We start from the raw sequence: 1,153,433 nt of genomic DNA, 5'->3' as shown, positions 1-1,153,433 counted from the left end.
ATTTCTTTTTTCGCATTTTGTGTGTGACTAGTATCATTAACATTCAATGCATTTGTGGTCAGATCAGTGTCTTCAGTGTTGATTACAGTACCATGAGATGGTTGAGTTAGAGAAGTTATTTTCTTATCCATCTTTTCAAAAACGTGTTGGAGATGTGTTTGTATAAGAAGGGGTGTAGATATATTGCGAGCATCTTTAACATCTTCCAAGATGTCTTCACTATACCTCTGTTCTAGTGTTTTATTGGACCCCTTTACTAGTGCGGATGCAGACTTCCCCTTAACATTACATTCATTGACCTCCAAAAGTACCTGGCTTTCCATATTTAGTTGGGTTAAGTCAATGATCGTTTCATCCTTTGTTTTGGTTACATTTTCTTTTTAAAAAATGTTTCTCCTAACAGCAACATTTTCTTTTGTTTTTTGTTCCCATTTTTTTCTGTTGAAGTGAGCCCCGCCTGTGTTATACCATTTTGTGCTCCTGTGTGGGCTTGTCTCTTTTTCGCTCTGGCATGAAGTCTTTTTGCTTTGCGGTACATAAAAAATGGTGTTTGGTTTTCATTCGGCTCTGCAGATGCGGTTTTAGTAGGATCATGTGCTTTCAGATTAGGTCCTTCATTTAAGTCAATCAGATCCGTAAGAGCCGAAGGACTATCAAGACCGATGTCGGATAGAGGAGCATAGTTAGCCCCGTGTACAGGCTGTTCTCCACAGAGAACCTCAACAGGGACTAAATTCACAGCTAGAACAATTTTTTCCAATACCAAAATTCTATTGTGTTGAAGTTTTGCAATTTCTGCATAAGGCGGCAGCTGGTTTATTTTATTATCAAGTGAGCAAGAATCAATATTTATTTCCAAAGTATTGGGAATATCCCCAAGGTTAGTTTGGGTAGATTGTGATTTTAACACAGGCTCAATGCAGTTGGTTGCCACTCCTATCGGCTCCAACAATTTGATGTCATTTTTTGGAGTGCCTCTAAGAAGTTGTTCGGCCCAGAATGTATGGCATTTTTACTGTGCCATCATAAAGCCTTGTATTCTACTCAATCTAGAGGCAATATCAGAGGTTGCTGTACTAAGGGCACCAATTGCTCCATGGGTGTATTCATGCCCTTTGTCCAGCAAATTTAGAGTCCTTGCCAATACCAGGAAATTTTGTAGCTCTTGTTGATTAAGATCAACCAGCGTATCTTCAAGTGGGAAGAGTGGTAGGGATGAATTTGGTTGGCGGATTGTATCAGAGAGTCGTTTAGATAGAAGTGGGTCAGACCCTAGAACAGGTGAGTGCGGATACATTATATCAGATGGATTGCTCACCAAGTCATGGGCAGGGAAGCTTGCTTTTTGTTTTGTGTCTTTATCTCCCCAACCCATCTTGTTTTTCATTGTTTCTTTTAATTGATTGGAATTGGCCGCAATTGCTGCATGAAAGTGTACTTGTTCTCTCAATCCACGTGAGCTCGCTGCGGGGGTCGAGGGACCATTTGATAGACGGGTTCTGCTGTGTAGTTCAGCAAGAACTACTGGTGCTTCCAGTGAAGTATCATCAGTAGGCAGACTTTATCCATCGCCTACCGCACCCAGCAACGAGCTATCTGTGAAGGGTATGTTACATATAGAATTTGGTGGATATGTGAGCCCATCAGTACTCTTCATGTGAATTTGAGCCAGTGTATCTGTTTTGTTTGGTGCATCATTGCAATTTGCCAAATCAAATGATGGTGTGTTTGAACTAGGTATATTTGAAGGGACTACAGCTAGTTCCTTATCGCTTGAAGTCTTGCTAGCACTTCTCCCTTTTTTTTTTGTTTGATTGATAGTGTCTTGAGATATCTCATCCTCTGACATGTTTCCTTCACTTAACATAGAGGGAGACCCATTTAGACACCTTTTCCCGTTTCGCAGCTTTTTAACCATGCTGGTCAATCTCAAAACACAAGTACCTATTGCAGCTTAAATTCACCCGATATTGTCCGGACCGGGACCTCCGCTCTGCTACTTCTAACCTGCTTACTGTCCCCAGGTTTAACTGGGCAAGGCTCGGTGGTAGAGCCTTCTCTGTTACCGCGACCATACTTTGGAACAGCCTCCCTGAACCTCTTAGGGCCACTGTTAACCATCTCGGATTCAGAAGAGCGTTGAAAACCAACCTGTTCTAAGCCTGACCACTCCACTGGTCTTCTCCGACTGGGTAGTTTCCTTCCAGCGCCATGATGCCTTTGGGCGAATGCGCGCTTTACAAATGTTAATAACATAACATAACTATTGATTACAGATATTATCAAATACGCACCCAATCAGTTAGACACAAAGCTTTCCAATGGTGCTATAAGTATCATGTGTTGAACTCCCCCCCCCCCCCAACCACTCAACAATATCCTTATGCAATTTCCCACTTGTGAGTCATATCAGCACTATTTTGAGCACCTTAACACATACAATTTGCAATTCATACCTCCATCATCACACGCATCAAATATTGGTCTGACCTTCGATGACACACTTGTTTTAACAGACCCCGCACCTCGCACCGTGAACAGTACTTGATGTACTTGCTTGCTGGGTGCGCGCGCGGGTGCGCTGATGCAGGTGATTTTATTTGCTGGCGTGCGTGCCAAGTGGGAGGGGACAGCGGGTTAGAACCTTTGAACAGCAAAAGAAAAGGAAGTATTACGCACTGTCAATTAATGTTCTTGTCTCACCCCCTCACAGCCCGTTGTTGGCAACGTGCCCAACACAACAACACAACTCGTGTTAGCAACGTGCACAGACAGTCACCTTTTTCTGTTTCTGTGGTCCAGGCGATCCGGTGTTGCTGTAAAGGACGTCCTCCCTGTGGACAAACAGCAACGCGGCGGCGAAGCACAACGCTCCCAACTCCAATGTGAAATTTTCAAGCAACAGCAGCGCAGACCCCACGAAGTCCTTCGGAACAGTAAACAGTACTTGATGTACTTGCTTGCTGGACTTTTTATGAACCGCGCAGATGTGTCATGGATAGGACTGGTGGCAGCTATCATTTTCTCATATATTTTTAACCCTTTCTTGCCATGTTAACCGCGTCTGACACAAATAGGTGGCCTGGCTTCAAAATGACCATGCCACAAGGTTCTTTGTCCTGTCCTTTGGCCATCTTGCCCCTTCACCTTCCCCAGGTCGAGTTGACCCAGGTCAGTCCTTATTTGGTCATGCACTTTCCCGCGAAACCCAATGCGTTTGCGGGCTTCCGCATGCCATTAGTGTATGCCTCCAGGATGTGGGCTGGGATGTCTGTTCCCAATACACATCCTGGGTGCCAGAGAGTCTGGAGTGTCCTGAATGCCTGGGACCAAAGTGGTCCGTGATTGGTCCATGTATGGAGTGAGTTTTTGTGAGTAGATCTCCCATTGGGTCCTCTCCATTTTGGCGCGAAGGGAACTTTGGATAAGAGGAGGCTGAAAACACCACTACCAGGTCGATCTCCTGAGTTCACACCGAACAAAGGATAAGGAGCCAAGTATCCTGCAACAAAAAGCCAAGTCAAGGAACCGCTGGTGACCCGCTGGAAGGTTTGGCACCCTGAGCCCGCTGTTGTCCCGTGGGACCCCTATGCATCTGATCGTCCTAGAAGGTCTGCGAAGACACTTCGACTAATTGGAATAGTGGGATCAACTATTCTCGGCACCATCACCAAACACTGCAAGTAAGCCTCTTCGGAAGTGTCCCTGGGCCATCCAGTGGGCTGAACAGCTTACACGGGACGTTTGCTCTGTCACCACTGTTGTTTCAAGGAGGCCCTCAAAACTTGGTATACTGCTAGCTCTGTGTCCACAGCATCCTCACATCGAATTTCGTACACTTGGCATTCCCAGGTCTGAAGTGAGACGAGTGCGCCCGGACTGGCGTAAACGCGGTTAACGTGTTGCCCTGCTGAGGCAACGACCTGTGCAAGCTCGCTGCATTCCTGACCCCCTTACCCCCGATACCCAGAGCAGAGAAATTGCCACTGTCCTGTTTGGGAATCCTCGCTGCATCTCGGGAACTACAGTGTCGAGACGTCCTGATTGTCGCATTCGAACCTGCCAGCGAAGAGGACTGTACTGGTGAAGTTTGGGTCTGCCTGCGTCGGGGACCGGTGAATAGTCCTTACCCCAACCGGTGACCCCTAGCGCAGCGCCCATTTTTACGCACAAGGGGCCCCTGAGGGCCCCTTTCCTTTCCACAGCTATTCCAAAAAAGCGACTCCATCCCGCACTCTCAAACTGCCTCTGCCTTCAAGCGGAGTTCCTGCTTGAATAGTGGGAACTTGTTCTTCATCGCCTTATCCACTTTCCTGAGCTGCTACAGACCCTTGAAGAGACCCTATTTTGTCCATTGGCACAAGCTCGTGCATGTTTTATTGAACATAAGGCTCCTCTCTTCGGAGGGCTTGGACTGCCTCTTAGGTGTATTCTGAATGTGGAACTGGGTCTAAAGATTACTTTCAATGCCTGTTTTCCTCCCCATCTAGGTGGTTGTGCTTTTAACCCCTTATGCCCCATTGTATATATATTGTGTTGATTACGATGTATTAGTTTACTTTAGTGTTACTGTGATTCTGTGGTCTGTTACAAAGGCCTTGAATTAATTTGTCTATATTTTTAATATAACACCTGTCTGGAGTAATTTGTAAGTATCCTTGCTTTGTGTGCTCATTGAGGTCTTTCAGTCACCCTCACCCCTCTTGAGACTTAGTCTTGACCGCCTGCCATAGCTACCCTGATTGGTCTGGCTTGTCCAGAGGTTACCCTGTTCGAAGAAACTAGGTTGGCCTTCTGAACCTCTGCCCCTCCAGGTCAGAGTTCAGAAATCTCTCTTAACAAATTGGTGTACAGCGGTGGGATAGGACTGAAGGTATCCAGTGTTGCACACTAGTGAAGGCATTTCAAGTTATTTCTACCAGGTTACATAGTGAATTGTTTTAGTATAACTTTTTAAAGGCCATAGTCCTATCTAACAGTATGGAAACAAGTACCTTGTTAACTTTAAATGCTTCTAGATCCGAAACATTGAAAAAGATGTGTGCTGAGAGAGGTGTCTCCTCTCGGGGCACAAAAATGGAAATGATCCAAAGAATCATGGACTGGCAAGAAGCTCAGTTTAGGGCTGTAGCTTCTGGGGACCGTGCAGAAGGAGGTAAGGCTGCTCTCACTGGTAGAACTGATGGTTCTGCCGCTGCACTGATCCACAGCAACCATGAGGACATGGAGGATGTAATGTCTAATGTTTCCTCTGCCAGTGCTGATGGGGAGGCCATACTTGAATTCAAGAAACAGGAACTGCTGTTGAGGCAGAAGGAGCTTGAGTTCAATATGGCCAAACTAAAGAGCAGGCAGAAAAACAAAAAGACAGGGATCACCAGTTGGAACTGGCCAAGCTTCAAGTTGCCAATGGATCCAGGGTCCTGGACATGGGTCTGGGGCCTCCTCTCAGCCAAGGTTTGCAAAAGATCTGCTCAGTGTGTACGAGGAAAAGAATGACATTATGGACTGGCTGAATACATTTGAATATGCATGTGAAGTTCAACAAGTTGACCATGCTGATAAAATTGCCTGGTTACTTAGCCGACTGCCCCATTCTGGCTGCAGTGCCATTATGGAAATGTCAAAAGCTGAGAGAGCAAATTTTGCAATGTTGAAGCAAACTCTCATCTTAAAGTATGGAAAGACTCCTGCCCAATACTGCCCAAAAGATTCAGAGAGTACAAGAAGAAAGAAGGTGGTGGTACTTGGGTATCATATGTAACTGAATCCTTAAATAACTTGACTGGCTGGGTTGAAGGTTATAAGGTTATACCTTTGAAGGTATGATAAGTCTTGTCATGCTGGAACATATTTTTGCATCTTCTTCCCCTAAGCTTAAGCAACATTTGGCAGTTTCAAAGGAGATAGATCCTAAGAAGCTTGCCATTGCAGCAGATTTGTGGGTGTCACATAGTGTGTCCCATAAGGACAAGACTCATCCTGGTAAGCAGGAGGAAGGGAAAAAGTCCAAAGATAAGGAGGGTGGGGAAACTGATAAATCTTCCTCCCATAAGGGCCACAAAAAGAGAAATAAGGGTAAAACACAAGCGAACTCGCAGGGTAGTGGAGGTCAGCCTCCAAAACAGAACTCTGGTTATAATAAGCCTCCCTATGTAAACAGACCCAGTGGATCTTGTTTTGCTTGTGGAGCAACTGAACACGTGAAGGGGGATCCCAGATGTAAGGTCAAAACCAAAGGGGTCCACTCTGCTAATCTGGCCTTCTCCTCCTATGAAGCATAGGCCTTTTCTCCCTCTTTAGGATTTTCAAAATTTAGGTACGTCTTCTCCCCTGTCTTAGAATGTCCTGTGCTTTCTGCGCCCACATCCTGTGTGCCGTCGTCTTGTCCCGTAGCTCTACTCACTTGCCTCTCGCTCTCTTGTTCTGTCTACCCCTGGGACCCCTCCTCTCCCACCTACTCTATGGTGCTCTCTGTCTCCCTATCTTTTCTAACTGCTTCTCTATTGACTATCCTGCTCTCCTCACTAAGTCTGGTAGGAAGAAGTTTAAAAAGGACATCCTGGTCTCCAACCCAGGCCTCCCTGTCAGGTACTGTCAGGATACAGTGACATATTCTGAATTACATTAGGTATGGGGAAAATTAGTATAGAAAGGTTTTTGGAAGTTATGATGAGTTTAATTTTAAAACAGCCAATTTTGCCCTTAACATTCATTGCAGTCTATGGAGAATGCCCCAAGCCAAGATGGAGGTCCTCAGTCTAAGTTCTGATTGGCTGGTGATTGTTTATAGGGAAGACAGTGAACATTCTAAACTGCCTTTCATCGTCTTTGCCCAGCTGAGAGGTCGTGTACTAAGCTGCTCCTGCTTAACTTGTTCAGGGGTTTCAAGTTCAAGCAGTCGAGCGGCTTCTTTGGAAAGTAAACCGGAATCTTTGTGGAGTTCGTTTTGGCACAGGACAGGAGTATGAATATTTCAAGTTGCCTAAGAAAATAAGTTTCCAAGACTCTTCACAAGATAAGTTCTTTAAAAACTCAAAACTCTTTATCTAATGTTCTTGTTGAAGAGTTAAATTGATTTTCAGGTTCATATGAAAACATTTTAATAAGAACTGTAGTGCTATCGTATTTTTGGCTTTGCTACGCTACGTTATCTATCGAGCGCGTGGTTTTTCCGTTAACTGAAGCCTGCGCGTGAAAGTCTTGGCTTGAGAATCTAGCGCGAGCTCTTTGGTGTCGCGTGATACTATTGTGCGTGTGTTTTTTCTACCCGCGGTTGGGTTTCAGCGCGTGTGCGTGTGCTCGCATATTGGACAAAGCGCGTGTGGATTTTTCCCGCGGTTTCGACTTCAGCGCGTGTGCGTGTGCTCGCATCTTGGACTAAGCGCGTGTGGATTTTTCCCGCGGTTTCGACTTCAGCGCGTGTGCGTGTGCTCGCATCTTGGACTAAGCGCGTGTGGATTTTTCCCGCGGTTTTGACTTCTGTGCGTGTGCTCGCATCTTGGACTAAGTGCGTGTGGATTTTTTCCCGCGGTTTCGACTTCAGCGCGGGTGCGTGTTCTCGCATCTTGGACAAAGCGCGTGTGGATTTTTCCCGCGGTTTTCGTTTTCAGCGCGTGTGAGTTTTCTCGCTCCTTGGATAAGCGCGTGTGGTTTTTCCCGCGGTTTAGTCTTCAGCGCTTCTACGTTCTTCACGCAGTTTGGATTTTTATGCATGTTCAAGATATTTCCACGTGAGAATTTTTGTTGCAAGTTTCAAGAACAGTTTTATGAAGTAAAGACACTAAAAAATAATAAGAAGAAATATAAGTTCTTTCCAGAAACACTAGAACTTCCATTTACTTTTAATGAACTTAAGACTTTGTTCAAGCTTCTTGAGTTTAAAGAAGATTACCTGCAAAGTTAATTTCACATTCATGGACCTACTAAGAAGGCTGAATGATCGTTGAGATTCAAGTCAACTAGTAAGGAAGTCTAGTCAGCTTATCACTTCTCTGGGCATTTTGTTGAGAAGTTCCAGGTATGGTTTTTACTTTATTTGGTTAAGGATATTGAGAATTAAGGTTAGTATAGTACTCCATGAATAACAAGGTGTATTATATGTTTGTTTTCCTACAGGTGAAGAAACATCTAGCCTTAGCTTCCAGCCTGGTGTTTGTTAATTTGTCCCTTCCCCCTTTCCCCTGGAAGTGAGGTAAACTGAGCAGTTTATAGTATCAGCTCAGAGTGCCACATTTTGGGTGGATTGTCGGGGGCTCAGCAGCTTCTGCAGACAACAGGATCTCAGCCTGACAGAATGAAAGGCCTATAATAAAAAAAGTCTGCCCAGGCTGTATGAACCCCGACGATCCAGCCATGGAGGCGTTGGGAGAAATGGTTAGGGAAATTAGAGAAGAGTTACGGGTGGTTTAGGAACTTTAGTTATGCCAGTTCCTTTGGCTGCTCCTGAGCGTTTTTTGGGAGATCCGAGAAAGTTTCAAATTTTTCAGACTCAGTGTGAATTACATTTCTTAAGTCGTCCTGAGTTATTTTCAACGGATGCTTCCAAGGTCACATTTACATTATCTTAATAATAATAATAATAATAATTAGGCTTTTTATATAGCGCTACAAACCCTCAGGTATCTGAGCGCTGCTTATTATTACCCACGGTGTGTGGTGCTCATTTATCGACCTCGGAAGGATGAAAGGCTGAGTTTGGCCCCGCCGGGATTCGAACCTGCGTTAACAGGCTCTGCACGGGTGTCAAAGCGGGCGCTCTACTCGCTGTGCCACTTGACCTTATTTATCAGGAGAAGCCTCTGCGTGGGGAAGTCTTTTGGTGAGTCAAAAGAGTTTGGCTTTGAATAATTATTCCCTGTTCCAGGCCGAATTTAAAAAGATGTTTGATAAGAGACAGGTATCTTTAGAGGTAGATGGAGAACTACTGGAGCTGCGTCAGGGAGGAAAGGAGTTGATTTCTTATATCACTCAATTTAGAACTTTAATTTTAGAGAGTAGATGGCCAGAGGAGAAGAGGGCTTCCTTATTTTATCGGGGCTTAAAAGATGAATTGAAAGATGCTTTGGCTGGTGTTTTGGAACGACCAACTACTTTAGATGCTCTAATTGATTTGGTAGTTCGGTTAGATTTTCGTTTAACCGAAAGACGTTTAGAGCGTAGACGTTCTCAGGGAGAAGTTAGGTTTCCAGGAAGAGTAGAGAGATCTAAGGTTGAGGTGGTGAACTTGAAAGTTAAGTCAAAGGTAAATGAGCTGCAGAGTCGGGTGAGAGGTCCGTTGTCAAAGGAAGAGAAGACAAGAAGAAGGGAGAATAATTTGTGTCTATACTGCGGTACGAGTGGTCATTTCCTTGAAAACTGTCCTTTTACCTCCAAGAAGATCTTCAATTCTTCAGGCAGAGTACAACAAGTTGCTAACACGATACAGACAGCTGTTCCTCACATAACTGTGAACGTATCCTTAATGTTTGAAAAGAAAATCTTAGGTTCTGGGCCAATTATTATTGATTCAGGGGCTACAGGAAATTTTATGGACAGAGGATTGGCAAAGATTTTAGGTGTTACTTTAGTGGCTAAGAAAGAAGTGGAGCAGGTAAGGGCAGTTGATGGTACATCTCTTTCTTCAGGTCCAATCACTCATAATACAGAGGTACTTGAGATGGAGTTAACTGGAGGTCATAAGGAAACCATCTCTTTTGAATTAATTGACGCTCCAATCTTGAAAATAATCTTGGGTATGCCCTGGCTTACTCTGCATAATCCTAGAATTGATTGGAGTGCAAGAATTGTATCCCTAGAATCAATTTTTTGTAAGGAACATTGTTTCTTAGGAAAAAGTCATGAAGAGGAAGAAAGATTTGTGAATTCAGTTTCGTTTTCACTTGCAGAAAGAGGGGCAATAGGTTTTGATGTTGGAGCAGTAGTGGGTGAACTTCCTACTTGTTATCAGGATTTTTGGGATGTATTTGATGAAAAGGAAGCTGGAGAGTTGCCTCCTCATAGACCGTTTGACTGCAGGATAGATTTGGAGCCTGGAGCTATTTTACCTTGCAGTAGGGTTTATGCCCTGACAGAAAAAGAGAATGACTATTTGAAAGAATATTTAAAGGAAAATTTGGCTAAGGGTTTTATTCGGCACTCTCAATCGCCGGCTGCCTCACCATTGTTCTTTGTGCCAAAATCTGACGGTTCCCTCAGAACTTGTATAGATTATAGGGCGGTAAATAGAATGACAGTAAAAAATAGGTATCCGCTCCCTCTCATCTCTGAGATGTTAAATCAAATCCAAGGTGCCACCATTTTTTCTAAATTGGATTTAAGGGGAGCTTATCATCTTGTACGAGTTCAAGAGGGGGATGAGTGGAAGACGGCATTTAAGACCAGATTTGGCCTGTACGAGTACCAAGTGATGCCATTCGGTCTTTGCAATGCCCCAGCGGCTTTTCAATTTTTTATCGATGAGGTTCTCCGGGAATTTCTTGATATTTTTGTTATCGTTTATATTGATGATATTTTGATTTTTTCCCAAAGTTTGGAGAAACACAGAATTCACGTTCGACAGGTCTTGAGAAAATTGAGAGAGAATAATCTTTACGCTAAGTTGGAGAGGAGTCAGTTCCATACGAATTCGGTGGAATTTTTAGGTTTTGTGATCACTCCTTGTGGTCTGGAAATGAATCCGAAAAAGGTGGAAGCGGTTCGTGATTGGCCCACTCCAACGAAGGTGAAGGAGATCCAGAGTTTTTTGGGATTTGCCAAGTTTTACCGAAGATTCATTGAAGGCTTCTCCAGTTTGGTAACTCCAATTACTCGACTTTTGAAGAAAGGAGTTCCTTTTGTTTGGGACGTTAAGGCTAATGAGGCTTTTAAAAAATTGAAGGAGAAATTCATAACTACTCCTATCTTGATTCATCCTGATACTTCCAAGCCATTTTTTGTAGAGGCTGATGCTTCCAATGTGGCAATGGGAGCAGTGTTGTCGCAGAGGCATAATGTTACTGGACAATTGCATCCAGTGGCCTACTTTTCTAAGAGGTTCTCACCAGCGGAAGAAAATTACACCATTTCAGATCGCGAGCTTCTTGCTATCAAAACAGCATTTGAAGAATGGCGACATTTTTTAAAAGGAGCACGTCATACTGTGACAGTATTAACTGATCACCGAAATTAACTTTTTTTGAAGACAGCAAGAACTCTGACACCGCGACAACTAAGGTGGTCTTTATTTTTTGCAGATTATGATTTTATAGTTACTTTTAAGCCAGGAAATCAAAATAAGAAAGCAGATGCACTGTCACGACAATTTCCAGAAAGTGAAGTTAAGTCGGTCTGTGAGTCACTTCCTCTGATAGCTCCAGAACGTTTTGTTCTTGCTGGAATTGAGAAAGAAAACGAAATCTTCAAACAAGTACGAGAATCCATTTCTGAGACACAACTTGAACATTGGGTTCGTTTGGTTCCAGCTCGCAAGATTAAAGATGGTTTGCCTTATCTAGACGACAGACTCTATTTACCATCTATTGAACTTAGAGAAAAGATTTTGAAGGAATGTCACGATTCAGTTCTGGCGGGACATCCTGGATATCGGAAAACACTAGAGTTGGTCAGAAGACATTTTTGGTGGGAAAAAATTCGACAAGATACTCTTAATTTTGTTAAGACCTGTGAAGTTTGTGCTAGATCCAAGAACCTCATCGGAAAGCCTTCTGGGCTATTGGAACCGTTGCCTGTGCCACCGCGGCCTTGGTACTCAGTGTCTTTAGATTTCATCACAGATCTACCACTAGATAAGGGGTGTACATCAGTATTGGTTGTAGTTGATTTACTCACTAAAGAAGCACATTTCATTCCAATGAAGGGAGAGGTTACCGCCGATAGTTTAGCTCACAGTTTCTTGCAAGAAGTAGTAAAACTGCATGGAATTCCCAGTCAGGTCATCTCAGACAGAGGGTCTCAATTTATTTCTAAGTTTTGGAGAGCTTTTTGTAAGAGATTGGGAGTAGAGGTATGTCTATCATCCGGTTACCATCCCGAAACCAATGGGCAAGTGGAAAGGATAAATCAGGAGTTGGAGAAATATTTGAGGTGTTATCTACAGACAGGGGAAGAGTGGGTAGATATGTTGTGGGTGGCAGAATTTGCATATAACAACTGTAGTAAGGATGCCACCTCAATGTCTCCATTTTATTTGGGACGAGGTTTTCATCCTCGTTTTCTTAGTATAGAGACCAATAATGATGATGGAAACCCGGAAGTGGAAAAGAGACTAGAAGTCATGAAAAGAAATTTGGAGAAGGCAAAAGGGGTGTTGGTGGAGAGTAAACAAAAATATAAAAGATTTGCGGACCTTAAAAGAAAGACTAGTCCCCAGTATAGGGAGGGAGATTTGGTATGGTTATCAACCAAATTTTTGAGAATTAAAGGAAGAAATAAGTTTTGCCCTCGTTTTGTAGGACCGTTTGTTGTTGAAAGGGTGATAAATCCAGTGGCTGTTCGCCTTAGATTACCAAGACATATGAAAACTCATCCAACGTTTCATGTTAGCTTGTTGAAACCTGTGGTTAAAGGAACTAGATTGACACCTACTCCTTCAGCAGTTGTATTTGAGGAAGATGATTCAGAAGAATTTGTAGTCAAGAAAATTCTGGACTCTAGAATAGTGAGAGGAAAGCTACAGTATCTCATTGATTGGGAGGGTTTTGGTCCTGAAGAACGCACTTGGGAAAAAGCAAGTGATGTACATGCTCCTCATTTGGTTGAAAGATTCCATAAGAAATTTCCATTGAAAAAAGGCCCAGGGACTGGGCGTTAGAAGGGGGGTACTGTCAGGTACTGTCAGGATACAGTGACATATTCTGAATTACATTAGGTATGGGGAAAATTAGTATAGAAAGGTTTTTGGAAGTTATGATGAGTTTAATTTTAAAACAGCCAATTTTGCCCTTAACATTCATTGCAGTCTATGGAGAATGCCCCAAGCCAAGATGGAGGTCCTCAGTCTAAGTTCTGATTGGCTGGTGATTGTTTATAGGGAAGACAGTGAACATTCTAAACTGCCTTTCATCGTCTTTGCCCAGCTGAGAGGTCGTGTACTAAGCGGCTCCTGCTTAACTTGTTCAGGGGTTTCAAGTTCAAGCAGTCGAGCGGCTTCTTTGGAAAGTAAACCGGAATCTTTGTGGAGTTCGTTTTGGCACAGGACAGGAGTATGAAGATTTCAAGTTGCCTAAGAAAATAAGTTTCCAAGACTCTTCACAAGATAAGTTCTTTAAAAACTCAAAACTCTTTATCTAATGTTCTTGTTGAAGAGTTAAATTGATTTTCAGGTTCATATGAAAACATTTTAATAAGAACTGTAGTGCTATCGTATTTTTGGCTTTGCTACGCTACGTTATCTATCGAGCGCGTGGTTTTTCCGTTAACTGAAGCCTGCGCGTGAAAGTCTTGGCTTGAGAATCTAGCGCGAGCTCTTTGGTGTCGCGTGATACTATTGTGCGTGTGTTTTTTCTACCCGCGGTTGGGTTTCAGCGCGTGTGCGTGTGCTCGCATATTGGACAAAGCGCGTGTGGATTTTTCCCGCGGTTTCGACTTCAGCGCGTGTGCGTGTGCTCGCATCTTGGACTAAGCGCGTGTGGATTTTTCCCGCGGTTTCGACTTCAGCGCGTGTGCGTGTGCTCTCATCTTGGACTAAGCGCGTGTGGATTTTTCCCGCGGTTTCGACTTCAGCGCGTGTGCGTGTGCTCGCATCTTGGACTAAGCGCGTGTGGATTTTTTCCAGCGGTTTCGACTTCAGCGCGGGTGCGTGTTCTCGCATCTTGGACAAAGCGCGTGTGGATTTTTCCCGCGGTTTAGTCTTCAGCGCTTCTACGTTCTTCACGCAGTTTGGATTTTTATGCATGTTCAAGATATTTCCACGTGAGAATTTTTGTTGCAAGTTTCAAGAACAGTTTTATGAAGCAAAGACACTAAAAAATAATAAGAAGAAATATAAGTTCTTTCCAGAAACACTAGAACTTCCATTTACTTTTAATGAACTTAAGACTTTGTTCAAGCTTCTTGAGTTTAAAGAAGATTACCTGCAAAGTTAATTTCACATTCATGGACCTACTAAGAAGGCTGAATGATCGTTGAGATTCAAGTCAACTAGTAAGGAAGTCTAGTCAGCTTATCACTTCTCTGGGCATTTTGTTGAGAAATTCCAGGTATGGTTTTTACTTTATTTGGTTAAGGATATTGAGAATTAAGGTTAGTATAGTACTCCATGAATAACAAGGTGTATTATATGTTTGTTTTCCTACAGGTGAAGAAACAGCTAGCCTTAGCTTCCAGCCTGGTGTTTGTTAATTTGTCCCTTCCCCCTTTCCCCTGGAAGTGAGGTAAACTGAGCAGTTTATAGTATCAGCTCAGAATGCCACATTTTGGGTGGATTGTCGGGGGCTCAGCAGCTTCTGCAGACACCAGGATCTCAGCCTGACATCCCTATCGCCGACACCTACACCAGTGCCTCCTCCAAGGAAACTCTCACCGACACCCTCTTTGTCGTTCCTTCACCAGATCTATGGACCCCTCATATGATCTCTGTGCTCTCTCCTTTCTCCCATTAATGGTGGCACCCGCTGGGACGCCCTCCTGGCCTCCTTCCTATCCTCTAAGGTCATCTTTAATGTCTACTCTAATGGGACCGTCTTGGTCCAAGGCCCTCAAGCCAACCTCCATCTCTTTGATTGACGCTTTCCGCGCCTCATCAACTTCCTTTCTTCTCCTGCTGTCCCCTCTCCCCTTTCCGTGGCTACCTTGCCTTCCCCCTCCCTCTCTGCCCCCTCTCAGGCTCTCTCTACACTTCCACAGGGCGTACCTTTGATCTGTATCTCTCCCAGGAAGTCCTTCAAGCATGGCAACCTTCTACACATTACCACTCTTAACTACCCTCTGCTGTCAAACATTCCTGATATCAGCCGCCTTCTTGAAGAACTTGACCTCGATGTCCTCAGTCTCACTGAGACATGGTTTACAGCCAGCTCTGTCACCAGCTTTGACACACTCCTACCAGATGACTACAAGATCCTCTCCGCGCCCAGGCCCACCCGCTCTGGTGGGGGTGTAGCCCTTATCTTCCCTGAGTGGATTCCTGCCTCTGTCACTCCTACGCAGGCCTACTCCTCTTTTGAATGGCTCGTCTGCAGGCTCTCCCTCTCCCCTAGCCATTCCCTTACTGTGTCTACTATCTATCGCCCACCTGGTCAGATTTCTTCCTTCCTCTCTGAGTGGGCAGACCTCTCCTCCTCACTCCTGGCCTCAACCACTCAACTTCTCCTTCTTGGAGACTTCAACATCCACCTGGACGCCTCCTGTCCCCCCTCTGGATTCTTTCGCGACCTCTGCGACTCTCTCACTCTTCATTCTCCCTCTGGCCCGACTCATTCTGCAGGGCACACTCTCGATGTTCTGATCTCCTCAGACTTTCCACTTTGTCCCTCTCTCCACTCCTCTCTCCTGGAGTGATCACTTTCTCCTATCCTCCGACCTCACCCTCCCTACCCTGCAGGCCAAGCCACCTCCGTCATTGCCACCTACCTTCTCGGTCATCCTACCCATGAAGCACGTGTCAGTTGAGGCTTTCGCCACCACCTTCTCACCCCCTCCTCCACCTCTGACTGACTCTCACCCTGACACAGCCCTCTCCACGCTCCACTCTTCTATATTTGATGCTCTTGATATCCATGCCCCTGTCATGAGAATCCGCCTGAAGCCCAAAGTCAAGTGTAACTCCTGGTATGACTCAGACCTCGTCACCCTAAAACACAATTGTAGGGTGGCTGAGAGGAAATGGCGTGCTTCAAGCTCATCCTCTGACAAACTGGCCTGCCGCCTGCTGCAAAGGCAATGCTGGCTCTCCGTCCTCTCCAAGAAGAGAGCTCATACCCAAGCCCGGGTCTCTGCTGCATCTAACAACTCGGCTGAACTCTTTAAAATCTGCAAGGAACTGGCCAATCCTGCCGCAGTCTCCACCTCTCCTGTCCCTTCGCAGGCCCTCTGCATGGCACTGGCTTCTCACTTCATTTCTAAAACTCAGGACAGCCTGTCCTCACTCTCCTCCTTTCCCCTCTCTCCCACTTTTCCCTGCTCTTCCTCTGGCCCTTCTGCAGCCACCCCTCCTCCCTCCTTCTCTTCCTTTCCCCCGCAGACAAGGTTTCTAGACCAGTCCGATCTATGAAAGTCTTGTCGAAACAGGTTCACCCCTGTTCCTCAAACTATCAAGGACCACATCGACTCCCTGGCTCCTGCCCTGGACGATTTCTGCAATCACTCCTTCACAACTGGAGTCTTTCCTTCCCCCCTGAAGCCCTCCCTTGTGCACCCTCTTCTTAAGAAACCCTCTGCCAACCCCTCCTGCCCGGCTAACTATTGCCCAATCTCCATCACTCCCTTCCTGGGCAAGTTCCTGGAGAAACTGGCCATCTCCCAGCTCAATCTCCACACTGAATCTGTTAGTTGTCTGGCTTCAGAGTTCCCAGAAGCTCAGAAACTGCTCTCCTGAACATCCGTGAAGATCTGCTCACCAACCTTGACTCAAACACCCCTTGCGTTCTCATCTTGCTTGATCTCTCTTCTGCCTTTGACACTGTCAACCATGCCATCCTGCTCAACCGTCTCCGTGATAACTTGGTTATCACTGGTCGGGCTCTGGCTTGGCTGACTTCTTTCCTCTCCAGCCAACCCTCCCAGGTCCAACTTGGGCCTTCCACTCCGACATCTTTTTCTCTACCTGTGGTGTCCCCCAGGGATCTAACCTCTCTCCCTGGCTGTTCAACCAATACCTGGCACTCCTTGCCCACAGTATCGCTGCACTCTGTCCCAACTTTCAGTGCTATGCGGATGATACCCAGCTCATTTTCAGGCTACCCTCGGCCGCCTCCTCTCCTTCTCTCATCCCTGACTGTCTGTCTGCCATCCAGGAGTGGTGCGCTGCCAACGACCTCTGCCTTCATGCCAGTAAGACTGAGATTCTACTCATCGGCACCCCCACAGCCTCCTTCCCTGCAGCTTTCTGGCTGGCCTCTCTTGGCCCTCTTCCTTCTCCCACCTGCAAGGCTAAAAACCTTGGGGTCATATTCGACTCTGCACTCTCCTTCTCCCCTCACATCTCTGACGTCTCTAAGATGTCAAACTACCAGCTACACCTCCTCAGAGGTATTCTTCCTTTCCTCTCCTTCCCCCAGAAGCTCACTGTCTCCAGAGCTCTGGTCCTCTGTAAGCTGGATTACAGCCTCTATCCAAATCTGCCTGCCTCTACTCTCCGCCCTCTGCAACTTATCCAGAACAGGACTGCGAGACTTGTCCTTGGCCTCAAGCCCATGGACTGTATCTCTCCAGGACTGAAATCTCTGCACTGGCTCCCAGTGGCTGCAAGGATTAAGTTCAAAACCCTCTGCATTGTACACAAGGCCTTCTGTGGTCTGGTGCCGCAATACCTTCAACTCTCTCTTCCTAAATATCTTCCATCTCGAGCTCTTCGCTCATCCGCCTCCAACTCCCTCAGGGTCAGTCGCTTCTCCAAGCAACGAGTTGGTGGCAGATCACTCTCTTCGGCAGGGGCCTCTCTCTGGAACAGCCTTCCTGCCTCCCTGAAACTCAAGGAGAACCATCTCAGGTTCCGGAAGCACCTCAAAACATTCCTCTTTGCTTCTGCCTTCTCTCCCCCCCTCCCCTGCTGAACTCTCGACTGAGACTGCACTGGCTACCTGGCCACCCTTCTGATCTCTGGCCCAGGCCCCGTCAATTGCCCACTTGCATTGCCCCCCTGGCAACCCCTGCACTGGGGGACTGTTTTTCTGTAACCCTTCAGTCCCCCTACCAGCACTTAGGCCTTCACTTCCTTGCTCCTGCCACCAGCTGGCCGTTATTTATCTTATCTATTCCACTTTCCTATGTACTACACTTTTCCCTCTCCCTTCCCCCTCGCACTTTTCCTTTCCCCACTTCCCATGCACTTGCGCGATCTGAATGACACCTGGCCTAGTAGGATCGTCGTCTGCCCCCCATTTTTCTTCCCCTCCCTTGCCTCGTCACGCCTTGAAACACTTGTGTATAGGCGCGTTATAAATACCATATCATATATCATATCATATGAGGAAGAAGAGATTACAGGAGCATCCTTCTCCTCAGTGGATAGAAGCTGAGGTAGTTTTAGTTTCCCTGGGTTCCTGGGAGCCTAAAGTCTCAGAGGCTTATGCTAGGATTCCAGATAACACCAAGCACTACTTTAAAGACAGTGTGCTGATCAATGGAGTAGATACTCCAGCTCTTAGGGATAATGGGTACAGTCGAACTGTAGTGGATTCTACCTTGGTGTAGACCCAGAGGAAGTTGCCAGAGCTACTCTGATGCCCACTAAGTTGGCCGATGGCCCACCTCTCATGTTCCCAGTAAGACCTGTAAATCTTACTATCAATGGTACAGCAGTCAGGATTCCAGTGAGCATACAGAGGAGTGTCCCAGGAAAGGTCTTGTTGGGAAATGATCTCGGAGCTTTAGGGCTAGTAGGAGATGCAGCTGTCGGACCCTGCACAAGGTCTAAAACAAGGGCAGCACTGGCCAGGCCCAATGCCCTGCCCCATCCAAAGGGGTAACCCAAGGCTAAGGGAGTCAGAAAATCAAAAAGAGGGAAAGAAAATATTCCCTCTAACTCACCTACCACTGAGGTCGAGGTAGTTGGTCAATCATCAGGACCTGATGAGGAGGTGGTGATGCCTGAAGTATTTGACCCCAATAACCATCCTGAACTAAAAGATTTGTTAATAGAAGGTGGTCCTGACAGGGAAGAATTCAGTAAGGGCCAACGTGAGTACCCATATCTGGAAGGCCTAAGGAGACAGGCCTGCTCCCAGCTTGAGGGTGAACCTCCTGGGAAGCACCAGATTTATTGGGAAGGTTGGCTCCTGTATAGTGAGCCTGCAGAGTCTACAGAAGGAGACCATAGGAGGTTGGTGGTTCCCCTTGCTGTAAGACCCTTCCTCCTGCATCTGGCGCATGAAGTGCCCCTTGCTGGTCACCTTGAAATTAAGAGGACCAAGCAAAGGTTGTCCATGCACTTCTACTGGCCCAAGATGGGGGTGCAAGTAGAAAGCCACTGCAAGGAGCTGCGCTTCCTGCCAGATATCTGGTAAGAGTGGCTCAACAATCCAAGCTCCATTGGTACCACTCCCAGTTGTGGGGGTACCATTTGAGAGGGTAGGGATCAACCTTGTTGGTCCCCTTGACCCCCAAACATCCTCAGACAATAGGTTTATCCTGGTGCTGGTCGACCATGCCACCATGTATCCTGAGGCCATCCCATTGAAAACTGTGACTGCCGAGTCAGTTGCAAAAGCATTACTTGGCATTTTTACTAGGGTTGGTTTCCCTAAATAAGTTGTGTCTGACAGAGGCAGCAACTTTATGTCGAAGTTTATGCAGGCCATGTGGAAGGAATGTGGGGTCACCTATAGGTTTTCTTCCGCATACCACCCACAGACCAATGGTCTGGTTGAAAGGTTTTACAGGACCTTAAAAAGTATGATTGGGGCTCTGGAAGAACCTCAAAGAAGAAAATGGGATTTTCTATTACCCTGCTTACTGTTTGCCTGCAGAGAGGTACCACAAGAGGGTTTTGGCTTCATCCCCTTTTAACTTCTGTTTGGTCACCCTGTAAGGGGACCCTTAGCCATAGTCAAGGAGGGATGGGAGATGCCCACTCCCCCCGTTACTACCAATGTAGTAGACTGTGTGCTAGGGCTCAGAAAAAAGGATGGTACTCCTGATGGGCCTGGCTAGTGACAAGTTGAAAGCAGGACAAGCTCTGGTGAAACATTGGTATGACCAGAAAGCTTCCCTCATCAACTTTACAGCTGGTCAGAAAGTCCTGATCATGAATCCCATAAGGCCTACAGCTTTACAGGGCAAATGGTCAGGCCCTTACACAGTGGTGGAGTCACTGGGTGAGGTCAACTAATTAGTGAACTTTGGAAGGCCTGGACAGGCCCCAAAAGTGTTCCATGTAAATAGACTGAAGTCTTTCATCCCAACAATTGAAATCGCAGCACTGCTATTGGCTTCAGATGTTGAGGAAGAGGAGTCAGAACCTCCCCCTGACCTATTCCAAAGCAGTCCTTCAGATAGCTCAATTGAGGGTGTCCAAGTGGCCCTTCACCTGACTTCTGATCAGCGGGTTGAGGTGAAAAGTTTGCTTAGGCAATTTCCCCCCCTGTTTTCACAGTACTCTGGTTTGTAACCTTGGTGCAAACATAACATAGACACAGGAGACAGTGTACCTACCAAAAGTAAAGGATACAGAATGTCAGACAAAGTAAAGTCTTACATTAAGACAGAGGTCAACAAAATGTTAAATCTTGGGCTGATTGAACCCTCCGGTAGTCCTTGGTCCAGCCCTGTGGTTTTGGTTCCAAAAGCAGGTACTACTAAATTGAGGTTCTGTGTAGATTACAGGGCTCTGAATGCTGTCACCAAGACAGATGCACACCCCTTGCGCCTAGAACAGATGAGCTGGTGGATACCTTGGGGGCCTCCAAGTACCTCAGCATGTTTGGCCTCACTGCAGGCTATTGGCAAATAGCCCTTGCAGAACATGCCAAGGAGAAGACAGCTTTCTCAACTCCAGTAATGCCTTTTGGGTTGAAGAATGCACCTGCCACTTTCCAGAGGCTTGTGAATCATGTGTTTGTTGAATGGGTTGGATGAATTTTGTCTTGCATATCTGGATGATATAGCAGTTTTCAGTGCCACCTAGGAAGACCGTGTGAAACACATTGGGATTGTGTTACAGGCTCTTCAGAAGGCCCACTTGACCATAAAGGCCAGTAAGTGCCAGATTGGACAAGGATCAGTGGTCTACCTTGGACATGAAGTAGGTGGAGGGAGGATACAGCCTCTACCCAGTAAAGTACAAGCAGTACAAGACTGGCCTACCCCCACTACACAAACCCAAGTGAGAGCCGTTGTAGGACTCACTGGGTACTACAGAAATTTCATGGCAGACTATGGTACCATAGCTGCCCCTCTGACTGCCTTCACTACTGCAAAGAAACCCAAGAAGGTAACTTGGACTGAAGAGTGTGAGAAGGCCTTCAATGGCTTAAAAGACTCCTTGTGCCAGGCCCCTGTTCCCAGGGCCTCTGATTACCAAAGACCTTTTATTGTGCAGACAGATGCCTCCGACACTGGGATAGGAGCTGTACTATCACACATTCTTTCTCTGTGTGGGCCCTAAGGAAGCTGAGGCCCTACCTCTATGGGACCCACTTCACTGTGCAAACTGACCATAAGCCCTTAAAGTGGCTAATGAACATGAAGGGAGAGAATACAAAGTTGCTTAGGTGGTCCATAAGTCTGCAAGGCTTTCACTTCACTATTGAGCATATGCCGGGTGTACAACATAGCAATGCTGAAGGGTTGTCCAGAATGTTTAACCGACCAGAACAAGAAACTCATCCATGGGTGGATTAGTTCCCCCTGTCCTTAGTCTGGGACGGGCGAGTGTTAGGAAAGATGTCAATATTGTATGCAATTTTCCCTCCATGTGTCAACCCCCAAACTTTTTGCTGCTGTTTTAACACCATTGACTGACTTTGCCAGAGAAGCACAGCCCTAAGATGCACTCCTCTGGGCTTTCTCACTTTTTATGGGGAAACTGACATGCCCTTATGACAGTCAGTACTGGGAGACTTTGTTTCCCTTAGTCCTTTGCTCATGTTGCAGCATGTAACAAGTGTGCAATGTAACTTACCTTACAGCACACTTGGGTCTCTAGTCATTCCAAAGGCCCTAGAAACTCTTGCTGGACTTTTTTTTTATTTTTATTTGTTGTTTTCGATAATATATCTTTACAACATTGGTTAATAAAAGAAAACACATTTTATAAAAGCAACGTAAAACCAATATTCTTATTTCTTTTCCTTGTTCAAATTACAAATGTTATAATAATTACATGGTACTAGTCAAAGATAGCAAAGGGAGATAAAAATAGGTGTCAAAACATCAGTGAATCATAATTGTGACATGTCTATCGACATCATGATCAAACCTTAGAGTGTTTATCAAGAGGCAGGCATATTTAGATCGATTTGCACTCAGTTACAATTTAACTTTTGGTGGCCACTTCAGCTATGTCAGTCCATGATTATTTATCTTTTTCCAGCTTTCTCTCAAGGATAGTTCAAAAATGATACAAGTCGATAATCAAGGATTTCCTGTGTCCCCACATACATTGTATCCACAGGAATTCCAAATCATAGATAGCTGCTTCATCCACATATTTCCCTAGATGAATTTGCCTATCTTTTGCAAAGTAGAGACAGTATACTACCAGATGTTTGAGTCTCATTTAATGGTGTTTTACAAAATCTACAACCTTCTACCGATAGTCGTGGGATATGCTGCCAACTTTTCATCCGTGCTGCTGTTCTGAAAAGGTTGAATTTAAATCGCATATATAATGCGCAGATCTTTTGACAGGGTACCTGCTTGATATATTCAAGTACAGGGTTTTGACTATGACGAAATTTGGCATATTCCTTATATAATGTGTAGGACCCAATTGTGTCTGCTGTAACTGCCCAATCATATTGTTGTAGTTTCAGCTTCACAATTTGTGGCCGTTTGATTAAATCATCTGTATCCATAACAATTTTCTAGTGTTTTTCCACATTGTTGTTCAACATCATATACAGATTTTGGGCTACCCTGTTTTAACATGTATCCTAGGTCTTCGTACAAGGAATTTGAAACTGGATCTAGCATTTTTGCATAACTGGCCATTTTACGCCATAAGTATTTCGTAGCTAGGGAGGTAAGTCCCAATTCGTGAATAATTATGGAGTTTGGAAGTGACATAGGTAGATGCAAAACTTGCTTCCATATTTTACCTTGCGTCTTGTTAAGAATTATGCCAATTTCAAGAGAACATAAGTCTAGCCCATAGATGATTATCGGTTCGACTTTAAGCGTATAGTATTCAATTAGTGGAATTAGGGAAAATTGACAAAGCTTCATGTGTATTAGTTTCATTTGGGAAATTAGTGGAGAAGCTTTGGTAATGATTTCCAGCTGCCATTTCGCGAGTGAGTCAGCATTTGTTAGATTGTACCCTAAATATAACAAGCCCAGTGCCCGAGGAATAGACAGCCCTTTGATGTTCCATTGGTAATGAATTTGCTTTTTCTTGTTGGTAAAAACCATAATATTCGATTTCTTTGTATTTAATTTCAAGTTGTGATTGTCACAAAATTCAACCAAACATGAAAATTTGTTTTGCAGTCCGAATGGGCTGAGATGGAATAGTATTAGATCGTCGGCAAAAGCCATCCAATCCAAACGCAGAACCCCCAATTTGACCGCGAAAGAGTTACATCTTGACCATAGGGCACCAATCTCTGTTAAATACGATTTAAACAGGGTAGCTGCAAGGTTGCATCCCTGCTTAACTCCTATATATGTGTCAATTGGGGAAGTAAGAGATCCACTTTGATCTATTTTTATCCTATAGTTCGTGTTGGTATGTAATAGTACAATCATGGCTATAATTTGAGATGGTATTTTAAGCTCTTGCATTCTTCTCCAGAGAATTTGTCTTATTACTGAGTCGAATGCTCCAGATATATCCAGAAGAGCCATATAAATCGGGCCATGATCTTTCATCCTGGTTAGCTTTAATAGATGAGCCAGTATGTTAGCGTTTAGTTGCGTGCCCATTCCTTTCCTAAAACCTGTTTGGAACCGAGAGAGGATCTTCTGTTTTACAATAAATGTATTTAGATCTTTTAAGATTAGGGCAGCAAATACCTTTGCTGTTGCATCTATAAGGGCTATCGGTCTAAAGTTTGATGGATCGTTGAGTGGACCTTTTTTATGTATAGGAATCACAATAGCCGATAACCAGGACACCGGTACTCTCTGGGTTTGAAACACACATTCTATGCTCCTCAAAATAATACCAGCCCACAACTTAGGATCATCTTTTAAAACACATGGGGGGATGCCATCCGGGCCAGCAGCCTTTGAAGGTTTCAAATTCCCTATTATCGTTTCGATGTCATCCACTCCCCATGGGCATTTTGATGGCAAATCTGACATATTAACCGAAGTCTGCTGATGTCTGAATTTGGGTGGCAGTGCATATTTGTTACGATAAACATCTGTCCAGACTTCCCCACTAACAGCCGAGGACAAAGGTGATGTTTCTTTCATTGAGGGATTTCTTAGCATTGCCCAAAGTTCTCTTGTGTTTTTTTGTATGAAATTATAAATCATTTTCTGGTTAGATTTTTGATATTTATCAAGCTTTAGTTGTTTAATATCGTGTTTATAAGTTGTCAAAATAGCCTTTTTTTCTGTGAAATAAGATGGTTTACCATTATGGAATTTCAGCAGAGTACGCAGTGCTAAGTTCTTCTTATTTTTCCTAATAGCAATTTCCGCATTGTACAATCCCTTTTGATTTTTCTGTGCATCATTTCCTTTTTGTGCTGCCTACCATTCAATATGCCTACGTATCATGTTAGCATTTTGCAATTCGTAGGTCTTTACCTCGGATATAGTCATTAACTGAGGATTCATTTTAACATTGTCCCTGTTCACCAAGAAATTCAATTTCCTATACAATCTCGTGTTTCAAAGTATGGATAAAGCTTGCCAATCAATTTCCAGTAAAGACAAGACAGGTAAAACGTTATATACTGGAAGAGTACATTCAAAGGAACACTCCAAAATGCAGTGATCACTTAGGTGGGAGTTTATGATGTTACACACAGATGCGGTGTTAGCTAAAGGTCCAGACATCACAATATAGTCAATAGTAGAATTTTTAGGACCACGAGACCAAGTGAATAGTAAATCCTTATCAGGATATGGTATTATTTGCATGTCCCATTGATCGAAATAATTTGATTATATTTGTCCCCTTTCAAAAGAGGATGTAGCATATCCATAGTTAGATGTTGCTTGGACCACACTACTTGCACTGAGATTAGAATTAAAATCACCACCTATAATGATCATAACATTAGGAGAGTCTTCTACAGCTTCAGTCATTACATGATTTAGTTTTTCCATTATGGTATCTACAGTGGTTGCAGTTGGATTCCAGTATAGAGAAATTAGTAATATGGGTGGATTCATTATAGTGCTTAGTGTAATTTCTATTGCGAGTATGTCAGTAGCAGTAAACACTTGCCGTGCCTTGACAGAATATATGTGTTTTACAAAAATTGCAAGTCCACCCGATGGACGCCCAGATACACCTCTCACGGCGTGTGCACAGAATGCCGTGTAGCCTTCTAGGTAAATGTCCTGGAGTGCCAAGGTTTCCTGTACTATAATTATAGCAGGTAATTTACTATGTTGTAATTTCTGAAACCATGCATTGAAATTCTTCAGTCCACAGCAATTCCATGAATTTATAAACAATACATCATTTTATAAATTTACTTTTCCTGGCAACTCACCAATTACTTTTCCTGCCAACTCACCAATTAGAGTTTTCATTAATGGTTCAAGGCATGCAAGACTTGTGACAATTTGAGCCACTGCCTCCGATTGTACTCTTATTTTTTCATGCATGCTTACAAGTTCATTCTCTCGCACCTCAACTTTAGGTTCATTTTGGCACAGTGGTATTCAACAAAACTACTTGCATCTTCCATTGAATAATACATCGATAGTTCATAACCCAACATTTCAAAGTCTTTAACATGTTGCCATATTAGAGAAGCAATTATTATGTTTTGATATTTACACAGCATCCTGCAATTGGGGACAAATGGGAGCCTAATCCAATCAATATCATTTGATACCAGGTTTCGTAGGTTTGGAATTTGACGAAACACTCATCAGAGAGGCCAGATTTAGGTTTGGTTTATCGACCTTTGACGGGTCTACCGTCCAGCCCATCACAATTTCATCTCAGATGACACTTCTTTATGACTGTTCGTACTATTTAGACCATGTCCATCATGTGTCGGAATATCTTTAATGGATTTCTCTTTTTTTCGTGGGCGTCTAGTCGTATCATAGTCGCCTGTTTATTACCAGGCCCAGATGCCATAGCTGAGCCCATTTCTTTTTTCTCATTTTGTGTGTGACTAGTATCATTAACATTCAATGCATTTGTGGTCAGATCAGTGTCTTCAGTGTTGATCACAGTACCATGAGATGGTTGAGTTAGAGAAGTTATTTTCTTATCCATCTTTTCAAAAAAGCGTTGGAGATGTGTTTGTATAAGAAGGGGTGTAGATTTATTGCCAGCATCTTTAACATCTTCCAAGATGTCTTCACTACACCTCTTTTCTAGTGTTTTATTGGACCCCTTTACTAGTGCGGATGCAGACTTCCCCTTAACATTACATTCATTGACCTCCAAAAGTACCTGGCTTTCCATATTTAGTTGGGTTAAGTCAATGATCGTTTCATCCTTTGTTTTGGTTACATTTTCTTTTTAAAAAATGTTTCTCGTAACATCAACATTTTATTTTTGTTTTTTGTTCCCATTTTTTTCTGTTGAAGTGAGCCCCGCCTGTGTCATACCATTTTGTGCTCCTGTGTGGGCTTGTCTCTTTTTCGCTCTGGCATGAAGTCTTTTTGCTTTGCGGGACATAAAAATGGTGTTTGGTTTTCTTTCGGCTCTGCAGATGCGGTTTTAGTAGGATCATGTGCTTTCAGGTTAGGTCCTTCATTTAAGTCAATCAGATCCGTAAGAGCCGAAGGACTATCAAGACCGATGTCGGATAGAGGAGCATAGTTAGCCCCGTGTACAGGCTGTTCTCCACGGAGAACCTCAACAGGGACTAGAACAATTTTTCGCAGCTAGAACAATTTTTTCCAATACCAAAATTCGTGTTGAAGTTTTGCAATTTCTGCATAAGGCGGCAGCTGGTTTATTTTATTATCAAGTGAGCAAGAATCTATATTTATTTCCAAAGTATTGGGAATATCCCCAAGGTTAGTTTGGGTAGATTGTGATTTTAACACAGGCTCAATGCAGTTGGTTGCCATTCCTGTCGGCTCCAAATAATTTGTCGTTTTTTGGAGTGCCTCTAAGAAGTCGTTCGGCCCAGAATGTATGGCATTTTTCCTGTGCCATCATAAAGCCTTGTATTCTACTCAATCTAGAGGCAATATCAGAGGTTGCTGTACTAAGGGCACCAATTGCTCCATGGGTGTATTCATGCCCTTTGTCCAGCAAATTTAGAGTCCTTGCCAATACCAGGAAATTTTGTAGCTCTTGTTGATTAAGATCAACCAGCGTATCTTCAAGTGGGAAGAGTGGTAGGGATGAATTCGGTTTGCGGATTGTATCAGAGAGTCGTTTAGATAGAAGTGGGTCAGACCCTAGAACAGGTGAGTGCGGATACATTATATCAGATGGATTTCTCACCAAGTCATGGGCAGGCGAGCTTGCTTTTTGTTTTATGTCTTTATCTCCCCAACCCATCTCATTTTTCCTTGTTTCTTTTAGTTGATTGGAATTGGCCGCAATTGCTGCATGAAAGTGTACTTGTTCTCTCAATCCACGTGAGCTCGCTGCGGGGGTCGAGGGACCATTTGATAGACGGGTTCTGCTGTGTAGTTCAGCAAGAACTACTGGTGCTACCAGTGAAGTATCATCAGTAGGCAGACTATATCCATCGCCTACCGCACCCAGCAACGAGCTATCTGTGATGGGTATGTTACATATAGGATTTAGTGGATATGTGCGCCCATCAGTACTCTTCATGTGAATTTGAGCCAGTGTATCTGTTTTGTTTGGTGCGTCATTGCAATTTGCCAAATCAAACGATGGTGTGTTTGAACTAGGTATATTTGAAGGGACTACAGCTAGTTCCTTATCGCTTGAAGTCTTGCTAGCACTTCTCCCTTTTTTTTTGTTTGATTTATAGTGTCTTGAGATATCTCATCCTCTGACATGTTTCCTTCACTTAACATAGAGGGAGACCCATTTAGACACCTTTTCCCGTTTCGCAGCTTTTTAACCATGCTGGTCAACCTCAAAACACAAGTACCTATTGCAGCTTAAATTCACCCGATTATTGTCCGGACCGGGACCTCCGCTCTGCTACTTCTAACCTGCTTACTGTCCCCAGGTTTAACCGGGCAAGGCTCGGTGGTAGAGCCTTCTCTGTTACTGCGACCATACTTTGTAACAGCCTCCCTGAACCTCTTAGGGCCACTGTTAACCATCTCGGATTCAGAAGAGCGTTGAAAACCAACCTGTTCTAAGCCTGACCACTCCACTGGTCTTCTCCGACTGGGTAGCTTCCTTCCAGCGCCATGATGCCTTTGGGCGAACGCGCTCTTTACAAATGTTAATAACATAACATAACTATTGATTACAGATATTACCAAATACGCACCCAATCAGTTAGACACAAAGCTTTCCAATGGTGCTATAAGTATCATGTGTTGAACTCCCCCCCAACCACTCAACAATATCCTTATACAATTTCCCACTTGTGAGTCAGATCAGCACTATTTTGAGCACCTTAACACATACAATTTGCAATTTATACCTCCATCATCACACGCATCAAATATTGGTCTGACCTTCGCTGACACACTTGTTTTAACAGACCCCGCACCTTGCACCGTGAACAGTACTTGATGTACTTGCTTGCTGGGTGCGCGCGCGCTGATGCAGGTGATTTTATTTGCTAGCGTGCGCGCCAAGTGGGAGGGGACAGCGGGTTAGAACCTTTGAACAGCAAAAGAAAAGGAAGTATTACACACTGTCAATTAATGTTCTTGTCTCACCACCTCACAGCCCGTTGTTGGCAACGTGCCCAACACAACAACACAACTTGTGTTGGCAACGTGCACAGACAGTCACCTTTTTCTGTTTCTGTGGTCCAGGCAATCCGGTGTTGCTGTAAAGGACGTCCTCCCTGTGGACAAACAGCAACGCGGCGGCAGAAGCACAACGCTCCCAACTCCAATGTGAAATTTTCAAGCAACAGCAGCGCAGACCCCACGAAGTCCTTCTGAACAGTAAAAAGTACTTGATGTACTTGCTTGCTGGACTTTTTATGAACCGCGCAGATGTGTCATGGACAGGACTGGTGGCAGCTATCATTTTCTCATATATTTTTAACCCTTTCTTGCCATGTTAACCGCGTCAACCCCGTTTGGCACGAATAGGTGGCCTGGCTTCAAAATGGCCATGCCACAAGGTTCTTTGTCCTGTCCTTTGGCCATCTTGCCCCTTCACCTTCCCCAGGTCAAGTTGACCCAGGTCAGTCCTTATTTGGTCCTGCACTTTCCCGCGAAACCCAATGCGTTCGCGGGCTTCCGCATGCCATGTGTGTGTGCCTCCAGGATGTGGGCTGGGATGTCTGTTCCCAATACACATCCTGGGTGCCAGAGAGTCTGGAGTGTCCTGAATGCCTGGGACCACAGTGGTCCGTGATTGGTCCATGTATGGAGTGAGTTTTTGTGAGCAGATCTCCCATTGGGTCCTCTCCATTTTGGCGCGAAGGGAACTTTGGATAAGAGGAGGCTGAAAACACCACTACGAGGTCGATCTCATGAGTTCACACCGAACAAAGGATAAGGAGCCCAGTATCCTGCAACAAGAAGCCGAGTCAAGGAACCGCTGGTAGGTTTGGCACCCTGAGCCCGCTGTCGTCCCGTGGTACCCCTCTTCATCTGATCGTCCTAGAAGGTCTGCGAAGACGCTTCGACCCATTGGAATAGCGGAATCAACTATTCTCGGCACCGTCACCAAACACTGCAAGTAAGCCTCTTCGGAAGTGTCCCTTGGCCATCCAGTGGGCTGACCATCTTACACAGGACGCTTGCTTTGTCACCGCCGTTGTTTCGAGGAGGCCCTCGAAACTTGGTATACTGCTAGCTCTGTATCCACGGCACCCTCACACTGAGTTTCGTACACTTGGCATTCCCAGGTCTGAAGTGAGACGAGTGTGCCCGGACCAGAGTAAACGCGGTTACCGTGTTGCCCTGCTGAGGAGGCAACCTGTGCAAGTTCGCTACATTCGTCACCCCCTTGCCCCTGAAACCTGCTGCAGTGGAATTGGGCCGATTCCTCCACCTGGAGCGGAGAAATCACCACTGTCCCATTTGGGAATCCTCGCTGCATCTCGGGAACTACGCAGTGTCGAGACGTCCTGATTGTCGCATTCGAACCTGCCAGCGAAGTGGACTGTACTGGCGAATTTGGGTCTGCCGGTGAGTAGTCCTTACCCCAACCGGTGGCCCCTAGCGCAGGAGCCCATTTTTACGCACGAGTGGCCCCTGAGGGCCCCTTTCCACAGCTATTGCGGAATAGCGACTCCATCCCGCACTCTCAAACTGTCTCTGCCCTCAAGTGGAGGTCCTGCTTGAATAGTGGGAACTTGTTCTTCATCGCCTTATCCAACTTCCTGAGCTGCTAAAGACCCTTGAAGAGACCCTATTTTGTCCATTGGCACAAGCGCGTGCATGTACTATTGAGCATAAGGCTCCTCTCTTCATAGGGCTTGGACTGCCTCTTAGGTGTATTCTGAATGTGGAACTGGGTCTAAAGATTACTTGCACTGCCTGTTTTCCTCCCCATCTAGGTGGTCTACATGTTTCGTGCTTTTAACCACTTAGACCCCATTGGTCTTGTATACATATTGTTTTGATTATGATGTATTGGTTTACTTTAGTCTTACTGTGATTATTTGCTATGGTCTATGTTACAAAGGCCTTGTAATAAATGTGTCTATATTTTTAATATAACACCTGTCTAGAGTGATTTGTAAGTGTTCTTGCTTGGTGTACTCATTGAGGTCTTTCAGTGACCCTCACCCCTCTTGAGACTTAGTCTTGACCGCCTGCTATAGCTACTCTGATTGGTCTGCCTTGTTCCAAGAAACTAGGTTGGCCTTCTGGACCTCTGCCCCTCCAGGTCAGAGTTCAGAAATCCCCCTTAACAAGGCTCTCCGGACAGCAGAGGAGCTGGACATAAAGGAACAGCAATAGATCAAACACCTATACCGGTCCTGGTAAGAGTATGCTAGGGATAACCATGATAGGATGACTAATGCTATATGCTAAGTGATGAATACATAAGTGCCATGGGAAAAGGCACTGACGATATGATATGGCATTTGTAACGCGCCTATACACAAGTGTTTCAAGGCGCGACGAGGCAGGGAGGGGGGCAAACAAGGGAAAGACAGACAACGATCCTACTAGGCCAGGTGTCATTCAGATCGTGCAGGGGTAGGGGGAAGGGAAAAGTGCAAGGGGGAGGGGGGAAGTGCAGTACAAGTAAGTAGAATAAAATAAATAAATAAATAAATAGGGCCAGCTGGTGGCAAGTGCAAAGTAAGTGCAGACAAGTGCTGAGAAGGGGGGGGGGTTGTAGGGATACAGAGACAGTCCCGCAGTGCAGAGGTTGCCAGGGAGGCAGTGCAAGTGGAGAGTGGCTGGGCCCAGGACTGAGGTCGGTGAGAGTAGCCCAGTTGCACATTCAGTGCAGTTTCAGTGAAGGATTTAGCAGGTGAGAGGGAGAGAGAAAGCAGAGGCAAAGAGGAAGGTTTTGAGGTGCTTCCGGAACCGGAGATGGTTCTCCTCAAGTTTCAGGGAGGCAGGAAGGCTGTTCCAGAGGGAGGCCCCTGCTGCGGAGAGATCTTCCCCCAGCTCGTTGCTTTGAGAAGCGGCTAACCCTGAGGGAGTTGGAGACGGATGAGCGAAGGGCTCGGGAAGGAAGATATTTAGGAAGAGAGAGTCGAAGGTATTTAGGCCCCAGGCTCCAGAAGACCTTGTAGACAATGCAGAGGGTTTTGAACTTAATCCTCGCAGCCACTGGGAGCCAGTGTAGAGATTTCAGTCCTGGAGAGATAAGGTCCCTGGGCTTGAGGCCAAGTACAAGTCTCGCAGTTCTGTTCTGGATGAGTTGCAGAGGGCGGAGAGTGGAAGCAGGCAGATTAAGATAGAGGCTGTTACAGTAGTCCAGCTTCGAGAGAATCAGGGCTCGGGAGACAGTGAGCTTCTGGGGGAAGGAGAGGAAGGGAAGAATACCTCTGAGGAGGTGCAGCTGGTAGTGTGACTTCTTAAAGACGTCAGATATATGAGGAGAGAAGGCGAGTGGGGAGTCGAAGATGACCCCGAGGTTTTTTGCCTTGCAGGAAGAGGGCCAAGAGAGGCTGGCCCAGAGGGCTGCAGGGAAGGAGGGAGTGGGTGTGCCGATGAGTAGAATCTCAGTCTTACTGGCATTAAGGCAGAGGTCATTGGCGGCACACCATTCCTGGATAGCAGACAGACAGTCAGAGATGAGGGAAGGAGAGGAGGAGGCCGAGGGTAGCCTGAAAATGAGCTGGGTATCGTCCGCATAGCACTGAAAGTTGGGGCAGAGAGCGGCGATGCGGTGGGCAAGGAGTGCCAGATACTGGTTGAACAGCCAGGGAGAGAGATTAGATCCCTGGGGGACACCACAGGTGGAGAAAAAGATGTCAGAGAGGAAGGACCCCAGTTGGACCTGGGAGGGTCGATTGGAAAGGAAAGAGGTCAGCCACGCCAGAGCCTGACCAGTGATACCCAAGTTATCACGGAGACGGTTGAGCAGGATGGCATGGTTGACAGTGTCAAAGGCAGAAGAGAGATCGAGCAGAATGAGAACACACGGAGTGTTGGAGTCGAGGTTCAAGAACAGGTCCTCACGGATGTTCAGGAGAGCAGTTTCCGTGCTTCTGGCAGCTCTGAAGCCAGATTGATGGTCATGAAGACTACCAACAGATTCAGCATAGAGGTTAAGCTGGGAGATAGCCAGTTTCTCCAGGAGCTTGCCCAGGAAGGGAGTGATGGAGATTGGGCGATAGTTAGCCGGGCAGGAGGGGTCGGAAGAGGGTTTCTTAAGAAGAGGGTGCACAAGGGAATGCTTGAGGGGGGAAGGGAAGACTCCAGAGGCGAAGGAGTGGTTGCAAAAGTCAGCCAGGGCAGGAGCCAGGGAGTCGATGTGGTCCTTGATAGTTTTGGAGGAACAGGGGTGAACCTGTTTAGACGAGACTTTCATAGATCGGACTTGTCTGGAAACCTCGTCAGCGGAAAAAAGGGGAAAGGCAGAGAAGGAGGGAGGAAGAGTGGCTGCAGAAGGGCCAGGAAGAGAGGGAGGGAGGTGATAGGAGGAGAGTGAGGACAGGATGTCCTGAGTTTTAGAGATGAAGTGAGAGGCCAGTGCAGTGCAGAGGGCCTGGAAGGGGACAGGAGAGGTAGAGACTGCAGCAGGGTTGGCAAGCTCCTTGCAGATTTTAAAGAGTTCGGCCGAGTTGTTAGATGCCGCAGAGATGCGGGCTTGGATAAGGGCTCTCTTCTTGGTGAGAACGGAGAGACGGTATTGACTTTGGAGCAGGCGGCAGGCCAGTTTGTCGGAGGATGAACACGAAGCACGCCATTTCCTCTCAGCCACCCTGCACTTGCGTTTTAGGGTGACGAGATCCGAGTCATACCAGGAGTTACATTTGGCTTTGGGCTTCAGGCGGATTCTCATGACCGGGGCAAGGACATCAAGAGTGTCAGATATAGCAGAGTGGAGCATGGAGAGGGCTGTGTCTGGGTGGGAGTCAGCCGAAGGGAGAGGGGGGGGCGAGACGGTGGCAGCGAAAGCCTCAACTGACACGCGCTTCATGGGTCGGATGACCGAGAAGGTGGGTGGCAGTGATGAGGGTGGCTTTGCCTGTGGGGTAGGGAGGGTGAGGTGGGAGGATAGGAGAAAGTGATCACTCCAGGAGAGAGGAGTGGAGAGAGGGACGGAGAGGGGAAGGTCAGAAGAGATCAGAGCATCAAGAGTGTGCCCTGCGGAATGAGTAGGCCCAGAAGGGAGAATAGAGAGTGAGAGAGAGTCACATAGGTCACGAAAGAGTCCAGTGGGGGGACAGGAGGCATCCAGGTGGATGTTGAAGTCACCAAGAAAGAGGAGTTGAGTGGTTGAGGACAGGAGTGAGGAGGAGAGGTCAGCCCACTCAGAGAGGAAGGAGGAAATTTGACCAGGTGGCCGATAGATAGCCACGGTACGGGAATGGCTAGGAGAGAGAGAGAGAGAGTAGGCAGACAAGACATTCAAAAGAGGAGTAGGTCTGCGTAAGAGTGACAGTGGCAGGAATCCACTCAGGGAAGATAAGGGCAACGCCCCCCCCTGCACGGTTGGGCCTGGGCACGGAGAGAATCTTGTAACCGTCAGGTAGGAGTGTGTCAAAGGTGGTGACAGAGCTGGGCGTGAACCATGTCTCAGTGAGACTGAGGACCTCAAGGTCCAGTTCCTCAAGAAGGCGACAGATATCAGAGAAATGCTTGATGGCAGAGTGAGAGTTAAGAGTGGCAATGTGGAGAAGGTTGCCATCCTTGAAGGACTTCCGGGGACGGGTACAGATCAGAGGTGTAGAAGGAGGTGAAGAAGGAGCACGAGAGGGGGCAGGGAGGGTAGAGGCAAGGTAGCCGAGGACAGAGGAGGGGGGACAGCAGGAGAGGAAAGGAAGCTGATGAGGCGTGGGAAGCGTCTATCAAAGAGGTGGAGGTTGGCCTGAGGGCCTTGGACCAAGACGGTCCCATTAGCATAGACATTAATGATGGCTTTAGAGGAGTGGAAGGAGGCCAAGAGGACATCCCAACGGGTGCCACCATTAATGGGAGAAGAGGAGAAAGGAGAGAGCACAAAGACCATATGAAGGGTCCATAGGTCAGGCGAAGGCACGAAAAAGAGGATGTCAGTGAGAGTTTCCTTGGAGCAGGCACTAGTGTAGGTGTCAGCAATAGGGAGGCCTGGGTTGGAGACCAGGATGTCCTTTTTAAACTTTTTCCTACCAGATTTAGTGAGGAGAGCAGGATAGTCAATAGAGAAGCAGTTAGAGAAGATAGGCGAGATAGAGAGCACCATGGAGTAGGAGGGAGTGAGGGGGGGAAGACAGACGATACGAGAGCACGCAGACAGGAAGTGAGCGGCAAGCCCAAGTTTACCACACTTCAGAAAAACAACAGTAAATGTGTGTTAGGTACACAGTGGAGAGGCCACCTAAGTTTGAGAATCCTGCGAGGGGAGAAAAACCCTAGTTTACCACATTTCAGAAAAACAACAATAAATGCGTGTTAGGTACACAGTGGAGAGGCCACCTAAGTTTGAGAATCCTGTGAGGGGAGAAAAACCCTAGTTTACCACATTTCAGAAAAAACAGTAAATGCGTGTTAGGTACACAGTGGAGAGGCCACCTAAGTTTGAGAATCCTGCGAGGGGAGAAAAAACCCTAGTTTACCACAACTGTGGAACACAGTGAGGTGAAGACACCATGCGAAAGAAGTGACCAGGTGTAGGTGGGGTGGGCCGGGAGAAGGTGGAGAAAGCAAGTGAAACTGGCGCCAAGCGTCCCCTGCGGACACCTACAGACACAGTGGGAGTTGCAGCTGTAGGAGCTGCCCTTTGCCTGAGGGGGCCCTTTGCCGTGGGGGCTGCCGGGCAGTGGGGCTGCCCAGGAGGGTCAGAAGAAAAGGGGGGTGGGCGGGCAGGGAGGCGGGCTGGTGGAGGGCACCAGGAAGAGGCTGCAAGGGGAGGGGGGAGGGAGAACACACCAACCACGCGCTCGGAGCGCAACAAAGTTAAAAAAAACAAAGAAACAAGATTTTCTCACTTTTGGGCCCAGATGGACCGGCAGGAATTCAATCCTGCAGCTGGGCTGCCCGGCGAGCTGCTCTCACCCCAGGAACTGCGCAAAGAGGCGAGCGGGGCATTTATACATTTATATGTATCCCTTCTAGGGCATGTGGACCTGAAAACAGAAACAGGAGAAAAGCGAGAGAAGCTCTCCCCAAGAAACAATGGAGATATGACAAGAATGAATAGTCTGCCTTTTTAACGTTGAATAGATGGCATTGCATAATTAAGCAATACCTTGTCCAGAAGAAAGAGGAAAGGTTATAGACCCGTTGAAACCGGTAGACCATGAAAAGGATCGGGGGTGATGACCTGATCCCCGAGATACACTATATTTAGTGGTGAACTCGACAAAAACTACATCCGAAGTTTTATGAAGATCAAATGATGCTGTAAGCAATAGATCTTTCTAACAACCAGGCAGCTGGTTGTGGTTTTAGTAGTATGTGGAAAAAAAGAATGTGATAAGACACAGTATGGAAGAGAAAATATTAAAGATTATAGAATCTACTTCCAGTAAGTGTGCACCAATATTTTTAGCATAGGAAAGTAGTGAGATAGGTTAGGGCGTGCTCCCCATACCCCCTTGTTTTCCCTAGATGGGCGTTACACCAGTGCGTACTAGGGTCATCCATAAGGGTAGAGGGAAAGTAAGACTCTCATTGTAGGGAAAGTTAGCTAGTCATAGGGACGCAAGCATGAGGAATAATGTTTGAACAATCAGAAGTCTGTCTTTCTTTGTAAAACAGATTTGGGCTAAGAGAGAATAGGTAGGCCCTGCAACTCATTTTGTTGGGAATTCCCACCAGAAGACTTTTACAGTAGTCCAAATGGGTGTTTGATAGGACACCTAGTGCTGCAGTGTGATCCTCCTCAGGGATAAAAGGTAACGCCCGACAGAGCATGTGCGGAGAGTAATGGACTGGCAGAAACATAGCCCCAACCATAGCTTTGCTGCCCAAATTCACCTGCCAAAGGCAGCCTAAATTCTTAATTCTGGTGGCAAATTGAAGCTCCTCACCAAGGATACATAGGACAAAGGATTCCCTTGCAGCCTGAACCAGCTGTCTGTGCCCAAACCAAATAAGCTTGTTTTAGGCTGTATTGAGGTGAAGCTGATTTTGTCCCATCCAGTTATTTATCTCTTTCAGGCAGTGATTAACCTTAAGAAAGCATCCTCAGTATTGTCGATTTTGATGTAAATTTGTGTAACGTTGGCGTATGAATGATAGCTTAGACCATGACTCTTCACAATATTTAACACAGGCCGCATGCACAAGGTAAATAGCAGGGGAGACTGTGAATATCCTTGTGGGACCTCACAGTTCATTTCAATGGGGTCTGAGGTTAAGCCCCCCAATTTCACCGGCTGATATCTATTTCCCAGAAAAGACCCAAAGCATTTCCTGGTCTGTTCATAGACGTTCTCCAGCGTTCTCAAGCACTCAAGAATCATATTGTGGTCAACTGTATCGAAGGCCGCAGACAGATCTAGCATCACAAAGAGTAAAAGCACTCCTTTATTTGCGACCTCGAGCAGCTCATCATACACCGATAGCAAGGCTGTCTCAGTCCTGTGCTTATGCCGAAATCCCGATTGAAGCCTGTCCAGCAGCGCCTCCTTCTCAACAAATGTTTGGAGTTGGGAGGTCTCCACTTTCTCCAGTATTTTACCAGGCCATGCTAAGCCTGCAACCGGCCGATAGCAGGCCGGGTCCAAGTTGGTTTTCTTTGAGAGGTGTAATGGTGGAATTTTTTAGCTCACTGGGAACCGAGCCCTGAGCCAACGATTTGTTGACAAAGGTGGTCCTAAAAGGAACAATATTCTGAGCCAGGTGTCTGGCAGCACAGGCGGGTAGCGTAAACAAGGAATAATTGGTGGGCTTCAGAATAGCTATTAGGAATTGAATTGAATCCTCAGTAGCGGGTCGAAAGTCAAACCGCACACAATCCTTGCTACTTTTGGCTGCCGATATGCCTGGCTTTGGATCTGTCCTGACTGGCCCTTTACCACAAAACCCTGCTGTATTGCTTCTATTTTGTCTTTGAAAAACATGTTAAAAGAATTGGCCTGTGCTAAAGAGGGCTTGAGGGACAAGGCAATACAATTCAGCTTGCAGAATCTAGTAACGACTGTGAAACTTTCTCTAGGCTGGTTACTGGTGTTAATGATTTCCTTGGGAAGAAAATCCCCTTGGGCCCTAAAGATAGCCTGTTTATAGATATTCAAAGCTTTCTGAGCCCTCTCAGAACCCTCAGATGATCTGCTCTCTCTCCATATTTTATCTGTACGGCGGACCTGCTTCCACAGATGAACTACATCCTGGATGAACCAGGATTTCGAGATCCTCCGGCTCTTGGGTTTTAACGGGGCATATTTGGAGCATATAGTATCCAGAATCATGGTACCCCTAGCGAAGAATTCTTTCACAACAGCATCTCGTCAATACTGGCTAGCCTAGCAGTAACCTTCCCCTGGAATGCTGGCTAGATCTGTTTTTTTGAGTCCGCACTAAAGGTCCTTCCTTCCCCCATTCCCTCTCCCTGGAATAGTCGGGTCGAAGAATTGGGCATGGTGGTCGGACCAATGATTGGGAATTGTCTTTCAGCACTACACAATTGCCCCTGGTCAGTAGTACCTCAAGGCCGTGTCCTTTTACATGAGATGCGGCAGCTGTTAGTAGCGAGAGCCCATGGATCCCCATTATTTCACACAATTCTTTAGAGTCTGGAGTATTTAAACTGTCCATCCAGATATTCCAGTCACCCAAACACAGGAGTTCCTTATGTCTGCTCGCGATAAGGGTCAGGAAGGTATCCAAATTCTCCAAAAATCTTTTGTCAGAGCCTGGGAGCCTGTAGCCCAAGATAACCTTCACTGACGAGGTAGGAGATGGACCAATGGACACCTGACCCACGAGACACATCGGTCCAGTCTAGGGCCTCAAGGTGGGAGATCTGCATTGAAGATCTATAGATCAGTGCAATGCCTCCCCCTCCTTTTGCTAGTCCGATTAATGAACTGAATACAGTAATCATCAGGAACTAGGTAGTGAAATGACATCTGTGCTGTGACCCCCTCTGAAAACCAAGTTTCGGTCAATAGGAGTACATCTAGGTTATGGAGTTAGTTCTGCCACTTCCACCGCAGGGGCAATGGCAGAACGGGCATTGATCAGTGCAGCTGTAATCACTGAATTGTCCACAACTGCACATGGCCTGCGTGGCTCCAGCGTACTTCTGGATATCCCCAAATTGCGGGTTTTATTCAATGCTCGCAATGTGAGAGAGCCTTTCCTATTATCAAGCTTTCTTAGGGAAGGCCCCTCATACCTCAGTCCCTCCATCTTCTCCACTAACTTCACAATAATACTCGGCCACAAGATTGCTAACCTGAATAGGTAGAGCCGAGGTGGCTATAGCCGCCGATCACGTCTTTATTCTGGAACAGACCAGCGTCATGTGCTGTCGCTCCTGGCCGCAAACAGGCCTTGCGCTGACGCTGGTCTGATAAGGCATGTTGCGCCCGCCAATTACATGTGGGCAGTGTGCCGAGTGCACGCAGATCTGGGAAATGAAGTCCCCACCCAGACAAGACCGCCCTCAGGATACAATCGTCCACCAATGCACACCCCAATCAATGTACCCCCGCTCTGTAATGCCTAAACTAAACACAAATACACATGTGACAGTAAAATAGGTTTGAATCCCCATGGAATAAAATTAATCCTAAAATTACATTCACACAAATATTTTTAAAAGCGCACTAGAAATGTCACATTTAAATAGCAGCACAGGTGTTAGGTTTGTAAGCTCCTCCGCTCCTCCAACAACGAGGTGCTAGTATGCAAAATTATATTTGGGTTCCCAGTTTTTAATAGAATATACACAGTACATAAATGTTAACTATCAATTTGTTAAAATTAACACGCACGTAATTCTTTGCGTCTAATTGAACATTCATCCGTCACAACGTTAATCATCAAGCATGCAACACAGAGGCCACCCTCACTCGCCTAAATATTATGTAAAGATATGATTACATTGTGTCTTGAGTTTTCTTTCTCTCTGTGATTGTGAGGCAACCGCTTCGGACGACAGATCTCAGTAATAGAAACTTAACTTTCCTATGTCCGCTTTCAATATAGTGAATTTTATCAATTCTGTGTGGATATTCTACACATTGTGCCCTTCAAATTGTTAGCATGGTTGATTCAAGGACAAATAACAATAAGAACCTTTTATTCTGCATTCACTACCAGCCACTGGTTACTTTTGTTTTATGGAATGCGTGGCACAAAAATGCACAATATTATATGCATTCTGATATTACACATTACAAAATATTTACTTCCATTTTAACGGTATCAAGGCACCTGGTCCCACAACATTCACAGATGTGCCTAGGGGATTTGCAGACGGGCTCGGACTTGCAAATAGGGCAATCCCTAAAACAAAATGCTAGTGTGGGCCAGTTTTGTCAATCAGTGTGCCACTTTTTTGGCCAATGTGGGCCACTTACATGGGTTACTTCATGATTTGGCTAGGAGTTTTTGACCATTGTTGCAAAATAAATATTCTTTAAATTTCACAATTTGTATTTCATTTTATCTCAAAGAATACCCTACGGGTACTATTCAAACAGTCTCTTTCAAATGAAATTAATTGCCATTTGCATATGTGGGGCACTTTTTCATTCTGACCGACACAATGTTATGCCCCTTGTCCAACCCTGTGTGCAGAACACATCAACCTCGCATTGCAGTTTGCTAGTGTTCACAAACAAGCCTTACTGCCCTCGGAATGTATGTATTGTTTGATATGGATGTACAGAATGGAGGCCATCCTGCAGCAGTGAGGTTGGGGTGCAGATCTGTCTGCCCATGTGGTTCAGATCTGGCAAGGTGGCAATTGCATTACTGTCAAGAGTTTTTACAAACAATTGCCAAGCTTTTTTCAATGTAAAGTCAAGCAACAATATCACAACAAACACAAATTGTATCGCACCTGTACATGTCCAAGCCATCTCCTCGGCTTCTGAATTTGAATACACACCATGAAAACAGGCTTTTCCACCATGACCCCAATACGACTTCTGAAGTTCTGTCCATTGGTTACATACGTTTACCTACAACATATTGCAACATTACTCAATGCACCTAGTTCTGAACACCTGATAAGTATGTATTGCTGTTAGCTAACTATCTATTCACTGTTCGCATTCGTTGAGGATTAAAAATACACAAACTAATTTCTGAAATCATATTGGGCATATAGACTTGGTTAGAGCGTGAAATACAGATGCGTGGATAGAGATGGATGAAAAGCGGTGGGTTAATATATAGAAACTTCACAGGTGGAACGGTGAAGGAGCAAAACCGGGTGTTTGCCCAACAGGCAGGATGGACTGTTGCTCCCATGGCCACACGTACAAAGTGCATGCAAACAAAACATTAAATCACAAAATTCAAGCATCCCTAAAAATGAGCAGAGTTTTGAGAGGCTTACTCGCTTCTGTGTAGCTCTAGTCCAGAAATCATCTTGATTACTGAAATGTTGCAGGCGCGCCTGGGTGTCCTCTACATGTGGGCCTGCATAATAAGAAAACGACCAAAGGCCACATGCTGATAGTGCACATCAGCAAAGTATGCACTTAAATGACATATTCTTTCACCCGTAATTTCAATGCTAACACTGTGGCCCATGATCCTTTGGCATATTGCAATCCGCTACCACTTAGCACGATTTCTGCTTGCCAACGAAGTGACACTACATATCTTAAGAGCTTTTCATTGCTTTCATTCTGTATGTCAGCTGCTCCACTTTTCTGATGAGATTCTTGAACTCTTGTGAGTTCATTACAAAAAAAGAGATTGGTAGCACCCACCCACCCCTCCCCCCAACCGTCATAACCATTAATAATATGATTATTGTAGATTGTGGTACTCAATTGTGTGTACAGGCCAATAACACGCACAGCAGGATGTAACGGTCAGATGTTGTATATTAATTTAATAATACCATTACTGGTCATATTTGATACACATAATAGACAATACTGTCCCCAAAAAGCTTTTCCTGTGAAAGGACATGAGAAGGTGCGCATTTGAGATGCCACCCTTTTCATCCCTTTCTATGGCCCTATCAGTAAGTTTTAAGTGTTTTGAAGGAAAGGTCCTCTGTTTCGTGCACAACACAAATACATATTATTGGTCAGACTTACTCCCTCTCCATATCCATGGATGACAGCCCAGGCAGTTACCTCTGCTTCCATGAATTGAAATTTGCAGCAAACTTTACAAGAACGTGCAATATGTCTGCACAATAAATTACAAGTCCATGCAGCGTCTTTCACTGTGTCGTCCCTGGGCAGTCCCCATAATTACAATTACCATCAAGTGCCCTACCACAACTTCTTCTCGTGTCTTGCATAACACGAATGGCAAATACATGTTCCCGGACATGAACATGTGAACCAGGGCACTGGAAGGGGGTGATTTACAAGCAATTACTTGATGGGCAATGTGGGTAAATGAAAGGAGAAGTAAGTAAATAGTGAAGGGATGGTGCAAAATGGTAATACAGTTTGTTTCATTATAAATAAACATAGGATGAAGGGCATCAATGATATGGTACAATGGAAGAACACCATACGGTCTGGTTCATGTAAAATAGGGTAAATGAGACATAGCTATACATAATGAAAGCTGGGTCATTAAATTGAGTGGCTGTTCCAAAATATGTACCCTTTACTTGCAAGCCCATGCAACTACTTGTGGAGCTGGCTCTATTCGTTACTTGTTCTAACAAGATGCATAATTGCATTCAGAACATGTGTTTAAATTAAGATTACTGTTAATCACTCTTATTTATGCTATGCAACAATTTGATATTAAGGAAAATGAATATAAAAAAGGCCAAAGAAAATAGAACAATGCATTTCTAGCAAGATTACATCACACAAAATAATTAAATTTAAAAAAATGATTCAACAATAACATTGCAAGTTATATACTAATACAATAAAGTGTCCAGCTCAGGCAGGAGGTTATATAGAGGCTTCACGCATAAGCATCAACACACCCCCTAATTCGCCATCTCCATTTGTGGATTGCATTGAGGGAGCAGCCATAGATGTAATACAAATAGAATCTCCAATGTTAGGGGACCAACTGGCTGAAGTGTGTGCCTGTGAAGCAAATTACTCGCCTCCTGAGGTAGAAGAACTTCCTCCCCCTGAATCACCCCTCATAAATCATGTGAATCGGAAAAAAAGAGGAAAAGGAATGGGGAGAAAAAGTCCAAGCACAACCAGCTCCCTCCAAAATCTAAATCTTGGAATTTGTCCAAAAGGCATGTGAACAGTTGTCGACTACTGACACTACTATAGATATTGTCAAACCATTTTGCCTCTGGGGACCACCTCAGGTAAATCTTAAAGAGGGGGAACAAGTGGCTCAACAGAGTCTGGTGAGGCTAATTGATCGACCTACTAGACCTATTGCTTGGTCGTGCAAAAGGGGTACAGATCCTATTACCTGTAACTCCCCTGACAGGCCCACTATTATTAACAACTTGATGGAACCACTCCCCACCCCCAGCCAAATCGATTGAGCAATTGGTCATAGGACAACAAGTAAAGATAACTTCTTGATGGCCAACACAGCCTACAGAATCTACTTCTATCATCGCTTCCAGGCCAGAAAGTTTCAAGGAACACTCAAATCACGGACCGGGGGGCTCAGTCGGTAGGAAAAGGGACTCTTCCTCCGACGATGGATCTACATGTTGTGAGCCCCTCTGAATTGTCTGAGACTCAAGTTCTCGACAGCAATGCTAGGAGATCCTCTGATATTTTTGAAGTATGTCCTTAACCAAAGCCGGTGGGCCCTATGGGTTCTCATGTACCAGCTATTGACCTCATGGCCTCATGTTCATCCAAGATTCTAGGCTGGGAGGTCAACTCACAGAAGCATGGGCCCCTAAGACTAAACTGGACAAAGGTGCTGAACATATTCTCCCCGATTCCTCCATTAAGATCATTACACTCTGGGGACATTGAATTGATCTCCCCCTGGTGAACAACAACTGTATGGTTTCCTATTTTTATTCTGAAATCATTGCAAATCTGGTCTGTGTACAAAGGGCAATCCTCCACTGTTTGGGGTGTGATTGTTGTGTACTTGACTCTAGTGATGCAGTGAAGCTGTTTCTAATGGGCTAGGTGGCAGCACCCCTACCAACTGTAAGTGCAGATAGTGTGGGTATGCATCCTAAAATGTTCGTACATTCTTTAAATACTGCAATCCCCATCATTGCTGTGGGATGTTTCAACCCACTAGTCCAGGCCCTTCAACATTACTGTGCATTGCTTAAATCAGGAACATCAGAATAGCCGCCGGAAAGCATGCTGCTTGCTAAAATCACCCAAAAGTGCGCAATAAAAATCAGAAAAATAGGCCGTCATCAACTTTTGCCTATCTCAGTGGTAACACAGGAGACCACTGCCAAAACCCATAATTTGGCTGCCCACAGAACAAGGCTGATTGCAAAAGAAACACAGAGCTGTGTGAAAATCCATTTTTCTTGGTTGTCAAATTTGCAAAAATCATGGCTCACAAACCACCCAAAAGACCCAACTTCCTTGTTGGGTGTTAAACATCATTCTACTTTAAGAATCCACATAAATACAATGTCCACAGAAGTACACTTATCAGAAGAAAATCCACATTGGAGATTGCTTGCTTGGAAAATTATGTTGAAAATGGGTGCAATACGTTACTCGCCTCTGTCAGATGCTGGCGATCTCTAAATCTGATAGGTGAAACTTGTGTCTCAAAAGCTAAATATACCAAAGAAAGACTTGCTATCAGAAGCCTAAGAGGTGGATACAATTCAAAATTACATTTTAAAAAGGCTTGAATTAAGAAATTGGTTGATGTATTTGTTAAAAATGTAATTTATATTTTAGGATAAGACAATTTCAGACATTGTGTTTAAAAGTTAAAGTTTGCCACACTGAGCTTCAAAGACATTCCACACCTTCTCCCAAACAAAGGAATCTTCCCCCTGCTCTCTGCTAAGAAACTGGCAGGCTGGTGTGAAAGGAACTGGGAAAGGCACTCTGGCATGTTGCTCTGAGTGTAGACAAAGGACTCCCTTGAGCTGAATGAAAATGCTAATTTGGGTGTGACTGACATCAACTACCCTGGCAGGAAGCAGACCATGTGACTCTGACTCAGCCAAGCCTTGGAGGCGGGCCAGACTGAAAATGTGGATTTGAAACTAAAGTAACTGTATGTTTTAGAAAAAGACTTATAGCAAATTGTACAGAACTGATAAAAATATGGGATTTATGGGGTATTATAATGAAAAATGTGCTCACAGTTTAAAACTAATCTGGAATCTGTGCGATGTTCTGAGACTGAACCACGACATTTTTAATATTGTGGCTATTGTGATTATGCTAAGAACATGAAAAATTACAGGAATATGCCCAGAGGGTATGTGCATGTGTGTGTAAAAAATGTATAGATCGGAAAATGTGTAACCAACCAAAAGCGCGAAAAACTGTCATTTGTGAACCAAAACTCATAGGAACAGGAGACTGACAGAAACGTACCTTAGTCAATCTATCATGTAAATATGTATTATGAACAAGTTGTGCATATTGTAAATATGTTTTTTATGAAAAATAAGATATACTTTACAGAGACCAAGGGGCGGTTTTCTCCCTAAGCCATAAACATGACACATCATGACACACTGTTCCTTTCTTAAATCAGGAAAGGGGGAATTCTTTGACCTATCAGATCCTTAGAGGGTTGGGCATAGACAATCGGCCTCACCACCCACTTTGGAAAATTGATAAATAGGGACTGTTGAGGACCCACCCAGACACATTCACTCATCAACTGATCCACTGGCAAAGCACTCTGAAGGAAGATCCATAACCAGACTCCAGAACCCTGAAGCAGAGGCCTAACCCAAAAAGCTGAACCCTTTTCAGAAGGCCTTTAAAACCTAGCGACCTGATTTAACCCCTAAACTTCCAAGGGGCCTAAACCATTCAACAGCCTGGCTGAGCTGTTTTGCTGCTCTGGCCAAGAAACCTTGCTATAACCCAAGATCCAGATCGGTCCAGCAGAGCTGTAACCCAGAACCCATCAGATCCAGTCCAAGAGGGCGTGCAGACCAGAGTGCCTTGCTGAGAGCAGAACCAAGCGGCTGAGACCTGTCCGGTGGTGAGCGAATCCCAGCCAAACCCTTGACCAGATCTTTGACGGGCCCATTCCATTCCAAAGCCATGGTAGTGAGTATTTAGTATAGAACTGTCCATAGTCATCTCTTAGTTTAAAGTAATCCTATTCAATCCATTTCAACCTATCCAGAACTGCATTAGAGAATCTTGTGTCCATCCTGAATCCTTCTCATTATATAGTCTGTGATAATCATCTGTGCGCTGATATTTTCTGAAGAAATTCAAGTGTCCTGGCGGACAGAAGTCAGAGCGGAAGGCACCCTGTTCTGGTGGCTGTTCCATTGGGTATCTTGCACTTTCATAGCCCCTTAGTATACGTCCATCTTGGTTCCTAATCTTTAAATCGACATTCCAATTCCTTATAGTTTTTCCATAATCGCGTTTCTCGCACGCGGAAAAGTTGCTGCAAATTTGCATTTGGCTCAATTTCACTCCATATAAAATAGCTATTTCTTGATCTCACCTTCTGAATTTCGTTTTCCATCTGATAATCATTCTACAACCATTGCTAGTGTTTACCTGAACCAATCCAAAACAACTCACTAGTTCTGAATCCCATTTAGTGAATTAAAGTCATTTTTAGCATTTTTCCATACATTACATATTACATTTAAAAGCAATTGACCTGTTTAAAATCATTATTGTTCTCTCTAAGCTTGCTGGGTGGAGTCGTGATTGAAACTGCAATTGTTGATTGTTATTCCTGAAACCTGTGTGCCCTCATTCCATATCTTCATATTGCATATTGGGGGGAGGGAGTAGTGACAGGGGGAAAGAGTAATCACCTTGTCTTTGATTGAAGTGATATCAAGTCTTATTTCTGTGTTGCATTTTTCCTATCATCGCAATTTCTTGAACCCATACAAAGTATTCTCTGCTACATTATTCTTTCTATTCCTACTCCTAATTGATTAGAGATTGTTGATATTGTAATATTACCCATTGCTGATCATTGTTCATATTCATAAGTGATATTCAGATATTATTCATATTCATAAAAGTGTAACCTATATAGTGTTCAATTCTTCAAATAAATCTTTTAATTTGCAAAACAAACTTATTTCTTGGTTCAGTGAGACCGGGGGGATTCAAAGAGAGGGGTGTTATATAAGGGTACATCATCCAGAATTAAAAGAACTTTTGACATAAAAATATATAAATAAGGGTTTCCATTGGGCATCCCATACTAGGCATTGACTTAGTTGGAGTGCTGGATTGAAATCACTTACAGATTGGGGGCTCTTCCGGGATTTCGGGATTAGATCTATCACTTGTGCAGCTTAATACAGTGTGCTAACTGACAGGATACATAAATCCCGTTGGGCTACCACACTGTATTACACTGTAAAAGCATCCTTCAAAAGGGAACACTCTAAGGAAAAGGTCTGTTTTGCAAAAATAAAATAATAAACTTCTGTAAATCAGGAAGGAAATTAATATTTCCAAAATGGCGACATTAGTAGAGATCAAGATGGCTAGAGAACACCTTTTACATGAGTTATTTGTGAGAGGTGAATGGACTGAGCAGGACCAGAATGTGTGGTTGCAGGCAATCACACAACAGATCACTGCAGCAGGGTTAGATATCTGTCCCTTACATGTGGCCCTGATTGTTCTCATCCTTGGCCTTAGGGGCCATATATAGTTCAATCAGATTGCCAAGATAGCGGCATATCTATATTTATCTATGGGAGCCATACAGGATAAATATGCTGAAGGCCAAGATCTGACAAGTAGGCAACTGATGGCATTAGAAAAGGCTCCATCTGATCTGGACTCTTCTGAGCAGAGGCTGCAGAGGAGCCAGGAGTCAGAAAATGAAAGCAGGCAGTATATATAATAAAAGAGGATATGGGTACCCTGCAACAGGAAAAGGCAGAACAGGATACCAGAATTCTGGCCTTGCAGAAGGAGTACCAAGAAGGTTTGGACTCCCTACTGCAGAGCCAGAAAAAGCTGGAGCAACAACTGGATTTCAACAGGGCATGCGCAGAGCAGATGGTCACCCTGCAAAGCCACCTAGATAGAGAGAAGGCAGAGAGCAACAAATTAATTCTGAAAGACCTGGACACCCAGGCACAATTTGAGGAAGAGCGCCAAAAAGCTGGTGCCCTTCAAAGACAGAGGGACGACCTGGCGGCACAGAGGCAGGCTCTTGCGCAGGAAAGGGACACCTTATGCCAGGAAGTCTGTCACTTAAAAGGGAAACTGGAAGAAAATCCCCTGGCCCTGCAGGGACTGGGTGACCTCCAAAAAGAGCCATGATAGATTGTTAGAGCACACCAGGAGGGTGGAAGATGCTCTGGCAAGAAAGGAGCAGGCTAATAGGGACGGGACTCAGGAGGTAACCCTCCTGCAGCAAAGACTGGCCCAGTATTCTAAGACAAACCAGGAAGCACAGAGAGAAAATGAGGCTCTCTGTCAGAACAATGATAGGTTCCACAGGCAGGTAGCCATGCAAGAGAGACTGATAGAGACTAGTAAGGCTTTGATTGAGGAACAGAAAGCTCAGGTTCTTGCATGGCAACAGGTAGAAGGGGCTGATAGGGATGAGGTTCGCTGGGAAAGGGAAAGACCTGAGCATAATCTCAGGAACCCTAGTACCAGAGGCCTTCATCTCTCCCAGTCCCTGGACTCTGCCACCCACATGTCCACTGGTGCACATGAGCCCAGAGCCACGGGATGGCAGATTACTATCCAGTCAGAAGTATGAGGCTCATAGACCAGCACCTCCCAGGAATGGATGGGCGGGCATCTGGGTATGGGTACCCAAGCACTGTGAAATTTAGTGGGGAACTGCAGGAGAGTAGGCCCACTAAGGGTATCCTAAAAACCTCTGCACAGTTAGGACAGTGGGGGGGTACTCATCAAATCCTGGGAGCAAGGAGGAATCAGAAGACTCCTCTAAGCGCCCCAGGACACAGGAGACTAGGTCCCCACATTCTGCCAGCCATTCCCAGGCTTGCAGAATCCGGGAGAACCTAGAAGACCAGACAGGCACCTCTGGGAGTAGTGCCTCTGAGTCAGAGGATGATTGGACCAGGGTGACCCGAACCAAGAAGGCCAATAAGGCAAAAAGGGCCTTGCTTAAGGACCCCTTAAAACAAATCAAGGCAATAAGGAGCATCATCACGCCTTATCATAAGAATGCTAAGTATTCTGTTTGGGAGCACTCTTTGAGCAGATGATGGAAACTTTTCATTTGAAAGACAGTAGTAGCTGCATTCAATATGTGAAATTGACCTTTTTACCAGAATACTCCAGTTTCTTTGCGGGGCTGGAGGACCAAAATCATTCAAGATGGTCCACATTTAGGGCGGCCATCTTGAAGCATTTTTCTGTTCACAGAAATCCCCAAGAAGCTCACAAGGCAGCCTACAACTTGCAATGTGGGGAGGATCAAGCCCCACAAGAATTTGTGCAGGAGTTAAAGCGTGCCTTTGCGCTGACTACCAGAAGGGTGTGCACGGACAGCAAAGAATTTGTTAATACTTTTTTCCATGCTCTTCCAAAATACATCATGACCCATGAGAAAAGATCACTAGACTGGGTCATTGAACAGGCCACCCATATCTATGAGGTGCAAAAGCCCATAGAAAACAAGAATGCTAAAAAAAGCCCCAAACCAACCAACACCCCTGCTGCTGCAAAGGTGACAGAGGTAAAGGTTGCCCCCATTTTAGACCTAGAGATGGGGGGGCCTAAAAACCCTCCTGCACAGCAGAATAATCCCAAGACAAGAAGGCCCTCGGGCCAGTCACAGACAGGGAGCCAAGGAGGTAGTCCCACAAATGGGATCCCTCACTCCCCTGACTATGTAAGTCCCTGCTACAAGGGGAACAGACCCATCCTGGGTTATGTGTGGACTCCTCCTGCCCAAGGGGGGGGGGGAATCCAACCAAGCACTTAACCCAGGGAACTTCCCTCCTCACTTCCCCCAGGAGGGCAGAAATTCCCCAAATCCTGGGCAGAACTTTTTCCCCTGGTATCCACAAAACTTTCAACCCCAGAAAAATCCATAGCTTGTTTCCAAACTTTCCTGAGCCCAGACAACCTAATCCGGGAGAGGGGAGGCCAAGGGTGGAGGGGTACCCAAATCTTCCCAACCCGGGGTATTACCAGAGAAGGGATAGCTACCCTTCCCGGGATCAGCCCAGGGGAGAAATGGGAACCCCGTATCAGCCTGAGCGGGTTTCACAGCTAGAGCGCCAGGTCCAAAACATGGCACAGGATCTGGGTCGCATGCTGAGGGCTCAACAGAACCCTCAGATGAGCATGCCAGCACAGAATGCCTCAAATATCTGGACCTGGTGCTCCAGAAAAATGACAGGGGCAGCACCCCGACAACCCACCGGTTCCCAGGGAGGAGGCACAAGGGGAAGGGGGTGTAAAGCCTTGGAGGAAGCTTCCTTCCCCACTTGTAAAAAGCCCCTGGAAACCGAGGAACCAGAACCAAAATCTCCTGCCCCTGAAAGTCTGCCACCCAAGGAGCAGAGAGGGGGTAGGAGAAACAAAGTACCCAAACAGACCCATTTTGAGGAGAAGGTACAGATCTTCCAATTTGAAGGAGAGGGATCCTCAGAGGATCCTGGGAAAAGGATCTTCTCCTTCAGAGATGGGGGAACTCCACCCAAAGAAAAATGGGTCCCAAAGGATTCAAATCCAGACTGGGTAGATGTGGGGACTGAGCTAGCGCCGCCCATCATCCAACCCCAGAACCAACCACATGAAAATCCCCTGGTTCAAACCCATCCTGGTGACTGCCTCCAAAAAGGGGGGGCAGCCCAGAACCGGAACCAGGAGAACTCAAAACTTCTCCCATCTCTCATTGCCACCTTTTTCTTTCAGATTCCCAAGACTCCCCACAGAATTCTGCCCAAATCTCTTCTCTCTCAATGTTCAAAACTAGAAAATTAACCCACCAGTTGTCCAAAAATGTGCATTATCTGTGCCCCCTTCTGGAGAAGGAGGTAAGATATTATGCCCCAGTACAAATACAAGGGCAGGGTACTATTTTGGCACTGGTGGACACTGGATCCCAAGATACCCTTCTGTCCAAAAAGTCCTTTGATGAACTGAATTCAGGAAAGGGGGAGAAATACCAAATTCCTCTCACCTCTCTTCCTGGACAACTTCAGAACTTTGGCGGGAAGGAAATTCCCGTCGAGGGGACTGTGGATTTGGACATTAAAATTGGTCGACACAAGGTGAAGCACCCGGTTATAGTTGTGACTCCAGAGGGCACCCCTTGTTTACTAGGGAATGACCTCCTGCGAAGGTTGTCACCCCTAATAGATTGCGTAAACAAGGTCCTCTGGACCCAGACTAGCCGACCAATAAAGTTAAAACAGAGTGTCAACCATGTTAGTTTAAACGGCACCTGCCACATGGTTGAACAAAAATCTGACCAAGTAGAATTTCACTTCCAGAACAACCAAATTCCAGACGTGACAGTAATGCTGTCATGATGCCTACCTCCAAGGAGCCAGGTCCGACCCAGCAACCCCAGAGGCAGGCATCATTTCCCCCAGGGAAGTGCCAGCGGGCCCAAGCTGGGGCCCTTTGGACACAGTCCTGGCGCCTTAGGCGCCAGGCTCATGTTGAACCCCTGTCATAAAGCTAGACATGTGTTCAAGTGTTTTAAGGTGCACTTACCTGATGCAGACCATGCTGCTACATCCAGGCCCTCTTGAGGCCTGAATGGAACTACTTTACCTGTGGACCTACTTTCCCCTGGGTGTGGTCGGGGAAGGATACATACCTGATCGGTGGAAGGATACATACCTGGAACTTCTTCCAAAGCCATTTAAAGCACGCCCGATCAGCAACTCACGCTTCGCGTTCTGCTCCTCGCAGCTGGACGCTCACCGTGTCAGCTCCTGCATCTGGACTTCAGCCACGCCTGTCAGCATCCTGGGTCACCTGCTAAGAGAGAATTGGAGAGAAAGAAGACCTTACCTGCTAAAGCTGCATCACGGAGACTTCACACCGACGATCCTGAAAGGGAAGACATCATTTTAAAAGCATTTCGGTTCGATCGCTGCAGCGCTGCATTTCACTCACCTTTCCTGGGCACCTCCATCTTCAGCAGCGATCATCCGGTTCCGCAGCCACTTCCCAGAGCCTAGAGAGAAAAAGACAAGAACACAAGGTGAGAGAAGGAAGGGAATAGGAAAAGCTCAGTTTCCTTCTAAGACTTACCTGTTGGGTCATTCCCATTTCATTTCGGGTCCTGCCGCTTCCTGGCATTCCGGACCCCGGCCCCTATGGGGAAAAAAGACAGACATTGAATGAGCGAATGCAAAGACATTACCCGAACGCTCATCCAGAACTTACCTGTCATTTACTGGAACTGCACGTTTCACTTCGGGTCGGCGCCATATCACCGGCATTCCGAACCCCGGCCCCTAAGGGGAAAAAAGACATAAGCGATTAGCGCTTGCTGCAATAAGACAATGAACATTATTATAAGGCTTGAACTTTTGAACTTGCTACAGAACTCTTACAGCGCCTTACCTGAATAGTCAAGCTTATTTGAACTCCCATCAAACCTCAATCCAGTGAAGTAACTGCGTTTCAACGCGCCCCTGCATCAGAAGCAGGATGGAGAACTCATCCTTCCAGACCCTAAGGTGAGACTTCACGGGGAATCGAGGAAGGGTATCGTGGAGGGCTGGAAGGGAGTGGGAGGCTTGAGCATTATTCCGTCAGTAGGTAATACTCCCTTTTCACGCAAAGGGGAATATTCCTGCGAGCCAGTGAGTCCATCTTCAGAGTCCTGCGCTTCACCATAGAAGAAGCATCAGCACTCGAAGCCAGACCTGCGCCTCTGTGGGAATTAGGTGAGCGTGACAGAACACGAAGCCAACCCATAATTTCCCACCCGGGCGCTATGGAGACTTCCGAGACAGATCAGCTGGCCCAGCTTTTGGGGGAATTACGGGCAGAAGTGCACTCAGCCCGCCAGGAGACTAACGCTCTCAAAAGAGAACTGATCCTATTTAAGGAAAGAACAGATGACCTCGCCAAAAGGTTATTGCAGGCCCAGGCAGGGCACACTCCTTTACCTAATTCCGGAGATACTTCCACATCAATGGGTTTGAATAACCCGGTACAAATCAATCTACCCTGGACACATGCCTTTGGCCCCGCCTGAACGTTTTGCGGGGGATCCCAAGAAATATGCCGTCTTTATGAACCAATGTCGTTTACACTTTCTATGCAGACCCGGGGCCTTCCCTAACGACCAGACCAAGGTAGCCTTTATACTATCTTACCTCAGTGGCACTGCTGCCTATTGGTCTATTCCATTGGTAAATCAGGATGATACCATTCTCCAGAATTGTCAGGGTTTCCAGGCCAGCAGCAAGATTGTTTGCTCGACACTCTCAAGGACAGGCCCTTGATAACGAACTGCTATCCTTACGACAAGGTAATCAGGATCTTCTGTCCTACGTTGCCACCTTTAATAGACTGGTTGTGGAAACTGGATGGCCAGAAAACAAAAGGATCACATTGTTTCATCGAGGCCTGCACGGAGAGCTTAAGGATGTTCTAGCTCAGATAGTAGATCCACCCCAGGTCTGCGCAGACTACATAGACTTGGTGGTTCAACTTGATCACAGACTTCAAAATAGAAAAGCAGATCGGTTCAAGTACGAAACCCGAGTACCGATCAAAACCCACGCTAACTCCAAGAGTACCGACGTAGCCGAACCTATGCAAATCGGCGGTGTTAAAGGACCATTAACACAGAAGGAACAAGAGAGAAGGCGGCAAATGCAACTTTGCCTGTATTGCGGGACTTCCGGTCACTTTCTTCGAAATTGTCCGGTTAAACCACCGAAGAAGGTGGTTGGAGCCACTGATAACGATTTATTGACACCTGATTCGGGAAACGACCTAGCCCGACAAGCGTAGGGGTCCGCTTGCCGAGCTTGAAAACAAACTCTTTGACCTCGCATTTTGTCATGCCAATGGTGCTAGTGGACCCAAAAAAGCCTCAGCTGTTGCATGCTATAAAAGCATACATCGACAGTGGAGCTATTGGAAATTACATAGACCGTGAATTGGCTTCCAGGATTAAGCTCCCTCTCCGCCCGAAAGTAACCCAAGATGTAATTACTACAGTAGATGGAACCGAAATTGCCGCAGGGCCTGTAACGCATTCCACTGTTGAAATGACACTGGTGGGTCAGGATGGACATCGGGAAGCAATCGTGTTTGATGTGATCAAGGCCCCATAATTACAAGTAATTCTTGGAATTCCTTGGTTAGAAACACATAATCCCAGAATCGACTGGCGAGCAAAGAAGATAAGTTTTCCTGATTGTGAACCAACTTGTTACCCAAGAAATCCAGTTATGGGTCTAGCCTCAGCAACTTCCACCCCTGTACAGCTACCGTCTGAATACCAAGTATTCCAAGACGTTTTTCAGAAGGAGCAGGCTAACACGTTACCTCCCCATCGGTCTTACGATTGCCAAATCGATCTGGTACCCAATGCTCAACTACCTTGTAGTAGGATTTATGCTCTTACGGAACCTGAGAACCTACATTTGCGTCAGTATTTAGATCAGTACCTAGCCAATGGTTTTATTCGCCCGTCCAAGTCTCCTGTCTCCTCAGCTCTGTTCTTCATGCCAAAAAAAGAGGGCGACCTTAGAACATGTATAGACTATCGCGCCCTAAATCAAATAACGATTAAGAATCGTTATCCTCTGCCCCTGATCCCTGAGCTTATCGACCAGGTGAAAGATGCTTGTGTGTACACCAAGTTAGGTCTCCGAGGAGCTTATCACCTGGTGCGTATAAAAGAAGGCGACGAGTGGAAGACTGCATTCCGCACCAAATTTGGGCTCTTCGAATATCAGGTGATGCCCTTCGGTTTGTGCAATGCACCTGCCGCCTTTCAGTACTTTATGAATGATGTTCTTCGGGAAATTATCGACGTCTGTGTCATTGTTTATATTGACGACATCCTGGTGTACTCCTCTTCAGAATCCGATCACAGAAAACATGTTAGGGCAGTTCTTGAGAAATTGCGCCAGCACAGACTATTTGCAAAGCTCGAAAAATGCGTTTTTCATACCACAGAAGTGGAGTTTCTCGGATTTATCCTGACACCTCAAGGAGTCCGAATGGACTCGCGAAAGGTGGACGGCATCCTCAAATGGCCATCTCCTAGCTCGGTGAAGGGAGTTCAGAGCATGCTTGGCTTCGCCAATTTCTATCGAAGATTCATCCCGGAATTTTCCCGAACAGTCCAACCCATCACAGCTCTCCTAAAGAAAAACAAACGCTCTGAATGGACTCTTGAGGCCGAACAAGCCTTTCAGGACCTGAAAACCAAATTCACCTCTGCACCTATATTGAAGCACCCGCACCCAGATCTCCCTTACATTGTGGAAACCGACGCATCCAGTTCGGCCATGGGAGCTGTCCTGTCGCAAAGAGACCCAGAAACTAACCAACTACACCTTGTGGCCTTTTGGTCCAGGAAATTTTCTCCTCCTGAAATCAACTACGCAATTACCGACAAAGAGTTACTGGCTATTAAATCTGCTTTCAAGGCTTGGCGTCACTACCTTCTCGGGGCAAGACACACCATCACCGTAATTACGGACCACAGAAATTTACAGTATTTAAAGACGGCCAAGGCTCAATCTTCATGACAACTCCGATGGGCTCTATCCTTTGCGGAATTTGATTTTGTAATTACCTATCGCCCTGGCTGCAAGAATGGTAAAGCGGACGCCTTATCCCGGATTGGCATGGAAGAACCCAATTCCAGTTTAGAACCTGTGCCAATCATACCAGAACAAAGACTCTTAGGCCTAACTTCATTGCAAACTATTGAGGACATCCAAACGCAAGTAAAACAACTTCTAGACTCTTCAGCCTTACTGGAATGGAGTCAAAAGGGTCCTCATTACACCGTTAAGGATGACTTACCCTACTTCCAGGAGCGGTTGTTTCTACCTAGTAAAGAATTGCAAGAACTTGTTATTGCCCATCATCATGAATCATTAATGGAAGGACACCCTGGCATCGCTAAAACAGAGGAAAAAATCAAACGCCACTTCTGGTGGCCTTCTTGGAGAAAAGACAAAGTCTTTTGTTTTGTTTTGCAGAATTTGCGCCCAAAACAAGCATCAAAAGAAAAGGCCAGCCGGCCTACTTCAACCCTTGGATATTCCACCGGAACCATGGCACACCTTGTCAATGGACTTTATAACTGACCTGCCTCCTTGTGCTGGTTACAACACTATCCTTGTAATTGTGGATCTATTCTCCAAAATGGCCCACTTTGTCCCTTTAAAAGGTTTGCCTTCAGCTTCCAGCTTGGCCAAGGAATTTCTAGAGTATATAGTTTGCATACATGGTTTCCCTTCCATATTAGTCTCGGATCGTGGAAGTCAATTTATCTCCCATTTTTGGAAGAAGTGTTGCCAACTAGCACAAATAGATGTGCGGCTATCCACCAGCCACCACCCCCAGACCGACGGACAAACCGAGAGAACCAATCAGACTCTCGAGCAATATCTTCGGTGCATGTTACACCAATCCGAGTTAAATTGGAAAGACATCCTTTGGATCGCGCAATATGCATACAACAATTCAGTGCATTCTGGAACCGGACAAACTCCTTTTTATACTTTGTATGGTCACCATCCTCGGACCGCTGATCTAGATCCACCTCTGACCCTGGAAATGCCCGCAGTAAATCATCTGGATTCCACAATAACCCAAGCCTTCAAAGAAGCTGCAACTCATTTACAGCAAGCCAAGAAAAAGTATAAAGAAAACGCTGATTTGCACCGAAGTAAAACTCCTCCTTACGAAGTAGGAGATCCGGCATGGCTAGCAACGAAACATTTACCCCTCAAGGGCCCGCAAACTTTCAATCCCAGATTCATAGGACCTTATCCCATCAAGGCTATATTCAATCCCATGGCCTTTAAACTGGATTTACCGTCTAACATGCGTATTCATCCAGTTTTTCATGCATCACTTTTGAAGCCAGTACAACCAGGGACCCGACTGTCCAAGCCTCCAGACCGAGTTCAAATTGAAGGGGAATTAGAATTCGAAGTTAAAGACATTTTAGACTCCAAGGTGTTAAAGTCCAAACTCTTCGATCTTGTTGACTGGAAGGGATATGGACCTCAGGAGAGATCGTGGGAGCCTAGTAACCATGTTCACGCACCTCGATTAATACAAAGGTTCCACCGGAGATTTCCGAACAAGCCAAAACCCCCGGAGGGAACAACCTTAGGAGGGGCCTTGAGGGGGGGTACTGTCATGATGCCTACCTCCAAGGAGCCAAGTCCGACCCAGCAACCCCAGAGGCAGGCATCATTTCCCCCAGGGAAGTGCCAGCGGGCCCAAGCTGGGGCCCTTTGGACACAGTCCTGGCGCCTTAGGCGCCAGGCTCATGTTGGACCCCTGTCATAAAGCTAGACATGTGTTCAAGTGTTTTAAGGTGCACTTACCTGATGCAGACCATGCTGCTACATCCAGGCCCTCTTGAGGCCTGAATGGAACTACTTTACCTGTGGACCTATTTTCCCCTGGGTGTGGTCGGGGAAGGATACATACCGGATCGGTGGAAGGATACATACCTGGAACTTCTTCCAAAGCTATTTAAACCACGCCCGATCAGCAACTCACGCTTCGAGTTCTGCTCCTCGCAGCTGGACGCTCACCGTGTCAGCTCCTGCATCTGGACTTCAGCCACGCCTGTCAGCATCCTGGCTCACCTGCTAAGAGAAAATTGGAGAGAAAGAAGACCTTACCTGCTAAAGCTGCATCACGGAGACTTCACACCGACGATCCTGAAAGGGAAGACATCATTTTAAAAGCATTTCGCTTCGATCGCTGCAGCGCTGCATTTCACTCCCCTTTCCTGGGCACCTCCATCTTCAGCAGCGATCATCCGGATCCGCAGCCACTTCCCAGAGCCTAGATAGAAAAAGACAAGAACACAAGGGGAGAGAAGGAAGGGAATAGGAAATGCTCAGTTTCCTTCTAAGACTTACCTGTTGGGTCATTCCCATTTCATTTCGGGTCCTGCCGCTTCCTGGCATTCCGGACCCCGGCCCCTATGGGGAAAAAAGACAGACATTGAATGAGTGAATGCAAAGACATTACCCGAACGCTCATCCAGAACTTACCTGTCATTTACTGGAACTGCACGTTTCACTTCGGGTCGGCGCCATATCTCCGGCATTCCGAACCCCGGCCCCTAAGGGGAAAAAAGACATAAGCGATTGGCGCTTGCTGCAATAAGACAATGAACATTAGTATAAGGCTTGAACTTTTGAACTTGCTACAGAACTCTTACAGCGCCTTACCTGAATAGTCAACTCCCATCAAACCTCAATCCAGTGAAGTAACTGGGTTTCAACGCGCCCCTGCATCAGAAGCAGGATGGAGAACTCATCCTTCCAGACCCTAAGGTGAGACTTCACGGGGAATCGAGGAAGGGTATCGTGGAGGGCTGGAAGGGAGTGGGAGGCTTGAGCATTATTCCGTCAGTAGGTAATACTCGCTTTTCACGCACAGGGGAATATTCCTGCGAGCCAGTGAGTCCATCTTCAGAGTCCTGCGCTTCACCATAGAAGAAGCATCAGCACTCGAAGCCAGACCTGCGCCTCCGTGGGAATCAGGTGAGCGTGACAAATAGCAGTAGGACAACAAACTGGTGATGGAGGTCCTCTCTATTTCTGAAAATCAACCTTCCTTCCAGTCTGAGGTGGCATTCCACACTGGAAGGAAACACTCTGAAATTCTTTACCAATCCACAATCAGACATTCCCACTCCTATAGTCCAGAAAGATGAGAAATCAGTTCAGAGCCTGGCTGATATTCAGCAAATTGGAGAGCAGTTGTTCATCCCTGTTCAGTTAAATGAAGGGAAGGACTCTGTTCTCGCCCGAGTGTGTGTGAACAACGGTAAGAGCTTAATCAGCGAAGCCATGTTCCGCCAACTCCCAAAAGATCCAGCCATTCCCACATTTAGACTGATAGACAAATGGGAAATGGATCTGGAAACACCCAATTCCAAACATCTCCTGCCAAGCAGGTGTATGCTCAAAATCGCCATAGGCAACAAGAGCATAGTCCATAATTGTTGGGTCGTGCGAGACGTCACTGCCGCCTTTTACTTAGGCAGTGACATTCTCAATCGCTTTGCCATTAGTTTGGACCTAATAAACTTCAAAGCTTGGTGCCGATTAGTGGATAATCCCATGGGCTTTGATGATCCAGGGAAAGCATTTAGGTCAGCTCAATTGCTACCTATGCAGTTGAAACTCAGATTGGAGAGGAAGTCACCATCCCAGAAAGGACCCGACAATTAAGAGGACAGAAATTGAAAAACCCTGATGCCTATATTCATCTGAATGCTTCCCTCCAACAGCAAGGGTTGGGGGTAAACACAACACCACTAGTCAATATAGAACATGTCACCATTCCAATAGAAGTGGATAACAGTGACTTAAAGAGTATCACTCTAGCCGCAGGCACCATTACTGGAATGGCGGTTGATGACCGACATTTTTCCATTGATTTAGGAAATGAACAGTTAGGACCAATCCCCAAGGACTGTGTTGACAGTGACAGTCATGACAACACAACACCAGGCAGGATCTTTACCCGAATTGGGGGGAACTTCCTGTTGTTCACTTCCTGCCCTTATGGTAAGGAAGATGTGACTTGTGACTTCAGGAGGGATGAGGTGATTTTCCAGGTCCTTGAGGGCTGCCTTCCCCACCTGAAGCCACCAGTCCAAATCAACACTTTGACCAGGGACTTCTCCACCCAGCTGAAGGAGGCCGCTGAGATAGCAAAACCAGAAGTCTTTTCAGGCTTCAGGCAGATGGTTGAAGAGAGAGTCCTACCTGATGCCTGTGAGACGCTGGAGCAGAAGCAAAAGTTGAAACAAGTTTTCTTGGATTTTCAAGATCTCTTTGCAGTAGACTCATATGACTGTGGTCGCAGCGACATCCACACAACAATTATTCCCACGGACCCTGGCATGACTCCAGTGTTTGTGAAGCAATATTGCTTGCCTCTTGCATCAATGGAGTCCCTTACTGAAATAATTAAGAACCTTGAGTCCCATGGGATAATCCGTCCAGTCCACAGCACCATCAATAATCCGGTGCTGGGAATATGCAAGCCAAACGGCCAGTGGAGACTCTGCGCCGACCTTAGGGAGCTCAACAAACGGGTCCATACTTCCTGATGGCCTCTTCCCTACATTGACCAAGGGTTGGCCCAGATCCAGGGGTCACAGGTATTCACTGCAATAGACCTGACAAATGGATAATGGACTGTACCTGTCAGTAGGGAGGACCAATACAAGCTGGCCTTTACCTTTGGGGGCCAGCAGTACGCACGGACCCAGACTCCCTTTGGATACATCAACTCCGGCAATGAATTCAACATTTTCCTACATAAGGCCATGCCCGACCTGGGTGAAAGGGGTAACCTGGCCTATGTAGATGATGTACTCATCAAAAGCTCAACTGTGGAGGAACACATAGCGGAGATCCGTTATGTTCTGACACAGTTTAGGGCCGCCGGAGCAAAACTTTCCTTTCAAAAGGCACAGTGGTGTAGAACCCGTGTCAATTTCTTGGGGCATGAGATTACTCCTCAGGGTCTCTGTCCCCAGGAAAAGAAAGTGGAAGCACTCCAGAAATTGAAAGACCCCACAACTCTGCGGGAACTAAGGAGCCTCCTTGGACTGACTAATTACAGTAGAAAGTTCATTGAGGGCTACGCAGAGATCACAAGACCCCTGATTCATCTTTTGAAGGGGGGTCAAGCGGGAATGGGGTCCAGAACAAGCCAAGGCAGTAAGACAACTCAAAAGAAGCCTCTCACAAGCGCCTTGTCTAGCTTACCCTGTCAGAAACAAGGAGTTCTTCTTGGAGACAGGGTTCTCAAATACATGCTTGACTGCAGTATCATACCAAAAGCATGACACGGTCAATAAAGTAATCTCCTATGCGAGTAAAACTTTACCCTCTGTGGAGGAAAAATTCAACGATTTTGAGAAGGCACTCTTGGCAACGGTGTGGGCATTGAAGAATTACCGCCCGTTTATCTAGGGGGAACACATCATAATGGAGACTCCACACCAGCCTTTGCAATATCTGCAAAGTGACAGAATCCGGGCCGGAAATGTGAGTAATTCCCGAATTACTTCCTGGATTCTGTCAATGCAAGGCTGTCCTGTGGAGGTCAGATATGGCCAAAACAAGAAGAGTCTCCTTGCGCAAGGTCTGGCTGACGTGTATGATTGTGCCAGAGAAAACTGTCTCGAGGACGAGAGTCTAAAAATCAAGGACAACATGGAGGCATACCTCAATTCCCCACATATAGTCTTTGAAGAAGACAAGTGTGAGGGAGGCCCACTATCTATGTGGATGGATGCTCTTACCATGCTGACAACAACAGGGAAAAAGAACTTGTGGCCGGCGTAGGGAATGCATGGGTGAATGAGACCCCAGAACCCTCCGCTGGGTACAAGATTGGTCCCCGAAGTAGTCAAGTGGCAGAGTTGATGGCTGTGCATCAAGCCCTCCTCACTGCTGTCCAGCATCAACTCCACAAACTGGTCATAATCACTGATTCGGAATATGTACGGAACGGGTTCGTGGAGCAGTTGGTTAACTGGAAAACCAGAGGCATGTTATGTGCTAATAATAAACCCTTGAAACATGGGAAATTAATTCAAAATATTGATGATCTGGTCACCTTGAATGGGATGACCATCTACTGGAAAAAGATCAAGGGTCATTCCAAAGTAGAGGGACCAGACAAAACTGGAAATGACTTAGCTGATCAGCTGGCCAAAACCGGGGCCATCCAAGGGGATCTAATAGAGATCGAGTCCCTGTTGCGGGAAATCCAGGTCACTGCTATCACTAGGTTCCAGACAAATGTTCACAATGACCTCTCAACTTCACAATGGAGTAAGGAGACTCCAGATGCTGATTTGATTACAGCTCAAAAAGGGGATCCAATAATTGGTAAGTTTTATCAACACATTGAGGACCCTGAGAACTTTCCCCTGGCGGATACCGATTACATAGGGAAAGAGGACCTCAGAGTGTTCATGAAATGTCCAAAAATGTTCCGAATCCAAGACGGTTTGTTGGTAAGGAGATCCCTAGCTGGCCATGATCAGTGGGTGGTCCCTACCTCATTCCGAAGCCTGATGTTAAGTCACGCCCATGATGCGGCCACAGCCGGTCATAGGGGGTTTCATACAACACTTGAAATCTTAAGAGAGGTTGCATACTGGCCACACATGGGGCAGGACCTCAACCAATACTTGAAGGGGTGTCTTTGTGTGTGCATAATTTCAGCCAACATCCCTCACACACCGTGCACCTCTCCAAAAGAGGGGGATGACACTGCCATGGTCAGATTTACAAGTCGATTTTATCGGGCCTGTGATTCACTCCTCTATGGGAAACAAGTACATGTTGACCGTGACATGCTTGTTTACTAAATGGGTGGAATGTCTCCCAGCCCCAAACTGCAAGGCAGAAACAGCAGCTGCCCTGATGATCAACCACACCTTTTCGCATTTTGGACTACCCCAAAGGATCGTGTCAGACAGGGGTAGCCATTTCACCAGCGAAGTGATGACAAAGATGTGGGAGATACGTGGGGTCAAAAGGAAGCTACATATTGCTTACTGGCCAGCCTCTAGTGGTGCAGTAGAGAGATACAACAAAACAATTGTGAGCTTATTAAAAAAGTTTGTGGCAGATTCTGGGCCAAGTTTGGATATTCGATTACCTCTTGTCTTAATGGCCATCAGATCTACCCCTTCATCTGCAACCACAATGTCACAGTTTAAGCTGATGACTGGACGCAGGATGGTGCTTCCCCAGCATCTGCTCTACAGGACCCAAGAGCAGACATTGATCAATGCCTCCACAACTCATGGGTATGTTGAAAATCTAAGAAAACACCTTCAACATGCTTTTGCCTATGCTCAGCGAAATCTAGAGAGATCTGCAGACAGCATGAAGACCCACTATGACTTAAAGACTACTAGAAAAGAATACAATGTAGGAGACCGGGTCTACTTATACAATTTCCAAAGGAACCAGGCCAAACAGCACAAATGTTTGCCTACCTGGAGGGGTCCTTTTAAAATTGTAGACAAAATCTCACCAGTCGCCTACAAAATCTGCATCCCCAAAGGCAGTTTGGCAGAACGGGAAGATAAGTGGGTCCATATTAATCAACTAAGGTGTTGCCATCCTAGGCAAACTCTGCAGCAACTGGAGGAGTCTTCTGGAACCCCAGAGGGGGCCACTTGAGTTCCATAAAATTCCAACTCTAAAATATTCCACATATAGCCTATAAAATAAAATAATACAAATGTGTCCTGATTTATCAAAAGGTATGTGTCTGCCCCACCACATTAATAGTGGTGGGGAAATGTCTACAAATATGTTCTTTGCTTTGTCATCCTAAGATTGGAAACCATGGAGACTAACCAAGGAGGACTACCCGGGGACCGGGAGCAAAGATCCGAGGGGCCCGGAGTATCGCTTAACCCTTTAAGTGCCAAGTGCGAAGTATCTCGTCCTTGACAGTGCACACGCAGTGCCAAGGACGAGATAGCTCGTCCTTTTCGGCACCTTGTTTTGAGCAAACTGTAATCCAACCCCCGGGCTATGTGAGGGGGAGGTCCCCTCTCACTGCCAGGGGGCTGGATTACCTTCAGCTTCACGTCGGCGTGCGTAACGCACGTCGGCGTGAAACAAAGTAAATTCCCCGCAGCAGCCATTTTCGGCTGCTGCGGGGAAGAGAGAAGGTAAGAGACCTTCTTTGTCCGCCGCGATCTCTGGCTGTATTTCAAGCCGGAGATCGAGGCGGGTATCGTTGGAAAGGGGAGATTCTCCCCTTTACAACGATACCCATTGTGTGGAATTGCTGCCCGCGGATCGGGCGCAGGGCGCGTGATCCGTGGGCAGCAATGCCACCGGATCAATACAGATGTGACGCAGGGGGAGGGGGGGCTGCTTACTAGGTAAGCGGCCCCCCTCCCCCATGGCCCCAAGGCATGGGGCCACAGCGGCAGAGACCCCTGGGGGCAGATGATCACTGCCCCAGGGGTGAAAAGGGGGAAAAAAAAATTAGAGGGAAGGGGGAGGTGGGAGGAGGTTTGGGGCTCTGGGGCCCACTAGACACCAGGGATTTTGCAAAAAGTGGTATCCTTGGAAAGAGGGGGTTCCCCCCTTTCCAAAGACACCACATATATGAGGCATTGCTGGTCACGGATCGGCGCAGAGCGCTCGATCCGTGACCAGCAACCCATTAGACCACCATGGATCCGTTTGTGAGGGGGGGCTGCCTCAAGTAAGAAGCCCTCTCCCCCCTCCCGGCCCCCAAAGCTTGGGGGCACATGCATGTGAACCATGGGGCAGATGGCTGACCATCTGCTCCAGGGGAATGGAAAAAAAAATTGAAATGATGGGGAGAGGGGGTGGGGTGCCACTAGCCACCATGGATTTTTTACTGAATGAAAGTGGGGGAGGGATGCCCCCCCCACCTGAAGTAGAAGGGGGGCACCCCTTGTAACCCTCCCTGGGGGCAGATATCTGCTCCTAGGAAGGGGCATCTGACCCCAGGGAGGGATGCATGAGGTGGGCCCCCCTATCTGCCCCCAGGGAGCGTTGCATGAGGTGGGGCCCTCCATTTGGGGTGGGGGGGTTGAGGGCCACCCCTCGTTGCAGTTCATCATTTGCTGCCAATTTAGGGTGGCCCTCAGCCCCCCCTAAAAAGCAGCCTGTGAATTTGTATTTTTTGTTTTGTTTACCCAACTTCGCTTGGTGCAGATGGCCACATTAATGTGGCAATCTGCCCACAGGGTGCCCAAACCCTACTGCCCCATCTATTGGGGGTCCTGCCCCACCTTTTGAGGTGGCCCTCTCCCCCCTCACCTCAAATGGAGGTGGGGTGTACCTCACGCAGCCGTTTGTAGGAGGACCAGGTCTGCCTCATAAGGAAAAGGCAGTCTAGCTACCTCTGCACGTGGTGTGCCTTGCAAAGTAACGCAATGCTTGTTTCTTGCAAAGCAGGCGCATCTTGGAAAGGAATGCCACTCCACCACCTCTAGTTGAGGCGGGCCATGGAGAAGAAGGGTGGAGCACTCTGGTCACTCCCCTTTGGCGTGTCTTAGCAAGGCACGCTAGTGCGGCTTGCTCCTGTTCGGGATTGCCGTAGAAAAAAATGTCTGGAAAGCCCCATCCGCTTCCGGCGTACTTTGGGCAGGAACCCGAATCTGGCTCCTTCCAACTAAGGTTTGGCAAGCAAAGAAAGGCCAGTCCCACTCCCTCTACTCAAGCGGTGCGTTGTGGAAGACCAGAACACCATTCAGGTTCCCTCCACTTAAGGGGTGTCTTTTCAAAATAATACACGCCACTTTGGCTCCCTCCCTTGAGGTCTAAGTGTCATGAAAGTGGTACTTGGACACCAACTATATGGCAGCGGTGTCTTGCGTACCTCGTAACATCCTGCCTTGTTTATTGTTTTACTGCGAGTAATGTTATGTGTGGTGTAAGTGACACGTCTTCTGTAGGAATGAATTGGATATGATTGGTGTGTGAATTAGGTAAAGATACAAAGAACATGCAGATGCAATTTCTGTGAATGCACTTTTCCAGCACTGCAGAAATGATTGTCATGTTGCAGGGTGGCTGTTTTGTGTGGGTATGGTTGAACATAAGAATGTTTGCCCATAGTTGCTATGGGCATACTCAAAGCTGGTGTGGAAGATAGCACCTGTAGGGCAGGGTAGCGAAGTGAGCCAGTATGCACTTGCTATCAGTGTCCACATGTGATTGCAGGCACATAAAGTTTGCATGCAGACACAGTTGCTATACAATTGCTGCCAAATGATAGTTAAGATATTGCTAGAGACACAGTTGCATTGTAAGCACATGTCCACGTGGTATAAGTGTGTAGATATGCTCATGTGTAGATACACTTGCTCTGGTGCTAGTGATTTGGTAGAAGTGCAACTGCTGAAATGGATGCCAACTGACTGCAGACACGAAAGGGATACGAATGGCCAGTGATCCGGTGGGTGCCTTGTCGTGGCATCACTGCTCACAAGGACGAACCTTCTTGTGCTACACAAGGAGGTTTCTCCTTGTGCTAAATCCCACTTTGCGTGTCTAACTGCATTGTGACTGGTATGTATGGGAAGTGTGCTTGTTTCTTCCAAAGCAGGAGCATCTTGGAAAGAAATGCCACTCTAGCTCCCTCCACTTGAGGTGTGCCTTGGAGTAGGTGGGGACAGCACTCTGGTTTACTCCCCTTTGGCTTGCTTAGGCAGACCTCTGTGGATTCCCAGGGGTGTCCTCTTTTGGAAAATTCATGGGGTTCCCTGTTTTCCTTGCTGGCTTCGACGCCCTAGGCCCAAATCTGTAGGTTGCCCACATGAACACAATGGGCAGTGGCGAAAGGCTTGGGGTGACCAGTGGGTTACCCTTTTCCTTTTGCGCCCCCGGTAGGTGCACCCACACATGTGAGGTACCGTTTTCATCGGGACACCTGTGGGAATGCGGGACGGTAGGCCATGTGCTGTTGGGGGCGTGTTTCGATGGGTGCGCCGAGCGAAATGTACGGAAAAAATGTTTTTTTTCCCCACATTTCGTACTTTGCAGGGCTGTCTGGGTAATAAATTCTGGGGCGATGTGCGCAAATCATACCTCTGCGGATTCCCACCGGTGTCCTCTTTTCAGAAATGCATGGGGTTCCCTGTTTTCCTCGGTGGCTTGGACACCCGAGGCCCATATCTGTATGTTGTGCCGGTCGGCAGAATGTCTGAGATTCCGCTCTGAAAACAGACTTGGGGTTACTTGTGTTTTAGGCTTTCCCCTTGGCGGCCAGGTAGGTGCACCCACACATGTGAGGTACCGTTTTCATCGGGACACCTGTGGGAATGCGCGACGGTAGGCCATGTGTTGTTGGGGGCGTGTTTCGATGGGTGCGCCGAGCGAAATGTGCTGAAAAAGCGTTCATTTTCCCCACATTTTGGACTTTGCGGGGCTGTCTGGGTAATAAATTCTGGGGCGATTTGCGCAAATCGTACCTCTGCGGATTCCCACGGGTGTCTTCTTTTCGGAAATGCATGGGGGTCCCTGTTTTTCTTGGTGGCTGAAACACCCCAGGCCTAAATCTGTAGGTTGCCTCCCCAAACCCTTTGGGGGGGATAGCAGTGGTTCAGCCTTATTCCTTCGCGCTCAGGTAGGTGCACCCACACATGAGATACCGTTTTCATCGGGACACCTGCGGGAATGTGGGAGGGTAGGCCATGTGTTGTTGGGGGCGTGTTTCGATGGGTGCGCCGAGCGAAATGTACGGAAAAAGTGTTTTTTTTCCCCACATTTCGGACTTTGCGGGGCTGTCTCGGTAATAAATTCTGGGGCGATGTGCGCAAATCATACCTCTGCGGATTCCCACGGGTGTCCTCTTTTCGGAAATGCATGGGGTTCCCTGTTTTCCTCGGTGGCTTGGACACCCGAGGCCCATATCTGTATGTTGTGCCGGTCGGCAGAATGTCTGAGATTCCGCTCTGAAAACAGACTTGGGGTTACTTGTGTTTTAGGCTTTCCCCTTGGCGGCCAGGTAGGTGCACCCACACATGTGAGGTACCGTTTTCATCGGGACACCTGTGGGAACGCGGGACAGTAGGCCATGTGTTGTGTTTGTGTGGTTTTCATAACATTTTGACCCATTTGCTGGTGCCCTTTGTCTCACAACCCTTTCATTTCCCAAATGTGACCTACATTTAGTCGCTGCTTTAGCCACCATACACTTTTGTAACCTGCACAAGTCACCTACCCTTGAAAGGGTCTGCCTGTGCTCTTTCAAAAAAATATATGCTTGCCGTTCCTCACCACATTGGTTTTCCTGATTTACACATGCTAAGTGCGTCTGGTCAGGCCGTGAGCGTAAAACTCCTGTGTACCATGGCTCAGTGTTTGGCTTGTGGTATTGCTTGTTTTGTAAAACACTACAAAAAATGTATGCTCCCCTAACTGCAAGAGTCGGGGGAATGTAGCGGAGCATTGCTTTTCTCAAAATTCATAGAAGCCATTGCCGTACCAAGCCAACCATGTCCAACACATACCTTTTTTTTCGGTCATTTTCCCGCTTTTCCCCCAATCGATGGCAGTTTCCCCTACCTAGTTGTTGCCCGACCTATGCAAATCACCCCTTCCTGAACTTGGAATTTTGACTACTTTTCAGAAATATATGCCCTTCTGTCCTCCAATTTGGCTTTCCTGCCCTTTTCTTCCATTACGTCCATGCATGTCCAATTGGCAAAAATGGCCAAAATCGCCTACCTCTCACAAAACGGTTGATAACCACATCAAAATAATTTATTTCCATTTCCACTCAACCTGTTCTTGAAAGCCAGGAAATTGGGGGACTCATCACAGCAGACTATTTGTTCCTAGCTCTTACAAGGAAAAAACCACAGGCTTCTTTGTTCATCATTTTATTGGCATTTTTTGAAAAAACCCAAAATTTTTGCCCTTTTTGCTTATTTTCTCTCACCCCCCTACAGCAACCTGGGATTCCTGGGTGGCGTTACGACCGCCTACATGTGGGGAAAAAAGGAGCCAAATTTGGCTGAGATATCGCATGTAACAAAAAAGTTACAAGCCATTGAATGGCCACATACCAAAATCACCAAAAAAGGCCCTGGCACTGGGGAGAAATACCCATGGCACTTAAAGGGTTAATGCTCACATCAGGACTGGCGAGGAGAACCGATCGATCCACCGCTATTGGAGGAAAAGATGATGAACTTTGCCATTGGTGGAATCAGAAGACATGAGGCTGACATCCCAGTCTTGTGAATTTCCATTGATGGCAGATCAACGCCAAATCGCAAGAGGGGGGGGGGCTTGTGGGATGTTTCAACCCACGAGTCCAGGCCCTGCAACATTACTGTGCATTGCTTGCATCAGGAACATCAGAATGGCCACGGGAAAGCATGCTGCTCGCTAAAAATCACCCAAAAGTGCGCAGTAAAAATCTGAAAAATAGGCCGCCATCCACTTTTGCCTATCTCTGTGGTAACACAGGAGACCACTGTCAAAACCCATCATTTGGCTGCCTACAGAGCAAGGCTGATTGCAAAAGAAACACAGAGCTGTGTGAAAATCTGTTTTTCTTGGTTGTCAAATTTGCAAAAATCATGGCTCACAAACCACCCAAAAGACCCAACCTCCTTGTTGGGTGTTAAACATCATTCTACTTCAAGAATCCACATAAATACAATGTCCACAGAAGTACACTTATCAGAAGTAAATCCACATTGGAGTTTGCTTGCTTGGAAAATTGTTGAAAATGGGTGCAATACCGTTACTCGCCTCTGTCAGACGCTAGCGATCTCTAAATCTGACAGGTGAAACTTGTGTCTCAAAAGCTAAATATGCCAAAGAAAGACTTGCTATCAGAAGCCTAAGAGGTGGATACAATTCAAAACTATATTTTAAAAAGGCTTGAATTAAGAAATTGGTTGATGTATTTGTTAAAAATGTAATTTATATTTTAAGACAAGACAATTTCAGACATTGTGTTAAAAAGTTAAAGTTAGCCACACTGAGCTTCAAAGACATTCCACACCTTCTCCCAAACAAAGGAATCTTCCCCCTGCTCTCTGCTAAGAAACTGGCAGGCTGGTGTGAAAGGAACTGGGAGGGGCACTCTGGCATGTTGCTCTGAGTGTAGACAAAGGACTCCCTTGAGCTGAATGAAAATGCTAATTCGGGTGTGACTGACATCAACTGCCCTGGCAGGAAGAAGATCATGTGACTCTCTGACTCAGCCGATCCTTGGAGGCGGGCCAGACTGAAAATGTGGATTTGAAACTAAAGTAACTGTATGTTTTAGAAAAAGACTTATAGCAAATTGTATGGAACTGATAAAAATATGGGATTTATAGGGTATTAAAATGAAAAATTTGCTCACAGTTTAAAACTAATTTGGAATCTGTGCGATGTTCTGAGACTGAACCACAACATTTTTAATATTGTGGCTATTGTGATGGAACATGAAAAATTACAGGAAGATGCCCAGAGGGTATGTGCATGTGTATGTAAATAAATTGTACAGATCCGAAAATGTGTAACCACCCAAAAGCGCGAAAAACTGTCATTTGTGAACCAAAACTCGTAGGAACATGAGACTTTGACAGAAATGTACCTTAGCCAATCTATCATGTAAATATGTATTATGAACAAGTTGTGCATATTGTAAATGTTTTTTATGAAAAATAAGATATACTGTACAGCGACAAAGGGGAGGTTTTCTCCCTAAGCCATAAACATGACACATCATGACACAATGTTCCTTTCTCAAATCGGGAAAGGGGGAATTCTTTGACCTATCAGATCCTTAGAGCGTTGGGCATAGACAATCAGCCTCCCCACCCACTTTGGAAAATGGATAAATAGGGACTGTTGAGGACCCACACAGACGCATTCACTCAACTGATCCACTGGCGAAGCACTCTGAAGGAAGATCCAGAACCAAACTCCAGAACCCTGAAGCAGAGGCCTAACCCAAAAAGCTGAACCCTTTTCAGCAGACCTTTAAAATCTAGCAACCTGATTTAACCCCTAAACTGCCAAGGGGCCTAAACCATTCAACAGCCTGGCTGACCTGTTTTGCTGCTCTGGCCAAGAACCCTTGCTAGAACCCAAGATCTAGATCGGTCTAGCAGAGCTGTAACCCAGAACCCGTCAGATCCAGTCCAAGAGGCCATGCAGGCCAGAGTGCCTTGCTGAGAGCAGAACCAAGTGTCTGAGACCTGTCCGGTGGCGAGCAAATCCAAGCCAAACCCTTGACCAGATCTTCGACGGGCCCATTCCATTCCAAAGCCATAGTAGTGAGTATTTAGTATAGAACTGTCCATAGTCATCTCTTAGTTTAAAGTAATCCTATTCAATCCTTTTCAACCTATCCAGAACTGCATTAGAGAATCTTGTGTCCATCCTGAATCCTTCTCATTATATAGTCTGTGATAATTGTAGTGATAATCATCTGTGCGCTAATATTTTTCTGAAGAAAGTCAAGTGTCCTGGCGGACAGAAGTCAGAGCGGAAGGCGCCCTGTTCTGGTGGCTGTTCCTTTGGGTATATTGCACTTTCCTAGCCCCTTAGAATAAGTCCATCTTGGTTCCTAATCTTTAAAGCGCATCTTTCATTTTGAAATTTTGACTCTTGAGAAAAATCGACCTTCACTAAAACCTCTGTAACTTTTGAACCGTACGTCCTAGAAACGAAATGTCATTTTGAAGCTAACATCCTCAACTTTCAAATGAACCCAAAACGACATTCCAATTCTTATAGTATTTCCGTAATCGCGTTTCTCGCACCCGGAAAAGTTGCAGCGAATTTGCATTTGGCTTAATTTCACTCTATATAAAATAGCTATTTCTTGATTTCAACTTCTGAATTTCGTTTTCCATCTGCTAATCATTCTACAATCATTGCTAGTGTTTACCTGAACCAATCCAAAACAACTCACTAGTTCTGAATCCCATTTAGTGAATTAAAGTCATTTTTAGCATTTTTCCATACATTACATATTACATTTAAAAGCAATTGACCTGTTTAAAATCATTATTGTTCTCTCTAAGCTTGCTGGGGGGAGTCGTGATTGAAACTGCAATTGTTGATTGTTATTCCTGAAACCTGTGTGCCCTCATTCCATATCTTCATATTGCATATTGGGGGGAGGGAGTAGTGACAGGGGGAAAGAGTGATCACCTTGTCTTTGATTGAAGTCATATCAAGTCTTATTTCTGTGTTGCATGTTTCCTATCATTGCAATTTCTTGAACCCATAAAAAGTATTCTCTGCTACATTATTCTTCCTATTCCTACTCCTGATTAAAGAGATTGTTGATATTGTAATATTACCCATTGCTGATCATTGTTCATATTCAAAAGTGTGATATTCAGATATTATTCATATTCATAAAAGTGTAACCTATATATTGTTCAATTCTTCAAATAAATCTTTTAATTTGCAAACCAAACCTATTTCTTGGTTCAGTGAGATCGGGGGGATTTCAAGAGAGGGGCGTTATATAAGGGTACATTATCCAGAATTAAAAGAACTTTCCATTGGGCATCCCATTGGGCATCCCATACTAGGCATTGACTTAGTTGGAGTGCTGGATTGAAATCACTTACATTTCAAAGATCAAAGAGGTACAAGATTGGTCGTGGGTGGAGTCAGCAATTAAAACCTTTGCGACTCTCTCCCAGGAATTTAATCAATCCTAGCATTCATGAACTGAATTTTGTCTCTTGGAACGTATGCATGTTTGGGGACTTTCATGCACAAATGGGACTTACATCTATTGGACACTATTACCCCTTAGACGGCTCCCATATTTTGTTGGCATTGTGGGTTGTTGCATTCTTGGATTTACTTTTTCTTTGTTAGCTCTATTCCTGCTTCAAGGTGTAGCAATCTGGACTTTACTTTCTTGACCCACAAGTAGGAGGCCACTTGATGATCAAGTCTACCCTTAAGCATGAGATACGGCCCCTATTGATACCAGTCTTGCCAGATAGGAAGGGCCTGACTTGTCGCTGGGATGGGAATACTTATAACAAACTCTCCAGACTTTAATTCAGGGATCCCAGGTTGGAACACAACAAGATGCCTCTTCTACATGGGGTCAACGTCTGTACAACTGTCAAAACCTTGGGTTGCATTACACAAAGTATTTCTAAAGTATCATGGGGATCTCCCCTTGAACTAACAAAATCACCCCTTTTCATCACTTTGGTTCAAGAATAAAATCCTCTAAAGCTCAAAAACGAGCTGATATAAATTCTTTGACAGCCAATGATCTTGCCTTGGAAGAATATGTTAGGTGTAAGAAACTAACCTGCCAACGGCATAGAAATTTAGTTAAATCCCTAAAATTTGATTTACATCTTGAGACAACCATACTATGTTGAGGACTCTAGTAAATTTCAATGCTAGACAATTGTGGTTCTGTATTAATAACAAACTGGGTAGGGCTACTTCTCTAATGGGATATACCATCCAAGATGATTACTGGGTGACCTTTTATTCTAGAACATTTTCTATCCTGGAAAAATGTATTGATCTTCCCAATCCACTTGGTAGTTCGCATGCTGCAGGTGAGCGTCCTTGGAGAATTGAGGACGTAGTATGGGCTATTAATAAACTTAAACCTTTGAAGGCCCCTGGCCCAGATGGCCTTCTGCCTTTCATACTGAAAAAAGATCCTGTAGCTTGGGCTCATTTTCACAACTCATGGCTGCAATCTATTATCATCCCTATATGCAAGAAGGGAGACCCGTCCAACCCAAGCAACTATAGACCCATCGCCTTGATAGATGCGTTAAACAAAGTATTTGCCATCCTGCTACTTAGAAACTTAAACAACTGTCTGAGCAAGTCTGACACCTTATCACATTGTCAGGTGGGCTTTTGCAAAAATATGGGCACTTCCCTGAATGCCACAGTAATAAAACATCTATTGCAAAACACTAAAGGCAAAGAGGTGCGTAATATCTTTATGGCATCACTGGAAATGTCTTCTGCATTTTACTGTGTTGTTCGGGAAGGTCTATGGGTGAAATTGATTAGGTATAATGTCCCCTTGAAATTAGTGCAGTTTATTGCCCTTCTGTATCAAAACATCACAGTGAGAGTTCGACGAACTAGGGAAGGTGTGGTCACTAGACCCATTCCGGTGAGCTTGAGTCTCAGGCAGGGCTACATCTTGGCTCCAACCCTTTTCAACATCTGTCTATGCAACATAGATGATCTATGGCACATCTATAATGTGATACCAGTCAAGCTGGGCCACCTGAAGATTTACTGGGTGGCTTTTGCTGATGATATATTGTTTGCTAGGACCGCCCATGGCTGAAACAAAAATTTAATATTTTTCATTTGTACGTGGTAATGAACAATCTGTTTGCTAACGGCGATAAATGAAAGGTAGTAATCTTTTCCAATAAAAAAACCTTAAACTATGTGCTGGCACTTGGGGGCGTCACTCTGCTACCTAGGGTATAACTTAACGAACATCTCTTCACCAAGTATGTGAAAGGCAGCCTTAAAAGAAAAACATGTCCCATTTTTTAGCACACATGTGGCTGATTTTTGGGCAACTTTGCAGATTTTCCATTCTCCCCATACTGAAGTACTATCTGGGTAAGATGGAGCCTATATATATATGACGATTGTAAATCTCGGTCCGTATCTTGACTCTTTATAGGGCCTTGTATGGAAGAGTGTGTTGAAGCTCTACTTCCATTCCTAATGCAGTATTCGTCATGAACTCAATTTAACTACACTGCAGGCTCTGCTTCTTTGGCGTCCCCCTTCCAATTCCCTATACATAGATCTGCACCAGATGTGGCAAGAGCATACATTAAAATCAGTAACTCTTTATACAGATACTATGCAGGGTCTGTTGGGGCGAATAGATTCTTCAGAGTCTGAATTAGTAGCAAATCCTGATGCAACCAAACGTAAATTCTACAGGGATGACTGGAGATTGACTATTGAAGCCTGTCTGTCTATACTTATTACCTTGAATGTGCTAGGTTCTCGCATAAGAGATGTCATGAATCTCTATATTTGAGGTGTTTTCCTTCTAAAGAGTTTTGAAACATCCATTTGAGATTGAAACTGAATCAAATTCATACCAAGGAAAGGACCAAACACTGGTTGTCTGTTCTTGTAATAGGAACTCGGGTAACATGTCGCTTCTGCAATTCTGTATCTTCAATTGAAACTCTAAGACACTGGATCTTGAAATGCCCGGCTTTGAATGCAATGCATGTCAATTCCTTCTGTAAAGAGTTAAACAGCTTCACATCTAATTATGTTAGAGAATTGCTATGGTCGAGACTTATGTGGGGTGAGAATATTTCATTGATCATTGCTTTGGTTTGATTCTCCAATGAAATTGACATTCATTTGTAAATTGCATGAATTTTATAGGAGATGTTTGAGTATTTTTCTGTTTCAGATTTGTCCGTTTATTTTTTTTTTTCTTTCTAGTGTGTCTTTTCTAATTTGTGTAAGGTTATATGTAAACCAAATCACAATTAAAAATATATATATATATATATACTATTCCATTTTTTTGCAATCAAGGGTTTCCAAACAATGCATAAAAGCTTGAAATTTGCTTTGGAAAGGTTCTGAAGACAGCCACATTTCATTTGAGTCAGCCTTTCAACAAGTTCAAGTTTTGGAGGACAAACCTCTTTTGCAATGTTCTGTGGCATAGACTGGGCCCTGGGAACAAAATCTGGAGCCATTCCATGCGTATGCATGGCCAGCACAGTCAATGTCAGATCTTTAACACATTGAAAATCCATCTGCTGGAATACTGGCTTTTGTAAACGCCATGTTGCATCGAAGCATCCTGAAGGTTCCTGCAGTTTTTGCTTGTTCTCGTTGACTGCACGTATGGCCAGTCTTGTTCTGGCCTCCATCCATGCCGAAATACAACCTTTTAGGCCTGCACTTTAGACACATATTGTGGAGCACCTCCAAATCTCCAGTGTGGCAGAACTTGGCGAGTCCCTTCATGTCTCTTGAAAGTGTTTTGTTGTACACAATCTTCTCCAATGCTGTGTGAGGAGGGGAGCCTGTCACCAACCCCTTTATCTTACGGTCATGCTTCTTACACAAATGTCCATGTACACACTGGTGGAAATGTTTGTTTTCTTCCTAAGAGTGTATGTTTGCACAATGGTGTAGCACTGCCATTACCGAGCAGAATATCTACAGATACATCACAAGTTTTTGAGCTCCACCAAAGATGGTTGCTGATAGACTGTGACCAATTTAAAATGTTTTCTGTACCTTTTTTTTTTTTTTTTTTACCAGCAGCTGTCATTTTTTAGAAATTGATTTTGCTACGTGCCATATATCATATTATATTCTTAATGTGTGGAAACTGCTCTTGCATGGCCTTTGCTCTTCCAACTTGCCGGTCAGTGGCTATCAGGTCTATTTGCATTCCTCTGGTTCAATGGATTTAATTAAACCATTTCTCTCCATTGGTAACAGAAGATGTACATTCAGATACTTGCACGACAACTGAACTCACAATTCTTTTGCTTTCCGTGTCTTGGAAGTAGTAAGTGCAGTATTTAGCAGAAACCCCAGGACTGTCAGACTGTCCATCAACAGTATGCATGAGCCTTTTGCCTGTGAGAGCATTGTCCATTGATATCTGTTCTAGATTCCAGGCCTAGCTAATAGCCAGGAACAAGAAATGTTTCTGATATTTGTAGCATTGGGTTTTTAGCAAGGAACTCAAGTCCCACAAATGTACAGAAACTTTAAACTTTACTAAACGTCGATCCGCTAAAAAACAAAGCAGGTGTACAAAGTACATTTCCATTAGGCACTTTTCCAAGCATCGGTTGAGTAGACCATGAAAATGTGTTATGACTGAGGACACAGCTATCCTAGATCTTCAGGTAGGCGCCTTTCGCTACACGAATAAACTTCACCAATGGCTCCCCACAAATACTTGTATATAATTCATGATCACATTTAATCATTTTCATAATCTCTATCCGGCAGCAGGCAAATACAATGTATTTTGGCTCCCTTAATAGCCAATCGGCCTGCAGTATAGTGGTTTGTGACTTGATGGTGGTGGACAAGTCTTCCACACTGGGAAAAGTGAAGTCCAGATCATAAGCACAATCGTCTATTAATTATAAACCTTCTTCAGTTATGTCAGTGTTATATTTCTGGATTTGCATGTATTGGGAAAACGGGATTTTTTCAAAGGTATGGATTGTGTGAGCAGGTCTAAAAGCAATTCACAAAAATCTCTCTTCTGGGTGATGTTGTGTGCAGTAACAATGATCTATGTTTACTTTCCATGGGTCGCTGGTGACATTCCATTCATATTCTGGCCACTGGACATCTGCATAACAACTCTGAATCTTGAGAGGACCATGCTCAGACTCAAAATGTAGTTGCTCCAAAGTGACATTGGTTTGGCAAGCAACAACATTAGCTTGTGTTGTTGTCTGAGTGTGTATGCTCCTCTTCGTCCTAGGCCTCTAATTGATTTAGGAAAAACATGCTTAATTTATAGCACACATACAGAATATATGAGTAACAACCACAAAATGTAATATCAATAAAATAACTTCTGAACAACTTGTTTTTTAAAACAAATGTTTTATTATTTACCCTTTGTTTCCTAATTTTCCTTGAAAGTCCATTTTGATTTGCTGACCACAATACCAAACTGAAAAATAACAAATTTGAAAATGTGTAAACCGAGCAATTTACTCTTCCACTTCAAGAATTATAGATTAAAATATTACCAACTGTACGTATGGATACCATTAAAATGTTAAAAATAACATGAAAGGAAACATTTGATAATTACCTGTCCATGTGTCTCTTCAATTTCTGCCGCTTCAATAGTATATTCCTTGTACATAACAAATTCAACAAAAGAAGTTAAATTGTTAAATAATGTAATGTTAAAATCTTTGAGCTCACAAAGTACATGTTGGGAAAGTTGATTTAATGATTGTCGACCTTACAAAAACATTGAGAAAGGAAAGGGTAAATCGTTGTAATAAATTTGTTATATTCTTATTAAGATACAGTTGGACACTGTATAAATGTAACGTTTTAAAAAGACATATTTGAAATTGTACCCAAGACCCTTCCGAAATGTCTCAGGGAGTTGGTGTGAGATCAACCTGCAAACACAGTGAGTTAATTGTTGCTGCCTAAACAATGTTGCTTGCAATGTCTTTTTAACCTATTCATATTTGGGCAGGCAGGTAAACTTTATTAACAAAAACTATTCATATAGTGAAAGGCTCCATGTTATTGTCATGAGCCTGTTTGGCCACCATTCGCTCTGGCATCGGTGGAGGCGCTTGGCCTCAGTGTTCTATGGTTCTCCCAAGATGGTGCAGTGTGTGCCATGCAGCGGTCTAGTTGCCTCATGCTCTGCACGTTCTGGATTTCCAGATGGCATTAAATACAGTCGTTGTCAAGACAACAGTGTGTCGCTTCTTGTGAGCAAGGCGCTCCGTGAGTTTGTTCATGAGCTCTGCTGTCCATTCTGTTTCTCGAAGTGTTAGCATAAACACCATCCTCCTTCACAGCACGGATCTTGTAAGGCAGGCTGCCCTGAGGTCATGCAGCTCAGTAACGCATAGCAGTGGTGTGTCTTCTTTGGCAATTTAGGCCAAGCAGCCAGTTTTCTCTGCAACAGCAGTTCTCCGCCAAAGTAGGCATAAGCTCACAACAATGGCAGGTACACAAGTTGGAAAGGTCTTCCATGTGACTGGGTTCAGGATCCGGTGATTGATCATGAATTTCATTGGATGCCTCATAATTTCTGCTTCTTTCTTTTTTAAGTATTTCCTCTTCTGAATATTCACACTCGTACAGGTAGGGCTGAATTGTTGCCATAGTTCCTGAATATTGAACAATTAGAAAATCAACAGTGAGAAAAATGAAATAAAATGTTTGTGTACAGTAACGAAATGAGGTTTAACATGAAAATTCAATTTTAAAGAAAGACAAGATAAGAAACAGCCATGTAACAAATACCCATTGTTCAAAGACGAGATTAATAGGGTGAAACTTTAAAAGTTTGCAAAGACACAGGCAAAGAGCATGCCCTGTTACAGTAGAATTTATATATGGTTTTGTAAAGACATTTGTACATAATATAAGAAATTTTTAAATAATAAGCGACTACTAAGTTAATTAATTTTAGGCAGTATAAGTACCTATTCTCAGTGCCTGGCAATTTGAAAATGGCTGAACAGAGCAGAAACAAGTCAGGGGGGCTTGAAATAAAATAGACTCCAATATTGTGTGATCAGGAAGGGTTTGTTTATACTTGTCACGGAAAGAGGCATCTTGGCATTTCCATGGAGACAAGTCAATAGATTGCACGCAGAGGACACTGACATGAGACGTGCATTGGCGCTGTGAAAAGGGGCGCAAACGTCTAGTGATGTCAGCTTTAGGGGCAGGTGATCTGATTTACTACAGCGAGGGCACTTGAACTTAGGCTGATGGACCAACGGATAAGAGTAGGGGTACCGACCCTTTGTTTTTCAGATGTGTAACTGTGATAAAACAAAGGTAAGATGCATTGGATTTTTGTTTTTTTACGATCGAACAATATGCTCACAAATACATGCCCGGGCAATTGGGAAAATAACATTTCTGAGCGAACTTCCCCTTTAAATGCCTGCCGGTTAATATTGTTGATGATGTAAATACAGCACAGTTGCCAGAAACTTATGAACGGCCAGAGAGTGCTCAAGGGTCATTTTGTATGTAGCGCAAATTATATGAGAAATTATGTTTTGTTGTTTCGAGGATGACATTCCCATAAAGCAAGGGGGGGGGGACGTTTTGAGGTGGTGCAGGAAGCATATAGGGAAGCCTTAGATGAGCACATTTGTAAGAAGCACATAAGTGAAAGTTCTTCATTTGATATTACCTGAAGCGCTAAGGAATTGCTCAGTGCACGTGAAGCCGCCTCCATTGTGCAAGAGGAACAATGTACAAGCAAGGGCATCGTACAAAAGAGCTTTGTATAATATAAAAAACAGATCTTAAGGAGGAACGTTGGTTAAAATTAGTAGAGACAGCTAAAACACATTTTGGGAATGTTGTAAAATTATAGCAGAGGTTAATGGTGGGAAAAGGACAGAAATCTCTAAGGGACTTGAGGCTCTCCGTGGGTGGACTATGTTCCAAAACATTATAGCAAGAAGATTAAGCTCTCAGTCTGATACCTTGTTGTGCTTTGCAGTCAACTTGGCACAAGCGTTGAACCTTGGGGAAAGAGGTGGAAAATGCTCGGAAATCAACAGTGGGCAAAGTCATTAGGCTAGACTGACAGCTGATATCCTCACATATATGCCAGAACTAGGGCTACAGCTGCTTACATTAGTAGTTAACACACATCTGGCTGTTGGGAAGTTACCGGAAATTTGGAAGAGCAATGTGTTAGTACTGTTACATAAAACAAGGGTTATCAAGCACGTCCCGGGACGTACAGAGCAATATCACTGTTCTCTACAATAAAAAAGGCTTTTGGGAAAGTGATACTTAATAAACTACTTGAATGGATGCAGGACATCCATATCCTCTGTGATACACAGCGAGGATTGTCGTCAAGGGCTGGTTACCTTTCTGCAAGGGGCACATGTATATCTGAATGTATCTAAATGTGTGGTAGGTTTGACAGTTCTATGTTACTTTTATGGACTTGCCGCCCCCATGACTGCGTCTATGGAGATCAGCTATGGGTGACCCAGTTGGCCCATTACAGCTTATTCTTGTACTGCACACTAGGAACATGCCAGGGTTAGCTACCAGCGCAAGTGGGGAAGTTGAAAAAGAATTCCAGGTTGGAAAGGGAGTACATCAGGGTACCAACTCTTTTCAATCTGTACACAATTCACTTAATGCTTATTTGGAGAGCATTACCCCCGACCTACCACACATTGGTAAGAGGCAAGCTCCTGTTCTCAGTTATGCAGAGGGTTCTGCTCTTAGCTCGCACTTCTGCAGCAGGGAATACATTAGCGGTGGCACATGTCTTTTATATGTCAGAAAATGTAAGAAATCTAATGTTATGGTGATAAAGGAAAGGAGGGACGTTAAATCCGGTCTATGTTACAAAAGAAACGTGAAATATGCCCAATATTCAAATACCTGGGCATTTATTTTAGTTTGACTCTCTCATGGGTAGATCACGTGCAATACTCTGCTTTGCGAAAAAAGTTCACAATCATCCCATTGATTTCATTTGAAAGGTTTGTAAGTGAAAGGCTGCGTCTACTGGGCTGTATGGTGCAGCATTGTGGGGATATGTGGCGGTGGGGAGATTGCACGTAGTGTAGAATACATTTCTGTATACCAATGCAAACCACTGCTAATGTGCACTCAGTATTGGAAGCGGACTGTCTAAGTGACTCGATTTGTACGCAAACCATTGTTTCGGGGAAGCCTAAAGTTGTACTCACAAGAGAAATGTTTAGTGATGTATGTAAAAGCACCTTTGCAAATAGGATACCTTGGTAAACGCATATAAGGAAGCATTTGTGAGGAATAGGCTTAGAAAGTTGGTTCTTAAACCGGATTATATTTCTCTGGGCACCAATAACCACATTAAGGGGATGCTTCAAAACAAATTAAGATCAGCATGTACACTCATTAAGGAACAAGGTTGGTGTGAAAAAATATTTACTTACGGTGCTATCAATACCCTCGGCAGAGCATTTAAAATAGGTGGCTTCGAACAGCACAGATCAATTCTCAATTGCCTTTAAGTATACCCATGGTGATGCAAACACAAGATGAATTTAGGTCTGTGTGGAGACGATTGCGAATCTTACATGCATTTTATGACGTTTAGTATGTTAAATAAAGCTATTGGGAAAAAACGTTAGTGCAAGTCTGGAAGAAATTTCAAATAAGAAATTGTAGATTTGCTTGAATTCATCTTTTCACTTTGGCCGATAAATGTATCTGTTTTGTGGTGGAAGTATGTTTAACTTCTGCGTTAAAGAGAAGAGAAAATCTTTGAAAACATTTAATTTTATTCTGGAAAGTACTACTGAATAGTGATTTCTCTGTCGTCGTGGCTCTCCCTCCTTCCCAACTGGTTGGGAACGCCTGCAGGAGGTCCGGAAAAGCTGGCTCTAAAAGATAGCTTTCACTTTAAGAGTTTTGGAGGGGGAAGGGGCTACGTCACGCGTGCCTCCCTCCGTGGGCCGGGTCCACACCTTACCCTCACGTCACCAATGTTCCACACCCAGTTCTTGTGTTTCCACCTACTGGGCGGGTCAGAAGCTTTTCAGGGCGTTCCTTTTTGCAGTCCATCAGTTTTTTGCTAGTGATTGGTTCTTTAATTTTTCAGTTTGTGGTGCCTTTCTCTCTCATTGCCGTATGTGACAGGTTTCAAGCAGTGCATTAATTGCCAGAAGCATTTTTGTGCAGCTGATCCCCACCATGCCTGCGTCAGCTATCTGTGTATACATCACCCAGTGAGTACCTGCATCTTTTGCTGTGGAATTCACCCGAGGTCTCTGCAGACTCGCCTTCTCTCCATGTTCGAGCTGGGACCGGTTCTGAAGACTTCGTTCAGAACAGAGGGGAAGCCGACATTGGTAAGAGGGGGGGCTGTACCTTCAGGCGAGGTACTAGTTTCGGCACCGGCCGTCGGTACCCAAGGGAAAAACTGCCTCCTCAGTTCTGGAGTTTGCACGGGAACGTTCAGGGAGAAACTCCCGGCCTACCCACCTGAAAGTAGCTCTGGGTGGGAAAGCACTTCTACCTCCAGGTGGGAATGGGTCTCAGAAGACCCACCCGGTACCAGACGAGTTATTTACTCCAGACAAAATAACAACGGTACTAGGAAAACCCTCCATTGCCTTGGTACACCAAACAGGCAAGGGTACATTCAAAGAGGCCCGTGCCTGCAGGTTGATTCGGACCACTTTGATGCCCATGTACCGGAGAAAGCCAAGTCAGCTTCCACTTGCAAAACATCTGATACTTCGATACCGAAAGAAAACGTTTTACCCTCTACTACTACCGCAGTAGAGCTTTCAAGCTCCTAGGTACCGAGGAAATCTAATAAGCACTCTTATTTGAGATCTAGTCCAGTACCAAATTCTCTCAAAAAGCACAAATGGAAGACATCTCCCGTGGCTTCTGGCTCGGTACCAGAGAGTGAGAAGGATAATTCTACTCTAATTTCTGATTCGGAACACTTTGATGCTTCAAAATTCTTTATGGTTCCACCAGAACAATTGTTCAGCACTCCTCTGAGGGCTCATTTTCCTCACAGTTTGCCTCAATTTCCTTCTCATTTGGGGCAACCTACTCTGATACCAACCCAACCTGCACCCCCAGCTGGTTTTAACCAACATTCAGGTGTTGAATATCTATAATCTTAGCCAACTGCCTAATAGGGCTGACTCTTCTACTTCTCCTATCAGACTAAAAGACCCTCTATCTAGCCCTTTGAAAATGGTGAACGACATCACCAATTCTGTGCTGGAAACAATGCTTTCTGAGCCCTTCCTAGACGTTTTGGCTCAACGCATCAAGGACAAAATGTCACCCATGATACCACAGGGTTCGGTACCCATCAACCCTATTCCTGAGCCTGTCATGGTATCAGTGCTCCTCCTCCCAAAAAACAGAAAATGTCAAAAGACGCTGACTCAGATTAAGAGGGCGACACCGCTCAGTCCCCATCTAAGGTGTTCCATGACATTGTAACTAAAGCCATGCAGCCAGTAGAAATCCTTCCAAAGGATAAGCCTGAAACGGCTAGTGTTTTGGGGAAACTGCCATTTTGGCAGTCAAAAGTTCTACTTCCCATGGAATTGTCCATTTTAGAACAAAATCTAGCTCGTTGGGGAAAGCCTCATTCTGATCCACATATCTTCAAGGCCCTAGATAACAAATACAAGGTGCCTAAGGACGAGTCTTTCATACCCACGGGCAATCATCCAGATCAATCTGCAGTAGTCTCAGCTGCCCTTGGCACAAAGGGTACAGGCCCTTCTCAAGCTTCAGTGCTAGACAAAAATACAAAAGCATGGGAGACCCAAGGTAAGAAGTCCTACACCACCTCTACCTTACAACTTGGGCAGGTTAACACTGCTACAGTTCTAGTGGCATTTAATATCCTTAATTGGGAGAATCTTGAACGCTTCACTGGCATGCTCCCTCAGGAAGCTGCAGACAAATTTTCATTCTGGATTTCCGAGGGCAGAGAAGCTGCTATGCAACAGCTCCAAGTTGTCCACAATCTCGCTGACACAACTACAAGGGCAGTCACTATTGCAGTCTGCATGCATAGGAGCAAATATTTGTCTGCCTCTTCCCTTCAGCAAGATATCCAGGAGAAAGTGATCGACCTTCCATTTGATGGAAAAACATAGTTTGATCCGTCTACGGATGAGGTCCTGCAAAAATGTAAGGCCAGTGTAACAGCAGCTAAAACCCTTAGCTCAATTGCGTTAAAATAACAATATCACCAACGATTTAAAGCATTTAAACCATGTCTACAAGGAAACAGTGGTTCTACCACTTCGGCTAAATCTTACTACTCTTCTAAAAAGACAATATATAAACCCAATACTAAATCGGGCCCTCCCTCTTCCTCGAATTCTGTGCAAGAGCAAAAGAAGTCTATTTGACTTCCGCCTGGGCATGTACCTACCTTCCGCTCCAATCATCATCAAAGAGCATGCATCCCTGGTAGCAGGAAGGCTTTCCAACTGCCCCCCTTTTTTGGAAGAACAATTCTCAAGAGGAGTGGGTTCTGAATATTATTCAGCATGGTTACTGCCTTGCCCTTCCGGCTATTCCACCTTCCTCTCCTCCAAAGCTCAAAAAATCATCCTGAAGCTACTGGAAGAGATCCAAAACCTCCTTGTTCTAGGAGCGATAGTTTTTTCTTCAAGAAGAAATAGGTCAGGAATTTTACTCTCGTTACTGCCTGATCCCAAAGAAATCAGGTGGCGTCTGTCCAATTCTGGACCTTTCAGACCTCAACCAATTTCTGTCTCTCGATAACTTTCACATAATAACCATTCCTCAGATTCTGGCTTCTCTTCATCCAAATGATTGGATGGCATCTGTAGATCTATAGGATGCTTATTTTCACATCCCCATCTACAAACACCACAGTTGGTTTCTGAGATTCACAATAGGAAGGTCTCATTACCAGTTCACATTTCTTCCCTTTGGGCAAAATTCTTCTCCCAGGGTTTTCACAAAGGTTCTGGGCTCAGTAGCAGCCTACCTTTGGTTAAGGACCGTCCATCTATACCCATAGCTAGACGACTGGCTTCTCAAAGCTCAGTCTCCGGAGGAATTGCATCAGAAAGTGCAAGTATCATGCCATACGCTGTTCAACCTGGGGTTCTCCATAAATGTGACAAAATCCCAACTCAATCCCTCGCAAAGGATACAATTCCTAGAAACAGTTATAGATACTACTCTACACGAGGCCTTTCCACCCCTGGAAAGGGTGGAAGCCATTCAACAAACCATTGTACAGTTCACTACCCACCAGGCCCTAACAGCTTGGTGGTTTCAAAGGCTCTTGGATAAATCTAGTTCTCCATATGAGAACTATCCTGTGGCATCTTGGTCTCAACTGGAACCAGCTCTCGGATTCCCAGGAAATTAAAATCCAAATTCCAAAACAAATTCAGGACTCTCTACTCTGCTGAAACTCCCCAGAGAACCTGTTAATAAGGCTTCCTTTTCAACCTCCTCCATACCAAATAGTCATAACAACAGACTCTTCAGAGTACGGTTGAAGGATACCATTGTCGAAATCTAACAGCTCACAGTCTTTGGTCCTCTTAAGAAAAGAACCACATAAATGTCCTGGAACTAAGAGTCATATTTTTCGCTCTAAAATCATTTCTTCCCTCACTTCAAGGAAAGGTGGTGAAAATTCGAATGGAACATACCACTGCAATGTTGTATATCAACAAGCAGGGGGGACTCGCTTCTGCCCCCTTTGTCTCCTAGCAGAAACAATTTGCAATTGGGCCATTCAAAATCACATTTTCTTGCTGGCATTCTATCTCGAGGGGAAGAAGAACGCCCTTGCAGACAAACTAAGCAGGTTACAGTCTGCTCCACATGAGTGGGAGCTGAAACCATCAGAAGAACACGTGGTATTTCAGGAGTGGGGCCATCAATCAGTAGACCTCTTAGCCAACCAGCACAATGCTCTATGTCCTCCGTTTGCATCAAGTCAAGGTCAGGGTCTTCTCTCCCTGGGAGATGCTGTAAATCTGGATTGGTTGAATCTTACACTTTATGCGTTCCCACCACTCCCATTTATTCCCAAAATATTGCACAAATTCAAAATGTCACACAATCTGCCAATGATTCTAAAAGCCCTGTTCTGGCCTCGCCAGATCTGGTTTCCAGACCTTCTGCAGTTAGTGGGGACAGCCCTATTAGGTGTTCCATTATCGAGAGATCTCTTGACTCAACAGAAGAGGCAGGTCCTTCATCCCTCCCCTCAATTGCTCAACTTGAAGGCTTGGCTCCTGAAAAACTAGCCTTCTCCCACTTAGACTTGTCAGAGCAAAACATTGCCATTATGTCAGCCTCCAGAAAATATCACAGCAAATGGTTACGTTTTTCACTGGGCCTTGGAACAAGACTGTAACCCTCTAAAGGCCTCTATTGATGTCATGTCCTCCATGTCTTACCTAGTTTCCACTGGTGTCAAAGTAGACATGTGCAAACATTACTTATCTGCTATCAGTGCTTACCTGAATAGAGAACACAGTCTTTCTCTGTTTTCAGCGAGGCCAATAAAAGGCACTTTGAGGGCCTTTGGGTTTATTCGTGAACCTCCACCTCAGTGGGATCTGAACGTGGTCTTATCAGCCCTAATGCAAAAATCATTTGTGCCTATGGCTTCATGCGAATTGGAATTCTTAACTTGGAAAACGGCTTTTTTTAGTAACCAGTTCTTCGGCTAGAAGGATTAGTGAGCTCCAGGCTCTCTCCTCAAAGGAACCATATATAGTGTTCCATAAGGACAAAGTTGTTCTGCATACGGTCCCCTCCTTTCTACCCAAGGTGGTCTCCGACTTTCAGTTAAACGTGGAAAAATCTCTTCCTGTTTTTCTTCGTAGCATGCTTCTGCGGCCAAAGAAAAATTGCATAACATAGATGTTGGAAGAACTTTAAATTTCTACCTTGAAAGGACCAAACCGTTTAGAAAAGCATACCAGCTCTTCATTACTCACGGTGGTCCTTCACCTGGCAATAAGGCAGCTAAAGCATCCATGGCTAGATGGGTTGTCTCCTGTATCTCCAAGGCTTATGACATGAAAGGGCTTGCAACTCTGCAGAGACTTCAGGCTCCTTCTACTAGAGCCAAGGCGGCATCTGTAGCCTTTACCAGGAATGTTCATATTGTAGACATCCGTAAAGCAGCTACCTGGGCTACCACCCTTGTCTTTTGCAAGCACTATGCTATGGACACATCTTCTAGAAATGATACAAAAATTCGTCCAAGAGGTTCTCTGCAACTTGTTTGCTTGAATCCTGTACATGCTGTCTCCTCCACCCTTGCTTATTCAAAGGCTTTTTACCAGTTGGGAAGGAGGGAGAGCCAGGACGACAGAGAAATGAAAAATTACCTTCATGGTGATTCAGGTTCTCTTAGGCCAGGCTCTCCCTCCTTCACAAACACACACCCACCCACCCCGCCCGCCATCCCCTACAGTCTGCATATACTTAAATGTTATGTTATTGTATTTGTACCGCACCAAAGCCTGAGGACATCCAGGCGCCAAGAGAGACAGAGAATGGAGAAAACAGAAAGACAAAGCGGCAGGGATTATTCGTTGTACAGGAATAGGGCGCTTTTCAACTGCTTTCTAAAGGCCAGGTGATTTTCTGTCTTGCGTAACTGTGCAGGTAGGGCATTCCAAGCCCGTGCTCCCTGGACATGGAAGGCACGGTCATATCCACAAGCTCGCTTAACGCGATGTACTTTTCAGCAGGCAATCCTCGGATGACTGCAGATTTCTTATGGGTTGGTAAACATTCACTCTGTCTTTCAAATGTGGACAACAATTTGAACTGCATCCGCGCTGTGACCGGCAACCGTGCAGTTTGTTTCATGCTGCCAATGTTGGTAAGCAACGCTTCATCTGAAATATGATGTGGATGGCAGCATTTTTTTTAGTCCCTGAATATCTGACTTATTTGCACCTCCCAACAAAGCATTGCAATAATCTACACGGGGGAGGATTACCGCTCTGACTAGTTTAACACGATTTTCTACGGAAACTAGTGGGGCAACTTGCCGTAGTACCTTAAGATGGTAGTTGGTTCTTTTAGTGATGGCTGCCACATGGGCATCACTGTCCAAACTGTCTTCCAAATAAGTGCCTAGGGTCCTTACCTTATGCACTACCATGACCTGACTGCCATGAACTTCAAAGCTGGCATACACATGACCCAGACTATCTCTGGCATGCCGAGGACCGAACAACATAAGTTCGGTCATTGTCGCATTCAGGCAAAGCCAATTTGTTGACATCCAGCTCTTGATGGTCTGGTACACCAAGTCCAGCATCAGTTGGTCCTTCTCATGGTCCCCACTGATCTCCAAAATGAGTTGGAAGTCATTAGCATAGTTGCAAAAGAATAAGTCTACCGACTCCAGGTCTTTACACAGGGGGAGGATGTAAATGTTAAATAGCAGGGGGGAAAAGACAGGCCCCCTGCGGCACACCGCAAGTGATAATTTCCACTTTGGACGCAATGTCGCCCCAATAGACTCTCGAGCGGCGACCCTCGAGAAATGACTTGAGCTAGCTTATTGCCTCCATCGAGAGACCCCCCGCAGTGGCCATCCGGTCCAGGAGAATACCATGGTCTAGCAAGTCAAAAGCTGCCAACAAGTCCAACAACATCAGCAGCCCTGACTTGCTGTGTTCCAACTTGGAGAGCATGTGGGTCTGTAGGTCGAGCAATGCGCTTTCAGTGCCATGGAAGCCAGATTGTTTCTTGTGCAAGATACCAGCTCCCAGAACGTAGGATTGAAGCTGTACTGTAGCAACCTTGTCAATTAACTTAAGAAAAAATAGGGTGTTTATGATGGGCCTAAGATTGGCTGCAACATTAGGTTCTAGACCCAACATTTTTAGCAGAGGGGTGACCGCAACACTCTTAATAGACTGTGGGATGAGGCTGATTCAGAACAAGGAGTTTACATACCTACAGAGAAAAGGAGCAAAGAGGTCCTTGTGCTCTAATATATTCTTGGATGGGAACAGTTCTCCAGGGCAATTTGTGGGATGCATGGTTTTAAGAACGTTGTTTATCTCTGCCATGGAAGAGTCCTTGAACCTGAAACCAATATGTGGATCTAACTGATTGTCTTGTTCCAGGCCTAGGGGGCCCTTTTGAGTGCTGACAAGATCCTTGTTCTTAATAGTCTTATTGCGATATATAATAGATTCCTCCATGATCTTTTTTTGGGCCTTATGCAGTTTATCGGCAAAGGCTTTCTGCACTCTATTACAATCGTCATTAGTTGGTTTGATGGAAGGACTAGTAGATGCAGGTTTTTCCCAGGACCTGAAGAGTCGAAAGAGCTCCTTTGTACGATCCCCAGCAAGATTTATTTGATCATTATGGAAGCTTCTTTTGGCCTCTAAGATCTTCGCCTTATAGTCTCTATCTTTAAGTTTCCAAGCTGTCAAATTTTCCAGAGATTTATCTCTTCGCCATACATGCTCTGCCTGTCTTTTGTAAGCTTTGAGTTCCGCTAAGGCAGGGGAGAACCATTTCTGATGATTTGGTGACGGTTTTGGCTTTTAATGGGGCAAACTGGTCTAACATACCCATGATTTCTTCATTGTAGATGCTAATCAGAGTCTCAGGACCGTCGGAGTCCTTGGTTTTAGTCATCAGGGTCTTCATACATTCAGCCAAAATGGGGGTCGTGACAGGCTTAAGATTCCTAGTTAATATTTTACGTGCGTGTTCATGCACTCTGCATGGTAGGACTGGGAGTTTCATCTGACAGGAAACAAGGAAGTGATCGGACCAAATACAGGGGGGTGGTAATGACGTTCTCAATCATAATGTTTCCACTACCAACGCAGTCAAGGGTGTGACCCTTAGTGTGCGTTTGTTCCGAATTGTGAACAGTAATGTTCCAGTGCTTTTTTGTCCTTGAGGTCACCGTTCCAGATATTGAAATCTCCCAGTGTGACTAGTGCTGTGTTAACTGTCAACATGGGCGCAACAATATTCACAAAACCGTCGTTGAACTTAGGGGATTCCCCTGGTGGCTGATAAAGTAACATCAGGTTTATGCTATGGTTGAAATTGGGAATCAATTTGACATGAACAATGTCACAACCTTCACACTCCATCTTAGCCTCAAAAAGGTGAGCTGTTTTACATATAATGGCTACTCCCCCCCTGCTGGGCACCCTTCCTGGTGTTTCCCAAAGAATACATAACCAGGGGGCGGTCACTTGTTCAATGGTGGGGCCATGCGCCTCAGTGAGGTCTCTGTGTTGCACATGATGTCCACGCTGTGTTCCAGGATGTAATCGTGGACATCTGTCATGTGCCTCACCAGGGACCGGATATTCAGTAAGGCCACTGTGAGTTTGGTAGGAAGAGACCCCTTTCCCAGTGTAGCATTGGGCGAATGTGGGTTTCCCGTTGGTGTGCAGCTATCAATTGACGTAAAGGTCCTCACCTAAAGTCTACCGCCATTGGTGGAACCACATGAACTGGGTCCGGAACGTTGGTGATGTGAGGGTAAGGTGTTGGCCTGGCACACGTAGGGACGCACGTGTGATGTAGGCCCTTCCAAAACTCTTAAAGTGAGAGCTATTTTTTAAAGCCAGCTTTTCTGGTCCACCTGCGAATGCAGGTGTTCCCAACCAGTTGGGAAGGAGGGAGAGCCAAGACTAAGAGAACCTGAATCACCATGAAGGTAATTTTTCTTATATAAGTGTGTACCAAAAGGAATATGTTTTAAGCTTTTGTATGCGTTGTATTTATCATTTGGGCTTTTATTGATATAACCCAAATAACGCTATTTTGACTGATCGACATTAAAAAATGACATTTTACATACCTTGCCCCATCACTCCTGCCATTATAGATACTCCCATGTCACAGCCAGCATAGACCATCAGTGTTACAATTGCCTGTGACACCACTTTCATTGTTGAGCACTTTGCGCTGTAATTGTTGCGTCTAAGCTGAAACCTCCCACACAACCCCAGTTAGAAATACAATCTTTCAAGACAGCAAACTGAATCACAAAGTAAAGTAAACTCCCTTTTTAAACTCCTTGGTGTATTTCCATGATGGCTGCTTGCTAGACAATCTAAAACAGTTTGCTTTTCTGCAGTAGCTCCATTTGTGTCGCATTACACAGAACAAGCTGCATTCCTGTGTTAAATACGGACTTGCATTGTAACACATATAATGGACAATAAACTCTACAGACCTTTTTTTTATTTCTATTAGTTTAACAGGACGTGTGACTTATGCCCACATGTATATGTTGTGGACCCACCCTGTAAAGAAAACTTGGCTATATAACTGGACTCTGCACATCGTTTCACCACACTTCACAGTGTCTTCCCTCACCCATTGTCACCCACCCCTTCTGCTCCTCCACTGGAAGCAGGATGGCACGTGTGTATAGACAGTCTTGTACCTGAAAATGATGCAGCAGGTTGAACCTCGCCTACCTCTCACACATGACCAGGAGCGCTGCGACACCTCAGTGGAAGCACTTGAACGCCCGGCACAAGCTCAGGGCCTGCTCCATTACTTTCAGCAGAGTCTATATCAGGGGGCAGGGGGACGGAAAGGGAACGAAAGTGTGGTGTCCCACCTCGCGAGTTGTGTGTGTTTTGTTTGGGTTAACGCACATGCTGCAACACACATTGCATGCTGGATCTCCAAATTGAACGGCATAAAACATCCCCAAATTTATATATAGAAGATTCTCATCCTGCCCAGATTTTTCTTCGCTCCCCGGGGCTTATAGTTTTGCTTATCCTACTATAAATCTAGGACTAAAACTTCCAGAAATCAAAGAAATAATTGTAATGAGTTTCACACAAATTACACAGGGCATGCTGGGATGCCTGAACCTATAAAGGCTCATGCTGCCCGCTTCAGTCTCAACATGCCACCCTGGAAAAATAAAGATTACTTTAGCAATAATCACCCGTTCCACGGGCTGGAATTGGTGGTAACAGCCCGGGATAAGAGTTAATAGGCCTGAGCGTAGTGAGGGTCTTTAACGAGGGTCCCCATTGCCGTTACCACTCGTTCCAGCATCATGGAATGGGTGATTATTGCTTTTAGCACCCCGGGTTGCCAATCCGGTAACCGGTGTGCTGATAGCCATGTCTTTTGTATGAATTAAGGGGACGCCTCGGAGCTTTTCGTTCAATCATACAAAAGACTGTTTTGGGCAATGCTGGAGGGCCGCCCAAAGCGAGGCAGGGTAACTGCTGTTACCATCAGCAGGCCTGGAGAGGGGCCGCCCAACCCTCCCCCTCTCTGCTCCTCTCCTTCCCCCAAGCCAGAGAGACATGCAGTCTGTGCAACACAAAGCTGAGGAAGGGCGAGGTGTGAACAATCACCTCACCCTTCCTCCAAGCAGCAAGGTGCTAAGCACCTAAGGAAACAGTCAGGCAGGGATCAGTTTCAAAGACCTGCCCCTCCCCAGGGGGCCAGACATTCGGCTATCTGGCCGGGGGGGGAGGCTGGAACACAACAGCCCCCACTACTATACATATCAAAGACCCAGGGCTTCCCTGGGTCTTATAAATACAGAGCGGCATGCTCTGAGATAACACAAACAGTTACGGGGACCCAAACACACATGAGGTGCACTGTTTACTCGGTGCCTTCCAAAACTTTGCTTCTTTACCACAAAACCCTCCCACCCTACAAATAAGGGAGAAGAAAAAAGGAAAAGAAGTACAAGGCACTGTACGGTGCCCACAACAAGTCATGGGACATGAGAAGGCGGGCATGGGCCAGAGGGGGTAACCCCATGACCCGGTGCCCAAAAGTATGTAACTATGATGATATGTGATTATTGTTATCTCCATAACCATATCTGTACAATAAAAATCTATGGCCTTTTATTGCCAACACTTGACAACAATGTGTGAGCCAAATTAATATGGGTGAGGGTATGGGGTCGGCAAATGATTATGCATGCATATGGGTTCAGCAGTTACAAGATGGCTGTCACTGAGCTGGAAGACAGGGCTCCAAGTTCCAGAAGGAAGACATAGCAGCAGCGGTGGCTGCAGGGACGGGCGTTGCCAATGAAGCCATCAGATAAGCGGGAGTGTGAGGGACAGGAAAATTAAGGAGATGCTCAGAATGCAGGCCTGGATCCTGATTGGCTGCAACCCCACCCCGGGTGCTAATGAAAATTAAGTAAAAATCATTTTAAAAATTAAAAAAAAGCAAAAACATTCCAGCTTGATTATTCATTAAAAACAACCATAAAATTAATCAAACTAAAAAGGGAGCGCCCCCTGGCTGCGATCAGTGTGGTTCATAGCAGTTGTGGTTACCAGAAGAGGATTGAAATGATGCTGGAGGATGGCGGAGTTGCCATTGTAATTAGCAGAGGCCCTGCTGGGCAACTCTGCGTCCGTGTCCCAGAGCCCCTGCTGGGCAACTCTGGTTGTGTGCTCCCACCTTATATGTGTCCCCAGGGGGACGCCTCTTCCGCCTCACTGGGGGAGGAAGAGTAGAGGCTGGCCACCCCCCGGAAGGTGGCAGCCAGAGGGGACAGCCCGCTATCTAGGCTGTCCCTCTAGCGGCCCCTGCGGGGGCTGGTCCGCCTCTAAGTGTTAGTCGGGGGTTAATTTTTTTCTATAACAGAAACTTTGAATGGTAATACAAAATTATGCACCAAGATGACACATGGCATAGCTCTCAACCATTTGTCTCGCAAAGGCGGGTGAAATTACCCGATTTTGTTTCTGGCGGGTGAGAGAGACGCCCATTAGAATGAATGGGCGTGCAGGAGGCTTGGTGGGTGAGTCAGCCCTTTGCAAGGTGGGTGACACCCGCCAAAAGCGGGTGAGTTGAGAGCTATGCGTCCACTGTGAAGGACAGCGCATTCATGGATTAAAACAACCATAACCAGCCGTGGTGTAGCGACCCTGCAGCAGCGCTAGTTAAGCCCCAGCGCCAGAAACATCCGCACAAATCCCCTACATGGTGCAAAGGCCAGTGGACCAGCATACAGCCCCCCAACAATGAAATCGCACCAAAAACATCACTCAGCCCTCATGCAGCAACCCAATCGCGTGTAAAACTCCCAGCGCAACTCTCGGAATACGCGTACCCCGCTCGCAGCAACCCAGTATCATGTAAAACTCCCTGCGCACCTCTCGGAATACACGTACCATGCTTGTGCCAGGCCAATCACATGTAAAACTCCCTGCGCACCTCTCGGAATACGCGTACCACGCTAGTGCCAGGCCATTCGCATGTAAAACTCCCCGTGCACCTCTCGGAATACGTGTACCATGCTCGCGCCAGGTCAATCGTGTGTAAAACTCCCCGCACACCTCTTGGAATACGCGTACCCCGCTCGCGGCAACCCAATCGTGTGTAAAACTCCCTTTGCACCCCTCGGAATATGCATACCCCGCTCGTGCCAAGTGCCTTTCTCATCATCGATTGTCACCTGGTATGTGCCAGGCCTGTGTGCACTCCGCAGGGGTTGGAGTTTAGGTGAAAAATGTGGCCACACGCTGGGTATGGGCTGCCTCGCCACGTCCCCTCCCATGCGCTGCAACCGTGCGTGTGGTTGGGTATGTGGGGGCACCACCATGTCCACTGGTACACCCCACCGTGTTGCAACATTGTGCAGGACACATACTGCCACAATGATCCTGCACACTACTGGGGTGCATATAGTAGCTGTCCGCCAGAGCGGTCAAGGGAGCGGAAGTGTGACTTGAGCACTCCGAATGTGCGCTCCACTATGGCCCTGGTTGCAATATGGGCTGCGTTGCATCTTACCTGGGGTGGGGTGGTGGGGTTCCATATTGGCGTCATCATGTAGGTGCTCAGAGGATAGGCACCGTCCCCTGGTAAGGTGATAATGGTTGTCATTAGTTGGGCTTGTGTATTTGTCTGTGTGTGACATGCATGCATGTGCACAAGCATTTGTACTCACCTATGAGCCATGTGTTGCCATGCTTGCCAGCTTCCAGGGCCCGGCTCAGGACAGACATTCTGTATATGAAACTATCATGGGTGGACCCTGGATAGTTTGCATAGACAGAGGTGATGATTCCCTTGGCATCGCATACAACCTGCACGTTCATGGAATGCCAGTGCTTGCGGTTGCGGTAGATGTTTTCAGTGGCCCTAGGTGGACGTAGGGCCACATGGGTGCAATCTATGGCACCGCTCACTTTGCGGGGAAGTGTGCCACCCTGTAGAAGTCCTGGACCACGGCCTGCCTTTCTGCGGGTGTTCTGGGCATGTATATGTGCCTGCGGACTGAGGGGCGCGCAGTAATGATTGCCAACACCTGGTGTAGGCAACGTGACTGCGTGGGCTGTGAGACGCCCCCCACTATGGCAGTTGTCCGCTGAAATGACCCAGTGGCCAAAAAATGCAGTACATTGAGCACCTTCTCCAAGGGGCTCAATGCTTGGGAGCACAGGGTGGGTGATGTGAGTTCCTCCTCCCACTCAGTGACCAGCTCTAGGATGATATGAGGTGGAAACCTATACCTGCCATAGACATCATCAGGCATCCCAAAAAGGCTGGTCCTGGGCAAGAAAATGGGGGGCCTGGCTATTCTCCTCCTGCGGTGTCCCACGATCACTGCTGCGAGGAATGGGACATTCATTGTAGCTGTATAAGCTTGTTTGTGGTTTGCGCGCACTTTTATGCTGCGTGGGGGCGCTTCCGCCTTTCGTGTGGCGGACGTATTTGTGCGTGTGTTTTGACGTGCGCAGGTTTTCCCTATTCGATTCCATGAATACGTGTTGTTCATTAGCGTGTGGACGTTGCGTGTGTTTCCCAGCAGTACTTCCCACGTTACGCCTACATTTTCACACGTTGTTCCCCATTCCCCGTGTTCCGCCCCCTTTTTAGGTGTGTGCGCAAGCAGTTGTGCTTTCCCTGTCGCGCACGCGTTTGGAAAGTCACAGTGGCGTGTAAGCTAAGCGTGGATTTGGCACACATCCCAGGAAAAACACGCGCAGGGCCTTCCATGAATCGCACGCGTGCGCTAGCTTTTTCACGCTTGCGCCAGCTTGCGCCATCAATTGCGGCGCACAATTATTCCATGAATTACCCCCTAAATCGAAAATGTACTCCAATCTTTATAAGATTTGTACTGCTGAGAATCCTTACATAAAGAACAAAAATGTTTATGCAACACAGTTGTCCTGCCGGTAATTATAAAGATGATATACAAATATTTAAGAATGTGATCAGTGGATGGACCTGTCTCTAAAATTGCAACATTAAAATAGAAGATCCAGAGGAAGACATAATTGCCACACGAAGAAATGGGAGCAATACAAATGTCAAAACATGTAGATCTAAGTTTGATGAAATAAGCATATAGCAATGTGTAATGATCATGATACATGGTGGGTCATTTATACTGCTTTTAATAGATTTAAACAGGTGTATGAGCAAAATAATTGACTTATTACAAATTAATATAGTATGGAGGTGTATTAATACACAGTGTCCAGTGGCATACCGAGCATGGTTGGAAGCTGCATCCCCACCCCCCATAATGAGAGTGCTCAACTGCTCACATCCCTGGATTCCAACTCCCTGATTGTCCTCATCCTCCTTGATATCTCTTCTGCATTTGACAATGAACCATTCAATCCTCATAAAAAGGCTCCATGATACCCTTGGTATCTCGGAGTGGGCACTGGACTGGCTTACCGCCTTCCTAACTGACCGTTCCTCCAAAATCATTCTGGGCTATTTCTCCTCCCCTACTACCTCCTCCAGCTGTGGCATCCCCCAGGGCTCCATTCTTTCGCCCTGGCTCTTTAACATATACCTTTCTCTGCTGGCACGCCTTATTTCCTCCTCCTCCGCCCAACTTCCAGTGCTGCGCTGATGACACACAACTCTTCTTCAAACTTCCTACTGACACCCTTGCACCTTCCTTCATCCCTGACTGCCTCTCTGCCATCCAGGCCTGGTGCACTGCTAAGGACCTCTGCCTCAATGCAAGCAAAACAGAGATTCTCCCTATTGGGTTCCCTGCACCCTACTTCTTCCCTTCCTTCTGTCCTTCCTCCATGGTCTCACCCCATGCCCCCTCCTCTGAAGCCAGGAATCTCAGAGTCATCTTCAACTCCTCCCTTTTCTTCATCCTGCATATTCAGGGCATCGTAAAGAAGTCACGCTTTCAGCTCTTCCTTCTCAAAGGAACTCTACCCTTCCACACCTTCCCCCAGAGACTCAATGTTACCCTTGCTCTGGTTCTCTCCAGGCTAGACTATTGAAATAGCCTCTTCCTTAATCTTCCTTAGTCAATCCTGCGACCGCTCCAGCTAACCCAGAATAGGGCAGTGAGACGTATCCTTGGCCTCAAGACCAAGGACCGCATCTCTCCTGCCCTACAAAACCTTCACTGGCTCTCGGTCTCAGCTCGGATTAAATTAAAATCTCTCTGTATCATCCAAAAGGCTATCTAGGGCCAGGGACCACTATCTTCTATGCTTCCTGACCAAATACTCCCCTTCTAGACCCCTGCATTCCTCTGGCACCAACTCCCTCTGTAGGAAGCGGTTTGCTAAACAGAGAGCTGGTGGTCGATCACTTTCCTTCTGTGGAATAGCCTCCCTCTGCGTCTGGAGCAGGACCTCCTTAAGGTCCGAAAAAGACTCAGGACCTTTCTCTTTACCTCTTCCTTCTCACTCTCCCTGCTAATCATACAGTAGCGTGACTGATGTGCAGAGCCCTTATGTATTCTAGGGGCCCTGACCCCCCACATCTCTCATTCCAGCCACTTTCTATTTTAATGCACTAACGTAGGCTCCCACGGGAGGTTGCTCTTACGTTCTTCTCTTCTGAGCACTTCACCACAAGCACTTCTCCACGAGTGCCACAACACCTACTCCTTAGCCCCTGTAAGTGGTTTCAGCCCAGCACTCCACCTAAGTCAATGCCTAGTATGGGATGCCCAATTGAAACCCTTATTTATATATTTTTATGTCAAAAGTTCTTTTATTTCTGGATGATGTACCCTTATATAACGGCCCTCTCTTTGAATCCCCCCGGTCTCACTGAACCAAGGAATAGGTTTGTTTTGCAAAGTTAAAAGATTTATTTGAAGAATTGAACAATATATATATATATATATATATATCACACTTTTATGAATATGAACAATATCTGAATATCACACTTATGAATATTTCTACAATGATCAGCAATGGGTAGTATTACAATAATCAACAATCTCTTTAATCAATTTGGAGTAGGAATAGGAAGAACAATGTAGCAGAGAATAAAACTTTGTGTGGGTTCAATGAAATGCAATGATATGAAATTAATGCAACACAGAAATGAAACTGGATATGAATTCAACCAAAGACAATGTCATCACTCTTTCCCCCTGATACTACTCACTCCCCCCAATATGCAATATGAAGCGATGGAATGAGGGCACATAGGTTTCAGGAATAACAATCAACCATTGCAGTTTCAATCCCGATTCTCCCCAGCAAGCTTAGAGAGAACAGGAATGATTTTAAAACAGGTCAAATGCTTTTAAATGTGATTTGAAATGAATGGGAAAATGCTAAAAATTATTTTAACTCGCTAAAAAGGATTCAGGATAGACACAAGAGATTCTACAATGCAGTTATGCTTATGTTGGAATGGGTTGGATTGAATTACTTAATACTAAGAGGTTGGTTATGGACGGTTCTATGCTAAATACTCACAACTATGGTTTGGAATGGGCCCGTCAAAGATCTGGTCAAAGGTTTGGCTGGAATTCGCTCACCACTGGACAGGTCTCAGGCGCTTAGTTCTGCTCTCAGCAAGGTACTCTGGTCTGCACGGCCTCTTGGACTGGATCTGACGGGTTGGTTCTGGTTACAGCTCTGCTCTACTGATCTGGATCTCGGGGTTCTAGCAAGGATTCTTAGCCAGAAGCAGCCAAAACAGCACAGCCAGGCTGTTGAATGGATTAGGCCCCGTGGATGTTTAGGGGTTAAAATCAGGTTGCAAGATTTGAAAGGCCCGCTGAGAAGGGTTCAGCTTTTTGGGTTGGGCCTCTGCTTCAGGGTTCTGGAGTCTGGATATGGGTTCTGGAGTCTGGATCTTCCTTCAGAGTGCTTCGCCAGTCGATCAGTGATGGGTGAATGTGTGTCTGGTTTTGTCTGTCCTCAGCAGTCCCTATTTATGTATTTTCCAAGGGGGTGGGGAGGCTGATTATTCTATGCCCAACCCTCTAAGAATCTGATAGGTCAGAGAATTCCCTCTCCCCTGATTTGAGAAGGAACAGCGCGTCATGATGTGTCAGAGTTTACATAAACTGTGTTTATGGTCCGAAGAAAAATCCTCCCCTTTGCTTCTGTTCCAGGAAAATCTATTTTTCCTAAAAAAACATATTCACAATATCCCCAACTTGTTAATATTATATATACACATCACCGATTTAGGCACGTCTCTGTTCAAGTCCCATCTTCATAAGAGGTTTTTTCACAAATGACAATCTTTTGTGCATTTGGTTGTTTTCCCAATGTTAAATCTATACACATTTTTCCCCATACATGCACATACCCTCTGGACATATTGCTGTAAATTTTCATATTTTTCACATAATCACAACTGCTACAAAGTCCACATTTTGATAGTCTCTGAACATTGCAAAAATTCCAGAGTAGTTTCTTCTGGTGAGCAATATTTTCATTTTAATAATCTCTAAATTCCATATTTTTGCCAGTTCGGTACATTTTTTTATAAGTCTTTTCCTCAAACATGTGTTTCCTCCATTTCAAAATCCACATCTCAGTCTGGGCCCGGCTCCAAGGTCTTGGCTGAGCCAGAGAGTCACATGGGCTTCTTCCTGCCAGGGCTGGTTTCAGTTCACACCCGAATTAGCATTTCCATTCAGTTCAAGGGAGTCCTTTGTCTGCTAGCAGAACAACAGGCCAAAGTCCCCCTCCCAGTTCCTTTCACACCAGCCTGCCAGTTTCTTAGCAGAGAGCAGTGGGAAAGATTTCTTTTTTGGGTAAAAGGGTGTGGAATGTCTTTGAACCCCAGTGTAGTTGGCTTTAATTCACTTTGAAAACCAAGTTTAACAGTTTTGTCCTAAAATACAAATTACATTTTTAACAAATATCCAGAAATCTCTTAATTTCAGCCTTCTTAAAATATAGGGTTTGAATTATAACAACCCATCTTGCTTTTGATAGGAAGTCTCTTCTTTGGCATATTTTTATTCAATGTACAACTTTAAAATGACAGGTTTAGAGATCGCCAGCTTCTGACAGAGGCGAGTAACGGTACTGCGCCCATTTTTGACATATTTTTTTCCAGCAAGCATCTTTAAAGGTGGATTTTGTTCTGATAAATGTAGTTCTGCTGATATTGTATTTATGTGGATTCTTGAAGTAGAATGATGCTTAACACCCAACAAGGAAGTTGGATCTTTTGTGTGGTTTGTGAACCATGATTTCAGCAAATTTGACAACCAAGAAAAACAGATTTCCAAACAGCTCTGTGTTTTTTTGGCAATCATTGCTTTTTCAAGTAGTTTCAGGTGACTGTGGGTAGCACAATGGTGGGTTTTGGCAGTGGTCTTCTGCGTTACCAATGACATTGGGCAAAAGTGGATTGGCAGCCTATTTTTCAGGTTCTCCTGCGCACTTCTGGGTGATTTTTAGCGAGCAGAATGCTTTCCGGTGGCCATTTCTGATGTTTCTGATGCAAGCAATGCACAGTGATGTTGCAGGGCATGGACTATTGGGTTAGAACATCCCACACCCCCCTCCCCTCTGCACTTGCACATTCTGAACACTCACAAGGCATAGTAGATTTGTCTCCCCTCCCTGTTATTCTCATTATTTGTTTGTACTATTAATTCAATTATTTATCTTTGTTGTAATTCATTGTCTACCTCCCCCTGTTGCCACCTTATTGCCCTGTGGGTGCTTTGAAACAGTTTTGCTAATTGTATAAGCACCTAACAAATGACCAATAAATAATTAAGGTGTCCTGCTGGCAGGACAATGTGTGCTGGCAGGCGTGTGAACTTTTTGTTTTCCCGGGGGAAGCCAGGGGTGGGACAACAGCTAAAAAAAACAAAAATGTCCCATTATAAGTATAGGAACTTTGATGAAAATGGCCTTTCCCGTGGGTGCCAGAGCCCCAGAGCAACCGCATACTCGGCGCCCCTGTGTGCTGAGCAATTCCTGCTTGGCACGCTCATTGTCCTGGCCCATCGTCCATGCTCATTTTCCTACCCTTTCCACATGGGAGGTGTGTCCTCCTTCCAGGACAATGTCCTAAGGAGCTCTGGGCAGCATTGCAATATGAGACATCAGGCGGGGGGGGGAGCACTATTGGCAGGGACTTTTGTCCCTTTAGATATGTGAACGGAAGTGAGTGATCGTGAGTGATCAGGAGTGAGAAGAGTGCATAATGTTGCATGCTTTATGAAATAATGACTATGGCTTTAAAACCCCAGGGGGATTTGTTAGGCGGACATTAATCTGCATGACGCTATTGTGACTTTGCATGAAGAATGCAGAGAATAAAGCTAAAGCCATACCAAACATATTTCTATGACAATGTGTATAGTTTACTATGAAAGGCTAGTTTATCATGTAATATGGTTTGCTTCCAAGGCATTGCTATAAAGTATTATTTAAGCACATGAAATGCAAAGCAAAACCTTAATAAATATCTATATCAATTAAACCTGGGAACCTTAATAAATATCTATACAAACTAAACCTGGGAAGATGTGCTCAGTTGCTTAAATTGTCCACATCCTGGTTTCACCATTTAACCAAAGTGTGTGATGCTGGGCAAATCGTTTAATCACACTGTATCTTATCTGCAGCTCTGTATGTGATTCACTTCATAGCTTATGTTAATATATCATGCTATTATAACAAAACAAAGGCCATATGACTGTAGAGTTGCTCCATACATAAAAGTGCAATTTTGGTATTTTGCAGCACAGTTATTTGGCACTTGGCTTACGTATGGCAACTTATTCTAAAGTCACTTCTATGGTGCCTCCAAGTATCAAAGACTGATGATGCTCCTTGCGATGTCCTTTTATGTAAAGACATTTCTGTTGGTGTAATCCATATGCACATTAGGAGGTTTGCATGTATTTTGCCCCAAAGCGCCTGGACAGAGATCTAATAGATGAGTTTCCTGCGTTTGTAATGATCCTGCAGTTTTATTTTTTTGTTGTGTTAAAATCTGACACTAATGTTACCAGAAAAGTAGATTGGGGTTGGGGTGGCCGGTTTGGGGGTGCGAATAAGACCATATGGAATTGCGTGCACTGTATTTGGGGGGAAAAGTAGCAGGACATTTTTCGTGGCTCACCTGCCATTCTTGCAATGCTGGATACTCCCCTGACAGCGTTGTTTGAGTTTTGGTACATTGTTTTGAATTGATGAATTGTGCATAAACAGAAAATCAGGAGCATATTGTTTTACAGAAAAGTGATATTGATAAATGCTAACCCACAATATGTATAACATGTAGGTATTTTCGGTACTGGCCCAAAATGTCGCCCTCAGAATTCGGACTCCTGAAATTCTGACTTTTTTTGTTTGTTTTCGACCCCCCCTTACACCACACATATATTCCGTGCAAAAACCAAGTTAAAGGGACGTTATGGTTAAGTTGCGCTACTAAAAACCTATGAAATTCAGTGAAAAAACTTTGTTAAAGGGACGTTATGGTTCCAAGTAAAACCGAAAAACCCCTGAAATTCGCCAGTTATGGTAAGCTAAGCAACCACAGTGCACTGCTAAAACTAACACTCACGACATCAAAGAGGACACCACAAATGTCATTTATGACATCACTGATGACATCACATGTGTATGTACTCTTCATGAAATATGTGTACAAGGGATTCTTATTATAATGTTGCGAAAAAAGTGTCAAGGATCATTGCAATAAATATCATACCCTAATTAGTGCATTGAACATGCATTGTTATAAATAGAATTTTATTATGGGGTTCTGTCTAGTATACTAAGCTACTCATGCAGAAACATAACATTGTGTGCAGCGTACAAGATGAAGGTATACTATTCGTAATGTTAATATGTTGAATAATGAAATGATAATTGTTTTCTTAATAGATTTTTGTGTACTGTGAAATATGTAATAAGTAGCTAATAAAACCCATATATTACACAATTGCATTACTATAGACAAAACACAAAGAGACAAGAACAAATACCAATATGGGTATAAACAGGGAAAGTAAAGTTAGCAAAAAAGCACAAGTCGTAGCAGAAACAATTCATAACCTAACTGATTATTTTCATGCAAATAAATGATTGCTCTGTTTCAAAGCTACCATTTACCCTATGTATATGTATCACTTGATGTGATTGGACCCTAAGGAAAGTAGTGTGAGTACAATGTATACAAATATGACCATATACAGGGAAAGTACAGCCATAAAAAATCAACAGAACTATCAGAAAGTGCTGATAACTCTATTGCTTATCTTTATGCACAAAAAGGATTGCTGTCTTTCAAGCTTGTGTCTTCCCCTATGTATATGTTTCATATGATGTGACTGGACGCTAAGGGAATTACTGTAAGAACCTACTTGAAGGATATGTCTACCAATAAAATACATTTTTTAGTTTTTGACTGTTACTGAAGAAACCATGTGGCCTAGATATGTCAGCAAAAGAAAAAAAGAGTGAGCCAGACATGTGATGTCATCAGTGATGTCATCAATGACATTTGTGATGTCATCTTTGATGTTGTGGGTGTTAGTCTTAGCAGTGCATGGTGGTGGCGCAAGTTATGGTTGCTTAGCTTACCATAACTGGCGAATTTCAGGGGGTTTTCGGTTTTGCTTGGAACCATAACGTCCCTTTAACAAAGTTTTTTCACTGAATTTCATAGGTTTTTAGTAGCACAACTTAACAATAATAACTTTGACTTTATGTACATGTAATATGGAACATACTGAACCCCTTCTACTGAAGTTGATGTCCGCAAACTTTTTTGATGTCCGCGGACATGTTCGGACAACAGTACCACTACCTAAAAACTCTGGGGGGGTAGGTTTAATTGTTATATCATAACATAGTAACATTTGAAAAATTCACAAAGCAGCACACATACATATTATATGAAGTAATACATAAGAAATGTAACCATATATGTAATACACTAACCATTCATTTAAATACAATATGTTCTAAAATGGAATATACCAAAAGAAGATACATTGGCTTCCAACAAAATTACCTCACAGACACTCCATAACTAAGAGCAAGACCAGACCTACAAAGTACTCAGAACATATCTTACCTGAAATAGTAAGTGTACTTCATTTTACTCATATATTTATAAACTTTCTGTATTAGATTAAAATAAATATATTATCTTTTTTTCTCACAGAAACGTCTAGTACTCTGGAATGGCTAGAGGAGCATTTCCCACATGAGGAAACATCAGAAGATAGTGAAACTAATGGTAAACACTTTACAATATAAACCATTTAATTATTATTATTTTATATACATTTAACATATATATTTTTTTTTGTACAGAGCATACCAAAATAGAAAATACATCTGAAGAAACAGTTACGGATAACACTCTTGACAGCATAAAAGATAAAATTGATTTATTGTTGACCAATTTTAATAATTTGAAAACTTTTGTTGAGGATCATTTTAAAACAAAAACCTCCTACCATTGTCCCACATGTACTTGTCCGCCCTCACCATATCCCAGTCAATTATCCCCAAACCCTCTCCATAACCCAAAACGTTTTGATGAGACTTCCATCCCTTCTTCACCTGATACCAATCATGTTGAAACCCCTAATTCTCCTGTTTTTGTTTCCGTTTCTGCCTCACCTTCTCTGTCATAAATTGTTAATATATGTTAAATAAAGTTACATTTTTATATTGTGTTGTAATTAGTTTGTTTATTTTTTAAAAAACAATTTAGGTGTCCCCGGACAATGCGGTTGTTCTGAAATGTTCGTAAATAAACGAAAATGGAGGTGTCCTGAAGAACACTATACCTGTCCGTACTGTTCGCTAGCAAGTTGAAACTGTTCTAGAACACACGCGGTGTCCTGAAATGTTCGTAAAGAAACGAAAATGGAAGTGTCCTGAAGAACACTATACCTGTCCGTAGTGTTCGCTAGCAAGTTGAAACTGTTCTAAGAACACACGCGGTGTCCTGAAATGTTGGTAAATAAACGGAAATGGAGGTGTCCTGAAGAACACTATTGTTACGCTCACCCGGCTCCCACAGGGGCGTCGATCTGAACTGGACAGCTGCGGCCTCCACCAATGTGACGCGTAGTGCCGAGATGACAGACTGGACTGGTCCACCTAGCTTCGTTTGCTTGGCCCGTAGGAATATTCTTCTGCAAATGGAGAAAGGGAATTAACCATCCGTCAAGTTGAGCGTTAACCCTCCCCCACTCCCACTGTTCTCCCCACTGATCACCTTTGATGTCCCCTCTTATAGTCTCACCTGGTGGTTTGGAAAGATTAGCTCTCCATCCTGCATTGAGCGCAGGGGCGCGTTGATGACTAGTTGCTTCACTGGCTCGAAGGAATTGGTGAGTTCCATAACAATATTGACTCTGAGATTCCCGGCAAGACGCCGTAAGTATGTAGTTCGTAAGAGTTCAAATGTCTGACTTTCACTCTTGTCCGATTCCTTGCAGGTTGCAGCTTGACCCTAGCGAAGAGTTCCTCATGGCAACCGGTAATATTCAGGTAAGGATTTGTATTATCCAACACAGTTCGTTAAAATAATGTCAATATGTAACCTGTTGCTTTCTCCCTTATTCAGGCGCTGAGAGAAAATATGAACTCTCGGGGAATAATGCCTCTGGCGGTAAAATCAGGTAAGTCTATTGTGGTGAGGAAGTTTCCCCTTGTTTGTCCCTTTGTTTCACCTTGCTGTCCTTTTGTTTCCCCTTAGGGGCCGGGGTTCGGCGAGGATGCAGTGGAAGCTGCGCCGACCCGTGAAGAGGAATAGTACCCCCGGTGGTAAAATCAGGTAAGTCTATTCGCTAGCAAGTTGAAACTGTTCTAAGAACACACGCAGTGTTCTGAAATGTTCGTAAATAAACGAAAATGGAGGTGTCCTGAAGGACACTATACCTGTCCATAATGTTTGCTACCAAGTTGAAACTGTTCTAAGAACACAAGCGGTGTCCTGAAATGTTCGTAAATAAATGAAAATGGAGGTGTCCTGAAGAACAGTATACCTGTCCGTACTGTTCGCTAGCAAGTTGAAACTGTTCTAAGAACACAGGCGATGTTCTGAAATGTTCGTAAATAAACGAAAATGGAGGTGTCCTGAGGACGCTATGTCTGTCCGTATTGTTCGCAAGGAAGTTAAACTGTTCTAAGAACAAACGGTTGTCCGTAACTGTTTGTTTGACGTGTGACGCACTTTTAATTACTTCAGGACCCGAACAGTGTCCGTAGAACTTCAACGCGCATGCGCAAACCAATGTCCGTGCATTTGGTGTCCTGCGGACAGCCGCTTATGTGACTGCGCCCATGCTGATCGTGTGTTCTGAATGCGGACACTGTTCGTGTCCCCGAACAATTTAAAAGTACATTTTCAAGTAATCCACCATATTTCTCAATAAAAACTCACCATAGCACAAGTTCCACATACTAATCCTGAGTTCCTACATACTTTTTGAAAGTTTTTTAACCTTTTTTTGTGTTCGATCTGTCCGCGGACAGCGCGCATGTCCACGAACCACGTACAAGCACCCCTATAGTAGACCACGTCCTAGAGCCTAATCTCATTGTGTTTCTGGCTATTCTTCAGAGCACAGCTATTTTTCCTGCAACTTGCAGATTACACCATCATCGAGATGGCATCCATGGCTGCACTACTGCCACCCTGTTGCTGCACCTGCTTCAGCACCATCCCCACCCCCACCTCCCCAAGGGCCTGAAGACGGGAACAGGAGTGAGGATGCAGAGGAGGAAGAAGAGGATGACGAGAATGAGGTAGTGGAAATCCCTACTACCCGCACTCGGCGTGAGTCTTGGGTGTGGCGGTTATTTACCATTCATGGGGATGGTCCTAAGGCTCGTGCGAACCCGAGTCACCTGGAATGAGTGCAAAATGGTACTCAGTCGCAGGAGGCATGGTTCGTACAGCTTTGGGACCAATACCATGAAGCGACACCTAAGGTCATTTCACTCTGGGGCCATTCGCAAGGTTGTACTTTGCGAGGAGCGTAGTAGGTTGATTTCCTCTACTTCATGCTCCGTTTCTGATCCTGTCACCACAAGGACCACCTCTGTGGGACAGCGTCTTCCTCAAGCTGCCTCACAGGCCATACATAATGCCAATGACCCTTACCTTTCGAGGGTCACAGTTGTGTGTATGTACTGCGACACAGTTCTCTGCAGGGGGGAGCGACTTCGTAGTGCTTTTGAGACTATCGTTTCAGAGCACGAGAAGACCTGCTCAATACCCAAATAAAACCCACTCTACATCTTCCTCTCTCAGCTTGCCCTTTCTTATCCCTGTGGTTGGTGTCCCCCCCCTTTACCCTCCTTTCCCCTCCTCCCCTAGTGTGTCGTGTATAAAAAACCAAAGAAAATATAAAATAACAAAAATAAAAAAAAATAAGGCTCTTTTCAGAGCCGCCTTTCACAGTTAAAAAATGAAGCAGGGCCCTTTGTATTTTTTAGAAGTCCGCGGACATCTAAACTTTTGGGGTGCTACCCTATCATAAGCATTGCAATTTTCTCTGGGAGGAAGCGGTGGCTCTGAAAAGAGCCTTTGGGAGGTGTTTGTGTTTCAAAAATTATAAATACTCAACACTTACTTCAAAATTGATGCTGTAATTCTAAAAAAGGTTGCAATGCATTTTGTATGTTTCTTAGAAAAATCTGATTGCCAGCATAAGTTGGATGTACTCCATCTCTGCGAAAAATGTATGTACTACGAAACATAATATTTTCATTGTGAAAAGAGGACATGCCAAAATCTCTTAGAAAGGCACAAACAGCCTTATTGACATTGCGCCTTGCTTTCTCCATTTGTGGACCAAATGAAGAACAAAGCCACATTTGTCTCTGCGCAATCCGTGAAAAAATTACTTGAGAATTTGGAAACATGTCCATGACCTTGCCAAGTCCTTCTTTCATTGCAAATTGCAAAGAAATTCCAGACACATGTCCTAAACTGTTCCCTCCACAATGAATTATAATTATATCTGGATGTTGCTCTGTCTCCAAAGTAGCACAGAGAGGTAACAAGTCCAACCACTTCATTCCATGTACTCCATGCCAGTGTACTTCCACATGTGGGAATCCAAGATCTACAGCTACTCCACAGGTTTCTGCATGCACCTTCAACCAATGTATCCACGAGTCTCCCAAAATCCAAACAATCTGTTTTCTGAAACACACAGCCATAGCTATCTGTTCTTCTCTCAGCAAAAAGAGTATCTGAGAAACTCTCTCCTGGCACAACACACCCACTAAACTTTCCTGACCAATCCCTTTCAGTGCTCATTCTCATTTGCATGACTTCTGAACCCAAAAATCCCCGGATGTAACACCCGATGTCCGCGAACTACCGCCATGTCCGCGGAGATATCGTAACATGAACAGCCCTTCTACAATTTCCAGTTCACTCTCTGTGCCATTCTCTCATTGGATGTAGCTAAAAAGTCACATGACCATCCACCAATCACATTCAAGACCTCTACATCTAACTGCATCATCATAAATCAGCACTGCAAATGTACTGTGAATCTCTCTGAGTACAAGTGTCATATCATTGGCAAGCACCATCTACAAGAAATACTGTACAAGTCTCCATGATATCTACTTGCAGCTCTATGCATATCCATATGAATGAACACAAACTACAGGTATGCATATTTTCTGTACAGTACATGAACACATTTTCTAACTGACTTTTAGCTTGTATAATCTGTAAAATGAATCTACTGTCTTTTTTCAATCTCCTAAAATCAACTGTCACTTACAAATCTTTATACTATTTAATTTCTTTATACACACACACACTCAAATCAACTTAAATTAATATTTTTGAAATGAAATATATAGACTACATATAGTCAAACAAAATTGCATGCACACTCTATGTTCAAATCTCAAACAATAATACTTGTACAATTACATATTTTTTTATTTCTTTATTTATTTAATTACTTACATTTATATAGGACAAGCAGCCCATGACATTGAGTCACTATTACTTGGAAGAGCTTAGTTACAGGAATTATGGTATTCAGTGGTACATTATGAATTTCACAAGACATAGTAAAGATATTTTGTTTGCTACAGTTAGTCATTGCAATACAATTTGTTCATTAAGAACATATCATCAGGGTAATTCATAGAATTCAGCGCACAAGTAGCGCACGCGGCTGGCGCACAGCGTGCGCGTGCGATAGTCTGCGCCAGCCGCGTGCGCCAAAACCGAATCCGGCGCACAGCGTATTCATGGATTTTAGGCTCCCAAACCAGCCGTGGCGCAGAGTATCGCAGCGACCCTGCAGCAGCGCCAGTAACGCCCCCAAGAACGCCCTCGCGCAAGGAAAAGCCATCAAAATCGCTAAATCATCGCAAAGGGCTGCGCTAACCCTGGACCAGTTTACAGGGCTGCCAAACAAGGAACGCAAAGCGGGTAACGTGCATATCAGGGGTACGCGTGAAGTTATACACGCGATTAGCCAGGGTACGTGTATTACAGGGGTATGCGGGAAGTTTAACATGCGATTAGCCAGGGTACGTGTATTACAGGGGTACGCGGGAAGTTCAACACGCGATTAGCCAGGGTACGTGTATTACAGGGGTACGCGGGAAGTTCAACACGCGATTAGCCAGGGAACGTGTATTACAGGGGTACGCGTGAAGTAGAACACGCGATAGGCCAGGGAACGTGTATTACAGGGGTACGCGGGAATCATCACACGCGAACAGCCAGGGTGCGTGTATTACAGGGGTAGCGGGAAGTTCAACACGCGATTGGCCAGGGTACGTGTATTACAGGGGTACGCGTGAAGTAGAACACGCGATAGGCCAGGGAACGTGTATTACAGGGGTACGCGGGAATTATCACACGCGAACAGCCAGGGTGCGTGCATAACAGGGGTAGCGGGAAGTTCAACACGCGATTGGCCAGGGAACGTGTATTACAGGGGTACGCGTGAAGTAGAACACGCGATAGGCCAGGGAACGTGTATCACAGGGGTACGCGGGAATTATCACACGCGAACAGCCAGGGTGCGTGTATTACAGGGGTAGCGGGAAGTTCAACACGCGATTGGCCAGGGAACGTGTATTACAGGGGTACGCGTGAAGTAGAACACGCGATTGGCCAGGGTACGTGTATCACAGGGGTGCGTGGGAATTATCACACGCGAATAGGCTGGGTGGGCCCTCACAGGTGTACCCTGTACACCCTCCACGGCCCCTGCAGGCAGCCCACAAAACAGGGGACTACCCTGCACACCTGATCATGTCCCCCTGCACCCCCATCCACCAGGGGCACCCTCCACCAGGCCCCCACCCATGTCTCCCACCACCCCCACCCCCCAGCAGTGCAGGGGCACCTGCCATCAGGCCCCCACCCATGTCTCCCACCACCCCCACCCCCCATCCACCAGGGGCACCCTCCACCAGGCCCCCACCCATGTCTCCCACCACCCCCACCCCCCAGCAGTGCAGGGGCACCTGCCATCAGGCCCCCACCCATGTCTCCCACCACCCCCACCCCCCATCCACCAGGGGCACCCTCCACCAGGCCCCCACCCACGTCTCCCACCACCCCCACCCACCAGCACTGTGGGGCACGTGGCCAGCAGGCAGTCAGGCAGCAGCAGATGGCAGGTGGGAGCGTGCTCAGGGCTCTGGGGGACTGTAATTCGGCCTCCTGGCCAGGAGCGTGGTCTTTCGTGTTTGGACGCGTGGACAGCCTGATAGGGAGTGATTTAGCACGTGAAAACCCCACACTCAGCGAATCGCGCGAAAACCCGTCACCAGCATATGTGCGTCTATAGTTACCTGCACGTGCAGTGTCAAAGCGTGTGATTGGTGAAAATGGATCTACACGCAGGAGTGACAAAGCGTGTGATTGGTGAAAATTGATCTACACGCAGGAGTGACAAAGCGTGTGATTGGTGAAAAGTGAGCTACACGCAGGAGTGTCAAAGCGTGTGATTGGTGAAAAAGGATCCACACGCAGAAGTGACAAAGCGTGTGATTGGTGAACATGGGCCAAGCACGTACACGCCGTAAGTGACGCTGTACGTGTGGGCCTGTATATAAGGTAGTGTTGAACACCATTTCCTTGTACGTGCTTTTCGTGGAGAGCGAGTGGGTGAATTCTGTACTTCTTGTCGTTTCACACGCGATTTACTTCACGGCGTTTCCAGTTCGTACTCCCTGTTACCTCTGACAGCTTTTTCTCTTTTTCCTCTTGTACTGGTTTACCTGGGCCTGTTCCCTCAAACAGTGTCCCCTTCTACTGTTGTCCTGTCTCCTCAGACAGCGTACACATCTTCTTTTGGCGGGGGTGTTGCCAACCAAACGCGCTCATTTTTCACGCTCTTTTACCTGGCAGACGGTGAGTCACGCACGTATCTAACTTCTGTGCTTGCCCCGTGTGTAGCCTACCCCTTCAGAGGTCATTCTAGGCTGCGTGTGACACGCATACGTTCATTGTGTTACTGGATGCCACAGCGTAGTGCAGGGTTTTCCATCAGCACACGTGGTCTAGGAGGGGTATTGTGCACGTTCCTTAACTTTTCTGGGGTGCCTGTGCGTTGCGTGACCCGTCATCTTTCCCCAGGGGTGTCATATAGCCTTGCCACTGCACTAGGGTACGAATACCATCTGGTACCCAACCCCTTTGACACCCAATTGCCCAGGACAATTGTGCACACCGACTCCCATACGCACAATAACATCAGTGCCATGGTTGGGAGGCGTGCAAGCCGTAAGGGTGGCAAAGGTGGCCGAGCCACACGTGGTGGCCGTGGAGGATCCACTAGGGGACGTGGTTGTGACTTGCAGGGTGCCCCTGTCCCCCCCAGTCTGGAGGACCAGTCAGGGAGGGCCAGTCAGGGACACCCATGCCCCCCCCCCCCAGTTGAGGGTCATGTGGCTGATACCAACCCTGATCAGCCCTTGTTGGACCAGCCCATTGTGGCAGCAGACCTGTCCGAGGGTGATCCCATCGCTGACATCCAGGTCAGCAGGTCCACTGCACGTGCACCGGTGCACATTGGTGTCATCAGGGCACGCGCATCTATGCCAGATAGGTCATCTGCTGGCCCCCGTATCCAGGGTGTGGCTCCATCCACCCCACCTCTCATACACCCTGCCAAGACTGTGTCGGTCCTAGTTCATGCACCTCAGATCAGGCCTGACCCCATCCCACTACCCCCAATGCCTGCACCTACTCCCATGCTGAGTGTGCAATCCCACACACCCAGTACTGAGTCCACCACGGCTCCTGCCCCTAGTGTCCACAGCGGCGTAGGACACTCTGGATCCCCACCCCCTTCCAAGCGCAAGAGGAAGAGTGCACGTCCGGCACAGGCTGATTCCCCAGGCACGGCTGCACAGTCCGGCCCATCAAGGAAGCCAAGCTTCACAGACGCCGAACTGAATGCACTTGTTCAGTATGTGTCAGATCATGATAGGGAAATGGTCATCGTTGCAGGGTCCAAGACCACACATGCCAGACGCCAGGCACACTGGCAGACCATTGCTGACAGAATAAGTGCCCTTGGAGTAGTGAGGCGCACAGCTAGTGATTGCCAGAAGCGCTGGAATGACCTTAAGCGCAGGGCAAAGGATAAGCTGGCCTCAAGTCATGCCGCAACCTTGGTGACTGGAGGTGGGTCCCCAGCACAGGAAATAGAACTCACACCACACGAGTCTGTAGCTGGATCCTACGTCACCGAGGGACAACTCCAAGGTGTGGGAGATCTCCCTGATTACGAGGCATCATCCGGTGAGTGCACATGCATGTGTGTATTATCCATGTGCATGGTGTGTGTGTGAAGCATCCATGTTGGGTGCCTGTCAAGGGGGTGTGTGGCAGAGTAGATAGTGGCACCCATGTGCCTCATCCAGTATGTTCAGTGCAACACCATCTGCCCACAGCACTATCCCAACTGGCAACAGTGCACATATGGCCCTACACCATGGAAGTTGCCCTTGAATTGTCATTTTGTCACTACATTGTTGCTCATACTCCCCTGTCTATTCATCTGATGTCTTACATACCATTCCTATACTTTCCCCCAGCCAATCAAGTTTCATCTTCACATGCCTGACATGCAATGATACCACATGCTAATGCGTCCTCTGTATATAAATGCCAACCAACATGCTGTCATACTGTGGATGTTGCCTTGACATCCACCTCCTACCTGTGTGCTTTGGTACCATCTGGTTTCGAGCCCCATTCCCTCACACTCCATGCTGCTCTTCATGGTCTATCTTCCCTGACTTCTACAGTTCAGACCATCGTGCCCTACTCACGACACCTGCTTGCTAACAGTCAAATGAGGGCACCCTGCCCTCCAATGCGACCCACCCTATTGCTGACAAGTGCATCTGAGCCTACTCAAAGCCAACTCTCACTGACATCTGCTCATACATGCCTTTGCCTGTCCCATAGACCCTTCACATGGTCCCTGTCCTCTCTCCTTGCTCCTCTTCCACCATCAATGGTGGGACCCGTTGGGGTGTACTCCTGGCCTCCTTCCAATCCTCAGAGGCCACAATTGATGTGCATGGTAATGGGAGCATCTCAGTCCAAGGCCCTTAGGCCAACCTCATTCTCCTTGAGAAATGCTAGCCACATCTCATCAACTTCCTTACCTCTCCTGCTGTCCCCCCTCCTCTCTCCTCATCAATCCTGCACTGCCTCCCTGCACCCTCCCATGATCCTTCTCCGCCTCCCACTCCAACTCCTACACATGCTGCACCTCTGATCTCTAGCACTCCCCGTAAGTCCTCCAAGGCTGTCAACCTCCTCCACAATTACACTCCTTTCACTGCGGCTGCATCAGGCATTCCTCCGATATCTGTCACTTACATGAGGTTATGCACCTTGACATCCTTGGTCTCATGGAAACATGTCTGACGGCCAGCTCTGTCTGCATCCTTCACACACTCCTACCTGATGTTCAGGAGACCCTCTCCTTTGCCCGCCACTACTGTGCAGGGGGTGTGTGCCCTTGGCTTCCCTGAGGGTATTCCTGCCACTGTCACTCCTACTTAGACCTACTCCACTCTGGAATGGCTTGTGTGACGTCTCTCTCTACCACACCTTGACATTCACAAACTGTGCGTACTGTGTCTGGGAAAACTGGTCAAATGTACTACTTCCTTTCTGAGTGTCCTCACCTCTCCTCCTCACTCATGTCCCCAGACACAGAAATCCTCTTCCTTGTTGCTGTACGCATCCACCTGCATGCTTGTTGACCCCCCCACGTGACCTTTCTGTGACCTCAGCAACTCCCTCTCACCCTCTAGACTCCCGTCTGTCCCTACTCATTCTGCAGGGCACACTCTTGATGCTCTGATCTCATCTGACTTTCCCCTCTCCGTCCATCTCTGCACTCCTCTCTCCTGGAGTGATCACATTCTCCTCTCCTCCCAGCTCACCCTCACCACACCAGAGGCAAAGCCACCCTCACCACTGTCACACACCTTCTTGGTATTCCAACCCATGAAGTGTGTGTCAGTCGAGGCTCATGCTGCCAAAATCTCCCCCCCATCCAGCTCCCCCTTAGGCTCACTCCCATCCTGACAGGGCCCACTCCATGCTCCACTCTATGTCAGGTACACTGGATGTCTTTGCCACGGTCATGACCACCTGTCTGAAGCCCCATGCCAATGCAGAGTCCTGGCATGACTCGGATCATGTGAACCCAGACCACAGGTGCCGGGTGGCAGAGAGGGAATGTCCTGCATCATGCTCATCCTCTGGCAAACTGGCCTGCCACATGCTCCAAAGGCAATAGCGCCTCACCCTTTTCACCAAGATGAGATCCCCAATCCAAGGGCACATATCTGCGGCATGTGACAACTCTGCAGGACAGATAGAAATCTGCAAGGACCTTGCCGAGCCAGATGCAGTGTGTACCTCCCCTGTCCCCTCCGAGCCCACAGCACTGCATGATTGTCCCTGTACCCCTATAGGCCACCCCCCCCAGCACTTGTCTGCGCCTAACACCATCTGCCCTTGACGTTAAGTCCTACTTACCTTGTACAGCACTTCCAGCCGCCACTTCCCCTTGCACATCATTGTGCCACCCACCCCTGCACTTGCGTGACATGAATGACACCAGCACCAGTAGGATTGTTGACTGGCATCCCCTACTGCCCCACCACCCCTCAGTGCTCCGCTGTACCTTCATACATTTCTGGACCGGTGCTTCACGAATGCTATATGATTCCTTTACAGGTGATGGGGAGGTGGAATCTCATTGTTTACTGCATTTTGTTGATGTAGACAAGGCACTGTGCATCGTGGCCAATTTGGACTAGCAGATCCATGTACAACATGTCAACTTATTGATGTGATGATGCAATGTCAGGACCAGAGTGGTAGAAATCCAAAAAAGTTGCCCTCCTCTCCCTCTTCACTTGGTGGCTATGTCACATGCCATGTGTGTGATGGCATGTGCCTTTGACATGGCAATCACCGGCCAATGTGTGATGGCAGTGCTAGGCAGCATGGTGAGCAGGCGTTGCTCTCCAATCTGTACATTGTATGCCCTGAGCCTCCCCTACAGACCCAGTGATGGTGAATGCATAGGAGGTCTCCCAGTCATGTGGGACATGTGTCGTAGAACTACTGCCTCTGTTGTTCATCAGCCCTTGTTGCATGCCATGGTGCTAATGCCTGTTTCCATTTTTCTCTTTCATGTCTTTGCAGGGGACGAAGCACTTGTTGATGCTGGGGATGTGGTGGTTGAGCCGTCCCAGGAGGGCAACCCGGGCCGACCTTCCACAAGTGAGGGACGTGGTGTGTTTGTGGGTGAAAACCCACAAGTGCTGCAGGTCGTGCTGTCGAGGGGTGTCTCTGGGGGTTCCTCCCCCGAGCAGTATTCAGGTGTAGACTCGGAGGATGACACCTATGTGCAGTCGCAGGTGAGTGTTCTTGGGAGAGAATCTCCTCTGTCCGACCCACCTGCAGCCGGGCCATTGCCCTCAATGGGGATGTCAGTGTCGGCAGCTCAGCCTCCGGTGGTTACGGATGCAGGGCCACACCACACAATCTCTGATCCTGTTCCTGGGGCTGCAGATCAGAGAGGGAATGCAGTCCTGCAGCCTGAGGCCTTGCCGGCACAGCAAGGCGCAGTCCGCCTTGCCCCAGGCAGGTGTGGTGCCCGTCAACGTGGTGGCCGTATGCCACCTGGCAATACCGCTTGGGAGCAATCCATCTACGGTATGGCCAACCAACAGGCAGCATCATCCGAGATGATTGCACAGGCCATGGATAGGGTGGCCACTTCCATTGTCCCCCCAGAAAGGCTGATGGAGCGACTGGAGCAGGCTACAGAGTCCATCAGCCAGGCACACAGGGAGGATATGTTGGCGTCCAACAAGGACAGGCGGGCGGCACTGGCGACTCTGCGGGAATCACTTTCCATGGAGTCCCAGCGCCACAGGGAAGGCCTGAGGGAAGAATTCCGTCACCTCAGGTCGACCCTGTTAGAGCTTGAGGCTTCATCCCATAGAAGGACAGAGGAGCAGCTGGAGCGTCTGACACGGACGCTCTCGGCCGAGATGCAGGCAACTCGTGCGGAGGTCAGGTCATCCCGGGAGTTACTGCATGGGGACCTCCGCATGATTATAACCCAGAACCAGAACTACCAGACCCGCCTGCTTGCAGCCATGGAGGAGCAAACTTGTGCTTTGCGTGGGCTGCCTCCCATTGTCACACCATCTTCTGAGGCAGCTCCCCCACCTCCTGAGTCAGCTGCAGGGTCTGGCCAGAGCGATAGCGACTCATCTCCCACAACAGAGTAGCCGTGTGGGCCACGAGCCTATGGGGTGTTTTAGTTTCCCATGATCCACACAGGTGGATTGTGGCGTGCATCCTGTCCTCGGACCTCATAGGTGCCCCCCCCCCCCCCCCCGCCGGCCCTTTCATGGCCATTTTTTCTCAATTTTCTTTTTTCTTTTCCAAGAGTGTTGCCTTGTGTGGGTACCTGGGCATACACTGTATTGTGGCTGGGCACATGCAGGCTTGTCCTGAGTTTGGTTTAGATGCTTGGGTAGCAGACATCCACACCCCTCCTGCTTCCCTTTCCATGGGCTTGCAAAGGGTGTGCCCAAGTGACAGCAAATTACACGGTGACATTGGACTCCCATGAGCTGTTGGCCAGTCCATAGTCAATACTGTGTAGACATTCATAGTGTACATTGTTGTTGCACCTAACTATGCATGATGGTTTGATATGTGCCTCTACTTACATATGTTGCTCATGTTTTGCAGGTATTTCACACAGTTCTTCACACGGGCATACTCTCTGGAGTCAGACTACATGTCGGTAGATGTGCACTGACACTTTTGCGTGGCGCCATCACTGTACATCTGGACGGTGAGGACATACCAGCAGAATCAGGTAATGAGACTACCATTGATTACATGCATTGTGTCTTGTTTGGGTGGGCTTCAGGGTGGGTTGGTGTGTAATTTGATTGAAATTACTCTTACACAGGTGTGTAGCAGTGGCTCCAGCGCGGTTAGCTGTTCAAGTGCGGCTATGTTCCATTTGGGGCACTGCCATTTGTGACACCGGTGTCATGTTGTGATGGCCAGTTTGTTTGCTCTCACATACCATGACATGGTGTCCTCAGTGGCGGGACTGTGAAGGGAATGGGTGACATGGCAATGTTGTCATGTAGTGAATCGCCTGTGGCAATGCATATTTGATTGATGGAGTTGTGTCTTCTCGTTGTGATGCATTGCTGGTGTATGTGTAGGTAGGGGTGCACACATAGTGACACTTCCATGTTAACAATCTCAGGCTGATGTGTATCTGACAGTTTATTGTCAAGTAATTTTGTGACATTGTCAGGTAGTGTCATCATTGATTGTCAGATGGTGTGTGCCAGAGCAGTGTGCACTAGCCAGCACTGTGATTCCTAGGTGAAGAAGTTGGCCACCAGTTGCGTACGGGCTGCCACCCCCCGTGCCCTTTCCCCTCCCATGCGCAGCGGGCGTGCATGTGGTTGTGGATGTGGGGGCACCACCATGTCCACGGGCAGGCCCCGGCGTGTTGCAACGTTGTGCAGGACACATGCTGCCACTATGATCCTGCACACTATTCGGGGAGCATATAACAGCTGCCCGCCAGAACGGTCAAGGGAGCGAAAGCGTGACTTCAGCACTCCGAATGTGCGCTCCACTATGCCCCGTGTTGCAATGTGGGCTGTGTTGTACCTTACCTCGGGTGGCGTGGTGGGGTTCCGGATTGGGGTCATCATGTGGGGGCTGATAGGGTAGGCACTGTCCCCTGCGGAGGTGGTGATGGGTATCATTAGTGGTGTTGTGTCATGACCCAGTATCTGACATGCATGCATGTGCAGTGGCATTCATGCTCACCAAGCAGCCATGTATCTCCATGCTGGCCAGCCTCCAGGTCCCGGCATAGTGTAGACATTCTGTAGATGAAGCTGTCGTGGGTGGACCCGGGATAGTTGGCATATACTGATGTGATTATTCCCTTGGCATTGCATACAACTTGCACGTTGATGGAATGCCAGTGCTTGCGGTTTCTATAGATGTGCTCTGTTGCCCTGGGTGGACGTAGAGCCACATGTGTGCAGTCAATTGCACCAAGCACTTTGGGGAATTGAGCCACACCATAGAATTCCTGGATGCACGTCCGCCTTTCTGCATGAGTCCTGGGGAGATATATGTGCCTGCGGACTGATGGCCGTGCAGTGATGATGTTCAAGACCTGGTGTAGGCAGCGTGACTGCGTGGCCTGTGACACACCACCCACTATGGCACTTGTCCGCTGAAAGGATCCAGTGGCCAAGAAGTGCAGTACATTCAGGACCTTCTGCAGGGGGCTGAGTGCTTGGGAGCACAGGGTGGGTGATGTGAGGTCATCCTCCCACTCACTGACCAGGTCCAGTATGATGTGTGCTGGAAACCTGTACCTCCCATACACCTGGTCATCAGGCATCCCGAATAGGCTGGTTCTGGGTGTGAATATTCTGGCCCTGACTCTCCTCCTCCTCCTCCTTTGGTAGCCCACTGCCACTGCTGCTAGGAACGGTATGTTCATCCTGGCATCTGGCTTGTTTATTGATAAGTGCGCAAATTAATGCCTTGTGCGTGTTCTAGGCGAGCGTGTGACCCTCGCACCCCTGGAATCTAGTTCCCACTCCAATAGCGTGTGGAAATTCCCACGCAGCAGGCATACAGGTGCGCTGACGTACTTGCGTGTGTAAGTGCCCGCGCACCCCTGTAATACACGTACATAGGCCAATGGCGTGTACGCGCACTTTTGGCCAATTACACGCGATGTAATACACGTACATTGGCCAATCGCGTGTACGCGCACTTTTGGCCAATTACACGCGATGTAATACACGTACATTGGCCAATCGCGTGTACGCGCACTTTTGGCCAATTACACGCGATGACACTCTGACGTGCAGTATTTCCACGTGTGCTCCGTCATCACGTGCTGAGTGGGGAACGCCCGTGCGGATCACGTCAGACGCGCTTACGCGGTGAGGGACTCTGGTCCAATAGAATCGCGTATGCGTGCTGATGCACTTACGCGCTAAGGCCCTTTCCTCGGATTTCACGCTGACGTGCAGGAATTTCACGTGCCAAATCACTCCGTATCAAGCTGGCCACCCGAAAACACACGGAACACCACGCTCCTGCCCAGAAGGCCGAGTTACTGCCCCCCCCAGTGCCCTGAGCAGCCTCCCACGTGCTATCTGCTGCTGCCTGCCTGCCTGCCTGCTGCCACCGTGCCCTGCCATTTGGTGCCTGCACATCAGCCATCTGCAGGGGTCCAGTTGCTGTGTCCACCCCTGCTGGAACTGAAGACTCCCAACTGGGATTACATCGCTCCACAGCCCAGCCCCAGGACCCAGTTGCCCACCCACACCTGCCTCTGGGGTTGCCATGTCGGGCACTTCGACATCTGGCACCAGTGGCAACCCCAGGCCAGAGGGGCAGAGGGGCACCAGCTTCACTGCCACCGAAGTTGGTGTCCTGGTGGAGCATGTCCTGGGGCAGTATGATGCCCTCTTTGGATCGTCCCGCGCCAGCAAGGAAGGACGGGAGAGGATCTGGGCCGACTGTGTGGTTGCCATCAACGCGGAGGGGGTGGCAACCCGCAACGTCCAGAAGATCAAGAAGCGCTGGGAGGACTTGAGGTCCAGGACCCTTGTGAAGGCCCGGCGCCTCATGGAGGGGGGCCGGGGCCGCATGAGTTCCATCCAGAAGAGGGTCCTGGAACGCGTACGCCCAGCGCTCCACGCCCAGGTCCTTGAGAGGGAGGCCCGTCTGGAGTTGAGCGGTAAGTGTGCAAGCATTACTGTGTGAGACAGGGCATGTTGCGGTGTGCTGGTTCTATGATACTTGCCTGTATGTGTGCCATGGGCCATGTATGCATGTATGTGTGCAGGGACATCATGGTAATGCATGTGCGACCAGTGATGTGTGACCCACATGGTTGTTGCATGTGTTGAAATGTGGCATGGGGAGCCCTATGCAGATTTAGGACATGAGAGCATGCCAGTCTCTGTACCTGGACATGGATGGGGGTGAAGGATGGGTGCTGATGCCAGGTACATATATGGTAGCCATGTCTGTGTGCCTGACCTGCGTGTCTGTGACTTGTGCATGCCATGGATGCATGACACATGTGTGTGACAATGCACAGATTCTGTGACGCACCCAACTAACCCTTGTTTCGCCTGTGTTCGTTGTGTTTGGGGCCAGATGGATGTGACTGAGGTGAAGTGTGTGCATGTGATATGCATGAGCCATGATGCATGTGAGTCACATATCATTGAATGTTTCAAGAGTCAATTGGACATGCATGGAAATGTGCATGGCATGCACCATGCCTGTTACTGTGTGTGTTTTGCCTGGACTGACCCATGTGTTGTGGAGGGACATGATGGAAGTGTACTTTGACAGGGGTGCTCATCTGCTATTGCTTCCTGTCTAGGGGACCATTTTACAGTAGCCTGATGCTTGTGTCCTTTGTCTCCCTCTACGCAGCGGCTAGTGAAGAAGAGGGCGGAGACGGCGCTGTGGAGCAAGGCGGCGGGGATGCCCCCACGGCTGCAGCGGAAGGGGTGGGTGAGCCCCCACAGGGGCCTGCTACGGCGGGAGACGGTGAGGAGCCATCCAGGTTGGTGGTTTGCACAGAGGAGGAGGAGGCCGACACTGGTGCACACATGGGGCCTGGTGGGAGCATCCCTGCTGGTGCAAGTGGTGCAGTCCAGGGCCAGGGGCAGGAGGCAGCACCGGTCACCGTGGAGGTGCCTGTGCATGTCGCTGTCCCTGACCCTGTGAGTGCACCACCATGCACCAGCAGGGATGCCCCGTCCCAGGCCCGTCCGCAGGTAGTGGGGATGTCCATGTCAACTGACTCCCCTCCACCTGCGGCCGTGGGAACCCCTGGCCGCGTGGAGCAGGTCCTGATTGGGGTCGCGATGCGCACGGCTGTGATTCGTGATGACGTGCGTGCTTCCCGCGAGGAGCATGCACGTCATCACGAAGTGCACCGTGCCGACGTGGCCCAATTGGGATCGGCCATGTTCGGGGGGTTCCTGCATGTGTTGGCCAATCTGACGGCCCTCTCCTCCTCTGTGCAGGCTATCCAACGGTCGTTCTCCTTGCCGTCTTCCGGCCCAGATGCCACCATGGCCCCCTGTGGACCTGCCCCGACCAATGCAGCCAGCTCGGTGGGGATCCCATCCCTGCCACAGTTGGGAGTCGGAGGTCCAGCAGGGGTGGACGACACAGCAAGTGGACCCCAGCAGATGGAAGATGTGCCGGCATCATCGGGCAGGGCACGTGCACGACGGCGTCGGTGGTTACCATCAGCCTGGATGCCGTCGTGCTGGCAGAGGCAGTGGCGTCGGAGGCAGCAGCGGGCTCGACGTGGGAGGCATCATGGCTCAGGGCCATCAAGATCAGAGGGGCAGGCATCGGCCGGAGGGCAGGGCAACCCTGGCATGGCGGTGTGTTCCGTGTGGGAGGAGTTTGGCCAGCGGATAGGTGCGGAGCGGCAGCGGGCGGAAGAGGAGCGGCTCGCCATGGCCAGGGCGGAGATCTCCATGCATCGGGCATTGAGGCGGGCTGAGTGCCTCGAGGAGGCTCGCAGGGATTTTGGTGAGCACATGGGGTTGTCCCTGCGAGACCTCGGGGCCAGGACAGAGTCCCGCCTCCAGGACATTGACATGGAGTTCGAGGATGCCCTGGCCAGCATCACCAAGTGAGCCGCAGGACTAGCCCGCTGCCTTTGTATATAGTTTTTTAGTTAGTTAGTGCTAGGTTTCCTTTATTTATTTTTATTATTTTGGACCGCTCGGACAATGGCCACTTTTTTGTACATATTTATTTTATTAGTTAGTATTAGGTTTCATTTGTGCTGTTGGGCTCATGGACCCTGGAACATTCCTGTATATATTGATATATTTTGGGAGATACATTTTTTAAATTTTTTATTGTTTACACCATGACGTAATGGTTTTTCTTTGATTTCCTACTACATGGTTTTGCTTTGGACAAATTATATTGATTTTTTAATCCTTTGTTTTTTGGTTTATCATTTTTGTTCTCGGACATGGACCTTTTATTTACTTTGCCACATAGTTGTAAGTTTTATTGGTTTACTTGATTTGTGTTTTTAATACATTTTTATATTATCTTACACTTGTGTTATTTTCTCTTTGGTTTCTTACATGTCATGATATGGGTTTTGACATTCACTTGCACCCATTGTGTATGTGTGTGTGACAGACATGTGTTCTTTTGCATACTTGCCTTTGGGGTTGTGTCATGTGATTGCATTCACTATGTGGGTGCATGCAATCCTTGCCTGGGTGTTTGTGCTGGGTATGCTGGCCATTACTGCCATGATTGTGTATCGTCAGGACCTGGGGCCAGGGGGAAATGGGTGGGGGCCTGCTGGCAGGTTCCCCACAGTGCTGGGGGTGGTGGGAGACATGGGTGGGGGCCTGGTGGAGGGTGTCCCTGGTGGATGGGGGGTGGGGGTGGTGGGAGACATGGGTTGGACATGGGTGGGGGCCTGCTGGCAGGTTCCCCACAGTGCTGGGGGTGGTGGGAGACATGGGTGGGGGCCTGGTGGAGGGTGTCCCTGGTGGATGGGGGGTGGGGGTGGTGGGAGACATGGGTTGGACATGGGTGGGGGCCTGCTGGCAGGTTCCCCACAGTGCTGGGGGTGGTGGGAGACATGGGTGGGGGCCTGGTGGAGGGTGTCCCTGGTGGATGGGGGGTGGGGGTGGTGGGAGACATGGGTTGGACATGGGTGGGGGCCTGCTGGCAGGTTCCCCACAGTGCTGGGGGTGGGGGTGGTGGGAGACATGGGTTGGACATGGGTGGGGGCCTGCTGGCAGGTTCCCCACAGTGCTGGGGGTGGGGGTGGTGGGAGACATGGGTTGGACATGGGTGGGGGCCTGCTGGCAGGTTCCCCACAGTGCTGGGGGTGGGGGGGGTGGGAGACATGGGTTGGACATGGGTGGGGGCCTGCTGGCAGGTTCCCCACAGTGCTGGGGGTGGGGGTGGTGGGAGACATGGGTTGGACATGGGTGGGGGCCTGCTGGCAGGTTCCCCACAGTGCTGGGGGTGGTGGGAGACATGGGTGGGGGCCTGGTGGAGGGTGTCCCTGGTGGATGGGGGGTGGGGGTGGTGGGAGACATGGGTGGGGGCCTGGTGGAGGGTGTCCCTCGTGGATGGGGGGTGGGGGTGGTGGGAGACATGAGCAGGTGTGCAGGGTAGTTCCCTGTGGTGTGTGCTGCCTGCAGGGGCCGTGGAGGGTGTACAGGTAATGCCTGGGAGCACACAGCCATATCGCGTGTGGGACTTCCCGCGCACCCCTGAAATCCACGTACCCTGCCATATCGCGTGTGGTACTTCCCGCGCACCCCTGAAATCCACGTACCCGGCCATATCGCGTGTGGAACTTCCCGCGCACCCCTGAAATCAACGTACCCGGCCATATCGCGTGTGGGACTTCCCGCGCACCCCTGAAATCCACGTACCCTGCCATATCGCGTGTGGTACTTCCCGCGCACCCCTGAAATCCACGTACCCTGCCATATCGCGTGTGGTACTTCCCGCGCACCCCTGAAATCCACGTACCCTGCCATATCGCGTGTGGAACTTCCCGCGCACCCCTGCAATCCACGTACCCGGCCATATCGCGTGTGGTACTTCCCGCGCACCCCTGCAATCCACGTACCCGGCCATATCGCGTGTGGAACTTCCCGCGCACCCCTGCAATCCACGTACCTGGCCATATCGCGTGTGGAACTTCCCGCGCACCCCTGAAATCCACGTACCCGGCCATATCGCGTGTGGAACTTCCCGCGCACCCCTGAAATCCACGTACACGGCCATATCGCGTGTGGAACTTCCCGCGCACCCCTGAAATCCACGTACCCGGCCATATCGCGTGTGGAACTTCCCGCGCACCCCTGCAATCCACGTACCCGGCCATATCGCGTGTGGAACTTCCCGCGCACCCCTGAAATCCACGTACACGGCCATATCGCGTGTGGAACTTCCCGCGCACCCCTGAAATCCACGTACACGGCCATATCGCGTGTGGAACTTCCCGCGCACCCCTGAAATCCACGTACCCGGCCATATCGCGTGTGGAACTTCCCGCGCACCCCTGCAATCCACGTACCCGGCCATATCGCGTGTGGAACTTCCCGCGCACCCCTGCAATCCACGTACCCGGCCATATCGCGTGTGGGACTTCCGGCGCACCCCTGCAATCCACGTACACGGCCATATCGCGTGTGGAACTTCCGGCGCACCCCTGAAATCCACGTACCCTGCCATATCGCGTGTGGAACTTCCCGCGCACCCCTGCAATCCACGTACCCGGCCATATCGCGTGTGGAACTTCCCGCGCACCCCTGAAATCCACGTACACGGCCATATCGCGTGTGGAACTTCCCGCGCACCCCTGCAATCCACGTACCCGGCCATATCGCGTGTGGAACTTCCCGCGCACCCCTGCAATCCACGTACCCGGCCATATCGCGTGTGGAACTTCCCGCGCACCCCTGCAATCCACGTACCCGGCCATATCGCGTGTGGGACTTCCCGCGCACCCCTGTAATCCACGTACACGGCCATATCGCGTGTGGAACTTCCCGCGCACCCCTGAAATCCACGTACCCGGCCATATCGCGTGTGGAACTTCCCGCGCACCCCTGAAATCAACGTACCCGGCCATATCGCGTGTGGGACTTCCCGCGCACCCCTGCAATCCACGTACCCGGCCATATCGCGTGTGGAACTTCCCGCGCACCCCTGTAATCCACGTACCCGGCCATATCGCGTGTGCAACTTCCCGCGCACCCCGGTATGCACGCACACGTTTATTTTTTCTCTCAGCGCGTGTCTGTGTTTGTGGGTACCCCTTTGTACGTCATTTGTCCTGGAGGGCCACAGTATTGGACATTGATCATGTCTGTATATAGGTGCTATTTGTTGGCGCACCTTTTAGCGCACATTTCTTGCAGGCGCAGAGACGCTACCGCCTGCTTTCTTGTGGCGGTCGTGTTTGTGCCTGTGCGCTGCTTTGAGCGTGCGCTTTTTTGCCCTATTCTATTCCATGAATACGTGTTGTATGCGAGCGTGTGGGCGTTCCGCGCACTTGCCTCCTATACTTTCCCGTGCCGCCCACATTCTTCCCCATTCCGAGTGTTGTGCCCCATTTTATTCCCCATTCCGAGTGTCCCGCCCTGTGTTCCGCCTACTTTAGAGCTGTGCGCTGCGCTCGGAGTGATAGCGCAGTGGCCGTGGCGCACGACGTTGGTTGACCTGTGCGCCGGCCTGCGCCGCGCGCTTTTTCGGCGCACGTCCTCTGCTTTTCTTGCGCACGGACTTCCATGAATCGACGTGCGCTGGTTTCCCTGCGCTTTTCGCTAATTTTCGGCGCAGCGCACGTATTGGCCCCTCTGCGCCGGGATTTTCGGCGCACATTTATTCCATGAATCGGCCTGCATATGTATTCAACTGGTGCGACGTATCTTATGTAAATAAGATAGTTTTAATGGTTTTGAGGAAGGCGCTGAGGATTTCAATAAAAAAAAAATCAATGTCTAAATTAAAAACAGTGCTATATACAAACAAAATTACTAATTTGTTTTTTACAATTGCAGTGAAGACCCTTCTCCTGAAAAGAAGCAACCGAATTTGAAGTACAAAGAACAACTAAGAAGTAACCTGTTCATTTTAGAAAAAAAGTAAGTAGAATATCACCATAATATTTGTATTATTACTCAAACACACCGTAAGGTTAATTCATGCTATTTCTGTGCCTAAAAATAGAGATTCTGCACCATTCTGTCCAAAACTTCCCATGTCTTAAACAGCGATTTACAGCCAGAATGGCCCACAAATTCCTATTTTTCGACACACAAATTACCCAACTCAATTGCTAGAATTTAGATGTTATAGAACAAACTGTTTTAATTGTATAGCATTAGATATACTATTTATACTTCTCCACATCACTAGCTTACTTTTTTCTGTCATCTGAACCCCAGTTTAGTAACACATTAATTCAAGAATACCCATCCCTACTATTTGTAGTTCCCAATGCACAATCACACATCATTACATACATCTTTATCATCTTACTCAAACACTCATGCACACAGCACACATACATTGCAGAACACCCCAACCCATACCTTCTTTATTTTTTTCAACAGACCATAAAGAATGCCTACCAAAAATCAAGTCCATAGAAAGCAACGCAGAAGTAGAGCAAATGAAAATAAAAGTGTCCAACATAAGCATCCATCTCTAGTACAATTTGTAAAAAAAAGTTGAAACAAAACAGCTAATACAGTCATTTAGTGAAACAAAAGAAGTTTCAAGTACAAAAACGTTGCCTCCTCTATCAAAATGTAAACCAAACCAAAAAACAATTAGCAGAAAATCAGCTATCACTACAGATAAAATTGCTTCTTTAAATTTTGATAAAGTTCAAAGTAAGCATACCAAGAAAAGTATTTTAGCCAAAATGTCCCGTCACAAAGTCCTTCAAAATCTTATAAAAACAGGAGAGAAACCATGTTCAACGCTTAAAACCTATCGTAGGAAATTAATCTTAGAAGCATTGATAGACAGTGCAATTCTTCTCAAAAGTAAGTTATTTATTTTAGTGTTAAACAAAATGAAACCACTAACAAAACTAATAACTAAATTACAAAAAAGACTTCTCAATTAACGAAATGTCAACAGAAAGAACTTCTTAAGTATCTGCGGGGGTGAATGGAGTCACACTACGAGCACAGAACCATACTTTAATGAAGAAGCGTACAAACAAAAGCAAACAAATACAATTGCCATACATAGCAGTGGTCGAGGTTATGAAAAAGTTAATAGCATAATGGAACAAGAAGTACTCTTTACAAAGATATGTCCTGAAAACTTAGAATTACCTTTCCAATTTTTCAAGTCTTTACGCCAATTCCTCAATCAATATGTGAAAAGCAAAGACAAAATCAAAATTAAACTACTGCAAATATGGATACCTGTCCAGCACGCAAGTAAACAGGACTACAAGGACATTCATTGGCCTGCATTACAGGACCTACTTGCAAAACCACCTTCCATGATATCAAAAGGATATCAACACATCATTCAACTATAAGAAATCTAGTTTATAAACTGTACTATGCTAAAAGTCCTGCTTTAGCACTAGCCAATTTAAATAACATTCTTCTACATGGTACAGCAAAAGACCTACTAGGAGAAATCGACTATATGCAGAAAAAATATTTTGGAAGTGAAACCCACTTACAGAATGAAATAGCTGTAAACCAAATTAGTAACAATTCTACACATGGCAACCTTTTACTACACACATACAAAAAAGAAATACTAAAATTTAAAAGTACATCAGCTGAAGTACCAAACCATGTGTGTGTATGTTGCCGCAGAACTTTTTATAAAAGTAACACAAAAACTGTAGACCTATCATACAAAATAGAAGACAATGAAGATTCTAAATGGTTTGAATTAGCTCTACCTTATAGCAGAAAACAAATACGAAATAATTGACCCCGTGATACTTTGTAGTTACTGCACTACAAAACTTAACAACCAAACTCCTTCACGTGCCATCACAAATAATTTGGAATTATATCCACTACCAAAACCCCTTCAACAACTTCATTTATATGAGAGCATCATAATTCAAACAGTGCACCCATTTCAAGCAATAATACGCCTTCAAACAAAAACTGCAAAATTACCTCCCTCTGAATTAGTGAAAGGTATTCGTGGAAAAGTAGTGTATTTACCATTAGATCTAAAAGAAAATGTGCCCACTCTAGGAGTGCAACGTCCAATGCAACAATCTTTAATTATCTTGGTAAATGGAGTACCTACAAAAGACAAAAGAATTTGGCAACAGCTGGTAGATTTACATAAAGTTAGAGAAGCCTTGCAATATCTTAAAGAGATTAATGAATATTACAAAGAAATTAATATTGAAGAAAACTTGAAGGATACAACTGAAATAATTCAAGAGACACAAGAAGCTGGTCAATTTGAGCTCCTAGATCCTGCTACAATATCAAACACTTTAGACCATTATACAATTCATCCATTGCACTCTAATGACACCATAGAAGATGCACTGGAAACGTACCAAATGCGTCAAACAAAAGGATCACCAATCAGCATATGGGAAAAAAGTATAGACGCACATGCTTTTCCTCTACTCTTTCCTACTGGCAAAGGAGGAAGGTACGATGATAGACCTATTCAAATATCAGCATCAGAATACCGCACATTATGGATGTATTCTGAAGATCCCAGATTTAGACAAAGGGCCTGATCACGACCTTGGCGGTAACCCTTAAATCTGGCGGTAGCGCTATTACCACCGGATTTAAGGGTCCGCCGAATCAGGGCCTCAGCGGATTTCAACCCAGCTCTGAGCTGGTGTGAAATCCGCCGAGAATTTGCGCTCATACCGCCGGGGGCAATCCACCGGCGGTATGAGCGCGAAATTTCCCCATTGAGCCCAATGGGGAATGGGGCATTCCCGAATGGGCTCAATGGGGAATGGGGACTTCCAAGTCTGCCCAACTCGTGATCCCGCGCTATTAGCGCCGGGGTCTATGGCAGTCGCGCTAATAGCGTTACCGCTGAGGTCGTGATCAGGCCCAAAATGTGGAATACATATTCCACCTACTCTTTGAAAGTGAACTAGCAACTTTATGTTACGGAGTTGCACACATATCAAAATCTGGTTCACACTTTCAAAATATGACCGCTACACAATTATTACAAAAAAGTGCAACAAAAAGATGAGGTTTTACAATCAAATATTACAAATCTGTTAGCAAATATGCGTGGTACTAAAGAGTACTGGTTTCGACATCACGGAGATGTACGTTGTATTATGAGAAACCTTGGCCCTCCCACTTGGTTTGTTACATTAAGTTGTGCAGAATATGCATGGGAAGATTTACATGATTTCCTACGCATATCAAACAAAACAAACATAGATAAACAACACCTGGAGAACTTTGTTCTCTGGATCCTGTTAATGTTTCAAGATATTTTTACCATCGCTTCATTGCTATGCTACATTTTATTTGTAATAAAACTGTTTCTTCCCTTGGAGAAGTGCAACACTTCTTTTGGAGAAAAGAATACCAAGCCAGAGGAGAACCACATATCCAGATGCTTTTATGGATTAAAGATGCTCCTAAATTTCGTCAAGGCAGTGATGCCACTGTTTTACAGTTTATTGAAAAATATGTCACTTGTGAAATTCCATCGGAATCCAAAAATAGTGATCTTCATGCACAAATTTTACAATTTCAAAGACACAAATGTGGCAAATATTGTCGTCGCAAATACAAAAACAAAGGGAAATACTACACCAAATGCCGATTTGGTTTCCCTAGACCAGTTACAAATACAGGTCAAGTGAACAACCTCATGTCTTCAGTTAGACATAGTGTTAAAGGTAAGTCACCTAAAAATACATAGTACATGAAAAGAAGAAGAAAAATATATCAATGCAATCATTGCCCACTTACGGAATGCAAACATAGATGTGCAGTACATTGCAGACAATTCTACTGCAGTTGCACGATATGTCACAGCACACTTAACCAAAGCAGAAAAGACAGAGCTGCAAGACCTCTGGAATGACCTGTCATCAGATAAAACAGTGTCTCAAAAATTATACAGCTTGGGCATAAAAATGCTGTCCCATAGAGAATGTGGATCATATGAAGCAGCTGATCGTTTAACTGGTACTGCACTGTATGGTAAATATGAACATATAGTATGGCTAAGTCTTGGTCCAGCTAAATCTAGAAAAAGAGTTCTAAAATCATACGAAGATATAGAAACAATAGCAAAACATGATCCCAACAGCCAAGACATTTTGAAAAACTATTTATTGGACACATATTACCCAAACAGGAGTACCACTTTGGAAACCATGTGTCTATACCACATAGCCCAAAACTACACATACAAAAATAATATAAAACCTGATGACAAAAAGGTAAATACAGAGTGACAAACTGTGAAGGCTGCTTGGTAAAACTCACCAAACCAAATGTAATTAATCATATCAAATTGTCATTAAAGACTCCTCAACATAAAGAATTATATTACATGTCCCTGCTACAACTCTTTAAACCATGGAGAAAAGAAGAAGAAATACTAGATAACTACGACTTATATGAAGACGCTTTCAAAGCAAATGAAAGCACTATAACTGATGTAAACTTTACACAGTACAACACAATGTTGCACAATGAATAGCAAAACGAAGAAGAACTCCAGGCCCAACTAGATAAGGACACTCCGACAGTAGTCAACCTTCTGTAACAGGAAGCCAAGAACCAGTGGGAGAGGCACTAATAACAAATGAGGCAGAATTAGCTATGATAGAAGTAGAAAACACCATGTGTCAGTATGAAGATAAAGAAGACTTAACTATACTACAATCAAAACTAAACAATGAGAAAATGTAGCATTTTTCAAGAAGTAACAAAAGAAATTGCACATGGTGTACAACATGAAAATAAAGAATGCACCTGCCAAAATTACAAACCTATACTATTGTACGTCAGTGGTGAAGCTGGTTCTGGCAAAACATTCCTAATCAAAATCATCAGTAAGTTCCTTCAACAATTGACAAACAACAAACTGTCAGCTGTTGTCACTGCCCCCACAGGTTTAGCTGCCTACAACATAGGTGGTGTCACTTTACACCGATTACTACTGTTGCCAGTAGAACACCAAAACAAATTAGACTATTACAAACTTTCTACAGAAGCTGCAATGGAACTACGCAGAGTATTGAAACAAATGAAAATGCTTATAATAGATGAAGTGAGCATGGTGTCCAACCTAATGTTGGCTTTGATTCACCTCAGATTACAAGAAGTACTCAAAACAAACTATGAAGAGCTCTTTGCAGGAAAACACATTATTGTTTTCGGAGATCTTCTTCAATTGACACCAGTAAAAGGTGAGCCTTTTTTTTTAAAACATTAGGACACAAACTCTGCCGTAAAACTGTTGGCAGCATTGGAAATGTCAACCTTTGGCGACATTTCCAATACAGAGAATTAACAGAAAACATGCGGCAATCTGCAGATCTCACTTATGCCAACATCTTAAAAAGTATCAGAGTTGGTATACTTTCTAAAGAAGCAGAAGCAATATTGAAAACTGGGCACATTCATGTACTTTATGGTGATAATGCATGTGCTACAGATGTTATGGAACAATTAGCCCACAAAAATATCAATTGTATGGCCTTAATGCCAACTCTTGCAAGCTGTTTCAAATTCAATGAAATAATGCTAAGTAAAGAAATGCAACCAATAATGGAAATTAGCGCCACAGACAAACTAGATGTACATGGTATGACACTACCCATATGTGACCAAGCCACAACAAGACTAAATAGTTTAAAAAAATCAATCTCAAACACAGCAGGCTTGGAAAAGATATTAAAATTATCCTTAAATTGCAGAGTAATGCTTAAACGTAACCTTGTAGTGGACCAAGGACTAGTTAATGGAGCATTGGGTACAGTTGTAGGCTTTCAAACATACCCACGTGACAACAAAATTCAGTTTGTCAATATTCTCTTTGACAAACTTTCAGAAGTAAAAAGGATAGGACGCTCATCAGCTCGTTTCCTTCTCTTCAAAGACATGTATGTACGCAGAGAACAATTTTCTCTAACTCTTGCATACGCAGTCACCATTCATAAATCACAAGGTCTTACCCTAGACAAAGCAATGATAGACATTGGTAACACAGTCTTTAAAGAAGGCATGAGCTACGTAGCACTATCACGCTTACGGTCTATTTCTAATCAACTTTGATGCAAGTAAAGTAAACGCTGATATTCCTTGCATTTTAGAATACAATAGACTTTGCTCACTATACACCCCCCCATCTAAACACATATTCTGTACCACAAAAAGTAAAACGTTGTAAAAGAAAACTAAATCAAACAGAAATGCAACAGGATGTCACTGCAAATCCTCCAAAGAGAGTAAAAGAAACTAAAACTTCATCAAGTACCACAAACATAAAAGAACCCATTAGGGAAAGTAAACCAGGTACTTCATCAAAGAAGGAAGACAAACTAAAAAAAAAATCAATCAGATACAGAACTACCTGGTCCATTTAAACTCTCAAATATAGTTGGAGTAAGTTGCTACGCAAATGTAGCAATGAATATTCTATTTCAATTGCCACCAATTGTTGACAACATTTACTTACACAGTACATACCAATTGTGTTTGCAAATGTTAGTACGTCACAGAAATGCAACAAACAATCCTGATAACACGTATAGTGTTTATGGAATAAGACAACAATTGGACTACTGTGCTGAAATGGTTAAATTCACTATAAACTCACAGGAAGATCCACAAGAATGTCTAATGTACTTACTACAAGTACTGGAAAATAAAAACATACCTATAAATGAAATATTCCAGATTTCATACATGTGGAAACATACATGCACTCTCTGCAACAATGTGACACAAGAAGAAATCCCCAATGAACGCTTCATATATATATCAATACCTAATTGTGAATCCATTCCATTTCAGCTACTTGTAAAAAATGCAAACCATGGTAGATTATGTACTACCTGCAATTCGGATAATCGCTCCACGTTAGGAATACAAACACATAGTAAATACGTAACACTAATGCTTCTACGTTACAATGTAGATTGTACCAAAAACAACTGCAAGCTGACTGGATTCACACATGGTCAAATATCACTTGGTAAGAAAACCTTCACAACAATAGGTATAATCTACCACGCAGGAGCCACAACCAATTCAGGGCACTACACTGCATATATAAAAAAGAAATGTGGATGGTTTGAATGTTATGATAGTACCATTACTCTAAAGCAGAGATTACCAGCAAATCTTACAAACGCTTATTTAATGTTCTTAAAACCAAAATTTGATAACTAAAAACTGTACTTAAACCTTAAGTAAACTCATAGTAAAAAAATATAAACTGTTAGAATATTCCAAAAGCTATCTAACTGCCCAAAGATTCTACAACAACTAATCAGATAAATGAATACCACTATATTAGAGCAAAAAATAGACAGTTAGAATACGCCAATCGGTATCTAACTGTCCCAAAATGTAACAATATGCAAACAGATAAATCAATACCACTAAAATATATCAAAAAATAGACAGAATACGCCTACTGGTATCTAACTGCTCCAAAATTTTTACAATATCCAAACAAATAAATAATATGTTACTGCTCCAAAAAACTGCAACAAGCCAATGTATAATGCATTAGCCAGAAACAACAAGTGAACACTGAAAACAAACAAACAAATAAACCTTAGCATAACAGAAAAAGGTTTTTTTTTTAATCCAACATGGATTTTTTTTCTCCCACAGACCCAATGATTTTAGCAACAAACACAGAAACTGAGCAAATTGCACAGTACTCTGGTTTGTAATCTACTAAATATGAGGGTCCAAAAAAAAATGTTGATTATACAATGTAATAAGTCATTTCAAAATACTAATACTAACATGCGATTTTCTTTTATCAGAGAAATGAACAAGAAATACATGTACTCCAGTTACTAAACCAAACAGTAAGTATATTATAATAAGTACAACCATCGCAGCATATCACACCCATAGTGGCTTATAACTTTGTTCCTTATAAATTTGTTTTTGACTCAAAGTTATAAGCCACTATGAGTGTGATATGCTGCGGTGGTTGTGGCCAGGGCATAGAGTCTTGGGTGCATGGCTAAATGGCCATGCACCCAAGACTCTATGCCCTGGCCACAACCACCGCAGCATATCACACCCATAGAGTCAAACATTTCAACTATGGCCTATGGAAACTTTTAATGTCCGCGGACATTATGAATGTTCTTAGAACACTCAACTTGACAACGAACAATACGGACAGCGTCCTCAGAACACACCCATTTTGTTTATTTGCAAACATTTCAGGACACCGTGAGTGTTCTTAGAACACATTCAACTTGCAAGAGAACAATACGGACAGCGTCCTCAGAACACCCCCATTTTTTTATTTGCGAACATTTCAGGACACCGCGAGTGTTCTTAGAACACATTGAACTTGCCAGAGAACAATACGGACACCGTTTTCAGGACACCCCCTACGAACATTTCAGGACACTGCGAGTGCTCTTAGAACACTTTAAACTTGCCATCGAACAATATGGACAGCGTCCTCAGGGCACCCCCATTTTGTTTATTTACGAACATTTCAGGACACCACGAGTGGTCTTAGAACACGTTCAACTTGCCAGAGAACAATACGGACAGCGTCCTCAGGACACCCCCATTTTGTTTATTTACGAACATTTCAGAACACCGCGAGTGTTCTTACAACACATTCAACTTCCCATCGAACAATACGGACAGCGTCCTCAGGACACCCCCATTTTGTTTATTTGCGAACATTTCAGGACACCGCGAGTGTTCTTAGAACACATTCAACTTGCCATCGAACAATATGGACAGCGTCCTCAGGGCACCCCCATTTTGTTCATTTACGAACATTTCAGGACACCACGAGTGGTCTTAGAACACGTTCAACTTGCCAGAGAACAATACGGACAGCGTCCTCAGGACACCCTCATTTTGTTTATTTACGAACATTTCAGAACACCACGAGTGTTCTTAGAACACATTCAACTTCCCATCGAACAATACGGACAGCGTCCTCAGGACACCCCCATTTTGTTTATTTACCAACATTTCAGGACACCACGAGTGTTCTTAGAACACATTCAACTTCCCAATGAACAATACGGACAGCGTCCTCAGGACACCCCCATTTTGTTTATTTACGAACATTTCAGGACACCACGAGTGTTCTTAGAACACATTCAACTTCCCATCGAACAATAGGGACAGCGTCCTCAGGACACCCCCATTTTGTTTATTTACGAACATTTCAGGACACCATGAGTGTTCTTAGAACACATTCAACTTGCCAGAGAACAATATGGACAGCGTCCTCAGGACACCCCCATTTTGTTTATTTATGAACATTTTAGGACACCGCGAGTGTTCTTAGAACAGTTTCAGCTTGCTTGCGAACAAAACGGACACATATTGCGTCCTCAGAACACCCCCCATTTAGTTTATTTAGAGCATTTCAGAACAGCCGTGTTACCCGCAGATAAATCGAACACAACAAGAGCATCTACCACATAAAAAAACACATTTAACCTATCTCATACTCTCCCACCCTCCCCAAACACTGTTACACACCAACACACACTACTAAATACAAATTTTAAACCAAGTTTCACCGCGCTGTCCGAGGACGTCCGCGAATCCAAGATGGCGAGCACTACCGAAAATCTGACACGCTTCACGCTCCACGCCGTCCAATCAGCGAACACGTCGCATGTCCGCGGACATCACGCAAGCCGATTGGCCAATCAGGACACTGTCCGCGGAGCGAACAGGGCAGTGAGTCCGCGCACCGAACACAGATATCACTAATTTTTTATGACTTACTTTTTGGTCATTTTTACAAAAAATACTGGACGGATTTTCACCAAATCTGCAAAAGCATGCTTTCGGGACCAAGCCGCTACTCCTGGTCCAAATTTAGTGAAAATCCGTCCAGCGGTTTGGGCTGTAGGCACGAGCAAAGTTTTCTCCCCATTCAGTCTATGGGGAAAAAAAAGTTTTGGGACCCCCCTATAACTTTGACCCCCCTCCCCCGGACGAATCCTCACCAAACTTTGCAAAGAAATCCAGAGTGGGCCTATACTTTATTTGCAAAGTTTGGTGTGGATTCGTCCAGGGGGAGCGAAGTTATAAGCCGCCCAAAAAGTGCTCTTCCTATGGAAACAGCAACTTAACCATAACTACATGGCCACTACCGTGACCATGTAATATATAGGGTATGAGATACAATAGTAGTATGGGGAGGTTTGTGAGGGGTCTCCCCCCACATATGTATGTGGTATAAAGTGGGTTAAAAAATTAATTTAAAAAGTCGGCTTTTTTGGCCATCGGAATTCTAGGGGTTGTAGTGATCACATAGATCCAGTATTTTCCTATCAGACATTTCCACGCTGTGAAGGTAAAGCGTAGTTTTTCTCTGCTGATCACTCAGAGAGCGTGTGACATCACGCTAGGGTGCTGGCAGGGGCGGAGAGGGAGCGGCAGGAAGACCAGCAGAGAGGTGGCGTGGAGAAAGATCCTACTAGGCGTGTGTGCGTTTCGCCACTGCTGTATGCTGTCTCTTACTAAACTGCAAATAAATCAAGAGACACGAACAGGTGGCAAGCAACTTTGTGTGAGAGTTTTACTGAGACGGATTCACTTTGCAATATTTACTTGAGAGAAGGGGAGTACGCACAATCACACACAGAATCTGGTTTCAGTAGGCCGCTGTGGAGGCCGGAACAGGTACCCGTGCCGCCATCTGCAATGGAAGTTCTGTCTGTTCCCTTAGACAGCATCACAGTCTTGAGTGCACCAGTGCGGCAGTTTGGCCACCTGTTAACTTACGCCTCTCCCTAGACTTCTTCTTTCTCTCTATAAGAGGAACGGTGTATAGTTCCACACCTTGTTATAATGTGCTAAACAACAACTAAAGTATCTTAAGAAATGAATTTGTGTCAGGGTAGCACTACCTCCCCTGCACCCAGAGTACGATTTATACAGAGAAAAATACAAAATGGTGTCCGAAGGAATTCGGACACTCCTGTCCCCTGCACACCATTGTGCTGAATATCAGCCAATATGATTGTAATGTCCTGTTTCGATTGTTATAGTCGTGGGATGCGACCCACGTGTAACGTCCTATTTCTATCATTATGTTGGTGGGCTACAACCCACGTGATTGTTGTAGGCGAGGCTCCCACCGGGCACCAGTTTGCGCTTAATTAGTAAAGCGTTCACATTTACCTGATCTGGCTCAGAGTCTTATTGCTGTCTCTATTATCATTGCTGCACATTGAAAGTACATGCATACTATTAGGGAACATTTTACAATGGCGACGATGAAACGTTTTGATTCCAGCGTGTCCCTGTGATGCTCGCACTGACAGAAGAATCTACAGCTGCCCCGAGGTGCCTTGTGGAGATGCAGCTTGCCGTACAGGCCCACATCCTGAGTGGACACATCACGCCGCTCCACAGGCAGAGGGAGATGAAAAAGCATGTGAAAATAAAGGCTGATTGCACCGTCGCAGAGGAAATATAAACGCGATACTGCGATGAAAACATACGCGCAACACGTATGATGCCCGACTCGCTATGGGTATCTCGTCAAACCCATTTAATCAAGCACTGACACCGAGGAATCTACTCCGGAGCACCACAGAAGCACATTTAAGCAATGTGCCCTGAGCGGCGGGGGCATTACCGACTCAGGTAATGCCCCGGGGCCCATAGTTATAGGCCCATAGTGAAGCGAGGGCCTTAACAAAGGCCCTGGGGCATTCCCAGAGTCAGTAATGCCCCCGCCGCGAGGGGCATATAGCTATTAGTACCCAAGCCCGCAAAAACTGTGTCACCGGGGCACTAAAAGCTTTATTTTTTTCCCGAAACGCTCTGGCGTTTCGGGAAGAAAAAAAAAAACACATCAAAGAAAATGGCCGCCATGGAAAGGGAAAACGGAGTCCCCGGCGGGGGGTCGATGGAAGTCTCCAGCCGTGTGGAGGCTCGGAGCGGGAATGGCCCCGCTCCAAGTTTTCACACGGCTGGAGGCTCCCATCGTCCCCCGCCGGGGTCCAAGGCATAGAAGCAGAGGCGTTGCTAGGGGGTGGCTTAGGGGGTTATAGCCCCGGGTCTTTCGGTTGTAGCCCCAGATAGAAGCTCAGGAGCTACAACCAAAGCACTAGCTAGCCTCGAGTCTCGAAAGTCCCGACATTAGTGTAGCCCCAGATCTTTTCCAGACCTAGCAACTCCCCTGCATAGAAGGTAAGTGGGGAGGGCAGGGAGGTGGGAGGGAAAAAAAAAGCCTTACCTCTGTCCCCGGCGTGGGGCGAAGGCAGCCTCTCAGCCTTGGGGAGGCTCGGAGCGGGGATAGCCCTGCTTCGAGCCTCCTCATTGGTTGAGGCACTGCCATGCCCCCCGCCAGGGACAAAGGCTGTGGAATCCCGACGGAGGGATTCCCGGCCTGGTAAGGACTCGGCGAGGGCCAATCAGAATGGCTCTTTCATTCTGATTGCTCCCTAGCCGGGTACTAATCAAACGTATGACAGCTGATGAAAGGTGAAAGTCCATTTCAAACAGAAAATCGCTTCCTGACATTTACCCTGTCTGGCTACAAGCACTCAGCCCAGCGACAACACATGCTGAGAAGGTCTCTTTAATTCCTGGAATCAGATGGCCCACCATTAAACCTCAAGGCACACCAGTAGAGCCTACCAAGGTCAGAAATTAAGGTCCCTGCCACCATGTCGAGTAATGAGGTAGACAGCAGGCTGCAAAGCCCCCAATCCAGCTCTACGCCCCATACCTCTGTGTCCAGGGAAGAGGGTGGCAGTGACTCACTACAGCTGCAGGCCATGTCACACTTCGACATTTCTGACACTTGCAGCCTGAAATCCAGATGGGCCCGGTGGCTCAAAGAACTGCAGATATATATTGATGCGTCAGGAGTCAGAGAGGAACGCCGCCTAAGCGGTATTGTAATGCGTTTGCTTGGCCCTGTGGTGAGAGACATTGTGTTTGAAATGCCTGAGAATACTACCGACACATTTCAAGGGATAATTGATTCACTAAATAAATATTTTGTGCCATTGAGGAACGTAGATTACGAGAGACACATTTTTCACACCACCACCCAAGATAAAGGGGAAAAAATGGACAATTTTGTGATGAGATTACGAAAATGCGCCAAATATTGTGACTTTGACAGATATTCCACAGAAGAAGCACTCAAGTCGCAGGCAATAGCAGGTTGCGAGTCTCCAGACTTCCACAAGAAATTGCTGCAAAAGAGCAGGACCCTGGGAGAAATTCACCAGCTAGCAAGAGCAGACTCTGCTTTATCACTACAGACAATCACTTGGCAATATTAAAATCACACAGTCTGCATCCTCAGCCACTGTGGGCCCCATTCCCACACCAGAAAATTCAGCAGAACAAAAGAAGTGCTACAGATGTGGGCACAAGTTTTCCACGGTATTACCCAAATTGTTCGAACACAATTGTTCGAATTACCTAATTCACCGAAAGTCGAGGGTTCAAATTGACCTTTGCACAATTGACCGTATATATATATTTCCAAACAAAAGTTCAGCCCGGCACAGGGCAAAACCAATGGATTGCACTCCACAAAGCAGCTGAATCAGGAAAATCCAGTCGTCAGCAAAATGAAGGGCTCAGACGGCAAAAACAGTTAGCACCAAATGTCCTTTATTTAATCAAAGTGCATCAGAGAGGAGGACCTGAAGAGCACAACCATATATATATATATAATGGGGGATTGCGGGGGGTTTCCCCCCGCATATATGTAACAATAGACCTTCACAATTCGGTCAATTGTGCAAAGGTCAATTGTAATTCGAACACAACCGTTTCCACACGTCGGCCCATGTCCAGCCATAGGACACCACTGCGACAAGTGCGGAGGCAAGAATCATTTCCAGTCAGTCTGCAGAAACATCAGATTCTTTCAATCAGCAGAAACCAGCGGAGAGTCCATGAGACAGGACGACCATCACTCAAGGCAGGGAAGCACCAGAGGCTTTGCTAGGGGGGGGGGGGGGGCTAAGGGGGCTATAGCCCCTGGTCTTTTGGTTGTAGCCCCGGATGGAATCTCAGATGCTACAACCAAAAGGTTAGCTAGCCCCCAGTCCTGACAGTTCTGACAATAGCGTAGCCCCTGGTCTTTTCCAGACCTAGCAACACCCCTGGAAAGCACACAGCACAATCCAGGGTGATCCCCCACATATAGGACCCACGTGAATCTTCGCACAGAGACAGATGGCCTAAAGAGAAGAGAGATCACTCCAGTCGTTACAGGAGCAGGCGGGACTCACAACGAAGGGCTCCGAGACAAAAAGTTAGACACTTGGAGGAATCTCCACGATGTCGACGAAACTCGCACTCCTCCTCATCCAGCGGAGATAGAAAGAGAGAATATGTCCATGCCATAGGGAACAGCATTGCCACAGAATACGGTCTGACATTATTACTGCATCTAAATGGACAGAGCCGTGAATTTCTGATCAACCCCAGAGCCACGGTAAATGTGATCAGCAAAGACACCTACAAGTCCCTAACAAGCAAGAAAGAATTAAGCGAAGCTGACACACAAATCTACCCCTATGGGTCGAACAAGCCCCTTAGATGCCGAGGCATGTTCACAGCCACATGCCAATACAAAGACAAATGTCTGAAAGTCAAAATATATGTCATAGAAGGAGAAGTACCAGGAGGAAGTATACTGAGTTTCAGGTCAGTCATTCAGATGGGTCTCGTACGCATAATGTACCAAATCATGTCCGCATACACGACCAACCCGAAAGGACATGATACAGAAGATGTTTCCATTGCTGTTCAAAGGAGTAGGGAAGCTCAAGGGCAAACAGATCAAATTACACATAAATACACAAATACCACTGTTCGCTCAACACTATAAGGGCATTCCCCTCAATATTCAAAGACATGTAGAAAATGAAATCCAGTCCCTGTTAGACCAAGACATAATCGAACCTGCATCAGGGCCCACCCATGGGTGTCCCCCATCGTGCCCAAAAAGTAGAACAATGTCAGCATTCAAATCTGCATGGACATGAGGGCACCCAACGTGGCCATAGAAAGGGAATGGCATCTCGCACCTTGGATGACGGACATGATGCATCTACTGCATGGTGCGAAAGTATTTTCAAAATTAGACTTGAGCAAAGAATATCACCAGCTTGAGCTACACCCGTCCTCCAGGTAAATCACCACATTCTCCACGCACCAAGGACTTTTCAGGTACAAAAGGCATAGTTTTGGGGTATCATCAGCAGCTGAAATATTTCAAAATGAGATTCACCAGGTCATCAAGCATATCCCAAATTGTTTGAATTATAGTGATGACATCCTGATCTTCAGCACCACGCACGAAATACACGACAACACCCTAAGGAGAGTATGCATGGCCCTGGAGGATGCTCATCTCACTCTCAACCCCGACAAATGCGAACTCAGTAAGTGAACTCTAAAATTCTTCGGAAACATATTCTCAAGCAGTGGTCTACAACCGAACCCCGAAAAGGTGCAAGCATTGGTAGAGGCTCCCACACCCACCTTAGTGTCCGCAGTACGATCATTTCTGGCAATGGCAAGCTACTGTACGCGCTACATCCAAGACTTCACGTCAGTGAGCACACCTCTTTGATTACTCATGGGGAAAAAAACCAAGAATTCTATTGGTCCCATGAATGTGAAGAAACATTCCACGAAATCAAAAAACGCATTGCGTCAGCCTCCTGCATGGCATACTATGACCCAGAACTCAAAACGGAATTGACAGTGGACGCCAGCCCCGTCGGATTAGGGGCAATATTAGCAGAGACACAGCCTGGAGCCTCTCCTATGTCCCTGAGGCGCATTGTAGCATACGCAAGCCACAGCCTCTCAGCAACCAAATGCGCATACTCACAACCGGAGAAAGGAAGCCTACCGGTTGTATGGGCATGTGAACACTACCACCGGTTTCTTTATGGACGCCCATTCACCATTATCACTGACCACCAGGCCCTCACAACAATGTATGGCAAACCAACAGCCAAAATGCCACCGAGCATCGTGAGATGGGGACTCAGGCTGCAGGAATACTCTTTCAGAATTGTTCACCACCCAGGAAAAGACAACTATCGGGAAGAATTCCTGTCTAGACATCCACTCCAAGCTCACGATGAGCATCAGTCCATTAAAGCGAGCCAATACATACATTACTTAATAACCAACACACTCCCCAAATCAATCATGAGTACTCAACTAGCAGAAGACCTGAAAAAGGATCACTTACTCCTCCGAGTCCAGGAATATCTGCAATCAGGTCAGTGGCATGTTAAGGACAATCATGGACAATCCATGTCACCAGAGGAAGAGACACATTTTCACACATTCAAACTAATCATACACACCCTATCCATGTCTCCGGAAGGGCTCTTGCTGAAAGAAAACAGAATCATCATCCCAGCAGATCTGCAAGAGCAAGTGCTTGCACTAGCACACTCGGGACATAGGGGAGTTGTGTCGACAAAACGACAACTTAGAACCAAGGTATGGTTTCCCCAGATGGACGAGAAAGTAGAACAGCTACTAGGCAAATGCATCGCGTGCAAGGCAGTCGCTCCACGCACTTTCCCACAGCCTCTCAAGATGTCATCAATGCCAGCGCAGGTATGGGACAAAGTGGCCATCGACATGTTTGGTCCACTGACCAATGGCAAGTACGGGTTGGTAATTATCAACAAAATTTCCAGATTCCCAGAGGTGCATCTCATTCACTCCACCAGCACCCAGGCTGTCATACCAGCTTTAAACAAGACATTTGCAGATTATGTTATTCCAACCACAGTGAAATCAGACAACGATCCACCTTTCAGTGGACATGACTTTGACATGTTTGCGGAACACCTCGGATTTCAACACAGCAAGATTACGCCTCTGTGGCCACAGGCCAATGGAACTGTGGAGTGATTCATGGAGAACCTCAAACGAATCCTCCAGGTCTGCTCCATTACTAATGGTTCCTTCATGCAGGCCATATGCACTCTGCTAAGGAACTACAGAAACACGCCACACAGCTCAACAGGAGCGTGTCCCTCGGCTTTAATGTTTGGACGAGTGGTAAGAACCACGTTGCCACACACCCCAAATGGCATCCTTCCCGACACTTATGTCGACATGGCACAGACAAAGGACAAGGAGAGCAAAGCAAAGATGAAGGAATATGCGGACCTACGAAGAAAGGTAAAACCATGCAACATCCAGACAGGGGACCACGTACTGGTACAACAATCACAAGAGGCCAAAGACGTGCCTGCTTTCAAGCCTCAACCAATGACTTTGACCCACATACAAGGGTTCATGATAACGGCCGCAAGCTCCCAAGGCACTGTCACACGGAACTCATCATTCTTCCAAAGCTTCAAAGGTGACAAAGCCCAGGAGAGCACCCACCTCATCTCAGAAGACTCTTCTGATCTGGACTGAGAGTATAGAGAAGAAGACAGACGCTGATGACAGTGCCAGTGATGGCCCTGCAAGTGCTACTCCCCCTGCTCGCAAACCCTCGAGGTGGATAGAGGAAATGAACTAAAGGGCCCCAGGTTTTGTGTTTAAGGAGGGGGGAGCTGCAATGTCCTATTTCGATTGTTATAGTCGTGGGATGCGACCCACGTGTAACGTCCTATTGTTAATGGCATTATCTAGAGTATTCAGAGTGAAGAAGTAGGGGGGTGCGGATACCAATTAATAAAGTTAACATAATGAAAATAAGTGTGCATAGAGATCCAGTCACCATGGTCAGGGTCAAACATGCATGTGTGTCAATAAAGAGCTGGTTACCTGTGGAAAATGTATGGATTCAATGTGATATGCTGATGAGCAGGAAGGAATTGGCAAGAAATTGTAGTGGCAGGATGAACCTAAACGTGGTAAAAAAAAAAAAGGAGGCTGTCCAGGGCCACTGTGCAGTTGGAGCCTCCGTCCAATCAGAGGGTAGCCAGGTGACCAGTGCAGTATCAGACAGGAAATCAGCAGGGGAGAGGAGGAGAGAAGGCAGAATCAAAGAGAAAGGTCTTGGGGTGTTTACGGAACCGGAGATGGTTCTCCTCGAGTTTCAGAGAGACAGGGAGACTGTTCCAGGGGGAGGCCCCAGCCGAAGAAAGAGATCTACCACCAAGTCATTGCTTGGAGAAGCGACTGACTCTGAGAGAGTTGGAGGTGTGAAGAGCTCGAGTAGGAAGGACTATGCAAGTACTAACCGCTCAGCACGATTTCAATTGCCTAAAAATGTATGCATACAAATGAAGGTGCTACCAATGAAACGTTTTACATTAGGAATTGCCGGGCATTTGTTTACTGTGCAGTCGTGGGCACCGTTCATTGTCTGTGTCCTGTCGGCTAAACAGCTGTAGGTCAGCCAGGTCAAGTCAACATAGCGGATATTCAAAATGTGAATGAACCTGCTAATGTACCTCAACACCTACTTTTTTGTCAACGTGCCAGTTAAGGGACCAATGGATAATGACGTTGAGCTTTGATTTGTTGTATGTTAAGGAATGTGGCAAGCAGACTGTGTTGCAATATGCACTTCGTTATGTAGACCAGACCATTTTTATATGTTTGTCTTTAGGTCACACCCATCAAATCTTAGGCCATGCCTGTCTTGCAAGCCACACCCCCAAATGAGGGGCGCCCCCCCTGCATTTCTTACCACACTTATAGTACTGCATAGGAGGTGGACTGGGCAGAGTACCGCAGCTCTAGAGAGCGCGGGATAGTGGTCTCACGGCTTACGCGTGTTAGGTGCGGATGGGAAAAGAGGGGGTGGGGAGGGGTTCGGGAGGGCCTGGGCGCCAGCAGGCTGGGAGGTGCCTGTTATGCACTTTTCGAAGAGAAGGGCACACGGTGTCCTGAGGTCCAGGGAACCACGGAAATTGCATGGGAGGAGAAAGTTGGATTATTGTAGGATTGTCATTACTATGGGCCTGCGGCGGACGATATGAAGGACCACATGGAAAAGTACGTTCTAGCCCATACTGCGAGCGGCCTTGTGAAATCGCGTGATCATGGAAGATAAGAAGGGGCCGTCCTTGTTGGCGCTGTGTACAACGTGGCACAGTAATACATTTCAAATGGCCCTGTCAAGCGTGGGCCTTGCTTAGGGATGGCCAAAGATGACTGTGCTTCATTTTATTTTAATTGTTCATCCCCCTGGACCGGCCAGAACCAGCTCTGGGCCGAGGGGGACGCTTAGGTCAGGAGCTGCGAGGACACCCACTCTCCCACCACTCTAAGAAGCTAAGGTCAGGTGATGGATTACAGTAGAATAAGGGGGGGCAGGGATGTCTTTTGGGGTGGTTCGTGTTCATTGCATTAGGACATTATAGTAACAATGCTGGTTAAAGTTTATGTTGATGGATTTATTTATTTGTTCTTGTGCTGCACGTTATTGTTTGGTCAACGTGGATTGTATATATGCAAACTGCAGTGAGACATGTCCAGAGACTGTGGGCCAGAGAGAGTTCTGCGCACTGCTGAGAGCCTGAGACTGATAGTTGGTCAGACATGTGTTTGACTCATGCATGGAGATTGCTGGCGGTAGTTTGTAGTCCCTCCCCCGTCATCCTCCTGCCTGTCTTGGAGACCAGCTTTTGCCCGCTCCACACCTCAGAGAGGCCTGCCCAGGTTAGGTTGGCCAACTCTTTGATAGTCTTTCGCGGGACACTTGTCCACAAGGCGGCGATGATGTCATGTCATTCACATTTGGCCCGCCACTTTTTTAATGTACATTTTTTTTAATGGCTCATAATTCCTGGCTTAATTGAAATGCAAATGGTTTTTTCCTCGGGAGGTGATGGTCACGTTTTTTAACTGCAAACATGACCATCAGGACCCCAGGAACAAAGCATTAGCATTTGAATGAAGGCAGGTGTCAGAGCGTTACAGCTCGACCTGGAGGCTCAAAAGGAGCCTGGCCCGAAAGCAGCAGACAGGAGCGCCGTGCTGTGTACATGCTCACTTCAGTTTGCAGAGTGGCTGTGCTGGAGGCAGGTTGTCCCGACGAAAGTTGGGACAACCTGCATCCCACACAGCCACTCCGCAAACGGCGGGACGGAGTCCCTAATTGCGGGACAATCCTGCGAAACCCGGGACAGTGGCCACCCTAGCCCAGGTCCCTAGTACCCTTGGGTTAGAAGGAGCCCCGACACCCCATGCTACTGTGAGAGTGCTGCTTTGGGTCTGGACCACCCACCAAGTAGAGTGATACAAACTGCAGCGAGACATGTCCAGAGATTGTGGGTCAGACATAGCAGGGTGGGCAGGATGAGAGGCGCCGGTGAGGAGGGGCGGCAGCAGGGCGCGGCTGCCTGGAGATGGCCAAGGGGGCGGGGCTTGCCCTGGGCAGACACAATGGAGCGAGCCACAGGGGTTCCGGCAACGGCGCCAAGGGGACAGATAAGAGAGAAAAACAGCAGCTCCTCAACCTCGCCCGCCCTGGATCCTGCCAGATGCCGCCTCGTGGAAGGATACGGTCGTGCAAGCTATAACTCGGCTGGGGCTGCCTGGGTGAAAATATAAAACACATAAAGGACATAGGAGCGGGTTGCCTGGGGAGCTTGAGGGTGCATAAAGGCAGGAGGGCAAGGGATTTCATGGGGAGGAAGCCCCCCAAAACAGCTGCAGTCCATGTGGTGGTGGACCACAGGAGGGGGCCATATGACTATGCAGAGGATGAGGATGAAGAGAATGTGTTCTTCCTGTCCTGCCGCAGCTCGAGTGGCAATGAGTACCTTCAGCAGGTTGCCTGGGGAGCTTGAGGGTGCATAAAGGCAGGGGGGCAAGGGATTTCCGGCATAATTAGCGAACTGCAAACAAGGGTGACTAGGAGATGGACCCGAACAAGGTTGCAGCGCTATTTGCCCTTCTACAAAACCAGGGGCTAGACACTGTAATGGAGAAACTGACTGAGGGGGGCTCGCATGGAGTGAGAGAACAACCTCAGGGCATAGGGGAGAACAGCCAAGGAGATAGACCGCACAAAACATATGTGGCCCCATGGGTGGCATGCCCACCTGCGAAAAAACGAAGGGGGGGTAAAAGGCACCTAATGTGGAAGGGCCAGAGACAGAATGTCCAGGGGGAATAGAGGAGAACTAGGGGCCATTCAGACACCTGAGGGACCCGGGTGAAGGGACTCCGAGACCGGTGCACCAGCAATTACCCAGCTAAGCAGTGCAGGAACTGGAGAGGGTCTGGGGGAAGGCAGGATCTGGGGCATCAACAATGTCTCATATAAGCTTCGTATTAAGACGACCAGTTGGAGCAAACGGATTGGGTGGGCCACCCTTCTCCATGAACGGGGGACCCACAAGCTGCGCGGTGGATGGGTCATGCCCTTAAGGCAGGAGGGTAATGGACCGGCTACATGCATGCCGATGGGGTCTGTTGAAAGGGGGAGTGGTGTAGGAGGGCCTATGGCAGCATATGGGATGTGGGGTACCGGGGGGCTAGCATCAGGCCAATGTGGGAACATACCAAAGCCGCTAAGGGTACGGGGGCACACATGGGCCTGGCTCAGGGGGTACCTCTACCGGGGGGGCACTTGTCATGGGGCAAGGGCAGGCCGCGCCGGCAGCTGGGGGGTACGCAACAGAGGGGCCCGCAAGCACAGGGCAATCATGTACACAGGGGCCAAACCAAACCACCTAGGGCCACCGAAGGCCACGGGGGTGCCCGCAGGCCCAGTCCAGGGTACTCCAGCACAATTGGCACATTTCTATGGAAATCAAGGAGATATTCTCATTATTTAACTATAATATATCAGACGAAGGCAGGGAGCCCAGAGGGGAAGGTAAAGACAAGAAACTTCAGGTAGACTGGTCTATTGTGAACTAAACAACGAGTTTTTCAATATTTGCGGCAATAACCAGGGAGAAGCATCCTGCGCTTAATCAGAAATTGATGACATATTTGCACCTGATACTATCAATGTACAGAGAGTGCACCTATGGAGCATGGCTAAATTACGATGAGAGATTCAGATCCTCCAAGGCAGGGAATGGGCAGCTGGACTGGGGGACATGGGTGATGGATCTCTGGGCTAGCTGCACTATAATGCAACAACAGGGGAGAGATCTCTGGGCAATGCAGGGGGCTTGGTCAGCGAGACAGGAGCAGCCCTTTCGGAACCTCCCCCACAAGGGAATGACAAGAAGGGGACATGGTGAGCGTTCAACACAAAGACTTGTACCAGAGCAGTGTGCAGGTTCAAGCACACATGCTCCCGCTGCGGGTTGCCAGGTCACCTGGAGCACAGGTGCAACAAGCGGGGGAGAGGGACTACAAAAAGGGCGATGGGGCCCAGCCCCCCGCTACCCACACCAGTAAGAGTAGACATCTTGTGCCTATGTGCCAACAGTTAACCCAGAGAAAGAGAGGCACAGCTGCTAGTGGTGGGTTTTTCAGCGGGGTTCCGCATCCCGGTGGAGGGGCTGGTGCCGCCAGCGCTGCCAAAGAACCAGGCATCAGTGGCCAGCTATGAGAGCATATTGAGGCACAAAATCAACAAGGGGATAGAATTGGGGAGGGTAGAGGGGCCTTTTGCGCAACATCCTTTCCCTGTTTTGTCTGTTCCCCAGTGGGCATTGTACCCAAGGAGGAGGTAGGGAAGTTCAGGATGATACACTATTTATTCTTCCCAAAGGGGACCTTAGTGAACGACGCAATCAGCGAGGAAGTGTGTTCATTGGGGTACTTGTCCTTTGACGATGGCCTAGGACAGCTTCGAGAACTGGGCAGAGGGGCTCTGCTAGCGAAGGCTGACATCGAGTCAGCCTTCAAGTTATTGCCAGTACACCCGGCAGACTACAGACTGCTGGGCTTTCGGACAAGAGAGGGTTTCTACTATGATAAATGCATGCCAATGGGCTGTTCTATCTCATGCAGCTACTTTGAGGCATTTAGCTCCTTTTTGGAATGGGCCACAAAGAGGAGACTAGCTGGAGCAAGGGTGGTCCATTATTTGGATGATTTCCAGTTCTTTGGCCCACCACAGTCAGGTCAGTGCGCAAAGACCTTGGAGACATTTGAGAGACTTAAAGAAGAGCTGGGGGTCCCTCTGGCAAGAGAAAAGACAGAGGGCCCAGTGTCCACCCTTACATTTTTGGGCATTGAGATCAATTACGAACATGCCACCTCCCAGACAAAAAGGTGGCGTAATTTAGGGAATCAGTAATCGCATGTTTACAGGCAAAAAAGGTGACTTTGGCTCAGCTCCAACGGCTGCTAGTCAGCTCAATTTTACATTAAGGATTATACCTATAGGGCGCCCTTTCTCCCGGGCTACAGCTGGGGCTTTGTCTGGGCTCAAGAAAAACACCACCACATTAGATTGTCTGCTTCAGTGAAAGGAGACCTCAGAGTGTGGGATAGTTTCTTGTCAGACTTCAATGGAATACAGGTGTGGCCGGCAGAGGCACAACACAACCAGGAGATTGGGCTATACACGGACGCGGCAGGGAGTGTAGGGTTCTGTGCCATTTGGGGTAACAAATGGTGCTGAAAGGAATGGCCAAGAATATGGGCCGATGGAACTATTCCCGATAATCGTGGCATTGACAATTTGGGGGGACAGACTGGGGGGCAAGCACGTGATATTTTCGTCTGACAGCATTTTTTGTATTTGTATTTTGTATTTGAGTATTTGTAATGCACACCAAACATAATTAACCGTATAACGGCGCAGATGAAATCACAAGTGGTAGAAGTTAAAGATGGATCCAGACCAGGCCCCAGAATACAAGCGCCATCTACCTAAATAGCAAAGTCTTCAGTGCCCGGCGAAATTGAAGAAGTGAGCTCATTGTCCTTAGCTTGAGTGGCAGAGAGTTCCACAGCCTGGGACCAAAGACAGAAAATCTTCTGTCACCTCGAGACTTGCAGACTGAGTGAGGTGGCTGTCGCTGGAGCGCAGATGTCTCCCTGGATGATATGACTGAATTAGCTCTCTCAAGTACAAAGGGGTAATGCCATTTACACATTTGAAAACTATGCAGGCTATCTTAAACTTAACACAGTCCTCAATTGAAAGCCAGTGTAATTCACAGCGAAATGAAGACACCTGAGCAGTATTTCTGAACTTGAATATCGATCTAACAGCTGCATTTTGTGCTTTCTGAAGCCGCTGGAGCTGTTTGGAAGGAACACCCGACAGCTGACTATTACAGTAGTCTAGATGGGCGCTGGTTAGTGCCACCACCACGGATGCATGATCCTCTTTAGGTGTGTAGGGGAGCACTTGACGCAGCAATCTCAGGACAAAGTGTACTGCTTTGATCTCAGCTCCCACCTGGGCTTCAGTACCAAGATCTTCTTGCCATACACAGCCCAGATTTTTTATTTTGGATACAAATTTTGACTTTTGCACAAAAGTGTCAGAGTGGGCCGTTTCTTGGCTGCATTCAGCAAGTGATTGGGTACAAACAATATGAGTTTGGTTTTGGCAGCATTAAGCTGCAAATCATTCTTTGACATCCAGCCACTTACTTCTTCCAAACATTATTCTAATCTACTAAAAGCTTTGTCAAAGTTAGTAATTTGTACCAAAATCTCGGTGTTGTCCGCATATGAGTGGAAATCCAATGCATAGTGTTGCAATATTTCCAAAAGCATGTCAGTGGTGATGGCTATTAACAATCGGAGGGCATCATGCCCCATGGTACTCAGGTTGTTGAAGCACCTGGGGCTGGTTTGCTTAAAGAAGAGAGTGCGCTTCTAGGCTAAGCACGTCCCCGGAGTTCTGAATAATGCCGCTGATGCATTATCTCATTTTAAGATGCAGGAATTTGGAGGATGGCTACCACAGGCGGAAGTAGGGATGACCCCATTACCCGACGCACTCTGAAGTTTTGGTGCCGGGGGCTAGCACCACTAATCGCAGGCTCTCTGTCTGGAAAGACCAGGGCAGCATACGAGAAAGCATTCTGGGATTATGGGGACTTCTGCAGGGACAACGGGTGGCATGAGTTGTTTCATAGGGGCGCCGTAATTGCCTTTTTGGGGCACCTGTATGAATCGGGCTTCGGCTGGATCAGCTAAGGGGAAGGTGTCCGCTATTAGATTTATGGCAGGGTTGCATGCGGTGGCGAGCCCGACGTACAACTTCACAGTAAAGAAGGCATTAGCAGGTTGGAGGAGATTGGGGGATGGGCAAGCTGACTCAAGGTGCTCCCTTGATCCCCTAAAGCTGGAAAGAACTATGATGGCACTAAAGGGGGTTTGTTGGGACCATTACAAAGGCACTCTATTCAGGGCTGCATTTGTCACAGCCTTTTTTGGGGCATTTCGGTTAGGGGAATTAGTGGGCTTGGCCATGACGGACACGTCTGGCGGATTGGATGTGGCGGATATTGGCTGGGAGGGTGGCCTGGCGGTACGGATGTATGTCAGGAAATCAAAAACAGACCAGGAGGGAAAAGGGGCAGGAGTATGGATGGCCAGGAACGGTAACAGGGTAATCTGCCCGATGGCAGCACTCAGGGATTTGATCTCCCCCTCGGGAGGCAAGTAGGGGCCCCCTGTTCAGGCACCGGGATGGATCATGTACCTCTAAGTTTCAATTTCGGTCTGTTTTTCAGAAATGTATCACTGTAACAGGTTTGGAGGGCCTGGGGTTTGCCCCCCTTTCTTTCCGCATTGGGGCAGCCATCATAGTCTGAGCGAGGAGGACATCATGAGGATCGGGAGATGGAAGTCAGGGGTGTACAAAAGCTATATCAGGCAACATCTGGCCTGCTGAAAGCCTGGGGGGATACAGGGGGTAGAAGTGATGAGACAGTTGGTGTGGAGAGGCACGGAAACCCTCCCACTCCGTTTGCAGGTGCAGCAGTATATGCCGATAGTTCCTACCCTGCCAAGTTCTCTTCCGTTACCCTCAGCAGATGTCACCGACATTCGTGGAGTGGATAATTGGGTACTCGTTCATCAAGCGAATAGAGAGGAGAGTGAGAGAGGGGAACCCGTGCACTGTTGTGAACGGGAAAGGAAAGGTGGCGATCCACTGGATTGCAGGGGGGGCCTGACGACTGGGCAGGTGCGTAGCCTTGTAACGGAATCCAAGTCAAGACAATGCTTGCCTGGAGCAGATCTGGTGATCCTCCACGTGGGGGGAAATTACTTGGTTCCATTGAGCAGAAAGGAACTAAGATTGGCGCTGGGTTCCTTATTAAGATTGTTGGGGAACTTGCATGGTCTCAGCTCATCCTTAGGAAGAGATGGAGGGTTGCAGGGTCGGCTAGGCCTCGGAACACCTCCGCTAGGAAACTGAGCAACGAATTGGCACGCTTGGCCGGGGGCTACGGGTGGTTCGAGGAACAGACAGTATACACCAAGACAGCACACACTTATCGGATCACGGGACGGACTCAGTGTTTGCGAACTTTTTGGCCGTAATGAACGCGGCACAAGCAAGTTGGTCGAACGTCTTGTGGCAGGTGAGGGACCATGTGGTCAGTGATTTAAACCTCCGAGGGGGACCCTGAAGCCAGTTGGGTGCAGTGGTGAGGGCACGGTCTGCCACACTAGGATGGCTTCGGCCTGGCAAGGGGTATCCAATAGAAGGGGGATGTGAAAGGGGGGGGGGTCCAGGAGGCAGACGCTGTCGGACAAGTGAAGGGTGCCTCCTGGGATCACCCCCCAACACAGAGTATGGCGGGAAGGTCTGTGACAGCGTAGGGGGCACCTCACCGCTGTACAAACGCCAAGGGCAGAATTTACAGTTCCACCGAGAGCTGCCTGTCGCAGGAAAGAAATATTGTAAATTGTACATTGTGACTTATGTTTTTTTTTTAAACACTGTGTAAAGATGATGTAATGCTTTTGGTTAAAAGGGTCGTGTTTATGTCAGTAATGCATTGAGTAAATTGCATTTCTAATGTTCAAAGATTAAACATGGCCGGTTAAATTCAAGAAAGTGTGTGGGACCAGCAGGGGTTCTCTTTGAAGAGGTGAGATAGCTCAGTGAGTTGAGCTCTTGCTGCTGCAATGAGTGTGGAAGCCTTGACCAGGGTGGTGCCCGCAGGTTATGGGCTCAGGGTTTGGGTACAGCAGGGTTTCTCTTTGAAGAGGTGAGATAGCTCAGTGGGTTTGAGAGCTTGCTGCAGCGAGGCGTGTAGGATCTGTAGGTCGCAGGTCCAGATCCTTGAGAATTGTATGTGAATATGCGCTATATACAGCACTTTGGCGGCAGAGCTTTATAAGTAACAATGGATTAGCACTGCCCAAAACATCAATGCTCCTGTGCACTGAAAGTGACGCACCTATCAGAATTTTTCGCAGCGGCAGGCCCAGAGTTTCGCCCTGGGACCCGTCCATGGTAGGTTAGACCGGCTCTCGCTGATAAGGACGCTGATGGTTCGGAAGAGGTTGGCTGGGGAGCGAGATTGCCTGGGGATTTAATTAGGGGAGCTGGTAGATAGCCCAGTGGGTCAAGCACTCGCCGGTGCAGCGCTGACGTTTTTAAGGCTAGATGCCTGTGGAGTGCAAGGGTGCAGCTGCGTACGGATCGCTTGGTCAGCTGGCGACCATGATGTGGAATATCATGGGAGGAGCTGATGGACTGGGAGTAGTTGCACGGGAGCAAGTTGGACATTGAACAGGATTGGCGCAGGGAGTGGTAACTCGCAAGGAGGTTGATGTTACAGGAAGATATGCTAGGTGGCAATGCTGCTTCACGGTGGAAAGGTTGAGGACAGGAAACAATGCTTGGTGGTAATAAATATACTGCCGCTCGGAATTGGTTCATGCCAAGCAAAATGTGGTTGTTATCGCGGTGAGGAGGATGTTACATGAAGATCTGCTCAGCAGTCGAAGTGGGCGGGAGAGGTGCTCCTCTACTTTTTTAAATTAAGTTTTACTGTTCCCATATTTTATATTTTAGAAAAAAACGTTCCGGAATGGTTTAGTTTTAAAATAAAAGTGTAGGAAGAAGTTGAAACTTGCACGTCAGTGCACTGCACTGAACATTCCCTTAAACAGCAGGTGTGTTTGTTTGGGGGTTTGTTTTGCGCGTGGGAGGGGGCGTGGCAATGGGGTGCGTGGGGAGAGGGGGCAGGCCAGAAGGGAACACAGTTCCACTACTTCTTTTCATACACTTGGACCACTGGATATGCTCGGCTGTAAGTATACTGGTTATTATGGAGTTATTGAGGGAACAACATAGCAGAAGGGTGAGCTGAATTATAGGTCCACCCGCAGCAAGCTCCCCAGTTCTAGCTACCTCTCAGGGATGTGGAAGTGACATGGCAGTCTGAGGTCCAAGTGAAGTTTTAACAGGTTCCTCCCCTCCCAGTTGCCCAATGTGCGCTTTGGGAAACATGCGCAGCCTCAAGTGCGAGGCTGCATGCGCAAGTTGGTCGCAACGTTAGTAGTTGTTTCCGGAAAGATTGCGACGCGCAACCGGCGATCACCTGAGACCGCAGGGCTTCTTCATTTGAGTAACGGTGAAATTTGCAGTATTTGAGTTTGATGCAAAGCCGCATAACGAAATTATCAAGGGATTCGCCTTTTTGCCATTGCGTGGTATGAAAGATGTGTCTTTCATAATCTATGTTGGTGTGCGGGGCAAAATACTTGCATAACTTGCCATGTAGATCGCCGTATGATGCCGTGTCTAGATCGAGTAGCTCTCCCGCAACGTCCCAGACTGCTGGCCCCACCGCCATGGACAGCGTGTTTTTCAAGCAGGCGTCATCGGTGAGCCCTATAGCCCCTATGGAGAATTTAAAATCTCTCAACCATATGGCCCAATGGGGCCCCAGGTTGGTTGTGTCTCTTAGATGAAAAGGGTGGGGCAGGTGGAGTACTTGTGATGTGCCCCTGCTGTTTGCGCAGTGCTGGCAGCACCTCCTGGCGCGCCATCTGCCGCTGTGGAGGATGCCTCGTGATCAGACATGGTGGGACGCAGTGATGGGCCCTTTGCTGAGCCTTTCTGTGGTTGTATTAGGCTTCTAGAGCTGCTCCTGCTCCTCTTGTCATCAGTTTTTGAGCTGACGTGCCACTCCGCTAGACTTTACTGACACCACAGTGTGTGCAGGAACCACCAGCATCGTGGCAGGCCTCTGGGGGTTTCCTGCAGCTCTCTTCATGCTGTCAGACACTCACGTCGGGTGTTTAGCAGTGTGCCCCTCCGGACCCTTGTCTTTATCAAGGTGCTTACTTGCTGCCTCACGTGGTCCATTGAGTGTGCTGCGGGAGTCGCTTGGTGCCTCTCCCCCGGCCCCAGGCCTGCAGTAGGGTTGGGGGTGCTTGGTCACCATCCTCATTGCGTTTTCCTGAAGATTTGAGCGTCGGCTGATGCCACAGAGGAGCGGGGAGGAGGGGCAGGTCACTTGAGTGGAGGTGCGCCAACGCGTGTAGACCGTGCCGGACGACACCCTCCAGGCCGCGGGTTCCGCTGCGGCGTGGTCTCGCCATGTGCTGCGTGAGCTCGTAGCTTTCAGTCGTCGCCAGTATAAATTCTTAGGCGGGGGGGGGGGGGGGCTGCCCACGCCAGGTTCACCCATTGCACACATTGCTAAAGTATGAGACGGACACGGAGCTCCCAATAGAAACGTCCATCTTTATTTCTACATGGACAGGAACTGCTTTACCCCGATGCCAGCCTCCCTAACCCCAGCGTCACTTCCTTAGGAAACGGCTGCAATGGCGGCCGACCCACACAACGATGTGGTGGTGCCAGATGGGTGTCTCCAGCACACCATGACAGTGGGGATGCTTCTCCTTTGTGAAGGGTGCAGCAAACTACAATGTGGCTGCAGACCAGCCTGAGTGGGAGTAATGCCACACACAGGGAAGTGACGCCTGTTTGTTCTCAGTCGGGTGGGATTTCCGACGGTTCATGGAGTTTCTGCATGCCATTCTTCTGGGAGAGGAAGCCCAGCAAGTTAAATACTTGTAAGTGAAATCAGAGTGAAGCGTGAGTGTTTCACAGTGTTGTTGTCGGCGTTGGCAGAACAGAAGGCATCTTTCTACATTTTCTACATTGACTGCTGGTGTGGAGCTAACCCTTAAAACCCTAATCTCTTCGCGGAGCAAACGCAGAGTGAAGTATGAGTGTTTCACAGTGTTGCACCGGGTTCGGAGGGGAGAGGAGCCTGTACACTACCGTCCTTTGCATTGACGTATGGTGACGACAGCCGAACCATTGTATTCTAGATTCAAAGTTTTTATTTTCAAATAAACAAAATACCACAACAATTGAATAGATGATAATAACAAGAATCCTACAAGCATCTGAAACATGTTAACACGCACAATAACATATCAAATCAAACCAGTACCAATGTCATTTGAAAAGGATAAGAAATAAAGGAGGAGAAGAAAGAAAAAGAAAATACAACAAAGAATAAAGAGCCTAAACATATTTAAACACTCAAGCATTGCTAATGGCTAACAAAGCATCAGATAATAAGACAAAGAGTGAGCCATGTTGGTATTATAGCTCACAGTCCAGAGACCTAGTAGACCAAATAATTAGGTATACATTACCCATAAACCTCAAGGAAATTTCCCCAAATGTCCCAACATTTCTCAACATCTCCTGAGTCTTTGTAAATGGCCTTCTCATAAGTGGAAACAGTGAGTAGTTCTTCCACCCACTCATCAATGTTAAAGGAGCTGCTTGACTTCCACATTCTCAGTATCATCCTCTAGCCGATCATACATGCCCGGAGCAACCAAGTTTTCTTTCCAAAGGTAGAATCGTCCAGCTGAGATATGTCACCTAAAATCAGAAGGGAGCCAGATAGAGGGATTGTACAGTTCAAAACTAGTCCTAATCTTTCACATACATATTCCCAAAATGTTTTTGTTTTCGGGCAAAACCACAACAAAGGAATGGGGATTTACAGAATTCCGCCTCCAGAATTACCGGGTCACCAGGGTTGTAATGCCCCAGTGATTCCGGCAATCACAGAGGCGGAATGGTATTACGGGTCCAAAGGCAGCCTGCTTTATATCGGTTCTTTATCAAATCACGTGCACATCCCACCTGCCCACTGCTAAAACTGTTGGGAAAAGAAAGGGAAGTTCACCAAGAGGTAGCTTTGCTGCCCTAATTAATGAGACCATCATGGATATTGACTGGAAGCCAGATTGGGATGATGACTTCTTGTTAAAAAAGGATTTCTCCCCAAAACTGTAATGTTGGGATTGGACAAGGAACTATACACACATGGCTACATTAAAACGTCACAGCCATGTGATGCTGTACATGTGATGATGTACTTAGTACATACATTCAAAACCCCTCAAATGTATCTGAGAATCTGCCCATCACCACCCGTGTGACGATTCCGGTTACTTCTCAGGTTGAAGAAGCTCCCAGTGCTGGAAATTGTCAGGGCCAGAAGGGAACATTATGAAGGAAAATAGAATATGCTGTTTTTTTGCGGCATTACGGATACAGGTTCTAACTGAATGCCTAGAGCATGGCCCGCTCTACATCTGGTTTTGGGGCAAATACGTAGCAAATGTGGACAGTATACAAAGTTACTCTTTTTGGCGTTACTGCCTGAACTCCAAAAGGTAAACAATTGCAAATAGCATTATTTCAGGTGTGGAAAGGATTGTGTGCAACTGGAAAGCTAGAAAGACCCGAGACTTGTCGATTATTGGGATTGTTGATTTGTTTTAATACGTGTAATTATAATATATGTAATTAATTTGTTACTGATATGAAATAATTTATTGATACAACTATGTATAGTTTTAGCATGGGCACATGGAAATGCCATAGATATGTTTAATGACATTTCTGTCTTTTCTTTTTTTTTTCCCCTTTTATTATGCTTTGTTTTTGCATTATAATTTTTGAAATGTATGTATATATATAGAATACACATTTAAATTTTTTTATCTAGGTGAGATTTCTAGGTAACAGGTTGATTATGGCCACGGCTAACTCAGCCCCCATTTTCCAAGGTCGACCACAAGTACCACTTTTGGGTGTATTAAGAATAATGGTACAGGTGAATAGTCTATATTGATTTGGCAAAGGGGATATCAAGAATAAAATGAGGTAATAACAGAACGTGGTTGCAGGAGAGACGGCGGCCTGTGCATCAGGTCCGCCCGCCCCAGGACTCGAGAGCACAGAAGTGCAACGATCATGCACACGTCTGTCACTGCGCACAGGTACCGTACTGGTCCATCTACTGTTGGATGGTGGTTTTCAAGGTGATATTGGTAAAGTTAGAGAGCGCCCCCTTTTAAAGCTTTAATGGCCACATGCCCTGGTCATTCAGACAGAGGTTGGGATGGTAAGGGCTAAACTGCCCATTTTGTCTGTTTTAAACAGGAATAAAGGACCAGCGAGAGGTTTGGCAGAGAGAGGTTCTGTATCACGTAACAGCCCGGTTGAGGATTGATGATGGCAAGTGCCGAGTGGCACTAGTAAGGTGGGTTTGTGCATGCATGGAGACGGGCCCAGCTAAGGACCTGGGATGTCATTTAAAAAAAATGCCCGTGGGGCGACGTAAGGTACTTTGTGGAGGTTGCCATCAATATATGCTGTAATAGCGGGTTACATTGGGATATCTGCAGGATCCTGGGAAACTATGCATAATGCGAAGTGGGGTGTATGTTCAGTTTCCAGATAAGACATGCTTATTGCAAAGAGATATTCGGAGGACTAGCGGTAAATGCGGAAGTTAAGGGAGCAGTTAATGGTGACAGCTGGTAATGTGGACCACCTGAGTTAGGTCCAGGTACCAGCATAGCTGCATGACCGAGGCGACCGGGGGTGTCCGACGGGCACCTAACAATAGGGGCAGCTGGATGGAGTACTCAACTGTGCAGCAACCTTGGGCAGCACTCCATACAGGGTAGGGTGAGCGCATTACCATGGACTGGCAAAAGCCACTCAAATGATGAACGTTAATGGTGAAAGGCCAAGGGCCACCCAGAAGTGAGTACAGGATATTGGACGGGCACTGTCAATAATAGGGGGCAGTTGGATTCCTCAGTGACTGCTAAGTAGCCCAGGGGTATGTTCGATAAAAGGTATTTGAGTTACTTCCTGGAAATGGAAAAGGACCACTAGGAAGTTAGGTAAAACGGATAGAGCCAGGTGTCCCCGGCAGTTGATGAATGGGAATGGCAAAGGGCCACCGGGAAGGAATGGCTTACAGCTGGTTCATGGGTAACAGGTGGTGCTGGAACTGCCCATAGTTGACTATTAGATGTAAGGACTGTTTTTATAGCAGGTGGGTGATCATTGTTACGGCAGGTAGGCGGTGTGACATACGGCGGCGGAGCAATGATGATGTCTGGCTGTATACTCTGGCCATGAAATGGCATCATTGCTGCCTTGCGCGTGCAGGCAGCAAAGCTTAAGGATAGTACACCCTGGAAGGGATCATGATCTTGGGGCAGATGCTCCCCAAAAACGAAAATTGTGTGACAGCCTTGAAAAGGGCAGGATGTGCCTAAGGAGCTGTGGTGAGTAGACTGGCTGGAAATTGGTGGGGGCATTGCTATGGGAGTGACTGATTCACCAGTCGGATAACGGAGGAGGGCCGGTCTCTTAAGAACAAAACGGAAGGGATCCATACAAATGTTATGGGGGTTGACTGACCTGGCAGAGGTTCTCAGGGTAGGAATTTGTGGTATCATACGCCATAAGGTTTTCCTCTTGGATACGTTTACAGCTCTAAGGGCAGGATGTGCGTAAGAAGCCATGGTGAGTATAGAAGCATTAGGATAAGGTCTGAAGTAGGTGGGGGCATTGGGTGCAGTGGGGGAAAACCCCCAGAGTGGTGGAGTTATGGGGCGGTCCTAGCCATGGAGGAGTTTTCGCTGCGGTTTCAGTCACGAGTGGTACCCGATGGCTACGCACAAGCCAGGTTCGGGGTTCGACAGGCACTTCAAGTGAATGCAGTGGTCCTGGGTTTATTCACTCCAAGCTAGGGCATGGGAGCTACTGAGTGGCAGTTGGTAACCAGAGGCAGACATCTGCTATTTAACAGCCAAAAGTACATGGATCACCCGAGAACAATAAAATACTGGTGAAAGCCCGGGAATTGAAAAATGGGATGAGGAATAATTGGTACACGAGTAATGAAGCTTACCACTAAGTAATCATGGCACTAAACACAAGCAGTGGCACAATACCATTGATCTGACTGGGCTTCAGTCCTCTCCCCCACCCCCTGAAATTTTGGGCTATGTTGACTCGATTTGGCTGACCTACAAAGCAGTTGCTGGACAGAACAGGACAAAGATGTTAAACGGCACCTGTGTTTCATCGTTAAGGCCCAGCAAATACTAACGTAAAGCATTCACTGTTCGTTTTTAGGCAGTTGAAATTGTGATGTGGGTTTAGTACTTGGATGCCAGGGGAGTGATTGGAAGGGTAGAGGGGACAGGAGTCTGCTCATTCTCACAGCAGTCCATAACTGGGTGCTTAAATGAGCGAGTTAACTGCTTGTAACATTGAAGCTGCACTAGAATAATCTCATTAGAATGCATACATTTAGATGCCCCCACACAAATAAATTTGCCCCTCCGCCACCGCTCGTGAAGTTAGCGCCTCTACCAACATTTGAAGGGTTAGCGGTCTCCATAAATGTAGATTTTGTTGAGCCCCTGAACACAAGCACACACACCATTCACCATACACATACACGCACGCACACCCAGCCACCCATACATTTAAGTGTGTACCCTTTCACCACACTCACACACGCACACCCAGACATTTGAGTTTGCACACCGTCACCATACACTCACACAGGCATAGCCAGGCTGCATCATGCACTCACTCATTAATGCAAATTACATTATGTACACACATATACACACACTTACATGCACACACACCCATTCAAAGAAAATACACTTTCTTACCTTTAATCCGTTGGTCCAGGGAACGAGACCTTCAGCTCCCTGCAGTAGCCAGGAATGCTTGTTCCCATCATCTACAGAGGATCGGAAGGCTCCCCGTGTCATGGGGTGGAGAGGAGTCCCATTACTTCAAACAGAAATGGTTTCTTTTTGAAGTCACTCTGACTTCATAAAGAAATGATTTCGTTAAAGGATAAACCAGAATAGAAATAATGTTTTTATGAAGGCTGAGTGACTTCAAACAGAAATGATGGGCCTCTTTAGGAGTGTGGCGGTCCGGAAGCAAGGGTGCCGGTTAGCTTACCGGCATCCTTGTTTCTGGACTGGCACACTCAGAGTCGGCCTGCTGGGGCCGCTGCGCCTGACAGGTCTGACCCTGGCGGGTGCAGCGGCCCCAGTAGGCAGACTCATCACTGAAGCACCGGTACTGTTAGTGACGTGCCCGTGCTTCCATGAACCCATGGGGATTAACATTTTCCGGCACCTAGCTTCCCAGTCCACCGGGACTTGTAATGTCCCGGTAGCGCAGGGAAGCTAGGTGTCGGAAATGGTGTTACGAGGTCGGCGGCAACCCGCCAGTCACACCAGCGGGTTACCGCCGACCTCGTAACCAGGCCCCATTTCTTTTTGAAGTCATAGGGCTCCCATGCCTTGGACGGCCCTAGTCTTTAGGCTTCCCCGTCATGAGGTGGGGAAGCCCTCTGACTATATAAAGAAATAGAATCTTTTTTTAGCCACTCTCCTTTCATAAAGAAATTATTTCTGTAAATAAATTCTTTACGCAGGCAGAGTGACTTCAAAAAGAAACTTAATTTGTTTGTTTTTTAAATTCGTTTTGTAAAACAAAATACTTTTATTTGTCTGAGGGGCCCCTCGCAGGACATTGACGGGGCCCACCCACTGCAGAGGTCGCAGGGGCCCCAGTTACGCAGGTGCATCATACAGTGCATATAACACCTGGCTCATTCCTGAATATTTCATACATAATTCTTTGGAATACTGAAGTGGCCGACACAAGGCCAAATGACATAAGCACGAATTGGAAGAGGCCTTCGGACAATGAATGCAGTCAGTTCCTTATAACGTGGATGAGGTCTTATCTGGCGATACTCTGAGCTAATATCTAATAATGAAAATACATGTGCATCCTCTAATGTCGACAGCGTTTCTGTTATGTTTGCAAGAGCATACCGATCAGGTATTATACATCTGTTGAGGCATCGAAGGTCCACAGAGTCCTGTTTGGTTTAGCGAAAAAAAGTAAAGCTGAGATCCATTCAGACGTTTCGATTCTCTCACTGATTCCATCATTTTCGAGTTTGAACAGCTTTTTACCTTTTCTCTGATGGCCATCGAAACATTACTAAATGTGTGCACGACAGGCTTAGAACCATGACTCAATCTGATTTGTTGCACAAATCCCATCAAGCAGCCTGCCTTCTATCTGAATAGTAGTCGCATTTTATTTTCATCCCAGTACATTACTGTCTCGCACGCATTGGGGTTGAGCTTTTCTGCTGGAGCCAGCTCAGCAATGGAATGGATCCTCTGTCCATAAAATGCACTTTTCCTGTGGCTACCCTTCCTTTAAAGTCGAAACTTCCCATGAACCACACTAGCATGCTCCTCTTTGCACCACTGTAAACTACTGACCTAATGTCCACTTTGCCTGGAACTAGTCAATCAAAAATAGTTTCCGGGAGCAGGGTGTTTGCACCTGAACCAATCATCATTTCAAGAAGTTGTCCATTGATCTTTACCATGTCTCTGAGAGCATCCAGCTCGTCTTCCTCATCACCTACTGCAAATACTGCCTCTAAAGCATATCCATACATTTCCTCAATTAGTTTGATCATTTGTAATGTGCAACATTTTGTCAAATGCCCCTTCCTCTTGGACCTGGCACATTTGGCTTCAAGAGCTGGGCAAGTGGGATTGTTTTGTGAAATGACCCACCAAGTCGCATCTAAAACACCTTTTTTGTGAAGGCATTGTATGCCACACCGGAATATGTTTACTAGCTTGGTTTTCAAATCTCGGCTTGGCAGCACCAGTGGTTTTGCTGCTGGTGGAAATGGCATCTAACATTTTGGTTGCCTTGCCTCCCTTTTCTTCAGATAATTTATGTTTTAAGACTCTCCTTGCCAGCGTTTAGACATATTTCTTAGTATGTGCAATTTATTTCGCTATTCGCAGCACTGCATCTAAGAGAGGGTCGCCTTTAGAACACAGTTGCTCTCTAATTTTTCTGTCTCTGCACTCGAGCATGAATTGGTCTCTCAGTCTTTCCTCTGTTTGCTGGCCAAGGTTGAAAGTTCTCGCCAGTCCCCTAAGAGCGGTGATCAATTGTTCCACAGACTCATCTTCTATTTGAACTCTTTTCCCAAATTGCTATCTCTCTAATATGACACTTGTTTTAGTCTAATAGTGCTCATCTATTTTGGCAATGCACTTGTTAGGCAAAGTTTGAATGCAGTACCCTCTGGGAACACTACAAATAACTAGGACCACAGGTATAGGCAACCCAACCTTTGGTATAAGCTTGTACTACACAGTTTTGGTAGCGTGTTGAGCAGCCAGGCTCATCTGAAGAGATGAAATGTGAGCTGTAGTGGAGTTACACAAAGATTCACAGTTACAAGTATTCTAATAAACTCGAACACTCAAGGTTTCTTGCATAAACGATTAATAATGTATCAGTCAGTAATAAAGCCTTCTTCAGAAGGGAGCAACAAAATAGTAAAACACAAATATACTTCAATACTGTACACTCTGAATTTCTGAATCAGACAAGACCCTTTTGGGATGGCCCACAGACACAACCTACACCCACAGGTGACTTCAGTAACAAGGGTGCTGGCGACATTAATATCTTACTGTTGGCATTCAGAATATTCTTAAAAAGGTACGTAAAAGGCAAACGTTATTAGAACACAAGAATTTACAAATATTCATAAGCAGGGCAAATACTTTCAGATAACAATAGAAGAGTCATTCAATTCAATAGGCTAAGCCAACGTCAATAGGCCAAAGTCTTTGTATAGGATGCAGCACTTTAGGTAAGTAAATGGAAAAGTCTTTGCACAAGTTCTTAGGAGTCTTTGAGAAAAAGAAGAACCAAATGTAGGGCCACAAGCTTATTAGACTTGTGAGTTGCAGAAGTTACAAGCACTTCCACAGTAAGAGGTAAGTTCTCTTAGGCTAGTTTTACAGTACCTTAGTTAAGAAGAAAAAGATGCAGCTGAAGACTTCTGTTCCTGTGCAGCGCTGCAGATCTCACTGTTCCTGGGCCTCAGTCGTAGGGACAAGAGAGAGGACGTCGGGGACTCCTGCACTGTACTGGCACCGTCAAAGCTGGCAACCAGAAAACTTCACTTTCAGTGGCTATTTTGCGTTTCAGCTCCTTGCGGTACAGCAAACAGCAGTAAGCGCGGTTCCTGGCGGTCGAGGTGGACTTTCCTCACATCTGAGGTCCCGCACTCAACTGAGGGGGGTCAGGCTTGCTCAGTCCTGCTTCGTGGGAGTCCAGAGGATCTTCCAAAAGCTTTAGGCCAGCTTACAAGCAACGTACACAATCTGGTGTCCCTTTCCCTGGCTCTACGGTTTCCTGCAGCAACTCTGAAGAAATTCAACCAGCTCCAAGATGGGTGTCCAGGTGGCTTAATTGGGAGTTTATTGGTCCCACCAACTCAAAAAGGGAGAAGTCGTCCTTGCGTGGCTTCTCTGTCGATGCGAACTTGGCGATTCTGACCTGCAGCAGGGCTTCACCGGGCAAACCAATGGTCCAGGAGTTGCAGCAGCCGTTTTCTTCAAGCTCTTTGGTTCCTTACCAGTGGTCGAATCGGCCTTCCAAGCCAAGAGACTCACCTTTTATTCAGTTCTCTCCCATTCATTCCAGCCTAGCTGCCACTCACCCAGCAGTGTGGCTGTCCTTGCCGGACAGTCAGCCAGCCAATCACAGAGTGCATTTGGGTCTCCTAGGAGACTAAACACAGGGAGTTCCGGCACTTCCCTCACTTCCTGCTTACCCCAGACACTTTGGGGCCAGAGGCGGGTTTCATTCCTAAAGCCCGCCAAAGGCGAATGAACAAAGACACCAAACCTGGTTTGGCGTGCAGAGAAAAACTCTAGAAGGACCTTTCCACAAATACCTGGCAAAAAAAGAAGACAGGGGACCATTTTAACAGGGATGGCTGGATGCCATTTTGAAAAAGATGGCTCCAGCAGTCAACGTTACCGGGTCCGCGAACAATCACGGTAAATGCAAACCTTGGTAGTTTAAAGCGAAACCACTTTCACCAGTTATTCAATTTAGGAAAGGGTAACATACAAATGTTACATGAGCATTTAGACACAGGGGATACTAAGTAACCCCTCCAGCACTCTGTTGCAAGATAGGGTGTGCTGGGTCTAGCAAGTACAATGCCAAGTAGGGTCAATTTTTCTCTACAATTCTGGGAAACAGTAGTTAATCCCAGAGAAGGTATTTAAATCTGGGAAATCTAAAAGACTTCCCTGTGCCACGGCACTGAAAGTGCTGTGTGACAATTGTAAAAGATGATGCCTATGGAGTTTGTTAGGCTCGATAACCAAAAAAGAAACAGAGGTAAAAATTCACTCAAAAATACAAGAGAGTGGGAAAAAGGGCCACACACTCTCCAGGTTAAAAAAAAAAAAAATCCTCAAAATCCAGTAAAGTTGATGTGGGGGGGTCTCTAAGGTGGAGGGAATTAGTAACTTTTTGAGAATTCTCCCTCACACCACTTTTCATATTCGTTTAGGTTCACCGGTTCTTCTGGGGAGAGGACAGGGAGATCAAATTTCTCTTGGCCAGGAGTGCCAAGACACTGGCACTGGAAGAGATTTCTTCCTCTGTACCCTATAGTTAGTGCGACATACGGCCGCAGCATAATGTTCAAAGGATTTCTTCCAGCGTTTTCATAGCACTAGGGACTCTCCCGGATTTGGAAGGAAAGTAATATGTTTTGTAGCATTGTTGTGGTGGGGCTGGAATCTTCCCTACTGTCTCCAGCACCTTCTATACTTTGTTTGTAAGAATGTATGCATTTGTCCCTTTTCCTTACTCTTTGGGTGCTTGATTTAATGCAAAGTGTAATTTTTTTTGGTTGAAAAAAAGTAGATAAAATTATAGAAAGATATTTAATCAAAGCAACACTATGGACTTGCATTCTTGCTCCCTTCCTTTCCTTGTACGTGTCTTCTTGTGATCCTTTGCTTTCATTAGCAGAAGTATGTGGCGGTTTTATGCTTTAGTTTATGCGTTGCAGAGCAACTTTCAGTCCTTTACAGGAGACGTACAGAGCATTTGTCTGCTCTTTTGAGTACACATTGCTGGGTAATGACACTTTAGGGGCCAGTTGCAGGTACAGCGCAGGGTGCTTTGCTCTAATGAGTGAGCAACGGCAGTGTTTGGGCCTGGATCTCGTGTGCAGGAGATAGCCACACAGATGGATGGGTGGAGGCACAGTTGCACTAAGGTAGGACTATACCAAAGAGTCCTACCTCCCTGCAAATGTTCAGTACCTTTCTGGCCGACAATGAACACGTCAGCACAACAGCATCAGGTGAGGGAGGCTGGCGGGATGCCACGTGTCACCTATTACAGTATTACGACTCCAAATAAGTGTTATCAAAGAAGGTATATACTGTCTTTTCGGGTACCTGGAGGCGAAGAGATGACGTTTCGCATCGCTGTTCTTTGCAAATAGATCGATCACTGGTTGGCTAGGATATTGTCTTTCCCCGGCAGGTGTTCCGCATTTATCTGAACCCTTGTTTGAGGGCCCAGGTCCACAGCTTCTGCGCCTCCACCAAGATAATTGCTGACCTTGTGCCTCCCCGTTTGTGGATCTAATGCATGGAGTTTGTATTGTTCGTCTGGACTATGCTTACCTCGCCTGCCAATACTGGTGGGTAAAACTTCAGCACCCAAAGGATAGCCCTGAGTTCTAGAGCGTTGGTGTGGAGCCGAGAGTCCTGTGGTGACCATGTGCCATTTGCCTGAAGCTCTCCCAGGTTTTCTCGCCAGCCTGATAGGGATCCATCTGTTCTGCGAAACAATATCAAGGTGGGTGCCTGGAATGGCATGCCTTGTGTTAAATGTTGTTCCTTACCCCATCACTATAGTGCCCTGTGGAAAGAGGGTGTGAGGATAACAACGTCTTCCCATGAGCCGTTGCGTCCACTGGCGGTCCAGCAATTCCTGCATCGGCCTCATTCATAACCTGCAGTTGGGGATGTAGTATATACAGGAGGAAATCATGCCCAGGAGGGATTTGAACTGATGTACTGTGGTGGTGGCATTGTCGAGAAACCGTGAGACCAGCCCTAGCATTGCCGATACCCTTTCTGCTGATGGTTGCACCCTGGGGATGCAAATATCCAACTGTGCCCTGAGGAATAGAGCAGTTTGAGCAGCTACAGGAGTTGATTTGGTCTCATTGATTTAGAAGTCTAGAGTTTTCAGCATGTCATCTAAATATATAAACAGCTCTGTTGACTGAGGTTTGCTGCCAATGGCGCTAGGGATTTTGTAAAAACCTTTGGGGCTGACTTCAGGTAGAACGCAGAATTGAAAGTCTGCGCTCCCCACCGAGAACCTGAGGTAATGGTGTTCACTGAGTGAATGGGAATATGGAAATAGGCATCTTCCAAGTCCAGGGTCTCCAGGAAGTCATTCTTGTTCAACCATGGAAGCACATTTTGAAGGGAAGAAATCTTGAATTTGATGCGTCTGATGAATTTGTTTAGGGTGCTTAGGTCTAATATTGGGCACCACTGACCGTTCTTTTTGATGAGACAGAACCGAGAATAGAACCCTTTTCCTCTCTGGCCCTTTAGTACAGGTTCTACGGCTGCTTTTTGCAGAAGTTTGTCTACTTCTAGTTTTTGATGTTTCAGCAGGTGGACACTTTGAGCTTGCGGTGGCAGAGAAGGAGGGCGGCCCACAAATTCTACAGTGTGTCCGGTTCGTACCACTTGCAAAACCCACTTGTCAGACGTTATCAGCCAATGATTTAAGTGTTGGCTTATTCGCCCTCCCAAAGGGGGTGATGTGGGGGGCATGTGACCGTATTTTGTTTAGATTGGGCCTTCGATTGGCCCGATCCACGCCTGCCTCCCTGCATGGAATATCTGATTGATGACTGCTGGTACCTGTTGCCTGCCTGATACGAGCTGGATGACGACCTTTGGGTGTTGCATGACCTGTTGTAACCCCTATACCTCAGAGGCAGAGCTGCAAAAGGAACAAAAGGGGAAGCGATCAGTGTCCTTATGTTTTAGTGGACATATTGCGCCAGCTGTGTCAGATTACCATTTAAAGGGCATTAGGTCATTTACAATCTTTTTGCCAAAGAGATCCTGCCCATCAAAGGGCATGTCCAGAATTAATTTGGGCCTAGACCTCCGACCTGAAATTGGTTGCCTTCCGAGTACCTCACCATGGGCTATTTGCCTAAAGTCAGATTCGGCCACGTCAACAGCTGCCTCGATCATGTACTTGGAAGTCACCTCACCATCAGCTACGATCACTTTTGCCTTGGATTTCAGCTGGGAAATTTTTGGTCAGTCTGGACATCCTTAGCCAGAGTTCCTTGGCAAGCCTTGCCGTCATAGCCCATGCCTCTGCTGCTCTTACCATTAGAGGCTGAAGACGACACGGCTTCCAATTTGCGACCTTCTTTATCCGGGGGTGCTGATAACAGTGAAGAAGGGCTAGCCAGATTTTTTCTGGTTGCATCTGTAATCAGAGTCTGGCTTCGGGTGCTCCCTTAGGCAAAATGGGGCTGTATCAGGTGCTTTATATTTCTTCTCCAGATGGGAGACCAAGGCGGAAGTAGATAAGGGATTTCATAAGATCTTTTCTCCCACTTCCCATATTGTGCATACATGCGGGATAGTCGTCACTGTTGTTCTGCGTTTATCTCTGTGCTCGTAGAGCACCGACTAACCTGGAGATAAAATAGGTCTGCTGCCTCAGCTATTATCGTGTGGAAACAATACAAGATCTTCCGGTGGCGAAGAAGCCCCTGGTGAGTCCGGGCTCTGTTGCTTTTCTTTTACATAGTCGTCCCATACACCATGTTGGCCTGGTGCATACCTAGGTAGCTCTCCTTCCTCAGGCTCATTGTCTGGATCCGAGAAGTCCCTGTATAGGTCATATTCCAGGTCTTGTGCATATGGGCTGTCCTGCCAATCCGACAGCGATACTGTGAAAGGGGCTTCTCTGTCCCGATCCCTAGCAGGCGAGGGTCTTTTTGGTGATGCACATCTTCGTACAGGAGAAAGTTTATGTTTTATTAGGCCTACCGAGTTATGGCGATTTGCCCCGAGGTGGTGGTGATCCCAGAGATGATGCATGTGAAGGCGTCATTAGCTGGCGCCGAGATGATGTGCTTCATTGTGGTGATCCATCACCCACTCTTGTTTGAGAAGTACTCCTATGCCGCCTTTCCCGTTCTTGGTGGTGAAACACTTTCCTGTCTCGATGTAGAAGGTACTTAGAGTTGGGCTCTTTGTCATCTGTTGGATTCCTCTATGATCCTTTGCAAAGATTGCAGAAGCGTCGGGTGAAAGCAGTCTGAGAAGTCCTCTGTGGTAGGTTGCCAAGGTGGACTGTTTTATTTTAGTGTATTTGTGGGTTTTCCCCCCACTTTCCCCAATATCAGAAAACCCCTCCTGGAGAATGATATCTGGATGTTCTGCCACCTTCTTGATAGGTTAACAGGTTTTGTCAGCATTTTCTCCTGCCTTCCTGCCGTGGACTGAGTTCCCTGCGGCTGGACATTGGCTGTTTTCTTATTTCTCTCTGTCAACAGTGATTTTCCCCATCGACAGTACGTCCGTTGATGATCTTTCAGCACTAAATGTTGTGGACGAGTCTTCTGTCGATGAGGTGCTGGTTAACGGTTTTGTTGACCGCTTCATGGATGAGTGAGGTTTCTCCTTCGCCGAAGATTCTTTCGCGTAGACTAAGAATTTGAGGGCAAGGTGTTGCACGTGGACGAGGAAACCTTAATCATCGTTGTGGATGGACTGCCCTATGTGGATGGCTTAGGCACCGACAGCACACACTCTTTGCTGGACTTACCGTCATTAGTGGACAGAGGACCTGTCGACAGTGCCCCGTGGATGACCGCCCCTAAGATGAGGGCTTAGGGTCAATTTCCTTCCATTTAGATGTTTTTTCTTCATGGTTGTAACAAATCAACTTCCGGGGACTCCAGTGGTCCAGGGGAGAATATTGGTGTCTAAACCATCAATCAGCCCCACACCGCTAGTACACCAGAAGGGATTGCAACACATTGGAATAACAAGCAAATTATAAACCTCCTACGGCAGACTTATCTCCGAAAGGTTGTGGATTGCAGGTTAGTTGCAACACAGCAAAAATACAATTATTACCAAATGATAAAAGGGACTGGCTTGAAAATGTCCTTTAATTTGGACGTCGATAGGTGCTAGTCAAGGCACTTCTCCCAGCTTCAATGTGCTTGCGTCGTCCCTTAAGGTGGACTCCCCACAGATGTGGAGTGTGTTGCAGGCAGCTGCCTTGTCCTTGGTTGTAGGTTCAGAGACCTTCTGAAACTTCCTACCTAGGAATCTTGCTGCAGAGCCTAGCAGGGCACGATGTATGCTGGCTGGAGGGTACTCTGGATTCGGCATCACCCTCTGTTCCCTGTCAGATGTTTAGTGGAGGGATCTTGCTTCCACTCTTTGGAAATGGTTTAAGTTATGTACCTGTAACTATTGTTCTCTGGCATGGATTCACATGCTCATGAATATTCCCTTGTCAGGCTGGGAATCCTCAGTAAAACAAAAAACGGACACTTTCAACTTAAAACGGTATTTCTCCTCTAAACCAATCACTGTGCCCTGGATCATACTGCCTTCATTCAATGACAGTCCTCTCCCTAAACCCCGCCTCTGGCAGCTATCTTCAGATTTGGTAAGCAGGTAAAGTGGCAAAATGACCAAGAAGAGCTGCAGAGGGGCCGGAGGCAGGGTTCACATGTGAATCCATGCCAGACCCATGCTGGTGAAGAACAAGTTACTTACCCATGGTAACGTTCTTTCGACTGGATGTTCCTCCCACGTATTCCTTATCTTTGATATTTCCAATTTCCAGCTTGCTGCTTTGAAAAAAAATGTTTTACCCAGTAGAGGGCGTTGTCTCCTGTCGAGTCGATGTGCCTCTGAGGCCTCCGTCGCGATGTTGACATCATCATGGGGATAAGTAGCGGGTGCAGCGTCCTTTGCTCAGTTCCGTTTTGAAGTGTTATGCACTGTCCAGATGAGACGGTTACTACCCTTGAGGGAGCGCAGACTGTAACCACAAGGGAAGTTTTACTGCGGGGGAAGGATGGGAGGGGCGATGAGGAATACGTGGGAGGAACATTCAGTCAAAAGAATGTTACCATGGGTAAGTAACTTGTTCTTCAAATGGATTGTGTCCTCCCACCTATTCCTCATCTTTGATATACTCCCAAAGCAGTAATGCATGCAGGAGGAGGGAGTAAGAACTTAATTTCTTTGAAGTATGCACAGCATGCAATACTGCCTTCCCAAATTTAGTCTCTTGGCTAGTGGAAGAATCCAAACTATAACATTTGGTAAAGGTGTGTGCAGACGACCATGCGGCAGCTGCGCAGATGTCTTTTAATGGAACTCCCCTTTGAAGAGCTGACGAAAGTGCGATACCCCTCGTTGAATTAGCCCTTAAATGCTCTGGAGGGTCTTTACCGGCCAGACCCGAGGCAGCGGGCCAATATCGGCCCCCGGGGCTTAACGAAGCTCCGGGGCATTACCGTGGGCGGTATTGACCCGCCGCTGAGGGTCTTATACCCATTAGTACCCCAGCCCGTTAGACCGGGGTGCTAATGGTATTCTTTTCTGTTTTGAAACGCTGCCGCATTTCGAAACAGAAAAAAAAAAAGAATTGAACAAAAATGGCTGCCGCGAAAGGGAAAATGTAGTCTGTTTTCCCTTTCCATGCCGGCCATCGGGAGCGGTCAGTTTGCCTTAATTTTGCCATTCTGCCAATATAGAAACTCAAGGCACGCCTTGGATCAAGTCTGTGCAGCCTTTCCTCCTCTTTCTCCGGATGAGGAGGGTAAAAGGAAGGCAAGGTTATTTTTTGGGTGATACGAAATTCCGAAACATCCTTGGGGAGGAAGTTAGGCTTCACTTGTAAAACCACCTTGTCCTTGTGAAAGACAGTGTGAGCAGGCTTGCAGGATAAAGCCTGCAGCTCACTCACCATTCGGGCAGATGTTATTACTACCAAAAAGACAGTTTTGAGGGTAAGAAGTCTTAATGGGCACAAATGAAGGGGCTCAAAAGGGGTACCCATTAGACATTTTAAGACCAAATTTAGATCCCACAAGGGGACTTGAAAAGGAATTGGGGGTAAACATTATTTAACCCCTTCAAAAATGGAATTACCAAGGGTATTTTAAATAAGAGGGTTCCTCAGCAGTGCGCTTGAAGATGGACAGCTCTGCTACGTAACCTTTTATCGTGTCAATCTGGAGTCCCAAATTTGCTAAGTGCAAAAGGAAGGATAACACCATTGGTGTATTACATGTGAAAGGGTCAACATTCTTATCTCTACACCAGCTACAGAACTTGTTCCAACGGCAGCGGTATAAAGATTTGGTTGCTGGCCTTCTGGCCGAAAGCAAAGAACAAGTTACTTTCTTACCTGGTAACGTTCCTTCGATGGGATGTTCCTCCGACGTATTCCACATCTATGACAGTAATCACCACAGCTCTGCTGCCTCTGAAATTTTTTTGGCGTAGATGACGTCGATACACTGTCCTCGAGGGCATCCGTCAAAGGTCGACGTCACCGGATGTTATAACTAGGACGCACGCCGCCCGTAGCCTCAGTTGTAGTTTTTTCCCCGAACGTGTGGCACCAATCTCCTGCCATTATGACTGCAGAAAGCCTTGCGGAAACGTAAGCTGCAATCGCATAAGAAATTCTGTAGAGGGGCAGGCTGGGAGGGTGTGATGTGGAATACGTCGGAGGAACATCCCATCGAAAGAAAGTTACCAGGTAAGAAAGTAACTTGTGCTTCGAGGGGATTGTGTCCTCCAACGTATTCCACATCTATGACAGACTCCCAAAGCAGTACCAACATCTGGAGGTGGGAAAAAGAATTTAGAATGCCCAATCAAATTGCAGAATAGAGGACCGCCTTACCAAAGGCCAAATCTTGCCCATGGATAGAGTTCAGGGAATAGTGTTTTACTGAAGTATGGACAGAGGCCCATGTGGCTGCTTCACAAATATTACGAATGGGAACACCCCTCTGCAGAGCAGTAAAGGCAGCCACACCCCTAGTAGAATGAGCCCGTAAGCCTAGTGGAGGGTCCTTACCCGCCAAACGGTAACATTCATAGATCGTCAAAATGATCCATCTGGACAAGGTCTGCTTGGAAACAGCTTGACCTGAACACCTTCCAGCGTATCCTACAAATAGCTGATCGTCCACTCTGACCCGGGACATCCGTGAGAGATAGAAGCTCAAAGCTCTCCTCGGTTCCAACCTATGGAGCCTCTCCTCTTCCTTACCAAGATGCGGAGGAGGATAGAACGCCGGAAGAATGACCTTCTGGCTCAAATGAAATTCCGACACACAACCTTCGGAAGAAAAGAAGGACAAACCCTAAGGACAACCCTGTCCTTATGGAACACCGTGAAAGGTGGCTTGGCGGAAAGTGCCTGCAACTCACTCACTCTGCGAGCGGAAGTAACCACAACTAAAAATACAGTCTTAAAGGTTAACAGTCTCAATGGACAAGAATGTAAGGGCTCAAACGGAGCTCCCATTAGGAATTTTAGAACCAAGTTCAAATCCCATCTCGGCACCTGGAAAGGTGACGGTGGAAACACATTAGTTAGCCCTTTTAGAAACTGAGAAATCAAAGGAATCTTAAAATAAGAACACTCCTCAGACAAGCGCTTAAATATTGACAGCACTGCCAGGTAACCCTTAATGGTACCCACTTGCAGGCCCTTGTGAGCTAATGAAAGCAAAAAAGACAGAACCACAGGAATTGAACACTGAAAAGGATCCACATTCTGAACCCTGCACCAGTCGCAGAACTATCTCAAACGGCAACGGTACAGGGATTTTGTTGCTGGCCTTCTGGGCGAAAGCAACACCTCCGTCACGTCTTCAGGGAGGTCCCAATCCTTGTACCTCAACCTTTCAGATACCAAGCATGAAGGTTGAGAAACTTGACCTCTGGATGGAGAACCCGACCCCCCTCCCGTGAGAGCAGATCGTCTCGATAGGGAAGACAGCGCGGAGAAGGTCCGGGTACCACGCTCTCCTGGCCCATGCCGGAGCAATGAGGATCATTTGGGAACCGAACCTCTGTAACCTCTGCAACACTTGCGGAATGACGGAAACTGGAGGAAACGCGTACAGCAGTGGGAAGGACCACTCCACTATGAACGTGTCCCCTAAGGCTCCTCTTAGAGGAAATTACTGCACGCACTTCCGGTTGACACTGGTGGCCAGGAGATCCACTTGTGCGGTCCCCCAAAGGGCCAAGATCTCCAAAAGAATTTCCTGAGCCAGCTCCCACCGTGCTCTGCCTGCTCAGAGCGTCCGCCGCCACGTTTTCGTCGCCTGCCAGATGAACTGCCTGCACAGTGGAAGTGACCCCGCACAGACGGCAGAAAAGCCTTCAGGGCTAGCCTGACGGCCCTCAGCTCTAAAAGATTGATGTGGAGTCTGGACTCCGACGGAGACCAACTACCGCTGACTGTCAACTCGTTGGCATGAGCTCCCCATCCAGTGAGGGATGCGTCCGTCAAGATAGTCACCTCCGGCCAGGGTAGCTAAAATGGTGCTCCTTCATCAGATTGCCTTCGTCGGCCCACCACAGAAGATGCTGGGCAACCAATGGCGGCACCTGAACGGGATCCGACATCCTTCCGGAGGACTGCAACCACTGCATCTCGAGAGCCCACTGCAGAGATCTTATCCGCAGCCTAGCCTCCGGCACCAATAGAATGCAGGATGCAATGAGGCCGAGCAACCTCAAGAACTCGAACGCCCTGAGACTCTGGGCATGCTGAAACTTGTCCACCATCTGCAGAATGTGATGGGCCCTCACCTGGGGAGGCGAACACTGCCCCAGGGATGTGTAGAACACTGCTCTGATGTACTGGAGCCGCTGGGTAGGTGTCAAATGAGACTTCTTTAAGTTGAGGGAGAAGCCCAGCTTGTGAGGGGAGTGGTAGGTGACGGACAGATGATCCAGGACTTGCTCGGGAGAGCGCGCCCTGATCAACCAATCGTCCAGGTAGGGGTAGACCTGAATCCCCCCTTTCCTGAGATACGCTGCCACCACCACCATTATCTTGGTGAAGACCCTCGGGTCGGAGGTCAACCCGAACGGCAGGACCCGAAACTGAAAATGCAAGTCGCCAACCGCAAACCTCAGGTACTTCCTGTGCTTGGGATGAATCGGCACATGAAAGTAAGCATCCTTGAGGTCGAGAGACACCAACCAATCCTGAAGATAAAGGGCCTGGAGGACTTGAGAAAGTTACCATCTTGAACTTGTCCTTCCAGATGGGCTTGATCGAAAACTGAGAAATGCCATGATGGGTCTCAATCCCCCGTCTTTTTTCAGGATCAAAAAATATGGGGAATACCATCCCTTGTTCCTCTCCGCTACAGGCACCAGTTCTGTGGCGCCTTTCTCCAGCAGTGATAGGATTTCCTGCACAAGGAGCGGATCCGGACTCTTCAAAGAGAGCTTCCCCGGTGGATTGTTGTGAGGCCTCTGCCGTAAAGGAAGAAAGTAGCCGTGGGCTGTGATCTCCAGAACCCACACATCTGAAGTAATGGCACGCCATTCTACAAGATGCTGCGCCAGCCTTCCCCCAACCGGCAAACCATGTGCCATGGCCTCATGACTGAGCGGAAGTGGCTGCGGCAGTGCCTGAAGGCAAGGAGGCAACTGCCCGAGGCTTTTGGCACCTCAAGTACCTTGTTTTCCACCTCTGTTACTCCTACGTTGGCCCCTTTGACTGGCAGCTCCCCTCGATCTACCAAAGGAAGAGTAGTATTGATAGGAACCTCCCCTCCATTGCTGTCCCCTAGGACGAAAAGGCGGAGGTTGACGTACTGCGGCGCTCAACGACTTCGCTGCAGCTTTGGAGGTCTGCAACCTCTCAAGGCTCTCGTCAGCCTTGCTGCCAAAAAGATAGACACCATCAAAGGTCATGGTGAGAAGCCGGGACTGCACATCAGGAGCAAACCTCGACTTCTGCAACCACGCAAACCTGCACATCACGGTGCTCGCCGCCATGGACCAGCTGACAGTCTGCCACGTCCAGACCCGACTGAACGGATTCATCCTTGCCATCCTGCAAAAGGGCTAGAAAGCCATCCCGTTCCTCTTCTTCGGGAATATGTTCAGCCGCCTAAGATACACAATTCCACAGAGTGTGAGTGAATCTTGCTGAGGCACAAACAGAGCTGGCTGCCTTTAAAGCCATATCCCCAGATGAAAATACTTTCTTCGCCCAACCATCAAATCGCTTGTCGTCCCTATCAGGAGGGATGGTAGGGTACGCAGCCTGCTTTGCTGGGGCCGTAGACGCCTGTAGACAAGTAGCAGGGGTCACCACTGGCTGGACAGTATTTTTTCAGATGCGATTTACCCACTGCTGGGAGACTGTCCAGAGCAGTCCAAGCCGCTGCCACCCTTCTTTGTATGGCCATATGAAATGGCAGCACCGGGTCAGTGGGCGGACCTTGGTCCAATATATCTGTCAGGTCATCCTGCAGAAAATCAACAGGTGGCGCAGACCACCCCAAGTACTCAGTCACCCTCGACATGAGACGCCTGCATGAGGACTCTGCATGTGTGCCTGGCTCATGCCTGCCAAACTGAACCTCCGGAGAGATGTCCAGACCACTGGCATCATGTAAAGACTGACGTAGGTTTTCCATTTGGCTGTGACCAGACAACAGATCATCAGGAACCTCAGGAGGCACAACCCCCTCCTCATCCAACCCTTAGTCCAAAGGCTGGAATAAATCAAGCCTGGGGGGATGACCAGAGAAGGGCTCAAAGACAGGCCTAACTGACTTGCAGAGGGCCTTCCTCATGAGTTTCCACCGCCCTCCGGCACCTCTGGTAAATTCTCCTCAAAAGGCATTGAGGGCGACCGAGGCATCAACGACTTCCACAACGGCTTCGAGGCCGGAGCCCCGAGAGTGTCCTTCGACGGCCTCGGCGCCGATGAAAAAACAAAGACACTCAGCCTCCCTGAAGATTGATGAAGTCATGAAAACGTGCGTTAGGAGGAGAAGCTAAAGACTGGTAGCAGAGCGCCTGCCTTCACATCTTTAAACATTGTTCCAGGAGTCCCGGGCTCACAAGGCAGTGCAGCAGGGCCATCATGCCTTACATTGGAGAGCCGGACGGCCGGAGAGACGGAGACATATTCTGAAACTTTCACAAAGTAGAAGAATCGAGAAAAAACGGAACTGAGGCTAGAGGCGCCGTGCGTCCTAGGTATAACATCCGGTTATGTCGACCCTCGACGGAGGCCCTCGAGGACAGAAATATCGAAATTTCCAAGGCAGCACAGCTGTGGTGATTACTGTCATAGATGTGGAATACGTCGGAGGACACAATCCCCGCGAAACCACCGTTACATCGTCCCGGAGCTCCCAATCTTTGCATCTCAACCTTTCGAAACCATGCGTGAAAGCTGAGAGTCCTGATATCCAGATGGAAAACCTGACCTTCCTCTTGCAAGAGAAGATCCTCCCTTTCTGGAAGACAAATCGGAGGACAGATGGACATGTGTAGAAGGTCTGGTTACCACGTTCTCCTGGCCCAATCCAGGGCAATTAAGATCATGGATTTCCTGAAACTCCTCAACCTCCTTATTATGTGAGGAATGACAGGTACTGGAGGAAATGCATATAGGAGTGGAAATTCCCAGTACACCACAAACAGGTCACCTAGAGCTCCTCTCGGGAGAAATTCCCTTGAGCAGAATAGTTCGCACTTCCTGTTGACACTGGTCGCGAACAGGTTCACTTGAGGGGTTCCCCAAAGTGTGAAGATCTCTTGAAGGACTTCCTGAGCTAGTTCCCACTCGTGGGAAACTGTACTCTGCCTGCTCAGAGCGTCCGCCGCCATGTACTCTCCGGGTAGGTGAACTGCTGACAGAGAGATTCCTTCTTGTATTGCCCAGAACCAGAGCTGCATTGCATCTCTGCGTAGTGGTAGTGACCCTACACCTACTCTTTTGTTGAGGTAGTACATGACCACTATGTTGTCTGTCATTATCAAGACATTCTTTCCCCGTACAGAGGGCAGAAAGGGCTTCAGCGCTAGTCTGATTGCCCTCAGCTGTAAAAGGTTGATATTTAGTTTGGACTCCGATGGAGACCAACGACTGCTGATGGTCAAATCGTTGGTATGGGCTCCCCACCCCGTGAGTGAGGCGTCTGTCACTACTGTTATCTCTGATTGCCAAAAAGGTTCCATCAAGATGTTTTCCCAACAGGCCCACCACTGAAGGTCCAGTGAGAGTCTGTTTGGGATTTGTAAAAGATCGGACATCCTTCCTGAGAACTGACCACTGGGTCCTGAGAGCCCATTGAAGAGATCTCATTCTCAGGCGAGCTTGTGGCACCAGAAAAATGCAGGATGCCATCAGGCCGAGCTACCTCAGAAAGTTGAAGGCTGGGAGATGTTGGGCATTTTGGAATTTTGGCACCATCTTTAGAATGTCTTGCGCCCTCACCTCTGGTGGCAAGGCTTTTCCCAGGGACGCATCCACGACTGCTGCGATAAATTGGAGTCTTTGTGATGGTATCATGTGGGACTTCTTGAAGTACAGGGAGAAGCAGGTATTGTTTAGATGTTCCAGGGCCTGTTCCGGGGAACTGGCCCTGGATAAACAATTGTCCAGGTATGGGTAGACGTGAATCCCCCCTCTCCCGAGACTCGCTGCCACAACCGCCCTTAGCTTGGTGAAAACCGTTGGGCGGAGTTTAGCCCAAATGGTAGAATCCGTAACTGATAGTGAGTTGCCAATGACGAACCTCAGGTACTTTCTGTGCTTTTGATGGATTGGCATTTGAAAGTTATCACCCTGAAGGTCCAGAGATACCAACCAATCCTAAAGCTGGAGGAGAAAGGGTAACCATCTTGAACTTGTCCTTCCTGAGGAATTTGTTCAATTCTCATAAGTCCAAGATGGGTCTCATTCCTCTGCCCTTTTTTTTCGGAATTAGAAAATAAGGGGAGTACCAACCCATGTTCCTCTCTGCTACAGGTACCGGTTCTATAGCACCTTTCTCTAGTAGGTCCAGAATCACCTGCACAAGGAGCGGGTCTGGAAACTTCAAAGAGTTGTTCCCCGGTGGATAACTGAGGTGGGCGTAGAAAAGGCAGGCAGTAACCCTGGCAATTGTCTCCAATGCCTAAGCATCTGAAGTAATAGCCTGCCATTCTGTCAGATGAGTTAACCGGCCTCTTCCTGCGGTCTTGTGATATAAGACCTCAGAGAGGTTTTGAGGCGGCTGACGCAGAGGCTGAGGTTAAGGTAGACCCTGCTGCTGCGTCTTTTGTACCTCTGCCCCGTCCACCACAGGAAAATCGTTTCTGGCCTCTTTGACATGGCTGTCCTCTGCCTTTTCCGAATGCGGAATAATAGTGAAAGGACCTGCCCCTCCAGGGCGCACCTGTGGGGTGGTTCAGAGTTTGTCTTATCGCAGCTCCAAGGGATTTGGCTGCCGCCTTGGAAGTTTGCAACTTCTCCAAACTGTCATCCGCTTTCTTACCAAATAGATGAGTGCAGTCAAAGGGCATATTCAGAAGCCTGGACTGTACATTTGGGGCAAATCCCGATTTCCGCAACCACACAAATCTGCGGACTGTCGTACTAGCCGCCATGGCTCTGCTGATGCTGTCAACAGAGTAGAGACCGGTCTGGAGGGATTCGCACAAAGCGTCCTTTCCATCCTTGATAAAGTTCAAGAAACCATCCCTTTCTTCCCCTTCAGGGATACGGTCAGCCGCCATTGAAATACAATCCCAAAGGGTGTGGCTAAACCTCGCCAGCGTGCATGTGGCAGTAGCAGAGCGGTAAGCCCCAAAAGTCCATTACCCCTTCCAAACGCACTTCCGATGATTCACCCACCTCATCAATAGAGGATAGAGTTTTGAAAAAATCTGAACAAGATGAATGGTGAACTAGCTCAGGAAGTCCTTGAAGAGATTTTAACCCTTTGGGGAACCCCTCAAGTGGACCTGTTCGCGGCCAGTGTCTCGTCATCGCAAAAAACACTCCTGGTCACATTCTCGAAGCGGGTCATACCATTCATCCCGTTCGGATTTTTTCAAAACTCTATCCTCTATTTATGAGGCGGGTGAAACATCTGATGATAAAAGACCTTATGGTCTGGAGTGTGGAAGACCTTCTATCTCAGAAGAACTGGTCTCAGAAGAGTCCAGAATGAAACATCTGCAGGGCTCCCTGCATGAAGCAAGTGGGCTTGATACTTCCCTAGAGATTGACTTCGGAAAGCCTGATCCAGAGTGATGGAATATATGGGGTGGTCTAGGCCCACACCTGTGTACGAGCAAGATGACCAAACTGATATACTTGACGACTGACGACAGGAGGACTGTATTGTCCCCTTTCACAAGGCTTTGCATAAAAAGGTGTCTACCAACTGGGAAACACTGGATGTGATCCCTGCAGTCAGTTAAAGGCTGACAGCTAAGTATAGGGCATCAACTGCAGATCCTCTACATCTGTCAAAACACCCAACTCCAGAAGGTTTGGTTTTACAAGCTGCAACTTCTTCTGGAAAGCAGAATGCATATCCCACAATCTTGCAGGATTGTGATGATAATAAATGTGATTCCATGGTCAAGAAAGTTTTCTCAGCATGCAGCATGGCTGACGGAGGCCTCCGAGGGACATCGACTCGACCGGCGTGGACGTGCTGCGCCCTCTACTGGGAATATTCTTTTTCCCGAAGCAGCAAGCTGGATATTGGAAATCTCAAAGATAAGGAATACATGGGAGGACACAATCCATTCGAACAATAGTTACAGGTAAGTAACTTAAACCTTCTCCAGCATGGAGTATGGCATGGATTCACATGCTTATGAATAACAAACACACAGCAGTACACATTACACAACCACGGGAGGTGGCAAGGCTCAAAAGAAGTAATCAACACTTATCCCTGGAACAGACTTGCCTCAAGCGAACAGGTTGCGTGGGACTGCCTGGCCGACTCTGGATTCCTCCCTGGAATCTGTCGACACATTAGAACGTTGTGAAGGTATGCGTGGACCTCCACGATGCAGCCCTGCAGATGTCGAGGAGGGGTACACCAGAAAGGAATGCTGTCATCACAGCGATCGCTCTGGTGGAGTGGGCTCCTGGGCGGCCCGGCAGAAGCAGGTTAGCCAGCCGATGACAGTGCATGATGCAACCGGAGAGCTATCTTGAGATGGAAGCCTTGGACAAGGCCTTCCCATTATTCACAGGTCCAAAGTTCACAAACAATTGAGAAGTCTTTCAAAAACTCATCTTGTGTGCCACATAGAACTTCAAGGCATAAGAAACACTGAGCGAATACAAGGTCCTCTCCTCCGGCGATGAAGGTTTCGGGAAGAAAACACTTAACACCAAAGGTTCGTTGAGGTGGAATGCTGACAGAAGAAGAATGCGTCCCCCAAGCTCCTCGGTTGGTGGAATCTGATGGCAAACTTCTGGAATTTGACGCTGTGGCAAAAAGATTGATCGGGGGTCTGCCCCATTTGATGAACATACAGTCCACCTGATCCTGACGAAGTTCCCACTTGTGGCAGGCGCGCAGCTCCCTGCTGAGTGAGTCTGCAATGGTGTACTTGGCGCCTGCCAGGTGGAGCGGGACAAGGAAAAATTGCACTGCCTAACGGCTCAGTGCCACAATCCCTGCGCTTCCTTGGAGAGCTCTGGGGATCGAGTGCCCCCTTTCTTCTTGATGTTGAACATGGTGGTGGTGGTGTTTGTGAAGATCCTCACCACCTTGCCCTTCAGAGACGGTAGGAAAGACTTGAGGGCCCAGAACACTGCCCGTAGCTCCAAGATGTTGATGTGCAGATCCTTCTCCTTCGGAAGCTATAGACCTCTGGCATGGTAGACGTCCGCTTTGAGCCCCCCAACCTTCCAGAGATGCGTCCATGGTGACAGTCTACTGATATGGCAGGGTTTGAAAACCCATCCCCTGGGAGGTGTGGGAGTGTACCCCCCACCACTCTATCGCCCGTCGGAAATCCTCATTGAGGGGGATCTTTTCTGCAAAACTCCCGGATACTTGTATCCAACGTGCATCCAAGAATTCCTGTAGGGGTTGCATCTGCAACCTGCAAAGACAGACGAGGTAGTTGCAGTATGACATCATGCCCAGCAAGGACTTGATGGCCCGAACCGTGGCCGCCTTCACTGACGACAGTCGCTGCACCTTCCCTTGAATGGCCGCTAGCCTGTCCTTCGAGGGTGAGGCCAGGCAGGACACTGTGTTGAGTCTGGTGCAGAGGAACAGCACATTCTGTGATGGCGTTAAGCAGTACATCCAATATTTTACATAGAACCCCAGCTCCATCAGTAGCCATACTGTCTCTGTGTGCTCCTCCGGCCAGTTCCCGGGCGCGTATCAGCCAATCAATTGTCCAGGTACGGGTATACGTATACGCTGTACAGAGGCAGGTGGGCCACCACCATGGCCACGCATTTTGTGAACACTGTTGGGGAAGATTTTAAGAAGAATGGTAGGGCCTTGAACTGGTAGTGTTGGCCTTGCACCATCAACCATAGGAACCTCCAATGTTTCCTGTGGATAGGGACGTGGAAGTATGCAACCTCTAGGTCCAAGAACGTCAAGAAATCCCCTTCCTCCAGTTGCCCGAGCACTTGCTGCAAGGTGACAATCCTGAATTTTTGGGACTTCAGGTACTTCGTCAGACGGCGTAGATCTAGGATGGGTCTCCAATCCCCAGTCTTCTTTTTTACCAGAAAGTATCTGGAATAGCCTCTGAAGCCCCAGAGCCACTGGGGAATGAGCTCTGTCGCCCCTTTCTATAACATGGCTTGCACTTCTTCCAGGAGCTGAGGAATGTGCTTCTCCTGACGGGAACCTGTGGAATATGAGGGCATCTGCATTGGAACTCCAAGGTGTGTCCCTGGAAGAGAGTGTCCAGCACCCATCTGTCGGTGATCTTCCACTCGCTGATGAATCCCATCAGCCGGCCTCTCACCGGGGTGCACGAGTGGGGGGCCGATGTCTTGGCCAGTTCAGGCTTCCTTGCGCTGTGGCGCCCTGCCTTGTGGGGGACGGCAATGTTGACCTCCGCTACCATAGGCCTGGGAGCGACCCCTGTAGGCTTCCTGCATTAAGGATCGGGGAGGTTATCAGTATAACGTGGAGTATCCCTTGGATGGTCTGCTCGACTTCCGTCTGGACAAGCGAAAAGACGAATGCTGTTGCAGAGTGCCAAGGGAACGCATCGTCTCTGTGTCAGCCTTCATGGCTTAAAGGGATTCATCGACCGCCTTCCCAAACATATTTTCGCCATCGAACGGCATGTCCAGCACCTTGGCATGGACGTCTTGGCAAAAGTTAGTGGCCTTCAATCATCCCTGCAGACAAAGGCAAATACTGGTTCCCATTTTCTGGAAGCCCGAGGCGGTGATGTCTAGTGCCACTGTAATGGCATAGACCGACATCGCCTCCCCTTCCTGGAAGAGGGCGAGAGCCTCGGTTTTCTTGTCGGCGGGAAGGAATTCCAGGATAGGATTAAGCTTGTACCAAAGCTCCCGGTCGTATCGGGACAAGATAGCCAGAGCATTAGCCATTTTGATCGTGGATCCAGCCATGTAGACTACTCTCTTCCCCATGGCGTCCATCTTCTTCCCCTCGTTGTCCGGAGGGACTGATGTGAATGCCGGGTTGGCTGAGCATTTGCTTGCGGCGGCCGACACTACTGAGTCCGGTGACAGTTGTGACCTCAAAAACCTGGGTGCAGAGTCCGCAACCCTGTATTTCTTCTCCAACTAGTCCCGTTTGGTTGGAGCCGTGCATGGGTTCTTCATGAGGGCTAAGTCTTCCTCCCAAATGTCGTCCAAAAAGGGTACAGTCATCGTCTTCCTTTTGGACTCATGTCACTGATACAGGAAGCCCTCCTTTTTGGTTTCCTCAGGCACCAGCTGGAACAGCACGGAGGCCTAGGAGATAGAATGGAATGGATCCCACCTCATCTGGTGGTGGGCTTCTTATGAGGGGCGTCCAGGAGTGGTGGACGAAGTCCACATCCAGGTCAGTTTCCGTGGCGGGTTCTGACGCGGTGGAGGAGGCTGATGCGTCGGGTGACGCTTCCTCTTCTTGCGTGGAGGCTGGTCAGGGACCTGCAGAACAACAGGTGCTTGTGCTGGGGGCAACCTATGCTGTGTGTGGAGCATTGACAGGATGTCCATGGATATGTCCTTCAGGTGAAGAGGGAATGATGGAGCGCTAGGCCCTGCGCCGTCGTCCTCGTGGACGGACTCTTGGCCGTCGTCACTGGAGGAAATGTCCATTGGCTGAACATAACCTTAGAGGGCTGCTTTGGGGCCTCCTCGCCCCCCCCCACTTTATCCCCTCCTGAGGGACGTGCTCCGGGAACAGAACAAGTGCCTTCCTGCCCAGGAGTGCCCCACAACCTTCGCTGCTGCCTCAGCGGTCGTGTCGCACCTGGGAGGCAGGGATACTCTCTGCACTGTAGGGACCACCCTCGTTGGGTCGGTACCACTCGCAGTAGCGGTCGCCCCAGAGGATGTCGACAAATCGGTCGACGACGTCTTCGTTTGCGCCTGATGAGCGTGAAAGGCCTTCTCTTCCTCTGGCCTTTGTTTCTCCGATTTCTCTTGGAGCTTGGCTGGGATGGAGGATTTCCTCTTTGAACCCGACTGCAGGCTGGCTAAGGAGGTGGACGGCGACAGCGATCACGGTCTATCCGATCTGGAACCTTTTTCAACGGCGAACCCCGCGGAATCCGTCTTGTGGTTCTTGGCCTTGTCTTGGACCCCCACTGATGGGGCATCCTCAAAGGACTTCAACCTCCTCTCGGAGGGAGACCGGTCCTCAGACTGACCGGTCCTGGGTGAGGCATGACCCTTCTTCGTGAAGCCCAGGCATATCTCACACCCATTCTCATTGTGGTCTGGGTGCTGGCAGTATAGACCCTTTAGATGTTTGTCCTCCATAAGGTCATTCCTTAGCCCACATTAGGTGCGGGGCCTGAAAAGTGTCCTCCCTCCTTTTTCTCCTCAATCATGGTTGATGGGTGTGAAGTAGGCCCAAGATGGCCTTCCAGAAATGTCGACGAACAATCGCCCTTGAGGGGCGCGCAACTTCACCGACAACGGGTCCCCATCAGAGCACAGGGTCTCAGTTGGAATAAAAACAAACCTTTCTGTGAAAAACAGGGAAAAAGTACAAAATCGCTCAGAGAGCAACTCAAGGACTACCAACACTGAAGCACATGGTAAAAATCTGAAGACGGCTGCCAGAGGCAGGGTTTAGGGAGAGGACCATCATTGGATGGGAGCAGTATGACCTAGAGGACAGGGATTGGTTTAGAGGGGAAATAAAGTTTTAAGGTGAAATTTAAACAGGTTTTTCTTTTACAGAGGATTCCCAGCCTGACAACAGGGAGTATTCATGAGCATGTGAATCCATGCCAGACTCCATGCTGGAGAACATGACCTTCCTTCACTAGCAGAAAATGTAAGGTAGACTGTACCGATAGCCAGTGCCCAATGTTGAGTTCTTCATACTGACTTCTGGTGAAGCCTTCAGGTGATCTGCCAAAACCAAGTGCACCACACTGATTGGTGTAGGCTAAGCCTACCTTAATGAACCAATGCTGGGGTCCCTACCAACAATCTCCTGTATGTGTGTCATAACCAGAGTGCTTTGCAACAGGAAAGGCAAAGGGGTGCAAACAGAAACAAGGTGTGCCCCAGCACTAAAATGGCATAACCCTTCTCTCAGCAGAAAGATCTCTGGGCACACTCCCCTGTGATACTAAGTGCCACCCATCTTTCTGTCTGCTGTTGTCATTTTGTCATGGCACCCAGTCTCTCACCTGACTATGAGTTGCTGCTAGGGACTTAGCCACCCCCTGCCCACCTACATGCCTGCTAAATATACACACATGCATTTTAGAACCCCTATATTCACCTCTTACATTTCTGACTGGTCTTCCAAAGGGCGTCGAACCCACAGTGCTTCGAGGGCATACAAATGGTAGTAGGCGCTATACAAGCCCTCGCAGGACAAGGCTGCAGTGTTGTGCGACTCAGGTGTTTGGCGACAAAGGGGTCAGAACGCAGAGTGCGAGGATGCAGCGCAGCCGGCGTCCAGCAGCAACCGGAAGGTAAGACCGGTGGGGGAGCAGCCATTACTGCGTCCTACTAAACTGCCTGACCTTGCGCTTACTTCCACTTCAATGCGAATCTCACCCTGCACTGTCTCTTCGCATCCATTAGGATGCCCCTCTTGCGGGTAACCGTACCTTGTTTTCTGTGTCTCTGCAACTGTTTCTCTGCATTTCTCTTGCATCTTCCACTTTCTTCCCTCTAGGTGAATTTTTTTGGCCTCCGTCACTGTTTCTCTGCATTCCCCTGCATTTATTCCTGCTAGGTGAATGGTCTCTCACTATTCTTTAATTTCTCCTGCATTTATCCTCTAGGCTGTTTCTGGGTGTGCTTGCACATGGCTTGCTGTGTCCACTAGGACTTTTCTTCTCTTCTCGAGGTTCCCTCTTACTCTGTGATCATTACTGTTGCCATCCGGGCCTTTTCCTCTCTACGTTGAGCTGAGCCTGGTCGGCTCCCACTGGTGTCTCCACTCACTGCCTGTTGATGAACTTGTTACTGCATGCGCTCTGTTGTTGCCCGTTGTTCCCTCGGTTTACCCCCGCCCTTGTTCTCATATCCCCTCCTTGTGCACCCTGTGTAGCGTAGCTCTGTGCAGTGTTTCCTTCTCTTCTCCGCCTCTTGCCTGCCCTTTCTCTTTCCCTCTATCACACCCACTATGGCACTCTCAATTTCCCCCCAGCTTCTCCAACTGCTTTTCTATCGCTTATCCTACTCTTCTCACTAAGACTGGAAGGAAGAAGCTTAAGAAGGACACCCTGGTCGCCAATCCAGGCCTTCCCATTGCTGACACCTATGTCAGTGCTTCTTTCAGAAAGACTATCACCAACATCCTCTTTGTCGTTTCTTCTGCCGACCTATGGACCCTTCATATGGTCGCACTTCTCTCACCTTCCTCCTCTTCTCCCATTAATGGTGGCACCCGGTGGGAGGTCCTCCATAGTCATCATTAGTGTCTATCTAAATTGCACCGTCATGGTCCAGGACCCGAAGCCCAAACTCCTACTATTTCATAGGCGCCTACCTCGCCTCATCAACTTCCTTCCTTCCTTCTCCTGTGATTCCTGCTACCACTTCTCTTGCTCCTCTGCCACCTCCTCCTTCTACTGCTCTGGCTCGCACTCATCTACTACCTCTATGGCTCCTCAGCCACCTCCGTCCTTCACCTTACTGGCTCCCTTGCCATGCACTACCACTCTGGCTCCTCAGCCACATCCGATGGGTACTCCTCTTCTCTGTACCCCTCCCCGGAGGTCCTTCAAAAGGGGGCAACCTGCTGCACGTGGCTACTCTCAACTCTTGCTATGCTGTCAAACCACTCCTCTGACATCTGCTTCCCCCTTGAACTCCTGGACCTGATGAACCTGGATGTTCTCGCTCTTACCGAGACATGATTCAAGGCCAGCTCTGTCACAAGTTTTGACACACTCCTCACTGAGGGCTACAAGATCCTCTACAAGCCCAGGTCCAGTAGGCCCGTTGGCGGAGTGGCCCTAATCTTTCCTGAGTGGATCCCTGCTTTTATCATCCCCACTCCGACCTATTCCTCTTTTAAATGCCTGGTCTGCAGGCTCTCTATTTCTCCTGGCCTCTCTCTGACCTTGGCCATCATCTACAGGTCACCTGGCCAGGTTACCCTCTACCTCACTGAATGGGCTGATCTCACTTCCTCTCCTCTTTTCTCCTCCTCCCAGCTTCTCTTCCTTGGGGATCTCAACATCCACCTTGACTCCCAAGACTCCTCTGGGCTTTTCGGCAACCCACGTGACTCTCTTTCCCTCTCCATTCTACCCTCTGGTCAGACTCACTCTGCCGGACACACTGTGGATGCCCTCATCGCTTCAGACATCCCCCTCTCTAATCCTCTCACTACTCCTCTCTCCTGGACTGACCACTTTCTTCTTTCTTCTCACTTGAAGCTTTCTGTCCCCTTGGCAAAGGCCCACCCAGCACTGCCACCTTCCTTCGCGGTCATTCGACCTATGAGGTGAGGGTCTCTGGCCGCTTTTGCGTCCACTTTCTCGCCCCCACTTACTCCTGTGGCTGACTCCCATCCTAACACAGCCCTTTCCAACCTTCACCTTTCCATCTCTAACATTCTGGATATCCTTGTCCTTGCCATGAGGATCTGCCTGAAGCCTGCTACCAAGTGCAACTCTTGGTATGACTCCAATCTGGCCGCTCTGAAACGCAAGTGCATAGTAGCTGCAATTAAGTGGGGAGCTTCGGGAAAGGCAATACAGATTCTCCATCTTCTGTGGCTGGGAAGAGAGTCCATATTCAAACCTGCATCTCTGCAGCCTCTATCAACACAGCCAAACCTTTACAAATCTGAAAGGAGTGGGCCAATACTACTGCAGTATTTACCTCCTCTACACCTACCCAGGCCCTCTGTACAGCTCTGGCTTCTCATTGCCTGGTTGCACCTTGAAACACTTGTGTATAGGTACACAATAAATAACAAATCAATCAATCAATATAACACAACCTGTACATGTACATTTTCTTTTACAATGGTTACCCTTCGGACTTTGTCACCCTTCTGGGTTAACTTTCCGACATCTTACCTGCTTGTTACTGCTCACGCAGTCGACCATCTTGACTCGTGAAGTCTGAGAATAAGGTAGTAATATTATCCCCACCCAAAGGAAAGATTTTTCCTGAAAGGATAGGTTGGCAGACTCACTTGCTCTTTTATTTGGGGGAGAATTTTTCATTTGTTTAATTCCCTTAGCAAATGCTTATGTCGTTTCCTCCACAGAATGGGATACTTGGTTCTTGAGGGAATCCACGCAACTCTCCTCAATTCCCCTGTCTCCGGCCTACTTCCTCACCCCCACACTCCCTGGATTTACTCAGGCAACGGCCAGTGCTCTGTATAATCTGCACCCTAACTACCAGATACTTTCCACAGTATCCTAGCCGGTGGTGGTCTGTGACCTCTGCCACACACCCCATTTGTTCACAGAGCTTTCCATTTTCAAAAGCTTCTGGGGGTCCGTGTCCAAATGTTTCATGGAGTTGGTGCCTTCAGGGCTGGAGCAGGCAGTCTTTTTAAACTTCAAAAGTAATATATGCATATTACCTGTGACTTTTTTCTCTTGCCACGTTAGTGCACACAGATAAAACGTGTGTTTGTGTGTGTGTGTGTGTGTGTCTGCGTGCGTATTATTTATAATGCGCACCAGACCCTGGGGCATCAGGGCGCAGGATATAAGGATACGTTCAGCTTAGTTACATAGGTACATGAGATACATAGGCATAGATTCAGCTTAGTAGGGGCGGGAGGATAGGTCAGGGGCAACGCGTTTGCCTTTGGAGCATGACAACACAGAGCAACACAGGTTTGAATCCCGGTCCCGTGCTCAGAGGCTGGTATCCGGTATTAAGTGCATTATAAAAAATTAATTAATGCAATTCACAAGAACGCACATATCTCCCTCACCACTAATCCTACTAAAAACCTTACACTTTCCTACAAACTTGCTGCTCAACCCCCTAATACAACACATACATACTCCTACTACAGTACAAACTAGAAATCACACAGCAAATGGTACACCCTCTCTGTAATCTCACTCAACCAAAAGCACGAAATGTCCAGCACTATGTCACAGAGACACAAAATCTATCCCATATAGACTCACACTAAAACAACATATACCCTTATAATATCTAGAAGCAAACCCAACCTACAGTGACTGGTTTTTCCAAACTGAAGCTTTCAACAGCAGAGCAAAAGGTTATCTTGCACTATCACTCCCCGTCCCACAAACTAACCCTCCCCAGCCCTCCTTCAGTTTCATAACCCCCCCTGAGCGCTTGGAAAGCATGAACACGGCAGTGGTGCATGCTATAAATCTCAATGACGAAGTGTTTTAGACTGGCTTGCTTTTTGGACAGACCTGAGGTTTCACAAGAGTACCAGAGTTCATTCGTTCAGATAGTGTTTTGGTTTTCTTTTCCTTGGTCTTCCCAGTGATAAAAGGCAGAAACAGGCTGGTACAGGATTGTCTAACAACTCCTCTTGGCTTTGATTGCGTCTGGTGAAAGGTCCACATTAACTATTCTAATTCCTCAATGCATCCTTCCGCCTCCACCCAAGTATCACAAACTAGGCTAGCAAGAGTGCACAACATTTATAGACATTGGTTGAGGGGATTGAATATTGTCCATCAAGACATGGGTTTCCATCAATGTATACCCAGTGCTTATCAGATGTACGCTCGTGCATTTTCCCACAGCCCTCCAGCGGTCTTCAACCATCACTTCTTTTAAGGGGCAGCTCTGTTAGGCAGCAAATATTTTACTTCTGATTCTGTTTTTATAGGGATAGAATTTAAAGGTGATTGACTAGCGTTGTCCTGCTTGAGGTGGACAGTTGCTTATATTGCAGATGGATTTTCAGTAGCCTATGTCCAACCACTTTCTTTAAATTATGTGTTGAGTGTTCCTTTTTGTTTGCACTTGGTACCCCCCTCCCTAGTTCTTCATAGAAGGGACATGTTAATGAAATGTATAAAGTTAAACTAAAACCCAAAGGTATCCTGGCGCTAAGTCGGACCTTCCAAAAGGAAAGGTAATGCAACCGGAAAGAAAAAAAAACATGGTCATCATATGTATTCCTTTCTTTCCTTGATCGCAGTAGCAGGCGGAGTGGGGGCATGTGCTCAACATCTCAGGGATTTGCACAGGAATAGAACTTCTGGCATGGTCTGAAGTGGTTGCCAACCTGCTCCTTCGAGCGTTACATCTTACTATGAAAAAGGTCAGTAATCTGACCTTGTCACAAGGGTATAGGAATCCCTCTCAGCCGGGGGTCGAAGGACTACCAAGGTGGAAGCCAGAGCAAGTCCATCCCCAGAGGGGGACAGTGGCACTTCAGAGGTGACCATTTCCTGTTCCCTATCCAAGTGCCTGTTTGTATATGTGCAGTAGCAACTTGCATCACCCCATACCTCTGGCAACAAGTGCTCGGCAGGTTTTCTCTTTCTTTTCTGGAGCCACAAGTGAGGCAGAAACAGTTTGGATGGACCACCCACAGAACAGCAGCCCATCAGTACGCTACGTTACTTGCCTACAGCTATCTGTGCCAAGAAGAAGGGAGCATGCTAGCGAAAGAACCTGAGAACTTATGCAACATTCCCAGGTGCCACACACTGCTCCTGGACATCTGCGTGCGCAGAAGACAAAATGCTGCAGCCGACATAGTCCACCAAGGACTTGGAGCAGAGCTTGACAATCGCTCAGCAAGACTTCCTTTACCTTGAGGGTAACCATATGGAGGACTCCTAACACAAACATATGGACTTTGCATCGTAGCCCGCCATTGTTACAGCATGGCGCCGCGTGTGGAGGGGGGAGGGGATGATGGGGCATAATCTGCTACTTGTAATTTCCTGTGTAAGCAACACCTCCAGGTGGGGAAGACAGGGCCACATTAGCCAAGGCCAGTAATCCAATGAGAGAAGGAGGGGGAAGGTAAGATGGGGTGACAGAAAACAGGAAAATGTCGGCTGCCCAGGTGAGGTCAGAGGAGGAGGTGGTAGACCAAGATACAAGCAGGAGGAACGACAGTTAATTGGAGCATGGAGGCGATTTGTGGAAAAGGTGAGGTATTGATTGGTGAGAACAAGTGGTACAGAGTGGTGAGTACGCGTGCAAGGTGAGGTATTGGTTGGTGTGAACAAGTGGTACCGAGTGGTGGGTATGCCTGCAAGGTAAACGTGTGAGTGTTAGAGAGGGTGTAGGTAGTGAGCGGAGAGGGAATTTGAGTGCAAGAAGTTGACTGGGGAGGAGGTGGGGAGTGGTAGTAGTATTGCAGAGCTGGGAGTGGTAGTGTGGCAGAGGGAGTAATATATTGAAGGGTAGAGGCAGGAGAGAGAAACATTGAAGGGACAGAGGAGGAAGACGTGGGAGGTAGGAGCAGAGAAGGTGGACTGGGTTGGACGGAAGAGAGTAGTGAGAGGAAACCATCAGATAGAGAGAGGGATACATCCGTGTGATGAGAAAGAGGCAGTGTTGACCTCTTTTTAGACAGTTGACCCATGTACTGTTCTGATACAGAAGACCGCAGTGTGACCACAAATATCATGACTAAAAAAAACATACAGAGGTACTGGTATGATGTGGCCCCACTGTGGCATGAGGATTGGGAAGAAGAGAGCGAAAAAGGACTTACAGAATAGGTCAAATGAGACCTTGCTACATTGTATAAAAACTGACAATGGACTAAGTAATGTACCACGCCCAGCCGGGATAGGCTGGGAGTGCAGCGCTCGTCCGGCACAGGACCTTCAAACTCGTTTGGCAGGCCCGGGGATGGAGAGTACAGAGGACGCTGGCAATCAGCCGCATGAGCTGCCAGGCAGAACCGCACGAGCGGGCATGTGCAAGCGGCTAGAGGAAAGGCGAGTGGAGGAAAGCTGTCAGTGGAATCACCACCAGACAGCTGAAGGCAGCCTGAAGAGCCTGCAGAAGCAAACTCTGCAGGAGAACCGGAGAGAATGCACAGCGCAAGTAAAGCAGGTTAAGGCTTACGCTCCTCAACCCCTTGGTAACTACAGTGTCCATGGGACTCGAAAGTCCCAACGTGTAGCACAGCTTCTCTTCCTTATCCCAGTGGCCGTACCAATAAGCCCACTGACCACCAGTGAAGGGTCGAGGACCCCAATCAAGCCCAGATAAGCAACAGAGGAGACCGTCTTCATCGTAGTGGCAGGCATAAGTCCACCACTCATAAAAGAAGGGACGAGGACCCCAACGTTAAGGGAAGTAAAGTAGACAAACTCTAGTGAATGATTGTATAACATACCAGGTGAACCAGAGGGCATCAGAGGAAGAGAGGTATTCTCCCTGGCCCTGTGAATGGAAGTCCATATCCAATGCAGGAGAAGGGAGTCATTCTCCTGGATCAGGATCCATTTACTTTGTGTGAACTTTTGTGCAATAAGATATCAACGTCAGGGGAATTGAGTCATTTCTCTGGCTTCAGAACTTTGACAGTTTTCAAGGAGAACTCTCAGCATCCACAAGGAGAAGGGAGTAATTCCCCTGGTGGGAGAACTTATTCGATATCCTTAGTTGTAGAGTGTAAGGGTTAGACACAGGAACAGTGACTATTTGTTTGATAGACATTTTGACAGTTCTTTTAGTTTTGGTTGAGGCAGGGAAACCCTTGCATAGTGATAGGGCCGGTAGGTTTTTCCTTTAACATCTCAAATATTTTAGAAACATTTCGACCCTGTGTCAGCCTCCCCCTCTCTCCTGCACCCTTACAATAGCCACATCAAAGTAAGAATCCTGGAGATCCAGAAAGACTAGCCAGTCGTTTACATCCAGGACCTAAAGGGCTGGGCTAGAGTGACCATCTTGAACTTGTTCTTGCGCAAGGACAAGTTTAGAAGCTGAAGGTCCAGGATGGGCCTCTGACCTCCCTCGTCCTTCAGCACCAGAAAGTAGGCTGAGGTACGAACCCCTACCTCGCTCCGAGCAGGGTACAAGCTCTATAGCGGTCTTTTCCAGAAGTTGATGGATCTCTTGCATTAGGAGAGGGTCTGGAGGCAAGGGTTGGTGGCATGGTGGTTTCTCTGGAGGGTGCAAGGCAAAAGGGAGGCAGTTTCCCTGTTGTATAACCTGTAAGGCCCAGGTGTTCAGGTATTCAGGTGTTCAAGGTGGTAAAGTTTCCATTGCTCCCCAAACAGGGATATTCTGCCTCCCACGGGGGACTGATGGCAGAAGCCCACTTCAGAGAGGTCTTGCGCCGGGGGTTGGGTAGGGGAATAGTGTAGGTGGAAGCACCTCTTCTAGGTGCACCCCAGCTCCTACCCCTGTAGTTACGAAACTGCCCATGACTGTCAGATGGTGCTTGGCCTCTACCGCTTTAGGCATACGGAGTGAAAGGGTGAAAATCCCTCCCGCTGCCCTCCCTGCTTGCGGGTCGTTGTTGCTGGACTGCCAATAGTCACGATTGGAAGAAGGGTACCCAGAGGGACAATCCTTACATTAGACAGGCTCGGGCCAAACACTCAAAGCATGCGCAGATGAAATACTGATAACAGCCGTTTATAGGACCTGTAAACCTTATTTGTGTAGCGCAAGTTAAAGGGGGAGGGCATACAACGAAAGAATAAGATTAAGAGGTGAAAATAAATGCATGCTATCTGCTGCAAGGCAGCTGCTGTAGCAACACCGACATGGAAAAAAGGCCTAATGGGCACAGCCGTAGCAGTGTGCCCCGCATAATCATGCGCCTAGAATGAAAGAAAAAAATCTAAAGTTTTGTTGTGCAAAATGGCCTACATCCTACAAGTATGGAGAAAAGAGGACAGGACAAAGGAATAATGATACTTACCTCATGCACACCTGTGCTTTCATTTATGTAGGTTGCTTTTTAACAGTTCGTTTAATTGAGAAGTATATGAAAAACATCTCAGAAATGTGTGTGTGATGTGCTGTTCTATTTTACATCTTTTATTGGCATTTATTACACAGCTCTGCTTCAATGGGGGCTGTGCTTCAAGGCATTCAAATATATATGTAGGATGTCCACTCTGCGACCACATTCACAAACGCCCACATCATTTGAAAAGACGTACAAATATTTTTTTTATTAAAACACAATATTATAAATTACACAGTTGCATTGCCACTGCATTGTTTTCGTAAAAATGACAAAACAGTGTTTCCCCCTTAATCTCCCACCATCGCCTAAAAAGAGCAGATAAGGCCCCATGTCGCAAGGCCCCCCCTGCCCAACCCACACAAAGCCAAACAAAGTCTACTACTGGCAGTCCTGTCTGCCTGGAGTCTGCTCCAGTGGCTCAAACACTCCATTGCCATAACCACTGAGCTTCTTGACAGCCAACGGCCACTCATTTGTCAGCGGATCCACACTCCTTATTACAATAGCCTCAAAGGATGGTGTTGGTGCCACAACACAGTATGTGTATTTTAGACAAATCAATGGAAATCCAAGATCCTGGCATCATCTTCTGCAGATGTAAATCCTCCAGCAGATCCAAAATTACCATTCGTCCTAGAAGTCCCCCCTAGAAGGAAGAACACACTGTTTGTGATCTACTATTTTCACTTGCTGCCAAATGCAGATAAGCAGCTCTCCAACCATGTGATCATGAGGTAATTTAAGACGCTAAAGCCACAGCGTCTTTTCTCACCAGAGGTCCCGTAGTGGAATGTTTTGCTGAGATTTGACCAGTGCTTGGAAATTCTATGATGCCAGGTCATTGAGCAGGGCAAGCGGAGAAAACAAAGAGGGAGCAACCAGGGCCCAATTGCTGGTCAAGCAATTATTGTCTTCTGCCACATCTTTAACCCATTGTCCCCAGCTCCATCACTCAATACCAGTCATTGACATCAACCTCAACCCTTGTGCACTGTTCTCTAAAGAGATTAGAGTAGGGAAATTGGTTCAGCTGGAGTACATCCATATAGTTCAAAGAAGAACACTGAAGAGATAACAGTCTTGATAGGAGAAACAGACTCGGCAAAAAGCAGTGTGCACTGAAGGAAGGTGATTCAAAGGATTGGTGTACAGAATTGGTAGCACTCCCTTGGTCGTGTGGTTGTGAGGAGGGTGGACAAAGGTGTAGAACCTCAATCCAGACTTGCCATGAGGAGATGAAGCTCACGAAAAGCACTGCTGTGACGCCCCCCCTGTCCTGCTTTGCTCTTCACCATGTTACTTATGTTTCGAAGTTGCTTGTGACATAGCTTACATTTCATGAGCCTGGAAAGGAAGCAGAGAAGCCCGATGAGAACACACACACTTCAATTGTATCTAACCCACCCCCACTTACATGAAAAACAAATGGTAGTGCCTTCATCCCAATCAGTGTCCACATGAAATTTAGTAGAGGGGCACAAAATGAAAGCATTTCCTTCTCAATCCATTAAACAAACCCCCAAAATACAGAAGGGAATGGGAGAAATGACTGATGAATAACTGAAAAACCAACAATTTTCATTCTATCGTTCCAACCAATGTCAAAAGAAATATATGGAAAACACAGGGAATACATTAAGTTACTTACCGTGTGTAACTTTATTTTCTAAGGGATACCGAATCCTGCAGATTACTTATGTAGAAAAATCTCCAGGAATCAATAGCATGCAAAGAAGAGATTCTCAGGTGGGCACTGGATGGCACTGTTGTCACTTGGCAACAAAGCTACACTGTTGTTTCTGGTACACCATGTTAGGGTGCTGCGCCTTGGGGGCAGGTCCCTTTTAGGGGCACCCTGTTGACCGCAGCCAGATCAGAGCATTCTAAGATGCAGATAATGATCCTTAACATGATCCTTAACATGGCCTGTTTGGTCACAGCCCTGCCAGCCTGGGAACCAGCAAAGAGTTTGTTATCATTCCTGGTCTCCCTTGTCTGAGAGACCTAGAACTTGTGGGCCCACACCGGATGCAGCTGATGGAAGCGCTCCTCTCCTTGGAAGGAGGCGGCAGAGGAAAATGGAGGAATATCCTTTGAGAGGGATGGAAACTTTTGAGAAAACAAGAGTAGGGAGGCTAAATGAATAATTCCTGGAGCTCACTCACCCGTCTAGTGAAGTGATGGCGACCAGGAAAATCATCTTAAGGGTGAGCAATCTTAATGAACAGGAAAGGGGCTCAAACGGAGCGCCCATTAAAAATGTTATCAAAATTAAATTCCACGCTGAGACAACAAACTGGCATGGGGCAAATATTAGACATAGCCCTCAGGAATTGAGTGACCATGGGGGATCGTGAAAAGGAGCCCTGCTCTTGAAGACTGAAATGGCCGCAAGATGCCTTTTTACCGTAATGATCTGCAGGCGCCTCTGGGCCAAAGACAGAAGAAAATCCAACACTGAGGATGTGCAGCAAGTAAAAGGATTCAGATCCCTCCTCAGGCGCCAAGCCAAAAACTACCGCCACCTGCAGGCATTGATAGATTTGGTGGCGAGTCTTCAAGCAGAAAGGAGTAAATCCAGAACATCCTCTGACAAATTCCACTCCTTATACATTAGCCTTTCAGCAGCCAGGCATGAAGGGTCAGGCTGCAGAGTTTCAGGTACTGAAGCTTGCCTTCATAGTGGGAAAGGAGGTCCGTCCTCTGCGATAGGCACCAGGGAGGGCAGGTGGCCATGTAGCGCACCCCTTGCGAGGCAACTGTGTAGAAAACTCCACAATGTCATTTTATAGTTCTTGACGAAAAAGAGCATCAGTTAACGCATCAGGTTTAAAGCACCAGGCTTGTCCCTCCCCAACGACCCTACCAGTCAGGCACTCCAAAACCACTGGCAAACGGTCCGAGAAAGTGCGGAGGAGGATCTGACTATTACCCAAAGTGATCCCTGTTGAGGGACACCAGCAGGTAGTCCAGCCTAGAGCTAGACCTATGAATCTAGGAGTGAAATGTGCAATAGGAGTGAAACGTGTAATCAATAACATCTGGGTTTTTTTATCCTCCAGGCATCCATCAAGTTGCATGTAGTACATACATCCACTTGTTTACTCGCTTTAGACTGGGGACCCCGGACACTCCCAGATCTATCCACGGTCGGATCCAGCACTGTGTTCAGATCCCTTCCCCACACAATGGTGGCACCCTGACACGAAGCCAGTTGGACCATGACCCAGTCAAAGAAGTTGGCACTATCTACATTCAGCCCATAAGTGTTGACCAGTGCTACCCTCACCCCCTCCAAGATACCACGCAGCAGTAGAGCCCTCCCCCTCTCCGTTCCTGGCCACCGAGACTAGCCTAAATATGGTGGCTCGGTTAATCAGTATCGCCATTCCCCTTGCGTATGAAGAATAGGAGGAATACCACCTGTGGCAGCCCCAGTAAGAGCCGCAGCAGGCCTCAAAGGAGGCGGTAAGGTGAGTCTCCTGCATAAATGCTACATCCACCCGGAGTCTACGCAAATATTGGGTAACATTCCGAACCTTGGAGGGCGGATTCCCCCTCCAGCCCCTTGATGTTCCATGTGGCTACTGTAAAGGCCATCTCGCCCAACTGATTAAATCCATAGATGCTTCCTCACCCTCCCAGCCAAATAGTGCGGTGTGTTGCCAGAAATGGTACACCAGTGAGCCACCATCCGATGTCTCAGGCACCAGAACACAAAAAGAGAAACATCACAACAACCCAGCAACCCAACAATCTTGCCCCCACCACCCCCCACACAGGCAACCCCAATCTACCGAATTACACCCTCCCGGCTCCCCAAAAAAACAAACATTAAACTAGTGCTGCGCTCGGGGCGCTAGTGCCCAGTCAGGAACTAGTCGGCTCGACCCACCACAGGATAGACAATAAACCCAAGGCGGCCCAAGCAGCCGAGTAACTTGCGCCTGGCGCCCGAAGGACAGCGTTCAGCTGGCTCGCCTGACCTCCACCCTACAGTGTCCATTGTATATTCTTCCGGGGTCCTCCTGGCCCTGATTTCTAGCATCATTCCGGGGTCTCAGATAATTAGGATGTTGCCCTCTGCCGATCCCATTCAGGAACGAGCTTGCAGACTCAGGGGACATACAAAATTAGGTCTTTGTATTGGATCTGCAACTTCGTGGGAACAGCATAGAGTACTGGATGCTTTTGTCCCGCAACTGATGCTTGATCTATGATGGGACACAGGGGTCCCCATGCACAGGCCACGTTGCTGGTGGTCGGTGCACACTCTCTACAACAAAGGAGAAAAGTCAGTGTCATCAAACACAGTTCTGCAAAGGGACTCGACAAACTCCTCCATCCTCGTCTGGGCCTGGCGCTCCCGAATCACCAACCGCCTGATGTTATTCCTCCGGGCCCGGCCTTCCAAGTCCTCATTCTTAGCAGAGATCAACTTAAGCTGCCCCTCCAAGGTTGACACACTGGCTGTAAGTGCCACAGAGCTGTTCTCAATCCCAGACACCCTGTGCTCCACCCCATCCAAGCAATCTCCATGTTTATCCAACCTGTGCTGCAGCATATACACGTTTGAGGAGAGCAAGTCCCACTTGGAATCCAGACCGCCAATGCCAGCTTTGAGATCCAGGGTAAGCTCTGACTCCCGGCCATCGCACCAGGGACAGGCACCACTGGGTCTGTGTCCCTCCTCAAAGGTGAGTTTTCTGCACTTTGTCTGTCTTGCCCATCGTGACCGCTAGGGCGCCAGACCATAGACACCACAGGAGGGCCCAAGGAGGGGGGATACCAACCACAGCAATCCTCAACACAAGGATGTCAGCCAATTCAGCCAGCTCCACCCCACCGTCAATACCAGCTGCCACCAAACAAGATGGGACTGCCTCCTAGGGAATAGAATGGCCAACAGCAGCCAACCCGCTCACCAGGCCGCCAGCACCATGCCGGCAGGCACCCCGCAGGTGAGTATGTCGGGCCAGGGGCCACACAGCAGAAACAGGCCTAGCTGGAATTTCAAGGTACGGGCAGCCTCCAGGCCCAGCCAACAGTGTCCCGCCTTGCGCCACTGGCCCCCACAGGCTTCCACAAGGCTCAGGATGTGCACCGCCCAGGGAAAGGCGAGGGGGCCCAGCCGACACCACTCATCCACTAGGGACCCTCAGTGTGGGACGCACTTGGGCTGATGGAGCAAACTCAATGATTTTGTGGAACACCACTTTCTGGTGGATGTATGGCAGCAACACATCTGGCCGGGCAAGGATATATATATATATTATTTTAATCTCCCCACTTTACCTATGCACGTATAGATTATCTCCTGTTAGACTTGAGGGGCAAACATCTCCTCATGCATTATTCACATACCGGGATGGACCTATGGTGGTATGGTGTTAATGCAGTTAGAAGTGGCAGGTGGTGACCTTGGAATTACACTTTTTAGAGAACAGCATTTCAGAGCTGCAATAAAGGAGGAAATGAAAAGCTTTTTTTAAAGAGATTTTTTGAAATCAACGACATAGGCAAGAAGCATTGCATGGGGATCAGTCCTCTCTCTGGGATTGATGATTAGGGAAGGATCAAGGAGAAAAAAAGGAAATGGAAGAACAGCAAATGACATTTAAACAAAGGAGATACAAAGGTTGGAGGTTTTGTTGAAGGAGGAATGCAGCTGAGGTCTTTGTGGAAGTTAAAATGAAGAGGCTGGAGTTAAAAGTGATGATGATAGTGGAGATATGTAGGGAAATGATATAGCTGCATCAGAGATTTTATGAGAACAGAAACAGAACAGAAACTAGGCAGAGTCCTTGTTAGTGAGCAGACAGAATGCAACAGCTAGAAAGAGGAGTAATGGGAATTCAGGGTAAAATCTGGGATGGTCTATAAACACCTGAAAGTTAATGCACAATGCTTTGTGGACTACTACAATTCTTTATATAATGAAGGTGATGAGATTTCCACAAACCAGATAAAGACCTATACAGACTGTTTAGATCTGCCTGAATTGTCAGAGGTAGCCCCCTTAACCATTAAGGAAATTCTGACGGCTATTGGACAAACAATTACAGGAAAAGATTTGCGGAAAAGCTGGTGCCATTCTTACAAAAGGTCTGCAATCAAATGCTAAAGAGTGAGGGGATACCCCACTCCTCCTTTCAGGAGACTACGACATGTGATCCATAAGGAGGGGATACTTTTGAGAGATTGTGAACCTTACAGACCAATTTCACTTATTTTTTTTATTTTTTATTTAAATCTTATTGGTTTTGTAACATATTGGGGAGTACAAATAGTTACATGCATGTTAAATTCACATTGGTGCAGAAGTATGACATTTCGATGGGATATATGCTGTACATTCGACTATTATTGTCCTCCCCGCCCCTTCCGGGTTTGGGTGTTGAATTCCCTCCCTTCCCCCTCCCTCAATCCCTTCCCCCTGATGGCATTTCAAATTCTACCAGTTCGTCGGCGAGAGCTTAGTTTATGCTAAACAGAGTTGGGCTTGTTTCTCCTGTGGTTCATTTATGCTCAAGTCTCATGGCAGGCTTGGTTTCTTGAAACGTGTCTGGTGCTGTTAAGTTCTCGTTCGGGGCTGTTGCTGATAACCAAACGATCTGAAAAGCATCGAGAGGTATCGGTTTACAATATGCTGATTGACGAAGTCGCTCCATATTTCTTCGTGGCGCGCCGCCTTATCGTGAAGGGCTGCCGTGATTTTCTCCATTGTGTGGCTATTCCTGGTGATTTGGATCCATTCCTTTTCGAGTGGGAGGTGTGGGCACTTCCATTTGATAACCAGGCTTGCTCCAGCCGCTAACAGCAGCAGTGACACCAATCCTTTAATCCTGGTGAGTTCCTCTTCTTCCTCTAGGCCAAACAACATCAGGAGGGGGGATGAGTTCCTCTCGATACCGTCTATCTGTTTAATCCATCCCAGGACTTCGTTCCAGTATGTGCAGACTTTGGGACAGTCCCACCACATGTGCCAGTAGTTGGCTTCCATTCCACATTGTCTCCAGCATTTCGGACGGTTGGTCTGGTACATTTTCGAAAGTCTGAGAGGGTCGTACTGCCATCTGTGGAGTAGCTTTATTGCATGCAGTTTGTATTGTGAAGCAATTGATATCCGGGATGGTGTGCTGCAGATCGTGTCCCACGTCTGCTGACCAAATTCTCTGCCAAAATCTTTTTCCCATTTTATTTTAGACAGAGGCTTGGTCAGTGCAGATTAGGGCGCTATACATGCGTGCTATCAGGCCTTTATTTGTGGTGGTCGTGTCTAGGATTGTTTCAAAGGGAGTTAGCTCTCTTCGTATCTTATCTTTCCATTCCTTCTTGGACAGCACGCCTTTCAAGCGCAAGTATAAGAAGATCGGTATGGGGTGTATCTGGAGGGCTTCTTCTAATTCTATGACTGGTATGAATTTGTCTTTTCTCCATAATTGACCCACTCTTTCGAGTCCTGCATCGAACCAAGTTTGATATCTTGGGTGTTCTGGGATTTCTTCCCTGATCCCTGGTGCCCAGAGGTGGCTTAGGGGGAGGGCCATGTGGTTACGTCCACCATTCCCTTTCCTTCCTTCCATATGTTCCATATTGTTCCCAGTATTGGGTGATTGCGCGGTCTTCTCGTGAGCTGTGGCCGGGGAACCTATATCCATTCTGCAAGGGTTGCCGGGGTTAGATTGTCGTTGTCCAATTGAACCCATTGCAGGTCCTTCCTGTCCCGAAGATGAGGGATGAGGATTCTTAGTTGGGCTGCCTGATAATATCGCTCGAAATCTGGGAGGCAAACTCCTCCTTGATCCTTGGGTAATATTAAAGTTTCGTTTGGTATTCTGGGTTTGTTTCCCGCCCATAGGAATCTGGTTATTGCCCTTCTCATTTGTTTGAAGAAATGTTCTGGGATTGTCACCGGGAGTACCTGAATTGGGTATAAGAAGCGTGGGAGGCTAACCATCTTTACGGCGTTCAGGCGTCCCACCCATGAAATTGTGAGAGGTTGCCACTTTGCCAGATCTGCGTTGAGGGCAGCAAGAAGTTGGGGGAAGTTGGCTTTGTATACATCTGCGACATCTCTCGTCAAGTTAACACCTAGGTATCTTAATGTCGGGCCACCGATGATAAGTGCCAGTCGCTCTAATTCTATTCTTTGGTCTGGTGAAGGTTCATGCAGCGGGAAGAGGATGGATTTGGTCTTGTTCATTTTGAAGCCTGATAGTGCTCCGTATTCTTCTATAAGATGTATTGCCTGGGGGACTGACGTCATTGGATTCTGTACATGGAGCAGGATGTCATCTGCGTACAGGGCCAGCTTGTATTCGTGGCCGTTCACGCATAATCCTTCGACGCCGTCACTCGTTCTGATCTTCTGTGCCAATGGTTCCAGTGATAATGCGAATAGAATTGCAGAGAGGGGGCATCCCTGTCTCGTTCCTCTGGTCAAGGGGAACCAGCGTGAGAACTGGGAGCTCACCGAGACGGATGCTTGTGGCGAGGTGTAAACAGCTTTAATTCCTCGTCTGAGGGCAGGGCCTAGCCCTATTTTCCTCAGCGTGGCTTCAAGGAAGTGCCATTCGACTCTGTTGAACGCTTTCTCGGTGTCGATTGAGAATAATACAGGTGTATTCATCATTTTCTTGGCTTCATGTATAAGATGGAGGGTCTTGCGGGTGGAGTCCGCTCCCTGTCTTCCAAGGATGAATCCCACCTGTTCGTTGTGGATTATGGCCGGCCTGTGCGTATCCAACCGTGCGGTGAGGACTCTCGCATAGATTTTGGTGTCCGTGTTTAGGAGAGAAATAGGGCGGTAGAATGCGCACAGTTTAGGGTCTTTCCCTTCCTTGGGGATGACTGTGATTAGTGCCCCGGAGAAGGATTCGGGAGCAGTACCTGTTTGGAGAATGTTATTGAAGAGCTCGACCATGAAAGGGAGGAGGGTGTCAATGAAGGTTTTATAAAAGCCGGCCCTGTAGCCATCGTTCCCAGGGGCTTTTCCTGTTGGGAGTCTCTTGATTGCTTCTTCAATTTCTTCCCCGATGATGGGAGCATCGATAGTTTGAACTATATCCTGGGGCAGGCTTGGGAGGGATATCTTGTTCATATATTCCTTGATTGCTTTCTCGTGTGATGTGGAGTCTGAGGTATATAGCTTTTCATAGAAGCTGGCAAAGGCCTCTGGAATATTTGGGGGGTGATCTTCCTGGGAATCGGGTTCACTCTGTATAGCGGACACCCATCTTTCTTTACGCTGCCCGTGGAGTCTGGTGGCGAGCAGAGCATCTGCCTTGTCCCCTTTCTCGTATTGTTTTTGTTTCAAGTATTGTAGTTTGCGCACGATTTGGTCTGTTTCCAGTGGGCGCAGTTCCTCTCTCTTGCTGTTGGATTCCTCTATCTTTTGGGCTCTATCAGAGTCGGCAGACTGGGCGTTGTAGTCTAGTTGGGTTATTTCATTTCTGAGCTTGATTTCTATGAGTTAACATTCTCTTTTCTTTGCTGCTCTTTCCTTGATGAGTAACCCTTTCCATGTGGCTTTCCCTGCTTCCCATACTGTATTCACCGAAACTTCCCCTGTGTTGTTCTGTTCAAAGTACTGGTCGATGTCCTTCTTGAGTTGATCTCGGAATATCAGGTCTTTCCAAAGTGTTTCGTTGCAGCGCCATTTCGAACTTCTGTGAGGGAGCGCCAGTCGATTGAGAGTGACTGGGACCATGTCAAGATCTGAACACGCTATCAGAGATATTTTGGATATTGAGATCGCTGCAGTCAGCTCTGCGGTGAGGTAGATATAGTCGATTCTAGTATATGTGGCGTGTGGCGTTGAGTAGAATGTGAAGCCCGCTTGCTGAGGGTTCATGAGTTTGTAGGCGTCCATCATTTCTGTTACTTGTGTGCGGCCGGCCTCTGGTGGGGTGGAGGCCATTGGATTACCAGCTTGTCTGTCCATCGTTGGGTCTATCCATGTGTTAAGATCGCCTCCTATGATCAGCTCGCCTTCCGCTTCACACATGGTTTTAGGGACTATATGTTGTAAGAACCTGGACTTCCCTGAGTTGGGGGCGTAGACCGTTGCAAGCATGATGATAGTACCTTGTATCTTGCCCACCAATACGAGTGCTCTGCCGCTTACATCTGTCCAGGTTTACATGATTTCAAAACGGAGCTCCTTGTTGATTAGGATGCCGACCCCGGCTTTCTTAAGTGTTGCAGGGCACCAGTATTCGGTACCTGTCTTGGCATAGAGGACCCTGCTCCTCTACAGTATCTTGTTTCCTGGACAAAGAGTATGTCGAGCTCCGACCTCTTAAATTCCCTGGACACTAGTGACCTTTTGGTGGGGGAATGGAGTCCCTTGATGTTCAAGGTGCCAATTTTAATTGTGCCTTGTCTGCCGCTTGTCATTTCGTGGTTATCAACCATTTATGTGTTTTCTTGGTTCGCACTTTAAGTCCCTTCTGTTGTTGTCGGGAGCCGACGTAGTAGTGATATTCTGGTAAGCGCTCATGGCCGTCTTGTGCTTTGGGGTTTCCAACCGCCCTCCCCCCTCCCTCCCCTTGGGGGCATCTAACGTGATGCCCCTTGCCCTCTTTATCTTTTTGTCGTCTTTTCTCGCATTGTTGAGGGCTTACATCCTTACTCGGTGGCGTCCGGATTGAACTAGATAACAGTGTTCAGTCCAATGTCGGACCACCTGTGGGGACCGTTACCTCACGGTCCATACCGCAAATACAGTCATTTTAAGAATTTGAGCCCCCTCCCCCTACTCAATGGAACTTAACTTAATAACAATAATAAACGGAAATATGATAAGACATTGCAGTTTTCGGGCTTTTCATCGGCTGTTTGTTCCCCCCCTTACATCAAGGGGGGTTTTCTTCATCAATTTGTACCCTTTCTGCGGGTGTGTGAGTCTTCGAGTTCTCGACAATTGCCCTTGTTGTATTCTTTGGTTGTCCGTTTTAGGATGTAGTTTCCTGGGATGGATTTTCATTTTCCGCTTTCGGGTGTGTTGTTGCCTCGCCTGTACTTTCTGGACCCCTTAATTCTTTTTCTCCTTGGGCCCTGGAGCTCCCTCACGGTCTGTTCTGTTTGGTTTCCTCTCGTTCCCCTTCCCTTGGACCGGTTCCGAGGATGTCTGTGATACAGTCTCTGATTTCTTTTTCGGATCGCAGCAGTATCCTTCTGCTTCCGTGCTCAAAGGTGAGGGAGAAGGGGTATCCCCACCTGTATCGCGTGCCTTGGTCTTTGAGCCATTTTGTCAGGGGGCTGCAGAGACGTCTCAGGGCTAAGGTGAGCGAAGATAAGTCCTGAAGAACAAGTTACTCTCTTACCTGGTAACATTCTTTCGATGGGATGGTCCCACGACGTATTCCATATCTATGACATGTAATCACCACAGCTGTGCTGCTTTGGAAAATCTTCGGCGTCTGCGTCCTGCGTCGATACGCCGCCCTCGAGGACCTCCTCCGACGGCCGTCGTCACTGGATGTTATAAGAAGGACGCACGACGCCTGTAGCCTCAGTTGTAGTTTTTTCCCAGAACGTGTGGCACCAGTCTTCTGCCAGTCTGACGCACAAAGCCTTGCGGAAACGTAAGCAGCAATTGCATAAGAAATTCTGTAGCCTGGAAGGCAGTGAGGGAGCGATATGGAATACGTCGTCAGACCATCCCATCGAAAGAACGTTACCAGGTAAGAGAGTAACTTGTTCTTCGAGGGGATTGGGTCCTCCGACGTATTCCATATCTATGACAGACTCCCAAAGCAGTACCAATGCAAGGAGGTGGGAAAGAATTTAGAAAACAGAAATTTAGAATGCCCAATCAAATTGCGGAGTAAAGGACCGCCTTGCCAAAGGCCAGATCCTGCCCACGGATGGAATCGAGGGAGTAGTGATGCACAAAAGTATGTACCGAAGCCCAGGTAGCTGCATCACAGATGTTACGAATAGGTACACCCCTTTGTAGGGCAGTAGAGGCAGCCATACCCCTGGTAGAATGGGCCCGTAGGTCGACCGGTGGGTCCTTAGCTGCCAAGTGGTAACACTCAGAGATAGCCAAAATAATCCAGCGAGACAAAGTATGTTTCGTCACAGCTTGTCCCAAACGCTTTCCAGGGTAACCAATGAAGAGTTGATTGTCCACTCTGACCCGGGACATGCATGAAATATAAAAGCTTAACGCTCTCCTAGGATCAAGCCTATGGAGCCTCTCCTCTTCCTTACCAGGATGTGGAGGAGGATAAAACGCCGGAAGAACAACCTTCTGGCCTAAATGAAATTCCGACACCACCTTTGGAAGAAAGGAAGGACGAACTCTAAGGACAACCCTGGTGAAGGGTGGTTTAACTGAAAGTGCCTGTAACTCACTCACTCTGCGAGCGGAAGTGACTGCAACCAAAAATAAAGTTTTAAGAGTTAACAGTCTCAAAGGACACGAATGCAAAGGCTCAAACGGAGCACCCATCAGAAACTTGAGAACAAGGTTCAAATCCCAACCGGGCACCTGGAAAGGTGACGGAGGGAACACATTAGTGAGCCCTTTCAGAAACTGAGAAATTAAAGGAATTTTAAAATAGGAACACTCTGCAGACGGGCGCTTAAAAATGGACAGCGCCGCCAGGTAACCTTTAACGGTACCCACTTGCAAGCCCCTGTGGGCCAAAGAAAGCAAAAAAGGCAGAACCATGGGAATGTCACATGCAAAAAGATCCACATTCTTAACCCTGCACCAGTCGCAGAACTTACGCCAACGGCAACGGTACAGGGACTTTGTTGCTGGCCGTCTGGCCAAGAGCAACTCCTCCATCACATCTTCAGGGAGGTCCCAATCCTTATACCTCAACCTTTCAGAAACCAAGCGTTAAGGTTGAGGGATCTGACCTCTGGATGGAGAACCTGACCCCCCCCCCTCCCGTGAGAGCAGATTGTCTCGGTAGGGAAGACGACGTGGAGGGCAGATGGACAAGTCGAGAAGGTCCGGGTACCACGTCCTCCGGGACCACGCCGGAACAATGAGGATCATCCGGGAACCGAACCTCTGTAACCTCTGCAGTACTTGCGGGATGACAGGGACTGGAGGAAACACGTACAGCAGTGGGAATTACCACTCCACCACGAACGCGTCTCCTAAGGCTCCTTTTGGAGGCAATTCCCGCAAGAACCTTTCGCACTTCAGGTTGACACTGGAGGCGAAGAGATCCACTTGAGGGGTCCCCCAAAGGGCGAAGATAGTCAGGAGAATCTCCTGGGCCAACTCCCACTTGTGAGAGATCGCGCTCTGCCTGCTCAGAGCGTCCGCCGTCTCGTTTTTATCTCCGGCCAGATGAACTGCCGAGATTGAAACTTCCTGCTGGATTGCCCAGAAAAAGACCTACATTGCCTCCCTGCACAGAGGAAGTGACCCTGCCCCCCCTTTTTGTTGAGGTAGTGCATGGCCACCGTGTTGTCCGTCAGGATCAGGACATTGTTCCCTCGCACAGTCGGCAGAAAAGCCTTCAGGGCTAGCCTCACGGCCCTCAGCTCCAACATATTGATATGGAGTCTGGACTTCGACGGAGACCAACGACCGCTGACTCAACTCGTTGTCATGAGCTCCCCATCCCGTGAGGTTCTGGATGAGCAGGGGAGAGCCAAAATGGAGCCCCCTTCATCAGATTGTCTTCGACGGCCCACCACAGAAGGTCCTGGGCGACCGAGGACGGCACCTGACCAGGGTCCGACATCCTGCCGGAGGACTGAGACCACTGGAGCTTGAGTGCCCATTGCAAAGATCTCGTCCGCAACCTGGCCTCTGGCACCAGAAGAATGCAGGATGCCGTGAGGCCGAGCAATCTCAAGAACTCAAACGCTGGGAGACTCTGGGCAAGCTGAAACTTGTGCACAATCTGCTGAATGTGATGAGCCCTCACCTGGGGAGGAAAACACTGCCCCAGGAACGTGTCGAGCACTGCTCAGATATACTGGAGCCTCTGCCATTTTGGTGTCAAATGTGATCTCTAAGTTGAGGGAGAAGCCCAGCTTGTGGAGGGAGTGGCAGGTGACTGACAGATGATCCAGGACTTGCTCGGGCGAGCGCGCCCTGATCAACCAATCGTCCAGGTAGGGGTAGACGTGAATCCCCCCTTTCCTGAGGTGCGCTGCCACCACTACCATGAGCTTGGTGAAGACCCTCGGGCGGAGGTCAATCCGAATGGCAGGACCCGAAACTGAAAGTGCGAGTCGCCAACCGCGAACCTCAGTTACTTCTTGTGCTTCGGATGTATCGGCACATGAAAATAAGCGTCCTTGAGGTCGAGAGACACCAACCAGTCCTGAAGTTGAAGGGCCTGGAGGACTTGAGAGAGAGTAACCATCTTGAACTTGTCCTTCCTGGGGAGTTTGTTCAAACCATGCAAGTCTATGGTGGGTCTCAATCCCCCGTCTTTCTTGGAAATAAAAAAATAAGGCGAATACCATCCCTTGTTCCTCTCCGCGACAGGCACCAGTTCTATGGCGCCTTTCTCCAGCAGGGATTGAATTTCCTGTGCAAGGAGCGGATCCGGACTCTTCAAAGAGATTCCCCGGTGGATTGTCTTGAGGCCTCTGCCGGAAAGGAAGAAAGTAGCCGTGGGTTATGATCTCCAGAACCCACACATCTGAAGTAATGGCGCGCCACTCTGCAAGATGCTGCACCAGCCTTCCCCCCAACCGGCGAACCATGGGCCATGGCCTCATGACTGAGATGAAGTGGCTGCGGCGTTGCCCAAGGGCAAAGAGGCAACAGGCCGAGCGGCCTTGGCACCTCGAATACCTTGTTTTCCACCTCTGGCACTCCTACAGTGGCACCTTTGACTGGCAGCTCCTCTCGCTTTACCAAAGGATGAGTAATAACGAAAGGAAACTCCCCTCCATTGCTGTCCCCTAGGACGAAAAGGCAGAGGTTGGTGAACTGCAGCGCCCAACAACTTCGCTGCAGCTTTGGAAGTCTGCAACCTCTCAAGGCTCTCGTCAGCCTTGCTGCCAAAAAGATGTTCCCCGTCAAAGGGCATGTTGAGGAGCCAGGCCTGCACATCAGGAGCAAATCCTGACTTCCGCAACCACGCAAATCTGCGTATCACGGTGCTCGCCGCCATGAACCGGCTGACGCAATCTGCCATGTCCAAACCCGACTGAACGGCCTCACACATGGAATCCTTGCCATCCTGAACCATGGCAAGGAAACCATCCCGTTCGCCCCCTTCGGGAATATGTTCAGCCGCTAAGGAAACACAGTTCCACAGAGTGTGCGGGAAACGTGACAAGGCACAAACGGAGTTGGCCGCCTGAAGTGCCATACCCCCTGAAGAAAACACTTTCTTCGCCCAGCTGTCAAAACGCTTGTTGTCCCTATCAGGAGGGATGGTAGGATACGACGCCTGCTTTGCCGGGGCCGTAGCCGCCTGCACCACCAAACTCTCCGGAGTGGGGTGCTTGGTCAAGTAGCAGGGGTCGCTACTGGCTGGGCGGTATTTTCGCGGCAAAGACATGGGCACTGCCGGGAGACTCTCCGGAGCAGTCCAAGCCGCCGCCACCCTCCTCTGTAGAGCCATATGGAACGACAGTACCGGGTCAGTTGGTGGACCTTGGTCAAGGATATCTGTAAGGTCATCCTGAAGAAAATCCCTTGGGGGAGCAGACCATCCCAAGTACTCGGTGACCCTGGACATAAGGCGCCGGTACGAGGAGTCGGCATGAGTGCCAGAGAGAATCTCGTCCGGCACCGTATCCGGAACCATGCCATCATCAGAGCCCTCATCCACCTCTGAAATAAACTCAAGCTGGCGGTAAGAAGGCACAGAATGTGGAACAAAGCCATGCTTGACCTTTGCCAGAGCCTTTCTAGGTGGTTCCATAGGTGGTTCCACCGAGCCCCGGGGAACACCATCGGAACAGCCTCGAAAGCATTGAGTGAATCGGCGTCGACGCCGAACGCAGCGCCAACAGCATCAAAGGCGTCAACACAGTCCTCGAGGCCGGAGCCCCGAGCGTGTCCCTTGACAGCCTGGGCGCCGATGGCGTCGACGACATCTTCAGAGGCGGGGCTTCGAAAGAGTCCGTCGATGACCTTGGCGCCACCGGCGTAGACGTCTTCCTTGAAGACACCACAGGTGCACAAGGTCTTGAGCGCGTCGAGGACTGGGACCTGGAACGGGCATGACGAGAACGATTCCCCTTGTCCGAGCGGGACCTCTCCCGCGAATCGTGCCGACCACCCGAGCCTGAAGGCGTGCGAGCCGAGCGGTGTTTCTCGACCGATCCCACTCAGAGGCGCGGACGGACCAGTGCCCTGCGATTCGAGAATCACCAACATTTTCTTCCCGAAGGAAGCCCATTCCTCCGGCGTTGCATGCTTGGTGGGGTAAGCAACCTGCCGACGGGCGGAGTCCTCGGATGAGGACGGGGAAGGTGACCGATGATGGCGCTTCCGGGAGTGCCTCAAAGAGGCAGAGGAGTGGCAGGACCGATTCCGGGACCGAGACCCACTGGACTTCCGACGACGACGCGGAGAGTCGCCCAGCTGGGAAACACTGGTAAAAGAAAGAAGCTAAACCCCACGGCGTAGGGATCCCAAGAGTGGGATGCACAGCCGGCAGGCAGGGGGCCCACAAGGGCAGTGCTGAGGGGGCGGGGGTTCTGGTGTCAACTGGGCAGAGGACCCGCTAACCTGTGAGATTGAAGAAGGAACAGGCCACCAGTTTCAGTGGTAGTGGGGTGGTTAGCAGGGAAGGGAAAGAGGGAAAGAGGTTGAGAAGAGCAGAGTTTTGAGAAGTTTCCAGAGCATAAGGAGGTTCCGGCTCAAGTCTAAGAGGCGCAGGAAGGCTGTTCCAGAGAGAGGCACCAGCCGGAGAGAGAGACCGGCCCCCCACTCTCTGCTTGGAGAAGCGTTTGACAATCAGAGAGTTGGAGTTAGAGGAGCGGAGGTATTTAGGGAGAGAAAGTTGGAGATGGCGTGGACCATGCCCCAGAAAGCCCTGTGGATGATGTAGAGGGTATTGAATCTGATCATCAAAGCCACCAGGGGCCAGCGTAGGAATAGGCTGGCAGGGATGGGTGTGGGCCCCCTGTACTCAGACTCTAACGCGACCATTCTAATTAATGGGTTGAAATCTGATAAGATCGCCTTGAAGAGGGGGAATACGGAGAGGCTGCCCTCTTTCACTCTTGCCATTTATAATGGAGCGCATGGCGGCCTCGGTTCGAGGATTTACGATGGGGTATATTGAGATGGATTTCCAAAATCTTCCCTGATGGGGTGTATTGGGGATGCCACACTATTATGGTGAAAAGGGAAGACAAACCCAATTAAAGTGAGGTAGCAGAGCGTCAAGGCTTAATCTTAGGATGGGTGTGACAGTGGTCTAGAGTCCACACAGAACAACACCAGTAGTTCCAGTTAGACCGTTAAGTATATGAAAGTACAATTATGTATTAGGCCTTTACGTTACACACTAGGAAGCTACAAATCATAGATAAATATTATCACACAAAACCTTATAAAACATATATCTCTCCAACCTTAGGTGAAATAGGACTGCAGCTCTTAGAAGAGGTTAGGGAAGCGCTACAGTCTTAAACAATTGGCAAGGCGTAAGGGCCTGACATGGTTCCTGTAGATTAGTACCGTCATGAGGTGGAGATTATGGGTGCCTTACCTCGTAAAATTGTTCAATACAGTGCTGCTGGGAAATAAGGTACCAACCTCATGGACCCAGGTCGTGCTGGTGCCTATATTTAAGAAGGGGGATAGAGTGTCACCTGCCAACTACAGACCCATCTCTCTTCTTGATGCGGGCGGCAAAGTGTTTGCAAGGGCGGTCTTGGACCATTTAGAGGCATGGATCCTGGAGGTGGGGGCAATTCATCATTTAGAGACTGGGTTCCAGCAAAACATCAGCACCATTGATCAATGTTTAAGACTACACTTGATACTATAGAAATATGTGACCCTAAAGAACATGAATGTGTATGCCACATTTGTTCATTTAAGGACAGCTTTTGATAGTAACGTTGCTAGAGTACAATTATTGAGTCACCTGGGCATACCACAGCCCATTTTGAGAGCCATCCAGATACTGTATACAGGAAATGGAGCTGACAGGGATGTGTTTTAGCATCTAGTCTGTGCTGCCTATTTATCAATGGGGTCATCAACAAATTGTTATGCAGGCCAACAGATGCACCCACCCTGACGGCTGAGAAAGCACCAATTCTTTTATTTGCTGACAATGATGTCCTGCTCTCCCTGACACCCGCAGGCCTATGTACCCAGCTGAAGATCTTTGAAGAATTCTGTGATGACAATGGGCTAGCCACCAAAGCTCACAAAACAAAAGCTGTGATATTCAGGAGGCTTAGATCCAAGAAGACACCTAAACTAGAGCTGAAATTGAGTGAAGGGTCTATTGAACAAGTATGTTGGTATGACTATTTGGGGGTCAGGGTAAAAGATGATTGTACCTGGAGGAACAAATAGATTGTGCCACACTTACACTAGCTAGATACAGTGGCGCAATATCTAGATTTGCCATGGAGCATGGTGATGGTGCAGTGAGTGTCACCCTGGATACTTATAAAGGTCAAGCTAGGCAAGCAGCTCTATAGCTCAAGCTAGACAAGCAGGTTCTCCCCTGCTCATCCAGAACCAACAAGGACCACATCGACACCCTTGCTCCAGCCATGGCCAATTTCTGCAATCGCTCCTTTGCCACTGGAACTTTCCCCTGCCCCTTAAGCACCCCCTTCTAAAGCATCCCTCGGACAGCTCTTCCTCTTCGGCTAACTATCGCCCAATCTCCATCACGCCTTTCCTGGGCAAATTCTTGGAAAAGCTGGCCATCTCCCAGCTTAATCTACATACTGAATCTGTTGGTTGCCTCCATGACCTCCAGTCTGGCTTCAGAGCTGCCTGAAGCACGGAAACTACTCTACTGAAGACCTGTGAAGACTTGCTCTACAATCTTGACTCCAATATCCCTTCTGTCCTCATTCTCCTTGATATATCCTCTGCTTTTTACTCTGTCAACCATGCCATCCTGCTCAATTGCCTCCACACCAACCTTGGTATTACTGATCAGGCCCTGGCCTGGTTGACCTGCTTTCTCACCAATTGACCCGTTCAGGTCCAACTGGGGTCTTTCCTCTCTTTACTTGTGGTGTTCCCCAGGGGTCTATCCTCTCTCCCTGGCTCTTCAACCACTACCTGGCACCTCTTGCCCACCGCATTGCTTCTTTCTGCTCCAATTTTCAATGCATGCGGATGACTCTCAGCTCTCTTTCCAGCTCCCCGCAGCCACCTCTGCTTCTTCTCGCATACCAGACTGGCCGCAATTCAGGAATGGTGTGCCACCAATGTTCTCTGCCTTAATGCCAGTAAGACTGAAATCCTCCTCAATGGGACACCCGCTCCCTTCTTTCCTCTCTCTCTCTCTCTGACCGCCCACTCTGGGCACCCTTCATGCTCCTTCTTGTGAAGCTAAGAACCTTGGTGTCATGTTCGACACCGCCCACTCCTTCTCACCACACATCTCGGACGTCTCTAAGAAGTCAAACTATCAGCTGTACCTCTTCAGAGGTATTCTTCCTTGTATCACTTTCCCCCAGAAGTTCACTGTCTCCAGAGCTCTGGTCCTCTCTAAACTGGACTAGACCAGCTCTCCAGCACTTAAGGGTCTGTATCTGCAACCCTACAGCCCCTTCTTTCTTCACTTATGAGCCACCCGCTGGCTGCACTTGGGAATTAACTGCACTTCCCCCCCTTCCCCTCCCCGCTGGCACTTCTCCCCTTCCCCGCACTTACACGATGTGAATGACACAAGGCCTAGTAAGATCGTTAATTTGTCCTCTCTTTGTTTACCCCTCCTTGTTTTGTCGTGCCTAGAAACACTTGTGTACAGGTGCGTTAAAAATGCCACATCATATATACAGTGCCGAGCTGTGGGGTATGAATAACACTGGGAAACTCCAGATTGTACAGCAGACAATTTTGAAATTCACCCTGGGGCTCCCAGTAAATGTGCCAAATCTCCAAACTTTTACGGAAATTAATTTGCACAATATTGATTTCATATGTAGAGTGAACCCGGTATATTTTTGGGCCCGGGTGTGGGCTAATCCCAATCTTGGCAAATATAGGGAGGCAATAAGCGACCTATTGACCCTAGAGGACGGCCAAAACCTCTCCTGGTTTGTGGCAATAAAAGGTGAACTCAAAGCAATGATATGTTACGATAGGTTATTTCTAACGCGCTTAATACCCAGAGGTTTCTAAGCGCAGACCGGGGGATCGAACCTGTGTTGCTCCGTGTCGTCTTGCTTCCAAGGCGAGCACGTTGCTGCTGAGCTAGCCTCCCGATGGGGTGGAGTAACTTTTGGTCCAACCCAGAATCAATCCCAGTGAACTTTAAAGTAAAAATAAAAGCAGCATATGCGGTGAGATGGGAGAGGGTAACCTCTGATAAAATAGTCTAGTAGTTTAACTAGATATTGTCTGTTAAAGGAGTCCTACGGGCTTGGTCTGTATTAGGATGCAATGCAATCCAAGCACTCTACGCGAAAATGCGATTGGGGTTTCTCCCTCTCACGAGCTTGAGAAACAAGTGGAATGAGAGTACTTCACCAGATTGCCTGCATTGCACAAATACAGTGGAAAGTATGGCACATTTTGACCTTTTATGCCCGAGGTATCTTGATATACGGTGGAAGTACCTAAAACCTCTGCTTAACCAGCGCAGTATGAGAAGTGTAAAAGATGCTCTCCACCTGTGCCTGGCTGACAAAGACCCACTGGCAACACACTGATTAAGGAATTATGTGCTGCAGGCATGGAGACGGTAGAAGGTCATTACGCTCTAGATTAACTGTATGCACGAATCCCCATTGGCCCAGCATATTGTGCATTCACCTGCATGTTGAAAACTACATATGCACTAATGTAATAATGCTGAGGCCAAATTGTACCAGTGCAGTGTGTGCAACATTTAAACACTGAGTTCTAATTTCTTTTAATACCATTTGTACTTTTAGAAGGCATTTTAGAGGGTAAGCATATGTATACTGGGGTTTTAATCAAAATGTAGTGTATTTGATTTACCTTGGTTTTAACTGTTTTACTCATGCCAATGGTTATATTTTTAAGATGTATTAATTTGTTGTATATTACTTTTATGCCCAGTTTGTGCCGAAATAAAGTTAAACGGAACAATGAACTGCATATTAATCAATTATCAGTGCAACATAGGTGAATAGTCAGATGCATAGGATAGGCAGAACTCTTTAGAATAAACAGAAAACAGCTTCCCTAATTCTTATGAAGTCCAATTCTAAAATGGATTTGGGCCTTGTGCCCGAAAGTCACCAGTTCCAAAGCATATCCTTCTTCAGGTAAGTCTTTGTAGAAATAGCAGTGCCAGCGTTATGATGTTACTATTCCAATTTGCTCTGAACCTACTCCACCTAGTGATGATTCTTCTTCCAACTCCCCTAGGAGGCTTTCTCCCCACTGATATTACCTCAACTGTTTCACTTCTGGTCTTTGATGTTATCACATAGATCCCCTTTGGTTTCACCGCCTCTACCTGCAGCCCAATTCCTACCACTCCTTTTTGACTTTCACTCCTGTGTCCTATTGTTATCCCCTCCTTCTGCAATCATCTTCCTGCTGTTACCACCTCCTTCACTTTCTTAGCTCACCCCACTCCTCAGTCAGCTAGTTCCCTCGGATGTTACCACCTCCTCCTCCTTCACTTTAACTCTAGCCACCTCCTCCTATCTACTTGATCTTTGTGATGTTACCACCTCCTCCTTCACCACCGCATCCTGCTCTCCACTGCTGTCACTTCTCCACTCTTCTGCAGTCTCTGCTTCTTAGAGCACTATGTAGTCTCTGGCATTCACCAAACATGAGCGTACAGCTTCTGCAACCGACACTGAGCAATTGGGGCTGTGTGCTTTTATGCTGTGTTATCTCCTCTTCCTGGATGGGACTACTTAGGAACATTTTTGCGCTGTTCCCTCTATAGATTTCTATGGAATCCAATTCTTCATGCTTTAATTTCTGAATCTTGCCCTGACATTTTGGAGGTCAGTAAAGTCTGCTTTACTTCCCTTGACTGTTGTGCTTTTTTTGTGTTTTTGTGGGCAAACGGAATAGTCCCTAAGACTATCAGGACTGAGAGACTATGGGCCTCATTACAAGTATGGCAGTCCGGAAATAAGGGTGCCAGTAGCAAGGTATCGGCACCCTTTCCGGACTGCCAACTACAATGATGCCGGTAGGGGCTACGGATCCATCCCACAGGCATGACCTGCCGGGAGTTCAGGTCCCTACCAGCATTGTTGCCACAGAAGCAGCAACAGTGCCGGTGCTTCTGTGTCCCCATTTCCATGGAGTCCTGTGGGACTCCATGGAAATGGGGAGTAACCGTTACCACTGCAACTTTTGACACCGGGACATCAGGCGGCGTTAACGGGGATACCACCAACCTCAGAATGATGCCTTATGTCTCTCTGAATTCTTATATTTTTACAATTGCACACATCACCTTACAGTGAAGGGCAGTTAGGATACTTGGTATCATTATAACTTTCTATATAATGGCGTTTTGGTTACTTTGATGATGTGCCTAAAACGAGGCTGGTGGCAGCTGTATGATTTTTTTTTTACAGTTTTTGTGATATTTTACTTGTGCACTTTTGCAATTACTGCAAATGACTACTAAAAGGTAGTTAGCACCCTATGATGGCCGGGTCACAAGATATTTTGCTTGTTCTTTGGCCTTCCTAGAGAGAGAGAGAGAGAGAAAGAGACGGTGGTCCGGGTGCACATCCTCTGGCGCCCAAAAGTCTGTTGCTGGACAGATGTGGTGACCAGTGATTGTACAGCATTGGACAACCCCTGGCTGTTTGAATGGTGCAGATCATTACCATTGGTGGTCATGCTCTCTTGGATAAAAGGATGACTCCTACAACTGTTATTCAGATCACCATTGGATCCAAGACTTCTATGAAGAAGAGCAGCCAGCTGACGACGAGCCCTGCAGTTGACCAGCATGGACTCCAGTGATCTGCCTGAAATCAGAAGACCTTTGTTGGTGCTTTAAGCATTGGAATGGTGGGAACAGCCATTCTCAACCTCTGCTTGAGAATCTGAGCCTTTGTAAGTGTCCGTGGACCGCCAAGTGGACTGACCAGCTCTCTCCTGGGCTCCCTTGCTGCAGCCGTCATTCCGAGTAGGGCCTTGGAACTTTGCATATCTTCAAGCTTGTACCACAAGTCCCCCCTCCTCACAATTTCTGCAGTCTCACTTCAAGGGAAGCTGTGCTGGGGCTTGTGTTCACTGCAGTGCGATCACCTGTTACCACACGATTGTGGTGACCTCCAATGGAACACTTGTTCAATCACATGAGGGGTCCTGAGCGAGTCTGCACCCCCAAAGTCTTCATCTTTCTTTGTTTTGGGTCTTCTTCTGGAAGCTGACTGGACCAGTTTGCAGTGCAACAGGGCCAACTTCCTACACAGAAAGTGACCTCTGGACCCTCATCCCCCAAACCAAGGGCACAGGATTGTGCCCCCAACGGATTGCAGAGGTATCTGGAAGAATCAGAGTCAGGGGGGCGGGGGGTAAGTTAACATACATGCTTCTGTCCCCCTCTCCACCCCCCTCGCATCTCCTCCATAGGGTATCATTGGGCATACAAGTCATTTACCTAAACTCCCTCTGACCTAGCTTTTGGTCATTGAACCTGGGTTAAGGATACTTTAGAGATACTTACCCGGTGAATAGGATAGAGTGGGGTACTTACCTGAATCTAGGTAAATACTTATTTAACTTTTAAACACTTTCCAAAGCACCACCACAGCCCACTGCGTCATTTTCGAATACCTTAAATGAAGAGCCTATATACTGGAACTTGTGACTTTTGGGCACACGGCCCCAGACAATCTTAGGGTTGGACTAGGAGGGATAAGCTTGAGGGAAGCTGTGTTTATTCTGACTAATTGTACCCATTTTCCTTGCATCTGGCTACTCACCTGTTCAACACTGGTAACCGATTCATATGCAATTCTATTCTTCAGATATGCAGACTACACTTCCTCTCTGGACACATTGGGAGAGACACGTTACATAAAAGGAGTTTCACTGCTTGAAAGAGGTGGTGGTGGTGGTGGTCGGAAGAGGCCCTCTGAGGATGCAGTTTGACGGGCTGACATTTGCAAGTCCTTTCCTTGAACCCACCTACCTTCACGGAGAGCAGAGATTTGTGCTCTCAAGTTAGCGGTACAGGGCTTGACGCCTTTGGATGTTGGTGTGGAGCGGACAATAACTGTTCTCATCAGGTGGCTGTGAGCAGTGTGCACCAGCCTCTTTTACTATGACCCGGTCACTGCTGTGAGGAGAACCGGGAGGTGAGTCCGCCTAAGTGCTTGGAAAGCAGAGCTGAGCGCATGGTGCTCTGCTTGAGTGACGATACGCCTTCTCTTGCATGCTTCTCCCTGTCTTGTTTCTCTTTTTTCTTTTTAAACCCGCTCTTACACTCTCCAAACACCACTCTATCGTTCCCTTATTGTATAATGGGCACAGTGGGATAGTTCAAGGTAGTATTCCTTGTCTGCCTGTCCTGGAGGACTAATAAGACAGGCAAAAGCCCTTGGGGGTGCACAAGCTCAAATAGTGCTAAGGGAAAGGAGTAAGCTGTACCAATAGAGGCATCTAGCACTCTCGGGATGCCCCTGCGGTCTGCAAAACAAAGATTATTGAAATGGCATCTAAACTTTATAATCTACATAGCACTGACCGTGACCCATCACTGCCAAAGATTGTACACAGCACCCCTAGCACTTCCCAATCTGTAAGAACTGATAGTAAAGCTCAGAAGAAAAGGAGCATCATAATTGAGTCAGTGAATACTAGACGAGCAAGGGAAAAATTACAGCCTTTTTCTCTAAGCAATGTCCTATTGAAGAACAAGTTACTTACCAACTGTAAAGTTCTTTCAACTGGATGTTCCTCCCACGTATTCCTCATTTTATGATATTCGTATCTCGCCAGCTTAGCTGCTTCGGAAAGAATTCTCGGCAAAGGGCGCTGTGCACGAGGTTGTGGCGTCGATCTCCCTCTACGGGCTCCGTACCGTGTCGACGTCAGCATCAGTATAAGTAGCTTGTGCCGCGCCCATTGGCTTCATTTCTGTTTTTGAGGAAATAGTCGAGGAACACCCAGGCGTGCCTCATGACTGAAAACGGTTCGTGAGAGAGAAGTGTAAATAACGCAAACTGTACTGCGGGGTAGGATGGGAGGGGCGATGAGGAATACGTGGGAGGAATATCCAGTCGAAAGAACATTACAGTTGCTAAGTAACTAGTTCTTTCAATGGATTGTGTCCTCCCACGTATTCCTCAACTTATGACAGACTCCCATAGCAGTGTAATTATTTTGGAGGTGGGAGTACTAATTGTTTTTATCATGAACGGAATGTAGTACCGCCTTAGCAAATAATCCCTCATGGGAAGAAGAGGCATCTAACCAGTAATGTTTGATGAAGGTATGCAATGATGCCCATGTTGCGGCTGAACAGATATCCGCTACAGGGACTCCCCTCTTTAGAGCCGTAGAAGTTGGTATACCCCTTGTGGAGTGGGCACGAAGCCCATCCGGCAGGTCTTTTCCAGCCAATCTGTAACACTTTACTATAGCCAAAATGATCCAGTGGGATATAGTTTGTTTTGTCACTGCTAATCCCAATTTATGGCCAGTATAACCCACTAAAAGTTGGTCATCCTGACATCCTTGATATATACAAATAGAGCCCTTTTTGGATCCATCCTATGAAACCTCTCCTCTTCTTTACCTAAATGGGAGGAGGGTAGAAAGATGGTAATGTGATTTTTTGTGACAAATGAAAGTCAGAAACTACCTTCGGCAAGAAAGAAGGTGTAACTTTAAGAACTAACTTGTCCTTGTAAAAGATAGTGTACGGTGGTTTGCATGAGAGAACCTGCAACTCACTAACCCTGCGGGCTGAGGTTAAGACCACAAGAAGAACGGTCTTTAATGTTAAAAGCCTCAAGGGACAAGTATGTATAGGCTCAAAAGGTACACAAGTTAGAAATTTAGTACAAGATTCAAATCCCAAGCCGGGACATGAAAAGGGACTGGAGGGTACACATTAGTGAGCCCTTTTAAGAATTGGATAATCAATGGAATTTTGAAGTAGGAAACCTCTTCCGAGGAGCGCTTGAAAATGGACAGCGCCGCCAGATATCCTTTAATTGTTCCAATCTGGAGCCCCAGATTGGCTAGATGCAATAGAAAAGAAAGCACCATTGGGGTGCCACATTGAAAAGGGTCCACATCCTTATCCCTGCACCAGTTACTGAATATATTCCAACGACACCGGTACAGAGATTTAGTTGTTGGCCTTCTGGCCAAAAGCAAAATCTCCATTACGTCATCCTGAAGATCCCAATCCTTGTATCTCAACCTCTCAGAAACCATGCGTGAAGGTTGAATGTGTTGACCTCTGGATGGAGAACCCGACCTTCCTCTTGCGAGAGAAGATCCTCTGTTTGTGGAAGACGTATTGGAGGGCAGATGGATATGTCAAGAAGGTCTGGGCACCACGTCCTCCTGGCCCAATCCGGTGCAATTAGGATCATGGTTCTCCTGAACTTTCTCAACCTCCTGATTACGTGATGAATCACAGGGACTGGAGGAAACGCGTACAGAAGTGGAAACTCCCAGTCCACCACAAACACGTCTCCTAGAGCTCCTCTCGGAGGAAATTCCCTTGAGCAGTACTGTTCGCACTTACGATTGACCCTGGTCACGAACAGACCCACTTGAGGGGTTCCTCAAAGGGTGAAGATCTCTTGAAGGACTTCCTGAGCTAGTTCCCGCTCGTGGGACACTGTGCTCTGCCTGCTCAGAGCGCCTGCTGCCATGTTCTGCTCTCCGGCTAGGTGAACTGCTGATAGAGAGAATCCTTCTCATATTGCCCAGAACCAGAGCTGCATTGCCTCTGCACAGTGGTAGTGACCCTACGCCTCCTCTTTTGTTGAGGTAGTACATGGCCACCGTGTTGTCCGTCATTATCAAGACATTCTTTCCCCGTACAGAGGCCAGGAAGGCCTTCAGCGCTAGTCTGATTGCCCTCAGCTTCAACAGGTTGATGTGTAGTTTGACTCCGATGGAGACCAACAACCGCTTATTGTCAGATCGTTGGTGTGGGCTCCCCACCCCGTGAGTGAGGCGTCCGTCACTACAGTTATCTCTAGCCATGGTTGCCAAAAAATTCTCCCTTGAGAATGTTGTCGTTGCAAGCCCACCAAAGAAGGTCTTGTGCAACTGTGCTTGGAACTTGCAGAAGATCCAACATATTCCCTGAGAATTGGGACCACTGAGTCCTGAGAGCCCATTGAAGGGATCTCATCCTCAATCGGGCCTCTGGCACCAGAAAAATGCAGGATGCCATGAGGCAGAGCAACCTCAAAAAAACCAAAGGCTGGCAGATTCTGGGCATTCTGGAATTTTGTTACCATCTGCAGAATGTGTCGAGCTCTCACCTTGGGAGGCGAGGCTTTGCCCGAGGAAGTATCCAGGACTGCTCCAATAAACTGCAGCCTTTGAAAGGGTATCATGTGGGACTTCTTGTAATTGAGGGATAAGCCCAGTCTGTGAAGGGAATGACAGGTGATTGACAGATGATTTTGAGCTTGTTTGGGAGAACGCGCTCTGACCAACCAATCGTCCAGGTAGGGGTAGACAGGAATCCCCCCTCTCCTGAGACTCGTTGCCACAACCGCCATCAGTTTGGTGAACACCCTCGGGGCGGAGGTCAGCTGAATGGCAGAACTCGAAACTGATAGTGAGAACCGCCAACCGCGATCCTCAGGTATTTTCTGTGCTCGAGATGGATTGGCACATGAAAGTAAGCATCCTGAAGGTCCAATGATACCAACCAGTCTTGGAGTTGGAGAGCCTGAAGGATCTGAGAAAGGGTTACCATCTTGAACTTGTCCTTCCTGAGGAATTGTTCAAATTTCTTAAGTCCAAGATGGGTCTCAAATCTCCATCCTTCTTTGGAATGAGAAAGTAAAAGGAGCACCAACCCTTGTTCCTCTCTGCTACAGGTACATGTTCTATTGCCCTTTCTCTAGCAGGGTTATTATTTCCTGCAGGAGCGGATCTGGAATCTTGGTAGAATTGGCTCCCGGTGGATGGTCCTGATGCCTTTTTAGGAAGTGAAGGCAGTAACCTTGGGCTACTGTCTCCAGTGCCCAAGCATCTGAAGTAATGCCCTCCATTCTTTCAGATGCTGTGAGATTCTGCCTCCCACCGGGGTTTTATGTGATAAGACCTCGGAGTGACTTGGAGGCGACTGCAGGAGCGGCTGAGGGCAAAGATGCTGTTCCCGAGGCTGGTTTTGCACCTCTTCCTCATCCACTACGAGGGACATTTCTTTTACCTTTCTGTACCTTCCTCTACCAAAAGAGTAGTATCGAAAAGAACGACCTCTCCAGGAAGATGAGCCCGAATAAGGTTTCTGAGGTTGTCGCATAGAGGCGCTAAGAGATTTAGCCGCCACTTTGGAGGCCAAACAGCCTCAAGCCATCAAAAGGCATGTTGAGTAGCCTGGCCTGCACATCAGGTGCAAACGTGACTTCCTCAGCCACGCAAATCTGCGTAGCATTGTGCTTGCAGCCATGGATCTGCTGATGCCATCAGCAGTATCCAGTCCAGATTGGAGACATTCCCCCATTGCCTCCTTGCCATCTTTCACAATATTCAAGAAGCCTTCCCTTTCCTCGCCTTCCGGAATATGATCAGCCGCCGCCGTAATGCAGTCCCACAGGGTATGGGTGAACCTGGCCAGGGTACAGGTGACATTTGCTGACTTGAGAGCCATACTACCTGTGGTAAAGACCTTACGGGCCCAAGCATCCACCTTCTTATCCTCTCGATCCGGGGGGATAGATGGTTAGGCTGTTTGTCTTAAAGAAGTTGCTGCCTGAATCACCAGACTCACAGGCGCAGGATGCCTCTTTAAGTAATCAGGGTCACAAGTAGAAGGTTTGTACTTGTTAGGAAAATTACTGTTAACTGCAGAAACAGTCTCCGGAGCCTCCCAGTTTTTTTTCCACTGTCCTCTGAAGCGCCCTATGGAAAGGGAGGACTGGGTCCTTCTGGGGCCCTGGTCGAGGATATCAGTCATATCATCCTGATCAAATGTGTGTGAGGATCTACCCCAGCCCATCTATTCAACAACTCTATACATCAAACTCCTGTACCCTGAGTCTACATGGTTTGCAGGGTCAGGTCTTGTAAAGTCTAGCTCTGGTGACGTATCAATGCCAGTAGCAGAGTGAAGGGCGTCACACAGGTCTCTCATTTTCGATTCTGGATCGATTAACTCCTCTGGCACCAAACTGTACCCCAAAAGGAGAAACTTCTTCCTCTGAAGCATTCTCCTCTTCAAAGATAGAGGACATGGACTTTAAAAAGTCTGATTTAGGTAAGGGAGTAAAACCTCCTTTCCTGTGTCTGAGTTTGCCTCGAGAGAATCGAAGGAGTCTTAGAAGGCATCGATGACGACTTCGAAGAAGGTGCCAAAACCTCCTTCGGCTTCGGTGTCGAAGCCATTGGCGCCGACAAAGTCGTCGAGTGCTTCGACGACTTATGTTTCTTCGTCGGTGATGGGGAATCACTCGATTCTCGAGGAACCTTCTACGATTTGATGTCGGGTCAAGATTTTTGAGCTTTACCCTTAACTACTGGTTATGCCCACAGTAGTTTCTGACTCTCCTGCGTCATCCAATGGAGAGACCCGGTTCTGGCTCTTTCGCGGTTTCTTTGAGGGGGTCAGGCCACATTCTCAATCTGTCCAGTACTATGGCGTGGCCACTCGGGTGGACACCCAGTAAATGAACCTTGCAGTCCCTCAGCACTGTCCCCCGGAAGGATCTAATGACCCCTCGGCCTGACAGCCGGTAGCTGAAGTAGCCTTGGTACCTGCGGTGGTGCGAGACTGGTTACTCCTGCTCAGGCGTTTCCTTGGGAAGGAGTCGGCCTTGCGGGGTGCGATGGAAAAAAGCAGCCCTACCTTGGGCCTTTACTTGTGTCTGACGAAGTCCTTCAAGTCCTCGAAGAGCTCCCTCCACCGAGCTAACCTGTTCTTCAGAGCGTGCGGCGTAAGCGAGTCACACGCGGTACACCCCGCCCAACAGTGACTGGGGCCAAGGCAGCAGAGGCAATGAGCGTGGGGTTGGACGTAGGGAAGAGTCCTTCACAGGCTGGACACCTGCTGAAGCCTGCCGATGTGGACATGCCCCGGGGAGGAGCGTGGTGCCAGAGGACCGAGCACCTGATTAAGACCAAAAAACAAAAGACAAAAGAAAGTATCTGGGGAAGAGCACGTGGTATTACAAGGCCGAAGCCAAACCCAGGAGCGCTGGTGAAAGCGGTCCTTTCCCGTTTCCCGTCGATGCAGAAAAGGGGGCTGGCATCGATGGACAGAATCAGGGGAGCACATGGCTCCCAGGGCCGCGCCTCTAAATTTAAAGGTGAAGAAGGTTTTTTCTGGTGAAAAAGGTTCTGTCTCCCGTACCCTAGAGAGCTAGCGAGGAAAGGGGACGGGATGTAGGAGTAAGAGTGGAAATAAATGGTCATCTCACCATTTCCACTGCATTCCCAGTGCATTCCTACTTCACATATCTTGTCGCCCAATACAACCTAAATCCACTCAGTAGTTTACATTACTTGGAGCACTTCACACTCCCTTTCCAGAGGATGTGTTCCCAGGATCTACCTCTCCTTCAATCAAGCATTTAGACTACTTTTTATAGTTCTCCAAAATACAGTCAGATGGTAGATGAGGGGATATCATTCAAAGGAAGACCTAGGCTACAGGCCTGCGGTGAGGGCTGCACACCCTAAAGTGAAATAGTCAAACTGTTTAACACCAATACTCATCTTAGTCCTGGAAAGATCACATAAATCATGAAGCTAAAAAAGAGGTGATCAATGTAATCAATTGTGTTGTAAGCATATGCCAGAATGCCGATGCATGTCCATCATTAAGGCAAGATTTGGAGTACATTAGCACAATCAAAAGAACATCAAGTAAATCAGAAATCATTAGAAATGTTGGAGACAAATAAGGCATAAAAGCATAAATAGATGAAAACAATTAAACAGGGAAATGGACACCATAACAATGGATATTATAAGCACGGATGATGTCAAACCCAGCAATGACACCATGTAGAAAAAACAAAAGGAAAAAACATGTTAATTCTGCGAAGCAAATATTTCACCAAATTGCCCATTGCAAGTAGCGCTCACTTTCGGTCTGAGGTAAATGCCATGCATGCACATTGCAGGTATATAGCTGTTTCAATGGTGTTACCCCTACAATAACGACAAGCCATTTTCTGTCGCAATGGAACCGATTCTATCCAAGGTGTCAACTAAGTGGAATTTCAGTCTGACAATCCTAGAGTATTGAAGAGTTAGGAAATTCATGCAGATATGCCCCTGGATCGCAGTAGATGATTGTGTATTAATATAAATTGACACTGCTACTTTTGGTAGCCAAGTTGACCCAGGTCTGCTCGCGATTATATGCCTTGCCAAGAGTTTTCATCAATCATTTAAATTTGGCAAAATAAGGATCCGCAGAATCAGTACTCACCCTAGCATCCCACCTCGGTCTCCAACATGCATATACAGGTTACCCACCTATTTGCAGCTAATATATTCAAGGTGGCCGCAACTAGAGCAGTGCTCCAGAGCCCAGTATGAAGTGTGTTGAGTTTCATATAGTAATTAGCCTGTTGAGATATTAACAACATATTGCTGAATCAATATCGCTCCTTATGTACTCTACTTGAATATTTTTAGGTAAACGAAATAGTGATCTAATGCAAAGGGACTCCAATCGTTTTTTTCCAGCCCCAAACCAAGTTGCTGTACATAGGTTTGGGCAACACCTTCATTTTGTATACTGTTGTTAGGGCCGCGAGGGTATAGCCAGAATGGTGCTGGGCAAATACTTTTAGTGTGCCCAGCTGTTGGGCCAGTCCTTGCTCCAACTGCCTAATGTGTTCAGACCAGTTCAATCAGGAATCACAAATGATTCCCAAATATTTATATTCACTCGCTTGTTCAATTTTAGTTCCATGCAGTGTCCATCTGAATTTGCTCTTACGTCCAACTCTTGGGTTCAAGAAAAGAGATTTTATTCAAGTTAATCCCAAACTTGTGCTGTGCAGCAAATATCGAGAGTAGGTCCAATAAATCTTGTAGGGCTTTGGGAGTGAGATTTAACACCACCAAAGCATCGTTCTACAAACAAACAGCGAGTACTTACCTCTGGGTCCTGGCGTGTTGGGCTATTCGAGATAATCACTCACAGGTGACCATGTAGTTCGTGGTTGTGATTATTCGCAGGCAAGTCTTGACCACATTTCTCCACTGGTTTACATTGGGGCTTTTCCTGCATCTTTTACTAGGACATTTGGCTCTTGAAAAAACCTCTGCATGTCTTCATTGTGGTCTTCTCTTGTCCTCCCTCCGGTAGTTTGCTGACAAATCCGCAACTGTGTGGTAGAACTTGGACTTTCCTGCATTTTCCCTATACACGCAGATTGCCTATTGACTTTGTCCTTTTGACTTCTATGGGAACTTTCTACTAACCTGAAACTCTCCCAACGTGACTTTGGGAGTACTTACCTACCCCATCGCATATAACAGCAGATTTCAAATTTCTGTTGGCTCTTGTGGCATTAAAGAACTTGGTTAGGTTGACACCAGCTGCTTTTCACGCCAAGCCATCTGGTACTATACAAACAACGTGATATTAACTGTGTCTGGGAACATCTATAAAGGAGAAGACATTTAAATCATAATGGACAAAACATTATAGTTTACATCTGAAGTGAAAGTTGGATTTGTGGCTCATGATTTACGTGTATGTGTGTGTTTGGCTGGGAACCTGATGGTGCGAGTCTGTAACCATCTGGAATTTAGTTCCATAGCTGACAAATTGCTTTAGTGCCTTAATTCTAGACATGTTTCCCGGCAAGGCCAATGCTTTCCAGAAATGATAAGCTTTTTCAAACGCTACCATAGATGAGCCTGAAAAGTTGATTATCATCTGCTACACACATTACAATGAATTACTTGCAGTAAGTAAACTATTTTGCAGGGTCTTCATTCAGTCTGGTGAAAAAAAGGCCATACGCTTACCTTTCTTCCCTAGATATATCCACTCCGACAGAGGGTGGTGCAGAAAGAATGTCTGTGATGAGGGGTAGGAACCTCTGCAGTATCAGCTTCAGGGAGGTACACCCCGTCTGCACATAACTGGAAATAAAACATACATAATAGGCATGAATACTGAGACCAGCTCTACTATGTGCTTTAGTATCCTTGTGGTCCAAAGACTTCACATCAATCTGGGGGTAGAACTCCCTGCCTCATTTATAAAAACACAGTTGTTAGTAATTGTTCATATGGTGGAAGATGTGGGACATTAAATTCAGGGAATTGTGTACCACTTGCTGGCTTGCACCTTTTAACTCTCTGGTAAGCAGTGGGGGCATCTTTTATCAATCCTTCATCTGTACCTCCAGAAGGCTATTTTGCTGCTATTTCAGGTACTCTCTTGATCCCATTTACAATATGTCATAATATACATAAAAACGACGTAAATAAATCTATGGAAAGAGTCTGCTCCAGGGACAAAATAAGACTTGAGAAAAGAAAGCGCTCACCAGCACCCACCAACTGCTTTAATGGGGAGTTCTCTGTTCTTGAATGATCAGACTACGGAATTTATATTCCAATGGTTTAACTATAACAATAGACCATATTGCTCCACAAATTACACCTATTCCCACCACACCAAACATCAAGATCTGATACTGTCATGAGAACCGTGTTGAGAGCCCAAAGAAAGTGGTGGAAAGATCTAAACCCATTTCAAAATAATATTTTTAAAACTAATTGTTAGGGAGATTTATCATTATTATGCTTCATCCCCTTTCCTAGTGAGAACTCTCGCACTTTTTGCTGGACTTCTGGAACGTTTTCTTTCAATCCTGAATGAGTAGATCCTTTTTTCACTCATTCTGTCTTCTGGATCTCTGTTCTTTGTATCCTACCTGTACCATAGAGTCTGTCAGCTCCTTATGGGAAGTGTTGCTGGGGACCGTTAGGGTCCTGCTTTGAGATTCTTTTTCTATATCCTCAAGTTTAGTATCTCTCCAAAAACTCTATAGCCAGAGAGATTGGCGCACACCACCTTCAGTGGAGTGCCAAAGGGATACCTAGTATCCCCCTTCTCTCAGCTCCTCTGACATTTTAGTCACATAGACAATCACCTAGTTATGGCTGATGGCAGTGGATGTGTTCTACCAACTATTTTGTATTTTGTATAGCGCAGGATATGTCCATAGCCTCGGGAGTGCACAACAGGGGCACCCAAGTACCAACTTGGGACACTCCCTTCTTTTTTCACCATCACTAGCGTGGTTGATCTTTGTTAGCCCTTCTACCATTGAGGCGAGGTGAGGCGTGGGCGTGCGTGCGTCTGTCTGTCTTTGGTGGGAACCCTGGAGTATCCCCACCTAGGCTCCAGTGTGTCTGGCCAGGGAGGAAGTGGGGGAGGAGTGTTTCACCCCGCTGTCCTTTGTCTGCCAGAGTGCCTGAATAGGTCCAGCTCCCACAGGTGGTCTTGACGTCCTGATTGGACCACCAAACGCCCCTTTCTGTAAAATGCTGAGAGAGATTGCAGGAGAATGTTGCCCCTGAGCCTGACTTCACTAAAAGCATACCGCCCATTTCACAACGCCAAAGCAGGTCTCGTGTCAACATTGTCTGAGCCTCAGCTATTGACATGTTGCCATGGAAACGGCAGGAAGCCTCTTTCCACGATAAGTATAAACATAGCATTTCACAACACACAACAGCAGGTTTTCTTTTCCATTCCTCTCGTATTTCTTTGAGTATTCTGTGACTCGTTTCTGTGCTCTGGTCAGCTACCTTCGTGGCTTGTAGCCCGTGTGAACAGATACCAGTACAACCGCTATAAATTAGTTTAGTTTCTTTACCACACAAAGGAAACAATAATGCATAAACGATGGGGATTTGGACAACAGTTGGGCGGACGTTTCAACAGATGAAGAGCCTGGGCCTAGTCGCATGGACGGTGTTTCCACCTGGTGTACCTGCAATCGGTGTGCGCTAATGCCAACCGAGGTGGAGAACTGCTGCTGCCGAGAAAACTCTGGATGCTTGTCCTACATATCGCAAGGCGATCTACTGCCGCAATGCGTTACCGAGCTGCCAGACTTCACGGCAGTCTGCCTCACACAGTCCGTGTTGAGGATTTTGATGGTGCTTATGCACGAACTTCGCGCAACAGTTCGCCCTCGTAATCCAAGTAACGAGTAAGTATAGTCTGGTTGTGATGTCAGTTAGGCCACTACTATTTCACGGTTGTCCCCTATATTCTCGTAACTTCAAGATATCATTGTCATATCCATTTAGTCTTGCAATTCTCTAGTAATAGTCACATAAAAGTCGTTCAATATTGTGCAGTGTCTAGTTAGCATTTGTCCTGGCAAAAATGTAATTGCATACAATTGTCATTGACAAATAAGGTTTAATACATTTATCTTGGTCATTTAAAAACAGATTGTATCTTTCTCTTTCATAGGTGGTACCGGCTGGTGGCCTATCGTTCGTACAAATGGTGGCTTCATAGGAGGCTTGGACACTGCGTCCGACGATTAATACCCTCCTGTGTCGTTGACGCCATTAGACAAACTTTCCCCAGTGACAGCGGTCAGTACAGGGGATTTTCCCTCGCTGAGCTGTAACCAGACCTTTACAATGTCTAGTATTTTTGTGCCATCAAAATAAGAACCAAATAAAACACAACATGTTTTTTTATCAATGGTTGTTTCAGTTTTTAAGTGAATCAAGTGTGTCTCCATTCAGCAGTGTTCCGGTGCCTTGTCTGCACGCCCCAGGTCATCCATCCCCCGTCCACTATCAATGGCAGTTCGCAGCAGTGGATGTGCGCTGGCAAGGGGTGCTGTTAGGGGCGCGAACGGCCAAGGTGCCAAACAACATGTACACTTCAAAGCTATCTTTCGCGCATGGGTCAATGTTCACAAGGCCTCCTCAGACCCAGTGTCTCCAGGCAGGCTCCCCTTGAAGCAGGCCGCGCCCCTGCAATACAAATAATACCACGACATATACACGTCATTCATTCACAAACACCCGCTTTTTGTAATTCTTTATAAACCACTTGATATTTATCATGAGAACATCTTTTGAGCACTGCAAGTCAACTCGTGAACCATGCTACTCGAGCAGCCCGGTGACCGATGCCAATCTGCTCTTCGTCGTGTTATCTGTGAACTTCTGTGACCGCTTTGAGTGGACTTGTCAGTGTGCTACCTGTGAACATCTCCCTGTTCTCCTGCCACTAATTACTCTGCTTGCTGAATCCAACTGTTTGTTGGTCAAGGTAAGGGAATGTATCCTAATCATATCTCCTTCATTTGTAAATTTATATCTATTCCGAAATAACGAACTCCGTAGTGCTATGTTAATTTGTATTATTGCTATTGACTTGAGTTTCTTTTGTAATGTTATCGATATATACATTTTTATCAGTGTCAATTGGCATCGTATTGCATCCTTGGCGGATCTTGTCTATAATACAAGCATGTTTCCTTTTCATGCACGATAGTACATTCAAGGGACGAGTAACATGTTCTGATTTTCAACACATCAATGAATCGTTTCTGAAATGTATCCCATAATACAGCCGCACATGCTGCACTGGTTTTGTTGTGGTGCCCAAAAGAAAGCGTGCAATTAACAATGTATGGTCCAATTCATTCTTTCTCACATGTTTATGCAAAATAATGTTCTAATAATGTGGACCTTTATTTTGCAGAATTTACAACAATGCCTGCATGTTCTATTTTCGGTTGCCCTTCGAAGATCCATGACAAATCCGAAGGCATTACAATGCATGTACTCCCTAAGACTGTTGATCGAATAAGAGAATGGGTCAGACGTTGCAGATATCCACCGGAAGAGCTTGAAAGTAGAGTCAAACAAGTCTTGGAGGACAAGAGGGGTCATCGATACCGCATCTGCAGCCTGCACTTCCACCCAGATATGTACGACACAACCTTGTACACAAAGAGGAATCAACTGAGAACAACTCGAAAATTGCTCCCAAACCCTATTCCGGCTTTATTCATGAAAATGCCGCCAGAGGTGAGTCACGCTTCCGGATTTAGCTTTACGCCTGTATTTTTGGTGTAAATGTCACTTATAGTACTTTCCATATTTATGTGATTGAGTAGCTGTTGAAATAATGACTATTTTTCTAAACACCAGTCCTTGTTTTGTAGAACCCACATAGAAAAATGATTTATGGGGATGGATACCTATGCTATATTATGCATTTCAATAAGCATCATTTTCTCGTATTCAGTCTCCTTACATGCCACTTTTTAATGTTGGAATTTCTAAATCGAATAATACTTTCCCTTTATCACTCCATGACTATCCACCGAATATGAAGCAACAAGATTCAACATCCATGTCTTGCCTGGAGTCATCAACCACTTAGAGCGTATCAGGTAATGTTACCTAGCTATTTTGTTCCAGACTGGTTTTATGCACGGAATTCTAGATAATGTGATCATATTTTCGCAACGTATCATTGCTTTACAAAATGTTTCATTCCTACTTTACTATTAATATGTACCTTTGTCGTCTTTCCAAATTGTGTCCCCAGTTTCCAATCTTTTCATCCTTACTAATGCAAGTACTGTGTTTCAGGGAGATGCTGAAGCGTCCACTACAATTACAACATCCCTCGTAGTAGATCCGGTGCCAGAGGCATGGGTCTTCACATTTCAATAGGACGAGATAATCTGATCATATTTACATATCGTGTAATTGTTCTACGCAATGTTTCATTCCTACTTTACTACTGATATGTACCTTTGTCGTCTTTCCAAATTGTGTGTCCAGTTTACAATCTTTTCGTCCTTACTAATGCAAGCACTGTGTTTCAGGGAGATGCTGCAGTGTCCTCAACAATTACATTATCCCTTGTAGTTGTTCCGGAACAAGACCTTGCAGTTGATCCAGAGCCAGAGGTATGCGTACTGACAGTACCATCTAATGAAAGAAAGTCTGTCTAATTATATGTGTAATGCAAATGACTTATTTTAAATGGATACTATTTTTTGTAGGGATGTATACAAGATCCGTATATTGAACCGGAGGAACGTGGATCTGAGTCTGTGCGCCAGTTTGCTGATGTTACAGTAAAGAAGGTTTCAAAGAAAAGAAATAAAAAGGTTAGTTATAAACACTTTATATTGTTGGCAATAGTTTTGTGCTAAGGCCTTCATTATATGTTTTTTTTAAAATGTAAATTGTACAACACTGTATGTTGGATTTACACCGAACATCCCTTTTCCTATCTGTCCTGCAGTTGCCCGATGGAGTACGGACAATGCAGACACAGACAGCGATACAAATGACAGATGCTGCTTGCCAAACTGTTTTCACCATGAAGGAACTATTCATTGAGGCGCGACGTGTTCACACTCGAGATGCCTATGTCCAATGGCCAGAAAATTAATTTAATATGACCGGCGATTCAAGCAAAGTGTTTTTGGACCATTGCTACAATGCGCCTGCTCCCACAGAGGAAGGTGGAATTGAATTTATAGATGATAGTTTAACATTACTAGATGAGCATTTGACACAATCGACACCTGCCAAAAAAATGCCCCCCAAAAAACAGTCCACATTGATGTTTTCTCCTATACATGGTTAAGTAACAGATGTTGAAATGACAGAAACTGAAGCATCAACACTATTGACCGACGAAACAGACAAAGATGTCGACTATAGTATGTCCGGTTTGGCTGATATGTCCAAAACGGTTCAGTCCAAAACAGTGTTGCCAGATGATAGTATAATAAAAGAGGCCAAATACATAGTATTCGACAGCAGCTTGATGGAGATTGTAAAGATGCTGAAATGTGTGCATTCAGTGGGAGGGGAAGTATGTGGAAAGCCATTGGTGAGCGTGACTCGTCTAACACAAGGCAGTAACCTCAAAATACACGCCACCTGTGAAAAGTCAGAAAGCATTTTCATGGTCCGCTAAACCGATGCTGGGGAAACTGCCAGCTGGCAATCTACTGTGTGCAGCAGCTTTACTTTTCAGTGGTTCTAGTTTCACAAAGTTATCCAGTTTCTTTCAGTTTGTGGGACTCCATTTCATTTCTAAAACGCAAAACTACAAATACCAACGTGAAATTGAACAATTGGCTATTCAAAGTACATTCCCCGACAAACGGTTCAGGCTAGCCGGCGATGGACAGTGTACAGCCCCGGACTTTCTGCTAAGTACTGCACCTACCATCTTCAGGACATGGAAAGTAAGAAAATTGTGAGTTCGGTGGTCGTGCAGGTGTCCCAATGTAAATCCTCGGTGGCCATGGAGAAACTTGGTTATGTAAAATCGATGGAAGATCTACAATCGAGGGGAATGCAAATAGACCTCATAGCCACAGACAGACCCGTTTCAATAGCCAAGACAATGAGAGAGCAGTATCCAAATATTAAACATCAATTTGATGTATGGCATGTTGCCAAATCAATCAATAAAAAACTCTCGGCTGCAGTGGGAAAAAAAAGGTTTGGAAAGTATTTCGCAATGGTCCCAGTCTTTCAGCAACCATCTTTGGTGGAGCTCCAAAACATGTGATGGGTCTGTGGAAATTCTACTGGAAAAATGACGCTCACTAATGCACCACTGTTCCAACGTTCACCACTGGACAGAAAACCAACATTTCCACCAATGTGAACATGGCCCTTTGTCCCCAGAGCAGGCACGGAAGAAGTGGTTGATCCCATCTTCACGTCCACACAAAGCCCTTGAGAAGATTGTGTTTGATAAAACGCTATCAAGAGATCTTAAGAGACTCACAGAATTCTGTCACACAGGAGATTTGGAGGTGTTCCACAATATGTGCCTAAAGTACAGGCCAAAGAGATTGCATTTAGGCATCCAAGGGATGAAATGTAGGACTTTACTTGTGGTATTAGCGCATAACGAGAATGTAGGCCGGGAACAATCTAGGACTGCAGGAAACTTAGGGATGCTTCGCTACACTATGGCTTTTACGAAAAGAAGCAAAAAATGGGTTGTCAAACAAGTATATGAGAAAATGGAATTCGATTTTGTGAAAGATCTTATTGTTAATGTCGTCGAGATGCATACTCATGGAATCGCGCACAAATCTGTTCAGAGCACACATATATTGCCACAAAACATTGCCAGCGTGCCATGTCCACCCAAGCAGAGCTTGTTAAATCATTCAAATCCCGGTTGAAATGATTACCGTCTGTTCTTATTTTTGCAAAAAAATTTTCTATGAACTGTACAATTAAAGTATGCAATTTGTCTTTTGAAATCTATCCTCTCAGTCCTTTTCTTAAAAATATATTACAATTATTACGATTGCTTTCACAGTTTAATCGAGATACTATTGGACCTTCATTTTTCGTGTTAATGACCAATGGGTAACAGTGTTTAAGAATATTTGGGTTTTGGCAGTTGCCTTGCAATAAAGTTCCGCAAAAAGCTGAATATCTGCTCGTCCTACAAAAGGGATTAGACCCAGGCCACAAAACATTCTAGGGACGCAAGAAGTACTAACTGTGAAAACATGCCATGGGGTAGGAGGCCATGAGATAAGCCGAGTTGGCCCTATTATTAGACACATTTTGACTCATGTTATGTGTTACATCGACTATAATTTCGGAATAGGGGGCATTCTGTTGTTGGCAATTTTTCCCCTGCAGCTCAGCAGCGCCATGAAAAACGAGCAGTGACAGCCCTCAATTCCCTGTGCCCGTGCTTCAAAATTAATGTTCTCATGGATGAGATGGCACGGGATGTTGCAAAGTAAGAATGTATGTTCATTTTGAGTGAAGGTCACCAGCTTTGAATTTTTGCTTGGGAGCCGGGAGGCCCATGTGTCTCGTGCACAGTATAAGGTTCTATTGTTTTTTGACCTTGAGAGGCAGGGACCATTCCGAAAGGGATTGAATTGAAGGGGGGGTGTAATAACGTATGATATGATAAGGTTGCCCATTCCGAAACTGCACCTAGTTACATATAAGTCCAGTTTATGAGAAATCATTGACACAAACGGAGGAGTCTGCATTACGGTCTGCATTACGCCAAGAGAATGGAAATACCGAATATAATGTACGTTTCTCTCTAGACGATTTCATACCAGAACTAGTCGAACTACGAATAGCTGACCGTTATTGCTGGGTGACATTGTACTTGTTCGTTCGGTCAGGCATATTGCAATGAAGTACTAGTACAAACTTTGTGTGCTGGGCTATCTACCGGGCACATGGGCAGGCCAGCATCGAGACGCATGTAGACCACCACTCGTTTCTCCCTGGCTCTACGCTAATAAATCATTACATTGTCTTTGCACCTCGAATTCTTGCCCCAGTTTACCTATTACGTTTAGCTCAACATTCTCAATCGCACTAACCTCAGAAGCAAATAGCAGAGTACTTTGATATTCCACGTTGTATTCTCTCGGTTCACATTGTGTCACCTCTGCGCTAATAAAGAAAATGATTAATTGTAATAAAGATCAGCTACTGAGACACATTTCGATTTTTATCTTTTGCAAACAGGTACATCGTGCCGTTCTGCGATTGTCATCTATTCCAGACCCCGACCGATGGCTTCTTCAACCGCCAGCTGCAGCTATATGTCAATCACTGGATCTACTTAACCGTCTTTTGGGACGATAGACATGGTCCAATATGTCCGTACGCGGTCCCAGCGATTAGGAACAACATAACAACCTTTACGGTGGTCTAGTGCCAAGTTGATGCACCAGCCTTGCAATTCACAGAGCGACCGAAGTGCTTCATTTAGACAAAACGAACACCCTGTGTACCCAAAAGGAACAGTGCGTGACTCACGATAAACATTTGCGGATTTATGGAACGAGAGCAAAGAAAAAAAGTTCCTTCTTCATTGATTATGTCAGACGCCGAATGCTATCGAAACATTTAATGTGAAATAAATGTACTTTACCAATTGTACAGTCTTGCTGTTTCCTTTTAAAGTAAACTTTCATATTCCTAATTGTGACGCGCTGTGCTGTGAGACGGTGTGTGTTGTTTTCCTGGTTCCGCGTCTAGTCGCGTAGGTGACGACTGGGCGCGTTTGGCTACGCTGCCCAGCAACGTGATGGAGAGAGGCGGAGAATATAAATGATTTGGTGATGTCAGGCTCAGGGGCGGAGTATATGATTTAGTGCCGCAAACGCAGGTCACCCAAGGCGATGCGGCAAGTGATAAGATTATCACAAGATGGCCGCGCCCTGCTGCCCAATTCTGCTTGTGTTCATGAGACGAAAACTCGGGTAAGGTACATAGGAAATGTTTGTACGACCAATCGAATTATGGTTAAAAGCACATGGCCGAACCATAGGGACAATAATATTTCTGACCGAACCATTCCTTTAAGGTCTCCTTTGATAGTTGTTAACTATCTTTGTCAATAACTCTAGACACTGGAAGAAATCTACAGAAACTCTCTGTAATGCGCTGCTTGTCAAGACTTCAAGCCCTCCGCGAACTGCCTTTTATTAGGGACTTAAAAGGCAACTAGACGAATAAACCAGCTCTAGAACCTTGAACTAAGCTCATGCTGCACTAACTAACCATTTTCCTCTCTTATACTGACTTTACTATATGTGTTTTCTGAGTAAATTTATCGCTGTATAAATCATTGAAAATCACATGAGTGCGCAGTAACCGATAATACGATAACATTGTCTTTTCCCTTTCTAACGTTGCTTTAAATGTAACTGCGAACAAACACAAAAGTGAAAGAGCCCTTTGAAGTGTATTATTGAGTGTTCCTAAGTGTTCTAACAAACGTCTGAAGTATTTAAAGTGATTGTGGTGTAAATATAATACACATATATTTATATAAAAAGTATATATTTAAGTGCTTCTTTGTTGTGTCTGTCTAGCTAGAATTCAGTGTACTTACCTACAGCCAACATCTTCCTCTTAATATAAGCCTGACTGCTATGCCACTCTACCAAGGCCCTGAGCTAGTACAGACTGATACTAAGAGTTGGGGATCTACAAACTACTGGGATAGCTCACTGATAGATTACTTTATAGTCTTACTGCCAGTAGGGGTTTAGGAAAACTCCCCCAACACTAATATGAAAAAGCTGTTGTCTAGTTGAAAACAGGATTCTTTGATTCTCAAATAGATGATGCTAAAAAGTCTCAAAAAGCTTTAAGAAATCTACTATGCAAAACTACCTTTTCAAGGAAAACTACTTTCAGTAAAGTGGCGTAATTACTTGCAATCTTACTTTCTAAATAAAGTTTCTACGATTCAAAGCAACATCAATACTCTCCCAAAGCCAGAGTCTAAACCTGAAGTGGAACTCATTTTTACTAAACAGACCAATACTATAGCATAAATTCTCTTTCAAGCCTGTTAATGCATAAGTTACTTTTAGTATAATCAACAAACTGAAACCAATAAATTGCCCTGACGATCCATGCAGTTAGCTTGTTGTAAAAAAATGTGCATAGATCTTAACTCCAGCAGTCATAGGCATTGTAATTCATTCCTTTAAAGCGGGCAGTATCCCCAATTCATGAAAAATATATTTGGGCCAACAGCTGCTAAAAAAAGGTCTCCTTGGGCTAATTTCAATGGTCTAACTATATACGTTAATCTCAAATGCCTCCTTTCTTCTAAAGATATTGAATAGGGTAGCATCTCTCCAAATACAGAACTTTATAGAGGATCATCAATTACTCAGGGGCAAGCAGTCAGCCTTTAGGCCTGATATAGGCACAGAGACCACTAAATACTTCGGGATCCCTCAAGTCAGTGATTGGAAGCGAACCTTTAGCATTGAAATGGAGCACATCCATCTCACACGGGAGATGCTCAATGGTCACATATTGTATTAGGAGTTATTCTCTGCTACTATATTGGAGAGTCTCACAGGGATCATGTCTTTCTCTGTTTATGTTTAATGTGTAGATCAAACCCCTGCATGCTGACCAAGGTTTGTCTTTTCATAGTTACGCTGATACACAAGTTATAATCAGTCTAACGGACAATGTGAGAACAAACATTGTGCATATTAAGACACTGTTCAATTTAATTGACATTTGGATGGGAACCAATTGGCTGAGGTTTTAAATCGATCTAAAACAGAGTTTTATGTCCTTGCAAGTACTCCTCTATAAGGGCAATGTAAAGGATCTGTATCCCACAATCCCCATTCCTCAGGCCCCTTTAAAACCTGCTGACATAGTTGGAACCTTGGGCATCATGCTAGATACTTCATTCTCCATGGACGCTCAAGCAAATGCTAAAGTAAGTTCAAGTTATTATCTTGAGGCAGATTAGAACTTGCTAATTGCAGCAGCATCGCTCACACTATTGTTTGTGCCAAGAGGGAATTTTGCAACTTTCTCTTTCTTGGAGCCAACAAAGGCATAATTTTCATGTCCCTCAGTGTTACAAAACACCACTTTAAGAATTACAAATTCTTCGCAGCTCACTCATACATCAGTTGAGGGTTGAATAACATTAAAAGCCTGGGCACACTAATTTAGCACTACGGCCCGACACCCGATTATCTTTTTTTATTATTTGTTATAGTTTGTAAAACGTTTTACAATATATACAAAATACACAATTCAGTAATAATAATCCTGATACAATAAATAAAATCATACAACCTACATATACCAATCTTAAAAAGTTCCATTCAAAATATTTAAATCTAAAATTTGCCATCATAACAGTTTCGTTTATGAATTATCTTTAAGGACCAAATTAATTCAATGATCAGAAATGATATTTAAGGACCAAATTAATTCAATGATCAGAGACGTAAGCTCCCACTCTATGAAATGTACCCATAACAATTTATAGCACTAGTATCAAACACATTTCCCAAAGTATGAGAATTTTCCAGTTCAAAATTGTCTCTCAAAAAAGTATGAAGTGCTTAAGGGTTTCTAAATTCTTGTGATCCTTACACAAGCGACGGAACGGTTCATCTTGTGTGCTACAGCTTATTGAGCACCATCTATTTAATGTGCCCAACAGATTAAATAGAAAACGCAGATAGATAGCTCATCTTTTCTGATCAGGAAAGCAATGACTGCATTTAGGGAGTGAACCACAGGGTCTATTTCAAATCTAATATTCCTTAAGACTTTAAAACTAGCTATTTCAGTGTGCTGGCTATACAAATCATATTGTTTTAGTTTATTTTTAATTAAAAAACGGGCTTTCCATTTATTTCTGTCTCCCAGAGTCAAATTTTGTCAAAACAAAAGCATTAATTGAATTGAATTTTGCATACAAGGAGTTCTTTGGAGAATTCAGGATTTTATGAAGAATATAAAGCTTGTTCCAATCAAATAATGACCGCCAAGATTGTAACCCCAAATCTAAGCGAATAAAGGGCATAGGAACAGCATTTTGGAGTCCAAGTGCACTTGTCCAGAAGGAACCCTCAAGTTGGGACAATATTGCACTCCTCAGAGGAGCCCGACATTTCAAACCATATAACAATGCTGGAACGAGCTTTCTTTTGTAGAATTTGATTGATAGGAGTAAGGTAAATACACAAAATGTATCTGGCAAATCAAAGGCAGAATCCTTCTCCTCAGTCTCTGCATAGCGGTTCCTGAGGTGGATTTAGAATAAATTGCGAATCCCAAATAGGTCAGACATGGAATAGATACTGGTTTGTCTTTGCTCAAAAGTGGAATGGTACAAACTTAGGTTTCCATTCGAACAATGAATGCTCATCACACACACCAAACTACAAAAACAAACAAGTGCTAGGACCCTCTTTCGGCAAGTTTCAGAACTATGGAATGCACTTACAGAATGCTTGTTAAAGTGTAATACTTATGTTAAAAAAGAAACGTGGAGGGTTTGAACGTGTTCCTCTGTGACAAATAACCCTTATTAGAATTCCAGTGTCAGGAGACATGTATTACATTTGGTAAAACCACTCTAACCACACAGTGGGCCTCATTATGATTCCGGCGCCCGGGAATGGGCAATTACTTGGGCATTACAGCCCCGGTGGACCCGGTAATTGCCCATTCCCGGGCGCTGGAAAATATTAGTCCCTATTCCCATTGAGTCCTATTGGACTCAATGGGAATGGGGAGGCCAGATGCACCGGCACCATTCAGGAATGGTGTCGGTTCATCGGACATGGTCTGCTCGCGGGTGCCGGTCCGCCCGCCAGGTCACACCTGGAGGGCTGTAAGGCACCCGCGAGCAGAACTCTTAGTTTGCCAGTCCGGTAACAACTTGTCCGGACCGGCAACCTTATAATGAGGCCCAGTGTGTTATTTGAACAAAGCTGAAATACCAAATCACCTGTGCTCCTACGGTAATAATGTTTGCTTTTAATAAGGTTCTCTACTTGTATTAGTGACTCAATAATGCCCCTTAATATACATACATGTAAACATTGTCCAATCACAAAAAAGAGAGCATCATATCTGTTGTGTTCCCATTCTAGGTGTTTCTCCTTCCAGTCCTATATCCGTTAAAACACTGCCACAATCTAGCTGCCTATATCCACTGCTTTTGTCTCAATTTTTGGGCGCTCTCTCCCAATAGCCAACTATCCCAGTTTTGGCAACTTTGACTATTTAAACGTACTACTTCAGTCTCATGTTTGGGCACCCCGCAATAGCCAGGTATCTCAACCCAACCATTTATATTTGATGATATTTCTAATTTTACTGCTTATACTGGCCATTGCCGTCTTAAGTCTGGGCGTCTCAACAGACTAGTCAGATCCTCTCAAATCTAGCCATTACCGTCTACGGTAGTATCTCAAGCTCAAATGCTCCTAGTCCCTCCAACCTGTCCACCTTCAAGCCACACCCTTATTCGAGGATGGCCATTAGCACACACTCAAGCCACCGACAACCAAGATCTCTACCCCCCTACCATTTTCCCGTTCATCAGTACCGCACTCACCCAGACTCACTCACGCACTACCACACTGCCACTCGCCACACACCACACACGTCCCCACTGACATACATGAGCAGCTCCCGGACATTCTAGAATACACCCCATCTGCCCTGCAACCTTCACCCTTGCACTCACCCAGAATCCCTCACACACACCACCGCCTCTCACTACACACTAACCTACTCACATACACAAGGATCTCTCTAACATTCCAGAATACACCCCATGCGCCTTACATCCTTCACACTCGCACATTCATTCCTGAACTCACCTTACACCTCTCAAAACCTTTTCTCCTCCGACCCCTCCACTTGAATGCCACACACATACCAGCCCAACGCCACCACCACGTACCACACACCCTCCAACTCTGAGACCAGAGGAACTCTCTGGCCCACCATGACTAACCACCGCCTGCCCTCCTCTCATTCCAAAACCCTCTTCCCCGTCCACCCTCCCAGAGAACTCACAGCCTCCCTCTTCCTCCCAGCACCCACCCTCAAACCCTCAGACCAGAGGGACACTCTGGCGCACCCAGGAACAACTGACACCCTACAAAGCTCTCAGCAACCCCTGGCCACCCCCTCCTATCATCCCATTCCGCTTCTCCAGGCCTTCTCCCACCCAAAGCTTCCCACCGCCCAGCAGCCAACTCTCAGCCCAGAGGAACCCTAAGGCTCTCAAAAAAACATTGCCCCACCACCAGCTCAAACCCTGCACCTACCTTCGGGAACACACCCTGCAGCTCTCTCGCCACACCCCTCCTATCACACCCTCCCTCACATAAACCTATGACCTTTGCCACACTCTGTTGAAGACCTGCGACTGCCCGCTCTGTCTTCCCGAACCATCATCGCCCTCTCCGCACCCAATTACAGTATGCCTCCCCTTGACCACCTCCCTCCGTCCAATTACACTGTCAGACCCAATTTACCCTCTCCTAGCCACCAACACCAACCTACAGGCAACTCTGACCATACCATCCCAGCCCTGTCATCCCTGGACACCCGGAAAAACACTGCCCCTGTACTTCTCACAAAGTCACATGTCTCCTTTTCAATGCCTGCTCCGTGGCCAAAAACATACAGCATCTATGATCTCCCAACCTCAGAGAATCCCGATCTTATCTTCATCGCGGAAACCTGGCTCTCAGACGACCTCAAGCCTATCGCTTGCAAAGCATTCCCACCTGCCTACTCACTCCCCACCCACAACAGACCTTCTATAGGAGGCAGATTAGCCATCCTCTACAAACCACACATCTCTATCACCTCTACTGAAACACAACCCAGCACAGCTAACTGCGAACCCCTTCTAGTCAAACCCTCTTTCCTGCCTACTCTCTCGCCCAGCTTCCTACTAATCTACAGGCCCCCGAATATGACAGCCACTTTTTGCAAATAGCCTATGCGACTCAGTAGCGGCCATTTTAGTTAACCACCCTACACTCACCCTACTGGGGGACTTCAATATCTGGTTTGACATGCCCAACAACTCAATGACTCTACGCTTGGTCGACCGCCTAGAGGCACTCACTCAGTATATCACAGGACCCACACACGCTGCTGGCCACACCCTCAATGTCATTTTCAGCTCTTCTGACCTCATCTCACGTTCACCCCTAGATCCTTCATCTGGACAGACCACTCTGCCATACCTTTCTCTCTCCTCATATCGCCTCCCCTCATGATCTCCTCTACCCCTACATCTAACTTCAAGTGCTGGAACAAGGTCAAGGTACTAAAGAGCCTGGCCGAGGGACTGCTACGCGCCCTCCCCTCACTCCCGACCACAGGCAGACCCTTACTCATAAAGCTCTTCAAATCCTAGCTAAATGACTCCCTCATTCCCCTAGCCCCTTCCAAATCCGCTCCCTCCTGCAAAGGACTAACCTCCAAATGGTTCACCCCCCCACCTGAAGACTCTAAAAACCCTAACTGCTCCCTTGAGCGCAAATGGCGAGCCTCCAGAACACCGCAAAGCCAATCAGTATTGCCCACCACCACCGAAATTACAAATCAGAGATCCGAACGGCCAAAAAAGCCTATTATAATAAAAGGATCATGAACTGCCGTAGCGGCAGCTCAAAGCTCTACAGAATCATTACAGATTTCCTGAACCCGTCCTTCACCACTGCCCCGACTGCCTCCTCACAAATGCTCTGCAACTCCCTCTCTGAACATTTCCACAAAACATCCCTATTCAGGATGGCCACATTCAATGCCAAACTCTCCAATCTGTCTGCCCGCCCAACACCAGAACTACAAGAGTCAACCCTGATCTCCCCAGAGAAACCTTCATTATTGCTCTTTCAACCCCATCAAACCTTGTCTTGCCTCTCTCCTCAAAGAAATCTTCACCTTCACTTGTACAGGAGAACTGACAAAGTCCATTCCAAAACCGCACATGTAAAACCTCTTCTCGAAAAAAAAAGAAAAAAAAGAAAACAAAATAAATAAAAAAAGAAAATCGACCCTCTCTCACCAATCGACTACAGGCCCATTTCCAACACCCCATTCTTGGCAAAGCTCATTGACCGCATTGCATACTCAATGCTCAATGGTTCCGTGGAATCAAACAATCGGCTAGACCCTGCGCAATCAGGGTTCCGTCCGCGCCACAGAACAGAAACAACTGATTTCTATCTGGGATGACCTAAAAGTCACAGCAGACTCTGAAGGATGCACAACACTTGTTCTTGACTGCTCAGCAGCGTTTGACACCATTAACCACATGACCCTCCCTCCTTGACAGACTGCACTCCCTAGGAATACAAGATTCAGCCCTCACCTGGATCGGCTTGTTGCTCACTAACAGACATTACATCACTACCCTTTCCACTCTACCGCACGCCCTGCGAACACTGGAGAATCCCAAGGCACCTGCCTCTGACCCCTTCTCTTCAACCTTTACATGACCCCTCTGCTCAGGATCATCCGCTCACACAACCTCACATGCTATAAATAAGCGGATGACACACAAAACATCTTGAGAATTCCTAAATCAACCTCTGACCCTCACCCTGACCTAGCAGCAGGTCTCACAGACATTGACCGCTGGATGACGACTAACCGTCTCCTACTAAACCAAGGGGAAACAGAGATCATGGTATGCACAAAAATGCTCTATTCCCCCAACTGACTCCCTAGCCACCCTCACTTGGTCCTCGACTGCCCCCTCAGCCCCCCAACCACCAACATTGTCAAAAACCTCAACTGCACAATGGATTCGGACCCAACTCTGTCTCGCATACACCTTAGGCTTCTGAAATGCATCTTACCCTACCTCATCTACCCTAATAGACTGGCTGCAATTATGTTCATCGTCATGTCCAGGCTTGATTATGCAAACCCTCTACCTGGGTGCACCAGCCTACCAACTAAAGAAACCTCAAAGAGTCCAAAACTCGGCTGCCAGACTGCTACTCGCATTGGGACGAAGGGACCACATCTCACCCACTCTACGTACCCTATACTGGCTCCCAATCGGACGTGGAGCCACCTTCAAAATCCTGTGTATTACTCACCGAGAGGTGCACAAAGCAGCCCCCAAATAACTATAAGAAAAATTACGCCTTACCACCCAGATCGCACCCTTAGGTCAAACAGAGCCCTCCTCCTAGTGGTCCCTGCCTCCAATTCGGCCAGGATCAGAGGGGGGGTCCACCTACTCAACCCTGGTGTCAATTTTTTGGAACTCACTGCCTCCACGCATTAAACACAGCCAAGATTACATGGCTTTCCGGAAGATACTCAAAACTTGTCTCTTTACCTAAAACTCAAGTAGCACTGATGTCCCCACGCCATCACAGAGTTGAATCATTACCTCCCCCCACCAGGCATACACTACGCTCTGAGGCCAACAGATATCTATCTCCAAGTATCTGAACCGACTGTGCTACTTCTTCTCTAGTATGTATAGTCAGTAGGGTATCTCGTCCCGTGGTGCGCTAGCGTCCCTTCTCAATATAATATCATAGAATTCCAATGAAAAATGCATATGATGTGGTGTCAAGCTGAGACACAGGCGACAGTGGTGTGTTACCCTAACCACACCTAAGAAAAGGCTGCATAGTCAGACCTGTAACCTATTGCAGACGCTCAACACTCTCATAAAATATATCAAACACAAGAACCATGAACAAGTCTTTATATAAAGGTCCCCATTTGCACTAACAAGCATTTGAAGGGTATCTAGTTGTCTAACGAGCGTGTCAAATTGGCACTAACAAGTATTCTATGGCATATAGTTGTCCAAAGAGTGTGTCTAAATTGGTTGTGTTTCCGACAGTGGAGGTCAGTTTTTAAAAACTCAGATTTTTTTGAATTTGCCTTTAATGAATGTTAATCAATTCATTACTTGCAACTTTGTTTTGTAATTACCTGTGATCTTGATTTATATTTGGTGTGATCCCAGCATTAGACTCCAATATGGTCCAACAAAAGGAGACCTTTAAATAAAGACTTGTTCATGGTTCTTGCGTTATATTTTTTATGAAAGGGTTGAGCGCATGCAATAGGTTACAGGTCTGACTATACAGTCTTCTCTAGTATGGCAATCTTTCCTGTTTTCAGTGAAGTTCCTTCTTTTCCTGCTAGGCAGTTCTTAGAGAATCAGTATTTCCATTTGATGGCCCGTTCCACTTGAACACTAGATTTCCTTTCTTGGTAACCCCTACTCAGGTTGTGCTTATTATGTATTGCTGAATATGCCTTTGGTTTTTCTTTACCGGTTCACATTTTGCACTAAAACTATTTACACGTTAAGCTTCCAAGCACATACTTGCTCCAATGCTGAAACTATTGGACGCTCATCCACGTTGCTGTACGCAAGGGAAATAATTACTTTCCTTCGATCACACGCCTGTGTGCACCTAGTAGATGTAGATCTCTGTCAAATCAGCTGCTTCTCCAACGTGACACACTCAGCTTGGCCCCCGGCGCTCTATATTTACTGTGCTGCTGGAATACGATGAGCTCTGTCAAATATGAGATGCGTTTTCAACGTCCGCACACATATAGGGGTCATTTTCCTCTAATATCGGTCGCAACGAAGTCTTGAGCCTTAACTACCTTCTCTTCTAAAACATACATAGCACTGAAGTCCTGCATATTCACATGCTATGCTCTGCCGATTTGCTTTAAATTGAACTATGTTCTGGAAACGATAAAGTTGCTCAGTCTTTTCACCAAAATCTAAGGTTAAGATTTAACTATATAAAGGCTGAACCTTCATTTTTTCATTTCTTTCCATGGAAAGATAATGTTCTAAATGGTCTCTGCACTTATTCGAGTTCTGGAGTTTCATCTGAGGTGACAGGATATTTCCTGTAAGATCTTCTTCAGTTGTTCCTTAGTTTATTACTGGAGTTCTGTATGCTGTGACCTTCCTTGGACTTTACAGGAATGAAAGGCAGTTTAGAATCTTCTTCCAGATTCCAAACTACCTCACAATCACCCCATAGCCAATCATTGCTTCTCTGTATGCCCACCATTTTGAGTTGGGACTACTCCTGTAACAGCAATTTTAAGGAAAAGATATTCTTGCCCACACTTGATCGACTTTAAATCTTGCACCTTTCCTGTGCAAAACACAGTTCTTTGAAACCCAGAACTTCCGTATAGCAGAGAAATGTAATGGGAACCTGACAAGGAGATACCATCCCCTCAACAGGCACTGGAAACACATCAGGAACAAGGTCCTCTTAAATCCACACAAACACTAACACAACAATATGCCAACTCTTGCCTCAGCACCAACAAACGATAGAATGCATCTATAACCCTCGATTAATTCAGCCTAGTTGCACACATACATGTACAAACCCATGATCACCTCACCAGTCTTTAGACCGCAGCTATATCCCATGAAAACCAGCCTAGCTTGACACAATCCCATTCACAATCTTTGCTGCAGCAAGAACGCAGCTACCCAAGTCCATCTGGCTTTGCTGCACACATTCTAGTGATCTCACACAACCACTGCACCATGCATAGCACTAGAATGCAGCTACACACCACCTAATCCTCCCTGGCTGCACACCTACTGAGTGCACCCAAGCACTTTACTACGCTACTTTCTCCACTGACATGGACTACGGTCCATGAGGGCGCTCAACCCATAGAGCTCTGGAATCCTACCAATGGTAAAAGGCGCTATACAAATGCCCAATAACATAACATGTCAATTTTGTTCCGTCTTATTTATATGTTTGTTTTAGCCAACACTGCTCAGTATTATAATCGATGATCAATAAACAAAATGGACCGTGCGAAGGAAAGTAGAAATAATGTAATTCATCTAATAGGGATATTTGATACCCTGATTTAATCTTTTGAGAAAGCCCTTGCAGGGTGGAACACGGGTTGGCTAAAACAAACATATATAAATCAGACAGAACAAAATGTACATGAGATGTATGATTCTCTTTTTTGTTATCACTGGACAAAGTGTACATATACTTCTATCAAGGGACAGTATTGAAACACCAACACAAGTAGAAAAGTTTACTAAAATCCAACATTATCACTGGAGTAGTGCATATGATTTGGTATTTCAGCTTAATACGTATGTAAGACAATCATTAACATTGCACCTTAGTGGTTCGATTCCTTTAGGTTCTTCTATGCTGTATAAATGAGTGAAAAAACTGAAAATACTTTCCAACAAGTGATTCACACATCAGCTACAATTACTCTTTTAGCTTGGTCTGCATCATTTCAGGGTGTATAAGAGACACTTTGCTGAATAATTTGTCTTGTACAACTCTATCCTCTTTCACTCAGCCAATTGCACACCCCATCAACCTTACCGACACACCAAGACAATTGTTTGCTCCACTTGCACATATAACGTACTCACACAGTGGGATTACTTCACCTTTCATATTTGCTCTGGAGCAACTTCTCAATTTGAGGCAGGACAGTGGTGCACAGATCAAGTTTCCAGAGTGACCTAAAAAGAAAAAACACTTAATTATTGTATGGACTGCATATCTTTTCACGTATTGGAGGACCACGTTTCGTTCAACTTGTAAAAAAGCTGAAATGTCCATCAGTGTCAGTACAAAGATTTTTCAAGGGTTCCAGGTGAAGGCACAACTTGTAGTTTCAGGCATTCCACCAGGTTACGCTACACCTCCCCCCCCCCCCCCCCCCCCCCCGACTCCCACAGCTGTGGCTAAGCAGTCAGACTTTGCTCTTAGGATGGGAATGTAAAATTAATCAAACCCAAGTACACAATACATGAAGGACCATTTAGTATATACTGAAAATATACTCTTTAGTGAAAGTTACATCCAAGTATATTAATAATAAAAAACAAGCATTTTCAAAATAGTAAATGGTTTCTAAAAATCCCAAACAATCTAGACAAGATATCAACATGATTTAACAGCAAAGTAAAATATTTACGTACTTATAGAAAGTTTGAGAAAAGATTTTCCATAGAACTTAATGGAACAATGTCAATAGGCAGCTCCTTATTATAATGAAAATGCAACTTAACTACAGAGCTGGCAACCTTCAGGCTGTCTAGCATTGGGGAACCATTAGATGACTTTCAGAACCTGGTTTAATGAGCGGAGGCCCAGAGAAGGAAGGATAATCAAATGACCCACAAGGCCAAAGAAGAACAAGTTACTTAAAGGAATGGTTCAGTCAGAAATATTATTGTCCCTATGGGTCGGCCATGTGTTTTAAACCATAATTCGATGGATCGTACAAACGTTTCCTATGCACCTTACCCGAATTTTCATCTCTTGAACACAAGCAAAATCAGGCAGCAGGGCGTGGCTATCTTGTGATAATCTTACCACTTGACGCACCGCCCTGGGTGACCTGCGTTTGCGGCACTAAATCATATCCCCCGCCCCTGAGCCTGACATCACTAGACGTGTACCGCCAATTTCACAATTCCAAAGCACGTCCTGTGTCAACAATCTCTGCGCCTCAGCTAATGACGTGTCACCATTGAAACGGCAGGAAGCCTCTGTCCTCGATAAGTATAAACAGAGCGTTTCACAACACACAACAGCAGATTTTCTTTTCCACTCCTCTCGCTGTATTTCTTTGAGTTTTCTGTGACTCGTTTCTGTGCTCTGGTCAGCTACCTTCGTTGCTTGTAGCCCGTGTGAACAGATACCAGTACGACCGCTATAAATTATTTTCGTTTCTTTACCCCACAATGGCAACAATAATGCCCTACCTGTACGAGCCCGAGTATTCCGAGGAGCAATTAAACGATGGGGATTTGGGCAACAGTTGGGCAGACGTTTCAACAGATGAAGAGCCTGGGCCTAGTCGCATGGACGGTGTTTCCACCTGTTGTACCTGCAATCGTTGCGCGCTAATGCCAACCGAGGTGGAGAACTGCTGCTGCCGAGAAAACTCTGGATGCTTGTCTTACATATCGCAAGGCGATCCACAGCCGCAATGCGTTACCGAGCTGCCAGACTTCATGGCAGTCCGTCTCACACGGTCCATGTTGAGGATTTTGATGGTGCTTATGGACGAACTTCGCGCAACAGTTCCCCCTCTTAATCGAAGTAACGAGTAATTATAGTCTGGTTGTGATGTCAGTTAGGCCACTACTATTTCACGGTTGTCCCCTATATTCTCGTAACTTCCAGATATCATTGTCATATCCGTTTAGTCTTGCAATTCTCTATTAATAGTCGCATAAAAGTCGTTCAATATTGTGCAATGTCTAGTTAGCATTTGTCCTGGCAAAAATGCCACTGCATACAAGAATTGTGATTAACAACTACGGTTTAATACACTTATCTTGGTCATTTAAAAACCGACTGTATCTTTCTCTTTCATAGGTGGTACCGGCTGGTGGCCTATCGTTCGTACACATGGTGGCTTCATTGGAGGCTTGGACACCGCGTTCGACGAGTAATACCCGCCTGTGTCGTTGGCGCAATTAGACAAACTTTCCCCAGTGACAGCGGTCCGTACAGGGGATTTTTCCCCGCTGAGCTGCAACCAGACCTTTACAATGTCTAGTATTTTTGTGCTATCAAAATAAGAAACCAAATAAAACACAATATATTTTTTATCAATTGTTGTTTCAGTTTTTAAGTGAATCAAGTGTGTCTCCATTCAGCAGTGTTCCGGTGCCTTGTCTGCACGCCTCCCAGCCCATCCATCCATCCATCCATCCATCCATCCATCCCACCCCCCATTATCAAAGGCAGTTCGCACCAGTAGATGTGCGCAGCCATGGGGTGCTGTCAGGGGCGCAAACTGGCAAGGTGCCAAACAACATGTACACTTCAAAAGGTATTCTACGCCCAGGGGCCATTGTTCACATGGCCTCCTCAGACGCGTGTCTCCATGCAGGCTCCCCTGAAGCAGGCCGTGCCCCTGCAATGTACATAATACCACAACATATACGCGTAAGTCATTCTCAAACACACCCCTTTTTGTTATTCTTTGTAAACCACTGGATATTTACCATGAGAACATCTTTGAGCACTGCAAATCAACTCGTGAACATGCTGCTCTGTGACCGCTTCGAGTGAACTCGTCAGTGTGCTACCTGTGAACATCTCCCTGTTCTCCTGCCACTAATTACTCTGCTTGCTGAATTCAACTGCTTGTTGCTCAAGGTAGGGGCAGGTATCCTAATCATATCTCCTTCATTTGTAAATTTATATCTATTCCGAAGTATCGAACTCTGTAGTGCATTGCTATTGACTTGAGTTTCTTTTGTTATGTTATCGATATATCAATTTGTATCAGTGTCAATTGGCATCGTATTGCATCCTTCGCGGATCGTGTCTATAATATAAGCATGTTTCATTTTCATGCACGATAGTACATTCAAGGGAAAAGTAACATGTTCTGATTTTCAACACATCAATTGATCGCTTCTGTATTTTTTACCCCGTAATACAGCCGCACATGCTGCACTGGTTTTGCTCCCGTGCCCAAAAGAAAGTGTGCAATTAACAATGTATGGTCCAATTCATTCTCTCACGTTTATGCAAAATAATTTTCTAATAATGTTGACCTTTATTTTGCAGAATTTAAAACAATGCCTGCATTTTCTATTTTTGGTTGCCATTCAAAAACCCATGACAAATCCGAAGGCATTACAATGCATGTATTCCCTATGACTGTTGATCGAATAAGAGAATGGGTCAAACGTTGCAGATATCCACCGGAACAGCTTGAAAGTAGAGTCAAACAAGTCTTGGAGGACAAGAGGGGTCATCGATACCGCATCTGCAGCCTGCACTTCGACCCGGATATGTACGACACATCTTTGTACACAAAGAGGAATGAACTGAGAACAACTCAGAAACTGCTCCCAAACCCTATTCTTACTTTATTCGTGAAAATGCCGCCACAGGTGAGTCACGCTTCTGGATTTAGCTTTACGCCTGTATTTTTGGTGTAAATGTCACTTATAGTACTTTCCATATTTATGTGATTGAGTAGCTGTTGAAATAATGACTATTTTGCTAAACATCAGTCCTTGTTTTGTAGAACCCACATAGAAAAATATTTATGGGGACGGATAACTATGCTATATTATGCATTTCAATAAGTGTAATTTTCTCGTATTCAGTCTCCTTACATGCCATGTTGTAATGTTGGAATTTCTAAATCGAATAATACTTTCCCTTTACCACTCCATGACTATCCACCGAATATGAAGGAACAAGATTCAACATCCATGTCTTGCCGGGAGTCATGAACCACTTTGAGCGCGTATCAGGTAATCGTACCTAGCTATTCTGTACCAGACTGTTTTTATGCATGGAATTCTAGATAATGTGATCATATTTTCGCAACGTAAAATTGTTTTACACAATATTTCATTCCTACTTTACTATTGATATGTACCTTTGTCGTCTTTCCAAATTATGTGTCCAGTTTCCAATCTTTTCGTCCTTACTAATGCAAGTACTGTGTTTCAGGGAGATGCTGAAGCGTCCACCACAATTACAACATCCCTCTTAGTCGATCCGGTGTCAGAGGTACGGGTCTTCACATTTCAATAAGACGAGATCATCTGATCATATTTTCATCTTGTGTAATTGTTTTACACAATGTTTCATTCCTACTTTACTATTGATATGTACCTTTGTCGTCTTTCCAAATTGTGTGTCCAGTTTCCAATCTTTTTGTCCTTACTAATGCAAGTACTGTGTTTCAGGGAGATGCTGAAGCGTCCACTACAATTACAACATCTCTCTTAGTCGATTCGGTGCCAGTGGTATGGGTCTTCATAGCTCAATAGGACGAGGTAATCTGATCATATTTTCACATTGTGGAATTGTTTTACACAATGTTTCATTCCTACTTTACTATTGATTTGTACCTTTCTCGTCTTTCCAAATTGTGTGTCCAGTTTCCAATCTTTTTGCCCTTACTAATGCAAGCACTGTGTTTCAGGGAGATGCTGCAGCATCGTCTACAATACATTATCCCTTGTAGTTGTTCCAGAACCAGACCTTACAGCTGATTCGGAGCCAGAGGTATGCGTACTGACAGTACCATCTAATGAAAGAAAGTCGGTCTAATTATATGCGTAATGCCAATGACTTATTTTAAATGGATACTATTTTTTGTAGGGATGTATACAACATCTGTATATTGAACCGGAGGAACGTGGATCGGAGTCGGTGCGTCAGTTTGCTGATGTTAGAGTAAAGAAGGTTTCAAAGAAAAGAAATAAAAATAAGGTTAGTTATAAACACTTTATATTGTTGGCAATAGTTTTGTGCTAAGGCCTTCATTATATGCTTTTTTTAAATGCAAATTGTACAACGCTGTATGTTGGATTTACACTGAACATCCCTTTTCCTATCTGTCCTGTAGTTGCCCGATGGAGTACGGACTATGCAGACACAGACAGCGAGACAAATGGCAGATGCTGCTTGCCAAACTGATTTCACCATGGAGGAACTATTCATTGAGGCGCGTCGTGTTCACACTCGAGATGCCTATGTCCAATGGCCAGAAAAGGAATTTAATAAGACCGGCGATTCCAGCAAAGTGTTCTTGGACCATTACTACAATGCGCCTGCTCCGCCAGAGGAAGGTGAAATTGAATTTATAGATGATAGTTTAACATTAATAGATGAGCATTTGACACAATCGACAACCGACAAAAAAATCCCCCCCCAAAAAACAGTCCACATTGATGTTTTCTCCTATCCATGCCCAAGTAACAGATGTTGAAATGACAGAAAATGAAGCTTCAACCGACGAAACAGACAAAGATATCGACTATAGTATGTCCGGTTTGGCTGATATGTCCACAACAGTTCAGTCCAAAACAACAGTGTTGCCAGATGACAGTATAATAAAAGAGGCCAAATACATAGTATTCGACAGCAGCTTGATGGGGATTATAAAGTGGCTGAAATGTTTGCATTCCGTGGGAGGGAAAGTATGTGGAAAGACATTGGTGAGCGTGACTCGTCAACACAAGGCAGTAACCTCAAAGTACATGCCACCTGTGAAAAGTCACAAAGCATTTTCATGGTCCGCTCAACCGATGCTGGTGAAACTGCCAGCTGGCAATCTACTGTGTGCAGCAGCTTTACTTTTCAGTGGTTCTAGTTTCACAAAGTTATCCAGTTTCTTTCAGTTTGTGGGACTACATTTCATTTCTAAAATGCAATACTACAAATACCAGCATCTGTTCCCTGCCATTAGTGATGCTTGGAAAATTGAACAATTGGCTATTCAAAGTACATTCCCTGACAAACGGTTCAGGCTAGCCGGCGATGGACAGTGTGACAGCCCCAGATTTTCTGCTAAGTACTGCACCTACCATCTTCAGGACATGGAAAGTAAGAAAATTGTGAGTTCAGTGGTCATGCAGGTGCCCCAATGTAAATCCTCGGTGGCCATGGAGAAACTTGATTTTGTAAAATCATTAGAAGATCTACAATCGAGGGGAATACAAATCGACCTCATAGCCACGGACAGACATGTTTCAATAGCCAAGACAATGAGAGAGCAGTATCCAAATATTAAACATCAATTTGATGTACGGCATGTTGCCAAATCAATCAATAAAAAAATCTCGGCTGCAGGGAAAAAAAAGGTTTGGAAGGTATTTCGCAATGGTCCCAGTCTTTCAGCAACAATCTTTGGTGGAGCTCCAAAACATGTGATGGGTCTGTGGAAATTCTACTGGAAAAATGGCAGTCACTAATGCACCACTGTTCCAACGTTCAACACTGGACAGAAAACCAACATTTCCAACAATGTGAACATGGCCCTTTGTCCCCAGAGCAGGCACGGAAGAAGAAGTGGCAGATCCCACCTTCACATCCACACAAAGCACTTGAGAAGATTGTGTTTGATAAAACGCTATCAAGAGATCTTAAGGGACTCACAGAATTCTGTCACACAGGAGATTTGGAGGTGTTCCACAATATGTGCCTAAAGTACAGGCCAAAGAGATTGCATTTTGGCATCCATGGGATGAAATGTAGGACTTTACTTGCGGTATTGGCGCATAACGAGAATGTAGGCCGGGAACAATCTAGGACTGCAAGAAACGTAGGGATGCTTCGCTACACTATGTCCTTTATGAAAAGAAGCAAAAAATGGGTTGTCAAACCAGTATACGAGAAAATGGAATTTGATTTTGTGAAAGATCTTATTGTTAATGTCGTCGAGATGCATACTCATGGAATCGCCCACAAATCTGTTCAGAGCACACATACATTGCCACAAAACATTGCCAGCGTGCCATGTCCACCCAAAGTAGAGCTTGTTAAATCGTTCAAATCCCGGTTGCAATGATTACAGTCTGCATTTATTTTTGCAAAAAATGTTTCTATAAACTGTACAAATAAAGTATGCAATTCCTCTTTTGAAATCTATCCTCTCAGTCCTTTTCTTAAAAATATATTACAATTATTACAATTGCTTTCACATTTCACAGTTTAGTCCAGATACTGTGGGACCTTCATTTTTCGTGTTAATGACCAATGGGTAACAGTGTGTAAGAATATTTGGGTTTTGGCAGTTGACTTGCAATAAAGTTCCGCAAAAAGCTGAATATCTGCTCGTCATACAAAAGGGATTAGCCCTAGGCCACAAAACATTCTAGGTACGCAAGAAGTACTGACTGTGAAAACATGCCATGGGGAAGGAGGCCATGAGATAAGCAGAGGTGAGCCTATCACTAGACACATTTTGACTAATCGTATGTGTTACATCGACTATAATTTCGGAATAGGGGGCATTCTACCGTTGGCAATTTTTCCCCTACAGCTCAACAGAGCCACAAAAAACGAGCGGTGACAGCCCCAAATTCCATGTGCCCGTGCTTCAAAATTCATCTTCTCATGGATGAGTTGACACGGTATGTTGCGAAGTAAGAATGTATCTTCATTTTGAATGAAGGACACCAGTTTTGAATTTTCACTTGGGAGCTGGGAGGCCCACGCGTCCCGTGCACAGTATAAGGTTCTATTGTCCTTTGACCCGAAAGGGATTCAATTGAAGGGGGGGTGGAATAACGTATGATATGATAAGGTTGCCCATTCCAAAACTGCACCTAGGTTACATATAAGTTCAATTTATGAGAAATCATTGACACGAACGGAGGAGTCTGCATTACGGTCTGCAAAGCGCCAAGAGAATGGAAATGCCGAATATAATGTAATTTTCTCTCTAGACGATTTCATACCAGAACTAGTCGAAATACGAATAGCTGACCGTTATTGCTGGGTGACATTGTACTTGTTCGTTCGGTTTGGCATATTGCAATGAAGTACTAGTACAAACTTTGTGTGCTGGGCTATCTACCGAGCACATGTGCAGGCTAGCATCGAGACGCATGTAGACCACCACTCGTTTCTCCATGGCTCTACGCTAATAAATCATTACATTGTTTTTGCACCTCGAATTCTTGCCCCAGTTTACGCATTACGTTTAGAGCTCAACATTCTCGATCGCACTAGCCTCAGAAGCAAATAGCAGAGTACTTTGATATTCCACGTTGTATTCTCCCGGTTCACATTGTGTCACCTCTGCGCTAATAAAGAAAATTATTAATTGTAATAAAGATGGGCTACTGAGACACATTTCGATTTTTATCTTTTGCAAACAGGTACATCGTGCCGTTCTGCGATTGTCATCTTTTCCAGACCCCGACCGATGGCTTCTTCATCCGCCAGCTGCAGCTACATGTCAATCACTGGATCTACTTAACCGTATTTTGGGACAGACAAGGTCCAATATGTTCGTACGCAGTATCGGCGATTAGGAGCAACATAAAAACCTTTACGGTGGTCTATTGCCAAGTTGATGCACCAGCCTTGCAATTCACCGAGCAACCGAAGTGCTTCATTTAGACAAAACGAACACCCTGTGTACCCAAAAGGAACAGCGCGTGACTCACGATAAACATTTGCGGATTTATGGAACGAGAGCAAAGAAAAAAAATTCAATTTTCTTTGATTATGTCAGACGCCGAATGTTATCGAAACACTTAATGTGAAATTAATGTACTTTACCAATTGCTTAGTCTTGCTGTTTCCTTTTTAAGTACAGTTTCATATTCCTAATTGTGACTCGCTGTGCTGTAAGACGATGTGTGTTTTCCGGGTTCCGCGTCTAGTCGCATTGGTGACGACTGGGCGCGTTTGGCTATGCTGCTCAGCAACGTCACGGAGAGAGGAGGAGAATATAAATGATTTGGTGATGTCAGGCTCAGGGCCGGGGGATATGATTTAGTGCCGCAAACGCAGGTCACCCAGGGCGATGCAGCAAGTGATAAGATTATCACAAGATAGCTGCGCCCTGCTGCCTGATTTTGCTTGTGTTCAAGAGACGAAAACTCGGGTAAGGTGCACAGGAAATGTTTGTACGATCGATCGAATTACGGTAAAAAACACATGGCCGACCCACAGGGACAATAATATTTCTGACCGAAACATTCCTTTAACTCTTGGTAATGTTCTTTCTGATGGACATTAGTCCCACGGATTCCTCATCTTTGAAAGCCATCTCCCAGAGCAGCTGCTCTTTGGAAATGTTTCCGCTGCCAGTGAGCGCAGCGTGGCTTTGCGCCAGATAGAACATAGGGGCCAGTATATATAGAGGCACCCTGCCCTTTGACCCAAGTTCCACCCTTTTTCCTTAGCACTCTTACACTGAGGGACCAGAGAACCAAGGAGTACTAGCTATCTGCTGTTGGCAAAGATTTTCTTTTTTGCACCAGTCCTCCATAGATTCCCATGGGGCCCCCAGTTTTCTTTGTGCTTATTTTTTTAACCTGGTCCTGCTTTTTTGGAGGTCAGTAAACCCTTCCAATTTATTTCACTTGCCCGATTTGCTCATTCTGATGGGGAAACTGACTACTCCAAAAGACTGTCAGTACTGAGACACTGCCTGCCTCTCTTGAAATACTTGTATTTTTACAATTGCATACATCACAACATTTTACACCTAATGGCTTTTTGGTTACTTTGACCGAATGCCTGAGACAAGCGGGTGGCAGCTGTGCGGTTTTTACTGGTTTTATGATACTTATGCACTATTGCATTTACTGCAAATGGCTACTAAAGGTGAATAGCACCCTTAAATGACTGTGCCATGAGATTCTCGCTTGTTTTATAGCCATCTTGTCCATTGGCCTTCTTCCTGACTTCCTAGGTAAGGAAATGCCATATATGGTAACGCCTTTCCCTGTGAAAGCTGCTGAGTCACAGGAGGGAGCTGGGACTGTCTGGTGCCAGAAAGTCTGTTGCTAGACAGATGTGATGACCAGTGGTTGTCCAGAACTGGGCAACCCTGGGCTGTTTGAATGTTGCAGATCATTACCGTTGATGGGCTTGGGCTAGCTCTCTGCCTGAATTTTGGATAAAAGGAGAACTCCTGCAGCTATTTGACAGATCATCGGTTGAACCAAGACTTCTATGAAGAAGAGTAGTCTGCTAATGAACCGAGGAAAATTCCTGCAGCTGACCAGCATAGACTCCAGAGATGCTCCTCTGCCTGATCTCAGAAAACACTTTTTGGTGCATCTACCCTCTGAGCGGTGGGACCAACCAGTCTCAACCCTGCTCGAGGATCCACTTGATGGAAGGTTTTGGAAGTGTCCCTTGATCAGCCAGAGTTCCTGGCCAGCTCCTTTTTGGGCTACCTCGCTGTAACCGTCATTGTCCCGAGCAGAGCCTCAGGACTTGCAAGATCTTCAGCGTATGCCATAATTCGCATGACCTTGGATTTTCACCCATCTCACTTCAAGGGAAGTTCTGCTCGGGCTGCTTCTGTGTTCACCACTGGAAGATTGCATGTTGCCTCCTGACCATGGCAACCTCTGTTGAAAATCTCTCAGCATTCTGTGAAGTGTCCTGAAAGTGCTGAAGTCTGCATCTTTTCTTCATTTGAGAGAGACTGATTGCAACAGTCTGGTGAGAACCGCGACCAGCTCCCAACCCAAAAAGTGACCTCTGCACCTGTGACCCCTGGGCTTCCCTCACCCGAAGCAAGTACAGAAGATTGTGCCCACAGCGTATTCCATAAGACATGCAGTGTCACCGGGAAGAATCTGAGTCAGGGGTTGAGTGACCACACCAGTGTCTGTCCTCCCCCATCTCCCATAGGGCAACATTGGGTGTACAGCCAATGTCCTTATACTTCCTCTGGCCTGGCCTTTGGTCGTCAAACCAGGGCTAAGCATACTTTCCTAGGACTTACCTTGGGAATAAGATAGAGTGGGGTACTTACCTAACTAAGTAAATACTAACCTTACTTTAAAGAGCTTTCAAGTCACCACCACAGCCCACTGCAGCAGTTCTGAAATACCTTCCCTGAAGAAACCATATTTGGAACTTGTGACTTTTTGGACACAAGGTCCCATACATCTTAGTTCTGGACTTCATAAGATAGATGAAACTGGGTTTGTGTGTCTATTGTAACTAATCCAACTGTTTTCCTGCATTTAATTGCTCACCTGTGGAAGACTGGTATTTAATGAATATACAATCGTATTTCTAAGGGTGAATATATAAACATGTGTGTTTAATATGGCTTTTGAATACATTACTTCCCTGTGATTGTTTTATGCTTAGTGTGTTCAGAAGGGCCTAATAAATAACTATTTTTGATACTGGATAATTTGAGTTATTGGTGTTATTCTGTGTTTACTCATTGTAGCCATAGACCACTCTCATACTTTCCCTGAGACTAAGCCTTGACTGCTCTTTCACTCTACCTTGATTGGGTTTTGGCTAACCTCTGAGTGTCTTCCTTGTTTACCATAAACATGGTTGGCTTCTAAAAACCTCCCCCTATGGGCTGATTTTAGAAATCCATCTTAATATCTGCCAAGAGGTGCAGGTAGGGAGGGTGATGAGGAATCCGTAGGGGGAACATCCACCAGAAAGACCATCAATGCCACCAGAAAGACCATTACAGAAAGGTAAGTAATGTATTATTCTTTTTTTTTAAATATATTTATTAGGTTTTCATCAAAATACATATTCATCACACAGGTTCCAATAAAATATACTAACTATAATGATTGCAAACAACAATAATATCATCACAAGAATAAATACAAGTTATCTACAACTATAATCAAATTATACCCTACAATTAATAACACCAACACATTACCATCCTATGTGAACAATAGAAGAAAGCAAATATAATACTTCACACAAAGACATACAAATCGTCACATGAAACAATAAGTGGAAAAGAAGAGGAGAGAAAGAAAAAATAAAAAGGGGGGAACCTCCCTCCCACTCTCCTTCCTCTCTTCCCTCCACCTCACTACTTTTTTAGTCATATAAAGCATTAAATGGGGCCCATGGTGAAAGATAGTCATCTTCTCTACCTTTGTCTTTCAGAGAGATTCTTTCAAGATCTGCAGTTCCACCAGCCAGTCCTCCACATTAGATTTCTTCCTAATCTTCCAGACCATAAGGATCAGCCTAATCGCTACCATCATAGCCTTATCAATCCAGATATTATGCCTTCTAGTCATTGCACACCTCCCTTTATGCAAGAGCAAGATCACATTAGCAGCCAACCTCTGAATGGTTATACCAAAAATCATATAAATTCTGTCAATTTCCTTCCAAAAGCCTTGTACCCTCGGGCAGTTCCAGAGCAAATGCAATAGGGTACCTCTACCACTCCCACAGCTCCAGCAATTCACATCTATCCTCAGTTTCAACTAAAACATCTTTTCTGGTGTCCAATAAATCCTACCAACTACCTTCTGCCTAACAAGATGTTGACTCGTATCCATTCCCGTATTCGTGCCCAGTCTAAGATGATCCCTCCATTCCTCTTCCGATATGGCCACGTTAACGGCATTCAACCATATATCCTTAAGCTTAGTCCATGCTTCTATATAGCCTATTTCCATAGGCATGAAACGCATATAAGTACGTACATTGTATTCTTGTCCAGCCAACAACTTACACATTTCCAGTCTCCCTTCCAGTGAATTGTTAATCATACTCATCCTTTGTTTGATTAATAAACTTAATTCCATATATCCATATATCTACTCAGCTCCTTTCTCCCCAAGCTAAACCTATCTTGCAGCTCCTCAAAACTCCCGAAGAGCCCGAGAGCTCCACAGTGAAAGCCGCTGGAGGCAGAAACACTGCAGCATGGAAACACAACCGCGTTGTGTTTCTGCCTGCCTTGGCTTTCACTTTGGGTCTCTGGTGCTCCTCCGGTGCTCCTGCCAGAGGGCTCCAAGCTGAAGCTACCGCAAACATAAATACAACGTTTTAAAAGCTGGCGTTTTATTTCTAAGTTTTCCGGGCTCCACCAGCCCGGAAAACTTAGAAAAAAAAACGCAGCTAGTGTTTATTTTAAAAAATAAAACAGCACTTACCGAGATGCAGCTGCAGTTTTCCTGCCTGTAGTCTCTGGTCCCCGTCCTCCAAGTCCGGCACCAATGAAGCAAAAGCCACCCAGTGATAGCTTTTGTTTACTACAGCTGGCTGGCTTTTACTTCATTAGTGCCGCAACCGCAAGCACAGGCGGCATCCATTTCACAAAATGGATGCCACCTAGTGCTTGCAATTTCAAAGTTTGAGCTTCATTTGCTCGAAACTTTGCATAGGGACTTAAAAAAATATATATATTTTAGGTATTTGTTTTATTATTGCCCATCTTTTTGGCCAATAATATTTCTGAACGAACTATTCCTTTAAGTAAAAAAGCTTTATAATATTTCACCAAATCTGGGTAACCAAATCCACCCCTCCTTAACATCCCATAGCAAAATATATTTTGAGAAACCTGGTCTCTTACCTATTCCCCACAAAAAAAGATTGAAACACTATCAACCTTCTATATTCGTTTCTTTGAAATCAGTAGAGGTATTGATTGTACCTGAGGACCATTTTAATTGCGTTAATTTTTGCCCAAAGATTCAAATTCAACCTTTCCCATTTTTTAATAGTAGTCACAATTTTATCTATTGTTTTATCAATGTTGCATTGAACCATTTTGTTAAGATCACTAATTATATGTATACCCAGATAATTGACTCCCTCAGGGGACCATTTATAATTCCAGGTCCTCAAAACATTTCTATCACATGTCCTGGATAAAGGAAGAATTTCAGTTTTGTTCCAGGTCACTTTATGTCCAGACAATTTCCCAACCTCTTCAAAAAATGTGTTTCAATAGTGACCCACATACCTCAGGATTTGAAAGGAGAATATGTCGTCTGCATATGATAAAACCTAAACCTCTGTTTTTCCAACACAAAGTCCCTTAATTTCCCTACACTGCCTAATATATGCCACTAGCGGTTCCAAAGCCAAATTGAACAAAAACGGCGACTACGGGCATCCTTGCCTTGTACCTTTGGACAAACGAAAGGGTTTGGAAATTAACCCATTAACAAGCACTTTTGCCGTAATATCAGTATGAATACAGTCAATCATTTTCATAAATACTGGACCAACCCCCATTTTCAGCAGTGTAAATTCCAAAAACTTCCAATGAACCCTATCGAAGGCCTTTTCATCATCAAAAAACCTATAACGCCACCCGTTCCCCTACCATTATGCGCACCCATACCATCCAACACAGTCCCCCATACCATCCAACACAGTCCTAATAAGATCAAGCAGTGCATGGTCCGAAATACTTCTCTCCTTAATATCTGTCTGGCTAACCAGTCTACTACTATTAAGACAATAATCAATGCTTGAGTATGAACTTATTATTCTAATGGACTCCTTCCTCTCAATAATTCCTCATCTCTGATGGACTTCCAAAGCATTACAATTTCCTGGAGAGGGGAGGTTTCAAGGACACCACCTAAACCAGAAAACTCTAAAGGACAGCTATGCTAAAATGACTGTTCTGACAAGACCTAGAATCCAGGCAGTAATGCTTGGTGAACGTGTACAATGATGCCCACATAGCTGCTTGGCAAATACCCAGAACAGGGACTCCATATCACAGGCCGAGGTGGTGGCCAACCCCTCTGGTGGAGGGATCCCTGAAGCCTTCAAGAACTTCCTTGCCAGCAGATCATAGCATTCCGAGATGCAGAGAATCATCTGTCTTGGCACGGTTTGTTGGGAGACAGCTCTGCTAGCTCAGGCACCAGTGTGATCATCGAAAAGCTGGTCACCATTCCTGGTCTCCCTTGTCTGAGAGAGTCCTTGAGGCCACACACCGGATCCAGCTGATGGAAACAATCCTCTGCATTGGAAGGATGAGGCGGAGGAAAACAAGACAGGAAAATTGATCTTTGGGGGGGGAAGAGAAGAGAGAGAAGAGAGGCAAGAGAGGGGCAAGTGATAGGCGAGAGAGAGAGAGAGAGAGAGAGAGAGAGAGAGAGAGAGAGAGAGAGAGAGAGAGAGAGAGAGAGAGAGAGAGAGAGAGAGAGAGAGAGAGAGAGAGAGAGAGAGAGAGAGAGACAAGTCCGACACAACCTTTGGAAGGAACAACGACTAATTCTCAAAGTCAACTTATCCTTGGAGAAAACCAGGTAGGATGGTTCAATTGACCATCCCTGGAGCTCACACACCAGTCTAGTGGAAGTGATGGCAAACCAGGAAAGTCACCTAAATGGTGAGATACCAGAATTAAATAAAATGAAGAGGCTAAAACAAAGTACCCATTAGAAACATTAACACCAAACTCAAATCCCACACCGGGACGACAAACTGGCAAAGCGGAAACATATTAGAAAGACCCCTCAGGAATTGCATAACACTGGGGATCGTGAAAAAAGAAGCCTGGCTCAAGGGACCTCTTGGAGACCAAAACGGATGTAAGATACCCCTTAACCGTACAGATCTGCAGGCCCGTTCAGGCCAAAGACAGAAGAAAATGTAACAAAGAGGATGTGGAGCAAGTAAAAGGGTCCAGATCCTTCTCCCATCACCCAGCTGAAAAACTATGTCATATGCAGACAGAGGACGAATTTGGTGGCGGATTTTCTAGACAAGAGGAGTACCTCCATAACGTCCCTGACAAATCCCACCCCTCATACCTTAGCCAGGCTTGAAGGTTCAGGTGCAGAACCCTCCCCTCCAAGTGGGAGAGGAGGTTTGTCCTCTGTGGTAGACACCAGGGAGGGCATATGGACAATTCTAGCAACTCCAGGAATGACTTACTCCGGACCCTGTCAGGAGCGATCAATATCATTGTGGACTCAAACAGGCGCAGTCTCCTGAGAACCAGTGGTATGACAGGAATCGGCGGGAACGCATAGAGCAGGTTGAAGTCAGACTCATCTGTCAAAGCGTCGCCCAGGACTCGGTGACAAGGGAATTCCCTATGAGCAGAACCACTTGCACTTCTTGTTCACACTGGAAGCAAAGAGATCCACTGGAAGAGTTCCCCAATGGGACAAAGCCTCCAACTCCAGGACCTCTTGGCAGAGGTCTCACTAGTACGAGGTCAAAAACTATTTGCTCAGTGCATTCTCCAGCAAGCCTTCATGCCAGCCAGGTCAGTCACTGTCAGAGACACACTGTTCTTCAGAACTCAGAACCACAATCTCATTGATTCTCTGCAGAGATGCAAGGAGCCCACATCACCCCGCTTGTTGAGTTAATGCATGGCACAAAACAAGGATACTCAATCTTGTTATTCTCATACCTAAACTACATCAGTGTAATCATAATCTTTAGTGTGAAAAACACAACTTCAAGTAATAGCAGTTTTAAAAGAGTTTATTTTTAGTTTAATATAAATTGGATGAAAATATGTATATGTTTTTCAATGTACATGATCATGATTCCAAAGGTACAAACCACACAACGTTCACTTTTACATTAAAAGATATATCTCCCATATGACGGGATGTGATTATTGTCCGACATTAGACATACCATATATGACAAAATACAAACTACCAACATATATAACATGTGCAAAAATTCTGCATTAAACTTCCAAGAAACAAAGTGGGACCACTTTGTTAAGAAAGGCGCATCTCAGTTAGCCCCAAATAGGTTGCTAATATTTAATATATTAGAGATTAGGTATCTAGTTTATAATATAAAGGTAATGAATTTCAAAGAAATATTTTCCAAAGAAATATTTTAACAGGAATTGTTTAATTCACATTCCTGTGATGTTTGCCGCCAAAATTTGTTCATGTAAATCACACAATGAGTTTGCATCTCCAATTGCCCATAATACTCTAGTGCCAATGCATTTCGGAATTAATCCTTCATCAGGGCGGTATCATAGCAACAAACAATTAATAAAACATGACTTATTACATTGTTAATAGTATATATACATACAACAACCATTGTTTAAGGGTTATTACAAAAATCACATACCAATCCGCGAATCGCGTCCATTTGTAGAGATAATAAAAAAAGCAAAACGGAATACCAATTAGTTAACTGGAGATAGTGTGCATATTCTCTCTTACAACTATGCGTGCGTGTCATACCTTAGTCATGCCGAACGCTGAAATCGTGGTGTTATGCGAGGATACAACACGATCTACAAAAAAGTTTAACAAAAACACTATGTCATCCTCAAGTCTTTCCGTAGATAAAGCCTGTGAAATCCAACTATTACTCCTGTACTTACTAAGGTTCTGTTGTGCACAAAACGTGACCGCAGAGTGAGCCGCTTACAACGCGCTAGCGTTAGTTTACCTTTCGTTTTAAAGGTCACCATGGAGACGGTGCGAGGCGTCGTGGTCCAGACTGGAGCACGTACGCCTCGCGCCCCACCCTCGGGCGCAAGCCAGGGGGCGGGGATGTCTCCATGGTGACCAACCCATTCGAAGTAGACGCGCGTGATTGTAATCTCATGTCTACTGAGCCAGAGCAATTAGGGGACTGGCAGTGTGTATTCATTTATCAAATATCAAAACGCAAATATCAATCTACTGTGAATAAAATCTAGAGTTAATTCTCTTTTACAGACATGATATTATAAGAAACACAAAGTTTATTTCTTCATTGAGCCCCCTTGGAGTCAGGGAACTCAAACGGTCTATCCAAAAGGATTCTCTTTGATCCATTTTCCTTTGGAAATTCTCGTGGGTGTCTCTTTTCGAAACCACTTCTAGGATAACAAAGCGGATTTGAGCCAGGTTGTGTCTCTTCTCATCCCAATGTCTTGACACCGCTGAGTTCAGATTGTGGTTCCTTATGCATGATCTATGTTCATTCCACCTAAATTTTGCTGCTCGTAATGTCTAACCCACATAGTACAGTCCACACGGACACTTGATGGCATAAATCACATTAATTGAGTCACATGTAGCGAAATCTTTCAATCTGATTGTCTCTCCTGTATGGGGATGTTTCACTGTTTCTCCTTTCATCACATAACTACACGTGCTACAATTCAAACAAGGAAATGTTCCAATTCTTTCTGTGAGTTTCTTCTTAAGTGTAGGTTTTGTTTGAACAAGTCTGTCTTTTAGGCTTTGACTTCGCTGATAGGCAAATGTGGGTACTTCATTAAACAGGTGTTCTACTCTCTGATCACATAATAATATGTTCCAATGTTTTTTAATGATACACTTAATTCGGTTACTTTGACGTGAGTATTTAGACACAAAGACCAGTGGTGGAGCCGACTTTTGCTTAGTTTTCATCTTCAATAGGTCTTCTCTGCTTTGTGTGGCTACCCGTGACTGAGCTGTATTTATTTCTTCTTCCGAATATCCCCTCTCAAGGAACTTTCTCCCCATTTCTTGAATGGCTATCTTGTAGTCTTCCGGGTCACTTACCAATCTTTTAACTCTAAGCATCTGGCTGTATGGAAGGTTTTTTATGAGACTCGGTTGATGAAAGCTAAGGCGTTGTAATAGATTGTTCCGATCTGTAGGTTTTCGAAAGATGGTGGTCTGATAGCCTGTGTTAGTAATCTTAATGTCTACATCCAAAAAGTGGATGTTAGTCAGGGAGTGTTCTTGAGTAAATTGGATGCGGACATTTAGAGTATCTAATTCGAAAGGAAATAAACCGGAAGCTACATGCGATAACCCTAGGGAGATACCATAAAAGTCAACGGATTCCTAGAGGACTACGCATCCAGTTACGTCCAACACTGTGCAAAGAGAGTAAAACTTTTGTAAAGAAATGGGAAGCTATACTTAACAAGTGCTCTTTGGATCTTATATTGTTGACCATACAAGAATTAGCGAAAGACATAACAGAGATCAGTAAAGAAATCCAAGAGATTGAAGAAGCCTTGGTAACAACATTGAACAGAGAGGAAGTTGATTCTATTCTTCAGGAGATAAATGACAAACTGGTAGAGTACAAAACAGAATTAGAATCCAAAAAAATCCGTAAATTTAAAAGGGATACTTATGATTATCTTAAAGATGAAGTCTATAATTGGATGGACAAATATGGCCCCCCAATAAGGAAGCCTAAGCCTTCAAATTCAAGTGAAACATCAAGCTCAGGAACTGATACAGAAAGGGAACCCCCGAACCGAGAAGAGGCCAGCACGGCAAGCACTTCAGTTTTCTCCAGAGTAACAGAAGAGACACCAGCGAGGGACACACCGTCTTCTTCTTCTTTTTTAGACAAAGGAAGAAGAGAACGAGACGGGGGAGGAGAAAGACCCAAAGGAAAACCCAATACGAGACTTCAACAAAAGAGAACATAGTAATAAATTTATCATCTAGAGTTTTGACTGATAAAGAAACAGAGACATTACAGAAAGGCCTGAGTTTTGTTCCAACATATGACAGCACACTATATGAGTCTAAAATAGAACTTTTTAAACTAATCAGAAAGATGAAACTAAAGGTGTTCTTTAGCGAACTGGACCATCAAGAAGCTAGGGAAGAAGCAGAACTCAAGGAATTCAGAAGTAAAAGTACCTTTATCCCTCCAATAAGTATACCTTCAATTGAAATCTTCCAGAAACAAGTTACGAGAGATTTTGAAAAACTTAAGTTTAAAGGTCAGTCACCTCGAAACATGAAACCTCATGAACTAAGGTTGATACGTGACTTATATGGTGATCCAGCAATCACAATAAGGGCTGCGGACAAAGGAGGAGGTTTAGTACTGCTTAATACTAGAGAGTACGAAGAAGAATGTGAGAGACAACTAAGTGATGGCAATACGTATGCTAAATTGACACAAGATCCCACACCTGAGATAAAAGTAAATTTGAAGATTTTACTAGATAAAGCGGAGGAATTGGAGTGGATTAATCACCATACAAAGACATTTTTGACCAATTCACACCCGAAAATACCACACTTTTATACCCTTCCAAAGGTACATAAAGACCTCATCAAACCCCCTGTGAGACCTATTGTAGCAGGGATAAACAGCATCTTAGAACCTCTAGGTAAATATGTGGACTATTTTTTACAGCCACTGATTCAAAAAACCAATACATACATCAAGGACTCAACCCATTTTTTACAACTCTTGAACGGAACTCCATTCAATTGCAACAACATCTGTTTTACCATCGATGTTAAAAGCCTCTACACATCGATCCCCCACAATCTAGGGGGTGAGGCGGTGGAATGGATGCTACTTAATGCTGAAGAGATACCAGCTCAGAAAGAATTCATAATGGTACTCCTGGAGTTTATTAGCAATAACTCATATTTCCAATACAAGAATGACTACTATCTCCAAGTGGCTGGGACAGCCATGGGAGCCACTATGGCCCCCTCTTATGCCAACTCATTCATGTACAAATTTGAATCTGAAAACATACTACAGAATGAATATTGGTACCCAAAATTGGGTCTTTGGATCAGATACATCGACGACATATTTGGAATATGGAAAGATACAGAGGAAGAACTGCTCAACTTCTTCACATATCTTAACAACATAGATGCCCGCATCCAATTTACTCAAGAACACTCCCTGACTAACATCCACTTTTTGGATGTAGACATTAAGATTACTAACACAGGCTATCAGACCACCATCTTTCGAAAACCTACAGATCGGAACAATCTATTACAACGCCTTAGCTTTCATCAACCGAGTCTCATAAAAAACCTTCCATACAGCCAGATGCTTAGAGTTAAAAGATTGGTAAGTGACCCGGAAGACTACAAGATAGCCATTCAAGAAATGGGGAGAAAGTTCCTTGAGAGGGGATATTCGGAAGAAGAAATAAATACAGCTCAGTCACGGGTAGCCACACAAAGCAGAGAAGACCTATTGAAGATGAAAACTAAGCAAAAGTCGGCTCCACCACTGGTCTTTGTGTCTAAATACTCACGTCAAAGTAACCGAATTAAGTGTATCATTAAAAAACATTGGAACATATTATTATGTGATCAGAGAGTAGAACACCTGTTTAATGAAGTACCCACATTTGCCTATCAGCGAAGTCAAAGCCTAAAAGACAGACTTGTTCAAACAAAACCTACACTTAAGAAGAAACTCACAGAAAGAATTGGAACATTTCCTTGTTTGAATTGTAGCACGTGTAGTTATGTGATGAAAGGAGAAACAGTGAAACATCCCCATACAGGAGAGACAATCAGATTGAAAGATTTCGCTACATGTGACTCAATTAATGTGATTTATGCCATCAAGTGTCCGTGTGGACTGTACTATGTGGGTTAGACATTACGAGCAGCAAAATTTAGGGGGAATGAACATAGATCATGCATAAGGAACCACAATCTGAACTCAGCGGTGTCAAGACATTGGGATGAGAAGAGACACAACCTGGCTCAAATCCGCTTTGTTATCCTAGAAGTGGTTTCGAAAAGAGACACCCACGAGAATTTCCAAAGGAAAATGGATCAAAGAGAATCCTTTTGGATAGACCGTTTGAGTTCCCTGACTCCAAGGGGGCTCAATGAAGAAATAAACTTTATGTGTTTCTTATAATATCATGTCTGTAAAAGAGAATTAACTCTAGATTTTATTCACAGTAGATTGATATTTGCGTTTTGATATTTGATAAATGAATACACACTGCCAGTCCCCTAATTGCTCTGGCTCAGTAGACATGAGATTACAATCATGCGCGTCTACTTCGAATGGGTTGGTCACCATGGAGACATCGCCGCCCCCTGGCTTGCGCCCGAGGGTGGGGCGCGAGGCGTACGTGCTCCAGTCTGGACCACGACGCCTCGCACCGTCTCCATGGTGACCTTTAAAACGAAAGGTAAACTAACGCTAGCGCGTTGTAAGCGGCTCACTCTGCGGTCACGTTTTGTGCACAACAGAACCTTAGTAAGTACAGGAGTAATAGTTGGATTTCACAGGCTTTATCTACGGAAAGACTTGAGGATGACATAGTGTTTTTGTTAAACTTTTTTGTAGATCGTGTTGTATCCTCGCATAACACCACGATTTCAGCGTTCGGCATGACTAAGGTATGACACGCACGCATAGTTGTAAGAGAGAATATGCACACTAACTCCAGTTAACTAATTGGTATTCCGTTTTGCTTTTTTTATTATCTCTACAAATGGACGCGATTCGCGGATTGGTATGAGATTTTTGTAATAACCGTTAAACAATGGTTGTTGTATGTATATATACTATTAACAACGTAATAAGTCATGTTTTATTAATTGTTTGTTGCTATGATACCGCCCTGATGAAGGATTAATTCCGAAATGCATTGGCACTAGAGTATTATGGGCAATTGGAGATGCAAACTCATTGTGTGATTTACATGAACAAATTTTGGCGGCAAACATCACAGGAATGTGAATTAAACAATTAATGTTAAAATATTTCTTTGGAAAATATTTCTTTGAAATTCATTACCTTTATATTATAAACTGGATACCTAATCTCTAATATATTAAAGGATAGTTCCGGGACTTTTTTTTTATTGTCCCTACGGGTCGGCCATGTGTTTGTAAGCATAAATCGGTAGATCGTAGGAAACTTTCCTATGGACCTTACCCGACTTTTCGCCCATTATCGCACTCGAAATCAGCCTCCATTTTGTGATAATCCTATCATTTCGCCCCATCGACCTGGCTCACCTGCCTTTGCGGCACTAAATCAAATCCCCCGCCCCTGAAACAGACTTTATCAAAACATTCATATTCCCCGCCTCTATCCGTGACGTGACTGAGCTGCGTAGGCAAACGCGCCCAGGCGTCTTCTACGCGACTCCACACAGACCCCGGAAATCAACACAGATCAGCTCACAATACAGCGCACCACAATTCGGAATATGAAACTGTACTTTGAAATCAAACCGCAAGATTGTAAATGTGGTAAAGTACATTTATTTGACATCAAATGTTTAGAGAATATTCAGCGATTTGCATTTTTATTTGCTCATGTTCCAAAAAGTTCGTATTGAGGAACGCGATGGTCCTTTGCTGTACACAGGGTCTTAGAGCATCTCACAATACAGCGCCACAATTCGGAATGTGAAACCGTGGTTTAAAAGCAAACGGCAAGATTGTACATTTGGCAAAGTACATTTATTGGACATCAAATGTTTAGAGAATATTCAGCGATTTGCATTTTTCTTTGCTCTCGATCCAAATTAGTTCGTCTTGAGGGAAGCGATGTTCGTGTGCAGTACACAGGGTGTTGGTTTACGATAAAAATAAGCTCTTCGGTCGCACTGATAATCGCATGGCTGTTCCAACAACGAGGCACTAGGCCACCACAACGGTAGGTATGTTGCATCTAACCGTTAGTACCGCGTAAGGGCATACTTGTACTTGGCGATCGTCCCATAAAATGGTCAGGGTGGTAACGTTGTTCACGCGGAGAAGCAACTGGCGGCTGTAGAAGCCGTCCGCCGGTGTCTGGTACTCGTGACACAGACAGTAGTGAATGATGTACCTAAAAACATAAAAAATGAAATTAGTCTCACCATCAGATCCTTATTAAAATTATTCATCTCATAGCGAGGACAGCGCTACTGGGTGTACACAAGTGTTTAAAGGCGTGGCGAGGCATGGAGGGGGGGGAGTGGAGTACAAGGTAAGTAGCATAAAATAATAAATAAGTAGGGCCAGCTGGTGGCAAGTGCAAGGTAAGTGCAGAACAAGTGCTGGGAAGGGGGGGCTGTAGGATACTGAGACAGTCCCCCAGTGCAGGGGTTGACAGGGAGGCAGTGCAGGTGGAGAGTGGAAGGGCCCAGGACCGAGGTCGCAGACAGTGGACCAGTTGTAGCAGGGGAGAGGGAGAGAGAAAGCAGAAGCAAAGAGGAAGGTTTTGAGGTACTTCAGTAAAAGCAGATGTTTCTCCTCAAGATAGTGCGCGGTAGAAAACAATATGCCACATAGAACGAACAAGTACAACTGAACCCGTCGTTAAAGCCACTTTATAGTAATGAAATTGCGGTATAAACTCATCAAAAGTTACTTACATTATATTTGCATTTTCCATTGTGTCTCTGTGTAGGGCAGACCCGAAACACCACTCCTTCTTTGCCGACGTTACTTCTTCTAATGAACGTGGCTCATCGTTTCGTTTCTGAAATTTTATTCATTATCTTTTCTTAGTCTTTCGGGATGGTCCCGGCCTGTCAAGGTCAAATCACAATAGAACCTTATACTGGGTCGTGGGCCGTTCCGCCACCCGAGCAAAACATCAAAGCAGCTGACCTTCACTTTGAGCGAGCACACATTTCTAGTTTGGGCCTGCAACATGAGGAGACTCGAGAGAACAGACAATCAAATTACAATCATTTAAACCGTGATGTGTATTTCTCAATGAGCTCTGCTTTAGGTGGACATGGAACAGAGGCAATGTTGGGTGGCAATGCAGTTGTCCCCTGCATAGGTTCGTTCACCACTCCATGTATGTGCCTATCGAGGACATCTACGATAAGTCTCTCAATAAACTCATATTGCATATCCTCAAACACTGGTTTGATCACCCATTGTTTACTTCTTTTAGTGAAGGCCTTATTGTAGCGAAGCGTCCCTAAAGTTCCGGTCGTCCTACTTTGTTGACGGCCAACATTATGGTTATGTGCCAAGACCGCTAGAAGAGTCCGATTTACCATGCCTTCCATGCCAAAATGCAATCTTTTGGGCCTGTACTTTAGGCACATATTGTGGAACACCTCCAAATCTCCTGTGTGGCAGAATTCCGTGAGTCCCCTCAAATCTCTTGTTATAGTTTTATCAAATACAATCTTTTCAATGGCCTTGTGAGTGGGTGATGAAGGAATCAACCACTTCTTCTTCCGTGCCTCCTCTGTGGACAAATGGCCATGTTCACATTTGTGGAAATGTTCATTTGTCGACCATCGATGTACGTTGCTACAGTGCAACATTACTGACCGCCATTTTTCCAGTAGAATTTCCAACGACCCTTCACATGTTTTTGAGCTCCACCAAAGATGGTTGCTGATTGACTTGGACCACTGTGAAATACCTTGCAATTCTTTTTTTTTACCTGCAGCCGACAATTTTTTATTGATTGATTTTGCAAGATGCCAAACGTCAAATTGGTGATTTATATTTTTGTACTGTTCTCTCATTGTCTTGGCAATTGAAACGTGTCTGTCCGTGGCTATCAGGTCGATCACCATTCCCCGCGATTGTAGTTCTTGCAATGATGCTACAAAGCCAACTTTCTCCATGGCCACTGAGGATGTACTTTGTGACACCTGCACGACCACCGAACTCACAATTTTCTTACTTTCCATGTCCTGAAAGTGGTAGGTGCAGTACTTGGCTGAAAATCCTGGGCTGTCGCACTGTCCATCACCGGCTAGCCTGAAGCGTTTGCCCGCGAATGTACTTTCCATTGACATTTTTTCCATTCTCCAAGCTTCGCTGATGGCTGGAAATAGATAATCGGTTTGGTATTTGTAGAACTGAGTTTTCGCAATGAAATGGATTCCCACAAACTGAAAGAAATACTGTAACTTTTTAAAACTTGAACCACTAAAAAGTGCGGCCGCTGCACAAAGTAGATTGCCTGCTGGCAGTTGCCCCAGCATGGGTTGTGCAGACCATGCGAACGGATGATATTGTGTACAGGTGGCATGTATTTTAAGGTTAGTGCCTCGAATTGCACGAGTCACATTAATCAATGGCTCCCCACATACTTCCCCACCAACCCAATGCCCACATTTCATCATCATAATAATATCCATCAAACAGCTATCGAATACAATGAATTTGGCCTCTTTCCTTATACTGTCACACTGCATCCCAGCTGGTTCGGCCTGTAACGTTGAGGACATGTCACTCGCATGAAAGGTACAATCTCTGATATCGTCTTCCGCTATGCTGAGTGATATTGATGGTGTTTCATTGTCGTCCATGTCATTCTCTTCCACTGCAACAACTGTTCCTTGTCCGGAGATGGGAGAAAAAAACAATGTCTTCAACTTTCGCGCGCTCTTATTTTTTGCGGGTGTGGATTCTGTGAATTGATCTCCGACTGCATCCAAACTACCAGGAGGACATTCACTATCAATGGCTGGTGGTGGTATAGCTCCGTTGTCAATCACTTCATATTCTTCCCATTGGCACGATGCATCTCCAGTCTCAAGTCCCTGCCAAAAGGTTTGACAAGCAACATCTCTCGTTCGCTTCACTGTCTGTGTAGATCTAGTTCTTACACCCACTCGCAACTAGAGGACAGATTAGAAAAGGGATGTTCAGTTTAAACACAACTTACAGTATTGAACTATTGACAGTGAAAGACAACATAATATAGTGAACAGGACACTAACCTTCTTTTGCTTTCTTTTCTTTGAAACTTTCTTGCCTCGAACTTCAACATCTGGACGCTGTTGCTCCGACTCGTGTGTGCATGTCTCCACTTCCTCTCGCGCTGCAACGACTATATTTTCATGATAAGCACATCCATCACTCACTGAGGCTCCATCGACTCCCTGAAACATAGAACTTTCATTAGTATGTATAATAATATTGAAAACACAAAATGTACTTGGGGACCAATACCCATACGTACATCTCAATAGCAAAACACGAATGAACGCATTGTGTAGAACATTCAAACGACAATAGTTCACGCATTGTTGATCTAGTTAGATTGAACTGTCAAGATCCATACCTCGGGCTCCGCATAGACTTCCATTGATGATATTATTGAAGATGACGCTTCAGCAACTCCCTGAAACACAGTAATTGCATTAGTATGGTTTTCTATTTTGTTTAAAAGAACATAAACTTTCTGCAGGCGTCAACGGCTCATCTAAATAGACCTGCACAAATGATCAGTTGTCTAAAATAAATAATGGATATCTAAATATTATTCGATTTGCTCCATCGTTGGAAGTGTCACCACCCAGAGATCTGCATCAACTACTAGGGGTGATGTTCTTGTTGAAGAAGCTCCGTCAGCTCCCTGAAACATAGTACTTGCGTTAATAAAGAAGGAAGTATAGCGGATGTAATCACGTCATTTGATCTCGCATGATTGATCTGTCAGTATCCATACCTCGAAATGCATAAGAACATCAAGGGACGCTGTAACTGCGGTGCACACTTCTGCAAGCTGTTGCGCCGACCCGTAACTGCATGCTCCCCCTTCTTCTTGGACTAATGCTCCATCGACTCCCTGAAACATAGGACTTTCATTAGTAATGAACACAATATTGAAAAAAGAAGACACATAGGAGGGCGACGACAGAAGGACATACCAATGGCTAAAAACGAAAGAAACATTGTGTGTAACAATCACGCTACAAGAATGCAAGATCTGATGATCTCCATCGATGGAACTGTCCGGAAACGTACCTCGAGCATCTGAGTGACATCTACGGTTGTCGTCAATGCGTTGGACTCCTCAGCATCTCCCTGAAAGACAGTACTTGCATTATTTTGGATAACAATAATTATAACTGAAAACAAAGACTAGAGGACGAGTACTGTGGTGTACCATTAGGTAAAATAATTACATGATCAATTAAAACTATTGATTTACATGCCTAAAACAAGTCAGTGTCAGAATAGCTAAGTAAGATTACCCGATAGGCGCTTGAAGTGGCTGATGACTGCAATAACGACACGGATGGAGAATCTTCCGCCTTCATATTGAGTGGATACATAAATGGGGAAATTATTGTTAGCTAATGCTACACACTACCGCAAGGCCGAGAGATAAATACGTAAACTTGACTCACCAGTGGAGGGATGTGGACGAATAGAGTGGGAATAGCGGTTGAGAGCAATTTTCGCCTCGCTCGCGGTGTTTTCTTCTTTATTAGCAATGATGTGGAGTACATGTCTGGGCTAAAGTGCCTGCTGCAGATGCGGTATCGATCACCCCTCTTGTCCGCAAAGACTTCTAGGACTCTACTTTCTAGCTCAGAGGCTGGATATCCGCAATATCGGACCCATTCTCTTATCTGATCTATTGTCTTAGGGAAAACATGCATTATAGTACCTTCAGATTTGTTATGGGTCTTCGAAGGGCAACCGCCAATGGAACAGGCAGGCATTATGGAAAGTTCTGAAAAGTAAAGATCAACAATTCTCTATGAATACCAATGTGTTAAAACATTAAATGACACATAAAAGGTTCAATGCAAGGTCCGTTTTGGTTCTTGGAACTATACACGTTATTCACATGCGGATAAGTATTTCAATAACTTTCAAAAAATAGAAAAAGTAATTTGACTAAACTCAGAACATGTGACTAGTTCCTTGCATGTACTGTCGTGAACGAAAAGAAAACATGGATGCAATTTGATGACTACTAGCAAATAGATATAAATTAAAAAATTGGACGCAAAATGATTATGGTACATGGACTTACCTTGACGAACAAACAGTTAGATGCAGGGATCAGAGTAGTTTCTTGTCGTAGAACAGGGAGCAGTTCACAGGTTGCAAACTGACGAGTTTGCTCAAAGTGGTCACGGAAGTTCACAGAGACGAAGAGCAGATAACCAGCACCTTCACGGGTTGACTAGCAAAGCGCAAAGAAGTTCTCATTAGAAATATGAAGTGGGTTATAAAGAATTCGAAACAGGGGTGTGTTTGTGAATGAATGACGTGTATATGTCGTGGCATTATGCGGATTGCAGGGGGGCGTCCAGCGTGAGGGGGGATGCTTGGCAGGAGACACGGGGTCTGGAGGTAGACATGGGAACAACAACCCATGCTCTATAGACCAATTTCAAGTGTACATGGTCTTTGGCACCTCTTGGCCTTTATCGCTCCCTGACAGCTCCACTTGCCAGCAGCGCAAGTACCCTGGTGCGAACTGCCTTTGATAGGGCGGGGGGTGGATCGGGGCGGTGGTCGTGCAGACAAGACACAGGAAGACTCGTGAATGGAGACACACTTATGTGGATTGCAGGGGGGCGTCCAGCGTGAGGGGGGATGCTTGGCAGGAGACACGGGGTCTGGAGGTAGACATGGGAACAACAACCCATGCTCTATAGACCACTTTCAAGTGTACATGGTCTTTGGCACCTCTTGGCCTTTATCGCTCCCTGACAGCTCCACTTGCCAGCAGCGCAAGTACCCTGGTGCGAACTGCCTTTGATAGGGCGGGGGGTGGATCGGGGCGGTGGTCGTGCAGACAAGACACAGGAAGACTCGTGAATGGAGACACACTTATGTGGATTGCAGGTGGGCGTCCAGCGTGAGGGGGGATGCTTGGCAGGAGACACGGGGTCTGGAGGTAGACATGGGAACAACAACCCATGCTCTATAGACCACTTTCAAGTGTACATGGTTTTTGGCACCTCTTGGCCTTTATCGCTCCCTGACAGCTCCACTTGCCAGCAGCGCAAGTACCCTGGTGCGAACTGCCTTTGATAGGGCGGGGGGTGGATCGGGGCGGTGGTCGTGCAGACAAGACACAGGAAGACTCGTGAATGGAGACACACTTATGTGGATTGCAGGGGGGCGTCCAGCGTGAGGGGGGATGCTTGGCAGGTGACACGGGGTCTGGAGGTAGACATGGGAACAACAACCCATGCTCTATAGACCACTTTCAAGTGTACATGGTCTTTGGCACCTCTTGGCCTTTATCGCTCCCTGACAGCTCCACTTGCCAGCAGCGCAAGTACCCTGGTGCGAACTGCCTTTGATAGGGCGGGGGGTGGATCGGGGCGGTGGCGTGCAGACAAGACCCGTTTGCCGCAGGGCCTCACCAAGGAGAGGCCATCTAACTGAATGTAAGAGGATGGCTGCAGGATCTACTACATGGAAGGCAGGGGGGTGAGTTTATAAATACCTCACCCTCCCAGGAGAATATATGGGGGTCATCTCTGTACCCGGTGCCCAAAAAGAGGATTTATTATGATCAACCATATTTATTATTTACCTATAACCATGTTTTGTATCAATAAAATCCAACAGCTTTTTATTGCCAACGCTTGATGCCAACCCACAAAATAATATATGTATGACTGCTGCATATATGGGTTCAACGGTTATGTGGATTGAAGGTGTGCGGCCAGCGTGAGGGAGGATGCTGGCCGGAGACATGTGGTGTGACAAGACAAGGCACTGGAAGGCTATTCAACGGAGACACACTAGATTCATTTAAAAAATCAAAACAACCATTGTTAAAATATATGTTGGGCTTTATTTTAGATTTTAATTAAACATAAATAATAAACATTACACATTGTAAAGTTGAGGTTGCAGCACATCGAGGGAAAATCTGCGGTATTGTCCACTGTCACTGGGGAAATGTTGTCTAATGGCAAGTACCGCACAGGCAGGTATTACTCTCCGAACGCGGTGTCCGAGCCTCCCGTGAAGCCACCAAGTGAAGCAACGATAGGCCACCAGCCTGTACCACCTGTGAAAAAAAAAGATGCAAACTGTATTAAACTGACAAAACTTTCTTATCAATGTCGATTCAGGTAACACATGTCATTTTTCTTAGAAAAAAATTATATCTAGAAAATGCACTATATGGAACCAATTTACATGCGTTCGAATGATATGTAAATGTAATTTTATATGTGGGAGACGACCATGAAATAGTAGTGGCATCACTGACATCACAAACAGAGTATACTTACTCGTTACTCGGATTACGCGGACGAACAGTGCCACGAAGTTCGTGCATAAGCACCATCATCATCCTCAACACGGTCCGTGAGAGGCAGGCTTCCCTGAACTCTGGCAGCTCGGTGATGCATTGCGGACTTTGCTCGCCTTCCTGCAGACTTTGCTCGCTTTCCGAAATGTAGGCCAAGCACCCGGAATTTTCACGGCAGCAGCAGTTCTCCTCCTCAGTTGGCATTAGCTCGCACCGATTGCACGTGCACCAGGTGGAGACGCCGTCCATGCGACATGGTCCAGGCTCTTCATCCGTTGACTGGTCCTCCCAACTGCCGTCCGAATCCCCATCGTTTTCGCGTGCTTGCTTTTCCAGTAGTTCCTCCTCGGTGTACTCGGGCTCGTACATATACGGCATTATTGTGGCCATTGTGCGGTAAAGATAGTAAAATAATTTACAGAGATGGTACAGGTGTTCACACGGGCTACAAGCGGCGAAGGTAGCTGACCAGAGCACTGAAACGAGTCACAGAATACTCAAAGTAACACAGAGAGAGGAATGGAATCGAAAATCTGCTGCTGTGTGTTGTGAAACGGTCTGTTTATACTTATTGGGGAAAGAGGCGTCCTGCCATTTCCATGGCAACACGTCAATAGCTGAGGCGCAGCGATTGTTGACACGAGACGTGCTTGCAATGGGCAGTACGCATCTGCTGATGTCAGGCTCAGGGGCGGGGGATTTGATTTAGTGCCGCAAAGGCAGGTGAGCCAGGTCGATGGGGCGAAATGATAGGATTATCACAAAATGGAGGCTGATTTCGAGTGCGATAATGGGCGAAAAGTCGGGTAAGGTCCATAGGAAAGTTTCCTACGATCTACCGATTTATGCTTACAAACACATGGCCGACCCGTAGGGACAATAAAAAAAAAGTCCCGGAACTATCCTTTAAATATTGGCAACCTATTTGGGGCTAACTGAGATGCGCCTTTCTTAATAAAGTGGTCCCACTTTGTTTCTTGGAAGTTTTTTGTTGGATTAGGTCCTAGTGCCACAGGACCGTTTCTGAATCGGCAGCTCCAGGCAAGAACATTATGATCAACTCACTGTATAGTGAATTCAGTATTTTTTTAATATAAGCAACTATTATAATATGTGGTGCCCTCCTCACCCTCTTTTTCAAAAATTCTGCATTAACACCTCTGTAAACCAGACCATTATAATTTAGACAAGCGTCACTGCAAGTACAAAACAGCAAGGAGTGTTGCAAGCCCCCCTCCCCCTCATTAGTGAGGACAAACAGTAGTCTTTTCTTTGTTGCCCACCAACTTAAGTTTTGGCTCTTAGGAACCCATATTTATTTTTGGTCCAGCTGTCTTCAGCACATTAGATTGTGGTCAAAGGAGACATTTATGATAGATCTGAAACATGAATTCAAAATGAATTTTCAGAGTTGGCTGGCACAACCACAGTAACTCATTAAAAAAACGAGTTAGGGCGATCCAAGATGGCGGCCAGCGGAGGACATGTGTGAACATCTCTCCCCACCGGGCCGCATCAAAGTGCTAAATAAACAAGCAAAGTGGAAGCTACAAAATACATCTCCTGTACCTTCTACATAGGAGACCCACCATCGGAGGACAAAGAAAAAGAAGGTGCCTCGCAGAAGAACGGATGCTGCAGGAGGCAGTGCACAGTGATATGCGGCGGCAGTGAGACCAAGGCAGAGAGGGGTTGTGCCGAGGAGGTGAGCGCAGAGAGAGATAGACCAGCAAATAAACCCTGGTGCCATCACAGAAGAGGAGAGGGGAGCATATGGCTGTCCCCACACGGAGCTGTAGGCGAGGCAACCCAGCCAGAAGCAGTGAAAACGGAGGGACGGAGGAGCAGAGGAGGTGTGTTCAGAGAGGGGAGGAAGTTACTGACGGGCCCATAGGTCAGTACTCACCCTCCTGAGCTTGTAAGACAAGATAGCTGCACCATGTGAGGACAGGGGGTGCAGGATTCACATACTCCAGCACAACTCAATAATGAGGACTCAGTAAGTTGACAAAAGGGAAGTCCGTTTAATGGCAAGTACATCAAACAGGGAAAACAAATGGAAATCAGCAGCGTTGCAATCACCTCTCTCGCCCCGACTTCCCCGAACTTCAGTTGAACAGCCACTTTTATGCATAAAACTCGTCATCATTGACATCTAACTTTACAAAAATCATCATGCAATATAATTGGTTAGGAAAGGTAACTTAAGCATAGGTGCTATATCTGTATACGGTAACAGAGCATGTGGATTGGATAACTCTTATCGGGTGGGCGTCTATGTCCAACCCTCTACATTACTTGTGATAGACGTCACTACAAGTATGACGTCTCATTGGTTCTACTGGGTGTAGGACCCTAGATCACTTGGTCTATTGTGATTGGGCGGGTTACACCCCTAGACATAAATCCCCATTTTAATTAGCAGCATGCAGAATGGAAACCCAGGTGCCTGGTGTCCCAAGTTTCACCCTGCCTCCCTTACATCAATCAGTATCTTAGGGCTATGTGTCAATTAGTTGGCTGGGTATGGCCTCGGGACTGTAGTCTCCTATCAGGAGAAGTTATGGCATCCTTGGGTTCTGGATGACATCAGGCGGTGGTACTTCTTCGCGCCTGGCCGGTCACGTGTCTGTTCACCATGAATCTGCTTCAGTTTCCAGCTTTTATTGTATTTAATTCTGCTTCGGCTCTGCCACCTGCCTGGGCCTCTCTTATCTTGACCTTCACGGGCGAGCTGGTATGCTCCGGAGCCTGATTCTTGCGAGTTGATGCTCTCCTCCCCTTCTCTGGTTGACCTCGATTTGCACGGCATGAGCCGCTCTTTGTTGAGTTTCGATTCCGCTCCTTCTCTCGCCTTTGGCTGGGTTTTGAAAACTTGGCCTGTCAGGCCTCTGGCCGCCTGGGTACATTTCTGCTTTTACAAAATGGAGTCGCACTTGTATAATGTGCTTCTTGAGGTAGATATATAGTTGGCGCATGCCGCTTCTATTATTCTAATAAGCTTTTGCATTTCAAGCCTATTTACACACGTTTAACAGGACGGTTGCTTCCATCTTGTCTCGTAGCACCGTTTCCTTACATTATAACATTGTCTCTTCTCTGTGTCCATTACATTTATTTTCGTAGCTACTCACACTGGCGTGCTTGTCTTCGATAGCCACTTTTGTTCATTTGCAACGCTGTTCATTCACTTATGTCATTTCTACTTGCCTTCCATTAAGGCATTTGGGGTCTCTTCGTGGACCGCATGAAGGTACTCCTCATTTCGTATAAGCGGCTGGTATGGCTGTCTGATAGGGAACCGTGCTGCCCAGGGTTGTCTTGTTATGGGCACTTCAACAGGCACGGATCTCCTAATGTATACTGGGCAGAGTCCCAGTGAGGCTCTCTGTTGGTTCATTTGCTCTTCATACGTCACGCCCCTTGGCGGGTACCTTCCTGGCAGATCAAACTGAGGGCCAGGGGTGCAGGTCATGTCTGGAACCTCCTCTACACTCCCCCCTCTGGTCGGTCCATCGACCACTGCTTCTTCAATTTTTGTCTCCATTTCTCTTGATTCTTCAGTGTTTTGTTCATCATCTTCAGGGTTGGTACATGATGGTGTGAACATATGCGTCTTCGGAGTCCACATTTTAATCACGCCTTTCAAACTCCCTGCTGTTTTGACATGTTCATCCTTGTTCCAGGTCATTAGCTGGCATTGTCCATTTGGACTGCAGTAAATCCATTTTCCTTCATACTTTCTTCGTTTCTTAGGGTATGCAAATTTGGTTCCTTCTGGCACAAACTCACTGGCCTTCACAAAGTCCTTTATCTCTTCATCAGTTAGGTCTCTGGGCTTCCACCTTGGCTACATCGACCATAATCTTCATCCCAATAGCTTTCTTTGCTGTTTTCTGGCACTGTGTGATGATTATTTTGATCACACAGAAACCTAGTAGTATCATTACTAGCAGGGCTCCCAGAAACTTGAATATATCAGCAATCCATTGTGGGACTCATGAGAACAGGTTCCCAAGCCTGCTGTCATCGTCCACTTCATTCATTTCATCAAATCATTTGATTCTTTAGATTTGTCAACATGCTTATGGCCTCTGTGAGGGTTCCATTCTCTTCATCGTGAGACGGTATGAATGTGCAACGTGATTCTCCAAATTTTGCACAAACACCTCCGTCCATTGCAGTGATCATGTCAAGCACAAATCTGTTTTGGAGGGTCATCAGTCTGATTGCTCTCAGTTCTTCCTTGATCGCGTTGAATCCTTTTACAGTGGTGTTGATGGTCTGCAGTAATTCCCATCTGGTTATCTGCAACCATTTAGTATTTGCTCCAACTTGGATGTGTGGCAAGTGTATTGTTGTGAATACTGATGAGGTGAGGCTAAAAAGCCTGTGTTCATATGGGATTGCATGGAATGCTTCCTTCGATTTGGTAGAAAAGTAATTCCCTCTCTTCATTCGGGATACTAGCTCCGCAGATCTCCTTTTCCTCAGATGAGCATCTGCTTTCGGGAAGCTGTCAATACTCAGGTCACTTTTTGGGATCACTAGCGCAGGAACGTGGACGTTTACTATTGTGCATATGCCTCCCCAGTTCTTCAGAAGTCTTATATATGGTTTGGATCCACACGCCCAGTAATGATCCATAATTACTGCGGTACCATGTACCATTCCTGGGGCGTCAAAGACCCGTCCACAGTTCTGGTTATCTCCCATCTTCCTCGTTCCATTGTTTCTGAAGCAGAACTTTGGGCTTCCCAGTGGTACTATCTGCAGGGGTCGTCCTCTGTCTTCGACCCATGTGAGTAATTTTGCGAGTTTTGGCCATAATGGCTTGCATCCGTTCCGTACTATGTTGATGGTAGGTTTGTATTGACCAATGACCATCCAGGCTCTGCAGATCACCACTCCCTTTTCCCATCCGTCTGGTGAAAGCACTGTCCCCCAAATCTGCATTTGGCCTCTGTTTTTCCAACTTGGAGCCTCCTCTGGAGTTTTTCCTTGAACGGTTAGGTTCTGATTCAGTTCCCGTCTAATTCCAGCTCCCTTCACTCCTAGGTTCTCGTATCTGATTACATGATTCTTAGTATGGGCTTTGTTTCTTGTCTTTATGTCCTGAACATAATCATCCTCGTCTGGGTCAGTTGCTTCTGTTGCCCATTTCATGGAGGCATCATTGCCCATGAACTGGCCTCTGGTCTTGCACATTGCTACGTATGACATTCAGTGTGCTGTCTGGACATCAATTTCTACAACCACAAAGATCTTGGCTTTTCCCATACTGTAGGGCAGGAGTGCACAGACAAAGCATTCTCCTTCAGACTTTCTACGTCCTACTTCCTTCATGTGCTGGTACCATATGTTGTTTCCAAGATGGGCTGTGCTATTCAGGTAGTCGTTAAGTTCATTGGAATCTTTGTGAGGGCTTCTCTTGATTCTTAGCGTTCTTCTGTAGTTAGTTATGACTATGTCTCTGAATGCATCTGTGCTGCTTTTCCATTTTGGGTATCTCGGTCAGGCAGGCTGCCTCGACTGTATCGCTATGGTAGGAGACGGCTTTGCGTTTCTTTTCCCTCCCTTTTGTAGCCCGTCGTCAGTTTCCCCTGACCACCATTTGTTCGCAAACTTCCCAACGTGAGGCTGTGTTGTGGGCTCGCGGCTTGTTCCTTGTGTTGGAGCAGGTGTGCCTGCTGTCATAGTTTCTATAGCCCTGTTCTTCATCTCCTTGTGCGGTTTCTTTGCTTGGGCTATGAATGGGAACAAATACTTTATTAGCATCTGTGTCTTCTCTGAATTCTTTAGTGGCCATTTCTGTTCTTTTGAGGGATTTTGTTATTCCCTTAGTCTTTAGTATTTCACTTGGCTTTTCCTGGGCATTTCCCTTGTTTTCAGGAATCGATTGTTTGGCAGGCCATCCCTCCTTTTCTGCTGCCTTCGTCGGAAGCCGTGTAGCCATTGACACTTGCCCTTATTTGTGTGCACTCTGTGTGTGGGTGCGTGCCGTGGTCAGTGCTACATTATCATTCATTTCTTGCTGTCCTTGTCTCATGCTTTTCTCCCCATTCATTCTCTCATGTATATACGTATCACTGCTAATTACATTCAATTTCAAATCATTTGCTTCATCATTAGCTTTTCTTGGAACTGGAATCACTATATAAGGTCTGGGTGCTTTTCTGTGACCCTGACGTTCATTATCCTATGGTCATACTCATAGTGGGACACTTTGCTAGCCAATAAAGAAAGCAGTTCTGATTGTTAATAATAGAAAAATAACAATAATCACTGTACATATGCACATTATCTTTCGGAATGATAATTTGCAGCATTTTCTACCAGGGATGTGGAGGCGCCCTTCTGCTGGGGGTAGAACTATGTTACTGTTCTGGGCCCCCATTTCGATAAAATCCATACTCAATTATTTATTCTTTTCGTGCTTTGATCTCACAGTTCAAAAGGTCTATTATTACTAAAGTGTTGAGTGCTTTTAAGTGTCCCCTCTCTTGTGGGTGATGAGGATAGTCTCTGGGTATGCAGCACGGATCTGTTCGCTAGACTATGGAAAAAGGTTAGGCTATCAACTCTGGTACATCACATTTATTTATGCGTATCTGTAGTAGGTGAGGTCCCAATGAGCGCCTCGAATTTGCCTTGGTCCTGAGGACATGCTGGAAACAGTTCAATGTGAAAGAATAAAACGATGGAACTGCTACAAAATCACACAAAATGGAATGCTGAAAAAGTAAAAATAAAAAAAAATAAAAAAACTGAAAGTGAACGTGTGGCAACAATAGGAAAAACTGAGCTATATTCACAAAAATAGAGTTGTAAAAATAGGAGCAAAAATAAAAATGAACATGTGGAAAAGGTAAAAAACGAGTTAAAAGCACAAAAATAAGACGTTGCAAAAATAGGAACAAAACATAAAAGCAAAAGTGACCATTTGAAAAATATAGAAAAAATGGGAAGGTTGAAGGAAAAGGAAAATAAGATGGTGAAGTTCTTGTGTTTGCGCTCCTTTCGTTCCATCTCTCGGCGACACGTTGAAGAACAGTGTCTCTTTCCTCTGTCTGCTCCACGGCGGTAGGATGATGAAAGGTTTTATTTTGGATCTCCTCCTTTTAAGGCTCTCCTCAGCAGTGGATGTCCATAATTGCTTCTTAGTTGCACTATGATGGCTCTCAGGAGCCTGTTTAATTGAGCGTTCTTTACCGGGTCTCTGAGGAATGTGGATACGTCAACATTGTTGGGTCTACTCACTAGTTCTGGAAAGTTCTCAATGAGATGGAAAAAGACTCGGTATGCGTATCTGCTATCTTCTGGTTACAACGACATTTGCTCTTGTTTTCTAGTCTGTAGATCACAGGTCTTTCTTGCAGCGTGTTAGTCTCCTCGATCTGTCCCTCAGCGAAAGGTCTCACTGGAATCTCCTTAGGAATTCTCGCTGGAAATTGGACAGTTCCACTTGGAGCATTATACCATGGAGAAGTGTGCCCATGTGTGGGGCGTTGGCCGGATCTCTAAGGAAGGTAATAACGTCAACATCTGCAGGCCTTCCTACCATTTCTGGATAGTCTGTGACTAGTCTGAGCATGACATTGTGGGCCAGCTGGGTATCTGCGGGTGACAGGGACATCTGCCTTGTTTGCTGGGTCCTGATCACAATCCTTTCTTTTGATGTCAATAGTTTTTACACTTTCCTGCTGCGTGGATTGCAACCACGTAGTTTAGTTTGTACCATACTTGGTTTAGGAATTCGCTGTTTCTTGGGTCTCTGATGAAGGTTAGGGTATCTGTGGTTCTCCCAACAGCTCCTGGGCACTCCTCTATGATTCGGAAAAATAGGGTGTAAGTCAGTTCATTGATGATCACTTGAGGTGGCAGCATTTGTACTTATTCCCAGTACTCTGGCACTTCGGCAAAAGCCTCTGCTAGGACAGTCAGTAGTTGCTGTATTATCTTCCTGTTAGCTGGATTTTGGATGAAATCTGGGATACTTGTCTCTTTCCCTACGAGTGATGGATATGTCTCTAATACTAATCGGAAACTATCAGAGTCTTAGGGTCTTTTCAGTGTTCAATGTGGCTCTAAACATTTATATGAGTAGCAATACTGCGGCTTTGTGTGCGCGATTCTCTTCTTTACCCTGTATCTTTGGCTGCACAGAGTGTTCGTTTTGTTGCTTTTATCCCTTTCAATGCTTAGCGGAAAAGTTCGGTGTAAGGTCAGGATTTTCACAAGAGCTCTTTTCGTCTTGTCTTTTCTGCTCATGCGTCCTTCTTCCTCGTCATGGATCTTGCCTGCACGTGCTGAGGTTCCTTCCCGTTGTCTGTAGCTTCTTCACAGCTGGATGCAGCTGGAGGGCTTTCTCCTATGTAGGGTTTAATGTCATTTAGGAAGATCCAGGCTCTTCTGCCCTTGAGCTTGACAGCGGACGGGGTGCAGTCCTCTACGATGAAGGGACCATTGAATCTTGGCTCGTCCCACCTCTTTCTTGTGTGGTTCTTCACCAATACTGTGTCACCAGGGAAGACGAGGGGCGCTCAAAGGATTTGAGCTGCGCCTGCATCAGCACTTTGTTGCGTTTTGTGTTGTGCTGTCCCCGTTTCGCCATCGCTGCAGCTGGTCTGTAATGACGGAGGCACTGGATGTCATACAGTTAAGACAGTCTTTCATCTCTGCTCCCAGAACCTCCCTAGTTGGCTGGGCATCACATCTAGCTCTATCTCAGGGGTAAGAGGGGTCCTCATCCTTCTGCCTGTAATTATCTCGTGCGGTGTGATGTGATGGTCGGATCCTGGTTGGTTCCGAAGTGCATACAATGCCAATGGTAAACAGTGCAGCCATCCCTTCTTTAATGTGAGCTTCAACTTGGCTATCCTCTCCTTAAGCAAGCCGCTGATCCGTTCGCATATCCCGTTCCCCTCAGGATGATACGCCGACGAGAACTTGTGCTTTATACCAAGCAACAAGCTAAACTGTTCGAAAACTGAATTAACAAAGTGAGCCCCGTTATCTGATCTCATTACTTTGCACACCCCCCATCTAGGGAAGACCTCCCACACTAGGAACTTGGCAGCACAGGTAGCGTCGGGGTGTGTGCAGGGACCTGCTTCTATCCGTCTAGAGAATGGACACACCACCACAATTAAATACCTTTACCCGTTGCACACTTGAATCATGTCAACATAGTCGATATGCAAGTGCTGGAATGGTCCATTTGGTCTAGGAATGATCCCTCTCACTACTTTTAATGTGTGCCCAGCGGTGAATTGCTGGCAGATTATGCAGTTCACCATGAAAAATGCAACATGCTCTGCCTAATTCTGTGTGAACCAGTCTTCTGTGAGCATTGTAGCTAGGTTTTTTTGTCATGTGGATGGGATAGTGAAGTTGTTCTAACGCTACCTTTAGGAGGGCAACAGGCATTACTGGTTTACCAGTGCTGTCTTGCCTCCACAACCCGTCAAGGGGTTTAATGAACACCCTCAACGCTTCCACAGATTTTTCTCCTCCTGAGGTGCCTCCCCCTGGAGCTCCATTAGCTGTGTCTGCCCCATATTGCTATAGGCTTCTGGTGTGGCTCGCTCTACCATCATCCGCTCATGGGTATGTGCCACCTCCACGTCCATGATTGTTTCGTTCCTAGATGCCATACGCTTGGCTTCCGTGTCCGCTTAATGATTTCCACGTGACACGAAATCTGTCCCCTTGGTGTGAGCGGCGCATTTCACGACCGCTATGCCCACTGGGAGCTGCAGAGCTTTTATCAGCCTGCCCAATAAGGCTGCGTGCAGCACTGGCGTGCCACCTGCTCGGCGGTAGCCCCTCCTCTTCTAGCGCGCCAAGCCTGCGTGCAATGTGGATGTCACATAGGCGGAGTCACTGTACACTGGTACTTCCTGGTCTGCATGATTCTCAATGGCGAGTATCAGTGCCAATAGTTCGGCAGCCTGTGCTGAATTGTGAGATGGTATTCGTGCACTAACGAGTACTCGAAACTCCCCGTTCGCCAGGCGTTTCACCACGGCCACGCCTGTATACATTTGTCCGTCTTCTTGGTCTATTCTCGAAGACCCGTCAATGAAGACGATCTCTCTACTCGCCAGGGCATTTTCCTTTACCCTGGGGATCTCATCATAGAATTCCTCATAGTTCGCACAGTCGTGCATGGGTTCTCCCTCTGTGACTGGCTCAGCTATGAACGTAGCAGGGTTTACAGTTTTACATCGCACTATTTTGATTGATGGATTACAGATGATCACCTCATAGGCGGATGCTCTTTGAGAGGTCAGTGTGTCCTTTGGCTTCTCTAGTATGGCAAACAGTGAGTGCCCCCCTTGTTAATTTGCATTTTTAAGTAACTTTGGGTCTCACCCTAAGTTACTAGGGGAATCCAGACGTGGACCCCGTGCTCACTACTCTTAAGAGAGGCACAGATCCACCCTACTGATGAGGTCCAACCAGACCGAAACACGTGTCTGGGGTTTCTGTTGGTACTCTTGTTCAGAGGAGAATTGCCTAGCATTTCGGTACTGGACTGCCCCAGGGCAGGACAAAGACTGATATGTTTGGGATATTTCTTCTCTGTGAAAGATAGTGAGCTAAAGACTCTGGGTAAGTCTCTCGTAACCAGGACTAATATCTGGCAGAGGGACTCCCAGGACCCCCCTTGTTAATTAACAGTGAGTGCTCAACATACAGTGTCATGGGGCACCCCATCACAATGGATGACGCCTTCTCAATGGCGAACGCGGCAGTAGCTAGATTTTGTTTGCATGGGAAGTGGCCCTTCATGACTGGGTCCAGATTCCCGCTGTAATACGCTAGGGGCTTATACCCCAGTGAAGTTCGCTGCGCGAGCACTGCTGTCATGAAATTACCATCGGTATGTGAGAACACGTAGAATTCCTCTGCATAATTAGGAATCCCGAGAACTGGGGCCTTACAAATTGCCCCCTTGAGTTCTGTAAACCCCTTTTCCATTGCCTCAGTCCACTCAATATCTTCCCTTGTCGCCTGAGCCTTTTTTAGGGCCTGAAGCAAGGGCCTGGTGTATGAGCTGTAGTAAAAGACCCATGCTCTGATGTAATTGCACAGGCCTAGGAAGCTTTGCATTTGTTTTATCGTGTGCAGCTTGGCCGTGTTCATGATAGCTTCAGCCCTCTCTGGGGTTACCTTCTTCCCCTCATGTGAAATCAGTTGCCCTATGTACAATACTGGCTGACAGTACTGCAGCTTCTCTTTATCAACGTTGTATCCCTTCCCAGCCAGTATGGTTAGTAGCTGGACAGAGTCTTGCCTGCATTGCTCTTAAGTGGTGCTGCAGATCAGAATGTCACCTACATACTGCAACACAGCACTGTCCACCGGACTATTGCTTAGGTCTATTTGCAGGACTCTGTTGAAAATAGACGGGGACTCGCAGTACCCCCGTGGCAACCTCGTGCTTTTCAGGCGAATTTGTCTGAAATTGAATGATGTCAGGTCTTGTGAGTCACGGTGCAACGGGATCGAGAAAAACGCATTCTTCAGATCGATCACCGTGAAATATTTTGCCTCAGTGGGTATGTTGCATAGGATTGTAGAGGGGTTCGGGACTAGAGAGAACTCGGCTTCAACAATGTCGTTTAAGGCTCTTAAATCTTGGATTGAACGCCAAGACCCTCCTTTTGATTTCTTGACAGGGTACATCACCGTGTTACACGGCGATTCAGACGTCACAAGGATGATTGTCTTCGCGATCCCTTCATCTGCCTCTCTGGACATAGGATACTGTCGTACTTGGGGTAAAATTGCTCCTAGCTTCAGTTTAATTTTCACTTCCCCTGCCCCCTTCAGGAGTCCTACATCGTAGGGTCCTGTTGTCCATACTGCGGCAGGCACTTGGGCTATGTCGTCATCAAAGTATTCCGGACGTACTAGTGCCTACATCATTCTCTGTGGCACCTCTCGTTTGATCATTTTGACCCAAAATATGAGACTCACTTCCACCCTTGTCTCTTCTTGGTCAGGGTGTTCTTCGAACAGATCGTCATCGGTGACGTCAGTCAGTCGGTACCCTCCTTCAATGGCGACCATCGCACCCCATTGTCTGCCTTCATCATCACATCCTTCGACAAATACCACTTTCCCTCGTACTGCGGCAGATTGCACCCTTAAAGGAAATACTTGTCCCTCCTCTTCGTGCATGGGTATCCTTGGTCTGAATAGAAACTCATCCGGGGTTCTCATAGGTCTGTCTGTGAGGCCTGGCAATTCCGCCATAAGCACCCGAACGCCATATGCGAAAACCTTTGGTTCTAGCGGTATAGCCCTCATTGCTGCACGTCCAGAGTATGCTCTGATCATTTCGCACACGTTTGAATAATGCATTCCTGGAGTGGAGCACACTATACCATTCTTGGTAAACGAGATGGTCATGTTTAGTTTAGTCATCAGGTCCCGACCCAGAATATTTACAGGAGTCTGAAGTGAATATAATAGGGGAACATTCATTTTGCGCTCTCCCACTGAGACTGGGAGTGTGTCTGTAAAGGGAACTCTACTATGAGCTCCAGTGAAACTCTGAGTATCTATAGGCTCGCTGGACAAGGAAAACTTGCCTTCTCGAATGCAAGAGCACGTTGCACCTGTATCAACTAAGAAGGAATATTCTTTCCCCCCCCTATGGTGACGTTCACCCTTTGTTCCCTTTTAGGGTCTGGTGTCACTGATAGGATAGAACACATCAGAGTCCCCCGTGAGCTGTCCTATTTTATATACAAGTTCGGTCCACTATATACTTGTTGATTTCGCCCAGTACCAGGGTTAACTCCCCCTCCGGAGCCAGTGCCCTGTGACATTTGCGGTGGTGCCTGCTGGGGTTGTCCCTGCGGCAAGTTCCCCATGTTCAGTGGTTGAACCACTTGCTGTGCACCTTGCTGCATGCCTGATGCCTGCGGCTGCACTGTGTAATTTTGTGCACCGCCCGGTTGCGGGACGGCAGGTTGATTCATCATGCCTGCCCCCATCCCTTGGCCATTTTGCCATATTCCTTGGCTTCTGCACATACGCGCTATGTGTCCCGTCATTCCATACAGCCAACACACTGGCGGTGGTCGGGCCAACTGTCCATCTGGCGTAGCTGGACTGCCCATCTGTGCATTCTGGAAGCCCCCTTGAACATTCTGAAAACCTCCTTGGTTACCTCGAAACCCTCCTTGATTATTCTGCCATCCTCTTCCTCCAAAACCCCTTCCTCTCGGGTAGGACCCTGCGTTACCCTGATTATTCTGCGATGGGTTGGTCGCTTGTTGTGTGCTTGGCTCAGCTGGGCTGGTGAGCATGGCTTCCTCTAGAGCATATTTCGAGAGTTTCTTTTGCACTAGCTTTGCCTCCTCTCCCTTACGCGTTGCCTCTTTTTTTCCGATTCTTTTCTTGCAACAATCTACAGTAGTGTTCAATTGTCAACTGTATTTCGGCCCATGGTTTGGCTTCTACTCCTACCAATTGTTTTAGCTGCTTCTGCACCGGTTCAGGCAACCATTGGCATAATATGTGGTAGAATACAGGGATAGATTTCGTCTAAGACTCGTGCGTTTCGAGCACTCACGCATCCTGAAAATTCTGGATATAAATCAACGTATCCTCGGAATCTTTAATTTTCCGAGTCATTATAGCTCCCATATCGGACGTGTCTGGGTATAGCGTTCGAAGCGCTTTCCACACTGCTGCTCTACAGTTATTAAATGGCGCTCCGTCATGGGAGGCATTAGTTAAGTTTACCCTCGGATAGCCTGCCCATTTCCATACATCATCTGCTCTTTAACCAAGTATAGACATTAGGAGGCCCTTAATGTCCCCTATAGCTAAGGTGACACTCCCCCGTCATTTTCTCTAACTCGTGTATCCACTTTCCGGCTCCCGATGTCAGCATTGGAAGCTTATTTTTAAGATTCTCTCGGTCCATGTGTGGCCATGGAATATATTGTGGTCTTGCTCCCCCCTTTTCTAGCAACGGGAATTGGAATGCACAGTCCTCCTTCTCTTTTCCCATAGCTCTCTGGTCTATTGCCGGGGTGGCATTCCCGCCTTGCCGTCTACCTGGCAATGCCCTTAGTCTGTCTGCATAGGCAGGTGCTGATGCCTCCCGCCGACCGTGGGGTGTTCCTTCATGACGGCCGGACTGCGCGTCAGACTTTGGTGCCTTACTTGTGGACCTGCTAGCGTCTGACCATCGTACCCCTCGGTCCCCTGGGGGCCATTTTTCGCACTGTCTCCCTTCTTCATATGCCACATCCTCCGTATCCCCACCAGAGTCAGATTCTGAGTACTCCCAGTTTACACAACTCCTAGCGTCTTCTTCGTTTTGCCCAATCTCTAGCCTGTCTAGGGACAGTCCCCTGCTCCCACTACTTCGGGTGACATCCTCAGTGTCATATAGCTGAGAGCTCTCTAAGCGCTAATCTTCCCTTCCCGCTTGGTAAATTCGTTCCAGTCCCATCTCGTCATAGATTTTATCAATCGTTTCCCCGAGGCTTCTGGTGTCAACGTCATCTTCAATATTAGTCCCGCTTGTACTCAGTACCGCTTCGCTTGCAGGAAAGAATTCTTCTATGTCTTCCCATTCTACTGTAGGACTGGGTTTAATCACTTCCTGCTCCAAATATTCAAGATACCGTGCCCTTTGTCTGTGCTTACGTTCTATTTCCTCATCTATTTCCTTTCGCTTTTTTGCTTCCTCCCTAGCCTTATTTACTTCCCTCATTCGTTTGTTTCTACGGTCTTTTGCCCTTCTACTTTCCTCCTCTTCCCGCTCTTTTACTTTTCTTTCGTGCACTCTCCTCTCTTCCTCTAACTTTAGCATGTTCTGCCTGTACTTTTCATAGGCTGCATATTGTGTGCGGCTGAGCGGTATTCCTTGCTCTTCGCGACATAGTTGTTCTCGTCTTACCTATCTTTCTTTCTTGTCCTTTCATCCCTTACTTCCTTCTCCTTTCGTTGTGCTTCATCAGTCCTTTCTCTCGACCGTACCTCATCGCTTCCCTTTCCATCTAATTTGAATACTATCTGCCCTCTCATCCATTCGTCTTTTGCAAATGCTAACTCATCACTTCCTTTCCGCTTCTTTCCCTCGCTCTCTTTCTCGAGAGATGCACTAGTCTGTGCCTGACCCTTTTTTCCACCATTGCGTCTTTCCTTATCCCTTGGGACTGCGGAGGCAAGATTACTCTCCTGTTCCCACTCCTTGATCTCGTCACTACTGCACGCAGGTGACTCATATGCGGGGTTGCTATACCCCGTAGCTGCCTTGAGTTCTCTTAGCGGGTAAAGCCCTTCTGTGTTGCTCCTTTCGATGACTGGCTCAGGCGGGGCTGGTGGCGCAGTCGGCGTCTCACCCCCTCCGTACATACATTTAGTATCCATTCTGTGGGCGGTTCTTCCACCTTTGTTTCTTTAAACTTTTTCCATAACTCAAGGACAGCAAGACGTTTCTCTAGCTTCTTGCCTGTATATGTGGCGTGTAGGAAGGTGGTCATGTGCTGTAAAACAGCCTTACAAAGCGACCCGTTCTGGGGCCAAGGCATATCTTATTGGCGGTTCCCTTAACCCACTCCTGGCTATATTGCTTCAGTTTTATTGCATGCTTGGGCAGTTGCTTGCATAAATGCACAAGTGGGGTAACTTCCTCCATTCTTAATTTCGTCACCAACAATATTTACACAGTTCTTTAATCTTTCCACTAGTATGAGCGAGCACCACATACGCAAGCTCCAATCCAATTTTTTCCCGCTAAATTTTGTACCAACAATTTACAAAAACTCATCAATTCAAAGGCGATTCCCTCTTAGTTACGAAATCGCGTAAAGCCAAAATGCATTTCAATCAATCATCAATACAATAATTTTCACATTTGACATACACAGGACATATATGACAGACGCTTGACAGACTAGACGAACGCCAGCTGGTCACACATTTACCTGCCTTCTAATCAATACTCCACCATGGGATGTGAACAAACCCCTTTTGTGACGTCTTTAATCGTCACCGTAGCCTAAATTGTCCCCCCCACTGTGGGCTCTGGGTTCACGTTCCTTCTGACCACTCTTTAAAGTGCAGGAACAAGGCGAATCCTTACGTTTTGGCTCAGGTGCCCCCCTGGTATTCCTTACGTATTTTTTTTCTCTCTCAGGTGTCCCCCTAGTATTCACTCTTTATTTCTTATGCTCGAGTCATTAATCCCTTATATAAATACAGTCTTCTCTACTTCTATCTACTTTATTTTTTCTCCGCCACCCTCCGTTACCTTTCCCTTATTTACTCTAATGCCTACGAGACATTTGCCAAAGTAACAAGTTAGTTGTTTCACTCACCGTTCGCATCTTTTCCTCTCTGGGACTTCGGGATCACCGCCCCTTCCTCTTCCTGCTTTTAAGGTTTTCGTCCGATCAGCTGCCCGTGGGAATGAGAAGGGTTATGCTTGGAAAGGCGGGTTCCTTCAGACCCACTGAAGATTTTTGAAACTTTTACTCTATCATTGTCCACGGGGAGCTTCTCAGTCTACTCAGCCGGAATGGCGAATGTACTTGTAATCTTACCGAGGGCCCAGAGTTACTTTGTGCGGTCGGTCTGAAGGTGTCTTATAAATATCAATCAAAAATCAATACTCGATGGCCGAAACCATCCTCACACTACCAAGTGTTCAGAGAGGGGAGGAAGTTACTGACGGGCCCATAGGTCAGTACTCACCCTCCTGAGCTTGTAAGACAAGATAGCTGCACCATATGAGGACAGGGGGTGCAGGATTCACATACTCCAGCACAACTCAATAATGAGGACTCAGTAAATTGGCAAAGGGAAGTTTGTTTAATGGCTAGTACATCAAACAGGGAAAACAAATGGAAATCAGCAGCGTTGCGATCACCTCTCTCGCCCCGACTTCCCCGAACTTCAGTTGAACAGCCACTTTTTTGCCTAAAACTCGTCATCATTGACGTCTAACTTTACAAAAATCATCATGTAATACAATTGGTTAGGAAAGGTAACTTAAGTATAGGTGCTATATCTGCATACGGTAACAGAGCATGTGGATTGGATAACTCTTATCGGGTGGGCGTCTATGTCCAACCCTCTACATTACTCGTGATAGACGTCACTACAAGTACGTCTCCTCATTGGTTCTACTGGCTATAGGACCCTAGATTACTTGGTCTATTGTGATTGGGCAGTTTACACCCCTAGACATAAATCCCCATTTTAATTAGCAGCATGCAGAATGGAAACCCAGGTGCCTGGTGTCCCAAGTTTCACCCTGCCTCCCTTCCATCAATCAGTATCTTAGGGCTATGTGTCAATTAGTTGGCTGGGTATGGCCTCGGGACTGTAGTCTCCTATCAGGAGAAGTTATGGCATCCTCGGGTTCTGGATGAAATCAGGCGGTGGTACTTCTTCGCGCCTGGCAGGTCACGTGTCTGTTCACCATGAATCTGCTTCAGTTTCCAGCTTTTATTGTATTTAATTCTGCTTCGGCTCTGCCACCTGCCTGGGCCTCTCTTATCTTGACCTTCACGGGCGAGCTGGTATGCTCCGGAGCCCGATTCTTGCGAGTTGATGCTCTCCTTCCCTTCTCTGGTTGACCTCGATTTCCTAGGCATTAGCCGCTCTTTGTTGATTTTCGATTCCGCTCCTTCTCTTGCCTTTGGCTGGGTTTCGAAAACTTGGCCTGTCAGGCCCCTGGCCGCCTGGGTACATTGCTGCTTTTACAAAATGGAGTCGCACTTGTATAATGTGCTTCTTGAGGTAGATATATAGTCGGCGCATGCCGCTTCTATTATTCTAATAAGCATTGCCAGTAGTATTGTTTTTTTGCATTTCAAGCCTATTTACACACGTTTAACAGGACGGTTGCTTCCATCTCGTCTCGTAGCACCGTTTCCTTACATTTTAACATTGTCTCTTCTCTGTGTCCATTACATTTATTTTCGTAGCTACTCGCACTGGCGTGCTGGTCTACGATACCCACTTTTGTTCATTTGCGACTCTGTTCAGGCACTTATGTCATTTCTACTGGCCTTCCATTAAGGCTTTTGGGGTCTCTTCGTGGACCGCATGAAGGTACTCCTCATTTAGTATCAGCGGCTGGTATGGCTGTCTGATAGGGTACCGTGCTGCCCAGGGTTGTCTTGTTATGGGCACTTCAACAGGCACGGATCTCCTAATGTATACTGGGCAGAGTCCCAGTGCGGCTCTCTGTTGGTTTATTTGCTCTTCATACGTCACGCCCCTTGGCGGGTACCTTCCTGGCATATCGAACTGAGCGGCAGGGGTGCAGGTCATGTCTGGAACCTCCTCTATAGGTGCACCCCCCCCCACGGGAACTCAAGAACAAGTGGCCAGAGCCGGTGGAAGGGAGGAGACAGCAATGGTGGCCCGGAGTCGGGGGACAAGCCGAATGGAGCCAACCCCTCCACCCCCCCCAAGAAGAGCATACAGCGATGACCGGAGGAAGGCAGGCGAGATAACAACAGAGGCATGGGGTCGGGGGAGGAGGTGAGGCGGAACGCCAGAGTGAGCCAAGGAGGCTTTGGGTGAAAAGGAATAAGATAAGAACATGGGGGCCCGAAAATAGGGTGTACAAAATACATAAATATATTTTAAAAAAGCAACCACGATTCTCCCCCACCCCAGCAGAGAGCCCAGGGTGAGTAATAAGAGGAGGGGCAAGATAAGCCCACCAGATCCTACACACAAGGAGAATAAGAGGAGGGAAGTGGGGGGAGGAGGAGAATCAGAACACAACCTAATGCAGGAAAGACCCCAACGGGAGCGACAACAGTGTGGGGAAAAGTGGCTAATCCCCATTTAAAAGGTGAACAACTGAAAGCGCAAGGTGGTAACAGCGAGGTCAGATCCCCCTTACGCCAGGAGGGGGAGGGGAGTAAATAACATACTACCCATCTCAGGGAGAAACCAAAACAGGTCAAAGGTCCGCAGAAGCAGAATGCGAGGGGGTGAGGAGGGGACAGCGGAGAGGGGCAAGACCCGCCAGACACCAAGTGGGGACAAAGAAATAAAGCGCCAAGGAATAATTCCCCATCAACCCCCAACATACCCAACATCAAGGTAGAATAAAGGAGCAGGAGAGGGGCAGGACAAAACAGGAGTGCGTGAAAGTATAAGGGGGAAAAAGAAACGTTACTAGGGGACCTTGGTGAACCAAAAAAAGACAGAGTGCAGCAAGGGCAAAAGAAAAGGGATCACTCGAAACGAACAAGAGGCACATCGCAAGAGGCCCCAGCAGCAACCACATGTCAAAGACAAGAGCAAAGGTGGTGTCAGCAACCCAACAAAGCCCCCAGGGTAGGCAAGAACCAAGTATAAGACAGTTGTGGATGACCGGAAACACGGCAGCCCCCAAGAAAGGAGATACAACCCAAAATCAGCCCACACCAGCAAATAGAGAAGAAGGAACGATGGCAAGTAAGGAAGACATGCAGGGCTGGTTTAAAGAATTCCAAAACCAATTCATGTCATCCTTCCAAACGCAATTTGACTCGCAGAAAGACGAATTGAAGCAACCACTGCAGGAACTATGAACAGATATGGCCAAATAGAAGATAGAACGGAAACGTTAAAAACAATTGTTCAGAATATGGAAGAATAAACACAGAAAAATAACGAACCGGTGGAACACTTAGTACGCTATCACACAATCTCGAAACCCAATGTGAGAACCTGGAAAATCGATCATGGCGCACTAATATACGCATAAAAATTCTCTCAGAAGCGGCAGAGGACAAATATCCGTAGTGCATGGCGCAACAACTATTCGCAGACATACTAGCGGAGGACAAGGTGGAACAAATTCTAATGGACAGAATCCATCGGGTGGGCCCAAGGAGAATGGGAGAGCCGGGCGCCTGCCCAAGAGATGTTTTAGTAGCAATGACATCCTACAAACAGAAAAAGCAAATCCTGCGGAAAGTGCGGCAGGCAGGACAAGTGAGAATCAACAGAGAAGAGGTGCATCTATACCAAGACTTAGCACACTCACCCCCCCCCCCCTCAAAGTTAAAACAATGTTCCTTGCAAAATTCAGATTTTAATTCCAAAACCCTTCTACTCCAATCGATAACAGGGTTATGAAAGGTTAGCCATGGCATTCCCAGAATGATTTGTAATTGCGGAGCATCAATTAATTCAAAAACTATAATCTCACCATGACTCTCTGCCATGGTCATAAACATTGGAACAGTTTCATGAGTTATAGGATCCGATGTCAGAAATGACCCATCCACCACTCTCACCTGACCAACAAACCCTTTCTGAACCAAAGGAATATCCAGGATCTTAGCTAATCCCCGATCCATAAAATTGCCAGTTGCCCTTGCATCAATCATGACTGGACCAGCACCTTTTAATTTACCCTCAACATGGAGATACGTTAACAGTGATGTGAGGTACTGCTGTATGAAGTGTATTAGCGACCTGCTGGAATCTGTTGTTGGAAGATTGAGCTCTTTTAGGAGTATAAGAACAATTCCCCAAAAAGTGACCACTTCTACTAAAGTATAAACATAAATGATTTGCTCCACGTCTCTCTTTTTTTCCTCCTTGGTTAATGGACCACGAACCTTCCCTCCTAATTCAAATACCTTTGGTTTCACGTCGCTAATTGTCCACTCCACCCTGGGTCTATCAACCCTCTTAGGAAGTTAAGCCTCACTCCAACCCTTTCTCTGCTCACTCTTCCTTTCTCCCAATCGAAAATCTACTTGCAAAACTAGGTCAATTAAGGTATCACAAGTCGTAGGCCTATCCACAATAACTGACAACGCATCCTTTAGATCATCTCGTAAACCCTGATAGAACAAAGAAGCTCTTTTTTCTTCCGGCCAACCACTTTCCAAAATTAAAGACTTAAATTGGGTAATGTACCCAGCTAAATCCCTGGTTCCCTGTTTGAGCTCTAGCAATTCTCCATCTATTTCCTGGGAGATTAGTCTCCTACCAAACATTTTCCTAAACCAAGAGGCTACTTCCCCAGTCAAATGTGACAACACAAAAGCCACTTTAGCAGTCTCAGAGGGAAACCCATCAGGTCTACACAGAAAGTGCAGTTCACGCTGCGTCAAAAAGGTCTGAAATGTTTTCGGATCCCCTCCAAAACGTTGTGGGAAAGCCAGCGGTACAGAAGTCTGATAAACCTGTCCTCATACAGCCCATCTACCAGCATCTGACCCTTCACTGGTAACTACTCTGACCAAAACTGGTGGTTGAGGTTCTCCCCCAGAAATCTCAGGCTGCTGCTGTCTAAAGGATCCCTGCAAGTGTAACACTTTCTCCCAACTCGTCCACCTTCTTACTCAATTTAGCATTTTCCAAATGTGTCACTTTCAATTCTTCCCGCAACTACTGAATCAACTCCCCCAAAGACTCCATGCTAATCTACTAAGAGATTCAGCAGTTCAGGTGGTTTCAGAATGGCCTTTCATACTGTCCGGGCCTCATAACTCTTGTCCGCAGGAGCTGCTGAACCCCCACAATTCCCCCGGAAAGTCTCACCAACAACTAATGATTAACAGCTGAAAAAACAGACACCCATGGGGGGAAAGGGGAAGTGGACTAAACAAAAAACGACAGACTTATACTTTCCAGGCTGGATGGAAATCTGCAGAGGAAGACAAAGACAGGCAGGTTAACTCTCTCACTCCTCAACCCTCCTAATATCCCAAAACAAATCCCATATCCAACATATACCTGTTTTCCTCCTCTAAAGGTTAGGAGGAATCCATTCAATTTGGGAAGTGGAGAATATTGTTGAATAATAAGCAGATGAAATCTTCACAGACTGACTTCCCAAAAGATTGTTTTGCAATGGACTGGGATTAGTTCACACATTCAGTTTATTATTTACACTACTGTCACTGTGGTTCTCAGTTCCAGTTCAAATGAAAGACAGTGTCTTTTCCTATAAATTCAGACTTGGACTCTTCTACTTGCTTACCTTTATGCTCCAGACACTTTATTGTCCTTCTTTAAAGTCTTTTTAAACTAAGTGTTGGCTTCCTAAAACCTTTAAAACACACTGACCTAAAGAGTCTCTTAATCCGCCTCCTGCACTGAAACGGATAAGGCTCAATCAAACATTAGAAGTGAACAACTTGCGTGAAACGTAGCGTTTTTCTCTTCCCAAGCAAGATCAATTCACTGCTGATCTCCGCGTGCGCGGTGTTTGCGTAACACAAAACACTTTATGAAATTACATGCACACTTCTACCTTAAATAACTTCACCATGCGTGCCAAGTATTAGCCCCCTAACGCATGCGCGTTGCCGAGGAACTTCTCAAGAAACATGCGCACTTCAGTTTACATACGCGCATTTCTTCCTTAACTTGTCTGACCTTGAGTTATTCTACCTTCACTTCTATGTATGCGCGCAGCCAGTAAACTCTCCCTAAAGCATGCGAGCAACGGCCGCTCACTACTCTAGGCAGACCAACCCATAAAACAGCTGATAAAACGCTACGCACAGGCCGACCCTGTCTGTGAACACACAGATTATACTTGATCCCTGAATGTAAAGGCTTTCCTGCTAACAGTCAGTAAGAAACAACATTATTAATGAGACACTCTTTCACGGTCACTTCCTGAGGTGTCTAAGCAAATGTGTTTTCAAGAATTCCTTTTGAAAATCTGAATGAAGTCACAAAAACGACTTTCCCTTAAATGCAAAGTCTCTTCAAAAAGGCTTGAATAACTAACTAAATACCTAAATAAAGATAACACTGGAACTTGGAAAACTTTCACAGCTTGGGGTTTCCAACCAAAAGAAACACTACGCTCAGACCAGATTTGCTGGTTTTCTTGTCCCACGTAGCACTGCTGTCTTCAAAAGGGAAATCACCTTTCCTTTACCTCCTGATACTCTTATTCCTAAGACCTTAGGCCTAACACGGGAGCTAAACATAAACAGGACCTTCCGAATTGGATGATTAAAGGCAGTTTAGAATGCCTGTGACACACAGAAGAGAAGTCATCAGCCATTCAACTTCCAGCTCCATTGTCTCCATGCTGGGTTGGGAAAGCTTCCTTCTGGAAAGAGAAAATTGAGGCCAAACCAAATCTCCTATTTAGAAAAGACATTTAACTCTTTAGAACCAGATAAATGAATTAAACCCCAATATTGAATGAAACTCATGTGATGACCCTCAAGTGCTTAGAACACAAAGCCCACACCTGACACATCTATATCAAGACTTAGCACAAGCAACGCTTAAAAAAAGTAAACACATGGGACCAGTGGTGCAATATTTGGCAAGGTACAAGTGGAGATTCCCGTTCGGTCTTCTATTCACGTGGGAGGGACGAAACCATAGAATAACCACATGTGAGGAAGGCGAGCGGATACGGAATTTACAAAGGAAGGATGACGGGCCCACGGACGAAAGAAGAAGAGGAGCAAGAAACCGTGGGAATGGAAACCAGTTCCAGGGAGAGGTGGAGGCAAAACATGAGAAGACGATAAGGGGAAAAAGGAAACAAATTCTCAGGTGGGGAAAGTCAATGAAAAAAGAGGAGAAGTGGACATAAGAAACCCTGTAAGGGGGTAAGGTAATGATACGTATCATAAGAATGTGGCCCGAGGGGAGGGAGTGAGGGGGGGGCGCGCATCTTGGAATCTAAGTGGGAATTAGCACTCCCCACGCAGTTATCTCTGGGAAGAAAAGAGGGTCAGGTGCGATGGACGCTTCGTTCAGGCACAAGTAGGAAACTGGACCCTCCACAGGGAGATGTTAGGGGGAAGTGGGGGGAGTAGAAAAAGGGAGTTCGGGTTGACAAGTTGAGGGGGAGGGGAGGAGAGGGAAGGGGGGGGAGGGCACCAGAGGGAGGAATGATACCATCTGGAGGAGCGAAACTAGGGGAGGGAAGAGAAAGATAAAACCAGGATGAAGGACAGTAAAATCTTAGCGTTCAATGTCAGGGGGCTAAAAACCCCAGTCAAAAGGAGAAAAGTAGAACACCACATCAAGGGGGAACAATTTGACATTCTCATGTACCAAGTAACACACATTAGAAAACAAGATAAAGGGAAGTACAAATTAAAAGGATTTACACAAATATATCAAGCTAAAACCGGGGGGTGCCAATTGCGTTACATGATAGATTGGGAGCCGAAGTCAAGGCCTTTGTATCTGACAAGGAAGGTAGATATGAATTCCTAAACACAGAAATTTGGGGCCAAGCGCTGACACCCTCATCAATATATGTCCCAAACACGAGGCAAGACGGGTATATAAGGGGAATATTATCACAATTAGAAACGTTTTACACAGGGGAGATCATTTTGGCCGGAGACTGTAACATAGCCTGGGTCCCGGGACAGGATATGAGTGGGAAATAGCACACAGGGAACAATAACCCCCTCGGAAGCACTCAAGCGAAAAATGACCATGTTGGACCTCCATGATATCTGGAGGATCAGAGGAGGGCAGGAACAGGGGTCCACACACTACTACCACATACACTCTTCAATATCACAGATAGACTACAATTGGGCCTCCACAGGACTAGTGGGGAAGGTGAGAGAAATGGAAATAGGATCCATTTCACTATCGGACCACGCCCCTTTATGGATCACCATGAGGGTGGGAACAACTAAGGAAGGGGAGGGGACTGTGGAAGTGGAAACTCCCCACTGACCACCTACACGATTCAATACAGAGCAAACTAATAGGGGAACAGATGATGCAATACTTCAAAGAAACCAAATCAGATGAGGTCCTGCGCAAAACAATATGGGATGCCTTTAAGGAAGTGATGAGGGGGAACCTAATAGCATTAAAGGGGGGGGAGAAGGAGAGACGGCAGTGGGAAAAATAATAGGAGGCAAAATTAAGCGACACAAAAATAAATGGCACAATCCCCTAGTAACAAACTAAGGAAAGCACTGAGACACATCAGGGCCAACTTGAGACAATTAGGACAAGGAAAGCCGAGACGGCATTACTATACTTAAAAAAATGTGGCACTACGTTAAGGCCAACAAAGCAGACAGACAACTAGCCAGACAAAGGAAAAAAGGGGGCACAAACAATTATGATGCTTCAAAATAGTCAGGGGCATGAAAAAACGAACAAAGATATGGGTGAAATATTCAGGGACTTTTACCAGAATATATATACATCAGACAACCCATCAGAGGATACACAAGAAGAATATCCAAAAGGCCTCCCCATACCACAAAAAATGGAAGAGGAACGGGCAGACCTAGAGGGGGAAATAAGGGAAGAGGAAGTCCAAAAAGCGATAAGAGATCTGCCAAAGAATAAAGCGCCAGGTCCAGACAGATACACAGCGACATTCTATAAAAAATATAGCAATATTCTGACCCCAAATCTCATGAAGCTATATAACACATTTAAAACAAACAAAAATATTATGCCATCAATAAATGAAGCAAAGCTAATAGTGTTCCACAAACAAGGTAAAGACCCAGCAACACCTGGGTCATACAGACCAATAGCGCTAACAGACCTGGATGGAAAAATATACACCAAAACACTGGCCAATAGATTAATTCACCTCCTACTGAAAATAATTTGACATACCAACCAGGGAAACATTTGACAATACCCGCAGAATCTGCCACCTCATAGAAAAAACGATAACACCACAAATCCCAGCGATACTAGCATCACTTGATGCAGAAAAAGCATTTGACAGGGTTGAATGTACAATGATGTTTAGTACAATGAAACAAATGGGGTTTGGGGCGAATTACATTAATATGATAAGAGACAACTATTTAACACTGTCAATTAACATTTCGCTCAATGGCACAGTAACGGACAAAGTCATCCTGGGATGGGGAATAAAACAAGGTTGCCCCCTATCGCCTCTTCTTTACTCCAGCTACTTATAAGCGCTACTAGTTAGGATACGGGAATACAAATGGCGGGGGAATCGCATTCGCAGACAATATGCTAGTCGCCCTATCACTCCCGGAACAATCACTACCAACCCCGATAAAAGAATTGGACGATTACAGGGAGATTTCAAGAATGAAAATAAACAAACAAAAATCAGAAATGCTGAATCTCTCAGCAGACCCCGAAATAATAAACAGATTAGAGTGGACGAACCAAATGAAGCAGGCCAACAAGGGCATAAAATACCTGGGCATAACCCTCACTAAAATAAAATATAACTATATGGGGCAAACTACTCCCAACTATTGGGGAAAATCAGAAAAGACCTGACACTGACAAAATGGAATCCATTAATGGTAAAGTGGTGGGGCCGAATGACTACAATAAAAAATGGTGACCCTGCCAAGAATAATGTATTATTTCCAAGCGTTACCAATCAGAGTCCCAAGGTCCTATTTTAGCTCCTTGAATAAAAGCTTACATATGGAAGAAGAAACCTCCCAAGGTAGCAATGGTAACACTCACGGCCCCAAGGGGGGATGACATTTCCTCAGTTACTACGAGGCGGCACAACAAAGAGTTGTGAAGGAATGGCTAAGAGGAGCCCAACATAAAATATGGGCACGACAGGGCAGTGGCGGGATCACCCCTTCAGGGACTTTTGTGGCTGGTCAAAAGGAAGAGACACCTAACACACAAGGATTAGTGAGATTTTGGGAGTAGGAGTAGACATATGGGATGGGGCAATAGAGTGGGGAGCACTATTTTCAGTCTACCCTCGGCCTCCTCTTCCCCTTCACTCATCTCTGACTGTCTTTGTGCTATCCAGGAATGGTGTGCTGCCAACGACCTCTGCCTTAATGCCAGTAAGACTGAGATTCTACTTATCGGCACACCCACTCCCTCCTTCCCTGCAGCTCTCTGGCCGGCCTCCCTTGGCCCTCTTCCTGCAAGGCAAAAAACCTCGGGGTCATCTTCGACTCCACACTCTCTTTCTCTCCTCACATATCTGACGTCTCTAAGAAGTCACACTACCAGCTACACCTCCTCAGAGGTATCCTTCCTTTCCTATCCTTCCCCCTGAAGCTCACTGTCTGCAGAGCCCTGGTTCTCTCGAAGTTGGACCACTGTAACAGCCTCTATCTAAATCTTCCTGTCTCTACTCTCCGACCCTCTGCAACTCAACCAGAATAAGGCTGCGAGACTTGTCCTTGGCCTCAAGCCCAGGGACCGTATCTCTCCAGGACTGAAATCGCTACACTGGCTCCCAGTGGCTGCGAGGATTAAGTTCAAAACCCTCTGCATTGTCCACAAGGCCTTCTGGGGCCTTGGGCCAAAATACCTTCAACTCTCTCTTCCTAAATATCTTCCTTCTCGAGCTCTTCGCTCATCCACCTCAAACTACCTCAGGGTCAGCCGCTTCTCCAAGCAACGTGCTGGGGGTAGATCTCTCTCCGCAGCAGAGGCCTCCCTCTGGTACAGACTTCCTGCCTCCCTGAAACTTGAGGAGAACCATCTCCGGTTCCGGAAGCACCTCAAAACCTTCCTCTTTGCCTCCGCTTTCTCTCCCTCTCTCCCCTGCCAAACTCACTGAACCTGCACTGAATCTGCAACTGGGCCACTCACCGATCTCGGTCCTTGGCCCAGCCACTCTTCCCTGCAATGCCTACCTGCACTACGGGACTGTCTCTGTATCCTACAGCCCTTTCTCCCGGCACTTACCTTGCACTTGCCACCAGTTGGCCCTATTATTTATCTTGTATTCTACTTACCATGTACTGCACTTTCCTTGCACTTGCCACCAGCTGGCCCCGTTATTTATCTTGTATTCTACTAACCATGTACTGCACTTTCCCCTCTCCCCTTCCACTTGCACTTTTCCCAGTTCCCCTACCCTTGCACTTGCGTGATCTGAATGACACCTGGACTAGTAGGATCGTTGTCTGTCTCCCCTTGTTCCCTCGTCGCGCTTTGAAACACTTGTGTATAGGCATGTTACAAATGCCATATCATATCATATCATATCACTATCTACAAAGCCTTCTCCATTCTCCCCTCTATTTGTAAACCCAGAATTCCACCCAGGATGGACAAGGTAGCGTTGGCTGCCAGAAAATAAGGTACATGTATTTAGGGAAAAAACTTAGATCTTTCGAGGAATGCGCCTAGAGTCTAGTGTCTAGAGGAAAAAGACAGATTCAAATATAATCAACTGAACCATTGCCTAAGCACCCCCCATCAATAAAAGAGGCGGCCACGAGACAACGGACGTCCTTTGAACAAAACATCACACCAAACACAAGATCGAAAAGCCTAGTCTCCAATCTCTACAAACGCTTGAATTACCAAGTTGAGCAAATACAGTGGAATTACATGAGGAAATGGGGGGGAAACAATAGGAGAACCTATCCCAAGAAGACAATGGGAACACCTATGGAGTTTAATCCCCAAACTGACCAGATCGATCCAACTAAGGGAGATGTGGATTAAAGTGAACATGCAATGGCACTGCACGCCAGAGAGAACCCACACAATGTTCCCCCAAACGTCCAATCAATGCCGGAGAGGATGTAAAACGATAGGTGACTTGCAGCACATATGGAGAAATTGCCCAAAGCTACAAGAATTATGGGGGGAGGTCAAGAAGCAGATGAGGGAAATATACCAGGACATAGATCAACTGGGGGACAAATTCTGGATGTGTGGCAAATGGGACCCGAAAGCAAAGTCACCTGCCAAGACTCAGAAGCGAGGCATTGCAGCATGGCTGGTGATGGCACACAACTGAAAACAACAAACTCCCCCCAAAGATTCAGGAATGGTTGCATAAAGTATGGAGCTTCGTGGCACTGGAATGGGTAACCTACAAAATTCAAAGAGATCAAGGAGGATTCAAACAGGAATGGGGCCCAGTGCTGTCCTATTTACAAAGCGACTACATGGCACAGTGGTGCCCACATAAGCTAAGAATACTTGATATCCTATGAACTCAAATGAGCAAGCTATCTGAAAAAGCGATGGACGAAACCTCAGGCGGGGTGGGGTGGTCGAAGGGGGAAGTTATTTGTTAACGTTCAATGCAATCCTGAAAAAACAAATACAAATATTTAAATTAAAAAAAAAACGAGAAAGAGGTTTAACAACGCACCTCTTAGGAGACTTGTGGTAAGAGGATTGCTGGGGACCCTGCTTGGTGCATCCAAGGAGCCACAATATGCTGAAGGCAGAACAAAATATTTGGAGACAATCTTCACTACCATGAATCAATATAGCCTTTGTCAAGACTATGTGAATCTACTTGTGTTCTTGAAGGAAAAGCCTGCCTTATCTTAATTAATCTAGAAGACTCCCACCTGAAAGACCAAACAAGCCCTTACGAACCAGCATGCAATGAAGCGTGTATGTTGTACTTGGCACCAAGGCGTCTTTAATCTACCTAAATGGCTGCGACGCGCTGTAAGAAGCTTTCCTGAAGTGTTCTCTCAGCGCGTCTACTCCACAGGACCCCAAGGACCCTCTATCTAAATGAAGTTTGGGGTTACCTCAGTTCATGTGTGAGGTAATGCATGGCTACGGTATTGTCTATTAGGACCAACACCGTCTTGCCCTTCACAGAGGCGGGAAAAGCAAACAAGGCCACTCTGATTGCTATCAGTTCCAGCAGATTGATATGCTCCCTGCATGCTGATGGAGTCCACTGTCCGCTCACCGTAAGGTCTTTGAAGTGAGCATCCCAGCCTTTGAGGCTTGCATCTATGACTAGGGTCAATAGTGGTCCAGGTTGACGAAACGACGACCCTTTCAGGAGGTTTTCCTTCACGGACCACCATTGCAGGTCTCTGGACACTCTCTCTGAGACTAGTAGAACGTCTAATGTTTGTCCCTAAAACTGTGACCACTGCGAACTCAGAAGCCACTGCAAAGACATCATGTGCAGCCGGACCGCCGCCACCAAAGAGAGGCAGGAGGCCATGAGACCCAGAGGTTGGAAAACATGGACCATCTTGTAGATATTTGCCACTCTGTCCTCGGGCGGGAATCTCAGTCCCAGGCCAGTGTCCAAAATCGCTCTGATAAATCAGACGGACAAGGGACAGTAAAAACAGAGACTTATTGAGTTTCAGGGAGAAGCCCAAGCAGTGCAACAGGCTGCATGTTTGGTACAGGTCTGCCAATGCTAGGACTGGGGTGCGGGCTCGGATGACCCAGTTGTTCAGATAGGGAAAAATATGAATGCCTTCCTGTAGGGCGACATTTCCGCACTTTCAATCTCAGGTACTTCCTGTCTCTATTGTGGATGGCCAAATGGAAGTAAGCATCCTGGAGATGCAGGGAGACCAGTCAGTCTATCAGGTCCAGGAACGGGAGTATCTGGACCAGAGCGACCATCTTAAACTTGCCCATGCGCAAGTATTAGTTCAAAAGTTGCAGATCCAGGGTGGGTCCGTGACCTGTCCTCCTTCGGCACCAGAAAGTAGGTTGAATACAAACCCCTGCCTCGTTCCGAAAAGGCTACCAGTTCTATGTCCCCTTTTGCCAGAGGCTGACAGATCTGCTCCAGCAGGAGAGATTCCAGAGGTAAGGATTCATGGCACATGGGGTACCCCCGTGGGATTACCTGTAAGGCCCAGGCACCGGAATTGTTTTTTTTTCTATTCCTCAAACATGGATAGTCTGTCTCCCCCTGGGAACTGATGCAGGAAGTCAACTTTTGAGAGGCTTCACGCCAGGGGCTGTGGAGGGCACAGAGGAGGTGGAAGCACCTCCTCTGGGCAAACCACAGCTTACCACCTCTCGGCGCACCCTACCCCTGTAGGGACGACACTGCCCTTGCTTGCCCGATGGGGCTTGGCCTCTTCCCTTGGCAATAAATTGACTAATCGCCACCCCCGCAACCCACATACCCCGCCGGGCTTGCTGGTTGGACTGCTAGCCCCAGCGACTTAGTGGTAGCCTTGACTCTTCTGCAAAGGTTCATCTGCCTTTGTGCCAAATAAGTTTATTCTATCGAAGGGCATGTGCAGAAGTTTCTCTAGGATGTCTGCAGCAAACCCTGATGTCCTGGGCCAAAATAATCTATGCAAGACTGTACTTGTGGCCATTTTTTTTGCCACACAGTCTGCAGTATCCAGACCAGACTGCAGAATCGTTCGGAGGACTTCCGTGCCGTTCCTGATCAGAGCATCAAGCTGTCACGCATTTCCCCTTCAGGGATGTGCTCAGACACCGCCACCATGAGCAACTACAAACCAAAGGAAAACTTGGCCAGAGAACATGAGGAGTTTACACACCAGAGATCCAGGTTCGAAGAGTCCAACATCTTTCTCTCCCATGCGTGGTCTCTTGCTCTCCCTGTTAGGGGACAAAGATGAAAAGCAAGTGGTCTTAAGGTTCGCCGTTGAGGCCTGGACCACTAAACTCTGGTGAAGCATGGGCGGAAAGAAACATGGGGTCTCAAGGTGCTGGCTTTTTCACCAGGTTGCGGTTCACAGTGAGGACTGCAGCCAGTTTGGACCAGAGTTCCATCACTGGCCCCCCTACTGCCTGATTAAAAAGCAATAGTGTCTCCTTCTTTGGATCCTCGTCCAGGATGTCAGTAAGCTTGTACTGAGTCATTAGATGTGAGGGGGCAGACATGCCCAAGGTATCTACCACCTTTGCCATCAGATGCTGAAAAGGTCTCTGGCTTGCCCAGGGTGGCAGCAGAGAGCATATCTACCTTCGGTGAAGTGTCCAGGTCACTTGTCTCTTGCAAGTTGGCTGCAAGAGCCAACAAGACACCTCATATCTCTTCTATCCTAGCATCCAGCACCAAGCCCAAATCCCAAATTATCTTACTTGGTGACCTTAATCTTGGCTATTTGGACACGAATGACACTAAAGCCGGTGACCTAGCCAATGTCCTTTCTGACTTTGGCTTCACTCAGCATGTCAACGTACCTACTCATATCAAAGGACGTACACTGGATTGGGTTTCTGACATGAATTGCGCACTAAACTTAATCTCGGTGCTACCATGTGCTTGGTCCGACCATCACAAAATAACATTTTCTATCAAATCTTGCCCATCTATGGATAAACCTTGTACGGCGCCACCCACACTTACTCGTAACAAGAAGGATATCACAACTGAGAAACTACTCCCACTCATCCTACCACTACTAAATTCGGTCTCCACAACCTGTGCTGACCCTACCGTTTTGGTGGACACCTACAATCGAGCTATGTTAAAAGCCTTGGATTCCATTGCCCCACTTAAACAGCGCAAAGAAAAATCACGCAACCATCTCATCCCCTGGTTCACCCCACTTCTACGAGAACTTCGCAAAGATAAACGCAAAGCTGAGTCTCTCTGGAGAAACTCACCTACGCCAGAAAATAAAATTAACCTTCTATCCATCGCCCTCTCTTACAAAGAAGCCATACTAGCGGCAAAAAAAGAAGTCTATAACAACAGGATCACACAAGCTCAATCCAATACTAAGGAACTCTTTAGAATTCTGAAGGAATTAGAGTCCCCAGCCGCCCCCATTGACACCTGTACCCCTGACACCGAATGGTGCGCCAACATACAAAAAGCATTACTCAACAAAATCTCGACACTCCAAGCTAAAATTAACACAAAAAAAGCCCATCTCCGCAACTCAGCAGGGAACCCCCAACCATCCAACATCTCATCCCCCATTCACCCATTCAAACCTTTTAGCTTCTCACCACTTACCACTAGAGAAGTGGAAAATATCATCAAGAAGCTAAAACCTTCTAACTGTCAAGGCGACGCCTGCCCAGCACCAATCATAAAGGAAGCAGCTCCTGAGCTCGCTCCCTTTATAACATCATTCATCAACTCATCTTTTAAATCTGACATAGTACCCAACAACCTCAAGGATGCTTGGGTAATACCCCTAATCAAAAAACCTAACTTAGACCCTAATAATCCCACCAACTATAGGCCCATCACCACGGTACCTTACCTCCTAAAAATCCTGGACCGTGCTGCATATCTCCAAATTCAAGATTATCTTGACAAAAATAACCTATTAGGACTCAGGCAATCTGGTTTCCGAGGATCTAAAAGACAAGGGCAAACAAGCGCTCCTACTCCTCTTAGATCTATCCGCCGCCTTCGATCTGGTGGACCACCAAATCCTTTGCCAGCATCTCAGAACGGCCGCCCACTTCTCCGATGCAGCCACCTCTTGGATAAGCTCATTCCTCGCCAACCGATCCATGAGAGTCTTCTCACCCTTGGCCGCGGCTGACCCAGCACTTGTCCTTTGCGGAGTCCCACAAGGCTCATGCGTATCACCTACGCTCTACAACGTATTTACTAAACCACTCTTTGATATCCTTGACCATCTGGGTGTCACCTACACAAATTATGCGGATGACACCCAGATACTCATCCCTATCACTGGTGACTATGTAACTGACGTCAAAGCTCTTAATATGCAGTCTACTCCGCCATCCAGGCATGGATGGCCCACCACGGTCTTTGCCTAAATGATGAGAAAACTGAGCTACTCATCCTCGGTTCTCAATCCAAACTTGCAAAACTTGACAGCAAATATGATGCCTTCATCATTGATGGTAACATTATCAAGGTCACTAAGGTCACTAAAACACTCGGTATTTACCTAGACTCGACCCTCTCTCTCACAAGACAAACCAACTCAGTAGTTTCAGCATCTGCGCACACGTGCAAACTAATCACTGCTTGCCGCCCCTTCTTATCTACGGACAATTGCTTGATCCTTGCCAGAACTCTCATCTTATCCAAAATTGATTACTGCAATGCCCTTTACTTGGGAACCTGTCAAAAAAACATTGACAAACTTCAGGTAACCCAGAATAACGCCATCAGGGCTGCTCTTAATATACCTAGGCGCACCCACATCTCCTCCACTAGACGCAACTTACGATGGCTCACCATCTCACAGCGCATTGCCCTCAAAACACTGGTTCTTAGTTACAAAGCACAGAACAACGCTGCACCAGCCTACCTGTCAGAGCGCTTCCACAACACACAGCCCACAGACCCCTAAGATCTGCACAAGCTAATACACTCATCATTCCTAGCTTCAAGCTCCAGACCGCCAGAGGCTCGAGCTTCCCAGTCCTGGCAGCCAAGCTCTGGAACTCACTTCCCAATGATCTCAGGAATGTCCCCTCCCTTCATTCCTTCAAAAATGGAGCAAAACAATGGCTTTATGAGCAAGACGAAGCCTCAGCCTCCTTTTTGTAAACACTCACTGCACCCTGCAAACACGCTGTACCAATCCTATCATTGCTGTCTATATTGGGTTGACTAACGACCTTGTAAATATATGTATATTTCTTTGCCTTATGTTTATTTATACTTTGTAATATGTAACTGCCTTCCTGTAACTGCCTTTCTGTAACCTCTCATTGTAACCCTTCCAAACATGTGCCCTGATGCCTGTGGGCAGGCTGCGCAATATAAATAAATAAAATACAAATACAAATTCCCCATAAAACTAATCCAGAAAGTACCAGACTTCCCTTGGGTATAGGGACTCCAGCTCGAAAGGGACGTGGTCCACCTTATCATCAAAAATTGTCCTTCAAATGGGACATGAATGCTCTTCTGTTGAGTGGGGCAATTTATCTTGTGACTCCGGCATACCCTTGTTCTCCCTGTCTGGAGGCAGTGGGGAGAGAGATATTTTGAGTCGTGCCATCAGGGGCCTGTACCACCAAACCCTCTGGCGACATGTGGGTGGAGAGAAACCCTGGACCCTAGGGAGACGGACAGTGCTTCTTCAAAAGTTTCCAGTTTACAGCTGAGATTGACGCTGCCCACGCAGAGGCCTGCCACTGCAGGATTGAAAGGATGTGGGGTCTCCCGCTGGAATTTTACATCCAAAATGTCATATAGCTCATACTGGACTTTGGGCTTGGAAGGTGCCAATGCATCAAGTGTTGCCACCTTCTTCTAGGAAGAAACATGGGAGTCTTCACGGAGTAGGCAGAGTAAGGATATCCAACTTCGGTGAAGTGTCCAGGTCGCTGGCCTCCTGTAGGTTTAACGTACCACCTCCAACAGGTCCTCTCCCTCACCATACAACTCCTCCAGGAAGTCTTGACCTCCAATGGAGTAATGGGGTTTCATCCCAAAAGGGATAGCGTCCCCATATGCATCACAGATGTCGTACACTGTCAAGATACGTTTGCTCCTTGGAGATGAGCATACTGCATTGAGGTGTCATTGTTGCAGTCACTCCACTGGGGCAAATGGGTCCCACAGTTGAGTGCTCGTTACCCGAAGCCAGAAATGCAGGGCTCTGGGATGGACCCTTGTCCGCTAGAGCCAGGACAGAAAACGAAGGCATGCGGTCGTGGTTAAGGGAGGAGACCGTTAGCTTCATCAAGCACACTAGGTCCGATGGCCACTGCAGAGGCCGAATTTGCTAAAGCCATGGAAAAATTGTCAAGCATTTTCTGCAGAAAGTTCTCCCACTCTTCTGGTGAAGAGGATTGAGTGGGGAATGCTACCTGAGGTGTAAGAGTAGGGACCTCCGAAGAATCTCTGGTTTGGCAACTCCTCTTTTTCGATAACTTAGAAAAGTGATGCTTGAATGAATCATTCGGGGAGTGGGACCTCTTCCTGTGCTTCTTCTACTTCTTGACCTTTCGGACCAGGGAATGTGCCTCCATCAGTTCTTCCACCAACGCCCTCCCCTGTGCCATGTCTAGAGATGTGGAGGAGGCCCTCGTGCCACGCTCGGGGCAGAAGTTGAAGAGTTCAGTAGCATGCTCACTAAGGGCCTTTGAGTGCAGCGATTGGCACCACCAGCAATCCTGCACGTTTTGCTTTATTTTATTTTAGTGCAGGTCTCAGTCTTTCACCAGAAAATACAGGCAAATGCTGTGGGGGTCTGAGATAGCCTTCGAAGGGTTAGGCATGAGTTTTAAGCAAGCCAAATGGCGTTCCTGTAGCGCATGTAAAAATGAAACTGTGGTAAATTAAGTATTCAGCTTTTATTCCCTTGTCTGTTTGCTCATTCGTATGGGGAAAACGGATCAATGCATGAGATTAGCAGTATTGCGAGACTATGCCTCTTAGTGAATTTCGTGTATTGTTACAATTGTCCACATCACCCTAAAGAGAAGTCCGGTTACGATACGCTGTATCCAGATAACGTTTTCTCTAGTGGCTATTTTATTTTACACTCACAACGTGCCTAGGATGAACGCTTTGAAGCAGATATTTTTCTACCATGTTTTATACATGTTACTTGTGCACTTTTGCATTTACCACACATGGCTACTAAAGGTGCCTAGCATCCTGAGATGGCCATGCCCCAAGGTTATTTTTTTTTTGGTCCTTTGGCCATATTGTTCTTAGGCCTTCTTCCTGCCCTATCGGTTCCGGAATTGCCATAAATGTCAAGCCCTTTCCCCGGGAAAGCTGTGCTTTCCCGGGTAAAGGGGCAGTTTGTTTGTGACTGAATGTGGGGGCTGGGACTGTCTGGTCCCAGGACACATCCTGCTGCCCGAGTGTCTGGTTTTGGGCAGATGTTGTGGCAAGTGGTTATTCATGATTGGAGAGCAACTGGTAGTTCAAATGGTGTATATCCTTACCATTGGTGAACCTGGGCGAGCTCCCAGTCCAGATTTTGGATAAAAGGAGGACTCCTGCAGCCATTCTTTAGATAGCTGGACATCAGTCCTCTATGAAGAGCAGCCCTGTGACAACCAGAGGACAACCCCTGCAGCTGACCAGCACCAACTCCAGTGAAGTTTCAGTGAAGCCCTATTCTTCTGCCTGATCTCGAGAAGACCCTTGCCAGTGCTTTGACCCCCAGACCAATGGGAACAACCAGTCTCAATCCCTGCTCGAGTATCCATACTTTCAGAGCCTTCAAATTTGTCCCTGGACCAACCGGGGGACTGACAATCTCTCTCATGGGCTACCTCACTGCAGCTGTTGCCGTTCTTGCCATTGTGATTGCATCCTCGGAACTTGGAGGATCCTCAACTTATAAAACCAGACACCTGCGGTCTTGTATTTTCTGCCTACTTGTGTCAACAGATGCTGTGTAGGAAGATCGCCTATCGCCACCTGATCGTGGTGACTCCCATTGCAACTCTTCCTTGCACCCTAGAGGTGTCCTCTGGTCACCTGCACTGCAGAAGTCCATCTTTTCTTAGTATGAGTGTTCAGCTGGAAGGTGCCTGGAATTGATTCCCAAGCACCATGACCGACTAAAACTAAATCCCACGTCCTAAAGCCGAAAGTGACCCCTGTGCCTCCCTCGCCGGGACCAACCACAGAGACTGTACCGAATGGGTTCCCGAACCTCAGAATTGGTCTCAGGAGAAATGGGAGTCAGTGGGCTAAGTTAACATGCTTGTTTCTGTCCCCCCTGTTCTCCACAGAGTTACATAGGCATAAGGTTCTGTACCTAAACAACTCTTTCTTCACTTTGGTCGGTGGAGGCCTCAACAAGGATCCCTTCCCAGCGGTATCCTAGTGACTGCAATCAAGTTACTTCTCTTACCTGAACTTTACTTACTTTTGTGACAATTGAAACATAACCACTGACTTCGCCAAATCTCTTAGTAAACCTACCTGAAAAGTATAGCTTTGGAACTGATGACTTTAGGACACACGGTCCCATCCATTTTAGGGCTGGAATCTTAAGTTTTAGGGGAACACTTCTGTGGTTATTCTAAAGTGTCTTTACTGAATTCCATGCATTTGAGTACTTACCAACGTCTCACTGGTTATTGAATCATATGCTTTCTTTCTTGTCCTAAGGGTGAATGTATATATCTGTTTTACAGTAAGTGTGTGATAATATTTGATTAAAGGGTTTACTTGCTTAGTGTGTATTTTAAAGGCCTAATAAATCACTGCACACGTTAGTACTTGCATGTCTAACTGCAATATTGGTGTTTCTGTCTGGGCTCATTGTATCCCTAAACCACTCTCAGCCCCTCCTGAGACTTCCTTACCTTTATTGGTTTGGCTATTCCTCAGTGTCTCCTGTTCACCATAGTATGTTGGCCTCCCAACATCTGCCCCCAGAGTTGATTTTTGAAATCAATCCGACAGACAAAAGGGACAACAATGTAAAGGCTCAAACAGAGCCTACATCAAGAATGCAAGGACCAAATTAAGGTTTCATAGTGGAACAGAAAATACTTTTGGCAGAAAGGAATTTTCAAGTGCCTTTGTGAACTGCAGCACCATGGGGATTGAAAAAATAGGAACCCCTGATTGGGTGTTCTTTTGAAGATGGAAAGAGTGGCTAAGTAGCCTTTGACAGTCCCTACATACACTAAAGCCTGATTTTGCTCAAGGAAAAAAAATCACCAAAAATGGACTGGTGGAGCACAACACGGAGTCAATACCCTTATCACGGTACTAAGCTATGAATTTGCACCAGCATCAACCACAGATGGACTGGGTGAACAAGTGTCTAGAAGAAAGCATCACACCAAGATCCTTGTGGGAGATTCCAATCTGCATACCTCAAACTATCAACAGCCAGGCATGTAGGTTCGGCATCCTGACTTTGGCATGAAGTACTCTGCAACAAGCATTTGTCAGACCATCTTCCCTCCTTTGGGGCAATAATGGGGTGCCTATGATGCTACAGGACACTCTGTATGGACAGATGAGGGCCCGAGTGTCCAAAATGTACGAAAAGAAAAAAGGCTTACCACGGATAATGGATTCTAATCCCACTCATCCATCATCACGGATTTAATTGGCAGGGTCACCTGGTACCCAAATGTTTTTACACCAAGGGTCATAGTGTGACTCCAGCATTGAGTTCCCTCGATGCACCTACTCCTCGACTTCTGGAAGTGATTTTGTGCCGCCCATATAATATACAGCACACCATGCCTCCTGACCTCAGTTTTCCCTTTTTCCCCCCGAGGCTCATCCACTTGGAAGGGAAACCATTGAGTTCTCTAATTGTGGGGCAGATGGGAGAACAATGAGAAATCTGTGGAATAAGACGGACACCACAAACAATCTCCCTAGAGGAAAGAAATTTGCTGTCTTAATGGATTGCATCCTCCCACATATCCCTCATCCTGGATAGACTCCCACTGGAGTATTAATTTGGATGGAGGCGGGACATAGTGAGAAAGAAAGACTAATTTGTGTCTGCAAAATAGTCTAAAGGCCTTCTCTGGCAAACTGGTGTCCTGAACAGAAAGAGTCCAGACAGTAGTGAGGCAATTGACTAGAGAGCAAGTTCAGGCTCTGCCCTCTTGCCCCCTTGCCTTCCTCAGAAGAAACAAAATTATAAGATAAGAAAGGACACATTTGAAACTGCACTTTAAAGTCTCCTGGAAATGCAGTTGTCACAAAGAATAGTTAGTTTTGGGCCATACAAGTAGGGAACAGAAAAGGCATTAGCTTGCACAATTAGTGTGTTTTAAAATCGAATAGATTAGGTGACAGGATGGCGTGTACACAAGATAGGGACTCACTACAAAAGTAGGGCAGAACTGTAGGCAGATAAGGTTGCTGCTACCCATTGGAAAGGGGGGTGGGATCATGTGACAAGCATGCACCAGGACTCCGTAGATAGAAAAATAAATGCAAATTTAATGTGTCCTGCAGAGGAAAATAACATGAAAAGACGTTGCCATTTTGAAAACCGCACCAACACAGCAGAGAATTTAACACTGCAGCTTTAAGAAAGGCCCCAGCTAAGCATGCTATTTGAACAAATACATTTAATGCAGGAAAATGGTGTGGTTGCTTGGACATAACTGCCTCCAAGGAATGTGAAAACCCAAGGCTCCGTAGGCGAGGGTTACATAGCGGAACAAGATACCATCGTGTGCATTCAAAGGTAAATCAAGTTACGACAACACGGCATACTATTTGAAGTTCATGGGACGAACTGAACATCCCAGGAATTTTCCTAAAGTGGCAGAAAGATTAATGTCTCCGAGAATGGCTAGGCGTGACAGAGAAATGCGGATCCGGCTAAAAAGACAATTACCGCGCATGTGGTAAAAGCAGCAGGATTTATAATAACAGCATTCATAAATGTGTCAAGAACAGAATGGCGGTTGCTGTTGCGAGGATAGGATGGCCGGAATTATTAGAAGTTGGTCCTTGGAAAATCAAAGACATCATGGCGGAGATAACATGGGCTGTTTTATTTAATTAAGAACAGAGGAGATGCGCTCGTCTTCTCCTCCCATCTACATAAAACATGACATCAGGCAGCCATTTCACGGAGAGTGTGTCCGTATGTTAACCGATAAGCACATGTCCTTTTTCACTGCAGAAGTAATTTAGAGCCTACCAATAATATTTAAGCATGATGACGTAGCGCATGTTATGGGATGTTTTATGGGTGGGATCTTAGATAAGAATTGTCCAATCATTGTTGGACATATATAATTATATTTGTAGCTTAGTAGAGGGAACCATTTACCAGGAGCGATAGTATCCGTTGTAGCATAATAGTTTACTTCAGAATCTACATTAATTTAATTCTTAGTCTGCTGAATATCTGCGATGTACATTTTATACTTTGGAAATTAGTTGTTACTTTTCTGGGTAACAGGAAGACACATTCTTTTAAAGATGAGCAACAGTGCAAAATGCACATTTACAAAGCGTGCTATTTCCTTGTGATTCTTATATACGTTTTATATTGTTTTGATGATTCAAGATTTCATTAACAGCAGTCTGTGACTAGTGGCAGAAGTGTTGCTATCCATCTGTGAGAAAGCTGGATGCAATGTTCATGAAAGGCAGGGTTCACCGGGGGTGAACCCGCCGACAAACAGAAAAGGTTGGAGTGGGTGAGTGAGGTGCTCCCGGGGAATTTGGGGTTGAAGCCCTGCTGATTGAAAAAGGTGGGGCAGATGGGGGAAGAGCGGCTCATAGGGGTGTTCTGGAGGTGAAACCCCCTGAAATCGTCACAATCCCAGCAGTTAAAAGCTGCACAAAATCAGCACAAAAAAGTAGCCTTTTTTCAGTGCAGCCTTTAACAGTCAGAGTTATGACATACAACCCATATTTTTCTTAAGGAAAATTAACCTGTCAAAGTGTCAGACACTGTTCATTTGTATTGTGGCAACTACATAATAGGGATGCATGTGTTCTGCATAGAACCACATGCCACTCAGTTTGTGCCACACAAGAACTCTGAGATTTACCCAAAATGGTTATCATCATCTTATTAGCTCTACTAAAAAGCCTTAAGAAAGCTGACAAACTCATAGAAATAGATTTTCTCTGCCTTGAGGTAAAGTAGACTAGTAAACCTGCCAAGGTCTAGGAGTACAAGCTACTAGTGAGGGGTTCACCAACACGCCAATAGTACAATGTATGCTTATTTTTACAAAGCCAGCCATTAATATGCAATGCATGTGATCAATTTACATGCAGTGAATTTTCTTGGACATATTTTGTATTTTTACAAGTCACTCTGAAAACACCACTTGATTTCACGATGCTGTTTCTTGACCGGACAGGCCATAACACTAACAATGGAAGTGCCCTATTGGCTATCAAAAACTGCATTGGCAATGCCAGCAAGTCTGGTTATGTACACTATATAGGGTAAAATGGCAACGATAAAGTACTTTAAGGCTATAGACAAACTTGTAATGTGCCATATGCATAATCTTTGCAAAGTGTTGAATGACCATAAAGAATGGCCTTCAGTGTTTAATATTTGTGTTCGTCCCTGAGAGGCCAAGGGTTGAATGGCCTTGGGAACGAATATGCTGGACATCCTTGTAGAGTGTACAGATATTGAATGGGTAAGGAGACTAAAATCTCTTCACTCACTAAAGGCTACTCCTCCATCAGAAGTCAAGGACTGAGTTGACATTGACACATTCTGACCCAGATAGATATAAGACTAAACGCAGATGGCAAACTGAAGAGTAATCCCCTACTCACACCCCCAACCCACCCACCACAACAAGACCATAGATAGAATAGATGGAAACATATTCACCCAAGAAAAGGATTACAATCACCCATCTGTGTAAAACTTTTAGGAATAGCTAATAGCTAACAAACCTCCTCCAAATGAAGATGACCTGGAGGCAAAAGAGGATGGTGTGGAGGGCGTTGAGTGAAAGGGAGACAATATCCCTAATAAATTACCTGCTAGGCACAAGCGTCGAACATAGTACAACGCTGAACCAGGAAATTCATCCTCCAGTGAGGGCTGATGAAACAAGTTTCACGTGGGCTTTGCACCTGCAATGGCAGAGGCCACCGTAGAGGTGAAGATCTCATCTCTGGGAGCCCATCAGCCCCTATCCCTGGGGCATGGTGGTGTTTGGCCAAGGGGGCTTGACCACATCCACAGTGGGTATAGGAGGTGGAGTGCCAACCACTACTTCTGCTAGCGGGACCCAGTGGTTGTTGCACCTACAGACCCAAGGACTTTGTTGTGGCCTTTTTGGACCGCAACCTCTATAAGGAGTTGTCTGCCTTAGGCTCAAAGAGGTCATACCCATCAAAAGGCATTGCCAGGAGCATTGTATGCACATTTATGTGAAACTAGAGGTCCCCATCCAGGAATCCCTCATCACCACCGTGCCCATAGCCATCATCTTTCCCACACAGTCCGCTGCATCCAGCCTTGACTGCAATATCTGACTAGACGCTTCTCTGCCATCTTGAAATAGGGCCTAAAAGCTCTCTCTCACCATCAGGTATGTGGTTGAGTTGTCCCAGAAAATGAAAGTTTAGCTAGGGTGCAGGAGGTTTTTATTGCTGAAGGGCAAGACTGCCCGAGGTAAAAACTGTTCCCCATGCATCCAACATTTTGCTTTCTCTGCCCGGAGGCATAGAAGGAAACGTGAACGTTTTTAGGTTGGCAGTCGCAGACTGCACCACCAAGCTCTCAGTGGAGGTTTCCTGTCCCAGAGTCTCAACCAACAATTTAAAGGTAGTAAGTTCTCCTGTGGACCTTCATCTAGAATGTATGTAAGTTCATCCTGAACCTTCCGGTTTGGAAAGGGCTGACAAGCCTAGTGTCCCCATCACTTTGGCTACCAGCCGTTGGAATTAAGCCAGAGACTTCCCCGCCACTAAAATATCCAACCCTGGGACGTATCTAGACCACTGGCCTCTTGCAAGTTATGGGCCAGCTCCAACAGTCCTTCCCTTCACCACAGAAGTCCTCTGAGAAGTCCCTGACTTCTCTAGGCCACAGGGCTCCAATCCCATAAAGGATAGAGTCATCCTCTTCATCAAAGTGTTCTTCCATCTTCCACATAAACGCTGCCATGGGCAGTGGAGTATACACCAGAGGGAATTAGGCACTGTCAGCAACAATGATGCCAAGATAGAGAGGGCAGACACAGACCGCTAGATGCCTCCACACAGAGCGTGTCAGCACAGGGAAAGATCCTTGTGGCCGAGCCCATAGGCGTGCTGTTGCAGGCCCTTTGTAGGATCACTGCTGGCTTGTCCAAGAACAGTGGCGCCACCACCATTGGGGCCTTGGCGAAGCTGTCAAGTATTTTCATCTTGAAAGCCTCCCATTCCTCCAGAGTGGATGACTGGGTGGAAATCGCTATCTGCAGAGCGACTTCCTGGCAGTCTCTGGGGATGTGACTACACTTCTTTTCCAGCCCATGATTGGTCTTACAACCGATGTTCTGTGCCCTTCGACATTGTACGAGATTTCTTCTCTTTTTCCTTGTGGAAAAGGGTGAAGAGTTTCTCCACCCATTCTTGTAGAGCTTTCAGATGCATCGACTGATATGACCCACGGTCTTCTCGCCCACACAGTATAGACCGAGTAGCAGTGTTCACGAAGTAAACAGAGCATGCAGAAAAAAGGAACTGAGGTCATGGGGCATGCCGTCTCCATATACACTGAAACCGATGTCATGTCCAGTGCAAAATGTGTAAAGGCGTCGGGCAGAGCCAACCTTCTTCCGCTCAAAAGAACGGCTGGGTCAGAGACTGAATATCATAGATGCAGAATCAGCAGGAGGAAGGAATCCTTTACAACGTGCTATCCCATTTATCAAATGTATGCTTTTGGATAACTGTCCGGTTTCCATTAAGTATCCCCGCTACAAGGAAGCGCAGGGTATGGATGAGGTGTGTTTGCGCAAGGAAGTTGTTAGATCCTAAGTCTTTTGCCTATTTGGTTAGCGTGGACCTAGAATACTTTTAATTTCCTTAACTGTATCTTTGCAGGATTCCAGAATAGTCCCAGTTAAAGATGGTGGACATGTTGAACAGCAATGATTGGTTCAGAGATCATTGTGAGCTAGTTTTGAATCTTTGAGAAGATTCTAAACTGCCTTTCATTCCAGTCAAGCTCAAGGAAGGTCACAGCTGCTTGGGCTCCAGAGAAAACAAAGAGAAAACCTGAGTTTTAGCAGAAGATTGAGGTTAACAGCAAGAAACCAACTTCCAAAGTGAACCAGTAAAATAATACAGATAAGTGCTGTTTAGAATTAGAAGAACTTAATTTAAGCGAAGTCACATTAAAGAAAATGTACAGAACTGTAGTTTAAATATCTTTTGCCATGTGGAGAAGATTTAATTTTGACTGAGCAACTTAGATGTTTCCAGTCACCTTTCTGAAATGTAAAATTCTAAAAAGTTATTTTTAAAGATATTGTGGAGGCGGGCAACGTGCATGATCAGCTACGAAGTATAAACAAGGCCTTCGTAATATGAAACGAAGCATGCGCGCCCCATTGATAGGGGCAGAGGATACAATTAAAGAACCCAAAGACGTGCTGCAGCGTCTATAGCGCTTTTCAAAGGAAGGCCACGTTCGCCGTTCACTGCGCAGCTTTAGGAGAACCGCAGCATTCGCATGAGGTGTCGGTTTCCAGGCTACACAGGATCTGGAGAAGAATTAACGGTCTGCGCTCTTCAAGGATGCGCGCAGCGCGAGACACAGAGAAAACTGAGGCAGCTTAGCGCAATTCATCTTTAAGGCTCCATTTGGTTCCAGAAAGGAGCAAGTAAGTGAGATTTTGATCTCTGGAGATTGAGAAAAACTTTTAGATAGAATTAGTCAAAACTTCTGGAAACAGGAGAACATATTTTGGTCATGATTACCTACCAGTGCTAAAGTTACTATTTTGGAGAATGTTCAGAAAATAAAACTTGTCAAGACTCAATGAAAAAGAAAGATGAAATGTAGTATATAAAGTTTAATTTCTTCAAGAAGGAAGAAAAATAAAGAACTCTTTCTGAAGTTAGGAATACAGATGAGATTTGATTGTGTTCGTTGGATAAAGGTTTATGGACATTGCTAAAGGAAAAAAGGTCTTTCTAAAAGGAACTTTACTACAAGCATCTTACTGAATTAAGTACAGAAGCAAGCTGAGTCTAAACGCTCACATCCAGTTCTTGAGAGTTAGCTCCAAACCTAGTGCGGAGGTAGTCCGCTAACTAATGGAAAGTGGTATAGAATATTATGAAGGAACGTTAGTGATGTAAGAGTTGTGAAACCATTAGATGTATTTATTTACAGGTTTCCTGAAGGTGCAACGTTCTGGCGAGAGAGGCTTTCGGAAGGGACCTGTCCTTTTTTATTTTATCCACTTCCCCCATCCCCCCCAGCCTGGTGACCTCAGCAGTTGTAACCTAAAGATTGTTGGGGGAACCGGACTAAGGGGCCTGGGGGACTCATCTGCTCCCGCAAGATTCAGAGCTGGGATCTTAGAATAACAGAACTTCGATAGGCCTAGGACACCTATGCTTTGTAACATTTTCTAGTTAGTACAGATGTGGAGGACAGAAATTGCAAGCAAGCAGAGATATAACCTGAAAGTACTGAAGAAAGGCAGGAAGCACATATGAAAAAAAATGGAACTTCCTAAATGTGTAAGACAACATCCACTGAAGTAATACAACTACCATAGCAGGTCAGTTTGATGTGCTTCTGTTACAATGGCTAAAACTCTTGAAATCAAAAGGACTCCCATTTACCAGCATTCATAGTAACTCCGGCCCAGTTCAACAAGCTTGTTCCCAAGCCAATTCAGCATAGCTCAATTACAAGCCTCCCAGATGGGACATATAAAACGTTGCAGTTATGGAACCAAGGTATACTCACGCCTTCTGATTCACAATGTTTAGTAGATCCACCACAACAGACAAGTCATTAATGGCGACAGCAGAGTCCACAGATGTCTAGTGACAAAAGAGAAGAGGATCTTACAATGGCATTAAAGTTTATTATTTGTAAGCCCATGATTTATTAATTGTGCAAATGAAGGATCAACGCTGCGTTAGTCCAGTTTTAAAATCACAATAACACTGTTTGGATATCTTTTATTAGACTGACAATATTATGCTGCAATGGTACAATGCATTAGCTTTCAAATGCCAATAGATTTTCTTATCAAATGCTGTTCACAGAATAAAACGTGCGCCAAAAGAAAACAGTGCTGGACATTGCTCTCACATTAAAAAAGCAGAAGAAAATCTACACTTAAAACTGCGAAATGCACCCCTCATATGCTCACCTTATCCTACAGAACACTAAATTAGGGGTCAGGAAACAGTGGTGCACAGTGAAAAATGAGTCGCAATTCTAGCAGAATCCTCCTGAGCTGAGCAATTCTGCATCACATTGTACTTGAAACACTGGCACTCTTGCGCACACCGAGGGCCATTCATACAGATGTTACTCTCACCCTTTATTTAAACCTGGAAAGGAGTAACTGACTCACCCATAGTGAGACAGGCGTAAGTGAGTAGTAGGTGAGAATGACTCACAGTAACTTCTTTGTGAATTGGTCCCTGTGACGAGGTCTCCTGTCTGGCTTTGACACCAAGAGGATAACTCGGGGGCGGCCTATCTCCCAGACACAGTGGATGATTGGCCCTGTTGAGATATGCAGATGATTTCCTTATCCCCCTTCTCCTGGTCCACAGTACGTGGAGGGGTGCAGTCACAGAACCACCATGAATGCACCCCTTCCCAAACAAAGAGTCTGAAACGCTTTCAAACTAGAACCAAAGGCTAGACAGGAGTCCGGTTCATTCACCCTGCATTAGTACCAAGGTTTTAATGTTGGTAAAGGTGACTTTGCAACATTAGGGACATCATTTCAGAGCTTAAAAGGGATGTGCAGTGAACCAGGGAGCCCCATTGATACAATGTTCCCAGCTGTCCAAACCAAAGTATTGTTTCCCAGCCTAGCAGAGGATATAATGTTGCAATTTCACTGCTTGAAACCATTAATGGTCAATAATGGTGGTTAAAGAAACACCACTAGCAGGTCCCTTTGACAAAGAAATCAGGGATGCCAAAAGAAAGCTAAGACGGGACATCCGCAAAACCAGAAAGATATGCCGATCCCTGGTAATAACATACAAAGCCATTAGACCATTAAAAAACAAATACTCATCATGGTTAAAATGGCGGAAAAGATCTAAACGATTAGAGTCTTGGCAACAAACGGTTCAACTAATGTGTACACGGAACACCCGTAATATTTAGTCTCTGCTGGGAGAAGCTAGAGGTAGTAAGAAAGCTCCTCTCGTCAACCCATCAGTGCATCAGAATGGGTAACACATTTAGAAAACCGCAATGACTCCAATAGAATTAGCAGGAAGGTTTCAATTAGTTATGGGCCTGTCCCCCGCCCTTTTGAGATAACTATTGAGGACCTTCATAACAAAATTATTTACTTAAAATCATCCAGAGCCCCCGGACCTAATGGTCTATCAAATATTGTTATGAAAAAGAACCCCCTGTTCTGGGCAACCCTGATGAAAATATTATTTGAAAAGTTATTAAGGGAGGGGAGAATCCCTAATACATGGAAGACTGCCACTCTTGTCCCGGTGTTTAAAAAAGGAAGCAAAAATGATCCTGGCAATTATCGATTATTGTCAATGCTCGACTGCACCGGGAAAATGTTCGCCTCTCTCCTCCTGAGCAGACTCCAATCTTGGGCTGACCAGGCAGCATTTTTTGACTGTTTTCAGAGTGGCTTTAGAGCCAGGTACGCTACCACCCATAATATACTGGTAACGGACACACTGAAAAGTAGAGCACTGCAACCCAACAGCCCACCGCTGTATGCCTTATATATCGACTTCAAGGCAGCCTTCGACGTAGTCTGCACAGAGAAGTTGTGGTGTAAGATAAAGGTACTGGGCTGCCCTAATGAAATATTATACTATTTACAGCAATTGCATACAAACAGGACGGTCCAGCTTAAGCTTGATAGCAGTGGCTCTATGACTAATCCAATAATGCAGAATAGGGGAGTTAAGCAGGGATGCGTTACCGCTCCCCTGCTCTACAACCTATTAGTTTCAGATATCCCTCAGGCTATTCAGGAAGTCCATAATTGCCCCCCGAAAATAGGAGTTAGACACAGTTATGTTATGGCATACGCTGATGATCTAGTGATCCTAGACCACACGTTCAGTGGGTTGCTTAGATCGGCTGAGAGACTTTGGTTGTATGCTGAATCTAATGGTCTGGCGATTAATCGTGAAAAGACTCAACTTATCCTATACATAAATGGAAAAGAAGCTAGACCCCATATGTATGTTAGGGCTCTAGAAATTGATTATACGCCCATCCATAAATATCTTGGGGTGGAATATGATCAGCGGGGGAACTATCAAACCTGTATCTTAGCACGTCAAATCAAGGCAGCGCAATTAACTGCCTTGATCTGTCAATTTACATAAAATCAAAGCAGATTTTCCCTATGAGGGGAGGGGGGGGGGGCCGGCCAGCTATACCTACAGTGTCTGGTCCCTATGACAATCTATGGACTTGAAGGATTGGTGAATATGGACCTTAAGTGGCTTATTGAAGGGAAATTCTGGAAGAAGCTCTTAGGAATACCTCAATGCATACCCATGGCCATACTGATACTGGAACTGGGAATCCTTTCACTTAAATCATTGGTCTTGAAGAAAAGAGCTGAATTATACATACAAATATTACATAATCCCTCCAATTCTCTTCTAGCCTGTATGGGAGATGATATTTGAGCGGGAAACAGCCTGCATTAAAAGCCAGCATGGATTCGTTGTTCGTTGTTCAAAACAATTGGCTGGAAGCCGTTATGGGGAGTTAACCAAGAAGACCTGAAATATTTTGTCGGAAAGCGCCGGGGTCTATGGGATTGGCAAAGTAATTTTGTCCATTTTGAGAAGTTAATAAGTTATAGGTTTGTACAGTACATACTATATACGTTCAAACAATCGCAAACATATTTAAATCTGTGTCCTTCACTTAATCTTAGGAGGTTTTTGTTGCTATTACGAATTAACCATCTTCCAGTTTTAGCAGCTATTGGACAAGAGAACAAAATACCTAAGCAAGAACGATTCTGTTGCATATGCAGGAACTGCCAGGTGCCTGAGACTAAGCATATATGGTATGGTAAGCATATAGTAACACAATGCCCAGTATAGGGCCCAGCGTATATTTTTTGGCAGTTTCCTGCACCATCTGGATCATATTAAAGAATCTGAGTTCTTGCATCAATGTCTAAATACCCTTAATGGTAGTCTCTATCTATCGATCTATAGAGTCTGGTAATCATGAGTTTTACTGCCAGTAGCCAGAGCCAGGGAATCTGACTGATAGGAATTGAAATAGCAATAGAAAGTTCAATCAAAGTAAATTAATTCCCCCTATTTGGTTTTAAGTTCAAGTAAAAGTACTTGTTAAATGGTTATTTCTTCATTTTCTTCCTGTGATCGTATGACATGAGGATTTTATGTTTATTTTGTGCCATTTTCTGTTATTTATTCTTAATTTTAATTTCGTACACAACATTAAGTATGATGTTGAGATATATATGATTGAAATTGTATTAATTTATGTGAAAAGTGTTTATGTAAAACGAAATCACATTAAATAAATAAACAATAAATAATGTTGCAATTTCACTGCTTGAAACCGCTCCTATAGAAACAAAGAGTTAACCATCTTACCCATTGTTTCCCCAGCATTTAATCAACAACCTAGAGGAACAGCAAATGTCCACTAACTCTAAAAATACAATGCAAACAAGTTGAGGTATTTGGCAAGGCCCGGCTTGTCCACCAACTAATCATGGTATGGGTTGCGCATCGCTCTTGGTGACAACATTAGGGCACTGTCGTCCACACACAACCTCGGGTTAGAGGTAGCTGCATTTGGTACCTGAACCACTGGACTGGACCATGGACTACTGGAGGGATCTAGCAACCCAACGCCCAACATTTTCTTGACCTCAGAGTTAATGTGAACCCTTACTTTGTCCGACATTCTGTAGCTCCTAGTCTTGGTGGGAACACTATTCCTACTATCAATGTCATGTTGATACCAAGATAATACCAAGATGTCGAATCTGGAGTTAGTGAAAACAAACAGGCAAACTGCCTAAGCGGATTTTGAACCCCTTCTTGTTGCTTCAGAGTCAGTTTTAAAGACAATTTGACAACCTCAATGGAGCAATCAGAAGGGCTGCTTTGGAGCTGTTCAGGGAGAGGCACAGACTCCTCTTCTTCCTATCTGAGGCCAGAAGCAGGGCTCCCACTGCAGCCCCAGGGATGAAAGCCTTCACCTTATTTACATGGAACACTTTAGGAGCCTCTTTGAGGTGTCTCCGGCGCACCAGATAGTTCACCTCACCTAGACAATCAACAACTCGGTAAGGGCCCAAACATTTGTCCTGCAAGTCTCGGGGCACAATAAGATCCTTAATGAAAGCATTGTGGACAGGGGAAAGATGAACAAGACAGGCATTTCTGGACATAGCTTGCCTATGCGCCTGCCACCAAGAGAGCCATTCTCTTCCTAAGGCCCAAAGCATAGTCCACGACATTTAAGGTGGGTGACGTACAGAGGGTTTCCCATACTTCCTACACCAGACCTCAAGGGGGCTCTGAATGGATGGCTGAAAAGAAACCCCCTCTTGTGGCACCACTTCTCTGTAGACAGGAGATGTGGTAGTAGGGGGGCTCCCACTTCAGCCTCTGGGTCTCTTCAAGAGTTCCAATCATGATCTTCCATATCGTGTTAAATCTCTCATCTAGGCTATTGGTTTGTGGATAAGCAGAAGTAAACATATAGCAAACCCCACACTCCTTCCACATTGCCTGTATATAGTTGGACTATTTTTGTGCCTCTGTCTGACAAAGCTTCTTTAGGAAAACCAACTGTTGTAGAAATACAAAGCAGGGCTCTAGCAGGTTACTTTGCAGATACTGCCCTTAGTGGCATGGATTCAGGATATCTAATGGCATAATCAACAACCAGTAGGATAAATCTGCAGCCTGAGGATTTAGGAGGGCCGAAGAGACCAACAATGCCAATACCCACCTGCTCAAACGATATACCCACTACAGATAGTTGCCCCAATTGAGTTTTTCCTCCATTCCTGCCAGACAACTGATAAGTGGGACAACTCCTGCATCAATTTTCTATCTAACCCCCATCTTAGACCAGTAGAACTACATGCTTAAGCTTTCCTTGGTCTTTTTTGTTGAAAGGTAAACTGCAATGGGGATTTCATGTGCCAACCGCAAGAGGAAGGGTCTGGCAGATGGGGAAGGGACACCAACCTCCTATGGTCTTCAGTTGTGAACTCTTTGGGGCCAACTAGGTAATAGGCCATCTTACCAATAAATGTTATGTTTTCCAGGGGGTTCATATTCCAACTGAGAATGGGCTTGTCTCCTGAGGCCTTCCAAAGATAGACACTCTCTTAGGCCTTTTTACAGAGTTCTTCATTTGACCCCCTCTTCCCATCCAAGAATACTTTTTTGTTCAGGGTGCAAATTAGGTTTCAAAGTCTCAGAACACTCCCTGTTGGTGCTGGACCGGGTCTCTCAACAGCAGTTACAGTTACTTTGAGAGGATAATAATTCTTCCCCTTGTTAGAAACGTTATGGCTTAGGCCGTGCCTTAGTCTTAGCTGGGGCAGTCTTTTTTGTATGGTTTTCTGCTGAGATAATTTCCCAGCAGAAGTCCACCTGGAACTTGCCTCTGAACACTCACAGGAATCCTTACAACCCTTCCCTGTACTGCTAGGGTGGCAGGAACTGCTAGGAACAATGGCTAGTCCCAATGTGCCTGATAGCAGTGGACTCATTGCCACATGCCAGTACACTATCCTTAAAATGACACTTAGTTTTGTTAGGGCAGGGATGGGGGCCTATTCTGCAGAAACCGGTTTCTCCCAGCACCAATGGGATATTAGAGTAACTTCTGCTTCAATGCAACTGGGCAAAGAGTCAGAAGAGAAGGACACCCATTTGAGTTTACTTCCCTCCTCATAAGGGAAGGTCAGATTCACGGGATGGATCGCCATGGTCTTTCGCTTACATGTTGGGTTCCCCTTCATATAGTCACTTGCCCCATAGCAATACAAGACCCTGAGGTCCTGTGAACCGAGGGAGGCTTATTCTAGCATAACTTGTTTGGAATGTGGTGTCCCACTACCCTTTTCATGATCCCCATGTGGCGTACCCCCCTTATTCTTTTTGTGGGCCTAGCGAAATCCAGTTTTATCAGTAGACACACTCTCTTTGTGCTTCTTTCCCTCCTCTAGCCTGCAAGAATCCCTCCTGTCATTATGGGACACCCTGTTTGAGACCCACAGGTCTGCAGCAATAGCTAACGTTTTTGATCTAGCTCTTTGGAATCTGCAAAATGCTGCTTTTGCTCAGGGGAACAAGAGGCCAAAAGGGCTCATGCACGGTTAAGTTCATCATGCCTTTAAAAGTCTTCACTTTATGGCCTTCAATCCGCCCACACAAGTTATCAAGGTGTAGAGGAGGTCCCAAATAAAGCCTGCACTCCACTCGCCCATTTTGAAGTACCAGGAACATTCACACCAAAATATGTGACGTACGATGAACAAATAAACCCGCAGAGAGCCACAGTAGGGCTCTGGCCAGTGCCTATCAGAAGAACAATACCTATTGAAGTACCAATAACCAGACAACCATGGACAGTAAGTTACCCATTGAGAAAACCCTACCAGCAAATTAAACTAAACGAAGACTGCTTAAGTACTGTCCACCAAAAAGTCCTTAATGGAAGACGAATGGTGACGTCACAAGAGCCTGGACTAACGCGCCCATAGAAGAAATGATGACCAAAGGATGACGCAAAAAGAAAACGCCATGAATAAGGATATCATGAGCCTAGAAGAAGAAAGTGATGTTAAAATACAAAGAAACTAAAGCTGTGAGCCGGTTGAAGATATTCAACCAGCTAACGCCTGTACATGTGCTTGTAACCGCAAGAAAGCTGAGAAAATAGTGTGGATTGCTATGCTAAGTAGAAGAATAGAGCGACAAGCGCCATTGTACACAATCTTCCTCAAAACGAAGCACATTGTATAAGTGCTAGTCTGCTTTGCACTAAAAGCAGAACCAACCCAGGTTATTATAGGAAAAACGCAAGAAGATTCATATTCTAGCAAACGCGAGGGAAGATGGTCCATTCGAAACTCGGCAGAGGTAGCTCGTGCCAGGGAAGCCAAGGTCATATCAATAGAAGCTATGGACAGTAGCTACTTTTAATTGAAGCTAAGAACAGGATATCCTGCCTCTGAAGGATTGAGATAAGAAGGCGAAGGGAGGTGGCGGGTGAAACGAAAATCAAATACACATATTGAGAGAAACGAGGAAAATTCACGGTGTGGTAGCACATGACCATCTGAGCGAGAAGGAGCAGGGGTTCACACCTACGCTTGGCATCCGCCGACACAGAGATATCAGAACTTTGAGACGAGAGGATGCAGTTTCAAAGCCAACCACAGTGAACTAATTGACACATAGCCCATAAAGTGATGATTGATTGAAGAAAGGCAGGGAAAATTGGGGGACACCCTGCACCTGGTTGACCGTTCTGCGTGCTGCAAAGCAAAGTGGAAATGTATGCATGGGGTTGATGCCAACCCAATCACAATGGACCAAATAATCTAGGGTCCTATAGTTAATAGAACCAATGGGATGTCATACCTTTAGTGACGTCTACAGTAGTCATTTTGCAGGAAGGGCTTAGACGCCCACCAATAGAATTGCATGTTAACTTGTGAGTGTTACACGTCATATTATGACGCGTTTTGAGTAAAAAAGTTATGTTTTGTATGAAGTTCAAGGGAGTTGAAGCGAGACGGACTATTGCACCACTGGTGATTGCCATGACTCCCTGTTTTTTGTACTTGTCATTAAACTGACTCCCTTTGCCAAACCATTGAGTTGTCCTTATTGACTGGAGTAATAAAACTGCACCCCCATCCATCTCAAGGTGCAGCTATCTCGTCTTAAAGTACTTCGGAGCAAACCCCGACTCTATGGGCCGGCCGGGGGTCTCCCCAGTACACTTGGTAGCAGAGGATGGTTTATCAACTATCGATTATTGATTAAAATAGGACACCTATTGACTGCCCTCAAAGTAACTAGGTCGTCGGCAATATCACAAGTGCTTTGCCATTCGGCTGAGTAGACCGTGAAGCTTCCCGTAGACAGTGGTAGATAAAGAAGAGACTGCAGTCAGGGCATGAAGGGTCCTGTGTTCCCCACACTTCCCTTCCCAGTCCTACGGGCAGCTGAGCGGGCGAAAAGCTGGAGAAGGCGGTAACAAAGGCGGTGCTCCCGAGGGTCCGGAGACGAACCATGCGAACGGTGAGTGAAGCAAAAAATTGAATGCTTTGGCAAATAGTGCATGCCTTACAACAAGTAAAGGGAAAAGGTAACGGAAGGAGAGGGAAAAACTAAAAGTCAGAAGTAGAGAAGAATATATATATATATATATATATATATATATATATATATATATATATATATATATATATATATATATATATTTATGGATAATGACTTGAGAATAATACAATAAATAAAGGTTACCGGGGAGGACACCCGAGAAGGGAGAGGTTACCGGGGGAAGACGCCCGAGAAGTGAGAGGATTCGCCTTATTCCTACACTTTAATATAGCAGATAGAAGAAACGTGTACCCAAATTCCCACATAATGGGGAATGAATAGGCTACCACAACGTTTAAAGACGTTGTGAAAGGGGTACGTTTACACTCCATGAAGGGGTAATGATTAGAGGCAGAGATATTCGTATCCAGCCGGTGTCCGCCTAGTCTGTCAAGCGTCTGTCTTACATGTTTTGTTGTGACGTCATATGTAAAATATTTTTTAAGAGAACCGATTTAAATTTTTTGTGATTTAATAGCTGAGATAAAATCGCACACAAATTGATGGTTTTCGAGTGGATTAGAATATATACAATTTTGTGACAATCTGGATTGGAGCTTGCAGTGTTTGGTGCTCACTCATATTGTCAGAAGTTGTTTAAACCACATGAAAGCATTGACCAGTGTTGTTTAAGAGGGGAGGGAACAGATTTAAGCATGGAGGACATGACTCCATTAGCACACTTATGCAAACAGTTGCCAAAGCACGCACCCAAGCTAAAGAAATATAGTACCGAGTGGGTTAAAAGGTACCGCCCACAAGATGTTTATGCCATGGCCACAAAATGGGTCTTTATCCAAAGCCGGCTTACAGCATATGACAACATATTTGCACGCCACATATACAGGCAAGAAGTTAGAAAAACGCCTTGCTGTTCTCGAGTTGTGGAAAATGTATGAACAGGTAAAGGAAGAAGAGCAGCTAATCGATGGGATACTTAATGTATGCACAGAGGGGGGTGAGACGCCTACCGCGCCACCTGCCCAACCCAAAACAAGAGTTGAAGAAAGTAAGGACGAGGGATTGTACCCACTAAGAGAGCTTAAAACAGCCACAGGGTACAACAACCCCGCATTTGAGTCACCTACACATAGTAGTGACGAAAATCAAGGGAAAGGTAAGTACAAAAATATTACCTCTGTAGTCCCCAGGGACAAGGAAAGACGTGATGACGAAAGAAGAGATCAGGCACAGACAAGTGTGTCTCTCGACAAGGAAAGAGAAGGGAAGGGAAGGTAGAACTGATAAGCTGCATTTGCAAAGGATGAATGGATGGGAGGACAAATCTTATTGAAACTCGATGGAAAAGGCATTGATGATGCGAAACAAAATGAGAGGTTGGATGAGACACAGAGAAAGGGGAAAGAGATGGAGTTAAGAGACGAAAGGATAAGAAGGAAAGAGACAAAGGCGAGAACAGCTATATCACGAAGAGCAAGACAGATCACTCGATCGCAACCCAAGAGCTGCCAATGATCAAGACAGAAACAGCAAAAGTTAGAGTAAGAGCAAAGAATAAATGAGAAAAGAATAAGACGAAGAGATGAGGAAATTCGAAGGGCAGATGAACATAGAAATGAAAAGAGAAAGGAAGAAGACAGGGTCAGAGAAGAGGCGAGGAAGCGCAAAGAATTTGACGACGATATGGAATGTAAGCAAAGAGAGCACACGGTCACAAATATCTGGAGAAGGAGGTTAAAAAACCGGATCCAGTTGTAGACTGGGAAGACATCGAAGAATTATTTCCTGCGTACGATTCAGTATCAGGCACGTCTAGGGCAAATATTGAAGATGACTTCGACACCAGAAGCATCGGGGAAACGATTGATAGAATATAACACCCCAAGGGGAGGGGGAAGACGAGCGCCTGGAAAGCACTCAGCTGTACGACACTGAGGATGTCTCCCGAAGTAGTGGAAATAGAGACCTCTCCCTGGATAGGCTAGAAATAAGTAGGAATAAAGAGGAATACGAGAAGTTGCGTGATTGGGGACAAACAATGTCTCACCCCGAAAGGGAGGAGCGCAAGGAAAATGAAGAAGGGAGGCAGAGCGAAAGACGACGACCAAGGGAAAAAGGGATACAATGGTCAGACACTAGCAAGTCTGCACCAAGGGCATCAAGCTGATGGAGAAATTGTGTTGGAAATCTGCATCCTCTGTGGGATCATGGTGCAGTATCATAAGGTGTAGTGCTCGCTAATGGTCCTTGCCACTCTGCCCTCCTTTACTGAGAAAGATCTAGAGCAGGTCCCAAAGAGGTTGTGGGGTTCCTGCAGGAGTGGCCCCCGTACAAATAACACTCAAGTCTGTTGCGGTGCTGCCCCGAGCAAATCAATACCCATTGTCAAAAGAGGCAGAGCAGGGCATACAAGACACCATCGCTGAGCTCCTAAATCAGGGAATTATTGTGCATCCACCTCCCTGTGTAACAGCGATTTATCCGATGAAAAAGGCAAAAGGGAGAGCTAGAAAATCTCTGCCCCCTAAATAACATTGGATAGGCAGAGTTTCCTATAGTTCCTAACCCCGGGACAATTCTGTGCAGCATCCCCAAACAAGCCACGCATTTCACAATAGTGGATCTGAAGAATGCCTTCTTCTCCATACCGCTGCACCCAGTATACCCCACAAAGAGGTGGTGGTCCACTCTGACCTGGACATTCTTGAAAGATAAAAGTGCCCAGTACCATCATTCAATATGTTGACGACTTAGTAGTGTGTGGTGACAACTAACAGCAGTGCAGGAAAGACTGTCACACTCCTGCAACTGTTAGCATACAAAAGCTACAAAGTCGACAAGGCTAAGCTGCAATATTGTCTCCAAGAAGTGCTTTACTTGGGCCAACTGATATCTGTCTATGTTAAGAAAATCAGACCAGAACGCGGTGTCAGGGCACTTGGCGCGCACATGCAGAAATCAAGGCATGATACAGAACGGCCAAGGAAAAGGAGCAGGCATGGCAAATCCACCTGCAGTTTTGCAACAGGGCGTTGCACAGAATCACACGGTGCAACAACAAGCACCAGGAGCGCAACAACGAGTACAACCTCAGAGCATGGTCAATTTTCCACAGGGACAGACCCAACAGGCACCGTTGCAAGTGTCACAGGCAATGAGCAAAGGGCAGACTCCAAACCCTGGAAGGGGAAGTAACAATGGGAATGGGGGAAATACACAAGTGCACAGTGAGCCAAATTTTTACATGAATTAGGACAGCTCACTGGGAACCCTGATGTGCTCGATCCTATCAGTGACACCAGACCCTCACAGGGAACCAAGGGTGGATGTCGTTATAGGGGGTAAAGAATATTCCTTCCTAGGGGACACAGGTGCAACACGCTCGTGGATACGGGGAGACCATAGATACTCAGAGTTTTACAGGAGCTCAAAGTCGAGTTCCCTTTACAAACGCACTCACAGTCTTCATAGGAGAGTGCGAAATGAATGTACCTTTATTATATTCACGTCAGACCCCAGTAAACATTTTGGGTCGAAACTTAATGACAAAGTTAAACATGACAATCTCATTCACGGAGGAGGGCATAGTATGTTCTACTCCAGGAATGCACTACTCAAATGTATGCGAAATGATTAGAGCATACTCAGGACACAGCCATGAGGGCCATACCATTAGAGCCAGAAATTTTCGCATATGGCATGCGTGTGCTTATGGCAGGATTGCCAGGCCTTGGAGACAAAATCATGAGAACCACTGATGAGTTTTTATTCAGACCAAGAATACCGATGCACAAAGAGGAGGGACAAGTATTTCCCTTGATGATGCACACAGCTGCAATACGAGGCAAAGTGGCATCTGTTGATGGTCACCATGGCGAGGGTAGACAATGGAGCGCGATAATCGCCACCGAAGAACGATATCGAGTGACTGACGTTACCGATGACGATCTATTTGAAGAACAGACATATACAGGAGAGACGATGGTAGAAGCAAGTATCACCTTTTTGGTGAAGATGATCAAGAGGGAGGTACCTCAGAGAATGATGCTGGCATTAAACCGTCCTAAATATTTTGATGAAGACATGGCCCAGGTGCCTGTCCCAGTATGGGCTACAGGACCCTATGACGTAGGCCTCTTGAAGGGGGTGGGAGAAGTGAAAATTAAACTGAAACCAGGAGCAATTCTACCCAAGGCACAACAATATCCCATGTCAAGAGAGGCAGATGAAGGGATTTTTAAGACAATTTCTGCCATGATGGACCAGGGTATCTTAGTGCCGTCAGAGTCACCATGTAATATGTCAGTGTATCCTGTGAAAAAAAGTAAAGGGGGGTCTTGGAGGCTAGTGCAAGACCTTCGGCCAATAAACTATATTGTTGAGGCTGAGTTCCCTCTAGTCCCTAACCCGTCTACAATATTATGCAATATACCCGTTGAGGCATAATATTTCACAGTGATTGACTTGAAAAATGCATTTTTCTCAATCCCGTTGCACCTGGACTCACAAGATCTGACGTCATTCACGCTCAGACAAATGCGTCTGAAAAGCACGAGGCTGCCATAGGGGTACTGTGAATCTCCGTCTATTTTCAAAAGAGTCCTGCAGATCGATTTGAGCAATATTGCACTAGAAAGTGTAGTCTCACAATATGTGGATGACATCCTAATTTGAAGCACCACAGAAGAGCAATGCAGGCATGATTCTGTTCAGCCATTGACTATACTGGCTAAGAAAGGATATAAAGTTGACAAAGAAAAGTTACAATACTGTCAACAAGAAGTGCTGTACATAGGCCAGCTGATCCCACATGAAGGAAAGAAAGTGACCCCAGAAAGGGCTGAAGCCATACCGAACACAGCTAAGCCACACATGATAAAGCAAATGCAGAGCTTTCTAGGCCTATGCAACTACGTTAGGGCATTGGTCTTCGACTACAGCTCTTATACTTAGCCTTTACTTCAGGCCCTAAAGAAAACACAGGTGACGAAAGAAAAGATTGAATGGTCTGAAACCATGTAGAAAGGGTTTGCTGAACTAAAAAGAGCTTTTTGTACAGCTCCAGTTCTAGGGATCCCCAATTATGCAGAGGAATGTTACCTGTTTTCACACACAAATGCCAGCGTCGACACGGCACTGCTTGCTTAAAGAACCTTGATGGGGTACAAGCCCCTGGCTTATTACAGCGGGAATCTGGACCCATTAATGAGAGGACATTTTCCCTATGAACAAAGTTTAGCTGCCACATCGTTCACCATAGAGAAGGCTACAACCATTGTGATGGGATGCTCAATGACGTTGTATGTCAAGCACTCATTATTTGCCATTCTAGAGAAACCGAAAGGCACATTGACATCCCAGAGAGCTTCTGCTTATGAAGTGATCATATCAAACCCATTGATTAAAATAGTCCGATGTAAGATAGTAAACCCAGCTATGTTCATCGCAGAGCCAGTCACGGAGGGAGAGCCGATACAGGACTGCGCAAATTATGAATAATTCTATGAGGATAATTCCCAGGAGGAGAGATCATTTTTATTGACTGGTCTTCTAGAATCGACCAAAATGATGGGCAAAGATACACAGGCATTGCTGTGATAAAGCACACAGCGAAAGGAGAGTTTCAAGTGCTGCTTAGTGCTCGAATACCATATTATTCAGCACAGGCTGCAGAATTATTGGCGTTGATACTCACGATTGAGAAACACGCAGACCAGATAGTAACATTGTACAGTGACTCCGCCTATGTGACGTCAACCGTGCACGCAGGCTTAGCGTGCTGGAAAAGGAGGGGTTACCTCCAAGCAGACGGCACGCCAGTGCCAAGCAGCCTTATTGGACAGGCTCATTAAGGCACTATAGCTCCCAGTGGGCATAGCAGTCGTGAAATGCACCGCCCACACCAAGGGAACAGATTTTATCTCACGCGGAAATCAAGCAGCAGACACGGAAGCCACGGTATGGCATCAAAAAGTGAGACGGTTATGGCAGTGGAAGCTATCCATACCAATGGACTAATGATGCTTACACGAACCACACCTGAGGGTTACAGCAATTTGGGGCAAACACAGTTAATGTACCTCCAAGGGGAGGCACCGCAGGAAGAGAAGAACCTGTGGAAACGTTGAGGGTGTTCTTTAAACCCCTCTGACAGCTTGTGGCGACAAGACAGCACTGGTAAACCAGTAATGCCTGTAGCCCTATTAAAAATAGCGCTGGAGCAACTACATTACTCAGCCCATATGCAAAGGAGAATATAGCAGCAACACTTGCGGAAGACTGGTTCATACCCAATTTAGCCGAGCATGTTGCATTTTTTATGGTGAACTGCATGATCTGCCAGCAATTCACCACTGGGCACACATTAAAAGTAATGAGAGGAGTCATCCCAAGGCCAAATGGGCCTTTTCAGCACTTGCATGTTGATTATGTCGATATGATTCAAGTATGCAACGGGTTCAGATACTTAATTGTTGTGGTGTGTCCATTCTCTAGATGGATAGAGGCAGGTCCATGTACACACCCAGACTCTACCTGTGTGGCCAAATTTTTAGTGAGAGAGGTGTTCCCAAGGTGGGAGTATGCGAAGTCATGAGATCAGATAATGGCCCTCACTTTGTTAATTCAATATTTGAACAGATTAGCTTGCTGCTTGGTATAAAGCACAAGTTCTCGTCGGCGTATCATCCGCAAGGTAATGGGAACTGTGAGAAGCTCAACGGCTTGTTAAAGGAAAGGATAGCTGAGTTGAAGCTTACTCTAAAGAAGGGATGGCTGCACTGCCTTCCATTGGCACTGTATGGACTTCGGAACCAACCAGGGTCCGACCATTATCTTACGCCACACGAGATAGCCACAGGAAGAAGAATGAGAACTCCCCTAACACCGAGATAGAGCTAGATGTGATGCCCAGTCATCAGGAGAGGTTTTAGGGTCTAATGCAAATTTATCTGAATTACATGACATCTTACCTTACTGTAATTTCAGACCAGCTGCAGTGACGACGAAAAGGGTGCAGCGCAGCACAGAACACAGGAGACACTGTATCAGACTCAGTTCAAGGTCTACGTGTTCCACTCGTCTTCCCTGGAGACGTCGTCCTTGTGAAGAACCATACAAGGAAAAGGTGGGACGAGCCAAGATTCAATGGTCCTTTTATCATAGAGGACGGCAGAGCATGGATTTTTCTCAGTGATATCAAACCCTACATCGGAGAAGGCCCCCTGCTGTCACGACCCTCGCCCAAAACCCCCTCTGGCAAACCCATTGGCCAGGTAAAGTCAGGACGCGGGCCTCTAGAGCCTGGCATTCTCATCAAAAGCCCTCATGGGGCAAGTCCTGGTGCCTATGGCGCCAGGCTCATACAACATGAAAAACAACGTGCTTGGGTACTACTTTATTGTATTGTCAGCCAACATGGAGGCATCCACATAGCTTGGTTCCTAAGATCCAAGCTATGCGGTCTAGTGTTTTGGGTGTGGTAGACTATGGACTACTTTACCTGGACTATTTTGTTGTGGCTATTTAAACCACACCCGAGCAAGACAATACGCTTCGCGTTACTTTGCAGATTGCAACGTGATGCTCACTGTGTCCAGCTATTCCCACCGAACCTCGGGGAAGCAGAACCTGCAACAAGACAAAAGGAACATCATTAGCAGCAGCATCTTACCTGCAGTCTTCATCTTTAAACACTCGCAGCTACTGAGAACAGCTTCCTCGAATCTGAACGCCTCCCGGACAGAACGACCCGAAAGAGGAAGATAGAGGCAACATTAAAGAAAGCAGTAGAGACATTTACAAATTCCGAACTGCTCAAAAGGCTTACCTGGCTGGTCGCCTCTCGGCTGGCAGCACTCCGGACATTCCACTCGCGCTGAAGAACACAGCGACCTACAAGGAAGGAAAACACAGGTTAGCAAAGGCAAGACTTCGCAGCGCTGCGCATAGCGCTTACTTACCGCATCATAGCGCTCTTAATGCGCCATCATTTACCAGCGGGGCTCAACCAAGCCAGTTCGCCGCGCTGAAGCTCGGCATACCTAAGGGAGAAAAAAGAGACATTTTAAACAAAGAAAGGCATGCAGGATAGCAACAAAACTAAAGAACAGCAATAAGACCTACCTGAACAATATCAAACGGGCCAGCGTCAGTGAAGTAACTGGACCACACTCGCCCATGAAAGTCAATGCGCCCCTGCAAAGAAGGCAGGACGGAGAGCACGCCTAATTCTACCACAAGGTGAGGAGACGGCACCAGAGGGACTGAAATCATACAGGGGTGGAGGGAGGATACTTACCCCAGTCGGTCAGTCTTCAACACAGTCCACCTGTATTTTCAGGCAGAACCTTCCCCGCAGACCACATCAGGGCAAAGCTGAGAAGCATACCAGCGAGTAACCCGGCTGGGTGGGGTCCCTGTGAGGAATCAACGGGCAAAGGGGAAGAACCACAGCACATGCAGACGAGATCCATGACTAGGAAGAAGGACGCATGACCAGCTATGCAAAGACAAATAACTTTTGTGCAAACGTTGTGGCTTCATTTTGGACATTCCTCTAAGCAAAAAGGGGATAAGGACATAAAAACGGACACTCTGTACATCCTAGTTGCAGGGTGAAGAACAAAATTGCACGTGTAAACCACAACAGTCTGCTGACTTTGAACTTTGGACTGACGCACGCTATAGCCTTGATTTGCAAACGTTAAGCCAAATTTTGATCGAGCACACAAATTGGAAGAAAATACAGTACCCAGATTCTTTCCACACTGAGACCCTATTTGGAATCACTTATGGTGTCCCACAGTAGAGACATCACAAAGGACGTGGTCACCTATTTCAACCTAGTGCTAAGATCATACCCGTCATTGGTAGGGAGGCTCACAAGTGTCACAGATTTTCTCCAGGATCCTGAAAACGAAAAAATAATAAGACAACTGCTTACTGTCATTGCCGAACAATTTATTATACTGCCCGAGTACAGCAAGAAAGAATCAAATGCTCCCAACACAGGCGGAAATAGATGAGCTAATCAACACACTGTTCTTTCGCATAATTGAAGACTGTCCAACTATTGTCGGGAGAACAACGGATACACTAACATTTCTTTGAGATCCAACAAATACAGAGAACCTAAGTCATCTCCTAAACAACATAATATTTCTAGTCACACTCCATGCAAACTGACAGTGCAGACATTGTTTACATCAAGGAAAAAAACATATGATCCTGAACCTCAGGAGAGACAGGACAAATGTCCTTGTCACCAGAGGACAGCAGGTTGGCACATAATGTCCCTTTCCCCCTAGTAACTGACTTTCCAGAATTGGTAGGGAGACCTATCGAGGTTGACGTCCTCACCTTCATCAGAGATCCAGCTAATATCGCACAGATGGGAATGCTTCTGCATGGAATCATGCTCCAAGTGGAACTTTCCAACCATCAGAGAGATTATCTGAGGAGATTAAGAGTAAAGCCTTCCACCGAGGGACAGATCGAGGAAGCAGTGTTAAGAACTTCACTTGTTATAACCGGTTATTTTTTCCCTATTTCTTCATACTGATCAGTGTCGAATATGTCCTCAGGACTGAAGCAGATTTGAGGGGAGGACTGGGAGCTTACCTACTTTGAACATGCACAGTAAAGGGACTTACTGAAGTATTATTTCTTTTGATTTTTCCCATAGTCTAGCAAAGGAACTGTATCCTGAAATAAGAGACAATTATCAATCGCAAGAGGGGGGACACTTTGAAGCACCAGACACTCTTAAACACAGAACTCGAAAGAAGATATTGGTTAAGAGAATAATTACATTGACATTTGGCGAACAATCGAGATGGGGGTCCAGAGCAGCACTGGTCCTCCCGCAGGAGGAGAGGCGACCACGCTTCTCTGGAAGAAAATGCTGCCGCCTAACATATAAAACTATCATGTACCTATGTATCATATTCATCATTATCTTACTGTCATAAACGATCAGAACTGCATTCTTTATTGGTGCACAAAGCGTTCCAATTTCAGTGCACCCACCTAATGATGAACGCATGAAACCCACAAGAGCACCCAGACCTTATATACTTATTCCAGTCCCTAGAAGATCTGATGGTGGAGTGAACGAACTTGAAATGGATGTAATTAGCAACGATACACACACACTTGTGGTAACAAATGAAAAGAAAAGCCAGAGACCGGTTTGGCAAGAGGTGAATGAATTAAAATCACTGACGACCACACGCATGCAAACACTGAATGTACACGAAACACGCCTAGCATCAATGACTACAGAACCACAAACCAAAGCAGCAGAAAGAAAGTCTGCCTGCCATAAGAAAGCCAACAGAAGCAGTCATATCAGAAACTCTTGAGAAAACAAAAGCCAACACTGAGAAACTCTCTGCACGGACACAAATGTTAGTAGACTTACTATTCCTGCACATAGCCAGAGCAAGGAAACTGCATGAGGAACTGAAAAACAAAACCGCAGAGACTGCATTACCCAGCATATATGTTCCAACACAAGGGACAAGTACCAGTTCCACAGTGCAGCCATATACCAGACCAGTGCCAGGCTGGTGGGTATGGGCACTTGCATCCAGCAGAGAAAAAAATGTATGAAGAAAAGGAAAGAGCTTCCAGACTCTTGTCCACTCAAATGGCGCTCAACCCTCCAGCAGGAAAGAGCCATAGAGATGCATTCAGAGATGTAGTCATAGCCAACTACAGGAAAACACTAAGAATCAAGAGAAGCATGCATGGAGATGACAACAAACTCAACGACTACCTGGATAGCAAAGCACATCTGGGAAACGAAATTTGGTACCAGCACATGAACGAAGTTGGAAGACGAAATTCCAAAGGGGAATGCTTCGTTTGCGCATTCCTACCGTACATCATGGGGAAGTCTAAGATCTTCGTAGCTGTAGAAATCGATGTCCCGACAGCACACTGTCTCTCACACATAGCAATGTGCAATACCAGAGGCCAGTTCATGGGTAGTGATGCTTCATTGATATGGGCAACTGAAACAGCCTGTCCCGATGAAGATGATTATGTTCAGGACATTAAGACGAGAAACGGATCTCATACTAGGACTCATGTGATCAGGTACGAGAAACCTGGAGTTAAAGGAGCAGGAATAAGATGGGAAGTGAACCCAAGACTAAATGTCCAAGGGAAAACTCCAGCAGAGGCTCAAATTTGGAAAAAACAGAGGCCAAATGAGATTTGAGGAACAGTGCTTTCACCAGACGGATGGGAAAAAAAAGAGTAGTGATCTGCAGAGCATGGATGGTCCCCGGAGCCTGCAAGGAGGCAATTGAAAACTCACAAAGACTGTGCAAACCACTATGGCCTAAACTTAAAAAATTACTAACATGGGTCGAAGACAGAGGGGAACCCTTGCAGATAGTGCCACTAGAAAGTCCGAAATTGTGCTTCAGGAACAATGGCACAAGAAGAATGGGAGAGAATCAAAACTGCGGATGAATTTTTGAGGCTCCAGGAATGACTCATGGGACTGCAGTGATCATGGATCATTATTGGGCATGTGGACCCAAAGCATACTACCGAAAAACTGGGGAGGTATTTGCACAATAGTGAACGTCCACGTTCCAGCATTAGTGATCCCGAAAAGTGACCGGAACATTGATAGCTTGCCGAGAGCAGATGCTCACCTGAGGAAGAAGAGATCCGTGCAACTAATAACCCGAATGAAGAGAGAGAATTACTTCTCTGCTAAATCAGAAGAAGCATTTCATGCAATCCCATATGAACACAGGCTGTTCAGCCTGACCTCATTAGTGTTCACAACGATTTTCATGCCACGAATCCAAGTTGGAGTAAATACTAAATTGTTGCAGATAACCAGATGGGAGTTGCTGCAGACCATCAACACGACCATAAAAGGATTCAATGCCATCAAGGAAGAGTTAAGAGCCATACAACTGATGATGCTCCAGAACAGATATGTACTTGACATGATCACAGATATGGATGGAGGAGTTTGTGCAAAAATAGGAGAATCATGTTGCACATTTATACCTTCTCATGATGAGGAAAATGGAACTTTAACAGAAGCTATAAGTATGCTGACAAACCTGCAGAACCAGAGATCAATGAAACCGACAAAGTTGATGATGACAGCTGGTTTGGATCACTGTTTTCATGGGTTCCACAATGGATGGTGGATGCTTTCAAATTCTTGGGAGCCCTGCTAGTGATGATATTACTAGGATTTTGCGTTATCAAGATAATAATCTCGCAATGCCAGAAAACTGTGAAGAAAGCCATAGGGATGAAGATCATGATTGATGTCAAACCAGGATGGAAGCCCAGAGATCTGACTGATGAAGAAATAAGAGACTTTGTGAAGGCTAGCAAGCACGCACCAGAAGGTACTAAGTTTCTCCATCTCAGGAAACGCAGAAATTATGTGGCAAAATGGATTTACTGCAGCCCAAATGAACAATGTCAGCTGATGACATGGAACAAAGACGAACATGTAAGGACAGCAGGAAGCCTGAGAGGAGTAATACAAAATATGGACTCCAAAGAGACACTTCTTCAAACCATCATGTACAGACTCAGATCATGAAGAAGGGATGAACCCAGACGACGAAGCAAAGATGAATACAGAGGAACCAAGTGAGATGGATCAAAAGGAGGAAGTGAAAGTGGTCGATGAATCACCGAGAGGGGGGAGTGTAGAGGAGGACCCAAATAAAGCCTGCACTCCAGTCGCCCATTTTGAAGTACCAGGAACATTCACACCGAAATATGTAGCGTACGATGAACAAATAAACCAGCAGAGAGCCACAGAAGAACAATACCTATTGAAGTACCAATAACCAGACAAGCATGGACAGTAAGGTACCCATTGAGAAAACCCTACCGGCAAATGAAACGAAATGAAGATTGCTTAAGTACTGTCCAGGAAGAAACCAAAAAGGCCTTAATGGAAGACGAATGGTGACGTCACAAGGGCCTGGACTAACGTGCCCATAGAAGAAATGACGATCAAAGGATGACACAAAAAGACAAAACGCCATGAATAAGGATATCATGAACCTAGAAGAAGAAAGCGATGTTAAAATACAAAGAAGCTAAAGCTGTGAGCAGGATTAAGATATTCAACCAGCTAATGCCTGTACATATGCTTGTAACCGCAAGAAAGCTAAGAAAATAGTGCGGCTTGCTATGCTAAGTAGAAGAATAGAGCAGCAAGCGCCATTGTACACAATCTACCTCAAAACGAAGCACGTTGTATAAGTGCTAGTCCGCTTTGCACTAAAAGCAGAACCAACCCAGATTATTATAGGCCAAACGCAAGAACATTCATATTGTAGCAAACGCGAGGAAAGAAGGCCGAATCGAAACTTGGCAGAGGCAGCTCGTGCCAGGGAAGCCAAGGTCATATCAATAGAAGCTATGGACAGTAGCTACTTTTAATTGAAGCTAAGAACAGAATATCCTGCCTCTGAAGGATCGAGATAAGTAGGCGAAGGCAGGTTGCAGGTGAAACGAAAATCAACTACACAAATTGAGAGAAACTAGGCAAATTCACGGTGTGGTAGCACGTGACCATCCGAGCGAGAAGGAACAAGGGTTCACACCTACGCTTGGCATCTGCCCAAACAGAGATATCAGAACTTCGAGACAAGAAGATGCAGTTTCGAAGCCAACCACAGTGAACTAATTGACACATAGCCCATAAAGTGATGATTGATCGAAGAAAGGCAGGGTGAATTGGGGGGCACCCTGCACCTGGTTGACCGTTCTGCGTGCTGCTAAGCAAAGTGGAAATGTATGCATGGGGTTGATGCCAACCCAATCACAATGGACCAAATAATCTAGGGTCCTATAGTAAATAGAACCAATGGGACGTCATACTTTTAGTGACGTCTCCAGTAGTCATTTTGCAGGAAGGGCTCTTAGACGCCCACCTGATAGTGTTTACCCAATCCCCTCACTCCGTTACTATGTACAGATACAGCACCTATATTAAAGTTACCTTTTCCTAACCAATAGAATTGCATGTTAACTTTTGAGTGTTACACATCAGATTATGACGCGTTTTGAGTATAAAAGTTATGTTTTGTATGAAGTTCGAGGGAGTTGAAGCGAGACGGACTATCGCACCACTGCTGATTGCCATGATTCCTTGTTTTTTGTACTTGTCATTAAACGGACTCCCTTTGCCAAACTATTGAGTTGTCCTTATTGACTGGTGTTGGAGTAATAAATCTGCACCCCCATCCATCTCAAGGTGCAGATATCTCGTCTTAAAGTACTTCGGAGCAAACCGTGACTCAATGGGCTGCCCGGGGGTCTCCCCAGTACAAAGGGAGTTTCACGCAGGTTACCAACATGGCATTCCCCTATTTCTTGTGGTCTCTAAACCTCAAAGTATTGGGCTGGAGTCTTCAAACGATTATCTTAAAGGGCAGTACCCATTTAAGGTTAAGTTCTTTTCTCTCAGGTACTGGCAACTCCAGGATGGCATTGCATTCACTCTGGGGAAACCTACTGATAATAAGCAATCTTATCAGACTCCACCATTTAGTGTCCCTCACATGCAAATTCAAACGCAGTCAACTACTCAATTAGATCATTCTTTTAATCATTTATACTGAGCAGTTCCTTAGGTAATTTAGAATGAGAGGTAGAAGCTGAGCCATTCTCAGCACTGCCATCATAGCCACGTCCAGCAGAAATTCTAGACAATTCATCCCTTTGGGTTTTTACAAGCTGGAAGCCACAGCCGTCCTCTGCTGCTTTCCTCTGTTTGCCCTTCTCCAACCTATCAGCTTCCACCTGAGCAAACCTGTACTTGTAATGTAACAGTATTTATAAAGCGCTAAACTAAGGTCCGAAAGCATCTAGGTGCTAAAACAGCCAGTCAGATAAAACCTCAATATGAACAAAAGAGACAAACGAAAATGACAAAAAGATAAAAGTTTTCAGAGCTTTCTGAAAGCCCAGGTGTTCACTCATTTCCCACACTGAACCGGGAGTGAGCTCCACATAGATGGTGCAAGGGTTGAAAATGCTCGGTCTCCCGTCCTTGCTCTGCAAAATCTTGGAACGGTCAGGAGTTTGAGAGGCACACTGGAGTGACCTGGGTGTTACGTAAGGGGTCCATTTAGCTTGCAGATACTTGGCGGCAGAATGATGAATTCCACAGTGAGAAATGCAAAAGATCTTACATTTAATGCGAGTGCTCCCCGGAAACCAGTGAAGCTGCTGGCGAAGACCCTCGGAATGAGAAAGACTGTTGTAGCTTTAACTGCTGAATTAATTAGGCTGGTTGGCCCAAATAGATACCATTACCGTAGGACCCCAAAATAGATGCCGCCACCATTTTAGCTCGAGATTCACGAAGAAGAAAAGGCGAAAAGGCAGCGGTTTTTAAAGAATGTTCAACTTCAAGAAACCGGAGTTGCATACCAATGAGATTTGTAGTTCCCAGAGAACCATAAGGTAAGGTTTGAATGCCCAGACTTAACTGATTCACTAGGTTTGGGACAGTCCCTGATAGTCCGTCCAGAAATCATTGGTCCAAGCTGCCTGTGCTGCAACAGAGCCACTTATCATAATCTCTGTTTTCTCTCCATTTAACCAGAGCCAGTTTTTGGCCATCCAATACCCTACTTCCGCCAGACAACTTCTAAGCTTAGAAAGGGGGTGGATGGGTGCAACAGTTCTGGCACAGTACAGACTGAAGAGCAGCTGAGTATCAACAGCATATGTATAGAACCGTACCTTATGGTCATGAATAAGATCTGCAAGAGAACGTAGAATTCCAAATACTTCAACATGCACTTTTCTTTTGGTAAATCAAAGTAGGACTCTGAATCAGAGCTGGTAACAGATGGACCAGCTGAGAGTGCCCCCTTTTCTGGGGGATGCATGAACAGGCCACTAGAGCTAGGCTCTGCAACCTCAAGAAATCTACAACAGTGTAGGTTTCCATGATTTACTGAAAGTTTATTAACGTTTACTGGTGTAAATCTTTAAATCTTTTAAAGCATAGAGTTCTGTGTAAAATCAATATTTTAGCCCCTTAATACGACTTTACTGAGTCCAAAACACCTTATCCCGCCTCTTTACTTTTAAGGCGGCTAGAAGTGTTTAAAATTTCAAACACAGAAAAATGTATGTAGTAAAGCAAGTATAAAATAGTTCAATAAGGCGGTGTCCAGGGAGACACAGAGAACATGCCGCCTTGAGAGTCCCCAAGGGACACAGAGATTTAACGAGTTAGGAAGAGGCTTCTGGCCCCACCGATACCTGCTCTGCGTGGATGAAGGTGAGAGAGCACTCCGTGCATACACAACCCACGGGAGAACAGGGACAGTGATGCAGGAACCCGGTAAAATCAACTTGAGCCTGCACAGACGCAAAAGATTCAAGAGTGTGCCCATGAACTCGGCCCTGCAGCCGGGGGATGGCAGAAAGGCGCCAGATGCGACGTCTGCAGACCCTGGGCGTTTGATCTGACCCATGGTTTTTGGGGGGTGGTCAGGGCCCTGCTGGGACAGGACGAGGTGGACCCTCACTCGAGCTGACTGCTCTACCTAAGCAATTCATCCAACTTCTAGCCCACTTCCCCAAAAAAAGGTCAGATATGAATCTAAATAAAGATACCCCTCTCCTCATGATTCAGGGATTAAAAGCCATTACTTAACTTTCCCACTAGACATATGGTCTTTTCTGCAGACATAGAATAAACAATCTTCGGCTACAGTGTATACATGTTATTTTACACTTTTCTTTTTGCAGCTTTTCCCTCCATTCACATCAATAGAACCCCAAAACGTTTTGGCAGGATTTTAACTCTTTCCTGGCTTTTGGAGGTAAGTAAAACCTTTTTACTTTACTTTCTGTGAGAAACCAGAAGGTGTCTTACACACTAGTCCCCAGCGATCTGTCATTCAGGTGGCCAGGACACAGGCATCGCTTTTGGATCCAGTTCCTGGGGGTGGACAAGTGCGGGAGGATCACCTGGGTGAGGGGTCTTCGGGAAGTGGGACACTGGATGGTGAGACGCAGTATCCCCCTTCCCTTTACCCCATCCCACCAGGTAGGATATTTAGGAACTCTACTCCCCCACCCTCCTTTTACAACACAAACACTTTCTTACGAAAAGCCTGCTAGGAGAGAAAACAGACTAACACCCAAGCAAGCTGTATACCTGATACAATGGTCAGGCAATTACTGACCATCACACACACACCTGACTTCCATTAGGCTTCCCCACATGGATAAAAGGCGGAGCACGAAAGCACACTCTGAGCGAGGCAAAGCATACGAGAAACAGCAGTTTCAAGACGGCAGCTGAACGAGAGAGGAAAGACAGCACAACAAAAGGGGATCGCAAGGAGGGAAGTTCCCTTGACCTTTTCGACAAGGAACCGACAAGGAACCGTTACTTTCCAAGGACCTCGAGAATAGAAAAAGACACAATGCAGAAGAATCCTGCATTGTGTGTCAGAGATACCTGGGGTCCTCCCGCATCAATAACCAAGGCGGGGGAGAAGGGCCAACCACGTGGCACCTTCCTTGGCTCCAATAACAAAGCAACGTCAGTGAATCAACACAGACAGTAAGTTGGGGAGATTGATACAAGACTGGTCTGTGTTGAAACCAAGGTTGCAAGCAGCAACATTGTATGGCGAGAACTGGAACGATCATTGTTAAAACATTTCTGATAAGAGACGCAAGTAAAGTTGAACTGCTGATGAGTGATTGAACTTTAAAAGCAAGATAAAATACCTTTGACAGAGTGGTCTGGCACCGCGTGGGTGCTCAATCGAAGGTCTCTGTAAGGTATCCAGCTGAAATGTGGCAAAATTGAACTGAGAAAAAGGTTACATCAAGAAGAAAATGAGTAATTGTGAATCGAAGTGGTCCTGCAACGGGTCAAGCAAAATCCTGCACACAGTCGAAACCGGCGGAGGGAGACCCGGGGTGAACAGAAAATCACATGAGAAGTTGTATATGTGAAATCCCAAGAAGAAATGAACTTTAATGTTTGTCGTGTTGCATCAGGCCCTCTGAAATAAGAGACTTTGAATGGCAAAGAGACTTTGGCACAGAAGGCCCTGATGCTGAAGTTGTGAACTGAATCCTTGTGCTAGAGAAGTCAGAGAGTGTGCTAGGCTTGGTTGTGCTGTCTTGCCCGTGCTGAAAACGTGGGGTATGGAAGCCAACGGCTTGAACATCCTGACATTTCATTTCTTGAACACTTTGTTTTTGCATAACTTTGTTTCTCAAACTATGTGTATTTAGAAGTAAGGATTGTCAATAGGTGTATTAGTATAGGCCCTTTTATTTTCACAGACTCGACTAGGACTGCGTTATTTGATGGTTGTAGCTTGCTCCCATCTTTAGATTTAGGATTAGATAGGTGTTTTTCAAACCCAGTTGAAGTTCAATAAATACCCTTTTTGATTGATTGATATTATATTTCTATCGCGCTCGTACACAAGTGTTTCAGAGCGCGACAAGGCAAGGGAGGGGGAACAGGGGAGAACAAAACAGCGATCTTACTAGGCCCAGTGACATTGAGAACGCGCAAGTGCATGGGAGAGGGGGGAGGGGAAAAGTGCATGGAAGGGGGAGAGGTGGAAAGTGCGAAGCAGAGGAGAAACAGATAAATAACAATAAATAAATAATAAAGGCAACAAACAGTGGTAATGCAGCCAGCAATTTGCAAGTGCTAGGTTTAAGGCAGCAGACAGGGTAGGTCTGATAAGTGCAGGAAGAAAAAGGGGGGGCTGTATGGGTACAGATACAGACCCCAGTGCAAGGGGTGGCCCGGAGGCAGTGCGGGAGGGTGGCAGGATGAGCAGGTACCTGGGCCCAAAGGACAGAGGGTGGCCAGGTGCATGGTGCCAAGAGAGAACAGATCAGCAGGGGAGAGGGGGAGCGAAGGCAGAAGAAAAGAGGCAGGTCTTGAGGTGCTTCCAGAACCGGAGATGGTTCTCCTCAAGTCTTAGAGTGGCAGGGAGGCTGTTCCAGAGGGAGGCCACAGCCGAAGACAGAGATCTACCCCCAGCTTGTTTCTTAGAAAAACGACTAAGCCTGAGGGAGTTGGAGGTAGAGGAGCGAAGAGCTCGAGAGGGGAGGTATTTGCGGAGGGATAGCTGAAGGTATTTTGGACCCAGGCCCCAGAAAGCCTTGTGGACAATGCAGAGGGTTTTGAATTTAATCCTTGCATCCACTGGGATCCAGTGGAGAGATTTCAGAGCTGGCGAGATACGATCCCAGGGCTTGAGGCCAAGGATAATTCTTGCAGTTCTGTTCTGGATTAGTTGCAGAGGGCGGAGAGTAGAGGCAGGTAGATTTAGAAAGAGGCTGTTACACTAGTCCAAGCTAGAGAGTACCAGAGCTTGGGATACCATGAGCTTCTGGGGGAAGGAGAGGAAAGGCAGAGTACCTCTGAGGAGGTGCAGTCGGAAATTTGACTTTTTAGAGACCTCAGAGATGTGGGCGGAGAAGGAAAGGGAGGAGTCAAAGATGACCCTGAGGTTCCTAGCCTCGCAGGTGAGGGTAGGAGGAGGGCCAAGGGAGGCCGGCCAGAGAGTGAGGGGAAAGGATGGTGAAGGTGTGCCGATGAGGAGGATCTCCGTCTTGCTGGCATTCAGGCAAAGATCATTGGCGGCACACCAATCTTGAATGGCAGTTAGGCAATCAGAGATAAGAGAGGGAGAAGAGGTGGCAGAGGGCAGCCTGAAAATGAGTTGATTTTCGTCAGCGTAGCACTGGAAATTTGAGCAGAAAATGGCAATGCGGTGGGCAAGAGTTGCCAGGTATTGGTTGAAAAGCCAGGGCGAGAGGTTAAACCCCTGGGGAACACCACAGGTAGAGAGGAAGATAGATGAAAGGAAGGACCCAAGTTGGACCTGGGAGGGTCGATCTGAGAGGAAAGAGGTCAGCCAGGCCAGAGCCTTATCAGTGATACCCAGGTTTTCACGGAGACGGTTGAGCAGGATGGTATGGTTGACCATGTCGAAAGCAGAAGAGAGATCGAGGAGGATGAGGACAGAGGGAATGTTAGAGTCAAGGTTGGAGAGCAGATCTTCAGGAGAGCAGTTTCCGTGCTTCTGGCAGCTCTGAAGCCAGACTGGTGGTCATGGAGCCGGCCAACAGAATTGGAATGAAGGTTAAGCTGAGAGATGGCCAACTTTTCCAGGAGTTTGCCAAGAAAGGGAGTAATGAAAATTGGGCGATACTTAGCTGGACAAGAAGGATCAGCTGTTGGTTTCTTGAGAAGAGGATGCACAAAGGAGTGCTTCAGAGGGGAGGGGAAGGATCCAGAGGCAAAGGAGTGGTTGCAAAAATCAGCAAGGGCCGGAGCGAGGGTGTCAATGTGGTCCTTGATGGTTTTAGAGGAACAGGGATGAACCTGTTTTGAAGAGGCTTTCATAGATCGGACTTGTCTAGCAACTTCGTCAGGGGTGAAAAGAGGAAAGGATGAGAAGGATAGTGGGAGGGTGGCTAAAGAAGGGTCAGCAAGCACAGATGGAGAGGGAAGGGGAGGGCTGTGGGTGGAGAGGGTGGACAGAATGTCCTGTTTTTTTTTAAATGAAGTGAGAGGCAAGGGCATTGCAAAGAGCCTGGGAGGCAACAGGAGGGGTAGAGACTGCAGCAAGGTTGGCCAGCTCCTTGCAGATTTTAAAGAGTTCAGCCGAGTTGTTATATACCACAGAGACACGAGCTTGATTGTGGACTCTCTTCTTGGTGAGGACAGAGAGTCGGTATTGCCTTTGTAGCAGGCGACAGGCTAGTTTGTCAGAGGATGAACAGGAAGTCCTCCATTTCCTCTCAGCTGCCCTACACTTACGTTTAAGTGTAGCTAGGTCAGAGTCATACCAGGAATTGCACTTGGCTTTGGCTTCAAACGGATCCTCACGACAGGGGCAAGAGCATCAAGCGTATCAGAAATTGTAGAGCAGAGACAGGGCTGTGTCAGGATGTGAGACAGCCAAAGGTGGAGGGGGGGGAAAGAAAGTGGCGGCAAAAGCCTCAACTGACACACGCTTCATGGGCCGGATGTCCGAGAAGGTAGGTGGCAGTGTTGGGGTAAGCTTGGCTTGGGGGAAAGAGAGGGAGAGATGAGATGAGAGGAGGGACTGATCGCTCCAGGAGAGAGGAGTGGTCAGAGGGATGGAGAGGAGGAGGTCAGAGGAGATTAAGACGTCCAGTGTATTCCCTGCAGAGTGAGTCGGGCCAGAGGGGAGAATGGACAGGGAGAGGGAGTCGCAGAGGTCACGGAATAGTATAGAGGAGGAGCAAGGAGAGTCTAAATGTATATTTAGGTCACCGAAGAGGAGGAGTTGAGTGGTAGAGGCCAGGAGGGAGGAGGAGAGGTCTGCCCACTCAGAGAGAAATGAGGTGATTTGATCAGGAGGCCGGTAGATGGTAAACACAGTAAGAGAATGCGGACAGGGAGCAGACAGGGGCCTTAGGAGTGGGCCTTTGCTGAGAGGGCCGGCTGAAGCCTGCCGGTCCCTGATTGGATGGAAGAAAACACTCAGCAACCAATGGGAGTGCAGCACAGGGAGAGGCGATTCAGCACAGCCTGCCTACACAACAAAGAAAACCACGGCAGCCATCATGGAAGGGCCAAAAACAGCCAAACAAGCAGCAATAGTAGGAACAAAAACTTCTGCTTTCAAAATAGCAACACAGCTCCAGGTATTAAAAAGCTCAAAAAAATGGCTGCACGATGAAAATGCCAAATAAAACAGTCCTTTCCAACAATATTATGCACATTTCCGCTATTTTTCTTTTTCTTTTTTTCAGGTTCAATAATTCCCCTGGAGGTGCAGTAATGCACAGAAAGTGCACCTACATAATGGAATGGTCAGCAGCCAGGCACAAACTCCACATGTGCAGGAGAACAACAGATGGCCAGGAGGGTGGAAAACAGGACCTCACTCCCAGTGAGAAGCAGATGAAAGAAAAGAACTCTTGAACTGTGATCACTTATGCCTGTCTTACTGTTTGATACCATGCCTTCCCAATTCCTTGCTCACCTTATCAGTTTTGGGGGCACTGGTCAGTCCTTAAAGCTACAAGTTGTGGCGGGTCAGAAGGAGGACGCGGACACTGGGTTGACATTTTCACTCGTTATTTATTAAATGATAAGAAAAAGGCCTAACTTTCCCTATTGCTATGTGGGTGTTCCCTGCCTATATAAATAACTAAGGTGCTCATCCATCGTCAAGAATTCATCAAAATGAAAAGTCAGATGACCAAAAAAACAAATTCTAACAGACCCTACCCACTATTCTATGAAAATAAGGCCAGGAGAATGTCTCCCTTCTGCCGATTGTCTTCTCTTGCAATGCTTCTCCTTTGCTTCAGACTTCTTATTAGTAGTTTAACTTTAAACAGTCTCTTGTCACCTTCTGTACAAGTACTTGTAACTCTTTCACTAGTTCTTTGGGTTTTACCTCCTCATTAGGGATCATCTTCCAGGAATCGCTTTTAACTCTGTCTTATTCTTTGCTCCACAATGATATGCCTTTGGTACTCCTGTAACATACTTACTTAGATGGAATATGCTTTCTTGGTAGCTCACGTTACCCCTCTTCTGGGTTGGGTTGTCTTGTACATCTCTCACCTTAAGGGCCTCACGTTATAGAGTTATTATTATCTCATTAGTCTATCTTTGTGCCCCACTCTTAATGGTCTCTTTTTCAGCTATTATCGTGATGCCCTTTCTCACATTATAATAGTTCTGTTTCATCAACTTTACTGTATCGTCAATTTCACCGGGACGAGTTTCTCTGGTTACATAACAATTGCCCGGCAGCCTCCCAGGTCTCCTGTTCAACCTGTTACCTCAGAATTTGCAGGTGAACATTGCCAGGTTCTTGGCTCGCTCGGGTTCTCCTCGTTTGTTCTAGTTCTTCCCTTTCTCGTTTTCTCCAGCTTCACGCTCTCGGCCCTCTCTCTGTGCGGCAAGTAACGCTGCGGTTATGCGGGTGGTTTGCGGATCGTTGTGGTCATGTCACCACTCAGCTTATCTCTCCATACCAACGCTGGGATTCCAGCACTTTTGTTCTTGCTCTCAGAACAGTTCTGAAAGTCGTGGGCTCTGTGGCTCTCCTTGGCTCCACCTGTTGCAGGTTTGATGCAGTCAGAGGGCTATCCCCGTTTGCGCATGCATCTTTCTGCTTTGCCTCGATGCAGCATTTGCACGCCTTCGAGCTTCATCGTTTCAGTTAAATGAAGGCCTCCTTTTAAAGAGACAAATCTTCCTTCTTGTTGGTAACAATATGTTTACATTTTGTCTTCAGCTGCCATGTGATAGGACCCATTCTGAGACTGCAGGGTAAAAGTAGCCCATTTCATGTCAGCATTCCCCTCATATAGGTCAACTAGCATTGGCCTGACAAGGCCTAGTAGAGTAGTGCTAGAATGTGTTTTGAAGGAAGTAATGTGCTATACGCTAAAAGAGCAGTGCAATATGACTATTTCAATAGGACTTATTTAGAAATAGCAATGTAGTGCTTCAAATAGCAGAGATCTACTCAAAGCGCTTTATTGCACAGAGAAGCCCCTAGAATCATAGCTAAGAAGAACAAGTTACTTAACCCTGGTAACTTTCTTTCTACTGGATGTTCCTCCCACGTATTCCTCATCGGTTGATATCTCCATTCCAGGGTCAGCTTCTTCAGAACATTATTTGCAGTAGAGGGCGCCATTCATTGTCGTCGACTCAATGTCCCTCGACAGCCTCTGTCCCCTATCGAGGTTGACGTCATCGACAGTATAAAAAGCATGCACTGCACCTGTTACTTCAGTTCCCAGTTTTTACGCCTTCTTCATACAGAATAACCAGCATTTGTGAGGTCAGAGACTAGGGGCTCAAGAACCGAAAGGTGTAAAGTACTGAAATTCTACTCAGGGGTAGGAGGCGAAGGGTGATGAGGAATATGTGGAACATCCAATCGAAAGAACGTTACCAGGGGTAAGTAACTTGTTGTTTGAATGGATTCTGTCCTCCTAGGTATTCATCATCTTATGATAGCCTCCAAACACAGTATGGAAATGGAGGAGGGAGCATGAATTTTCAAGGTCTGTCATATGTGCGTCAGCACATCTTTTCCAAATCCTGCCTCCGGCCCTGATGGAGAGTCTATACAAAAATATTTAGTAAATGTTTGTACAGATGATCAAGTGGCTGCCGCACAGATGTCCTGAATCGGCACCCCTCTTTGTAAGGCAGATGAAGTAGCCAGGCCCCTTGCAGTAGTAGATGGGGCCATCTTTACCAGTTAGCCTGTCACATTCCATAATACATACAATTATCCAACGGGATAAGGTTTGTTTAGTAAATACGAGACCCAGTTTGTGCCCGGTATATCCAACAAAAAGTTGATCATCCTGTCTTAGTTTAGCTAGACAAGAAATATAAAAGCTCAAAGCTCTTCTGGGGTCGAATCTGTGAAGCCTCTCTTCCTCCTTACCAGGGTGAGGCGGTGGCCAAAAAGTTGGCAGTACAATCTTTTGGGATATACCGAAATCCGAAACTACTTCAGCAGAAACATAGGTCGGACTTTAAAGTCAGCAATCTCAAAAGCAAAAATGAAGTGGTTCAAATGGAGCACTGTGAGAAACCTGAAGGTGTCTCACCCGCTAGTCCCCGGGAATCTGTCATCCAGGTGGCCAGGACACGGCCATCGCTATTGGAGCCTGTTCCTGGCGGAGGACCAGTGCGAGAGGATCACCTGGAGGAGGGGTCCTCGGGGAGCGGAAGTGGGACACCGGAGGGTACGACACGGTATCCCCTTCCCAATAACCCCTTTTCCCCATCCTACCAGGTAGGAAACCTGGGAACTCAAACCCCAGTCCCCTTTTTCGACACAAACAATTTCTCGCAGACAGCTCACCGTGAGCGACAACTGACTAACACCAGAGCGGTATACCTGACATGTCCCAACACAAGGGTCAGGCAATTACTGATAATTACACACACCTGACTTCCATTACACTTCCCCCCACAGATAAAAGGCCGAGCAGGGCAGCACACTCTGAGCAAGGCAAAACGCACAAGGAAGCAGCAATTCCCAGATGGCAGTTTAAAATCGAGGAGGAAGGCGGCAAGACCAGAGAGGGCGGCATGGAGGGAACTACCCTTAACCTTTTCGGAGAAAACCTGCAACTTTCAAGAGGCCTCAAGGAAAAGAAACATAAGACCGGGAATTGCAGCTGAACAATGGTGCAGTGCGAATTGAAGGTACACAGGGCCCTCTCGCACTGATAGCCAAGGGGGGAGAAGCGATTGTCACCGTGGTAGTGTACTTGGCTCTGACAACAAAGCACAGCCAGTGAGTCAGAGAGACTGATAGCAGACCGGACTGTGTTACGCTCCAGGTTGCAAGCAGCAACATTGTACAAGGACATTGTATAAGGAAAGATGACTCGCATGTGAATAACTGCTTTATGAAACTGAGATATGTACCAGATAGAGAGTGGTCCGGCGGCACGTGTACGCTCACTCGAAGGTCTCTGTTTGGTAACCAACGGAGTGTGTGAGAAATTATTGAACTGTGAAATCGAAGTGGTCCTGCAACTAAATCCTGTGCACATTCGAAAGACTGATTGCCTGAAAGGTGAAATTGGTCTGAGCCGGGCAGACAGACTAATTGTGTAAAAAGGGGATCTGATCCCAGTGAACCGTAAATCACCCGAGAAGATATTGATGTGGCAAATGTGAACCCGACTGAGGGATGCCTGCGAGTGGCAAATGTGAACCCGACTGAGGGATGCCTGCAAACTAAAATTGGTCTGAGCCCGGCTGAGGGAGGCTTATTGTATAAAAAGTAACTGAGGGGATCCGGGGCGGAAGAGTGAATCGCCCTGACTTGAATAATTGGGAAGGAGCCTTTTGTTTGTTGTTTTTGGTACATTAGGCCCTCTAAATCAAGAGACTTTGATCATAAAGAGACTTGGGCATAGAAGGCCCTGATGTTGGTAAAAGGAACTGGGACCTCGTGCTGAAGAAGCCCAAGAGTGTGTTAAGCTCGAGTGAACCGCCTTGTATCCTGCTAAAAACGTGGGGAAGGGAGGCCAACGGCCTGAACATCCTGACTTATTTTGTGAACACTTCTTTCTTTTTGTGAGCATTACCCCACGCTATTTGTAACTTAGCAGTAAGGATTGGCAATAGTTTTTTCAGTATAGGCCCTTTTTATTTGATGAGACTTCACTAGCAGTGCCTTATTATTTGATGGTCCTAGCTTGCTATCATCTTACATTTAGGTCTAGATAGGCATTTTCACACCCTTGATAAAGTTCAAATAAACAACCTTGAACTGTGATCAATTGTGTATGTCTTATTTTGATACCATGCCTTCCTTACAGCACACATGAGAAAATGTTTCTCTAGATTCAAATCCCAAACAGGAACCACAGAAGGTGTGGGAAGGGACACATTTGTGAGCCCTTTTTCAAGAATTTAATTACCAGTGGCATCTTAAAGTAATAAGTTTGCTCAGAAGTGCGCTTAAAATACAAAATAGACAGTTGTTACTGTCCAGGTTGACAGTGGCAACCTGGAGCCCCAGATGAGCCAGATGTAGCAGAAAAGATAACACCATAGGTGTGTCGCACAGAACAGTATCCACATTCTACTCTCTGCACCAGCTGCAGAGCTTGTTCCAACATCAGCGATACAGAGATTTCGTTGCTGGCCTTCTGGCCGAAAGCAAAATCTCCATCACGTCTCCCAGAAGGTCCCAATCCTTATATCTCAACCTCTCAGAAACCATGCGTGAAGTTGAGAGTCTTGACCTCTGGATGTCGAACCCGACCCTACTCTTGCGAGTGAAGGTTTTCTCTTTGTGGAAGACGAATTGGAGGGCAGATGGAACATGTCCTCCTGGCCCAATCCGGAGCAATTAGGATCATGGATTTCCTGAACTTTCTCAAACTCCTGATCACGAGAAGAATGACGGGGATAGAAGGATATATGTACAGGAGTGGAGACCCCCCCCAGCCTACTACGAATGTGTCTGCTGGAGCTCCTCTCGGGGGAAATTCCATGGGGTAGAACAGCTCACACTTCCGGTTGACACTAGACGTAAACAGATCTACTTGAGGGGTTCCCCACAGGGTGAAGGACTTCCTGAGCTAATTCCCATCGTGGGCGACCGTTCTCTGCCTGCTCAGAGCAACAGCCACTGTGTCCTCCTCTAGGTGAACTGCCGATAAGGAGATTTCTTTTTGAATTCCCCAGAACCAGAGCTGCATTGCCGCTCCGCACAGTGGTAGTGACCCTACGTCTCTGGTAATACATGGCCACTGTTTTGTTTGCCATTATCAGGACATTCTTTCCCCGTACAGTGGGCAGAAAAAGCCTTCAGCGCTAGTCTGATTACTCTCAGCTCCAACAGGTTGATGTGTAGTTTAGACTCCGATGAAGACTAACGACGGCTGACTGTCAGATCGTTGGCTCCCCACCCCATGTGGGAGGTGTCCATAACTACAGTTATCTCCGGCCATGGCTGGCAAAAAGGTTCCCCTTCAGAAAGTTGTCCGTGCAGGGCCACCACAGGAGATCCTCTGCAACCCTGCTCGGAACCTGAAGCAGATCTGACATTTTGCCCGATAACCGAGACCACTGGGACCTGAGGGCCCACTGGAGGGATCTCATTCCCAGGTGAGCCTCTGGCAACAGGAAAATGCATGAGGCTGAGCCACCTCAAAAAGTCAAAGTCTGCAAGATGTTAGGCATTCTGGAATTTGGTGACCATCTGCTGAATGTGTCAAGTCGTCACCTCTGGTTGTGAGGCGGTGTCATACACTCAGGGAAGAATCCCTCCTCACTCACAGCTTTGCATACCCCTTCTGGAGATAGGGACGCCCAGACACCTAGCATAGCCAGAATGCCCACTACACAATCGCCTCCTCATTATGCCCTGTTACCTGTGGTGCATGGGAAACGTCAGCCTCCGTGGCCTAGTGTCAGCCGCAGGAAGCGGCTTAGTTCGTTTCCTCATTTTCGCTGGCAGCTGCCGTGGAGAATACGAACGGGCTGGAGCAGCCAATCGCGCCCGCTTCCTGGTTTCGCGCCGGCATCCCGATCACGTGTCACGAAACCAAATCACGTGATCGGATGTCAACGGACATAAAAGCCGGGTGATTCAAACGCTCCTCGCTTCACAGCTGTTTTCTACACTGTTAGGCGTTTGCGTTACGGATACTTTTGTTCAAGACCACGGCTCACGACACTCGGACTGGCTTTCTTGCTCCTCGAAAACTCTTCCCTGGATATTGCTCGAACTTTGATACTTGGACTTTGGCTAAATGGAAACAGACTGGCTTTGGATATTCCCTTTTCTGAATTGTCAACCTGGACCTCGATCCTCGGATCATTTTGCTGGCTGCTTTTGGATTCCTCGAACCACGTTTTGTTACAGTACTACGAAAGACTCTAGCCTCTCAGGTGATTCTCCCAGAGTCAGCGTTTCTTCATCTGGCTTTTAGGATCGCTGGCGTTCCCTCGTACCACAGCTTTGAACACCATAGCCCTTGACTTTGAACTTAGGTAAGCCTTATTCTAGTACTTATCACTGACTCAAGGTACTGTTATTGCTTGTGTTAACCTTGCCTTCCCTCCAACAGCTTTGGGGTTCTCGATGCTGCTGATCCTGTGAAATACCATACACCTGTGGTCCCAAGGCTCGCACAGGGAGTTCATTCTACCTCTCTGTGGGGAACCTGGGAACAGAGGTCCATACTCTCTTCACTACGTGGAAAGTCACGCCAGACTGTGAAGCCATTGCATTACGGAGAGTATGGAGGGCGTGCCCGATGACCCCATGGCTGCATTGGTACAGGCAATAACAATACTTAGGGCAGACATGACAGCAGCCAATGCCGCCATATGTCAGCGCTTAGACCTTATCCAAAGCACTCAACACCCTCTACCCGCTGATGCTGAGTTAGGTGATGTCCCTGCACCACCCCCCATAGCACAACTGTCTCCTCAGGTCCCAGTGTTCCTGCCTACGCCCCTTCCTTTGGCCACTCCTGAGAGATTCCATGGAGACCCCAAGAAATTCCGGACATTCATAAATCATTGTAAATTACATTTTCTCTGCAAGCCCCAGGCCTTCCCTGACTCTACCACCAAGGCGGCTTTTACTCTGTCTCATTTAGCTGGCACTGCCGCTGCCTGGGCTAACCCCCTACTAGAAAACAATAGTCCTGTTCTCTATAATTGTGATTGGTTAGTTACTGAAATGTCTCATGTATTCGACACCCGCCACAAGACCCAATCTCAGGATCTCGAGTTATTAGATCTAACTCAAGGGAAAGTGTCTCTCTTGGACTATATAGCCCGGTTTAATCAATTAGCTGCCGAAACAGCCTGGCCCGAAACAAAGATGGCAGTAGTATTCTATAAGGGCCTTAATAATCCCATGAAGGATGCTAAGGCAGTCATCCCTTCCTTACCCACGACATACAGGGATTTAGTAGATCTCGCCCTCCAAATCGATGCTAGGCGTTCTGAACGTAAGAACGAAGCAGGGTTTGCTAACACAGGTTTGAACCCCCCACCTACGGATACTGGAGGAGAGCCCATGCAAATAGGTGGAATTCGTAGTCCGATTTCCAAATGGAGAGAGAACGCCGAAGAACCGACAACGCTTGCTACTACTGTGGGTTGAACGGCCATTATGTGAAGAACTGTCCCCGACGTCCTAAGTTAAAGAACTCGGTTTTTCGGAATGCCCGATCCTAGACCCAGGGGCGGGATCGAGCAGTTCTTCTTCTCCCTCGGACTCAGTGCCCTCTTTTGGGAGGGTCAGACATGTGTTGGTTCAGGCCACCTTAAAACCCACTTCGGACATTGTCCATACAGTATCGATTGTTATAGACTCTGGGGCCACGGGTAATTATGTTGATATTAAGCTGGTGGAATCCTTGAATTTACCACTGGTGGCCAAAGTTCATCCTGAACCGGTACAAGCAGCGGATTGCACGGCACTGGTTTCTGGTCCTATCCGACACCAAACGGCCCCAGTCACTCTAACCAAACAAGACACTCACCAGGAGGTGATATCCTTTGATCTAATATCTATGCCTCAATTTGGTTTCATACTGGGTCTTCCCTGGTTGAAACAGCATAACCCCTTAATTGACTGGAAGTCGGGGAAGGTTCATTTTGAATATGAAGTTTGTCAGAACTTTTGCCTCATCGCACCTGACGACAATGAATCTCCTTCATGAGCATTAGGAGCCGTTGCACAACTCACATTGCAGGAGGGATCCACCTCTCCCCTTGGGTCTCATGTAGTGGGAGTGGTTTCAATCGGAGTACCTGCGGAGTATCAGGACTTTCATGACGTCTTTGATAAGGGGTTGGCTGAAACACTCCCACCACATCGTCCCTACGACTGCCCCATTGACTTAATCCCTGATTCTGTCATCCCTTCAAGACGCATTTATTCATTGTCGCCCTCAGAAGAACAGGCATTAAAGGACTACATTCAGAAGGCTCTTAGGATTGGCCACATACGCGCTTCCACCTCTCCGGCGGCCAGTCCTATCTTTTTTGTCCCGAAAAAAGAGGGCGATTTGCGCCCTTGCGTTGACTACCGCAGTTTGAACACAGTTACCGTAAAAAAACGGTATCCGATTCCCTTGATAACCCCGTTGTTGGATAGGTTGAGTCATGCCTCTATCTATACTAAACTCGATCTTCGTGGGGCTTATAACCTAGTAATAATCCACCCCGGAGACAAATGGAAAACGGCTTTATGTACACAGTACGGATTATTTGAATACGTGGTCAATCCTCTTGGGCTTTGTAACGGCCCTGCCACGTTCCAACGTTTTATGAATGAGATTTTTCATGACTTACTGGACGTGTGTGTAGCGGTCTATCTCAATGATATTCTGGTCTTCTCCCGTAATATTAAAGAACATGTGCTACACGTCCGTAAGGTTTTGTCCCGTCTCCAACGGTATTCACTCTTCGCCAAACCTGAAAAGTGTGAGTTCCACACTGACAATGTTGAATTCCTGGGTTTCCACATATCTCCAGGCGGACTAACCATGAATCAGTCCAAAGTCCGCGCAGTGTTGGATTGGCCAAAACCCAGTAATCTCAAAGCATTACAGTCGTTTCTTGGGTTCGTTAATTTTTATAGGCGGTTTATTCAGGATTTTTCATCCCTAGTAGCCCCACTTACCGCCTTGACCAGTCCCAAAGTGCCCTTTTTGTGGTCAGATACCCACCAGGATGCTTTTGATGCCCTAAAAACGGCGTTTACCACTGCCCCAGTACTAAAACCTCCCGATCCCAAACTTCCCTTCATCGTGGAGGCAGATGCTTCTTCCTTTGCTCTCGGGGCAGTGTTGTCCCAAAACTGTCCGTTTACAGGCCACCTACATCCGGTGGCATTTCATTCACGAAAGTTCTCTTCCGCTGAACACCACTACACAGTCACAGAAAAGGAGTTGTTGGCCATCAAGGATGCTTTTCAAACGTGGCGCACCACCTTTTGGGGGCCAAACACATAATCACAGTATACACTGATCATCGCAACATTCAAGATTTAGCTTCGCTTAAGTGTCTAAACAGCCGTCAGGCATTTGTTCTTTTCTGCCTTCAACTTCCAGATCAAACATCGGTTAGGCCTTTCCCATGGACAGGCAGATGCCTTATCTCGTTCCCCTGGTGGGATCTCCTTGCCAGTCTACCCTGAAAAATTGTTGGACCAGCATGTTATCTGCCTTTGCACGCCCCCTATGTCACTAGTACAATCTATAAGGATGTGGGTTTCCTTACATCCCGAACAGGTCTCCGATTGGAGTCCGGTGTTTCATAACGGCTTACCGTTCATCCAGAATAGGTTGTGGTTACCGACAACGGACGCCCGCAATCTTGCCTTGGAATGGTCCCACGACAATGCTATCAATGGGCATCCTGGGCAAGGACGCACTTTAGACCTTCTCAGTTGGTGGCCCTCTATGAAACGGGATGTGGAAGGATACGTTAACTTGTGTGCGATATGTGCCCAGTGTAAACATCGTCGGGGACGCCCCGTGGGTCTTCTGCAGCCTATTCCACCTCGCCCTTGGCACACGATCTCCATGGATTTCGTGACAGACTTGCCCCAGAGTGGGGGTTTCAACACCGTGTGGGTGGTGGTCGATTCCTTCTCTAAAGTAGCCCGATTCATCCCATGTTCTGGCATCCCCTCGGCCCCTGCCTTGGACAGCCTCTTCTTCTTTGTCTATTTTGGTTACCCACATTTATCATTTCGGACAGGGGGGTCGCAGTTCACGTCTCGTTTCTGGCGAGCACTCACAAAACTGTTGGATTTTGATTCCCGTTTTTCTTCTGCCTACCAATGGAAAGGGTGAACCAGGCCATGGAGCAATACTTACGATGTCTCATTTTACAGCACCAACAAACATGGTTAAGGGTCCTACACCTTGCTGAGTTCGCATACAACACAGTCCATGCTTCCACAGGTTTTTCTCCTTTTTATGTCTTGTATGGTCAGCACCCTCGAACCCTTCCTATTCCTGATATTGCGCTTTCCGACAACCCAGCAGCGGCCGCCTGTGCACGCGATCTGTCGGCCTTTCATGCTCAAACACTCACTCACCTTCGTGAGGCCCAGATATCCGCTAAAGCAGCAGCTGATCGACGGAGGAGCGTGGCGCCTTCTTATGTGACAGGTGACAGGGTCTGGCTTTCTACACGCCATCTCCGGATGCCGGGTTGTCGTAAACTGCTTCCCCGTTTTGTGGGTCCCTATAGGATTTCTGGGGTCATTAACCCGGTGGCCTATCGCCTTTCAGTCCCTGCGTCTTGGCGCATCCACCCGGTGTTCCATACCTCTCTCCTGAAGCCTTGCCCTCCTTCTACCCGCCTCCGTCCTGCCCCTGGTCCCGTTTCTGTGGGTGATTCCATTGAGTACAAGGTTTCTGGCATTTTGGGTTCACGTTTGGTCAGGGGGGGTCTCCAGTACCTCGTGGATTGGGCGGGTTTTGGTCCGGAGGAGTGGGGCTGGGTCCCTGCGGAGGATGTCCATGCCCCGAGGCTCGTTTCTCGATTTCATCGGGACCATCCCGCCTGCCCACGTGGTCGTGGGCCATTGAGGAGGGGCTCTGTCATACACTCAGGGAAGAATCCCTCCTCACTCACAGCTTTGCATACCCCTTCTGGAGATAGGGCCACCCAGACACTTAGCATAGCCAGAATGCCCACTACACAATCGCCTCCTCATTATGCCCCGTTACCTGTGGTGCGTGGGAAACGTCAGCCTCTGTGGCCTAGTGTCAGCCGCAGGAAGCGGCTTAGTTCGTTTCCTCATTTTCGCTGGCAGCTGCCGTGGAGAATACGAACAGGCTGGAGCAGCCAATCGCGCCCGCTTCCTGGTTTCACGTCGGCATCCCGATCACGTGTCACGAAACCAAATCACGTGATCGGATGTCGACGGACATAAAAGCCGGGTGATTCAAACGCTCCTCGCTTCACAGCTGTTTTCTACACTGTTAGGCGTTTGCGTTACGGATACTTTTGTTCAAGACCACGGCTCACGACACTCAGACTGGCTTTCTTGCTCCTCGAAAACTCTTCCCTGGATATTGCTCGAACTTTGATACTTGGACTTTGGCTAAACGGAAACGGACTGGCTTTGGCTATTCCCTTTTCTGAATTGTCAACCTGGACCTCGATCCTCGGATCATTTTGCTGACTGCTTTTGGATTCCTCGAACCAAGTTTTTTCACAGTACTACGAAAGACTCTAGCCTCTCAGGTGATTCTCCCAGAGTCGGTGTTTCTTCATCTGGCTTTCAGGATCGCTGCTGTTCCCTCGTACCACAGCTTTGAACACCATAGCCCTTGACTTTGAACTTAGATAAGCCTTATTCTAGTACTTATCACTGACTCAAGGTACTGTTATTGCTTGTGTTAACCTTGCCTTCCCTCCAACAGCTTTGGGGTTCTCCACGCTGCTGATCCTGTGAAATACCATCCACCTGTGGTCCCAAGGCTCGCACAGGGAGTTCATTCTACCTCTCTGTGGGGAACTTGGGAACAGAGGTCCATACTCTCTTCACTACGTGGCAAGTCACGACAGGCGTCCACCAAGGATGCATCCAGGACCGCTCCAATAAACTGGAGCTTTTGGGAAGGTACCATGTGGGACCTCTTGAAATTGAGGCAGAAGCCCAGTCTGTGGAGTGCATGGCTGAGGGTAAAGAAGCCGGTGCTTGGGCAGACTTAGTACCTCTTCCTCATCCACCACGAGGGAATCTTCTCTGACCTCTTATTAGCCAGCCCTCTCGCTCTTCAAAATGAGAAATACCAGCGTAAGGCCCTAAACCGTCAAGCCTGAGATGTGGGGTGCAATGGTTGCAGATGCCCGTTAGCGGCATTAAGTGACTTAGCTGCAGCTTTTGAGGTCTACAATTTCTCAAGTCTCTCATCAGCCTTGCATTTGAGTGCCTTCAAAGGGCATGCTGAGTAGTCTAGACATCACATCAGGTGCAAAAACTGACTTCCGCAACCAGGCACATCTGCACATAACTGTACTCGCCGCCATAGCTTTGCTAACACTACTGGAGACGTCCAGACCTGACTGGAGAGTGTCACACATAGCGTCTTTTCCATCCTTCACAATGTTCAAGAATCCTTCTCTCTCCTCCCCTTCAGGGATGTGTTCAGCTGCCATAGAAATGTAATCCAACAAGGTGTGGGTACATTTGGCAAGAGCGCAAGTGGCACTGATCAATTTTAAAGCCATACTACTGGCTGAAAATACCTTCTTAGCCAGTGCGTTGTTAACGCTCATCTTCCCGGTCTGGTGGAACGGTAGGGTAAGCTGCCTGACTTGATGTAATTGTTGCAGCCTGTACCACAAGGCTTTCCGGGGTCAGGTGCCTTGAAAGATATTCTGGATCCATGCTTGAGGGTCTATACTTTTTGCTCAGATTTTTACAACAGCTGTGTTTGTATCTGGAGACTCCCAGTTAACCTTGACCCTTTTCTGAAAAGCTGAATGAAAAGGTAAAACTGGGTCTTTTTGCAGACCATTATCCAAAATGTCTGTCAGATCATCCTGCTATTTATTATTTGAAGCCTAAAGGCCTCACATTCAGGTTTCAAAGCGGACTTATCAGGGCAGGCTACTATGCTTGCAGGCGAGGAGTCAGGGGTGCGGGGGGACAAGGACGGAGACCTGCGACGTTGTTTCTTTGCTTTTTTGGAAGAAGAAGAGGAATGCTGAGAATCGCTTCCAGAACGTGAACGTTTCTTTGAACGTTTCCACAGTAGGGACATGTTAGGCCGAATCCTGTGCATTTCCCTTGGGGAACACGGCAAAAAGATTAGGACTACAGGAGCAGCAGTAAAACCAGTTGGTAGCAGTCTGCACCACCCAGATTTACCTGGTAGCTGTGGCTGAGCAGTCAGACTTCTCTCAAGAAGAGTAGGGCAGTATGCAGAGTATACACAATAGGGCCAAAACACAGTAGAGCAAACACACACTGACCAGAGCTTTGTATAAAAAGTATATAATTATTTATTTAAAACACACTTTAGGTAATACACTAGCACTCTCAATGAAAAGTAATCTAAAACACAGTCAGGTAAGTATATACACCTCCCTTGATAACTATCAGACAAGTCAGGGTTAAAGCACAACTATTTGTTAAGACAGGAGTGAGCGCTTAACCTAGATGGCACTCCAATAGTTTAGGTTAAAAAGGGAGAGAAAAGGCAGAGCATAAAATAAAACAGTTCCCAACACTTTTAAGATTTCAGAGCAAGGGGAGAAAGGCAGGTTATACTGTAGAGCCAAAGTTCATAGGCCAGGCCCATTTTAAATGGAGCAAAGCGAAATGTGCCCAGGATCACACGGTTTAAAGTGCACGGAAAGTCTTTGCAGAGTGTTCAAAAGAGGTTGGGGTGATTCAAAAGATATAGTTAGAGGTCTGGAGCCAACCCAGTATAGAAGCCAAGGATTTAAGTGTCACCTTTAGCAATCTGTAGAAAGGGTGGCCAGGCAGGACACAGTAACTTAAAGAGAAAGGAAGCTCCAGCGGGGGCAGTTGTTCCTGGCAGTGGTTGCAGTTCATTGTTCCGACCACGGGAAGAGAGGATCTCGTCGAGGAGGAAACTTGGAGTAGTTGCACTTCACAGGGATGAAACCAGCCGCAGAGTTCCCGATTAAAAGGTGCGGTCCATTTATTTGCGGTCAAAAGTGTTGAGCTTGGCTATCCGGCCGCCGGGGTGCTTGGCACGGGCGATTCGACCAGGGCCGTCTTTGGAAGGCGAAAAGGGTGAACTGGTTGGTCCCACCAGCTAAGAGGAAGAAGACTCGTCCAGCAGAAGATCTTTTCTTGTTGTCGGGAAAGTGGTGAGGTAGCTGCAGCAGGGCTTCACTGGTGGTGTCGTCGTTGCAGATGGCTCAGCTTCGTCCCTCTTCGGATTCTTAGGTCCTGTGGCGACTTCTGAAGTTCCAGTCCCAAAGGCCCTGCTTCTATGCAGAAAAACCCACATTAATCAGCCTAGCTGTCAATCACACATGCTAAGTGGTGAGCTGGGTGGCTCTCCACTGGGCCAATCAAAGTACAGTGCGACTTGGGTTGCTAAGGCAACGCAGTCCAGGGTGCCTATTCCCCCCTACGCCCCTCGTATGGAACCCAGACAGAGTGGCACCACTTGGAGGGCTTCTGTGGAGAAGCCCGCCAAAATAGTGGAACAAAGGGCTCAACCTTGGTCAGAGTTACAGAGGCGGACACAAACGCAATTTTAGAACCGAGTTCTGGCAAAAAGACCCAACCGTTGATTTAATATTAAATAATTAATAATTAAATATTAAATTTAACATTGCACCAAAAAGTGGTGCGTTTAAAATGAATGGGAAAATCCCATAGAGAATATTTCGGTGGAATATTTCACGTGGTAACCACTGCCACCAACCAGAAACAGGACGAGGGGGGGACGGGACAGTACCCCCTTGAAAACAGACCCACGGGCCATCGAATCACCCCTTACCAGTACTTCCACAATATGATGGTTTGTACTGGTTCTGTTCACAATTTTGGACTAGTAAAGCCAATGGTGACTTTACATGCCCTGGGAGACAGTAGTCAGTCCCAGGGTATGGGGTCTATGTTTGGGGGTCACTGTGACACCCATGTGGTACTGCACTGAGGGCGCTGTGTACCAAACATACAGAAAAACAGATGATACTCTATGGAGTAAATAGAACCCCATAGCCCATAAGCACATAACAAGTCAAAGACATACCTCAAATCATGCATAAGAGTGGGAGTAAAAGAGTCTCACTCTTAGCAGGAGAAAAAAACAAACCCCAAAAATCCAGCAAAGCTGCTGGGGGACTCACTAGGTTTGGGAAATTAGCCTTATAAGAGAATTCTCCCTAACAGGACAAAACCCTCGATTTGTCTGACAAACGTCTTTTGGAAGGTGTCGGGGAAAGCTTCACTTTTTCCGCTCCTTGAGTGCCTTTCCTGTCATGGACTGGAACCACATTCAGCCTTCTGGTGGTTGGTTCCAAGGAACCACAAACAGATGCGACGGGGGTCAGTTATGGACATATTCGACCCACAGTTGACACATTTCTTGAACCTTGTCTTCGAGGTAGAAGATGGGGACATTTTCAACAATCTTTCGAGTTTCATTAGAAAACAACTGTGCCGTATCCGAATGAAAGCTTTAGTGGAAAAACTGAACTGAAGTAACGGGCGCAGTGTGTGCTATTTATACATCAATCTTGACAAGGGAAGGAGGCCGTCGAGGGACAGAGGCGACGATGCACTGCACCCACTACTGCAAAAAAAAGAAAAGCCGCTGATCCTGGAATGGAGACCTCATAAGATGATGAATGCGTGTGAGGACACAATCCATACGAAGTGTGTTTTAACATGTCACCATTTATACTAGCAAAGCACTTTCCAGTTTTAGAACAGCATGAATATTCATACATGCATGCATGCATACAAACATGTTCTTAAAGGTAGTTATGAGCAGCAGCGTGTAAGAAACACATGTGCTTAAATCATTGCACTGACAGGCTGTGAATTAGAATCCTTTTTTATTCTTCATATTAAAGGTATTTTGCTGATGAGAAGAGGCAGTGCACAGACGTGTAAATAGAAATGCCTGACTTAAGTCTTAGAATGATAGCACAGCCAGACACTTTGAGTAACCCGCGAAGGGACCGATGTTGAACCGTTCTGAAACTGATAAGATAATGAGACACTTTCAGAGCGTCCTGCAAAGCTAAGAACTGATAACGGGCACTTACCAAACGGGATGTGCTCCTTAATTGTCTATCGGCATCATCCAGAGGGGAGGGGACTAACATCCATGTTACACAGTTTAACATTGGAAGCTGGGGCCCTACCTACCAGATCACATCTAATTTTATGGTGCAGGGATTTCCAAAAGACCCCTGGATATATGCCAGGACCACGTCCATTTGGCAGCTGGCTTGTTGGTGGTCTTGCTGGGGTCCTGAGATTCAGATGTCCTGTGGTCTTGAAACCCTGATTACAGGGGGTGTTCGCCTTTAAGCAGCACCTATTATTTGCTACGGCTTTTGCTTGCACAATGTGCTTTAAACATGGTCTTTTTGTATTTTAATGGAGTAGAAATGTGATTTGAATTATGATAAAGATTGATAATTGAGCAGTCTTTCAGATTGTACAGGGTTTTTGGGTCACTGTTAATGGAAATCTGAATGAGACCATGATGGGCTGCACTGGACTCTGTGTTGGAGACTGATTCAAGTACAGCGATATGACTTGTTATCCTCAACCAAATGTGATTGATTTTCAGGGCCAAAAGAGAGACTTTGGGGGGTTGCTTGATGACGGCAAAATATGTGTTGGAACAATATGTTTATTGAAGAGAGAACTCGTTGAGGTTTTGATATGTAAATAAAAGACATGCATTACTCACCGTAATAGCATTTCTGATGATTGTATCTGCTTAGATTCACATGCTGTGCATATGGTCCGACATTCAGTGGTAACCGCAGAGCATTGCATCTTGTCTTTCGGGGACCGAAAGGGGACGTCGGCATAGGCGTGTCTGTAACACTATCCCTATCGTGACGTGTGTAGTACCCAAAATCCCTCACGCGCCGAGGTCCCTCCAATTGTATTTTTTCTGCCATGAGGGAGCCCAAGACTATAGTGAGTGAGTACATAAAGAGAGAAAGTAATAAGCGTCTATGTTCCTTCCACCCCGAGCGGAGAGGTAGGGAGGGCGCATGTGAATCTAAGCAGATACAATCATCAGAAATGCTATTACGGTGAGTAATGCATGTCTTCTGATGCTTGTTAATCTGCTTAGAATCACATGCTGTGCATAGACTAGCGAGCAGTACCCGGAGTTGGAGGTGGGTTGTGAGAAGGAACAGTAGAGAAATGATGTCTTAGTACTGATTGTCCCACCTGAGAATCAGACCTAGAATGAGTGTCTAGGCAATAGTGTTTTGTAAAGGTGTGTACAGAACTCCAGGTTGCTGCTTTGCAAATGGACTCAAGAGGAACATTTGCAATGAATGCTATGGATGCCCCAGTGCCTCGAGTAGAGTGTGCTCTAGGCTTGAAGGGCAGTTCACTCTTAACAAGAGTGTAACAGAGCGATGCATTTGACAATCCACCTTGAGATCGCCGATTTAGAGACAGGATCCCCTTCTCTACCAGCTGCCACTGAAACGAAGAATTGTTTAGTTCTTTCCAGGTAAAACATGACAGCCCTGCGCACATCTAGTGTGTGAAGGCTTCTTTCGTCCATGTTAGTGGGGTTCTGGAAGAAAGTGGATAGTTCGATTGTCTGGTTCACATGGAACTTTGAAATGAATTTAGGCGCAAACCTGGGATGTGTGCGCAGAACTACCTTATCTTTGTGGACTGTAACAAAGGAGTCTAAAACAGACTGAGCCTGTAGTTCGCTAACTCTTCTGATAGAAGTGATAGCCACTAGGAAGGCTGTTTTATAAGTCAGGTCTTTCAGACTTGCTTTATGCATAGGCTCGAAGGGAGTTCCCATGAGCCTGGTCAAAACCACATTCAGATCCCATCCAAGGGCTGGGTGAGAGATGGGAGGATAAATCCTCTTAACCCCTTCCATAAAGGCTTTAATTACTGGTATTTTCCACCACAATACTTTTTGTTGTGATGTGGTGTAGGCTGACAGAGCAGCCAGATGAACCTTTAGGGAATTGAAGAGTAACCCAGAGTCTAACAGGTGGGTTAGATACAACACAATGTGTGAGGGTGAGCAATCGATGGGATTGACACCCTTGGAATTGCACCAGATGACAAAACGTTTCCATTTGCTGGCATAGCAATAACGTGTATTAGGCTTTCTCGCTTCCCTGAGTATGTCCATGCATCTCTGAGGGAGTTGCAGGTGTCCAAACTCTATGATCTCAGGAGCCAGGCTGCTAGGTTCAGAGTTTGTGGACATGGGTGTAGGGTATCCCCCCTGTCCTGAGACATGTTGTACGGGCAGGGCAGCTTGACTGGTGGGGAGAGGGACATTTCCATCAGGTGAGCAAACCAGGGCTGGCGGGCCCACATGGGGGCCATCAGTATCATGGTGACTGGTTCCTTGTGCATCTTGTGCACTATCTTGTTGAGAAGGGGAGTCGGGAGGAAAAGCGTAGACAAATTTCCCGACCAAGTTATCCAGAGACCGTTCCCCCTTGGATCGGTTCTGGGGGTACCTGGAGGTGTAGTCTTGCCATTTTTGGCGTTCTCCTGAGTAGCGAACAGGTCGATCTCTGGGTAACCCCATTCTGCGAAGACGTTGGACACAATGTCTTCGTGCAGTCGCCATTCGTATTCTTCTGGCAGAGGAAAATCTCCGAGTACGTCTGCCAGAACATTGAGTTCCCCTGGAACATGTTGGGACAACAAAAACATCTTGTGTTTGAGAGCCCATATCCAAATGTTTTGGGATTGCTTGGATAGCGAGTGCCCCCCTGTTTGTTCAGGTAATACATTGCTGTAGTGCTGTCGGTTAGGATCAGCACTGTCTTCCCTTGCAGTTGCACCTGAAAGGCTTTCAATGCTTTGAACACCGCTAGTAGCTCCAGTAAGTTTATATGGTTGGACGCTACTTGAGGGGACCACACTCCGTGTGCTGTATGCTGAAACATGCGAGTCCCCCACCCCATGAGAGATGCGTCTGTCGTGAGAGTGGCTTCCACTGCAGGGGTGGTTAAGGTCTTCCCCTTCAAGAGGTTTTCCCTTGACCACCACTGCAGAGAGAGAACGAGGTGCTGGCGAGACAACTAACAGAACTTCCCATTGTCCGCTGCACTGACACCACTGGCTGTTGAGCCACTCTTGCATGGGACGTATGCGCAGCCACGCGTGGGGACCAAGTATATACATGACGCCATCCTCCCTAGCAAACGCATGGCCTTGCGTACCGTCACCTCCCGACTGGCTACATATTGAGAATCTGAGAGAGCATGTTCTGAACCCTCTCGCTGGAGGGGAAGACAACGCGTTCTTCCGTTCGAATTAGCACTCCCAGAAATTGTTTTACTTGGCTGGGGACTAAGCTGGATTTCTTTTCGTTGATTGAAAAACCCAGGCTGAAGAGGAGATCTACTGTTTTTTGGGTGTTCGAAAAACAAGCGTCGAACGAGTCCCCCGTAACGAGCCAGTCGTCGAGGTAAGGGTAAACTGGGACTGATAGTCTGCGCAGGTGTGCTGCTGCCACTGCCAGGACTTTGGTAAACACCCTTGGCGCCGAAGCGATGCCAAAGGGGAGTACCTTGAATTGGTAGTGTTTTTCCTGGATCATGAATCTTAGGTATTTTCTGTGCGCTGGCAACATTGAAATATGAAAGTATGCATCTTTCATGTCCAATGGTACCATGAAGTCCCCCTGTTTCAGCAACGGGATCACCTCCTGCAGTGTTACCATGCAAAACTTCTGGGGTTTTATAAACTTGTTCGCTGGGCGCAGGAAGTACACTGAATAAATACCCTTGTTTACCTGAAGAATAGGGACAGCTTCTTTGGCGTCCTTTCCCAGCAGTGCTTCCACCTCTTGGATCAGGATCTCCACATGGTCCGGTGAAAGGTGCCGTGAGCGTGGCAGTCTGAACTGTGGAGGTCGGGCGAATTCCACGTAATAACCGTGGGCGACCGTCTTTGACACCCACTGGTCTGAAGTTATCCCCTCCCATGCCTTGAGGAAAGATGTTAATCGCCCCCGACCAGGGAGACATGGGAGGGGACCTGGACTTGGTGGTCATTTTTGACCAGAGGCTGTGGCTTCTCTTGGATTGGGGCCTCTGCCTCTACCTTTGCCGCGTTTCTGACCCCTTGAGGGGTAGTAAGTAGGACTTCCAGATGATTGATTTGTGTTGAAGTTACCCGTGCCGTAGTTGTTCTGACCAGCACAGGCTTGCCCTCGAAAGGACCGCCGAGAATTATTACCCCTCTGGGAGGAGGGTTTCTGTGTAATTTGGTGCAAGGACCTTATAGTCTCATGCTCCTTCTTGGCCGTCTCCAACGCTTCATCCACTGCTTTCCCGAAGAGGTTAGTCTCCTCAATGGGTTTATTAATGAGGGAGGGCTGAGTCTCAGGTCTGAAGCCTGATGTATGCAGCCCTGTGTGTCTTTTCAGAAGAGTACCATGTGCAAGAGACCTGCCTGCTGTTTCTGAAGTGTCCAGGGTGTACTTCACCACATTCTGGCTAACCAGTCTTCCCTCCGAAACAATGGCAAGAAGCTTTGTTCTGGTGGGTTCAGGAACCTCCTGGAGGCCTTCTTCGAGTAAGTTCCATCGGGCATCAGCATAGCTTGCTAATAACGTAGTATTATTAGGAACCCAAATGGTGTATGCAGCTGCTGACATGACATGTTTGCCTAGGGCATACAACCTTTTAGACCTCTTGTCCGGTGGTGATTCTCCCGTGGCAAGGGGTACCCCTGCCCTCTTTCGAGTGGTAGTCACTACCAGCGAGTCCGGGATGGCGTGCCCTTTGATATACAGAGGGTCAGAGGGGGACGGCCGAAATAATTTTTCGACTCTTGGGTTCACTGCCTGCGTCTGAGCAGGTGTGACCAATGAGGGAGCTACCCGTCTTTTAACAGAGTTAAGGAGGGGAATGGATTGACTCGCCAGAGGTTTTTCCTTAATAATATCCTCCACAAAATCCTGCTCCGGTACCACCTCTTGAGTGGCAATTTTGAAGTATTCAGCTGCTTTTTTTAACATGGAGTTGAAAGCCATTTGGTCATCCACAGGGGAGGCCTGGCGAGCCGGGGTGGACGGAGGAGAGTCTAGGCACAAAATATCAGAGTCCTGATCTTGCTGTGTCCAAGGGTCTTGACCTTCCTGCTGGGTTTCCTCCCAGTTGTCCGTAGTATCCTGTTGATCTTGATCTTCCTCATAGTTTGAGAAAAGAAGCTTCTTCTTCATTATAGATGTCTATATATGTGTTCATATGGACAACGTCTTCCTGATGGAAAACCTGAGACTGATCTATTTGGATTTGGGGGTTAGGGTCTACCCGAGCCCTTTTTGGCGGAGGATGATCAGAAGAAATGATAATCTGTTCCAGCCGATCCATACACCCCTTGAACTTTTCAGTAGTCCATTTAGAGGATCCAAACGGGCCTACGTGAGGAGAAACGACGGTCTCCGCACCTCAGCGTCGAAAGGAACCCCTCAGGGTGTCGGAAAGAGGCTCTCGACAGGGAACCCAATCCGCCAAAACTTTTTCTGTGGCCTGGCCCATAGCTTTAGGCGAAAACAGAGTAAGGCCCACCGCCGCTGTGATTCTTCCGATGCTACTTTCGATAGTTACCGAATCGTCTTGAGACAAAGGCTCAGATGATTTGTCGGCAGTAGAAACACCGTCCGTGGCCAAAGAGGGTCTAGCTGTTGGTTTTCCGGGTAGAGGCCTGGCCGTAGTTTTCGGGCATACTGGGGCCTTGGAAATCATCGAAGCGTCGGACTCCCGCACTTCGACGCGTGTGACTTTTGGAGTAGCACCGTTAGTTTGTTTAGAGTGCCCAGTCGCAAGAAGCTGCTGCGTATGCAGGGAAGGCTTTGGAACTGATTGATCCGAGGGAACTGGCGAAGTCTTCGGCGGCCCTGTTGAGGCTTTCACTTTTTTCGGCGAAGGCGTCGAAATTGGCGTAGGGGTTGTGTGCTTGGTGCGATGCGATTGTACGCCCCTGTTGCCGGGTGTGGTCCCTGTAGCAAGATCAGAGTCGAGCCTGGAAGGGTCAGGACGGCCGTGGCGGACCTAGGAACGTCTGCCTCGAGGTCTATAACATCCGCATTGGACGTTTGGTCATCCGAAGTAACCCCCGTCACTTTCGGCAGGTGTGGCGGTGGGGGTGGGGTGAAGGGGGCTTCACGCGTGACATGCCGTACGCGGCCCACCGCTTTACACGGCACTCCTTAAGGGTCTTAGGCCAAAGGAGTTTGCACGCCGCACACCACTTCTCGTCGTGCTCTAGGGGGAGACAGGCGTTACACGTACTGTGTTCGTCCTTCCACGGATATCTGACCCTAGACTTAGGGCAGAATCTAAAAGGAGTCCTTTCCATAGCAAAAGGGAAGGATGACCAGACCAACAGGGAACAGTGGGGAAAGGAGGAAAGACATACTAAACAATATGGCCACCCCAACCCCACTCTCCCTACTGTATAGGCCGGCCAGAGGGCCCGACCATGTGGAAAGTCCGGCCGCCGGATCTGAGGTGCCGAAATCCACAGCCGCAGACAAATCCCCCCTAGTCTTCGTCGAAGATGTTCTTGTTGGGCGAAATGACTTAACGGAGAATAAACCGACAATTCGGTAAAGATAAACAATGTCTCTAGTAAGAGCTCCGCTATAGGGCGACCAGTTATCTGGGTGGAAAAAAAAACAATCTGAGGGACCTCGGCGTGTGAGGGATTTTGGGTACTACACACGTCACAATAGGGATAGTGTTACAGACACTTCTATGCTGACGTCCCCTTTCGGTCCCCGAAAGACCAGATGCAATACTCCGCGGTTACCACTGGATGTCGGACCATATGCACAGCATGCGATTCTAAGCAGATTAACAAGCATCAGAACCCCTTTTTTACAACGTGTTCATGTGTGGCTCTGGTACATTGATAAGATGAAATGCTAACTAACAACCAAGTGTTATGTGATGCAGATGCTTCTCTGCCTTTCTGTCTCTCAACCCCTATCCATCTATTGTATGCATTAGGTACAGTATCATGGATGGGTGTGCAGAGCATGTGAGCTCATGTGCAAGCAGCTAGGTTGGTAGGTTATCAGAGTTAGATAGAGAACAGTGTAACAAAAAGAAAGGTTGGATATTAGAAGTGTAATTGCAACTCTGACTAATCGGGTTGTGTAGCGATACACCTCCAGACCCATTTAAATAAATATAAATTGTAGCAAGAGCACATTCAGCATTGTATCAAGACGTTAGAAGATGTTCTCTGGTTTCTAATTCAGTGTCTGAAAGCTTCACTGTCGGATATCAGAGCGCTAGAATTTGTCAGCTGGACTGGGAGCCGAGGAAGCCCCCTTAAATTCAGAGCGCAGGCTCACCGGGGTGATACGGACACGGGATAAGCGACACAGCCAAGTCTCTGAATTTTATACTGTTCTTCGCATTGGATAGTCCAATGTATGCCACCATAGGGAATTACTTGAGGAGTTGCTCACAGGAATGTGAATCCTTGCCCCGAAGGGGGAGTCTCTCCCAGTGAGGTCCCACTTGCCCAGACCCCTATGGAGGGTCTTGCGAAGCGGATAACCTCCTTAGCCTCAAAGGGGGAGGCTTCCCGTTGGGATGAAGGTCTGAATTCCCTTGATTCGTCACATAGTGGAGAGGCACCCTGTGCTCCTTTGCAAAATTCCTTGTTGTTATAATGTGAAGTGCCTGTTAGGCAGAATCCTGTGCAGTGCCCTTAGGGACCACTACACACAATTAAGACTACAGGTGGCAATACAAGTTTTACCTTTGGTACAAACCTGTACTACTATGTCAGAGTGGTAGCAGTGGCGGAGCAGTCAGGCTTATCTCAAGAGTATATGAGCAGTAGCAGAGATTACACAAAGGGACCACAATTACTGTGACTCAAGCAAACACTGACTCAAGGATTAAGGTAGAAAAATATAAGTACATTTATTTTTAAACCATTCATTATAAACACAACACTTAAATTAAACTTAAACCACGCGTCAAATATACTACGACTAACCAATTCACTATGTACAGTATGTCTCAAGGTAAGTACCCTGCGTTGGAATGAACCGGTGATATGAAAAAAACATGTTACCGTGAATACGATTGCGATCACTTTTTGACAGTTCGGTCTACTAAATAAACGCGTATCCGTGACATGAAATGCTACCGGGGCAAAAACACACTTAGCACCTGAGAAACCCAGAGGGAGTTGGAGGCAAAAATCACAGGCAATACTTTGGTTAGGCAGACAGAATCGAGAAACACTCAGAGACAAGAGTTCAAAAGTCAGAGGGCCGGAGCCAGGGTCAAGTGACACCGGGGGATCTGTTGCCGAAGATAGCACAGTCAGATAGTTCACGATTCAACTTAGCCAAGAGTACTTCGATATTGCCAATGTTCGGAAGCAAATGTTTTAAGAAGGAGGGAAGACCAGGGCAAGCCTCGGAAATGAAGAAAAGGGGTTCGCCCAGTTTCCTCAAGCAGAACACAGTACCTTATTCCAATGGTGCAGCTGGTGTCCTGGCAGTTGTTCCTGTTGGTTTCCCGCAGACCCACGATTCCTGGAACTTCGATGTGAAAGAGGATGTCTGAAGGGGGTCTGCACCACACAGGGATGAAGCCGGCAGCAGCGACAACGAATAAAAAGTGCGCTCCTTAAAAACAGGAGAGGCTCTTCAAATGGCTATCCGGACCACTACAGCTGTGTGCAGCGATTTCGACCAAGGAAGAGGATCCTCTGGCTGTGGAAGATGAGCTGGTTATCCCCACCAGGCTCAAGGGAAGACGACTCCGAACTGGATCTACTCTTAGTCGCTGAAGGGTAGATAGCTCAGGACTGCAGCAGAGCTTCACCGGGATGGGATAGTTGCAGCAGCCGTAGTTCTCTTCGCTTCTGTTCGGTTCCTTGTAGTTCCAGTGGCGACTCTCTGACTTCTAGCCCAAGAGACCTGCCTTTATGAACAAAACCCCCATTCACAGAGCCTGGCTGTCAATCACCGAGCAGGTGGGGTTGTCCAGACCGGACAACCACCTCAGCCAATCATGGCAAAGTGTGACTTGGGTTTCCTAGGATACCCTGTGCAGGGGGTGACTACACCCCTCCCTCACATTCAGCCCACCTAGACACCCAGGTGCCTGGTGGAGGGCTTATGAGCAGAAGCCCCCCAAAAGACAGTGAACAAAGAAGGCGAACCTAGTTTGCCGTACAAAGTAAAACACAAGAAGGACTTTAACAAAAAGAAATGGCGAATAAACCCATCCGGAGCCAAAAGAAAGACGATTTGGTCCAGCGGGTGCATGTTCGAGGCTAATATAATAGCGAAGAACAATACCACATTTATCTAATATAACCGCGGTAGGAAAGTTAGGGTAACCACTGCCACCAGCCAAGTCTAAATGTTAAAATAGCAAAACAATGCTCTAAGAGGTACAGATAAAAAGGGATCCAAATTAACCCTTTCCAATACTCCTTTGAAGATGGGGTGTACTGGATCTGTGGTAGATTGACTAAGTAAAGTTAATGGCAACTTTACTCTTTTCTGGGGGACTGTAGTCAGCCTCAGAAATGGAGTCGGGGGAAGTCTCAAGGACAACCCTGTGCCACGGCACTGAAGGTGCTGGTGACACACAGAAAGAAGGGGGCTACTGAAGTGGTGTACTTCAGAGTCCACAATCATAAATACAGAGAAATACACATGGCAAAACATAGGTAAGATTGGGGGGGGAAAGCTCACACTTTTTACCAAGTGTAAAAAAAATGAACTCCAGAAGTCCAGCAAAGCTGCTGGGGGACCCACTAGGTGAGGGAAATTAGCCATAAATGAGAATTCTCCCCAACAGTGCCGCGCCACCGGATTACTTTGAATCCCTTTTCCTTTTAGTAACATTTCTGTTCCGATTGCAGTTTGTCCAAGACGTGCTTGTGGCAGTGGATATTTCTTTAGTGTGCATTTTGTTTATTGCGTGCACTTGACCACAACATATCATTTCGATGTCCATATACTTAAAATGGCCTAACCACACATTTTTAGCCCTTTCCTTCAGCTATCTTGCCCCTTCGTGCCCCACAACCTACTTACTGCCTTTTCAGGTCAGGAAATGCCATATATAGTAAGCCGTTTCCAAGGCAAAACCTTGAGTTTCTCCAAGTAAAAAAGGCAGTGTGAACATCTGCTGGATGTGGGGGCTAAGACTGTCTAGTTGAAATCCACAATCCAGCCCGTGGCAGGTCTGTTGCAGAGCAGACATAGGGCAAGATGCTACCAATGATTGGACAGCCGTTGCCAGTTTGAATGGTGCAGATCATTACAACTGGTGAGCTGGGAGAGACCTAGCTCGAATTTGGGTTAACAGGAATTGTCCTTTAGCCATTCCACAAATCTCCATTTGGAGGCAAAACATTACTTACCCAGTAATCGACTTTATGTGGCGTGTATCTGCTTAGAATATTATCCTTTGCATTGGCAGCCAGTGGAGTGTTGCATCTTGTCTTTGTTGTCTAATTTGAAAAGTGAGTGTCATCAGGGGCATTGCTGTTACACTATCGCTGCACTGTGTGTTCAGTTATCCATGAGCTCACACGCGTTGACATCCTCAGATAGTTTTTCTGCTATAAGGTTAATGCATATTTTGTTTTTATTAATTCATTTTTTAAACTGCGCGTTCCCTCATAAGTGGGGATGATGAGCGGGCATAAGCGATTCTAAGCAGATACAAGCCACAGAAAGACAACATTGGTAATGTCAGTCTTCCGAGGTTGTTGAAATCATGCAGGAGCAGATGAATATTGCATCAGATCCCCCAAACTGGTTCACCGAGCAGTCAGTTGAACAACTACTGAGTTCACCAGACTGGGGGAAAGGGGAAGTGGATAAATAACAAATGGTCAGGATTCATCTGGTTCCCTTCGACTCCTGGATGTCTCTGAACTCTTTCTTAACACTGTACATGCAGCTTCCATTCGGTATTTTACCTTAAAAATTTTCAATGATCAAAACTCTGATTTTACTTCAGTCATTTATCCGAGTCAAATCTCTGGCTCTTTCTGCTGGATATCTTCTGGAAAGTGTTTGTTTTCTTCTCTCTGGTTTCACTAGTTTTCTCTGGAGCGCTTAAGCGCTGTGACCACTACTAAACAGATCTTGACTGAAAGGCAGCTTAGAACCTCGCCTGAGGTTCGAAACTGCATCACAATAGTCTTCAAGACAATCACTGCTGTGCAGGAAGTTCTCCATTTTGGACTGGGACAATAGTAGCTGGATGATATTATGGTTAAGAAAAATTGAAGTTGCAAACAAACCAACCATCCAAACAGCAACTACTATGCCCTCAAGAATACCTAGTCTATTATCTCCTGTTACCTGGCGGACCAGACAGTGCACTCCCCACCCTGTAACGCCCTGTCCCAGGGCCTGGTTTCTCTGGCCTACGTAAATTAAATGTCTTGACCAATATTGGTGAATGTACATCCTTCTTTGCCACCCATGATCTTTCTTCAGGACCATACCCTTTTCTGTCTCTCAAGTTCTGCAGTTTTACCCGAACCACCCTAGAATACAGAATGACCTGTACATCATACTCCTCTCTAGAACCTTCCACACAAACTGGACCTGATGCCTGAACTAGCCTGGTTCCCTTGATACAAAGTTTCAGGAGATTAACATGAAAAGTGGGATGCACCTTTAGGCTAGACAGTAACTTCAGTTTGATAGTCACTGGGGATAACACGTTCTCCATCTCGAATAGTCCCAAAAAGCGAGGACTAAACATGTTTTTATCCTCGAGAGCTATATTTTTGCTGGAAAGCCAAACCATATCACCCTCTTGATATATTGGAATAGCCCTATGTTTGCGATCAGCAAATCTTTTGTAATTTGACGTACTCTTTTGCAAGGCCTCAATTGCCTTTTTGACTTTCTCAACCGTGGCTTTCAATCTACACTCGACATCAGGAACTTCCACTTCCTCCAAGCTCACTTGCCTAAGGAATCTGTGATGAAACCCCTGATTTAAATAAAATAGGGACCTAGTAGTTGAATCTTTAGACTTGTTGTTATAGCAAAATTCTGCTAACCAGACAAACTCCACCCAATGCTTATCTGACTTGCGGTAACAACGCAGATATTTCTCCAAGTCCTGATTCACCCTCTCAGTCTGACCATTAGCCTCTGGATGGAAACCCGTAGTTAAACTAACCTCAATCTTCAACTCTTTACAGGATATCCGCCAAAACTTGGACACCAATTGAGATCCCCCATCTGAAATCACCTGTGTAGGAAGTCCATGTAAGCTTACCACATTTTGCAAGAAGGATTGTGCTAGAGTGGTGGCTGTAGCTGCGTCCTTAATAGGAACAAAATAACTGGCCTTAGAAAGAACATCTACACAACCGAAACCGTTGTGCAACCCTGATCAAGAGGTAAATCAACAATGTAATCTAGAGAGATAGTATGCCATGGACGTGGTGGTATGGGTAAAGGAGTCATTTTCTGATTTCCGTCGCACACAAATTTCACACGTTCTTCCATAATTCAAAGAATCCTTACGCATTCCTTTCCACCAAAACTATTTGCGTAATAGTTCGCTTTTCTGAAAGCTCGATGTCCAGCTAACAGAGAATCATGACTCTGTCGAAGAGCCTCCTGCCGCAATTTCTCAGTAGGCAAAAATAATCTAGCATCCACAAATGGCAAGTCAACCTTGATCACTTGTGCCGGATCCTCTCATTCCCATTCACTCATTTGCTCTGCAGCCATTCCCTTTCAAATCTATTCATTCAAATTTTCAACCGTTTGTACCTCAGCAATCACAAAGTTACTATCTTGGAGCAATGGCACTGGTGAAAATGTGCCTTCCTTGGAACTCCCTGGGTTACATCTTGACAACGCATCCACCTTGCCATTGTGTCGCCCAGGCTTAAAAGTAATCACAAAATCATATTCTCTGAAGAAGAGCTAAGAGTTCTCTGTCTGAGATGGCATCATTCTTTTCAGCGCTTGAAAACTTCTTGGAATAGGCTACTGGATGTAGTTGGCCAGTGACCGGATATCTCCGTGAAAGCACCAGCCTTAAGGTCACATCAGAAGCATCTGCCTCAACAAAAAAAGCTGTTCAAAGTTGGGGTGCAATAATATTGGTCCCGTGGTGAACCTATTCTTTAAAAAACAAAATGCCTCCTCTGCTTCTTTCTCCTAGACAAATTTCATACCTTTCTTCAACAATCGTGTGATGGGTGTTACCACTAAAAAAAAGTCTTGAATAAATCGGCGATAGAAATTGGCAAATCCGATTAAACCTTGGACATATTTTACACAAGTGGGCGTAGACCAATCCAATACTGCCTTCATTTTACTTGAATCCATCTCCAATCCAGCCAGAGAAATCACAAAACCCAAGAATTCCACTCTTGTCATGTGAAACTGGCTTTACTCCAACTTAACTAATAGATGGTTCTCTCACAACTTCAACAATACTTTTCGGACATGTTCTTCATGTCGATTCTCTTCCCGTGGAAAAAAAAAAGAAAATCGTCGAGGTAGACGATTAAGAAAACATCCAGATACTCCTGCAATACCACGATGAAATATTGAAATGCTGCCAGCGCATTACAAAGTCCAAATGGCATCACTTGGTATTCAAATAATCCAAAACGAGTTTGGGACGCTGTTTTCCACTTGTCACCTTCTCTTATTCTTGCCAAATGATTAAGCTCCTCCAAAGTCCAACTTGGTGAATACCTTGGCACCTTGAATATTGTCTAACATCACCGAAATCAAAGGAAGAGGGTAACGATTCTTGATTGTAATTTTATTAAAGGCTCTATAATCAATGCAAGTCCTTAAACGCTTATCTTTCTTTGGCACGAAAAATAATTGCGATGCTGCTGGCGATTGAGAATGACAAATGAATCTCTTATTTGGATTTTCCTGTATGTATTGTTTCAAATGTTCATTCTCTTTCTCAGTTAACACATAGATTCTGCCACAAGGAATTGGTGCCCTTTCTTCCAAATCGGTTTTACAGTCATAAAGTTAAAGCAGGATCCACAACTAAATGTAACCATATCGAAGGGCATACACAATAAACGAGTCCATCAGATACGAAGTCCAAAATGTTACTTATTGAGCTATATAAAATTTTGAGCTGCCAGCCTAACTAGAACAAGTTACTCTCTTACATGGTAACATTCTTTCGATGGGATGGCCCGATGACTTATTCCATATCTATGACAGTAATCACCACAGCTGTGCTGCTTCGGAAAATCTTTCGGCGTCTGCGTTGATGACGTCGATACGCCGTCCTCGAGGACCTCCTCTGACGGCCAACGTCACCAGATGTTATAAGTAGGACGCACGACGCCCGTAGCCTCAGTTGTAGTTTTTTCCCAGAACATGTGGCACCAATCGTCTGCCAGTATGACCACAGAAAGCCTTGCGAAACGTAAGCTGCAATCGCATAAGAAATTCTGTAGCGGGGAAGGCAGGGAGGGAGCGATATGGAATACGTCGTCGGACCACCCATCGAAAGAACGTTACCAGGTAAGCGAGTAACTTGTTCTTCGAGGGGATTAGGTCCTCCGACGTATCCCATATCTATGACAGACTCCCAAAGCAGTACCAAGCAAGGAGGACGGAAAAGAATTTAGAACACAAATTTAGCATGCCCAATCAAATTGCGGAATAAAGAACTGCCTTACCAAAGGCCAGATCCTGCCCTCGGATGGAATCGAGAGAGTAGTGACCTACAAAAGTATGTACCGAAGCCCAGGTGGCTGCATCACAGATGTGACGAATAGGAACACCCCTCTGCAGGGCAGTAGACGCAGCCACACCTCTGGTAGAATGGGCCCGCAAGCCAGCCGGAGGGTCCTTACCCGCCAAGCGGTAACACTCGGACTCGCGGTGCTTGGCCCTCTGTTCGGCCCCCGGTGCCGGGGCGCCCTCAAAGGACTTAGAAGACAGCTCAGACTTCTTCTTCGCCTTCTCACCTGCCGTGCCCTTCTCCAGCCAGGTGGCGAGGCGGGAATGATGATCTTGTTTGGTCCATTCCGAAAGGTTCTTGCAGAACGCACAGTCCTTCTCCACGTGAGTCTTGTCCCCATGGAGGCAGTAGAGACATCGCGAATGCTCGTCCTCCTTGAAAACGTTATATAATCCACATCCAGGGCAGTTCCTGAACAGCTTGGATCTGGGCGTCGAGCTCCCCTTGTCCTGGGCCATATCCATTGAGGTAGGCCGCAGATCTTCCGGAATCCTCCATGAAGTGTAAACCCGACGAAAACTTCACCCTTGAGGGGCGTAGAAGAATTCCGAAATGGGTCCCCGTTATCGGAAGTAGAAACGGTGGAGCTTGAGGCTCGATTAAACCGAAAAAATGAGAAAAAACGTGAAAACGCTGCAAAAAAAAAAAAAAAAAAAAAAACACTCGAGAGCTAAACACGAGGACTCCCAACACTTGAGCGATGGCTGCCAGAGGCGGGTCTTAGGGAGAGGGCAGTCATTGGCTGGGGGCAGTATGACCCAGAGATCAGTGATTGGTTACTACTAAGAAAGACAGATCAGAAACGAAACTGATACCTTCAAGTCTGAAATAATAGTGATCCTCTGACTAATTATCCTACTGTCAAGAGTATATAAAGGGGGCCTGGCGGAGTCCTGATATGCCCAGGGGGGTACCTATATGCAAAATGCTAGAAATCAGGGTGAGAGATCCATAGACAGCTGTCTAGTTTTGAAGCTATTTTATTTTGCCTCCAAAAACGATTTTGCACAGATAAGTAAAATTAAATATTTACATGACTTTCGATAAGCACGAAAGTATAAGGACAGACGTTTTTTAACACAGGAAATACAGGTAAGTATCGACCTCTATGTTTGTTGAGGTACAATTTCCAAAGTGATGCACGAGTATACAATACAGGTAAGTGGTGACATAGGATTTTTACAGGGTGCGGCCCAGGACTGTAGTAGGTCCGGGGGACATAAACAAGATGGTGTACACAACACTATCTATAAACACAAACACAGGGTTTGTGCCACAAAATATCGACACTGAAGTGTTTCGGCCAAGCAGGGCTGGGTAAGAGCCCGAGGTAGTGGTGGCCTTCATCAGGATGATCGCTGGTAGTGGTGCTGTCTGTGAAGGTAATCGTCTGCTGTGGTTGCAGCGGGGACACTGTGCTCAAAGTCCTATCTGGAGTCCTGAACTCTGGATGCCATGTCAAAGGGTTGCATGGAAAGACTCAGACAAATCGGGTCAAGTCGGCCATTAAATAAGGCCTGGAGCCTCTAGGAGCAAAAAAGTTGCGGCTGCACTCCTCGCGGTAATGGTTGCCGCGAGGAGTGCAGCCGCAACTTTTGGTTACCACGCGAAATATTCTCTATGGGATTTTTCCATTGATTTTAAACGCACAACTTTTTGGTGCAATGTTAAAGATACCGCCGGTTTATTTATTTAATATTAAATCACTGGTTGGGTCTTTTTGCCAGAACTCGATTCTAAAATGGCGTCTGTGTCCGTCTCTGTAACTCTGACCAAAGTCGAGCCCTTTGTTCCACTATTTTGGCAGACTTCTCCACAGAAGCTCTCCAAATGGTGCCACTCTGTTTGGGTTCCACAGGAAGGGGGGAATTGGCACCCTGGACTGCATTGCCTTAGCAACCCAAGTCGCACTCTACTCTGATTGGCCCAGTGGTGAGCCGCCTGGCTCACCACTTAGCATGTGTGATTGACAGCTAGGCTGATGAATGGGGGTTTTTCTGCATAAAAGCAGGGCCTTTGGGACTGGAACTTCAGAAGTCGCCACAGGACCTAAGAATCCGAAGAGGGAAGAAGCTGAGCCATCTGCAACGACACCACCGGTAAAGCCCTGCTGCAACCACCTCACCACTTTCCCAACGACAAGAGAAGATCTTCTACTGGACGAGTCTTCTTCCCCTGAGCTGGTGGGATCAACCAGTTCGCCCTTTTTGCCTTCCAAAGATGTCTCTTGGTCGAATCGCTCGTGCCAAGCACCCTGGCGGCCAGATAGCCAAGCTCACCACTTTTGACAGCGAATAAAAGGACTGCACCTTTTAATCGGGAACTCCGCGGCTGGTTTCATCCCTGTGCAGTGCAACGACTCCCCATTTCCTCCTCGACGAGATCTTCTCTTCCCCTGGTCGGAACCACGAACTTCAACCACTGCCAGGAACAACTGCCCCCGCTGGAGCTTCCTTTCTCGTTAAGGTACTGTGCCCTACCTGGCCTCCCATTCTACAGATTGCTAAAGGTGACCCTTAAATCCTTGGCTTCTAAACTGGGTTGGCTCCAGGCCTTCTAACTATATCTTTTGAATCATCCCAACCTCTTTTGAAAACTCTGAAAAGACTTTCAGTGCACTTTAAACCGTGTGATCCTGGGCACATTTCACTTTGCTCCATTTAAAGTGGGCCTGGCCTGTGAACTTTGGCTCTACAGTATAACCTGCCTTTCTCCCCTTGCTCTGAACTCAAAAGCGTTGGGAACTGTTTTATTCTTATGCTCTGCCTTTTTCTCTCCCTTTAACTACATTATCAGAGTGCCATCTTTGTTAAGCGCACACATCTGTTCTAACAAATTGTAGTGTTTTAACCCTGACTTGTCTGATAACTATTAGGGGTGGTGTGTATACTTTACCTGACTGTGTTTTAATTTGCTTTTGATTGAGAGTGCTAGTATATGCCATGAAGTGTGTTTTAAATAAATAATTATATACTTTTTATACAAAGCTCTGGTCAGTGTTTGTTTGCTCTACTGTGTTTTGGCTCTATTGTGTATACTCTGCATACTGCCCTACTCTTCTTGAGAGAAGTCCGTCTGATCAGCCATAGCTACCAGGTAAATATGGGTTGTGCAGACTGCTACCAATTGGGTTTACTGCTTACTCCTGTAGTCTTAATCTTTTTGCAGTGTTCCCCAAGGGAACTGCTCAGGATCCTGCCTAACAGGCACAACCCCTGTGTTTATGTGTTTATAGATAGTGTTGTGTACACCATCTTGTTTAGTACCCCCGGACCTACTACAGTCCTGGGTCGCACCCTGTAAAAATCCTATGTCACCACTTAACTGTGTTGTATACTCGTGTATCACTTTGGAAATTGTACCTCAACAGAGGTTGATACTTACCTGTATTTCGTGTGTTAAAAAACGTCTGTCCTTATACTTTCGTGCTTATCGAAAGTCATGTAAATATTTAATTTTACTCATCTGTGCAAAATCGTTTTGGAGGCAAAATAAAATAGCTTCAAAACTAGACAGTTGTCTATGGATCTCTCACCCTGATTTCTAGCATTTTGCATATAATTATCCTCCTGGCTAGAATGATCTATGTGGACCTTTGACTTTTTAATTGGTTCTATATTGTCACTTAAGTCCTGTTTTCTTTTAAAACTATGTTTTTCTACGGCAATCGTATTTATAGCTGAATGGAACTGTTCTCTTGTGTCTTTTTCTTCAAGCGTTGCAGATGTCTTCTGACCTTCCTATTCCACCTCTTCTTCTGATTCAGAAAGATGTATTAAACCATTCTTATTCACCGTGTGAAAGAGAGAACCCTCTACTTCAGCTTTAGCAGCTGTGTATGAAGTAGAGTTATGTTGATGGGTTTTGTCTGATTTTTATGTTTCGGAGGTCGAAATAGTTGGTTTCTACTCCTCTAGAACTGTGACTGGAGTGCTCTGTTCTGCACTGCATTTCGACTTAAGTCTGTCTTTAGTTTCAGCGTCAAGTGCATTACAGTTGTCTTTGTACAACTGTCCATTTTATTTTTTGGCACCCTAGGTCAAGGATTCATGACTGTACTTATGACGCGTCTCGAGCGTTTTCGGTTGGGATTATTAATTGTGCAGCCTTATGGACACCAGGTGCAATCGCCACAGCAGGACTTGTCACCTGCCCTACGGAGCTGGGAGCCAGCTATGAAGAAACAGATGTTTCCCCTGTAAAAATGCGCTCCTTGCTTTCTCGCTCAAGACCAATGCCGGTTTCCTTGGCGCCAAATTCCTCTGCCATAGAGGTGGATTTGGCCAGAGAATTAGCAGTCTGCATAGTATATGCAGCCCAGCGTTTTGGGCCTTGCGAACTGTCAAGCTTGCCACTTTTTCTCCTTATGACCCATGCTAGACAGTTATTACACACGCTATGTGTGCTTTCCAGGGATACTTAGAGTTTCAGGAGGGGTAAAACTTAAATGGAGTATTCTCTATGGGAGGTGAATGTAAACCAGGAGCTTACACATTGTATGGAAAAGTGAAAAAAGTGCATTCTAGGATTGCCTGGTAAGTGGAAAATATTATTTACCCAACTCTCCCCATTACCCTTTTGACACAGAGATGATGTCCAGTGTCACCGAGTTCTTGCTCTGATTCTCAGACTGTCTCTTTCGATGTCGTCAATGTGTCATGTCAAAGTCAAACAAATGCAGTCTTTCGGTTTTGAACTCGAGCAAACTGTGATAAGTGATAACTTTCAACAAATTCTGAGCTTAGCATCCAACCCAATGATAGCAAAAAACAATCTGAGGAAGTTGACGAGTGTGGCATCATGGGTTACGGGACATCATGGGTTACGGGACATGAAGTGCAGGGATAGTGTATCAGCAACATTTCAAATTTGAAAATAAAGAAAAGATTTAACACTTGGCGCCAACCACTAGATGGGGGCCTAGGCAAAGCATGTGAATTTAAGCAGATTCACAAGCTTCAGTAATATATATGACAAATATTACATACCTGTAATCCTCTTTCTGATGGTTGTATCTGCCTAGAGTCGCATGCTTTGCACAGGCTCACATCTAGTGGTTGATGCAGAGTATTACATGTTGTTTTTTTATTTCTAAAAAAAGGGACATTGACAAGGCATTTCTGTAATACTATCCCTATTGTGACGTGTACTGTACCCATGAGCCTTCACATGTCTAGGTCCTTAGATAGTTGTTTTTCTGACCTGAGGATGCATGAAGTACATAGTGGAAAAAGGATGTGAAGAATTGTTTTGTAAACCCTGGCATAAAACCTGTCGTCTATGATATCTTTTACTCCCAGCGAGAGGAGGAAGGATGGGCGCATTTAAATTTAACCATATACAAGCATCAGAAAGACAATTAAAGGTATGCAATGTTTGTCTTCTGAGAATTGTTGATCTGCTTACAATCACATGCTTTGCATAGACTAGCAAGCAGTATCAAATGAAGGCAGTAGGTTGATAGAAGAACTGAAACATATACATATTTTAATACTACCTGTACCCAGACAGATTTTCTAGGTTTAGTTGGGCTGATGTTCACTATATTTACTAAATTTCCTTAACCCTCATGTTCCTCATGTTAGCCAGCTGTTCGTCTCCCAATCCAAGATGGTGAGCTTCCTGATAGCAATAATTGGCTGAGGACTAATATGATGCAGTTTGGAACCTCTCCAGAGGTTCTAAACTGCCTTTCATTCAAGATCGGCATGAGAGTGATCACAGTGAACTAGAGCTCCAGACGAAAACTATAGGAACTACATAAAGAAACCTCATATCTTTGAAGATTACTCCAAGAAGTGCCATAGACAATATTTCAGATAAGTGACAGAGAAACGTAATTGAAAAAACTGTAAAGTTTAAAAGGAACTGTATGTACAGATTAAGTTGAAGATATTTGCTGTTAAGTCTTCAAAAGGTATTTGCAAATTGATGTTTAAGCTTTGAGTTAAAAATTGGACTGTTTTTACATGTTTCATTTATTTGGATTACTTAACGCGCGTGCCAACAGTAAAAAGTGTTTAGTAATGTTGTGCCGGCTCGCTCGCATTATTTTAAAGCATTGCAATGCTAGTTTTCATTGCGCGAGTCGGAGTCCAGCTGCATTAGAGAAGCGGACCTAGCGGCGTGAGCTACACGTCATAAGGAGTTCATCGTTGTCGGGGCTTCATCTGTGAAGCGCGGTTCGGTGAAGGAGAAACCGTTAAGGAGTACCGGTTGCGCGTGTGTGCTCTGTAAGGCAGTCAGCTGAGGTAATTGGACCGTCAAGTGTGCGGCGAGTCTTTATCGTTGTCAGTGCCGACTACGATGAGAAAGTCAGAGGAAAATAGCGCGCGTCTGATTCAGGTTGAATGAATTTAGCAGTGATTGGCACACAGTAAAGCAGACAGTTCAAGTAAACGCAAGTAAACTACCATGCACAGCAGCAAAGACTTAAGTTAATAGTGACAAATTAAATTTGGTATGAGAATGCAACAAGCTGCAGCAAACGGATGTATTGCAGTCAGTTAGCATGGTGATGATGCGAGTGCTCAAAAAGCAAAGCAGAGTCACAGGAAACAAGTGAAAAGGACTCATTGGACAATTTGGAAAAGAACTCAAATTGACAAGTAGAAAATTTATTGAAAAACTCAGTTACAAAGGATTTAGTTATTATAGTAAAAGAAGTTAACAGTGTGGGAGTACATTGGTGAAGGAAGACATTAGAAATTCTGAGAGCTGAGCAAGTAGAGGCTAAATTGAGTTAAAGGAAAATGAAAACCAATTCAGAATAGCTTCTAAGCAATTGGCAGAAGCAGTCAGGTAACACATGGTGTTTGAAATAAGCATACATTTCAAGGGTAGGTGTTTTGTGATAATATGTAAAATCTATATCGTATAGTTTACATGATATCCAGTGTTCCAGGGCATCAGAGCATCAGAGAGAGTAAAAGACGACCAGAGGCATCCTGACCGTTTGTTATTTTCTCCAATTTCCCCTTTCCCCCGAGCTGGTCAACTCAAAAGTTGTAACTAATCAACTGTTGGGTGTACTAGTTTGTGGGATTTGGTGGGCAATCGTCTGCTCCTGCAGGACTTCGGCGCTAGGACCTGATAACCTGTGAGTTATTTCTGGCTTGTGTGTCAACACAGTAATGCTGTGTGAAAGCATGCACTGAACTCCATGTAGTTGCCTTGCAGATAGCTTCCAGTGGTACGTTTACAATGAATGGTAGCGTAGCGCATGTACAAAGTGTAGAGTGTGCTTTAAGCATAAATGGCAGTGCTTTATTTGACAAATTGTAACACTACTGTATGCATTTGGAATCCATTTAGCAATGGTAGACTTTAAGACAGGAACCCCTTCTCTTCCGGCTGCTACAGACATAAATAACTGGTCTGAGTCGTTTTGTTTTGTTGAGGTAGTGCATGACTGCCCTTCAAACATCTAGTGTATGGCGTGCTTTCTCCTCAGAGTTTTGTGGATTTAGAACGAAAGCTGCTAATTCAATTGACAGGTTGACATGGACCTTAGAATTGTATTTTGGTGAGAAGCAAGGGTGCGTTCTTAAGACCACCTTGTTTTTATGTTTTGTGGCAAAGGGTTCTGTCACAGATCGTGCCTGAAGCTCACTTACTCTTCAAATAGATTTAACGGCTACAAGGAAAGTGATTTTGTAAATTAAATCTTTTAGGTTTGCTTTACGCATTAGCTCAAGAGGTGGAACCATGAGCTTGCTTAAGACAATATTGAAATCCTAACCTGGGGGTGGCTTCGCAATTAGAGGTTATAGCCGTTTTACTCCTTCCATGGAGGCTTTAACAACTGTGACTCTCCACCATGAAACTTTGCTCCGCGAATTTGTATATCCAGATAGTGTGGCTAAATGTACTTTTAATGAATTAAAAACCACACTTTAATCTGACAAATGAGGGTTGATTTGTGTTCCTGCTTAGTGTGGCTGCTAGGCAGTTGTGTTCCTGTGAAACATGTTGTGCTTGTAGATGTATTCCTCTTTGGGGGCTCCTTTTCCTGATTTTTTGTGCCAGTGTGGCCAGCCTTTGGGAGTGAGTCCCACCCTGTTTGATGATGTAAAACATGGCTGTTGTACTGCCTTTTATAATTAACACATTCTTTCCCTTTCCAAGTGTTGTTGGAATGCTTGTAGTGCTGTGTAAACAGCTAGCAATTCCAGAACATTGATGCGTTTCGAGAACAGTGGTTGAGACCCCATTCCCTGTGATGTATGGTGGAGACAATGGGCTCCCTCATTCTGAGAGTGATGCGTCTGTTGTGATGTGTTTGCAGGTTGACAGTTTTCCTTGTAACATGTCTTGTCCACCATAGATTGTCCCAATTTGTCCTTTACTTGCAACCAGTTTTATTAACCATTATTGCACTGGACGCATATGAAACCTTGCACGTGGCACAGTGAAGATACACAATGCCATCATGCAGAGTAGGCACAGCACTTTCATGATTGCTATAGGCCGTCTGGCCTTACAACAAGGGATAAGGCTTAGTATATTTTGGATCCTCTCGTAGGAGGGAAAGGACAAGGTGTCTTTGGTATGAATTACTGCCTCTAGAAACTGTTTTCAGTGGCTGTGGATTAGGGTGGACTTCTTTTCATTGATCGAAAAACCCAGCTAATGCAGACTATTGATTTCTTTTTGTGCATATTTTGTTAACATATATGTGGTGTTTCTCCTGTTACTAGCCAGTCGTCTAGATAAGGGTAAAATGGAATACTCTCTCTGTGTAGAAGTGCCGCCACCACTGGTAGCACATGTGGAGGGTCAAAAGCACTTTGAGTTGGTAGTGCACATAACCTATTTTGAATCTTAGATATTTTCGATGTGCTGGCAGCACTGAAGTATGAAAGTATGCATCTTTCATATCTAGTGTTGCCATGAAGTCGCCCCTCTTGAGTAACGGGATGACTGAATTTCTGTGATTTGACAGTGATTGCTGGTCTTGGGTTGAGCACTGGGCATTTTGTTCTGTTTTTCTTTGGGACAAGGAAGTACACAGAATAAACAACCCTTGTTTACCTCCAATGCTGGGACGAGTTCTATGGCTCCCTTTTTAGGTAGTGTTAGGTAAACTTTCAGAATCTGTTGATATTCTAACAGTATTCTCCTGTGTCTTGGCGAAAGAGCACAGTTGTTCCAGAAATTCAACACAATCGCCGTCTTTTACTGTCCATAAAACCCACTTGTCTTATGTGCTCCCCACCCATGTGTGGGTGAATGAGGTTATGCAAGCCCCCCTCCCATTGGGGTGATATGGAAGGGGACCTGAAACAGGGAGTCATTGTTTTGCATGTGTTGCCAAACATTTAGTTGCTTGGTCTCTAGCCCTGCTATGCCCCCTTCTGAATTGTCTGGGATATGAGGACTGCAACGTTGAGTGTAGACCGTGGTTGGTACAGCAAGTACTGGAACCTGCACCTGAGATATAGCCAGACTTAGTCAGACTTCTCTGAGGATCGTGGGTAGCTTTGCCCACGAAATAATTATCAGTTGGAAAATTAATCTCTGTTGATAGGTGTAATTTACCCCAATGTTTGGAGTGTATCGTGCTCCTTTTTTTGCAATCTGTAGATCATTGTCTAGTGCCTCCCAAATAAGACATTGGGAATCATTATGAGTCGGACAGGAACCGGCCACTGCTACCGACAGGTTACCGGCAGACTCGCCTTACCTTTACCGGAGCCCGCTATCCCAGTGTTTGCAGGATAATACGGGCGGTAAGTTCCCATTCCATGCATTTCCATAGGACAGTTACAGGAGAAGTGGAAAAAGGGGTACATTGTGTCTCCACAGCACTACACATAAAGGTGGGGTGTGCTGATTCCATAAAATAAAAGTTAAGTAGATTAGAAAGCACCCCCTATCCTCGGAAACAGAAGTTATTACAAGGAAAATCAAAAAAGCAACTCAAAGACCTCCCAGCAACACTGCATAGAAAGTGTGTTGTACTGCAATCATAAATTGCCTTAAAAAAATGGAGGAAAGCATAACTCTCCCAAGATACAAACAAAATGGTTGAAAACGGTTACCAAAGGTAAAGTAAAAGACCGACTGAGTGAGGAAAAAGGTTCCCACTCACTCAGGAAAACTGATAAAAAATCTAAGAGTCCTAGCAAAAAGTGCTCGGGGACTCAAGTGGGGAAAAATTTTGCACAAAACGGAAATTCTACCCAACAGCTTTGCCACCAGGGGAAGCCTCCATAACAGAGCGTGACGACTGCCATTCGGAGCTGTGGATTGGCACTCTGGAATCTTCTGTTTCCCTATAGGAGATCTCCTTAATGTTACTAATGAGACCGTGATTGTCCTGCTCCGCCTCAGATTCTTCAGCCCGGGCAGGGAATTCTGCAGATGCCTCAGCTCGCATAACATAGCCCACCCAGCGTTCTCTTTTCTATCACCTTATTCATATTATGTTTTATATATTTCCTTTGTGTCTAAAAGCATTCAAAACTAGACTAAGCACCATCAATGCGAACAGGCCTACTGACAGATTTTTAGAATCTAACTTAACATGAATCCAATTGTATCCCACGTATGGAGATCGATTTGTTACGAGTTGTTGGTTACATGAAGTACTGCACTTTTATGTTTTTTGGAGTTTGGTAATTGTTAGGCAAGATTGTAGGTAGTAACCAAGTGGGTGACTACACCAGCCTTGTCCTCTTGGCAATAGGTAACCCAACCTTTGGTATAAGTCTGTACTACACAAGTTGGTAGAGTGACTGAGCAGTTAGGTTTATCTCAAGAGGGGTCAATGTGAGCTGTAGGGTTGCAACATAGAGTTTACAGTGACAAGTATTCAATTAACACTTACACTCAAGGTTTCCTGATTAAATACACATTTATTAATATAACAGTCAGTTGTAAAATAAGCCTTCTTTATAAGGGAGCAATTGGCAACAATAAAATTACACTTCAAAATACACTCCTTCAGTTCATTAAAGTAAGTAGATACCTTTTTGGGATGGCACACATTTTGTACACTCTGAGGTGGCTTCAATTACTAGGACACTGCAGACATTAATATATCACTTTTCACACTTAAATGGTAATACTGAAATGGTGGCAAAAAGGAAAAGGTTAGGGAAGGAAACAATGGTTAACACGTTTTTTCAAACAGGTAAGCACATGCGAACCACCCAATGCAATGTAGATTAACCCTTTCCCAGCTATACAAGTAAGGTATGTATGACTTTTTGGTGGGATAGTTAAAACACAAAGTCAGAGGTTATAAGAGTCTTCAGGGAGCCAGGACAGCCAATGTCAATTGAGAAAAGTCTAGTGGAGCTGAGGCACTTCTTGAGGGTAAGTAAAATGTTTTGCACAATGTTAAAGAGAGTTTTGTTGAAAAAGAAATCACTGTTGGGCCACAAGCTGGGGGGTCTTGTGAAAAGCAAAGCTGCAAGCAACACTGCAACAGGCAGAAAATGCAAGTCTCAACTGAGAACAGGCAAGCTACACATACAACAGGTAAGTACCCCTTAGTTCACAGTACCTTAGGTCTGAAGAAATGGTTCCAGCTGGCTTCTGTTCCTGTTGTAGTCTGGCAGATCCTGTTGTTCCAGGGCCTCAGTCGTGTGGACAAGAGGGAGGACGTCTGGGGACTTGTAACACTCACCTGGTATCCACGGGGACGCCACCCAGTCTGGTTGGACGGCTTCCGACCTTGGACCCACTCCCTTGGACTCTTGTTAGGCTGAGGACCAGGTCTGAAAACACAGGAGTTTGGGTTTAGCTTTATTGTCTCTTCTAGCCCGGAGCCCACCTCCCCTGTGCACCCAACGGCCCCTTAGTGCTCTCCTCACCTTGCTTTTTCGTATGGTGCGCTCTCCGTCCTGCTGTTCTATGCAAGGGCGCGTTGTGGATGGGTGCATCGCAAACTAGTTGCTTCACTGGTGCGGACCCCTCAGAGTCCAGGCCTGCTGCGACTCCTTTCTTTAGGTAAGTCTGCTGTGTTGGCAGTTTGTTCTTCATTCTGCAATTGCCCCTATTAATGTCTTTCCTTCTTTCTTAGGTGCGGAAGGAGTTCTAGTGATGCCGTGCTGCCTGGGGCTGTGCACGAGACGCTATGTGCCTTTCTTGCGCTAACCTGTTTGTTTTTCCCTTTCTTGCAGGCCCCCGTGATGTCCCGGACTGTATGTTGCCGAGAAGATGGAGAGCGGTGAGTAAGTGTTGCACGAGCCACCCCTAGAACTTCTGCGTGTTAATCAGCCTTTTCTTTCTTCTTGCAGGTCGTTAAATGCCCGGAAAGGACGTGGACCAAGAGCAAGTCAAATTCAGGTAAGCGTGCACCTTTTGGTTGTTTTTCAATGTTGAAGAATAAACGATTACTAATGCTGCTTCTTCGTTCTTTTTCTTCCCAGGTTGCGGCTTTCAAGATAAAGCGAGTGTTCGCCGAGATGCTGGATGTTCGGGATTCTGGAGCGGATGACAGAAGCAGGGCTCACTCGTAGGTAAGGAATACTAACAGTGTTCTTGTTCTTGCAGGCAAATCGGGCCAGAAATGCAGATGAAGATTCCAACAGACCGTGGTGAGCGTCACACTGCGACCAGCAGAGTAACGCGATGTGTGTTCCCCAGCTTGGGTGTGGCTTATATAGCCTGCAGGTATCCCAGGTGTCCCCATGCCTGACCACACCTAAAATGCTAGACCGCATGGGTCAGTTCTGGAACTGAGCCATGCGGGGGCATCCATGTTATGTAAATGCTATTGCAAGTTCCAGTTCTCTGAATTCCCATATGAACCTGGCGCCAAAGGCGCCAGAACTGACTCCAAGGGAGTCTTGGGGGACATGATGGGGCCCTTGAGGCCATGATGGAAGACTGTGGTGCAGCCCAGGTGGCCTGTCTGCCAAGGTCAGGGGCAGGGGTAAAGACAGGACTCCTGCACTACGATTCGAAGGTCGGCGGCAGCAATGGACATAATTCAGATCAGCTGTACTTTGTGGTGTCAGCTTCTCGCGAATAGCACCACTGCAGTTCTTGGACACCTTGTGGACTCTCCTTGCTTCTGGGATCCAGCACTCTGTTGAGGTGGCTCAGGCTTGGTCAGCACTGCTTTGAGGGAGTCTGGAGGATCTTCCTGGAGATCATGTCCGGCTTAAAAACGATGCACTCTATTCTGGTGTTCCTGTCCCATGGCACTCAGTTCCTGTAGCAGGAATGGCAGTACAGCCAACAGAGAGGGTTTTCAGTCTAGTTCGGCTTGGGGTCGATTGGTCCCACCAACCCAAGGGGAGAAGTCGTCCTTTGCAGGGCTTAACTAGTCGAGGCAAATTCGGAGCTTCAGCAATGCAACAGGGCTTCACCGGGCAAACCAATGGTCCAGAAGTTGCAGCAAGCTTCTTTTCCAAGTTCTTCTTCGGATTCCTTCGTTCAGTGATCGACTCTGTCTTCCTTGCAAAAGACCTCGCCTTTTATGCAAGTTGTTCTCATTCATTTGTAGCCTAGCTGTCCCTCACACAGCAGTGTGGCTGTCCTCCAAGGACAGGCAGCCGGCCAATCACCTTTGGGTGCATTCCTGTAACCAAGGAGACTAAGCACAGGGAGTTTCGGGAACCTCCCTTGCTTCCTGCCCCGCCTGACACTGGCTTCACCAGTGAATCCTGGCAAAGACAAAACAAACAAAGGGACCAAACCTGGTTTGGCGTGCAGAGTAAATCTCAAGAAGGACCTTTCCAACAAGAAATGGCAAAAAAAGAAAACTGGGGACATTTTGAAAAAATGAGCACCCATGGGTGCTAGGTTCTAGGTCAAAGTTTCGAATGCAAAGGATTGAATGACCAAAGGGTCGAATCAAAAGGACTGAAAACCAAAGGGTCGAATTTTTTTTTCTGTGCCACCCCCCCCGAACCCCCTTATTTGTGGTAAAAACCACTCCCCCGCCCCCAAAAACGGAAACCCAAAAAAAATGTAAAAAAAAAATTCAACCCTTTTGTTTTAGGTCAAATTGACTCTCACCATTGGCATTCAATCCTTTTGAATTCAGTACTTTAACTGGACACCTGGGTGCTATACTGCAGCTGCGAACGCAGCCCGTGGTAAAAACACATAATGGTTGGAAAAAGTAAACAGCTGGAATTGTGTCGGAAGCGGCTTCTGTGATTGTGTTCCTGTGTATCCGAGGTGCGGCTTAACATGCTGTGAAGGTCCTTTCCTCTGACCTGATCTGCTCTGTGAACGCGAATGGAGGAGTTGAGGAGGGCGGCGGTGGCGGCAGCCGCAGCATTAGGATTTCACTTTGCCGCTTTGCTGCTTTTTGGACTGGATTAGTTATCCAGTCACCCAGTTAACCGGTGAGTTATGGCGTGCACGTGCTGGTGTTCTTGTTGTGCTTCGTTGCCTACAACAGGGACTCACTGTGCCTCGCGAGTCAGTGTCTCGGCATTGTTCCTACTTTGTTGTGCAGGCGAGATCCAGTGTGTTTGGGTAAATTCCCAGAGAGTTATGCAGATTTTGCAAAACACCTCAGGGTGCTGACCGCGGTTTATATCGGTTTATAGTGGTAGAGGCGTGGCTGGGGAAATAGTGTCATCATAGTGTCGAGCATTTAAGGGTCCCCCCGCCTGCGGCTTGCCCAAAAAATAAATAAATGAAAAACGCACACTTTTTTTTCTCTCCCAAAAACTTCCAAACCGGTTGGGTATTCCCTTTTTCCAGACTACTTTGCCTAGTGGCCAGGGGACAGCCGAGTTGTAAATTACAGCCTCGAACAAAGCACCTGCTCTGCCAGAGAGTCAGAGGTGCCAGAGTAACTTTTGTGTTTCTAGCCTCCAATCTATTTAGAGGGAGAGGCAGAGTTCCATGGCCATGGGCGGCTTTGGTCGGGCAGAGTGAATTTGCCTCTGATTTGGCAAAGGGGCAACTAGGAACTATTGGAGATGAAACTCTGTAGTATAACTTTACAGGATGATATCAGATCCCCAGAGTGGGTGGATATGCCAATAGATAACACGGTTGCGATACCAATGTATTAGCCTCAGGTCTCGGATCTCAATTTACAAAGCACCTCAAGCCACCGTGTTCAGGCTTTAGTCCATCAGAATCCCCTGATATCAGTACTGAATAAGCCCCCCATAGGAGCAGAGGGTGTAAGACGACAACCAACCATTGTACAAACTTGGAAGAAGGGGTTGGAATACACAGTGACGACAAAGAAAATCCAGAGGAAAATCGAAGACCACTTTGGGAGACAGAGGTGTAAAAGTGCTAATGATCAAGAAGTACAATCCTCCAACCAAACCTCTATATTATTGCAAAAAGAAAGAGAAAGAAAATATGGACCTAAAGGAAATCTCCTGTGTGCGCAAATTGTCAGGAGAGGAATAATCATTAAATACTACTGAAGAGAGGGGGGATGTTGTTCCCAAGGTACAACACATCCCGGTGGAAGAGGGAAGGAGCATGGAAAATGTGGAAAGTTCTAACCTGCCAGCATGTATAGCACCCAAGGAGACAGTAAATCAATCAAGTGAAGCCACACTTTCTGCACTCAACTTTGTTCTAAATTTCTGGGTATCTGTATTTGAACTATTAAAGTTAGAAGTACAGTCACAAGCTGGGGTGCTGCTAAAATTCTCCAAGGAAATAGAAAGTTGTGATGCGTTGCTGGTGGAACTCAACAACGTAATCAACTTAGTTGTGGTCCCAGCCTTAAAGGACGTCCGACCGGAGGTAGCTAAGGAAGGAATGAATATTTCATCAATTCAAACTACCCTGCTACTAAGGAGATCTGAAGAGGAAGCTAATAATCTTCTTCTGCATAAATTACTATCCCTCTCAAATGTCCCACATGATTTAGGAACAGGGGAGAAGGAGAGAGAAGTAGATGCTATTGTGCCCTTTGATGATACCCCCTTGTCAGAGTCAGTCGTGGTGGAATTCAGACGACTAGCCTACATGGTGGAGGGTACATTTGAAGGAGATGTGGTTCCCAGTCAGGTAAGCCAAGAGGGCCTATCCCAGGAGCGGGCAGATTAAGCTCAAGATCGTCAGGAATCAAACAACTCTGGCGTAGGTGGTCGGAAGGCAAGGAAAAGAGAAGCAAGGAAGAGGAGGAACAAAGCCTCATTGTCCAATGGGAAAGAGCTTAAAAATAAAAAAACAAAGAAACTAAAAATATTAAAATAAAAAACAATAGGAACAAACTCCTTTCTTAAAGTTCTCATAAATTCCTCCTCTACAGCTCATCTAGGGGGGTAGTAACCCCGGATACCATAACCTCGAATGGGCTATTATATAGTTAGGTCAACCTTAAAAATAGGAAAGAAAGTGATGAAAATAAAATTCAAAAAGCTGGAGCCCGTTCTACCAATAGGATCCAAGAAGATGGGCTGGCAATCATAAAGGCTAGTGTGGGCCTTCAAACAGACTGGCAGGAGATGGGTGCAGTGAATGAGGTTCCGATAGGTCGGATGCCTCATCCAACCATGCAAAAGCAATCAGCACCTCGGTCTGAGACAGCCCCGCTGCCATCAAGCTACCAATAGCCCCAATATTTCTATTGAACAAATGTTCATTTCCAGTCACTAATGCATTGGGTAAATCAATAACGGCAGAAGACCAGGTCCAGAATATCAAATTAGCCCCAATGTTTGTGAAACAAATGCACATGGGGTTGGAGAAAACATCCTCTGAGGAAATTGTGAGAACAGGGGAGGGTAAGCAGACCAAGATGGATATGAATTACAATGCAATTGGCATATCAAGGACGGTCGAGGTGGCTCAAGAACAGCATATCTCACTACCTCCGAACTCAGTGATGCATGTCCCTCTAGGGAGCCATGTGGAAGACATACAAAATTACTTTGCTATGCCAAAGATATGGCTTAAGACCATTTAAAAAAAGAATGACTATAGATCACTTAGCAGGGGAGTCATCCTGTCACTTTTTAAAAGGGTTTCCAATTTATATTTGTTTAACTCCCAGGGCATTGAATGTGTACAATTCCCTAATGTTTAGAACCATTATGTGGTGGAAGTTGGACTTTCTTTGAAAAAAGTACATGAGGCTATAATGGGGGCCTCAAAAGAACTAGAAGGACACGGTCTATTAGTCTTTAGGATTGCTTTGATGGACAGTACTAATTTGAGGATTTGCCTGGCGAATGCATAGCGGCCCATATTGTGGGTGAGGGTGCAAACTTGAGTACTGTCTTGTCGCCCAGGAGACAAAGGGCAAATGCCCATGGTTCGCAAGATAACATGCTCGGTTTGTTACCAGAAATTCTAACACAAATATTGCAGAAACTCTGCGTGGGCTCCCAGCCTCTTTAGTCAGTGAGAATTGTGTTTGATTAGCTGGAATACACGGGTTTCCAATACGTTCAACTCAAGATTCATGAAAGAGCATCTTTTTAGTACAGCGGATATAATCATGTTTCAGGAAACATGGCTTGTGAATGCTGTGGCAATTGAAGGCTTTACCATTTATAATCAAGCAGCCTCTCAAAAAGTTAAAGGCAGACCCTCGGGAGGGCTGCGGACAGCTTTTAAAAATTCCTCAATTATGAACACTTCCATGTTTCTTTAATGATAATAGGGGCAATTCAAGTATGTAGGGCCACTTTAAAGAATCAGTTGCCTATTCTTGAGTTGATCTTTATAAATGTATATTGGAACCCCGCCTGCTCCAGCCTTCAGGGTTTTCTGGATAGCCTCACCTCTCATTTTGGAAAAAATAAAAATATCATTTGCCGGTTCTACATTATCCTTGCGGGGGATTTAAACACTCATTGTATTCTTCCCTCACAGATAAGGGAAAACGGGAAATGTAGGGGAGTGCCAAACAAGGGGAAAAAGTTGGTAGATTTTCTGGGGGGGTTTAGGGGTTGCAAATGACGAATGGGGCTTTGGAGAGAGAATCTCCTGCTTGTGAAACTTGGAACTGGGGTCCTTCCTCCTAAATTTTGGACTATATATGGTCAACTTAATTGTTTGCCCAGGATGTCTCCTTGAGAGTTTGGGGGGGATGGAGGCAGCGATCACTGCAGATTAGTTAAAATATCAGGGCTTGATGGCCAATACGGTGGAAAAGTACACTCAGTGTTTAGTGAGCAGAAAGAGTAGATTCTGCCCACTCAAATATAAATGGAAAAACTCTACTCTTAATAGCAAACTCCTAGAAATCCCAGATAGGATTCAGTTAAATAACTGCAAGCCAGACTTGTTTGTTAATTTAGTATGGACAGTTTGCCCACCAATTATAGGAGGGGGTGCGGGGGGGAGAACACAGGTTCATCGGCATGTATTTGACAAGGTGTCCAGCAAAAAAAAAGGTGGTTTTGAATAGGAAGGCGAGATACCTTAAAAAATAGTGCGTCAACTATTCTGATTTTAAGAGGTAATCGGGGGAGCTCAAACATCAGTATAAGCGTTGGTCTTTAGATAGAAGGATGTGGCGCCTTCAACAGGATGGAGAGATGATGCTAAAGTTGGTGTGTAACAAAGACTCGAGAAATGTCTGGTAGGAACAAGTTACTTACCTGTAACTGTTGTTCTCCAGCATGGGTCTGGCATGGATTCACATGCTCATGAATATTCCCCGTCGTCAGGCTGGGAATCCTCGGTAAAGAAAAAAATCAGTATCAGTTTCGTTTCTGATATGTCTTTCTTAGTAGTAACCAATCACTGGTCTCTGGGTCATACTGCCCCCAGCCAATGACTGCTCTCTCCCTAAGCCCCGCCCCTGGCAGCCATCCTCAGATTTAGTAGCACCTAAAGTGGCAGTATGACCAAGTGAAGAGCCGCAGAGGGGTAGGAGGGAGGGTTTGCATGTGAATCCATGCCAGATCCATGCTGGAGAACAACAGTTACAGGTAAGTAACTTGTTCCTTCTCCAGCATGGGGTCTGGCATGGATTCGCATGCTCATGAATATAAGAATACATAGCAGTATACACATGCACAACCACGGGAGGTGGCAAGGCTCAACATTAAGCATTACATAAACTCAACATTACGCAACTCTTACCTCCTCACCAGGCCCACCTTCAGGCGAACAGGTTGCGCAGCACTGCTTGGCCGACTCTGGACTCCTCTCTGGAATCCCGGTCGACGCATTAGAATTTCGTGAAGGTATGCATCGACCTCCACGTAGCAGTCCTGGAGATGTCCAGCAGGGGCACACCAGACAAGAATGCCGTAGTAGCAGCGATCGCTCTGGTCGAATGGGCTCTCAGACGGCCGGGCAACGGTTGGTTCGCCAACCGATGACAGTGCATGATGCAGCCGGAGAGCCATCTGGAAATGGAAGCCTTCGAGAGAGCCTTCCCTTGATTCACAGGTCCAAAGTTCACAAAAAGCTGTGATGTCTTCCGAAAACACTTTGTGCGGTCCACATAGAACTTCAGCGCTTAACTACATCCAGCGAGTGCAAAGTCCTCTCGGCCGGCGACGAAGGCGACAGGAAGAAAACTGGCAACACCAAGGGCTCGTTGAGGTGGAAGTCCGACGTCACCTTGGGCATGAAGGAGGGGTGCGTCCTCAGCACCACCCTCGTCTTGTGGAAAGTCAAGTATGGAGGCTTGCAGGATAGGGCCTGGATCTCTCCCACTCGTCGCACGGAGGTGATGGCCACAAGGAACGCTGTTTTCCACGACAGAAATTTCAACGGTGCCGAATGCAGAGGCTCGAATGGCTGCCCCATGAGCCTGGTCAGCACCACGTTGAGCTCCCACGCCGGGGCCGGAGCCTTCACCGGCAGGAACAGTAGGAACAGTCCCTTCATAAATTCCTTCACCAGGCGATGAGACCACAGGAATGACCGTCCTGTAGTTCTGGTGTAACGGGAAATCGCTGCAAGATGGATCTTGATAGAAGAGTGAGCTAGCCCCGCCTTGGCCAGCGACAGCAGGTACGGCAGCACTTGAGGGGCCGTAATTCGCAGAGCGTTAATCTTCTGTGCACGGCACCAGACAGAGAACCTCTTCCACTTGTGTCCGTAGCACTTTAGAGTTGAGGACACCATGGCCTTTGCAAGCACCTCCTTGCAGTTCGCCGGGATATCGTACCCTCCAAACTCTAGTGCTGCAGGAGCCAGGCCTGTAAGTTCAGCGACTCCGGGTCGTGATGGAGGATGGCGCAGCCTTCTCTGGAGAGAAGATCTGCGTCTGCCGACAGTCTGACTGGGGGGGATGTTGACAAGTCCAGAAGGTCCGGGAACCAGATCTGTCTCGGCCACGCTGGTGCGACGAGGATCATCCTGCACCGGGACCTCTTGAGTTGGTTGATGAGTCAGAGCAGCAACGGCAACGGAGGGAACGCATACAGGAACAGGCCGTCCCATGGGAACGAGAAAGCATCGCCCATGCTCCTCAGCTGGGGAAACCTGCTTGCGAACCTCTGGCAATTGGAGTTTGTCGCCATCGCAAACAGGTCGATCTGGGGATTGCCCCATCGTTGGAACAGTCGATCCACTTGATCCTGACGCAACTCCCACTCGTGGCACAAGCGCAGCCCCCTGCTGAGTGAGTCAGCGATGACGTTCTTTATTCCTGCTAGATGGAAGGGCACCAGAAACATCCCCTGGGTGACAGACCAGTGCCACAGATCATGGGCCTCCGTGGATAGGGCAGGGGATCTCGTGCCTCCCTGCTTCCGGATGTAGAACATCGTGGTGGTGTTGTCGGTGAAGACCCTCACCACCTTGCCCTTGAGGGACGGGAGAAACAACCTGAGGGACCAGAACACTGCTCAGAGCTCCAAAATGTTGATGTGGAGTGACCTCTCCTCCGGGAGCCAAAGGCCTCTCGCGTGCAGATCTCCGATGTGCGCTCCCCAACCCTCCAGGGAGGCGTTCGTCATCACAATCTATTGATGTACCGGGGTCTGAAAGTCCTTGCCCGCCGCGAGATGCGTGCGGGTGCCCCACCATCGGATCGCTTGGCGGAAAGCCTCGTTGAGCGGGATCCTGTCTTCGAAGCTGCCCGTCGCTTGTATCCAACGGGCGCTGAGGAACTCTTGTAAAGGATGCATCCGTAGCCTGCACAGGCGCACCAGGTAGATGCATGAGGACATCATTCAGAGCAGGGACTTGATGGATCTCACCCTGGCCACCTCTGTGGCCAGCAGGCGCTGCACCTTGCCCAAGATGGCCTTCGTCCTTTCCTCCGACTATGAGGCCAATCGCGCCACTGTATCGAGCTTGGCTCCCAGAAACAGTGCGACCTGCGATGGGATCAGGTGGGATTTCGAGTAGTTGATGGAGAATCCCAGGTCCTTGAGAAGTTGGACTGTCTCTGCTGTGTGTTCGAAGGAGAGTTCTCTTGTCCTTGCCCGCATGAGCCAATCGTCCAGGTAGGGGTAGACGTGGATCCCCCGCAGCAACGCCGCCACTGGTGCGAGGCACTTGGTAAACACCCTGCGAGCCAACTTCAGCCCGAATGGCAGGGCCTTGAATTGGTAGTGCCGCCCCTGGACTACGAACCTGAGAAACTTTCGGTGTTCTTTTAAAATGGGGATGTGGAAGTAAGCATCCTCCAAGTCCAGCGACGATAGGAAGTCGCCCTCCTCCAGCTGTCCCAGCACGTGCTGGAGGGGGACCACCCTGAACTTTTGCGCCTTGATGTACTTGTTTAACCGCCGCAGGTCCAGGATGGGGTGCCGGGGGGCTGACAAGGAAGTAACTTGAGTATACTCCGGAGCCCCAGAGCCTCTTCGGGACGAGCTCCATGGCACCTTTCTTGAGCATCGCCCTTACTTCTAACAGCAGTTGAGGGATGCAATTTTCCTTCCTGGCCACGGGTGGAATGCATGGGCACTTCTTTAGAAATTCGAGAGTGTGTCTGCCGGCCAGGGCATCCAGCACCCAACAGTCGGTGGAGATGGACTTCCACACGCTGACGAACTTTGCCAGCCGGCCTCCCACTGGGGTGCTCAGGTGGGGGCCCGACACTACGGCCGGTTCAGTCCTGCTTGGAGGCGGCCTTGCCACCTTGGCGACGACGACAAGATCCTCCTGACTTGCCGCGTCCTCTGTAGGCCTCCTGCGACGAGGAGCGGGCCGCCTGGCAGTATGCTGAGGAGCCGCTGCCGGATCCCTTGGAGGCACCCTGTCTGCCTACGGCGTTCCGAAAGGGCGGCCGTCGTTGCTGCAACACTCCCAAGGTCCGAGCAGTCTCTGTGTCGGTCTTGATGGCCTGAAGGGACTCATCCACAGGTTGTTCCCGTCGAAAGGGCATGTCCAAAACTCTGGTTTGCACGTCCTGGCGGAAATCAGTTGCCTTGAGCCATCCCTGCCGTCGAAGGCAAACACTGTTGCCCAACTGGCGGAATCCGGTGTCAGCGATATCCGTGGCCACTGTTGTGTCATGGTCCGACGCCACCTCAACTTCCTGTAGGATCTCCAGGGCCCCCGACCTCTTGTCTGGTAGTAAGTCCAGCAGGGGAGCGATCTTGTACCACAGCTCCCTGTCGTAGCAGGCCACAATCGCCAGGGCTTTGGCCGCCTTAATTGTCGTCGCCGCAGACGAGATGACTCGTTGTCCCATGGCATCTAGCTTCTTTCCCTCGCAGTCAGATGGGGAGGTCGAAGTTGAGGATGACGCCCCCGCCGCCTTCTTCTTGGCCGCCGCGGAGACGACCGAATCCGGGGTCGGCTGTGCCTTAAGGCACAAACGGGCGGAATCAGGGACCCGGTACTTCTTCTCGTACCGGTCCCTCTTGGCAGGAGCAAGTCCCTCCTCCCAGATGTCGTCAATCAATGGTACCGAGAGGACCGTCTTGGCCTCGCAGCGCTGATGGTGGAAACCTTCCTTCTTCTGTTCCTCATGGCAGAGCTGAAAAAGCTTGGATGCCCTGGCAATCATGGCGTGGAAGGAGCCAATTTCGTCGGGCGGGGAGGCCCAAGGGAGTGGTGATGGAAGGCCCATCCCATCGTCACCACCGTCGTCACCCGTCCCCGTCGTGGCGGTATCCGTTCCTGTGTCATCCTTAGGCTCAGGAGAAGGAGGTGAAGGCAAAGCGGGCCGCGAGGGCTGGAAAGGCAGGGGGGTGGGAGGGTTTGAACTCTCCTCCGCTTGTTTGGAGGGCTTCCCGACGGACCCGGTTCCGTTGGGTCATCCGTTGGGGTGAGGGGCAATCTCGTCCTTATCTCCATGCACAAGGTTTGGATTGCCATCAAAATGGCCACCAAGTTGTCCTGAGGCTCGTGCGTTGGCTGCGACGGGCGTAAAGGTTGCTCCTCCTCCACGGGAGTCTCGTCAGCGCCACCGCCGCTCTCTTCGTCCACCTCCTCGGGGTTCCCCCCGTGGGACCGGACCTCCTCGAACCTCTTGTTGAGGCCCTCCACGACTTCAACCAGCTCCTCCTCAGAGGCTGTATCCGGGTCCGTGAAGGCCACCGGCCCCCCCCTCTTTTTCCACCGGGGTCTTCACGGGGGTCTTATTGATGGGCTGAAAAGAGGATTCCCTGCGTTGTGGCATTGAAACTCTGGGCCCCAAGGTCACCTCCACTGGGTTAGCCTCCACAAGCTTCGCCAGGGCTGCCGCAACTCCCTCAATGGTGGCCTTCACCGGGTGAATCAAGGCCTTCACCACATTCGGCATGCTTGAGGCTTTCACCTTGGGGGAGGGGTCACCGCCTCGCCCCCCCTCCCCTGATCTCTTAGAGATCGACCAGGGCCTCTCCAGCTTAGCCGGGTTCTCGGATTTTCTCTTCCCGAGCCAGAGCGTTGGCTCGTGGTTGATGGTGTCGGTGAAAGTGCTCCCTGCCTGGCAGCCGAGGAGCCCGACCCTCTGGCGCTCACGGTGCACGCAGACTCGCGGTGCTTTGCCTTCTGCTGGGCCCCCGTCGCCGGGGCGCCCTCACAGGACTTAGAAAACCGCTCAGAATTCTTCTTCTTCTTCTCACCTGCTGGGCCCTTCTCCAGCCAGCTGGCAAGGCGGGTCCGATGATGCCTCAGACTGTTCGACAGGTTCTTGCAAAATGCACAGCCCTTTTCCATGTGCGTCTTGTCTTCGTGAAGGCAGTAGACACATCTCGAATGCTCATCCTGCTTGAAGACATTCTGTAATCCGCATCCAGGGCAGTTCCTAAACAGCTTGGATCTGGGGTTCGAGCTTCCCTTGTCCTGGGCCATGTCCACGAGGTAGGCCTCAGATCTTCTGGAATCCTCCAAGAAGCTTAACTCGACGAAAACTTCGCCCTTGAGGGGCGTAGAAAATTCCAAAACGGATCCCCGTTGATCGGAAGTAGAAATGGTGGAGCTTGAGGCTCGATTGACCGAAAAAATTAGATAAAACTCCTTGAAAAATCACAAAACGCAGTAAAAGCTCGAGAGCTATAGCACGAGGACTCCCAACACTTGAACGGGCGGTAAAAATCAGAGGATGGCTGCCAGGGGCGGGGTTTAAGGAGAGGGCAGTCATTGGCTGGGGGCAGTATGACCCAGAGACCAGTGACTGGTTACTACTAAGAAAGACAGATCAGAAACGAAACTGATACTGATTTTTTCTTTACCGAGGATTCCCAGCCTGACGATGGGGAATATTCATGAGCATGTGAATCCATGCCAGACCCCACGCTGGAGAATGGAGTGTCCACATTTAGGGCTGCAAAGGGGGTTATGTGGAATTTCCCACTTGACGAACAATCCCTGATAGACCGAATTGTGAAGGCATCAGCTTCAAAAGCAGCGGGACCAAATGGCCTCACCTACCAAGTGCTGAAAAACAACCTAGCACTTTGAGCGAAACTGCTCTTTTGGTTGTTTAGGGAGATACTCGTGAGGCAAAGTTTCCCCTCTTCATGGAAGTGTGTGATAATCATACCCTTATTTAAGGGGGGGCGATTGCATGTTACCAACCAACTATCCCCCGATCGCCCTTCTTGATATCGAGAGTAAGCTATTTATGAGGATACTCCTGGATGAATAGGAAGAATGGGTTAAAACTGTTAATGTCCACTCCAAATATCAAACGGGATTCAGAAGGGGTTTATCGACCGCTTTGAATGGGGTTGTTTTGAACCCACTCCAAATATCAAACGGGATTCAGAAGGGGTTTATCGACCGCTTCGAATGGGGTTGTTTTGAACATCTTAAATGAAAAGACGATGGGTAAGGGGGAATGTCAGCTCTATGGGGCCTGGGTGGTCTTCTCCAGAGCCTTTGATAAGGTGGACACGGATCGGGTATGGAGGAAGTTAAGAGCGTGGGGCATTTGTATTTGTATTTATTTATTTATATAGCACATCAGGCCCACAAGCATCCAGGCGCATCACTTAGGTTACAACATAGTATAAACATAAACACGAGAGCATTTACAGAATGAGATACCGAATCAAATTGTGCAGACATTAATTACAGTTAAATTACATATTTACACAAAGGTAGGCGAGAGGCATGGGAGGTCGCTAATGAACGGACTGAGACATGGGCAGGTCTTGGGCAGACAGCCAGGATTTGGCCTTGCTCTTGAATGCCAGGAAAGAAGGTTCAGCTCGAAGCAGGTTGGGGAGCGAGTTCCAAAGTTTTGCGGCCTTGACTGGAAAACTGATCCCACCGGATCTCTGAAGGTTAAAACGGGTTATGGCGAGGCAATTGGTCTGGGCACTTCTGAGGGGTCTGTTCACTGTGTGAAAGGAGAATCTATTGGCCAGGTAGCTGGGCGCTTGGTTGGCAAGGCATTTATGAGTTAGAGCGAGTGCTTTTAGTGAGATTCTTTGTGTAACTGAGAGCCAGCAGATTCTCCATCTAGTGTCTGAAATGTGTTGGTTCCTAGGGATATATAAAGCCGCTCTGATGGTATTGACTTTACATGGCATTACAGGCCAATAAACTGCCTGTAATGTAATAACCAAAGGTGCATGAGTTGTAATGACTAATCTGTTTGTAGTAATCAATGTGCCAACGACTGTTACCAATCCTGTACCCCCTGTAACTAAGTTCTTGCAAGTAACAGCGCCACAATGCCCCTGGGCTGTCTGCGCTCTATATAAATAAATAAATAAATAAATTGTTTTGGATGATTTGTAGCTTATTGATATTGCAAAAGTTGGTACCTAGATAGAGGGCATTTCAATAGTCCAATGTCCTGGCTAGTGTGGTACAGTTGGCTGGTGATGGGAAAGGACAGCAAGCTGTGATAAGCTTAAATGTGTATGCTGCAGCGGAGGATACTGCGTTAGTTTGTCTAGCAAGAGAGAGGGTTGTGTCAATATAGACGCCTAATGTTTTAGTCTCCTTAGAGACCTTGATGGTATTACCATCGATGATGAAAGATTTAAACAAAGGGTCTAGTTTGTGGAGTCTTTGGTGAGTGCCTAGGATGAGAAGCTCTGTCTTTTCGTCATTCAGACAGAGTTCATGTTGCGCCATCCAGGCTTGGATGACTTGGTAGATAGAGTTAACGGTAAGAGTGTCAGAAGTATGATCACCTGTAATGGGAATGAGTATCGGGGTGTCATCTGCATAATTTGTGTAGGTGACACCCAGATAGTCCAGAATATCGAATAGTGGCTTCGTAAACACGTTTTAGAGTGTAGGGGAAACACACAATGCTTGAGGAACCCCACAGGTGAGTGTTGAGGGTTCCGCGGCCGCAGCGGGAGAGAAAAACTTCTTGGATCTGTTATACAGGAATGAACTGATCCAGGCCGTTGCTTTGTCAGAAAAGTGGGCAGCTAGTTTGAGGTGACGACAAAGGATTTGGTTATTTACAAGGTCAAACACAGCAGAAAGATCCAATAGGAGTAGTTAGGCCAGTTTACCCGTATCTTTTAGGTCTTCAATCCGTGTTTTAAGATCAATAAGGGCAGTTTCAGTACTGTGCTGCGGACGGAACCCAGATTGCCTCATTCCCAGGAGTTTGTTGGTTTCTAAATAATCTTGGATCTGCAAGTAGGCAGCTCGATCAAGAATTTTTAGTAAAAATGGCACTGTAGTGATGGGCCTGTAATTGGTTGGTATGTTGGCATCCAGTGATGGTTTTTTAAGAAGCGGGATGGCCCAGGCATCCTTCAGGTTGTCAGGGACAATCCCAGAGCTGAAAGAGGAGTTTATGAGAGTAGTGATGAACGGAGTTAGATTATGAGAGGCCTCCTTAATGATAGGTGTAGGGCATAGGTCACCCTGGCAGTTTGAGGGTTTCAGGTTATTTATGATATTTTCAACTTCAGTGATGGAGAGGGGTGAAAAGCTGAATGGCTCCAGCGAATCGAGATTAATGTTGTTTCGGACCATAGGGGTTGTAGAATGTGGGTCAATCTGTAGACAGGTTTTGTCATTGATTTTAGTTTGGAGAGTAGCTATTTTTCCAAGGAGTGCCTTTTGAATATTGGAGCACCATGTACTGTCGTTAGTGCAAGTGTCAGGTGGGGTGACAGGGGATTCCAATTCTTTTAGTACTCTGAATAATTCTTTAGCATTAGATGTAGCTAGTTCGATACGCTTATTATTGGTATCTTTTTTAGCCTGAAGTATGGCCTCTTTGTAGTTCAGAATGGCTAGGGCTAGACTTGCTTTATTAGCATCAATGGGATTGCTTTTCCAACGTGCGTCTAGATTCCGTTTTTCTTTGCAAAGGGTTCTCAGCTGTGGTGTAAACCAAGAGTTGAGGTGAGCCCGTGGTTTGGGCTTTCTGGATTTAGTGGGAGCAATGTGGTCAAGGGCTTTCAGCATAGTCTGATTGAACGGGTCTACCAGGACAGTTGGATCAGTGCATGAGGAAGCGTGTTCATTGAGAACTGGGAGGATAAACTGGAGTAATTTTTCGCAAGTTATGTCTCGCTTATTTCTTGTAGATATCGCAGGAGCGATGTCTAGAGTGGTGCGGATGATCCTGGGAGGAATACTGAAGGCGATTAAGGGGTGGTCTGTCCAGGCACATGGTTGGTTAGTTTACACATTAATTTCACAATTCAGGTCAGCTAACCAATCCAGGGTTCTACACTTGGAGTGTGTAGGCTTGTTGATATGTTGCTTGAAGCCTAAGTTAGATAGCAAGTTATTGATATCGTGGGCAGGGGCATCATTGGTATCTTGGAGACCCAAGTTGAAATCTCCTAGTACGATGATTTGAGATTTAGTTTTAGTGTTATCAGCAAGAATGAGGGATAAGTCTTCAGCAAAAGTGGATATGGGCCCGGGGGGCGTATAGATAAGGTGGAATGTAATAGTCTGATTCGGGTTTAGAGCTAATTTAGCTGTAAGTATTTCCCTGATGTAATTTGGTGTGCAAGGGAGATGTGGAAGTTGATAGAATTTTTATGTATGATGGCAATGCCGCCTCCTTTAGTTTGACTGGTATTGCGATCACATCTAATGATGGTATGATCTGACGGAATAGCTAATGAGAGCAGTGGTCCTGAGGCAGCGTGGAGCCAAGTTTCTTAGATGGCAATGAAGTCAAGGTCATGTGTTGTGTTAAGATCACCCATATCGACTGCATGTGCCGTAAGGGATCGGGCATTGATCTTTGCCCCCTTGATTGTGGTTTTGGGAGCAGGTGGGGTACTCTGAGCGAGGTTAGTATCCGAAAGGAGTGTGGGTAGGACAGTGGGGTGAGCTGTTGTCGTTGGAGGTTCCTTGAAGGTCCTGTACATGGTTGGTTGGGTGTGGGTTTGGTGGCAAAGTGTTCGAGCCAGAGGGCAGGGGAATTCAGGTATGGGTTGGTAGAGTGAATAAGGGTGGCTAAGGCTGAGATAGGGAGGAGCTGCAAATTGATCGTCACAGTAGAGCTAGGGCTTTGTGCATGTAGGGAGGGAGCCGTGATGAGCTTGAGTTGCAGGGCGCAAGGAGGACCGTGCGTCCAGGTGTGTGGTCGGGCTGCAGGTGGGGAGACACAGTGCAAGGTGATTGGCCACTGAGAATGAGCATTGCCAGTGCATGCTGACTGTACCAGCAAAGGTATCCAAGGGTTAGGTAGGACGAGGTACAGTTTGCCAGCGTCTATAGGAGGTACTGCTGTAGATAATTAGCATAGGCTATCAGTGTATCCGGGAATGGAGTGTGGCAGGCATGGGACAAAACTGCAGTGCATGCAGGCATCCCGGAAAAGCTACTTTCTATGCTAGTGGAACTCCATAAAGACACTACAATGAGAGTGAGACTGGAAGAATTGGGCCATATTTCTGAATCGATTAAAGTGGAAAGAGGAGTGCGTCAGGGTTGCCTGGGCGCACCCCTATTTTTCAATCTCTGTCTGGCAGATATGGGTGACTTCTTGAGTTCGTCGGCATTGGCCAGTCAAGTGATTAATGGTGGTAGAATTCACTGGCTGGCCTGTGCCGATAACCTTGTCCTGCTGGATAAAACTGCGGTACGGCTTCAGCATCTTTTGGACAAGTTGACTCAGTATGCAATAGAGAACAGAAGATAAACCCCACTAATTCCAGAATAGTTGTCTTTAGGCACCCGCAAAAAAGGGTTGTTTACTCTCAGTGGAAACTGGCGGGACGGCCAATTCCAAGAGTAGACAAAGTGGTTTATCTGGAGTACAAAGTGCATGCCTCACCCTCCATGGGCAAAGTGGACTGTTATTTAAAGGAGTAAAATTACGCTATTGGTACCTTAGTTGAAAAAGGTCCTGATTAAATATTGTACATTTTCCATCCTCCCTGTAATTAGGTTTTATAAGGCAAAAGTTGTCCCAGTGCTTCTTTACGGCCTAGAGGCTAAGCCACTTTTATAGAATCTGGACTGGCAATTTATTGAGGCACTTGTGTGGAAGAAAGCCCTCAGTCTGCCAATGTGCTTGCCCATCTCTAGTCTTAGATTCAAGCTGGGTTTAAGTTCTCTGAAGGCCCATGTAGTTTGGAAATTGTGCTGTTTGTACCGGTTGATCATCACTGCCCACGATTTAACATAACATTATATGTAGAGATTAGATGTCATCTAGAAAGTAAAAGATCAAAGATGTTGTCTTTGCTGGAAGAAATGGTGGGGTGTGCACTTGCTAATGCTAACACTAACATTGAGACTTCGATCCAGAACCCCTTGAAGGCCAGGAAGGCCCTGGAGGAAATGGACTGGATTGAAACTATCGACAGTATGCGTGCTATTTCTCCCGTGAACTCATTCCAGAAGGTTGGTAAAAAAGTTGGTTTCATACCGAGGTATTTGTTAAAGTTCCAAGATTGGAAATTCAGACAGAACTTTATGAGAATGCGTTTGAATATTGTTCATACGGGGGAAGTTTTGTCCAAAAGGGGGATGGGAGAGCTCGCAACAGCATTGTGTAGTGTTTGTAAAGTTCCATCCAAGCAATCATTACATCATTTACTAATGGACTGTGAAGGTACCTGGGCAGTGAGGTCTTTAGTGTTTGCCCCTTTTGGAGCAAACAATGTCTGGTTTCTGCCCAACATGTTTTGGGATAGAGCAATTTCTGGCCATGACAGCACATTGACAATATCATTGGTCCAGGTCCTGGAAAGATCTAACTTTATCCAGTGATTTATTACAACTGTCTAGTTGTTTATTATAAAGGTTATCACCTCTTTCTGGTTTTGTATGTTCACGTGGCTGTGTCTTATGCTCCTCTACGCTATCTGTTCATTCTATTGAGTTTTTTTTTTTATAATGGGTGCGATCATCTAGCCAGACACAATTGTGCATTTTATTGAGTTATTTTTGTTGTTTTAATTGTTCTAAAATGAGAAAAAAATGTATCTTTGTAAATCTTCGGTCATTAGGGCCAAGGAGTTTTAATTATCATGATTTGCACGAGTCATCTCTGATTGCATCTTTTTAATCTCTTTGTTCTATTGTGTATTTCTCATATTTTGGTATTGAATGTTTTGTGTTTTGTAAAGGTTTATAACCATATACAAATAATAATTTTTAAAAATTAAAAAATAGTAAACCACTACCACCAGCCATTAATTGTAGAAAGGGTAACAACGTTACATGAGTAGATATACAAAGGGGATGCCAAGTAATCCCTCTGGCACCCTATTGTAAGATAGTGTGTGCTGGGTCTATAAAGAGTAAAATGTAAGTAAAGTCAATTTCACTTTACTACTCTTGGAAACAGTAGTTATGCAAGAGAAGGTATTTAAACCTTAGCGGAAATCCAAGGGATTTCTCTCTGACACTGCACTGAGGCTGCTGTGTGTCACGATGTAAATCTATGATGCCTATGGAGTTTGGCACACTCCGAAACCAAAAGAGAAACTGCGCTCAAATCAAATAAAAATGCAGGAGAAAGTGGAAAAAGGTCGCTCTCTCTCTCTTCAGGATAAAAATGAAAAGTCCTCAAGTCCAGCAAAAGAGCTGGGGGTCTCCAAGGTAGAAGGGCATTGGCACATTTCTGAGAATTCTCCCCAAGAGTAATCTAACTAAATGCAACTTCAACTGTATTACATTTTGAGATTAATTTGTTATGAGTGGTTCAAAATATTGGGAATTGATTTGTATCACATTTTTGTAAATCGGTTTAGGAGGATTTGAACACATTATTCGGCTACACTCATCTAATTGTATAATTCATTTGATAGAATTTATACTTTGTAAATACCCTTTTAACCCATTGAATTGCATACTCTATCATCCGCTTTACATATAAAAGTAAAAATATCTGAAAATAAAGACAGTGTTAATTTTTTGAGATGTGGATAATTAAAATCAAACTGGTGCATGGAAATTACAGTCAGTTTACCTTAATATGTTTACTGGGTTCCCCAATAGGACATCAAAAATATATAGAAAAAAATATATTTATTTATGGAAATGAGCATGAATATAGCCACTTGTTGACTTCATTAATGAGGAAATTTACACAAATAAGTAAACATATATAGACAAATGTTCCATTATATACAAAATACATTCAGTTTTTATGGGAAAGGAAAAAAGGACAGAGGGAAGGAGGGTAGATAGGGGGGAAGAAACAAACAGAAGCAATGAGTTAAACAGAAACACACTTGTTCTGATAGAAGTCTTTATCTATCCATACAGTTAATTGAACTGAGTTGGGCAAAAAACAGACTGCAACTAACTAGCCCTAACTAAATCGAAGTTGTTATTTATGACCTTGAGATTTAGTTATAACATAGGTGACAATTAAATGGTAACCTTATTCATGCAAAGAGACAGAAAAACTAACATTAAAATTATGCAACAGACTAAGATAATATGCATTTAGCCCTATTCAGGCGAAGAAACAAAAAACTAGAAAAATGTACAACAGACTGAAAATGATGTACAAAGTTTCTTTTGATGAAACAGAAAACTAGGAGATTGTACAACAGTCTGAAATGATGTACTACGCCTTCCGCTATCCAATGATGTGGTAAGCGTGAGTGGCTGCGTCCTCTGGTCAGAGGTACATGTGTACCTATGCCTAGGGCGTGGCGAAGTTGGCGTTTCGGTGGTGTGTTGACAGATAAGGACCACCTTCTTCAGGAGATTCGATCCTAAACTCAACCCCTACAAATACAACCAAATGTATTTTTTGATTCAATATGAAGGATTAGCACGAAAGGTGATCTGGGAGAACCAGCAAATGGTATGAAAGACCAGACAGCCACCCCTTTGGGTTGGCAGACGGCCCCCAGCCAACTGCCTCCTATTTCCCATAGCCAAGGCAAGGTAGAGGTAAAGCCACCTAGTGGTGCAAAGCCCATAAACCCTGTGCAAAAATAAAAAAGAATGGCGGAGGAAAAAAATATATATAAAGTTGAATATAATATGAATATAAACACCCATACTTAGTGTTTAAAACAGTCAATGGTTAAAAAATAGAGAGCGGGGAAGAAAGGAAAACAGAACACCAGGAAGATAACCCCCCCATCACCACTTGCAGGGATACTAAGTCCGTACCTAAAGTAATACTGTAGATGTCCCCTAAACAGGCATTCTGGAGTCATTAAACAAATCACCAAGAACGGTTGACTCAAGTTTGTGGATACCGTTTCTAAGGTATGGAAACTCACCCCTAGTGAGCCACTTTATGGAATATGGCCACACAACTGAAGACCTACGTTGGTGGGTGATTGACGTGGTTAAGAACACATCTAACTCACTTCAAACACTGGCTAATAAGGAGGCACGTTGGATTTTTGCACTGGACACGATTGAACATGGTCTGAATGAAGCATCTCCAGTTTGATGTTAATTATTGGCTAGAATATTTTCCCTTTCTAACCAACTTCCTTAATTAACTTCTTTGCCCCATACACTTCAATTTGGGATTACTCTGGGGCTGTTCCCAATGCATTATAGCATAAGGAGAGATCTGTCCCTGCTTAATGCGATTTCCTTAGGATGCTCCATGCAGCTTTGCTCTTTTGCTCATCCTTTTGCTTTGTTTCATTTTTTTGTACTGAATATAAAAAAAAATCTTTAATTTATTTCCCCGACTTTACTCAGGACATTTCAGTATGATGCAACCTACAGTGTTTCGTTGTGTATGGAGCCGCCCGGGGACCATTGACTTGAGTCCTCTTTCTATGTACATGTAACCTATGGTGTCTGATTGGTCATTGTTCCCCCGGGCGGCTCGATACACAGAGTCCTCTTTCTATACATGTTAACGCAGCAATAGCCACGCCCCCGGAAGCCTAAACACTTTACTTGGTTTTAAGGCACCATTCAGGACGTGCACTCAGAACAGTACGGACCTTCCCCTAGGGGCGACGACTTAACCAAAGGTAAGCGCTGATGTGTCAGCTTTCATATAGCTGACTGTGCTTAGCACCCTTCGCTTATAATATTTTATTTGCTAGGTTTCCCAGCAATTTCAAATATCGTGCACAAAGGCGGCAACGTTGGTTTCATGTCAGACTCTGTCTTTATCTTCTTGCAGGAGTGATGCTGGCCCACCAGACCCCCTTGATATGCCAGCTCAACAATCCTTAATAATTAAAATTACCAAACCGGCAAACCCAAGGGGAAAGGGGAATAGAGGATAAAATAACAACTGCAGATCTTCACTGGCTCTCAAGACACTGGACACTGGCTCCCTGATTCTTGGTTTTCAGCTACTCTGACTCCGTAGATGGTTTTTCTTAGTGCTGAATTGATTTAGTTTTCATCACTATGCTGTGTCTGTAAAAATCTAAACACAAGAATATACGGGTTAATGATACTCTACTCTGAATATAGTATATATATATATTTAATTTTAAACCTTATTTTCTCTTTTACCTGCTGCCTATGCTAGATTGCTGATAGGCATCAATTTTATGATACACTTTTCATTAAGTCTTCAAATATTATATAATATTTCAATGTTCATAAAACTTTGGTAGTTTTTCTTGACTTAAGTGTTGCTGAAAATCTGAATTGAAATTGCTTTGACAAAATAGTTCAATTATAGTTCTCAAAATTCATGAAATAATTAAAGTTCTTCTTTGTAGAAACTTCCAGCTTTCTTATTTATAGTAATTCTTGAGGAATAATGTATCCGTGTGTAATTTTATTCAACTCTGTAGACTTCTCAAGTTCTTTGGATAAAGGATAACTATTAAGCACGGTTTATAGTCATAATGTCGACAACAAAAATGTCGACAGTCAAAATGTCGAAAAAAAAATGTCGAAAAAAAAATGTCGACTTTTTTTTTCAATGCATTTTTTTTTTTAAATGGGGGGGTTCTCCCCCCAACCCCCCTTTTTTAATTTTTTTTTAATTTTTCCCTTTTTTTTAACTCCCGAACCCCTAAAATAAATATATAATTAAAAAAAACGAAAGTCGACATTTTTTTTCGACATTTTTTTTGTCGACATTTTTGTCTGTCGACATTTTTTTTTCGATATTATGACTGTCCACCATTAAGCACTGAGAACAAAAAAAAATATAACTTGTCTGCAGGACGCGACGTTACGCGCAAACAGAACGGAGTAGAGAAAAAAGAAGACACGAAGCAAAAAATAGAACCGCGCCCTAATACATACAGGTAACACGAAAAAAAACGCTCCGCAATATTAACTCAGCAATAGAATACTAGAACACTGAGTATTATAGAGTTTTAAAAACAACGTCCACTACGTCACTAGAAACGAATAGACGCCAAACCAGGAATTAAATCAATACTATCGGGACGCACGCAACAGACGCATGCGGGTCCCTTACTCTAAGCATTACCGTTTACTCAAATATAAACGAGTCGCGCATGTAACAAGAAAATACTGCAAAAATGATGCAGAATACACGCGCAACTCCTAAGAAAACAGAATCGAAATAAACACTACTGAAATTCGAACTCTAAAAAAAAAATTAAAATAAAACCTACGCAATACAATAATACGCGAACACAAAGTCGCGAGAAAAAATAAACGCAATGTTAAATTTCGTTCTCCAAACTTGTGCAGTGCAAATAATAGTTCTTCACAAATAATAAACCAAAATGCAGATATTACAGTTTCTTTGTTAATAACTCATAGTTGAGTTCAGTCAAAAAGATGAACTTTTCAGATTGAAAGACTTAGCTTGCTTCATCTGTAAATATTCTTGTATATAATGATGACTTCTTCTTGAAGATTTCTTTCTGTAGAGTTTTCATCTAGGATTTACTCAAAAAGGGATTCTAAAACTTCTTAAAACTAAATATCTAGGGAGCTATAGTATCAACAACCTTTCTCTTTGGGAACTGGAATGAAAGGCAGTTTGGAATCTTGATGAAAGTTCTAAGTTACCTCACAGCACTCTTCCACCAATCACTATTAAGAAACAGAGCCACCATTTTGACTTGGGAAATTAGGCACTTCCTGCATATTTTAACATTAAGGAAATTCAGGTAAATAATAAGATGTGAAATTCAGAACACACACTCAAACATCACTCTTACACATATATGTAATGATGAAATTTCTTAAATGAGAATGTTCTAGTGTAATGTCTTTTTAACAATGTGGAAATATGCCATGGAATCCTGACAGTACCCCCTCCGTAATGCCCTGACCCAGGGCCAACTTTTTCAGGATGTAAACGATGAAATCTTTTTATCAATCTAGGTGCATGTACATTTTCCACTTTCTCCCACAAACGCTCTTCAGGACCATATCCCTTCCAATCAATCAAATATTGAAGTTGACCATGAACAATTCTGGAATCTAAAATAGCTTGCACTTCAAATTCATCCTCATTCTCAGAAAACACAGGACCAGGAACATCATGCATTCTGGTATCATTCCTAAATGTTTTCAATAAATTTACATGAAAGGTTGGATGAATTTTTAATCCTTCTGGTAACTTCAATTTCACAGATACTGGAGAATAAACCTTTTCTATCTCAAATGGTCCAATATATCGTGGACTAAATTTACTTCTCCCTTTCAAAGGTACATTCTTTGTGGATAACCATACTTTGTCTCCGATCTGATAATTTGGTTCTTTTCTACGCTTTCTGTCAGCAATTTTTTTGTAATTTAGTTTACTCTTATTCAAAGCCTGAACAGCACGTTCCAAATTTTGTTCCATAGCAATCAATCTACTTTCAACATCTGGAACTTCAATTTCATCCAAAACTACTCCTCCCAAAAATCGTGGGTGAAATCCTTGATTTAGAAAGAATGGGGACATAGAAGTTGAATCTTTAGTAGCGTTATTATAGCAAAATTCTGCCAACCAAAGTAATTCCAACCACCCCTGACCTACACCAAGATAACATCATATATACTTCTCTAGCTCTTGATTCACCCTCTCGGTTTGGCCGTTACTTTCAGGATGATAACTTGTTGTTAATTTAATCTCAATTTTCAACTCTTTACAAAAAGCTTTCCAAAATCTAGAGATAAATTGAGATCCTCTATCGGAAATTACATGATTAGGTACAACATGCAATTTAACCACATTTTGCAGAAAGGCCTGAGCTAAAGATGTCGCTGTAGCCGCACCCTTGATGGGGATAAAATGACCAGCCTTAGAAAACACATCCACAACTATAAGAATTGTAGAACAACCTTTGTCAGGTGGCAAATCCACAATATAATCCATTGCTACCGTATGCCAAGGACGAGGTGGAACTGGAAGTGGAACTAAATATCCTGCAGCTTTCTGATGATCAGACTTAGAACGAACACAAACCTCACAAGTTCTCACATAATTCTCAGAATCTTCCCTCATTTCCTTCCACCAAAATTCCCTTTGAAGAAGATCAAAAGTTTTCTTAATTCCTGGATGACCAGCCAAAGGAGAATCGTGACAATTCTTTAATGCTTCAATTCTCAACTCTTCAAAAGGCAAATACAACTGCTTACCAACATATGGTAAACCTTCTATAATGTGACGTTCAGAATCTTCTGCCGCCCAATCCAATAGTTCCTTGTCAGTAAAAGATTGTAAAATTGAATCACGAAAATCTTGAACCTTTTCAACCCCAGCAATGACAAAATTCTTTTCAGCAAGCAAAGGCATAGATATACAAGGATCATTCTTCAAACTCCCATGGATACATCTAGACAAGGCATCTGCTTTTCCATTCTGACGCCCAGGTTTAAACAAAATCACAAAATCATATTCTGCAAAAATTAACGACCAGCGTAATTGCCTTGGTGTTAATGTTCTTGCAGACCGAAGAAAAGTTAAGTTTCTATGGTCTGTCAACACAGTGACTCGGTGTCGAGCTCCCAACAGATAGTGTCTCCATTCAACAAAAGCTGCCTTGATTGCTAATAATTCACGATCAGAAATTGTATAGTTTCTTTCAGCTGGTGAAAATCTTTTAGAAAAGAAAGCTACAGGATGAAGCTGTCCCGTAACACGATGACGTTGTGACAACACAGCACCCATAGCACAACCTGAAGCATCAGCTTCCAAGAAAAAAGGTTGTTCAACATCAGGATGTAATAGAATGGGTCCCGTAACAAATTTATCTTTCAAAAATTCAAATGCTTTCTCAGCTTCTTCACTCCATTCAAATTCAACTTCTTTCTTTAACAATCTTGTTAAAGGAGAAATAATCTGTGAGAAATTTTGTATAAACCTGCGATAAAAATTTGCAAAACCAATAAAACTTTTGTAAGTCTTTAACAGAATTTGGCTGTGGCCAATCTCGTACTGCTTTCACCTTAGCTGAATCCATTTCTAATCCTTCTGGAGACAAAACAAAACCTAAAAATTCAACTCTATCAGTGTGAAATTGACTTTTTTCAAGTTTTGCAAACAATTGATTTTCTCTTAACTTAGTCAATACCTTTTTAACATGTTCAATATGTTCATTTAATTCTTTAGAGAATATTAAAATGTCGTCTATATATACTACAACAAACACATCCAAATATTCTCAAAGAACTTGATTGATGAAAAATTGAAATGCAGCAGGGGCATTACAAAGACCGAATGGCATGACCTGGTACTCAAACAATCAGTATCTAGTCCTAAATGCTGTTTTCCATTCGTCACCCTCTCTCACTCTTACTAAATGATATGCTCCTCTTAGATCTAGTTTAGAGAAAATGTTGGCTCCTTGAATTCTGTCTAACATAACCGAGATTAAAGGTAATGGATATCTATTCTTAATTGTGATCTTATTCAATGCCCTATAATCAATACAAGTTCTCAAGGTCTTGTCTTTTTTGGGCACGAAAAATAATGGTGAAGCTGCTGGGGACTGTGAATGTCTAATAAAACCATTGGCTAAATTTTCATCAATATATTCCTTTAAATGTTCATTTTCTTTTTCTGTCAATGCATAAACCCTCCCACAAGGTATAGGTGCTCCATCTTCAAGGTCAATTCTACAATCAAATGAACGATGTGGGGGTAATTCCTTAGGCACTTGAGTATCAAACGCATCCTTAAACTCTTGATAACAATCTGGTAAACAACCAGACAAAGCCCCTATCACATGTTCATTAACAACTCCAGCAGCTAGACAAATTCCTTGAACTTCAGAAATTCCTTCCTGATCCCACTCTTGAAATGACATAGAACATTGTTCTTTACAAACTTCTGACTTGAACTCTACTGTTCTTCTTCCCCAATCAATATATGGATTATGTAAAGTTAACCATGGCATTCCAATGATTATTTGTAATTGTGGTGCATCAATTAACTCAAACACAATTTCCTCACCATGTTTTTCACCAATCTTCATTCTTAACACCTGTCATTTTTGTAATTATCCCAGATGTCTATTGTGTACCATCCACTGCCCTCACTTGTTCAGGAATTCCCTTAATTACTACAGGAACTCCCAATTGTTCTGCTAAAGTCAAGTCCATAAAATTTCCAGTTGCTCCACAATCAATCACACATGGACCTCCACATCTTAATTTACCATCCCAATATAAGGATACGTTAAGAGTGATATGTGGTATAGCAGTTTGAATGGTATTTGCTACAACTTGTCCTTTTCCAGGAAAAGGAGGAAGTCTGTAAGGAGCACGTGGGCATCTTCCTACAAAATGTGTTCCATCTCCACAATACAGACATAATTTTTCCTTGCGTCTTCTTTCCTTTTCTTCTTTAGTTAAAGGACCCCGAATTTGGTTTTCACTCAATTGTGCTTTAACTTCTTTTCCAGTATTTTGTTCTACTTTGGGTCGTTCATTCCTATTCCAAGTTTTGTTTTCGAAAAAATGTCTCCTTTTTTCTGACCTACGCTCCAATAATCGTAGATCTAACTGAATTACTAGAGAAATTAAATCCTCACAAACGGTGGGTCTCTCTACTATAGTTGCTAAGGCATCTTTTAATTCTTCTCTTAAACCTCTATAAAAGATAGACGCTCTCTTCTCATCTGGCCATTCACTCTCTTGTACCAATGATCTAAAGTGTGTAATATAGGCTACCAATTCTCTGCTACCTTGACATAACTCTAATAATCCTCCATCTACACTTAAAGATGAAGTTCTTTTATCAAACATCTTACGGAATTCATCTTTAAACAGATTCCAGTCTCTAAGTTCTCTTGCACCTCTTTCTACAAAAGGAACAGACCATGCTGATGCCTCTCCTGTAAAATAGGAAATTAAAAATGCAACCTTTGCTGTTCCTGTAGGAAATGCTTCCGGTCTACATAAATAATGCAATTCACATTGCATTAAACATTTCTTTAAATTCCTGTGGTCTCCACTAAATCTTTCGGGTGGCGCTAATGGAGTGGATACTAAAGATATTCCTGGTGCCAAATGAATGTCTTTCTTCTCTTCTACTTCATATGTTGGCCATTTAACACCTAACTCTGGATACAAAACTGGTGGTTCTTTATCAATTATATCTTTAGTCTTAGAGGTTCCAGGAGACTCTGACCTATCCGCATAACTGTTCAACTCTTCCATTCTAATTCCTAAATTGTCTCGCTTTTCGCTAACTTTAACTCCTCTTTAATTTCCATTAACATCTTTCCTATGGCCCCCAAGCTTAACTCTGACTCTGGATCCATCATCACTCGGGCAAGATTCAAATACGTGGGCCTTTCATTCTGTCAGACTCTGTCTTTATCTTCTTGCAGGAGTGATGCTGGCCCACCAGACCCCCTTGATATGCCAGCTCAACAATCCTTAATAATTAAAATTACCAAACTGGCAAACCCAACGGGAAAGGGGAATAGAGGATAAAATAACAACTGCAGATCTTCACTGGCTCTCAAGACACTGGACACTGGCTCCCTGATTCTTGGTTTTCAGCTGCTCTGACTCCGTAGATGGTTTTTCTTAGTGCTGAATTGATTTAGTTTTCATCACTATGCTGTGTCTGTAAAAATCTAAACACAAGAATATACGGGTTAATAATACTCTACTCTGAATATAGTCATATATATATATCTATATATATCTATATCTATAACTATATATCTATATCTATATCTATATATATATATTTCATTTTAAACCTTATTTTCTCTTTAACCTGCTGCCTATGCTAGATTGCTGATAGGCATCAATTTTATGATACACTTTTCATTAAGTATTCAAATATTATATAATATTTCAATGTTCATAAAACTTTGGTAGTTTTTCTTGACTTAAGTGTTGCTGAAAATCTGAATTGAAATTGCTTTGACGAAATAGTTAAATTATAGTTCTTAAAATTCATGAAATAATTAAAGTTCTTCTTTGTAGAAACTTCCAGCTTTCTTATTTATAGTAATTCTTGAGGAATAATGTATCCGTGTGTAATTTTATTCAACTCTGTAGACTTCTCAAGTTCTTTGGATAAAGGATAACTATTAAGCACTGAGAACAAAAAAAAATATAACTTGTCTGCAGGACGCGACGTTACGCGCAAACGGAACGGAGTAGAGAAAAATGAAGACACGAAGCAAAAAAATAGAACCGCACCCTAATACATACTGGTAACACAAAAAAAACGCTCCGCAATATTAACTCAGCAATAGAAAACTAGAACACTGAGTATTATAGAGTTTTAAAAACAACGTCCAGTACGACACTAGAAACGACTAGACGCCAAACCAGGAAGTAAATCAATACTATAGGGACGCACGTGGGTCCCTTACTCTAACTAAACATTACCGTTTACTCAAATATAAACGAGTCGCGTGTGTAACAAGAAAATACTGCGAAAATGATGCAGAATACACGCACAACTCCTAAGAAAACAGAATCGAAATAAACACTACTGAAATTCGAACTCTAAAAAAAAAATTTAAATAAAACCTACGCAATACAATAATACACGAACACGAAGTCGCGAGAAAAAATAAATGTAATGTTAAATTTCGTTCTCCAAACTTGCGCAGTGCAAATAATAGTTATTTTCAAATAATAAACCAAAATGCAGATATTACAGTTTCTTTGTTAATAACTCATAGTTGAGTTCAGTCAAAAAGATGAACTTTTCAGATTGAAAGACTTAGCTTGCTTCATCTGTAAATATTCTTGTATATAATGATGACTTCTTCTTGAAGATTTCTTTCTGTATAGTTTTCATCTAGGATTTACTCAAAAAGGGATTCTAAAACTTCTTAAAACTAAATATCTAGGGAGCTATAGTATCAACAACCTTTCTCTTTAGGAACTGGAATGAAAGGCAGTTTGGAATCTTGATGAAAGTTCTAAGTTACCTCACAGCACTCTTCCACCAATCACTATTAAGAAACAGAGCCACCATTTTGACTTGGGAAATTAGGCACTTCCTGCATATTTTAACATTAAGGAAATTCAGGTAAATAATAAGATGTGAAATTCAGAACACACACTCAAACATCACTCTTACACATATATGTAATGATGAAATTTCTTAAATGAGAATTTTCTAGTGTAATGTCTTTTTAACAATGTGGAAATATGCCATGGAATCCTGACATTTCAGAGCTATTTTGCTCTCTGTTCAATCAGTGCCGGACTTCCACGGCGCTCCTTCCCACATGACTCCACTGCCGTTCAAGTGAATATTTATTATTTCACATTCTAAATTGATGAATTGTTAATGTCTGCAATCTTCTCATGACACACATTTTGTTACAGATGTGTTTCCATACCTTAGAGGCAGTATCCACAAACTTGAGTCAACCGTTCTTGGTGATTTGTTTAATGACTCCAGAATGCCCGTTTAGGAGGCATCTACAGTATTACTTTAGGTACAGACTTAGTATCCCTGCAAGTGGTGATGGGGGTTATCTTCCTGGTGTTCTGTTTCTCTTTCTTCCCCACTCTCTATATTTCTTTAACCATTGACTGTTTTAAACACTAAGTATGGGTGTTTATATTCATATTTATATTCATTTTATATTGTATTTATTTATTTTTTCCTCTGCCATTCTTCTTTTTTATTTTTGCACGGTGTTTATAGGCTTTGCTCCACTAGGTGGTTATTCCTCTACCTTGCCTTGGCTATGGGAAATAGGAGGCAGTTGGCTGGGGGCCGCCTGCCAACCCAAAGACATTTGATTCTATTTGTAGGGGCTGAATTTAGGATCGAATCTCCTGAAGAAGGTGGTCTTTATTTGTCAACACACCACCGAAACGCCAACTTCGCCACGCCCTAAGCATAGGTACACATGTACCTCTGACCAGATGACGCAGCCACTCATGCTTACCACATCATTGGATAGCGGAAGGCGTAGTACATCATTTCAGCCTGTTGTACGATCTCCTAGTTTTCAGTTTCATCAAAAGAAACTTTGTACATCATTTTCAGTCTGTTGTAAATTTTTCTAGTTTTTTGTTTCTTCGTCTGAATAGGGCTAAATGCATATTATCTTAGCCTGTTGCATAATTTTTGAGTACGTTTTTCTGACTCTTTGCATGAATAAGGTTACCATTTAATTGTCACCTATGTTATAATTAAATCTCAAGGTCATAAATAACAACCCCGATTTAGTTAGGGCCAGTTAGTTACAGTCTGTTTTTTGCCCAACTAAGTTCAATTAACTATGCATAGATAAAGACTTCTATCAGAACAAGTGTTTTTCTGTTTAACTCAAAGCTTCTGTTGTTTCTTCCCCCCCTAGCTACCCTCCTTCCATCTGTCCTTTTTTCCTTTCCCATAAAAACTGAATGTATTTTGTATATATTTGAACATTTGTCTTCATATGTTTACTTATTTGTGTAAATTTATTCATTAATGAAGTCAACAAGTGGCTATATTCATGTTCACTTCCATAAATAAAATTTTTTTCTATATATTTGTGTTTTTTGTCATATGTGCTATCAACAATAGGCACAACTGAAGTTTAGTATGACTGGCGGTATAGTGTTTATGTTGAACTGAATGATTTATTCTGTCTCAGCTACCAGTTGAATATTCACTGATAGCTTCCTAAGCTATTTTCTAACTTTAGCCACACAGGAACGCCCTTTGTTGTATTTTAGCTCTATGCTCCATTGTGTTCCCGAGGTATTTGGAGCTCCTCTTTGTTTATATAATATCAATAGCGCAGCTGGCATCGAGGGCGTGGAGGACCTCAACTTATTTTTTTTTTACTTGCGGCTCGAAAGGATCCTTCGATGATTCCTCATCGCGTCGAGGCCACAACGGCTCTTGATGTGGATCTGGCCTTTGACCTGGGCTCGAGGGTGCGCAGGATTTGGCTGGAGCCCTTTCCTTACCGGCTGTAGAAGGCGCGGTAGGAGCATGGCTTGTCGAGGGTTTTTGTTTTTCAAACATTTTCAGCATTTCTAACCTGAATGCTTCCCATTCGACAGGAGTGAAGGCCTTAGTGGGACAGGACATAGGAAAGGAGTCAGATGAGGACGTCAAAGTAGGCGACGTATGGTGCCTCTTCTTCAACTTCCTCGACGATGACGAGGAGTGGTGGGAGCCACTCCTCGACTTGGACCTTTTTGCCTTCTTTCTTCAAGGCGGGTCACCTCTCGCATCGTCAGAAGAAGGTTTCTTCGATGGGGTAGTCAATGGGGATTTTTTTGGGGTTTTTTCCCCCAACGCCAATTTCCCCTTATGTTCCTTCAGAGCTTTTGGTGGTCATCGATTGACATTTCGAGCAGGCTGAGGTTTTGTGCTCCACCCCGAGACACCACAAGCATACTTGATGTGGATCGGTTATCAAAATATTGGAACCGCAGCCCTGACACTTCTTAAACCTGGTCTTCGGGGTAGACAGTGTGAAAGATGAAGACATTTTCGTATCTTTTTCGCAAAGGAAATTATTGAAGCGCGCCGTAGTTCTCGAAGCGTAAGCTTACTTGGAAAAACAGAACTGAAGCCAACGGGTGATGCGTGTGCTATATGTACCTTGGCTGACATAATTCTTGAGATGGAGGCCATCGAGGGACATCAAGTCAACTGCAACGATGCACAGCCATCTCTGACAAAAAAAATACCAATCCATTCAAGATGGATATTGAATATCAAAGATGAGGAATATGTAAGAGGACACAATCCATTAAAAAAGGTTATGGCCTGGGTGTAATAGAGTTGGGGGCAATGGATTATGTCAGAGCTCTGGCAGTGGAGGCTCTAACCTCTCATACAGAGGAGAACGTATGTGCCCAGGGAAGAGCTATAAGGAAATATGTAAGTAGAAACTCTGGGTGAACTGTATATTTTCTTACCTTTATATCTCCTGTGCTCCACACAGCCCGCACTGTATCAAGGTTTTTGTGTCTGCTGGTGAGTACCATGCACATGGTATCATGTCCTTTCCGAATCTGCAACATGGCGTCTTCATCTACCACCTCAGATTGATTGTGGTTCTTCAAGGCCTGGTAATATTGAAAAAAGCACAGTCATGAAACATTATGTTGAGCATTTTCGGGCAAAAAGTGAGGCTATAAAGGTGGTGGAAAGATAAAGAGTTGTCACAAGGAAGAATGACACCGAACCAAGGTGCAATTAAGCAGAGAATTATCTTGTGTGTGCACTGATTGCCGTTTCGAAACCCCAAAAATGCCATTAGCTACCCATTTGCAAACGCAAAGATGTGACTATGAATATAAACTGGTGAAATGATTTCTGTCTTTACACAAGTCCGCTGACTTCCTCTGAGAAGCAACTGAGACCAATGTGTAAGGAAGGCATGGTATCAAACAGTAAGACAGACACAAGTGATCACAGTTCAAGGGAGTTTATTGAACTTCAAATTGGGTTGGAAAAACGCCCACCTAAATCTAAAGATGGGAACAAGTTACGACCACTGAATAATAATGCAGTCCTAGTGGTGTCTTGTCAAAATAAAAGGGCCTATACTAATAAACCTATTGCCAATCCTTACTTCCAAATACAAGCAGTGTGGGAAACGGTATGCAAAATAAATGTGTTAAGAAATTATCTGTCTGGATATTCAAGCCGTTGGCTTTCCTTCCCCACGTTTTACGCACAGGACAAGGCAGCACACTCGAGCTTAGCACAGTGTCTGGCTTCTCTAGCACGAGGCTGCAGTTAAAAACTTCAACAACATGGCCTTCTGTGCCCAAGTCTCTTTGCAATTCAAAATCTCTTTTTTCAGAGGGCCTGGTGCAATACGACAAATAAAGTTCCTTTCTCCTTAGGGTTTCACGCGTACAAATTCTCCAGTGATTTTCTGTACACGCCGGGCCCACGTCCGCCAGGCTCGAACCCACTTCAACACAAAACCTTCTCTGGTAATTTTTGCTTCATCCCGGATCCCCCTTCATTGGGCTCAACCCCACTTTTACACAATGCTTTACACTGATATGCAGGGCTCAGAGCAACTTTATCAACGTTGCCAAAAATGTTCTTTACTATATCAACATCGAAGACTTTCGATTGTGCACAGGGTCTTGCTTGACCCATCGCAAGACCAGTTCGATTCACAATTCTCTACAACTTCACTTTTCAGCTGGATACCTTAGAGACCTTCGATTGAGCACACACGTGGTCCCGGACCACTCTTTCAAAGGTATCATATCTTCATTTCAAAGTTCAATCACTCATCAGAAGTTCAACTTTACTTGTGTCTTATCACACGTATTTCAAACAATGTTCGTTCCAACGCTCACCATAAAATGTTGCTGCTTGTAACCTCGGCTTCAACACCGACCGGTCTTGTATTGGTCTCCCCAACTCACCAGCTGTGTTGATTTCACTGACGCTGCTTTGTTCCTGCAGCCAAGACAGTACCAAAGCGGCTGGTAATTCTCCCCGCCTTGATTCTTGACACGGGAGGGCCCCAGGTATCTCCGACATACAATGCAGGATTCTTCAGCCTGTTTTCCTGATCTTATGCTTTCCAATCTGGGGGGGCTCATAAAAGCAACGGTTCCTTGTCGAAAAGGCCAAGAGGAATCTTGAAACTGCCGTTTCCTCATGAGCTTTGCCTCGCTCCGAGTCTGCTCTCGTGCTCCACCTTCTGTCCGTGTCGGGAAGCTTAATGGAAGTCAGGTGTGTGGGATGGTCAGTAATTGCCTGACCATTGTATTGGGACAAGTTAGGGATATGGCTCAGGTATATGGCTCTGGTGTTTGTCCGTTTTCTCTCATAGCGGGTTGTCCGTGAGAAAGTGCTTGTGTCGTAAAGAGGGCGGGGGGGGGCAGCAGGGGGGTTGAGTTCCTAAATATCCTTGGTAGGATGGGGTAAAGGTGTTATAAGGAAGGGGATACCGCGTCTCACCATCTGGTGTCCCACTTCCCAAAGACCCCTCACCCAGGTGATGTTCCTGCACGGGTCCACCCCCAGGAACTGGATCCAAAAGCTATAACTGTGTCCTGGCCATCTGGATGACAGATCCTCGGGGACTAGTGGGTGAGACACCTTCTGGTTTCTCACAAATGGTATTGATCAATGATCAACAGATGGACCACTTTGTTTGCTATACAGAAGTGTTAGGGAGATTTTCCAAGAGCAATCTGTAACATTAGGCATGATTTCACAATGGTAATGTGACTTAGAAGTTCAGGCTTCACTCTCAGGAAGAGGTGAAAGTGAAGTACAGTTTAAAAACACACAAACCAGTAAATTGACCATCAACGGACAATAGACAGCAATCTAAAGTATACAATGATTATTAAAGGTAAACACAACATTTAGGTAATTCAGAATAGTTTAAATGTTTGGTTATAGAGAACAGGTGTAAGAAAAATGTTTTTAGCTTTCCCATTCACTTAAATGGCTAATATATTTACTGACCGTTTTTAAGACACTGAACCAAGTTTTGGGATGGAGTATTTTTTTAAATCACTATGGATTAACACACTTGGTCCTCCCTGGTTTGTCTCAACTCGGTCCCCCATTTAATTCTATTGTTGCACTAGTACCTCCGTTGAGGAGAGGAGTGGGGGGGAAAGCTTGTTTTACCATTCCCCTAGGTGTATGGGTGATATCTGCATACAAAAAAGTCCAGACAGGCTGGTGGAAGTGGTAATTTCATTTTTACCTTTTTGGGTGTTCTCCTGAGTGCTTTTTATTTTTTACTTCATAGTCTCTTGACAGAGGCCAGGAAGTAGCCACTTTGTTTGCAAGGAACCCTTCATGGCGCTGTGTATGGGGTAGCAGATGGCCCCAAGCCACAGGCTAAACATTGTGAGGTCATGGCTATACCCAAGCTAGCTGCCCATAATTGGCAAACTACCGTTTAGAAATTTCCTATTTTTAGAGTTCCTTTGTCCACTTTTTAGGGTCCATCAACTTTTTTCCCCTTTATTTTGATGGATTACTGACTAATGTCTCCTGAAGTCCCATGCCATTGCAAATCTATTTACCACTTAAGGTATTATTGACCGTGGTGGCCTTTGTTGGCTCATGGCTCAAGCACCTGGGTACCGGATTGTTTAAACAGCACCTAGGAAAGAAGCCTGTACTTAACTGAACTCTTTCGCTGCATCAGAGCATTGCTTGATTAAACATCTACTGTGAATTCTCAACTCTGGGTCCTGGAGTGGGCGATTATTCAAGATACTCATCCTCAGGTGTCCCTCTGGCCTGTGGTCAAGATTCTTTGGAGTAGAGTCTCAAACGCCTTTCCCACTGACTTACATTGGGGGGTCCTCCTGCTTTGATGCAAACTTCCAGGAGTTTCGGGTTCTGCAACCGACACCTGTATCTCTTGATTCTATGACAAGACCTATAAACAAAAATACAGATTGAAAAAAACAGATCTAAAACAGTCCACAAATCTACAGACATCCTGAACTACAACTCCCAAGAAGTCCCCAGGATCCTGTAGTTTGACCTTTAAAAACAAACCAATCCAGTCCCAGTATCAGTCCTTGCATCACATCCTGTACGAACCTCTTCCTCTTTCTTTTCTGCTTCTCAGGAGATAAGTACCTTCTTCTGATAGCTCTGCAGGGGGAGCTGTTTTGTGTGTTTTAAGGGTCACTGTTGGTGTTTTTTGGTATAAACATTTTTTTTTGTATGATCAGTGTTAGGCTTTATCTTACTGAATTCGCTGTGAGGATTGTATAGCAGATAAATTCCTTAATCGTGTTGAGGTCAGCGCGTGCGGCGTAGGAGCAGCGCACCGTTTGGCAGGAATGCACCGGGGCCGCGAGTCAACTTGCTCGCTTCCAGGCGGCCGGTGCTCTCCTGGGACAGGCAGGTTCCATCGCAGAGTGCGGGCGGATCGCGTTCACGCTTTAGAGTAAGGCACCCGTGATTTTCTCCCGATCACGTGACAAAGTCATTTCCGCGCATGCAGCAGTTGAGTTTTTTCGGAATAATGACGGATCGCGGTCTTTTACAGCTCTCTGGCCCTCACAAACATATGGTGTAAGGGGATTATAGCGCAGAGCCCTTCCTTCAGGCCTGCTGTGGCTGCATTTTGGCACATTATAAAAGCATTAAAAAATAAATAAATAAAGAAAGGAATTTAATTCTTTTTATATTACAGAGGCTGACCGGGACATTGACTAGCTATGGCTAGATTGGTGGAGAGTACCACTCCTGAACTCATTGAAGAGGAGTGGGAGGGAGACCAGGATCTCTCACTCAGCTTTAAGAGGGTCCTAGGTGACTCTTTAGCAGTAGCTGTATCCCAGTGGGTTAAGCCCATTCAATAGTACTTAGCGGTGCTTGAATCTCTTATAACATCAAAAGCCTCGGATAGAAGGAAGAATGAGCTCAGTCCCGGTGAGGGAACCTCGCAGGGACTCCAGAAGAAAAAGCTGTCAGCGCTAAAGGGGGTGGATAAGACCTGCAAGAGCCCCCACTCTTCTACCCCCCCCCCCCGGTCAAATGACAGGAGATCAAAGTAAGCCCCGAGAGGTGGCCGGACCCTTTGACAAGTTGAAAGAGGCTTTTCTAAGGGAGAAGGCGGTGCCAATCCTCATACCCCCTTCCCCAGGGGTGTTAAATATAGGGGACGCCGAAGAGATCGATAGTTCCTTGAATGCGGAGGAAGAGGAAGTGATTATGGAGGGGGAGAAGACAAAGGCCTGAGAGTCCTCACGAAGATGATATGGAGGATATGTTTGATCCGGACGGTATCAGACACCCAAGATCCACTGAGTGGTCACCGTCCCCTAGAGTAGCCCGGTATATAGCGCAGCGCATTCGAAAACCCTTAGAGATGGAGGTGCGCTTCAGAATGAGGGCTGAGTGTCCCAGACCTGAGATTCCTAACAAAATCTTGGAAACCCCAGAGTTGGACGCCAAGATGGTCACCTTCGTCACTAAGGCGAAGGATGTCAGGAAGGGTGTTGAACGAGCCTGGAGATCCTGCCAGGATAAGTTGTTGGACGTGGCGGGACCTCTCGCAAAGATTATGGACCTGGCGGAAAGGTCCAAGGATACCGTAGAGCCGGTAGACCCTCAAATTCTGGTTAATTGAGCACAGAGGGCCATCTTTTTGGGTAATGCCAGCTGCGCAATTTCAGTGGAAAGGCGTCACAGCCTCTTGATAAAGATTGACAACAAATTAGGGGACCTTGCTACTTACGAAGCTGGTGGAGCAGCTAAAGGCATGCTTTTCGGCGAACTTTTCGCTAAAGAAATGTCCCGATTATTCGGGGCTTACACAGCACTTGAGAAAGCCCAATCAAATATACGCAAAATATTTCCCGGACGTGTTTTCGCTGGGACCGGTCGCCTTGGAGGCCGAGCGGCCGCTCGCGCTTTCACAAGACGGCCTCAGGGAACCAGGACCCAGTACTGGGAGAACCGACAACAAGATGTCTTTTTTGAACCGACAACAAGATGTCTTTTTTCCCAACCGAGGGAGAGGTTTCTGAGGAAGGAGAGGCCGGGGAAACTTTCAGCAGCAAAGTTCAACCAGCGGTAAGTGCGTAAAGGGAGGAGTACCCCAAGGTGGGGGGGGACGGCTTTGCATGTAAGCAAATGGCACGATTTATCAAAAGATGCTTGGGTTTTACACGCAGTGGTAGGCCTGAGGTTAGAGTTTGTAGATACTCTACAACAAGCCCGCATGCCAGTGAGTTTGCACATGTCAAAGGACGAGGAGTGGCTTCTGCAGAAGGAGTTGCTAGCGCTCGTGAGCAAAGGAGCAATAGAAAGGTGTTCCGACGGGGGTCGACGTTTTTACAGCAATATGTTCCTAGTACACAGGAAAGGAAAGGCGAGGCCTGTGATAAACCTGAAAAAGTTGAATGGCTGGCTGGTTTACAGACATTTCAAGATGGATGGCATTCACCTCCTCAGAGATATGTTACGCAAAGGAGATTGGTTAGCAAGATTAGATCTGAAGGATACCTACCTGACCATTCCAATAGCTCAGGAGTACAGGGACTTTCTCAGGGTCAGATGGAAGGGTCAAAGTTGGCGCTTCACGTGTCTGCCGTTCGGCCTAGCCTCAGCTCCGTGGGCTGTTACGAAGATAATGAAGCCAGTGGCAGAAGAGATCAGGAACAGGGGCATCAGGATAATAATATACTTGGACGATAACTTTTTTTTTAAAGTATATTTTATTGGTTTCATAACATAAAATAACAGAACTGGTATCATTGGTAATAGATCAAGCGATCGCTGTGTCACAGTTATTAGGTACCCCCCTCCGCGGCGAGTGAGCCGTGGGGGCCTTTAGGTGGTGATTTTGGGCAAAAAAGGTGAGGCCCCGTACATCTGTGGCGTCCTGGGCGGCGGGGTCAGGGAGGTATGCAGTACCCACACCCTGTCCTGTAGGTGCAGGCACTTGTGGTATCAATGCTGGGCGGCAGGTCAGTTACGGGCGACAATGGGCACACCAGTGCCTGTGGGCGCACAGTGCGCTGGGCGGGACCGCCCCCGCTGTCGGCCGCAGGGCGCAAGGTGGATCCGGGCGATGGGGGGAGCACTGGGACTGCCCGTGAGGAAGGCCCTCTGGTCCGCTTAAGTGTGGCGTTGCAGACCGCGGCTGGGTATCCCCTCATGTGCCTCTCCCCGATGAGGATTCGTGATGGCGGGGGAAAGGGAGCCGAAGTCCCGGCGCCTCGGGGAAGCCAGCCCAAAGTCCCCACTGCAGGGGAGCGGAGCAGGGGGCAGAGCAGCGTACGGCCGCGGGTCCCCTCTCGCTCCACTCCCAAAATCCAAGTCCGGGCTGGCTGCTCCCCGCTCCCGCTTACCTTCGTGGCACCGGCCGGCCGCTGGTCTTGTCAGAGCTCCACAGGGCTCCGCGGGGCTCCTCCGCACTCCGCGGGCAGGACGCTGCTCGGTGGGGGCTCAGGGGCCGGCCCGCTCTTCCCGCGAGCACAGCCGCTCAGCTCTCCTCCCTCAATCCCGGCACGGCAGGCTGCTCCGGTTCCGCTACTCACTCTGGCGGGCAACATCTTCTGCGGTGTTGGCGTGCTCTGGTCCTCCAAGAAGTCAGGACGCGGGAGCTGCCATTTTCGCTTTCTGCTCCGGCACTGTTTGCTCGCCGTGTGACGGCATTAGTTGTCTTCAGCTGCCTGAATGACGGATCAAACGATAGCAGAAGGGATTCTGCGGCGAATGGTGCAAATTGCAGGTTTTCAGGGCAAGTTGAAATATATATGTACAGCTAATGATGGCACATCGGCGCTGAGCTCACAGGAGACACGTCCGCTCTACATGGCAGTTAGCCACGCCCCCTACTTGGACGATAACTTAGTACTAGGTCAGAGCAAGGTGATTTTAGCGGAACAGGTCAAATGGATATCCTCTCTTCTGAGTTCCCTCGGCTTTCTGATAAATCGAGAGAAATCAGAATCAGTTCCAAAGAGACGCATGGAATTCCTGGGATTTGTGATAGATACCAGGAAGGCCACGCTGGAGCTTGCTTAACAGAAACTGAAAGGCATAAAGAAGGAATTGAAGACCGTTTTGGGGAGAGCGCATATTTCGCTTCGGAATCTAGCTTGGATAGTGGGGCTTTTGGCAGCGTCCATTCAAGCTATATTTCCCAGGCCTCTTCATTACAGGGCGCTCCAGAGACTGAAGATCAGGCATTTGCAAGGTGGAGTGAAGTATCACCAATTGGTGCTGCTAGACGACGAAAGAAGAGCAGAGCTGCGGTAGTGGTTAGAGAACATAGAGGCATGGAACAGCAGAGCCATTTTCAGAGACGTGCCAGAGTTAGTTATAGAGTCGGACGCAAGCAGGCTAGGCTGGGGCGCAAGGTGCGGACAATTGCAGACGGGAGGGAGGTGGTCGGAGGAAGAGTTGAGTCTTCACATAATTTGCTTAGAATTGTTAGCCGGATCATTTGCAGTGAAGGCTCTCGCCAAGGACAGAGTGAATTGTTGCATTCTGCTGACAATGGACAACATCTGAGCAGTGAGGTATATCAACAAGTTAGGGGGAACAAGATCGAAGTTACTAGCAGAAATGGCGAAGGATTTTTGGCATTATTGCCTGCAAAAGAAATTAGTGATAACAGCCGAGTATCTTCTGGGAAAACAGAATGTGATTGCAGACTGGAATTCCAGATATCTGGTAGATTCCAGCGATTGGATGTTGAGCAGGAGGGTTTTTGCTCGACTGCAGGAGATTTGGGGTCCCATGGAAATAGATCTCTTTGCCTCCAGGTTGAACAATCAAGTTCACAAGTTTTACAGCTGGAGGCTGGATCCCGAAGCGATGGGGACGGATGCGTTTCTATTCAGCTGGGCAGGAATTCTTTGCTATGCCTTTCCCCCATTCATAATGTTGATGAGAGTGCTGAGGAAGGTCCATCGGGAACGGGCAGAAATGGTTCTAGTGGTGCCATGCTGGAGATCACAAGCGTGATTTCCAGTTCTGATGGAACTTTCCTCTGATTTTCCGAGGTTGATTCCGAGGAAAGCGGATCTGCTATGCAGCACAGGGGTTCAGGTTTACCCTTTAGTTCAGATGGGAACATTGCAACTGCTGGCTTGCAGAATTTCAGGAGACGATGGGAGTTGCCGGGGCTTTCGAAGGAAGCTGCGGACTGTATCAATGAGTCATGGGCCCCTGCCACGCTCAGGAGCTATGATTCAGCCTGGGCGAAGTGGGAGCGATGGTGCGAGCGACAGTGTGTTCATCTTGTTTCAGCTCCTGTAGTGCATATATTAAACTTTTTAGCAGAAGCATTTCATAAAGGGCGAGCTTTTCGTACCCTGGGGGTATATAGATCAGTGATCTCAGCAGGTCACGAACATTTTGAAGGTCGTCCGATAGGAGAGCATCCAGCAGTAGTTAGATTATTGAAAGGGATCAAGATGAGTAAACCTCCAGTTCCCAGATATTCTGTGCTGTGGGATGTGGAGGTAGTTTTTCGCCTTTTTAAAAAATGGACGGATAACGAGTTTTTGTCAATTCAGCGTCTTTCTGGCAAGCTTGTTATGCTTTTGTGTTTAGTGTCGTGCAGGAGCGTGTCGGATATGAAAGCATTGGAAGTTGATAGGAAGATTTTCTATCCGGACGGGATTGCTTTTCAAATTGTACAGAGAACTAAGACTGCATCTTCAGTGATTTCATATCCTTACTTTCCAGACAAACCTAAATTGTGTGTAGCACGTTGTATCAAGGAGTATGAGAGAGTGACTGAGAAAGTTAGACCTCCTGGAGTGCATCAATTGTTAATAGCGCATAGGAAGCCTTTTCAGGCAGTAGCAACATCCACTATTGCTAGATGGGTGAGAGAGGTCATGCGCTGGGCTGGTGTAGACCAGAATATTTTTGGGGCTCATTCAGTTAGGGGAGCTATGGCATCTAGAGCTTTTACCGCCGGAGCTTCTTTGCATGATAATTTGAAAGCAGCTGATCAACCGAGTGTTGGAAAGCTTTGAACAAGCATAATGGTTGCCTCCAGTCTTGTCATAGAATGAAGATTACCCAGGCTTATAGCGCCGGTAGTCTTGATTCTATTAAAGACTCGGAGGCGAACATTATCGCTCCCGTATACGCAGATTGATGGAAGAAATGTGATTATTTCTTGTATTATGTGCCTTTCTGAAAGTATTTTTGCTTTGTCTGATACATTTAATGAAGTACCTACGTTTATGTATTCCCTCCCTTATGATGTGTTTGGGTTCTATTTCTAGGAGAAGAAGTCAAGAATACCTGAGGGATCTACACGCCTCAGCTAGGATGTCGATCTGAGGAAGCGTGTGGAAGGCGACGTTTTCCGTGGAGTGGCTGTTTCAAGTTGCAAAGTTCAAGAGTTTTGTTTCAAAAGGTTTATGTCACATCAAAGAAAGAGGAAGAAGTTCGTACAGGATGTGATGCAAGGACTGATACTGGGACTGGATTGGTTTGTTTTTAAAGGTCAAACTACAGGATCCTGGGGACTTCTGGGGAGTTGTAGTTCAAGAGGTCTGTAGTTTTGTGGACTGTTTTAGATCTGTTTTTTTCAGTCTATATTTTTGTTTATATGTGGACATTTTTGGAAAGTAAAGTTTTGAATTAAGCTGCTGAAAAGTGGCATTAAAGAGTTTTGAGCATAATGTTCGCCTCCGAGTATTTAATAGAATCAAGACTATCGGCGCTATAAGTCTGGGTAATCTTCATTGGGTGTCCTCCCTGGAATTGTTTGAAACTGAATCAGCACCTTTGGGGTAAAACAGACTTATCTCCATACAAGCTGATGGCAGCATTGATTTTAGTCCAATAACTTCTATGGAACTTTATACCGGTCCATGAACTCCCCTAAAGTGACTTTGGGGATACTTACCTGGCCCTGGATATTTTACATGTGCCCACAAAGGGTTCAGTGAGTGCTGTGTCAAGAACTGTATGTTTTGTAATCATCAGGGAGCTTTATTGCATTTTTAATGTCAAGTTCCTTTTTTCTGTACCTGTGAATGATTGCTACACTGCAAATAGTTCCGATACTTGTGTGTCTTTTTCTTGTGAGTGATTGCACTGGTAATTCTTTCTAAAATGCATCCTGATTTTCTGGAGGCATTGTTCGGTGAGTAGAAATGGTTTTCCACCCTCTAGCCTAATATTAATTATCATGTGTGTTTTTACATTATTTTAATATTATGTCCTAGGTGGGCTGAATTAATATGGTTTGGCAGTGTTGGACGTAGGGGCCTTTAGAACTTTTTTACTGGTAGGTTAAAATGAGTAGTTCCCTTTTTTGCCTACCCCTTGCCTACGCGTGCTATGTATGGAAGAATCTAGGGAAGGGTTCAGGACCGAACCGTGGTGGATTGTATCTATAGGACACTGTGCTTAGATATTTACTATTCTTCTAATATACTGTCTATTTTTCATATTGTGTGCCGAGTACTTATTTCACCAGATAGAGACCTATATGTGTTTACATAATAAATGTATACCGAAAGGTAAGCAATTTCTTCTCCAAACATATACACGAATTGCATATGGGCTGTGACGAATCATTAGATGTCGTCACTTCTCCCCAGGGGGGAACAGCTTCTCCATGAGGCCAGGGAGGTTAGGCCTCTACCTGATTATCCCCCTGGGGATGGTATAATGAGGGATGATCTCATGTAGGAGAACCATATAAGGTGTAGCCCTTATATGAACATCGCACCCCCAAACATTCTAGCCTCATCTTCTCTTTGTACAGACAAGGTCTATGTGTTGTTGTAAAGTAGACTACACCAAGGTCCTGGAAAGTACTGAGACGAAGAAGAACATTAGGAACAAAGCTAACCGAAGTACTGGGACAAGGTGGGACACAAGAGCAATGAAGAACAATGCTAAGAAGGAACTCATCAGTATATACTTTAGCGGAGGCGTGGTCCCGCTAACGCGATAAAGACCAAAGGAGGATTGCCTGTTGGAGAGACGCAGCCTACCAGGACGAGAGACCGTGAAGCCTGGGAAGCACGAAGGAGACGCAGAGAAGGTCAGGAAAGAGCCAAGAGCAGTCTGCTCCCAGAGTCAAGAGGACAACGGGACCCCTTCACCCGACAGCACCCAGATGGTACCGGGAGGCTGACAGATGGTAATTCAATCGCAAGAAACAGCATCCATACCATCACTTCAAGGGACGGGCAGGAGATCCGCAAGGCAAAGGAACGGGAAAGCCTGCGCAACACTCTGAGCAGGAGAAGGACTCCAGGAAGAACCGGCCATCCCAGGTGCAGACAAGGCAACGAGAGAGACACATGGACCGGTAGGGGCCAAAAGCTGCGGGAGGCACACACCCTGTACCAAGATCATGAGCAGGACTATCTTCCTTGTGTCAGTACTTGGAATTGAGGCAGCCAAGGAGACAAAGAGAGGGGGAGAGAAACCGGGGTCGAGGATCCAACCCAAGAAAGTGATACGAGTCATCTTCCTCATGGCAGTACTTGGCAGGGAAGTGAACCAAGTGGGCCAAGCCAAAGAAAAAGAGAAGCAAGGGTCGAGGACCCAACCCCACAGAACGATACAAGTAATCTTCCTTGTGGCAGTACTTGGCAGGGAAGTGAACCAAGTGGGCCAAACCAAAAAAAAGAAGAGAAGCAAGTGGTCGCAGACCCAAATCAAGGGCGCAATACGAGCTATGTTCCTCGTGGCAGTGCTTGGCAGGGAAGTGGACAAGTGGGCTAAACCAAAGAAGGAGAAACCAGGGTCGAGGGCCCTCACAGCACTCAAGAGATGGGTGTTGTAAAGTGTGAAACCCAATGAGGGGCAGGGAGTCATTCTCCTGTTAACATGGACCAGGAGGAAGGTCCAACAAGCCTGGGAAGAGGGAAGGGAGTCATTTCTCCAGGCTAATTTGAAACTGAGACAAATGCCAGGGGAAGGTAGCCATGCATTCTACTGGCTTAACTTTTATTTTTGGACTTTGTGACCTGGGGAAGGGAATCATCCCACCAGGCCCATTATTTGGAACTTTGTGACCTAGGGAAGGGAGTCATTCCACCAAGTTGTTTGAGACTGAACGCTAGGAGAAGGGAGGCAATCTCCTGGCCCACCAAGGAGACATTGTGTGGAATTTGGACAATAACCAAGGGGAAGGCAGGCATTCCCCTGGGATTAGCACAGTGCTTCGTAATTTGTTAGTTTATAGTTTAAGGGCCAGAAGTAGGGTTTTCTTGACATAGGACGGTGGAAACTTTTACTTCAACAGACATCCTGACAGTCACCTTAGATCTTTAGTTGAGGCAGGAAAGCCCCTCTTAGAATTAGCGAAAGATTATTCTCTTGCTTAATTTTTACTAATAAAAGTCTATAGCCCCAAATATGCCACCTTTGTGTCAGAGTCCTCCTTTTGCACCCTTACACGCACACCCTCAACCAGTTACTTTCACACAGGTAAATGGATATTTCTCCTCTGTGAATGGTGCACTTAGCATTGTAGTTGTAGACCCGCCTGAGTGGAATAAATTCCATAGGAAAGGTTATTTGAACAATGTTCATCCTCAGTAGAGGGGATCCCACACTCCTGTTTAAAGAGTAAAAGGCTTTGTGGGAAATGGTACCTGCGTACCATTGGGAGTCCTCACAGACGTCTCTGGAGAGGGCTCGATGAATCAGTTTACTGGAGAAGGAGCAAGAATGATGTTTGTGAGAGCGGAACTCCTTGATATTCTGCCGCTTCTTTCTGTAATTACATAAATTGGACCAAATCACCCCATCCTATGTGAACTACATTGGCGTGCTCTCCAACCCAGGATACTGTTCAGGACTGTGTGCATCATCTACAAAGAAGTCACAAGTAGCATAGCAGGGTACATGGTGGCTAAGCTCCACATATCTGGTGGCACACGCTCCTCATGCAGCAAATCAACCAACCGGCTCAAATCAGAACTCATCCGCAAAGTGATGACCCGCAAACAATCCTTCTCTTGTCAATGATCCACCTTCTGGAATGCTCCACAATTCTCAAGTTTATCAAATCTTTCAAAATGTGGCTTTTTCAACAACACCTGACCAAAGAGTAATCCTAATGAATGTCCAGACCACAACTCTCTGTACTGTGCTGCTGTTAAAATATGCCAGCCCAAATGCTGTACAGCACCCCGCTGCTCTTGAGCTAGGTCCACGCTTTAAACAATAAAATAGAAAAAATAACAAATATGGACAGACTCCTCCACAGCTTCTTGATCACTGTCTTTTTGGTATCCCAGCTGAGACTTCTAACGGGGCCTTCACTGATGGCCACCAAGATCAAACTGGGGAAGTCGACGCTCGTGCGAAAACAAAGAAGCTGGTCCTTTGAGGCCCCTCTTCGTTCTGGAGAGGTTCAATAGCAGTGGGAGTCCTCTTGTTTTACAAATCTAGGGTCTTCGCAGTCCCAATTCTGAACTCGGGAAAATTAGCAATGCAGTGTGGTAGCCCAAAAGGAAGCTGCTTAGACCAAAGGATTGTTAACAGGTGCTTCGTAAAGGCTTCTGATCTTCAAGCAGGGGTCAAGGCCGGTTGTTCCCACTGGTCCATGGGTCGAAGTCAGCCCTGCCTAACCTGTGGATTTTCATGTTCTTCTCCGGGGAAGAGTAAGAAACCTCCAGAATTATCAGTGCTGCAATAAAATGCGGCGCAGCAGCTGCCTTTCCTCTGCAATGATCAGAGGATGCCTGCGAGAGACAGGGCATACAATGCTGCTCAGACAGCAAAGTCCACACGGCTCCCACTGGGGCATTTAAACAATTAACACCTCTGTGGAAAAGGTCCATGATCAGAATTAATGGGGCATTAGCCATTTGCATCAGAAAGGCCAAATAAATCACCATATAAATATTCAAGTACGGGCCTTATTTCAAGACAAAAACATTTAAACTTTCTCTCGCTTCCATTATGTTTCCTTATTTCAACACATACAAAGGGATTGCATTTATGTGGGATTTAACATTTTCTTCATACTACATATAAATACTCAGGATGCCGGGGATAACAGAGCAGACAAACCTATCACAATATCCTTTGTTATCGGGCTTTAAGTGTTGAGAGCACATCTGCAAAATGTAAAAGTCATTTTTAAGCTTGCATTACTTTGCACTCTGAAACTTGCATTCCTCTTCAAGGGTGGGAGGAGCTGCAATAATACTGTTTTTTGCTTAACACATGTCTAAATAATGTATATTTCTCATGCGTTTTACTAGGATTTCTGTTCCGATGGTCATTTTTATAGAACCGAGAATTCTTAAAAGCTAAACATTAACAAATGCTCCTACCAACTACATCTGAAAAGATATGCAGTGAAGTGCTTACATGGCAGATTGGTCTCAAATACAGGCTTTATACCTTAGCTAAAGTGTCTGATCCAAGGAAAATCATTTTATCACTGATCAACAGCACACTGACCCTGAACCTTTCCAAGTTCCAACAGACCGCTGTTACAATAGACAACGAGATAATGGGTAATAGGTAGTACCAACCTCAGTTCCACCCCGAAAGAAATGTTCAAACATACCTATCACTTCATACAAATACTCACTAGGATACAACTGGATCCGTGCCGCACCTTCACACACCACAGCGAGACGGCCTATAAAGAATCAGCAACAACCCCACCCACAGAATACAGCTCAAACAAAAACCAGAAGTATCAGAATCAGGATACAGACCCCACTAACCCAACCTTCAAATCTCTGCATACTCAACCCACATAAAACTCTCAACCAATTCTCTCACAGCAATCCGCATGCACTTTACCACACCGCATCAACAACACCAGCACCTACAGCACACAAGGTCTTGCCCAATCCGATACTTCCACCAAAGCCCAGCACTCAGTATATACCAAGCAGAGGCCGCAAACAGCACATCACCTCTCACACTCTCCTACTCCCGCTCCACCCGACTAACCCTACCTGCCCCCTTCTTGTTTGCAGATCCGCCGGAGCGCCTGGAGACCAATTCCGTTGGTGACGGTGCGCTATATAAGTACCTTTAACATAACTGATGAAAAATGTGTAAACCCTAATTTTTCCTGGAATGGATGATCTAATTATTAAACAGAACACATTTGTGTAATTGTTTTTAATTATGAACATATCAGAAATATGTAAATGTACCTAGGTGGAAATATGTTAGAGATGCAGATAGTAAGTTGCGATTCCTGCATTTCTTTTCAGATTCCCAGATATAGGTCCAGTTTGCTTGTTAACCTAGGGTGTGCCGAAGTCAGTCTATACTACTTATAAGTGCAAGGCGTTAGAGTGCACCACAGCCGGCAGAAATCTCAGGGTTTTTGATTTTCAAATGTAGACAGGTCTTATTAAAGTACCGATTAAGGCCTTCTGGAAATCCGCAATGGAGCAGGCCTTTGCTGAGGACAATGCTACATGACTTTAACAGCAAGTTCTCAGCGAGATGCTTCTCTTCTTGGGGGTCTTGGCTCCAACCATTAGCTGATGAATGGCTTCAAGAGTCCTGCTTTAATTCAAGATCTGAGATGGAGTTGTCCCTAAGAACATCAACGGTAAGGATCTGTGCCCGTACTTGCGCGATTTGAATCACACAAGGCCTATTAAATTTGTTATTTTGTCCTCCCTTTGTTTCCCCCCCCCTTGTCTTGTCGCGCCTAGAAACACTTGTGTACAGGCACGTTATAAATGCCATATCATATCATTCGGACAGCCCAATCATGGAAAACCTTGGCCAGCATATTTGACCAGTGTTAGAAAAGGATTTTCTTTTTGCACCTTCCCCTCCATATATTCCTATGGGACCCTCATTCTTTGTGCTTGTTTTGAACCCTTCCCTGACTTTTTGGAGGTCACTTCCCTTGCCTGTTTTGCCAATTCTTATGGAAAATTGGACTAGTCACTAATACTGTCAGTACTGAGAGACTGGCCCTCATAAGTTTACTGGTCCGGAAATAAGGTGCTGTTAACCTTGTCAGCACCTTTTCGGGATCGGCAAACTACAAGTCTGCCGGCAGGGGCAGTGAACTACCGGCAGGGCTAACCTGCCGGTAGTTCAAGCCACTACTGGCAGATATTTCACTGAAGCACTGGCACCATTACTAACTATGCCAGTGCTTCAGTGTTCCCATGGGATGGGAACCAACTGTTCCGCCGCCGCATGTAATATCCTGGTATTACCAAGATATCGGGCGGCAGTAATCGTAAAACGGAGTTTTACGGTAGGCCGCCGGTGCTACCAGCGGCCTACCGGCAACCCCGTAATGAGGGCCTATGTCTCTCTTTATGAATTCTTGTATTTTCAATTGCACACAACACCTTACAATGAAGTGCAGTTAGGGTACTTTGAATCCCTGTACCTTTTTACCTGTTTAGTTTTTTATTACTTTGACAATGTGCCTAAAACAAGCTGGTGGCAGTTGCATGATGTTTACCTTTTTTGAGATATTTTACTCGTGCACTTTTGCATTTACCGCTACTAAATGGCTACTAAAGGTGGATCAGCACCCTAAAATGGCCGTGCCACGGGATATTTAGCTTGTTCTTTGACCATATTCTTTGGCCCTCTTCCAGCTTTCCCAGGTAAGGAAATGCCTTGTATGGAAATCCCTTTTCCGGGGAAAGCTGCTGCTTTCCCAAGCAAAGGGGCTTTGTGTGTGGGAGCCTGAGATGGGGCTGGGATTGTCTAGTCCCAATCCACAAACTCAGACTCCTGAAAGTCTATTACTTGGCAGATGTGGTGACCAGTGGTTGTCCGGGATTGACAACCCCTGGCTGTTTGAATGTTGCAGATCCTTACTATTGATAGAGCTTGGGCTTGCTCCTAGCCTAAATATTGGATAAAATGGGGACTACTGCAACTGATCACCCTTGGAGCCAAGATTTCTACAAAGACTAGCAGCCCGCCGAAGATCAGAGGATGACCCCTGCAGATGTCCAACGTCAACTCCAGTGATTGAACCAGTGAAGTCGGTCTCCTCTGTCTCATCTCAAGAAGACCCTAATCAGTGCATCAGTGTTGACCCCTCGATCGGTGGGAACAACCAACCTGACCTCGTTTCAAGGATCCATGCCTCGCTGCAGCTGTCACCGTTCCGAGTACATAATTGGAACTTGTAGGATCTTCAGTTTGTACTACAAGACGTCTGCTTCGGCCTTTACAGCCTTCTTGCATCAATGAAAGCAGTGCAGGACCTGCTCCAATGTTCATCCATTGAAGATTGCCCGATTGTGGTGACTCCAGTTGTAATCAATCTTCTTCACTCCACTTGCTACAGGACAATGGGTAGGAGCGGGTGGCATGTTGGTCTTAGCAGCTTCTTTGAAATATACAATGGTGCAAACAGTTTGGTGGCCTGTAATGACTTACCCTTGAATGCTTTCGCTGAATCATTTCAGATAGTAAAACAGTTTGTACAAAATTAATAATACATTCAAAACCAATTAAGGGGTTCAAATAAGTTAACTAAAACTGGGGCAAGCAAAGGCTACAGGGAAATGCTTTTAAAGAAGAAAACAGTAAAAAAGTGAGGCAGTGATTGTAACAAACTCAAGATGGGGTGCTTGAGCAGGGACTAAGGGGAAGGGGCAGAAGGATGATTCATCTAAATTGGGGAGGGGGGATATGCATGGACATGATGAAAAATACAACTAAATAAAGTCAGATATATATGTAAAGGGTTGGGGGAAATTAGTGCCTTTGTAAGCTTGACAAGAAAAATCAAATCATGTTTTTTGTGGTTTGAAATGCTCTGTATTTTGTGGTTAATGTAGAACTGCAATCTGCATGAACGGAGAACCATACAGATATGCTCCGAGAAGAGTGAAAGAGCACCCAGGTCGCATGCAGAAATACATAAACAAAGGTGAGCTGAGGAGGAAAACAAAATGGAGGGAGAACAAAGTGAAGAAAATAAATAAAATCTGTAATGATGAAAGAAAGACAGTGAGTCACGTGAAAGATGGAAGAACAGAAAAACATGAGAGTTATCAGTAAAGAAATGAGGACAACAATGATATTAGTTTTAGAGAGGCTTCAGGAAAAGAATGTGATGCGACTAAACGGCATGCTGGTAAAATGTTTCCAGCAGCTGGCACGGGCTCAGGGGGCACGCCCGGTTTACCTGGCATCAATAGATCTGGCTGCAGCCTTTGATTCGGTAGATTGAGCACTTTTGTGGAGTAAACTACTGAGAAGGGGAATTCCTCTGGGGTTACTAAGACTTCTGATAGGGATACACAAGGAATCAGCTATTCAAGTTACCTGAATCAACAAGGCAACCTATTTCACTCAATTAAAACCTTTAGAGGAGTGAGACAGAGGTGTATCCTGGCCCCGTTTGTCTATAATTTATACACGGCACATTTGGGACCCCATTTACAAGTTTCTGCTTTGGCTTCACCCAAGATAGCGCAAAACAAGGTGGTGTGGACAGGGTACGCTGATGATTTTCTTATTTTTGATATGGCTCCCGTGGGCCTGCAGCGGGTACTAAATGCCTTTCCCAAATTTGTATGTGAGAATGCTTTGAAGGTGAATCCAGTAAAAACGAAAGTTATGGAAATCTCATATAGGCAGAGGCCAGTTTCCTAAAGATGGAAGATGCAGGGTTTTTCTTTAACCATTCCACCCAGTTGAGAAAATTGAGTCTTTCATCTATTTAGGTTTTTTCATCTCTGCCAGATCTCCTTGGACTCCGATTCAGGAATGATTTCACTCAGGGGCAGTAAAACGCGCTTCGCAAATGCAACAGGTGGATGCCAGATTCTGCAAGTTTTCCTTGTTACCCTGTATTCAATTCTATATGGGTAAGATTATTCCAAAATGAATCTATGGAATAGACATGTATAATCCTAGAATGATTGAATACTTACATCTCCATCCTTCCGTACCTCATTTTAGCATCAGATATGAACTAGGGCTGGTTTCTCTTAAAGCCAAAGCATTGTGGCAATATATTTCTTTTTTTAGGAAATCACTTAATCCTGCAGGTAATTCTCTCTGGGAGATGTTCGGGGAGTGGATTAAGTGCCCTGGTGGAAATAAAATATCTTGCCTATGTGGCACTGCAGGAGGCTGGTTATTCAGAAAAGGATCTGATTGAGAATCTGGAAGGGTTGAAAACACTTTTCTTTAAGGCCAACTGGGTGCACACAGTTGTAGTTTTCTATGCACACCCTTGTTGCATCCCATCATGTTTTGTCATAAAAAGCAGGGATGCCTGGCACCCTATTTATCGATATATGCTAGCAGAGTGGCCTGTTGTACCTTTCTAAGATTTAGGGTAAATCTCTTAAGAACAAAAGAGATCCTATTTAGATATGGGTTGGTCAATGAGGCAGAGTCCTCCAGTAGGTTTTGTAAGAGTGTGATGGTTAAAGAAACAACTCTGCATTTGTTGTTGGGTTGTCCTGCATTGGTACAAGCTTGGACTAAATATTGGTACAAATTTATAGGAGAAAGAACTGAGAGAGGGGACTTAATTTGGCACCACTGCTTGTTCCGGGAACCTCTCATCAATGGTTAATGAAGTGGTGGCATTCCTGGACTCTTTGAAACTTGAGGGTTAGCTGCACAATAGTTCCCTCCTAAGCAGTTCTGATTTGTCCGTTATATCTGAAATTCTTGTTGGGAGTATGGAAAAAGAACTGTTCTTTTTACAATTTGTTTTCTGTAACATTTCGTTATGCTTTTTAATCTGTTATTTTTCTTTTTCGTTCTTTTTTAGTGTATTTTTTGCTTTTTGATCTTGCTGATTGATTGCACCTAATTCTTTGAGAATGTTAAAGGTTGACTTGTTTAAGCAATAAAACAAATAAAAAAAGTCACAGCAGTGAACAACTTTCTATTTTGACCCGTGGCTCCATCAAAGATGCAGTAAGACATATTCCTTTACCTTAACATCTGCTATGGCAGCCAGATAATGCTCCTCCACTAAATGCAGCTCTTCTAAAATGTATGAACCCCCCCTCCTCTTTACACCTATTCACTGCAGGAGTTGTCTTGATTCACTATGGGTCTCACCACCCCGCACTGTTGCCAACGCTTGGATTTGACTTTGGACACATTGACTTCGTGCCTCACCTTCTCATCTCATGCTGGATCTCGTACTCAGGGTTGTCCTGTATCATGCTATGCCCTCCGTCTTCTTGATTCCGTGCCTACATTTGTTGTTCCCTGCAACAATTGTGTTTTACTGACCCCTGCAACTGTATTTGCTTTCCCCCCTGCTTCTTTGCTCTTTTCACTGTTCACTGTTCTATTCTCTGCTCTCTCCACCTCTCCCTTCTCCTCCCCCCTTTCTTCTATGCACCTACTCTATCAGAATTGTCCCTGGACCTAGTATGATAGCAATATATGTTTGTCTCCTCCTCCCTTTCCATACTTGTCCTCCCTCCTGCACCATCTGAAATGTCGTCATGCCTAGTATGATAGTCGCTTGTTTTGTCCCTCTCCCTCACCTCTTGTTAACTCCGGCTCGACCAGAAATGTCGTCAGGCCTAGTACGGCAGTCGCCTGTCTGTTTCCCATTTCTTCCCTTTGTGTCTTAGCTCTTGCATTATCTGAAATGTCGCCAGGCCGAGTACGATAGTTAATTTCACATTCTTGTTGAACATGGCCTGTAAGAATGTCATTGTATTTTCCCTTGTTCCTTCCCTTGCCGTGAAGCGCTTTGAAACACATTGTGTATAGGCACTATATAAATAAACTATCATTTCATATCATATCATAACAGAATACCTCTCACCAACATGAACTATAACTACTGTGCTCATCTAAAGATAGAAAACACAGGTCAGACTTGGATCCTTTTGAACACCCCAACTATAATAAGATAGGAAGCCTTTATTGAACCAGAGGCCATGCACTTGCATGACTGTTTAGTCTTTACAGTGCTCGCATTCAGCCAAAGTATGCCTCTTCTCAAAACACTTTCAAAATATGTAGCTCAGAGGGTGGACCCAACCCATGTGTGCTTAGGCATGGGCTCCATCAGTGGTGCAGGGTCGTATATGTTTCCCATCAATATGCGGGAGCGACCAAGGGAATCCAAATCAACTTGGTGGGTTCGGGGGAGGGTTCCACCTTCTGAGAAAAATGGCAAATAACAGGTTTAAAAGGTTGCTTTTATAGCACAGTTTCAGTGAACAATTGGGTAAAAAGCCAAACAGTTTGAAATTGGTTTTGGGTAACATGAAAAACATCCCATGGATGCCACATCACCAGCGGTGAAGAACAAGTTACTTACCAACTGTAAAGTTGTTTCGACTGGATGTTCCTCCCACGTATTCCTCATCTTGTGATAATTCGTTTCGCCCGCTTCGCTGCATCGGAAAATAATTTCGGCAGAGGACGTTGTGCTCGAGGTCGTGGCGTCGAATGTCTGTCGACGGGCTCTGTACCGTTGTCGACGTCACCGATTGTATAAATGGCTCGAGCCGCGCCCGTTGGCTTCAGTTCTGTTTTTTTCGAGGAAATACTTGTGGAACATCTAGGCATATGCTGTGACTGATAGGCCCATCGTGAGAGGAAATTGTAAGAGAATGTAAACTATACTGCGGGGTAGGCTGGGACGGTCGATGAGGAATACGTGGGAGGAACATCCAGTCGAAAAAACGTTACAGTTGGTAAGTAACTTGTTCTTCGAATAGATTGTGTCCTCCCACGTATTCCTCATCTTGTGATAGATTCCCATAGCAGTGACCAATTTGGAGGTGGGAGTGCTAGTTTTTGTTTTCATGGACAGAGTGAAGTACTGCTCTGGCAAAAAGTCCCTCATTTGAGGATGAGGCATCTAAGCAGTAATGTTTGATGAAGGTATGCATTGATGCCCATGTTGCAGCTGAGCAAATATCTTTTGCAGGTACTCCCCTCTTCAAAGCCGCAGAAGTAGCCATTCCACTTGTGGAGTGAGCACGTAACCCATCCGGTGGGTCTTTTCCTGCTAATCTGTAGCATTCCAATATAGCTAGAATAATCCAGCGGGATATGGTTTGTTTTGTCACCGCTAACCCCAATTTACGATCTGTGTATCCCACAAAAAGTTGGTTGTCTTGATGTACTTTTGACACTCTTGCAATGTAAAAACTGAGAGCCCTCTTGGGGTCCAACCTATGTAACCTCTCCTCTTCTTTTCCCAAATGAGGAGGAGGATAGAATGTTTCTGGGACAAATGGAAGTCGGAAACTACTTTTAGCAAGAAAGATAGTTTTACTTTCAGAATCGCTTTGTCTTTATAAAAAGTGGTGTATGGAGGTTTACATGAGCGAGCCTGTAGTTCACTAACCCTGCGGGCTGACGTTAATGCCACAAGAAGGACAGTTTTTTAGTGTTAAAAGCCTCAATGGACATGAGTGCAGAGGCTCAAATGGTATACATGTTAGGAATTTAAGAACTAAATTCAAATCCCAGTTTGGAACATGAAATGGTATTGGTGGATATACATTTGTAAGTCCTTTTAAGAACTGTATTATTAATGGTATTTTAAAGTAAGAGACCTCTTCCGAGGAGCGCTTAAAAATGGACAGCACAGCAAGGTATCCTTTGATTGTTCCGATCTGGAGCCCCAGATTGGCTAGACGTAACAGGAAAGAAAGCACCATTGGTGTGCCACATTGAAAAGGTACCACATCTCTATCCTTGCATCAGTTACTGAATTTATTCTAACGACACTGGTAGAAAGATTTTGTTGCTGGCCTCCTGGCCGAAAGCAAAATCTCCATTACGTCATCCGGAAGATCCCAATCCTTATATCTCAACCTCTCAGAAACCATGCATGAAGGTTGAGTGTGTTGACCTCTGGATGGAGAACACGACCTTCCTCTTGCGAGAGAAGATCCTCTCTTTGTGGAACACGTATTGGAGGGCAGATGGACATGTCCAGAAGGTCCGGGTACCACGTCCTCCTGGCCCAACCCGGGGCAATTAGGATCATGGTTTTCCTGAACTTTCTCAACCTCCTGATTACTTGAGGAATCACGAGGACTGGAGGAAACGCGTGCAGCAGGGGAAAATCCCAATCCACTACGAATGCGTCTCCTAGAGCTCCTCTTGGAGGAAATTCCCTTGAGCAATACTGATCGCACTTCCGGTTTAGCGTGGTTGCGAACAGATCTACTTGAGGGGTTCCCCAAAGGGCGAAGATCTCTAGAAAGACTTCCTGAGCTAACTCCCACTCGTGGGAGATTGTGCTCTGCCTGCTCAGAGCGTCTGCCGCCGTGCTCTGCTCTCCAGCTAGCTGAACTGCCGATAGAGATATTCCTTTTTGTATTGCCCAGAACCAGAGCTGCATCGTCTCTCTGCACAGAGGTTGAGATCCTACGCCTCCTCTTTTGTTGAGGTAGTACATGGCCACTGTGTTGTCCGTCATTATCAGGACATTCTTTCTCTGTACGGAGGGCAGGAAGGCCTTCAGAGCTAGTCTGATTACCCTCAGCTCCAAAAGGTTGATGTGTAGTCTGGACTCCGATGGAGACCAACGTCCGCTGATTGTCAGATCGTTGGTGTGCGCTCCCCACCCCGTGAGTGAGGCGTCCGTCACTACTGTGATCTCCGGCCATGGTTGCCAAAAAGATTCTCCCTTGAGGATGTTGTCGTTGCAAGCCCACCATGATAGATCCTGAGCAACTGTGCTCAGAACTTGCAGAAGATCTGACATATTCCCGGAGAATTGGGACCACTGAGTTCTGAGGGTCCATTGGAGGGATCTCATTCTCAGTCTGGCCTCTGGCACCAGAAAAATGCAGGATGCCATGAGGCCGAGCAACCTCAGGAAATGGAAGGCCGGCAGATGCTGGGCTTTCTGGAATTTTGTTACCACCTGCTGGATGTGGAGAGCTCTCACCTCGGGCGGTGAGGCTTTCCCTGAGGAAGTGTCCAAGACTGCTCCGATAAATTGGAGTTGTTGGGATGGTACCATGTGGGACTTCTTGAAATTGAGGGAGAAGCTCAGGTTGTGGAGGAAGTGGCAGGTGATCGACAGGTGTTCCTGAGCTTGTTCTGGAGAACATGCTCTGATTAGCCAGTCGTCCAGGTAGGGATATACATGAATCCCCCCCCTCTCCTGAGACTCGCTGCCACTACCGCCATCAGTTTGGTGAAAACCCTCGGGGCGGAGGTCAGTCCGAATGGCAGAACTCAAAACTGATAGTGAGAACCGCCAACTGCAAACCTCAGGTATTTTCTGTGATTGGGATGGATTAGCACATGAAAATAAGCATCCTGAAGGTCCAATGATACCAACCAGTCTTGGAGTTGGAGAGCCTGAAGGATCTGAGAAAGGGCTACCATCTTGATTGATGGGTCTCAATCCTCCGTCCTTTTTGGGGAAGAGAAAATAGGGGGAGTACCAGCCTTTGTTCCTCTCCACTACAGGTACCTGTTCTATTGCACCTTTCTCTAGCAGAGTTATAATTTCCTGCCAAAGGAGCGGATCTGGAATTTTGGTAGAGCTGGCTCCTGGTGGATGATCTTGAGGTCTTTTTATGAAGGGTAGGTAGTAACCTTGAGCTACTGTCTCCAGTGCCCATGCATCTGAAGTAATGCCCCACCATTCTTTCAGATGCTTAGACATTCTGCCTCCCACAGGTGTTTTGTATGATAAGACCTCAGAGAGATTTGGAGGCGGCTGCAGGAACGGCTGAGGGCATAGATGCCGTTCCTGAAGATGGCTTTGTAGTCTTTGCTCATCCACCACGAGTGACATTTCTTCTGCCCCTTTGAAAAGCCTGTCCTCTTCCTCTACCAACAGAGTAGTAGTATCGAAAAGGACGACGCGTCCAGGAAGATGAGCCCGAATAGGGTTTCTGAGGCTGTCGCATGGAGGCACTAAGGGACTTTGCTGCCGCTTTCGAGGTCTGTAGTTTTTCGAGGCTCTCATCAGCCTTACTACCAAACAGCCTCGAGCCATCAAAGGGCAGGTTGAGAAGCCTGGTCTGTACATCTGGTGCAAACCCCGACTTTCTCAACCACGCAAATCTGCGAAGCACTGTGCTTGATGCCATGGACCTGCTAATACTATCAGCAGTATCCAGTCCAGACTGAAGGCATTCCCCCATTGCCTCCTTACCGTCATTGACTATATTCAGGAAGCCTTCCCTTTCCTCGCCTTCCGAATATGCTCAGGCGCCGCCAAAATGCATTCCCTCAGGGCATGTGTGAACCTGGCCAGGGAATAGGTGACATTGGTAGATTTCAAGGCCATGCTACCCGACGTAAAAACTTTACGAGCCGAGGCATCAACCTTTTTATCCTCCCTGTCTGGAGGTATGGTTGGGTATGCTGTCTGCCTGGATGTAGTAGCTGCCTGAATAACCAAGCTTTCTGGAGTAGGGTGTCTACTCAGGTATTCGGGGTCAGAAGTGGAAGTTCTGTACTTTCTTGGGAGATTGCGGTTTACTGCAGCAATGCTATCAGGTTTTTCCCAGTTTTTCTCAACTGTTCTTTGTAATGCCCTATGAAAGGGGAGAACTGGATCTTTCCGGGGTCCTCGGACTAGAGTATCCGTCATATCGTCTTGTTCAAACGAAGGGGAGGCTCTTCCCCAACCCATATACTCAATCACCCTATTCATCAAATTCCTATACCCCGAGTCTGTATGTTCTGCAGGATCAGGTGTAGTAAACTCCAATTTGGGTGATGTGTCCACACCACTAGCAGAATGCAGAGTTTCAGATAGATCTCTCATTTTTGTGTCAGGATTTATCACTTCCTCTGGAACTTGTCTAGTTCCATATTTTACACCAAAAGGAGTGACCTCCTCATCATCTGAACCAGATTCCTCAAAAATTGAAGACATGGACTTAAAGAAGTCCGATCTTGGTAAAGGTGTAAACCTTCTCTCTTCTTCATCATCATTTGTCGAAGGAATCAGTGTTTTCTTCGAGGGAATCTTCGAGGGAGTCGAAGGTACCTTCGACACACTCGACGAAGCCTTCGTCAAAGGCGTTGAAGATAAACTAGGCTTCGTCATTGGAGCAGTCGGCGCCGATGAAGTTGCACCCGACTTCGACAAATTTTTGTTTCTTATGAGGGATCGGAATGGCACTCAATCCTCGAGGATCTCTCGACGACTTGTCGACTCGAGATCTATGGGTACTACTAGGCTTAACCGTTGTAGTTCCCGACTTCTCTGCATCGTCCAAAGGAGCAACCGGGGTCTGGCTTTTCTGAGGTTTCTTCGAGGGGGTCAAGGCCGCATTCTCAAAGACCTGCAACATTCTTTTCCTAAAGCTCTCCCACTTTGAAGGGGAATCCGATCTAGTCGGACATCGAACCAATTCTGTCGACGAATCAGACGATGACGACGGAGATCTATGTCTCCTTTTGAACGTTTTAGAGGAAGACGAAGAAGATTGTCTCGACCTGCAACGAGATCGGGATCTCTTTGAGTGCTTTTTATCGCGTTCCGATTCTTTAGAGTCGGACGATTTTTTAAGTTTTTTAGATAAGGCCTTCGAAGAGCCCTTCGATGCCTCCCGCCCCACCACTAACTTACTTTTCCTCTCACGGAGGGCCTTCTTCGTCATAGACTGACAGGAGCCACAGTCGCCGGTTCAATGGTCTGAGACACCACAAACAGATACGGTGAGGATCGGTGATGGACATCTTCGATCCACAGTCATTACACTTCTTAAACCCAGTCTTGGGAGTCGAAGCGGTGAATGAAGAAGACATTTTGACAGAAAATCTCAAAGCGTGCCGTTCACGATAGCGAAGCAATCGAAAAAACAGAACTGAAGCCAACAGGCACGGCTCGAGCCATTTATACCATCGGTGACTGACACGGTACGGAGCCCGTCGAGGGACATTCGACGCCACAACCTCGAGCACAGCGCCCTCTGCCGAATTATTCTTTCCGATGCAGCGAAGCTGGTGATACGAATTATCACAAGATGAGGAATACGTGGGAGGACACAATCCATTCGAAAGGGGGGATTTTCCAAAGTAAATTCAAGATGCATTTACCTGTAATATATGCCAGTATAAAAAACTTGTTAATGCTGGATGTGTCCACATATGTCCATGCTGACTCTGCCAATATATGCCAGTATCAACACGTAAGAACACACTTCTGTTGGCTTGCCAGTAAAAAATGAAATGCCGAAATATGAAAAGATGTGCTAGCTGCATCAATGCAAGTCAGTAAGGCATTTGTAAGAACATTCATCATGTTCACTTAACCCTAGATGCCCAGTATAAAATGCCATGCCATAGTGGGCAAACATGTAAAGATTGTTCGTACCAATGAACCACCCTCACCCCACACATCAGAACACTCAAAAACAACGTGAGTGTTCTATACTGGCCTCTCCAAAGAAACCCACTCTGATCACAGACTATCTAAGGCTTAGACTTAGGAAGTGTGACAATGGTTAAAGGTTAAGGAGGGTACTCTTATTCAGAGGAGAATTGCCTAGCATTTCGGTGCGGGACTACCCAAGCGGGTGGGACCACACTGATATGCAAATGGATATTTCTCTTCTGTGAAAGGTACAATGAGCTAGAACGTGGTTGTAGACCCTCCCGGGTGAGCACCATCCCAGAGAATAGGTTATTTGGCCGCGTTGCTTCTCGGTAGAGGGGCTCGCAGACCTTTTTTTGAATGGTTAAGGGTTCAGTTAAGAAAACACAGAACACTCTTAATAATACAAGTTAAGTAGAATGTACAAACAGTTATTTATTTAGGCTTTGGACAAAAAACCCTCAGGTAAATAAAACCCTAAAACATTTACTATTATATACATATTCAATTTGGTGTACTCTTACGGTCTCCAGCTGTGGGCTATATGGGCACACTATACAGCAGCCCATTGTTCCAAAAAATCCTATGTTTACCATGGGCTCACACTCCAACTGGGAACATGCCCGTCTCCTGGGGCCTTACAATGATGGGAAGTCTCTCTGACCCTCCGGGGGCCTTCCAATGATGGGAAGTCTCGCTGACCCTTGCCAAGGTTATCCCTGGATGAACTCCCTTCGGACAGAAAGCTGTTCAATTCAAGGTGATGATCACTAGGGTTCAGAATCTCAGGAAGCACCTCTTCCTAGTACGGGTCTGGTGTGGGTCATGTACCTCAAAAGCACCTGCAGGTACTTTAGGGGTAGAGGTTTTCTTCTCCTTCAGTGGAGTCTTTGACTCCTTGGTCTTGGGTTTCCCTTTGGTTTAGGCTTGACAGAGGCAGCCTTTCTTGTATGAGAACCTGTTTTTCTGCTGTATCTCCTACTGGAAACGATTCTTTGAGGTAATTTCCTAGCAGAACGTTAACTAGGAATTGTCTCTGAACACAGAATCCGGACTACACTTCCATTAATGGGCATTACTGGAACATCTGAGGGGGACCATCTGCCAACTTGGTGGACCAAAGAGGAGCGCTCGCAAGCATTTCTTGGTTTATCAATGTGGAATTTACCACAGTATGACTGCCCCCATTGTCCCTGATGGCAGTGGAATCCCTCATCTATCAGTACACTACCCTTCTAGTAGCACTTAGAATTATCTGTTATGGCAGTATACTCCCCACCTTCACATGATCACTTGCTCCACAGACAATACAAGAATCTGTGGGTTTGTGAAAATGGGGAGAATTAGGTTGAAATTCTCCTTGTTTAGAATGAGGAGTCGCACAACTCTTACGATGTTCTCCATGTGGCAGCTTACACCCTTTATACTTCATGTGTACCTTTTGGGATCCAGTTTTTATCAGTATCATCCTCTTACTCTTATGCTTTTCCCCCTCCTCAGACTTATGAGCTGCTTTGCCCTTCTGGCACACCCTACAGCACCAACAGCCAGTTTCTTAGGATCTAACTCCTTAAAATCTGGGGAACATGAAGCAGAAAAAGTGCACATACATGACGAGATTCATCATGAAAGCAAAAGTGGTTACCGTATGGCCTTTACACCAAGTTCTAGAGTGTGTCATTCACATAGGTGACCCAAGTAACATTGGGCTAACTTGCAAGTATGGCGGTGTGGGTAAAAATGGTAGTAATGCAGCAGTAATTCCGATACCGCTGCTTTACCGCATCGCCATACTACAAGTTTGGTGTTAAGGTGGATGAGGATTGACCTTCAGCAAAAAGCTGTAGGTAAATCCTCCACCTTGCTGCAAACATTTGCTAAACACGCAGAATTACCACTGCCTGTCAGCCCATCGAATCCCCATGGAGTCATAAGGACTCCGGAAATGGGGATTAACATGCCCTACCACCACTTGTAATCCCGTGGCACATCTGCTAAACCAAGTGGCGGTAACGTTAATAGAGTTTGGCAGATTTACTGCGGAAAAACCACCAAACTCATAATGAGGCCAATTCTCTTTCTTTTTGTGGTCTCTAAATGTATTTAGGTATTGGGAAGGAGTGATCCCAAACTTCAAGAATAGAGCCAGTTTAATTTGTTAAAATCTTTTGTCAACTCCACAATGGCACTGTACGCACTCTGAGGAAGCCTACTGAGTAACCAAGCAGTATTCTCAGACTCAACAATTTCTTGCACTTGCAAATACAAAAGCAGTTTCTTTGATGTCATTCTTTTCATCATACACGCCAAGCAGATTCTTAGGAAACCTGGGACGAGAGAAAGAGACCCTATGGAGGGATGTTAAGCCCCAGTCAATCTTGCAAGGTCAAGCTGAAAAGCCCTGTCCTCCTCTCTTTCTCTACTTTGTCAGAGTTGATCTTAACCAACTTTTATTGTACACCTAACTATATGATTCTAAACTTCTACTTTTTGAGTTTGGATACAATTTCAGCATCAACAGTGTTGATAGTAAAAACAATTGCATTAGTGGAATTAGTTGCATTAGAGAACCCTTCATCATCAGAAGTATCACTTGTACTATTGTTATTATTAGTAACGTGTAGAGGCCCACTACCACGGGATGCTGCACCAGCATTAATGTCACTGGTCACAAGCAAAACACTTTTCCAAGATATCTGGTGTTTTATAATTCTCTGCACTAATTCACGTTTCGTACCAGAAGTAGGCAAACCCTTCTCAGAACACATTTTCTTTAGAAAATCAACTCTGTGCTTAGGTAAGGTTTCAGCAGTGTAGGTCTTCATAATTGTAGCAGTTAAAGAACTGTACATACCTAAGCTATTTAAAGTTAAGAGTTCTGCGTAACAAGCACGTTAACATCACTCCAGTAAGCCTTCACCGAGTACCAATCACCTGATCCGATTGCTGTCACCAATTGTTAAGATGGATTTTCAGAAATAGCCCTATGGTCAGACTTTGAGAGGCCACCATATTGTGGTGAAAAGAGGAAGACACTAATGTCTAGCCAACCTCTATCTGGATAGTGTGTCTGAACAGCAACAAACATGCTTAGGATGGTGTGAGAGTGGTGATGCATTCAGTTAAGCACACACAGAGCTCTCCAACACAAGTTAGGTGAAATGAATAAAAACACAGTTATTTATTTAGGCCTTTGAAGACAAACTCTTAGCGATGGAAACAATTGCTACTAACTAGAAACACATTCAGTTTAGTGTTCTATTCTAAGAGCAGGAACACTGCACGTTTAGAATACGGAAAACCGTGGCACATCTGCCAAATGAGGAGAAGAAGTCCAGCTGGACAGTGATATTTTTGTCCAGACTGTCTGCAAAAAAACTAAATTAGATACCAAAGCAACTCAGGATTGTAAGCCCACTGATGACTACCCATAAAACGGTGTAAGCTGAGCAGGGATGCAGAAAAACATTGGAGAACAAATACGGAATATCAGTTCTCTTGGAATAGAGATGTATATGTGGATGGAGATAAACAACATGTGAGGGCAAATAAACAGCCCAGCACCACAACTCAAACATGATCTCAAAAAGAACTATCAAAAGACACTAACTTCTTTACCAATTAAGAAGAACAAGAAACTCCAGGACCTACAAGGAATGACACATGGGACTATTCAGAACAGGGAAGAGTCTTGCATCCCCCTGAAACAGTGATCCTCACACCAAACAGGACCAACACTGATGACCCAGTGGGAGAGATCATCACCAATAAACTATCAGTCATCAACCTCTCTGGGTATCCGCTTACACTTACTGAACAGTTTGTGCTCTTCAAGTGGCTGACCTTCTGCCCAAGCCAGTAACCCAGATAAAATGCAACTCTGCAGGGAAATTGAAGACTGAATACTTCAATGGACAAAACAATTAACAAAGGGCTGCCCCACATCATGAGGGCACCAAAAAGCTCTGAAACTGGACCCCGGCATGTGGGCATAGCTTAAAACATGAAACCTACATAGACTGTGGCAGAAAAGTGTAAAATCTCACATACTCAACAAACCTCTAACTACACAGAACCTCACCCACAGGAAATTATAATAAAACCAGCTAACAAAAGGTGGTGCGGTTGTGGTCGTAGATGCACAGAAATACAAAGGGAAGCATGCAGACACAAATTATTACCAGAAACTTAGTGATGTCCACGCCATGGAGTACAAAAGGAACGTGAACAAATCATTAAATCCATGCCAAAGTGCACTGAGGAACACCTTCAAACTTTGATTCCAAACCATCCAACTCCAGGGACCTCTTATTTGCTCCCAAAGATCCACAAGCCAAGAAATCCGGGCCAACCAATCATCTCTGGATAGGTTGAATATATCCAAAAACCTCTGATGATGGACATAGAAAGATGTGTATTTGACATAACACTTCCTCAAAGAGTCCAGAAAAACATCATGGCTGAACTCCTGGCCACATTGGATGTCACTGCACTTTGAGACTTATTACAAGTTTGGCAGTCCGGTAAAAAAGTTGCAGTAATGCTGTTACTGCCACTTTTCTTTTCAGTATGTAATTATCTGCACTTTTACTGCACCACTGAATTCAGAGTTTGTAGGAAAAGTGGCAGGTTCACCTCAAGCAAAGAGCTGGAGGTAAATCCTACACTTTTTCAACAACAAAAAAATGGTGGATTTACCATGGTGGAATTACTGCTCGTGGTAAATTAGCTGACATCCACATGGAGTCTCATTGTTGCCAAAAACGGGGAATTACACCGGCCTACCACTACTCGATCAGATTATGGCTTAAAGATGTGCATCGTTGGGGGAGGGCGGAGATGGAACTGCTTAGAGGCTGTGCAGCAGTGGATGGAGAAGTGAATGATACTATAGACAGGGGCAAATGTTAAATGATATGATGTCTACCAGTGATCTGTGACCCCTGTGACTCTTCCCGCCACTGAATCCTACAATTCACACAAAGACGCAGACCCAAATTATTATGACCGAATGGATAGTTAATACCTATGAGAGACACGAGAGATAGACTCACTGATTTTGAACTCGAAAACCTTATAGGCAGGATTTGCATACAATGCTCTAATGCCTAGATTTCTGATGTTAGCATTCATCAACTTACGCCTGTTTTTGGTCCTTAGCCAACAGAACAGTAAATGTGTGGGATGTACGCTGCTGCACAGTTTGCAAGGGCAAGCAATTACTGTTGTTGGAGAACTGAGTAATGATAGAGCTGCGCAAATATAAATGTGTTGTATACTATATGAGAATGTATCTGCTTGCCAATAAATAAATACACATTTTAAAAAAACCTTCGAGACCCCCAGCTCTTTTACTGGACTTTTTAATTTTAAACCTGGAGTGAGTGAGCCCTTTTTCTCACTCTCTCATGTGTTTTGATCTGATTTGGATTAGGTGTTTCCTTTGTTTTTGGAGTCTGACAAACGCCATAGGCATCTACTTTTTGTATGGTGACACAAAGCACCTTCAGTGCAGTGTCAGAGAAATCCTTCATATTTCTCTTGAGGTTTAAATAACTTTTCTTGTGAGAACTAGTAGTTCCCAAGAATAGTAAAGTGAAATTGACTTTACTTATCTTTTCTCTGTGTAGGTCCAGCACACCCCATTATATGGGGAGTGCTGAGAGGCGGGGGGTTACTTAGTAGCCCCTTTTCCTACTTACTCATGTAACATTTTTCATGTTACCCTCACTACTTTAAATGGCTGGTGGCACTGGTTTAATTTTCCTACCATTGTGCTTTTCTACCACAGGCTGAATCCTCTGCTGCAATTTAGCACCCATGGGTGACCATTGTGTCAAAAAGGCCCCGGTCTTCTTTTTTCGCCATTTTCTGTTTGAAAGGTTTTTTTTGGGTTTTACTCGCCAGGTTTGAGCCCTTTGTTCGTTTTTCCTTTGGCGGGCTTCAGTACTGAAACCCGCCTCTGGCTCCAGTTTGTCTGGGAAGGGAGGAAGGTGCCCGAAACTCCCCTGTCCTTTGTCTCTAGGGAAACCTGAATGCACAAAGTCCCGATTGGCTGGCTGGCTGTCCTTGTTGTTTGAGGGACACCTAGGCTGTGCATGAATGGGAGAAACCTGCTTAAAAGGAGAGAGTTTAGGGACTGAAGACAGAGTTGACCACTGTGAACGAACATTGCTGCATTCTCCTGGACCGTTGAACTTCCCAGTGAAGCTCTGCTGCTGTGCTGAAACTCCTTTTTCTGATCGACAAGAGAAGCTCCGGAAGGGACAAGTTCTTCCCTTCGGTTAGTGGGACCCACTAACCCTGAAACGAACTCCACTGGAAGACCTTTCCTGACTGGCTGTACTTCTTTGCTGCTGCAAAAACCGAGTGCCAGGGGTCAAAAAATCCATAGTAGAGTGCAATGTCTGTGATCCGACCAAAAGCTCCAGGAGTCTCCCTAGGACACTCCAGAAGCAGGAATACCAACGCTCGAGTCCCCTCACCACAGTGCAGGACTCAAAGAGTGAAGGAAGCCCAACTGGTATCCAAGATGTGCAGTGGTGCTATTTACCGAGCGCTGAAACAGCGAAGTGCCGCTGATCCGAAAAGAGCCCGTGGCTGCGGCCAACCTCCGAACTGCTGTGCAGTAAGTCCTCCAGACGTCCTCCCTCTTGTCCCCATGACTGAGGCCCAGGAAGACAGGATCTGCCACCAGATAGAAGCCAGCTGGAACACTGTTTGCCTAACTTAAGGTACTGTTCTGTCTTGGGGTACTTACCTCATTGTCTGTAGCTTGCTCTTCTCAGTTGAGACTTGCAGTAGCTGCTTTTCTTGATTTCAGCTCTAAACATTCACAAGTGTAACAGCTTGCGACCCTACAGTGATTTTTCTTCAACAAACGTTCTAACTTTTTGCAAGACTTTCTAAGAAGTGTCTCAGCTCCATAGACTGTGCTCCAATAGACTTTGGCTGTCCTGGCTCCCTGCAGACTCTTCTTTTTGACTTTGATACTTGCTGTCCCTCACAGGTGATGCATGGGTTTTAAACTAATACTGCTGGGAAAGGTTTTTATCTAGATTTCCTTGGAAGATTTAAAAGTATTCACATGCTCTGAGAACCTGTTTAACCTTTTTCCTTTCCTTTCTACAAACCTCAGAACTTACAAAGTGTAGAAGGGATATATAAATGCCATTACTGTCCTAGTTTGTGAAGTCACCTTAGGGTGTAGGAAGCGTGTATGAAGCATTTCTAAAGAGTATCTACTTGCTTTGTGTTGATTCTGAGAAAGTATTTAAAGTGCATTTGATTGCTACATATATTGCCCTTTTCAAAGAATGCTTATATACAAACCATTGTTAAATAAATAATTATTTATTTTAAAAAAACCTGAGTATAAGTGTTACTTGGTTACTTGTATTGGTGGATTCCATTGCTACAACTCACATTTACCCCTCTTGAGATAAGCCTGGATGCTCAGTCACACTACCAACTTGTGTAGTACAGGCCTATACCAATAGGTGGGTTACCTAATATCAAGTGGACAAGGGTTGTGTATCAATCCTTGCCTAACGGTTATCTTCAAAGAAGCTTCCCTAACAGCATACAAGCAATCAAAAAGCCTAGCACAGTCTCTGACCAGAAAAACATTTACACCAGATCAAGAACAAAGAAGACCCGGAACATACCTTTGCAACATCAGGAGATGCAAAACATGCAAGCACATCTGCACTGGATCTGCCATAACAACCCTACAAAACCGAATACAGATACAAAAGACATACAACTGCAGACCATCCAATGTTGTATACTTCACCCAATGCAAAATAAAACATGCAAGGGAACTATGTGCGTCTGACCTACAAAGAGCTGAATGAAAGTATGTACCTACACAGATGCACCATTTCAACCCACCAGACAGACACTGGGTCGATGTTAAGGATTTCTAGAATCTGGTCTGGTGGACAGATTTTTGGATGCCACTGTAGTTATAGTTAACTGGGATCATTGAGAGCTTAGCCAAAACCCCATCAAGGCAACAATGGAGAGAAGTCAAGCCTTAGTCTCAGGAGATTGTGAGTGGGATCAGGGACTTCAATGAGTCCACACAGAATATCACACAATTCAATGTAGACAGTCGGTTATAAAAATACCTTTTTTTATTTAGGCCTTTAGAACACACTAAAAAATTAAACTAGCAGGTAGTACTATGACACAATACTCTATAATACAAATATGTTTATGTTAAAGGTTTTTATACCGCACACTGATGCCACTTGTGTGGTCTCCAGGCGGTCAGGAGGGGGGGTGGATTGTTAGTAGGGTTGAGCGGCAAAAGAGCAAAAGAACTGTGATGTGCTGTGCTGTTGGCAGCTTCAGTTCGGAAACAGTTCACTGAGCCCAATTGTAAATTTCGGAAGTTGGACACTATGTGCGAGATTATGTGTAATTTGTTTTTTTTGTTGTGGTGGTGTTGTGAAGTACGTGTGGACTGTGGTGCTGTAGACGTCTGGTTGTGTTAAGTCGAGAGTTTGAGAGATGTATGCAGAGGAGTGAGTTTATTAGTAAGGATTGTTGGTGAAAGTACTGGAAATCCATCCAAGAGCTCCACACCTCCCACCCCCAAAATCCACCCAATTGCACCACACCTCCCACCCTAGGAATCCATTCAAGTGCACCACACCCCACTGAAAATGTGCCCAAGTGCAGTATCCCTCCACCCAGGAATCAATCCAAGTGTGTCACACCTCCCCCTGCCTGAAAATCCATCCAAGTGCTTCACATCTCCCACCCCTGAAATGCACCCAAATGCGCCACATCTCCCACCCCTGAAATCCATCCAAGTACGTCACACCTCCTACCTCAGGAATCAATCCGAGTGTGTCACGGCCCCCCTCCCCCTCTGGGTATCCATCTAAGTGCGTCACCTTTATTATCCGTGAAATTAATCTATCTCTCATCTGTGGCAGTCGTGATCTTCGTCTCCCCCTAGTTGTCCTTTTTGGGTTTCATCTTGATTGTCACCTCAGGGGTCATGATTCCCAAGCTTCTTCAGAATTTGTTAAGCTGTCTGATCTCTTAGTGCAGGCCTTATTTCTATCCAGGTGATGTTTTCACTGGCCTAGGGGGAATCCGTAGGGAACGGTTAGTCGTCTTCCTCCAAACCCTACAGGCGTCGTCTATTATCTATCGGTGAGGGTCTGGTGCATTACTCCTGCTCACTTGTTGGTCCTCAGTGGGGGTACACATAGGCTGCAAATCTCCCTTCCCTGATTTTCCCCACCCCCCCGGTTTCCTTTTAGGCTCCTTCCCTGGCCTAATCGTATCGGGCCTACCATCTTCTCCTGTTTCTTGGAAGTCCCTCTTTAGTGAGTGGCGCAGGGGTGGCTCTGTTTAAGGCCCCTCTTCCCAGTCTTATCCCTCATTCCTCTATTGTTTAGGCTGCTTTTCCTTTTTCCAGTACTTGGCAGGTTACAAGGTGTGCAGGCGCTGTTCAGTCTGTTTTTTTTGTGTGGAGCTGAAGAGCCAGGTTTTAATATATGTTTTCTGAATTCTGTTATGTCCTACATAGTTCGTATTTCACTGGGGAGGGAGTTCACGGCTAAGCAGGAGAATACTGATCTACCCAGTTTATTCTCTGTGCAGTGTTGGGTTCTAGGCAGATGTCGTTGCAGGATCTCAGGGTTCTGGTTGGTTTGTAGATGGAAAGTTTCTTTTGAATAAATTCTGCTCCCTGGCCGTGTATTGCTCTGTGCGTTACACACATTGTTTTGAAAGTGATACTTTTTTTGACCAGGACTCCCAATTTAACATCCTGAGAGCTGGTGTGATGCGATCTCTTCTGTTGAGTTTAAGGAGAAGTCTGGCTGCCGCATTTTGTATTAGTTGTAGTTTCCTTAGTAGGTAGTCTGGCATTCCAAGGAATATGCCGTTAGTATAATCTAGAAAAGGGGTTTGTAAGAACCACATGCACTCAGGCACTGGATATTCGTTTTTGACCGATTGGGTTGAATATATAGAGCACCAAATGGTAAGTCTTGTCACTAGGGTTGTGTTGAAGTCATGGTTCATTGACATATAAGGTGCAGGCACGTGTTTCAACCCCACAGAGGTCTTTAAATAAGGATGCAGTGATTCAGAAATAGTGCAGTGTGAATTGTTGCATTGTGCATAAGACTTTGTGAGGCGTTAGGGCGAGTAGTCTCCAAAGCGTTGTTGTGATGGAGAGACATGTGTATCGTGACTTAGGCGCAGTGGTATTCCATCGGACATGCAGTACACATGGTTATACCAGCGTTATTAGATAGTAAGCATGGTATTCAATGTGACAATAGTATTTTGTTAGGTATACATAGTTTTATGGGTGTCAATGTTTAAAACGTCATGGTTAGAGGAGTCATATTCGTTCTAGTATTTACACTGTGAGTTAGACAGTTATGTCGAACATCGTGGAGCAGAAAAAGCACCAAGGGGGAGAGAAAACAGAGTGGTTAGTTAATAGTATCATACATCCGCATGGGATGTGGGGCTGCTTACTGGCCCATCAGGATAGGGGCTCTGTGTTCTATTTTACTGGGTTGTATGAGGATTTCTCAGTGTAGAAGTTTGACGAGGAACTCTAATATTGGTGGTCCTGCTGATTAGCAAACTGTGTGACAAGTGGGATGAGGAACAGTATATAAATCAGAGGTTCTTGGATGACCCAGTAATCAGGGCTTTTTGGGGAGAGTGGTGGAGGGTTGAGCCCAGGGAAATTGTGGGGGGCCGTGTGTGTCCGGTTGCCGAAGTGCCCTGGCGTCGGGCGGTTTAACTGAGCGCTGGTGCTGTGCATACCGTGTAGATATATAAGTGGACAGTAGTCCTCAAATAAGGATGGAGGTTGTGCTGTCCAGGTGAGGTTTGAATGGGGCCATATGAGATGGGCCTAGGGCTACTTAGTGTGCCCCGGACAGAAGGGTCCCGGTGTGACAGGGCATTGTGAAGTTTAGGAGTTGGCTTGCTGGCGCAAACGAAAAGGATAGAAGGCCCTCGCCGGCCTGTCGAGGAACAACCGATGTGTCTGGGAGGTCAGGTGCAGCGGGGAGGCCGTGAAACGGCATGTAGAGCTCTATGGCCGTGAGAATAATGGCCGTGGGCAGGTATGGGAGGGTGGTGAGGCAGGATCGCAGGATTGTGTGGGCTACAGTACATGGCAATGTGAGAGGCACACCGTTCAGGCATGGAAAGAGGAGAGACTGACTGGGAAGGGAGGGCAAGTGGTGGCAGCGATGAGACATGAGGGGCACCAGCTGCGATGTGCCCTTACCCTTAAGGCCAGCAAGGCCTCTGCAATCAAGATGAGCGGTCACAGTGATCTTTCGATCCCGATCGCCATCTTGAATTGCAGGTTTTGTGATTTTGTAGTATGAGAAGAGTGTTGCGATTGGGCACATGGTATCTGCACTGTGATTGGTTGTGCATGAGGGGAGCCCCTGGAAGGGGGTTCAGTATGTTTAAACTGTGGGGTAGGGGGTTCCCGAAACAGCACTATTCTACCAGTGGAAACCAAATGGGTATGCAGCGCGTAGATTTTGTGTAGTTCCCATAGTTGGTATGGGCGAGATCAGTGGAGTTGATGCCCATACTAGTGAACAAATCATTCTAGGGGGGCCTGGGATGGATGAATGGAGCAATACATGGGCAACCAGAGATGCAGGTTCGATATGTTGTAGAGTGTGGTTAGGGCTTTCCGAAGGAAATATTCTGACAGTAAGGGGCAATTGTGGATGCTGCGTGTAGAGTTTGCGCAGTATCCTGGTTTGGTATCTAAAATGATTAAGGGAGCTAAGAAAGGGGCGATCCCACCCGTACTAATGGACAGATAATTCTAAGGGTTCCAGAGAGGGAGAAATTGGGCAAAAAAGAGGGGCAAGTGGGGATGCAGCACATAGCGTATGCGCAGTGCCCTGGGTGGGTATTCTAGGTTAGGGTGGGGGTTGGGGGCTGACGAGGGAGTTTTTACCCCTACTAATGGACATATCACGTAGGGCCCTTGTGAGGTAAGTGACCAAACTGTCCTGAGCATTCTGTGTGGATGGTGTAGCTGCGAGGGCAGCCCCGGGCCAGAGAAGCACGAGGGGTGGCGCCTAGGGAGTGTGAGGGAGGTTTAGGTGGAAGGCCAAGCAGTGGGCAGGGGAGACCTGTTGAGGACCTTGGAAAAAAAGCATATTAAAACGGACTCAGAGAAATAAATGAAGTTCATGTTCTGTATTGAGGCCTTGGTTCACATCTGTTTTGCTGATGTTTTTGGCTTCCCTTTGTCAAAGTCTGAGCTACCGGTCCTCTCCTCTTGTGTCACATTTGACAGTTTCCAGGCCGACAAATTGGATGTCCTGTTTGTTGTCAAGTTGGTGGTTCTCCTGCCAGTGGGAGGCCAGCAGGTATCTTGAATTCTGGGAGTCGAGGAGGCCCAGGTGTTCTCGTATCCTTTTTCCAAGTTCCCTAATCATGCTCCCAATGTACTTCAGTTTGCAAATGCAACCAATTTGGATTTGTAGATTATACATTGGTTGATCTGGTGACAGGGGGGTGTCACTGAAAGTGACATGGCATTTAGTGCTTGAGAGCACATGGAACATGTTCCACATTTGTGGAAACCAGAGACTTTCTGCGAGGTGATCCAATTACGGCTTGTTGAGTCGAGGGGGGCATGCATGAGGGACTGAGCATGTTTTTGAGGTTAGGGGCTTTGGTGAACGAGAATTGAGGTCTTAGAGCTATCCATTTCCGAATGTCTTCATCAAGGTTTAGTATATGCCAGTGTTTGTTGAGGATTTTTTGTACTTTTTAACTGTCCAGGTGAAACTGGGTGACCTACCTTATTTTCTCTTCCTTCACATTGTCCTTTGCTTTTGGAGTTAGTAGTTTGTCCTGGCCCTTGTCCTGGCTATTGTTATTGCTGTTTCAATTAGCTTTTGTTGGTATCCCCCGTCGGTAAATCTTTCTCAAAGGAGATGGCATTCAGATTGGTATGCTTGATCATTGCTGCAGTTCCTTTCAGCCTGAATGAGTTCACCTTTGAGGATGTTTACTATGACAGACTTCCTGTGGCAGCTTGTGGCAAATAGTAAATAGTGGACCTCTGTTGGTTTCCTAAAAGTAGTGGTGTGTAGGGCCAAGTTGTCAACTGTGATTTTGATATCCAGAAAGTCAATGGTGTGGTAGCTCTGGTTTCCTGTTAGTTCAATACCGAAGATATTGTTATTGAGCTATTCCTTGTTGACACAAAGTTGCTCCAAAGAGCTGACCAGATCAGGAGTACATCGTCAATGTACCTGTGCCATTTGTATATATGGTTGATGAAATCCTAGTTTGTAAAAGCATGAACCTGTTTGAAATGATTAAGGAACAAATTGGCAATTGCCAGGGCATATGTTGCTCCCATGGTGATGCCTTTGGTTTGTCTGTAGTATGTCCCATCAAAAAGGAACATATTCTTTGTGAGTGAAAATTCTAGAAATTCTTTTGTCATTACCACATGCGAGTAAAAGGAAGCCGAACCGTGGGCGTACGTGTAATCAATGGCTTAGAGAGCCAATGTGGTGTCAATGGATGTATACAGAGCCTTAAAATGTAAAGTTACAAGTAGGTATTCTGGTTTCCAAATCATGTCTTGAAAAATGATGAGGGTATTCATAGTGTCCCTCAGGTAGGTCGGGATTTTTGGTACTTCTCTATCAATTACATTGTTGATATATTTGGCAATTGACTCTGTTACCCATCCAATGCCACTCAGGATTGGTCTTCCTTCTGGGATAAGAGTGAAAACCTTGTGTACCTTGGGCAGGAAGTAAATCGTGGGCATTTGCGGATGATCAGTTTTCAGAAATGTGAGTTCATCAGTTAGGAGCCCACGTTTTTGCCATTTGGTGATGAGGTCCTTAGATTACCTTACAATTGTGGTGGTAGTGTTTGAAACTAGGATGTAGCAGTCCGGGGTTTCCAAATGCGTTGTGGCCATTTTGATGTAGTCCGGCCTGTCTAGTACGACTATGTTTCTGCATTTGGCCGCTTCTTTGATGATTTTACTTGTGCTCAATTTGAGTTTGTTGAGAGCTCGTCTGAGTTGAGATTGGAAGGTCTTCTAGTTCTGCTCCGTCTTGTGGCAACCTCGAGCTAGTGTAGGTCACGTGTAACTGCTTTGTGGAATATGTCAATCTGCTCAGGGTTTGTTCCTCTATATCCCAGGTCTTTTAGGATATCTCTTTTGGAGTGGGTAACAACGTCATCTTCGTTTTCCAAGTTGACAAGCAGGTGTGCCTGTTCAAAGTTTTCTAAACTGACATTGCTGATTCTTGGCGTTTCCTTTCTTGGGTTATTCCACATGATTTTTTTAGCAAAGAATTTCTTAAGTTTCAATGTTCTCATATATTTGAATTGGTCAATGTGAGCTTCAATAAGGTCGGCTGAGCTGGTAGGTGCAAAAGATAGCCCTTTATTGAGCATAGTTATTTCAGACGATGAGAGAATGTGTTTGGACAGGTTGATGACCAAGTTCAGCAGCGCTATTCTCTCTGAAGAAGCTGAGATCGGGATTTTATGAGTCTTAGGGCTCCTTTGTTTTCTGAGGTTGTGCTTTTAGCATCCTCCTCTCTTGCCTCTTGGTTTACTCTTCTTCTTTCTATAGATTGCACTAAACGATCCTGGAAACGTACACATTTTGAGTTTTGGTTTCCGTTTCCTTTCTTGTACCTTCTGAATTGGTCTAAAAAATTTCAACCTTTTGTTGGGTTAGCATTTCATTCTAGTGCTGGCTCCTGTGATGATCTTCTAGCGGATTGTGTTGCCTGGGTGTCTGGGATGGTGTCTGGTTCACTGTCAACGTCTGAGCTGGCAGGAGTCTCTTGATGCGGTTTTGTAATATTGGTCAAATTTTGGTTGGAACGTACAAATTATCAGCCCTATAGTCTCATCTCTGGAGAATTTTCGGCATTTTCTCAACTTTGTCATCTTGGTGTCTTTTGAGTATATCGTACATGGTTTTGTAGCCCTTGTTGTTTGTGCTTGCCGGTGTATTAGTTGTTTCAATTTCTTGTTTGATGTTGTTGATGGCTATTACTAGTCTCTTATGTTCGCTGTCTGCATGCTCTATTAGGAGTTCTAGCATGATTTTTGAACTTGTTATTAGGTTGTCCTCCCATTTTCCTGCAAGGTCTGCATCATCCGGGTTACTAATGTCTGGGAAGACGATTATCCTAAGACCTCTTGGGATCTTGTCTTGTTCAAGATACGTTAGGAGAGTAAATCGCTCTGAAAGTTTTTTTGATTTCCTTGGTGCAAGGGCACTCCAGTTTGACACATTTCTGACAGAGGTTCTCCAGTGCATTGGGTCTGGGTGGAAACGCGTGGATGGTGGAGCCTCGGTGTGAAGAGGCATTTAATCTTGTCGCTCCTGGATAATAAATAATCAGCCATAGTGGTCCCGGATGATCCTTAGCTGCAGTGATCTTATTCCATGATTGAGTATAAGGGTTGGGGTCAGAGCACTGGGAAAGCTAGATCACTGTGCTGGTCATGGTAATTTAGTTCGTGAATTCTGCTGCTGGTTGATGGGTTCCTAAGGGACAGTGCTCTTCTGTCCCAGTTAATGGAAGGAAAGGGGTTTGTAAGAACCATGTGCACTCAGGCACTGGATCTTCGTTTTTGACTGATTGGGTTGAATATATAGAGCACCAAATGATAAGTCTGGTCACTTTGGTTGGATTCAAGTGATAGTTTATTGACATACAAGGTGCAGACATGTGATTCAATCCAACAGGAGTCTTTATCAAGGCTGTGGTGATTCAGAAATAGTACAGTGTGCATTGTTGCATTGTGCATGAGACATTGTGAGGGGTAAGGGTGAGTAGTGACCCAAGCGGCATTGTGATGGAGAAACATGTGTCGAGCCTAGTTGGTCCGACTAGTCCAAGGGCTGAAGCACCGCAGAGGGTCTTCAGAGATCCATCAGAGTAAAATGGCTTCACCAAGCTGGACACTGGAGGGGATGCTGGGCCACTTTGGGAGTCACCATCGGGTCAACAATGCACTGATCTTCTTCGAAGGATTCTTGGCTTCACCATAGAGCTGAAGAAGGGCTGTAGGAGGTGACCTCTTATCTAAAATTTGAGCTGGAAGCAAGTCCAAGCCCACCAACGGTAAGGATCTGCACCATACAAACAGCCAGTAGTTGTCCAATCAGGGCGAACTACTGGTTTCACATCCACCCAAGTTGCAGACTTTCTGGCACCAGTGAAGTGTACTGGGACTAGACAGTCGTAGATCCCATCCTGAGACAGAGACAGAGAGACAGAGAGAGAGACAGAGAGAGAGACAGAGAGAGAGAGAGAGAGAGAGAGAGGCACAGACACACAAGCTTGTGAAAGCAGCAGCTTTCGCTGGCAAGTGCATGACGTTATAAGGACTTTCCTGATCTGAGAGGGCAGAAAAAAAGGCAAACTACAATATGGCTTAAGAACAAGCAAAACTCTTGCGGCATGGCCATTTTAGGGCACTAGTCACATTTACTAGCCAGATGCGATAAACGTGAATGTGCACACCAAATATTTTGCAAAAACAGTAAAAATATAACTGCTGCAACCAGCTTGTCTTTAGGCACATATAAAAGTGAACAAAAGTCGCATGTATAAGAAGATAGTCGGTCAGATATCTTTCGGTAACATTTTTTACCATAAAATCACAATACAATATAAAAATACTTTAAAAATAGTAAACATCCTTGCCTGTTGATACAAAAAAAGATTACATTACATAAATTGCCACCATTAAAATAGCAGCAAGTACACAGGTGTTAAGGCGTTTTACAAAAGTCCACCAATTGTAGGACGCTCACACTTGGGACACAGGGCTCCAACTCTTAGTATAGACTTGAACCACACATATTTTGCTGGTAGCAATGGCTGAGCAGCCAGGCTTATTTTAGGAGAGAGAGAAAGGGCTGTAAGCATTACAAACAATTTAGAGCATACACATAGGCCCAAGGAAACACTGACACAAAGTTACATAGAAATAATGGTTTATTTTATATATACACTAAGGTAAGTCATTCTTCAGAAAGGTAAATACTTTAACACACAATAAGTAACTTAGAAAAACCAATACATATGCACAGTAATAAAACACTTTTGGCAGTACGCAATTCAAAAGCTAAGTAAAATATGTTTGTAATTACTTTCAGAATATCTGTTTCAGGTAAGATTGGATGAAACTAAACCAACAAAAGCAGGTAAATACTTGTACTTCTATGACAAGACCATAGGCGAGCATTATGCTTCAACTTCTTTAATACTGCTGCTATCCAACAGCTTTGACTTGTGTAAAATAAAGAAAACACAGCAAAACGAAAACACGGGCATACTACAGTCCCCATGAGGCCTGGCTGCCTGGTAGTGCCAGCCTTTATCTCACTGGCCATCAGTCTCCTTTCCCCTACAAATGTCAGGTGCACTGGGTCTCTTCCTCTTCTTTTTTGCTGCACCATCAGCTAAGTACCCTGTTATTTCACACTGTGCTTCTATAGTAGTATATGCGTGGGCAGCAACACGCAGCAAGTATTAATATGTTTCACGTAGAAAGCGCGTACAGTGATTCATGTGAATGTTATGGGTTAGTTTATTAAGCTGAGCTAGTTCGAGCGGTTTTTTCCAAACAACGGAAAGGCACGCTCGCTCGTAATCATTGTAATCCAGTCACAGCCGACAGGCCGGACCCGCGAGTGATCACACTCGCGCAGGGCTCCGGTCCGTCAGCGGACAGTTTTTTAGTAAAGTTATACATTTACCATCATATATTACCGAAGCACGGATAACGCAGCATACGGAAGTACTCCTCCTCAGCCCGTGACGTACTCAAGTGAAGTTGCACGCATGCGCAGTAGCGCATTCCCCCGTATTAACGGTCAAATTGAGAACAGCCTTTTCCCCGCTCCCTGTACGCTCTAAGAACTCAGTCGTTTAGCGGTTCCCTAAGCAAACCGGAGGAACAGAAACAATTTCAGAGGCAAAGAAAAATAAAAATAGAGAAGAAATCTAAAACAGAGCACACTACCTCCAGCTGCTCCACATCATACAGCAGCTTATCACCAGCTAGGTAGACACTAGCAACAGACACCATGGCTACAACATGGGAGAGGAGGTCTGGAGTGAAGGAAGGGAGAGGGAGAAGGAGTACTTGGGAGAAGAGGAGACCGGCCTCTCTAATAGCTTTAAGAGAGTTTTGGGGGACTCTCTGGTACAAGCTCTCACTCAAGGAGTCAAGGCCCCTGCAGGACAGGTTATTGATACTGGAAGAGATATTGGGCAGAAAAGCTGGCACGCTCGATGACCCAGGTGAGGGGACCTCCACGCAAAGAACTCTGGAACAAGATAAGGGGAGAAAAGCAGCCCGGAAGACGAAACACTCTTCTACTCCCCCGGGCTCAGATATGGGGAAGACAAAGAAGCCCCAAGAGGCGGCTGATGCTTTCAACAGGCTAAAAAGCGCCTTCCTAACAAAATCAGCCCTGCCCAGCCTCCCACCCCCCACCCCAGGGGCGCAAAATATAGGGGGAGCTACGTCATCCTCGGAGCAGGAGGCAGAACCCAAGGATGACATGCAAAGCTTGAGTAAGGAGAGCGTAACCTCAGAGGAAGATTCCCCGCAAGCCAAAAGCCAGCATGGTGGAGAGTCCCCAAAATTATGAAGACATATCGGACATGTTTGGACCGGACACCATTAGACACCCAAGGTCCACCAAATGGGTTCCTTCACCAAGGTTAGCCTTATACATGTCTCAGAGAATGAGGAAGCCTCTAGAGAAAGACACCAGATTCCGGCTCAGAGCACAGTGCCCAAGGCCAGAGTTAGCAGGGAAGGTGGCCGACACACCGGATCTTGACCCCAAAATGCTGACATTCTTAACGAAGGCAGGAAAGGACGCAAGGAAGGGCATGGACCGAGCATGGAAGTCATGCCAAGACAAGTTACTAGACCTGACAGGACCCAACGCAAAATTGAATGACACCGGAGAACCAGTGGACCTGGCTATTTTAGCAGGGTGGGCCCAAAGGGCGGTTTGCATGTTGGGGAGCGCAAACTGTGCGATATCTTCTGAGAGACGCCTATCCATGCTATTAAAAATAGATAATAAGCTAGGTGATTTGGCTCCTTACGAGGCAGGGGAGAGTGCCCAAGGCCTCCTCTTCGGAGACACTTTTGTTAAAGAGATGAACACATTTGTTGGGACATTCACTGCGTTGGAAAAGGCTCAAGCGTCCATAAGGAAGGTGTTTCCAGGGAGAATTTTTGCCGGGCCTGGTCGATAAAGAGGCCAATCGACTGGCCGGTTCACCTTCAACAGAAGGCCCAAAGGTCCAAGGGCACTGCATTGGGAATCACGCCAGCAGGACGCCTTTTCCCCCCAACAGAGGCAGTAGCTTCCAGGGTCGCCGGGGCTGTGGTTCTACAGGCACCAGAGCAATAACCCAGGTGAGCAAGTGCTTAGCGAGCTATCCCTCGGTAGGAGGCAGGACTCTGCATTCTTTTGAGCAGCTGGCACGAACTGTCTTCAGACACATGGGTCCTCCAGACAGTGCAGGGTTTCATACTGGAGTTCCTAGAGACTCCAAAACAGACAGTTCCTCCCCTGCACATGCCGATGGCACTGGCAGAAGAAACATTGTTAGACGAAGAGATTCAGGCCCTAGCGCGGTAGAACGCCATAGAGAGGGCGACGCTACACGGATTGACCTTTCTGAGCACCATATTCCTAGTTTGTCACAAAGACAAAGTTCATCCCGTGATAAACCTGAAAGAGTTAAACAGCTGGTTAGTGTACAGACACTTCAAGTTGGAGGGGATATATCTGCTAGGAGACCTGCTCAGACAGGGGGATTGGCTGGCGCGCCTGGATCTGAAAGATGCATATCTAACAGTACCGATAGCAGTAGAATGCCGCCCCTTCCTAAGATTCAATTGGAGAGACGAGATATGGCAGTTCAAGAGTCTACCATTTGGTCTAGTTTCAGCGTTACGGGCTTTCACCAAGCTCATGAGACCCAAAGCAGCACTGCGGGAGCAGGTATTCGGATGATCGTCTACCTAGACGACATCCTCTAAATGGCAGAGGACAAGATCCAGGTGCAGAGGCAACTCCGGTTGGAAATAGACCTAATTTTGGGATTCGGTTTCTTAGTGAATGTAGACAAATCAGAACAAGAACCTACCAAAAGGCTAGAATTTCTAGGGTTCCCCATAGATGCAAGGAAAGCAACCTTAGAGCTTCCGGTGCACAAGATAAGATCTATAAAGAAAGATCAGAGATCAGCACTCATGAAGCCAGTTATTTCGCTGCGCAATCTAGCCAGGATAGTGGGACTCCTAGCAGCATCCATTCAAGTGATCTTTCCCGGCCCGTTACATTAGCAAGCCCTTCAGAGACTGAAGATCAAGTATTTAAGGAAGGGTTGGAGGTATAATCGACTAGTTCCTCTGGACGAAGAGAGCAAAGCAGAGGTGGTCTGGTGGCTCCACAACATGGAGGCATGGAACGGCAGAGCTATCTTTGCAGATGTTCCAGAGCTCATTATAGAGTCAGATGCCAGTAGGTCAGGCTGGGGGGCCAGATGTGGTCAGGCAGAGACGGGAGGAAAATGGTCTCAAGAGGAATTAGAGCTGCACATCAACTGTTAAAACTTCTCGCAGGCTCCTTCATGGTAAAAGCTTTTACCAAGGACCGGGCACAGGGTTGCATCCTCCTAAGGATGGACAACATATCAGCGGTAAGATATATAAACAAGTTAGGAGGCACAAGGTCCAGGATGCTGGCAGAAATGGCAAAGGATTTCTAGCACAGCTGCCTAGAGAGGAGAATAACGGTCAAAACAGAATATCTCCCAGGAGCCCTGAATACAGTGGGGGACTGGAACTCCCGTTACTTGCTAGATTACAGCGACTGATAACTACACAGAGCAGTCTTCCAGAAGCTAGAACAGAGATGGGGCCCGCTGAACATAGACCTGTTTGCCTCACGATTGAATGCTCAACTGACGAGATACTTCAGTTGGAAGTTAGACCTGGACAGAGGCTTTTCTTCACCCTTGGGGAGGTCAGATCCATTACGCTTTTCCCCCCTTCACGATGCTGGCGAGGGTACTAGCTAAGGTCCGCAGGGACAAAGCAGAGAGAGTGACAGTGACGCTGGAATGGAGATTGCAACCCTGGTTTCCAGTTCTGATGGAACCTTCTATGGCTTTCCCTCAGAAGACTGCGTTCAGACCAGATCTCTTATCCATTCCAGCAGGAGCTCCACATCCTCTAATACAGGACCAGATGCTTATGCTGTTGGCATGCAGAATTTCATGCGTAGATGATGCCTGCCAGGGCTTTCAGAGGAAGCTGCAAAGTTTATCAATATATCATGGGCTCCTTCCACAATCCGGAGCTATAATTCCGCATGGCAAGCCTGGGAATCATGGTAAGGGGGAGGAGTATTTCTCCTATTTCAGCACCTATGGTACAGGTAATAAACTTTCTAGCTAGTCTGCACACAGCCGGAAGAGCCTTCAGTACAGTCGGAGTGTATAGAGCCAGGCATGAGCTCGCGGATGGGGCTCCGGTAGGGGAGCATCCAGCCGTGAGAAGGCTGCTGAAAGGGGTGAAAGTTAGGAAGCCTCCCATGCCGAGATACTCTTCCATATGGGATGTTCACGATTATTCGAGCAATGGCCAAGGAACAACCTTTTATCCAGTTGACAACTCTCAGGGAGGTTAGCAACTATACTCTGTTTGGTATCGTGCAGAAGGGTTTCGGACGTGAAAGTTCTAGAGATAGACAGGAAGGTATTCTATCCAGAGGGAGTAGCGTTTAACATAGTACAGCGGACGAAGACAAACTCTAAAGTGATTTCATACCCATACTTCCCAAACAATCATAAGTTATGTGTAGCGCAATGCATAAAGTGTTACGAAGCAGCGACTGCAGCGTTAAGACCCTCGGGGGTTAGTCAACTGCTTATGGCGCATAGGAAGCCATACAAAGCAATTGCTACAGCACCATAGCTAGATGGGTTAAGGAGGTAATGGAGCTAGCAGGTATTGATATTACGATATTTGGAGCACACTCCACTAGAGGAGCTATGGCCTCACAAGATTTCGCAGCAGGAGTTCCGCTGCAAGAGATCATGAAGGCAGCAGACTGGTCGAGCGACTCTGTTCAGGACATTCTATTTTATGCCAGTCTCCGATATAGCTTCTGCAGTAGTGGAAAGCTTTGAACAAGCATAATGCTCACCTCTGGTCTTGTCAAAGAATAAAGAGTACCCAAGCGCTCAGCGCAGGAAGTCTTGATTCTATGAAAGACACGGGGGCGAGCATTATCCCGTCCTGCGGGAATACGTGCATCAGTATTTTAATATGGATTGTCATGATGTTTAAGTTGCATTAATAACAGTGTTGTTTGGCATGAGAAGATAATGAACGTATTCCCCATCCCTAACATTGCAAATCTCTTTTTGCATAGGGGAAGAGCAAAAGAATCCTCGGGAGTAGGACGCATGTAGCCAGTTAAAGGGAGTTCTTAAGGAAATGCAGTTAGAAGGATCAGCGCAAGACAGGGAGAGGCAGAAGGAGAGAAAAAGGAAATTTTGTTATCCAAGACATTGGAGTTCGAGTTAAGATTATTGTTCTTATTCATGGAAGCAACTAAAAAGAAGAGGAAGGGACCCAGTGCACCTGACATTTGTAGGGGAAATGAGACTCAGATTGGCTAGTGAGATAGAGGCTGGGACTACCAGGAAGCAAGACCTCATGGGGACTGTAGTATGCCCATGTTTTCGTTTTGTTGTGTATTCTTATTTATTTTACACAAGTTGAAACTGTTTAAAGAAAAAAAAATGAAAGTAAGATTTAAAAAGCTGTTGGATAGCAGCAGTATTAAAGAAGTTGAAGCATAATGCTCACCTACGTGTCTTCAATAGAATCAAGACTTCCTGCGCTGAGCAGTTGGGCAATCTTTATTATTTCACAGAGGCCTAACACTTTCTAGTTAGTCTAGATAACCTATCCCTATCTAGTTATGAGCACCTCCGAGTCAGATTGCAGGGAAAGACAGGTAAGGCACAAACTGTAGAAAGTCCAAAGTTCCAGAGGAAGTCTTCAGTAACACTTTCTGTTGGGAAAAGGGTCAGGGACTTCAGAGAAGGCTCACTGTAGGATCACAGGTGTTAGGCCTGGCAAAACGTGTATGGGAAAACTCCCAAACACATGAATCAGCACTCCAGCAATACAGGAGCAACAAAGTAACTCTAGGTAAGTTCTACAAAGAGTCTTTGGGAGTGACGAAGAGGTTGCAGCATGATGCCCACACAATGCAGCAGCAGCAGCCGTTCCTGTCATCTGATTCTTGGTCAGGCAGACGAAAGAAGGGACAATGGATCTCGCAGAAGTTGAGTCAAGAGGCTTCCAGCAAAGGATTTTTCTGGGTTCTGTGATTTTGGGACCTTTTGGGAAGCACCAGTGAAGAACGATTGCCACTGTGTCGATTAGTCTCGCTTTCTCGGTGGAGCACTCTGGTGAGGGGACTTCAAGGAGTGGAATCTTGTCTCTGGAAGGAGTCCACCAAACGTTCAGGAGGATTCGATCTTCAAAAGACAATGCACCACACAGTGGCCATAGGTCCCAGGGTATTGGCGGTTTGCAGACCGTGAAGGTCACAGCTTGTCAAGGAATGGCTCAAAATGCAGGCCGTCTCAAGACTGATTGGTCCCACCAGTCTTAAGAGGAGAGTAGTCCTCTTCGGAGTTCTCCTAACGCTTGGAAGAAGGGGGTCGGAAAGCAGCAATTAAACAGAAGGCATTTACGAATTTATGGAAGCGGCTGCGGACATCTCTCCTCTTCTTCCACGTCAATTCTTCTGTTCCAGGGGTCAGCTTGTCTTCAGCTTCAGGATCCATGCCTCTTATGTAGGAACCCAGCCAATCAGCACCCATGCACCATTCAAACTCTGGGTGGTGGCTCTCCTTACAGGACAGCCAGCTTCCCAGTTGGAACTGGTTCCAGGCAGGCACAGCAGAAGACAAAGAACAGCAGAGTTTTGGAGTGCTCCCCCGTTTCCTGTCCTCACAGACACACTGGCCTTTGGCGGGTGTGTCAAAGGGATCCCGCCAAAGACAAAAGTCAAACCTGGACCTCCCCCACCCAGCACGGCAGGGGAAGGACCAAGCCATCCTGAATTGACGAAAAAAGAACACAATCACCATTTTGGCCCAATGGTGATCCTTCTGTGCACTACTGTGACTGTGAGTACAGACTTGGCGTAAACATTGCACAAAAGTAGGTAGAATAAAACCACTGCCACCAGCCATTCAAATTAGCTTGTCACTGTAAGACAAAATGTGCAGGAGCATTGAGCAAGGGTTTACTGTGTAGCCCCTCAGCACTCCACATAAGGTGGGGCGTGCTGATCTCACAATATAAAAAAATAGTAAGGATACTAAATATCCCCTTGCCCTTTGAAACAGGAGTTCTCACAAGGAAAATGATGGAAAATAAGGAACAAGTTACTTACCTGTAACTGTTTTTCTCCAGCATGGGTCTGGCACGGATTCACATGCTCATGAATATTCCCTGTCGTAAGGCTGGGAATCCTCGGTAAAGAAATAATTAGTTTCAGTTTCATTTCTGAACTGTCTTTCTCCTAACAACCAATCACTGAGCTCTGGGTCATACTGCCCCCAGCCAATGACTGCTTTCTACCTAAGCCCCTCCTCTGGCAGCCATTAGCAGGTAAAGTGGCAGTAGGACCAAGAGAAGAGCCGCAGAGGGGTAGGCGGGTGGGTTTGCATGTAAATCCATGCCAGACCCATGCTGGAGAACAACAGTTACAGGTAAGTTACTTGTTCCTTCTCCAGCATGGGCTCTGGCATGGATTCACATGCTCATGAATTAAGAATACAGAGCAGTACACACATGCACAACCACGGGAGGTGGCAAAGGCTCAACATAAGCATCTCTTACCTCCTCACCAGGCTCACCTTCAAGCGAACAGATTGCGCAGCACTGCTTGGCCGTCTCTCAACTCCTCCGTGGAATCCCTGTCGATGCAGTAGAATCTTGTGAAGGAGTGCGTCGACCTCCACATAGCAGCCCTGCAGATGTCCAGCAGGGGCACACCAAACAGGAATGCTGTAGTTGCAGTGATTGTTCTGGTGGAATGGGCTCTCGGATGGCCAGGCAACGTCTGGTTCGCCAACCGGTGACAGCCGGAGAACCACATGGAAATGGAAGCCTTGGAGAGGGCCTTCCCATGGTTCACAGGGCCAAAGTTCACGAAAAGTTGAGACGTCTTCCGGAAACTCTTTGTGCGGTCCACGTAGAACTTCAGCGCTCTAGCCACATCCAGCGAGTGCAAAGTCCTCTTGGCATGCGGCGAAGGCGCCAGAAAAAACACAGGCAACACCAAGGGCTTGTTTAGATGAAAGTCAGACCGCACCTTGGGCATGAAGGAGGGGTGCGTCCGCAGCACCACGCTTGTGTCATGAAAGTCAAATAAGGTGGCTTACAGGACCGGGCCTGAATCTCACCCACTCGTCGTGCAGAAGTGATAGCCACGAGGACTGCTGTCTTCCACGACAAGAACTTCAGTGGAACTATCTGCATAGATTCGAAGGGAGGGTCCATGAGCCTAGTCAGCACCATAATGAGTTCCCACTCCGGGGCTGGAGCCTTCACCGGTGGGAACGAGCGAAAAAGTCCCTTGGCAAACTGCTTAAAGAGACGGTGTGACCACAATGACGACCGTCCCACAGATCTGGTGTAGCAGGAGATAGCCGCCAGTGCCAGTCCTGCTTTGGCCAACGACATCAAATACGGTAGCACCTGCGGAGCCGTGACTTGTAGAGGGTTGATCTTCTGTGCACTGCACCAAACGGCAAGCCTCTTCCATTTATGTCCGTACCATTTAAGAATAGATGATGCCCTGGCCTTGGCAAGCAGCTCCTTGCAATCCGCTGGGAGGTCGTAACCCTCAAACTCTAGCGCTGCAGGAGCCAGGCCTTCAGGTTCCGCGATCCTGGGTCGTGGTGCAGAATTGCGCCTCCTTCTCTGGCTAGAAGATCTGAGACCACTGAAAGCTTGACTGGAGGGGATGCCAACATGTCGAGAAGATCCGGGTACCAGATCCACCACGGCCATGCCGCTGCGACAAGGATCATCCTACACCGGGACCGTCTGAGTTGATTGACTAGTCGAAGCAGCAACGGCAACGGAGGGAACGCATACAGAAACAGGTTGTTCCAGGGGAATGAGAATGCGTCCCGCATGCTCCCCGGCTGGGGAAACCTGCTGGCGAACCTCCGAGACTTGGTGTTCGTCACTGTCGCAAATAGATCGATCTGGGGATTGCCCCATCTGCGGAACAGGTGAACCCCCTTGGTCCTGCCAAAGCTCTTACTAGTGGCAAGAGCACAGCTCCCTGGTGAGCGAATCGAAGACGGTGTTCTTCACTCCTGCCAGATGAAACGGGATGAGGAACATCACTTGGGTGACAACCCAGTGCCATAGGTCAAACTTTGATGCATTATCAGAAAAATCTCTTTCTCACCTAACGACACAATGACAATGCACCTCATCTACAGGCCCCCTGGCCCACTCCTGAACTTCCAAGCTGACATCCTACACCTCCTAGGTAATAACCTCAAACCAAACACCAAAGCTATTCTCCTAGGAGATATGAATCTCAGACTCAATGACATAAAAGACAAACACAGCCAAACCTTTGCCAAAGCTCTCCTAGACCTTCAATTCATCCAGAGAATTGATTCTGCCACTCACACTAAAGGCCGCATACTAGATTGGTTAGTCGACCACAACTGCAAGGTAGATATCAGCTCAAACACGCCTCAACCTTGGACTGATCACCACCTCATCCACTTCTTCATCCCTACAAATGCAGCCACTAATCAAGACCATCCCATGCCAGCTGCCCTAGCTAGATCTAAAAAAACTACTCACCAAAGAGAGAATCTGCCCACTCCTAGATGTCTCAGCACTAACATCACCCATCTCCAATAACCCTGAAGAACTAGTCGATCTCTATAACACCACCATCAAAGAAGTCAGACACAGTTGCCCCACTAGAGACTAAAAAAGCAAAAAAACTCTTTCACGCCAACTCTTGGTTTAATCCAAACCTACAAGACCTAAAATCACTTAAAAGACAAGCTCTCAAAATATGGCAATCAAGCCCCTCCGCCCCTTCACGCGATTCCTACCTAACTATTGTCAAACAATACAAAAATGCCATAGCCAAAGCAAAAGCAGCCACATACAATACTAGAATCGGCAATGCCCAATCGCACTCAAAAGAACTATTCGCCATCTTCAACGAGCTAGCCATAGCTCCCACATCCAAACATCAAACTGTCAAAGACGAGAAATGGTGTAATGACATCCAGAAAGCCATGCTTGACAAACTAGATTTACTCCAAAAGAAAATCAAAACCAACCTTGACAATCTACCCAAGCCGCCTCAAAACGCTAGCCACCCCGAAATCTAAGCCTCCTACAAAACACAATAGCACCCTTCCACCGCCATTCACCTTCAGAAAGGTAACCGCACCTGAGGTCTTAAACATTATGAAACAAATAAAACCATCACTCTGCAAAGGAGACATCTGTCCAGCAAACATAATCAAAGACTGCGCTGAGTCCCTAGCGCCGTTCATTGCAACCTTTATCACTGCATCATTTGCCACTGGCTCAGTACCCTCCTCACTTAAAGAAGCCTGGGTTCGCCCACTGTTGAAAAAGCCCACAGTAGATCCAGACTCCCCTAACAACTAGAGGCCCATTACAACAGTGCCATTTCTGTTGAAAATCCTGGATAAGGCTGCCTATCTACAGATACAAGCCTACCTCGAATCTCATAACATCCTAGGCAAGAGACAGTCCGGTTTTCGCCCACGCACAGAGTCTGCGCTACTCCACCTAAAAAACCAACTCCTAAAAAATATGGATAAAGGCAAATGTGCCATCCTCTTAGTCCTTGACCTGTCGTCTGCGTTCGACCTAGTCGACCACAAAACTCTAAAGACACACCTCACCAATACAGCTCACTTCTCTACTGAAGCCACATCTTGGATCTCATCCTTCCTGGAGGGCAGAGCTATGCGAGTCTACTCAGGCCAAGCATCAGCCACCCCCTCCCCCATCAACTGCGGAGTACCACAAGGTTCCAGCACCTCCCCTACACTATATGACCTATTCACACTCCCTCTATTCAACGACTTAGAAGAATTCGGCATAACGTTCACCAATTATGCCGACGACACTCAAATTCTTCTCCCTCTAACTGGTGATTACAACCAAGACCTAAAATCCCTACAACACACATATGCCATCATCCAGGCCTGGATGGCAGCCAATGGCCTCTGTCTCAATGGAGACATGGCAGAGATCCTACTGGTGGGCCCTAAAGAATCCCTTAGAAAACTTGACGGCAAATATAGCACCTTCCTAATTGAGAACTCGGCCATCTCAGTCTCTTCTGCTGTAAAAACTTTGGGAGCCTATCTAGATTCCACCCTTTCCATGGATAGACATGTCAGTTACATCTCATCCTCAGCAGCCTTAACAACCAAAATAATTAATGCAGTAAAACCTCACCTATTGTTAGGGAGAATTCTCTGTTTAGGCTGAATTTCCTAACCTAGTGAGTCCCCCAGCAGCTTTGCTGGATTTCTGGAGATTGTTTTTTCTCCTGCCAAGAGTGAGACACTTTTTTTCCCACTCTTGGACATGATTTATGGTGTTCCTTTGAATGTTAATGTTTTTCATGGGCTATGGGGTCTTTTACTCCATAGGGACTTATATGTTTTTTCTATGTGTGTTACACAGCACCCTCCATGCAGTTACACCGCGGTGTCATAGTGACCCCCCACCATAGACTCCATACCCTGGGACTGACTACTGTCTCCCAGGGCATGTAAAGTCACCATTGGCTTTACTAGTCCCAAATTACTAACAGAACCAGTACAAACCACCATATTGTGGACATACCGGTAGGGGCAATTCGATTGCCCCTGGGTCTGTTATTTGAGGGGGCACTGTCCCGTCCCCCCTCGTCGAGTTTTGGCTGGTGGCAGTGGATACTACTTTTTATATTCAACCGCGAATATATCTCTATGGGATTTTCCCATTGTTCGAGGCTAATACTTTTTAACATAGCCTCTAACATACCGCCGGTTTATTTATTTAATATTAATTCACCGATTGGTATTTTCTGCCAGAACTCGGTTTTAAAATGGCGTTTGTGTTTGCCTCTGTAACTACAAACCAAAGGTCAAGCCCTTTGTTCCACTTTTTGGCGGGCTTCTCCACAGAAGCCCCCAAAAGTGGTGCCACTCTGTCTGGGTACCACAGGGAGTGTGAAAGGGGGTTTAGGCACCCTGGACTGAGTTACCTTGGTAACTCAAGTCGCACTCTTGTGTGATTGGCCCAAGTGGTGAGCCGGCTGGCTCACCACTTAGCATGTTTGATTGACAGCTAGGCCGAGTGAATGGGGGTGTGCTGCATAAAAGCAGGGCTTTCAGGACTGGAACTTCAGAAGTCGCCACAGGACCTGAAAATCCGACAAGGGAGAAGCTGAGCCGGCCTGCTAAAACAACACCACCGGTGGAGCCCTGCTGAACCGACTCACCACTTCCCAACGACAGAGGAGATCTCCCGGCTGGAGAGTCTTCTTCCCCTGACTGGTGGGCACAACCAGTTTACCTTCCTTTTTCGCATCCCAGGACGTCTTGTGGTCAAATTGCCCATGCCAAGCACCCCGGCAACCGGATAGCCACTTACCATTGGACCGCGAATAAAAAGACCGCTCCTTTTAATTGAGAACTCTGCGGCTGGTTTCTTCCCTGGCAGTGCAACAGACTCCTGCTTTCCTCCCCGACGAGATCCTCTCTTCCTCCGGACGCAGCACCGACTTGCACCCGCTGCCAGGAACAACTGCCCCCGCGGGAGCGTTCTCCCCATTTTAAGGTACCGTGTCCGCCAGGCCTTCTTTTCTAAAGATTGCTACAAGGTAACAATCCCTTAACCTTCTGGACTGGGCTGGCCGTCTTGACCTTCTAACTGGTCCCTTTCTTTTTGGTCCAACTCTTTCTGAACTTATTGTGAGACTTTTGGGCACTTTGAACCGTGTGACCTTGGACACATTTCGACCGGAGCCTCTTAAAGTGAGTCTGGCCTTGTTAACTTTGACTTTACGGTTTTAACCTGCCTTCTTCTCCTACTGTGTTCTTCCGAAAGTGTTGGGATCTGTTTCTATCTTTGCTCTGCCTTTCTCTCCCTTTTAAACCGATTGATTAGAGTGCCATCTTCGTTAAGCGCTCAGCGCTGTCTGAAAATAAGTGTTGCTTTACTTAAGACTTGTCTAACTAATCGTTGAAGGGAGTGTATATCTTTTATATCTTTTAGTGACCGTGTTTTTGAACTGCTTGATGTTAGCGCCAGTGTGTTTTACTAGATGTGTTTTTAAATAAATAATTATATCTCTTTTACACCAAGCTCTGGTCAGTGTTTGCTTGTTCTATTGTGTTCTTTTGACCTACTGTGAATACTCTGTATACTGCCTAACTCTTCTTCAGAGAAGTCGGACTGCTCAGCCACAGCTACCAGGTAAATCTGGGTGGTACAGACTGCTACCAATTGGGTTTACTGCCAACCACCTGTAGTCTTAAATCTTTTGCAGTGGTCCCAGAGGGAACTGCACAGGTTTCTGCCTAACACCTATCCACTACAAACTGCCTCACCATAGCCAGGGCCACCATAGGTGCCAAATTGGACTACTGCAACGTCCTCCTATTAGGCACCTCTGCTAAAAACATTAACAGACTCCAAATCACACAGAACACCACCTTGAGAGCTGCCCTCAATATTCCCAAGAGGGAACACATCTCCCTAGCAAGACAAAATGCCCACTGGCTCCCAATCAAAGAGCGCATCCAGTTCAAGACCCTAACCATTACCCACAGATGCATATCCCAATCTGCCCCTAGCTAACTTACTGATCGGATACAACCAGTCCTAACAATCAGACCCAAAAGGGACCTGTACACGACCCAACTCTTAGTCCCTAACTTCAACAGAGTTAAAGCTGGCGGCTCGAGCTTCGAAGTCCTAGCGCCAAAAGCATGCAACTCCCTACCACCCAAACAGAGCGGAAACATCCCTCAGTGCCTTTAGAAAAGCACTGGAAACCACCTTGCTTAAGTGAACTCTACTGCAATGCAAATAATTTCTGTATACTGCTGTACCAAAGTTCACTGTCCCATGTAACCTCGTACCTTCAACCATGTCTGTAACCATGTCTACTGCCTTTCATGATACTCGCCTGTGTTAAGTAAACCTTCTTGTAACAGCGCCACGATGCCCTTGGGCAGCTGTGCGCTTTAAAAATGCAAATAAATAAATAGGTCCTACGCTTCCATGGAGAGAGCCGGGATCTAGTGCCCCCCTGCTTCCTCATGTAAGACATTGTGGCATTGCCCGTGAAGACCCGTATAACCTTGGCATTGAGGGAAGGAAGGAAAGACTTGAGGGCTCAAAACACTGCCCGCAACTCCAACATGTTGATGTGCAACGTTTTCTCCTCCGGTAGCCATAGGCCTTTTGCATGAAGACTTCCGGTGTGGGCTCCCCATCCTTCCAGGGAGGCGTCCGTCGTGACCGTCTCCTGGTGCGGTGGGGTCTGGAAATCTGCGCCTTCGGACAGATGAACATGAACTCCCCACCACTGTATTGCTCGACGGAAACTCTCGCCTCAAAGCTTCCCGACACTTGTATACAACTGGTGTTGAGGAACTCCTATAGGGAACGCATCCGTAGCCTGCACAGCCGGATGGGGTAGATGCATGATGACATCATGCCGAGCAGGGACTTGATGGACCTCACTGTGGCGATCTTCAGGGCCAACAGCCATTGTACCTTGCCCAAGATAGCCGCTATCCTCTCCTCCGACGGCGACGCCAGGCACAACACTGTGTTGCGTCGGGATCCCAGAAACGGCGCATCCTGCAATGGAGTCAAGCAGGACTTTGCAAAGTTCACAGACAACCCCAGATCCGTCAGTAGTCAAACAGTCCTCGCTGTGTGGTCGACTGCGATCTCCTTCGAGCTGGCCCGGATGAGCTAGTTGTCCAGATAAGGGTAGACGTGAATCCCCATTATTCGCAGCTGCGCCGTCAATGGCACCAGGCACTTGAAGACCCTTGGTGCTGACTTCAATCCGAATGGAAGGGCCTTGAATTGGTAGTGCTTTCCTTGAATCACGAAACGCAGGAACTTGCGGTGCCCCTTGTGAATGGGGATGCGGAAGTATGCATCCTACAAGTCCAGTGACGACAGGAAGTGCCCCTCTTCCAGCTGTCCGAGCACGTGCTGAGGAGTGACCATCCGGACCTTTTGGGACTTGATGTATTTGTTTAGTCGACGAAGGTCGAGAATGGGCCTCCAGTCCCGGGTCTTATTTTTGACAAGGAAGTACCTTGAGTACACTCAGGAGCCCCAGAGCCTCTTTGGGACGAGTTCCATCGCACCTTTCCTTAACATGCCCGAACCTCCAGCAGCAACTGAGGGACGTGGTTCTCTTGCCACGCCACTGGTGGTATTTGGGGACGCTTCCGTTGAAATTCCAGGGTGTGTCCGTGGGCGAGAGCATCCAACACCCAACGGTCGGTGGAGATGGTTTTCCACACGCTGACCTTGGCAATGAAGACGTCCTCCTCCGAAGGCCTTGGAGTGGCCCCTGTTGGTCGCTGTGTCTGGGTGTACTCTCTTCTTCTTGGCCAGGTGCTCCACCTGGTGTGGGTCGGGCGTGGCAATAGGCATCCTTGTCTGAATCTCGGAGACCAGCGTATGCAGTGCCGAGAGGATGTCCACCGAGAGGTCTCTAGGAGGTACCTCGGGTGGGGGTGGCAGCCGATGTACAGGCGGAATAGGCTGCTGGGGCACAGGGTGTGAGCCCAGACCCCCGTCGCCATGCTGCTCTTCCTCGATGGTGTCGGCGCGCTCGTCGTACGGCCTGCTACCTACGTTTCACTCCTCCTGGATGGTTTGCAGACCAGTGATCTCCTCCTCAGAGGAGATATCCATACCCTTGAGTGCCACCGCACCCACACCTCCTTCTTTGCTTCCAGCGGTGAAGGTCTTGGGGAGATGACCGGCATCTTCTTCTCCGGGGTCTTCTCTAAGGGTCGGAACGCAACCTCCCTCCTAGAGGAAGGGATACCCAGGCCTTCGGGGGTCGCGCCCTGCGCAACCGCCTCGGAGGCCTTCGCCAGAGACGCCCCCACCCCCTTGATGGAAGGCTGGGCCTTCGCCGGGTGCACCTGGGCCTTCACGGTCAATGTCTGAGCCTTGTCCTGTTTGGCATTCTCCTTAGGGGGAGGGTCTGAACCCCGCTCCACCTTGAACTTCGCCGGTAGGATGAACTTGGGCCTCTCCTTGAGTTTGCCTGGATGATCCGACTTCCTCTTGGCTGAAGATCCTGACCGTTGACGGGTGACGGAGGCCGGAGATGTCGAACGCGCCCGGGCCGCCAAGGAGCCAGTCACAACGGCACTACCGGTGGCAGTGGACTCACAGTGCTTAGGCTTCTGTTTGACACCGGCGGGAGGGGCACCCTCAAATGTCTTAGAAGCCCGCTCAGCCTTCTTGGAACTGGGAGAGGCATGCTGCTGGGACCCACACAGAGCAGGGGCCTTGGCCTGTAGCCACTCGTTCTGCCGCCTGTGCCGATCTTTCATTGTGTGAGGGGCTATCTCCTGGCCAAACGCACAATCCTCCTGCTTGTCGTCCGAAAAGAAATTCCGCAAGCCGCAGCTGGAGCAAATTCTGAACTGGGGAGTTGAATCCTTTTCCTCCGACATCGTCCACGAGGCACATGTGCTTGTGGGGGCCCCCACGGTGACCACGAGCGCAGCGCTGATATCACAGGAGGGCGCTGGATACCTGAGACGGGCCTACATCACACTGCCCACCGTCACAGAGACCACAAGAGCCTGGAGCAGTAACCTGCTTTTTGCAACCATCAGGCGATCCCCCATGAGACTGGCAGCTCATATACTTGACTCCACTCTTCCCCTCCCCTGGTGATGCATTGTAAATCTTGAACAACTTTCCCAAAGTGTAAATCGCTCTGAAGGACCGCTCGTCCACTAGCAGGGGTCGGCAGCCCGCCCTGAGAGAATGACGAAAGGGAGCGCCAAAACCCAACGCTCCATGAGCCAGTACACTAAAGCTATACCTAAGAAACCAACGACCGCAGAGGTAACTGTCGCCATGGAACAAGAACTATCCCCTGTTGAGCCTACCGAAACACAAGGCATGATGACATGCATGCAGGAAGGATTTGCTAAAGTACATAGCAAACTAGATGACATGACCAGTACCATCGACTCCATAAAGTTGCATATAGACAGAACGGACCAGCATCTTGACGAAGCTGAAACAAGGGTGGGCACAGTGGAAGACGACGACATGTCCAATATCCGAGCCGAGCTAACTATACTCTCCAAGCAGGTTCTGCAAGAGGAGAAGAAAGATTATGACCTAGAGTCGCTAGCCCGCCGAAACAATATTCGCATTATAGGGATCGCAGAGAGTAACTCAGAGTCCTCCCTGGAGCAATGGATTACAGACACCATGCTACCACTTTTGGGTGACCCTATACTGTCACCGCACTTTGCTATTGAACGCGCCCACAGATCCCTGGCGCCCAAGCCTGAACCCGGCGCACCTCCACACCCAATCACTGCTCGCATTCTTAACTACAGAGACTGAGATGCCATTCTACGGGCAGCCCGCGAACATGGGACCTTAATGTTGGGATCAAACAGAATCCACATATATCCCAACTTCTCACTAGCTGTACAGCAGGAAAGGAAATCGTTTTTAGCAGTTAAAAAACGACTTTGAGACGGGAAATTGAAATACGCCATACTATACCCAGCTAAGCTCCGCATGGAGTGGAATGACAAAACCTATTTCTTTACTCTATCTGGAGAAGCCATGAAATTCCTGGATGGAATACTACCTGTGGCCCAACTCTTTGGATACTTACACACTTTGTGGGAACTCCCCACGTCAACCACCTAAAGACACATGGTCACTGTCCCGTTACCATCCAATTAGCTGGGAGTGGAAACCACCCCTCTACTGCGGCAACCCGACCAATGGTGGAGAATTGTACTTATGGGTTATTGTTGACTTGAAAGAAGGCTCAGAAAACATATCCTTTATCAATGTGTTTAAGGCTGGTAAGCACCCATGTTGTCTGGCGCGCCGGCCTCCCCAGGCAAGGTTGCGCTCAGAGTTTGGGGTTTTGGAATTTTTCCTTCTTGTTAGGTATGTTATTAAAGGGAGTTCATTTCCTGAGTTGGGCAGGAAATGTGGCTGGAGGGTTGAATCGGGAAGCTAAAAGGCAAATATCACACATGGCGAACACTGGGCAGACAGCTAGCATTGCAGTGAACTTTGTAGGAGGGCTGGGACCAAGGATAGGGTGTGGGGGGCCGGGTTGGGGGCAAGCCATAGTTCCTAGTGTGGGGATGGGTGACGTAATGTGTTTGAGCTGGAACATACGCAGCCTGGGGAATCCAATACAGCTGTATATAGATAGACATAAGGCCAAAATGTTATACTTGCAGGAGACACATGCACTCTCCGCGAACTGTGAGGGATTTGCTAGACGGTGGGGAGGGAACCGATTCTACACAACATACTCGACGTAAGAAAGAGGAATTATTACCCTAATACATAAGTCCCTCTCGTTCCAGTGCAGACATGTGGACATAGATCCTTTGGGTAAGTACATCATGGTATATGGCACCCTAGTGGGACGGGAAGTGTTACTAATGAATATTTACGCCCCTTATATTGACGACCATCAATTCTATACAGAAATCATTGATAAATTGGCCCAATATCCGCTAGTCGCTATACTGTGGGGAGGAGACTTTAACACTATTCGTGATCTCCTGCTGGACAAATCCATGTCCTCTTAATTTTCCCTAACGCGGGCAGCCAACTCAATAAGTGGGGGCATGCATTCCCTTGGCCTGTTCGATGCATGGAGGGTGACTAATGGTAACGATCCATCCTATTCTTTTTACTCATCAGCCCATGATTCATCCTCCCACATCGACATGTGGCTAACCTCAGATGCGCTGATGGGAGGAGTCAAGTAGACAAGCATGCTTCCTAGGACCTACTTCGATCACTCCCCCATCTGACTCCACTTAACACTGTCAGCACCCTCCAGACCCTCCAACACCTGGCGCTTTAAACCTCAGGCACTGTTGGATGTGGCGTTCGCATCTTCTATAGACAACCATGTGGAACTGTTTTTCGAGACCAAAGTGGGCTCGGTAGTAACATTAATCAGCACACTTTGGAAAACCTTCAAAATATACATACGTGGGATTGCAATGTCTACCGAGTTTAGTGTCCTCAAAACGATACAAGACATTGATGAGAACGAGAACAAACTAAAATAACTTGAGAGCTGCTTGACAGCCACCCTCCACTACCACATTCTCGCAGGTCAAGGAGACACTACACACCTTTAGAACACACGAGGAACGAGAAGTGAAGTTCAACATTCCTATGATGGCACAGAGGTACGGTGAGGGGGATAGGCAAGGTAAACTGTTTGCTCGTATATCCCCAACAAGAAAGGGGTAGTGAGTGTATCCCGATGATCATGGACCCTTCAGGTAACCTGGTGCACACGCCGACAGCTGTTTCTATACCAATGTGGATACACGCACACCAGATGACATTGACAAGTTTCTCGACGCACATTCACTTAGTCAACTATTTGAAGATGCTAGAACCCCTTTAGATCAGCCAATCTCCCTGACCGATATCCACCAGGCTGCTGAAGAAAACTACCATCTGGCAGAGCCTCGGGCACTGATGGCCTGACAGCCGAGTTATAAAAATGATATAAGACCCACCTTGCCCCATATTAACTGCTGCTATGGCAGGAGTCCCTTAAATCGCAGACACTACCTACCACTATGCGGAAAGCCATTATCACAATCCTACTCAAGCCCGACAAACCAGCAGAACAGTGCGGCCTCTCCCTAATCAACACAGAGGCTAAAATATTTGCAAAAATCATGGCCACATGTCTGATGCCTTTCATGTCACACATTATTCACCCGGACCAATCTGGATTAATTCCTGGGAGGTCCACTGCATTAAATCTAAGACGCCTCTTTAATATACTAGCCCAAATAAACCCGGATACCCAGGCGGTTGCGGCAGCTTTGGATGTTTATAAAAAGTTCGACTCAGTATCCTGGAGGTTCATGTATGCCGTATTGACGAAATGTGGGTTTGTATCAGAGTTCCCTGCCTCTCCAACTCCTATACACGTCCCCGATCGACAGGGTCAACACCAACACTATCTGCGCCCTTTGCGATAGAGGGGGGCACCCGGCAGGGCTGCCCGCTTCACCCCTCATATTTGCAATTGTCACTGAACCATTTGCAGACCTAATACGAGGCATCAGGATGGCGGGGGAACCTGAAATTATTTCTCTATATGGGGTTGACACGCTATTGTATGTGAGGGACCCACTACCCATCTGGAGGCCTTCATGGCTGAAGTCTCTGACTTTGGCGAGTTGTCGGGTCTTAAAGTTAACTATAGTAAATCAGAACTTTTCCCCCTCACAGATGCCACCATCCAACCCCCTGACCTACAAAGATTCATGTAGGCCCCTTTGACCATACTTTACTTGGGGGTCGCCATTGACAGACACTGCCCTGAACTATATGAATAGAACTATAACGTGCATAACACACTACTGCAAGATAAACTTAGAAGATGGGCCAATCTCCCTATCAAAATAGCGCACCTTAAAATGACGGTGCTCCCTAAAATGCTATAATTATTCCTTAATATTCTGATGTGGCCAGGGTAGACATTCATCCAGGTCTTAGAAACCGACATATCCAAATAAGTATGGCACTCAGGGGTAGTGTGCCTGAAATGGAACACACTGTCGCAACCATACGACAAAGGAGGGTTCACTGCTCCAGACTCGCTTGTATTGGATAGCTGCACAAACGCACTTTGCCACCTTCTGGGACTCTGAGGAACTACCTCTCCCCATACACGCTTGGAAAAACACTCAGCAGGAGACAAAGACCTGCGCTCATTGATTTTCCTCGCCCAATTTGCAGATAACTGCGGATTCGACCCTGCTAGCACCACTGCACTCACTTGGCGGAAAATATGGAAATAGTTGGCCCGCCCGCCCCATACCATAGAAACCTCCCGTTGTGGGATTGTGTACCCTGCCTGCCACAAATGGATTCCGGATCACGCAAAATTTGGGCACAACATGGATTCGATACACTAGGGAGCTTATATTCAGAAGGCATTTTTATTCAACCTGGTGACACCCCAAAGCTTACACAATGGTTACAATACACAGGCTTCCGAAAGGCGTGTAAAAAACAGCGGGTAGACTTCCCGGTAGAAAGTGGTGATGACACATTGTTAGAATACGTTCTGACCACAAATGGAAATCTGGAACTGGTGTCATCCCTATATTGAACTATCCAAAATTGCCTGGCCACACCTCAGTATAGTATAGTGCCCGCTCTAAGTGGGCAGCCGACCTGCAGATTGACATAACAGACGACCTGTGGTCAAACATGTGCGCACAGACACACACAGTTTCATACAACTCTAAATTCCAATTGATACAACTGAAAGTGTTACACAGGTTCAACTACACGCCAGCCAGACTACGCCTGTTCTCTGGTGCGGGAACCAGGGCGTGCCCTCGATGTAATTGTCCCGATGCCAAATACTTTCATATCCTGTGGGACTACCCGAAATTGCGACCATTCTGGGATGAAGTAGAACAAGTTACTTTCTTACCTGGTAACGTTCTTTCGATGGGATGGTCTGACGACGTATTCCATATCTATGACATGTAATCACCACAGCTGTGCTGCTTTGGAAACTTTTTTCCGCGTCTGCGTCCTGCGTCGATGACGTCGATGCGCCGTCGTCGAGGACCTCCTCCGACGTCATCCGATGTGATAAGTAGGACGCACGACGCCCGTAGCCTCCGTTGTAGTTTTTGCCCCCAGAACGTGTGACACTAGTCAACTGCCAGTCAGACACAAAGCCTTGCGGAACGTAAGCTGCAATCGCAAAAGAAATTCTGCAGCGGGGAAGGCAGGGCGGGAGCGATATGGAATACGTCGTCGGACCATCCCATCGAAAGAACGTTACCAGGTAAGAAAGTAACTTGTACTTCGAGGGGATTGGGTCCTCCGACGTATTCCATATCTATGACAGACTCCCAAAGCAGTACCAGAGCAAGGAGGAGGGAAATAATTTAGAATCAAAATTTCGACTAGCCAATCAAATAGCAGAGCAAAGGACCGCCTTGCCAAAGGCCAGATCCTGTCCTCGGATGGAATCGAGGGAATAGTGACGTACAAATGTATGTACTGAAGCCCAGGTGGCTGCACCACAGATGTTGCGAATAGGAACACCCCTCTGAGGGCAGTAGATGCAGCCATACCCCTGGTAGAATGGGCCCGCAAGCCAGCCGGTGGGTCCTTACCCACCAAGCGGTAACACTCCGAGATGGCCAAAATAATCCAGCGAGACAAAGTCTGTTTCGTCACAGCTTGCCCCAAACGCTTTCCAGCGTAACCAATAAAGAGTTGATCGTCCACTCTGACCCGGCACATGAGTGAAACATAAAAGCTTAAAGCTCTCCTAGGATCAAGCCTATGGAGCCTCTCCTCTTCCTTACCAGGATGCGGAGGAGGATAGAATGCCGGAAGAACAACCTTCTGGGCCAAATGAAATTCCGTCACTACCTTCGGAAGAAAAGAAGGACGAACTCTAAGGACAACCCTGTCCTTGTGAAATACAGTGAAGGGTGGCTTAACTGAAAGTGCCTGTAACTCACTCACTCTGCGAGCGGAAGTAACCGCAACTAAAAACAGTTTTCAGAGTTAACAGCCTCAAAGGGCAAGAATGTAAAGGCTCAAACGGAGCACCCATAAGAAACTTAAGAACAAGGTTTAAATCCCAACTGGGCACCAGGAAAGGTGACGGAGGGAACACATTAGTGAGCCCTTTCAGAAACTGTGAAATTAAAGGGATTTTAAAGTAAGAACACTCTTCCTTCAGACGAGCGCTTAAAGATGGACAGCGCCGCCAGGTCACCTTTAATGGTACCCATTTGCAAGCCCCTGTGGGCCAAAGAAAGTAAAAAGGACAGAACCATGGGGATGTCACATGCAAAAGGATCCACATTCTGAACTCTGCACCAGTCGCAGAACTTACGGCAACGGTACAGAGACTTTGTTGCTGGCCTTCGGGCCGAAAGCAACACCTCCATCACATCTTCAGGGAGGTCCCAATCCTTATACCTCAACCTTTCAGAAGCCAAGCGTGAAGGTTGAGGGATCTGACCTCTGGATGGAGAACCTGACCCCCTCCCGTGAGAGCAGATCGTCTCGGTAGGGAAGACGACGTGCAGGGCAGATGGACAAGTCGAGAAGGTCCGGGTACCACGTCCTCCGAACCCACGCCGGGGCAATGAGGATCATCCGGGAACCGAACTTCATAACCTCCGCAGCACTTGCGGGATGACGGGGACTGGAGGAAACGCGTACAGCAGCGGGAAGGACTACTCCACCACGAACGCGTCTCCTAAGGCTCCTTTTGGAGGAAATTCCCGCGAGCAAAACCTTTCGCACTTCCGGTTGACACTGGAGGCGAAGAGATCCACTTGAGGGGTCCCCCAAAGGGCGAAGATCTCCAGGAGAATCTCCTGAGCCAACTCCCACTCATGAGAGATCGCGCTCTGCCTGCTCAGAGCGTCCGCCGTCACGTTTTCGTCTCCGGCCAGATGAACTGCCGAGATCGAAACTTCCTGCTGGATGGCCCAGAACTCGAGCTGCATCGCCTCCCTGCACAGCGGAAGTGACCCTGCCCCCCCCCCCCTTTTTGTTGAGGTAGTGCATGGCCACTGTGTTGTCCATCAGGATCAGGACACTCTTTCCTCGCACAGTCGGCAGAAAAGCCTTCAGGGCTAGCCTGACGGCCCTCAGCTCCAACAGATTGATATGGAGTCTGGACTCCGACGGAGGCCAACGACAGCCGACTGTCAGCCCGTTGGCATGAGCTCCCCATCCCGTGAGGGATGCATCCGTCACGATCGTCACCTCCGGCCAGGGAAGCCAAAATGGAGCCCCCTTCATCAAGTTGCCTTCGACGGCCCACCACAGAAGGTCCCGGGCGACCGAGGGCGGCACCTGAACCGGGTCCGACATCCTGCCGGAGGACTGCGACCATTGCGTCTTGAGTGCCCACTGCAAAGATCTCATCCGCAGGCGAGCCTCTGGCACCAGAAGAATGCAGGATGCCATGAGGCCGAGCAACCTCAAGAACTCGAACGCTGGGAGCGTCTGGGCATGCTGAAACTTGTGCACCATCTGCTGAATGTGAAGAGCCCTCACCTGGGGAGGAAAACACTGCCCCAGGGAACTGTCGAGCACTGCTCCGATGTACTGGAGCCGCTGTGTTGGCGTCAAATGGGACTTCTTTAAATTGAGGGAGAAGCCCAGCCTGTGAAGGGAGTGGCAGGTGACGGACAGATGATCCAGGACTTGCTCGGGAGAGCTCCCCCTGATCAACCAATCGTCCAGGTAGGGGTAGACGTGAATCCCTCCTTGCCTGAGATGCGCTGCCACCACCACCATGAGCTTGGTGAAAACCCTCGGGGCGGAGGTCAATCCGAACGGCAGGACCCGAAACTGAAAGTGCGAGTCGCCAACCGCGAACCTCAGGTACTTCTTGTGCTTGGAATGGATCGGCACATGGAAGTAAGCATCCTTGAGGTCGAGTGACACCAACCAGTCCTGAAGCTGAAGGGCCTGGAGGACTGGAGAGAGAGTAACCATCTTGAACTTGTCCTTCCTGAGGAGTTTGTTCAAACCGGTCTCCATCCCCCGTCTTTCTTCAAAATCAAAAAATAAGGGGAATACCATCCCTTGTTCCTCTCTGCTACAGGCACCAGTTCTATGGCGCCTTTCTCCAGCAGGGCTTGAATTTCCTGCGCAAGGAGCGGATCCGGACTCTGCAAAGAGAGGTTCCCCGGTGGATTGTCGCGAGGCCTGTGCCGAAAGGGAAGACAGTAGCCGTGGGTTATGATCTCCAGAACCCACACATCTGAAGTAATGGCTTGCCACTCTACAAGATGCTGCGCCAGCCTTCCCCCAACCGGCGAATCATGGGACATGGCCTCATGACTGAGTGGGAGCGGCTTCGGCGTTACCTGAGGGCAAAGAGGCAACTGCCCGAGCGGCCTTGGCACCACGGGTACCCGGTCGTCCACCTCTGGTACCCCTGCGTTGGCCTCTTTGACTGCCAGCTCCTCTCGCTTTACTGAAGGACGAGTAATAGCGAAAGGAACCACCCCTCCACTGCTGTCCCCTAGGACGAAAAGGCAGAGGTTGGCGAACTGCAGCGCCCAACGACTTGGCTGCAGCTTTTGAGGTCTGCAACCTCTCAAGGCTCTCGTCAGCCTTGCTGCCAAAAAGGTGTTTACCGTCAAAGGGCATGTTGAGGAGCCGGGACTGCACATCAGGAGCAAACCCCGACTTCCGCAACCACGCAAACCTGCGTATCACGGTGCTCGTCGCCATGGACCTGCTGACGCATTCAGCTAAGTCCAAACCCGACTGAACGGACTCACATGGCATCCTTACCATCCTGGACCATAGCAAGGAAACCATCCCGTTCGTCCCCTTCGGGAATATGTTCAGCCGCTAACGCAACACAGTTCCACAGAGTGTGTGTGAAACGAGACAAGGCACAAATGGAGTTGGCCGCCTGAAGCGCCATACCACCAGAAGAAAACACTTTCTTCGCCCAGCCATCAAAATGTTTGTCGTCCCTATCAGCAGGGATGGTAGGGTACGATGCCTGCTTTGCCGGGGCCATGGCCGCCTGCACCACCAAACTCTCCGGAGTGGGGTGCCTGGTCAAGTAGCAGGGGTCGCTACTGGCTGGACGGTATTTTCGCGACAAGGATCTGCCCACCGCCTGGAGACTCTCCGGAGCAGTCCAAGCCGCCGCCACCCTTCTCTGTAAAGCCATATGGAACGGCAGTACCGGGTCAGTTGGGGGACCAACATGAAGGATGTCAGTTAGATCATCCTGCACAAACTCCCCTGGGGGAGCAGACCATCCCAAGTACGCAGAAACCCTAGCCATAAGGCGCCGGTACGAGGAATCGGCAGGAGAGCCAGGCTCAGGCCTACAAAACCCCACCTCCGGAGAGGTGTCCAGTCCACTGGCATCATGCAGTGACTGCCTCAAATCGTCAAACTGACTATGGCCCGAGACAATTTCATCTGGAACCTGACTAGGAACCAGGCCATCAGAATCCTCATCCGCCTCTGAAATATATTCCAGGTGGCGAAAAGAAGGCACCCGAGAGTGCTTGCTCTTAACCAGAGCCTTCCTAGGTGGTTCCCCCGTGCCACGGGGTACCTCCGACACGAAAGGCGTCAAGCGAATCGGCGCCGGCGTCGAGAGAACAGGCATCGGCCCCGAGAGGATCGGCATCGAGGAAATCGGCGTAGACGTCAGATGCAGCGCCGCCAGCATCGGCAGCGTCGACACAGCCCTCGAAGCCGGAGCCCCGAGCGTGTCCTTCGACGACCTGAGCGTCAACGGCTTCGACGACTTCCTCGGAGCCTCGAGAAAGCCTGTCGACGCCCTCGACGCCTCAGACGTTAATGTCTTCCTCGAAGACCTCACAGGTGCACACGGTCTCGAACAGGTTGAGGACCGGGACCTGGAACGGGTACGTCGAGAACGAGTCTCCTTGTCCGAACGGGACCTCTCCCGTGACTCGTGCCGACCACTCTTGCGAGCGGTGTCTCTCGACCTCTCACGACCGACCCCACTCGGGGGCGCGGACGGCTTAGTACCCTGCGACTCAAGAATCGCCAGCATTTTCTTCCCGAAGGAAGCCCATTCTTCCAGCGTCGCACGGCTGGTGGGGTAAGCGACGTGCCGGGCAGAGTCCTCCGAAGAGGACCTGGAAGACGACCGGTGTTGGCGCTTCTGAGAATGCCTCGAAGAGGTTGAGGAGTGGCGAGACCAACTCCTAGAAGGAGACCCACGAGACTTCCGACGATGACGCGGAGAGTCACCCCTCGAATCATCCGTCGAAAGCCCTGCAGACCTCGACTTCCGGGGCTTGGACACCCGACCTACCGACAACTTCTTCTTACGTTCGTGTAAGGCTTTGGACGTGAGCGACTGGCAGTCGATACAGTCATCCATGTCGTGGACCTCCCCGAGGCACCAGAGGCAGGCGTCGTGCAAGTCCGTCACCGACATCTTGGACCCACACTCCCCGCACTTCTTGAAGCCCGGACGCGGGGTCTAAGACGAAGTAGAAGACCTCTTCACACAAAGGATTTTCACAAAACTAACAGGTTCGAAGAACCGAGAAGAACAGAACTCCAAAGAGACGAGGCGTTAACCGAGATTCACGAAGCAACACGTTCGCGGAAAAAAACGGAACTGAGGCTATGGGCGTCGTGCGTCCTACTTATCACATCGGATGACGTCGAACGTCGGAGGAGGTCCTCGACGACGGCGCATCGACGTCATCGACGCAGAAAAAAGTTTCTGAAGCAGCACAGCTGTGGTGATTACATGTCATAGATATGGAATACGTCGGAGGACCCAATCCCCTCGAATGCGCTATTATGTCGGAAATGACGGGGCAAGGAATTCACCCTAATCCACTGTCTTATCTGCTTTACATATTTGATGCCCCCCATGGGCAACATGAGAAATATGTTAAATTATGTCTTCTACTTGCTAAACAATGCATATGACTACGATGGATGAGTGCAAACATCCCCAACAACGCTCATTGGTTGAGAGATGTGATGTGGGCCAATGATACGGAGGAACACTGGCCGTTAATGCAACTGATTGACTCAAGTCCAAGGAACATCTGGGAACCACAAACAACATACCTCTTACGTGAACTACCAGTGCCTGATACAGCCTCAGATTCCTGAAGGCGCTACTGTGTACTGCTGCCCGTTGATAAGATCCGACTGACGCTCCTCCAGGATCACCCCCACTGGTTCCCCCTCTCTCTCCTCTGGTTCTGATCCAGGTGACACACGCTTGTGCCCCTGTGAACCCACCGCCTGTAATGCTAAATATTATGTAATGTGATGTTTTGCGAGGTATTAATAAAGAACGTTTTTTTTAAAGCCGAGGGACCAACCCGCTTTTTGCAGGATTCGTCTAAAAAATCATTATGGACGATTTGTTGACATTAATTTCCAATTTCAAACTATCTATAAAATCAATGAATAAATTAATGAGCATTTGGAGAACCCTCTGAGTGCAACCAATTAAAACAGTCACGTCTCCAAACGCCATTATGGAGATTGATACATTCTCATGTTGGGGGACATCTGCATTAAAAATCTGTCCATAAGCCAATTCCTGTATAATGAGAAGATAATTGGGGTTAGTACGCAGCTCTGTGTCACTCCAGTCACTACAGTCACCATGCCTATTACTGGCACTTCTCACAGAAGCTCTGGGATTCTGGTGTATAAGGGTATAGTGTCTCAGACACTGCCATAAAATCTCCTTATTCACCTTGTCAAAGGCAGTTTTAAAGCCCATAAAGGCAAGGTAAACCCTCTCCTTCAGCCATAGTGAATGTGCTACTATGTACCGATTCAAAGTCTGCTCATCAGTGCTTAGACCTTCTCTAAAACCAAGTTGAAATTTGACAGAAAGATAGGGTGATACAGGAGTATCCCAATTGTGCTGCATTGTAAGATGCTGTGTGTAAAATAAAAATACAAGAATTCAAAATGGAAACAAAGATCAGTTTACTAACCCACAACAATGAGCAAAAAGCAAGAGAAGTGAAAAGCAAAAAGAATGGGGTTCCATAGGAAACTATGGAGAGAAAGTTGCAAAAAGAAAATCTTTCTCAACAGTCAACATTTCACACAGGATGGGCATTAATTGCAGGATCTATTGTGATGGTGTTCAAAGTTGACCTCTCAAATACCACATAGATAAGGACTTGGGAGCTCAAGTTCCTCAAGATGCTTCCCCCAAAAGAGAGGGTTCTGAACATAGATATTAGCTTAATGACACAATATGGCCAACTTTGAAGTCGGGTCCAGCAATGCAATCATATCAACAAAGTCAGAAGACACCCCTCCAGTACCATTTCCCACCAACAGCTGTCAGACACTATTGTTCAGGACCCTAATGCGTGGCGGGCACAGGACAACAATGAGGGAAATCCTGGGTGTCTTAACACAAATGGGCGTCACCCATTACCGAGCATGAGACACGCTGCGATAACAGAGGACACTGCACCGTACAAAAATGGGCAACATATTTTGGATTTGCCACACTATGCACAAGCGAGGAAACAATTGTGAAGCTTGAGGAATAGTGACGTAACATTTGAGACTGCACAAGTTAAACTTGAGAGCATATTTTTCCAGGAAACCTTCAATGTCCTGGCACTACATGAAGACTGAAAAACACATGTTCAGACTCTACATGAGGAAAATGCAATACTGGCCCCGTTTCCTAATCATGTGTTGTCAAACCCCACACTTCAATTAGCTTTTATAACAACATCAGCAATTTTAGGAAACCTGCAGGGCCCACCTTAAGACTGACCGGGCCTAACTTAACTGTTACATGAGAAAATAATTTGTTTTTTCTCTTTTTTTTATTAAATGCATCTCTTAGGATGTGTACTGTTTCCAAACAGTTATGTTTTTCCTGCTCCCATGAGTTTTTGTGGTCTTGCGGATAAGACAGCAACTCCAGAACCACATTCCAGGCATACTGCTCATCAGCCAAGCTAACGAAGTTTAAAAGGTTTTTTCTTTCTTCGGTTCGAGAATGTTCTGTAATGTGGCTTTCTTTTATTCATCATTTCACTCTGCAACATTTGACGAAGAAGTCAGTGGGAGTTTGAAAGCCAATGCTTTGTTTCTATCTTTGCAAAGCATTTTCAGTTAGTCCAGTAAAAGGTATTAAAACCTGCCTTTTGCGTGCGAATACAGTTGAAGCAGTAATAGAATACTGTAGAATAGTAAAACAAGTGAATGAAAAGAATCAGGTAAGTAACCATCAGCTAGAGAACTAATGTGTTGAAAATAAAAGAGTGAGAAACACCATGCAAAGGGTTATACTTTAAGGCATTGCACCTTAAAAAGTAATTCCCTAGCTAGAAAAGATGGTTCCTAGTGTCCTAGCAACACAGATACCAATGTAGTTCTCTTCAGAAGGCTATGAGTATTTTTAAGAGTTAACACAATTTGGCAAAGATACCAGCAGTTTGTTAGTGTCTCAAAGTTATATAACAATTGAAGAAAACATCCTGGCAGACCTTCTACCAATCTGATCTCCATAAGTGGAACCTTGGAAAGGATCCTTGACCAGAACACCACTGTCCAATCAGGCAAGGGAGAGGTAGGGTAAGGCCTTTATGACCATTACACCCTATGGGTGTGGAGGTGGGAGATCAGAAACCGTTATGTTTAACCACCCTTGTCTCCGATTCACTCTGGTATCACACTGTAGAGGCTACTGTAATCGATGGGCATGCTTTTCTCATACCTCGGTTTCGTCGGAGGAAGTCCAGGGATATCAGGTGCATTGGTCACGTTCGGCATCAGTCGACCCCCTTGGCGGAAAGAAACTGGTCCTTCAAAGCTACTCTAAGTGGTGGAGAGCGGCAACTTCAAGGGAATACTTCTTGCTCTATAAGCTGGAGGTGAGCGGTGTCCCAAGGCTCAACTCGGGAAGACGACAGATGACGCAAGGTAGTCCAAATTGGAGCTGGCCAGCCCACAGGAGAGTTCTGTGACACTTCAGAAGACTTCTGAGGGCAGGGTCCTCACACATCAGTTGAGACTGGTTGTTCCCACTGGTCCAGGGGTTGATGAACTGATGAAGGCCTTTTTGAGATCAGCAGAGGAGCAGGGCTTAGTTAGACTAGTTGGACAAAGTGCTGCTGGCTGGCTTCCAACGGCGAGTTCCAGGTCTTTAGCAGGATGCTCCTCTTTGTAGGGGTCTTGGCTCCAACAATGATCTGACAAATGGCTGCAGGAGTCTGCATTTTATTCAGGATTGGAGATGGAATCAAGCCCAAGCTCACCAATGGTAAGGATCTGCATCAGTCAAATGGGCAGGGGAAGGGGGTGGGGAGGTGGCCAACACATCTGCCCAGTAACAGACACACTTTGTGGACGTGGACTGGTACCAGACGGATCCAACCACACTCACAGACACCCACTTTGCCCGCTGAAGCGTTCCACATGAAAGGGCTTTCCATACTTGCCAATTTCGGCTCTTCGGTTGGGCAACAATCTCGTGGCACGGACAATTTAGAGTATATTGTACTGTATTGTACAATCACGTAAAGGACCCCCTCCCTTGGGGCTCTGTGGCGCTGCATTATCGCCGGACTCTGCATTGACGACCGAACTGCATTGACTGCCGCTCCTGCACCTGCCAAGTGGCAACTACGCTGAGGGCCACCTCCTTAGGGGTTCTGTGGCGTTGCATTGACGCCGGACTGTGAATGGCGCTGTACCCCTGACAACCGTGAAGCCTCGGCCTGGCCGCGCCTCCCTTCGCACCTGCTGTGCCTGCTATCTCCCACTGCTACTTCGATCAGGAGCGGTCACATCCAGACAGGCATCCGGACCCCGACAGGCACCCTAACAGGCAGGCATCCAGTCGAACATCCAGCTGGCACAGTGCTTTCCTCCAACATCTTGCCGCCCCTTCATCTTGCTGCATCTAGACAGTCATCCAGCAGGAGCAGTGCTTTCCCCTAACATCTTGCTGCCCCGACACCTTGCTGCATCCAGATAGTAATCCGGCAGGAGCTGTGCCTCCTCCAACATCCAGCCGCCCCGGCTGCCAGTCCCTGACATCCGTGGGACCGCTGCAGTGGCCACGCCTGCCATCGAGCCTGCTACACCCGACATCTCCTATACTGCTACTTCCACCAGTTGCCGTGCCTCCCTCCTACAACTGCCGCCCCGACCCACTGCCCAGCCCAGCACCATTGCAGTCCTGAGTGACCCACTGCCACACTGAGGTAGGAGCCCTTCTCCCTGCCTCTTCCCATACTCTGCAAGTGGCTGCCCCCCACTCCTCTACAGACTGCCACACCCCCTCATCTGTAGCTGTACTGCCGGCATACCCCGTCAACTGTAGCTGCACTGCCGGCGTGTAATTTTACCCTCTTACTAAGGATCGCCTGCTGTCTTTCACTCTGTCTGACCCTCTGCATGCAGCCGCATCACCACTGTCACTACCATCAGAGTTGGGCCCACCCTCCCTCAACTCCCTTTTCTCCCCCCCCTGCTCAACCCTGCACTTTCGCAAACCATCGAGTGACCCAGCCTACCTGCACCACTGGTGACGAGTGACTGCACGTCCTACACCCTGCTACAACGGTCGCTAACCACACCGCAGACTTGCAGCAAATCCTCACCTTGGGTCCTGCCGACCACACCTCTCCTACGCCCTCCTGCTGATCTCTAAAGGATCCTACCACTCTCACCACTCTGCCCCCGGACGATCTGCTGCTACCACCTTCACTCCACTGCCCTGACCCCCACTCAACTGCTGTAACTCCCCACCCTTCTCTACTATTTCACCCTTCCCAGCCCTCTCTCCCTCCCCCTCCCCTCTACCGAACCTGCAATAGCTCCTGACACTTCCTCCAATTGCGGATACTCTGCCGTGTGGCCACCAGCACTTACTCTCATCCTATTCCTGTCATGCACACTATCTGCCCTTCCCTTCGTCAACCTCCCTCCCCCTCCCCCTCCTCCTCCTCCTCCTCTTTCTTCCGCTCATCCTCATGCCCCCCTCTTGGCTCCCCCCATGCACTGCCCTCCCCCCTCACACTACACCTTCTCGCTCCAATCTTATCCGTCTCCCCACTGTCCATCCCTCCAGTATCATGAACATTGCCCTATGGAACGCCCGATCCATCTGCAATAAAGCCACAGCGGCTCTTGATCCATTCTTCCGACTCAACCTTCACTTCCTCTGCATCACCGAGACTTGGATCCCCCCTTCAATTGCACTGTTCCTGCATCTCTCTCCGTTCTTGGCGACTTCCACCTCCCTCTCTCAACCTCATCTCATTCTTCCCCTCTTCTCTCCTTACTTGACTCCTACCTCCTCTCTCCCCTCCCAACCCGCCCCCACCCACTCCTCTGGCTCCACTCTTGATCTCATCTTTCTCTTATCTCACTCTTCCTCCCCCATATCGTCTCTTCCCAACTATCTCTCTGATCACGCCCTACTCTCCTCCTCCCTCACCCCTCCTTCCTCCTCACTGTCCTCCCCCACTCCCTCCTCTCCCTCCTTCTCACGTCGCAAATTTCAACCCTTCTCTCTTCCTCGACTCCTGTTCTTCTTCCCTTCCCCCTCTCCCTCACTTCTCATCCCTCTCCGCCGTCGATGCCCTTTCCTCACTGTCCTCCTCTATATCCTCCAGTCTCGACCAACTCTATCCCCTTACTTCCTTCTCACCCTCTCACAAACCTTCCAAACCTGTGATCTCCTCTCACCTTCTGTCAATGCGTCGCCTCCTCCGTCGCCTTGAAAGACGCTGGCTCAAATCCCCTTCTCTGGCTAACCAATCTTCTTACTTCTCATATCACTCTCTCTATGACTCTTGACTCACATCTGCCAAGCGCTGCTTCTATTCTAACCTCCTCCACTCTCAAGCTTCTCACCCCGCCGCATCTTCCAGACCCTCTCTCCTCTTCTCCCCCCTCCTACTTCCGACCCTTCCGCGAACTCTCCCCTCTCTCCCTCTGACTTTGCCAACTTCTTCTCTTCCAAAATTCTCTCTTCGCCAAAACATCCTCTCCTCTCCTTCCTTTTCCCCTCCTTCCCCCTCCTTTTCCAACTCTGCTATGTCCATTTTCTCTCCTATCACCCCAGCCTGCATCTCCCGTTTCCTGTCCAAAACTCATCCCACTGCTGCCCCCTCTGATCCCATACCCCACCTCCCTCATCCCCAAAGTCTACCCTCTCCTCATCCCCTACCTAACCACCTTCTTTAACATCTGTCTCTCCTCTGCTACTTTTCCCTCAGCTTTCAAACACGCTACCATCATCCCTATCCTGATGAAGCCTTCTGCTAACCCTCTTCTCACCTCCAACTTCAGACCAATCTCCCTTCTCCCCTTCATCTCAAAGCTCCTCGAGCACCTAGCAAACTCTCAACTCTCGTCTCCGCCCACTCCCTCCTCCCCCCCTCTCAGTCTGGTTTCTGCCCTAAACACTCCACTGAGACTGCCCTCACTTATGTACTCAATTCTCTCCTCACTGCTCGCTACGCGAAACAATCCCCCATTCTCATCCTCCTTGACCTCTCTGCAGCCTTCGACACTGTAGACCACCTCTTACTTCTTAGCACTCTGTCCTCCTTTGGCTTCAAAGCCCCTGTCCTCTCCTGGCTCTCCTCTTACCTCTCCAATCGATCCTTCACTGTCTCCTGGGGTGGCCATACCTCCGACAGCCGCCCCCTGAACTATGGAGTCCCTCAGGGTTCCGTACTTGGACCATTTCTTTTCTCTCTATATACCTCCCTTCTCGCCCCAGTCATCTCTTCTTTCTGGCATCTCTCACCACTTCTACGACGACGACACCCAACTCTTTCTCTCCTTCTCTTCCTTCACGTCTGACCTCCACCACACACTTTCTTCCTGCCTCACGGCTATAAAAAACTGGATGTCTTCCCATTTTCTTTCCCTCAATACTGACAAGACCAAACTGCTTTTCTTCCCTCCAAACACTCTCTCCCCATCCTACCTCCTTTCATTCACTTTCCCCCTTCCAATCTCCCCATCTCGTCCCATGTCTGCAATCTTGGCCTCCATCTCGACTCCTCTCTTTCCTTTTCCAACCATATCTCCCAAACCTCTCGTGCCTGTCGGCACCACCTGTTCAACATCCGCAAGACCCGCTCCTCCCTCACCTTCCACTCTTCTAAACTCCTAATTTTCTCCCTTATTTTCTCCCATATTTTCTACTGCTCCTCTCTTCTCTTTGGACTCCCTGTCTCTCACCTGACTCCCCTAAAATCCATCTACCACTCCTATCCGTACTCTCAACTCGGCTGGCTTCCCTTCCTCTCACAACAAATTTGAATTCCTCTGTCCCGTCTACAAATCTCTCCATGATCTCGCCCCCCATATCTCTCTTCCCTCCTCTCATTTTACTATCGCTCCCGCTCTCTCCCCTGCCGATCTCTACCTTCTCATTGTACCCCCTGCCCCTTGTGCCGCCTCACGCTTCCGCTCCTTCCAACTCTTGGCCCCCCTCCACTGGAACTCCCTACCTCTCTATCTGCTCCTCCCCCACCTACTCATCCTTCTGTCCTCCTTGAAAGCCCTTCTCCTCCACTCCACCCCTGACTCTCCTCGCCTACCTCCACCCTCCTTCCCTCTCCTCCTGCTGACCTCATACTGGACACTGCTACCAAGAGGCGTAGGAGGCCACCTGGGGTACTCTCCCCCACTCCCCCTCCAGTCCCCCTACTCCCCCCTTTCTCCCACTCCCGCTGACCTCAAACCTGACATTTATACCTCTTAACATTCCTCCTCTCCTCTCCCTTCCCCCTCCCCTCCCTCCCTCCCTCCCCTCCCTTTGAGCAAATTGTTCGATATACTGTACTTCTGGTTTGTTTCACGTTTGTAAATTTGCTTCTTTCAATTCTGTATCTTGTTGTTACTCTGTAAAGCGCTTTGGCGTAAAGTGCTATATAAATTCAATAAACAAACATACAGCATCTACAGTAAAATGCAAAAGTGCACAAGACAACAAAAATGAAAATGGTAGAAATGTATCCGCTGCCAGCGGCCCATCCTGGACACACGTTAGTAACCAAAATGTTACAAATAACAAAGCTACAGGCAACAATGTGTCCCTGCTGCATTTCACAGAAGTAGATGTGTACAGGGAAACCAAACAAATAATGTTTACTAAGCAGAACATAATTCTCCTGCACGGATAGCCATAGGGACTGATCAGTGCCCTTAAAACAGATGAGTTCAGCAAGGTCTGTGGGGTTAAAAAGAATTCATTGCACTCCAAAAATCAGAAAAGGTTCATAGCACTAACAAAACGTTGGGTGTTCCAATGAGGTCTATGGAGAAAAAGCAGCAAAATTAATCTTCCTAAAACACACGTTCACACATATATACACTAATAGAGGGTGAATATATAATGTGAGCACATATAAGCTTACATTATACATGCACACACCAACACAACACCGACAGTCTCCCACATACACACACAAATTCAACATTTCACATACCCTTGAGGCAGCAGCAGTGATATTTCTTACACAGGATTAGAACACCATGGAGGCACATGCTCAGCTGACCTGTCACATGCCGCCTTTATACCTCCTCCTCCCTTCTCTGAATCAGAATGGGGAGGGATCAGCACTGACCCAGCCCACAGCCCGAGAGGGGCATTAAAGGGGAGTGGTGAGGAGGCATTTGTTTAACTGCAAGGGCTGAATATCCAGCGCCCATGTAGGGAAATAAATGCAGTGACGTGATCCTAATGTGCTTCATAGGGCTGCACATGAAAGAGTGCAACGTGTTCCTGACCTACCCATGCGCTGCCCTATGAAAGACAGCGGGAAGTGGGAACAGCACCAGACTTTGCATGTGCAAAGAGTCTAAACATTTTAGAACCTTTGTAAATGCTATTCATTTGTGAAGCAAGATACTTCTGAGATCTTCTAGCAATTCAGGGATTCATTAAATACAATATATTGCCCGACGCGGTGACAAGGGCGGCGTGCAGTGGAGTGTTGTGAGACTGTGGAGCTGGGATACAGAAGACAAATGACACTGGGCCTCATTACGAGGTAGGTGGTAAGGGATTACCGGCAACGGTAAGGACACCGGTGCCGGTAATCCCATACCACCCTATTCCGAGGTCCCTTAGCGGGTCCCTTCCTTAACGCCTGGTTTTACCAGGCGTTATGGAAGGGACCTGTTAAGGGACTTCAGAGCTAATAACGGTACCACAAATTGCGCTACCAATATTATCTCCATCCCCATTCCCATTGAGCCCTATGGGGGCTCAAATGGGAATGGGGAATGGTTCCCGGAATGGGGACTTACCGGGTCCTCCAAGGTTGGAATGACCCGGTAAGTCCCTATTTCGGGAACCCGGACCCGGAATGTGGTAAGGGGGTAGCCTCCTACCTCGTAATGAGGCCCACTGTGTCACCCCGTGGAGAGAACCATGACAGCTCCTACTTTTGAATTAAGGATATTGCGGCAAATGGAGCTGCTTTGAATAGGGCTCTGTCCCTTTATCCAAGCGAGCTCAAAAGTGATCTCACGCCACCCTTGCGGCGAGAAGCCCGATGCGGTGACAAGGGCGGCGTGCAATATCTGGACTGTTGCGAGACTGTTTGGAGCTGGAAGGAGCTCTGAGCGAAGTTATACCCACGCTACATCTGAGTGCAGGACAGGAACCGCGTTACTACAAGCAGACGATTAGGATCGCCATGAATTGCAATATAAGTGCTCCGGGAGATCAACGGGAGCATACATAAGGCATTTATATAACAATTAGGCGACAGGGCGTTGCGAGCACTAAATAAGACTGTTTGTCCCGCTGTTGCACTGCAACTGTAAGCCTATATGGAGTATAAAGTTAATTAGTACGTGCGCGCGCACCGGTCAAGACTGCTGCTTCTGTGGACGCTAGTAGTTACCCAACATCACAAAGCACTTTTAAACAGGAATACACCATTAAAAAATAACTAACAAAAACAGCCTAAGATATAGGCAGACTGTATGAGCATCAAGAAGAACAAGTTACTTACCATATCTGGTAACGTTCTTTCGATGGGATGTTCCTCCGACGTATTCCATATCTATGACAAGTAATGTCCACAGCTGTGCTGCGTCGGAAAATTTTCGGCACAGGGCGTCCTGCGTTGATCCCATGTCACTAGAGGGCCTCTGTCGAGGGTCGAAATCACTGAATGTATATATAGGACGCACGACGCCCGTAGCCTCAGTTGTAGTTTTTTTCCCAGAATGTGTGGCACCAATCTTCTGCCAGTCTGACTGCAGATAGCCTTGCGGAAACGTAAGCTGCAATTGCATAGGAAATTCTCCAGTGGGGCAGGTTGGGAGGGCGATGTTAGGCAGAATTCTCTTATAAGGCTGATTTCCCAAACCTAGTGAGTCCCCCAGCAGCTTTGCTGGATTTTTGGGGTTTGTTTTTTTCTCCTGCTAAGAGTGAGACTCTCTTCCTCCCACTCTTAGGCATGATTTGAGTGTCTTTGACTGTGTGTGCTTATGGGCTATGGGGTTTTCTTTCTACTCCATAGGGTATCATCTATTTTTTATGTGTGTGTTACACAGCACCCTCAGTGCAGTAACACAGGGGTGTCATGGTGACCCCCAAGCATAGACTCCATACCCTGGGACTGTCTCCCAGAGCAAGCAAAGTCACCATTGACTTTACTAGTACTAAATTGTGAACAGCACCAGTACAAACCATCATATTGTGGAAGTACTGGAAGGGGTTAATTATATTGCCCCTGGGTCTGTTTTCAAGGGGGCACTGTCCAGTCCCCCCCTTGCCAAGTTTCTGGCTGGTGGCAGTGGTTACCACGTGAAATATTCCACCGGAATATTCTCTATGGGATTTTCCCATTGATTTTAAACACACCACTTTTTGGTGCAATGTTAAAGATACCGCCGGTTTATTTATTTAATATTAAATCCCCAGTTGGGTCTTTTTGCCAGAACTCTTTTCTAAAAGGGCGTTTGTGTCTGTCTCTAACTCTGACCAAGGTCGAGCCCTTTGTTCCACTATTTTGGCCGGCTTCTCCACAGAAGCCCTCCAAATGGTGCCACTCTGTCTGGGTTCCATAGGAGGGGTGGAGGGGGAATTGGCACCCTGGACTGCGTTGCCTCGGCAACCCAAGTTGCACTCTACTCTGATTGGCCCAGTGGTGAGCCACCCGGCTCACCACTTAGCATGTGTGATTGACAGCTAGGCTGATGAATGGGGGTTTTTCTGCATAAAAGCAGGGCCTTTGGGACTGGAACTTCAGAAGTCGCCACAGGACCTAAGAATCCGAAGAGGGAAGAAGCTGAGCCATCTGCAACGACGACACCACCGGTGAAGCCCTGCTGCAACTACCTCACCACTTTCCCGACGACAAGAGAAGATCTTCTGCTGGACAAGTCTTCTTCCTCTGAACTGGTGGGACCAACCAGTTTGCCCTTTTCGCCTTCCAAAGACGTCTCTTGGTCGAATCGCCCGTGCCAAGCACCCCGGCGGCCGGATAGCCAAGCTTCACCACTTTGACCGCGAATAAAAGGAACGCTCCTTTTATTGACGAACTCCGCGGCTGGTTTCATCCCTGTGCAGTGCAACGACTCCACGTTTCCTCCTCGACGATATCCTCTCTTCCCCTGGTCGAAACAACGAACTGCAACCACTGCCAGGAACAACTGCCACCGCTGGAGCTTCTTCTCTGTTTAAGGTACTGTGTCCTGCCTGGCCTCCCTTTCTTCGGTTCGCCTAAGGTGACCCTTAAATCCTTGGCTTGCCAACTGGGTTGGCCCCAGACCTCCTAACTTTACCTTCTTGAATCGCCCTAACCTCTTTTGAACATTCTGCAAAGACTTTGAGTGCATTTTTAAACCGTGGGATCCTGGGCACATTTCGCTTTGCTCCCTTTTAAGTCGGCCTGGCCTATGAACTTTGGCTCTACAGTCTATACTGCCTTTATTCCCATGCTGAGAAGTGTTGGGACCTGTTTTATTTCTATGCGCTGCCTTTTTCTCTCCCTTTAACTGAACTATTTGAGTGCCATCAGGTTATGCGTTCACCTCTATTTAGCAAATCGTGGTGCTTTAATTCTGATTTGTCTGATAGTTATTAATGGAGGTGTGTATACTTTACCTGACTGTGTTTTAACTTGCTTTTGATTTAGAGTGCTAGTATATTGCCTAAAGTGTGTTTTAAATAAATAATTATGTACTTTTTATACAAAGCTCTGGTCAGTGTTTGTTTGCTCTACTGTGTTTTTAGCCCTATTGTGTATACTCTATATACTGCCCTACTCTTCTTGAGAGAAGTCTGACTGCTCAGCCACAGCTACCAGGTAAATCTGGGTGGTGCAGACTGCTACCAATTGGGTTTACTGCTTACTCCTGTAGTCTTAATATTTTTGCAGTGTTCCCCAAGGGAACTGCACAGGATTCCGCCTAACAGGTGATGTGGAATACGTCGGAGGAACATCCCATTGAAAGAACGTTACCAGATATGGTAAGTAACTTGTTCTTCGAGGGGATTGTGTCCTCCGACGTATTCCATATCTATTACAGACTCCCAAAGCAGTGCCAAACTATGGAGGTTTGAAATTTAGAATACCCAATCAAATGGCGGAATGAAGAACTGCCTTACCAAAGGCCAAATCCTGTCCGTGGACTGAATCCAGGGCGTAATGCTTGACAAAAGTATGTAAAGAAGCCCATGTGGCTGCTTCACAAATATTCTGAATAGGAACACCCCGCTGAAGGGCAGTGGAGGTAGCCACGCCCCTAGTAGAGTGAGCACGTAATCCTACCGGAGGGTCCTTACCCGTCAAACGGTAACACTCAGTAATAGTGAGAATAATCCACCTGGACAAGTTCTGTTTCGTAACAGCCTGGCCCAACCGGTGTCCAGCATAACCGTTAAAGAGCTGATTGCCCACTCTGACCCGGGACACCCGTGAAATGTAAAAACTCAGAGCTCTCCTAGGATCCAACCTATGGAGCCTCTCCTCATCCTTGCCAGGATGCGGAGGAGGATGAAACGGCGGAAGAACTACCTTCTGGCTTAAAAGAAAATCAGACACTACTTCCAGAAAAGAAGGCCGCACCCGAAGGACAACCCTGTCCTTATGGAAAACAGTAAAGGGTGGCTTGCCTGAAAGTGCCTGCAACTCACTCACTCTGCGAGTGGAAGTAACCGCAACTAAAAACACTGCCTTGAAAGAGAACAGTCTCAAAGGTCAAGAGTGCAAGGGCTCAAACGGAACACCCATCAGAAACTTCAAAACCAAATTCAAATCCCAAACCGGCACCTGGAAAGGGGACGGCAGAAACACATTAGTCAGCCCTTTTAGAAACTGCGAAATCAAAGGTATCTTAAATTGAGAACATTCTTCAGACAAGCGCTTAAATATGGACCGCGCCGCCTGGTAACCCTTAATGACACCCACTTGAAGGCCCTTGTGGGCTAAAGAAAGCAGAAAAGACAAAACCATAGGAATGGAACATTGGAAAGGATCAACATTCTGTCTCCTGCACCAGTCGCAGAATTTACGCAAACAGCAATGGTACAGGGACTTTGTAGCCGGCCGCCTGGTCAAAAGCAACACCTCCATCACACCATCTGGGAAATCCCAATCCTTCTATCTCAACCTTTCAGATACCAAGCGTGAAGGTTGAGAGTCCTGACCTCTGGATGGAGAACCTGACCACCCCTCCCTCGAGAGCAGATCCTCTCGGTAAGGAAGACGTTGTGGAGGGCAGATGGACAATTCTAGAAGGTCCGGGTACCACGCTCTCCTGGCCCAATCCGGAGCAACAAGGATCATGCGGGTCCCGAACCTCCGCAACACTTGAGGAATGACGGGGACTGGAGGAAACACGTACAGCAGCGGGAATGACCAATCCACCACAAACGCGTCTCCTAAGGCTCCCCTCTGAGGAAATTCCTTTGAGCAGAATCTCTCGCACTTCCGATTGACACTGGTGGCAAAGAGATCCACTTATGGGGTTCCCCAAAGGGCAAAAATCTCCAGACGGACTTCCTGAGCCAACTCCCACTCGTGAGAGACTGCCCTCTGCCTGCTCAGAGCTTCCGCCGCCGTGTTTTCGTCTCCGGCCCGATGAACTGCCGAGAACTAAAGACCTTGTTCGATGGCCCAGAACCAGAGCTGCATCGCTTCCCTGCACAACGGGAGTGACCCTGCCCCCCCCTTTTTTGTTGAGGTAATGCAAGGCCACAGTGTTGTCTGTTATGATCAAAACACTTTCCCCCCGTACAGTCGGCAGAAAAGCCTTCAGGGCAAGCCTGATGGCTCTCAGCTCTAACGGGTTGATGGGGAGTCTGGACTCTGACGGAGACCAACGACCGCGGACGGTCAGCTCGTTGGCATGAGAACCCCATCCTGTGAGGGAAGCATCCGTCGCAATTGTCACCTCCTGCCATGGTTGCCAAAACGGTTCCCCCATCAGTAGGTTCCTTTCGTCGGCCCACCACAGAAGATCCTGTGCGACCGAGATTGGAATCTGAACGGGATCCAACATCTTGCCCGAGAACTGGGACCACTGCAGTTTGAGAGCCCATTGCAGAGATCTCATTCGCAGTCTGTCCTCCGGCACCAGAAAGATGCAGGATGCCATGAGGCCCAGCAACCTTGGGAAGTCGAAAGCCGGGAGCTTGAAACTTGTCCACCATCTGCACAATATGATGAGCCCTGACCTGGGGAGGTGAACACTTCCCCGGGGACGTGTCCAGCACAGCCCCGATGTACTGGAGCTGTTGGAAAGGTGTCAAATGCGACTTCTTGAAATTCAGGGAGAAGCCCAGCCTGTGGAGGGTGCGGCAGGTGAGACCGAGATGATCCAACACTTGCTCGGGAGAGCGCGCTCGGATCAGCCAGTCGTCCAGGTAGGGGTAGACATGAATCCCCCCTCGTCTGAGGTATGCTGCCACCACCACAATGAGCTTGGTGAAGACCCTCGGGCGAAGTTTAAACAGAATGGCAGGACCCAAAACTGAAAGTGTGAGTCGCCAGCCGCAAACCTCAGGTACTTCCTGTGCTTGGGATGAATCGGCACATGAAAGTACGCATCCTTGAGGTCGAGAGACACCAACCAATCCTGAAGTTGAAGGGCCTGGAGGACCAGAGAAAGAGTAACCATCTTGAACTTGTCCTTCCTGAGAAGTTTGTTCAACCAACGCAAGTCCATGATGGGTCTCAACCCTCCGTCTTTCTTGGGAATCAAAAAATATGGGGAATACCATCCCTTGTTCTTCTCCGCCACAGGCACAGGCACCAGTTCTATGGCGCCTTTCTCCAGCAGGGATAGGATTTCCTGCACAAGGAGAGGATCCGGACGCTTCAAAGAGAGCTTCCCCGGTGGATTGTCTTGAGCCCGCTGAAGTAAGGGAAGGCAGTAGCCGTGGCTATGGTATCCAGAACCCACACATCTGAAGTAATGGGACACCACTCTCTGAGATGCTGTGCTAGCCTGCCCCCAACCAGCAAATCATGGGACATGGCCTCATGACTGAGATGTAGCGGATGCGGCAGTGCCTGATGGCAAAGAGGCAAGTGCCCGAGCAGCTTTGGCACCACGATTTCACCGACCACCACGGGTACTTTTTCGCTGACCCCTTTGACTGGCAGCCCCTCTCGATCTACCAAACGAGGAGTAGTATCGAAAGGAACCTCCCCTCCATTGCTGGCCCTAAGACGAAAAGGCAGAGATTGCCGAACTGCAGCGCTCAAAGACTTTGCTGCAGCTTTGGAGGTCTGCAACTTCTCAAGGCTCTCGTCAGCCTTGCTGCCAAACAAATTAACGCTGTCAAAGGGCATGTTCAGAAGACGGGATTGCACATCCGGGGCAGAACCCGACTTCCGCAACCACGCAAACCTGCGTATCACAGTGCTCGCAGCCATGGACCGGCTGACATGTGCCGTGTCCAAACCCGACTGAAGGAATTTGCACATAGCATCGTTGCCGTCTTGCACGAGAGCCAGAAAACCATCCCTTTCTCCCCCCTTGGAAATATGCTCAGCTGCCAAAGAGCACAGTTCCACAGAGTGTGTGTAAACTTTGCCAAGGCACAAGTGAAGTTGGCCGACTTCAACGCCATACTCCCAGCAGAAAATACCTTCCTTGCCCAACCATCGAAGCGCTTGTCGTCCCTATCAGGAGGGATGGTAGGGTACGCAGCCTGCTTCGAGGAGGCCGTAGCCGCCTGCACCACCAAACTCTCCGGAGTAGGTTGCGATGATAAGTAGCAGGGGTCACTGCTGGATGGGTGGTATTTTTTCGGGAACGACCCGTTAACTGCCGACAGACTCTCCGGAGCAGTCCAAGCCGTCGCCACCCTCTTTTGCAAAGCCATGTGAAACGGCAACACCAGGTCACTGGACGGACCCTGATCCAGGATATCAGTCAAGTCATCCTGATCAAACTCCACTGGGGGGGGCCGACCACCTCAAGTACTCCGTCACCCTTGAGATGAGGCGCCGATAGGAAGACTCAGCATGCGCCCCTGGCTCAGACCATCCAAACTCCACCTCCGGAGAGATGTTGAGGCCACTGGCGTCATGCAATAACTGACGGAGTTCCTCCATCTGACTATGCCCAGACAAAAGGTCACCAAGGACGTCAGGATGCACAGGCAAGCCCAACTCCTGATCAGACAGTTCATCAACCTCAGAAATTTCTTGCAAAGGTTGGAAAAAATCCAATCTAGGAGGAGGAACAGACCCGGGCTCAAAAACAGGCCTCACAGACTTACGGAGAGCCTTCCTCTGAGGTTCCACAGCCCTCAGGGGCACCTGCCGCAAATCCTCCACAAATGGCGTTGAGGGAATCGGCGTCGCCGTCAACCGAGGCACCAACGGCATCGACTACTTCTTCGAGGATGGAGCCCCGAGAGGGTCCCTCGACGGACACGGGCTTGATGGCTTCGACGCCTTCTTCAAAGGCTTCACAGGTTGACGGTCTCGATGGCATCGAGTACCGGGACCTGGACCTGACACGGCTACAGCGATCTCCCTTGTCCGATCGGGACCGTGATGGCTCCAGATGATAGCGCTGACCTCTCGTGCCCGAAGGCGTACGAGTGGTGGAACGAGCTCATTCCTTGCCGGCTTCTTTTGAAGGCGGGAGGGAACAGTGCCTTGCGACTGAAAAATCGCTAACATCTCCTGGCGGAATGAATCCCATTCGGCCAGCGATAAAGACTTGCTGGGACAAGTCAACCGTCTGGCGGAGACCTCCTCCGACGAGGACGGGGAAGGCGACCGGTGCCGCCGCTTCCTAGAATGCCTCGAGGCAGAGGAATGGCGGGAACCACTCTAAGACCCCCTAGATTTTCGCTGACACAGAGTCTCGCCCCTCGAGTCATCGGTCGAAAGCCCAGCGGACTTCGATTTACAGGGTTTGGACCCCCTACCTTCAATTTCCCCTTATGCTTCCGCAAGGCCTTAGACGTCAGGGTCTGGCAGTCGTCGGTGGCATGGCTTTCGCTGAGGCACCAGAGGCAGATGTTGTGCGGATCTGTGATGAACATTTTCGACCCGCAGTCCCGACACTTCTTAAAAGCCCGGCCTCGGGCCAGTAGAGGAAGACTAAGACATCAAAGAGAAGAATCGAGCGCGCCGAGATTCGAAGCAAACACGTTTGCGGAAAAAACGGAACTGAGGCTACGGACGTTGTGCGTCCTATATACAACATCCAGTGACATTGACCCTCGATGGAGGCCCTCGAGGGACATGGGATCGACGCAGGACGCCCTCTGCCAAAAAATTTCCGAAGCAGCACAGCTGTGGACATTACCTGTCATAGATATGGAATACGTCGGAGGACACAATCCCCTCGAAGATGTGTACTGTTAGTAAGGTTTAGCCCTCCACACTCCTAAGGCAAACTTCTACTGCACTACTACACTGACAGTTGAATCAAGGAGTGCTTATACAGGAATAAAGCGTGTTGAAGAAATAAGCCACAGCTTTGCCCGGCTAATAGGACTGCTGGAACAAAAATGGTCTGAGGATAAAAGTTCACCGAAAAGAAGACAAATTGGAGAAAATTAAGTTGCACAGCAAGGCTCTTCTAGATGATCGCAGATGCCCAGAATGGGATGGCTCATATACAGAGGAGATAGAAGCCCAAGATCTACAATCTACACCACATAGCTTACCTACCTCAAAAGCAATCCCTGCTATAATAGCAACAGCGCAGGTGCACACACAACAACCGGATAAAAACTACATGTCTTCTGATATAACACATCTTTGGAAGCATGGATTGGAATATACCACTACGACTAAAAGAATACAAAAAAAATAGAAGATCATTTTGGTGGAAAAAAATAAACAAAAAGTCTGAATGATCTCCGAAGTGAGTTTACAGAAACAGATAATGGAGATCAAAAGTCCCTACTTAATCACGAACTTCCACACCTAGCGGCTACGCAAAAAGACAACACTGCTGGAAGTGTCATGGAGGATACAGTAATGGAGGAAGCCTCCTGTGAGATGGCTCCTGCACAAGCAGAAATCACCGGAAAACAATTGAATAAAACCGTGGAAGCAAGGCAAGACTGCAATAAAACACCAGATAAAGTGGACAAAAACCAAGCAAGTGCTGCAACCCTTTCAGCCTTAAATTTTGTATTAAACTCTCTGGTAACAGTCTTTGAACATCTTAGGTTGAATTGCAGACTGGAACATTATTTGAACTGACCAGTGAGTCAGCTAGCATAGAGCCAGCTATAGTGGGATTATCCACAACAATTAATACAGTTGCCACCCAGTCCTTGAAAGAGCTGAGGGTTGAATTAGCAAAGCAAGGCTTAGATTCAAAGGACCCTCGAGAACAAAAAAAAAAAGACGAGGCTAAGCAAAACTGCCTGCTTTTAGAAATCATATCTCTACTTAAGACCCAGAAGACAGCAAAAAATGGAGACGTGGAAGAACACAAAATAGAACAGCATGACAAAATGTTTTTGATGACACCCCCCTCTCGGAATCTGTCCTAGACGAATTCATAAGACTGGCACACGTTGTGGAAGAAACAGATGATGGAATAGCCGAACCCCAACAAATCGAGAAAGGTGTTCTGCTACAAAACCAGAATGCGTGGACACCAGAGTGGACAGAGGCTGGCAAACAACTCTCCAAGGGGAGGAGGAAAGCAAGGAAAAAATAAGTCAGAAGGAAATGTACAACTGCATTCCCAATTGCTCTCAGAAAAAAACAAAACAAAAACTTAAACAAAAAGGGAAAATAATGAATTGTGACGAGCGAACAATAAACAAAGAACATAATCATAATAGAAAAAGAGCCACAGGAAAAAGATCAGAGTGGAAAAGGGACTTACTCCGCTAACAAGGGAGCAAAAGAAAAAATGTGGCGGTTCAAGACCATAACCAGCGGACATTGGATCAGTCAGAAAAAAAACAGCATAAGTGTGGGGCAACAAACAGATCCACCAATGATCCATATAGGAGATCCACAGAACACGGGGTCAGAGGCTAATAACCCCAAAAGCCCTTAATAAAAAAGAAGAGAAGAGAGGGAAGAACACCATAAAGAGTTGCCCTTCATTAAAGGCCCCCCCAGTGGGCCCCAAAGTTTTTGAAGGGGAATATACCTACATCAAAGAAAAATGTTGTCCCTGCAGTAGAACCAACCAGAAAAATTGTACCTATTTTTCTGCAACAGTCCTTACATGGAAACATATTTCCCTCCATGCCGGATGAAAGCAAAAATGGACAAGGTAAAACAACGGAAATAGGGGGTGAACAAAAAGATCTGGTACAAGAATGTCCGCCAAGGGTTCCCCACATGGAGAACCCCCAGTCCCAACCGGCGGGCTTTATAGAAGATCAAGAATATGCAATTCCAAAATTGTGGCTCAAGGCAACAAAAATCCCGCAACATACCTCCCTTTGTAGGGGGGGCAATCCTGGGCTACTTCAATAAGATTTCGAACCTCTTCTTATTCGGGACAGAAGATATGGAATATGTAAAATTTCCGAGCAGAAGCAATTCGACACTTGCAGAGGTGGGGTTTACATCAACAAAAGCATGGAAAGCAATACAAAATAATAAAAAAGAGCTAGGAAAAATATATCTACAGGTCTTTGAAAAATTACTGGAGGAAGAACAAAAGGAAAAAGAAGGTAAGACCCCCCCAGAAGTGGGTTGATCCCCAGAACAATGGGAACATTAATCCAGAATGCAACCTCACACTCCCCTTGTAACGCTCACCTGGTATCCACGGGGACGTCACTCAGCCTGTTCTGATCTCTTACAACCTCGAACCCTTCCCTGGAGTCTACTCAACTGGAGACTGGGCCTGAAACACAGGAATGGTAGAGTTTAACTCCCTATTGTCTCTGTGTGCTTGAACCCCTTCTTCTCCTGGGTCCAACCCTTCCCTTTGATACACAGCTCACCTTGTTTTCTTGGAAAGTGTGCTCTCCGTCCTGCTTTCAGCACAGGGGCGCGTTGATTGATGCAGGCTCGTTGCTGCCTAGTTACTTCACTGGCAAGAGTCTGACAGATAATTATAATGAGTCTTTAAAACAGTTCTCTAACTTCGTTCCTTTCCTTCCTTAGATGATGGATGGCATCCGGGGATGGTGACGTGCTACTAAGATGAGTAGCACTGAAGGTGAGTGAGAGCTCAATGTAACCCTTTCGTATTTGTAGTGAACTGTGATATTTTTCTGTGTCTTTTAGGTGCCGCAACGTTTTCAGCGTGGATGCCGGTTATGAAGAAGAAATGCGGTAAGTAAGCGCGGTATGCAGCACCTCTAGATGTTTCCATGCTCCTGAGACAGGGTTCCCCCAGAGCGGCTGGGATTCAGGTAAGCGTTTGAAGCTCGTACAGTCTTTAAAAATAAGCGAAGATTTGCTGAATGCTTACTAATGCCTTTTTTCTGTTCTTTTCCATTTTCCTTAGGAAGCGGCGTGCCGGGATGGGAATGACACCGCCGAAGATGCCCGCAGAACAGAAGAAGCGATGAATGATGGGCAGAAGCGTTGCAAGGTAAGGCTGTTCCCAGCGGTGTTCTTGTTCTTGCAGGAGCTGAGCGCAGAAGAAAGATGCAGGCCTACTGGAGACCGATCCGAACACGGTGAGTGTCACGCTGCAGGTGCAGAAAACACAAAGCATGTTTCTCAGCCTGGGCGTGGCTTAAATAGTCTCTGGGTATCCCAGGTGTCTCTGGGCTGAACCACACCCAAAAGACTAGACTGCACATGCAGTTCTGGGAACCGAAATATGTGGGGGCATCCATCTTGTCCCCATCAATGCACTACAAGTCCAATCCCCAATGTAATCCTATGGGAGTGAGTAAGTCTGGTGCCACAAGCGCCAAGTCTGACTCCAAGTGGGTCTTTGGAGGGATGAGAGGCACTTGAGGGCCATGTAGGTGATCGTGGCCTGGCTCCAGCCTGACATCTTGGAGGGCTGGGGACATGAGGGGCAGGAATCATGACACCCACCTCTGGGAGCAGTGGGGACTCGCACGTTAGTGCGTTGGCCGCACTTCCTGAGATCCTCACACAGGTACTCCAAAAACTAGGATTGGGGCCACGGAACCTTTAGGAAAGACAAAATAAATGTCACAAGTTGGAACACCTGTGGCCCTAACTCGTCCACAACTAACAGAATGAAAAAAGCCCTTTTCAGAAACACCAATGTTATTTTGCTTCAGGAGACTTGGCTCACCCACCCCATACAAATAGAAGGATATACAATCTTCACAATACCAGCATTGCAGAAGGCAAAGGGTCGGCCATCAGGAGGGTTACTGCTGGGAGTCAATAACTCACTAAGTAAAGATGTTTCATTAATACACAGCAACAAGGATGGTATTCTCGCATGCAAAGTGGGAATACGTTCATCAGTGGGACAGTCGCAACTTATAATAGTGAATGTGTATTTGAATCTAGCACAAATTGATCTCCAATCCTTCCACCTTTCGCTATCAATAGTAATGGAAAAGATAGCATTGTTCCATGGTGAAGCCAATGTGATTCTAGCAGGGGACTTTAACGCTCAAAGTATATCATCTCAGAGCCCCAGGAATAATTTAAGATGGGAAAAAAATCAAAGACTGGGGCACAATGGTTAAACTATCTGAACTCATGGGGACTCAGCATGTTGAATGGTGCTGTAACAGGCGATAGTCCATCGGGACCAGCATGGTCACGAGATAACTCTTTTTGCACTTTGGACTACTTTTTTGTCTCTGAAGACATCCTAGCAAAGGAAATACTTATGCAGTCTATTTGGGGGGAAGGGAGTGATCATGCCCGTATAAAAATAAACATCTCAGACTTTAATGCCTAATCTGAAAAATATGTTCATGACTTGACCCTGAGAAAAGGTAAAGCAGCATTGGTAAAGTACAAAAGAGAGGGGAAGAAATTAAACGATAATCCTGCCCTTATTTCCTTAAAACCACAAAAGGAAAACTGTAATCCTGAAAACGTCAAGAAATTCATTTGGGCTGTGTACCCACCAAGTACAGGTGGATTACAGAAAACTCTTCACCATAAACATTCATTCGATGAAGAAACATGGGCCTACAAAAAAAACCTAAGGAGGGAAAGTAGACGACTGAATAAATCTATTACAAACCAAACCAAACTACGAGGAGAGCTATAAAAGCTTGCAAGAGCCTATAAGCAGTGGTCACAATCAAGAAGAATTCTGTGTCACCAGCAAGACAATGAACAGATGCTCACAGCTCTGTGCAAAGATAACAGTCGTAACGTTTGGTCCATTATAAATAATTTGGCCAAAAACCCAAATAACTATAGCACCCAATGTAATCTAGTCTCTGAAAAAAGCTGGAGAGAGTATCTTACTAAAAACTTCAAAAACACCTCAGAGATCCTGGGAAGTGAGAAAGAAACTGCACAGTGGGAACTTACTTTCGATACACAGCTAATAGAAGAACTCATCTTAAATGACTCATCCTCAAAGGCGGCGGGCCCAAACGGCTTAACCTATCAGGTTCTAAATAATAACACCAAAACCTGGGCAAATCTACTATTCAAACTTTATAATGAAATATTGGAAAGCAGAACGGTTCCCTCCTCATGGAAACAAGCAATCGTTATACCATGCTGCAAGGGGGGCGATCGGTCACAACCAGAGAACTATAGGCCAGTCGCTCTCCTCGATATTGAAAGCAACATTTTCATGAGAATTCTTCTGACGGAGCTAGAAGACTGGGCAACAAAAGCAAACATACTATCTAAATTCCAAACGGGCTTCAGAAGTGGCATGTCCACAACCCTTAACGGCCTAACACTGAATCTCCTGGCAGGACAATCAAAAGAGTTCGGAGAGGGTCCCATATATGGAGCCTGGATAGATTTCTCCAGGGCTTTTGACCTGGTAATCAGGGAACGCCTGTGGGCCAAAATACGAGAATGGGGTGTTCCGAGAAGACTGTTGTCAATACCAATTGAACTACACAAAGATACCTCATTGATGGTGCGGCTTGATGAGACTGGACACCTTACTAACTCGGGGTCGAGCAAGGGGTGAGACAAGGTTGCTTGGGAGCGCCCTTTTTTTCAATTTGTATTTGTCAGACCTAGGGCCCTTTCTGCAGTCTTGGGCAATGGCAAGCCCAAAACTAAATACAACTAAGGTACACTGGCTCACCTACGCGGACAATATTGTCCTGATTGACAGGACAGGAGTAGGGTTGCAACATCTACTGAATGGTCTAAGTGAGTACACTAAAATAAATGGACTCCAAGTAAATCACAAGAAGTAGAAAATATTAGTATTGAAACATCCAAACAAACATATCAGCTTTGCAGGATGGTTGCTTGAAGGTGAAGCTATTCTAAGAACAGAAGAGACAGTGTATCTGGGCTACGTAGTACACGCTTTCCCGTCAAATAGCAAAATGGAAGAAGAAATAAGGGTAAAAGTGGAAAGAGCTGTGCCACAGATGAAAAAGATCCTTCGTGAACTCTGCAAATTCTCCATCATACCGCTGCTAAAGTATTATGTCGCAAAGATAGTTCCAATTATTTTGTATGGCTTAGAGTCCAAACCAACACTCTGGGATTTAGACTGGCAAAAAGTGGAAGGGCAGATATGGAAAAGATCTTTAGGCCTCCCAAAATGCCTCCCCAGGCCTGTCTGTCATCAGGTTTGAACTCGGTCTAAAATCTTTGGAGCAGCTAGTAGACTGGAGACTTCTCTCACTCTACAGGAAGATAGCAGAACCACAAAAAAAATATTTTCTTTGTATGAGGACATAAAACTACATCTGCAAACGGGCAAGTCGAAGATATTAAAACACCTGGAAACCAAAGTTTCAAGAATCCTGATTGAGGCTCATTCATCTATAGAAACCCTGATAGCGAACCCCCTGAAAGCAAAAAAAGAAATCGAAACGAGGGATTAACACAAAAAATCCGGCAAATTAAACCTAAGAACAGCATCCTAATAGTGGACAAAAAATTGGGGCAGGTGCCAAAATATTTACTGAAGCATCCGAACCGGGAGTCAAGAAACATATTTCTCAGGGTGCGCCTAAATATAATCCACACAGGAGAAATATTAAACATCAGAGGACAAAACCAAAATGCTATTAAAATGTGTAATATCTGTGCAGATCCAATCAAGCAAATCCTGAGCCATTTGCTTCAAGATTGTGAAGGGACCTGGGATATAAGAACAAGCCATTTCTCAAAGTTTGTGGATAAAGCGGACTGGCTGCTTTCAGAAAATTTCTGGAACCTACTGATCTCGGGGCACAATACAGCCCTAACAATAGCAGTTGGTCAGGTACTGTCAAAGGCTGGACTACTTCCACACGTAGACCGGCAGAGCATAGACACTAATTTGAAACAGAAATAGACATAACACAGGAGAGTTGATGACTGTTTGCCGTCCATGGTCATCTATCTCGGAATTTATTTTTGCCTGAACACCCAAACTGAATAGAAGATAGCAAAGGGCTGACCATTTTTAGTCAAAATGTTCTGGCCTGGCTGTTTACGTATTTTTTCTTTTCTATCTTGATTAACCCAGTTTACTTTTAGATTTCTATGTAGCACAAAAGCTACTATTTTTCCCTTTTTCTTTTATTATTTTTAAACAGGAATTATACTTTATGACTAGGCATGAAAAATGGAAATCATGAAAAATGCCTTTTTAATGTTGCAAAATTGTTTTGTAAAGGTCAGTTTTGACCAAAAAAAATATAATATATGTATATTTCATACTTCAAGACAGTGTATCACATAGTTTAATTACTTGATATACATAAGTCACAACGTATTGTAAAGATATACACATGGGAGGGAGGCAGCGGACGTGGATCGACGTGGCGGTGTGAGCTCCTGTAATAGATCTGCTCTATGATCCTCTAAAAGGTGTGTACGTTTCTGATTTCGACTGAATGGCTGATCGGAACATCTTAACAGCAGATTGTCCAATTCTGATGTCACTTAGATGAATGGAAGTGCCTGAATGGCTTTGCAAGTTCAGCCGTGTGTATAGCCAAGATGGCGGGCAACAGGCTGGTGTGATCGGCCTACGAGCTAACTTGAATGGTGGCGCACTGTTTTCCCCATTCCTACTTTGCTTCCAGAATTGACCCGAAAGGCAGTGTCATGCTGTAGTAGGATTTACAGTGAGTGCCCATGAGCTGTTTACATGACTGCAGACCTGTACTACTGATTGTGGTTGACCTATATTGAAGAATGCAGTGAAGCGGAGGACCGGAACAGAATCAGTGGATGCGCTGGATGCGATACATGAAGTTGCACGCTTGTTTCGTGCTCTGGCCAAGTCTGTGAAGGAGGCGTCAGTGCAGTCCTAGCCGTTGGCAAACATGGCCGATGCCGATGTGGCGATCCTGCCAGAGCCCTGAGCTGAAGCCGTGGCTTTGTCCGCATCTCTAGCTAAGAAGGGGACTATGGGACGTGTTATCCCCTTGTTCCTCTATGTTGATCCGGCTACAATTGATCCAGCCTTCCTGTGGTGCTGAGCCACCCAACCCAGCTGCTGTCGGGTCCTGCAGCCTCTGACCATCTAGCTACATGTTTGTTCCAGTGAGGCTGCGCCTCACTCCGGCAGGCGGCCCCTGCGTCTGCGGGGCGGAGAGAGGGGGGGGGGGTGTCGAGTGATCATCCTGGCCTGATGCCACAGTATCTATTGTAACCGTCGTTCTGGTTCTTGAAGGCCCTTCCTGCTTCAGTGAGGCCCTCTCTGATTTCGGCAGATCAGTGAAGGGCCCCTACGCATAGCCCGATTTCTCTGCGACCCCCTCAGTCTCCTCAGAAGTGATCTTGTCAGCCCGGAGTGGATACACAGAGAACTTGCACATGTACCGTGAGCGGGGGAATAAGCAGCTTCTGCGGTAGGATCCCCTGCTCCACAGTACGGTGTATGTATCGCACCTGTGGCTTGAGAGCAGTTTGGGAAGTCTATTTGGTGTTGCGGTGGCCCTTCGGCTGTGAAAGAGATCACTGTGCTTGCGGCAAGCAGCGGTGGTGGGACGACAGAAGTTCTGCTCGCCCTAGAGCATTCCCTGGGGTGTTGTCTTTTGCCTATGGCTTTGGGAGTTCCTGGGTAGTATTATAGCTCTGCCTAGCTTTGAGACCTAGCACTTGCCAGACCCTGTCCGGCGTTAAGACTCTCCCACTTCTCATCAGTTTAGGCCATATTAGCCTACTCCAAAGCACTTCTGACCTTGACTTGGCTGGGGTCAAAACTCAATATTCTGACTGAAATCTTACTGCCACGTGCAACTGATTAATCTGAGCCTGTCTTGGTCGTAGGCCGCCTGGTGAGTTTGTTGTGCATTGTGCAGTTTCATCCTCTAACCCTCTCGCTCCCCAAAAGATCGCATATCCCCCTCTGGTGCTCTCCCATCTCCCCAATTCACTCTAACTGCTACTCCCATCACCTATCCTACATCTCTTTCTAAGCCTGAAAGGAAAAGGTTCAAAAAAGCTCTCCTGGCAATCCAGGCTTGCCCATCGCTGACACGTACGTTAACACTTATTCCAGGCAGACGGTCACTGACATCCTCTTTGTTGCTCGCTTTCTGGACCTATGGACTCCCCACATGGTCTCACTCCTTTCTGCTTTCTCTTTTTCACCCATTAATGGTGGAACCAGATGGGAAATACTATTGGCATGCTTCCCATCCTCTAGGTGTATCATTAATGTCTGTAAGAACGGCACTGGCATGGCCATGGGCTCTCAGCCCAACCTCTTCCTCCTTCTTGATGGGCGTCTTCCGTCTCTCATCAACTTCCTCCCTTCTCCTGCCACTCCTTCTGCCACCCCACTAGCCCTTTTGCCACCACTGACAGGAGTACTAGTCTCCTGTACCCCTACTCGGAAGACCTTCAAAGGTGGCAACCAGCTTCACCTAGCTACCCTTAACTCTCGCTATGCTGTTAAACACTCCTCCGGCATCTGTCTCCTCCTCGAAGACTTCGACCTTGATGCTCTCGCTCTCACTGAGACGTGGTTCACTGCCAGTTTTTGACACACCCCCCCCCCCACCCCCTTGAGGGCTACAAAATCCTCTCCAAGGCCAGGCCTAACCGGTCTGGAGACGGAGTGGCCCTGATCTTCCATGCTACTATCAGACCCACTCAGACTCTTCCTTTGAATGCCTTGTTTGCCGGCTTGGTGACTCTCCAATCCTCTCGCTGACTCTTGCCACCATCTATAGGACCCCTAGTCCTGTCTCCCTCTTCCTCTCAGGAGTGGTCTGACCCCACCTCACCTCTTCTTGTCTCCACTTCCAAGCTTCTCTTCCTCTGGGACTTCAATATTCACCTGGACTTTCCTGATGCACCACTGGACTCTTCAGCAGCCTCACCATTCTTCCCTCTGGTCGGACACACCTTGGGTGCTCTTATCTCAGTAGACATCCCCCTCTCCAACCCTCTCACTACACCTCTCCTGCCTGGATTACACTCCCCTGTCCTCTCACCTGGATCTTTTGGATCCCCCGGCTAAGCCTCAGCCCGATGAACCGAGTGTCAGTTGCTGCTTTTGCCACCACTTTCATTCCCCTCCCTCAACAGCCTCGGACTCTCACACTGACACAGCCCTTGCTAACCTCCACCTCTCCATCTCCAACACCCTGGACATCCTTACCCAGGTCATGAGGATCCGCATGAAGCCTTCCTCCACGCACAACATCTGCTATGACTCTGACCTAGCCTCTCTAAGACCAAGTTCAGAGTTGCTGAGTGAAAGAGGCAGGCTTCAGGAACATCCTCTGACAGACTGGCCTGCTACCTGCTCCAAAGGCAATACAGACTCTCCATTTGGTCGAAGAAGAGGGCCTATATTCAAGCCTGCATCTCTGGGGCAACTAACAACACGGATGAACTGTTTAAAATCTGCAAGTAACTCGCCAATCCAATTGCAGTCTCCACTTTTCCTCTGCCATTCCTGACCCTCTGCCCTGCACTGGCCTCCCATTTCGTAACCCAAACTCAGGACATCCTGTCCTCACTCTCCTTTTACCCCTCCCTCTTCCCTCACCCGCTCTCAGGCCAAACCTTGGCCCCCATCCCCCTTCACTCCTCTTTTTCACCCACAGCACCGGATGAGGTCTCTAGAAAAGTTCGCTCTATGAACGTCTCCTCCAAACAGGTGCTCCCCTGCTCCTCCAGAACTATTAAGGACAACATTGCCTCCCATGCTCCAGCCTTGGCCGATTTCTGCAATTCCTCCTTTGCCAATGGCTCCTTCCCTCTACCCCTCAAGCACTACCTTGGGTACACTCTCCTCAAAAAGCCGTCTGCCAACCCCTCATGCCCAGCTAACTGCGGCCTTATCTCCATTACCCCCTTCCTGGGCAAACTCTTGGAGAAGCTGATCATCTCCCAACTGATCCACCACACTGAATCTGTTGGGTTGTCTCCACAACCACCTGTCTGGCTTCAGAGCAGCCACAGGCACGGAAATTACACTCCTAAAATCTCTCCACTGGCTCCCGGTTGCAGTAAAGATCAAGTTCAAGACCCTCTTCATCACCCACAAGGCTTTCTGGGGCCTGGGACTCCGCTGCATCCAACTATCTCTCCCTAAATACCTCCCTGCCAGAGCCCTTTAGTCTTCTAGCTCCAACTCTCTGCCGATCAGACGCTTCTCCAAGCAGAGAGTAGGGGATAGATCTCTCTTACGCAGGAAGCACCCTCTGGAATTGTCTCCCTGCCCCTCTCAGGCTTGAGCCGGATCTCCTTAAGTTCCAGAAGCTCTTCAAGACCCTCCTTTTCTCTTCTTCCTTCCCTCCCCCCCTCCCCTGCTAATGACCCTGCCTGCCACACTGACTGGCTGCCTGGTTCCGTTCTGAGTCCTACAGGGCACAAGGCCTTCCCCGCCCAGTCCACCTGTGTGTCTTGCACTTAGCATGTGAACCTTCACTCCCTGCATTCCCTGGCACATTCCAACCTGGCCTCCCCTTAGCACTCTCCTAGTCCTTGGGGCCCGCTTCCCTCCTCCCCCAATCCCTTCAACTGCACTCTCTCCTCTCTGCCCAGCACTTTCCTTCCCAACCTAGCACTATCGCATTCCTCACCTACCGGCAGTTTCCCCCCTCCACTCTCCTTTGCACTTCTTGTTACTGCACTTGCACAATCCGAATGTCTCAAAGCCTAGTAAAACCATTACTATTATTGTTTTGCTCTGTTTCCCCACCCACATTTTTATGGCTTGCAGCGCCTTGAAACACCATTTGATCTGTAGGTGCTTTATAAATATCCAATCAATAAAAAAATTAACAATTTAATTCATTTATTTATCTTATTTTTCATTTGTAAAGAGCTCTGAACCCTGGGGCATCAAGGCGATGGTTACAGAAGTAGACAAGCAGGTACAGGTTAAAAGAACAGAGTCAGATAAGTATCAAAACAGTTTTTATCCTTGAGCGAATGACAATGTCTTAAGTCGTTTCCTGAAGGCCCAGTAAGATTGTTCAGCTCTTAGGGCAGGGGGGTTGAGTTCCAGCTCTTAGAGGTGATGCCTGGGACGCTTATCCCTAAAGTTTTCTTAAGCCGGAATCTGACGGTTGGCATGAGCGGAGTGGGTGGGTCTTTCAGAATGTGCTTTCTTGAACTTGTTAGAGAGGTAGGCAGGGACAGAGTTTGACAGGCATTTGTGGATGATGGCAAGCGTTTAAAAGAGTATCCGCTCTTGGATAGGTAGCCAATGAGTGTTTCTTCCTGCCTCCGACAGGAATGGTCTACTGGCATTGTTTAGCTTGGAGGTAAATGCTGCCGCAGATGCAATGGTGTTAACCTGACGGGTATCCAGGTGTACCCCCAGGGTCTTGACAACGCTGGAGACTGGGATGGTGATGCCATCTATGGTGAAGGTTTTGTATTCAGGACCCATCTTGCAGAGCACCGAATGTGACCCGACCAGAAGAATTTCTGTCTTATCGTCTTTAAGACAGAGGAGGTAGGATGCCATGCATGTTTGGATAGATTGGTGCTGGAATCAGTATCATAGTTTTCTGTTCGTGAGAAGAGGATCAGTCTGTCATCGGCATATTTCGTATAGCATATGCCTAAGTCATCAAGTATGCCGAAAAGCGGTTTCATGAATATGTTATATAAGGTAAGGGAGACACACAATCCTGAAGGCACACCACACGGGACAGTAGCAGGGGGTCTGAGGTGTTGTCCGCGAAGACTCTCATGGTGCGGTCTGACAGAAAGAAGGATATCCATGCAATGGCTGTGGGTAGAGAAGTGGGTGGCCGATGCAAGGTTGCTGGCATAGAATGTGATGGTCAACAAGAACACAGGCTGCAGACAGGCCAAGTAGTAGGAGGAGGAGGGCCGTGTTGCCAGCATCTCTGATCTCGTCAAGTTGATGTTTTAGGTCTAGCAGTGCTGTTTCTGTGCCATGGCCTGGTTGGAAACATGATTGTCGTAACCCTAGAAGGTTATTGTGTTCGAGGTCAGTCTGAATTTGAAGGTAAGCCACCAGATCAAGGATTTTGAGGAGGAAGGGGACAGTGTGATAGGACGGTGATTGGTAGGGATGGCTGGGTCTAGGGCGTTTTTTTTCAGAAGCGGAAGGACCCAAGCGTCCTGCAGGCTGGCATGGACAGAGTAACTGACAAAGGAGGTGGTGATGGTAGCGATGAAAAGAGAGAAGGCTTCTGCGCAGTCTTTAAAGACTGAAGCCGGGCAAATGTCCCCATGACATCCATAGGGTTTGAGACCAATCATGATCACAGTGACTTCAGTTTCTGAGACAGGTTTGAAGGTAAATAAAGGTAGGTTGTGATGCAGGGTTGTAGGTTGTATGTTAGGTGGTCCTATTGAGATATTGGGAATGGTAGATTTTTGGTTACAATCTTCAGCTGGAGAGAGTAGATTTTGTTCAGGATAGCATTTTAGATGTTTAAGCACCAGGTATTATCCCTGGGGCAGCTAGTTGATGGATGTTGTGGAATTTCAAGCTCTCACAGTATTAAGAGCTCCTGTGTGCTAGAGTTAGCGTTTGAAATTCTGGTGTTAAAGGTGGTGCTCTTAGCTTGCAATATGGCCTATTTGTATTATTTAGCTAGAGCACTGAAGTGTAGTTTGTTGGGCTCACAGGGCAAGTTTCTCCATTTCGTTTCAGCCTCTCGTTTTTCAAGCAGAGCTTTAATGTTTGCCGTTGAGACCAGGTGTTGAGATGAGAAACTGGTTTAGATTTTCAGGGATTTGCAATCAATTCTTATTATTCAAAGAATGTCCTAGTAACTTGTGCTTAAGATAATGCACATTTAATCAAACTGTATCCTAAACCATTAGTTTGGCTTCTGCAAACTACTAAGCTTAAAACCTTTGTTAGGGAGAATTCTCAGAAATGTGCAAATTCCCTTCTCCTTAGAGACCCCCCCCCCCCCCAACTCTTTTTTCTGGGGGACTTTTATTTTCTAGCCTGGAGAGAGCACAACCTTTTTCCCACTCTCTCGTGTATTTTTCTGTGATCTGAACTCTGTTCCTTTTGACTTTGGAGTCTGACAAACTCCATAGGCATCATCTTAACATTGTGACACACAGCACCTTCAGTGCAGTGGCACAAGGAAGTCTCTTAGATTTCCCAAAGGTTTAAATACCTTCTCTTGGTTAAACTACTGTTTCCAAGAGCAGTGAAGTGAAATTGAATTTTCTTACATTTTTTAACTTTCTAGACCCAGCACACACCATCTTACAATAGGGTGCTGGAGGGGTTACTTAGTATCCCCTTTGTCTGGTTTCTTATGTAAAATGTTTATGTTAGCCTTTCTACAATTAATGGCTGGTGGCAGTGGTTTACTTTTTCCTACCATTGTGTGCGTCTACCACGGGCTGCAATTGCAGCTGCAGTAAAGCACCCATGGGTGCTCATTTTGTCAAAATGCCCCGGTCTTCTTTTTTCGCCATTTCATGTTGGAAAGGTCCTTCTTGAGATTTACTCTGTGCACCAAACCAGGCTTGATCCCTTTGTTCGTTTTATCTTTGGCGGGATTCATCAGTGAAGCCCGCCTCTGGCTCCAGCGTGTCTGGCAGTGGCAGGAAGTGAGGGAGGTGCCGGAAACTCCCTGTGCTTAATCCCCTTGGTTACAGGAATGCACCCAAAGGTGATTGGCCGGCTGTCTGTCCTTGGAGGACAGCCACCCTGCTGTGTGATTGACAGTTAGGCTGCAAATGAACGGGAGAAACCTGCATAAAAGGCGAGGCTTTTGGCTTGGAAGGCAGAGTCGACCACTGGACGAAGGAATCGGAAGAACTTGGAAGAGACGCCTGCTGCAACTCCTGGACCGTTGGTTTGCCTGCTGAAGCCCTGCTTCATTGAAGGTCCGAATTTGCCTCGACTAGAGAAGCCCTGCAACTGATGACTTCTCCCCTTGGGTTGGTGGGACCAATCAACCCCAAAGTGAACTCGTCTGGACATCCTCTTGGAGCTGGCTGTACTTCCACTGCTGCTGCAGAATCCGATTTCCAGGGAGAGGAACACCAGAATCGAGTGTGTTGTTTTTAAGTCAGACCTGAGCTCCAGGAAGATACTCCTGACTCCCTCGAAGCAGGACTGACCAAGCCTAAGCCACCTCAACAGAGTGCTGGACCCCAGATGCGAGGAAAGTTCATCAAGGAATCCGAGAACCTGCTGTGGTGCTATTTGTGAGAGTCAAGAGAAGCTGAAACCGCAAAGTGCTGCTGATATGAAGTTTGCCTATTGCTGCCGCCGACCTAAAAATTCGTAGTGCAGGAGTCCCCAGGCATCCTCCCGCTCTTGTCCCCACGACTGAAGCCCAGGAAAAACAGGATCTGCAAACCTACACAGGAACAGAAGCCAGCTGGAACCACATTCTTCTAACCAAATGTACTATAAAACTAAGGGGTTGCTTACCTCTTGTTGTGTAGCCTTGCGAGCTCTCAGTTGAGACTTGTCTTGGTTGCTTTTGTTGCTTGCAGCTTTGCCCCTCACAAGCCTCCCTAGTGATTTCATTTTATACAGAAATGTCTAAAACATTGTGCAAGACTTTAACTACCTGCAAGAAGTGCTGCAGCTCACATAGACTTTTGCTCAACTAACATTGGCTGTCCTGGCTCCCAGAAAGACTCTTCTCACCTCGGACTTTGTGCTTTACCTTTCCCCAGGAAAGGATTAATTTACTTTGCATTGGAGGGTTCAAAAAGTACTTACCTGCTTAAGAATATTTGTTAACCATTGTTTTAATCCCTCATCTTTTCCTTTCGACACTAACCTCAGTATTGGTCTAAATGTGCCAGTGAGATGTCAATGTCCACGGTGTCCTAGTTATTTAAGTCACCTCAGGGTGTAGGAAGTATCTGTGTGCCATTCCAAATGGGCATCTACTGATTTATTGAAACTGAGTGTGTATTTTTGAAGTATATTATTGGGTTATATCTTTTGCTCCCTTCTAAAGAAGGCTTATTCAACTTACTGCTAAATTAATAAATACTTGTTTTATCAAGAAACCTCGAGTGTGTTTACTTGGATACTTGGTTCCATGTGTTAATATCCCCGTAAAAATATTGCGACACAAAAAGATTGCCATATTTTTATGGCAATATTGACCCATGGACCCTGTGGGGGACACCCACGCAACCCCCGCTCCCACAAATTATCCCCCACAAAAATATCACCTATGGCGAGACAAACGGCCATATGTACAGCAATATGGTTGGTGGGGATATTTTGTAGGGATACCGGATACTTGTCACTGAATCTCTGTGTGATAACCCTACAGCTCACATTGACCCCTCTTGAGATAAGCCTGGCTACTCAGTCACTACCAACTTGTGTAGAACATCCTTATACCAAAGGTTGGGTTAACTATTGCTAAGAGGACAAGGCTGGTGCAGTCTCCCACAGGGTACTGCATACAATCTTGCCTAACAACCTTGATAGGCCTTTAAAAAAATTATTAACCATTAAATAAATTGAACGTACTATTTGGAACAAGGTATTTAAACTTATATGGGTAAATAACATTGAACCCCTGCCCACTTTGTTATTGTTTAATTAATATACCTATTCACTCCGCTGGTTCATACTCACTCGTCTGGTTTATATTGAGACAATATAACATTGTATTTTATTTATACTCTCTATTTCACAGGCAAAGGCAAACTAATGGTTTAGGATACAGTTTGATTAAATGTGCTTTATATTAAGCAGAAGTTACTAGTATATTCTTTGAATAATAAGAATGCATTGTCCATCAGTTGTATACGCTTACAATAAGTTATGACCTATTTATAGCAAGTAATTAAACTATGTGATAAACTATGTGTTGAAGTATGAAATATATCTATTTGTATGTTTAATGAAACACTGTAAATTGTTACAGCATCTCCGAAGAATCGAGGGGTGACTTTATAAGTGATATATTCACAAATTAATTTATAATTAGAGATGTCTCACTGATTTGTATTTAAGGGGAGGTTGCCCTTAAATCCTCCATGTTAAGGTAGCAGCCCCTACCTCTGGTCTCTTCCCTCCCCCTACCTAAATAAGTGCAGCTAGTACGACAAAGGAACCTAATTAAGTATTTCTTTGAAGTACCTGAAAACATAAAAAGTAAAATCCTTTGCAAATGCTATTCGACTATTTGCATTATGAAATTAAAAAAAAAAACACTTTTTGTATTTACATTTACGAAATGGGACCCTCTGCGTCCCATAATTTAAGCGGCGACCGAGCGCTCCTTATGGGTGGACCACCGCTAGGCTCTATGGAATGGAGTGAATGGGTGTGAAGGAGCAGTATTTCTGGAGACATGGGTGATCAAGAGTTTGGGGGTACCACTGCTCACCCATGTGGACTGACCTTATCTGAAGTGCTGAGTGGGCCAATTCCATAGGTATAAGCCATAGATCCCTAGGTTCAGAGGATTCCTACAGTGGCACTGCTGAAGGTGCCACTGTAGGGGCAATGCTGAAGGTGCTATAAGTAGCAGGTGGCAGCACTTTGAGAGGAAAAAATAAAATCAGAGGTGAGATTGCAGAGAGGGTGTTTGAGTGAAATGTGCAGATCAATCACTCTTCAACATGACTCCTACGGTGGCACAGAAACGGAGAACTGCCAGCTGGAGGAACATTGCGTGGGTTTGATCAAGTGTATTGGACAGACATTCATCTGCCTTATCCATTTGTACCACATTCATTCTTTTGTCTGGCTGGGTGTTTCGTTTGTGAGACATGTTGCCTAAAGAGAAACTGCATAAACGGAAGAGGGAGTCCTTTTTCCATCTGCTGCTCGACACAAGAAGTGGATGAGGAAAAGGAGGATCCACAAGAGATGAACATTAAACAAATCCATCCTAAATTCATTGATTATAACACGGTGGATAGGCTTGCTGCCCTGGACTTGTTGGGAATCAATGCAAGCGCAGGTTGCTAACATTGAGAAGCATGTTCAACACACTGCTTTCACATCTATCATGAGTTTGGACGAAACCCTCGGTCTCTTCAAAATGCAGTCCAGTTGTTCTTGGAGACCACAGTCTGGGCAGAAGGCTGACCTGAGACAGCTGGAGTCCTGAGATCAGTATGGTATGGCTTTTGACCAGTGACCTTGATGACTAGCCTTGGCACATTTCATCAGATTTGCAGGAGTCCCACAGATAACTGGTGTTCTGCGATGTGGCACTGAAAAAGAAGGCAAACAAAGGACTTACTTTTGGTAATGTTCATTCTTATGGATGTTCCTCCCATCGGTTCCTTATCTTAGATATATTTCTCCTGTTTTAGCGGATCACGTAAATGTTTTGACAGCACGGCCACCCAGTGTGGCCTTCGCGTTGAGGTCCCTCTGCGTTCTTCATCATCGAGGCAGGACGGGACGTTGTTGCAAGTAGTTTGCACCGCGCCTCAAGACCTCAGTTCAATCATTTGTTTTTTTACCGTGCTCAGCTACATTGGGGAGTTAATTGTTGTACAAAGCTTGACTTGTTAGAGAGAAAATAAAAGATGTAGAGAGATCTTTAGAAGAGGGGAAGGATGAGAGGGCAAGAAGAAATCCATGAGTGGAACAGCCATCAGACAGAACATTACCAAAGGTAAATAATGTGTTCTTCTAATGGACCGTGTCCTCCCACAAATTCCTCCTCTCATATGAACTTTCATAGCAGTACCATTTTTGAAGGCAGAGGAAGGAGCAAACTCACATTGATGTTAGATCACACATTTTCGTAAGCCCACTCTGCCAACACTGGCATTCCACCTAACAGTGTCCAGACAGTAGTGTTTTGTCAAATGTCCAAAGTCGGTGCTGCTCTTCAGAGAGCTTACGTGGTAGCTTCTGAATTGGAGTGTGCTCTGAATCCTTCAGGGATGTTTTTTCCTGCCGTGATATAACATTCTGAGACAGACAAAACTATCCACCTTAATAGTTTTTGTTTTCTCATTCCTTGTCCTAATCTAGGGCCAGTGAAACCAACAAAGAACGTAGTCCTCCAATGTGAAATTACTTGTGCTAGCAATATAAAAACCTAAGGCTCTTTTCGGATCAACCTATGTAACCTCTTACCTCTTTGGAAGGAAGGCTAGTTAGCACATCATTTGGGTAAAGAGAAGCTTAGCTATCACCGTTGGTTGGAAGAAAGGACATAACCAGAGCATGACCTTGTCCCTTGAAAAGACTGAAGATAGGTTTACATGGGAGGGCTTGTAGTATTGCTTACTCTGCATGCAGATGAGATTGCAACTAAAAACATTGTTTTTCAAGTAAGGAGCCTGAGCAGAATGTAGCAACTCAAAGGGCGTTGCCATTAAGAAAGTCAGTACTAGATTTAGGTCCAAGGCCGGCACCACAAAAGGGGTTGGGGGAAGTATTCACCAGTCCTTTCAGAAATTGGATCATTGACATTGTTAAATATGAGCCTTGCTCGAGCATACGCTTGAAGATGGAGAGTGCAGCTTAGTATCAGTTGACTGTAGTGTCCTGTAACCCCTATTAGGCAAGGTGCAACAGAAAAACTGTACCGTTTGTTTAAATCCACAGGATAAAATCCATGTCTGTGCACCAGCTGAAAAACTTCCATCAGCAGCGCTATAGGGCCTTTTGGCCTAGAGAAACAACTCCATGACATCTTCCAGGAAATGCAAGTCTCTGCATCTTAACCTCTCAGTAGCCAAGCATAAAAGTGTAGCGTGTTGATGCCCAGGTGGAAAATCAGGCATCACTCCTGCGAGAACAGGTCAACCTTCTGGAGTAAGAATGTGAAGGACAGACAGCCATGTCTAGAAGGTCCGAGTACCGCACCCCCTGGCCCAATCAGGATAATGGTTGTCACAAACCTATGTAACCCCCTGAGGACTTCAGGGATGATGGGGATCGACAGGAACGTATATAAAAGTGGAAAGCATCAGTCTATCAAAGACACGTTAGTGTTCCTCTAGGGGTAAATTCCCTATAGCAGAAAAGCTTACACTTTCCGGTAGAAATGGATGTCAACAGGTCAACCTGAGGGGTTCCTCAGAAAGCTACTATCTACAAAAGAACTTCCTGAAAACTCCCACTTGTGGGAGACTGAACCCAGCCTGGCTAGAGCATCCGCTGTCATGTTCTCCATTCGGACTAGGTGAACTGCTGACAAGGAGATTCCCCTCCTGTAACACCCACAATCAGAGCTGCATTGCTTCCCTGCACAGGGGAGAGTGACCCTACAACCTCCTCGCTTGTTGATGGAGTGAATGGCCATAGTGTTGCCCATCATGAGCAGGACAGTCTTCCCCTGTAACATAGGCAAAAAGGCCATCAGCGCCGGTCTGATTGCCCTCAACTCAGTTCTCTGTGGAGTTTTGTGTCAGTCAGGTACTTCAACCTTCTCACAGTCAGCTGGTTCAGGTGTGCGCCCCAGCTCTTCTAAGAGGCGCCTGTAACCACAGTCGCCTCTGACCATGGTTGCCAAAAAGGTTCTTCCTCCATCAGGTTCTCTCTGCAGGCTCGTCATAGGAAGTCCCATGTAACCCTGTTAAGGACCTAAAGAAGGTCCACCATGCAGCCTGAGAACACAGATTTGAGGGCCCACTGAAGTGAACTCATTCTCAGGCGGGCCTACAGATCCAGGAAATACAGAGCAGGACTTTAAAAGGATTTAATATGCCCGTAAATTAGTAAAATTATAATATTTTGTCCGGATGTCACAACCTGGATTCCCAAAAAAATGTCCAGGGGCAGATAAGTACGCCAGAGTGAATTTAAGAGTTCCAACGGTTGAAAGTGCCATACGAATCAATGGGAAGAAAGTCAGTGGCAATTTGCTTTAGTGGAAGTAAGTCAGTTCTATCCCACAGGTGCAGATCCTACATCACCAAACCCAGGGAAGGTCAGAAGGGCACCAAAATAAGTGTTCCAGAGGTTGATGGATGAACCAGAAGCCCCAGAGGAAGATGACGCAGAGCACGATGACCCCCCCAATTGATGTCTATAAAAGGTGGTGGATCCAAGTTGTTTTATTTTGGTTAAACTGCATTACAGAGTTAACCGTATTGATACACTCGCATTCTACATATCTCAACCCTGGACCAGAGGGACCCTGGTACACAACATTTGTTTTGGAAGGCTCCGGACTATCAGCAGGATTTGATCTCATGGTACACCCAGACCAGGAATCTCAGGGCTACAAACAAGTGCCTGAATGCTGGTCCTTTTTTCAAACATACAAGAGCATCTCTTTGGAATGCTCTTCTGTTGAATATCCGTAACACAAATCCCCTCTTTTCTTTTATAAATAAGTTAAAGGCATTTCGTTTCGCATTTATTCTTAATCTGTTCTGCATGATTTTTCAGGATTGTTGTTTTCAGCGTTTAGATTCCTAATGGGTTTTTAGCACAGATACAAATAGCCCAAATCAAATCAAACCATGGAACACAATCCCTACGCGCTTCCTGTCCCTCAAAAGTGACAACACATACTTGGGCCATTCTGCCTGGAAGCTACACATGTATTTGCACACTCTTTAGAACAGTGAGCATGCACACACACCAACAAACACACACGATTCCACTTGCTGTCAAACTGCATTTCAAAACTAAAATGGCATTATATTACTTTCTTCTTGAGATCCTCGTTGAAATACTCACAGAATCCTTGTAGGGAAACTTTAACATGGACACATAACAGTGCTCCTTTTCCTTAAAACACTGCACACATTAACAGACTCATCAATTTGTGTACATGATCTTACAAAAACAACATCAGACTCATGTTGCACATATAATACCCACCGGAAGGAAGTCAGCAGCCTTCAGACCAATAGGCTCATTCCTTGTGCTAGGGATTATGGGAGGTTCCGAAACCATGTTGATTGGGGTGGAGGATGCTACAGGAGGTTGCTGCAGCTGCTCTATCTGAGATGGAGAAGGGAGAATCAATACAATCAATTAGTCCAGTACTCCCAATTAATTTAGACGTTATCAGTGATGCTTAAACCTGGGCAGCCCACATAACAAAAAAAGTAGCTCTCATTACACACCAAAGGCAATCTCACCATAAACCTGATAAATCCCAGAAAACATTAACTTAATCAGCTACCATACCAACGTCTTACTGATGATCAACATGAAAGACCACACGACCTGGCAACCCACAATGAGACAACTGATCTCATTGTAGGCTCCACATACAGGTGTGCCCACTTACCACGCATTATGCCCGATTAACCCAAGGGTAACCAGGAACAGTGTGTAGCTCCACATGCACACTCTGCCAATTGCCTTTACGTTTTTTTTAACTTCCTTGGTTTTAACTCACATGCATGCTTGTCTGCTGCAATTTTAATAAGCTGCATTTGTGCATTAATTCTTTCTTCACTGAGGCTGTTCATTTATTTTAAATCCATATGCTCAGCCTCACTCAAGTTCATTTTAGAGAGCAATAGCTTGTTAGTCTTGTTCTTTTCTATCTAGCTAACTGTCTATTATAAGGTCCCCCTTATTAACATGCCCCCTACTCATGTTTACTCTTTTTCCTCAGGGGTCATTTTTGAACTCTCGTAATTTTCTTGGGCCTGAGGAAGGCGGTAATCACATCTTACTGCCGAAACATAATACACCCCTGTATCACTCACCAGTTACGCAAGAGTCGTGCACTGTTTATGGACTAACACCAGCGCCATTACGTAGACCCTGAGAAGACTCAACAGAGATTGAGACCTTTCAATAACAGCAGTTTGAATTGTTCCATTAACGAAAACCTTTCCACCTTTGGATTATAATGTGTTTAGCCATCAGGAAATCCCTCATCTCCATATGAGTAAGTGACACAGATCTAATGAGAGATGAACAGTGTACAGTCTAGGTAATGATCAGAACATGTTGTATACCACATATGCTACTCATGCTATACAATTTGATTATTGTCCTGTGTAAAATTTGCTCCGAGTACCAGCTTTTCTGTACTGGATTTTCACATTTTCTTTTTCCTTTTCCTTTTGCTTTCCTACTTCCTGATTTTGCTTTCAGGTTGTTTCTTTGTTGTATTGTACATAATTAATTGTTTATTGAGAAACTCATTTATCATCAGTAAAATATTGGTTAAAAAGAAATACATTTGTGTAATTCACATAAATGCTAAGTATTTTGTGTTATGTGTCCTAGCTCCTGTACATCTGAGAGCTACCGTGAGGACATACAATTACATACAATTTTGTGTGATTGTATAACACACAGTGGGGGCTCTCCTTTTTAAGAGAGTCAACACAAGGATACCATACTAGTGTAAGCCACATACACTCTGTACAGTGTGATCCTACTTTAATAGCTATTTAAGAGACCGTTTACAGTGATCTTTGCCGCACTGTTATAACACACAGTTTTCTTCCTGTCGGGACACATTTTCTCTCGTTTTCCTGTTAGCTTGAAAAGTACCTCATCATTAACAAGAACATCTCAATAGACCAATCACAACAATCAGACTCATGGATCTTGCATTCTAGTTAGTGGGTCAATCCAGGAGAACTCCCAACCCAATATTTGACGCACCAAACCAAAGAGGTCTTGCATAGTGCCATAGTAATATCAACCTGCTGAAAAAAGGCCAAAACATTTTGTGCTGCATGTAAAGCAACAATCCATCCCCAGGGATCAATAACTCTCTGTCTGAACACAATCACAGGAGTTTGGCCCAGTGTTTCATAATAATCTTCTAGAACTAAAACATGGGCGACTGCAGAGTAAACTACTGCAACAGCTCTAACAGGCCATTATTATTAGGACATTAAGTAGATCCCTCATCCCGATTTAGAATATCTGTAACTAAGGTCAGTGGATGATTCTGGGATAACTGCCAGTATAAAAGTCAGGTGGCCATTACAGGAAGGCCTTTAACATCCAACACCACTGAGATCCTTCAAGGAGCTATGGCACGACTATAAGAAGATCATCTCAATGGCAGCATGTTGGCTTTCCAATTCTTTAGGAGCAGTCATTGCATGTATATACTTGTATACTTTTTTAGACTGAGCAAAATGGTACAGCAATGAGACAACTCCTTAACTCCCAAGATGACAATACAAAGTGAATGGATAAAGGCGCAATAGCATCAAGCAAGCGGGCCTGGTCGGTTGGGAAGGAGTGGAAGGGAGAATAAATGAGAACAAGGTGCAAGGTCTATTTACACTTACCTTGTTTGGCACAGGTGTTAAAAAGTCTATGCTGGGTTTTGGTGTCTCCTTTGCCACAGATTCTGCATTAAGAAAGAAGACAGCACTGTTAGATCTATAATACAGTATAGCCGCACAGGGATCATTGGACACATGCTTGTAGTAGAAGGTGATTTTGAAGCAAAAAGATGCAGTTTTAAAAGAATAATCGAACATGCTCTGCTGAGAGTTAGGAGACAGTTTTAAAATGGAGAAGTATTAAGTCTGAATTTCATGTTTGGGTTTAACTGGCTTGCTGGCTGATTTTGGTAATCCCCCTGTCTTTTTGCAGGCCTCCCACTGTACTGAAAATGTATTTGCCAATGGTGAAGCTTTTTCTAAAGCCTCACTGAAAGCTGCAACTGTCTTTTGATGTTCTGCCCTTAGCAGCCAATTAGACTCTCTGAGAAGGGGTACATTCAAAGTAACCCATTTTTTCTCTGGGAGAGTTCTCTCATCTACAAAGCATTTTGGGTCCTATTGTTGGCAGCTAAGTTGTTTTATTTTGGTTGAACTGCATTACAGAGTTTACTGCATTGGTAGAGACTTGATCCCTAAAAACGAGCAAAGTGATGGCCAAATAGTTTTTAAATTCCTATGACTAAGACATTTTCTTTGCCACACTTCTTGTACTTATACAGTAGGAATGCACATGTTGGCCTTTTTGCCCAGTTAAGCTCTGATTCAAAGCTCTTAAAGGCCTGCCATTGTTCAAGGTAATCCATAAACTAGATGAGATTAAATATGGATTTTCAGAACCAGGCCTGAGGAGGGGCTCAGAGATGCCATTCTATTTTAGCGGACAGGGACAAGTCACTTTGATCTTGCCAAACTCAATCAAGCTAGGTGGTAGAGCAGTAAGACCTGGAGAACTCAAGAGATATGGGTGTGGTGTTAAGCATGACGACAATAATATAACACAGGAAGCAACTCCCTGATAAACCCCAGCACAGGGTTACCTTTCTCTACTGTCTGGGACCAACAGTGCATACTTCTATAAGGAACAGAAAAGAGAACAAAATTGACAGAAAATTAAGGTGACTAATTTCTTTAGAATACAGATACTATGTCCTGAAAAATTGACCCAATAGCACAGTCATAAAATGAAACTACCAATTAATTTCAAATTCAAACATTATATAACCCACATTTAAACATTTAATAAAACCCACAAAAGAAATATCAATACACAAATCAAGATACACACTAAACATAACCCAATTCAAAAACACATAGAAGATTTCATTCCGCCACAATTGGACAAAACAAATGTATGGTGGTCCAATTTTTGTAAAACAATCATAAGCCCGACATGTTTCACCTTCATTTTGTCTCTTTTTTGTTCTCTTTTCTCTTCCTTATACAAGTATGTGACAAGACACAGAGCACTCGAATTAAAGCAATTAGACAGTAAGTATTTTTATTTTATTGATAAAGATGATAAAATCAACTTTGCAATGTTAGAGTATAGAATGTAAAAAAAACTTTTTTAAAAAAGGTAATTAATAACTTTTACAATTTAAAAATGTAATAAGCTATTACAGTTTGACATGGTTAGGAGTGAACTATTGATTTCACACATTTGCAATCATATCATACATTATCAAAGCAACTCCTTTTGGATGGCCCAAATTAAATATAGTAAATACACAAGATTACAATGGATTTCACACATTTGCAATCATGTCGTACATTACTAAAGCAACCCTTTTGGATGGCACAGATTAGATACATTAAATTCACAAGATTAAAAAGACAGTAGTGAAGATTGCAGATTCACAGTTGATCAACTTAAGGTTTTGAAGGATGCCTAGTGTCATTGTAGATCAGGATTATTAATTACAGTCATTTATCTCATTCATTTGAGCACTGTTCCATCTTTCCCCAAGTCATAATGTATTGATCGTTAATAAAAAAAAAACCACCACAGTACAAGTGCAAAATTAGCACGCAGTTCTATATGTCTTCTAGTCATTCTGAGGCCATTATTCCTAAAGTTCACCATGATGCAATGATGAAAAGAACAATGTAGTTCTATTTGTCAGTAGTTCGAATAAAATACAAATGATAGAAGCACACATATAAAGAAACTTGATCGGCATTGTCAGAGCATGAATCAGAGGTGTTAATCCAACAATGCCTTTACGAAATTCTCTGTTGCAATGCGAATGCTAGTAGATGAGTTAGAAAAAATAAGTTGACATTGAACATCAACATCAAGAGCTCTAAGATATTGAAGATGTTTATGGAAAAAATGTTCTCTATCTAATGACCGAGCAGGACAATACAAAATTATGTGTTTCAAGGTTTCTCGTTCCTTGCCATTTTCACAAAACGGCAAAAATTAATTTCTGGACTAATTAATTTGTGTCTGCCCATTATTTCCCTAGTGAGCCATAGATTAAATCTAAAGAGCAGAACAGCTGTTCTATACAGATGATTAAGTAAATAAAGTTCCATGACACCAAGTTTCTTCTCCCCAAAAGGGCTTTGTTTGAAATCTTGATATAGTAAACATTGCCTCTTAGTTTCAATCCAATAGGCCAAGTAGATTTTCTTTTTGGCTCTATCTGGGTCTGAGACAAGCACATCCAAAGTCATGTCAGCCATTGCCATCGCATAAAAAATGGCGTTTTTCCAATACATTCTTTTCCAATTAATTACATATTTGTATTTAGAGTAAAATAAGTATTTAGATAGCATTTTGAATAGAGTGTCCGAATTGGCAGCTAAAATGCACTTCCTAAACAAAACACATAGGCGCCATTGGTATAGGCCATGCAGAGACACAAGCCCCAATTCATACCTAAGCCAAACAACAGGCACGCATTGTGGTAGATTCAGAATCTGTGTCCAATATTTCCCCTCCAATTTGTATAGGAATTTTTCTCGCAATATTGTTCTAGTTTCCAAAAACGTACAACAATACAGGCATAACCTTTTGATTATAATAGGTCACTGCTGGAAGAATTGAGAATTTACCATATTTGTGGTGCATGATTTTGGTTTGTGATGTTGCCGAGGTTAATTTTCTCTCAAGAGCAAGTAGTTGCATATTGTTTGATTGCTGGTTGTCAATCATGCCAAGGTACGTCTACTGATCAACCTCCTGTAGTTCAGAGTTATGTAGGGTCCACTTGGGTCTGCTTGGCTTGAAACATTTATTATTACAAATCATGATCTTGGTCTTCTGAACATTTATGGTCAGCCGATTTACTTGTATATATAAAGTTAAAGCGTCAAGCAATCTCTGCAGACCCATCAGAGTCTTAGAAAGTAGGGCCAGATCATCAGCATATAACAATGCAGGTACTTGTCTCAAACCCATTTTGGGGGCGTCAGTGATGTCTTCAAATGAGCCTGGCACGTCAGATATAAAAAAGTTGAAGAGGGCCGACGCAAGGATACAGCCTTGCTTCAGCCCTTTCGTGGTTCGTATAGGAGCAGACAGCAAGCCTTATAGGTAAGCCTAACCTGTATCGAGGTGTCCGAGTGTAGTGCATTTATGATGTCAATGAGTGGTCGGGAAATCCGTTACATGCAGTTTACTCATAAGAAGCAATCTGGAGACAGAATCAAACGCTGCGTGGAAATCAACAAACGCAAGGTGAAGAGGCAGTTTTGTTTAATGCGCTTGATTTTTAATGGCATTAAGGGTCGTTAGATTAATGGCTGTGCCCATGCCAGCCACAAATCCTTTCTGGTTACGGTCACGTTTTTATTGCGATAGTGTCTAGTTGTTGAAATCGCGAAGGACAAACCGGGGAACATTTTTTCCAGGTGCATCTAGTAGTGCAATTGGCCTGTAATTCGATGCAAGTGAACAATCTCCTTTTTTAAAGACAGGTACATCCACTGATTTACACCAAGAGGAGGTCCGTATGGTCCGGTGTTTAATGATGTCTATAAAAATGTTATTTAGTATGATGGACCAACTCTTGGGATTGCTTTTGAACGTAGCATTGCATAGTCCATCCGAACCAGGAGCCTGTGATCGGCTCGATTTTTTATGAAGTGTTCTACATCTTCCTCAGAGGTATGTAGTTGCGAAGATCGAGAAAAAGAGGGTGTATGTTGAGCAGCTGCAGGGAGTCGGCATAAAGCTTTTCAAAATGGTCCAGCCACTATTGCTCTGTGACACCATTAATCTGTGCAACTTGTTGCGAGGTGGGAGTGGCTTTATTCAAAAGAGACCATGTTCGTGCGATGTTCTTAGTTGCTAATGCCAATAACATGGCTTCACCATCACGCTGATACATCGGAGCTAGTCGGTCCAGACCCAATTTCTGTATTTGCATTGATGATTTCAGTGCAATCGCTCTTTCTGTTGATGGTAGTTGATCATTATTCTCTTAAAACGTTGGAAATTAGCTTTTTGTTGTGAGTCAAAGTGATGGAGGTCCCGGCGTAACTGATGTTTAACAGCTTTGGAGGTTGTTTTAAAGAAATGTAATGTAATCGTATATGGTTTCGAATCATTCATTGTTTGATTTTGTAGGAGCTTGTCATTTAACGGTTGCAATTTGTTTTCAGTCCACCTAAAACATTTTTCGGCGTTATTAGTGGACAATGGAGTCACATACCACTGATTTACATTTGGGGGGGACGTCTATAGACCCAGGTCCAATATAGAGTCAGCATGTTATGATCACTATGCAGTTGTTTCACAACCTCCAGTTTGTCAGCTGCGCTGAATAGTTGTTCATCCACGAAAATGTAATCGATAATGCTTTCCACTGGTCCTCGGTGCCAGGTGCTGCTAGGAGGAATATCTCCCGGCAATGAGCAATTAGTCATTGTAAACTGCCGATCGCTAATTAAGGTAAGCCACCTAACAGTTCCAATGTTATTATTTTCTTTGTTAGAAGGTAGACAACGTAAATTTCTATCTCCAGCGATAATAATGTTGGTGACAATGCAATCAACTGTAATTATATCCAGAAGATTTTACAAGTCTCTGAAAAGGAGATCATCCACGATTGCAGCCTGATTTCTATAAACGTTAAGAAGCGCTATGACTCAATCTTGATGAAAGATCTTTACTAATTGCAAGAAGTTATTAGGAGCAGACCATGGTTGAATAGTCAGACCTGAGCTTGATTTAACAGCTCCAAGGAGGCCCGATCTGGGTCGCCCCTTGTTAGCTGATATGGCAGGAAGCAAAATGATATTGTGATCGTTCCATAAAGGAGTAGCTGTGAGCCACGTTTCTTGAAGTGCAAGGATGTCAAAATTATCAACGTGATTAATGGTAGAGTCCATTAAGTGGGCATGGCCATGTGTATTCCAACAGGCTAAGTTTAACTTAGTCTTTTGGTTAATCTCGGTTTGTTATGAGTGGGATTTTGACCACTGGTTGTTAGATTGCTCAATGGAGTGATTACATCTGAAGCATTCAGTGGCTGTGCTATTTGTTGCAACGGGTACAGAATCAATGGTGATCTTACGTGGATCTTGAGCAATGATGAAGCCTAAAGCAAACAAATCTATTTTAGCTCTCCATAACGTGTTTAATACAAGCCCAGATGGAATCCACAATCTAACAATGGAGAGGTCACTTTCACTCAAGAACTCAACTTGCTCAATATCAACCGATGTGATGTCTTCTAGAGTGGGTATATCTTCGAAAATGTTCATAATGGTAGTTCTGAATAAATCATAGGTGGTAAATGGAGCTGCGCAGCATTTCATTATTAGGGTATGAAACTTTGATTGTATCTTTTTCCTATTTTGTCGAGTAACCAGGACTTTGTCAGGTGCAATTGGGAGAGTTGTAATCAATCTGTGGTCATTGCGTAATCCTAAGGGAGGTGTTATGCAGAATTGCATGCAGTGCCCCCTGGGACCACCACATACAATTCGAACTACAGGTGTAAGCAAAACCAACCTTTGGTTTAAGTCTGTACTACACAGTTTTTGGCAGCGAGCTGAGCAGCCAGGCTTTTCTCAAGAGGGAATGTGAGCAGTAAAAAGTGTTACACATAGGTCTTACAATCACAGTGGTTCAAGTAGACACTTCTACTCAAGGTTTCTTGGTAAAACATTTTTAATTTATTACACAGTCATTTGGAAAACATTCACTAGGAGGAGGCAACTTAATATCATACACAAATATACTTCAATACCAAACCAATACGTTTCTGAATAAATCAGGCTACCCTGAAATAGGAGCAGCATGGCATTTCAGTCACGTTAAATAGGAGTACAAAGGTACAAGTTAATAAAATAGATCACAACTACTTTCATTAGGCATTGCAAATAGTTTTAGTTCACTAGAGGACTCGATTCAGTTCAATAGGCCGAGGCCAAAGCCAATGAGCTAGTGTCTTGGATAGGAAAGAGCAGTCTTGTAGTAAACGGAAAAGTATTTGCCAAAGTTTTCAGAAGTAGTTTGTACAAAAAAGAATCATATGTTGGGTCACAAGCTGATTAGGCTTGCAAGTTGGCAAAGTTCCACTAACTTTCACTGCGGGAGTTAAATTCTCTGAATCGGGTTGGCACAGTACCTTAGTATGAAGAAAAAGATGGAGTTGAAGACGTTGGTTTCTGGCAGTTCCTGCAGATTTCACTGTTCCTGATCCTCAGTTGTGGGGACAAGAGGAAGGACGTTGGGGGATCCCTGCACTGCACAGGGATGGTTCAAACAAGCTGGCAAATGAAAGATCTTCGGTTTGAGTAGCTGTAGTCAAGCACACAAGCTGGTGTTCTTCCTCCTGGTTAATCCTAACCAGCTCCGAGAATGGTATCCAGGTGGCTTACGAGTTGATTGGTCCCACCAACTCAAAGGGAGAAATCGTCCTTAAAGGGGCTTCTCTGTCGAGGTGAACCTGGCGATTCGGACCTGCCGCAGGGCTCCACCGGGCAAACCAACGGTCCAGTAGTTGCAGCAGCCATCCTCTTCCAGCTCGTCTTCGGTTCTTTCGTTCCAGTGGTCGACTCTGCCTTTGAGTCCAGTAGACTCGCCTTTTAAACAGTTTTCTCCCTTTCATTCCAGCCTAGCTGTCACTCACCCAGCAGGGTGGCTGTCCTTGCTGGACAGTCAGACAGCCAATCACGCCAGAGTGCATTTGGGTCTCATAGAAGACTAAGCACAGGGCGTTTTGGGCACCTCCCTCACTTCCTGCCCACCCCAGACACTCGGGCGGCAGAGACAGTCTTCAGTCCTGAAGCCCGCCAAAGGCGTAAGAACAAAGGGACCAAACCTGGTTTGGCGCGCAGAGAAACTCTAGAAGGACCTTTCCAAAAAGAAACGTTGAAAAAAGAAGACCGGGACCTGTTTAAACAAAGGGGCTTAAGGCGCCATCTTGAAAAACATGGCTTGCGCGATTTTTAGCTACCAGTGTTTACGGTCGGGAAAAATCATGGTAGTTTGTTGTAAAATCACTGTCACCAGCCATTTCGATAGGAAAGGGTAGCATTTGACTGCTACATGAGTTTCTAGACACAGGGGTAACTAGATAACCCCTCCAGGACTCTATAGGAAGATAGTGTGTGCTGGGTCTAGGAATTTAAAAAGACTAGTAAAGTCAATTTAACCTTACATTCTCCGGAAAACAGTAGTTTATCCCAGAGAAGGTATTTAAACCTTTTGGAAGTCTAAAAAGACATCCCTGTGTCACTGCACGTAGGGTGCTGTGTGACACACATAAATCAGAGGATGCCTATGGAGTTGTCTAAAACTCCATAACCAAAAAGAAATAAACACAGAAAACAAACAGAATTAAAAAGTTCAAAGCCCCAAAGTTCAGCAAAAGAGCTGGAGGGCTCTAAGTTAGAGGGAATTAGCACATTTTGAGAATTCTCCCTAACAGGAGGCCTCTCAAACTGAGATCCTTGATGTTTGGGGAGGACGATGTCGGTTTGTGTAAGGTGTTTTGGTTGCTTAATGCTGTTTGCTTTTGCTGAAGTATGGCTGCTGTTTCTTTATGAATGTTGTTACAATGCAATAAGTTGGGTGGTAAGCTAGAGATCTACAGCCTTCTTGATTTCATCCTGCCGCTGTTTGACAAATAATGTCTGTTCACTAGATACTAAGGTTTGTTCACCCTGCTTTGGAATTTGAGCAGGCTCCTGAGGCATTGATGTCTTTATCACATTGGCCTCCTGTGGCGTTGTTAGAGCTGAGATAAGGTCATCCAATGGTGGATGCGTGAGGCGCCATTTTTACAGTGGCCCTGACATCGTAGCACCTAGGAGAGAGACAGACACACACACACACACACAGACAGACACAGACACAAACACAGACACAGCCACAAACACAGACACACACAGCACTTAGGTGAAAGACAGACTGACACAACCAGTGTGTTTACCATGTCCGACTTCAGAGTCAGGCAGTCAGGCACTTGCATCCAATGACTCACACCTGAAGCCAATGATCCTTCCCCACTGAGATAAATGGCAGAGCATGGGAGTACACAGCGAGCGAGGCTAAAGGCACAGACGAGCAAAACTTCCATGGTGGCACCAGTATCACAAAGGAGTGGTGGCAGACCCGAACGGGGCAGTGAGAAGCCCTCTATCCCGTTGTATGCTGATTAACTACCTCTGAATGGTCAGCCGAACAGCACAAGCAAAACCTAGCAGGAATACTGAGCAAAGATTCGAAATCTGTGCACGATATCGGAGGACCTCCTGTAAGTCTGCTGGAGGCAGAGAGGAGTTACAGCCACTGGAGTATCTTGTGTAACCAGTGAGTTTGAAGGAACTTTGATGCTGATGTAGTCTGAAGCGAAGACTGAGAGCGGCAAAATTGTTGCAACGTGAACAGCTTTTTGAAAGGCCCATATTGAGAGATGCGAGTGAAGGCTAAGCGGCAAGAGTGAGTTGCTGAGGTACAGCAAAAGACTCGAGGATAAGCTACCGCAGAGTGGTCCGGCACCTGGGGTGCCCAGTCAAAGGTCTCTGATGGGGGATCTTTCAGTGAAAGTGTAGAACTGAATGAACTAAAATCGAAGTGGTCATGCAAAGGTCACAGCAAAACCCCTTTGCACAAGTGAAAGGCTTCGAACTTGTTGATCATTAAGGAGAAGAGGCTTGCGCCGATTGAGGGAAGCCTTTACTTGTGAGCCATTTTATGAGAAAGTACATGGACTTGAGCATGGCTGAGGGAAGTCCACGTCAAAAGGAAAAGAGAAAGGTCTGAGCCCGACGGAGGGGGGCCTGAAGTATTTACTGTTTCTAAAGTTAAAGCATGTGAACTGTACAGCAGGATATTTCCCAGTTTAGAGACTCGTGATCGACACTGAAAGACACTTTGCTTAGGTAGACCCTGCCTTGAGTAAAGGACTGATTCCATGTGCCACGAGCTTCGAGTGTACTCCAAGCTCGACTCCTGTTCCGCCTTGTCCCGTGCTGAAATGCAGGGAAGGGGAAGCTACAGTTCAGCAGTCCTGAACTACCAAACCCCTTGGACCTTTTCATTTTTGCCATACACTGTTTATGTTATACACACCATCATCCCATACCCTTTTGTTATATAGAGTAAGGTTTGGCAATAGTTTTCTTTAGTATAGGCCATCTTTGCTTTGACACGACATGACTACGATAGCGTTTTTTTTTATTTTGATGGTCGTAGCTGGTTCCCTTCGTTAGCAATTAGGTTTACAATAGGCATTTTCCAACCCATGCAAATTTCAATGAAAATCCTTGAAATTCATTCTTTGTGTCAATCGTGCTTCTGATGCCATGCCTTCCTTACACAGCAGTGAGAAGCAGCTCTTGGGTACCCCAGTTTTGTCCACTGGTAAGTATCCTAATTCTACTTACACATAGCACTGTGATTTCAACCTAGTAGTAATATAAGAGTTGCCTACTAAATATGAAAACATTTAGTATGTCTACTCTAGCTGCTCTAAAAGTAGATAACTTAAAATGTGTGTAGACAGAGAGACTCCCATCGTCTGGAAACAAAGTTAATTTGGCACAGAGATTGTTAGATCGCAAGGAATCAAGGACTGTTCCTTTGCTTAACAGTGATTTAGTAGGTGATGGGGCAGACCCTAGCATTAGCAATGGGCTTGTGGTGACTGCCACTGTTGAGATGGCACAGAATGAACCTACTGTTTCCCCCAACAACTTCTGAAGCTGAGGTCATGTGGGAGCTTAAGCGAGCAGCTCATGCTCGGGCAGAAAGCTTAATTTCAACAATTTGACAGGGTGGAGAAACAGAAGGATAGAGACCATCGATTGGAGCTGGCCAGACTGCAAGGGTCTCAAGGCTCCTCCAGAGGTTCTGGAAATGGATGACATCATAGATTGGTTAACAACTTTTGAATATGCTTGTGAGGTGCAAGAAGTGGGTGAGTCTGGCCAGATTGTTTGGTTACTCAGCAGGCTACCCTATTCTGGCTGCGGGGCCATTATGGATATGCCAAAAGCTGACAGAAAGGACTTTGATGAATTGAAGCAGGCTTTCCTCTTAATGTTTGGGAAAACCACTGCCCAGTACTTAGAGGTCCAGAAAATACAAGGAAAAAAATAATACTTGGGTTCCTTCTGTTACAGATTGCTTGAAAAACCCGAGTTGCTGGGTAGAGGGCCATAAGGTACCCACTGTTGAAGGCATGATCAATCTGGTCATGCTGAAACATATTTTTGCCTCTTGTCCCCCGAGTTTAAGCAGCATTTGGCAGATTCTAAGGAGTTAGATCCTAAGAAGCTGGCCATCGCTGCAGATCTTTGGGTTCCCATAGAGTATCCCATAAGGACAAACCAGATTCTAGTAAGCAAGAGGGGAGAGGGGGAAGCAAAACGAGAAAGAAGGTGGGACTACTGATCAAACTTATTTCTATTAGGACCACAACAGGTTTAAGGTGAATAAGTCACATGAGCATGGAAAGGGTAGTGGGACTAACCATTCCAAGCACAGGAGTGGCTGCTCTAAGCCTCCCGACATTCACAGATCCAGTGGGTCTTCTGGAGCAAGCGACCAGGTGAAAGGAGACTCCAAATGTGAGGGTAAGACCTTGGGGGTCTACTCTGTGTATCTGGCTTTTTCTCATGAACAAGATGAGATAAATCACAGGGCCATCCTTCTCTTTAGATACCTTGCCCCATGGTAAAGGATCTAAAGTAGAGTTAGTTTCCTTGGAACCTAGCAATGCTTGAGCTTCTGCTCCCATACCTGAAGATTCCCTAGAAGAGTTCTGTCAGAGATCAGATTCTTGGGTCTGAGAGACACTCGTCAGACACTTCAAGCACTAGGTCTCAAAATCAGGCTGCCTTATTTTCATTTAGTTTTTTTGAATTGTGTTTTGGTTTTATTAAATTAAACCTTTTGCACATTAAAATAATATTTCAGACAATTTAAAACATCTTTCAAACAATATACACATTTCATAATTAGCAATGTTAATAGACAAAAAAAGACAATTGCAGACATCATGGCATCATAAGAAGACTCCCCATTTTTCCTCGAGTGGTAGCCATAACAGTAGCCTAGTATATATAATCCACATAACTACCTTATTGGTTATTCTGTTCGGGGCCCACCGAAAGGTAATGTAAGCGAGGCTTAGGGAAAGGGCAGAGTTGTATATGCTCTCCCTTAAATCATATCTCTAGCACTGCTTTAGACCCAATATACAAGTTAGTGTATCGGTAGTTGAATATGGACTATTATGTAGATTCATCTAGTCTCCTGAATATTTCGACTAGGAATCCATAAGGGCTATTATACGTAATACACTCTGTCCCCACATTAGCTGTGCCCAGAAGAGCTCCCCCAGACCACAGGTTTCTTCTGGTACGACAGATTTAAAGTACTGGAGTCTGATGTCAGTCGCTTTAGTGCAATCCAAAATTAAGTGTTTCAAAGGTCCCGGGGTGGACCGACATCAGCATAATCTACAATGCAGAGGTCGAACCACCTTGGACTTCCAAAAGCCTATGCGTTCTAAAATTGGTAGTTGGTTTAAACGAAAATGCAGATTTATGCTGCATAGTTTGTTGCAAGGAAATAGATCCATTTGGGCAGATGCTCCCTTTTCCTGAGGCACTTGGCATATACCTTATATATTCTATAACTGTCCAAATGGTCTATTGTATCACACCAATCCATTGAAAAGAACAAGTTACTTACCAACTGGTAACGTTCTTTCCACTGGATGTTCCTCCAACGTATTCCACATCTTTAACATGATGACCACAGTTGTGTATTTGGAAACTTTTTCGGCAGAGGTCGTCCAGCGTCGATGGCGTCGGGTCGATGTCCCTCGAAGGCCTCTGTCGAGGGAGACGTCACCGGATGTTATAAATAGGACGCACAGCGCCCGTAGTCTCAGTTTATGTTTTTTCCTCCATAACGTGTGACCTGCACATATTCAATGCCTGCTTGACTGCACATAGCCTTGAGGGAACGTAAGCTGCAATAGCATAGGAAATTCTCCAGAGGGGCCGGCTGGGAGGGCGAAGTGGAATACGTTGGAGGAACATTCAGTCGAAAGAACGTTACCAGTTGGTAAGTAACTTGTTCTTCAAATGGACTGTGTCCTCCAACGTATTCCACTTCTTTGACAGACTCCCAAAGCAGTGCCAGAAAATGGAGGACGGAAAAGAATTTAGAATACCCAATCAGAAGGCAGAATTAAGAACCGCCTTACCAAAGGCCATATCTTAATCATGGAGTGTATCCAGGGAGTAATGTTTGACAAAGGTGTGGATAGAAGCCCATGTGGCTGAGTCACAAATATTCCTAATAAGAACTCCCCGCTGCAGAGCTGTGGAAGTAGCCACTCCCCTAGTGTAATGAGCTCGCAACCCTTCAGGAGGGTCCTTGCCCACCAATCGGTAACATTCAGCAATGGTGAGGATAATCCAACTGGACAAGGTCTGTTTAGTAACAGCCTGGCTCAATCGGTGTCCAGCAAAGCCCGCAAAGAGTTGATCGTCCACTCTGACCCTGGACATCCTAAAAATATAAAAGCCCAGAGCTCTCATAGGGTCCAACCTATGGAGTTGCTCCTCTTCGTTGCCAGTATGAGGAGGAGGATAGAAAGACGGAAGAACCACCTCCTTGATTAAATGAAATTCAGATACTACCTTAGGTAGAAAGGAAGGACGTAGCCTCAGTACAACCCGATCCTTGTGGAACACAGTAAAGGGCGGCTTAGATGAAAGTCCTGCAATTCACTCACTCTCCGAGTGGATGTAACCACAACCAAGAACAGCACCTTGAAAGACAACAGGCTCAAGAGTGCAAAGGTTCATATAGAGCACCCATCAGGAATTTCATGATCAAATTCAGATCCCAAACTGGCACCTGGAACGAGGACGGCAGGAACACATCAGTGAGCCTGGTAATCATTCCTTCCTTCCTTCCCTCCTTCCCTCCTTCCCTCCTTCCCTCCCTCCCTCCCTCCCTCCCTCCCTCCCTCCCCCCCTCCCTTCCCTTCCCTCCCTCAAATTCTCTCAGTAGGGAAGCTGGCGTGGAGGGCACATGGACATTTTTAGGCATTATGGGTACCACGCCCTCCTGTCCCAATCCGGAGCAATGAAGATCATGTGGGATCTGAACCTCCACAACCTCCTCAACACTTGAGAAATGACAGGGACCGGAGGAAATGCGTACAGAAGTGGGAATGAGCAATCCACTACAAAGGCGTCTCCCAAGGCTCTTCTCGGAGGAAATTCCTTTGAGCAGAATTTCTTGCACTTCCGGTTGGTACTGGTCGCAAAGAGATCCACTTGGGGGGTTCCCCAAAGGACAAAGATCTCCAGAAGACTACCTGAGCCAACTCCCACTCGTGAGAGACTGTGCTCTGCCTGCTCAGAGCGTCCGCCGCTGCATTCTCCTCTCCGGCCAGATGAACTGCTGAGAGTGATATTTCCTGCAGGATTGCACAGAACCAGAGCTGTATCGCCTCTCTGCACAACGAGAGTGATGCTACCCCCTTTTTTGTTGAGGTAATGCATGGCCACTGTATTGCCCGTCATGATCAGAACACACTTCCCCCACAGACGGCAGAAAGGCCTTCAGGGCCAGCCTGATGGCCCTCAGCTCCAACAGATTGATGTGGAGTTTGGACTCTGACGGAAACCAACGACCACTGGCGGTCAAATCTTCGGCATGAGCTCCCCATCTTGTGAGGGAAGCGTCCGTCACTACTGTCACCTCCGGCCACGGTTGCCAAAACGGCTCCCCCTTCATCAGGTTCCCCTCATTGGCCCACCATAAAAGGTCCTATGAGAACGAGAGTGGAATCTGAATGGGATCCAACATCTTGCCAGAGAATTGTGACCACTGCATCTTGAGGACCCATTGCAGGGATCTCATCCTCAGTCTGACCTCTGGCACCAGAAAAATGCAGGATGCCATGAGCCTGAGCAACCTTAGGAATTCGAAAAGCCGGGAGACTCTGGACATGTTGAAACTTGTCCACCATCTACACAACTTAATGAGCCCTTACCTTGGGAGGCGAGCACTTCCAAGGACGTGTCCAACACAGCCCTGATGTACTGGAGCTGTTGGGAAGGTGTCGGATGTGACTTCTTGAAATTGAGGGAGAAGCCCAGTCTGTGGAGGGAGCGGCTGTTAGGCAGAAACCTGTGCAGTTCCCTCTGGGACCACTGCAAAAGATTTAGGACTACAGGTGTTTGGCAGTAAACTCACTTGGTAGCAGTCTGCGCCACACAGATTCACTTGGTAGCTGTAGCTGAGCAGTCAGACTTCCCTCAAGAAGAGTTAGGCAGTATACAGAGTATTCACAATAGGTCAAGAGCACACAATAGGACACGTAAACACTGACCAGGGCTTGGTGTAAAAGAGATATAATTATTTATTTAAAACCACATCTAGAAAAACACACAGGCACTAATAGTAAGCAATTCAAAAACACGGTCACTAAAAGATACACACTCCCTTAAAAGAATATTAGACAAGTCTTAAGTAAAGCCCCACTTATTTTCAGACAGCGGTGAGCGCTTAACGTAGATGGCACTCTAATAGTTTGTTTTTAAAAAGGGAGAGAAAAGCAAAGAACAAATTGAATCAGATCTCAACACTTTTACAAAGACATAGCAAGAGAGGAAGACAAAGGAAACTGTGAATTCAGAGTCAGTAGGCCGGATCCGCTTTAAGAGGATCAAAACAAAATGTGTCCAAGGTCACACGGTTGCAGTGCACAAAAGTCTTGTAAGGGTTCAAAAACGAGTTGGATCAGAGAAAGGGACCAGTTAGAGGGTCAAGGCCGCCAGCCCAGTCCAGAAGGTTAAGGAGTTATTATTACCTTGTTGCAATCTTTAGAAAGGGAGGCCTGGCGGACACGGTACCTTAAAGTGGTGAGAACGCTCCAGCGGGGGCAGTTGTTTCTGACAGCGGATGCAAGTCGGTGCTTCGTCCGGGGGAAGAGAGGATCTCGTCGTGGAGGAAGACAGGAGTCTGTTGCACTGCCAGGGAAGAAACCAGCCGCGGAGTTTCTCAGGTACAAGGAGCGGTCCGGTGGTTCGCGGTTCAGTGGGGAGTGGCTATCCGGCTGCCGGGGTGCTTGGCACGGGCAGTTCGACCACAAACCGGGCTGGGGTGCGAGAAAGAAAGGTAAACTGGTTGTGCCCACCAGTCAGGGGGAAGAAGCCTCTCTAGCCGGGAGATCTTCTCTGTCGTCGGGAAGTGGTGAATCGGTTCTGCAGGGCTCCACCGGTGGTGTCGTCGTGGTAGGCCGGCTCAGCTTCTCCCTCATCGGATTCTCAGGTCCTGTGGCGAAATCTGAAGTTCCAGGCCCCAAAGCCCTGCTTTTATGCAGAAAACCCCCATTCACTCAGCCTAGCTGTCACTCAAACATGCTAACTGGTGAGCCGGCCGGCTCACCACTTGGGCCAATCACACAAGAGTGCGACTTGAGTTACCAAGGTAACTCAGTCCAGGGTGCCTAAACCCCCCTCCCGCACCCCCTGTGGTACCCAGACAGAGTGGCACCACTTTTGGAGGCTTCTGTGGAGAAGCCCGCCAAAAAGTGGAACAAAGGGCTCGACTTGGGTTGGAGTCACAGAAGAGAACACAAACGCCATTTTAGAATCGAGTCTTGGCAAAAAATACCAACCGGAGAATTAATATTAATTAAATAAACCGGCGGTATGTTCGAGGCTATGAGAATAAAATAATTAAACTTGGTAGCCTTGGACCATGGGAAAATCCCATGGGAAAATATTTGCGGTCGAATATAAAAAGTAGTTTCCACTGCCACCAGCCAAAACTCGATCAGGGGGGGCGGAGACGTGCCCCCTCGACTAACAGACCCCAGGACAATCGAATTGCCCCGACCAGTACGTCCACAATATGATGGTTTGTACTGGTTTCTGTTAATAATTTGGGACTAGTAAAGCCAATGATGACTTTACATGCCCTGGGAGACAGTAGTCAGTCCCAGGGTATGGAGTCTATGGTGGGGTGTCACTATGACACCCCTGTGTTACTGCACGGAGGGTGCTGTGTAACACACATAGGAAAAAACGCATGAGACCCTATGGAGTAAAGGACCCCATAGCCCACAAAACACATTACCAGTCAAATGAATACCATAAATCATGTCCAAGAGTGGGAGGAAAAAGAGTCTCACTCTTGGCAGGAGGAAAAAAACAAACTCCAGAAATCCAGCAAAGCTGCTGGGGGACTCACTAGGTTAGGAAATTCAGCTTAAAGAGAATTCTCCCTAACACTGGCAGGTGAGACCGAGATGATCCATCGCTTGCTCGGGAGAACGCGCACGGATCAGCCAGTCTTCCAGGTAGGGGTAGACGTGAATCCCCCCTCGCCCGAGATAAGCTGCCACCACCACCATTAGCTTGGTGAAGACCTTCATGGCGGAGGACAATCCGAATGGCAGGACCCGAAACTGAAAGTGCGAGTTGCCAGCCGCCAACCTCAGGTACATTCTGTGCTTGGGATGAATCGGCACATGAAAGTAAGCATCCTGTAGGTTCAGAGACACCAACCAATCCTGAAGTCGAAGGGCCTGGAGGACCTGAGAAAGAGTGACCGTCTTGAACTTGTCCTTCCTGAGAAGTTTGTTCAACCAACGCAAGTCCAAGATGGGTCTCAATCCCCCGTCTTTCTTTGGAATCAAAAAATATGGGGAATACCATCCCTTGTTCCTTTCCGCTACAGGCACCAGTTCTATAGCACCTTTCTCCAGCAGGGTCAAGATTTCCTGCACAAAGAGCAGATCTGGAAGATTCAAAGAGAGATTCCCCGGTGGATTGTCGTGAGGCCGCTTTAGGAAGGGAAGGCAGTAGCCGTGGCTATTAAATCCAGAACCCACGCATCCAAAGTAATAGCTTGCCATTCTTCGAGATGCTGAGACAGTCTGCCCCCAGCCGGCAAAACAATGGAACGTGGCATCATGATTGCTTTGGAGCGGCTGCGGTTGCGCCTGAGGGCAAAGAGGCAGCGGCCTGAGCGGCTTTGGCACCCCTATTTCCCCGAACACCACAGGTACTTTTACACTGACACCATTGACTGGCAGCTCCTCTTGTTCTACCAAAGGAGGAGTAGTAACGAAAAGAACCTCCCCTTCACTGCTGTCGCCTAGGACGAAAAGGCATAGGTTGACGCACAGCTGCGCTCAAAGATTTCACCACAGCTTTTGATGTCTGCACCCTCTCAAGGCTCTTGTCAGCCTTGCTGCCAAACAAATACGTGCCATCAAAGGGCATGTTCAAAAGACAGCCTTGCACATCCAGAGCAAAACTAGACCCTCGCAAATCTGCATATAACGGTGCTGCCATGGACCGGCTAACACTGTCGGCCGTGTCCTGCACGAGAGCAAGGAACCCATCCCTTTCTTCCCCTTCGGGAATATGCTCAGCCGCTAGAGAAACACAATTCCAGAGAGTGTATGAAAATCTTACTAAGGCACAAGTGGAGTTGGCCGACTTCAGCGCCATACTCCCTGCAGAAAACACCTTGCGTGCCCAACCGTCAAAGCGTTTGTTGTCCCTATCAGGAGGGATGGTAGGGTACGCTGCCTGCCTCGAGGTGGCCGTAGCCGCCTGAACCACCAAAATCTCGGGAGTGGGGTGAGATGAAACGATTTGTTAACAGCCGGAAGAGATTCCGGTGTCTGCCAAGCAGCCGCCACCCTTTTCTGCAATGTCAAATGAAAAGGTAACACCGGGTCAGAGGATGGACCTTGATCCAAAATATCTGTTAAGTCAACCTGAACAAAAGCTTCTGGAGGACTAGACCAACCAAGATACTCAGTGACCCTAGCCATCAGTCTCCATTAGGATGACTCAGCATGAGCCCCAGGCTCAGGTCTGCCAAACTACACCACAGGAGAAGTGTCCAAGCCACTGGCATCATGAAGAGATTGCCATAGCTCTTCCAACTGACTGTCACTGAAAAGACAGGAGCCACATCGGGCTCAACAGGGTCAAATTCTAAATCTGACCTCTCCTCATAGATGTCATCCAGAGGGAGGAAAAACTCCTGCCTTGGGGCAGAAGAGGGTCTGGAATCCTCAACAGGCCTCACAGACTTGGAAGTAGCCTTCTTTGGAGGATCCAGATTAGCAGGGACCTCCATCAGCAATTTCTGTCCAAAAGGCCCCGAAGGCATCGAAGGCTACGGCGTCAATGGTGTCGAGGGCTGGTGTGAAGGCAAAGCTTCGACATCCGTATCAGACGGACACGGTGCCGACTGAGTCGATGCCGACCTCGAGCCCTTACCAGACTTCTGCGGTCTCGCAGGGGACGAGGACCGAGATCTGGAAGCACGTCTCTGGCGATCAACCTGAACCTTGTCCGAACGGGACCTCGAACGTTTCCAATGAGAATCGCGCCGAGGACTCAACCCCGAAGGCGCATGAGCCACAGACCGAGACCGTTCCCTGCCGGCTTCTTCCGAAGGCGCGGACGGAACTGTGCCCTGGGATTGGAAAATCACCAGCATCTGCTCCCTGAAGGCTGCCCATTCCGCCAGAGTCGAGGACTTAGTCGGACAAGGCACTTTCTTCACGGCGCCATCCTCTGAGGAGGACGGGGAAGGTGACTGGTGACGGCGCTTCCTGGAATGCTGAGACGAGGACGACTGGTGGTAACCACTCCGGGACCGAGATCCCCGGGACTCCTTCCAACAGGGAGACTCGCCCCCCGAATCGTCGGTGGACATTCCCTTAGAAGTTTTACAAGACTTACTGGGTTTAGAACCCCTACCTACCTGTAACTTCCCCTTATGCTCCAACAAGTGTTTAGCAGTCAGTGACTGGCATTTGGAACAGTCGTCGGTGCCTTGACTCTCGGCCAGGCACCACAAACAAATGCGATGTGGGTCCGTAGTTGACATCTTAGACTTGCAGTCCCGGCAAGTCTAAAACCAGACCGCGGAGCCGGAGGGGTCTAAGAAGAAGACATTCACGAGGAACACACGAGGCGCGCCAAGTCTCTGAAGCAAACACATTAGCGGAAAAAACAGAACTCAGGCTATGGGCGCCGTGCATCCTATTTATAACATCCAGTGACTTTGCCCTCGACGGAGGCCTTCAAGGGACATCGACCCGATACCATCGACGCAGGACGCCCTCTGCCGAAAAAGTTTCCGAAGTACACAGCTGTGGACATTACATGTTAAAGATGTTGAATATGCTGGAGGACACAATCCATTCGAAAAGCCAGTTTAGTTTTAAGTGTGCGAGATAAAATGGAAAGGTTATGGCCTCTGACCAGAGTTTGTCGATATAGCTGATGTATGCATTAAAGAGGGTAGGTGCCAAGACAACCTTGTCTAAGACCCAGAACGCTCTGACCTGGTCCTGACACACTACCCTCCTTAGTCAGCCGCATCTTAATAGTAGTTCTGTTATGCATACCAGCCAACAATTGGACCAATTTTCAAGGGCACTGACTACGCCAACAGTTTGTTCCAAAGGAGTGCTCTATGTACTCCGTTGAAGGCACTGCTCATGTCAAGCAAGGCCATATAGATGGTGCCAGCGGACACCTTTTTGATGGCCATTGTGGTGGCATTCAGTGCAGTGCCCATGAAGGGTCTAAAACCCACCTGGAAGCGGTTAATCACTGCAAGATGGGCCAGAGCGCAGTTCAGGTCTCAATAGTAGGGTAGACATGTTTTTACTGGCAGGAATGCAATGGTCCTGTAGTTGTTAGGATCGTTGATTGGGCCCTTTTATGGATAGGGATTTTGATTGATTCATGACATGTGGGAGGAAAACAACGAGTAGCAGAAATTGACGAAAAGAGTGTCCTCTATTAGCCCACCCATGCCTGTGGGTCACTTTTATCAAAACTTGCTCCAGACCATTTGGTCCTGGTGCTCTAGATGTCTTGGCCCTGGAAATAGCCCATAAGAGATTGTCCCCCATCTAAGGGCAATCCCCAAAAGCCAAGGACCCAGTCAGCCAGATGTCCTCTAAAATCATCCTTAGAGGATTGGCATATCTGTTTGTGTAATAAGTTAACCAGGTATGTTCTGGCATCGTACATACCATGGTCGATTTAGTGAGGCCCAATTTGTTACCAGTGGCAGCCCAAAATTCAGTCATGTTGCTGTTTTTTTTAATTTCTCGAGGATAGCTTGGGTTGTCTTTAATGTACAATTGAATCTTTAGGGTTTACATAATTTATATAGCCCTGCAAGGCGGGTTTCTTTCTGTGCCTGAAAACATCCAGCAGCAGGTGTTCATTGATTAGGTCTCTCATACTTCTCTTAAGTTTCTTAGCCTCAGCAACTCTTATATCAAAGGTATGGAGGTTTTTTTTAAAAATCATTCTACCCTTGTTCTTTTAGCAGTTTTAAACATTGAAATACTGTAATGGTGAATTGATCAACCGTGAAAAGATTGAGACTATTCTCTCCCCTTTTCTCCACTAAACCTATTACCTTTTTAGAGTGGGTTAAGAAACCTCAACATGTTTTTGGGTCCTATTTGGGTCCCCATCCCCATCTATGGAGAGCATAGCCAGACAAAGGGAAAAGGTGTGCAAGTGAATGGACAGATCAAAATCAAGTTGCAAAATTTGAGTGATCACTGAAACCTCGATTCTGAATGGTCAATGGCTTGCACAGTGGATTTAGATCTTGTGAGACATAAATATGACCAATCCATTTAGAAGAGGTTCCTACATTTAGATAGGGACAAATGTAAACCCCAAATTTTAATAAATCGGTCCCATTGGAGGCCATGTGCAATACTTCCAGAGGGCGCCCCGAAAGGAGATGCTCAATTGTCGTTTAGCCTAGACCCCTCAGCACAATTCACACTGAAGTCACCCCTATGATGATATTGTGAGAGTGACCCTGTTCTAGCAAGTTGGTAATTAGGTCGGCCAGCACGGCTTGAAGGGATAGGCATGAAGACGTAAGGGAATTCCAATATAGATTGAGGAGAATTTCAAGTTTCAATTTTTCGAATAGTCTGCAGCCAGTATATCTTCTTGCACAGTCTCAATTTCTAAGTATTTGGCTTTCAAATTGAAATCAATAGCAAGACCTCTTGAGGGATGTTAGGTAAGATTTTCATATTTGTGATAAATCTTCCTGACCTGCGTCAACCACAGAACCTTTTACTTGGAAACCATTTTACCTTGCCCCTAGGTGAGGGAATTTTTTTACCCTCTCACCTAGTCTTTTACTCTTTTTATGGGTGACTTTTTTATGTCTCTCCATAGTATATGGTTGAAGTTCTAGTTTCCTTCAAATGTTGGTCCCTGGAAGCCTTTTTCAACTCTTAAGTAACATACTTACTTGTTTGAACAGCTTTCCCACAGACGTCTGGCTTTTCCTACAACTATGCCTATCCTGACCTGTCTGTTGGCCATTAGACTAGTGATCCCCTCCTACCACCAAGAACACTCATGCTCCAAGAATAGGGAAGGACGTATAAGGTTTGGGCCTTTTGCCTAGTAAATGCAACAAGTGTTTAAAAGTTACTTGCTTGTAATAGAGTTGTCCCTCCGAAATATAAGCAGTTACACACGTTCTTACTATTCTTTGAATGTGTTTTGTCTGATAAGTACATACAAGGTCATTTTAATCAACCGTGAATTGGGTCCCCCACTTCCCAAAAGTAATGCTGTTGGCTTCACCTAACTATTTCTTTCAGAAATAAGTGTATACGTTCACAAACTTGGTCTTGCCTTCCCTGACCTGCGGTATAGCCTGTGTGGGATACGTCTGCCTTGGGTTTTACCAACCATGAATAGCTGTGTGCCATTCTTATTAAGTGTATTTTTTTTTAATATGTTTGTATTGGTTTATTAAAAAAAAAAAAAAAAAACTTTACAAAAACAAGAACAATATCCAAGTATCACTACATTAAAAGAAAGAATAGACAAACAAAATATGAAAACAACCAAATGTCCCTCAGGGTCCAGGGGATTATAACAGCAATCGTTTCAAAGTACTAAAGTCTTTTAAATTATGATGGAACTTGTGGGTTTTACTAACGTTGGTCTGCCTTGTACCATCATAAAATAAGTTAGATAATTATTGCTTACCTCAATCTGTGTTCCCCTGATCTGAAAAGCAACTGTTATAATTTATTACAACATTAGGTCTTACTTGCTTGGTATAACCTGAATGTAGTTCTAGGTTTATACTGTTCCATGAATTTGTGTTCCACTATTAAGAAAGTTATCCTGGTAACAGGATTGGTTTACTAAGTGATTTCCTGACTGGGTGTTACTGCATGACTGACAGGGTCTACTACCCTTGAATTGCTGTAAGTTATCCAACAGTAACTTGTGGTTTTATTCCCCCTGAATGATTCTGAGCTACCATTTTTTCATTTGTTTTGTTAATGTTGGCACTTCTTCCTTCTCGATATGGTTTTCATAGTCCATGTGCTAACCGAACGAGATGATGAAAATGTATTGTCTGATTTGTTGCTCCATCTTCAAACAGTTGGTGGTTCGAATAAAGTTGGTGAGGCACACACAAGATGCCAGATGACACTTGTCAAAGGCAAAGGACTATTTCGCGTCAGACTGGCGGATTCTACTCCAGGTCCTAACACCCATGCCCGTCACTATAGTTGGGCTATCAGTATCCAGGTCAATAGTATTGATGTTTAAAAGCTTTCCCCTCTTCTTGTTGGTGTTGGCTAAGCCCAGCAGTTTGTGTCTAACCCTGTGATTTTTAGGGAGTTGTCCTGGACCGTTTCTTTAATGTTGTTGTAAAGCCTCCATAAGGATTCCAGCACCAGATGTAGGGCTGATCCCAAGGAATCCAAGTTGGGCAGAATATTAGACTTGCGCCATAATTGTGTGTTTCAAGGCGTGAAGAGGTCATTATGGCCAGGATCATTGGGAGTGAATTTCTGACCAAGGAGGTCAGATTTCCATCCTGACAGTTGTTTGTTTATTTATTTTTAAAGCGCAGGGACAGAGCCCTGAGGCATACGAGCGCTCAGACTGACAGACAACAAAAAAAAAAGGAAGAGACATTTTAGGATTTAGAATGTTTTTAGCCTCACAGGTGGGAGCAGGAAGAGGGCCAAGAGAGGCCGGCCCGAGAGTGACAGGAAAGGAGGGAGCAGGTGTGCCGATGAGGAGAATCTCAGGCTTGCTGGCATTAAGGCAGAGATCATTGGCGGCACACCACTCCTGGATAGCAGACAGACAGTCAGATGAGAGAAGGAGAAGAAGTTGCGGAAGGGAGCCTGAAATTGAGTTGAGTATCATCCGCATAGCACTGAAAGTTGGGGCAGAGAGCAGCAATGCAGTGGGCAAGAAGTGCCAGGTATTGGTTGCACAGCCAGGGAGAGAGGTTAGACCCCTGGGGAACACCACAGGTAGAGAGAGAGAGGAGATGAAGGACCCAAGTTGGACCTGGGAACCTAGGAGGGTCGATCAGAGAGGAAAGAGGTCAGCCAAGGCAGGGCCTGATCGGTGATACCCAGGTTATCACGGAGACGGTTGAGCAGGATGGCATGGTTGACCACGTCAAAGGCAGAAGAGAGATCAAGTAAGATGAGGACACAGGGGGTGTTGGAATCGAGGTTGGAGAGCAGGTCTTCACGGATGTTCAGGAGACCAGTTTCCGTGCTTCTGGCACCTCTCAAGACAGACTGATTGTTATGTAGGCAACCAACGGATTCAGTGGGAAGATTAAGCTGGGAGATGGCCAGTTTTCCAAAGAGTTTGCCCAGGAAAGGAGTGGAGATTGGGCGATAGTTAGCCGGGCAGGACGGGTCGGCAGCGAGTTTCTTAGGAAGAGGGTGCACAAGGGGGGCAAGGGAAGACTCTAGTGGTGGTTGCAGAAGTCAGCTAGAGCAGGGGCCAAGGTGTCAATGTGGTCCTTGATGGTTTTGGAGGAACGGATGAACCTGTTTTGATGAGACTTTCATAGATCAGACTTGTCTAGAAACCTTGTCTGGGGAGAACAGGGGAAAGGCAAAGAAGGAAGGAGGAAGGGTGGCAGAAGAAGGGCCAGAGGAAGAGCAGGGAGTAGAGGGGGCAGAGGGAGAGGAAGAGAGAGGGGACAGGATAAATCCCTCCAGTAGTCCTTGATCCAGTCCTGTGGTTCTGGGTACAACCGATTTGAGAGTCTCTATGGACTACAGAGCCCTGAATGCTGTCCCCAAGACAGATGCTCATCCCCTTGCACAAAAAGGCGAGTTGGTGGACAGGTTAGATGCTGCCAAGTACCTTAGCACCTTTGATCTCATTGCAGGGTATTGGCAGATATGCCCGACAGAAAATGCCCAGGAGAAGACTGCATTTTCAACACATGAGGGTCTTTACCAGATCAGGGTAATGCCTTTTAGGTTGAAGAATGCACCTGCCACTTTCCAAAGGGTGAAAGGGTTTGATGATTTCTGCATTGCATATCTGGGCGATATAGCAGTGTTCAGCCCCACTTGGGAGGAACATGGGAGACATCTTGAGATTGTGTTACAAGCTCTTCAGAAGGCCCTCTGGCCATAAAGGCTACCAAGTGCCAGATTGGTCAGGGTTCAGTGACCTACCATGGGCATGAGGTTGGTGGTGGCAAGATTCAGCCTCTTCCCAACAAAGTACAAGTTGTACAAGACCGGGCAACCCCCACTACCCAAACCCAGGCGATAGCTTCTCTAGGCCTCACTGGGCACTACAGAAACATTATGGCAGATTATGGAACCATAGCTGCCTCTGAGACTGCCCTTAAGTATTTGTCTTGGCCTGAGGAGTGGGAGAGGGCCTTCAGGGGCCTGAAGGATTCCTTTTGTCAGGCCCCTGTTGTTGGGGCACCTGGTTACCAGAGGCCCTTTCATTGGTCAGACAGATGTCTCTGACACTCGGGTAGGTGCTGCCATTTCACAGTTATATGAAAAAGGCAGGGAACATCCTATATGTTTTATCAACCGCCAGCTTAAGGACAGAGAGCTCACGTTGGTGACTGTGGAAAAGGAATGTTTTTCCATAGTGTGGAGCCATTGGAAGCTGAGACCCCTACCTCTATGGTACTCACTTCACTGGGAGAGAATCCTAAATTGCTCAGGTGTTATGTTAGGAAAATGTATAATTGCAGCATACACCCAAAGGCAACTTGGCGCTAAATATACCCATGACAGATACAGCAGCATAACAAAGGATCCTAACACAAATGTGTTTTTAATGATCAACGAAACTGGAGATGGCCACCAACTGCACAAAGTGAGTGAGGCAGTTGGTTCCATAAGGACGCTGCTGTGACAGAAAATCCACGGCCGTCTAGCCTTAACCAACAATACCCTGGAACCAAAGGGAGAAATGCATCCTAATGGTGCAGAGTACGGATGGGACGATAGGGACAGGATTTAGATTGGAGATATTCTGGCCCTAATCGATAAAAGGCCTGATGGACCAAACAAAGAGACGTAAACTGAATTCAACTCTGTACAGACAGCCAGCGGTCCTTAGGTCTTCAAGGCTTTGACTTCACAATTGAGAATAGGCCAGATGCACAACATGGCAATGCTGATGGTCTGTCCAGAATGTATAACTGACTGCTGCAGGAAACACATCCAGGGGTGAATTAGATCCCTCTTGTCCCTAGTCGAGGGGTGTGTGTTAGGAAAGACTTCTCTATATGCAACTTTCCCTCCATATTCTATGGACCCCAAATGTTTTGCTTACATTTTTTAACCTGTCCTGATTTTATACAGAGATGTGAAGCCTTCAGTTTCTCTTCCCTGGCTTTTTCTCATTTGCTATGGGGAAAATGATCAGTCCATCAGACTAACAGCACTGGGAAGCTATGTTTCCCTTTTGTCTTTTTCTCTGATTTCGTAACTTTTCTTACAGTGCACACCACATCTTACAATTCAGTGCATGGGGATACTTTTTGTATCACCCTAATCTTGCAGACTGGGGATTTTTGGTTATGTGCCTAAAGACAAGCTGGTGGCAGCAGTTGCATATTTACAATTTTTGCATTACTTTTACTGCACATTCACGTTTACTGCATCTGGCTTCTAAACATGGCTAGTGCCCTAAAATAGCCTTGCCACAAAATGTTTAACTTTTTCTATGGCCACATTGTTTCTTGGCCTCTTCCTGCCTTCTAAGGTCAGGAAATCCCTAATATGTTCATGTATTTGCCCAGGGAAACGGCTGTTTTCATGGGCTAGTGCATGGCATTTGTGTGTAGACCCAGGAAGTGGGTGGTACTGTCTGGTCCCATTCCACAAGCCTGGTGCCTGAAAGTCTGGTGTGCATGCATGAGTGAAACCCACAGTAGTCACTGATTGGACCACTGCTGGCTAAGTGCTTGGTGCAGATCCTTACCATTGGTGGGCTGGTTTTAACCATGAGCCTGGATTTGGGATAAGAGGACTCCTGCAGCCATTCCAGCAGATCAGCGTTGGAGTCTAGTATCCTGTGTAGCCGTGCCGCCGACTGAAGACCTGTGGACGACTCTGAAGAGGCCTGGTGACCTTTCCTGCAATTGTCCCAGTGAAGCCCTGCTGGACTACCAGATCTGAGAAAGCCCTCTGTTTCTTCGCCCCATGGACTGGTGGGACCAACCAGTCTCGCCGCCTTCTCACGCTCCTGCAGTCCTGAGCCCTCAGAATGGTCCCGGTGGACCGATCAGCTCTTTATTTATTGTATTTGTTGGCAGCGCCCAGACCCAGAGATATCACAGCGCTAAAGGTATATAGTTAGGACTCGATGGAACCACAGTATTTTAATTACATCTTAGAAATGGAGTCATACAAGATAGAGTGGTTACATTACATCTTGGGAATCAAAAATTAAGGTGGTTTTGTCAAATTCATAATAGGCAGGTCAATCCAGAGTTTCACATATATTTGTTGAACAGTGCAGTTTTAAATTTTTTACGGACGAGTGTATAGGTAGGATTGTCTTGGATCTGCTGTGGGAGGGCGTTCCAAAGTGTGGGGGCGATGGTGGTGAAGCAGGAGCCTGCGGCTCTCTTTCTACCAAATCTAGGAATGTTAAGGGCTGGTGTGGTAGAGGAGTGGAAATTACGCATATTGTGTTTCTTGGTAATGCAGCTGGTGAGGTGGGGGGGCATATTGTGTAAGCTGCGGAAGGTGATGGCAAGAAGTTTAAATTAGATGCAGGCTTTGATGGGAAGCCAGTGTGCTTCCCGTCTGATGTGGGAGATGTGGTCAGAGCGTTTCAAGCCCCATACTGCTCTGGGGCGTTGTTTTTAAGCAATTGTAATTCATTAATGTTTTTGATGGAGGTCCCCGCTAGGATAATGTAGCAGTAGTCTAGTTTGCTACCTTTGATGGCTCTGGCTAAGGTAAGCCAGTTGGTGGAGGTGAGGAATTTCCTAGAGAGGTTTACGAGTTCGGTGGAGAAGGCTGTAGAGGAGGTGATAGCTTTGACATGTTTTTGCATATTTAATTCAGCGTCCAGGTAGACGCCTAGTGTTTTTACCTGGGCGGATACAGGGATGGTATTACCATCTATGCAAAAGGGTGGATCTGATGTTACGCTCACCTGGTATCCAAGGGGATGCCACCCAGCCCTGGTTGGATGATTTGCACTCTCGAACCCTCTCCCAGTCCCTTGGTAAGGCCTCCGATTAAAGATGGGTCTGCAATATAGGAGAGCTGGATTCAATACCAGATTGTCTTTATATGTTCCCACTTCCCTTGGCCTCAACTCCTTCCTCCCCCTTGGGCCCTCTCCTCACCTTAATATTGTAAAAGGTGGATTCTCCGTCCTGCTCCCCGTGGCAGGGGCGCGTAGATGTGGGGGGCGAGCATCGACCAAGTTACTTCACTGGTGCAAGCCCCCCTGTGGGAATCCAGGCCTGCTGCGACTCCGTACGTTTGCTGCTTTACAGTCTTTATATGCAGTTCTTATGTTCCGCTTAGTTCAAATAATAATGTCTTGCTTCTTTCCTTTTAGGTATGGAAAGGTATTTTGGTGTTGTCATGCAGTTTGAAGATGAGCATGGGCCGGTAGGCGAAAGCGCGGTGTGCGCGATGCTGTCCGTTGAGTAATGCGCGATGTGCTGCACTGTTTCGCCTTTTATATTGCTAACCTGTGTCTTTTCTCTCCTTGCAGGTTGCGATGTTCCTTGCCGAGCGCCGTAATGTTCCAGCAATGATACTAACCAGGCGATGACTACCCAGGTAAGAATTGTGTGGCTTTCTTCATTCGTGAGTAAATGCTTACTAATGCTGTCTTTCTTTCTCCTCTTTCCAGGTTATGGATTTCCAGGATGCATGCGGTGCCGGATGATGGAGTTTGTACCTTCAGGTGAGTGGAACTGAAGTCGGCGATGGATTGAAGACAGGATACTGTTCCAGGTAAGTTTCGTAGTGTTCTTTCTCTCTCTGCAGGTCCTTGGTTTCAGATAAGCTGCCATCAAAGAACTGGACACGGTGAGCGTTACGCTGCCCACAGCAGAATAACACAAAGCATGTTCTGCTGTTTGGGTGCGGTTTAAATACTCTCAGGTAAAGTAGTCCAGGTAAAATGGTCCCAGGCCTGCCACACCCAAAGTAGTCCAGGTAAAGTAGTCCCAGGCCTGCCAGACCCAAAAGAGTAGACAGCATAGCTCAGTTCCTTGCAACTGAGCTATGTGTGTGCCTCCATGTTGGCTGAACCTTAAAGCCCCCCCGCCCAAGTTAAATAGTCCCAGTAAATAGTCCCATTCTAATGTTGGTCTTCATGATGGTTATGAGCCTGGCGCCAAAGGCGTCAGGACTGACTCCAAGAGAGTCTTGGATAAGGTTTTAAGGCCTTTGACCTGGCCCTAACTGGAAGGCTGACTTGCCAGTGAGGGCCAGGGGCAAGGGTCATGACATCTGAATTGGCAATTGGTATTACCATCTATGCAAAAGCTCTGAATTGACAACGAAGCATCGTCATTCCACGTTTTCGTCCGAAACTTCGGTGGTCACCAGCTTGTGCTACAAGTCGCCTTCTTGCAAAGTTTCAGCTTCCCAGCATCAAAGGATCTTGTCTTGGAAGGTCTTCTTCGACCGTGACTGGAGAGACGCCTGCTGTCGTCTGTGTGCAGTGACTGTCACTGGAACCTGCTTTCCCGTCTGGCACAGTGTCCTGAAGAAGCCTGTGTCGGTGCCTGCTGCTTTTCTTCATTGGACAGGGTTGCACTCGGCTCCTGGATCTGACCAGAATCCACCTTGCACCCGCAGCGCCTCTACTGGATCCAACAGTGGGAAAACCTACCTCTAGTCGACCTGCCTAGCCACTTGGGAAAATTGGAGTCAGGTTGGTAAGTAATCGCAAAACTTTTGTTTATTCTATTCCACCGATTTTTAAACGTTTGTTATAAAAGCTGTTCTAAAAGATAGAAAAGGCATCTTACTTACCTGTAATATTCTTGAGAAGACTGCTGGAACATTTTTCAAAACCACAAAAACCTTTCCTACCTTTGTCCCCTCACCTGAGTAGAAGATTTTGTGACTTTTGGGCACAAGGCCAAAATTCAACACAGGGACTGGACTTCTAAAGTTAGGGTATTCTTCCTGTGAACTGGTTTACCTTTCTGCATCATTACTTACCTTCCTTTCAGGTGTTTAAGTGAATTGTATGCATTTCTACAAACCTATGGTGACTGTATATATGTTTGATAACCGCGTTGTGTGATCACACTGCATTGCTTGTTTCATTTCTCTAGTGTGTTTTGGGCCCATAATAAATAAGAGTATTTGTGAACTTCCCTGTCTAAGCAGAACTATTGTATGCTTCACTGTGTGGACTCATTGTGGAGCCCTGACCACACTCACTCACTCACTCAAACTTACCCAAGCCTGGACTACTCTCCATGCTTACCTTGATTGGGTTTCTCTAACCTCTCAGAGTTCCCCTGTCCACTATAACTAGGGTGGCCTCCTGAAAACTTTCCACCAGGACACATTTTAGAAATCCATCTTAACATCTACCCAGGACCATACACTCTAAAGTAAAGAAAAAAAAGGATGCAACGCTAAGGGGACTTCAGCAAAAGTGCCCCAGGACTAGCAAAACAAATTAAAAAAGAAAAATAAATGGGGCTAGGGGAACAAAAAGAGTAGGGGGCCCCATAAAAGGATACTGCAGAACGACCAAAAAGAGAATTATGCCGTAGTAGGGCAATAGTTTGTAATCAATTATGAACTAGGAAAAGGATAATGAAAGCATGGGACGGACCTCCTTCCCGGGCCCATGCACACATATACATAGAAAACCCAGTTTCACCCTGGCGTTCAGGAACTAAAGCCTTGGAATTCGTGGGTAGGGGAAATGCATTAAGTTGCTCAATGGGGCAATACAATCCATTCAGAAACAAAAAGAGTTTACAAGAAAAGGGGTATATGCATTACCCAAGACTATGCAACTAAATGCTCAGTCCCTTTCGAGGCACTGATGGTTTCTTCAGTGGATACACACTATTAATGTTAGACTTTATAAGCAACTACTAGTTAAAGGGCAGCATGGCTTAGGGAGCAGGGTATTTGGGAATGGGGAATGCATCTGGATTAGTTCTAGAAAAACTACCACTTGCAGCTATTATAGAAAAGCTAAAAAGGCTACTTTGGTGGTATTTTCTACCTGTGAGACTTAAGCATTAGACTAAGCAAAGGGGGAGGCATAGGCCTCTGCTGGGGGTCCTGCTATGGTGTAGGCGCCGTCATTTACAACTGGTGAAACTGTCCCAAATTAGAGAAATTTTGGAAGACATACTGGTTGAAATAATGTGAGTAATTGCCCTGACAATACCAAAACAACCTGCTGTAAATCCGTTTGTCAAACCGTCAAAATGTTATCCCTGAAATCTACGGTGAAGGAAACCTATTACCAAATCACTGCTTTCAGCAACAAGACAAGTCAGTAACAAACCTTTGGACAATGGCAACAGCCAGATTTGGGAACGCTTACATGAAAATATGGTCTATATTGTCGAGTGAGAACCAGATGCATACTGCATGAAAATATTACATTTATTTTGATGTATCGAGAGGGTTACTGAATCACGTAAAGAACAAAGGCTGCACTTGCCCTACTTGCTTGAGGGCACAAACCATCCTTCCGGCCCTGGTCAGACAGAGAATCTGTCCAAGAGGACTAAAAAACAAATAATCACATTGTTCTGGGTTCTTGTATTTCTGAAAATGTCACAGGCGAAAGGTATTGGGGAGGGACAATGTAATGGAGACAAAATGTGTTCTGTTCAAATACTTTTGTTTAAAGATGCTAAACATCTTAAATGCAGCACAGCCAAGCTTCCCATAGATATTTGTTCTTGATTCAGTAAAAGGGGCAGCCACTGCACAGCTTCCTGAGTCTTGCCCTTATCTGTAAGGAACTGATCACTTCATGAAATAATATATACATTCCCTTTCAGGCCTGCCGAAATTTTATTTGTTGACTTGTTAAAGCTAGCACAAATTAGTCACCTGCCGTTTCGCCACACACAAGGTGTTAGGAAAGATTTTCTTTTTACAGCTTTCTCCCCAATGACATCAATGAAACCTCTTGTCTTTTTGCTATTGTGTGATTTCGGACTAGACTTAGCGTTAAGTAAAACCTGTTTTGCCTTACTTCCCTTCCCTTGCACCGCTCATATATTTTGGGCACGCTGATCAGTCCCTAAGCCTACCAGTACAGGGGCATGGTCTTCCTTTGCAAGATTACTTGTTGTTTTAAGCTGCACACATCACCTTACAATGAAGTGTGGCAGGGGGTACTGTGTATCCCTTTTCCTTTCAGCAACATTTATGTTCATTTTCCGATGTGTCCAAGAAGGGCTAGCGGAACCGATTACTTTTCTATTGTGTTTTTCTCACATGTACTTTTTGCATTTTACCGACTACTGCCATTTTAAGTAACACATATTCAAAATGGCTGTGGCACGTGTGGTTTGCCCTGTCCTTTGCCCATCTTATCCTTTGGTCTTCTTCCTGCCCTCAGGTCAGGAAATACCATATAAGGTAAGCCCTTTCCCAGGTAAAACCTCCGGTTTCGTAGGTAAAGCAGTAGTGTGAGCACCTTGTCGGATGTGGGGGACAGGACTGACTAGTCCCAATCCACACTTGGAACAGTGGTATGTCTGTTGCTGGGCAGATGTGGGGCAAGAGGCTGCTCATGACTGGACAGCCCTAGGCGTACTTGGCTCAAATTCGAGGTAATAGGAGGAGTCCTGCAGCCATTCTTCAGATAATCGTTAACCCCTGCGAAACGTTGCAGTCCTCAGATAACCAGAGGATGACTTTTGAAGACATCAAACATTGCCTTCAGCCAAGTCCTATAGACGTCCTCTCTGGATCGATCTCATTATGTGCTTCAAAATTTAGGCTGGTGGGAGCCTGCTGGAGTAAGATGATCCTGGCTTGATGGAGCCTTCTGAAGTGTCCCGGAACCATTCTGGGTTTTGGCTTAGAACTTTGCAGGCCGCCCAGCTTGTTGCATAATAACAGCCTTCCTGCAGCTCCTGTTCTCCATCTTGAAGATGGGCCGTGGAGCAGTTTCATTGTCTTCGCTACGTGAGTGCCCTGCCAATGCCTGAGGTGGTTACCTTCACTGCAGCATGCTTCTATTGTGATCTAGGGGTCTCCTGTTGTTGTAGGACCAGTGGTGGTCTGCATATTTGGATGCCTGGGCCACTGCCTAAAAACATGTCTGGGGTTGATGATGGAACTCTTGTTCAGAGGAGAATTGCCTAGCATTTCGGTGCTGAACTTCCCTAGTGGGTGGGACAAAGACTGATATGCAAATGTGAATTTTCTCCTTTGTGAAGGATGCAGTGAGCTAAAATGTGGCTGTAGACCCTGCCGAGTGGAAGACCGGGTATTTGACACATGTTTGTTCGAAGAAGAGGGGATCCCACAATACTTGTAATGTTGTAAAACTAGGAAAGTACTTTTTAAGTGTTTGGCGCCTTATTATATAAAGGCAGGGTAGGAACAAGTTAATTACCTGTAACTGTTGTTCTCCAGCATGGGTCTGCCATGGATTCACATGCTCATGAATATTCCCTGTCGTCAGACTGGGAATCCTCGGCTCTGGGTCATACTGCACCCAGCCAATGACTGCCCTCTACCGAAGCCCCTCCTCTGGCAGCCATCTTCAGATTTGGTAGCAAGTAAAGTGGCAGTAAGACCAAGAGAAGAGCCGCAGAGGGGCAGGCGGGAGCATTCACATGTGAATCCATTCCAGACCCATGCTGGATAACAACAGTTACAGTTAAGTAACTTGTTCCTTCTCCAGCATGGGGTCTTGCATGGATTCACATGCTCATGAATAAATAATACATAGCAGTATACACATGCACAACACGGGAGATGGCAAAGGCTCAACATAAGCATCTCTTACCTCCTCACCAGGCTCACCGCCAAGAGAACAGGTTGCGCAGCACTGCATGGCCGACTCTGGACTCCTCCCTGGAATCCCGGTCGACGCAGTAGAATCTCATGAAGGTGTGCGTCGACATCTAAGTAGCAGCCCTGCAGATGTTCAGCAGGGGCACACCAGACAGGAATGCCATATTTGCAGTGATCGCTCTGGTCGAATGGGCACTCGGACGGCCAGGCAACGGTTGGTTTTGGTGACAATGGGTGATGCAGCCGGAGGCAATGGGTCATGCAGCCGGAGACAATGGGTCATGCAGCCGGAGACAATGGGTCATGCAGCCGGAGAGCCACCTGGAAATGGAAGCCTTGGAGATGGTCATCCCTTGGTTCACAGGGCCAAAGTTCACGAAAAGTTGTGACGTATTCCGGAAACTCTTTGTGCGGTACACGTAGAACTTCAGCGTTCTAGCCACATCTAGCTAGTGCAAAGTCCTCTCGGCCGGCGACAAAGGCGTCGGAAAGAAAACAGGCAACATCATGGGGTCGTTTTAATGAAAGTCAACAGCACCTTGGGCATGAAGGAGGGGGTGCGTCCGCAGCACCATCCTTGTGTCGTGAATTGTCAAATAAGGTGGCTCACAGGACAGGGCCTGAATCTCATCCACTCATGCAGATTTGATGGCCACAAGGAACGCTGTCTTCCACAATAAGAACTTCAGTGGAACTGTCTGCATAGGTTCGAAGGGAGGGCGTATGAGCCTCTTCAGCACCACATTGAGTTCCCACGCCGGGGCTGGTGCCTTCACCGGCGGGAACAAACAGAACAGTCCTTTAATAAACTCCTTAACCAGACGGTGTGACCACGACAACCGTCCTGGAGATCTGGTGTAGTGGGAGATAGCCACCAGATGAACTTTGATGGAGGCATGGGCCAGTCCTGCCTTGCCTAATGACAGCAAATATGGTAGCACCTGCAGAGCCATGACCCGCAGAGGGTCGATCTTCTGTGCACAGCACCAAACGGCGAACCTCTTCCATTTATGTCTGTAGCAATTTAAGAATAGATGATGCCCTGGCCTTGGCAAGCACCTCCTTGCAATCCGCTGGGAGATCATAACCCCGAACTCTAACGCTGCAGGAGCAGGTCTTCAGGTTCAGGGATCCCGGGTCGTGGTGCAGGATTGAGCCTCCTTCTCTGGCCAGAATATCTGCGACCACCGGAAGCTTGACTGGAGGGGACGGTGACATGTCGAGAAGGTCCGGGTACCAGATCTGCCTCATCCATGACAGTGCACGGGGATCGTCCTGCACCAGGACAGTGAGTTGAGTGACTAGTGAAAGAAGCACCGGAGGGAACGCATACAGAAACAGACTGTCCCAGGGGAATGAGAATGCGCACCCCATGCTCCCCGGCTGGGGAAACCTGCTGGCGAACCTCCGACACTTGGTGTTCGTCGCTGCCACAAAAAGATCGATCTGGGAACTGCTCCATCTGCGGAACAGGTGATCTACTTGGTCCTGCCGAAGCTTCCACTCGTGGCAAGATCGCAGCTCCCTGCTGAGCGAGTCAGCGACAGTGTTCTTCACTCCTGCCAGATGAAACGGGATGAGTAACATCCCCTGGGCAACGGCCCAGTGCCATAGGTCCTGTGCTTCCCTGGAGAGCACCGGGGGTCTGGTGCCCCCTACTTTCTGATGTAAAACATTGTGGTGGTATTGTCCGTGAAGACCCACACCACCTTGCCCTTGAGAGACGGAAGCAAAGACTTGAGGGTCCAAAACACTGCCCGCAGCTCCAACACGCTGATGTGAAACGTTTTCTCATCCGATAGTCACAGGCCTCTTGCGTGAAGTCTTCCGGTGTGAGCTCCCCATCCTACCAGGGAGGCGTTCGTCGGGACCGCTCCTGGTGTGGTGGGGTCTGGAAATCTGCGCCTCCGGCAGATGTGCGCGAACCCCCCCACCACCGTATTGCTCGACGGAAACTCTTGTTGAGAGTGATCTTGTCCTCGAAGCTTCCCGACACTTGAATCCAATGGACAACCAACTCCTGTAGGGGCCACATCCGCAACCTGCACAGCTGAATGAGGTATATGCATGACAACATCATGCCGAGCAAAGACTTGATGGACCTTACCCTCGCCACCTTCAGGGCCAACAGCCGCTGTACCTTGCCCAAGATGGCCGTTATCCTCTCCTCCGAAGGAGATGCCAGGCACGACATTGTGTTGAGTCGGGATCCCAGAAACAGCACGTCCTGCGATGGAATCAAGCAGGACTTTGCATATTTCACCGAGAACCCCAAATCCGTCAGGAGGCGCACAGTCTTCGCCGTGTGGTCGACGGCGATCTCCTTTGAGCTAGACTGGATTAGCCAGTCGCCCACATAAGAGTAGACATGAATCCCCCCGTAGAGACGCCACCCGACCGAACCTAAAAACGAGATGGAAGCCGCTGTGCAGGACTTAATGCGATGCATGCAAGAACTATCAACCGAGGTTCAAAATCTTAAAGCAGAAAACGCAGCGCTCAAACAATTGGTCTTATCCCGGGATTCTGCTACAAAGGAGGGTGCCCTGTTAGGCGGTATTGTTGACAAGTATGATGGTTCGGCAAAAACACTCGCGGATTCCTGGATTCATGCCTGGTCCACTTTACCTTCAAGCCCTATTATTTTTCGACTCCTAGGGCTAAGGTGGGTTTCATCATATCCCACCTTTCCGGCAACGCCTTAACTTGGGCAACACCCCTTGTCAACTCCGGCGATGCCCTCCTAGACGACTATGATGGGTTCATACAGGCCCTTAAAGGCATGTTTGACCGTCCAGAGCAGGTCTATACTGCCCAAGAACGCTTGCTGGACTTTCAACAAGGCCCCCAATGCTCACTTATGTGACCAGATTTAAACAATCGGCCAAGGAAGCAGACTGGTCCACTGAGGCTCGTTTAACCCTGTTCAGGAGAGGCCTAAACGAAGAGATCAAGGATGAACTGGCCAGGGTGGCCAGACCAAATTCATTCCAAGCACTAATGGACCTGGCCTTGCAAATAGACTTTCGCATCCAGGAAAGTAAGGCTGAAAGAAAGAAATCCAAGGGAAACCCACCCAAGACGTCCTTTGAGAGCACAGCCAGAACGGACGCAAACCCAAGTCCAGCCCCAGAACCTGAACCCATGCAAATTGGAGCCTTTCGTGGACCTATATCGCCTCAAGAAAGATCGAGAAGGATCCATACGGGTTTGTGAATGTATTGTGCTTCAGACAACCATTTGGTCAGGCAATGTCCTCCGGCCCCTCTTCAGCGTTCGGGAAACGCCAGCTCCCGATCTTAAATGGAGCAGAGATTCGAGCGAGAGATGTTTGCTCCACATCAATTCATCCTTGAACTCTCCTGGACAAAACAGTTTGGTGATACTACAGGCCTTCCCGTCACCCTCCAAAGACAAGAGCTATCCCATTCTGGCCTTGGTGGATTGCGGAGCTATGGGAATTTTCATTGATCAAGACTGGGTGGTTAGTCATCATATTCCATACGAGACCCGAAAACCATGCAGCCGGTGGAAGCCATTGACGGAAGACCCCTCTCTTCAGGGCCCAGAAGCCTGCAGACTAAAGAGATCCAACTTTCCATAAACCATCATCAAGAGCGGATTACATTCGACATCATTAAGTCGGCCCATTACCCCATGGTCTTGGGAATACTCTGGTTACAAAAGCACAACTCATATCAATTGGACAGCAGGATCATTATTCCTGGGCTCAGAGTTCTGTATGTCCCACTGTATGTCCCTGGATCCCTCCTCGGAAACTCCTAAAAAACCACCAAGAGACCAAGAAACACCACTCATGGTTTCCAATATCATACAAATTCTAGAGGCCTATCAGGGATATGCTGATGTATTTTCTACTGCCATAGTCCAGGCCTTACCCCCTCACAGGCCCGAAGACTGTGCCATAGATACGGATCCCTCAGCTGTAATTCCTTTCACAGAATGTTCATTCTTTCCGAACCTGAGAAAAAGGCCCTTCAGGAATACCTAGACACTAATCTTGAAAATGGCACCATAAGACCCTCGAAATCTCCAGAGGGTGCTTTATTGTTCTTCGTTCCGAAGAAGGATACCAAGGAACTCAGACCTTGCCTCGACTATAGAGGCTTAAATCAATGCACTCTCAAGGATCAGTACCCACTGCCCCTGATCTCGGATATCCTGGAAGCTGTGAGAGGAGCAGTAATATTCACCAAATTGGATCTCAGGGGTGCCTACCATTTGATCCGTATCCGGGAAGGAGACGAGTGGAAGACCGCATTTAGAACACCCTTTGGCCACTACGAGTACTTGGTCATGCCCTTTGGACTAGCCAATGCCCCAGCAGTTTTCCAACGTTTTATGGATAGGGTGTTCTCTGATATGTTGTTTCTCTTCGTCATTGTCTATCTGGACGACATATTGATTTTTTCCAAGGACCCTCAGAAGCATGAAGGACATGTTAAGGCAGTTCTACAAAGACTCCGGGAACATCACCTTTTAGCCAAGCCTGAAAAATGTTTATTTCACGTTACCTCTGTGCACAATCTGGGATTTATCCTTAGTCCAGAGGGGATTGGCATGGACCCTTCAAAAGTAAAGGCCATTCTCGCCTGGCCTACTCCCACGTCCATGAAACAAATCCAATCCTTCCTAGGACTAGCCAATTTCTACCGGAAGTTCATAGCCACCTTTTCCGAGATTGTACAACCCATAGTGGCTCTGCTAAAGAAGGACACCCCATTTGTCTGGTCAACTTTACAAGAAACTGCATTCCAGCGTTTAAAGACTGAGTTCACACAAGCTCCCATATTGGCTCAACCCGATACAAGTCGACCCTTTTTAGTGGAAACGGATGCCTCTAATTACGCCATAGGAGCAGTGTTGAAGCAGAAGATGGTGGACGATTTGGAACACCCCGTTGCTTATCTGTCAAGAACCTTAACTCCTAGTGAAACGCACTACTCTGTCCTGGAAAAGGAACTCTTAGCCATTCGCCAAGCTTTCACTGAATGGCGGCACCTACTTCTAGGAGCTAGACATCCTGTCCAAGTCCATACTGATCATCGAAACCTTCAGATTCTACAGTCACTGGAGTGCAGGAACAGTCGTCAGGCACGTTGGGCCTACTTTTTTGCCCAGCATCAGTTCCACATTACCCATGTCCCTGGATCACAGAACCTGATCGCCGACGCCTTGTCTCGCCGTCCTGACTACGTGACCACTGAAGATAAAGCATTTCCTAAAATGTTCTCTTCCACGATATTCGTAGCCCAAGCAGTTAATCTCCTAGAAGAAGTCCGATCGCAAACTCAATCCTCGGAATTATGGAAGGACATTTCAACACAAAATCTCTGGAAATTAAGAGCCAAGGAAGGCTACTTATTCAAGGACAACACACTATTCATTCCTACACGGAAGCTACAGCAAAAGATAATAAACCTTTGTCATGACACACTCCATTCCGGGCACTGAGGTATCAACAACACCCTCCGTCTTATACAGAGACAGTTCTTGTGGCCTAAAATGAAGTCTGACGTGCAGCAATACACCCAGACTTATATAACCTGTGCCCAAAACAAACATGATAACAAGAGACCGGCGGGTCTTCTTCTGCAACCCACTCTACCCTCTAAACCATGGGAAATCATTGCTACAGACTTCATAGTGGAGTTACCACCTTCCCGAGGATATACTACCATCATGGTCACCATAGATTTGTTTACCCATATGGCCCATTTTACGCCACTGATGAAACTACCCTCCTCTTCAGAGCTTGCTGGAATGTTTCTGGAACACATCTTCCGACTACATGGGCTTCCTTCCAAGATCATATCTGACCGGGGTCCCCAATACATTTCACAATTCTGGCAACACCTCTGTCAGGTATTAGGAATCCAATGTGCCCTCTCTTCAGGATATCACCCCCAAACCAACTGAGCCGCAGAACGTGCAAATCAGACCCTGGAACAATATCTCTGATGTTTCGCTACCAAGGTCCAGGATGACTGGTCTCTCCTGATACCCGTTGCGGAATTTGCTTACAACAACTCCGAACACTCAGCGCTACAGACTAGCCCCTTTTATTGTAGTCAGGGGTTCCATCCATCGGTCTTACCCTCGGTTCTTCCTGACCCAACACCAGTACCTACTGTTGATTCCTGGATCGAAACTCTTATCAATATTCACCGGGAGGCTAAAGAACACTTAGAGAAAGCCAGATTACAGACCAAGAGGTACGCAGATTCCAAGAGAAGACCAGGTCCTTCCTATACGGTCGGTGACCGAGTGTGGTTGTCATCAAAACTACTCCCCCGACACTTACGACCAAACAAGCTGGCTCCCCGCTACTATGGTCCATTTCCCATCAAGGAGATTATCAATCCTGTCTCACATCGAATCAAGCTACCTGACTTCTGGAAAAGAATTCATCCAGTTTTTCACACATCCCTATTGAAACCCTACATCCAGTCCTCTCGAAATCCCAGTAGACCACCTCCTCTACTGGTTGACAACCAACTGGAATATGAGGTGTCCCGGATTTGTGACTCCAGGTATAAGCGGGGCCATCTTCAATATCTAGTGGAGTGGAAAGGATATCCTTCTAGCGAAAGGACCTGGGAACCTATTTCAAATATCAAGGCTCCTCAGTTGCTCAGGAGATTTCACCTAATACACCCAGGAAAACCTGGAGGGAAAGGCCTTCGAAGGAGGCATGCAGTCATGAACTTCAGATCACGCCCATTTTGGACCTCCTGGTCCTTGTCTCAACGGGGCTTGCATTCTGTACTTCTTCCAACATGGCCGTCCAGAGCTGAAGCCCTTGCTCCTGGTCGTGGTCTATTTATAGCGTCTCAATGCTATTGCAGAGTAGCCCAGACGTGTGTTCGTAGCTCGCGGTATTGTTCCCTTTGTCCCAGTACTATTACCCAGTCCTTTTCCTTTCCCCCTTCCTGGTTCCGAGCTTTTCTGGCCTTTCCAGTCTCCCGGATTCCTGGACTCCGTGGTCCCGGAACTAAAAGCCACCTGGAACCAGACGAATCTCGAGCAGCGCTGTTCAAGACCAGGAGCGTTCGCAAGAAGGCAGCAATCGAAGTCACCGGCAAACATCGGACCCAGGTGAGAAGGGCGGGGGACTCCTTGACATACCTTTACAAAGAACCACAGTAAGGCAGGATAGGCAGAGTTCTACTGGAGAGCAAGGAAGTCAATTGCAAGGCCCAATCTTGGAGAGAGCAAGCAGAAGGGGTCCAGGTTCACGCAGTGGAGTTATGCCCAAAGAGTCTTGTAGATAGTTCACACAAAAAGGATGAAATTCAAGTCAGGAAAAGTTAGCTAGGTTGTCCCAGGCTAGCCCAGGTTAGAAAGTCGAGGCTTTTCTGTCACCCCGAACGATCTGTCGCAAGGGAAGCCAGACGGGACACAGTACCTTAAGCATGAAGGAAGCTCCAGCAGGGGCAGTTGTTCCTGGCAGCAGGTGCAAGTCGGTGTTTTGTCCAGAGGAAGAAGAGGTCTCGCCTTGGAGAAAAGATGAAGGTCGTTGCACTGCCAGGGAAGAAACCAGCCGCGGAGTTCTCCGGTTAAAAGGCACTACACTTCTCTTCGCGGTAGTGGTAAGCCGTGTTATTCCGGTTGCCGGGGTGCTTGGCACGGGCAAGGCGGCCACGAGATGCTCCAGGAAGGTGAAAAGAAGGCAAAACTGGTTATCCCCACCAGTCAAAGGAAGAAGACTCTCCGGACTGGAGATCTCCTCTGTCGTCGGGAAAAGATGTGAGACGGTTCAGCAGGGCTCCACCGGTGGTGTCGTCGTTGCAGGTCGGCTCAGATTCTCCCTCCTCGGATTCTTAGGTCCTGTGGCAACTTCTGAAGTTCCAGTCCCCAAAGCCCTGCTTTTATGCAGCACACCCCCATTCACTCAGCCTAGCTGTCAATCAAACATGCTAAGTGGTGAGCCGGCCGGCTCACCACTGGGGTCAATCAGACAAGAGTGCGACTTGAGTTACCAAGGTAACTCAGTCCAGGGTGCCTAAACCCCCTCCGACATCCCCTGTGGTACCCAGATAGAGTGGCACCACTTTTGGAGGCTTCTGTGGAGAATCCCACCAAAAAGTGGAACAAAGGGCTCGACTTGGGTTGCAGTCACAGAAGAGAACACAGGCGCCATTTTAGAATAGAGTTCTGGCAAAAAATACCAACCGGTGAATTAATATTAAATAAATAAACCAGCGCTATGTTCGAGGCTATAAGAATTAAATAATTAAAGTTGGTAGCCTCGAACAATGGGAAAATCCCATAGAGATATATTCGCAGTCGAATATAAAAAGTAGTATCCACTGCCACCAGCCAAAACTCGATCAGGGGGGACGGAGACGTGCCCCCTCGAAACAGACCCCGGGGCAATTGAATTGCCCCGACCAGTACGTCCACAATATGATGGTTTGTACTGGTTTCTGTTCATAATTTGGGACTAGCAAAGCCAATGGTGACTTTACATGCCCTGGGAGACAGTAGTCAGTCCCAGGGTATGGAGTCTATGTTGGGGGGTCGCTACGACACCCCTGGATTACGGCACGGAGGGTGCTGTGTAACCCATATCAAAAAAACACATGAGACCCTATGGAGTAAAAGACCCCATAGCCCATAAAACACATGGAAAGTTAAAGGAACACCTCAAATCATGTCTAAGAGTGGGAGCAAAAGAATCTCACTCTTAGCAGGAAAGAAAAAAATAAACCCCAAAAATCCAACAAAGCTGCTGGGGGACTCACTAGGTTTGGGAAATTAGCCTTACAGAGAATTCTCCTTAACACGGCCGGAGCCTTGTCCTGCTTGGTCTTCTCCTTCGGGGGAGGGTCCAAGCTCCGCTACTCCGTGGACTTTTACGGTAGGACGGACTTGGGCCTCTCCTTGAGTTTGCCCGTACGGGGAGACTTCCTCATGTGCGTAGACCCAGAGTGATGACTGCCGACTGAGGCTGGAGACATCGAACGCGAGCGCCCGCCGCGGAGCCCGTCGCAACAGCGCTACCGGTGTCAGTGGATTCGCAGTGCTTAGCCTTCTGTTGGACCCACGCGGCAGGGGTGCCCTCAAAGGTCTTAGAAGCCCGCTCAGCCTGGAACTGGGAGAGGCATGTTGCTGGGACCCACCCAGAGCAGGGGCCTTGGCCTTTAGCCACTCGTTCAGCCGCATGTGCCGATCCTTCATCGTGCGTGAGGACATCTCCTGGCAAAACGCACAATCCTCCTCCTGGTGCGCCGGATACAGGCAGTACAGACATTCGGAATGCTTGTCGTCCGAGAAGACATTCCGTGAGCCGCAGCCGAAGCAAATCTTGAACAGGGGAGCCGAATACTCCTCCTCCGACATGGTCCACGCAGCGTAAGCCTGAGAATCTTCTGGAACCCTCAACGCAGAAACAACGAAATTCGCCCATGAGGGGTGTGAGAATTACGACAACGGGTCGCCGTTAATCAGATGGGTTGATCGATGGAGCACAATGCACGATTACGAAAAATAAAGTAATACTCTTCCATGAAACGATAAACGCGGTAAAAGCTTGAGAGCTAAACACAAGGACTCCCAACACTTGAAGATGGCTGCCAGAGGAGGGCCTTCGGTAGAGGGCAGTCATTGGCTGGGGGCAGTATGACCCAGAGCTCAGTGATTGGTTATTAGGAGAAAGACAGTTCAGAAATGAAACAAACTAATTTTTTCTTTACTGAGGATTCTCAGCCTGACGGGGAATATTCATGAGCATGTGAATCCATGCCAGACCCCATGCTGGAGAAGAATTGTTTCCATTGCTTTTCATTGAATTTCAATTGCTTAAATATATGTCTCTTACTTTACTGCATAGTTTTCTTGTTTCATAATTGAAACACATTTTACTGTATTAAAAGCAAAGTGTTGGCCATCCTAAGTGAGATCATCAAGAGGGAATGTATGCACGTTTATATTGTTGATTTAGAACTGCTACTTACCTGGTATTTTCGTTGCTTTGACTGTGTTGAGGTCTAATAAATGAGTGCATTGATATTACTATCTGTCTAATGATTAATTTCAGTGAACTGTATGGCTCTTACTGTGTTATTACACCAACCCCATATCTGTGAAGTCTAAGCCTTACTGCTCTACCGCCTACCTTGATTGAGTTTGGCTAGACCAAAGTCTCTTTTCCCAGTTCATTAAAATAGGGTGGCCTCTCAGAATCCTTCCTCACGGCTGGTTCTAAAAATCCATTTTAACACAAGAATTTTGCCAGAACAGGGGAATGAACTGTCCATCCCTCCTCACAATTACTGCTACCAGAGTATTGAGTTTCTGGCACATTAAACTTTGAGAGTATTCTTATTATCCAATTTCATAACATGGAATAACACAATACCCCTGTCTGTGGCTGTCCCAGCCTATGAGGGCCCCTCTACTTTTTCCAACACAAAGCATGGAGTGTCTGACAGGTGCACAACCTGCTGCATCACAAACTCTGGCCACAACTCACTGCACCCTGCAGATTGCCACTGAGTAATAACGGAGCATTGTGAACTGCCTATCTAATGGTTTATAACAACTGTTGAACCACAGTGTGCCTACAACACTATCTTCCTTGCCTTACCTCAGTCAGACCAATATCAATTTTTATCCTTTCATAATCGAATTTAGGTGCCCTTAAATCTGTGCTGCCAATTTTGCTTTTTGTGTTTTCACAGTACCCGTGTCAAAATCGAATTTAGGTGTCCTTTATATGCTTGTGCTTTGACTGTGCTCCAATTGCTAGCCCAGTGCATCCGTCTCATGCTTCCCTCTGCTGTTAGGCCAGCTAGTGAGCCGTGTTAGTACTGTGCTGTGCAGTCCCCCTCTTTCTCCTTTCCTCCCCACTATGGCACTCACCAATTGCCCCATATTTTCTAACTGCCATACTATCATCTACCCTCCCTCTCTCTCAAAATCTGGAAGAGAAAAGCACAAAAGAGTCACCCTGGCCACTAACCCTGGTATACCTATCACAGACGCCTCTATGTCAGCGCAACATCCAGACAAACAAGTTACTTACCCGTGGTAACGTCCTTTCGGCTGGATGTAACTCCCACGTATTCCTCATCTTTGATATTCGAGTCTGCTTGCAGCTTGTTTCGGAATTCATTTGTTATAGGGTCGAGCGTCGTCGACTCTTCGTCCTCGATGCCCTCTGTAGCGTCCCTCGTGACGACCACACTATTATATGAAGTTCACGCGCTAACAGTTAACTCAGTTCTTTGTTTTTTCCCTCCTTCAACTTGCATGCTGTGTCATAGGAGGAGACAATCTTGACATGCGAGAAAGGAAGGTGTAAGACACTGAAAATTCTAAGCAGGCAAGAGGGGATGCATGAGTGGGCGATGAGGAATATGTGGGAGGAACATCAGGTTGAAAGAATGATACCATGGGTAACCAAGTTGTTCTTCGAATGGATTGTGCCCTCCCACGTATTCCTCATCTTTGATAGACACCCAAAGCAGTTTCAGTTAGGCGGTGGGTGCCAAGAAACTTCTTATTTGTTAATATTATGGAGGACAGCCTTGCCAAATTTTGTTTCCTCTCCTGAAAAATAATCTACACAGTAAAATGTTCTGAAAGTGTGAGGCGACTACCAGGTTGCTGCTCTACAAATGTCTTGCTGTTTTGATAGTGAGCATCCTCAGAGGACACAAATGCAAAGGCTCAAATGGACCTCCCATAAGACTTCTTAATACAGGATTTAAATCCCATGATGGCACAATGAAGGGAGTGGGAGGAAACAAATTGGTTAAGGCCTTCAGAAATTGTAGTACAATCAGCACTTTGAAGTATGACCCCTCATCTGGAGGTCTTTTGAAGGTTGATAGTGCCGCTAAGTAGTCCTTCACCGTTGCCACTTGTAACCCAGAATGGGTCAGTTGGAGCAAGAAAGACTGTATATGGAGAAGATTACATGTGAAAGGATCTAGTCTCTTTTCCCTGCATGAGAATGACGGGGACTGGCGGAAACTCATACAGCAGTGGAAACAGCCACTCACCACAAGCGCGTCTCCTAGAGCTCCTCTTTCAGGAAATACCCTGGAACAGAACAGCTAGCACTTTTGGTTGTGAACAAATCCACTTGAGAGGTTCCCCAAAGGGCGAAGATCTCCAGGAGGACTTCATGAGCTAGTTACCACTTGTGGGAGATTGCGTTCTGCCTGCTCAGAGCATCCGCTGCCGTGTTCTTTTCACTGGCTAGATGACCTGCCAGAAGAGTCTTTCCTTCTCTCAGTACCCAGAACCAGATCTGCATTGCCTCTCTGCACAGGGTCAGTGACCCTACAGCCCCTCTCTTGTTGAGGTAGTGCATAGCCACTGTGTTGTCCATCATTATCAGGACACTCTTCCTCCCTGTTGAGGGCAGGAAGGCGATCAGCGCCAGTCTAATTGCCCTCAGCTCCAAAAGGCTGATATGGAGTCTGGACTCTGACTGAGACCAGTTTCCGCTTATTGAAAGATCTCTCATGTTCGCTCCCCATCCTCTTGAGGGAGGAGTCTGTCACAACGGTCGTCTCCGGCCATGGCTGCCAAAAGGGTTAGCTTCTCATGACAGGAGATCGTGGGTGACCTTTATCGGGACCCGGAGAAGGTCTGTCATTCTACCAGAGAATTGAGACCACTGGGATCTGAACGCCCATTGAATGGATCTCATTCTCAGATGGACTTCTGGCACCAGAAAAATGCAGGATGCCATGAGGCTGAGCAACCTTAGGAAGTCGTACGCCAGAAGACGTTGGGCACTCTGGAATTTTTGGACCATCTGCAAGAGATGTTGAGCCCTTAACTCGGGTGGCGAAGCTTTTCCAGAAGCTGAATCCAGGATTGCTCCAATGAACTGAAGCTTCTGTGATGGTGTCAAGTGGGACTTCTTGAAGTTCAGGGAGAAGCCCAGCTCGTGGAGGAAGTGGCAGGTGTGACAGATGATCCAGAGACTATTCTGGAGAACCAGCCCTGATCAACCAGTTTTCTGGCTAGGGGTAGAATCGACTCCCTTCCCTCCTTAGATTTGCTGTCACCACTGCCATAAGCTTGGTGAAGACCCTCGGGGCTGAAGTTAGCCCAAATGGCAGAACTCAAAACTGATAATGAGAACCGCCAACTGCGAACCTCAGGTACTTTCTGTGCTTCTGATGTATTGGCACATGAAAATAAGCATCCTGACGGTCCAATGACCTCAACCAATCTTGAAATCGAATGGGCATGAAGGATCTGTAATAGAGTTACCATCTTGAACGCTTCCTTGCTGATGAACTTGTACAAGCATCTCAAGTCCAAGATGGGTCACACTCCTCAGTCCTTCTGGCTATCGGGAAGTAGGGAGAATACCAACCCTAGTTTCTCTCCGCTGTGGGTACCAATTCTATTGCACCTTTCTCCAACAGGATGAGAATCTCCTGCTGGAGGAGCGGATCTGGAATCAAGGTTGATCTTGAGTTTGGGAGGTCTTTTTAGAAATGGAACACAGTAACCGTCTGCTATGCTTTGCCAACTCTGGAGATGACATGACAGTCTGCTTCCTCCCACAGACCTGTGGGTGAGTGAGTCATTTTGCTGTACCACCTGCAGCTGAGGGTAACTCAGTGGGTGTTGAACAGGGATTTCTTCATCCTCTACCTCCACGAGGGGCTCTTCTTTGGCACCTTTGTGAAAATTGACCTAGTCCCCTAGAGACAGAGGAATAAAAATGAAAAGGACGTCCTCTACATCCTTGATTTGAGACGCTTGCAGCTTTTTTTCCAGGCTATCAATCTTCACACCAAACAGCAAAGTCTCGTCAAATGGAATGTCAAGCACACGTGCCTAGACCTCAGCAGAAAATCCTGATTTTCTTAGCCAAGACATGTGCCTAAACACTGTACTGGCAGCTATGGACCTGCTTACCGAATCCACCATATCAAGGCTTGACTGCAACGACTGCCTCATGGCATCCTGTATTAGGCTTAAGAAACCTTCTCTTTCTTCTCCCTCCAGAATGTGTTCTGCTGCAAGAGCAGCTACACCCAAAAGGGTGTGCGTGTACTTCACTAAGACACTGGTAGAATTAGCTGATTTTAAAGCCATGCTCCCTGCACTAACTACTCTTTTTGCTAAAGAGTCAATTCTTCTATCGTCCTTATCTGCCGGAGCAGAAGGGCAAGCTGCAGCTTTTAATTAAACTATTGCTGCTTGAACAACCAGGCTCTCAGGTGTGGGATGCCTGTTCTAAAAAGGAGGGATCACAGAAGCCGATCAGTATTTCTTTAGCACTTTGTTAAACAGTGGAACAGAATCTGGTTTTAGTCAGTTTTCCAAAACCCTTACTCTTAAGGCTGCATGGAATGGTAACAAAGCCTCCCTAACTAGACCACTGTCTAAAATATCAGTGAGGTCATCAGTCTTCCATAGCAGCTGTGGGTTTAGACCACTGAGATACTCAGCCACTTTATAAATTACAGCTCTGTATTAGGGGCCAGCCTGACCAGCCATCTCTGCGTTACCAAACACGGTCTCTGGTGATGTTTTCCAGCGACTGGTCTCCTTTAGAGTATCCACCAGATTTTGCATCTTGGATTCATCAGGGATCAACTCCTCTGGGACTTTTGTGTCCCATATTCGTACCCAAAAGGGGGCTGATCTTCCTCTTCATCTTACTCAAACATTGATCCTATTTGCCTAAAGAAATCAGGTCGAGAAATGGGTCTAAAACACTTATATATCAGCCATAGGTTTAGCAGTGTTCAAGAGCGCTGAATGCCCCAATGAAGTTGAAGGTGTGGAAGGCTTTGACTACTTCCTCGAAGCAGTCAGTGAATGGGCCGACACTTTGGTGTGCTTCAATGGCTGTAGGTGGCTAGAAGGTTCAGGCAATAAACAAAGGCTTTGATAACGAAGATGAATGCTTTGAGGAGCCAGACAAAAGCTCTTTCGTGTGCATCGTGGAAGACTCTTTCAACTTGTGTTGAGTCTCTCTTCCCGGGACAGGAGGCGCATGAGAAGGAGACACACAAGACTCCCTAATGGTCTTCATCAGTGCTGAGGGGTGGCTTTTTTTCTTAGACTCCTTCCGAGGGGCACTCGGAGGAGCTTGCCTCTGGAACACTTCAAGCGTTTCCAAACAGAGGTTTTCTCATTCCGCAAGAGTAGAGTTCTTTTTTGGAAAATAAACTTTTTCGGGAGAGGAAGACAACAACGAGGATCTATGACATTGCTTTTTACTCTTCAGCATTTAGGGCGCTTTCTAACGGGAGAAACATTTCTCCATTCGGAGGATGATTTTATTTTAGATGGGGTAATGGCCGGGGATTTGGGACGGGGCTTACCTGCATCGAGTTTTCTCTTCCTTTCATGCAAGGCCTTGACAGTCATTTATTGACGTGAGTCACAGTCGACTTTGTGGGCCGACCCCAAGCACCACAGACGTGGTGAGGGTCAGTGATAGACATTTTCACTCCACAGTCTGAGCACCGCTTAAAGACTGTTTTCGGTGTTGAGGACATTATTTAAAGAATATTCACTTGTAGACAAAGATATTGAAACTTAAATCTAAGATGGGAGCAAGCGTTGACCATCAAATGAAAATAAGGCAGTCCCAGTGGCGTTGTGTCAAATAAATAGAGCCTATACTAAGAAACCTATTGCTAAACCTTACAACTAATACAAAAAGGGTGGGGGTGGTTTTCAAGAAAAGAAAGAAGTGTTCTCAAATAATGTCAGGATACAGTAGCTTGGTTCTCCCTTCCCCACGTTTTGAGCACGGGGTAAGGTGGGATCTTGGAGCACAGTACACACTCGAGCTTCCCCAGCATGAGTCAAGAGTTCTGTTCCAGTTTATCCCCCACTTCCAGGCGCTGACCCCTCTTTATTCTCAGCCTCCCTCCACCGAGTTCACTATGGCTTTTCCTTGTTCACAAATCTTAATGTCTTTTTAAACAATTCCAGTGGACGTCCCTCGGCCAGGTTCACTCTTGCCAACTTCACATTCACAAATGTTAGCGGGATTCATTTCCCTTGCTTTCTCACAGTTCTTAGGTCAAAGGCTTTCAACTGTATGGGGACTTTGCTTGACCTCCTGTATGACCACTTTGGCCTAACTTGGCAGCTCTCCTACGGCCTTCTGGTTTCTGTAGTTTCACTTAGACGGGGATTCACCATAGTCTCTCGAGTTAGCACCCACGCGGTGCCAGTTTCCTCTGCAGTTGGTCTCCCCTTAACATTTTTACAGTTTTTTTAACTGGTCTCAATTTGGCATTTTGCGTCTTTCATTCACCGCAGCCCGGTTCTGATCTCGGCTCTCCCCTCGACTCACTGGCCATGATGAACCGCTTGGCTTTCCTTGTAACTGGAGTCAAGTCCGGTACCACAGAAGCAGGAGATTCCCTCGCTCCCGCTTATCAGCATCGAAATGCTCCGTGTACCATTGACATCTGTTGCAGCACATTTGGACTATTATCCTTGGCCTTATGAATTCCCTTTGCAGAGGTTTTGCGGTCTGCGTCAGAAAGGGCAAAGCCATGTTTCTCCTTGTCAGCTTCGCGATATTCGCTGCCTTTCTCCTCCTCTTCAACTGCCGGGCCTGGATAGATGTATCGTCATGCGGTCTGCTTTGCTCGTACTGTGTTCTATTGCTCCACCTTTTATCCCTGTGGAGAACGGAAAGAGGTGAGTGAGTGAGTGAGTGAGTGAGAGATCAATTGCCTGACCCTTGTATTGGGGAATGTCAGGTAAACTGCTCTGGTGTTAGTCCGTTCTCTGGTGTGTCGTGTGAAAGTGTTCGTGGTGGGGGGTGGAGGGGCAGTGATTTTTAATGTCCTACATGGTAGGATGGGGAAAAGGTTTCAGGAGAAGGGGGATACTGCGTCTCACCTGTCAGTGTCCCACTTACACTCCCCGAGGAACCCCCATCCAGGTGATCCTCCATCACTGGTCCACCCCCAGGAACTGGATCCAATAGCGATGGCTGTGTTTTGGCCACCTGTATGGCAGATCCCCAGGAATAGCTAGGGAGACACCTTCAGGTTTCTCAGACGTCCCTCAGGGCTCCAGCCTTTCTCCCTGGCTCTTTAACAACTACATTGCTCTGCTTGCACACCTCATTACCACCTTCTCTTTTCCACAAACTTAGTGTTATGCTGAAGACACAGAACTCTTCTTCAAACTTCCCTCTGATCCTCTTCTCACCTCCTCATTCATCCCTGACTACCTCCTCCTTCATCCCTGACTGCCAGTCCTGGTGTACTTCTAATGATCTCTGCCTCAACGCAAGCAAGACTGAGATGAGATCCTTACTATTGGGACCCCTGCTCCCTCTTTCTGTCCATCACTCTGGCCCTCTTCTATGGGCTCTCCCCCTTCTCCTGCATCAGAGGTCTGAATCCTTGGAGTCATCTTCGACTCCTCTCTCTCCTTCATCCATCACATTCAGGACCTTGCAAAGAAGCTGTAACGCTTACCTCTGGTGCCCTGGAGGAGTGCCTGGTCCGGACTGTTCCGAAGCGTTGCCCCACTGGATAATTCTGCTATGGTGAATGCCCAAACCACTCCTTTCCCCACTGGTGAACCAAAGCCCAGGGTACAGTGAGGTTGGGAGGGACCTGGTAGAACTTGGAGCCTCTGGTAAGATGTGCTAGGGGGTCTGGAGGAAGACCTAAGGGTCAGTAAATACAGATATTCAGTACGTGTTCCCCAGCTTTCTCCCCCACCTCCCCTTTGTGTCCCTCTAGGTAGACTGGCTGGCACGCTGATGCTGGTGCTCACTGTATTTGGATGAAGGAGGCGGCCCAGAGATATCAGGTAAGCATCCAACTCCAGTTGCTTCACAGAGTAGTGGTCCAGGCCGGCTGCAAAGCACTGGATGCTGAAGGTATGACGTTAAGTCTTTGTACAATGCTGCTCTGGAGACTTTAGCGGCTTTTAGCGTGGAGAACCGATTGTTTCGTGTTTGCTCTCGTCGAGTGGCGTGATGCGCTTTAGTCTCTTTCTCTTCCCCAGTTGCGGACCTTGCAGAATATCTTTGCTGGAATTACTGCTGCGCCAAAAAGGAGTGAGGCGGCTGATCGCTTGTTCGGGTAAGTTTGTGCTAAATGGGGAACTCGGGTGGGAATTAGCTGTTAAATTCAGTCTCTTACCGTCTTTCTCTGCTTTCTCGTTTTCAGGAGCTGGGGTTTCTGTGGACCTTGATGGGCTCCGGTTCCAAGTAAATATCAGGACAGAAGCTTGAAGCGGAACTCCTTTGATGATGTCTTCGGGTGAGTATTGGCTGCAAATAAGTCCGGGGGTACACCACACATGGGACAAGAGCAGTAAGCATTACACTGCTCTGGTAGGTAGCAGACAATACACTAAGCACAGGGTGTGGGCCGGGGCGTTGCTTTATAGCCCCGGGCCTCGCCCTGTTAACACTAGATCACCAGGGATGTCAGATCTTTGGGTCTGCCGGGGGCCATTTTAAGTTCCACAATAAAGGGTTCTTTCTTGGCAGCCATGTTGGTGTGGGTCAATGCAGCTTCTATCAAACACCTGCACCAGCCAGCCACCTTGCACCTTGCATGTCCACCTTCTCCCTACATTGTCATGGGGGCAGGTGCCCCTGGCCCTAAAGCACATGCATTGTGCCCTTACTGGGATTGTGACAGAACCCCCACTTTCAACTCCATCTCCTCAAAGACATTCTTGCTTTCCTCACCTTACCCCAGAAACTCAATGTCTCTAGAGCACTGGTTCTCTCTAGGCTAGACTATTGCAATAGCCTTTTCCTTAATCTACCTTCTTCCTCTCTACGACCCCGCCAGCTAATCCAGAATAGGGCTGCAAGACTTACCCTTGGCCTCAAGCATAGGAATCGAATATCTCCAGCCCTAAGAACTCTCCACTTGCTTCTGTTTGCTACAAGGATCACATTCAAATCCCTCTGCATCACCCACAAAGCTGTCTGGGGCCGGGAACCACGCTATCTACAACTTGCTCGCACTAAATATTCTCCCTCCAGATCTCTACGCTCCTCCGGCACTAACTCTCTGTGTGTTAAGCGCTTCGCTAAACGGCGAGCTGGTGGCCGATCTCTTTCCTCAGCAGGCTCCCTCCTATGGAACAGCCTCCCTCTTCGTCTTGAGTGGATCTCCTCAAATTGCAGAAGCACCTCAAGACTTTCATTTTTATCTCCTCCTTCCTTTTCTCCCTCCTCTGCTAATCTCCCTCAGTTGCTGAGATTGGTGACTAGGGCCCTCATGTGTCCTCACGGGTCCTGGCCCCCCCACCCCCGCACCCAATCGCCTACAGTTTTCACCACTCCCAGCATTTTGCCTTGGGACCCACAGGCCTGCACTCATTTATTCTCAGCTGACCACTTTCACCCATGCACTTACAGCTACTCACTCCCAGCACTTCCCACTGATACAACTAGCACTTACCGCCCCCATCCCTCTCTGCAATTGCGCATATTGAATGCTCACAAGATCTAGTAAGTCTGCCTCTTTCTCTCTTATTGGTTTTATTCACATGTTCCCTCCCTGTTGCCCTGTGGGAGCTTTGAAACACAATTTGCATAATGTATAAGCACCTTACAAATGCACAATCAATAAATATTAGACTTTTTATTTAACACTGTAGACCATTGAAGCACTAATACAGAGTTGTACAGAACTTATTTAGGAGCAATCAAAGCGTATGGGAATTCAGGTGATACTGCTGATTGGTTGCTATAAGGAAACACTAACAGTCTCCTAAAATTACGTCCATTAGAAAGTCTCCACATTCCTTTTCGAATTGAATGGGATTGTGGACACTTTGGTCCACTGTCCAGTTACACCCAAGCCTGTAGTATTGAAATTACATGATAAACTAGTCTCAATGTGCTCATCAGCTCCTTTTACTTAGAGAGGAAGGAAAATAGAAAAAACATTTTTTGTAAATTATTGAGTACTCAAATAGAAGTGAAAGGCAGTTTTTGCTGCTCGTATACAAGGAAGGAATGTTACCACTGAAAACTGTAAAGCAGCAACTTGGAAGTCTGTTCACACCTTTGATGAAGACTACTGACTGAATTTGAGTGGTAGAGCAAATGCTCAAATAGGTCAGCCACTACTTCAATCAGCAACAATTGTACTTAAAAGATTTTCCTTTGTCCTATATTTGGGGTGGTGCGAAGGCGATCCTATTTATTTCTTAGGATTAGTAATGAAGGCATGCAACGCAACCATGAAGGTGAAGGAAACATCAGTGGATTGAAAACAAAGTTTTGCTTCAGTTATATTTTACATTTATAAATAACACATCAACCTCCCTAAAGAAATCAGGCTAAAGGAGAAAAGAAACTCCGACTAAGCATTCCTTACAAACAGAAACAAAAAAGTTACTTACCCCAGGTAACGGTCTTTCGACTGGATGTTCCTCCCATGGATTCCTCTTCTTTCACATATCCAAGACTGCTTGCAGCTTGCTTCGGTATTGTTTTTTCATAGTGTGAGAAACCCGAGGGTATTCTCCCAAGCGAGCCTTGAAAAACCCTTATTCAGGTGGCCAAACAAGGGCTGACACATTACGATCAGAGCGAGAATAGATAACCTGGGTAGGGGAGACCAGGTTATGCTCAGGAGAATAACCCAAGGGAGACGCAGTATTGTGCCGGAGAAGGAGAGGAGGCCGAGATCCCTGAAACCTTTGTAGGTTGTATTACATCTACCTCATTTCCTCCCATTAGACCTCTCCTATCCCAATCCGATGTCCCCTCCATATCAGGTAAATACCCTAGGAGCCCAAACCCTGTTGTACTTCAAAACCACACCTCACAAAATCCCTGTTTTTATGTTCCCTACCCGCATACTCCCGGTCATTTTTTTCCACGCCTCTCTAGTCACTATTTCCGGCACTCCCCATCTGCTCACACAAAGCACTACAAATCCCACAAATCCCCCCATTCACCTCATACTAATAATTCTGGTCATTCCTGTTTGCCTCACAAACCCTCCTACTCTGATAAAAAACCACTCCAAAACCTACCCTTCCAAGTTCACCAAAAAAAACCTTTTCTGTGAGGGTTGCAATCCCATATAGCACTGTTTCCCCATCCTACCCCGTAGAACAATCTGACACTAACCACCCCCCCAGCTTTCCGACCCAAACACTTTTTTTCCACATGGAAGACAGCAGACTAACACCAGAGCCGTTCACCGCACAGGTCCCAATACAAGCGTCAGGCAAGGTGCAATTGACTAACATCACACACACACACACCTGACGGCCCTTTAATTTCCCCCACAGGGATAAAAGGTGGAGCAAGAGAGCACAGGACGAGCAAGGCAGAACGCACTTCGAGACAGCTATCCAGACCCAGCAGTTCAAGAGGAGGAGCAAGGCGGGAAATATTGAAAGGCTGACTAGGAGAGACCCAACCTTGCCCTTTTCGACAAAACCCAGCAAACCCTCCGCTGAAAGAAACTAAGACCGAAGACAGTAGCCCAAGTGTGCTTCAACAGATGTCAACGGTACACAGAGCGTACCGAAGCAGATAAGCCATAGCGAGGAAACTCCTGCTTCTGTGATACCGGCCTGTACTACCGTAAAAAGGAAAGCCAATCAGTTCGTCACAGCCGGTGAGTCGAAGGGAGAGCCGATAAGAGCCGGGTTGTGGTGAATGAAAGTGACAAAGTAAGAGAAACGTAAAGAACTGTGAGATTACAAAGGGGAGACGCACCACGTGGCTGCTGCTCCGAAAAACTCTGGTTGATCCCTGTCTGATGGAAACTGCAAATACCAGAAGGCCGTAGGATAGCCGCAAAGAGACGTCAAAAGTGGTCATACAGGAGGTCAAGCTAAATCCCTGTATAGTCGAAAGCCTTTGACCTAAGAACTATAACAAAAGCAAGGGAAGTGAAACCTGCAAACATTTGTGAATGTGAAGCTGGCAAGAGGGATACTGACAAGAAGCAGCAAGTCTAAAACCCCAAGAAACAGTATGTTGACAACGTGAAACTGGCAGAGGGATGTCCATGATGAACTGTTTAAAGAGACATTGAAATTAGAGAAGGGTCCGAGCCCGAACGAGGGATGAAGCTATCACCCAAAGTTCATCGGGAAGAGGAATCGTTATATAATTTGTAGAATATGATACATGAGGTGTCGGCGCCCGGAAGAGGGGGGCCCAGGGGTTAAGTCGTCACCCAACGTGAACTGTGGCTAAAAATCGAGAAGGGTCAGTATGCAGAAGAGGGGCATCAGGGGGGGTGAACCTTTATCACCCTAAACAACTTTCATTTGGTTAAAGGAACTTTTGTTTTTACTATTTGAACATGTCAGACCCTCGAAGGCAAGAGACGTTTGGTAAAAGAGACTTGGTCATCGAGGCTCAAGAACAGAACTGACGACTCGCACTGGGAAGGCTCGAGTGCGTGCTGTGCTCCAAAATCCCACCTTACCCTGTGCTCAAAACGTGGGGAAGGGAGAACCCAAGCTACCGCATCCCGACATATTATTTGTGAACACTTCTTTCTTTTCTTGAAAAAAAAAACATCCCACATCCTTTTTGTATTACTTGTAAGGTTTGGCAATAGGTTTCTTAGTGTAGGCTCTTTATTTGACACAAAGCCACTAGGACTGCCTTATTTTTATTTGATGGCCGACGCTTGCTCCCATCTTAGATTTAGGTTTAGATTACAAATAGTTTAATAAACACCCTTGAACTGTGATCACTTGTGTCTGTCTTTACTGTTGCCACCATGAGTTTCTTACAACAGGGTCGTGCGTTGTCGAGTCATGTTCCTCAACGGCTTCCGTAGCGTCCTCTGCCGTGACGTCGACGCAGCTATATGATGCACAAATGGTGACCGTTAGCTCAGTTCTAGTTTTTTCCCCTTTGTTCTGCATGCCTTGCCATAGGAGGAGACATACTTGGCGTTGTGAGAAAGGAAGGTGTAACACATGGAAATTCTTGGCAAGTAAGAGGGGAAGGATGGAAGGGCGATGAGGAATACTTGGGAGGAACATCCAGTCAAAAGAACGTTACCAGGATTCAGTAACTTGTTCTTCGAATAGACTGTGTCCTCCCATATATTCCTCATCTTTGATACACTTCCATAGCAATTTGTATGAGGAGGTGAGTGTTAAGAATTTCTATTTGTTAATGCTATGGAGCTTTTCCGAATGAGGCCTCTGCTCCGGACATAGAGTCTCTGCAGAATAATTTGTTGAAATTATGAAGGGACAACCAAGTTGCCACTCTGCAGATGTCCTGCGCTGGCACTCCACTTTCCAGAGCTGAAGAAGCAGCACACCTCTAGTGGAATGCACCCTCAAACCGTTGGGCAAATCTTTCCCTACCAGAGAGTAGCATTTTGTTACACACGTCAATATCCATCTGAAAATGATTTTTCTTTTGTGACCGCTAAACCTAATCTCTGTCCAGCGCATCCTAGGAAAGGTTGGTCATCCTGACAAACATTTGCTGTTTGTGAAATATAGTGATTTAGCACCCTTCTAGGGTCCAGAATTTGGAGTCTCTCCTCTTTAGATGGGTGAGGCGGAGGATAAAAAGTTGGTAAGACTATACGTTGTGATAGGTGAAATTCTGACACTACACTAGGAAGAAAAGAAGAACTGATAAACTACTTTATCCTTGAAGAAGGACGTGAAAGGTGGTTTTGAAGACACCGCCTGCAGTTTGCTTACCCTGCGGGTGGATGTGCTAACCACTATAAAGGCATCTTGAGTGTAAGCATCCTCATTGAACACGAATGTAAAGGCACGAAAGGGGCTCCTGATGAAGTATTTCAATACGAAGTTCAGGTCCCATGTTGGTACAATAAAAGGAGTAGGTGGGAACAAATGTATTAGTCCCTTAAGAAATTGAACGACAATCAGCACCTTATAGTAAGATCCCTCATCACGAGATCTCTTAAGAATTGACAGTGCCACCAAGTAGACCTTAACTGTGGCCACTTGGAATCCTCAATGGGTCAAATGGAGCAAGAAAGATAGAACAGTCAGAAGTTTGTATGTGAAGGGATCTATTTTCTTTTCCCTGCACCAGCTGTGAAACTTGTTTCAACGGCAGGGGTATAGGGATTTAGTTGCTGGCCTTCTAGCCAAAAGCAACACCTCCATCACGTCTTCCACAAGGTCTTCCATAAGGTCCCAATCCTTGCATCTCACCCTCTCAAACCCCAGGAGTGAAAGCTGAGAGTTCTGATTTCTGTGTGAAGAATGCAACCTCCCTCTTGAGCGAGTAGGTCCTCTCTCTGGGAAAGACAAATTTGGAGGGCAGATGGCCATTTGCAGAATGTCTGGGTACCATACTCTCCTGGCCCAATGCAGAGCAATGAGGAACATGATTTTCACCAACTTCCTCAACCTCCTGATCATTGAGGAATGACGGGGACTGGAGGAAACGCGTATAGCAGTGAGAACTCCCAGTCCATCTCGAACGCGGTCCCCTAGAGCTCCTCTTTGGGGAAATTCACTGGAGCAGAGCAGCTCGCACTTCTGGTTGACACTGGTCGCAAATAGATCCACTTGAGGGGTTTCCCAAAGGGCGAAGATCTCCAGAAGGACATTGTGAGCTAGTTCCCACTCGTGGTAGATCGTGCTCCGCCTGCTCAGAGCATCCACCGCTGTGTTTTCTTCTCCGGCTAGGTCAGTGGTCTTCAAACTTTTTATGCCAAGGCCCCCCTGAGAAAACAATAAATTGTTCGGGGCCCCGCCCATCTATGTTGGTGTTAACTTTTTTTATAGAGATAGCTGCGAAATGTGTGATGTCCATACACGAGCATACTGGATTGTTTGTATACGAGACTCTGATGAGCATGCCAATCAAAGAAGTTGCCTCACATTGTAAATCCACTAGGCCCCAGAATTATTTGGCCTGGGCCCCCCTGAGCAAAATTTGGGCAGACCAGGGCCCCCCAAAAAATGCCAAATGGACAGAATGCATTGCGCACAGTCACTGCACCCTACTCCCAGTATAGTCCCTGGGCTCCCCCACCGGCTCCCATCACAGTGGCTGGGCTCCCTCATCCCACTCCTACCCAGTCCCTGGGCTCTCCCCACACCACCACACACCCTGGACTCTCCCCACCCTGCTCCCACCACTATCCCATGGTTCCTGCCCATCCGGCTCCCACCACAGTCCTCGGGCTCACCAGTCCCGTTCCCAACATAGTCTGAGAGCCAGTGGCGGCTGGTGAATTTTTTAAGTGGAGGGGCATAACTATTTCCCCCAAAAATGCCATAGTGACCGAGTGCAGTGAGGGACTCCGAACCAATCAAGTAGTCCCCCCCCCCATGAATTTCTTTATAAAATAATGTGTTAAAATGTTGCATTGTACAGCATTGTTTAAATAAAAATGGGTAAATATCCAAACAGTTTGCAATTGCCGCTGGGGGGGCTCAGGGGGCAAAAATATACCTTCTGTGTCCCCTGGGCCCCACTAGGCCTAACACAATCAACATGGTTATGTGTGTATGCAAGGCGCTGGGGTGCCAAGGGGGAAAGCATGGTATTTTTGACTGGACATCTATGATAGAAATCCAGTAAAAAAATCCCATCCCTGTCCCTTGGGCTCCACAGCACCTCAGAAGGAGAGCTGATTTTGGCAGGTGGGTAGAGGGATTGTGCAACAGAGGCATTTAGGCATTTTTTAAATGCATTTGTTGTACAACCCTCCTTCCCCCCTCTATCCATAACTTGCCAAAATCAGCTCAACGGACCAAAACAAACTAACACACACACACACATTCATACAGCAATCACGCTATCATTCACACGAGCATCCATCACCATACACTCACACATTTTTTTTATTTTTATTCTTTTGGTCAAGAAATTAATCTGACCTTTCAACATATATGTACAAAAATTAAAAAACATCCTCATAAAATTATTACAACATACACAATTACATTTTCATTCAATTACATTTGGCCTAATTAAAAATTATATCAACCAAAATTAACCATCTTGTTACCAAACTCGGATTCCTCATTATTGACACTCCCTTTGATCTTCAATCGATTTAAATAATTCACAACTGCATATCTCATACGCTTAGAATTCCCGGTATACATTATTAACCATAATTCATCAGGAAATAACAAATGATCAGCATCAAACAGTTGCTTAAAATGAAAAATCTGTAGCGATAACAAGGCTTTACACTCAACCATTAGATGTTTCATGGTTTCAACCATTTGTTTACAGAATCGACATTCATTGTCGTCTTCGGAAATCTTTCCCCATTTATACATTATTTCTTTTGTAGGCCATATATTCAATCTGAATCTCAAAATCAGAACGATGGATCGGATTGGGTGATTGGTGTAAATATTTTTCAGCTTGACCATATGCTTTAAGTGCAAACGGATTCCGAAAGAATTTTTGGATTTTCATACATGCAGTTCTTGTCTTGATCCAATCCGATCTCCATAGCTTGATTTTTGCTTTATTTGGATTTTCTATTAATAGCACTTGTGTTATATTTGTACCTGTCAAGATTTTCTTAGGTACGCCAGCTAATAGCAAATGATTCTTTAGATGTTAGTAGATAATTCGACAAAATCAAGAGAAAACCATTATTATTTTCTTTCATTATACATTTCCTGTACATTTGACAAACTTTCCATTTGTAAATTGCAAAAACTGAAATACGTCCCAGCTCATCCCTGATAACAGGCATGGATTCAGACATGGGTAACAACAGTGAGCGCTTCCAGTAAAATTTCTCATATTTCGACCAATAGGTATAAGTTTGACACCTTTTCGTTTCGGAGCCATAGAGTATATGGTAGGGATATACTTTTGCTTGTAGTATACAATCAAGGGATCTATGGAGAATTTACAATATTTAGCGCGAATGAGTCTCATTTGAGACAATGCCGTATTCCGTTTTAATTGTAGATAATCTTCATACGGCTTGTCAGAAATGTGATCATTCACATAGATACCAAGATAAATGTAAGTATGCACTACCTGTAATTCGATGTTTTGTAGGCTCCACTGATAACATTTTTGTCTTTTTTTTGCTCCAAATTGCATGACTTGTGTCTTTTTGAGATTAATGCTAATGCAATTTTTACTAGCATAAACATCCAAAGCATTCAACATGTTACGCAATCCAACTGGTGTTTTCGATAGGAGTACCATATCGTCAGCGTAAAGAAGCCAATTAATAGCTGAGCCATTTAACTTCACTGGATCTGTAATCACGCTACGAAAACCAAGCCCAATATCCAAAATAAAGAAATTAAAAAGAGCAGAGATCAGCAAGCATGCTTGTTTTAAGCCCCGAGTGGTCCTTATGGGTTCCGACAATCCATCACTGCTCAGCCGTATTTGAATGGAGGTATTGGAGTGGAATTCCATGATCCATTTTAAAATGGCCCAGGCACATGCCAAATCCAGTAATGTATTGAATAATAGTTCTCTTGGGACAAAGTCGAAAGCGGACCTGAAATCAACAAACACAGTGTTTATCGGTTGTTTGTTCCGTTTCCCCTGCACGATGATGGCATTCAGGGTTGTTAAATTAATGGCGGTACCCAGCCCTGGAATGAAACCCATTTGAAATGGGTCCCTATAATTCAATTTGTTTGGCCATTTGTTGAATTCACTCAGAATCATTCGGGCAAAGATTTTCTGCGGGCAATCCAAGAGAGCAATCGGTCTGTAAGATATTGGATTTGTACGATCTCCTTTCTTGAATATAGGGAGAATCACAGATGTTTTCCAAGAGGGGGGTATATTTCCGGTTCTCATGATCTCAGAGAAAATAAGATGTAAAATATCTGCCCATATAACCTTGTTCTGCTTTATCAATGAATTATGAAGCCCATCCGGGCCAGATGATCGGAAGGTGCTCAACTTGGATATATAATATAAAATATCCTCTAGGTCAAACTTTACCGTATGATCCACATCAATTTCATCCCACTCTAAGCAAGTCTCCGGAAATGGAGCGCGATAGATGTTATCAAAGTAGGATTTCCAATCGCGTTCCGGAATGGGATTGATCTGGACTGTTGTCTGATGCTTATGACAAGCAGTATTCAAAAGCGCCCAGATTCCCCCAGACGATTTCACAATGATCTGTTTTAACATGGCTTTGCCATCACGCTGATATTGGAGGGCACGAGGGCCCAAATGCCATCTTTTATACATTTTATTTAGCCGTTTTATCGGCTCGAGGTTGGATGCTAAGGATTCTTTGGGGTCCCTTAACAACATCTTTATGTGTTTTCTTAAATCCCTCCTTTTTATGTTTTACCTCTATATCAAAGTTGTGACTATGGTTAGAGTGGCCCCCATGAGCATTTGGACCTTTAGATGAAAAAAATTGCATAGCATGGATATAACAAGGGCTGTCAGAAACATTGAAATCACCATATGCATCGCTCAGATTTTGCTTGTAACAAAGTAATTTGGATCTGGACCATTTTAAACGGTTGCCCGCATTGCTAACTAGTAAACTCGTTGTGTTATGATTAATGATCCTAGATTCTACTAAGGGCCAATTACAAGTCAAACTTAGTTGACTGTGATCGCTCATTATTGTAGCTTTTATATTGAAGGATAGAATTTTAGAGACAAACTGATTGACATAAGTCTAATCCAGAGTAGAGTGACAGCCCTCGTTGTGCCATGTGGCCCTGGGGGGGGGGGGGGGGGACATCTCCCTGAACTGAACCATTCAGCATCACAACATTTCTATTAGCCATTAATATTAGCCAACGGTGTTCATCAGTTGTTCGAGATGACTTAGATTCAGACAATAAGTGCATATTCAAATCACCCATGATGAAAGAATCCATGATGGAATTATCCAATGAAAGCTGATCCAAATTGCTATTGAATTGATCAAAAAATTCCTCCGAGGTGAGATGTTTCCTGCCCCAGTAGATATTTACTATGGCACAGTAAGTTACTCATCATATTTTTATGATTTGAAAGCAAGTTGACGGTGATCTGTGCCATATAACAGCAAAGTTTTTATCCTTGCGAAAAGCCATCATTAGGCCTACCATCGGCCTGCCCATTAAAGATGCAATGGCAGGTACCAGATATATATTGTAAAGATCCCAGACTGGGGCTGTTCGAAGCCAAGTCTCCTGGAGGACTATAATGTCATATTGTAAAAGATCTTTACTTTTGCTGTTAATGAGATGTTTAAATCCCCTAGTATTCCAGGAGACAAGGCTAACAATCAACTATCTGGGATTGTTATGATCTTCCACCATGGCTTCGATTCACCCATGCATCGTTAGAACTTGGTTCAGAGTTCATTTGAGCGACGCCTTTGTCCCCATAAATTCTAGTTTGGGGTAGAGTTGAATTAACCATTGTTTGTTCCTGCATATACACATCTTGACTCAAGATAAAGCCTAGGTTATAAAAGGCTGTCCGAGCTAACCATAAAGTGTTAAGTATCACACCCGATCGGATGTACAGTGGTGCCTCGGTAAGGTCGGAGGGGATTTACAAATTCAACTAGATCAATGTCTGCTGAGGTAAGATCTTCTAAAGCCGTTATTTTCGCGCAAATGTTGAGTACACTAGCACGGTTCAGATCTTATTTAGTGAAGGGATGGCCTCGACATTTGATTAGTAAACAATGGTGCTTTTTAAATTGAGCTTGGCCTTTAGAGGTGGGAGGAAATGATCTAGGCTCGACATTAGGCACTGAATTTAGCCTACCATCTGGTGATTGTGGGGGTGCCGTATTAGAGCTCATGCTCACCTGTGATTCATGGTCCCGGCTCAACAACCCCGGGCCTTTCAGAAGCGGTTTAACATTCGGGTGAGAAATTTGCAACAACTGACTAGCATCATTCGTCGACCCTTGCTTCGATAAAAACATGAACTGTTTGATGTTTTCATTTTCCTTATTATAGTTTGCAAAAGAGGCTTGTATCTCATTTCGTAGCTCTTGCAATGTACAATCTGTGTTTGTAGCTAACCCTTCATGTGTATGATGATTGACAGAATGCGAATTACCTTCTGGCATTAGGGTGATATCCGAGATAGCTGTTGTCGCTTGAATACCTGTAAACACTTTTAATTGTGACTTCTTCGCTATTTCTGCTGATAGTGTAGAAGGTATTGGTTTTTGGGTTGAGAGTTGAAATTGGAGCTTTCAAAAAAGATGAAGAGGCTGAAACAGCCAGTAAGTCATCCAACAGTTTGTATGCTAGTGACTCCTTCCTTTGCAACTGAATATCCTGTTTCAAGTGCAAACGTCTTTTTTTTTAGCTGGCCGCTACAAAAGAGTGACCAATTAGAAACACTAGAGGGTGATTTGTCAAACATTACTGGTGATTTATACAGCTCTTGTTTGTCCTTATCCTCATGTTTGTCCTGCAGGACTGAATTAGTCTCACTAATGGGCAAGCTATGTCTAGCAGATCCATCATTAAGCTGTATCCAATCACCTGTATTAGAGCAGATATATTGCACATCAGGTATAGCAGGTTCATGAGAACTTGATATATTCATGAAGTCAATCTCCTTTGCATCAATTTCACCAGCTAGTGTCAATTTCTCATTCATTTCTTAACAAAAGCTGTGCCTGCACTGAGCACAAAGAGGGATTTTTTTTAGCGGTGATCCAGTTGAAACCACTGCTGATTTAACACCGACTTCAGGAATTTGGGTAACACAGATTTCACCCGATTTGCATGCCAAAGCGAGGGAGGCATCAGCTCATTCTTTACTAGGCATATTCACGGTATTCTCATTCAACTCGCGTAAATTCCCCTTGTCTGAAGCTTCCTGAGGAGGTATAGCAAGAGACAAGGAGCACAATGATTTTAATTTTGGAACAATGGTTGTCTCCGTAAAGACTACATTTTGTTTCCGCACACCATCTGTTTGACAAAAAGTACGAATATCAAAATTCAGCGAAATTGATCTTTATTTTAATCTTGATTCTCTTTTAGTCTCTTTGCAAAAAAGATCTTTTGAGATTCCAAAGGCGAGCTCAGACACCTACTGCCCGTTAAATACTCAACTGCAAGACAAAAGAAGTAAAATAGATCCCCAAAAAGCATCGCAGCCACCCCACCCGCTGCCGCGCGACGAAGCAGTACTTAGACGGTACTTGCACGTGTGCGCGTGTGTTGTGCGCAGCCGTGCCCGTCTTAAAGGAGTGGAGCCGTGAGACCGTGAGGCGGTCGGCTGGTTCAGCCACTCGGAGCTGAAGCCCCAACAGGAAAAAACACAAAAATCCACGAAAAGTCCCGCAGCAAAATAGCACCAAGCAGCAGTTCGGGAGCAGCACCACACATCGAAGCGGTACTTAGATGGTACTTGCACGTGTGCGCCTCTCACATAACAAGCATTCACTCATCCATACACGTTTCAATAAAATAAATGAACATAAACATACCTTCTGCATTGGTCTGCATGTGGGTGCTGAAATGCCCTGTTCCAGGCTGCTCTGTCCGTATGTGTGTTATGCTTGATCTAAAATGGCACTGGTGCGCAATGCATTCTGGGAGCGCTCGGAGCCATGATGGATATTTACTTCATACCGCGGTGAAAAGCTGCACACATTTTTCTGAGTGTTAGATTCACGGTGTCGAGAAAAGCATGCTTTCCAAACCTGGTATGCGGTCAAGGACATTTCTGCTGAGAAAGCTCACTTTCTTATGGTTTGCTACTGTTCTCCGTAGAGCGTGGTTTTAGAGAAGGGAGGCACTGCGCTTCTTGGGGGGGAGCTCTCGATTGACCCAGCTGGCAACCGACGGCTGTTCCTCAACTGCGCAAGTGCAAACTCCAGAAGGTTTGAGAATTGACTCCCCTTTGTGGAGTGTGTATATATGCGGAAGCCCGGAGGTGGTCAGGTGAGACTTCAGCCGGAGAAGGACGCTTACGTCCAGCCTTCCTGTGAGCTGTGGTGCTCTCGGCCTGGCTGTTCCCGGGGTCTTCCAGCCGCTTCTGGACCAGATGAGGAATCCTGTTACGCTCACGGTGATGTATTACCTTTTGACTTCTTTACTCCTCCTGTGATCTATGTCCATATTATTTTTGTGAGTTATTTCTATGTACTTCTACGATTTTAATAAATAGCTGTATAAGAGCTGATTATCTTCTAAGAGTGCATAGCTGTGAGTTATTGTGTCTGTCTACGTTCAAAGTATTTGCTCTATAATTGCATTGATGATTTATGGTTGTTCCGTGCACTGTTGGGGGAGAGCAATACAATGTGCGAGGAGGCGCAGGAGCTCCCCATTGCACCTACAGACATGCAGTGCCCCAGCCAGCCTTTCCAGTGAGCTATGCAATGCTGGTGAAGCAAAACGCCCCAGCCTTGCATGGCTCAGTCAGCATGTGCGGCTGGGGAATGAACTGTCAAAAGGGAAATAGGGTTTCCCTTTGACAGTTCAGCCAGCCCAGCCAGCCCAGGAGCACTCCCTCAGCTGGAAAAAGCAGCTGAGGGAGTGCTCATTGTTTCACTGGGCTGGCTTCTTAGCTCCTCCATAATGGGTGAGGGGACCACTGGGTTGGTGCCCCCTCACCATTATGGATGAGCCGCCAGGCTCGGACTGGCCTATAGGGCAATGCCTGTACCAAAAATACAAAATGCTAGTTCGGGCCGGTCAAAATTGGCCCCCTTTTGACCAATGTGGGCCAGTTTGACGAGTTACTTCACTAAGCAGTTAGTCATTTTAACCATTGTTGCTGAATAAATATCACAACGTACTTACATTTTAACACAAAGCACCCCTTGGGTACTATTCAAACAGTCTGTGAATGAATATCCATTTACAACTGTGGGCCACATTTTCATTGGTGCCTGAAAGTGTCATGCTTCAGCCCGATCATGTGAGCCCATTACTTCCAATCTAAAAAAAAAAATAAAAAAAAAGGAGGCTGAAACAAGAATACTGAGAAACAAGCAAATGAGGTGGCCGAGCTTAGATGGCTGGCTTTGTCCTTGAGAGAATCAATAGCTAAGATACAAGGTCTGAAAGAGACCCCTTAGAGCACTGCTAAGAATTTTTTTTAATCGTGGAATTCCAGGGGGTCACTCGCCCTAATGTACTCTCATAATACGAGTGCAGAGTTTCTGGGATATTCATTTTTATGTATTCAAGAAACGTGGGCTGTGACCGCAATTTCACTGGATGGCTTCACGGTTTTTCAGGAACCTGCCACTAAAAAACCAAAGGGGAGACCAGCAGGGGGCCTGCTTATTGCAATCAAGAACAACATTAACTTCACAACCATAAAGAACTTCCATATAAATAAAGGATGTATAGCTGTCCTCATAAAAGTGGGTTGGAAGAATGCGCTGATTTACTTGTTAATTATAAACTTATACTGGCGACCGGAGTGTGATCTAAAGACCAATATTGAGTCCATCGACTTAATGATTCAGGAATGCCAGGATATGAATAATGAACTTATCATGTGCGGGGACTTTAATTCAGACATTTGTGTGAAAGAAGATTGGGATGAAGGTAGGGCTGGTTGGTTGATGAGTGAAAGGGGGGACTCACGGAATTACCATCAGGGGGTTCAATGGGCGCAACTGACTGGAGGTTGGGGAATGCAATGTGTAAATATTCTGATGGAGGATTCAATGGACAAATCCACATGGTCGAATGGAAAGTGGTTATCTACCATCGACTATATTTTCGTGTGTCCAAAGACCTTTAACCTTATCCAGGAGTTTAGATTGATTGATGCACAGGAGAGCGATCATAAAATGCTACATATGATAATATCGATAGATATGGACAGTGGTGAGGAACTAAATTATGATTTGATGGTATCAGTTAATGCACAATAGAATCTCGTGGCACAAAACGAATATCGAGAAAGTTAATATGCTCTTCCAGGCAGATTTTCAAAATAATGTGTATGCCCAAAAAAAAAGATGTATGCCCATAACTCTTTTGTGAGTTATATTGAGTCTGTAGTCACAGGAAAAGCGTGAATAAAGAAAAATATAAAAAGTAAAGAGCCACATAAGCACGCTTTCTCAGACGAAACGAAAACCCTCAAGAAGGAGAGAAACCGCGAAATACGAGGTTTTCAAAATCGTCATAAATACTACAGAGGTGGAGTTGAGTGATATCAATTTGACAAAAAACAAATGGAAGAGAAAAGTAAGGTGTCTAAGCGCAAAGCTCTATCAGGGAGATGCAAAGGACATGCTTACATCCTTGCGTGACGTAAATACATAAAGATTTTGGGCTCTGGTTAACAAGGGAGGGCTAGAGCAGACTAAAGCCCAAACAGTGGGCATCCATTCTGAGAAATGGGTAGGCCACTTCAGTAGATTATATGGCCCCTCTATTGTGGCATGGAGACCCCCGCCAAACATTGTAAATGCTGCATGGAATATCTCTTTCGGTGTAAAGGATATTGAAGGCATTATTGTTAAAAGCTCCTCATCCAGGGCCCCAGGGCCGAATCTGCTCTATAACAGGGTTATGAAGGGTAATGTAAACCTATGGGCCAAAATGTTATTCCTTTTATTCAAAGATATCCTTAACACGAAAATGATTCCTACAAGTTGGAGAATGTCATACATAGTACCAATTTATAAGAAAGGGGACAGGGCTGTACCGACCAGTTATAGACCAATAGCCCTTTTGGACGTTGACATAATATTTGCAAGTCTTGTTCTAGAGCACATTCGGACCTGGATGGATAAATTTAACATCCCGTCACCAAACCAGTTTGGGTTCAGAAAAAATGTGGGCACAGATGCAGGAAGCTTATTAATCAACATTCTGCAAAACTCGGCGTGGACTATAGGAAATCCTCCAATCTACGTTGCGTCGATTGACTTAACGTCTGCTTTTGATCTAGTGGATAGATCAATTTTGTGGGCTAAACTAGTCAATTTAGGAATGCCATCACCGCTGCTGTCGATTCTACACAATATGCATGAAGATTCTAGACTAAAAGTGCGACTCAGTGTGGAGGTGACCCTATCACAAGAAATTAGGGTAAAAAATATTCTACGGCAAGGCTGTATATATGCACCGACCATACTTAACTCATATTTCTCCGATATGGGAAGGAGCTTAAAAAACCTCGTAGTTAACTCGCCTAAAATTGAGGGTACAAAGGTAATGTGGACTGCATACGCAGATGACGAGACCCTACACGATCATACCCCCATAGGTCTCCAACGTCTCTTAACTGCTTTTAAAGAATACACTGTCACAAATGCTCTAAAAATAAATTATACTAAAACTGTGATCATATGTTTGTCACACAAGGAAAAACCAAACATTTTCCTGGTTCCTAAATCATGAGAAATTGCCAACAAGTGTGGCCATAAGATATCTATGATACCCTGTGTTTGGGAATAAGAAAAAAGCCAATTTTCGGGACCTACTGGAGGTGAAGGTCGGAACAATGATAGCTCAAGTATGCAAAATAGACTCAAAATATGGTAAATTCTCGCTAGCACCATCTATACGTTTGCACAAAAACAGAATTGTGGCTCAAATATGTTATGGCTTAGAACTAGCTCCATTATGGTGCAGGGGTAAGGTGGCAATATATGAATCCAAATTGGTAAAATCGATGGTGAGATGTCTGCCCAAATGTGTGCCTCTGGCGGCTATTCGATATGAGCTCGGTCTGCAATCATTGAGAAGTGCTCTAGAATGGCGCAGAATGGCCCTATATAGGAAACTGTTAGTCAGTAATTAATCCACACTGTATGACATCATGGGAAAGGGCATCAGGAGCGGTGCTACAACATCGAAGTACCTTAGGGACATGATGGAGGAAGCAAATGATGTTTTGGACTATTTGGGGGTTCCTATAGACATGTTAATTATGAACCCTATGAAAGTGAAAAAATTGTTGCTTCACGCTGATTGGAATCTCACTGTATATGAGGTTAAGAAGACCCATCTATATAATCATATTGTAACTGACTGTAAAAAGATGGGGGAGCCGGGACCTTATTTAATCAAATTCCCAGATAGGGAATGGAGGCAGGAATTTATGAGATTCCGATTTAACATGCTGGGCACAGGAGAAATATTAGACATCAGAAATGGTCAGATTAAGGGGTACTCTTTCTGCAGATACTGTAAGCAAAAGGAGAATTGTGAGACGGTGCACATGTTGACCGAATGCAATGGACTAAGGAAAGAACGCATTAGCCACTTTAGCCAATACGTACCGAATACTGAGTGTGTTGATTTGGACCTTTTGTGGTTGGACATGTTGCATGGCAAACAAGTTAAATTACAGATCGCAGTAGTAAGATTCCTGAAGACTTATTGCTGTCTATGAAACTGTGCCAAAGGAACCGTCTATTGTATTATACCATGTATCAGCATTATGTGTTAATTTTAAAAGCTGTAAGTATTTAGTGGTGTCATGAAGAATTGAAACTGAATGTGGGAAATGTAATTGTTTTAATGTTTATCACTGTAAGTGTGTGAATTTTAGTATTGTGAAGTCTAAGAAAGGAACCGCGTACTGCATTATAAAACGTACTGTCATTATGTGTTACTTTTAGAAACTGAGTGTTTTAGTGGTTTTTACGAAGAATTGAAATTGAATGTGGGAAATGTAATTGTTTTAATATTTATCATGTAAGTGTGTGAATACTGTATTGTGAAGTCTAAGAGATAGTCACTTTGTTTTAATGTGTTTTTATTATGTCTTAAAAGTATATAAATCTTTTGTAAAAGTTACTACGTAACTATAAAAAAAAATTTTAAAAAAATTTACATTTTATGCTGGGCTCTCACGCCCCCCCAGGGATGCGGCCGCGGCCCAGGCCCCCCACAGGGCCACACCCCACAGTGTGAATACCGCTGGGCTAGATGAACTGCCAGAAGAACGATTCCATCTCTCAGTGTGCAGAAACAGAGCTGCATTGCCACTCTGCACAGGGAGAGTGGCCCTACGCCCCCTTTCTTGTTGAGGTAGTCCATGGCCACTGAGTTGTCTGTCATTATCAGGACACTTTTCCCCTGTACTGAGGGCAAGAAGGCCATCAGCGCCAGTCTGATTGCCCTCAGCTCCAAAATGTTGATATAGAATCTGGACTCAGAATGAGAACAGTGTCCGCTTACTGAAAGATCTCTCTTGTGCGCTCTCCATCCTGTGAGGGAGGCGTCTGTCGCAACTGTCATCTACGGCCATGGGTGTCAAAAGGGTTCTCCTCATTCTCTCAGTAGGCCCACCACAGGAGATCCTGGGTGACCTTTGTCGGGACCTGGAGAAGGTCTGTCATTCTGCCGGAGGAATTGAGACCACTGACGCGAGAGCCCAATAAAGGGATCACATTCTCAGACGCGCTTCTGGCACCAGAAAAACGCAGGATGCCATGAGGCTGAGCAACTTTAGGAAGTTGAAGGCCTGGAGATGTTGGGTACTTTGAAATGTTTGGTTGGACCTTCTGCAAGAGATGTTGAGCCCTCAACTCGGATGGCAAAGCTTTTCCCCCCACCCCCTCCGAGACTGAATCCAGAACCTCTCCAATAAATTGAAGCTTTTGAGAAGGTGTTAAGTGGGACTTCTTGAATTTCAGGGAGAAGCCCACCTTGTGGAGGAAGTGGCAAGTTTGACTGAGGTGACTCAGACTGTTCCGGAGAAACAGCCCTGATCAACCAGTCATCCAGGTTGGGGTAGATGTGAATCCCCTACCTCCTTAGACTTGCTGCCACCACTGCCATAAACTTGGTGAATACCCTCAGGGCAGAGGTGAGCCTGAATGGAAGAACTCTAAACTCATAACGAGAACCACCAACCGCGAACCTCAGGTATTTTCTGTGCTTCTGATGGATGGGCACATGAAAGTAAGCATCCTGAAGGTCCCATGACACCAACCAATCCTATAGTCGAAGGGCCTGAAGGATCTGAAAAAGTAATCATCTTGAACTCGTCCTTCCTGAGGAACTTGTTCTGGCATCTCAAGTCCAAGATGGGTCTCACTCCCCCGTCCTTCTTGGGGATTACGAAATTGGGAGAGTACCAACCCTGGTTCCTATCTGCTGCAGGTTCTAGCTCTATTGCACCTTTCTCCAACAGGATGAGAATCTCCTGTTGGAGGAGCAGATCTGGAACGAAAGTAGATCGGGGTCTTCGGGGGCAATACAAGTGTTTCTTTATGAACGGGAGACAGTAACCATAGGCTACAGTTTGTAGCACCCATGCATCTGAAGTTATGCTTTGTAAACACAGGAAATGTTGTGCCAGTCTGCCCCCTACCACAGACTTGTGGATGAGAGTCATTTTGCTGCTCCAGTAGCAGCGGAGGGAAATTCAGCTTGTGTTTAACAGAGAGTTCTACCCCTTCTGCCTCTGGCTCCATGAGGTGCCCTTCTGTGACCCCTGTGAGAGAACTGACCTCTTGCTCTTGAGATGGAAGAACAGAAGTGAACAGGACATCCTCCAGACCCTTGTGCCATGGATTGCACAGGTTGTCTTATTGCCACCTCTTAAGATTTAGCTGCTGCTCTTGAAGCTTGCAGCTTCTTCATGCAGTCAGCTTTCTCGCCAAAAAGATGAGCTCCATTGAAGGGCATGCCCAGTAAACATGCTTCGAAATCCGACGTAAACCCTGATCTCCTGAGCCATGCCATGCGTCTTAACACAGTACTAGCAGCCATAGATCTGCTCATGGAATTCACAGTATCCAGACTAGAATGTAAAGATTGCCTCATAGCAACGTTTCCCTCCTGTATTAGGTATAAAAACCATCCCTTTCTTCTCGTGCCGGTATATGGACTGCTGCTAGGGCAGCCACTCTCCAAAGGGTGTGCGTATATTTCGCCAAGGCACTTCATTAGCTGGCTTCAGTGCTATGCTGCCTGCACTAAACTGTCTCTTCCCTAATGCATCAATCTTTCTATCGTCCTTGTCAGTAGGAGTGGAAGGATACGCTGACGACCTAGAAGATGCAGTCGCAGCCTGAACCACTAGGCTTTTTGGCGTTGGATGCCTGTTGAGGAAGGGAGGATTTATTGAAGGTGGTCTTCATTGTTTTTGTCAGCCGTTATTTTACTGGAGGAACTGAATCTGGCTTCAGCCAATTTCCCATCACACTCACTCTTAAAGCGTGTGAAATGGCAGTACTGTTTCATTTACTGGAACACTATCCAGTATATCAGTAAGGTTGTCTTTCTCCATAATTGTAGCTGGTTTTGACCACCCCAGATATTCAGAGACTTTACTGATTACTGAACTACAGGATGAATCTGAATATCCAGCCACTTCTGGGTACCCAAAGTCAGTTTCAGGGGATGTGTCCAAACTGCTGGTTTCCTTTAGTGTCTACAAGATTTTGCATTTTTGACTCTTGAAAAATAAGCTCCTTTTTTGACATTGTGTGTCCCATACCCGTTCCCAAACAAACCTGATCTTCTTCCTCCTTGAAGACTGACCCCATAGACCTGAAGAAATCTGCTCTAGGCAATAGCTTCTAAGACTTACTCGAATCAGCTGAACGCTTTAAAGGTTTTGAAAGCATAGAGTGCCCAGATGGCGTCAAAGGCATTAAGGGTCTCGACAACTTCAACAAGCAGTCGGTGAATGACCCCGACTGCTTCGAATGCTTCAAATTGATTAAATGCCTCGATAGTTCGGGCGAAGTACTCAACGGCTTCGACAGCTTTGGAGAACGCCTCGTGACCAGAGTTGAAAGCCCTGAATTCTTATCCCTCAAGGAGGAAGATTACCGTTTCTTCTTATGTGTCATAGAAGACTCCTTCAACTTGTGTCGAGGAGCCTTGCTTCCAGGCTCTGAGGCGCACGGGAAGGAGACACATGAGACTCCCTATTGGTCTTCTTAGGACTTGGCTTTTTTGACTCCTTGAGAGGGGCACTTGGAGGAGCCTGTCTCTGGAAAATGTCGAGAATTTTCAGGGGGAAATCTTACCATACCGCACGGGCCAAAGATTGTTTTTAGGAAATGACACTATCGGGAGAGGAGGAGGAAGTCAACGAGGATCTAGGACGTCACTTCTTGCTCTTTGTTTGACGACGAGCGTTGTGACCTCGATCTTGAGAGTCTCCAGTGTTTAGGGTGCTTGCTCTCGGGGGACACATACCTCGAGTCGGAGGACGATTTCATTTTAGATAGGTAATTGAGGAGGATTTGGGAGACAGCTTACCCCCTTCAAGCTTCCCCTTACTTTCCCGCAAGGCCTTGACCGTCATTAACTGGCACAAGCCACAGTCCACTTTGTGGCCTAACCCCAGACACCACAGAGACCCAGTTCATGTCTGTAATGGACATGTTTGCCCCACAGACAGCACACCGCTTAAATCCGGTCTTCGATGTCGAGGACATGTTGAGTCGATGTCGCATGGACTTTGTCTGAGGTTAAAATGTAATCAAAATTTTGGTGTGGCGATCGCTCTGAAGCACGCTAGCATGTGAAAAAACAGAACTGAGCTAACTGTCACTGCGCGTGCTTCATATACCAGCGTCAATATTGCGGCAGATAACGCTACAGAGGCCGTTGAGGGCCATGACTCAAGGCCGCACCACACTCGAACCTATGAAAAAACAAATCTGAAGCAGACTTGGATATATCAAAGATGAGGAATACGTGGGAGGACACAATCCATTCAAAATAAAATTACTCTAAAACCTGCTAAACTGTATGTTGGTCCCGTCACACAGCAAGGTTTGAAAAAAGATGCTGCATCTACCCTCCCTTTGACCAAGACATCACTTGAAACATGAAATAGCCAAACTCACCATCTTCCAGAGGTGCCGGAAAGGGTTCAGTCTTGCGCGGTGGTGTCCGAGCTGCAAAGCAAGGCATAGTGAAAAAAGGTTTGGTAGATGAGTTATTTATCCGTCAAGAATCATTCACAGAATACAACAGAGGTACATAATATTTGATATCTTACAGCTACTGCCTCAATCTAAACTAGGTCACTGTTAAGATGGATTTTCAGATTCCACCCTGCGAGCGGATTCTGAGATGCCAACTTATTATGGTGGACAGGAAAGATACTGAAATCTAGCCAAACCCTGCCACGTTAGTGTAGCAGAGTAGGACGGTTTAAGCTCTTGAGGGGTGTGAGTGGTCGAGGGCTACAATGAGACACACAGAGCACTCCTTTCGTTCCAGTTAAACAAAGGAGTACAAAGGTATACCATATTATAACAGGGCTTTAAGATATGCTATGAGCAATGAAAAACTCAGGTAAATATTATCACACAACTATCATAAATATATACATTCACCATTGGGGTTCTGCTAACAGAACATCAACACTACCTTTAGAAACAGTTACGCAATAGTTAGTAGAGTCAAGATCAACACTGTAAATAAACATGATTAGGCAATTGAGAAAAGTAGAACAGCAGTAATTTAGAACCAGTTTAGACAGGTAAGTACATTAGAAAGACCACTTACAGAAAAACTTAACACAAGGTCCCCAAGTCCTTAAGTCGAGCCCTGATAAGAATTGGGGCTTTGTGCCCAAAAAAGTCACAAATTCCACAATATATATACTTTGCAGACTGGTTTACCATTGGACTATGAACCAGACTTGCCAAAGCCAACGGTTGGGAGTAAATGTTCCAGAATATGAATTAAAAGATCAGTAAAGTTCTTACAAGTTTCTCTTCCAGTCCAACAACTCTAGGGGATGCCCAGGGGGGATTACTGAATGCACTTGGCCCACTTAATTCTGTGCTGTGTCCGGTGGAGGGAGGCACAGAGGCTGTGGGTGCAGAGGTCACTATCGACATTGGGACTGGTTCTGGCTAATCTGCGGTTCAAGGCTTGAGTAATACGGTTCTGAAGACTGGACACTCTTGGCACAATAGGATGCAGACCTCCACAGGATAGGCAACCTCAGGCGACCTCTAGGAAACAAAGACAGCTTGCAGCAGGAGTTACCATGAACAGGCAGTGAAAGGGGATCTTCGTGGTGCGAACAAAGGAGCAAGCTCTGCGTGGCTTTTCTTTGATCAGGAAGTCTGAAACTACAGGTGCAGGTGTCTTGTTACACGAGCCAAGGATCCAAAAGGTTTTCAGAATACACTCAGAACAGTGACTGCTGCAGCGAGGTAGCTCGGGAGAAAGCTGATCAGTCCACCTGTTGGTCCACGGAGACCTCCAAAGGCTCAGCAGGCACCGATCATCGAGCAGGGGTGAGAACAAGTTGTTCCTACCAGTCCTCGGGTAGAAGCATAATCTAAGGCCTTCTGGAGACCAGGAAAGATCAGCAGGGCTTCACCAGGGCTTGGCTGGAGGCAATGCTGGTCAGCTGCAACAGTAATCCTTGAATCTTCAGTGGGCTGCACGTCTTCGTAAGGGTCTTCGCTCCAATGATCATCTGTCAAAATGGCTGCAGAAGTTCTCCTTTTATCCAGGATTTTTACTGAAGTCGTCACCAGGTTCACCAATGGTAAGGATCTGCCCCTTTCCAACTGGCACGAGATGCCCTATCATGGACAGCCTCTGGCCAACAAATATGCCCAGCAACAAATACTCTCTGGCTTGATTGTGGACTGGGTCCAGGCAGACCTAGCCCTCACATCGTGCCACACACACAGTCTTGCCAGTTTGCCTGGAAAAGCAGGAGCTTTGCCCAGGAAAGGGCTTTCCAGATATGGCAATTACAGACCCCGAGAGCGCTGGAAAAACGCCAAAGTACAAAATGGCCAAAGGACAGGTAAATTCGTCTAGGGCCTCTTAACTCTGACTCGTCCTGCACACAATTTGAAGCTTTGGAATGCTTACTAAAGTATCTGATCGAAAGATTCGACATAATAAATGCAACGACTACTGCGCATTCTCACATGCTTACCCAAATCCTCAAGACAATCAAGATGCCAAGACCGAAGACCAACATAGCATGTGACAAGGACATTTCAATTGAAGTAATACACACACCTTTTCTTGCTTCTGCAGTGAATGGAACTAGTGATTTGACTTTCGGTACCACCAAGAATGGCCTGCTGAATTGTCTTTGGAGGGGCTATCGCAGACCCTTTTATTATTTCCAACTCTAGTACTATCACTAGGGGCAGCCAAAAGAAAGAAAACACACCAAGAGGCTTAACAAATTCTCTGAGGTGAACAAAACAGCCAAGGGTCTAGCCAAGAATTGTGATAAACAATGCCCAGAGTATGGCCCCGCTCCCAACCCCATTACAGACTTTGATGAATGTTGAAAACGACAAGTCCTTGGACAATTCCACTTAGGGAACTAAAATGAGAAGAACAAGATCAAAAAAGAAAAGCAAGTCTGGTACTACAAATAGTCTTCTGAAGAAAGTGACCAGCAAGACACACCACAAATGTCCAAAAGATATTTGATCTCTTTTCGAGGCTGTATAAGGTAATGGTACTAAAATGCTCTACAAACCTTGAAAACCTAATACAACTAAAAGTTATGTTATGAATGACTCCTGTCATATTGGAAGCTATTCATCAATTGTTCGATTCGGATGTATTTGCTCTTCCATTGACTAGAATTCCGTCCAATCATTTGATGACTGGGTTGAAGGGGATTTCCATTTCAATTAACCAAATTATTAAGTGTGCCCCTGCACCCAGAAAACGTAATAATGAAGGTGATACAAAATACTACACTCGACCCTTAGAGCTTGTCCCTTGGTAGTGTTGCTGCTGATGACCCTAAAATGTGCCATAATACATCCGAAATTCTGGTTAAGGAGGGGAGTCGTTTTCATACAATTCCCAAAAGGATCATTAGAATTCAGAGCTCGCTCCATTGACACAATGCATATAACAAGGGGGGGTCCTGGGAGACTCTCTGCCAGACATGAGTCATGGTTACAAGAGCCTTACCCAGAGTCTTTAGACCCCCCTTGTGAATTTCCATTGACACAATGCCTATGTGTTAAACCGTTATTCCCTTTCGGAATTATGACATCATATTCCGAGTTTTGGCTTATCACCTTGAGATATAGCAATGGGAGAGATACCCGATAACTGAACTTGTTACGATCTTAGTTCATTTTTACCAGTACTCAACCTGTTGACTTTGCACAAAAACGGAGGTAGACTATTATAGGTTGGGGTATGAATGTTTTATTAGGAATATCTCTGCGCAAGAGGGGACTGGGAAACCACTTTTACAAAGTTGATCTGGCTACTCGAAATTGGCAGTTGGGGGGTGGGAGGCACTACTAGAGATTTGCGATATGTATTCAATGGAAATTTGTGCTAGTAACGCAAATATGTAGCTAGTTAGTCTAGAGAAGTAAAAAGAAAACTTCAGGTGCAGATGGGCAGATCTCGAGGCCACTCGGCAACCAAGATACAAGGAACAGAAAAACACACTCTGGATGTTGCCGACCAGAAACCCAGTGTTGCACTCCTAACGGGAAAAAATCCCATGTAAAGTTTTACACCTCAAAGGGGTAGACCCTAGAACCATGACCAGTCAGTCATCCCTAGAGGTTGAAGCAATAATATTGTGGTTTAGTAGCGAGCACTCAACAAAGGCTCATGAGTAATTTATAACTCTGTAACCATTACAATGTAACCATATATTAATATTTCTGTCTGCCTGCTGAAGTATAGAGAGGAAAAAACAACCACACTAACTCTGGACAGGTTGAACATGTAAAAACACAAGTATTAATATAACAAAGTAATTTGAGATCACATCGTTAGTAGAACAGTGTGTTGTATAACACGTAGAAAATATCATAAAACAATAATTCAATACAACAGTGGTACAATTTTTGAGCTGAAAAGCTGGTCAGAAAAACACAAAAAGCATAATTTGCAGAGTTTTATCACAATTACACCATTGAAATAACTTTTAAAGTTTGAACATCAGTAAGCACTCCTAGGTCTTTTATACTGTATTCAAGTACAGACTTTCTTGGTGAGTCCTAAGAGTAATCAAATTACACTAATCAGTGATTGTATTAGGAGGGTAGTTCGAAGAAGGAAAAGCTAGTAAAATCACTAACCTAAATTGTCCAAAGCGTAGGACTCATGAATGTAGACTGGTCAAGCAGCCAGACCGCAGAGGAATGGTGGCGGGATTAAGTCTCCTTTGCAGACATCCACAAGAAAGGAGGGAAACAGGCAGTTGGAGCAGGTGAGGAATCCATTTGGGACATTTGTTAAAAGCCCCCCCACAGTAGTGAGTAAGCCTGGATTACTGTTATAATGCGGTGTACACTTTCTCTTGAACTGATGCACAATGCAAAAAAATCAGGACATTGTTTCGCCATTGGATGACAGTATGCTAGTGTGTGGTACATAAAAACACGCACCGTTTGAAACTACGACACCGTATATAAATCGGATGGCAGTGTGAAGTACCATTCCGAGCCCGGTGTGTATAGCGGGATCTCATAGTTCAAAAATTCTTTACCTGTCATCCGCGAAGCGAAGGACGTGTCGAGCCAGCCGTCACCAAGACGGGTCGCACTCGACTGAACAATGATAACGCTGGTCGTCAGGGATGCCGCGCATGCGTAATCGCGCCGCAGGCACCATATTGAAGTGGGCATAAAGTAGTGCGATCCGCGGTGTTAGAAAAGACACCGCGGAAATGCAGCTAGTGCCGATATAGACCGCTGCAGTAAGGCAGCAGTAAGGGTCATGAGGAGAGTCAGATGTATTTGTGTCATAATCTCAGTGATCGCTACTAGCACATAAAATGGCAATGTGCACAACAGCGGAAGGTACTGAAATATATCAAGAATATATACAATTGTGTTCAATTGAGATAGAATAGGTATATCAATCAGAATATCATAGTTGGAAGGGCAGGAAGGGGGCACCACAGCTCCAAATGAGACTGTGGGGTGCCCCCCCTCCTGAATGGTGGGTGGTGCCTAGTTGGATGAACCAGACCTAGTCTCATTCAAACGAGGCACTAAAATTACAAAAAGAGTGTAGGAGAGATTAATGGGGTCTGTGCAGGAGCACTAGTGAGTTGGAGGGGCAGGAGGGGGGGCACCACCGTTCAAATGAAAACAGTGGGGTGCCCTCCCTCCTGCATGGTAGGTGGTGCCTAGTTAGGTGAACCAGAACCATGTCCAGTTCAAAAGAGGCATTAAAAATGCGAAAAGGGTGTAAAGGAGATTATTGGGAACAGTCAGATTGGGGTCTGTTGAAGAAGTTATTCATCAGTACTACTTTGAGTAGTGTTAAGACAAAATGGAGGCGGTGGAATGGCTTTTGCTCAGGTCAGACAATTGCCAAGGCGACACACTTTTTGTCTTAACACTACTCAAAGCAGTACTGATGAATACCTTCTTTAGATTTCAGGATAATTTCCATCTACAACTCTCAGGGACCAGTATGGGTGCCGCTATGGCATCTGCCTACGTCAATACCTATATGTATTACCTGGAATCGGAAAATGTCCTTACATCTCCAAGATGGACACGCCACCTGACACTCTTTGTCAGATATATTGACGACATTTTTGGAATTTGGTCTGGCCCTGAAGATGACCTGAACAACTTTTTTACCATGATGAATAACATGCATCCACAGATTAAGTTTACTACACTCACGAGCAAATCAAATATCAATTTCCTCAATGTGAAGGTCTATGTGAAAAATTAGAATCTCGAGACCAGGATCTTCCCAAAAACCACGGATAGGAACAGTTTGCTACTAGCTACAAGTTTCCATCCCCACCGGATGATAGACAGTGTACCACTTAGCCAGTTTTTGCGCTATCGAAGAAACATCTCGGAAGATACTGAGTTTGTAAGGCAATCTGCTACACTACGTGAGAAATTCAAAACTAGAGGATACAATCCTGACAAAATTACTGACATTGAAGAAAAACTATCTTCCATAGAGCGGGACACTTTGCTAATCTCAAAAAATTGCCCAAAGGATGACCGCTTGGTTTATGTGACAACATACTCTGCCCAGAGCAAGAACATCAGGGACATTATCCCAAAAAATTGGCCCATGCTTCTGATGGACCCTCTAACCCAACCACTCTTTCAACAACTCCCAACCTTCGCCTACCGTAACAGCAAGGCCTTGAGAAGCAGCCTTGTTAGAGCTGAACCCTTGAGAGATCAACCCTTGTCTAAGACATTTAAGGGGACACAACCCTGTTTCAATTTCCAGCATTGTAGTAACATCTTACCTGGCAATACCATTTCACACCCACACACAGGCAAGCCAATCTCATTGAAACACTCGTGCCCTTGTGATTCCACTAATGTGGTGTATGCTCTGAAATGTCCATGTGGGTTTTACTACGTGGGCATCGCTATGAGAAAGGTTAAACTGAGATGGACAGAACATAAGTCTAACATAAGGACTAAAAGTCTCAGATCACCTGTGTCAACGCACTTCATGGAATTTAGACACTTGATTGCTCAACTTAAATGCTTAATTCTAGAACAAGTGAAGGTTGGCCCCAGAGGGGGTGATAGCCATAAGAAACTGCTTCAGAGGGAAATTATATGGATTGACCTGTTAGATTGCCTTACCCCTTGGGGTATGAATTGCGAATTTGACCTTATGTGCTTCTTGTGATGTGGTATAATTGTTGCCATTATCCAGTGATTTGTTATCAAACCATCCAGTGCATAAAACTGTGTCTGGTTATTAAGTCCGACAATCTGATATGTAGAAAATTGATGAATGACTAGACTTCATAATGGATTGTGTGCAATACTGGTTAAAAGACATAATTATTTCAGAATGTGAACGGCCTATAGAAAGACAGTATGTGAATTGTCCACAATTGGGTATGTTATATGCACTGGTATGAGACAGCGCCCCTGAACAGACCCCAATCTGACTGTTCCCAATAATCTCCTTTACACCCTTTTTGTATTTTTAGTGCCTCTTTTGAACTGGACATGGTTCTGGTTCACCTAACTAGGCACCACCTACCATGCAGGAGGGGGGGGGCACCCCACTGTTTTCTTTTGAACGGTGGTGACCCCCCTCCTGCCCCTCTAACTCACTAGTGCTCCTGCACAGACCCCATTAATCTCTCCTACACTCTTTTTGTAATTTTAGTGCCTCGTTTGAACAAGACTAGGTTCTGGTTCATCCAACTAGGCACCACCCACCATGCAGGAGGGTGGGCACCCCACAGTCTCATTTGGAGCTGGGCTTCACCCCTCCTGCCCTTCCAACTATGATATTCTGATTGATATACTCATTCTATCTCAATTGAACACGATTGTATATATTCTTGATATATTTCAGTACCCTCCGCTGTTGTACACATTGCCATCTTATGTGCCAATAGCGATCACTGAGGTGATGACACAAATGCAGCTGACTCTCCTCATGACCCTTACTGCTGCCCTACTGCAGCGGTCTATATCAGCACTAGCTGCATTTCCGCGGTGTCTTTTCTAACGCACTACTTTATGCCCACTTCAATATAGCACCCGCGGCGCGATAGCACATGCGCGGCGTCCCTGAAGACCAGCGTTATCATTGTTCAGTCAAGTGCGACCCGTCTTGGTGACGGCCGACTCGACACGTCCTTCGCTTCGCGGATGACAGGTAAAGAATTTTTGAACTATGAGATCCCGCTATACACACCGGGCTCGGAATGGTACTTCACACTGCCATCCGATTTATATACGGTGTCGTAGTTTCAAACGGCGTGTGTTTTTATGCACCACACACGAGTATACTGTCATCCAATGGCGAAACAATGTCCTGATTTTTTTGCATTGTTCAAGAGAAAGTGTACACCGTATTATAACAGTAATCCAGGCTTACTCACTACTGTTGGGGGCTTTTAACGAATGTCCCAAATGGATTCCTCACCTGCTCTAACTGCATGTTTCCCTCCTTTCTTGCGGATGTCTGCAAGGGAGACTTAATCCCGCCACCAGTCCACATTCATGAGTCCTACGCTTTGGACAATTTAGGTTAGTGATTTTACTAGCTTTTCCTTCTTCGAACTACCAGCCTAATACAATCACTGATTAGTGTAATTTGATTACTCTTAGGACTCACCAAGAAAGTCTGTACTTGAATACAGTATAAAAGATGAGCACATCCAGCCCTGAAGATGGATCAGTTTAATCCGAAACGCGTTGGCACCAGACAAGACCTAAGAGTGATTACTGATGTTCAAACTTTAAAAGTTATTTACAATGGTGTAATTGTGATATAACTCTGGCAATTATGCTTTTAGTGTTTTTCTGAGCAGCTTTTCAGCTCAAAAATTTTAACACTGTTGTATTGAATCATTGTTTTATGATATTTTCTACGTGTTATACAACACACTGTGCTGCTAACAGTGGGATCTCAAATAAGTTTGTTATATAAATACTTGTGTTTTTACATGTTCAACCTGTCCAGAGTTAATGTGGTGGTTTTTTCCTCTCTATACTCCAACAGGCGGACAGAAATATTAATATATGGTTACATTGTAATGGTTACAGAGTTATAAATTACTCATGAGCCTTTGTTGAGTGCTCGCTACTAAACCACAATATTATTGCCTCAACCTCTAGGGATGACTGACTGGTCATGGTTCTAGGGTCTACCCCTCTGAGGTGTAAAACTTTACATGGGATTTTTTCCTGTTAGGAGTGCAACAATGGGTTTCTGGTCGGCAACGTCCAGAGTGTGTTTTTCTGTTACTCAAAATTGGCAACCATAAGGCCAATTAATCCACAAGCAAATACCCACCTATCTTCAGACATTAGGGTTGCAACGGAAGCCAATGGCACTAGATTAGTACATTAGATTGACAACCCTATAGTACAGGAAATGAGCAAGCCTGCAGATTGGGTCTAGTTTCTTGCAAAACAGGTTTGTTAAAAGGCCCTGACCATGGCTTTAAATTGCTCTTGTGGCATACTCAAAGATTTGTACATTTGTTTGAGGAGGACGGTCTATTCAACAATCTTGACTTATTGAGTGTTATTATATTACAGGAAACTTGGCTAACCAATGATGTTGTTCTGGATGGTAGGGTTACTATCCAGCAGTTAGACGCCAAAGGTCCACTGTGTCGCCCTAAGGGGGTGGGTGGGGGGCAGGGTGTTATCAGTTGTAAAGCATCCTTTTGATTGACCAACATTAAAGTAGATTTTTTGTTTTGGCAGGTCTATTAACTGGTAATATGGAGGATGGGGAACTTTTTAAGATACGCATTATCAACATATATGACCCTCCTGGTTTGAATAACACTATAAAAGTGTAACAATGTCCTTGATCTACTTGCTTCCCATAATTCCAGTTCCCAAATATTGTTGATGGGTGATTTTTAACGCTAGAATTCCCGCAAAGCTTTATTGTCCCACGCTTTTACCAGAATCAGAATTACTGCAAACAAAGCAAGATTGACAGGAAATAAGACAGGCCGAATTGTTGGGAGATCTTGACTTATGCATGCTGAACGGAAGATGCAAGCATGACTCTCCTGATAAATATACCAGAGTTTACGGAAAGTTGGCCTCTACGATCAACTATGCCTTTGCCTCAACTACTCGATTTCATTGAGAATTAGATATGATAATCGCCCCAAGAGAAGAGAGTGACCATTTCCCTCTAGTTGGTTTTAACGGACACCAAAACGAACGGTCTTTTGAGAAGTCTGGTTATGTAGGCCTAAATGGCAGTAAAAACAGAATATGCTGGAATCCTTCTAATTTGCAAGTAGTTCATGAATTTCTTGGGCCTGCAGAGTTTTGCAGCCTTTTAGAGTCGCATTGAATTAGGCAAAGTTTGGATGCAGTACCCTCTGGGAACACTACAAACAACTGACTACAGGTATAGGCAACCCAACCTTTGGTATAAGTACTTTAAGGTGATGTGTACAGCTTTAAAAATACAAGAATTCAATTAGGGAGACAGGGACCTCCCCCTGCTGCCCCAATCCAGTACTGATAGTATTATGGAAATATCAGTTGTAAGCAAAAATCAAGGGAAGTACAGCTGAGGGCCTTACTTTCATCTAGAAAGTCAGCCCTGCAGAAGGCTTCACCACAGCAACATAGTGCTGATGCACACTCTAAGTGATGTCAAACATATATATATCTGAAGCCACTGCTGCCAATTCCTCATTTCTACCACTTTTTACCCCAGCAACCACAAGAAATGGAAGAACCGTCAATCCCAAAAAAATGTTACGCTGGTTGCAAAAATTCCAATTCAACTTAATTGCAGCCAGGCAGGCTGGATGGGGATGAGGAATATGTGGGAGGAATAATCATATCAATATAAAAGTACATTAGCAGGGTAAGAAATTTGTTCTTCTAATAGATCAATTTCTCCCACAAATCCTTGGTGCTTTTAAAGACTCCCAAAGCTGTGCACAAGCTAAATAGAGCTGGGGAAAAAGATTAAAACAAAACCCCCAACATGACCAATCTGCCCACTGTAGCATCTGCCCGAGCTAATGAATTCAAAGTAGATGGTTGCCTGTTCCCCACTAGAATGAGGGCAAGCTCCTCAAAATGTTGTGGACCAGCTCATAGCAAGTCTCAATACAAAAGACTATCCATCTAATGATGTTTTGCTTGGAAACATCACTGCCTTTTGTAGGGCTTCAGAAGCCAAAAACAGCTGGTCATTTCAAGGCGCTCTTATGTAAAGCATAGGTAATCTCTCCTCCATTGTAGGTCAAAAGAAAAAGGTTGACACTGAATTTTTGGGTGCAGTTGAAACTGAGAAAATCTTTAAGAAGTAAAGAAGGAAGGTTTTACTCACAGATAGTGACTTTCCCATGCCAAACTGAAGAGGAGGAGGAGGAGAAATAGAGCAAGCCTGTAGTTCAAACACCCTTTATGCTGATCTAATGGCCACGAATAAAGCCACTGCAAAGAAGGGACGTCACAAAGAACAGACGTGCAAATGCTCAAATGGAGCCATCATGAGAAATGTCAAGACCAAAAGTGCCAAGTGAAGAGAAAGCATTAGTGAGTCTCAGAATAAACTGGAGAATCTTGGGAACTGCAAACCCTTTTTCAGATGTCCTTTTGAAAATGGAAAGTGTTGCTACGCAATCTTGGTGACAGGATTATGGGTATGACCCTATTAGAGCAGTACAGGGAACCCTCTCAACCTGGGATAGACATCCTGCCAGAGCATAACAAGAGCTAGACCTACCCCATGGGTGCTGAAGCAGTGGTGAGAGGGGCCCCAGACCCTGGCTCTGCAGAATGTTTGATGCTGTGCAGGCTGACTGGTACCCCTGTCCTGGTGCATAGTACCCTCTGTCCTGGCTATGTCTCAATCTCACCTTTCAGGTAGTTCAACAGAGCTATGCGGATCAGAGCAGCCCTGTATACTGCGCTAGACCCAGAGACTACAGCTACAAGCATAACCACACTTCTTATTTTTATTTTATTTAGCCCTTAAGCCAAAGCACTTTACATACGATACAAACGGTTAGAAAATGAATGTATAAATAACGAAATCAAGAGAACAATCATTCAAATGTTTTGAAGTAAATGGGATTTCAGAGAACCACAAAACAAATAGGTGGAAATGGAACAAAGAGAAAGTGATAGAGTGTTCCAATGGAGAGGGTCAGGAAGCTCAAAGGAACGAAAACGGGACCGAGCACACACGGGACGAGGAGCCAGGAGTAAAAAGTGAGAAGACGAACCAAGAGAACGTACAGGGATATAAAAAGATATTAGTGCAGCAAGATAGCTGGGAGCAAGACCACTAAGAGATTTAAATACAAGACAAAGAAAGTTAAATTTAAGTTCAGAATAAAAATATAACCAACCAAGTTAAGAGATGCAGTGAATGAAGACACAAAATACAAATGGAAGAGTTAAACACTGATTTAAGTGGGTCAAAATGAGAGTTCGGGAGCCAAAATAGAACAGAGGAGCAGTAGAAAAGTCGAGAAAAAGCTAACGAAGAGATTAGGAGTTTGGATGCCTGAAAAGTAAGAAAAGGATGAGCCTTACGGATATTATACAGGTGAAAGTAACAAGAACAGGCAGTTAGTGAGAAAAGGAGAGATTTGTATCAAAGTAGAGACCAAGATTACACGCTATAGATGAAATTGGAAGTTTAGAAGGGGGGAAAAGATATAAAGGAGGGCGTAAGATGAGGAGAAAGATTATTGGCAGAGAAAAACTGTACCTCAGACTTTTTCAGCATTAAGGGCGGGATAATGGGAGGACACGTTACGCTCACCTGGTCCCCACGGGGGCATTGCACAGAGCTGGGTGGTGAACGTCTGTGCGTGTCTCTTCCTGTCCCACTGCTTCGCTCGCGCTTGGGCGCTATCCTAGAAATTATGAACAGGGAAGTTAGCTTGCTGCGTAGGATGGGTAAGACTCCCACCTCCCTCAAACCTCCAACCGCTTCCCTCTGTACTTCTGTCTCACCTTAGGTATCTTAACATTGGGCTTTCCATCCTGCATCTGAATGCAGGGGCGCTTAAAAGTCCCTAGGCACTTTCACTGGATCTAGTTCCTTCACTGATCCAACGACCTGCAAGTGGAATCCAGACCAGCTGTGACTCTAAGTAAGTCTTGGTACCAATTGGTTCTTGGTAACTGTTTTTGAAAGTGTTTCTTCTTGTTGCCAAGGTTTTTACTATTGTCCTTATTCTTTGCAGGAGCGGTTTTGGTGATGCCTGGTCAAGCACTCCTAAATGCGACGCTGAGCAGCATTCATGCAGGTAGGTGATAGCATGAGAGCGCAGTGTTAAAATATGTCTTTATAAGTATGTTTTCAATTGCGCGGCTAACCGGATGTCTCTTTTCTCTTCCTCTGCAGGTGCGGTGATGTTCCGGAGCTGCGACCGTGTGGACGGCTTCGGTGGAGTCCTGAGATGACGGATGCCTCCGGGTTAAGTTTCCTTTCTCTCCTTTCTGCAGATGCGATGATGCTCCGGAGTAGCAGCCAAGTGGACCGCTTCGATGGAATTCAAGGATGACTGGTGCCTCCGGGTAAGTTTTCGTTCTCTCTTCTTTCTGCAGGCGCAGTGGTTCTCAGGAGCGGCAGGATGGGAAGCAGGTTGGATGGAATTGGAAGGATGCTTCTCTCAGGTAAGAACTCTCTACTAATGTCCTTCTTGTCTTTTTCCTTTCTTCGACAGGTGCAGATGATCCGTGGTTCCCGATGAAGACAACAGGGTGTGGTTGAGGCCCAGGTAAACAGGAGCAGAGCTGGCACGGTGAGCGTTGCGCTGCAGGAGTGCAGAATAACGCGAAGCGTGTTATGTTCCTTGGGTGTGGTTCATATAGCCCAGGTAAAGTGGTTCCTGGTAAGTAGTTCCAAGCCCAGCCACTCCCTGGAAGCTAGACTGCACAGCTCAGTTCTTCAGGACTGGGATATGTTTGCCTCCATGTTCACTGGAAACCCATTCCATGTGGTCAAATAGTACGAGCCTGGTGCCAAAGGCGCCAGGACTGGCTCCAGGAAAGCCTCTGAAAACGTTTTGTGGCCTTTAAAGCCCCAATAGAAGCCTGCAACTTGGGAAGGCTGGTTTGGCCCTGAAGACTGGGAGCATGCATCATGACAGCACATCCAATATTTGATTGCAACCTGGCAAGCAAAAAGATTAAGGTGGATTTCAGGAGAGAAAGAGGAGGCTGGCGTCCGCATAGAAATGGTAGGACAGCCCAAAGGAGGAAATGACAGCCGCAAGATGTGATGTATAAAGAGAGAATAGAAAAGGGCCCAGAACTGATGCTTTAGGCACACTGTGGGCAAGCAAGAATGATTCAGAAGACTTACCCGCTCAAGAGACCGAAAATGTTCTGTTGGAGAGAAGAATGAAACCAGGACCTGAGAGGCCCAAAGAAGAAAGTGAGGCTAGAAGTAGAGAGTGATCAACCATGTCGAAAGCCGCCAATAGATGTATTAGAATAAGGAAAGATGAGTGCTTAGAATAGCGCGCCGAGAGGACAGAGTTCAACACCGAAAGAAGGGCAGTTTCTGTGGAATGAAAAGGATGGAAACCAGACTGAAATTTTGGGAGAACAAAAGGTAGAGATCTGACAATGGACAAGCATTTCTAGAAGTTTAGAGGGATGGGGCAATGGAGAAATAGGACGGAAATCTAAAACAAGCAAATGATCAGCAGTGGGTTTCTTCAGAATTGGAATAATAGAAACGTGCTTAAAGGATTTGGGAAAAATAGAAGTATATTGAAGAAGGAGACAAGATAGGGTACAATAAAAGGGTAGACTTTGGGGATTAACGAAGAGCGAATAGGATCAGTGGGGGAGGCAGTTGGATGAGCTATAGCAAGTAAGAGAAAAAAACTCAGAATTGGAAACAGGGGGCAAAGTTTGTGATGGTGGCTTGTGGGATATAAGCAGGAGTAGTGGGGGACCGTTGAGGTGGATTAGATCCTTAATTGTCGTGACGAAGAGAAAGAACTCTTGAAGAAAAGAAGTGAGCAAAGTCAGAAACCGAGAGAGGAATTTGTAGAATGATCCATAGCAGGCGGAGAGAGAAGATGAGCAAGAGTTTGAAAAAGACGCCTAGGGTGAGTAGACTGAGTTTGTAGTAGATCCGAGAAATAAAGACGTTTAGCAGAGCATAGACAAGTGTCAAAAAAAGAGTCTGATAAGTGAAATAGGAGGAACGATCAAGTATGGATTTTGGTCTTGAGCCAACGCCTTTCAAGGCGACGAAGAAAGTGGTGCATAGAACGCACGTGAGAAGAGAGCCAGGGTTGGGAGGGTTTATGACTGGGGCGGAAGGGAGAGCGAGGATAAAGTTGATCAAGAGAAGTGATGAGGGATGAGGACATGAGAGAAGCTGCTTCATCAGCATTAAGAGCTGAGAAAAAAAACAAGTAGAGAGAACAGAAGTGCAGGTAGTGTTGAATAGTGAAGAATTAAAGTCACATAGATCACAAGAGAAAATTGGACCATGAGACGGAGAAACGGAACAACCAGAAGTAAGTGGGAGTAATGACATGGAAAGTACCTAATGATCAGAAAGATAGACAGGAAGAGCTAAAACAGGAGAGGCAGTAAAAGTCGAGATTAAAATGAAATCCAAGGAGAAACCAGAGATTTGGGATGGGGGAGTAGGGAGGGGTAGGAGAAAATGAGAGTCGAGAATAGAGAGAAAAGGAATGGCAGAGTGCCTAGAAGCCAGATGAAGATTAAAGTCCCCTAGCAGGACATCAGGGGGAGAGTAGATAAGATATGAGACAAGAGATGGTCAATGTTTTCCCAAAAGGACCAGGAGGATGATAAACAACAATAAAAGAAATAGGAAAGGGTTTTGAGAATATTTTATAGATGAACTCGAAAGTCAGAAGAACAGAGGGAGGACAGATAGTAGAAAACAAAGAGCGGTAGAGTATGCCAGTACCCCCTCCACGAGTAGTGGTGCGGGGAACATGGCAAAACAAGGTTGAAGATGTGGTCAATGAAGCGGCAACTGTAGTGCCATAAGGCAGAATCCAAGTTTCTGCAATAAACAGAAAATGCAAATGTAGTCTTAAGAACAAGTCCAGTACTGCTGCAGATTTGTTACACACGGACCTGGCATTCCATAGACCCAGGTCGATAGCTGCAGTGTTTTCGGAATATGAAGGATAGGTAAGGTTGCAGACAGTGCACGTGCAGGTGGAATTTGCAGCAGAGTGAGTGTAATCCAGAGGCATAATATTAAAAGATAAAGCAAATGTGAGTAAAGTAGCCAGCATTTTGATGGAGTCAATCTTCGAGCTAGGAAATTAGTTTCCTGGGCATGCTGGAGTGGGGAAGCCAAGACAAGGCTACATCACACTGGGTATTGCTAGTGGTTGCGTCCAAACCACGGACAGCCGCAGACAGCAGGGCTCGACTTAGCCCAACTTCACCCAGGCCAGATGTTGTAAGCCAGATCACAGGATGTGAATGAGGCTGGGGGCATGGCCTCAGATGTTGCTGGGCAACGCTGACGCTACGAACTGGAGGAGCAAGTGTGCACGCAACACAGCAAAGACTGCAAACTAAGTGCAGAAGCATAGGCAAGGTGCTGTGCTGGTACGCCCTCTCAACCAGCCAAAGCAGTTTCCTTGGTGTTATTGAAGTCCCTCTTCACTGTGGAGGCCAAAGACAGCAGGGGCTCGACTTAGCTCAACTTCGCTTGGGCTTTGCCCAGGCCAGATGTTATAAGCCGGATCACGGGATGAAAATGAGGCTGGGGGCATAGCCTTAGATGTTCTTATAAAGACTTTGGGTCCCAACAGAGGTTACATTTCTTAGACTGCCATAAGGTGCAGGAGAGACGAAGCCTCAAACAAAGGACTACAAGTAAAACAATGCACCAGTATCCAGGCAAAATCTGTAAATAAATCACAGAATTGAAAATAAAGCCCATAGTCCCCTTTCTTCCACACTGATGGGACAGCCCTCAGAATAGGGACAGGACCAGTGCGTGTTGCAAAGCAGTCTTAGAATCTTTAGCACAGGCGTGCCCTGCCACATCTTGTACGGTAATTCCTCTGCATGCCTCATCCAACCGTCAGTCCCTTTGTCACTTCGGACCTGGTATCATATTCGCAGGGAAGATCCCAGGTCCGTATTGACACTCATGGTGTCCTGCGAAAAGGTGACTTATGGACTAACAGTGTCACTACGGTGAGTAACTTTTCTGTACTTCTACGCCCTATCCCATTTCCTCCAGATTCATGGGGGATTCCAAAGCACCCTAATCACTGTTATGGGCGGCTGGTAATTTTAATGCAGAAAAAGGTCCTTGAGTATGGCTTGCCCAAAAACTACTTAATTCCCTTAATTCTGATCTAGCGGGTAATGGTTTCAGAATGAATGGGGCGTAGCTCATGTCACTGCTTTACAAATGTCCAGAATTAGCAGGTGTTTTTGGAAAGCAAAGGAAGATGCTTTCCCTCTCAACAAGTGAGTGTGAAACCCATTGGGTGGCATTTTCTTTTGTAGATGCTAAGATTCCTAGATAATGTAGACTTTCGGTCAGGGGCTGTGCTCGGCCGTGGTCGATATGAGATAAATGGAGAACTCCCTCGTCTCCTTTCACAACCAGTAAACACGTTGCCCAAGTAGGCACATCAAGCCAACCACAACAATATGACCACCACGCTGCATACAATGTGTCACGCTCACAAGAGAGGAGTTTAATTTCAGTAAAACAACAAAAGCGGGTAAGCTCAGCACGTTGCAAATTTCTTGTTGCCGCAACGCTGTGTTTTCTCTCCTATTGCCTTTGCCTCCTTTTTCCCCCCATGCCTTCCACCTTTCTTCTTGTAAGCTGCATTTCGTCACTCTTCTACCGCTGCTGCATCATTGTGGATTCTTCTGCTACTCCTGCTCGCTTCGGTGACTACGGCGGCTGATTTTTGCTACCAGTGCTTCAACAACTCTCAAAACCACGAGGTGTGTGCCCTCCTGCAGGGTTTTTCCTTGGGCAGACTTTCTGGAGGCACGGGCTCCCTGTTTTCTTAAAGGGCAGGCCCCATCTCCACAGCACCAGGACCTCCAACAAGGCACAGGTGAGAGCGGAAGCTGAAAGATTGCAACGCCAAACGCCTTGTTTAGACATGGCTCAGTTGCAGGATTTGACGATAGCTGTATAAAATCTTACAGTTGAAGTCTGCACTATAAAAAACGAAAACCTATATTTAAGACAAGCATTGTAGGCCTGTGATGCTTTACCTGGTGGTGCCACTGGTGCAGTGGTCTCTGTGGAGAAAGTTTATGGAAACCCCAAAAACATTACATTTTTGGCCGCTTCTTTAGTGCAATTCTCATTTAGAGAAGTCTCATTTCAGACCGATCGATCTAAAGTGGGTTTTATGATAACCCATATTGCCGGTAGTGCATGCCTTGGCCAACTACTATGGTTTCAACCGATGATCCTTTGTTAAATTCTTACACATGCTTTTTGACAGCCTTTAAGAAAATCTTTGATATACCTGACCTCACCTGTATGGCACAGGAAGAACTTTTAGAATTTCATAAGGGTCAGCTTGATGTCCCCACGTACACTACAAGGTTCAAACAAATGGTGATGCAAACAGCCTGGTCTGACGAGACTTGCTTTCTATTGTACAAAGGGAGACTTGCAGAAGACTTGAAGGATGAACTTTCACACATAGCACATCCTGCCTCTTTGGATCAGCTCATACAAGTGGTGCTTCAGATCGATTTCAGACTACAGGAGAGACGATTAGAGCGACAGAAGAGTCACCCTGAAGGTGATTTTACAATTATCGAAATCACACTCAGTAAAGGTCTTGGCCTTGGTGGACTCTGGGGCAGCAGGTCTGTTTATGGATGCTTCTTGGACCACTCAGATGGCTATTCCAGTGTGCAAAAAGAAACAACCAATCCCGGTTGAGGGGTGGACAGACGTCTTTTAGAAAGTGGACCTATCACAAACTATACTGCAATACTGCAGATACACATACATCAACATGTGGAAGAGATAGAGTTCGCCATCATCCAAGCAGCTAATTATTCCATAATAGTAGGGATTCCCTGGCTCAATATACATCACCCTTACAATAATTGTAGCGCTCATACCCCCTTTTTCGGTTCCGAATACTGTGTATCCACGTGCATTCTAGAGAGAATACCATTATCATTGCCCACCAGTTCTTCAGATTGCAGAGCTGGGTCTCCCTCTAGAAATATGCTCAGTATCAATCCGGATTCGAGGATTTGGTGAAAACTTTGCCTCCACATAGGCCGAAAGAGTGGGACATAAAACTTCTACCTAACACTACAGTTCAAAAAGGGAAGAAGGTTTAGAGAAATTTCTCAAATGCGCCAACCTTTCACAAAAATGTATTCAAGGTGAGTCAATCATTTCTTTTTATTTTTCACAAAAAAAAATGATATACAAACGAAAAGTGCTTCAAATTAGGCGTTTACTTTACACTTTATAATGTTCATGTAACTTGCTCACAGATCCTTAATGCAAATAAATATTGTTTTTACACATAAATTACTTGATCCTGTATGCAGCTTGATATGGGGTGTTACCTTCACACCCGATCTTTCTCTTAGTAACTCTTCAAAATAAATTTGATTTTTGTTAATTCTTAATTTTGCAGATTTTTTACTGCTTCTCTCTCATTACAAAGCTTTTGTTGCAGATATTTTACTGCATTCTTCTCATTACAAAACTCTCAACACGTATTTCCCCATTGTTGCTAAAAATGGTTCATCAGGAGAAAAAACAAACAAAAAAATGTATATATTTATTTTTTCCAATCTGAGTAGTTTGAATTCATCCAATTAGTTTTAACAGGTACACTAGTTTATTCTAGTTTTTTTTAAAGGTTGCCTTTTTTTCCTTTCCAACTTATTCCAATGTTGTGGCTTAGTTCTTCTTAGTACAGCGATCCTCTGCCATGATACACATCCGATTGAATGGATCCAATTTATTTTGAAGAGTTACTAAGAGAAAGAACGGGTGTGAAGGTAACACCCCATATCAAGCTGCATACAGGATCAAGCAATTTATGTGGAAAAACAATAGTTATTTGCATTAAGGATCTGTGAGCAAGTTACATGAACATTATAAAGTGTAAAGTAAACACCTAATTTGAAACACTTTTCGTTTGTATATCATTTTTTTTGTGAAAAATAAAAAGAAATGATTGACTCACCTTGAATACATTTTTTTTGAAAGGTTGGCGCATTTGAGCAATTTCTCTAAACCTTCTTCCCTTTTTCTATGTTGCATCTGTGTAACAGCCACACAGTTTTGAAGAAGAACTCATGTTGACAACCTAGCACAATTATCCTTAATTGTGCATTTGGTTACTTTTGTTTTATATGTTAAATAGCGGTCGCCAAAGGGAACTCTTCTTTATCGAAGGCTGTTAAGGTTTTTTCTATAACACAACAGTTCCATTCAATTGGATGTTCTGTCTGTCTCTAGCAGAAAAGAAAGCCTTAAAGATCCACCTACAAAAAAATGGTCTTATCAGAGAGTGTGTTCTCTGCAGGGGCATCACCATTTTTATTCCTAAAAAGGAGACAACTGAATTAAGACCATGTTTAGATTACTGCTGACTAAACTCTATAATCTCTAAAAGACGAGTGTTCTTTGTTTTTGATGCCAGACATTCTAGACGCAGTGCAAGACGTCTGTATATTTACGAAGCTAGACCTTCGAGGACCATATCATCAGAGCTGTATTCAAGAAGGTGACTAGTGGAAAATCGCTCCGTCTGTATTACAAAGGTTCATGGACCAGATCTTTACAGATCTACTATTTCATACCCTAATTGTCTACCTGGACGACATCTTGTTTTTTTTCTAAACACGCTCCTGATCACACACATTGCATATAAGTGAAGTTCTGAGAATTCTTCAAAAAATCATTTACAGACCAAGTTGAGAAAATTCATTTTTGAAGCCACATACTTGGGGATATACCTTATGAAAAGAAGAAGTATCTATGGATCCTAAACTGGAGAAGCCCATCATCCACGAAGGAAATACAACAGTTCCTAGGAAAAGCAAACTTCTAAAGGAGGTTTATTACGTCTTTTTCTCAAACACTATTACAGCTGACTTCAATACTCAAGAAGAGTGTGCAATTAATATGGAAAAAGCAAACCATACAAGCATTCCAGCATTCCAGCAATTCAAACAGAGCTTTACCACAGTCCATGTTTTGATCCATTCCGATGCACATAAAGGTTTCATTGAAGAAACTGATTCATCGGATAAAGCGATAGGGGCAGTCCTGAAAGAGCTGGCTGAAGATCGGGAAGAACATCCCATAGCCTTTTTATGAGCAACAACATCACCTCGAGTTGTCAAAACGTCAACATATGTGTCAAAGCCAAAACACCTACAGCCAAACCTGTTGGGAAACGTATACAACTCAACTTTGTCTACTCGACCATGACAAAACGTATCTGCTGACTTCTCAGTGGATTGCTATGGAGAAATCTCTGTTAAGGCTAATTTCCCAAACCTAGTGAGTCCCCCAGCAGCTTTGCTGGATTTTTGGGGTTTATTTTTTTCTCCTGCTAAGAGTGAGACTCTTTCTCCCACTCCTAGGCATGATTTGAGAATGTCCTTTGACTATGTAATGTGTTTTATGGTCTATGGGGTCTTTTACTCCATAGGGCTTCAAGTGTTTTTGGTATATGTGTTACACAGCACTCTCAGTGCAGTAACACAGGGGTGTCATAGTGACCCCCAAACATAGACTCCATACCCTGGGACCGACTACCGTCTCCCAGGGCATGTAAAGTCACCATTGGCTTTACTAGTCTCAAATTGTGAACAGAACCAGTACAAACCATCATATTGTGGAAGTACTGGTAGGGGTAATTCGATTGCCCCTGGGTCTCTCTTCCAAGGGAGCACTGTCCAGTCCCCCCTTGTCGAGTTTCTGGCTGGTGGCAGTGGATACCACGCAAAATATTCCACCAGAATATTTCCTATGGGATTTTCCCAATCATTTTAAACGCACCACTTTTTGGTGCAATGTTAAAGATACCGCTGGGTTATTTATTTAATATTTATTCCCCGGTTGTTTTTTTTTACCAGGACTCTGTTTTAAAATGGCATTTGTGTTCGCCTCTGAAACTCTAACCCAAGTCGAGCCCTTTGTTCCACTTTTTGGCGGGCTTCTCCACAGAAGCCCTCCAAATGGTGCCACTCTGTTTGAGGTCAACAGGATGTGTGGGAGGGGGATTAGGCACCCTGGACTAAGTTGCCTTGGCAACTCAAGTCGCACTCTTGTGTGATTGGCCCAGTGGTGAGCCGCCCGGCTCACCACTTAGCATGTTTGAGTGACAGCTAGGTTGATGAATGAGGCTTTTGCTGCATAAAAGCAGGGCTTTGGGGACTGGAACTTCGGAAGTCGCCACAGGACCTAAAGAACCCAAAGAGGGGAGAAGCTGAGCCATCTACGACGACACCACTGGTGGAGCCCTGCTGTACCAACTCACCACTTCCCCGACGATAGAGGCAATCTTCTTCCAGGAGAGTCTTCTTCTCTTTGAGCTGGTGGGACCAACCACCTCGCCGTTTTCGCCTTCCTGGATCGTCTCATGGTTGAATCGCCTGCGCCAAGCACCCCGTCGGCCGGATAGCCACGCTTCACCACTACCGCGAATAAAAAAGGCAGTACCTTTTAACCGGGAAACTCCGCGGTTGGTTTCTTCCCTGGCAGTGCAACGACCTCCAGATTTCCTCCACGTCGAGATCATCTCTTGCCCTGGACGAAGCCCCGACTTGCACCCGCTGCCTGGAACAACTGCCCCCGCTGGAGCTTTCTCACCATTTCAGGTACTGTGTCCCGCCTGGTCTCCCTTGCAACAGATTGTCCAAGGTGTCCCGTAAATCCTTGACTTTCTAACTGGGTTGACCTCAGACCTGCTAACTGTACCTTTCTGAACTGATCTAACCTCTTTTTGACTTTTCTGTAAAGACTGAGTGCATTTCCACTGTGTGATCTTGGGCACATTCCGTCTTGCTCTCTCCAAGAGTGGGCCTGGCCTATGGACCTTTTGCTCTACAGTAGACCCTGCCTTTCTCGACTTGCTGTGGTTTCTTAAAAGTGTTGGTAGTGTGTTCTTTTCCTATTCTACCTTTTCTCTCCCTCTTTAAACAAATTATTGGAGTGCCATCTACGGTTAGACGCTCACCTCTGTTTTGCTAAATAAGTGGTGTCTTAACCTAGACTTGTCGAATAATTATAAGTATATAAACCTCCCTAGTTAGTGACTGTGTTTGAACTTGCTTGACATATTAGTGCCAGTGTATTTTTACAAGTGTGTTTTTAAATAAATAATTATATACTTTTATACCGAAGCTCTGGTCAGTGTTTGCTTGTTCTAATGTATTTTTAGCCCTATTGTGTATACTCTATATACTGCCTAACTCTTCTTGAGAGAAGTCTGACTGCTCAGCCACAGCTACCAGGTAAATCTGGGTAGTGCAGACTGCTACCAATTGGGTTTACTGCTTACTCCTGTGCTCTTAAACTTTTTGCAGTGGTCCCCAAGGGAACTATACAGGTTTCTGCCTAACACTGGTGTACAGCGGTGGGATTTGTATTGAGTATACATTTTAGTGTGCTTTTAGATACATTAGTGCAACTAACCACAAAGCTTAGCACTAAAAAGTTTATTTTCTAACCTGTCAACTATGGAAAGTTATAGTCAAGAGTCTTGCTACAAGAACTGCCGATTGTTTAAGAGTTCTCTGTAAGCATAAGAATCTCCCGACTAAAGGCAAGAAAATGGAGCTAATAGAAACATTGTTAGCAAACCAAAGTCTGGGTGATGGCTCAGAGGAACCTACTCCCCCAGAAAATGTAGATAACAGTGATGATATTGATCTTGATCAAAGTGTTGATAATCTTGAGGCAGAGTCAGAAGAGGACGGTGAGGCTGTTGTGACTGTCCCCCCTATGCCCCTGTCTGCTCTACCAGCTGTACCCCATTGGACCTTTATCAGGTCCCACATTTAGTCCTCAATGTATGGAACTAAAGAAAATGAAACTTGAATTGGAGTTTAAAAGACTTAATGCTCAAACAGAACAATGGCACCAAGAACTAAGGCTCAGGGAAATGGAGCTCAAGCATGAGCTAGAGATGAAGAAATTGTCTGTTGAAAATGCTTCTCTCTCTGGATCCTCTAGGAGTTCCAGTCCCAAAGGACCCTGGATGCCTAAAGAGCTTGTGGGTATGTATGAGCCAAAGTTGGATGTGTTGGATTGGTTGGCTATGTTTGAGTATCATCATGGGCTCCAGGATATCTCAGGGAACGAGTTACTTCCTTGGTTGTTCTCTAGGCTCCCCCCTGTTGCATATAATGTGGTAATGGAGTTGGGGAAGGTGGGTAAGAAGGATTATGAATGTGTAAAGCTAGCTTTAAAAGCTAGATATGGGAAGACCCCTTCCTTAAGAGGTTTAGGACCCTCAAAAAGCATGATGGTACCATTTGGGCTACCTGGGTGAGTGAAAGTTTGAGGAACATAGAGGGATGGATTAAGGGTTACAAGGTGAACACTTATGAGGGAATGAAGAATCTTGTAATGTTGGTGTCAATTTATGATGCCTGCTCTCCTGAGCTCAGACCGCACTTGGCTGATTCAGAGGAATTAGATTCCAGAAAACTAGCTAAGGCTGCTGACTTGTGGGTTGCCAACAGGGCTACTCACAAGGACTCTGGGGCAACTCAGAAAAAGGATGAGGGGAAACAGCCAAAAAAGGACTCCAAAGAGAATTCTAATAATTCCAGTCCCAAAGAGGGCCCAAAACAAAACAATAAGGGTAAGCCACAAGGGAAACAAGGGAAACCAAATCAGGCTAGTGTACCTTCTGGTGCCAAACCAGAAGGAGGTCAGAACAAGCCACCATTCCAAAAAGCATTTGGTAAATGCTTTTTGTGGCTCAACTGACCATGTGAAAGGGGATCCCAGATGTAAGGGTAAACCTGCAGGGGTCCACACTGTCTCCTTAGCCTTCGCTCCAGAGGAGGAAGTACAGATGGCCAGTGGAAACTTTTTACCACTGGCTGATGATCCCATTGGAGTTTCAGCCAGTGTTTTTTAGTGTCCCTAGGGTTGTGGGAACAACATAATTTAGATGTGTATAATTATATCCCAGATAGTACTAAAGAGTATTATAAGGACAGTGTCCAGGTGAATGGTCAGGAGACTCCTGCCATTAGGGACACTGGGGCCAGCATAACTGTGGTGGATGAATCATTTTTCAAGGCAGATGATGTTGCTAAGGCACCCAAACACCTCACCAAGTTAGCTGGAGGGCCTGTGCAGATACTTCCCCAATTACCAGTTCTCATCCAGTGCAATGATATGACTGTGAAGATACCCGTCAGTGTACAATGTGAGGTACCGGGAAGAGTTCTGTTGGGAAATGACCTGAAAACTCTTGGAGTAGTGCCACACACCCCCAGACCTCCTAGTCAACGGTTACAGGAGCTAACCAGATCTGCAAGAGAGAAAACCTCGAGAGGTTCTTCTCTGGAGATGATGAAGAAAGATATCACTCCTTCTACACTGGAGCTATTTACCGCAGTCTCTAAATCAACAGAAGCAAAGGGGCAACACAAGACTTCTAAGAAGAAGCCAGCAGCAAGCACTCCAGTGCTTCCAACAAGGACTTCACCTAGGTTGTCCAAAGTTACACCTGTAACTCCACCTCCAGTTGAGGCTGAGAGGGAGGTACAGCCCTGTGTGGTTGAACTAGACTCTGAAGAAGAGCTTGTAGAAGGCCAAGAACTTATTGGAGATCTGGATCCTGTTGACCATCCTGAGCTGCAGTCTTTATTGGCAGTAGGTGGACCCAACAGGGCAGACTTCAGTAAGGGACAAAGAGAATGTCCAACTCTGGAAGGTCTTCGCCACCAGGCAGCTTCTCAGGCAGATGGGCAAGAGCTTGTGAAGTATACGTTACACTGGGAAGATGGCCTCTTCTACAGTGAACCGACTGAGTCTGCACCCAGAGACTACAAGCGGCTTGTAGTGCCTCAAGAAAACAGACAACAGTTCTTGCAACTAGCCCATGAGATTCCTTTGGCTGGTCACTTGAGTTTCAAGAAGACCAGGGAAAGGCTCTCACTCTACTTTTATTGGCCAGAAATGGGGGCTGAGGTAGATAGAGCTGCCACACCTACCAAACTTCTGTTAAGGTTGGTTTCAAGAATGTGGCACCTTTAGTGCCTCTCCCAGTAGTGGGAGTCCCATTTGAGAGGGTAGGGATTGACATTGTTGTTCCCCTTGATCCTCCAACCTCCTCAGGCAACAGGTTTATCCTTGTTGTAGTAGACCATGCTACTAGATACCCTGATGCAATTCCTATGAGGACTGTTACAGCTCAGGCTGTGGCTAAGACCCTCCTTGGTATTTTTACCAGGGTTGGGTTTCCTAATCTCTGACAGGGGGTCAAATTTTATGTCCCACTACATGAACGCAATGTGGAAAACCTGTGGAGTTACTTACAAGTTCTCAACCGCATACCACCCTCAGACAAATGAGTTGGTAGAAAGGTTCAACAGAACCATGAAGAGCATGATAGGTGCTTTAGAAGAACCCCTTAAAAGAAAGTGGGACCTTCTACTGCCATGCCTTCTCTTTGCTTATAGAGAAGTCCCTCAGGTGGGAGTAGGTTATTCTCCCTTTGAACTTCTTTATGGCCATCCAGTCAGAGGTTCATTGGCCCTGATTAAGGAGGTGCTGGAGAGTGCTCCTTCCCCCAAGCCAGTCAGAGTGACTGACTATGTGATAGGTCTCCGGAGGAGAATGTCACACATGATGGCAGAAGCTAGTGATAACCTGAAAGCTGGACACGCTTTGGTCAAGCATTGGCATGATCAAAAGGCTAACATGGCTGAGTTCACTCAAGACCAGCTAGTGCAAGTTATGATTCCAACAAGGCAGGGGCCGTGCAAGATAAATGGATGAGACCCTTCAAGGTTGTGGGTAAACTTGGAGAGGTGAACTATCTGGTGGACCTGGGCAATCCCAAGGAGGCTCCCAGAGTCTTTCACACCAACAGACTAAAGGCGTATGTCTCCAGGCCTGAAGTAGGAGATTTGCATCTAGCTTCATCGGAAGAGGAAGAAGAGAGTGAAGCACTCCCTGATCTCCTCAGAGGCTTACCCTTGGATGAAAATATTGAAGGAGTGAATCTCTCTTCAAATCGGACACCTGAGCAACAAGGAGTGCAAATCTATGTTAAATCAGTTTGCCTCCCTGTTCTCACTTTCATCAGGCTTGATCCCTTGGGGCCAGCATGATATACTCACTGGTGACTGCCAGTCAAAAGCAGAGGATACATAATGTCAGAAAATGTAAGATCCCACATCAAAGGGGAGGCCAGCAAGATGCTCGACCTCGGGGTAATAGAGCCCTCTACTAGTCCATGGTCTAGCCCAGTTGTGTTAGTACCAAAGGCAGGATCCAAAGAATTGAGATTTTGTTGCATCTTAATGCAGTCACCAAGACTGATGCCCACCCTTTGCCTAGAACAGATGAGTTGGTGGATAGACTTGGTGCAGCCAAGTTCCTCAGCACATTTGATCTGACGTCAGGCTATTGGCAAATAGCCCTGCCAGACCATGCCAAGGAGAAAACTGCATTTTCTACCCCAGTTGGCTTATACCAATTTAAGGTTACGCCTTTTGGACTAAAGAATGCACCTGCTACATTCCAAAGGATGGTAACTCAGGTTCTAGCTGGGATGGAGGACTTCTGCATGACATACTTGGATGACATTGCAGTGTTCAGCCACTCCTGGGAAGAGCATGTTAATCACCTAGGACATGTTTTGCAGGCTCTTGAGAAGGCCAACCTGACCATAAAGGCAAGAAAATGCCAGATAGGACAGAGTAAGGTGGTCTACCTTGGGCATGAGGTAGGAGGTGGAGAAATAAGGGCTTTGCTCAGTAAGATTGAAGCTGTGCAAAATTGGACAACACCTACTACTCAAACCCAGGTGAGAGCCTTCTTGGGCCTCACTGGGTACTACAGGAATTTCATTGAGAACTATGGGACCATAGCTTTTCCACTGAATGTAATCTCCTCTCCAAAATTCCCTAAGAAGGTCAGATGGAATGAGGAGTGCAATCAGGCCTTTGAAAACCTGAAGAAAGCTCTTTGCCAAGCACCAGTACTGAGAGCTCGTGACTACCACCAAACTTTCATTGTACAGACAGATGCTTCAAATGTAGGTATAGGTGCAGTCCTTAGCCAACTGGATGGGAAACGTAGGGAGCACCCCATTTGCTTCATCAGTAGAAAGCTGAAAGATCCTGAGACAAGGTGGGCAACAATTGAAAGAGAATGTTTTGCGTTCGTGTGGGCTCTGAAGAAATTTAGGCCATACTTGTGTGGCTCTACTTTTGTCATTCAGACTGACCACCAACCCTTGAGATGGTTGATGCAAATGAAGGGGGAAAACCCAAAACTATTGAGATGGTCAATCTGCCTTCACGGGTTTGATTTTACCATTGAGCACAGGTCAGGGTGTCACCATCAAAATGCTGATGGTCTGTCTAGGATGTAGGTCATCGACTAGAGGTATGAGATTCATCCAGGGGTGGATTAAATCCTCCTGTCCCTTAGTCTGGGGGTGAGGGGGTGAGTTTTAGGGAGAATTCTCTGTTAAGGCTAATTTCCCAAACCTAGTGAGTCCCCCAGCAGCTTTGCTGGATTTTTGGGGTTTATTTTTTTTCTCCTGCTAAGAGTGAGACTCTTTTTCTCCCACTCTTAGGCATCATTTGAGAATGTCCTTTGACTATGTAATTTGTTTTATGGGCTATGGGGTCTTTTACTCCATAGGGCTTGATGTGTTTTTGGTATGTGTGTTACACAGCACCCTCAGTACAGTAACACAGGGGTGTCATAGTGACCCCCAAACATAGACTCCATACCCTGGGACTGACTACTGTCTCCCAGGGCATGTAAAGTCACCATTGGCTTTACTAGTCTCAAAATGAGAACAGAACCAGTACAAACCATCATATTGTGGAAGTATTGGTAGGGGTAATTCGATTGCCCCTGGGTCTCTTTTCCAAGGGGGCACTGTCCAGTCCCCCCTTGTCAAGTTTCTGGCTGGTGGCAGTGGATACCACGCAAAATATTCCACTAGAATATTTCCTATGGGATTTTCCCATTCATTTTAAATGCACCACTTTTTGGTGCAATGTTAAAGATACCGCCGGGTTATTTATTTAATATTTATTCCCGGTTGTTTTTTTTTTACCAGGACTCTGTTTTAAAATGGCGTTTGTGTTCGCCTCTGAAACTCTAACCCAAGTCGAGCCCTTTGTTCCACTTTTTGGCAGACTTCTCCACAGAAGCCCTCCAAATGGTGCCACTCTGTCTGGCGCCAACAGTATGTGTGGGAGGGGGATTAGGCACCCTGGACTGAGTTGCCTTAGCAACTCAAGTCGCACTCTTGTGTGATTGGCCCAGTGGTGAGCCGCCCGGCTCACCACTTACAATGTTTGAGTGACAGCTAGGCTGATTAATGAGGGTTTTGCTGCATAAAAGCAGGGCTTTGGGGACAGGAACTTCAGAAGTCGCCACAGGACCTAAAGAATCCAAAGAGGGGAGAAGCTGAGCCATCTACGACGACGACACCACCGGTGGAGCCCTGCTGTACGAACTCACCACTTCCCCGATGACAGAGGAGATCTTCTTCCAGGAGATTCTTCTTCCCTTTAAGCTGGTGGGACCAACCAGTTCGCCTTTTTCACCTTCCTGGATCGTCTTGTGGTCGAATCGCCCGTGCCAAGCACCCCAGCGGCCAGACAGCCACGCTTCACCACTACCGCGAATAAAAAGGGTAGTACCTTTTAACCGGGAAACTCTACGTCTGGTTTCTTCCCTGGCAGTGCAACGACCTCCAGCTGAGACCATCTCTTCCCCTGGATGAAGCCCCGACTTGCACCCGCTGCCAGGAACAACTGCCCTCGCTGGAGCTTTCTCACCATTTCAGGTACTGTGTCCCGCCTGGTCTCCCTTGCAACAGATTGTCCAAGGTGTCCCGTAAATCCTTGACTTTCTAACTGGGTTGACCTCAGACCTGCTAAACTGTACCTTTCTGAACTGATCCAACCTCTTTTTGACTTTTCTGCAAAGACTTTGATTGCATTTCCACTGTGTGATCTTAGGCACATTCCGCCTTGCTCTCTCCAAGGGTGGGCCTGGCCTATGAACTTTTCGCTCTACAGTAGACCCTGCCTTTCTTGACTTGCTGTGGTTTCTTAAAAGTGTTGGTACTGTGTTATTTTCCTATTCTGACTTTTCTCTCCCTCTTTAAACAAATTATTGGAGTGCCATCTACGGTTACACGTTCACCTCTGTTTTGCTAAATAAGTGGTGTCTTAACCTAGACTTGTCGAATAATTAACTAGGGAGGTGTATATACTTATAGTGACTGTGTTTGAACTTGCTTAACATATTAGTGCCAGTGTATTTTTACAAGTGTGTTTTAAAATAAATAATTATATACTTTTATACCGAAGCTCTGGTCTGTGTTTGCTTGTTCTACTGTATTTTTAGCCCTATTGTGTATACTCTATATACTGCCTAACTCTTCTTGAGAGAAGTCTGACTGCTCAGCCACAGCTACCAGGTAAATCTGGGTGGTGCAGACTGCTACCAATTGGGTTTACTGCTTACTCCTGTGATCTTAAACTTTTTGCAGTGGTCCCTAAGCTAACTGCACAGGTTTCGGCCTAACATGGATTTACCCTGTTCAGAATGTTATACTGTCATAATGAGCACAGTGGACACTTTCTCTAAAAAGGCACATTTTACAGCTTGCGCTCCATACCCACGGCTTCCGAATTTGCTTCTATCTTTTTTAATACGTTTTTCAGAATCCACAGATTACCTACTTCTATTATCTCAGATTGAGGTTCACAATATATGTCAACATTCTGGTCTGCCCTCTGTTCTAATTTAGGAATCAGCAGATGTAAATCATCCTTAATTCAACTGCGTAACCATAAGCATCAACCAGACCCTATAACAATACTAGAGAGGTTTTGTTTCAGCAATGCATATACCTGGGTCTCTATTCTTCCATCAGCAGAGTTTTCATGCAACTCCTTGCACTCCACAATCGGTATGACACAATTTGTCTGTAATTATGATTTCCATCCCACTTGGTTACCGTCCTTGCCATTCAGAAGTACAAATATACCAGCTGTAGAAGATCTACTTCAAGACTCACAAGGAGTCCAAAGACAATCCCTTCTCTCTCTACAATCGGCCAGAGAACAAACCAAGAAGTATGCTGATGCGCATAGAAATCCAGCTCCTAAATACCAGAAAGGGGATATGGTATGGCTTTCTACTCAACACCTGCCCTCCCATCCAAAGACAGGGAAATTCGCACCAAAGGACTAATGGCCTTTCAAGATTTAAAAAGTTGTAAATCCTCGGACCTTTCATTTGGAACTACCTGAATCATGGCTAAGATTAGATCCTCTGTTTGGAAAGATTGTCCGCAGTACCTTTGGGTAAACTACAATAACCCTGACCTCCTGGCAATAGGAACCCAACCTTTGGTATAAGTCTGTACTACACAGGTTGGTAGCGTGTTGAGCAGCCAGGTTTGTCTCAAGAGGGGTCAATGTGAACTGTAGGGGAGTTATACAGAGATTCACAGTGACAAGTATTCAGAAACTCTTACACACAAGGTTGCTTGATTAAACAATTATTAATTTATTTAACAGTCAGTTAGTGTAAGCCTTCTTCAGACGGGGGAAATATAATAACAAACAAATACACTCCAGAATACACACACTTAATATTTCTAAATCAGTAAGTACCCTTTTGGGATGGCACGCAGACATTTCCTACACCCTCCGGTGACTTTAGTAACTAGGACACTGCAGACATTAATATACCACTGTTTGCATTTAGAATCAAGCTTAGGAGTATGTCAAAGAAAAAGGTTATTAGAACAGAACAAGAGATCACACACATATTCTGAAGCAGTTAAGTACTTTTGGTAACCCCAATGCAAAGTTAGTTAACCCCTTCCTGGAAGAAAGACCAAACACAATGTCAGAGGGAAGAAGAGCCATTCAGGGAGCCAGGCTAGGCCAAAGTCAATTGGGCAAAAGTCTAGGTGAGCTGAAGCCCTTCTTGCAGGTAAGTACAAGTCTTGCACAATGTTTTAGAAGTCTTTGTAGCAAAGAAGAAATCAAAGCAGGGCCACAAGCTGGTCTTGTGAAGTAAAGAATCTGTTAACTCTATGGAGCAACCAAAACAAGTCTCAGCAGAGGACAAGTAAGGTTACGACAAGAGGGAAGTTCTCTTAGAATGTACAATACTTTTAGGTTGAAGAAAAGTGCAGCAGATGGCTTCTGCTCCTGTGTAGCTCTGCAGATTCTGGTGTTCATGGGCCTCAATCGTGGGGACAAGAGGGAGGACTTCTAGGTACTCCTGCACTGCAATGCGACGGTCACCAACCGCTACCGGCAATCTTCAAACAAGTGGCACTTCGGTGTTTCAGCTCCCCGCGTCTACCGCAAATCACAACACTGCAGTCCCTGGCTGTTGAGATGGGCTTTCCTTGCATCTGGGGTCCAGCACTCAGTTGAGGTGGCTCAGGCTCGGTCAGTTCCGCTTCCTGGGAGTCTGGAGGATCTTCCTGGAGCCCTTCGACAGCTATAAAAGCAAGGCACACGATCTGGTGTTCCTCTCCCTGGCTATTCGGTTCCAGCAGCAACTGCAATGGAATTTCAACCAGCTCTGAGAGGATGTCCAAGTGGCTTACTTTTGATTAGTCCCACCAACTCAAGGGGAGAAATCGTCCTTGCAGGGCTTTTCTAGTCGAAACGAAATTGGAGCTTCAGCACAGCAGCAGGGCTTCACCGGGCAAACCAACGGTCCAAGAGTTGCAGCAGGTGTCCTCTTCAAGTTCTTCTTCAGATTCCTTCGTCCGGTGGTCGACTCTGCCTTCCAAGCCAAAAAGCCTTGCCTTTTATGCAGGTTTCTCCCATTCATTCCAGCCTAGCTGTCAGTCACCCAGCAGGGTGGCTGTCCTTGCCGGACAGCTAGCCGGCCAATCACCTAAGAGTGCATTCCTGTCTCCTAGGAGACTAAGCACAGTGAATTTCGGGCACCTCCCTTGCCTCCTGCCCCCGCCAGAAACCCTGGAGCCAGAGGCAGGCTTCACTTGTGAATCCCGCCAAAGATAAAACGAACAAGGGGACCAAACCTGGTTTGGCGTGCAGAATGAATCTCAAGAAGGACCTGTCCACAAGGAAATGGCGGAAAACAGAAGACCGGGGCCCTTTTGACAAAAATGCAACCATTGGGTGCTTCACTGCAGCTGCGAATGCAGCTCACTGTAAAAACACACCACGCTAGTTAAAAGTAAACCACTGCCACCAGCCGTTCATTGAGGAAAGGGTAACATAAAAATGTTACATGAGAAACTAGACAAAGGGGATACTAAGTAACCCCTCCAGCACCCTATTGTAAGATAGTGTGTGCTGGGTCTTGAAAGTTACAACAGTAAGTAAAGTCAATTTCATTTTACTGCTCTTGGAAACAGTAGTTTATCCAAGAGAAGGTATTTAAACCTTTGGGAAATCTGAAAGACTGAAGGTGCTGTGTGACACATTGTAAAAGATGATGCCTATGGAGTTTGTCAGACTCCATAACCAAAAGAAACACAGAGTTCAAAAATCACATTAAAATACATGAGAGAGTGGGAAGGAAAAGGTCTCACTCTCTCCAGGCAAAAAATTAAAGTCCTAGAGTCCAGCAAAATAGCTGGGGATCTCTAAGGTACAGAGGAATTAGCACATTTCTGAGAATTCTCCCCAACCTCCTCCATTTCATTCTTCCTTGTTAAATCCTTACAAGGCACCTTCAGTCATGCATAAGCTCAAAAGAAAACCAACTCCTGTCCTGGTTGGTCAAGAACCAGAGTTTGAAGTTGCCCAAATTTGTGAGACTTGTCATTTCCGAGGTACCCTACAATTCTCAGACTGGAAAGGGGATTGCAGTTGGGGACCTGCTCAGCATGTTCACGCTCATGTGTTGGTTCAGCGATTTCAGTGGTTGAACCTCTCGAAGCCGGTAGATCCAGATCTACAAGGGAGCATGTCGTCATGGGCCGTGCTCCGCCCTGGTCGATATGGGATGAATGGAGAACTCCCTTGTCTCGTTTGACGACCAGCAGATACGTTGTCACAGGTTACATGTGATTATATCCAATTATAAAACAAAGAATGAATTTTGAACAAACACAAAACATCTAAAAAATATATATATATATTTTTCCTTTTTTGGCAGGGTCACCCCACTTCTACCCCCACCCAACCACACATGTATATTTGTAAAATATTCATTGTTTTTTTTAGACGTTTTGGATTTGTTTAAACATCCATTAGTTGTTTTCTATTTGACAATATCTCTGCATACTGCTGTCACAGTAGGCACATCGAGCCAACCACAATATTGCCCCGATCCCGTGATCTCTCCTGGACTCCTCTTGCTTTTTCTCTTTGCCTCGTTTTCTCCCCCTGCCTTCCACCTTTCTTCTTGTGAGCTGCAGTTCGTTAGTCTTCTACCGCTGCAGCATCATCTTGAATCGTTCTTTTACTCCTGCCTGCTCCGCTGACTACGACAGCTGCCTTGTTTTACCGGCTCTCAAAACCACAAGGTTCTTTCCTTCCGAGAGGGTTTTACTTTTCATTAGAGAGCCGTGGCTTCAAGGAAGGGTAGGCCCTATCTCCACAGCACCAGCACTTCTAACAGGGGACAGGTGAGAGCGAAAGCTTTAACTATACAACAGGCTATCAACGTTTGTGCATCAGGGGCTGGGCCACCATGGGTGACAAAAAGTTGTGTCCAGCATGCACCTTTTTTGTCTGCGCCAAAAAGAATTTTAACACTCTGGCCATGTCAAGTGTATGAAGCGCCTGCTCCGCTTCACTTGAAGGCAGTGGGAAGAAAACAGGTGGGGATATTTTTTAGTTTTTGTGGAAGTCACTGACTACCTTGAGTAAGGAGCCAGACTTGGAACATAGAACCAATTTGTCCTTGGGGAAAATTAGGTAAGGATCCTCAATGCTCAGTGCCTGTAACTCAAAAATCCTACCAGCTGAAGTTATGGCCACCAAAAAGCGTTTTTCAGAGCAACCCACTTTTGGTATGCTGAGGCCATCAGCTCAAATGGTTTGAACATGAGTGCGCTCAATACAATGTTTATATCTCATGAGCTATGCTCTCGTCTCTTTGGGGGTGGGGGGTAAAGCCTCAAAAGGCCTGCAAAATGTCTCTACCAACGAGTTGGCCATAAGCCTCCAAAAGTGGTGCCACTCTGTCTGGGTACCACAGAGGGTGTGGGAGGGGGTTTAGGCACCCTGGACTGAGTTACCTTGGTAACTCAAGTCGCACTCTTGTGTGATTGGCCCAAGTGGTGAGCCGGCCGGCTCACCACTTAGCATGTTTGATTGACAGCTAGGCTGAGTGAATGGGGGTGTGCTGCATAAAAGCAGGGCTTTGGGGACTGGAACTGCAGAAGTCGCCACAGGACCTAAGAATCCGAGGAGGGAGAAGCTGAGCCGGCCTGCAACGACGACACCACCGGTGGAGCCCTGCTGAACCGTCTCACCACTTTTCCCAACGACAGAGGAGATCTCCAGCCCAGAGAGTCTTCTTCCTTTGACTGGTGGGGATAACCAGTCTACCTTCTTTTCGCCTTCCTGGAGCATCTCGTGGCCGCCTTGCCTGTGCCAAGCACCCCGGCAACCGAGATACCACGTTTTCACCACTACCGCGAACCGAAAGGGTAGTACCTTTGTACCGGAGAACTCCGCGGCTGGTTTCTTCCCTGGCAGTGCAACGACGCTCATCCTTCCTCCACAACAAGATCTTCTCTTCCTCTGGACGACGCTGCAACTTGCACCCGCTGCCAGGAACAACTGCCCCCGCTGGAGGATCCTCTCCATTTAAGGTACTGTGTTCCGCCTGGCTTCCCTTGCAACCATTTGAACGGGGTGTGTTAAATCCTCTTCTCTCGAACCTGGCTTAGCCTGGGACACCTTAGCTAACTTTTCTGCACTGAACTAAACCTTTTTCGAACTACCTCCACAAACTTTGAAGCAATTGTAATCAAAAAGCCACAAAAGTAAAGGTTATAAGGATTAAAAGCATCATAAGCACACTTCAATGTATGCAGCTTTAAAAATACAAGAAATCAGCTATGTGAAACATCGTCTCCCAGCACTGATAGGCCTAGGGACAAGGGAAGTAAAGCAGAGGGTTTCAATTACATCCAAACGTCTGGTTGGCAGTCAAAATAAAGCAAAAAGAAAAGGGTGTCCCGTAGAAGTCTATGAGAGGAAAGCAACAAAAAGAAAATCTTTCTTAAAAGATGGTGAAAATGGGACGGGGCTATAGGCTCTTTATAAAGTTTCCCAGTAAAGGTTTCAGCCCACAAGAATTTTTGGAGAGACAGCAGGAGGATGGTTGACAGTAGGAGTGGCAGAGGCAGATTGAAAGGGCCAATGGCAGAAGACCTCGACGCGCGAGGGATCATGGGTACAGCACATGTCAAGAGTGATAGTATTGCAGACAGTCAACATCCCTTTTCAAAATCGAAAACAAATCATTTAATACTCCTCACCAAACATAAGATGCAAAGCATGTGATTCTAAGAAGATCCATAAGCCTCAGAAATATATATACATGCGTGTGTGCATATTGTGACAGATCAAGAGTTGTTGCCCCTTTTCCCCAGGGTGGAGTCACCCCCTTTGAGGCTACAGAGATGAGCCTGCTCTGCAAAACCTTCCCTTGGGGTCTGGGCAAGTGGGACCTCACTGGGAGTGACTCCCCTCAGAGGACAAGGACTGTGGTTCCCACAAGGAACTCCCTATGCAAGCAACACATTCTGCCTATATGGTATTGCCTTCCATCACGAGTAATGTGTCTCCCTCTTGTTTGGCTTCAGGTAATGCTGGAGCGAATACAACACATGAAGATAAATGAAATGCTGCTTTGTACGCAAATGTGTATGTAAGAGGGACGAACCGATCGAGAGGGAAGAGAGCCATATGCAGAAGACGTCCTCTGAGGTAGCTAAGCCTTGCAGGGGAAGTGCCGTGTGGTGCCCACGGATGTCAGCGAGGAAGAGATTGCAAGCAGAGAACGCTGGAGGCCCGCTGTTACATGTTTGGGCAAACATACTTCAGGACGGGATCCACAAGACCGTCCTTTGTGGTGGCATGACCACAGGAAATCCTTGGTGGGGCCAGAGCTTGACCTGCAACGTCGAAAACCAGAGAAACTGGAGGAACAAAACCTCCCTTCTACAGTGTGATGCCAAAAAAGTACACCGCACAAGACGTCTAGAGCGGCTCTGCGGTGGAGTCGATAAGGAACAAGCTACTTACCTGTAACTGTTGTTCTCCAGCATGGGTCTGGCATGGATTCACATGCTCATGAATATTCCCCGTCAGGCTGGGAATCCTCGGTAAAGAAAAAATCAGCATCAGTTTCGTTTCTGATCGGTCTTTCTTAGTAGTAACCAATCACTGGTCTCTGGGTCATACTGCCCCCAGCCAATGACTGCCCTCTCCCCAAGCCCCTCCTCCCCTGGCAGCCATCCTCAGATTCGGTAGCACGTAAAGTGGCAGTATGACCAAGTGAAGAGCCGCAGAGGGGAAGGAGGGAGGGTTCGCATGTGAATCCATGCCAGACCCATGCTGGAGAACAACAGTTACAGGTAAGTAACTTGTTCCTTCTCCAGCATGGGGTCTGGCATGGATTCACATGCTCATGAATGTAAGAATACATAGCAGTACACACATGCACAACCACGGAAGGTGGCAAAAGGCTTAACATTAAGCATTACATAAACTCAACATTAAGCAACTCTTACCTCCTCACCAGGCCCACCTTCAGGCGAACAGGTTGCGCAGCACTGCTTGGCCGACTCTGGACTCCTCCCTGGAATCCCGGTCGACGCAGCAGAATCTCGTGAAGGTGTGCGTCGACCTCCACGTAGCAGCCCTGCAAATGTCCACAAGAACGCCGTAGTAGCAGCAATCGCTCTGGTCGAATGGGCTCTCGGACGGCCAGGCAACGGTCGCTTGGCCAACCGATGACAATGCATGATGCAGCCGGAGAGCCATCTGGAAATGGAAGTCTTCGAGAAAGCCTTCCCTTGGTTCACAGGTCCGAAGTTCACAAACAGCTGTGATGTCTTCCGAAAACTCTTTATTCGGTCCACGTAGAACTTCAGCGCTCTAGCTACATCCAGCGAGTGCTAAATCCTCTCGGCCAGCGACGAATGCGACGGAAAGAAAACACCAAGGGCTCGTTAAGATGGAAGTCAGACGGCACCTTAGGCATGAAAGAGGGGTGCGTCCTCTGCACCACCTTCGTATCGTGAAAAGTCAAGTATGGAGGCTTGTAGGATAGGGCCTGAATCTCTCCCACGCGTCGTGCGCAGGTGATGGCCACAAGGAACGCCGTCTTCCACGACAGGAACTTCAACGGAGCCGAGTGCAAAGGCTCGAATGGTGGCCCCCATGAGCCTGGTCAGCACCACGTTAGGCTCCCACGCCGAGGCTGGAGCGTTCACCGGCAGGAACTATCGGAACAGTCCCTTTATAAATTCCTTCACCAGTCGATGAGACCACAAGGACGGCCGTCCTGCAGTTCTGGTGTATCGGGAGATCGCTGCCAGATGTATCTTGATGGAAGCGTGAGCTAGTCCAGCTTTGGCCAGCAACAGTAGGTATGGTAGCACTTGGTGTCGTAATCCGTAGAGGGTTGATCTTCTGTGCACGGCATCAGACAGAGAACCTCTTCCACTTATGTCCGTAGCACTTGAGAGTTGAGGACGCCCTGGCCTTTGCAAGAACCTCTCTGCAGTCAGCTGGGATATCATACCCTCCAAACTCTAGTGCTGCAGGAGCCAGGCCTGCAAGTTCAGCGACTCTGGGTCGTGATGAAGAATGGCGCCTCCCTCTCTGGAGAGAAGATCTGCCTCCGTCGACAGCTTGACTGGTGGGGACGCTGAGAGGTCCAGAAGATCTGGGAACCAGATCTGTCTCGGCCACGCCGGTGCGACGAGGATCATCCTGCACTGGGACCTCTTGAGCTGGCTGATGAGTCGAAGCAGCAGCGTCAACGGAGGAAACGCATACAGGAACAGGCAGTCCCAGGGGAACAAGAAAGCATCGCCCATGCTCCTCGGCTGGGGGAACCTGCTGGCGAACCTCTGGCACTTGGAGTTTGTCGCTGTCGCGAACAGGTCGATCTGGGGTTTGCCCCATCGTTGGAAGAGCCGATCCACTTGATCCTGGCGTAGCTCCCACTTGTGGCACGAGCGCAGCTCCCTGCTGAGTGAGTCGGCGATGGTGTTTTTTATTCCTGCCAGATGGACGGGAACCAGAAACATCCCCTGGGTGACAGCCCAGTGCCACAGATCCTGGGCCTCCTTGGTTAGGGCTGGGGATCTGGTGCCTCCCTGCTTCCGGATGTAGAACATTGTGGTAGTGTTGTCGGTGAAGATCCTCACGACCTTGCCCTTGAGGGACGGGAGGAACGACTTGAGCGCCCAGAACACGGCACGGAGCTCCAAGATGTTGATGTGGAGAGACCTCTCCTCCGGGAGCCAAAGGCCTCTTGCGTGGAAATCTCTGGTGTGCGCACCCCATCCCTCCAGGGAGGCGTCCGTCGTCACCGTCTCCTGATGTGCCGGGGTCTGGAAGTCCATGCCCGCCGTGAGGTGTGCACGGGTGCCCCACCACTGAATCACCCGACGGAAAACCTTGTTGAGCGGGATCTTGTCTTCGAAGCTGCCTGCCGCTTGCATCCAGCGGGCATCGAGGAACTCCTGTAGAGGACGCATCCGTAGCCTGCACAGGCGCACTAGATAGATGCATGAGGACATCATACAGAGGAGGGACTTGATGGATCTCGCCCTGGCCACGTCCGTGGCTAGCAGGCGCTGCACCTTGCCTAAGATGGCCTTTGTCCTTTCCTCCAACGGAGATGCCAAACGTTCCACTGTATCGAGCCTCGCTCCCAGAAACAGTGCCACCTGTGACGGAACCAAATGGGATTTCGGGTAGTTGATGGAGAAACCCAGCTCTGTGAGTAAGCGGACGGTCTTCGCCGTGTGCTCGACGTCGAGTTCTCTTGTCCTTGCACGGATGAGCCAGTCGTCCAGGTAGGGGTAGACGTGGATCCCCTGCAGGCACAGCCGCGCCGCCACTGGTGCTAGGCACTTGGTGAACACCCTGGGTGCTGACTTCAATCCGAATGGCAGAGCTCTGAATTGGTAGTGGCGTCCTTGGACTACGAATCTGAGGAACTTTCAGTGTCCTTTTAGGATGGGGAAGTAAGCATCCTCCAAGTCCAACGACAATAGGAAGTCGCCCTCCTCCAGCTGTCCCAGCATATGCTGGAGAGTGACCATCCTGAACGTCTGTGCCTTGATGTATTTGTTCAACCGATGTAGGTCCAGGATGGGGCACCAACCGCCTGTCTTCTTTCTGACGAGGAAGTATCTTGAGTATACTCCGGAGCCCCAGAGCCTCTTGGGGACAAGCTTGATGGCACCTTTCTTGAGGATCGCCTTTACCTCCAACAGCAGTTGAGGGACGTGATTTTCCTTCCTGGCCATGGGAGTAATGCAGGGACAATTCTTTTGGAATTCGAGAGTGTGCCCGTGGGCCAGGGCATCCAGCACCCAACTGTCGGTGGAGATGGACTCCCACATGCTGACGAACTTCGCCAGCCGGCCTCCCACCGGGGTGCTTCGGTGGGGGCCCGACGCTACGGCCGGTTCAATCTTGCTTGGAGGCAGCCTTGCCGCCTTAGCCTCCTTGGCGACGACGCCGAGATCCTCCTTGCTTGCACCGACCTCTGTAAGCCTCCTGGGATGAGGAGCGGGCCGCCTGGCGGTACGTAGAGGAGCCACCGCCTGATCCCTTGGAGGCCCCCTGTCTGCCTCCTGCACTCCGAAAGGTCCGTCATTGCTGAAGGACTCTCAGGGCTCGGGCAATCTGTGTCGGCCTTGATGGCCTGCAGCGACCCATCCACCGTTTTCCCAAACAGGTTTTTGCCGTCGAACGGCATGTCCAAAATCCTGGTCTGCACGTCCTTGCGGAAATCTGTCGCCTTGAGCCAGCCTCGTCGTCGAAGGCAAACACTGTTGCCTAACTGGCGAAACCCGGTGTCGGCAATGTCCGTTGCCACCGTTATGGCGTGCTCGATGCCACCTCACCTTCCTGCAGAATCTCCAGGGCCTCCGCCCTCTTGTCCTCTGGTAGGAAGTCCAGTAGGGGAGCTATCTTAACCATAGCTCCATGTCATAACGTGCCACAATCGTTGAGGCGTTGGCCGTCTTAATTGTCGTCGCCGCCGACGACATGACCCATCGCCCCATGGCATCCAATTTCTTACCCTCGCCGTCAGGTGGGGAAGTAGAGGTTTAGGTTGAGGGTGTCGCCCCCGCCGCCTTCTTCTTGGCCGCCGCTGAGACGACCGAATCCGGCATAGGTTGAGCCCTGAGGCACAAAGGGGCGGCGTCAGGGACCCGGTACTCCTTCTCGTACCTGTCCCTCTTGGCAGGCGTCGTGGACGGGTACTTCAGGATCGCAAGTCCCTCGTCCCAGATATCGTCGAGTAACGGTACCGTGAGGACCGTCTTTCTCTTGGCCTCTCGCCGTTGATAGAGGAAACCCTAATTCTGCTCCTCGGGGCAGAGCTGGAAGAGCTCATACCCTGGCGATCCTGGCGTGAAAGCCAATTTTGTCGGACGGGGAAGCCCGAGGGAGTGGTGATGGAACGTCCGTCCCGTCGTCACCATCGTCGTCATCCGTCCCCATCGTTGTATCCGTCGCCGTGTCATTCCTGGGGTCCGGTGAGGGGGATGAGGGCTCCACGGGTCGTGGGGGCATGAAGGGCGGGGAGGGATGAACTCTCCTGCGCTTGTTCGGAGGGCTTCCCGATGGACCCGGTTCTGGATCGTCCGCCGGCGTTCGTGGTAATCTCGTCCTCATCTCCGTGCATAAGGTTTGGATTGCCATCAAAAATGGCCGCTGAGTTGTCCCGAGGCTCGGGCAATGGCTGCGACGGGAGGGAAGGCTGCTCCTCCACTGGGGCCTCGTCGGCGCCACCGTCGCTTTCTTCGACCACCTCTTCGGGATCCCTCCCGTGGGATCGTACCTTCTCGAACCTCTCATTGAGGTTCTTCACTGTTTCCACCAGCTCCTCCTCAGAGGCTGAATCTGTGTCCGTAATGGCCACTGCCCCCCCCTCTTTTTTCACTGGGGTCTTCACGGGGATCTTGTCGATGGGCTGGAAAGAGGATTCCCTCTGCGGTGGCAGGGAAACTCTGGGCCCTGAAATCGCCTCCACTGGTGTAGCCTCCCCAGGCTTTGCCAGGGTCGCTGCGACTCCCTCGATAGAAGCCTTAGCCGGGTGAATCAAGGCCTTCGCCACCTTTGGCGCGCTTGAGGCCTTCACCTTGGGGGGAGGGTCACCGCGTCGCTCCCCCTTGGCCGAATCCTTCGAGATCGACCGGGGCCTCTCCAGAAGCTTACCCGGGTTCTCGGATTTCCTCTTCCCCGAACCAGAGCGTTGACTCGTGGTTGATGGTGCCGGGGAAGGCACGCCCTGCCTGGCAGCCGAAGAGCCCGACTGTTCGGCGCTCCTGGTGTCCGCGGACTCGTGGTGCTTAGCCTTCTGTTGGGGCCCCGTCGCCGGGGCGTCCTCACAGGACTTAGAAGACTGCTCGGACCTTTTCTTCTTCTCACCTGCTGGTCCCTTCTCCAGCCAGCTGGGGAGGCGGGTACGACGATCCCTCATGGTCCGTTCCGATAGGTTCTTGCAGAATGCACAGTCCTTCTCCACGTGCGTCTTGTTTTCATGAAGGCAGTGGAGACATCTCAAATGCTCGTCCTCCTTGAAAACATTCTTTAACCCGCATCCAGGGCAGTTCCTGAACAGCTTGGATCCAGGCGTCGAGCTTCCCTTGTCCTCGGCCATGTCCATGGTAGGCCTCAGATCTTCTGGAATCCTCCAAGAAGCGTAACTCGATGAAATCTTCACCCTTGAGGGGCGTAGAAAAATCCGAAACTGGTCTCCGTTGATCGGAAGTAGAACTGTGGAGCTAGAGGCTCGATTTAACCGAAAAAAAATTAGAAAATCTCTTGCAGTAAAAGCTCAAGAGCAATAGCACGAGGACTCCCAACACTTGAACGTGCGGTAAAAATCTGAGGATGGCTGCCAGGGGAGGGGCTTAGGGAGAGGGCAGTCATTGGCTGGGGGCAGTATGACCCAGAGACCAGTGATTGGTTACTACTAAGAAAGACAGATCAGAAACGAAACTGATACTGATTTTTTCTTTACCAAGGATTCCCAGCCTGACGACAGGGAATATTCATGAGCATGTGAATCGATGCCAGACCCCATGCTGGAGAAAGTGGAGGCAGAGCCACGAGGAAGCTGCTCAATCCCAACCCCATGTTCCCTACACCTCCAACTGTGGAAATAAGGTAACGGGGTAGAGCGAAAAAGGGGAGCCACAACTTAAATGTGAAAAATTGCAATATTCAACTGAGGTAATGACAAAGCATGAATGTGTATTTGAGGAAACCACAAGAAAGTTACCAAGTATAATTGGGGAAAAACATGGAAGCCCCAATAAGAGATTTGGAAAACTGCTGTATTAAGTGTAAATAACATTCTTTAGTATTAAAGTGAAAGAAAGGGGAGCCGAATAGAGAGGCCCCAGGACTGGTGGTGCCACTCCATCAGTAAGGGTATGAAAGACCCCAGCAAGGAAAGAAGTGTAAATAGTCTAAAGGACTAATAATAAGAGGAAGGAATATACACAACTAGATCCAAAGGTATAGCAGGAAGGACATTGATAGGTCTCAAACATCCTGGGACAGTCGAACTATGAACATACAGCACGAAGTACAGAAACCCATGAAAGATACGGAATCAGAATCAATAGTTTCTAGTAACTTGTTGGCAGTACATGACAAAATTAGACTTGCAGAAATTTAAAACCCTGAAATAAAGCTCCAAGCAGACGGCTAAAGGGAATGTGCCAGAAGATGTATATTTTGGCCATTGTTAGCTATTCGTTCTAGTGGTAGGGTCAGTATAGCTAGGTTTTGGACTGAGGACATTCTTCTTTGGACTTTTGACGACCGACGAGCACCCTTAGTTTGGTTAGGTAGGGAAAATTCCCATAGCAATAGAGAAAGTTAGGCATTTTTCTTAATATTTAAATAAAAGAATTCAAAAAGTCCAACACGAGTCTGACTTCTTCCGACCCGACCACAATACATAAGTGTGTTTTGTAGCATATAGTGTTCTTGAATTCTACCTGATTAGTGCATTTAAGATCTAATAAATAATACATTTGTATACTGCTGGTCGAATTCTATTACTTGGCTGGCTGTCTCTCAGTGCTGTTAACTGTACGTACATCCCAGCCACTGGTCTATTGAGTTTGCCTTGCTGCTTAACCTAGCTGCCTTGTGGGAATTCGATTTAAGCATGTGAGAAAAAAGAAAAAGCCTGCATAGCTGGTTATGAAATCCAGCTGACCCAACCAACTGTCCACACCCATGCACCATGCTAAATGTTGACAGCCATCCTTTCAGGATTGACCAGAAAAATTTAATTTATTTAGGCAAACCCACACATATGTGGATTGGGACGTTTGGCAGAGCCTTCTCTGGCAAGATCCAGGTAGTAGTCACACAAAGGATGTGTTGGTAGGTTCTGTTCAGAGCCTATTCTGGCAATGCCCCTTTGTCCTTACAAACAAAGACCATAAAACAAGCCAGTGTGCAGGATTTAGAAATGCACCAGTAGCCCAACTACCACCATATATGGGCATTTGGCTACAAGTACAGTAAAACGGCTACAGGATGGTGTAGTTTAAAACAAAAGAGATGCTGCATACCAACTCCCAAACATTTTCTGTGTTAAAGAGCTCACACAGCGACAAAATGGGTGCCCTGGTAGTCACATGGGCTACTAAGGGTAGCACACAAAAAGTAGTTGTAGTTGCAGCTGCAGGGGAACTTCAGCAGAGGCCCCTTTGAAAGTAAACCAAACCAAAAGGGCTGGCAAAGATATTTAGAGTGCTCTCAGAGTTAACAAAAAGAGCCTCAAAAATGGAATTCTGATCTAACGCATACCAACTATTAACAACTTGACAATAGTGAAAGATTTAATGGATGCATTTCGAAGGGATTGTGTCCTCTGATGTATTCCTTATCTTTGATAGATCATCTCCCAGCTTGCTGGCCTCGGAAATTTTTTTCAGTAGTGGGCGCTGCGCGTCGACGTCCCTCGAGCCGGTGCCCCTCGACGGCCTCTATATCGGCGCCAAAGTCATCACGCGTATAAATAGACTCGCGCAGCGTCCGTTGCTCAATTCCGTTTTTCCGCGCTTCGTGGGACCTTGGAATATCGTTGCTCAGTTCTTCAGTCAATATACTTCATTATTCCTCGTGGATACCAACTCGTACGCGATGCCTTCCTCACCCGAACCGACGACTCCACGGTCCGGCTTCAAAACATTTTCGAGACTGTGGAAAGAAAATGTCGTTGACGGATCCTCACAGGATCTGTTTGTGGTGCCTGGGAATCGAGCAACATTGTTTGGAGTGCGAGGACTGCATGTCCATGACGGCGAAAGCCTTGAAGGAGCGTAAGGGGAAGCTCGAGAGAGGTAAGGCAGTTAAAACTTCTTTGAAAATTTCCTCGGCGGAGTCGAGACATTCGTCTCCTCGCCATCACAAAAGACGTAATATCCAGTGCTTGACAAGTCATGGTTTCTTTTCATTTTCCCCTCTCCCACAGTACTTACTTCGGTTTACTCTTCATACGACCACAAAGACTGCAAGACTTCTGAAAAATGTAATTTCACTTAAAGGCCAGCAAGAAAAGTACTAGCTATTGACTGAATTGAAAAAGATAAAATAAATGGCTCACTGATTTGAACAATACTCGAAAGGGGGGGGGGGGGGGGCAACACAAATAAATTAAGCCAAACCGAAGAAGTTGACATTGGAGTTTTGGAATTCGTGGTTAGGATTGAGCCTTATTGTGGAGCAAAAAAAGACTAGTTAGGCAAGAGTACACAGTCTATTTGAATCGGATACTAAGCAAGGCCATATCAGGGCTAGGGAGGGCTATGGCTGGCAGATGATCATGAGCAATGTCTTATTCATGCAAACCCTGAAAGAGTATGAAAACTTACAGATGGCGCTTTTTGGCTGAAAGATCTCCTTATAGTCTTCAGGATTCTGAATTTCGGCTGCAGATTCCTTCTCATCTCGGTCATCCTCACTGCTGGGACTACGTCGTTCAGTGTCAGAGTTTTGTTTTACTCTGTAAAAAACACAAACTGTCAAACTAAGAAAGGATTTAACAGCTGAATCTAGGAGAAGCCATAGCAGAACAGCAATTGCATTCACAGACCCCGCAGCATCCTTAAAGTACAATTCTGGGAAAATTGATACTTGGTCTGGCAAAGGAAAACATTTCCACTTTCAAAGGCATGTAAAAGGAACTAATACAAATTACTTTTGTATAGTTTAGAAAGACAATCATTGGCGTTTCATAGATGAGTACAAAAAACTGATGGTACCATTGTCCACAGTAATTGTAATCAAATTATTGACCGTCCATTGATGCAAGGATAAGGGTGTCGAGCTACAATTTGACATGTGATATGCGGGTTAAACACAAGTTCCTCCAGCGAGCACTGATTGATCTCACCAAGTGGTCTTACTGTAAAAGATGCCACAAAGAATTTAAAGTCAAACTCAGTTTTATTTTAATTTCTCTATTACAAATGAATATTTATGACAACTTTCAAATACATGGCTCACACTTACTCTCCCATATACATTATGCCTTACTTAAAAATAAAGTTTACTTCTGCACCAAACATGCAGGGCCCAATTATGGGGGCTCACACAAATTGACAGTTTAAAGGTTACTCAAAATGAATGTCTCATTGCTGATACATGGATACCTAAATATACACCAGTATGTGACCCAAAAGCTGGAAACACAGGTTTGCTCAGTAGGAATTTTGACAAAACCGGACTACATAAGATACTCCTATAAGAATTATATGCATCCTTCAAGAAATACAAATATACATAATAATCTTGCTAAAAAATACCATTTTAGGAGATGTGAGGAAGGCAACAGCTATGTAATGATATATAAAATGGCAATAGCTTGGAACTTACAATCTCTAATAGCAGACGCTTACACGGAGGGAATATAGATAAATATTAAAAATATTCACAAGATGTATAAACAGCTCCTGCTAGGAGCTTTCTGGTGCTGTATGCACAGATTAACAAACGTGGTGAATGAGTCTTAACTAAAAGATGTGCAATCACCTGAATAAAGGAAGTTTATAGCTGCTGTCCGTTCGAAAGTTCTTAGGTTGATTAAGAGATGCAACAAAGAGTTGGACGGATCTAAACAGGACTTATCATATAAATGCGAGGTTAGGGGTAAATAAGACCTCCAGATAGGCAATACACAGAGGTAACTGGTGAGACCAGATATGAAGAGGTATATTTGTATTCATTTAAAAGAATTTAAGGTTGAGAAGTGGTTTGTGAATAATTGAGAACAAGAATGTTCCTTGATGGCTATCTTGGCCACCTTAGTTAAAATAAAATCTCAGTAAAGCAGCAATCCGAGGTCGCACAGTTTTGACGATGTTTTCTTTGTGGGCATTGCAGCTGCTATTATACCCAGTCAATCATATTGCTTTACAATCTTGACCACTTCTTGTCTGTTTAGACTCCAAGCGCAGTAGCTTTTTCCATTTTAAAAATGGAGCTCTGTGGTTTTGGAAAGGCTGAGGTGCAACTTATGGAAACAGACAAAAGCCCCTGCTTTTAACACATCTGCAAGTAGACCCTGGGGGCTGGGGGTGGCTATCCAGGAGGAAGGTATGATTCAAATATATGAACGTTATTTAGCTAATCCCATTTAGATTTTGTTTTTAAAACATTCCTGTTCCATTGAATTATAGTTTACTTGCAAGACTTCCACCTGCACGAACACTGGACTAGCTCAAAGACAGTGGCTATCCAGGAGGAAGGTATGATTCAAATATATGAAAGTTATTTAGCTAATCCCATTTAGATTTTGTTTTTAAAACATTGCTGTTCCATTGAATTATAGTTTACTTGCAAGACTTCCACCTGCACGAACACTGGACTAGCTCAAAGACAGTCCACAGGTTGTTTCTGAACAGTCACAACATAATGTATACTTTTAACATTGTATTCCAACGATCTACATCATCTTACAACCACAATGAATCTCAAATACAAAACTATGAAATAATAGAAACGCATGTACTCATCAGCAGTAAGTTTGCATACAGTAAAGTTACCCTAAAATCTATGAACAATTGAAACTTGAGATCAGGGTTTTGTAGGGATATTTGGGTGCTAATTCATGCAAATAACAGAATATGTATACAGATTCTAAGGGAAGCAAAAATGGGGTTTTTATTGGCAGTGTTTAAAAGCAGCCATTTCGTAATGGGTGCAAAAGGCAGCTTTTCTCAGATGCAGCCAGCTTTACTCAGATGCAGCCAGTAAAATGGATGTTCATTTTTAAAATACTCAGCAAGAGTTTTCAGTAGCAGCCAGTAAAATTGATGTTCATTTTTAGAAATACTAAATGAAACAGGCAGTCATTTTAAAGTGGGTACAAATTAGGGGTACAGTTCAGCATGGCAATGGGATTAGCCTGGAGGTAGAGAAGAGTTGGGACATTATATGGAGCAGGTGAAATGTCACATTAGGGTTACATAAAAAAAAACATAATGCAGAAAAAGACAGGCTTTCAATGTGCATATTTACAAATTAAGTATTTCTATCTGTGACAAACTGCATTGTGGAAATAACCTATATAACAGAATATACTAACCCAAAGCCCATTACCAACTAATTGTCCCAAATTAACCATGTAATGCAGTTGGTAAACAAAAATGAAAATTCATTTGGTTTTAGTGCTCTTCTATGGAGAAGAGAAAATATGCACAGTAGGAAACTAGATGGGGCACAGTTTCTTGCATAACTGAAGCTCCCATTGTTCTCGTAGGAAGTGAATAGTTACATGCAGGCCCTTGTAATGTGATTGGTAGAAGTCTGGGGGTGTTAGAACCACGTCAGGGAAGGCAGAGTTAATTTGTGATGGACAGACAGAGGAAATTTAAGCAGCTGAGCTGTGGGGTGTAGTCAGTCTGAGATTCGGTTCCCATCTGCACACTGTGGGATGGTGTGCTCCGGGGGCTGCAGCTTGAAGAAAGCTTGAAGACCGGGCAGAGGGAGTGTCGTCCAGGCTTCGGAGTGACTGGAATTCCAAGGGATGTGTCCGTGGGCTGTGTGAGGTCGTGCAGATAAGCTCCGGCAGCAAGAGACGCAGGCGGAACATAGAAGCAGACTTCAAAATAATTGTAAGTCAAGTTAATCGAGGAGTACGTGGGATCGGTGACATGTGATCAATTAGCATAGGGTGCTAGGTTATAAAACGAAATGCTTTATTTTTGTTGCTTTCTGTCTCCATTTGTTTAAAAGAAAAATTGCACACATGTTTACAGACTCTTCCATGTTGCCGTGTGCTTGTTTTCTTCTCGCTTTTTATCTTTTAGAGGTTTTGTGATTGCTGTTGGTAAGAATATATGTAACTGTAATAGGAGATGTAACATTTTACCCTTGATTGTGTATAATAAGAACAAATATAAGAAAAGCAAAGCTGGTGCATTTTCTGGTTTCATTTCATGCCTCTAATGATTACTGTTTCAAGGGGAAGGAGTGGTTGCAACCTTTTGATGTTTACACCACGGTGGTAAAACATTTACTATTTTTGTTACTGCAAAAGTAAATTTAGGAAACAAGGAAGAATATATATGCAAGAAAGAAGGTTGTGTGTGTGTGTGTGTGAATGGATTTTCTCTGCATGCTGAAGGGAAAGTGGTGCCTTCCAAGGCACATAGGCTACTGATGTAAATAAATCAGTAACATGAGCTACATGCAATAAGTTGCATTCTGTATAATCTTACTGGGTTCCCTGAAAGTGTGCCAGGTCCAAAGGTTCTTTATCGTCAGCCAAAGGTGGGTCATAATTATAAGTGGGAAGGTTTGTTTTATCATAGGGCTGTATGATGGAAGGTATGCTCACCACTAAAATTACCACTATACCACAAAAATAAGATACCACTAAAAATTACCACCAAAGTAAACTAACACTAAATTAACACCAGAATAAGATAGTTCTGAACTATTACCAAAATAGGGCAATACTGAAGTACCACCAATGGTAAGGCCAATTTACCGCCGAAGTACCACAATACTAAAATCCCACCAAATCAGGAAATGGCCCCAAAGACAAAATCTCCAACAGTTCATACAAGCAAAAACGGTAGTTAGGAACATGGAGCACTCTGAAACAAAATAAGTTGCAACAGTTTCTGTGGCCAAGGGCACTGGCAGCCTTAGGGCCCCCTTCGAAACCCAAGTCAGCCCGACCCCTCCCTGACCCCCCCAGAACCCCATGCGCTCCTCCCAATGTGAAAAATGAAGGGATTACATACTTAAAGAGTCAAAATCAACAGATACTTGTCTAGCAATTTCCCTGATTATGCACGGTAATCCACATTACTTCAGCTTTCCTCTTTAGTCACCTTACAATAGATCCAGGGCACACATCTCTACATGCGTTGGTGGGATAAGGGGTGCATTTACATTTCTCTAGTTTAGGTTACAAACTCTGTTCTATAGGAAAAAGCACTTATTGCGGCTTGTACCTCAAGCCCCAATTGGACAGCCTCGCCACTCTCTTGCTACTGGGCAGGGTGTCTCCTTTTCGCACTGTACGGCCAGCCTTCGCCCTTGAAACATACTACACATATTTTTAGCTTTAGTCCACAGGTCTCTCTCTATCCCCATCTATCTGTGTATCTGTGTATTTCCCTCCATACAGCATGTATTCGTGTGAGCAGCATTATCTCTCTACCTATAGAAACGGTGAAAGAGAATGGAAGACATCTTCATAGGGAGGTCTCGAAGTAAAACATAGTAAACAACATGACAAGTAGTAGCAGCGGGCTTGCATAGGTGCCAAACGGCCTGTAGCAGTAACTCCTCTGTAGTAACATTACCATTTTGAAAGTGACCCTCCACCCCCACATAAAGGTGGTCCTGGAGCTCTTGCTATGTCGTCAAAAAGTCAGGCTGGCATTCAAGGGATCATGTGCAGGGAACTCCTGGGTGAGGGAACGTCCTTATCAGCAGTCAGCAACCCGTGCTGACACGCCACACTCCTCATGGGTCCTGCAGGGCGTCAAGCCACAGAGACACTGCAGAGGGCCACCCAGGCCCCCTAACTACACTCATCACTACCAGGTACATGGCACACTGTTCCTCTGCTGGTATTGGGATGCAGGTGCAGTGCCAGGGCCACTTGCTGCCTACACCTCACAGCCTGCACGCCCAAACCTTCCTTAAGATAGACTCTACATCCTTTCCTTAGACCGTCTAAGGGTCGGGCAGGACTTTCTGCATGTTAAACCATTACATTTCAGGTTATAGCGATTAAAGCTAAAGCCATACTTGGAGCATAGAAAAGTTGGTTCCCAGTGACAAAGACAGTCCTTTGCATCGATTTGACCATCTCATTCAGGAAGCCCTTTGCAGGGCATCAAATGTTATTGTCCATTCAAAGGACCAAACAAACAAAGAAAAAAGCTATGTAGTTTCCAAAGGTGCTGCCACCTGCGTGACTATTAGGCAAACAAGTATAAGCAATGCAAACAGTTTGGGCTTTTGTGTAGGCATAGGAAAGGCATTTGCAAGGCACAACCATAGTGCTATTAACTTGTCACTGATGGTAGCAGGTGCAAAATGGTGTGAATTCCTGGACATCTAGTAGGAGTACCTGGCAAATGCCTAATACTTATACACAAGCTAAAACTATTGGCTTTGACAATGCTTGTTTTTAAACAGGGTTTCAGTGAAGGACACAGTGCTTATAAATCGACTGGCTGAAGGCAACCTGGTTAAGACTATTTTTTATTGCACCAGTAGCAGGTTTAAAACTGCAATTAAGTCAGTCATTCTCAGAAGGCTGCTTTCATGTTAAGGCTTGATTAAAGCAAGCTCAAAGAGTTCCCATGAGGCGATGGTTTGGGAAATGAGGGGCAGGAAATAGGGAAGAACATGACCATGGGAAGTCAATGGGTGGGCAAATCACTAAACGACACCAAAAAGCTACGCTGTGTGTCCCTCCTCATATGCCATTTCTCCTTATCAGTACTCTAATGCAATAGTTTAGGAGTATAATAATAATAATTTAGCATGTGTATAGCGCTACAAACCCACAAGTATTCGGGGCGCTGCTTAGAAATTACCCACGGTGTGTGGTGCTCATTTATCAACCTCAGAAGGATGAAAGGCTGAGTTTGGCCCTGCCAGGATTCGAACCTGCGTCGGTGTGAAGATGGATTTCTGAACTCTGACCTGGTGGGCAGAGGTTCAGAAGGCCAGCCTAGTTTCCTGGAGCAGGGTAATCTTCTTGACAAGTCAGACCAATCAAGGTAGCTATGGTGGCGGTTAAGACTCGGTCTGAGAAGGGGTGAGGGTGACTGAAAGACCTCAATGAGCATGCAGAGTAAAGGACACTTAAAAATCACTCCCAGTCAGGTTTATATATATCAAAAATACAAATATGTTTCTTGCAATTCAACACAAAGTAAGAAAATCACAGTAATACTATCAAACCAACACAATCCTATCTATACACATATATACATGAAAAATGGGGTCCAAAGGATGAGTGCACCAAATGGGTCCACAACCTAAACAGGGAAGGAAGCAGGCAGTGCAAATAGTCTTTAGGCCCTTCTGTATCAAACACAATCCTAACTAAAAGGCAGTCCAATCCCTAAAATGAGAGGAGCCTAATACTCAAAAGTACTTGTGAAGCTGGCGCATGCAGTAGTTCAAATGGGCAAAGCAGGGTCTTTTGTAGGGGCTGTAGCAGCTCAGGAAGGTAGGTTAGGTGATGCAGCATAGGTTCCTACTATTCGAGAAGGGACTCCACTTGAGGGCAGAGTCCATTCCAAGAGTTGGGAATAGTTTGCTAGTTCGCACTAGCAGTGCAAAGGAGAGTGGGGGCCCTTAGGGGCCACTCATGCGTCAGAATGGATGGATGCGCTAAGGGCCACCGGTTAGGGTTGCAATTACTCACCGTCCCCCAGTGCACTCCGGACCAAACTTTGTCAGTCGAGTCCACTTCGGTTGCAGGTTCAAATGGGGCAATCTCGCGGCTCTGCGGCTTTCAGCGACGAAGTAACAGCATTGATTGCCCTACGGGACAGTGTCCATTTCTCCGCTCCTGGTGGATAGATCAGGCCAGTTCAGCTTTATCAGGCTTCAGGGCACAGAGGACCACAGCTGCAATGAACTTGCAAAGTTCGTCACCACGGCTGGGCAACATGGTAACCACGTAAACTGCGGTTCGGGCGCACTCACTTTACTCCAGACCTGGGAACGCCAAGTGTACGAAATTCGATGTGAGTGCCGTGAAGACAGAGCTTGCGATATGCCAAGTTTCAAGGCCCTCCATGAAACAGCGGCGTTATCAGGGCAAAACGTCAGCACAAGCTGGTCAGTGTACTGGCTAGCCCTGGCACACTTCCGAAGAGGCTCACTTGCAGGTTAAGAACAGTTGGTCCCACTATTCTAATGGGTCAAAGTGTCTTTGCAGACCTTTTAGGAAGACCAGATGCAGAGGGGTCCAGCGGGACGACAGCGGGTTCAGGGTGCCAAACTTTCCAGTGGGTCACCAGCAGTTCCTCGACTCGGCTTCTTAGTTTCAGGATACTTGGATCCTATCCTACGTTCCGTGAGAACTCCAGAGATTGACCTGGCGTGGGTGTTTGGGGCCTTCTCTTATCCAGAATCTCCTTCGCGCCAAAACAAAGAGGACCCAATGAAAGATCTGCTCACATACATGCATACCATACTTGGACCAATCATGGACCGCGGTGGTCCCAGGTATTCACAACACTCAAGACTCTCTGGCACCCAGGATGTGTATTGGAACCAGACATTCCGGCCTATATCCTGGGGGTGCGCACACAAGGCATGCAGAAGCCCGCGAAAGCTTGGCGCTTTGCGGGAAAATGCAGGTCCAAATAAGGGCTGACCCATATCGGCTCAACCTGGGGAAGGTAAAGGGGCAAGATGGCCAAAGGACAGGACAAAGGACCTTGTGGCATGGCCATTTTGAAGCCAGGTCACCTAACTGTGCTAAACACGGTAATCGCGGTTTACCTGGGAAGAAAGGGTTAAAAAGTTGCTAAATTATAAGCTGCCACCAGCCCTGTCCAAGGCACATCTGCACTTCTCCTAAGGCCCGCCCCCCCCTCTCCTTTGCACTGCTAGTGCGAACTAGCAAACTATTCCTTATCTACGGCCTTTGGAAATTACTAGACTCAAGTGCACTGTACTGTAAGGTACATTGTACACTTGTTACATGTTGCAGAAATAAAGTCTCCCAGTACAGACTGTCTTTTAGGGCATGCCAGTTTCCCCATTAAAAGTGAGCGAAAAGCCCAGGGGAGTGCAGCAGAAGTCAGACTATGGTGTTTAGACATCAGCAAAAAGTTGGGGGGCTCACAACTGGAGGGAAAATTACACATGAAATGGAAATCTTTCCCAACACTCGGCGGTTTCTGCACAGCGTCAAAGCAAGCGCTCTACTCGCTGTGCTATCTGACAGGCATAGTATTGCAAGCCACACCTAATAGCCAAAACCAAAAAGAAACATATCCTGCTAAGAACATTCACAACAGAAGTGCATATCTCACAATCTAACCTGAATCAGCCTATAAAATTCCCATGACTAACAGAAGAAGGTGGCTGTTAAAGACCATCAGATGATAACGGACATAGCACAAAGATTCATCTTCTTTCAATGAATGAACTTAAATCACATCATCAATATTATTACACGCCCTTATATTTTGTGCACCTTATGAAACAACTTGATGAACATTAACAATTCAGGGGCCTGATTTACAAAGTGCTTTTCAATGGGATTTTCTCATAGAACAAAATGCTTTCGTAAATCATGCCTCATCTTTTCACAAAATCCCAACACCCAGGTTTCAATATGTGAACAGATGCTGTTACTTCGACCCTCTCCGTCCATGCGACCCAGGACCAGCGTGGCCCCAATGATGTAAACCCTGTGATCTAGTTACCTCAAATGTGTGCTGGGTATGTCTTTTCATCCCCTCAAAAAGCAGATTCTGTGAAATATCGATATCATATATATTCGCCATATGCTTCCAATCAGGTCACTTGGATCACCTGCGCTCTCAATTACTGCATACTTCTGTGTGCTGGTCCAATTGCTTTCTCTTTGCACACACCTCCATGTTCCCTTACATTGTTTATTGTCCAAGTGTCCATATATTTCACCACAAGCCCTAAACCCGTTACTATTGCTTCACACAAACCACTCTTCTCATCACATGGCACCAGACATGATACATGATTATACCACCATTCGAACTTAGGGTGGACAGGTTTCCAGTCCACTTTGCATATACAATATGTTTAGAATTCCTAAAGGAAGGAGAAATTCTCTTTGAACCAGAAATGTTGCCAGCATGTGCCAATGGGGCAGAGCCACACGCTGCGTAGGCCACCTTTGTACACGCCTTATGCAGCAATTTTGGAGTCGATATCCAATCATGTGTACAGCTCTTCATACTGGCATTTGGCCTGTTTCAAAGCACTCCCACTGTTGGCTAATATGAGTAGATGTCTGCAGATATCTAAATGGAGGCATTGCGAGTTAAAGGAATTTGCACAGGGTGGCACAATGTGGCCAAGTGGCAAAGAAGGCTTGTAGCATAACATACTCTAGTGTAGGGCAATTTTGCACCAGTGTGGGAAGTTTTGCAGTGACATCAACACTGAAAGAGCAGCACACAAATGGAATTTGTAAGGCTTCATCAGGCCAACACTGTTGCAGCAGTAGATTGGCCAAAAGTCAGTGTCACTTTTTTTCATGATCATTACAGGTTTCAGAAAATCATACATAATACCAACATTAAAATGTGGACGAACATATGATTTCGAAAACTAAGAACTTAGGGTCTGATTTACAAAGTGTTTTTGTTGAAAAACGCATTGTAAATCAGGCCCTTTTAGTTTAAAATAAAATGCTCAAACATTTCAAAAACATTCTCCAAAATTCTTAGCACCCATTCAACCTCATCCAAAAAGAGTTCCAAGTGTCATCGGTCTGGTGTAGGGTCAGTTAACATGGATTGCTCCTTACCCCCAGACAGTGCCAAAGGACCATAGACCAGTAGGGAACTGTCAGCCAAACAATTTCTGCAACCTGGATAGCGGTCCTGTCGGTTCAAAACCGGTACATTTGCCTGGAAATCACGTCCCTTTAAAACATGTATTAATTTACCACTTCACATTATGCACCTGGAACTTACGCTGCAACTTGGTTAAGTTGCACAATGGCCTAGAAGCACAATTATTCCTGCCCGATTCTGACTCACTCACACATTATCTCCTGCAGGCCTGCAGCTGCCCCAAGTCAGTGTACAGCACCTGAACAGGAAAGGCATTAAATAGGGCAAACCCCTGGAAAGCACAGCTGGTGCGCCTATATTGCTTTAACGCTGGCATACCGCATGTACATGTTCACTTGATACCAGGAACTAGCAAATTTGCGCTATAAGGCTACACGTGTGAATGCCTGGCAGTAGCTTGTTCTATTTAGGATCCACGTGGCTGAGGACAGCTTACAAGCGTAGCATGCAAACGGCACACAGGTTCTACCGAGCGTGATGAAAGGCACTAGATTCATAAAGTGAAGGCGCCCTTCTTGACACGATATTCCCCGGGCATGATTTACAAAAGTATTTTTTCAATAGGAAACTCCCAATGGAAAACGATTTGCAAAGCAGGACCTAAATGTATTAAGCCTGTCCTTTTGGTATCTTCCAATGTATAGCGTTTTACCAGCTACTTCGGAGAGCATAACCTGATTTCATTATGACAGTTCACAACAGATGCATGGTATGGCGTGTCCACTGTTTAAAATGACCCAGTGCCTTCAATCAGCTTTATGCTTATTTAAAAGTTGCTAATAAGAAACCAAATGCATTAACATGACATTCTCGGAGTGCTATCATTGTTATCATTTCTCGAACCCAGTTTCTTTTTTCGGCTAATGCAGGGCAATTCATTATGATATGATGGATAGTTTCGAGCATCTGTTTATTCTCACAGAATCGACAGAATGCTTCCTCTTTCAGGATTTGTCTGTTATTTGCCATCAATTCCCGGGTCAGTAGTTGATTTAATCATAGTCTAATTAATGTGTCCCTAATTTGCCTATCTGGAAATTGCTTCAGATATGTAGGTAAAACATTGATAGCACGATTGTCCAAGTCACAGTGCAAGTTCATCTGATAACTTGATTTCTCTGTTAGAGTAGCTATCCAATCATTTTGCTGTAGGATTTTTTTTTGGCACATTGAGGGCGATTCACAAGCATCTCCATTGTTATACTGTTTACTGCCATCACGCTTTCCATTGCATCCTTCCATAATGCTAATGCCGTGTTCGCCACCGTAATGTTTCTTCGTTGGAATAGTTTGTATGCTGGAATTTCATCCTCATTGATAATTTTTCTGAACAGATCGAGTTTTTTCCACACGACTATTGATCTTTAGGATTGTGTTGCAATCTCATGTCGAATTCTTTTAATCGGGTTTAAGTTTGTTGAGGAGGAGCATTTGCAAAGATCTTTCCAATCGGATCCAAGAGAGCAATTGGTCTGTAATTTATCGGCTGTTGTCTATCACCTGCTTTGTATATTGGTATCAGAATAGCTGTTGTCCATGTCATCAGGATTTGTTTTGCTTTCTCAATTGCCGCAAATAAATGGACACAGAATTTAGCCCAATCCTCTGGATGTTTCTTAATGAGTATATTACTTAGGCCAACTGGCCCAGGAGCTCTTGATGAATTGAGCTTCTTTATAATTGGTAGTATGTCCTCCAATGTCCAAGAGTTTGTCCAAGGAATCGATTCACTCTGCTCCATTCTGATAGGTTGATTTTTCACTGTTCGTTCATAAATGGATTTAAAATGGTTAATCCATGCAGCTTCTTCAATCCCTTGGATTAGTTTGTGTTGACTGTCCATTTGCGGATTTAATAGGTTCCACAATCCTCTTGTATTGTTATTTTTCAAGCGAGCTAGGATTGCTTCTGCATCTTGTTGGGAGAGCAATGCTTTTGCATTCTTTATCCAGTTTCTGTAGCCTTGTTTTGCTTCTTTTAATTTCCGTAAGCGTTCTCCTCAGTTCTTTTTTTTTTGTTAACTACTTGGATATTATGCATGTGGATGACTTTTCTTTGAGGCTTCTTGTTTGTGGATCTTTCGTAGAAATGGTAAGAGTATCCATTCATAGTTTATTTGTTCCATGCCAGTCACCTCAGGATTGATGTAAGTCCTTACTAAGCTCTTCATTTGATTGTCACGAATACGTAGTCGAGTGACTGCAGAATTTGTTTCCATAGAAGGTAAGTACACTTTACTACCTTCACAATACGGTGCTTTCCATGTAATACTGAATATTTGATGTTCACTATTTTCTGATCTTGTAATGTCTTGTGTCGTTACTAGTGACAGTAAGGTTGATGACATGTATATGTAATCCAGAGTCGCTGACACTTTCCCATTAGACCAAGTAATACTGTTTGCGCTGTGGTTCATTTGATTGGTACAGTAAAGCTGTCGCCATGTGGTTTCTTTAATCCAATTTTTCGCTCTTGCTGAGAGCAGTTTTTTCTCCATCGCTGTTCCTTGTCGGTCGAATAGATGAATATTGAGATCGCCACATAGAATTATTTCAGTGTCCTTATCGTCCAGCATTACATCATCTACAGCTGGGAATAAAGTGTCAATGAATTCTTCCATCTGAATTGCTGCTTGATTCCAATAAATGATAAATATCGCTAATTTCTGCGCCAGTACTTGTCAGAGAATTCCAGATGTCATCTTGGTACTCCTGATTTCTACTTTTGTTACTTGAATCCACGGTGAAATGTTAGTGAAGTTTGTCACTTGGATATTCTCTTCCATTTTAATCAGCGTTAATAGGCCAGCTGATGGACGTCCTTTTGTACGTGATATTGCAGGATTCATGATCACAGTGTAACCATCACATCCCGGCATGATGTCAATCCATGTTTCTTGTAAACATATGAACTTATGTTTACATAGGTCATCCGAATTTTACTCGAAAGAGATGAGAATCCTCTGGTGTTCCAACTACAGAGAGACAGTGTAGTTTTAGCTTTTTCAGTTGATGGTTATGAATTGGTTTTTCTCATCGTTGTCGTCCTCATATTTGGCGTTTCCTCATCTCTCCAGAAAGGCAGGTTGTTGAGATTTACTTGCTTGTTTCTGTTTATCAGTCTTTCTGCAGAGCTGTGTATTTTGTTTTTTGAAGTATTCCTCAGCGAATGTACATCATCATGATCATCACCTGACCTTTTGAGGAAATTTGGGTGAGGAGACCACATTCAAGGGAGAAGCTATGGACCCATAGTTCTATATGAAGTCCCTATAATAACCAGTGAGACCTAAGAAGGCTCTCACTTGGGTTTGAGTAGAAGGGGTGGCCCATTCTTGTACAGCTTGTACTTTGCAAGGCAATCGCCTTATTTCACCTCCTCCTGAGTCATGTCCAAGGTAGACCACTTTGCTCTGACCAATTTGACATTTACTTGCCTTTATGGTCAGATGGGCCTGCTCAAGAGCCTGCAAAACATATCCTAAGTGGTCAACATGTTCTTTCCAAGTAGGGCTGAACACTGCAAAGTCATCCAAGTATGCCATGCAGAAGTCCTCCATCCCATTCAGAACTTAATTAACCATCCTTTGGAATGTTGCAGTTCCATTCTTTAATCCAAAAGGCATTACCTTAAACTGGTAGAGGCCTGCTGGGGGTGAAAATGTAGTTTTCTCCTTGGCATGGTCTGTCAGAGCTATTTGCCTATAGCCCGAACGCTAGGTCAAATGTACTGAGGTACTTGGCTGAACCAAGTTTGTACACCAGCTCATCTGTCCTAGGTAAAGGATGGGCATTAGTCTTAGTGGTAAACCACAAATACCACCTGTAGGGACCCCCAATCCGAATTGTGTGATAGTTTAATGTTTCGGCTATTAAAACCAGGTGTACAAATAACTTTATGTAACACTAGCAGATCCTTGTTATGCTCACCTGGCTCCCATAGGGGCGTCAGTCGGACCCGGACTGCTGCGGCCTCCACCCACGCGATGCGTAGTGCAGCGATGACTGACTGGATCTGCCCTCCTAATCTTGTCAGCTTGACCCGTAGAAATATTCTCCTACAGTGGAGAGATGGATTTAGCCACTTGTGGATTCAAGTGATAGCACCCCTGCTGTCCTCCCCACTAATCACCTTTGAAGCGCCCTCTCAGCAATCTCACCTTATATTCTTGAAGGACGAGCCCTCCATCATGCGAAGCACACAGGGGCGCGTTGATGACCAGTTACTTCACTGGCATGAAGATATTGGAAGAGTTGTAGACGAATCCTGACTCCAAAAGGTCCTGGCAAAGAGCTGTAAGTATATAGTTCGTATGAGTTCAAAATGTCTGGAATTCACTCCTGTCCAATTCCTCTTTTATCTTGCAGCTTTGACCCAATAAGAAGATCGACAGCTGAAAGCGCTCCGGTAAAAGTCTATGTTACCCAACACTGTCCGGTAAATAATGCTAAGGGTTAAACTTGCTGCTTTCTCCTTATCTTACAGGTGCAGCAAAGAAGATGTGGCGTGCTGATAGATTATACCTCTGGCGGTAAAATCAGGTAAGCATATGGCGGCTAAAGAAATTGTCTCTGTCTGTGCTCTCTGCTCACCTTGTTGTTTCTTGTCCCCCTTAGGTGCCGGGATTCGGTGATGTGCTGCTGGCAATGCGATGCGTTTAAAACAAAGTCTTTCCTGTGGTTTGAAGATGCGATTAATCCGGAATCAGGTAAGAAATCAGGTAATACTCTTGTTCTAACCTTTGCTTCTTTCCTTCTTTCTAGGTGCTCCAGGTTCGAGGCGGGCGTGGCAGAAGGCTGGATGCTGCTGCTGGCACGGTGAACGTTACGCTGCTGGATGCAGAATAACGCGAAGCGTGTGCTGCTCTTCGGGCGTGGTTTAAATAGCCTCCAAAGTAGTCCCAGGTAGGTATTCCTCCCTGACCACACCAGAGTAACAAAATAGTCCCGAAGGTAAAGTAGTCGCTTCCAGGCCTCACATGGGCTTGGATCTTCTTGCAGCATGGTCTGCATCGGGTAAGTGTGCACCTATGAGCCTGGCGCCTATGGCGCCAGGACTGAACCCAGACAGCCCCTAGCAGGGATTGCTGGGTTTTCTCAAGGCGACATGATGCCTGCTCCCGGGGCTGATGGACGTGGTCTGGATGCCCGGGGGTAAACATCATGCCAATCCTATAGAACAATGTTGGAGGGAAGAACATTTCCCCTGTGTAGTGATAGAAGAAAATGGCAGATACGCCAGAGTAAATATGATGCATATTATGATTTAGGATTAGATACGGTGGAAGACCTACGCCATCCCGGCCACTCAAATAGCTGGTACTCCGACATGAGTGCAACGGGAAGGAGAACAACTAATGGGAGTTGCTACGTGTGTTCCTTAATACCGCACGCATCTGGGGCTCCCAAGATCCTAGTGCCGCAAGAGGTGCCCTTAGAAGAAACACAATGTCTAATTCATCTTGCACTACGTAGGATAAAAGGCACTTTTCAGGCACACAGCATTCTTCTACAACTTCTTGAGCCAGACACTCAAAAATGCAAAACAAGCTCTACCAACCCCAACTGCTTTAAGGAGGCATTCCTGGCTATACTATGGACGAAGTACACAGAAAACAAGTGGCAAGAAGCAATTTCATGTGCAAAGCAGCAGGACTTGCCGGTTGTTCAGAGAATGTTAGCCCTGGTAGAACAAGCCTGCGCACGAATATGGACAGAACGGTTCATAGACATAATTTCGAATACAAAATATTCGAAAGTCAAAAAGTCGAAAAAAAACCGTCGAAAAAAAAGTCGAATTTTTTTTTAATGACGTTTTTTTTTTCGAAATGGGGGGTTCCCCCCCAACCCCCCTTTTTTTTATTTTTACCTATTTTTTTCACAGAAACTAGAGCCCAAAAAAAAATATCGAAAAAAAAAATTCGACATTTTTTTTTCCGACATTTTTGATTCGACTTTTTTGACTTTCGAAATTATGTTTTCGAAATTATGACTGGACACCGGACAGAACATGTCGCGAAACTGACCTGGGTCACAGCAATTGAAAAGCCAGTGAAAGTGCACCAAGAAGAAAGTTACGAACTTTGTTTTTACAGCGAAGGAACTGTCTTGATAGGGTCAAACAAACACTGCAATAGAACACTCCTCATTACAGACCTACGAAAAGGAACTGCTGCGCTGATGGACTACTACTGGGTCTGTAACCAGAAAGCTTACTTGCTCCTCCCATCATCATGGAGGGGCTACTGTTTGCTTGCAACGCTACACTTGGCCCTCTGTTAGGATTCACCGCCAATACTGTGACTAGTGTGGCAGGAGCACTGAACAATGGAACCGGAAGTCGCTGCAGAATTCTTCCCACAATTGTAACTCTCTGCTGTGTAGAACTAACAGACAGAAAGATTCAATAGTCGGAAGAGGAGGCACACACCCAGGAGGTGCCAACTGGAGAAACAAGAAAAGACAAATCAATACCACTGAGGATTAGGGGCAACCACACCACAAGATATGGTATGTACACCAACCTGAGTTCTTGTAATAAGCAGTTTTGATACAGGTAGGTGGGTATGGATGCTAGCGGTCCCCAAGAAATCAGATGAGAAGTCACTTAACTAACCAAATACAGGAACACCCTATGAACGAATGTGGGACAAGTCTAGATACTAAACACAGAGAAACACAGGAAAGGGTCTTACTAGAAGGTGACAAGGTCCATCCCATAAGTCCAGGTTCAAGTAGTTTGAAGTCATGACCCGATGGAACGCGGACGTCTGACAGTTCTTTGAAGCACAAATCCCACAATCCAGAGAACCTACCCTGAAGGCACGAGGACGCCCATGTTGGGAACATGACACACAGCAAGCATCTCTAGTCTCTTTGTTGTTCCAGTAAGGAGTTGGGATGAAGAAATCCGCCGTAAAAGAAGTGGGGGTAAGTAAGGAGTGCTTACCAAGCAGTCCATGATTCAATGGATTGGCAAGGTGTGAACAACAACAGTATTTCCAAATGTGAGGCAAGGGCAATCCTTGTAGCAGAAATGGGTCGGGCAGCGGCAGGTATTATAACGTTAGGCAATGACGGTACTTCTAGCAGAAATGGGTCGGGCGACGCGCGGGCAGCGGCAGGTATTATAACATTAGGCAATGATAGTCATTTTAGCAGATACAGGGTGGGCAACGTGCAGGCAGCGACAGGCATTCTAACGTTAGGCAAAGGCAGTACGGGGTTCGGCAGATGTGTAACTTACACGGAGCAGAAAGAGGAAACAGAACAGAAGGGCTAAGCCGAGGCAAATACGGGAACGTAGCAGAAGTCCAAACACATTTCTTTTATTTTATTTTTATATTTGTAAAACGCCTGGCAGGCCGGAGGCATCGTGGCGCTGTTTCAAGAATGTGACTTAGTTACAGGGTTGGGGTGGCATAAATTATACATTAACAGGCAGTGTTGCAATGAACATAGATTATACATTTTTACAGACAGTGTTCCAGTGGTCAAATGCCTTACAGGTAGGAATGGCGAGCGAGCGTATTACACGAACAACAGGGTTTTTAAAGCTTTTCTGAAGACCGTGTGGGATTCCATGCCTCTGATGGTGGGAGGTAGTAGGTTCCAGTTGGTCGCCACAAGGACTGGGAAGCTGGAGCCACCTGCTCTAATCCTGAGGCTTTTGGGAATAGAAAGACGGTTGGTTTGACCAGATCTAGCAGGTCTGCTTGAAGGTGGCACAGATAATCTTTGTGCAAGATAGCGAGGTGCTGTATCGTGGCGACATTTGTGGGTCAGTGCAAGGGATTTAAAGAGAATGCGTTCTTTAACGGGCAGCCAGTGGATGGATTTTCTGGTGTCCGAGATGTGTTCTCTTTTCGAGATTCCTGTGGCTGCTCTGAGAGCATTGTTCTGCACTGTTTGAAGTTTCTTGATGTTCTTGGCTGATGTGCCTAGTAGGAGTGTGTTGCAGTAGTCTAGGCGCGATCCTATGATTGTTCTGGCAATGGTAAGGGAGTTTTGTTGCGTTAGGAAGGGCCTGGCAGCAGTGATAAGTTTTGAGTGGTAGTCTTCCGCTGATGAGATAGCATTCACCTGTCTTGTCATGGTGAGGTTGGAATCCAGGTAGACAGTGTTTTGACTGACTGGGATACAGGAATACGAGAGTGGTCTATGAGAAAGGAGTCATATCGAGGGCCCATTTTTTTGATTGTGGTTGGAGAGCCGATGATAAGATGTTCGGTCTTTTCGCTGTTGAGGCAGAGCCAGTTTTTGGCCATCCAGGTCTGGATGGTGGTGTAAATGAAATTGAGGGTTTTTTGGTCTGCCTCGTAGTCGCCTGACAGGGGATGAGGACTTACGTGTCGTCGGCGTAGTTGGTGTAAGAAATACCCTTCAAATCTAGGTATTTGAATAAGGATCTAGTGAAAATGTTGTACAAGGTGGGTGAGATGCGGGGACCCTTGAGGAACCCCACACTTGATTAGATGTGGGTGTGCGCAAGCTTGGTCTGAAAAGACTTTCATTACTCTCCCACTGAGAAAGCAGTGGCATTTGGTGAGAAGTTGCCCGCCGTTGAGAGGTGGTGGCAGAGGGTCTCATGGTCCACCAGGTCGAACGCCGCAGAGAGGTCAAGGAGTAGAAGGAGGGCTGGTTTGCCCACTTCTCGGAGGTCGTCAATTTGGTTTTTGAGGTCCAGTAGCGCAGTTTCGGTGCCATTGTTGAGTTGAAAGCCCTACTGTCGGAGGCCAAGCAGATGATGCGTTTCTAGGTATTTTTGGACTTGGGTGTATGCCGTTTTGTCCAAAATCTTCAGTAGGAAGGGGACCGTCATGATGGGCCTGTAGTTTGCTGGAGATTTACGGTCGAGTGTAGGTTTCTTCAGCAGTGGGCGCACCCAGGCTTCTTTGAGGCAGGAGGGCACTTGGTTTGATTGGAGGGAAGCGGTGATGAAGGCGGTGAAGAACGGTGCTAGAGTCAGGGTGCTGTCCTTGATGATCTGGGCAGGGCATGTGGAGGGCTTGATTGAGTTTAGTAAGGTGAGGACTTCCCCTTCGGTCATCTCTTGGAATGAGAAGGCAGGAATTTCATCATGGGTGTTCTTGTGAAGATCGGAAAGTTGTAGCGTTAAGGCTTAGTGGCTGATAATTTTGTCTTGGAGGGTGTTCAGTTTATTTAGCATGGCTTCTTGAATGCCGTTGCACCATTTTTTGTCTTTGTTTAAGGGGACGGCAGGGGGAGTGGGAGACTCTACTTCTCTGAAAATGGCGAAGATTTCTTTGGAGCCAGATTTAGCATTAGTTATCCTGGAGTTGAAGGAGCTTGCTTTGGCTGAGATGATGGCGGATTTGTATTGTTTAGCGATGTTTTTAAACGCAAGTTTGGCGACTTCATTAGGTTTTGCTTGCCAGGTAGCGAGAGCTGAACGTTTTTGTGAACGTAGTTTCAGGAGATCCTTGGTACACCAAGAATTGGTATGTCTAATGGGTTTGGCTTTTCTTTGCTTAAGGGGTCAATAGTGTCGATGGCTTTAGAGATGATGAGGTTGTAGGTGGTTGCGAGGAACCATGAATTCGAAAACAGAACAAACAGAACGCAAAGTCCATAGCACTTCAATCAGACGCACTGGGCTACACTCTGGGGGCAGGCTTTATGCACCCAACGTCACCTGTATTGGTATCATGTGATGTTCATCCAACATTGTGACGTGTTGGTAGCTTCCCTTGTCGCCATGGCAATAGGTAACGGGCCAGAAACTGAGCTCTCCACTGTGGCAAATTGGATGATGACAATCTAGTTCTTTGAGGAGGTGCAGTAATACCAGTTTGTGATTTTATAGCGGGTGGTTGGTTTTTGGTAGAACCTTTAACCAGACCCTGCATGCGAGTATGGCTGCCGACATCCTGTTGGTAGCACCTGAAGAACACCTGAAGGGGGACCGTTGCCTGACGAAGACCGAGTACCCAAAACGACCGAAGTAATACCAACAACTCCACCCCCCAGACTGCCATGTCCTTCCAGAAGAGGAACGCCATAATCGACTGAACAGAAGAAAACTATCCTCCAGCAACTTGTCCCAGGATTCCTCTGACATGCTTACCGGATGAATATAAACTATACAGCTCAGCAGAAGCATTTTCTGCATCCGTTGTGCCCAGCATCCAGACACGGGCCAATGCTAAATGGCTCCAGACCGTTAGATAGGAACTGATCCACCTGGCAAACGATACTTAAGAAGGGTTCAACATCATCAAAGTGGAAATGACAGCACTCTGGTTAATGACAATGCAAAGTTGCTATGTGCTCGACCTCCTCACATCCACGGAGGGCGGGGTTTGCAAAAAGATCGGAGTTCATGTTGCACATTCGTATCTTCTACAATCACTGAAAATGGAACATGTTATCGCAGCAGTACATGAACTTGGGGTGAAAATGAAGAAGGAAGCAGGTATCCAGGACGACTGGGTGAACATGGCATTCAACTGGGTACCATCGTGGCTTGGAACGATTGTAAAGATGCTGCTCCCTATCATAGTGTTCATTTTGGTGATTTTTTGCACGTGCCAATTGGGTCTCTATTGCTGCGCCAAAGCAGTACCTAATAGTGCAATGATGATGGTGATTATTGGTAGAAATAATAATAAAATGCCTCATGACACACAAGAAGTAGAAATCCAGACAGAGCAAAATGATGACCCTAAGTATCGTATAGTTGCATTCTATCATGGGCATGGGGATGAGGTGGACACTCTATACCACACAACCATTGCATCCCCAGCAGACCCTGAAAATTATAAGGAAGTGTGGGTAGATTTAGAAGGGGATGGGGGATGCATATACATGACCTGTACGCTTGAACAGTAGGCACAACATGTGGAAAGTTTGAGAAGTGTCTGTAGAGCATGGATGCCATTTAAGGCTACCCCAGCATGGGAAGAAGCAGAAAGACGTACTAATGAACGAAAATAAGGGTTCGTGGGGGTGAATTTGTTACTGTAGAAGTAACGAAAGGGGGGGCATTTTGGGGTGGAAATGTGCCTATCCCACCCCACTAGGCGCTTCCAAATAAGCTTAACCCATACGAGGCTATATAACACACAAGGGGGGGGGGGCGCATCCCCAGGTCTCATGTAAAGACCCTGCAACGCATAGAAGTATGAGAATAGCACTAGCCATGTCCCTGCCCCGCAACTCAATTTTGTATCAGGCCAAGAAAGGACAAGCTGTTGGCCTGTGATGCTCACGCCCCGAGTTCACACAGAGGTGCCAAGCTCAATATCGGCACAACATGAGCATGAGCCTTGTTCCCACGGAAATCCATGTCCCTCCAGTGTTGCCAATATTTAGTATTACCTCTAGAAATGTGAACTGCGAAGAGCGTGATACAGTACCAGGCTCTGCACTGCATCCATTCATCTCCACTAACCTGCCATCGGGCTTCTGACCCCCACCCAGCCAGGCCAGAGCCAGCCACACTCCACCAACCCGACCCTCTACCTTTTGATGTAGTGATAAGTATCCAAACCCCAGGTACTAACCTCCCTAAGGTGCCCACCACAGATCTAAAGCCTACACGGCACTATATCTCTCCAACAGCAACACAAGTCTCCTATAAGGAACAAGTTACTTACCTGTAACTGTTGTTCTCCAGCATGGGTCTGGCATGGATTCACATGCTCATGAATATTCCCCGTCGTCAGGCTGGGAATCCTCGGTAAAGAAAAAAACCAGTATCAGTTTCGTTTCTGATCTGTCTTTCGTAGTAATAACCAATCACTGGTCTCTGCGTCATACTGACCACAGCCAATGACTGCCCTCTACCTAAGCACCGCCTCTGGCAGCCATCTTCAGATTTGGAAGCACGTGAAGTGGCAGTATGACCAAGAGAAGAGCCGCAGAGGGGTAGGCGGGAGGGTTCGCATGTGAATCCATGCCAGACCCATGCTGGAGAACAACAGTTACAGGTAAGTAACTTGTTCCTTCTCCAGCATGGGGTCTGGCATGGATTCACATGCTCATGAATAAAGAATACATAGCAGTACACACATGCACAACCACGGGAGGTGGCAAAGGCTCAACATTAAGCATTACATCAAACTCAACATTAAGCATCTTACCTCCTCACCAGGCTCACCTCAGGCGAACAGGTTGCGCAGCACTGCTTGGCCGACCCTGGACTCCTCCCTGGAATCCCGATCGACGCAGTAGAACTTCGTGAAGGTGTGCGTCGACCTCCACGTAGCAGCCCTGCATATGTCCAGCAGGGGTACACCAGAAAGGAACGCCGTGGTAGCTGCGATCGCTCTGGTGGAATGGGCTCTCGGATGGCCGGGCAGCGGTCGGTTTGCCAACCGATGACAGTACATGATACAGCCGGAGAGCCATCTGGAAATGGAAGCCTTCGAGAGAGCCTTCCCCTGATTGACAGGTCCAAAGTTCACAAAGAGTTGTGACGTCTTCCGAAAACACTTCGTGCGGTCCACGTAGAACTTCAGCGCTCTAGCCACATCCAGCGAGTGCAAAGTCCTCTCAGCCGGCGACAAAGGCGACGGGAAGAACACAGGCAACACCAAGGGTTCGTTGAGATGGAAGTCCGACGGTACCTTGGGCATGAAGGAGGGGTGCGTCCTGAGCACTACCCTCGTGTCGTGAAAAGTCAAGTACGGGGCCTTGCAGGAAAGGGCCTGGATCTCTCCCACCCGTCGTGCGGAGGTGATGGCCACAAGAAACGCTGTTTTCCACAACAGAAACTTCAATGGGGCCGAGTGCAGAGGCTCGAACGGAGGTCCCATGAGCTTGGTCAGCACCACGTTGAGCTCCCACGCCGGGGCCGGAGCCTTCACCGGCGGGAACGATCTGAACAGTCCCTTCATGAACTCTTTCACCAGACGATGAGACCACAAGGACGTCCGTCCCGTGGTTCTGGTGTATCGGGAGATCGCAGCAAGATGAATCTTGATGGACGTGTGTGCCAGTCCAGCTTTGGCCAGCGTCAGCAGGTACGGCAGAACTTGGGGAGCCGTAATCCGTAGAGGGTTAATCTTCTGTGCCTGGCACCAGACAGAGAACCTCCTCCATTTGTGTCCGTAGCATTTAAGAGTCGAGGACGCCCTGGCCTTTGCAAGAACCTCTCTGCAGTCGGCCGGTATGTCGTATCCTCCAAACTCTAGCGCTGCAGGTGCCAGGCCTGCAAGTTCAGCGATTTCGGGTCGTGGTGGAGGATGGCGCCTCCTTCCCTGGAGAGCAGATCCACGTCCACCGGCAGCTTGATTGGCGGGGACGCTGACAAGTCCAGAAGGTCCGGGAACCATATCTGCCTCGGCCACGCAGGTGCGACGAGGATCATCCTGCACCGTGACCTCTTGAGCTGGTTGACGAGCCGGATTAGCAGTGGCAATGGAGGGAACGCGTAGAGGAACAGGCCCTCCCAGGGGAACAAGAAAGCATCGCCCATGCTCCTCGCCTGGGGGAACCTGCTGGCGAACCTCCGGCACTTGGAGTTCGTCGCCGTCGCGAACAAGTCGATCTGGGGTGTGCCCCACCGTCGGAAGAGGCGATCCACCAGATCCTGCCGTAGTTCCCACTCGTGGCACGAGCGCAGCTCCCTGCTGAGTGAGTCGGCGATGGTGTTTTTTATCCCTGCCAGATGAAACGACACCAGAAACATCCCTTGGGCGACTGCCCAATGCCACAGGTCCTGCGCCTCCTTGGACAGTGCTGGGGACCTGGTTCCGCCCTGTTTTCTGATGTAAAACATGGTGGTGGTGTTGTCGGTGAAGATCCTCACCACCTTGCCCTTGAGGGACGGAAGGAAGGACCTGAGGGCCCAAAACACTGCACGGAGCTCCAGGACGTTGATATGTAAGGATTTCTCTGTCGGGAGCCAAAGGCCCCTTGCGTGCAGATTTTCGGTGTGCGCTCCCCACCCTTCCAGGGAGGCATCCGTGGTCACTGTCTCCTGGTGGGCTGGGGTCTGGAAGGCCATGCCCGCCGTCAGATGCGTGCGGGTGCCCCACCACCGGATCGCTCGTCGGAAACTCGTCGAGTGTGATCCTTTCCTCGAAGTTGCCCGTCGTTTGGATCCAGCGCGCGTCCAGGAACTCCTGCAACGGGCGCATCCGGAGCCTGCACATGGGAATGAGGTAGATGCAGGAAGACATCATTCCGAGGAGGGACTTGATGGACCTCACCTTGGCCGCGTCGGCCACCAACATCCGCTGTACCTTGCCCAGGATGGTCCTGGTCCTCTCCTCCGACGGGGAGGCCCGAAGGGACACTGTGTTGAGCCTCGCTCCCAGAAACAGAGTGTCTTGCGCGGGTACCAGGTGGGATTTGACGTAGTTCACGGAGAATCCCAGGTCCGTGAGAAGTTGGACGGTCCTTGCCGTGTGGACCACGGCGAGCTCCCTTGTCTTGGCTCGGATGAGCCAGTCGTCCAGGTAGGGATAGACGTGGATCCCTTCGCGGCGCAGCTGAGCCGCCACCGGTGCGAGGCACTTGGTGAACACCCTGGGTGCCGACCGTAGACCGAAGGGGAGGGCTTTGAACTGGTAATGCCGCCCTTGGACCACAAACCTGAGGAATTTTCGGTGCCCCTTCAAGATGGGAATATGGAAGTAGGCATCCTCCAAATCCAACGACGACAGGAAGTCTGCTTCCTCCAGCTGACCCAGGACGTGCTGGAGGGTGACCATCCGGAACTTTTGCGCCTTGATGAACTTGTTCAGACGTCGCAGGTCCAGGATGGGGCGCCATCCCCCGTCTTCTTCTTCACGAGGAAGTATCTCGAGTAGACTCCGGAGCCCCGCAGCCTCTTTGGGACGAGTTCGATGGCGCCCTTCTTGAGCATCGCTTTCACCTCCAGGAGGAGTTGAGGGACGTGAAGTTCTTTCCTGGCCACGGGGGGGACGCGCGGACACTTTCCTTGAAACTCGAGTGCGTGCCCCCGGGCCAAGGCGTCCAGCACCCAACGGTCGGTGGAGATGGACTCCCACACGCTGACGAAGCTCGCCAGCCGGCCTCCCACCGGGGTGCTTCGGTGGGGGCCCGACCCCCCGGCCGGTTCAATCCTGCTTCGACGAGGCTTTAGCGCCTTGTCCTTGGCGACGACGGCGGGGTCCGCCAGGCTTGCCTCGTCCTCTGTAGGCCTCCTGAGATGACGAGCGGGCCGCTTGACGGTAGGAGGAGAAACCGCCGCCGGAACCTTTGGAGGCGCCCTTGCCTCCGCTGCTCCGAAAGGGCGTCCGTCGTTGTTGCAGAACTCCAAGGGCCCGGGCCGTCTCGGTGTCCGCTTTAATAGCCTGAAGGGAATCGTCCACCGTTTTCCCAAACAGGTTGTTCCCGTCGAAGGGCATGTCCAGGACTCTGGTCTGAACGTCTTGACGGAAGTCCGTAGCCTTGAGCCATCCACGCCGCCTAAGGCAAACGCCGTTGCCTAACTGGCGGAACCCAGTGTCGGCGATGTCCGTCGCAACGGTAATGGCGTGGTCCGAAGCCACCTCACCTTCCTGCAGGATCTCCAGGGCCTCCGCCCTCTTGTCGTCCGGCAAGAAGTCCAGCAGGGGAGCCAGTTTGTACCAGAGCTCCCTGTCGTATCGGGCCACGATAGCCAAGGCGTTGGCAGCTTTAATCGTCGTCGCTGCAGACGAGATGACTCTGCGTCCCATAGCGTCCAATTTCTTTCCCTCGCCGTCCGGTGGGGAAGTCGAAGTGGAGGCCGCACCCCCCCCCCCGCTTTCTTCCTGGCCGCCGCAGAGACGACGGAGTCCGGGGTAGGCTGCGCCCGGAGGCACAGGGGGGCCGTGTCCGGGACCCGGTACTTTTTCTCGTACCGGTCTCTTCTAGCTGGCGTCGTGGACGGGTTCTTGAGGAGGGTGAGGCCCTCATCCCAAATGTCGTCCAATAGAGGCACCGCGAGGACCGTCTTCCTCTTGGCCTCGCGCCGCTGATAAAGGAAACCTTCCTTCTTCTCCTCAGGGCAGAGTTGGAAAAGCTCGGATGCCCTGGCGATCATTGAGTGGAACGATCCAATCTCGTCGGGCGGAGAAGCCCTGGTGGGAGGCGACGACGGTAAATCCTCGTCGTATACCTCGTCGTCCGTACCCGTCACTGCCGTGTCAGTCCCCGTATCATCCCCTCGGGTGGACGGGGAGGAGGGCTGGGAGGGGCGCGACGGCTGAAAAGGAGGTGGAGGGTGGATCCTTCTTTTCTTGGTAGGGGGAACACCAGAAGGTCCCGGTTCTGGGTCCCCCGACGGGAGAGGTTCCGTCGGCAACGGTAGTCTCGTCCTTATCTCAGAGCATAAGGACTGTATAGCCAACAAAATGGCCGCCGAGTTGTCTCGCGGCGCTGGCAGAGGGGAATCCGACGGGCGATCAGGGGCCCCGTCGGTACCCTCGACGATGTCGTTGTCACCTGCGTCGGGATCCATCCCGACGGGCCGGTCTTCTTCCACGCCGAAGCCGTGGCTTAAGACCTCGACCAGCTCCTCCTCCGAGGTTGGGGCCGAATCTACGACGACGCCCTGCCCCCCCTTTTTCTTCCCCACGGGGGATTTCACGGGGGTCCTATCGATGGGCACAAAAGAGGACTCCCTGCGAGGTGGCAGGGAGACTCTGAGCCCCGTGGTCGCCACCACTGGTGTAGCCTCCACAGGCTGAGCCAGGGCAGCCGCGACAGTTTCGATAGAGGGCTTGGCCGGATGGATTAAGGCCTTCACCACCTTAGGTGCGCTCACCGCCTTATCCTTGAGGGGGGGGACACTGCCTCGCTCCCCCTCCGCCTTCGAGCTCGACCGGGGCCTCTCCAGGAGCTTCGCCGGGTGCTCGGCCTTCCTCTTACCCGACCCAGAGCGTTGGCTCATGGTTGATGGTACCGGGGAGGGTGCGCCCTGCCTGGCGCCCGTAGAGCCCGACCGTTCGGCGCTCCCGGTGCCAGCGGATTCGCGGTGCTTGGCCTTATGTTGGACCCCCGTCGCCGGGGCGTCCTCAAAGGTCTTAGAAGACCGCTCGGATTTCTTCCTCTTCTTCTCGCCGGACGGGCTCTTCCCTTCTAGCCAGTTGGCGAGACGTTGATGGCGGACCTTCATGGTCCGCTCCGACATGTTGCCGCAAAACGCACAGTCCTTCTCCACGTGCGTCTTGTCCTCATGTAGGCAGTAAAGACAAAAAGAGTGTTCGTCCTCCTTGAAGACGTTCTGCAGCTGGCATCCAGGGCAGACCCTGAACAGCTTTCCGGGCGTCGAGCCTCCCTTCTCCTGGGCCATAGCCGGGCCTGAGAAACTTCTGGAGTCCTCCAAAAGCGTAGCTCGACGAAATCTTCACCCTTGAGGGGCGCAGACGAATCCGAAACGGGTCCCCGTTGATCGGATGGAAAGTCGGTGGAGCTTGAGGCTCTTTTGACCGAAAAAAAACGAAGTTTTTGAGAAAAAACGTGACAAAATAGCACTAACGCTCGAGAGCAAAAGCACGAGGATCCCAACACATGAACGTGCGGTAAAAATCTGAAGATGGCTGCCAGAGGCGGTGCTTAGGTAGAGGGCAGTCATTGGCTGTGGTCAGTATGACGCAGAGACCAGTGATTGGTTATTACTACGAAAGACAGATCAGAAACGAAACTGATACTGGTTTTTTTCTTTACCGAGGATTCCCAGCCTGACGATGGGGAATATTCATGAGCATGTGAATCCATGCCAGACCCCATGCTGGAGAACATGAGGTACCGGGAAGAATAAATCACAGACCAATCCCCAGGGGGGAGAATTTGGGTGCGGGAACTGCAGTATTTATGAAGTCCTGAATATAAGGGTCAGCATGACTGTATTTTATCCTCCCCTCTCCTTGGCACCCCTTTCTTGTGCCACCCATGTGCCTGCCATAATGAGTGAATAGTCGGTTTTAGTTGTTTAGCTTAGATAAGATACATTGTGTTTCATGTGTGCCCTAACCTTCACCGCAAGGATGAGCCCAGCTGAACCACGTGAGCCAGATTGACGGGAAAGAACCAGCCAATTACTGCTTGGCATCCCCTATGGAGCAAGCCCGTGTGTAGGGTACCTCCAATCAGCAGTTCCTGAGTGTACCCTATAGTGTGAAGTTTTTTGAAGTTATAAACCATTGTTTGCTAATGTAAGACCAGAACACTCTCGACCAGCAGAGTTCTTTGCTGGCACTTGTATTTTGTAGGAGTAAGCCTTGTTATCCTTGCAAAGCTATCTCTTGGCTTCTTTCCCTAGCGGGTTGCATTTACTCTAGAGATGTGTATAGAGGGACTTTGCTTCATTAGTCCTCCCACAGACTCATCTTAGAAATATCCTCCAGGTGAAAGTCTGGCTTGAGAAACTTTTTCAGAAATCATGAGGAACACTGCAGCACTGCCTTGGTACGCATGACTCTGGGTGGTAACTATAGAGCCAGCTTTACCCATGCCCTTAAATGGAACCACAGAACTGCCAAAGGTTGCAAGCATTCTGTACCGAGGTGTTTGTGAGAAGGTGGACTAATCCATCAGAATTAATATTTCCAAAGATAATTTATTCTTCTAATAAATTATTTCCTCTGACTAACTGCTCATCTTGGAAAGACACACAAAGTACAGAACCTGCAGTAGGCATGAAGAAGTGGTACAAATAGCTACAGTATGAACAACCAAAATGGGTTCATTAACTAGTTAAGGATCCAGGCAATATTGCTACACAAAAGTGGGCGAAGAAGCCAAGGTATCTACTTAACAGATGTGAAAAAACAGTCTGGGCTCTGCAAGGCAGAGGTAGCCAACAGGCCACAAACAGAATGAGTATTAGGAGCAACAGGCACTACATTTTTGGCCAAGTTGCAGCACTTACATATGCAGAGAACAATCCATCTGGACAGAGTTTGTTTGGCAACAGCCTGGCCAGCCCAAGCGCCAGAACTGCCGATAAAGAGCTGGTTATCCTTCCTGAAACCCCTCATCTAAAAGAAATAGTTACTGAGCCATCTTGGGGTTCAAACGATGTAACCATTCCTCCAGTTTAGATGCGTGATTCAGAAGGATGACTACGGCAAGATGTACCTTCTGTGGAAGATAAAGTCCAATACGACCTTGGGAAGTAAAGACTGTCTCACCCTAAAAGCCATCTTGTTCTTAGTAAAAATTAGATGCAGCACATGCGAGTGAAATTAGTACATATCATGTGAAATTTGTACAGATCACTTTGTAGGTCTAATGGAGCAAATCAACAACAATTCCAACACATCTCAACAAGATCTATGTGATCACTGCCACACATACAATTGCGACGCCCAAAAATGCAGAGTTTTTTTCTTCCATTAAACCCCCTTTACACCACATAGATATGTGGGGGAGACCACCTGCAGCCCTCCCATATTAATATAATATCCCATAAGCCCCCACATATCTATGTGGTGTAAAGGGGGTGTTTAAAAATAAAATAAAAGACAGGCATTTCGGCTGTCGCAATTGGGAGGGCGACATTTTGGCCCATTTCCTCTCAACACAATTTTGATACCAATGTATCTTTGATAATGGATTTACACAGTCTTGAGATGCTATGTATCATTTTGCAACTAGGTGTCTCCTTGCTATTCAATGGGGGTGGCAGCATCTGCACCTTCAAATGATGGCCCTGGCCACAGACGCGCTAGGAGTCAGTGGAGTGTGGGCGATGGGTGTCCTTTTAAAACACACTGTTATTCAGACTCCAGTCCCCCTCTCTAGCAGTAGAGGCTGCAGGGACGAAAGTCTATCTCATGCACCAGCGATGGATTGGGAAACTTCAAACTTGGTGTGAGCCTCATCAACTGGGTAACCACTTAAACAGGGTCTCAGAATTCGATCTGCCCCACCGTTGCTACTTTTAATGCTTCAGTAAATCTTGCATTTTAAACCTGTGGCATTTAGTTAGTATTCATTTATTGTTCTGATTAAATGGCAAATGGTGCAGTGTTTATTTGCTGTTGGTTTATTATTTAGTTTTTGTATTTTATCACCTCTTTTTTACAGAAAAAAACAATGTACGAGATATATTGGCATGCACTACACATAATCCAAAAAGAAACAATCTTCAGTGCACTTCTTGAGGACCCCTCTGCCCCCCGTACTCTACCACCTCATTCATAATCGCGGTTCAGTTCTCGCTTTCCGCCCCCTCGCCCCCAGAAGTTCCTACCTGGCAGTACTGTGGACTACAATTGTGGGCTCATTGAGCATGTAGTGCTTTGGTGCCATTGCAAGACACACAGACACAGACACACACACACAGACTTTAAACCTTTAGTTGTAGGTCTTCTTTACAGTAAATAGGTTAATGCAGCCTGAAAGCCATCATGCACCACATCTTCAAAATGTATTTTGATCTGAAGCTACATTACCCTTCACTGGATGTCATATCCAAAACTATCCAGTCGCATATACTTGTCAGAGCTTAATTCAGTAAAAACCGACAGTACCTGAGACGCAGTGCCTTTGAGATAACCTACTCTCCCAGTCTCATAGGACTATAATAATTATAGATTTACAAAGGTAGCGGGCGCCCCTCTCTCGCAAGAACAGACATGATAACCTGTTCAGTGGTTATTAACCACTTGAGAGTTCGCAGCCACTGCTTTTACTCACTGTGCCTTTCACAGATGGGAAATATCCATTTGCATATCAGTCTTTGTCCTGCCCAGGGGCAGTCCAGCACCGAAATACAATGGCAACTCCAATCTGAACGAGAGTACCACCAGCAACCCCATACACGTGTTTCACCCTTGTTGGGGATCATCAGTGAGGTGAAGCTGATGCCTCTCTAAGCACAGTGAGAGGGAGACCACGTCTGGTTGCCCCCAGGAGACCTAGGGTTACCAATCCCAGGTTCCTTAAAAAATAGATTTACAAAGGTAGCGGGCGCCCCTCTCTCGCAAGAACAGACATGATAACCTGTTCAGTGGTTATTAACCACTTGAGAGTTCGCAGCCACTGCTTTTACTCACTGTGCCTTTCACAGATGGGAAATATCCATTTGCATATCAGTCTTTGTCCTGCCCAGGGGCAGTCCAGCACCGAAATACAATGGCAACTCCAATCTGAACGAGAGTACCACCAGCAACCCCATACACGTGTTTCACCCTTGTTGGGGATCATCAGTGAGGTGAAGCTGATGCCTCTCTAAGCACAGTGAGAGGGAGACCACGTCTGGTTGCCCCCAGGAGACCTAGGGTTACCAATCCCAGGTTCCTTAAAAAATAGATTTACAAAGGTATAGGACTATAATAAAACTGTTTCAGCGAGTGCCATCTTACGTACAAACATTAAGGTGTGGCACCGTAATCAGGACATTCTCCACCCTGAGTAGCCCAAAATCACGGATGATAAAAGGTGCACGATGTGAACACCGTGCAAGAGGCCAGAGGCGCTATGAAACATTCTGCAGGAGGATAGCATCTCCATACAAAAGATGCACCCTCTCGCACAGCTAGCAAAATCAAACATGTAAATATACTGTAAGAAGATTACAAATTGAAAAAGAAGGTCCAAACTGTAGTGCACATTTCAATGGAGACACCAAAACGATATGTAAAAGTATAACGTACAAAGCAAGTTGTGAGGAGTTTCCATGACCCCCCAAGCCCAAGCCCAAATTCAAAGGAAAACAATTAAAAAAGGCAGCCGAACATGGTTTGTGATAGATATTTTTCCCCAAGAAAATATATATATATCAAAGATGATATCAAAGATGAGGAATCCGTGGGAGGAAGGAGAACATTGGAAATGTAGATTGAGTGTTTTATAATGTGCTGCTTCATTACTTGGCTGTCTCTATGGATCAACTGTACTTGCACACCAGCCCCTTATCTCCTGTAGTCTTCTCTACTACTCTGCTTACATGAGAGCTTGGCTAAACCAATCGTCTAATACATTGTTCACCAACTAGGTTGGGCTCTCAGAACCCTCCCACAGGACTGGTTCTAAAAATGCTTCCTAACAACTGAATTGAATGAGACCAATGAGGCACTAGCATAAAAAACTAAATTGTCTTACTGGACCTCAACTTGAAGTCTCACCCAAAACTTGACCAGTAAGGTTCCTACACAGAGCGACACCAAGGATATTCGATTAATAGGGAAAACAGATCATCTAAAACTTATCCCTGCTTAAAAGGAAGGCCATAACATATTAAAAAATAATCTGTAAATATAAATCCCACCTGCAATGCAAGCACAACATTTGTAATCAACACCACCAACTACATATAAGCAGCAAACATGAAATTTGCAGATGAGAAATACTACACCAAACTAGAAGTGGATCCAACCAGCAAATAAACAAAATTTACCATTAAAGAACTTAATTATACTACAAAAGAAAACGTCAAGGATCCAATTCCCAGTGAGCCAAGACTCTTTTCACATGCACCCAAAAATACCTAAGCAATGATACCCTGGTCACCTCATTATCTAATCCTTTGGCAAATTGGGCTTAATAAATTGGGTGGTGCCGTAAAAATGCAGTGGTAATACCGTTACTGCAGAATTACTGCACACCCAAACTACGAGTTTGGTGGCAAGGTGGAGTGAAAACCCTTCAGCTAAATGCTGGAGATCATTCTGCCACCTTGCTGCCAAAATGCGCTAGTTTCGGTAGTCCTCCAATTTACATAAAGGACACCACAGACTTGATCAACAAAGTTCAAACCATTCGGTCTCGTCTAAAAGGAGCCCTCTTGTCAACTATGGATAGTGAGTAACTCTATACTTAGTCACTCTATATATCCAATAGTCTAAAGTAGCAGCATGAAGAGATTTCCTCAAAAAGTAAGATGCAACCACAAACACAATTACCAAATTTATACTTACCCACAACTATTACAGGAACAGCCATGGGTACTAAAACGGCACTGCAGCGTGCCAACCTTCTTAAGGCACAATTTTAACTGAAATACCTCACTGATTTCATTCTTCTGGATTGGACTCCAACGAACAGTGTCTTATACCGTTTCACAACAGGCTTAATGAATTCTCTCAAACTATCAACCTTAAATGCACACTTGCCAAAAACTTTTTAGAAATACTTATCAGCATAAAGGACAGAAAAATATACTATAAACCGCCCCCCCCCCCTCATTTACCTACGAAGTGAAAGCTTTCATCTAAAACATGCAACAATCTTTATTTCAGCAATTCAAAACAATTAGATGAACAAGTTACTTTCTTACCTGGTAACGTTCTTAAGATGGGATGGTCCGACGACGTATTCCATATCTATGACAGGTAATGTCCACAGCTGTGCTGCTTCGGAAAATCTTCGGCGTCTGCGTCAATGACGCGCCGTCCCCGAGGACCTCCTCCGACGGCCGACGTCACCCAATGTGATAAGTAGGACGCACAACGCCCATAGCCTCAGTTCTAGTTTTTTCCCCCAGAACGTGTGCCACCAGTTTTCTGCCAGTCAGACACACAAGGCCTTGCAAGCTGCAATCGCAAAAGAAATTCTGCAGCGGGGAAGGTAGGGAGGGAGCGATATGGAATACGTTGTCGGACCATCCCATCGAAAGAACGTTACCAGGTAAGAAGAACAAGTTACTTCTTACCTTGTAACGTTCTTTCGACGGGATGTTTCTCCGACGTATTGCTTATCTTAGATATCTCCTTCCAGCTCTGCTGGCCTCAGAAAATGTTTCTCTAGAGGGCGCTGCGCGTCGACGTCCTCCGAGTCGATGTCCCTCGACAGCCGCCGTATCGACGTCATCCTGCCTATAAAGGCTGCGCGCAGCGTCCGTTGCTCAGTTGTAAAGTCGTGTAAAGGTATGGACAGACGACCATTAGCGGCCGCACAGATGTCTTTAACTGGCACACCTCTTTTGAGGGCCGATGAAGCTGCAATACCTCTGGTCGAATGAGCCCTAAGGTTTTGAGGGGGCTCTTTCCCTGCCAGTTTATAACATTCCAAAATGGCTAGAATGATCCATCTGGAAATGGTCTGCTTAGTTATTGGTAACCCCAGCTTGTGACCTGTGTAACCTACAAACAGCTGGTCTGCCTGTCTTATCCTGGCTAGTCTACTGATGTAAAAACTTAAAGCCCTTCTAGGGTCCAGCCTGTGTAACCTCTCTTCCTCTTTCCCCAGATGAGGAGGAGGATAGAAAGATGGTAGGGTAATCTTCTGAGTGATATGGAATTCAGAAACCACCTTTGGGAGGAAATTAGGCTTCACTTGCAGGACAACTTTGTCTTTGTGAAAGATTGTATGAGGGGGTTTACAAGAAAGAGCTTGTAATTCGCTCACCCTTCTAGCAGATGTAAGTGCTATTAATAAAACAGTTTTAAGGGTAAGGAATCTTAACGAACAAGAATGGAGTGGTTCGAAAGGTCTGCCCATCAGGAAAGTTAGGACTAAGTTTAAATCCCACAGGGGAACTTGGAATGGTCTAGGGGGATAAACATTGGTTAACCCCTTTAGAAACTGTATTGCCAAGGGTAACATGAAATAGGATGGTTCTTCCGCAGTGCGCTTAAAGATGGATAGCGCTGCGAGATAGCCCTTAATGGTGCCAACTTGAAGGCCTGAATTTGCCAAATAGAGTAGGAAGGACAAAACCATTGGTGTACCACATGAAAAGGGGTTGATATTCTGTTCGCTACCCCAGCTGCAAAATCGGTTCCAACGGCAGCGGTATAAAGGCTTTGTTGCTGGCCTCCTTGCCGAAAGCAACACCTCCATAACATCATCAGGGAGGTCCCAATCCTTGTACCTCAGCCTTTCAGAAGCCAAGCGTGAAGGTTGAGGGTTTTGATGTCTGGATGGAGAACCTGACCTCCCTTCTGTGAGAGTAGGTTCTCTCTGAGTGGAAGTCGAATTGGAGGGCAGATGGACAAGTCTAGAAGGTCCGGGTACCACGTTCTCCTGGCCCAATCCGGGGCAATTAGGTTCATGGTTCTCCCGAATCTTCTCAACCTCCTGTTCATTTGAGGAATGACAGGGACCGGTGGGAACGCGTACAGAAGCGGAAACTCCCAGTCCACTATGAACGTGTCTCCCAGAGCTCCTCTCGGGGGAAATTCCCTTGAGCAGAACAGATCGCATTTCCTGTTGACGCTGGTGGCGAACATATCCACCTGAGGGGTTCCCCAAAGGGCGAAGATCTCTTGAAGGACTTCCTGAGCTAGTTCCCACTCGTGGGAGACTGTACTCTGCCTGCTCAGAGCGTCCGCTGTCAAGTTCTTCTCTCCGGCTAGGTGAACTGCCGATAGAGAGATTCCTTCTTGGATTGTCCAAAACCAGAGCTGCATCGCCTCTCTGCACAGGGGTAGTGATCCTACGCCTCCTCTTTTGTTGAGGTAATGAATGGCCACCGTGTTGTCCGTCATTATCAGGACATTTTTCCCTTGTACAGCTGGCAGGAACGCCTTCAGCGCAAGTCTGATGGCTCTCAGCTCTAACAGGTTGATATATAGTCTGGACTCCGATGGAGACCAACGACCGCTGATGGTCAAGTCGCTGGCGTGGGCTCCCCACCCCGTGAGTGAGGCATCCGTGACTACTGTTCTCTCCGGCCAGGGTTGCCAAAACTGTTCTCCTTTCAGAATGTTCTCCTGACAGGCCCACCACTGAAGGTCTTGAGCCACCCTGTCGGGAACCTGAAGAAGATCTATCATTCTCCCTGAGAATTGTGACCACTGAGTCCTCAGTGTCCACTGGAAGGATCTCATTCTCAGGCGAGCCTCTGGCACTAGGAAAATGCAGGATGCCATGAGGACTAGCAACCTCAAAAAGTCGAAGGCTGGGAGACGTTGGGCATCTTGGAACTTGGTAACCATCTGTAGAATATCTTGAGCCCTCACCTCTGGTGGCGAGGCTTTTCCCAGGGAAGTGTCCAGGATCGCTCCTATGAACTGGAGTCTCTGCAATGGTATCATTTGTGACTTCTTTAAAATGAGGGAGAAGCCCAGTCTGTGAAGGGAGTGGCAAACGTGATTTAGCTGGATCTGAGCTTGTTCCGAAGATACAGCCCTGATCAACCAATCATCCAGGTAGGGGTAGACGTGAATCCCTTCCCTCCTTAGACTTGCCGCCACTACCGACATTAACTTGGTGAAGACCCTCGGGGCGGAGGTCAGCCCAAATGGCAGCACTCGAAATTGATAATGAGAGTTGCCAATTGCGAACCTCAGGTATTTCCTGTGTTTGAGATGGATAGGTACATGGAAATAAGCGTCCTGAAGGTCCAGAGATACCAACCAGTCCTGGAACTGAAGGGCCTGAAGGATCTGAGAAAGAGTGACCATCTTGAATTTGTCTTTCCTGAGGAATTTGTTCAATTCTCGCAAGTCCAAGATGGGTCTCAGTCCTCCGTCTTTCTTTGGAATGAGAAAGTAAGGGGAATACCAGCCCTTGTTCCTCTCCGCTACAGGTACCGGTTCTATGGCACCTTTCTCTAGCAGGTCCAAAATTTCCTGCAAGAGGAGCGGATCTGGAACTTTCTGAGAGCTGATCCCCGGTGGATGACTCAGAGGTATGCGTAGGAAAGGCAGGCAGTAACCTTGGGCAACTGTTTCCAATGCCCAAGCATCTGACATGATAGCCTGCCATTCCGCCAGATGTTGAGTCAACCTGCCTCCTACAGGTGTCCTGTGAGGGAAGTTCTCAGAGTGGTTTTGGGGCGGCTGATGCAGATGCCGATGGTAAAGAGGCACCTGCTGTTGCTGCGGCTTTTGAATATCTACCCCATCCACCTCGGGTAGTTCTTCTTTGTCCCCTTTGAGCCGGTCGTCCTCTACCGCTTCCGAATGCGGAGTAGAAGCGAAAGGACTTGCCCCTCGCAGAGGTTCCTGTGGGACGAAAAGGTGTCTGACGGATTGCAGCGCCTAGGGATTTTGCTGCTGCTTTTGATGTTTGCAGTTTTTCTAAACTGTCATCCGCCTTTTTCCCGAACAAAGAAGAGCCATCGAATGGCATGTTCAAGAGCCTGGCTTGCACATCTGGGGCAAAACCAGACTTTCTCAACCAAGCAAATCTCCTGGTTGTTGTACTTTCCGCCATTGCTCTGCTGATACTGTCAGCCGAATCAATGCCCGTCTGGAGGGATTCGCACATAGCGTCTTTACCGTCCTGTATGATATTCAGGAACGCCTCCCTTTCTTCTCCCTCCGGGATGCAGTCAGCCACTGTGGAAGCACACTCCCAAAGTGTATGGCTGAATCTAGCAAGGGTGCAAGTAGCATTAACAGATTTTAACGCCATGCTACATGCCGGAAAAACTTTCTTTGCCATAGCATCATATTTTTTATCGTCCCTGTCCTGTGGGACGGTAGGGTAAGCAGTCTTGACATCAGTAGAAGATGCTGCCTGTACCACCAGACTTTCTGGGGATGGGTGTTTTGACAAAAACTCTGGGTCTGCAGAAGATACCCTGTATTTTGTAGACAGTTTTTTATTTACTGCCGGGACGACATCTGGGGTTTCCCAGTTCGTCATAATCTTCCTCTGAAGAGATTTATGAAAGGGCACTACAGGATCCTCCTGTGGGCCTTTGTCAAGAATATCCGTGAGGTCATCTTGTTGGAAAGACTGTGAAGGTGCAGACCACCCCATAAACTCTGTGATCCTGGCCATTAAGGCTCTATAGGGGGTTTCAGCATGATCCCCCGGGTCTGGCCTAGCAAACTCCACCTCAGGGGAAGTGTCTAATCCACTTGCCTCATGTAAGGAATCATGAAGATCCTTTAGCCTGCGTTCTTCAGAGGATAACTCCTCTCTAACTGGGGTTGCAGGTCCCTGCAACTCAAATGTGTCTTCCTGTTCAGACAATTCACCCTCTTCCATAATTGAGGACATAGTTCTCAATTGTTCTGAACTCATAAAGGGTGTAAACCCCATCTCCAAGGCAGAGGGTGCCAAACTTGTCATAATCGGCCTCGAAAACGTCAATGTCATCGACGTCGAAGGCTTCAGGCGTGGCGTCGAAAACAAAGGCGGAGGCCTTGATGACCTCGACAGAATTGGGATTCTGCTCGAGGAAGTCGACAATCTCGACGCCATCGTCATCGAGGACCTGGGGATAGCCACTGGGTGTGTCATAACCGTGACTTTTCTTGGCGTCGACGCCGGTGTCGAAGATGGCGTCGAGTCGACACACCCGTGTGTCGAAGGTCCCTTCGACAACGGCGTCGAATGACACCGACCTCGGCGTCGACGGAACCTTCGTCGACGGCGTCGACGGAACCTTCGAAGAAGGTTTTGAGGTCATAGTCTTACTCGAGTGTTCGAGACGCGCTCGAGAAGTTTCCTTCGCCGGGTACTACGACTCGCAGCGTTTTTGACTTCGGGTCTTTCAACCAGAGCATCGCTCTCAGCAGTCTTCGAGGGGGTCGAGGCCGCTTTCTCGAAGACGCACATCATATTTTTGCGGAATTCCTCCCATTCAGTCCGGGAACTATGTTTCGTGGGGCAAGGGATTCTCTTTGGAGAAACAGAGGAAGAGGAAGACGGAGAAGGGGATCTTCGACGTCTCCTCTTCGAGTGCTTCGATCTCGAGGAGTGATGGGACCCACTCCGAGACCTGGAGCGCGAATGGTGATGAGGAGATGAATGTCTCGACTTCGTCGAGGAAGAAGCAGCTTTAAAAGTCTTACCTTTCTCCAGCTTCCCCCTATGCTCCTTCAGGGCCTTAACTGTCATGGACATACAGTCCTCGCACTCCGAACAATAGTGTTCAGCTACCAAACACCACAGACAAACTCTGTGAGGGTCAGTCAGCGACATCTTTTTCCCATAATCTCGGCATTTTTTAAAGCCGGACCGAGGAGTTGTCGGTTCCGACAAAGAAGCCATCGAGTACAGATCGAATAACTCAAGGTAAATAGAATAAACCTGACAAAACTGAGCAACGGTATTCCGAGGCACTGAGTAAGCAACTGAGCAACGGACGCTGCGCGCAACCTTTTTAGGCAGGATGACGTCGACATCGATACGGGGGCTGTCGAGGGACATCGACTCGGAGGACGTTGATTCGCAGCGCCCTCTAGAGAAAAATTTTCCGAGGCCAGCAGAGCTGGAAGGGGATATCTAAGATAAGGAATACGTCGGAGGACACAATCCCTTCGAAGAACAAGTTACTTCTTACCCTGTAACGTTCTTTCGATGGGATGTTCCTCCGACATATTCCTTATCTTAGATATCTCCTTCCAGCTTTGCTGGCCTCGGAAAACTTTTCTCTAGAGGGCGCTGCGTGTCGACGTCCGCCGAGTCGATGTCCCTCGACAGCCGCGTATCGACGTCGTCATCCTGCCTACAAAGGCTGCGCGCAGCGTCCGTTGCTCAGTTCCGTTTTGTAGCCCACAATTTTTCTTTCTGGACTAGACTAACCACCCTGAAGGAGCGTAAGCTGCAAAAACAAGGGAAGTAGTACTGCGGGGATGGATGGGAGGGTTGATAAGGAATACGTCGGAGGAACATCCCATCGAAAGAACGTTACAAGGTAAGAAGTAACTTGTTCTTCGAAGAGATTGTGTCCTCCGACGTATTCCTTATGTTAGATAGGCTCCCATAGCAGTATTCTGTTATTGGAGGTGGGAGTACTGACTTCATGCTTCCTTTTATTGATGAATAGAGTGCAATACTGCCCTTCCAAACCTAGTCTCTTGACTGGAGGAGGAATCCAAGTTGTAAAATCGTGTAAAGGTATGGACGGACGACCATGTGGCAGCCGCACATATGTCTTTAACTGGCACTCCTCTTTTGAGGGCCGATGAAGCTGCAATACCTCTGGTCGAAAGAGCCCTAAGATTTTGAGGGGGCTCTTTTCCTGCCAGTTTATAACATTCCAAAATGGCTAGAATGATCCATCTGGAAATGGTCTGCTTAGTTATCGGTAACCCCAGCTTGTGACCTGCGTAGCCTACAAACAGCTGGTCTGTTTGTCTTATCCTAGCCAGTCTACTGATGTAAAAACGTAAAGCCCTTCTTGGGTCCAGCCTGTGTAACCTCTCTTCCTATTTCCCCGGATGAGGAGGAGGAGGATAGAAAGATGGCAGGGTAATCTTCTGAGTGATATGGAATTCAGAAACTACCTTTGGGAGGAAATTAGGCTTCACTTGCAGGACAACTTTGTCTTTGTGAAAGATTGTCTGAGGGGGTTTACAAGAAAGAGCTTGTAACTCGCTCACCCTTCTAGCAGATGCAAGTGCTATTAATAAAACAGTTTTAAGGGTAAGAAATCTTAACGAACAAGAATGGAGTGGTTCGAAAGGTGTGCCCATCAGGAAAGTTAGGACTAAGTTTAAATCCCATAGGGGAACCTGGAATGGTCTTGGGGGATAAACGTTAGTTAACCCCTTTAGAAACTGTATTACCAAGGGTAACTTGAAATAGGATGGTTCTTCCGCAGTGCGCTTAAAGATGGATAGCTCTGCGAGATAGCCCTTAATGGTGCCAACCTGAAGGCCTGAATTCACCAAATAGAGTAGGAAGGACAAAACCATTGGTGTACCACATGAAAAGGGGTCGATATTCTTTTCTCTACACCAGCTGCAAAATCTGTTCCAACGGCAGCGGTATAAAGACTTTGTTGCTGGCCTCCTTGCCGAAAGCAACACCTCCATAACATCATCTGGGAGGTCCCAATCCTTATACCGCAACCTTTCAGAAGCCAAGCGTGAAGGTTGAGGGATCTTATCTCTGAACCTGACCCCCCTCCCGTGAGAGCAGATCGTCTCGGTAGGGAAGACGACGTGGAGGGCAGATGGACAAGTCGAGAAGGTCCGGGTACCACGTCCTTCGGGCCCATGCTGGAGCAATGAGGATCATCCGGGAACCGAACCTCCGTTACCTCTGCAGTACTTGCGGGATGACAGGTACTGGAGGAAACGCGTACAGCAGTGGGAATGACCACTCCACCACGAACGCGTCTCCTAAGTCCCCTTTTGGAGGAAATTCCCACAAGCAAAACCTTTCGCACTTCCGGTTGACACTGGAGGCGAAGAGATCCACTTGAGCGGTCCCCCAAAAGGGCGAAGATCTCCAGGAGAATCTCCTGAGCCAGCTCCCACTCGTGAGAGATCGTGCTCTGCCTGCTCAGAGCATCCGCCGTCTCGTTGTCGTCTCCGGCCAGATGAACAGCCGAGGTCGAAACTTCCTGCTGGATGGCCCAGAACTCGCGCTTCATCGCCTCCCTGCACAGATGAAGTGACCGTGCCCCCCCCCACCTTTTTGTTGAGGTAGTGCATGGCCACCGTGTTGTCCGTTAGAATCAGGACACTCTTTCCTCGCACAGTCGGCAAAAAAGCCTTCAGGGCTAGCCTGGCGGCCCTCAGCTCCAGCAGATTGATATGGAGTCTGGACTCCGACGGAGACCAACGACCGCTGACTGTCAACTCGTTGGCATGAGCTCCCCATCCCGTGAGGGATGCGTCCGTCACGATCGTCACCTCTGGCCAGGGCAGCCAAAATGGGGCCCCCTTCATCAGATTGCCTTTGACGGCCCACCACAGAAGGTCCTGGACGACCGAGGGCGGCACCTGAACAGAGTCCGACAGCCTGCCGGAGGACTGAGACCACTGGAGCTTGAGTGCCCACTGCAAAGATCTCATCTGCAGACGAGCTGTGGCACCAGAAGAATGCAGGATACCACGAGGCCGAGCAGTCTCAAGAACTCGGACGCTGGGAGATTCTGGGCAAATTGAAACTTGTGCACCATCTGCTGAATGTGAAGAGCCCTCACCTGGGGAGGAAAACACTGCCCCAGGGATGTGTCAAGCACTGCTCCGATGTACTGGCTGCGTTGGTGTCAAATGGGACTTCTTTAAATTGAGGGAGAAGCCCAGCTTGTGAAGGGAGTAGCAGGTGACGGACAGATGATCCAGGACTTGCTCGGGAAAGCTCCCCCTGATCAACCAATCGTCCAGGTAGGGGTAGACGCGAATCCCCCCTTTCCTGAGATGCGCTGCCACCACCACCATGAGCTTGGCGAAAACCCTTGGGGCGGAGGTCAATCCGAACGGCAGGACCCGAAACTGAAAGTGGAAGTCGCCAACCGCGAACCTCAGGTACTTCTTGTGTTTGGGATGGATCGACACATGGAAGTAAGCATCCTTGAGGGCGAGAGACGCCAGCCAGTCCTGAAGTTGAAGGGACTGGAGGACTTGAGAGAGAGTAACCACCTTGAACTTGTCCTTCCTGAGGAGTTTGTCAAACCGCGCAAGTCCATGATGGGTCTCAATCCCAGTCTTTCTTCGAAATCAAAAAATAAGGGGAATACCATCCCTTGTTCCTCTCCGCTACAGGCACCAGTTCTATAACGCCTTTCTCCAACCGGGATTGAATTTCCTGCGCAAGGAGCGGATCCGGACTCTTCAAAGAGAGGTTCCCAGGTGGATTGTCGTGAGGCCTCTGCCGAAAAGGAAGACAGTAGCCGTGGGTTATGATCTCCAGAACCCACACATCTGAAGTAATGGCTTGCCACTCTACAAGATGCTGCGCCAGCCTTCCCCCAACCGGCGAACCATGGGACCTGGCCTCATGACTGAGTGGTAGCGGCTGTGGCGTTGCCCGAGGGCAAAGAGGCAACTGCCCGAGCGGCCTTGGCACCTCGAGTACCCTTGTTTCAACCTCTGGCACTCTTACGGTGGCCTCTGACTGCTAGCTCCTCTCGCTTTAAAGAAGGACGAGTAATAGCGAAAGGAACCTCCTCTCCATTGCTGTCCCCTAGGACGAAAAGGCGGAGGTTGGTGAACTGCAGCGCCCAACGACTTTGCTGCAGCTTTGGAGGTCTGCAACCTCTCAAGGCTCCCGTCAGCCTTGCTGCCAAAAAGGTGTTCACCGTCAAAGGGCATGTTGAGGAGCCGGGACTGCACATCAGGAGCGAACCCAGACTTCCGCAACCACGCAAACCTGCGCATTACGGTGCTAGCCACCATGGACCAGCTGACACAATCTGCCATGTCCAAACCCGACTGAACGGCCTCGCACATGGCATCCTTGCCATCCTGAACCATAGCAAGGAAACCATCCCGTTCGTCCCCTTCGGGAATACGTTCAGCCGCTAATGCAACAAAGTTCCACAGAGTGTGTGTGAAACGAGACAAGGGACATATGGAGTTGGCCGCCTGAAGCGCCATACCCCCTGAAGAAAACACTTTCTTCGCCCCAGCCATCAAAACGTTCGTCGTCCCTATCCAGACGGATGGTAGGATACGACACCTGCTTTGCCGGGGCCGTAGCCGCCTGCACCACCAAACTCTCCGGAGTGGGGTGTCTGGACAAGTAGCAGGGGTCGCTACTGGCCGGATGGTATTTTCGCGACAAAGACTTACCCACTGCCGGGAGACTCTCCGGAGCAGTCCAAGCCGTCGCCACCCTTCTCTGCAGAGCCATATGAAACGGCAAAACCGGGTCAGTGGGGGGACCAAGATCAAGGATGTCTGTGAGATCATCCTGAACGAACTCCCCTGGGGGAGCTGACCAACCCAAGTACTCGGTGACCGGAGACATAAGGTGCCGATATGAAGAATCGGCATGAGTGCCAGGCTCCGGCCTACACAACTCCACCTCCGGAGAGGTGTCCAGTCCACTGGCATCATGCAGTGACTGCCTCAGGTCATCAAACTGGCTATGGCCCGAGATAAGCTCATCTGGTACCGTAACCGGAACCAAGCCGTCATCAGAGCCTTCATCACCCTCTGAAATGTACTCCAGGCGGGGAGAGGAAGACAACTGGGGACCAAAGCAGTGCCTGACCTTAGCCAGAGCCTTTCTAGGGGCTAACCCCGTGCCACGGGGCCCCTCCGACACCAACGCCTCGAAAGGCGTCGAGCGAATCGGCGTCAGCTGCAGCGCTGCCAGCATCGGCGGCGTCGACACAGGCCTCAAGGCCGGAGCTCCGAGCGTGTATCTCGCCGACAGCGTCGACGACCCCCTCGGAGGCACAGCCTCGAGAGAAATCGTCGACGACCTCGGCGGTACAGGCGTCTCGGTCTCGAGTGCGTCGAGGACCGGGACCTGGAACGGGCATGGCGAGAACGGCTACCCTTGTCCGAGCGGGACCTCTCCTGCGAGCCGTGCCGACCACCCAAGCCCGAAGGCGTACGAGCTGTGTCTCTCGACCGGTGCCGACCGACCCCACTCGGAGGCGCGGATGGACCGGTGCCCTGCGATTCAAGAATCGCTAGCATCTGCTTCCCGAAGGAAGCCCATTCCTCCGGTGTCGCTTGCATAGAGGGATAAGCGACCCGCCGACGGGCGGAGTCCCCGGAAGAGGACGGGGAAGGCGACCGATGCTGGCGCTTCTGGGAATGCCTCGAAGAGGGAGAGGAGTGGCGAGACCGACTCCTGGAAGGAGACCCACTGGACTTCCAACGATGACGCGGAGAGTCGCCCCTCGAGTCATCCGTCGAAAGCCCCGCAGACCTCGACTTCCAGGGCTTAGACACCCGACCTACCGACAGCTTCTTCTTGCGTTCCCGCAAGGCCTTTGCCGTGAGCGACTGGCAGTCGACACAGTCGTCCATATCATGGGCCTCCCCGAGGCACCAGAGGCAGGCGTTGTGCGAGTCCGTGACCGACATCTTGGACCCACAGTCCCCGCATTTCTTGAAGCCCGGACGCAGGGTTGAAGACGAAGTAGACATCGCCATGAACAGGTCTTCACAAAAAACCGAACAGGTTCAACGAACCGAGAATTGAAAACAGCAAACTCCAAAGAGTCGAGGCGTACCGAGATTCACGAAGCGAACACGCTGCGGGAAAAACGGAACTGAGGCTATGGGCGTCATGCGTCCTACTTATCACATTGGGTGACGTTGGCCGTCGGAGGAGGTCCTCGGGGATGGCGCATCGACGTCATCGACGTAGGACGCAGACGCCGAAGATTTTCCGAAGCAGCACAGCTGTGGACATTACCTGTCATAGATATGGAATACGTTGGAGGACCCAATCCCCTCGAAATGAACATTATAGATGGTGAATCTGCCCATCTGTGCCTGCTGTAGCACAGAAGGAGTGTTCCCAGGCACTGCTACATTTTGCCTGATGGCGCCCCGTGCATCAACGAGCCTGTGAGGTACTACATGACTATTTCCACAAAGGAGCACTTGCTCCACTCTAAGATGGCACCCGTTTTAGGTAGGAGTTTCATAAATAGTAGTTTACTCTTTTTATGGGTGACCTTTTTATGTCCCTCAATAGTGGGTGTTTCGATTTACAGTTCCCTATAACTTTTGGATTTAGACTGGGTTGCCCCTTTGGGCATTCCTTTGTAATTTCTCTTATTATCTCTTGGGTGAACTTCTGTTCCCAAGAGGTAAAGTGGGATTCCCATCCCCTTTACATTTTATATAGTGAGCCAGCACAACCCACCTTAAGTGTCGTGCTGGGGACATACACTGTATCCCCTTCCTCACTTACCTGGTAACATTTAGGTTACAATGACAAGTTAACTTGAATGGCTGATGGCAGTGTAACTACTTTTATAGCTTTTAGCCCTCATTACTCGCAGGCTGCCAAATCAGCCGCACCGGAGGGTCACCATTCTGCTAGAATGTTGGGCTCCTTTTTTCACCATTTCTCGTTTCCTTGTTGTTTCTTAGGTCTTCTCTTCTGACATCCTAGACAAGGAACACCTTGGTTTAAGTTTTGTCTTCAGCGGGAATCCTTTGTATTCCCCGCCGAGGCTCCACAGTGTCTGAAGGCAGGAAGCGAGGGAGTCCAAAACTCTACAGCCCTTTGTCTTTCACCTTGCCTGAAAGGAGCCCACTGGGGGCTGGCTGTCCTGATTGGACAGACAGCCGCCCCTTTCTATAAACTGCAGCGAGAGTTTGCAGAAGTTATGCTGTAGTTACTGATAAAAACACTTCCGATCCTGAAAGCTGCTCACAAGTCGACCGCTGGAACCAAATCCTAAGAGGAAGATGAAGAAACGACGGCTGAAACGATTTCCAGCCTGCTGTGTAAACGGAGCCTGACGTAACCCTTCGTTCCAAGCGACGTGAGGGTCACGAAAATGACTGCTACCAAAAGGTTGGTGTGACGCCAACCTCTTGGTAGAGGTTGGCGTCACACCAACTTATCAAAAGAAAATCTGAATTTTGAGCTATCCCTCAACATGCTGCAACCTTGATGGTTTGCAAACCGCCAATACCCTGGGACCTCGAGCCAGAGTGCGGTACATGGTCTACCAAAGTCAGATTTAATCAGAAACTTTGGTGGACTCCTGCTGGACCTCCAGAGAAACAATTCAATCCCTGAAGACCCCTCACCAGAATGCAGGACCGAGAGAGTGAAGAGAATCCGACCAGCAATATTCGTTCTTCATCTCGCTTCTGTAAAAGGCTGCCAAATCCACAGAGCTCCGAGAAGCTGTAAAGAATATTCCCCGCTCGCCCCCCCACCCCCCATCGATGACTGCCGCCAGTTCTCCTTCAGTGTCCATTAGTTCAGTCTCCAGACCAAGAATCAAAGGACCGGATCCTGCGCTGCTGCATCCTGAAGGCATCCACTCAGAAGCTCTTATTTTCTGCTGTGGTACTGTGTTGTGTCCCTAATCACTTTTCAACTAACTCTAAAGTGATACTTACTTGTCTAAAGAGATATCCTCTGGAACTCTGACTTTCCTGCAACTGAAACCTATATCGACCTTAGAACAGCTGGCTCCTAGACCACTAGGGTCCCTCTTCTGTAACTGAGAATACTCATGCTATAGGATAGGGAAGGACTTTAAAAGATAAGGCTTCTGTCTTGAAATGATAACAAGTATAAAAGTACTTACTTGTAAATGAGTTAGGGCCTCATTAAAAGTATAGCGGAGCAGGGAAAAAAGTGGTGGTAATGAAATTGCTGCCAATGTTCCAGCTCAGCCATACTACGAGTATGGCCCTGGAGTGGAGGATTTACATTCAGCATTATACTGGAGGTAAATCCTCCAACTCTCCACTGAGAAATCAGCAAAATCGGAATTACTGCCACAGTAAATCTGCCAAAAAAGCCCCAACGAGTCCCATGGACTAAAAAAATGGGGTCTTACACCACCACTTGTAATCCAGGGGGTAATACCGTCGGACCAGGTGGAGGTAACAGTAATTCAGTTTAGTGGTATCTGGGCTGATTTACCACCAGACAACACCAAGGGCTTCATTACGAGTTTGGTGGTAACTGCATCTCTGAGATAGAATAAGTCACAAAGTGGTAGAAAAGTTATTACTTACCTTTAAGTTGCTTGTTGCTCCTTTAAAAAGTATAGAAGTTATTTTACTAGCGTTGAATTGTGGTTCACACTTTTAAAAATTGATAGGGTTGGTAATGTTTTATCATTTCTACAGTGAATGAGTGTAAAAGCCTCCCAATAGGATTTACCCACCTTGACTAAGCTGTGTACTCTTCTAAATGTGTGTTATTGGGTTTTGCTTTGCCCAATCTGCTTTAGTGCATTTCTAAAATCAGTCTTGGAGTCGATACTTGTCTTCAAGTTTTTTGGAGCCCCTCTTAAAAGTATAATAGGTTACTTGCCTACCTTGAATAGCTTTGCCATGCTAAAGAGTGTATAATTGGGCTATGCTTTCCCTGAACTGCTTTAGAGCATTTCTAAAATAGTGATAACGTTCCTACTTCGCTTAGAACTGCATATTACACTGCTGAAAAGTATCATTTTAACTGTCTATTCCTACAAAAGAAATAGTGTAATATGTTTATCTACCAATAGGTTATATTGACCATAAATAGCGGCTGCTCTTCAAAAACTGTAACACTTGGTTGTGCATTCCCTGAATTGCTTTAGTGCTTTTCTAAAATAGATTCCCAAGGTTCTTACTTGTCCATGAGTAGCTTTAATGCCCCTCTAGAAAGTATATAAATTACATGTAACACGTGTTGGTATAACCAAGTGATAGCAACATGTTTGTTTTGGAAGCAAGACAACAAAGCGCAACAAAGATTAGAATCCTAATCCCACGCTTATAAAACAATCTCTGGTATTAAGTGCGTTATAAAAGAACAATTATAATACATTCTTGAAGTGAATAATACTGTATGTTATAACAAACTGGGTCTACAACCGTATTGTAATATAAAAGTAACTAACTGTGGTTTTACTCCCCAACAATAGCTTCAGCCTTTCTGAATGTGCTACACTAGGTTTGAATCACCTAGAACAGCGTATTGCTATTCTTAACAAGGTTATACTTTAAGTTGTATACAATTAGTATTAAGTTGGTTTTCGATGGTTGTGTTCATATAATATGTAACAAAACTTGCCGTCCTCAAGATTTATCTTGACCTACATGTCTTTATAATAAATCATCATTTTTAAAATACATAGTTCTTCAGTGTTTCTTTGGACCAAATGTATGCTACAATTTTGTTGTACCTTCCTACAGCCCTCTCTCCCTCCAAAGAGGAGCATGGCTGCTCAGTCTACACTACCAAATGTCCTCCGGTGGTACAGCCTTATACTAAGAGTGGCGTTTCTGTATTGCCTCAGATATGGTTTTATGAATCACTTAGACTACGCTGACCCCCGGCACCCAGCAGGATTGGTTGGGTGCCCCTGCATCATCGAGATGCAATTGGCCAAATTCTGAACATCCTGCAGTGCCCCAATCGAGCTGGCAGGTGGATTCGGCCAGAGTCCAATGCACGGAAGCAAGGAACTTGAATCTGCCTGCCTATGCCTGTCCGTGCTTGTCAAGCCGCCAAATCCCTGCCTCTTCCGACCTTCAATGGAGCTCACCAGGATACTCACACCAGCTTCATGCTCCGCACCGCTATTCGCCTGCTAAGGCTTCTGGACAAGGTAAGCCATACTGCTACCTCTCCATGTCTATCCCTAATGCGGGTCACTCCCACACCCTATGTAGCGTCTCCTAGAGTACCATCAGCAACCGCAACAGCCACTATCACTACTTTGTTGTTGTTGCATATGCCTGTCATCCCCAAACTGTACAGGAACTTGCGATCCCTAAGCCCCAGCCCTCCCACCTGCACTCGGTAGCACAAGCTCCATCACAACACTCCTCTCATCAATTGCTACCCAAGGTAAAAAAGTAAATGTGAATTGCTTGCACAATATGACAGACTCCTTCTCCTGCAGCCACCACTCGGAGACCTCCACACAACCAACGCCATTCCTCCCTCCTACTACACTTTCAAAAGCTAGTCACTTCTGTGCCCAGCCCACCATGACGTGTGCAGTCCAGCCCCCCCCCCCACACACAACCCACGACACTGTATGCCAGCACTGCTAATGCCACCAGAACCTCCACCACAACCACCACCCATACTTCCTCACAAATCCCCTGCCTGCTCTCCCCCACCTCTTCCCGCCCATGCACAGGCACCGACAGATTCCTCAGGTTTGCCTCCCGCACAACAACGTCAACTTTACCTTGCTCCATCCCACCTCCTGCTAACCACAGCATTGTACACATCAGCACACATACTAACACTACACATCCTGCTGCGCTGCAGCCCTCAACCTCCACTCAGCCAGCACACCTACTCCCTCTCCCAACCACTTATGTGCATTCAACGCACACTCAATCATTGCACATGCCATAGACATCAGGGATCTCATTACTAACCTCAACCTAGATATTCTAGCAATAACAAATATGGCTACACCCTGCGGCAGGCCTAGCTCTTGCTATTGCCATCCACGATGGCCACACAATCCTCTGCTGTGACTGTCCCTCACACAAGGGGGGTGGCGTCGCCCTCATCGATAGAGAGACGCTTACTTTCAAACCAATCCCAGCCAGTGCCCCATCCTCCTGCAACCTAATTAGCACTAAGTCAACATTATTACCTACCTATACCATAACCGTCCATGTCATCTACCACCCTTCCGGCCCAGCCAAATCATTTGAAGATGACCTCACATAGCTTTTCAGCACCAGCATCAGACTCTCCTCCAAACTACTCCTCATGGGAGACCTAAATTTGGGGTTAAAGGACGCACCAGACAAAATAACGCACTTTCGCTCGCAAGCTCCATTGCCTCTCTAGGATTCATACATGTCTCTAGCCCAATGCACTGACTAGGAAGGTCGCTAGACTGGCTTGCAGACTTGAAATGCAAAGCAACCAACCCAGCCATCATCCCCAACCTCTGCTCTGACCACTACACCATCACCTTTAAGATGCCTGTTACTGCTGTCCAGACAACCAACATCCTCCCCTTACTCCCTGCGTTCACAAGATGCTCCTGCAACCTCACTAAAGAACGACTACTCCCTGTCCTCATAGCTGACTGAAATATCGCCTGAGCCTCCATGCCCTCTTCATCCATCGACTCGCTCTGCAACTACCACAGAGCCCTCCTGTCAGCTATTGACGCCATTGCCCTGGGCAAACCCCATAGAGCCAAAGCTACTACGTACATAAACTCCTGGTTTGCACCCAGTCTCCAAATCCAGGAGGACCATAAAACACTCTATTGAAACTTGTTGGTGCAAATCCCCATCAATAGCCAGCAAAGCCAACTTCCTCAAGTTCTCCAAGGAATACAAACAAGTCATCCTCACTGCCAAAGCAACTACCCTTTCCAATAGGATCTCCAATGCCCCAACACAGTCATGTGAACTATTCTCCATCCTACGTGAGCTTGAAAATCCTATCCCACTGACTGCTAACTACACCAAAGATGACACCTGGTGCCAAAATGTCAAAGACTCCCTTTACTGACAAAGGGGCCACCCTTCAAGAAAATAAATTCACGAAGAAGCGTGCATCTGTCCTCATGAAGGTATCGAATAGTGACCCCAATCCACCACCACCCACCCCCTCTCCACCCACATCACCTTCAGCTTCCTTCCTATCAGAGAATCCAAAATCTCTAACCCTCACACTGCTAGGGTGACTCCCGCCCTGCTCCTCTTAGCAACAATTGTGTGGAAGCCCTTACTCCCAACATCACCGCATTTGTCAACTCTTTGCTCAGCATGAACTATATCCCACCCAACCTTAAGGAAGTTTGGAACTCGCCACTCATCAAAAAAGCCGCCCTCGACCGGTAGTTGCTGGTGCCCATCACCACTGTCCCTTTCCTACTAAAAATCCTGGACTGTGCCAGATACATTCAGATACAAGCCTACCTTGAACACCACAATATCCTCAAACCTGAACAATCTGGCTTCCGCCCAGGTCATGGCACTAAATCAGCCCTTCTTGACCTTAAAAACCAACTGGACAACATCTGCAACTCAGGCAACCTAGCCTTTCTTCTTTTGCTAGACTTATCGGCAGCATTTGATCTCGTAAACCACCAAACTCTCTACCATCACGTACCACGGCCGCCAACCTCTCTCTTGAGGCCACCAAGTGGATAGCCTCATTCCTCACAGGACAGAACTGCCTGTGTCTTTGTGGCTAACACAGCTACCCACCCAACTCAAGCTCCCTGTAGGGTCCGACAAGGTTCCTCTGCCTACCCTACATTAAACAGTATCTATACAAAACCCCTCTGACCACCTTGACTCTCTGGGTATCTTGTAAAACAAATATGCTCACGATATCCAAATTCTCATCCCTCACCCAGGGAACTATGAACAAGACTCCAGTAATATAAACAGAATCTACAAAACTATTTAAGTCTGGATGGCTACATACCACCTCTGCCTCAATGATGACAAGACCGAAATCTTGATAGCCTCCCCTATCCCACACGATTAGCCAAACTTGACCCAGCCTTTCGATCCTTCACAATCAAGGCCTTCCCCATCCCTGTCACTTCCTGCATCAAAACCCTATGTGTCCACTTACTTGGATTACAGCCTCAGCATGACCCGCCATGTCAATGCAACGGTTTCATCAGCAGCCCACACTACTAAATTCTTGAACACAACTAAACCCTTTCCCTCCTCACAAGATTGAGTTACCTCAGCCAGAGCAGTAATTGTTTCCCGGCTTGACTACTATTTAATTTTTTTTAAATGTGATTTAATTTTTTTAATTAAAATGTTATCGTTTAATGTAAACTTTTTATTTTATCTCTTTTAAAAATTATTTCAATTACAAGCACAACTTAAACGTTTACATTTTCCTTTGTCTCGAATGAGTCAATTTTCATAATTCTGATCCAGAATTGTATGATTGTGTAGATATCAGCTTGTAATCTTGTCCTAAAAATCTTTGCCCATCTAGTTTCTGCGTCTGTATTTATTTCCTTGATCGTGAAGAAGTTTCTACACAAAAGTCTCTCCTGTTGTAGTTCTGGGCACTCCATCATAATGTGGAAAATCGTCTGTGTTTTCACTGTTCTTACAGAAGCAACAACATTTTTGGGATGCCTGAAGTTGTTTTGTTCGGACAAGTTATGGGTAATATGTGCAATCGAAGACTCATGTAGAGTGTTCTTATTTTTTTGTCTGGGAAAAGTAAAAGATAGTTTGGGAGTTGGTTTACTGCATGAACATCATAGTTACATGTTAAATTTCCTTTATATTTAGAGTCGTGTCTCTCAAAGTTTGTATCCAATCATTCTGCATGATTTTTCGTTTTGCATGTTGCAAACTACTGTTATTCCCTTGTCGCCGGCACCTCAGAGCGCAACCTGAACAAGCTCCAGACCATCCAAAACAATGCTATCCGGGCTGCTATGAATCTAACAAAACGTCACCACGTCTCGGCCCAAAGAAAAGCTGCACACTGGCTACCAGTCAGAGTATGTTTCAAAATCCTTTCCATCACTCACGGATGTCTCTCCAATTCCTCTCCACACTACTTTTCAGAGAGGATCACTAAAAACAGCTCCTCCAGACCTATGAGGTATAGCTACAGCCTGACTGGCCACCCCGTGTTTCAGACGCACTAGAGCTGGGGGCTCTAGCTTTCCAGTCATTGCCTCCCGCTTATGGAACAAGCTGCCCCTGCGCTCTGAGCCTTTATACTGGCCTTTTAGGAAACAACTAAAAAACAGCTTTATTCCACTGACAATGACCCACAAACTCATGTACCGATCCACCCTCTTGTTGCTCTCCCCCCTCTTCTTCCTCTCCCTTCTCCCTCCCTCCCTCATGCAACTAGCACCTTGATGACTGCTGGGTTCTGTGCACTTTCTAAATGTAAAAAAAATATGTATGCTCAGACAAAACTGACAGAGACCAACAAACCAATGGCCTAGGGACGGAATTCACAAAACATAGCTACAACCATAAGATTGTGGACGGTCAGATCCTTAGAACAATAGTAATACACTGAAATGAACTGCTGGAAAACAAACAAACAAAGTACGCAATGACTGCATCTCCTAGTTTTTACCTACTACCGCCAACTGGTAGTCCTGCACAAAACGGCTAGGAACCTTCAACATATTCCCAAGGAAAACAAAAGGTTGGGAGAAGACTTCCTAGTAACAACATCAATAGGCTTCAGACAATCAAACAATTATAAACAAAAGATTGGAGCAGACTTGCAACCGAACAGCAGACCTGGGGATGCAGCTCGACCAAAAAGAACAATGCAAAACCTGCACACCGAGGATGGCAACAGACAATCATCAACATATCACAAAGCAATCAAGCCTTAAAAATACAGGTTCTTACACCTGCACATCTCCCAATGCATTGTGCATCTTGTATGCAATAAATGCCCCCCTACGATTTTCTATGTAAATAAAACTGGGCAAAGACTACTTAGGGAACATTTTTCCAGCCCAAGACATGACATCAAGGATAGGAGTGTGGTGTCATGTCCTGGGCCGGAAAATGTGTGACTATCCTTAATGGGATATTTAAAACACAGAGAGAAAGAAACGCATTTGAAATTAAGATGATATAAGCGTTCAGCAAACTATAAACTGATTTAAATAAGCACCAACGTACATGCCACAATACCCAACATGACGTCTAGTTTGTTTTACTGTCTCACAAACCTTAGATACTTCAAGATAAATGTGTTCCCAGGCAAATACTTTTTTTACAGCTTTTCAAGTTGAATAAAGACATTCCTTTCTCCATTCCAGTACAAGCTAACTAATTACTGTGAATAAGCTTAATACTAATAGGACATTTCACAAACGGCACACACTCAGAGTTGCTTGGCTGCAGGACAGCAGCATGCCATACCCGTGTAACTTTATACTAAAACTACAGCTTCCACACACACTGAAAATGATATTCAAATAAATAGATTCAATAAATGACAAAAAGTACTTTCTTTTTTCCTCAAATTCCCATTTTCTTTTTGCACACCATAAAATGCAAACATGTCTCCTTTCTGGTGTTCACTTGTAATGAACTTGCTCTTCCCTATGTTCATAATTTGCACATCAGCAGCTCTCGGTTATTGATAATTATGTCTTGAAGGCGGTTGCATTTTAAATCCTCATGTAAAAGTATATTAAAGTTGGAGCTGATTCACAAACACGGTTTTCTATTTGAACCATGCTATCATTTAACAAACACTATTTTGTTTACCAACTTTGCATTTCCCTTTTACACACCATAAAAGGCATACATGTTTCTTTCTTTCCTGTGTTCACTGTCACAAACTGTTCTTCTCTATTAATGATGGGTCTGTTTCAGTTCTATTATTACTAGATGGGGAGGAGACCCATGTGGCCTTGAAAGATAGAGAAACATATGGAGCTAACCCCGTAAAGGTTTCGTCTCTGCAAGTTCCTGTGTTTAAAAAAGCAACTTGCACTGCGTCACACATCGGAAATGGAAGTGTTATAGATAAGAACACTGCAAACATGAAAAGTCATATGCAAGTGAACAGAAAACTTGTCTCGTTCAACCCTATTCAGCATGTAAATACACATTTGTTGAGTGACTGAAAAAGTGCTTCATCAGAAGGCTGAAACAATTCCATGGTAGATTATTTCAAGATCCCCTGTTCCTAATGAAGAGTCAAGAACTAAAGATGCTTAGGGAAGTAGACAAGGGATACTATTCTGTTCCACAAACTGCATTTTCCCCCCTCAGAGGCTACCTTTCCGGAACGACTGCCTTCTGGAAATATTGCATGCGCTAATCACACATGCAGGAAGTAGCTGCGGCGAGACTGGAAAGGTGCGAATGGGGACTAGGGCCGAGGTCAAAGGTGGGGGGTAAGGTCGAAGGTGACAGAGTCACAGGCAGGAGGGAAGGGAGAAAACCTGGCAGGAGACCGACTCTAGCTATTATATTATATTATATTGGCGGGCTAGGTTCTTCTGGATTTCACAATCACCTCGCCACCGCATCCCACTTCTCCTCCCCTGCCATCACATGGATACAATCCTTCCTGGCAAACAGAACCTTACGAGTCTTCTCCATCACAGATGCTGCAGACCCCATCCCCATCACATGCGGGGTCCCACAAGGTTCATGTGTATCCCCCACTCTGTACAACATATTTACAAAGCCTCTATTCGACCAACTGGACCATCTGGGTGTCACCTACACAAACTACGCAGATGACACCCAGATACTCCTCACTATCTCTGGTAATTACCAAGAAGACTCTGCCCGGATCAACAAAATATTCTCCATCATTCAGGCATGGATGGCCTCCCACGGTCTCTGCCTGAATGATGAGAAGACAGAGCTCCTAATCGTCGGCTCCCCCAACACTCTAACCAAACTTGACCCTAGCTATAACAACATCACCATCGATGGTCATTCCATTCCCATAGCCAAAAGCGTAAAGACCTGGTACTGGTACCAGAGTTGATATGGCAAAATAAGATCCTTGCTCAGATGTACGCTTAAAGTTTTAGTGCAGCCAGATAACATTTCACAGTAGATACATGTTTACCTTGTTGAGGAAGGTGTTACAGGAATGAGAGAAAAGATGCAGAGGTGCACGAGTAAGGATCAATTTGTTATTTTCTGCATCACAGCAACATTTTGGCCACCAACAAGCATTCGCAGAGAAAGTGGTACTCCAGTCCTTGTATTTCACCCTTTCAGAAGCCGTGCCTGAAGGGTGAGTGCTTGTATTCAGGTGAAGGACCAGGCCTCCTGCCTATGAGCAGATCTACACCATAGTGGCAGATGGCCATGTCCAAAAGGTCCCGCTATTATGCCATCCTGGCCCAATGGGGGACAATATTGATCATGGTGGTTCTGAACCTCCACAGAACGTGAGGAATAACGGAAAACGGCAGGAATGCAAATAAAAGTGAAACATTCCAGTCCATCACATCCCTTGTGCCCCTCTCAGGAGAAGTTCCCTAGAGCAGAACAGATTGCACTTCTGGTTAGAGCTGGTCACGAACAGATCCGCCAGAGAGGTTCCCCAAAGGGTGAATGTCTCTGACAGGACCACCTGGCACAATTCCTACTCATGGGAGACCGAGCCTTCTCTGCTCGGGTTCTTCCCCATCATATTCTCCGTCCAGATGGACTGCAGACAAGTAGATTTCGTTGTGTAACTTTCAAAACCAGTACCAAAGTGCCCATAAAGAGTTAGCAGCTGCTTTGGAAGCTTGGCATTTTGCTAAACTACCACCAGCGTTTAAACCAAACCAGTGTTCTCCATTAAAATGCATATCCAGCATTCTTGCTTGCCCATCTCATAACAGAACTAGTGCCCATAAACTGACAGTCTGCAGCATCAAGCTCTCTGTCAAGAGCTTGGCATGCTGCTTCCTTCCAATCAGTGACCAGATCATTGAAACCATCTCTTATTTACCCTCTGGCATATGCATAGCAGCCTCAGAAATTGCTGTCCATAGAACGTGCAACAATTGAGCAAGGACGCACCAGGGGCTTTTGGGCCCATGCTGCCAAATGCAAAGCCTTTTTTTGCTAAAGTGTCAATATTTTTCCATCCCTATCTGGGGTAAGGGTCGGAAATGTGGCAGACTTCATTCCTGATGTGGCCGCCTGCACAATGAGGCTCTCCGGATTGGGATGCTTCGATACAAATTCCGGATCCGCCCATGCTGAACAACATCTTTTAACTCTAGTTTTCTTGAGCGGAGGCGCTAAACATGGATTTTGACACTTCCATTGTGGGGTATTTTAAGGATGCATGGAACGAGCACACTGGCTCCATCGTCAGGCTTTTCTCAACGATGTCTGTCAAGTAATATTCTGCGATTGGTCTCGTGGGTGGACCCCACCGTAATGCCTTGGAGCCTTTCTTCAGACTGAGTTTGTATACCGCATTTAGGTGAGCATATGGGTTCGACTGCATGAGGTCACGCCCCCGGGCTAAGTGTCCAGGATACTCGCGTCCCTAAGGTTACCAGCCAAATCGGCTATCTAGGTGCCTCCGAAATAACTCTTCAGAGAAGGCTGCTATGGCACCATGAAAGGGTTCAAGTCCAAATGTGATCAGATGCCCCTTCATTGTTGAACATTTATTGGAAGGGCATCAAATTCGGACCTGGTCTCCGGGTGGTATGTCGACGCTGAAGACTAGGTCAGCATAGTTTGACATTGACGTATGCTTTGAGGAGTATGCTATTTCAGCATCAAGTATTGATGAGGTCTCGATGTCAGTAAACCAATTTGACCTTATTCAAGGAATCGTGGCACTGGAAACAGTACCTGAACCTTTGGGTGCCCCGTAGTCTGTTTTTGAACTCCCGGTTTCTGCGTTACTGTTGCCATAGCCAACATGGCCACTTTACTGGATACCTGCAGCATTTCTAATCCAAACTCTCCCCATTCTTCCTCTGAAGGGTTTTTTGGGGGGAAAATCTCACCTTTCTCTGTCAAAGAGTCCGGCGAAGAGCCTTGGTGATGACTCTGTTTCGCAGAGGAGTGACTAGACTCGCTCCTTGTATGGTTGTGCTTTTGGTGCTTCTTGATACTCTATTTTTGGCCTCTCTAATGCTTCTCCTACATGCTCCTGTCCTATGAAGATTTGTGCTTCGAGGGAGCAGTGCTTGGTGATTTAGCACTGTAAAGGTCATCAACTGACAACTCTGCATTATCCAATGTCATGTTTGAAGAAGCCCAGATACCACAGACATATGGGATGCGGGTTTGCTAATGACTCGCGGCACAGCCTGAGCACCTTTTAAATACCTACGGTTTAGGAGTAGACTTTTTTAAAATGCCAAATGGTAATTCATAGTTGAAGAAACCAGTGATATTCCATGTAGCATGCCGAGCGCAGGGATGTCAATTCACCAAAATCCCAGGGATAGCGGAAGTGACATCACATACTTGATGTGAAAAACCAGAGGGTGTTTCACAACCTAGTCCCCGGGGATCCCGTATTCAGGAGGCCAGGGAAAGGCCATCGCTTTTGGATCCCGACCGTGAGGGGGTCCTCAGGGAGTGAGGGAGAAGCACCTAATGTTGAGACATGGCATCACTCTTTTTCCAGAATCCATCTAACCCCGTCCCCAGCCTATTTTATGGGGAGCTACAGCTCTCATAATTCCTCCCCACTTCACACTCACAACACTACTGAGCCGAGGAAGATGAGGAATGAGGCCAGGAAGATTACCTCTACTGACATGCAATGGCTCTGTCCCTTTAATGAGACCAGGCAGTGTCAGGCACCTAATCCTAACTACACACACCTGCCACTTGTTAGCACTCCTTGACAGGATAAAACGGTGGTGCACACGGAGAGCAAGGCTGGGAACGAGAAGGAGCAGCTCTTCTGGGGCTGATGCAAACCAGGATATCGAAGTTGGAAGGCCAAGGGGCTGATCAGCAGTTGCAGAGAACGAGGGAGAGCCAAGTGAGATTACCACACTTTCGGAAAGCGGTAAACGTTCCGAGCCAGAAACCGAGTGAGCAGAAAGGAGATACCTTCAAAGTACTTTGAGGCAGCCTTCTATGAATGACTGAGTTGGGGAGGAGCAGAGGAGGCGTTGGTGATGGCCATGACTGCTACATGAAAGGCGTTGACGAAAGAAACCCAATTAACATGACCAGTGAATTATCCAAGGCAACAACAGCTTGGTTTGTGTTAACAGCAAAAGTGATTTTAACAAGAGTTGAAGGTTACGTGTGTGCCGATAAAACGTGTAATGTAAAGGACAATTGCTGACGTGTGATAAAGGTATACAAGAGGTTCTGCGGGGCAGAATCACATTCGAAGGTCTCTGAGAAATGGTTGAAGTTGTGATAAAGCCGGAAACTAAGCCAAGAAAGTAACTGCAATGCCGAACAAGAGTTGAGTGAAAAGCAAAGTATATGAACTCTGAATACACCAAGAAGGCAACGTATATAAACTTTGAAAGATGCCAAGAGGACAATGTAAAGAGAAGAAACTACAAGTACTAAGAAGCATTGGTGTTGCGAGTTGATGAAGATTGTTGATTGATAAATTGTTTAAAGAGAAGGCGAGTGGTCATGCAAAGCTCTATGTAAAATCCCTGCAGTTTCGAAACGTCTTTGACAGGAAAAAGTTGGATAAAACAAAACATGGGGAAGGGAACCCCCACAAAGTGAAAGTAGATGGTTTGAGGCCAGCGGAGGGAGACCCATGTGAGAAACTAAATTTCAAACGTATGTGAAAGGAAAGACAGACTCGAGCCCAGCGGAGGGAAGCCTGTGCTGAACTATGGTAAAGTGAAAGTTAAATGTGAAAAGAAAGACATGCTCGAGCCTGGCGGAGAGAAGCCTGTGTTGAATTGTGGTAAAGTAAAAGTAGAGAGTAGAACTATGCATTTGTGGCAAGGCGAACAAAGCCTAAAGAACTTATTAAACTGTCAAAAGCTTGAAGTCCAAGCCTGAACTGTTGAATTCTAACAGTAAGCCAAAGTGTGCAAGACTGATAGAACTGTGCCATCCTCCTATCCTTTTAAGAAACTCTCGTGACCCTGTGCTTCTGAACGTGGGGAAGGGAGTTGTTAGGTAAGCCATTCTGACATTTCTTTGAAGGCACTATTTTTCCTTTTTATATACCCTTTGCACATTTGTCATTTGGGAAGGAGGGCAAGGTTAGGTTTTTGTTAGTATAGACCTTTTTGACTAGACTGCCTTGGACTTGTCTGTTATTTATTTAATGGTCGAGACTACTCCCATTCTAGTTAGGGCAAGTTAGGAATTCTTCCAACCTAACCAAAATGTAAAATAAAGATTTTTGAAAATTGCCTCTATTGTGTATGTGTCTGCTGTTGATACCATGACTTCCTTAAACTGATGACATCACAGGAAGTGATGTTACATGGCCTTTGACCTGGATGGCACCAGTTCCTCTTTAGCCCTGGTGACATCAGCGGAAGTGGCTTGCAGGCGTAAAAAAAAAAAAAACTGAGACATTATCGCTCGTGTTTGTGGTTTAGATAAACTAGAATGAATCACAGTCTTTAATATTTTCACCTCGATTTAGGGAAACAAAGGTGGGGATGATGTACAACCTATGCTACAAACCAGGTACCAATGCTTTTTAATGATTTTTTTACCTGCTTGGTATGCCTCAAGAAAGTTGTTACACAAAGGAGTCTGTCAGTTGTTTCTGAGCTCATCTTGGGTGTCATCAACGTCTCTCAGTCTTGATAGTATGCACGTTTTGCCGATTTCTTCAGCAACTTACGTGGGTACCTACGCTCACTAAGGTGGTCAATCAACCCATTCGCCTCAACCTCAGTCTTCTTTGAAGGTGGAATTATGCGAGAGAGGGAGGAACGTTGATCATTTCAGATTGGGAGCCCCGATCCTGGTTCCATGATGCCACAAAGTGCAGCTGAATACTCTTCATCTTCAATCGTGTGCGTGGAATGGCTAATAGGACCGCCACCAAGAGACCCAGGAGATCCTGGCACCACCACGCCAAGGTCACCTCTGTGCCGAGGAAGTGGGAGGTGGCCCTCTTGATGTCAGAGATCTTGTCCTCCGAAGGAAATAACTTCTCAGAGCACGTGTCTCAGATGAGGCCCAAGAATGTCAGTCTGTGTGGGGTGCAGCTCCCTCCCCCTCGAACGGTAGATCTAATATGCGTTCCTGGACGTCCGGGTTGAATTTCGTCGCCCAGAGCCAGGCTGTCCTTCTCACGTCCGTGGCGATACAGATGGCACGGCCAGAGGTGTCAATATGGGCCACAGTAGATTCCATGAGGTCCTGCACCACCAGCCCCGCCTTAAAACGTGATTGGTTCTGCGTAGGGAGTTCCAGGAGGAAGTCTGCAATTTCCCGCCATTACCTTTGGTTAGCGCCGCCAGCATGGCATCAACGTTGCGCTTAACGAAGATGCAAGGATGCTTTGGAATCGAGTTTCTTCCCGTACGCCTGCAAGATCTTCTCCATGCCTAGCAGCGCCAGCAGAGGAGGAGGAGGCCAAGGACGACTGAAGCTTGGAGAATAGTGATGCTGCAGCGATTACCAAGGAGTGTGGCAGAGGTTGGGCCGAGAGCAAGAGTGTATTCCCCTCCATTTGCCTGTACTTGGCGTCCAGCCGTCAATTGACTTGCTGGACAGAGTGGGGCTTGAGCCAACCCTTCTTGTCCAGGGAGACAACATCGGTTTGCAGAGGAATCCCTGTTTTGCCAGAGGGGCGTTGCGTGAGGACTTCAGCCAGAAACCCCTCTGTCGGCTGCTCAACTTCGGGATGGGGTAGGCCCAGGTACTCCGCCAGCCCTGTAAGAAGTTCGTGGAAGGCCCTGGCCGAGGATGGCATTTTCGGATCCTCCTCCTCATCCGTACAGTGACCGCGGCCGGAGGCTGAGGAGGAGCCTGAGGCTGGTAGGGAATCGCCTGAGGAATCGGCTGGGGAGCCGGAGACAGCAGTTGCACCGGGGGCGCCAGCAGAGGCGCTTGTGGTGCCGCTAGCATCGTAGGGAGGACTTCCCTGATGGCGTCCTTGAGGATAACCCCCATCTGAGGTGACTTCATGAGCCCAAGGAACCTCTCGAAGAACCCCTCTTCACTGGCCAGAGAGTTGGTAGGGGGTACTGACGGGGTAGCCGGGAGCTGCTGGAGCCGCTGCATACCCTACCCGTATGAACGCAGTGGGAAGATGCCCTGCCAATAAGAAGGATAGGCTGTAGGCTACGTACCTGGTTGAGGCCAGTCCCACCTTGACACTCATTCTTCGCTGAACTCCTGGGATGACGTCGGACGGGTGCCTCTGTCTGGCGCAGCAGCCATCTTTTCGAGCTGCCTGCCAAGTGCCTGCAATGTGTTGCTCGGCTTGCTGGGCCCAGCCTCCTCCAAAACTCTTGCGTGTGAATCATGAGGCCTACCCTGCTCCTCGGGCCTAGGCCCGGTAGATGTGACACCCTCGACCCGGGGGTCAGTAGAGCTGCGTTAAGGCGCCCCCCCGGACGAATTGCAGTTACTAGGGCATAGCCCCTCGGCCATATTGCTGGTACAAGGGCGGAGCCCCTCGGATGATAATCCGGTACAAGAACCTTCCGGTCCCTCAACACTGCCACCGGGAGGATCCAAGGATCCCTTGGCCCGCAGGCGGGTAGCAGCAGCAGCCTCGGTGCACGTGCTGGTACAGTCCTTGGGAAGGAGACTCCTTTGCGGGGTGCGATAGAAAATAGCAGCCCTACATGGGCCTGGCTCTGTGTTTCACAAAGTTCTTGAGGTCCTCAGGAGGCGACTTCTGGAAGAGCTCCCTCCACCTGGGTAGTCTGTTCTTCAGCGATTTCGATGACAGCGAGCCACACACTGTACAAGCTTGCAAACCGTGGTCTGGGCCAAGGCAAGGTAGACAGAGGGCGTGGGGGTCTGAAGGAGGGAAGAGCCTGCTGCAGGATGGACACCTGCTGAACCCTGTGGAAGTCGACATGCACCGGGGAGGAGCGTGATGCCTGAGGACCGAGTACCTGAATGATTGAGAAGAAGTATCCGTGCATGGAATTACATGGCCGAAGCCAGAGCCAGGAGCGCTGGTGAATTCGGCCCGTTCCCATCGATGCGGAAAAGGGGACAGAGGTGTGGCACCGGACGCGTGTTCAGGGCAGGGCATGCTCCCTGGGACGCACCCCTGCGCGCCTCTAAACTTAAAGGGGAAGAAGGTTTTTTCTGGTGAAAAAGGTTTTGTCTCCCGTCCTTTGGAAGGGACGCCCATGCAGTATGGAGGAAAGGGGACGGGACGTAAGAGTATATACACTGTGGCCCTTCTTCACAGAGCATTTTCCAATGGGATTTTGCTATTATAAAATGCTTCTGTGAATTAGGCCCTGTGTGTTCCCGGTTTGTTTATATACAACATGGTGGTTGTTAGGACTGATTTGCTATACTCTGGCCTGGTGGACAGATGTACAGAACGCCAAACCAGTTAAGTGACAGGCACAACTCTGGGGGCTGTAGCCAAACCAGTTCAAGGTAGGTGGACGAGTGGTCTAGGCTAAGTCTCAAGAGGTGGTGAGCTTGTAAGGGGTCCACAATGAGCACACAGTGAAAAGTCAGGGAACACACTTAGACAATCAGTTATATAAATTCTTATTTATGGACGTATAACACTATAAAAAATGACAAGCAAGTAATATCACAACACTAAATAAAAGATCCATATATACAACCACTGGAGTAGGACAAAATACATAACAAATCCCTGGAAAGAAAGTTAAGTATTAGTATGCGGCACTACAGGTCCACAAAGATACCACACTAACTTTAGAAGTCCATCCCTAAGATGTATGGAGCCTTGTGCCCAAAAGTTCAAAGTGCCACACAGTTTTGTGAGATGGGAAAAAATTAATGTAGGGTTTCAGGGGTCCACTGGTGAGTTCCAAGTGGTAGATGACAAGTTATTCTAACTAGCCAAAGTATACCCTTTGGACTGTTTGCGCAAGCAGTGGCAAAGCCAAACTGCTTTAAAAGTTTCTAAAAGTTACCAAACTTTTAAAAGATGACGGGCACCGATTCACGGCGACGGAGGGGGCACACTTGCTGCAGTCAGACTTCACCCCCTATTGCGGGTCCTATTGATGCTAGAACAACGCAATTTGACAGAGGTTAGTCTTGTAGCATAAGCTGGCGCTGCCCCAAGTTCCAGGCCTCAACAGGGAACGACGAAGTCGGCAGCACAGTAGCCCAAACTCTGAGCTGGTCAGCCACTGGGTGGCCCAGGGCCACTTCCGACGGGTCTTCTTCGCAGTACTCAGAGCCGATGTCGAGAATGGATGTTCCCTCCACTCCCAGGGTTGAAACTCCTTTGCAGGAACTCAAGATCACACAAAAGACAGGGCTCTTCTAGGACAGCAGCACAAGTTTGTCGCCAGGCCTTCACACAGGTCACAGTCTCCTTGCAAGTCTTGCAACTGGACAGGATACTTGGCTCCTTTGGTTTCTTTCAGAATCTCTAGAGTGGGTGGTGCAGGGGTCCTTTTATCCAAAAAGCCAGTTATGAGCTGAAGCACCCAATACCAATATACAGACTCCGACATCCGGTGGATGGTCATAGATTCTGTGAAGCCGAACCCCAGGAAATACAGCACGGGTAATCGGCTGTTTAAGTTGGAGCAGAAAATGATTTTCCGCTGAAAGACCTATATCTTGGGCCTAAATGATGAAATACATTGAGCTTCTGGCCACATTAAAATAAAGAACAGATTTGGTATTGAATACCTTGTCTTTGAATTGAACTGATGCCCTGGATGTTTATACTAGATATACACTGCCTGAAGTCTCAAAGCTCGACTATTCTAAGTTTTTTAAGGTTTTACTTGAGTTGATTTGATGCTCGCCATATTACTTTAAGAGCTAGTATTTGTAGGTATTCTGGTGCGGACAGCGATGCTAATGATCCTTTTCCGGGCACCTTCTGTGTTCATTACCATTCAATTTGGCTCATTAATTTGTGAACAACACAGCAACTTCATTTGCTGCTATCTTTTAGCGCTTTTAGGCGTTTGTATATGTCAGGTTCTCATTTGGGATCCTGACTAGCAGAATGCTCTGGGTAAGGAAGGGGGGTGTTATGCGCAAGGTAAGGTGTTAGATCCTAGTTCTTGCCAAGTGAGGTTATCTAGGGGCCTGAATACCTTTTTTCCTTAACATTACTTTTTCAGGTTTCAGGAATAGTCCCAACTAAAGATGGAGGGCACGTTGTCCAGCAATGATTGGTTCAGAGGTGATTGTGAGGTAGTTTGGAATCTTTGAGAAGATTCAAAACTGCCTTTCATTCCGGTCAAGCTCAGGGAAGGTCACAGCATCCAGAGCTCTAGAGTTTATTTAATAGAAATCAATTTAAAAGACAGATTCAGGACACCTGAAATATTTGAGAGACCTCCAGTCATCTAAAGAAGAAGAGATCAGATAAGTGCTGTTTGATTTGGAACAACTAGCTCCTTAAGAAAGTCATGCTTGAGAAAGTCAAAAAATGTATGTAGTTTCGAGATGTGCTTGTAAATTAATGCTTAAGGCGTTTGCAGAACTGTAATATTAAGTGCAGCAGCAGAAAAGGACAGAGTTCCAGACACTTATTTTTGTCAACATTGTTGAAAACAGAACAGCGCGGCCTCTGAAGTAAGTTGTGAGTAGATTTGAGGAAAGAACTTCAAGTAGCATACAAGTGTCTTGCATGCCTGCTGGAACACAACAAAGCTCGTTGTGTTAACATAGATCAGTGCGGCAAGTCTAAATCAGCGCACAGAGTGCAGAGTTCAGAGTGCATCGTTTTTTGGAGACGGCGGTTGTGAGTGCAACAGCAGTGGCAGCGGGCAACAGTGTTTTGGAACGGAAGAGGCTGTAGTTGTAAAACTGTTTTGCGCGTGGACTTTTTTTTGGGAATGCGCCCGGTGCAAATGAAGGAGCGGTTGAAGAAGACTGGCACAAGTAAGTGTAAGGGCTTATAAGACTTAAGGCCATTTGTAGAATCAGTCACGCAAAGTCACCTGGTTAAGGAGTCTGAACTCTAGCTCTGAATCACCAGTAAAACTGTAGGAGAAGCTTAGTGAACGCATCATTAGCAAGAGGGCAAGCAAGTTCTGGAAGGATTAATGAGTCAGTAAAACTGCTTACGGCAGGGCAAGAAAGCATCCATAGCAGTTAAAAGTAACATTGAGCCAACAAGGCAGGGCAGGTCTTTGCAGGGAAGGAAGTATTCGTTCAGGAATAATGCTATTCTGAAGCTGGAGAAAGAACTAGTGAAATAACTGGGAAAAGACAGTCAGAACTCAAAAGAACACATTTTTCTAAGATGTTTCACAAGGAAAATGCTACAGAAGAAATTGAGTTTATTACACAACATTGCTAAGAAAAAGTTCCTCCAAGCTGTTAGCGGAGGAATACAGGTAATTAAGGGAAAGTGGTATCAAATATTTATTAAGAGAGAAAGATCTAAGGAAGTTGTGTAACCATAAATGTATTTATCTGCAGGTAACCTAAAGGCAAGAGGCTCAGCAGTCAGAGGGAGACCGACAGGAACCTGTTCTTTTTGTTATTTTATCCCCCTCCCTGTTTTCGCCCTGGGCTGGTCATCTCAGCAGCTGTAACTCAAAGACTGTTGGGTGGGCCGGACTAAGGGGTCTGGAGGACTCATCTTCTGCTCCTGCAGGATTCTGAGCTGGGACTTTGTAGTATAGTGTAGTTCATCAAGTACATAATGTTGAATATGGTCCTGTTCAAGATGGCTGTCGATGTTGTAGCCTAGTGAATAGTCACGTTGGTCCAATCACGTGACTTTCCATTACTTGGCTAATGCCGGCACCGCCAGCTCACCTGTCTGGTTGTGCTTTGATTTTCGGTACACTGGCATCCCGGTGCCCCTGTGGTTTCCCCAGGGTTCCAGACCGGAGTTCTTGAGGTAAGCGGTGGGGCTCAGTTATAGATGCGCTCGTAAAAGGCTTTTGCTGAAATTTTGAAATCACATTTTGTCAGCTTGTACTGTAGCTAAATGCGCCCGAAAGGCTTCACAGACATCGATTCCACCGCCTTGCATGGTTTCTTTGATGCTCAAGGTTAGTTGCTAACCCTTTAATGTCAATGGGCTGTCACATCAAGTTATCCATACTATGATTAAAAGGACCTATCACTTTCCTCTAGCAGACTCTGTATGGTGACGGGGACCGGGAGCATATTGGAGAGGCCGGCCCGTTTGACTAAACAGTAATGTGGATTATGTACACTAGGAGTTCAAACATGGTATGTCACATGATAATGTTTTTAAGAGTACTTCATGTGGTCACTTTGAGATTTTTTGATATCCATGTCAGGCTTGTGTTTAAACAGATACTGTTGTCTTCTGACCGAGAATCATTTGCTTTTCCGTTGCCTGCTCAAAACTACGCTTTTCTGTTAGTCCGGGGATAGCAGTGGTTGTGCTGTGAACGTCTTCGCGCCAAGATGCCTCCGGATGAATGTGCACGCTATAAATTCTGTTAACATAAGTGTTTGAACCTTCACTTCCCTGACTGTAAATGTTTTTTCGCCCTGATGAAGGCTGGGCCAGCGTCAAAATATATGGCCGCTCCAACAGCCAAAATTCGAGTTGGCATGTAATTAAGATTTCCTCGTCATCATGAAGTGCTTCAGCAGCGTGTTTTAGGTAGTCCTCCCAACCAATCGAACATTTATTGCTTATTTATCTTAACAAATTTATTTAAATTGGTCTGCATACCCATGATTTGGATGCAGTAACAGATGTTGTTCTTACACTGGTATACAGTGATATTGTTTATACCGTTGGATATCAAGTTTTGTTAGTGTGTTTTTAGTTATTCTCACAAGCCTATAGCTGGTATTTTTATATCTTTGTCGCCTGGTGTGTGGTTATGGTGTATAGGGAAGTGGTTAATTGAGTCTGGCCTTTGGCAGTTCTATATGTGCAATATTCTATGAATTGAATATGAGCATGTCTTTTTCAACCTTATTAAAAAATCAATTTGTGAATGTTTGTCAATATGTGAGTATACATGTCAGTCTGCTGTGTTGAGCAAACAGTAGTCAGTAAAAGACATTGGTATCTCCATGTGTATGTCTGTCTTGGTTTATTCCATTGCACCAAGCACTTTTTACAAAACGTTGACAAAATAATATATTTCAAAATGCAATTTTGTGATTGATTCCGTTCAAATGTACAGCCACCTGTTCTTTTCTTGGGTCTCTAGTTTTGATCCTCCTTTAAAAGGGACTGCCTTTCAATTCAGTAATATGGGTAACCTCTCCTCCTTTGTAATAACTAACATATCATGCCTGCGTTATCATTGATGGTCTTGTATTATGTGAGGGATCAGAAATGAGAGACCGTCACAAAGTTGTGATATTCTCAATATCAGCCATTTTTTTTATTTTTTTTTTAACAGAAAGGGGTGTGGATAAATGCCCATCTTTTCCTGTCCTAAATAGAATGTCCTTTCCTATGAAACAAAAAATAAAGCAGGCTGACATTGTGCCCAAACTGTATCTGACCCTCACACTAACACAATTAAAAAGGTGCGCAAGTAAATGTTTCTAATTTCAATTCAACAAGAAAATCTGCAAAGACTTAAACATATAACTTCAACCAGCTAATCCTTGTGTCCAGGGGTTGGCTTCCTTCCCTTGTTTCAGGAAAATTGTTCAAAATGTTCTGTTTCAACAAGTCTATTAAAGGTAATGAAAAGGTCTCTTTCACCTAATACTTTCCTCAGGATGGCAAAAACAAATGTCTATTCCACAATCCTTGTTGGAATATAAAAAAAGAGAATGTCTCTCTTAGGTTTTCAGAATGGCAAAATAGAATGTCTTTTCGACAACACTAGTTGGAATACGGCAAAAGAAAGTATTTCCTAGTTTTCACGATGGTTAAACAAATGTCGTTTCTACAACATTGGTTAAAGTATGGCAGAAGGCAAGTCTTTTCTAATTCTTTTGTTGACAAAATGTTCAATTTAAAACAACAACTTAAAAAGAAACATTTTTATATTAACACACCCGTTCATTAGGGGTTTCCTGGTATACTCTCCTGCAAGGACATTTCTCAACTGAATCTCTTGATATCCTGGTTTACTTCCCTACCAGGAACATCTCGCTTTTGGCTCATGCAGATCCCCTTGCGTACTCTCCTACCAGGTATCTCTTCCCAAATAGGTTCACTACCTGATGTGCATCTCTCATCAGGTCATTCTGTCAAACTCACATTCCTCTTAAATAAAATTCATTTACACTTCTTCAATAGTAAAACTTTGTTGACTTCAGCTAATACTTGTTCCAATTTCCCCCATACTGACATCGCATAAATGAGAGTTTGTTCAAGCTCTGTCTGTCAACCTTTCTCTTAATATCTCTTGGCAATGCTTGTTTCAGGGTTTCCCCAAATTGACATCTCATATAAGGAGAATTGTACCATTTTTACCTTTGCTTCTCAATTTTATTTGGTCGGTATTCAAAATTGCTTCTCAAATCTTCATTAACACATTGGCACGTCCCAGGGCCCTCTACACTTTTAGGTTGACTCACTGGTGTAACGTGCAGCTGCTACAAGGAGTTTTTGTTGCTCAAGCTTCCCCCTTCTTGACAGTCTCTTTTAGCTCCCATGTCAGCTTTCTATTCCTTTGCCGATGGAACCATTGCCGGTCTACAGGACCGCGTCTCCACTGGTCCTGCTGCGCATTTCACCTTTAGCGGTCCCGCCAGTGCACCTGCTTCAACTTCACCGGAATTCCTCTTCTCTTATCCTGAAAGTCTCCAGTCTGTTGCCGGCAAACGTTCCTCGCTCTCCGCATGGCTCTTCTCTGTGAGTCTGCCTCTGGACTCGCTTCCCGCTCCGTGCAATATGCGGCTTCTCTCCTCTCTCCTTCTCCGGTCTGATGATACTTGCATGTGATTTCCACATTTCAATGTTCAGCGCAGCTGACTTTGATCTTGGCAACTAGACTGCACATTGCACTTGGTGTCACATTGCTTCCACATGGACTCCTGGCTCCTCTTCCTCGTCATAGTACTTGAGGCTTTCTGGGATTGGAGTGCAAGGAAGTTTCAGATGATTTCAGGTTACATTGTTGGAGTGTCTTATTTAAATAACTATCATCATAAACATTAGATGTCATATGTTTTCTAGATTTATCATGCACACATGAAGGATGAATAAAGTTTTGTCTGAAATAAATAGATTTCAGGTTTTTATAATGCCATAGTTCTGAATAATGACAACATGCCATCAAAAACTCTGGAATTAAGGGATCTTTCCTAGCAAGAAAGGGAAGAATCCTGCTTCTCTCCTGCTGGAGTCAACACTTTCCCTGGACAGTCATCTCCTCCCATGTGATCCACCCTCAGAATACCACCCCCAGGGTCAGGATCAGTTAGCGGCTGCCATCGCCTGGCCACATAGGAGGAGACTTTAGGCTGGGGATCAGTGATGACTCTGCAAGATTCATCACAATTCGCGCACCTTTTGCCTGCCCCACCCTTTCCACAAGTCCCCTCTCCATCCCACTCTCCTCCTCCAACATCAACTCCTCGGCCCAGTATTACCTCAAAGTCCCTCTTCCTCGTCCCAGTACTCATGTTTGGGGCAAAGTGCTTCATAGGCAAGTACTGGGACAAGGAAGAGTAGGACTAGGAGTAGTAAAGATTCCTGGGAAGTAATCCAGGTTTTTAAACACAAGCACACACATTGTAGGGGAGGGTAGGTCAATTGGACCCCCCCTCCCACTGCATGTCCCACCCTGGTGAAGACTCATGACTCGTCGGCAGCCCACAGGCCCCGGGCCCAGGCGGCAGGGCGGCTGCAGACCGACACGTGAGGCTGCACCACCACGTTATGTGGCAGAGCACAGACGCCATCTTGTATTAAGCCAACCCCATTTTTCTAGAAATGTGCAGATCTAACCCAGGCAGAGCAAACATGCACACTGAAAGCTGCAGATTGACCCCCACTCGACCGCGCTCACAGAGGCCCACACTCTCCCTCCATCCCCCCACTTCCCACTGCATGGCAGATCCGCTGAGGACTCTTTCTCACGAGCCACCAGACACGAACAAACAACAAAATACCTTCCGCAGTACATCATTGCCCCAGCCCTCAACGGGAACATTAGGAAGTAACTGAGACCAGCCCAAAACCTGCAGGCCCTGACCCTGTACCAAGCCCCCAACGTTAGACGGCGTGGCGCCTCACACCCATACCTACCCCGAAAACTCTTGCAATATGTAGAAACCATTTATGTATTGTATGTCCTGTTGACTAACTTTCGCTGCTAATGTGAAGGAGAATGGGTAAAGAGTAAATATGCAACCGATATTGTTTATAATGTAGAGATGTACAAAGACTGGCTAGCTGTTAACAATATGTAATAACATGTGTTGCCCTCTTTATACACACACCTGCCTAACACTACCTCATGTTCGTATGTCAACGATAGATGTGAATTGTTGTGCTAAAGTGTATGGTCCCCAGTTAGTATTCCTTCTAATGCAAATGCATACGAGTCCTTTTAGAGACCCCATGTGTTGTTATTCGCCCCTCACCCACAGGACAGTATACCGCCTTGTGCAAGATGCCGCGCACAGAGCTGCAAGGCCATTTCCCCCTTCTCCTGACCAGGCCCTCTAGAGATAGCTGGTGTTCAAACAGCACAGTCTCGCCTCCCCTCCCGACCCTGCTGGACCCATTTCAAGCATCCGCCTCCCCCATGTCGGAGGCTGCCACAGCCTGACCGCATGACTTCACGAGCTACCTGGTCCTAAATCCCACCGTCTCTCAGGCACCGGTCACATGCCCCCCCCACGGGCCAGTGGTATCTCCATCGACCCCAAGTTAATGACCCTAAAAAGGGGGGGCTCCCACACGTGTACCAACAGATCATAACACCATCCCTCACCTAAACTGCCAAGACAGGGTGGTCAAGCGACCCCTCCCATGCCCCCGACTATGCACATGAGACCAGATTGTTTGAACCTAAGGTTTCCTCAAACTGATGTATTGAGACACTTCAGATTGCATATCAATGTTCCTGTCCACATATTGATCTAAGGTCAGCGCTTACAAGAGTTGCAAACCAACGGAAAGCATAAAGTGTGATGAATGGATGGGAATGTGTGGCCAAAAGGGCAAATGTTAGTTTAGTTATCAATCATCGTTACAAGGCATGTCCGGCCCGGCACTCCACCCCGATGAGCCCAGCTGTCCTTCCACCCCACGTGGCGCAGCACCAATGTCCGCCAATCCTGGAGAAGCAACTATATACAATGTATACCACCTAGCCATCACCACCCAATCCCTAAGACTATGTGCCCCCTATAGCTTGTGTCATGTGGACTGTCTTTGCCATTGTCAGACAGAGCTGTCTCGGAGTTTGCAGAGTACTTTGCATACCCTATAGTGATCTATATAAAGCTCTTTTGATCTCACCCGCACTTGGTCCTGGCCTCATTCCCCTTCTGGGGTGTGTCCTTTATTGCCTCTCACTAAGGGGGGTGCGTTGCTGGGGACGCTTACTTTCAACATTCACACTCCACTTGCTCATTCACACATGCACTCATTCACCATTCACTCACGAGCACTCCTAGCCAATCAAACATCATGTATTGGGCCTCATTAACACAGTAGGCGGTATGGATTTAACGTTACCGGTAATGGAATACCGGTAACGTTAAATCCCCATGCGAATGACGACCCGGCTCACCGCTATTGGCGGCACCGCTAAGTACGGTGCCACTAATAGCGGGCAGTCCGCGTGCGCGCGACCCACCATCCCGTAAATTACGCCATGCCGCTATTAGCACAGCATCACAAGGTGAGCGGACTTGCCAATAGCGGCATGGTAAAGCCCCCAAAACCCCTTACCACCATGGCGCAAATACCGGCATCGCGAACCATACGTTAAAAGAACTGAGCAGTGTTCCCACCTGCCAGAGGTGGACACAATCAGCACAGTTGGAGGCAATGGAGACTGTGGCAGCTCAAAAGGAGCACACCACACCCCTTGACACACCCCTTCCCACACCAAGATGGTTCCAATACTAGCAGCATTACATGGGCTGGAGGACATGATTGCAGCGCAGATGCAACAACAGGCAGCCCAAAGGAGACGCAAGTGGAGGGGGAGGAGGAGGAGGAGGGCAAGACAGGCACAGCAAGCACCACCACGGCACCTAATCATACCACAGAGGCACCCACCAATCCCCAGGATCAGAGCCAGTCCATTTAACCTAACCCCTGAGCAGATACACACCCTGTACCGTGTGGACCGGGATACCATCACCAGCATTGTGGACATGATACACAACGACATTGTGAGCCTCATAGACATCAGAACTGCCATCCCCCCTCTACTCAAGGTGGTGACTGTGCTCCACTTCCTGGCCACAAGCACCTACCAGCATACAGTGGGCCAGATGCATGGCATCTCCCAACCAGTATTCTCACGCATGCTGAACCAGGTACTCGATGCCCTCCTGAAGCATGCATCTGAACACATATTCATGCCACGGACTGCCCAGGAGATTGCAAACACCAAAGTTGGCTTCTATTCACTGGCAGGCATTCCAAGTTGCATTGGGGCCATCGACTGTACACATGTTGAATTGGTGGTCCCACATCGCAATGAAGTGGTCTACCGATACAGGAAGCAATTCCACTCCATCAATGTCCAAATGGTATGTGACGCCAACAAGATAATCACACATTGCTGTGCCCGATTTCCCAGATCAACCCATGATTCCATGGTCCTGCGGAACTCAACTATCCCACGCTACATGGAGCGACAAACCGCACAACGTTTGTGGCTACTTGGTGAGTAGCAGGCCAAGCACATGGCAGTGTGATTGGGGGGGAGAGACATACTCCAACTGGGTGTGATGGGGGGGGGGGAGAGAGACATACTCCAACTGGGTGTGATGGGGGGAGAGATACATACTCCAACTGGGTGTGATGGGGGGGGGGGGAGAGATACATACTCCAACTGGGTGTGATGGGGGGGGGGGGAGAGATACATACTCCAACTGGGTGTAGCTTGTCGTCTATCTGCAAAATGCACATACAGATGTACGCCAATGTGCATCTGGGAATGCCGCAACGTACTTGAGATGAACCGACATGCAAGTATGAGCTACACAACACAGATGGCATTTCAGGTCTAGTAACATCAAACACCCATCCACATACACATTGCACAACATTCCACGCCACAAAATACACAGATTTCATACGTGCCATCAAGATAGTCATCCGGAATCAGTCCAGCACAACATCAATAATGCAATGTGCCCTATGATGCATGCAAAGGGATCAGCCCTAGCCAAAGACATAGCATTTCACCACGCACCTTTACCACCACTGAAGTGATGCCTCACTGCATGGCAACATCTATGTTGGAATGGCAGTACAACAACAGTGAGGAACCAAATCTGCCTCACCCAGGACATGTCAATTACTGTTGGAGGCATTAATGGGGCATGTCTACTTGCATGGTCGAGCTCACCCTTGCACATTGCTGTCACACAGACCATCTGTATGTATGCTGTTGACTGTGTAGTTGAATCACAATGCAATGTCAATTTGTGTGATATGAACAGGCCGCTCTTGAGGTGAACAGTAACAGGACCCCATTCGTTCCCTCCATACAGGTGATACGGGCTATCCCCTGAAGAGCTGGCTCCTCACACCTGTACGGAACCCACAGAACAGGCACGAAGAGGAATACAATCGTGCACATACCCATACCCGCATCGTGATCGAGCAGACTTTTGGCCTTTTGAAGTCACGGTTTCGGTGCATTAGCAGGTCTGGTAGCGCTCTCCTGTATGGCCATGAGAAGGTGGCCAAGATCATCATGGCATGTGTCATGCTGCACAATATGTGTATCAGACGGAATGTGCCACTGCCCCCTGACGTTGAAATAGAAGCACCTGATGAGGATGAGGATGGTGATGAGGACGGAGGTGAAGGGGATGCAGGTCTTGCAAGAGGGGATGGGCCAGAGGGACGTGCTGTGAGACAGCATCTGATCAACCAAATATTCTGAGGAACATGTTTTGGTACTGTCACATGGATATGGGTAGTAATCCACTGGTGTATGTTTAGAAGCACGCAATGGACCCTGTCACCAATAAAGTACACAAACATAATGAAGATGTCCAAACCTGTGTTTTGATCAGACACCAGTGTATTAAGTAACGGAAAGATGAAAAAGTGCATGTCCCCAAACATCCCACCACCCTTCCACCCACCCCCCACAACAGACCCATGACACCCTTCCACCCACCCCCCACAACAGACCCATAACATCCTTCCACCCACCCCCCACAACAGACCCATAACACCCTTCCACCCACCCCCCACAACAGACCCATGACACCCTTCCACCCACCCCCCCACAACAGTTCCTCATGTGTCTGCCATGTTTGCGTTGGCCCATGCGTGCAGAAGAATCGCCATTAGCCCCCTATTGGCCATTATCTGCAGCCGCATTTGGAGGATGGGCAGACATGCGCTTGGTGGTGCGTGTTGAGCGGCGGAGGGAGCTTGTCTGCGTTGAACCGGCGGATGATGGCGTGGCAGACTGTCCTGGTGGCGTGAAGTGGCGGTCCTTTGTGTCAGCTATTCGAGTGAGGACCTCCCTAAATCTGGCTATCTCCTCACACAGCCTGTCAGTACAGGCCTCCATCCTCTCACTGGAGTGCCTTGCCGTCTCCACAATATCCTCCCTGCGATGGGCAGCCTCCTTAACATGCTGGCCAACCAGCACAGTTAGTTCCTGTTGACGCTGCCGGATGGTGGCCAGCTCGAGGGCAGTGCTGGGTGATGGTATAGTGGCTGCTGTGCCCTCAGATGCATCCATGACAGCAGGTGAAGCCACCTTGGGGGACATTATGGCTGGAATGTTGTCCTCACCAGTAACATCAGACCCAGGTGTCTGGAATGGTGCTGGCTCACAGGTTCTAGGGGGGCTTAGGGTGTGCATCTGCATTGTGCCAACTGTTGTGTCCTCAAGATCAGATAGGGGGCAGTGGCAGCTGCCTCTCCTGTGGAGCTTGGCGCAGCTGATGGTGGGCCCTCGGTGGCTGGTATTGGTGGTTGTGGGTTCACCTCTGGTGGTGGGGCTGTAGTTGATGGTGTGGCTACTTCAATCCTGGCAGTGGCTCTCCACCGATGCTTCACACTCATCATGTGGAACCTTCCCCCCTTGCCCCTAGGTGTCCTGTGCCCTTGGTCTCTTACTTGTAGGCGGTGCCTGGGATGCATTTGCGGCATCCTCACCGTCTGTATGTGAGCCTGTCAGGGACAAGAAGGGGGATGGCATTGGTTACGTTTCTATGTACTTCATGCAGGATACATCAAAAATGCAGTTGTGGCCATGGGGACTTAATAGTTGTGGATGCAGGTCATGTGTCAGTTCAGTGCCTCATCCATGCATGGTTGTGTTTGGCACTTGTCTCTGGTGATGTGTGCATGTGTGCGTGTGTTTGGGTCTGACACTGACATGGGCAGGGATGGATGCATGTGTGAATGTGTGTCAATGCATGAGAGGATTATGGGCTCACATTTGGGGGGAACAATACATTCACATAGCATCCTGTCATGTGTACACTCACCTCCATCCGAAGTGGTTCCCACGCCTTGCTCCATAGTGCCTACTCCCTCAATGGATTCCACTGCGATTATGTTTGCACAGGTCTCCTCCCATTCCTTTAGTCTGATGGGTGAACCAGCTCCACCTGCAGTGGCTATTCGGTGGTTTTCAGCAAGGATGCCCCTCACCCGCAGTCTGAGGTCATCCCACCTTTTCCTGCACTCATGCACCGTGCGGGTGCTGGGGCCCACTGCACTGACTTTTACCACAACTTCTTCCCAGATGGCCTTTTTTTTTTAAGTAGTGTCGCCCGCCGCATGTCGTTGGAAAAGACAACCTCAGCATTGTCAGCCAGGGTCTGGGTCAGCATGTTCAACTCCTCTGAGGTACATTTTTCTTTGCGCTGCCTGTCGGTGCTTTTTTTAAATGCCTTGGGCATGTTGAAGGTGTCCCAGATGATTTGCAACTGCAACCTACTCCAAACAGGTCCAGGGGGCAGTGGATGGCAATGGATTGTGTTTTTAAAGATGGCCGCCGTGCTCTTTCCCATTCCTGTGCGATGACGCTATTTCCGGTTCCGCAATTTAACGGTCACCGCTAACTGCGGTGACCGCTATTTTCATGCAGCATGTGGGCGGAGGTGCAATCTGCACTTTCGTCGAGTTGGTAAGTGACTTTTTTGGGTCTTTAACGGCATGGCGGTAGGGTCTTTACCGGCATGGCGCTATGCTCGTGTCCGCATACTCGTAATGGTACGCTATTAGCACCCTCTTGCGAGGGCGGACACGTTAAGAGCGCCATGCCGGTATTTGAGGTTTTTACCGCACAACGTGTAATGAGGCCCATTCTGTTAGGCAAGATTGCATGCAGTACCCTTTGTGTGCACTACAACAACCCTTACCTCCTGGCAATAGGAACCCAACTTTTGGTATAAGTCTGTACTACACAGGTTGGTAGTGAGTTGAGCAGCCAGGCTCATCTCAAGAGGGGTCAATGTGAGCTGTAGGGGAGTTACACAGAGATTCACAGTGACAAGTATTCTAATAAACTCTTCCACACATGGTTTCTTGATTAAACAATTATTAATTTAACAGTCCTTTTGAGCAAGCCTTCTTCAGAAGAGGGGCAATATAATAGTAACACACAAATACACTCCAAAACATACACTCTTAGTTTCTCTAAATCAGCAAGAAGCCATTTGGGATGGCACACAGACACTTCCTACACCCTCAGGTGACTTAAATACCTAGCACACTGGGACAGTAATATATCACTGTGACATTTAGAGCAATATATGATATGATATGATAGTTTATTTATATAGCGCCTATACACATTGTGTTTCAAAGCGCTTCAAGGCAAGGAAGGGAACAAGGGAAAATACAACAACATTCTTACAGGCCATGAACAATAAGGATGTGAAATTAACTATCGTACTCGGCCTGACGACATTTCAGATAGTGCAAGTGCTAAGACATAGATAAGGAAGGGAGGGGGAGAGTGGGAAGGAAATGGAAACAGACAGGCAACTACCGTACTAGGCCTGATGACATTTCTGGGAGAGCTGGAGGAAAACAAAAGGTGAGGGAGAGGGGTGCAGAAAGGGAGGGGAGGAACAAAACAAGTGACTATCGTACTAGGCCTGACAACGTTTCAGATAGTGCTGGAGGGAGGGGGGGGGCAACGGTAAGGGGATAGGGAAGCGATAGACGAAGTTGCTATCATAGTAGGTCCAGGGACAATTCTGATAGAGTAAGTGCATAGAAGAAACTAAGGGGAGGAGGGGAGGAGATAGGAAAAGGAAGGGGATAGGGGAGGGGAGGAGAGGAGAGAACAGAGATTAAGCAGTCAAAAAGAGTAGAGAAGCAGAGTAAGTCAAAGAAAAATGATATTGGAACACCACAAGAGATCTCACAAATATTCTGAAGCAGGTAAGTACTTTTGGTAACCCCCAATGCAAAGTAAGTTAACCCCTTCCGGCAAAGGAAGACAAAACACAGAGTCGGAAGGAAGAAGAGTCATTCAGGGAGCCATGACAAAGTCAATTGGACAAAAGTCTAGGTGAGCTGAAGCACTTCTTGTAGGTAGGTAAACAGTCTTGCACAATGTTTTAGAAGTCTTTGTTGAAAAGAAGAAATCAAAGCAGGGCCACAAGCTGATTAGGCTTGTGAGGTAAAGAAGCTGTTAGCAACTCTACATAAGCAACCAATACAAGTCTCAAATGAGAACAAGTGAGGTTACACAACAAGAGGTAAGTTCTCTTAGACTTTACAGTACCGAGAAGAAAATGGTTCCTGTGGCTTCTGTTCCTGTGCAGCTCTGCAGATCCTGCGTTCCTGGGCCTCAGTCGTGGGGACAAGAGGGAGGACGTCTGGAGGACTCCTGCACTGCAACGGGATGGTCGGCGACAGAAAAGGCGACAGAAAAGGACCTATTCAGTGGCACTTTGCGGTTTTAGCTCCGCGTGTCTCAGCAAATGGCACCACCGCGGACTCTTGGCTGTTGAGATGGGATTTCCTTGTATCTGGTTTCCAGCACTCTGTTGAGGTGGCTCAGGCTCGGTCAGTCCCGCTTCCTGGGAGTCCGGAGGATCTTCCTGGAGTTCTTGGCCAACTTAAAAGCAACGCACACAATCTGGTGTTCCTCTCCCTGGCTCTTCGGTTCCAGCAGCAACTGCAGTGGAAATACAACCAGCTTCGAGAGGATGTCCAGGTGGCTTACTTTGGAGTTGATTGGTCCCACCAACTCAAGAGGAGAAATCCTTGCAGGGCTTCTCTAGTCGAGACGAATTTGGAGCTTCAGCAGGGCTTCACCGGGCAAACCAACGGTCCAGGAGTTGCAGTAGGCATCTCTCCAAAGTTCTTCTTTGGATTCCTTAGTCCAGTGGTCAACCCTGCCTCCCAAGCCAAAAAGCCTTGCATATTATGCAGGTTTCTCCCATTCGTTTCAGCCTAGCTGTCAGTCGCCCAGTATTCCTGACTCCTAGGAAACTAAGCACAGAGTTTCGGGCACCTCCCTCACTTCCTGCCCCCGCCAGACACCCTGGAGCCAGAGGTGGGCTTCACTCGTGAATCCCACCAAAGACAAAACGAACAAAGGGACCAAACCTGGTTTGGCGCGCAGAGTAAATCTCAAGAAGGGCCTTACCACAAAGAAACGGCGAAAAAAGACGACCAGGCCATTTTGACAAAAATGGCACCGTTGGGTGCTTTACTGCAGCTGCGAACGCAGCCTGTGGTAAAAGCACACCACAGTAGTTAAAAGTAAACCACTGCCAACAGCCATTCATCGAGGAAAGGGTAACATGAAAAATGTGTTAGACAAAGGAGATACCAAGTAACCCCTCCAGAAACCTATTGGAAGATAGCGTGAGCAGGGTCTAGTTACAAATGTCGGTAAAGTCAATTTCACTTCACTGTTTTTGGAAACAGTAGTTTATCCAAGAGAAGGTATGTAAACCTTGGGGAAATCTGAAAGACTTCCCTGTGCCACTGCACTGAAGGTACTGTGTGACACAACGTAAAGATGATGCCTATGGAGTTTGTCAGACTCCATACTTAACATAGAAACAAAGAGTTCAAATCACATTAAAAATACATGATATAGTGGGAAAGGGGTCTCACTCTCTCCAGGTTAAAAATGAAGAGTCCTAAAATCCAGCAAAGTTGCTGGGGGTCTCTAAGGTAGGGAGGAATTAGCACACTTCTGAGAATTCTCCCCAACACGTTCATTCACACACATTACATGATATATACACCCACGTACATTACATAATACTACACACACACTTTTACATTTAAAAAATAAATGTCCGTAACTTCCAGAATAGGTTGCTACTCCTCTGAAGGCACAACTCTCATGCACCGGTCATTCACAACAGAGCATGGGAGCTAGAGCCATTCATGTCCTGGGGAAGGAGGGCACTCGGATTTCAAAATGATATAATTTATTTTTGAAGTCACTCTGATCTTAAGAAGAAATTATTTCCATTACGAAAACCAAAACAGAAACAATTTCTCTTTGAAATCAGTGTGACTTCAGAAATGAATCTGTTCTTTTTGAAATCTGAGCCCTCGGGGCACGTCGATGCAGTGCCAGGGGCTGCACAGGGGTTACCAGGGGTCACAGTTGCGACCTCTAGCGGCCAGGATGTCCCTGGCTGAACACATAGAAAAAAGGAACTGTAGCCCCTGGGCATGGTGCAAGATATATAGATGAGTGTCAACGTCACATTCAGCATTGAGAAATGTATGCATCAAGGGATCCTAACCGTCAAGTCACATGGTGCCTCTTAGGGAGTTTTACTAAAGTCAACCTATGGTAGGACTCGAGAAGACTCACTCTTAGATGTATAGGGCTCCAACTCTTAGGTTTGGCATGAACTACCCTAAAGGTTTGGTAGCAATGGACGAGCAGCCAGGCTAAGTCTAGGAGGGAGAAAAGCTGTAGGTAAGTACAAAGAGCTCAGGGCACACCTATAGTCAAGAATACACCTATACACAGTTATATAAAAATATGGTTATTTTCTATAAACACTAAAGCAGCTAACACAATATTAGAATTACAGATAAGTAAACGTATTCACATTTTTACAGTAAGACATTTAAGCATTATTCAAGGCATTAGTAGACTTTAGATGAATACAGGTAAGTAGTCAGTAGCATTCACGTTTAACAAATCGTTTCTTATAACCAACATTTAAGGTAAGCAACACAGATACTGGTAAGTACTTTTAGGCAGCCTATAATTAAGAAGGTCCAGGCCTATCTGGAAAGGAGTCTCAAAGACAGTGGGGGCACTGGGTGAACAGGGCCCCTGGCGTAAGAACAAAGGAAGGCAAACGCTATCAAAGTTGACAAAAAAAAGCAGGTTTCTTCTATGTTGCAGGTAGGTAAAATGTTTAGGTGGTTCAGGGAGGTGAGGTAGAGCCCCTGCAGCCTGGAGGATTGTAGACTAAAGGACCAGTGTCCTTAGGCCTGCGAGAACAGAGCTGGGTTGTCCACCTCAATGTGTCTCAGAAAGCTCCGGAGGTATCCGATTCCACAGCAAGCACCCAGAGGAGTACCTAGGCGCGGGACAGTACCTTTTCATGAAGAAATAAGACTGTGAACGGCCAGCCGCCAGGTGATGCAACCGCAGCGCCTGTTCAGATTCTTGGCCTGGAAACTGAAGAAGGAACTTTTGGTGGGAGCAGGCAGTCCGCTTCTTGCGATGGGATTTCAGCAACGGTTGTCACACAGCAGAGTTCGCTCCATTTCTCGGTCCCCGACATGAAAGGGGAGACATCTCAGAGAGGGAAAGAGTCACTGTAGGTCCACCAGGATGCCCACCAAGTTCCAGCTGAAACTGCGTTTCAGGAGGCTATGCAAAGCAAATTGGTCCAGGTCCCGGGGCACTGGGGAATTGCAGCCCAGGACCGTGGCAACTCTTTGAAGGATGGCTCAAAATGCAGGTTGTCTCGAGACTGGTTAGGCCTGCCAGTGCAGGGGAAGAAGTCTCAAAGGCAAGGTGGTGAGGATCTTCTTGAGGCCTCTTGCGTGGAGATCTCTGGTGTGCGCTCCCCATCCCTCCAGGGAGGTATCCGTTGTCACCGTCTCCTGATATGCCAGGGTCTGGAAGTCCGTACCCGCTGCCAGATGCGTGCGGGCGCCCCACCCCCGGATCGTTTGGCAGAAGGTCTCGTTGAGCGAGATCCCGTCTTCGAAGCTGCCCGCCGCTTGCATCCACCGGGCGTCGAGAAACTCTTGCAGTGGCCGCATCCGTAGTCTACACAGGCGCACTAGGAAGATGCACAAGGACATCATGCCGAGAAGGGACTTGATGGACCTCACCCTGGCCACGTCCATGGTCAACAGCCGCTGCACCTTGCCCATGATGGCCTTTGTACTTTCCTCCAACGGGGAGGCCAGTCGCGCTACTGTGTCGAGCTTGGCTCCCAGAAACAGTGCGACCTGCAACGGAACCAGGTAGGATTTGGTGAAGTTGATGGAGAATCCCAGATCCGTGAGCAATTGGACTGTCTTCGCTGTGTGCCCGACGGCGAATTCTCTTGTCTTTGCTCTGATGAGCCAATCGTCCAGGTAGGGGTAGACGTGGATCCCCTGCAGGCGCAGCCTACCGCCACTGGTGCTGGGCACTTGGTGAATACCCTGGGCGCCAACTTCAATCCGAAAGGAAGGGCCTTGAATTGGTAGTGCCATCCTTGGACTACGAATCTGAGAAACTTTCGATGTCCTTTTAGAATGGGGATGTGAAAGTAGGCATCCTCCAAGTCCAGCGCCTTCCTCCAGCTGCCCCAGCACGTGCTGGAGGGTGACCATTTGGAAAATCTGGGCTTTGATGTACTTGTTTAAACGACAAAGGTCCAGGATGGGTCGCCAACCGCCGGTCTTCTTTCTTACGAGAAAGTATCGCAAGTACACTCCGGAGCCTCTTTGGGACAAGCTTGATTGCTCCTTTCTTCAGCATCGCCCTTACTTCCAGCAGCAGTTGAGGGACGTGGTTTTCCTTCCTGGCCCCGGGTGGAATGCAGGGGCACTTCTTTAAAAACTCGAGAGTGCACCCGTGGGCCAGGGCATCCAGCACCCATCGGTCGGTGGAGATGGACTCCCACACCCTGACAAACTTTGCCAGCTGGCCTCCCACTGGGGTGCTCAGGTGGGTGCCCGACACTACGGCCGGTTCAGTCCTGCTTGGCAGCGGCCTTATCTCCTACGACGAGTAACGGGCCGCCTGGCGGTACGTCGAGGAGCCACCGCCGAATCCTTTGGAGGCACCGTGCTTGCCTCCTGAGTTACGAAAGGGCGGCCGTCGTTGCTGCAAAACCCCCAAGGCCAGGGCCGTCTCCGTTTCGGCCTTGATGGCCTGCAGTGACTTGTCCACTGTCTTGCCAAACAGGTTGTTCCCGTCAAAGGGCATGTCCAAAACTCTGGTTTGCACGTCCTTGCGGAAATCGGTCGCTTTGAGTCAACCACGCCGTCGAAGACAAACACTGTTGCCCAACTGGCGGAAACCCGTGTCAGCAATGTCCGTGGTCACAGTTATGGCGTGGTCTGACGCCACCTCGCCTTCCTGCAGGATCTCCAGGGCTTCTGCCCTCTTGTCGTCCGGGAGGAAGTAAAGCAGAGGAGCTGTCTTAAACCAAAGCTCCCTGTGGTAGCGGGCCACAATGGCTAGGGCGTTGGCCACTTTAATCGTCGTCGTCGCCGCCAACGAGATAACCCGTTGCCCCATGGCGTCTAGTTTCTTCCCCTCACCGTCCGGGGGGGATGTTAAAGTCGAAGCCGTAGCCCCTGCCGCCGCCTTCTTGGCCGTCGCCGAGACGACCGAATTCAGGGTCGACTGCGCCCTAAGGCACAGAGGGGCGGAAGCCGGGACCCAGTACTTCTGATCGTACAGGTCTCTCTTGGCAGGGGTCGTGGACGGGTTCTTCAGGAGCAACAGCCCCTCGTCCCAGGTCGTCAAGTAACGGGACCAAGAGGACCGTCTTCCTTTTGGCCTCACGCCGTTGATAGAGGAAACCTTCCTTCTTCTGTTCTTCGGGGCAGAGCTCGAAGTGCTCGGATGCCCTGGCAATCATGCCGTGAAAGGAGCCAATTTAGTCGGGCGGGGAGGCCCGAGGGGGTGGTGATGGAAGGCCCATCCCGTCTTCACCACCGTCGTCATCCCTCCCCGTCGTGGCCGTCTCTGTTCCCGTGTCATCCCTAGGATCAGGGGCAGGAGATGAAGGCTGTGAGGGCCGCGAAGGCTGGAAGGGGGATGAACTCTCCTCCGCTTGCTTGGAGGGCTCCCCGACAGGCCAGGCTCGGCTGGATCGTCCGTTGGGGTTAAGGGCAACCTCGTCCTCATCTCCGTACATAAGGCCTGGATCGCCATCAAGATGGCTCCCGAGTTGTCCCATGGCTCGGGTACCGGCTGCGACGGTTGGGGAGTGGAATCCTCTGCCTCCACGGGAAGCTCGTAGGCACCACCGTCGCCCTCTTCATCCGCCTCGTCGGGATCCCTCCTGTGGGACCAGACCGCCTCGAACTTCTTGTTGAGGATCTTCACGAATCCAGCCAGCTCCTCTTCAGAGGCTGTATCTGTGTCGTGATGGCCACCGCCCCCCCCCTCTTTTTCCACAAGGGTTCTCATGGGGGTCTTATCGATGGGCTGAAAAGAGGATTCCCTCTGCAGTGGTAGGGAAACTCTGGGCCCCGAGGTCACCTCCACAGGCTTCGCCAGGGGCGCCACGACTCCCTTGATAGAGGCCTTAACCGGGTGAATCAAGGCCTTCACGACTTTAGGCGCGCTTGAGGCCTTCACCCTGGGGGGAGGGTCACCGCCTCACTCCCCCTCGGCCGCGTCCGTCGGGATCGACCAAGGCTTGTCCAGAAACTTACTCGGGTTCTCCGATTTCCTCTTCCCTGAGCCAGAGCGTTGGCTCGTGGTTGATGGCGTCGGTGAAAGCACGCGCAGCCTGGCAGCCGAGGAGCCCGACCGTTCGGCGCTCCCGGTGTCTGTGGACTCGCGGTGCTTAGCCTTTTGTTGGGCCCCCGTCGCTGGAGCGCCCTCAAAGGACTTAGAAGACCACTCGGACCTCTTCTTCACACCTACCGCTGGGCTCTTCCCTTCCAGCCAGTTGGTGAGGCGGATACGCCGATCCCTCATGGTCCGCTCCGACATGTTCTTGCAAAACGCAGTGTCCTTCTCCACGTGCGTTTTGTCTTTGTGAAGGCATTGGAAGCATCTAGAATGCTCGTCCTCATTGAAGACATTCTGCAATCCGCATCCAGGGCGTCGAGCTTCCTTTGTCCTGGGCCATGTCCACGGGGTAGGCCTCAAGGTCTTCTGGAATCCTCCAAGAAGCGTAACTCGACAAAAACATCGCCCTTGAGGGGCGTAGAAAAATCCGAAACGGGTCCCCGTTGATCGGAAGTAGAAATGGTGAAGCTCGAGGCTCGATTGACCGAAAAAATGAGATTAAACTCTTTGAAAAATCGCAAAACGCAGTTAAAGCTCGAGAGCTATAGCACGAGGACTCCCAACACTTGAACGTGCAGTAAAAATCTGAGGATGGCTTCCAGGGGAAGGGCTTAGGGAGAGGGCAGTCATTGGCTGGGGGCAGAATGCCCCAAAGACCAGTGATTGGTTACTACTAGAAAGACAGTTCAGAAACGAAACTGAAACTGATTTTTTCTTTACCAAGGATTCCCAGCCTGACGACAGGGAATATTCATGAGCATGTGAGTCCATGCCAGAATGCTGGAGAAGCCCTGTGTCCGCTCAGCACTCCACACAAGGTGGGGTGTGCTGAATTCACAAAATAACAGTAAGGTAGGATACAAAGTATCCCCCATCCTTGGCAACAGTAGCTATCACAAGAAAAGCCGAGCAACACTGTGTAGAAAGTGCATTGCACTGCAATAATAAATTACAGATGCCTTAAAAGGTGGAGGAAAGCATTACTCCAAAAAGATACAACCAAAAGGGTGAAAAAGGTTCCCAACGGTAGAGTAAAAGATTGAGTGAGTGGGGAAAAGGCTCCCACTCACTCAAGAGTACTGATCAAAAGTCCAGCAAAAAGTGCTGGGGGACTCACAAATGGGAAAATCGCACAAAAATACAATTCTGAAGGTTATGTTTTTTGTACTCCAGCACCCTGCTCTCCCTTCCTTGCCAAATTGCTGAGGAACTGCGCCAGTCCATGTAATGGGCGGAGAAGACCGTAGATGCCAGGCAAGAGTTCAAGCAAAAAGGTTGCACCAAATCTGCTATCCATAGAAAGCATCCCTTCTTGACAGCATATCCAAAGAATAGTGTTAAAAAAAAAGCAATTGAGGTGCTCAGGCGGCTGCCCTAGAGATGTCTGCGCTTGGGGACATATCTCTAGAAGGCCACCGGAGCTGCCTGTTAAAATAATTTTCTTTTTGCCGCTTTCCCTGCCATTGACATCTATGAACACCCCAACATGTTGCTGTGTTCATCCTATACAGATTTTTGAAGGCAAGTAAAGCCTGTTTGCTTTACTTAAAAAAATAAAAAATTATTACGTGTCTTTGGTCAGCATTTGACCGTTACACTATACATGAAAAAGACACGAATTCATCATACAATAAAATATTTACCATTATTATATCGGTAAGATAAAAGTTAATTTGAAGCAATTAAAACAATACAGCCACTAATATTTACTTAAGCATTCACTTGTATTTTCTTGTGTAGTTTCTACAACATTTTGTTTTTAATATATATGTTTCACTAATACTGTTCGCCTTGTAGCAGGTCTCCCATTATATGTGTAACATTTCAATTACGTTTTTTGCCCTTTAACATCAATCTTTTTTCCACCTGTAACCAGATGTGATGCACAGCGGCAGTCACTACCAGAGATTTTGCCCCATAAAGTGTGCTCCAAAACTGGTCAGAAGTGTGATCAGAGAATGCATGGTAACACTTCTCGTATAGGTTAAAAAGCAGAATTATTTTTGAGTAGATGCCTCGAGGATTCTATTGTTTGTTTACAAAAACGACATAGACGCTCCTCACTTTTGAGAGCTAACCATGCCCCTGTGTTTTCGTAGACCGGGAGAATTTCTAGGCGCAGTGATAGAATAAAGCGTAGCAGTTGTGGAGTTTATCATTTGGTTAGGTAATTAAATGAGGAATTGATATTCAACCCGTGAGTAGTATATAGGGCATATTTATGCTTTTTAGCCTAATATTCAAAAGATTGAAAACGATCCTAGTCTTTCGATTTTCTCTCAAAATCGGACACATATACTACCTCAATTGACTCCGGCAGTGTGTTCATACCAATGCTTACACAGTGCTTTAGAACCAGATTATGCATATTCTGAAACCAGATACTGCGCGAGTAGTGTTGCGCATGTCACATTGTTAGGCTCAGAAGTCTTCCTTTCTCTATATCACTGAAACTGACGGTAGCCCAGAATGTACACACTGCCAACATCCATAATATATTTAGCGAGGGCAGACAAAGTTCCAGTCGCATCACTTCTATCGGAACTGCGTGCGATAGAACCAATAAAGATCTTAATAGTTTTCCCTCGAGTTTCTTAAGCCAGCACACCGAACCCACTGGCAGGGTGTCCAAAGCATACAAAATCCCTGGCACAACAAATGTTTTGTATGCCATAAGTTTGCCTCGATTGATCTGCCTCCTTGTCTATCAATTACATTTTTGCTTTACTTACCTTGCTTAGCTCAATCGGTTTTGGGGGCAGTGATCTGTCGCTTTGGCTGTCTGTGCAGGGCGACTCTGTTCCCCATTACGAAATTCCTGCTTTGTTTTACACAGTACACATCTCACAATGAGGCGCTAGTGGTACTTGTTATTCTCTTTTGTTTTTAGTAACTCTATGGTTCCTTGTGAGATGTGTCTAGGAGGGGCTGGTGACAGACATTTTTCTACCTTTTTTAATTTTCTCACATGGACGTCTGCATTTTACTGCATTGCAACTGCTATAGCACCATATACTCTAAAATGGCTGTGCCAAGAGATGTCACCTTGTCCATTGGCCATCTTGTATTTTGACTTTTTTCCTACCCTCGCAAGGCTGGATATGCCTTCACGGTAAGCCCTTTCCCAGGCAAAGCAGAAATATGTGTTTGTGTCCGGATGTGGATGCTGGGACTGCCTTCTTCAAGTCCGCATCTTGGCCAAAGTGTGTGTTGTTGGGCAGATGTGGTGGCCGAAAGCTGTCCATTATTAGCAGACACTCACAATTTGAATGGTGCCGATCCTTACCATTGGTGGGCATTGGTGGGCTCGGGGGTGACTCCAGCTTGGATGTAGGATAAAGGGAGGACTCCTGCATCCATTTTTCAGATCATTGTTGGAGCCAGGACCCCTTCTAAGAAGAATATCCTGCTGAAGACCAGTGGATCATCATTGCAGCTAACCAGGTTTGCCTTCAGCAACCATCCCAGCATAGCCCTATATGAAGGCATCTTGCAGTAAGACAAAGACAACAGATTCTGAATTAATAATAAAACCTTATTAACTTAAGAGTCAGGATGGAAAAGCACCTATCTTGCCCTATACTGTGGTGGGATTTCCCTACCAAACTAAAACTAAGGAAAGTCAGAGTCCAAAGGTTCAACCAAAACCCATACTTGCCTTCACAACTAATCTTATACAATGTGTAGGGATGTCAGCAACCAATAAAATATTTTTTTACACACAGTTCGGAGCTCTGTCCAGCTTTCTTTCGGCTCCCCTCCCAAAGTATAAATCAGTTCCAATAAATGTCTCAGGACTGCCTTAAGTTCAAAATGATATATGGTTAACCAACACTCTGAGTTCCCCTCCCCAAGTTTCAAAACATAGTTCCAAACACAAAATATCTTCAGACTCCATCCTCAAGTAATAAGCAGTTTAACCTCAGGGCTCCCTTCCTCAAAATTCACTTTCAATTTAAAAGGATATTTTCCAGGTTTCTTAAAGGTCTGCGCCACACTTGCGACCCTATGGATATGGTTGGTCTTTGCACAAAAATGTCTTGATTGTAAGTTCCAGTTTACTCCCTTGTTAAAATTCACTTCCAATGTTCCATTCACTCTTGAGTGCAGAGTATAGTTGGCGCACTTGTTTTGCTTGAGTTCTATTCACTTTAAGGTTCAATGAAGATTGATTTCTTGGGTTCAAAGCTTTGGTTACTTGTAAGTTCAACATATACATTTGACTTATATTTATTTAAAGTTGTATTCACTTATGAGCTGGTGCAGGATGAATTCAAAGTCTTCTTTTATGTGTGATCTTCATTAGGTAGCAGTTGAAGATATGTTTGATATGCTTTTGACTTGGTTCGAAATTCAAATAGTGTTAAAGATTTTGACTCGATTCAGCTCAGTGTTATATATCATTGTAGAATGGCTTTAATAATATGCCCAGCACTCTGAAGCGTTTGTACCAATTATTAAAGGTTTCATTCATTTCATTTTTTGTTTATAAGTCTTTGGAGATTGCTTGTGTAACATGCCCCTCACTCAGACTTTCGTAACAATTAAAAAAAAAGGTTTCATTTATTTAATTCCATTGTTACAAGTCTTTGTAAATTGCCTTTGCACCATGCAGAGAATTTCGAAAAAATGGGTCCTTATGTACACGCGATTACTCCGCTACGAAGTATTTTCATTTCTTCAAAAGTTAATGATTAGACTTAGAAACTCACTGGTTGCACCTTTCAACGTTCCTCTATCGCATATTTCTCTGCCTTTGATTCTCCCTCATCAGGCTCCACCTTCTGCCCCTCAGGCGCTTCTGAGTCGGCTTCTGACTCCAGGAGAAAGAGCACTGCAAACTCCACGAAAAGACGCAGCCTCCAGACATGGCCTGCCTTTCAGATTTGCCTCAGTTCCACGGAGCCCCAGCTCCCAGGCTGCACTCCTTTGAACCAACGGTGTGCTGCACACCTACAGCTCCTCACTGTGTCTCTTGGCCTCTCTGCTACTGCTCCTCCATGAATGCCAAGGCTTCCCCCGGCTGGTCTCTGGGTTGGGCCTTTTATACACCTGCATCTCTTTGAAAGGCTTCAGGTGCGGATACACAATTAGCCCAGCAGCACCATCATTAAGGGGACACCCCTGACCTCTACTACTCTCAGAAGACCTCTTCCTCGTCCCACTACCAGTGCGCTAAAAGCACTTAGTCTTCATTACTTCATTACTCCCAGTTGGCTATTCCTTGTCAGAGTACTGTTAGTAGTCACATATGAGGAAGTTGGGGGAGTTAATTTATCATACCCCACGAAAGTGGGGAAAGGGTTGGCCATTCGTAGGAAAAGGGGGATAACCATGTCTCTTCCAAGGGCATCCCATTCCCAGTCGCCACAGACCCTGCAAACCGGTGATCCTCCCTCGCATGAGTGAGAATATCCTCCGGTTTCTCACATCTACTCCCTTGCCTGATGATCTGAAGGAAAACTAGTCATGGCCCATGCTCAAGGAACCTCCCCTGGGAAGCCTTTCGAAGTTTCCCTGGACCACCCTGCGGATGAACTAGCTGCATCAGTCATCATACTAGAGTTCGTACCTGGAACTCTGTAGATCATAGACTAGTAAAACATGATTTGTTGCCATGTAATTGCTACTCTCCTGCACGAAAAGGGGCTCTGCAGGACCAGCTTCTTTGTTTCCGCCACAAGGGTCGTCTTCTGCCGTCTGATCACAGGGGACATCGCTGTCTCCCACTTGGATTGTGTCCTGGGAGTCCAAGATTGTTAGCATTGTGGTGGTCTTTTATTCATTGTGCCAGGGTTGTCTAGCTATCCAGTACCTACAGATGCCCTGGACACAGCTGGTGAGCCCACAGGTTGTTTTCATGACACTTCTGAAGGCTCCAGAGGGTGGGATCGGAGTGCTTGGGTCCAGAATGGTTCGTCTCACAGGCCAAAGCACTGATTAGGGTCTTTAGGAGATCGATACAGAGAGTCAGGTCTTTACCAGGACTTGGCGGGTGGAAATGCTGGAAGTCTTCCAGGGTCTTCCGAAGGCTGCAGTGCTTCATGGGGGTCTTGGCTCCAAACAACGACCTGAAGAACGGCTGCAGGACTCCTCCTTTTCTCCTGAATTTGAGCGAGGGTCCCCCAGAGCCCACCAATAGAAAGGATCTGCACCATTCAAACTGGCAAGTGCTGTCCAATTATGGGCAACCTCTTGCCTTGTATCTGCTCAGCAACAGACCTAGCAATGGCCAGAGAGTGGATTGGGACTAGACATCTGACCAGATGCTACACTGCCACATTGCCTGGGAAACAGCTTTCTATTTATGGCAGGTCCTGAGCTGAGAGAGCAGAAGGAAGGCCAATGGGCAAGATGGCCAGAGCACAGGGTGCAAAACGTGTATCACAGCCATTTTGAGTATATAGTTCTCAAAATGGCATTATACTGTAAAGTACAAAGGTGCATGTGAGAAAAATGAAAAAAAAAACAGTAGAAAAATATACGCTGCCAATTGCCTGCCTTGGACACACCGTAAAAGTAACAACAATGTTACTGAAAGACAAAAGAAAAAAAAAAGGAACACAAAAGTACTCTGCCAAACCTCACTACAAGCTGATGTATGCAGCTTAAAAACAAGTAATCTCACAAAGGGAAACAGAGGACCCCTTCACTGGTGGCTTTGGAGACTGACTGGTGCACTAAAACAGATGAACTACGCAAGGGAATTAAAGCATAAAGGCGTTACTTACCTCCAAAATTCAAGACAGGAAACAAACAATAGCAAAATCTTTTTTGTGTTTATTTTGTTGTTTCAAGTGTGAACCTCGCTCGAGTGCAGCGGAGCGCTGTACAGAATGTGGGTAGACAGTATTTTACTATGAGTTTAGGTCTGCATCGGTATGCACGTCCTTTGGAATTAGTCTGTGGTCATGGGTTGATGAAAAAGCCATGCTTTGAGAGATTTAGAAAATTGGATAAGTGTGGGGGCAATCCAAAAAGTTTGGGGTTCCTTTGATGGCAATGCAGTCAAAGCTGCAAAAAGCAAATATATCCTAGCAGAAGGCTTCGATAGCTTTGGACCTCAAGTGCAACTGTCTTGAGGAGGGGATACGAATTTCATACACTTTCTCCGAAGTCTAATCGTCAACCGTCACAACATTGGGTGAAGGTTGGAGATGGATCTACTGGAGTAGGAATAGGGGCAAGAGGCGCCATTGGAGTTTAGAAGCTAAAATATCCAGAAACTGATAAGACATGAAGGATTGCTGGACTACACTAATGAGAGATGCGACTAGATCATTAGAGACCCCTGAAGAGCCTGGAGCAAGAACTTCTTCTGATGAAGACCAGGAGACGTAGAAGCCTCTATTAAAAGTAGAGTACCAGCCCATATCAGTGTTAACCGTGTTTCATTAAATGTTCAAAATCGCTAGTCTTGGTACCTGAACATTTAATAAAAAGATCAGTACTGAAAACGGAAACAGAAGGAAGATTTTCCTCCGGGGAAAAATGAGGTACAGGAGAAACCTCTTCTGTTGCAGCAGCACTGAAAAGTTCTTAAAAAAGGTACGACAAACTAATCCAAAGGATTAAAATCATCTGCATCTGAGACTTGAACTAGCTTTAAAGACAAGCTTTGGTTCCAGTGCACTCTAGGAGTGTGCCGTTGCCTGTGCTTAGAAGACGCTTCAGCTAGTAGAGAGGGCGGTGGTGAATAAGGCCTATGGCCCTTCCTCATATGGTGGGTATGACCAGAAGAGAAATATAACTTGATCTGATTATGGTTTGCCAGCTCCGAAGTAGGGGACATAGGTACTGCTGGTGCCGGCGTGGCGGTACCAGGACACTGGACGGAGGAAGACTTAAAATGCTTAAAATGCTGGTAGTAGGGAGCTTGACATTAGGTCCTTTTGTCTGTTCGGAACAGAGCCCAAAGCAGGAACACTCCTCTCAGTTACCTTCTCTGGAGTGAAAAGGTCATCCTATACCAATAGCCAAATCTTGCCACAATGTGCTTTCCCACAGAGAGGTACTTGTAAGTGCGTGCGTCCAGAGTGAATTCTTGATCGGGCAATGGAGATTGCCTGGGGATCTGAGGTAGCGACTACCACCGGTACCAAAAAGCAATACCGAATCAGATGTGCCGAGTCCTGACCACCAATTACCACTAGAATGCAAAGTATTCTATTCCTCGACGAAGGAGTTTGATACAGAACTGACAAGAACTCACCTGATAGACATCCCTGAGACAGTTTACACTGGCTCTGTGAGGGTCAGCCACTGATAAGTGCTTACCGGCGTCCTATGCACCACTTAAATCTGGTCACCAACAGCATGCGTGGAGGAGGCAGCAATTTTGTTAACAATGTGACCAATCAACTTCAAAAATACACCCCTAATAAAAAAGAGAAATTAAAATCCCCAAAAAAGTGAAGAAGTTTTTCCTACAGCCAAATTAATAGGTGGGAAAACAGGAACGGAAGGTGATGGTTGGTGATGCACAGCTGGGGGGCAGGACCAAGCTAGCAGAGAGATGCTCGGGTGTACCAAGCCCCATTCTAAAATCAAAGTAACTGCATCCTTTTTTGGAAAAGCTTACCCCACCACCACCACCCTCTCGTCTACCCTGCAGAGCAGGCAAGCCCAACCAGTTGGGAAGGAGGGAGAGCAAGATGTTGGGGTACATTTTGTGGCCTCGTGTGTCCTGCTGGTCCTTTGTAACAGTATTTCCACACAGTTCACCTTACTCCGACCAGAACACGGAACAGGACCAAACTAAACTGGTGGTTGGTGAGGAGCTCAGGGGTGTATGGAATATATAGAGCTATACTGTTGAAACTTTTACTCCAATCTCCTCTTCTGCCGCAACATATGTAGGGACATCTGAATTCCCCAAATAGCAAAGAGTAAAATAAAGATGTAAAAAGTAAGGGCACATGCACATATGTTTTTCCAACTTGCTTACTGCTGGCCAAACACAAGAGTGTTAATGTTACTGATGTGTAAAGTGGGCCCACAGGGTAGTGAGTGGTCAGCAGACCCGATGAAAAGTGCTGGAGTAGAAAGTTAATTTTCCTCCAATATGGCAATAGGAAATGTTGAGGACAGCAAAACTTGTATGACAGTTGCGCATACAATAACACTAAATTACAGTTGTTAAAAATAACAGAATAAAATACAAAACAACTGCAAATCTGAACTGATAACTGTCAATGAGTGAGTGAATAAACCGTGCCCGCTCCCCACCACTTCTTCTCCAATGTACCTCTGTGGCTTGCTGCATGTGGTGGCTGGCCTCTCATAGTTGCGCCGGAGCGAGGTACCCTTAGGCGTGGACTGGGACACTGGCTTCTCATCCTGGACCAAACCTTTGCGAGCAGAACCAGACTTTACCACCCGGTTCAGATCTACTACATAGGAAGTGATGTTAGCTAGCGTGAAGGACACACCGATCTGCAGGAAAGAAGGAACAGTTGTAAGTTAGGAGTATGCAACATAAGCCAGAGCAAACTCTAAACATTGATTAGAGGTGCAATCAAATGGCCCAGACCAACACTCACCAATTGATTATTACAGACTGCCATATCAGCCACCTTGCCCCAGTTCACAGGAACCACATCAAAGCAACGTTCTGGTTCCCAGCCATACACTCTGAGACAATCCTGTGAGCCGCTATACAGACAGCAGCCATCAGCATTAAACAAAATACTCCTAGAAATAAGAAGAGGTGGAAGAATCAATAAACAGTTTCCCATTGCTTCCCATTACCTATACTGTAACGAGAGCAACTGAGGTATCACACAAGTGGTATTAACAAGGGAACATTGCCGATTGAAGCAGCCAATAATAACTAAATACATAGCAATATTTGAGAGACAAACAGACTGATAATGTTTTTGCACTCAGCTTTGTCACTTTTCCTGCCTAGTTTCAGGGAACCATACCTATACACAGCCCTACAGATAAGGGGTATATCAGTCACTTTTACTCCTAAAAAATAGACAAATACTAAAAAAAAAAAGGGAGTAAAAATACTCCCAACAAAAAAATAGGAAAATGACACGTAGAACCTGGTACTCCTGCCTTCACCCACACAGCTCCATGGATATGTTTGGACCAGTAGTGCATGTAGTAACACAGGAACAAACTGCTATTATACATAAACATGTATCAGTTAATGTGCATGAATAACTAGCTGCAAAGAAATAACTAGTACAAACACATTTCCGTTTTCCATTTAAAACATACGTTTACTGGCTTATAAAATACACTCTTTGGGAATTCAACTTACATTTTTACTCCCTAAAAAAATCTTTTTACTCCCAACTTTAAAAAAAGGAGTAAAATACTCCCACTTCCAAATCTTATCTGGAGCACTGCTTATACATCTCACAAAGGTTTGCAATGGACTATGCAGTAGACATGACATTCTCTGGCGATTGCAAGTGTATGGTTCCCACCAGAAAAGCCCCAAACCAATACCATTAGCCTCACCTCCAAAATGAAGAACCCAAACCACGTTTGACACCAGAACATCCCAGCAGTGGCTTCTGAATTCAAACCTTTGTGTCTAATCCACAGTCCTAACCTTTGCAGACAAGGTTCCTTCCCAATCAGCACATTAAATGCCCAGGGATAGACCTCCATGAAACTGCTGCCACTATGCCAAACAAGTTACAATCAATATGGGAGAAGAACCCTGCTCACCCAAAGTTAAGTGTGAACCTCCATTCCCACCTCCCTGTTGTATAAGATCAGACAAATTCTGAAAAAAATCACTTGTTCTATTTTGCCACTTAACTCTAATGGCTCTACTGACTTCTGTATATTTTTTTGTTTTACTCGCGTCAGCTCCACCGTCCCAGGGATTCCAATTCTGCCTGGAGTCAGCGTGAGCCCTACATATAATTCCTAAATAAATCAATTTCTCCTCGTTGTACTGTACATACAAACATTGGCTTAATGCCAGCGGGTAACTATACACACTGCACAGATTCTTTCAATATGGTGACTAAGTGGACTGGCAAGTTTCCTGATTCTGAGACTTCAGGTACTTTACAATATGTCACCTGTTTCCTTCTAGGCTTAAAGGAATAGTGCGCTCAAAAATGTTATTGTCCCGAGCATTCGAGCATGTGGTTTTAAGCAAACTGTGATCGATCGTAAAAACATTTCCTATGCACTTTACCTTAGTTTTCCGCACTTTTACACATGCCAAATCAACGAGCGTGGCAGGGCCATCTAGTGCTAATCTTCTCTGTGGACCAATTACCCTAAATTCAAGTGCCCCTGCGGCACTAACTCATATCACCCGCCCCTGAAGCTGACATCACTAGACACGTACGGGCCATTTCACAACACAAATGAACGTCTCATGTCAACGTTCTCTGTGCGCCAGCTAATGACGTGTCTCCATGGAAGTGGCAGGACGCCTCTTTCCTGAATAAGTATAAACAGACCGCTTCTAATCAGACAACATCAGAGTTGTTTTTTCAATCGTTTCACTGTTTTTATTGTATAGCCTGTGACTCGTTTCTGCTCTGTTCAGCTATCTTCGTTGCTCGCAGCCCTTGTGAACAGATACCTGTACTAGCATTACTATTGATTTAAATGTTGTTGTATAATGGCAACAATACAGCCCTAGCAGTACGAGCCGGAGTATTCCGAGGCGGAATTAGTTGATAAGAGAAAGATGCGGAAACGATGGTGCATCGGATGACATTTGGGAAGACGAATCACTGGATCCTGAGCCAGAGCTTAGTTGCATGGAAGACGTTTCCACCTGGTGTACCTGCAATTGGTGCAAGGTCATGCCAACCAAGGAGAACTGCTGCTGCAGAGAAAACTCTGGATATTTGGCCTACATATCGGAAGAAGACAACGCCACTATGCGTTACCGAGCTGCATGACTTCAGGGCAGCCTGCCTTACAAGGTCCGTGTTGAGGATTATGATGGTGCTTATGCACGAACTTCGGCAACAGCTCTCCCTCGCAATCCAAGTAACGAATAAGTGCACTCTAGATTTCAACTTATTTTGACCACTGAGGTCACTAACATTTCTTGTTTGTCTCCTAAATTGTCATAACTTTGATCTATCACTGCCAAATGAATGTACTCTGGCAATTCAATACATCTCTCGCGCTTTGGGGAAATCATAGTGGTCATCTTATGTGTCTTTCAAATTCAACTAAGAAACAATATTTCTCTATGCCCCAAACATTATGGATTGCATGGGTGTTCACTTTTGTAATGCATGTACACTTTAAAGCCCAAGCCGATTGATCCATGAAGTAACATTTGCACAGGCAACTATGGCATAGGATACAGGATGCATTTTCAACTAAGGTTGTCAGGTTCATTAAATACAGTATATATGTATCTCTTCCAAAGGTGGTACAGGCTGGTGGTCTATCGTTCATTTACATAGTGGCTTCATGGGAGGCTTCAATACCGCGTTCGATGAGTAACACAAGACTGTCGTTGGAGCCATTCCTGCCAAATTCCCCAGTGACAGCGGACAATACAGGGGATTTTCCCACACTGTGCTGCAACCCAAAGTATACAACGTGTAGTATATTTGTGCCATCAACATCAGCAACAAAATAAAATACAAAACAGCTTTTATGAATAGTTGATTACATTTTTCAGTGAATCAAGGACACGCTCACTTGTCTATGAGAGACATGAAATAATGGTTGGTGCCCTTTTACGCACACCTCCTCTGCAGCAATCCATCCCCACCTCCGTTATAAATGGACAATGGGCCAAACACCATGTACACTTCAAAGGTATCTTCCGCACAGGAGCCATTCTTTACATGGCCTCCCCAGACGCAGTGTCTCAAGGCTTCCCTGAAGCAGACCTCGCCCATTCAATCCACATAAGTGTCGCCCCCTTCAGCAGTGTTCCGGCCCTTTTCTGTACGCCTCTTGCCCATCCATCCCCCATCCACTATCAATGGCAGTTCGCACCTATGGCTGTGCGCTCCCAAAAGGGGCTGGCAGGGTGGGAACGGCACAGGGGCCATTGTACACATGGCCTCCCCAGACTCAGTGTCTCCAGGCTCCCCTAAAGCAGACCGCGCCAGATACATGTCACACATTCATATACACACCCTCTTTTCTAATACTTTATAAACGCCTTGATATTTATCCGGAGAACATCTCTGAGCACTGGAAGTCAACATTGATCATGCTACCTGTTCTCCTGCTACTAACTCCCCTGCTTGCTGAATCAAATTGTTTGTTAGTCAAGGTAAGGGCAGATCACCTTTTAACTTCACTATATTCATCTCTTTCTGATCTCAAAATGTCTATCTATTTCGACCGAATGTACCCAGTAGTGTAATGTTCAGTCATCTCAATGACTTTACCAGTGTCTAATGTTTCAAGTGTTCTGATCTCAATATATAGTAAATTTTATCATGGTCAATTGTAATAGAATCGCATTTTTCTTGGACCATGTCTATAAGCATATTTCCTTTTGATGCATGAAAGTACATTCAATGGACGAGTAACACGCTACCATTAGTGTCATATCAATCAATTCTGTATGTATGTCAATTCTGTATGTATGTAGTATTCGACTACGCTACAAAGGTTTAGCTTCTTTGAACAAAAACATTGCATAGAAAACTGTAGTATAATTCCATCAATCTCATGCATTCAGAAAAAACATTTTGTAATTGTTTGTACTTTTTTTTTATACAGATCTTATTGATTTTTCAAGAATGCCTGCTTTCATGGTTTTGGGTTGCCGTTATAGGAGCCATGTCAAAAGTCAGGGCACAATCCTGCATACATTCCCGAAGGATATTAAGTTAATAAGAAGATGGGTTCGACATTGTGGTTTTGCGGTGGACGAGATTGAAAGTAGAGCACATGCTGTCTTTGGAGACTTGAGGCCAACCAATTCTGCATCTGCAGCCTGCACTTTAGCCAGGATATGTACAACCAATCAACGAACTCAAAAATGGGTCGACCCAGAATGTTTTGTAAATTGCTTCCAAATGCAATTACAACTCTATTGATGCACACGCTGCCTCTGGCGAGTCCCGGATGATGAATTAGCTGTAGGCGTTGGGGTTCGGAACAGGTAACTCCATGTACGGATTGGCGCTTTCAGTGTAAATGTGTCTTACTAAAGTTTGCATATTTACCAGATTGTGTTACATTTTAACTATACCACATTTTACTACACATCTGTCCCTGGTTTATGAAGCCTCAAATGAAGTAATTATGACCATGGAAAACAATGCCATAGTGCCCTTCACAAGAAGCATAATGTTTTCGTAATCGGTTGCTTGACATGGCAATTTTTTTAGGAAAGCATACTGACGGAAGCAAAGACCCTTGAAAATGACGAAACCCCCGACACGTCCATTATACCAATGGTGAGCCATAGTATATTCGACAGTTGCATTTTACCACATATGTAATGCAAATCTAATTTTCCCTTTTACCACTTGATGACAATGCACTGAAAATGAAGGAGCAAGATTCTGCATCCATTTATTTTCACGAGTCAACCACAACTTCTCTGTCTCTGTTCCATTTCGCTGTTTCATCCAGGGATGCTGGTACTTTGACTACAATTACATTGTCCTTTGCAGCTGGTCCAGAGTATGAGGTATGCATAATAACAGTTACGTTGAATGAAAGAAATTAAATCCTACATAGGATACTATCAGACAGTGGCATGCATATAAACGTGCAGTGTTTCAAACTTTTCTTATTTCAGTTCTAACGTTGCACTTCCTCCCTAATGCAGAACACATTGCAAAATGTTTGAGGGAAACATTACAATCAGTATATTTTGCACAGTGATCTCTGATCAAGTACACTTGGCATCAATCAGGTGAAATTCAGAATGATATTTTGATAAAATGATGTGCAGGGGTATGTGTGTAAGCGATGTGTGCAATGAAAGATTTTAATTTCCAATACGATTGACTTGTTTTTTTTAATAAATATTCTATTTAAGGAATGTACACATGGTGTAGAATTAGAAGAGGAGGCACATGGATCAGAGGTGATGGATCAGCTTGCTGGTGCAGTCGTTACAGAGAAGACCACGGTTTCACAGAAAATCAAGAAAACAAGGGTAACTAGCAAACAATTTCGTTTTCTAGAAGTGTTTTGGGCTGGTGTTTTCTTCATAACATGTTTTTGTATTTAAAGTGCTATCTACTGTATGTGTGCTATACATTGAACATGTTTTTACAACCTATCTCCAAGAGGCTCAGAAAGAAAAGAAGTATAAAGACACAGAAAACAAATGAAAGCAAAGATGTTGCTTGCCAAACAGATTTCACCATGGACCAAGTACTATTTGAGGCGCAGCGTGGTCCATTCAATAAGCAGACTCGAGATGCTCATGCCCAATGGCCTGAAACTGAATACAATGTGACCGGCGAAGCCAGCAAAGTGTTCTTGGACCATTGCTACAATGTGAGAACTCTACAAGACGAAACTGAATATAATGAAGATGCTTTGGAATTCCTCGCAGACCACTTGACACAATCTACACCCGCAAAAAAAGGTCCACCCATAAACAATCGACGTTGATGGTTTCTCCAATTCGTGTGCAAATAACACAAGCTGAACTAACAGACTGAAGCTTCTAAGCAATTGACTGAGGAACTTGCCAAAGATCTCTACTACAGTTTGTCTAGTTTGGCCGATTTGTCCAACACAGTTGAGTCACAAACCACAATCATGCCGGACGATTGCCTAATAAAGGAGCAGAAATGTATTGTATTTGACAGCTGCCTGGTAGAGATTATACGGATGCTGAAATGTGTCCATACAATGAGGGGGAAAATATGCGGGCAGGCATTGGTGCATGTGTCTCGTGAATTACAAGGCACTAGCCTGAAAATCCAAGCCAGCTGTGTACACCTCCACGATACATTTTCATGGTCTGCTCAACCGATGCTGGGCAAAGTGCCAGCTGGAAATCTAATGTGTTCAGCAGCTTTACTTTTTAGTGGCTCGACTTTTAGTAACTTGTCCAGTTTCTGTCAATTTCTGGGAGTTCAGTTCCTTCCTAAAACGCAGTACTACAAATATCAAAGAGGATTCTTATTCCCCGCAATTAGTCAAGCCTGGAAAATTGAACAATTGTCAATTGAAAGGACATTCTCAGGGAAACTTTTCAGGCTAGCTGGCGACGGACAGTGCGACAGACCCGGATTTTCAGCAAAGTACTGCACATACCACTTTCAAGACATGGAAACAAAAAAATAATTTTGTTCGGAGATTGAGGTGTCCCAATGTAAATCCTCTGGGACCATGGAGAAACATGCTTTCATAAAATCTCGAACATCGGCAATCTAGGGGAATGCGAATAGACCTCCGCCACTTAGACATTTTTCAATAGCCAAGGCCATGTGAGAACAGTTTCCAAACATTTGTCATCAATGTGTTGTATGGCACGTTGCCAAATCAGTCAAACAAATTACAGCTGCTGGTAAAAAGAAGGGTTCGGAAAATATTTTACAGTGGTCACAGTCTTTCAACAACAATCTTTGGTGGAGCTCCAAAACTTGTGATGGGTCTGTGGAAATTCTACTTGAAAAATGGCGCTCATTAATGCACCACTGTTCCAACGTTCACTCATGGACAGAAAACCAACATTTTCACCAATGTGCACATGGACCTTTATCGGAGGAGTAGGAACACAAGAAGAAGTGGTTGGTTCCACCTTCACCTCCACAAAGCTCTTGAGAAGATTGTATTTGATAAAACTCTTTCAAGAGACCTAAAGAGAATCACAGAATTCTGTCACACTGGAGATAAGGAGGTGTTCCACAATATGTGCCTAAAGTACAGACCCAAAAGGTTGCATTTCAGCATACAAGCTCAGACATTACTAGCGCATAATGAGAACCTAGGGAAGAGAACAATCGAGAACTGCAGGATGCTTCGTTACACAATGGCCTTTGCAAAACGAAGCAAAAAATGGGTGGGCAAGCCAATATACCAGGAAATGGAATTCGATTTTGTGAAAGATCTCACTTTGACTGTGGTGGACATGCATACTCATGGAATCGATCCAGATTTTGTTCCTAGGTCACATACATTGCCACAAAACATTGCAAACGTGCCCTGTCCCCCTAAAGTGGATATCGTTGAACAATTGACTTCCCGGTATAAACGATTTGCAGCAGTGATCGTACATGAAAAATGGAATGCTAATAAACTCGAATTTCAAAGCTATTAAAAGTATTAGAAATGTAATCATGCACATTTAATCTGGTTTATGATTCATGAATTTATATCGTGAACGATAACATGCAGGTCTGTGGTTGCTTGGTGTCTGTAAACCTCAACATAGGAAGAAGTGCCTGTTGTAAGATGCCATAAAGTGTAAGTCCGTGTTTTGCCCTCTGATGCTTTTGCCGCATGACGCTTTTTCCCCGCTCTTGTGGGTCCTTCACTGATCAGGGCACGAGAGGGTCAGATGGATATCAGCATGAAAAGAACTGCAGGGCCTGAGCTAGTGGGCTCAGGCCTGGCGGGGTGTAGGTTGTTAGTGCACAGGAAGTTCAGTGGATATGAATGAGCATTTGGATTTATGACTCATCAATGTATCACGCTATCTGCAGAGTCATCCTCAGAGCACATTCCTCTGCAAGAACAGGGCACGCGCAGACGTGGCGAGGACATGGGGTGGGCTGGCTGAGCTAGGCACTGGGGATGCGAGAGTTGCATTTGTACAAAGAGATGGATTTTCGGGCATAGTAGAAAGATGTCATTGAACCTATTTGAAAATGATTTCCACGTTATCGGTTTTACTTACCCTAACTGTGACTGTTTTCCAAAAAAAAAAAGAAAAAAAAAGAAATCACTAGCACTATGGATGGTTAAGGTATTCATGATAGCGCGACATTGGTGGATGCCCGCAAACAACTAGTTTATTTTTGAAACATATATAAAATGCCACGTTGGTTGACCTGCGGGCTAATCGCTCCCATGGAGTGAAGGTGACTTTGTTGTAGCTTGCGGGGAGTTCACACCGAGGCGTCTTGTACAGTATGTTTTTGATTTGTGGCTTTCCTTCACAAAAACAAAAGTTACCAGGCACACACGTTCAAAACAAGGTTCAATTGTTGTTCGACCTTGGAAGAAGGGGAGGATTGGAATACCCGAAAAAATGATAATGTTCACTATTTTAAAACTTGACATTGGAACATTTATTTTCATTCTATGAAAAACGTTGTTCTGAGCGGACACTCTGCGGTACACTGAGAGAATGGAAATACCAAATATCATGTAAGTTTGACTGAAGACAAGTTTATATATAGACGAACGATTAAAAGTTTCATTTTCGGACACCACCAGGGGGGCGCAGACGCAATGGCAGCCTAAGCCTACGACTCCCTCTCCAGGCCTGAAGACACGGCGAAACAGCAATGAAAACGGAACACTTAATGTCTTGACCAAGCGTTATTGCCTCTGAACACTCCGGGCACCTCAGGGCAAAATCTTGAGAGAAACCGCAGTATATTTTTGGATGAAGAAATCTTGTGAGGACAGCTACCAACTCCGAGACAGCGGCTGCAAGATGGCAGACTACGGGCATACTTGAAGCGGAGGTACAGTGGATCGCTCGTGCGAGCCGTGGACTCTGTTGGCTCAACAGGCAGCCTGGATCCCAACCCGGGCGTGTAGCCTCACAGTGAAACCGCACAAACACAGCTGGTAAGGCTTTGGGGGCGCGAGTGACCTGCACACTGTTTGGGAAGCAGAGTGCACAGTCCCTCTCTCCCCACCCCCCGTCTACCCACTCAAGGCTCCTTACAAATCTCTGTTCTCTGACGGTGCCAGACCCCAACTCACGGGACGAGTGGCCCGCTTGCAAAGAGTGGCGCCAGGCCAACGATCCCTGCAGGAGCCCGCGGCCAGTGCCTGCTGTCTTACGCAGGGGTACAAGCGCCCAGTAGTTGCCCCTCCGGGCCACCGGAGACACAAAAAAGGAACGCCTACCAGCCAGGGAGGACGGTGCACCACATTCTCTGCCCAACTCGTCCACAGAGCAACACCAGCACACAGAGCTGGATATACTGAGGAACCGCTCCACAGTGAACTCACCCAAAAAAAAAAAAAAGAAAATAAAGGGGAAGGAAAGAAGAATTTTTTTTTTTTTTTTTTTTTAAAAAGGCACCCAGAAATCCATCGACAACCACCATGTGTTAGGACTTACCAGTACAGTCTCTGACTCTCCACTGAGGCTGCACCCACACGGACATAGCAGTTTTTGACAAGGGCCTCCAGGCCACAATAACAGAGGCTGACTCCTGTGCTTCCCAACACGTGCCCTCGATTAGAGCAGCCTAAGCAGGACTGTAAACAACTATAAGCCCGCAACCAGGGCGATAACACTGCAGAAAATATCCTTGCAAACCTCACTACCAACACACTCCAAGCTGCAAATCCTTGGGAAACATTCCCACAGCAAGCTTCACTGGGAGGAATAGCCCAATACCGACTAGTGCAGTCCTACTCTAGAAGCCAGCAATTAAATGGGTGGACCCCTGCCCAGGTGAAAAGAATCACCAATCACAACAACACAGCCCAGAGTGCATTCGTCTCCCCTCGTTCTGAAGAGACTCAGGTGGCCATGCACGCTGAAAACCCTCTAGCCGGACAGTCTCAGCCTCCCATGAAGCAACAGCGGACTATCGATTTAACCAGGGAGTAAGCTGGATCCTCACACCCTAGCAACACCGCGAAGGGTCTGCCGAGCAGGCGCTACAATGGAACCAGACGAAGTTCAGAGCTCTTCAGAAGTTCCAGGTAATGATCTCGACAGTGCCACTAAATCAGACATTCGGCTCCTTTGGGGCGAAATCAGATCGATCAAATCTAGTCTTACGGAAACTGTTTCCGATTTACAGACAAAGATGGCTAAAGTGGAGGATCGATTGGAAGCAGTCGAGAGCAACCAGCAATCGGGAGACATTGCAACAATGCAGTATGAGGCACGGGTCTTGGACTTAGAACAGAAGGAACAGGACATTGAGTCAAAGATCAATGACCTGGAAAACCGGGAGCGATGATCCAACATTCGAATCACAGGCTTGGAAGAAGAGCAGGGAGAGTCCCTGGCGGGACTGGAAAGTAAGGTTAAAGCCCTAACCCTGTCCCTGTACGATGAAATGAACCCCCCCCCCAGCTCGAATTTGACGGGGTGCACAGGGGGCCCCGATCAGTACTCCTAAAATGCCACTACTATGCGTAGAGACAGGACATTTTACTGAAAGCGAGAGAAAAGGACACGATAGAATTTAAAGGCTTAAAAGTAAAAATGTACCAGGACCTCTCAGCAATGACCCTGGCGAAAAGAAGAGGATGTCGTCCCCTCACAGTTTGGTTGCAAGAGAGGGGAGTGTGGTTCCGCTGGGGCCCCCCCTTCTCGTCATTCGAGTTCAGCAGCAAGGATTTCAGGATAACCACGGTTGAAGAGGCAGAGCGAGCACTCCGGCACCTCCAGAGCCCAGCCGCAAGCTTGGACTCTGACACCTGAAGAAAGCCCACAGGGCCGCAACGCGACCCAGCGCCGAAACCTCCAAGACGGGGGTGAGCGCAATTAAAATGGAAATACAAGCGATTGAATACTCCTTGAGGAATGCGCACTGTACTCTTAATCTCAGTTATAACTTGCAAAGCCCTTTTTTGGCTATTACCTTCAGTTCCTGAGGCACTACGCCAATGGTTAAATGTTTCTAAGAACCGGGAGTTCAGCTGGATATCCGGTGGTATCTGCACACTGTTCCTTACACATGCTGTTTCTATTTTGTACACATGTTAATAATCTCAGTTAACACCTGGAGAGAGGTCCCACTAGCGTGGCCCTTCTTAATTTAGGGCGTCTCATTTCTCTCGGGTAAGAATGCGCTTAGTAGCATCTCAAGGGGGTGGGGAGAGGGAAGAAACACTCATCCAGATAAAATGACGGGTCGGATCCACAACACTACTCTACACACGCATGCAGCACTGTTGCAGCAGGTTTCCCATTTCCCCGCAAAGGGAGGAGGTCACCCGCCGTGCATGTTACGGGGTGACGGGGCACCATTCACAATTGTCACTTGTAGGAATGGCTTGGTCTGACGGTATAGTCTTCGGATCCTTAAATGTGAAAGGCCTCAATTCACCACAAAAAAGGTCTATGCTGGCACGACAGTTCAAGCAGTCCAAAAGTGATGTTTGTTTGTACAAGAGACAAAGTACACTGACGGGGAAGAGCGTAAGACTGTTGGAAAGGAGATTGGAGACACAGTATGGGCTTCAGGTCCCCATAAAAGGGGCAGGGTTGGAATTTTGTACAAAAAATCCTTAGGACTCCAGATACAACACATAAATAAAGATGCTCAAGGTAGATTTGTTGCGTTCAAGGGTAAGTTGTGAGCATGCACTGTCCCACACTGCTCTGCTTACACCCCCAACCAAGGACAGTCAAGTTTTTTTGAACTTTTGATTGAATTTCTGGAGGGCTGGAGGTAGGGCGCAATGGTCTGTGGGGGCTGGGGGGACATTAATGTAGCAGCGGAACGAGAATGGGACTGGCACCCAGTAGGGCAAGATACCCATCCGCCGAGTAACCTACAAGGGAACAGATTACTGGGCCAAAAAAAGGAACACCATCTAATTGACTCATGGCGAACAACTCACCTGAAAGAAAGGGCCTTTACTTTTTTCTCCCCCCTGCATCAGACTTTCTCGAGAATAGATTACCTCTTAGTGGGAGCAGAAAGCAAAGGAGATATCCTGGGATCGTCCATAGATGTGGTGGCCCGGTCTGACCACGACCTATGCACACTAAACCTTGATCTGTGCCATCTGCCTAGACCAGAGCGAAGGTGGGTTTGTAAGGACTTCCTGTGCAGGGACCCGGTGACCAAGGAAACTCTCTCTGGTGCCATCACAAGTTATTTTAAGACTAACGATGTTGATGGGATGTCGCTGAACTCGGTTTGGGAGGCAGGGAAGGCCACAGTAAGGGGAATCCTGATAGCTGAAGGGGCGGCTAAAAAAAGACTCAGGCAACTTAGGAAAGGGGAATTAAGAGCTGACATTTCCCACCTAGAACGAGCTCTTAGGTGCCACCCCGCCCAAAGCGAGGACTTGGTGAGTCAAATTAAAGCGCGGAGGGGAGAACTAAGGGACATATGGAATGGTAAGGTGTTAACGCCTTTTTTTTAAAAATGTATTGGCAGAGTTGACAGCAAACATACATGTCGGAGCATAGTATATAAGCAGTACACTGATGAGACACAATTTACATGGGGCAATATATCATACAAATAGAGAAAGGAGACAGTCAGTTGTAAAATACCATGGTCTTCAGGTTCGCCCCTGCGAGGCTCCAGGTGAGTCACTCCCAGATGCATTTTCCGCGTGGTTGAGGAGGTAACTGTTGAATGCAGACCAAATGTTCTTGGGGCGAGAGTGCACTGGGAGCATATTTAGGTCTTCCTCCTCACAGGTCCGGGACTAGGTGAGTGCATTAAGCCATTTCTGGAAGATGGGGGGGGGGGGGGGTAGAACTCTTCCAACACTGAAGTACACACTTCTTGGCTACCATGCAGCTTTTATTAAAGAATTTAGCCATCCGTCTAGGGTCATCAGTATCCCACACCCCAAATAGGATTCCCAGGGGGCTAGGGTCGATCTCTGCAACTTAAATACCTTAAGAAGACATTTTTTTCAGAAAGGGGACAAAGCTCACATGATGCTGGCCAATCGATTGCAAAAACAAAGAGCAGAAAGAGCAGTGTACAAAGTCAACGATGAGTACGGTACCCCTCTTACTAACCCGCTAGAGATTGTCAGTTGTTTTGGGTTTTTTCAAGTATTTACTCGAAGCTGTACACAGTTGAGGGTGATCGTGCCCCCTGAGCAATACAGGGATACCTAGCCACCCTCCCTCGCCAATATTCAGGGAGCACCTAGACATGTTAAATGCCCCGATCACCACCCTAGAAGTGCAGGGAGCCATCTCTAACCTATAGGCGAGATACGCGCCAGGGCAAGACGGCTATACGCCAGCCTTCTACAAATCCAACTGTAACAACCTTAGCCCCTTCCACACTAAACTCTTCAATTCAATCCTAGCGTCAGGTCAAGCCCTCAAAATGTTCACCAAATCTATAATTACTGTTATCCCCAAAGAAGGCAAAGATCCCCTAGAATGTTCATCATATCGCCCGATCTCTCTCATCAATGTTGATGCAAAAATGTATTCCAGAATCTTAGCTGCCCGCCTGGCTCTAGTCCTCCCCCAGCAGGTCCACTCTGATCAGGTAGGCTATGTGAGAGGTAGGCAGGGAGCGGACAACATTAGAAAGACCTTAGACCTCATGGCGACTCTTTGTGAGGCTGGCGACAGCCCTCTCTTGTTGTCAATAGACGCTGAAAAGGCATTTGACCGCGTAGAGTGGCCTTTTTTTACAGGCGGTGCTGAAATGGGCGGGGCTGGGAGCTGTGTGGACTCAGGGAGCTGGAGCGCTGTATCGCACAGCACAAGCCAAGGTCTCCATCAACGTCACCTCTTCAGGCCCTTTCACTCTCACACGGGGCACGAGGCAGGGCTGCCCGCTCTCCCCCTTAATCTATGCGCCAGTTATTGAACCTTTCGCCCAAGCCATCCGATCCAACTCCTTGATTCACGGCATCCCTCAGGGAGACAGGGAATACAAACTGGCCATGTTCGCCGACATTATTTTACTTTACCTCACCCAACTATTACAATCCGTCCCAGCCCTCTTTCGGAATTATCGCAATACGGAGCCCCATCAGGCTTCTGGGCAAACCTTCAAAAAACTATAGCAGTCCCCTTAAAAACAAATACCAAACTATTAGACCTATTGAAGGAGAATTGGAGCTTCCAGGTACAATCCCATTCTGTCAGATACCTAGGTGTAAACATAACTGTTCCCCTCGCAGATCTCTTCGAGGCAAATTACGTCCCCCTATGGAAGGCTATTCGGGCTGATGTTAACAGATGGAGCAGATTACCTTTATCTTGGGCGGCACGCTTCACCTCCATAAAAATGAATGTCCTGCCAAGGTTCTTATTCTCGTTCCAATCCCTCCCGATAACCATTCCTGAATCCTTTTTGGCAGAGGTAAAACGCATATTATTGAAGTATCTATGGTCCAGTAAGAAGCCCAGGATTCCGTACTCCACACTAATTCAACCCAAAGAGTTGGGGGGTATGGGATATCCGGACTGGAGGAGTATTACAGGGCATCTCAGCTCTGGGTTTTGCCAGACCACCTGTGGGCAAATCCTGAGAAGCAGTGGGTAGCGATAGAAAACAATATTTTTGCACCTCTCGCACTAGGGGAATGGTTGGGGGTCCCTTTGCCAGCTATGACGCAAAGACTCCGAGAGCAACCAGTCCTAAAAGTGTTGTGGTCTCTTTGGCGTACATCTCGAGCTATGCGGGGTGTCACGACTTGGCCTTCCCCATTTAACTGCCTTTGGCTCCCACCCCCATTCAAGACCTGATAAGTGAGGTTCATAGTTTTCAACCTTGGTGCGAGGCTGGGCTTGTGCGAGCGGGACAGATGTGGAAAAAGGGTTTATTCATCTCCTTGGAGGATCTAAAGGAAGCTTTGCATGGTGTTCAGGTCTCCCCCATGCCATTTCTCCAGCTACGAAGTGTCCTGGGCGATGCTCGTTGGGGCAACTCCCTAAAGCGTCCTCTCACTTCATTAGAGCAGATAAACAACGAAAGGTCTTATTGCTCGAATGTACAAGACTCTGATCACTAGAGGTCACCTCAAGCGCCCATCATCTGAAATCAAATGGGAGGCAGAATTGGGACTAACAGATCAACCGTAGGTATGTTGGGCTATACGTAGACCGGTGTGGGCATCATCCATCTCTGTGCAATATAAAATGCACAATTCGCGCCTACTGGTAAGGTGGCACTACACTCCCCTACGGTTGTCTAAAATGTTTCCAGGCATATCCCCCCCACTGTTGGAGAGGCTGCGGCGAAAGGTGCGACTACTGCCACCAATGGTGGGATTGCCGCAGGGTAAGAATTTACTGTAAAGAGTTCCTGGGGTGGATTCAGGCCATTGATGGGATACCCAGAGTACTCACACCAGTGCAGGTTTTGTTTGGGGTGGAATCGTACGATGAGGACTCTTACGAGTCACTTTTGCACATGCCACGTAATCTATTATTGGCAGCAAGGGTTTGTTTAACAGTTAAGCGGAAGTCAACCACCCTCCCCACAAAGAGAGAATTGCTGACCAAGGCACATGCCATTTATGAAATGGAGAGTCTCACAGCCGCTGTTCTTGAATCTCGCAGGAACAAAGATATGATATGGCTACCCTTTTTAGAATTTTACACTGCATACTGGGATTCTGTAAGACCGAGTGACTAGACCGATTACCATGAATAATTTGCAAAAGCTAATGGAGGTGCCCCTAAGTCGTCCTCAGACCTTAATCACTGTGTCGATAACCTGTAATGCAATCCAAGCAACGCAAAAATATGCATAACAATTAGTGCTGTGCAAAGTTCTACCTGTTTTTTATCTATTGAGCCTCGATGAGTGTGGGTGGGGGGCGGGAAGGGATGGTTGGGGATGGGAAGGGAGGGTGTTTCTTACACGACAAGTTTCAATTTGTTTTTTTTCTCACAATTGCTTCGTAATTGTCATATCTGCATGCCATTGACTCATACTGTGAAGTTAACATGTACTATGTCAGACTTGTTGAAAATTCAATAAAATTCCTTTTAAAAAAAAGGTTTATTTTTCTGACCGGTATTGCTTACTTACATTGTTATGGGTTGTTGATTGGGGCATATTGTGACGACACGCAAACACAACCTCTATGCAGGCTAGTGATATCTAAACCACTTCGTCCCATGGCATATCAGGGTGTGCTATCAACGTTGTATTATTGGGTAGAAGGTGCCCTTCTCTAGAAAGAACATGGCATGATAACCCGTTATGTGTTTTTTTGACACTGAGTGTATACAGCCATCGCCTTTAGCTCAATGTACCTTTCACAGATGGGAAATATCGATTTGCATATTTCTCTTTATCCCGGGCACATGGGCAGTCCAGCACTGAAATGCTATGGCAATTCCCTTCTCAACTAGAGTACCTACAGCAACCCCATTTACGTGTTTCAGCTTTGTTGTGCCTCATCAGTGAGGTGGAGCTTTGCCTCTCTGAGCACAGTGAGCATGGAGTCCACATCTGGGTTCCCCCAGGTTCCACCAACCGTAAGTTAGTTGCTAATAATAAGTTATAATGCCGTATATGTGGCGTTTGAATTTTTCCGTCAGCTTCCACGTTCCATTGGGAGCTAAACGTACTCCACAACGCTAACCTCTCAAGCACATCATAGACTCCAACTTTCCCTGATGTTTTCTGTGTGTTTCTATTGTTTGTGATTTGTGTTGGTTATTAGGTGTCACCTGGTGCAGAATGAAAGGGTAAATGGATAAATTTGAATAAAGAATGGCTACTGAAATATATTTGTATTCTGTTTTCTACACAGCTACATTCTTCCTTTCTCTCGAATGTCATCGTTTCCAGATGCTGAGTGACTGTTTCTTCAACCAGCAGTGGCAGATACGCCTAAATGGATGGATGTCGATTACGCTGATGTGGGACAATCACCCAGGATCGATATGGCCTTTGTCGGTACCAGCTACAAGAAGCAACCTGTCATCATTTACGGTGGTCTAGCAAGAAGCGGATGCCTAAGCCTAGCGAATCAAGCTGCGTTGAATGCGCATCTTCTCCCAAAAGGAACACCGTGTGCCTCATGATAAAGTTCCGATGCTGTAACCCAAGGAAATTCAAAAATTGGTGTTAAATGCAAATCTGTGGATGTTCTCACAGCGTTTTTGGTGAAATAAAAAGAACATTATTAATTGCAGAGGATACATTTTTCTTTTAAAAATAGTGTTTTGTCTTCCGATTTGGGACGCGATGTGCTGCGAGAGGATGTGATTGATGAATTTCTGGGTTCTGCGTCAACTGACTTTAAGACGTAGGTGATGAAAGGGCGCATTTGGCTACGCTGTCCACTAACATCATGAAAGTAGGTGGAGAATATCGCTAGGAATAGGGATGTCAGCTTCAGGGGTGGGTGATATGATTTAGTGCCGCAGGGGCACTTGAGTTTAGGGCGATCAATCCACAAATAAGATTAGCACAAGATGGCCGCACCCGCTCGTTGATTTTGCATGTCTAAAGGTGCAGAAAACTAAGGTAAGTGCATATGAAATGTATTTACGATAAATCACAGTTTGCTTAAAACCACATGCCCGAACGCTCGGGACAATAAAAATGTGAGCGCACTATTCCTTTAAAGCCATGAGGCCAAAGAACAAGTCCATTACCTTTGTGTGTAGCTCTCAAGTATTGAGGTATTTTATAGATCCACATACTTTTCAATAGTCCCACTTCAGGCTGGGACATGGCCAATTTTTTGTTTGTTTTTAACAATAACACATGGAAAAAAGCAGCCAGTTCTCCCCCCCCCTTCTTTACGCATAGCCTGTATAAACGGGCTCCTGCTCCATTTAAGATCACATGCATAGCAAGGCCATAATAACACACGATGCTACCCCTCTACAATCTATAACATGCAGTTTTAGAAACAGATATATCTACACTTACACGCAAGTAACTTGTTCATGCCCAGGGCTGCGTCCTTTGGTAATCATTATTCTGAAGTATGTGATTCAGTAATCAGTAATGAAAGTAAAAACATCTCATACAATTATAAACACAAACAGCAAATCGTGAAAGCATTGCTCACATTCCTGGGATGGAGGGAAGAAGGACTCATCTGAGAAGAAATCTCGGCATTGTCTCGCTGACATGTGCATTCTAATGTGACGCCAGATCCAGACAGTAATCCCAGCTGAATGTGTGCACATTGCTCCATGTAGCCACCATAGAGACCTCTTTGGGGGTCGTGCTCAAGCTAGGAACACATTACTCTTTTGCTTCTCCTGGATTCTGCCATTGCCCATCCTTGTAAAGACACATTTGCAGTCTTGTAGCACTACTTGGTGCAGCCCACAATCCAGAGGGCAAGGCCTTGTGTTTAGACAGCATGCCCTTTAGTCTGATGAGCCGAAGACACAAGCAATTTTCTGATAGTCTGAACAACTTTGTTCCGTCCAAATGAAACTTCAGCACCCTTTTAGACGCAAGAGTGCATAGCACTTTATGCACTGGATAATGAATTCAAGGAGCCCATTAAGTTAATGTTTCATGGTAAATGAGACATTTATTGTGGCATACAAGTCATGAGGCTCTCACACTTTGTTGGTGATCAGAAGGGTCCACAACTTCACAGCACAGCATTTCCAGCACTGGCCTTCTTTGTTTTTTTTTAAGGAGCAGTATGTTCTGTTAGTTGTAGCATGAGGAGTGCTGAGGAAAGAACGCACACTAGGAGGGGATCAACACTGGATTTTGGAGCGGACTGCAGCTGGGATACAGAATTCACCCCTCAGTCCCCCCCACCCCTTTTATTGAAAAAAGATTAAGAGTTCTGGGCTCCAGAGATGCTGCTGCACAAAGGTGATTCAGTCCCGACTGACGGTTGCCACACTGTTGAGAATCTTCATACCCACTGAGGGTGAACAGAGTCATGATGAGGAGGAGTTGGCTTTTGCACACTGTATCAACCAGACTTTCTCGCACACAATGTGTTCACTTACTGAAGTGGGATGGGTTTAATCAGCAACATCTGAACCAATCTGCTTCCCTGATGAGTGCTGAGGCATGAAGGCATGCTAGGAATTGACCAACACTGAACTGTGGTGTTGACTAAATCTTGGATCCAGAGTGCAACCCTCACCCCACACTTTTTTGAAAAAGAACAAGTTACTCTCTTACCTGGTAACGTTCTTTCGATGGGATGGTCCGACGATGTATACCATATCTGTGACAGTAATCACCACAGCTGTGCTGCTTCGGAAAATCTTTCGGCGTATCCGTCCTGCGTCGATGACGTCGATACGCCCTCCTCGAGGACCTCCCTGATGGCCGGCATCACCAGATGTTATAAGTAGGACACACGATGCCCGTAGCCTCAGTTGTAGTTTTTTCCCAGAACGTGTGGCACCAATCTTCTGCCAGTATGACCACAGAAAGCCTTGCAGAAACGTAAGCTGCAATCGCAAACGAAATTCTGTAGCGGGGTAGGCAGGGAGGGAGCGATATGGAATACGTCGTCGGACCATCCCATCGAAAGAACGCTACCAGGTAAGAGAGTAACTTGTTCTTCGAGGGGATTGGGTCCTCCGACGTATTCCATATCTATTACAGACTCCCAAAGCAGTACCAACTTAAGGAGGTGGGAAAAGAATTTAGAATATACAAATTTAGAATGCCCAATCAAATTGCAGAGTAAAGGACCGCCTTGCCAAAGGCCAGATCCTGCCCCCTGATAGAATCGAGGGAGTAGTGACGTATAAAAGTATGGACCAAAGCCCAGGTGGCTGCATCACAGATGTTACGAATAGGAACACCCCTCTGCAGGGCAGTAGAGGCAGCCATACCCCTGGTAGAATGGGCCTGTAATCCTACCGGAGGGTCCATGCCCGCCAAGCGGTAACATTCGGAAATTGCCAAGATGATCCATCGAGACAAAGTCTGCTTAGTAACAGCTTGTCCCAAACGCCTTCCAGTGTAACCAATAAAGAGTTGATCATCCACTCTGAGCTGGGACATGTGTGAAATGTAGAAGCTTAAATCTCTCCTAGGATCCAGCCTATGGAGCCTCTCCTCTTCCTTACCATGGATGTGGAGGAGGATAAAATGCCGGAAGAATAGCCTTCTGGCTTACATGAAATTCCGAAACCACCTTCGGAAGAAAGGAAGGACGAACTCTAATAACAACCCTGTCCTTATGAAATACAGTGAAGGGTGGCTTAACTGAAAGTGCCTGTAACTCACTCACTCTGCGAGCGGAAGTGACCACAATTAAAAACACAGTTTTAAGTGTTAACAGTCTCAAAGGACAAGAATGCAAAGGCTCAAAGGGAGCACACACTAGAAACTTGAGAACAAGGTTCAGATCCCAACCGGGCACCTGGAAAGGTGACGGAGGGAACAGATTAGTGAGCCCTTTCAGAAACTGAGAAATCAAAGGAATTTTAAAATAGGAACACTCTTCAGACGAGCGCTTAAATATAGGCAGCGCCGCCAGGTAACCTTTAATGGTACCCACTTGTAGGCCCTTCTAGGTCAAAGAAAACAAAAAAGACAGAACGACAGGAATGTCACATGAAAAAGGATCCACATTCTGAACCCTGCACCAGTCGCAGAACTTCCTCCAACGGCACAGGGACTTTGTTGCCGGCCGTCTGGCCGAAAACAACAACCTCCATCACGTCTTCAGGGAGGTCCCAATCCTTATAACTCAACCTTTCAGAAGCCAAGCATGATGGTTGAGGGATCTGACCTCTGGATGGTGAACTTGATCCACCTCCCGTGAGAGCAGATCGTCTCGGTAGGGAAGACGACGTGGAGGGCAGATGGACAAGTCCAGAAGGTCCGGGTACCAAGTCCTCCGGGCCCATGCCGGAGCAATGAGGATCATCCGGGAACCGAACCTCTGTAACCTCCTCAACACTTGCGGAATGACGGGGACTGGAGGAAACACGAACAGCAGCGGGAAGGACCACTCCACCACGAACGCGCCCCTTAAGGCTCCGTTTGGAGGAAATTCCCGCGAGAAGAACCTTTCGCACTTCCGATTGACACTGGAGGCAAAGAGATCTACTTGAGGGGTCCCCCAAAGGGTGAAGATCTCCAGGAGAATCTCCTGAGCCAGCTCCCACTCGTGAGAGATCGTGCTCTGCCTGCTCAGAGCGTCCGCCGTCTTGTTTTCGTCTCCGGTCACTACCTGCACAGAGGAAGTGACCCTACCCCCCGCCCCCTTTTTGTTGAGGTAGTGCATGGCCACAGTGTTGAACGTCAGAATCAGGACATTCTTTCCTCGCACAGTCGGCAGAAAAGCCTTCAGGGCAAGCCCGACGGCCCTCAGCTCCAACAGATTGATATGGAGTCTGGACTCCGACGGAGACCAACGACCGCTGACTGTCAACTCATTGGCATGAGCTCCCCATCCCGTGAGGGATGCATCCGTCACGATCGTCACCTCCGGCCAGGGTAGCCAAAAAGGAGCCCCCTTCATCAGATTGCCTTCGACGGCCCACCGCAGCAGGTCCTGGGCAACCGAGGACGGCACCTGAACAGGGTCCGACATCCTGCCGGAGGACTGAGACCACTGGAGCTTGAGTGCCCATTGCAAAGATCTCATCCGCAACCTGGCCTCTGGCACCAGAAGAATACAGGATGCCGTGAGGCAGAGCAATCTCAAGAACTCAAATGCAGGGAGACTCTGGGCATGTTGGAACTTGTGGACCATCTGCTGAATGTGATGAGCCCTCACCTGGGGAGGAAAACACTGCCCCAGGGATGTGTCGAGCACTGCTCCGATGTACTGGAGCCGATGGGTTGGCATCAAGTGGGACTTCAAGTTGAAGGAGAAGCCCAGCCTGTGAAGGGAGTGGCAGGTGACGGACAGATGATCCAGGACTTGCTCGGGAGAGCATGCCCTGATAAACCAATCGTCCAGGTAGGGGTAGACGTGAATCCCCCCTTTTCTGAGATACGCTGCCACCACCACCAAGAGCTTGGTGAAAACCCTTGGGCGGAGGTCAATCCGAACGGCAGGACCCAAAACTGAAAATACGAGTCGCCAACTGCGAACCTCAGGTACTTCTTATGCTTGGGATGGATCGGCACATGAAAATAAGGGTCCTTGAGGTTGAGACACACCAACCAGTCCTGAAGTTGAAGGGCCTGGAGGACTTGAGATAGTAACCATCTTGAACTTGTCCTTCCTGAGGAGTTTGTTCAAACCGCGCAAATCCATGATGGGTCGCAATCCCCCGTCTTTCTTCGAAATAAAAAAATAAGGGAAATACCATCCCTTGTTCCTCTCTGCTACAGGCACCAGTTCTATGGATTGTCGTGAGGCCTCTGCCGGAAAGGAAGACAGTAGCCGTGGGCTATGATCTCCAGAACCCACACATCTGAAGTAATGGCACGCCATTCTACAAGATGCTGCACCAGCCTTCCCCCAACCGGCGAAGCATGGGCCTCATGACTGAGCAGAAGCTACTGCGGCATTGCCTGAGGGCAAAGAGGCAACTGCCCGAGCGGCCTTGGCACCTCTAGTACCTTGTTTTCCACCTCTGGCACTCCTACGGTTGCCCCTTTGACTTGCAGCTCCTCTCGCTTTACTAAAGGATGAGTAATAACGAAAGGAACCTCCCCTCCACTGCTGTCCCGTAGAACGAAAAGGCGGAGGTTGGCGGACTGCAGCACCCAACGACTTTGCTGCAGCTTTGGAGGTCTGCAACCTCTCAAGGCTCTCGTCAGCCTTGCTGCCAAAAAGATGTTCACCATCAAAGGGCATGTTGAGGAGCCTGGCTTGCACATCAGGAGCCAACCCTGACTTCCTCGACCACGCAAACCTGAGTATCACGGTGCTCGCCGCCATGGACCGGCTGACACAGTCTGCCATGTCCAAACCCGACTGAACGGACTCAGACATGGCATCCTTGCCATCCTGAATAATAGCAAGAAAACCATCCCCTTCGGGAATATGTTCAGCCGCTAATGAAATACAGTTCCACAGAGTGTGCGTGAAACGTGACAAGGCACATACGGAGTTGGCCGTCTGAAGAGCCATACCCCCTGAGGAAAACACCTTCTTCGCCCAGCCATCAAAACGCTTGTCGTCCCTATCAGGAGGGATGGTAGGATACCACGCCAGCTTTGCTGGGGCCGTAGCCGCCTGCACCACCAAACTCTCCAGAGTGGGGTGCATGGTCAAGTAGCAGGGGTCACTACTGGCTGGGCGGTATTTTCGTGGCAAAGACTTGCCCACTGCCGGGAGACTCTCTGGAGCAGTCCAAGCCACTGCCTCCCATCTTTGCAGAGCCATATGTAATGGCAGTACCGGGTCAGTGGGTGGACCTTGGTTGAGGATATCCGTCAGGTCATCCTGCACAAAATCAACTGGGGGCGCCGACCACCCCAAGTAGTCCGTGACCCTCGACATAAGGCGCCAGTACGATGACTCGGCATGGGTGCCAGGCTCAGGCCTACAGAACTGCACCTCCGGAGAGGTGTCCAGACCCCTGGCGTCATGCAGTGACTGACGCAAGTCCTCAATCTGGCTATGACCTGAAAGAATCTCATCTGGCACCGTGTCTGGAACCAACTCATCTTCAGAACCCTCTTCCACCTCAAAAATATACTCCATAGGCTGGAAAGGGGGCAAAGAATATGGGAGTAAGACATGTTTTGCCTTGGCCAGAGCCTTTACCACCGACACCACAGCCTCGAAAGGCGTTGAGTGAATCGATGTCGAGCGCGGCGCCGACAGCATCAACCGCTTCAACACAGGCCTCGAGGGCGGAGCCCCGAGCGTTTCCTTCAACAGCCTGGACGCCGCTGGCGTCGATGACTTCCTCGAGGGCGGAGCCCCGAGAGAGTCCGTCCACGACCTCGGCACCACTGGCGTCGACATCTTCTTCGAAGACTTCACAGGTGCACACAGGCTCGAGCGTGTCGAGAACCAGGACCTGGAACGGGCATGACTGGAACGATTCCCCTTGTCCGAGCGGACCTCTCCCGTGAATCGTGGCGACCACCCGAGCCCAAAGGCATACGAGTGGTGTCTCCAGTACGGTCACGACCGACCCCTCTCGGAGGCGCGGACGGAACGGAGCACTGCGATTCAAGAATCGCCAACATTTTCTTCCCGAAGGAAGCCCATTCCTCCGGAGAGGAACACTTGGTGGGATAAGAAACCCGTCAACAGGCAGAGTCCTCGGATGAGGACGGGGAAGGTGTAACGCTCACCTGATTCCCGTAGAGGCGCCGGTCTTGACTGGGCGTATACCGTATCTTCAAAGGTGATGTGTAACACACGGCTGGCTCTTTGGGCTGGACCTCTGTGCAATGTATGTCTGACTCGAAGGGTAAGATGTCTGCAGATAGAAAATATGGGATTAAGGAACTGGGTTATTGAATGTCTCTCTCTTCTTCCCTTTCTCTTCTCCTGTAGAACCCCAAAGGTTAACGCTCTCACCAGGTAAGTGAACGCCGTGCTCTCCATCTGCCTCGGGGCAGGGTGCTGTAACCAGTTTCTTCACTGGATAAGGGGAGCAGGCCTCTTGACTTCGGAGGACTGCTGTCCGTCGTTTACTGCACGAACGGTAAGTTTTGAGTAATTCTAATGTCTTTAAAGTCTTTAGTAATGATGTTTCTTGTTTTGCAGGGTTCCGGCGATGGCGGATGACGGGCTGAAGTGAGTTGAAGATGGAGCCCGTGTGATGAATAGAAGCGCCTGGAAGCACGTAAGTAAGCGCTTGTTGCCTGCTTCACGATGCGCTCTAACTGTCTTTTTATTTTGCAGGTACAAGTTTGGAGCGGCTGCAGGGTGCCGGAATACCCACTGGGTTAGATGTGGAAAGGAGTAATGGCACGTGAGTATTAAAGTGCCCCAATGTCTTTAAACGCACCTTGTTTTGTCTTTCAGATGGGGGATGCAGCGCCGAAGGCCTCCGGAGCGTGCAAAGAGTTGGTAAGCTTTTGTCTTTCAGATGCCGGAATGCAGTGTGAAGACCTCCGGAGCGCACGAAGAGTAGGTAAGCCTTTGTCTTTCAGATTCCGGAATGCAGCGCGAGGCATTGGTGACAGCCGATGGACCAGGTAAGTGAAGAGCTGTCACTGAAGACCGTAATGCTAACCTGTTCTTTCTTGTCTTTATAGGTGTTGCTGAAGACTGGATTCAGGATGTTAAGCCTTTTTCCTTAGGCCCAGGATCAGATGCAGAAGACACGATGAGCGTTCTGCTGCAGAGGATGCAGAATAACGCAAAGCAAGATTCATCCATCGGGTGTGGTTTAAATAGCCTCCTGTAGTGCTTAGGTGTCTCCTTCCACAGCCACGCCTAGGTAAGAAAAGAGTTCCTGCTTTCCAGAAGAGTTCCAGTGTTCTGAATCTAGGGAGTGGCTCCTGCCCCACCCAACAGGAAAAGTAGTTCCAAACAGAAGAGGATCAGAGGCTCAACTGGCAGGCAAGTAAGCAGCATGGTCTGCTGCAGGTAAGTCCACCCAAGCATTATGAGCCCGGCGCTTCCAGCGCTGGGACTGGGCATATTTATGAGCCTGGTGCCACTGGCGCCAGGACTGGGTCCAAAAGGTCCCAATTGGGACTGGTTGGCACTCGGAACCTGGGTTATGGATCTGCTTCCAAGGGAGTTGGGAAAACCCTGACCTTTTGGAAGCAGAGATCATGACAGAAGGCGACTGTTGACGGCGCTTCCGGGAGTGCCTCGAAGAGGCAGAGGAGTGGCGGGACCAAGACCCCCTAGACTTACTACTACGATGCGGAGAGTCGCCCCTCGAATCGTCCGTCGAAAGCCCAGTGGACCTCGCCTTCCGGGGCTTGGACACCTTACCGACCGAAAGCTTCTTCTTACGTTCCCGTAAGGCCTTGGACGTAAGCGGCTCGCGGTCGACACAATCATCCGTGTCGTGGGCCTCCTTGAGGCACCAAAGGCAGGCGTGGGGACCTGCAGTCCCCACACTTCTTGACACGGGGTGGAAGAAGAGGAGGACATCCCGATACACTTCACAAACGAAAAGGTTCGAAGAACCGAAAGAACAGAAACTCCAGAGGCGAGGCGCGCCGAGATCTCCGAAGCGAAAAGACAGAACTGTGGCTACGGGCGTCGTGCATCCTACTTATAACATCTGGTGACGTCGGCCGTCGGAGGAGGTCCTCGAGGACGGCAGATGGCGTATCGACGTCATCGACGGAGGACGCAGAAAGATTTTCCGAAGCAGCACAGCTGTGGTGATTACCGTCATAGATATGGAATACGTCGGAGGACCCAATCCCCTCGAAACATTTTTATAAATAACATTTTCATATAGGCGTTAAACCCATGGCTTCCTATTAAATCCACCTCTTTATCAACGGATACAGGAATCCATTGAAAATACTATCTGGAATGCACAATTTGCAGGTGGTATTTACATTTTCTTTTTTTCTTAAACAGAGTAAATATAAAGAGTAAAGGCCAATTCAACTGCTTTTTGTCTTCACTTTTAAAGTCTGTTTTGCAGGGGATGAAACAGCACGCAAATATGGCCCCTCCTCTTTCTTCTCATGTGAATTCCCAGTTATTTTACTGCAATTTTATTGCAAAAGTGGATTGCATTGATGAAAAAACAACATGGTGGCTTGCCATTTTTTTTTAAAAGCCTCAGTTGCGGCAATGTAGCACAGAACTTTTAGTTTGGATAGGTGCAACCCCTTTGTCAAATTGTCTACAAACTACTGGGCGCATTTACATCAAACCAAAAAAAAGGCCCATCTGCAATGCTTTGTGGCCAACTTGTTTCTAATTTGGTGGAAATCCATCAAACGGTTTTCGCGCTACTTTCGCACTACGGTTGTTCAATAGCACATTTTAATTTTCCCCACATTTTCCAGTTTGGAGGGGCATGTATCAGTCAGGTGTTTTACTAAATGATATCAAAATCTGCCCAGCGAGTCAAAGGTTATTAGCAATAGAATTATGGGAAAAATCAATGCAAATAAGATGCATCTTAACTAATATATATATATATATTAATTCTAACGTGGCCTAATGCAACTTATGTACAATACTTTGCAACTGTGCTGTTCCACATATTATAATGTGTGCATGTAAACATATATTTTTCTACATGAGCAATGCTGAAGGCGCCTCCTATACCGATAATGCATAAATACTTGGACACGGTAGAACGTCAGAGAAAAACACTTTTTATCCTAAAGTGAGATATGCTGTCCAATAGATTTTACAACATGCAACAAACTTTCCATTTTGCCCGGAAGTCCATTTCAGCGTGCCCCCGTTTCAGGCAGGACCGTGTGGGTGGCTGAATGCGAGATGGCCATTTAAATGGATATGTGTTTTTTTGCAGATGGAAGTGTCTTTTATCCATCATGAACAAGACTGGCCGCCATCGACCTCGCAAACAGGTACCGGCGTAGCATTAATTGTTATTTCCGAGTGAGAGACAGTACTTACTAACAATCCTGTAGACAGTACACATCGAGTCATGGGAGAGTTTTCACCGACAATACCTCTTGCTGCTGAAATGGCAGCAAGTACCTCCGCAATTCCCATGATAACAGTAAGGCAAGCTTCCAACCCTTCCGGCCCTGCACGGACCAGCACAGACCAGCGGGCTCCTTTGCACCAACGCATTTGCGCCGGGTTTAGGGTGAAAAGCGCCGATTGAACTACAAAAAGCTTGGGACTTGTAGTTTAGATCTAATAGAGTTACTCTGTTTAGGTGGCCTGGGTTAACTGCAGAATGTCCCACTGGTTCACAACAGTCCTGAGATAAAGTATGGGGTTAGGAGCCCTTTTTTTTGTTTTCAGAGGACCCATTTCGTGAGGGACAAAACTTAGCACATATATAGAAGAGAAATAGGCTACACTTCCCTTTCACACTTTGAGGTATGTGTAATGTACCACAATGTGACATCCTACAAAATCGGTCTGTCTTTTAGTAGCAGATCATTGACTCATATCAATAAAAAATATAACAATTTATTTATCATCAGAATACAAAGTTTAAAAATACCTTTAAAACAGCCCAAATTCACAAACAATTACAAAAGGTTGGAGCACCTACAAATTCCATATTATAACTCATATAGAACGTATGTGTGTTGGTCCAAACAATCAGTATGGTAAGGTTATTATGCAGTGATTTAGTGTGTTGTTTTTGTTCCAATACACTTTTAAAGTCGACACTGTTGGTGTTTCCAGCGATATCTGCACAACAATTACAGAACTTTCATGTCACTTGCTTTTCTCAGGACTGGTAGACAAAAGTTTTGGTGTAGCATAGATATCCGGACCACTCTGGGTCGATTTATAAAAATAACAATAAAAAGATTATATTGACACATCATCTATCTGCCTGGCTCTCTACACTTGTGTTTTGGATGCTTCACATACCTGCAACAGCACTGTTCGTGTGTTGGGCTATTTTCTTTCAGGAGGTGTCATTAGTACAACACTGGCTGGAATGTTACAGGTTTCTGATCGCTGTGTAAACAAGAAAGGGAGGCATTTCCTTTCTCTTTCTCTGCACACGAAAGTACTAGATATCGTCGTGTGCATATTTGGTTCCATGTAATTTCATCGCGGGATGTTTTTTCACAGGGTTTTTTACCGCAACTTTTTAATCGAAAAAACCCATCAAATTTTTTTTTAACATTTATTTTGGGGGGGTTCACCCCCCCAAACCCGCATTCCCTTTCAGTTTATATCTATTACCAAAAACCCACATCCCATATATATATAATTTTTTTAACCCCTCCCCAAAAAAATTCGATCTAGTATTGCCAAACTGGACGGTATTATGTAGACTTTCGCTCTTGTTGTCGGAAAAACTGTTGTCTCACATGTTTATTTGCAAAAAGTATGTGTCTTACATATTATTAGCTAGATTTCTTTTGCACAAATTTGCTGGCTTAATTGTAGTATGAAATGTACCAAATATCTGCACGGGATATATCTTAGGAATACTATATCTTAGGAATACTAAAGTAGTTGTGAGCTACCTAGTCCGGACGTGTATTATTTAATCATTTCAGTTCGTATTTAAGATTGTATATGCAGAAAACCAGCACCTGCGTGTTATTTGTCCACTTGGATATAGGCAACATAGCTACTTCTACATTCTGTCAATCAAATGTGTCTAGTACAGTGCCAAGGTTATTTTGTACGACAAAACACCTGTGTGTTGTTTTTTTACATGTTGTCTTCTAGCATATCTGATCTATTCATTTACATTTCAACATTTATATCACAAGTATTTTCAAACAGCTTTTTTCTTCTTTTCCCATTTGTATAAAGCAAATGTTTGGTTATGTTCTCTATACATATGAAGAGGTAATACAATTACTTCTACATTGTGTCAACTTAAAATGTCACAAATGTCTCGCATGGTGCTACTGAGTTATCAGCTTATTTTACAGCCTATGTATGATGTCTTTTATTGTCTCACGACATGTCTAAACTCATAGTTCATATTTAGATGTTTTTCACATTTGTACAGATCCAATGGATGTTTGTCCATCTTTGATGTTACTTGAATATTTTCTACCAATGCTATGTTTTTTCTAGGAGAGGAAAAACCATTCATTCATTTGTATAAACCCACAGCACCTGCCTCTCTTTAGGGTGAGTTTCAAATATGCCCACATAGAATATGTGTAGTTGTTTAATGGTGTTTGGCATTGGCATTCGTCTAGAAGAAGAGGTTCTATTCAATTGCTACATTTAGTCCCTTTTTGACTGGAGCGAGACGATAGATCCATTTCTTTTCCAACTTCCTGAGTGCTAGATCATGGTCCCCTCCTCTTGATTTATTGCTTGCGGTCTGTATGATGAACCAGCACAGTTATGTGTGTTTATGTTTCTTGGATTTAAAATGTGCCACCATAGGTTTATCCTCAATTTGATTTTGTAGGCACGACCTGTGTTCGCAAATGCATTGTCGAATCTCTCGTTTGCATTTTCCAATATATAAAAGGCCACAGGGGCACTTGATTCTGTAAATACTCCACTTGGTGTTACACTCACCTGGCTCCCACAGGGGCGTCGATTGGACCCGGACAGCTGCGACCTCCTCCAACGTGAAGCGTAGTGCAGAGATGACAGACTGGACTGGACCGCCTAATCTCGTCTGCTTGACCCGTAGAAATATTCTCCTGCAAGTGGAGAAAGGGATTCAGCCACCCGTGGATTTTAGTAATGGCACCCCACTGTTCTCCCCACTAATCACCACCGATATTCACTTTTTGTAAGCTCACCTTATGTTTGTAAATGATGAGCTCTCCATCCTGCGTGGAATGCAGGGGCGCGTAGATACCAGTTACTTCACTGGTTTGAGGGCATTGGAAGAGTTCCGGATGAATATGGACTCCGAGGTTCCAGGCGAGAACCCGTAAGTATAAAGTTCAAAGAGTTCAATATGTCCGATGTTCACTCTTGTACATTCCTTTCTTGTGTTTCAGCTGGGTCCAAGGGAAGATTGGCTTGTGGCAGCTGATGGTGTTGAGATAAGAGTCTGTATTAACACTGTCCGGCAAAAGATGCATGTGTTATCGCTTCTCTGCCTTTTGGCTAAGTGTAGTATCTGTTCTTATCAGTTTAAAAGATGCATGTGTTTAAATTGCTGGTTTCTCTCTACTTACAGGTGCGGCGTAAGAAGTTGCGGTTTTTTACAGAATGCCTCCGGTTGTTAATCAGGTAAGTCTATGGTGGAGAGGTTGTATTCGTTCGCTCTCTCAGCTCACCTTATGTTTCTTTTGTCCCCTAGATGGTGGAATTCAGTGGAGAAAATGGTGGAGGCTGCGCCGGATCGAAAAAAATGCTGTGAGGACTGGTGAGCATGGCGCGGCGCTGCAGCTGGCGATGCGACGCGTGTAGAATAATGTCCTTTTCAAGTTCGAAGACGTGATGGATCCGGAATTCAGGTAAGGATTGAAATGACATGCATTATTTACCGTAAAAGCATTTCTGATGATTGTATCTGCTTAGATTCACATGCTGTGCATATGGTCCGACATCCAGTGGTAACCGCAGAGTATTGCATCTTGTCTTTCGGGGGAACGAAAGGGGACGTCGGCATAGGCGTGTCTGAAACACTATCCCTATCGTGACGTGTGTAGTACCCAAAATCCCTCACGCGCCGAGGTCCCTCTGATTGTATTTCTTCTGCCATGAGGGAGCCCAAGGCTATAGTGAGTGAATACATGAAGAGAGAAAGTAGTAAGAAGTCTATGTTCCTTCCACCCAGAGCGGGGAGGCAGGGAGGGCGCATGTGAATCTAAGCAGATACAATCATCAGAACTGCTTTTACGGTAAGTAATGCATGTCTTCTCATGCTTGTTAATCTCCTTAGAATCACATGCTGTGCATAGACTAGCGAGCAGTACCCGGAGTTGGAGGTGGGTTGTGAGAAGGAACAGTATAAAAAAGATGTCTTAGTACTGCTTGTCCCACCTGAGAATCAGACCTAGAATGAGTGTCTAGGCAATAGTGGTTTGTAAAGGTGTGTACAGAACTCCAGGTTGCCGCTTTGCAAATTGACTCTAGGGGAACATTTGCAATGAATGCTATGGATGCCCCAGTGCCTCGAGTAGAATGTGCTCTAGGCTTGAAGGGCAGTTCTCTCTTTGCAAGAGTGTAACATAGTGTGATACATTTGACAATCCACCTTGATATTGCTGATTTAGAGACAGGGTCCCCTTCTCTACCAGCTGCCACTGAAACAAAGAATTGTTTAGTTTTCCTCAGTGGTTTGGTTCTATCCATGTAGAAAATGACTGCTCTGCACACATCTAGTGTGTGAAGGCTTCTTTCGGCCATGTTGGTAGGTCTCTGGAAGAACGTAGGTAGTTTGATTGACTGGTTCACATGGAACTTTGAAATAAATTTCAGCGCAAATCTGGGATGAGTGCGCAGAACTACTTTATCTTTGTGGACTGTAACAAAGGGGTCCAAGACCGAGAGGGCCTGTAGTTCGCTAACTCTTCTGATAGAAGTGATAGCTACTAGAAAGGCTGTCTTGTAAGTCAGGTCTTTCAGACTAGCTTTATGCATAGGCTCAAAGGGGGGTCCCATGAGCCTAGTTAAAACCACATTTAGATCCCACCCAAGGGCTGGGTGAGTGATGGGGGGATAAAGTCTTAACCTCTTCCATAAAGGCTTTAATCACAGGTATTTTTCACCACAACACCTTTTGCTGTGATGTGGTGTAGGCTGACAACGCCGCTAGGTGAACCTTTAAGGAATTGAAGACTAACCCAGAGTCAAACAGATGGGTTAGATATAACACAATATGTGAAGGCGAGCAATCGGTGGGATTGACGCCTTTGGAACTGCACCAAATGACAAAATGTTTCCATTTGCTGGCATAGCAATAACGTGTTAGGCTTTCTTGCCTCCCTCAGTATGTCCATGCATCTTTGAGGGAGTTGCAGATGTCCAAACTCTATGACTTCAGGAGCCCGGCTGCTAAGTTCAGAGTTTGTGGGCATGGGTGCAGAGTCTCCCCCCTGTCCTGAGACAACATGTTGTACGGGCAGGGCAGCTTGACTGGTGGGAAAGCGACATTTCCATCAGGTGCGCGAACCAGGGTTGGCGGGCCCACATGGGAGCCACCAGAATCATGGTGACTGGTTTGTGGTGCATCTTGCATCTGTGTGGGAGAAGCGTAAACAAATTTCTCTGACCAAGTTATCCAGAGACCGTTCCCCTTGGATCGGTTCTGGGGGTACCTGGAGGCGTAATCTGAGCATTGGGCGTTCTCCTGAGTAGCGAATAGGTCGATCTCTGGAAACCCCCATTCTGCGAAGACGTTAGATACGTCTTCGTGCAGACGCCATTCGTATTCTTCTGGCAGAGGAACATCTCTGCTGAGTATGTCTGCCAGAAGATTGAGTTCCCCTGGAACATGTTGGGATATCAGGAACATCTTGTGTTTGAGAGCCCATATCCAGATGTTTTGGGACAGCTTCGATTGCCCTGGAGAGTGAGTGCCCCCCTGCTTGTTCAGATAATACATTGCTGTTGTGCTGTCGGTTAGGACCAGCACTGTCTTCCCTTGCAGTTGCTCCTGAAAGGCTTTCAATGCTTTGAACACTGCTAGTAGCTCCAGTAGGTTTATATGGTTGGACGCTACCTGAGGGGACCACACTCCGTGCGCTGTCTGTTGAAGCAGGTGAGCCCCCCACCCTGTGTGAGATGCATCTGTCGTGAGAGTGGCTTCCATTGCAGGGGTGGTGAAGGTTTTCCCCTTCAAGAGGTTCTCCCTCGACCACTACTGCAGAGAGAGAACGAGGGCTGGCGAGACAACTAACAGATCTTCCCATTGTCCGCTGGCCTGACACCACTGGCTGTTGAGCCACTCTTGCATTGGACGCATGCGCAGCCGCACGTGGGGGACCAAGTATATGCATGATGCCATCATCCCTAGCAAACGCATAGCTTTGCGTACCGTCACCGCCCGACTGGCTACATACTGAGGAACTTGAGAGAGCATGTTCTGAACCCTCTCGCTGGAATGGAAGACTAGACCGTCTTCCGTGTGAATTAGAGCCCCCAGGAACTGTTTTACTTGGCTGGGGACTAAGCTGGATTTCTTTTCGTTGATAGAAAATCCCAGGCTGAACAGTAGGTCTACTGTCTTTTGGGTGTTCGAAAAACAAATGTCGAACGAGTCCCCCGTGATGAGCCAATCGTTGAGGTAACGGTAAACTGGAACTGAAAGTCTGCGCAGGTGTGCTGCTGCCACTGCCAGGACCTTGGTAAACACACGTGGTGCCGAGGCTATGCCGAAGGGGAGTACCTTGAACTGGTAGTGTTTGTCCTGAACTACGAACCTTAGGAACCTTCTGTGCGCTGGCAGCATTGAAATATGAAAATATGCATCTTTCACATCCAATGTTGTCATGAAGTCCCCTTGTTTTAGCAATGGGATCACCTCTTGAAGTGTTACCATGCGAAACTTCTGGGGCTTTATGAACTTGTTCGCCGGGCGCAGGTCTAGAACAGGACGCATGATGAGATCCTTTTTGGGTACAAGGAAGTATATTGAATAAATACCCTTGTTTACCTGAAGAATCGGGACGGCTTCTATGGCGTCCTTTCCCAGCAGCGCCTCCACCTCTTGGACCAGGATCTGCAGATGTTCCGGTGAAAGGCGTAGATGTTTCGGCGGTATGAACTGTGCGGGTCTGGCGAATTCCACGCAATAACAGTGGGCGACCGTCTTTAATACCCACTAAACACTGGTCTGAAGTTATCCCCTCCCATGCCTTGAGAAAAGATGGGGAGACATGGGAGGGGACCTGAACTTGGTGGTCATTTCTGACCCGAGGTTGACGCACCTCTGGAATTGGAGCCTCTGCCTCTATTTTTTCCGCGCTTCTGACCCCTCTGGGGGTAGTAAGTGGGGCTTGCAGCCGGTTGACTTGCGTTGAAGTTGCCCGTGCCGAAATTATTTTGAGCGGCGCGGGCTTGTCCTCGAAAGGACCGCTGAGAATTGTTGCCCCTCTGTGAAAAGGGTTTTTGGGAAATCTGGTGCAGTGACTTAGTCTCATGGCTCCTTCTTGGCTGTCTCCAACGCATCTGGTGTGGATGGGGAAGAGTCTAGGCAAACGATATAAGAATTGTGATCGTCCTGCTGGGGGTCCTCCCAGTTGTCCGTTGCGCCTTGATCTTCCCCATAATTGTCCAGAAAAGAAGTCTCCTCTTCTTCTGTATAGATGTCTCTATACGTGTCCTTCTGGACATCTTCTTGATAATCAACATAGTGTTGAAATCTAGGTGTTGGCCAAATCGTGTGTGAGGGTTAGGGTCTACCCAAGCTTTTTTCGGCGGAGGTTGATCAGAAGCCCCGAAAACCTGCTCCAGCCGATCCATATACCCCTCAAATTGTTCCGTGGTCCACTTGGATGACCCAAATGGACCCAGTTGAGCAGGAACAGGGTCCTCCGCCCTAAGGCGTTCAGAGGATCTCCTCAGGGTGCTTGAGAGGGGCACCTGGCTCTCTTCGTAAGAGTCCTCAGGATCGTCATCCAAGCATTTTCCACATTTATAGTGTCCTACCACTGGGGGAAGGTTCCAAAGACTCATTTGTGGGTTCTTCTTGGTTTGCGTACGGGATAAGTGTGGACTAGCCGATCTTTTAGATTCTAACGCGGTTTTGTTGGTTGAAATGTATGTTTTCAGAATGTCCCAATTGTGTAGGATTGCTCTTCTTATGTCATTACTTATAGGTGAATAAGTAGTCACACAGGTCATTTTTTCCGTATGTTCTTCTCAAGGACGTTTGTACAACAGTCCTGTAAGGGCACCATTTCAATATTTGCTCTCTCCTTTATACTGTTGAAGTCCATTTCTATTGCAGCCTTTGGTGTAAAAATATCAGTGATGTTTTCAGTAACTCCCACTAACATTCCAACCTGCGGTATAGTAGCATCCCTTAGAGATTCAGGGCCTCATTACACGGAAGGCGGCAATGGTTAACGGCCACCGTTAATGGTAACGGTGACCGTTAACCATTACCGCCTTACTACGAGGTCCCTTAGCGGGTAGGTGCTTTAACGCCTGCTTTTTGCAGGCGTTACAAACCAACCCGCTAAGGGACCTCGGAGCTAATTACGGCATCGCAAAATTGCGGTGCCGTAATTAGCGCCTTCCCCATTCCCATAGAGCCCTATGGGGCAGAAATGGGAATGGGGAAGGGCAATGGCGGAAGGGGGATTTACCGCCCCACCAACCTTGGAATGGGGCGGTAAATCCCTTTTCCGCCAAGGCGGTGCTGGTATTTTACCGGCATGAGCCACGGCGCTAATAGCGCCATGGCTCACCGCCTTCCGTGTAATGAGGCCCTCAGTCTCCATGGACGCTTCAATCCATGTTACACAACCCTGCTATCAGGATCACATGCTATATTAGAAGCAAGGCTATCCGACTAAGTATTTAGCAACTCCTTGCGACATTTCTATATGTATGTATGTATGTATAATGTGTGTGACTCGTAATGTAGGATAAGTAATGTTGTGATTCCCAGAGGTATTAAAATCAAGGGGCTTAACAACAAAGCTAATCCACTAGGCTATACTCTGGTGCAGCAGCAGAACTTTTCCGTGTCTCACCATCTTCACAGTCTAAGCAGGCAAAACAGGTTTCACATCAGCGTTTCGTGCCGACGCAAATCAATTGAGCCTGCTGGTCCCTGTAAAACGATGAAATGTGGAGTAAGGGCTAAAACTCCATCTGTGCAGCCATTTAGTTTTGTATGCTTTAGAGTGCTTCTCTGCAAAATTCAAATGTAGATAACTTTACAAACGTGTCATTGATCTGTAAATCTGGACACTTCCAGAGCACCTTATGTTTTCTGTCTGCTTGGCTGCCTGGTGTGATTCTACTGCTGCATAGTGACTCTGACCCTCTCCCCGCTTTCCTCGGACCTTGCCCCTGCCCATCTTGCTCCCTGTCGCCCCCATCTTTCCCAACTGTTTCTCCATCTCCTACCGTCCCTCTCTCACAAAGTCTGGAAGGAAAAAAACTAAAAAAGGCACTCCTAAGATACAACCCTGGTCTGCCTACATCAATGCTTCCTCCAAACAGACTATCACAGGCATTCTCTTTGCTGCTCCTTCTTCTAGCATATGGACCCCCCCCCCATATGGTCTCTGTCCTCTCCCCATTCTCCTCCTCACCCATTACTGGCGGCACCAGATGTGAAGTGCTCTTGGCTCACTTTGCATCTTCCAAATGCACCATTAATGTCTATCACAATGGCACCATCATGGCCCAGGGTTCTCAGCCCAACCTTATCCTTCTGGACAGGTGTCTTCCTTCCCTTTTCAACTTCCCACCCTCTCCTTCCACCCCTCCTTCCTCCAACCCCCCTTCTGGGTAGCACCCCGCCCCCATGCACCCCCCCTCGCAAATCTTTCAAAGGGCTGGGGTGGGCAGCTTCACTTAAATACCCTCAATTCTCACTCTGCTATTAAACACTCCTCTGACATCTGTTTCCTCCTTGAAGACCTTGACTTCCTCGCCCTCAATGAGACATAGTTCAAGGCCAGCTCTGTCACTGCTTTTGAGACTCTTCTTCTAGAGGGCTATAAGATCATTTCCAACCCCAGACCCTCCCGATCTGGTGGTGGAGTGGTTCTAATCTTCCATGAGTGGAGTGGGTTCCTACTTCCATCATCCCACCTACTTTTCCTTTGAAAGCCTAGTCTGCAGGCTGTCCGTCTCCCCTTCTTTCTCTGTTACTCTTGCTACCATCTACAGAACCCCTGGTCCTTCCGCCCTCTTCCTCTCTGAATGAGCCGACCTCAACTCCTCTCTGCCTCCTCCTCCAAACTCATCTTCCTTGGGGACTTCCAACATCCATCTCGACTCACCTGATGTGGCAACTGCTTTCTTCCAGGACCTCTGCAACACACTCTTCCCCCACCTCCCCTCGGGCCCAACCCAATCTGCAGGGTACACCTTTAATGCACTCATCTCAACAGACAGCCCTCTCTCCAACCCCTCACTACCTCTCTCTCCTGGTCTGACCACGCTCTCCTCTCTTCCCACCTTGACCTACCCTGTCCCCAGTCTCCTCCCCTGCACTGCCAGTCTCCTCGGTCATCCGACCCATGAAGCGCGCGTCAGTCGCTGCTTTTGCCTCTTCCTTAATTCCTCCCCTGCACCCTTCATTGGACTCTCCTTCTGACTCTGCTCTGCTTAACCTCAATCTCTCTATCACCAACACCCTAGACATCCTTGCCCTGGTCATGAGGATCCGCATGAAGCCTACCACCAAATGCAACTCCTGTTATGACTGACTTAGCTGTTTTTAAACGAACATGCAAGGCAGCAGAGTGGAAGTGGAAAACATCTAGCTCATCCCCCCCGACAAACTTGCCTTCCGTCTACTCCAAAGGCAATACAGTCTTTCCATCTGCTCCAAGAAAAGAGCTCATGTCCAAACTTGCATCTCTGGAGCAACAAATAACATGGCAGAACTCTTTACAATCTGCAAAGAACTCCCCAATCCTACCACAGTCTCCTCCTCTCTCACAGGCCTTCTGCTCAGCACTGGCCTCCCACCTTTCCTCCAAAACTATTGACATCCTGTCCTCTGTCATCTGCCCTCCCTGCCCCTCACCTCCCACATTCTCTCTCCCCTTTTGGCCGCACGCTCCGCTCCCACACCCTCCTCCCGCTCTCCTAAAGCACCAGATGAGATCTCTAGAGTTGTCCGCTATATGAAAGTCTCCCCTAAACATGTGCTACCCTGCTCCTCCAGAACCATCAAGGACAACGTTGACACTCTCGCCTTGGCTGACCTCTGCAACCACTTTTGCACTACAGGTTCTTTCCCTCAAGCACCCTCTTGTGCACCCTCTCCTAAAAAAGCTGTCTGCTGACCACTCTTTCTCCCCTCCCTCTACAACCATAGCTCAGAACACATCCACTACACCATTGTAATAAGGTGACCAACACAGTTAAAAGCAAAATTGGTGCTTTTAACCCATAAATATTGCCAACTGCACCAATACTAAATCATAAACCAAGTGTGGAAAAACTCAATTAGAGACCAAATTCTACTAAATAGTTACTGTTTGCGCTACAGAGTCAGTTAAAGTCAACTGACACCCAAGACTTGGTTAAATATGTCTTTCTTCATTAGAGAACTGAAGTAGAAATTTTAATTCATAGCTTGTTAAAACAAACATGTGTGATTACTCTAATGTGTGTCCCTTATTAGGACCAAAATAGCCTTTCACCACATCTCAAATATGATGGGTAATGCACCTTACCTTAACATTGAAATCAATGAATAAACAATAACCCTTTTTGGATCTGTAGATTGATTATATACTTTGTTGTTTGGAGCACTTAGCATTCATTAACTGATATCATTGCAAACACCCGTTTGTAATAATATAGTTACTAGATGGGCATTATGGTTTGTGGATGTTCTGCATTACCATGCAGGAGTTCTGTGTTTTGATATGTAAATAATGTAGGACATCAAGGTTTGAGCTTCTGAAGTCATCTGAAATATATAAACATACAAAAACAAAATGTCGCTTGCAGCCGCCACGTGGAACGCCGTAAGTTTGATCCAAAAAGGTGGATGGGTTTAACAAACCCATTGTAATGGGAGTTTTGGGTTAATTATATTATATTTAAAGCCATCATGGTACTATAAGGCAAATGTATGTTAATGAAGACAGCGTAAATATTGGGAGTGGTCATTTTACTTATTTTATCGTTAGGGACCTCCGAGCTGGGATTGAACCAGGGAGAGAGGAATTTGCAGTAGAGGTGCCACAATAGTCGCTTTTGGTGATTATTCGTTGATTTCAATGTTAAGGTAAGGTGCATTACCCAATAATATTTGAGATGTGGTGGTGGGCTATTTTGGTCCTTCTAAAGGGAATCACATCAGAGTAATCACACGTTTGCGTTCAGGTTTTAAGAAGCTATGAATTCAAATAAATACTTCAGTTTTCTAATGAAGAAAGAAAAATGTAAGCACGTATTGGGTGTCAGCTGCCTTTAATTGACTCTATAGCACAAATGGTTAACTATTGAGTTGGAGTTGGTCTCTAATTGAGTTTTCCCACACTTGGATTATGATTTTTAGTATTGAAGCAGTTGGAAACACTTATGGGTTAAAAGCACCAAATGTGCTTATAACTGTGTGTTGGTGGTGGTCACCTTATTACAATTGTGTAGATGGATGTGTTCTAAGCTATGGTTGTAGAGGTGGAGCACTGGAATCTGTTGTGTACCAGAAACGTTCAATTATGTTACTAACAGAGAGAGAGTAACAAATACTCTGTGTAAAACTTTGTATATTTTATTTCTTTTATTTTTTTGGTATAGTTTTTTCGACATTTTTGTCATTCGAAATTATTATTTCGACATATTAACTGGATACCCCCCACAACCCATCCGTGTACCCGTATCTGGTTTGTATTGCGTTTTATATGCATTTCTTTTTTGGTTATGTAATGATTGGCCATGCATTAAAACGTGTTCTATTTTCTGTTTACATTTTATTTTATCTTTGTTTATTGTATTTTGACCAATTATGGATGTTCATCTTGGTCTCCAAGCCCTGAAGAAGACCTATGTAACAAGGTTGAAACACGTGTTGGCTGCCCAGTAAAGATTATTTGTATTGAACATTGACTATTGCTTCCATTAAAAATACATTTATTTGAAGTTAATAGTGCACAAGTGGTCATTACTCCTTTCCCTGTAAAATTATGCCAATAAAACGCAACTGCAAGGTGAATCGGGAAATGAAGTCTCTGGTGCATCCATTGAGCGTAAATGTGTGCTCACTTGAAGCCTGACTATCTCAGCATTAAATGTGCATTACTGAATGCCAGATCAATTCCAGCCCATTCAAATTAAATACATGACCTTACATTATTTAGACCTTTTTGCAGTTACTAAAACTTGGTTAAAAGATTTTTCAGGTCATACCATCAATGCAGCACTACTATATGGCTAGAATATGATTAATTATAATAGACCTGTGGGGATGGAGGGGGAGTAGCTTTGATTCATAAACAATATTTAAATATTAAAACCTTACCTGGTTTTGTGTTATCCTCGGGGGAAGCTTTAGAAATCCTATTCAGGTCCACCCTTTAATCGGCATTAAGCTATTAATAATATACTGTATCCCTAAACATGATTCTAAATTTGGAAGTGCTTTTACTGATTGGTGGATACCCATGACCAAGACATCTGCGCCATTGGTTTTGGTAGGAGATTTCAATATGGATTTACACGAAAGATGAGACAGTAGTGTAGTATATAATTGAAACAAGGCTTCGCTGATAGGAGTTTCATACATTTGGACTTATCCAAAATTCAAATTAAGGGAAGAGCCTTGGACTGGATGTTTGCACACAATTTGAGACTGCAGAACCAGAGCACATTATGGATGGACTGGACCGATCATGGTCTTATAACATTTATGTGTCCAGTCAAATCGGTCATGATTTCACCTAATAATGATTGGAAGATTATTGAATATAGACACAAACAAACTGCCAACAGACACTGAAACCTTTCTTTTTGAAATTTGAAATGTGCACAAATCATATACAAGTAACTGCAATATCAGACCTGGTTCAATTGTGTACCACGACGATAGCATAAATCATTGATGAGGTAACACCCACTAAACAAAGTTACCAAGGAAATAACTGGTTTAGTGAGATGCTAGCCGATATGAAAAAAGAAGTTAGACAGCTGGAATAGGAATGGAGACATAATCCTAATCCACACAATGCCTTGACTCTGACATTTCATAGAGCAAGATAGAAGACAGCAATTACAATGGAAAAAAAAGTGAGTGGCGGAAGATTTTAAAAGCCTCTAACTCCAATAGGGCTATATTCAAATTTCTAAAGCGGCAAAAGGATAGTTCAAAGACATAAAAAGTGGCTTAAAATGAAAATTGCTGCATCCAAATGCAAAGATACTTTAGAAAAAAAAATAAGTGAGGTCAGAAATAATATCCTTTTTTTCTAATTCAGAAACATATATAGCCCAATTGCCTAATCCATCTGAGGTGAATAACGTGAAGAGGAAGGTAGGAAGTGACTGTAGAACATACAAGGTGTAAGCAGTGATCATAGTGGACGTATGGTCTTCAAAAACATCTCCACAGAAGAGCCTAAAAGCATAGTCTGACCGTGAACCCCATCAATTGAATAGGTGATCTGTGCAACTCCCAGATAGTGAAATCCTGCATTGATGTTTTGCCTCTTATGATCATGAAGATTGTGAACAACTCCTTTTATACTTTCTCTATTCACAGGTCTGGGTAACAGCACTCCTAAATAAAACTACATTGGATCCTGAACATCTGGGGAATTATAGACCAATCTCTATGGTGCCTTTCCTGTTGAAGATGCTCGATAAGGCAGCAAAAATACAACAAGATCATCTTGAAGAAAAAGAGATATTAAACGACAGGCAATCTGGTTTCAGGCCCCATTGTGGGAATGAAGTAGCGTTACTGGGTGTTAAAGGCAGTTTGCTCCAAATTAATGAGGCTATATTGGTATGCTGTTGGATTTATTGGCATCATTTGATACTCTGGTCCAAAGGATCCTGTTAAATAGATTAAAAGAGGTCACTGCTCTGAATGAACCTGCAGTAGACTGGTTTAGATATTTTCTTATTAATAGAACATTTAGAGTGAAAGTGGGGACAGTATATAGGAGAGGTAGATTATGGAGTGCCACAGGGCTCCTGTGTTTCACCTTTGCTCTTTAAAAACTAAATCAAATCATTTCATGGCTCCATGTCATAAAAACGAAAATTAAATATCGATCAACAAGTAACTACAACAAAAATCTTTTAACAAAAACTCAAATTACGAAATGCATTGATTCTATTGTAAAGTGCCCATATACCCAAATAAAAAAGACTGATGTATACAACAAAACCCTACTGAAATGTATGAGAAAAGCACCTGCGTGCGGAAGTCGAGATCTAAAACGATGCAAGTGTTCTAAAACGGTTTGGCAGTAAAAGACGGAGGATGAACGGATTTAACCAAGTAAACAGAGAAAACAATTAACAATATGCGTGTGAGAAGATTCAAGAAAAAGGAGAGAAATATTGTATGGCATTAAATGCAAATAAGTGAACATGCTTTAAAACAACAGTTAAAGAAATGAGTTGAAACCGTGTTTAGAGATGGATTTTGATTTAAGACGTAGTTATTTTGTTTTTGTTTAGGATACAACATGACAGACTGAGCACTTGAGTTTGCAGTTTACCAAAAAGGGAAAAAAACAATTCTAAAATGATATGTACTAAATAAGGAAAGAGAAAGGGATGAACATGTGTATTGCAAATGTTTGTGCTATCACATACACAATTGTTGTGGAAGAGCAATAACAAAGGGTGAAAAAGTAATTCATGAAGGAGAGCACAATCATATGCCGGATGGGACGAAGGTGGAAATTAAAAAGAAAAATCGACAGCGATGAAAGCACACGTTGATGCAGAAGATGATGAACAAACCCAGTGGATCTGTAATAAAGCCTGAATGTCAAGAAATCCCATTTCATGTAGCTGGCCAAATGCCCAACGTAAAGTTATTAAAAAGACAATTGTGCAAGCGAAAACAAAAAAAAAAGGAGAATCCCCCCCCCGCCACCACCACCACAAATACCAAATGAGTTAATGACAACAGATAAAGAGGAGACACTTATGTTATATGACAATCAAAAAAAGGAACAGACTTGATTTTTGGTACAAAAAAGGAGTAGATTATGCAAGATATGCAGCACGATGGCAAGTGGATGGAGCATTTAAAGTGTCCCCCAAACTATTCTCCCAATTATACACTGTCCACGTTCAAATAAATGACAGTTAAATTCCTATATTATTCGCCTTCAAGCCATCTAAAACATGAGGCTTACAGTGAATTCTATGGTTACGCTAAAAGAAGCAATTTCTCCAAAACAACCTGAAATTGTACTTTTGGACTTTGAAATTCATCAAATTAAAGCAATAACAGAAAACTTTCCGGAAACCAAAATTCAAGGGTGTTTTTTCCACTTTACACAGTCAATATGGAGAAAAATCCAAAGTAGTGGTTTGCAAATAAGTTACTCGGAGGACAATGAATTCAGTTGAACGTCAAACTTTTATTTGCGTTCACATTTGTGCCAGAAAGCAACGTGGACGAATGAAAAACTGACCAAACTGAGTTTTTCAAGGCAAACAAGCAGTGTTTTGAGCCAATACTAGATTATGTCGACACAAACTGCATAGGTCAACTCACCAGAAGTGGCAACAGAAGAAGAGCATGTTTCCCCAAACAGTTATGGAATAGTTACCAGGCAAGTACAGATGAAACAGCAAAGACGTACAAGAGTTGGAAGGATGGCAAAACGGAATAAGACATGCATTCAAAACTAATAATCCAACATTATGGAGTTTTTTGAAGCATTTGAAAAGGGTACAATCATTCCAAGAAATGCAAATCGCTCACTCAATAAGACAGGAGTTCAGAGGAAGAAATATAGAGACTGGCAAATGCATTTAAAAGAACGTTGTACAGGAGGGCAGAGCGACCTCTGACGGGCCCATGGGATCAGAGCTCACCCTCGAGTACTTTAAGACGAGATAGCTGCACCTTGAGGTGGATGAGGTGCGGGATTCTCTTACTCCAACACCAAGCAATAAGGACAACTCAATGGTTTGGCAAAGGGAAGTCTGTTTAATGACAAGTACAAAAAACAGGGAAACAATGGAAATCAACAGTGATGCGATCGCCCATCTCGCTTCAACTTCCGAAATCTTCATTCAGACAGCAATAGTTATAGCAGTTTCTCATCATCATTGACATGTAACACTTAAATGTTGTCATGCAATTCTATTGGTCGGAAAAAGTAACTTAAGTATAGGTGCTATATCTGTATATGCTAACAGAGTGAGGATTGGATAACTTATCGGGTGGGCGTCTACGCCCATCCCTCTACATCACTCGTGTTAGACGTCACTACAAGTACGACGTCTCATTGGTTCTACTAGCTATAGGACCCTAGATTATTTGGTCCATTGTGATTGTGTCGGTTACACCCCTAGGCATAAATCTCCACTTAAATTAGCAGCATGCAGAATGTTCACCCAGAAGCAGTGTGCCCTATATATTCGCCCTGCCTCCCTTCCATCAATCAGTACTTTAGGGCTATGTGTCAATTAGTTGGCTGAGGTTGGCCTAGAAACTGTAGCTTCTTATCAGGAAGAGTTATGGCATCCTCTGGTTCTGGTGACTTCAGACGTTGGTACCTCTTTGCGCCTGGCTGGTCACGTGTTAGTACACTGTGAATCTGCTTCATTTTCCTTCTTTTTGCGTATTTCATTCCCCCTTCGGCCTCGCCACCTGCCTGGGCCTCCTTATCTTGACCTTCACGGGGCAGGCTGCTATGCTGTTAAGTTTCGATTCTTCGAAGTTGCCGCTCTCCTCCCTTCACTTCCTTAGGTTGAACTCGAATTCCCAGGCATGAGCTGCTTCTTGCCAAGTTTCGATTCCGCTGTTCCTTCTAGCTTTAGCTGGAATATGAATCTTGGCCTGTTTGACCCTTAGCAACCTGGGCTTAATTTCTGCTTTTTGTAAAATGGAGTCACACTTGTATAATGTGCTTCATTGAGGTAGATATATAGTTGGCGCTTGCCGCTCTATTCTACTAATCATAGCAAGCCGTACCGTTCCATTTGCTTCTTGCGTTCCAAGCCTATTTACAGGCGTTCGCTAGTTTCATATTTTTATCTTACTTTCATGGTTACGTTTCTTTGTGTTGCAACATCATTTCTTCTTTTAAGTCCATTACATCATTATTCCTTACATTCCGTCTTTGTGTGTCATCTTTTGATTGTCGTTTCGTTCATCTGTATGTCTGTCTGGGCCCTTGTGTCATCACCATTCGCCTTCAACTAAGGCCCTTTGGGTCTCTTCGGGGACAGTTTGTAAGTAGTCTTCATTTAGTGTCAGCTGCTGGTACGGTTGTCTCAATGAGTACCGTGGTGCCCATGGTTGTCTGGTTATCGCATTTCAAAAGGTATTGCTCTTCTGATAGGCACTGGGCAGAGCCCTAGTGCTGTTCTCTGTTGGTTTATTTGCTCCTCATACGTCACATATCTCGGCGAGTATGTTCCTGGTATTTCAAAATGGGTGGCTGGAGTGCAGGCCATATCTGGGACCTCCTCTACAACATATTCAGAATTTTGGCTAGAGGAAATGGCATATTTACAAAGTGTTGCATTTTACTTGAAATATTAGAAAAAGTAAAATAGACTTACCAAAAGGTGTCCCAAACGCAGAAATATCTAAGTAGCATTAAAATGCAAAACCGATTAAATCCTAAGGGAAATCCCAAACAAAGGTAAAAAGAACCCAAAATCCACATTAAGGAACTGAGTCATAAAGAAAACTATAAAAAATGTTGAAAAAAATCCAATGATGAGCAAAGAAATCCAACCGGAAACCTGAAGTCCAGTGTGCCAAAAACCCCAAATCCAAATCCAGGAACCAAGTCATGTAGCAAACCATTAAAAAGGTTGAAAAAATCCTATGATAAGCGAAGAAATCCAACGGGAAAACTGAAGTCCATTGTGTGGGAATTGATGACATGAATCCAAAGAACCAGTTCGATCCTAATCCAGTTACCTTTGAAGAAATCCAGCAAATAAGAAAAAAAAAAAAAATCAGACATCAAAAGAAAACAGGAGGGTGAAAGCCCCCGCAGGACAAGGCCGCACTGTTGAGTGACGTGTGTGTTTGGCGACGAAGGGGTCGGCGGTGCAGACAGCGAGTGTGGACGATTCATCCTCCTTCCTGCAGCCGCCAGGTAAGAAGTTGGGAGTTTCCTTGCATGCTCGCGCTTCTTAGCTGACTGCGCCACTTGTCTGACTGTGTTCCTCCCTTCCCCGGCAACATGCGCCTCAACCCCCCGTCCTTGCTTGGTGCACCCTCTGCCCCCTGTGATTCTTACCTTCGCTGTCCCCTCCCATACCTCCTTGAGCTCCCTTCGTACCTTTCCATATTGTCCCCTCCCTGCGTGGCACTTCGCATTCTGTGATCGCGTGCCCATCCGTACCCCTCTTTCCCTGCCTGTTACACGTGCGCCTGTGTCACTTCCATCCTTGCATCACTCGCAATGCGCCTCCCTTCCTATGTGGTCCCTCACAATCTTCGATTGCGTGTGCCTGCGCACCTCCTGTCACTGCCTTACCGTGCGCCCCCGACTTGCGAGGTCCCTCGCAATCCCGCGGGCCTCAGCACCCTTTCCATCCTTGGCCACACTTGCGCCTGCACGTCCTTAGCCCGTGTGGTCCCTCGCATTCCTTGTTCACGTAGTTCTTCACACTTCCACTCTCAGCTTTGTTCGCAGCTGTGCATCCCCGACCATGTATCCCCTTGCGCCCTCGCTTCTCCAGCCACCGGCTTCCATGCGCCCCCCCTTAGTGTCCTTGTCCCCCCATGCGGGTTTTACCCTACCCTTTCCTTCCCTTCCCCTGCCCCATCACTCATCCCAGCTGCTTCCCCATCCCTTGGTGTATTGCCTGTGGTCTATTGTGCTCTTCCCTCTTCAATGTTTTTTTCCTCATCGACTGCTCCGTTTTTGCACTGTACTGCTCTGTGTTCTGCTGTATTTTTCCTTCCTCTAGGTTTTCATAGTCGACGGCTCTTTTCTACTGCATATTGTTCTGTGTTCTGCTGTGCCTCCTTCCTCTAGGTTTTCATTCGTTGACTGCTCTGTTCTGTTGTACATTGCTCTTTTTCTGCTGTGCTCCACCCTCCTCTAGGTTTTCTTTTTAGTGACTGCTCTGTTCTTGATGCCCTGGTAACCTGATTGTTGTTTACTGCCTGGTTTTCTGATATACTCCTCCTTCTGAGCTCTTAGTTTAAATTATTCACTATTTGTCTTGTCCCTTTCCATCTCGTCCGCTTGCACCCCACCTTGTGTCTGCCCCTATTGTCTCCCCCACTTACCTTCCTTTCCCGCTCTTTACCCCCAACCCTCTAACTCTGTCCTCTTTCCCCCACCTCCTCTATGGTGCTCTCTGTTTCGCCTACCTTTTCCAACTGCTTCTCTGTGGACTATCCTGCTCTTCTCATTAAGTCTGGTAGGAAGAAGTTCAAACAGCATATCCTGGTCTCCAACTCAGGCCTCCCTATCGCTGATACCTATACCAGTCCTTCCTCCAGACCCTCACCGACATCCTCTTTGTCGTTCCTTCGACAGACCTAAGGACACCTCACATGGTCTCTGTGCGCTCTACTTTCTCCTCTTCTCCCATTAGTGGTGGCACCCGGTGGGAGGCCCTCCTGGCCCCCTTCCACTCCTCAAAGGTCATCATTAATGTTTACCTAAATAGCACTGTCTTGGTCCAAGGCCATCTGGCAAACATTCTCTTGGATAGACGCGTCCTGCGCCTCAACAATTTCCTTTCTTCCCCTGCTCTCCCTTCTTCGGCTTCCTTGCCCCCCCCCTCTGCCTCCTCCATGGCTACCTTGCCCTCTCCTCCTTCCTTTTCTGCCCTCAGTCAGGCTCCTTCTACACCTCCGCAGGGCACACCTCTGATTTGTACCCCTCCCCGGAAGTCTTTCAAGGTTGGCAACTTTATCCATATTGCCACTCTCAACTATCGCTCAGCCGTCAAACACTCCTCTGACACCTGCTGCCTCCTGAAAGATATGGTTCAAGGCCAGCTCTGTCACAAGCTTTGACACTCATCCCTGCACCCAGGTCCAACCGTCCTGCAATGGGTGTAGCCTTGATCTTCCCCGAGTGGTTTCCTGCCTCTGTCATGCAGCCTTATTCCTCTTTCGAAGGCCTTCTCTGCAGGTTCTCCCTCACTCCTTGCCACTCTCTTACCGTGGCTACTATCCATCAGCCATCTGGTCAGATCACCGCCTTCCTCTCTGAGTGGGCAGACCTCTCCTCCTCCCTCATGGCCTCGTCCTCCTTGGACACTATAACATCCACCTGGATGCGTCCTGTCCCTCCTCTGGACTCTTTCGTGACCTCTGCGACTCTCTCTCTCTTTCAATTTTTCCCTCTGGTCGGACTCCTCAAACCACCCCCTCTCTCACCCTCTCACCACTCCTCTCTCGTGGAATGATCACTTTCTATTTTCCTCCCATCTCTCTCTCTGTACCCTCAGGCCAAGCCAACTCCAGCAATGCCACCTACATTCGCAGTCATCCGACCTACGAAGCGTGTGTCAGTTGAGGCTTTTGCTGCCACCTTCTCTTCTCCCCTCCTCCATCGCTGGTTGACTCACATCCAGACACAGCCGTTTCCGTGCTCCACTCTGCCATCTCTGATACTCTTGATGTTGTTGCCCCTGTCATGAGGATCCGCTTGAAGCCCACAGCCAAGTGCAACTCCTGGTACGACTCTGACCTCGTCACCCTTAAACGCAAGTGCAGGGTGGCTGAGAGCAAATTACTGGCATCAGGGGCATCCGCTGACCTGCCGCCTGCTCCAAAGGCAATACCGGCTCTCTGTCCGCACTAAGAAGAGAGCCCACATCCAAACCTGTGTCTCTGCGGCCCTAACTCTTCAAAATGTGCAAGGAGCTGGCCAATCCTGCTGCAGTCTCTACTTCTCCTGTCCCATCCCAGGCCCTTTGCACGGCCCTGGCTTCTCATTTCATCTCTAAAACCCAGACCATCATGTCCACCCTCTCGTCTTCTCTTCGTCCTTCCCCTACTCTCTCCTCTCCCTCTGGCCCCCCTGTAGCCACCTCACTTCCCTCTTTCTCTTCCTTTCCTCTGTTCTCGCCCGACAAGGTTTCTAGACAAGTCCGATCTATGAAAGTCTCGTCAAACAAGGTTCTTCCCTGTTCTTCAAAAACCATCAAGGACCACATCGACACCCTTGCTCCTGCCTTGGCCAACCTCTGCAATCACGCCTTCGCCACTAGAGCCTTCCCTTCCCCCACTGAAGCACTCTCTTGTGCACCCTCTTCTCAAGAAACTCTCAGCCGACCGCTCCTGCCCGACTATCGCTCGATCTCCATCACTCCTTTCCTGGGCAAACTCCTGGAAAAGCTGGCCATCTCCCAGCTTAATCTTCACACTGAATCTGTTGGTTGTCTCAATGACCTTCAGTCTGGCTTCAGAGCAGCCACAAGCAAGGAAAATCAGTGAAGACCTGCTCTCTAACCTTGATTCTAATCCCCCTCTGCCCTCATTTTACTCAATCTCTCTTCTGCCTTTGACAGGGTCAACCATGCCATCCTGCACAACCGTCTCCGTGATAACCTGGGCATCACCGATCAGGCCCTGGCCTGGCTGACCTCTTTCCTATCTGACCGACCCTCCCAGGTCCAATTTGGTGCCTTCCTTTCCTCTATCTCACTGTCCACCTGTGGTGTTCACCAGAAGTCTAACCTCTCTCCCTGGCTTTTCAACTAATACCTGGCACCTCTGGCCCACCGCATTGCCGCTTTCTGCTCCGACGTTCAGTGCTATGCGTATGACACGCAGCTTCCCTTTGCCACCTCTTCTCATTCCCTCATCTCCGATTGTCTGTCTGCTATCCAGGAGTGGTGTGCCGCCAATGATCTCTGCCTTAATGCCAGTAAGACAGAGATCCTCCTCATCAGCACAACTGCACCCTCTTTTCCCGTCACTCTGCCTGGCCTCCCTTGGCCCTCTTTCTGCTCCCACCTGTGCGGCTAAGAACCTCGGGGTCATCTAAGAATCCACACTCTCCTTTTCTCCTCACATCTCTGATGTCTCCAAGAAGTCAAATTACCAACTGCACCTCCTCAGAGGGATTCTTCCTTTCCCCACCTTCCCCCAGAAGCACACTGTGTCCAGAGCTCTGGTTCTCTTTAGGCTGGACTACTGCAACAGTCTCTTTCTAAATCTGCGTGCTTCTACTCACCACCCTCTGCAACTCATCCAGAACAGGACTGCAAGACTTGTCCTTGACCTCAAGCCCAGGTATCGTATCTCTGCAGCACTGAAATCTCTTCATTGGCTCCCAGTGACTGCAAGGACCAAGTTCAAGACCCTATGCATTGTCCACAAGGCCTTCTGTGGCCGGGGCCCTCTATAGCTCCAACTCTCTCTTCGGAAATACATTCCTACTCGAGCTCTTCGGTCCTGCACATCCAACTCCCTCAGGGCCAGCAACAAGTTGGTTGTAGATCTTTCTTCGGCTGGGGACTCCATCTGGAACAGCCTACCTGCCTCTCGAACTTGAGGAGAATCATCTCCAGTTCCGGAAGCACCTCAAAATCTTCCTCTTTGCTTCAGCCTTCTCTTTTCCTCTGCCCTGCGATCTCCTGTCTAATACTGCACTGGTCACCTGGCAACCCTCTGAATTAGGGCCCAGGTCACTGCCTGCCGAGTTGCACACCCGGAAATGCCTCCTGGCAACCCTTACACTTGGGTCTGTATCTGCAACCCTACAGTCCCCTTACCTGCACTTATTGGACACCCGCTGTCTGCACTTACCCTTGCACTGCCACCTGCTTGCCACACTTTTTGTTATTGTTTGATCTCATGTACTGCACTGACCCCCCTCCCCTGCACTTACGCAATCTCAATGTCACTTGGCTTAGTAAGATCGTTGTCTGTCCTCCCTCTGTCCTCCTCCCTTGCCTCGCCATGCCATGAAACACTTGTGTATAGGCATGTTATAAATGCCATATCATAACTCTGAAGAAGGCCGTCCGATCCCGTAAAAACGTGAATCCAAATATGGCAGAGTGTTTCCGGTTGGAATACATTGGAAGAGGCCACAGAAAGAGTGACACCCACTGGGGAAAAATGATATTACAGTTGCAAAAGATAAATTGAAAGAATAATAGTTTTATATGTTATAATACATTAAAATCCAATTCAATATTTCGTTATTTATGTTATTCAATAAAAAAATGATACTTTAAATTCAAGAAATAGGTTTTTCTTATTTTTCCTGTTATTAACACTGTATACCCATTACATGACCTACTTATCAAAAAGGGTATCATTCCAGAATTATGCAAAAGAAAAGCAATTGGGTTTTAGGTTAACAGGTTTATTTGAGGACAGTCTTATCAGTGAGACATTTACTAACATCGCAAGATGGATGTTGGCTGTTTAGGTCTCAATCAAGCCAAAACAAATACTTCTCATTCCAACATCTAAGATCATCTATAAGGAGCGTCCAAAATGTGTGCCCTAGATAATACTGGCTACTCAATGAAAGTGGTTGAAAAGATATTATTTTTGACTTATGACTCATTTGCCCCACATTTTAGCCATCTAAGGAGCACAACACATTATTATCTGACGATTTTAAGACAGATAAGACCTCCGATATCAGAGGATAACTATGCCACACTAGCCAGGGCTGCTATAAGAGCAGAACTGGGCTATGGCAATTGTATTTTTGCAGGATTAATAAAACAGGCCTCCAGGAGATTACAATCCTTAAAAAATGTCACAGCTAGAGTTGTGACAAAGGTGAATGTTCGAACACATATGTCCCCGGCCCTGAGAAGATTGCATTGTCTCCCTGGCGCATCTCGTTTTAAAGTTAAACTCTGGATGATCATCCATAAAACCTTTCATGATAAATATTCTGCCAATCTGAAAAGCAGATTTCTCTTGCATATCACTTCTAGACCACTGAGATCTACTACAAGTCGTACATTGGCAGTTCCTAGATGCAAGAAATTCAGAGCTTATGGCCACTCCTGCACCAGCGTAGGTATTAAATTGTGGAAAAGCCTCCCACTGGATACAAGAGAAAACTTCTTTACTGAAATTTAGAAAAAAAGGCAAAACCTTTTTGTTATAGTGTAGCTGTCTGATGTCTCCATTTTCTTTCTGTGTTGTAATGCATAATGGTTGAGCACTGAGAAACCCAGTGGGTAGGAGCACCAGCATTAATTGACAAATACAAATATACTATCCATGTGCAGTAAAAACACAGTTGACGATTCCAAGATGGCCGCCATCCCCTGAAGTCGCACAATCCCTGCTCTCCGCCCGGGCGGCTAATCAAAGGTGACAAAAAAGCAGTTTTAAACCCAGCAAAAGAACCTGGACGCAACACGCTCCTGGAGAAACAAACCTCAACGAATGTGCAGAGAGGTTCCATCACAGCGAGCTATGGCCGGACCAGCGAGCAACAGCGCGCCGGAGGCCCGGGGACACTTCCCCCACTCCGAGACCCTGCAGCACAGGCGCAGCACAGTCACACCAGAGGCACCCTGACGGAGGCTCCGGAGACAGCAGTGCTTCCCCCCGCGTTGCAGACCGGCGGTCCCTGAAAGCCGGAACCATGAGCAGCAGAGTGCCGGAGGCCCGTGGATACTGCCCCCACCCCCCGCAGCATCGCCACACCGAAAGCAGCTCATCGGAGGCCCCCAGAGACTGCTGCAGTCCTGCCGCGTGGCGGCCAGAACAGACAGACGCCCCCCCACAACTCCCCATCCCGGAGGACCCGGAGCACGGGGGAAACAACGGGGCCCATTGGAGGCGGTCCGGACCCTGAAACGCGGTAAAGCGCGCCCGGCCCCAAACTCTTCTGACCACCAACTTCAAGCCAGGAGAGCGGCCCCTCTTGCGACTCCTCTGCACCGAGAGAACGTGAGCCACAGACCCACGAAACCACAGGCACACGGACAGTGCCAAAACACAAATAATTAACATAAAGAAGTTTGGCAGATCCCTAAACTACCGCGACCCCCATCTAAGAGTCACAACTCAATGGTCCCAACCTTGTGGAGCGCCTGACACCAGCGTGGTGCACACACCACGCACCAACACCGTCCCAAGGTGAAGGAAAGCCCCAATAGCAGACCCGGCCACCCGCAAGACACTGTGAGCAGGTGCAGGCCAATCATACCAGCCAACGAAGCCCCTGGGGACAGGCCGGAACACAGCTTAAAGCATATTGGGACGTGCTAGGAACCTACCTTCCCCCAAACTCGTGCTGCAATATACGCTGCTGGTCAAACAGCTAATCCTGCCGCAGGTAGGGGAAAACACCCGGGGGCCCACCCCAGGAAGACCTACAATTGACAGCTGCCCACGTGGGCCCCCCTGCCCCCTGGCACGGAGGGCCCCACCTCAGAACACCTGCCTGCCCACACGGGCCCGGTCTCGCAGGAGCCGAACGCAAAAGCAGCCGTTGGCCCCAGAACTCTCTCCATCACATCAAGGCTTGTGCTGGGGCAGCCCCCCAAGAAACAGATGCCAGGCGCTAAACAAAGGAACACCCCTGCAAGAGTCAGATCCACGGCGAAAGCACGAAGTAGACAGATGGAACTGTATCCCAGGAGGCAAACCAACACAAGGACACAGAGGACCCAAGTACTGAACCAGGAACAGACACAGCAGCCAACAGCATGATGGCGCTAAGCAAGGAGGACCTGCAAGACTGTTTGAGAAACATGGAAAACAGAATGATGGAATCCCTCCAGAGCCAACTGGGCACGATCCATCCGAGAGGAAATGAAATCCTCCCTCCAGGAGGTAAAGAAGGACCTGGTGGAACTGGGAGACAGAGTTGACACAGCGGAAAGAGGCCTCTCTGACACAACAGAAGAAGTAAAACAGAATAGCATCCTCCTAGAACAGATCGCCAGGGCCACACATAACCTAGAACTACAGGCGGAGGACCTTGAGAATCGCTTGCGAAGGTCCAATATACGGGTCAAAGGCCTGGCCGAAACGATTGGAGACAAGGACCTCAGAGACACGTTCCAGCTATGCTTCAGCAGTATGCTCAATGACACCCCACCAGAAAGCATAGCCATCGACAGAATACACAGAGTGGGACCCAAACGAAGCGACCCGGGAGCCAGGCCAAGAGACGTGATTATGGCAATGACTTCATACTCAACTAAGGAGGACATTTTACAATTCTACAATTCACATGGGAAGGTAAACCACAGCGGATATCTACATGCGAAGAAGGGATTGTTCTGCTGCAACTAGAAGAAGACGAACCCCAGGGAAATACAGAAACACAACATCCAAGAAAGGGGGGAGGAGCCAGAAGATGGGAATGGTCCCCCAACGCCAGACGATGCCAAACAAGAGAATACACACCAGAGGGCCCCACACTACCGAAAACCCCACGGAACTGACCCTGCACACCAACGATCGAAACACATGAAACGCTAGAGAATCCGGGATCGGAATGGAGAAAAGGCTGATGACAGCAGAAGGAACACAATGACAGGTAAAATCAGAGAAAAGATTGAACACGTCTGGGCGGAGAGGGAAGGGGGCGGGGGGAATCTTGGAATTCTTAACAAGCCCAGAAACGCCCTGGCGATTGGGGCGCTGGGGGAATCAAGAGACCCAACGCTCCTGGGAGAACCCGGAGAAGGCGCAAAGACTCCTTGGTCCCGCCACCACGAGGGCAAAAACAAGTTCACAAGTTCACAATGTTTTCTTTTTGTTGGGATATGTTGGGTTGGGATGGGCTTAAGGTATGGGCCACGACTGTACACCATACAACATTCAACGCCAAAAGAGGGCACTCAGATTATGAAGTAGACCCCACACAAGATCCATGCCTGAATTAACGATCATATCCCTGAATGTACAGGGCCTAGGCTCGCCAGTGAAACAACGAAGCATACTAACATGCTTATCGGAACTCCAAGCCGCAATAGTTTTCCTCCAAGAAACACACCTGCTCGCCCTAGACGAGAAATGGATGGCCCACAAAACCTTCCCCAACAATAACAATACTTTTCCTCCAGGGATGGGGGGAGTAAAACCAGAGAAATTGAAATCTTACTAAACGCCAACTTGCCATTCAAGAAAAAGTCTGTATAGAGGGATAAGGGAGGGCAGATTTCTTCTACTCAAGGGGACCCTGCATGAACAGACATATACCCTAATAGCATTATATGGCCCAAATGACAGACCAGATACCTTCTTAAGCGAAATCCTGCAAAACCTGGGTAGCCGATGCGAGGGACAAATCATTGAAGGGGGAGACTTTAATTGCATAATGGACCTCATTCTTGATAAGACGCCCCCCCCCCCACAGTGGCAGACGGCAGGAACAGATAAGCACTAGGTAAACTGTTTAGAGACTTAGGGGTAATAGAGACATGGAGATTCTTTCACAGCACAGAAAGGGAATACACCCACTATTCACCTGTACACAGGGGCTACTCGAGGATAGACATGATCCTGACCTCATCCACCCTCATCCCACAAATCGAAGACAGGCAAATAGGAGTACAATATCTCACAGACCAAGCGCAAGTTATCTTAAAAATGGCCCCAATAAAAGAGACACCCCGCCCTCACAGAACCTGGAAACTGAACGAGATCATACTCAGAGACATCGCCCTTAGAGCCCACATGGAAACAGCGCTGGACAACTATTTGAGACAACACTAACGGGGAAACAAACTGGGGGGTAATATGGGATGCAGGGAAAGCAGTCATGAGGGGGGAATTCATATCACAAACCACAGCATACACACAGGAAAGAAAGCTACTCAAACAGAAACTGGAACTAGAACTGAAGGAGGCGGAAACACAACACAAGGCCAAACAAACACCCAAAACAAAGAGGAATCTCCGAAAAGTGAGAGCCCAACTAGAAACCCACATGGCAGATCACACAGCACAATCCATACTACGCACATGGTGGCAAAGCCAACAGATTCCTAGCAGCTAAACTCAAACAAAAAACCCGAAACTACATAGTCAGCCTCAAGAATCCTAAAGGGGGGACAAGCACATCGGAAGAGGCAAAACTGAATATCATGGAAGAGTTCCACCGAGACCTCCTCGAAAAAGAGGACCTATCCCCGCAGCTCCAGCTAGACTACATGGCCAAAATAACCCTCCCCCAGATAACGGTAGAAGACAACCTGAACCTCCAGGCCCCCATAACAGCCGAAGAAATAAGCAACGACATAAGACACCTCCCACATAATAAAACACCTGGGCAAGACGGATTCAGGAACGGGTACTACAAAACCTTCAGGAACCAGTTACTGGGGCCACTAACAAACCTTTTCAACTACATTAGGGAAACCGGGATAATTTCGCCAGACATGGGCAAATCAACCACAGTCCTCATCTTGAAGCCAGGGAAAGACCCCACAGATTGCACAAGTTAAAGGCCAATATCATTATTCAATAGCGACGCCAAGCTATATGCAAAAATGTTGGTAAACAGACTAGCGAAGGTCCTACCCCAAATAATCCACGAAGACCAAGCGGGATTCATCATAGGGAGACACACACAGGACAACATTAGACGGGCGGCAGATATTATAGACATAGGGAACAAAACAAAACAGAAATTTTCCATAGCGGCCTTAGACGCACGCAGGGCATTCGATAGCTCCAGGTATGCCTAGTCTAGGCTAACCCCTCAAGAACTACGGCTGCAACCCCACATTTACAAAGATGGCCCTGGCAAACTACAAACTCCCCTCAACCACATTTATAATCAATGGCAGACCCACCACAAATATACAAATCCGTAGAGGCACACGGCAAGGATGCCCATTCTCCCCCCTCATATTCGCAATGGCTATGGAACCAGTGGCACAAACCATAAAACAGGACCGAGATATAAAAGGGGTACTAGCAGGAGGGGTAGAACACAAAGTAGCCCTATACGCGGATGATATCCTACTGTTCCTAAGCAAAACCTCCAGATCACTACCCAAGGCCCTAGGAAGATGCCAGGAATTCGCTAAAGCATCATGGTTCACCATTAACTATACAAAATCAAAAGCCCTCAACATAACCGAAGGAGAAACGATACCCCAAAGAATGTCAGCCCAGTACCCACTGACCTGGGAGCCCAAGGCCATAGACTACCTAGGAGTCCAACTAACACGCGAATACAAACATTTATACGGGGAGAACATAGTCCCTCTGTGGAAACAACTAAAGGAGGACCTCTCGAGATGGGACGCCCAAGACCTTTCATGGTTCGCGCGTATAACCGCACTCAAGATTACCCTCCTGCCTCGCCTCCTATATGTAATTAGCTCTCTCCCTATAGAGATCCCCCTCAAAATGTGCAGAAAGTTACAGAAGGACATGGTGACCTTCGTATGGAACAGGAAGAAGCCAAGAATACAGAAAAAAATCCTAACTAGACCACCCCTACTGGGAGGGCTGGGACTCCCCGATATCGAAAGATACGCACTGGCATCCCGGATAGCCCCCATGCTGAAATGGATGGGAGGCAACCCTCACAAGGGATGGGTGGGAATAAAACAGGGAGAAACTAATATCCCGTTTGGGAGCTTACATGCCCTACTGACAGGGGCCAGAGGGGCAGAGGGTCACCTACTGGAATCTACCCGCTGCTCAATAAAAGCATGGGACACAGCACTTAGAAAACATCACATAGCACACAACCAAGACTTCACCCCGGGTAAACGAGACAGTTTTTGGGCAAACTGGGGGCAGACACACCCGATCTACCTCAAAGATTTCTACCACAAAGGATCCCCATTACATATTGAGGAATGCAAATGGAGATTCGGTAAAGGGGAAAGGGAAAGATTCAAGTATATACAAATCAGGCACTGGATCTCGCAGGGAGGGGTGAAAAAGGCGCCCACTAGGACTCCCACAGGTCTCAAACTCACCCTACAGGAAGGCCAGACCTACAAAGCAATAACGAGGATATATAAGCTCCTAGACAGTGCTCGAATGGAGGACTGAATCTTTTTACAGAGACAACGGGGAGAGGGACCTGGGGACCCCTATCATGGAGGAGGAATGGGGTCAGATCTGGAAAAGGGCCCAGAAAGCATCCAAATGCTCCTAGCTGTTGGAGACAATGCGGCAACAGAGGGGACCTATACCACATGTGGTGGACCTGCCCCAAGGCTGAAATATATTGGAAAGAGATACTGGGACACAAGGGAAATCACGGGGAAACAACTCCCATACGACCCAAAGGAAATACTCTTGGGGACCGCAGCCGAAGGCGTCTATGCAGAGACAGGCAACAACGCTACCTTGATTACTCAACTACTAAATGCGGCAAAAATAACTCTGGCCTAAGGATGGAAAAATCCCGAAGGCCTAGTGGTCGCGTGCTGGTGGGTCAAGATATGGCACGTTCTGGCAATGGAGAAGGTAGGGGGCCTTAAAGGAAAACAAATACCTGAAATTCAGGGCGGAGTGGGACCCATTCATAGACTATGTCACGGACAGGGAAGCCTACTTTCAAATATCTAACCTGCTGAGATTGATTCTGAACTAAGGCTCCTTGACAAGGAGGAAACTCGGAAGGGACCACGCCACCAGCCAACACAGGCAGACAAGGCCCAAACTGTAACAGCACAACCCAACCGTGGATAGATGCGGAACCAGCTTTTGGGGGTGGGGGTTGAAAGGGGAAACATGCTGAATTTCAAAGGAAGAGGAGGGGGGTTATAACTGTTAAAACTCATGAATGTACTCCAGATCTGAAAACAGACAGGGGGGGCGGAGGGGGATAAGTACAATATTAAGACTTAAGTACACTGCTCCTTACCTGAATGTTTGTAAGTATGAATCCATGAGAAGAAAATAAAGTTGGTAAAAAAAAAAACACACAGTTGACAATACTGATTCTTACAAAACCTGAACTGCTTTTATCAGGGGAAATATTGTAGCTCCCATAGTACAAATATCTTATTCCCACATTCCTTCAGTGCAAGTCCACCTGTCTATTATTTCTCAGCTAATTTTCTTTTCATCTTATTTCTTAGGTCCACCTTCCTCATGCGATGGCTCTGTAAGCCCTTTTTTAAATTCCTTTCATTACGATCTAAAAAAATAAGAGCATGTACATTGAGGTGGACTAGTGGAAACAAATGTTCCCTGCACATTTGAAAGGGAACATCACCCTTCTAGCGCAAGGAACCTAGAGATCTACTACTTTTTCTTTGCTTACTATAAGGGTGCAGAAGGCTCAGACACAAACGTGGCATAGTTTTGGTAATAAACCTTTATGGACCAGTAAAAGGGTTTGAATAAACAACCTCTCTATCCCTAAAGCTAAAGGGAGTTTCCCTGTCTCAAAGAAATCTATGGAAAGTGTCAAGATGTCAAATAAATAGTCACTGTTATCTCCTCCCGCTTTTCTGTACTTTGCCAAATAACACAAGAGAAAACGTCTTTGGGCCCTAGGAAATATTTTCCAGACTATGGTTACTTCTAGGTCTTCACGGGTTACAACACAATCTTCACTCAGTCAGGGGACTGGTCTCCCCTACCCTGTAATTTTCCAACTTTTCCAACGATGCACAACAAAAGTTCCCAGGTTTCCTGTGAAAATGACTCCTTTGTTCACGGAAGGCTTATGGCTGGAATATATACTCTCCTGCAAAACATACCCCAGACAATTACAGCTGATAGATTGTGCAAATCTATTCCTTTCATTTCCGTGGGTCCCAGATCGCTTGCTTTCTGGAATGAGCTTCACCTTATTCTTAGACTTTCCTAAGGGTGCGGGTCCCAGACTTGCAGTGATATATTATACCGGCATGGTGTACTCTCCTGCCAAGCATATGTTTCTTTCTTGACTGTTTCTTCTGCTCTCAAGAGTCTCAGACCCTTTTAATTCTCTGGCTCATATATGGGTGCCAGTCCCAGACTCTCAAGTGCATTATCACAGCAGCTTGGTATACTCTCCTGCCAAGTATATGTTTCTTTCTTGTCTGTCTCTTTTGCTCTCAGGGTCCGAAGACTCTCTCATTGTCTGTCATATGGGTGCGGGTCCCACACTCGCAGTGCATTATCACAATGGCTTGGTTTAATCTCCAGCCAAGCATATGCTTATTTTGTGCGTCTCTTTTACTCTCAGGGTGCCAGACCCTCTTATTCCCTGGCTCGAATATTCGATCCCCAACTTTCCCGGGGCTCGACCCCCCTTCTCTGTCTGCCCGCGTACCTGTGTGCTTGGTTCACGCCTGCCAAGCAGCAAGACGTCCATGCGAGGCTCCGGTAGCGTTTGGGGGCCTCGACTCGCCGGTCGCAGCTCTGCTGCCTTCTGCGTCTCTCTCGTGAGGTGTCTCCTTCATGCAGCAGCTCCCGTTATCGTGGGACGCCCAGAGGATTGTTCAGGCAGCGAGCCATGTAGTCCTCCCATTCCGGACTACGCGTGGTCCTTCTCCCTCCTCCCTCTTCCGTGCATGGTGCTCTCCTCTCCCCGTTCTGCAGTAGTGGCTTTGGCATACCTGGATCTCTCTCACCTAATTTCCCTCCTCTATTTTGTATTGCTTTGGTCCAGTTGGATACAGCGGAAAACTAGGCCACTCAACAGTTCCGGAGTAATCTTAATACTCCTAGGCATCTCCTTCTTCCCAGTACTTGCATTAACAATGTAAGGCACGTTTGTTCATCTTGTGCCTTAGTCGTGTTCATTGTATTAGGTTGGCGGTCTGGGAGGGAACGAGGCAGGGTATAACAAAGCAGCAGTAAACCACATTATCATGGGATGGTCGTCCCTAATCCAATAAGGGGCTTCCTCTCCCATTTGATCCTTCCCCTGTGCACCTCCCCATGAGGAAGGTCTCCCCCTAGGGGAGGAGGGGAGACATCCACAGGTTTGTCACATTACTTTGGCATTGGGAAATTGTGTGTGCCAGTGGGAATGTACCCACTGACACAATTGTTAGCTCAATACAATAATAGTATGCTAGTAATAACACATTTATTTTATTAGTGTTTTATTGGTTAAATATAACCTTAACCACATTCAACAAATAACAAAATACAGATAACATTTATACCATTAATTAATGATTACAAGAATAAGAATGAAAAGAAACAGAAATCAGCATGTACAATCATTATATTTCATTTAAATATATACATATTGATATTGACATTAATAACATTTCGATTCAATTTGATTTCAAAGTCTTTTAGGTATTTCTACCAACATATATATAGAAAAGAATTAATCACTAAACTGTCCCCAGTAAAAACATGGCTCCAAAATTGACCAGTGCAAATAAAATATAAATCATATGATAATTTCTCATAGCCTTTTTTATAGGTTCTATCTAAGTATTGCAACTCGTCAGAAGGTGTCTTGTAATTTCAATCTCGATACCACATAATCTACACATCAATTATCTAAAGGAATGGGTTGCCAGGCACCCAGTTTTGATGAAGTCGGGAGTTGAAGGAGTCTAAGCGACATGATGAAACACCTTGCTTTCACGTTTTTAACGTCATTATATAGTTACAAGGAGTATTTATTGGAAAAGATTGCATTGAATAAGTCGAGTAAATTGACATGCAATGTAATTTTCCAAATTAGGTTTTCTTTTAATGTGGGATTATCCAATACTATGATGGTGCATCCTATTTCCTTTTAGATATTTCATAAATCCATGGTTTTAGTATTTGATTGGGGGCAGCAAAACCAATCTGTTTTGCAAAGTAAGAATACACATAGCTACAATTGTTTCGGTCATTAAGAATCTTCATATAGAGTAAACCATTAGAAATCATCTTGCGAGTCAGAAGGATATTTAGGCACAATTCATTGCATATTGCTTCAACAGGCACTGAGTTAGATAGTCCAAAGGCTTTCTGACATAACTTTGCTTCTAATTTACTTAGCCAGCTGTGAATATTTCTAATCCATACAAAATACCTGGTATAATACAGGTTTTGTATGGATGCAATAGTCCTTCAATTGAATGGACTTTTTTTTTTTATAAATGAAAGATCGAATTGCTTGGAACTTGGACGTAATTTTGTCTATTATTGACTTCGCAAGTGACTCTTTGTTTATGCAATTAGAGATCTGAATGCTGAGATGAACATAATTAGTGGCTTCTTGTATTGGCACATTTTGTATGTGCCAGTTATATTTCTTTCAAGTTTTCCTATTCCTTTTAAAAGTCATAATTTTGGTCTTTCAAATTAATAATTAACTCATTAGTCTAGTGTTGATTCAGCGCATCTGAGCTATTGAGCTATTTTGTAGACCCATTGCCATTTGATCTATGTGACAATATCATCGGCATAGATGGCCAGGATATAGGCAGTTGTTCACAGTTTACACAGTTCGTCAGAGCATTATCTAAGTCAGCAGTATACACATTGAACAGAACCAGCGCAAGTGTGCATCCTTGTTTTAATCCATGGTTTATTTGACATAGATTACTGATATGGCCCGTTTGATTCGTTCTTATCTGTACCTTGGTATCGGAGTAAAGTGCTTTGATTAAGTATAAGATCTGGGGATGTAAAGCCCAATCTTCTTTCCAATGCACATGAAGATTCACTGTATCAAACACTTTGGTAAAATCAACAAAGCATATGTAAAGCGCTTTAGTTATGTCATACAAAGTTGCACGTATAAAATACCTTAGTGTTCAGAGATTAGTTATGGTGCCAAATCCCTTCCTAAATTCCATCTGTTGATTTTTTTAAGAATGTTTTCTCTGTTTATCCAATCATTAATATATCTCAAAACCAGCTGGGAAAATATGTTTGTGTTGGAATAAATCATGGCTAGCAAACGGAACTGGTTAACTACAGGGTCCTAGAAAGTTCCTTTGGGAACCCTGACTTCAGGACCAAAAGAAATGGACTTATGAAATCTCACTTTGAGTATTGTGTTGTTCTTGTGTAATTTCATGATTGTGAATGAGTTCTTGATGGTATGAGTATATGATTTGCATTTATTGACTTTTCGTTAGTGGTGGGCTGTTCATTGAGTTCGGACTCTGTTTTTTTAATTTTTTGTACAATTGATATTCTATATGAAAAAAAGAACCATCAATAAAAGTTTATTTGATAAATAAGACCTAGAACCTTTTTTCTGTTAATCTCCCCCCACCCCCTGATTTTAGGTTAAGGGGCCCTGCTTTTCCATTTTTCTAGCAAACGGTAGGTCACAGGGGACTCACATAGACCTTTTTTATACATTGGTACCAAGATCGAAATTCTCCAGCTTTTGGGTATAAGGCTGGTGTTAACAATTTCCCAAAAATTGTATAGAATACCCCAGCCCACATTTTAGGTTCTTTCTTGTACAGATAATCAGGGTTTCAGTTTCAATATAATAGCCTCAATATCATTTACATTAAATGCAAAAAAGCTTTTCTAATGAATTGTTTGATAATTATTGACAAGGTTAGATAGGTTTCCTCTATAGTATACATGTAATATATAGATTTCCCACTTATTACCGATTGGGTTGATCTCACATTTAGCAAGGCAAGGAGAGTTACATTTATGATAGCTCTACCAACATTTTCAAGAATCACTAGACTTAAGGGCCACATACATCACCTGCAAATGTGCAGACATCATCGAGCCTTAATGATTTTTAAATGTAGTTTCTATGTCTTAATATTTTCATGATGCATGCTGTAATTCTTTACACACTTTTTGATCCATCTAATGTTTCGTCGGATATCTTCTTTTTTTTTGTTAACTAAAATCAAATCATACATCTTGTCTTGTATATTATAATTAACTATACTTTTTTTCTTTAACAAGGTGTCATGATGACCTAGGTGTGATTTAATAGTTGTATAATAAAATCTATTACCAATAGTTTTAAAGGATTCCACTCAAACAACAAAGGTAAAATTGAATCATTAAACTTCTTTAGATTACACTCTGTCCATTTTACTCTATTTCCAGAGTTATTGAAAGCATAATCACTTTCTAATTGTTCAAACTTATTAACAAAATTAAGTTCAAGGGTGATCTCAACCACAACATGACCACTCTGATTATTAGAGATCAAGTTAAACTTTTTACCACTGCCAAATACAGCATTAGTTGATGCCAAATCGGTCCATGAGTAATGAATGCCATTTGTCCAAGTATAGTTTAGATCATTCACATCGATCGTAATCAATTGTAATAATCGATGTGAATGTATAAAACGTAACCAATCGCACTTCCTTTTAGTAATTCTTCATCATCACAAGAAATGCACCAGGTTCCATGTCTATCTTCCATTAGACATTGGTCCCTAAACTTCTCAGTTGTTTTCCCTATACAAGTTGGTCTATGATAATTTAGGTCACCAATAATAAAATCTTTATCATTGCCATAGTTCAACATCCAAACTTCAATTAGTTTTTCAATGTACATAAGAATCATTATTGTTTTAACAATGTCAGGAGGATCATGTATGGTAATAATCAATATAGATTAAGTAATGTAATCCATTTTCAATTCAACTCGAGTCGCCAGTACATATTGCCATTTTGTGTAACATTTAAATTCAACTACCTTTAAATGGGAAGCTATTCCTATGATGACATAACCATCCATTTAAAAATCATGAAGGATCCAAGTTTCCTGCAAAAGAAATATATCCGAGGTTGTTAAGTAATTTAATCGTTTTAGATTATTCACAAAGGACTTGAAGCCTCTCATATTACAGGATCGTATGACTAAAAGGGTCTTATCCAGGCATTTAGGTCATTCGGTCTCACTAATCGTTGACATCACCATATCGGAAGCATTCCGATTGTTATTCAGATTCATGTTTGGACAAAGAGATGCACAGATCTTGGCAACGTCATTAATCATTTCCTCTGACACATGATTCGCAGGTGTCGTGTTCCAAGCCCTTAGCTTTGTCCTTTTTATTGGTCAGATCAGTGTATTTAATAAACTCATAGCCCATTTTTATGAAATACAGAGATCAAGTCATAATGAGTGCAATAAGGATTGGAGAAAATAGGGAATCACCACCCAATTGGCTTCTCTGCAATCACGTGGAAGCTCTACCAGAGTCAGATCTTCGATGGTGATTATTTCCAGCCATGGCATCTGATGAAGCAATTCCAGCACATTCGAACGATTTATAGTCACATAGAGGTCATTAATTTTTATCTTTTTTGATTTGCACCATCCAACTTCAGTGCCGAGAAGTTAATAGGGGTGGTCATTTCCTTATTCAAGATGACAGGTATATGTTGGGAAGCATGCTTCAGATCGATGGTGTTACTTCCTTGACCAGCTGTGGAGTAATGTTCACATGTTCGAGACAAAGTTCACCCAGTACCATTTCTGTCACAATTTCCACTACCAGGATGCAAGCTCTGTTGTGCGTTATGATTTCCATTTGATTGACTATAGTTCTCTTTTAAGAGCAGGTTATAATTTCCGGTTTGATTCGTGCTAGGATGATTGACTAGAGTTCTCTTTTAAGAGCAGGTTATAATTTCCGGTTTGATTCGTGCTAGGATTATCCAACCCATTCTTAAGCCATGTGTCGAGGGTTCCCCTTGTTTTTTCCCCCACATATGGCGAAGGTTTATTTGCAGTCAATATAATTTCAAAACCTTGATCTGTCTCTTAACAGATCATAACAGATCATATTTCTAGGCAGAATAGATCCAAATGCTTGCAAAGCAATAGTAGCAGAGGTACTATTCCTAGGCGGCATTTTACTCTTTTTATTAATTAGATTCCTTTTATTTTTGTTTCCCTTTTCCTTTCAGAGAGTTATTATTTAAAGCTGCATTCACATTTAATGTGTTTTGTTTTTCCTAGTCATTAGTGCAGCTGCATATTCCCTCTTCCATGGAGCATTCATGAATTATACTTGCTAAATGTACTCCCTGAGAGTTAATAGTGTCAGATGTTACTGTTATTAGTGTTTCACATACATCGTTCTGCGGGGGCACATTATTCTCGTCATTATAAACAGATAATACCACATCAACCAGCTTCATTAAGCCTTATTTAATTTCCTGATGTTCTTTGTTCATTGAATTACACATCATGAAAAGTGCCTTTAAATAATTAAAAATTCAGGTTCCAATGGAGGGTCCATATAAGAAGATTCAATGGTAGAAGCGCTGAATTAAGTCTAGAAGACGAGGCATGACCCTTAGCTGCGATTTCAGTCAGGTCAGGTGACCTGTTCAAATTTATCAATTGCATTGAAGTTTGCATAGAGTTGATGTTAGAGCTGCCGGGTATCGTTGCAACATTTTTATCGAGTCTGGAAACTTAAGCATACATTGGTAACCCATACATCAGGTTTTCGCTTGATAGATCTAATTCAATACGGTCCCCTATTTATGTCTGATATCAATAGATTAGAGGTAGAGGGCTCAGTTCTACAAATATCTTTAGTGTTGCCTTTAGATGTGGACTGGCGGTTATTTTCCCTCTAACCGAGCCCTCGATTTAATTTGCTTCGGTTATCATGTTCATTATTCCAGTTGCGATGGCTGGTGGTGGATTATTAGTTTTACTTACGCTTTTTTTATCAGCGATTTGCACACAGCAAGGACGCATGTGCAGGCCACTCTATCTTTACTTCTGAGTGTATATTAGCAGGGAATCGCAAGCATGACAATAATTCATATAAAAGGAAAATAGTACCTGCCGGCCATGCGAAACCAAGCGAACCCCAGCAAACCACAAGTAACTACTTGTCTTCAGACTTTCCTCGCAGGCAATCTCAGTAAATTCAAGCAATAGAACTCTGCCTCCACATAAACAGGCACTGTAGAGAGACCGTGGCATCCACCACAGGTAACCACTTGCCTTCCACTAAGAATATCAGGGTTTTTATACAGATCTTCATATCACGTTCCTCAAGGATTGAATGAAAACAAGAATGGGGCATGGACTGTGTATGCAGGAGATGCAAGGGGTGCCATATTTCGTTAAATTGGGCAGCAAGATGGGACAAGTAGATTTTTTTTGCAGAACAAGTAGATTACCTTGACATTTTGTTCTTTGCACAAGCATAATTTTTAAGAAAGTTCCACGCTCCTCTAGGGTTTCTTCTTGGTCCAGCATTCGTCACCCTCAACACTGCAAGTGTCCCTCATAGGCTCCTTTGTGTCACCGGCAGGTTTCAGCAAGTACGTCTTGCTCACCTTTGCATTAAGGATACTTTACAAGCAGAAATGTTGTCCCCCCTGAAAGATCATTGTCCCAGTTTTACCAGCACACATTTCCTACCCCTAGTTAAAATTGCCATGTGAAAGTCATCACCTACCTGCCCAGCCTCAGCAAGTTCTTGATTCTGTTCCATAGTTTCTCTGTCCTGAAATTTAGCACTCACTATGCTGTACACTTTCTATGCCTGCCTTTGGATCTGGTTTCTGTCAGCGTATGTTATCTAGCCCCCAGGAAGCTCATTGGCAATCTCCCTCTGTCATGGTGGACCTGGTATGAGCCTGTGTCTGGGATAAAGCCCTCAATAATTAGTTATCTTCTCCCCAATTGGCTGGAATAGCAAGTTAGTTCCCTGCATGGATCTGATTGGGAGTGAGGCTTTGGGGAGACTTTAAAAAGGTTGGTGGACATTTTGGATGTTATTTGGTGAACATGCTCTCTCCCACTATCCCTGGTTTATTGCCTTTTTTGCAGGTAAAGGGGTTTAAATTGAAGGGAATTTCATATTTCTGGGGCATGCTTGTTTCCCTTAGGAAATGCAAATTGGAGTTTTCAGTGTGGTTTAAAGGCTAGATAAGTGTTTTGTATTTCAAGCCCTGCTGGTGAATGGTGGTAGTGGGGACATTCTCCACTGTGATGTTCTGGCTGAGTGAGGGTGAAGATTGTAAGTGCATGAGTGAAGGGTTGGAATGTTTTTTTCTTTCATTCACTATGAGTTGCATGTGGTGCTGATCGCCTTTGGTTTCTGGTAGGTGAAGTCGGGGTTCGATATAGAGCAGCAGTGTGGTCCCCCTGCTGGATATTGCCGCTGTGGTGAGGGGGCATCTGCCTCCCAATGAACACTTGGGAAGTCCTAATTCAGGTTGTGAACTGGCAAAGGGGGTGCCGGGTTATCACAGGCTCTTGCCATGAATGGGGCGAGAGGGGTTCTCCGGAAGGGAAATCCACTTTAATGTCCGTTTCCATTTCCTTCCCACTCTCCCCCTCCCTTCCTTACTTAAGTCTTATCTCTTGCACTATCTGAAATGTCGTCAGGCCAAGTACGATAGTTAATTTCACATCCTTACTGTTCATGGCCTGTAAGAACGTTGCTGTATTTTCCCTTGTTCCCTCCCTTGCCTTGAAGCGCTTTGAAACACATTGTGTATAGGCGCTATATAAATAAACTATCATATCATATCATGTTTTATAGAGCAGTTCCAGCAACTGTTCAGACTACAGACCCGGAAATACGATTGTGTGGGCCGGGTCGAGGGGAAAGATTGTTGCTCATTAGCTCTCTCGAAGGGGGTGCTGGCCAATCGAGAAGCTCGGAACGTGGGCTGAATTCTCTGGTATAAACCCATGATCAGAGCAAGGTACATGCATTTCGGGACTGGCCATCTCCAACCAAGGTAAAGGGGATGCACATTTTTATCAGAGGTTTAAAGAAGGATTCTTGTGCCTAATACCTCCAATTTCACGGCTCCTTAAAAAAGGGAGTTCATTTTTCTTGGGATTCAGAAGCAGATGAAGCCTTTCAGCTATTAAAGCATTGCTTCACATCTGGGCCAATTCTTCTGCATCCTGAATCTCCTAAACATTTTTTTGTAGAAGACAACGTCTCGTATTTGGCCATAGGAGCTGTTCTGTCCCAGAGACATGAGGTAACGGGGCAGTTTGAACGGCAAGGCGGATACTCTGTGCCGGCAGTTACACTGAAGAGAATCAGAAGCAGGTCAGGAAAATCAATCCCCCATTATTCCTGCATTTTTTGTTTTGGGAGGAACATCACATGAACAGGGTTGCCAGAAGAAATTCAGAAAAGCATGAGCATGATAGAGATGGAGGAGGGGAAACGTTTAGATCCGGCTCAAACATTGAAAGATGGTCTGCCGTTTTTGGATACCAAAATATTTCTTCCGAGCAAATCTCTGCGGGAGAGAGTCTTAAAGGTGTGTCGCGAATCCGCGCTTACAGGCCATCCAAGTTTTCGCAAGACTCTAGAGTTGGTTTGGAGACATTTCATGCATGTGGATACACTCATCTTTGTGAAGACATGTGAAATTTGCACACAATCAAACAGTCAAGCGGGGAAAACATATGGATCGCTGAAACCTCTTCAAATTCCTCCACAACCTTGGCATACTCTCCCTTTGGATTTTATAGTTGACTTTCGTAAGAATCAAGGCTGTTTGACTGTTTTGGTGGTAGCTAATGTCCTCACTAAGGAGAGGCATTTTATTCTCATTAAAGGTGAAGTGACAGCTCAAAGTCTTGCACATTGTATCCTTCAGGAGGTGGTGCGCTTGCATGGGCTGCCAAATCAGGTTATTTCAGACAGGGGTGCACAGTTTCTCTCTAGGTATTGGCAGTCTTTTTGTAAGGAGCTGGGGGTTGAAGTAAAGCTGACCTCAGGATGCCATACTGAAACTAATGGGCAGGTTGAACGAGTAAATCAGGAATTGGAGAAATACTTAAAGTGTTACCTGCAGGCCAGAGATGGTTGGGTGGATTTTATTTGTCTGGCCGGATTTGCATACAAATCAGCTAAGGATTCAACTACTATGTCTCCATTCTTCTGTAGTAGAGAGTTTAATCCACGTTTTCTCAGGGAAGAGGTCAGCAGGAAGTCAGAGTCCCACGGTTGAGGAATGATTGGGGACTACGAGGTCAAACCTTGCCACAGCAGTTGAAAGTTTACAAAAGAGTAAAGAAAACTACAAGCGATTTGCTGATAGGGAGCGGAAGTCCTGTCTAGAGTATAAGATGGAAGATTGGTTATGGTTATCTACGAAAGATCTGAGAATCAAAAGGGAGAAACAAATTTAGTCCCGTTTGTTGGGCCATTTGAGGTTGAGACAGTTATTAATCCGGCGACGGTTAGGTTGAAGTTACCCCTTAGCATGAAGGTGCATCCAACGTTTCACGTGTGTTTGTTAAAGCCACTGCAAGAAGGAATTAGACTGGGTCCCATTCCTCCTCCAGTTCAGGTTGAGAATAATTCTGAGGAATAGGAGGTGAGGGCTATTTTGGACTCTCGGAAACTGTGAGGAAGGCTTCAATACTTAATATACTGGAAGGGTTTTGGCCCAGAGGAACTTTCTTGGTAGTCAGCAGTGGATGTGAATGCTCTGCTATTGGTGGCTAGATTTCACATGAGAATTCCAAGTAAGCCTGGCCCGAGACAATGAGTGAAGAGGTGGTAATGTCTGGTCCAGGTGTAGGGGCAGAAGGTTATAAATCTTACCTGTTTTTGGATCTTTTATTATTTTTTCTGAATATTATTTATGACCTTGGTTTTAGCCTTAACTCTTGTGCTCAGAGTAGGAAAGCTTCCCCAAGCCAAGATGGAAGAAGATAACCAACATGCTGATTGGCTACAGTGACAACAATAACCCTTTGACCAATATTCTAAACTGCCTTTCATTAGTTTTGCCCAAGTGGCAGGTACTGTTTTCTGAGCTCCCTTAAATGCAGGCCCTAGAACCCCCCGCAACAGGTTTTGGCAGTTTGTATTTCCAGGAAGAAGGATAGGAGTGTGTCAGGAGAGCAGTGAAGCAGAGGAGGAAGCAGCTCCAGCAACAGTAGGCAAAAGCTAAGTTCTTATCTACACTTGCTTATCTTATTTGATACATTTTACGTGAATTAAATCAGCAGGAGTTCAATCTTATCAAGGCTGAGCACTGTGCCTAAGAGTTGATGTTAATGTTAAAATCGAACTGTTTTCAGGCAGCGTGAGTGAGAGCAAATGTTGTGAACATTGACCTGCACAGCAAACAGCTGTGCGAGCAGTAAGTGTGGCGACAGTGCCATCTAGAGGGCACTGCAATAGTTACTGCAAGCTAGCAGTAACTATTTTTTCTTTCTGATTTCTTTTCCTTTGATAACATTTTTCTGAATGTGCGGTATGAAGGAATGGAACCAGAAAGTAATATTTGTAAACAGTTACTCTTATTAATTCTTGAAAACAAAATCAGTGATTCAAAAATTGAAGAAGCAGAGTTATGCAGTAGCTTTAAGTGAGCAACAAAGACTTAAACTCTTGATATTTTGTTATTTTATCCACTTCCCCTTTCCCTTAGGGAAGTTCCGGCTCAGCCGTTTAAAATTTAATTGAGAGCGTAACATCTTGGAGGTACTGTAGGGTTCAGTTGCTGCTGAGGACACTCGTTGTGTCCAGCTAGATGAAATGTTGTCGTAAGTTGTCGCTGTATCCCAAATGGCAGAGGTGTTGAGGCAAGACTGGTCTAAGTGGTCTTAAAAACGTTAAGTATCCAGCTAGACCGAATTTTGTTATAGGTCATAGTTGCATTCTAATGTGTGTGGTTGGATAGCCATGCATGTGGCCGATGCTCATGGAAGTGGTGCGTTTATACGTACCTAGAGCTCAGATGGAGCTCATCTTTGATGTCCCAATGTCATCAGATAGTCTGTGGAGAAAATATCAGCTACCCTCCTAGACTCCTTCTAGGCACTATGAGATGGCTACCCCCAAGTATTCTAAGCGCAATAGACTGGATGTTCTAGTACATCTTCTAGGCGTGACAGGCAGGCTACAATATGATGTAGGATAATAGGATTCTCAAGCGCCATAGACAGGCTACCTTTATAGTCGTACTTAATATCTTACAAGTTCTATAAACGCTACCAACATCTATCTACTAACTGAGAAATTTGGATACCTGCATATAACTTCTGTGCGTTACAATGGCTAATTACGAACATTAAGTGCAATGGAAGGGTTACCAGCAATATAATTGAGCGCAATGGGCGTGCTACCATTATAAGGCGCAACACAACATTCACTCCAGGAGCCATCTAAATGCAACACACTGCCCACCCTCTGATCAGTTTAACTAATACAGTTCTTCTAAATGCACTACAGGTGACAGCCTTCACAGGTCTTCAAGTGAAACGCGAGTGAAATCTACACCGTTTTTCTAAATGCAGTGCATGTCCTGACCTTCACAATTCTTCAAGAGCAGTACAAATGTTACACTTCACAGTTCTTCATGTGCAATGTGTATGTCCATCTACCCAATTAGTTCTACATGAAATACAGGTGCTAACCCACAGTTAGTTCTAGGTGCAACCCAATTGCTGACCTACTCAGATCTTCAGGTACAACCGTGCTAGACATACCCAAATTCTTCTAAGTGCAACGCATGTGCCAATCCACACAACTGCCTCCAAGTGCAAACAAGAGCTAACCTTCGCATTTCTTCTAAGAGCAGTAAATGTGCTAGCCTACACAAGATTCTAAGCACAATAAAGGTGATGACCTACAGTTCTGCTAAGTGCAAAACATGTGCTAGTCTTCACAGTTATTCCGTGTGCAGTGCATGTGATAAATTACACAATTGCTCCAAGTTCAACACATGTTGGCATACATGTGCAGTCTTCCAAGAGCAATATCAGGCTACCCGCATATCTCTGTACAAGCCCTTGGCTGTCCTCGCAGATATTCTAGGTGTAAAAGGCAAGCTAACATCAAGAAACTGCCAAGTCCAGTACCAAGGCTAAGCGCAGTAGGCAAGCTATCCTGACATAACTTTAAGCACAGAAAGGGCAATCCCAATACCTCTACTAGGTGCAATAAACAGTCTGTCCTCAAAGAACTTCAGAGCGCATTGGCCGGTTCTCCAATTAATCATCTGAATGCAGAGGACAGGATACATCATAAGCGTCTACGTATAATGGACAGGCTAATTTATGAGTGCAAAGTAGGAGTGCAACACATTTCCTGCCCCCCAAAGTCCATCAAAGTGCAACACCTTTCCCAACCCCAACAATCCATCTAAGTGCAATACGTCTTCTAACCCCAACAATTCATCCAAGTGTGGTACATTTCTTACCCCCCAAAGTCCATCCTAACCCCAAAATACAGCTACGGGAGACAAACCAATAACTCCCAATAAATTGATCATGTATCTAGGCGGAAGAAACAGGTAATCTACAGAGTGGTATGATAATGATTCAGTAATGTAGAAGTGGCAGGGTGTTAATTGAGCACAGTAATGGCTGTGTTCATTGCCCATGCCACCTTACCTTGGCTGTAGCTGTAGGGTGGTTTGTCTTTCATGGGCGAACAGGGGCAACCAGAGAGCGGAACTGCTCAAGGGGAGTTGCCCTTTGCCTCCTGGCCCTTTGCCAGCTGCCCGGGCTGGTTGCCTTGGGTTCCATTGTTAAGAGGGTGGCTTCCAAACCCGTCAGGCAAGCACGGGGAGCAGAGACGGGAAAATGGAGGGAGAAGGACAGGGGAGGGATTAAGAAGAGAAACAAGGAAATGGAGCAGACAGGAGAACGAGGAGAGCATGAAAAGGTAAGAAAAGGGGAAAGAAATGAAGCTGGGGTGGGGGGCCTTACCTGGATCAGGACAGACACAGCAGGGACCACTTTCACGAGTAGGTTACAATATTATTAAAGCATTTTGCATCATGAACAAGCTTTCCACATTACTTTTTAGACACATGTATCAACGTGTAAAATTAAAATGGTCTTTAACAAGGGCCACATTTCGGTTTCATGTTACTCTGTTTAATCCGCTTTAATGGAAGCATTGCAGTTGCAGCAGCATGGGTATTTCATAATTTTTCTGTTCATCACAAAGCATTTAATGGCTTGCGGTTCTGAGTGTCTTAAATGTGCAGGAGAGCATCTCAGCAAGCAGTTGTTTGACATTTGAGAGAAGGAAAACTAGGTGTGCTATATGAAGATGTGTTTTTATAGTCTTAAAATTGCAAGTGTTTGCATGCATACATGAAAGTGCACTGTGCATAGTTTGTCTTACTGAGTAAGGAATAGCTAGGCATGTGGTCTGAACTTCCCTTAAGCTTCTTGTTGGGGACATTTTTTAGAAATATGCTAATTGCCGCCTACCTTAGAGGCCCCCAGCACTTTTGGTGGACTTTAGGAAACATTTTTATCCTGGAGAGTGTGATGCCCTTTTCCCACTCTCTCGTGTATTTTTCTCTAATCTGAACTCCGTTTCTTTTGGTTTTGGGGTCTGACAAAGTCCATAAGCATCATCATTTTACATTCTGTCACACAACACCTTCAGTGCAGTGGCACAGGGAAGTCTATCAGATTTCCCAAAGGTTTAAATACCTTTTCTTGGATAAACTACTGTTTCCAAGAGCAGTGAAGTGAAACTGACTTTACTTACATTGTAAGTTTCTAGACCCAGCACACACTATCTTACAATAGGGTGCTGGAGGGGTTACTTAGTATCTCCTTTGTCTAGTTTCTTATGTAACATTTTTATGTTACCCTTTCTACAATTAATGGCTGGTGGCAGGGGTTTACTTTTTCCTACCATTGTGCGTTTTTAGCGCGGGCTGCAATTGCAGCCCCAGTAAAGCACCCATGGTAGCCCATTTTGTAAAAATGGCCCGGTCTTCTTTTTTCACCATTTCTTGTTGGAAAGGTCCTTCTTGAGATTTAATCTGCGTGCCAGATTTGTTCGTTTTGTCTTTGACGGGGTTCACTGCTGAAGCCCACCTCTGGCTACAGCGTGTCTGGCAGGGCAGGCTGCAAGGGAGACTCCCTAAACTCCCTGTGCTTAATCTCCTAAGTGACAGGAATGCACCCAAAGGTGATTGACAGCTAGACTGTGTGAGTGACAGCTAGACTGCGAATGAATGGGAGAAACCTGCATAAAAGGAGAGGCTTTTTGGCTTGAAAGGCAAAGTCGACCACTGGACGAAGGAATCCGTAGAAGAGACGCCTGCTGCAACACCTGGACTGTTGGTTTGCCCAGTGAAGCCCTGCGGCTGTGCTGAAGCTCCGAATTCGCCTCAACTAGAGAAGCCCTGCAAGGACGACTTCTCCCCTTGGGTTGATGGGAACAATCAACCCCAAAGCGAACTCGTCTGGGCATTCGCTCAGAGCTGGCTGTACATCCATTGCTGCTGCAGGAACCAATTGCCAGGGAGAGGAACACCAGATTCGAGTGTCTCGTTTTTAAGTCGGACCCGAGCTCCAGGAAGATCCTCCGGACTCCCATGAAGCAGGACTGACTGAGCTTGAGCCACCTCAACAGAGTGCTGGACCCCAGATGCAAGGAAAGTCCACAAGGTATCCGAGAACCGTGGCGGTGCTATTCACGAGAAGCTGAAACCGCAAAGTGCCGCTGATCTGAATTTTGCCCATTGCTGCCGCTGATCTTCAAACTGTAGTGCAGGAGTTACCAGACATCCTCCGTCTTGTCCCCACGACTTAGGCCCAGGATCAACATGATCTGCCATTCTACTACTGGAACAGAAGCCAGCTGGAACAAATTTCTTCAGACCTAAGGTACTGTAAACTAAGGGGTACTTACCTCTTGCTGTCTAGCCTTGCTAGTTCTCAGCTGGGACTTGTTTTGGTTGCCCTTTTGCAGAGGTGCTTGCAGCTTTGCCCCTCACAAGCCTCCCAGCTTGTGGCCCTACAGTGATTTCATTTCTACAAACATTTCTAAAACATTGTGCAAGACTATTTACTTACCTGCAAGAAGACCTTAAGGTCCCCTAGACTGTGCTCAAGTGACATTGGCTGTCTTGGCTCCCTGAAAGACTCTTCTAACCTCTGACTCTGTGCTTTAATCCGTCCTTCCAAAAAGTGACATATTCCATAACTTGTGTTGTTGGGATAGGGTTAATTTATTTTGCATTGGGGGTGGGGGGGGTTCAAAAATACTTTCCTGCTTAAGGATATTTGTTAACCATAGTTTTATTCCCAAACCTTTTCATTTTGACACCAAACTCAGTATTGCTCTAAATGTGCCAGTGATAAATCAATGTCCACAGTATCCTAGCAATTTAAGTCACCTCGGGGTGTAGAAAGTGTCTGTGTGCCATCCCCAATGGGTATCTACTGGTTTAGTGAAACTGAGAGTTTGTATTTATTGAAGTATGGGATACATTACTCACGGTAATCGTATTTCTGATGCTTGTATCTGCTTAGATTCACATGCTGTGCATAGGCCGGCATCTAGTGGAAGCTGCAGAGTATTACAGTTTGTTTTTCGAAACTCGAAAATGGGCGTCGACACAGGGCTTGCCAGTAATACTATCCCTAGTGCGACGTCCACTGTACCCATGATCCCTCATGCGTCTAGGACCCTCAGATTGTATTTTTTTTTCTGACATGAGGTAGCATGAGGAGTAGCGTGAGTACAGATGATCCAAGCAGATAGTAGATAGATAAGATAAAACTACAAGCATCCATGTGCCTTCTCTCAGAGGGGAGGAAGGGTGGGTCGCATGTGAATCTAAGCAGATACTGTCACGCTCACCTGATTCCCACGGAGGCGCAGCTCTGGCTTCGAGTGCTGATGCTTCTTCAATGGTGAAGCGCAGGACTCTTATGATGGACAGGAAGGGCCCCTCTACTCTGGCTTTTCTGGCTCGCAGGAATATTCCCCTGTGCGTGAAAAGTGAGTATTACCTACTGACGGAATAATGCTCAAGCCTCCCACTCCCTTCCAACCCTCCTCGATACCCTTCCACGATTCCCTGTGAAGTCTCACCTTAGGGTTTGGAAGGATGAGCTCTCCATCCTGCTTCTGATGCAGGGGCGCGTTGAAACCCAGTTACGTCACTGGATTGAGGTTTGATTGGAGTTCAATATAAGCTTGACAATTCAGGTGAGGCGCTGTAAGAGTTCTGTTGCAAGTTCAAAAGTTCAAGCTTAATAATAATGTTCATTGTCTTGTTGCAGCAAGCGCTAATGCTTATGTCTTTTTCCCCTTAGGGGCCGGGGTTCGGAATGCCGGAGATATGGCGCCGACCCGAAGTGTAAGTTCTGGATGAGCGTTCAGGTAATGTCTTTGCATTCGCTCATTCAATGTCTTTGTCTTTTTTCCCCATTGGGGCCGGGGTCCGGAATGCCTGGAAGCGGCAGGACCCGAAATGAAATGGGAATGACCCAACAGGGAAGTCTTAGAAGGAAACTGAGCTTTTCCTTTTTCCCTTCCTTCTCTCACCTTGTTTTCTTGTCTTTTCTCTCTAGGCTCTGGGAAGTGGGTGCGGATCCGGATGATCGCTGCTGAAGATGGAGGCTCCCAGGAAAGGTGAGTGAAATGCAGCGCTGCAGCGGTCGAAACGAAATGCTTTTAAAATGATGTCTTCCCTTTCAGGATCGTCGGTGTGATGTCCCCGTGATGCAGCTTTAGCAGGTAAGGTCTTCTTTCTCTCCAATTCCTTCTTATCTCCTTTTGCAGGCGACCCAGGATGCTGACAGGCGTGGCTGAAGTCCAGATGCAGGAGCAGAACAACGCGAAGCGTGAGTTGCTGATCGGGCGTGGTTTAAATAGCTTTGGAAGACGTTCCAGGCATGTACCCTTCCACCGATCAGGTATGTATCCTTCCCCGACCACACCCAGGTGGAACGTAGTCCCACAGGTAAAGTAGTTCCATTCAGGCCTCAAGAGGGCCTGGATGTAGCAGCATTGTCTGCATCAGGTAAGTGCACATTAAAACACTTGAGCACATGTCTAGCTTTATGAGCCTGGCGCCTAAGGCGCCAGGACAGGGGTCCAACATGAGCCTGGCGCCTAAGGCGCCAGGACTGTGTCCAAAGGGACCCAGCTTGGGCCCACTGGCACTTCCCTGGGGGAATGATGCCTGCCTCTGGGGTTGCTGGGTCGGACCTGGCTCCTTGGAGGTAGGCATCATGACAGATACAAGCATCAGAAATACGATTACGGTGAGTAATGTATCCCTTCTGAGGCTTATGGAATCTGCTTAGATCACATGCTGTGCATAGATTAGCGAGCAGTGGTAGAAGGAGGTGGGATTTGAGAAGGGTCATGAGCAAATAAATGTCTTAGAACCGCTTGTCCCACTTGAGTATCTGTCTTGGAATGGGTGTCAATGCAGTAGTGCTGAGTAAAAGCGTGAATAGAGCTCCAAGTAGCTGCTTTGCAAATGGTGTCAAGGGGAACATTTGCAATGAAAGTCAGAGTGGCCCCAATGCCTCTTGTCGAGTGGGCTCTGGGCGTAAAAGGCAAAGTTTTGTCAGAAAGAGAGTAACACAACTGGATATATTTGACAATCCACTTGGAGATGGCACCCTTAGAGACGCAATCTCCCTCTTTGCCTGTGGCTACGGAGACAAACAGTTGATCTGTTTTCCTAAGCGGTCTGGTCTTGTCTATGTAGTAAAGGACCGCCCTACGCACATCTAGGGTGTGTAGTTTAACCTCAGCCGAGCTTTGTGGGTTTTGGAAGAAAGCCGGAAGCTCGATGGACTGGTTTACATGGAATTTAGAAATAAACTTAGGTGAGAACCTAGGGCGTGTCCGTAAAACCAGCTTATCCTTATGAATAGTAAAGAAAGGATCCTGCACTGACAGAGCCTGAATTTCACTGACCCTTCTTGTGGATGTAATGGCTAGTAGGAAGGCAGTCTTATAGGTCAGGTGTTTGAGACTTGTGTTGTGCATGGGCTCGAATGGGGGGCCCATGAGTTTAGATAGCACCACGTTCAGGTCCCATCCTGGTGGTGGGTTAGATATAGGAGGATGAAGTCTCTTTACTCCCTCCATGAAGGCTTTAACCATGGGTACCTTCCACCACGACACCTTGCTATGTGAGGTGGTGTATGCTGACAGTGCTGCCAGGTGTACCTTTAGTGAGTTGAAAACCAACCCTGCGCCCAGCAGGTGGAGCATGTATGTCACGATTGTGGAAGGAGTGCAATCAACTGGGTTGATTTGTTTATTCTGGCACCAGATAACGAATCTCTTCCATTTGTCGAAGTAGCAATACCTCGTGTTCGGTTTCCTAGACTCTTTTAGGATGTCCATACACCTCTGTGGTAAATTGATATGTCCAAATTCTATGACCTCAGGAGCCATGCTGCTAGGTTCATGGAGTTGGGTAGAGGATGCACCTTCTGACCTTGGTGCTGGGACAAAAAGATTGTACCAGCCCGGGAGTTTGATGGGATCGCACACCGAAAGTCTGCGTAGGTGTGGAAACCACGGTTGTCTCGCCCACAAGGGAGTAACTAGGACGAGCGTCATCGACTCTCTGTTCATCTTGTTCACCACCTTCCTGATGAGGAGTTGGTGGAAAAGCTTACGCAAACATCCCTGACTAGTTCATCCACAGGGCGTTTCACTAGGGAGTCTGGTTGGGGAAACCTGGATGCGAATCCTGGGCACTGTCTGTTTTCGCTTGTGGTGAATAGGTCTATAGTGGGGAAACCCCACCGAGAGAAGAGATCTTCTACGATTTCTCTGTGTAGACACCATTCGTGTTCCTCCGGAAGGGGATCTCTGCTCAAATCGTCCGCTAGAGAATTGAGATCCCCTGGAACATGTTGAGATGACAGAAAGATGTTCCATCTGAGTGCCCATATCCACATTTTCTGGGCAAGTCTGGACAGATTTGGCAAACGAGTCCCTCCTTGCTTGTTCAGGTAGAACATGGCTGTCGTGCTGTCCGTCCAGATCTGCACCGACAGGTTCAGTAGGTGGGGCTCGAACGCTTGAAGTACTCTGAAAACTGCCAGAAGCTCTAGCAGGTTGATGTGATTCTAGGCCACTGTGTGAGACCAGAGACCCTGAGCTGTGTGGTGGAGATGGTGAGCTCCCCATCCTGTCAGGCATGCGTCCGTTGTGACTACCGCCTGTATCTCGTGATCGTAAAAGGGTTTCCCCTTGGATAGATTGTCTCTTGTCCACCAGTGGAGGCTTTGTACAAGTGTTGGCAAAACGACCACTAGATCGTCCCACTGACCACTTGCCTGAGACCACAGTTTCGCCAACCATTCTTGCATGGGACGCATGCGCAGGCGCGCGTGGGGGACCAGGTAAATACATGACGCCATCATGCCCAGCAAACGCATTGCTTTGCGTACTGTTATCTGGCGACCGGTTTGATATTGCGGAATTTGCAGTAGTATATTCTGAATTATTTCCTCTGAAGGAAAAGCCAACCACTCTTGAGTATTTAGAACAGCTCCTAGGAACTGCTTGGAGGTGCTGGGCACCAGACTTGATTTTTTCTCGTTTATGGAGAAGCCCAATTCGAAGAGGAGGTCGATAGTTCTTGTAATGTTTGTCCTGCAAATTACTGGGGTCTCCCCCGTGATGAGCCAGTCGTCCAGATAAGGGTACACTGGGATTGCCTCCCTGCGTAGGTGTGCCACCGCCAGTACCTTGGTGAATACCCTTGGAGCCGAGGCTATCCCGAAGGGCAGTACCTTGAACTGGTAGTGCTGACTGTCCACCTTGAAGCGCAGATATTTTCTGTGCGCTGGGAACATGGAAATATGAAAATAGGCATCTTTCATATTGAATGTTGCCATGTAATCCCCCTTTTTTTAGGAGGGGAATTACCTCTTGGAGAGTAGTCATGCGAAATTTTTGGGGCTTGACATACTTGCTTGCAGGCCTTAAGTCCAATACTGGGCGCATTGTCAAATCTTTTTTTGGCACAAGGAAGTAAGTTGAATAAATACCCTTGTTTACCTGGTGTCCCGGGACGAGTTCTATCGCGTCCTTTGCGAGAAGATATCGATCTCGTCGAGTAGGATCTTCTGGTGGTCTAAGGAGTGTATTCTTTGTCGTGGAGGGTGGTTTCGGGGACACTCTAGGAGTTCTATGCAGTATCCTGCGGACACTGTGGAGAGCACCCATCTGTCTGATGTGATCCCTTCCCAAACTTGGGTGAAGATGGAAATGCATCCCCCTACTGGGGATGCGTGAGAAGGGACCCTGAACGGAGCGTCACTGTTTTGGTGAAGGCGTGCCCCCTCTTTTATTGGGACTGCCTCTACCCCTAACACGACCTCTTTTGTTACCCCTGCCATAACTCTGGGTAAACTGCTGGTTAGTGTTCCATGTAGTACCCTGGCCTTGGGAATAGTTTGAGCCTCTTTGGGAGTTTTGTCTGCGAGGCCGACGAAAATTGCCATTCCCTCTCTGGTTAGGGGATTTGTTGGTTAGTTGCCCTAGGGACTTGAGTGTCTCGTACTCGTCCTTGGCATTCTTCAGCGCGTCCTCGACCGCCTTTCCAAACAATAGATCTGGCTCCACCGGCTTATCTATCAATGATGCTTGGGTTTCAGCCTTGAAACCAGACTGCCGTAGCCAAGCATGCCTCTTGATGACCGTGCTTTCAGCAATTAATCTGCCGGCGTTATCCGCGGCATCAAAGGTTGATTTTAAAATGCAACCTGACACGGCTCTCCCCTCTGCCGAAACTCGTGCCAATTGGCCTTTTAAGGGTTCTGGGGCGGAGTCTATGAGAGCCGTGACTTCTTCCCACTGGTGGCAGTTGTAACTAGCCAGCAGGGTGGTGGAGTAGGCAATCCTTGCCTGGTAGGCGGAAGTGGAGGCTACTTTCCTGCCCAAGCCATAAATCTTCTTGCTCTCCTTGTCGGGGGGAGCTTCGGACGATGACAAGGGTGACAAGGGTGTTTGCAACAACCAGGGAGTCCGGTTTGAGATGTCCCCTTATGTACAGTGGGTCAGATTGGGCTGCCCTGAAAAGCTTTTCAATTCTGGGGTTTACTGCCCTAGTGAGATTGGGGTTAACAAGGGAAGGGTCTATCCTCCTTTGTATTGACTTAAGGATAGGGATGGCCTGAGCAACAGGTCTCTTTTCTCCCACCAATTCCTCTGCAAAGTCCCTCTCTTCCTGAGCACCTTGGGTGTCAATGTGGAAGTGCTGTGCCGCTCTGGACAGGACCTCATTCAGGAGAGGCTGGTTGTCGACAGGGGAGTCGGTAACCACGGGCTCTTTCTCTACCGGGGAATCTACCCTGTATGTATCTGGGTCGTCCTCCTCCTCCTCCTCTTGGTCCTCATCATCCCCATAATAGCCTGTCCCAGTTTGTTTTTTGAACATGCCCACGTCTGGATCCTCACCAAAGGATGGATCTTCCCGATATTGAGAATAGGGCTGTATACAGAAGGGGTCTGAAGACTGAGTTGGTGCCTCGGGACTTCTTACTTGGGGGTATTGGATCCTTAGAGCCTGAGGGAGTTGACCCTTCTGGGATATAAGAGAGAAAGTGTTCCAGGTTTTTGGCGTAGAAATCTGCCAATGATGACAACCTTGACATTACTCTGTCTATGTCATCACTGGACCATTCCCTTGAACTGGGAATAACTAGTGGAAGTAGGCTGGGACTGCTTACTTTGTTGTTTTCCCCCCTCCCCGCAGGTTGAAGAGTGTTTCCCCGATTTTTGGGCCCTATCAGAGCTTTTCGGTGCCTGGCGCCGAAATTCGGGGGTAGAGTCCCTGTCTTTGGAGAGTGTAAGGGATTCGGTAGCAGCCTTTGCGCTGCCAGCAGACGCTGACTCCTGGAGTGCGGCCTGGGGGTAGAGGTCGGCGTCGTCCTCCGACCGAACCTCAGTCACTAAGGGGAGCGAGGCACTCTTAGCAACAGTGGAGGGTTGCCTGGTGTCATGAGGCGATCTCGAACGCGAATGCCCAGAGGACACCGACTTGGAGGACCGTTCTCTTCGTGCCTCTTTCCGAGAACTCTGTACTAATGTATTTAAAATGTTTCACATTGATCTATTCTCTGACTCCTACCGGTAAGTATAGGTCTCTTACGTTGAGACTCAATCTTTCTTAGGTTTTGGTCTCCTTTTACTTTTATTTGGAGTTCAATTCCTGCGTTACATTAGGTTGCGTCACCCTTTATTATGTTCAGTTGACAGACCTAATTCACAGCACATGGGACACTGTAATAGAGAGCGTTTTCGCCACTCTAACCTCCGAGTTCTAATGGCCTTCTCCCTCTTTACCAGGGTTCTCTTTTCCACTTTCCCTTTAGATACAAACCACCTCTTTTGGTTACGTTCTTTCCAATTTCTTTGTATCTGGAGTTATGCTGGTTTATTATGGAAATGTCACCTTCCTGGCTTTCATACGTTCCACTTCCTACATCTGGTTGCCCCGGCGGCCTCCCGCTCTTCCCGTTCCCCCCGAGTACCTGTGTTTCTCCAAGGTAACCTCACGGGGGCACTCGCTTGGGTTACCTTTCCTCTCCTTCCCCCAGAAGCTCAATGTCTCTCGAGTCCTGGTTCTCTCTAGGTTGGACTATTGCAACAGCCTCTTTCTGACAGTATCTGCTTCTACTCTCCGCCCTTTGCAACTTATCCAGAACAGGACTGTGAGACATATCCTTGGCCTCAAGCCCTGTGATCGTATCTCTCCAGCCCTGAAATCTCTCCATTGGCTCACAGTGGCTGCAAGGATCAACTTCAAGACCCTTTGCATTGTCCACAAGGCTTTCTGGGGCCTGGGCCCAAAATACCTTTAGCTCTCCCTCGGTAAATACCTTCCCTCCTGAGCTCTTCGCTCCTCCACCTGTAACTTCCTCAGGGTCAGTCGTTTTTCTAACAAACTGGGGGTAGATTGGTCTTTGGCTGGGGCCTCCCTCTGGAACAGCTTCCCTATTTGATTCTGCCTTCTCTTCTCTTCTCCTCTCCTCTCCTCTCCTCTCCTCTCCTCTCCTCTCCTCTCCCCTGCTGATCTGTTCTGTCTTGGCATTGTGCACCTGGTCACCCTCTGATTCTTGGGCCCAGGTACCTGCTCACCCTGCCACCCACCAGCACTGCCTCCTGGCAATCCCTTGCACTGGGGCCTGTATCTGTAACACTACAGTCCCTCCCACCCCCACCTGTTTTTTTCTGAAGTTATCTGGCACACCCCGTCTGCTACCTTAAACCTAGCACTTGCCATTTGCCGGCTGCACTACCACTGCTTGCTGCTTTTATTTATTTATTTTCTCCTTGCTCAGCACTTTTCCTCCTCCCTCCCATGAACATTCCCCTTCTTCCTCTCCCATGCACTTGCGTGTTCTCAATGTCACTGGGCCTAGTAAGATTGTTATTTTTGTTCTCCCTCGTTGCCCTTGCATGCCTTGTCGCGCTCTGAAACACTTGTGTATGAGCGCAATACAAATAAAATATCAATATCAATCTGTTTGCCTTTCAGGCGTCTCCTTCTCCGGCTTCACTCATGTTTCGTTCTCGGCGTCTCAGCAAGAGGCTGCGTTTCACAGACACCGGCGGCTGGAGCAGTCGGCGCTCCCTGCGGCCATGGTCTCAGCGGTGTTCACCGGGCGCCTGGCCCACCACAGTAGGACTGTGGTCATGCCATCACATTAGACAGGCCTTCTCTCCCTGCCTCTACAACAGTTTCCCTGCTGTCTTTGTTACCAGTTCTCCAGCATCTCGGGATGTCTTTCTGCAGCTTTCCAATTGCTGCATGCCCCACAGCTTCCTCCAGTTCCGCCTCTCCAAGGCGTTCGGTGCGCCCTTGCGCACCGTACTCCCTCTTCTCTTGGGATCCATTTGTGGCAAATAAATGCAAGTCTTTTCTTAAAGAGATACTCTTTACCTTTGTTTGATCCACCATTGCCTGAAGCAACATCGAAGGATGACAGTGTTCTTCAAGGAAGGCAGTCCCATATATGGTGATTGATCTAGAGAGTTTCTCATGGGAACGGGAGTCCTTGTCCCCCTAAGGGGGAGTCACTCCCAGTGAAGTTCCACTTGCCCAAGCCCTTAGGGGCGGGTCTTGCAAAGCGGGCTCACCTCCCTAGCCTCAAAGGGGCTGGCTCAACCTAGGGGAGAAGGGAGAAATACTCCTGATTCGCCAGAGGACTGTCTGAATGATGACATCCATATACACTGTGGATGCATGGAATTAGACGCACAAATTCATGTATTTTTTTTGTTGCACCCCTGTGTGTAAACACAACCAAAACTGACAACCTGTATGTTTTCTTCCTTTAATTCTTGGACACATATATATATATATAAAAAGAAGAAATGTTTAGCTAACTGTTTGGTTCATGTTGAATTAGCTTTACATCAAGGAGAATTCTATTCTTAAAATGCAAACTGTGTGCAACTGATGAGCAGACACTGATGTGCTTTGGAGTCATTGGAGGTCCCTCAAGGTGGAGAATTTCACAAATGTTATCCCTCTGGCAGCATTTCTACAGTATATAAATACTTTTTACCACTCAACACATCCCTACCAATGCAAGAACCCAAACAGCAATAACATTTACCCAGCAGTGTCATGTAAGTGCTCTAGGACTTCAGTCGTGTGGGCAACCCCAGCAGTACAAAAACATCAGCAGCAGTCTTTGAAAAAAAGTTCAACGCCTTGTGGGCTGATACACACCTGACAGCACTAGTCTCGCCTTCCGTGCAGCTAACCAGCTGAAACTTCTCAAGATCCCAAAACCTAATTGTTCTGCAAAAAGTAAGAAAAATATTTTAATGTACGAATATGTCCGACACCGCATATGAACCTTAAACACTACCGCATTAGATTTTGAAAACCTGGCAAACTGATTATTATTACTATTTCTCACACTCCTGCAATATGGGCTTCCCATTCACTGGCATCAAGCGGAGCACATCACAGTACCAGCTTCTGGAGGCACTCCCATAGAGTGCTCTGCAATATTAAGGGTCAAGTAACACATACCCACTGACATCAGGCTGAGCTGGGCCTTCCATGACATTTTAGCTTTAGGCTACGTACCTCAACAATACCATGGGCTTCATTACGACCTTGCCGGTCCAGAAACAAGGGTGTCGGTAAGCTTACTGGCACTGTTGTTTCCAGACCGCCATATTACAGGTCTGCCTGCCGGAGGCGTGCTGTGCACGACAGGTCGGAGCCTGCCGGGCACAGCGGCCACGGTAGGCAGACCGGTCACGGAAGCACCGGCACTGTTAGCAACGGTGCCAGTGCTTCCGTGTCCCAACTCTCAGGGGACTTACATTTTACTGGCGCCTGACTTTCCGGGTCGTTGGGGTTGTAATCTCCCGGTGACACCTGAAAGGCAGGTGCTGGTAAATTTTTAGGGTCCGGCGGCAACCACCAGTAGCAACGGCAGGGTTACTGCTGGACTCGTAATGAGGCTGCATGTGTTGGTGGAGCACTGCCTTGTCGCACAGTCCGACCTACCGCAGTCACACCCATGCATACCAGGTGGAGCAGATCACCATCGCAAAGTTTCTAAGTTAGAGTTTTTTGGCCCACTTGTGGACTAGGTGTTCACTAAAGGAACTTAACTCAAATATGTTTTTCTGACTTTAATTTTGATGGATAGCATTTTTTGTATTTATGGCACAGTCTTTTATCCAATATGTGATTTGAACTGCTATGGGTACTAGCCCTTTCAGGATTTTTTATTTATGCGTTCTACAGCTCATTCATTTTTCTGCTGAGTGGTTATTTCGCTCACCACCCCCAACTCCTCCCCCACATGCGAAGTGACACTTGCAGTAGGCTTGGTGGTTTCTGACATGCATGCAAAGCATTCCTGCATAAGGAGGATGATATTGTAGCCTCAGTATATTGTAAAGGCATGTCACCAGCTCTTGCCATTATGATCAGCAAGTCATATGCCTGTGCCTTGCCTGAACCCAGGATTCGGATGCGTCATCGGAGCAGTCTTGCCTTGAAGTCATCATGATGCTACAATACATTGGGGAGCACCCTCCTTAATCCACAATCATGGGAAATTTAATCTGATATACATTTTTTTCAAATGCGTCTGTTTATCTGCCGTAGAAATGAAGGAGTAACTATGCAGAGGGCTCCAAAGGGTGTAAAGGGGTGACCTTCCCAAGGAATCAAACGGCGCGGTGTAAAGTTGCTGCAGTGGCGCCCCTGGTGAATGAAATAATAACTGATGCGCATTTTACTTGATGAATGAGCCCAGCTATTTTCCTTAACAAACTACCAAAAAAAAAGCTAACAATCTGCTTCACAAACAACCACAATAAAAGCTAAAAATTCACCAAACATTAGGTAATCTGGGAAAATTAATACAAGAACATATGGGAAATTAGTCGTATCGAGACTCAAGTACACATCCCCAGCGACAATAAACCTGTAATTTAATCATTAAGCCACCCAAGAGAATATCTACTTTTGGAAAGTTATCCGATACTCAGCATAAAGAGGCAGATAGGGCAGCAGAGACAATTGTTGAACAACGCCATCAAAGACTTCAAGTACAAACGAGCAGACAGACAGCAAGACAAACCAGCACATAGACAAGCCAGACAACAGATTGATGCAGTCGTATGATGCTCGGCATAAAGGCAGAGCAGCAGTGGAAAGCCATAGGAAAAGTTTTGTTAGCCCGGACAACGCCGGGAACATCTGCTAGGTTTACAATAAGCAGCAGAGATACTGTTGGCAATAGGTTTTAGTAGTCACATGGGGCACCTAGACATGCGAAAATCAATCTGCTCTGCAACCAGCTACAAACCATTTCTTTAAGCTATTTATGAATCATCTTTAACAGTACTTGTCAAAATGTTGCTCTTTATTTATTTGGAAAGTTCTTCTGCAATTTACCAACATCATTTGTAGAGATTGGCACAATTTGCACTCAACCCCAAATAATTGATCTGTATTTTAGTTAGCCAATTTACATAAGTAAACCATCTAATTTTATAGGCCAAAATGAGATTTGTAGAGGAAACATTGGGTAGGTAAGTTCTTAACACTTTCTAATATTCTTTTGCTGGACCAGAATTTTAAGCAACTAATATTGTTTCCAAGAGTGCTTAGAAAAGATGTTCTTTTTGCTGCTTTCCTCCCATAGACATGGGAAACCTGTGTTGCTTTGTCTTGACTCTGACCGGAATTGTTGGAGAAAAGTAAAGCCTTCTCCTTTACTTCCTCCCTTGCGTTGTGCTCATGTTTAATGGGAAACTAATCAGTCCATAAGACTATCAGTTCTGAGAGACTAGCTCTCGCTTTACGGATTTCTAGCATACATCACCCTACAGTGAAGAGTGGTTAGGAATAGAACATACTTTGTATCCTTACAGCGTTCTTTTGTAACTTTTGGGTTACAAATGATGTCCAGGATGGGCTGGTGGCAGCAGACATTTTTGTACTGTGTTTTAAACTTGGCAAATGGCTCCTACTCCAGATTTTGCCCACTATGCTGTCTTGGCTGGCGTACCAGATCCCCCTCGACTCCCTGACCCTTAACATGCAATGCTTTCGTCCCAGGAGTTTGAAGCTAGTGAGCGCAATGGCAAGCTGAGTGTCCCGCGAGCACTCCACTTCACCTCTCAAGGTAATGAGTGCCTCTCTCTATTGTACCATGTTTGTGATTCGCTGACTGCTCTACACACCTTACACAGGCGAACGACTACTTCCATTTACTCCCCCCGCTGACGCCCTTCCTCCCTCCCTCCCTCCCTCCCCTGACCCACTCTGCCTCTGATATGTACAGACTGCCACACGACCATCGCAGCAACCCGTTGCACTTCATTACTCTCCTAAATCCTATATCGCTACCCGCGGTTCCTGCGCAATACAGCCAACCCCCGCCCTCTCCAATCCAATACGCTGCATAATCCGAGGCTTTCGCTTTTTACCCGCCCCAACCTTGCAACTATTACTAAAAGTGCCCAGGTTCCTCCTCTTATTGCTGTGCCTACACCACCGCTTAGGCAAACCCCCAAATATCCCTCTCAACTAATCCCAGATTCTCTCAGAACGCCCTATAGAGGCCTATGCATTAATACAGCGCACCCGCCACTCCCATTTAACCCTGACCCTCCACCTCTGACCATTTCTAACCTAGAGGCGATACCTTAGGAAGTATGCCCCAATTTCACTGCTCCTAGCAGCCCAGCCACTACTGGCTGCTTCTGCCCAGTATCAGCACTAGTTCTCCCAAGGTTCCTGCCACAATCCTGCGGCCCTCTGCCGCAATGTTACAAGTGATTACAATGACTGCACCACCCTTTCGTAAAGGACACTTCCCCAGCCACTGGAGCACCAATCCTGCTGCCAACTCCAGAGTCCTGGAGGAGTCCTACCCTGCACTGTACAGACCCAGAGCGTCAACCCGCACCAACCTATGAGACTCTGATCCACTCCTGCACCACACCCAGCCAGATCTCCACTAACCAGCTACCAGTAGACTCCTCAAGCTCAGCTTACAAAAGACACCCTGCCATGTGTGGGATCGGCCAGTTTAATTAAGCTACGTACCAGAACCACACAACTCAAGACTAAACCCCATAGTCTCACCTTCCTCCCCACTAAGTGACAATAGACGTTCCAGACTCTGCACCTGCTGTCCCAACACTTCCTCCAGACATTGAAATGCATCACGCCCCTACCTCTAAAATCACCCTGCCTGCAGCAAATCTGTCAGGTACACTCAACTGTGCACTAAGTAACGTACGCTCACTAGGAGCTCATGATATCAGTATTCATGACATCATACTAGACCACTATCTTGACATCTTACCACCACAGAATCCTGGCTTCATAGTGCCTCGGGCCTGCTGCTCTCACTAGCTATCTCCCCCTAATTACTCCATGTTTATGACAGACAGAATTAATGCCACTAGAGAAGTGGCACTTATCACCAAATCCTCTTTAGATCAGACCCATCCCCATCGGCCTACCCCCGGATATGAAATGCTGTTAGGCAGAAACCTGTGCAGTTCCCTTAGGGACCACTGCAAAAGATTTAGGACTACAGGTGGTTGGCAGTAAACCCAATTGGTAGCAGTCTGTACCACCCAGATTTACCTCTTAGCTGTGGCTGAGCAGTCAGACTTCTCTCAAGAGGAGTTAGGCAGTATATAGAGGATACACAATAGGTACAGAGATACAGTAGCACAAGCAAACACTGACCAGAGCTTTGGTGTAGAAAGTATATAATTATTTATTTAAAGACACTTGTAAATTACACTAGCAGAAAAAGAAGTAAATTCAACACACAGTCACTACTATATATACAACCCTAATTACTTATTAGACAAGTCTTAGTGAGAAACACCACTTATTTTCAGACGGAGGTGAGCGCTTAACATAAGATGGCACTCTAATAAGTTATAGAAAAAGGGAGGGAAAAGGCAAAGTTATGAAAGCACACAAATTTCAATACTTTTCAAAGAACCACCGTGAGGCAGGTTAGGCAAAGTCTACTGGAGAGCAAGGAAGTTCAAATGCCAGGCCCACTCTTGGAGAGAGCAAGCGAAATGTGTCCAGGATCACACAGTGGGGTTATGCCCAACGAGTCTTTGTAAATAGTTCACAAAAGATTGAGATCAAGTCTGGAAAAGTTAGTTAACAGGAGCCAGGCTAACCCAGGTTAGAAAGTCGAGGATTTACTGTCACCCCGAACGATTTGTCGCAAGGGAACCCAGGCGGGACACAGTACCTGAAAATGGGAAGAACGCTCCAGCGGGGGCAGTTGTTCCTGGCAGCGGGTGCAAGTCGGTGTTTCGTCCAGAGGAAGAGGAGGCCTCGATGTGGAGGAAAGATGAAGGTCGTTGCACTGCCAGGGAAGAAAACAGCCGCAGAGTTTCTCGGTTACAAGGTACTACCCTTTTCTTTGCGGTAGTGGTAAACTGTGGTATTCCGGTTGCCGGGGTGCTTGGCACGGGCAAGGCGGCCACGAGATGGTCCAGGAAGGCGAAAAGACGGGCAAACTGGTTATCCCCACCAGTCAAAGGAAGAAGACTCTCCGGACTGGAGATCTCTGTCGTCGGGAAAAGTGGTGAGACAGCTCAGCAGGGCTCCACCAGTGGTGTTGTTGTTGCAGGTCGGCTCGGCTTCTCCCTCCTCGGATTCTTTAGGTCCTGTGGCGACTTCTCAAGTTCCAGTCCCCAAAGCCCTGCTTTTATGCAGAAAACCCCCATTCATTCAGCCTAGCTGTCACTCAAACATGCTAAGTGGTGAGCCGGCCGGCTCACCATTTGGGCCAATCACACAAGAGTGCGACTTGAGTTGCAGAGGCAACTCAGTCCAGGGTGCCTAAACCCCCTCCCACATGCCCTGTGGTACCCAGACAGAGTGACACCACTTTTGGAGGCTTCTGTGGAGAAGCCTGCCAAAAAGTGGAACAAAGGGCTCGACTTGGGTTGCAGTCACAGAAGCGAACACAAACGCCATTTTGGAACCAAGTTTCGGCACAAAATACCAACCGGTGAATTTATATTAATTTAATAAACCAGCAGTATGTTCAAAGCTATTTTAAAAAGTGGTAGCCTCGAACAATGGGAAAATCCCATAGGAATATATTTGTGGTTGAATATAAAAAGTAGTATCCACTGCCACCAGCCAAAACTCAGTTGGGGGGGGGGGGGGACTGGACAGTGCCCTCTCGAACAACAGACCCCAGGGCAATCGAATTGCCCCAACCAGTACGTCCACAATATGATGGTTTGTACTGGTTCTGTTCACAATTTAAGACTAGTAAAGCCAAATGGTGACTTTACATGCCGTGGGAGACAGTAGTCAGTCCCAGGGTATGGAGTCTATGTTTGGGGGTTGCTACAACACCCCTGGGTTACTGCACGGAGGGTGCTGTGTAACCCACATATCAAAAACACATGAAACCCTATGGGGGAAAGGACCCCATAGCCCATAGAACACATACAAAGTCAAAGGAACACCTCAAATCATGTCTAAGAGTGGGAGAAAAAGAGTCTCACTCTTAGCAGGAGAAAAAATAAACCCCAAACAAAAAAATTCAGCAAAGCTGCTGGGGGACTCACTAGGTTTGGGAAATTAGCCTTTACAGAGAATTCTCACTAACAAATGCTACTCATTAAACTTACTAACAATCCTCAATCCACCTACAACCTGCTTCTTGTATACAGTCAGCCAAACTACCACAGCCACCCAGACATTGATATCCCCCCTCTTGATTACCCCGCTCCTCAAACCTGCCACCAAATGTATTATCCTAATACACCACAACCTTGGCTTTAAGTACGTGTCTGATCACAATGCTACAGCCTTATCACAAGCACTAGGAGACATGAATTTCACCCAATGGGTCTCCTCCCCCATTCACGCCAAAGGTCGTATTCTGCACTCGGTGCTCTCAGCCAATGCCACCATTGCCGTCTCTGCCATAAGCACAGTACCTTGGGTCTGATCATTCCCTCATTGAATTTAGCATTACCCTCGCCAAGCCCCTATGAGCTCATCGTCCCTCTTTTTATTCCTATACTGGTCCGAAATACCCGCAAGCTCACCCATGAGCTGCTTAATCCCACCCTGCAAGCGCTGCTCATTTCACAGCCAATACCTAGCAACAAGACATAACTACTTTTTGCCATCAATGCCTGCTACATACTATGGACCAGCACGCACCAATCAAATCCACAATTCCAAAACTGCACAAACAAACCAACATTCGTCAGTCTACGCAGAAACGAAAGAGCACTCAAATACCTTTGAAAAAGCACCCATCCCGAGCAAAAGAGAATCTCTCTCCCTGCTACCAAACTCTATAAGAAAGCGATAGTCTCACACAAATCCAAATCTTAAACTCTAGAATTTCCAATGCGTCCTCCAACATGAAGGAGCTTTTCTCCATTCTGAGAGAGCTAGAAAATCCTATCCCAACTAACACCTTCCGCCCAAAACACAGCAAACAAACAGCCCTTCTGGACCTGACAATCCAATTGGAAAACATCTGAAACTCAGGCAACCAAGCCATCCTTCTACTAGATCTCTTGGCTGCTTTCAACTTGGTAACTCATGACACCCTCTGCCATTACCTAAACATGCACTTCCAGTTCTCCCATGAGGCCAAAACCTGAATCAAATCAATCCTCTGTGAGCGCACTACTACATATTCATTGGTGATGCTGCCGTTGACCCTACCCCGGTCCCCCTTGGAGTCCACCCAGGGTCCTGCCCGTCACCCACACTCTACAATACATATACTAAACCTCTATTTGACCTCCTAACCATCATCTACACCAATTTTGCAGATGATGCGCAATTACTTTCTCCCCCCCATCACTGGCAACCACACTCAGGACACTGCTACCATTAACAGAATCTACAGCACTATGCAAAACTGGATGGCCGCCCACAACCTCTATCTTAATAATAAAACAGAGCTCCTCATTGTGGGCTCTGCCTACCAGCTAAAAAATCTCAGCACATCGTTCTCTGCCTCCTGTATTGATGACTCCAATATCACGGTCCTGAAGCGTGTCAAAACACTTGGGGCCCCATCACGAGTTGGGCTGTATTCCCGGCTGTAATACCGCCGACTGTAGTAGCCCTAGCACCGACCGGTCCGGCTGTATTACCGCCGGATCACGAGTTGGGTGTTAACGGTAAATCCCCATTCCCAACTGGGTCCATTGGATTCAATAGAGTATTTTCAGCGCCAATTATGCGGGCTAATACAGCCGGCGGTAATACAGCCAAAAACAGGGGATTTTCACCTCCAGAGAAAGGCTGGAGATAAAACAGCCCATTTAGCGCCCAACTCGTGATGGGGCCAGCCCTTAAATGCGGCTGTAATACCGTTACCACCGCATTTAAGGGCTACAGCCCAACTCGTGATGAGGCCCTTGTTGTCCACTTGGAAGTGGAACGAAAAATGACCAGTCACATCAAAGCATCAGCATCTTCCACAGCCTACACATCCAGACTTATCTCTCCGAGCAGACAATTCTTTACCGCCAGCAAATGCCTCACCCTGGCGAGAGCACTCATCCTCAGCAAAATGGACTATTGTAATGTCCTGCTCATGGCATGGGCACTTCAGCCTCCAACCTGGACAAACTCCAATTCTTGCAGAACAAAGCCTTGCGTGCATCATTAGGCCTGTGCCGATCAGATCACATTTCAGCAACCAGGTGTGAGGCCCACTGGTTGCCCATCAAAGCTTGCATTGACTTTAAAACGTTGCCCATTGCCCACCGCTGCATCCACAAAGATCCCCCCCAACCCACTACCTCAACAACAGGGTTAACCGGAAACTGCCGGTGCGCTCCCTAAGATCCGGCACCAGCATTACCGTATTTAACCCTTGCTTCAAAAACAAGAGAGCAGGAGGGGTTCGTTTTTCTGTGTCACTATGCCCACTCTTTGGAAGTCCCTGCCGGCTCACATCAGAAAGGATCCATTTTACGGCTCCTTCAAAAAGTTTGTAAAAACCTGGCTATTCGACAAATACGACTAATGCTTCTACCTTTGTTTTTACCTTTTGTACTTGCTTACAAGTAACTCTGTAACAGACACTGTGATAGGCCTGGGTTTGGCCATTCCATAAATGTAATAAATAAAAATCAATAAATAAATGGCTGTGCCACAAGAATTGTATACTAGTATAACACTGATGCAGTTGTTTTTACCTTGAAAACTCCTGTTGGGAGAAACTAGTGGCCACTGAGTTGGTGGTTGCCTTTAGTTGTTTTAGGTCGCTTTCGCCAGTTACTTTATTATTAATAACTTTTGGAATTAATGTTGTTTCTAAAGCCACCACTACTAACAACAGCACTTGACAGTTAAACAATTGTTTTTGTTAGTTGAAGAATCCTCGGATGCCGTCCCTTCTCCCCTAGCGGCCAGGAAGCTGAGGCCACTACCTGATAGTCCCCCTGGGGGTGGCACTCAGCAGGAGGGTCTCATGGGGAGGGATCTTCCCTATAGGACATGGGATGACTATCAGAGAAGAACGCAGAATAACACCCGGTTCCCTTCACCTAAGCCTCCTTCACCCTATGTCCCCATGTACGTGTCTCACACCCATAGTAGTAACAGTACTGGGACTACGAAGAGTACAACCGACCCAAGGAGATCAAGGGTAGAAGAACTGAGATGAAGAACTCCATTGACTCTCAGGAGAAAATGCAGATTAACAGTACTGAGACAGGGAAGATGTGCAGTCATGAAGAGTACTCCTAGGAACCACAATGAGCAGTCTAGTGGTTGCCAGCTGCTCATTGGTCAATGTAGAGTAGAAAAGGAATAGAGACTCTGAAGCAGTTGTCTACTCCTCTCTGGAGGAGCTGCAGGAGCCAGTACGGTGCAGGAAGTTGGAAGGAAGCAGGCCAGGATGCCAAAAGGGGAGCTGGAAGAACCAGGACCAGTCCAGAGTGGAAGGACCAGAAGGTGAGCTGGCAGAGAAAAGCTCCCGATGTGTCAGGGATCCCCACCACTCACTGATCAGGAGAGTCAGGGTGTTTAAGGCAGGGGTTGGAAGCAAGGGACGCAGTATTCATTAAGTCTGTGCGTAGCAGTGTGGTATGTCTTTGCAGTACACAGTAAAATTCCTTAACTACCTTTTATTCGACCAACATCCATAGCCAGTCACACCAGTTTCAGCTCCTGAATTTAACCACAGAAAGTAACTTAAAGTACCCAAAAGATCTAATACAGCGTGAGCAGAGGACCAAAGAATGCCAGTGACCTCAGCAGGAAGATGAAGCTAAGAGTAAAAAAAGTTAAATGCATCATGAAAAAGTTTGTTCTTCTTTGGAATAAGAGAATGAGATGTAAATGTTTCCCTGATCAGGGTTGTCAGCAATCCTGTAACAGGTTCCCTGTGTTGAACTGCATCTAGTGGAAGAACCAATTGCCTGTGTTTACCATACTAATAAGGCGACCTCCAGCGTTTGAGTATCACTAACCGGTGCGCACGAGAAAGCTGCAATGTTTGTAATCGCATTTCAATAGTGAGAGAAAACGTTCACATGGAGGCCTAGAGTAAAGGATCTTTCTGCGAGTAAGAGCATGACGCACATCACACCCAAAAGCCAGCACCTGAGGAGAAAAGACGCGCGCCTCCGAAAGTAGTTTTTATGGAACTTCGTTTGAGCCCATTACCTTGTAGTCAACTTTAAGGAAGACGCTAGCACGGATATGAACTTTGAGTTGGGAAGTCACCCGAAGCAAGGCGTGGGATTGCGGCCAACGCAGGAGACAGAGTTTCCTAGTGTATCATAGTTTTTTGTGTTCATTAGAAGAAAAAGACTTCACAAGTTTTTACAGTAAGGAATAAGACATTTTATTCTCATTATATTTTTGAGTAAAGAAATATTAGCAGACTAAGGGCCTCATTACACGAATGGCGGTAAGGATTTACCGGTACCGGTAAAATACCAGTACCGGTAAATCCTTACCGCCTTACTACGAGGTCCCTTTGCGGGTTGGGGGATTTAACGCCTGCTTTCCGCAAAGGGACCCAGGGAGCTAATTACGGTACCGCAATTTGCGGTACCGTAATTAGTGCCTTCCCCATTCCCATTGAGCCCTATGGGCCAAAAATGGGAATGGGGAAGGGCAATGGTGGAAGGGGGAATTACCGCCCCGCCAACCTTGGAATGGGGCGGTAATTCCCCTTTCCGCCAAGGTGGTGCCGGTATTTTACCGGCATGAACCATGGCGCTAATAGCGCCATGGTTCTCTGCCATCCGTGTAATGAGGCCCTAAGACTCGCATTCAGTTAAAGAAGACAAGGCTTAAGGGTAAAAAGTTAAAAATGACGTTTTGAACCATCATTTCAAGGAGAGTGGCAGAAGAGTTCAAGAACTAGCAGCAGCATAATTCTTAAGGCGCCTTTCAGCAATCATGCAAAGGCTACAGGTATTTGGGAAAATACAGAATGGGCTTCATGACAGATAGTCAGTCCATTTAACAGTGGAAGTGAAAGGCATTAATGATTTATATGTTTAATTTTTGGGTCAGATGATTGGTTGCTCTTCAGGGAAGGTTCAAGGAAACAAGGGCGACTAGCTGAGGCATGTGTTTGTTATTTTATCCACTTCCCCTTTCCCCTCATGTTTGTCTGCCCAGCAGTTGTTATAAATAATTGTTGGTGAGCGAGCCTAGGGGGTCTGATGGGCTCATCATCCACACCTGCAGGAAAGAAGTTCTAGGACCTGATACATTGTTCCTGTAGCCTGGGAAAAGCATGCAGGGAAGACTGCTCTGCCCAGAGGAAGATTGAGACTGCAGTGTTCCTGGGAAGACCAGACCCCATTGCAAGACTCCTTAGAGCTAGAGGGAGCGCTCGGGCTGGCTGGTGGGAAACTAAGAAGGTGCAGCCAGCATCTTCATAGTCTCAGTACCTGGCAACCAAGTGAACCAGGTCTGTCCAGCTACAAGAGAAGCTTAAGGATGTGGGACCCACCATCAAAACCAACACAAGTCATAATATTCCTTGTGGCGGTACCTGGGAGGAAAGGGCCCCCAAGTATCCAAAAGCAAAGAAGAGGGGTCTGGGACCCACCCACCACTATGCGAGAACAAAACGAGTCATCGTCCTCGTGGTGGTGCTTGGGAGAAGAGGGCTCCAAGTGCTCGAACATAAAGAGGGATAACTTCCTTCCTAGAAGGTAGAGCCATGAAGGTATTCTCTGAGCAGGCAAATGCAGCTCCCTCCAGCATCCACTGCGGAGTTCCTCAGGGATCATGCACAGCGCCCCCGCTTTACAAAACCGCTCTTTGACAAAATGGACTCCCTCGGCATAGCCTATACTAAGTATTCTGATGATACACAGGTACTCTTCCCTCTCTCTGGTGCGTATGACCAAGAAGTTGCAGCCCTCCTCCAGATATACTCCACCATCCAAATAGGGATGACTGCCAATGGGCTATGTCTCAATGGCGATAAAACCGAGATCATCATCATAGGCCCGAAAGAAACACTATCCAAACCTGACCAAAAATACTGTAACTTCACCATTGAAAAAAACATCATCCCCGTCTCCTCCTCAGTAAAGATTCTAGGAGTCTTCCTTGATTCCAACCTATCTGTGACACGCCAAGTCAGTGCCATTGCCTCTTCTTCTGCCCAGACCACTAAACTTATAAATGCTGTAAAACCCTTCCAGAACTACCTCACTATTGCTCAAGCCACTATGTGAGCCAAGCTAGACTATTGCAATGCCATCTAAGCAGGCACCTAGGCCAAAATCTAAATAGACTCCAAATAGTCCAAAACAACATGCTCAGAGCAGCCTTAAAAGAGACCACATCACTCGAGCCAGGCAAGCTTCCCACTGGCTCCCAGTTAATGAAAGAATTGCCTTCAAGACCCTCACCCTTACGCAGAAATGCTTAAGCCTCTCTGCCCCTGCCTACCTATCAGAAACTATAACTAGAGATTTCTCTTCACGTCCTAAAAGAACTTGCTTTGCCAACCAACTGCGCATCCCACCCATCAAAAGGGCGAAAGCAGGAGGGTTAGGCTTCCCCACACATTGCACCTACACTCTGGAACGCCCTACCTAACGCACTCAGAGCTGAGACTTCCCTCGCGGCATTCTGAGAAGTGTTAAAAACCACTCTCTTCCGCTAACGTAGCCACCACCACCACACCTCCCCTTTCCTCTTTTTCTGCCTCTGCTCCTGTTGTAAATATGTATATATTATGCATTGTTAGTGTAACCAAGTATGTTGTAATTTATAACGTATGTCTGTAACAGCGCCACAATTCCTACGGGCTGCTGCGCGCTCTATAAATTCTAATAAATAATAATAATACCACTTCTCAACAATGACATCGAGTACTCTACAAAAGTGGTAATCCAACAGAAGGACGTAGTATATATTTTAGTAAGATTTTCAACTCCCTAATAAGTGAAAACAGGACAGATACACCAATGCCCCTGGGTGTGATAGACCAATAGCTGTGCATATTGAATTAAGTAGCAAGTTGTAGTAAATAAATAAATGATACTGAGTGTCATATTAAGAAATGGTTTACAAAAAACTATATAATTTGTGAAATCACAACCGCTATCAAGTCACTCAAGCATTGTCAATGTTGCAACTGGACCAAAACAGATTTTTATTTATAGGTAACATGCAAAATTAATCTCCTAATTCATACCATGCGGTATTACACTTCTTAGCCTATCAATCCAATACATTTCCCTTTGTTCCAATTCCTTAATCAAATTCCTAGTTAAATCTCTGTCATCAATTGTCTTGAATATCTGAAATCACATCTGTGTAAGCTGGTGTCCATTTGCGTTGAACTGTCTGGTTACTGACAAGGCTGCATTATTAAGTCTTATGATAGAACAATGCTCATTCCAACAATTTCTGGCCTTGGACTGCGCAGTACTGTCATTTTAGTGGGTTTGATGTGTGCACCTCTGCATGAAAAGAGGGAAAGGGTTTGTTAATAGAATACAGGGAAAGACAGCTAAATGTCCTTTGAAGGTAATGCTTGCAGGCAGGAAGAAACCTAGTCCATCAGTAGTATTGTGATTCTAGAAGGGTAGTGGTTGAGAAAACCTTCAGTGTCTGTTTGATCCAGAAGGGAGAGCAGAAGGTTGAAGTCAGCGCTGCAGGACCTAGTTAAGTGCTGTTGTGCGTGGATACAATTGGGCTAAATAAGTGAGCAGTTGTGTTGCTCTATTAATGCAGTGTATTTATTGGCAGCTTGCTGCTGCATTAGAGGATTGGTTGTGCGAGTAGTGAATTTCAAATGCAAGTGAGTAGTGCAAGGTGGAGTGAAATGAAGATGCAAGTCTGCTAGAGGAGGAGGGAGAATAGAATGGTTAGGCGAGGGGGAACCATTGGGTTCGACTGTAGATCCAGCCTTGGGAGTATTTGAATGTCATCCGTTAATGACGGTTCTCGCTGCTCCAATTTAAAGGCTGTACAGAGACCGATCTGAATTAAAGCACTCTCCTATGCTCCTTATGTTATATTGTGCTGTGTTAGATAAATATGATTTTATATATCGTGCTAAATTACCACAGTAGCACAAAAGCACCTAGGCTCGTCGATGAGTGCAGTACTGGCACCTGGCGGTGAATCCCAACCTCCTTCTGCTGGAAGAAAGAAAATGCGCAATGGGAAAATAAGGACGATGGGAAAGTGGGAAATAAATCCTAAGTACACAGGGGGTGAGATGGTTCAGTGATAGCATGGGTGAATGTCATTCCCGTTAGGTGGACCATGGTTCTGCAACAGGGAGAAGCCAGCTATGGTCTAAATTTTTGTGATAATTGGATTGTGTTTCCAAGACAGCTTTAGAGAATGTTAAGTTAGTACATAACGTAATGTTGGATGCATGAGGGGGTCTCGAGAGCAAGCTTGGGCAATCTGGACGTTTGGTGGCTTATTTGCCTCAGTATCTCTTATTTATTTTATTTATCTCTTAAGCGCTAGAGACAAAGGCCCTGAGGCATAGGAGCGCTGAAACATGACAGACAAGAAAGAACAAAGAAACAGTGATAGGTAGTAAGGGTGGACCGACTAGGTTGCGACAGGCATCCTAAGAGGGAATTATTCAAAAAGAACAATTTTCAGCTTTCGTTTGAAGATAAAAAGGCTAGGGCGGAGCCGGGGGTCAGGTAGAAGGGTATTCAACAAAAGTGGGGTAGAGATTGGAAAACATCCATTCTGTACCCTCTCTACAGGTTGTACTCCAGGCCTGGCACTTTGATGTCAAAAAGGTTCAGAGTTTGTACCCGGTCACGTCATGTTAGACTATTTTAGTTCACAGTGAGATAGCCTACTTCCAAATAAAGCACCGCCCTATCAAAGTATGATACAACATAAGTTTACATTGTGAGAGAATATAGTCTGAGCTCCCTATGCATTATGTGTTCTTTAGACTACATTAAAGGTGGATGTGCAACAAAATAGGATAGGTAGGGGGAGAATAGCCAGATGTGCGTCATCCGGTATGCTGTGACAGATTGGCACCCTTCTGTGATGTTATGACTTATCATGAGGCTATGACAGTAATTGTACATCGCGCCATGCCACAGAAAGGCCACCTAACAGGACTGATCATCAGAGAGGAAAGCCTTCAGGTCACAAACAAACATGAACACCAGTGCACCCAAAGATCAGCATCTCATAAATTTAGCCAATTTGATCACTACTTGACGACTTGTGACTGTAGGCAAACCAGTTGAGATCCTATGCTGTCTGAAGTCAAAATTCACAGATTTCACCAATTCAATTGCTCCTAGATGTTGTTCCTTTCCTTTTGAACAACCTAACCAAAATGTTTGAAGAAAAATTAAACAATATATAAAATAAGGGGTGCAGAACAGCATAGAGCTGCAACACAAACTCCAAAAATCTAACAACCTCAAAAGAAAAATAAACAGACTACCAACAATGGCAAACATTAATGCCCAACCTACTAATTCAAAGAGAAAAAGAAAGACACAACCTACCCACAGTACCAACAAATAATATCAGTAATATTCAAGATTTAAATATAATTTGATTGGTACACCAAAAATCAAAAGTATGCTTCAAAGCTTTACATCTAGATAGTCAGATTGGCTTGTTCTAAATCTGCCTGCTTTATTTCAAATGTGGGCCGTTTGTATTTTTGGAATATCGAATCTGGGCATTGTTTTTATCTTTTTGCTTACTGAAATGGTGACATTTTAACTGTACTCTTGTAAATCAAATCCTGTTGCTCTAAACCCTCAACCTGTGCTAAATGCTTTGCCTCTTCACTGAATTGGGAAATTCGAATTCAGAGTACTGTTTGTTATACAGCTGTGTCAATTGCGATGTCGTTTACCTTTGCCTTGATTGTCATCTTAATGCTCACTTTACTGGCTGCGCCTCCACATTGGATTGCTCAATTGTTCATGCTTCCCACTGCATTTTTGTAACTTAAGCCCTATCCCCGATTACCCTATTTCCTTACCGTTACATCTGTTGCATTTGACTCTTTGTCATTTGACCTGCTGCTAGGCCACCTGGTGAGTTCCTCATGCAGTCCATCTATCTGCTCTCCAGGCCCCCTGCAAACATGGTGCTCTCCCCATTTACACTAACTGCTACTCTATCACCTTTCCTACCTCCTTCTTGAAGTCTGGAAGGAAAGAATTTAAGAAAGCACTCCTAGTCTCCAACCCAGGCCTGCCCATTGCGGATACCTACGTCAATGCTTCCTACAGACATACTATCACTGACATCCTCTTTGCAGTCCCCTCTCCTGACCCATGTACTCCCCCATATGGTCTCTATCCTCTCCCCTTTTTCTTCCTCGCCCATTAATGGTGGTACCAGATGGGAAGTTCTCCTGGCACACTTCTCATCTTCCAGGTGCATCATTAATGTCTACCAGAATGGCACTATCGTGGCCCAGTTCAACTTTCTCCTTCTTGCCAGGAGACTTCAGTCTCTCATCAACTTCCTCCCCTCTCTGTTCACTCCTCTGTCTGCCACCCCTCTGGCCTCCTTGCCCCCACCAACTTTAGTACCTCATCCCTGTAGCCCGCCTCAGAAGACCTTTAAAGGTGGCAACCTGCTTCACTTAGCTACCCTCAATTCTCACTCTGCTGTCAAATACGCCTCTGACATTGGTCACCTATTCGAAGACTTTGACTTTGACATCCTTGCCCTCACCGAAACATGGCTCACTGCCAGCTTGGTCACTGATTTTGACACGCTCCTTCCTGAGGGCGATATGATCATCCAAGCCCAGGTCTAACCGGTCAGGAGGCGGAGTGGCCCTTGTATTCCTTGAATGGGTCCCTGATTCCATCATACCCACACAAAACTACTCTTCCTTTGAATGTCTCATCTGCAAGCTCTGAGTCTCTCCTACCCTCTTGCTCTCTCTCGCCACCATCTACAGGACCCCTGGACCGATCTCCCTCTTCCTCTCAGAGTTGGCTGACCTTGCCGCTTCTCTTCTGATCTCTACCTCTAAGCTTCTCCTCCTTGGAGACTTCAATATTCATCTTTACTCTCCTGACGAGGCCACTTTACCGTTCTGCAACCTCTGTGACTCTCTTTCCCTCACCATTCTTCCCTCTGGTCCTACCCATGCAGGCCGGACACACCTTAGATGCTTTCATCCCAGCTGACATCACACTCTCTAACACTCGCACTACTCTCTCTCCTAGTTGGACCATGCTCTCCTCCCATTTGGAGCTCCTGGGGGCCCCGACTAAGCCTCAACCCGCACTGCCAGTCTCCTCCGTCATTCGACCGATGAAGCGAGAGTCAGTAGCTGCTTTTGCCACCTCATTCATTCCCCCCACTCCTGCTAATGAGACTCACACTGACACAGCACTTGCTAACCTTCACCTCTCCATCTCCAACACCCTTGACATTCGTGCCCCTGCCATAATGATCTGCATGAAGCCTGCTTCCAAGTGCAATAGCTGGTATGATTCCGACCTAGCCTCACTCAAACACAAGTGCAGAGTCGTGGAACAAAAGTGGTTGGCTTCTAGCACATCCTCTGACCAATTGGCCTGTTCCCTGCTGCAGAGGCAATACAGACTCTCTATCTGCTCCAAGAAACAGGCCCATATCCAAGCCTGCATCTCTCGGGCCAAAAACACGGCTGAACTCTTCAAACTCTGCAAGGAACTTGCCAATCCTACTGCAGTCTGGACTTCTCTTCCTTCCCAGGCCCTCTGCACAGCTCTGGCATCCCACTTCATATGCAAACCTCAGTACATCCTGTCCCCTCTTGCTCTACTCCCCTCCCTCCTCCACCTACAGACAGGCCTCCCTTGGCCGCCCCACCTACTCGCCGCCTTTTCATCCATAGCACCGGATGAGGTCACCAAAACAGTTTGCTCTATTAAAGTCTCCTCCAAATAGATGCATCCACTGCTCCTCTAGAACTATCAAGGACAACATTGACTCTCTTGCTCTCTCCTTGGCTGAGCTCTGTAACCACTCTTTTGCCACTGGCTCCTTCCCTTTACCCCTCAAGCAGTCCCTTGTGCACACCATCCTAAAAATCCATCTGCAGACCCTTCCTGACCGGCTAATTACCGCCCCATCTCCACTACCCCCTTTCTTGGGCAAACTCTTCAAGAAGCTGGCCATCTCCCAACTGATCCATCACACTGAATCCGTTGGTTGTCTCCATGATGAGAAGTCTGGCTTTAGAGCAGCCAGAGGCACGTAATCTGCTCTCCTGAATACCCGTAATGACTTGCTCTCAAACCTCGATCCCAACTCCCCTTCCGTTCTCATCCTCCTCGATCTGCCTTCTGCCTTTGGCATCGTCAATGATTCCACCCTGATAAATCGGCTCTGTGATAATCTTGGCATTACGGACCCGGCACTGGATTGGTTGACCTCCTTCCTTTCCAATAGGCCCTCCCAAGTGCAACTGAGCTCTTTTCTCTCGTCCACCTCACTCTCTACATGCAGCGTCCGTCAGGGCTCTATCCTCTCGCTGTGGCTGTTCAACATTTACCTTGCCCTTCTGGCCCACCTGATCTCCACTTTCTCTCCTCATTTCCAGTGTTGTGCTGATGACACAGCTCTCCTTTAAGCTCCCTGTCATGCTCATCGGGTCAAGAACACAGACACTCAAGGGCCACATACACAGGGGCCCCGGATGGACACAGCCGTGGCATCTTTGGCACCAGGCTCATGAATAAGAAATAAGCAAGAACATTTACTTGGGCCAAGAATGCTTTTATTTTGGAAGTAATACCTCACTTTGGGTGCAAGGTGTATTTAACATAGGAACTTCCATCACTAAAGCAGCCCCTCGTGTACTCTTGGGTGTGGCTGCTGATGTTACTGGGTTGCCTTGCATGTGCTGACTCTCTAGGAGTGGCAGGCCTAGTGGGCATGCCCACGATATTGATATTTTATTTCTATCGCGCTCATACGCAAGTATTTCAGAGTGCGAAATCACAGCTATATAAGCTGCTCCCATCCCTGAGGCAGATGCTTCGCGTTATTCTGCACTTCCATGCAGCGTAACGCTCACTGCCGCCTGGGATTAAAGTTACCTTTGGAAATCCTGCTTCCTGCTTTCATGCTTACCAACTGGTGAACCTGCTCTCACCTCTGCGCGTCTTCGTTGTTCCTGACATTCTTCTCCAAATCTTCCGGAACGCGGACATCTTCATCTTGGCACCGCAGCAGGACACGCTTCGCCAGCAACAGCAGCACCTACAAGTAAGAACGAAAGGGAAGGTTAGACACTTAAGACATTCAGTTTAAGGTTGCGCTACCACCGAACCTCGCGCTTTGCCTTAAACCATCACTCATCTGTTGTCGGACATAGCGGTTTCCACCATCTTCTTCCTGGCAGCATTCTGCAACCCCAATGCTGCTTTTGAACCACATTTCCACCTTTTGGGAAGAAAACAGAAGAGAAAACGTTATTCAGGAATTAACAGCAATATTGAGAGCAATAATACCAAGACAGAAAACAAGAAGAGGCAAAGAGGAAACGGAAAGGGAAAGATAGAAGTGGAGAAGTATAGTCGCAGCTGGACTGGACTATTACTTACCAGGGATCAGTGAAGGAACTAGATCCCATCGACAAGCGCCCCTGCCAGAAGTAGCCGGATGGAGATCTTACCATCCATAATTAACAGGAGCAGTGTCACCAATTACCGCCGCTCACAGCTTATTCGCAGAGGGAAGGACCGGACGGGGGTGATCTAACTCCTAGGAGGGCTGCAACCGTGCCCCAAAGCCTCCACAGAGACCAGGTGAGCGTAACAGAACGCGAAGCCTTTACGGCTCTCTGCCTGGGCGTTATGGAAACTTCAGAGACAGACCTACTGGCCCAATTACTAAGGGAATTACGGGCTCAAGTACATGCTTCAAGGCCAGAAATCAGTGCATTAAGGCAGGATCATATTATAACTCGAGAAAGAACTGACGACTTGGCAAGACAGATGCTACAAGCACAAGCAGGTCAGGTTCCCTTGCCGGGGATAGCCCATTCTTCCACACCACAGCAATCAACACCGATTCAGGTGGTCCTTCCAGGAGCAATGCCTTTAGCCCCACCCAAATGCTTCTTCGGTGATCCAAACAAGTTCACCATATTCATGAACCAATGTTGCATTCATTTCTTATGCACACCAGGAGCCTTTCCTAACGATCAAGCCAAAGTTGCATTCGAACTCTCATATCTAGGAGGTAACGCGGCAAACGGGTCAATACCATTGGTCATTCAAGATGATCCTTTGCTTCGGAACTTTGGGGATTTTCAGCATGAGATGGAGAAATTGTTTGCCCGACATACTCGAGGACAAGCTCTGGACAACGAATTGTTGTCACTCAGACAGCGGAATCAAGATCTACTAACCTGCATTGCAACCTTCAATCGTCTCGTAGCCCAGACCAACTGGCCAGAGGAAAAGACAACTATGCTCTTTTATCGAGGATTAAGTGGAGAACTTAAGGATGTTTGTGGGGTTTGACAAACTCTGGACTGGAAAGGCGCTGGTTGGATTTGATAATCCAGTAATTGTTGGTAGGTAGTTTGCACAAATAATAGATGAGTCAGGTTATTAGTGTGTCAAACATGAGGTTTTTAGGTTTATTCCTTGTTGTAGTCAGCACCAATGAAAAACATCATTGGATGTAAAGGTAATATTCATAACATGATGATATGTTACACAGCCGACGCGCGTTTCAACCTAAGTCTTTTTCAAGGCCATTTGGGTTTGAGGGTTCAGCTTCCAGGTGGGGTGGACTGGTCCTCCCAAGTGTGGGTGCCAGTGGGCTGGTTAGCCGTGCTTGGCCGGGTTCGGCAGTGCTGGTGTGTAGAGTCGTGGATGTGTTGGCTCAAGTTGTGAACCCACCTGAGGGGTGTGCGGACTACATAGACCTGACAGTGCAACTCGATCATAGGTCGCAGAATAGGAAAATGGATCGAGCCAGAACAGAGCGAAGGTCAGTTTATGTGCGACTCCGTGAGATCCGGACCAAACCACACAAACAGTCTGAACCAATGCAAATCGGTGGTTTACAGAGTCCTCTTACCAAGGCGTAAAGAGAGAAAAGAAGGCAGCAAGAGCTCTGCTTAAACTGTGGTAAAGCAGGTCACTTCCTCCGTGAATGTCTGGTAAAACCACCCAAGAAAATAGTTGGAGCAACGGTCAAAAACGATGAAGAAGTACAGGACTCGGGGAAACTCCAATGCCCGGCAAGCGTAGAGGTCCACTTGTCAAGCGAGAAAAAGGAATCCGTGCAGACCTCACATTTAGTCCTTCCAGTACTTTTGGTGAATCACAAGCAACAGTCAAAGATACATGCCTTGGTGGTGTACATTGACAGTGAGGTGTGGATAACTACATTGACCAAGATCTGGCTATCCGATTAGGCCTTCCTCTCCAAAAAAAAACAGAAATCGGAAAACGTCACTGCAGTGGAGGGTTCTCAGCTATCATCCGTCCCGGTGACAAATCTGATAAGGGAATACAAAAGGAAAATAGTGTCTCAAACGAAATGTAAGAATGGCTTTAAATAACTCCCTTGCCCGCATTCAGCACCACAGGGTCTAGAGAATTTCCGAAAAAGTAAAGGTGCATGGCACAGTTCTTTCAGTCTTGCACGCTTTCTGCTTACTGGTACAATTTAACAGTTCAGGCTTGGGCTTCAAGCTTCTGGCAGTTAAATTACTGCCTTACACTTTGCTCGACTTGTCTCAAATATACAGTTCCACTTTTGACCTTTACTTTACAGGCTTCCCTCTGTCGGTCTTGAGCTGGTCTTACTCCATGGGGGTTCCCTTCCCAACATTTGTCTCAGGTGTCTTTTTCACTGTCAAAGACTTTTTAAACTGCAAGGATTTTACATAGACCTCTCTCAATAATTCTACAATCCACAATCTTCTGCTTCTTACAAACACCAATGCCTCTTGGTACGTGTGGTTTCTAATTCTCTTTGGTTTGCCTTCTTGGCCTCCCATAGGTCATATATTTTGCCCTCTTGGCATATCCAGAGTAGTACTTTGCTTTTCATTCATTCACCTTTCTTTCGGGATCGCAATTGCTTTCTTGTGTATGATTCCCAATCAACTCTGAACATTTCACAGAGACTTTCGAAAGTGTGATTTCGCCTCGCAGGATCACTCTGTTACTTTTTATCTATTCCTTTTACAATTCAGCAATTGTCCTTTCCATTATGCGTTTTATTGGCATATGCGCAACCATCACCTTTTGAGTTACAGTTAATTTTAACACAAACCAGACTTTTGTTGCCTTTGATAACTCACGGGTTGTGTTACTCAGCCTTCTTACTTTAAACGCTCGTTATGCAGCAGTGCAGGCTCCTCTGCTGCTCCCCAACTCTGTCGTTCACCTGGGAGGGTTGCGGGCTGCTTTCAAGTACCTTGAAGGTTTCTTTCTTCTGCTCACTTGGTTTCAGTCTTCGAACACTTACGGCTTCCCAAAAGTGGGGGATTCTCGTCTGGCTCTCTCTCGATCTTTGTAACTGCAGATCAGCCCATTGGCTTTCTGACTTCCATCGCCGGGTTTGCATCAGCCCCGAAAAAGCGGTTTCTTCTCGTACCCAGCCACGCTCAGAGTGTGCCTGTGTACACCATCTTTTATTCCGATAATAAGTGGCAGGTGCATATAGTTAGGATTACGTTCCAGGCCTCATTACAGGGACAGAGTAAGTGGAGGTAATCTGCTTGACCTTATTCCTCATCTTCCTCGGTTCAGTAGTGTTGTCAATGTATGTGGGGAGGAATTATGGGAGCTGTAGTTTCCCATAAAATAAGCATGGGTAGGGGTTAAATTGATTGTGGAAAAGGGGGACACCAGGTGATCCTCCCTCGCTTGTCCACCCCTGGGGTCGGGATACAAAAGCAAAGGCCCTACCGTGCCCACCTGTGTACGGGATCCCCGGGGACTAGGTTGTGAAATATCCTCTAGTTTTTCACACACTTTAACATCCAGAATAAGATCAGCAAAGAAGTTAGTTGAAGCCGTAAAAGGCAAGGATCTCTCATCTGAAATATGCAGGACACCATCCAAAGACTATGGGCCTCATTACGACCGTGGCGGTCCGGAAATAACGGTGGCGGTAAACCCGCCGCCACCGTTGTTTCCGGACCGCCTGATCCCGACCCCTGCAGGCGGGAGGTGATGTTCCCGCCAGGTCTGACCTGGCGGGTTTAACACCGCCCGCCTGCAGGCGGACGAGGAAACACCGGCAGCATTACAAGATGCTGCCGGTGTTTCCATGATCCCGATTCCCATAGGACTCAATGGGAATGGGGATTTACACCATTCCGCCTCCGTGATTCCCGGAAAACCGGGGTTGTGATGCCCCGGTAATTCCGGGAATCACGGAGGCGGAATGGTAATACGAGTCCGGCGTTAACCAGGCGGTTTTACCGCCTCGGTTAACGCCGGACTCGCAATGAGGCCCTATGTATTAGTTGTGCAATTGAAAACACATTACTGGTGACTGGTAAGAGTCCCGACAAAAAGTTAAAAGTCAAAAGCATATAGATGTATATAATTTGCATGAACCCCTAATAAACCTTAAAGAACATATTGCACAGACAAATATAAAAGCTCTTTGTAGACTAACCAAATCACAAAGGAAGTAATAAAAGCAGAACTAGGGAATTCTATTAATATAATCCAACCTGAGCAGACGAGGTTAAAAAAACAAAAACAAAGGGCAGTCCTATGCTGGAGGGTTTCAAGGCTGTTCATGTATAAATGAGGTACTTGCATGAGGTACTCCTACACGCTTAACAGGTGAAATGATAAATGTACATTAAATCAAAACATACCCATTGTTTTAAAAGTAACAGATATGAAAGGGTACAGTTAACTGTTGTGAGACATACCAAATAATCTGGCGATAGTTACATCACCAACAGAACAATACAGAATAACACTGTTTTAAGCTCATCATTTCATGTGGTAATGCTCAAAGCCTACTGTAGAAAAGTGGACTATACATTTTCTGACATCTAAAGACAAGTTGACTCTCAGAATCTTAGGACCTCAAAGATTAATCAATCCAAGGTAGGAAATAAAAATATGCATGCAGCTTGGGAGCTCTGGTGGCTTTGGTGAGGGTGTATTAATCCAATGCCAGGGCTGTGTTTCCCAAGCAGACTGTTCCTCGACTTCCCACCGCCCCTTCCTTGCCCCACCCAAAGACTAACTGAACTCACCAACAGACTAGGGGGATTCATAAAAGATTTCCCCAACAAAGACACTGGCACAATTCAAGTCATTAAATGGCCTTTGTATCAAAAACATAGTGCCAGCTACTACTAAACCATATTTAAAAGGACCTCACACAATGATACAAACGTACCACAAACGGACAACCCTTCTATGGCAAATGTCTTATGCCTGGATAATAACTCTAGGGAAAATGGACACCTGAATGTCTATATATGTTGTCATTGTTTTGGTGTAGGACACCCAAAATGATAAAAGGTATTTAGGATAACATTTTTTGAGTTAAGCAGAGATTAAGAACCTTGATACCATGATTGAGCAATTGCCTCAAAACCTGCAAGGTGTAAATGTCAATGCAGGAATAGTAAGAGGAGATTGTTAGGGTTTGAAAAACAGAGGTCAGAGCAGTGTATTGGGATAAAGGGTAAAAAGGTACCTACTGTCACCAGTCTGTTTAGAAGGCGCACAGAATGTAACAGAAAATGTTACTTCAGACAAAGTAAAGGAGGAGAAAAGCATAGAAGATGGCTTGTGCTGCAATGGTAAAAATGAATATGCCATAAAAAGGGGACAACACCCCTTACCATGGGAAGCACATGGGCTACCTGGTGCACCTCACAAGATAGAGAGAGAGTCTCTAAAGCCCTCTGTCACCACTCCACAAAAGAATTCAGTAGCGGTCATAGAAAACAAACAGATGTCAGAAACAAAGGGAGAGGTGTCCCACCATTGGTAATCACAAAAGGTAAATCTGCGCTACCAAAACAAAAATGGAGCAGAGGAGTGATCTTGAAAAAATCTTCCTATCACCTTAGAAAGCCTAAACATGGTTTACGCACCTCAAGCCTACTGTCAGAAGATGGCAACGTCCCAGAGGTATTCTGAAGACAAGAACCAAGATAGAAGAAAAATCTAATAACTTTTCAAAGATCCAGCAAAAACGATGGGAGAGTTTTATTTCTGAATCATCGGTTTCTTTTAACACCTTTTTATGACTGAGTTAACAGACAATGGTAGTAGGGTTGATACTAAAACATATCAGTCTCTTCCTTTATGAAATGACACTTAAGGACATCTTGATAGAAAAGCCCCTAAACCACTTGCCTTGTCTGTCTCCATATTAACTGTCCACATGATGTCATCCTTGACTTTACCAAAATATGGATCCTCCCACCCCCAATTCAAATGGAAGAGTCAAAAACTATCTGCATTTCCTGCCTGGTACCAGCTTGTTTCAGGCACAAATGCCTTATTTGACCCACACCATTGTTTGTTATTCTGAAATGTGGCTCTACCAAATCCAAAGTAGTCCTCAGGAAGCAAATCCTCTGCCTCACATTTTACCTCCAGAAGGAACTCAAACAAGGAATACACAAAAGATCGGTTTTTAAAACAGAAAATACTGCTACTGTATTGGTTGCCTTCAGGTCGAGAGACAAAGTGGGAATTGGCAACACAACAGACTACAAATGAATGCATTCCTTCTCCGTAGGCAAAATAGAGTTGATGCTCAATGCTGCTGCTAAGATGGAATGTACTCTGGGCTGATGGCTAAAACAGACATGTGCTGAATCAGACCCGTCTGTATGTCTCATCAGGCCTTCTTGGCCATCATCCATATTTGCAGAATGATAGTGTGATTGCAATGCATTTTTTTTACTTTTCTTTTTACATATAGGGCCTGATTCATGGAACGTTTTCCTATGGGATTGCGCCAATATAAAACACTTCCATGAATCAGGCCCTCAGTTTTTCTCTCAAGACAAAATCCCCCTCCTGTGGCTCGTGCACATCCAATTTTAAGAGATTGGCCAACCTAGTCATCAGATTCAAGAATGCCACAGTGTTGTCGGGTAGGGAAGGAGCTGACGCTACATATGCTAGCGTATCCTCTCATGGTACTTCACCCTCTTACCTTCTTCCTCATTCATTGATTCTTCCTTGTGAGGTTAAATGGGGAACGATGATACAAAGAAGGCAACTACATAGGAATATGTTTGACTAGGCTCCCAGAACGGATTCACTGTGTTGCAGATCTTCGTAATAAAAATAAGTAGTATACCGTCCATTTCCTCGACATTGCTTCCTTTGAAATAGCAAATAACTTTCTGGTGAAAATCTTTGCTATTTCTTCCACTAGGACTGACCAATACAGGCGCGTTGTCAACAACGACCTGTGTCAGCACACACTGCAACCAATGAAAGCACCTAGACGACAGCTTCCTACAGGCTGCGATTTATTGTCCTTGGTGGTATCAGCAAAATGAAATCCTGCACCCGAACGGGAGACTGATGACTGACTGCAGTCTTCTGCAATGTTAATATTCACTAGGAATTAGCCTCTCTCTGTTGGAGAATACAACAATGCTAATGTGTTATTCACAGGTACGGACCACATGCATGTAAGAGGTGCATCATGCCCTTTTACTCCATTCAAAACAGGTACAAACTCCCAACAAAAGAAAATAGGGAGAAAAGACATACTCTCAACAAAGAGGAAATTATAAACCAATAGGAGCCCATCCAGATTTTCACCAAAACACCTCCACAGACACATTCAGATCAGGTCACAAGAAGGAGCTCTAACATTATTACTGCCCAATATAAAGTGGGAGGTATAATCCATCTTTTCCTGTGCAGGAATTAACAAATTGAAGGTACCATGGACTACAAAAAGATAGATTTTACAGTTAAAATGTACTTTTACTGGCTCAAACAAACACTCCCCAAATACTCCCTAAAAAGAAGTGTACTTCCAACTTAAAACAATTGGGAGTAAAATGCTTTTGCTTCATAATCTTCTACACCAGAAATAGCAATGCCAGTCTTTTCTTTCTTGATGACAGGTCGCCGGTCCATGTCTCCTCAATGAGTTACATTGGAACTGGTCGACTACTCTGGGTTAAAGGTCGATGCATTCACTATGACCTTGCGGGTTGCAGCTTTTGATTGCGCATTCTGAACAAGATTTCTCTCCTGCACCTTCCTCACTCATCAGTAGTGCTTCTAAGAGTCTTTTTATTCTCATTGTTGGGCTTATGGAAATATACCAACACACACTCCTATGTCTGTGCTTCTGCATTTTCATCATGATGGTGCGGAGAGTAAACACCAAACCCATGTGGGCCTTTGTTAGGAAGAATTCTCAAAAACGTGCCAATTCCCTCCACCTTAGAGACCCCCAGCAACTTTGCTGGATTTTGAGGACTTTTTAACCTGGAGAGAGCAAGACCCTTTCCCCTCCCCCACTCTCTCATGTATTTTAATGTGATTTCTGAGCTTTGTTTCTCTTTTGGTTGTGGAGTCCGACAAACTCCATAGGCATCATCTTTTACATAGCGTCACACAGCACATTCATTGCAGTGGCACAGGGAAGTCTATTAGATTTCCCCAATGTTTAAATACCTTCTCTGGGATAAACAACTGATTCCCAGAGCAGTAAAGTGAAATTGACTTACCTTTGTAACTTTCTAGACCTAGCACAACCTATCTTACAATAGGGTGCTGGAGGGGCTACCTAGTATCCACTTTGTCTAGCTTTTCATGTAACAATTTTATGTTACCCTTTCCTCACTGAATGGCAGGTTGCAGTGCTTTCGTTTTAACTACTGTGGTGTGCATTTACCGTGGGCTGCGCTCGCAGCTGCAGTAAAGCACCCAAGGGTGGCATTTTTTGTCAAAATGGCCCGGTCTTTTTTGGCAATTTCTTTGTGGAAAGGTTCTTCTTGGGATTTACTCTGCGCGCCAAACCAGGTTTGGTCCCATTGTTCACTTTGCTTTTGGCGGGATTCACAAGTGAATCCCGCCTCTCGCTCCAGGGGCTGTGGGGTAGGCAGCAGGCAGTGAGGGAGGTGCCCGAAACTCCCTGTGCTTAAGTCTCCTAGGTGACCTAAATGCACACTGTACTGATTGGCCGACTGACTGTGCGGCAAGGACAGCCACCCTGCCGGCTGATTGACAGCTATGCTGGAATGAATGGGAGAGAACTGAATAAAAGGCAATGCTTTTGGCTTGGAAGGCAGTCGACCAATGGGCGAAGAAACCGAAGAAGAACTTTAACAGGACGCCTGCTGCAACTCCTGGACCGTTGGTTTGCCCGGTGAAGCCCTGCTGCTGTGCTGAAAATTAAAATTCGTATCGACGGAAGCCCCTCCCAGGACTTCTCAATCAACTCCAAAGTAAGCCACTGGACATCCTTCTCGGAGCTGGTTGAATTTCCAGAGTTGCTGCTGGAAACCATATAGCCAGGGAGAGGAACACCAGATTGTGTGCACTGCTTGCAAGCTGGCCTAGAGCTTCAGGAAGATCCTCCGGACTCCCAGGAAGCAGGACTGACTGAGCCTGAGCCCCCTCAACAGAGTGTTGGACCCCAGAAACAAGGAAAGTCCATCTCGACACCCAGGAACCGCGGTGTTGCCATTTGCGGTAGACGCAAGGAGCTGAAACACTGAACAGCCACTGATTTGAAGATTGCCGGTTGTGAGCGGTGACCGTCCCATTGCAATGCAGGAGTCCCCAGAAGTCCTCCCTCTTGTCCCCACAATGGAGGCCCAGGAACAGTGAGATCTGCAGAGCTGCACAGGAACAGAAGTCATCTGCTGCACTTTCTCTTCAATTCAAAAGGTACTGTACAAAGTAAGAACTTACCTCTGGCTGTAGAGTTGCATGCATCTTCTACCCCTCACAAGTCTAACGGCGTGGGCCCTACATTTGATTCTTCTTTTCTTCAAAGACTTCTAAAACATTGTGCAAAGACTTTTCTACCAGAAGTGCTTCATCCTGTATACGACTTTTGCCGATTGACTTTGGCCTAGCCTGTTATACTAAATTATTCTGCTGTAGGGATCCGAAAGTATTTGCCTGCTGAAGAATATTTGTGGTCTCTTGTTGTTCTAATAACCTTTTCCTTTTGCCAACTTATAACCGTATTCTAAATGCAAACAGTAAGATATTAATGTCCCCAGCACCCTAGCTATTGAAGTCACCTGAGGGTGTAGGTTGAGGCTGTGGGTGATCCCAAAGGGGTCTTTACTGATTAAGAGTGTACAGTATTGAAGTGTATTTGTGTGTTACTATTATATTGCTCCCTTCTGAAGAAGGCTTATTCTAACTGACTGATAAATTAATAATTTTTTATTCAAGAAACCTTGAGTGTAAGTGTTTATTTGAATACTTGTCAATGTGAATCTCTGTAATAACTATCCTCCTGCTCACAACCCTTCTTGAGATAAGCCTGGCTGCTCAACACGCTACCAAAACTGTATAGTACAAGCTTATACCAAAGGTTGGGTTTCCTATACCTGTAGTCAGAGTTGTTTGTAGTGTTCCCAGAGGGTACTGCATACAAACTTTGCCTAACAGCCTTCAGGGCCCTTGCGCATCTTCCCTTAAACATTCAACACATTTTCAATAGTGACATATTTAAAACTGCATAGATGGCATAACTGGTGCCTGCTGCAAAGCTGGGGAAAAACAGCACTTAAGAGTCCTGGTTCAGTGTCAGTACAATGAGGCTGAAGATAAAATGCAAAACATTGCAAAAAAAAGACAATCTTCCCATTTGAAGAAAAAACAAAAATACCATTAGTTCCTCTCTTAATGAGCAGAAAGAGTATCTGAGGTGAAGATGGTGGGGTTGTAACACAGGTGACTAGCAGAATGTGCTCTTAACCATGCATGAATCTATTTGTGCAGGCTGTGTATAAAGAATACAAGCAAGATCCTGGTTTCCATTAAATAATAATTAAAGTACACAGCCTATGTAAATCTATGAAAGACCCAATGCTGGAGAAATAATCAATTTTAAAGCAGAAATTCTTCACCCAGATGGAAAGTAGGAGGATTTCTAATAACATTAGGTAAAAAGGACCTTGGTTCCCACCTACATCTACGATTTTGGTATTTTTATAGTTAATCACAACTAGGCACATCAACAGCTATTAGAACGATATTGAAATTTTGACAGACTACAGTACAGTAGCGTCCACGCTCAACCAGACGATGGTGGCAAAAGGAGTAACAGATTAGCATACAGTTCAATACATAGTTTTGAAAACAATGGAGACACCGAAGACCCTTGTGGGACTACACAGGTGAGGTCTAGCGCAGTGGATGTAAATGGTGGAAGAATGACTGGCTGCAGGCAGGGGACAGGAAAGATTTGAACCAGGCAGTACTATGAAGCCCACACTGAAGAGCATTTCGGTCAGAAACAAGTGGTTGACGGTGTTCAAGGCTGTTTCAAGGTCGAGAATAACCATGACCAAAATACTGCAGCTCAATCCAAGTCATTCAGGACAGTTACCATGACCACTAATTGACCAGACGTCTATACTTCAAGTGTTTTGTTGTTCCTCAAATAGCAATCCGACTATTCCTGAATACCTCAGCCTAATTGGCCCTCACCCAAAGCAACTTACGATTCAAAACACACTCCTTCACGGGACCAATGTACTCTCTTTTCTGCTATACTCTAAACATAAATTGTGCAGTTTTGTCTCCTAGATCTTTTACAACTCCTTTAATATCCTATCTCCACCACTTGCCATTACCTGACCATTGCCGTCAATCTTCCCTTTTCCCATTCTTCCTCCCCTTCCCAGCTTTCTATCGTAAGGCCTTCTGTTAGGTAAGATTTTCATAGCAATGATAAATCTTCCCGACCTGTGTCAAACCCAAAACATTTTGCTGGACTGGTAGATTATTGCTCCCTATTCCTCACCGAGTGGGAACCTTTTTCCACACTCACAGACTTTTTTTGTTGGGTGTCATTTTAAAGACACTACATAGTGTCCTTTTATTTTTATCCTCTGACAACGTTTGGCATAGACTGCCATAAACTGCCTATTGTTGCTGGGGTGCCCTTTGGGCTCCCCCTTTTAATTCTCTGACCAACCTTGCGAGAACTACAGTTCCCAAAGGTAGAAAGGATATTTTATCCTCTCTAAACTCTATTTAGGCGAGACCAGCACACCCCACCTTATGTGGAGTGCTGGGGAGATACAATGTACCCCCTTTCTCATAACTAACATTTCTGTTACAGGGACAAGCTTACCTTTAATGGCTGGTGGCAGTGAACCTTTTTACTAATACGGTGCACCTTTACCACATGCTGTTTCCACAGTCCCCGTTTTACAAAATGACCCGTCTTCTTTTTTCGACATTTTAGTGTTTGTTCCTTGTCCTTTCTTGTTCCTTTCCCTGACCTCTAAGGCGGGAAAATCCTTTGTGCCAATTTGATCTTTGGTGGGAGACCTCGGTCAAGCCCGCCCAGGCTCCAGAGTGTCTGTGAAGGCAGGAAGCGAGGGAGGAGTGCAAATCTCTGCAGCCCTTTGTCTTCCACCTTGACTGCGAGAATCCAGATCAAACTGGGAGGCTGGCTTTCCTGAAAGGACTGCCAACCCCCCAAGTTTGTGAAGACAGGGTAGCACTCTTACAGGAAGGGTGGGGATGCCGAAATTACTCAAACATCAATAATAAGTTTGAATCAAGAAGTTGGCAAGGGTTATGCTGTTTTATTAACAATTCTCTAAAACAGGGACTACAGATGTCACATAGCATGGTCTCAATGCAGTTTCATAAAAATATGCTTTTATACTAAAAACTCATCACTGACGTCATCCTACGTGAAACCTATGGGGAGTTGTGATAAGATAACAAAGAACATCTATATATACTTTCTATGGGGGTTGACGTTCTGATTGGGTCTCTATTGTCAGGTGGGTATCTAAGCCCTCTTCTATTGCATGTCATCTACATTGTCACAAATGACACGACGATCCAATGGCTATCAAACTATAGGACTCTTTACTATGTGGCCCCTTATAATTGGTTGGCATGCTTGTAGCCTACTGGAATATTCCACTTGCTAGCTGCACGCACGCTGGCATTCCAGGTGCTGGTGGGCTGGTCTTGACCATAGCTTCCCAAACAATTAGCCTGACGTCCATCATCACTCTTACTGTCGGCCAGTCAATTAGCCTTTGAACGTGTCCTTGTAGTTCTTCACAGCTACTAAGAATATTAGGAAGTATGGGCATACTCGCATCTGTTCGTCTTGCCTTCATCCGCTTGAGTCTATTCTCATCTTGGTCACATGTCTAGAGACCATGTTTTGAGCTCCAACTTAATGTTAGAGGTATCAAAACGAATAAAACTTGGCACTCATTGCCCTTCAGCTGCACCTTTGCAGACACTTGGGTCCTCTCTTTCATTAATTGTATCCTTTGCGTAGACAACCGGTTTTATGCTGCCCTGGCCTTTCTTGACACTCGGCCAGGTAAGCCTCCTTGATTCTTTCTGCTTCTTAGCTCTTGTTTATCAACTGCGGCACACGTTCAGGCTTGTGTCCATGGAATCCCAGTTTGCTATAACATGACGTGTAACATCCAAAGTTCTTATGCTTCACATATACCTTGGCGGCACTGCCTGCAATCTATGTACTGCGTATAGCTAGCCTCTTATGATCACTTAATCTACTTGCGTTACTGGCTCTGTACAATTGTAAAACGGCTCACTTTTTCCTCTCTGCTTTTCACACGTGTAATCTTAATTTTCACACATGACACGTTACTTGATGTCTTTACTTTGTCGTCAGGTTCTCATTCTGTCTTCTACTATCATCTCTTCTCCTCATATCACTTACGTCATGTGACATCACCAATCTCCTCTTTCGTTCATTTTTTCTCGTTCTTCGGCGATCTTTCCCAGGAGGTTATCAGCTCTTCGTGGATACATACAAAATAGCTTCCTCAACGGGTACTTTGCTTCAAAGGCTGCTTGTGTTATTGGCATCATTACAGGTGTTGCCCTTGTCACTATCTCTGGTTCTCAACATATAGGAAGAACTGGGGCGGGACTTCCGGTAGAGGTTTTGGCTCCTCCTCTACACTTGAATGTTGAGTCTGTTTAACTGGCTGGGTTGCAGCATAAAAGTCCTATCCTGGAATCTGAAGAGTTAGTCGACCACTGGACCTGAATCCGAATAGGAAGATGAAGAAAACGCAGCAAAGACTATTTCCATTAACCGGAGCCTGCTGTTACCCTTCCTTCCAAACAACCTGGGGACTCTGAAAACGAAGACCTACCCCTCCTTCCCCCGACCCAGAGCCTGGTGAGATCCACTGGGCTCAAGGCCTGCATTTTGAGCCATTGCACGTCGTGCTGCGACCTTCCGAGGCTGCAATACCCCAATACCCTGGAACCTTGAGCCAGTGTGCGGTGCACAGTCTTCCGAATTGAGCTGAAACTTTGGTGGCATCCTGCAGGAACAACAGAGACGCGAATAGAGTCAGAAAAGTCCCCTCATCAGAATGCATGACCTTGTATGTGAAGGGGAATCCGACCAGCGATATTCAGTCGACTTCTTTCTCCGGAAAAGGACGCCAAAACGACAGACCCACATCCAGCCGTGAAGAAACTCTTGCCTGGAGCCTTCTCCATTGATCTCTGCTGCAACATACCTTCCAGTGTCCGGTCTTCCGTCTCTATGACAAAGGAATCCATCAATCGGGTTTTTGGCTGCAGATCCTGAAGTCTCCCCTGCTGCAACTCGTCTTCCATGCTGAGGCACTGTGTTGGCTGGGGTATTTGCCTATCTTAAGCCTTTGCGATTCCTGTGTAGCTTTGGGACGTTTCCTGTGATTGGGAGTCCTCTCATCCAGTTCACATAGGCCCCTGCTGGAATCCTCCTAGGGTGTTTTGGCAGAAGTCCTTGGACACTAACTAACTTTTTAAAGTGAAATACTTACTTGTTTGAACAATCTTACACAGGAACGCTGACCTTTTCTGCAACTGAACCCTATATCACCCTGCCTACAGCTGGCACCTAGACCACCAGGGTCCCTCTTCTGCCTTCGATTGAACTCATGCCACAGAATATGGAAAGACTGGTTAAGTAAAGGATGTCTTGATAAGTATAACAAGTGTTTGACAAGTACTTACTTCTGAAAGAGTTAGTTGGTAACTAACTCAGAGCGAACAGTTACAAAAGTTCTTACTGACCTTGAATGTGTGTTGTGCCATTCTGAAAAGTATATATAAAAGGATATTTTACTCACCTGTGAATTCCCCCAGAAGTAATGCTGTTGGCTTCACTTTACTATTTTTGTTAGGATATAAATGTACGATTGCCCCATTGGGTCTTGCTTCCCCTGACTTGTTACTAGCCTGTCTAGAATAAGTCTGGCTTAATTATACTTACCCTTAAGTTGCTGATAGCTCTTGCAAACCGTATATGGGCTTTACATACCTTGAGCTAGTTGTGTGACATCCTAAAATAAGTTAAAGAGTTATTGCTTATCTCAGTCTGTGTTCCACTGACCTGAAAAGCAACTGTAATAGTATATTACATCCTTAGGTTTTACCTGCCTAGAATAGCTGTGTGCACATCTTAAAAAGTGTTCTTTAGGTATAGCGGACCTCGGTCTGCCTGGGGAAATCCTAAATTAGTTTAAAGAGTTCTTTCTTAACTTAAGACTGCGTTCCACTGAGCTGAAAAGCAACTGTAACTGTATATTAAACCAAAGAACAAGTTACTTTTCTTACCTGGTATGTTCCTCCGACGTATTCCACATCTATGACAGTAATCACCACAGCTGTGCTGCTTCGGAAAAAATGTCGGCGTCCGAGTCATACGTCGATACGCTGTCCCTCGAGAGCCTCCGTCGAGAGCAGACGTCACTGGATGTTATAAGTATGACGCACGACGCCCGTAGCCTCAGTTGTTGTTTTTTCCCCAGAACGTGTGGCACCAATCTTCTGCCAGTATGGCTACAGAAAGCCTTGCGGAAATGTAAGCTGCAATCGCATAAGAAATTCTGTAGAGGGGCAGGCTGGGAGGGTGCGATGTGGAATACGTCGGAGGAACATCCCATCAAAAGAACGTTACCAGATACGAAAAGTAACTCGTTCTTAGAAGGGATTGTGTCCTCTGACGTATTCCACATCTATGACAGACTCCCAAAGCAGTACCAATGTATGGAGGTGGAAAAAGAATTTTGAATTTTAGAATACCCAATCAAATTGCAGAATAGAGGACCGCCTTGCCAAAGGCCAAAATCTTGCCCATGGATAGAATCCAGGGAGTAGTGTTTTACAAAAGTATGGACAGAGGCCCATGTGGCTGCCTCACAAATATTACGAATGCGAACACCCCTCTGCAGAGCAGTAGAGGCAGCCACACCCCTAGTAGAATGGGCCCGTAAGCCTACCCTAGGGTCCTTACCCGCCAAACGGTAACATTCAAAGATTGTCAAGATGATCCATCTGGACAAGGTCTGCTTAGAAACAGCTTGACCCAAACGCCTTCCAGCGTATCCAACAAAGAGCTGATCGTCCACTCTGACCCGGGACATGCGTGAGATGTAGAAACTTAAAGGTCTCGTAGGATCCAACCTATGGAGTCTCTCCTCTTCCTTACCAGGATGCGAAGGAGGATAGAACGCTGGAAGAACTTCCTTCTGGCTCAAATGAAATTCCGACACAACTTTCGGAAGAAAAGAAGGACGGACCCTAAGGACAACCCTGTCCTTAAGGAACACCGTGAAAGGTGGCTTGGCGGATAGTGCCTGCAACTCACTCACTCTGCGAGCGGAAGTAACCACAACTAAAAATACAGTCTTAAAGGAGAACATTCTCAAAGGACAAGAATGTAAGGGCTCAAACGGAGCTCCCATCAGGAACTATAAAACTAAGTTCAGATCCCAACCGGGTACCTGGAAAGGTGACGGCGGAAATACATTAGTTAGCCCTTTCAGAAACTGAGAAATCAAAGGAATCTTAAAATAAGAACACTCCTCAGATGAGCGCTTAAATATGGACAGCGCCGCCAGGTAACCTTTAATGGTACCCACTTGCAGGCACTTGTGGGCTAACGAAAGCAAAAAAGACAAAACCACAGGAATGGCACATGAAAAAGGATCCACATTCTTAACCCTGCACCAGTCGCAGAACTTTCTCCAATGGCAACGGTAGAGGGCATTTATTGCTGGCCTTCTGGCCGAAAGCAACACCTCCATCACGTCTTCAGGGAGTTCCCAATCCTTATACCTCAACCTTTCAGAAACCAAGCATGAAGGCTGAGAGAATTGACCTCTGGATGGAGAACCCAACCCACCTCCCGTGAGAGCAGATCGTCTCGATAGGGAAGACGTCGTTTGAGGGCAGATGGACATGTCGAGAATGTCCGGGTTCTACGCTCTCCTGGCCCATGCTGGAGCAATGAGGTTCATTCGGGAACCGAACCTCCGTAACCTCTGCAACACTTGCGGAATGACGGGGACTGGGGACCAAAGCTACAAAACCATTATATTAAAAAAAGACGTGTACAGCAGTGGGAAGGACCACTCCACTACGAACGCGTCCCCCAAGGCTCCTTTTGGAGGAGATTCCCGCAAGCAGAATCTTTTCGCACTTCCGGTTGACACTGGTGGCGAAGAGATCCACTTGTGGGGTCCTCCAAAAGAACTTCCTGAGCCAGCTCCCACTCATGAGAGACCGCGCTCTGCCTGCTCAGAGCGTCCGCCGCTGCGTTTTCGTCTCGGCCAGATGAACTGTCGAGATCGAAATTTCCTGCTGGATGGCCCAGAACCAGAGCTGCATCGCCTCTCTGCACAGAGGGAGAGACCCTGACCCCCCCCTTTTTTGTTGAGGTAGTGCATGGCCACTGTATTGTCCATCAGAATTAGGACATTCTTCCCCCGCACAGACGACAGAAAAGCCTTCAGGGCTAGTCTGAAAGCCCTCAGCTCCAACAGATTGATATTGAGTCTGGACTCCGACAGAGACCAACGACCGCTGACTGTCAACTCGTTGGCATGAGCTCCCCATCCCATGAGGGATGCGTCTGTCACGATCGTTACCTCCAGCCAGCGTAGTCAAAATGGAGCCCACTTCCTCAGATTGCCTTCGACGGCCCACCACAGAAGATCCTGGGCGACAGAGGGCGGCACCTGAACGGGATCCAACATCCTGCCAGAGGACTGCGACCACTGCATCTTGAGAGCCCACTGCAGAGATCTCAATCGCAGCCTGGCCTCTGGCACCGGTAGAATGCAGGATGCCATGGGGCCGAGCAACCACAAGAACTCGAACGCCGGGAGACTCTGTGCATTTTGAAACTTGTCCACCATCTGCAGAATGTGATGAACCCTCACCTGGGGAGGTGAGCACAGCTCCAGGGATGTGTCAAGCACTGCTCCGATGTACTGGAGCCGCTGGGTAGGTGTCAAGTGGGACGACTTTAAGTTGAGGGAGAAGCCCAGCTTGTGAAGGGAGTGGCAGGTGATGGAGAGATTATCCAGGACTTGCTCGGGAGAGTGCGCCCTGATCAACCAATCGTCCAGGTAGGGGCAGACCTGAATCCCCACTTTCCTGAGATACGCTGCCACCACCACCATTAGCTTGGTGAAGACCCTCGGGGCGGAGGTCAATCCAAACGGCAGGACCCGAAACTGAAAGTGCGAGTCGCCAACCGTGAACCTCAGGTACTTCCTGTGCTTGGGATGAATCGGGACATGAAAGTAAGCATCCTTGAGGTCGAGAGACACCAACCAGTCCTGAAGTTGAAGAGCCTGGAGGACTTGAGAGAGAGTAACATCTTGAACTTGTCCTTCCTGAGGAGCTTGTTCAAACCATGCAAGTCCATGATGGGTCTCAATCCCCCGTCTTTCTTCGGGATAAAAAAATATGGGGAATACCATCCCTTGTTCCTCTCCGCTACAGGCACCAGTTCTATGGCGCCTTTCTCCAGCAGGGATAGGATTTCCTGTGCAAGGAGCGGATCCGGAATCTTCAAAGAGCTTCCCCGGTGGATTGTCGTGAGGCCTCTGCCGGAAAGGAAGACAGTAGCCGTGGGCTATGATCTCCAGAACCCACACATCTGAAGTAATGACACGCCATTCTACAAGATGCTGCGCCAGCCTTCCCCCCCAACCGGCGAACCATGGGACATGGCCTCATGACTGAGCAGAAGCGGCTGCAGCAGTGCGCCTGAGGGCAAAGAGGCAACTGCCCGAGAGGCTTTAACATCTTGAGTACCTTGTTTTCCACCTCTGGTACTCCTACGTTGGCCCCTTTGACTGGCAGCTCCCCTCGATCTACCAAAGGAAGAGTAGTATCGAAAGGAACCTCCCCTCCATTGCTGTCCCTTAGGACGAAAAGGCGGAGGTTGGCGAACTGCAGCGCTCAACGACTTCGCTGCAGCTTTGGAGGTCTGCAACCTCTCAAGGCTCTTGTCAGCCTTGCTGCCAAAAAGATGTTCACCATCAAAGGGCATGTTGAGAAGCCGGGCTTGCACATCAGGTGCAAACCCCGACTTCCGCAACCACGCAAATCTGCGCATTACGGTGCTCGCCGCCATGGACCGGCTGACTGAACTGAACGGATTCACAAATGGCATCCTTGCCATCCTGAACAACAGCAAGAAAGCCATCCCGTTCCTCCCCTTCGGGAATATGTTCAGCTGCCAAAGATACACAATTCCACAAAGTGTGAGTGAATCTTGCCAAGGCACAAACAGAGTTGGCTGCCTTTAAAGCCATACCCCTAGATGAAAATACATTCTTCGCCCAAGCGTTTGTCGTCCCTATCCGGAGGGATGGTAGGGTACGCTGCCTGCTTTGCTGGGGCCGGAGCCACCTGCACCACCAAACTCTCTGGAGTGGGGTGCGTATACAAGTAGCAGGGGTCGCCACAGGCTGGACGGTATTTTTTCAGCATCGACTTATTCACTGCCGGGAGACTCTCCGGAGCAGTCCAAGCCGCCGCCACCCTTCTTTGTAAGGCCATAAGAAATGGCAGCACCGAGTCAGTGGATGGACCTTGGTCCAAAATATCTGTCATGTCATCCTGCAGAAAATCCACAGGTGGAGCAGACCACCCCAAATACTCTGTCACCTTCAACATGTGACGCCGGTACGAAGACTTGGCGTGTGCACCAGGCTCAGGCCTGCCGAATTCAACCTCCGGGGAGGTGTCCAGACCACTGGCGTCATGCAAGGATTGACGCAGGTCTTCCATCTGGCTATGACCAGACAACAGGTCATCAGGAACCTCAGGAGGTACAAACCCCTCCACATCCGACCCTTCATCCACCTCTGAGTTGTAATCCAAAAGTTGGAATAAATCCCTGGATGAGGGTACAGAAAAAGGATCAAACACAGGCCTGACTGACTTACTCAGGGCCTTCCTCGGAGTTTCCACCGTCCTCCGGGGCACCTCTGGTAACGCCTCCTCAAAAGGAGTCAAGGGCGTCAACGGAATCGGCGTCGACGTCGGGCGAGGCACCGACGACTTTGACAACAGCTTCGAGGCCGGAGCCCCGAGCGTGACCCTCGACGGCCTTGGTGTCGATGACTTCCTCAGAGCCGGAGCCTTGAGAGAGTCCCTTGATGGACATGGCGCCGATGGCGTCGATGCCTTGTTAGAAGGCCTCACAGGCTCCAACGGTCTGGAGGGCGTCGAGGACCGGGACCTGGAGCGGGCAGGCTAGAGCAATCTCCCTTTCCGATCGGGACCTCGATGGCTCCCGATGATCGCGCCGACCCCCCAAAGCCCAAAGGCGTGCGAGCAGTGGCCCTAGCGCGTTCCTTGCCAGCTTCACTCTAAGGCACGGATGGAACGGAGCCCTGCGATTCGAAAATTGCCACCATCTGCTTGCGAAATGCGTCCCATTCCGCCGGAGATGAATGCTTGTTGGGACAAGCCACCCGCCGTCTGGCGGAGTCCTCGGACGAGGACGGCAACCGGTGACGGCGTTTCCGAGAGTGCCTAGAAGAGGCAGAGGAATGGCGGGAACCATTGCAGGACCTAGACCCCCTGGACTTACGCTGACGCGGGGAGTCGCCCCTCGAATCGTTGGTCGAAAGCCCAGCGTATTTCGACTTACGGGGTTTGGAAACCCTACCTACAGATCACTACTTCTTCCGCTCCCGCAAGGCCTTCAACGTCAAAGACTGACATTCATCGCAGTCATCAGTGGCGTTGTCCTCGCCGAGGCAACACAGGCAGACGTTGTGCGGGTCCGTAAGCGACATCTTGGAACCGCAGCTGCTGCACTTCTTGAAGCCTGACCTCGGGTAGAAGAAGACGAAGACATTATTTCACAATAAACCAAATACGAAGAACCAATTCAACAGAAGAAGAACCGAGGAGCGCCGAGATTCCGAAGCGAACACGTTCGCGGAAAAAACGGAACTGAGGCTACCAGCGTCTTGCGTCCTACTTATAACATCCGGTGACGTCAGCTCTCGACGGAAGCCCTCGAGGGACAGCGTATCGACGTAGGACTCAGACGGTGAACATTTTTCCGAAGCACCACAGCTGTGATGATTACTGTCATAGATGTGGAATACGTCGGAGGACACAATCCCTTTGAAAAGATCTTCATCACCTAGCATATCTGTGTTATCATAAAAGTAGGAAGAGGTATATACTGTTCCTTGAATCTGTGTTCCACTATTCAGAAAAGTATCCTGGTAACAGGGTAGGTTTACTATATGATTTATTTGCTTAGCGTCACTCCATAGCTGACAGGGTCCACTACCCTTGACTTAATGTAAAGTAATCTAAAAGTAAATGATGTTTTTTATTCCCCATGAATAAGTTTGGCATATACTAAATGTGTATGATACGGTCTGACTTCCATAGAATTACTGTTAGGTATTCTGAAGAAGGTTCAGGCTTTGGTCTGTGTACCTTAAAGCATTGAGTTTTTATAATGTGTTTATTACTCTAGGACCAGTACTTACCCCAAGACTTAACATGGTCTACTTGTATTTATAATAAACCTTTATTTTTTATAATATTTCTAGTTCTAAGTGTTTCTATTGAATCCTTGGTATACTACAGATTCCATGTACTTTCCTAGAGTCCTCTCCCCCGCCTAAGATAAGCCTGGCTGCTCTGTTTACGCTACCATATACTCAGGTGTTACAGCTTTATACTAAGAGTGGAGTCTTGTACTGTCTCAATTGAATGGTTTTACTAATTCCTTAGTTGAACTTTCAACAAAAATGAATGTCCTAACACTTTCACACTTACCTCACTGGGTCGTCTTTGCATGCACATCACCCACTAGTCCCTATTTCTCCTACAGTCGCTCTCTGCTAATACCTTAGGTGTTTTTCTTAGCTTTTTCGATGTTTCTTCCTAAATACTATGGTTACTCAGTCTCCTCTCTTTCTTCCCGCTGAGATTACATAATGCAAATCGCAACCCCAATTGCATTCACTGAGGAAGTCACTAACATCCCATTTTCTCTCAAGTCCATGCATTTCACTCTCTTCCATCATTGTATTCGTGTCACTCCATTTGACCTCTTGTGAACTATCAATTCAAAGGGTCTCATTCCAGACTCTACCTATCAGAGCTGCCTGAAGCAAGGAGATATTCGTTTGGATGAAACTCTACGATGTTTACAGGTCCGGTGTGTTCTGCAAACTCTGCCATCATCTTCCCCGCAGTCAGGTCCCAAAGCTGTAGGACAAAGAAAGAGTCAAGTAGAGTCACTCTAGGAATGGTCATATTTTATATACTAGGGGGTTTATTATCTACACATCAATAGGAGCCAGATGTTATTTATCAATTCAGGGGGAAACGAAACTCGGTTTAACAAAATATTATTCATAGTATAAGGCTGCCCACCAGGTTCTATGTGAAAACACTGCACCTACCTAACATCGCCCAATGTTAAACATCAACATGATATCTCACTATACAGCCTCCCCAACATATTCTAGGAAAAGCATAATTATATAAACAAATTCCACTCCTAAACTATGCAAGGAAAGTGGGCTAAAAATAACGTTCTCATGTGCAATTTTAAAAAGGAGATGTGTTTTCACATGCAACACTTTACACAACTTTATTCAGTTACAAGTACTATATTATTCTGTAACTAGCAGGTAAGTAAGGGTGCATGTTCACCATCAGTTAAGTAAATAACCTTAAAGAAGTCTCAGTTGATGAAAAAATGTCTTTCAGAGTTCCCAGGGCCACCCCAGGCATCCATGCAAGCTTGGGCTAACCGTTGGTCAGTGCCAGACTTTGAACTTTGGAATGGTTGTTCACGCCCAATGTTAAAGACATATCAAATGCTTCAAATGCTTTCCTATGGGTCAATGCTGTTCCATGGGAAAAGATCCGGCAACTTGTGTCTGCAAGTTTTGGGCCATGGTCAGACACCAATGCTTTTCAATATTCCAGTGTTATGCGTGTAGGGATTCTCTGGAGTAACCTCCTGTCAGAATTCTGTGCTACTTTGAGAGGAGTTTTGCACGTTTATGACACACCATTATTCTCCGGTTCCCAGAGGGCAAGCGCAGGTGCTTCTAGTAGTGGTGGGAGTCTTCAAAGCCTCAGGTGGAAGGCAGAGTGACTGTTTGTGAGATTTTCGAGCGTCCTCTGGTGAGGACCTAAGATAGGAAAACCAACCTATGGCTTCCCTTAAATTATTCAAGGCGCTCAGTTTGGTAGTTGACAGCAGTCAAGAAGGACTTGTTCTCAGGAGGAGAGAAGGTTGGTACTAAAAAATATGCATATATCAAAACACAACCACCCACCCCCTCAAATAAAGGAACGTCTACACAGTGTATTCCTGAAAATATACTCCTCGTATAAGTTTGGCCTAAACAAATTAACCACAAAACAAGTAAGCACTCAAAAACAGAGACGTACCCCCACCCCCCAAAAAATCAGGCACAAGAAAGCAATACAAGTAAATATGCAAAATGTGCTCATGAAGTTAAAACTTTACAATATTTAAAGTTAAGATTAATTTGAAAGTTTTAGCGAGGGGGAAACAATGGGGGAATATCACTCGAGGATATTGGTGAGACGGTTAAGGCAATGCAAAAGGAGAAGAGACCTGGACTTGACTTCAGGGTGTATATTTTTTTTTTTTTTTAATAGAGGATTTATAGGCTCCCCCCGATTCATATAAAACACAAATATCTGTAGACTTTATGGCAAGAAGGCACAAATAAATCTATGGTTTCTGCAATGAGAATCCTATCCCACATCCAGGGAAAGATTGCTCAAGGTTTAGAAATGATGGTCCAATTTCTTGTTGACGTAAAGAAAATGCTTGAATTCTTTGTTAGGAGGTTGAATGTGGTGATGTCACATCTGGTACATAAGAATCAGGTGGTATTTGTTGCTTTGCGGAATAGTTAAGAGAATCTGCAACCCTTGCAGCAAATAGTGTAGAGGTAGAAAAGGCATGTGGTTAGCTGGCAATTGTTAAACACATTAATGGAGAAACTGGGATTTAGAAAGCTGCTTCATGCATGCCTTCAGCAAACTCTAGATGGGTGGCAAGGTAGAGGTGTCCGAATGGCATAATCACAGAGCCCCTTCAGAGATCACTGTGGTACAAGGTAGGAATGCCTTTTCCCCCCACTGCTCTCGGAAGGCTCATGTAGCCCCGGATCGTGGTCTTCTTACTGCAGCACTCCATTGTCTGTGTAATAAGGCTGCAATCAGACTGCTCCCCTCATTGTGCTACTTCTCGGTCCCCTTCCAACTCTGCTTTTCTGCATTCCTGCTCTTCATCACCGAGTTCACCCTTTTTTGCTCCGTGTGTGTCACACCGCCAGTCTTCTGTGCTACTCAAGGCGCATCTACTAACTCTGCAGCCTTTCCGTTCTCTCAGAGGTTTTCTTTCACTGGGACATCCCTGGAACCTCTGCTTCTTAACATTTTTCCCACAGTAGATGCCCAGTTAGAGCCATCCTTTTGCTTGCCTTTTGCCCTTTCTTTCCTTTTTATCTGCTCATCCCAGCCTCCTGCTGCATGGTCCCCCACTCCTGCTCCCTTACTATTCCCCAAAGTATGCAGTAAGAATGTTGGTTGTATGCGAGCCGCAACACAATGACATGCTGCCAGAGCCACTTGCGTGTGCTATTAAAGTTAGGATCAAAATGAAAGGGTTTGGAGATTGTTTATCCAATGTTTTGGTTGCAAATAATCTCTTTGTGCTTGTATCAGATCCTGAAGCTTCGTCTCAAACCTCTACTGTGTTTTTTTAATGTTATTTCTATTTGGTTCTTTTCTTTTTCTACAGAATGTGTACAACGAAAACCCAACTCCCCCCCCCTCCCTCCCCGTAAGGTGGATGTCCACTTCCACGATATAGTTTACACATACACATCAACAGCAGATATCAAGAATACACAGACGTTGTAGGCAGTGTTGTAAGGCAGCCAACTGTAGCACCACAAATGTAGTACATTTTTGCTTTGAGTTATTACGCATAGCAGATTCAAATGTTATTTATTTATTTTATTTATTTGTTTTATTTTATTTATTTATATTGCGCACCTAACCCCTGAAGGGGTAGCAAGGCGCAGAGGGAACACGAGGATTGCAAAGCTTGGTTACATGCAGGGGAATGAAGTCCAGCCGTGGTTACAATGCTGGACAAGTCAAAAAGAAACAATGCACGCCGATGAGGCATAGTTTACAGAAATATACAATATAGGCAATACTATATACAATACATCGGTTGTCTCATGGAAGGTATCTACACTGAACAGTTGACAACCTAAATATACATATTTACAATCATAGTGGTGGAGCATCAGGGCAGCAAGAGAGCATGAGGTTGTTATGTGTCGTGAGTCTTGAGCCAGTGGATGGTCTTAGTTTCTGAATAGGCAGTAGGGGAGGTCCTCCCTGCAAGGAGGTGGAAGGGAGTTCCAGTATTGTGCATAGAGCGTTTAAACCTGGGCACCAGGAGGAGATTGGAGTTGGTCATTCTAGAGGGGCGAGAGGAGGTAGGTCTGGTGAATCTAGTGATAAGGTATTGAGGGGCTGCTTGGTGGAGGCATTTGTGGGTCAGGGAAACCGATTTGAGGAATATTTTGTCTTTGGTAGAAAGTCAGTTGACAGACCTTCTAGAATCAGAAATGTGGGCTTTCTTTGGGATACTGAGGGCCGCTCTTAGGGCGTTATTTTGAAGGATCTGAATTTTCTTTGTGATCTATTTGTTGCATCCTACATATAGTGCGTTGCAGTAGTCCAACTTGGACAAGATCAGAGCCCTGGCTAGGGTGATACAGTTAGACGGAGAGAGAAAAGGTTTGGCTGCTCTGATGAGTTTGCATGTATAAGATGTGGCGGATGCCATAGCATTAACTTGTTTTTTAAAAGTGAGAGTGGAGTCTAGGTAGAAGCCAGGGGTTTTGACCTCCTTAGCTACCGTGTCTCAGATTCAGTCTGATCCTTGTTATCTCCACCAACCCCCTCCTCACCTGAAGTCTTTATGGCTGAGGTACCGTCTGAATCAGAGTCCCAGGATTCATCCGTTGGTATCTCCTTTCTTTTCTGTCTCCAAGAGTCGCTGGGCTTCTTGGGCGTCCTTACTCCTGGTTTGGTGCGATGGGTATGGGCTCCACTAGAGGCCACTTTGCCTGAGATGCAATTTGCCTGGCAGTGGGGACCCCAGGGAGCCCACCCCAGACCAGGGAAAAAGCCTTGCCGAAAAAACCCTGGTAGGTTGTGATATCTTGCTGGGACTACTGGTCCCAGAATGCCCTGAGATACTGAAGGAGTAGGCAAAGTCCACAATGGCTCCAGATATACACCAGCAGCAGCAGCAGGATACTAGGAGTCCGGAGGGCTAGGTTGCAGAAGAATATCAGGTTCCTCGCAAGAACTGCGAGTTAGGAAAGAGGGAGTTCCAAGAAGGTAAGGTAAGCAGTAGACAGCATACAGCGGAACAGCCGTCCGAGAACGGCAGAAACGGAAAGGGGAAGCCGTTCGGAAAGCGGCCAGGAGGAAAAAAGGAAAAATAACACACGAGCGCTGGGAAACACTTTCCAAAACACTGGAAGTTGCAACGCAAGTGCGTTAGCAACTTCCGGGAATATAAAGTCAAAAGACTAGAACGCGCATAGCGATTCCAGGGAAGGAGTCCGTCTTCTACCTTCTTTCCAGTCTCCATCTTGGGTATAGTCTCCACGGCGGGCGAGTTGTGACACCGTGATCTTATTGTTGTCAATTACGAGGGAGGTGTAGTTTTGGTCTAGTTTGTTAAGGTTATGTGCGGACCCTAGAATGAGGAGTTCTGTTTTGTCATCTTTCAGGCATAGACCGTGTGAGTCCATCCATGCCTGGATGATGAGGTACACTTTGTTGACGAAGGCCAAATCCTTGTCATAATCCCCCGTCAATGGGATGAGGATCTCGGTATCATCGGCATAATTAGGTAGGTGATACCCAGACCATCTAGATCATCAAAAAGGGGCTTTGTGAAGATGTTGTACAGGGTCGGGGAGACGCAAGATCCCTGAGGCACACCACAGGTGATGGGTGTTGGGTCGGCTGCTACTAGTAGGGAAAAATACTCATCGTGCGGTTATTTAGAAAGGATTGGATCCAGTCAGTTGCCTCTTGAGAGAAGTGGGCGGCTTTTTGAAGGTGGTCCCATAGGATCTCGTGGCCGACCAGGTCGAAGGCAGCCGAGAGATCAAGAAGTAGCAGTAGTGCCACCTTACCCTGATCTCTCAGCTCATCTATCTGTGCCTTAAGATCTAGGAGTGCGGTTTCGGTGCCGTGTTGAGGCCTGAAGCCCGATTGACTCCTAAGAGATGGAAGTGCTCAATGTAATGTTGGATTTGTTGGTATGCTATTTTGTTGAGGATTTTAAGAAGGAATGGTACTGTAGTGATAGGGCGGTAATTAGTGGGAGTAGAGGGATCTAGATTTGGTTTGGTAATAAATGGTGCAAGATCACAACCCGCGTCCTTTATCAAATGTGCGGGGCATAGGTCCCCATGGCAGTTCGAAGGCTTGAGGGTGAGAATGACCTTTTCTACCTCTTTGGTGGATACTCTCTGGAAGTTAAAATGGGGAATGTGCACAGGGGGTGTGTCTGAGTTGGGTGTATCTTTTTATCTTTTTAGGGGTGGGGATACTAGGTTTGGTGGAAGAGAGAAGGGAATCTTTTTTAATGTTTATCTTTGTCTTGAGAGAGGAGATTTTGTTAGCTAAGGCATTTTGTATACCCGTGCACCAGTTTTTATCCTTGAGGCACGAGTCAGGAGCTTGGATGGGAGATTCAACCTCTTTTAGTATTGTAAAGAGCTCTCTGGTGTTGGATTTGGCTTGTGAGATTCGAGTACTTTAGGACATTTGTTTGGCCAGGATGATTTCTTTTTTATAATGAGAAGCTAGTCTATTCATGTTTTTCTGAGGGAAGTGATCTCCAAATTTTTTCACAGTGTCGCTTTTCCTGTCTGAGGGCTTTAAGATGAGGAGAAAACCAGGCGTTGATGTGTTTTCTAGGTTTGCTCTTTTTTAACTTCAGTGGGGCCATGGCATCAAGAGATGAGAGCATGACTATTATATATGTCTACCATCATTAAGGGATCTGTGTGGTCCAGAATGGCATTCAAGGTCGGTGCGATTAATGGGATCAAATTTTCAGGGGTGATGTTCTTTTTATTTCTAGTCTGGACAGCTGGAGCTATACTGTCAATTTGCGCTGGTGTCGCCTCTAGGGTGAACGAGATCAGGTAATGGTCAGTCCAAGGCTGTGGAAGTATAGAAGAGATCAGGACTGGGCAATTGTGCACAGCTAGCCAGTCCAGGGTTCTACCTTTGGTATGAGTGGGCTAGGTGGCCAGGTAAGAAAGTAACATGTTCTTCGAAGGGATTGGTGCCTCCGACGTATTTCACATCTATGACAGACTCCCAAAGCAGTACCAACGTATGGAGGAGGGAAAAGAATTTAGAATTTTAGAATGCCCAATTAAATTGCAGAATAGAGGACCGCCGTGCAAGTCCAGCCCATGGACAGAATCCAGGGAGTAGTGTTTTACAAAAGTATGGACAGAGGCCCATGTGGCTGCTTCAAAAATGTTACGAATGGGAACACCCCTCTGCAGAGCAGTAGAGGCTGCCACACCTCTAGTAGAATGGGCCCGTAAAGCTACCAGAGGGTCCTTACCCGCCAAGCGGTAACATTCAGAAATTATCAAGATAATCCATCTAGACAAAGTCTGCTTATTAACAGCTTGTCCCAAACGCCTTCCAGCGTATCCTACAGAGAGTTGATCGTCCACTCTGACCCGGGACATGCGTGAGATGTAGAACCTTAAAGCTCTCCTAGGATCCAACCTATGGAGCCTCTCCTCTTCCTTACTGTCATGACCCTTGCCCCTGGCCCTCACTGGTAAGTCAGCCTTCCAGTTAGGGCCAGGTCAAAGGCCTTAAAACCTCATCCAAGACTCTCTTGGAGTCAGTCCTGGCACCTTTGGCGCCAGGCTCATAATCATCTTGAAGACCAACATTAGAATGGGACTACTTCTTGGGAATATTTAATATTTAACTTGGGGGGGGGGGGGGTTTCAGCCATCATGGAGGCACACATAGCTCAGTTACAAGGAACTGAGCTATGCGGTCTAGTCTTTTGGGTGTGGCAGGCCTGGGACTATTTTACCTGGACTACTTTAGCTGAGACTATTTAAACCGCACCCAAACAGCAGAACATGCTTTGCGTTATTCTGCTGTGGGCAGCGTAACGCTCACAGTGTCCAGTTCTTTGATGCCAGTTTACCTGAAACCAAGGACCTGCAGAGAGAGAAAGAACACTACGAAACTTACCTGGAACAGTATCCTGTCTTCAATCCATCGGGGACTTCAATTCCATTCACCTGAAGGTACGAACTCCATCATCCGGCACTGCATGCATCCTGGAATACCATAACCTGAAAAGAGGAGAAAGAAAGACAGCATTAGTAAATGTTTACTCATGTTTCCTCCCGAATGAAGAAAGCCACACAATTCTTACCTGGGTAGTCATCTCCTGGTCAGTATCATTGCTGGAACATTACGGCACTCAGCAAGGAACATCGCAACCTGCAAGGAGAGAAAAGACACAGGTTAGTAATATAAAAGGCGAAACAGCGCTGCGCATTACTCACTGGACAGCATTGCGCACACCGCGCTTTAGCCTACCGGCCCATGCTCATCTTCAAACTGCATGAAAACACCAAAATGCCTTTCCATACCTAAAATGAAAGAAGCAAGACATTATTATTCGAACTAAGAGGAACATAACAATTGCATATAAAGACTGTAAAGCAGCAAACCTACGGAGTCGCAGCAGGCCAGGATTCCCACAGAGGGGCGTACACCAGTGAAGTAACTTGGTCGCTGCTCGCCCCCCACATCTAGGTGCCCCTGCCACGAGGAGCAGGACTGAGAATCCACCTTTTACAATATTAAGGCAAGGAGAAGGCCCAAGGGGGGAGGAAGGAGTTAAGGCCAAGGGAGGCGGGAAAACAAAGACAATCTGGTATTGAATCCAGCTCTCCTATATTGCAGACCCATCTTTAACCAGAGAGCCCACTGCAGAGATCTCCTCCGCAGCCTGGCCTCGGCACCAGGAGAATGCAGGATGCCATGAGGCCGAGCAACATCAAGAACTCGAACGCCGGGAGACTCTGGGCATGTTGAAACTTGCGCACCATCTGCAGAATGTGATGAGCCCTCACCTGGGGAGGAAAACACTGCCCCAGGGATGTGTCGAGCACTGCTCCGATGAACTGGAGGCACTGGGTTGACATCAAGTGAGACTTGTTGAGGGAGAAGCCCAACCTGTGAAGGCAGTGGCAGGTGAATGACAGATGATCCAGGACTTGTTCGGGAGAGCGCACCCTGATCAACCAATCGTCCAGGTAGGGGTAGACATGAATCCCCCCCTTTCCTGAGATACGCTGCCACCACCACCATGAGCTTGGTGAAGACCCTCGGGGTGGAGGTCAATCTGAACGGCAGGACCCGAAACTGAAAGTGCGAGTCGCCAACCGCGAACCTCAGGTACTTTTTGTGCTTGGGATGAATCGGCACATGAAAGTTAGCGTCCTCAAGGTCAAGAGACACCAACCAGTCCTGAAGTTGAAGGGCATGGAGGACTTGAGAGAGAGTAACCATCTTGAACTTGTCCTTCCTGAGGAGCTTGTTCAAACCACGCAAGTCCATGATGGGTCTCAATCCCCTGTCTTTTTTCGAAATAAAAAAATATGGGGAATACCATCCCTTGTTCCTCTCCGCTACAGTCACCAGTTCTATGGCGCCTTTCTCCAGCAGGGATTCGTTTTCCTACGCAAGGAGCGGATCCGGACTCTTCAAAGAGAGATTCCCTGGTGGATTGTCGTGAGGCCTCTGCCGGAAAGGAAGACAGTAGCCGTGGGCTATGATCTCCAGAACCCACACATCTGAAGTAATGGCACGCCAGTCTACAAGATGCTGCGTCAGCCTTCCCACAACCGGCGAACCATGGGACATGGCCTCATGACTGAGCTGAAGCGGCTGCGGCAGTGCCTGAGGGCAAAGAGGCAACTGCTCGAGCAGCCTTGGCACCTCGAGTACCCTGTTTTCCACCTCAGGTACTCCTATGTTGGCCCCTTTTACTTGCAGCTCCCCTCAATCTACCAAAGGTAGATTAGTATCGAAAGGAGCCTCCCCCCTCCATTGCTGTCCCCTAGGACAAAAAGGCAGAGGTTGGCGGACTGCAGCGCTCAGCGACTTGGCTACAGCTTTTGAGGTCTGCAACCTCTCAAGGCTCTTGTCAGCCTTGATGCCAAAAAGATGTTCATCAAAGGGCATGTTGAGAAGACGGGCTTGTACATCCGGAGCAAACCCGGACTTCCGCAACCACGCAAATCTGCGCATCACGGTGCTCACTGCCATGGACTGGCTGACACAGTCTGCCACGTCCAGACCCGATTGAACAGATTCACACATGGCATCCTTGCCATCCTGTACAAGGGCAAGAAAGCCATCCCGTTAATGTTCAGCCGCTAACGAAACAATTTCACAGAGTGTGAGTGGAAACGTGCTAAGGCACAAAGAGAGTTGGCTGCTTTCAAAGCCATACCCCCTGAATAAAAGACTTTCTTCGCCCAACCATCAAAATGTTTGTCGTCCCTATCAGGAGGGATGGTAGGGTACGACGCCTGTTTTGCTGCGGCCGTAGCCGCCTGCACCACCAAACTCTCCGGAGTAGGGTGCATGGACAAGTAGCCGGGGCTGCCACTGGCTGGGCGGTACTTTTTCGGCAACGACTTACCCACTGCTGGGAGACTCTCCGGGGCAGTCCAAGCCGCCGCCACCATTCTTTGCAAGGCCATATGGAATTGCAGTACCGGGTCAGTTGGTGAACCTTGGTCCAAGATATCTGTCAGGTCCTCCTGCAGAAAATCTACTGATGGCGCAGACACCCTCGACATGAGGCGCCTGTACGAAGAGTCCGCATGTGTACCAGGCTCAGGCCTGCCAAACTCAACCTCCGGGGAGGTATCAAGACCACTGGCGTTGTGCAAAGACTGACGCAGGTCTTCCATCTGGCTATGACCAGATAATAGTTAGTCAGGAACCTCATCAGGAACCAAACCTTCATCAGACCCTTCATCCACCTCAGAAATATAATCAAGAGGCTGGAATAAATCCTTGGATGAGGGCACAGAAAAAGGGACAAACACATTTTTCGACTTAGCCAGAGCCTTCCTCAGGATTTCAACCGGTCTCCGGGGTACCTCCGATAAAGCATCCTCGAAAGGCGTCAAGGGCATTGACGGAATCGGCGTCGACGTAGAGTGTGGCGCCGATGGCTTCGACACAGGCCTCGAGGGCGGTGCCCCGATCGTGTCCTTCAACGGCCTTGGCGCCAATGGCATTGATGGCTTCCTCGGAGGCAGAGCCTCGAGAGAGTCCCTCGACGGACATGGCGCCAATGTCGTCGACGTCTTCTTCGAAGACCTCACAGGCTACGACGGTCTCGGGGACGTCGAGGACCGGGACCTGGAGCGGGTTTGGCTAGAGCGATCCACCTTGTCCGATCGGGACCTCAAAGGCTCCCGATGATCGCCCCGACCACCCGAGCCCGAAAGCGTGCGAGCGGTGGTCCTAGCACGTTCCCTGCCTGCTTCTTTCGAAGGCACGGATGGAACGGAGCCCTGCGATTGAAAAATCGGCATCATCTCCATACGAAATGCATCCCATTCCGCAGGAGAAGAGTGCTTGTTGGGACAAGCAACCCGCCGACGGGCAGCGTCCTCGGAGGAGGACAGGGAAGGCGACCGGTGACGGCGCTTCCGCAAGTGCCTCAAAGAGGCAGTGGAATGACGGGAACCACTCCGGGACCGAGACCCCCTGGACTTACGCCGACGACGTAGAGAGTAGCCTCTCGAATCGTTGGTCGAAAGCCCAGCGGATTTCGACTTTCGGGGATTGGAAACCCTGCCGACAGAAAGCTTCTTCTTCCGCTCCTGCAAGGCCTTCGATGTTAACGACTGGCAAACATCACAATCATCCGTGGCGTGGTCCTCACTGAGGCACCAGAGGCAGGCGTTGTGCGGGTCCGTAAGTGACATCTTGGAACCGCAGTCTCGACACTTCTTGAATCCCGGCCGCGGGGTAGAAGACGAAGATATGATATCTTCACAAACAAGTTTGAAGTACCGATAGAATAACTCAGAAGAATCGAGGCGCGCTGAGATCTCCGAAGCTAACACGTTCTCGGAAAAAACAGAACTGAGGCTACGGGCGTCGAGCGCCCTACTTATAACGGTGACGTCGGCTCGACGGAGGCCCTAGAGGACAGCGCATCGACGTCATCGCCGAGGACGCAGAAAATTTTCCAAAGCAGCACAGCTGTGGTGATTACCTGTGATGTGGAATACGTCAGAGGAACCAATACCTTCGAAAAGAGATTTTGCTGGTTAGTTTTACCCCCAAGCAAGCAATGCTACCATTGGCGGATCTGAAGGGAGAACACCTGCGCAAGGCGGTAGTTCGTTCCTTTGTTAGGCCCAGTTCTAGCACGTCTGACTTAGCCATATTTATTTTTAGCCCAAATATTTTTTCTTGTTCCCTCCAGTATTGCCACTAGCGCCGGGATCGACGTTTCCGGTTCCACCGGTGTCATCAGCAAGTCGTCTGCGTATGCTGCTGTCTTATGCATTTCACCTCCGAACGGGTACCTTTTATGTTTTGGTCTAGTCAATTGAAGCTAGCAGTGAATCTAAATAGATTGCATATAAGTGGGGAGATAGAGGGCATCCCTGTCTTGTCCCATGTTCTATTTGTATTGTGTCAGATAGGTGCGCACTGATGGATAACTATCGATGGGTTTTTATAATTAGCTACTACCATTCAAATATAGTTTGATCCAAACCCCATGTGTTTCATTACCTGGATAAGATATGTCAATCCTACCCCATTGAAAGCCTTTTCGGCGTCTAGAGACATCAATGTCGCTGGGATCTGTTTGATTTCTGATTTCTCTGTAAGGTGTAGGACCTTTTTCGTGTTATCCCAAGTTTGTCTCCCAGAAATAAAGCCTGATTGGTCTTGTCCCATCACATATGGCAGTACGCATTTTAATATGTCTGCCAGGATCCCAGTATATATTTTGGCATCAATGTATAAAAGCGCAAAGGGCCAATATGAACTGCAGCTTGTTAGGTCTTTATTCGGTTTCCCAAAGAGGATCACCTTCACCTCCGACAGAGCGTGTTATTCTCTCCTCATGGCAGAACAAATTGTATAATTTCGTTAGGAATGGTGCAAGGTCTTTACGTAGCAATTTGTGGAAGACCGCCGGGTACCCATCTCGGCCCGGCGCTTTATTGCTAGGGAGTACCTTTGTCATCTTTTCTACCTCCTCCTCTGTTATTTCCCTTTCCAGGGTTTCCCTATCTTCCGGGATCACCTTAGGCATATGTACCTTGTCTAGGTATTCCTGTATCATTTGTTGATTAGGTCGCTCTGAGGAGTGGAGCTGTTTGTAATAGGTCGAGAAGGAGTTTTATGATGTCCTCGGATTCTGTTCATACCGTGGCATCTATTTGCTTTATTCCATGCTTACTACTTTGTTGTTACAAAAGTCTTGCTAACATTCTATCTGCCTTGTTTGCCTTGATGTAGTATCGCTGTTCAAGATTGAGTAATGATTTCTCTGCCCTGCCTGTCCGTAGCAGTTCTAATTGTCTATTGATGTATTTTAACCTGCTATAATTCTCCTTGTGATTTTTTCTGCTTATTCTCTTTGGGTATTTCTCAGTTTGGCCTTCATGTCATTTTCTAGCATGTCCTTCTGTCCTTCTCTTTGGACCTTTGTGAGATGAGAGATATTATTTCCCCCTGAGCACTGCCTTAAAGGCGTCCCAAACATTGTCCGTGGGGCTCCTTGTGTGTTATTTATTTTAAAGTAATCTTTTTTCGTCACTCAGTGTTTCTTATACTACTGTGTTGTATATTAGTTCTCTAGGCAGCTTCCATGACCACAACGGGCTACACAGTCTCATCCACCTTAACTGAACTCTTTTGGGAGCATGGTCAGACAGAGAAATCGGGTCTACCCGCATCTCCATCAATGACCCTAGTACCCTTGGCGTTCCCCAGGCATAGTCTATCCTGGAGAATGTACGATGAACATGGGAGAATCATGTGTACCCTGCCTCATTCCCTTTTTTTGGCTCTACAGAGGTCTTTCAGCACCACATCTGCAAGCTTATCAAGTAAGGTGTTCGACGGGCCCTGACCCCTGGTGGTCACTTGGCCACTCCTATCTTTCCCGGGGTCCCAGGCTAGGTTAAAGTCCCCAGTCAGGAGTATCTCCCCTTACGCAAAGCTTTCCAGCTTTACCAGGACCTTATATATAAAAGCATCTTGTCCCGAGCTGGGGGCATTATAAGGTTCCTATAATTAATAATGTGCTCTCGAGGAGAATTTGGAGGAATATGCCTATACCATTCTGGTCTACTTGAGTGTGGAGTACCTTGGCCCCCAGCATATTTCTGAGGCCTATGAAGACCCCGGCCATTATATTTTTAGCATTTGCATTGTATTTTTGTGACAACTGGTGTATGTGTAGCCTGGGACTGTCTCCCCTTTTAATGTGAGTCTCCTGTAACAATATGATGTCCGCCGCCCTTGTGTTGATTTGTGCTCCCAGTTTGTTCTGCTTTACTGGGGTTTTTAGGCCCCATATGTTATGTGAAAGAATGTTTAATGGTAATGTCACTGCAACTGTGTATATTCTTTTGGCCCCCTTGCATTTGGTTCACCCGACGTCTCCATGAAGTCGGCCACTGTGTTCCTTTATTCCCCGTTCCCTCTTCCCCCCCCAGCCCCCAAAAACAACTTTTTCCCCCTCCCTTCCCGGTCTAGGCTCAACATCCTGCGATTCATCCCTGGGGACTTGGGAACCAGGCCACGTTTTATCCCGGATAAATTAAGGTTACGCTAACCTTCTAAAGATTCCAAATAGTAACCCGATTTCTGCCACGCCTGTTTAAACCAGCTGGATCTCCTCCTCAATCTCCTCCTCCTCATCCTCCTCCTCATCCTCATCCTCATCCCCATCCCCATCCCCATCCTCATCCCTAGGATTGAGAGGCCTTCGGTGCATGTTATGGCCCTCTGTTGCTTCCCATGCCAAGAGAACAGTAAACCAAAAAGGGGATCTACATTTGTAGGGGATTTTGTTATCTATTAGTGCCTTCGTCACTGGACCATTGCTATTCTTTTCTGTAGTGTAGTCGCCACCAGGTCTTGGAACAGGATGACTTGTGATCCGTTTATTGTGATGAAGTGACTGTCCCCTTGCCTGGCTCTTCCTAAGAGGCCAGTGCCGCCAGCACGTCTCTCAGTCTATCTTCCGGTCCCGACCTTTTGGGGCCTATCCTATAAATGCGGTCAATCCGAATATCCTCTGGAGGGGATTCTGTCAAGCAAGTTGCGAAGCATTGTTCCACAATTAGTTTTAGGTCTGCATCTGTGTTAGTCTCCGGTAGGCTTTCGATTCTTATGTTTGGCTTTTTGGAACGATTCTCAAGGTCTACCGCTTGGATTTCCAAATTGTGCATTGCAGTGGCGAATTGTTCCAACAGGTCCGAGTTCTGTAGAACTTTGCTGGAAATTTCAGACAGACCCTGTTCTGTAACGTTTACCCTGTTTCCCAGGGTGTTGATTTCTTCCCCAACCTCTTTCAAGGAACTTTTAAGTTCTTCTTTCAGGCCTGCCATTTGATCTTGAAAGGTTGCCGTCATCCTTTCCTCCATGCCCTTAAGGCAGTCTTTCAGGTCTTCCTTGCTGAGCACCATGTCGCTTGTCTCCTGGGGACCCTCGCCTCCCTTGTGGTGTTTTTCTGTCTCGCTTGCTGAATCTTCTGGGTTTTGCCACCAGCACCGTTCGAGTTGGCCCCTTTTTATGTCCTTATTAGCTCTGTGCAGTGGTGCAGTCTGTTTCCTTTTCAATCTTGGCATCTGAGTACAATGAAAGGTCTTCAAGAGCTGCTTGAGATCTCCCCGTATCTCGCTGTATGTCAGGAGGCCCTTGACTGCTACTTTTGTCAGCCTAATGGTGCTTTCCAGGGGCTTCCCAGGGTAGGGTTACGTATGTTGTTGCTGAAATTGGTTGGCCCACACCACGCTTTAGTTGGCTGTTAAATTGCAGCTCTCTCTGTGGGCTCGCTGTGGTTTGACAGACTCAATGCTCCAAGTGTTGCCCCCAAGCTCCTTATGATCAGCCTTGTTTATGCCAGACTGACTGTGCATCCGGGCCTCAACGCTTGACTTCCTTATTTGTTTTCTTTTTGCTATTTTCCCCATCTGTTATGGCTTAATGGGATCCGCTTCTTTCTCTTATGGCAGGAGGAGGGTGAATGCCTTGGAGCGCTGCGGGGCATTTGTTTTGTTTTTATTTTTGCACCTGGGGGCCAGAGTCAACGATTCCAAACCATGCGAATGGGGCGCCCGGGCCGCCTTGTCTCGACAAGACCCCTTTTTCCACACATTTTGTCCCCCGATCCCTGCACGCACTTCCGTCCTTCACTGTCTCCCTTGTTTTGCCCAGCGCTACTGTCTGGGGGTTGCCGCCCCTCCTCCCTCTCCTCACCCTGCGTGCCCCTCCAGCAGCTCTCCTTTCCGTCTCGGTGTGCTTTTGGTCCACTATCTCCGCTTTCTCCGAGAAGGCCGCGTTCACCTCACCGAACCCTCTTCACTGCAAGGGCCTGCCCTCTGCTGCAAGGAAGCTGCTCTCTGATGTTCTGGGGATGCCGCTTCCATCCGCTTCCCTACCAACCCACGGTCCTGGCGCTCTTCTGTTACTGGTGACAGCGTTTCCCGCATTTGCTTCTGCTAGCTCTGTCTCCCGCGAGGGCTGGGGTGTTGATGTATCTTTCACTCCTCTGCTGTCCACAACTCCACTTTACGTCGTCGAGAGAAAGTTCCTGCCGCATAACATCTTTCCAGCTTGCTTTGTGGCCACCTTTATTATGGCCCGGCACAGAGCTCAGGGAGGTGTGACTTCACTCTACGACAGCCATCTTGGAATCCCTCAACTGACATTTTGAGGACTATTGCTGTAGCCTGCCATACTGCAGGACCAGTACCAAAACAGCAGCCCTGGCCCACCACTTGTGGCATTTTCTGGCATTTGAGTTCATTGCTGGGAGCGAAGGATAATCTGCCTTATCACACAGGCCTGACAATAAGCAGTGGGGTGAGGGGTTGTCCTGGTCCAAAACCATTGACAATGGCAATTGTGAAGTACCCAATCAAAGATTGAATGGTAAGTTACTTCACAAGGACTATTTAGCCTTGCATCCAATTTCATTGGCAAAAATGTTATTGTTAGTAACTTTAGTAAAAAAAATTAAATAAAAAAAAAAACTGACAGAACTTAGGAAAACGCACCTAGGGTGAACAGGGTTGCACCTCTTAGGATCAGCCTGAACTACCCCACGCATGGTAGTGTGACGAGCAGCCATGCTTAGTCTAAGGAAGAGTAGGGCTGTAGTTAGGTACAAAGAACTCATGTATACCTTGGTCCAAGAAAACACTCACACACTTAGAACTTATATATAAATTGCCATTTATTATAATAATAATAATAATTTCGCATTTATATAGCGCTACGAACCCTCAGGTATCTGGGCGCTGCTTGTTATTACCCACGGTGTGTGGTGCTCATTTATCAACCGCAGAAGAATTAAAGGCAGAGTTTGGCCCTGCCGGGATTCGAACCTACGTTAGCAGGCTCTGCACAGATCTCAAAGCGAGCGCTCTACTCGCTATGCCACTTATATACTCAAAGGCACACTGTTAGAATACTAAAGTTAAGGTAAGTACGGCATGACAAATATACAGTGTAGGATCACTTGCAATACTTTTTCAATGGGGAAAATAGCTTTAGAATAGCAAATCACTTAGTAAACCAACCGGAAAAATATATGCAAACTTTCCAAACACTTAGTAACTTTGTATAACTTCCACCCAATCCTGCCTTAGCAGTCCAACCCTACTAGCTTGTGTCTCTCAAAGTTCAGATGGGCCACTGGGTCACCAGGGGCTGGAGGTTGGCCAGAAAAAGGCAGGAGGAAGCACAGTGTTCAGAGTACCAGGGTCCAGGAAGGATCACCTAAGGTTACAGGTAAGTAAAGTCGGTTGTTGCAAGTTGACTCAGGGAAGTTAGGGCGACCCCCTGAATGGGTGCCCCAAGGACCAATGTCCAAGGGCAGGTGGTTTTACCGCTGAGAGCACAAAAGGTTGTCCCCCCCAATGTTAATCTACGGAGACCTTAGGGGTAGCAAAATACAAGCTATTTTCAGTCCACAAAGTCTCAAAACACACAAGCAGACCCCAGGTAGGTTATACCAGGAGTGAACAGTACCTTGGAGTGAAGAAAGTGTTGCTGAAGGACAGTTCCAGCAGTGAGGCGACAGCTGACCCAGTCTTCGGTTCTTCGGTCTTGGCAGCTTGGAGAAGGGGACTTTGGTGGATCTGGCGACAGCACTTGTTGAGGAGGATGCCCAGCAATTGATCTTCACAGTGTTTGCTTGTTGGTGCCTTCTACCGGCTCGGTGGGCAGACGGTTGTTGAGGCGGTCAACTCTACTCTGTTTCTTGGTCCTCCCTGGCGCTAGCTTTAGTTGCTGCAGGCCTAGAGGGAGGCCCACAAGGTTGCAGATGAAACCGCGCTTGCAGGGACTATGCATAGCGATGCAGTAGAGGACCTGGGTATTAGGAGTTTGCAGACCACGGGGGTTGAAGCTCTTCTGCGAAAGGCGCAAATTGTAGGTAGTCTCAAGACTGATTAGGCCTGCCAATCTATGGGGGGGGGGGAGGAGTCTTCTTCAGATCTTCCCTGTCGATTAGCGTGACGAGGTTCACACAGCAGCTGCGACTCAAGAGGCTTTGGCGGTCGTTGGAAGTGCTGGTGACATCCTTCTCGGTTCTCCTCTTTGGATTCTTCTTGTTCCAATAGTCGACTCTAGGTTTCTGCTCCAGAGCCTCAGAATGTATCCAGGAACATCGGCTGAGTCCACCAATCATGCCCCATGCACCATTCAAACTTGGACATGGCTTCCCAAAGGGGACAGTCAGCCTCCCAGTCAAAACTGGAACTGGTTTCACTCAGGCACACTGCAGGGTGAGAAGAAGGGGGTTTTGATTGACCTCCCCCACTTCCTGTCCTGCCAGGCACTCAGCGGATGTTTGGGCTTTCCTTGCGAAGCCAGTTAAAGAAAAACGGACAAAAGGGACCTTCCCCCCACCCAGAAAGGTAGAAGAACAGGCCATCTTGTCCAGGACTTACAAGACCACCATATTTGGGTAAATGGTGTGCCTTACCAACAGCCGGCGATAAAAGTACAAAAAAGAGTTGTGTAAAAAGGTACACTGACACCGGCCTGAACAGATGGGCTTGTCACAGTAACAAAATGTTACTAGAGAGGCGGGAAAAGGGACACACTGTATCCCCTCAGCACTCCGCATAAGGTGGGGTGTGCTGATCTCGCAAGATGAAAATACAGAAAGGATAAAAAGTATCCCTCTGCCCTGGTAACTGCAAGAGCTAGTCAGAGAAAGAAAGGAAGGAAACAATGAAGGAGAAGCGCTCTTGGAGCTCCTGGCACCACTGCACAGAAGGTGCTGTGTGTGGCTTCATTAAAACGTAGATGCCTAAAAGGTGGAGGAAAGCACAACTCCAAAATGAAATACCAAAAATGGGAGAAAAAGGTTCCCTAGATCAGAGTAAAAGAAAGGGTGAATGCAAAAGTTGCTGGGGGACTCATAAGGAGTCGGAATTTCACACAAGCGAAATCTACCCCAACAGTTATGTTAGGCAAAACACGCAGCATGTTTTTTCGAAAAGATGCTACCATTTCATGGTGAATCTGATGCATCAGAAAAGTTAATTGAAATAAAGATTGTCTTTGTGAAAACGAGGTATGTGATTTGGCTTCCCATTCATTACACAGCCATGACTTCCAATGCATAACATACTGGCAATTACCCCCCAACTAATCTAAAGACGCTGCGTTTTCCAACATAACCAGCTCATACTTTTCTAGTTGCTCTCGTTTCTAATTGCATAATGGTGCAAATATCCTATTTCCCAATGTGATTTGTGTTTTTATGAATTAATGTTTAATAATTGCTGGACAACAGTTAAATACCATGATAATAAAAAGTTCATTTTCTGCCTGCGCTTTATAAGGTTAACTGCACTAAATTCATATATATCCTGAATGGCTTGCTAATATCATTTAAGTTGTGTTACATTTGAAGGTATAAACATACTGATACATTGCATGAAGTGAGCAAGTTATGTTTTATGGATGAGGTACATTATTCACCGTAATCGTATTTCTGGTGCTTGTATCTGCTTAGAGTAACATGCTCTGCATAGTCCGACATCTAGTGGAAGTTGCAGAGTATTACAAGATTTGTTTTCGAAACTCAAAAACGGATGGCGACAGGGCGTGATTAGTAATAGTATCCCTAGTGTGACGTGTACTGTACCCATGGTCCTTCACGCGTCGAGGTCCCTCAGATAGTTTTTTTCTGAAATGAGGTTGCATGAAGTATAGCGTGAGTACAGATGTTGTAAAGCAGAAACAGAAAACCCCAGAATAACATCTTTGAGCCTTCTACTCCAGTAGGGGAGGCAGTGTGTGCGCATGTGAATCTAAGCAGATACAAGCACCAGAAATACAATTACGGGGAGTAATGCATCCCTTCTGAATGCTTGTGGATCTGCTTAGATCACATGCTCTGCATAGATTAGCGAGCAGTATCTGGTGGAGGAGGTGGGAAGTTAGAAGGTACAGCGGCAAAGATGTTTTAGGACCGCTTGTCCCACCTGTGAATCTGCTTTAGAATGTGTGTCAACGTTCGGATGGAACTCCATGTAGCAGCTTTGCATATGGAGTCTAGAGAGACGTTTGCAATGAAAGCTAAGGTAGCCCTTGTACCTCTGGTACAGTGTGCCCTTGGTGTAAAAAGTAGAACCTTTTTGGATAGGAAATAGAGTTGTATGCATCTGACTATCCATCTGCAGATGGCCCCCATTGGTATATGATCGCCTTCTCCAAGGTCTGTTATCCTTAGGGGTTTTGTTTTGTTCACATAGTACAAGACCGCCCTCCGTACATCAAGTGTATGGAGGCTTCTTTCTGCCGAGTTTGAAAGATTCTGAAAGAAGGTGAGAAGTTCTATGGACTGGTTTACATGGAACTTTGAAATGAACTTTGCCCTTGTGTATGATGGCAATGAGGTCTTGTACCAATAAAGCCTGTAGCTCACTGACTCGTCTTATGGAGGTGATAGCTACCAGGAATGCAGTTTTATAGGTAAGATGCTTTAGGCTGGCCTTGTGCATAGGCTCGAAGGGTGGCCCCATGAGCTTGGAGAGCACAACATTGTGATCCCAACCCAGGGGAGGGTTGGACATTGGGGGGTATAGCCTCTTTACCCCTTCCATGAATGCCTTGTTGATGGGGACTTTTCCACCAGGACACCTTGTTCTGTGAAGTGGTGTAAGCCGATAGGGCCGCCAGATGTACCTTTAAGGAATTGAATACTAGGCCGGAGTCTAGAAAGTTAAGCATGTACTGTAGAATTTTAGCTGGAGAACATTCTAATGGGTTTAGTGATTGTGATGTGCACCATATTACAAATCGTTTCCACTTATTAAAATAACAGTGCCTGGTGTCGTGCCTCCTTGCAGATACCCATATAGCTTTGTGGAAGGTAAGTGGCCAAACTCTATGACTTAAGGAGCCAAGCTGCCAAGTTCATTGATTGTGGGCGTGAGCAGAGAGATGCCCCCTTGTGTTGTGTCAACATGTTGTACAGGCACAGGAGCTTGATTGGGTCGAGCATCGCCAGTTTAAGCAGATGTGGAAACCAAGGCTGTCTCGCCCACATAGGAGCAACCAGCATTAGGGTTACTTGTTCCTGGTACATCTTGTGCACTATCCTGCTCAGGAGTGGTGTCAAGGGAGGTAAGCGTACGCAAATTCCCCTGACCAGTTCATCCACAGGGCGTTCCCCCCTTGGACCCTGGCTGGGGAAACCTGCAAGCAGAGTCTGGGCATTGAGAGTTTAGCTTGTGGCAAACAAGTCTAGTGGGGGGTGGCTCCATAGTGAGAATATTCAGTCTAGGATATCTGTCGAGTTGCCACTTGTGTTCTTCTGGTAGAGGTTGTCTGCAGAGAATTTAGTTCCCCTGGAACATGTTGGGATGTTAGAGACTGCTTGAGTGCCCACCTCCATATCTTCTGAGATAGTTTGGACAGACTTAGAGAGTGTGTGGCTCCCTGCTTGTTCAGATAGAACATGGCCATGGTGCTGTCTGTGAGGACCTGCACTGTCTGATCCTGGAGATGTTGCTGAAAAGCTTGAAGGGCTTTGAGGACTGCCAGGAAGTTGATATGTCTTTCGGCAGCGACAAGTGTCCACTGTCCATGGGCCGTGTGGTGGAAGTAGTGTGCCCCCCCCCCCCCCCAACCAGCGAGTGAGGCGTATGTAGTTAGGATTTCTTGGGCTGGAGGAGCGCGAAAAAGCTTTTCCTTTTAACAGGTTGTCCTTGGACCACCAGCAAAGAGCCTGAACCAGGGTTAACGAAATAACCACTAGATCGTCCCACTGTACACTTGCCTGAGACCACTGTTTTGCTAACCATTCCTGCATTGGACGCATGCACAGGCGCGCGTGAGGAACTAAATAAATGAAAGAGCCAATCATCCCTAGCAAGCGCATTGCTTGCGTACCGTTATCTGGCAGCATATTTCGTACTCTCTCGCTTGAGGGGAATGGTCCTCCTTTGAGTCTAGAATAGCCCCCAGAAATTGTTTTATTTGGCTAGGGATTAGACTTGATTTTTTTCTCGTTGATGGAGAAACCAAGATTGAAAAGGAGGTCTATAGTTTTTTGCATATTTAGTCTGCAAATTTGAGGAGATTCCCCAGTGATCAGCCAGTCGTCCAGATAAGGGTATACTGGGACAGACTTTCTGCGCAGGTGTGCTGCCACTACTAAGAGCATCTTGGTAAACACTCTTAGTGCTGATGCAATGGCGAATGTGAGTACTTTGAACTGGTAGTGTACTCCCGCCATCTTGAAACACAGGTATTTCCTGTGCGCAGGGTGCATTGAAATATGAAAGTATACATCTTTCATGTCCAATGTCGCCATGTAGTCCCCCGTTGCAGGAGTGGAATCACCTCCTGAAGCGTGGTCATGCAAAACAACTGTGGCTTCACATACTTTGCGGGGCAAATATCTAGTACTGGGCGCATGGTAAGGGTTTTTTTTTTGGCACAAGGAAGTATGTTGAATAGATACTGTTTTTTACCTGGTTTGCTGGGACGATTTGTATTGTGTTCTCGAGCAGCACCTTTATTTCCTCCAGCAGTATGGCTGTTTCTTCTGCTGTTAGTTTCTTCTGTCTTGGCGGGCAGTAAGGTGGTTTCCGAATCAACTTTATGCAGTACCCGCCCGCTACGGTGAACAAACCCATTTGTCCGATGTTATCCCCTCACGTGTGTAGGTGAATTGAGAGACACAGCCTCCTACTGGAGTTGCATGGGAGGGGACCTGAAATGGCACGTCACTGTTTGGGAGGGGCTGAGCTTCTAACTCTATCTCTGCCTCTTTTATTCCCTCTTTGAAAGCTGGTCGAGGAACGCTGGCCTTGAGACTGGTTCCAAGATGAGTACTGTCCTCCCTGTGAGTAGCCCGAGGAACGTTGACCGCTCTGACACCAAAATCTTTTTGAATTTGGGGATCCCCCGTTGGGAATAAGGTCTGTTAGTCAGTAGCCCAAGGGACTTAAGAGTGTCATACTCTTCCTTGGCACTCTTTAGGGCGTCCTCTACGGCCTTACCGAATAGGAAATTTGGTTCTACTGTCATGTTCAGGAGAGTTGCTTGGGTCTCTAGCTTGAACCCCGACTGCCTAACCAGGCATGCCGCATAAGGAGGGTCCTTTCGGATATGATGCGCCCCGCACTGTCCGCCGCATCAAGATTGTTCTTCAGGATACAGCTTGGGACTTGCTTGCCTTCTGAAACAGTTTAAGCAGCTGGGCCTTCAGTGGTTCTGGGACGGCCTTTAGTTGTTCAAGCTCGTCCCATTTGTGGCAGCTGTAAATAGCTAACAATTATTGCTATTGTTGGCAATTCTGGTCTGGTACGCTGCAGAGGATGCTACCTTTCTCCCAAATGTATACATCTTTTTACTCTCCTTGTCTGGCGGGACCTCTGCCGACGCCAGGGGAGTGCATGCCCTCTTTCTGGTGGTAGTAACTACCAGAGAATACAGTTTGAGCTCGCCCCTAATGTGCAGGCCTGAACAACTTTTCTATTCTTGGGGTTAACCGGTCTTGTAGGACTAAGTGTTAAGACGGATGGTTGAATACGTCTCTGTATTGATTTTAAGAGGTATGAATTGCGTGACTTCCTTTTTGTCCCCCAGGATGTTTTCCCACAAAGTCCTTATTGGCTTGTGTCTCCTCAGTGTCAATGTTGAAATGTTGCGCTGCCTTCAGTAACAATTCATTATACTGCAGTTGGTTGTTAACTGTCGAGTCTGCAATCGGCTGGTTCTGATGGTCGGGTAAATGTCGTCCTCATCGCAGTACTGGTCTTGATCCTGGCTATAGAGATACCCCCACCCTCCCCCGAGACCCTGCTTGGTCATAATATGGGTCGTGATATTGAGAACTGTCTTGGGGTGCCTAGAGCAGAGGTGCTGGGCTGTGGCTCAAGGCAGGTTTTCTTGTCAGGGGGTGGCCTTGCTGATGCCCCTTGCTGCGAGGCATCTCTGAGTACTGTTAACTGATCTGGTGTCTGTCCATAAAGTCCACAAAACAGGACATTCACCCTAAGATCTTATTGTTCTGGTGTAAAATGACATTCTGGTGGGAGGGAAGGGGTGACATCTTTAGTAGGGGTGGTTTTTGTGGGAAGGCTGTCTTTCTGGCGCATAACCCAAGAGAGGGTGCTTAAGGGAGTGGAAGACTGTCTGGGTAGCCTCGGGATTTAATAGCATGGAAACTTTGTTTTTTCAGCAACCTTGCCTTTAAAGAGATGCGCCAACATGTTTTTGAATTAGCGCTTGTATTTTTGGTGCTTTTTTAGGAGACACTGAGATGCCTTTCGATGCCTGTTCTTTGGTGCGCGAAAGGAGGGACTTTTCATATGCGATGTCTAAACACACCTTTTGTTTCGGTTTGCAGGAGCGGTCAATAGGCAAAAACCGGTCACCACATGGGCCTAAACCCGCGACGGTGTCTTTGAGAGTCGGCCATGGGAAATGTCTTTAGCGTATTTATGCTTATGTGTGCTGTGGCAGCTGGGTGTCTTCTCCATCACAGTACCACTGGCCTGCTTCATGGAGTTCCGGGGCTGCACGGATCCCAATTGCCCTCGGCGTCAGTCATGACTCTGTAGCTGCCCTCGTTGGAGTCTTCCGTCACGTCTATGGAAGCCTCTGCCTGCATAGCGTGAGCTGCCCAGCATTTCATCTGCCGATCTTTTAGGGTTTTCGGCCAGAAAAGCTGACAAGGGTTTCAATTCTTTTCGCTGTGATCCCTCGGGAGACAGTGGTTCGACACGCAGTGAGTGTCTTTCCACTCAAATTTTCGACGGCAAGAGGGACAACATTTAAATGGGGTTTTGTCCATTATCTATGAACAGGGCAGTTGGGCGAAAAGGGAAGAAAGGGGCCAATAGGATAAACATTCTCTAAAGGAGTAAGGATAGAGAACCTCCCCCCTCTCCCTCCCTACTGTAGTGGGCTGAAGCCCAAAGAGGCCCGTAAGGCTGCGTCTGGGCGTCGATAGATCAGTCGTCAACGCTGTGTGTGTTCGTCAGGAGCCGGATGAGCAGTCGTAAGAAAAGGCGCACTATAAAAGGAAAGGAAGAAACTCTACCAATGTAACTTTAGTAAATCAAAGGCATCTGCCTAGAAGAGAACTCTGCATTTGCGACCGACTTTGATGGCGGAAAAAAACAATCCGACGCGTGAAGGACCATGGGTACATTACACGTCACACTAGGGATAGTGTTACTAATCACGCCCTGTCAACGTCAGTTTGAGTTTCAAAAACAAATCTTGTAATACGCCACGACTTCCACTAGATGTTGGACTATGCAGAGCATGTGATCTAAGCAGATCCCCAAGCTCCAGAAATATTGTTATGTTCCAAGATAAGTCGGTCCAAATGAATTATTAAAAAGTGGTACAAATCCTGAATGTGGTCAGCTGGGCTGTCCTAAGATAAATAAAGGGTCAGAAAAATGCCCACTCAGGACATACAGGGTTTGCTGCTGCATAATGCTCCTGTGTACGGTCGGTGACCAGGCATCTCTCCAACACTGGTAGCTTCTTCAACTTTTCTTATGAATTGTACTTGAAAATGCCCCATCTCCACTCATTGATTCAAAACATTTTCTCGGGAGAAGAACACCCCTAAACCACTCTTGGTGGAGTGGTACTTGCATGCAGTAAATTGGAAACAGCATTTACACACCAGCTCTGTCAAAGCTCTAGCTGTTACTAATGGACATGAGCTTTTTCTAAAATTGGCTTCATTGACACAGACAAGTTTGTTGTTAAAATGCGTTCTAGGATTTAGAAGACTACAAAAAGGTATATTAATGTGTATACAATTAATAAAGTAGATTTTGTATAGGATTGTATACCTTCACAGTGTGATCATCTCCAGAAGAGGCTAACCACTTCCCATCAGGACTGAATCGGAGACATCGGACTGCCTGTGTGTGGCTCTAGAACAAAAACACAATTGTGGGAATGCAGTCTATTTCACCAGACAGACAAAAGCCAAAGCAAGAAGGCAGCATTCGTCACACGAGTGCAGTTAGTGCCCAACTGAAAACTAAATGCAGAGTGTTCGAGTTAACACCTGGATGAGCAAGAAATCCTAAAAAGAACCTCGGCATCCAGTATCATCCAGTAATTAGGCGCTACACCTGGGAAATGAAGAACTTGAACACAGAGTGCTGCACATTTTTATTTCTGCATGTAATGCAAACTACAACTTTCGGGCCATTATACACGAGCCATTACCCATTTGGATGGTCAAGCTTTGCCCTTTGTATATATACATATATTCTAAGGTGGGGAGGGGTGATCTGAATCCCAGTGACCACTGCCAAAACATTTTTATTTCGATGCGTCAGTCTTGGCCCAATGGGTGTGCAGATCAGCAGCCAATAGGTTAAACGTCTTCTAGATGTGCGCTTATGCTCCTTTATACACATTCCTAATTTACATAGAGAAAATGTCACAGAGGTGTGTTTGAATGACACCAGTGTGCTTGGCGAGTGAAAAATAGCTTCTAGGAGCTGTTGGTGTCAAGCTAATCGGGCTCTTCCAAACTCCAAGCAGAAGCTAAATAGCTCCTAGGCATGTTCCCAGGCAGAGGGTAGAGACAATGTGCTAAATACCAACCACAAATGTAGATGGCAAAATAGATCACATGCTTTTCACTAGACGGGGCAATAGCCTGCGATTACAATAGACAAAGGCTGTATTATACTGCGCGAGGAGGCAGTATCTAGAGGGCAGCAGACAGAAAAAAGTTATGTACTGAACTCTAGCTGTTGCCTGTAGTTCAGGGTCTACCCTCTCTCCAGATACTTCTTAATGGACCCTTAATATTCTATTATTTTAATTGTATCTATATTACAGTACCCATCACTGAATACTTTTAAAATAAACTCAAGTTAACATGCTTAGCTTTCAAAGAGAACTTATGAGAGAGCATCTTCGAAGTGAGCCCGGCAGACACCTCTCAATGAACAGCAAACCTTCCAAAGTACTTTATTCCTTGCTGCTCAGTGACAATTCCAAAAGAGTAGTCCCTTCTGCATCTAACTTTTGAAAGTGGGACATTCCTTTGCATGCAAAGGGACTTACCTTATATCGGAAGACACAACCTTTTCTCCGGATGTCCCATAGCTACAATTGAAACAATTGGCAAATTTAAGAGTGGGACAAATGCATACATGAATCTGAGACAAAGTAAAACCCCTACCCCATGCACCACACAAATGACACTTTACAGACAAAGTAAAACTGCATGTGTGTTTATTTCAGGACTTGGCTTTGCTAACCCTTTATCAGAACTGCTTGGGAATTTACTGCAGCCACAGCCAGTTTGACAAGCTTTACCACAGTTTTCATCAGATTGAGAAACATTGGGTACTGCACAGGCACATGCACTGTGTAGACCAACAGCTTCCCCACACCCAATCTACCCAACACAACCAGATACATAATATTTGTTCCTGTCTGATAGATTTCAAAATCAACCCTAGGAGCGGATTTTGGGAGGCCAACCTATGATGGTGAACAGGAAACACACTACATTCTAGCCAAACCCAATCAAGGCAGGTAGCAGAGCGGTAAGGGTTAGTCTTAGGAAGGGGTGTGAGAGTGGTGCAGGGCTACAATGAGTCCACACAAAACACCACCAATCATTTCAAGTTTGACAGGTAAGTACAAAAATATACAGTGCTTCATTTAGGCCTTTAAAATACACAATAAGCAAATGAAACCTCCAGGCAAATATTGTCAACACACGTCCCATAAAACAGATATATACATTCATGCTTGGTAGAAGAAAGAAATCATTTGATTCAATAACCAGTGTCAAATAGGTAGGTACTCAGATGCAAGAAGTTCAGGAGAAAACACTTGGTGTAACCACAAACCTGCAAATACAGCCTGCAATGTAAATTTGACAAATTCTGTAGAAAAACATCCACTGCCACCAGCCAGTCAGATAGACTTACCATTGTAACTCGAAAGTTACAGGACAAGTGAGAAAAGGGATACCATGTATCCCCTCAGCCCTTCACATAAGGTGGGGTGGGCTGATCTCACAACATAAATGCATAGGTAGGATAACAAATATCCCACTATCCTGGTAATAGGATGTTATCACAGCAAAATAAAAGAAAATCAAAGAGGGAAGCTCAATGAGCTTCCAGCAACACTACACAGAAGGTGCTGTAATAGTAAAATAAAATACAGATGCCACAAAAAGATGGAGGAAAACAGACTCCATCAAAGATAACCAAAAAGTGTCCCCAGAGTCACAGAAAAAGCATAATTGTGGAAAAAGGTTCACACTCACTCAGGAGAGTCAGATAACAAATCTAATAGTCCAGCAAAACGTGCTGGGGGACTCACTAAGTGGGGAGAATTACACACAAGATGAAAATTCTACCTAGCAAAATGAAGCAGAAGGTGTTACTTTACCTCCAAAAAGTGAGGTCAGCAGTGAAAACAAAGCAAATAGAAAGGGTGTCCCGATGAAGTCTACGGGAGGAAAGCAGCAAAAAGACCATCTATTTTTCCTAGCATAAGACCACTTTTGAAGGCCCCTTAATCATTTTGCTCCCCCCAGCTTTATATTTTTGGATCTCCAATCTATTTTTTGCGGCTATTGAAGGCTCCCTGCCATTGCAGCCACTTTTCACTCATTTAGATTATATGGTCCTGGGTAGCCAATAAGTATCCCAGTAACAGGGGTGCTTCCTATGCCAACCCATTTGTCTCCTATATTGAATATATCAACCTACATTTGTTCCAGGAAGTACGCTGGTGGTAGGTGTACTTTAGTTTTGGCATCCCCAGCTGTACGAGCCATTATACCACATTGGTAGCCTAATGTACCTTTTTGGTAGTGAATCTAGGGAACCATGAGGTAGGATTAAAATGGTCGCTATACACACTTTGGATCTTTGTGAGCCCCCATGGCAGAATACATATTGAGTTTTACTGGTTTAGACCAGTAGAAGTCCCTGGGCTGTGCTGATTTCATCCAGTGGGATTGCTTTGGATTCAGTGGCAGTTCTTAGGGCCAAGCAGATTGGTTGGCTACATGACCCCCTTTTGGCCTTCACCCCCTCTTGTAGGTGGAGGTATGGGGAAACCCTGTACCGCATGGCTCTCAGGTCTTGGAATTTTAAGAAGAGGCAGGTTTACTTTCCTGCTTCAGGATTTCCCACCATTGCTGCATTTTTAGGCCCTCATCTGGCCATACTGCCTAGATGCAACTGTCTGGGCAAGTCTATCCTGGGCTTTCTGCGTCCTCCCACTGACTCCACTTACATGTGGAGCCAAGCCGTCCATGCCGGGACTGTCCAAAGGCCTTTTTCTCAATGCTTCCTGCCATTTACTGGCTTGGTGCTGGTCGCCGTCCTCACCTGGGAGGGTAGTGGGACAGGACTACCCTGCCACATCTAAATTGGGCGGGCTTGCTCCCAGATTGAATCTTGGATGAAGGGAGAGCTCCTACAACTGTTCAACAGATCATTGTTGGAACCATGACTTCTATGAAGAAATCATCCCGCCGACGAACAGAGGACGACCCCTGCAGCTGACCAGCATAGACTCCAGTGATTGGCTCAGTGAAGCCCTGCTCCTCTGCCTTATCTCAGAAGACCATCGTTGGTGCTTCAACACCTGCCAATTGGAAAACCATTCTTGACCCCTGCTCGAAGATCCGTGCCATTCGGAAGTGTCCCTGGCCCAACTGGTGGACTGACCAGTTCTCTCCTGGACTACCATGCTGCAGCCATCATTCCGAACAGAGCATTGGAACTTGGCAGAGCTTCGGCTTATGCTACAAATATCCTGCTCCTGCATGTTCAGCGTTGCACTTCAAGGGAAGCTGCGTTGGGGCTGCTTCTGTGTTCACTACTGTTTGATCGTCTGTCGCCGCCATGGTGATCTTCGTTGAAACACTCCTTCAATCCCGTGAGGTGTCCTGAGGGATTCGGCAATGCAGAAATCTGCATCTTTCTTCAATTCGGGTCTTCTTCTAGAAGTTTACTGAAACCGTTTGCTGTGCATTACGACCAACTCCCTACACAGAAAGAGATCTCTGCACCTGCAACCCTTGGGCCTTCCTCACCAGAACCAAGCGCAGAAGATTGGGTCCCCAATGGATTCCGGAAGACGTGCAGTGGTATCTCGAAGAATCGGAGTCAGAGGGGTACGTTAACATACCTGTTTTTGTATGCCGCCATGCTTAATAGGGTAACATTGGGCGTACAATCCTGACCCTAACTCACTCTGACCTGTGATGGTGGCACCCGGGTTAAGGATCCATTCCTAACCCTACCCTAGTGAACTGGATTGAGCGGAGAACTCATCTGAACTTTTCGTAAATACTTTGAACATTACGACTTTGAACATTTTCTAAATGCACCATGACAGCCCACAGCATCATTTTGAAATACTCACCTGAAGAAGCTATACTTAAGAACTTGTGACTTTTGGGCACAGTGACTCAAATCATCTTAGGGTTGGGCTTATTTAAGATTGAGTAATGTGTTCGTCTGTTGGTTGTCCTTGCATCAGAATACTCACCTGTACGGCACTGGTCATTGATTCATATACAATTCTTTTCTCCTAATGAGGGCTGTGTATAAAGGTTTATAAGATCTTGTGTGACAATACGTACCTGTAATTTTTATATGATTGGTGTGCAACTAAAGGCCTAATAAATAACTATTGTTCTATACTTACTGTCCAACCAGAACTATTGGTCACACTTTTCCTGACACTAAGCCTTGACTGGTCAGCTACCTTACCTTAAGTGGGGTTTGGCTAACCTCTGTGTCTTCCCTGTTTATCATAAATAAAGTAGCCTCCCAAAATACTCCCAACCACAGGCTGATTTTCATTTTAGCAAAGACCTATGTTATATTGTCCAAAATCCTTACCTCCATCTTTTTGTTTATTTTTATTGTAGTTATTGAAACTGTGTGAATTCCAAACTAAGGTGCAGGTAGCATTTTGGACACCAAACCTATTGTATACATACATATACACTGTTCCTAGTTACCTTTTATTACCTTGAAATTAATGTAAATGGGCCGATAAATAGGGTGTGGTTGCATTGAGTGTGTACAAAAGCTATTGAAGCTATTGATTGAAAAACTCTTGGTTTAGTTGCACTTTAAACCAAACCCCTGATCTCGTTAGTTTTAAGCCTCACTCCTCAGCCTTGTTACAAAGTGAGAGTTTTGGAAGACGTTTGTGTACCTACATCAGTAGTGGTTCTGAAAAACCTCTGAGCACTCTATCAGATGGAAAGTTTAACAGTACATTGTGGGCACAAATTATCACGCTTGAGATCTATATCATCAAATCAATAAGAATTAAATTAAAAAAGAAGCACACAGATCGCCATCACAGTCCTTATCCCTCCTGAGAAAGAGCATTGTGCATCACATTTCTCTGCACTGAAGCTCAACCATTCAACAAATGCAGTACTCCACAACAGGATTCCTCAACTGTACTTTCTGGTGGTACTTTGTCTCTTATTTGCGGAGTGCCCTGATCTTCTGGCTTGTCCACCGACTTTTCTTAAATTTCTGTTCCTCCATCGGCATATGGTGGTTGGTTCCCTTCTTCATCATCCTTGATTGATGCTTTCCTTGTTTCCTTCTTGGTGTTCTGTAGATTCTCATGACTTAAAACATCCTCATTCCGTATGGGTTTTGAATTACTTTGCTCCTCCTGTTCCCATTAGATTTTGGAGTTTCTAGACATTCTTTGTCTGGTACCATTTACAGCCAAGGAGGACTTTTTGTCTTTTTTGTTTTCCTACGGAGTAGCCTGGAACAACTTTATCACTTTGCCCCAAATCTTTTTGATCCCCTGGGGAGGCCATCAAGAAGGTGGTCTCTCTCAGTGGATTGCTGCACACCGCTCAAGTCCCGATGCATTCCCCATCCTTGTTTCTAAGATATCAAAAACATAGGGCTGTGGAAATCTACCTTCCCTATCCTATTTCTTAGGGAGATTTCTTAGCGCGAAGATGCAAGGCCAGGACAAGGACCTATGTTACTCTATGCAAAGTACCATTTCATGTGGGGTCATAGGAGGCAGCACCATGGTTCATCCTCCTAGAACCATCCAAGCAGAGATACAAAACTGCAAGGAAAAGTCCCTTTGGTTGAAATCTCCATCTATACATGTTCCTTTTTATCCCAAGTGAAAAAGGGAGAAATGAATGTGTACAGCTCAGCAACACACCAAAGTTAATTCCAGCAGGAATTGTATCCAAAACACAGGGATGTGAAGATGAGAGCCGAACACATCCCACAAATAGGATTAATGCTGCAAAAGACTCTCTGCAAAGTACGAAAGATTGCTTCCTATTTCACCTTCATAACCCTCTACACACAGGCAACATGACAATGTTCTCCCCAACCACAATATGGCAGCACTTCAGCAGACATATATACTCAAGTCACAACTTACCTTGATGTTGGTGTCCATGGAACCAGAGGCTACAAACTCCCCATAGGGGTGAAAATCAAGGCTACAGATGTTTGCTTTGTGTCCCACCAGCGTCCTAATAACTGGAGAGAAAGAAAGGCAGAAATAATGTGTATTTTTCCCAGGCACATGTTTGACATTGAAGAGCAGCGCAGAACTTTGCATAACACAAAAAAGGTAGGTTACAGCCACAGATGTGCAAGTCACAGATGCATGTTCCTGTCTTTAAAGAGAAGGAGATACTTAGCAGTATGTGTATATCTCCAGTACTGGTGTGTGGTAGGTTTTTCAGAACCACTAAATATTGTAGTGTCTGAGGAAGTCAATTTAGTGGACACACAGAGTTTTAACACAAAAGTCTAACCAAACTCTCACTTGACAACTTGGCTGAGGAGTAAGGCTTAATACCGCTAACGTGGATAACACAATAAATTATCAAGAAACATAATGGCCACAAAGGTAACTATACAAATACATGTATTTAACAAAATAGATGATTTAAGCTAGAATACTATGTCTGGCTTTTAACACACAGGATACAATTTATTTGTTTAAGCCCCAAGCAAAAGACAAGAAAATCCTACTCTCCATATTTAAAACGGTCATACTTTTGTCTTTGCCAATATTGTTCTTCAGCACAAAAGACAAAATACCCAAGGTTATAACGAGGCTGGTTGGCACTGGTGGAACGCAGAGAACATGCTTTACATTATTCCCAGCAGCAAGATCTATTCCTTATTCACACCACATTCTCTGCATGTAAACGGTTTCATTGGGCTCCATCCACACAGACAACATTTTCCTAATAAAATTTGTCAGCATCTCCTCTCTGTGCAGTGGTGTTCGTTTAAAATCATGGTTGTACGTGCACATTATTTCAGAAACTAGGGAGTGGAACAGATTTGAGCCAGCTTGCAAATCAAAACATGTTTTATCAATGTATCATTCAACAATTCTATTAAATGCTATTTTATTTTAAAGCAACACACAGTGAAACATAGATGAAAGGAAGCACTGTAAACACAAAGCATAAACATGTGAATCAGTTGCCTAATTCAATGCCAGTAGGAGCATTTTGGGGATGTTATTTATTAACCAATTGCCGCCAAGAAACAAACAATCCACCTGCAGCTCTTATCAGGCTTATGTTATGTGCAGGGCGCTGAACGTAAAAACATCACTGTAGAGTGCAGACATGTGCTGCCAAGTTTCACAGTTTACATGGATTTCTTACTTTAATCCCACAGAATGTGACTATTTGTTTTTTCTTCTATAGCGCCATACACTAAGGCGCTTTACAAAATTAATGAGTTGGTATAAAATGAGTAGTAAAGTTGGCATAAACAGGACACAAAAGAAAAAGAAAGAACCAGGAGAAACCCAAAAAGAAGAAATTATATGGTGATCCCGAAAACACAGTCAAATTGAGGGTCAAGTAACATGATGTGCTGTTAAAAGACAAAACCCAGCCACCGCTCAACCAAACAAACTTTGAGGTAAATGGCCAAAGTCACCAGGTTCACACAAACAAAACCAGTCTGGCCAATCCAAACTCATGCATCTATCCTTTGACCTCTTGCATTCTCCGAGGGGTGCGTTGGCTTAGGACTCTCAGTAAGTGGATATCCCAGAGCAAAAAAAGAAATCTGCAAATCCATAGTGCTTTGCAAACTCGCCCTTATGAGTTTTTAGAAGGGGAACAGAAGAGATGTGTGCCAAAGCTTTTGTTTTATAAACCTGGGAATCCCTTGATTTAACTAGTGAAGTTTCTCCGTTTCATTTGGCAGAGCAAAACAGCATTTCTCCTCCCTCTTTGATATGCGTTTCTGTGCTTGCCGGAAAGGGTTAGTGGCTGGACACACAAGTGCTGTGTGTAGACTGATCTACGAGCCACTCCCCGCATATCTCTTGCTTCTGGCCACTTCCGTCAAAACTGGGCTGCCACTCACACATACTAGCTCACCCTGCCTATGATCTGAAGCTGGACTATTGCCGGCAGCAACCGCAGGTAGGTTAACTCTTGGATGGGATAGTGGCTGCTCCAGTTCTCGTTACTGGTTGTTGATGGTCCGCACTAACACCAGCTGAACCGAGGAGCTTGAACGTCAGTCATATGTATTAGAAATTAGCTCTTTGAAGCACTATTAAGTGCATGCGTGGTCTGCTGCATTACATTTGGATTGCCCATAGGGAGGATATGGGTTGTTTGCTAGGACAACTCCAGCCTTCAATAGCCATTTAATTGTGTGTGCCGTTTCACCTTGTGTGACCATTCCCAAAAAGGAGCACATAAAAAAGCTGATTTAATTGAATGTTATGGACTGGATTTTATTATTAAACCAAATTATAATGCATCAACAACAGTGAAAAATATAGAAGCAGAAAGGAAACAAAGCACACACTTCAACCAATATTTCTTTAGTATAAACTGCTTGATTCGCACTATAAAAGTTTTTTTAAAACGATGTAAAAGAAGCAGAGAAACAAACCAAGCTCTTGAAAGGACCAGTCATCAAATGCCAGCTTAAACAGCTCCACTGCCCTTACAAAATGGCCACTGCTGTACCAGAGCGTTGAGAAGGATGCACTGGTTAAGCATGCCGTAGGAGCAGACAGACATTGGGGCCTGCAAAAACCAGAGGATGTTTCACCGCCTAGACCCCGGGGATCCCTCATTCAGGTGACCAGGGCACGGCCATCGCCTTTGGGTCCAAACCATGGGAGTGAATAAGTGCGGGAGGATCACCTAGGAGAGAGGTCCTAGGTGAGTGGGGAAGGAGCACCCGATGGCGAGACATGGTATCCCCACTTCCCATGTACCCCTGTCCCATCCCATTTTATAGGATATTCCCAGTTCCCAGATTCTCCCCCCATCTCCTACACAAACACTGAGCCAAGGAAGAGGAGGTCTGAGGCTAAAAGGAGTACCACCCATGCAATGCATTGGACATGTCCCACTAATAAGATCAGGCAGAGTCAGGCACTTGATCTTAATTTCATACAGCTGGTTCCCATTAGCTCTCCCCACATGGGTAAAAGGTGGAACACTGAGACACACTCTGAGCAAGGCGATGCACGAGAAGGAGTTCTTCCAGGGGCGACAGCAAACCAGGCTGAGCAGAGAGACAGGCCAAGGGACGAAACCGAGGTACAGAGAAACCTTGGACGCCCCAGCGAGAGATTGTTACCTCCAAAGGGCCTTGAAAGTTGCGCAAAGAAGCCCGGCCAGAGAGAAAGGACAAATCTCTTTTGTGTTTCAAGGATACCAGCCGCCCTCCCAGGTGAACGGCAGAGTTGGGGAGGTGCAGCAGCAGTTGTAGTATCAGCCTTGACTTCAGGATCAAAGCAGCGAAAGACGAAAAATAATTAACAGAGCCAATGAGTTGATGAAAGCAATGAAAGTCAGTTCTGTGATAAATGAAACTTGACGGCAACAGTATCCGATGATTGAAGTATCCGATGATCGGCATGTGCCGATAAGATGCGAAAGAAAGCAAAGCATTGTAAAGAACAGTAAATTAAAGATACAAAGTAACCGAGTGGTCCGGCAAAAGAAGATTGCCCAATCGAAAGTCTGTGAAATGTCTGATGCCTGTAGAAGCAGTAGGAAGAGAAAGAAACTAAGATGCAAGATTTGAACTGTTGTTTTGTTTGATTCCGGCAGAGGGAAACCTGGATGTGAGAGATGTCTTTGAACTTTGAAATAAGTATTGTGCTTGAAACTACATTTACCAAGAGGCCTTAGTCTAGGAGAGAAAAAGTGACGTTTGAGGAAAGAAGGTCAATGTGGTCATGCTGAGGTAAGAATCAAAGCCTCGCCGTTTCTAAAGTCTTTCGACAGCGGAAGGTATGTTAAAGGAGGCTTGAGCACGGCATAGGGAAGCTTATCAAGGTGTGATTGAAGCTTGGGGAAAGAAACCCCCACAAATTCTGATTGAAAGGTGTGAGCCCTGGGGGAGGGAAACCTGTACTGAATTGTGGTAACCAGAAGGAAACAAACTTTTGTTGAACTGTATTAATGTGGAAGGCCAAGTGGGACCTGGTCCGCGAAACAAACTGCATCCTTGTGTCCGAAGCCAGGGTGTGTCGCAAGGTCCAAGCGTACCACCTTACCCGTGCTACAAAATGTGGGGAAGGGAGTTTAACATTGATTTTCCTTACACATTCATTGTATTAGCCTTATAATATACCAGTGAGTGATGGCTGAATTCTCCAACTGCCTCCTCAACTATTTGATCCTTTCTCCTGCCTTTGTTCTCTGCCTTCCTTCCCTCATCTAACCTACCTCTCCTCGCTCTCTACATTGTACCACTATTTTTGAAAATCGAATTTAGCTGTGTTCTACATCTGTGCACATTTTGTGCTCTGCATTGTACCACTATTTTTGAAAATCGAATTTAGCTGTGTGCGCCTTTACATCTGTGCACCTTATTTGCTCTGCATTGTACCACTATTTTTGAAAATCGAATTTAGCTGTTTTCTACATCTGTGCACATTTTGTGCTCTGCATTGTACCACTATTTTTGAAAATCGAATTTAGCTGCGTGTGCCTTTACATCTGTGCACCTTTTTTGCTCTGCATTGTACCACTATTTTTGAAAATGCAATTTAGCTGTGTGCCTTTACATTTGTGCACATTTTGTGCTCTGCATTGTACCACTATTTTTGAAAATCCAATTTAGCTGTGTGCCTTTACATTTGTGCACATTTTGTGCTCTGCCTTGTACCACTATTTTTGAAAATCGAATTTAGCTGTGTTCTACATCTGTGCACATTTTGTGCTCTGCATTGTACCACTATTTTTGAAAATTGAATTTAGCTGTGTGCCTTTACATCTGTGCACATTTTGTGCTCTGAATTGTACCACTATTTTTGAAAATCGAATTTAGCTGTGTTCTACATCTGTGCACATTTTGTGCTCTGCATTGTACCACTATTTTTGAAAATTGAATTTAGCTGTGTGCCTTTACATCTGTGCACATTTTGTGCTCTGAATTGTACCACTATTTTTGAAAAATCGAATTTAGGTGTGGGTGCCTTTTACATCCATGCATCTTTTTTGCTTTGCAATTGTACCATCTTGTTTCTTACATTCGATTTACCTTTTGGGTTAGTTTGTGCCTTTGTGACTACTAGGCCACCTTGTGAGTTTAGCTAGAACTGTGACACTCTTCTGTCATTCCTCCATCATCCTCGGCCGCCCCTATGGCTCTCACCATCTCACCCATCTTCTCGAACTGCTACACTATCACCTATCCCCTCCTTTCTCATGAAGTCTGTAAGTAAGAAACACAAGAAAGACATCCTTAGTGCAAACCCAGGCCTTCCCACCGCAGACACCTATGTCCGGTCTTCACTGATATCCTCTTCTCTGTCCCCTCTCCAGACCTATAGAACTCCCATCTCATCTCTATTCTCTCTCCTTCCATATCCTCTCCCATTAACGGCGGAACCAAGTGGGAAGTCCTCTTGGCCAGCTTCTCATCTTCACAGTGCTTAGTTAATATCTACCACACAGGCACTATCCTGGTCCAGGGTCCTCAACACAATGTCCTTCTCTTTGACCGGATACTGCCATCTCTCCTTAACTTACTTCCTTCTCCTGCATCTCCACCTACTACTCTCTCCCTCCCTGCCTCCTCTGACTGGTGTACCACGCCCCTGTACTCCACATCAGAAAACCTTCAAAAGCAGAAACCTCCACCACCTGGTGACTCTTAATGCCCGCTCAGCCAACAGACACCGTCCACATCTGCCTTGAAGACCTTGACATTCTCGCTCTTACCGAGACATGGTTCAATGCCAGCTCAGTCACTGCTTTAGACTCCCTCTTCCCTGACTTTTTCAATATCATATCCAAGCCGCGATCTCACTGTGCTGCTGGTGGGGTTGCCTTAATCTTCCCTAAGTGGGTTCCTTCTTCCATCTTACCCACCCAGCCCTACTCTTCCTTTGAGAGCCTGGTGTGCAAGTTGGTCATCTCTCCCTCCTCCACTCTGACCGTAGCCACCATTTACCAACCTCCAGGCTCACCACCCTGTTGCTCTCTGAATGGGCAGATTTCTGTTCTTCCTTACTTTCATCCACCTCCAATCTTTACTTTACTTTAATTCATTTATTTATTTATTTATTTTGGCACAGCCAAAAAGGTCCAGGGGCATACGGGCGCCAAGGACAGGAGTCCCAAACACAATGGCAAAGACAGTCTGACCTAAAATATCAAATTAAGAAAGAGCATCCAACCCAAATAAGTGAGTTTTAAGTTTTTTCTTAAAGATTTCAAGTGACTCAAATCTTCTGCAATCCAAGGTCTTAGCATTCCAACGTTTTGGTGCCGCTACCCAAAATGCACATCTGTTGACGAAGACTAAGTTGGTAGTGGGTACTTCCAATCGTGTGAGATTATTAGAGAAAAACGCCCAACACTACTAACAAGGCGTTATTCACATCGGCCGCCTCCTCCTACAAATCAGCCATTCTTAACGCTAAGAAAGACTTATGACAACAGAATCCTTAATGCCAAATCTAGGACCAAGGAGCTTTTCAGTATTCTAAGGGAACTTGAGGCCCCAGCCCCACCATCAGAAGCCTGTGTGAAAGATGCAGATTGGTGCGCTAAAATACAGAAAGCTCTCGCAGACAAAATTGCTTTGCTCCAATCAAAAATTGAGCAAAAAAAAAAAAAAAAGAACAGCTTGACCAAGAACGCCAACACTACCCCACTTCCTAACCCCAGTACCCCATATGCCTACCCTTCTCCTTTTCACCTTTTTCACCTAAATAAGTGGAAAACATCATTAAAGGCCTCAAACCTTCTAGATGCCAAGGAGATCTCTGCCCAGCCACAATCATTCAGGAAGGTGCCAAGGACTTGGCCCCTTTCATTACTGCCATAATGAACTCCTCCTTCGAGACTAGCTTGGGACCCAACAACCTCAAGGAGGCCTGGGTTATGCTTCTCTTAAAAAAACATAATCCAGACCCTAATACTCACGCTAACTACAGGCCCATCACCACCGTACCCTACATCCTAAAGATTCTAGATCGAGTGGTCTATCTACAGATGAATAACTTACTGGGCCTCAGACAATCTGGCTTTAGGCCAAGACATGGAACGGAAACAGCCCTCTTGTACCTTAAAATCCAAATGGATGAGGCTAAGGACAATGGTAAGCTCGTCATTCTCCTGCTGCTAGACCTATCGACAGCTTTTGATCTTGTCGATCACCAAATCCTCACTGATCACCTGGCCACAGCAGCTGCCTTCTCCAGCAACACCTCTACCTGGATACAATCATTCCTGTCCAATCGCACCACTAGGGTCTTCGCACCCTCAGCCGACCCAATTCCCATCTATTGTGGCGTAGCGTAAGGTTTGTGCGTCTCGCCAATGCTTACAACATCTTCACTAAGCTCCTCTTTGACCGTCTTGACAACTTGGGTGTCACATATACGAATTACGCTGATGACACCCAGGTTCTCATCACGCTGTCAGGGTGCTATGAAGATGACTCCAAACTGATTAACGACATATACTTGGAGATCCAGACATGGATGGCAGGCCACAGTTTATGGCTCAATGACAAGAAGACCGAGCTCCTGATCGTCGGTTCCCAAATACGCCTAAACAAATTAGACACACGCTATTCATCCATCAACAAAATCTGATCAAAGTGACCAAAGAAATCAAAACCTTGGGGGTCTATTTAGACTCCACCCTCTCACTCAAGAAGCAAGTGAATGCCACCGCATCTACGACTGCCTACACCAAAGAAGCTGTTAATGCCTGCAAGTCATTCCTTTCGCCTAGTAGCTGCATTACTTTAGCCAGGGCACTTGTGCTGTCCAAGATCGACTATTGCAACACCCTCTTCCTAGGCACTTATGAACGGAACCTCAAACTCCAGGTCCTACAAGACAATGCCTTAAGATCTGCATTGAGCATCCCTAGATCTACAGACATCACCAGCCTTAGACAGGATGCCCACTGGCTCCCAGTACGGGATAGAAGAACAAGTTACTTTCTTACCTGGTAACGTTCTTTCTATGGGATGGTCTGACGACGTATTCCATATCTATGACAGGTAATGTCCACAGCTGTGCTGCTTCGGAAAATCTTTGGCGTCTGCGTCCTGCGCCGATGACATCGATGCGCCGTCCCCGAGGTCCTCCTCCGACGGCCGTCGTCACCCGATGTGATAAGTAGGACGCACGACGCCCATAGCCTCAGTTATAGTTTTTTCCCAGAACGTGTGCCACCAGTTTACTGCCAGTCAGACACACAAGGACTTGCGGAACGCAAGCTGCAAACGCAAAAGAAATTCTGCAGCGGGGAAGGCAGGGAGGGAGCAATATGGAATACGTCGTCGGACCATCCCATCGAAAGAACGTTACCAGGTAAGAAAGTAACTTGTTCTTCGAGGGGATTGGGTCCTCCAACGTATTCCATATCTATGACAGACTCCCAAACCAGTACCAAGTAAGGAGGTGGGAAAGAATTTAGAATACAAATTTAGCATGCCCAATCAAATTGCGGAATAGAGAACTGCCTTGCCAAAGGCCAGATCTTGCCCTCTGATGGAATCGAGGGAATAGTGACGTACAAAAGTATGTACTGAAGCCCAGGTGGCTGCATCAAAGATGTGACGAATAGGAACTCCCCTCTGCAGGGCAGTAGACGTAGCCACTCCTCTGGTAGAATGGGCCCGCAAGCCAGCCAGAGGGCCCTTACCCGCCAAGCGGCAACACTCGGATAGCTAAAATAATCCAACGAGACAAAGTCTGTTTCGTCACAGCTTGTCCCAAACGCTTTCCAGCGTAAGCAATGAAAAGTTGATCGTCCACTCTGACCCGGGACATGCGTGAAATATAAAAACTCAACGCTCTCCGAGGATCAAGCCTATGGAGCCTCTCCTCTTCCTTACCAGGATGTGGAGGAGGATAGAACACCGGAAGAACCACCTTCTCGCTCAAATGAAATTCCGAAACCACCTTCGGAAGAAAAGAAGGACGAACTCCAAGGACAACCCTGTCCTTATGAAACACAGTGAAGGGTGGCTTAACTGAAAGTGCCTGTAACTCACTCACTCTGCGCGCGGAAGTAACCGCAACCAAAAACACAGTTTTCAGAGTCAACAGCCTCAAAGGGCAAGAATGTAAAGGCTCAAACGGAGCACCCATACGAAACTTAAGAACAAGGTTCAAATCCCAACCTGGCACCAAAAAAGGTGATGGAGGGAACACATTAGTGAGCCCTTTCAAAAACTGCGAAATTAAAGGAATCTTAAAATAGGAACACTCTTCAGACGAGCGCTTAAATATGGACAGCGCCGCCAGGTAACCTTTAATGGGCCCACTTGCAAGCCCCTGTGGGCCAAAGAAAGCAAAAAAGACAAAACCATGGGAATGTCACATTCAAAAGGATCCACATTCTGAACTCTGCACCAGTCGCAGAACTTTCTCCAACGGCAATGGTACAGAGACTTTGTTGCCAGCTGCCTGGCCGAGAGCAACACCTCCATCACGTCTTCAGGGAGGTCCCAATCCTTATACCTCAACCTTTCAGAAGCCAAGCGTGAAGATTGAGGGATCTGACCTCTGGATGGAGAACCTGACCCCCCTCCCGTGAGAGCAGATCGTCTCGGTAGGGAAGACGACGTGGAGGGCAGATGGACAAGTCTAGAAGGTCCGGGTACCACGTCCTCCGGGCCCAAACCAGAGCAATGAGGATCATCCAGGAACCGAACCTCCGTAACCTCCGCAGCACTTGCGGGATGACGGGGACTGGAGGAAACGCGTACAGCAGTGGGAACGACCACTCCACCACGAACGCGTCTCCTAAGGCTCCTTTTGGAGGAAATTCCCGCAAGCAAAACCTTTCGCACTTCCGGTTGACACTGGAAGCGAAGAGATCCACTTGAGCGGTCCCCCCAAAGGGCGAAGATCTCCAGGAGAATCTCCTGAGCCAGCTCCCACTCGTGAGAGATCGTGCTCTGCCTGCTCAGAGCGTCTGCCGTCTCGTTGTCGTCTCCGGCCAGATGAACCGCCGAGATCAAAACTTCCTGCTGGATGGCCCAGAACTCGAGCTGCATCGCCTCCCTGCACAGCGGAAGTGACCCTGCCCCCTCCACCCCCCTTTTTGTTGAGGTTGTGCATGGCCACCGTGTTGTCCGTTAGAATCAGGACACTCTTTCTGCGCACAGTCGGCAGAAAAGCCTTCAGGGCTAGCCTGACGGCCCTCAGCTCCAACAGATTGATATGGAGTCTGGATTCCGACGGAGACCAACGACTGCGGACTGTCAGCTTGTTGGCATGAGCTCCCCATCCCGTGAGGGATGCGTCCGTCACGATCGTCACCTCCGGCCAGGGCAGCCAAAATGGGGCCCCCTTCATCAGATTGCCCTCGACGGCCCACCACAGAAGGTCCCGGGCTACCGAGGACAGCACCTGAACAGGGTCCGACAGCCTGCCGGAGGACTGAGACCACTGGAGCTTGAGTGCCCACTGCAAAGATCTCATCCGCAGACGAGCCTCTGGCACCAGAAGAATGCAGGATGCCATGAGGCCGAGCAGTCTCAAGAATTCGGACGCTGGGAGATTCTGGGCAAACTGAAACTTGTGCACCATCTGCTGAATGTGAAGAGCCCTCACCTGAGGAGGAAAACACTGCCCCAGGGACGTGTGAGCACCGCTCCGATGTACTGGAGCCGCTGCGTTGGCGTCAAATGGGACTTCTTTAAATTGAGGGAGAAGCCCAGCCTGTGAAGGGAGTGGCAGGTGACGGACAGATGCTCCAGGACTTGCTCGGGAGAGCTCCCCCTGATCAACCAATCATCCAGGTAGGGGTAAACGTGAATCCCCCCCTTTCCTGAGATGCGCTGCCACCACCACCATGAGCTTGGTGAAAACCCTAGGGGCGGAGGTCAATCCGAACGGCAGGACCCGAAACTGAAAGTCCGAGTCGCCAAACGCGAACCTCAGGTACTTCTTGTGCTTGGGATGGATCGGCACATGGAAGTAAGCATCCTTGAGGTCGAGAGACACCAACCAGTACTGAAGTTGAAGGGCCTGGAGGACTTGAGAAAGAGTCACCATCTTGAACTTGTCCTTCCTGGACCGTGCAGGTCCATGATGGGTCTCAATCCCCAGTCTTTCTTCGAAATCAAAAAATTAGGGGAATACCATCCCTTGTTCCTCTCCACTACAGGCACCAGTTCTATGGCGCCTTTCTCCAGCAGGGCTTGAAATTCCTGCGCAAGAAGCGGATCCGGACTCTTCAAAGAGAGGTTCCCTGGTGGATTGTCGTGAGGCCTCTGCCGAAAAGGAAGACAGTAGCCATGGGATATGATCTCCAGAACCCACACATCCGAAGTAATGGCTTGCCACTCTACAAGATGCTGCGCCAGCCTTCCCCCAACCGACGAACCATGGGACCTGGCCTCATGACTGAGAGGTAGCGGCTGCGGCGTTGCCTGAGGGCAAAGAGGCAACTGCCCGAGCGGCCTTGGCACCTCGAGTACCTTTGTTTCCACCTCTGGCACTCTTACGATGGCCTCTTTGACTGCTAGCTCCCCTCGCTTTACTGAAGGACGAGTAATAGCGAAAGGAACCTCCCCTCCATTGCTGTCCCCTAGGACGAAAAGGCGGAGTATGGTGAACTGCATTGCCCAACGACTTCGCTGCAGCTTTGGAGGACTGCAACCTCTCAAGGCTCTCGTCAGCCTTGCTGCCAAAAAGGTATTCACCGTCAAAAGGCATGTTGAGGAGCCAGGACTGCACATCAGGAGCGAACCGAGACTTCCGCAACCACGCAAACCTGCGCATTACGGTGCTCGCCGCCATGGACCTGCTGACACAATCCGCCAAGTCCAAACCCGACTGAACGGCCTCACACATAGCATCCTTGCATCCTGAACCATAGCAAGGAAACCATCCCGTTCGTCCCCTTCGGGAATATGATCAGCCGCTAATCCAACACAGTTCCACAGAGTGTGTGTGAAAGGAGACAAGCACATATGGAGTTGGCCGCCTGAAGCGCCATACCCCCCGAAGAAAACACTTTTTTCGCCCAGCCGTCAAAACGTTTGTTGTCCCTATCCGGAGGGATGGTAGGATACGACACCTGCTTTGCCGGGGCCGTAGCCGCCTGCACCACCAAACTCTCCGGGGTGGGGTGCCTAGACAAGTAGCAGGGGTCGCTACTGGCTGGACGGTATTTTCGCGACAAAGACTTGCCCACTGCCGGGAGACTCTCCGGAGCAGTCCAAGCCGCCGCCACTCTTCTCTGCAGAGCCATATGAAAGGGCAAAACCGGGTCAGTGGGTGGACCGAGATCAAGGATGTCCGTGAGATCATCCTGAACGAACTCCCCTGGGGGAGCTGACCAACCCAAGTACTCAGTAACCAGAGACATAAGGCGCCGATATGAAGAATCGGCATGAGTGCCAGGCTCCGGCCGACAAAACTCCACCTCCGGGGAGTTGTCCAGTCCACTGGCATCATGCAGCGACTGCCTCAGGTCATCAAACTGGCTATGCCCCGAGATAAGGTCATCTGGAACCGTAACCGGAACCAGGCCGCCACCAGAGCCTTCATCACCCTCTGAAATGTACTCCAGACGGGGAGAGGAAGACCTCTGTGGACCAAAGCAGTGCCGGACCTGAGGCATACCCTTTCTAGGGGCAAACCCCGTACCACAGGCCCCTCCGACACCACCGCCATCGGAAGGCGTTGAGGGCGCCGAACGAGTCGGCGCCGGCAGAAAAGGCGTCGACGTCGAGCGAATAGGCGTCAACGTCAGCTGCAGCGCCACCAGCATCGGCGGCGTCGACACAGTCCTCGAAGCCGGAGCTCCGAGCGTGTCTCTCGACAACCTAGGCGCCGACGACCCCCTCGGAGGCAGAGCCTCGAGAGAAGTCGTCGACGACCTCGGGCCACAGGCGTCGACGTCTTCTTGGAAGACGGCACAGGATCACACGGTCTCGAGCGCGTCGAGGACCTGGCACGGGCATGGCGAGAACGGCTACACTTGTCCGAGCGGGACCTCTCCCGCGAGCCATGCCGACCACCCGAGCCTGAAGGCGTATGAGCGGCGTCTCTCGAGCGGTGCCGACCGACCCCACTCGGAGGCGCGGACGGACCGGTGCCCTGCGATTCAAGAATCGCTAGCATCTGCTTCCCGAAGGAAGCCCATTCCTCTGGAGTCGCTTGCATGGAGTGATAAGCGACCCGCTGAAGGGCGGAGTCCTCGGAAGAGGACGGGGAAGGTGACCTATGCCAGCGGTTCCGGGAATGCCTCGAAGAGGCGGAGGAGTGGCGAGACCGACTCCTGGAAGGAGACCCACTGGACTTCCGACGATGATGCGGAGAGTCGCCCCTCGAGTCATCCGTCGAAAGCCCCGCAGACCTCGACTTCCGGGGCTTAGACACCCGGCCTACAGACAGCTTCTTCTTGCGTTCCAGCAAGGCCTTTGCCGTGAGCGACTGGCAGTCGACACAGTCGTCCGTATCGTGGGCCTCCCCGAGGCACCAGAGGCAGGCGTCGTGCGAGTCCGTGACCGACATCTTGGACCCACAGTCCCCGCAGTTCTTGAACCCCGGACGTGGGGTTAAAGATGAGAAAGACATCGCCACGAGCAGGTCTTCACAACAAACCGAACAGGTTCAATGAACCGAGCAATAGAAAACAGCAAACTCCAACGAGTCGAGGCGTACCGAGATTCACAAAGCGAACACGTTCGTGGAAAAAACAGAACTGAGGCTATGGGCGTCGTGCGTCCTACTTATCACATCGGGTGACGTTGGCCGTCGGAGGAGGTCCTCGGGCACGGCGCATCGACGCAGGACGCGGACGCCAAAGATTTTCCGAAGCAGCACAGCTGTGGACATTACCTGTCATAGATATGGAATACGTCGGAGGATCCAATCCCCTCGAATCACCCTTCACATGCTGTCATTACCCACAAATGCTTAACAAACTTCTGCCCCCAAGTACCTGGCAGATTCATTCAACAAACACCAATCAGCCAAACCGACCAGAGCCCTGTACTCGCATGGCCTTACCATCCCGAGATTCAATCTAAAAAGAGCTGGTGGAGCGAGCTTCCCTGCGTTAGCCGCCAAACAGTGCAATGCCCTACCCCTCAGCCTCAGAATGGAACCCTCATTCGGGACCTTTAGAGCCAAAGTAAAGAGCTGACTCTTCGGTAAGAGTCGCTAACGATTGACGATCTCGCATCAAAATACTGTGCCCGTTTAATCTCTTTTGTAAGTCTTGCTCTAACACTAGCAGCCTGGTATTGTAGCATAATCTCTCAACTATCGACCGTCATGTAACCTTGGTCGACACGCACTTATTGTTATTATTGTTGTTCTTGTAAATTCCGATGTATGCCTGTAACACTCGTTCAGGTTTTGGTGCCCAGTTACCTCAGGGTTCGGTGCAGGGTACAAATAAAGAAACTAAACTAATTAGATCTCAAGTTCCTAGTTATTCTCTTACTGTTCAGGTTATCTGCCACACAGGCAGGGAATTGTCCAGCTAAGCATTTAAAAGTGATTGTGAGCAGGCTAAATGCAATTCTTGCCTCTATAGGTAGGCAATGCATCTCTTCCTCTTGGGTGATTCCAACATCCAATTGGACTCCCCTGTCAAAGCTTACACTCTCTTCATTGACCTCTTCACCTCTCTATCACTCTCCATTCTCCCCTTCGGTCCAACCCACTCTGCTGGTCACACCCTGGACGCCCTCATCCGCTTTGATCTCCCTCTCCCTTGCCCAGTGGTCACCCTTCTATCCTGGTTAGACCATTCTCTCCTTTCCTCCCACCTGGGCCCCTGGGACCCTCTAACCACGCCCCCCAAAGCCCTGCCAACCTCATTCACCAACATCTGCCCAAAGGAACGAGTGTCAGCTGCTGCCTCCGCCCCAACCTTCATCTCCAATTGCCCCCCACCACAGATTCTTCCACCGATTCTGCTCTCAGCAACCTCCATCTCGCCATCACCAATACTCTCGACACCCTTGACCCAGTCATGAGAATCTGCCTGAAACTTGCCTCTAAACGTAACACCTGGTATGACGCAGATCTTGCAGCTCTGAAACAAAAGTGCAAAGCGGCGGACCGGAAGTTGCAAACCTCAGGCTCATCCTCTGACAAACTGGCCTGCCGTCTTCTCCAAAGGCAGTACAGACACTCCATCTGTGCCAAGAAAAGAGCCCATATACAGGCACAGTTTTCTAGTGCATCTAACAACACTGCTAACTTTTCAAGATTTGCAGGGAACTAGCCAACCCTTCCATAGTCTCCTCCTCCCGGTCTCCCTCCCAGGCCCACTGTAACGCACTCGCCACACAATTCGCCACAAAAACTTTGTACATTCTGAACTACAGTGTCACTCACCATCCCAACCCGTCCCACACCCCCTTGCCTCCCTTGACCCCTCACCCTCCTCCTTCCCTCGCCTCCTTCTCGACATCACACCTGAAGAAGTTACCAGGGTTGTCCGCTTCATGAAGGTCTCTTTTAAACAGGTTTCCACTTGCTCATCCAGTACCATCAAGGACAACATTAGCGCTCTTGCCCCCTCACTCGCTGATTCCTGCAATCACTCTTCTGCTGCGGGATCTTTTCCCTCCCCCCCCCCCCTCAAGCACACCTGTGTGCGCCCCCTCCTGAAAAAACCTTCACCAGACCCTACCTGTCCTGCCAACTACCGCCCTAATTCCATCACCCCCTTCCTGAGGAAACTGCTGGAGAAGCTGGCCTTGTCCCAACTCAAGTCACACACCAATCTTGTTGGGGGGTCTCCACGACCATCAATCTGGATTCCGAGCATCCAGAGGCACAGTGTCATGATGCCTACCTCCAAGGAGCCAGGTCCAACCCAGCAACCCCAGAGGCAGGCATCATTCCCCCCCAGGGAAGTGCCAGCGGGCCCAAGCTGGGGCCCGTTGGACACAGTGCTGGCGCCTTAGGCACCAGGCTCTTGTTGGACCACTGTCCTGGCGCCTTAGGCGCCAGGCTCATAAAGCTAGACATGTGTTCAAGTGTTTTAATGTGCACTTACCTGATGCAGACCATGCTGCTACATCCAGGCCCTCTTGAGGCCTTAATGGAACTACTTTACCTGTGGGACTACTTTCCACCTGGGTGTGGTCTGGAAAGGATACATACCTGATCGGTGGAGGGATACATACCTGGAACTTCTTCCAAAGCTATTTAAACAACGCCCGATCAGCAACTCACGCTTCGCGTTGTTCTGCTCCTTGCAGCTGGACGCTCACCGTGTCAGCTCCTGCATCTGGACTTCAGCCACGCCTGTCAACATCCTGGGTCACCTGCAAGGGGAGATAAGAGAGAATTGGAGAGAAAGAAGACCTTACCTGCTAAAGCTGCATCACGGAGACATCACACCGACATCATTTTTAAAAGCATTTCGCTTCGATCGCTGCAGCGCTGCATTTCACTCACCTTTCCTGGCACCTCCATCTTCAGCAGCGATCATCCGGATCCGCAGCCACTTCCCAGAGCCTAGAGACAAAAAGACAAGAACACAAGGTGAGGGAAGGAAGGGAATAGGAAAAGTTCAGTTTCCTTCTAAGACTTACCTGTTGGGTCATTCCCATTTCATTTCGGGTCCTGCCGCTTCCTGGCATTCCGGACCCCGGCCCCTATGGGGAAAAAAGACAAAGACATTGAATGAGCGAATGCAAAGACATTACCCGAACGCTCATCCAGAACTTACCTGTCATTTACTGGAACTGCACGTTTCACTTCGGGTCGGCGCCATATCTCCGGCATTCCGAACCCCGGCCCCTAAGGGGAAAAAGACATAAGCATTAGCGCTTGCTGCAATAAGACAATGAACATTATTATTAAGCTTGAACTTTTGAACTTGTTACAGAACTCTTACAGCGCCTTACCTGAATAGTCAAGCTTATTTGAACTCCCATCAAACCTCAATCCAGTGAAGTAACTGGGTTTCAACGCGCCCCTGCATCAGAAGCAGGATGGAGAATTCATCCTTCCAGACCCTAAGGGGAATATTCCTTCGAGCCAGAGAAGCCAGAGTAGAGGGGCCCTACCTGTCCATCCTCAGAGTCCTGCGCTTCACCATTGAAGAAGCATCAGCACTCGAAGCCAGACCTGCGCCTCCGTGGGAATCAGGTGAGCGTGACAGAACGCGAAGCCTACCCACAATTTCCCACCCGGGCGCTATGGAGGCTTCTGAGACAGATCAGCTGGCCCAGCTTTTGGGGGAATTACGGACAGAAGTGCACTCAGCCCGCCAGGAGACTAATGCTCTCAAAAGAGAACTGATCCTATCCAAGGAAAGAACAGATGACCTGGCCAAAAGGTTATTGCAGGCCCAGGCAAGGTACACTCCTTTATCCAATTCCGGAGGTACTTCCACATCAATGGGTTTGAATAACCCGGTACAAATCAATCTACCTGGACACATGCCTTTGGCCCCGCCTGAACGTTTTGCGGTGGATCCCAAGAAATATGCCCTCTTTATGAACCAATGCCGTTTACACTTTCTATGCAGACCCGGGGCCTTCCCTAACGACCAGACCAAAGTAGCCTTTATAATATCTTACCTCAGTGGCAGTGCTGCCGATTGGTCTATTCCATTGGTAAATCAGGATGATCCCATTCTCCAGAATTTTCAGGGTTTCCAGGCCAGCATGGAAAGATTGTTTGCTCGACACTCTCAAGGACAGGCCCTTGATAACGAACTGCTATCCTTACGACAAGGTAATCAGGATCTCCTGTCCTACGTTGCCACCTTTAATAGACTGGTTGTGGAAACTGGATGGCCAGAAAACAAAAGGATCACATTGTTTCATCGAGGCCTGCGCGGAGAGCTTAAGGATGTTTTAGCTCAGATAGTAGATCCACCCCAGGTCTGCGCAGACTACATAGACTTGGTGGTTCAACTTGATCATAGACTTCAAAATAGAAAAGCAGATCGGTTCAAGTACGAAACCCGAGTACCGATCAAAACCCATGCTAACTCCAAGAGTACCGACGTATCCGAACCGATGCAAATCGGCGGTGTTAAAGGACCATTAACGCAGAAGGAACGAGAGAGAAGGCGGCAAATGCAACTTTGTCTGTATTGCGGGACTTCCGGTCACTTTCTTCGAAATTGTCTGGTTAAACCACCTAAGAAGGTGGTTGGAGCCACTGATAACGATTTATTGACACCTGATTCGGGAAACGACCTAGCACGACAAGCGTAGGGGTCCGCTTGCCGAGCTTGAAAACAAACGCTTTGACCTCGCATTTTGTCATGCCAATGGTGCTCGTGGACCCAAAACAGCCTCAGCAGTTGCATGCTGTAAAAGCATACATCGACAGTGGAGCTATTGGAAATTACATAGACCGTGAATTGGCTTCCAGGATTAAGCTCCCTCTCCGCCCGAAAGTAACCCAAGATGTCATTACTACAGTAGATGGAACCGAAATAGCCTCAGGGCCTGTAACGCATACCACTGTTGAAATGACACTGGTGGGTCAGGATGGACATCGGGAAGCAATCGTGTTTGATGTGATCAAGGCCCCACAATTTCAAGTAATTCTTGGAATTCCTTGGTTAGAAACACAATCCCAGAATTGACTGGCGAGCAAAGAAGATAAGTTTTCCTGATTGTGAACCAACTTGTTATCCAAGAAATCCAGTTATGGGTCTAGCCTCAGCAACTTCCACCCCTGTACAGCTACCGGCAGAATACCAAGAATTCCAAGACGTTTTTCAGAAGGAACAGGCTAACACGTTACCTACCCATCGGTCTTATGATTGCCAAATCGATCTGGTACCCAATGCTCAACTACCTTGTAGTAGGATTTATGCTCTTACGGAACCTGAGAACCTGCATTTGCGTCAGTATTTAGATCAGTACCTAGCCAATGGTTTTATTCGCCCGTCCAAGTCTCCTGTCTCCTCAGCTCTGTTCTTCGTGCCGAAAAAAGAGGGCGACCTTAGAACATGTATAGACTATCGCGCCCTAAATCAAATAATGATTAAGAATCGTTATCCTCTGCCCCTGATCTTATCGAGCAGGTGACAGACGCTTGTGTGTACAACAAGTTAGATCTCCGAGGAGCTTATCACCTGGTGCGTATAAAAGAAGGCGACGAATGGAAGACTGCATTCCACACCAAATTTGGGCTCTTCGAATATCAGGTGATGCCCTTCGGTTTGTGCAATGCACCTGCCACATTTGAGTACTTTATGAATGATGTTCTTCGGGAACTTATCGATGTCTGTGTCATTGTTTATATTGACGACATCCTGGTGTACTCTTCTTCAGAATCCGATCACAGAAAACATGTTAGGGCAGTTCTTGAGAAATTGCGCCAGCACAGACTATTTGCAAAGCTCAAAAAATGCGTTTTTCATACCACAGAAGTTGAGTTTCTCGGATTCATCCTGACACCTCAAGGACTCTGAATGGACTCGCGAAAGGTGGACGTCATCCTCAAATGGCCATCTCCTAGCTCGGTGAAGGGAGTTCAGAGCATGCTCGGCTTCACCAATTTCTATCGAAGATTCATCCCGGAATTTTCCCGAACAGTCCATCCCATCACAGCTCTCCTAAAGAAAAACAAACGCTTTGAATGGACTCTTGAGGCCGAACAAGCCTTTCAGGACCTGAAAACCAAATTCACCTCTGCACCTGTATTGAAGCACCCGCACCCAGATCTCCCTTACATTGTGGAAACCGACGCATCCAGTTCGGCCATGGGAGCTGTCCTGTCGCAAAGAGACCCAGAAACTAACCAACTACACCCTGTGGCCTTTTGGTCCAGGAAATTTTCTCCTCCTGAAATCAACTACGCAATTACCGACAAAGAGTTACTGTATATTAAATCTGCTTTCAAGGTTTGGCGTCACTACCTTCTCGGGGCAAGACACACCATCACCGTAATTACGGACCACAGAAATTTACAGTATTTAAAGACGGCCAAAGCTCAATCTTCACGACAACTCTGATGGGCTCTATTCTTTGCGGAATTTGATTTTGTAATTACCTATCGCCCTGGTTGCAAGAATGGTAAAGCGGACGCCTTATCCCGGATTGGCATGGAAGAACCCAATTCGAGTTTAGAACCTGTGCCAATCATACCTGAACAAAGAATCTTAGGCCTAACTTCATTGCAAACGATTGAGGACATCCAAACGCAAGTAAAACAACTTCTAGACTCTTCAGCCTTACTGGAATGGAGTCAAAAGGGTCCTCATTACACCGTTAAGGATGATTTACCCTACTTCCAGGAGCGGTTGTTTCTGCCAAGTAAAGAATTGCAAGAACGTGTTATTTCCCATCATCATGAATCATTAATGGAAGGACACCCTGGTATCGCTAAAAGGGAGAAAAAAAATCAAACGCCACTTCTGGTGACCTTCTTGGAGAAAAGACAAAGTCTTTTGTATTGTCTTGCGGAATTTGCGCCCAAAACAAGGGTCAAAAGAAAAGGCCAGCCGGCCTACTTGTAACACTCACCTGGTTCCCACGGGGGCGCTGGTCTAGTCTGGATTGCTGTGGCCCCTTCTAGCGTGATGCGCAGGACCCGGAACACCGATTGGACAAGACCTCCAAATCGTGCTTGCCTGGCCCGTAGGAATATCCTTCTGCAGATGAGAAAGGGGATTAACAGTCTGCAGAATAGTGTGCTAGCTACCCACTTTCCCCCTTCCCCCTTCGTTCCTCTCTAACTTCCTCCAAACCCCGGTTGAAGCTCACCTTATGGTTTGGAAGGATGAACTCTCCCATCCTGCTTCTGGTGCAGGGGCGCATGTTCGTCCAGTTACTTCACTGGTTTTCAGAATGGCGCTGGCAAAATCCACTTGACTTTCCTGAGCGATGCGCCGTAAGTATGAAAGTTCAAAGTTCAAGTGAGGCCCCCTTTATGTTGTCTTTCTAACCTGTGATCTGTCCTTTATTTCAGGTGCAGAATGAAGGCGATGCGTCGAGGGGTTAAACTGCCGAGGTGAGTAGTGATGAGGGCGATCTCTCTAAATGTCCTTATCATTCCCCAGAAATGTCTCTTGTCCTTTCCCCATAGGGGCCGGGGTACGGTACCTGCCAACGGGGCAGCGCTGACCCGAAATGTGGAAGAAAAGCCGGTAAGTATTATGGCTGTTAATCAGGCTTTCCTTCTGTGTTCCTTCTGCTCACCTTTTGTTTCTTCCTCTCTCTCCTAGGTGCAGAGATGTGGCGTCCGATGCTGACAGCCGCGATGGAGCCGGGAGATGTCTCGAGGACAGGTGAGTGAAGCGTGGCGCTGCAGCGAGCAACGCAATGCTTTTAAATGGAAGTCGTTCTTCAGGGATGCTGGCGAAAAGAATCCGGATGCAGGTAAGAAGTTTGAAATAGTCCTTGGTTTTCACCTTTCTCTTCTCTTCCTTCCTTCCTTGCAGGTCTTCCAGGTTTGAGGCGGGCGTGGCTGGAGTCCAGGAGCAGGAGCAGACACGGTGAGCGTTAAGCTGCAGGAAGCAGAACAACGCGAAGCATGAGCTGCTGTCTGGCCGTAGCTTAAATAGCCTCCAAAGAAGTCCCAGGTATGTATCCTTCCCCAACTAGGTATGTATCCTTCCCTGGCCACGCCCGAGTGAAAAAATAGTCCCTATGAAAAAATAGTCCCTTTCAGGTCTCAGGGAGGCCTGAAGCGTGCAGCATGGTCTGCATCAGGTAAGTGCACAAAACACCTCCCTTTATGAGTCTGGCGCCTATGGCGCCAGGACTGAGTCCAAAGAGCCCCTATAAGGGGCAGCTGGGCTTTTACCCGAGGGCATGATGCCTGCTTCCGGGGGTGCTGGGCCTGGCGCTCCGGGGGTAGGCATCATGACACTACTTCAACCCTTGGATATTCCACCGGCACCATGGCACACCTTGTCAATGGACTTTATAACTGACCTGCCTCCTTGTGCTGGTTACAACACTATCCTTGTAATTGTGGATCTATTCTCCAAAATGGCCCACTTTATCCCTTTAAAAGGTTTGCCTTCAGCTTCCACCTTGGCCAAGGAATTTCTGGAGAATATAGTTTGCATACATGGTTTCCCTTCCATATTAGTCTCGGATCGTGGAAGTCAATTTATCTCCCATTTTTGGAAGAAGTGTTGCCAACTAGCACAAATAGATGTGCGGTTATCCACCAGCCACCACCCCCAGACCGACGGACAAACCGAGAGAACCAATCAGACTCTCGAGCAATATCTTCGGTGCATGTTACAACAATCCGAGTTAAATTGGAAAGACATCCTTTGGATCGCAGAATATGCATACAACAATTCAGTGCATTCTGGAACCGGACAAACTCCTTTTTATACTTTGTATGGTCACCATCCTCGGACCTCTGACCTAGATCCACCTCTGACCCTGGAAATGCCCGCAGTAAATCATCTGCATTCCACAATAACCCGAGCCTTCAAAGAAGCTGCAACTCATTTACAGCAAGCCAAGAAAAAGTATAAAGAAAACGCTTATTTGCACCAAAGTAAAACTCCTCCTTACCAAGTAGGAGACCAGGTATGGCTAGCAACGAAACATTTACCCCTCAAGGGCCCGCAAACCTTCAATCCCAGATTCATAGGACCTTATCCCATCAAGGCTATAATCAATCCCGTAGCCTTTAAACTGGATTTACCGTCTAACATGCGTATTCATCCAGTTTTTCATGCATCACTTTTGAAGCCAGTACAACCAGGGACCCGACTGTCCAAGCCTCCAGACCCAGTTCAAATTGAAGGGGAATTAGAATTCGAAGTTAAAGACATTTTAGACTTCAAGGTATTAAAGTCAAAACTCTTCTATCTTGTTGACTGGAAGGGATATGGACCTCAGGAGAGATCGTGGGAGCCTAATAACCATGTTCACGCACCTCGATTAATACAAAGGTTCCACCAGAGATTTCCGAACAAGCCAAAACCCCCAGAGGTAACAACCTTGGGAAGGGCCTTGAGGGGGGAGTACTGTCATGATGCCTACCTCCAAGGAGCCAGGTCCGACCCAGCAACCCCAGAGGCAGGCATCATTTCCCCCCCCCCCCCCAGGGAAGTGCCAGCGGGCCCAAGCTGGGGCCCGTTGGACACAGTCCTGGCGCCTTAGGCGCCAGGCTCTTGTTGGACCCCTGTCTTGGCGCCTTAGGCGCCAGGCTCATAAAGCTAGACATGTGTTCAAGTGTTTTAATGTGCACTTACCTGATGCAGACCATGCTGCTACATCCAGGTCCTCTTGAGGCCTGAATGGAACTACTTTACCTGTGGGACTACTTTCCACATGGGTGTGGTCGGGGAAGGATACATACCTGATCGGTGGAAGGATACATACCTGGAACTTCTTCCAAAGCTATTTAAACCACGCCCGATCAGCAACTCATGCTTCGCGTTGTTCTGCTCCTCGCAGCTGGACGCTCACCATGTCAGCTCCTGAATCTGGACTTCAGCCACGCCTGTCAACATCCTGGGTCACCTGCAAGGGGAGATAAGAGAGAATTGGTGAGAAAGAAGACCTTACCTGCTAAAGCTGCATCACGGAGACATCACACCGACGATCCTGAAAGGGAAGACATCATTATTAAAAGCATTTCGCTTCGATCGCTGCAGCGCTGCATTTCACTCACCTTTCCTGGGCACCTCCATCTTCAGCAGCGATCATCCGGATCCGCAGCCACTTCCCAGAGCCTAGAGACAAAAAGACAAGAACACAAGGTGAGGGAAGGAAGGGAATAGGAAAAGCTCAGTTTCCTTCTAAGACTTACCTGTTGGGTCATTCCCATTTCATTTCGGGTCCTGCCGCTTCCTGGCATTCCGGACCCCGGCCCCTATGGGGAAAAAGACATAAGCATTAGCGCTTGCTGCAATAAGACAATTAACATTATTATTAAGCTTGAACTTTTGAACTTGCTACAGAACTCTTACAGCGCCTTACCTGAATAGTCAAGCTTATTTGAACTCCCATCAAACCTCAATCCAGTGAAGTAACTGGGTTTCAACGCGCCCCTGCATCAGAAGCAGGATGGAGAACTCATCCTTCCAGACCCTGAGGGGAATATTCCTGCGAGCCAGAGAAGCCAGAGTAGAGGGGCCCTACCTGTCCATCCTCAGAGTCCTGCGCTTCACCATTGAAGAAGCATCAGCACTCGAAGCCAGACCTGCGCCTCCGTGGGAATCAGGTGAGCGTGACACACGGAAACTGCTCTTCTGAACACCTGTGAAGAACTGCTCGGACCTCTGGACTCCAACTCCCCAGCTGTCCTCATCCTACTCCATCTCTCCTCTGCATTTGGCACGGTCAACCTTTCCATCCTCCACAATACCCTTGGTATCTCAGATCGGGCACTGGACTGGCTGACATCCTTACTAACTGACTGCTCGTCCCAAGTCATCCTGGGCACCTTCTCCTCTCCAACTTTCTTCTCCGCCTTTGGCGTCCCCCAAGGTGCCATCCTCTCTCCATGGCTCTTTAATATCTACCTTGCTCTGCTGGCACGACTCATTTCCTCTTTTTCAGTGTTATGCAGATGACAACTCTTTCTCAAACTTCCTGATGACCCCCTTGCACCTTCCATCATCCCTGACTTCCTATCAGCCATTCAGTCCTGGTGCATCTCTAACAATCTCTGCCTCAAAGCCTGTAAAACTGAGATCCTTCCCATCAGTACCGCTGCACCCACATTCTTCCCTTCACTCTGGCCTTCCTCCATGGCTCCCCCCACCCCCCTGCTCCTTCCTCAGAAGTCAGAAACCTTGGAGTCATCTTCAACTCCTCCCTCTCCTTCCTCCCTGAAACTCAGGACATTGCCAAGAAGTCCCACTTTCAGTTATTCCTTCTCAAACAAATTCTCCCTTTTCTCACTTTTCCCCAGAGGCTCAACGTTACCCGAGCCCTGGTTCTCTCTAGGCTTGACTATTGCAATAGCTTCCTCCTGAATCTACCTTCTTCCACTCTGCGACCTCTCCAGCTAATGCAGAATAGGGTAGTGTAGCGCTCTCCTGGTATCCACGGAGACGTCACTCAGCAGGTTCTGACCTCTTACGACCTCGAACCCTTCCCTGGAGTCTACTCGACAGGAGACTGGGCCTGAAACACAGGATTGGTAGAGTTTAACTCCCTATTGTCTCTGGGTGCTTGAACCCCTTCTTCCCCGGGGTCCAACCCTTACCTTTGATCCACAGATCACCTTGTTTTCTTGGAAAGTGTGCTCTCCATCCTGCTTTCAGCGCAGGGGCGCGTTAATTGATGCAGGCTCGTTGTTGTCTAGTTACTTCACTGACAAGAGTGCGACAGGTAAGTATAATGAGTCTTTTGAACAGTTCTCCAACTTTGTTCCTTTCCTTCCTTAGATGATGGCCAGCGTCAGGGGATGGCGACGTGCTGATGAGATGAGTAGCGCTGAAGGTGAGTGAGAGCGATGCGACCCTTTCGTATTTGCATTGAACAGAGTTCTTTTTCTGTGTCTTTTAGGTGCCGCAACGTTTTCAGCGTGGATGCCAGTTATGAAGAAGAAATGCAGTGAGTAAGCGCGGTATGCGGCGCCTCTAGATGTTTCCACGCTAACCTGGCGTATCTTTTCCCTCTTGCAGATGGATGGTAAGTTCCGGAGACAGAGTTAGCCCAGAGCGGCTGGGATTCAGGTAAGCGTTTGAAACTCGTACAGTCTTTAAAAATAAGCGAAGATTTGCTAAATGCTTACTAATGTCTTTTTTCTGTTCTTTTCCCTTTTCTTTAGGAAGTGGCGTGCTGGGATAGGAGCGATGGGAATGACACCGCCGAAGATGCCCGCAGAACTGAAGAAGCGATGAATGATGGGCAGATGCGCTGCAAGGTCAGGCTGTTTCGAACAGTGTTCTTGTTCTTACAGGAGCTGAGCGCATAAGAAAGATGCAGGCCTACTGGAGACCGATTCCGAACACGGAGAGTGTCACGCTGCAGGTGCAGAAAACACAAAGCATGTTTCTCAGCCTGGACTTGGCTTAAATAGTCTCTGGGTATCCCAGGTGTCTCTGGGCTGAACCACACCCAAAAGACTAGACTGGGAACTGAAATATGTGGAGGCATCCATCTTGTCCCCATCAATGCACAAGTCCAATCCCCAATGCCCAGTGACTGGTGAGCTGTTTCTTTGCAGCAGTTTGTTTTTACAGTGGATGTGTGGCTTGTGTGTTTGTGTGAGGCGAGAATGAGCCATTCAATCATGTGAGGTATGTGTGGGGTATGCTGGAACGGAGCGGGGAAGGTTAGTGGTTGGTAAGGTGCGTTTGTTTTATAGTTACTTCCAGAATTCGTACTGTCATTGGATTATCTCAGGTCCCCGTTGATATTGCTGCAGCGCCTGTGTTATTCTATTCACTGTGTTGAAAAGGTCAGGATTTCAGTCATTTTCTTAAGGTGAGGTGGTTTTATGTCGTTCTTATCTCCTTCAGGATTGAGTACCATAGATTGGAAATTAGATGTGAAATGCGGTGCATCCGAATTTCCATTTTTCATATGGTTACGATTTGAAGGTCGTCGCTTCATCTTAGGTTTCTTCCTGGTTGGTAGCGGTTGATCTTGGCTTGCAGGAATTCGGCTCCTTATCTGTGTTGGGATTTGTGGGCGATGCAGAGGGCTTTGAAGTGAATATGTTTTTTTTAATGGCGGCCAGTTTAGACTTATCTAGGCTGTTGTGATGTGACCTCTTCTGTTTAGGAGTATCCTTGCTGCAGTGTTTTGGATGCATTGGGAGTTTTTTAGTGAGCCGTTCTGGCATTCCAAGGTACAGGCTGTTTGCGTATTTGATTCTTGATAGTACTAAGGAGATGATTGCAAGGGTTGTATGTGGGAATGAGAGGTAGGGGAGGATCCCTCCAAGTAGTCGCAGGAGGTAAAAGCATTTCTTTGTAACGTTGACTTGTGATTCTAGTGAGAGTTCGTGGTCCATCAGTATTCCCATCTTTGTTTTTTTTATCACAGCCAATGCTTCTTTTTGGGTTCCCATTCCAGGTGGCCAGTTCAGTTGTCTGTTGCGTTATCCTCTGGCAGTGAGATCATTGAGATCATTATATCTTTTTTGGTCAGGTTTAGCTTGAGGTTGTCGGTTGTCATCCAGCTGTATGTCGGTGGGCAATTGTTAAGGGCGTTTGGGTTTGGGTTGTGGCTTTCTTGACTATGAGTTGGATTATCATCTGCCTAGTTGTAGACAGTCAGTCTCCGATTTCTAATGATTTTCATTAAGGGGGCATGTAGAAGTTATACAAAAACGTGGGGAGAGACTAGAGTCTTGTGGTACGCCTCAGGAGATGGTTTTGGTGCTCAAGGTAAATGGCGGTAGGTAAGTTCTTTCTGTTCAGTTTGTGAGGAAGGATTTTAGCCATTGTAAAGCAGAGTCTTTTACACATTCCTCCAGTCTCTCGATTGGTGTTGTCGGATTGTCTCGAACGGGGCTGGTATGTCCAGTAGTATGAGGGCAAATTGTGCACTGTTGTCTGTATTTATTTTTAGGCCGTCCCATATGGATAGAAGTGCTGATTCTGTTCCTCTCATTGGCCTGAAGCTGACTTGCGAGTGGTCGAGTATTCCGTTCGTTTCTACATGTTATACGTGGTTCTCCAGTAGCTTCGCCAGGTATGGTAGATTGGATATCAGTCTGTAGTTGGTGGGGTCTTCTGCGCTACCCGTTTCGTTTTTTTAGGAGTGGCATGATGTAAGCAGATTTGAAGATTCCTGTGTTCATAGGTGTAGAAAAGTAAGTTCCTTGGACAAATCTGTCAGGTTCCATAAGCTAGCTTTATTCCCGTTACATTAAGATGGCAAGTATGAACCACTGGGTCCCATCACCCAGGCTGGGGCTCTCCAGCTGACCAACAGTGGAACCTTCACTACAGGCATTCCTACACTCACAGCAAAACATTCTCTCATGCATTCCCAAGCACCTGTATTCACACCAAGCACATTAGAACACATCTCCCTTCTTCACAGACACAAATCCACACGAGGGAAACATACAGAGAACGCATACGGGGCACCTTTTATGTGAGAGGTGCAACTCAAAGATAAGGTGGGGGGCGTCCACCCCCTAACACACTGGTTGTGCCTCAAACAACAGCCACTCATTCCTACGGAAGGCGTCCCCCCTATTCTGCCCGTACTCGACATCTCTTAGTCACGTGATATGGAAAGGCGCCCCACCCCTTATTTACCTACACACCTGATCCATTCCTCACTTCAATTAAAACCCAGTCATTTGCAAAAGGCGTGGTCCAAAAGTACCAGTGACTACTCCTCACACCGGAGGAGAGGTCCCACTCCAGGTACCGGGATGATAGCTCTGGGGCAACACCCTCCACCTTGGAAGCAAGACGACGCAGTGCAACATAGGTTCGATCCCTGGGTCCGTGCTTAGAAACCTCTGGGTATTAAGCGCATTATAAATAACCGATTACAATGACTATATCCACACTTGGTGCGGTGTCGCCACAAACCAGTAACCCCCCTCACATAGGGGAAGACCCATACCATGCATTCCTCACCCAAACATCTTTAGTAATACCATAAAATGCTTGCACAATGACATTTTGACATTGCCCTAAAAAGCCACAACTGACAGATGTGTCCTATGAAATCTACAACTGAAAACATCTCTGGCCATGAGCGGTTCATGGTCAAGAGATGTTTTCAGTTGTGGATTTTTTAAGGCAATGCCAAAATGACCTGCAATTCCCTAACAGGTCAAAACTACTCATACTCTTAACTGACACACTTTTACTGAAATAATCTCAATCCTGTCCCCGTTTTTTAAATGTTTAAACCATTTTTTTTAAAGAATACAAGGGGTGAACAATACTTGAACATCATAGTATGGTGCGCATAGGCATTACATAAGAAATATTACAGCAAGAGGCCCATAAATAGTATGATTAAAACAACACACAAGCCCTGTATAATGAAAATGAGGAAATAAGCACTAATGCAGTAAGCTGCAAGATAGCATAAACTAGTAGTTATATTCGGTACTAAATTATGAACTTACATTGGACAAACAAGACTAACATGAACACGAGGTGGAGAAAGGGGGGAAGCAATAATAAATGTGAAACCAGTGTTATAATCTTTTCTTAATACCTATAATTAAACATTACTAAGAAAATCTAAAAATTATTGCCATTTCAATACATGTTTAAGTAGTAGTTGTGGGGACGAGGCATTGCATTTGTCCATTCTATGAATATTGCAGACTGAATTCCACCATACCTTAAAATTAACACTCGAGGTCCTTCCAATTGGAGTAATAGTCTGAATTGCAATAACCAAAATTAGATCTAACAAGTAACCATTATTCTTGTTTATAGTGGGATATTTTTGCTTCCGTGAAATAGAACTGTAAAGGAAAACACTGATTGAATCTTGAATATTTGCTTTAGAGTTGACCACACCTGCTTCCAGAAATCTTGGACATATATACATTCAAACATAGTATGTTCAAACGTTACCTGGTTGCAAAGACAACTCCAACATTTATCATCTTGGGATAAGCCTCCTTTAAAAGCGTTAATGGAGTGATACATGCCCTATGATGAAAGAAGGACATTGTTTGAAGCAGGCTAGCCGAAACAATTGTCTTGGAAATATTGTACCATACACAGGGCCAGCTCCTCTGAGTCATTCAGAGAGCAATCTTGTTTCCACGCCTCTAGACACATAAGTAAAATTCCCTCAGTTGGTGCAGATGAGCTTTGCATAACAAGGCCACTGTAAAAACAGGGTTAGATCAATGAAGTAATCTTTGGGTGGAAAAGGTTGATGCATTATAGATTAGGATGTAATAATTTTCCATAATAGCCTCCAGGAGCCTAGCATATTGCCGTAAAAAGAACAATGGTGCATTAAATTTTGCTGTGAATTCATCAAAGGTGAGCGGAATACCTTGATTAAACAGTTGTCCCACATATTTAATGCCGAGAGAAAGCCATGGTCTCCAACATAGGGTTCTATTTTTGTTTTGTATTAGAGGGTTTGTCCAAATGTATTGGGAAATGAACAGAGATTTTTTTTAAATTAGCGGTAACAAATATGATCGAAGGTAGATAATCGAGACATTAATAGCAGTGCTATAGAAGCATTTTTTAATATAAGGGCAATCCATTAGGGTATGTGGGGAGACCATCACTCTCTCTATAGCAAACCAATTAGGCAAATCCGGAGATGTAGGGATAAACCACGACTGAACTTGCTTTAAAACAAAGGCTGAGTGGTATTTTTTATAGTCTGGGAAACTTACTCCTTTTGTTCTGTGCATTTTAGGCTTACATAGTGATATCCTTTGTTTCTTTTTCCCCTAGAGAAATTAGAGGATATAGGTGTCTAATGATTTAAAAAAGGAAGCAGGAATATGGGTAGGGAGCATATATAGATAATATAGTATAATGGGGGAGAAAATCATTTTAACAGTTTTGAGTCTACCCCACCAGGATAAGAAAAGGGGGGGGCCACAAATTGGTTAATTCCATCACTTTAGCTAGCATATTGGCCGCGTTATGTTTAATTATATTCTTCGCTGAGGACTCATGTGAATACCTCAATATTTGATACCCGCTGGACACCAATTAATTCCAAGCTTTGCAATGTGACGTTTGGTGCAATTAATGTTGAGTGGTAATATCTCCGATTTGTCCGTATTGAGTTTATAGCGTGATGCCAGAGAAAATTGTGTGATAATGTTAGTCAAGTGATCTAAACACTTGTCTTCAACAAGAGTAGGGCGTCGTCTGCATAGGCTGCCAGTTTAATTTTAATACCTTTATATTGAATTCCACATATGTTTTCATCTTGTCAAATTGCTTCCAGGAAGGGCTCCAAAGCTAGAATAGATAAAAGGGGTCAGAGGGGGCATCCTTGGCGAGTGCCCCTATATAGGGGGTGAAAAGGTGGATAAATGATTATTTATGAAAACTGAAGTAGTAGGATTGGAATAAAGTACTTTAATCATGGCTATGTATGAATTAGGAATACTGTGTCAGGCAAGAGATTCAGACATATAGTTCCATTCAACTCTGTAAAAAGCTTTTTCTGCATCAAGGGCTAAAGCTGCATATGGATTGGGGAAGTCATGGATGACATCAAGAATATTCATAAAGAGCCTGGTGTTGGCCGAGGAAGATCTGCCTTTAACGTAACCTAACTGATCATTTTTGATCAAATGTGGGAGATGGGGGATAAGTCTATTGCATAGAAGTTTAGCAAAGATCTTACAGTCGGCATTAAAGAGATGGGTCTATAGTTCTGAACCAGTTTGGGGTCTTTTTTTGGCTTAGGGAATACAATAAGCATTGCTTCGGAAAAGGATCCTACTGCTTTCTCATGAGCAATAAATGAGGTAAAAAGTTAATTAAGTTTAGGGACCAATATATCCTTGAAACAGGCAAAATAATCAATTGAAAAACCATCTGGGCCCGGGGCCTTACCCTTCTTAAGATCATTAATGGATTTATGTACTTCAATAGAGGATATTGGGGAGTCTAAGGATTGTAGGTTAGGATTTTCATAAGAGTTACGATGTATATGCTCAAGGAAGTCCGCAGCATCAGTATTATTGGATACTGCAGCTGAAGAATACAATTTTTGATAGAACTTTGACTCTTTTGTCATCCTGATAATTTCATTTTTTCAGGGTCCAGTTCACTAAGCTCTGGAGTCCTCTAAACCCTTTGTAGGCTACCGTGTTTTTTTTTTTAACCTCTTGTGACCAGAGGCTCTGCTACTGAAGTACCCTGTGTCAATGCAACCTTTTTCTGGTGCAGCGCCTTTAATAGCCCATATGGATAGGTCAAAGGTGCTAGTTAAGCACCATATTTTGGTCCCAGGTTGGTTCGATCACCATGAAAGTGTGTTGTGGAGTAGGATGGTGGCAGATTTGGCTACACCCGGGCCGTTGTCACCTTTACTGTATTAGTAACCCAATATACCAATATGGAAGCCATTTGGGATATTTCACAGATGGCACAGTACAAACTCTGCGTCTCAGGAACAGTGGGGTCTATGGCTGTGCATCGCTTGTCTTGCTACAGCCCTCCTCCCTAAACCAGGCTTCCTGAACCCCGGTTAGTACTACCGAATGTTGACCCCTACTGTATAATCTCTACCTTCGACTACTGAGGATTCCCTCAATCCAGGTTAGCTAACTCCCCCAGGGACTTCCAATCTTTCCCTACTCTAACCAAAAGAGTAGTATTCTAATGGGAATTTGGATAGTGCGTTGCACTCACTCCGTTGGCCGCCGCCGCCTCCGCCTCCGCCTCGTCCCCATCCACTCTTCCTAAAACACACTTCCTCCCCCTCCCCCTCCTCCTCCTCCTCCTCCTCCTCCTCCTCCTCTTCCTCCCTCCAGTTTTACCCACTTCACATTCACTCCTTATGCTACCTTCTCTACCCACTCGTCTGGCAAATACGCACCCTCACACTTCAGAACCACCATCACTCCTAGGCCAATGCCTCATGTTCCACAAGCCGGCCTCCATCCTCCTGCTGGTCTTTTGGCCATTCACCACCTCCACCTCAGGAAACAGGCAGTTAGGGTTTGTTGGGTGAGGTCAAAGCATCCCTCCCCTTGTGCTGATTAGCCATCTTTCCCTAATCAATTTTGTCCTGTCTTCCCCTTCCAGAGAGTGTATGTGCAGGGTAAAGTCTTATAAATATAAATGGGCCCAAGCCCATCCACTTTCTCAGCACGGGATTACCGGGTAATTAACATGATTCTGGGTCTGCTTCACGGAACTGTCTTGGTAAGTTTGGGGAATTGTTGTCTCCCCCCCCGCCACCTCTTAGTTCCTGGTGGTCTTGGGGGAACGTTGATTTCTGATGCGGGATTGTTGCCGGCATACTCCGCCAGTCCCGAGCAGTGGGTTCCAGTACTGTAGCAGTGTGCGACTGTAGCCTGTGTCCGTCTCTTATACTCGATAGATGGCCGCTATGCTCGTGTCTCTTAAGGCGGTGTGGCTGTGCTTGGTGTTTTGTGAGCGGCTGATCTTGGTTTTCTCTTCTCACTCTCTTCTTTGGCTTTGAAAAGACTGGCGAGTATATGCACCAAGAAGCAAGGCTGGAGAGAACAGTCTGCAAGGACACAGGCTGACTCAACAAGGGGGGAGAAAAGAATTGGGTCTCTCTCCGATGCCACAGTCCACCTACAAGGTAGGACTGTAATGCCTCCCACCCCCAGCTGAGAGGGGTTCCCTTCCCCCCCATTGACAAAACCCCTCACAGATGCTACATTTCATGGTATGTGGGGACAATGAGACACGGCCAGCATTTTGCTGATGTAAGATTATTCTGAGCTCAACAAAGCATCATCAGCTATGGCTTAAACTGGTTTAAAGACATCCAGCATTCCCCATGAATCCAGTGTGGAAGTGCCTGTGTTTTGGGTGGTGTTTAGGGCCAGTATTCATGGCTGACCATCAAAATCTTGGTGTGCCTGCCTGGAGGGTCATTATTGGCTGGCTTAGGCTAGGCCCTGTGCTAATGTAAAGAGTGGGAAATCCTATTCATTCCTCAGATCTGCTCCAGATTCTTACCTGAAGAATGTTGAAAGATGGGTTGCTGTTCAAGATCCTAGTTTAGCCCTACTAGCTGAATTGTAGCTCATTTGTCCTTGCATCCTTCTTAGTCCCTGCTGGTGGAATCTCAAGGGGTCTTCCTTTGCTTCGTTGCAGTACAGGAGGACACAGCTAGTAAGCAGCCTCAGAATGAAGGCAACCATAAATACCCCACTAAAGAGCAGAGGATCAGCAGCAATCCACTGGGATTTCCAAGCCAGAAGACCAGGAGCAGACCCCTGCTCTCCTACTCGGGCCAGAAGGATTTGATCAGGGGTCCAGAAACTGAAGGTGAGTCGCTGCCAAGCTAATCCAACCAGCTAGAAGGATGGCACAAGGGAAAGGTAGAGCTCTTGACCGTTAACTTATTACATAAATGTTTTCATAGGTTTGGCGAAAGCAAGGTAAAGTCAGTCTTTCGTTTGAGGTTTTTGTTTTAAACAAAGCATAATCTATTCTAAAGTGTTCATTTTCAAAATGACTATATAGCTCTGGTTACCTGCCCTGGTACAATATTATCGGTAGAAGGACTCCAAGGCATTTGCATGAATGTTTAGCCCCTTGCAGTTTCACTCTAAGTTACCCTGGGTAATCCAGGCATAGAGCCCTTGCTCACTTATACTTCAGAGCGGCGCATCTTTACCTCACTGATGAGCTCCAACAAGGCCGAAACACGTGTCTAGGGTTGCACTTCTGTTAGAACAGAATTGTCTAGTATTTTGGTGATGTACTGCCCAGGTTGGTAGGTCCAGACAGATATGTCAATGGGTATATTTCTCCTTTTTTTTAGCTTAAACATGGTTGTAGACCCTCTTAAGTGGGAACCTACCCATAAAATAGGTTATGTGGCAGTGTTTGTTCTCGGTAGAGGGGCTCCCAGACCTTTGTATCAACAATATTGTATTTGAGTTGGTTATGAAAAATAGGAAAGGAAACATGGAATTTATGTTTCCTTCAAATGGGTGCGACAGGTTGATAAGTATACTGTCACAGGTTTGAATTACTGTGTTCCAAATTTAACCTAGTGTCATTGAGGATGTGGCAGCCTGATTAAGACATTCTTGTATTAACAAGTCATGTAGGATTGAAAAATACATGTCGACACAAAAATGATATAGCCATTGATTTTAATAAATGTTCCCTTCAATGTTGCCGTACACACTAATGTATTTATTGTTTGAGCACGGCACTGTACATCCCTGAATCCCTTTTCCTTTGTTTATGTAATTGATGTGTGCAACACCATTGCTATTTTTTATTTACACTACATTTTCAGAAATTTTAAATGTACATCATTTTACAATAATTCCAAGTGGGTATTCCATACAATAACAAGACTGGCCATATGGAGTTTCGATTATGGTTCTCCATACAGCACAAATGTCAGCGCACTGCTGCCTGGATGGTCTTTGTCGAGAGAAGTAGAGCAAAGAAATAAAATCCATGTTAATGGTTTCCCAAGTGTGTGGGTTAGGTTGCCATAAGACTATTTTCTTCTGCACGATCTATATACTTGTAGATTGTATCTCGAGCTAGCCGGAAGTTGAGACAGCCTAAGGCTGTTCTTGGTGTTTGTATTCTACTACACCAGTAGACATGAGGTAAATTAAGAAAGCACATCCTGCAAAGGTTTAAGAAGAGGGCAAGGCAGACAAAAAGACTAATCCATCAGCATGCATAAAAGGTAAGGCACACTGTATTGGAGTAAACACAAAAAACATCTAGCGGTGAAGAATGGAGGAAAGGGTAAAGGTTGCTAACTCGCTGTGGGGCAGACAGGTGAAAATAATGCCTGCGAGGGAAGAGGACAGTGCGACAAGGGGAATTAGAAGAACAGTATATAGGGAGAAGTCAGAACAGATTAACAAAAAGGCTTGGACCACAACATGAAGGCAGAGTACACACTGTAGCAAAACAGAAGAGGTGTTGGCTGCGACACTTGGATTGTACTAAGAGAACACACAAGGGGGTGGGGAGGGAGGGGATAAAGAAAGAACAAACCAGGAGGTGAAGGCACAAAACACACTTTCAGAATGAAATGCATAAAATAAGAGGTAAAAGCAGATGGAGCACTGTAAGGCAAGGGAATGGCAAGGGAATAGAATGGAACATACTCGCACTTACGTTTGGCAGCTTCCAAGTCCCACACACGAAGGGTACCAGACTGTGATCCTGCTACAAGGTACTCCTCTAAAATGTTAAACTGTACCGACTCTACTGGAGATGTATGGCCGGTCAGACTCTGAAAAGAACCCAAAAAAAGAAACTAAGGAAACATTGGCACCAGCCAAACAAAGAAATGTATACCACAATGGACAGAGAATCTTGACAGACTGAGCACTGTATATACCAGAGTAGGATAAAAGCTGGACAAGTCTTAATCATAATAGACATACAGGAAAAGTGGGGCCTCAATTTCAGCGTAGTGCAAAATAAAACAACTAGTAATCTTTTATGAAGTACATAATTTTTAATGGATTGTGTCCTCCCACGTATTCCTCATCTTATGATAACTATCCTTCCAGCTTCAGCTGCTTCAGAATGTTCTTTGACAGGGGGCACTGTGTGCAGTCTAGTCGAGCCTATGTCCCTAGAGGGCCTCTGTTCGACTGTCAATGTCATCATTAGTATAAATAGCAACCAACTATCCCACTATCTTGTAGGCTATGCCCTGTCTGTCATTTTGTGTCAGCATGCCCAACCACATAACAAAACCTATTAAAACTGCCAAGACACTACAAGAATGTACATATTGAGACTTTGAGGCACTTAGATTCTCGCAATACCCAATTATTTTCAGCACTATCCGAAACACAGTGGCATTCCCATTTGCAAGGAAATTGTGTAAAGGCCACTTGCGAAAGTTGAACGAGGGTGAGGCCTCTCACCAGGCCTACTCACACTGGTTGCTATTGCTCTTGGAGTAGGAGATGGAGGGAGGGGTCTAAGCAGAACTAGACAGGGGGTGTTGCGCATAATGAAGCACTATTATTTGTATTACTTTTATGTGTGTATTATTGTTTATTTACCTTGCAAAGTTGGGGCGATCTTATGATTGAGTAGGAAAGGAAGTGGAGAGGGAGGGGAATGGGAAGTGAGAGGAGTGTGTAGGGAGGGGCCGACCCTATATTTCAGGTGTCCGTTTTCTTTTATAAATATTTAAAAGCAGTAATTGTCTACATTCCTCTCGGATTACTTTACTATGTACTTATGCTGTCTTTGTCTTCCTGGGACACTAGTTATTTTTTTTCATCTCTGTCCCTTCACCCCATGGTCAAGGCACCTGTTGAAGGGTTGTTTGTGGTTCACTATGCCTGTTCATTTTGTTTCTTAACACTCAGCATCCTGGAGGTTTAATGCAGTTACCCATTTTGTATTCCTACGTGGACCGTGAAAGGAATGATTGGGCCAGTAAAGAGATTAAGTCCAGTACCATATTTAAAGGCTTGAAGCAGACCTGGCCCTCAACCAGGAGATTCACCTGTGGGAGACGAAGTCAGACTATGCGCTAAGGTTGTATCCGGTGGAAGTTTCTATTTGGGAACAACCCTGACAATAAGGAAGGTATATGTCCTTGCAAACCTTTTATGTTTAATTTGTTGTCTGTCTGTAGTGAGACAGAGGGCAAAGTATAAACTAATTCTCATCATCTTCAAAATTGTACAGACTTGCCCCACCTTATCAGTCCATCTCACTCCCAACTTTGCCCCTCATTCCATACGATCATCCTAAACTGACCTCCTTGCTACCTCTAACGCCCCTTGCGCTAATTCTCGTTCACGCTCTCTTCACTCACTTACTCTGGGAATGTTCTTCCTCTCCTGCACTACTCCCACTCTTTAAATCCAAACTCCTAGCTCTCCTCCTTTCCTAAGAACCACTTGCATAGCTTTCTACACCACCACATCTCCCTGTTCTCCTCTCCCCTACCTCTCTACAACAACCCATGGCACATATCCCTCACCCCTTCATCCTAAAACTTAGTACATCCTCCAACATCCCATTCCTATATCATGCACTACTGTCCTTGTCCCTGGTTCATGTTTCTACCTCCCCTGCAAACTAGAAAGATCAAGGGGAGGTTGCATCATGTTAGTGGGTCCTGCATCCTACTCGATTAAGCTACTTTATGGATATGCTTTAAGTATTAATGGAGATTGCCACCCCAGCGACAGTGAATACAGCGAATACAACCTACTCCCCGGCACATGACTCCTACTCCATTTGCGACATATTTCTCAAAATCAAATGTACAGGGGACATGGATGAGAGTAATCTCACACCACTCGTTTGTCCCCCCGCCCCAGAAATTAACTTTGGGAGGGGTACATGCAGTTTGTAGCAAATGGTGCTTCCAGCGACATTTAGTGGCAGGTCAGGTGTTGTAGGCTGGATAGGAGAATCACCCTTTTTATAATGGAAAATGAAGGATTGGCAAATATACTACTGGTTTGGAACTTGCCAAAAAGCCATCAGCAGAGGAGGGGTTATCAATTATTATTCTCATTAGGAAGCGATGAAGAGTATTAAAAAAGATTTTGAGATGGATCTTCAAGAAAATCAAGACACTATACACTTGCAGTTTGGTAGTGAATGATAGGCTGAGACTAAAGAGGCTAAAAGACGCATTAAGAAACCTGTAAAATGTAAGGCAGTAAAAGGAAGTCTTTCAAAGTAGGCAAATATATTGCTAACACGGGGATCGATGCAGGAAAATGATCATGAAGAGATTATCAGGTTACCAGAATTTGGACTATACTGATACAGTTTATAATGAAAGCGGAAACCTGGAACGCCAATATTTCAGAGCTTTTTACAACGGTTTACACATAGTTTTTCCAGGCATGGACTTTGAGTACAATACATTTGTCGAAACTCATGGAAGCAGATAGGACATTCCTAGATTAAAGAAATAAGGTAGAGGAAGTGCACATGCCGATCAAAGCAATGTGTGTGGTCAAATCTCCATGGCCGATGACTTGAGTGGCGCATTTTTTAAGGAGCATGTTCGAGCTCTGGCACGATTTCTGACTGACTTGCTTAACAAATGTGTGAATGAGGATTACCTTCCAGACAATATGGCCAACACTTCCCCCTAACCTTGTAGGGATACTATACAAGGAAATGAGACCTATTGCAACTGCTAAATGTATCTCTAAAAATCTTTTTGAAAGTTTTAGTGACCAGAAGGGTGGTGGGGGCGTTGGTAGATGTGTGGCAGTGTGGATGTTTGGAAGGTTGGAACTAAATTACACAAATACATTTCGAAGGATCATCAGACCAAACCTAGTGCCCTACCTGGAGTTGATTTACATACATTAAGGCTTGCAGAAAGCAGACGAAGAAGAGCATCTGGGCACATGTGGTCACTTTTGCAATAACAGCATATGGACATTTTTATCTGGAAAGCCACAGAAGCAGCCTTGGCTCAAACTTTGCGAGTGTGGTGTGATGGGTCGGAAGGAGGAATCAGGCATGTTGAGGACATTCTGGAATATCTTTAATCAAATTATAAGAAGGACAGTCTGTCCCTATTGCTAGATGGAATACCCAACCTATTCAAAAGGAACTTAAGGTGCTTGTCAGATGTCAGGAAGTCCAAAGGAAAAATGCCCTCCATCCAAAGTAACTCTACATGACCCTAACACTATATATAACTAAATTAAATAGGCCAAAAGAATGTCAATTCTTCCCCTGGTCTTCTGATAGTCTCTTTATATACATGTTTCTTTTTTGTTCAGATATTACTTAACGTAATCTCCTTTGATAGTCTCAGTTATCAACACTTGTAGTTCTTCAAAAATACTCTTTGGTTTCGTGCTTTCTGTGGTCCTATACGTAGAAAATATTTCCTTCAAATAGTTCCTCACACTCGTGTCATCACTTATAGACTCTTCGCAGTCTGTTAATTCAGGCTTTCTTAATCTGGGAATCCCTTCTTAGGCCTTGCTTGTAAATGACTCTTTCTCTTAGGTGGTCTCCTCTTTTATCTTGTTTACTTGTCAGTTTAATTTCCTCTCTCTCATTACATGTTTCAAGGCTGAACTCTCTCCAGTCCTCAGTTCTAGAGACATAGGGTGCTTTCCCTTCCTTCCAGAGGTTTTTTTCCAGTCTTTATTGGTTCCCCATCTGGGTTGGTTAAATCTCTCTTTTATATCTTTTTCACATTTCTTGTTAACCAGTTTCTTCAAGGATATCTCGTCGTCAGGACCGGGACGAGTTTCTTTCTTCATACGATACCAGTCTTCCCCAACTGGGTTATTTGCTTTCTCAGGTTTTTACAGTTCCAATTACACAGTCTTACATTTACGCTCTCGTCCTTAGGAATGGAACAAATTCTTCACATATATGTGGGTTCCTCCCGCTTTCCCTGTTCCCCTGGTACGTCTCGTTATGTGGGGGAAGGTTGCAGGACACTCCTGTAGCCCGGATAAGCTTTCTCTCTTCTCGCTCGTCCGTTTGCCGTTCTCAGTTCCAGGTCGTGTTCGTGCCCTTCATGAGCACTGGCGATCAGAGGCGATCATGCTTCTTGCCATGGTAGTTTCAGCATCCTTGTTCAGGCGTCCTGCCCACCACTCCGCAAGCGTGGTCACGCCACCACCAGCTACATTGTTTCTTTCTTCATGCTCGTAACGCTTCCCTTTGCGGCTATACACACGGGTCCTCAGACGTCTCGCACTTGCCTTCTGTGTCTCATTGAAAGTCGCAGGCTTACAACCTGCCTTGGCTACAGCTCCACGAGGTGTGATGTCAGGGGGCTACCCCTTTGCATAGCACTGTCTTACTCTCTCCATGCTCTGACTCATACCAGTTAAATATATGTCTCTTGTTAAAGAGACATATTTCCATATTGGTTTCCTTTTACATTGCCTTCTGCCAAATGTAAAGATTCCGACACTACTCTCTAGAGTAGACAGTCACATGGATGTTGCTATAGTAGATGGCTTAGGGAGTTCCTTACAGGAACGGGAGTCCTTGTCCACAAAAGGGGGCAGGGTGGTCTCTCCTGGTGAGGTCCCAGCTGCCTCGACCCCTGAGGGGTCCTGCGGAGCGGGCTCACCAACCTAGCCTCCCAGGGGGAGGCTCCCCCCTTGGGGAGAATGGACGAATACTTGTGATTCGTCACATACCATTCCCCTTATGGTGGTGGCATCCCCATCTCCATTGAGAGGGAATAGATTTTAGAAAATCCACATTTCCTTGTTCATTCCCCTTCCGATATTCTATGGTGAAGAAAACGGTTGTAGATCCGGGAACCATCTCATTACTCTTGGATTAGTGTCTTTTCTTAGGCTCATCCAGGTTAACAGTGAGTAGTCGGTAATCAACATGAATGTCATTCCTGTTTGATAGTACATCAGGTGTACAATAGTGTTAGGGAGAACTCTAAAAAAAAATGGGCTAATTCCCTTCTACCTTAGAGAACCCCAGCTCTTTTGATGGACTTCAGGACTTTTAATTTGTAACCTGGAGAGAGTGAGCCCTTTTCCTCACCCTTTCATGTATTTTTATTGTGATTTTGACCCTGTGTTTCTTTTAACAAACTTCATAGGCATCATCTTCACATTGTGACACACAGCACCCAGTGCAGAGGCACAGGGAAGTCTTAGATTTCCAAAAGGTTCAAATACCTTCTCTTGGTGAAATTACTGTTTCCAAGAGCAGTGAAGAGAAATTGACTTTACTTACATTTTGTAACTTTCTAGACCCAGCACACACTATCTTAGCATAGGGCGCTGGAGGGGTTACTTAGTAGCCCCTTTGTCTGGTTTCTCAAGTAAAATATTTATGTTACCCTTTCTACAATTAATGGCTGGTGGCAGTGGTTTACGTTTTACTACCATTGTGTGTTTCTACTGCGGGCTGCATTCGCAGCTGCAGTAAAGCACCCATGGGTGCCCATTTTGTCAAAATGGCCCTGGTCTTCTTTTTTCGCCATTTCTTGTTAAAAAGGTCCTTCTTGAGATTTACTCTGCGCCAAACCAGTTTTACTTTAGTAACTTAGACTGTGCAGTCCATGGACCCGAAGGCTTTAGGGCGCCACAATACAAACTCACAGAAAACAAAAAAAGACAATAGCACTAGGCGACAAAACACAGCCAATTATCCAACGAATTGCAACCAAGAACATAGTGCAAAAAGGTTTTAACACCAATCCGGTCACATCGATCACACCGAGACCTATACCTCAAATAGCTAACCAATTACGGATTGAACCATTGGAAGAGCTAATTGCTGAAATCAATCATGATGCTACACTCTTGTCAGTTCCAACACTAGAGATATTGACAATTGATTAATCCTCGGAAGAAAATTCAATCTCTATAAACTCACAAGATGAGGCATTGATAGTTATTGATGAATGCTATGACACATCTACGGCTAATTAAATAAATATGCAAAGCTCTGATGAACAACTGAACAACATCTCACTTACATACTCATCGGTATCGAATGAGGAAACATGGTTATCCTCAGAAACGCAGGAGAGAGAAAAAAAAAAAAAAGCAACATACCAGTTTCTTGTGGAAGCCCCCCTATCAGGAGACCTAAGTTTCAGAATCGACGGAGTACTATGCACGCCTATAGAATAGCATTGTTTCAAACGACGACAACTACAGAAGCGCCGGTAATGCTGAATAGATCCAATACTTTGCGCTTATTTAAGGCCATGCCACAACTAAAATCAATTGGATCGGATGATATTGAAGTAATTATCTTCCCAAACAAGAGTCATATGGAAGAAGCCCATATTGATTTCTATACAGTAGAGACCATGCAGCGTGTCCTAGCGGCAAACTATCAACTTGGAAAACTTGAAAACAGAAGAAATGTTTGTAACCAGAACCATGGCTGAAAAGAAATCTAAGAATATTGCGTTATCTGATCAAAATAAAAATAATAAACAAAGGAATGAGACAAATGGAAGTAAAAGTTGGAGAGATTCCACATGTACCCCAAAAAAAGATATGAACCTAAAGGAGACAATCAAAACCAAGTACCTAGGAAAACATACCTATAACAACCAAAGCGTAAAGAAGTCCATACAAATAAAATATCCTTAACATCATGGAACACAAGGGGTCACAAACATCTGCTTGGAAATCCATCTATAACTCTTGCATAATCAGAAATAATATGCCTACAAGAAACTTGGTTGACCGAAGAGGTTCTATGCGAGGGATACATAACTTGGCTGAACCCTGCAATATCTTCGAACATAGGTAGACCGGCTTCAGGAATGTTGATTCTAATGAAAATCAGGGCTACCTGGTCAATTATAGCAAGAAAGAACATCAATCCATGGGCCCAATACATTACTATCCGTATGCCTACTTATAATGATAAGAGTGCGACACAGCGTTTGGCTTATTGTTGTATTTCAATATTCAACATTTATTGGAACCCTACTGCTATTGGTGACAAACTAATAGACTCGATATGTGAGGAAATCGATTCCATTGCGCTCTCTAACAGCGGAAGTGAATTCATCACAGTAGGAGATTTTAACATCCATCTATTCAATAAAGAAGGCCATAAATCGACCACCCGAGAATTATCGACTTGTGCAAGAAAATGGATTAAAGAAATGAGAATTCGTAATATCATTCTAACTGACCAGCCTACTAATGATAAAGGATTACCACATCCGACCTGGACATGTGAACCCTCCACTTCAATCATTGACTATATATTTACCTCAGAAAGTTTACAGAAACTAATAATAGCAACCAACAATATAGCGCACAGTGCAAGCGACCATCACCAAATTTCAATCTCATGGATCACCCAAAAAATTAATACTCATCAAATAAATTTACCAGAACTTGAAGTGTCTAATGGGCTGAACAAGCTACGAATTCGAAAACATCAAGTACCTGAAATACTTTCTACCTTTGAAGAAGCCCCCCTGAAAGACCATGCAAAATTGAACCATGGATGGATTTTAGAAAAATACAAACATGCTCAATCAAGATCCAAGAATAATGCTAAACTTCCTCATGGCCATCAATACAATTTAGATATCAAACAAAAGAAACAAGATCAAAAGAGACTACGGCAACTGAAAAAAAAGAAAACCTGATTTCGAAAACCAAATAAAAAAATAAAAATAAAAATATTCTAACTTTCTAAAGGCAAATAAGGCTATGCTGAAACAAAACGATGCTGAAGTAATTTTGGGGGCCTTGCAAAGGAAAAACACGAGATTCTTATGGTCAATGATGAATGATACCTCAAAACAACAAACTATGATCCAAGAAGTGGAGTCTCACATATGGGTTAAGCATTTCTTAAAGTGTATAACATCAAAACGCTGAACCCGACAAAAGACAGAGAAAACGACATGTATACTTGGAACCTCCATTGGGATGTACACGACATAAACACAATCAAAGCCCTAAATCCATCCCGAGCACCAGGCCCGGATGGCCTGTCTAATGCAATTCTTAAAGCAGCCCCGGAAGAATGGGCAAAATTCTTTTATCATGTGCTTCAACTCATAGAGAAAAGAAAGGAGATCCCTTATACCTGCACAGTGGCTATTCTGATTCCGATCTACAAGGCAGGAGATCAAAGGAATCTGCGAAATTATAGACCAATAGCCCTCTTAGACCCGCTGGGAAAACTTTTTGTAAATTATCTTCAAAAACAACTTAACAACTGGGCAGCAATCAACGAAAAACAAGCGAAAAGACAAACAGGCTTTGTTACCAAGATTGGAACTAACGTAAACCTTTTGCTATTGAGTATGGTAAAAGCAGAAGCAATTGTAAGAAACCAACAAGTCTATGCCCTTTTCATAGACCTGAAAATGGCGTTTGCCTCCGTAAACCGGCATAAACTTTGGGCTGAATTAACATCATGGGGTTGCCCTTCTTGCATCCTAAAGCCAATAAAACTATATTCAAATACATCTGTTCGAGTACGGTTAACAAACGATGGTATGGTCACGGAACCCATTCCTACTTGGAATGGGTTGAAACAAGGATGTCCTCTAGCCGCTTGTTTATACATCTTGTATACTAACTATTTCGAGGAACAAATACAAAATACGAAACGAATCCACCTAAAACAGTGAAGCAATTCAAACATTAATCTATGCTGATATCATCATACTGGATAAAACTAAGAAAGGCTTACAAGAAACTCTGGACAAAGCACAAGTGTACATGTTAGAAAACGATCTGCAAATTAACATGGCCAAAACAAAGGTTATGAAACTTTTTACGCAGAACCAGAAAATCCAACATCCCACAAAAATTCAGCTAGAAAGCCAAGAAATCTCTACAACAAAGAAAATAAAATACTTGGGTGCTTTGATTAATCCCTCAAAAAATGAAAAGAATGGAACGATCACATTGAGGGGAAAGCAAGATCCTTGGCAAGACAAGGGAGGTTTTTTCACCTGAAGTACGGAACATATTCAGCAAAGGCAACAATCCTGTTATACAAGCAAAAGGTAATTCCGATAAATAACCTACGCCAGCGAAACCTTAATCAATCTAAAGGTTATTAATTGGTCTTATCTAGAAGGGCTATATTGGCAGAAGACGCTAGCTCTCCCAAAATCATTCCCAATAGCAAGAATTCGATTCGATTCGAATTGGGACTCCAGTCCATCCAATCCATAGTTTCATGGAAGCAGATGGATCTTTACAGAAAATTATTCTCTGATGACAAGATTCTGTCATTGGAAATACTAAAAGAAAAAGTCCAAGTCCTGCAAACTTCAACTATTTTGAAATGGACTACAGACATTAAAAGAAAAATGCAACTAGATGAAATAACAGAAGAAATGTTGATCAAAAGACCTCAGCAGGCGAAATGAAAACTAAAACGATTGGATACAAACTACAGAGATCGAAACAAGTTACAAAGGCTATCTTAAATGTGAAAACGAGGTAAGAGCTCTCAATGAACTACCCCACTATCTAATTCAATTTCCGGACAGAATGATTTTTGATCTACTTTTACGATTTCGATTGAATATTTTACCAACTCGAGACCATTTAGCGATGATAGATAAAACAGGGCTTATATCCCCGAATTGTAGATTCTGCAAAGAAGTGAAAGCAATAGAAACCTTAGTTCACCCGATTACGGTCTGTCCAGCGTTGAAAGAAAAAAGAGAACTGTTCAGAGATTTTTTTAAGATCTCGAAAAAAATTGATGACGACAGAAGAAAGATGGGCAAACTTGCTACAAGGAAAGGATCAATGGCTCATCATTACAGTAATTCAATTCTGGATGGAGATTACAAAAGAGACTTAATGGACTAAAATAAATGAAATGTATAAATAAAATGAAAGTGAGAGAGAATCATAAATGAAACCAAACAAAACATTTTAATAAACAATAAAAAAAATACGATAGGAAGCTAAAATCGTCAGAAATGACTGAAGTAATAAAAACTAACATGCTACAAGAAGAGTTAAAAGGCTTAGAGGAAGGCCTAGTGGTCTGCAAACTCCATTTCCTCAAACAGAAACATTATGAAAAGGAAGATAAGGCCAACGCCCTATTGGCGGCCAGACTACGAGGACAGCGACCAGAATGGTGGGTCAAAGCCATAGAGGTGGAGAAAGGAATGCAGATTTCAGACCCAGAAGGGATTCCGGAGGCATTTGCGAAATTCTACGAACGCCTCTACACATCAGAAATAGAACAAGCCCATGAGGAGATCGACCTATACCTAGAAGGAATAGACATGCCTAGACTTCCCCAAGATATAGCAGAAGGGATAGATTTACCAATCACAGCAGAGGAAGTTGAAAAGGCAATCAAACGCCTTCCACAGGGGAAAGCACTCGGAAATGATGGCTATGCTGCAGGGTTTTATAAAACCTTTCTAACCCCCCTCGTCTCCTTCATGGTAGAATTATTCAACGACATCCTGTGAACAGGAATAGCCCCAGAATCGCTCTCCCAGGCCTTAATTTCTGTAATCCCAAAAGAAGGAAAGGATCCCAAGCATTGTGGTTCCTATCATCCTATCGCCCTTCTCAATATAGACGCGAAAATATACACTAGAGTCCTAGCAGCCAGGTTGGAAACTCATATGCCAACCGTAATCCACTCAGATCAAGTAGGATTCATACTAGGGCGACAGGGAGCGGACACGATGAGGAAAACATTACACCTCATCCATGAGTCACAAAAAATGGCAGCCAGCCCAGCGCTCTTGTCCTTAGATGCTGAAAAAGCATTCGACAAAGTGGAGTGGGGTTTCTTGGAAGCAGTCCTGATCAAGATTGGGGTAGGCCCCACCCTGCATAGAGGAATAAAGGCAGTATACACATCCCCAAAGGCCTCGGTAATGGTAAATTCTGAATATTCAAGGTGGTTTGACTTAAGTAGAGGAACGAGACTGGGCTGTCCACTATCTGCTATCATATACGCCCCATCACTAGAACCGCTTGCCCAAGCCGATCCCAGAATTGAAGGCCTCCGGACAGCCAGCAGAGAATACAAAATAGCTCTATATGCAGACAATATCCTACTCCACGTTCAAAATCCCCTTACAACCATACCAAAGGCCATGCTACTGATCAAGAAATATGGTGCCCTCTCGGGCTTCAAAATTAACGAATCCAAATCAATAATATTCCCACTGAAGGAACCTACCCCTGCAGACACCTCCACAATCTCGGCACTCGGATTGGTAATGGAAAGTAATGTTCTCCGATACCTAGGTATAAATCTTACACAAAAATTAGAGCACTTATATGAGGCAAACTTTCCCCAACTATTGGCAGCCTTCCATAGCGACCTAGCAAAATGGCAGAAACTCACGATCTCCTGGATGGGGAGATTGAATGCGATTAAGATGGTCTGCCTTCTGAGGTTTTTATACCCATTCCAAATGTCCCCCATAAAAATCCCAGTCGAGTTCTTCAAGGAGATAAAAAGAGCCATCATTAGATTCCTGTGGCTTGGGAAAAAAACAAGAATATCTTATGACACCCTCACTCTGCCCAAAGAAAAAGTAGGCGTAGGTCTCCCTGACCTTCGACTGTACCTCAACGCAGTACAACTGAGGATACCAATCCCCCACCTGAGAGAAAAGTAGGAACTACAATGGGTACATTTAGATAACCAAAACTTGACCCCAGTGACATTGGCAGAATGGCTATGGGTCCCCAGACGCAAACTCATACGCAGACTACAGACCCACCACAATATGGGAAATTTGGAGAGCGGCGCAAGCATGAAAGGAATCATTACGTGGCCCTCCCCATTGAGCCACATATGGTCTCCAGGTAAACGAGAGGAAATGCACGATCATCCCAGATTCCAACCACGGTACGATGCGGGATTGGAAAGGGTCGGGCAATTATGGAGAAACGGAACATACATTACGATCACTGAACTTGAGGAGGCACTGGGGATCCACCCACTATCAGTATTCCTCTTCCTACAACTAAAGGGTACTCTCATGAGGAAAGAATGGGCAGAAAAAATCCAAAGAGAGCTCACCCCCTTTGAAAAGCTCCTAGACACAATGTCTGAGACAAAGGGCATGATTTCATGCATGTATAAAGCACTACTAGAGGCGGGTAAGGGCTCGACTGACAATCTCAAACACACGTGGGAAAGGGACCTGGGCATAGAACTAGACCTGAGCAATTGGAACACCATCTGTGGAGGAGCTGCCCAGGTATCAATATCGGCGCAATACAAGCTCCACGCCATTAAGCCCCTCCATAGGTGGCAATACGACCCTCATAGATTATCTAAAATGTACCAGACATGAAGCCCAATCTTTTGGCGCCAATGCGGGGAGAGGGCAGACTACTGGCATATGTGGTGGGGTGCCCCAGTGCCCAGACATACTGGGATGAAGTCCTTAGCTGGATCAAAAGGGTTGATGGGGTATCCAGAGAAACTACCCCACTTCTAGTACTGTTCAGCCTTGAGCAATCAGAGGGGGAGATGAAGAAACTAAGAGGCATTGCGACCACACTCCTACTAGCCGCAAGAGCATGCCTGGCCACCAGGTGGAAAGTGGCAACACTCCCTAGCCTGAGGGAGTGGATTAGAGTGACGACCAACATATACACAATAGAACGAATTACTGCCGCCCAGAATGAAATGATGTGGGGTGATTTTGCAAGAGAATATTTGTCTGAACCCTCTCTGGGGGCTGAATCACAGGAACAATGGTAGACCCTTCTAAGCATCCCTCTAACTCCCTCTAACTCTCTTTGATCTGAGACATGCCCCTGGGTGGCCCTCCCACCCGAAACTACTGACCTCATTGTTCTCAAATTGCATGGTCATTAAAAAGATTGCGGACGCATTGCTATCTTGACTAACCAAATGCACCTGTGTAATGAGACATGTACAACTCCCTATTCTTATCTGGGAGAGGGTGGGGGGAGGGATTGGGAGAGGGGGATAATGAACCAGTTGGAAGGTTATATTGAATGTTGAAGTTTACTGTAACAGGGAAACGTGATAAGGATTTGAATTGTAAACATGATTCCAAATGAAATGTCCTGCATGCAATGGTAATCCAACTTCTTTGTTTTGTCAAAAACCTAATAAAACTTAAATTTAAAAAAAAAGCGCCAAGTCTTGAGTTTGCCTTTAAAAACATCAATAGATTTCAATCCCCTAATCTCCAGTGGTAAAGCATTCCAGATTCTAGGAGCAGCATGCAAAAAGGCCGTTTTGCTAGCCTTAACCGTATTGAATTTTGGGATGTAAATGACATTTGCATACGATGAGGGCAAGGTGGTATACCAGTCTAGATTCCACTGGGAGCCAGTGAAGACAGCGGCGGGCCTCTGAAACGTGATCCCTGCGTGCAATGCCTGTGACTATTCTCACTGCCGTGTTCTGCACCACCTGCAATCTCGAACATTCTCCTTTATTGATTCTTATCAATAAACTGCTACAATAATCAATTTTAGCACCCACTATTGCTCTGGCGATGGTTTCTGCGTTCTGTTGTGTGATAAAAGGGTGCAGATGAGCAAGGAGTTTAAGATAATAGGCAGACGAGGACACAATGGAAATGACATGCTCTTTTATGTTAATGTATTGGTCCAGCACTACACCCAATGTTTTAACCTGTTTTGGTGGTGCAATTTTAATTTTCCTTTAGGGTAAAACTCGCATAGGCTGGGCCTACTTTTTTAATCAAAATTTTTGAGCCCAGAACCATGAGTTCGGTCTTCTCCTTCTTAAGGGCAAGATTGTTTTGGACCATCCAATTTTCTACAATGGAATATACCTTATTGAGATGGTATTCATTTTTGGTACCTTTGTTTGTTTGGTCTTTGCCGGGATTCACGAGTGAAGCCGCCTCTGGCTCCAGTATGTCTGGCAGGGGCAGGAAGTGAGGGAGGTGCCCGAAACTACCGGTGCTTAATCCACTTGGTTACAGGAATGCACCCAATAAACTGCTACAATAATCAATTTTAGCACCCACTATTGCTCTGGCGATGGTTTCTGCGTTCTGTTGTGTGATAAAAGGGTGCAGATGAGCAAGGAGTTTAAGATAATAGGCAGACGAGGACACAATGGAAATGACATGCTCTTTTATGTTAATGTATTGGTCCAGCACTACACCCAATGTTTTAACCTGTTTTGGTGGTGCAATTTTAATTTTCCTTAAGGGTAAAACTCGCATAGGCTGGGCCTAGTTTTTTAATCAAAATTTTTGAGCCCACAACCATGAGTTCGGTCTTCTCCTTATTAAGGGCAAGATTGTTTTGGACCATCCAATTTTCTACAATGGAATATACCTTATTGAGATGGTATTCATTTTTGGTACCTTTGTTCGTTTGGTCTTTGCCGGGATTCACGAGTGAAGCCGCCTCTGGCTCCAGTATGTCTGGCAGGGGCAGGAAATGAGGGAGGTGCCCGAAACTACCGGTGCTTAATCCACTTGGTTACAGGAATGCACCCAAAGGTGATTGGCCGGCTGGCTGTCCGGCAAGCACAGCCACCCCATTGGGTGACTAACAGCTATGCTGGAATGAATGGGAGAGTCGACCACTGGACGAAAGAAGCCAAAGAAGAACTTGGAAGAGACGCCAGCTGCAACTCCTGGACTGTTGGTTTGCCCAGTGAAGGCCTGCTGCTGTGCTGAAGCTCCAAATTCACCTCGACTAGAGAAGCCCTGCAAGGACGACTTCTTCCTTTGAGTTGGTGGGACCAATCAACTCCAAAGTAAGCCAGTCTGGACATCCTCTCAGAGCTGGCTGTACTTCCACTGCTGCTGCCAGAACCGAAGTGCCAGGGAGAGGAACACCAGATTGTGAGCGCTGCTTTTAAGTCGGACCTGAGCGCCAGGAAGATCCGCCGGACTTCCCTGAAGCAGGACTGACCAAGCCTGAGCCACCTCAGAGTGCTGGACCCCAGATGCGAGGAAAGTCCAGAGTGGTATCCGAGAACCCCGGTGTTGCTATTTGCTGTCAGCCGCGAGGAATGCAACATCGAAGGACCGCTGAATTGAAGTTTGCCAATTGCTGCTGCTGATCTTCCCATTGCAGAGCAGGAGTCCCCAGACATCCTCCCTCTTGTCCCCATGACTGAGGCTCAGGAACAACATGATCTGCAGAGCTGTACAGCAACATAAGCTAGCAGGAACCATTTAATCTAACCAGAGGTACTGTAAAGTCTAGGAGAACTTACCTCTTGTTGTGTAGCCTTGCTTGCTCTCAGTTGAGACCGGTCTTGGTTACCTTGCAGAGTTGCTATAACTTTGCCCATCAAAAGCTTTCCAGCTTGTGGCCCTTGAAGTGTTCTATTTTCTACAAACACTTCTAAAAACATTGTGCAAGACTTTTGACCTACCTGCAAAGAAGCTCTTCAGCTCCCCTAGACGTTGTGCAATTAACACTGGCTGTCCTGGCTCCTTGAGAGATTCTTCTTACCTTTGGCTCTCTGCTATATCTTTTACCCAGCAAAGGGTTAAACTTATTTGACATTGGAAGTTTTATAAAAGTACTTACCCGTTTGTGAATTATTTGTTAACCTTTGTTTTATTCCTCTCTTCTATCTTTTACACCATACTTAGTATTGCTCTAAATGTACCAGTGATAAATCAATGTCCACAGTGTCCTAGCTATTTAAGTCACCTGACGGTGTAGGAAGTGTCTCTGTGACATCCCCAATGGGCATCATCTGATTTAGAGACACCAAGTGTATTTTGAAGTGTATTTTAATTGTTACATATATTGCTCCCTTTTGAAAAAGGCTTATACAACCGACTTTGAAATAAATTAATAATAGTTTTATCAAGAAACCTCGAGTGTAAGTGTTTATTTGAATAGCTGCTACTGTGAAACTCTACATTACCACTCACATTGACCCCTCTTGAGATAAGCCTGGCTGCTCAGCCACACTACCAGGTTTATACCAAAGGTTGGGTCCCTATTGCCAGGAGGTCAAGGATATTGTAGTGCACCCAAAGGGCACTGCATACAATCTTGGCTAACACATAGCCCACTTGATTGCTAGGGCTTCGAGCTCTACAGTGGCACAGGGCTTCTCTCGGGAGAGGAGTGTCCTGCTGGTGTATAGAACCGGTTGCTCAATCCAATCATACTCGAGAGAGTACTGCACCCAAGCCCAAATTCGATGTGTCTGTTTGTAGAAGAAAGGTTTGGTTAAGATCTGGCATCTTAATTCGACAGAGGATGGTTTTCAGGCATTCAAAGCTTGCTTGGTCTAGTTCATTCCAAACTCATTTCTAGGGTTGTGAATTGTTTAGTTTGTCTGTCAGATTAACTGCCAGGGTGGGGGAAGTCTGGGATAAACCTCTGGTAATACCCGGTCAGACCCATGAAGCCTTGAAGATCACACTTTTATGGGTTGGTGATTGTTGCACCGCCTTTGTCAGTTTGACGTTGGATCAGGTCAATCCCCCATCAAGTATCCAAGATATTTTACGGCTGACTGGGTCAAGTGACACTTCCGAGGGTTTACTTGATTGCTCATGCTCTTTGGAAAGCAGGTCTAAGATGATGCAGATGTTCTGGCCAGCTGTTGCTATAGATCACAATGTCGTCCAGATAGGCCCCACAGAAAGCAGTGCTTGGTTTCAATCTTTATCCATGAGCCGTTGAAAAGTGGCAAGAGCTCAGTGTAATCCAAAGGGTAAGACTTTGAACTGTAAAAGGGCTAGCGGTGTTGGAAAAGCAGCCTTTTCCCCCATCTGACGGCTTTACAGGAACCTGCCAATATCCTTTTGTTCAATTGAGCATAGAAACGTATTTGACCATCCCTAACTTCTCAATTAAATCATCAATGCGGGGCATTAGGTAATTGTCAGATGGACATTGAGGACAGCTTCCTAAAACCAATACAGAATAGCCACAAGTTATCAGATTTGAAAACTAGAATAGGGGAAGACCAAGGACTTTCAGAGGGTGCGATGATATCAGCATCTCCTCTACCTCCTGTTCAATGATTTTCTGGCCTCTGGGATCCTATAAGGCTTTAGGTTCACACTTTTCCGTGGCCGTGTGAGGATGCAATGGATGAAATTGGCGACTCTCCCTGGGTATTCTGAACACACTTTGGGGAACTGAGCCAGTAAGTTAACCAGGTATTTTTGGTGGGATAGTGGCAACTTGGGTGAAACCAATTGGGTATCAATTTCAGGGTCAGTAAGGAGTGTAGCCACACGGACCGTAGAAGCTGTGTTTCGCTGGGATCTACTTTCCATTCCTTCAGTAAGTTAACATGATAGACTTGGGTTTTCTGCCATCTATCCATTTGGGATATCAGATAGTTATGGGGACCTTTTTTTTCCTAGTACTTCATATGGTCCATGCCACTTGGTTGGAAATCATCTGATTATCAGATGTTGGAAGGAGAACTAAAACTGACTGCACAATAGAAAAGGACCTGGTCACAGCATGCTTATTATATGATGCCTTTTTTTACTCTTGGGCTTGACCTAGGTGTCTATTTACGTTTTCCCTTACTGCTGCCATGGCGGGTGAGAAGGAGGAGTCTGGCATGTTGGGGACATTCTAGATTATCTTTAATCAAATTATAAGAATAAGGCATGTCTGTCCCTATTGCTAGATGGAATACCCTACCTATCTAAAGGAACTGAAGGTGCTTGTCGGATGTCAGGAAGTCCAATGTAAAAATGTCCTCCGTCCAAACTAACTCTACCCGACCCTACCACTATATAGAACTAATTTAAATAGGCCAAGAGAATGAGTCTTCTTCCCTTGGTCTTCTCTACTCGTCCGATAGTCTCTTTATATACAGGTTTCCCTTTTGTACAGATATTTAACATATTCTCCTTTGATAGTCTCCGTTATCGACTCTTGTAGTACTTCAAAAAATGGTTGGTTTTGTGCTTTCTGTGGTGCTATACTTAGAATATATATGTCCTTCAAATAGTTCCTCACACTCTTGTCATCACTTATACTCTTCCCAGTCTGTCAATTCATGTTGTCGTAATCTGGGTTTATCTTGATCCCTTCTTAGGCTTTCCTTGTCAATGATTCTCTCGCTTAGGCTGTCTCCTCTTATCTCGTTTACTTGCCAGTTTTATTTCCTCTCTCTCATTATGTGTTTCTAGATTGGACTGTCTTCAGTCCTCAACTCCTTTCTCTTCCTCCCAGGGTGTTTCCAGTCTCCATTGGCTCCCCACCTGGGTTAGTTAAATCTCTCTCATCTCTTTCCCATTTCTTGTTAACCAGTTTCTTCAATGATATATCGTCATATGGACTGGGATGAGTTTCTCTCTTCATAGGATACCAGTCTTCCCCGACTGGGTTTTTATTTGCTTTCTCTGGTTTTTACAGTTCCAATTACACAGCCTTATATTTACTTTCTTGTCCTTAGGGCTGGGACGAGTTTCTTCACACATACAATGGTTCCCCGGCAGTCTCCTGCTTTTCCCTGTTCCCCGGGTAACTCTTTATGCAGGGGAAGGTGAGGGACTCGGCTCTTGCTCAGGTAAGCTTTCTCTCTCTTCTCACTCATTGGTTTCCCGTTCTCGGTTCCTCAATGGGTTTGTGCCATACAGGGGCACTGGCGATCGGAAGCTATTCAGGCTTCTAGCCATGGTAGTCTTGGCGTCGTCCGGGTCACGCTACCACCAGATACATCGTTCCATTCTACCCCCTCGGAAAGCTTTCCTAGCGGCTGTACACACCGGCCCTCTGGAATCTCGCACTCGCCTTCTAAGTGTCGCTGAAAGTAGCGGGTTCCGCAACCTGCCCCGGCTCCACCTCCACAAGGCGTGATGTCACGGGGCATTTCCAGCACAATGCACTCTCTACCTCTCCCCTTGCTCCGACTCGTCACAATTAAATATATGTCTCTCGTTAAAGAGACATGGTTGCTTTCTTTTTCCACATCGGTTTCTTTTCACATTGCCTTCAGCCAAATGTAAAGATGCCACACTACCCTTTATAGTAGACAGTGCTATGTATGCTGCTGTAGTAGGTGGAGCGGGAGTCCTTGTCCCCACATGTGGAATCTCTACTGGTGAGGTCCCACTTGCCTCGACCACTAGGTAGTGTCTTGCAGAGCGGACTCACATCCCTAATCACAAAGGGGGAGGCTCCCCCTTGGAGAGAAGGGATGAATACTTGTGATTCGTCACTGTGGATACACATAGGAATGGTTTTGCTAAGGACGACTCAAAAACACAAGCCACTATTCGGCATGCAATGGACACTGAGGAAGCCCTTCCACCTAGTTGTGACCCTCTGAAGGTCACAAATACATAGTCATCTTTTCTGAAGTCTTTAGTCCTCTGCAAGTAAAACGTGACTGCTCTTTGAACATCCAGACAAAATAATACTCTCCAAGCCCTCGAATGAGGGTTCATGAAAAAGACATGCAGTGAAAACTCTTATATGGATAATTATAGGTGGAAGGTGGGCAACTTTGAGAAGAATCCGATGCTGGAGGGCCCAATCCCAAAACTCCACTGCCAGTCTGTACAGGGTTGGGGATTTGGCACCCGGCGCCCCCCTGATATAATACACAAAGGTTGAGGGGTCTGTTTGAATAAACACAATTTTGCCAGCAATGAACATAAGGAAACCTGTTAATGGCCATGAAAATAGCTTCTAGTTTAAACATGTTGATATTGGTCTGATCGAGGTTGGACTTAAGACTGTGACCCAGCATGTCGTGCAACATCATACACCACTCCATAACGGAAGAGTCAGTTATGACTACCTTGTGTTGGAGCTCTGAAAAAGTCACCCTCTTCATGAGATTCACCTACCGGCTCCACCAGATGTCTAGATGGAGAGCTTCAGGAATGGAACTTCGAGCCGATTGCTTGTTTCAAGCCCGATTACACAGCTCTGCCAGATGCAATTGGAGGCTCCTCATTCCCAGTATGGCCAGCTGGTACTGCCAGAACACAAGAAGTCATTAGGCTTAGGAACCACCAAACCAAAAGATGCATCCTGCTCAGAAATAGCTAAACCGTATCCTTAACGTCTGTAGGGGAGGACTGGCCGCGAGGCCCTCCTCACCTGCAGCCTTCTCCCCAGGTGAGGACCATGACTCGGTGGGCGTCCCCTCATGCCACCCGGGCCCAGGTGGAGGAGGGTTCACCCGCCGACGACATTGCCCACACGTATCTGTTCCCTGCATATACAAAAATTCAGTTAGGCCTAGAAGCCACCCTGTCTAGCAAAGATGGCGTGAGTTCAGCACACTGTAGCGCGGCCCCCACCTTTGGAGGGCTTTCCAAGCATCCCTGCCGCCGCAGCACCATGGTAGATCCACTGCGAGCGCGTTCCCATGAGAAAGCCGGGTATGAGCTAACCCGAGATGCTAACACTGTAACACTTCGTCGTTCACAATGTAATACTGCATCCCGTGTGACCTGGTCCGCGAGGCCAGGGCGACGCAGAAATGAATTCAAGTGGTGATATTAGTGAACTGCTCTTCTTAAACAGAATCTGCAAACTATGAATTAGCCATAAAAGTGAAATGTTTATATGACTTCACATTGTGACTGTACTAATGCTGCTAGATCACAGAGGGAGTGTCTTTAAGTCATATGTATACACATGAACCCCTATATGTCGTCTTAAGTCACCCATAGTGGCAACCGTCAATCTCTGTGGTCCATAACATAGTTCTACCTCATGTACCGTCGAATGTATATAAATACTTAAACACTGTAGTAGATATAATACCATGTAATGAAAAGGTACTCGGACCGAATGTATTGAAGAAATGTGTAACAAAATTGAAATATAAATGTGTGTTTGAATAAGATCAAAATAAGGCAAAACATTATAAAAGTTCTGCATTCAAAAGTCAGCAACGCACGAGGAAAAAACCTTTGTGAATATATGCAAGGCCATTCTCCCTCCCACCCTACGAAGCCTGCCAGATGAAGAAGCTAAGGCATGTGCCGCGCTCCCTCTCCTCCCCCAACCAAGCTGGAGCCGCTTCAGAGAATCAGAGGCCCCAGTACCGCACCCAAGGCCACAGCCCGCCACCTGTGTTATTTACAGCACGGTAATAAACCCACGTCTGAATCCACAGATCTACCAGCACCCTCTCCTAAATCCCATAACCCCCCTAGACCACCCCAAGAATCATGACCCCGTGCAAAGACGACCCCCAACGCCGGGACAAGACACAGAGACCCATTTATATAATAACTTCTAACGCAGCAGACAGACATGTATCATTCGGCCCAGGCCCCAGAGCCCAGCCCCTCGACCTGAAATACCAGACGTCAGAACACCGGTAAATCCAATAGATGACCACCAGACCCCTCACAAGGTGCATTCCTCCTGTGTTGTATTTCATTGATTGAAAGATTTACTGTAGAAGTTAGATATGGGGTTTTAAGTAACTGCAATGTGCATGATCTAGGGCACCCAAGTCAGGGAAGGTATTCATCTTTGTCACAGGCTGCCCCAGCGAACCAACACCGCCCGGATGACCTCAAGCCGGCCTGCCAGGCCCAACCCTACCCACGAGGCTGACCAGTGACGTCCTCCCACCCGGACCAACCAAGCTGCAGCAACACCTATAGTTAGTCGACGCCACCCAATCCCAATTAACTTGTGCCCCCTATAGTGTGTAGGTTCTGATGACGTTTTTTGTATTAGAAATACGCCTATCTTTGCTATTGTCAGACAGAGCGCTCTCGGAGGTTGCAGAGTTCTTTGCATGCCATATTCTTTTGATAAACTCCCACTTACGCTCACCCGCACTCTGTCTTGGCCTTATTCCCATTACGGGAGTGTCCATTATTGTCTCCCATTGCGGGGAGGATCGTGCTAACTTGGGGCGCTTCCTTTCAGTGGTGACCCCGATAGCGTGATATTTCCAAATTATTTTTCATGAACTCCTTTTAACGACCCCCTTTTGGCACGAGAATCTCCGGTCAAAAAGGGAAACGCACGGTGAGCCGGCTCCGGGAAGCTACCCGCCAACGGCGACCGGTACGCTTAGAAGTGCGCACTCAAACTAGAAGGGGTACGGGATCCCGGTTGCAAAATCCCCTTTGAGTACCGCTCGCCGGAGCCGGGGCTGACTGTTGAGCAGAAAGGCAACACCGCCTGGACGGACCCAGTTTCGGAGACTATCGGTTCAAGACGGGCACGTGAGTACCGAGTGCGAGCGATCATAAAGGGAGAGGGAGGGGAACTTGTGAACAGGAGAACGTGGGCAGATAGAGGAGGGAATCACGGGTGTCTACTAAAGACAGGTCTTAAAACTTTCTTTATCTTTTCTTTGCATATGGCCATTAGGAGTAAGAAGTAAGTGAAGAAGTAGAAGTGACGGTAACCTAGCTCCGAAAGGGGGTGGAAGGCGGCGCCGCATAGTGCTATCTAAACTAGTACTGGGAATATATGAAGAAGTAAAAAATAAGTTATTGGTGTCTGGCAAAGGGAGACACTTAGGATACTTTTAGTGATTGCTACTCTTTCTATTTCTTTTGTTTCCGTTCCACGGGGTAAGGGGTGAAAGTGAAAAGGGTATAAGATAAATATACTTGTAGAAGAACTATAAAGTAGGGAGCACATTTGTAGGAGTGGGGATTAAGTAGTGGCACGTACAGACGTGAACACAGTAACCGTAGCAGAAAAACAGGGACAGCTGGCCAGGGAGGAAAGGGAGGAAAAAGACGAGGTGTGAGTGGGAAAGTACTGTGAGGGGTGCGCGCACCGTGTGAGTATTGGAGACGAACGGTTGACCGCGAGGTGGTGCCAGAGAGTGTTGGCCATAACTAGTAGTTGATTAGTTGCAAGTGAAAACACATGAGAGTATATGGGAATGGGAAGGAGATGAGTTGTGGTGAGTGAGAAAGGATTTGCGCAGTGAATAAAATTGGGTGATATCTTTGAGACGTCCGCTCTTGTCTGTGCCATAAAGGTATACATACACATATCTACACCTAACTAAAAGTAAAGGAGGTGGACACGGTCGTTGCTAGTGATTTAGAATATGGGGGCAGAAACTCCCTTGTCACATATTTGTACGAGCTTACCGGGATACGCTGAACGAATCAAGAAATACCACGATCAATGGGTAACAGAATTAAAAGGGGAAGGATTGCCCCAGATTTGGCCTGAGGGGGGGTCTTTTGAAAAAAGCGTTCTAGATATGGTACGAACGTGCATTCACCTCAAGTATAAGGGCAAACAGTGGCAAAACAGGAAGGAGATATTAGATCTCTGGAGACTATTTGAGGAAATACCCCCACCCAAAGCTCCGGCACCAAATATTGATCTACCTTCCACCACAGATAACCCATTGATGATTCCAAGAGAGGAGAAGGAACAACTAAATACAGAACAACCTGTAGAGGTGATTAGTTTGTACCCGATATTACATAAACCGGCCCCCGCAGCAGGATATAGTGATCCTACTTATGTGCCTCCCCCTACAACTACTACACCCCTAAGACCAACAGCCCCCCCACCATACGAAAGCACTAGAGAGCGTGCCCAGACAAGCACGCAAAGAGGGGACATAGAAAAGCTAACGAGCGATTTAGAATCGAGGCTCTCGATAGCAAAGGATGAACTCTCAAGAATAAAAGACATATGTGAGCGTACAGCAGGCACTCCCACTCGATCAGGACGTGTATCAAGAACATCAAGTGAAAGTAGACAAATTGAGGAAGGATGGAAAAAGGGTGAAATATTGTTCAGAATTGAGGAAGAACCGACAAGAATAATACAGGTGGAAACACCAGAGGGGAGCATCGGTGATGTATCACGGCAGACAGGGATCAGAGAGGACCTGCTATGTGATGTCCGAGGCGAAATAGGTGAGAGTGATAGGTTGAGTATGGCAGTAGGAGGGGAAAGCGAGGAGCTAGACGGTGCATGCTCGCTAGGAACAATAGATGACGAGTGGATGGGACGACTAAGGAATAGAGTGGGGAGGATGGCGTCATTGGGGTCAGCGACGACCAAAGTGGGTGAGGGCGCAACGTTAAAAGGAAAATTACAACTTCCACTAATACACAGAGGGGGAGGAAGACCAAACTATATACCCTGGGCCCAGATGGATAAAGCTAATTTGATGAAGTTATTGCCCCCGTTGTCCGGAGGGGCGAGCAAGTGGATATATGCATTCGAGAAACATACTGCCGGCATACCGCTGGCAGTAGGCGATGTGAAAAGCCTACTAGTATCAGCAGTAGGAGATCAAGCAGACAGGGTATGGGTTAAGGCTGGTTTCCCGGCAGTGACATTAGATTGTGATCGTCATGATGGAGCGTCTTTTAATACAGTGCGGGCACGGGTTTGGGATGCGCTGCGGGAGAGGTTCCCAGATACTCCAGATTTACAGTCAGTAATGCAGTGTACAATGAATGACGGGGAGGATGCTATGGATTACATTCTCCGGGTGCAGGAGATGTGGAGAGCGGAAACGGGCACACCCTGGCACCAATCCACATCTCTATTTTATTTTATCATTAAGAGAGGGCTCCCAAAAGAGGTGCAGAAGGCACTCGATAAAATAGCGGGCATTGAAGCAAAGGGGTGGCCAGAGATCCAAAGTATAATAGTGCACCATTGCAAAAGGATAAAAGAGAGAGAGAGGGAAGTAGCACAGAAAAGGTTGGCAGACGAGGCAAAGTTGGTACAATCAAAACTGGTGAAGGTTGCAGCAGCGGTAGCAGGGCTCCCACTCATGAGGGAGGGAGACGAAGGGGAGGAGGGGCAGATAGCAATACAAGGGAGAATAGCAGCTAATTGGGCCGGACAAGGCCAGCGACAGTGGAACGAGCAAGAGCAGAAAGGAGGTCTAGCGTGGCAAGAGTGGGCCCCACGAGGGGGAAGAGGTGGGTACAGGGGCCGAAGAGGAGGACAAGGGTATGGAGGAATGGGAGGAAATGGGTGGCAGGGTCCCAGAGGTCCACAGGGGAGCTGCTGGAATTGTGGGAGATGGGGACATTACTCAAGGGAGTGCAGAAGCAGACAAAACAACGGGTTTCAGGAGACAGAGCAGTACGGTCACCCCCACCCAGGAAGCCCATACGGCCTCCCCATGGGACAATACCAGCAACCAGAAAATGCAGGACAAAGAAGTAACGCACAACTACACGGACATCAGTACAGAACACAAAACCACCCACAGAGTAATGACAATATACAATACACGCCAGGTAACACTTTCGCCACAGTAGCTAATGGAGCGCCTGCCCCAGCACCTTATAGCGGCGTGTCAGTAGTTTCGGGGAACATTTTTGATCAAGGGGGGGGCAATGAGACACCCCGCATAGGACAGCCCACAGAGAGCACTTGCGTGTCCAGTACTATCTACGACCCACAATGCATCAGAGGAACCATTGATAGGAGCGCAGATAGGAGACAAGCAATTCATATTCATGGTGGATTCGGGAGCGGAAAAATCATGTATTAAAGAGGGCCGGTTCCCGTTATCTAATAAAACTTTAGAGACGCAGGGGTTCTCTGGGGCTGTAATTGAAGTTCCTTACACAGAGGCATTGGATGTGACAGTGGGGGGTAAAACAGTGAAAGCACCCTTACTGTATTATGAACGCTCTCCCATTAATTTGCTGGGGAGGGATCTCTTAAGCAAACTAAATATGACAATATCATTCACAGAAAGTGGTATCGTATGTTCAACACCTGGCATATGTCCCCTCCGCATAATGGCAGTAATACATGGCCACACAATCATGCAGGAGATCAGAGGGTTACCAAGAAACGAGGAGATGTTTATTGAGGGCATGAGAACATTGGCTCTTATAGTACCAGAACTAAAAAGGATGGATTGGAGGATCCCAGCCGAATTCCTTTTCCGCCCCATAGTGAGCCCCGACACAGCTCCCGGGTCAGTGCTATCGTTGGATTTACACGCAGTACACGTGTCAGCAAACAGAATATGTGTGATTGGCATTGACATGGAAGGATGCGAGTGGCGGACAGTACTGTGTACAAATGCAAACATCCCACTGCGGGAGCTATCGGACGAGGAGCTATTTTCCGACACTGAGACAGATGGCGAAATAGTGATGGAACTAGCAATGCCGTGCGACATTGTAGTTACAGCCAGAAAAACTCAAGTTGAATTAATGGCAGTAGTAGGAGCACCACATGCATTTTTTGATGACGACATGAGGTTAGTACCCACTAACATATGGACAAATGGCCCCCATGATGTGGGGTTATTACATGGGGTTCAGCCTGTGGTAATAAAACTGAAACAGGGAGCAATTCTACCCCGGGTAAAACAATATCCATTGTCACGCGAAGCAGAAGAAGGGATCAGAGAGACAATAGATGCACTGCTAGCGCAAGGAATAATAGTGCCCTCAAACTCCCCATGTAACACATGCATTTACCCGATTAAAAAGGCGAAGGGAGGTTCATGGAGGATGATACAAGATTTACGCCCACTCAATGATGTGATTCAGAAGGAGTTCCCTTTAGTGCCGAACCCGGCGACAATACTATGCAATATTCCAAAGACAGCGTCCCACTTCACGGTCATTGACTTGAAAAATGCATTTTTCTCGATTCCCTTAGCAGAAGAGAGCAGGTACTTAACAGCGTTTACACTAGGGGGGAGGAGGTTCGAACATTGCAGACTACCACAAGGATATTGCGAGAGCCCAAGCATATTCAACAGGATACTACATGAAGATCTGGGGAACTTGTCTGTAGAAAGCACGGTGATTCAGTACGTTGATGATTTATTGGTTTGTGCACAAACTGAGGAAGAGTGTAGAAAGGATTCAATAACACTCCTGATATTATTGGCCAATAAAGGGTACAAAGTGGACAAGGGCAAGTTACAATACTGCCTGACAGAGGTCCTATATTTGGGACAGCTGATATCAAAGGATGGCAAGCGGATTATACCAGACAGAGCACAGGCGATTAGAGCAGTTGGGGAGCCCAAAACAGTAAAAGAGATGCAGAAATTCCTGGGTATGTGCAACTACTGCCGAGCATGGATATTGTATTATGCAGCATACACAAGGCCCTTATTACAGGCACTCAAAGAAGCCCAGCAGGAAAACAAACACATAGAATGGACAGAAGAAATGAACACATCATTTAACTCACTGAAAGAGCTGATATCAAGCGCTCCAGTACTGGCAAATCCAGATTATGGCCGCGAATTCTTCCTATTTTCGCACTGCAAAGGAACACTGATGACAGCAGTGCTGACACAAAAGACATCGTTAGGGCACAAGCCACTGGCTTACTATAGTGGCACTCTAGACGCAGTAATGCAAGGTCATTTCGCGTGCGAGCAATCACTAGCTGCAGCAGCGTTCGCCATTGAAAAAAGTGCCACGATAGTAATGGGCTGTCCTGTGACACTATTTGTGGAACACTCACTCTTTGCAATATTAGAGCGATCAAAGAGCACATTGACAACACAACGCGCCACAGCATATGAAATAATATTGTCCAGTGCAAACATCCATATAGTAAGATGCAAAACAATGAACCCAGCCACATTCATCACAGAGGCGTGCACCATAGAAGACATGCAGAACCACAACTGTGCAACATACACAGGTGACGAAGGTCAGGACCAGGTGGTTTTTGAGAATGCCCTCAACGAAGGAGAGGTGTATTTCGTGGACGGGTCAGCCTCAATAGACATGGAGACAGGAGAGAAACATGTGGGTATGGCAGTGGTACGATTAGAGGAAGGTGAATACGAAACACTAGTGCAACACCGCCTCCCATCACACTATTCAGCCCAAGCAGCCGAACTAATAGCACTAATAGAAGCATTGCATGCAGCTAAGGGATGCGCAGTGACAATATATACAGACTCAGCATACATGACAACAACAGTACACGGAGGGCTGGCACGGTGGGGGCGGAGAGGGTTTCGACGAGCAGATGGAACACCGGTTCAGCATGCAGAATTATTGAAAGAACTGATTGAGGCCCTGCAAGAACCCACGGCAGTGGCCATCGTAAAATGCCAAGCCCACACTACAAATACAGATCTTATATCTTTGGGGAACGCGGCAGCAGACGCCGCCGCCAAAGAAGCTTCATATTTTCAGAAAGGTGAGGTAGGAGAGTACATGTTACACCACACAGCAAGCCAAGAGGTCCCCACAGGATACAACATGATGCCTACACAAGAAATAATAGAGCTGCAAGAGGGAGCAAGTGCAGAAGAGAAATTGCTGTGGAATAAGAGGGGATGCAGCAAATCGCCGACAGATTTATTGTGACGACAAGAAAGTTCAGGAAAAGCAGTGATGCCAGTCACATTGTTAGAAATAGCATTTCAACAACTACACTTCCCCGCACATAACGCAAAACAACACATAATGGCGGAGATACAAGAAGATTGGTTTGCACCTTGCCTCCAGGAACACATCACAAGGCTGACATTGGAATGCACGACATGTCAAATTTATAACTCAGGTATGACATTGCGCACACTAAGAGGTACGATACCAAAACCAAATGGCCCATTTAGAGAGCTCCACATCGATTATGTAGACATGGGAGAAAGATGTAATGGGGCTCGCTACATGATTGTGGTTGTATGTCCATTTTCGAGGTGGGTGGAGGCAGGTCCCTGTGCGCGTCCTGATGCGAAGGGCGCCGCAAGGTTCCTAGTACGGGAAGTATTCCCGCGCTGGGGAATTTGCGAAGTTATTCGCTCAGACAACGGCACACATTTTGTTAATGAACTGTTCAAAGAAGTGACTACGTTATTGGGAATAAAGCACAAATTATGCTCGATTTATCATCCTCAAAGTAATGGCGTAGTGGAAAAGATGAACGGCCTGTTAAAAAGCAGATTGTCAAAACTGTGTTTTTCCCTTAAAAAGACCTGGATGTACTGCCTACCTTTGGCCCTGTTCGAATTGCGCAATCAGCCAAGTAAAGACCACCATTTGTCCCCGCATGAGATCGTCACGGGAAGGAGAATGCACACAGCGCACTCGCCTCTCCGTGAACGTTCTGATGCACACAGAAGCGCAGCGATATTGGGAGAGGAGTTCACAGAGTACTTGAAAAAACTAACACGGGCAGCGCGCATAATAGCGAAGCAAATCGCCCCCCCCTCTACAAGAGAGGAGGGGAATACAACAGAACGGGTACCACTGCCTGACAAACAATTACAGCTAATGCCAGGTGACTTTATATATGTCAGAAGTTTTGTGCGAAGGTGGAATGCGCCACGTTTCCATGGACCTTATGAGGTAGTGTTTTGCACGCCCACAGCAGTAAAGGTGAAGGGCCTAAGATACTGGGTGCATTTGACAGACGTACGCAGAGCCTATAGCGCCGTGGAAGGTGAGGTGCAGGACGAGGCACAGGCAACAGCAGACAGTGGTGTTATGGAGACTGAGTGAAGGTGATTTTGTGTATGTGCAGCGATTGACAATGAATGCAACTGATCACATGGCATTCGTACGGAAAAAGAAAAACCTTTTTTTTTTTTTTTTTTTCTTTCTCTTCTCTCAATTTTAATGTTTTTTTGTTCTCTCATTTCTTGAAATTTTTCTTTCTTTTGAAGAAGATTTTATATATATTATACAATGATCTAAACGTATTGATTGCAAATACCCTTGTCTGTGGAAACAAACCCTTCCCCTACCCACGTCCATGCTTTATGAGAAAAAAAAAAAGTTAATAACGTCCGGGAAATGTTTACATGTCTGTACTTAATGCACTTTTGTATCTCAAACAGGAATTACCATGGCATCTAATGGGCAGCCTGCAACTAATAGATTTGTTAGGATTAGAGAAGTGTTGATAGATAGACTTACATATTCATACGAATGCGGATTGTCAATTTGTGTTATTGTATTCTTCCTATCAATATTTTGCCTGGTGACGTATTGGTTTATAGCGTTCATCTCTATCGAGATGACCGAGGGGGGAGGGTGGAGTAACATCACCCGAGCTCTGGGGAGCAATACAACCACAAGTGTAAATATAAAAGAAGGTGATTTTTTAGTATGGGATGGATCACACTTTGTATGGGGTTACTACACTGAACCACCAACTGTCGCCCTGTCAAACTCAAGAGGTATACAAACAGAGATGGAAAACAACACAATGTCCACACCTGAAATGTATAGCAGCCCCACTACCCTCCCCACCCCATTAGAAGAAAGTGATTTGTTGTTTATTGAGGAAGATGGGAATGTTATAACTATGACAGAACCTAAGGAAACATATCAGAAGTTTGACAAGGGGGGTGGGGAGGAGGAAGGGGGGCCCATTTTTTCATTTACCAAAAGCAGACGTAGGAGAAGCAAGGATAGTAGGCGGAAAAGAGAGACAAGCAGGAGGGGGTATGATGAGTACTATGGGTTAGGCTTAGACAAAATGGAAGACCCCCGGCACCCCCACCAAGCAAATAAATGGTATGCTGATATGAGTGCCACAGCCAAACAAACGACAAATGAGAGCTGTTATGTCTGCTCGCTTATTCCCCATGCATCAGGCACACCTAAAGTGTTGTTGCCCAGAGAATTGCCCATTGTAGATGCCCAGTGTCTCCTTCATCTCACGCTATGCCGAATAAAAAACACCTTCCAGGCACACGACGTCACTTTCAAGATTATACAGACGGAAAAAACGTGCTACCCAAAAGCAGCTGGAGTGGTATGTCTCAAAGAACCATTTTTTGCGATACAAGGGACACTATTTTCTGAAAACAAATGGAAAGATGAAGAAGTACTGTGCAAAGCGGAAGCACTGAGAGGTGTCCAACCAGCCAGGATGCGATGGATAGAAGAAACATGCACACCAGTATGGAAGGAGCACATTTCCAAACTGACATGGGTAACAGCAATGGAGAAACCCTTCAAACTACAAAGTGAGATCAAGAACGAACTATGTTTTAAGGGAGAAGGAAAAGTGGCAATAGGGACGAATAAAAGCTGCAACAAGACTCTCACCATCCCAGACATGAGAAAAGGAACAGCCGCATTAATGGACACATACTGGGTATGTGGGAACCAGGCCTACTTGCACCTTCCCCAGGCATGGAGCGGCAGCTGCTCGATGGCCACACTGCACTCGGCCCTAATGGTGATTCCAGAAAGCCACGTTGATGAAAATAAAAGGACGCCAGGGAACATGCACCAGGGTGCGGTTCCTCCTACTGCAAAATCACACCTCTATGTCCTGTCCTCCGGAGGGAAGGGAGAAGAGCTATCACGGAACAGACGGGCATCAAATTACATATCTCAAGCTTCATCCGATTTATTGGCACAGATCCCAGACAGGTACCGACTGTTCAGCTCTGTAGAAACATTCTTTGCCTCGCTGATTTCAAGTGTCCAAGCAAGGGCAAATGCAAAATGGCTCCAGATAACACGGTGGGAACTAATTCAATTAGCCAATGACACTGAAGAAGGGTTCAACATAATAAAAGTAGAACTGCGAGCTCTACGCCTGATGACCATGCAGAACAGGTATGTTCTGGACCTGCTGACTGCGATGGACGGAGGTGTTTGCCGAAAAATAGGAAGTGCCTGCTGCACTTTCGTACCTTCTGAAGACGCGGAGAATGGTTCCTTATCCCACGTGATCGAAGCAGTACACAATCTGGGAGAGAAGATGAAGATGGAAGGTGGAGCAGAAGCCAGCACGTGGTTCGACAATATCTTCTCCTGGGTTCCCTCTTGGCTTGGAATGACAATGAAATTTCTGGTACCAGCTGTGGTGTTTCTCCTCGTGGCGTTCTGCCTGTGCCAGGTGGGCCTCCGATGTTGTGCAAATGCGGTCCCTAACGGCGCAATGATGATGGTGACAATGGGCAACTCTGGTGGTACAATGAGGGCGACACAAGAAGTACATGTACAGACAGGAGCAGATAACACTCCCAGGTACCAGTTAGTGCCTATGTACCGTGATAAGTACATAGTAGACAAACTATGGCACACCACTATCAAAGAACCCCGAGATGTGGAACTGGAATGGTATGAGGAGGTCTGGGTAGACTTGGAAGAAAGTGGTGACTGTATATATTTAACATGTACACCAGACGAGTATGCTAGAAGAGGTGAGAGCTTGAGGGGGGTATGTAGGGCATGGATGCCTAGAAAAGGAACACCTGCATGGGATGACGCAGTGATAGAGGAACAAGAATGTAGAAGATTGGAAGAGCTAAAGAATTCGTTACTTTAGTAACGAAAGGGGGGAAATGTAGGGGAGGACTGGCCGCGAGGCCCTCCTCACCTGCAGCCTTCTCCCCAGGTGAGGACCATGACTCGGTGGGCGTCCCCTCATGCCACCCGGGCCCAGGTGGAGGAGGGTTCACCCGCCGACGACATTGCCCACACGTATCTGTTCCCTGCATATACAAAAATTCAGTTAGGCCTAGAAGCCACCCTGTCTAGCAAAGATGGCGTGAGTTCAGCACACTGTAGCGCGGCCCCCACCTTTGGAGGGCTTTCCAAGCATCCCTGCCGCCGCAGCACCATGGTAGATCCACTGCGAGCGCGTTCCCATGAGAAAGCCGGGTATGAGCTAACCCGAGATGCTAACACTGTAACACTTCGTCGTTCACAATGTAATACTGCATCCCGTGTGACCTGGTCCGCGAGGCCAGGGCGACGCAGAAATGAATTCAAGTGGTGATATTAGTGAACTGCTCTTCTTAAACAGAATCTGCAAACTATGAATTAGCCATAAAAGTGAAATGTTTATATGACTTCACATTGTGACTGTACTAATGCTGCTAGATCACAGAGGGAGTGTCTTTAAGTCATATGTATACACATGAACCCCTATATGTCGTCTTAAGTCACCCATAGTGGCAACCGTCAATCTCTGTGGTCCATAACATAGTTCTACCTCATGTACCGTCGAATGTATATAAATACTTAAACACTGTAGTAGATATAATACCATGTAATGAAAAGGTACTCGGACCGAATGTATTGAAGAAATGTGTAACAAAATTGAAATATAAATGTGTGTTTGAATAAGATCAAAATAAGGCAAAACATTATAAAAGTTCTGCATTCAAAAGTCAGCAACGCACGAGGAAAAAACCTTTGTGAATATATGCAAGGCCATTCTCCCTCCCACCCTACGAAGCCTGCCAGATGAAGAAGCTAAGGCATGTGCCGCGCTCCCTCTCCTCCCCCAACCAAGCTGGAGCCGCTTCAGAGAATCAGAGGCCCCAGTACCGCACCCAAGGCCACAGCCCGCCACCTGTGTTATTTACAGCACGGTAATAAACCCACGTCTGAATCCACAGATCTACCAGCACCCTCTCGTAAATCCCATAACCCCCCTAGACCACCCCAAGAATCATGACCCCGTGCAAAGACGACCCCCAACGCCGGGACAAGACACAGAGACCCATTTATATAATAACTTCTAACGCAGCAGACAGACATGTATCATTCGGCCCAGGCCCCAGAGCCCAGCCCCTCGACCTGAAATACCAGACGTCAGAACACCGGTAAATCCAATAGATGACCACCAGACCCCTCACAAGGTGCATTCCTCCTGTGTTGTATTTCATTGATTGAAAGATTTACTGTAGAAGTTAGATATGGGGTTTTAAGTAACTGCAATGTGCATGATCTAGGGCACCCAAGTCAGGGAAGGTATTCATCTTTGTCACAGGCTGCCCCAGCGAACCAACACCGCCCGGATGACCTCAAGCCGGCCTGCCAGGCCCAACCCTACCCACGAGGCTGACCAGTGACGTCCTCCCACCCGGACCAACCAAGCTGCAGCAACACCTATAGTTAGTCGACGCCACCCAATCCCAATTAACTTGTGCCCCCTATAGTGTGTAGGTTCTGATGACGTTTTTTGTATTAGAAATACGCCTGTCTTTGCTATTGTCAGACAGAGCGCTCTCGGAGGTTGCAGAGTTCTTTGCATGCCATATTCTTTTGATAAACTCCCACTTACGCTCACCCGCACTCTGTCTTGGCCTTATTCCCATTACGGGAGTGTCCATTATTGTCTCCCATTGCGGGGAGGATCGTGCTAACTTGGGGGCGCTTCCTTTCACGTCTTTCACTCTTTCCTTTGTGTGGAACACCATGACTTGGCGGAGTCCCCCGGAAAACCAATTAAAACAAATTAAAAGAATGTAGTTAGTAGGAACCAGTTGGGATTTTCCCTGATGAACAGATAACACCAGGTTAATCAATAATTGCAGCAATATCCGAAGAGCTGGTAAGGCTCCCTTGGTCGAAGAAACACAGGGCAACCAGTCATCCAGGGTACAGATATCTTGAGTATTTCCCCCCCCCTTTTAGCAGAAGGAGCTCCAATCAACAGACATGAGCTTTGTAAATACTCTTGGGACTCCATTTAGAGTGAAGAGAAGAACACTGTACTGGAAGTGTGCATCTCCCAGCGATGTGCAGGCAAAGGAACCTCTTGAGAGGGTCCAGATGTGAATATGAAAGTTTGTGTCCTTCAGGTCCACTGCACCTAACCAATCTCCTTGGGTTATAGACTAACAGATTTGAGCAGGGATGGTCATCATGAATTGTTCTAGACAGAGTAAGACATTGAGGGGAAGACAGGTCAGCACTGTACTCAGTCCTTCCTGGTTCTTCACTGGAACAGTGAATAGAAACCCTGGCCCAGCTCTGAGGCAGCGACTCATTCCAAGGCTCTCATGCTGAAGAGTTTCTGAAACTCCTGAAGCTCCTGTTGAAGAACAAAGGACTAGATCTACCAGAGAGGAGGGGAAGAGTGAGGAAGGGGTGATGGGTGAGCTAGAATGTAGCCACAGAAGACTGACGCCCTGACACAAGAATCCTTTGAAATTGCAAACCACCATGCTGCAAATTTTGTAATCCTGACCCTCAACTAGACTTCTGGACCCAGACACCACCCTCATTCTGGCTTCAAAACCTGGGAGGGCACTGCGAAGGCTTGAAAGAAGGCATTTGTGAACATCCTCTGCATTTCCCTCAGAATTCTAGGACAATGGTCAGACTGGCTTAGTCTCCTTTGGAGAAAATCTCTAAAACTGCCTGAGGTTCTAGATCTAAAATCCTTATTTGGGTATGTTTCGCTGAGGAAGAATAGAAATGCTTCAGTGGCAGCTTAGTGAGGACGGTCAAGTATTTTGCTGTAAGCGTGGAAGTCTTTTTCATGGTGAGCTCCTCATCTGTTGAGCTACGGATTAAATCCAAACCCTCAAAAGGGAATGCAAGCTGGTAAAAAAAAAAAAAAAAAAAAAAATAAACATTGTCCTTCCAATGCCTGCCCAAATACATGTGTCCGCAGAGGTTGTGTCAATGTGATGAGATGAAGCTTCAAGAAGGTATTGCAGCATCATCTTGGCATTGGTTACCTGTTCGGAAAGCCTTTAGTTGCAAAAGTCTGCTTGAAAATCTGCCAATTCCTTCTGCAAGTGCTGGTTGGCTGCAGCCAGCAAGTCATTAGTGTTATCCTGACCGAAATTGCAGAGGAGAGTTTGTGAATGACATGCATTACTTACTGTAAAAGCATTTCTGATGATTGTATCTGCTTAGATTCACATGCTGTGCATATAGTCCGACATCCAGTGGTCACCGCAGAGTATTGCATCTTGTCTTTCGAGAATCGAAATGGTACCTCGACATGAGCGTGCCTGTAACCCTATCCCCAACGTGACGTGTAGTGTTCCCAAAATCCCTCACGCGTCGAGGTCCTTCTGATTGTTTTTTTTCTGCCATGAGGGAACCTATGACTATCGCGAGTGAGTACAGAAAAGAGAGAAAGTAGTAAGACGTCTATGTTCCTTCCATCCGAGCGGGGAGGAACGGTGGGTGCATGTTGTTAGGGAGAATTCTCTGTTAAGGCTAATTTCCCAAACCTAGTGAGTCCCCCAGCAGCTTTGCTGGATTTTTGGGGTTTATTTTTTTCTCCTGCCAAGAGTGAGACTCTTTTTCTCCCACTCTTAGACATGATTTGAGTTATCCTTTGACTTTGTAATGTGTTTTATGGGCTATAGTGACCCCCCAAACAGACTCCATACCCTGGGACTGACTACTGTCTCCCAGGGCATGTAAAGTCACCATTGGCTTTACTTGTCCTAAATTGTGAACAGAACACCAGTACAAACCCTCATATTGTGGGAGTACTGGTATGGGCAATTCGATTGCCCCAGGGTCGGTTGTTCGAGGGGGCACTGTCCAGTCCCCCCTGCGCGAGTTTTGGCTGGTGGCAGTGGATACTACTTTTTATATTCAACTGCAAATATATTCCTATGGGATTTTCCCATTGCTCGAGGCTAATACTTTTTAACATACCGCTGGTTTATTTAATATTAATTCACCGGTTGGTATTTTTTGCCAGAACTCGGTTCCAAAATGGTGTTTGTGTTCGCTTCTGTGACTCCAATGCAAGTCGAGCCCTTTGTTCCACTTTTTGGCGGGCTTCTCCACAGAAGCCTCCAAAAGTGGTGCCACTCTGTCTGGGTACCACAGGGGGTGTGGGAGGGGGTTTAGGCACCCTGGACCGAGTTGCCTCTGCAACTCAAGTCGCACTCTTGTGTGATTGGCCCAGTGGTGAGCCGCCCGGCTCACCACTTAGCATGCTTGAGTGACAGCTATGACTGATGAATGGGGGTTTTCTGCATAAAAGCAGGGCTTTGGGGCCTGGGACTTCAGACGTCGCCACAGGACCAAAGTATCCGAAGAGGGAGAAGCTGAGCCGACCTGCAACAACGACACCACCGGTGGAGCCCTGCTGAACCGACTCACCACTTCTTCCAATGACAGAGGAGATCTTCATCCCGAAGAGTCTTCCTTCCTTTGACTGGTGGGGATAACCAGTTTGCCCACCTTTTCGCCTTCCCGGATCATCTCGTGGCCGCCTTGCCTGTGCCAAGCACCCCGGCAACCGGAATACCACGTTTTTCCACTACAGCGAATAAAAGGGTAGTGCCTTTTTACCGGAGAACTCCGCGGCTGGTTTCTTCCCTGGCAGTGCAACGACCTTCAGCTTTCCTCCACGTCGAGAGCATCTCTTCCTCTGGACGACGCCGCGACTTGCACCCGCTGCCAGGAACAACTGCCCCCGCTGGAGGATCCTCTCCATCTTAAAAGGTACTGTGTCCGCCTGGCCTCCATCGCAACGGTCTGTATGGAGTGACTCTTAAAGCCTCAACTTACCACTTGGGTTGGCCTTAGGCTGGCTAACTGAACTTTTCTAAACTGAACTAATTCCTTTCTGAACTCTCTGCAAGACTTTCCAAGCCTTTTAAACTGTGTGACCTTGGGCGCATTGGTGTTCTACTCTATCCAAGAGGGAGCCTGGCCTCTGAACTTTTTGCTCACAAGTAGACTTTCACTTTCCTGCCTTGCTGAGTGCTTCTAAAGGATTGTGTTGTGTGCTGTTCCTAATTTCTGCCTTTTCCCTCCCCTTTTCTTAAACTTATTGGAGTGCCATCTTTAGTTAAGCGCTCACCTCTGTCTGGAAATAAGTGGTGTTAACTAAGACTTGTCCAATAAGGAATAAGCGATGTATATATAATAATAGTGACTGTGTTTTTGAACTTAATAGTGCTAGTGTTTCTAAGTGTGTCTTTAAATAAATAATTATATACTTGATACCAAAGTTCTGGTCAGTGTTTGCTACTGTATTTTGGTACCTATCTTGTATACTCTATATACTGACTAACTCTTCTTGAGAGAGGTCTGGCTGCTCAGCCACAGCTACCAGGTAAATCTGGGTGGTACAGCCTGCTACCAATTGGGTTTACTGCCAACACCTGTAGTCTTAAGCCTTTTGAAGTGGTCCCTAAGGGAACTGCACAGGTTTATGCCTAACATGTGAATCTAAGCAGATACAAATCATCAGAAACGCTTTTACGGTAAGTAATACATGTCTTCTGATGCTTGTTAATCTGCTTAGAATCACATTCTGTGCATAGACTAGCAAGCAGTACCCAGAGTTGGAGGTGGGTTGTGAGAAGAAACAGTTGAAAAAAGATGTCTTAATACTGCTTGTCCCACCTGGGAATCAGATCTAGAGTGGGCATCTAGACAGTAGTGTTTTGTAAAGGTGTGTCCAGAACTCCAGGCTGCCGCTTTGCAAATGGACTCTAGGGGAACATTTGCAATGAATGCTATGGAAGCCCCAGTGCCTCGAATAGAATGTGCTCTAGGCTTGAAGAGCAGTTCTCTCTTAGCAAGAGTGTAACAGAGTTTGATGCATTTGACAATCCACCTAGAGATAGTAGATTTGGAGACACGGTCTACCTCTCTACCTGCTGCCACTGAAACAGAAAACGGATTTGTTTTTTCTTAGTGGTCGAGTTCTTTCCATGTAAAACATGACTGCTCTGCGTACATCCAGTGTGTGCGGGCTTCCTTCTCCCATGTTTGAGGGGTTTTGAAAGAACGTTGGTAGTTCTATGGATTGGTTCACATGGAACTTTGAATTGAATTTAGGCGCAAACCTAGGGTGAGTGCGCAGAAATACTTTATCTCTGAACTGTAACAAAGGGGTCTAGAACTGAGAGCGCTTGTAGTTCACCGACTCTCCTAATGGAAGTAATGGCTATCAAAAAGGCAGTCTTGTAGGTGAGATCCTTGAGGCTTGCTTCATACATGGGCTCGAAAGGAGACCCCATAAGTCTAGTCAACACCACATTTAGGTCCCATCTGGGAGCTGGGTTAGAAATGGGAGGGTGAATTCTCTTTACTCCCTCCATGAAAGGCTTAATAACTGGTATCTTCCACCACAACACCTTTTATTGTGATGTAGTGTAGGATGAAAGAGCAGCTAAGTGAACTTTTACAGAGTTAAAGACTAGGCCTGAGTCAAGTAAATGAGTCGGGTACAAAATGATGTGTAGGACAGCAGTCAATGGGGTTGATGCTCTTAGAGTTGCACCAGATGACAAAACGCTTCGACTTATTGGAATAGCAATATCATGTGTTAGGTTTCCTTGCCTCTTTGGGAGTTGCAAGTGCCCGAACTCTATGACCGCAAAGCCAGGCCGCTAAACTCAGTGTTTGCGGGCATGGATGAAGTGTCTCCCCTTTGTCTTGCGACAACATGTTGTATGGGCAAGGCAGTTTCATTTGAGGAGATAGGGACATCTCCATCAGATGAGCGAACCAGGGTTGGTGGGCCCACATGGGGGCCTACAATATCATTGTGACTGGTTCCTGGTGCATCTTGTGCACTATTTTGTTGAGTAGGGGCAAAAAACAAATTTCCCTGACCATGCTATCCAGAACCCGTTCCCCTTGGAGTGATTCTGTGGGTACCTTTCGGCGTAATCTTGGCATTGAGCATTCTCCAGAATTGCGAACTCTGGGAAGCCCCATTCTGCGAAAACGTTGGAGACGAGGTCTTCATGTAATCGCTGTTCGTAGTCCATGGGTAGTGGAAAATCTCTGCCGAGTACGTCTGCCAGAAGATGGAGTTCCCTTGGAACATGTTGTGACAACAGGAACATGTGTTTGAGAGCCCACTTCCAAATGTTCTGGGACAGTTTGGACAGCCCTGGAGAGTGAGTGCCCCCTTGCTTGTTCAGATAGTACATGGCCGTGGTGCTGTCTATGAGGATCAGGACTGTCTTTCCCTGCAGCTGTGTCTGAAAAGCTTTCAGTGCTTTGAATACCGCTAACAGTTCCAACAGGTTTATGTGGTTGGATGCTATGTCTGACGACCAAACTCTGTGCGCTGTCTGCTGAAGCAGGTGAGCTCCCCACCCTGTGAGAGATGCTGTTAGGCAGAATTGCATGCAGTACCCTCTAGGACCACCACATACAATTAGGACTACAGGTGTAAGCAAAACCAACCTTTGGTATAAGTCTGTACTACACAGTTTTGTGGTAGCGAGCTGAGCAGCCAGGCTTATCTCAAGCGGGAATGTTAGCAGTACAAGAGTTAACACATAGGTCTTACAATCACAGTGGTTCAAGTAGACACTTACACTCAAGGCTTCTTGGTAAAACACTAATTTATTACACAATCATTTAGAAAACATTCACTAGAAGGAGGCAACTTAATATTATACACAAACACTTCAATAACAATCCAATGTGTTTCTGAACAAATTAGGCTCCCCTGAAATAGGAGCAAAATGGCATTTCAGTTACTTTCAATGGGAGTAAAAAGGCACAAGTTAGCAGAATAGATCACAAATACTTTCTTAGGCAGTGCAAATAGTTTCATCTCACTAGAGGACTCGATTCAGTTCAATAGGCCTAGGCCAAAGTCAATGGACTTGTTTCTTGTATATGAAAGAGCAGTTCTTGAAGTAAACTGTAAAGTCTTTGCCAAAGTTCTCAGAAGTAGTTTGTACGAAAAAGAATCACATGTTGGGTCACAAGCTGATTAGGCCTGTAAGTTGGGAAAGTTTCACGAACTTTCACCACGAAAGAGGCGTTCTCTCACTCGAGTTGTCACAGTACCCTAATATGAAGCAAAAGATGCAGCTGAAGACGTTGGTTCCTGGCAGTTCCTGCAGATCTCACTGTTCCTGAGCCTCAGTCGTGGGGACAAGAGGGAGGACGTCGGGGGGACTCTTGCACTGCACGGGATCGTCAGAAAACGCTGACATAATGGAGTCACTTCAGTTTGAGTAGCTGTAATTCAAGCACACAAGCTGGTGTCATTCCCCCGGGTTAATCCTAACCAACTTCGAGAATGGTACCCAGGTGGCTTACGAGTTGATTGGTCCCACCAACTCAAAGGAAGAAGTCGTCCTTGAAGGGGCTTCTCTGTTGAGATGAACTTGGCAATTTGGACCTGCAGCAGGGCTTCACCAGGCAAACCAACGGTCCAGGAGTTGCAGCAGCCGTCCTCTTCCAGCTCGTCTTCAGTTCTTTCATTCCAGTGATCGACTCTGCTTTCCAGTCCAAGAGACTCGCCTTTTAAATAGTTTTCTCAAATTTATTCCAGTCTAGCTGCCACTCATCCAGCAGGGTGGCTGTCCTTGCCGGACAGTGAGCCAGCCAATCACACCAGAGTGCATAAGGGTCTCCTAGGAGACCAAGCACATGGAGTTTCGGGCACCTCCTTCACTTCCTGCTCACCCCAGACACTCAGGTGCCAGAGGCAGTCTTCAGTCCTGAGGCCCGCCAAAAGGCATAGAAACAAAGTGACCAAACCTGGTTTGGCGCGCAGACACAAACACTAGAAGGACCTTTCCAAAAAGAAATGGCGGATAAAGAAGACTGGGACCGGTTTAAACAAAGGGGGTTTAAGGCGCCATCTTGAAAAACATGTCTCCCACAATTTTTAGCTACCAGTATTCGCGGTCGGGAAAAATCATGGTAGTTCGTTGTAAAACCACTGCCACCAGCCATTTCGATAAAAAAAGTGTAGCTTTTGACGGCTACACGAGTTTCTAGACACAGGTGATACTAGGTAGCCCCTCCAGCACTGTATAGGAAGATAGTGTGTGCTGGGTCTAGGAAGGTAAAAAGACTAGTAAAGTCAATTTAACCTTACATTGTCTAGGAAACAGTAGTTTATCCCAGAGAAGATATTTAAACCTTTGGGAAGTCTAAAAAGACCTCCCTGTGTCACTGCACTTAGGGTGCTGTGTAACACACATGAAAAGATGCTTATGGAGCCATCTTAAAACTCCATAATCAAAGAACACAAGCGTTAAACATACATCAAAATACATGAAAGAGTGGGAAAAAAGGCTCACACTCTATCCAGGTAAAAAAAAAATCAAGTCCTCAAAATCCAGCAAAGTTGCTGGGGGTCTCTAAGGTGAAGGAGATTAGCACATTTTTGAGAATTCTCCCTAACAGATGCGTCTGTAGTTAGAGTGGCCTCCACTGCGGGGGTGGTGAAGGATTTCCCCTTCAAGAGGTTCTCCCTCGACCACCACCGCAGCGAGAGAACGAGAGCTGGCAAGACAACCACTAGATCGTCCCATTGTCCGCTGGCCTGACACCACTGGCTGTTGAGCCACTCCTGCATTGGACGCATGCACAAGCACACGTGAGGAACCAAATAAATACATGACGCCATCATTCCTAACAGCCGCATACTGGCTACATATTGAGGGTTATGAAACAGCATGTTTTGGACCCTCTCGTTGGAGGGGAAGACGAGGCCGTCCTTTGTATTAGAGCCCCTAGGAACTGCTTGACCTGACTGTTGAGAGCAGACGTGCTTGCAGCGGTTCAGGGACTTCTTAAAGGCCCTCCTCTAGCTTGGCCCATTGTGCATCAGCATAGCTGGTCAACAAAGTTGTATTGTTTGCGATGCAAGTGGAGTAAGCCGCCCCCGCCGCAGTGATCCTTTTCCCCAGAGCGTAAAGTCTCTTACACTCCTTGTCAGGGGGTGCCTCCCCAGTATATATTGGGTTCTGTAGCCCTCGATGTACATAGGTTTTTTATTTTAAACATCCTTGGCCGAGAACTGGTAATGGCAGTAGTCAAATTAAATTGAAGTAGTAGTCTGGTAAAAGTCTTCCTAAAAGACTCTGACAAGTCATTGGACGGCCAGCGAAAGACCCTAACAAGTCCTCTGTTTGTGCATTTGTGCATTGCTATGAAACCCCAAGTGGATCCCCTCTGCACCAGTAGGAGCCCTAGAGGCCTTAAGGTGTCCCTCAGTGGAGCGGCCCCTCACTGCTAAAGATGCATGTGCTATCACTCCAGGTCGTGATTTCCCCAAGAAAGGAGTAGCAATGTTGGAGTGCCCTAAAACTTAAAGAATCTCTAACTGTGCTGCAAGACTCCATGAATCTGAATTTGATCTGAGGAAATCAAGTGTAAGATTTCCTCCTAACGTGCCAACTGTTTCTTCAGAGCTTGACATGAAAAGTAATCGCAGGCCACACATGCATCGCAACAAAAGTCAGGACCCAAACACAAAGAGTGATGGAAAAGTGGCTCATGACCCGCACACTGAGGAACCTGCAATAAACTAGTGGAAAGGAAGGTGGACGCCAGGTTACTTATAGCTGGTAGGAGGAAAAAAGTGCAGAATGCTGAATGTGCTGCTGGCCCTGTCCGCATCGAAAAATTGACTGATGGGCAGAGGTAGCCTACACAGAGTCCACTCCCCATGTGTGCACATGCTCTGCCCCCAAATTTTGATTTGCTGTGCAAAACGTGCCAGTCCCGTCTGATGGAATGGACAACCAGTATAGAGGAAAGGGGGCAGGACGAAGGACTGTCACAATGAAGCAACGCACATTGCAAGACATTTTCTCACCAAAGTGCAGATGGGCAGCACAGAAAAACTTCTCTTTTCTTCCATGGAAGGGTCAAGTGGTAGAAGGGACACAAAGCCTATATCTCATTCCACGATTGTGCAGAGACGGGGCTTTCTCCATTATTGGGTGAAAACCTTTCTGCAAACAAGCCTGTCAGGAAGCCTTTCTGCAAGTTGTCTGGTGAGGACTTGTGAATTACAGCCTGTAGTGTAATGCAAGGTTTCCACAACGTTAGTCCTGACACACACAATAATATTGTGACTGTGCAGTCTGGCTTCACTCTTAGAAGGGCATAAGGCTGGCCTTAGTACAGCTTACCAGATATCAGGACACAATAAAAGAATGTCCAGACAGTCTTTTTACTGAAACTGTACTCATTAATACTAATAAATATTGGAGATTTATATAGCGCTGCATACCAGAAACTCCAGTTGCAGGTGTTACTCCTTACCATCATGGTACTCAATTTATGACCTCTGAAGGATGAAGGGATGAGTAGCGACAGAGGAATGTAGACCGTTTGCACACACAGTAGCTGCTCCTCACTTGAGACGGGCGAGCTGTACAGAGCTATTATCAGCTCCCCCATTAAAGTAGAAAGCATTAAAGTAGAAAGCATATAAACATTAAAATAAATGTCACTAAAATACACGAGCCTCAACCTAAACAGACATTCATCACAATTTCACTTGTAAATACAACAATGTCAACTCTTATAAGTTGTTTAAGAAGTTTATACAAGGTTTAGAAGTTTTGTCCATACGAATGAAGATTACACAAGTTGTAGGCAGCATCTAGTTACAGGTTAAAACAAGTTAAGCTTTAAAGAGTCCAGGGGGAGCTGCACACAGAGTAACCTTCAGGCGGGTGATAGTGGATGACCCCAAAGAGGAGCACCAGACCGAAGTTGACAAGAGACCTTTGGCAGGATTGCAGAGATTGAGACATTTCTTTCAGGGAGTAATCGGCTATTAATGCAATAAAAAAGGCAACAGCGCAGTGCAATCGAAATAGAAATACATAGCTGCCACCACTCTGATCCAAACCAGTTTCACCCAGGGGAAAACAAGAGTATTTTTACCAGTACACTTGAATAGATAGTATAATAGGCTACCAAGGGCAGCACGTTCATAATGAGTTACAGCTATCAGTGGGGCTTTGGAAACAGACTTACTGTTATCAAAAATAGGTTCAGGGCACCAGGAAGCCAGCAAAATGAATGGGGTACTACCAATGTCAGGCAAAGAAACACAAAAATTGATTTCAAACATCACAATGTTCTACTTAACTGACTCCAATAATTTCTGAACACTACATGGTCTGCAGTCTTCGTGTGGTCAGCCTGGCCTGTCCCTATTGGCTGTGCCAACTCATCAGTACCAAAAAGAAGAGACATCTCTGGTATTACTGGAGCATGTAGTTTGACATATAAAATCCACGCACATATCTAAGACCTCCATGCTGTAAAATTGCAAACTTTGTATATAAAATAAAAAGGCACCTTGTTTGCATCTTTGGCGAAGAAAAAAATATCAAATAAAAAGGATTAGTTCTTAATGTCTGTTTGGGGGAGCCCAATGGAAAGCATTGGTGGGGAAATCTTTCTAGCACAGCACGAAAGGAGAATTAGCAGAGATAATATGGACCTTGATCACAAGCTTTGTAAAGCGTTGATAAAATGTACACTTCAGTTACTGAGATTTCTACTAAGCACTGCGCTGCCATTTGCAAAGTCTGCAGGCACGCTGGCGATCTGAAAGAGGTGGATGGAGTCATGTCGTTTGGAGATAGCACAGCCATCAGCCTCAGCATTTCCTTACCCTCTGGTTGGGTTAACTATCTAGGGCAAAGGTGTAGAGTGGTGCTTTTCTTCAGGAAAATCATGTCCCTCAGGTTCCTGTTGATGTGCAATTCTCCCAGGTTACTGATCGCTAGGTTTCTCCAGTTGTTTTTCTTCTTCAGGCTCCTCTGGAGTCCCTGCTCTTGTAGATGGAACAGCCCACAGCATTAAGCAGTGTGTGGTTCTCACTTTCCCTCTTATTATCTTGCTCTATCTGCCGGCTTCTCAAAACTGACACCCATAGTCCTGTGTGACTAAGGCTTTTATAGCAATCCATGTGCTTGCGTTTCTAAAACCAGGCTTGGTATTCGTTATGGTGTTTTAATCTTCTTTGTAATATTTTGGATTGGTGTTCTATGTTAATCAGGTGATCTTGTCCACCTGTAGCCTGGGCATGCACCGATAAAACTAAGTGGCTGGCAGCCATTTCCAGTGGTCCTGTTGCTCCCATCGCAACGCTTCTCTGCAGTTCCTCTGGTACGAGCTCACATATGAAGGGCTTGCTCTGGTCCAAGTGTCCGCTTAGCCAATAGAGTGCCATCAAACTTGGTCTTCTTGGTGGTGAAAATTAGTAATTGTGCATCTATTGCTGGTGTCACTATACTTTCGCTTTTCTGCAACTGGTAAAGAGACAGTAACTGGCATCATGAAAAGTGGGGAACTCAACCAGGAAAGGGGGAAGAAGAAAGCTTTTTTTAGGACAGTGTATGCACTGTCCCCGAGACTATTTGTGGTTTGGAGTGGGAGTGGGGTAATGATTTGACCAAGAAGGCCGCTGGAAAGCAGTAAACACCAGCAGCTCCATCCTTCATTATCCTGTGTAAAGCAATTACATTCACCATTAAAGTAGTTCCTGCAGCAACCCTGCAGTGAATATTCTCAGTCTCAGTTCTAGTTTGAGGGATGAGGAAATGGGTAAAAAGAAGGCAACACAATGTTTTGTGCTAAATGGAATTCCAATACCACTTTAGTTAGGAAAGAAGAATGTACTCTCAAAACCACCTTATCCTCGAAAAAAGGTAGCGTAAGGTGGCTTAGAAGAAAGAGCCTGAAGCTCACTCACTCTGCGGGCCGATGCAATTGCCATTAGAAGAACAAGTTACTAACCCCTGGTAACGTTCTTTCGACTGGATGTTCCTCCCACGTATTCCTTATCTTTGAGATTTCCAATATCCAGCTTTGCTGCTTTGGAATTTTATTTTCAGTAGGGGGGCGCTGTGCGTCGATGCCCGTCGACTCAATGTCCCTCAGAGGCCTGCGTCTTGATGTCGATGTCACCGAAGGTATACGTAGCACGCGGGGCGCCAGTTGGCTTCAGTTCCATTTTTACGAGTGAAGGATTTATCTTGTACCTGACAGTTACTCCTCCTGAGAGAGCGTAGACTGCAATCGCAAGGGAAATTCTATTGCGGGGTGGGTTGGGAGGGGCGATAAGGAATACATGGAAGGAACATCAAGTCGAAAGAACGTTACCAGCGGTAAGTAACTTATTCTACGACCGGTGTGTCTACGGGGATAATGTGCGCCGTACTGACTTCTTCAGGAACTTCGCATATATTGGCGAGTGGATTCGAGGACGCTGATGATTGGTGTGTGCTTGCTGGGCTTGTTGGTGGCCGTGTCTGGTGGCCTTTTGCGTTCCCTGGGGTTGCGGGCTGGGCCTGGGTCGGTGGCAGGTGGGGGGGGGGGGCGGTGTGCGGGTGTTGATGGCTTTCCTGCACATCTCTTTCCGCCGTCGGCATGGGCCTGGTTTGCGGACCTGGGGAAAGCAGGGGGCGGCTGGGCATGGTCGTCGGCAGATCTAGTGGGTGTGCATCGGTCATCGGTTGCTCCCTGGGGTGGGCGGGGTTCAGGCTAGGGCTCGGGGGGGGGAGGGGGCCGGATACATTTTACTTTCGCCTGCATTAAACGTGCTGGTGTCCCTACACCTGGGAGTTGAGAATGAGGGGGCCCGGGAGTGTGATCTGCACAGAGAGTCCAGCTCAAGGGAAGGATGGGTTTCCTGGCATTGGTCTCTGGCTGACTGGACCACGACATAGTGCAGTGGCGCTTCCCGCCCACTGCGGCCCACAAATGATGGTTGTGGCTAGGTGAGTTTTTTCGTGCTGCAGTTTTGAGGACACCATAATCGAATACGCTAAGATCCTTGGCGACAGCACACGTCAAGCAGACTCCCCAGGCCATTGCTGTATGACGAGCTCCATGGAGAATGCTTTTGCAAGAAGTGCAGAGTTTGGTTCATGTGGCTTCAATATTTGCACTCCACTGGCGGTAACTGGCGATCAAGTTGAGGAAGTGATGGAAGACTGCCACTTCAGTGGAGAGACTCAGAGCATTTTATTGGGTGGTGCATCTCGGTCTCCTCCTCTGCTGGATGGTGGGGAGTGTCTGCCGCCTTTTCCTTTTTTACCACCCTCATTTGCATCGGATAATATGCAGGGCCACAGTGGAAGTAGTTTCTGTAAGGCCCTTGTGTGTTTTCTGTGGGTGGTTTGGGTGTTGGAAGTGATGTATTGACGAAGGAGCATGTACATAATGTGCATTCAATAGTTGATTTAAACTTGAGTCCAGCGGGTGTGGGCAGCTTGTGTACATATCCTAGTGATGGGAACTAGCCTAGTGTGTCTATGTCATCTGGTCTGGCTACTATTTTTGATGTCTCTTACAGTTCATGTGGTGATGTGTCTGGTGCAACTCATAGGGTTGGGTTCTCCAAGTACATTGAGGTAAATGGTGTGATTATCCTGGCAGGGTGGTGAGAATTTATTATTGTGGTATGTGGGTTACTTGGAACAACTGTCATTTTATCTGGAAAACTTGTGCGATTAGTTTGTGTAGGAGGTGGGTTGGTGGCGGGTCATGTATTGCAGTAGTACGACTATGTACTTGGTTTGATTGCGGTGTATTTGATAATGTATGGGGTTCTCTGGCGGTGGTCATATTTGCATGGAAGCATGGGTTATAGTGGGGGTGTGCTTCAGTGGTGTGGGGTGGGGGGTTTTGGAACAAAGTTGCATATGCTTTTGGGATTTGAAATGTGAGTTTGTTAGCATTGGGGGGTGGGCCGGGACAAAGCGGCTTTGGAATGTATTTCTTGTATTGGTACGTTGCGTTGTGGTTTGCTCTCTGCTTCTGTTTCAGTGTGGGTGGGTTGGGTTTATATGGTGTGGGTGTACATAATTTACCAGGTCATTTTGGTTTCATAGTTGAGCAGTTGTTTTTGTGCTAGGATTGGTTTGGTGGGGAGAAGATGGGTGATCTACGATTTGTGACATGGAATGTAAATGGGTTGAATAATGTGAAAAAGTGAATGAAAGTGTTACATTATTTGGATGAGCTGAAGGCGGATATTTGTTTCTTACAAGAAACACATTTAATGACAGATGAGATTGAAAAGCTGAGGAAAGGCTGGGTAGGGAAGGTTTATGGTGCTTCATTCAATTCGAGATCAAGAGGGGTTGAGATACTAATTAGAAGGAATACTCCTATAAAGGTTTTGAAAGAGGTGTCGGACAGGGAAGGGCGGATGATGACTCTGAATACAATTTCAGGGCCAACTGGTATCTCTCTGTAATATTTACGCGCCCTCAGTGGATGACGGAACTTTTTTTCAGAAAAGTGGCACAGGCCTTACAAGACATGGGATCACAGGACATTATTTTGGGAGGTGACTTTAATATTGTATTGAACTTCAATACGGACAGGAGTGGGAATTCGGCTAAGGGGGGTGCTGACAGGCAACGCTTGGCTTTGGATGATTTAATTTTGGAACATGGTCTAAAAGATGGTTGCAGGATAGAGCATCCAACCTCTCGTGAGTATAGTTATATTTCAGGAGCGCATTCAATGTATTCTAGGCTGGACATGTTTTTAACAGCTGGCAAGATGACAGAATCTTATAAATTGAGTGAAATTGGCAGTATATTGTTGTCTGATCATGCGCATGTGTCTCTGCAGCTACAGTTGAGATATGCCCTAAAGAGGCGTAATTCCTGGAGGTTGAATGTGGCATTATTGCATAAAGATGACGTGGTGGATTCTTTGCGGAGGGAGATTGATTGTTTCGTGGCAAGTAATCATACGGGGGAAGTTCGTCCAAGTATGGTTTGGGAGGCTCTGAAGTGTAAAATGAGAGGGCACTTGGTTGCTGTTTCTAGTGGACTTAAAAGACAAGCTGTTAACAGGGAGGCATTGCTGGGAGGAAAGTTGAGCGATCTATCCAAGAGTGTTATGGCGGGCCCGGTTAGGGCTGACTTGATGGCAGAGTTGAAAAAAACGAGGAGAGAGCTGAAGTCATTGATTGATGAACGTGCAGATCGATGTGACTTTTTTCTTAAATGTGCTTACTACGAGAACGGTGAGAAGTGTGATAGGTGGTTGGCTTATAGGCTGAGGAAGAGGGATGCTGAAAGGGTCATACCGGCGATTCGTGATGGGGATGGCAAGGTTACATATCATCCTGGTGAAATAAATAAGGTTTTTCAAAACTTTTGTGAGAATCTGTACAAGAATGAACCTGAAGTGACCGGGAGGGGTGAAGCTTGGATGGATAGATTGGACCTCTTGAGGATAGGCGACCGTGATTTAGAGGTACTGGAGGCGGATGTTACGGTTGAGGAAATTGAAATGGCTATTAGTAAATGGAATGTGGGGAAATCCCCTGGCCCTGATGGGTTTCCAGCTAAATTTTATCGATTGCTCCCACCATCGGCACTTCGGCTCGTCAGGGACATGTATTTGAAGTCGTTTAATAATGGTGTCCTATCAGACTCTACTAGGCATGCTATGATTTCTGTTTTTCGGAAGAAAGGAAAGGATGACCTGCGAGTTATAGACCTATTACTCTTATAAATGTTGATAAGGTTCTGGCAAAATTACTGGCAATTCGGATTGAAAATCTGCTTCCGACACTGATTAATGTTGATCTATCTGGTTTTCTTAAAGGTAGGAAGACCTCTAGTAATATTAGAAGGGTATTGAATATTATTTGAAAATCGGAGGGACGTCAGGGAGATTGTGCTATGTTTTCGTTGGATGCTGAGAAAGCTTTCGACAGAATAAATTGGGATTTTCTCTTTTTCGGATTTGTCCAGGGTGGGTTTCGGTGAGAAATTTGATTTGTTGGATTAGGCTGCTGTATGCTGCTCCGACGGCTGAGGTGAACACTAATGGTTTGCGATCTGGGAGGTTTGTGTTGGAGAGAGGCACTAGATAAGGGTGTCCGTTATCGCCGCTGTTATTTGTGATTGCCATAGAGTCATTAGCTGAGGCAATTAGGGAGGCGGATGAGGTGGTGGGACTTTCGAGTTGGGGTGTGAAACAAAAAGTTTGGCTGTTTGCGGATGATATGCTGTTGGCTCTGAACGATCTGGAGAGGTCTGTCCCGGCGCTTATTGGGATAATGGCTGATTTTCAAATGTGCTCAGGATTCAAGTTTAATTGGACTAAATCGGAGGTTATGCCTTTGACACCTTTTGTGGACAAGAGATTTCTGGTAGACCTGGGCTTTCGTTGGTGTCCTGATAAGATGCAGTACTTGGGGGTGTGGTTGTCTCCCGTGATTAGGGACTTGATCGCAGAAAATACAGAATCAGTATGCAGTGGGTTGAGGGTTGAGCTGGACAGATGGGGTTTGTTGAATCTCTCGCTGTGGCGCAAGGTGAATGCCCTGAAAATGATTTCAGCCCCAAAGATTAATTATGTTCTGGGTATGCTTCCTTTGGTGTTACCGTCTTTATTTTGGAAGGATTTGGACAGGATGCTTCAAGAATTTTTGTGGGATAAGAAGCCACCAAAATTAAAATTGTAGAAATTACAACTGCAATTGAATGAGGGTGGTTTAGGGGTTAATTTCAGGGCCTACCACTTGGCCTCCATGTCTGAATTTTTGGTTCCGTTTGTGGATGAATTGCAGGATGTGTGGGTGGAGGCTGAGACTAGCTTTGTTGGGCCGTTGACTCCACGGGCGGTCTTGACTTCAGTTTCAAAGAAGAAGTGTGAGAAAGATCTGCTGATTGAGAATTTGAGGAGCGCATGGAAAAGTATTTGTGATTGTCTGGGTGTGGACGCATTTAGAGACCCTAGTGCGTCATTGTGGTTTAATCCTGCTATTCGGATCAATGGTAATGTGGTTTTTTGGGCGGATTGGTTTTTGAGTGGAGTGCGGTGGGTGGCTGATCTGTTTAAAAACAGTATTTTGATGACGGCAAGGGAATTGAAACTACACTTCGGCATAGAGAATTTTAAGACCACGGATTATGTGAAGCTAAAACGGGCTATTGGGGTTGTGGACTTTGATCAGAGGATTGATTTGTGTTTGTTTACTAGAAAGCTGATTGGGAGGGAAGGTGGACTGGCCAGTCGTGTGTATAAGGAGATTGTGTGGCATTACAATGGTAATGACTTGCTAAGAGCGGAGTGGGGTAGGAGAATTGGTTCGGATATTTCTGTAGACTTATGGCGCCGGATGTGTGAACATGTTAAGTTGTGTTCTTTGGGGTTCACGGTGAGGCCGAGACATATAAAGATTCTTAATCAGGTTTTTTGGACTCTGGAGAGAATGGCGAATAGGGAGATGTTGGAGAGCTCGGATTGCTGGAGGTGTATTCATGTAGCAGGTTTGTTGGAGCACATGTTGTGGGATTGCAGGTTGGTGAGGTTGTTCGGGGGTGAGGTTGGTCGGGTGTGTGGTGAGGTGATTGAGGATTTACCTGCTTTCGACTTCAGAATGGTGATATTGGGGGATGATGAGTCTCTGGAGGATCTTACTCTGAATCAGAAGAAGTGGTTGTTCCGAGGGACAATGATCGGTAAGAACATTGTTTTGCGGAACTGGAAGTCAGTATTGACTCTGAATGTTGAGACGTGGTTGACTGAAATGCAGGATTTGGCGGCTATGGAGAGGACACTTTACAGAAGAGAAGGGAAATTGGGTTTATTTGAGAAAATTTGGGGTAAATTTCTTCAGCTATACTAGACTTGGTGTTGTACTCATGTAAATAGGGGCTCGGGGAGGTAACTGGGGGATGTGGTGGATTAGACTGGGGACTATGTGTGATTATGTTACAATGTACATAGTTGTTTAAAAAATGTTTTGGTGGTTTTAGGTTCTCTGCATGTCTTATGGGATGTATTCTAGTGTATGTGATTTTATTTTTAGCTTTGTAAATAAACTTTCAAAAAAAAAAAAACGTATTCTACGAATGGATTGTGTCCTCCCATGTATTCCTTATCTTTGATCCACTCCCAAAACTGTTTATAGTATTTGGAGTAGGGAGTCAGAATTTTATATGACATTTTAATAGTTTTCATGGTTGTGTGTGCACGGAATGCAACACTGCTTTGCCAAATGCAGTTTCCTGACCTGAGGAAGAGTCTAAACTATAATGTTTAGTCAAGGTGCATACAGACAACCATGTGGCAGCCGCACAGATTTCCTTGATCGGTACTCCCCTCTATAAAGCAGAGAAGTTGCCATGCCTCTGGTAGAATGAGCCCTTAGGCCTTCTGGAAGATCTTTTCCTGCCCGTTTGTAGCATTCTGATATTGCCAATATAATCCATCCATATAGTGTTTGTTTGGTAATAGCCATACCCAATTTGTGACCTGAAAAGCACACAAATAATTGGTCATGCTGTCTTAGCTTTGTCATTCTAGATATGTAAAAGCCCAGTGCATGTTTAGGGTCAAGCCTGTAAAGTCTCTCCACTTCCTTCCCAGGATGTGGAGGAGGATAAAAAGATGGTAAAGTTATCTTTTGTGTGAGATGAAACAAGAGACAATTTTGGGTAGAAAAGTGGGTTTTCCCCTCAGCACCACTTTATCGTTGTAAGAGACAGTGTAAGGAGGCTTACAGGATAAAGCCTGCAGCTCACTCATCCTTCGGGCAGATGTAATCAATACTAAAAAAGATGTTCGAGTTAGTAGCCTCAAAGGACAGGAGTGTAATGGCTCGAAAGGAACCACCATCAAAAACTTCAACACTAAGTTGAGATCCCAAACTGGGACTTGAAACAGGATTGGCGGGAAAACTATTTGTCAGACCGTTTAAAAATAGTACTATTAAAAAGGTATTTTAAAGTAAGAAACTTCTTATGAAGAGCGCCTAAAAATAGAAAGCGCGCTATGCATCTCTTGATGGTACCAATCTGGAGCCCCAGATTGGCCAGATGCAACAAAAAAAATAACATTATCAGTGTATTACATGTAAATGGGTTACCATCTACACCAACTGCAGAACTTATTCCAACAGCAGCAGTACAAAGATTGTGTTGCTGGCCTCCTGGCTGAAAGCAAAATCTCCATTACGCCGTCCGGGAGGTCCGAATCCTTTTATCTCAGCCTCTCAGAAACCATGCATGAAGGCTGAGCTTCCCGTTATCCGGATGGAGAACCCAACCCTCCTCTCGCGAGAGAAGGTACTCTCTTTGTGGAAGATGTATTTGGAGGGCAGATGGACATGTGCAGAAGGTCCGGGTACCACGCCCTCCTGGCCCAGTCCGAAGCCACTAGGATGAAGGATTCCCTGAACTTTCTCAACCTCCTTATTACATGAGGAAAGACGGGGACTGGAGGAAACACACACAGGAGTGGAAATTCCCATTCCACCACAAACACATCTCCTAGAGCTACTCTTGGGGGGAATTCCCTGGAGTAGAACAGTTTGCACTTCCGGATGGCACTGGTCACAGTGGGGGTGAGTGAGGGGTTCCCCAAAGGGTGAAGATCTCTTGAAGGACTTCCTGAGCTAGTTCCCACTCGTGGGAGACTGTGCTCTGCCTGCTCAGAGCATCCACCGTCGTGTTCTTCTCTCCGGCTAGGTGAGCTGCCGATAGAGAGATTCCTTCTTGTATTGCCCAGAACCAGAGCTGCATTGCCTCTCTGCACAGTGGTAGCAACTGTACACCTTCTCTCTTGTTGAGGTAGTACATGGTCACTGTGTTATCCATCATTATCAGGACATTCTTTCCCCGTACAGAGGGCAGGAAGGCTTTGAGCGCTAGTCTGATTGCCCTTCGCTGTAAAAGTTTGATATGTAGTTTGGACTCCGATGGAGACCAATGACCGCTGATCGTCAGATCGTTGGTGTGGGCTCCCCATCCTGTGAGTGAGGCATCAGTCACTACCATCATCTCTAGCCATGGTTGCCAAAATGGTTCTCCTTTCAAGATGTTCTCCGGACAGGCCCACCATTGAAGGCCCTGTGAGACTCTGCTCGGGATTTGTAGGTGGTCTGGCATCTTTCCTGAGAATTTGGACCACTGAGAGCCAATTGTAGAGATCTCACTCTCCGGCGAGCCTCTGGCACCAGAAAAATGCAGGCTGCCATGAGGCAGAGCAACCTCAGAAAATCAAAGGCCTTTAGATGCTGGGCATTCTGGAATTTGGTCACTATCTGCAGAATCTCTTGAACCCTGACCACTGACCACAGGTGACAAGGATTTTCCCAGGGATGCATCCAGGACTGCCCCCAATGAATTGTAGTCTTTGGGATGGTATCATGTGGGACGTCTTGAAGTTGAGGTAGAAGCCAAGCCTGTGAAGGGAGAGATTGGTATAGCTGAGATGTTCCAAGGCCTGTTCTGGGGAACTGGCCCTGATCAGCCAATCGTCTAGGTAGGGGTAAACGTGAATTCCCCCTCTCCAGAGACTTGCTGCCACAACCGCCATCAGTTTGGTGAACATCGTTGGGGCGGAGTTCAGCCCAAATAGCAGAACTCGAAGCGGATAAGGAGAACTGCCAACGGCGAACCTCAGGTACTGTCTGTGCTTGTGATGGATAGGCACATGAAAGTAAGGATCCTGAAGGTCCAATGATACCATCCAATCCTGAAGCTAGAGGGCCTGAAGGATCTGAGAAAGGGTTACCATCTTGAGCTTGTCCTTCCTGAGGAACTTGTTTCTAGTCTCTTAAGTCAAGATGGGCTTCAATCCTCCGTCCTTTTTGGAGATTAGAAAATACGAGGAGTACCAACCCTTGTTCCTCTCCGCTTCAGGTACTGGTTCTATAGCACGTTTCTCTTGTAGGGTTAGTATCTCCTGCATAAGGAGCGGATCTGGAACTTTCAAAGAGCTGTTCCCCGTTGGACGACTGACGTTTTTGCAGAAAAGGTAGGAAGTAACCTTGGCAACTGTTTCCAATGCCCATGCATCTGAAGTAATAGCCTGCCATTCTGTCAGATGCTGTGACAGTCTGCCTCCCGCTGCAGTCTTGTAAATCAAGTCCTCAGGAGAGGTTTTGGAGCGGCTGACGCAGTGACTGAAGGTAAGGCAGTCGCCGCTGTTGCAGTCTCTGTACTTCTTTCACGTCCACCGTGGGGGAATCTTCTTTGTCCTCTTTGAGCTGGCTGTCCTCTGCCCCTTCCAAATGTGGAGCGTTGACAAAAAGACCTATCCCTCCAGGGTGTACCCGTGGGAAGGTTTGGAGGTTGTCCGATTGCAGCACTAAGGAATTTGGCTACTGCCTTAGAAGTTTGCAGCTTTTCCAAACATCAGCCTTACTTCCAAATAAATGAGTGCGGTCAAAGGGCATGTTGAAAAGTCTGGATTGTAAGTCTGGGGCAAATCCTGACTTTCTCAACCAGGTAAACCTACGCATCACTGTACTTGCCGCCATAGCTCTACTGATACTGTCAGCAGAGTCGAGACCAGTCTGAAGGGATTTGCACATCGCATTTTTCCCATCCTAGACAACGTTTAAAAACCGGTCTCGCTCTTCCCCTTCGGGGATATGGTCAGCCGCCATGGAAATGCATTCCCAAGGGTGCGAGTAAACCTTGCTAACGTGCACGTAGCATTAGCGGATTTCAAGGCCATACTCCCAGCCGAAAAGGGTGTCGTAATGCTTGCCATCCCAATCCGGAGAGATTGTAGGATAGGCATTCTGCCTAACTGGTGGAGGTGGCAGCTTGAACCACCAGACTCTCTGGTGTGGGGGTGTTTGGACAAGTAGAACAAGTTACTTACCAACTGGTAACGTTCTTTCGACTGGATGTTCCTCCAACGTATTCCACATCTTTGACATGCAATGTCCACAGCTGTTACTTCAGACATTTTTCAGCAGAGAGCGTCCTGTGTCGATGGCATCAGGTCGATGTCCCTCAAAGGCCTCCGTCGAGGACGTCGTCACTGGATGTTATAAATAGGACGCACGACGCCCATAGCCTTAGTTTAGTTTATGTTTTTTCCTCCTTAATGTGTGACATGCTCGTACACAATGCCTTCTTCACTGCACATAGCCTTGAGGGAACGCAAGCTTCAATAGCACAGGAAATTCTCCAGAGGGGCAGGCTGGGAGGGCGATGTGGAATACGTTGGAGGAAAATCCAGTTGAAAAAACGTTAGCAGTTGGCAAGTAACTTGTTCTTCAAATGGATTGTGTCCTCCAACGTATTCCACATCTTTGACAGACTCCCAAAGCAGTACCAGAAAATGGAGGAGGGAAAAGAATTTAAAATACCCAATCAGATGGCAGAATAAAGAACCGCTTTACCAAAGGCCATATCTTGACCATGGAGCGTATCCAGGGAGAAATGTTTGACAAAGGTGTGGATAAAAGCCCATGCCGCTGCGTCACAAATATTCCTAATAGGAACTCCCCGCTGCAGGGCGTGGAAGTACCCACGCCACTAGTGGAATGAGCTTGCAACCCTTCCAGAGGGTCCTTGCCCGCCAATCTGTAACATTCAGTAATGGTGAGGATAATCCACATGGACAAGGTCCGTTTGCTAACAGCCTGGCCCAATCGGTGTCCAGCGTACCCCACAAAGAGGTGATCATCCACTCAGACCCTGGTCGCTCCTATTCCTTACCAGGAGGAGGATAGAAAGCAAGAAGTACCACTTTCATGCTTAAATGAAACTGAGACACTACCTTAGGTAGAACGAAAGGACGTACCCTCAGTAAAACCCTATCCTTGTGGAACACAGTAAAGGGCGGCTTAGATGAAAGGGCTTGCAATTCACTCACTCTGCGAGCCGATGTAACCGCAACCAATAGAACCGTCTTGAGAGACAACAGTCACAAAGGACAAGTGCAAAGGTTCAAATGGAGCACCCATCAGGAATTTCAAGACCAAATTCAGATCCCAAACCGGCACCTGAAACGGGGACGGCAGGAACACATTAGCGAGCCCTTTTAGAAATTGGGAAATCAAAGGAATCTTAAAATAAGAACACTTGAAGATAGACAGTGCCGCCTGGTAACCTTTAATGGTACCCACATGAAGGCCCCTGTGGGCCAAAGAAAGCAAGAAAGACAGAACCATGGGAATGGAACACTGAAAAGGATTGACATCGTGTCCTCTGCAGTCGCGAAACTTACGCCAACGGTACAGGGATTCGGTTGCCAGCCACCTGGAGAGAGAGAGAGAGAGAGAGAGAAAAAACTCAGTAGGGAAGACGGCGTGGAGGGCAGATGGACATTTCTAGAAGGTCCGGGTACCACGCTCTCCTGGCCCAATCCGGAGCAATGAGGATCATGTGGGATCGGAACCTCTGCAACAGGAAATGCATACAGAAGTGGGAATGACCAATCCACGACAAATGCGTCTCCTAGGGATCCTCTCAGAGGAAATTCCCTTGAGCATAATCTCTCACACTTCCGGTTGGCACTGGTCGTGAAGAGATCCACTTGTGGGGGCGAAGATCTCCAGAAGGACTTCCTGAGCCAACTCCCACTCGTGAGAGACCGTGCTCTGCCTGCTCAGAGCGTCAGCCGACGCATTCTCCTCTCCGGCCAGATGTACTACCGAGTGATATTCCCTGGTGGATTGCCAAGAACCAGAGCTGCATCGCCTCTCTGCACAACGGGAGTGACCGTACCTCCCCTCCTTTTTTGTTGAGGTAATGCATGGCCACTGTGTTGTCCGTCATGATCAGGACACTCTTTCCTCGCACAGGTGGCAGGAAAGCCTTCAGGGCCAGCCTGATGGCCCTCAGCTCTAACAGGTTGATGTAGAGTTCGGACTCCGACGGAGACCAACGACTGCTGGAGGTTAGATCGTCGGCATGAGCTCCCCATCCTGTGGAAGGCGTCAGATGCAACCTCTTGAAATTGAGGGAGAAGCCCAGCTTGTGGAGGGCGTGGCAGGTGAGACTGAGATGATCCTTTGCTTGTTTGGGGGGAACGCGCACGGATCAGCCAGTCGTCCAGGTAGGGATAGATTTGAATCCGCCCTCACCCGAGATACGCAGCCGCCGCCACCACCACCATTATCCTGGTGAAGACTCTCGGGCGGAGGTCAATCCGAATGGCAGGACACGAAACTGAAAGTGCGAGCTGCCAGCCGCAAACCTCAAGTACTTTCTGTGCTTTGGATGAATCAGCCCATGATAGTAAGCATCATGTAGGTCCAGAAACACCAACCAATCCTGAAGTCGAAGGGGCTGGAGGACCTGAGAAAGAGTGACCATCTTGAACTTGTTCTTCCTGAGGTGTTTGTTCAACCAACGCAAGTCCAAGATGGGTCTCAATCCCCAGTCTTTCTTTGGAATCAAAAAAATATGGGGAATACCATCCTTTGTTCCCATCCGCTACAGGGACCAGTTTAATAGCACCTTTCTCCATCAGGGTCAAGATTTCCTGCACAAGGAGTGGATCCGGAAGCTTCAAAGAGACCGTCCTCAGTGGATTGTCGTGAGGCCGCTTTAGGAAGGGAACGCAGTAGCCGCGGGCTATTGTATCCCGAACCTACGCATCTGAATAATAGCTCACCATTCTTCGAGTTGCTGAGACAGTCTGCCCCCAACCGGCAAACAATGGAACATGGCCTCATAGTTGTTTTGGAGTGGCTGCGGCAGTGGCTGATGGCAAAGAGGCAGTTGCCTGAGCCGCTTTGGCACCTCTATTTCCCCGACCACCACGGGTACTTTTACGTTGACCCCTTTGACTGGCGGCTCCTCGCGTCCTACCAAAATAGGAGTAGTAACGAAAGGAACTGCCCTTCCGCTGCTGTCCCCTAGGACGAAAAGGCGGAGTTTGATGCACAGCTGCGCTCAAACATTTAGCCGCAGCTTTTGAGGTCTGCAACCTCTCTATACTCTCATCAGCCTTGCTGCCAAACAAATGCGCGCCATCAAAGGGCATGTTCAGAAGACAGGCTTGTACATCTGGAGCAAAACCTGACTTCCGCAACCACGCAAATCTGCGTAGAACGGTGCTCGCAGCCATGGACCGGCTAACACTGTCGACTGTGTCCAATCCCGACTGAAACGATTCACACATGGCATTCTTGCCATTTGCACGAGAGCAAGGAACCCATCCCTTTCTTCCCCCTCGTGAATATGCTCAGCCGCTAGAGAAACAAATCCACAGAGTGTGTGAAAATCTTGATAAGGCACAAGTGGAGTTGGCAGACTTCAGCGTTGTACTCCCCGCAGAAAACACCTTGCATGCCCAACCATCAAAGCGTTTGTGGTCCCTATAAGGAGGGATGGTAGGGTACGCCACCTGCCTCGAGGGGGCCGTAGCTGCCTGAAACACCAAACTCTCGGGAGTGGGGTGAGAGGAAAGGTAGCTGGGGTTGCTACTGGAAGGGCAGTATTTTTTAGTTAACTACTTGTTAACTGCCGGAAGAGATTCCGGTGTCTGCCAAGCAGCCGCCACCCTTTTCTGCAACGTCAAATGAAAAGGTAATACTGGGTCAGAGGACGGACCTTGATCCAAAATGTCAGTTAAGTAATCCTGACCAAAAGCTTCCGGAGGACTAGACCAACCAAGAAACTCAGTGACCCAAGCCATCAGTCTACTATAATAGGACTCTGCATGAGCCCCAGGCTCAGGCCTGCCAAACTCCATCTCAGGAGACGTGTCCAAGCCACTGGCATCATGAAGAGATTGACGTAACTCTTGCAACTGACTGCTCCCGGAAAAGACATGAGCCACATCCAGCTGAACAAGGTCAAATTCCAAATCGGACCTCTCCTCATCCTCAGATATTACCAGAGGAAGAAAACTCCTGCCTCGGGACAGAAGAGGGTCTGGAATCCTTCACAAGCCACAGACTTGGAAGTAGCCTTCCTTGGAGGATCCACAGTACCAGGGACCTCCAACGTCAAATTCCAGCCAAAAGCCACAAAGGCGTCAGAGGGCTGCTGTGAAGATAAAGCTTTGACATCCGTATCCGATGGACACAGCACCGAATGAGTCGCCGCCGACCTCGAGTCCTTACCAGATTTCTGTGGTTTCGCCGGGGACGAAGACCGAGACCGGGATGCAGCACGTCTCTGGCGATCAACCTGAACCTTGTCCGAACGGGACCTCGAAGGCTCCAGATGAGTATCACGCCGAGGACCCGAGCCCGAAGGCGCACGAGCCACGGACCGAGACCGTTCCCTGCCGGCTTCTTCCGAAGGCGTGGACGGAACTGTGCCCTGGGATAGAAAACTCACCAGCATCTGCTCCCTGAAGGCTGCCCTTTCCTCCGGAGTCGAGGATTTAGGGGGACAAGCCACTTTCCTTGCGGCGCCATCCTCCGAGGAGGACGGGGAAGGCGACCGGTGACGGCGCTTCCGGGAATGCCGGGAAGAGGACGAATGGAGGGAACCACTCTGGGACCGAGATCCACAGGACTCCTTCCGACAAGGAGAGTCGCCCCTCAAATCGTTGGTGGACATCCCCTTAACAGCTTTACGGGACTTACTGGGTTTAGAACCACTACCTACCTGTAACTTCCCCATAAGCTCCCGCAAGGCCTTAGCAGTCAGCGACTGGCATTTCAAACAGTCGTCGGTGTGATGACTCTCGCCCACACACCACAAACAAAAGCAGTGCGGGTCCGTAATCGACATCTTAGACTTACAGTCCCGGCAAGGCTTAAAGCCAGACCGCCGAGTGGGAGGGGTTGAAGAAGAAGAAATATTCATGGAGGAACACACAAGATGCGCCGAGTTCTCCAAGCAAACACGTTTGCGGGAAAAAAAAAGCGGAGGCTACGGGCGTGTGCGTCCTATTTATAGCATCTGGTGACGTCGCCCTTGACTGAGGTCTACAAGGGACATCGACCCGATGCAAGACCCCTTCTGCCAAAACATTGCCGAAGTAACAGCTGTGGACTGGGATGGAGGACACAATCCATTCGAAAAAGGATCAGAGCTTGAATAACTGTATTTTGAAGTCAACTTCTTGTTGACAGCCGGAATAACCTCAGGTGCCTCCCAGTTTGTAGCCACACGCCTTTGTAAGGCTTGATGGAAAGGCACAATTGGGAAGAGAGATATAAGGGCGACCATCTTTTTTGTAAGGGGGCTTGACTCAAGAGGGTAGGAGATACTGTAAGTGAGAAAGAGAGTCAAAGCTACCCTAACCAAAGGCATGACATAGGGTCACCAGGTTTTGCAGAGGAGCTAGGTAACTGCTAGCTCAATAGACAAAAAACCCACAGATGCGGGAATGACAAGAAAAGTTTTTTTTTTATTTTACACTAACATAGAACAAAACAAATATACAAGCTGCGCCGTGGCGCTGAATATATGCATTATTGAGCATATTTTTGTCTGCGTTTTTGTGAGTTAGTAGGCAGAGTGACAAACAGTATACATTTCAAGTATTGTTTTAAATGACATAACAATACTTGAAATTTATACTGTTTGTCACTCTGCCTACTAACTCACAAAAACGCAGACAAAAATATGCTCAATAATGCATATATTCAGCGCCACGGCGCAGCTTGTATATTTGTTTTGTTCTCTGTTAGTGTAAAATAAAAAAAAAACATTTGTTGTCATTCCCGCATCCGTGGGTTTTGTGTCTATTGAGCTAGCAGTTACCTAGCTCCTCTGCAAAACCTGGTGACCCTATGTCACGCCTTTGGTTAGGGTAGCTTTGACTCTCTTTCTCACTTAAGGCACAATTGGGTCCTCTTGTGGTCCCCTGTCCAAAATGCCAGTTCAATCGTCTTGCTCGAAGAGACTGGAGTTGGTCTCGACCAACCCATACCCATATACTCCATAACTCTTGACATCAATTGCCTGTATGTCACTTCTGCATCGTCACTGTGGTCTGCCCTGCCGAACTCTACCTCTGGTGAGGTGTCTAACCCACTAGCATCATGCAGGCATTCTTGTATGTTTTTTATTCTAGAATCCCCTGAAATTAATGCCTGAGGCACTGATGGTGTTCCATACTGTAAACCAAAAGGTCTGGATTCATCAGAAGATTCCTCTGCATCCTCATAAATAGAGGAGAGGGACTTGAAATAGTCAGTCCTGGGTAAAGGAGCATATATCTGCTCCATTGTAGTAGACGTCATTATATTAGTGGTCAAAGGAGCCGAAATCATCAAACTGTCGAAGGCTTCGACACATGTGGCATCGAGAAGGTTGATGGTCTAAGCATAGATGGCTTCTCATAAGTTATCGGCGCCGATGACGCTCCTTTCGACCCTGACGGTGTTGATGTCGAGTCTTTCGGGATCGATGGCAGTCGACGACTCAGTCCTCGAGGGGACTCTTCCTCGACTCGCGTGATCCTTCGACCTCTCTCAAGGAGTCTTGCCCACCAGGTTCGAAGAAGCACAGCTTTTGAGTTTATGATGTCTTTCGACCGGAGCATGGCTTTTGGGTGTAGTCAAGGGGGACAAGGCTGCGTTCTCGAACACCTTTAACATTTTTTATCTAAACTCTTCCCACTGGGCCGGTGAGGCAGATTTAGTGGGGCAAACAACCCGTTCCGGGGAGGAACTGGAAGATGGTGTTCTATGGCGCTGTTGCTTTCCATGTCTAGACAACGAGTGGTGTGACCCACTAAGTGATCGGGATTGTTTGTTCTTCTTGCGACGAGGAGAAACCTTGTTTTTTCGACAGAGTTGAAGGGGATTTTTTTTGGTCCTACCTGCCGCAATCTTTCCTCTTTGCTCTCTCTGGGCTTTCGACGTCATGGACAGGCAGTCCTCACACTCTAATGACTGATGAGTCGACCCCAGACACCATAGACAGATCCTATGGAGGTCCGTAACTGACATCTTTGCACCATAGTCACAGCATTTCTTAAAACCCGACTTGGGAGTGGAAGATGCCGAAGACGAAGCCATTCTTCACAAATTCACTCAAAGAATTAAAGATTTTACTCGAAGTAATGATAGAAGATTTTCCTCTCAAGGAACGAAGCGTACCATATTCGAAGCGTAAGCGCAGAAAAACGGAACTGAAGCCAACGGGCACCGTGCGTGTGCTACATATACCTTCGGCGACGTCGATATCGAGACAGAGGCCTCCGAGGAACATTGAGTCGACAGGCATCAACGCACAGAACCCCTGCTGGAAAAAAAATTCAGAAGCAGCAAAGCTGGATATTGGAAATATCAAAGATAAGGAATACGTGGGAGGACACAAGCCAATCGAAAGATAGTTTTAATGGTTAGCATTCTGAGTGGACAAGAATTCAAGTGTTCAAAAGTAGCTGTCATTATAACACCAAATTTAAATCCCATACTGGTTAAATAAAAAGGGCCAGAGGAAATAAATGTGTCCGTAGTTTCAGAACCTGAATTACTATTGTAATTTTGAAATAGGAACCCTGATCAGGCGAGCGCTTAAAAATAGCAAGCATTCCAAGGTAACCCTTAATCATGGATACCTGAAGCCCTTGATTGGTCAGATGCAGTAAAAATGACAACACAAATGTCGTGTTGCATCTGAAAGCATCAATATTCTTAGCTCTGTACCCAGCTGCAAAGCATGTTCCAACGGCAGCGGTACAGAGACTTTGTTGCTTTCCTTGGCCGAAAGCAACACCTCCATTACATCTTCTGGAAGGTCACAATCCTATCTTACCGCCCAGAAACCAGGTGTGAAGCTTCTAAATACTGATTTCTTGGTGAAGAATGCAACCTCCCTCTTGCGGGAACAGATCCTCTTTTTGGGGAAGACGAATTGGAGGGCAGATGACCATCTCTAAAGGTTCCGGGTACCACGTCCTCCTGGCCCAGTACGGAGCAACCAGGAGCATGGATTTCCCAAAAGTCCTCAACCTCCCGATGACATGAGTAATGACGGGGACTGGTGGGAACACATACAGAAGTGGAAATTCTCAGTCCACTATGAACACCTCCCCAAGAGCTCCTCTCTGTGGAAATTTCCAGGAGCAGAATAGGTCGCCTTTCCTGTTGACACCGGGCGTAAACAGATCCACCTGAGGGGTTCCCCAAAGGGCAAAGATCTCTAGAAGGACTTCCTGAGCTAACTCCCACTTAAGACAGTGCTCTGCCTGCTCAGAGCATCCGCTGTTGTGTTTCCTTCTCCAGCTACTTGAACTGTGGACAGAAAGATTCCTTCTCGTAATGCCCAAAACCAGAGGTGCGCCGCTCCTACACCTCCTCACTTGTTGAGGCAATACATGGCCACTGTGTTGTCGGTCTGTCTTTGCTAAACTGATTGCTCTTAGCTCTAAAAGGTTTATGTGAAGTTTGGACTCCGACGGAGACCAACGACCGCTGATCGACAGGTCGTTCACGCGGGCCCCTCACCCTGTGAATAGGCATTTGTCACAACCATTATCTCCACCCATGGTTGACAAAAAGTTTCTCCTTTCATCACATTCTCCCGACAGGCCCAGCACAGGAGATCCTGTGCAACCTTATTTGGGACCTGAAGAAGATCCGTCATTCTGCTGGAGAAATGGGACCACAGGGATCTGAGGGCCCAATGAAGGGATCTAATTCTGAAACTGGCTTCTGGCACCTGGAAAATGCAGGATGCGATGAGATCGAGTAACCTCACGAAATCGAAGGACACTTTGAAACTTTTGGACCATCTGCAAAAGATGTTGAGCCCTCAACTCGGGAGCGAGACTTTCCCCGAGGACTAGTCCAGGACCGCTCCAATAAAATGAAGTTTATGAGAAGGTGTCAAGTGGGACTTCTTGAAATTCAGGGAGAACCCCAGTCTATGAAGGAAGCGACACTTTTAGCTGATATGATCTGGAGCCTGCACGGGGGAGCAAGCCCGAACAGTTAATAGTCCAGGTACGGATAGATGTGAATCCCTGCCCTCCTTAGACTTGCTTCCACCAGCGCCATCAATTATGGTGAAGACCCTTGGGGCAGAGGTGAGCCCGAAAGGCAGAACTCGAAATTGAAAATGAGAACCGCCAATGGCGAACCTCAGGGACTTTCTGTGCTTGGGATGAGTTGGCACATGAAAGTAAGCGTCCTGAAGGTCCATTGACACCAACCAATTCTGGAGTCGAAGGGCCTGAAGAATCTGCGAAAGAGTAACCATCTTGAACTTGTCCTTCCTGGGGAACTTATTCAAGTGTCTGAAGTCCAAGATGGTTCACAGTCCTCCGTCGTCCTTCCTGGGGATTACCAACCTTGATTCATCTTCGCTACAGGTACTGACTATCGCACCTTTCTCCAATAGGGTGAGAATCTCCTTTAGGAGGAGCAGATCTGGATCTTTTAAGACATGGCCTCCTAGAGCACAATGCGGGGGTCTTTTTAGGAAAGGGAGGCAGTAGCCAGGTACAACTGTCTGCAGTGCCCAAGCATCGGAGGTTATGTCCCGCCAACAGTCCAAATGCTGAGTCAGCCTGCCCCCCACCACAGTCCTGTGAACTAAGGTGTTTTGGGGTTGCTGAGGCAGAGGGCAAATAAGCCGAGGCTGAGAGTGGAACTTAATCACCTCGTCCTCGAAAACCATGAGGTGCCCTCTTTATCCCCCTCCATGCAAATGAGGAATAAAAAACGAAAAGCCTGACCCCTCCAACTGCAAGAAGACCTGTGCGCTTGTTGAGGCTAGCATATAGCTGCTCCCAGCGTCTTAGCTGCTGCCTTGGATGCCTGTCATTTTTCTGGGCTGCCATCTGCTTTGGTACCGAAGTGTGAGTCATGAAATGGCATGTCCAAAAGTCTAGACTAGATGTCAGGTCCAAAACCTAATTTTCTCAGCCATGCAAATCATCCGGCAAAGGAACTCGTCGCCATAGCCCTGCTTGCGCAATCTGCAGACCATAGACCAAACTGGAGAAACTGGCACATGCCATCCATACCATCTTGTACCAGATTCGCAAAAAAACCTCTCTCTCACCCCCTTCAGGGATATGTTCCGCTGCCAAAGCCATTACATCCGAAAAGGAGTGTGTATACTTGGCCAGGGCACAAGTCGCATGAATGCCCTTAAAACCAATGCTGCCTGCGGAGAACACCCTCTCTCCTAAGGTGTTAAACCTTATATCAGCCCTATATGGGGGGAATAATCAGGTAGGCTGTCGCCTTATTAGTGGATGTGGCTGCCTGAACCACTAAGCTCTCAGGCATGGGGTGCTTAGACAGAAAACTTGGATCAACAGAAGCAGGTCTGTATTTCCTTCCCGGATCCTTGTTCACAGGTGGTGTGGTATCTAGTTCTAACCAGTTCCCCAATACCCTGGTCCTTAATGCTGTGTGAAATGGCAACACAGGAACCCTTGGAGCACCTCTATTTAGGATGTCTGAGATCATCCTTTTCAAAGATTGCTTCTGTCCTTCCCCAGCCCGGATATTCTGTGACTCTGCCCATAACTTAATTTAAATTGTTTTTTTATAACGCGCCTAATACTGTACCAGAGTTCGGTTTCTAAGCCCGGATCCGGGATTCGAACTTCTGTTGATCTGCGTGGTCTTCTTGCTTCCAAGACCAGCGCATTGCCCCTGTGCTATCCTTCGTTCACCATAACTGATCTATAAGAGGAGTCAGCATGTGCAGCAGACTCTGGAGTGACAAAATCTGTTTCTGGTGAAGTGCCCACGCCACTAGCATCTCTCAGAATGTCCACACAATTTTGCATTCTAGGCTCCTCTGAAATTAATTACTCAGGCACAATAGGAGTCCTTTACTCCAAGCTAAAAGGCACATCTCCCTCTTCCTCCTCTACCTCAAACACCAACCCATGGTCTTGAAGAAGTCGAGCTTGAAAAACTTTGTAGAATCCTTGGAAGAATTTTTCAAAGACTTTGAGGGCATTGATGCCGTCAAAAGCACCAGGGGTTTCGACTACTTCGAGGGTAACATAGGCCTTGACAGACATGGTGCCTTCAACAGAGTAGAGGAGGAAGGATTTGGCTTCACTCGATGAAGAGACGAAGCTTCCTTTGACAGAAGTCAAGGAGACTTACTGCCTCCAAGTCATGCGAGTAGTGGTCTCTGAAGACGCTGTGCCGGCCTTACTAGGCACGGTGTGGTTCAAAGACTTCTTGGGTACCTCTGAAGGGGCGGTTGGAGGCGCCCCCTTAAACATCTCCAGAATCTGGAGACAAAAATTCGCCCACTTAGGCTCGAGAAACAGGCTTGCTGGAAAATCGTACCTGCTTTTTGCCAGGTAAGGTGTCGGTCACAGACTATTGCAAGCAATGGCAACATTTCTTTGATTTTGTTTATGGGAAATGGACGAATGACGAGATCTATATCTCGATCGCATATGTTTAGAGCGCTTATTCACAGGGGAAATCTCTCTGGATTTGTCAGACGACCTCCTTTTGGAAGGGGCTGATGAAGGAGATTAAGAAAGGGACATACCTGCCACCAGCTTCCCCTTCCTCTCCCTTAAAGACTTCACCATCATTGACTGTCATGATTCCTGCCCCTCATGCCCCCAGCCCTCCAAGATGTCAGGCTGGAGCCAGGCCACGATCACCTACATGGCCCTCAAGGGCCTCTCCATCCCTCCAAAGACCCACTTGGAGTCAGACTTGGCGCTTGTGGCACCAGACTCCTCACTATATAAAAGAAGATGAATGAGCACATCCAGCTAAGTCTGGCGCTCTCGACGTGAGCTCTCACGGAGCTCCTTATTAGTTATTAGTTATTTTTTAATATAACAATTTATACAGAGTTTCATCCAACTGTTGGTTTATTTGTACCTGATGGTTGATGTTCAAAGATAAATTAGAAAAGATTCTCAGACCTAGTCTTTAAACTAGTATTTGAGTGATTAGTTTTAAAAAACTGCTAGGTATTCAACAAATAGGAAGCTTTGTTCAATGTTTGTGTGGTTGTCTTTAATGCCAATGCATTTCGGAGCGAATCTCCTTCTTCAGGGCGTTGACCGCACTTTTACGTTTTACTGATCATTTATCAGCCAAAATCACTTCACGCGCTTTCGTGATATCCTCTGGTGTCTGTGTTTTCAATGTTACAAGCGTCCCTCAGAGTGTGTGTGCATCCTCTCACTCTGTGGTCGTGTCTCTTCCACTGACGTTCTGCAATGTAGCGAAGGTTGCAGCTTCTCACTCCCATAGGATAAGATTGGGGATTGGACTAGTAGTGCATTGATGGGGACAAGATGGATGCCCCCACATATTTCTGTTCCCAGAACTGCATGTGCAGTCTAGTCTTTTGGGTGTGGTTCAGCCCAGAGACACCTGGGATACCCAGAGACTATTTAAGCCATGCCCAGGCTGAGAAACATGCTTTGTGTTTTCTGCACCTGCAGCGTGACACTCACCGTGTTCAGATCAGTCTCCAGTAGGCCTGCATCTTTCTTCTGCGCTCAGCTCCTGCAAGAACACCGCTGGGAACAACCTTCCCTTGCGGCACTTCTGCCCATCATTCATCGCTCCTTCTGTTCTGCGGGCATCTTCGGCGGTGTCATTCCCATCCCGGCATGCCGCTTCCTAAGGAAAATGGAAAAAAACAGAAAAAAAGGCATTAGTAAGCATTCAGCAAATCTTCGCTTATTTTTAAAGACTGTACGAGCTTCAAACGCTTACCTGAATCCCAGCCGCTCTGGGGGAACTCGGTCTCAAGAACTTCTCATCAATCTGCAAGAGGGAAAAGACACTCCAGGTTAGCGTGGAAACATCTAGAGGCGCTGCGCTTACTCACCGCATTTCTTCTTCATAACCGGCATCCACGCTGAAAATGTTGCGACACCTAAAAGACACAGAAAAAGAACTCAGTTCAATACAAATACGAAAGGGTTGCATCGCGCTCTCACTCGCCTTCAGCGCTACTCATCTCAGCAGCACGTCGCCATCCCCGGACGCCAGCCATCATCTAAGGAAGGAAAGGAACGAAGTTAGAGAACTGTTTCAAAGACTCATTATACTTACCTGTCGGACTCTTGCCAGTGAAGTAACTAGGCACCAACGAACCTGCATCAATCAACGCGCCCCTGCGCTGAAAGCAGGACGGAGAGCACACTTTCCAAGAAAAAAAGGTGAGCTGTGGATCAAAGGGATGGGTTGGACCCCGGGGAAGAAGGGGTTCAAGCATAGAGAGACAATAGGGAGTTAAACTCTACCAATCCTGTGTTTCAGGCCCAGTCTCCAGTCGAGTAGACTCAGGGAAGGGTTTGAGTTCGTAAGAGGTCAGAACAGGCTGAGTGACATCCCCATGGATACCAGATGAGCGTTACATTCACTGACAGGAACCGCAGTCGGGTTTATGGTCAACTCCCAAAGACCAAAGGCATTTCCGATATGGGTCCGCAATGGACATTTTAGCTCCACAATCGGACACCTTTTGAAAGCGGTTTTCAGTGTAAACCTTCAAGGTTTTTTAAAAACGCAGTGAAAAAAGGGAATTTTAAAAAAATGAAAATTGCTGAGGTGATCCATCTGAAGCGTGCTGAGCATGTGGAAAACAACGGACGCACAGCACCCGCTACTATGAAAAAGGTTTCTGAATCTGCAATATATCGAAGATGAGGAATAAGTGGGAGGAACATCCGGTCAAAAGAACATTACATGGGGTAAGTAATTTGTTCTTCTGTTTTATAAGACACAATCCATTCGAAGCAGAGCATTTGAAATGTATTAGAAGGTGACGGAGCAGATGTTATTTCCATCTTCAACATCCTAGACCGGGGGTTCTTATTTGGTTGCAATGAGTACCTTTCCAGCTGCAGCAAAGCTCACTGGTCAATTTATCAGCCTACCTGGAAGATCATTTCTTTTATGTTGAAAATATATGGTCCCAATGTCAATGATGCTATGTTTATGCATAAGATTGAAAATCAAAGCTACAGGAATTCATGCACGTTTTAAAAGTTGGTATGTGATAAATGTATACAAGATGATTACAGTGAATGTTTACATATATTAAGAGGGGAGCAGAAGACACACGCAAACAGTGTAAAGCAAGCAGACAAAACCCTGGGGACTGGGTTTGGGCTGAGATGGTGGTAAAGAAAAAGTTACTCACTGTAGTGACCAACGTATTCCTAGTCCATGGTCTCCTTTCCTCCATACTTGTGGGATATTTGGTAGAATGCAAAAACATTGTTTATTTTTTATTTGAATGCAGGGCCAGCGTGCACATGGCTCTAGCCCTGTCCTGCGCATTGCCCTTCAGTCCTTTTCCATCGACAAGGTCGGGAGACGTATTAGCTATTAAAGGGAACTTTTTAGAGGGGACAGCGGGCGTATGTATGGAGGAAAGGGGACTATAGATTAGGAGTACGTTAGTCACTATGGTGAGTAACCTTTTCTTACTCCTTCGTCAGGTCCCCTTTCCTCCATACTTGTGGGAGATTCACAAGCACCGACTGTAGAAATGGGTGGATGGATTAAACTCCCCTTAGTTAAAGAGGTTTCTGTGGACCGCTCCACCAATGTTTGCATAACACCAATGGGGAGACCCAAGTGGCCGCCTTGGCAATGGTTTACCAGGAAATGTACTTGTGGAAGAGGCCGCTTTACCCTAGATGAGATGAGCGTGAATGCCCTTGGGAACCTGTAGGCCTTATGTGTGGGCTTCTGTGATGCAGGAAACTATCCAGTGGGAAATTGTAGCCTTAGAGGGCAGAGCTTCTTTTTTTGCATTTCCAAAAGTGACAAAAAGGTGAGAAGAGTCCTTTGCTCTATCCAGATAGAACTTCAGGGCTCTCCTGGTGTCGAGGTTGTGTAGGACCCGTTCTGCTTCTGACGAAGGGTCCGGAAACTACACCGGTAAGGTGATCGTTTGGTGAATATAAAAATTCAAAATGATTTTAGGGCGGAAAGACGGGTGTGATCACAGCACCACATTATCCAGATGGAAGGACATGAAGAGTTCTTCAATGCAGAGGGCCTGCAGTTTGCCAATCTTTCTTGTTAAATTTATAGCAACCAACATGGCCACCTTCCAGGTGAGAAGAGTGCAAATGAATGCCAGTGGATGCAAGGTCAAGATAAAGGAGAGGACGCTATCCACTGATGCTTGACTAGATTCAATGTGTTTTTTTAGGCACCAGTGACAGAAGCAGAGTCATTTGCTTTTGTACTGTGGGCGATAACACATCATCGGCTAGGGTAAAATGTGCCAACAATCTGATTTCAGGAACCAGGCCGCCAAATTCAGAGATTGTGGAGAGGGATGCCACACTTGTAGGTCGTTCTGGTGCAGGAGATTGCGAATTTCCAGCAACTGGAGCAGCAGAGGGACTGACTGAAGCTCTGAAAAACCAGAACCTGGCTGGCCACCAAAGAGCTATAAACATCATGTAGTCTTGCGCTTTCCGCAGTTTCAACAAGGCTTGATGAATCAAAGGGAGGGGAGCGAAGGCGAACGCAGACACTCCATCCCTAGAAATCTCTTGTGCCTCTCCCAGGGAGTCTGGACCCAGACCTTCCCTCAAAGCAAATATCTGAGGTTTCCTGTTGGTTTAAGTTGCAAACATGTTTAAACTCGGGGTCCCCCCACTTGGAGAAGAGATGGGCAAGAACCTGATAGTTTAACTCCCACTCGTGGTTTGCAGAAGATCGGCTGCTTAGGGAATCTGCCGCTGTGTTTACCTGGCCAGGAATGTGCACTGCTTGAAGCCAAATTAATCTCTAACGCCCATTCCCATATTTGTAGGGATGGGTCCAACAGAGGAAAAGACTTGGTCCCACCCTTGCTTGTTTACGTAAAACATAGAGACTGTCCTGATGCAAACTACATTGTTGGTGATAGTGGACTTGAATGCCTTTAGGGCTAAAAATGGCTAGTATTTCCAGGTAGTTGATGTGGGATGTGTGTGTCAGAGGGGGAACCACAGTTCGAACACCTCCAACTGATTCAGCATAGCCCCTCAAATGAGTAGGGAGGAATCCGTTGGCAATGTCACCTGAGGAGCCGATTGCAAAAAGGGTGTCCCCTCCGAGAGGTTGGAGAAGTGCGACCACCAATGGAGGATGGGAATCAAGTCCGGGGTCACCCGAATCAACTCAGAGTCTGGATCTGTCAATTGAGACCAGTTCTGTCTGAGTCTCATCTGTGTATATCTCATCTTTAAAGTTGCAAGAGGAAGGGCTAAGGCGCAGGATGCCATTAAGCCAGAAGCCCCTGGAACTACCATGCTGACCTGTGGGTAGAATCCAGGCAAATGGTACATGTATGGACCAAGTCTCATCTTGTCGTCCATTATAAAAACCTTGGTCATCACTGTGTTCCATCGGAGACCCAAATATATCAGATCTCTGGAGACCGTCATTGAAGACTTCCTCCAGTTCACCGACAATCCCAGATTGAAAAGAACCATAAGTAGCATTTGCAAACCTGCTTTCTGAGGACAGCTACATCCGAGAAGCCAGTCCAAATATGGATAGACAATGACTCGCCGAAGCCTGAGAAACGTTGCTATGACCGCCATCATCTTTGTGACGACTCTTGGCGCATAGCTCAGTTCGACAATTTGAAGAGGAGGACCCGGTGCTGAAAATGCACGCCTCCTACCAAAATACGAATGTGCATGCAGTGCTAAGGCTATTTTGGCATATGAGGATCCACGACATAGAGCCAATCGTCCTTTACAAGAGTTGAGCAGATTTGTGTATGCGTGATCATCTTGAATCTTTCCTGGGAATATAGAGATTGAAATCTGGCAGGTCTAAAATAGTGTGCAGGCCAGCCAGGTTGGATTGTTGCATTGTAAAAATGCTGGGGTAGAAACCCCCCCCCACCCTCTTCCGCCAGAAGGACTCATTCTATTGCCCTCAAGTCCAAAAGTTTCTAAACATCCAAACAGAGGGAAGGAGATCCTGTCTGCTGTAGAGGAGGACGGGATGGAGGAATTGGTGAGAGTGTAGGGTGGAAAAACCCAAAAGGGTTACCGACAGAACCAAAGGGTCCTTTGTGATGGTCGGTCAAGTCTCCAGATGAAGAGAGATGCGTGCCCCTACCAGAGCCGAGTGGGACCATTCCAACCCATCATTTGAAATTCTTTTATCCGAAGAGGAGGTATCGTTTCCTGAGGCAGCTGAGTGAGAGAAAAATCCTCAACTACTCGTTCTCTGCTGATTGCGTGTCAGGGGAGCGGTCTAGCTGATGCAACTTCTGATTTTGAAACCCACGAAAACCAGAAAATAATCTGGAAAAAAGTGTCTTGACTTTTGGGGGTTTTGAGGATTTTGGAGCTGGAGGGTTTGAGGGGACGGACGGACATCGATTTTGACGTCAAAGTACTCACCTTGGATTTTTCCAAATCGCCATCAGAAGAGCTGTGGAAGGGTTCTTTATCCTCTAAGAGAAGATCCAGAACCTTCTCTTGGACCTTATTCGGGAACTTGGTTGCGTGCAATGCTTGGCAGGCGGCATCGACGTCGAGCACAAGGCTGCACGCGGAAGTATCAATGTAACCTGCAATGGCCTCTAATAGATCCTGAGCCAGAACTCTGCCATACGATAAATCGGTCTTGAAATGGTCGAATTTGTCTTGGGGAATGAACTGTTTGAATTCTGAAAGTTCCTTCCAGAGCTTTAGGTTGGCCACAGTCAGCACTGCTTCGGTATTTCCCTGACTGAATTGGAGGGCCACATTTGCAAAGACGCCCCCCTCACCCTACAGACACTTATCCTCCTTTGACAAGACTTGTGATGCCAAGTATGGCAATACCAAAGACTTTGAATGGAGGCTAGCCACTGCCACCACCATAGAAGACGGGAGGGGACATGTGGTTAGCGAAATTTCCTCAGACGCGTGTAGCCTGTAGCAAGCGCATCTTTTGTGTTGGCCCGTGAGTGGCTTTACCCCACACTTTCCTGGCTTCAGCTAAAATATCCTTGTGAAGGAAAAGGCCTAAACATTCCTGCGTTTTTAAAGTAACAGCCCCTGACAAAACCCCCACATGTAAAGTAAGAGGTTCAGGCATCGGAATGTCTAAATAAGACATAAGATCAATCACCCTGCCACGAAACACCCTGATTGATGAAGGTGGCTCCTTCCCTTCCTCATGCTCATCTTTCACATCTTTATCGCAATAGGACTTTCAGCAGGAGGTGCAGAGAATGTGGCACCGGCTCCAGCTCTTTTAGCTCAGGAGAACACTCCAGTGTCTGCAGTGTGATCATCCATGATAGGTATGAGTATCTCAGTGTCGTCAGCGTAATTCGTGTACGTGACACCCAGATAGTCAAGGATATCAAATAGAGGTTTGGTGAACACAGTGTAGAGCGTGGGTGATACACAAGAACCTTGGGGGACCCTGCAGAGAACTGGGGATGGTGCACTGGCTGTAGGTGAGAAATCCCTCATGGATCCATTACCCAAAAATGAACTGATCCATGAAGTAGCATGGTCTGAGAAATGGGCAGACGATTTAAGGTGTTGACAAGATTTGGTGGTTCACATGGTCAAACGCAGCTGAAAGATCAAGCAGCAGCAACAAGGCGATCTTGCCTTTGTCTTTGTCTTTCAGGTCATCAATTTGCGTTTTAAGGTCAATAGGGCAGGCTCGGTTCCATGCTTGGGACGGAAACCTGATTGTCAAGACCTAGGAGATTGTTGCCTTCAAGATAATCCTGAATCTGTAGGTAGGCTGCACGATTGAGGATTTTTCAGAAGGAATGGCACAGTTGTCATAGGCCTGTAGTTAGAGGGTATGTTTAGGTCCAGTGTAGGTTTTTTTTTTAGGAGAGGGATGACCCAAGCATCGTTGAGGTTATCAGGTACAATGCCTGTACTGAATGAAGTGTTTATTAGCGCTGTAATAAATTGTGCTAGTTCGTGTGCGGATTCCTTCATAATGGGTGCTGGACATGCATCTCCCTGGCAGTTCAAAGGTTTAAGTTTGCAGATGATATTTTCTACCTCAAGGACAGTTAAGGGCGAGAATCTAAAAGGTTTGGGAGTGCGATTCGTTTCGATGGGTATGTGGTTGACATTGGGATTGGAGACTAATTTTTTTGGCGTTCATTTTAGTCTGCAATGTTGAAATTCTGTCCATGAGTGCATTCTGGATGCTCGAGCACCATGTACTGTCTTTGCTGCAAGAATCTTGGAGATGAGGGCGTTTCGAGTTACTTAAGAATCTTAAAGAGCTCTTTACAATTGGGTTGAGCTTGCACAATGTGGTTATTGTAGGTGTCTTTATTTAGCCGATAGGATTGCTTCTTTATAGTTAAGGGAGGCAATGATAAGGCTGTCTTTATTGGCCGCCAAGGAATGATTTTTCCGGCAGGCTTCTCTCGTTCCTTTTTCTTTCCGTAAGATCCTCAACTGTGGGGGTAAACCAAGAGTTGGTGTGCACGTGGTTTGGCCTTCCTGAGTTTAGCAGAAGCTATGGCGTCCATTACTTTCATTAAAAAGGTATCCACAAGGGCTGAAGGGTCCGAGCAATGGCTGCCTGGTTTAGGGTAGGTATAATGAGAGGGAGGAGGTTGTCTTTGGTATTATCTCTTTTGTTTCTTGTTAGGGTTGGGGGTGCCATGTCTGGTTTGGCACAATGGTAGTTGGATAGAATGTTAAAGGAGATATGGTGATCTAATCAATGACAGGGTAGGTTAACAATAGCGTTAATGGCACAGTTGATGTCAATCAGCCAGTCAAGAGTTCTACCCTTGCCGCGGGTAGGTTCGACAATACGATGGTTGAAACTTGCGTCTGAGAGAGAGGTGGCAATATCCGTGGCTATGTGGTCAATAGGATCTTAGAAGCCCAAGTTGAAGTCGCCTAGGAGTATGACTTGTGAATTGGTCTTAGTTTTATCACTTACTAAGGATGAGATATCGTCTGAAAAGGAGGTGATGAGGCCTGAGGGCCTGTAGATCAGGTGCAGTGTGGCGGTTTGGTTGTGTGAAATAGGGAGTTTGAAAGTCAGTAGTTCAGCTGAAGGGAATAGCACAGTGGGTATAGTTCTCAAGGCAATAGTTTTTTTTATGAATGAAGGCGACGCCACAACCTTTAGATAGGTTGGAGTTGCGATCGCACCTTATAATGGTGTAGTCATTAGGTATAGCAAGTGAGAGGAGGGGACCTGATGCTGCATGGAGCCAAGTTTCGGTTATGGCAAGGATGTCAAGGTCTTGGGTGGTGATAAGATCAACAATGTCTAGTGCGTGCGCCGTAAGGGACCTAGCATTAATGAGGGCACACTCGATAGAGGTTTGTTTTGAAATGTGAATCGAACTAGCATTCAGATTGGGTGGGGGATCCAATGCGAAGGTGTGCAAATTAGTGGTGCTGGTGTTGAGAGGAAAGATACTTGGGGTGTGTGAGGGTATCTGGGGAGTGTGGCGGATTGCCGACTTGAGCGAGTAACTCTGGAGCCTATTCTAGTATTCCTGATGTAAAGAGTACATGGTTGGTTAGGCGTGGGTTTGCCGGCAAAATGTTCTAGCAAAAGCTCAGGGGCGTTCAGGTAGGGATTAGGGGGTGGTGCAATGGCAGTAGTGTGCTTGAGCTGTGTGCTGGGGGGTGGGCTAACAGAAGGCTGGTATGGAGGAAGTGTGAGTCCATGGTACAATGAGTTCAGCATGATGGTGGTGATGTCCTCAATAGAGAAATGCTTGGCACATGGAACAAAGAGGAGGTATCTACACAGGAGGGTCAGTGAACTTATCAGAAAGTGTACCAAAGGATAACGGCGTGGACGGTTAAGAATGAACATACTGTGATAGGAGTTTGTCATGAGCAGGACAAGATAGTGTCAATTGAAGGCGGCCTAGCTATAGCAATTGAAACCAAGGAAGCAGAGGTTCAGTTGAGCTGAGCAATGTCGGTCTGACGTGGAGGATGTAAAGTTAAAAGGATACTTTGATAGGGCGGCGGTGTGCAAGTGCAAACAACAAGTGTAGACAAAACGAAACAGTGGTAATAGTAGAGACAGATAGGAAGAAGTACAGTACGTTAAGATGATGGTACTTGTCAATAGCCGATGACGGCACAGTGCATACAATGGCAAATTATACTGATGGCAGTTAACAACAAAGGCAAAGCAGTGGTACTCGTAGGGACAGATAGGAAGCGGTGCAGTAAATTTATAGTGACGGAAAAAGACAAAGGCGAGTAGGAATGCAATGCATACAAGGCAGGTGGATAGTTCAGGCGCACGAGGCAGCCAGTGTAGAACAGATATCTTATTAGGATATGGACACGTAAGCGTGACAATAGCAACAAGGGTGAATGAAGAGGGAGGGGTAAGAGGACGAAGTGCAGCAAAAGGTAGTGCACGATGTGGAAAATGCATACAGGTATCAGCAGTGACAATGGGGCGGCAATACCAAGTGCATCTGATCCCATCTTTGCGGAGAAAAGGACTGAAGGGCGACACGCTGGGCAGGGCTCAGGATGTCGGGACAAGAGCAATACATGCACTGCGACACGTAAATCCTTTTTTTTTTAAAGTACAATGTTTTGGGATGTTACCAAAAAGTGCTCCGGTCCAATCTCAAAAGACAGAATATCCCATAAGTATTTATTTATTCATTGCATTTGTTACACGCCCAGACCCTGAGGTATCACGGCGTTGATACAGACAATATTTGGCATTTAGATAGAATAATCACTTACATAGTTATGGGTTGACAGTGTTACAACAAAGACATTGTGGCCTACATTATTAACAAACATAGGCAGAAACAATACAGAAATCATAGTTTTTTACAGAATTTGGCTCAGGCCTCCACTAGATGAGCGCCTTTCTCTGCCAAAGGTGAGAGGTGAGAGGCAAAGACCTTGGGAGGCTGACTAATGGTGGTTTTGGTATATATTTACTAAAATTGGTTAAATAACCAAGTTTTTAAGGCTTTTTTTAATCCAGGGAAGGATTCCCCTTTTTTGATGTGTAGAGGAAGGGAGTTGAAGTGTTTGGGAGCCAAAACTTGGAAACTGCTACCTCCTGCTCTAGTACTTTTGTAATGAGGCACCACGAGGAGCGATCTGTTGGATCTAAACGTTCTGCTGCAGTGTTTTTTCTGGATGGTGTTATTCATATAGATGGGGGCTTTTTTGGCGAGGCATTTGTGGGTGACACAAGGTTTTAAAGATGATTCTTGCCTTGATGGGTAGCCAATGGGTCTCCCTCCTGATGTTGGAGATGTGGTCAGATTTCTTTATTCCTAAGGGTGACCGTAATGCTTTGTTCTGCATTAATTGCAGTTTGTTTAGGTAGGCATTGGACGTCCCTAAAAGCAGAGCATTACAATAATCCAACTTTGATAGAATCAACACCCTAGCCAGTGTGATCCAGTTGGTGGGTGTGAGGAACTGGCTGCTTAAGGAAATTTATTTAGATGTATATGATGTGGAAGACAATAGTGCCGATATATGTTTAGCCATGGTGAGATTAGCATCTAAGTACACTCCTCTAACGTTTTTACTTGTTTAAGTACAGGAATCAACGTGCCATCAATGTTGATTGAGGTGTAGTGAGTGGAGGGTACCTATTTTGGTCTCGGAGCCCACAATGAGAATCTCGGTCTTCTCATTGTTAAAGCAGAGGCTGTTCAAGGCCATCCAGTTTTGGATAATAGCACACATTTTGTTGATGGTCGGTGTGTCTTGGTCACAGTTCCTTGTGATTGGTATTAGGATCTGGATGTCATCTGCCAAGTTGGTGTAGATGACATCCATGTCGTCTAGTGCCGAGAAGAGGAGCTTTGTATATGCATTATATAGGGTTGGTGAAAGGCATGATCCTTGGTGTACCCCAATGGGGACTGATATAGGAACAGCAGCATTTTTGCCGATGGACATTCTAAACGTGCGATCAGCTAAGAAGGATTTCACCGAAAGGGTGGCATTTTTAGGGAAACTAAAGTCATTAGCTAGGGTGGGAGATAGTTTGTCATGACCTACAAGGTCAAATGCTGCAGGTCAGTCTAACAGCAATAGTATACATAGTTTCCCCGAATCTCTGATGGTGTCCATCTGAATTTTCAAGTCTACGAGTATGGAGGAAAAGGGGATGGGACCTAAGAGTAAGGGTGGAAATGTGTATAGCCATTAGTATGCTCATAGGTGTGTAATGGGTGGGTCCATAAACTACAGTTTTGCCACCAATTAGCAAGGCAATATATACAGATATAAAAGACCAAGGAAGAGAGTGAGCAATTAAACAAGAGTTTGGGTGAAACTGGTCTGTTTAAAAAATAAATAAGAATGGCCAATGTTCCTGGTCCTGCATTTTTCTTGCCCACGCCTAGTGAGCCCATAATTGAATGGACGGATAGGAAGGAGGTTTTTCTGAAATATGTACTGGCAGTTTATGGCCAAAACTTCACAACAGAGGTAAGAGGCTTTGCTGTACTGCTGTTTGGGTCGGGCAAGATATGTATAAGATTGCCAGGACCAGGACAACCTGACAATTTAAATGTTTTGAATCCATTTGAAATTAGTATTGCCAAGTTAGATAAACATTTTCAAGTGAAGAACAAAATATTAGCTTGATATAATTTTGCCACTAGTGAGCAAAGGAAAGGAGAAACAATGGAGGCATTTGTGATAGCTGTCAGAGGTTTAGCGCTTAAATGCATTACATTTGGGCATTGTCATGAGGAACATCTGCGAGATGAACTTATGATAAGGTGTGCAAATTATCGCTTTCAAGAATAATTGTGGAAAGAACTTGATCCCACGTTGGATAGAGCAATCGAGATAGCAAAACAGGTAGAACCTTCTGAATCTTGCAACAAAGAGTTGGGCAGTGATAATGTGAAGGAATTGGTTGAAGCCAATGTAATGACTCGTGTAACAAAGGAATACAATTTAAGGAATGAGCACACAGGACAATGACGTGAGGCAAGTTGGCGAAACAAGGAAAGCAGCTGTGGAAGATAGACTGACATCAGGAGAGATTCTCGCAAGCCAGTGGCGAGTAGCAAAGGAGAAAGCAGAAATTATAATGTTAAGGGATGCGGTAGCACTCAACATATGGCCATGGACAAGGAATGCATGGCTGTACATATAGAACGTAGAGAATGTGGAATAAGAGGTAATTTAGCTAGATGTTGTAGGTCTGGAAGGAATCGAAATAATGGAGAAACATCAGTTTTTGGTGAAGCATATGAATGTCAAAATGTGGGGAAATGAGAGGAAGAAGACAATACAGTAAATGCTATCAATTGTGTGAAAATTAAAAAGCTGAACATCACTATTCGAGTGAATGGTATAGGAATTAGCATGTTGGTTGACAGTGGTGCTGATTACACATGGCGTGTAGCAACATGTGGAAGTCTGAGCTTAAGTGTTGTACATTGAAGCAGTCGAGGGTCAGAGCTAGTGCTTATAGTGCGGTGTCTGTAAACTTTATTGGGGAACTACAAGAAAGAATAGAATTTCAGAAGAGAAGCACAAATACAACGATATATGTGACTAGGTTTGGAGGGAATTTGCTTTCATGGGGATGTCAAGCAGAATAGGGAATTAAGTTGCATCCCATTGCCACCCAACAAGTATATACAAACAATAGAGGATACGGAAAGTGTGGGTGAGATTGCGGATTGTGTACTGGAAGTGTTCGACAGCAAAATAAGGTGGTTCATACATTAAATTTGGTTGAGACAAGGCAGAACTGTGGTAGAAAAACGAAGGACAGTATCCCTAGCACTTAGGAAAGCGGTGGAAGAGGAGTTAGTAAAGTTACAAATTGAAGGTGTAATAATACCTACATATATTTTGGCGTGGATCAGTCCAATTATACTAGTGAGGAAGACCAGCGGGGCTGTATGGATTTGCACAGATTTACAAAAACTGGAAAAAATCATTGTTGCAGAAAAGTTTCCTTTACCCAAAATTGAGGAGTTTGTTCTAGAAGTTTCAGAATCAAAGATATTTTCTGTGTTCGATCTTAAGTCATCTTATCATCAGTTACTTCCAAAATCTTCAGCATTAACCACATTTATAACACAAGGATTTGCCGCAGATGTGTAAGAATGCCATTTGGATTGACTTTGGCTGCCAGTTGTTTAAAAAAATAATGCAAAAGGTTTTTACACTGACATTACATGACCTATGCCCAACATGTGAAGGACCATCACACTTCATAATCATCAACATTGTACTACAACAACATAACAGTCGGAGGACCTCCTGGATGTCACCTCTTTAACTGCAGCGGGGGGGGGAGAAGGGCGTAGATCAACTTTGAGCTACATGGAGTATCACTGGAACTTCTTTAATTTTCACAAAAGGCTTGCATATGCATGCGAGGATAGTGCACCATTCCCCCTCCCTTCCATCGACTGCCAAACTACCTGGCACATATAACTGTCTCAAACTGACTAACCCTCCAAGTGAAGTCCGTGCAGGAGGGCAACGAAAACAAACCTACTGCAAAGAGTAACAACACATAGACATACAACCAATATTCTTCTTAGCAACAAAGCCACTTGTCCTGAATATCTCATATTTCAGCCTCTAGGAGCGTTGTGTCCCCAATGCTGGATCACTCAATTGTGCGGTGCTTGATTCTATAGCATCGGTCGATATATAGTGGGTCCTCTTCAATGTCCAAGCCTAACAGTCTTTGTCTCCGCCTGCCTTCCAGAGCTATCAGATTATCGCCTTCTGCACCAAGCAGCAGGACAAGCACTCTTTTTTGATTGGCACGCACTGCATTTTCAAGTTGGTCCACTCTGCTTTCCATAGCCTTGTTCCCCTGTATCACTGCCTCCAATTCCTTGCTCATCTGCTGCACCACTGGAACTGTCTGAATATTCTGCTTTTCCATCTCAGGGGTTTTCTGTTCCCGGGTCACCGTTCTAGTTTCTAGCTGTGCCACCTTTTCACTTGGGCGATCAAGGTTACCTTCTAGTTGTGTCACTGTCTTGTTGATACGCTGAAGAACTGACAAGAGGCTTTCTTGAGAAGGGGACGAAGCTCTGGATAGATGCTCTGAGGAACATGGCTAGCATGTTGAGCCATGCAGAGAAAGGAAATCCCCATCAGGGAGTTTCTCTTTACTCTTATTTTCCCAGAAGCCATTGCAAGAGCACCAAACTGCCCCTGTATGGAATACTGCTACACGGTTAAAGCCAAAGTGGAAGAATTGCCCTGCAGCGCCCACTTTATTCACTACTCATTCCCCACTATACATCTTGGTTGCATTTCCAAAACAGAACCATGGTTGTAACAGAAGGTGCTCCAGCAAAAGTGAATGGGGGCTCCCCTTCATACAATTCCCTTTCCCAAGCACAGCGCTTCTCATATTGACATTTTGTTTATTTATATCTGTATCACGAAACTCCCACAGTTAAGAGTGTACCACTCTACCGGTCAAGCCACACTGCTGTATATATTGAGACTCATTCTAGTAAATTGCCGGAGCTTAATATGGCTACCACGTAGTGAGTCTATGTCCCTTTTCTGTTTTGGTTGCCTCATTGCCATCCGTTCACCAGAATGGTTGTTAACTCATATGGTCAAATGAGCATAGCTTCTATTCCTGTGTATGATGAAGCCTGGGAGTAGGCCCACACCAAAGATGGCTGTCCTCGACCGGGCCGAGCAACAAAAGCACCCTCTGCGGTATTCCCCGATGCCTCCGACACCGGGCCTCCGAACATCTCGCAGGTTAGTTGGGAGGGGAGCATGGACACTGTCCCTTCTGCTCAGAGCGCTTTGCTTCTGCTCCCTGACATTCACTCACTGGTCTGCTCTTCCAGCGGGACACGCCTCGCTCAGTAGCATCTCCCGGGCTGGCACTGAACCTCACAAGGCTCGGTTGCTTCTCACCCTTTCCCGGCAGCACCACTGTGTTCTGTAGCCTTTCCCCACCCTAGCAGGTCACGCACGGTGCTAACAGGCCCCTGGGGACCGGCTTTCCCACATCCATGGATCCAGAGCTGGCACAGGTTACTCCTGCACCGCCGCCATCTTGGCCACGCCCCCTAAAATGATATTTTGGTTCGGGGTTGCAATGACAAGGAACATGACAAAAGGTTGGTCATTTGGGGCATGAGTTATCAGCAGATGGAATGAAGCCAAAATTGAATACGGTAAAAGCAACAACAGAAATGTCCATGCCAAAAAATAAGTTGGAGGGGTCATCATTTTTGGGATTGATTATTTAGGCCCAGGGGCATACAGGCGCGTACGTTTTTTGATCAGGTTACATAAGAGTACAGTTACATTAGCAAGCAGTAGGCAAGAGTTACAATAGTTGCGGTTACAAATAAATACATACATTGGCATTACAGGTACAAGCATACATGTTGCAATTAAGGCGGTGGGCCGAAGGTGAGACAGATAGTCATATTATTTACAATATGTACAGTGGGTAGGCAGTAAATCTAAGCTCTAGGATGTTAAGCTGTCAATGTGTCCAGGTCGTTAAGCTGTCAATGTGTCCAGGTCATGAAGCCAACGTTTGGTGTTGCGTTTAAATAGGTTGAAGGAGGTTACAGACCTGATCGGAACAGGTAGTGTGTTCCATAGCTTTGAGGCTTGTACAGGGAAACTAACTCCTCCCGAGTTATGGAGTTTGAATCTTGGTATAGACATAGTGTTACCTTAAGCTGTTCTAAGTGGTCTTGTAGATGTGTGTGGGGTAAGTTGGTTAGAGATGTAGGATGGTGCGAGGTTAGCCCTGGCTTTGTGGGTAAGGGCAAGAACTTTGAGGGATATTCTGTGCTCTATTGGGAGCCAATGCAGATTACGTCTAGTCTCAGAGATATGCGACTTCTTAGGGATGTTGAGGGCTGCCCTAATAGCGTTATTTTGAGTTACTTGTAGTTTGTGAATATTTTTGCGGCTAGTGCCTAAGTAGAGGGCATTACAATAATCTACTTTGGACAAGACGAACGTTCTAGCAAGAGTAATGCAGTTGGGAGTGGAGATAAACGGCCTACATGCGGTAATAAGTTTACATGTGTAGGCGGCTGAAGACGCTACTGCATTGGTTTGTTTGGTGAAGGTTAATGTGGCATCGAGGTAGATACCAAGGGTTTTAGGATTATTAGAGACAGGGATGGGGTTACCATCAATAGTGAACGATTTGAAAGCAGTATTTAGTTTTTTTAGTTTAGCGTGTGTACCAAGGATAATCAACTCAGTTTTTTCCTCATTGAGACAAAGTCCATGGTGTGCCATCCACGCTTCTATTACTGCGTATATTTCATTGAGGGTTTTGCCATCAGTTTCATAGTCGCCAGAGATAGGAATGAGTATCTGAGTGTCATCCGCATAATTAGTATACGTGACACCCAGATAGTCAAGGATATCGAAAAGGGGCTTTGTAAATACATTATAGAGCGTTGCTGACACGCAAGAGCCTTGCGGGACACCACACAGGACTGGTGAGGGTTCAGCCGAGTCAGTAGGAGAAAAGACCCTCATGGTTCTGTAAGCCAAGAAGGAGCTGATCCAGGCAGTAGTGCGTCGGAAAAGTGACCTGCAGATTTCAGGTGGTGGCAAAGCGTTTGGTGGTTGACCAAGTCAAAAGCTGCTGACAGATTAAGCAATAAGAGCAGTGCTAGTTTGCCATTGTCTTTTAAAATTTGAATTTGGGTAGCGAGATCTATTAGGGCAGTTTCCGTGCCATGTCTAGGTCGGAAGCCGGATTGCCTTAGTCCCAGAAGATTGTTTGATTCTAGATAAGCCTGTATTTGCAGGTAGGCTGCTCTATCTAGTATCTTTAGTAAGAAGGGTACAGTTGTTATCGGCCTATAGTTAGACGGGTTGGCTGGGTCAAGAGTGGGTTTTTTGATTAGTGGGATGACCCAGGCGTCTTACGTGATCAGGCACTACTCCCGTTTTGAAGGAGGCATTGATAAGGTTAGTAATGAATGGTGCCAGTTCATGAGCTGCTGCTTTGATAATCGGAGCAGGACAAGCGTCGCCTTGGCAATTCGATGGTTTAAGTTTCCTAATGATGTTTTCTACTCCCTAAATTGAGAGGGGTGAGAAACTAAATGGTTTACAGGTTGGCTCAAAAGGTAGGTGACTTGTTAGGAAGTTGTTTGTGATCAGGGTCAGCGAGTAACAGGTCTTTTTTTCGCATTGATTTTAGATTGTAAACGGGCTATTTTATCTAGAAGTGCCTTCTGGATGTTGCTGCACCATAGTGCATCTGTGACACATTTATCAATAGGGGCAATCGGGGATTCTAATTCTTTTAGAATCTTAAAAAGTTCTTTTGTGTTAGATTCCGCTTGTTCGATCCTTTTGTTATAGGTGTCTTTTTTGGCAAGTATAATAGCTTGTTTATAGCTAGAAGTTGCTAGAATTAGTTCATTTTTATTATTTACTGAAGGGAACTTTTTCCAATGTGCTTCTACAGTTCTCTTAGTTTTACGTAGTTCTCTAAGATGCGGCGTGAACCATGTATTCAGGTGACGTTGTGGTTTAGGTTTCCGCAATTTTAGGGGGGCGATGGTATTCAAGGCTTTCAGTATTGCCTGATTGTAAATGTCTACTAAGACTGTGGGGTCGGAGGTGGCCACGTTGTCAAGAAGGGGAAGTAATAGCGGAAAGAGTTATCTGGTGTAATGTCTTTCTTATTTCTAGTGCGGGTGGCTGTCGCGATGATATGAGCAGGGTGTTGTGGGTTGGCTTTGATGGAAAAGGTTATTTTATGATGATCCGACCAAATACATGGATCATTGGATAGAAGATCGATCGAGCAGTTAAGGTTGGTGAGCCAGTCCAATGTTCTTCCTTTGATATGTATGGGCTCATGAATAATATGGGTATGACCCTAGTCTGATAGGGCGTTAGCTAGATCACGGGCATTATTATTCATCGGGTCATTAAAACCAAGTTTGAAGTCTCCTAGTAGGATAGTTTGTGAATTAGGTTTAGTGTCGGTGGATACAAGGGATACAATATCCTCTATGAATGAGGAAATGGGTTCTGGTGGTCGGTAGATAAGGTGCACTGTTGCTGTGTGTTTAGGTGATAGTGGCAGTTTGATAGACAGGGATTCGGCAGAGGGAATTTGAGCGTCCTGAATGACTCTAATGTCATAGTAGTTTCAGAAGATGAGGGCAAGTCCGCCTCCCTTCACTTGGTTGGTGTTGCTATTGCATCTTATGATAGCATAGTCATTTGATATAGCAAGGGCCAGAGATGGTCCAGAGGCTGCATTAATCTAGGTTTCCGTAACTGCGAGGAGATCAAGCTTTTCACGAGTTATGAAGTCAGCGATGTCCAGTGCCTGGGCGGATAGGGACCTAGCATTCACCAAGGCTGCTTAAGTTTGTTAGGAATATGTTGAGCAAGACTAGAAATGTGAGAAAACTTACAAGGAAAGGAATTTCAAGATATAAAAAAGAAGATTGTCAATGCACAAGTAAATAAGGATTAAGAGCAGTACTGATGCAAAAAGATGGCATGAGAGAGGAGACCGTAGCATTTGCTTCACGGTGTTTAAAAAGATACAGATGTTACATTTTCTGTGATCGAACAGGAAGCACTTGCTTGTACTTGGGCCATATCTGAATGCAAGTCTTACTTATGGGGTAGGCTACGTGTAGCTAGAATGGATCACAAACCATTTGTGGTGATATTTAACAAGAAAGGGAGAGTCTCTAGAAGGACAGCTAAGTGGGTCTCTAGTTTGCTGTGTGCATATTTGTGTGACAATTTTGTCTTAGAATAGACAGTGTAAGAGGTGAGTGTGAAGTACTGAGTGAAAGTAATTCAGTGGAAGTGTAGAGAGAGGGCAGTAGTGTGGAGGAGAGGGTAGTGGTAGTGTAGAGAACAGTAGTAGTAGTCTGGAGGAAGGTGTAGAAGTAGAGGGGAGAGGGAGGAGGGAGGAGTAATATCTAAGTGTCTAAGGGCGGAGGAGGGAAGGTCTAGAAAAGAATGAGTGACATCAGAGGGATAGAAGCGCAGAAGCACACAGAACAAAGGGTGTGGGGGCCAGGGGCAGAGATTGAGCAGTGTAGCGAGTAGACAGGAAAAAGAGTTCTTGTGCCCGATTAAAAGCAGTGTCTGCAAGGCATGCTAGCCTAGTCCTGAAGAGCACCAACGACTGGCTTGAGTAGGGACAGTTAAGAAGTCCCTCAGAGCCCAGTCAGAGGACTTCAGGGTACCATCATGAGCATAGGTCAGCTTTTAGACAGCGGTAGTCAATATTTGGTAGCACTAACCTGGAGGTTAAATACAACCGGGTTAGGGAGGAGGGTCAGAAGACAAGAGAGGGACGACCCTGGGGCCCATTAAAGTTTAAATCGAGTTGGGGTGATTTTTGTATCATCTGTAATTATACATAAAGAAAAGAGGGTCTGTGTGTTCTATTCCGTAAAGTGGGTGCTGACCTATGTTGCTCACCAGAACATTAACCAATATTTTCAAAATCGGCAGTGGGCAATACCATGTGGTCGCACTCCATGGATCCAGGCATACCAGGTGTGAATACAAAAATATTTATATTAGGAAAAACGAAAACGTGTGCCTTTTCTAATAAATATTTTTATATTCACTTCCTCGTATGCCTAGATCATTGGAGTGCGACCCTGCATTGTACAGCACAGCGCAGATACTGGAAACACCAATTTAACACAAAGTGAAGAAAAGATAGATAATTTCCCTTAAAAGGAAAGGAGCACTTATTGCATTTCTTTACACCGAGGTGAAGAGTGGAACACACACTAGTTTATTTTGTTACATAAAAAGGATTGAGATACCAATTTGTCTTTTTGTTTTTTTAACTAAAATACAGATTTATTTTTGTACATGATTTTTTATAAACCTCTTTGCTGACTTCTTTATACTTTCATTCCGTTGCAGTCTTCACACTAAAAGTAACCAAGCAGGTATTTTTTGTATGGGTCAGATATCAAATACTATATTAATTCTCCCCGTTACTGCACCCCTTTTTTGTTTCATCCAAATGTAAGAAATTAATGAACTGCATGAACACATTTGGCTCAGGTAAATTATTCCAGATCCCTCTTGAAACCAAACTCAACCAAACTATTATGCCAAGAGCAGATGTCTGCTTCAGAGAACTTGCTCTGCATTGCAGGGTGATGAGGATGGGGCAGCACAAATTCTTACGAATAAAAACAAACCGTTCTCTGCCCTGTATTTTCTTTTCAAATATATGCTACTCACCATAATACAATTTGGCTTGTTAACAGACCATACGTTCACACGGTAGTCTTCTCCTCCGGTGGCCAAAAGGCGACCCGAACCCTTTCCCAGTGCCAGCGCAGACACATTGCTGGCATGCGCTACTATCTCTTCTGTGGGCAAAAGAGAAACAATTAGACAAAGGAGCAAGACTAAAAAAATAAGGTGTACTGGGGAGAGAATAATCAGATGGAAGGATTTGGAAAATATAGCAACAGCAAGTGAATGAATCAAGGTAGACTGAGCAGTGCATAGGGGCTGAAAATAGTCAAATTAAATCCATATTAAGATGTCGTCCTGGCCCATGAAGCAAATCACAAACTATGGCCTCACAGATACACAAGGCCACTGATGAAGTAAAATACACAAAGAAGTACAAATGTACATTTATTTTTTATCGTGTTTTGGTTTCAATTTAAACCTTTCCCCAAAAGCCTTTTTGAAACAATCATCTTTACAAACTTTAAAACCATAAACCGAATGTTTAAAATGCAACATTAAAACAAGACAAATATTCAGTCCCCTAAACCACCACTACAAGAATCACTCTAATATAGACAAAACTCTAAGATAAGAAAATAGGCGATACATTAAAATCTGTTGGGTTTAGTCGATTAGCCATTAAGTGTCATGTGCTTTGCAAAAGTGGAAAAAACATTTGCTCCTACTAAACATTTTACAAGTTTTATTTCAGTTAAGTCATCCCTTAGGTACAAATAATCCACCACACTGATTTTGTATGACTACTTGTATAGGCTGTGTAGTCAGTTTTGTAATCAGTGTATAGCATCATTTATAGGTGTATATAGTATTACAGTCCAAATTATAGACCCCCAACCCCTTCTACTCCACCCCTTCTTTTGGCAATCATGAGAAAATCTTTCAAGAGGATAACCAGAGCTATGGACAACAATAGCTGGTTCCCGCACATTAGACATACCCACAAAAGCTTCAGGTATTATTTTCTGGCTTGAATAAATATATTTCTCAAAATACTTCCTTCTCAGAACCAATAGTACATCACAATAGAGCATCACAATGCAAGACACAGTGTTTCTTATTCCTGTCCTTTACACAGCCCTTCGTCCTTAAATTCTGCAACATACTAATATGAAGGCCTACAACTTCCAGTGTGCAAATCACTTTTTTTTTTGTTTAAAAAAAAAATGTATAATCGCATAAACCAAGTTCTCATTGAGGGGAGAAGGGAATGTCTTTATGTAAGGCATAGGGAATCTAGAGAGTAAAGAATTCACATAATGTCCATATAATATTCCTTTGAGCCAACAGTTTCTAATTCTATGTCAAGACCAGAGGCGAGCATTATGCTTCAACTTCTTTAGTTTCACTCTTCAGCAAATTTAAATCTTTAAACTGTTCCTCTATATATTTATATAAAAATGAATTTACAAATCCCTGTTAGTCCCTTTTGTTTTGTAGTCCTTTGACAGGCCACCTCCTATCTGCACCTAGCAACCCACTTCCTCCCTTCCTTTTCTTTTTCTGCTCTTCAGACAGATAAGATGAGTTTTTTCCATGGCTAAGCATTTTCTAAATATTGATGGCGATTGTTCATAAATATATTATCTTGCTGACTAGTGTTACATGTGTAATCGTAGAATTCCATATGACATACCCTGTGGGTGAGCGTTTCGTTTTCCTCCATTCGAGAACCCTGAGTGGGGGAGAGCGAGCGTCAGCCGACTGGGAGAGAGAAGTGGTTGGTTGGGAGCAGCCCGCCGGAGATTCATTAATTAAATACCAAATAAGTTATTTCGTCTCCTCGCATTATTGAACTCTACAACTAGAAGTCATTGTTTAGAATATTAAGCTTGCACGCGTTTGAATATTGTATTTCTGGCAGACGTGCTGTTCGGCAGCATTTTACAGTAACCAAGCGCGATGAACGGCAAACGCCCGTGTTTATCAATATTTGCTATGGGGCAGCGATCGCCCGTAAATATTTATTTGAACAGGTTTGAGGTTCATTTCCACAAAAAGGGAGAATTCGGTTTGCTATGGCATCTGCGGTCAGCAAGGCGAGCGTGCCCGAATGTCCAGGGGCTCGCTCGTCCCCCGAAAAGGCCTTTCAAAAGAGGTCTTACGACCAAAGGAAGGTGCGATTACATTGCAGAGATACCAAGCCGTAGGCCGGATTTGTGCATGTGCAAGCGGCGGAAGCTGTGCGCGCATACCATTTCGCCTTCCATTTCGCACGGGGCGATGGAGGAGAGGGCAGTTGTGCCACAAGTCTGCTCAAATCAAGAAGCGAGGAGGCGAAAACTAGTGCAAGTAGGGAATTACGCCTGCATACATACTGAACATGCTGGGCGAGTTTAGCCCAGTACACTGGTCCATCAACCACAGCAAAATTTAACGAAAAGAAAACAAGGATATTTGTATACATGTTATATCGAACAGTGAGTAGTTGAAAGAACTTACATTTGGGCCCCTTTTGAGTCTCATGGGCGTGTCGTGCAGCCTGAAAGTCCAGGCATTGGCACAGAGCAGCACCACAACAGCACTCCTAATCGGACGATCTAAAAATACCATTAGTGATGGCAGAATATGATTGGAGTGAGTAGAGCCAGGACGACAGAGCCAGAGTAAGAAAGGGTACCTGGCACTCAAAAAGTACTGAGTGAATCACTAATAGAGGCAGTTGCTCAAGGGGTGTGACCGCTCTAAGAGATTCGACACTCTGGAATCCCTGATAAGGAAAAGTAGCAGCAACACACAAAGTAACAATACAAAAGACAAACCCGTCAATGCAACCCCATGCGAGGGGGACAAGCAGAGGGAAGAGGAAAAACTCTTCTACTTCCCACAGGTCAAGATGTCAGTGACAAGAAACAGGCCCCAGAGGCTTCTGATGCGTTCAGAAAACTAAAAGAAGTTTTCCTTAAAAAGCCAGTAGTGTCAGGCCTCCTGACTCCGAGCCCAGGGGATGATACTTTGGGTGAGACTGACGGCACACCGGACACCCACACCTCATCTACTGACGATCCGCCTAGTAAATAGGTGGAGATAATTCAAGTGCAGAGAAAGAAGAAGACCAGGAAGGAGAAACGTGTCGAGCAGCAGGACACAAATGTGTCCGACATGTTTCACCCAGACAGTATCATGCATCCGAGGTCCACCAATTGGCAGCCATCTCCTAGAATAGCCTTGTACATGCCTCAAAGACTGAGGAAACCCCTGGAAAAGGAGACAAGGTTGTGCATGCGATCCAAATGCTCTTGTCTATAACTGTCAGGGAAGGTGACGGCAATGCCTGAGTTGGACACACGAATGCTCACCTACATTACGAAGGCATCCAAGGAATTAAGAAGAAGAGGTATGGACAGATCATGGAGAAGCGGTCAGGAGAAGCTCTTAGATCTGACAGGGCCCATCGCCAAGATGATGGGCCTTGCCAAAAGAGCCAGGGACACGGGCGAGACAGTGGATTTGGTCATGCTGGCCAATTGGGTGCAGAGAGCATCTTACAAGGCAGAAGAAGCCGTGCAAGGTCTACTGTTCGGAGAAGTGTTTGCGAAAGAAATGGGCAAATTCATCGGGAAACAGAGGTTTGCGCCCTTCTCTGGCACCATATATTAAAAAGATCTTCCCTAGAAGATTTTATGCCGGGACCAGTCGATACAGGGGTCGCCCGACCAGTCGGCACACCTCATAGAAGACTTCACGGCGCCCAGGCTCAATACTGGGAGCTGCGACTGGGGGGACTCTGTCCCAGCGAGAGGCAGAGGTACGAGAGGCCGCAGACTAAGAAATTACAGCAGATTTCAGGGAGTGCAGTCAGGTAAAACCCATCCCTGGGGTGTACCCTTCGGTGGGGGTGGGGAGGTGTGGAGAAAACCAAAGGGTCCATGCACAAGTTGCGCGAGCTATGAAGCAATCCCTGGGTAAGTCAGGCTATTGACTAAAGTTCATGGAGAGGCTTTGTCAAGCGAGCATCCCTCCCGGTGTCCATCATTCAAGAGAATCCCAGCTACTAGAAGGCGAGTTGCAGTAACTCTGCGAACAAAAAGGGCCACAGAGCGCAGCATCTTGAGGGCTGCATTCCTAATAAGTATTATGTTCCTAGTCCACAAAAAGGACAAAGTGAAACCTGTAATAAACCTAAAAGAATGAAATGAGTGGGTAGTGTACAGACACTTCAAGATGGAGGGCATTCATCGCCTCCGGGACATACTAAAAACAGACGATTGACTAGCACGCATAGATCTAAAGGACGCATAGCTTAGGACTCCGGTCGCTCCCATGCACAGGTCTTGGCTCAGTTCCAGGTAGCGAGAAGAGATATGGCAGCGTGGGCTTTCCTTCAGCACCATGGGCCTTTACCAAGTTGATGAGACCTGTGACAGCGGCTATGAGAGAAAGGTGTATCAGGGCAATTGTCTACCTAGACGACATCCTGATTTTAACAGAGAGCAGGGAAGAACTAGCAGAACAAACACAGCGGGTGAAAGATCTCCCGACATCCCTTGGATTTCTCATTAATTAGGAGAAATCTAGCTTGACCCCCAGCAAAATTATATATTTCCTTGGGTTCATAGCGTATACCAGGAAGGCAGGAAGATAACTCTAGAACTGCCAGCGAAGAAAATTCGAGACCTCAAGAAAGAGATCAGGGTATGCTTCAAGAGAACTCTGATATCACTTTGAGACACTAGCATAGATAGTAGGATTGTTGGCCTCCTTCATTCAGACCATATTGCTAGGTCCACTCCACTAGAGAGCCCTGCATAGATTGAAAACAAAATATCTACATCAGGGCCTGAGATCAGGAAGGGAGGACAGAACTGGAGTGGTGGCTCCAGAATATGGAAACGTAGAATGGCTGTGTAATCTGCAGAGATGTCCCGAACTGGTCATAGAGTCGGACGCCAGAAGGCCAGGTGCGGAGCAGTAGAAACGGGTGAAAAATGGGCCCCAAGGGAGTTGGATCTTCATATCAGTTGTCTCGAACTGCTAGCTCTGTAGTTCGCCATCAAAGCTTTCATGAGAGACAAAGTAAACTGCAGCATTCTTTTGAGAATGGACAATGTTTCAGCAGTTTGCTACATAAATCATTTTTGGAGGCACAAGGTCCAGATTACTGGCGGAATAAGCAAAGGACTTCGGATACTATTGCCCAGAGTACAGAATATTAGTCAACGCGGAGTACCTGCCAGGGACCATGAACGTAGTGGTAAACTGGAACTCCCGGTAGCTGACGGATGCCAGCGACTGCAAGCTAGACGAGTGAGTTTTCCGTCAGTTAGCGCTCATCTGGGGGCCCATGAGCATTGACCTATTTGCCACCAGATTGAACACCAAGATCCCCAATTCTACAGCTGGAGGCTGGACCCAGACGCTTTCCATCAAGACTGGCAAGGGGATCTTCAGTATGCCTTTCCTTCGTTCAAAATGCTGAGCAGAGTACTAGCAAATGTTTGCAGAGAAAAAGCAGAGGTGGTAATAATAGCCCCCGCTTGGAAGCCACAAGCATGGTTTCCAGTTCTGATGGAACTTTCCTCAGATTTTCCCTGAGCTCTTCCTCAGGACCAGTACCTACTCACGGACCCGACAGGGAGATTTCACCCTCTGAGAGTGACAGAGAGCCTTACCCTGCTGGCCTGCAGGGTGTGGGGAAGCACTGGAGCCGCCGGGCATTTCGGGCCAAACTCCCCAGCTTCATGGATACCCTCCACATTCAGAAGTTATAACACTGCGTAGAGCTAATGGGGAAGACTAGTGTTTATGATAGAGTATTAATTCAGTTTCTGCACCTATAGTACAGGTTCTTAATTTCTTGGTCTCCTTGGTAGCAGTAGGGAAGGCATTTAGGACATTAGGAGTCTATAGATCAGAAATATCGGCACTACACAGCCTAGGGAAGACGGTGGGTGATCACCCAGCAGTAGTGAGAATGATTAAGCGTGTTAAAGTGTGGATCCCACCAGTACGGAAATACGCACATCTTTGGTATGTCGACATGGTTCTGCGTTTTCTGGTCAGCGGATTCGCAAACAAATATCTATCAAGGACACAATTGTCAGGCAATCTGCGATGCAACTGCGTCACGTTTCCTGTAGGAGAAATTTGGACGTTAAGGCTCTAGAGATTGATAGGAAGTTTTATGGCCTGGGGGGGTGAGGGGGGCTGGGGGAGGAGACATTTACCTTTGCAAAATGGGATAAAGACTAGTTGCCCTCGATCTTGTACGCTTATGAGATCAACTCAACCACAGCTGTGTTTGGCATTATGCATCAAAGAATACGAGGCTAGGACATCCGAGAGGGGCCGGTCGGCGAGAAGCAACTGTGAATAGCTACTGCAAATAGCACGTAGGAAACCCTTAAATCGTTGTGGCATCTGCCACCATAGGAAGATGGGTGCGCGAGGTCATGGCGCAGGCGGGGGTGGACATGTCAGGTTTTGCCACGCATTCAGTGGAGCAATGACATCCAAAGCTTTAGTCTCAGGGCTGAGCTTGCAGGATATCCTGCAGCAGATTGATCCAGTGACAGTGTTTTTAAAGAGTTTTATTTCAAGCCAATATGGTCAGTGGTTCACTGCCTCCGGTCTTGGCAAGAATGAACATTACCCAGGCTTACAGCACAGAAAGACACAGAGGCAAGCATTATTCCCGCCCAGTTTATGATATATGATATGATATGGCATTTGTAACGCGCCTATACACAAGTGTTTCAAGGCGCGACGAGGCAGGGAGGGGGGGGGGGGAACAAGCGGAGACAGACAAACGATCATACTAGGCCAGGTGTCATACAGATCGCGCAAGTGCATGGGTATAAGGGACGGGAAAAGTGCAGGGGGGAAAGGGAGAGGGGAAAGTGCAGTACAAAATGATTAGTAAAATACAAGATAAATAATAAGGGCCAGCTGGTGGCAAGTGCAGTACAAGTGCAGACAAGTGCTGGGAAGGGGGGCTGTAGGGATACAGAGACAGTCCCGCAGTGCAGGGGTTGCCAGGGAGGCAGTGCAGGGGAGAGTGGCTGGGCCAAGGACCGAGATTGGCGAGTGGCCCAGTTGCTGATTCAGTACAGTTTCAGTGATTTAGCAGGGGAGAGGGGGAGAGAAAGCAGAAGCAAAGAGGAAGGTTTTGAGGTGCTTCCGGAACCGGAGATGGTTCTCCTCAAGTTTCTGGGAGGCAGGAAGGCTGTTCCAGAGGGAGGCCCCTGCTGCGGAGAGAGATCTCCCCCCAACCCGTTGCTTGGAGAAGCGGCTGACCCTGAGGGAGTTGGAGGCGAATGAGCGAAGAGCTCGAGAAGGAAGATATTTAGGAAGAGAGAGTTGAAGGTATTTTGGCCCAAGGCCCCAGAAGGCCTTGTGGACAATGAAGAGGGTTTTGAACTTAATCCTCGCAGCCACAGGGAGCCAGTGTAGCGATTTCAGTCCTGGAGAGATACGGTCCCTGGGCTTGAGGCCAAGGACAAGTCTTGCAGTCCTGTTCTGGATGAGTTGCAGCAGGCGGAGAGTAGAGGCAGGCAGATTTAGATAGAGGCTGTTACAGTAGTCCAGCTTCGAGAGAACCAGGGCTCTGGAGACTGTGAGCTTCTGGGGGAAGGAGAGGAAAGGATGGATACCTCTGAGGAGGTGCAGCTGGTAGTGTGACTTCTTTGAAATGTCAGAAATGTGAGGAGAGAAGGAGAGTGTGGAGTCGAAGATGACCCCGAGGGTTTTTGCCAGCAGGTAGGAGCAGGAAGAGGGCCAAGAGAGGCCGGCCAGAGAGCTGCAGGGAAGGAGGGAGTGGGTGTGCCGATGAGTAGCATCTCAGTCTTACTGGCATTAAGGCAGAGGTCGTTGGCGGCACACCATTCCTGGATAGCAGAAAGACAGTCAGAGATGAGGGAAGGAGAAGAGGAGGCCGAGGGTAGCCTTAACATGCACAACTGGCTGGGTCCATTTGGTTATGACAGCATTGTATCTGATGGTGAGCATATACCCGCCCTGATGCTGTCCTTTCTGGACTTGCAGGAGAACAACAACATTTTAACGGCTGAATACCCAGACTTTGAGAAGAGCGCAGCGATGGTCATCAGTCACTTAAGAGTTTGAGTTGTTGTAAACAGAGCAAACAGTCGAGTTGGTTGGCGTTTGTCTCCAGTTGCCTAGATGTGACATTGTTTCCTGGAATTATTGGGCGGACCATCAAAATAAGACGAAGGGACGTAGACAGGAAGTGGGTTGCTAGGTCCAGGAAGGAGGTCGCCTGTCCAAGGACTACAAAACAGAAGGGACTAACAGGGATTTGTAGTTCCCTAATTAAAAAAATGTTTATGTTTATATACATATATAGAGGAAAGGTTTAAAGATTTAAAACTGCTGAACAGTGAGAATAAAGAAATTGAAGCACAATGTTCTCCTCTGTGTCTTTAATAGAATTAAGACTCCCTGTGCTGTAAGCCTGGGACATTTTTATTGTCTATACTATTGAGTTCTAGAATTCTTCTTTCTACTAGATGTGGTGCTTCTACAGCTTTTCTCCATCCACTTCAAGCGATTTGAGAAAGCCTTCACGTTATTGGATGAATGTCATTAGTGGCTTGTCCCTTTCTGCAATGGTTATTTATCTGAATGCTGTAAGTTTGAACTTCCAACCTAAATGCAGCATACGTCACCAATGGTGGTAGTCCTAGAGCAGCCTTCCAGATCATACCCTCTAATGTTATCAACCAAACACAATTTATAATTTCTAGCAACTCCAACCCATATTACCTACTCTGAGCAACCGTAGTTTTATAGAACTCAATTAGCGGAAGGAGTGAGTAACAGTAGTACTTCCCTTTCATTTGGGCTATAAATGTACTTGCTTTTGCAGCTAACTTCTCCTACAAGTGAGATATCTGCCTCCTATTGGATATTAAAAAGCCTAAATGTGATATAACCATTCACTTCATCAACTAGAACACCATTTATTTCCCGGTTTCCATTTGACCCCATGTTGAAAGTTCTCTTTTTAGCAACTTTCCCTCCATTTCTATGGACCCCCAACCTTTTTGCTGACTTTTTCCACTGAAGGGAAGCCTTCAGATTCACTCCTCTGCACTTTTGCTCATTGTTATGGGGAAACAGACAAGTCCTTATTACTTTCGGTACTGGGAAACTAGGTCTCCCTTTTTTTTTTTTTTTACCCGTCATCCATTTTAGGGTACATTTTTATCATTGCGCAATGCATCTTATAAGGCAGTGCAATGGGGATTCTTTTTGTATGACTGCAGGCTACACTGAAAGGGATTTTTTGGTTACTTGGCGACCCCAAGTACCTCAAAATATGCAAAAGAAGGTCTAGGAGTTCCTCTACCAGCAGAAACACAGCCCATTGACCTGTTCTTAGAGAGGCACAGCTCCACCTCACTAATGAGGCCCGACTAGGCCGAAACATGTGTCTGGGGTTGCTATTGATACTTTTGTTCATAGGTGATTTGCCTAGTGCATTTCGGTTGAACAAAGACTGATATGCATAAGGAAATGTCTCCTCTCTGAAAAGCGCAGTGATCTAAAGCGTGGTTGAGACTCTCCGGGGCCATCCACCCAAGAACAGGTCAATGGGCTGTGTTTGTGCCAGTAGAGGGAATCCCAGATCTTTTATTATTCTTGTGGACTGCCATTGCAATTTCCAATTACTGCCTTTCCTTTCAGTATTGTAAGGTGGGGGGGGAGGGTGATTTTATTGCACTGGCTAAAGTGGTGGTATATATGTATTTTATTATTAGTGTTGTATGCCAGTATTACATATTAGTAATTTTTCATAGTGTGTTCTTTAGTCATAAATACATATCTTGCCTTGTGGACTCATTGTGGACCCTTTATCAGGCTCACCCCTCACACGACTTAGCTTTGACCACTCTCCATGCTACCTTGATTGATTTAGCTACAGCTCCCAGAGGAGTTTTTCTGGTTCACCATCTAGGTTGGCCTCCTACACATCTGTCCACCAGGCCAGAGTGCAGAAATCCAGTCCAACATCCCACAGACCATGGTCTGGTTTATACCCTGGACAGGGTTAAAGTTCACCCATGCAGACACGGTTTCAGCACTATAAGACCACTAGGGTGGTGATGTGTGCAGTATAAAAGCCAATTAACATAACATTTAATTAACATAACATTTAGGTACCATGTACCATTTATGGTTTCTGTATTTCTTACATCTCTGGAAGTTTATAATTTGGGATGTTGAGGGTTTGACCTTCAAATTGTTCTCCAACAAAAAGGCCTCAAAATAATCCAGGTAGCTCTGCAATCCTATTGGCATCATATCCAAACTGATCAAATCGTCCGCATAGGCAAGCCAACTAATTCATAATGGTCCAATCATTCATCAAGACCTGTGTACCGTATTCAACCCCTTGCGTCACCTACTTCCAGGAGCGTTTATGACCTTTTAGATAAGAATGCAATTCCAGGTCCACATTCCACTCATTCTGTTCCTCCATGAAATGTTACCTTTTCCCTTCATTTTGAGAATGATCTGTGCTGTGGTTTTCCTTTACAAATCATTTTACTCTGCAATATCTTATGAAGAGGTCTGTGGGACTTCGTGAGCTAATGTGTTGTTCCATCTCTGCATATATTTTTCAGTTAGTCCAATAAAAGGTATCGAACTCTGCAACGTGTGTCCTTTTTCAGAGAAAGGCAAAGGGGTAGCGCTAGTTGCAAAGAAAAATAAACAGAGGCCTTTGGCACTAGGGGCATACTTAGCGAACATAAACACTTCACCCTGTGCAACAAACTATTTCTCATGTAAAATCTTTCCCCTGCCCTTCAGCTCTATTTGGAAAACGTGCTTATGGATCACACAAATTACAGATGCAGCGTGCCTACCCCTCCAGGCAGAAGGAAACACATTGATTCACATAAAGCACTATGAAGGATTAGCTGATCTTGGGGGTCAGTCCATGTCTATGTGCCAAGGTCTGAAAGATTGTCGGCCTGTATACAGGATGATGGCATATTAGGATTGAAAGTGAAATGTTCACAATGCACATCCACTGTCTGCACATGGGCCATGGACGACCAAAGCTTTGCAGGGCTGGTGCTGCCCTGCTTGCATTTGCAGCATAAACTGTGAGATGTAAATCATTGCACATGGTTGTGCAATAAGAAATTGTGGGGATGTATTTAAACAAAGTAATGCTACTGTCACCCAATGCACTAATTCAGTGGATTGGTGCAGGATCTGTGATGACAAAGTGTGCTGCTACGGCTGGGCCGATTGTTTCTTTACATGCGAGTCCTTTTCTGAATATTTTTGTTTTTCATAAATGCAAAGAAAACGGGACTCAAAGCGTCACAATGCTTCACATGTTTGTTTAAGTGCTAATACGGTGCCTTTTCATACATCCCTTTGTGCCCGATAGATCCATAACTCGTTAAGTGTGCGTTATTATTAAAACCCTGAGGGGGTCATTTGAGACGCAATGGGGTGCATAAGTAAGGTGTAAAAGCAAGGAGTTGGTCATTTATGCCTTACTTTAATGTTTCAGGACATTTTCATGCCCTTCCAAGAGGGTCCCATGCCTGCTGGGCCTAGAGACCCAAGCTACCCCTCACTGATGAGGCCAAAACATGTCTGGGGATGCTTGTGGTCTCGTGCTGAAGGGATGTGACCAAGAATTCGGTCGGGCTGGCCTGCCTCTTTTGGGGTCGGACCAGGCCTGATCTGTATATGGTCTTTCCCCTTTTGTAATGGCTTGGCAGGCGCAGAACTATGGTCTGGAGGGTTGCCCAGAGCAATGCCAGAGGTTAAGATGGATTCTAAACCTTCCAGCAATCACCTCTTTTGTTTTGCTTCCAAGGAGGGGAACAAAGCAGAGTTTGCATCTCCCCTTTGCTTTCCTCCTTCGTCTTGGAAAAGCACCAGGTTTTGTCCTGCATGAGATGTTCTTCCAGGTGCTGAATCAATGGAGTTCTATTGAATCTGCTTTGTATTTCCACTGTTAATGGGCAAGAGGACTCCATAGAAATCCTTTAATAAACACTGCCTAAAAAGCGTAATTTGCAGGCTGTGTTTCTTTGTACAAAAGGGAGCATAAAGGTGAACATTAGAGGCAATTTGATCTGCATTTACTCTTCACAATTGCACTGCACCTTCCTAAATCTCTATATAAAACGCTTAGGTATGTTCCATACTCAGCTGATGTAATTTCTCAGCGTTACTCAGCCCTCTGCTGTCCAAATGGCAAAGTGCACCCACTTCAACAACAGCTTCCATTTCAACAAACAGATTGTGCACGGTTCTAGGGAGTCACCTTCACCTTCCACTATCACAAATATTTGGAAGTAACTTTCTTCCACCCCACTTCTGTTCACACAGGGCACGGCGGTTCCAGTGTCAATGAGCAGTTAATTACTGGCTCAACGTTGCAGTCTCTAAAGAGCGTAACGCTGTAGGACGATTGCCTCCTCGCGAGCTGAAACTGAAAGTAGGTGCTGTAATTATGCTACTACGCAATCTACGCATATGACTGAGGTTGCAGTGTAATGCTCCATGTTCTGAACAGATAAAGAACACGAAATTAAGGGACATGAAAAGACTGTCAATTATGACTGGCCAGCTATTGCCGATACCCTACATATTGGAGCTAGGGTCCCCGGATGTCATTACTTTCTTGGAACTGCAGGGGATTCTCACATTAATTGAAGAACTACAGTATTTGAGAACTATTCTGCTATCGGTCTCCAAGAAACTTTACTGATTGAACCCCCCCACCCCTCTATGTTTTTTCAAGGCAAACTGAGGAAAGAAGGGTCACCTGTTTGGTGGGCCGTTGACTGCAGTGAAGGGTGGCCAAGACTTCTCGGCTGAACAGATAAAAAGCAGAAGAAATTACATTCTACTAGTTGTAATTGAATGGAGGTAGCCGAACTTACTTGTGGTGCAAAAATGACTTATGTAATGTATATTTGAATCCTGCTCATGTGGTGATGGATGCATTTTTTTACTGAAATGTCATTTCTAATATAAGTGGAATCTCCTGAAGAAGGTGTAGATGCTATTTTGGCAGGATAGTTTAATGCTGAATGTCTTGACTCCCCCTGGTTCATGAGTATAGACAGGCTCTCAGCATCTAGGAAGGCCTGTGAAAGACGCCCAAGATAAAGGCAGGATTTTGAGGCTTGGGACCAGTCACCTCCAAATGGCAATACTCATGGTGATACTCTTCCCTGCCATACCCCCCACCCCATTTTTATTGGCATAATAATTGGGGCAGATCAACTTTGTATTATATTTTTATATTATCAGATGTTTTACTTGGGGATGGGGGTGTGGATTTGTTGTTGCTCCGTCATACTTAAGTGATGAATGTATGTTTTGGTATACTATTCGGCTTGCTAGGATTGCGGTCCGATCCATGAAAAATGTAAATGTAAACATCAGGCACAGAGACCATACAGAATGATAGCGTCCTAAAGTGGCCCCAATATTTAACCGTTTGGTATGTGCTCAGTTAGAGTTCAATAGTGAGCAATTGTGTAATTCTTCTGGTTTCTAGCCAACTATTCAGCAGATACAGGGAGGACTAAGCTCAGATAAGGCCATAAGGAACAAGTTACTTACCTGTAACTGTTGTTCTCTAGCATGGGTCTGGCATGGATTCACATGCTCATGAATATTCCCCATCGTCAAGCTGGGAATCCTCAGTAAAGAAAAAAATCAGTTTCAGTTTCGTTTCTGAACTGTCTTTCTCCTAATAACCAATCACTGGTCTCTGGGTCATACTGCCCCCAGCCAATGACTGCCCTCTACCTAAGCCCCTCCTCTTTGATTTGGTAGCACGTAAAGTGGCAGTAGGACCAAGAGAAGAGCCGCAGAGGGGTAAGAGGGAGGGTTTGCATGTGAATCCATGCCAGACCCATGCTGGAGAACAACAGTTACAGGTAAGTAACTTGTTCCTTCTCCAGCATGGGGTCTGGCATGGATTCACATGCTCATGAATACAAGAATACATAGCAGTACACACATGCACAACCACAGGAGGTGACAAGGCTCAACATTAAGCAATTACATCAACTCAACATTAAGCATCTCTTACCCCTTCACCAGGCCCACCTTCAGGCGAACAGGTTGCGCAGCACTGCCTGGCCGACTCTGGACTCCTCCCTGGAATCCCGGTCGACGCAGTAGAATCTCATGAAGGTGTGCGTCGACCTCCATGTAGCAGCCCTGCAGATGTCCAGCAGGGGCACGTCAGATAGGAACGCCGTGGTAGCAGCGATCGCTCTGGTCGAATGGGCTCTCGGACGGCCGGGCCACTGTCGGTTTGCCAACCGGTGACAGTGCGTGATGCAGCCTGAGAGCCATCTGGAAAAGGAAGCCTTCGAGAGGGCCTTCTCTTGGTTCACAGGTCCAAAGTTCACAAACAACTGTGATGTCTTCCGAAAACTCTTTGTGCGGCCCACGTAGAACTTTAGCGCTCTAGCTACATCCAGCGAGCGCAAAGTACTCTTGGCCGGCGATGAAGGCGACAGGAAGAAAACAGGTAACACCAAGGGCTCATTGAGATGGAAGTCCGACGGCACCTTGGGCATGAAGGAAGGGTGCGTCCTCAGCACCACCCTCGTCTCGTGGAAAGTCGGGTATGGAGGCTTGCACGAGAGGGCGTGGATCTCTACCACTCGTCGTGCAGAGGTGATGGCCACAAGAAACGCTGTTTTCCATGACAGGAACTTCAACGGTACCGAATGCAGAGGCTCGAATGGCGGCCCAATGAGCCTGGTCAGCACCACGTTGAGCTTCCACGCCGGGGCCGGAGCCTTCACCGGCGGAACAGTCCCTTCATGAACTCCTTCACCAGGCGATGGGACCATAGGGATGAGTGCCCCGGAGTTCTGGTATAGCGGGAGATAGCCGCCAGATAGGTCTTGATGGAGGCATGGGACAGCCCCGCCTTGGCCAGGGATAACAAGTACGGCAGCACTTGAGGGGCCGTAATCCGCAGAGTTAATCTTCTGTGCCTGGCACCAGACAGAAAACCTCTTCCATTTGTGTCAATAGCACTTGAGGACATCCTGGCCTTTGCAAGCACCTCCTTGCACTCCGCCGGGATATCGTACCTTCCAAACTCTAGTGCTGCAGGAGCCAGGCCTGCAAGTTCAGCGACCCCGGGTCGTGGTGGAGGATGGCGCCTCCTTCTCTGGCGAGGAGATCCGAGTCCGTCGGCAGTTTGACTGGGGGGGGGGGGGACGCTGACATGTCCAGAAGGTCCGGGAACCAGTTCTGTCTCGACGATCATCCTGCACCGGGACCGTCTGAGTTGGTTAATGAGTCGCAGCAGCAACAGCAACGGTGGGAACGCATACAGGAACAGGCCATCCCAGGGGAATGAGAAGGCATCGCCCATGCTCCCCGGCTGGGGAAACCTGCTGGCGAACCTACGGCACTTGGTGTTCGTCGCCGTCGCGAATAGGTCGATCTGGGGATTGCCCCATCGTTGGAAGAGTAGATCCACTTGATCCTGACGAAGTTCCCACTCGTGGCACGAGCGCAGCTCCCTGCTGAGTGAGTCGGCAATGGTGTTATTTATTCCTGCCAGATGGAAGGGTACCAGAAACATCCCTTGGGCCACGGCCCAGTGCCACAGATTCTGTGCTTCCTTGGATAGGGCTCGGGATCTGGTGCCTCCCTACTTCCGGATGTAGAACATTGTGGTGGTGTCGGTGAAAATCCTTACCACCTTGCCCTTGAGGGATGGGAGGAACGACCTGAGGGCCCAGAACATGGCTCGGAGCTCCAGGACATTGATGTGTAGTGACCTCTCCTCTGGGAGCCAAAGGCCTCTTGTGTGGAGATCTCCGGTGTGCGCTCCCCATCCCTCCACGGAGGCGTCTGTCGTCACCATCTCCTGATGTACCGGGGTCGGGAAGTCCATACCCGCCGCCAGATGCGCGGTTGCCCCACCACCGGATCGCTTGGCAGAAGGTCTCGTTGAGAGGGATCCTGTCTTCGAAGTTGCCCGCCGCCTACATCCAACGGGCGTCGAGGAACTCTTGCAGTGGACGCATCCGCAGCCTGCACAGGCGCACGAGGTAGATGCACGAGGACATCATGCCGAGTAGGGACTTGATGGACCTCACCCTGGCCACGTCCATGGTCGACAGCCGTTGCACCTTGCCCAGGATGGCCTTCGTCCTTTCCCCCGACGGAGAAGCCAATCGCGCCACTGTATCGAGCCTGGCTCCCAGGAACAGGGTGACTGGCGACGGCACCAAGTGGGATTTTGTGAAATTGATCGAGAATCCCAGATCCGTAAGCAGCTGGACGGTCTTTGCTGTGTGCACAACGGCGAGTTCTCTTGTCTTTGCTCCGATGAGCCAATCGTCCAGGTAGGGGCAGAAGTGGATCCCCTGCAGGCGCAGCCGCACCGCCACTGGTGCTAGGCACTTGGTGAATACCCTGGGCGCCGACTTCAATCCAAAGGGAAGGGCCTTGAACTGATAGTATTGCCTTTGGACTACGAATCTCAGGAACTTTCGATGCCCTTTTAGAATGGGGATATGAAAGTAGGCATCCTCCAAGTCCAGTGACGATAGGAAGTCGCCTTCCTCCAGCTGTCCCAGCACACGTGGAGGGTGACCATCTGGAACTGGATGTACTTGTTTAGAGGACGAAGGTCCAGAATGGGTCGCCAGCCGCCGGTCTTCTTTCTTACGAGGAAGTATCGCGAGTGCACTCGGATCCCCGGAGCCTCTTTGGGACGAGCTCGATGGCTCCTTCCTTCAGCATCGCACTTACTTCCAGCAGCTGTAGAAACTCGAGGGTGTGCCCACGGGCCAGGGCATCCAGCACCCATCGGTCGGTGGAGATGGACTCCCACACGCTGACGAACTTCACCAGCCGGCCTCCCACTGGGGTGCTCAGGTGGGGGCCCGACGCTACGGCCGGTTCAGTCCTGTTTGGCAGCGGCCTAGCCGCCTTGGCGACAACGAGATCCTCCAGACTTGCCGCGTCCTCTGTAGGCCTCCTGCGACGAGGAGCGGGCCACCTGCCGGTACGTCGAAGTGCCGCCGCCGAATCCTTTGGAGGCACCTTGCTTGCCTCCGGAGTTCCAAAAGGGCGCCCATCGTTGTTGCAGAACCCCCAAGGCCCGAGCCGTCTCCGTGTCGGCCTTGATGGCCTGCAGTGACTCGTCCACTGTCTTGCCAAATAGGTTGTTCCTGTCGAAAGGCATGTCCAGAACTCTGGTCTACATGTCTTGGCGGCAATCGGTTGCCTTGAGCCAACCACGTTGGCGAAGGCAAACGCTGTTGCCCATCTGTCAAAAACCGGCGTCAGCAAGGTCCGTGGCCACCGTTAATGACGTGGTCCGATGCCACCTTGCCTTCCTGTAGGATCTCTAGGGTCTCAGCCCTCTTGTCGTCCGGGAGGAAGTCCAGCAGGGGAGCAATCTTAAACCACAGCTCCCTGTCGTAGCGGGCCACAATCGCGAGGGCGTTGGCCGCTTTAATCGTCGTCGCCGCCATCCCGTGGCATCCAGTTTCTTTCCCTCGCCGTTCGGCGGGGAAGTTGAAGCAGTCGCCCCCGCCACTTTCTTCTTGGCCGCCGCGGAGACGACCGACTCCGGAGTCGGCTGGGCCCTAAGGCACATGGGGGCAGAATCCGGGACCTGGTACTTCTTCTCGTACCGGTCTCTCTTGGCAGGGGTCGTGGACGGGTTCTTCAGGAGCGACAGCCCCTCGTCCCAGATTTCTTCAAATAATGGGGCCGAGAGGACCATCTTCCTCTTGGCCTCACGCCGTTGGTAGAGGAAACCTTCCTTCTTCTGTTCCTCGGGGCAGAGCTGAAAGAGCTCGGATGCCCTGGCAATCATGGCGTGGAAGGAGCCAATTTCGGCGGGCGGGGAGGCCCGAGGAGGTGGTGATGGAAGGCCCATCCCGTCGTCACCACCGTCGTCATCCGTCCCCGTCGTGGCCGTCTCCGTTCCCGTGTCCTCCCTCGGATCTGGGGAAGGAGAAGAAGGCTGCTTAGGCCGTGAGGGCTGGAAGGGAGGGGGTGGATGAATTCTCCTCCGCTTGCTTGGAGGGCTTCCCGACGGTCCAGGCTCCGCTGGATCGTCCGCTGGTGGTAAGGGCAACCCTGTCCTTATCTCCGTACACAAGGCCTGCATCGCCATCAAGATAGCTCCCGAGTTGTCTTGTGGCTCAGGCACCGGCTGCGATGGGCGCAACGGTTGGGGAGTGGAATCCTCCGCCTCCACGGGCTCCTCGTCGGCACCACCGTTGCTTTCTTTATCCTCCTTGTTGGGATCCCTCCCGTGGGACCGGATCTCCTCGAACTTCTTGTTCAGGATCTTTGCGACTCCAGCCAGCTCCTCTTCAGAGGGTGTATCTGTGTCCGTGATGGCCACCGCCCCCCCACCCCCTTTTTCCACCCGGGGTTTCATCAGGGTCTTATCGATGGCCTCAAAAGAGGATTCCCTCTGCGGTGGCAGGGAAACTCTAGGCCCTGAGGTCGCCTCCACTGGGGTAGCCTCCACAGGCTTCGCCAGGGCCGCCAAGACTCCCTCGATAGAGGCCTTAGCCGCGGGTGAATCAGGGCCTTCATGACTTTAGGCACGCCTGAGGCCTTCACCTTCGACCGGGGCTTCTCCCGAAGCTTACCCGGGTTCTCCGATTTCCTCTTCCCCGAGCCAGAGCGTTGGCCCGTGGTTGATGGTGTCGGTGAAAGTGCACCCTGCCTAGCAGCCGAGGAGCCCGACCGATCAGCGCTCCCGATGCCCGCAGACTTGCGGTGCTTTGCCTTTTGTTGGGCCCCCGTCGCCGGTTCGCCCTCAAAGGTCTTAGAAGACCGTTCAGACTTCTTCTCACCTACTGCTGGGCTCTTCCCTTCCAGCCAGTTGGTGAGGAGGATACGCCGATCCTTCATAGTCCGTTCCGACATGTTCTTGCAAAACGCACAGTCCCTCTCCACGTGCGTTTTGTCTTCATGAAGGCAATAGAGGCATCTGGAATGCTCATGCTCCTTGAAGACATTCTGCAATCCGCATCCAGGGCAGCTCCTGAACAGCTTGGATCCGGGCGTCGCGTTTCCTTTGTCCTGGGCCAGCTCCACACGGGGTCGGCCTCAAAGATCTTACGGAATCCTCCAAGAAGTGAAACTCGACAAGAACTTCGCCCATGAGGGGCAAAGAAAATTCCAAAACGGGTCCCCATTGATCGGAAGTAGAAACAGTGGAGCTTGAGGCTCGAATGACTGAAAAAATGAGATTAAACTCTTTGAAAAATCACAAAACGCAGTAAAAACTCGAAAGCTATAGCACGAGGACTCCCAACACTTGAACTTGCGGTAAAAATCTGAAGATGGCTGCCAGAGGAGGGGCTTAGGTAGAGGGCAGTCATTGGCTGGGGGTAGTATGACCCAGAGAGCAGTGATTGGTTATTAGGAGAAAGACGGTTCAGAAACGAAACAAACTGATTTTTTCTTTACCGAGGATTCCCAGCCTGACGACGGGGAATATTCATGAGCATGTGAATCCAGCCAGACCCCATGCTGGAGAACTAAAGGAGCAGGTGCTCTTCATCACAGACATGTTTTGGGTACGGTTGTTCAGGAAGGCAAGCATGACTAAAAATCCTGCAAAAAATTAGGCCGCTTGCAGCTTCGATGATATGCAAGCCAAAAAAGTCTTCTAAAAACTAGTTAAGACGCCATACATTTTATCATGTATATTAGAGTTGTGGAAAGGATGCTCTACTGCTTAACCAGTAGACACGAAAACTCTTTTTGGCACCTGATTAAACCAGACGGTAGCTAGTGAGTCCTCTCTCCAGACCCAACCTTTATCTGTGTCAGGTCCAGCGGTGTCAGAGGTTGACTATCCTGAGGGTTGAAAGGGTTTTTCTGGCCCTTTTTATTTCTGAAACTTTATTTCAAGTATCTCTTTGGTTTCGGCCATCACTCTTGTTTTCAGGGTAGGGCAATTATCCCAGCCCAAGATGGAGGACCGGACTCTGCATGGTGATTAGTCCCAGTCAGAATAAAGGCTGAGTGCGCAACATTCTAAACTGCCTTTCCTTGTCTTGTCTTTGCCCTAGAGGCAGGTCATGTTTATGTTCCTTCCCCTTATGTTAAGTCCAAGAATTTCTTCAACGTCATGGTCAGGAAGCTTGAAGCAGGAGCTTGAAAGGAGGTTTTTCTGAGCAGTAAAAAGCAGGTGCAGCTACCCACGGCAGCTAAATTCTTGAATAGATTTTCATTAAACTGCTCATGTCGTTAGTGAGAAGATCTGTAAATAGTTTCTGTTGTCTGCTTGAACTGCAAGGATGTGGCAAAATACCAAAAGTAGTCATTTTAATGTAAATATAAGATTCGGGGAGTGTGTGTGTTGCAAACGTACTGTTAAAGTTTCAGTGCTTTAACTGACAAAGTGTGCATGAACAATTTTGAGTGTTATCAGTCTGGAGCGGCTTGCACAGTGACATTTTCAGTAGCTGAAGGCAGCTACAAGTCAAGATCTCCCTGGAGACTTGTGAGGAGGACAGACGGAAGCTAAAAGCAGCTCTGTGTTTAGCATGGTGACAGTGCTTCCACTGAAGCATAGTTTGGACGCCCTCTAGTGGGCATTCCCATTTCTGCACGCGCGCAGCATAAACTACTATTGAGAAAGACTTATTTCTGTGTTTGAGCAATATGGTTTCCTGATCAGTTTTACCAGAAGGAGTGTGCTTGAAACTGTTATTACTATCAATCCAGAAAGCAGGGATCTCATTTTGTGTAATTACAGTATATTGGGCAGAAGAGCAAGGAGCAACTAGCAGGAAAACCTGGTCTTCTTCCAGTGAACTGAAAAGGTGTTCTCAGAAGACTTGTTTTAAAAAATAAAAGAAACTTGAAATACAAAAAAAGACTTTGTGCAAAGATCCTTCTTGGCAGTAGCTGAGGGAATTCAGGTAAAGTGGGTAAACTTAAGGAACTACAAGAGGGGATTGTTAGTTTATGCATGTATAACTTAACATGTAATTCTTTCTAGCCCTAATGCAGATATCCGCCAGAGCCAAAGCTGTGAATCTGAACGGTTTGTTATTTTATCCACTTCCCCTTTCCCTTGGGGGTGTTCTGGGCTTAGCTGTTTTTAAAAACGGGTTGAGTGCGAGACACCATGGAGGGACTGTGGGGTTCAGCAGATCCTGAGGACATCTGGAGAAAACATGGACCAGAGAGAATGAAAAGCCAAAATACTTTAAGTCCTCCTGAGCTGTCATGAATCCCATAGGGTTCACTATGGATGCCCTGGGAGAGATGATCAGGGATTTGAGAGATTTGTTGAGGGTGGCTCATGGAGACAATCTAAGTTTGGGGAAGAGAGTAGACTAGCTAAGTGAAAGGGTGGCACAAATTCAGTTGGCCTCTAGCTCCTGAACTTCAGGTGCCTGGGAATGGGTGAGGCAGGAACCCCCAGTGTTGAAGAGGGTAGAACAGGGAAGTAATGAGTCAGAAAATAAGGGGGCAGTAGGGGGCTTAGGAACTCTCCTTATGCCCCTGGCTCTAGTCCCAACCAGAAAGGTTTGGAAGGGAGCCGAAGAAGTTGAGGACCTTTTAAACTCTATGTGAGTTGCATTTTTTGAGTAGGCCAGAAGGGTTTACTCAACAGCAGCTAAGGTCACTTTTATCCTGTCGTACTTGTCTGGTGAGGTGGCCACATGGTCAGGGTTATTAGTCAGAGACATGCCGTTTTAAGGGATTATCAGCTTTTTCAGGTGGAGTTCAGCAACATTTTCGACAGGAGACAGGTTACATTGGAGGTGGATGGGGAGCTCTTGGAGCTTAAGCAGGGAAGTCGTGATTTGGTCAGCTGCATTACTCACTTTAAATCTTTAGTTCTAGAAAGTGGATGGCCAAAGGAAAAAAAAAGCATCCCTTTATATTGCGTATTGCAAGAGGATTTGAAGGATGTCCTGTCAGCGGTTGTTGATCGACCAACTTCTTGCGATACACTGATTGATCTGGTTATTCAGTTAGATTTTCGCTTAAGTGAGAGGAGTGTTTAATGTAGAAGTGAGGTGATCGAACCAGGTTTGAATTGGCTTTCAAGGAGGTTAAGGTCAGGACTGAAGGACAGGTTGGTAAGGCAAGAGGGCCTCTTATCTAAAGAAGAGAAAGATAGGAGTCAGGAAAATAATCTCTGTTTATACTGCGAGTGGGCACTTCTTAGACAACTGTCCAAATACTCCAAAACGTTTCAAGTCTCCAGCGTTAAAGGCTCATCAGGTCACCAAAATCCTACAGGCTGTTGTTCCTCACATTACACTGTGAATGTAGCCTTGTTTTTTGAGGAAAGGGAGTGGTCCTGTGGTGATCGATTCAGGTGGCACAGAAAATTTTATGGACTGGGGTGGTGGGCTAGATCTTTAGGCATCCCTTTGGTACAGAAAGCTCTGGTTGGACAGCTAAGGGCAGTGGATGGTTCTATTATTCATGAAACAGCTCTTTGACCTATGTTCATGGGAGGGAATCATGGGGAGGAGTTGCCATTTGAGTAGATTGATACGCCACCGTTGAAGGTTATTTTAGGTATGCCCTGGCTCACTTTTCACAATCCGCACATTGACTGGTGTAGACGAGTGGTTGAATTGCAATCAGAGTTTTGTAGAGCACAATGTTTGGGATATCAACCTTTGGAACAATCTAGTGCCATGGAGGTTTCTGTGGTTAGGAGTTTGGCTGAAGGGGGAAGCCATGTCAAATTCTGTAGGTGCTGTGATGGGTGTGTTGCCGGAGAGTTATCAAGACTTTTGGAATGTGTTCGATGAAGGGGAGGCAGGAGATTTACCACTGCATAGGCCTTATGATTGCAAAATAGACTTGGAACCAGGAGCTATCCTACCTTGTAGCAGAGTTTATTCCCTCACTGAAAAGGAAAATGATTAAAGGATTATCTTGCTGAAAACTTGGCGAAGGGATTTAGACACTTTGCGCCCAAGGAGGGAACTCTTAAAACATGTATTGATTACCGGGCACTGAATAAGGTCATAATTAAGAATAGATATCCTCTTCCACTCATCTCGGAGATGCTGGAGCGGAGAGCGGATTCAGGGAGCTGTCATTTTTTCAAAACTAGGCCTTAGGGGAGCTTACCATTTAGTCCGAGTTCAAGAGGGAGATGAGTGGAAGACTGGTTTCAAGACCAGAATCTGCCATTTTGAGTACCATGTGATGCCTTTTGGCCTCTGCAATGCTCCAGCGGCTTTTCAATGCTTCATAATGAGATGCTGAGGGAGTTCCTAGATATTTTTGTGGTCGTCTACATAGACGACATTTTGATCTTCTCCCAGAGTCTGGAAAAGAATCTGGAGCATGTCCGACCCGTTCTACAAAAGTTGAGAGATAACCATTTGTATGGCAAACTGTAGAAGAGTCAATTCCATTCCGAGTCGGTTGAGTTCCTAGGATTTGTGATTTCACCCGAGGGTTTGGGAGATGGATCAAAGAAAGGTTCAGGCTATCAAGGACTGGCCGTCTCCGACCAAGGTAAAGGCGGTGCAAAGCTTTCTTGGCTTTGCACATTTTATCACAGGTTTGAGGGGTTTTCCTGCATTATTACACCCATTACTAAACTCCTTAAGAAGAGAGTTCTTTTCAAATTGAGTTCAGAAGCTGAGGAAGCATTTCGGTCACTAAAGGATCGATTTACGTAAAGCCCTATTCTTTTGCATCCAGATTCAACCAAACCATTCTTTGTGGAGGAAGACGCTTCAGATTTGCCCATTGGAGGAGTTTTGTCCTTCTTCTGGAAATAATTCTCTACAGCATATACCATTATGGACTGAACTTCTGGGGATTAAAGCAGTTTTCCAGGAGTGGCGACATTATCTAATGGGAGCAAGACATACGGTAACAGCGTTGATAGATCATCACAATCTTCTCTTCCTACAGTCTGCCAAGACACTCACTCCGAGGCAGCTCAGATGGTGTCTTTTCTTTGCAGATTACGATTTTGTAATTACATTTAAGCCTGGAAGTTTGAACGGCTTGATCTCATCAATTCCCTGGTGACGGTCTACAGTCCGGACAGGGAGATCAATCCCTGATTCCTCCTGAATGTTTTGTGTTGGCTAAACTTCGTACGAGGAAGTTTTGCATGGAGAAATTCAGGAATGCATGAGCAGGTCGGAAAATGAGGATTGGGTATGTTTGGATCCAGACGGAAGCTTTAGGCCCGGTCTTCCGTTTTTAGATTCCAAACTATTTCTCCCAACGGAGGCTCTGCGGGAGAGAGTTTTGAAGGATTGTCACAAGTCACTTCTAGCTGGTCATCCTGGTTTCCGCAAGACTGTGGAGCTGATTCGTAGAGATATTTGGTGGAAACCATGCGCGTGGATACACTGAATTTTGTAAAAACATGTGAGGTTTGTGCTCAGTCTAACAATTTCCTCCCCGCCCATGGCATACGTTAGCCTTCGATTTTGTGGTTGATCTCCCTAGGGATCAGGGGCGTACTACTGTGCTCGTAGTAGTGGATGTTCTTACAAAGGAGGGGCATTTTCTTCCCATTAAAGGACAGGTAACAGCACAAAGGCTTGCACACAGTTTTCTTCAGGAAGTAGTGCGTTTACATCCCTGTAATGCTGGAAATGCATTGGAGAGCAGGGCCTCCCTGTCCTTGTCCTGTAGTCCTTTTTTCATTATGTTCTGTATTATTTTCTGCCCAGGAGTCCACATGGGACTCATGGCAGTGCAGCTCTTCCTGTTTTTGGTTTGGTGTACAGACCCATGGCATACCCTTATGGCACCCATGGGTGGGGGTACAACCCTGTGCCCCTAGTGTATGTTTTTAGGCACCAGAGTGTGGCCCACAGAGCAGGATATGGGCTTGGGGCAGCTCCATGCGGAATTTGACAGGTGCTCCGAGTATCCTCCATTTTGGGATTCCCAGGCCCTGCCATTGGAATCAGTTGATTCCTAATAGGATACGAGATGGTCCCTGTGGTTTCTTGTTTTCTATTGCCTGTTACCTTGTTTTCCCAAAGTCCTGGGAAGCCCTGACTCTGTCCCTTCCCCGTGACTGGCTGTTGGGTGGAAGTTCCATATATGGTGTTGTTGTGAAGTCCAGGCCAGACTGGCTGGAGCCTTCCCAGTGACTGTATGTTGTGGGTACACCCTGTGGGTGGGACCTGGTTGAATGGATGATTGGCTGACAGACTGCATGAATGCCCTTCTGTATGATTGGCTGCTGAGTGTGACCCAGCAGTGTGGATGAGAGACAGAATAGTATATCTGGGACCTCTCACCACTGGAAATTGTTCAGAAGCTGGAGTAAAAACTAACATTGAAACTGAAGCTGAATCTCGAAGCCAAGCCTGAAGAAGAAGGTTGACTGCTGTCTCCCTTTGCCGAAATCTGAAAGCCGAAAGCCGCCAAGACTGATCCAAGAGAGGATCTGGTTAGGCGCCCTCTTCCTGTGCTCCGTGGGACCATCGAGCACTGCTAACCTTCGCCAAAGCGTCCTGGAAGTCAGACCCTCGAAAGGCTGCCGACCGGAGACTGGGAGCGTCGAGAACGAAGATCAGCACCGTACATTCCGTCCACCATCGTCGACCAGGGTTCGCAAGTTTGCTGTAACCGCTGCAGGCCCGTCGAAGTTGTGTTGCCCAGAAGAGGGGACCGTTTGCCGCTGCGCCACCGATGACCAGAGCCGCACGCTCCTTTGCCCAAGAATTTCGATTCACAGACAAGCTTGTCCGCACCGCTGCCACCCTATTCCGCCAGAGAAGGCCAGGCCGGCGACGCGCCAAGGAGCATGGCGGATGCCGGTGTGTTTCCCGCCACCCAACGACGGTAGACACGCCGGACGACTCAACGCCCTTGCTGGGCACAGTTCTTCATAAACTCTTTGCGGTCCTGAACTATCATCATCGAGGTGCCCCGCACGCCTCCTCCTTGTAGGACGCCTTCACTTTGTCGACGATGAGCACCGCTGGGACCGAAGCTGCCACCTCGACACCGAGTTCACTTTCTTCGTGGAATCTCGACGATCCGTGGCTCCTGCCGCTCAAGAAGGATCCGTCGACGACCCGATGTCGAACTCTGCTATTCCAGGTACAGTGGGGTGGTAGAAACATTATAGAAGGAAATAAGCCTTACAGAACAATATATGGACTGGGCTTGTGATACATCTTTGCTTTACAGGTTGCCCAGGTGGGGGGATCTCCACAAAGAACTGTGTTTAACGGTAGAGCCCAGTATTCTGCTAATTGTTCTAACCAACGGCCTTCCTCCTATGTCTATTGTTGGTTACATTTATTAATTGATTTGTGTGACATTTAACCAGAGTACAGTTGATACACTTTAATGGAATCTAATAATAATTGTGGTACCACTTAGAACTGTATACATTTGCCATTGTAGATTCACTGAGCACAAAGTGAGTTATTATGATAGTGTACATATCCTTGAATATTAATTATATAAAGATGTGTTTTAACTAATACAGTGTGTGGATATTCCTTTGTGGGGGCTTGGGGACTACACTGTACTTAAGAACCAGCCTGCATCACCTCCTGAGAAGCGAAGCCTTGATTGCTCGACTACGTTACCAATAATAGATAATCTTGGCTGGGGTCCTCTGTGCCTTTCCTCTGCCATATAGAGAGCCGAAGTACAGACACCCCCCTCCAGTCTTTACAATCCCTCCCTGGACTTTTCCCCTTCCCCCTGCCCATGCACTTGCGCGATCTTAAGGACACCTGGCCTATTAGGATCGATGTGTGTCCTCCCGCCGTTTCCCCCCGCCTTTGCCTCGCTGCGCTTTGAAAAACGTGTGTATAGGCGCGTTATAAATGCCTTATGTCATTCATGGGTTACCATTTCATAAAGAGGAGCTCAGTTTCTCTCTAGATTTTGGAGCCTTCTGAATAGAGTTGGGAGTTGAGGTGAAGCTTACCTCAGGTTATCATCCTGAAACCAATGGCCAGGTGGAACGGGTTAACCAAGAATTAGAAAAATATTTATGTTATCTGCAGACCGGGGACAGTTGGGTGGATTTGATTTGGTTGGCTGAATTTGCTTATGACAACGCTGCTAAGGATTCTACTTCTATGTCCCCTTTCTTTTGTGGTCAGGGTTATCATCCTTGTTTTCTAAGGGAGTAGGTTAGAAAGGAGTTGAGAAGTCCTGCAGTGGAAGAGAGGTTACAGGATATGAAAACTAATTTGGAGAGGGCTGTTGAAACTTTACGAAGGAGTAAGTCAGAGTACAAGCGGTTGTAACGCTCACCTGGTATCCACGGGGTTGTCACTCAGCCTGTTCTGACCTCTTACCACCTTGAACCCTTCCCTGGAGTCTACTCGACTGGAGACTGGGCCGGAACACAGGATTGGTAGAGTTTAACTCCCTATTGTCTCTGTGTGCTTGAACCCCTTCTTCCCCGGGGTCCAACCCTTCCCTTTGATCCACAGCTCACCTTGTTTTCTTGGAAAGTGTGCTCTCCGTCCTGCTTTCAGCGCAGGGGCGCGTTGATTGATGCAGGTTCGTTGGTGCCTAGTTACTTCACTGGCAAGAGTCCGACAGGTAAGTATAATGAGTCTTATGAACAGTTCTCTAACTTCGTTCCTTTCCTTCCTTAGATGATGGCCGGCGTCCGGGGATGGCGACGTGCTGCTGAGATGAGTAGCGCTGAAGGTGAGTGAGAGCGCGATGCGCGATGCAACCCTTTCGTATTTGTATTGAGTTCTTTTTCTGTGTCTTTTAGGTGCTGCGACGTTTTCAGAGTGGATGCCGGTTATGAAGAAGAAATGTGGTGAGTAAGCGCGGTATGCGGCGCCTCTATATGTTTCCACGCTAACCTGGAGTGTCGTTTCCCTCTTGCAGATGGATGAGAAGTTCCAGAGAGAGTTCCCCCAGAGCGGCTGGGATTCAGGTAAGCGTTTGAAGCTCGTACAGTCTTTAAAAAATAAGCGAAGATTTGCTGAATGCTTACTAATGCCTTTTTTTCGGTTCTTTTCCCTTTTCGTTAGGAAGCGACGTGCCGGGATGCGAATGACACCGCCGAAGATGCCCGCAGAACAGAAGGAGCGATGAATGATGGGCAGAAGCGCTGCAAGGTAAGGCTGTTCCTAACGGTGTTCTTGTTCTTGCAGGAGCTAAGCGCAGAAGAAAGATGCAGGCCTACTGGAGACCGATCCGAACACGGTGAGTGTCACGCTGCAAGTGCAGAAAACGCAAAGCATGTTTGTCAGCCTGGGTGTGGCTTAAATAGTCCCTGGGTATCCCAGGTGTCTCTGGGCTGAACCACACCCAAAAGACTAGACTGCACATGCAGTTCTGGGAACCGAAATATGTGGGGGCATCCATCTTGACCCATCAATGCACTACAAGTCCAAACCCCAATGTTATCCTATGTGAGTGAGTGAGTCTGGTGCCACAAGTGCCAAGTCTTTCTCCAAGTGGGTCTTTGGAGGAATGGAGAGGCCCTCGAGGGCCATGTAGGTGATTGTGGCCTGGCTCCAGCCTGACATCTTGGAGGGCTGGGGACATGAGGGGCAGGAATCATGACAGCGGTATGCCGATAGGAAGCGAAGGATCTGCCCCGAATAGAAGATTGGAGACTGGGTCTGGTTATCTTCCAACGATTTGAGAATCAAGGGGAAGAATAAGTTTAGTCCCCATTTTGTTAGACCTTTCGAGGTTGAGAAGGTGATAAATCCTGCGGTGATCAATCCCGCGGCAGTTAGGCTAAAGGTACCTCTTGGGCTGAAGGTGCATCCTACGTTTCATGTGAGTTTGTTAAAGCCACTACAGAAAGGAACAAGACTGGGTTCCCCTACACCCCCGGTTCAGATTGAGGGTGGCCTTGAAGATTTTGAGGCGAGAGCTATTTTAGATTCCAGCAAGGTGCGAGGGGCAATTCAGTACCCGATAGACTGAAAGGGTTTTGGCCCTAAGGAACTTTCTTGGGAGGCGGCAGTTGATGTACATGCTCCGCAATTGGTGGCCAAATTTCAAAGGTGGTAAAAGGAGTACTTTTTATGTAAAAAGATTTGGGGAGCGTGTGTGTTGCAAATACAGCGTTAAACTGTCAGTGCTTTAACTGACAAAAAGAGCGCATTAACAATTTTGACAGTTATCTGCCAGCAGCGTAGAAGTTAACTTTTCCAAGCATTCGGTAATCTGCGATGAAGGAGTGTCTGGGGCGGCTTGCGCAGTGACATTTTCAGTAGCTGAAGGCAGCTACAAGTCAGGTTCTCCCTGGAGACTTGTGAGGAGGACAGGCGGAAGCTAAAAGCAGCTATGTGTTTAGCACAGTGACAGTGATTCCACTGAAGCGTAGTTTGGCCTCCCTCTAGTGGACATTCTCATTTCTGCACGCGTGCAGCATAAAATAAACTGCATATTGACAGACTTCTTTCTGTGTTTGCGCGGTCTGTTTTCCTGATCAGTTTTACCGACAGGCTTGTGCTCGAGACTATTCTCACTATCAATCCAAAAAGCAGGGATCTCAGTTTGTGTAATTACAGTATATTGGGCAGAAGAGCAAGGTGCAACTAGCAGGAAAACATGGTCTTCTTCCAGTGAACTGAAAAGGTGTGTTCTCAGAAGACTTGTTTTAAAAAATAAAAGAAACTTGAAATACCAAAAAGACTTTTTGCAAAGATCCCCTCTTGGCAGTAGCTGAGGAAATTCAGGTTAAGTGGGTAAAACTTAAGAACAGCAAGAGGGGATTGTTAGTTTAGGAATGTATAATTTAACATGTAATTCTTTCCAGCCCTAATGCATATATCCCCCAGAGCCAAAGCTGGGAATCTGAACAGTTACTTTATACACTTCCCCTTTCCCTTGGGGGTGTTCTGGGCTCAGCTGTATTTAAAAAATCGGGTTGAGTGTGAGACACCCTGGAGGGACTGTGGGGTTCAACAGCTCCCGAGGACATTTGGAGAAAACATGGACCTGACAATCTGAAGACATATGGTTGGTTCATTTTAGCAAGCATTATGTAAAAGAATCTGTGCAGGATGTGACAATACATAATGCCATTAGGTGGGTTGAGGCAGTCCATCTGGACCTAAATCAAATTTCTATCTTATTAAGGCGTAGTAAGAAATCCAACGCCCCGGGTCCAGATGGACTGCCCAATCTGGTGTGAACCTATGGTCCAGGGACTTGAGTTTATTATATAAGATCTTATCAATCAAAGTAATACCAGCTTCCTTGAAAGCAGCAGTGTTGATATTTGTCTTTTAGGGGATTTTGGGGGATTAGGGGGACAGATTACTGCCAACAAATTATAGAGCAATCTCACTGCTGGACTCAACAAATAAGATATTTGCAAATGTACTTTTGGGAGAATTACACTGTTGGGCGGCCAAATCGGGCTGTCTTCATATATACCAGTCTGGGTTCAAGAAAGGTGTGGGGACGGCCCTGAATAGCTTCATGGTTATGTTATTGGATAGGCATTCAGGGGCACAGGGTAGACCAAAGATGTGGTTAATGGTGAAGCATTATTGTACAAGTCTCTTAGATCAGGGTTTTCATCAGCGACAGCTCAGCTACGACAATTTGATAATAAATTTGGTTGATTTTCAGTTTTACCTGTTTGAATATTTTATAAGCAGAAAATACTTCCACGTCTGAGATTTGGAGCTAAAACCGGTGACAAAGTCATAGACAAGTCCAAATTGGAAGCCATGGCCTGGAGGAAAACCCTCTGCTTGCTCGGCGTGAGACATGAATTGGGCTTGGTCTCCCTTCAAGCACAGGTTGCCTGGAAGATCTTGCAGATATTTGAGCATATGTTATCCCCCCCGCTGGCCTCTCTATATATTAAACTGAATGCTTGCTTTAACAACAAATCAAAGTCCTGGTAGGCTGAAGGGAGAAATGTGAAGAATTACGTGAGGATGAATTCCTTGTCTGATGAGTTGGCTTCTAACCCAAGAAAAAACAGTCAAAACATTTTGAGAGGGATTGGATTTTAAACAGGGAGTTTTTAATGATCATTTTAACTGGTTGATCACAGGTTTTAATGTTTTAGCACCTTATCTTTTAAAGCACCCATTGCCTGAGTTTAGGAGCTCTGTTCTCAGAATGAAGCTGAATCTTTATCCAACTGATGATGTCTTGGGGGCCAGAGTCAAAGTCCTGAAAGAAAATAGATTGTGTTGCTATTGTAATGAGACTCCCGAGACTCGTACACATCAGTGTACTGAATGTCCTGCTTTAATAGCTGTTCCTCATGAGATATTTGAACGATTTGGGAAAAAGGGCTAACAGAGGCTGACAGATTTCAATACTTCCAGGTGCGTCACTGGATAATGGCCCCCTCAAATAGAGCCGCAGCCACCAGACCATTTACCCATTTGAGAAGTTTCTGCTATCAAACCCGGAGGACAAAGCTCATCTCCAATCTATACAGATTTCTTTTGCCATTTTACAAACAAATAAATTGCTGTTTATATTCTTCAAATCATAGTGCGTTCAGGTTCTAACAAACAGACAATAAAACATGACCTCTGAGGAGTTAACCAGGTTTGGGGGGAAATGTTCAGGGGATCGAGGGAGGGAGGGGTTGCTTCAGTCTCAAATTGGGGAACATCGGGAGCTGTCTTTTGGAGCCTTGATGGGTCGGGCGCCTGTTATTCAAACCTGGACCTCCCCTGCGGGGGCACAGAAGGTTTTAGTCCGCTTTTGCCATCCAGCGAAGGGACGGTGGCTTCCTGGCAACTCTGGGGAACTGTTGAGCATAGTCTAAGAAAGGGTCCCAGATGCTGTGAAACTTACTCCTGTTTCCAAAGCAGGTGGCAGTGATCTTTTCGGCTGCTGCGATACCCCAACACTTTGCCCACCACATGGGGGACGCCGGCCCCTCGGGGTGTTTCCATAGTCTTGCTATTGAGATTTTTGCAGCTGTGAGCAAGTGTATGCAGAGCTCGGCCAGTCTGCCGGACATTGGGAATTTACCCCCTCCAGATTCGCTCAACAGAACTATGCCCAGGTCCCATGGTATTGATAGGCCGGTGATTAGTTTGATCTGTTCCAGGACTTCTCTCCAGAAACTGGCCGATTTCGGACATGACCACAGGAGGTGGATCAGCGTCCCTGTGTCTGAGCAGCCTCTCCAGCATTGTGGTGGGATGTTTGGGTTACACTTGTGTAGGATCTCTGGGGTTAAATACCATCTATAGCAGACCTTGATTGCTCACTCCTTGTTCGTGAAGCACTTGGAACTCTTGTGGGCTCTCGTCCAGATGCGGTTCCAGGTGTCCTCATCTAGTTCTCTGCCTATGTCTCGCTCCGATCGCGTCATGTAGGGCTCTTTCGAGTCGGGTGTCCCCCTATCCAGCAGTCTGTACAAGGTTGAGATTTTCCCTTTAGGTGGGGTCGCTGTCAGTGTGCGCTCCAATGCCGTGATGTTTCTGCTTCCATGCTTTCTCATCGGTTCGTGGGACAGCCAGTGTCAGAGCTGGGCGTAACGGAATCGTTAGGTCTCCGGCACCTGAAACTTCTCCTTGCAATCCTGGAACGTGAGAAGGGTACCTTCCGTAAAGAAGTCCGCCATGTGCTTCAGTCCACCCGCTTTCCACCGGTTGAAGTTTTTAGGCTCCAGCCTTGGGGTGAAGTGGGGGTTCTCCCAGACCGGGGACAGCGGGCCCACCGTGTTCCCGCAGTTCCATTTCCGGCCTGCCCTCTTCCAGCATTCCACCGTGGTCCTGGTCGCCATGAGGGGGCCGGTAGTCGTAGCGATTCTGGGCCAAGCCATGGGCGGGAGGTCCTCCAATGGATAACGGCTCCAGTTTCCGCCAGCAGGGTTTGTTGGTGTCTGTTTGCCATGTGAATTCAGCTGAGAGTTGAGCCGCCAGGCAGTATCTGTCTGCCTCCGGGACTCCCAGGCCCCCGATTCCAGGGCTACAGAGCATGACCCTCCTCGTGATGCGTGGCTCCCCCCGCCCCCCAGACGAATTTTAGAATGTGCGCTTGCAGTTTCTGCTTGGCTTCCTTGGGGATCGCCACTGGGAGGGCTTGGCAATGGAATAGCAGTATGGGCACCAGGTTCATCTTAACTGCTGTGATCCTCCCTGTACAGGATATCTCCTGCCTTTGCCAGCGGGACAGATCCGCTTGCAATTCCTTGAACAGGGCCAGGAAGTTTTCTTTGTAGGTCTGCTCAGTGTTTCTGGGGAGCCGAATGCCCAGGTAGTCGAGGTGGGTGCTGGCCCATGGGATGGGGAAGCTGGCTGCCAGGGAGTCCACCATGGCCCTTGGGATGTTGACGTCCAGAGCTGTCGATTTCGAGAGATTTATGGTGAAGCCTGATGCTGCTTTGAAGTGGTCTAGTTCCTCCCACAGTGCTTTGAGCAAGGTTTCCTGGCGGGTCAACGTCAGCAGCACGTCGTCCGCATATAAGACGACTTGATCGGTTTCCTCCTTGACCAGGAGGCCGTGGATCAGCAGGTTCTGGCGAACTCTGGAGGCGAATGGCTCCATGGATATCGCAAAGATGAGGGGGGACAGGGGGCAGCCCTGGCGTGTGCCCCTGGATATCACGATCTTGGAGGAGCTGGCACCATTTATCCTTAGAGTCGTGGTGGGGTGTTGGTAGTTGGCCATTGTCCATTTCCAAAATTTTGGCCCAACCCCGAAGTGCTTCAGTGCTTCTTCCATGTAGCCCCGGTCAAGCACATTGAAGGCTTTTTGCGCGTCGAGTGACAGGATCTCCATGCCTTCTCCCGTTCTGTTTGCTGTTTCGATTATGTTTAAGGTGCGTCTCGTGTTGTCCAGGGTGTTCCGGCCCGGGATAAATCCTGTTTGGTCAGGGTGGATTAAGTCCAGCAGAATACTTGCAAGCCTGCATGCCAGGAGCTTTGAAAAGATTGTCGCATCCACGTTCATCAGCGCTATGGGTCTGTACGACGAACAAAGTTCTGGATTTTTCCCCGGTTTCAGTATCAGGATTGTGAGAGAGTCCTCCATTGAAGGGGTGGTGCGGCCTGTCACCAGGAAGGTGTTGTAAAGCAAAGCCAGGTGGGGGGCTAGTATGTGGACATATTTTTTATAAAATGATGCCGGGAAGCCATCGGGGCCCGGGGCCGTGTTTTTCATCGAGCGGATGACTTCGGTCACTTCCTCAGTGGAGATTGAGAGTTCCAGTGAGTCTAGTTGCGGGTGCTGAGGAGGCCTTTGTATGTGGCGTAGGTAATGAATATGCGATTCCCTGTTCGTAGGGTCCCCTGCCATTACACTTCTGTGATGTTCGGTCATGAAGGTCAGCTTCCCGGCCTCTGTGCAGCAGGGCCTGCCCTCCTGATCCTGCAGATCAAGGCTCGGGCTGTGCGGTCTGCCAGGTGCATCTCGAGGGCCGCTTTTGCCTTTCTGAGGTCTCTCCACACTTTCACCGACTGTCACCTTTTATAGAGTGCTTCTTTTTCCGCTACTTCTGCCTCTAGTTTGGAGAGCTGGAGTTGGTGTCTGTGTTTGTGTGCCGCCGTGCACTCGATGGCTATGCCCCGGATAACTGGCTTTATAGCATCACACACCATGGCTTCGGGGGACTCCCTCACTGTGTTTTCCGTGAAATAGTTCGTTAGGGCCTCCGACAGTTGCCTGTTTGCTGCCACGTCTAGGAGGATATAGTCTTGCAACTTCCATGACCTCTGCGGGGGCGCTGGCAGGCACGTTGTTTGTAAACGGGCTATTACTCGGGCATGGTCGGAGATCACTCTCAAGCCGATCTGAATATCCTCGATGCATGGGAACAGTGTGCCCATGGACGTGCGAGAAGAAGGTATATTCTCGAGCACTGTCGTTCACCAGTCTCCATGCATCAACCGTTTTGGTTTCCCTTACGAACTCTGCGAGTCCCAGGGCTTGTGTAAAGTCCGATTTGGTGGGTGGCAGAGTTTTGTCGACATTGGGATCCGGTGTGAGGTTGAAATCGCCTCTGATGAAGAACTTTCCTTCCGCAAATGCAGTTATTGTCAAGATGTTTTTACACAGGAAGTGCTCCTGGGCCTCGTTGGGACAATATATAGCTGCGATAGTGATTGGAAGTTCTATTAGGAGACCTTTAAGCAGCAGGTATCTGCCTCCCGGGTCCCGCTGAACTGTAACCCGCGGTAAGGGTACTGCTTAACTGAGCAGGATAGCGACTGTGCCTTTCTTCTGGCCCAAAGAGGCATAGTACTTCTTTGGAAAGCTGCGGAGGTTGAGTCGCTTCTCATCGGGTGGCAGCAGGTTGGTTTCCTGTAGACACAGGATGTCCGCATCGAGCTGGGATAGCCGGTGCTCCACTGACTTTCGTTTTCTGGGTGAGTTTAGGCCTTGGGCATTTCATGTGATCATGGCGAGTTCTCTAGAATCATTTGCCATCTTGGTGGGCTGAGTTGATCGCTTCTTGAGGTTGTCCCGCCCAGTTTGGCCCCGTAGAGCCATCATATGCATTGGTTAGTTTGTTCCCTGTAAAGTTATTTAATTCCCCTCTCATCCATTCCCCTACCCCAACCCCCAAAAAACAAAACCAGGTTGCCAGGGCCAGGCTGTAACCAACGGGGCATCCGGCGAGGCCAACGCAATCCTCTGCTGTAGCAGCTGTTAAGCCTGTGTTGATATACAGTGATTCTTGATATTCTGACGTTTGGAGACAGTTGTGCTCTGGCTCCGGGCCATGGGAGTGCGGTTTGGGTCTTCGGTTGTGAGACCCTGGTAGTCATTGTGAGGTCGGCTGGACTGGAGAGTGTGTTGGTCAGGGCTTGCCATTCCGTTTGTTCTTGGCCGGAGGGCCCCTAAGCCTACGGCTTCTTTCCACTTTCGTCCAGGAGTGACTGCGCTCCTGTGAGGGGGGGATGCTTGGTGGGTGTGTCCGTCTCTGGGTCCGTTTTGTCGGCTTCCGGGTTCAATAGGTTCTCTGCTTCCTTTAGGGTGCGGATGAAACAGACTTTCTCTTCCCAGGTGATGGACAGCAAGGTGGGGTACCCCCAGCGGTAAGGCATCTTTCTCTCCCTGAGCCATTCCCTTCAAGGCTTTCCTTTTCAGTAGTGTTATGGCTGAGAGGTCTTGGTACAGGGAGATGGAGGCGTCCCTGAAGAGTATTTGGGGCGAGCTTCTAGCCTCACGCATTATTTCCTCTTTTACTTTGTAAAAATGAATCCTCGCTAGGACGTCCGGCGGGGTGGTCGTGTTTGGCCTTGTTCTTGTTCTGTGGACCCTGTCGAGTTCGAGTGGGACACTGTCGGGGAGCGTCAGGATGAAGTGGAAGAGGTCATTGACGTAGTGTTCCAAGTCCTCATCCGGGATGGATATTGGGATTCCCTGGAGGCGTATGTTACGCCGGGACCTGTTTTCGGAGTCCTCTTGTTTGAGCTCCAGGGCGTCACATCTGGCTTCGAGTGTTGCGATTCTGTTTGTGCCAGTCTCCATTTTGTGGCTTTGTTCGCACAGAGTGTCCTCCACCTCTGCTGTTCGCTCCTCGATTTCCCCACCCGCTTGTCTGGTGTAGCAATCTTGCCTTTGACCTCCTCTGTGCCCCTCTGATACTCCTTCGTAAGTGCAGCCAGAAGGTCCTGCAGGTCAGATTTTGTGACCGCCTGAGCCGGGGTACTGGGCTCCATCGCTGCGTGAGGCTCTAGGGATGTTGTTTCAGCGCCTTCGACCTTTTTTGTTTTTTTCTGTCGTTTAGGTCAGCAGTAGCGTGGAGAGGTCGGTCTGCTTTGATTTCAGGTGTCTGGACATTATGAGCAGTTCAAATGTGCCCTGGCCAAGCTAGGCTAGGGCTCCCCTATGCGTCCAGTGTTCCACCCCGGCTGTGGGCGAGGCGGCAGGTTGTGTTGTCTCTGCCGTTAGAAGGTTGCCTCTGTTGGGTTCCCCCCGGTTATGCTCTTTTGATGGGCCGACCGGATCCTTGAGTTGGAGCCCTTTCTTTTCAACTTCTAGACGGGGGCCTTGCTAGATAATGGCTGAAGTCTCACTTATGGGCACCTCCAGCCCCCACCCACTGAGGCGGCTAATGTCTGTAGGTCTTTTCCGTCGTTAGTCGTGTGGGGGTGGTGTGGGTGTTTGCGGGTCTGCTAGAGTGCCACTCCGTTGCCGGAGGTGGCCTTCCCCCCCCGCCCCGTGAAGTCGGGGACACCTGGGAGACACTTGCCCATTGGGGCGCTTCCGCGGGAAAGATGGCCCTTACTAGTTTGTCCTGGGCTGCCCCCCGGCCCCCCACCCAACAGCAGCACCCATGGGAGCAAGAGCGCCACTGCGCGAGGCTTCCTAGCTTGAATGGTTCCCCCTGGTGATGGGCTGCACTGAGTGGGACCACCATGAGGGTGCGGCTGGTGCCGCTTTATGCTTTACCTCCTGTCCAGCCGCCTGATTCCAGGTGGGGGATGCCGGTAGCGCCGGGGAGCCTGTGATGTTGGGGAGCAGCCCAGAGGGTCTTCACTGATGGGTCACTGACAGGCCACTGGGCTGTGGTGTGTAGGGTTTGAGGGGACCCACTGGAGGCCTGCTGCGTCCCTCAGCTTCTTATAACGTGTGGGGCGCTGGGGAGCAGTGGAGCCCCCATGGTTTGTTGATTGACCGCTGTTGCTGTGTCTGTCGGAGGTGGCTGGCAGGGGTGGGAGGATCCCCTCTGCCCCGGCCTTCGGCTCCTCTCCCCTTGCTGTGATGTGTTACAGGTGATCCCAGGCGGGTTTCCAGCCGCTTCCTGCCGCTTGCCAGACCGGGTAAGTGGCTTTGCTTCAATGATGGGACGCTAGGCGGCTGTATGTGGGTTTGCGGGGGCCTCTTGGCGAGTGTTATAGTCGCTGCTCGCCAGTCACCCGGCTCTCCTGCCTCTATGGGCTTGCCTCTCTCTGGAGTGCCGCGGGTTCTGCAGAGCAGAGGGGGCTCCCCTGTCGATCAACGGCTGTTGTTGCTGGGTCGGTGGGGAAGGACAGGACAGCATGTGAGGGAGGTTGCTGTCCCGCAATGGATTCAGGCGGGTTCCCAGCCAGTCGCTTCAACGTTTGCTGCGCCGGGAGGGATGCCCCCGCCGCCCCAGTCCTGGCGGGAGATGTACACAGCCCCTTGTGGGTCTTTCAGTTCCCCGAGTTGAGGTCGGGGTATGCTGGCTCCCCCTTGGTGGGGCTGGGTGGAGCTCGGAGGGCTCTGTCCCGCACCGCCGCGCTGGGTGGGCTTCTTAGTGTTCACCGGGGGCACCAGGGGGTAGCTGCGCCCGCCATCTTCAGCTCCAGCCGGTGGTTTCTCGAGCAGGAATCCTCCAGGTTCCCGCTCTGGCAGGCGTTTCCAAAACGTACAACTTGCTCCCTACTTCATGGGCATTCGCCACATTCGTCTCTGGATATTCAAAGGGCAGTATCACCGACACATTTTCGGTGGATGCGTGGCCTCTGCCGGGAGCTCTCACCGAGCCGACCGCTATGGCTCCAAGCCACGCCCCGCCTATTCAGATTTCTTACAGACAACCAGCCAGCAGGTACCGTCCGATGAGTACAGAAATGGCAACAAATAGAGGGAATGAATAAACATATCAGAGGAGGAATGTGATTTACTTTGGAGAGATATTCCCAAACTTACACGCTCACTACAGATAAGAGAAGCCTGGTACCAAGTCATGACACAATGGCATTACACTCCACACAGGCTACATAAAATGAAAGGAGCGAGGTCGGATAGTTGTTAGAGGTAGTGTGACGATAGGGGGGGATTGGCTACATGTATGGTGGGATTGTCGAGCAGCTTTTGGGGGACAATTGACAGACACATGGTGCAAATATTTGGAACTCAGACCCAAAAGGGCCAGAAACACTGTCTATTGGGCATTTCTAGATCAGAACACAAACTTTGGCCGAGGCATGTGCGGAAAGCACATGCCGTTTTGTTGCTGGTAGCCCAGCTAGTGATATCCCAACACTGGAAAGCAAAGGAACATCCCCACGTGCATGACTGGTATATACAAATCTAGAACTTTGTCGCACTAGAATGGGTCACCTACGCCATCCAAGGCACTCAGACTAAATTTACAAAAGACTGGGAAATGGTTTTACAGTTTCTGAATGATGATTATAATGTACCCTTATGCCCTAACAAGCTACCGATCCCTAGGCATTTACTAATCTTAAGCCATCTCAATTTATCCCTGTGCGGGGGAGGGAACAATGTGGGTGGAGGGGAGGGTGGTAGTGGGGAGGGATGGGGTTAGGGAATTGGATGGTTGGGTTGTAAATTGTGAAATGCCAATAAAAAAATAAAAAGTGTAAATTTAATGTAATGTTACATACAGTTTAGATTTATTATTACTACTACTATTTCTTGATGCGTTGCTCGGTTTGTAATATGAAGTATTCTGTATGTTCTAAAAGTGTTTTATGTGTTAATGTTAAAGTTAAAGGTATTTATATAGCGCAACAGAGTTGGTCTCCAGGCGATCTGTAAACAAAAATTGGGGGGTGGGTTAGTGGGTGAAGAGGGCGTAGGAAAGTGAGAGGGGGTGTACTGTTGGCAGCTTCAGTTCGATTTTCCCTGTGCGCGGAGCTTGGGTGCGCATAGAGGATCGGAGCGGGTACTTGCGTGCTGTTGTTGCAATCTATGTGTTGAGTGTTGAAGTACATGCAGTTTGCTGTGAGAGAGGTGGTTGTGTGGGTTTTTGTGGGAATTAAGTATGCAGAAATTAGAGGTTTTGGTTAGTGGGTTGTATGTCTCATGATCCCTGTAGTTTAGTTTAAGTATCAGGTTGTCATACTGGGTTGGTATATTCTTTCTTTTCGTTTACTGATTGTCTAGCTTCTGTGGTGATACTGTGGCTGGTTCCAACAGATTAAATAGGCTAAGTACCTCAGGTACGGTGAGCATTGTCCCCTATTTCTAAGTGGTGTTATCTTATTCCTAACCAGCCCCTTGCTATCAATTACGGTCAGTGGGCCTTTGGGTGGTATAATCTTCTCTTTCCTTTCCCGACTGTCTAGTTTCAGGGTTGAGGCAGGCCTCCATCTAAGTTTTGACCTTAGTACACCCAGAGGCGAGCATAATCCCCGCTTAGGTAGTGGGGTTGTATTATCATTCCAGCTCCTTCCCATCTATTACTGTCGGTGGTCCATTGCTGCCTGTGCCCTTGAGGGATGCCAGGTGCCACCGCTGGGTCATACCCTGCTCTCCCCTCCGATTGATCTGGGGTGTACATTGGTACGATTGGTGTGGTTTGTTTTAATTGATAAGTGGATATGTTACAGATGCATATATACTTATTTTATGAGGGTTGATGATTAGGGAAGCGGGGTGGGTTCTTTCTTCAGCCTAGTTCCTTATGTATGTCCTTGTTGTAACCTTTCCGGTTATGGGGAGAAGAGCCATGATTTAAGGAGTTTCCTGAATTGTAGGTGATCTTTTGTTTTCCGTATGTTCTTTGGTCGTTTGTTCCAGGTTTTTGGGGCGAGGTGAGAAAAAGTGGATCCTCCGAGTTTCCTCGTTTTAGTAGGATTTGGGTTCCAAGCGGATGTCGCTGCTGGATCCGAGTGGCCTTGCAATGTGATGCACGTTCAGTTTTCTTCTGAGGAACTCTGCACCTTGGTGGTGGATTGCTCTGTGGGTTATGTACATTGATTTGAACTTGATCCGCTGTTTGATGGGTAGCCAGTGTGGCGTTTTCAGAGCTGATGTGATGTGCTCTCTTCTGGGTAGGGTAAGGAGCAGTCTGGCAGTCGCATTCTGTATGCGTTGGAGTTTATTTAGGAGTCGTTCAGGCAAGCCTAGATATAGGCTGTTGGCGTAGCCCAGTCTGGACATGAGGGCAATGACAGCAGTTGTTTTATTGGTGAAAGAGAAGAATGGTAAGACCCTTTTAACCGATCGCTGGAGAAAGAAAGATTTCTTGATTACTGCGTTTACTTGTGGCTCTACAGTGAGTTTGTTGTCCATCAGGACTCCCAGGTTTTTTACAGTCGATGATGGGGCTGGGGTTTCGCCAAGTTCGGTTGGCCATGGGATGCAGAGGTTGTCTTCTCCGTTCCTTGTGATGATCATTATTTCCGTTTTGCATGGGTTGAGTTTGAGCTGGTAGAAGTTCATCCAGTTGTATATTTCACAAAGGCAGTTCTCTAGTGTTGCGTTGTCTTCTTGGGAGTCTTGTATTTTGTAGATTATTTGTGTGTCGTCAGCGTAATTGTAACAGGTGAGGCCATGCCTTTCAATGATTTTAGTTAGTTGTGACAGGTAGATGTTGAATAGTAGTGGCGAGAAGGATGATCCTTGTGGGACTCTGCATGATGATTCTCGTGGGCTTGATTTGTAAGGTTTCATCCATGTTGTTTCTGTTCTGTTTGTTAGGAAGGATCTGACCCAAAGTAAGGTGTTGTCAGTGATTCTGAATTCTTCCAGTCTCATGATGAGGATGTTGTGGTTAACTGTGTCGAATGCTGCAGAGAGGTCTAAGAGTATCAGAGCGGTGCTGTTGTTTGAGTCTGTGTTAGCCTTTAAGTGCCGTTTCTGTTCCTCTTATCGGTCTGAAACCTACTTGTGCCTGGTTTAATAGGTGATGTTCTTCTATGAAATCTTGCGTATTTCTGTATATGTGCGTTTCCAGGTGTTTAGCTGGGTAGGGGATGTTGGAGATGGGTCAGTAGTTGGAGGGGTCCTCTACGTTTCCTGTTGTATCCTTGAGTAGTGGTTTGATGCATGCTGAATTGAAGGCTTGAGGCGCTCTTCCTGTTCAGATTGATTGGTTGAGGACGTTCCTATAGTATTCCATTGGTGTTCCTTGTGAGAGGGTTGATTTGTAGAGGTCAGGGGGGGCCGGGATCCGCAGAGGGAACTAGAATTGTTGCTTTGATTTACGAGTTTGGTGAAAGTCTCCACTGATAAGTGCAGGAAGTTTCAGAGTTTGTTCTGGTGTTCCTTGCATTGGTCCGTGTCTTCAGTGTAGTGGTTGCATGGTCTGTTTTTAATTGTCTGTTGGATGGTCATCATTTTATTTTTGAAGTGGTCTGTGAGGTCACTGCATAATTTCTTCGATGGCATTGGAGTTTTGCTGCAGCCAGGAGGGTTTTTATTTCCGTTTATGATTTTAAACAGTTCTTTTTGGGTATTCGGTGCTTTGAGGATTCTGTTGTCTTAGTATTTCCTTTTTGTATGAACGGGTAGGTTGTTGAAGTTTGAATTTTTTCCGCAGTCTTGATTGATCATCCATTCAAGTTCTAGTTTTCGTATTTTCCTTTTCATGGCGCCTAGTAGTGGGGTGAACCATTTTGCCGTTCTTTTGCGGATCGATTGAGAGGTTCTTCTTTTGCTATCTCGTCGATTGTTGTGGGGATCCAGTTGAGAAGTATATCTATTTTAGTGTCTAGGTCATCTTCGCCCATGGTCATCGTTTGTGGTTTGGTGATCTCCAGTCGTTCCGTTAAGTTGGACTTTTTTATGGTTCTCCAGTTTCTTTTCATGATGATTGGTAGTTTTTCTGGTTTCCTGGTTATTGGGGAGGGCAGTGAGATTACGAAGTGGATGATGTGGTGGTCGCTCCAGAGGATCTGAATCAGTGGTGCTGTCGTAATTATTTTTATGTTGGCGAAGATTGTGACTAGTGTATGTCCTGCCATGTGGGTTGCTCCTTTGACCAGCTGATTTAGTTCCATTGTTGTTAGTTGGCCGGTAAGAGATTTTTGTGAGGTTGTGGTTTCTTTATCGAACCATATGTTGAAGTCTCCGAGGATAATCAGTTGGTTACGCTCGGGAGCTAGGTTGGTGATTGCTTCTATGAAGTTATCTATAAAGGCTGCATCGTATGTTGGTGGTCTGTATAGCAGTATGAATTTCTGGTTTGTTCTGGGATTTGTTGACAGATTAGGGTTTCACATTTGTTGATGTTTAATGGGTCTTCTGCTTAAATTTCCAGGTGTTCCTTGTGGATGATTGCTAGTCTACCACCTCTTTTTTGTTTTCCTGTTTATTTGGATGCACTTGAAGGTATCGGGCAGGCAGTTATTGAGGGTGATCTTGTAGCTGTCATCTAGCCATGTTTCGGTTATGAAGAGGATGTCGATGCCTCTGTCACATAGGAGGTCGTAGATTTCAGTGGCGCGTTTGGACATTGATATTGCGTTGATTAGATTGCAGTGGATCTTTTTGGTGTCATTTGGTTTATTTTTTGTTGCCGGTTTTGGTTTGTGGGTGTTCAGTTGGGGTGCTTTTATGTTGCCTCCGAGCGGTAGAGGTTCTGTGAAGGCGACTCCGTCACTGAATCGGTCTGAGGTTGATAATTGGGTTTCTGACTTCTATTGTTTCATCTCTTGTCATTTGGTGTGGATATCGATAGTGCCCACCTGTTCTAGTGATGTAGGGAATAACGGGGTTGGCGTCATCCCATCCTCTTCTCTGGTCCCCTCTTCTTTTTTTCCATTCTGGTGTTTTTTTTTATCCATCTGGAAGTGTTGGTGTTGTTGGAGAATCTAGGTTCTTTGGTTGGTGCAAGGTACGGTGTAAGGTATAACGATTTTTCTCTTGTGAGGTTTGTTCTGTCGATAGTATTGTTTTGCAGGGTGTGTTCTGCATTGAAGGTGTCTTCTGCTGGGGCCGGAAGAGCTTGTGTATCCATGTTATTTGTAACTTGTCCCTTTTCTCTTTGTCTACGTCCAATTCTGTGTCGGGTCATTTTGGTCTTAGTTGGGAGAAGTTGGTCTGGGTGTTAGGTTTATAGTTATAGTTTCCGAGGGTGTGTCTTTGTTCGGTCAGTTGGGTCTTGGGTCAGTGGGACTTTGTTCTGTCAGTTGTTCCCAATCCTCTTATGCTGTTCTGTCTGGAGGTTTGCAAGGGTTTGTCTTTGTTCAGTCAGTTGGGTATGGTGTTCCTCTTACAACGGGCAGACTGTCCTGGGGGTATTGTACGTTAGAGGGTGGGCGTATGGATTGGGCTAAGGGTGCAGGTAACTGTGGAGGGGATTATGGTACTAGTTACAGGCTTAGGTCCTAGCTGGGTGTCCTTGGGTGTCAGGGTCCTAGTATTCACTAGTAGCAACTACTGATAATACCTAGACGACTAAGGGACAAAGGTGGAGATTCAGAATTGTATAGGCGGTTTACAAGATTGTATTCTTGGGTGTGGGGGTATCAGAAGTCCGAAGCGATATAGGTTTCAGCGGGAACCAAAGCTGATTGAACGGTTTGATTTCTGATCCTTGGGCGGCAGTGGGTACATTTGGTTCCGCAAGGCAGATTGTGATCAAGATTGGGAACTTAATCTATCAGGAGAGGGATTTGGCTTTGCAGATGGCAGGGATGATCAAGTATCAGATTGGAGATGCCTGGGTGACAGGGAAGTTTGGCTTTGAAGGAGGTTGGTGGTTGAACACCTAGGTTGGAGTATCTGATAGCGGGGAGGCTCCGGCCTCATAGTGTGTCAGGATTAAGTTAAGAGAAGGTGGGGACACCTAGAGTAGTCTTTCTCACAGTGCACGTTGATACAGGAGAGAAATGGACCCGAGGGTCTTGTATGAGGTGAAGTTTTTTCAAATGCAGTTCAATGTAGTTTAAAGCAGTTTGGTGCACTTTCAAATACAGGGGGCACACTTGGAAGGGTCCTGTATAGTGGGAGAGAGGCCTAAATTTCAAAAGCAATTTCAAAATGTAATTTCAAGTGCAGTTCAAAAGCAGTTCAGTGCCTTTGTGTGAAAGGTTTTAATGTAAAACTAAATTGCACAATAAATAAAATATTTGTTGTGCATTATTTAATAAAATGATTGACAATATATATATTTTTTAAATCTAGGCCAGGGTCCAACATATCTTTACTTGTTGTTCCACTTCTAAGTAGAGATGAATTGAAAATATGTACATCTAATGGTGTGTGCTAGACAGGTCTTTGAGAAACCCGAGGCGTTTCTCCCAGGCTATTGCCGGGGATCCTTTTTATTCAGGTGGTCAGGGGACATGGACCCCAACCCTGGGGGTGGACGAGCGAGGGAGGAAGGAAGGGAGGATCACCTGGGCAGGGGGTCCCTGGGGACTATGGGAGACACGCCCTCGGGTGAGACAAGGTATTCCACCCATTCCGATACACCCCTACCAGACATCCCCTCACTTGTCATTGGACATTGTCCGCAGAGTCCCATCAAACCCCAGTACCCTTCTGTAACAAAAAGGAGAAAATGGCCTGGGATTTTAAACCATATATAAAAGTCACAAGAACACAATAGAAAATCCATTCACCCACCACAATACATTTACCCCCTTAATCCTGACAAAAACCTACATGGTTTTTCCATGATCCCTCAGAAAAACTACGGTTCGCACAATCCCTACTTCCACTCTAGAAGTCCACCTACTGGTACGAAGAAGAGGCAGATGGGAGTCGTGAGGATTACACCTATGGGATTCAATGGGTAATGGATTCCTATGGGCAGTCTCCATGTTGTCTGTATAATGAGGTCAGGCAGAGTCAGACTGGGAGGGGGAAACTACTCACACCTGACTCAAATCAACTATTTCAAAGAGTATAAAAGATCAGACACCCAGGCGAATGCTAGGCGAGCTGGGGATGCTGAAGGAACCATGAAGACCAGAAGGTGAAGTGGGACAGAGCGAAGCTGTGGGACAGAGAAAGGCTGGGCTGAGAAGGAGCCGCTCTTGTGAAGCAGCGGTAGTGTAAGCTGAGAAAATTGAGGGGTCAACAGGCGAAGAGAGAAAGAGAAACTGCATGAAAGCCAAGGAGAAGACCCTGTTTTCCACGCACAAATGCGAAACCTGCTTTGTCCTTCATTGAGGCCTTGAGGAAATGTCTGCTCTACTCCCTGTGAACAGCTAAATTGAAGAGGCACTTTTAACATTGAACTGTGAGTTTGAAGTACAAGAATCCGATAACACTCAGGCTGTGAGTTATCAAGTTGAAAGGAACAAAAGCCCGGCTGTGTGTGAAATGTTTGAAACTGTATCCAGTGCGAGTTGCGCGTAAGACAGCATCCGCGAGCAAAAGCGAAAAGAGATTTTTCTAATGAAAAAATAAGGAAACAAAGCAACGGAGTGGTCCGGTAAAAGGAAGTTACCCATTTGAAAGTCTGAGTGAAATGTATCTGTGTTGAAAACTTACTGAGAGTGAGAGGAAAGCTTGCACCCGACCAAGGGGAGCTGAAGCAAAGCGAAATGTGAAAAGTAAAATACGAAAGAAGCTAAGATAGGTCCGAGGCCGGCAGAGGGAGACCCTTTGTGGTTTGATCCCGGAGGAGGGAAACCGGTGAGAATGAGAAATATTGAACTGTACAAGAGCAAAGTTAAGAGAATGGTTTGATCCCGACAGAGGGAAACCACTGAGATTGAGAATTGTAAAATATTGACTATTGAACTGTACAAGTGACAAATGAAACTGCAAGTACCAGCAGGCACTGGGAAAGAAGGTAGCACAGTGAAAGTCAAAGTGGTGGGGTATGGTTGAAGTAAAACCCCATGCCGTTTCGAAAGCCTTCGATGAGAAAAGCCTGGAGAAGGGAAAGCCCAAAGTGAAAAGTAAAAGAATCTGTGATTTGACAAAGTGAACTTTGTTTCAAGGCAGAGGAAGCCTGTGTTTAGATAAGAGACATTTTGTTGAGAATCCTTTTTGTTTCTAAGACTTTGCCAGTGGTGTGAAACAAGCTAAACCATTGAACTGTCGGAACAAGGCAGAGTGCATCTCGCTACAGGAAGCTGTGTTGACCTAGCCCCGATATCCCAGAGATTAACTTTGCCCAGGTTGAAATCATGGGGAGTTGACCTTTCCACAAATATTCGCCATCCTGATTCTATTGTTGAACACTCCACCCATTTCATTTGTTATACATATTTCCCTTGAACCTTTTGTTTTAGGCGGGGCATTAGGTTTATTGTTTTTCTTTAACTAGACTAACTAGGACTGTTTTGTTTTGTTTATGGTTGAGATTACTCCCAGTTTAGATTTAGGGCAAGATAGGAAGTCGCCAACCCCTTTTTTTTTTGTTGAAACTTTTACACCGGTCTCTGACTAACTTTTGATAGCATGACTTCCTCACAGGACACACAAATACATTTTTAAAATGCAGAGAGTGCTCGGTCGGGTAATTGCACTGCCCTTCATTCACAAATGGGGTGGGTGACTTGTGTGTGGCTAGTAGCTTTCAACTTGACATTTTACATCCTGATCTTAACATATAAGAGCATGTGTTTGCTGTTATAGCCATAAGGAATGCCGAGCAGTAATACATTATTGTAAAATTCAACAAAAGAAACAGTACAAACGCTGTTGCAATTTTTGGAACAAGTTACTAGGCTATCACTGAGCACAGGTTGAAATAGTGAAAACATGCCCCCCTTCAACAGCTGGTGTTAGTTTTCTCTACATCTTTTTGCTTGAAACCACCTTACATTTTCCATGTGCAAATCGTATGGGACACATTACTCACCGTAATCATATTTCTGATGCTTGTATCTACTTAGATTCACATGCTGTGCATAGGCCGATTAGAGTATTGTTTTCTAATGTTTTAAACATAAATATGTTTTGTGTAATAACTTAATAAAATTTCTTTTGAATTGAAATAGTGAAGTGTGTCACCCCGATCCACTGGTCCACCATATTTCCTTGCTCCACTTGTGCATCCGTCTTGGAATGAGTGTCAATGCAGTAGTGCTGAGTGAAAGTATGTATAGAGCTCCATGTAGCTGCTTTGCAAATACTGTCTAAGGGGACATTTGCAATGAAAGCCAGAGTGGCTCCAGTACTTCTTGTGGAGTGGGCCCTTGGCGTAAAAGGCAGTGTTTTATTTGAAAAGGAATAGCACAGTTGGATACATCTGACTATCCACCTAGAGATGACATTTGTAGAGATGCGATCTCCTTCTCTGCCTGGCACTATGGAGACAAACAGTTGATCTGTTTTTCTTAGCGGTGTGGTCTTGTCTACGTAGTAGAGGACCGCCCTCCTCACATCTAGTGTGTGGAGTTTTACCTCAGCAGAGCTTTTGGGTTCCTGGCAGAAAACCAGTAGCTCAATGGACTGGTTAACATGGAATTTGGAAATTAACTTAGGTGAGAACCTAGGGTGAGTGCGTAAAACCAGTTTGTCCTTATGTATAATAAAGAAAGGATCCTGCACTGCCAGAGCTTGGATTTCACTGACCCTTCTTATGGAAGTGATGGCTACTAAGAAGGCAGTTTTCTAAGTCAGGTGTTTGAGACTAGACTTGTGCATAGGCTCAAAGGGTGGTCCCATGAGATTAGAGAGTACCACATTAAGGTCCCAACCTGGCGGTGGGTTAGAAATTGGAGGGTGGAGTCTCTTTACCCCTTCCATAAATGCTTTGATGACTGGTACCATACACCACGAGACCTTGTTCTGGGAAGTGGTGTAGGATGACAAAGCTGCCAGGTGTACCTTTAGCGAGTTAAACACTAACCCTGCATTCAGTAAGTGGAGCATATAGGTTAGAATGTTTGAAGGAGTACAATCGACAGGGTTGATTTGCTTATTCTGGCACCAAATTACGAATCGTTTCCATTTATCATAGTAACAGTGCCTAGTGTTCGGTTTTCTTGACTCTTTCAAGATATTCATACATCTTTGTGGTAGATTGAGATGTCCGAACTCTGACTTCAGGAGCCATGCTGCCAAGTTCATAGTGTGTGGTTGGTAGGTTGTACTGGCACAGGAGTTTGATGGGTTCGCACATCGCCTGTCTGCGCAGATGTGGATACCACGGCTGTCTTGCCCACATAGTAGCAACAAGGATCAGCGTCATTGGTTCCTTGTGTAACTTGTTCACCACCTTCCTCATGAGAAGAGTCGGGGGGGGGGGGCATAAGCAAATATCCCTGACCAATTCATCCATAAGGCGTTCCCCTTGGAGCCTGGCTGAGGGAACCTGGATGTGAAGTTTGGGCATTGCCTGTTTTCGCTTGTGGCGAATAGGTCTATAGTGGGGAAATCCCACTGAGAGAAGAGGTCGCCTACGACCTCTTCGTGTAGTCGCCACTCGTGTTCCTCTGGGAGGGGGATCTCTGCTCAGAGCGTCTGCTAGCGAGTTGAGTTCCCTCAGAACATGTTGGGACGAGAGGTAAATCTTCCGTTTGAGTGCCCATTTCCAAATTTGCTGGGCAAGCTTGGACAGATTTTGAGAACGAGTGCCCCCTGTTAGTTTAAGTAAAACATTGTAGTCGTGCTGTCTGTTAGGATCTGCACTGACTGTTTGGATAGGAGGGGTTGGAATGCCCAAAGCGCTTTGAACACTGCCAGAAGTTCTAGCAGATTGATGTGGTTCTGAGCCACCATGTGAGACCAGAGACCCTGAGCTGTGTGGTGAAGGTAGTGAGCTCCCCACCCTGCCAGGGAGGCGTCTGTTGTGACAACAGCCTGTATCTCTGGATCGTAGAAGGGTTTCCCCTTCGGAAGATTCTCTCTTGTCCACCAGCGAAGACTCTTTACTAGTGTTGGCGAAGCGACCACTAGATCGTCCCACTGACCACTTGCCTAAGACCATTGTTTTGCCAACCATTCCTGCATAGGTCGCATGCGCAGGCGCGCATGAGGAACCAGGTAAATGCAAGACGCCATCATGCCTAGGAAACGCATAGCTTTGCGCACCCTTATTTGGCGACCGGCCTGATATTGAGCAATTTGCAGAAACACATTTCGAATCCTTTCCTCTGATGGAACGGCCAACCTCTCTTGGGTATTTAGGACAGCTCCCAGGAACTGTTTTGAGGTGCTTGGCACCAGGCTTGACTTTTTCTCGTTGATTGAGAAGCACAATTGAAAGAGGAGGTTGATGGTTCTTTGGATGTTTAGTCTACAAATTAGGGGGGACTCCCCTGTAATGAGCCAGTCGTCCAGATAAGGGTACACTGGGATTGCCTCCCTGCGCAGGTGCGCTGCCACCACCACCAGTACCTTGGTGAATACCCTTGTAGCCGAGGCTTTTCCAAAGGGCAGCACCTTGAATTGGTAGTGCTGGTTGGCCATCTTGAAACGCAAGAATCTTCTGTGCGCTGGGAACATTGAAATATGAAAATAGGCATCTTTCATATCCAATGTTGCCATGTAATTACCTCTTGTAGTGAAGTCATGCAGAATTTGTGTGGCTTGACATACTTGCAGGGCGCAAATCTAATACTGGACTCATTGTCAGATCTTTTTTTGGCACAAGGAAGTAGGTTGAATAAATACCCCTGTTTACCTGGTTGACCGGGACAACTTCTATGGCGTCCATTGCTAGCAGAACGGCGATCTCCTTGAGGAGGATCTTTTGATGTTCCAGCGAGTGTATTCTTTGTCGCAGAGGATGGTCTTGGGGGCGTCCTAGCAACTCTATGCAGTACCTTCCGGACACCGTGGACAGCACCCATCTGTCCGAAGTGATCCCCTCCCATGGGTGGGTGAAGGTGGAAATGTGCCCCACTACTGGGGATGCATGGGAGGGGACCTGAAGCGGAACGTCACTGCTTGTTGGGTGGCATACCACCTCTGGCGGGGCTGCCTCTACCCCGTGTGCGACCCCTGCGCTGCCCTCTGGGGTAGCCCTGTGAGGATTGGGATTGGTTGTTACCCCATGAAGTTCCCTGGTTTTGGTAATAATTGGAACCCCTTTGGGAATTTAGGCCCCGAAAGCAGCGAAAAATGTTGTTACCCCTCTGTCCAGAGGGTTTGTTGGCGAGTTGCCCAAGAGATTTCAGGGTCTCATACTCATCCTTTGCCGGTTTCAAAGCTTCCTCAACTGCCTTAACGAATAGTACATTCCGCTCCACAGGCATATCTATTAGGGTTGCTTGGGTTTCAGGTTTGAAACCCAACTGTCTAAGCCAAGCGTGACACTTGATAACAGTGCCCTCAGCAATTAACCTCCCAGCATTATCCGCTGCATCAAAGTTAGTCTTTAACATGCAGCCTGACACAGATCTCCCTTCTGCCGCCACCCGAGCCAACTGGCTCTTTAGGGGGTCGGGTGCGGAGGAAACCAAGGCGGCCACTTCTTCCCACTGATGGCAATTGTAGCTTGCCAAAAGGGTGGCACTATTGGCAATTCTTGTCCGATAGGCTGCAGTGGACGCAACTTTCCTTCCCAGGCCATAGTGACGCTTGCTCTCCTTATCAGGAGGTGCTTCCGAGAAAGCAAGCAGCGTGCCCGCCCTCTTCCTGGTGGTTGTCACGACCAGGGAATCAGGTTTTAATTGACCCCTAATGTACAGGGGATCGGAGGGCGCCGCACGGAACAATTTCTCGACCCGCGGATTAACCGCTCGAGTGAGATTCGTGGTTTGCAGCGAGGGTTCAATCCTGCGCTGGATGGACTTTGGCAATGGGATAGCCTGAGTAATAGCTTTCTTATCCCCTAGGATTTCCTCCGCGAAATCCCTGTCTTCCCAAACACCCTGTGTGTCAATACTGAAGTGGGCAGCCACCTTAGCCAGCACCTCATTAAGGAGGGGTTGGTTGTCTACAGGCGAGTCATGCATCAGGCAGTCAATGTTGTAAGCTTCAGCTTCATCCTCCTCCTCCTCCTCCTGGTCTTCGTCATCCCCATAATAAGGGTCACCCGCCTGGTCTTCAACAATTTGAGGCTCTGTCTCGTCACAATAGGAATCAGGGTGGTAATGCTCCACCACAAAGGGATCTGTGACCAAGACCTCGAAAGGGGTGTCTAAACTGAGTTTCTTAGTAGGGGGTTGAGAGGACACAGGTGTTACCTTGGACCCAGAAGGGGCAGAGGTGGGAGGGGTGTTAGAATAACTACAAAAGTAGATGGGGTCCTTTTCATAAAAGTTAGCCATGAATGTTAACCTTGTCATGACCCGGTCAAGGTCTGTTGAGCTCCACTCTTTAGAGCTAGAAATTGTTACTGGTTCCAGAGGGATGCCCATATCCTCAGCAGTGGGAGGTTTGAGTTTTGTCTTTTGGGTAGGTTCCGAAACCTTGGACTTCCCAGTTACCTTTGGGGCCTTATGTTTCTCCCTATGAACATGGGGATCCGAAGATGCCTTTTTCTGTTACTTATCCCTCCCCCTGGCTAGAGGAGTGTTTACCAGACTTTTTAGGGGCCTCCGAGGGGTCAGACGCATCGCGTCGAGTTTCAGAGGCAGGATTCGAAGAAGGATGTCGAATCTCGGGTGTACGGTCGACGCATCGCGTCTAGCCTCTTGAGGCTGCCGGGCGGTATCGTCATCCAACGACCGAGCCTCGGGGACTGTTGATCGGGCAACACCTTTCTCAACCGAAGAGAGTTGGACCTTGCCATGAGGCGAACGCCCAGAGGACAAAGATTCATTGGACCGCTGTCGTGGTGTCGTCCGGTGCCGATCGCTCACAGCCGGGACTGATGTATTTAGTGGTGGTAGAATATGTATCGCTTTTGCCGCCGGGTGTAGTCCCCACAGCGTGGCAGCCGGCCAGTCCTTCGGAGTCGGGGGCCTGCCCGTGGGTGTCATAAGTCACCCCTTTGCCCTTGTCGTCCGATACGGCGGCATTGCTGCCATCGCTGAATGTCCCCTCTATGTCCACAGCCTCTAGTTGCCTGGCGTAATGGGCCCAGCGCTTAGTTGAGCGGTCCTTAAGGGTCTTCGGCTTGAAGAGCCTGCAGGCTTGACAGGCAGCCTCAGAGTGGTCTTGTGGGAGACACAAATTGCTCGGAAGGTGCTTATCCACCCAGGGAAATTTCCTGTTGCATTTATGGCAGAATTTGAATGGAGTACTCTCCATAAAGTACAATATGGCAGCGGGGCGAATATATATATATATGAAAGGGGGAAGAGAATGAAAGGGGGGTGGAATAGAGAACCTATATGACCACCACCCACTCTCCCTACTGATAGGGCCGTGGCCAGAGGCCTTCCAAGGCCCGGAGTCCATTGTGGCAGTCCTCAACGGTTGACTTCTCCGATCTTCACACACGTGGGGGGGGATCATGGTTACAGAGTACGTCACGCTAGGGATAGTATTACTGGCACGCCCTATTTGACTTCCCTTTTCGAATCTCGAAAAACAAACAAATACTCTGCAGCTTCCACTAGATGTCGGCCTATGCACAGCATGTGATCTAAGCAGATTTCACAAACATCAGAAATACATTTACTATGTGCGTTTTCAAAATTGAGTGTCCTGTGAGGTATACATTTTTTAAAAAAAATGTCATCTACTGTTTGAGCGGAAAATGCAATTCATGATTGTTTTATTTTTGTTTAATTCGTGGTAAAGGCCCCAAATCTTAACTTTGCTGTTCTGCTAGCACGGGTGTGAGACTGAGCATATTCGCCTAACCACGGAAAAGATCAGTAAGTGCGCTGGTCTTAGGGTAGTTTTTAATTTCTATGCTAAATCTTCCTCACCCCCAGAACTTTTTGCTGGACTTGGTGATTATTTTCCATGTTCCTGGGTGAGTGGGAATCCTTTTCCCCCATTCACGCTTTCTTATACTTTTTTTTTTTATGGGGGATATTTTTATGTCGCTCAATACTTTTTGGGCTTATGCATTTTTCTATGGCAGCATACAACACTTTCTGTGCAGTGTAGCTGGCGTGCACCTTGAGCTCCCCTTTTATTTTCTCTTGGGTTCCTTGTGTGAACCACTGTTCCCAAGGGTAGATCCCCATTGTGAGATCAGCACACCCCACCTTATGTGGAGTCCTGAAGGGTTACATAGTAGCCCCTTTCTTACCACTCCAGTAACATTTATGGCTGGTTGCAGAGGACATACTTTACCAACTTTTTTGTTAATTTTACACACAGGCTGTCAAACTAGCCGCGGTAATGCACAGAATGGTCGTTATTCTGCTAGAACGGTGGCTTCTTTCTTTTTACAACATTTTCAGTCTGCTTGTCCTTTCTTGGTTCTTCTGCCGTCCTAGGTGGGTGAGGTCCTGGTTGAAGTTTTGTCTTCGGCGGAAACCCTCTATGGAGCCCAGGGGCGCAAAACTGGTTTTCACAGGGGGCCGAATATACCCTTGAAGCTGCGTACAGTGGGCAGTACGACTTATGTATGGCGTGGCGTGGGGGAAGGGGATCACACAACATGAGCAAGTGGGCAAAGCAAGGAAAATTGAAAAAGTGTCCTGGTCAGGAAGACGGGGGCCTCAGAGAGTAAGCACTGTGATGAGGAAGAACAGGACTCCCCTGTGTCTCTCTCTCACTCAGTCTTTCTTTCTTTCTTTCTTGCCCCTCTTCAACTATTTTTGTCTTCCTATCTCTTCCCCTCTTCATCTCTCTCTAGAATTATATTATATACATATAATTGTTTTTGTATAACGCCAACACGCTTAATACCGGAGACCAGTTTCTACGCCGAGGCCAGGATTCGAACCTGTGTTGCTATGCGTTGTCTTGCTTGCAAGTAAAACGCGTTGCCCCTGAGCTATGCTGCCAGCTTCTCTCTTTATCTCTTCATCTCTTTATCTCTCTCTCTCTCTCCCCCCTTCTCTTTCGTGTTCTCTCTCCCCATGTTACTATTTCTGTCTCTTTTTCTGTGTTTCTATTTCTTCCCTTGTGACTGTGTCCCTCTCCCGGTTACTATTTCAGTCACACTAGTTTTGTCTTTATTTCTCGCCCCGTGTTTCTATTTCTGTCACTCAGTCTTTCTCCCCCCTTCTCTCTCCCTGTTACTATTAATCTCTTAGTCTTTCTCTCCCCTCCTCCACTCTTTCTTTCTTTCCCCCTCAGTTATTATCTTTGTCTTTCTTTCTCTCCTCTCTTTCCCCATGTTACCATTTGTCTCTCTTTCCATCTCTCCCTTCTCTTCCCTCTACCACCTGTTCACTCTCTCGTATGTCTTCATCTTTCTTAATCTCTATCTTCCTTTTCTCATTCACTTCTTAACTCTCCCCATCTCTGTATCTCACGTACTCACACACTCTCCCCACTCTCACAATATTGCCCTTTCTCTCTCCTCTCTCACACACACACACATTGTTATGCCGAGAGGGTCAGGTAGCATTTTGCTTAAAGGGCCGGGGTGCGACTCCGCCACCCCCGGTATGCAACACTCCAGGAGCTTACTCCCACCTACCTCTCGGTACAATCCGCACCCCCTTTCCACTCCTCCATTTTCTCCCGCGAGAGTTATTCCACATTTGGCAAGTCTGCTGTGGTTCATGCACACCCTCCCGGACTGCGCGGTCCTGCGTGGCTGATCTGCTTTGCAATACCACTGCACTACTGCTCCTACCTTGAGCCGACCCTCTCTGCTATGTAGACAGAGTCTGGGAGCTTTGTGCCTGACGGCACAATTTAAAGTGGCATAATAAATGTTTTATTTTTTTTTTTCATACACCGGACACCCAGGCTTTATGGGTCATTCCTTTTGGAATTGCCGATTGTCATTGTAAAAAGTACAACACGTTGATTACATAACCTTTGAATTATGTTCCACTTTTCTAGAAAGTAACTGCAGGCCTTGCAGTTATTAAAAATCCCACTAGACCTGCAGGGCGCCCCCAAGGTGACTGTTAACAAAATATTTACCAGTGCTTTGTAAAATGGTGCATATCGCCATAGGCACACTTCATATATTTGGTGCAATGCTGCCAATCATGCTCCGTGAAACTTGCATTTAATAGATTCTGCAAACAAATTGCGTTTGAAGTAAATGCAAAATAAGTTTAACATCCCCATACTCACCAGCAAGACCAAGTATCTTGCAAATAGTGCTCGCCCTTCATAAAAACTACTCGCCAATGCTAGTCTGCTAGTATATTTTGCAAGCCCTGAACTGAGTTGGTATTTATTATTTATTCAGTGCATTTTGGCTTAAGAACGTTTAGCACCAAACAAGTCCACACACAATGTATACATTCCATAAAAGACCCTACTTAAATAAATAAATATGGGTACAGATACCCTAAAATAAACCATTTCTTTATTTCATACAATCCCAGTTTAAAACAGTCTTTCAAGTTAATCATCAAACACAATGACAATTTATGTGGATTTGAAATGCAGATCCATAAATAATAAAGCAATATGGCCCGAGCGACGGGGGCATTACCGACTCAGGTAATGCCCCGGGGTCCATAGTTATAGGCATGAACAAAGCAAGGGCCTTAACGGAGGCCCCGGGGCATTACCCGAGTCGGTAATGCCCCCACCGTGAGGGTCATATAGCTATTAGTACCCCGGCCCGCAATATCTGCGTGACCGGGGCACTAAAAGCATTTTTTCTGCCCCGAAACACTTAAAAAAAATAAAATAAAAAAAAGACCAAGAAAATGGCCACCGGGAAAGGGAAAACAGAGTCAGGGGACAAAGGAGCAAGAAGGTAAGTGGAGTGGGGAGGGCAGGGAGGAAGGAGGAAAGGGGAGGGAAAACAAAAAAAAAACCTTACCCGAGTCCCCGGCGAGGGGAGAAGGCAGTCTCTCAGCCGTGGGGAGACTCGGAGAGGGGATGGCCCAGCTTCGAGCTTCCTCATTGGCTGAGGGGCTGCCCCGCCCCCCCGCCGTGGACAATGAGGCTGGAATCCCGGCCGAGAATCGAGGGATTCTCGGCCAGGTAACGACCCGGCGAGAGCCAATCAGAATGCGTGTTGCATTTTGCTTGACTCTTGCCGGTTACTAAAAGAATATTAATGTAATAGTTTTCAGTAGAAAATAATTTCCTTCAAAGAGATACTAGAGACGGGCATTTCAAAATTAAATGTGTTAAGTTTTGAATACTTCTGTTACAGAGCCTACAAAGTATTTCTGCCCTGGGGATCTGTGTTCTTGCCCGAACCACTTCATTTGTGAGAAATAAATTAAATCTCAACCTTAAAAATTCTGATCTAAAAACATGATGATGATGATGTCTAAAAAGATAAGCAGGTAAAGTCTTAAAACCTCAAATATCGTAAATAAAATGCTGCCAAACCCTCAAGACCGACAAAGCAGGACGATTCTCACACCAATTAATTTCAAACAACTTTCGCTTCACATTATCTGGGTTAGTGAGCAAATCTTCCACCTTCACGTGGATCCTCTGTACTAAAATATTGCACTCTTGTATCCATTTCACCAATACTGGACTTTTAAACATTTCATGGAACAATGAACAACAAGGCGGCATCAAGATTTTAGCATACAGTTGAAGTTTTTGCCAGACAGCACGAGTGTCCAATTAAATCAGTCCTAATTTTGTGTTGTATAGTACAAATCGAAGTACATTGAGGAAGGCTCAAAGTCTTCCTCCAAATTTCTGCCTCTAATCTGTCCCATACCATCTTGCCCGCCATCGAATTAGCACCATAAATAAGTTTAGGGACAATTTTCTGATTATAAATAAACAATGGTTTAATCGAAAATCTCCCAAATCTTTGATCCAACGCGCGCATCTGGCTAGTAACAATACCCACTTGCTTCTTCAAATAGGAAACACGTGTGTTTGTTTAAGATGGCAGAAAATATGACCCCCAAATACCAGCCTAGGCCAGCTCCGAGCCATTTAGCAAAAATTTCAATTTGGCATATTTCTTCCTTCACCCATGGCCTAGATCTAGTCAACAATCCTTTCGTTTTCCTTGAATTAATTCTTAAATCCAAGTACTTCAAGTAGGAATTAACAGACACTATGCTTCTTTGCAGACCCATGGCTGTTTGGCCGAAAATCACTATATCGTCTGCGTACGCCAAATATTGTATATATAATGGACCAAGTCGAGGAGAGTGCGTATTAAGATTCTTAAAAGCCACCTGTAAATCATCTATATTTTTTTTAAAAAGGGGCCAATACACATTCCTGTCCCAGACCACGATTGGTCTCAATCCAATGACTAAATAAACACTAGTTATCGAGTCTGATACGTTTATGTGTTCCATTGTGAAGGGCGATTAAAATATTCAGCAAATTAAAAGGGCAATTTGTTTCGATTTCAACTTAGCCCAAAGCTTAGTTCTATTTACACAGTCAAATGTCTGGGATAAGTCTAAAAAAGCAGGAAAGAGGGGTTTAGTCTGTGCTCTTGCCTGGGGAAATTAATAGTTGCAAAATAAAAATATGTGCGCAGTTCCCACTCATTTTTTAAAACAAGTTTGGAATTCGTCCAAGACCCCCTCTTGAAGAGCCCACGGTTCTAAATGTGTCAAAAGGATTCTAGAGGGTGGCACTGTTGAGCAGCCCAAGATGGCTGCCTAGCTTTCTAGCGCTGTGTGCCTTCATCTGCGGTCTGCTACGCTCTCAACCCTCATCGAGCTGCAAATTACATCGCACGACGTGTATCCTGAAATTTTGGGCCCGATTCGGCCTCCAGCTGCAGCATCTGCGGCGGCGGTGGGCCGTGTGGTTTCCCTGGCATCGGCGCTCGCCTGACTTCATGCTTCCCCCGCCTTGTTTGCCAGGTTCCCCGCTACCGCGCCCGTCGCTGTGGCCGCTGGGGAGGCACCAGCAAATTCCCTCCTCACGAGGCCTCGGTGGAGGGGGAGGGCTTGACTAGATTGCGGCAGCCCGGCTCTGCCTCCGCGTGGGGAGGACAGCGGCACAGCCGGGCCGTGGCGGGGGCCTGCGCTGGAGCGCGGTCCGCTCCCCCTGCGCTGGGAGCCTGCACTCGACCACTGGAGGCAGCGCTACACTCACAGGCTGGAGCCCGGCTGCTGCCCTGGAGCGGTGATCTGGGGACTCGTGCCGTCCCTGCGGCGGACCAGGTGAGGAGCGGGGGAGGTGCGCACAGTGTTGCTTTCGGCTGCTGCCCGTGCCGCGGGTGTCCAGAGACATTACCTGCTGTGCTGGTCCAGTGGCATCATTCCTTACACGGCTTCGCAGATCATAGACACTAGCCCACTCTGGACTGGACCAAATGACCTTGCTTTGCTGCCCAAATTGAATACAAGCCTATGTAGGCCCATCCTGTCTGCACAAGACAACTTGCCTGCTTGCTCCACAGGACCCCAGTCTACATTGCGGCCCACCCGCCCTGGCGTGGCCTCTCATCATCTGGCCCCTGCATGCGGGGAGTGGGCATCTCCTGGCCCCCTCCTGAGGTGCTTCAGTGCTGCTGAATACGGACCCTCCCTGACTCAGCTGACCCAACATGCACGGTCTGTACACGGAATAACAGTACGCCACAGCCATTACTGCCCCGTCGGCCTCTGCAGCCTCACCATCGCTGTCTGCCTATGCTGCTAACACCGGAACATCTGCTGGTAGCCTTTAATCTGCTGAGGCCTGTGCCTTCCATCCCACCATTTGCTCCTCCCGTGGACCCTTACCACACTCAGGCTTCTTCTTGCAATGTCGAGCCGATCCAAGGGAGCCACCAAGGGGGGGTAATATGGACAAGTTTGCCAAAGTGGTCCCGAGGGCCGAGGCGGGCCACACATCTCTACAAGAGGAGCCCGAGTCGGATCCTCATCCTGGGGCTGTAGTGCCAGATCTTACCAAGCTGATGGAGTCAATGGCAAAGAACTTTGCCTCCTTCCATGAAAAGCTGGACGACGTTAATGCCAATGTTGCCTCACTCAAAACTCGTGTGGACCAGGCGGGGTCTAGGATCACTGAAGCCGAAAATAGAATCTCCTTGAATGAAGATGAAATACGCACACTCCAAAACAGTGTGGCCTCCATGTCGCGTGACATGAAGAGTGTAAGGGCGAAGTGTAACGATTTGGAGTCTCGCTCCTGCAGAATCAACCTGTGCATTATTGGGGTTCCCGAGAATGCCCACAAAGGGCATATGGAAGACGCTGTAGAAAACGTACTCAAAGACCTGCTGGATAATCCGGCCCTCTCACCATATTTCATGGTAGAGCGAGCTCACCGGGCCCTATCACCACAACCTAAAACGGGTGACATCCCCAGGGCCATCATCGCCAGGATTCTCTATTACCTGGATAGGGACCTCATCCTCCGCCTGTCGCGGAGACCTACGACTGGAGGCCCACACCATTAGAATTTTCCCAGACTTCTCCATAGCGGTACAACAGGAGAGGCGTCAATTCCTCGGCGTCAAGAAACTGCTTAGGGAGCGCAACGTCCAGTATGCCATCCAGTTCCCGGCGCGACTCAAAATCACCCACAATGGTAAACTGTACTTCTTTACTGTCCCAGATGAAGCAGTGAAATTCATTGAGTCGCAAATACCACTTCATAATCCAGGAGGCGATCGCGCCAAGGACGATTAACCATGAGCTGCTTTGCTCGAGGAGGCCCATCCTATCTGCTGAATCCTTGACTTATAATGTGTCGATGGCAATGTAGTATTGTTCACTCAACAAACATGGATCCCTATTATATGCATTCGGGTTACGGACCGGCTCCTGGACTGTGGACATTAACCACCCTCTCCCTCCCGGTGCCAGAAGCAGCCACATGCCCTAGTTTCTCCTTCAGTCTTATTTTGCTTGGAGATGCTGTCTGGCTTCAGGGGCCAGACATAGAATCCGTACTGCAGTAACCTACATCATGCTTAAAATGACGGCCACACAGCAACAGCGCACCCTACTGCAGTTGCAATGTTTAATTTCATTTGGTTGTTGCTGCTTGTTGGCCCCTGTTGGGCCATGAAAGGGGCATATCCACGTTGGATCTTGCCCACCGACCTCCATCTCCTAGTGAGTGTCGGTTCATTTGGTGACACCTGTATTCGGGGTCGGGGAGCTCTGCACTGCAAGTTGGGGGTGGGCAGTGAGGGTGGGGGGGGGTAATGTTGGTGATTGGTTAAAGGAAAACGGCATGGGAGTGGGGAGCATGGTGGCAACGCAATATGCCTGTACTGCAGATGGGCGCAAGGTACTGAATGGCAATAAATATCACTGCAGGGATGTCCCATAATACGGCACTATGTCGCTTAGCTTCATGACATGGAATGTCCAGGGGTTGAGTAACTTCACCAAAGCCCGCAGGATAACCGCCTATGCCCAGAGGCACAGAATTAAAATACTCCTCCTGCAAGAAACGCATGCCCTGGGCCGCTTAGCGACACACCTAGCCCCGGCCTGGGGCACCAACAGGTACTACACAAAGTATTCAACCCAGTCCAAGGGAGTGCTCACTTTAGTCCACAAATCAGTCAAATTTTTGCTGCGCACCAGTCACATTGACCCCGAGGGCAGATATGCAATTCTTCATTGCCTACTCGCTTACGTGGAGTGCCTCCTCGTGAACACATATGCCCCAAACTTCGACGCCCCCGATTTTTTTGATGTAATCACCACCATACTTGCAAAGTACATCAGTGTTCCAATCATATGGAGGGGAGACATGAACCTGATTTTGGACAATGAGCTCGACAGATCTGGGACCGCCGAAGAGCTATATCACGCGCGGCCAATAGACTACACGCACACATTCACACCCTGGGTCTCAAAGATATGTGTGGAGAGTTCTCCATTCACATGCGAGAGAGCATACCTTTTACTCATCGGTACATGATAGCCTGTCTAGAATAGACCCATTTCTCATATCAAGTGGAATGGTGGGCAGGGCCATAGACAGATACTACCGCGCACACTTTCAGATCACTCCCCGGTAACGCTACGAATCACACTGGGGCCTGCCTCCCCGTCCTTACTGGCAATTCAAGTCAGAGGCACTCCAAGATATAGTTTTCAAAGCTGAAATCCTGGCTGATATTAACACCTTGACTGCAATAACAGACAGGATACATCTGATGGGGTCCGGTGTGAGGCGTTCAAGGTCTTCATCAGGGGGATGTGCATCTCGAGGGAGGGTGGGGTCCTCAAAGACATTAAAAATAGCTTGGGTCCTCCAAGACATTAAAAATAGCTTGCGGCGATCGGAAGTAAAGCTTAAAGAACTTGAAAGGGAGTACACCTCTGCCCCTTCCCCGACCATACTGGCACAGATTATATCAGAACTGGAGACATTTGAGGCCCACGCCCAGAGGGAGATACAAGACCACGCCGTCCAATGGCAGTCCGGAAATATGGAGAGGGGGACAGACCGGGGAGGATGTTGTCCAGACTTGTCCATGCGGAGGGGGGCAGAACCAGCATAGACTGCATCAGGGATGCAAATGGCGCCCTGTGCTGGTCTGACCAACCCATCCGCAAGACATTCACTGCGTTTTACACAACCCTATATGCCCCCCAGCAAGAACACAGCCCTCAGGATACAGACCTCCTTCTGGATCAAATCCCCATCACTCTCCTCTCCTGCGCTACCAGAGATCAGCTAGATATTCCATTCACCCTTGACGAGATAACCGAAGCTATCTCGAGCTGCCCTAAGGGCAAAGCACCCGGCCCAGACGGTCTCACCTCAGAGTTTTATCAGGAGCATGTCACCATCCTTGCACCCAGACTCCTCGAGGTCTGGAATGAATCACTTAGGCTGGCTATCCAGCCCCAGTCCATGCGCGAGGCCGTCATAACCGTGCTCCCCAAGCCAGGCAAGCCGCTGGACGAATGCGGGTCCTACAGACCCCTATCTCTAATCAACACCGACACGAAAATCTTTGCTAAGATCATTGCAAGCAGGTTCCTCCCCATAATGACCCACTTAGTTCACCCAGATCAGAGTGGCTTCATCCCCGGTAGATCCACGGCCCTCAACATCCGCCGACTGTTCAATGTTATGTCCAGAATTGATCCCAATGCCAGCGCCGTAGCAGTCACCCTTGATGCCCAAAAGGCATTCGACATGGTGTGGCAGTATAGGTGGGCGGTACTTCACAAAATGGGAATTGGCCCACACATGATATCATAACAAACTCCTCTATACAAACCCCGCGGCCAGAGTTCTTATCAACTCTAAGGTCTCGTCCCCCTTCGCGCTCCATAGAGGCACTCGCCAAGGTTGTCCGTTCTCCCCAATACTTTTTGCGCTTGCTAACGAACCCATGACTGACAGTGTTAGAGACAAACATACACGAAAAGGTATACGCCTGCGTGACACCCAAGAGATAATCTCATTGTATGCCGACGACGTACTTCTCTATATCAGAGACCCGGCTGCCCATTTAGACCTGATTATATGTGACATAACTACAATTGGCACATTTTTGGGCGTCACCATAAATTACACTAAATCTGAAATTCTCCCGCTCACGGTGGCAACCTCCCAACCCACATGTGAATTCCCCCTCCGTTGGTCTCCAGGGGGTATCAGATATCTTGGGGGTTCAGGTATCCCTCACTAAACCTTCACTATTAGCCGACAACTACACGGCTGCAGCGCAGCTCGTTGAGGCCCGGATGCTGAAATGGCGCAACCTCCTGCTTTCCTTGTCGGGCAGACTGTCCCTAATCAAAATGATAATTGTCCCTAAACTGCTTTACATATTTGTGAATGTGCCGATCTGCTTCAAGAACCTACACACTGCATGCGCCCAATTTCTGTGGCACTCCGGCACAGTTCGCAAGAAGTGGCAGCACATGACTCTTCCATATGAGAAGGAGGACTTCACTGCCCCCGACTTCGCTAGATACTGGATCGCCACACAAGCTCAACATGCCACACACTGGTATTCATTCACGGACCCTCCCCCACATGTGAAACTCGAGAAACTAGCAAACGAAGAAGTCAATACTCTGTCCCTCATTCTCAATCATACATTTTATACTGATGCCCCGGCTGACCCCGTAGCAGCAACAACCATGGCGTGGAAACGATCAGTACAAGCACACCCTGGCCACCACCCATACTACAATTCGCTGCCCATCTGGCAGTTCCCAGGCCTCAGCCCCACACATGACAAACTCCTAATGCGACACTGGTACGTCTTGGGCTACCGAGCACTGTCCGACCTATACCCCGAAGGGAGGTTCATCACCCCGCAGACATGGCGCCCCGGGCACTCTGGTTCGGCGATGGAACTATTCCAATAGTTCAGATTGAGGGCAGCAGTTCACACCTGGTGGCTCCCCCTATCCTGACGAACCCTCAGACTCACCTGAAATCCACTACATAACCAACTCGGCTGGGGTTAGGGGCATAACATCCTTGTTCTACAAAATGCTGATTGTAAACCTAGAGGACGCACCACAGTCTGCATACGACATGTGGAGTGCTGAACTGGGCCTGATCCTCACCGATGCCATGTGGAGAAAGATGTGCATGCACACACGCAACGCCTCCCTAAATGCCAGATACAGGTGTATGCAATACAAGCTCCTGAATCGCCTATATTGCACGCCATACAGAGTGTGAAGGTTTGCACACAGCCAGGCTCATACTTGCCCTAGATGTAGATCCACTGATGCAGACCACATCCATATGTTCTGGGCTTGTGAAGCACTGGGCCCATACTGGAAAGCTATTATAGAAGCCCTCTCTGAGAGAACAGTGACCCACATCCCTCCCGAACCACTAGCTGTCCTGTTTGGAATATGGGACGGGCCCGAGTTGAGGAAGGTGTCCAGGTTTTTGAATGTCGCTACTATGGTGGCCAAAAAATGCATATTGCAGTGCTGGAAGCGCCGCTCCCCTCCCTCATTCGAAATGTGGCTAATATATGAATGCCATTCATGTATCTACAATCTTATCATCTTGTGCACTGCGTTATTTGGTTGTTCTCTCTCCATGCCAATAAAGAAAAGTTTTAAAAAAAGAATTCTAGAGAAACATTGCCATTGGCATCCAGAAGTGAAATGGGCCAGTAGCTGTTCTGATTCTCCCGGTCCCCCAGTCCCTCTTTTTAAATATCAGCACTATGTGAGTATCCTTCCAGGCATCTGGTAAAAGACGATTGAACATAATATTATTGAACAGCTTAAATTTAAAAAAGCCGCCCATAAAAGGGGGTTAGATTTGAATATACAATTGGATAGAGCATCCGGGCCGGATGCCCTTCAGGAATTTCACTTCAGTATCATGTCAAAAATGTCATCCAGATAAAACTTCAGACACCAATCAACAGTCAGTTCACATATCGGATTATCAAAAACAACTCCATAATATAAAGTAGAAAAGTGCTCAATCCAAACAGTTTCATCAATCATAATAGATTGAGAAGCAAGTTGGGTGCCCCCATTCTTTATCAAAGACCAAAACAAATTGGAATCCTTTGACGAAATAGCACTCAACATGCTTTCTGAAACATACTTATTTATTTTATTTATTTTTTATAACATTTGTTAAACGCCCAAATCCAGAGGTACCACTGCATTGTTACAGACATCTTATTAGTTAACAGCATACAAGGAAACATACATATAGACATCATTAAAGCAAACATAACATTTTTGATTTAAAATACATAGTTTGATACATTACAGGGTTAGGTTGGTTATTGCATTCTGATAAACGTCTGTTTAGGTGATTGTCAGTCCAAGTCAGAGTTAGCTAGGAGGGATTGTACCGAGTAGGGTAAAATTGGTTAAATAACCACGTTTTTAGTAATTTTCTGAAGCTGAGGAAGGCGTCTTCATTTTTGATATTAAGCGGCAGAGCATTCCAATGTTTAGGGGCCATGACTGCAAAGCTACTACCCCCTGCTCTGGAGCTTTTATAGCGCGGGACCAAAGGGAGCAAGTCTTTATTGGATCTAAGCATTCTACTGGGTTATTTTCTGCTTATGGAATTATTTAGGTAGATCGGTGCTTTAGTGGCGAGGCATTTGTGTGCTACACATAAGGCTGTGAAGATGATTTTTGCCTTAGTGGGAAGCCAATGGGTCTCTCTTCTGATATTGGAGATATGATCAGACTTCTTAATCCCTAGAGCTGCTCGTAACACTTTGTTTTGCATGAGTTGTAGTTTCGCTAAATTGGTATTAGAAGTTCCTAGTAGCAGTATATTACAGTAATCCAACTTCGATAAAATAAATGCTCTAGTTAGGGTGACACAATTTGTTGGTGTAAGGAATTGGCGACTAAGGGAAATTAGTTTGTACGTGTACGAGGTGGAAGACAATAAAGCGCTAACCTGTTTGGTCATCGTTAAGCTGGCGTCTAGGTACACTCCTAAGGTTTTTCCCTGTTTTGATACTGGGATCAAGCTACCATCTATGTTGATAGATGTATAACCTGGATGGAGGGCACTGATTTTGGATTGGGAGCCCACAATGAGAATCTCAGTTTTCTCATTGTTGACACAGCCTGTTCAGAGCCATCCAGTTTTGGACTATGGCATATATCTTATTAATGATCAGCGTATCCTGGACATAGTCCCCTGTAATTGGTATTAGGATCTGAGTGTCATCCCCAAAGTTTGTGTAGATGACACCCATGGCATCCAATGCTTAGAAGAGAAGCTTTGTGTACGCATTATATAATGTGGGCGAGAGACACAAGCCTTCGGGCACCCCAATGGGGACTGGTGTAAGATCAGCAGCCTCTTTGCCAATGGTTACTCTCGACGTACGTTCAGCTAAGAAAGATTTCACCCAGAGGGTGGCATTTTCAGAGAAGCTAAAGTCATTCGCTAGTGTCGCGCATAGTTTGTCGTGATCCACTAGGTCGAATGCTGCAGATAAGTCTAACAGCAGTAGTATACATAATTTGCCTTAATCCCTGAAGGAGTCCATCTGTATTTTTAGGTCCAAGAGAGCTGATTCTGTACTATGGTTAGACCGAAATCCAGATTACCCATCTCCAAGAAGTTGGTTTTGTTCCAGATACATTTGAATTTGGTTGTAAGCTATTTGTTGCAAGTGCATTCACTTGCACACCTGTACTGGTTGGTCAGTTAAAGATGCCCCCTGTGCAGGTTCCGATAGCAACTAAAGGAATATCCATGAAGCAATATTGGATTCCCGGTGGGCAAAAAGATATTTCAGATGCAATTAAGGATATGTTGAAGCAGGCGCATTACATTCTGTTACCACGGCTTGGAACAATCTCATCTGGCCTGTCAAAAAAACTGACGGTAGGTTCAGAATGACAATAGATTATCGCATATTGAACAAATATACTCCTCCACTGGTGTCGGCGGTACCTGATGCCATAACGTTGATTGAGAATATACAAAAATTTGAGGGCACTTGGTACGCAGTGTTAGATCTGGCTAATGCCTTCTTCACTGTACCAACTGCGGTTGAATGCCAAGAGCAGTTTGCATTTTCATTGAACAGAATGCACTATTTGTTTAATCGCTTACCTATGGGCTATATGCATAGTCCAACGATTTGTCACCGGCTGGCGGATGAACATTTAGAAAGGATTCCATGTAAACCAGATGTGCAAACTGTGCATTATATTGACGACATATTGATTCAGGGTACGGATGAACAGAGTGTGCGATTACATTTGGATCTCATTATAGAAGGTTTACTTAAAGAAGGATGGGAGATGAATGATGCCAAGACACAAGGTATGGCAGAAACCATTATTTTTCTGGGAATACAATGGCACAACGGACATCGAGAGATGGTGCCAAAAGCTAAACAAAGATTTTTGAATTTCCGACTTGGAGAACCAAAAAACATGCACAACAAATGATTGGGTTGTTCGGCTTTTGGAGGCAGCACATTCCCCATTTGGGGAAATTTTTGGCACCGCTTTACAAAATTACACGTAAGAAAATTTGAGGTTGTATGGGGTGAAGAACAGGAAACGTCATTTCAATTAGCGAAAACTACAATTCAAAAAGGTACTTGATTTATGGTTAAGGGACGCTGAGGTCTAGTTGAATGTATCCACACAAGATTCCTATGCAAATTGGAGTTTATGGCAAAAAAGGACAGGAAACTAATGCCTTTTGGTTTTTGGAGTAGGAAATTACCAGTTGCAGGTGAGAGATATACCCCTTTTGAAAAACAGCTATTAGCCTGTTATTGGGCATTGATAGACACTGAACAAATGAGTTGCTCATGATATAATCATCCGACCAGAAATACCTATTATGCAGTGGGTACTTAGTTCCCCAAAGACTCACAGAATTGGTCATGCACAAATAGCTAGTGTTGTTAAATGGAAATGGTACATTCAAGATCGTGCCAAGCCCAGTAAGAACGGCACAGCAAAACTGCATGAACAAGTAGCATGAACAAGTAGCTGGAGTTCCGCTGACAGAATTATTGAGAAATCTCCATTTACATGAGGGATCCCATATGGAGAATTATCTAATGAACAAGTTGAACATGCTTGGTTTACTGATGGCGTAGCTAAATATGAGGGAATTGAACGATATTGGAAAGCGGTAGGTGCAATCCCACGATGAAAAGGGTACTTACCACCTCAGGAAAAGGGGAGAGTAGCCAATTTGCAGAATTGTATGTCGTATATCAGGCACTGAAACAAGAAACGCCTGGCAGTTGTCATATTTATAATGATTCATGGTCGGTTGCTAGTCTGGCACCAACTTGAAAAAGAATGGATGGAAAATTAATGCGAAAGACCTGTGGGGACAGGAGATATGGCGAGATATTGCTGACGTGCTGATGAATACTACTGTGATGGTAAATCAAGTGGACGCACACTGCGCGCAACAGACTCATTAGAACGTTGGTTCAATTCTGTTGCAGATGAACATGCAAAAGATTGAAGTCATGGACTGAAGGGCTGAGGAGGATGATTTGGAGGGGGTTGCCAAATGGGCCCACCTGAAAAGTGGACATCTCGGAAAGAAGGCTGCCTACTATCAGGTGGGCACAAGATAGAGGCATTAGCATCCCATTGGAAGTCGTGAAAACTGTGATTCTGCAATGTCCTATATGCCAACATCAGAAACATTGATCTATTCCACATATAATTCATGGTACATTGAAACGGGGTAAATTGCCCGGACAGATTTGGCAGATCAATTATATTGGTCCTATGCCCACGGGTAAGGGATGTCAATATGCCTGCACTATTGTAGATACATATTCTGGCTACGTAATGGTTTTGCTGTGCAAGATAGGTACCCAATTGAACACAATTAAATTGATAGACCAGATTGCTGTATATTATGGTGTCCCTTTACAAATTCAAAGTGATAATGGATCCCATTTTAAAGGGGAAATGGTCATCGATTATTGCCAAGATAAGGGCATCAAATGGCCTTTTCACGTCCTTTATCATTCTGAAGCATCTGGTCTAATTGAGAGAATGAATGGCTTGTCGGGCCCGAAAATGCTGACCCTCTATTGGTGGACTGCCTTTACTACGTGACTCTTACGAGTCACGTAGAGCATGTGCTCCACCAATAGAGGGCCAGCACTGCGGCTGGTGTGGCATGGATTGTTGCCGGAAGGCATTTCAGTCTTGCCACACCAGCTGCAGCGCAACGGGTGCTGGTCAGAGCGCATTATTGCTCATATTTTGGCAAAAAGGACATTGAAGAATAGGCGTTTTGTCATAATGTGCTACAGTGCACTTGTAATACAAATAAAGAGTGGTCAGAAAACATATTTGATGATCATTAAATGATCAAATTAGAGGAAACGTATACATTTTCTCCAGAAATCTTATTCTAGCATTTCAAAAGAAAATATCAAGAAATAACTATTTGAGGTCCAGAAGACCTTGTGCTGTAAATGGCTTGTCACCAACATTATGCTGTTTGACTCTAAGTATATTGAAGGATGTGTTGATTGCATGATCTCTGGTGAAAATTGATAGATATATCTGCTTGCATATGGATTGCACCAACAGAATTCACAGAAAAGGACGTTGCAAGGAGCATCATCATTTTTTGGTACTTGGAGGTACAATGGAAGTAAGCCATAAGTAGGCCAAGTGGCAAATATCTTTGTGGTGCAAAATACATAAATTGCACTATTATTATATATGCAGCAACAATAGGATTTGTTTTTTTTTTATAACAGCATGATATGTTAACATATGCTATGAAGTGAATCACTGCAGATAAGACCACAGTGCGATTAAATGATTTGTCCAGGATCACACGCTTTGTAGTGAAACCGGGATGCAGATAGTTTCATTTGATGATGCCAATGCTATTTAGCCCACTGTCTTTGTGAAAAGGATCTTGCGCTGATGCAATCCACTGGTCACTCTGTTGTTTGGGAGTGTGTGAGGCATATTGTTTGGTTGGGGGTGGTGGCCGTAGGGCATAGTTTTTAGTTGTGGGATTGTGGTCATGGGGCATAGTGTTTGGTTGGGGGTGGGGGCCATGGATCTTAGCGTCACACTCAAGAGTGAACCCAATCATAAAGCTAAAACATGCACAGTTAAGAAATGTACCTCGTTTGCCTTTTGTGGAAACTGACTCTACTAAGGCCATACCCCCAAGAGTATGGCCATCTCAAACAGCAAAGTATTGCAGTCCAAAATAACAAGCTTGTGCCTTGCAAATCTAAAGCGGCATACTGCGTGAAAATTTTCCAGTGTTTTTTCTCCTGAATGATTGGTCTACTTTGTCCACTCTTGCCAATATATCCTTATGAAAGAAATGAATTATAAAAATGGAAAATCTGTAGTACAAAATGTACGTTTGAAATACAAATAAAGACTGGTACACCTAAAAATGTATTCTTTTTCCATGTGTTTAATAAAAATGAAGGGTTGAAAAACACTCCTGCCACTCACCTGCCTACCGCTCCTCCCGCATTTACTTTTCGTCCCACTATAGGCAGCGTGTAGGGTACATGCGGCCCTCTGGCAAAATCAGTTGTGCACCCCAGGCTTAGACACTGGATTGTTCACTTTAGCCTTTTTACATATGAACATGAGTTTCCAGTTTCATCTGTACTAGAAATCATGAGTTCAAAATGTTTGACTCTACACACACAATATCAACAAGCTGGGTCAGTTCTGTAAACGTGCTTTACAACCAGATTGAGATTGTAGAAATAAAATTCTCTACTTATCTTTTGCTTATGATGATGAGCAACCCAAGTTCCTTTGCTTTCTACTTCTGTTGAATGAACGATGGGTTTCTGCTCAACTTGTAGAAGCTAAATGCAATACTCTCACTCATCTCTCCTGGTAAAATGCATACGTAATGTCACTTCACTACCAAGAGAAATTAATATTGCTGAAGGCCTTTTCTTTTAAAATGAGAGGCTCCTTTAAGAATTGCTGTCCTCTTTCTATTGCTCTGCTTTCATAGTTCCATAAGCCTAGCCGAACCCTTCAGGAAGTATCTTGCCACTGCAGCCGCTTAAGCAAGATAACTGAGTACACGAAAACAATTTGTATTTAGTTGCACGCAATGTTAGTAATCTGTGGAAAAAGTAGAACGCGTGCCAACAAATCCTCACACAGCCGTACGCATAAGGAACCCGCTCACTACGTAGGATATTATACAATTCACACGCACCCCTCTCTCGCACCGCAAACATTTCATAGCCTCACGCTCGCAACGGCTCAAAAATCCACATGCTTCAATACACGTGCATTTAAATTATTCCGAGCTCGCGCCCAACTTCAGGCGAGGCACCGCACACTTAAAACACATGTGCTTTTAATTAAAAAGACCCGCGCTGTGCACATTGTTTATTACGAACTCCGCGTCTTGCCGATGCATTTAAAGAGGAAAGGCTCAGAGCTTTGCCATTGCACCAAAGAGTCAGCTCCCAAGCGCAAACGTTGAGTACACAATGACTTCCTCACTAAATCTAACTGAGTTAAATTATTTCGGAAGTCTCAAGCCATGTAATCACATAGTTTGCTTTCCTGGAAAAAGAGTGAATTGCCCTGGGCAGCATGCTTGCTTTAACCTTCTTACTAAAATGTACATGAATTGCTTCTATTTACAGTAGATTGAAGCTGTAGCTGCCGACAACATTCTTCTCAGTTTACACTTTTTTAAATATAGATTCAGCTTCTTATATTTTTAAACTGCCAATGAACAACTAGTTAAACTTCCTCTGATTTCTTGGTATACAAAATGTAACGCTCCCACCTGCAGTCTTCAGAAAACGATTTCCTCAGCTACTGCTGACTTCTTACTTCAGATGCTTTCTCTGGTCTCTGGGTAGGCCTTAAATTAAGGAAAACCTTAACATACAACCGGCCACTGAGGTTCTAGGGAATGAAAGGCAGTTATAGAATCCTGCACACTAGCCAAGGACCCAAACCATTGTCCTCCCAGCCAATACGATAAGCTCAGCATTCCACCATCTTAACTTGGAAAACCTACTCTTAAAGAAACAGCCTCCAATCCTGTGAACCACTACAGGCCTTTTCCAGCCCCCACACCTCCTGAAGGCCCTCCTGCAGTAGGTTCCATTGAACATCCTAGTAGCTAGCCAACAGTGTAGTATTGTTGGCTATGCGTGTGGAGTATGCTGCAGCAGTAGTCACCCTTTTCCCCAGTGCATACAGCTTTTTACAATCTTTACCAGGCAGTGCCTTCATCTGTGGACAAAGGGACACCTGCCCTCTTCCTCTTTGTCGTAACCACCAACTAATCCGGAATGGCATTCCCCCTAATGTAATGGGGGTCAGTAGGGGAAGGCGAAACAGCTTTTCCGTTTGTGGATTAACCGTCCTGGTTTGAGCGGGCGTTAACAACGAAGAAGCAGGGTGCCTTTTTATATAATTTAACAATGGGCTAGCCTGGCTAGCAGGAGGCTTTTCTTTGAGAATGTCCTCCACAAAGTCTGAATCTGGCGCTGTCTCCCGTGTGATAATTTGGAAGTGCTGCGCTGCCTTCTTTAAGATAGTGTTAAACACCATCTGGTTGTCAACAGGTGAAGCCTGATGGACTGGTGGGGAGGGAGGGGAGTCCATACACAAGGCGTTGGGTTCCGAAGTTGTGATCGAGGGGAAGACACTTATTGCACCGGCGGTGCTGGTCTTTACACAGCAATTCTGCCTTACAGGAAGGACAAAATCTAAAACGGTTTCCTGTCCTTAGCTCAGGATTGCAAAGTTGACGACAAAACCAAAGGAACAAAGAGAAGGGGAAAGGAAAGACATTCTCGAAAGAATATAACACCCCCAAGCCCCACTCTCCCTACTGTCTAGGCTGGCCAGAAGGCCTGGCCACGTAGTCGGCGACGCCGACCAGAGCCCCAGACGTCGAAGTTCAGTCCTCAGCAGTGGTACTGGAATCAGCCATCGAACAGGGTGAGGATGATTGAAAGAAACTACCGGTGGTCGGTAAATATAACAATATTGCAATTTTTTGAACGAGCTGCGCATTAAGGCCACAAGCTAGCTGGGAGGAAAAAAAACAATCTGAGGGACCTCGATGCATGAGGTATTTTGGGTACACTACACGTCACGTTAGGGATAGTTTTACAGGCATGCCCATGTCGACGTCCCCTTTTGCTACTCGAAAGACACGATGCAATACTCTGTAGTTACCCCTAGATGTCAGACTATACGCATAGCACGTGATTTTTAAAAAATCAGATATGCAAAATGTAATACTTAACTGAAGCTAGCATTACACACCTCCTTTTCACATATGGTGGTCCACATTGCTGCCATCAAAGACCTCCTCAAATCTACCTCCCATTTCTCCCTTACTTTGTCAATTGCTTCAGCTCTTTTGGCCTTACGTGCCGACTCTCATAAAGCCTGGTCTGCCAAAGCCATATTTACTGGGTGTAGCATATCTAAGATTTCTTTAAGTTTTGCCAGGATGTAATACATTCACAGAATTGTTCTAGGTCAAAAAACATGCAGTTCAGCAATAGGCAACGTCCTGGCTCAAAAGGGAATCTGCCTAGGAGTCCAAGGTTAAGTACAGGTTTGGAAACAAATAGCCAAAATATGTTCTCCTTTCAGCAGTTGCACTCACATTCAGGTAAGTATGCGTGGTATAACTGTTATAAAGAGGGTGTGGGAGATATGATAAAGGGGCCATTCAGAAACTGAATAGTGGCCCAAACACTGACAGAAGAGTCCACAGAACAGCTACTCACAGCAATAACACTGATTAAAAGGTATTGGGCCTCATTAAAAATTTAGTGGTACACAAAACCTGCATTACCGTTCCCGCTGCTTTGTCTACCAGAATTACAGGCAGATTACAAGTGGCAGGTAGAGTTGTTAATCCCCATTCCCTGGCGTCAGTAATACTGGCTGTGCTTTGCTGGTCGGGTGGCTGACCTGCCTCCAGCTCTTGAGTCTCTCAAGTCAGCAAGAGGAGCAAGTAGCAGAAGATGAGAATGCAGTGCATGCGAACTATGAATGAACCAAGTAAGGATAAGAAAGGTGGGTGGGTGGGGGTATCTAGAAGATAGGCTGGGTGAAGCAATATAGATAACAGAAGCAAGCCCAGCAAGCGAAGACGAGTTTGACCAGGGAGTAGGATGGTGGGAGGCAAATGCCACTAAAAGCAGAGCAGTGTGCAGGAATATGGTCATGAGTATGAGTGATCTGGGAAGGTTAAAGTAAGCAAGGGAGTCAGGTGGGGTGGAGAAGCGCAGCATGGATGGGAGCAGAATAGGGAAGAAGGCCGAGCAGGCTGGGAATGTGAGCAGGTAGAGAAGGATAAGCAGGACAGGGTGGATGGAGCATGCAGCAGATGCACAAAGCACTGCTAAAACATGGGCACTTTTCTCTTTTATTCATTGTGCTCAAAGTACTGCTTATTCCGGGAAGAAAGCGGATCAGCCAAAATATAACAGTGAGATTTCCATCCTTCTGAGATGAATCGGGAAAGCTCAGAGTACTGCTCTGGTAAAATTGAGTATTAAGAGAAGGGACATTGAGCAGTCACTGCAAACACTGGAACTTGACACTGTATGGCTTTTCAGTACACTCAGCCTAGAAGCAAAAGTAACCAACAACCATATGCGCATCCACTAGCCCGGAGCATTTTATGGGCCCAATGCACTCTTATCTTTTAAATAGCAGAAAGTGACATCTACAGAGTCCGGCATTCATGTTGTTGCCCGCCTATAGGAAACATTGGGACGGTGTATGGATGGGGGAAATCCCAAAACCCTCCCACTATCCAGCTTTGTATCTCGGCTCGGACAGAATGACATTTACAAATGAAATATTAACATCATAAAGACTGAAAAGCAAGCATTAACATAGCTTAAAGTTGATAACAGGAAATCGGAGCACTTCCGGAAATGACATATGCATTAGAGACCCAAACGTTTCGGAAATAATGTATTGTGACTTTGTTTGGAAATCCAATCTACCACGATTCCGTTATGATCTTTTGTTAACATAGCCACAGGTTCATGTCTTCGATTCTGCCAAGGACATATCATTCCAAGTTACAGTTTCAGTATCCACTTGCCCTCCTGCCACACCACCACATTTACCACACAAAGAAATGAAAAGTTTCAAATGAAACTAAACACTCACGCAGCTTCCAGGCAGTCTTGGTGGCAGCAGCGGCCGACATGTTGCTGCCCTGAATCTCTTTAGGCAACAAACAGATATCCAAAGTGGATTCTTCCCATACACCAGGGACAGCTGGCTATCTGTAGAGCCGAGTTCCAAGGCAGAAAGGGGCTTTACCCCCCACTCCTTCACAACAGCCTTTGAAACACTCCGGAGCTTTATGGGTATGATGGTAATGCCTATATAAGCACAGTTCCCTTTGTTTCACACCAAAGTTGACCTCCAATGTCTTAGTCCGTGGGGTCTGTTGATGCTGAAAAAAAAAGGAAAAGAGGGTGTTCAATCGTAGAAGGAACTTCCTAAATCTGTAGGGTGCGAACAAAATCAGTAAGGAAGTAATACATAAAATCTGACAAAAGACAATATAATCAGTAGACTCTAGGATCAATTGCCTGGAGAGATCGGAGACCGACAGAAGGCAGAATAGAGGACTGCAGGTAACAAAAAGCATCAAGCATGCTTCTCTATATGGTTTATTTGGAATATAAAACCGAAAAGGATTGCATTGGCGAGCATTCAATGGAAACAGTAAGACAGCATTTTTTGAAGAAAAGATTCTTTTATGTAGGGTAGCGATTGACCTAGAAAGTAACATTAAGTGTTATATCCTAGGAACTCTAAATTCATGCCTCAGGTGGCTCAACCCTTAGTTTGACCCGATGTATAATTTAGTAATTTGCCCTGCGCTGCATAAGGATCAGATTGCTACATCTGCCTTTTTTTTATCCGGGGTTTGTAAAATGTGATATTGCCCTGTATGAGTTCACCATAATATTTGGCAGTAATCAGGATGAATTTGGTGTTACTCATCTCTTTAACACCATTATTATAGTTATGGCTCATTTTAAAAATTTCAAAGCAGAGGATGCACAGATCGCTGCCAGAGGCGTCTCTGTGGACTAATGCACTTGTTTTCCTTAAAATAGGGTGGCAAAAACGAAATTGTGTAATTATAGAGGGGGGAATTTAAAATTGTGATGCCTTGTCCCCTGGGAAAAGAACCTCAACATTTTAAAAAACTATTAGGAAAAAGTAAACAATGTGCCAATACAATTTTATAAGCAAACCAATATGCAATTAATCCAGAGTATTTATTGGGAATATTAACAAGGATTTATAATGGGCACCTGGTTAACCACCCCCAAAATAGGATGCAAGGTCCCGGAGATTCACAGATGGTACTGTGAAATCCTGTGTGTGCACCATTGCCTCCTGTCCATTTGGGAGACCCGGGTGCAAATTGCTGCTGGAACCACCCAGCCCACTTGGGGAACAGAAAAGTTGAAAGTTCACAGAGAAAATTAAGTGACGACAAAAGACATGTGGAAGCCGAGCAAGGGCCCTGAATCCAGTGACACAAACGGAAAGCATTTCCTCTGGGAACCCTCTCCTCTTTGCAGGAGGGTGGGGCGGGTATGTGTTTGGGGGAGGGGAGTGAAGTGCATGAGCCCAGCCCAGTTGACGCAACACCCTTTCTCTTCAAGGGACCCAAGTTTGACGTTTTGCATAAAAGCAAAGAGAATTATTGGAACATAAGAAAACCCACAATGTTATATATGAAATAGGTCTGTGATAGTGAGTCTGCAAGAAACCCTTTTGAGGAGGCAATGGAAGTTCTTTTCTCTGCTCTTTTAATTTGTCACAATACTCATCCTAACAAAAAATGTCTGTAAATTGCAAGACACATGTACCAATTAGGACAGCTTGTGAACAGGATGGAAGGCTTCGGCCGTTTCTGCGCGGAGTGCATACATTAAAACAGTCTCGCATTGCCAAGTATCCTTAGTGTATTACACACTTTTCTCCACTTACCATTCGGCCAAATTACATTTTGCCACGTTTTTAACCATTTTTGCTGCCGCAAAATAGATAGATTTTGGGTTAGGCATATAGAAAGGGTGGGCGAGGGATTGTGCCGGGGAACTCTTCTCCCCCTGTTTGTACCAAACAAACACATTTGGTGAAATGAAACTGACAAAAAAGTGAGGAAACCTCATAGACCTGAAGCGCTGGCTGCTTAAGGTGCTTGGCTCGGGAAAAGATCTTGGAGTTTTTTGTACTAGTCAAAGATCTTGCCAGAGCGGTGACCTGACTTTTTACAGACCATTTTCAACCCTGCCTGAATCCAAACTGGTGACGAAGATGACATGGTGCGAGCCGCTGAGGGCAGTCTCCCCCACCACCGGACCCTTGCAGTAATCACTTGGGACAGTTAGGAGTAGGGTCCGTTGCAGTGTCCTGGCATTCTGGCTTGGTCAGGAAGGGAGGTGTGGTGCAGGCTCCCTGAAGGTTTAATCTCCCAACTTGCTATGTGCGCTCAGCCCTTGCTGCCTTCACTGGCTGTGCAACGTACTAGCTGGGTAGGAACACCGACTGTGGGGGGAGGGTGGTTGGAAGTGCGGGGGGCTGCCTGTTGAAGTGTAGTAGTTATAAGGGTGCAGAAGTAAGGCTCAGCCACAATGGTGGCATGTTTTGAATAAAGACTTAATAAATAAGAAAAGGTTGGAAAAAGGCCTTTCTATCCCTAAAGCTAAAAGGGGCTTCCCCGTCTCAAAGAAAACTAGTGTAATTGCCAGGTAGTCCGAAACTAAGAAAAAGTGTCACCCTTGTGTCCCGAAACCTGCTACTGTTCCTAACACTAATGATCTGAGATAACTGTGAAAGGGTGATCTTTTCTTGGTGATTTCAAGCAACCGCAACAATTCCCATGTTCACTGGTATTAAAAAGTGATACAAAAATAGAAATGTTTCAAATTTAGGGTTGTGCTCCTTTCCCCTAGACTACTTCTTATCCCAAAGTCTTGGATAACTCACGAGGAACATTCTCTCAACTTCACATTCTTATGTCCTAGGAGCTGGGTTACTAAGCATAGGACTTCTTTCACTAGCGACCGGGGTCTTGACCCGCTTTATCTCAGTTTCATGTGGGTGCGGGTCCCAGACTCGCACTGTATTGGGTTGGTTCACTCTCCTGCCAAGTATACAAATGTCTCTCATTCGCTTTAGGGTCCCAGACCCTCACTTTTGGGTGTGGCTCCCAGACAAGCACCATTCTGTTGTATCCGCTTGGTTTACTCTCCTGCAAAGTATACAACTGTCTCTCATGCACTTTAGGGTCCCAGACCCCTTCTCTTTGATACCTGAACTCACCTTGTTGCTTCCCCGGACCTCTCAGAGCTCCTGAGCAACCTGCATACCTGTTTGCTTCCTTCTTGATGGTCGGGATTCCATGCCATTGTTCCCGGCGGGGGGAGTGGCAACCCCTCAGTCAATGCAAGGTAAGTGTTAGGGAGATTTCTCACACAAGTCCTTAACTCCCTCTACCTTAGAGCCCTCCAGCTCTTTTTGCTATATTTTGGGGCTTTGAACTTTTCATTTTCAATGCGTTTTACTGTTGTGTTCTTTGGTTATGGAGTTTTTAAAACAAACTCCATGGCATCATCTTTTAGTGTGTGTCACACGGCACCTTTAGTGCAGTGACACAGGGTTGTCTTTTCAGACTTCCCACTTTGAACTCAATTTTCTGGGACTGACTACTGTCTCCCAGAACATGTAAAGTTGCCATCGACTTTACTAGTCTTTTTAAATTCACAGATCCAGTACACCCTATCTTCCAATAGAGTACAGGAGGGGTTAATAGTTATCCCCTTTTGTCCGATTCTCATGAAACATTCGTATGTTCCCTTTTCTCTAAGATTTGGCTCGTGGCAATGGTATCTACCCTTTTTATTCTACCACAGACTATGAAAATAGCCTTTGGTACCATTTGAGGCTATGGTGGTAGCCTCGAACTCAAACCCGGTAATCCACTTTTATTTTAACTTGGTTCCGATCGAGGTCTTTTGCCATATCTTTTTGTAAAGGTCTTTCTAGTATTTTACTCTGTGCGCCAAACCAGGTTTGGTTCCTTTGTTCGCAGTCCTTTGGCGGGCTTCTGCACAGAAGCCCTCCTTAGGTGCCCGGGTGTTTGGGTGCACAGGAGGTGAGGGAGGGGTTTGAGGCCCCCTGCACAGGGTCTCCTTGGAGACCCAAGTCACACTCTTGTTTGATTGGCTAGGTAGCGGCCCTGCCAGGACAGCCACCCTGCTGTGTGATTGACAGTCAGGCTGTGTGAATGAGGGATTTGGTGCATAAAAAGCCCGTCTCTGGGACTGGAAGGCAGAGTCGCCACTGGAACGAGAGAACCAAAGGAAGGAGACTGCTGCAACAACTGGAAACCCCGGTGAAGCCCTGCTGCAGGTCCGAATTGCCTGAAATTTCAAACGACAGAGAAGACCTTCTAGGAGACTTCTTCCCTTGAGCCTGGTGGGGCCAACCAGCTCACAAAGCCCCTGGACCTCCTCTCCAGACTGGTCGAATTTGCTGTGGAGTGCTGCAGGAAACCAGATAGCCAGTGGGAGAGAGTCCATTCGTGCTTTTAAGGCGCGCACCTTTTATTTGTTGCTTTGCTCTGCTGTTGGCCTCTTCTCTGGGCAGTGCAGGAACCTCCAGATGTCCTCCTTCTGGTTGCCTCGACTGAAGCTCCCGGAACAGTGACACTGCAGAAACTGCCAGGAACAACTGCCTCAGCTAGAGCCTTCTTCATCTTTAAGGTAATGTGCAAAATTCGGCCGTTCTCTCCATCCGGCCAGGGTGAAAGTGTTTGAAAGCGAAGGCTTGTCCTTCTCTTCCTTTTCGTGTAACTTTTCTTCCGACCAACTTCGTTTTTGAACTCTTGGCAAAGACTTAACCGCATACTACTGAGAACTGTGTGATCCTCTGCAAAGACTCTGAACCATTGACTTTGGCCCAGGCCTATTGACTTGAATTCCAGTTCTTGTAGCCTTTTCTAGATTGCCCTGCCTATAACTTGTTGGTGCTATTGATTTTGGATAACCTTATCTTTCCTCCCTTTTAAATTGCTGGAGTGCCATTTTGCTCACACTTCACTTTGAGCTTAACTTGTCCAGAATCGATTGGGTGTTGTTGTAGTATATTAAGACTGTGATTTTCTAATGCTTTATGATAGTGAACTGTTTTATAAATGATGGTGTAAATAATTGTATATTCTTTTACTCAGAAACCTTGAATCAGTGTTTGTTTGAACGATAGTGATTGTTGTCCTTTGTGTAAACTCTTGTACTGCTCACTTTACTCTTGAGATAAGTCTGGCTGCTCAGCCATCGCTACCACTTTACTGTGCAGTACAGGCTTGTACCAAAGGTGAAATTGTACTTACATTTGTAGTCTTAATTGTGTGCAGTGTTCCCAAAGGGTACTGCATACGATTCTGCCCAACAGTAGCGATATTTTGCATTTTAGCTTAATTGTACAAGGTAGCCTTACCTTGCTTTTAGCCTAATTGTGTAAGGTAGCATACTCTGCATTTAGCCACCTGCACTAGTTTGCCATATTTTACATTGTAAGGTAGCAATATTTTGCATTTTAGCCTAATTGTGCAGGGTAGTCTGAACTTTGCATTTAGCCCAATTGTATAAAGAAGCCATATTCTGCATTTAGCCCAACTACATCATGTACTTAGATGTATAGTGGGAGCAGGAAACGTGTTGCAGTGGACATATTGTGAGAATTAGCCACGCGTCACATTCGGATAGATTTGTTGAGGATTGGCCATTTACCACACTTCGGTGGATCTGTGAAGATCTGCCATGCGTCACAGTTAGATAAAATTGTGAACATCTCCAAGCATATCACTAGATAGAATTGTAATGATTAGTCATGCGTACCACTAGATAGATTTGGGAAGATTAGTCATGCATCACATTAGATAGATTTGTGAAGATCAGCCATACGTCACACTTGGATAGATCTGTGAAGATTAGCCACCTAGGCGAACTTGAGGAAATCCCAATGTACTAACCACACTGCTCCTGCTTCCCTCTAACACACCTCCCATGTACTATACACGCTCCATTGGGCTAGGCAAAATACACACACACAAAATCAATAGCACTTGCATACTACAAATAATCCCAGGAACTGGACCTTACCCTTACGCATACAACATGCTAATGCGAACAAGCACAACCTTAAACACTAGCCAAACAACACATAAAACACAGACACACACCGAACATAACCATTCACATACCACAAACAACACAGGCATAGGACCTCACCCTTATGGATAAAACAAGGCAGTGCACACAATCAACCAATCTCCAACCCAACACACACAAAGCCACGTGAGCGCCTGGAGACTGCCCCTGGGTGGTAGCAGTGCACAGAATAAGTCAACATAACATAACTTATATGAGACAGATGGCCAAGTTGTTTACATGTCTCCATGGAAGAAGGGAAGTTCAATTACGGATTATACATTGTTATGGTTCCCCACTAAATCCAGAGTATATAAACGAAGTCTGTTTTTGTTTACCTATGACGAATCTATTAGGGAGGGTGAGGTAGTAATATCATGGGATGTCCAAAGCTAAATACATGAAAAGATATAGGATTATGTATTTTCTATAGCACCACAGTGCACAAGGTGTTTGCGCCAAGAGACTCACTTGCAAAAAGCAGAGGTGAACAAACTTGAGAAGAGATGGGTGTTAGGGGTGTTTTCCTAAAGTCCTACTGAAAGTAGGAATTTAGTAAGCTATCCCAGTGGTTTGTAGATCACCAAATCTTAGTATCGGTCTGTACTAGCCCAGGACCTTGGTAGAGTGGCAGAGCAGTCAGGCTTATCTTAAGAGGAAGATGTGAGCTGTAGGTAAGTACACATAATCTTAGCTAGGCAAGCACAACAAAGAAGCACTTATATATTTATTATATTTACACCAGAATCACTTTAAATACTTCTGACGTTTACTTTGGAACACTTAGGAATACTTGATAATACACTTCAAAGGGCACTTTCACTTTTGTGTTTGTTGCAGTTACATTTGTAGCAACGTAGAAAGGGAAAAGACAATGTTCTCATATTATCGGTTATTGCGCACTCATGCGGTTTGTACAGTAATACATTTACTCTGTAAACACATAAAGTAAAGTCACTTAAAGGGAGGAAAATGGTTAGTGTATCATGAGCTTAGTTCAAGGTTCTAGAGACTGTTTCTTCACCTAGTAAGTCTTTTAAGTCCAAAAACGCAAACCTAGTTAAAGGCAATTCGGAGAGGGATTGAAGTCTTGACAATCAGCAAATTTACGAAGAGTTCCTGTGGATTTTTTCCAGTGTCTAGAGTCGTTGAAGCAGCAAGTTAACAACTAACAAAGGAGACCTAAAAACAGACTTGAGAAGGGGACAAAAGCAGCGAGTTGGGTCAGAGGGGGTTGACCTGGACACCTCTATGTGTACTCCCACGCTCTGAAGTGACATTTTGGAATCAGGAAAGCAATATCTTTACCCCCACAGTACCTTAGGTTAGAACAAAATGTTTGTGGTGGGTGCTCCGCTATGTTGTAGCTCTGACCCAACCTCTGGATTCCTTGGTTTGGTGACTCAAGGCAGGACAATGGACGGGATCTCTCAGCAGTAGTCTCGTGGACGGACCTGTGGCACGACTTTTAGCAACTTCTTGGTTCACTCTGCGGTTCTGGCCCCTTTTCTGCAGCACCAACAAAAGACACGGATCGGCCGGTCAATCTTCTTCACTTCCTGCAGTCCCACACTCTGGTGAGTCGGGTCTGGGCGAGTTGGATCGGATCTCTGGAGTGTCCTTACAAGTTCAGATAAGATTTGGACGGATTCCGCCTTTCCACAACGATGCACTCGAAATGGGTAGCAGGTCTCCTGATATTGGGGTTCCGCAGCCCTGGAAACTCCTAGTACCTCGGGAGATGGCTTGTTTCAAAGTTAGTCTTGGGACTGGTTGTTCCCACCAGCCAAAGGGAAGGAGGCATCCTCTAGTGAGCTCCTCTGTCACACAGAAAACGGGGTCAGGACAGAAGTGGTCCCTTCAAAAGGTCGTCTTCTTCGGTTACTTCAGCTTCCAGTGGTCGACTTGCTTTTCACTCCAGAAGCCTCACCTTTTATGAAGTTCCAGCACACACTCCTCTGCAATCTCCCTCAGCATTTTACAGAAAGGGGTGTTTGGCTGTCCTATCAGGACAGCCAGACCCCCTGTGGGAGCTGGACCTATTCAGGCACTCTGGCAAACAAAGGACATGGCAGTGGAAAACTCCTCCCCTACTTCCTGCCTGCCCAGACACTCTGGAGCCTCGGCAGGGATACGTACAGGTTTCCCGCCAAAGGCCAAACACACACTGATCTCCCTCTCCCAGAAGGGTAGAAGAAGAGCTGACAAAGAACAACCATGCTAGTAATGGTGAAAAAAGAAGGGAGGCCCCAGGTTAGCACTTGGGTGCCTCTATAGTGCACTACTCAGGCTATGGACATAGCCTGCGGTATAGAAAATACACAATAGTTGGTAGAACACGTCTGAAAAGTCACAGTAGCAGAGAGAAGGGGGATACTAGGTATCCCTTTGGCACTCCACTGAAGGTGGTGTGTGCCAATCTCTCAGACTATAGAGTTCTGGGAGAGATACTAAGTCAATCCTTAAGTGCTGCAGTTACTTGAGGATATATAAAAAGAGTCTTAAAGGAAGGCCCTAATGGTCCCCAGTAACACTGCCCATAAGGTGCTGTGTGCTGCAGTAGTAAAAAACAGAGATGCCTTTAAGAGCTACGGAGCAGACATAGTCCAGTCCATAGTAGAGGTAGGATACAAAGAATAGAGTTCCAAAAGACAGAGCCCACAATAATGAATGAGAGGAAAAAGGCACCACTCATTCAGGGTTGAAAGAAAAGGGTCCAGAAGTCCAGCAAAAAGTGCTGGGGGTCTCACTATGGGATGAAGCATAAAAATGATAAATATCACTAACAATGGGGTAAGCGAGAACTATGGCACAAAATCTTCCAGCTACTCAAGGAGCCAAGACAGCAGCTCCACCACGCCACTCGCTACAGAATTCGGTACATTAACCGTCCTACACAATGGGCTGCAGCTGATCTATGCAGAAAAGCAGTGAGACACAGCCAACATGCTGGGGAGAGAAGAGGAAACCGCTGAAGTAGAGGCTGGCTGGTGAAGACAGGCAAGCGCTTTAATGGCAGCAGTGCAAGAAGGCCGGAGAAGCGACCGGACGACTGCGTGAGAGGCAGGAGGAGCCAGGATAGGCGAGGAACCCACACCAAAAGGCGACCCGATGTGCAGGACCCCGAGTGGCAACCGTGGGAAGAGCAGAGCTGAATAGGTCTCCACTGCCGGCACCCAGGTGAAGCATTGGAGTGAGCAGCAGCGGGCAGGACCACTGATTCACAAAGGCGAGAGGCGTGGGAAAGTGAAAAAAGGCTCGTCGGGTTGGAGAATGGAGCCGCCAAATCTAAACATAGTTGGGGTATTCTTTTTCCCAGTTACCGGCATGGGCTGCAGGGGAGGGCACCAAGCGCATGGGGAGTTCTACTGTCCTTCCCCCTCTGGCAAGGTGTTGAAATGAGCATTAGACTGCAGAAAGCTGATAAGCGGTGCAGGGTATATGGGTGAATGTGTCTAAATAATCATATCAATCTTCCTTGGTGGCTGTAAGGAATTGAATGGCATGAGCAGGGAACTCTGTACAAGCACAGTGGCCACAACAGTGGAAGCGGCGGATCAGTCTTACACAAACGGCAACATCAAGTTCACCGAAAGCAGGCTATCATTCTATCCTGATTTTGGCACGTAAACGCAGAAGTGGAGAAGATCGAAGAAGCTAAAAGGCGGCTGTGAGAAAGGAACGTACGTTACCCCCTGGATAATTGCACATAGACATGGGAGGTAAATGTCAATTTGTTTACAATCCCAAAACAGCTAAATGTTATACTGAAACTATGTCTTATAGTGGGGAAACAGCTGCTTGTAGAGGCGACAAGTGGCTGTTGAATAACAAGTACCTAGATTCTTTTTCTTTGATCCTGAATTGGGCAGAGTGCCGCATTGGCTTATTCTAGCCAGAAGGGTCGCTGACTCTTGGCGTGTCTTCCCGCTCAGGAGGTTGGGTGGAGGCTAGGAGCGGACTCCATCATGGTGGTTAATAGACTAGTTCATATCTTGATTGCTACTGTATATGGGACTGGGAAGGGTACCTATGAGCTGGGAAATTATCATGTTCATATTGTGGCAACCTCAATTGGAGGTTAGCAGGCTGCACAGTTGGGGCGGCTGAACATGGGTCGATTACACAGATGTCATCTGTCTTGGTTACAGCAGATGCCAGCATTTGGAACCATATCTGTAAGGACATTGGCGAGTTACACACTGGAAGAGTGTTAAATTCTTATGAGAGGGCGGTCCTGGAATGTTAAGGGAATATTAAAGGGGACTGGCTGATATTGTCATGCTACAAGAGGCCCACCTTATGCCAGAAGAACATACAAAGCTGGGCATGGTGGGGTTTGGAGGACGGGGGTGGCACGCTGTCGAGCTCTGCTTTCACCTCTTCAGCTAGAGAGGCTCATATGGGTAAGGAACACTGTACGGTGACAAACGGAATAGTTACTACAAGACAAAAATGGGACCCAAGTAGGCATGACACAGTCTCTTGCTGGCCACCCAGGACTATTATTATGCACATGTGCACCCAATGTAGACAATCCCGAGTTCTTCTTACAGGTAACTGCAATTTTGTTTAAGCATGCTGCACATAAAGGGTTGTGGATGGGTGTTTGCAATTGTATTTTGCATCAAGAATTAGATGTTTTGCGCAGGGGTGGGGAGGGCACTAGGAACAGCATCCAACACAGTACTGGGAGTTATGTCCGAAAATCAGCTGCTGGAAATCTAGCAGCCTTTCAACTCTAATGCCAGAGGCCCTTCGGCTTAATTTAAGAGAAATTGGCTCATCTAATACAATTAGCGGATTATCTGGACCGGTCTCCGCAAGATCATGCATCACTGCTAGTAATGGTTATGTGGAAAAATGATAGAGCCCGATACCAACGTAAGGACTGAGGACAGAAACTGCTAGATAAGGCATTCAGGCACACATTTACACAGCCCAAGGAGGAGAATGAGGAGTGTGATGAATGGGGAATCGTTTAGGAGACTTTCAATGTTACAGTTAGGGGGACATCTAGATCTACCACTCCAGAAACAAACTAGAGGCCTGGAAGAAGGAAGATAAAAATCAAGGATCTTGAAAAGACGGTGATAATAGATAATAAATTGGAAGGGGAACTGTCAGCACATAGGGAAGCATTAATTGAGTTGTTGGAGAGGGCATGGAGGGTGGACTATGTGACCTGTGTGTGTAAAATGCATCATGAGGTGGACAAACCAAGCAGGATGTTAGCGTGACTAGATTGCAGAGAAGAAACAAATGAATAAATAATGTATTTATTTTATTATTATTTTTTTAAATAAAGTACAACATGGGCAATACGAGACAAGGTTGGTGATGTGGCCCTGGACCAAACGGGAATCAAGGAATCAATGGAGTATTACAGAGATTCTATCAGGTACTATATGAGCAGCTCACTGAATTTAGAGAGCAACCTATGAGTTAACGGGGAAATATATGAGCAGCAACTTGGACCATACCCTGAACAAGTGATTGACCTGCTAGAAGAAGCAGGTATGCCTGAACTGAATCGCAAAAGCAGAGAGTTAATGGACAGTGCCTTTAAAGTAGAAATTGTTGCATGGGCAATGAGTATTTACAAAGCATGAAAAAGTCAGGTGGGGACGGGTTGCAAGCTGAAATTTAGATATGCTGGCACCCAAACTCCCGGAAGTATACATTGATGCAGATGAGAGAGGAACACTACCAGAAATAATGCAGAAGGCTTTGATTGTACTATTACTTAAAGAAGATAAAGACCCCCCCCCCGAACTGCAGATCATACTGACCACTCTCCAGATTCTGATTTACCACATTTAGCAACGTTAAGAAAGCTTAGATTTGTTGAGATTTTTATTAAATGGATACAATTGCTCCATCTGCCAAGGCTAGCTTGAAGCAGACAATAGCCAAAAAGTGAAGAGTTATTACACAGAGGCACCAAACAAGAAGCCCCTTGTCCCCGATGTGGTTAGCACTTGTTGTGGAACCGCTTGCTTACCTCATGAGAACGAAACATGGGAACTTGGACTTTAATATCGCTTGTCAGACGCATGTTTTTTCGATCTACAGGGATGATATACTATTGTACATGTGCGATCCAGCTACAACCTTCCCATTTATGCTGGAGGAATTTGAGCGTGTCAGGGCTACCAAGCAGTTGTACAAAATCGTGTTTGTATCCAATGCGAGGAACAGATCTAGCTCCATTACCCGGGTTTGCTCATCCTTACCAACAAACCCTTCAGTTATCAAAGCCTTAAGATAAGCACCAGGCTTGGCTAAGAAGCTCCAACATCTAGTGAGACTGTATACTCCTCCCCCTGGTGCTGTCTAATTATTCCTGTTAAGTTTTCTTCAATCCGTTGAAATTGTGCGACCCATCAACTTTTATAACTTGTTCTTGAAAAGCGATTGGTGTATTTTAAAGATGTCATGATTAGTTGTAAAGTGGTGCTATATTACGCATTTTTAGATGTGGTATTGTGTTTTAAATATGAATCTTTGTATTTTGATGTTTTTATGGCTCTAACTGCCGAACACCAAGTGGTGTTTCATTATTAAAATAAGCCTGACTGGGAAGAGGAATATGAAGCTAATGCAATACAGGCACCAACTTGACTCGAAGGGTTGATTGATCACTGGGTAAAGCTCCAATTGTCCTGCCTAGGCAGAGTGTCACGCCTCAGCTTTTGTATATCTTTCAAAGTATGCCCATGCTTATCCCAGACAGCATATTTAAGAAGCTGGATAGGACTTGAACACATTTATATTGGGACAATAAGAATCAAGGGATTAAACTAAGGATGCTCATGCTTCCAAATTAAGGGAGCGGGGTTGGTGCCTCAGACTTCAGAGCATACTATTCAGCTGGGCTGTTGTAGTATGTGGTTCCTTGGTTTAGAGAAAGCAAAAAGAGAGGGACCATGTACCGCACCTGAGAGACTTGATAGCACCTATCCAGTTGCTGAATATAGCACTTCTATCCAATGCACAAGGGGATGCCACTGCATTCAAGAGTGATATGTACAATATGGAAAAGGTAGAGTAGGAAAGTAGGTCACAAATACAGGTGCAATGAGCTGGAAGCACTATGGCTCGCCATCAAAGTGCTGATCCAAAGAAATGATTAAATAGGAAAGCAGATTTGAATGATCCTGACGAAGCCTATTCTGTCCGGGACACCGACCTCGAGGCAATGCTAGAATCAGACTTGATGCCTCTTCAACCTGCAACATATGTAAACAACGCAGAGCAATTGAACTGATTCTGAAATAGTGAATTATATGTTGGGGTAAAATGTTGCTGAAAGGGGTAATATGGAATGAATTGTAAATGGGATACGACGATTTTTAATAATTAACTTACACTGATGAACACTAATGCATTGTGACCTTGTTTACTGAATTGATGACATCTGTATAGTTTTACAATTTCAATTATGATTATAAAATGACAAAAACCTTTCCAACAGAGTTTGTCTTTGAAGGTTTGTGGGGTCCCCTGTGAAATGATGACGGTAGATTTGTAATAAAACCAAGTCATGTAAATGGGCAATTGCAAACCGAATGTTTATGATCCACATGCAGATAAGACCTTTAGAACATCTACGGTTACCCTGAAATTGATGGGAGATGTTACAATCTCAGCTGGGGATTGGAACTGCACAATTGATAAGTGCAAAGATAGCCCCCATTCAGCTCGGGGTCCTACAGGAACAAACATCTACTACACTGAAGTGTGTCATGGAACAGCTAGGGATTATTGATGTGTGGAGGGAGCACCATCTTGAGGCAAGGGAATTCTATTACCCCATCCATGACGTTCACACTCAAATTGAATATTTGCATCTAAAAGTCGATACCAATGTTTCTCAAATCCCCTAATGGGTACATTTAGTTTGGTGCAAACTAGGTCAGCAGTCCCCCAATGGAAGCTCAGGGGAGGCGCTCTAGGGCAGGGTGCAAAGTGTCCGTTTGAAAGCTACTTGCCCCATTGTTGTACAAAAGGCAGTGAATGACCTGACCAAACGCACACGGCTCTTCAACAACAATGCACAGGCATACCCTATCTATCACAAACCATAACCGGTAACTATTTAAAACTTACAATCCATTGGTGAAATAGAAGAGCAATGAAAGATAAGTTAAGTTGCATCCTGTTCTCAGGTTGGAGAAAGGAAATAAAGTCAACTTATATACATTTAAGGGGGGTGCTGCTGCTATTACGTTTTCTTGCTCTGGCTTTAGAAGTGTACGTTAACTCCCTAACATCCTGTGATAAGAAACAAATCGATTTATCCATTTTGTTTTCAGTACAGTTCTGTGCCAAAACAAGGATTACATAAAACAACCTCCAAGAAGTGCTGTATAAAAAGTAAAACTACTAGGCCAGTTTGTTAGGCCCATTTTTTACTTCTGGGGGAACACATCTCAAGGTACCCAAATTGTGGCACCTTGGGTAAATCACTCATTTCACCATCTTATTTTTACTAGGTGCTAAATTTTGGGTAACCCTAACCCACTCGAAGCCTGCTGTTTTGAAGTATACTTGTGTCGCCATGCTTTACCCCACTGCCCCCTTACACACACCTTTTTCATACCACTTAAAGCATTGTTCAGATATTTAAAAAACAATGATGTAGCATGTCATGTACACAAATAGAATCGCCTTTAACTGAAATCAAACAAACGCAGACATGTGTGGAACCTAGTCAGCCAATTATACAATAAGCAAACCAGGCAGCAAAGATAGTGTCAGAATGCAATTACAAACAAACAGCTGTGCAAAAATTAACAGGAAAGCTGGAAAAGTATCCACGTCCCAAAATTGTTGTCCCTGAGCTTGGAACTCTTAATTTTTGTACGGGTTTTACACCATGAGGTTCATACAGAAAAGTCAGTAAGATCCATTTAGTCACTTCTGCCTTGAGGAGCATGGTCTTAGGTACCATGCAGGTCCTGTACAATTCTGCTATTCCTACCCAAGCGCTACATTCCTCTGTCTCCAGCTTCTCTTTCCATTACACATAATAAGACTTGATCTTCCGACAGACACCTGCTTGTTCACCGGTCCGGCTGTCAGGCAATGCTTCTAATGCATTTTTATGCCTTTCATTTCCCCATGGAATGTATTGCTATATGGTTTCATGGTTTGTGCTCCTTACTAACCTGCTCACAAATCTACTTTCTATCTTATAATATACTGCTCCTCTTTTGCCCCACTGTGATTTGCTCACGTGTGGCACAATGTCATTCTGCCTTGCTGTTGTTTTGTCCCGTTTGCCCCAATGTGATCTTACCCCTCTGGGGTTTGGCTCTCTGGCGTTTCAGTTATGATTCACCCCGAAGGGCCCAATCAAATTAGCGCCCTACTGTTATTCCTATGTGCCCCACCGTGACACTGCCCTCGCTGAAATCCCTACTCTGAACTGTCCCCAGGAAATATTCTTATCTACTGTGTACTTGGTATCCACTGCTGCATGCTCCCTATGTCTTCCACTCCTCCTACACTCCACTGCCATCCAAGAGCAGTTGCTGCACAATGTCCACTACCAAAGATACCCCAGCACAAATCAGGGTGCCCCAGGACATCTTCTCTCAAGTACCTGGACTAAAGGACACCAGCACTAAGAAACCATCCAAGGAGCACCCGGAGCGAGAGGTTGTCTTGGCCTTACCGGATTTAAGCACCAAGTTGCCCACCGAGCACTAACATTCTCAACTCCAAATTCCAACACACTATATACATACCAACTAAGCCACTCACACACCACAGTTGAATAACCGTCCAAACACACATCAGTACAGAATGTCACATATCTACAATCAACTTACATGTCACAGTCTAGTGCAGGTCAATGCATCCTAGCACCTCAGGCACACCTGCATGCGGAGCTCAGGGTAAAGCTATCTTGCATTTTCACCTCTCAGCCCACTACCTTAACGCACCCATTCCACCGCCTCTTTAAGATCTGCCATAGCACCTGGAGATGGTGCAAATGCCAGCAAAGCGCTATATACTTTTTAACATTAGTGCCAGGGCTTTTTAGTTTTACTGTACCAGTCTGACACCTGCATACCCTTACCTTTTGTTGCCGACAACATTCACACTTATACACAATCTAATCTTGACTATGACACTATTGGCTCAGATTTGGCCGTTACAAATGTAACATTCTGGAGTTTGCCCTGGTGTACAAGGCCCACCCAGGCAAATAACCCACCAAACTTCCAGGATTGCCTAAGCATGCTTTCAAGCTACTGACGCAACTAATATTATGCAGTGTATTCACTATTGTCCAAATATGCATTGGAAATATCCAATTATCAGAACGCATCTGCCCCTTCCCTTGTGAGGGAACATTGTCCACCCAACAGGAGTAGCATGCACCCATGCTATCAAAAAAAACATTCTTCATACTGGGTTTTTAGGAAATCCCTCAAAACTGTTCACCTAGCATGTGTTTTTCTATTGATCTCAGGTCATGTAACCGAAATGCGGCTCACTCAACTGTCATTGCTTTCGTCTACTCCGTGTAACTGGTACCTGTAACAGTGCCTCGATGCCTTCGGGTTGTTTGTGTGCTTTATAAATGAAAAAATAAATAAATAAAATTCTTCCCCCATTGCATCTCTCTCCATCTCGTTATCTTCACCTCACATGCTTTCTTTATTCCAGTAGACTAGGGTCTGAATACTCCTGGCAGAGTTACACCACACCACAGAGAAGTACAGTGACGACTTGGTGCAACATGAAAGAATATTAACCTAACAGCAATCCCAATAAGATAACATAAAATAGAGATAATGGAATTTCAATAGCAGAAACGCAACTCAGGGTACTAATACCACCTTCTTGCTAGTATGAGTGGAGGATAGCACATGGGCAACTCGCTGCTCTTGGATGCAAGACCACGCAGAGCAACAGAGGTTGGATTCCCGGATCCACGCTTAGAAACCAAACTCAGGTATGTATTAGGCGCATTATTTAAAAAAACATTTAATTAATTAAATATTAAATGAAAACATAGACCTACGTTAACCATTTACTGCTGTAAATTCGGACAACCAAACAATTCCTGAAAAATTCACACATCACCTTACCTAAAAACTACTTAAATTATACAGCCACTAACCTAGACGTAAAATCGTTAGCCTGCCTTGTCTGCAGCTCCCGTCAAAAGAACTGTGAAATACAAGGATCCTGCAGGGCTATCTAAAGAAGGTAGTTCAATCTGCAATTAAAAGGAGACTGGGTGGAGCTTCATGTTATGTTAATGGTTTTCTAAAGTGCTCGTTTGCAGTAGGCATCATCTCCCACTATACTGAAGCATGTGAGAGTTGTGGGGAAAGGATGGGGACAGCCAGATATCAGAGGAGTGGGCGAATGTTTGGGAACAGGTTCGTAAGGTCTCAAGAAACGCCTGCTTTCAACATATTTGAGTTTAAATACTGCATAGAGTTTATGTGACCCCAATCAAACTCCATGCCATGCCCTTAGTCAGGACTGTCTGCGATGTGGGATGGGACAGGCGGGACACTGGCATATGATCTGGGGCTGCGTGGTTATGGCACGTTATTGGGGAGCAGTTATATCAAGGATCAATGCATTGTTGGGCTCCAGCTTTGAGTGCGATCCAATGGTGTGCTTATGAGGCATGTCAGGGGGAAAGCGACACAGGTCGCGAAATAGACTTGTCCCATTTTTGTTGATACTTGCCAAACGGCAGATATATATTGTTTGGAAGAGGGCCCCAGGGGCCAGCGACACAACAATGGCCAGATGATGTTCGTAGATGAGGGATGGCGGAACTGGACATATTGCAGAAAAACAGTGAGCCTGAGCGGGGGTGACGGCAGACTGGAGTCAAATGTTAAAAGGATGAGGGAGGGGAAACTGAGAGGTGAGGGGAAGGGAAGCAAGGGGTTGCTATGCACTGTACTTGCTTGATTATTGTCAATGTGTATATGGTTTTGAGCAATTGTGGACCAGGGTTTTTTTGTATTTACATATTTATTGAATTTTAAACATCAAAAACTCAAACATATATACAGAATAAACAAAAGCTCCCTTCTTCACAGTCCAAACACATAACCATGGCAAATTTACAAGGTATTTCATACCCCACTTATGAATTTTAAGGAATGAATCACAATTGAAACACAAATCTAAATAGCTTTCCCGAATATGTTTATACATACAAACTACGTTTCTTATCTCTGCATATAATCAGTCTCTCCGTCCTCGAAATTTGTTGCAAGTCTAACATCCAGCCTGACACTTCTGGCATTTCCTCACTTTCCCATTTCCAAAGAATAATCTTTTTTGAAGAATTCGAAGCCCTGAAAAACCAGCAACACTGCAGGAAAGTCAGATCGTCTACCAAATCCTGTTCCCCAAGAATAATACTCATGTAATCATAATCTACATCCAGCATAAATACCTTGTTTATTGTTAACTAACCTCTTTACAAAAGTTTCTCAAACTGCGGCAATCCCATATCAGGTGCTCAAAAAGTACCCACACTATGTTTACATCTCCAACAGGCTTCCTTTCGCATCAAGCCCCTTGCATATAGATTTTGCAGAGCCCAATCAACACTGTTCAGGATTTTAATTTGTCTGACTCTTTCCCCTAGATTCAAAGAAGTCAATGCTCCATTCTTGCATAAGTTTATCCACCTGCTCTCACTCATCTCAGAAGGTATCACTTCTGACCATTTTGTACAGTAACCTTTTATGAATCTCCCTTTATTGTGCCAAATGTTTTTATACCTTTGAGGCTATGTGACCATCCGATTTATATTCATGGAGCCAATCAGATGAAAATAATACGCCCCATCAGGCACAAAACCATGCGTGACATCGCTGTTACACATAAGCCAATGATGGACCAATTTCTTAAAAGTGATCACTGTCCCCGTTCTGTTCAAAAATATAAGAAATATACCACACTGCGGCGACTGGCTCACAAGTGTCAAGAACTGCCGCCCCGTCGATGCACTAGATCACTCCCTGTCCCATTGGGCAATACCCCCCACAAGGATCAAGAAAAAGTCACTCCGCCTCCCACAGGAAAAGACACCCCCACTAGTGATCAATATGTACCTTACACCACGATTTTACGACGTTGCCCTGATCTAATATTATGATACCTCCTTTCCTGTTACCGACCTGCTGCACGGACTTCACTCCCTCTCTCCGCCACCTTCGAACAACACGTGAGTTCATTGGGTGTTCCCTAACAACGGGCCTCACAACAAAACTCAGTTTAAGCCTCGCCCCCAAGCCGGGTAAACTGCCCAATAGTAACTGTGCAAACATAAGCGACCAGCCTTCCAGAATCTGTAACCAATCCCGGATCACTGTTTGCATTACGTCAAAATCAAAAGCCGTCACGACAGCACCTCCCAAATGTCTTCGCTTAACCAATCACCACACCTGCCTGTCTCTATGGCGGTTACCAACGTCATCTTCTCCTTTGGAGATAAAAGAAGGACAGCTAAGGCGTGCTTCTTTCACAGGGTTCTAATGATGAACTGTGGCAATGTTGTACACCGAGAATTACGTAACAAAAGTATGGCACGTTTGCGTACCGTGCTGTGGAACAGTAGTCAGCAGCCGTAGATAAACATCATCTTTACAAGCGCACTGTAGACGCACTGTCTTTGGTATTGTATAATAATTCTTCACGCAGAACCCAAATGCTGGCCGGCACTGCCTGCCAATTTAAGAAGTGCAGATGGAGACCAGGCACAGACCTGCTGTTAGCCACTGAAGAACGCCCGGGTTACTTTATTTAATCAGTTAATCGTGTGGTTCTGGGCGTGTGGTATTTATACATATAAATAATCATTGAGACTACCCCCACCCCCTGCCATCCTCATTCGCAGAACACAGTTCTGCACCATGCACTCAACATGTTTTCTCACGATCTGTCATTCATACACTTGAATTAACATTCTATCAACATTCAGAAATGGTCCTTACAGATAACCCAAACATTCATCCAGTCACTACATCCATACTCGCCAACCCTACGGATTTAGGCAGTCATTTATGTGATTCTAAGGCAGGCTCCAGGACAGAGCATGCAACACATTAATTAGTCTGTCTATACAGTGGACTGGTAGGTGATTACTTTGCACTCAGACCAATCCACTGACCTGACAGCTGTGTGACTCTGTCCTGCACTCTTGCCGGGACAACCCTTGTGAAGCACCAGTGAAAGCAAGTGGCAGAGTGTAACACCATCACAGAGCATCTGCCAACAATTTGGTGTTAGCATTCAGAATTATACATTTTTTACATTTCCACATCTTTCCATATTGTGCTGTTTGATTGTTTTGAATTTTCCTGTGACGTCATTGTTATGGGAATTATTATTTTTCAAACTTGGAAAAATCCTACATCTTTTTGGTCACAGAATGTTGGCAAGTATGTACATCTCCCTACCTCCTACCTTACACGTGGCTCAGACACATCCTGCTCCTCTTTCCCCTGTTGTAATATCACCAGTTCCAGGTGTGTGCCCTGACGGCCCATGTGATCATACCCGATAAAGGGACAGGAGAAAGCATGCCAAGGGTTCTTTCCTCCAGTACCTGTCTACTGTCTGGACGTGTCTTTTATTTCATCCCTCCGCTCCGAGTCAGGCAAGGCCCACCCCGGACAACATCACACTGGCGACGAGGCAGTAGTGAGCGAGACCGCAGCACGGTGCAGCGCCACAGACCTGGAGCCACCCGGACTCTACCCTGAGTTGTGCCCGTGCGCCGCGCCTTCCTGGAAGTGCGTGCAACACCGGCAGGAGCCCACCGACGCGGCTCTTTACGCCGGAGAACACTGCAGACATCAGATCCCAATCCTGCCACCAAGCTTGCCCGGCGGCCAGCACACGACGAACGAGACCGCACAGGTACACCATGAGAGGAGAAATTAATGCAGGCAAGTGTGAAACTCCACGCTACGGGAACATCTTAACAACGCATGAGAGCTAGCTATTCCATCAAGTCAAGCAGCCTGCACGCACACCAGGCCCCAGTGCACTATACCACAAACATGCAGTGATGTGTCTATCTGAGACTCCCTGAGACACACTACTGAACACTACTGCACCACCCCACAGAGGGAAGGCCACACGGCCTGCACTAATATGGTGCAGAGAATATTGAAGCCAATCTCGGGAGACAGAGCCTGAAGAAACACATTTACTCGACGAACAACAGGTGGTGAAGAGAGAAGCATGGCGTCCAACCCGGCTGCATCCCCAGCTATAAAGGGGAACCCAGAACAAAACCCTGACACTAGCACCTGGCTGGACACAACCCAAGGCACCTTTATGAAACCGTTTGAGCTGTTTGGACCCAGAGCGGCACTCCTGTGGGAGCTCTGGATCCAGCAATTTGAATTGAGCATGTAGTCCAGGTAGCTTCCGAACACTGCTGATGCGCAACCTGGGTAGCATGGCGGCACTTCGGCTCTTCAATGCTCTGCCAAACAGAGGCACAGAGGACGATTACGAGACAGCAAAACTGGTACTGATGAGAAAGTTCAAACCACAGCTAGGCCCAGATTTTGAGAGATTCAAAATGAGTCAGGCACGCCAACGCCCAAATGAGAACATTGACGACTTCCATGGCTGCCTCCGAGAGATGGCAATTGGGTGCGACTTCCCTGATGAGGAATTCGCTGTGCGGTAGCAGGTCATCCATGGCCTATCATCGGAAAAACTCAGGAGAACAATATTATCCGGGACAAACGCTGTGGGACGTCAGTGAGAGAGGACCGACAAACATGTGGTGGAGATGGAACAAATGATAAGTGGACTACCGCTGGACACAGAAACCCCAGGGAACAGCATGACCACCATCAACGCCCTCCGACAAGGCAGAAGCAAATTGAAGCTCACACCCGGGAAACCAAGGAGCTGCCTGTGGTGTGGAGGGTAATGACACAAGGAAGAACCATGCCGGCATTAGGGACCACATGTCACAAGTGCAGGCAATTAAACCACTATGCAGCAGTATGTTTGAGCTCCCGAGGACCGAATGAGCAACAGACGCATGACAATTCCAGGAAATGGAGAAATGACACGCAACAGAAACACTCCCAGGGATACCGGCTCCACCAACAGGAGCCGCAGGCACACCGACAAGCAACACGAACCCAACACAAACCGAGAGGATGAGCAGGACTGGTAGACGCAGAAGACGACAGAAGCAACAGTGAAGAGGGGGAGCAGTCGAGCGCAGACTCCGCCCCAGATCGTACACCATGACATAGGATATAGAGGAATGAAACAATACAGATGATATCAGCAATAAACCCACAACGAGGAAAAAAAACACAGAGCACAAAGTCGCACCACACGTGTGTGATCATGACAGATGAAACACCAGTGAAGATGAAAATAGACACAGGAGCCACAGTGAACGTCATGCCAGCCAGCAAATACAAATACCTCTGTCCACGCCCAGTTTTACAACAGAAATCAGTGCAGCTATTCGCCTATGGGTGTAAGAAACCACTACCTGTAAGAGGCTCATTCAGAACAAGACTCACACACAGGGAAGAGAGCTGCCGAAAACGAATATACGTAGTAGATGCAGGAATCAAAACCCTACTCAGCTGCCCAACGGCGGAGAAACTGAAATTCATCCGATTCACCATTGCAGTTCACACACGTGACACAGACCGCTTACTGAAGAAGCATGAGAAATTATTCCAAGGGATTGGATGGCTGAAAGCTCCACATAGATCCCACTGTGGAACCAAAGGCTGTCAGACACAGTAGAGTACCATTCCACATGAGGGCAGCTGTAGAGGCAGAGGTTAACAAGCTAGAAGACCTCCACATCAAGAAAAAGACCGGAACACCACCATGGGTCTCCCCCATGGTGGTCACAGCAAAATCAAAATAGCCCCGGGCAGTGCACATCTGCTTTGATATGCGCCTGCCTAACATAGCTATAGGATGTGAGAGACACATCACCCCGACCATCGACAAACTGATAGTGTATCTCATGGGCTACCGTCTTCAGCAAGCTAGATCTAAGGTCAGGGTACCATCAGATCCACCTGGCCTGAGAGTCCCGCTACATTACGACATTTTCATCACATCTAGGACTACGGAGATATCACTGACTTAACTTTGGGATCTCCTCGGCAGCGGAAGTCTTCCAGCATGAAATCAGGAAGGTACTACAGGACCTCCCAGGAGTCACAAATGTGAGTGACAATATTCTGGTTTACGGAAAGACAGATGACAAACAACTCACAATGGGTGGCAGTGCTACAACGGCTTGAAGAATCAGGGCCCACCCTCCATGCAGAAAAATTTGAGTTTGGAAAGTCAACAGTTTCTTTGGATGCATCTTCAATGGTTCCATGTGATAAAATTGTGGCAAAAATTACTGTGGTAACAAAATATTGCAGCAAAAATGCAGTGGTTTTTGCGCCGCAATCGATGTAAAACATGCAGGGGACACCCCCGCAACCCCTGGACCCATTATACCATTTAAGGAGTGCAGGGGACACCCCCGCAACCCCCGCTCCCCTTAAATGGTATAATGGGGCACACTTCTACCCGGCGAACCACAGCATTTTTGCCGCGATTTTATTTTACCGTGACATTTTTGCCGCAATTTTATTACCTGATACCTCTTCAATGAAAAAGGTGTGTCCCCAGACCCGAGTAAGATGGCAGACATCACAAACGCCAGAGCATCCACCAGCGCCACAAGGTCTGCAGCTTCCTCAGGATGGCGATCTACTGTGGAAGGTTAATTCCTGATCTAGCCACCACAGCCACACCCCTGCAAGAACTCACAAAGATGAGTGGGATTGGAACGACACACATGAAGCAGAGTTCAAATGAATAAAGGACTCCCTGTCGGGAGATGCCACAATGACCATCTTTGACACTACCAGAGAGACTGAGCTGCTAGTGGACGCTAGCCCGGTAGAACTCGGTGCAGTGTTGACCCAAAAAGACTGAGACAGGACCATACACCCCATTGCTTTCATCAGCCGGGCCGACACGCCCACAGAAAAAAACTATGCGCACATAGAAAAGGAGGTGTTAGCCATCCTGTGAGGGTCTCGTTACTTCCACGTCTACATCATAGGGCACCCAGTAAAGGTACTGACGGACCACAAGCCGCTGGTGCCCATATTTAAGGGATCCGCATCCTCCGGCAAGAATAGAATGATGGATGCTCCAACTTCAGAAATTCAATCTGGAAGTACAATACAGAGCAGGGGCAGACAACCCAGCCGATTTTGCTGTCGCGACACCCCAGGCCAGCCACCGTGACTGGGTGCGAGGCAGCAATGGAAACAGAAGAATATGTCTGCCACATCATAGCATTTGCCCGGCCGAAAGCAATGCACCTACAAGAAATGACAGCAGAAACAAATAAGGACACGTGCCTCCGGATAACAATGGAGGCAATACTGATGGAGGAGTGGAAGAACTACCTCACAGTGATGGCCCATAGCACCCCACAGTCCCAAGAGCTGATGCAAAGCCTCTCCGGCATCAGACATGAACTGTCAGGGCCCCCGCAGGGCTCATACTGAAAGGACACCGCATTGTGGGATCCACGAGCTTAAAAAGCAGAGCACTCCGGCTAGTGCATAAGGGTCTCCAAGGAATAGCAAAAACACAGGCATTCCTCAAATCTAGAGCGTGGATTCCACATATCCAGCAGAAGGCCATCACTATGGTGGAGGCGTGCATGTCGTGCCAAACGGTGCGCAGGTTGTGGCCCCCAGAGCCAATCGCCAGTCCACCCCGCAGTCAGCGCAAATGGGACACTGTCAGCATAGACTTCTGCACCATCGCAAACGATGCATATCTCCTCGTAGCTGTGGACGAGTTAACGAGATACCCAGAAGTGGAGCCGGTGCGATCCACCGATGCAACCTTAGTAACAACAGCACTAGATTTTTTTTGCCATCCATGGCATACCATTGTCAATCAAGAGGGACAACAGCCTGCCATTCGGGAGTAAAGACTTCAAGGCATTCCTCAACAACATGGGGGTCCTCCGATCATACCAGCAAACACCACACTCAGCCCGGCAGCACTCATGTTCGGAGTCCCCATCCAAGCCAGACTCCCTCTGGATCACACCTGGAGCCCACCACAGGTTGATGGGGAACGAATCGCGCTACAACGACAGGAACGTAACCAAAATGAGCAAGGAGAAGGTGTCAAGATTACCACAAAACATCCAGCCCTAAGTGTTCGACAACGGGTTTTGCCCGTTTCAAGGAAACTCTGTTCCTTTGTTAAAGAGCCAAAATGCCTGTTCTGAACCCGTGCTGCCATGACGAATATGGCGTCCTCTCCACAAACAAAACTACCGTGCTGCCGGGAGGAGGAGGAGCCAAATGAGGTCGCAGCTACCCATTATAACGCTTCCGGGTAGCCGTACTCGCTGCTTCTGATTTTCGTCTGAATCACAGCAAGCTCTCGTACCTATGTCTTGTCCTCTTTGACTGCGCCTGTTCTATTCCTGGCCTTCGACCGCAGTCTGTGTTACTTGAAACGTCTTGTTTCCTTGTTTATCTGCACTTGGATTGTTTACACGCTACCGAACCCCGGAACATTAATTGACCTGCCTTTGTCTACTGTTTGTCACCTCCTGAACTGCTTGCACGTTGCCGGACTCCGGAACGCTATTTGACCTGCTTTACCTGCTGTTCTGTTCTACCTTACTGTCCGCACACTGCCGAACCCCGGAACGTTATTTTGACCTGCCTTGCCTGCTGTTCTGTTCTGTTTATACTGTCCGCACGCTGCCAAATCCCAGAACGTTATTTGACCTGCCCTGCCTGCTGTTCTGTTCTGCCTCTACTGTTCGTCCCTGCCTTCCAACAGAATCCTTCTTCAACATTCGGATTCATCACGCCAGGTCAAAAGGAACAACAACCTGATTCTCTACACTGTGGCATCATCATCACCTTACCTGAGTGAATCTGCATACCCAAGAGAATAGTGCACGAACTAGAGACTGACACCCTGCGCTCAGGTCGTTAGGCGTCCTCGTTTCGTCGGGAAAATCTGTGGACTAGAGACTGCCAAGTCCCGTCTAGGCGTCCTCGTTTCGTCGTGAGTTAGGGATAGGTTGGATTTGCAGAGTTTTCTCAGTAGTGCCATCCCAGTGTCTGCCAGTTGGTAAGTCTCTCTGCTTGTTATTTGTTCATCATACAAGTTTCCTTATTGTCGTTTATTGTCACTTCCTGAAGTTGTCTCTCCCTTCTATGTCTTGAATCTTCTGATATATACTTTCCCTTCTACAGCCCATATTCTCAGTGTACATCAGCACCCGCTGCAGTGTTCCCTGATCGGATGTCTTCTCTACACTCCACAGTGTCTGTGTCCAGCTGCTGCAGTAATCGACTAATTGGTTCCTTTGTAGTTTATTTTGGAAATACAAAGGGACATATTGGTAGGAAGAACTCAACGGCTACTCTTTGAGTTCTTCTACCAGGCCTCTTGATGAAGAGTCGGACTAACTTGACATAATCAGAAGCCTTAAATAAAAAATAGAAAGATAGATGTCAATGATACTTTGGTCAATCTTATGCAACTGATGGCTGAATTGAGGACCGATATGACGGCCGCTCATAATGCCACTCAAGCAAGGATTGACGAACTACACGCACGTGCCCCACCTATGGCGTCAGTGCCCCCATCGGCACTGGCCTCCGATTCTGCCTCTCCGAATCCTCAGCCAGCCGTACAGCCTTCGGTGGTCATGGCCACACATTTCCCATTAGCTCCTCCTGAGCGTTTTCATGGCGACCCTAAAGTTTACCTGACTTTCTTAAACCAATGCCGCCTGCATTTCTTATGTCGCCCCACAGCCTTTCCTGACTCGGCTACAAAGGCAGCCTTTGTCTTGTCACATTTAGACGGCACCGCAGCTACATGGGCTAACCCTCTATTGGAGGGCAGTAGCTTGCTGCTCTTTGATTGTGATGCCTTGCTGGAGGCAATGGGTCGGGTGTTTGATACTCGCTATAGAACCCAAGCCACCGAACTAGAACTCCTGGCTATTCAACAAGGGGACTCGTCTTTGTTATCATATATAGCTAAGTTCAACCAACTGGTAGCTGAAACTGCTTGGCCTGAGGACAAGAAGGCCTCATTGTTCTATAAGGGCTTATCGGATAATATCAAAGACATCCTTGCCACGGTTCCAGTGGTGCCTACGGTTTTCCATGAATTGTTAGACCTCGTCCTCCAGATAAATGTTCGGAGAGCAGAAAGGAAGGGCGAAAAAAGGGGCACAATGCCTGTGTTGGTCACCCCTTCTCTTGCATCCTCTAATGCAACTGAGCCTATGCACATTGGTGCCGTGTGGGATCCTTTAACATCCATGGAAAGAGAAAGGAGACGTTTGAACAATCTCTGTTTCTATTGCGGATCTCCCAACCACCTTTTGAAGGCTTGTCCAAAGAAACCCAAGAAGTCGGGAAATGCACTGACTCGGTAGCGGATGGGGTCCCCCTACTGATTCCAGTGTCCCAGGACTCCATGATGTACTCTCCAGTCATGCTCAATGCCTGTTTCCAACCCGTGTCGGGTTCTTCTTGGTTTGGTGATCCGATTCTGGACTGGGGAGCCACTGGAAACTATATTGATCTCTCTTACGCTCGTGAGAAAGGCATAACCTTTGTGGCCAAAACCCATCCAGAGGTTGTGAATGCTGTAGATGGTACCTCATTATTGTCCGGCTTAGTCACTGAACAAACGGTGCCCTTGCTTATGACCACGCTCACAGGTCATGTTGAAACCATCACCTTTGATGTTATCACAGCACCACAGTTCAGAATCATTTTTGGTTTACCTTGGCTCAGAACACACAACCCTACTGTTGACTGGATCGAAGGGAAGGTTTCTTTTGACTCTAAGTACTGTGAAAAACATTGTAAAACACACCAAATGTCTAAGGAGGGTCCTTGTCGGGCTCTCATGGACGTTGCATCCGCGATGGGTGCTCTTGTTGTCATGTCTTTGCCTCATGAATATCCGGCTATCAGGACGTCTTCCATGCCAAAGTAGCCGAAGTTCTACCACCCCACTGGCCCTATGACAGCCCTAATGATTTAATTCCTGGTGCTGAAATACGTAATGGAAGGGTGTATTCCTTAACTACCAAAGAGGATGTTATCTTAAAGGATTAAATAGATAAGGCCCTCAGTACGGGCTTTATCCGTCCTTCTTGGTCTCCTGTGGCCTCGGCTATGTTCTTTGTACCAAAGAAAGAAGGGGATCTTCGCCCCTGTATTGATTACCGGGAATTAAACGCAGTCACGGTCCGAAATCAGTACCCAATACCATTGATTTCGGTACTCTTAGACCAATTAGGCAGTTCCAAGATATTCACAAAATTGGATCTAAGAGGTGCATACAATCTTGTGAGAATGCGTTCAGGGGATGAATGGAAGACTGCATTCAAGACTAAATACGGTCTCTATGAGTATTGTGTTATGCCCTTTGGGCTATGCAATGCCCCTGTTACCTTTCAGCATTTTATCAAAGATGTCTTTCGGGACATGTTGGACACTTATGTGGTGGTATATCTTGATGACATCCTCATCTATTCTCCATCGTACCAGACCCACATTGAACATGTGTCTGCAGTCCTCCAACACCTAAGAGACAATCAGTTGTACGCAAAGTTAGAGAAATGTGTGTTTCATGCTACCTCCATTGAGTTTTTAGGTTATAACATCACAGACAAGGGCGTACAAATTAATGACACAAACGTCAAGGTGGTTTTGGAATGGCCGGTTCCTTCTACCCTTAAACAATTACAATCCTTCCTAAGGTATTCAAATTTCTACCGGCGTTTCATAAAATCCTTTTCTAGTATTGCTGCTCCCCTTACTTCCTTGACCAGTTCTAAACAAACCTTCCTTTGCAACCCGGCAGCCCAGACGGCTTTTGACCATCTAAAGTCCTCGTTCACCTCCGCTCCTGTTTTAATGCATCCTAATCCAGACCTACCATTCGTGGTAGAGGCTGACGCCTCAGACATTGCTGTCGGGGCTATTCTTTCTCAGGAATGCAAAGATAGTGGTCAGCTACATCCGGTAGACTTTCATTCCAGGAAACTCACCACTTACGAAGCAAATTATACTATTACAGAAAAGGAACTCTTGGCCATTAGGGATGCTTTCCTTGTATGGCGTCACCATCTCTTGGGAACTGCTCTACTAGTTCAGGTTTTCACAGATCACCGTAATCTCTTGGCACTGCAGTCGGTAAAATGCACTACCGCCAGATATGCCCGTTGGCATCAGTTTTTCTCCATGTATCATTTCCACATCACCTACAGACCCGGTTCCCGACACTCTAAAGCAGATGCTCTTTCCAGGTTACATGGTGTTTCTCACTTGTCAGGGGACGAACAAAATGTTCTTCGACCTGCTCAGGTAGCATGTGCTTGTGGAATACAAAAACCTTTACGATTAGCCCTAATACAATGGGCTAACTCTAGTCCGAAAGTCATCCAAGAACTGAATCTGACTGTGGTTCATGGCATTCCTTACCATGATGGAATGGTGTATCTCTCTGACTCAGAAACTCGTACCACTGTTATGCGCTGGTGTCATGAGACCAAATTCTCAGCTCATCCTGGCAGTCTTAAAACCTTGGAGTTACTACGACGCTGGTCTTGGTGGCCAACAATGTCTAAGGACGTTCTGGAATATGTAGCCACTTGCGCCGTTTGTGCTCAATGCAAGAGTATTCCAACCAAACCTATCGGCCTGTTACAACCATTGCTGACTCCTGGAGAACCATGGGTCATGATCTTGATGGATTTCATAGTCGAATTGCCATGTGATCGAGGCCATGATACTATTTGGGTCATTATTGACTATTTCACGAAATTGGCCCTTTTTGTGCCCTGCAAAGGGCTTCCTACGGCACCTGCTTTGGCTAAACTATTTTTGCACCATGTTTTCAGATTGTTTGGTCTTCCTTGTGTGATTGTAACGGATCATGGATCACAATTCATGTCTCGTTTCTGGCGAGCTCTTACCGCCTCCTTGGGTATCAAAGATCATTTTTCCACCGCATACCATCCCCAGACGGATGGGCAAACCGAAAGGTTGAATGCCACTCTAGACCAATATCTTCGATGTCTTACCTTGCAACACCAAGAATCTCGGTTGCCCTTGTTGGAAATGGCAGAGTTTGCATATAATAATTCAGTGCACTCTTCTCCTGGAACATCACCCTTTTTTGCTATGTATGGGCGTCATCCTCGTATCCTGCCCATGCCGCCAAACCTGTCATCCTCTAGCCCTGCAGCCGGGGCCTGCGTACAGGACTTGGCTAAAATACGAGATGAGGTTTCTTCACATTTACGGAAGGCTAAGTTACAACAAAAGGCTCAAGCCGACGCTCACAGACTCCCAGCGCCCGAATATAGGGTGGGTTCCAACGTCTGGTTGGCAACTAGGAATCTTTGTATTCCAGGTCGTCATTTCCTTTTGCCACGTTTTGTTGGCCCCTATCTGGTTACTGCTATCATCAATCCTGTTGCAGTATGTCTAGATCTGTCAGATAGTTGGCATACCCATCCCGTGTTTCATGTTTCTTTGTTGAAACCCTGTCTTCCCTCCACTAGGTTGCCTTTGCGTCCCTCTCCGGTCAACATTCAAGGATGTGATGAATACGAAGTGAGCCACATCCTGGATACTAAAGTTCGTAGAGGGGTTCGTCTTTACTGAGTGGATTGGAAGGGTTATGGTCCGGAGGACAGGACCTGGGAGCCTGCTGTGAATATGCATGCTCCCCGGTTGGTTGCGGATTTCTGGTCCGAGAAAGGGAGGCCTTCTTTGGGGCAGGGAACTGTCACGATTACCACACAACATCCATCCCTAAGTGTTCGACAACGGGTTTTGCCCGTTTCAAGGAAACTCCATTCCTTTGTTAAAGAGCCAAAATGCCTGTTCCGAACCCGTGCTGCCATGTTGCCCTGGCGACTATGGCGTCCTCTCCACAAAAAAAGCTACCATGCTTTAGGGAGGAGGAGGAGCCAAATGAGGTCACGGCTACCCGTTATAACGCTTGCGGGTAGCGGTACTCGCTGCTTCTGATTTTCGTATGAATCACAGAAAGCTCTCGTTCCTATGTCTTGTCGCCTTTGACTGCGCCTGTTCTATTCCTGGCCTTTGACCGCAGTCTGTGTTTCTTGAAACGCCTTGTTTCCTTGTTTATCTGCACTTGGATTGTTTACACGCTACCGAACCCCGGAACGTTAATTGACCTGCCTTTGTCTACTGTTTGTCACCTGCAGAACTGCTTGCACTTTGCCGGACTCCGGAACGCTATTTGACCTGCCTTACCTGCTGTTCTGTTCTGCCTTACTGTCTGCATGCTGCCGAACCCCAAAACGTTATTTTGACCTGCCTTGCCTGCTGTTCTGTTGTGTTTATACTGTCCGCACACTGCCAAATCCCGGAACGTTATTTGACCTGCCCTGCCTGCTGTTCTGTTCTGCCTCTACTGTTCGCCCCTGCCTTCCAACAGAATCCTTATTCAACATTCGGATTCATCACGCCGGGTCAAAAGGAACAACAACCTGATTCTCTACACTGTGGCATCATCATCACCTTACCTGAGTGAATCTGCATACCCAAGAAAATAGCGCACAAACTAGAGACTGACACCCTGCGCTCAGGTCGTTAGGCGTCCTCGTTTCGTCGGGATAGTCTGTGGACTAGAGACTGCCAAGTCCCGTCTAGGCATCCTCGTTTCGTCGTGAGTTAGGGATAGGTTGGGTTTGGAGAGATTTCTCAGTAGTGCCTTCCCAGTGTCTGCCCGTTGGTAAGTCTCTCTGCTTGTTATTTGTTCATCATACAAGTTTCTTTATTGCCGTTTATTGTCACTTCCTGAAGTTGTCTCTCCCTTCTATGTCTTGAATCTTCTGATATATACTTTCCCTTCTACAGTGCATATTCTCAGTGTACATCAACACCCGCTGCAGTGCTCCCTGATCGGCTGTCTTCTCTACACTCCACGGTGTCTGTCTCCAGCTGCTGCAGTATATCCATCTTTCGACTAATTGGTTCCTTTGTAGTTTATTTTGGAAATACAAAGGGACACATTGGTAGGAAGAACTCAACGGCTACTCTTCGAGTTCTTCTACCAGGCCTCTTGATCAAGAGTCGGACTAACTTGACAGAAGGACACCCAGCCAGTTACAGGTGGGAGACAGCATTAATCAAGAACCGTGCCCCTCTCAGGAAGATGGCTTTCCCGTATGCATTGACCCATAAGAACCATGGAATAGTGACAGCATCGCGGGGCCCTGAGAAAGTAACATGGAATGCGTCCCACTTCAGACGGATACCAGCTATCACCTGGCAAGAGGTACCAGAGAACCCATCAACCCCAACTGCAAGCGCCCCAGTGGCCCTGCTCCGCCAACACACATTGAGTCGAGCGAAGAGCTGGCAGCTCCCCAGACCGAAGAGACCCGAAGGAGAGAAGGAAGCAGCCACTACTCCATACGACAGCATCCAGCATTGTTCACCCAGCTGCAAGG

General features: G+C 46.4%; 1 protein-coding gene across 2 annotated transcripts; it reads right to left on the bottom strand.

The window, feature by feature from the left end:
* Positions 1-195,354: 195,354 nt before the first annotated feature.
* On the bottom strand, positions 195,355-1,140,129 carry KATNB1 (katanin regulatory subunit B1). Of its 2 annotated transcripts, XM_069654285.1 has the most exons (20): positions 1,140,028-1,140,129; positions 1,120,773-1,121,064; positions 1,045,837-1,045,967; positions 957,390-957,507; positions 921,668-921,768; positions 916,301-916,342; positions 915,064-915,147; positions 889,422-889,537; positions 847,548-847,619; positions 761,879-762,029; positions 761,584-761,771; positions 667,449-667,579; positions 621,550-621,600; positions 547,116-547,177; positions 544,720-544,842; positions 432,212-432,361; positions 325,733-325,809; positions 249,233-249,307; positions 228,436-228,552; positions 195,355-196,520 (listed from the first exon to the last, which is right to left on the bottom strand). In XM_069654285.1, the coding sequence occupies exons 2-20, from the start codon at positions 1,120,810-1,120,812 to the stop codon at positions 196,388-196,390; spliced, it is 1,962 nt and encodes a 653-aa protein (XP_069510386.1). In that variant the 5' UTR covers positions 1,120,813-1,121,064; positions 1,140,028-1,140,129; the 3' UTR covers positions 195,355-196,387. The 2 variants fall into 2 exon arrangements, with proteins under 2 accessions (XP_069510386.1, XP_069510395.1); XM_069654294.1 differs by lacking the exons at positions 957,390-957,507; positions 1,120,773-1,121,064; positions 1,140,028-1,140,129 and having other exon boundaries at positions 196,250-196,520; positions 1,045,837-1,045,956.
* Positions 1,140,130-1,153,433: the final 13,304 nt, after the last annotated feature.

Source organism: Ambystoma mexicanum, chromosome 1p, assembly GCF_040938575.1.
Source record: "Ambystoma mexicanum isolate Mex_15411 chromosome 1p, UKY_AmexF1_1, whole genome shotgun sequence".
Taxonomy (NCBI): Eukaryota; Metazoa; Chordata; class Amphibia; order Caudata; family Ambystomatidae; genus Ambystoma; species Ambystoma mexicanum.
Note: the sequence above shows the minus strand (reverse complement) of the source record. Positions and strands in the feature narration are given on the sequence as shown.

Excerpts from the sequence above, each read along its gene's own strand:
- KATNB1 (XM_069654285.1), bottom strand. The coding sequence starts at position 1,120,812 with ATGTCGGCCGCTGCTGCCACCAAGACTGCCTGGAAGCTGC. Across the intron at positions 667,580-761,583 it reads ACATGCAGCAAGCCACAGAG|AGTAAAACAAAACTCTGACA; the intron begins GTACATTGGAGA and ends TGTTTTTTACAG. Across the intron at positions 621,601-667,448 it reads TCAGCCAAAAAGCGCCATCT|CTCGGACACCACCGCGCAAG; the intron begins GTAAGTTTTCAT and ends CTTGCTTTGCAG.